The sequence below is a fragment of the Leucopleurus acutus genome, assembly GCF_964270905.1.
Source record: "Leucopleurus acutus genome assembly, chromosome: 5".
Lineage (NCBI taxonomy): Eukaryota > Metazoa > Chordata > Mammalia > Artiodactyla > Delphinidae > Leucopleurus > Leucopleurus acutus.
The window spans coordinates 69,629,024-70,684,691 of NC_139147.1; the positions used below are offsets into that span (position 1 = coordinate 69,629,024).

The window sequence follows — 1,055,668 nt, forward strand, 5'->3', positions numbered from 1 at the left end:
GGTGCAGCCTGAGAAATCCCATTTCTAACACGTTCCCAGGTACTGCTGCTGCTGGTCTGGGTAGCACTCTAAGAATCACTGTTCTATACCATTCTTTCTCTTCTGTTTCTCCTTCTGTTTCTGATCCCTATTTATTGTTCTTCACAATATGCCTCTGTTCCCAGAGCAGTATAATACAGTAACTTCACTATATCTTGGCCTGCTATATTTGTTTTCCGCACACTCTTTCCCCTCCAATTGGTAAATGTTTACTTACATTTCCCGTTCAATATAGTTGAGCATTCGACTGACATGTGATGCAGAGATCTCCCCATCCACTTCAGCGATATATGTGTAGAGAAACTGGAAGGTGCTGAAAGGGATCCGGGGAGGGCCACCATCGTGGTCAGATGATAGCACTTCACACACTATCTTGAGGGTTCTGGCAATGGTCTGTAAAGCCATAAGGTTAAATGAGGAGAAGGTCACTATTGCAAACTAAATTCCTAAGATCAGTTTAGATAACGACAAAGAAAATGAACACCTTGCTCTCGTAAAATAAAGTGGGGATGATGTAATATTCTGGAAAGCTTGAATTTTTTACACCCAAATGTCATTTAACTCAATCCCAAAATATTGAGTATCTACTGGGTGCCTTTCTTTTTCCTTTCCTTTCTTGGTTGGAGGGATACTTTCAAGGAATTAAGTTTATAAGCTGTTGAATGCTTTAAGACATTTATTACTTTAATTAGAATAATCTCACTAAAGGAGGGGAATTTGCTTTTGTAATCTACAAAATTAGAATGATTTCTTCTTGCTGCCCTGCAGTCTTCTCTCTAAGGGGCTGAAATGATTAGTCTAGCTTGTATACTCCAGTGAGACACTTGGAGCAATGCCCCAGGAGGGGAGCAGACCGCTTTCATTTACTCTCTCCTGCCCTTGGGAGTTCTCTCCTGGAGGTCATCGTGAAGCACTGTGTGAGGCAGTGTGCCAGGCCCTTCCACAAAGGAGGGTGGGAGGGTGGGCACACAGGAGGCTGGTAAGAGGTTGTCAGAGAGGATGGGAGGCCACGTGCATGACTTGCGGTCAGCATGACAGTGATTTTGGGTAGTTTTGTGAGCATGTGTGCACTGAACTTCCCAATTTCCATCTATAGCTCATCCTCTCTGCTTCTAAAAAAAAGCCTACTCCCCTATTGCCTTTGTTCTGTAGTCCTCTTCCTACAGCCTCATCCAAATTGGGGTGCTGTTATGGGCTGAGTTATGTCCACGCAAAATTCATATGTCGAAGCCTTAACCCCTAGAACCTCAGAATGTGACTGTATTTGGAGATAGGGCCTTTAAAGATCTAATTAAGTTAAAATGAAGTCATCAGAGTGGGTTCTAATCCAATAGGTCTGGTGTCCTTTTAAGAAGAGATTAGGATGCAGAGAGAGAGAATGGGGGAGAGAGACCGACCAGACACATGCATGCAGAGAGGGACAACCACGTGAAGAAAGAGGGAGACATTTACAAGCCAATGAGACATCTTGATCTCAGACTTCCAGCCTCCAAAACAGTGAGAAAACAAATTGCTGTTGTTTAAGCCACCCAGTCTGTGGTACTTTGTTACGGCAGCCTTAGCACACTAATAAAGGTGCTTTCTACCCTGAACATCTTTTATTGATTATTCAGATAACTCAAATTCTATTGCCCTTATATGATTTTCAAATATTTAATAAACAGATGAATGGATAAGAACTCTCTAGACTGCAGCTTTTTGGTAAACTTAAATAACTCGAAAGTAGACAGAGATCTGCATTCTGTTGCACAAGAATTTTTGGTCAGATGGGGATCCACTCCATAGAGATAGCCTGTAAGCATCTTACAAGCCTCATTTTCAAACTCGGAGGCAAAAGGCTCAGAAAGTGAATTATTTGCTAACAAAACATGCCCTTCCTTCCAGTGAACACGATTACACGATCTCTTCTTGTATATGATTGGTAGGTATTCTAGAGGAAGGAGTGGTGAAGGGGAAGAGGAACACAGGTCTGCATACTGTAGCATTGTGAATCACATGCAGATTCGGGAAGTAAATGCACCTGCTTCCTAAAATTCCTGCCATTAGATACTTCTATAAGGAGGGGGCTGGATTTTCCACATGGCCCAGAGATCATGGCTGGCTGGTGAACTGGCAAAGAAAGGAGGGCATTTCTGGGCTTGTCTCCAAGAATGTAGCAATTAGCAAGAGTGCCACCCTCCTCCAGATGGTGACATCCTGACCACCCTTACATTTAAGTTCCTAGCAATAGTCCAGCACGAACCAAGTGGGCAAAATGGGATGGGCCCTGGATCCATAGGGCACCCTTTATTTACAGACTAGAGTTTCATGCTGACTTCACCTCTAGGTGTTTTTTTTTTTTTTTTTTTTTTTTTGCGGTACGCGGGCTTCTCACTGCTGTGGCCTCTCCCGTTGCGGAGCACAGGCTCTGGACGCGCAGGCTCAGCGGCCATGGCTCACGGGCCCAGCCGCTCCGCGGCATGTGGGATCTTCCCGGACCGGGGCACAAACCCGTGTCCCCTGCATCGGCAGGCGGACTCTCAACCACTACGCCACCAGGGAAGCCCTAACCTCTAGGTGTTCTTTGACATAGGGATGATGGGGAGCAAAGTCAGACACCTGAGTGCCTCTCAGAATTGGCAGGCTCCACTGTCATCCAGAGCCAGGCCTGATGGTGTCTCTGTGGAAGCAGAGAAGGTGGAATTGAACCACAGGATGTTGGAGATCAAAGGACCTCACGGAACATCTAGGCCAACCTCCCCGTTTTAGCAGGGAGGTAGAAAGAATTCACCTCATGGTTTCCTCTGCCCAGTTTGGGTGGCAGCCATATCAAAGTAAACCTTACAGCTGCAGAGGGAGGGTTGGAATCTGATTTTCCGAAGTCACTCTTGGTTACTGTGAGGTATGTAGACGAGGAGAGGACTCAGACACCTCCAAGGTGCTGAGCGGCTGTGACACAGAGCATCAAAGGCAGGGAGCAGTTGAGGGCAACCCAGAAGAGACTTAAAGAGGCCCTGAGCACCAGGGAGAACGGAGGTGAGCTGGCTGGGGGACCGTCGTGCTGTGAGAGAGACCAAAGACTTCAGCTGCACAGCTAGTGACCACACAGATGAGTATTTCCAGGGAGACAAGGGATGCCAGAGAGTGGGCTTCCCTGGTGGCACAGTGGTTGAGAGTCCGCCTGCCGATGCAGGGGACACGGGTTTGTGCCCCGGTCCAGGAAGATCCCACATGCCGCGGAGCGGCTGGGCCCGTGAGCCATGGCCGCTGAGCCTGTGCGTCTGGAGCCTGTGCTCCGCAACGGGAGAGGCCACAACAGTGAGAGGCCCGCGTACCGCAAAAAAAAAAAAAAAAAAAAAAAGAGATGCCAGAGAGGACCAAGGGATGTGGGAACCCTCCTCCTGGCTGCTCTGTGATCCCAGCATCACCACTTTCCTTGAACAACTGCCACCTTGAAGAGAGGAGCAGTGAGGAAAAATCTGAGAGACTGAGCAATTCACCCTGAAGCTGTTTTCAGTTATTGCAGCAGATGAAAAGTCCTGGGTTGGGTTGAATCTACTTATTTTCTTTCTCCACCCTTCACGGGTAGGGTAGATGGGGAAGAGCAGGATTAACGACAGAGAAAGTATTGGTACACTTCCCCCCTCCTTGGACGTCTCTGAATATGGTGTGAGTAAACTTGCGACCCCGTGAGAATTTCATAAAACGTGCCCATTTTTTATTTCTCCCCTGTGATTTTCCCCAATCCTTGGGGCTAATTCCACAGAAGTATGATAGTGCTGACTGGCAACTTATCTGCCTCTGCTGCTGAGAGTAGTTTATTCATTGCATAAGGGTGCTAGAAAGGGCAGCGAAGAAGGAAAAAAAAAACAACCCACAAATGGCCTCTCCTCTCTAAAGAAATAATTATGCTGAAAGTTCAGCAGCAGCCACAGGAAAAGTTGGACTACAGTATTTCTGGTAACTTCTCACTAACAAAAGTGTCTAATGTGCATACCCAGGATATTCGAGAAGAAAGAACAAGATTGTATTTAAATATACTGAATGACTCAAACTACCTTTTTCGTACCATTTAGTTTTGGCAGAGGCCATAATTTTCTCATTAAGTTTTAAACTTGTATGTATTTCAGGGATTTAAAAAAATCATTTTTCTGACTCATTTTCATTTAAGTTATTATAATAGTGTTTGACAAGAGTGAGTCCACATGTAAGATGATACCTAAAGCTTTTAAGTATGTATATGAACTGGTTTCTTTAAAACAGGAAAACGGCTTTTGCCGTTGTCAATCAAGTCAAATTTGGAAAAGGCATGAATTTGTATGAGCATCCTGCATCCCTGGGGATGTCAGGACTCTGAGTCTGGAAATAGCCTCATCTCTCCTTTCCTGCTCTCTTCTCTCTGATTTTTCTATCCAATTGTGCTTATCAAATAGTAGTTTTCGATAAGGCTGCACCTCTTTTTAAAAATCTCTATTGGTATATCTTCTAGGTGTCTGAAACCCAAGTATAAGCCCATCTTCTACAGCTGGCTCTTGGTTACCTTAAGGAATATGAATGGAGGGAGTGGAGTGGTAATGGAAATAAACCTAAGTGCAGTGACTGAAATTCATAAATAATCCCAAACCTGCATTTTAGTCAACCTCTCCCCAGAGCCTGATGACAGCTTTCCCCTCCCTCCTCCTAATCCCTGCTTCTGGCTGATGAGCAGAGAAATGAACTTAATTCAGAGAGGAGAAGGAGTAGACAAGAAGGGGCACACTCCTCATGAACCCTGGGGAGCTGACTGTGTGTTCTTACCAGCCCTCCCCGCCTCCGCCAGGTCCCTAGAGATCTTCCCTTAAGGAACAAAAACCATTAAAGCTAACTTACAACTCCAAGAGAGCTGCAAGAAAGGGCGAGAAACTTCAGCCACTCAATCTCCTTCATGAAGCGGCCCACGTTCATCACACTATTAAACAGGTCGGGTGGGAGATTCAGCACCTTCCACATCTGGGCCAGCTCATCTGCTTGGACGATCAGTCTGCCAGCAACCTGCGGGGCCGGCGACAGACACAAGACAGGGAATGAGGGACAGGACAAGAGAAGGCCCTGAGAAACCTACCCGGGGCAAGGCCCCGGTTCTCCTAGCGCACAGCAAGGGGTGGGGGAAGGTGTCAGGGGTCAACAGAGACTCTGTTTGGCAGTTCTCCTTGTGAGCGTAGAGAAACATTCAGCCTAGTGAAGAACGTGCTGAGATATAATCATTCAATCTTCAGGTATCAGAGTTATGGGGAAAACATACATGTATATTACACTTTAATTTTTTTCTAGTGCTTTTATTATCTGCTGTTTCATCCCTAGGTTGTCCCTGTAAGGCAGATAAAGCAGCCCGAAAATGAAACCAAGGGGCAGAGAACTTGTCTCAGACCACTAATTAGTGGTGAAACTAGAACTAGAGGTTAAATCTCTTGCTTCCAGACTCCGCTGAGTTCTTCGCACTAGACCCTGAATGCATCGCTCACGCTTTCCTGGGAATAACGTGGGGTCTGTGGTCTGGATGCCTAATGTTGCTTGGTCCCAGGTACCTCAGATCTCTGCCATGTCTACTGCACAAGGTGCTTGGTGGTCAAGAGGGAAGGGCACAAATGGCCAGTTGTCGGCCAACGATGCAATAATGGTGCAGATGCCCCAGTGAAGTGCTACTACACCTTCCCTGGTCCTCCGATTCCAGTGAAATGCTAAGCCTCTGGGACCAAGGCAGTCGGCTAAGTCAGTCCTGAATCACCCCAAACCTCTTGGTCCTGGATCCTCAAGTGAGGTATAATAGTGCTAAGCCATTTTTCTTGGGAGTTGGCCAAACTGCAAGCTTTCTCAAGACAGACCCTCCTCATCCATTCACAGGACAGCTCCCAGGACGATATGGCTGTGGAGAGAGCCTAAAAAAGCTAGGCTATGTCTGCACCTGGGGTAACTGGGGAACTATAATATGACCCTCCCCAACTGTGATTGGCATCGTATCTGGGCTTGATCTGTAAGGGAGACACTGGCAAGGCATGTGGACCTGCACTTTCTGGAGAGAAGGAATTCACATTGCATTGAGCCCCTGGACCTTCTGCCAGCTTCAGGACGACATGGGATGACCCAACTGACAACTCAGCTTACAGCCTATTTCACCATGATTCCTATTTCCCCATGGGAAGATTTACTCTCAGTGCATGGTTTAGTGCATTTTAAGACAATGGTGAGTGGCCAGGTGACTTTTGTCTGTACGCACCCAACCTTGACATCGTCCCTACATCCTCCCTCCGTGCTGCCGTTTGGCCCTTACCCGAGAATGCAGGATCTTTAGCAGGTCCGGTGTAAGCTCAGCCCAGTTAGACAAAGTCACTCGCTCAGACCAGTCTCTCACCGGAGGAACCTCTCCACGGGACATAGCCCCAAAATAACTACAAGAAAAAAAAAGTTGGGGGGCTAGGGGGAGCAGCCTCTACCTCAGTGGCCTCTGGATGCTTTGGGAATCCCCTCTCCCTTTTCTTTGAGGGAAGGGATGGAGGAAAGAACATTTATTAAGTGGCTTCTATATGCCAGACACTGTTTTTAGTTCATTTATGTACAGGAAAAGCCTGAATGTGTTACTTTACACTTAAGGTATAGAGATGGCTTAGGGAATGAAAAGACTTGTTCTTCTCTAAGGATGAGGAGTACCAAGTGTTTGGTATGGAATTCCCTGAAGCATATTAGGTCTGGGTATTTTTTTCAGTCATTCCCTCCTAAGTGTTTTATATACATGTGTGCATGTGCACACACATACATACACACATATAGGCATATATATTGAGACAGATAATATATTGACATAAGTATTGTATATGTACATATGCATGTCTATTTTATGTGTATGTATATTAAAGGAGAGAGAAAATTGTTATTTTAAATCCCCCACTCTTTTTTATGAAGGAAGAATCCTAGTACTTGGAGGAGATTTTTCTTTCAAATATAAAAGTCTCTATGCTTGGTACGATGGCTATCTACATACTTAAAGTTGGTCTTAGGTAGTAGTAGGGGTATGTAATCTTGGAAAGAGAAGTTGGAAGAAGATTAAAATGACTTCCATAAGAAAGGGGAGGAGATGGGGTGCTCTGGGGGGTGAGCCTGGAAGGGTTTCCAGCTGGAGGAAGTGAGGCTTGGGGCTCCATCGGGGAGGGGAGAGAAGTTTGGCAGGGCACTAATGGAGGCTCAGGTGAGAAGACAAGCGCAAAAAGGGTTTGAGATGAACTCACGTGGGGTGTGTGCTGTAAAATCCTCCTCTGTCTTCCTTCAGAAATTTCAGTAACATCTGCCTGCCCATCAGTGCTTTGTGGAATGGACTTTGTTTTAGTGCAGTGTGGACAAACACTGAGCCCTGTTTTGGGATTGATCTATGATGGGAAGAGGCTGCCTGCTGCAGAGATTGGACACGAGCAGTTGATACTTGGGGCACCGATGCCATATGGAAGGGCCTGTCTTCATCAGAAGCCTTGTTATTGACTACCCCTGGATCACAGCCTCTGCCCCCTCTCTTATTAATTTTATTTTATTAATTTCTCCAGATCCAGGTAATATAAAAAGAATACAGAGGGAATTTTATAAAAGCCATACAATGATGGGGCAAACCACTCTTTGTCTCTAAGCCACTGCACAATGCAGAGCAATGGCTTCCAGTACCAAAACACCTTCCAGGCACCCGTTGGAGGTCACCAGCAGGGGGAGCAGAAGAAATACGTTCAGGTGACCTCTACCGATGTGCATGAGCAGTCTCCGCAGACAGGTCAGTGGTCGGGTGGGTGTGGCTCAGCAGCGATGTCTTTGGACCTTGTAGCAGAGTTGGTTAGAGAACGTGGAAATGAGGCTGTAGTCATGGATTTCATCCTCTATGGGTTATTTAGCTTCTTCTGCAGTGAGCAGTTCCATGGTTCTTCACATTTGTGTGGTCACACTTACCCACCACAAGACAAATTAGTTTATGTCCTGCTGATGTCTGGTAGATGGTTTCTTCATGGACAACACATATGCAGGGAAACTTTTGCTTGTGGTGAATTAAGTAGACATTTCATCCGGGAAGTACTTTGTGGAGTTTTACCTCTAAAATGCTGCAGGTTTGTAAGTTACATTAAACTGTCTGACAAGTGCTTTCCGTGTCTGAATACATGGAGAGTGTTCTTAGATCATGTTCTCCTTTTTCATTGTAGTTAAACTACAAACTGATTCTTCACAGATATCTAAGACATTTATAGCACATGATACAATATGGGCAAGCAGACTACAACAGTGGAATGTTTTCTCCCATAAATGTCAGGGACAATACCAAGAAATGTCATTTTTCTTGCTATAAAAGCAGTGCAAGAACAATAAAATGGGGTTTTAAACTATCGTATAGTATAGAACAAAGTCTGTCTGAGTGTGCCAAAAGAAATTAGTCTTCTGACGCTAAAGTTCAATCTTAGAGGTAATATATAAAATTTAGACTAGAAAACTAAACAGAGTTCATTACTAGGCAAAGCAGCCCTATTTGTGTCTGTTTTTATGAGCACCACAGGCTTATTTTCCTTCCATTTGTAAAAGCTTCGTCCTAGCCCAACCCAGGAACCGGAGACTGTGTGAGGCTCCTCTTAGATTGCGTCGTGAGCCTTCTCAAAGGTGTCCGCACCTTCTTCCCACCACCTGCCCACTGCACCTCCTCAACCTCATGCTGCGGACATTCTCCCCTCCCCCAACACACCAGCTCCACTCTGCAGCCTCTCACTCCTCATCCCCCTCTCCCACTGAAGCCCTGCTAAGGAGGTCATCCCCAAGCAGTAAAAATCGCCTGAAAATGGTCCCCGGGAGGTCTGGTCAGCTCCTAACTCCTGCCCCAAGCCTCAGTTCCCCAGTTCAAGCAGGCACTTTTTGTCTAAGAAGCCATTTGGTAGCCGGGAGGCTTTGTGTGTGAAGCTCTTTCAGCCTCAGCCAGCAGGTATTGTGTAAGCTCCTTCCATTGAGCAGCCTCTGGAGGTGTCTCCTGAAGGAGGACACCTGTGGTGGAGGCACGCTGTTTGCAGCCGAGCCGGTGCTCCGCCTGTTCCCATCACGCTTGCCTCGCTTCTCCAGAATGCAACGTGTACTGTATGGACATCCTTATGCTGAAGGAACGTATTAGTTCAAAGACACAGTCAAGAAAATAACAATTTCCCCAAAGACAAGATACAAAGTGTCTGGCTGGGGCGCAAGAATGAGTTTTAACAGCAGTAGAGGAAGGTGTCCCATTGAAGGAGTAAACTCAGGAGCGAAGCCACTTGGACTGATCCCACACAATCCTCCACCTGGGCTCATCACATCGCTCCCCCACAGGTGCACTGCTGCCATCTAGTGGTTAAACCTGAGGATGAGGCCCTGGTTTACACCAGGGAAAGGCAGGCTAAGCTCCGCGGGATTCTGAACCCTTCTTTGCACTGGGACGGGGGTGGGGGAGGGGTGGAGGTGGAGGGCAGGGACAGGGTGGAGTGTGCGTGTGTGGTGTGGTAATCTGACTCTTGCTGATTGCCCTAGGACACTTTGCCTATAGCTCTGGCGTCCTATTGCTCAGTCTCGTTCCCTTGGGGGAGGGTCTCCATCCTCGCCCGGTTTGCTGTATTTACGTGTGGATTTTAAAGCACCAAAGCAATGCAAGAACTGAACATCCCAAAGATTATGCCGATCAGTCCCGACTCCCAGGCTGCAGCCGTGACAGCCTCCTCAGTTTTCCAAGACCTTCCCTCCTCCACCCCCTACCTCCACCTCCAATGGGAACCACGGGCTGGAGGTGAGAAAGGAGTACGTACTCGGCGGCCCACTGGATGAGATCTTGCGGCTGGGTCCGAATGGCGGCTTTGGTAAATTGCTTCAGCAATTCCGGCAGCTCCGGGGGGATGCATATTTGCTTATGTGTCTGAGGCATTGGTTGGTTGACCTATTGTCGGGGTTGGGGGTGGGGAGGAATAAACAAAATAAAAATCTTTGAATCATAAAATGACAGGAATCTTGGATAGGAGGTCATCCAGCCTCTGTTAGACACTCTCAGTATTGGGGAGTTCACTATCCCACAAGACTGATCTCCAAGGTTAGAAAGTGTTTCACTAATCCCTGCTTTTTGTTGTTGTAATTCCTTCATTTACATAAAAAACACAGAATACTATTTGTTCATTAAAAAGTAGATATTAACAAGCGTAAGCAAAAATATCCCTGGTGATATCCCAAAATACTGGCTGTCTCCTTCCAGAATTTTTTCAGTGTAAATATATATTTGTATATATAAAAATGGGGACATATAAAACAGCTTATTTACTCAACATCTTATCATGACCATCTTCCATATCATACAACTCCTGTTGGCCCAATAAGCATCGTAGCAAAATTTACTCTGTGAATCCTCTATTACGTGACGTTGGGTTACGTATTTCCAAATAAAAATAATCATTAAACAGCCATTTGATGAACATCTCTCCGTACATTTGCAGGTACTCATCCACTTTTATTGTAAAAGAGCAACTTGTATATTTCACTCAAAAAGTTCCAGGACAAATTGAAACAAAACATGAAAATCCATAGATGGTATGCAACACTATACACAAATAAGCAGCAGGTGAAAAGTCTTTGCTTTTAGTAGAGAAAGAGAGACTAGATGTTCTGAAAAGCCCTGTCTCTTCAAAACACCTGGATACGAGACAAATCGGAGCAAATGTACCTTTCAAATTGCCTTGCTGAGCTTGCAAGAAAGCGAGGGAAATCCTCATGTGCCAGGTAAGTGAGTAAAGCAGAAACCAGTGTGGAAAGCAAATGAAGAAATTAGGGCTGACTTGGGGGCAAATGTAGACACCAGGAACTTGAAGCTTTGAGACAAATGGCCAGGCAAGGACTGAAGAAGTAAATAGCTGAACGGAAGACTCTCTCATCCCCCCAAATCTGAAACCCTCCAAGGCTCACACACTTTCAGTGTGAAAGGGTGGGACTGAAAATATCTGCCTAATGGCAGGGGGGAAGAGGCACAGAAATATTTCTCTCTTGCTGCTACTTACTGGGGGAGAAATAGTCTTCCACGAATTTGTAGCCACAATCTAGGTCTAAGTTTTAAATTTATACCACCAGCCTGGTTGGGAAATCCCAAGACAAGAAACCAAAGTGGCCTCAGGTTGGTGGTACTCCATTATCTTTTACTTTATGTTCTTTTATTTAGAGGAAGAAGAGTATAAAGATATTAATTTTAAACTTTGTAAAAAGTCAAGTACACATGGCAAAATTTCAAGAGTAATTACTATAAAAGTAATATAACCACCAAATCAATAGAAAGGAGAAGAGGAATTAAAAGCACTAACAACACAAAACAAATTGATCCAAAAGAAGGCAAGAAAGGAGGGGCTGGGGGAAGCATAGGAAAGGTGGCTAAACAACATGATAGACGAGAACCCATATATATCAGTAATCACAATAAAAAGGAAAAGTCTTAAATGTGCCGGTTAAAATACAGAAATTATCAGACTGGATTTTTAAAATATCCAGCTGTAGGCACATCTGAAAAGACATAAGGACCAGAAAGACTGAAGGTAAGAGGATATATGGATAAATAGGCAAATAATAACCAAAAGAAAGTTGATGTAGATGTGTTAATACCAGACAAAAGAGACTTTAAGGCAAAATGCATTATTAGGAATAAAGAGGTCACTACATAATATAAAAGCTTCAATTCATTGGGAAGATAGCACAGTTCTCCATGAGTGTGCTACAGACATCACCAAGGGTGACTCTCACGATGCTGGGTGGAAAAAGCCGTATATGGTTTAGGGTCACAAATATAATAAGAACAGTATTATAAGAAATTTAATTATAAAGAAATATAAGAAAGAGCAAGGGATGATAAACACAAATTCAGAATGGCATTATCCTCGGTAGGGGAGGGAGAGGGATATCATCAGGGAGACACAACAGGAGTTCCAACACTATTAGTAATGTTCTGTGTCAAGCTGGATGGTAGCTGCCTACATGTTTGTTTCATTATTCTTTCTGCCTAAATTTACATTATGCATTTTATTCGTATGTATGAAATATTTCATAATTTAAAAAGAGTTACTGCTACAAGTTGATTGTTTCTGATAACTTTTCATTCTACCTAGCAAAGGACAGTGACTTATTTTGCTCATATTGTCGGATATATATATATGTGGTAAGATATACATAACATAAAATTGACCACTTTAACCATTTCTAAGTGTACAGTTCAGTGGCATTAGATACATTCGTTGTTGTGCAACTGTCACCACCACCCATCTTCACAATTTTTTCATCTTCCCAAACTGAAACTGTACCCATTAAACAATAACTCCCATTCCCCTCCCCACAGCCTGGCAACCACCATTCTACCTTCTGTCTCTATGAATCTGACTACTCTAGGGACCTCATATAAGTGGAAACAGACAATATTCATCCTTTCGTGTCTGGCTTATTTCACTTAGTATAATGTCTTTAAGGTTCATCCATGTTGTAGCATGTGTCAGAATTTCTTTCCTTTTTAAGGCTGAATAGTATTCTATTGTTTGTATAGACCACATTTTGTTTATACATTCATCTTTTGATGAATTGTTGATGAGTTGTTTCCACCTTTTGGCTATTGTGAATAATGCTGCCATGAACAGTACCTGCTCCAGTCCCTGCTTTCAATTCTTTTGAGTATATACTCAGAAGTGGGATTGCTGGATCAGATAGTAATTCTAATTTTAATTTTTTGAGGAACCACTGTATTGTCTTCCACAGTGCCTGCATCATTTTACTGTCTGCATATATTTTGACAGGACCTTTTAAGTTGTTGTGCAATTGTTTGATTTCTATTCTGAAGGCTCAGTGGCCTCATGTCAATAGAAGGATGGTCCAACTCTAATTAAATAGGCCTCCATGACAATACTAATGATAACCTTTGTTGGTATAGAGCAAATATAAGAAAGCCTTTACTTCACCTTACTGCCTCTTCTAACAGCTCTTCTGTGATCTCTCTTCATTTTGGGGCCAAGACTGTCTAGTAAGTTTTTCATACCTAGTCTTTTTTTTCAATGCTCAATCCTTGTTTAATCTCGTGCAACTTTTTCTGCTCTCACCATTCCATTGGTCCCTTAAAGTCATCAATTACATCTATTAACTTCTTATCTGTGCCAGATGAGATAATCCTGTGCTAAGTATTCCGTATACATTTTTTTTCACTTAATCCACAACATATCCATATGAGGTAGGTGCATTATCACCATTTTACAGATGACGATGAAACTAAGAAAGACGATAAAACCTTTGAAATGACACGTAACTGATAAGTAACAGGCAGGATTTGAACATACACAGTCTGAGGCTGGAGATGGCCAGTTAAACATGGCTGTCATCCTTTCTCGAGGCTTTCTCTTTTTTTGATGGCATACACTATTCTTGGTTTTATATTTTCCTCAGCACCCCTCCTGTCTCCATAACTCTTCCGCCTTCCTCCTGCTAAGCAAGACTTAGTAATCTTCCCAAAGCTCAGTCTCTAGCATTCTGCCATTCTTGGAGAGCTCACATCTACCACGAAACAGTATTGATGACACTTGTTGGTCCGTCCCGGACCTCTGACCTGTGCTACATTTCACACTCCTTACTGCTTCCAGGACATCTCCACTAAAACTCATTCTCCATCTCCCAACTAGGTCCTCTCTCCAGATTTGTTTCAGAACACGATACCACCATTTCCTCAGTCATTTGGTCTCTATTCTCTTTAATCTGTTGACTCTGTCACTGAATCCCGTTGATGTTTCCTTGGAAATGTGTCTCCAAACTCATCCCTTCCTCTCTTTTTCCACTTCTTTTAGTCTGGTTCAGCCCCTCACCTCCTTACGGGCAACCCTGTCTCGGGTCATTCTCTGGTCTATTCTGGCCGGTGTGTTGGGATCTATCTTCTACTGTTGTTAATAGGTGAGAGAGCCCAGCTCACAAAATGATAATCATATCCTGACTTTCAAGGTTCTCCATGATTTATACATGTAATTTTATATTATAATTTTTTTAATATAATTTTTTACTAGTATTTACGAACACAAATTTCTAACACATAGTCTACTCTGGCCACTTTCCAAGAAATTATATATTCAAAGCTTAACACTTTCTCATCCATTGTTAGCAGTACCCTAGCCTCAGTATGTTGCTAATTCTGGCTGGCTTACTTGAGGTGCCCTCCCTCTTCCTTGCCATCTGTTAAAAACCTGCACAGCCCGGCCAAGGTTCATCTTGAGTCCATACTATGCCATAAGCCTTCCTACAAAACTTGAGTATCATCAAATATTATTTGTAGTACACATTTTACCATTTTATCCTATTCTGCCTTTATAGATCTCTAAAGCTGAGCTTCCCAAAAGTGGTCATGGCAGAATGGGTTACAGGTGTGCCATGAGAGACTCATGGTTGTAAACTTTTCATAGTGATAACAAAATTTACAACCATTTTATAACCATTCACAAATTTATAACAGTTGAAATTATATTTGGATACATATTTTGCTCAGTCAGTAAACTTCCAGATTTCAGTAATTATTGTTTTTGCACTTAAGGTTTTATGCAGAGCACCTGCCAGCAGAGATGCTTATATAGAATTTCACCCTTTAACCACCATGTTAAAACCATCTCTGTAAGTCTGATTATTGTTTTAATTGCAATGTATTTATTGTCAGTGAAATCTTTTGTGCATAAGTGTTTCAAATACTTAGTTCTTCCTTTGATTTAATTTGCTCTTATTTTTAAAATTATTTTCTCCCCGAAAAGAAGGCATATTTTCCTCATCATCATCATTTGTCTCTGATAAAACATAATTGATTTTGTTTATTTTTTTAAATTGTGGCTTGATTTATAGGTTTATTTATCCTTGGCTTTTGATGTAAAATATCCAAAATCTGATTCTGAATGGAATTTTATAATGACATTATTTGTTTATAGAAATAAAAAAATGTTTGCTTCTAAAAGCAAATAATAGTGGAAAATTTAATTGGTTCAGTAAAGGGACTGTAGGCCTTTAATATTCTTATAAAAATATTTTTCAAAATATTTTAACTATACTTGAGTATAAGTAATATTTACATTTTGTGGAAAATTTAGCATTTTAATTATTAAATTAAATGGTAATATTTCTAAAAATTCCCCTTATCAAATACTTAATTTTTCAAAAGTTTTGTGATTTATTTAAAAATATTCTTAAGAAAATGAACAATCTTATTTTCTCTGAAAACTGATTTGTTGTAGTAAAAAGTTCTGTAGTCTCCTTAAGTATTTTAAATATACGATTTAGTTTCCCACTATAAAGGGTAATTTTAAATTAAATATTAAAGTCTAATTATAGTTTCATACGTCTTAGAGTTTCACAGACATATACATGTAGTCAAAATATAAAGTTAGGGCTTCCCTGGTGGTGCAGTGGTTGGGAGTCCGCCTGCCGATGCAGGGGACGCGGGTTCGTGCCCTGGTCTGGGAGGATCCCACATGCCGCGGAGCGGCTGGGCCCGTGGGCCATGGCCGCTGAGCCTGCGCGTCCTGAGCCTGTGCTCCGCAGCGGGAGAGGCCACAGCAGTGGGAGGCCCGCGTACAGCAAAAAGAAAAATATAAATATAAATCACTTATTAGACAAAATAGTGAGGATTATTTCAAATTTGGATTTGTTTGCTCTGATAATTTTTTTCTTTACCCAAATATCTGCCTAAATATCTCATTTTCATGGAAAAGTTATCAAATGAAAAAAATTGTGCCAAGTGAATTATGCCAGAGCCTTAATAGAAAATATCTATATTATACAGATAGTCTTTTGAGAGATTAATTCTTAAAAGTTTTGATCTCAGCACCCCTTACATTCCTAAAAGTTATTGAGGACCCTAAATATCTTTCGTTAATGTGGGTTATATCTTGCAATATTTATCATTTTAGAAATTCAAAAATATTTATTTTAAAATAAAAATAACTCCTTTACATGTTAACATAAGTAACATTTTTATGAAAAATAACTATAGTTTCCAGAAACAAACAAACAAAAATCCTTAATGAGAAGCATGGCATTGTTTTACATTTTCTGAAAATCTTTTAACGTCTGGCTTAATAGAAGACACTTAGATTCTCATATCTGCTTTGCATTCAATCCGTTTGATTTAATTCAATCACACATCATATAGCTTCCGGAAAACTCCACTGTACACTCTTAAGAAGGAGAGTGAGGAGGACATACAATGTCTTAGTATTATTACAAAAATAGTTTTACCTTCATGGATTCCCACCTGTTCAGTGGGACTGTTTACAGCAGTGTTTACAACTACAACAGTAGTTTGCATCAGATTGGGTTCAGGAAGAACTAAAGCCAAAATGCTTCCCACAATTACAGAATCATTCATTTTAACAGCCTGCCTAAGAAATGACCATGTGTGGAACCAAATGAAGCAAAGGAAATATAAAAATGGAATATTACTATTAGAAGATGCATTGATGATGGTCTCTACAAGACCAAATCAAAGTGTTTCCCTGAAGGGTGATGAATCTACAGATGTTAGTAACAACGTTCAGTTAATAGCACTAGTTAGAATCCCTGGAGAGGAAGGCTTGGAAGAATACTGATTTGCCAGAAAGTACCAAAACAAACTACTCAGGATCAGGTATTTGGAGTAGGAACTAAACACTTTAAAACAAATAAGATTTTCTGGATTATGCAAGCGAAACGGTTTCTGTACTGGTGGGAAAGCTGTGATGGCAGGGAGGTGGGAAGGCTTTATGTCATATCTGTTCTCCATGTTCTGAACACCTGAGATGCAAGACATTGTTTTGTTCACATAGAGCTCTTGTCTGTACATTTGCCTATAGATGTGAATTCCATATTAAAGGATGTTGCTAATAAAATCCAGGCTGCTATGGTTCTGTCTGTTTTTAGCTTTATGTGAAGAAACAGTCTGCCTTCTCCTACTAAGTCACCTATCAAAGGAAAAGCTTTCCCTCCCCCACCCTGGAGGTTAGGAGCTAAAAGAGGAATTGAAAAATGTCAATGATCCTTATTGCAGAATTGTTGAGGAGAGTTTCTTGTCTTCAGAAAATTGGCTTAATTGACATTTTCGAGCACCAGAATGAATTTAATCAAAATCACAATGAATGTGTGAAAATATAATAAAGTGTACCAACAATGCTCATAGATTCAAAGAAAACATGAGGTTAGAAGTAGTTTGGGGGGAGTTTAATATTTCTAAATTCAACTCTAAAGAAGACTGGTAGCAAAACATCTGTTAGGTGTCACGTTACTTGGAAAAACATGATATAAAAAATTTAAGTGCATTAGAAATCCATTCACATTATCCTAAGAATTTCAAAGACAGAAGAAATCACATTATTCAGATTCAAAAAAAAACTATATTGAATTTTTCATAAGCTCCATATAGACCTCCCAAAACCCTACAGTGTACCCCAGTGTGCTTTATAAAGATTTCTGTGTGCCTTGACGTTGAAAAAGGTTAGGAAGCTCTGGTGTAAAGTCCAGTTTCAAGCACCCCAGTTGAAAAACTTTTTAAGTTTTTTTTTTTTTTTTTTGCGGTACGTGGGCCTCTCACTGTTGTGGCCTCTCCCGTTGCGGAGCACAGGCTCCGGACGCACAGGCTCAGCGGCCATGGCTCACGGGCCCAGCCGCTCCGCGGCATGTGGGATCCTCCCGGACCGGGGCACGAACCTGCGTCCCCTGCACCGGCAGACGGACTCTCAACCATTGCGCCACCAGGGAAGCCCCTGCATTGATCTTTGCGATCCCCCCAAAACACATTTCTACTTCTTATTTAATCTCCAGGGAATGACTTTCTCCTCACGCCCTACCTGAGTGAGATCAAGGATGTCAGAATGAAGTCACACTGCCATCCTCTGCCACCAGTCCATCTCTTTGACCTCATAGTCTTTCCTCTACTGCTTGAGCTCTTAGTTCTTGCCTTGTCCAAGACCTGAGGAACCAGCATTTGACCCTCTACATTCTCCTCCGGGCACTGTCTGGCCTTCTCTTTAAAAACATTTTTTTTTTTTTTTTTTTTTACTTTACTCTCTTTCCCAATGGTCCAATTCTCTTTTTCACTGTCAGACTTCCCAAGTGCACTAAGGACTGACTCTCTTTCCTCTCCACATGATCCCCCCTCCTTTAACCTCCCAGAAAGCTTCCATCTTGATTATTATTCTGAAACTGCTTTCATAAATGTAAATATCACCAGTCTCCCTTACTGCTACATCTAGTGAGTTTCCCCACAACACTTCTTCCTGGCTTCTGTATTGCATTTGAGAAATCGATCCCTCTCTAATGAAACGCCTCGCTCCATTGGGTGATGGTTGTACAGAGCCTTGCTTGCCCCAACTCTCTGCTGTTCCTTGTTCATTTCTGTTGCTAACCTTTGTCTCCACCACTGCTTTTTAGAAGTATTGCCTAAGGCTCAGTCCCTGGATGTTTGTGTTTTCTAAGCTATACTTTTTTTTTCTCAAATTGTTTGTTTTTAAGAATTTTGATAAATGCTCCATGTGTACAAGAAAAGAATGTTTACTCTGCAGTTGTTGGGTGTAATGTTCTATATATGTTAAGAGGTTTAATGGTGTAGTTCAGATCTTCTATATCCTTATTTATTTTTTTGTCTGCTTATTCTATCAGTAACTGAGAGGAGTGTTTTTAAAATCTCCATCTATAAGGTGGTTTTGTCTATTTCTTCTTTTAGTTCTGTCAATTTTTGCTTGATAAATTTTCAATCTCTGTTATTAGCTGCATAAATATTAAGGATTTGAAATTTTTTTCCTCTTGAATTTAACCTTTATCATTATGAAATGCCTCACTTTATTTGTCTTAAAGTCAACTTTGCCTGCCAGTTTTCTTTTAATTTTTGCAAGATTAAAATTTTTCTAAACTTTTCCCTTCGATGTTTTGGTATCCTTTTGTTCAAGGTGTATATTTTGTAAACAGCTAAAAAAAAATACTCTGAACAGTTTGTCTATTAGTTGCCTCCTTTTTTTTAAAGGGCATATTCACTGAGTATAGAATATCTAGGTTAGCAACTTTTCCTTTCAGCACTTTATGTAATCCCATTGTCTTTTGGTCTCCATTGTTAAAAATAAGCCAGTTCACCTTGGAAGGGCTCAGCACCCTCCTGGAATTTGAACTGATCCAGTACTCGTTGCTTCTAAAGTTCCCTGATGTATTTACAATATCTTAAAAAATAATTTTTCTAGATTTTTAAATTTGTTGCAGTGGGTGGCTTGAGCTGCTGCAACCTACTATATTCGAACTAGAAGTAGAGGCATTTTGGGGCCTTTAACCAGAGCCCTATGCTGATGACTCCCAAATCTGCAGTTGCAAACTCTCAACCATGCTACCGTCATATCCACCATGTACCTACTGTAGAATCCCTCTTTTCCATAAAAGCATCCAAAACAAACTTCTTTTACTCTCTCAATTGCATTAGTCTGATATATCATGGCCATTTTTATTCATCCTTCTCTTTCATTCCCCACCTTAGTCCCAGTGGACTTAAAAAAAAAAAATCTGTCTGGAAAATAAAAAGGAACATCTTTCCCAAAAAAGGAAGGGACTTAATTTGACTTACAATATAATTCAATATCTTCAATTTACAAGTGAGAGAATTGACGTACAAAGAGGTGAAGTGATTGGCACAAGCTAACAGTTTCTGTTGGAGCTGAATCAAGAACGTAGGTCTCCTTCATTGCTCTTCCCACACTATACCATACTGCTTCTCTCAGAATAAGGCAATTACACATCATGGATTTTCTCTAGGGCAATCCTACTTTCAAACATTATGTTTGACTCTCTCCATAAATTACTGAAATATCCTGGCTATTCCCATTTGCATCATGAAAAGTACATTTTTAGCACCCTGAAGTGGAACAAAAATTATTTGTCAGAGTATGTTGTAACTTTTTGTCCTGAAAATATGATTATTGTCTTGTTAGCCATATTCCATACAGTTCCAAAGAATGGAAGGGTGCCCAGCGTTAAGAGAGGTTTGAAAGTCAATGCACATTCCTTATCTCATTTAATCCTTATATCTATCTATAGGTAGGTTCTAATATTATAATCATTTTCCAATGCCAGGAGATCGAGGTTTAGTTTTCCCAGATAAAATGTCTTAACCACTCATGTTATCACATCACTTTCTAAAACCTTTAGTGGATCTTCATCTCTTTTCTCATCAAAATGATGGCCTGTCTGACTTTCAAGCTCTCTGTGATTTGTCTTATTCATATTAGCTTACTTTACTTTACTTCACAGAAGTCTGGATCCTTTTCTACCCTGGGCCAATCCCTGGATCAAGCCAACCCAGCATTTGGATGCCAACAGCAATATTGCTAAGAGCAGTCCTACCTGACCTTGTGCTTTTTTTTTTTTTTGAGTAGTGGTTTTTGGCTCTGTTATTAGCAAATTTCTCCAAATTGCTTATATATCATGCCAGTACCACCTCTTGAAAGTTATGAGTTCCACATGTTTATTATTTAACAAGTGAACAGTTACCTCTTTCGAAGTGTCTTAACTTAGGCATGTTCATATTTCAAAGATTTCCCCCATGTTCATATCATGGTCCACAAGCCCGGGGACACCGTTTACAGACTGCTACGTTAACTGTGCTCCCTAATCACAGTCATGGAGCGTATGGAACCCACAAGAGAAGCCCCTTCTTCCTCCGGGAACACACCCCCTGACTTTGGGACCTGGCATACAAACCTGGAGCCACCTTAACCTTGTCTTTCATGTAAATGAAAGTCTCCATTTCTTCAGAGTGAAGAGTCAGAATATTCCCCTACATCATTTCATCCATTTACTTGTTTTCTCTATTTCTGATTTCATCATAGCATTCCTATGATACGGGACTCAAAGTACATAAGGGCTATGAGGGGTGAATGCACCATAGTTTTCAACAAAAGATCAGGGCTATGTTTCTCTCCATTCTTTTTTTTTTTTTTTTCTGGCTGTGTTGGGTCTTCATTGCTGCGCACGGGCTTTTTCTAGTTACTGCGAGTGGGGTCTTCTCTTCGTTGCGGCGTGCAGGCTTCTCTTTGTGGTGGCTTCTCTTGTTGCGGATCACGGGCTCTAGGCATGCAGGCTTCAGTAGTTGTGGCACACGGGCTCAGTAGTTGTGGCTCACGGGCTCTAGAGCACAGGCTCAGTAGTTGTGGCGCATGGGCTTAGTTGCTCCGCGGCATGTGGGATCTTCCCAGACCAGGGATCGAACCCATGTCACCTGCATTGGCAGGCAGATTCTTAACCACTGCGCCACCAAGGAAGTCCCTCCACTACCATTACTGATGATGTTTAACATTGCACTTGGCTTGTCTGACACAAAACACAGATTCCATAGGGCAGATCAAACTCTAGTGAGGAAGCACTCTTGACCATGAAACAGGAGACCAGGACTCTGGTTCTGGGTCTATCTTTGACTTAATTATGTGATCTTGGACAAACAATCCAATAAAACCTATGTGTCAGCGATAGCACTGAATAAATACTGGGATACAGAAATAAATTAGTCACACACCCTGCCCTCAGAGAGCCCATAGGCCAGTGGAAGAGACTAACAGGAAAATCAGTGATTACAATAGGGTATGGTAAGTACTAGATATAGGAGAACAGAAACTCCTAGATGAGGCATCTAACTCATCTGAAGACTGGAGAAGGTGGTCAGAAAATACTTCCAAAATAGTGATGATATTTGAACAGAGACTTGGGGAAGCCTGGTTTGTTCATTGCTGTTATTCCCAGCCCCAGAACAGTGCCAGGTACAGAGTAGGTACCTGATCAGAGCAAGGAGGGAATTCTCTGTGGCTAGGACTACTTAGACAAAGGGGTGGAAGTGTCAGAGAACATGGAGAATTCAGGGACTCGTGAGTAATTATGGAGGGCTAGAGTGGATAAAGGGGGGGTGGCTGTGCCTAAGGCTGGAAATATAGCCCAACACCAGAATATAAAAGGCCTGGTTTGCCATGGTAAGGCTTTTGAACTTTGTCTTAAAGGCAATAGGGAGCCACTAGAAGATTTAAGCACTAGAGTCACTCGATCAGATTTTGGTGTTCACTTGATGCTCCAGTTATCAATTGATTTCCTCTCCGCTCCACATTCACCCCGCATTGCCTCCTCAGCAAAAACAGACCTGGGTCTTTTAGTTTTCCTTTGCCAGCTGGCATAATGTTAAGCTTTGTCAGTAGAGGGCGCTGGAGGGATACTGGAGGAGGAAGGGGCTTCTCTTGTGGGTTCCACATGCTCTTCCTGTTAAGCTCCAGGACCGTGCAGTTTCCCCAGTGCTGGGATCCTGCAGTGCACAGCTTCTGGACCATCTGCAGTATGTAATCTCTTAAGTGCCCGATGGCTGCAGTGCACAGCAGTCAGCAGTGCCCAGTGGCTAGCTGCTTCCCCTGACACCTCTCTTGGGAAGCCTTGCAGCAGAGTACAGCCAGTGTACTTTCACCTTTTCATGGATGGCTTCTTTGGCATCCCAGACAGTGGATTTCTGGCTGCCTGGAACCTCAGCAACTTCTCTGCCATCTAATGAGCTGTGGTTACACCCTCTGTGACACACTCTTGGGAGGTCATCTCTCTCTTGGACGATCTGTCTCATGGGTAGTGATTGCTTCGTGTATCTGTGATTCCTGTATACTTTGGATCTTTATGTCTTGCTAACCAATCTTCCATTACTCCAATCGATTATAGTTAAAAATTAGTTATATTGAACTGTCTTTGTTAAATTCTTGTATGATTTCTATCTCTTTGCTGGACTTGGAAACACACATTGACTGAAAGCTGTGGAGATGCGCTGAAGAGAGTGGAGTGAAGCTTTACGCAGGGAGCCTGGTTAGGAGAATATGGCAGCACTTTTGGTGACAACTCTGGAGAGCATCATTGCCTTGAAAAGCAATTGCAGTGGGGAGGGATAGGAGAGACAGGGGCTACAGGACTTGGTAACCACTGGGGGAGATGGATGAGAAGAGAGAAGAGTTTAGGGCGACCCCCTACTTCTCAAGCTTTGATGACTGGGTAGATGGTAGCACCGCAGTACAAATGGCAAACACAGGTCAAGTTCCCCTCCCGTGTCCCCATGGATCTCTCAGGACTTCCATGCACTTTTGAGCCACAGAGACTTAGGCTCATAGACTCCTTAGGTTGGAAAGGCAATGAATCCCAATGTTTTCTTTTTGGCAATGTGGACCATTTGTTCACATCTGATAAAAGAAGTGGGGAAAGGTCCATTCTATCTTAACATTCCATGATTCCAATGCTTTGTGAAGTTCTTTTCTGTTCTTAAAGCTCTCGTTATGGTAGGCCTTCCTCAATTGTCCATTTATTCTAGCCCTGCCCCGCCAAATCTTAAAATTCAACAGATTTCCTCTTATGCCTCCCAACGTGGAAAGGCAGGCCAACACGTATGTGCTGAGTGCTGAAGAATATAGGTCTTATCCAATATGAAATATAGGTTCGTTTCTGCAGTTTCTTATTTGGTTTTATTGGTGTGCTCTAAACAGGGCCTCAACTATATAAACGAAAGCCTGCAGTTACCTGAATGAAAGGCTCCAGACACCAGAATCTTGGAGGGAGTTTCTACGAACTGCTCTTAGAACCAAGGACCAGGCAACTGTATGTACTTGCTTGGGTTTGGAATAGGAGATGATGTGTTTTGGACACATGGTTTCCCTTGCCTGGATGCACTCCTCACCTTTCCATAGGTTCTCTGGGTCTCAGATCAGCTTTCCCTGACCTCTCTGACTGTCAGTTCCCTTATACCCTCTCAGAGCATCACTTAGTCACCTCTCCTTGGTAGCACTTAGCTCAGCTCTAATTTTACATTATTTGTGTGATTTTTTGATGAACACCTGCCTCTCCCAATAGACTGTAAACTTGAGGGCAGGGACGGTCACCTTCTGCTCACAATAGAATCCCCAGTGCCTAGCCTGGTGCCTAGAATACAGTCAGTTCTCAATATATATGAGGAAAATGAATGAATGACAAGCGGTTTATAAAGTACTAGTCATGTCCTTTGGCCCTCATGGCAATCCCGCCATAGGTATTCTTATATCCATGTTAGAGATGAAAAAGCAGAGGTTTGTCTAGTCAATGGGAGGATCTGATCCCAGATTCCATTGTGTTTCCAAATCACTGCCCCCCGTGTAAGAAATCATAAAATGGTAGCTCTGAGGATAAAATATACATATACTTTGGGTAGAGAGCAGTAATCATCCATCGTTACGTTCTCTTAAAGATCACAGTCCCCTCCTCTTGCTTTGTGAACAAGAGGGGTTCAAAATCCAGGTGGGCCCATCGGGCAGGACTCTTCCCTCCGACCCGGGCGACCGTCGGGGCGCTCAGGGTGCTCCCCTCCCTCCACTTCCCCTCAGGGTGGTTACCTGAGGCTCGCTCCCAAACTGGCTATCAGGCACCGGCACCAGCACCGGGCGACACCTGGCGCCTGGCCTCAGGCGGGAGGTGTGGGGAGAGATCCAGCCCCTCGCACCTTCTTCGGGCGCAAAGCAGCAGAATGTGGGCGGGGAAGGGCGGCACCGGCCTCAGCCTCAAGGCACAGGAGAGGTGGGGCAGGACCCGGCTTTGTTAGCTCTTCGCCTTCGCCTGGCAACGCGGACGCCGGCTGCGCTGCCTGGCAACCGCTGCCACTGGGGCGCGGGCGCGGGCGCGACCTCACCGAGCCGCCCCCGCTCCCCACCCCGCGGCTCCGCCCCTCCCGTCTCGCTCAGGCCTCTGCCACAGCCTCCAGCTCAGTCTGGGTTCCCGAAGTTCCGCCCGGGGCGGGGCTAGGAAACTGAGAACTGCTTCGGGTTTTTTTGTGTGTGTGGCAGGACCAGACGACCTAGCGGTTTAGGGATGAGACTGGGGGCGTTGAGAAACCTGGGGGAATGTGTAGCAATTTACAGTGGGCTTTTGTACATTAGAGAGCAGAAGTGGAGGAGTTTTCAGTGATTTTTTTGGCTTGCGGAAAGTGAGCACGTGAGGGGAAGCCCTGGGGAACAATTGTCACAAGCGCTTCTTGCAGTGTCCCCCCCTTTATTTTTTTAACAGACTAACTCGCTCAGTCCTTACAATCACCCCATGAAGCAAGTACTCTTATTATCTTCATTGTTACAGGTGAGAAAACAGCACAGAGCACTAAGTAACTTGCCCAAGATCACAGCAAGTGATAGGGTTAGGATTTGAACCCACATTTCATGGTTCCAGACTTCTCGCTTTTAACATCTATAATGCTAAGAAAGGGGAATGGAGCTAGTGTGGATAGGAACAGAGCTCAAGATGCCAGAGGCAACAGGGTAAGAAGGAAAATAGTCACGTGCAGAATGGCATCGAAGTCTCACAGTAACTCTGGAGGTAGGTATCAATATTTACCTTCCCTTTAGAAATAAGAGACAGGCTTAAAAGGTTGAGTAACTTGCCTATGGTCAGACAACTGGCAGTGAGGCTGAGTTTGACAAGACCTTTGCCAAAGTCTTCCGATTTCAAGATTTTTCTTTCTTAAACTCCCAAGGAAGCAAAAAAAGCCCCCTCTTTCTCTGCTATAACCCTTGGCATTTCATACCCATTTTTAAGGTGCCCATTGCGTCATCCACTCTTTCAGTCCAACAGTAGTGTGCGCTGGTCTAAATCAGTGAGTTAGTTCATCCAAGGCCTTCAAAGGTTTCCGTAGTTGTGAGATGAAAACTGTTTTCTCTCCTTAAAGCAATTTCAAGCGTCTGTGAGCAAGTGGGGCAGCTGGGTTTTTGTTTTATGTATGCAGAGGGCTTTCAGAGCTTGCTGTCATCTGTGTGTAAAGGGTCCAGTCTGTTGGCATTTGTCAGAGTCTTGCAGGTCCTTGCACACGTGGAGAATTCTGGATGACTTGAGGATGGCCACTTGTCCACAGGCAAGTAGGGGATAAAAGAAACAGAATCACTGGCCATCACTCACCTTCCTGAGCCCTCTGTTGAGGGGCCACCAGCTGTTGGTATAGGCATCTGCTGGGCAGTGTGTGCCTTAGGATTGGACAGGGAGGCTGGAGGTTTGAGGGCTACAGGTGCATCTTCCAGGAGAAAAAGAATGCTGTGGCCACTAGGGTCTGTTCTGTGTGTGTACAAGGGAAGAAGGTGTGCTGGGCCCTTCCTGCTTCCATGCAGGGTAAATGATACAGAGAAGAAAGAATAATAATTATGTTCATGCAGAAGAAGGGGAGTTTTAGGCAAAGCTAGAGATGGAAGGTGAAAAATGGAATTTTAGTGTGGGAGGTTAGGTGCAAGAAAGTTATTTCATGTTACTGTCTGACCGAAGTGGTGTGACAGTCTGCAGGAGGCCAGGTTGAAGTTCTGTCAGTCAATAAATACAACAGAATGTAGTGAAGAGAATATAACTTTACAAGGAATTCACAATCATAAAGTTCAGGAAAGTTGCTTTCTTCTAAGAGAGAGGCAGGGGGCATGGAAGAGAGAAGAGCACATGAATAGATGTGATTGGTGGTGATTTAGCTCTTGGTGTGGGTGGTGGGTTTGTGGGTGTTCATTATGTTTCACAACTTACATACACTTTAAAAAATATGTTTCAGATATTAGTCCATAAGATCTTTTAAAGTAAACTCATCAAATAGGTCACACTATTTTTTGTCTGTTTTCTTGTGTAATTGAGAATTGACTATATCTGTTTTCATCATTTCATTTTCCCTTTATTCTCATCAACATACAAATATTCTGCAGTTTCTCCCATTATATTCTCCTCCAGCTTTGCCCCGTTTCTCTGCTCCCCTTATTGCAAAGTTCTTTAAATTTATTTATTTATTTTTGGCTGTGTTGGGTCTTCGTTGCTGCGCGCGGGCTTTCTCTAGTTGCAGCGAGCAGGGGTTACTCTTCGTTGTGGTGTGCGGACTTCTCATTGTGGTGGCTTCTCTTGTTGCGGAGCACGTCTCTAAGTGCATGGGCTTCAGTAGTTGTGGCATGCAGGCTCAGTAGTTGTCACTCACGGGCTCAGTAGTTGTGGCTCACGGGTTCTAGAGCACAGGCTCAGTAGTTGCGGCGCATGGGCTTAGTTGCTTCGTGGCATGTGGGATCTTCCCGGACCAAGGCTCGAACCTGCATCCCCTGCATTGGCAGGCGGATTCTTAACCACTGTGCCACCAGGGAAGCCCAGCAAAGTTCTTTAAAAGAGTTATCTGTACTTGCTGCCTCTAATTTTTGTCCTCTCAGTCTCTCTCGAGTCCACTTGAATCAGGCTTTCATCCTCATTACTCCACTGAAGGTACTCTTGTCAAGATCTCAGACAACATGATGTTAAATCAAAGGTTGTCTCTTAGACTCATCAGCAGCATTTGACCCTGTTGATCACTCTCTCATCCTTGAAACTCTTTTCTTGGTTTTAGGATATGACACACTCTTGGTTTTTCTCCTTCCTCATTAGCTCTTCCTTCTCAGTCTATTTTGCTGGTTGCTGTAGAATGAATGTTGTGTCCTCCCAAATTCATATGTTAAAGCCCTAAACCCCAGTATGATGGTATTTGGAGGCAGGACCTTTGGGAGGTGATTAGGTTTAGGTGAGGTCATGAGGGTGGAGCCCCATGACTGGATTAGTGTCCTTTTAAGAAGAGGGAGGGACCTTCTCTCTGCCATGTGAGGGCACAGCAAGAAGGTTGCAGTCTGTAAGCCTTGAATCGGGCTCTCACAGGTACCAAATCTGCCAGAACTTTGATCTTGGACTTCCCAGCCTCCAGAACCGTGAGAGATAAACTTCTGTTTTTTAGACCACCCAGTCTATGGTATATTGTCATAGCAGCCTGCTACTCTGCATCCAGTTCCAATGTGTGCAGTTTTTCCCCCACACAACAAGCAATTCTCTGACACCAGCTAGGTGTCCTATAATTCCACTCAATTCTGACACTATCTACCCGGAGAGAGCATCAGATTCCACAGGTAAGGTCTCAGTACCACAAGACTGCCCTCCACTTCAGATGCTAGTCTCAAATCCAGGTGGTCACCTGTGCTTCTGACCGACTGGCTATAAATCACAGGTCCCACAACCCCCTCCTTGGGTTCAATTAATTTGCTAGAGCAGCTCCTAGAACTCATGAAACCAGTTTACTCACTAGATCAGGATTAGTATAAAGGATACAAATCAACAGTCAGATGAGAGATACATAAGGTGAGGTCCAGAATAAAGGAGCTTCTGTCCCTGTGCAGCTTGGGGCCCTGCTCTGTGGCATGTGGATGCGTTCTGGTTCATCAACCTGGAAGCTCTGAACTCTGTCCTTTTGGGGTTTTACGAAGGCTTTATTACATAGGCATGTTTGATAAAATTATTACCCACCATTGGTGATTGATTCAACCTCCAGCCCCTTTCCCCTCCCCAGGGGAGTGGCACTGAAATTTCCAACCCTCTAATGACATGTCTAGTTCTTCTGGCAATGGGCCCCCATCCTTAGTGACATCCAAAAGTCACTTTATTAACATAACAAAAGTCACCTTTGTCAGTCTCATCACTTAGGAAATTCCAAGGCTTTTTGGAACCCTTGGAATTTCCGAGGGTTCCAGAAACAACAAAGACCAAATATGTATTTATTATAAATCACGATATCACACAACCCAAACTGACTAAGACACTGGTCCTTCCTCCCCTCCCTGATACCTTAATGTGGAGTGTCCCAGGATTTACCCTTGGACTTGCCCATCAACATTCACCCCCTTTTGTTTTTTTTCTGGACGTGCAGGCCCAGCGGCCATGGCTCACGGACCCAGCCGCTCTGCGGCATGTGGGATCTTCCCGGACTGGGGCACAAACCCGTGTCCCCTGCATCGGCAGGCGGACTCTCAACCACTGCGCCACCAGGGAAGCCCTCACCCCTTTTTTTGTCTCATCCAATCTCATGTTTTCGATTCCAAATTTATATCTCCAACTCTAATCCTTTCCTACACTCCACTCCCGCATATCCAGCTGTCTACTTGATAGCACCACTAAGAGGCTTCTGGAACTTAACACGCCCCGCACCGCACTCCTGATACTCCTTTCCAAACCAGTTCCTCTAGTCTTCCCCATATCAGCAAATGCAACTCCATCCTTCCAGTTGCTCAGGCTAACAACCTTGGCATTATCCCTGGCTGCTTTTTCTCTCACACCTTACATCCAATCTGAGCAAATACTGTTGGCTCTACCTTCAAAAGATATCCAGAATCTGAGCGCTTCTCACCTCCTCTACCACCAACACACTGGTTAGAGTAAACCTCATCTCACACCTGGACCACTGCAGTGCCTTCCTAACTCAATTCTCTGTTTCCGCCCTTGCCACTCTATAGTCTATTTTCAGCTCAGCTGCCAGAGCGATTCTTTGAAAACCTGACTGATCTCATCACTCTTCCATTCAGAGTCCTCAATGGCTTCCACCTCACTTTGTCAAAAGACAAAGTGATCTGCAAGGCCTTAAATTCTCTGGATCCATCATTTTCTTCTTCCTTATTGCCCTCCAGCGGCACTGGGTGTCTTGCTCTTCCTTAGCAAGGCCAGGCCCTCTCCTGTTCCAGGACCTTTGCACTTGTATATCCTTTGCCTGGAATGTGATTTGCTCAGATAACCACATGGTTCACTCCCCAGCTCCTTTGGGTCTATTTCAAACGTCACCTTTTGGGGGAGACTTCATGGACCTCCCCCCTCTATTTAAAATTGAATACCAGCCTCCTACTTTACTATCACTACATGCTATGTTTTTTTTTTTTTTTTGTGGTATGCGGGCCTCTCACTGTTGTGGCCTCTCCCGTTGCGGAGCACAGGCTCCGGACGCGCAGGCCAAGCAGCCATGGCTCACGGGCCCAGCCGCTCTGCAGCATGTGGGGTCTTCCCTGCCCAGGGCACGAACCTGTGTCCCCTGCATCGACAGGCGGACTCCCAACCACTGCGCCACCAGGGAAGCCCCATGCTATGTATTTTTAAAGATTTGTTTTTATCAAGTTACTTATATTCTCTCACTGGAGTACGTGGGTTTTTGTTTTATTCATGTGTGTTTCTGGGGCCTTGAACAGGACTGCACACATAATGGGCACCATAAATATTTGTTTACTGAATAGTGTTCTCCTTTTTTTCCTCTCCTTCCACTTCTCTTCCTCCTCCTTTCTACTTCCAAGGGGCCCTCCTGAAAAGTGATACTTCAGTGTCCATCCAGCCTTTTTAGCTCAGTGTCTTAGGGACTAACGTTGTATTTGGTCAAGTAAGGAAAAGTGTGGCATGAGGGTAAGACTCCTGACCGTCCTTGTGTCACCACCGTCTTAGCTCAGAAAGTGAGTTCTGCCTCTCCTGTGTGGCTTATGTCATGGTTCACATTCCTAGATCTTAAGTTTAAGTTTGCCATTTCCAGGAAATGAGATGTGACCCCGTCCTACAGGCTGCTTGGGTCACGGTGAGGCTGGGACCGAGGAGTACTGACGGTCGCACCCCAGTCTGGTCTCCTCTCAGGCCCCATGTACTCCTGGGGCTCAGCTGTGTGGTGTGGCTGTCAGTCTCCCTGTGGAGCCAGTACCCCCTGTGGACATGATTTCTCTCCATAAAGGCATTCGTTTTATTTTGTTGTATGACAAATTATCACAAACAACATAAATTTACGATCTCATTGTCCTTGGGGCAGGAACCCAGGAAAAGCCTAGCTGGGTCCTCTGCTAAGGGTCTCATCAGGCTACAATTCAGGTGTCAGCTGCATCTAGTATGAGGCTTGGGGCCCATGCTCACTGGTAGTCAGCAGAATTCAGTTTCTCGTGGCTGTAGGACTGAAGTCCCTGTGTTCTTCCTGGCTGTTGGCCGGGGATCCCTCTCCACCCCTAGAAGCCATCTTCAGGCCCCAGCTACGTGGCCCTCACAGCATTTCACAGCATGGCTGTTGGCTTTCCTCCAGTCCGCAGAGAGCATCTGCTTGTCTGTATTGAAGACTCACCTGATCAGGTCAGGCCCATCCAGGATCATCTCCCTTTTGATCAACTCAAAGTCAACTAATTGGGGACCTGATTACATCTGAAAATTCCCTTTTGCCACATGATGTTACTCACGGGAGTGGTATCCCATTGTATTTACAGGTCCTACCCACACTCAAAGGGATGAGACTATACAGAGCACATACACCAGGGGCCCACTGACTGGGGGACATCTGAGAGTTCTGCCTACCACAAAATGAATCTTTGTGAGGGAGAAAAGCAAGAAGATCCATCATCTTTCTTCAGAGAGAAGCACAGAGACAGAGAAGCACAGATACCCCTTGTGTTTCTGGATCCCATGATCCTCCCGCTTATATCTGTGCGTAACTTTTTCTTCAGAAATCTGGAGAGGTAATACCTCCTATTACCACTCACTTATGTAGAACAAACTGTCTATTCCACTTAAGTGAAAATGTCTACATAATCAAAGTCTACTTCTTTTTTTTTTTTTTTTTAAAGAAGATGTTGGAGGTAGGAGTTTAATTAATTAATTTATTTTTGCTGTGTTGGGTCTTCGTTTCTGTGCGAGGGCTTTCTCTAGTTGTGGCAAGCAGAGGCCACTCTTCATCGCGGTGCACAGGCCTCTCACTATCGCGGCCTCTCTTTTTGCGGAGCACGGGCTCCAGACGTGCAGGCTCAGTAGTTGTGGCTCACGGGCCTAGTTGTTCCACGGCATGTGGGATCCTCCCAGACCAGGGCTCGAACCCGTGTCCCCTGCATTAGCAGGCAGATTCTCAACCACTGCTCCACCAGGGAAGCCCCCAAAGTCTGCTTCTTTACAGATTTGAGTGATTAAAAAAAAAAAAAAAGAGGACCATTAACCACTGGGGAGGTGGGACCAACAAGGCTCCTCCCTCCTTGACTTCCCTCCCTCGTGTGGCTTTTGTGGGGGGCTTTGAGTCTCTCAGTACCACCCCCAGCCTACGTGGCACCTTTGTATACATTAGAAAAAGTGATCTCTCCTTTTTAGCAGGCATAGTCCCTGGGACAAAGGAACTGATGAGTGGGGCAGGAGCTGGACTTCAGCCCATTTCCCCCTCAGAAAACTGCCTGGTTTTCTTGTCTCTGGAACCTTTTGTTTCCATCCCACATTCTTCTTCTAAATAGGAACACCATTCCTCCCCACGCCCCCCCTCCTCCCCTGAAAAAAAAGAAAAAAGAAAACCATAGTTCTTGGTTTTCTCTACTTTTCCTTCTCTCCATAGGAGGATAGAAGTCTGTCTCTGTGTGGATGACTCAAATTTACACCTCTAGTCCCAATCTCCCTTCTCAACTCAGTGCCTTGTCTAAACATCCTTGGCTTCCTTCAGATAAGTTCACAACAGACATATCACTTTTGCCTAAGACCATCCTCAGCCCTTCCTTGCTCTGTCAGTGGAGACATAATCCTCCCTGCTGTCCAATCTGCAAACCTGAAAGTTACCCTCGACCACTGCCCCCTCTCCTCACACAGCCTGCCTGCTCCTCTTTTTAAGGGTGTGTGTCATTTGTCCTTCTCTTGTCCATCTCACTGTTCCACATTGTTCCAAGCCTTTAGAATCTCCTGTCTGCCCTATGTTTCAACAGATTTCTGATTATAGTCTCGTTTCCTTTCTTTTCCCAGTGGTTCTCAGTTGGGGACAATTTTGCATCCCCTTAGAGGACATTTGGCAATGTCTGAAGACGCTTTTTGTTATTCCAACTGGGGGTGGGGTGCTGTTGAGGCCAAGGATGCTGCTAAGCTTCCTGCAACGCACCAAGTATTATCCGCCACAAATGTCTGTTCCTCCGAGCTTCCTGAACATTACAGCCTGCACTTCAGAAAATGCGCTCTGCACACATCCCTTGGCTGAAAGATAAATGATTTCCCATTTATTATATATGCATGTCTTCCTTTGCCCAAGGTGCCCTCCCCCTTCCATTTTTACGCCAAGAAATCTCCCCTTTCTCTGAAAGCCCGTAGTAAGGTGTCCAGACTGTGCGCTGGGCTAGTCTCCATTTGTCCCCCTGTGTCCACTCTCCACTCTTGCCTCTCCTGATCTGTGCCCCACGGCTGCATCTCCCGGCTCCCTTGCCCTCCAGGTTCTGGCTGGGCCTGTGGGAGGCATCAGCAGGTGACCAGTGGTTGGGGATTCACTACGCAAGCCCCATCTCGAGCTTCTGGCCTCAGCTCCTGTGGAGCACCCCCTCTTCAGGCAGCAGCACTTAGTGGGGCTCCATGACCTCGTTCCTTGCTCTGCCCCTTCAGGCCAAGAGTTCTACCAGCATCCCACTGCTGCTAGACCTGTTTGCCACTGTGATCAGCTGGCTAATTCTGCCCGCACCCCAGTCAGTATTTTCTTAAACTCTCAGTTAAATCCTTTGAGTGTGCCATCTGCTTCCTGCTGGATCCTTGATGACACGTCAGTCACTTGAGGATTCGCCTTTCTCTTGGCTCCCATGCAGATCTTAGAGTCAGGACTGTTCCTGTGTCATTCAGCGTGTACGCCCCACACTGCTGTGATCCATTTACATCTGGTATTTCTCATGTTTCCCAAACACATTGCAAACCCCTGTGGCTTGAGCTATTGAGCATATCGTGTACACTCCCTTGGCAAAGTGCCGTGCTCTATAAGTGTTTACCAATGAAAATTACAACAAAATGTACTGAAAAATCACCTCATTTTATAAACAAAGCATTTGGAATTTAAATTACTTATTTTCTTTTGTAGCACAGGTATCTTGGTGATTTGAACTTAGTAACTTTTCCTTGATGTTTTAAAAATGACTGAGGCTTGGGCTTGGGACTTGAGGTTGCCTGCTCAGCTGCTCTGTTTCACTTACTTCCTGGTAGCTGATGGCAGTCCGTGTATTTGTGGCTGCTGAATAAGGGACTCCAAGTAAAACTGGGGGTTTTTGCCCCGGCTTCCTCTCTTGAAACCAATATTCTCTCCCTTCAGAAGTCTTTGCTGCATTATTCTATCGCTGGTCTGCAAAGACCAAATGTTCCACTGGTTCCCTAAGTCTAAAACTCGTGCTGCATTGTGTCCAAACATGTGCTTGGTAAATGCCTGTTTGTCCCACAATTCAATTCGAGGTTTTATTTAAATATTAATGAGGCAAAAATTGGTGTAAGTGCCTCCTCAGGGAATCTTGGGAAACTACAGGGATGTAGTCAAATGGTTTGCAAATTGTACTTATTTATTTATAACCCTAATTTGAAAAGAAGGACCAGAGTTATTAAAGGGGGTGTTCACATTTTACAGAAACCTTATCCTAAGGAATAAGGGATAATCATTCCTAAGGAAAGGGGGAAATGCCAAGTTATTTCCTAGAGTTATGGCTTCTTGTCCTTCCTGTGTTATAATGGTTGTTTGTGTGGACAATTAAAAGACCTGTTTCTTCTGCTGTCTGCGAAATATGTCTCCATCTGCCTAACTCTACTGTGGAGGTCTCAGTCTCACCTCACGGCTCTGGTCATTTGTCATGCCAGATATCCACACTCAAGTTCTGTTTCCTTTGTACCAGAAAGATAAAGAAGAGGAATGGTAGGCATTCTGGTCCACAATCCACCTTGGTGATTTCATAGTGGGGCCCGGAAAAAACGAAGCTGACGTAGGCTGAGTGGGACCACATTATGACTTTCATGAATCTTGGGCACATTCGCTTTTTGTGGGCCCCTTCACCATTAAAAGCATCAAAACTTATATTTTACAACTGTGTTGGCATACGGCAAATACATTAATATAATATATTAAAACATTTTTATGGAACCCTCAAAGTACTTTGGTCCCTAGGCACTGTGTCTCCTGTGCATCATGAATTAGTCAGCTCTGTAAGTGAGCGATGGGAAAAGAAAGGAGCTTGACTCCTTTTTTCAGGGTCTAAAGATACCTGGGTTCCAATCTGTTCTTAATGATGCCTACGTCGGGAGGTTATGATCATAAATAAGGTGAATGAAATGCTCTTCCTCTGAGAGGCTTGGGCAGCTGTGGACCACGAAGCCCAGCCACCTCCCAGATCCAGGCTGCTAACCTCTTTACCTTGTCCCATATACCTTCTCTGTATGATAGTGATGGTGTCACAGTCTCTGCTCTGAGAGGGTCCAGGGTGATCTTCCCATTAGATGGAGCGCCTGAAGTGTGGTGAGATGAGCCTGGGTGGCTTCCTCTTCTGCGGCTGCTTCAGATTCTAATGCCTTGCTGCTTTCTTGGCAGCACAGAGAAGAAACAATTACAATAATTTTTTTCTGACCATAAAGGTGATATTGGTTTATTATGAAATTTGGAAAAAAAAAGTCAAGAGCAGATTTTTTTTAAAAAAACTGCTTTACTCCTAGAGCCAACCACTGCCTACTGCCTCATGAAGTTGTATAAATGGGTGAACCCTACCACCGGTGGGACAGGGCTGGTCCAGCTCCCAGGAGCCGACCCAGCAGTGCTGGTCGTTGTTGCTGTTTCTGCCTGACATCACCCTCAACTATAAAATGGCTGGATTTTACCAAATCCTCCCACCCTCCAAGGCTTATAAACTACAGTGTTAAGTGAAAAAGACGGATTGCAAAATGTACATACAGTATGATCTCAATTGCATAGAAACATGCATAAAAATTGAGGAAGGCAATAGACAATTATGTCAGTAGTGGTATTAGTCCATGGAAGCTCCAGTGTGGGTGAGGGACAGCTTTTTGGGAGGATGGTAGCTTTTCAGCACCACATAAACCCTCCTCCACAGGCAATTCCTATGCATAGGAAATTTCCTATGCAATTTCCAGGCAGTTTCCTATGAATAAAATTCTGCTGTTTATACTCTTAAAAGAGGCGAAGGGGACAGTGATCCTTCCATGCATAAACCCCACCCCTTTGGAGGTAGCTGTCCTCTCTCATCACCTGTCTCCTGTGCCCACCCATGAAGCAGCAGTTTCTGCAGTCTCCTCTTTGTATTGGAGGCTGGGAGTGGGTTTTCCTAGCTATCCTCTTGGGAACATGATTCTATTCTCTCCATAAAAGCAAGGATACAATTAAAGCTACGCATCAGAGAGCAACCAAGGGAACTAACGACTCCACATTACTGTGAAGAGGGTGCCATTGAACTAGGGCAGCTTCTGCAGCACTCTTCCTACTGTTACCACAATTGCAGAAGAGCAGCTTCTGGTGCCTCTGCAGACCCTCAGAAGCAGAGCCTTCCCAGCAGGCAGGAATCTGGCTCATCTCAGAGAGATGGGGATCTGTAGACAAAACATTTGGTTTTCTTCAGTGGCCTGGTCCAGTATCTTACAGTATTTCCTTTAGTTCTGACCTAAATCCTGCCTGTTAAGGTTTCATCCCATATCTGTTTTCCTTTATGAAGACAGAAACATTGGCTCGTGCATCCCCATCTGATAACCCTCCAAAGCTCGATGCTGGGTTTCTTCTGACGTGTGTACGTCAAGCCCGGAAAATTAGAATAATGCCAGGTTAAGAAACTGAGTCTAAATGGTACATTCAATAATTTAATTCAACAAATATTTATCTGAGCATCTACTATGTGCCAGGCAGGAAAGAAATAGACAAGGGGACACACACTGAACCAGAAGTTATTAGCGTGTGCTACTTTAGGTGCTGTGTTCAGAGACCCCCAAATCCTCTCTCAGTTTTTAAAGTGAGCTTTGAAGGCACATAGCTTGGGTTGAATTCACTTACTCTTTCTGTGACCTAGGCCAAACTGCTCACCTACGTGAGTCTGTGTTTTTTTACCCCCAAATGAGGATAATTTCAGTACCTATTTCAGAGGTTGTAGAATAAATGAAATCATTTAACGAAAGTACAATTCCTAGTAGTGGAAGTTGCTCTGTAAATGTGCTCCTTCATTCACGTTTTATAATGATTTGGGAACATCAGCAATATTGGGTGTACTATGAAATTGGTTTTTATTTTTAAAATGTGAATTTTAATGTGTATTGTTCACTTTGACGATCAGCTATAATTCCAAATTGGCTTCCTACAAACTCAGTTATGACCTATTATTAATATGCCAACATTCATTCACCCAACAAGTATTTCTTAAGTATCTTTTATAGTGTAGTCAGTGTATGCTAGGGGAGTAAAAAACACCTTTAATGTAAGCTGGTGCTAACATGATCAGGAAATGAAATCTGCTAGGAAGAAAGTCCTCTATGGGAGGAGTTTCCAGGACAGCGGAAGATGGGCTCAGAGAAGCACAGATGCAGCAGAGATACTTCTCCAGTGCTGGCAGCAACACTCCTAACAAATGCCTGCCTACAGAAGAATCCTGGGAGCCTGGACTTGCCACTCATTCTTGAATTGCATTTATTCTGGGAACCAAGCAGAGTGCTGTGTCAATCTGCTAAGAAGGAGGCAGAGTTATAAATAGGATATGTGCTGAAATAGGAAATAAGATGAAAGATGGCATTTGGGGCTTTCACGGCTCCCCCCCTCCCTTAAGTAGAAGGAGGAAAGCCATCCATCTTGATGGGGGCAAGAAATTCAGGGGCCATCATTCCAAGAGAAGTGGAAGGGAGAGAGGAAATGGGAAGTAAGACAGTGGTGAAAAGTGGAGAGGTGGAAAGAAGTGAGTGAGACGTGAACAGAAGGGTGCGAAGGTAAGCTGCTCCCCGCACCACACCCCCCAGGCAGGTGAGATGAAATCAAAAGGAAAAACCTTGTGCTATGAAAAAGAGTGGAGACTTACCCAACTGGAAAGAAACTTGAAATAGCAGGATAGTAATCACACATGGCCAGAAACAGGGATTGGGTAGGAAAAGAATTACAAAGCTTAAGCCATAAAAACAGAATTAGGTGGGAAGGGTAACACAGTCGTGAGATAAAAGACCAGACTTGGTCAGTAGCATTCCCAGGTAGTGCCATTTACCCTTTCGCCCAAAGCAGACCTTGACCCTCAGCCCTCAAGGTGAATATCTTCAAAGGCATTAGTGAATCAATAATGGGGGGTCCTCCCATCAGGGGTGGGCAGTGGTGGTCTAGCTGTGGTTGAAGGAGGCCGTAGTGGAAAAAAGTCTTGGAGTTGGGTTCTCGACTCAGTGTTGCCATCAACTGGACATATGACCTCAAACAAGTCACCTGACCTCTGTGAGCTAGGTTTGGATATAGACTCTGCCATGAACTGCAGTTGACCTTGATCTACTTACTCCCCTCTGTAGACTTCCTTTTCTTTATCCATACAGTGATGCATATTAGACTGTGTCTTAAAAGCTGCTGCCAGGGGTAAAATTCTGTATTTCAATAATTGGATGAATGCTGAGAGTAGATCAGGGGGCCCCAGTAGTGTTAGCCCATACAAGAGAGTTTTTAGCAATTACCCACCCAGGATAAGGTGGGAAGGAGACCTAGAGAGAACATAAAATGAGGGCTCCTCAAGGAGGCCTTGAGGGGAACAACGTAACAGCACTCGGCCGAGGAGATGAGATGGACCTAGCTGTCTGGCAGGTAGAAGGTATGGAACTGCAGGTACGGATCTGCTTCATTTCCCCAATGTAATCTCTTTCAGAGGCCAAAACAAAGATTTGGGGAGGTCGTAGGTCAGAGGACATCAAAGCGCAGCAATCCTGAGAAGTGTTCCCTGAAGTAGTATTGCCCAAGCTCAGGAATCAGGAGCAGCCATGTGGTATACACAGGAATACGCTGCATTCGTTTGCCTGACACATTACATTATCAGTTCACCTTGATGCAACCATGTGTCCTCTCATTGGTCCCTGAACTTTACTAAGGTTGTTTCATTGGCCAGAGGTCCCTATCAAGATGGTCTCTAAGCTACCTGTAGAGGTTCTGTTGCTTCTTGCTCATCTCTCCCCACCGCCGCAAAGGAGCTGGTATGCAGAAGCTCAACCCTGTTCAACAGATAACTTTGAATCTTAAAGCAGATTTTAGCCCCTTGTCTAGGGAATCCTTAAATAGCTCAAACCTTACAAATTTCCAACAATATGTATGAATCCAGGTACTGGGTCACTGGGTCACTGTCTGGGGGGTGTCAGCCTTGGATATTGGAAGTCCTGGTCTAGGAGACAAGTGACTCACTATCATATCAAGGATTGTGAATAGTATGCTCCATATCTAAGGATAAATTTGAATCTTGGTCAGAAACCTTGGTGGGAAACCAAGGCCATTACCAATAGGCAGAGTGTCCCCTCTACTACAGGTGTTTTGTCAGTGACAAAGTGTGATGTTTTGGCAAACTGATTGACGACTATAAACTCTTAGATGGAGGCAAACCCTTCATAAGGATAGATCGGTGGCAAGGTCAGACTAAGTATTGCTTAGGGTTAGAGCTTTATTTGAGTTAGGGCTGTGCTCCTCCACCTGGCGACCTGGACAGGCAGCATCAGCACCACCTGGGAGGGAGCTTGTCAAAAAGCAGAGTTTCAGGCCCCATGCTACACCCACTGGATCAAAACTGCATTTGACAAGATTCCCAGCTGTTTTGTATGCTCATTAGAGGTTAAGAAGCACTGGGTCGGTGCTTTGTGACCACCTAGAGGGGTGGGATAGGGAGGGTAGGGGGCAGATGCAGAGGGAGGGGATATGGGGATATGTATATATATGTATAGCTGATTCACTTTGTTATACAGCAGAAACTAACACACCGTTGTAAAGCAATTATACTCCAATAAAGATGTTAAAAAAAAAAAGAAGCACTGTGTTAGGGTGCTCCTTTAAAAAAGAATGTAAATGTCTCTTCTAGAACGTTACCATAGGCCAGTCATTTACAATGTAATGAGAATGGTTGAAGCAGATTACCTCTCATTTATCCCTTAGCTAAAATAAGCCAGCATGGGAATTTTGTTTGAAAGGGAGGGAGAAATCACCAAACTCCCAATCCCTGACCCCTGCGCTAACCTCAGCTCTTATCACAGGGATCTGGCACACTGTAGGACTCAACACACTTTTGTTTTGTTTTTGGTATTTAGCTGAATAACTGACTTAAAATAACAAAGGACATGTGGTTCTGTGCTTATCATGATTTTCCATATGCCCAGGTGTGGGAGGCAGAATAGTGGATCCCAAAATGTCAACATGGGACTTGTGAACCCCTGAAACCTGTGAATACGTTAACTTACATGGTATTGGGGAATTAGACGATTTTAGGTTATGGAGATATTTCTGGATTATCCAGGTGGACTCAATGTAATCACAAAGGTCCTGAAAAGTGGAAAAGGGAGGCAGAAGAGAAGGTCAGAGTCAGAGAAGGATATGTAAGAAAAATTAGACCTGCCTTTACTGGCTTTGAAGGTGGAAGAAGAGGGCCATGTGTCAAGGAATGTGGGTGATTCCTACATGCCGGAAAAGGCAAGGAAATGGATTTCCCTTAGGGCCTCCAGAAAGGAATGCAGCCCTGATGACATTTTGATATTTGCCCATTGAGACCTCTGTTGGACTTGTTACCTGCAGAACTGTACAACAATAATTTATGTTGTTTTAAGCCACTAAAATTGTGGAACTTTGTTACGGCAGCGATAGGAAACTAATACACCACAACAGGGAACAGTTAGTTCTTTCATTTTGAATGTGAAAGGCAAAATTTATCATCTATCTATCAATCATCTGTCTACCTATCATCTATCTCTAATTTTTTTCTTTTTTGTATCCTTTGGGATTCAGGTGCACATGTTTGAGTTAATCCCTTTCTCAGTTCATGGAATATCATCATCTATCCATGGAATGACCCTCTTTCTTTTCAAGAAAAAATATTTAATTTTAATGTTTTTTCCCTTCACCCACCATTCCCAATCTTCCTGCCCTCCTCCCATAGGCATCCACTCTAATATATTTAATACAGTCCTTCCAATCCATCTGACAGATGTTTATTTAGATATATGAGCACACTTACAAAAATACACAAAGCTGTTTTATGTGGGTGTGTAATACATAAATGGAATTGGCTATAAATCTCATTCTGTTTTTACTTTTCTTCTCTCAACTCTGTTCTTGAGTTCAATCCAGATTGCTGTATGAATATCTAGTTCATTACTCTGCTGTATGCATATACCAAGTTTTACTTGCATGTGCCTTAGAGATGGACACCTAGTTGGCACCCAACACTGAGGTAATGAACCTCCTTAGGCACATCTCCTGTGTTCCCCAGGAAGAATTTCTCTGGGGGTATACCTATTAGTGGGCTTGGTAGATTTTAAGGTACTCAGTTCTCCTTCAGAATGGCTGTACCAGCTATGGATGAGGGTTCGATTTCCCTACCTCCTTGCCAATGCTTAATAATAGCTGACTCAAGAAGCACATATATTTATGGGCAACAAGTAGCCGTGAAAGGAAGTATAGGTGATTTAGTGGAAATCATGCTGTGAATGCAGAACGGTTGGGAATAAATTAGAAAATAATTCTTGGAGGAAGAGAGTCTTACAAGAAGTGATGAATGTGGCTGGGAAGAGGAAAGCCTTCCAGACAGGAAGGATGTGTGCAGGGCTCACAGGGGCTTGGACTGATCACTGTTGAGTGGTCCTTATTGGCAGAGGTGATCTCTCCTCCTCTGACTATAGTTATCTGGCACTCAGTCCAGCCTGTTTCCAACCTCCCTTAGCCCTCCCATACAAAGAAAGAGATCTACTCTAAATTTCCCTGGGGGTATGAGGGGCTCTCAGCTTCCAACTCCCCCTCTTCCTTAACTCTCTCTGCCACTTTGAAAATTTATACAATTTGATGCATTTTGACAGATGCATACCCCTGGGAAACCACCAACACAATCAATCCACAGGAGATTTCCAGCATCCCCCAAAAGTTTCCTTAGACATGTTTGCAGCCCATCTTTCCCTCTGCCCCTAGTCCCATGGAACCACTGATCTCCTTTCTGTCACTATAGGGAAGTGTGCATTTTCCAGAATTTTGCATGAATAGAATTTTACAGTATATACTCTTTTGTGTCTGGCTTTTTCCATCCAGCATAATTTTTCAAATGCATTTATTAAATGTCTATTTTGTGCCAATGGCTAAGTATACATTAGCTTATTTTTAAAAATATTTATTTATTTTTTTATTTGGTTGCGCCGGGTCTTAGTTGTGGCAGGCGGTCTCCTTAGTTGTGGCTTGCCAGCTCCTTAGTTGTGGCATGTGAACTCTTAGTTGCTGCATGCATGTGGGATCTAGTTTCCTGACCAGGGATCGAACCCGGGTCCCCTGCATCAGGAGCTCAGAGTCTTAACCACTGTGTCACCAGGGAAGTCCCTCATCCAGCATAATTATTTTGAGATTCATCCATCCTATTGGCATATCAATAATTTATACTTTTTTATTGCTGAGTAGTATTCCATTGTATGAGTACATGACATTTTATCTGTTTCCTTGTTGAGAGACATTTAAGTTGCATTCTGTTTGGGGCTATTACAATTAAAGCTGCTATGAATATTCATGTACAAACTTTCATGTTTAATTCTCTTGGATAAATAGGAGTTCAATGACTGGATTAAATGACAGGTGTATGCTTAACATTTTAAAAAATTGCCGCATTCTTTTTCAAAGTGGTTGTACCATTTTACATTCCCAACAGTATTATAGGAGAACTCCAGTTTGTCCACATCCTTGTCAGCAGTTGATATGGTAAGTCTTTTAAATATTTTGCTATTCTAATGGGTGTGAAATGATATACAATTATGATTTTAATTAGCACACAACTAATGATGTGGAGCATTTTTCATGTGCTTATTGGCCATTCACATATCTTCTTTCATGAAGTGTTGCTTCACATTTTTTGCCCATTTAAAAACTGCATTTTTTTGTATTTTTATTATTGAGTTTTAAGAGTTCTTTATATGTTCTGGATATAAATCCTTTGCCAGATATGTATATTGCAAATATTTTCTCCCATTTTGTGGCATAACTTTTCATTTTTTAAACAATGTATTTCAAAGAGCAACATTTTAAAATTTTGATTAGGTCAAATTTATTAACTTTTTGTTTTATCTTTTGTGTACACTAAGAAATCTTTTCGTACACCAAGGTTGCAAAGATCTTCTCCTATGTTTTCTTTTAGAATGGTTTAAGATTTTATAGCATTTGTGCATAATCTTAACTTCCTCCTCTATTCTCTGATATCCTTGGGTCGTGGGTCTTTCCTGGAAAGGTCAGTAGCATCTCTTTTTATCTGTAATGGGAATAACTCTTAAGACCTAGTTGGAGTCCTTTGATTATATCATCAGCCATATGGGTTCGTGGCCACACAAACATATAGAAGAAAATTTAGAAATTTCACTGAGTGGTTCTCTCCTACTTAGGACTGTAATGTAGAATATGACTAGTTGTCCCATCTGGAGCCTAAATGAATTTCATATCCCTCTGAAGAAAAGTGGGCAGGAGTGCTAAGAACTGATTTGGCTAAAGGAAGAAGGAAGGAGTTTTTGCTCAGGCCCCTGGAAAGACAAGGGAGATCAGAAGAAAGCAAGGTGTCTATCCTGGATATTTATGATGAACCAAGTTCTTGAGACTCAAGCAGAAACCGAAAAACATGATTTCACAACTGATGCTGTGAGGCAGAGGAATACAAACAGAGGTGCTATCTTGGCACCCAGGGGAAAAGTGCCCTACAGAGGTGGTCTTCTCCACCTGATATAGACCCAGCATGGCTTTAACCAGGGAAGACTCTGGGAAGTGTAGGGCATCTTTGGCACCATGGGAGTTTGCAGATCTGGGAGCTCCGAGAGCCACCAGCCTTGGCACAGCTGTTAGTGTGGTCACAGGAAAAAAGAAGTGGGGACAGAGTTGTAAAACAAGAGAGAGGTTCTTGAGTGCATGAGAGACTCCCCTGGGGAACTCTCCAAAATTCAGGAGTAGTTGGTTGTTGCCAATAACAAGACAGGAAAGGTGAGCTGGGTAAGCTTTAGGGACAGTTACAATGGAAACGACTGGCCCAAGTGAGTGCCATGGATTACTTATTGCCATTAGGAAGGAGGTTGGGGAAGGTCAGGCATGGTGTGTTTTCTGCCTGTTGCAGCCATGAAAAAGTCAAGGGCTAAAAAGGCCAAGAGTTATCTGAACTGCCCTCCCTAGGAAGGTCATGCATTCAGGATTTGACTCATTGATGATTAGCCTTAGTGTTGATCTGTAGATGTTGGTTTCTCTAAGAGGGCTAAGAAGGTTTGATGATAATTAAAAAAATATTCTGGTAAAAAGTGTCATCTCACAAATTATTTGGAAGCTGCAAAGGCAAAAATATACTTTGTAGTCCAAATATATGAAAGTTACCACTTTAACCAGACAATCAAACTTAGCATCACTACTAGTGGAACAACCTGAAATTGTATACCTCCTGCTGGGATACACTATGAAGTACACAGCATCATCTGTAACATATTCTCACCCAAAGTGAATCTAATCAAACTTTCAGGTCAGCACTGTCCAACAGAAGTATAATGTGAACCACAGGTAATTTAAAATTTTCTAGTAGCCACCAATGGGCAACAAAAGAAAAAAATAAATTGGACTACAGCCAAATTAAAAACTTGTATACATCAAAGGATACAATTAGCAGAGTGAAAAGGAAACCATGGGATTGGAGAAAATATTTGCAAATCATATATCTGATAAGGGATTGATATCCAGAATATATGAAGAACTTCCACTCAACAACAACAAAAATAAGAACTAGATTAAAAAATGGGCAAAAGACTTGAAAAGATATTTCTCCAAAGAAAATATACAGCTGGTCTATAAGCACATGAAAATATGCTTAACATCACTGACCATTAGGGAAATGCATATCAAAACCGCGATGAGGTCACACCGATTAGAACGGCTATTATTTAAAAAAATGGAAAATAACAAGTGTTGGTGAGGATGTGGAGAAATTGGAACCATGGCTGATGGGAATGTAAAGTGGTGCAGCCTCTGTAGAAAACAGTATAGTAATTCCACAAAAAATTAAATATAAAATTACCGTATGATCCAGAAATCTCACTTCTGGGTTTATACCCAAAAGAATTGAAAGCAGGGACTCGAACACATATTTGTGTACCCAAGATTCATAGCAGCATTACTTAATATAGTCAAAAGGTGGAAGCAACTCAAGTGGACATCAATGGATGAATGGATAAACAAAATGTGGTATATATGTTAAATGGAATATTATTCAGCCTTAAAAAGGAAGGAAATTCTTACGTACGCTACAGCATGGATGAACCTTGAAGACATTATGCTAAGTGTAATAAGCCAGATACAAAAGGACAACTATTGTATGATTCCACTTATCTGTGTTACCTAGAGTAGTCAAATTGCATAGAGACAGAGAACAGAATGGTGGTTGCCAGGAGCTAGTGGAAGGAGGAATGAGTTGTTGCCTAATGGAAGAGTTTCAGTTTGGGAAGATGAAAAAGCTCTGGAGATGGACGCACAACAATGTGAAGGTACTTAATGCCACTGAATTGTATACTTAAAAATGGTTAAAATGGTAACTGTGATGTTATGACTTATTTCCAAATGGTTCAAAACAAGAAAAAATAAAAACACCCCAAACATACACATGCAAACATACCATACATATAGATAAAGCAAATGTGGCAAAACATTAACAGTTGGTGAATTAGGAGGCCAGGACACCTAGGAAATGCTCAAATCCTTTTCCCAAACAAGGGACATAATCTTCTCTCTCTCTCTTCTCCATAAGGTTCCTAAGGATAATACATGCACAGGGAGCAATGACGAAGGAGCTTGCATTTGAAAGCTGTTAGGTGGCCTAGAGCACAACGCAGAGGCCAGAGGCTTACCTATGCTGTTCCTTCTCCTAAGCACAAACCCAAGTTTGGGCACCTTCATGGGCCAAGACGCCAAAAAGATGAATGCACTGCAGCAGGCATGGGAGAAGAAAACTGTGAGCCAGATGCCCTCTTCAGCAATGCAAAGGGAATAGGGAGAAAGGAGGGTGGCAGAGAGGGGCCCACCATCTTTTCTAAGCCACTCCCACTCAGTGTGCTAAGATCTCTCCATCACACTGGCATGACCTCTTCTTGAGGTACAGAGGTGAGGGACATGGGGAGAAGTAAAGATGGCTTGCGTTCCTTCTCTTCCCAGGGATAAAGGGTAGATGGATGGAGGTTCTTAGTCAATATCTGAAAGCCACTCTTCCACTCTTGTAAGTATCTCTAGCATCATGAATGGTGTATAGGCCATTGTCTTTAGAGGAGCTGTGAAAAGAAGTTCCAGCTTGGAGAGGTCAGAATCAGGTGAAGCAGTATTGTTGCTGCCTCCCTTGAAAGCTGTATGCAGGAATGAAGATGTCAACCAAGAGAGGAGGCACTTTGAGTTAAAATGCTTAGGAACTTGGAGAGAAAATTATAAGCACCGGTGGCTACTTTTATTAAGGGCCAAAGAATCATTTGATGTAATGTTGGTAAAAGAAGCACAACTTAGGTGGAGGAATCTCTACCCTGGCCCTTCCTAAAATGCTGCCTTTCCTTCTCTTTAACTTATTTTCCATAACCTGACGAAATAGAGGTTCAAACCATAGGTATAATCAGGTTTTATAATTTGGAACACTGTGGAGACAAAGTAACTGAGTTCCCTTCGGTATAAATTACTGACATTGCTCCAAATTTAGCCACATCTGTAAATGTTATATAATAGGAATGAACTCCAGGAAAGAGGAAGGGTAGCAGGTACGATTTGGGGAAAAGGGAACAGAAAGTAATAATCCCTTGAAACAGAACAGGGAACCTCTGACTTTCAACTTAACTGGATGTTGAATGATGGTCTTAAGTTGAAGAACCATAAATTGAGTCAATTACAATTTTGCTTGAAGCTTCTCCTAAACTCTGGTCTTCTGCCAACTTCTTGAAACACTCAAACATCCTTGACTTACAGTGAAAACTTCTTCCTTTGCTGCCGTACTGTAACTTTTCTTATATGTTTAGATAAAAGAGATGCCTTCAGCTGAAATAGTTGCTGGTTTCAGAGGCACATTGACTTGCCTCATCTGATCAGTCCTTAGCCCATCCTATGTTCCTATTACCGCTATCACAGTGACCTAGCATCAGGTGTGGGAGTGAGGCAGTCATATAAACAGATATTTTAAGTACAGATTCTGACCCCCTGGATTCCCATGCACGGCTCTGGTGGAACGTAGCTTCTCCTCACCTTCAGCTGTTGAGAATCACTGCTTGTAATGAGCAATATTAGTGATGTGGAGCCAGAAAAAGTCCAATAGCCACTGTCTCAGGGGGAAGAGGAGAGGTGGTCGGTCGCCTGTGTCCTCGGCTCAGTTATCTTCTTGGCCTGGGACTATAGACTCAAGGTCACATTCTGCCCACCCTGAACATCAAAAATACCTGGAACAGCTGCTCAGGAAGTAAGGGTACATTTAACTTTCTTCAAACTTGGCTTTCCCACCTGAAAACACAAAGCAAGTATGAGACACGGTGAGGCAGACCCATATCTCTCAGCTTTTATCATTTTCAGTGGGCTCCAGACATCGTCCAACTGCACATATCTACAAGTTGGTGCTTGAAGACTTTATCTGGAACCCTGGAAGGTTACTACGCCCAAGATACATGGGGGCTCAGAAGTTCTGGAAGTTTAACTGCCCTGCACGCCCCCCCACCAGCCCAGAGCATCCTTCAACCAACGCGTGATGGGAGATGATGTGTGACTATCACAGCAACCTCATCCCGTGGGTGGGATAATGCTGAACTGTGTGTTTTATACTGTTTCCCTGTAGGCTTAAGCTATAGCTGTCTACTTAAGCTATAGTTGGCTTAATAATTCACTTTTTATTGGCTGTCTTCCCCTTCCTGACTCACTTCCTCACTCTCTTGCTGGTATTTCCTTAGATTAACTCCCAAACAAACTACTTGCTCTCAAATCCTTGTTTCAAGGTCGGCTTCTGAAGGACAGCAAATGAAGACGATTCTCTAGTGTTAAGTTAGCATCATTAAACACACGTTGCAGAAGAGCCGCTAAATGAGACAGGCACCCCTTCCTCTTCTTGTTCCTCTGTTTTTGTCTGAGGCAGTGGGAACTGAACCCAGAGATCTGTGGGGTGTGCTGTATATACTCTCCCCTGTGAAGAGCCTGGTACTGTAACAACATGTTCACAGGCGTTGGGGGTCTCCTCATTGTGATGTGAGTGTTTGATGAAGGAACACGGGTCACAGTGGAATGAATGAGAGTAGATCCGATTCTGTGCTGACGGTGAGTGAGAGGAACTGTGGATACTGAGAATGGCACCCCCTACACTGTGTTCCCTCGTGTTCTGGGAGAGGCTTAATAAGTGGAAACCCCAAAATAAAGTTCCTATGGTCAAATGTTTGGGAATTGCTGGATCAAGCAGAGACTATTTTATGGTAGGACTTCTCAGGACCTTTAAGACAGAGTACATTGTGATTCCCTGAGGGAGGGATCACATATATGGTGTTTTCCAAATCTCTCTGGCCGCAGACTTTTGGAGGAACCATCTGTCAATACCCCACTGAAGACAGTTTGGGAAGTGATGGTAGAGAGACATGTATTTTCCCTCTCTCAGGTCTTTCAATGATGAGTGTTTTGAAATGAGTTCTGGTCTCCATCCGAGTGACCGAAATGTCTTTTCCCTTTTCTCTTGTCTGTGAAGCTGGCATTGGAAAGGGGCTGTTCCTCCTTATTATATTTAAGGTACCATAATCATTATAAGACCCAGAAATTGCTTGGCCTTTGCAGTCTCCAGACTGCTTTCCCACACATTAATCCTCATAACAACCCCAAAGTGGGTCATATACATCCTTATTAAATAGGTGAGGAAACTAAAGTTCAGAGGTTTCTCCAGGATCACTTGGTAGTACATCACGGCAAGAAGACTGCGACTTGCAGCAAGCAACACAAGTGAGGGACTCTCATTTTCTCTGCATTGTCTGAATTTTCAGTAAAGATTCAACTAATATAGCAGACTTTTCTAAGACTTCGGGGTTTGAAAAGCTCATGGGACCAGGCCAAGAAAGAGAAAGAGGAAAACACATCAATTCTCAGAGCATGATATATGGGATTATTCCAGGTGGTCTGTGGCTGGTTCCACTGCAGCCCAGAAGGTATTGGGTAGGCTGTAAGATGTTATGGAAAAACACAAACTTTTTGGCCAGCCCAATAGATGGCATCCTGGATAAGATAAGGGCTTTCAAAACAAACTCTGGGTTTGAACTTTTGCTCTATCATTTACCAGCTGTGCGACTTGGTGGTGCGTTACTTAAACCATCTGAACCTCATTTCCTCATCTGTAAAACAGAGAAAATAATATTTCTCATGGGGCTACTGTGAGGATGAAATAGATTAGATTAGAAATAGATAAATTAGATTAGATTAGAAATAGATAAATATACTATTAGTAGCATAGTATCCATAACTTTTATATTTTGGCATGAATTAATATTTTAACAAAAACTAGACATCATTTATGTTGTTACCTTACTGGAAACAGTGCTGTTTTCTAATAACTTCTGGCAGTAGGTTTCGTTCTTTTAAAAATTATTGTTGTTTGTTTTTGGTTTTATTTTGTGTAAAAATAGGACTAAATGTGCTAGGTCTTTGCAGTCTTTTTCTCTCCAACTAAATAGCCTGTCAACACTCCCTAACATTCCACCTCACCCCCTGAGAAAAGGAAAAAGAACAAATTGAGAACGCATGGAACCACAGCTCGGAAACCTGAGCATTTCCCATTTCAGCTTTCCTTGGAATAATTTGATGAAAAGCCTGTGGTGTGGTTTTAAATGGCATTGGGATGCCCATCTTCTTTCCCTACCCCTAAGCTCCTGAACATGATTTATATTTCCCTATTTTTTTTTTTTTTTTTTTGCGGTACGCGGGCCTCTCACTGCTGTGGCCTCTCCCGTTGCGGAGCACAGGCTCCGGACGCGCTGGCTCAGCGGCCATGGCTCACGGGCCCAGCCGCTCCGCGGCATGTGGGATCTTCCCGGACCGGGGCACGAACCCGTGTCCCCTGCATCGGCAGGCGGACTCTCAACCACTGCGCCACCAGGGAAGCCCTATTTTAAGCTAGTGAAGATTTATGAGACTTTAAACACCATAGTTCAAGTTATTGGAGGTTTAAAGGAATTAAGCAGGTCCAGCAGCACCTGGAGCTGTAGGTGGTCGAAAAGATTTATCAGCATTTCCTTGTTAAAACCCACTTTTCAAGGATTTTCATAGCCTGGGTCTGAATCTATTTATTTGGACAGAAGAGTGAATTTTTAGGATTTCTCTCAGAGTGAAAAGAAAGTCCATCCCTCTATTCCTTCCTGCTTTGTTTTTCGGGCTGGGCCTCTGCCCTTCACCTCTTCATCTTTCACGTCTAGCTTACTCTGTCTTTTCTGGGGTTTCCCTTCTCTCTGGTCCTGTCTTCTCTTAAGCGCTTGAACTCTTGGGATCCCTGTACATTCATGTATTCACAAGCTCAGCTCTGATCCATGAACCTAACAGCAGCTGGAGGGAGCTGACATTCCAGGGCAGGGCTGTGGTGGGTGATGGATGGCTGTGGGGTGGGAATGCCTCATGCCATGGGGGTGACAGATCCCTGTGTTTACACCAGAGGGTGCAATGACTCCATGGCTGAGAGGGGCTGGCTGGAGGCTGGAGTTTCCAAATAAAATGCCCATTCAAGGCAAAGCAGGCAAAATTCCCAGGCAGTTAGGTTTTGGAGAAGCCGTATTGAGCGACCCTGAAAATGGGTTCAGGGCACAAAGTGGTCACACACTCTTGATCATATTCTACCAATGCTGGGAAGAGCCAGCATTCTTCTCATTGCCAGTAATTATTTTCATCAGCCTCTGCTTCTTACCTCTCAGGTTTCCTCCAAGTCCTAGCTCTGCCCGCCCTGTCAAATCAGTGTGGGTGCTGGAAACACGAACTCATTTTAATATCAGCCTGAACCAGACATCACTGGGAAGGAAATCAGAGAAGCTATTTCAAAGTCAAGTAAAAATAACTTTTGTTGAGTACATACTCTCTGATTCCACTTACATGAAACCCTAGAAAAGACAAATCTAATCTAGAGTGATAGAAAGAAGATTGGTGGTTGCCTGAGGCCAAAGTAGGGGAAGGCTGACAGAGATGAGGCCCAAGTGCACTTTTGTGATGCTGGAAATGTGCTTTGTCTCAAGTATGGTGATGGTAGCACAGGTGTAGAGCATTGTAAAAACTCATTAACATGTGGAATTAAAATGGGTGTAAATTATACCTTGATTTTTAAAAATGTATCTGCTGTGCGTCCACACTCCTTGTCCCCTCTCTTAGCACAGACAATGGAAAGCTGAGACTAAATCTTAGAACGCGCCCCCATCTGCGGATGGTGGTTCAACCAGCCAAAGCTGTGTGTATCCACACAGGGCATGGGGCTAATCCAAAGCAGTAGATAAACACCTCATCAATTATAACTCACTTTGGAATGCTCTCTGTGCCTTTACGTTCCCCGAGTACAACCTGATTGACAGGGGCAGGGGGGAGCAGGCAGCCAAGAACTGTGGTAGGGGAAGCCAGATTAAACAATTACCAGGGAGAGACAGCAAAAGAGTGAATGGCTACGCAGATAATAAAGAATTGTTGACTTTGTAACGTGAGCTGTGCATTGTATGAAAGTGTAAAGGGGTTGGTGAGTTGGAGCAGATGCTCATTAGAAATCAAACCAACCACACCAAATGGTCTTGGCATCGAGATAGCAGAAGGTCTTCACCAACTCGATCTTTTCCACATCTGTAATTAAATTTGGGGTATTGCTTAAGTCAGGCACAGTGCCCTATTCATTCTGATATCCAAATATCCATTTTAAAGTTGGCCAGGCTTACCCAGAGAATGATGTAACTAGATCAAAGATGGAGTGAAGATTTAGGACACTGGATTTTTGTCCCTACTGTGTGACCTTCTAAAAAAATCGCTTTATTTATTTGTTCACGTATTCATTTATTCAATAAAATTATTGAGTACCTGCTACAAATCAGGCCATCGGCAAGACCCTGGGGATACATGGCTCTAGGCTTTTCTTGCCTCATTTGTAAAAGCTGTTCTGGGGTCCCTGCAACATCCTACCGCTGTACCGACGGAAGGCATGGGTAGTGGTGTGGTCAGGCTCGGAGATCCACAATGCTGTGCCTCAGTGATAAAGCTGCCCAGGAGGAACAACAAAGAGAGAACTCCCTAACTTCTCTGGTCTGTATCTTTCCAAAGGGTAATTCTAGGCCACTTAAAGCATCTTTGCCATAAAAATTTCCATGGAAATAAAATTAAGCATTTTAGTTTTGTTTATTGAAAAAAATATTCTTAAAACCCTCTAAGGTGGTTTTTAAATTAATTCCTTATTGCTTCAAAGCACAAACTCACATATAGTTATAAATTGAGTTAACATTTGATCTAGTGCAGGGCAATAGACCAACACTTTTGTCCAGCCGCTCTCCCTGATTTGGAGTGTGTTCCTTGTTCTACCCGCCCTCTCCCCAAGCAAAATTTAGAAATAAACAGACCCCAAATTGCTTCTCTTTTCAAAGTTCTTCTCACACTTATTTTTTGTGTGTGTGGTATGCGGGCCTCTCACTGCTGTGGCCTCTCCTGCTGCGGAGCACAGGCTCCGGACGCGCAGGCTCAGCGGCCATGGCTCACGGGCCCAGCCGCTCCGCGGCATGTGGGATCTTCCCGGACCGGGGCAAGAACTCGTGTCCCCTGCATCGGCAGGCGGACTCTCAACCACTGCGCCACCAGGGAAGCCCTCACACTTATCTTTAAGTGTACAAGATCTGTTCCCTTTCAGAGCATCAAACCACCTCTCAGAAAGGTCTGAGAGAGATTCAAATTATGTGGGATTCAAATTATGCTCTGTCCATTTATAATATGTGACCCAGGGAAAGTTCCCTAATGTCTCTGTGCCTTGGTTTCTTCATCTGGAAGTGGGAATAACAATATCTACTTTGAATTATTGTTTAAATAAGATAATGGATATAAAAAATACCTAGCATGGTGTCTAGCCAATTGTAGAAAACTAATTGGTGGTTACTAAAGCCTAACAGAAATGAAGTCTGGAGATAGAAGAGAAAAAGTCCACCACAGAGTAAGAAGTAATCCACTGATTCTGGGAATGGAGGAACCAAGACCTTAAGCCTTTGTTGCGTTGATAGCTACTGTGGGGCACAGGAACTTCAGGTTATTAAACTCAGAAGAGCATATTACAGTTGTCCCTTGGTATTTATGGGAGATTGGTTCCAGGACCCTCACAGACACCAAAATGTGGGGATGCTCAAGTCCTTTATATAAAATGGCGTAGTATTCTGCCGATGCAGGGGACACGGGTTCGTGCCCCGGTCCGGGAAGATCCCACATGCCGCGGAGCGGCTAGGCCCGTGAGCCATGGCCGCTGAGCCTGCGCGTCCGGAGCCTGTGCTCCGCAGCGGGAGAGGCCACAACAGTGAGAGGCCCGCGTACCACACACACACAAAAAAAGGCGTAGTATTTACATTTAACCTATGCACATCCTCCTTTAAACCATCTCTAGATTATTTCTAATACAGTGTAAATACGATATAAGTAGTTGTAAATACAATGTAAATGTGATGTAGGTTGTTGCCAGCATGTGGCAAACTCAAGTTGCTTTTTGGAATTTTTTCTATTTTTGATCTGCCATTGGTTGAATTCACAGATGCAGAATCCGCTGATAAAGAGGGTCTGCTGTATAAAGAGATATTTCCTTGCAATGTGGCTGAAGTTTTTTTGAAAAGCCATTTACTTACTTTACTTAGAATATTGATTCACAACTTGTTATAGGGGTGACCCTTCCTGTTGTTTATGAGATACTACGCTATGCCTCGGCTTTTGTGCCATGTAGGCTCTTTTTTTTTTTTTTAACTTCTTTAAATTTTTTCTTAAATAGACTTTGTCCTTGAATTTCCTGTGGATACAGAGGGCTGACTTTATCTACCTGGGAGAAGGGTTGACATTCTGAGAGGGGGAATAAGTCATCATATACCCTTTACCCAAGAGTGAGAGGGTTTTTCTCTTTAATCCAGTATCCAGCTATAGGAGGAATGCGGATGGATCAATGATGGAGAAAAAGCCATATCCCCACTAAGTTGCAATGGCTACATCAGCAGATGCCACAGTCAGATTACCTCCATACTCCCCCAGGGAAAGTTGACATCTCCTGGCCCTTTCCACAGAAGGCACTGTTCCACCCAACAGGTCAAAATCTGTGTCACAAAGAGGGCTGAGAACCTGAAGATAGAGTCTGCCTGCTGATCCAAGAACAACAGATGACTGGTCCAGGCTGTGATTAAAGTTGGTTGGAATTCACAGCCGGCAGAACAATGACCACATTCATGAACTGAACTTCTGCTTACTCTCCTGTTCCAAATCCTTCATCTTTCCTCCACATGGACAGCCAGCTGTGCTGAGAGATTTGTGGTGTTAGCACCTGGAAGTGTTGGATGGACTTGATTCCTGTGTAATAAAATCTAACTTGAATGACTTGAAAATATAGTTAAAGGCTGCAAACCTATTTGTAATTACTAGGATCCCCCCAATAAAAGCCCACTAGATTGTAGAGCTCCATATGGGCAGTGACCACATTTGTCTTTTTTACTGCTTTATATCCAGTATCGAGGACAGAGCTTCTTGGGTAACCAACCATCTTGGTTTGCCTGGGACTCTCTGGTTTTAGCACTAAACGTTCTGCATCTCAAAAACCCCTCAGTCACAGGCAAAATGGGATGATTGGTCACTCTAGGCTTGGCACATAGTAGGTGCTCAAAAAAAATTTGTCAAACAAAGGAAATAAATAAGCAGTAGAAGTGTAAAAGTTGGATTAACTGCTGTAGATAGGGGTCTACCTTCAGCAGATACTGTTTTGAGGTTGAGTTTGGTGAAACCAGCATACTATTTTGATAGTATATAGGCCCAGTCTTGGGCTTTAAATACCATCTCATTTCTGTCCCTTCTTTAACTTCAGTTTATACATCTGGTCCATTAGTCAGCAATAGGCTGTACAGTTTCAAAACTGTCAAAATGTGGTCAAAACATGACCAGGATTTCTAAAGTCTATTTTCCATTTGGTAACTTTTCCACCCTATGTACATAGAGGCCAGGTGTTTTAATATGACCCATAATATATACTTGGGAAGGGAGAGCATGTCTCCTATCAAAGTAATTCAACAATCCTTCATTGAGTGACTGCTCTGGACAAGGTGCTGGGTGCTGCCGGCATTCAAAATGAGTGAAGAAGGTCCTTGCCCTTAGGAGCTCTCAATCTGGGAGTGGCGTGGTATGTATGAATAAACATTCGTAATTATTTATGACATGAAGCATGCTTGATATATGCATGCTACTTTAATGATTTTAATTGTGCCCTATGTGACCACGGGAGAGAAGGAGATTAATCTTGAGACGTTATGGAATGCCTTCTTAAGGAGGTGGGATTTAAGGTGGGTTTTGAAGGAAGTGTAGTCTTCAAAAACTGGCTATGAAATGGGGAGAGTGACTTTCCAGGTAGAAGGAAGGGTATTAGTTGCGTTAGGCTACTCATTACCTAAACCTGCCTATAGCGCCTTAACTAAATGACAGCATGTTATTCTCACTTAATGAGAAGTGCAAAGCTGATGCAGCAGCTCCAAGTTGTCCTCAGGGTCTCAGGCTTCTTCTCTCCTTAGGCTTCCCATCCTTAGCCTGTGGCTTTGCTGTGTCATGCTCCCCAGATGGCTGTTCTATCTCAAGCCTCTGGTTTGTGGACCAGGCAGGAAAAAGAAGAAAGAAAGGAAGGGAGGAAAGGAGAATGGAGAAAGGAGAGAGGCATGTGGGAGGGAAAGGGAGGGCCTGTATAAGGAGGGCAAACACGTTCCCCAGCTCCCTAGCAGACTTTCTCTGAGTCATGTCTCATGACAAGAAATAGGTTACATGGTCACCCCTAGCTGCAAAGGAGTTGGGGGAAGATGAACATTGTAGCTGGACACACTGCCCTCCTGGATAACTGCAGTTGTCTTAGTAAGGAGAATGGATTTTGGGTAGGTAACCAGCAGTGTTTTTGCCTTCGAACAGGAGCCTAGAAATGGGGACAGCGTGAGGATTGCTGGATAATTGAGAGGATGAAGAGTAGAACCTTGTGCCTGGAGTCATGAATGTGTGTGTGTATGTGAGTGCGCAGGACAAGATAGAGTGGGATGGCTTCATGGAGTTTGGGGAGGAGTAATCTGAGGAAGATAAGACTGGAAAAATATGAGTCAAAATGCAGGAGACATGTGGTTCTTTAATTTCTTTGCAGATCTCCAGAACAGCCTAGATGACTCTGTTTCACATTTCATGGGGTAGAATTCACCCTTTACTCCCAGCCTTTTTCCTCCTTAGTCTCATGTTACCAAGCACCTTGGATAGAGATATAAAAAATACCACTTTCAAACATGCACTCTCATGTTAATATCAGAAGAAGATAATGGAAACATTTAAACTATTTTCTTTCCCTAATTTCCCCTGTTATCCATATTTCAGTTTTATGTTATTATTATTCATGTATTGATCAATTGCTTTAATTCCCAAATCGTATTAATCTTATCACCATGAAACAACTGTGATTTTAGTAATGTACAAAATGTGATTTTAGCATTGCTAAAATGCTAATCAGGAAAAATGTATATACAGAAACATAATGCTCCTCAGAAATATAGATATATATTTATGTATATGTTTCTGATTTGTATTTAGCACATGCGGCTAAATTCATATTTCACACACACATACTTATATATATATATATATATACACATATGTATTTTCCATCTATAGCTATCTTTCTGAGAGTCAGATTTGTTCTTCAGCTTTGAGATTTCTCTTGTATCTTGGTGCAGTCTTGCTTTGGTCACTCTCTAAGCTACAGCTCTGAATAATTTTCCCATTGCTTGGCTCTCGCCTTGGTTTCTTTCAGGATAATGGTTTCTGAAGATAACTTTAGGCATAAAGAATAGTTGACAGACCAGGGAGAGCTTACTAGCATTAGAGGAAGTTATGACATTATTACTCTATGTCAGGAGCCAGCAAACCTTTTTTTGTAAAGGCCAGATAGTAAATATTTTTGACTTTGCAGGCCACAGGTCTCTGTCACAACTACTCAGCTCTGCTGTTGTAGCACAAAAGCAGCCATAGACACTAATAAAAGAATGGCATGATGGACATATATACACCACCAGATGTAAAATAGATAGCTAGTGGGAAGCAGCCACACAGCACAGGGAGATCAGCTCAGTGCTTTGTGACGACCAAGAGGGGTGGGGTAGGGAGGGTGGGAGGGAGACACAAGAGGGAGGAGATATGGGGATATATGTGTATATATAGCTGATTCACTTTGTTATAAAGCATAAATTAACACACCATTGTAAAGCAATTATACTCCAATAAAGATGTTTAAAAAAAGAAGAATGGCATGGCTGCATTCCAATAAAACTTTATTTACAAAACCTCTGCTATAAGTGAACAGCAGGAAGACATTCTCTCCCTTTCTCTACATCTTTTTCTACCTCTCCCGTGCCCTCTCTCGTATTTTGTTGTGTTCTTATCATCATCTTTCTTCCAACTTTGTCTTTATTCCTTTTCCATCCTGACCTTTCTGTTTCTCGCTTTCTTGTTCACATCTTGATTCCTTTCTTGTCACTTGCTGTGAGACATATCTCCTAGGGATGCTTGGCAGGTCCTATCCTCTGAGATGGCATCAGAGAGGAGACTTAACTCTTCGAGTCCACTTAGTGACACAGAGAGGCTCCTGGGCTGACTGGATTATGTGTCTCTTCACTTCTTAAGCACATGTAACTCTTCTTGGGTAGCTTCAGATATGCTTTGGTTTATTAGCTGTGGAATTTCTTCTGACTTCCTTTGGACCTGAATCTCTGAACTGTCTAAGGGGGTCTTTCTCTCAAAATTTCAGTGGAAACTGAGGTAATACTTGAATGCTCTTTTGTCTTTTTGAGTTACCCCCTCTCTTCAGGATAGGCAAGGCTGACAGGAACATGGGTGTGGAGTCTATGAGGGCTTCCACTTCCTCAGGGTCTGGAGGAAATCCATATCTTTACCTGTTGCAGATTTCCTCACGCAGGCAGGCTTTTTGGCCCCCACATGCTTTCCCCAAAGACAGGATGAGAGGGAATGGGCTTCAATTGCAGCAGGAAGGCTTAAGAGTAGAGGTCAGGAAGAACTTTCGTTCTGTCACAACTGTATATCAAGCAAGGTGAAGACTGGGGGATGTTTTGGCATTCCCTTGGAAGTGTTAAAAGAACAGGACAGATTACTTCCTATGCTCACTCTAAACAGAATATGGTGTGACAAAGGAAACAGCTTTGTGTTAGAAATTTCCTGTGTAGTATGGATGGAGGGCTGGGAATCAAGAGTTGAGGCCCGAATACCTTCCACCAGCTTCCTTTATGAAGACCAACCCTCAGGATGCCGGCTGATCCCTGCAACAGGGAAGGCCACCCGCCCTTCCGGTTTCTGCGATGATATTCATAGTTTTCCAGCTTCAGAATTTTTTATCCTTCTCTTCTTCTCTCAGCTGTGTCCTTCAACTCTGCACAGCTAACCCCATTTTGAAAAACAAAATGAAATAAATATTTGGACACTTGACCATCCGGTCTAGCTACTGTCTTATATTCTTTTTTCACTGACCAAACATCACGAACAGATGTTTCAGCTTTGCTCCTCCCATTCTCTCTTCACACACTGGCCCCGGTTCTGTCTACAGTTGGGTTCCACCCTCTGCTTTGCTCCCTCACCACATATGCTCTCCTGCAATCGGGTTCCAGCCTCCTCTTTCTCTCGCAAAAATGCCTTGAAATCTACCACTTACTCACATCCTGTCTCCACATCCCAGTCTTTGTTGCCCCTCACTTATCTGTGGCATCTGCCATTTTTGACCCCAGTCTGGCCCCTGACACCCTCTTGTCTTTCGTCTCCAAGGCCAACATGTTCCTCGGACTTGTCTGGCTGGCTGGTCTATCTTTTTTTTCAGGCAGTGGCTTTACTTTCCCCCCACCATACCTGGGGAAGCCAGTTGACAAGCTATTGTGGAAATTCAAGATTACAGAGCTGAGGGACTTCCCTGGTGGCGCAGTGGTTAAGAATCCGCCTGTCAATGCAGGGGACACGGGTTCGAGCCCTGGTCCAGGAAGATCCCACATGCCGCGGAGCAATTAAGCCCGAGCGCCACAAACGCTTTCTAGAGCCCGTGAACCACAACTACTGAGCCCGTGTGCCTGGAGCCCGTGCTCTGCAACAAGACAAGCCACTGCAATGAGAAGTCTGCTCACCGCAATGAAGAGTAGCCCCTGCTTGCCGCAACTCGAGAAAGCCCTCACGCAGCAACAAAGACCAATGCAGTCAAAAATAAATAAATTTATTTTTTTAAAAAAAGATTACAGAGCTGAATGCTGGGCTAGGATGGCATTGGAGGGAAAAGGGGGCAACGGGTGATATTTCAAAGGAAAACTTTGGCTTAATGATGGCATGGATGCAGGAAGTAGAAGAGGTGGAGAAGCCTAGCAAGTGTCCCACAGTTCTAGCCTGTGGGAACCGAATAATGAAGTCAGGAGAGACAGGAAGAGGTGCTGGTTCTAAGGCAAATTTTATTTGAGGGGAAAGCAGGACATACAAGTGGATATACGTCTAAAGATGAAAGCTAATAGAAATGGATAGAAAAGCATTTATCTCATTTGCCCTTGCTGCTTCAGCCAGCTCCTAGTTCCATAATCAATATTTCCAGCCCCTAGCCCTCCCAGGTTCTGTGCTTACAGTCCTAACTGCTGATTGGACATTACCACCCGATGCCCATCATCACTTCAGATACTCAGGTAGGAGGAAATGTGTTACAGGGAAGCAGCATGGAAAACTGGCCTAGGAGGCACGAATTCTAGGATCTGCTATGTGACTTTGGACAAGTCATTTTATTCCCTAGTTTTCCTAATGATGAAATGAGGGTTTAGATTAAGTAAATCACTTTCCTACTAAATCATGTATCCTACTAAATCACTTCCCCATCTTTCTATAGATTGGTTTCTCCTCTAGATTTTTTTCTTCTGTTAGTCATGCCACCATTCTCTGTTACCTAGTGCCCAGCGGTGTCTTGAATTCCAGTTCACCACCTCTTCCTCTTTTCTGCCCAGATCTGCTCCACTCCACATATGAGCCATCAACACATGCTACTGCTTTTCCTTCTTGGTGACTTTCACAGTTTTCCATTTCCTTCCCACAGCCACACCGTCGTTGAGGTGCTTACCGCCTTGCTCCTTGATTATTTCTAGGAATTCTGAACTCTTCTTGAGGCGGGCTGGGACCTGGGGCCTGGGACCCTTTGCTGCACTGCTACAGTGCTTGCACCTGGATACATGTTTCCTCCAGCAACAGATACAAAGAAACTATAAGGGAATAAAATTAACTGCCTACAGGTGCAGTTGGGGCAAATTACCAACAATAAGATACAAAAAGGCCAAAACCCACCTGCCACTTCTGAGGTGCCAGGAACGGAAGCAGGGTAGTGCGCATGCTCCCTGCACATAGCACCACCAAGGGGCGGGGCAGACCACCTAAGCCACCCCTCCGACCAAACCCACCAATCCGCTCCTACCCTCACCCCATAACCAGCTCGCCTCCGCCTCAGGGAACGAGCAAGGGCACCTGTTACTCGTTCTTGCTTCCTCGTGCTGCAGCATGAGTCCCAATAAAAGCCTTGCCTGAACTCCTCTTCTGGCCTGTTATCAATTTCTGTTGATTAAGGAGTCCAAGAACCCAGGTCAGTAACACTCTGAAGGCTTCTGGGCACAATACACTTCATCATTCTTCCATCTAGTCTTCTGTATCATCCTGTCCCCTTCCTCCTTAAATCTTCAAAGAGGGGTGGAGAGAAGGGGGTGTCTGTCAAATTATTTGAGAGTTTTTTCTAAATACTTGGTCCTGAACATCTCTCCTCCTTCCTCCACCCTGAATTCTTAGGCACCGTGTGGAAAATTTCCCCAGGTCATGATTCTCTCTCTCTCTTTCCTCATTGTAAAGAATACATATTATGAAAATTTAAATATATATATATTTTATAGTCCATAAAAATCCCATATAATCCCCTCAAGATAACTACTATATCCTTGTATATAGTAGTTACAGCTTTACCCTTTTCTTTTAAAATTTTGTTTGTTTAAAAAATAGCTTTATTGAGGTATAATTGACAAGTTTTGACATAAGCATACACCCATGAAACCATCACCACAATCAAGGACATATCCATCATCTCCAGAAGTTTCCTTGTTCCTCTTCATAATCCTACCCGCTTGCTCCTGCCCTCCCAGTCTCCTGTTCTGGTCATCTCCACCCACAGATCCACTTTTCTATAAGTATAGATTACTTTGCATTTCCGATAATTTTATATAGATAGAATAATTTATTATGGACTCTTCTGGTCTGACTTTTATTCATTCAGCATAATTATTTTATCCATGTATTGTTGGTATATCAATAATTCATTCATTTATTACTAAGTATTACGAATATCTTGCAATTTGTTTATCTCATCACTTGATGAATTTTGTGATTGCATCCTGCTTTTGGCTATTATAAATATAAAGCTGCTATGAACATGTGTGTACAAGTCTTTGCATTGATGTATGCTTTTATTTCTCTTGGGTAAATACCAAGAATGGCTGGGCCATAACATAGGGGTATGTTTATGTAAGAAACTGCCAGACCCAGCAATCCCACTACTGGGCATATACCCAGAGAAAGCCATAACTCAAAAAGACACATGTACATCAATGTTCATCGCAGCACTATGTACAACAACCAGGTCATGGAAGCAACCTAAATGCCCATCGACAGAAAAATGGATAAAGAAGATGTGATACATATATACAATGGAATATTACTCAGCCATTAAAAGGAATGAAATTTGGTCATTTGTAGAGATGTGGATGGACCTAGAGAGTGTCATACAGAGTGAAGTAAGTCAGAAAGAGAAAAACAAATATATTAATGCATATATGTGGAATCAAGAAAAATGGTACAGATGAACTGGTTTGCAAGGCAGAAATAAGAAACATAGATGTAGAGAACAAACGTATGGACACCAAGGGGGGAAAGTGAGGGTGGCAGGGGTGTGGTGGTGTGAATTGGGAGATTGGGATTGACATATATACACTAATATGTATAAAATAGATAATTAATAAGAACCTGCCCTATAAAAAATAAAATAAAATTCAAAAAAAAGAAAACAACAACAAAAAAACCAAACCAAAAAAAACTGCCAAACTCTTTTCTAAAGTGGTTGTATCATTTAATAATCTCACCAGAAGTGTATGAGTTCCAGTTATTCCACATCTTCACCAACACTTGATATGAATGTCTTTTTATTTTAGATATTCATATAGATTGTAGTGTCTCATTGTGATTTTAATTTCCCTAATGACTAATGATGTTGAGCATCTTCTCAGGTGCTTATTTGCCATCCATATATCTGCTAAGGTGAGTGTCTATTTAAATCTTTTGCCCAATTTTTCAAAATTGGGTTGTTTGTTTTCTTATTTTGAGTTTGAGAATTCTTTATAAATTCTGGGTATAGCGCTTCATCAGATATGTAACTCTCAAATATTTCTCCCGATGGCTTGTCTTTTCATTTTCTTAACAATGTCTTTTGAAGAGTAGAACCTCTTAATTTTGATGAAGTCAGGTTTATCACTTTTTTCCTTTTAAGGATTATGCTTTTGGTATCATAGCTAAGAAATCTTTGCCTACCAAAATCACAAAGATTTTCTTCAGTGTCTGCTAGAAATTTTATAGTTTTAGGTACACATTTAGTCTATGATCCATTTTGTATCTAGTGTGAAATATTGATCCAAATTAGCTTTTTTTTTAATATGGATATTGTGATAGAATAATGCATTTCCCCAAGGATGTCTACCTCCCAGTCCTCAGAAACTGTGATTATGTTAGGTTACACAGCAAATTACAAGGCAATTAAGGTTTCAGATGGAATTAAGTTTGCTAATCAGATGACCTTAAAATAGGGAGATTATCCTAGATTATTCTGAGTGGGCCCACTATAATCACAAGGGCCCTTAAAAGTGGAGAACCGGAGAGATGGCAGTGTGAGAGACTCATAGGTGATTTTGAAGATGGAGGAAGGAGGATAAAAGCTAAAGAATACAGGTGGCTTCTGGAAGCTGGAAAAAGCAAGGAAACAGATTCTCCCCCAGAACCTCCAGAAAGAACGCAGTCCCATCAATACCTTGATTTTGGCACAGTGAGACCCATTTTGGACTTTTGACTTCCAGAACTGTAAGAAAATAAAATTTGGGTTGTTATAAGCCACTGAGTTTGTGGCAATTTGTTATAGCGGCCATAGAAAACGAATATAGATTTTCAGCTTTTCAAGCACCATGTATAAAGGCTCTCCTTTTTACACTGAATTCCCTCTGATCTTTGTTGCAAAGCAATTGACAATACATGTGTGGGTCTGTTTCTGTACTCCATTCTATTCCGTTGATCTATTTGTCTATCTTTACATCAACACCACATTGTCTTGATTACTGTAACATTATAGTAATTCTTGAAATTGGGTAGTGTAAGTCCTTCAACTTTTTCCCTCTTTTTCTTAGTCGTTTTGGCTTTCTAGTTTCTTTGCATTGAATCAGTTTGTCAATATCTACACAAAAACCTTCTGGAATCTTGATTGGGATTGCATCAAAACTGCTGATCAATTTGGAGAAAATTGATGTCTTAAGCATTTTGAGTCTTCTGATCATGACACAGTATAACTCTCCATTTACTTAAGTCGTCTTTAATTTCTTTCAGAATATATTATAGTTTACACTGCAAGGGTCTTGCATATCTTTTATCAGATTTAGCCTTCATATGTCATATTTTTCCAAGCTAATATAAATAGTGATGCTTTTAAACTTCCATTTACAATCTTCATTGCTAGTGTATAAAAATACAATTTATTTTTAAATATTGGTCTTACATCCTGAAATCTTGCTAAATACATTATTAGTTCTAGTGACATTTTGATGGATTTCATGGATTTTCTAAATAGGCAATCATGTTGTCTATGAATAAATACAGTTTTACCTCTTCCTCTTCAATTTGGATGCCTTTAATTTCTTTTTCTTACCTTATTGTACTGGCTAGAATATCCAGTACAATGTTGAATAGGAGTGAGAGTGGATATTTTTGCTTTGTTCTGATCTTAGGAGGAAGCATTTAGTTTTTTGCCATTCAGTATAATGTTACTGTCGGTTTTCTGTAGATGTCATTTATTAAGTTGAGGAAGTTCCTTCAATTCCTAGTTTGCTGAGAGTTTTGATCAGAAATAGATGTTGTATGTTGTCAAATGCTTTTCCTGTATCTATTGAAATGATCATATGGTTTTTCTTTTAAAATATGGTATATGAATTTTCTAGGGCTACCATAACAAAGTACCACAAATTGGGTGGTTTAAAAGAACAGAAATTTATTCTGTTCCAGTTCTGGAGACCAGAAGTCTGAAATCAAGGTGTCAGCAGGGCTATGATCCCTCTGAGACTCTGAGTGGAAGGCTTCCTTGCCTCTTCCTAGCTTCTGGTGGCGGCCATCAATTCTTGGTGTTCCTTGGCTTGCAGCTGTATCATTCCAATCTCCACCTCTATCGTAACATGGTGTTTTCTCTGTGTCTCTGTCTTCACATGGAGTTTTTCTCTTCTTATAAGGACACCAGTCATGTTGGATTAGTGCCCACCTTAATGACCTCATCCAAAGTTGATTACACCTACAAAGATTTATTTCAAAATAAGGTCACATTCACAGGTACCTCAGATTAGGACTTCAACATATCTTTTTGGGGGACACAACTCAATCCATAATATATGTTAAATTACATTGATAGATTTTCAAATGTTGAATCCATCTTGCCTCCTTGATATAAACCCACCCACTTGGTCATGTTGTATTATCCTTTTTACATATTATTGGATTTGATTTGCTAAAATTTTATTAAGAATTTTGCATCTATGTTCATGAAGGATAGTGGTCTATAGTTTTGTTTTGTTATTTTCTCTTACATGGTCTTTGTTTAGTTTTGGCATCATTAATGCTGGCCTCATAAAAATAGTTGGGAAATATTCTCTCTTCTTCACTTTTTCTGGAAGAGTGTGTATGGAATTGGTATTGTTTCTTCCTTAAATGTTTCATAGAGTTCACCATTGAAGCCATATGCGTCTTGAGTTTTCTTTGTGGGAAGCTTTTAAGCTACAAATTTAATTTCTTTAATTGCTATATGGATATTTAAGTTATCTATTTCTTCTTGAGTGAGCTTTAGTAGTTTGTGTCTTCCAAAGAATTTGTCCATTTTAAGTTGTCAAATTTGTTGGCATAAAATTGTTCATTAATATTTCCCTATTATTCTTTTTACCTATCTATAATCTATAGTGATGTCACTTCTCTTATTTCTGCTAATAATACTAATTTGAGTCTTCTCTCTGTTTTCTTATTGCAGTCTGGCTAGAGGTTTGTCAATTTTATCTATCTTCTCAAAGAACTCACTTTTAGTTTCACTGATTTTTCTCTTTTGTTTTTCTGTTATATATTTCATTTCTTTATGCTCAAATCTTTTAAACTTTCTATTCTTCTGCTTTGGATTTCATTTGCTCTTAAGGTAGAACAGGAGATCATCGATTTGAGACTTTACAAAATAAGTATTTTGGTACTACAAATTTCCCTCTATGTACTGTTTTAGCTCTATTTTATAGATTTTTATATGATGTTTTTTCATCTTTATTTGGTTAAAAATTCTTTCTGTTATCTCCATTGAGTTCTTAGTTGATCATGGGTTATTTTTTTAGTTTTCAAATATTTGGGGGATTTTTTCATATATTTGTTATTAATTTCTAGTTTAATTCATTGTGCTCAGAGAACATTGTATGATTTTTTAAAACAAAACAACTGAGGTATAATTTTCATATCACTTTGTATGATGTTAATCCTCTTATATTTATCAACACTTGTTTTATGGCTTAGCATATAGTTTATCTTATGCAGCTGATAGCCGTGCACTTGAAAACAATGTATATTTGTTGTTATTGAGTGGTGTATTCTGTATATGTCAGTTAAGTTGGTTGATAGCATTGTTCAAGTCTCCCATATCCTTACTGGTGATCTGTTTCCTTATAAATTATTGAGTGAGACAGATGTTAAAATCTCTGACTATACTTTTGAATTTGTCCATTTCTCCTTGTTTTGTCCTATCAGTTTTGCTTCATATATTTTGAAACTCTCCCAGATGCAAAAAATTTTAGGATTGTTATGTGCAGTTGATGAATTGAAATGTGCCTCTTTATCTCTAGTAACAGCTTTTGCTCTGAAATCTGTCTGATATTAATATAGCTATGAACATTTAAAATCTTAATAGAAGTTGCTTAATAGACACGTCTAAAATCTTTATAGAAATTTCCTCTCAAAAATATCTGTGTCATTACAAAATTTCCTCTCAAAAATATGTGTCATTACATAAGGTTTTCCCCCATTCTTGTCCACATCTTTTGAAAATTTAATATGAACCTTTCTCTAAACATGTTATGTTTCTTCTGAATTTGGGATAAGCTAATGCTCTTGCCAGGCCTCCGGTTCTCTATCTGCACAGTGGTGCCAGTTAATAGCAGCTCTGCCATCATGTGCATGTGTGGGAGTGCAGGCCAGGATTTCGGCTCAGGGTAAAGGGGAAGGCAAAATTTAGAAAAGACAAATGAGAAGTACTTTCATTGTCAGGGAAGGTGGTAAGAAAGGGAGCATCTGGCTACTTTAAGTCAGTTCAGGCTATTAGGACCAGATGAATTAGATCTCATGGCAATGAACTTGTGATGTCAGAGTCTCTTAATTTTTAAGAAACAGGGTCTGATACATGTAGCCAAGATTGGGGACAGGCAACTGTACTTATTTTTTTCAATGGGTGAAAAAAAAAATTGTGACATTCAGTAAAGAAAGGAAGAAGTACAGGGAACCAGAAAGCGTTCACTAAAAACATATTTAATTAATCCTGTTTGCTGTTAGAGTCAGCCGGTTAATAGATCTGGAAAGGTTCCAGGTGCTTTGACCTGGAGAGAGATGGAACCAAGTAGGTGGTCAGCGAAGATAGATCCAGAAGATTCTGGCTGTTGGGTAGCAGGCCATCAGTTTTACACTAGGACCTGGTTTTTCTGTGAGGCGTGTTTTAACACACTAGGTCAGGCCACAGCCTCTCCATCTGGCTGCATGAGGCAGCAGCAACAGCCCCCAACACACCACATTAAGTACTCAGGTTTAAAGAGCCTCTGTTTTGTAAGCTTCGCAGTCACTAGGACTATAAACAGAATACTGGCTAATTATTGTTTAATTATTGCTTAAAAAAACAATTGGCACAATGCAATCACTGCATTAATTACCCCATACAGCATCTGCTTTCTTTTTTGAGGTCTTCCCCATTCCTCCTCAGCCCCACTCCCCACTTTAATAGAAATTCAGCTTGCTGTAACACCTCCTTTCTCCTGGCCAACTGGATCTCTCCATTCACAAGAGGGAGAAGAACAAAACAGAGAAGGCCCGGGGGATTAGGGAGTTTTGACAGCTGTCCAAGAGGAGCGCTGAGATACGGGCCAAGTACCGAGGCAGGACAGAGACAAACGAGAGACAAGAGAGTCACAGAGGGAAAGATAGGGACACATCGCAATAGGAATGAACTGGACAAAGAGTCACAGCGACAGGCAGAGATGTTTAAAGGGGCGTTGAAAAGGGGAAAAAGGAAGAGAAAAGCTAAAAAAGAAAGGAACTAAGGAGAGTTGCTGAGGAAAATGCGAAAGGCTCAGGAGGTGAAGGAGACTGGAGAGAGCCTGTCTGGAAGGAGAGGGGAAAAGTCCAGCCTCTAGGGACGGATCGGCCCAGCTTGGGGGACACGCAGCTTGGGGGGGCGGGCCCTCTCACACCTGGGAACGGGGTGGGGTGGAGGAGGCGGCCGCCGGGCCCGGAGCCCGGACCGCTCGAGGGGCGAGGCTGAGCGCGCAGGGCTGGGGCACCAGAGCCCCCACGGCGAGCCCGGCTTGCGCCCGGTGGCCGGGGACTCGCCCGGCGGCCCCGCCCCCTCCCCGGCCGCCTCCTTCGCCGGCGCTTTTCCTGCGGGGCTCAGGAAGCCGGCCTAGCACAGCAGCGAACAATAGCTCGGGGCCCGGGCTTGGCTCCGGGAGAGGCCGGCGCGGGGAGGCGGGGGAGGGAGGCGTCCGCGCCGCCGGGGGGCCGCGGCGAGACCCCGGCCCGGGCCGGAGCTTTAGTTGAGCTCGGCGCTGCCCGGGTCATTGTTGGCTGGGACTGAGGAGCGGGAGCCGGGGGAGGAGTTGCGAGGCGGCGGCGGCGGCGGCGGCGGCGGAGGGAGCCAGAGGGGGAGCCAGAGAGCGAGCGAGGGAGGGAAGCTGAGAGCGAGCGGGCGGTCGAGCGAGGGAGGGAGGAGGTAGAGAGACAGGGAGGGTGGGAGGGAGGAGGAAAAATAAAGAGGAGAGACTAGCAGGGCTGAACAATAGAGACAGGCAGACGGGCGAGGAGGAGAGCCAGCTGCCGCCGCTGAGGGAGAGCGGGCGCCCAGGCAGCTCGTACCCCGGCCCCGGCCAGACCGCAGGCGGCCAGCGCCCCCGCGGAAGGGGGACCATGGGGGAGCCGGCAGCAGGCGCCCCCAGCCCGCCGCGCGCCTCTGCCTGAGGGAGCCTCGGCGTCCTCTGCCCTAGCCCTGCCACCCCGGCCGGCCGCCCGCCCTTGAAGCCCGGTGTCCTCCGGGTCTGCGGCCGCGGCCGCTGCGCCCCACGCCCTCCGCCCACAGGGCGCCGAGCAGCCCTCGGCCCCAGGCTTCGCCGGCCCCCGGCTGCCCGCGGACGCCCTCCCCCAGTCATGAACCCCCCGGAGGGGGCAGCGGAGGAAGGAGGAGCCGCCGACTCGGACGTGGACGCCTTTTTCCGGACAGGTAAGCTGGGCAGGGCGCGGGGGGTTGGGGAGGAGGCTGCTGCCCTGGATGCGGCGTCTTGGACAAGTTTGGGAAAGGAGGGCTGTTGCTGGGGTGTGCGTGTTGGGGGGCAGTCCCCTTCGTCGCCGGGGCTGGAGTGGCCGAGATTCTTGTTGTTATGGCAATGCGGGTTGCATTTTGGGGAGGGGTGGGGGCTGGGAGCTCGGTGCCCCTCGGTGTTCACCCCACTTGCGGGAGTCTGTGTTGGGGAGGCGAGAGGCGGTCCCCTCGGGCCGCCTTCTCCCGGAGCGCGGGGATGGGGCGATGTTGGATCACTTTGCAGTGCGCCGCTCCGGCTACCGGCGTCCCCCGCCCCTCCCTCGGCTCCCCCCTCCCCCCAGCGCCTGTCAGCCCGGCTCCCGCCGCCCTGGGCCGGCACCCCTTCTCCAGCCGGCGGCCCCCGGCCCCGATGTGCAAAGAGGGACAGTGGGGACCGGGAGTCGCGCAGGCTGCAGACTGACAGTCGGGAGCGGGGCAGACCGAGGACTGTAGTGCCTGGTGCGTGTGGGGAGCCAGAGTCTCAGACTTGAGAGGCAGACCCGGCAGGGAGGGCGGTGGGCGCCTGGGACCTCCTCCTTGTCCTCCTCTTCTCCAGTTCTGGGAACGGATGAGCTTTTCATAAGAATCACTCATTCCTGGAAGTGTGAGTTAGCGTCCCCCTCATACACACCCACTGAATCTTTGCTTGCCTGTGGTATGTAGAGCACCGCCCCCCACCCCAGATCTGCCTTAACGGCTATTTTCGGCCCCTGCCACTTCCCAGCCCCCAGGTCTATAGCTCCTCATGTTCCTTGGCTACACAGCCCCGTTCCCAGAGCAGAACCGACCACCCTCATCTGCCACCACCTGTGGCCCTGTTTCTCTGATGACCAGGGTTTCTCCATCTCCTCGTTACCTGTGGCTTCCACCAACTCGGTAGGTAGAGCTCCCCATCTTCCATGTCTGGAACCATGTGGTCTGGAATCTTTTTCCCCAAGAGTCCAGTAAGTTATGGGGACCCTGGGCATCTCCCCTCTTTCTGTAAATTGGATTGGAGGACGTGAACTGATGGGGTCAAAGAGCAGGTTGGCTTTGAAGATTCCCTGCACACCCATCTGTTTCCTAACCTTATTGCCTTGCCCTGGAGGTCATCTGAGGGAAGGGGTGGGGTGCTTTGTTGGGGAGACTTGTGGCTTTGGAAGTCAAGACTTGGTCAGCCCATATGTTCATTTTCTAGTTGGTCTGAAGAGGAAAGAGCTGGAGGATAGGAGCTGATAGGAGCTGACCTGGAGAAAGCAGAGGGAGCCCCTGTTATCCTATCCTGCTTCTCAGGGCTCAGCCTTGCCTCCCTCCTTCCTTTTCCCCAGATGTGGATTCTAATATACACCTTCCCCATCCCCCCCTTTCTCTCTCTCTCTCACATACTCTCTCTCTCTCTCTCTCACACACACACACACACACACATACACACATACACACACACACACACACTCACTCACTCACTCACTCATTCACTCACTCACACAGCCCAGGAACCAAAGCATGAATTCTAAAGAGGTGCCTGACCTGATAACCTTAGTTTATTATCTAGGGGAGAGGTTCTGGGGGCTAAGTGATACCTGGAAACATGCACTAGGACGTCTTCATTGACACCCCTACCATCCACCCTTTGCCTCCCATCTGGCACAAAACTCTGCCTTTTCTTAGCTCTGGGGAAAACTCTTGGAGTGTGAGCTTTCCCACCTTCCCTTTCTGGACCCACTTTTATCTTTTGGCATCCACTCCTCCTTCGCCTTTTCTACCATCCAAACACTAGATCCTGTCTATTCTCTGTCCCAGGCCCTTGGAGCAGATCTCAGTTTCTGGAGGCTTGCTAATTTCTGACAAATGAATTCACACAGTGTTAATGGTGTTAATGGCCTATAATGGCCCAATGTGTTACTTTTCCCAGGGCCTTTCAAAACACAACATGGGGCTTACATTGTCTAGCCCTGGCTCAAATCACAGAGTAAATAGCAGACTGGGTCCCTCTCCTATGGAATCCTGTTGGGGATATTCTTCCTCCTCAGGCAGCCTTGTTGAGGGGGACCCAGGTCTGATGTGCACTTTGAATCAGAGAAGGGTGAAATCTTCAGCGCATAAGGCTGGAAATGACTGACGACCTGTAACAAGTTGTACGAGGGGGTGCAGACTGTTTGTGGTAGGGTCTAGGACCACCACCCACCCTGAGTGGTCCTCTGTGCTCTGCTTCCTGATCTTACCCCCTTCCAGTCTCTAGCCTGGGCTTTTGCTGGGGCTTCTTACACCTGGAAAAGGCCATATTTCTTAATCGTCTCCCTTCTGAGTCCCCATCTTTATGGAACATAGCACTACACCTGGTAGGCTGGACAGATGATAAATTTATTTAGTTGAACAGTTGAAAAAGCTCCAAACACATTTTCAAAGTCCCGAGTGCCAGGGTTACCCCCTACTTTCTGATGGAAGATTTTGCATACACAGAGACCACACTGGCAATTGCTTTGTCAAAACCCTGGCATACTGTGCCTCTAATTAGGCATGTTTCCAATTATTCTGTCATTTTGGTTCTTTACTTGTCCTCTTCTGATTATTTTGGTATTTCAGTTCTTTTGACATTCCCCAAATCCTATATCCATACATGTACATGGACAGAAAGAAACACCCATGCACACCCCCTGTCCCCACCATTATTCTTATAGATTGGTGTATTCTGTGTCATCTTTCTGGGAATTCTCTGATCCACGCCTGGGAAAGTGTGTCACAATAATTTTATTGATCATGGTTATGAGGCAGAGGAGGGGAAATATGGGAACTCAGAACTGGGAATAGAAATCAGTTGGAATAGAAAACCAGCAAGGTCTTTTCAGCTTCTACTAGGACCCTTCTGCTGTCCAGGGTGCTATGGGATACAAAGAAATATTCAAATTGGTTTCTACTCTCCAAGAGCTTTTAAAAGAAGATTGACAATTACTGGTCAATTAGAGATTAATTACTTGCTGAACATTATGGTGCTATAAGATAAAAAGTTGGCAGAACTACAGAGGAGTGGAACTGAGGGTAGCCCTTGAAGGGGAGATGGAGGGTGGGAAGAGAATCATGGGCAAAAGCTCAGGGAGGTTGAGGCATTGACACTGAGGATCCTGGGAAGACTGAGTAGAAGATGTAGGGTAAGGAGGAATGGGAAACAGGGTTGGGTAAGTAGGGCACGGCCAGATAGGCAGAATCTTGGGAGCCCAAGAGAGGAGATTGGATTTGATTCAGGACTGATAGGCAGTCACTTTAGTTCCTGAGCAAGGGCATGTCCTGAAGAAAGTGGTATTTGGAAAGGTTAATCTGGGGGTCATATGATAGATGAAGTGGAAAGAGAGAGAAAGGATCCAAATGCAAAAGTGATCTGGAACTGAGGGAGAGGGGCTTGGTCTGGGTTGGTGGCAGAAAGGACGGGGACTCAGGGACCACTCTGAGATACATTGTCAAAGGCAGAAATGTGGGTATTTGTTGACAAACTAGTTGTAGGGGGGAAAGAAAATTAAGCCCTCGAGAATAATGGGAGTAGCTGGGTTAAAAGCATAGAGGACCAACAGTATCCTGACTGAAGCACTCTGGTTGAGGACAGGAGCTGGATTTGCAGGGCCGATAATGCTGTTAGCTTTGGATGTGGAAAATTAGAGGTGATTGAGGAGTATCCAGGTGGAGCTGGTTTGTGGGAGATACGGGACTTCAGACAGGAGCACAGGTGGGAGGTTAGGGCTGGCATTGTGGCCTTGGAAGCCTCCTGAATCAAGGCTCGCTGCAGCTGAAGCTTTGTGAATGCATCAGCCCTCAGAGGGAGGGGGTGGAGGGAAGAAGAGAGGGCTAAAGTTAGAATTTGGGGGAGAAACCCTTGTTTAGGAAGTGGCAGCAAAGGAGACTTGATCCTGGAGACCCCAGGGAGTCAGCGTGGGTTCTGATGTGATGACAGGCTGCAGACAGGTTGAATAAGAGGAGAGCCGGTCAAGTGTCTCTGGATGTGATAAAAAGAAAGCCACTATGAGCTCTTGGGAGCACAGTATTAGAAGAGGCATTCAGAGCAGGGATTTGGGGTGGTTGGTAGGAATCAATTACTTGCAGAATTTACCAGTGAAAGGAAAAAGTTTGGGTGCTAGTCAGATGGCATGTTAGTACCAAGAAAAGGGGTTTTCATTTTTTGGTCGGAGAGTCAGAACAGGTTTGGATGTGGAAGGGAGAGAGATTGTGGGCAGGAAGAACTGAAGATGCTTGGTTGATTTTTGAGTTAGATACCTGAAGAGGTGAGACAAGAGGAGGTTCCCTAGCGAAAGTAAGATCTTGACTTTGGTGAGCAGAGGAGAAACCTCCTTCTATAAGACTCAAAGGAAGAAAGTTCAGAGGATAAATTGAATGACATTGATGTGGAAATATCTTTTTTCTGTTGAGCTTTGGTCTTGTGAGTCCAGACATTTTTAACTGGACTGTTTGCTGTTACTTGGACTTTGGTCAGCCTCAAACTCGACTCTGTCTTTCCAAGTCCCTAAACTAGCTTCTCCTCTTGTCTTCCTTAATCCTATAAGTGGCACCTTCCCTTTCCTAGTCATGATATTTAGCACCTTGCTGTTGTCTCTGAGGAATCTCAATCTTCTAACAAACTCTGTTATGTTTCATAGTGAGCCCATGCTGTTCATCCTCAGGGCCTCTGCCCTAGGCCAGGAGGCCCATTATGGTGCTCATGGACTCACTAGCCCTTTACCCTTGGCCCTTGGACTCTGCTCTCTCACCCCAACTCCAATTGGCATCTGCAGGCAGATTGCACTTCCTAAAGGAGATTGAACTACTTTCGTCACACCTGGTTTATGAACCTACAGTGACTTTCTAGTGCCTTCAGGGTCAAGTCTGTCCTTCACACCTCAGAGCCAGCCTACTCTTTTCACGTCCAAGGGCACTTTGGCTCATGTTCCCTTTGAATCATCCACCCCTTCACCCCTACTCTACAAATGCAACTTATTCGTCAAGACTTTAACACCACATTCTTCTGGAAGCTTTCATAGCTCACAAGACCAACTCTCTCCTCTGAATTCCATAAACACTCACTTGTCTGTACTCATTGTCTCACTTCATCAGAGGTATTGTATTGTTTTTATCCTTTTCATACAATGAAGTGATTTGTTCTTTAAAAGATCTTTTAAAAAGCTTGTGATTCACCAAAACCAAACCAAAACAAACTGTCTCCCCCCCACCCCCCCGCCCCACCGTGCAGATAAAGCAAACACAGAAAAATATAAGCAGTTGCTGAATTTAGGTGGTGATATATTGGTATTCAGTGTACAACTCTTTAGACTTTTCTCAGATAAAAACCCCATCCCACCTAGACAGAGAACTGGTCATTGTCAGGTCCAGATCTGACTTGGAATAACAACCTATGTTGGTGTGCAGTTTTTTGAGTAAATATCACCCTGTCTGGGCATTGCCAGGCACCGTAAAAGGGGTAGAGTCTTTTACCTCCTGAGCTCTCTTTTGCAGCAAAGGAAAACATCTCTTTTTGACGTTGCGTTTGATGCTCCAGAATGTAAACGTGACACTTAATTCAATATTTACCATTCCTTCTTGATTCTCCTCCACTTAAACCCATCATGATTTGGGCTTTTGGTCACACCGTTTCCCAAGAACTTTTGATGGAGTATTGAGAGGACTTTGTTGTTCTGAAGAGGGAAGGCTATTTCTACATTAATATATTTTAGAACATATCAACAACATTTAGGTACACCTCCATAATATTTGGGGGGCTTTGCTTTATCCTTGTGCCACCAATCATCAAGAACTCAATTATTGGCACATTCTGTCCAATTGTATTTGATAATCCCTTGGGGATGGAAGAGGTGTTGGAATAAACTGAAGCTACAGAAAGAAATTAGGTGAGAAGTGACAAAAAATATTCCTGACTGTCGGTGTCAATAAAACACTAGAACAGGTGAGCTAGAGGTCCTTTTTAGACGTTGGAGAATGAACACTTTTATTTTTCCAAGTTCTTTCTGGTTCTGGAACTTGGTAGTTTACTTCTGGAGATGGGCAGTATGGTATAGTCTAGTGGTTCTCAACGGGAGGCAGTTTTGTCCTCCAAGAAACATTTGGCAATGTCTGGAGACATTTTTGGGGGTTGTCAACTCAGGGAGGGGGGTTGTACTGGCGTCAAGTGGGTAGAGGTCTAGGGTGCTGCTAAACATCTTATAATGCACAGGACAAGAATTCTTCAGCCTCCAAATGTCAGTGGTGCTGAGGCTGAGAAACCCTGGTTATAGCCAGAAGACCATGGGCTTTGGATCAGATAGGCTCAGCACTAACCAGGGGCAGAATCTTGGGTAAATGATATAATCTATGTCATCCTCAGTCTTCTGCAAAATGGGACCAAGGATGCTTGTTTCACAGGTTGAGAGGATTAAATAGGAAAAACATGTGTAAAAAGCATCTAGTGGTTTCTGACCCACATTAGGAGCACAAGAAATACTAGCTGTTCCTGTTGTTTTTATTATTAAGCGAATGTGATGGCACAGAGGCTGAGGGAATCTCCAGAAAGTGGTACCGTGCAGGGTTTTTGACACGGGGCGGCAGGGGTGCTGGAGAGGCGTCACGATGGTGTGCAGGAGCCTGGGTGGAATCAGAAGGCTAGGGTCTGGGCCTCAGCTCTTTTTCATTCATTAATTTAATCATTTGTTTGACAAATATTTATCGAGTTCCTAGTGCAGCCATGTACTGTGCTCTGGGAGTGTATAAAATCATTGCAAGAAAGAATATCGAGCAGGAAGGAAAATGAATAGAATTACAATACCCCCCTCAGGGAGCACTTGAATTTAAGGGGTGGGAAAGGGAGAAAAAGCCTGTGAAAGAGGCCAAAAAGGTCAGGCAAGAGAGCAGGAGGTGAACCCTCCCCTTTGCTCTCTACTTATCTGCATGACTTGGGCAAGTGAGTAACATCTGTGTAAGATGAGGATCGTGCGCCCCACCACCCAGTTTCCTTATAGGGCTGTTGAGAGACTCAAATGAGATACCGTGTGTGAGAGGTCTTTATAAGTTGTACAATTCTGTCCAAATATGTGTAGATAGTTCCTTCCAAATCAAACATTCTATTACTCTAAGTACCACCTCTGACAAGTATTATTTAATCTGACCTTCATGGGACATTTTTCAATCCTTCTCAATTTGGTTTCCCAAAGGGACTGGATGGGGCATCCTCCTTACAACAAATCAGGGCACTCCTGTTCTTTCCTCCTCCACAAAAGTATATAAATGCCAGTTCCCCAGACCCTGGCCCACATGGCCCCATGCCATCTGGAGGAGCCCAGCGAGAATGGGGTTCCTGCTTCCACTGAGCCTCAGGTGGGTGCAGTGAATCAGTCCCTTCCCGCTCCTTCTCTGTCTGCATGCAGTTCAGACTCCTCCTGCCACGCCTTTGAGTGTGAATGACTGGCAGCAAAAGAACTAGGAAATGATTGACAGCCACAGGGCTGTTGGATCAATAGAGCTGCTTGAAATCGTGTCTGCTGAGAAGTGAGGGAACAGAAGGAATTAGCTGGGAGAACAGAGGAATTAATACAGGGAAGTAAGAAACTGTTGGAGAATTAGCTTTGTCTCTTCCCCTTCTGTCCCATGGCATTATTAGAAGGGAGCTGGTTATTAGCTAGAAAACACAGATATGAGGGATAAACAAGGAGAGTGAAAAGTGGCAGATGAACTGTGTCTCAAGGAAGTAGCTATACTTCTCGAGCTGAGACCTGAAGGATGGGTAGGATTTGGATGGGGAAGACAGAAGGTATTGGAACAGTGTTAGAAAAAGGCACGACCATCCATGGCATATTTGGGGGCAGTAAGTGGTCCAGTTTGTGTGACTTAGAGGATTCAGGTGGAGGATCAATGGGAGATAAAAATCAGAAACGGGTAGGGACCAAGTTGACTGCTTCATTTATTAAACCTTTATTGGACTCCTAGATAATCAAGGGCTTTGAATGGCAGGCCAAGGAGTTTGGTCTTTCTGCAGTTAGCTTTCAGGAGGCACTAAAAGTGTCTGAATGGGGTGGTGACATGATGAGGAAGATAAGTCTGGCAGTCCTACAGAGGGTCAGTTGGAATGGGGGAGGAACTGCTAGCCAGGGTTGGATTGGGAGACCACTGTGATAGGTCAGGAGGGCCTGAACTTGAGATGGCACAGTGGAAATGGGGAGGAGGGGATGAATATGAGGGAGCTCGTGGATGTAGCGTCTACAGGACTTGGTAACTTGGATGTAGAGGTGTTAAGGAAGAGTCAGGACTCAAAGATTACTCCAGCTCTTAGAGCTGGGTGACTGGGGAGGATGGAAGTACCCTAAATGAAAATTAGGAGTTAAGGAAGAAGAGGAGCAGCTGTGGGGAGGCAGGATTTGGGAATTTACTTTGGGACGTGTTGCTTTTCAGGTGTCAGTGAAATAGCTTAAGGAGGTGTTGATTCAGTAGGCAGATAGCGGAGGGAGTCTGGAGCTTTGGAGGGAGGCCAGAGACTGAAATATAGATTTGGGAGATATCCGTAAGAAGTTGTGGCTGGAGCTATCAGAATAGATGAGATAATAAATGAAAAGCATATAGAGTCTTAAGGGCAGAGGGCCAAGGACAGAGCTGTAGACTCAAGTGAAGGGCTGGAAGAGAACCAGGAGAGGGCAGGGCTTGGAAACAGTCCGGTCATCAATAGGGTCTAATGCTGCAGAGGGGTTGAGGGAGAGGGGGACTGAGCAAACCCTGTGGGTTCTGGAAACTGGGAGATCACTGGTAACCTTTGAAATAACAGTTTCACTTGTGTATGGGAGTTGGAATTCAAATTTCAAGGGAAATGGGGAGTGAGTGGGTGGGGAGGAAGTGGTGGGAGTGCATATAGATGACTCTTTGGAAAGGTTTGGCTGTGAAGGGAAGGTTAAAAATAATAAGGTAGTTAGAGATGGGTAGCAGAGTTGAGGGGAGGATTTTTTTAGGTAGGGAAGATCTGTGAATACCTACGGGTGGGGAGGAGGGAGAAGGCAGGCTTGGGGAAGGGAATGAATATTTAGAAAAGAGGAGCAGTTGAAGGAAGTAGATCCTGGATGAGCCTGTAAGGGTGGATCTCAAGGTAGCTGGGGGGTGAGCCTTGGCCAGAGGAGGAGACTGGGGGAAGGCGGACTTCAGTAAAGTAGTAGGCTGGCCAGCAGCTCTGCTGAGGGCACAATGTGCTTGGTCAACAGCCCCAGCACAGAGAGCATCAGCTGGCCTGGAGACTCAGGGGCTTGTGGTCCTGTGCTTGGGGCGGATAGTTCAAGCTGAAGGCAGCTGTGAAATGGGTGAGCTGGGTTGGTGTGGCTCTAGAAGGCCCCTTGGACAGAGAAGCTAGAAAGCAAGGCTGGGAGGTCCCAAAATAGCAATCCTTTTAGAAGCGCTAGTGGCTTCCTTTGGCAGGCTGAGGTGGGATTTGCTTCAGGCTGTAGAGGGGTCTGCAGAATCACTTCCTACAGAGTGTGAGTCAGAAAGGCAAGTTGGGGGGGTGGGGTGGAGGGTGAGTGAGGACAGGACAGAAGGAGGAGGACTCAGACAAGAAGGTGTAGGGGCAGCCTCCTGAGGAGGGGTCATGCCTGGCCATCGGGTACTGTCTCTGTGAGGGATGGACCTGCTCTTGAATTTTCGGTTTCCTTAATGCCTCTAGAGGTTTTAGAAGAAAGAGGAAGCAGACCAGGGGTCATGGAGGAGCCTTTTTCCCATTTTTCTCCATGAAGAGGAACCCTTCACACCAGAGGAAAGATGCCAATGAGCACACCCGTTCCTTTGGCCCCAAAGTACTCCCTTCAGCTCTCATTTTAGGGGCAAACCCAAGAACTGTCATCAAGTGAGGCATCTTATATGGCCCTCTAGGGGATGGAAGTAGGAATCCAGGGGTTCCTGTTTCCCAAAGGTGGGCTGTGGGGGACTGGGTTTATATTTCCGAGAGCAGGAGGAGGTGGGAGTTTCCTTAGATATGGCTCAGTTTCAGAATCATAGAGTCTTAGTACAGGAACTTACTAGCTGTGTGACCTTGTGCAAGGTACAGCCTCTCTGAGCTCCAGTTTCCTCATGAGTAAAATGGGTGAAAAAAAATCTTACCTATCAGGATCACTTGATTTGGTAGTTATAGATTGTGATAGTTATATTCATATTGTAAATAGTAATAGAAATGGCATTATATTACTAGTAATAGAATATGACTATATTATTACTAGTAAAACTATATTGTATATATTATTAGTTAGAATTTCCAAATCATGAAAATTATGCTTCAGTAGCTTGCTTCCTCCTCTCCACTCCCCTCCCCGGCGATACCCTCCCCATCTTTCCTCCCTCCCTTCCTCCTTCCCTTGCTTCCTTCCTTCTTTCCTCCCTTCCTCCCTTCCTTGTGCATAGGTAGGTAGGTAGGGATGTGATTTTTAAGCTTGCAGTTACAGTTATTCCAGGGTATGGCAGACAGGGTCTGGGAATGTGCCTACACCCCTTGCCTTTTACACTCTTACCCTGCAGCCTGGGGACAATGGGCATCTATGGGGAGTGGGGGTGGGGAAACACAGTGTTCAGTTGGCAGCTGGACAGTGGGCCTAGAGGGAGACCCAGGAGACTGGCAGATGGTTAATTGGATGTGACAAAAGGGGACTGGGGGAGGGGTCTGGGGCTCCTGGGGGTTTCCTGTCTCTGACTTCTTATTCTCCTGGAGAGGAGATCGTGGGGAGAGGGAGGACTATCTCTAGGAGCAGTTAGGGGAAAAGATTGGCAGGACTCCGTATTGGGTCTGTGGCCATGGAAGGACAGAGTGCCGTTGGGAGTGATGGCACAGCTTTAATTTGTAGGGTGGGTGCAAGATGTTGTCTCTTCTCTGTATCCCGGTCCACTGGCACATAACAGGCTCAAATACTTGGATATAAAGAGAATGCTTAACCAACTATTGGAACAGTATAATTTTTTAGTCATTCTTCATGGTCCTAGCCATTGAGTTTTGACAGCTAAATATCATGATTACTTTTGATGAGAACTGGACAAAGACTGATCAATTTCAGCGAACACTAGATTTAAGTGAGTGGATCTCTTCATTCATGCTTACATTCATTCATTCAAGTATCAAACACCAGCTGTGAACCTAATAAGTGCCAGGCACTGGGGCTACACCAGCAAGTTAGAAATCATCTTTCCCACATGGAGAATAACAGTCTGGTGGGGTTGCCTGACACACGAACAAAGGATTGCATGCTGTACATTGAGAACATAATGAAAGATCAACAGCCTCACCTGCATGCGTGTGGCGAGGATTCACTGAAGAGGGGATGCTTATGGTGAAATAGATGAGGAGGTGATGAAAACGAAAATAGACCACTGTTGAAGAGGTTTGGTAATAAAAGTAAGGAGACTAATACGATGGTAATTGAAGGGGTATTTTGGGAGTACTGGTACTCTTTTGTTTCTTGATGATAGGTGAGATCTGTTTGTGCACTTTCAGTGATTTGTAGACTTACGTGCAATTTTATGCATGCAAATTATACTTCAATAAAATTTTTTTAAAGGTTATCAGGTCCAGTGAAGTTTTGTTTTTTAAAGAGAGAGAAAAATCTTTGAGTGTTTGAAAAAATCATGGGAGGAGGTAGTGGTAGACACTGAAGGTGATAGAAGGTAGTATGTGTGGGGGTGGGGTACCAGAATGGGCACCAGCTTCTTCAAAAGTCAGCAAAGGATGAGAATTCCCAGGCGAAGAGGTTATCTCTGGGATGGAGGGGTACTTCTTCCTCTGTGGCTATGGGAAAAGACCAGGTGGTTTTCAGGTCACGTGTACAGGTCAGGCAGTAGAGCCCTTACTAAGCTCATTAAGAAAACTGACCTCAGTCTTCTCTGGGATTGGGAACCAAGGTCATCTGAAGGACTGAGGGGTGCTGAGATCCTGCGAAGAGAGGAGACGGATTGGATCCATTCTCTGGAGAATGAGTGAGAATTGGATTAAAGAATGATCTGTCTAGTTGAGTTCAGAGTGGGCTAGGTGTTCAGACTTCTGCATCTTGTTCAGCCCTGGAGCCTCTGGAGTAGAGGTGAAAACAGAGGATTCTTGAATCCTTATTTGGTGACTTGGATGAGAGGTCCAAGGTGGAGGTGAGGTGTGCACCAGACTTGTTTGGACACTAGTCTCTTACCAGAACTTTACTCAACATTGATGACTCCAAGACATTTTGGAAGCCCTGCCTTGGAAAATGGTCATGTCTGGTTTCCTCAAGTAGGCTGTACCTTCTGCTTTGGAATTGTCTGTCTTCTTCTCAACACTCAATTTAGTGCCTTGCAGATACTTGCTTGATTTGTATTTGTTGCCTTGACTTTTTTTTTTTAGAGAGCTATTTATTGGTGTGTAGGTCATTGGGAGTTCTATAATTAAACATTATGTTAAGGAAATGAATCTTTTTTTTTTTTTTTGTGGACAGGCAGTTGTACCTCAAACAAAAAGACCTATGAAATCAATATTTACTGTGAAATATAGCGAAAAACTCTTGTTTATTCTGGATTAATTAGAGGGGATCCCTTTTATTGCTTGTTTACAAATATTCCATAGGCACTGGAAAACTAAAGAAGCACCCTTCTTTTGCAAAAATCCACATAGGGAAGTTCAAACATTCAAATGGACCAACTAATCAATATTGACTGAGTGTCTGCAATGTGCCCAGTATTATGCCAGATACTAAGGGGGCTGCTAAAGGTGGGTAACAAATGTTACCCACGTTGTTCCTGAAGAGTTTATGCTCTTGTTGGGTTAGGGGGAGACTAGTATAGGAAAAAATGGCTAATTGGAAGTCAATCAGAAAGGGAATTTCACTCATTCATTGATTCATTTAATATGTGTTTATTGTCTATAAGCTAAAAGATGATTTAAGTAAGTGGTAAACAATATTTCATTTAGAGAGATTTGATTTTCTTATACTTCATAGAACATTTATTTAGACATTTAGACTTTTTCCTAAATGAAACCATTTTCCCCAATTAATACAAATGTATGTTATATCAGTATACACGTATCTGTTGAGCGACGTGAGTCATTCATAAGCCAGTACCCTTTACATGGGGTAACGTAAGAAGACAGAGGATTTGTTGGTTGTCTGGAGGGGTAAAGTGTCAACTTACTGTTGTAAGAAATAGTTACACAAAATGGAAGTACAGGATCTATGGTTAAAAGTGAATGCTCTTTCTCCCTCCTTTTCCCTGATGTTAAGATAAATTCAATGGACGTATGTACTTGCTACATACACAAATATGTGTTTATACAAATGCATGGCTTTCTTTCATATTTTAACAAAAAAGAGAATTATGCTATACCTGTTATTCTGCAATTTGTTTTTTTTTGTTTGTTTGGTTTTTTTTTGCGGTACGCGGGCCTCTGACTGTTGTGGCCTCTCCCGTTGCGGAGAACAGGCTCCGGTCGCGCAGGCTCAGCGGCCATGGCTCACGGGCAGAGCCGCTCCAGGGCATGTGGGATCTTCCCGGACCGGGGCACGAACCCGTGTCCCCTGCATCGGCAGGCGGGCTCTCAACCACTGCGCCACCAGGGAAGCCCCTGCAATTTGTTTTTATCACTTTATAATCATGGACATTTTTCCATGTCAGTGCATATGTTCTACCTCATTTGTTTGAAGAGTTGTGTTACCTTCTGTTGTGTGGATGTGCCACATTTTATTTAACCATTCTCCTAATGATGGACATTTATAAACCAGCTTTTCTGAGGACCAGTGTTTGTTCTGGGACATTATTTGGCCCAAAGAGTAGCAAGAAGGGTCACCCATTATTTGATCGTTTTCAAAGGTGACTGTGAGACAGCCGTAAGATCAGGATGTTTCTTCTGCTTTTATCCTCAGGAGGGAGGGAGAACAGCCAGTCCTGTTCTCTGGAGGCTAATTTTCTGTGCAACGTTTACAGACGCTTTTATTAATGACATTTAAATAAATGGTAGAGGCCATTCTTGGCTTTTTTTGCTGTATGCCTTTAAGTGACTTAGGAGCCAGATTTGCAGTCACAATTAGCCAAAAAAAGCCACATGTGTTTTGTGGGTTTGAGTGAAAGTTAATTCCAATACCACAGGTATGGAAGTGCTTTAGGTTGTGTGTGCAAAAGCCATAGCCTATGTTTGGCTAGAAGAATTCAACGATGTGATTTGGGAGACCTCGGTTTCCAATTCTGCCCACCACTAATTATTTCTGTGACTTGGCTAAGCCAGTTAAAATGTCTGTTTTTACAGACGGAACCTGTCTTTCCCCATCTGAAGAAAGAGGTAAACATACTTGCCCTGCCATACATCATAGGAGTAGTATGAGATAAAGTGAGATAATAGAAGGAAAATTCTTTGGACAAATAAAATTGCTGACTCAATGAAAAGGGTTTTTGTTTGCTGCCTTTCTCTGGGGTCTCCCTTAGTTTTGAGTGTGGTTGAAAGCTGAGCTAGGGTACTCAGATGGGAGTGACAGCCGTACCGCGTTTGAGGCTGTACATTTTTTCATGTCTGGTAGGAAATTGGTAGCACTAGAGATCACTAGAGATGGAGTGAAATGTTTCATGGTACGTTCCATTTGCTTTTGGAAAAGAGACGTGTGGAAGAGCGGTTCATCTAACTGCCCAGAATGGCTGTGGGTTTCTCTCTGATGGGTGACACTGCAGCTCAGTTGCACACTCTTTATCACCGAGACGTGCAAAGAAAATGTAGCTTTTAAAATTTTCTAATGTGGAGCTAATCTCCCTCCACCCCAACTTGGCTAGTTTATAGTATGTCATGTGTTTTTTTTTTTTTTCTCCCCCCAATTGGTCTTTTTGGATGTCTGTTTCTTTCCGGTGCATTTCTCATTCACTGCGATTTTCTTCTGTTTTCCCACTTCTCTGGGTCTGGGTGTGTAGAGGTGCACCTGTGAACTTGTGGTGATGGTGGCGGGGGTAGGGGGAGAGGGGTGCTTGGAGCCGTGGCATGATGGTTGGATTCCCCTGATCTTTGCTTCATGGGGGCTGGTCTGGTCTGATCTGATCCCTGTACTGGTGTCTTGCTTTCTGGGGTATTGTGCTGATACCCAGCACTAACATTCATGTCTTGACTATTTGCCTGTGGGGTCAAAGTCCCTGCACATGGCAGCCTCTTAGTCCTGACCCCAGGCCTCTGCCTAGTCAGTGGCTCTCTAAGCATCTCTGAGTACCATCATCAGGGGATGAAGAAATATATAGATCCCCAGCTTACTCAGTACCAACTATGAAAAGACAGGACCTGTATGCCTGGCTTGCCTAACTAGATACCCACTTGGCCAGTGCTGTGTTTTCATCCCGTCACCTCCACACCGTGTGGATCAGGGTATGGGACTGAATGGCAGCCATTGACCTAGAGGCCTGCAGCCTCCTCAGGAGTGGCCTTAGGGTTCTCAGGGGCCTTCACACCTATTGAGATGTTATATTCTAAAGCTGCCCCCTTCTCCCTAAACCCTGGTTGGGCCTTGAGGTGGTAGATAGGAGGAAGCTGGGACCCTGGTGTCCCATCTCCTAGACTGAGTTTTTGCCACATTCTCCTGCTGCTTGAGGGAGAGGGCTCCTCCTCTTGTAGCAAGGATCTCCCTAATGTGGCGTCTTGAGTACTCTTTACCTTTGGTTTAGAATGATCTCTGTGGTCAAGTACACCCATTTTGGAGCTTGATATGTTGATTCCTACACCTCAAGAATGTGTTGAGAATTCAAGCTGCACTAAAAAAATTCCTATCCAGGATGTCAACAGCTGAACATGGACGCTTTCTCTTTGCCTGCTGCTAAAACTATCCTGATCTTCCCTGAGGCAAGTAGATGCTTCTGACAGAGTAAGGGGGAGGTTAAATGTATGTAAGGACATGCAAGAGAGAAAAATACATTGTATTTTTAAACAGTGTTACCCTAGTTAAAACAATAATTTTGGGGAAAAAAAAGGTTTAGAAATGGGGCTTCTAAGACTGCCTTCACTGGGATTCTGTCTACATACATGTATGCGTTTATGTGCACGTAAGCATGCGAGAGCGCGGCATTGTCAATTCTTCCGGCAAGCATTTGGTGAGCACTTCTTACATCCCATGCACTGTGGTCCAGAGGGGAGCATGGCGTAGTCTCCGTCTTCAAGGAGCTCCCAGCTTTAGGAGGGCGATGGGTGGTGATGGATTACTTCCAGAGCTGCACTGCTGATGCCTGCGTTTCTGTCTGGTGAATATGACTAATGTTTGAGCTAGGGGCCTCTAATGGGTCTGGGTTCCCTCTTACCTTGCTAGGATCTGCTTTCCGAGTCTCTTCAGCCTCCTAAAATGGCCAGTTCTAGGCAGTTTTGCTTTTTCCAAATAAAGCTAATTCCTTTAACATCAGCCTAGGTTTTCACAAACATGTATTCTATAGAAAGGATGTGTTAAATAAGATCAATTGAAATAGATAATAAGAAAAGAGAAAAATGAAGTCCAGCTTAGGGCTATTGCTCTGCTTCTCTTGTGGTGGAGCTGTTTATTTGCTGTTATTTTTAACCAAAATTCTTCCACTTCTTTTTTTTTTAAAATTAATTAATTAATTTATTTTTGGCTGCGTGTGTCTTCATTGCTGCACATGGGCTTTCTCTAGTTGCGGTGAGCGGGGGCTGCTCTTCATTGCGGTGTGTGGGCTTCTCATTGCGGTGGCTTCTCTTGTTGTGGAACATGGGCTCTAGGTGCGCGGGCTTCAGTAGTTGTGGCACGCAGGCTCAGTAGTTGTGGCGCATGGGCTTAGTTGCTCCACGGCATGTGAGATCTTCCCGGAACAGGGCTCAAACCCGTGTCCCCTGCATTGGCAGGTGGATTCTTAAACAATGCGCCACCAGGGAAGTCCTCTTCCACTTCTTTTACACAGGAAGACTTCTGTGTTTTACATACTGTTCTCACTCCAGGGCTCTGGGACTCAAGTAGCCCTAATAGCTGTGAGCAGTGTTTCTCATTTGACCAGGGAAAATGAGAACTCTGTTCCCTGTGAAGGTGGCAGAAACTGGGAGACTGGCAAAACAGGAGGGCCAGGAAAGTACAGAAAAAACCAAAGAAGCAGGCAAATGATGGTGCCAGCTGGTTGGGTTCAAGTGGAAAGAGTGGGGGGCTGGGTGTCAGGAGCACAGTTTTCTGATTGATGAGGTTGGTAAACCCCTTTCCCTCTCTTAGACAATGAGGGAGGTGAGCTAGGTAGTCTCAAATGTATCTTCCATCTTCAACATTCTGAGCTAACTGGACAACAGTAAAGCCAGCAGGGATAGAAACCCCGTGGTAAGTGGTCTCAGGACCTTTATGCTGTGGTTCTCTGAAGACTTTCCATCCTTCTGAGGCCTTTGGTCTGAGCAGCTGTAGTCTGCTTGGTCAGACCCCTGGTGCCAGAGCTCACAGGTGGCCCCACAGCCTTGCTTGGTGATCAAGGGCTCTAATTCCCTTGAGGAGAATCATCCTGACAGTCAGCAGTAGCTTCAAACTATTTTGGCCCTTAGAACCTTTTGAAAGAAGGGCTAGGTTTCTGGGGCTTCTGGGTCTGTGTTGAAAAGCCTACACTTCTCAGCCTGTTCCTTTGGACCCCAAGTCTGTCATTAGGGATGTGTCTAAACACCCTAGAGAATGCCCTCACCAGGGCTCCATCAGAGCTGCTCTACCACTTCTCTCGAGGCATGAGGACTAATTAAATGATCTTCCTGCCAGCTCATGTTCTTGAACTTTTCTTCCTTTGAGTCGCCTAGAGAAGATGGTGAAAGCAATCCCAAATCTTCATTTCCTAGGGCATGTGCAAACCCAGCCCAACCGCATCATCTCAAGAGGAGGCACTGGGTAATTGAACTGCTGTCTTGGCTTTCTTCTACATTTCCTTCTACCCAGAGCTCCATCTCCTTTCCCTCACATTCTTTAGACCTTCAGAGAACTCATATTTTGATAGAGGGAAACAAATTAGTTTTTTTTAAAGTACATAGAAACATTCCAAGTATATAATATGACTACACTAGTAGGATCCAGGGACACAAACAGGGGAGTGGTGAAGCCTATTTTGGCAGATGTGGTGGTGGTCATAGAGTAGGAGATGCTTGAATGGCATTTGGAAGATGCGCTCATTATCCAGAGTGACAGGGTCGGGAGGAAATTCCTGGCAAAGGGAGAAGGGTGGTCAAAGGCAGAGGGTTGTGTGAGATTATGGGGGATTAGAGGTTGTGGGTGCTTTCACCAAGCCTGGCACCACAGGGATCACATTGGAATCATAGGAATATTTCACGGGCTCCTCTAGCTTTCTACTTTAAAGGGGTTTAGCACTGCTCTATTCTTCAACCTGTTAAAACATTTTGAATACAAAACATAAACAGAGCGATGGAAGCCTGGACAATTATATACCCAGACGTCTTTTTCCATGAAGATGGTGAGTGTGCATGCCTGTGTGCATATATGTGCAATGTGCATGTGTGTGGTGTTGCTCATGCTTTGGATACAAATGTGTGTGCTTCTTCCATCATACTGGGTTCTTGACACAGTATCATTTTTCAGCATTAAAATTCCCGTCACCTCCCAGAAGTGCTCCTTTCAGGATCCATTTCTGCTTGGCTCGGTGTGCACAAACATTCCAGTGGGATTGATTGCTTGTGTCAAATTAATTCGTTTTCCTTCCCAGGGAGAGTGTCTGACATGTGCAAAATGGGGAAATCCCTAGGCCTCTAGCCAAATGTAAGCTCAGATAGACGAGTAAAGTCAGGTTTGGGTCAAGAATTGGTCTAGGGAACCCACAGAGCCTGCACCTGGATACTTAAGCTACCCTTCCCAGCATGTTTTGTGACTGTTCCGAGGCAACAGGAAGACTTGGGACTGGGTAGAGATGGCTTCGATGAGAGGCTTGGGTCTTTTCAGCATTAGCTGTGGTACCATTTCCTCTTCTATGCCCCATCTTCCTATTACTGCTTTATTTAAAAGGTTGCAGAAGCCTCTGGAGACAAATGGAGAACATGCTATCATTCTCCACCCACCTGTGTTGACGCATCAGAGAGCTCTGGGATGGTTGTCTTTTCCGCCTCAGCCCTGATCCTTCCCTGCAGGCTTTGGTGGATCCTCGTAATGTACCTCTTAGGCCTTTCATAACAGGTAGCCCCTAGATTCATGGTGCCCAGACAGCCAGCCTTACCACATTGTGCCTGAGTCCAGACACCAGACCAGGGACCTTCAGACTGTCTTTCCCACAGTTGGAGCCATTGACTTACTGACCTGTGAACAGCAGGGTGGTCTAGACTGTACTGTCCACCGATGAACTAATTAGTATCTTGGCAGTAGGAGCTTTGTGAGTGTGTGATAAAGTCCCCCAAGAATGGTTGTGTATTCTCTTCCTATAACCTGAAGTTCTGGATGTCCTGATTAGCACTTAGTAACTTTAAGATAAACTTTGTGGGCTATGATTATCAGTAGGTCTAGCCAAAGTTTCTCTAGGAGTTTATTGTCTATAGTCTAGTTGAACGTAGCTCTTTAATTAGCGGGATTATGGCAAATATCTTAGCTCATTTAGTTAACCATTAACCTCAGGACCTCTGGAACTTTAAAAAGAAGCCTGGTGAATTCCTCATGCCAAAGAGTAAAAATGCTAGATTTCCATATTATCTGGCATTACAATTACTTTTTGGGGAGGGAGGTGGGGTTTGAATTCTATTCGCCAAAAACTTTTACATAAATTGATAACAGAAATGATTTTTAGCATTTCCCAACAGACTCCATAGTGCATCACTTCTAGCAGAGGCACACTTCAGGCTTGGTTATACAACTTAGTGCTCTGTAACTCTCATAGAATCTGATTGCAATGTCTGGTTTTTGAGCTGGGACAACTGGGCTGCTGGAGGAGTGCAGGGCTCACAGAAGTCTGCTGACAGCCGGAATGCTTCCTCTGCCCTGCCCCTGATGCCACCCAGTGTGTCTCTTGAATCCAAGAGGACATCACCTAATGTCTTCTCTCTGGTCTGGCCTATTTGCTAAGCTCTTACAGCCATTCAGTTGTTCTACCGAGTTTGTTTAGAAGATTTATTTGATTTGTTATGCATAGAGGTGATTCTCTGACTGAGACTTTTTTCAGACCACCCTAATTATTCCATCTAGCACCACAGTTGGTATTGAATAAGCATGTTTGCGATTTCCCCTTAGGTTTTAGTTTTCCTCATGACAGAGACCAAGGCAGATCCCCTAGGTCCTCTGTGAGAGACCCGTGGCCAAGTGTGCAACCATGTGCTACCTTAGGTTTCCCAGGCCCTAGGGCCGTAGAGCTCTAGATTTGGCAGGATCTGACGGCAGGGGTGGCATCATCAAATCCAACTCTAAATCTCTTTAAAGTAGAGCAGAAGGCCAGTCCTTTTAGGGCTCTGTCAAGCATTCTGGTGGGTGTTGCTTTTTTCCATGCGAAGACTTTTCAGTTCTTCTGCATTTAAATGGTTCTGCATCCAGGTACACACTTTATTCATTCCTTCCAGGTCCCTCAATATATGTACTCCTGAGGCTTTGTTCTGCGGGACTTTTCCATTTCTGGGCTGTTGGATTCAGTTTGATTTCCCCATACATCAGCTTAAATGGGAGAGCCTGTGAATTCCTGGAGAGGCTTTGTGGAGGTTAAGGATAGAGGAAGCCATTTATCTCTTCAGGTGTCAGGACTTTTAACCCTGTGTTTTTCATCGTCGACTTCAGGGTGGTTTAAACTTTTGCAGCCCCTTGCCTTGCGTGTCGTATGTATTCTGTGGTTGAGGCTGCACTTTCCAGGCACTGCTCAGTCCTTGAAATGAAATTTATGTATGATGATCTTTTGTGGGGGGTGCCAGAGGACTCCCCAAAAGCGTGATCAGTGGAAGTCGGCCCAGCTTTGGATGTCAGTAGAGACCTTCACAAGTCTTCTGGCTGGCGTGTGGCACAGTTATGGCTGCAGTGTGGTACAGAGGGGCGTGTCCCCGTCTGGGGTTCGGAGAGCTGTGTGCTGCTTTTAGCTCTGTGCTGGCCTCCTCTGTGATCTTGGGCAGGACACTCGCCTCCCTGGGCCTGAGTTTCTTCACTGGAGACTGAAGGTGCTGAAATAGATGCTTGTCATTTTGAAAGTCTACAGGGTCTCTTTGAGAACGTTCTTTAGGGAAGGGTGGTCCTCTGCCTATCTCAGCTCTGACGGTCCCATAAAGATTGCCTTGGGGGGTGGGGGGGTGGGGAGGAAATCCCTGTTTTCACACGTGACACACAGAATTCAGAATAAATTGTCATTGGCTGATATCTGTCCCCAGCCATTAGAAATTCAGCAATGACAAACTCCCAGTTTTGCCCGTCTCTGGGTGAGCTGTACAGGATAAATTCTGAGCCAGTTAGAGTATCCTTAGTTCCTAGGACTGCCAAGTATTTATAGGCTTCCCAAGAAAGTGCAGTCAACAATTTTGGGGTACCATAATCTATATATAACAAGTACTCTTCAACATGATTTGTTTCCTCTCCTGGCCTGTGGAGAGGATTTTTGAAAGGAGAAAAGTTTTGTTTGAATTTTCTCAGAGCCTTCAACTTCTTTAAATTGGATATTTGGCAAATATTCTTCCCCAGAGAGATCTGTCTTGGCTGGCCCTGCCAGCTCTTTTCCCTCTCTAGTAGAGGGAGTTTTAACTTCCACTGATTTATCCTTTGTCCCATTTGGCCTGGTGAAGAGCTGGTGGAGAGGGTCATCCTCAGCGTGCTTCTTCCTCTGGAGATTAAGCCTCCAGGACCATATCCTGTTCTTTTTCTTGGAGCTGCCCCTATTGCACTGCCTCTTCTGCCACTCTGTCTTCAGATAGGAGTATTATTCTGGAAGCTGGGCTGAGGATGAGAAACTGGGGTTGAGGAAACACAAGTAAGATTTAAAGGTCAAGAAATTCTCAAAGTTTATAGAATGACCAAGAGAGGGTGGCCAGGTCAGCGTGCACCCCCAAGCCAGATTCAGGACATCAAGGGGCTGGGACAAGGAAGGTAGATAACGGCCAAGAAGGTGAAATGGAGTAAGGGCAGTCAGGGAGAGTAATGAAAGGTCCACTCAGCATCCAGGGCACCTGCAGAAGCTGAAGGGGCAGCAGGAGAGAGGGAAACGGATGTGGGCTCTCGCTGCAGCAGTCCTTATTGATTGAGGACTCTTCTTGCTTTGGCCCTGTCCCCTGGATGTGCAGGCACCAGCTCTCAAGCAGGAGGAGCCCACTGAGAGCACCTGGCTGGGACGCAGGTCTTGATGTCATCAGCTGCTGTCCCCATACCTCTTTCTGCATCAGGTCAGCACATGAGTTTCTACTGTTTGTGCTGCTCACGGATGTCCTCTCCATTTAGTGAGCCTGCTGGCATCCAGGCTTATTCCCTACGCCTGGTGTTACATGGTTCAAACCATCGGACAATATTAAGAAAGTGAGGTGCTGGGCATCCAAATTCCCCACAGAACATTATCCTTTCGCCCTAGGGGGTCTTCATATGTGTAAATTCCTCCTTCGGTTCATGGTAACAGAGCTACCTGTATGTCTTCCTCTGTCTCTTCGGCAGATGCCACGTCTTTGTGTTCCTGAGGCCTTGGGTGGGGTTAACTCATTTTGATAGGTGGGCCAGATGCTCTTTCCGGCCACAAATAAAACATGTTGTGACCTGAAGAGGCCCATTTATCTTCAAGCTTTTATTCTGTCAACATGGAAGGCCCTGATTGCTTTTTTTTTTTTTTTTTTTTTTTCCTGATTGCTTTTTGATCCAAACTCTTCTCCCAGTTATCCTTTTTCTTCTGTCTCAAGCTTGAACGTTTTGAAGTTACCCTTCTCCCTGTGGTGCCAGAGAGCCCCAGCCTTATCTGTGGCCTGGCTCAGCACTGCAGGCTTCATAGCCTTGACCTGCAATTGGGTTTTCCTATGATTTCTAACTAGTATTGATCCAGTCCAATTAAATCAATGAGCTTCCCTCTGGTCTCTGTCTTTTCGTCCCTCACCTTTGGATTTAACATCTCCTTCACCCTTTTCCACATTGGACCATCCATCCTCCAGGCTGAAGATGAAAGGATCTAGATTTATTATGTTGGTTTTTTTAACATTCAGGTTGAAGTTTGAACTTTGGGCATAGCTTCTTTAAATGTAGTGTGAGAAATGTCCCTGTGTCAGTTGTTGGTTTATACCTGGTTGAGTCTAACTCTGGTTCCACTGAGTATGTGCTCCTCACAATCCTCATCCTTGTCCTTTCCTTCCAGAGACTCTCGTTATATAAAAGGAAGTGGTTGTGTAGTGCAGAGCCTCCTGAACTTTCTCAGTGCATGCTTCTTTAACATCTTACTAATTTTTCCGTGGTATTCTTAGGCCAAACAAGGACTTCGTAGATCTGTTCGTTAAATATTTAGGTTCAAAAACCTTAATAAGTACATATGTCCTAACAATGTAGTAGCCATTTGAAGAAGTAATACACATAAATCAAAAGAAAAGTATTTTTATTTCATTCTTAAATAACTATGGTTACTTACTACTGAGACAGATGCCCTTGTTGGGCACTGCACAACTTCTCAGAACTTGGAATCAGTTTGAATATTACTTTCATTTCCCGTTCTATATTTATTTTTTTGCTGTGCTTGCTTTTTTCATAGCAACTGCCCCAAATCTAGTTTTGCAAAGATATGATGTCATCGAAAGGAATGAAGTGTGATTTAATGCTGTAACTGAGGACTATTAAAATCTTGTGCTAGTAGCTCATGTGGTGTCTGACAGATGTCAAGCATTGATGTATTTCCCTCAAAAATTTAAATATCGCATGGAACCCCTATGAATTTGCTGTGGTGCTCCAGGGTACATTGGACATACAGTTTGGGAACCGTGGGAATAGTGGCATAAATGTTGGGAACTCTTTTCTGGGGGTGATTTTAATCCTTTTATCTCCTCAGCCTAGTTGCTATTCTCTAGGTTGTCAGACATCTTCTCCTGAGAAGTCCTTTGCTTCCAGGTGGGCTTGATTCTCAAGAGACTTTTCTTTTCCACTCTTTATTAGCTTTACTGACCATTCTTGAGGCCGATCGGTACTTATCAGGGATTCCTGTCACGAGAAAGGGCTTGGTCTTACCCCCTCATCGTGAGATGAGGGGGAGGTGAAAATAGCACCAAGTAGGGGAGTTGGGATGGGGCTGGAGGCTGATAGTCAGGACCAGCTACATAATCTGCAGGACCCAGTACAAAACGAAAATTCGAGGCTTCTTGTTCAAAAACAGGGCAAAAGTGCTATTACAGTTGTTAAAATATAAAGCCTTTCCTTTTTCCCACAGTCTCTCTCTCGACCTGTCATGGTGTTTCAAATTTGCTATTTAATGATGTGCTCCCTTGGCGCGGGATACTCGGGGGGCCAGTGCAGACTCTTACAGGTGCCTGGCCCCCTCCCTCCTTGTGATTCGGTGCATGTGGCCTTTGGACTCCTGGGATCCCCCCTTCTACCAGCTGCAAGACTGACCCTTGGCCAGGGGCAGAGAAGTTGAGTCAGGCATCTTTCCTTCCCATGGGCCCACTGCTTCAACCCAGAGTAGACGGGCAACCACCAAGGATACTGCAGGCACCGGGCATGCTAGCAACCTGGATTGCAGGTGGGAGAGATGCTTGCTCCTGCTGAGTCGCCCTCTGAGCATGCTGTGGTGCAGAGAGCCCAGGGGAGGGATGGCTGCCATGCTCTGCATTGAGACGTTGTGGGGTGTATGTGCCTGACCTTGACCCCCTCCCCCAGCCATATTTATGTCCAGGCCTCTGCTAGGGGACAGGGATGGGGAGGCCAGACAAGACCCGGAGCCCCAGAGGGTGGGGGAATGGGGACCTGAGAACCCACCTCTGGAAGGTGGCTGGAGGTAGACGGTGTGTAAGCCTGGGCCCCAGTCCCCTGGCACATGCTCCCTTTTCCCATCAGCCTTCCCTTACGAAACACATATTCAAAGATGAAATTATTAAGAATTTTGAGACATTGACCACAGAGCATTAAATCCCAAACACAGGGTCTTCTCAGTGTGAGACCCTGTGTGACTACATACCCCCGAAGCTGGCCCTGCTGATGGAGGATTCCTAAGTGGGTAACAGGTACCCAGACATAGCCACTGATGATGCTTGCCCCTGTCACAGACCACATGCCTGCACTTGAGAGGCCCCAAGGTGGATGGCAGAGACTGAGCCAGGAACTTTTGTGTGGGTCTCTTTTTCCAGAGGAAACCTCTAAGCCTTGGGGAGGCAGGTACAGTAGAGAGTTCTACCTTGTGCCTGATCAAGCTAAATTCCTCAGTGGCTGAGGAATTCACTAAACTGTGGTTCATTGGCTGTGCTCACAGTTCTAGAAATATTTATAGCCAGTTTGTATTGAATGATCACCATGTGTTAGACATCCTGCTAAGCGGTTTACTGTCCTTTCTTTCCTACTTTCCTTAGGAACTCATTGAATGTTCATAGTGACCCCATTTTACAGATGAGGAAACTGGGCTCAAATGACTTGCTCAATATCCTGTGGTATCTACGTGATGGAGCCAAGTTTTGAGGTCCGACAGTGTGGTGCTAGAGGCCACCTCTGAGTCAGGAGAGCGTTCTCCTTCTGGGTGTCGTCCAGTTTTGTTCATAGTAATGGTGCCCAAGTGCATCTTTATTTCCTGGTTCCAAACAAAACCTTTTGTTTCCTTCTACATGTATTTCTAGACAAGGACATTTATTTATTTATTTTTAAAATAAATGTATTTAATTAATTTATTTTTAGCTGCATTGAGTCTTTGTTGCTGCACGCGAGAGGCGAGTGGGGGCTACTCTTCGTTGCGGTGCGCGGGCTTCTCATTGCGGTGGCTTCTCATGTTGCGAAACACAGGCTCTAGGCATGCAGGCTTCAGTAGTTGTGGCGCATGGGCTCAGTAGTTGTGGCTTGCAGGCTCAGTAGTTAGGGCTCGCGAGCTCTAGAGCGCAGGCTTAGTAGTTGTGGCGCACGGGCTTAGTTGCTCTGCGGCATGTGAGATCTTCCCGGACCAGGGCTCGAACCCATGTCCCCTGCATTGGCAGGCAGATTCTTAACCACTGCGCCACCAGGGAAGCCAAGGACGTTTATTTTTAATTTGAAAGTTTTCTTCAAAATGAAATAATCTCCTGATTTTCTAAATATGTTTTCAAGAAAAGTACATAGCTACATATTTTTAAATCCTTTTTTTAAAATTTCGTAATCTCATTACACTTTTCAACATGGAAGTTTCAGTAACAGGGCTGAATTTGGAGGCTTATTAGTCCCCCTTTGTTCTGAGCTCCACCTCTGCTGTCTGTCAATAGGTGATTAGTGGCCTGAATCCTGAGGCAGTGATGTAGTAAGTCCATTCACTTCACACAGTACGGCCGGCCAAATCCGAGGTATTCGGCTTTCTGTGGCACAAGTGCTCACTGTAAAGAAATAGACCATTTACTTAGAACAACAGGAGGGCAGTTACCTTACTTTTTCTAAGAGCTGCTACTCAAAGGGTGGATCGTGAACCAGCAGCATCTGCGTCACCTGGGGCTAGAGATGCAGGATCTCAGGCCTCCCGGACTTGCTGAATCAGATTCTGCATATTAAAAAGAGCCTCATGTAATTCATTTGCACATTAAACTTTGGGAAGTACCATTTTAAGCTTGCGTGTGTGTGTGTGTGTGTGTGTGTGTGTGTGTGTGTGTGTGTGTGTGTGTGTATGTATGTATGGGCGTACTTATTTTGTTTACTCCTATGGAGAAAAGACATTCTTTGTCACTTATGTTAAAGACTTGTGTGGCCTTGGGTAGGTAATTTAACGTCCTCTGAGCTTCAGTTTTCCCTCGTTAAATGAAGGGGTGAGACCAGATCATTTCTGCAGTGTATCCCGGTTCTATGGTTTTAGTAGAAATCCCTAAGCAACAGAGCTTTGTAACAGTTTATTGCTTCTATTTAAAGCCACCTTTGGGCATTTACACATTTTTAGTCCTGTCATCTTTATCCTGTACCCAACTGCTAAGACCCAGTTTTTCCCAGAATGTGACTTATGACTGTTTGTATCAGAATCACTTAGAATCAGAATCTGCGTTGTTAAAATTCAGATTCCTGGGCCCCAGCGCCGACTTCCTGAAGTGGACTCTCTGGGAGTGGATCCTAGAAATCCACATCTTTAACTTCTGTGTTCCACTGTAGGTGTTAACACTTCCCTGCTACTTTCCAAGTATAAAAGTCTCTACCGGTTCTCTAATTATTTCTCTTGTTTTTCTGACATCATACACTTCTTTGGTGCCTTAGAAAAATGGAGGCACAATGGAAGAAAGGAGGACGTTGGGAAAGGGAGCTGATTTGGAGAGGGATGACATTTAATGTGAGGTGACAGCAGGTGATTAAAATGCAGTTGTCTAGAACACATTGGAGGCTGTGGGGCTGAAAGTGTATGGGAGAGAAGAGGGTTGAGCTTTGCATTTGGGAGTGCCTGAGGTAGGACTGGGACACCGAAGGATGTAAAGGAGAAAGACTGCCATGCATTTAAGTGTGAGGAGGTGTTTCTGCACAAGGCAGTGGAGCCTTCCCAGGAGTGGGAGTCCCCGGGCTGTGTAAGGAGAGAGCTCACAGATGACTTCAGGACAGCTCAGATTTAGAGGGTGGGAGGAATTGCAGAGTCCATAAGACATCCAAGGAGAGTTGGAGAGGCAGAAGGAGAGCTAGGACAGCTCGATGGGAGGACTTCAGGAATAAAGAGTGTGGAAGTGGTCACCAAACACTGAAGGCCGGTCAGTCTGTCTCCAGGAGGACTCATGCATTTGGAATGAGGGTTTAGTGTCTTTAAAGGTGTCATGGCAGCCAGATCACATGTGATCTGAGAGGGTAATGGGAAGAGAAGCAGAGGAGGGGAGGGCAAGGGGGCTGTGCTGGGATGGTGGCACTTTTGTAGAGAGGTGAGCCACTGGAACACTTTGATAGAGGGCTTGTCCGGGGTACAGAGGCGGTGGCGTCACCTCCTCAGTGGGGGTGGGTGTTTGCCCTTGGTGCTTACACGGTAGTGCCTGTGAAATTGCCAGCTCGGGAAGGAAGTGACGTGGGTGCGGTGGAGAAAGATGGTGGGTAAAGACACAAATATTCTTGGCCAGCTGGCAAACATTGGGAGCAGCAAACTGGAGGCAAACAGATGTCAGTATTTAGAACAAGATGTTTGGACATTTTGGAAGCAAGAAAGCCCTTCTCTCTGTTCACTTCCAGGAGGGATTGGTAATTTTCTTCCTTGCTTGAACTTTGTTAGCTACTTAACATAATTAAAACACTATAGCTATATTTGGGGCTTCTTTGTTGGCGCAGTGGTTGAGAGTCCGCCTGCCGATGCAGGGGACACGTGTTCGTGCCCCGATCGGGGAAGATCCCACATGCCGCGGAGCGGCTGGGCCCGTGAGCCATGGCTGCTGAGCCTGCGCGTCCGGAGCCTGTGCTCTGCAACGGGAGAGGCCACAACAGTGAGAGGCCCGCGTACCGCAAAAAAACAAGAAAAAAAAAAAACAAAAAAACACTGTTGCTATATTTGGAAGATGGTCAACTTCTCCAGGGAGATAGGATCATGGACACCATCAGGTCAATTCAACAAGCGTTTCTTGAGGGTATGCCATATGTAAAGCACTGACTTTGGTGTAGCAAGGATCAAAAAGGGCCAGGCCAGACCTTCAGGAGTCATGGTATAAAAGGATTGATGTACAAAACACTAATAAGGGGCAGGCTTACTTCTCTATAGACACAGACTCAAGTTTTCGGGATGTGTGGTGTTTTCCAGCCACTGATTATCAGGTGAGCTACTGAGGAGCAATGGGGGATTTTTTTTTTTTAAAGTAAAGAAAAATAAAGAAAAACACTAGTACTGTTAGCAATACACAGAAGGTGGTTTTGGGAGAAGTTCTAGAATTCAGTACATTTTGAGCAACACTTATTAAATGACTGCTATATGACAGGCCTTGTGTTAAGGACTGAGGGTACAGAGATAAATAAGACATGGTTTTAGCCTCAGGAGCTTGAAGTCTAGCAGGGGAGACAGCCAAGGAAACAGATAATTATAGCTCATCGTGATACATCCTGCAGCTGGGTCATCACAGGATGCTAAGGAGGCATAGATGAGGATGTCAAACTCAGGAGGTGATTTTGATTAAGCTTTAAAGAACAAGAAGGAGTTTAAACTGCTGAGAGATGGTAAGAGACTTTTTAAAAAAAATCAGTGAATGAAGAATGCTGTGATTCCTCTGGCACCCCTTTATTTATTTTTGGCTGTGTTGGGTCTTCGTTGCTGCTCATGGGCTTTCTCTAGTTCTGGCGAGCGGGGGCTACTCTTCGTTGTGGTGCGCGGGCTTCTCATTGCTGTGGCTTCTCTTGTTGTGGAGCATAGGCTGTAGGCGCGCGGGCTTCAGTTGTCGCAGCATGCGGCCTCAGTAGTTGCGGCATGTGGGCCTTAAAGCATGCGGGCTTCAGTAGTTGTGGCACTTGGGCTCAGTAGCTGTGGCTCGCAGGCTCTAGATTGCAGGCTCAGCAGTTGTGGTGCACGGGCTTTGTTGCTCCGTGGCATGTGGGATCTTCCCGGACCAGGGATCAAACCCGTGTCCCCTGCATTGGCAGGTGGATTCTTAACCACTGCGCCATCAGGGAAGTCCCTCTGGCAGCCCTTTAGAGGCAGGACCTATGGTTTTGGTGTTTAAAGGTATGTTAGGGACTTCAGCTCCTGAATAGTAGAGAGGGAAGACTTAGCTGATGCCCTCTTCTCTGAGCTCGTCTTCTTTCACTTCTCTCCTCATCATCTTTCCTTCATCAAAGAGGTCAGAAGCAGGATAAAAGGCAACAGTGATGGTGACCTGTCCTCTTGTCAACCCCCGCCACACACGCTGCCCACCTGGAGTGGGAGAAGATCTGAGACTTTTTGAGAGGGTGCCCAAAGATGACATCCGATTAGGAGCTGATTAGCTGGGCCCTGAGGAAAAGAACGGGTGTGTGTATGAGGACTGCTTTTGGTTGGTGTCTGGACTGTCCGAAGTGTCCCTCTGTTCCTGGAGTGACCCAGCCTTGCCTTTCCTTTCCGCCTCCCTCCCACCACATGAGCTGCATGCACATTGTTTTCAGAACAAGAGTGACAGAGACAAAGACCTGGAGCAAAATTTGCCGGTTTCCTCCCTCTTGGCAAGAATACTCACCCCAGAGAGACCCCCATCCATCTCTTCAGGAACCTCCCCACCTTAACCCTTTTCTCTGAGTTGTTCACAATGACATAAGCAGTGCTGTGTCTTGTGCGTGCTCTCTGTTGTGACTCTTACAGGTCTCGGCTGCAGTGAAGCCATAGCTAAATTGGGGAGGTTCATCTTTCCTCCCAGGAAAGACTGGTTTGCACTCGATTTATACACAAACTGAGTGGAAGGAGAATTAGAGTAAGAGAGAAGATTTTTCATTTTAAAAGACTATTTAAGGAGGAAAAGCACAGCAAGGAGCAGATAGCACAGTGGTGGTGGGGTTGGGTGCAGCATATGAACAAAAATTGGAATAATTCAGATGAGATTCGACCGGCCCTGTGTGAGGACAATGTGCAAACTCATGAAGAGTTCTATATTTTGTGGCGACAGTTGGGGAAATTTGAATATAGACTGGTTATTAGATAATATTAAGGAATTACTGTTAATTTTGTTACATGTGATTAGCAGTGTTGTGGATAAGAAAATGCCTTCATATTTAAGAGATGCATGCTGCATTTATAGGTGAAATGTTATGATGTCTGCAAATCACTTCAAAATAGTTTTGTAAAGATTATGAGGCAAATATGGCAACAAGTTAGTAATTGTTAAGTTTAGGTGTGAGTGTGTGGGGACTAGTTATACTATTCTTTCTACTCTTCAAGATGATTAAAACATTTCATAACAAAACATTAAAAGAAAAAAAGAGTAAAGGCTCTGGAGCCAGATTTCATGGGCCTGAATTGTGGCATGTGGCTTCAACTCTGTGCCATTTCTCTTCCCTAAAATGGGGTAGGATGACAAAGGTACCTGCTGTATAGGGTTGTGTGAAGACTGAATTGTATAACACACAACATGCTTAGATCTGTGTCTGGTACACAAGTACTCAATAACTGCTTTATTGTCATTATTACTATTATTATTAAAAAGAAACCGTCTCGGGCTTCCCTGGTGGCACAGTGGTTGAGAATCTGCCTGCTAATACAGGGGACATGGGTTCGAGCCCTGGTCTGGGAAGATCCCACATACCATGGAGCAACTAGGCCCGTGAGCCGCAACTACTGAGCCTGTGCGTCTGGAGCCTGTCCTCCGCAACAAGAGAGGCCACGATAGTGAGAGGCCCGCGCACCGCGATGAAGAGTGGCCCCCGCTTGCCACAACTAGAGAAAGCCCTCGCACAGAAACGAAGACCCAACACAGCCAAAAAAAAATAAACAAATGTGGGGTTTAAAAAAAAAAAGGTTGGCCCAGTTTTCATCATTAAAAAAAAAAAAAAAAGAAACCGTCTCAAGAAGTAGCGATGTTAAACTTAGACTGGGACTGAGAGAGAACATAATTTCTCCAGAGGCCAAAGGAAATCCTACCATTTGTGACAACATGAATAGACCTTGAAGGCATTATGCTAAGTGAAATAAGTCAGCTAGAGAAAGACAAATACTGCGTGGTATCACTTATATGTGGAATCTTTTAAAAAAAAAAAAGTTAAACTCAGAGAAACAGAGTACAAAAGTGGTTGCCAGGGGTTGGGGGGTGGAGGAAATAGGGAGAGGTGGGTAAAAGGGTACAAACTTTCAGCTATACAATGAATAAGGTCTGAGGATCTAATGAACATCATGGTGACTATAGTTAACAACACTGTATTGTGTAATTGAAAGTTGCTAAGGGAGTAGAACTTTTGCGCTCTCATAAAAAAGATAAATATGCGAGGTGATGGATCCATTTACTATATGGGGGAATCCTTTCACAATGTATACATATAACAAGTCACCATGATGTACACTTTAAATATCTTACAATTTTATTTGTTAATTATACCTCAGTATAGCTGGAATAAAAAAAAAAAATTCTCTAGAGGCCAGACAAAAGCATTCAACTTGGGCCACCTTCCAGTTTGTGGTGAGTCCGGGGGCAGAGGTGGAGCTGGGTTTGATGGGGATCCGGCATCCTCGATGACACCCTTTTCTCTGGCAGGGTGGACTGGGTGTTGTCAGAGAGAGGCTTATAAGTAGGAAGACACTGATGTGAGGGGCAATAAGGCCGTCTCCAGGGAGAGATGTTGAGTCACCAGGTTGGGTGGAAGATCTCATTGGACAGTGACGTGAATGGAATGTTGTGCTACTCGTCCATGCACAGAACTGACGTTCTTTTAGTCATTGTGATATGTTTTCCAAGCGGAACAGGAAATTTTGCAGGTAGGCATGAAGAGGGCTACAGAGAAAAGAGGCAACTCAGCTTCTGTCTGGGAATTCAGCTGCACCAGAGAAAGTCTGGAATGTGCATTGCATAGTGCAGAGATTTTCAGAGTGAATCAGTCATTCAAAGATGGGACTAGAGAGAAAATGGGTTCATTAGGAACACCAGTCAGGGATCCAGCAGGAAACAGATGGCCCAGCCATGTTGGATCATCAGAGGAAGGTTTAGCGAAGGGGCTCTTTACATAAGTGTGGGCAGAGACTAGTAATGAGGAGTTAGTTCCTCTAGACCTAACGGAATGAGGAAGGTGTTGTACCAGAACTTGGGGACAGAGAGTTTGTATTGAGGGCTATCTGAAAGGGAGCTGGGACTTTAGGTCAAGGGACACAGCCAGCCCATCAGGACCCCAGGGGAGGTTGAGGAGAGGTAGGGGATATCCCAGCCTCACTCTCCTTGCTTCTCTTGATCTTCTGCTAGCGCTTTCCAATGGCTGAACTCAGCAGGATGCCAGACGGCAAGAGAGCCTTGAAGCAGTACACGCAGGTCAGCCTCCCAGGGCCCAGAACCGGCTAGATGAGGACAGAGGCTGACCTAGAACAGGGTGCAGAGTGGGGGAGGGTGGATCCGGACATCTTCATCTGGCCCACTAGGAGACTCTGAGGCTTTTAGGAGAAAACGTTTTTTTTCCAACCTCACTCTTAGTTACGTCCCCATTGCTAGTATGCAGAGGAGCCAGGTGATCTCTTGTACTCTACTACGTAAGCACCAGCCACTTTATGCAAACGCCGGTTTGTAAGGATGCATATTAGCTGTGGTGTACAGGCTGGAAGCAGACTTTAAATCCCCCAGTGGGAGCTCCAAAAGGGATATTAGAGATAATTGAGCCTGACTGCCTCCTTCTGACAAGAAAACTGAGTTTCTGAGAGGCAAAGTGATTTGTCCACAACTTCTTAGTGGCAGAGCCTAAAAGAGGACACTCATATCCTGGCTCTCAGTGAAATGATCTTTCCTCCAGGACCTAATTCTACTCTGACCTCAGACATGAAATTGGCACCTTTCCTCTCTTTCTGCGTTCCCTGACCTTGACTCTTCAAGGTCACCACCCCACCAGGCTGTCTTACCTTGATGCAATGGGGGCCTCTAAGTGTATTTTACACATAGTTGGCACACTGTCCTGAGGTCATAGAACTGAAAACTCGCCGCCAAAGACATGGGTTGGGTTTATGCATTGGAATAGGGTACGAGTGGGTGGAAAGACCACATCCCTGGCTTCTGTGTTATACAGAGTCAGAGGTCCTGTCTGTCTCTCTGCCAGGTCAGCCTTGCCCGCTGATGATGTGTTACGGAAACCAGAATTGAGAGGTGAATGAGAGGGCACAATAGGCAGAAGGTGCCTATGACCGACACATACTTTTTTTTTGGAGAAACACTGGGGCAGTAAGTCTGGCCAGAGCAGTTCTGATAACAGCTCTGGGTCTCGTGTGGGCAGAGGACTCATGGGGCCTGAATGGGTGTCACAAAAGAGCAGTTGGTGTCTGGCATGAATATTAGGTGTCTACTTGGTCATTTCCTTCCTTCCTAACTTCTCTTCAACACGTGCATGCTTTTTTTTTATCTATGTCTAACCTGCCTCATGAGCTACTTGCTTTCTTAGCGCCTGTGCTTACTTTTATCTATCTTCGTCTATCTTCATTTTGTTTGTTTCTCTTGTTTCCTGTAGAGAAGAACTGAACATTTTTAAATAACAGAGCAAACACAAATTATACCCTCCATAGATTTAGGGTGAATGTTTATATTTTGTACCTCAGTTTCTAGGCTTTGGAGATAAAAAAAAAAAACATCTGAGGTCATGTCTTTAATTTCCAAAGATAAAAAGAGCAAAAGAGCCCTCAAGTGACTTTGCCTCCACTGAAATTACCCCTATTTGCCCAGCCTCACGGATCTCAGAATTGGATCATTACCTCCAACTAATTATGACACGTGAAGACACAGACAAGAGGCTCCTCCCATGGTCTTCTCATCACCCACCTGTCTCCTCGTGTCCTGCGTGTATGTTCTCTGGACCTGTGCTGTTAGCTCAACTGGTTGGCAGTGGCCTTTAGGAGGCTAGCCCATGGGTCTGATACTGATAAGACCCAGCTAGTGTTGCACAGAGAAACACATGGCTTCCCCTTTAGAAGTGGTGCCTCCTTTAAATCTGGGCCACTGTTCTGACAAATCCCTTCACCAAGGGGGCAGGATGACAAAGTTTGGATATAGCTCAGCCAGATCCCAGTTCTAGGATCGACTAGAAGTCAGGGAAGGGGCATGGTCTTCCTTCGGGAAGGAAACCGCCCATCTCCATCTGTGGAACTCAAGGGCACTCGCATGGGCCTTCGTCAGCCTCCACCTAGTGTAACCTGCCTTTCCGCAGGTAGCAGCCTAATGACATCATGTCAGGTCGCAACTCTGAAGTATCGAGATCACTCTGTGAAATTAAGATGAAAACCAGAAAGGTTAGTTGGCTCAGTGACACCAATGACAGCCCCAAACTACACTTACATTCTGAATTCCTGGGAGGCTCTTTTGCTGAGTGTGCTACAGAGTGAGATTTAACCTTTAGAGTCTATCCAGTACGACTCCCTTGTTCCTACCAAACATAACTCAACAGTTGTGTTTAGCCCAGAGACACAAATATGAGGCAGCCTAGAGTAAACCCCCCTTCCCTGGCTACCTTCATTACAAACTAACAGTTCATTTTGCATTTGAACATCAGGAACCCCACCCCCTGCCCTGTCATGTCTGGAGATGATAGAGAAGCTGGTGGATTTTATGTATTTATTGATTTAGACCTTCCCCCCACCCCCAGGAGTTGAATAATGCTTACTGACAGAAGCATTTGGGACGTCTCATTTTTACAAAAGGTAGGAAACATCATGGCGCTTGGAGGAATTGGTAGGGGGTGAAGAGGAGCTTTCTCTGACTTGTGGTCTGAGGAAGGGACAACGTGGCATTTTCTACTTGATGTATGAGGAAACAGTGTGATTTATGATGTGGAAAGGGCCTCGGCCCCAAGCAGTGCCTGTGTTGAGACTGGAGACTGATAGATATCCAAAATCTCGTAATAAACCATAATGGAAAAGAATACAAAAAAGTAAATAAATAAAATAACCTTTGTGGTTCCCACTTTAAAGATAAGGAAATGGAGACTCAAAGAAGGTAGGAACTTTCTTAAAATCACATAGCTGTTAAGTGCAGAGCTAGGATTTGAACCAAGAAATAGTCCATATGTCTACTTCCATAGTCTCTGTTCTTTCTATTGCACTACGCTGGGGGAAAATAAATTCATGGAGACCTAGGAGGAGGAGGAGAAAGAAATACTGAGGGGAGAAAGTTAAAAAGACTCTCTAAGAGACTGGGGATCTCCCAGGGCCGAGTCTACATGTATGTCCCTAATTTTAGTGTGCAGCCCAGGGACAGCACTGGAGAGGAGTCCACAGAATCTTCTGCTCCTCTTCTACTTGTAGAAGAGAAAGAGGGCGTGCTTGAGGAAAGGTAGGCAGTTTGATCAGCGGGTATGTAGAATGAAAATAGGAAATCCGACTAGACGTATACTTGTGGTAAAGTGAGGGATTCCTTCATTGCGCCTGGGGAGCCATTGAATGTTTTTGAGTGAGGGAATGACATCATAGAGCTGCTTTTCTTTAAGAAAATAACAGTAATAATGATAATTTTTACCAGTGTTTAGAGTGGATTACAGTGTGAAGTAGGGTAAGTGTTATAAAGGGGTAGACACCACATGCAGTTGGAGCTCAGAGGGGAGGGAGGTGAACTTTACCAGGAGGAGTTAGGGAATAGTTTGTAGGAAAGGGGACATTTGGCTTAGGCCTGGAAGGATGGATTTGGAGAGTCTGTGATGGGGGTGCCAAGGGGTCCCTGGAGGAGAGACTGGAGAGCTTCTCTTGTCAGGCTGCTGTGCAAATGAGCTAGACCAGCAGGCATGCATTTAGATACCACCTTGCTTGAAAAAGGAGTTACAGCAGCTTATAGAAGATGTGCACTACAACAGGATAAAGGAGGCGATGAAATAAGGGCAGAGAGAAAATTAAGGTAAGAAAAGTGAAAGGAAGGTCGCATTGAGGTTAGCACAGTTAGCTGGACCTGTTCCCTATTTTCTGGGGACATGCTCTCCAAAGCTCACAGACAGACTGCTTTAAAAGACAGAGTATGTGTGGAGCAAAGGTGGAGACTGTGGCAACACACACTTTGGCCCTGTGGGCAGCACCAAGGATAGCTGGACAAGCCTTTGTGCAGATCAGAGGTGAAGGCTGCTTCCGTGATGGGGTGCTCAGAGCCTAGTGGAGCCCAGATGAGAGTGGGTCATGGAGTGCATAGGTAGAGAGAAATCTGAGCAGCCAACTCTGTCGGCACGCCTGTGTGCGCACACGTGTGTGTGTGACACCTCAGTGTCGTGGTGATTGCTGAATCACTTGGCATCCTCAAGGTCTCTGCTCTGAGCACCAAGCTCCATGCTCTATAGTAAGAGATCCAGGAAGCAGCCAGGTAATAGTTTCCAGGTTCTCGGAGAACCTGCTCTAGGCTCTCTCTTTGCTTGCTTGAGAACACACTATACTCGGGCTAGACTCCAAGACTCTGCTCCTGCTGGAACCTTTGCTTGAAGGTCCTTTCCATCCTAGCTATGGTCCGTCTATTCATAGTCTATCAATTTTGTGAGGCTCCAGCATTGTTCCACTCCAGGTGGGGAAGAAGTCTTCTGTGATGTCACTCTGTTCCCATCTCTGTCTCCTTGAACACATTCCAGGACCTGTCATCACAAACCTCCTTTCACTATTGCTATTGCACGTGCCAGGTGTTTTCTCCCCAGCTTGACAGATGTTAAGTTCCTGGAGGACAGCTGGGAACTTTTTGAAAGTCTTAATGCCTATCCCAGTGTTGTTTATACAGTAAAACTAAATAAATACAAGCTTGACATTCTGTTCCTCTGGTATCTTGAGTTGTGTGTCACCTTCAGTGGGTCTGTGCAGTGCAGTGCAGGATAGTGAATAAAGCCCTCGACCCAGTCAGGAGGGCTTGGTTCTAGGACTGATCTATATCATTGACTTGGATCTGTCCCTTGTCCTTTCAAGGTCTCAGTTTTCCCTCCTATAAAATGAGAGGGTTGCACTGAATGATTGGTAGGGTCCCTTCTACATATACTCTGGACTCAGGAATGTAGCATTTCCATGTGAAGGATAACCAGGAAGGGGAGGGAAGCATCCTTGTGCCTGGTTGGATGCTGTGGGGGCATGGTGTTCCCACCTGTTTAGGTGTGCTGGGATGCTTGGTGCTCTGAGCCAGTCAGGTGTCACTTGGTGGTGACTTCTCTAATGGTGGTGTCTTTGCAGGTGCAAGTTAGCCAGAAGTCCCCCATTAGAAGAACAGTCATTGATTAGGCACTTTTCAGATGTCCTCTCTAGACCTCCCCAAACTCTGAAATGTAGTATTTCCTCCTGTACTTTGAGAGAACAGGCTCAGAGAGGTTAAGTGATTTGCCAGAAATTGTCAAAACCAGGATCTCGCCCAAGGCTGCCTCGCTTCAAACATGGGCTCTTTTCATCAACGTTGCCTTGCAGCTCAGCTAAACCCAGAAGAAGAGAGCAGGCGACGTCCATGCCACAACCACACAGGAAGGCGAGCAGCCCCCAACTGGCAAGGCGTCTCCTCTGTTAGAATGCCCCTCAGACACATCAGTCCTTGAGCCAGATGGATCCCTGAAAGACCTCTTGAAGATCTTCCCTAGCCTATGAAGTCAGTGATTTGTAGAATAAGACATATTCCTGTCCCAGGCTCCAAGTTTCTTTCTTCTGAGAACTAAAGCTGATGTTCTTCCATGGGCTATTAAGACACCAGGGAAGGAAAAGAGAATGTTGGCCAGGATAAATGTGGTGGAAGGCGAGCTGTTTCTTTCTAAGTACTGGGTATCAATTTTCTAAATACAACCCAAGGACATGTTATACTTCTTTCTGCAAGTCCTTATAAAGACAGCAGAGACAGCAGCTCAGTATACCCTCTTCCTGGTCTTGTTCTGTTCCGGTCTGCTCCCTGAATCTGCTCTCTCTCACCGGTGCTTGAAAAGTGGTCTCTTCCTGTTAATGAAAGCAGATGTCTGCAGCTTCATTTAACAGGTCAATCAATGCCATTGATGAGGTGCCTACTGCTAATGAATTCTTGTTCTACCACTAAAGAATAAAATAGATGAAGATCCTGGCCTGGGGGAGTTTTGGCCCATAGAGGTTTCATGGAGGTAACAACAAAGTCTCCCAGGAACTTGGAAATAATAGAAATGAAGCTGCCTTTGAGGGTTAAGTTAGGTCCATCCATCCATCCTACATGGATGTGATCCATCATCTGCAGCTGTGGACCAGGAGATACTCTGCAAATGTGTGAAGGAAGAGAAAAGACTTCATCAGTATGAGCTGGGAATAATCTCAGGGACGCCCTGCTGAAATGTGACTGTAATTTAGTAATCCAAAGCCTAATTAATTGCACCGAGGGCAGCCTGGGGAAAGACTGTGCACAGAAGTTGCTGGTCAGCTGAGGCACTTCTGAAAGGCAAGTTATTAAAGAGACAGAAGCTGGTAGTGCACATTCAGGCTCTGACCACAGACAAGGGATCTTTGGTTCTCTGGCAGGTCTAGCTCTAATGTTGGGGTATATACACCAGCCCACTGTGGTGTGCTGTCCTTGGGCCATGAATTATCATGCAGACTCCTCTAGCCTTGCTTTTATTGATGCATGCTCACTAAGCAATTTTTGGATGATGGTTTGGTTTCCCCAGTCCATCAGCCTCCACAGACCATGCTGACCTGAGCACTCCAGGTCCTGTCACAGTTGTATTTTGTTGCTGTTTTTGGCACCCAGTAACTACTGCACAAGAAGATAGCAAAGGGTCAGCTGAGCACTGAGGGGCTGTAGAACAGAGGCAGCTAGAATCAGTTGCCTCTTGAAAAGCAGCCTTTTAAAAGCTACAGTTAGATTGGGGAGAAAATCGAGAAAGGAGCTGATCTGTTAGATCTAGAGCAAAGGAGACATTGTTAGTACCAGATACATTTTGTTGAGTGTTTACTATGCACCAGCTACTGTACCAAGCCCTTTATAAGCATGACCTCAGCTGATCTCCAGAACTGCCCTTTGAAGTAGGTAAACATTATACCATGCATATGACAAATGAGGATGTTGAGCTCCGAGTTTACTCAACTAGTGATCAGTAGAGCTAGGATTTGAACCTGTGCATATAGCCACTATACTACATTAGAACAAGTTTTAGCAGGTGACACAACATAGAACTTTTTTGTTTCTGAGTTTTCCAACAAAGGACTGACCTCAAGCCCAAAATGCTAGAGTAAGTTTTAAGCTCCCATGATGCTAGGGGGTAACTGTGGGGAGGAGTTGTTTTGCCCGTAGTTTTGAAGGAATGAATGGACTTGGATAAGCAGAGATGGATGCTGAGAAAGTGGAGCACAGCCTATTACCATGTGGCAGTCACTCATGTAGGGAGCAGTAGGAGAAGCAGGATAGGCAGATGAGGTGGGTCACAGGGAACAGTGGGGCCTGTAAGGGATGCTGAACTCACTCAGGTTTGCATTTCTCTGGTTAGCTCCCTGCTATATGCCCGACATAAGATGCAATAACAAAAATTAATTCAAAGGAATAGGTAAATCCAGTTACACTCTTGTTTGTTTTAGAATTTTTAGTTCATAGCATCAGAATGGCTCTTCTATGGACGTCTGCCTTGGGTTTATAAACGTGAAGTTCTGTGTATTGAATGGGCGCTGCAGGTAAGGGAAGAAGGGCCAGCCCATGGTCAACCTGACTGGTCAGGGTTTAACCAAATATGGTGGACAATCTCCCTGTTAGTCTAGCCAGAAGCATTTTCTGTGAGTTAAATCTGGATTCGTTCCTATTTTCCAGGCATATGTAGGTTCTGGAGCCCACGTTCGTAAGGTCCAGGGAATGGAGCCCAGAATTCATCTTATCAAGAGAGAGGAGACGAAGGAACTGTCACAGGGCAGATAGAGCCCATCACACTGAAACTCAGTTAACCTCCCTCACATCAGCTCTTAGAATCTGAAAAGACCTTCCTATCATTTCTCTGGATCAGCAGTTCTTTTTCTTGCCTGGGAGAGTGTAGACCTGTGGAGTAGCTCACCACTAACTCCTTCCAACAGATTATTTATAAGAATGTTATATAAGACCAGTTCTACTGTTCATGCCTTAAGAACGCCACTTTTTTTATTTCTTAATTTGAAGACGTGTCAATTTTTTTTACTTGTTTCTTGTCTCTAAGTCAGCTTACTGAAAAAGTGTTTTTCCTGTTGCATCATTATTCAATTAAAAAAACTTTTTTACTATAATCCCTTGCTAATAATTTCTTGGAAATTTATGTAAGTTACATCCACATATTCTCTTTAATTCACATTCATATTTATTCTTTCAAGGATTCTTATATGCATGCTTTGCTGTTATAAGAACTGTCCTGTCTTCTCCTCTGGTAGGTCATGCTTGCTTACACACTTAGTAGTCCTTTTCTTTACATATGTTTTGCTGACTTTCCTGGTTTGAAAATGAGAATTCTCCCTGGATCTTTTCTTATGAATGGAGGCTACATGAGTACTCTGGCAGTTCTAGGGCACAAGTGACTTTGTAATAAGAGGTTACACATTTTGGCTAGCAGCTCTACAATTTCACCCTTGAATTCCTTCAGGACTGCCAGGTGGATGCCATATGGTCCTGGTGATTTATTTACATCTCGTTTGTCAGTCAGGTTCCTGAGCACTTAACTGCAGTTTCAACCCTGACTTCACTCCTGTCAATGGAGGAGGGCAAGTTGGGAAGGACTTTCTTTCTCGAGGATGCTTTTTGTACCAGGAGCATCATCACTGCTCCCCCTGCTTCTCCATCTCATTGTGTCCCTTTGGTGGAACAAAATAACCTCTGTGATTGACCTTGACATTGGCATTCCTCAGTTTTATTTTTGGCTTAAGTTCCTGGGTTGTTTTGTGTTTATGTGCCATTTCTTCTTCCGTGGCCTCTTTGAAATTTCTCCCTAGTCATGCAGGGATGCTTTCCTTTTTGAGCGTCTGCTGTTGTGGTCCCTGACCTCACCCCATCTATCCTGGGAATTCTAATACTATATTTTAAAATAGGCTTCAGGTTTCTGTGGACTTGTGACTTTATAAGCTCTTCTCTTCACTCTCCCCTTACCAATGTGTGTGCATCTCTCTCTGACATTTGGCATTAGGGTTTAAGGTACCGCTTGAGAAAGGACTTGGAGGCAGGAGTGGGACAAGCTGGGCAAAGGAGGTACTGTGCGTTCTACCGAGAGGCCCTTTGGTGATGCACATGGGCAGCTGATCATGCTGTCCAGGTCAGGGCAGGCCCCAGTTCCTGAGACTTGTTCTCTGAGTCAGGATCTGTGCCTAGGATGTTCCAAGGCTGCCAGCCTTGTGAATACACCCTCCTCCCTGCAGCATGGATTCTGTGCAGGCTTCCCTTCCACACCCCAGCTCCCAAAGAGCCAGAGAAGTGATCGACTGGAGCATTCTGGCCCGGCTTGCTTCCTATGGTGAGGCCGGGATCTCTGCAGGACAGACTAACAGAGGGTGGGCTAAGGTTGCAGTAGGAGAAACTGATTTTGGACACGGGGGAGAATTTCCAAGGAGCTCGAGAGGGAGGCTCAAGGAGAAGGTGGAACCCTTTGGAGATATTGAGAATATCTGTCTGTGTGAGCCGGGGGCAGACCCAGCTGAAGCGAGGGCAGTGCGGGAAAGGACCTCGTGACGCTTCTAGGCTGAAGCTGCTGCTGGTCAGGATCACTTCTCTGCTTCAGCAGCAAGTGCCTGACCAGGGTTGTTGAGCTAATTGTTAAATTAGAGAGGCTGGGGAAGCAAATTGCTTCATGATGGGCTGTCTCTGACTGTGCCCAAGGCTGATGTCATCCGTGAGTTCCTCCTTGATGGGGTGGGGCTGTGGGGATGGTGGGCAAGCCTGACACGGGTTTTAATAAATCCTCGTCAGCTGCAGCACGCCCCTGCCTCTCTGAGAGGCCCGCATCTGCCACTGTGGGGAGTCCACTGCCAGCTTCTCTGTGCGTTTGTTTACTGTCCCCAATTCCTGAGCCTCACAATGATGATATTTTAGATCATCATCTTCTTAGGGGTCATGAACTCAGGTGCCCAAAGGAGCCAGACCATTAACCTGAAATATCAACATGGGCCAAGTGTAGATGGTGAGTGGAGAGTATCAGGGAGCCGTAGAGAGTGGTGGGGATGGTGGCAGACTGGAGAGTGGTGCCTCATCTCGGGGGGCTGCAGCTACTCAGCCCCAGCTGATGGATGCCACGTGGGAATGTGAGCTCCTTGTTGCCATGTCTTCTTTCAGAGAGGATTCAGATAGGTATTTTCTTTGTGCAGTAGCCTGATTTTTAAGTGTTGAAAGTAATTCAATTAAAAGACACTGTGTTGGTCAAACAAAGTCCATTAGCAGGATGAGTTTGACCTGTGGGCCTCCAGTGTGCAACTTCTGGCTTTGGTCCAAACTGCTTGTCTTACAGATGAGGAAACCGATCCAGAGAGGTTAAGCCTTTGGCCCAAGGTTACAGGGAGTCAGGGTTACAGCCTGGAGCTTCTAACTCTGTCTAGCACTCTTCTGCTTCTTGGCGTTGGTTTGGGGCCGGGGATTCTCTGTGCTGGGGCAGGCTAGCTGGAGGAGAGCAGACCTGAGCGGACCTGATTGATGCCTTGTGCTACATGACTGCTTTTGTGAGTTGCTAGGGCTCAGATGCTCCAAGTGGGTGGGATGGTTAGGGGAATTCAGGGTGCTTTTGCGGGTAGCAGCGGTGCATCGTGAGATGTGGGGGTGAGGATTTAGGCGGCCCCCGTTTTGGAGCTCCACCCATGCCTGTGCTCATTCCTGTCCAGGCACCACAAACTCATGCACACACGCAGAGGCACTAGAGAAGCAGGCATATGCCACTTCCGAATCCCTGCCCTTTGTCACTCAGGTGTACACCTTGGGATCATCCTAGACTGTCCCCAGTCTTGCCCTGGGTTCTTCAGCTTGGAACCACCTTTCCAGTCTTGCTGCTGCTCTCCCAGTTCAGGAGTTTCACGATACAACATTGGGACCATTGCAGTAGGCTTCAAGCCTGACTGCTCCCAACCCACACTCCATAACTGTCTGATAAATCTTCCCAAGCACAAACTTTGACTGTGGCATATTCCTACTCAAAGTGGCTCTGCATTGCCCACTGGATAAAGTAACAGTTCCTTAACTTGGCATCTTAGGCTCCAAAGCCCTATGGTATTGAAGCAATAGTCATCAGTCTGGCCTAGGTGTAGATCCCAGCTCTGCCACCTACCGGCTGTGCCAACTTAGGCAGTTTTCTTGACTCCTCTGAGCCTGTTTCCTTCTCCGTAACAGGAGGATTTTACACAGAATTGTTTCAAGAAATAAATGAAATCGTGAATATAAAGCACTTAGCTTGACACACACTGATTCTTTAATTGAAGGTATTATTCAAGGGCCTCCAGGCTTTGGTACCAGTATTACCTGTCCCACAGCCTTAGCTCCAGCTACTTTGAACTACTTGGTGATCCCACTGCCTTGGCCATTTTCTCATTCTCTGTTATGCATCCTGTTTTGGTTTTGCTGTGTCTACTTTGTAGCATAGGTATTTGTGTACTTGTCCTGATTTCCTTCCCCCATTGCATGCTCTTTGAGGGCAGAGCCTGGGTTTGACACATCTCGTACCACACTGGCACAAAAGATGCTCAGGAGAAGTTTGTGGAATGGATGAATATTATCCTCAGTTGGGCTCCACATTAAGTAGTTAATTGATAATGTGTGTATTTATGATAGTTTCATGAATATTTATGGTCCTACTGTGTTCAGGGGATTCAGTTGTAAAAGAAACAGATACAGTCTAGGTCTTCAAGAATCCTGCAGTGTAACCAGGAAATGGGCCGGTACAGAGGCCACTGAAGTGAGTGCGGTAAGGACGGTGGCCTGGGGCAGGGGCAGGGGCAGGGCTGTGACCAAGGCAGGTGGTACAGGGTACTGTTGGTGCACATAGCAGGGGCAACCACCACAGTCCTAGCATACTGAGAGCATCTTGGAAGAAGAAGTGTTTCACCTGAGACCAGAAGGATGAGTAAGACCTCGACTCAGGTACATGGTTTATTGTGAAGAAACTGCTTTAAATCTCAGTTGTAAGAAAACCTTGCTTTGTTTTCATTCACTCACAAGCTCTTACAGAAATGCTTTCTGAGAACCAGGTTTTCTGAAATGATCTGTAACCAAGGCAATGTTATAGTTTTAGGTTGCTAGGGACTGGGACAAGGGTTGTTGATTGTGTTCAAATTTTAAGCAACACCCAAGCTGACAGCTGTGGCGAGAGAAGCGAAGTTTCTCCTTTCTTTAAGAGCTGGGTGGGAGATTATTCTCTCCTAATTTGGAAAAGATAATCATATAGTCTCCTGCTGTCCGGGTATGGAGACTCAGCTAGGCAGTGTTTTCGTTGCTTGCTTGTTTTGTGGCTCCAGCTGTGTGGATACAGGGGCAGGAAAGCTAGAAGCAGGAAATGGCTGGGGTGTTTCTCTGACCCTCCTGTTAGGTCTTCTGCTTGGGTCTGGAAGAAAGACTGTAGTAGCAGACATGCTCTGCAGCTGCGGAGGAAGCAGAGGAGATTTTTGCATTAGGAGGAGACGCAGGGATCTGGAACTGTGTGCAAGTCAGGAAACTTGACACCAGCGAGAGGAGGCCACAGAAGAAGATAAGGTTCTCTTTGTAGACCCTGTACAAAGGAAATGTACAAGAGGAGAGCAGGTGATTAAGAATCATTGTGATGGAGTAATCAGAAAAATTATGAGTTATACTTACATGTTCCTTTGAAATAGGCTACTTTCGGACTTGATGTTTGTATCTGTTCTTTCTAAAATTTTATTTTAAAAAATATAAAATTGTGCTAATTTCTTTTTTACCACAGCTGATGTTTAGGATCCGGAGTCCAAAGCATCTACTGCCACCTGGTGGCAGAGTACACCACCTGTGGGATTTGAAGTTGATGGGGGTACACATTGATTGAAAATTGATTCTGCAGCCAAAATATGGAATCATAAAATATTAAAGTTGTTAGAGATCTTAAAAATCACATAGTTTTGCTTCTAATTAAATCCAATATCTTTTCATATAGAAGCTCTTACTTGAATGCCTCTAGTAACAGGGAGCTCATGATCTTGCCTGACAGACTATTCTGTTGTCATTCGTTCTATCAGAATGTTTCTCCTTTTTATTTATTTTTAATAGGAAGAATTACTTGTTTTTATTTACCCTGGTTTTTACCCCTGGAAAAACCCAATATAAGTTTGCTGTGTCATCTGCATTATGACCCTTCAAATATTTGAAGCAGCCTATCTCCCCATGATCCTGTTTTGAGGTTAAACAATTGTGGTTCCTTCGATCTTTATTCTGAAGTCATGCTTTTCAGACTCCCCATAGGCATTTCTTTCCCCTAGTTGCTTTCTACTTTGCCAGTGTGCCTGCTTAATTGTGCTGCCAGGCTTCGATCCAACACAGTGCTACAGACTTGATCAGCTAAGTGATCCCTGGTACTTGCAGGCTACCTGGACGCCAGACTTCAGATGCACTCTGTGTGGTATGAATTAGCTTTTTGTAGTCTTTACACAATGCTGACACCTCTTAGGTTTGTGGTAATGGAAACCCCAAGAATTTGTGTCCTTCCCCCTATTTTTGAACTTTTTTTTAAAAGCGAAAAGCAAGACTTTATAGCGAACACTGAATCACACAGTTTAACACAATACATTCTGAATTTCACATGTTACAGGTAAAGTGAAAGCCCTTTTTGACTTCATAGCAATTAATTTCTCCCTGGAGGTAGATCGTGGTAGCAGATGTTAGGGACCTTCCAGACCTTCCCATGCATTTGCTTATATGTATATCTATATCTATCTATCTATCTATATCTATATATATATCTGTAGAAATTTGTAAATATCTCTGTGTGTGTGTGTATGTCTGAGGTTAACATATCAGGCTTTTCATATCATTTTGCAACTTTTTTTTCATGCAATGACATGTCTTGAAAATCTTCTGGATAGTATTTCTCACTGTGGATATTCCCTAGTTGTCTTAGCAATTCTTCTGTTGTTTCTGTTTCTTTTACTTTTATTTTTTTACCATTATAAACAGTGCTGCAGTGAATGTTCGTGAACAAACAGGCACATACACAAGTATTTCTCTAGGGTAGATACAAAGGACTGGAATTGCTAAGTGAGTGATAGGTACATTTTTTATTTTAAAATGTAGATCTCAGGCATAAAGCTTGCCTTTGTTAATTTTGACCTGGTGTTCAAATCTGCTAAGATAAATTTATATATTGATTTTGGTCATCTCTTACAGTATTAAGCTCACTATACCAGTTTTGTGTCATCTGTCCATACTGTAAGCATATCTTTCATCTTGTCATCTTAGGAACTTTTTTTTTTTTTTTTCCGTCAAACACAACAGTCAAGGGACGAGCTTTGTGGCTACCACCAGAGACCTGCATCCCACCTAAAGCTCACTGTATTGTCCTAATAAACACTCTTTGGGTCCTGCAATTTATCTACAGCAATTCCATCCAACTGTACTCTTATCCTGTTCATTTTTCACTATCTTATCTACAAGAATATTGTGGAGGACATTTGCCAAAGGTTTAGCAGAGATCCAGACGCACACCATATAATGTTCTTCTGCCCACCCACCCTCGTGTGTCTGTCATGGAGGGAAATGAGGATGATATACATTGCCCAAGATGAGTGTCATTTAAAGTATATGCAGGTAACACTTTAATGAGCAATGTTTTTATGTACCTCCATGGAAAGTATTCATTCCAACTCAAAGATATTAGGAAAAATAAGCTATCTGTTCTCAAATTACCCTTCTTACCTATATGTTCCCAAACCAGTTGGTCTCCCAGGGAGACTGTGTCTTGTGGCAGAGACACAGCAGCCTTAGTGATAAGCTCAGTACCTAGGGTTATATTTCCAGTGTTATTCAGGCTAATTTACGGTATACAGAGATATAGTCACATGGACACACCCACAGGTGTAGGTACATGGACATGCGCATTGACACACAGCCATGGGCACCTGTTTTCTCAATCTAGTTCTCGTGGTAAAAAGACATTTTCTGAGTTACAGGCCTTATTAGCTTACTCTGCCTTATCCGTAAGAAGAATGGAAATCATGAGACAGATAATTTCCAACTCACTTTTATCTGGCTTTGAAATTTGTATTTATGACGTACCACAGATGACCGTCAAAACGATAAGGATGGTGGGACCAGAGTCCTGGAGTGGGTGATGGAGGGTGAAAGCATTGCAACTCTGAAAATCCTTGGGACAGATGTATAGTCACATGGCTTCAACTGCATAGGGTGGTGGTCCCTGGAGTCCTCCGTTCCCCAGCCTGGGATTTGGGAGCTCTATTGCCCTTCTGGAGGTGGCCAGGCTTGGACTTTTCATTAAGGAGAAGAACCTCTCTTGCCTCATTTTTAGGGCATCTAGTATGGAAAACATAACCTCAAGTATCTATGATGTAATCTCCAAGGAAAAAGTTGCTTGGGCTTTTTCTTACTATAAGTAGAAATTCTGTTTCCTTTTTTTTCCTTCAGTGAGCCTGAGCTATCAAAGGCTTCTGGTAAAGTTACAGGCAAGTAGATCTCCAAAATCCCACAGCTGGCCTCATTTGCGGGGTGGGATGGTGGTGGTGTCAGTTCTGCTTCAGAAGAGAAAAATAGGAACAACAAATACTCCTTTAACTCCTGATGTTTCTTTTTTCTTTTCCCTTAAGCTAATAAACAAAACAAACATAAAAACATAGTGAGAATGCAGAAGGGTAGAAATGATACGAAATGAGTGAGCTGTTCCCCGTTTGCATCTGCAATGTTCCTTTACCCTGGACAAGGCACTGTGCTAGGCGCTAGGTGCCAGTGGCAGGCAGGAGTGGGGTGGGGTACAAAAATACACTAACTATGGTCTCTGTCTGTAGGCATTTACAGTCTGGTGAAGACAAGTCTGCAGGCAGCATGGATGCAATGAACTGACCAGTGTTTCTCTAGGAAGAGTTCGATTGATAGTACTTGGGTAAATAAACCACCCTCATAATGAAGAATTCGCCTTTTGTTTTTTACAGGTCTTGCAAAGCTACATTTGTTCTTCAAATACAGGGAAAATAAACAGAATCTTGGGTTCAGGGCTTCTGTTGCTTTCTTCAAGTTCAACAGACCCACTCTGGGCAAACCTGTATTTCCCTCCAAGAGCCACCCCTTCTCTCTGGGACCTGGTGACCTCCTGCCTTGGGCAGGACTACACCTATCCCCTATTTTCTCTTGAGTTACTGCTAGAAGTAATTCAAACTGTGAATTCTTGGGGAGCCTCCTGGGTGTTCTGCTCCTTCATATATTTCCAGGCATAGTCCAGGATATGACATAGAGTAGACACCTGTTAAATGCTTGTTGAACAAATGAAAGCTTTCCTTTGTCTATTCCTCATTCATTCATTCATTGAACACATGTTTATTGATTGCCTTCTCTGTGCGAGGCACTAGGGATACAGCAATGAATGGGACCTGGCTGAGGAGACATATAGACAATTGGAATATAATCTGATGTATAATGGATTTAATATGATACCGATAAAGAACAGGATATGATGGGTACATATGCACGGATACCCAGCCCAGCTGGATGGGGCAGGGAAGGCCTTCTAGAGACTTAGAGAATTAGCACAGATAGCTTAGATAATGACAGGTAGGAAACAATGTTCCAAAGCATGGGAAGAGTACATGCAGTGGACCAAAAGGAAGAGCTAGCTGAGCATGGAGAGTGAAGGCTGGACAGTTAATAATAATCATAATCATAAACACATACATAGTACTCACTGTGTGCCAGGTACTACTTTAAGCCCTTTGTATTTGTTAACTTACTTAAATACTATTAGTATCACTCTCATTCTACAGAAAAGAAAACAGAGGCACAGGAGGTGAAGTAACTTGAACAGTCTCACACAACTAGTCAGCGGTAGAACTGGCGTATGAAGTCTTGGTGGTGGTACAGCATTTAAGCCTGGGTGGGGGTGGGCACTGATCCCCATTGGGAATCCTGGCATGCTGCTGGATATGCATAGGCCCCAGTGGTAGCGGTCCACTTGGAGAATGTCTAGTAAAGACCGTCAGGGCTTCGGGTGTATCCTAATTGTCACGTCTGACTTCAACAGGCAGGCGATGAGACTTTCCCTTGCCGCTGTGGATGGTTCGTTGTGTCTTGTCCTCTGTGAACAGACTGCAGAGCAGAGTGTCCCCAGCCTCCCGGGGAGAATGGAGTTGGGACAACAAAGAACAGTTAAACTTCAGGTGACCACATTGCAGCCTCCACTCTAGACTACCATCCCTAAATGGGGAAGAGAAGAAGGAGAAATGGTTGAAGGACCTCTGCCACCCAAACTGGGCACCCTTTCCCGGTGCTAGGCCACTTGTGTCTGATTGTCAGGGCTACAGGTGGTGAGGAATGGGTGAGGAAGAAGAACGTTTTAACTGATTGCCCCTGGGCCCCTCGAGAACGGGCCTGAAAAGGGGCAGAGGTATTGGTTCTGCTTTCTCTCTTCCCATTTTGGAAACGAGTGATCCACCCCAAGGCATCAGTGCCCTCACAGGCCTTGGGCAGCCCCTCCCCTTGGCAGGTAATGACCCTTCCTCTGAACTCCCGCAGGCAGACCCTGCTCAGAGGGGCGTCTTTGCAGCCTCCTCACAGCCTGCTGCCACTCGCTCCGGAAAAGCACAGGAACTGCATGTTGGTGTTTGGAAAAATTAATGCTTTCAAGATGAGCTCCGCACAGCCTTAGCACGTCTGTCTCTCTCTCACCAGCTGAAAGAAAAGAAACATTCTTAGACAATTACTTCCCAAGGGAGCCCAAGGGCTGGCTTTGTTTATTGAGTGTTTTTAGTTACAACACGTGAATTTCTGAGAATTTTTTGGCTTTGGGTTTTTTCTGGTTTTGGTTGCGGGGATAGGGAAGATGAGTGAATTCCCAATGAACAGGGCACTTGGATGGTTCACAGTTGTGAAAGGTGTGTTCTTTCGTGGGCACGACTGCGTGTCCTTGGGTTAAGGAACTTGGTAAGACCTGACAGATGGAACCCAGGCTCTGGGCCTGCACTGTACCCAGATGTTCAGAGCCTTCCATCCGAAGCTTTTTGGGGGCACAACTCCACCTGTTAGTGGATCCTTCCCCTTCCTCAGGCTGTCCTCGCCTTCACCCTGTCTTCTGATGGACACAGCACTTAGGACACAGCCATAGTGAGCTGTCGCCCTCCTTCACCCTCAGTGCCTCCCTTCAGTCTCCACCTGCCAAAGTAATAACACTCCCAGTAGAGACGGTGGATTTGAGAGTATCAGTGTTAGTGAGTCAGAGCCCACTGTTCCAGGGCAGGGATGGCAGACTTGCTAGCCCACGTGCTACGGCTCTTCCAGCCTCCTCTTGGCAGCCGTCACTAATTGACGGTCGTGCCACTCTTTCCACATCCTTCCTGCCTGTGGCCTCAGGGTTGTTCCTCCCCCCACCCCACCCCCCAACATAGTCTCAAAGATATTTATTGATACAAAGGGAAGATAGTAACTTGATTTAACACAAAGCTCTGGACAATCACTGCCCCTGGTTAGAGCTGGAACTTGAGATGAAACACAGTCGCCATCTCTGACCAAAGTCCTGCAAGATGTCTAAGTAGCTGGCAAGTGAACAGGCTGAGAAGAGTTGGGTTGTACTGAGTGCTCATTGAGGTCATGAAGCACCCACCACCCTGTGGTAAGCACCCATCCAATCCCTGTGGTAAGCAAGGAGTGGAGCAGTGTGGGAGGAACTGCCTCTGCCAGCCAGTGGATGGGTGCATGAGTCCAGGGACTTGCTTATGATGGCCTGTGGGTTCTCTGGGGACCGTCTCACATTCCAGACCCTTGTGAGTGGGAAGTGGAGAAGGAGCTTGCTGTTCTGGCCCTCAGGGACCTCTCAGCTTTCAGAAAAGGTCTGAGTTCCTACTTCAGTCAGCCTGCAATGGTTTGAAAATTACCAAAGTAACATGCTTATGATAAAAAATCATAACAACATAAAATTTTATAAAATACTGTTCTCTAACCACCTACCCCTATCGCCTAGGGATAACCACTGTTAACAGTTTGGTGTTATGTCCTACCAGAACTCTTTTTCTATGCATGTTGAAATACGTATTCATAGTGTGTATATTTATATTCCATATCTCTTCTCACCAAAAAATGGAATAATACAAATTATTTCAAATTATCTTGCAAATTGTATTCTCCTACCCAACAATATATCATGGGCATCCTTAAATGTCACTATGTGTAAAATTGCTTGTCCTTTATAATGGTTTCAAAGTATAATATAGATTGTATCATAATTTATTTTACTAGTCCCTTATTGTTGGATTTTTAGGTTATCTCCAGTTTTTTTTGCTGTTTTTTACAGAATACACTGAAACATTTGTGTCAGTGCAGTAGGTGAGATTTTATAAGTAGAATTGCTGGATTGAAGGCTATGCACTTTAGAAATGTTGATAGGTATTGCCAAATTGATTTCTAAAAATGTTACATCAATATACTCTCCTGCCAGGTTATGTATATATATTTTCCAGTATGATAGGTAAAATATGCAAGCTGTTATGCTTTAATTTGCATTTCCCTGATCATTAGTAGAGGTTAGCATCTTTTTACTTTTTATCAATCATTTGTGTTTCTTCTTCTGTGAATTACCTCTTCTTATTAACTCATTTTTATACTGGGTTGTTTAGCTTTTTCTCACTGGTTTTTAGGAGCTCTTTGTAAATTCGAGGTATTAATCCTTTATGTGATGTTTTGTTGCAGTGTAGCAAATATTTGTCTCCTAGATTATCTTTTAACATTGTTCATGTTTTTGCAATTTTATACATTCTTTTTTCCTCTGAGGACTTAAAAAAAAAATCCATGAATATAATACATTACCATTGTTCAAAAATTAATACGCTATCAAATACGACCTTACGTCTATCTACCCAGCTCCCTCCTTCCATAGGTAACTATCAGTGTTATTTTCTTGTGACTCCTTCCAGTGTTTCTTTTTTAAAATATAGGCAAATTTGAATCCATCCTTATTTTACCACTTTCTTATCAAAACTGAGTGAATACTAACTTTATTGTTCTTTGCCTTGCATTTTTAACCCAACAGTATGCTTGGAAGGTCTTTTCATATCTATTTGCAGAAAACCTTATTATTTTTAACAGCTGCATAATATTCCACTATGTGGGTATGCCATACACAGCTCAGTAGGTTTCAGACTTTTTTGTTTATGTATGCCCTAAAAGCATATTGAGAACTATATACTCCCCTCACACATCTAAGTTGACATTAAGCATTTTTTTTTACCATAAGTTTAAGTGGTTGCAAATAAAATATGTTCTAGAGTGTTGTATATCGTATACAGGCTTTAAATATATTTTCTTAAAAATCTTGGAGCTGGAAATTTAATGAATTGGAAAAGGCAGCTCTCATTGTCAAAGAAAGCAGCCAAATCAGACATATTTACTTCCTGTCAGAGAAAATCTGACTTCTTTTTAAAATTCAAGCAAGCATGTTAATTAGACACCCCTGTGACAGCACTGTCTTCATAGACATGCTTCTGTCTTCTAGACGAAATGAAGTACAGTCCTTTTCAATACTTCCTTGTGATCTCATCCAGTCTTGTGGCTTTAACGTCTCTCCATTTACCAATGACTCCCTGTTTCAGTTTTCTTTACGCTGTGACAGACCACCCCCGGTCGTAGTGGCTTACAGCCACAATTTACCATTTGTTATGATCGTGAGGGTCGAGCAGGCAGATACTTCTGTTTCATGTGGTGTCTGCTGGGAAGGCTGGAAGCTACAAAGTGGCCTCACTTACGTGGACGGCAGTTGGTGTGGGTGGGGCTGGGACTAGCTGGGCTTCTCAGTATGGGTCCTTGGTTCTCCTTAATGTGGTTTTTCCATGTGGCTTGGGCTTCTCACATCATGGCAGCTAGACTCAAAGAACGGTTTTGTTTATTCTTGACTGCATCATCTTAAAATGTCCTTTAAAAAGTTAAGTACAGGGCTTCCCTGGTGGCGCAGTGGTTGAGAGTCCGCCTGCCGATGCAGGGGACACGGGTTCGTGCCCCAGTCTGGGAGGGTCCCACGTGCCGTGGAGCGACTGGGCCCGTGAGCCATGGCCGCTGAGCCTGCGCGTCCGGAGCCTGTGCTCCGCAGCGGGAGAAGCCACAGCAGTGAGAGGCCCGCGTACCGCAAAAAAAAAAAGAGAGGCCCGCGTACCGCCAAAAAAAAAAAAAAAAAAAAAAAAAAAAAAAAAAAGTTAAGTACAGTGCAAGGGTCAAAAGTCAAAAGGTGTAAAAAAAAAAAAATCCAGTGAAAAGTATTCCTTTTCAATACTGTAGTCCATCCCCTGTTCTCCTTAGGTGACTTGTATATCCCTCCAGAGATTAAGAAAAAATGCATATAAAAGCCAGTATGTTGAGCTTTTTGTCTCGCTTAGGAAAACCTTCCCACCCTAAGACTGTAAAAGTTTTTCTTCTTGGAGTTTTATAGTTGGCTTTTTTACATGGATGTCTTTAACTAGGCTTTCCTGTGTGCATGCTTCCAGGCCAAGACTGATGGACTTTTTTAAAAAAATTAATTAATTAATTATTTTTTGGCTGCGTTGGGTCTTCAATGCTGCGTGCGGGCTTTCTCTAGTTGTGGCAAGTGGGGACTACACTGCGGTGTGCGAGCGTCTCATTGCGGTGGCTTCTCTTGTTGCTGAACACGGGCTCTAGGCACGCGGGCTTCGGTAGTTGTGGCACATGGGCTCAGTAGTTGTGGCTTGTGGGCTCTAGAGTGCAGTCTCAGTAGTTGTGGCGCATGGGCTTAGTTGCTCCGTGGCATGTGGGATCTTCCCAGACCAGGGATCGAACTTGTGTCCCCTGCATTGGCAGGTGGATTTTTAATCACTGCACCACCAGGGAAGGGAAGTCCCAGGGTTGATGGACTTTTAGGGAAGCCAAATCATTGGCGTTTACTACCTGGAAACTCCATCAGGGAACTCCGTAAAGTTTTCCATCTCCTCAGTACTCAGGGTCATCCACATGGTTCATGTGGGCATAGTCAAAGGATTTCTCATAATTGAATCTCTGTTGGAACTTTGCAGCCTGTGTTAGGGCAGAGGGAGGAAGCCAGATAAGCTAGGGCAGTTGGGCAAGTAAGATATAGGAATCTGTCCCCACCTGAAGGGCAGGTAGAGAGCCGGGGGGTTTGGAGTCATGACTTGTCCCTAATTCAGGACTTCACAAGGGCCACTTGGCTTACAGCTGTCCTCAGTGGCAAAGCTGACATTGTTTTTTTTTAATTCTTTTTGTTGCAATGGTAAATGGGAGTGTTTCCTTAATCTCTCTTTCAGATTTTTCATCATTAGTGTATACAAATGCAAGAGATTTCTGTGCATTAATTTTGTGTCCTGCAACTTTACCAAATTCATTGATTAGCCCTAGTAGTTTTCTGGTGCCATCTTTAGGATTCTCTGTGTATAGTACCATGTCATCTGCAAACAGTGACAGTTTGACTTCTTTTCCAATTTGGATTCCTTTTATTTCTTTTTCTTCTCTGATTGTCGTGGCTAGGACTTCCAAAACTATGTTGAAAATAGTGGTGAGAGTGGACATCCTTGTCTTGTTCCTGATCTTAGAGGAAATGCTTTCATTTCTTCACCATTGAGAATGATGTTTGCTGTGGGTTTGTCGTATATGGCCTTTATTATGTTGAGGTAGGTTCCCTCTATGCCCACTTTCTGGAGAGTTTTTATCATAAATGGGTGTTGAATTTTGTCAAAAGCTTTTTCTGCATCTGTTGAGATGATCATATGGTTTTTATTCTTCAATTTGTTAATATGGTTTATCGCATTGATTGATTTGCGTATATTGAAGAATCCTTGCATCCCTGGGATAAATCCCACTTGATCATGGTGTATGATCCTTTTAATGTGCTGTTGGATTATAATGTGCTAGTATTTTGTTGAGCATTTTTGCATCTATATTCATCAGTGATATTGGTCTGTAATTTTCTTTTTTTTAGTATCTTTGTCTGGTTTTGGTATCAGGGTGATGGTGACCTCATAGAATGAGTTTGGGAGTGTTCCTTCCTCTGCAGTTTTTCGGAAGAGTTTGAGAAGGATGGGTGTTAGCTCTTCTCTAAACGTTTGATAGAAGTCACCTGTGAAGCCATCTGGTCCTGGGCTTTTGTTTGTTGGAAGATTTTTAATCACAGTTTCAATTTCATTACTTGTGATTGGTCTGTTCATATTTTCTATTTCTTCCTGGTTCAGTCTTAGAAGGTTATACCTTTCTAAGAATTTGTCCATTTCTTCCAGGCTGTCCATTTTATTGGCATAGAGTTGCTTGTAGTAAGTAGTCTCTTAGGATGCTTTGTATTTCTGTGGTGTCTGTTGTAACTTTTCCTTTTTCATTTCTAATTTTATTGATTTCAGTACTCTTCCTCTTTTTCTTGATGGGTCTGGCTAATGGTTGATCAATTTTGTTTATCTTCTCAAAGGACCAGCTTTTAGTTTTATTGATCGTTGCTATTGTTTTCTTTGTTTGTATTTCATTTATTTCTGCTACGATCTTTATGATTTCTTTTCTTCCACTAACTTTGAGTTTTGTTTGTTCTTCTTTCTCTAATTCCTTTATGTGTAAGGTTAGATTGTTTATTTGAGATTTTTTTTGTTTCTTGAGGTAGGCTTGTATAGCTATAAACTTCCCTCTTAGAACTGCTCTTGCTGCATCCCATAGGTTTTCGATTGTCCTGTTTTCATTGCCATTTGTCTCTAGGTATTTTTTGATTTCCTCTTTGATTTCTTCAGTGATCTCTTGGTTATTTAGTAGTGTAATGTTTAGCCTCCATGTGTTTGTGTTTTTTACGTTTTTTTCCCTGTAATTCATTTCTAATCTCATAGTGTTGTGGTCAGAAAAGAGGCTTGATATGATTTCAGTTTTCTTAAATTTACTGAGGCTTGATTTGTCACCCAAGATGTGATCTATCCTGGAGAATGTTCCGTGCACATTTGAGAAGAAAGTGTAATCTGCTGTTTCTGGATGGAATGTACTATAAATATCAATTAAATCTATCTGGTCTATTGTGTCATTTAAAGCTTGTGTTTCCTTATTAATTTTCTGTTTGGATGATCTGTCCATTGGTGTGTGTGAGGTGTTAAAGTCCCCCACTATGATTGTGACTGTCAATTTCCTCTTTTATAGCTGTTAGCAGTTGCCGCATGTATTGAGGTGCTCCTATGTTGGGTGCATATATTTTTATAATTGTTATATCTTCTTCTTGGATTGATCCCTTGATCATTATGTAGTGTCCTTCCTTGTCTCTTGTAACATTCTTTATTTTAAAGTCTATTTTATCTGATATGAGTATTGCTACTCCAGCTTTCTTTTGATTTCCATTTGCATGGAATATCTTTTTCCATGCCCTCACTTTCAGTCTGTATGTGTCCCTAGGTCTGAAGTGGGTCTCTTGTAGACAGCATATATATGGGTCTTGTTTTTGTATCCATTCAGTGAGCCTGTGTCTTTTGGTTGGAGCATTTAATCCATTCATGTTTAAGGTAATTATTGATATGTATGTTCCTATTACCATTTTCTTAATTGCTATGCGTTTGTTTCTATAGGTCCTTTTCTTCTCTTGTGTTTCCCACTTAGAGAAGTTCCTTTAGCATTTGTTGTAGAGCTGGTTTGGTGGTGCTGAATTCTCTTAGTGTTTGCTTGTCTGTAAAGCTTTTGATTTCTCCATCGAATCCGAATGAGATCCTTGCTGGATAGAGTGATCTTGGTTTTAGATTCTTCCCTTTCATCACGTTAAGTATATCATGCCACTCCCTTCTGGCTTGTGGAGTTCCTGCTGAGAAATCAGCTGTTAACCTTATGGGAGTTCCCTTGTATGTTGTCATTTTTCCCTTACTGCTTTCAATAATTTTTCTTTGTCTTTATTTTTTGCCAATTTGATTACTGTGTGTCTCAGCGTGTTTCTCCTTGGGTTTATCCTGTATGGGATTCTCTGCACTTCCTGGACTTGGGTGGCTATTTCCTTTCCCATGTTAGGGAAGTTTTCGACTATAATCTCTTCAGATATTTTATCGGGTCCTTTCTCTCTCTCTTCTCCTTCTGGGACCCCTATAAAGTGAATGTTGTTGCGTTTAATGTTGTCCCAGATGTCTCTTAGGCTGTCTTCATTTCTTTTCATTCTTTTTTCTTTATTCTGTTCTGTGGCAGTGAATTCCACCATTCTGTCTTCCAGGTCACTTATCCGTTCTTCTGCCTCAGTTATTCTGCTATTGATTCCTTCTAGTGTAGTTTTCATTTCAGTTATTGTATTGTTCATCTCTGTTTGTTTGTTCTTTAATTCTTCTAGGTCTTTGTTAAACATTTTTTGCATCTTCTCAATCTTTGCCTCCATTGTTTTTCCAAGGTCCTGGATCATCTTCACTCTCATTATTCTGAATTCTTTTTCGTTAAGGTTGCCTATCTCCACTTCATTTAGTTGTTTTTCTGGGGTTTTATCTTGTTCCTTCATCTGGTACATGGCCCTCTGCCTTTTCATCTTGTCTCACTTTCTGTGAATGTGGTTTTTGTTGCACAGGCTGCAGGATTGTAGTTCTTCTTGCTTCTGCTGTCTGACCTCTCTGTTTTTTTTTCTTTTATTGGCTTATCTGTCCACTTATATCCCATGGATTGAGAATTTCAACCTGGCATGAGTTTGTTTTCTATCGTAGGAGAATGCGCTAACTTTATGAAGTGCCTGCTGTGTTAGGTAAGGTACAGTGCTTAGTATTTTATATGTTATTTTGTTTTTTCCTTATGCAGGTTGTTCTGATTTGGTAAGGTCAGCCTTATCTTCATCCAAAAGATGAAGAGACTGAGATTTAGGGAAGTTAAGTCATTTGCCTCAGGTTAGTTAGCTAGAAAAAGATTTGGGATTTGAACCTAGTTAGTCTTATTTAGCTCAGGCTCTTTCCTGACACCTAGAAGGCTTCAGATTAACTGGATAAACAGGTCATAAAGAGATTAGTTATAGAATTTATGGGACTCAATTATTTTTAAGAACCATAAGCAGAATTCATTTGCCAAAAAGTAAAGTGATCATGGCAATTGATTCTTTTCTTTTTAAAAATAAGAGTCAAGGAAGAGAGAATTCAAATTGGCTAGTGTGCAGCTACCCTGGTGCGTGCGTGTTAGAGTGGGTGTCAGGGCATTCAGGTGAGTCAAATATTGTGTTTGCCTTATGGAACACACACAAATTATACATTTTCCAAAACATGAAAAAACGCAACAGTTATGAAAAAAATAATTTCATTCTAGATATATGCTAGTCAAAATTTAGTATTTCTTTGATGGTACAGTGGGCTTTTTTTTTTTTTTTTGCGGGCCTCTCACTGCCGTGGCCTCTCCTGTTGTAGAGCACAAGCTCCGGACGTGCAGGCTCAGCGGCCATGGCTCACGGGCGCAGCGGCATGTGGGATCTTCCCGGACCGGGGCACGATCCCATGTCGCCTCCATCGGCAGGCGGACTCTCAACCACTGCGCCACCAGGGACACCCAGTGGGCTCTTTTTGATCCTGTTCAACTTCACATTCATTATTATCAAGTGCAGTCATAGTGGTCTGGTGCCTGATTTTCCTGGGCAGATGTGCTGAGGGGGGCTGTTTGGAAAAGCTGTCGGAGGAGATGGAGAAGGCGTGGGATGAAGAGAGAAGGGAGGGAATTCTCCACAGTAGGGCTCCCCACAGGCTGAATGAGGCATGAGGTTTCAGCTGTGGTGACTGACAACTTAAGTTTTCCTGATTCTAAGTTGGTGCACTGTGGGAATTGAGAGATGGGAGGAACAGTTAAGAGAAGCCAAACCTCAGAGGAGTGAACGGCCCCCAGACGTGATGGCCCTTAGGTCACTGAGGCACACCGCCTCCTTTGATGGGTGAAGAAGCTGCTGTTAGTAGAGGCAAGAGGGAAACGCCCCTCACTGGCTGTGAGGGAAACAGAGGAGGCAATAATGAGCTCTCTGGATTGCTGGGCCTCTTTGGTCAGGTGCTGAGTTGTCCGCTCTAACTATTTATTGTTTTTTTTTTCTTCAAGACGAGCTACTTTCAATTTAGGTATTTGGAGAGGGCAACCAGCCATGTTCTGGGTAGGAAGTGGGAGATCAGGGGAGCGAGCGAGGAAGGCAGAGGAGGCAACAGGTCCCTTGAGTTGCCTTCAGCAGGTCAGCTGACAGGCAAGCGCCCATGGAGCTTAAGGAAGAGAGTCATGGACCCTCCATCTTGCCCCCAGCATGCCCCACCCCCACTGCTCATCTGAGGCCAGGACTTCTGCTCCCCTTCCTTTTTTTTTTAATGGTTGAATAAATTTACTTGTCATTCCAGATCATAATTTGCACAAATTAAGCTCTTTGACTTTAGAATATATATGTGTGTGTGTGTGTGTGTGTGTGTGTGCAAAAATCCTCAAAATAAAATGTTAACTTAGCACTCCTGGTGATGGTATAAATATGCCATGCTATTTTTTTTTGCATTTCCCTTTTTTAAAAAAATTGATGTATAGTTGACATACAATACTATATTAATTTTAGGTGTACAGCTTAATGATTTGTATATATTGTTAAATGATCACCACAGTAAGTCTAGTTAACATCTGTCACCATACATAGTTACGGATTTTTCTTCCTTAGATGAGAACTTTTAAGATCTATTCTCTTAGCAACTTTCTAATGTACAATACAGTGTTATTAACTGTAGTCACCATGCTGTACATTACATCCTCAGGACTTATGTATTTTATAACTGGAAGTTTGTACCATTTGACCCGCTTCACCCACCCTCCACTGCCCACCTGTGGCAACCACTGATCTGTTCTCTGTATCTATGAGCCTGGTTTTGTTTTCGGTCTTTGTTTTCCTTCCTTTGACCTAAGACAATATTTTTGCCAAAATGTAAATATTCCCTGAGGGTCTGAGTATTAAGCTCTCATCATGGAAACCTTACAGGGGATGAGATTATCACCATACTTTTCACAGGCCCAGGATGGGTGAGCTTTGAAAAGGCATGACAAGAGGGGGAGGCTCTAGCTCTTGGGGCCCAGGCTGGGGGTGTTGGGTGGCGTGCTGTGGTTGGAGACTCAGGGCAACAGTGGGGGTTCTGGCCATGGGTGGGCGAGGAATAAATGCTCAGGGGAGGGGTCGGAGAGAGACTGCATTTCCCCTACTTAGCAATTTGGTTTAGAGCCCGGTGTGGTGATGGGTCGTGTGGCATCTCCAGGCTACCCCCGCCAAGGGAGAGTTAAAGATCCCAGTGGAGGTCAGAGGTGAACAGGGATGAAAGCAACACAAAAGTAGGACAAGGCAGGCTAATTAGCTTCCGCCTTCCCCTCCTGCCGCCTGGCCTGATATTTGAGGTGACATTTAAAGCCACTGTACAGATGAATGCTTTCTGGAGCCTGTGGAGAGATGAGCCTGATTCTCAGCCTCCTGGCTGGCAGCTCCTCAGCCTCTCCGTCTGGGGCCCTCTGTTGGGCCTTGAGGGCAGGCAGGACCTCCCTTTACCTTCCAGGAGACTCTTCTAATTCTGGACTCAGAATCCTCCTCCCTACTGGACTCCTAGGATGTGTGGGAAATGAGGTGCACTCTAGAATTCAACCAAAATAGTTCAGTGAAGTTAGAGAGGAGGGCAGGGACAGAAGCAGATAGATCACCGTTTCAGACTCCTCTGGGGAACTTGTTAAAAATGCAGGCCTTGGGGAGTGAGGCCTAGTTATCTGCATGGATAACCAACCCTCTAAGGTTATTCTGCTGCCCATTAAACTTTGAGAACGTCTGAGATAGAAGATGAACGAGGTTAGCTGGAAAAGGCCTCTTGGGAGAAGTGGACTTGAATTTCAGAGTGACAGGTGATACCTGTCTTAGGTGCTGGCCTCAGGTGTGGACCTAGGGAGCCTGTTCACCTGGGGACACCAGGCTTTCACAGGAGAGACTGGCCAGTGTCCATCCCATCCATGGGTGGCGTCACTGAGACTATGTTGCCACAGGACTGCACTTCACCACTTGGGTGCTAATCGCCAAGGGGCAGAAGTGGTGTGGGAGGTGGCTGAGGCTGTTGTCTGCTGGAGTGTGATACATGTTGCAACTGAAGCACAGCTTGTAGGCCAAAATGGCAGCCTGGTGGAGCCCACTTGCATGGGCGGGGCAGCGAGGGACAGGGATAGTCTTCCCTCCGCTATGCAGACTAGCAACTGTACCGCCTCCCTTGTGGCCTTCCCTGGTCAGGTAGCCCTGTGTGTCCGAGAAGCTGGCCAGTGCCTCTGCGGGAACATGATTGCTTCTCTCCTCCCTCTGTGCTGCTTGCCTTCTGCGCCATACACTTGTGCTGGCTTTATCTGATCGAGAACACAGTGTTTCCACGTTGGGGCGGGCAGAGAGAGGGAGAAAGAACAGTGCCAAGTAAGAAGAAGGAACAGCGAAGAGAAGGGAACACATCTATGTTGTGACACCGAGTAATCGGTGATCGTCCAGGTGGGCATCAGCCCTCTGGAATGGACGGGCTGTTGCTGGCCTGGAGATGCTCCTTGTTCCTGAGAACAGGTCCCTGTAGCCAGCCAGGTGGGTTGGAGGAACCATACCAATGGGAATGACCGTGCTTGCTTTGACCATGATGAAAGAAGGAGCTGCTGCAGGAGTATTGTTTAAGACAAAATGACAACAACGACAAAAACCTAATAAAGGCCCCTCCTGGCCGGTGTCCCGTCCATTCTAACTGCACTCCAGGTAAATGACAGCTCTGACAATCTCTTGGAACATTTTATTCAACTTCTGGAGGGGCTGGATTGAAAGCATGGCTTACGAGGCTCTGTGGGAGTTGGAGAAATGAGCATTGGTGGGCTGGGGAGCTCCTAGGAGCCCAGCTCGATGCGTTGAAGCCAATCTTTAGTACAGTTGCTGGCTGAATGGCTTCATCCTGGCCCCGACCCCACAGCTGATGCTTATGGTCTTAGGTTCACAGTTTGTGGGGGAAGTTCTTGCATCCGTGTTGTTCTTTAACATCTTTATTCTCTTTCTTTGAACATGAGGCTGTGTGGAATGTTTGGCACTTGATTACTAGGAGGAGGGGAACAGGGCCAGCTTCCTTCTCCAGACCCAAGAATGGGATTGGAATAGTAGAATTAGCCCCATCAGAGTTGACACGGCATCCACACAGTCACTAGGACTTTCTGCCTCACAGACAGAGGCTCTTTCCAAAGCCCATCTCCGTCTAGGTCTCCTCATGGTGGGAGCCATGTGTGCATCCCTCACATCTCAGATTTCTCCCAAGTTGGGTTAGACAGAACCATCTTTGGCATTTTTATTTGGAGATGCTCTCCCTGGGCAGCCACAAGCCAGGGCCAAAGAAAAAGATGAAAGGCTGTCACTCAGGAAGAGGCCACACGTAGGCCGTCTGCTGAGCCTGTGCTGGTGGCATGTCAGCCCTGCCCTGGACGTCCTGCCCTACTGTGAGGGCTTCCACCTCTCTATGAAAGACCTCACAGGTCCCCAGGGAACAATCCAGAGCCCCAGAAACTCTTCGGGAGGAGACAGATGGCACACATTCCTTCCGCAGCCCAGCCACCTTCTAGGTATTTGACCGTAAGCAAGTGATTTAACCTCTTGGAGCATGGACTTTCCCTTCTGTAGACTGGGGAACGTGAGTCCCATCCTACAGACCTTGCAGGGTGGCTCGGGGGGCCAAGGGAGATGATGGGTGTGGAAGTACTGTGTGAGCTAAAACGTACTGCACACCTGAATGATGGAGCCTGTTATTCATGAAGGAGGGGGAAGCTGAGGGTCAGTGCACTTCTCTGTGGAGAGAGAGGAGGAGGGGCGTGCATTCTTGTGTTAACTACACACTGGAGTCTTGTCCATTTAAGGTAATAGTAAAATAATACTACCAGAGCCTGCGAGGTAGCTTCTGGGAAGCGGTGTGTGCTCAGTCCCAATGCTGCCCTTCCAGAAGGAACCACGGGGCAGCGGTGGAGCAGGGGCAGGGCCAGGCTTGTGGAGACTGTGGCTCTGCTGGCTTTCTCCCTGCCCCGCCTAGCTCCTGCCCCAGGACGTGCCTCCTTTTCAGTCTGCATCTGTCAGAATCTGCAGCCTGTGTCATCCTGGAAGCCTAAGCTCCCAGGAAGAGCTGACGCTGAGGAGGCCTGCTCCTGCCCGCTGCTGTTGGAGACCAGGAAGCCTGGGGTGCCAGAGTTTCCATTAGGACAGTGAGAAGGCGTTGCTGGCACGGCCTGGGCTGAAACAAAAGCGGTGATGAATATGCACGTGGCTGCTGGGTAGTTTTTAGGCTTGGAGTCCAGAGTTGTTCCAGACCTGGGGGTCCCCTCGGAGTTCCCTTGTTTGAGCAGGACTTCTGGTCACCTGGGGACACAGGCTCACCATGCGGGTGGCCAGCACCCTGTAAAATGGGTTCCCAGCAAGGCAAGGCCAGGGTGCCCTGTCATCCTTCTACAGGCCTTATGTGGTGCCCAGGAACTGAGGTCCTTGCAGTCCACTCCTCTTCCTGACTTAAAAATGAAACCGTGTGGGGTGCACGTGCCATTTGCCTCTTCACTCATTCAGTTAGTAAATACTCAAGCACTTGCAAAGTTCAAGATGCTTCAGGGGATGTAACGAAGATCACAGAGCAGATCCTGTCTTCATGGAGTTTGTGGTCAAGTAAGGGAGCAGTCCTGTACAAAGGAGGTCTTACACAAAGGAGGGAGTGAAATGCAGCGTAGAGGGGGAGAAAGACGAGGGAAGGCTACCTGATTCTGTGGAAAAATAGGATTTGGCCACGATGAAGTGGGGGCGTAGGGTGGCCATGCTATGGGCAGGGAGAAAGGAGCGCATGCACAGAGGTAGGAAAGCATGGGATGTAAGGAGGTGTGGGAGCTGGAAATCTGGTGAGAGGATGAGGGGTTGGAGGGGAAGGGGGAACGAGCACTTGAGCACCGCCATTCACCGAGTGCTGGACCAGAAATGTTAGGTCCTTCCTATCCTGGGAGCCTCACAATAGCTTGATGGAGCAAATGCTGTTCTCTCTAGCTTTCAGAGGAGGCGGCTGGGGTTGAAGTAACTTGATCAAGGCCAGGCAGCTATTCAGTGGTAGCAGGATTTGAATCCATGACCATGTGACTCCAGAGCCCATGCTGTCTCCACGACAGCAGAGGGTCCACGAAGGGAGATAGGGTCTGTGGCCCTTTTCTGGTCACATGGGTCCTGCACCCTTGGGCAGGAGATGCCTGTGGTTCCCGAGGAACAAGGGAGTGAGGCTCTGGCTCTTTTGGTCTGGCCTCGGAGTCCAGGGTGGTTGAGCTCCTGGCTTCCCACCCCTGTCCTGTTAGGGAAGCCACTGGCCTCTGGCATGGGAGGCAGGGACAGCCAGGATGGCAGGAGATCCTGGAATGACATTCAAGATACGGCCTTGACTGTGGGTTTTCATTCCCAAGACCACCTCTCTGCTCCCTTCTTTGTGAAGGTGCTCCCTGGCCGCCCTCCCCCGCACCTCTGGTCTCCCTTTGGGCCCATGCAGGCTCAGTCTGCACAAGGCGGCAGTGTTCCGCACTTGTTCCTTTGTTGCTGTGAAACAGGCTCCCGGCACAGTCAGCCTCTGTGTGGGAGGACTGGTGGCTGTCTTCACAGGCAGGCATTTGCTTTGAGCAGGCTGCGCGCGCGAGCCCAGCGTCAAGTAATTCCGGCCTCCTCGAGTCGGCGGTGGTGGGATGAGGCTGTGCTGAGGGGACTGGCTGTGAAGGATGAGTTCAGGGGGGGATGACGGACCGCTTCTGGGACCAGTGGTATCTTTGGTATCTCCGCTTGCTCCGGCTGCTGGATCGAGGTATTCCTGGGGGGGAAAGAGAGAGAATGAATATGAGTGTGTGTGTGTGTGTGTGTGTGTGTGTGTAAGTGTGTAAGAGAGAGGGAGATATGCACACACAGAGAGATTTCTGACAGAGAGAGAGATAGAAACAGACACACACACACACACACACACACAGAAAAATGCAGTGGAGAAGGGAGCAGAAAGCAAGGAGGGAGAAGAGAGAATGAAACAGCCGAGTAGCCAACCCATGGAAAGTAAAAAAAGGCTGTTTTTTCTGGGGACATTTTTTACCCAGCCGAGAATTGGGAGCCCAGGGCCATTTGGGGAGCATGTGTGTATCCGGATCTCATTTCTTGTTGGGTTGATCATCAAGCTGTGTACTGTAGTCAAAGACAAGTTAAGCCCCATCTTTCAGGGTTCTAGATGGAACCCTGAGCAGTTCAGCAAGGAGAATGGTCCCTGATCAAGAGGCTGGGGGCAGACAGATGCAGGCTCACATCTCAGCTCTGCCACCAACCACTCTGTGACCTTAAGCTGATTTGTGTGACCTATCTAAGCTTGTTTCCCCATCTGTAAAATGGGTGTGGTGAGACCTATCTGCTGGGGTTGTTGTGGAATTCTTAGTTAATTCACACTGTAAAACATGTAACATAATGTCTGGTGCATAGTAGGTGCTTTGTAAGTGTTCATTTCCTCCTTACAATGCCCCTCAGCATCATGGAGCTGTAGCACCTGTCCGGAGGGCAGTTGCCTTTGTGGTTATCTGTAGATAGAGCCAGTACAGAATTTGCAGTTAGTGGAAAGGGAAGGGAAAGTCCATTTTATTCCTCAGGTTAATCTGACCTTAATACATTTTATCATTGAATATTCATGGGATTTAAATCTCCTGGTAATGTGATGCAAATCTAGACATTCTGGTGTAAGGAGAACCCACTGTTAACCTGGTTGAGTAATTGATTCTTTTCTTTCTTTCTTTCTTTTTTTTTTTTTTACAATGTTGAGTGTTATTTTTAAAAGCTTTGGCTCCTTTAAGAGGTTTTCGCAAGAACGATGTCAAATCCCTGATGGAAAAGGTGGCCCAGGGGAAGCTCTGCTGCACAGCCCAAGGTGTACTCATCTTCACCTTGAATAGTCGTAGGTGTGCCAGGAGGTCAATACCAGGTGGAAGCAGAGCACTATACACATAGCAGGTGAACCAGCGCTGTTATCAGGGAGAAATCAAAGATGGAGGAAGCCAAACCAGCACATTTGAAAAGCGGTCTCTCACTAGCACTGAGAACAGGCCAGTGGGAGCCCAGACTTGAGATGAGAGTGTTAGGAAGAGAGCCAGAACTTGTTACTGGTGGAGATCATAGACCAAGGGAAGGAGAAGGGGACCAGGTGTGAATCCCCCTTATCTGTGTGAACTTAGGGAAGTTACTTAACCTTTCTGTGCCTCCTTCATTGTAAAAGGGAATGATAATGACAGCAGTAGCACCAACTCAGAGGGTTGCTGTAGAGAAAGACTGTAAGCGAAATACTTATCCCAGTGCCTGGAATGAAGAAAATGCCCCTTAAATGTTAATTTTCTTTACCAAGACAGTTAATTCTCACTGTCTGACAGACATATTAGGAAAGACAGGAACATGTGGTGTATAATAACCAGGAGTTGAGAAAAGTCCAATTAAGAGTTGTTAGAGCTTAGAGATAATTTATACTTACATAAATTAAAACAAGATTCAAACCAACATATGATGCTAATTGTAAAAAGAAACTAGATGTTAATGTATAAGCTACATTAATAATAATTTGGTTTTATTTTTTTAGAAAATGCTTGAATCCATGAGTTGCAAACTTAGGTTCAAGTTTTGGCTTCATTGCTTTCTCGGTGCCCTTGAATAAATGATTTACCCTCAAAATGACCCTCAGTTTGTTAATCTGAAAAATGGGAATGTTAATAATAATACCTATGTTATGGAATTTGGGGGAAATTTATTGTGTTAGTGCATGTAAAAATGTCAGGCATTCTTAGAAATGTCAGGTTGATGAATTTATGGCTTGATTGATTAAACTGTCCCCTTGGATAGCCAACGTTGGTTGCCAGAATGGTGCGTTCTTCCATGCATATTTCTTCACCATGTATGGCTGTATTTGGAAAGTTTATGGTCTTTCATAAACAGTGTTTCTAGGGTTTTCTTTAATGTGAGGCTTTAGACTGGCAGCTTCTGACTGTGTAGGGCCCCTTATTTCCAGGCTTTGGGGGGTTGGGTGTTGATTTATGTTGCCCAGTTCTGGTTAGTGGGTATTACACATGTACACGTGTGATGCCCACAGCCACGTTCAAGCAGAATTTTAGGATACAGCAACTTGCCTCTAGTAACTAACGTTAGCTGACTTTGTATAGACAGCGGCATGCTTTAATGTGGTGTGCTAAACTGAGCTAGCTCATGAGAAATGCTCAATAAATATTTGTCGAATGAATGGATGAATGATGAACCCGTCCTTCTGCGCAGTGAACAAAATTCTCCTGGATTCGTCTTTAGTGTAACAGAATTTAGTTCCCTTTGTCTTTTTTAGGATTTTATGTCACTTCGCCCTTATCATCGTCATGCCTCGTGTCATTTTGAAAGTAACAGACCTCAAGAAAGTGAGGAGGGAATAAGCAATGAGAAGTGGGAAATGATAAGTGTAGCCCAGGAAATTGAAATAATCAACAAGCTGTGTGCCAGCCTGAGTCATTCTCGTGGCTGTGACTGGGGGATAAATGATCTGTGATTTGACACACCTAGGAAAAGGGAGGAAACATTGGAACACATCGTGGAGTGGAAATAAACTTTACGAAGAAATGGCAGTGCGTGCTTGGTGATTGCAGATGAATCTTTTGTCTCCCCCATCATTGTTCATTAAGGATAAGGATTTAAGAAAATAAAAGGGGTTGTTTTCTAGGACTTAACTATATGTGAGGATTTATACGATAATGAACTGCCAGGTTGTTCAGACATGATTATTTTGGTGATTTCTTTCATTAATAGCAGATGCTGTTTTTACAGTGTTTGTTACTGGGCGTTTGTCAACTCTGCTGATTGTGTTCTGTGCTTTCAGATGGTGACTGAGGAGGTGGTTCCTATGGTGGGGACTGTCCATCAAAAGAAAGGTGCTCATACAGATCTGAAACATGAGTGTGTGTATAAGAGAAGAGAAGTCACATTGCCTTTTGTTGTTGACTTTTGGTATATCCATGGGGACCAGACAAGTGAGGTGGGGGTTTACATTTCCTTGTTTACATCTAATTTTTTTTTTGTCACAAAAGGGGAAGAGTGAAAAGCCTGATGCTCTTTATTCATAGAGCATCGGGCAGTGTTTCCCAGCGTGTGGGAACGACCACCACGGGTAGCACATGAAACGATTTCAGGCAGTTTACAGGTATCGCTGGACGTTTTCTTGCTGGTCACTGCCTGGCACTGTCTGGAGGACACCCTGTTTTGTCCAGCGTCTGCTTCTGCTGTGCTGTCCACCCCCTGCCCACACCGCATCCAGTGCACGCCCTCCTGAGCCCCACCCACCCCTCAGATCTCCCCTCATTCCCACCTGTAGCCTCCCTTTTACCTTCTCACCGGCCCTACCTGGGCCTCACACTCTGCCCTGCCTTCATCTCTGGCCCCAGATGTCTGCCTCCTCCATCACCCCTGGTCCCTCAGTCCTCTCTGTCCCTAGAGTTCCTTTAAAGGCACAGCCCCATGGCACCTGTAACCCCATTCCATGACATTCTCTGTTATTCCCTAACCCATCGCCAAGACTTCATTCCTTCTCACCGCTATGCCTAGGCCAACTTGACCTCACGGATCCTGGGTCTCTCCCTGGGCCCGCCCATCCCTGATTTCTAACTCTGAGTGCTTTTTCCTCTCAGGAGCCACTGTCTTTTCTTCTCTTGCTCCTGCCTTTTTATGTTACCTTGCCATTACCCCCAGTCTACTAGTTTCTTTTAAAACCAAATTTAAGTAAAAGATGGAATTGATTTAAAATGATATCAAGGAAATAACTGTAGGAGTTATGGGGATATGGTGAGATGGCGATAGAAGTACAAAAATGACTGGGATGTGGAAAACTTAAGTGATCTGTTGAATTTACATTATTGGCTTTAATTTCTTCTTGCTGCTTCATCTACATTCCTGTACCTACCACAAAGTGTTTTGGATTCTGGGCCAGAAACCAACTGGTTCTCATCCCTGGACATATACTAGAATCATCTGGGAGCTCTTAGAAAGCATGATACCCAGCTTCTCCCTCCCCACCCCCCAACTCAACCCCCCCCCACCAGCCAACTAAATTAGAGTCCTTGGAAAGGAGGCTGGACATTGGCATTTTTAAGGAGCTCTGCAGGTGATTCTAATGACAGCCACAATTGAGAACTGCTCATTGTCATGCTTTCATATGGAGACCAGAGAGTAAAGGCAAAAATGACTCTTCAGCAAAATAACAAAACAAATGAGAAAAGCAGTCACTAAATGAGAGTAGTAAACGTAGGCGTAAACATAGGAATGTACTAAGGAACAACATTTAAAAGAATGCAATCCTTTGGGTATAATTCATGCAGGTTTCTTCAGAAATTTCAGCTCTAGCCATTTTCTATCACTACCTAACTAAATCTTTTTTTTCAATTTAAAAATTTTTTTGTTTTTAATTTTTATTTTATATTGGAGTATAGTTGATTAACAATGTTGTGTTAGTTTCAGGTGCACAGCAGGGTGATTCCGTTATACATATAGATGTATCTGTTCTTTTTCAAATTCTTTTCCCATTTTGGTTATTACAGAGGACTGAGAAGAGTTCCCTGTGCTATACAGTAGGTCCTTGTTGGTTATCTGTTTTAAATATATCAGTGTGTACATCTCAGTCCCAAACTCCCAATCTATCCCATCCACCCTTCCCCCGCCCCGGTAACCATAAGTTCGTTCTCAAAGTCTGTGCGCCTGTTTCTGTTTTGTAAATAAGTTCGTTTGTATCATTTTTTTTAGATTCCGCATATAAGCGATATCATACGATATTTGTCTTTCTAAATCTTGACTTTCTTTCATATTCCTGGGAAAATAAATTTACCTGTGCCCCAGGGTGTTGTCTGGTCTCAGCCCGGCTTGGGTTTGCCGCTCTGTTCTGGCTGCCTAGGGTTCTGGATTTGGGGATGGTGGTTTGTCACTGCAGATGTCAACAACCTTTCATTACTTGCATAGAGTAACTTCAGTAGGTGGGCACTGCCCATACTCAGCTATAATTAGAGAAAGAAAAATCCCTTTCTCCCTTCTGGGTAGATGGTCAGTGAGGACAGTAACTTTCCTCAAGCCTCCATGGTGTTGGGCGCTTCTTCGGCTGGGAATTTACTTGTCTTTCTCACTAGAGCTCCCTCTCCCTGCGTGGCCGTTCTCTGTTGCCTCAGTCTTCAAATCTACCGAACGTTCTGTGCAAGCATGGACTCTGCCCAGGTGCAGTGCCCAGGCAGCTGGCCCTCATGGCCGTGGCTCTCAGAGCACGCTGATCTGTGGTCTTGTCCTTCCCGTGCCTGCAGCCCACTTGCTGGCCCCTGGTTTCCCATCGCTGACGGATGCCCTGTCTTTGGCTTGCTTTTGCTGCTCGTTTATCCGCCCAGCACTGGCCACTGGCCGGCTCAGAGTTGGTGTCTTTGCTTAGTCCATTCCTAGGCTTCCTTGGACTCTGGATACCCACCTTTGGCTTGTCCTCTTCTTGTTACCTGTTGCATATATGTGCCCAGCATGACATGTAGCTTCTTTGTGCCAACCTTTATGACTTGTTCCTCCCTTTCTGTGGCTGGCGGGGAAAAGAAAAGCACAGCATGTGTATGAAAAACACATAGACTGGTTCTCCTGTGCTGGGAATTTTCTAATAAGAGGAGGTTTGGTTGTAATCACCTTCCCATTTGAGCTGAATATTCATACAATACTTAAAGAAGTTACTTTAACTTAGCTTTTACATCACAAATAGATATCTCTTATTCAGTTGGCTTCTGGCACAAAACCACTTTCCTAAAGGGACCTGGCCTTTTGTTCGATAAGCATTTTGAATATAGCACCCCTTGAAACACCATCTCAGGACAATTCCACATTGCCCCATACCAGAACCTCCCCAGCAACCTTCCTGTTTTCCTGTGCTTCCACTTGAAATGCCCGAAGCTTCCTCCTCTTACAGTTAACCCACATCCTTCCCCTTCCAAACCACATAGCCCCTATGTCCTCGAGAAAAAGCTCCCACAATCAATCATATCTGGTTCTGTTCACAGACTCGTGGGCACTTAGGCACAGGCCAGCGTTCTGCGATTCACGATGTGCTCCTGTGGGTGGTAGAAGGGCACACCTCCTGGGGTGGTTGTGAGCCTTGAAGAAGTTAATATGTGTGGCTGGTGCCTGGTGTGAATAAGTGCCTCGGTAAAAGCATGCTCTCCTCCCAGATTTCGGTTGCTTTTAGGAGCTTAGTTGCTTCTGGGGGGGTCCCTCTCTTTCCTTGTGAGTAGAGCTTCTCTGAGGGCAGGTCCTTGTCTCCCTATCCCTTTGTATTCTCACCCAGACACCTAGTTCAAGGTTGTATCCTATTAGGAAACTGCGTAAACAGGGCTAACAGAGTATCTGAACTCCCCAGGGAACTCAGAGACGTGCTGGTCATCCTGGAATTGTCAAGGGGGGTGTGGGGGAGAGAACTGTAATGATGTGACAGTTCCAATATCTTATCCCCCTTGGTCCTCACTTTGTCTCTGTGAGAGAAGTTACTTTAGTTCTCATTTGACAGGTAGGAAACCGGCTTATAGAGGTTAAAGAGTTTACTATAGTCACAGAGCTACTAAGAGGAGAATCGAGATCCAGGGCCCCTGACTCTCATCTGGGATGAGTTCTCTCCTCTACCTGTTCTTGTACCGGTGGGTGGCCCCCCATCTTTCTCTCTCTCTGGCACATGGGTTGAACTGGGGTGTCTGCCCACCTTCCCTGTCAGCAGAGAGTAGAGTGTATCACTGGGATGCGATGTCTGTGGTGTGAGATCACTAGACAAGATATATCTAGGCCAAGTCCTGGGGGAAGGACACTGATAGCTGTGCTGTGAGGTCCCGGTGTGGTGTTTCTACCCAATGAGGAGGAGGTGACTGTGAGGGGAGAACAGTAAAACAGCACTTCCTGGGTGTGGCATGGCCTCCCAGCGCCTGTTCTTCTGTTGTGACATTTTCAGTGATGGCTTAGAGCTGAGAGGCAGTGGGGGTAGCTGTGTGTCTGGATGGTCAGAAAGCCACCTGTGGGTTCCCAGTGTAGGTGATGGGTTTGTTCTTCACCTTGTGGATGGAGGTGGTATATCACCAAAGTAATTGTCAAAACAATAAACAGTAGTGTTATTATTAGTGGCAGTAGTAATACTGTCTACTAAGGGCTCCAGGTATAGCAGGGAGTGTTTAGGGGTAGGAAGTAGGATTCCTGCCCTCAGGGAACTTACAGTTCAAACTCCTGAAAGATCAAGAACCAGCGGTAACTTCTCTGAGTCTCTGTTGGCCCTTCTGGATTACTTATAAGAAGGGTCCCTTCTAGCTGTAATGTTCCATGGTTCTATGTAGACAATACCTGTAATGCCTGCAAAATAATACACCTACAACACCTATAATATATCTGTGATTTCACAAGGTGTTTCATGTTGAATTGCTAAATGCGTGCTATGCATTCACAAGGGGGAGGAATAGTTGGGTCTGTCTGAAGGAAAGAGGAAATGTTCACTCCTTCAACAAGTATCTTCAAGTATCTTCAGTATCTTCAGTATCTTCAGACCTACCAACAAGTAGGTCTGAGGACCTACTATAGGCTGTACCGTATTCAAGGGCCTAGGAATACAATGCTGAAGATGACGGCATTCTTGTCTTCATGAAGCTTTAGGGTTTAGCAGGGGAAATAGACACTAAGAAATAACACAGTAAATAATACAATGGCAGGTAGATTAAAAAGGAGAGAACTGACTTAAGCTTTAGTAGTACTTAATGATGAGGATGGAAGACAGAGAGTACAGACTGCCAGGAACATCTGTGTGGTAAGAGTTAAATTTGGAAAGATAGGTTGGGGTCACCTTGTGAAGATTCTTGCTTGCATATCAGGTTAAAGGCAAATAATGGCAGAGCAGTAACATTTAATTGTTTAAAAATGTATTGAACCATTTCCATGTACCCGGCAGTAGACCAGGTGCTGAGAATGCAAAGAAGTATAACATGGCATAACAAAATGCCCACCTCCTTCATGCAACTGAATTATGTCTATGTTTCTAGAGAGTTAGGGTAGGAGATGCGTGGTTTTGAGTCATCTGCCCCCAGAATGATAGTGAAATTGATATTAGCTCAGGAAAGAGTATAGAGGAAAATGTAGATTGGTTTTGGAAAGTGTGGACTTGGGGAGACAGCATCAAAGGGGTGAGAAGAGTATTCCTAAGGATAGGAGGAAGCCAGTATACAAGAAATTCCTGGGAGTAGAGGAGAAGGGACAGTTAGGGGTCCCCATCTGCAGGGAGATGGGCAACGTGAGGAGTTTGGTGACTACTCACAGCATTGCTTCGGCAGCCATTATGAAGAGAAACCAGAGTGTGATGGGAGGAGGTGGTGACGATGAAGCAGCAGCAAGCACATATTGTTTGAGAAATATGTCAGAAAATGCAAGGTAAAAATAGAATGGTGGTTGATGGGGCAGTAGGGTCAAGTGATAGTTCTGTTGAGGAAGGGAGGCTTGAATGTGTTTGAGGCTGGGAGAGGGTGCCAGTGACAGAGAGTAGTTTGAAAATGATGAGTAGAAATGGATCTATTAATCCGTTCAAGAAATACTCATTGAGCATCGATGGTGCTATTTGCTGGGGATACAGCATGAATAAGGCATGAAATCTTCATGAAGTTTACATTCTAATGAGCGAGGCAGACAATACATGAGTCAAGCAACAGTTGAATTTAGAAGAAGAGCTTGTGATAAATGCTGTAAAGTGTGGCAATGACCTGGAGGAGGTAGGAGTGGGTTGACTAAGGAGTGCAGATGGAAGTGGAAGACTGGAGGAGGGAGAATGCTTCCTCTGCTGGGAGAGAGGAAGAAGGGGGTGCTTAGAGAGCTATTTTTAAGTAGGAAAAAGGAAATGAGGAAATGCAGTTCAGATGGCCTTGATATTCTTAGCAAAAGAGGAGGCAATGTCATGGGCTGAGACTGGAGAGGTGGGTAGTTCAAGACTTTGGATAGGTTCTTACCTGCTTCATTCAAGCCTCCAACAGTGCTGTGTGTAGGGGGTGTTATTCTCATTGTACAGGTGAAGTAGCTGAGGGGACTCAGAGGGACCTACAACTAGAAAATATAGGGGCAAGGAGTAGGTCTGTCACCTGGTTACTCAGCCATTGGATAGCTCAGAGGGGACTGCTAATGAGTGGAGCCTGTCAGTACCATCAAGAGATCAGTCCCTGCTCCCTCCTCTTATGCAAAATCCTATACTGTGCCCTGGGGGAGGTCGTTGGAGAGGAGATGGCACCTGTGCAAGGTCTGTGTTAAAAATTGATAAATCAAGTCATCAGCATGTACTTACTATTATTAAGCGCACTGTCCTTGTGAGTATTTGGATTTTTAAGGATTTGGATAGAGCAAGGGAAAAGGGCATTCGGAGTAAGAGAAAATGCAATGCAAACACTCTAGTGATTCAGACAAAAGGTGTGTAATCAGAGAAGGCTGGGGCTTTATCAGATAAAAAGTGAATTTACTGGTTCAAGAGATGGTATTGGGTCAAATAAGATCAGTGGTGAGTAGGAAAAGGTTTTTATTTCTCATTCTCTTTGCCTCCATAATTGTACCCCAAGCAAAACAAAAAAGAGACAGAGTTGGAAGAGACCTCTCATTTAAGAGATGAGGAAACCGAGCCCAAAGAGATGATTTCGCTTTCTAAAGTCATACCGTTAGTTGTGGCTGAGCCTGCATTTGAAGCAAGGACACAAAAACTCCTAGTTGAGGCCTCTTGGTTTCAGAACTCAATTCTGCCCCTTTTAGCAGCCCCAATAGAATTATTGTATGTGGAAGAATGGGCAGACTGGAGAATTCATGGGTTTGAGGGGTGTCTAGTTTGGATTAGGCTTTTTAAGGCTGTAGGGAAAATTTCGAAGAAGCCCAGAAAGCAGAATTGTCTTTCTCTGTCCTCCCTTGTTATTGTCATGAAAAATAAGCTGAGTGGAGTTGGAAGTGGTACCTCCTGGCTCTCCCTGTCTACTGTAGAATCACACTCTAAAGAACTCAGCCCTGAGCAAAAGCAGAGGAGTGTCTTCCTTATAAACCCAGGCTAGGAGGAAGAACGGGCGTGGGGCTTTTAATCTACATTCATGCCAAATGAAATCTGTTAGATGGGATAATGAGCTCCATATTTTATAGACTATTTTAAGCCTGTCTCAAAATAAAGTACAGGGCTAGGGGTGGAGGAAGGACGTAAGTCTTGGAGAAAAAAATGCCATGACTTACTCATCAGTGTTTTCATTTTAATGATCCCAACCCCAGTACAAGCCCCTCAGTGACACTGTAATGGAAACCACATTTTTTTTTCCTTCTGGAAGTTTCAGGATGAACACCGCCAAATACTTCAAGGCCTAATTAAGGTTACAAACTCCTATCCCCAGTAATACACAGACCTTTCACCCCAGGGGGCTCAGCTAGAGACAGTGTGGTTGGAAAGCAGTTGAAATTACAGACACTTCTTCCGCCAATCTCTGGCTCACCACAGCTTCTTTTCTGTGCCTTCCCCCCGTCCCTCCTCCCTCTCCTTCCTCTTAACTGCTGCCTCATCCCTGGGAAGGACTAAACCAACATGTAAGTAAATAAGAACCCCAGTGTTGACTCTTTCCCTGCCACAAGGAGAGAATCTCAGGCAAATGCTGCTGTATCTGCAGGAGGCTGGACAGGGCTGGCAGAGGCAGGACACGTGTGGCAGCCAAGGGAGCCTGCCAGTAGTGTAGGGTACTGGGAGGCGGGTGGTGCATGTGTCATCAGTAGGTATGGGAGGAGGTGGGGAATATTCTGCACATTACAGGCTGGAAAATCCACCTCATAGGAAGGTCTTGAGGACCCGAGAGAACAAGGTGGCCCCTTGTCCTGTGTTTGGACATGATGAGTTGAGAGCTCTCTCAGTTTGCATCTCCTTTGCCTTGGCAAGCTTTCTGAATCTACATAGATCAAAGTTAAGAAACTTGGCATGGCCAACTCGATTATGTGGGCTTATTTTTTTCCCCCTCTTAACCACATCTTGAACACCTGGAATACATAAGATAGTGGGAAACTTTAGTGCATGTATACAAACTCTCTCTCTGGCCAATTTCAGTCCCACCTTATCCATGTAGGAAAGGCTCTGGTTAGCACAAGGAACAAAGGAAGGACTAAGATGTGTGCCCTCTGTCTGCTTTGGTCCCATACTCTGCCCTTGATAGTGGTGATTCTGGGATAGAGCATGATGAGACCCAACTAGGTACTTTGCTTGTCTCTTTATAGATCATATCACAGCTCCGTTTCTCTTCTCACTACCCCATCATCAAAGGGCAAATAGTCATTTTCATAATATTACCTTCAGAAGATGTATTAATGTGAGCACATTCTCCATTCATCTAACACGTATTAAATACCTCTCTGAGCCTCAGCTTCCTCATTGGAAGAACTAGGGTGATATCTATCTGTGGTCATCGTAAGAGCCATTCACTAAATGTTTCCAGCTCTACAGCTTCCAGGCACACGATAAAATTGCACTTCCCTATACCTTTGGTCGTGTGACTTGCTTTGGCCAATGAAATGCGAGCAGAGTCAGATGTTTCATTTCCATATGGAAGCTTTAAAAGTAAAATACTATTTACCTTATTCTCCCAGTGTTTCATCAATTATAGGAGCTCTGTTGGGTTTTAAAGGCTCCATCAGCCTGGGACCGTGAGTGACTATGAGCATAGTCCTCTGCTGAACCATTTTGAAGATGTCGTATGAGCAAGAAATACTTATTTTTTTCTGTAAAGCTACTGAGATTTTGAGGTGGTTTTTATCCATAGTCTACCAAGCCTGTATTGACTGATATGTACTACCTTTTAAGACTTTGTGGGGAATTACACAAAATTGAAATCTATATGTTGTGCATGCCAATAGTAGGCATTCAGTAAATGGTGGATACTTTATTCTCACTATGAATATCATTTAGGATGCAATTTGGCTGCAGGTAACTGAAACTAAACTCAAAATGACTTAAAGAATAAATAATTCTCCTTTCTTCCTACTTCTTTTCGTGCTTCTTAACAAGAAGTTCAGAAGTTGGGCCATTAAATCAGAGGCTCAGTATAACCAGATTCTCTCTTATTTAGTCTGCTTGGGTTCATTAGATTTCTGACATCTACAGGTTGTTTCAATTCATCAGTTTTGGAAAATTCTCACCCATTATCTTTGTTCTTTCCCTTCTCTCCTTTTGGGATACCAGTTGATTAAAATGAAAATTTCTTGAATTTGAATCCATTTTGAAAGTGATTGAAGTTGAAATTTCTCACTGTATGTTCTATATTTCTTATCATTCTGTATTTTTCACAATTTTTTTTTTTTTTTGCGGTACGCGGGCCTCTCACCGTTGTGGCCTCTCCCGTTGCGGAGCACAGGCTCCGGATGCGCAGGCTCAGTGGCCATGGCTCACGGGCCCAGCCGCTCCGCGGCATGTGGGATCTTCTCAGACCGGGGCACGAACCCGTGTCCCCTGCATTGGCAGGCGGACTCTCAACCACTGCGTCACCAGGGAAGCCCCACAATTTTATCTCTCCATGATGCATCCTAGTTTCCTCTGATTTCTCTTCCAGTTTATTTTTTTCTTTATTAAAAAAAATTTCTTTTAATTGAAATACAGTTGATTTACAGTGTTGTGTTAGTTTCAGGTGCCCAGCAAGGTGATTATATATATAATCATATATATATGATTCTTTTTTTTTTGGCTGTGCCATGCGGCATACAGGATCTTAGTTCCCCAACCAGGAATTGAACCCATGCCCCCTGCAGTGGAAGCACGGAGTCTTAACCACTGGACCACCAGGGAAGTCCCTAGATTGTTTTCCATTATAGGTGTTACAAGATTTTGAGTATAGTTCCCTGTGCTATACAGTAAATCCTTGTTGGTTATCTACTCCATATATACTATGGAATAGAGTATATTTTAATCCCAAACTCCTAATTTATCCCTCCCCCCTTCCCCTTTGGTAACCATATGTTTGTTTCCTACATCTGTGATCTATGTCTGTTTTGTAAATAAGTTCATTTGTATTATTTTTTTAGATTCCATGTATAATCAGTGTCATATGGTATTTGTCTATCTTCTAGTTTATTAATTCTCTATTCAGCTGTGTCTGATCTGCAATTAAATTTGTTCATTGACTTTTAAAAAAATTTCTATTGGCGTATAGTTGATTTACAGTGTTGTGTTAGTTTCAGGTGTACAGCAAAGTAAATCAGTTATACATATACATATATCCACTCTTTTTTTAAGATTCTTTTCCCATGTGTAGGCCATTACAGAGTATTGAGTGGAGTTCCCTGTGCTATACAGCAGGTTATTATTAGTTATCTATTTTATATATAGTAGTGTGTATATGTCAGTCCCTATCTCCCAATTTATCCCTTCCCCTGCTCATCCCCTGGTAACCATAGTTTGTTTTCTACATCCATGACTCTACTTCTGTTTCGTAAGTAAGTTCATTTGTACCCCCTTTATTTTTTTAGATTCCACATATAAGCAATATCATATGATATTTGTCTTTCTGTGTCTGACTTACTTCACTCAATATGACAATCCCTAGGTCCATCCATGTTGCGTTCATTGACCTCTTAATTTCAGGTATTATATTTTTCAGTGCTAAAATCTCTACTTAATTCTTTTTCAAATCACTTTAAAAAACGTTTTCAGTTTAATAAAAAATCTTTTAAGCTTGTCTTGTATTTCTTTGAACACAGTAGGTGTATTTACTTTATCGTCTCTATTTTATAATTCCAATATCTGAAGTCTTTGTGGGTCTGTTTCTGTAGTCTGCTGTTTCTGATGGGTCTTGCTCATAGTGTCTTTTTCCTTGTGTTATCTTTGATTATTTCATGGTCATTATTTTTGAAAAAGGTTTTATGAGAGTAGTTTGAAGCCTAGAATGGTAACTTTCTCCTGCAATGATCATTTTCTTTTGCTGGACTCCTAGGGATACTACTAGTTCAGTTCCACCTGAACCCAAGTTGAATGCTTGAGGTTCCTTGGACCCAGACTACAGGCAGCTGTGTTTCAAGTTTTCATGAGAGCTGGCTTGTTTCTAGACTTCCTTTACCTTGAAGGTGAAGCCCTCCCTCTGGGGAAAGCCCAGCTTAGTGTGGGGTATTATTTTTCAGAGTTCCTTCGTTGGGCTGGCTCTGAACTTGGATTTCTGCTCCCGTTGCCGGTCCTGGCTGTGAAAAGCACAGCTTAGTTTTGCCACTATTTCTTACAGATTGCCAGATGCTCTCAGGGCAAAAGTTGCTTTGTGTTTTGAGCCAACTTCTTTGGATTCTCACCTTCTTCAAGGTTTTGGCCTAGCTACTTAGCTCTTTAATGCTTTTAAGAAGATTAAGAAAACCCCCCACAAACTTTCTTCACTGGGAGGGTTGGTTCTAATTGCCCAACCAGCTGTTACAAGAAATGAAGCTCCCAGGACCCTATTTCTCTGTACCCTTCCATTCCTTATAGTCCCAAGATGTCTGTCACAACTTCATATATCTCATGGAGGACTCACAGCAACTGAAAGAGGCTGTTTTTCATGCATGTATTCCTAAACAAGCCACCAGAAAGGGAATGCAACTTCCATGATTAGTGTAACAGAATTAACATTTACCTTGTGGGGCTGAAAGTGTCTCTGCTTCCCTGAAGCACACAGATACTTGATTCTTGAACAAAATCTAAGTCCTGTAAGCCAGGAAGAAGGGGGTAAATGGCTACTGGGCAGGAAACCAACTCTATCTGTCATACTCTGTGCTCAGCTAGAGTTAAGGATTAAAAAGTGTAGTCATGTTTCTTGCCCTGCCTGGGGACCTATGTGCTCTGAATGATGCAGAAAAATGTAAAGCCAAACCCTAATGGAAAGGATTCAGAAGTGTCGAGGGCATGCTCCTTGAAAACGCACTTTGTAACCTAAGAACTATAGAAATTTGAGATAGCCTGCTATCAAAATGTAATAGTTTTATTTAATCAAAATATTCAAAAACAAAATTCTGTAGTAGAAAGAATGGCCTCATTGGAAATTTATTCACAAAATTTAATCACACTACAAATTACCTTTATAAATGCATATTGCATGAAAACTAATGCATGTCATATGGCCCCACTGGATGAGCTGGGTCTGTCCAGGTGTTTCTGGCAGAAATGGGATGCAGCTTGCAGAAGAAGGCTCATGTTAAGGCTTAAGAATCGTCACAGACCTCGGGAACATGGGGATCACTTCCCCAGCAGGGCTGGAGGGCTGTCCTTGCTCTAATACGCCTGCCCTCGTTACCTAGGAGCAGAGCTGGAGGGCACAGAGTGAGGTGTCAGGGTACCAAAGACAGCCTTTCCTGCAGGCTGCTTACCCCCTGCCTTTGAGAAACCAGATGGACTCCATATCCTCTCTTTGGGACAAGAGGACCCATAAAGAGGAACATTTACCACCCTGCCCTGTCTGTCCCCTCCATAGTTTCCATCTGAGGAGAGGAGGTCCAGTTCCTGACAATGCCTCCTGCAGGTTCAGGATCCATCTCCCTCCCTCTCTTTTTCGTATCCCATGTCTATGCCCTGACCTCATCTTAGAAGTTCCTCTTATCCGTACATTACTTGCCACAGGTTGCTAGCTCTTGGAAGTCCCTCAGAGAAGATACCCAAAGAAGAAGGTGCGCCAAGCAGGTTGAACGTGTATATATTTTTGGTCATGGGCAGATGAGTACAGCTGGGTTTTGGGCTGGTGGCTTCAAGTGGAGGGAAGGTGAATCGAAAGTAGGTTCTGTCCCCTTTTATCACCTCCATGCTATTTCATCCTTAAACTCTACCAGTTAAAGCTATTGATTTGCATGACCAGACTCCTTTAAAAACTAAAGAAAAACCTAAAGCTTAATAAAGTTTGGAAGTATCAAGCCCAGGGGCCAGGCTTAGTTTGCTGATGGACTTGGCCTTTAAGGGAGTATACTGAATGGTTCAGTGTGAACCATGAATGGTTCAACTCTACCACTCACTACTGCATAATATTGGGTATTTCACTTGGCCTCTCTAGGCCTTAGTTTCCTTATTTATAAGATGCTGACAGTATCAATATTTACCTCGTAGGGTTATTGTATGGATGAAGTGATGTTACACATGTTAAAAGCTCAATAAATGTTAATTCTTAACCCGCAATGCCTAAAATTTAACTTTTGGATGAGAAGAGGATGGTGGAATGGTCAGGATGGGATCTGGGGCCTAGCAACTTAGGTGGGCAGGTTTTGAAGAGGTGAGGGAGACCATGTGCTGTGAGTGTTGAGTGCCCGGGCTCTGAGGGAGGGCAATGGAGAGTTGGGTTTGGGGAAGGAATCAAAGACCAACCTCCACTTGCCTTGAAATTTGGCCTGAGACCCTGGGGGAAAATTTCTGCCTCAGGCTGCCCTGTGCGGCTGCCCTGTGCACCTTGTTGTGACTGGGATGTGTTTCCTGTAGGCATGGAGTCTTCCATCAGTTGCTCCTTTGAAGACCCAGCCTCCTTACTCTGAGGCTACCTGCCAGGTGGCCAAGCTGGGCTGCCTCTGAGGGACAGCTTCCTTGTTGTCTCCTGCGGGCTCAGCCTTCAGCGCATGGTGCTGCCTGCCGCACTGGAGTTCCTTCTCCATTAAGTAGATTAAGGGCTTGCACAACCCAGCCAGAATAATGGACACACTAATTGGCAGGCATAGAAAGCCTCAGCATTGATAAATCTTCAGGCCCTGGGCAGTATCTGCTGAAATCCAATCTCATCCACCACTTCTGGAGAGAAGGACCTGTGCGCAGTGGTGAATGCCTATTGGAGGAAGAGAGGAAGGGGCTGAGGCAGCGGGGTCCTTGGAGGTGCGGGGTGGGTAGAGTGGGCCCTGGGCAGAGGCATTGAAAGAAGGAGGAAGGCAGAGGAAGGGTTTCCCGACTTTAAATAGGAAGGGTGGTTGCAGTCAGCTCTTCTCCTTCAGCACTGCGCACAGGGGGACAAGGGATGAGGACTGAGGCAACAGATTGGGGGAGAACTTATATCAGAGGCGAAGGAATGTAGCTTAGCATACACTGTGGCCACCGTGAGCACTTGGACATGTCCTGGCCACTTCATCAGAGAGGCAAGCAGCCCAGTGGTCCCTGTTGGTATGGTGGGTTTGAATGGGAGGAAGGGGAAGGTGGGGTTTTGGAAAGACCGCGCTCTGTTTCCCAGACGTCTGTCTCTAGACACCCCGTGGGGCTGACGTATGAGCCCTGAGGGGAGGGGTGCTGCACAGAAGTGGGAGGAGCTGCTCTCAGGAGGGCTCTTTGTGACGCGGGGTGACAGATGATGCTCATCTCATGGACAGAGTGGGTAAGGGACTAAGCTTCCAGCGGGCTTAGATCCAGGGGCAGGGGGGACTCCAGGGACCTCAGGCCATTTGGCACTTAAGTGTTGGGGATTGGAGAGCCCGGGAGCCGGCACCCTGGGTCAGATGCTGGAATCCTCACGGAGGTCACCTCAGGCATCTTCCGGCAGCAGTGGGCAACCAGAGCAGGAGAGGAAGACACAACAGTAGTGGCTGGTACGACTCCTGGGGAGCCCGGGGGGGATGTGAGCGGGGCTCCTGGACACAGTGGGATGAGGCTCTTCAGGGGCTGAGGTACCACATGAGAAAGGAAATCAGGCCAAAGCCAGTGGGCCTTGAACTGACTCAGTTAACAGGGACTTCTTGTCTGCTGAGGACTGGGAAACTCAAGCCACAGAACAAACATCTTGGCACTGAGGGACTCCTTAAATTGACGGATATTTATTAAATATCTGCAAAGGTACTATTATGAGAGTGAACAAGGCAGGCAGTCTTTGTCTTCGTGGAAATCACAGTGAAGAGCAAGGATTATTTATTTGGAAAGTGCCGTGGGAGCGGAGAAGAGGGAGAGAAGAATTCCAGCTGTGGGCTTGGCCTTGAAGGATGTGTAGAAGCTGGAGGTGGAGGAGGGCAAGAGAGGAAAGGTGCAGAGCGGGAAGGTTCAGAGCTTGGGAGATAGTCTTCATGTGGAGTTGAGTGTGTATGCTCATTGTGAGTATGTGTGCAGGGGATTTGGGATAATGGGAGAGAAAGCTGGAAAGGCTGCTTTTATGTTCCACACTGTGGAGATTTAGGGTTTTATTCAGTAGTTTATGGGCAGCTGTTGGGAGATTTTGAGCAAGAAAAGTAACTTGATCACTGGGGTCACTTAGTGGTAGCACTGGTGATAGGCAGGCTTCAGGCCATGATTGCTTCAATATGTTCTCTTCCTGGCTTTCTCACAGGGGAGCAGTGGTCATTTTATTTTTACCAACATCTCTGTTTTGGGCGTGTGTCAGATTAGCGGCTCTTTGCCTCCAGTTGGAAGAGAGCTTCTGTTCAAAGCGCCATGCGGGTGGAGTCCTTCCGCCACTGTCTGAGCCCTGCTGCCCCTCCTGGGTGCTGGCCTTGGCTATAGAGGGTGTGTCCCTTGATTTAATGCTGTTTGCTTCCCCTACTTTTTCAGCTCCTTCCCGGTGCTCCTGAATGAGCCAGGTTCCTGCAGAATGAGCCAGGTTCCTGTAGAATGAGCCAGGTTCCTGTAAGAAGGCTGAGCAAGGGGCAGCCTGTGGCTTGGATGTTAGCTAAGGGCAGCAACTAATAAATGAACAGTGAGTCATCCTGGGAATGTAGATTTTTGCTTCAGCCAGATTTACTTCCATTTTATCATAAATATAAGCAGCTTCATAAATTTACATTGGTTTCTAGAAACAGACCCTGGTTCCAGGAACATTTCTCGGTATGGAAGACAGGATTGTCAACAAAGATGGGGATGCACTTTTAAAGATAAGATCTATTTACCAGGACATGGTCTACAAAGAAGCAAATTTGGTGGCTTAAAACTTCTCTTCTCTATCCAAATGAAGGGGATGGTGCAGATTTATTTTCCAGTGACAGTGATGTTTTGAAATATCCTTATGGTGCTGTTGGCATAGTTGGCCCCAACACTATATTCGTGAGGGGAAGGCTGTGGCTCAGTTATCTGTTAGATAATTTCTCTCTAGTCATGGTTGGAGACTACATCTTCCATTCCAGCTGGTAGTCTCTCACTAGCTTTTTCTTAGTCATGCAAGGGCCAGCAAAAATAGTATAGACAGATAACAAAAATCTAGACCTTCTACTGGAAAAGAACCCAGATAATATGGCCTGTTGATAATGGTTGTGTTGTAATTTAGTGTTTTGGAACATTGATTAAATACTTCCTAATGTGCCAGGAACTGTCCTAGGTGCTTCTCTCAAACCTCACAATAGTATTGTCCCTATTTTACAGTTGAGGAAACTGAAGCTCAAAGAAGTTATGTGACTTGCCCAAGTCATTCAGCTTATATAACGATGAATCAGGATTCTAACCTAGGTTTTCTTATTCTAAACCTCATGTTCTTTCCACTTCTCCATCTGGAAACTGATGAGAATACCTATACCCTAGGTGCCTGGGGGCAGATTTAGATGTTGGATCATTCAACGACATCTTGGGGTCTCCTCTGGCCACCAAGGTATATTTGGCTATGACCTTAGGCCTCTTCTTTCTTTGAAGGAGCATTACATCTCTCCCATTTGGTTAACATCTGCTCTTGCCAAGTGGACCCCTGGAGACCTCTCTTGCTCTATCTTCCAGCTCCCAGCCGAAGTAGGGAAGTGACAGATGGAAGATCAAGTGGCAGATGGAAGATCAGATTTCATACATTGCAGGCTACATTCTGATCTGCAGCAGCTCTGAGGGAGAGGAGGGGGCACTGGCTGGTGTGTGGACAAGTGTATGCTGTTGACCTGCTGCCCTGAGCTGGGGGTCTCTACTGGGAATTTCTTTTTCTTTTTTTTTTTTTTTGCCGTACGCGGACCTCTCACTGTTGTGGCCTCTCCCGCTGCGGAGCACAGGCTCCAGACGTGCAGGCTCAGCAGCCATGGCTCACAGGCCCAGTCGCTTCACGGCATGTGGGATCTTCCCGGACCGGGGCATGAACCCGTGTCCCCTGCATCGGCAGGCGGACTCTCAACCACTGCGCCACCAGGGAAGCCCCTGGGAATTTATTTTATGGAAAAGAAAAATAGTGGTGTTTTTCCTTTGAGCATGTGGGGAAAGAGAATCAGAAAATTATTTGATATTTAAATAACTAAAACATTCATTAAGAGTTATCTCTGGGGAAGGCAGAATTGGTATCATTTGAAAGGTGCTAGGAAAGTACTCCCAGCTCAAAACCTCTTTGACCCTGGCAGTGCCTTGGCGCCCAGAATGGTTCATTCATTCTTTTGGGCTAATATCACTCAGCTAGTCATTTTATGAGTGGGAAAATAATACACCCTGGTGTTAATTTAAGATTCCTTGGCTCCGGAAGAAGTAGAGGAACATGAAGGCTGTGTGTATGCGTGGGTGGAGTGGGGTGGGTGGTGTCTAGAGGGGATGGAATGACTCAGACATGGTGGGAGATATTCTGGGATGGCCTCTTAGAAAAGTACTTAACATGATATGGTAGCAAAGAGGATTGTTCTTTCAGGAGCTGTGGATTGGGGCATTCACCAATCGGTTTTTGGGGCATTCACATCGGTTTTTAGTTTCTCAGATAATGGAATTAGCTCTAGTAATACAGGTACAAAGCCATTATTAACTTATAAGCCTTTATAATTACGTTGCAGAAGTCCTTTTTGCTTTGGCATAGTAAATCTTTCTCACAGTGCCAAGGACCTAAAAATTTTAGAAATGACATTTAATTAACGCAACAGGTAAAATCCCTTGGAAATCTGCTCGTTCTCCCTCCTCCCCCTGGGCTCACCCTTCTCTCTGTACTGTCCAGGAAGCCTCCCTGAGGGCAAGGGCAGGCCAGGAGGGAGGCAGAAGCAGAGGACTGTGCCTTCCCTGAGGGTGACTGCCACACTTTCTGAGCCCAAGAGGAGACACTTCCATGTGTACCAGGAGCCAGATTTCGGGAGGCTGAGTGGTGAACTCTCAGCTGGGATCAGGACAGAGGGACCACAGATGGCAGACGGCTCTGGCTTCCACTTGATGGGGACTGCTCTTGGGGCCAAGGGCGTGGGAGTGGCTTAGACTGTGTTCCCTATGATGGAAACAGGGAATGCTTTTCTTGGTATCTAAGGAAGCTTTAGCAACTGAGCGAGGATTATGCTATTTCCGTGGGAGAGAGAGTATCTTGAGGAGATTGTGAAGATATGTGTAAATGTGAACAGCTGAAAAGTGCAACACACACATACATACACAGCAACCCTCTGCCCCTGACATACATCCTGGATATTACTAAGAGTTCCATACATCTATATATGAGAGTAATGGAAACATTCACTTAGGCAACGTGTAAACAGGTTAGACAGACCTAAATAGTCATTGAGCTGTAATGAAAGTAAACATTTCATTTCTCATATTTTTGTGATAACTATGTCTTATTTGAGTTTATCATATACCAGGTTTGTCCTAAACACTGGAAATATATCTTCTTATTTAATTGTCACAACCCTGGGAGGGAGCTATAATTCTTTACAGTTTATGAGGCACCTCTATCATCTTACTTGATTCTTCCAACAGTACATATTTCCCCATTATACCACCAGAAGTAGACGTTGGAACTTGAACTCAGAGGTCTTTATTGCAATTCCAGTCTCCTTTTTACCATATCATGATGCCCAGCACACCCCTCACCGCTATTTTATGGAGAGTTTCTCGGGATTCTGTGTCTGGGAGAGGTATCTGAGCCAGGGGAGCTTTAAGACTATATGTAGGGTTGAGAGATGCAAGGTAAGAGGGAGCAGGGAATAGAGACTGACTGGCAGGGCTCTGGGGTGTGTGCCAGAGACAGTGAAAGCATGGCACAGGCTCCCTCCTAGGTGGGAGCTGGAAAGGAAAAACTCCCACTTTGGAGGAGAACGAGGCTCTTCCCAGCATCTTCACATCTGTGAGGGGACTGATGATAGGAAGACTCACTGATGAATGGGCAGAAGTTTCCAGACCCAAGAAGATATTAAAATAAATATTTAATTGGAACAAATTATGCTGTGAATCATTAAGACAAACATAAACCTCATGAATAAGGTTTCTCTTATTTCTCTGAATCTCAATGAAATATTAATTGAGGAAAATGAAGTCAGCTCTCTGCTTTGCATGACTAAATGCCATTGCTGGTTTCCAAGAGCAGCTTCAGGATCCATGCCGGACCACAACGATGGGGAAGGAGGCAGGAATGCTTCCAGGTTTGACACAACATTAGGAGGGATCAGACTGCTCAGATCTGGGAAGGCTGAAGCAAAGTCTGGCATTGTCTGTGATAGCAAGGGGAATGTAATTTTTGGTCATTTAATGTTGATTTTGAAGGTCCTGGGGTACTTTCTAATTTTGGGAATGGGGAGGATGGGTTTCTGAGTAAGTGGCTTGACTTTTCAGACGGTAAATCCTGAGATGTCCTATGAGGATGTCCAGAACTTAGAACTTTAATGCCCCTGTAGGTGACACACAGGCATCCTATGTCATTCCCAGGCTGGGTGTGCTCTGCCAATGCTAATGATGTACTCATTGGTGGTCTAGATGATAGGACTCACAGATGCCCATGGGGGTTGGGAGAGCACCATCAGTTCACCTGATCTCACCTAGTGTAACAAAGGATATTGGACCATCTCCCTACAGAGGTCAGCTCTATCCACTGGCTTCTTTAGCTGAGGCATCCCTTAAGGGTTATCAGAGCAGGGCTAGATATTCCAGAACATGGATTTCAAGAGACAAAAGTAAAAGACAGCAAGCATAGGTACCTACCCGTTGTATATATGTACCACATACCCAGGGTCTCTGGCCTCCATGGACTGGCTTTGGCTGCACCTGTACCCCTGGCAGGGTGGGTGGCTCTGACTCCTGGGTTCGTGGTCTTTTGGCAGGCAGGTCCTGTGTAGGTCACATGATGGATGTTTCCGTGGGTGGTCTTGTTGTCTGAAATCAGGCTTGCTGCTCCAATTTCATTCTGGTTTTCTTCTTGCAATGCACAGGTGGCTTATGTCAGTCCTCATGGATGAATGATGACTTTATTCCTCTCTCACAAACACAGTGCTCTGGTTTGGGAGACAGCTTAGGCAGTATGTTGGGGGATTGTAGGTCACTTAGGACTGATTATATTGTTTTCCTTGGCCTTAGGCTTCCTGTTTTCTAAATCTAGGGTATGATTAACAGGATTGGCATGGAAGAGGAACCCCCATTGCAAGCAGAATTACTGAATTCAACTAAGTATTCAGAATGAGCCACGTACCCAGCCCTAGGTTGGGTAGGGCTCTAGAAGATACAGAAATGTTAACAGAGAAATTCTTGTCCTTGGAGAAGTTTACAAGCTAGATAGGAAAATTAAACATTTATTTATTTATTTCACACAATTAGCTAACTATTCATTCAATGTATATTTACTTAGCACCTTCTCTTCTTTAAATTTTTTTTATTAATTTTTATCGGAGTATGGTTGCTTTACAATGTTGTGTTAGCCTCCACTGGACAACAAAGTGAATCATCCATACACATACAGATATCCCCTCCCTTTTGGACTTCCTTCCCATTTAGGTTACCATAGTGCATTAGGTAGAGTTCCCTGTGCTATACAGTATGTTCCCATCAGTTGTTTATTTTATACATAGTATCGATAATGTATATGTGTCAATCCCATTCTCCCAATTCCTCCCTCCCCACCCCTTCCCCCCTTGGTATCCATACATTTGTTCTCTACGTCTATTTCTCTATTTCTGCTTTGCAAATAAGATCATCTATACCATTTTTCTAGATTCCACATATATGTATTGTTATACGATATTTGCTTTTCTCTTTCTGAACATACTTCACTCTGTATGACACTCTCTAGGTCCATCCACATCTCTACAAATGACCCAAGTTCATTCCTTTTTATGGCTGAGTAATATTCCATTGTATATATGTGCCACATCTTCTTTATCCATTCCTCTTTTGATGGACATTTAGGTTGCTTCCATGTCCTGGCTATTGTAAATAGTGCTGCTGTGAACATTGAGGTGTATGTGTTTTTTTGAATTGTGGTTTTCTCTGAGTGTATGCCCAGTAGTGGGATTGTTGGGTCATATAGTAGTTATATTTTTAGTTTTTTAAGGAATTTCCCTACTGTTTTCCACAGTGGCTGTATCAATTTACATTCCCACCAGCTGTGTATGAGGGTTACCTTTTCTCCACATCCTCTCCAGCATTTACTGTTTATAGATTTTTTGATGATGGCCGTTCTGACCGGTGTGAGGTGATATCTCATTGTGGTTTTGATCTACATTTCTCTAATAATTAGTGATGTTGAGCATCTTTTTATTTGTTTGTTGGCCATCTGTATGTCTTCTTTGGAGAAATGTCTATATAGGTCTTCTGCCCGCTTTTTGATTGGGTTGTTTGTTTTTTTTGATATTGAGCTGTATGAGCTGCTTGTATATTTTAGAAATTAATCCTTTGTCAGTTGCTTCATTGGCAAATATTTTCTCCCATTCAGAGTGTTGTCTTTTCATCTTGTTTATAGTCTCCTTTGCTGTGCAAAAGCTTTTAAGTTTAATTACACCCCACTTGTTTATTTTTGTTTTAATTTTCATTACTCTAGGAGGTGGGTCAAAAAAGATGTTGCTGTGATTTATGTCAAAGAGTGTTCTGCCTGTGTTTTCCTCTAAGAGTTTTATAGTGTCTGGTCTTACATTTAGGTCTTTAATCCATTTTGAGTTTATTTTTGTGTATGGTGTTAGGGAGTGTTCTAATTTCATTCTTTTACATGTAGCTGTCCAGTTTTCCCAGCACCACTTATTGAAGAGGCTCTCTTTTCTCCATTGTATATTTTTGCCTCCTTTGTCATAGATTAGATGACCATAGGTGCGTGGTTTTATTTCTGGGCTTTCTGTCCTGTTCCATTGATCTGTATTTCTGTTTTTGTGCCCGTACCATACTGTCTTGATTACTGTAGCTTTGTAGTATAGTCTGAAGTCAGGGAGTCTGATTCCTCCAGCTCCGTTTTTCATTCTCAAGATTGCTTTGGCTATTTGGGGTCTTTTGTGTTTCCATACAAATTGTAAGATATTTTGGTTCTAGTCCTGTGAAAAATGCCATTGGTAATTTGATAGGGATTGCATTGAATCTGTAGATTGCTTTTGGTAGTAGAGTCATTTTAACAATATTGATTCTTCTAATCCAAGAACATGGTATATCTCTCCATCTGTTTATGTCATCTTTGATTTCTTTCATCAGTGTTTTATAGTTTTCTGAGTACAGGTCTTTTGCCTCCTTAGGTAGGTTTATTCCTGGATATTTTATTCTTTTTGTTGCAGTGGTAAATGGGACTGTTTCCTTAGTTTCTCTTTCTGCCCTTTTGTTGTTAGTGTATAGGAATGCAAGAGATTTCTGTGTATTTTTGTATCCTGCAACTTTACCAAATTCATTGCTTAGCTCTAGTAGCTTTCTGGTGGCATCTTTAGGATTTTCTATGTATAGTATCATGTCACCTGCAAACAGTGACGGATGGTTTTACTTCTTCTTTTCCAATTTGGATTCCTTTTATTTCTTTTTCTTCTCTGATTGCCGTGGCTAGGACATCCAAAACCATGTTGAATAATAGTGGTGAGAGTGGACACCCTTGTCTTGTTCCTGATCTTAGAGGAAATGCTTTCACTTTTTCACCATTGAGGATTATGTTTGCTGTAGCACCTTCTCTTACCGCACCACAAAAGAAATCAGAAGTGCTTTTACCTTCACACTGCTTAAAAAGACATGTTCATAATTATATTGTAAAGTGGAGAGTAATATGAGTTTTGGGAAAATGCTCTCTGTGAAAGAATGTATTTGATGCAGGGGGTATAAACGCTGCTTCTATTAATAGATCAGAGGATGGAGCCATCAGACTGAGATTTTAACTGTTTATCATCATGTCCTTCAGCAGGCTCTGAGGTCTGGATTTGCTCTCCTGTCTCCTGTCTGGGGACGCACAAGGCCAGGCTACAGATCCTTCTTGGTAGGCATCTTTATAATAATGTGCATGGCTTCTGAATGTACATGGTAAAGCTGGGGAGAAGGTCCATGTTAGCACTGTAGGGACAAGGTGGGCATTCAGTGACATTTCAACCAAATCTGTGCTGAGCCTGCAGAGTGGGTACGACCCTAGTTCAGACTCTGAAGTATAAGGAAGAGACGTGGTCTCTGCATCACCCGCAACAGAAACAGGCTGCTTTACAATTTCCAAAAAGCTTTCACATAGGTTATTTCATTTGAAATCCATATCGTCCTTTTCCAGATGAGACTGTAGCTCAACAGGTGATGAGATTTGCCTAAGGTCACCCAGCTAGCAAGGAGAAGCCACGCCTTGAATCCAGCTCCTCAGACAGCATGCCTCTTATTTTGTTCTGTTATTTCACACTGTCAGTTCCAAATCACGAGAACAAAAAATATGTGTGGCTCAAAATGCTACTACTACTGTGAAGAGGGAGGTGCAAGGTTAGAGATGGTGTGGTGAGTAAGCAAGAGTTCCAGGAGCATGTGACCTTGAGCTATCAGGCAAAGCACAGGAAGCTATGGTTATGGTGGGCAGAGGGTTGTGTGTGGTGTCCCTGGCACTGCTGAAAGATATCATTATTCAGGCCCACTCTTCTTTATTCTGGGCATGCCAGGGAGGCTGGGGGGGAGTCAAGGACACTGAGGGCCTGAATAATTGAAATCAGAGGAAACACAAACTCTCTTTTTAACTTACAGCATAATCCCCTTTTCCTAGAAATGCTTTCAACACACGGCCCACAAACAGCAAAAAGGCTTGGAATGAATTTCTTCCACTCCTTGTCCTTGATTCCTCTGTGCACAGGAAAATACTTGAGAGGACAGAAGAGGAGATGTCAAGAATGTGGATAACCCACAACTAGGCCATCAGCCCCTCTGGTTGATTAGGCCTGGGCTGTGCCAATCAGGTGTTTCCACTTGAGCACTGGCAACTCCATGAGTTAGAGGCTCCATCTTGGTTTGGAGGAAAAGGAGTTGACTACCAGCTCATGCCCCAAACTCAGCAGTTCACCTACTAACACTCCCTTCCTCCACTAGGGTGCCTTTTAGGGACATCTCTTCTGCCTTCATGGTTTACCTTGATGGTCACTGTAGAAAAGTCGAATAAAAGAGGATCATGGTTTCGGGAATTCCTGGCCAAGAATAAGGAGAGACTTCCTTGCTTTTGCCAGGCCTCAAATGAACGATTCCGTTCTCTCTCTGTCTTTCTCTTTTTAAAATAAGTCACAAGCGAAAATTTCTGAACTTGAAAAGACAGACGTCAGAAAGATTTTTCAGCCAGTTCTCTTTTTTCTTGGACAAAATTATGTTTACAAATAATCCAGTGTTACCCAGACTGTTTCCTCAGCCACTAATGGTGAGGTTTCTCTCCTTCAACCGCTGAACTCTTTCAAAAGTCTGAGCAAATATTTGAGAACACTTTCCTGCTCCCCACCACTGCTCCATCTTAGGAGAGGCGGACAGCAGAAGTTGGTCCCAGGATACCACCTGGCCACTCCTCTCCTTTGTGGTGATTTATCTCCCGTTTTAAACTCAAGATAGTAGACAGGGATGACATCCAATCCCAACTTTCCCTTTCTAATTCGAGGGCACAACACAAGGATGCGTGCTGGCAAGAATTTCTTAAGGTGTAACACAGAATGTAAAGGCTATTCCCTTGCTGTAACTTAGGTAAGTTTTCTTGTGGAAATGGAATGGCCCCAGCCCTGTTGTACCATGCTCTCCAAGTGATAGTTTCATCAGGTCCATATGTTCACAGTTGAAGGAAGTGTTGTCACATGGCAAATGGCCAAGAAAGCTCCTGACCCATTTCCACAGGATTGTCCAAGAGTGCCTGGCACATTCTACCCCTCAATTATTCCCATCAATTGTGAACAGATGGGCACAATACTCTTCAGGTCATAGTAAAGTGACTTGTAATTGGCCATTATCCAAGAAAAATGAAAGAAGGTACTGTTGTCTGTCTGGCTCAGCTACAATATAAGATTCATAAAATAATGACCCCTGGTTTGATAATGACAGGAGTCCAAGGCTGCTAGGATAGGCGCTTTCGTGGCGGTGCTCAGAGACCACCATTCACAGGTTTCAAATTGTTTACAGATTTGTGGGCTACACTTGCCTTGTTGTTGGCTTCCTTTAATTTCCAACTCTATGGTCTCTCCATATTGCATCAACTTAAATATCTGATAAGATTTTCCCATTTCAGTTTGATCTAGGTTAGGATTATCCACCAATTTGGGAAGGCATCCATTTACTTTGAATCGTTTGTTCTGAGAATAGATTACAATGGACCCTAAAGTGTCCCTGACACAATTATACAGGGTGATTTTTCTAATCCTCCCCCCTTTAGTAAGGTTTCTGGGTCCTATACTCCAATGCGTACTGTAGCAACTAGACTAATTTGCTAATTCCATGTTACCTTCCCAGTCTGACTTCAAACTCTCCTCTTCCAGGAAGTCTGCTTTGTTTGACTCTACCCACTTTTGAGCTCAGAGTTCTAGAGTCATAGAATCTTAGCTACGAATGAGACCTTAGAGTCCATTGAGTCTAACTTCCACTTGAGGCAGAACTTGCCTCTGGATGATGTCTGAGTAGTGACGATCCGTAGCTTCAGTGACAAGGCCCTCATGGCTCCACATGACAACTCCTTTCAGTGTTGGACAGAGCTAACTGGTAGTCAGCTATTTTATGTGATTGAAATCTGACTTTGTCTAATTTAGGCACGATCTGAGTTCAGCCCTCTAGAGTAATATGGAGCTATATAATTTCATTTTTACTTGAAATCCTTCAGATAATTGAGGACAGCAGTTATTATTCCCACACAGTCTGTTTGGCAACGCTTTAGACTTTTTGGTTGATCTGTGTGTCTCCTACATTTGGTTTTCTTTCTCTTATGCTGCATTTACTTCATTACTCTTATTCCGCAGTCTTACAGGCTAAACCTCTCCGTAATTTTGTGTCCCTTCAGAATTTATGCCTTTGATGTGTACAGTATGTTTTAAATTACTGAATTATTTCCTTCATTCATGTGTTCCCTCAATTAACATTTATTCAGTCCGTTTGTGCAGGTCTGTGGTAAGTGCTAGGAAGACAGGAATGAATAAGGCCAGCTCCCTGCTCTCAGGAAGCACTTACTGATGTGCACACTCTGACTTTTCTCAAGCTGTTCATTGTACCTGTAGTCAAACTTATCAGTGGAATCAGATCAGTCAATGATCAGAGAAAACAGAAGCCTGGAATGTTGAGACCTAGATGCTACCAACTAATGTTATGTTTGTTTAACTGATGGATGTTACTTTCTGTATATTAAAAGTCATTTGTCCCTGAATAAGATGTGTTTCCCACAGAGATTATTTAGACAGCAAACACTGATGAGGACAGAAGCCTGAGGGGAAATAAACTTTGTGGCTGAGAATGGAAGTCTCAGCCCCATCCCTTTTGCTGATTGGCTTTTCAAAAGTGGTAGTTGTACTTTTGCCCCAGCCGGAGGGGAGGTGTTCCCTCTGAGTTGATGGTACAGGGAAACAGGAAAACCAAATGAAAATTTAAACCAAGTGACAAAATAGTCCCTCAAGATTGAATAAGACTACAGATTCCTGAAAAAACAAACCAACAAACCATGAATTAGGTCCCAAAAAGATATCTGAAGAAGAAGTGAGCTTGATGGAGGGGAGCATAGTGATCTGAGAACTGTGTCTTCATGTGGGTGGCTCCGGTGTGGTGTGAGGTATTCCCTCTGCCCCTACTCAGATGCTATTTCCACCCTCTTCACCTGGTCCTGAAGGGTTCTGGGGTTTAGAGTCACCTCATGCGTCTGACCCTCCTGTGCCTGTTCCCTGTCCCCTCCCCCATCCCTAGTGCTAGCTGCCATGTCGACTTGGTTACATCTCTGCACAGGGACAGAAGCAGCTTTCCAGTGCAGAAAAACCATGGAGTTGTTCTCAGTCATTTGCATTTGATGTCTAGAGAGCCAAGTCAGAAACTATGAATTGAGAAATTGAAGGCTGTAGAATGCTGATGAGCAAAATTGTACACGGCCTCATCCACTTGCTTATCTGAGGATGTTTCTAAGAAAGTCCCTAAAATTTTCAGTCACTGTTTTTGGACAGCTTTTGTTTGAGTGAAGAAGCCAGGCTATACTCAGCAGCAGTAGCCGAATCATATCTGAGCATCTTTTTTTTTTTTTTGCGGTACACAGGCTTCTCACTGTTGTGGCCTCTCCCGTTGCGGAGCACAGGCTCCGGACGCGCAGGCTCAGCGGCCATGGCTCATGGGCCCAGCCGCTCTGCGGCATGTGGGATCTTCCCGGACCGGGGCACGAACCCGTGTCCCCTGCATCGGCAGGTGGACTCTCAACCACTGCGCCACCAGGGAAGCCCATATCTGAGCATCTTAAGGGTGTGATGGTGTGGAAAGCTTGCCCTGCCTATTAACAGACTCTAAGGATCCCATGTTTCTTCCTGCTCTTGTCCTGTGCTCTATTAGAGGGCACAGCACTTCCCACCATTGCTCCACGGCTCTGCCTTTTCTTACCTGTGTTAGGGACCAGCTCAAGGCCCTTCCATTCTTTGCCTGCACGTGCCATTTCAAAGTGACTCCTCTCTAGACTCAACCCTGCATTTGGTGCTCACCACAGGTATGTTCTTTAAGGTTGGTATGTTCTATAAGGTCGGGGAATATGTCTTGTCATGGGCATATATTCCCTGGTGATGAGGTGTGGGCGATGACACCTAGAGAGTAGCTGGGGAGAAGGAAGGTGGTGGTGGGAAGAGGTCAGGGGAGGAAGGTATAATGTAGAACCTGACCTTGTTCTAAGTGAAGACTTTAGGTTACGGTTATCACCTGCTGTCATCCATTTACTCTATCACCCATTGTAGAACATTTGGTCCATGCCAAAATATCCTTGATATTTGGTCCTGTCCAAAACGATTTGGCATGGACAAAATATACCCATGGATGTTTTAGATAGGACCAAATTCCAAGGACCTTTTGGCATGGACCAAATGTCTTATGGACCAAGTGCCTTATGGACGTTTTGGATAGGACCAAATGCCTGCTAGCCTCATCACCATGGCTCTTTGGGCAGTCCTGTTCTCCCCTCTTCCATTATCATTCTCTTAAGACTTGCTTTCCTCTCCAAGGCCAAGACCATCGTTTATGTTTGTTTTAACCTCATTTTATCTGTGAAAGAGTTTGGGTGGGTAAAGTGAGAAGAGGAGGGCAGATGACAGCATTCCACATGATTTACCCTAGGGCTCCGCCCCCTCAGGGGAAATGTTGATTTTCTTTGTCGCTTCCAGAGTGTCTAGCTCAGTAACATAAGATATGTGCTTTATAAATGTGTGTTGATTGTTTGATAACTGAGTAACATTTGCCAAGCCACATAAAAACAAATGAAATGAGTAATAACTCACTTCTCTATTTGTGGGGCAACCTGCACTATTCTGGGCGTAGAAATAGCCTTACAGCAGCGAAGAAGCCCAGGCACAATGAGACTAGAACTTACTGACTTATGATTATGTATAAATTAAAGTTCCTGATTAGGCCATCTTCAGTATTTCCTAGAAGAGCTATTAGAAGAAGGTCTATGGTCTGCTGATACTTTAGTGATGTCTACCCAAGAAGGAGGAGATAGTGAAGTTCCTAGATATTTAACATGGGGGCAGACATCTCTCTGCACATCTCACTATGGTCTGCAAAGGTTAGGTGGTTAACTCTGTTCAAGAAGTAAAATTGTTAGAATTAAAAAGAACAGCTGCTTAAAGACTAAAATCAGTTATGTGGAAACCTAACTGGGGTACCTTGTTTCCCAGTGATACTTTAAAAAGGAGTCTTTACCAATAACACGAAGTGTTGGTGAGGATGTGGAGCTACTGCAACTCTCTTTGCTGATGGATGCAAACACTGAAAAAATTTTGGTAGTGTCTATTATGTATACCCCTATGATGCTCCAGTTCTGCTCCTGGATATTCCCAACTGACACGAGGGTTTATCTTCATCCAAACATGTACAAGAATGTTCATATCAGCTTTATTAATAACAGCCCCAAACTGGAAACAACCAAAGTGTTTCTATCAACAGTAGAATGGGTAAATACATTGTTGTATAATATATTGATGCAACAGAATGTTCTACAGCAATGAGAAGAATCACACTATTGGCTTAGGAACAGCATAGAGGAATCTTACAAACAGAATGTTGAGTAAAGGAAGCCAGGTATAAAAGAATAAATATTATATTCTCATATATATGAAAGTCAAGGACAAGCAAAACCTATTGTATGGGGTAGAGGTCAGAACAGTGGTTATTCTTGATTGGAAGGGGGATGAGGGAACCTGCTGGATAGCTATAAATGTTCTAAGTCTTGGTGTGGATGGTTACATCAGTGTATAAACATGCAAAAATGTATCTAGCTCTTCCCTTAAGATTTGTACACTTTAAAAAAAAGCAAAAAAAATTAAAAAGAAAAAAATAAAAAGGTGGTATGACTGAAGTATGATTCTCAGTAGTTTGCCCCCAGGGCCCTGTATCTTCTCTTTGCCTGCAGGTTAACAAACAATGTCCTTATGGCTCTTGCCTTTGAAACTTCTTGTAAATTTTAGCTTTTTACTCCTACTCCCAACTTGCTGTGGAAAGAGCTTGGCTCTGGGAGTCTGGAATCCTTTGCTGGTCTCTCAGCCCCACTTGCCAGCTGCTACTGATGGGTAATCATCAGAAAAGTCTATGAAATAGGTGTCTCAGCCCCTTCTCTACCTTTAACCCGTGGGGTTTGGTGAACAGAATGTTAGGTACAAGATGTCAAAGAATTTTGGAAAAAATCAAAAGAACCACCCAAATACCAAGGATATTGTTGTACTTGATTAAATTGATAACAGCTACTGATTTGAATCAGATATGGTGCTGCTATCAAAGACCATGCTCTGATTTCAAATAATTGGGCAGTGATTTATGAATCATTTTGGTGCTCGACCTAGTGCAGTCAGCACACATTGAGGGTGACTCATGTGTAAGGAAACACAGTAATCACAGAAACAGCCACTGCCAATGGACCTGCAGTGTCCTGGTGACACACTGTTCCGTATCAGGGGTTTCGGATGATGGTTCTTTTCAAGGAGAAGCCCTTGGACCAATGTGAACTAGTGAACAGGGCTCTGCTTAGACCATCCAGCTCTTGTTGTGGCTCTTCTGCCCAGTGGCTGTAATATGAGGCGATCACTTCACTTCCCCGGGCCTTAGTTTTCTCATCTGTAAAGTGGGGGGCTAGATGATGTCTCAGGTCGCTCTCAGCTCTAACTTCCTCTGTGTCTTCCCCATACAGCCAGTTCTTACTTATTTCTGGATGTCTATCATATGGTCAGTTTTAAAGCCTGAACTGGCTTCCTCTTTTCATGTGACTGTTCTCTAACCTTCCTAGTCTTTGTATTCAGGAAATGCAAATTCATTTTTAAACAAGTAGATTCTTCGCAACTTTGCTGTGAAAAATCATGTTGTCTCCTAACAAACAATGCCCATGATTCTGGATTATCAACTGTCCATCATTTTGGTTGCCCAGTATCTTTTTCCACCATCAGTGCCAATGACTGTGTACCATCTGATGACACACCCTTTCCCTGACCCTCCAGCTGCCCTCTACCTGTTGGAGCCCCAGCATGGCATGCATGCCTTCGTGGACAGAGCTGTGCATTGCTAATGCTCTGTTTTTGGCCACACTTTCCTAAGGATTGTGAGGGCCACTCAATTAGCGCTTCCAGAGCCCAGGGTCTGGCACCCCAGCCAGCGAGAACGCCGGGGTGAGGAGGAGAAATGCAGGGAGATCCAGCCAGCCCTGGGGATGTGAGCACCGAGGCACAGCACGATACACTTGCTGGCTTCTTGCCCGGCCTGAGCTTTTTAAGGCTGAATGAAAATGCAGAGCCAAGAAGAAAATATCTCATTCTCCTCTGGCCAGCCTGGGCTGAGGTCTTATTTTGCACGTGGCAGGACTTGAGGAAGGAGGAGGAGGGGTGATGGGGCCAGGAGAGGGTGACTTTGTGGTATCTGGGAAGGAATCCGGCCCTAGTTTTGCCACTCAGAGAACTGGGGAAAAGCTGTGCGGCTCCTGTATTTTTCCTGTTCCTCCAGGACTGTTTCTGCAGCGTTTTTTGTTCCTGTCTCATGTTCCAGATTCTTCTGTGGGGGCTCTGTGGGTCAGGGGCTGGAAACTAGGCCAGCTGTTGGCTTCTGAAGACACTGTTTCTCCCTGGCAGCCCCTGCCTCTTTGGGGGATAGGCCTGGTTCCTGCTTCTGGGTGTCTGGCCCGTTTTCTCTGCAGTCAGATCCCTCCTTGTTTCCCCCTCCTACTTCCTCACTTGGGCAGGGGGGTTTGGTTTCTAGGCCCCTTGTAGATGATGGCATGACTGATGCTTTACTGATCACCGCCATCTGAGGGGGTACTCCCTTCAAAGCAAGCCCCGTGAGGTGAACCGAGGCCAGGGGCACCACCTGTGTTCAGACTCTGTGAGGTCTGCATTCTGGAGACTGTTTCCCAGTCTGGTGGTGCAGGGTTTTTGTTGTTGTTTGTTTTAAACTATTCCTTAAGGTTGACAAAACTTTATTCTTTGAATGCTAATTTGAATTTTGGAGATAGCCCAGCTTCATTTGAGGAAGTCTAGGGAGGAGGAAACCGAATCTGGGCAAGCTGAGTGATCACGTTTTTAGTTACCAAAAAAAAAGCAAGGTTTGCCTACGGAGTAATGACGCAATTTGCTTGTGTTTTTTTTTTTTTTTTTTTTAATGACAGTGAAGGCTGTTCTCAAGAGGAGACCTAAGATGTTTTTAGCATCTGCTGGGATAAGCATAGAGCGCAAGGGGGCAGCTACAAAGACAGCCCCCATGTCTCTGCTCTATTTGGGAGCACGCAGTTGCCTGTGGGCCTGCAGGTCAGCAGCATTGTGGGAGGCCCAGGGCACCCTCTGTGACAGCAGGGCTACTCCTGTGCCTGGTGGGGAGGGACGGGGAAGGAGCTTGGCGCTTTGGTCAAATCCCCAGTAGGCCTGCATTCAGATGTTGCTGAGGAGGGAGATGGAGTAATGAAAGCTTCTACAGCAGGGGGTCTGCCTGATGCAGAGAGAGCTCCCCCTGAGCCAGAGGACCTGCCTGGAGCCACAGGCAAAAGTTTGAGAGGGAGCAGGTGTAGGACCACGTACGTGTCCCTAGTATAGCTCACGACGCCTTGGTGGAGTTGTTTTAGAGAGCTGTTCTTTGAAGGAGTTGGGGGTGTCAGAACTGGGGTTTGGGCTGTGAGCAGCCCTCTGGCGACAGTCTGGTTCCCAAGAACCCAGGCTGTTTTTCAGGACAGTGACTGAAGACTCTGGGAATGTCGAAATGGCTGCTGAAGAGAGCTCTTGTCCAAAGCTGTGGCTAGCCAGGAGGTCTCTCCTTGGTGGGGTGGGGTCCTTGATGAACTGATGTGGGAAATACTAAACACATCAGTCCAGCTGCTGAGCTCAGAGTCAACGAAGGGCCTGGTCTGGGTAAGGGAGGGATTGATGCTGACTTAGCATCTACTGTATACCGGTTATTTACGTATATCATCTCATGTAGGGTGGCCATTGCAATCCCCATTTTATAGATGAGAAAACAGAGGCACAGATGGTGAAGCCACTTGCCCTCATCTCCTTACTGCCTTCTCCCTTCTCAGTTGCCTGCACACGTATTCAATCTTTGCACTCAGCACATTGCATTATGATTATTTACCCATTCCTAGAGATTCTAATGGAATTGCTCTGGGCTGGGTCCGGGCTTTGGTGTTATTTTAAAAGCTCCCCTGCTGATTTTAATGTGCAGCCAGGGCTGATAACTGCTGGTCTAGACTGTAGGTTTTTCATTTTTGTGTATTCCTAGGGCCTAATAAATCAGTGGTCCTCAAATTTGAATGTGCATCAGAATCACTTGGAGAGTTTGTTAAAACACAGGTTGCTGGAGTTTCTGATCCAGCGGGTCTGGGATGGGCCCAAGAAGTTGCATTTCTAACAAGTTCCCAGATGCTACTAATGCTGCCGATGTGAGGACCATACTCAGAGAGCCCGTGATCCCTTAGTGCAAGAGTAGCCCATCAGTAGATGCTGATCGACTTGGGCACATCATCAAATTACCCAAGGATTTGAACCCTGGACTGCCTGGTAAGCAAAGCCCACCGTCTTATCATGACACTAGTCACTACTTTTGGGGAGCCTGGGGGGATGTGTGGGGTGGGCCTGATGTCTATTTACCCTCTGGGAGGAGGGTAGAGTTCGTTGGTCTTTATAGTCTACTCACAGGGAGAGACAGTACCAGTTTCCTGCCAGGAAACCCAGTGGCTGTTGGAGGCCCAGAATTCTGGGTAGAGGTTCAAGTCAGCTAAGAGATCCTGGGATTCCAACCTAGGACACAGACTCCTGGTGCTGGGTGTGACCTGGAAAAGATGGTCGCGGATGTGCATGTCCCAGGGTGTTTGTGACAAAGCTGGGGACGCTTTAAAGTTACACCTAGTTTGTGCTCCACAGGAAATTCAGGGGCCTCTAGTGAGGGAAACATGGCTCAGTGGGGGTCAGAGGTGGGGAAGTGAGGTCCTGAGCCATCCTAGATGAGTAGGGGTGGGGTTGGTGGGGTGGAGCAGCTGTGAGAGTTTGGGCAGCTGGAAAGGATGTTTCAGGCCAGGCAGGAATGGTGTGTTTAGGAGAGGAGGAAGAGAGCTGTGCTGGGAAGTATAGCAGAGGATGTGAGGAGCTTCCACTCTCTTGGAGGACATACTCGGACACCTGGAGACTTGAGCCGCCTGGTTTTGTTGAACAATGAAGATTTTTTTTTTAATTAAAAATTTATATTTATTTTATTTATTTTTGGCTGCGTTGGGTCTTCATTGCTGCGTGTGGGCTTTCTCTAGGGGCGGCGAGCGGGGGCTACTCTTCGTTGCGCTGCGCAGCCTTCTCATTGCGGTGGCTTCTCTTGTTGTGGAGCACGGGCTCTAGGTGCGTGGGCTTCAGTACTTGTGGCTCACGGGCTCTAGAGCGCAGGCTCAGCAGTTGTGGTGCACGGGCTTAGTTGCTCTGAAGCATGTGGGATCTTCCTGGACCAGGGATCAAACCCGTGTCCCCCGCCTTGGCAGGCGGATTCTTAATCACTGTGCCACCAGGGAAGTCCAACGGTGAATAACTTTTTAAAAATCTACCCTAAAACAAATATTCACTGAAGTGCCTACTACGTGGACAGCACTGGTGCTGTGTGGGGCTTTCAAGACAATACTGATAAAACAGAGTGTGATGTGTCAAATGATTGGTGCAAGCGGCAGGTCTTCAGGAGTGGGGAGAAGAGTCCTATGGACTGTGTGGCTGGGGAGGGCTTTGGGGAGGTGAGTGTGCTGGTCCTGGCAGGATGAGTGAGTGTGAGATATGCAGTGATACTGGTGTGAGCAGGGGTGGGGGTGTAGCCCCCAATGTGTGAATAGCCCAGTCTGGGCAAGGTGGGTGCATGTGGGGAGTGACGGTGAGGATGTGGGGGAGGAGGGGAGGTGAACACAGGACACCTTGTCCTGGATTGTTGTCCCCTCTCTCCCTCAAAGCATGAGAGCTGTGGTCTCTGGGGACCGCCTGAGGACCGCTGCCTCCCGGCAGTGGGGCTGCTGGTACTGACTGCTGCTTAAAAAAGTTTCTCCAGGTAGTCCTTACAGGCAAAATTTCATACTATTTTTACCTTTTCCAGAAATATTAGAGGTTGGAAGGAGGAGAGGAAAGCCCTCCCCTTTTAGAGATGGTAAGATTGAGATCCAGGAAAGGGAAAGGGCTAAAAAAATGATGCTCTGGGGTGGGTTGAATACGGGAGATGGCTGAGCTAGCCCTCTGAACGGAGGGGTATCTGCTGAGGCACAGTCCTCCCTGAGTAGCACTGGGGCATGGATACTTAATCCTAAGTATCTTCTGTGCAGTCTGTGTCTTTGAAGGTCTAGGGAGAAAGTATGGAGAACAAGGGAGATGAGAACAGCCCTAGCCAGAGCATAAGGCCCCGGACATCTCCCAGTGGCCCCTGCAGGCTGGTATCTCAAGCACCTGTCCTGGGCGCTATGGCCTGGCACTGTGGTTTCGGGAGTCCTGTCCCACAATTCATGCCACTCCATCTTCCGGCAGCCTCCTCTCTGTCCCCATCCCACCTCTGGGCCCAGTGGGAGCTGAGCATTTAATCAGAACTGCAAAATCCTGTCTCCCTACTGGATGGCTCATTAGGCAGCATCTGAGCTGGTCTTTGGAGGGACCCACTCTTTTCCATTCCATTCCCCTTGTCAAAACCATTAATGGCTCCCTCAACTCTGAAATCAGCCAGACCTGCCTAAAGGAGGGGGAAGGGGAAGACATCTGAGCTCTACTCAAACAGTGGTATCACCCACGAATATTTATACCAAGGAGGAGTGTTCTGTTGCCTTGGCAACTTCTTGCATGGGTTCTGGTGCTCAGAATATCTGACAAATTTCAATGTTTCACACTCAATGAGCAGAGATGGAGGAGTGGATCAAAGGGTAACTCTCAGTAATCAGGGCCGGGGCCAAAGATGACAAGGGGGACTAAGACGGGATGTAAGAAATGGCTGAGCTCACAAAGGATTCACTCCAGTCCTTCCCTCTCCTGCCTCTCTCCTTCTGCCTTTCCTTATGTATTCATATTTCCCCTCCCATGAAGTTCCAGGGCCTCTTGGTTTTCCTTGTGTACCTCTGAGTTACCAGCATGAACTGGGGGCACCCGTAAGGGCAGAGTTCTGCTGGGAGCTAAAGGGAAGTGCTGGGTACAGAGGAAGAGTCAAGGATGATGTGTGACTCGGTCATCATGGCTGTGGTCCTCAGAGAGCTCCGTGCTTGTTGAGGGAGAGCGCGATCTTCCCCTCCACGGAACTTCTGCTGGGAGGAGACGAAACACATTGGTGTGAGAGAGCCCAGAGGTTGGGAGTGTGGTGTTCTCGGATATGTCATGGGACATATAATATAGATGAGAGGCGACAGAAAGACTGCATCACAAAGAAAATTGGTGCAGCTCAGGCAAGGGCGGGGGTCAGGGAGGATGCTGGAGGCCAGCAGCGGGGTTGGGGGGTGGTGCGCTGGGGAAGCTGGCCTGGAGGAGAAAAGCTCCTTTGTGGCCAAGAAGAGCTCTCCTCTCAGGGTTCCATCCCTGGAACCTTTTTCTATGGAGATGCAGCCCTCTGTGAGAACGTCTCTTTGCATACCGGAGACCAAGGTAATGAGGAGGCAAAGGGCCCTGGGGTTGACAGCACACCCTTTAAGTTGTTCTCTGGAGAAAACACACTGCGGGTCAGAGTCAGGCCGTGTATGTTGAGTAAGGGAAGCTCCCTCAGAAACAGCAAAGTGCCGTGCCTTCTGTGGCTCACTTCCTAGGGCATCATCCCCTCGAGCCACACTTTGGCCAGCATCTGAATGCAGTGGCTTCCTTTGTTACGTCTGCAATTTATTATGCACCGGCTGTGTGCTGAGCCCCATGCAGGAGAGACTCTTCAGAGCTACTCTTTCCTGCTCTGCGGAGAAGTGCAGGAAGGGGTCCCTCTGCCTTGTTAGAGATGGGATGGTGCAGAGGAGAAAGGCAGAGGCTTGGGGCAGATGAGACGGAATGTGAGAGTGGTCACACCAGGGCACCTGGGGTGCCTTCACGCGGGGGTTTCAAGGAAGGCGGGGGCATTGGCCTTCAATCTGCTGAGGAGTGAGGTAGAACCCTGGGGTTCGGATGTTAGGCCATCACGGGTCATCGTTGAAGGAACAGTTTCAGGAGAGTGATGGGGCACAAGGAAAACCTAGCTGGGCAACAAAGGAGAATTTCTGCATCACCTGGAAGTGCTTTCTGGCTCCAATCTCAGTCTCCCCTGGTGCCCCTTGGCCCCTTTGATTTTGCCTCTGTGGGAGGTGGAGATAGGTTTTCTGTGGTGCTTTGCGATGCCCTTTGGAGAGCTACAGCCCCCCTGACTCTCATATTGTATCCTGAAGGTCCCACATTGTCACATGGTGATTTCAGTTGGCAGGGTTATCTCTACTGTGACCCTTCTTGTTCAGCAATCAGCGCTGCTTCCTGGTGAAGCTGTGAAACTTGCTCTGCTATGTCCTTTTGCCCTCTGGTCTCTAACTCACTTCAGCAGCCTCCCCAAATAGGACCAGTGATCTCAACTCCAAAATGCCCCCTGCCTTTTCTCCAAAGCATCAAAACCCTTGATACACACCCCACCTCCTGCAGCTGATAAATTAATGCACATTTTGTTATTTATGATTGGTAACAGCTCAATGGATTATTCCTCTTGGGAGAATTTATTATTTAAAAGAAGTATGTTAGGCTAAAGAAATAAATCTCTAATGGCAGAGTTTCATATGCCCCTAACAGTCAGGTGGAGGTGATATTTTGGGGCCCTTGGGCTGCATTTATATTGATAGAAGAGCAGTTACAGCCCCTGTCTGCTCTGTATCTGTCAGACATTATCATGAATTCAGTTCAAGGTGCCCCAAATCCAGCTTCAGGGGAAACATAATCAACATTTGACAGGTGGAAGGGGAAACTGACTGATATTTTGTGCTATCCCAGAGAGTATAACTAGGCCTTCTGAGTTAGCTACTAACGAAAAAAACTGTTTCAAGGAGAACTGATCAGTAACGAAAGGCCTGCTCTGGGGTGGCGGTGGAGGGAACTAACATTTAACTGACACCATCTATATGCCTTACACTATGCCTGGCACTTGGTGCTTGTCTTTTTTACTCTTCAAAGAGGTTGGGTAACTTGCCTACACTCACTCAGATGGAGCAACTGTGATTCTTACCCAGATCTTTCTGACTCCAAAACCTTATCCCTTGCCTCCACACCAAGATGCTGGGTGAGGTCCCCTGTGATTCCCTGTCCCTGGCAGAGGCGGATGACCCCTCACTAGAGCACAGAAGGCATTACTGCTTGGAGAGGGAAGTGGACTCCATTCTTCTGGGCTTGACCCTAATTAAGAGCCTCACTTGCTCTATTGATGGGAATAATTACCAGTTGGCTCAGGGCTTTGTTTCCACTCTCCTGTGATTTCTCTTATCAGGACATAGAGTTCCTCACCCACAGATCAGCTGTCCTGCCTTCCCTGTGGGCTTAAGGAACAGGGGAGGACTCATTTCACCCTGGACGATGGGTGAACCCACCTCCCCTCCTCCGGCCTAAAGTTTCCTTTTCCCGAGTTTATGATTCACCATTTTGGATATCCTAAAGGAACCTTAGAATGTCTAAAATGGAACTAATCAACCTCATCACCATCCTCCCTCAAAGTTTTATTTTTTGCTAGGCTTCTCTCATTCTCAACATGGCCCTATCATTCTCTTGGTTTGAAGTTTGGGTTTACCTTGATTCCTGCCTTCTCCCCCTCCCCATTCACCAGGACTTTTCCGTTCATCTTGAAACACCCAGGAAATTAGTCCTTCCTTGCCATCCCCAGGGCCACCCCCTCGTTCACACCCCCCTCATCCCACCCTGGCTCTCTGAGTGCTGCTGGTTGCCTTTACCTAAACTCCTCTTTAGCCTGTCTCTCCGCTGCTCAAGCGTGGTCAGTGGTTTCTCACAGCCTTCTGGTTAAGGATCTTCTCTCTATCAGCCAAGGCCCTCTGGTCTCGCCCAACACAGCTGTTTCCCACCATCTCTCTCTTCTAAGCAGACAGAGCATACTTTCTGCATTTTTCTCCCCTGGATGAGATTTTTCCTGTTCCAGATGTCCTTCCCTCTCTCCCCCTCTCCCCACCGTTCCCCCTGGAATCCTCTAAGGCTCACATCCACTCCCCCTTCCTCCGCAGATCTCCTGTGGTCGCCGAAATAGGAAGCAGCAGTCCCCGCACTTACACTGTACTATGATTTACTTTTGCACACCTTCTTTGGCACTTTCTGTAGCATTTCACTAATTGTCAGTTTTCACATTTTATCTCCTTGGTTGCACATTTAACTCAGGGTAAGGACGGTTTTGTGCACCGTTTTCTTTTCCGTAGCGTTTAGCACAGGGCAGGGTGTGGGTGAGGGACTGCCCGGTTCTCATTCTTTCTGCTCATCACACCCTCCTTCCCCTCACAACCCCGGGAATCTTCCCTTGTTAATCCTGGGGGTTTTCAAGCTGTCGGTGTCTTTGGCATGCTGCTTCCCCAGGCCTCCTCATACCCCCGTGCCTATCCATGTCCTACCATCTTAGAGAAGCAGTGGGAGCCAGGGGCAAGTACACAGGCTGTGGAGCCAGGTGGATCTGGGTTTGAATCTTGGATCCGCTACTTACTAGCTGTGTGGCTTTGAGCAAGTTACTCAGCCTCCCTGAGGCTTCGCTTTTTCAACTCTGAAAACCCTTCATCCCTAGGTAGAAGTAAATAATAGGCCCTCAATAAACATCAGCCTCCCTCCCCCACTCCCTCTTGAAATCTTCCCTCTTCCATGTAGCCCCCTCCCGAGTGTTCTGTGTCATCCTCAGCTGTGCTCCCACTGAAATCCTGTAGTGTTTATAATGGCAAAGACTCAGGCATGTCAGAACTGGAAGCATTGCTTAGTCCAAGTCTCATTTTAAAGATCAAGAGACTGAGGCTCAGAGACCTCGAGCGACTAGCCGCAGGCTGCGCGGAGCCCATGGCGGGCAGAGCCGGGTCCAGCACTCAGAGCCGGGACCCAGCAGTGTCTGTCGGCACGGTGCTGGCCTCTGCCCATCCAACACAGTCTGTGCGCTCCCTCAGCTCTGGGGCCGCCTCCACCCCCGCAGCATCCTGCGCTGTGCAGAACGCACACGCGGGAGGTGCTTAATAAATACCTGTTGATGGACTGTTTCTATGCGTGTGTATCTCAGTGCCCCGGTGGACTGTATGTTCCCCCAGGCGTGAAACATGCCAGCCTTTATGCTATTCTTTGTCCCTTTTGGTATTCAGTACAGACCTGGTTATAATAACTGAAGGTTAATTTCAGGCCCAAGAGCAAGGGTTTTTTCTTGCAGCCGGGCAGGAGGTCCTCTCTGTGGTTCCCAGGGCTGTCCCCACAATATTCTGACTGCCTCTGGTGAGTATGATTCTGTGCAGTGTCCATTTGTGAGCGGCTCCCAGGGGAGGGGGTGAGGGGCCCCCCTCCCACTCCTCCGGCTTCCCCCCGACCCGCCCTGGCTCCCGGCTCCTCCCCCACCCACGCCCGGTGCCGTGCTGCTGCTCTGGCTAAGAATAAATCGTCATGGTTGCATAGCAACGAGTTTGGTTTCCTTAACTCCTCCTTCTCCTCCTCCTCCCCCAAAAGTGCCTCAGCTCTAAATTTATGGTAGTGTGTCAGGAGATGCTGTTACCCCACAAATGCCTCTGAACCCCAGCCTTGTTCCTCCGATAGCTGCTAGATTTACGAGGACAGAGCTGACTGCTTTGTTCACCCCTGCCTCTAGTACAGTTCTTGGCACATAGTGGGTGCTCAGGAATTATCTACTGGATGGTATGTGAACAAATCATTTTCTCAGAATCCCTACAGTTGCGAGGTGCTTCTGGGACTCAGAAATGTTATTTTGGACTCTGGGGTGGTCAGTGATTCACCTGTCTTGGCTGGGTGCCTCCCTCCTTCCTTCCTCCAGCCACCTAAGAAGCTGGTGTAACAAGAGAAGGCACATATCTCTTCATATGTTACTGGCATGTAGATGGCAAATACGTTTTCCTCTCTTTTCTGGAAGCTGATGATTCAGTCAACCCACATGGTTTACGGAGCCCAGTGGGAGGAACCAGTCTAATGGGGCTTCATGATTCTTGCCTTGGGTGAGCCCCTTTAGGGCTGAGGGCAGATTATTCTTTTTGGTGACAGGAGTGTGAGACTTACTTTCACTGGAGGATGATCCTCTGTGAGCTTTGAAGTCACGAAGTACTAGGTTTGAATCCCAGCTCTGCCAATTGCAAGCTGTGTGACCCTCAGCGGGTCTCTTAACGTAGCTCATGGATTAGAAGAATTGTATGAGAAAACCCACAAATAGAGTCTAACAGAGCGCCAGGAAACAGGGGTGCCCAAATAGTGCAAGTTTCCTTTTCCCCTTTTAGTGGGGAGACAGAAGCATACCAGAAAATGCCCGTTACTAGTGATAGAATGCCATCAGTATGCTAGTGGGCAGGGAAGGGGAGACCCAGGGGATGTCTGCTCTGGGGGGCCAGCAGAAGGTCTCTCCTTGGACCTAATGTATTTCCTTTTTTTTTCTTCCCGGTTTAAAACACAGCCACCCTGTGTTCATCTCCTTCCAAACATCCCCACGTAGCAACCCGAACTGCCTCTGTGTAGGTAGGTAGGCATCAAGGAGGACTGGGAGGTTCTGGGTCCAGAGGGAGAGTGAAAGTTCAGCGGCTCCTCTGGGGTCACGGAAGGAGGTTTGAAGAGGAGGCTGGGGAGGGGCTGCTGTTCAGGTGGAAAGAGCAGCGGCAGCAGCAGCTAAGGGGGCAGCCAGAGATCAGAAGCCGGGGCAGCTGCAGGCACGCATTCTCAGGAGAGAACCTGGAGCTCAGCGAAGCTCTTCCCTGCCCCTTGGATAGGGTTGCAGACACTGCCTGGTCCGTGTGTCGCCTGTGACTGCCCACAGTGGGCTTCTAGCATCTCATCACCCCCTCTAGGCCCACACATTGCATCACTTCCTCCTCCTCCTTCCCCCGTTCACCTCTCACACTGCCCGCCGCCTGCCTTCAGCAGCACAGCAGCGTCTGTTTACTTGACTTTTAAAAACCAGCCACTTGGTACTAAGCGTTCTCAGACCTCTGTCCTCTGTCGTCTGAGATAGCGTCGTGGTCCCATGGACCGCCAGAAAAACAATCGGGGAACAACCATTAGATAAACACAAAAGAGATGAGAAGACATGTTCCCATCCTGTGTGAGTGAGGCCAGTGCTCTTTGTGGGGGCCTTGTGGGTATGTATTCTAGAAAGTCCTGGAGTCTCCTGCTTGACAAAGGTGAGGATGAGCTAAGTTAGTGCTTTTTTAGGGCCAGTAATCCCTGGGAGAAACAAGCCCTCCTCCTACCAGGAGGAGAATGGACGGGGGATGTTTCTGGCTGGAGTTTAAGGCTGGACCTCGGGAGGAGATGCACGTTAGAGGTGAGGGGTCTGAGGAGACAGGAGTCAAGACCGTCTCCACATTTGCCACAGAGTCATTCCCACCCATTGAGTGAGTCATTCATCCACTCAACAAACATGTAAGGCACATCTGCTAAGTCCCAGTGTGGGTGGGAGGGTATTCCAGATCAGTGGTTTTTCATCTTAGCTGCACATTGGAATTACTGATGGAACCTGAAAAATAATGATGCTCACGTTTCATCGCAGAACAATTACATTAAGGAAAAGTCTCTGGGTCTGGGAGGCAGGCATGAGTATTTTTTTTGGAAAGTTCCCCAGGTGATTCCGCTGTGCAGCCCGGGTAGAAAAGCACTGGTCTAAATGGCCCGAGGCTCATTCCTGTAACAGCGCTCATTGCCCCTTTCTGTCTTCTGAGGGACAGGATGAAGATGTGACTTGCAGTCACAGATGTAGCGGGTGCTCCATGGCCAGTTCACATAAACGTTTATTGAGCAGCCATCATGGGCCCAGCCGTACAGAGAATAACAGTATACCCTGGAAGTGTATTAATATGCGCACTCCATTTCCTTGAATGTTTATCTGGTGAGCCAGAGCCAGCTTTTCTGATGAATGGGATTTTCTGTGATTTGTCCTGTCTTGTCCCTCAGTAGAAGAGAAACAGTGACTATATCTAGTGCATTTCAGTTAAATGGAGATGAAGCAGGTGGTGAAAAAGACAAACACAAATCGATGGAAGGCAGGTAAATAGGGAGGGATGCTACAGGGACAAAATGTGTTCATTAGGCAGGTTTTCACAAATGCACTATCAATGGTCTAAGTTGTGAAAAAGTAGAAGGAAATAATATGCCTGTTTAATATTTGGATTATCAGCAGGGATTTGAGCCCCTATGAGGCACCTGTCGTATGCTAGGCACAGTGGACGTGACCCTGGCACTCAAAGAACATGCAATCTTGGGAATTAAAATTGATATAAAAAATAGAGATTTTTAATTACTCATTTGTGTTTTATGACTGTAATATTATTAGGAACTTGGAGGAAAAGTTACAAAAGAGGCAGCACTCAAAGTGCAGTCCGTGGTCCAGCTCTGCCAACTGTTTGTTATTAAGTCAGTAATGAGAAGTACAGAAATTGAAAGGAAGCATTTAGATACTTTTATAGCAATTTGCCAGAGTATTTTTGTCTGTTGAATCTAAAAATTAAAAAAAAACAACTGGGCCTTATACTTGTTTTAAAATTGCCTTTCTCAAGTAATTCATTTTCATTGTATTTTACCAAAGTACCAATCTATAACAGATGGGATTAAAAAATGAAAAAAACAAGCTAAACTGGTCCTTTACCGCAGATGGTTTGAGAAGCTCTGGTTAGACTAGCTGGAAATCTGAGACGCCATGGCATGCTGAGAGATACCAGCAAGTGGGGGAAGGACAGGTGCTCTGTTTGAAGTTGGAAGGGGAGGAAGAGTGTGTCCTTCCTCTTGCAGGAGGCGGAGGCTCCAAGACCATGAGCATTTACTGAGTTTTTAGTAGATACTGGAGCTTTATATGTGCTTTGTATGAATTATTTCATTGACTCCTCTCGCAGCCCTATGTGATAACAGTGCTTTCCTCCATCCCTGTTTTGTGGAGTCTAGAAGAGGGCAAATCATGTGCTCAGGCCACCACAGCGGGTGAGGGATGGGCCTGCATTTTAAAGCCAGGTGTGTTGGACTCTGGAGCCTGATGGCTCATGACCCCCCACCCCGAGTCCACATGGTCCCTCCAGGTGACAAGGAGCACAGGCCACAGACTCTGACCATCCAGTTGTTCCAGAATAGGAATGAGGAGAAAGCCCTGTAGATTCAGAACACAGAGCTCAGCGTTGCCCTTCCAGAAAGGTGCCCTACCTCCTAGGGAGGGGCAGGGTGTGCATATTGATTGGACAGTTCTGCTCTCTTCTCCTCGGTGCTCATTTCCAGAAGTATTTCAGTAGATGGACCCACCCTGGTTCAGGCCTATTTTTAGAATCTGAACTGTCCTGTCAGCAGCTTTTGCCAGTGTCATCTCATCTATCCATTTATTTTTAAACTTTTAATTTTGAAATAATTATAGATTCATAGGAAGTTGCAAAGAAACACACAGGGAGGTCCTTGCACCCTTCACCCAGCATCCCCCACTGTTAACATCTAACACAACTATAGTACAATGTCAAAACCACATTGGTAATCGACATTGGTATAATCCACAGACCCACCCATCTACTTTTGGTCTATTAATTTTTTTAAAAAGACTTATGTTTTAAGAGTCTTAGGTTCACAGAAGAATGGAGACGAAGATACAGAGATTTCCCACTTACACCCTGCCCTCCCCACATGCCTACCCTTCCCCATTGTCTGCGTCCCCCACCAGAGTGGTATATTTGTGACAACTGATGAACCCACATCAACATGTCATAATCACCCATAGTCCATAGTTGACATTAAGGTTCACTCTTGGTGTTGTATATTCTATGGGTTAAGACAAAAGTATAATGTTATGTGTCTACCATTAGAGTAGCATACAAAGTCGTTTCACTGCCTTAATCCCATGTGCTCTGCCTCCCTCCCCCTAACCCTTGGCATCCACTGATCTTTTTACTGTCTCCATAGTTTTGCCAGAATGTCATATAGTTGGGATCATACAGTATACAGCCTTTTCAGATTGACTTCTTTCACTTAGTAATAGGCATTTAAAGTTCCTCCATGTCTTTTCATGGCTTGATAACTCATTTCCTTTTAGCTCTGAATAATATTCCATTGTCTGGATGCACCACAGTTTATCCATTCATCTATTAAAGGACATCTTGGTTGCTTCCAAGTTTTGGCAATTAAGGATAAAGCTTCTATAAACATCTTTATGCAGGTTTTTGTGTGGACATAAGTTTTCAGCTCCTTTGGGTAAATACCCAACTTTAAGATGCTTCTCTTACAGCATCTTGAAGTTGATGCTTTAAGAGAAGCATCAACAAGCCACAGTGTACCTGGAGGAGGGAGACGGTGGGTGGTCTGGAAGCCAGGTCATATCCAGATTGTTCATAGGGACTCGTGTAAGAGTCTTGTGTGTAGATACCATGCATTATTTAGCTCTCCTGTCTTAGCACATAAAGCAATATGAGGCACGTAGTTGACCTTCAACAAATGTTATTTGAATTGTCTTTGATTCAGAGCAGAAAATGTGTGTATAAACCTAATGGCTGCCTTCCATATTGCTGGGCCTCCAATGTGGAGGACGGGTGAGATTTATCTATGCCCCCCATTGCTCTTGAAGGCAGAGCTAGGATTAGTGAATGGGAGAAGAACATAAGGGGAAACATGCCAGCTAGACTTATGGAAGAACTTGACGAAGAAGGGGAGCAGTGCAGCAGAGAAGTTTGTATTTGTAGTTGACTCGCCTACACTGGAGGTATTTAGCCAGTAGCAGATCATCAGGGATGACTGGAAATGATTCCTGCATTTTTTTGATATTGGACCAAATGGCTTTAATGGAAGCCTTTCCAGTTCCTTGTTTCTAAGATTCTAAGAGCGTGCAGGCATGCACAGAAATAGGACAGTTGGATAGGCAGACCAGTTTATGGGTAGAGGGTATTCATGGGGTTTGAGGTGACAGCAAAACATTCTAATGGAAGAACACCTATACATTTTGATGATTTTTTTTTTTTTAAAGGAAAGTCACAGGCAGCCAAATATAAGACCCTTTCTTTCAGCTTCTTTGGGTAACCTGTGGAATTTGCCCAGGACAACATCTGGAGTTAACTGGGAAATCAGATACTCATCTTTCTTTCAGGCAGCATTTGGCAACATCAGCTCCAGAGAAAATTGTGGGAGCTGGATTCTGACTACGGCTGACATGTTTTTGTCATGTTAATCATTTATTGAAATTAAGGAGAAGATTATCGCAGTTTCTTTTCCAGGAAATGAAGCAGGCACTGAGTTAATCAGATTACTTCCAGGTGAAAAAGGAAAAAAAAAAAAGGTCAAGGTGCTTAAATTAGGCCATCTGAGAAGGTTATTACATACTCATATATGAGTATCCTGTAAGGTATGAATTTAAACGATTTATGTTTTTATTTCATTTTAGCTGCCAAGAAAGACACAAACTTGTCATATCATATGTTTTAAAAGCTCACAAAAAGAAAACTAATCTTATTTTCATCTATTTATTTTTTAAAGTAGGGAAAGGAACTTTACATATATTATTTCATCAATTTTCACAATGATTCTGATGGTATTAGGTATTATTGCTGTTTTATGACCAAGGAAACTGAAGCTCAGAGCAAAGTAACTTGTTCACTAGATGGGTCTTCACAAAGTAGAGTTGGGATTCAAAGCCAGGTCTGTTGGATTCCAAAGCCAGTGCTCTTTATGCTTTAGTACTGGGGACATGTCATCTCTAGCAGAATCAACCTTACCATGTTTGTGAATGGATTTCAGAGCTATATGGTGTATATTTCAAAGCCACAAGTGTCAGTTCCATCTGCAGGAAAGCCTGCCTGGATGGAACATGTTTCCATTGTTGCTGATGACCTTTGTGCAGTGGAGTTGGACTGAGGCATTCAGACCATTGCTAACACTCAACAGCTAATTGCCCCAGTCTTGGCTCCTTCCTGTGCCTCTCCCCGCTCCTCCCAATGCCTCCAGGATGCATGATCCTGAAGATGTGAACACTGTTCATGGGCTGGGACACGGTTTCCAGCTTGCCTGCTGCCCCATGTCTAACAGTCCTAGCCTAATTTTTTTTAGGTCTTGGGATTATGTTCTTATTCTCACAAGCAGGCTTGGAGAGAAGCCAGGAGACCTCATGGTAGAGGAGACAGAGCACTGTGCCTGAGTGTGCCTTGTCCTCGCAGTGTGACTTTCCGGTCCTGTGGCTTTAAGAAGTACCTTAGCTGGCTGAGCCTCAGTTCTTTCATCAGCAAAAAGGGGGTAGTAATAACCTTTTTCTTAGCGTGAGCATAAGACTCAGGTGATAGTAGTATCTGGGCAACTCTGTAAACCATAGGCGTTGTACAAATGTAAGTCCGGTGGATGGAAGAGAATGATCCCGTCCCCTGGAAAAGCTTTTCTCCAGAAGGGGCAGAAGCCAGCACATGGAAAACATGAGCTCTTTCTGGCCAGCCAGGCTCTGTTTCACTAGAGCGGCTTTGGTCTCTGTGGCCCCCTCTTTTTCCTGAACACCGTGGCTGTTTTTCTTGGCTTGGGTTATTGAGGCAATTGCTCCCAATCTTCCCTTTCCAATGAGCATGAGGCTGTTAGACCTGAACAATGGTCGCTGGCTGAAGCCTTCCAAAGATTCTGATTGGGTAGATTGTGTTCTACTCCGCTTAATTTGCTTGCTGGCTATGTAAATACTAGGGCGGTTACTCTTCATTAGAGGGTGTTAGCCAAGAAAGATTGTATTTTTAAAAACTCATATATTAACATGGGAAAAAAAGTAAAAGTAAACCAAGCAAAATTTAACAATTTTGATGTCCTAAATGCTTCCAGTGAAGACTAAAAAGCCTCTAACGTGTGTTTGCTCAATAAATAAGATGGTGGCTTCCAATTTTTTCTGAAAGTGGGGCCTATATCTTAAATAAATAAAAAATCAAATTTTCATTTGAGAACAGAATAATCTGAGCAATTAGAAGCTGTCAATTTTGCTGTCATTTAGTAGAATAGGTCTGGATTGGCGAGGTGGAATTTATGCCCGTCCTCCAGCCCCACATGGACTTTACGCCTTCAATTTATTTTGTGTTTATATAACCTCATTGTAAACATTTTTTTTTTTTTACCAAAATATAACATACATCTGGTAAAGTACACAAATCCTAAGTGTACAGCTCAGTGAATTTTTACCCAGTGAGCATACCTGAGAAACCAGCATACGGATTAAGAACCAGAACGTTACCAGCACCCCAGAACACTGGCCCCCAAGGGTCCCCTTCCCTTCACTGGTCTCTCCTCTCAAGGGCAATATCTAGGGTGACTTCCAGCACCATAGATTAGTTTGCCCGTTTTGACACTTTACATAAATGGTATCTTAAAGTATGTTCTATTTTGTATGTGTCCTCTTTTGTTCAGCATTATATGTGAGAGATTAATCCGCACTGTGTGTAGCAACTGTATGTCATTTTCATTGTGATGTAATATTCTACAAATACTACAATTTGTTTATTTTACTGTATAAGGAATATGGGTTGTTTCCAGTTTGGAGCTATTATGAATAAAGCTGCTGTGAGCACTTTTGTATAAGTCTGTTGATGAATGTATGTCCCCAGTACTGTGGAGTACAAACCTGGGAGAGTAATTACTGAGCTCTAGAGGATGCATATGTTTAGCTGTAGTAAGTACTGTCAAACATCAATAGTTTCCTAAAGTAGTTATAACAATTCACATCTCCACCAGGACGTAGGAGACTTCCAGTCGCTCCACATCTTTGCTAATACTTGGTGTTATTTGTCTTTTCCATTTTAGCCCTTCTGGTAGGTATATAGTAGTGCCACATTGTGGGTTTGCTTTTTGTTTTTTGCTTTTGTGTTTCCCTGATGATGAATGAGGCCAAGAACCTTTGCATACGTTTATTGGCAGTTTGGATGCCCTTTTTTGTAAAGTGAATCTTCAGTTGTTTTGCTTAGTCTTTGCTATTGAAGGGATCTGCTTTTTTCTTATTGAGTTGTAGGAGTTCTTTATATATTCTGGATATGAGTCTTTTGTGGAATATATGCATTGTGAATATCTTCTTCCAGTCTACAGCTTGGCTGTTCATGCTCTTTGTGATGTATTTGGATGAAATACATTATTCATTTTAATGTAGTACAGTTTTAATCTACCAAGATTTTTTCTTTTACAGTTAGCGCTTTTTGTGTCCTATTTAAGAAATCTTGTGAATAGAGCTGCAATGAACATTTTGGTACGTGACTCTTTTTGAATTATGGTTTTCTCAGGGTATATGCCCAGTAGTCGGATTGCTGGGTCATATGGTAGTTCTATTTTTAGCTTTTTAAGAAACCTCCATACTGTTCTCCATAGCCAGGACATGGAAGCAACCTAAGTGTCCATCATCGGATGAATGGATAAAGAAGATGTGGCACATATACACAATGGAATATTACTCAGCCATAAAAAGAAATGAAATTGAGATATTTGTAGTGAGGTGGGTGGACCTAGAGTTGTCATACAGAGTGAAATAAGTCAGAAAGAGAAAAACAAACAAATACCGTATGCTAACACATATATATGGACTCTAAGAAAAAAATAAAGTCATGAAAAACCTAGGGGTAAATCGGGAATAAAGACACAGACCTACTAGAGAATGGACTTGAGGATATGGGGAGGGGGAAGGGTAAGCTGTGATAAAGTGAGAGAGTGGCATGGACATATATACATTACCAAACGTAAAATAGATAGCTAATGGGAAGCAGCCGCATAGCACAGGGAGATCAGCTCGGTGCTTTGTGACCACCTAGAGGGGTGGGATAGGGAGGGTGGGAGGGAGACGCAAGAGGGAAGAGATACGGGGATATATGTATATGTATAACTGATTCACTTTGTTATAAAGCAGAAACTAACACACCATTGTAAAGCAATTATACTCCAATAAAGATGTTAAAAAAATTAAATTAAAATTAAAAAAAAATCTTTGTCTACCCTAAATTTTATTTTTACTGAAAGCTGTATTGTTTTACTTTTCACATTTAGATCTATTTGGAAGTGCTTTTTGTGTACAGTGAGGGAAAGATTCTTTTTTTTCTTCTTCCTGTTTTGCCATCCAATTGACTCAGTCTTTTGTTAAAAAGAGTATTCTTTCCCTTCAGCACTGTAGTGTCACTTTTGTCATGAATCAAGTGATACATATATGTCTGTGGATCTGTTTCCATGCATTACAATTTGGAAGTGCCACCAAGTAACTGGTACTACTTTGAGTTTGATTTTATTGGATAAGTGGCTAGTGAGATCCTTGGCACAGGTATGATGGCTAAGAGAGGCCAGGGCAAGATCAGAGGTCCAGGAAGTTCCGAGATATAAAACCCATTGACTCCCAGACTGTATTTAGGTATACTTCTCCAAATAAAATAACTCTCATAGAATCATAGTGTGTAGTAGTTAACTGTCCTCTCCATTAGAAGATAGATACACCATAAGAAATAGAATTAATAGGAGCACAATACTTAGTTTCGAGTTAAATACAATTTCTCACAAGATTCAACTGACAATGATCGTTACTTTATCTAATGCCACTTCTCCTCATAATAAGGGAATGCTTTCTCTCAAAACAGGCTTAGCTGGTGCTTATTCTTGGGGTTTATCACATCTGTCTGATTGTCATGCTGACATTGGATACCCAGAGCCTCTAATTGCTTGCTTATTTTCATGACTCTGTGGAGGGCCTTTTGTTTGTGTCCAGCTACCTCTAGCAGCCTGAAATCTTCCAAGTTTTCTACGATCCTGAGGCAGCTGGGTCTGAGGTGCTGCTGAGGGGTGTTTCTCCTCAGGTGGGTGAGCACCCCTTTTTTAAGGGCCCAACCCAACTCAAACTACGGAGGGTGTGGGTTGCTGTCAGATCCCCAGCACATCCAGATAATACAGCTCCTTTCCATCAGTGACACCCAGCGTGGTCGATGAAGTGCAGTTCTCCTTCCTAGGGGACTTGGGCCTGGTCCAAGCGCATTTAAGCCTGGAGAGTTATCCCTCACTCCTGTTCCCCTGTCCTGGGTGACTTAGAAGTCTGAGCTGCCATGAATGGGAAACATTGTTCAGCAAACAATGAAGCAATAGCTTCTTTGTAAGTTTCCATTTGGTCAAGGAATACAGTTGAGAATCTTCTATATACCATCACTCAAAATCTGTTCCCAGCCCTGAGGGCTTGGATGACTTCTGACTGTGTTAAATGATAGATTCTGTTTAAACTTGGGCCCTGACTAAAACCTTACTAATGCTTGACCGTTTGACCACAACTCTTGCCCATTGCTGTTCCCTGCCATGGCTGGACTTAGCTGGTATTTGGTGATAAGTGTCACTTGTCTGTCCCTGTATTGTACCCCCCTTTGTACCTTCATTGTGACTTGAGCTCATCTATGGCCTGTTAACCAGGATGACTCCAACTCCAATCTGATGTCAGGTTTTGCATAGTAACATCCAAACTGGGCACCTGCTAAAGCCCTAGTTGTCCTACCCAAGTTCTTAAGTATCTCGAGATGCTACTCTACTGCCCCAGGGTCTGCCGTGGAGCTGGGGAGAGAGCAGTGCCCTTGCTGAGAGAGAATTAATCTTTTTTGCATAATGCCATACACATGTTGGGATTCTGGGCTCCCCTGTGCCTAATGGCAAAAGGTATAACAGTGACATGGAGTTAAGACTGTGGTATAATGTCCCCATAATTGTCATGTCTTATTTCAATCAGCAAAGTGTCCCGGTCACCACAAGTCTTTGCCACTCCAGTTGTTGCATAGCTTTAATCTCATCCACTCGTTTTCTCTGTGTGTACACAGAATGGCTAGAGGTTTTATTTTAGACGCTTTAACTTCTGTTCTTTTAAAACGGGCATTTAAGAAAGACTCTTCTGTTTTGTTTGTTAAACTTTTTTTTTTACTAATCTTTGCACATTTAAAAACCATTGTGTATAACTGAATAATAGGCTTTCAGAACCCAGAGATATTAGATATCATTAGTCCAATCTTCTCATGACTAAATAATATTGTGAGATTTCTCTCCCTGGAGATATTTTTAAATGTCTTTTACAATCACAGGAAGTCAGAGCTGGAAGAGAACTGAGAATTGTGTGAGGCCAGAAATCTCATTCTACAGATGAGGAACCTGAGACTCTGAAGAGGCAATGGCTGGATCACACGGATAGCGGTGTGATGAGATCCCGGGTCTCCAGACCCTCCAATCTGGGGGTCTTTGCTTGTGTAAACAAGGCCGCTTCCCACTTCCAATTTTGCTTCATAATCGTTACCCAAAGACAGCTAGGAATCTCTCATAGCATTTGTCAATGTGCTTGTCGTGAAACATTAGTCCATGCCAGGATTTAAGTTAACATAGAACTAAGCCAAAATGTACCTTGGGCAAGAGCCATGAATCCCAACGCGAGTGGGCTGGGATAAGTAGTTATATTAATAAAACCCTTCCCATCAAAAGTGTGAGTCAGATTCAATATATGAATACCATCGAGAAGTTACACACAGAGGGAGTTTAATTTTAGTCCAAACAGATCACCCATTTGCATCTCTCTTCGGAAATAAAGGGGGCGGAAGTTATGTCTTTCAAGTTTGATTGATGAAAAAGGGAAAACAGTCTGGGGGAGGGTCCTTTCCCTGTGGACTGCTATCCTGTGTACCACCTAGCGGAGCTTGAACTTCCAGGCCAGTGGAGGTGGACGTGGAGAGCGTGCCTTTTCTCTCCTTTGCCTCAGCTGCGCTCGGGAAATTCCACATCTCCCCCTTTCCCCTGGGCTCCTGCCCCGGGCTCTTTCCTGAGACCTACTGCTCCTGGCTGGTACCGTGGCTGTGAGGCCTGTAGGAGCTTCCTGAGGTGGCGCACCGAACTTTTCTTACAGAGAAAGCCATCCTCGTGCTCCTTTGAGCCCCCTTCTGCTCACTTTTCTCCAGGAAGGCCTAAGGCGAGAAAAGAGGCTCAGGGATGTGCCTTGAGGACTGCAGAGGTTATTCTGCCTCCCACTCTCTGGGCTTGCTCCTGCGCCATCCATGTTACCTCCACCCTGCCCTCTGCTCCTTAAGGTCCCAAGCAGGGGAACCTGGGGGCCCGTGAGGAGGATAGAGAAGGTGGAGGTGTATTACAGCCTCCCCTGGGCTTTGCGTCTGGTGACTGGAGGGACCCTGCTGGAGCCTTATGGGAGAGACAGCCCACCCTTCCTGGGGAGCTCTCAGTCTCACGGGGAGATGATCACCACCTGTCTGGTGGCCTCCCGTGCAAAGCAGTGCCCTGAGCAGGGGGTCGCTTCGCTACCTCCTGGATGCCAGCGCCAGTACTGGGGAAGTGCAGTGGTGGGAAGAAGCTGAATCTGAACTGAGGCCATGATTCTGCCCTCTCTGGACAGGCTGTTGTCCATAAGAGGCATTTGTTATGTTGATTTGCAAAGTACTGCTGAGCTCCTCTTTGGGGATTTTTGTCCGAAGGGTATCTCCGTTCCTGGAATTCATTGAAAGCTCTCCATGATGTGCCCTCTGCAACTCATCAGGTTAATGGGAAGGAAGGGTGGAGGGCAGCCAGGATGCCCCACCCCCAGCCACGTCGGGATGGCTGTATTGACTGCAGAGTCTGACGGAAGGTTGCGGCCACGGGTGGGGACTCACGGATAGCAGAGGAATAAAGCTCTGGCCTTAGAGCCTGTCTCCTTAACTGGGCTCCCAGCCAGTGTTTCCTTGCCAACTCCCTACTCCTCCCAGTCCGTCATGCACACCCAACTAGATCTGGCTTTCCCGAACACCACTTAGTCAAACCCCCAGCTGCTTAGAAAACCTTAGTGAGTCCTCTTGGCCTGGACTCAGAGCCCTACGGGATCAGGTGCACATCCACAAGCAGTTGCCTTTACGACCTTAGCACTGATGGAGGCTGCCCTTTGCAGTGGGGCCATCATCTAGCCAGCTGGGGTCTGCTCACAGTCCCCGGAAAATTCTACGCTTGTTTGTGTCTTCTTGCCTTTCCCCACATTGTCCCCATGTCTTCTGCTCCTCCACTGCTCATGCCCACTTCCTCCTTCAGTACCTCGGTCTTTTCCTTGCTTTGCTCATCCCGCCATGCAACTGTCCATTTCTCTATTGTACACTAAGTCCCCTGAGGGCAGGAACCCTGTAAGCTCCAGTGCAATGCTGAATGTGAGTTGAACGCACGCTATTTCTTGGGTGAATGAGGAGAGATGGAGACTTGAAATGATGAACCCTCTGTGGGCAACTTAGTATTATTTCCTCCTTGACCTGGTGTTCACGCACCCATTTATAGTGAGGTCTGGAGATGTTGAATGGGATAGGGAGAATGGAGGCAGATGCCTCAGACACGGTTCCAACAAGGCAATGGTCAAGAGTAGGATTGAAATAGAGAAGGTGCTGGAGGCAAAAACAAACAAAGAAAACAAGAAACTGGATTTAACATACCTTGGAGCTGGACGGTGGGTATACTGGGTTGAATAAGTGTTCTCTGAGAGTTCAGGTCTACCCACAAACCTCAGAATGTGACCTTATTTGGAAATAGGACCTGTGCAGATGTAATTAGTTAAGGTAACAAGGGGTTGTACTGGATTAGGGTGAGCCCTAAATCCTACGATTGGTGTCCTTGTAGGAAGAGCAGAGGATTCATGGAGAAGAAAGCCATGTGAAGGGGGAGGCAGACATGAGTGATGGAGCTGTATGCCCAGAAATGACAGGGATTCCCGGGCTCTATTAAAAGCCTGGAAGAGCCAAGGATGGCGTCTTCCCTAGAGCCTTCAGGCGTTGCCACCTTGATTTTGGGCTTTTGGGCTAAACTGTGAGACAACAAATTTCTGTTGTTTTAAGCCATCCAGTTTGTGGTAATTTGTTGTGGTAGCCCTGGCAAAGGAATACAGTGGGGTTCAACGTGCACTTGGGGTGTATGTATCACAAATTCAGGGGATCAAATGCTTGGGTGCCAGTGGGTGTGCAGTACCGTGACCAATGTTGTGATTCTGTCTGTGGTAAGAAGTCTGCACTTATCATTCGTGATGCCATTTTGCCCAGAACTACATAGGGGCAAATTCACACTTGGAAGCTTCTGGTCACCTGAACGGAGGTGCCCTGTGAGGCACTTGGGGCATCTTGAGCTTGATGGGAAGTCATGGACAGAGCCACCCCTACAAGGCACAGGAAGGACAAAGCACACCAGGCAGGATCTCTTGGGCACGCCTATATTTTTTTGTTTGTTTTTTTGTTTTTTTTGCGATACGCGGGCCTCTCACTGCTGTGGCCTCCCCCGCCGCGGAGCACAGGCCCTGGACGCACAGGCCCAGCGGCCACGGCTCACGGGCCCAGCCGCTCCACGGCACCCGGGATCTTCCTGGACCGGGGCACGAACCCGCGCCCCCTGCATCAGCAGGCGGACTCGCAACCACTGCGCCACCAGGGAAGCCCTGGGCACTCCTATTTTTATGCAGAAGAAATCTGGCTAAAACGATCCTCAGGAATAGAGACCTTCTCTCTTCCTGTGCACTGGGAAGAGGACAGAGAGAAGGGTGATGGGGAGTGTGTTATGGTGATTTTGTGAAGAAGTGAATGGGGTGTGGGTTTATCTTGACGCAAGTGAAAAAGGAAAGGAAGAAAAAAAAAGTGCTCAACGACCAAGTTGGCGTTTGCAGTGAGTGCTGTGTAAGAGAGCTGCCTTTTTTTCTGGGCCACCAGGCAGCTCTGGCTTTCTGTCCAAAGCAGTGAGAATCCCACAAAGCAGAGGGTGGGACAAGGGACAGGTCTGCCCTTGGAGGGTGTCCTTAGGCACCAGTGCAGAGCCTTCTCACATCCCCCTTCTCAGTGTTAGAGGTGGTGAGGTGTCATGAGATGTGCACTGGAAGCCTAGCCTGGTTCCACCCATTGTCACGGTTCTGTTGGGGTGAGCCTGTCCCCCTCTCAGAGCCTTGGTCTTCTTCCTTATACAGGAGGCAAGTGAGGTTGGTGTGGGCATTGAGGAAGAACTTTGTGAACCTTAAAATGCTAGATAATATTGTATCTTAGAGTCCTCGCCAGGACTGAACAGGATGGTAGGTGGAGGCCCCGTCCTTTGGGGTTCTGGGGTGGCTCGAGACTGTGTGAAAAGTAGTGCAGGTTTCAGCTGGGGAAGATGAAGAAGTTCTGGAGACACATGATGGTGCTGGCTGCACAACAGTGTGAATGTACTTAATGCCGCTGAACTGTACACTTAAAAATGGCCAAAATGCTAAATTTTATGTTATGTATCTGTTACCACGAACAAAAATCACAAGCACTTTCCCCCCAAAAACAAAAGAGTACGGATACTGGACCAAGCTGATAGTCAAGTAAATTTGACACTCTGGGTGTTAACAGGGTGACTATTGCACTTTGTGGTGAATGCTCACTACTTACGATCATTGTGAGGAATTAACCCTGTTTACTGGGACTCAATTAATACAACATATTCTTATTTCTTTTGGAAGGCCCTAGAAGCTCCCTTGGGAGGGGGTAAAACAGACCTCAGTAATTGGATTGAAATGAACTGTAAACCGTGCTTAGTAACAGATGATCTGAGATCACCTCGCTGGTTCTACCTCTGCCCTCAAGGTTATGCTCCCTCCTCAACTCTACTCTTTCCTCTTTCTTCCTTCCTTTTGGTTCACAGTTTACTCTTTATCCCAGGAGGTCAGGGGGGACATGGGTTTGCATCGACAGAACACAAGCATGTGAGTGTCATGTGGCCTCATGCACGTCATCAAAAATGTCCTGTACTATCACGGACCCCGGTCCTCTGGCCCAGACTTTGCTCCTAGAAGTGAGAGCTGTTTGCACCTATCCCAGAGCATTTCATTCTCCAGGCCTGTGGGCATCTGCATCAAAACCTCACAGCATCACCTCGCAATTTTCTCCTTTCTCTAGCTGCTTCTGAAGATCAGAACCACAGGCACTGCCTGGTGGCCTCTCTGTTTCTGAGGAGTCCCCTACAGAAAATAACCCAGAAAGGGGCTGAAAGATGGATGTCTTTTGGATTGAGAAATTGTTTCATTGTAGCATGAAATCAAATGTTTGAAGTTTTGTGTTCATATATTAGGACCTGTCTCGTGCCTACCCCCATCATCTCTGATAACGATGCAGAGCCCTGTTGAATGCAGAGCTGCCTGTGGTGCCTGACGATCTGAGTCGTGCACAGAGCCAGACATGGCTCTCAGGGGTGATGGCTGCGTGAGTTCCTGCCTTCAGGGCAGACAGCCCGTCTGCTAAGAGTGGGTTGGGGCAGGAACAATCAGTGCCTTTTCTGTGGGCTTCTTGTTGTTGGATTTTGCTCCACAGGTGGGAGGACAAGTCCCAGTCCTCCTAACTAGGCCTTTAGAGTCTGGGTGGTGTGGATGCCCGCTGCAGGCTTGGAGGCTAGAAAGCAAGGACCTCCCTGCCTCATGTGGTCAGGGGAGGCAGGAGTAAAGCCGGTGTGAAGGTGCGGGAGTTGGAAGGAAGTTGGAAATCAGCTCCTTGAGGCCCTTCACTCTGAGAGTCACAAAGGAAAAAGAGATGTCTCCTCACTGCAAGGTAAGAGTTTAAATTTATCTAAACCGAATATCACAGTCTATTTTAGCTGCAGTGGCATATTTCCATAATGTATGTAAATTATATTTGAATTCTTGTGAAGCTGTGCTCGGAGGCGAAGTCAAACACCCAATCTTACTACTGAGGTGGGGCCTTCAGAGCTGGAATACTGCTTAGTGTCCTCTGAAGAGGCTGTTATCAGAGTTTATATGCTGGAGAAAGTTGTCTGGAAACAAGAGAGGCACTAACTACGGTTTTGTCCTTTTTCTCCTTAGCAAAATGGAACCTCCTTCCTGCACATGAAGCCCTTCCTCACTGCAGGTTATTCCAAAGGAGAGGAAGAAACATGACCTCCACATACCATCCAAGGAAATAGGCGTGTTTAAAGGAGATGAGCGCACCTGCACGTGTGGGACGTGTCTGCTGCTTAAACAGTTCTTCGTGAGTGAAAGAAGGTGCACGGAAGAGAGAACGCCGGCACCTCCTCCTAGCACTCAAATCCCCATTCCTGCTGCTGCCGTGTGTGAAGCCGCAGCATCCTCACCAGGGCCATACAGGGAACAAATACAAACTTCCCATAGACCCTTTGAGGTATTGAAAACACATCATAAATAAGGCGATGTTTGAAGATGAGAAGGACTTAAAAGGAGCGGTGTGTTCTCCTGGCCTGTTGGTTTGAGTGCCTGAAAGTGAACCTTGGCTAGAGCCCCAGGTTCGGAAGACATTCTTAGCAAACCTCTTTAGAGTGAGGATGTGAACACATGGGCAAGGGAAGCCTCCATGGAGAGCAGGCAGCTCCTGCAGTGGAAGGTTGATCACTTGCACAGAGGGAAGGAACCATGGATTCCATCATATGACACTTGAACCATCTTTTGTGTTTCCAGAATCATTAAAAATAGATGGGCACCTCCATGTATGAAGTAGATGAAGTCTTCCAGAGAAGATTGGTAAAGTATTTGTTTTGACAAATCACCTTGCAAGTGATGTGAAAGCAGTTTGGAGAAAATGTCCTCATCTCATTCTGCATCAGAGTGTGCATCCCGTAGCCTAAATCTGTTGATGACATTAAAAAAAATTTTTATTGGTTCTTTATAGATCTTTATAAGCTGGATGTACTCCAGAAGATAGGTAGGAGAGATTCTAAGAGATGTAGAAAAATAGGTTCAAGAATTGAGGCTTCATAATAGGTGAAAGGAAATGATACAAAGGTAAAAGAAGAAATGTGTAAATATTACAACAGGACACCGAATTTTAGGATCTTTACTCAGGGACTGAAAAAAATTGGATAAGTTTGTAAAAGACACTGAGAAGCTGTAGAAAAAAACTGGATAACATAGAGGATTGATGTCCTTTTGGGAGTTTAAGAAAAGAAATAAGTTATTCAAGAAAGTAATATCTGAGGATCTTACAGGACTATATAAAATGTAATTTCACAGCTTAGAAAGATAACTTGGTTCTGGGAACTCTTATCTCTATTCCAGACAGTGGTAATGTTCTGGGTCTAATCTTGGAAGATCCTGAGACAACTTCAGAGGATTTCCGGCTTGAAGAACACAAACTGATGACTGTCCCGATGAGCTTGGTCCCTTTAACATCAGAAGTGGCCACTCCTAGGCTGGGTGGCCCTTGACCATGGTCCTTGACCATGGTCCTCATATTTTTCACCTACAGGTTTGCTCTGGGCCAACTTCCAAGCCTGTGCTCCTCCTTCCAAGCTTCCCTGCACGCAGTCTTCTTCTGGGCCACTTGGCTGGTTTTTTAATACCTGAGGATTTGCTCCCATCTCTGCATGACGAAGCCTTGGCCAAGCCACTATTTATGTTGATTCAGTTGCAACATCTGCTCCTACTGGGGATGGTCACAGCTTTCATAGCTTACACATGGTCTAGCTTGAAGCCAGTCTCTTCTGTGGTCATTCTGAGCAGCAAGAAGCACTGTCTTTTGGATTCACTGCCGAACTCACACACCACAGTAAACAAAGTCAGTTTCTATAGCTGTCGCTGCATCCAGATTGGACATTGACCTTTGCTGAGCCACCCCTTACTTCTGTTTCAGATAAACTCATCTGGCAATTAAAATCTCGGTGCACTTCCTCCAACTTGTCCAGATGAGAGTAAAGTGAAAGACTCATCAAGAAATGGAGAAGAACCACATGGCTGGCCCCTGCTGCTTGAATCTTGGATCTTGAGCCCAAAGATGACAGTAAAAATGCAGGTGGCACTGCTGCTACATTTGCCTGGCACACCCGTAAAACATGCAGCATATTTTAGCCTTCAGTGTTGGACTGGTATTTCCAAATATAGGCTCAAAAAATCCTCAGGTGTTTGATTCTAACGTAGAGCCAGGGATTCTGTCCTGCAAATGCATCCCGCAGCACAGGGAAAGGACCCAGTCCTCTGTGTCTCTTGCTTCAAATTCTTCCATCTTCTGGAGGCTGGAGAAAGATGTGTGTCTACATCTTGAACTATGCGCTTTGAACAAGAATTACTAACCTGTAGAAAACCTGTCTTACTTTGAACAAATTCTGTTTACAGAAGCCTATCGGAACATCAAAATAAAGCATCAGAAGGTCATAAACTAAGGAGAAAACCTGAAAAATAAAGTTCTATGTGACCCAAACGGCTTTTGATTACTGTGGATTTTTATTTTCTATCCTTTTCCTCTTTTATATTTCTCTTCTAAAATGAAGTGCTCTTTCATGATCTACTTAATATTGTAAAAAATGCCAAGTCCAGAAATTAGGATGGCTTTTCTTATTTAGTAACAAGCAGCAGTGTGGTGCGGTGTGGAGAGCTTGGGTTCCAGTTCTGCCTTTGCTGCCAACCCTGGCCAACCTGGGCCTTGGCACCTCTTTGATCCTCTCTTTTTATATCTATCTGTAAAATAAAGAAGCTCTGAGGGGGATCTTTCTGGCTCTAAAGTCCTTCAACTCTGTATTGCTGGTGGTTTCTCCTGTTTAGATGTTTCTAGATTTCTCATAAACTGTCCTAAGAGCCAGAGTTCAGGAGGGATGGAAACTCGTGACTCCATCTGCAACAATGTTCAAAACTTTCAAATGCAAACGTAGGTAATTAATTTGTCATCATTGCCTGACTATATTATACTTTAAAATTACTGTATTCTAAAATATAATCTTTAGAAAAACAAACCTGTTACAGAAAATAAATAATCGTTACTGCTTATCTCAAATGCTTCAGGGCCCCTCAGTCATCACCTGCAGTGGTGGTTTTTCAACCCTGGCCATGCATTGGCGTCACCCAGAGAGCTTTTAAATGTACTGGTGCCTGCCTTCCACCTCAGAGGTTCTGATGGAATTGGTCTGGTGCGGGGCCAGGTACCAGTATTTTTAAGAGCCAAGTTAAGGACGAGGGACCTGCAGAATCAATTCAGTTCCTGAGGCTGGTGTATAAGGCCTCCCATGGGTGTACCTACTTGCCCTCCATGCTGACTACCTGTCTCCCCTCCAACGTGCCATCATGTTCCACACGTATTGTTTCACATTTCCACACCTTTGCAGCTGTCATTATTGCCTAGAATGCCATTACCCTAAGAAGCCTAGTCTTCTTCTTGACTCCCTCCTTGCAGTGAAGCTTTCTTCATTAGCATAGTTCCTATAATACTTTGTAATGGCCTGCTTTGCAGTCATCTTCCTGTATTGTAGATATTGTATCCATAATGTATTTCTATTCATAAATCTGATCATATCTCTCTCATGCTTAAATCCCCCCCCAAGTGCCTTCCCGTGTGCTAGGAATACCATCCATACCTCTTAGTGTGGCCTGTCAGGCGCTACATAATCTGAACCTGCCTCTTTCTCAGACCCCTTCTCCTACCATGCTGCAGCCAGTCTTCTGTTCCCAAAACCTGCCAAGCTTGTTCTCATCTCAGGGCCTTTGCATGTGTTCTTCCCTCTCTCTGGGGCATCATTTACCTCTCTCCCAACAATCAGGCCTTAGCTCAAATGTCGCTTCCTTAAAGCGGCCTTTCCTGGCCACCAGAGCTAAAATAGCACATCCCCTACTCCACCTGTCATGCTCTAGTGCTACTGTTTTTATGTTCTTTTAGGACTTACACTATCTGAAATGATAGTTTTATTTTGTATGCAGATTATTGAAAGCCTTCCATTAAATGTAAGTTCTATGAAGATAAGAACTTCTCTGTCTAGTAGGGGCTCAATAAATATTGAACGGTTGGATGTTATAAGATAATGCGATGGCCAGCGTAGTGACTGGAAGGAAGGTATTCAATACATGGTTGATGAGTGAACGGTTATGGGTTACAACAGTACGACTGGAGATCTCTAAATAATACTAATAAACATTAGACTCATACATATTCAATCTTCTTAATTTCTAGTTTAAAAAACAGGGAAAACGAAGATTTTTCTTGCAGCTTTGGTTGTATGAGGCTTTCTGCCCACATTCAGCAGGTGTTCAGTGAGAACTGTTGCACACGTGGTTGTATTTTTGATGTATTTGCTGGAGGAGGCGAGCTCCATATCCTTCTATTATGCCATCTTGATCTGGCTCCCCCCAGATATTTTTCTTATTACAAGAAAATTAGATTCTGTCTCTCCGTAACTTCGAAATCTTCATTTCTAGGACCTACACCAGTGGGCGCTCCCTCTCACCAGGGATCCACCCAGCAAACAGCAAAGGAAAGATGTTCTTCTGGGAACCAGTTTGGCTAGAAGCCCCCAATTTAAACTGGGACCACTGAGCTAATATGAGAGGAAAAGGTGGTTTTTGGCACATGTAAATTTGGAGGTTTCCAAATAGGTGACCGATGCGTGAAGATGGAGGTAGGCAGGAACAAGAGAGGACCTCAGGGCTCTGCATTGAGAGTCTGGGCCCAGCACTCCCGTAGCTCTTTCCCCACGGTTTACCCCCAACCTGTGGGCCTCTGTGGAATCCTTGAGGAGGAGATTCAAGGTGACAGATGTAACTTCTTCTCCCCAGCTTGGCTCTCGCCCTGGGATACCTACAGGTGGAGAATAATTGGGAAAGTTGTCAGAAACTTTGGGAGCAAGTATGGGATAACAGTGGACTCCCTAAAGAACACGGATCTGTCAGGTATAATCTGAGGAGAAAGGGGTAACCAGTCTGTTTTCCCATCTATAAAATGACCGGGCTGGGCTCGATGGTCTTTCGTGGCTCCTGTGTCCAACCTGCTCAGTCTATAAACATTTGTAAGCATTTTGTTATTGAAGTGATCAACATCAAAACTGTAGGCAAAAGGCAATCCAGTTAGCCTTTTCGTCACATGATTCTTTCAGCACATACGCCAGGTATCCTCTGTGTCAAATTCCATGACACCCTTTGGTCTGTGGGATGATAGCAAACTGAGACAGTAAATTACCATTGCAGTGAGGTCTGGCTGGGAGGCTATTGTCTTATACAGTAGCCACTAGCACATGTGGCTATTAGAATTTTTTTACAATTAAAATAAAATAAAAAATTTCAGCTCCTCAGTTGAGTTATTAGCTACATTTCAAGGGATCAATAGCCATGTGTGCCTGGTGAGGACAGTATTGCACAGAACAGATATGTGTGTGTGTCCGTCATCACAGCAAGTTCTATTGGACGGTGCTGGTTTAGAGGGCGTCCCTGCTAATCATGAGAGATGCCTAGTTGGAGAACACCTGAGACCCCATCCACCTCTAAGACTGAGTGATTCTGTGGCTTTGTGTTGGGAGGATCAGATTCCTGCTCTTCCTCTGCTGAAAGTCTTTTGGTCTCCAAAGGTGTTGAGGCTGGTAGAGAGGGACAAAACAACTGCAAGGAGTTCCTGTCTGCCTGAGGACATTGTCATTCACCTCAAGGACTGCAGCAAGATTAAGAGATGATGAGATGATACTGGAAAGCCCTTAGAAAAGTTGAAGAGTCGCCTGGGTATAAGGCATGATGATTGTTAAGTGAGCGCATTAGACACAAGGCAACTTGGTCCTGGCCCCTCCTTGACTTCCATCCCTCCAAACCAATCCAAGTGAAGTTGGAGTTGAAGCAGTGGGATTTGGTTGCCATTGGCAACTGACTCTCTACCTTGTCGAAGCCCTGGGAACCTGGGTTAGAGAGAATGTGGGACAGTTCAGGGAAGAGCATGGAGAGCTGGCTTCTGCTTGGGAGAGTTGTTTGCTTTGGCTTTGAGGGAGCTCCCAGAGCGGTGGTGAGAATCCTAAGGTGCACCTGGATCAGGGACTCAGCCAGGTTTGAAAAGCAGAGGACGCTCCCTGGGGAGAGGCTTAGTGGTGCCACCCTCTTTCCCAGGTGAAGAGTGAGCTCATAGAAAAGGTGACTTTGTCTACCCCCTCTGCATGTCCCTCTGCTTCTTCTCATGTCTTTTCATCATGGTCTAAACTCCTGTTGTGACAATATAGTATATTAAACATTGTATTTAAAAATGCATCTTTTTTTTTTTTTTTTTTTTGGTGGTACGCGGGCCTCTCACTGTTGTGGCCCCTCCCGTTGCGGAGCACAGGCTCCGGATGCGCAGGCTCGGAGGCCATGGCTCAGGGGCCCAGCCGCTCGGCGGCATGTGGGATCTTCCCGGACCGGGGCACGAACCCGTGTCCCCTGCGTCGGCAGGCAGACTCTCAACCACTGCGCCACCAGGGAAGCCCAGAAAAAATGCATCATTTTTGATGACTGTGGTAACTACATTCACATGCCCTCTAGTTTGGGTTAGGTCTCAGTGGGCCTCTGGTGGAGGAGGACTCTGGGAGTGATTTGGAAGACAACCCCATCTGTCACCATTGTCAACCCTACCACCAAACATGGCACTGTGCTGGAAGCTATAGGAAACAAGTGACTGAGGCACAAACTCTGTCCTAGGTAGGCAAACACCCAAACATAGGCAGGTATATTCAGAATACATACTAAGAGAGTACAACTCTAAATGTTGACTCTTGGGTGGAAAGTCATGGACGTTGATTCAAATCCTATCTATGGACTGTGTTATCTTAGGCTCCATTAGCCTCAGTTTACTCATATGTAAAATGGAAATAATAATGTCTTACTCAGAGGGATGTTGTAGGAATGAAAGATGAACACATGTGTAAATGACCAAACAGAAGGCTTGGCATAGGGAGTCACTTAACAAATTATTTCCATTCTCTTATGAGGAGTCAGTGCTGTGATTTGGATGGGAGCGATGGAGCAGCCATAGGTAGTCCATGCTTGGAGACTGGGTACCATTCCGTTTCACTAAGCATGTGGGCTCTGGGCTGTCTAAATGACAGGGCAGGGGTAGGGGTGTGTGGGGGTTACTGTCAGGGAGGCCTTTCCACACGATAAGGGCTCACAGGTATGAAGGAGCCTATTTCTCTTCAATCCTGAGCCAGTGGTTGATATTTTAGCAGCTGTAGCTTCTGCCCAGCTGTAGGCTCTAGTTGGGCAGGGGTTGATACTTGTGGACAATCTACAACTACCCTGCAGTAGAATCCCAGGGATTGGGGGAGGGGCAGTATGTTTACTTTTAGTGGGATGAGAGGAGGATTTCCATGGTTCCCTGGTGCCTCACGTTCAGTGAAAAGCTGCTCCAGTCACTGGTATTGATTAGTCTCTGATGGAGATGTGGTTCTCTTAGTTCAGTTTCCCATTTTACTGTAAAATACCAGCGTATATTTGTGTGAGAAAGACCAGGAAGGAGTTATGACCAACAGTGGACTGACTTTCCTGTCCATAGGGGAGCAGGTAGGGGAAGAGTTGGGGGAGAGTCTCTCTGGGACTCTCAGTTGGCCTGGATGTGGGAGTGGTTGCTTGCTGGAGTGGGTCCAAGGAAATTAGGATTAGAGTTTTTCCCACTCATGAAACTAGATATGGAGGTGAGAACAGTCCTAACGTGGGACCAGTGTTCTGAGTACAAGAGGCGAATGCCCATTGTTGGGTATGAGGTGTAAGGAGAGAGGAGGCTGGCTTGGATAAAGTGCAACCCAGAGCATTTCAGAGTTCCCTTCTCAGAAAATACCTTGGCAAAGCCTTGGGTAGCTGCCTGATCGCTGTGAAGATGTAGTTGGGATGTACAGGAAAAAACAAGAACCAGCAATGACACAGAGATGTAGTCCATCACTCTGGTCCTTTCCAACCACATCAAGCTTCAAGACATGCCTTTATCCCGAGGAACCCTTACCTCCTCCCCAGCATCTCACATACTGTTCTCTGGGATGGAAGATGTTGAACTTTTGGGAAGGAACTGTACATTTAGTCAACATCCATTGTGTGCCAGACACAATACTGGGCACTTTGTTATGTCATTTTACTTTTCATAACATCCCCATGATCAATGCACGTAAACTCCCAGTTTTACAGATTAAGAAACAGAGACTCAGAGGTGTGAAGTGCCCTGCCCAGGGCCACACAGCTGCCGAATACGTGTTAGTGCTGGGATTAGATTTCCAGATCTCACTTTAGCATCAGATCATGGAGAGCCCCTAATGTCAGGTTAAAAGTTTGGAATTCTTCAGAAGGCGACAGAGAGTTGTTGTCTGTGACCAACAGCTTGATAAGTGAGAGAAGACATTTTCCTCTTGAGTATACATGGAGGAGTTGTACATCAATAAAAGAAGTCTCTAAACCTCTCCCATTTTTATAAGCCTTTGTGAACCCCTTGGGTTCGGCTCTTCTTTACGCAGTCCAAACTGTATGTGCTGTCTGGCTCCAGTCTTGGGGCTTCTTGGAGCCTGCAGAGTCTCAGGCCATGAGCCATGTCAGCTGCCTTGCCTGAAATATACTTTACAGTCTTCCTCAGTTCCCACGTGCTTTATGCTCTCAGAAGTGATGGATGTGTGCGCTGGAGTAATCTACTGTGAGGTGATTTGGGAAATTGGACTCCAAATCACTTTTCTCCATGTTGCCCATTTATTCAGACTTCTGCCCACCACAGGCACATGGTCTGGTGCGTAGCTCAGCTGTGCACCTCACATTTCCCTTTGTGTTGCTACTGTTTGGGGGCTTGGGTTTCTGACATCTGTGATACCGTGAGTTGATTGAGGGGCACAGTCCTCAACTCACACAGTTTTGAATATCCTATGTCTGCCGGTACAGCGCTGGGCTTGTAGGATACACTGCATAAATATACACAGAATGAAAGGGATTATCAGCAAGAACCTTCTGAGAGAAGTCCAGTGCAGGGCTTGCTTAGAATCAAAGGAGATTCCTCACTGGATAGGTGGGTGGGTATTGCTGAGAAGTGAGGGAAGTGTTTTCAGAGGCAAAGGGAAGGTGTAGCAGTTAACCTATTGCTGTCTAACAAAATACCCAAACCTTAGTGGCTTAAAACAATTGTTGATTTGCTTATAGTTCTATGGGTCAGCCATTTGGGTTGGGATCAGCTGGGAAGTTCTTCTGCTGGCCTCAGCTGGGGTCACTCATGCAGCTGGAGTCATTCGACAGTTCGACCGGGGCTGGATGGTCTAAGACGGCTTCACCCTCACGTCTGGCGGTTGGTGCTGGTTATCAGCAGGTGTCTCTGTTCATCTTGTGGCCTCTCATCCACCAGAACACAGTTCTGAGTTTCCTTACATGATGGCAGAAGTGTTCCAAGAAGATGAAAGCAGAAGCTGCAAGACCTCTTGAAGTCGAGGCCTAGGAGGCACACAGTGTCTCTTCTACTATATTCTGGTTAAACCAAGTCTCAGACTAGCCTAGATTTGGGGGCTAAGCAGATAGATGCCACCTCTTGATAGAGACAGTCACATTGCAGAGGAGCATGCACACATGGATGGGAGGACTTGATGTGGCCAGCCTTGTAAACAACCTACCACAGAAGGACTTCTGTTTTTCTGACTCTCCCTGAAGTTTGAACTACATGTTCCCTGAGGAATTCCTGCCTGTGGAGGAAATTAGAATTTGGATCCTCAGGCAGATGGTTTAATAGCTGTGAGCAGTTGCCATCAGGGTCCCTGAATAAAATCATCTTTCTGGGGGTTCTGGGAAAGGTTCTGATGGGTGTCCTAAGCGTCCTCTCCCCAAATCTTGCACTACCTGCGTATGTTTTTGGACATTTAGTAAGGAGAGCAGCTTGGTGGAGTGGAAAAGCATGGGTTGGGGAGTTGAACAGACCTGGGTTCAGCCAGCTCAGCTTTATCACTGACTGGCTGTGTGGCTCTGAGTAGATTATGTGACTTTTCTGAGTCTTATTTTCCTCATGCATAATATGGCTGTATCTATTTTGTGTGATTGATGGGAGGTGTCATTCATTTAGTAGAGGGTGATGATCTTCCAGGAATCGTTAGATTCCATTCTAAGGGCAGCACGAGCTCGAGTTCCTCATTCAGAGCTCCTGAATTAAGTTGGCCCCACCCCCACCCCGTGCCCCTTCACATTACCTCAGCATACCGGCCAATAGGTCATGAGTTTCCGCAGATCTTTCTGTTTTATTCTGTCTTGATTCCTGTGAGCAGGGAAGGTCAGAATGTGTCCACCTAGCTAATCCTGGTCCCCTGCAGAAAGGCCAGAGGAGGAAGTTAAAGAAAAACAGCCAGAAAGTCTGCTCCAGACAAGAAATTCTGCTTGAGTACCGAATGGAACGGCCAGAAATGATGCACAGAGAATCAGGTCACTGCTTAGGACAATAGAGTGGGATTTGGATGCAGAAGACCTGGACTCTGGGCTTTCTAGATCTGAGGTTTTGGTTAAACCTTTTAGCCTAGCTCTCCTTATCTGTAGAATGGGGATCTGAACTTGTTTTGCAAGTTTGTTGAGACTAGGAGAAAAAAATTTGCCAAGAGCCTAGCAGAATTCCTAGAACATAATAGGTACACAGTAAGTCATAGCTTTGTGATTATTCTCGACTCTGTCAACACCGTGCATCTCTGTTCCCTGCATGCTGGGGCTGTGCCATCCACAGGAAGTGATGATTCCACACTTTAAATGACCTGCCTCCTGGGATATGATAGCTGCATTTCAAAAAAGTTGTGTCACGTGAATTTTTTAAGTTGAATTCTATTTCTTTATTGACTGATCTGATCATAAAGTCAGTCAAAGCTTTTATTGGAAAGCAGATATAATAGGAATGAGCAGAGCTGCTGCCATTGGCTTCCACCCTCATTGCCATTCTAGCCAGGAAATTGGGCTTCATGAGATTAAGGAAATAACTTGCCCGAGTTCACACAATTAGTAAGTGGCAGAGCCGGGGAATCGGGCTGTCTGATCCAGATGGAAAAAAATAAAGGAAAAATGCACAGCAAGTAGACCAGAAGGAAATGTAATTTAAAAAACAGAGTTAATATATCGGGGGAGAGGGGTTGAGACATGAGGTCATTTTATTTCCTATGTCTGTTTCATTTTTCAAATTTTCTATGATGAACATGTATTGCTTTCATAATAGCTAAAATAAATTGATAAAGAGAAAAAGTAAATTTGAAAAGGGAAAAGTTGGGAGGGCAGAGCCGAAGTGGTGGCCTATGTTTAGATCATGGACGTGGGTGTCCCAGACTGGATGAAAGGGCATGTAGTGGGCGAAGGGCAGACACAGTTGGGAGTACACACTAACCCTCTGTTAGGCCTTGAGGATGGAATAGCTTGTGGAAGTGGTGCTTAGGTTGATTTGAAGGTTGGGGGGGGGCAGGGGAGATGAGGGGAACGTAGGGTCAACAAACATGCAGGCACTGAAGTTTCCTCCACCTCCTTTGTCTTTGCCTTGGCCTCCGGGCCAGTGATAACTGGGAGAAGGGGAGTAGGAGGGAAAGGATCAAGGTTTCCTGTTATTTTCAGTGGCCATGTCTCAGGGCCAACTGGGGAGGCCAGGGCAAGGCCTTAGAAGTGCCCAGCTAGGCAGAGATGAAGGTTCTCCAGGAACTTTGGGAAAAAATACATAAGGCTTGTCGTTCATACTGTGAAGTGCAAAATGCCCCGCCATTCATCACTGCCAAGGAGTCCCTGATGTTCCAGCAGACTTTCTGCAGCAGCGAGGTGGGAACTTGACAGCGTTTGTCCCTTTTCGGCACAAGGCTCACTTGCTTATCTGCCACTGCCAGTCTCCCTCTCAGGTTTGGGTTGTCTCTCCTGGGCCCCTCTACCAGTAACTCCTTTCTTGGAGCCAGCTTGGCCCCTCCTAGCCTCCTGGGATGTCAGGCCATTGGGCAAAGTGCCCAGAAGTCCGAAATCGCAGCTGTGTCCCTGGAGAAGGGCATAAGTGCAGGGTTCCCGTTGGGTCCCCATGCATGTGGCTTGGTGCTGGGTCTTGGCCAGTTCCCCTCCCCCTGCAGAGCAGGCCTGACCTGACCAGGGCCCGGTCAACAGAGCATAGCCAGAGGAGAGCTTTCCCGTAAGAGGGAGGGAGGGGCAGCCTGCAGGTGTGCTAGAAGTTTCCAGAGGTGTGCTCTGGGGACAGAGTCTCGAGTGTGAATGCAGGACTTCGTTGCTGAGGTCTGTTACAAAGCTTAGGCTCCTGGCTTCTGCTCCCTGGTCGCATGAAGAGGGGGTGGGGTGAACCACACCAGGACCCCCATCTCACCTGGTGACTTGGAGCTTTATGGTACCTCTAGCAAATGAAGGCCTGGACGTTTCCTAGGCATTCTCCACCCCTAATCATGTTTGCTGGCTTCTGCCTCAGACAAAAGGGAAAGAGATAGACCTTACCTTTTATATGTTACTAAGTGACAGTAACTCTCTAGAGGTTGGATGCCCCTGCTTGTTTGAGGAATATATCAGCATCTAGCTGTCAGCTTGTCTGCTTAGACCTCACCAGGTGCCTTTAAAGAAAGGTACAAACCCTGCTATTCTCATTCCAGGGGTAGGTGTGGAATGGCAGATAGTGGGACTTTGCACCAGGGTCTAGGGAGGGATAGGAAGGCTACGTGGTCAGGAGCTAGAGGTGGACATTGGCCCAGGAGGGTCCTGTGTATGTGACCTCAGCTGCAAGTAGAGGGGTTTGTGGCCTGGAGCCTGGAGAGTCTTGGCTTCCCTTGTTGGTCAGAGCTCTTCTTCCTTTCTTGATTTCAGCACTTATAATCCTTGGTATGGAAGATGTTTGGAGGATGGCTTGGGTCTTGCGAGCTGGTCACCATCTTCAGAACTCAGAAAACAATGGCAGGGTTTAATCTGCAGAGGGGTTTCCTTTTCTGCCTGGTCAGTCTGTGTGGGGACCTTGTGTTGTCCTCCCAAGAGAAGGGGGGCAGCTGGCAGGACCTCATGACCCTGGGCCAGCCTGACTTCTGTTGTCCTGAAAGCTGATGTGCCAGGTGAGACAATCGGTGGGGCCCTGCATGTGCAGCCAGAGGGGGCTTCGGTTCTATGCTTCCACGTGCCCTGTGTTGGGTATGGTGATGCACGTGGAATAACAACATACTGAGTTCTCTGTCTTCAAGATGCTTACAGAATATTAGGCATGTAAGACACACACACCTGGAAGCACTGAGTGCCCAGCACGGTGTGTGCCCTGCTGAGCACCCAGGCCTGCTCTCTGGACCACCATGGATGTGGCCTCTTTGTTCACATCTTTTAGATTTCAGGCTCTCTTCTCTAACTCTCTGCTCCGTATGAACTCTGTGGAGTCCTGGCTCCAGCCCAAGTTCAGCCATCAACCCTATCACCTTGTCTTTAAGTTGCTCCTCCAATCTGGCCTCAGTTTCTTCAGATGTAAAAAAAGGTCCAATTCTGGATTATTCATACCACTGCTCTCTCCTCCTTTCAAGGGAATTTGGGAGGTGACTGCGTTTGCTAACTTTATGTCAGTTTTCTCCTTGCCTCAAGCCAAAAAGGGATCCTTGGGCCTTGGCTAAAAGGAATTATGGAGCGTTGGTGTTAGGAGGGACCTTGGAGACCATCTGATTCAAACTCCTACCTGATGGGCATCCATCATATTCAGAAAGCAAAGGAGACGGCAGATTGATTTCCTGTCAGACTCCCGGGGCGGAGAGGCCCATTGGGTCCCAAGGGCTCAGAGCACTTAGTAAAGATCACCTAACCTTCCCTGGGAAGAGGCAGAGGCTGTCTCTCTACTGTTAGAGGTGGACAGATGCCTGGGTGGGCACCACTGTGGGGCAGGTGTGCTAATGGCTTCCTCTGTTCTCCCCTGCCTTTCCATGGGACCTGGGAGTCTGGGGGCTCTGCTGTGGGCAGATGGAGACCTTTGTGGGTGCCCTTCCTAGGGGAAGGCCAGCCCCACCTCCTGTGCACTCAGGACAAGGCCGTTGCTTGGCAAGCATGAACTCAGGCAAAGCCCTCTGTTTTCTCTTGCAGCATTTTAAACACAATGAATATCCTGGCAACCTTGACCACAACCTGTGGTCTAGTAAAAATATCAGGCATGGGGTTTCGCTGGTGCCGCAGTGGTTGAGAGTCCACCTGCCGATGCAGGGGACACGGGTTCGTGCCCTGGTCCGGGAGGATCCCACATGCTGCGGAGCAGCTGGGTCCGTGAGCCATGGCCGCTGAGCCTGCGCGTCCAGAGCCTGTGCTCTGCAACGGGAGAGGCCACAACAGTGAGAGGCCCGTGTACTGCCAAAAAAAATATATATATATATATCAGGCATGGCAATTAACTAGGAGCAGTATTAGGGAGGGGAGGGTCATACGGAGTCAGTGAGAGGTGCTTGTGAACTGCTGATGAGCAGTAGGGGTGAAGTATGCTGGAGGTCATTGTATTTTAGTGGCCCGTAGCCCAGAATTTTCTTATCCTCCAACAGTTTCCTCTCAGTTTTCTAAGGCCCGTATCTTGGAGAGCAGTCCCAATCTAATCAGTGTGTCTGAGGTGGACTTTTCCGTAGCCACTCATTCCAAGCCATTTGTTGCTAAAGTGGATTTGGACCACTTGCATCAGCACCACCTGGGGGACTCTCTGCAAAGGCAGGGCCTGGGCTCTCCACAGACAAGCAGTTCCAAGCAGTGGCGTCCAAGAGTTTGCTTGAGATAAACGCTGAGCACAGTTTCTATATCCGTTTTGCCTGGTCCACGGCAGACCTCTTTATTAAAAGCGTGATGTTTAAACAACGCCAAGCAAGCAAGTATTGATAAAAGGAAGATAATTCTTTCAGAGCAAATACTTTTAAAGAAACGAATGCCTGGGATACATAGCTCTATCTTCCTCATTAAGCCATCGCTTCCCTTCCCTCAGGTTTCCCCTAATTGTAATCACACACACACGCTTTGGTCAGGACGATGCTGAGTTCATGCCTGGGGTAACTGGCGTTTCATAGCTGTGGCTCTCCTCAGCCGATCACCTTGCCTTGGCTCTGCTCTGCTAGGGCTGCTGCTTCTCACCTGCCCAGGGAGGCTGTGGTGGCTTGGGGAAGGGGCGCCCTGGCTTTCTCCTTCCAGTGCTTCCGAGCAGTCCAGACCCAGCCCTCCAGCTGCTACTTTAAAGACCACAGAGTTTTCCATGATTTGGGAAACATAAACTCTCTGGTTCCGAGACTTTCTCTGCCACTTTCCTCTTGTGATTTAGCATTCCCTTGCCCCAACTTTCATCAAGAAAAGTAAGGCAATCCACCACCCCGCCTTTTTCTTCACCTAGATAAAGTTTAGATGTTTCCACGTTGGCCGTGAGGAGCCCAGGAGTGCCTAGATAAAGAAGGGAGCGGGCAGGTGCACCAGGAACTGACCAGAAGGTGCTTGCCGGCTCTTCAAAAAGACCCAAATTGGAATCTTGGCCCCAACACTTATGAGCTGTGTGACCTTCAGCAGGTCATATAAACTCTCTAAGGACCAGTCTCCTCATCTGAAAAATGGCTGGAGAACATGCCCTAACTCACGGGGCAGAGGTGAGAATTCAGTACAGGAACAGGAGACAGCTGCGGCCCAGCGCCCCTCACATATGAGTTACTCAGAAAATCTCATGGCCTTCCGCTCCCCTCCCCTGGTCCTGCTTCCCACAGAGCTCGCTCCCTCCCTGGTCTCCTTCCTCCCAGCTCTGCTCGGCCCCCTTGCCCGAATTTACACATTCCTGTCTCTCACCTCACTTCCTAAATGAACACCACCATTCACACCCTACATACAGGTGTCTGTGACCCCAACTTACAAGTGGGCTTTGCCTCAAAAATCATTGATAGGTCAGGTGTCAGAACTAGCCTTGTACTCTTCTAAAAAACACATTTATGCGTAATGGTTAAACATTCTCAGGCTAAATAACTCACCACGTATCATACATTTGCAATTAAAAAAAAAGTAGAGAACAACATTGTTTTAATAGTACGCGTAGCAAAAACCTCAGCAAAAGGGAGTCCTATTTTATTTTTTCTGGAAAGGTGCTTATGGTCAAAAGTAGGTTAAGTTAAATTAGATGATGATGAGATGGGTGGTTGAAGCTTTTGTAGAGGCTCTGATGTTGATTTGGGGGGTGCTTTCCAGGGCTTTAAGGTCGCTGGCTTTGGTTATTAGCTCTAATTTACTTCAAAATGCATGGTTCTGCGTTTTTCCTGATATAGGTGTAAATCCCTGGCACTGATCTTGCACTTATTAGCTATCATTAGGATTATTTTTGGCTCAAAATCAAGCGAAGCAGGGAGGAGAAAGTAGAGGAAGGAAAAGAGAAGGAAATCTTTTCCTGAGGTAGTTTGGAAAGAATCGGAAATAAAGAAGAGAGACAGGCCTAGGATGATACGTATGTGCTGTGAAAATACAGTTTGTAGTGGAAAGTGACTCCTCTTAGGGATATAGGAGAACAACATCTTTTCTCTGATGGGGAAGAAAGGAGACAGTAGAAAAGGGAAACCAAGTCAGGTGGGAGAGTGAGTGTCCTCAAGTATTTTAGGAACAGGGTACAGTGGCCTTGTGGCCGATCAGGGATGAGAATCTTGTTACCAACCTAAGTCTGGATGTTTCCACATTGGCTGTTAGGAGCCCAGGAGTGCCTTTATAGTGATTGCATCCTTTTGCAGTAGGAAATGTCAATCTGATGAAAATTATATACAAGATAAAATTATCCTAAGGGAATTAAATACAAATGTGGTTATTGGAAGATATATTAATTGGTCAGAAGTCAAAACAATAGACTGGCAAATATTTGGGGGCTAGAGAGAAGACTTAAGTAGTGTATTAGTTATCTGTGTAACAAATTAAAACTTAATGGCTTAAAATAACACACATTTATCATCTCACAGTTTCTGTGGGTCAGGGGCCCAGACACGACTTACTAGGTCCTCTGCCTCATGGCCTCTCATGAGGCTGTGATCAAGGTGTCATCAAGGTACCCGTTAAACAGTAACTCCCTATTGTTTCCTCCCCAGCCCCTGGCAACCACCTTTCCACTTTCTTTCTCTATTCTTTTGCTTAGTCTAGATACCTAAAAAAAGTGGAATCATAGAGTATTTGTTTTTTTGTGACTAACTTATTTCACTTAGCATGATGTCCTCAAGTTTCATCTGTGTTGTAGCATGTGTCAGAATTTCCTTTCTTTTTAGGACCAAATAATAGGCTAGTAAGTATGCACCACATTTTATTTATTCATTCGTCTGTCAGTGGACACTTGGGTTGCTTCCACATTTTAGCTACTGTGAGTAAGGCTGCTATGAGCATGAGGGTACCAATATCTCTTCGAGACCCTGCTTTCAGTTCTTTTGGGTATATACCAAGGAGTGGAATTGCTGCACCATATGGTAATTCTATTTTTAATTTTTTGAGGAATTGCCATACTATTTACCACAGCAGCTGCACCATTTTACCTTCTCACCAACAGTGCACAAGGGTTCCAGTCTCTCCAGATCCTTGCCAACATTTGCTATTTTCTGTTTTTGTTTTGTTTTATAGTAGCCATCCTAATGAGCGTGAGGTAGAATCTCTTTGTAGTTTGGATTTGTGTTTCCGTAATGATGGTGATGTTGAACATCTTTTCGTGGATTATTGGCCATTCTTATATCTTCTAAGTGTCTTCTTCATGTGTGATTGCCTTTTATGGTAGGCTCTGGAGGGAGAGGACGTGTCTCATCCATCACTGAATCCACACAGCGCCCAACCAGAGCCTGTTGCAAGTAGGCGCCCAGTTGTTTACTGAATGAAATGCTGAGATTTCCGATAACTTCCCCCAGCTTATATCTCCATTAGGCAGGGGCTGAGACTAATAAACTTGTTCCTTTTTCCCAGGAATAAAAACCCTCCCACTGTCCCCTTAGAGAATCTCTTTCTCCAGCTCTACCTAGTCCACATTTCGACCATTAAAGTGACACATTCCTTTGATGTAAGATGTTCCCCTGGCCGTGCCTTATCAGTGCTCCATGCCTGAGTGTATCAGATTCCTCCCCAGTGGGAGTTTTGACGGAGGTGACTGTGGTCACCTGAGTGAGGGCGTAGTTTTTCTTCTGGGAGGGGCCGTGGCAGAAGAGGGGAATGATGCCGGCAGGAATGCTAGAGGCGTCCTATATCAGAGGATCTTGATGACTTGGCCGTGCTGTCCGGAGCTCGCCTTGGTGGGGTGGGGGATACCTTCCTAAAAGGCACAGCAAGTGGGACAGGAATGGAGCACGTGGAGTACGCTGTCTTTAATGCATGTGGAATGGAAGCTCTATGACTCTCCTCTCTTCTCCCCATAAAGAAGTAAATGTCTTATGTTTATAGATACCCAAGTAGCCCTCCTGTTAAGTGGCGCCCTCAAGAGCATAGTGAGAGGGAGGCAGGGCTTCCACGTCAGATCTGCTGAATTTAGTATTAAATAGAGGCTGGGCACCCTGGTCACCCATCCAGACACAGGCAGGAGAGGCAAGGATCTTTAGCAGCTGTTCAGACTCCACTTCATTAGCAAATGTTCCCAGGCCTCCAGTATGAAGGGGCGTCCTCCCCCGGCTTCTGTTCCCCGGAAGATTTGGGTGTTGAGGGATGGGGGCCGAGGGAGGGAGGCATGGAGAACTGACCAAGAATGGTGGAGTAATAAGCCAGGAGGAACCCAGTGGTTGCCGAAGATGTCTTTAGCAAGGCTTATGGGGGATAGATGGATAGATGAACTGTAAATGGATTAATCGGACCCCCAAGGTGGAGGGAAAGAAAGGGAATGGGCCAATTAACTCTACATTGTGGAGGTAGATCTCTATGGTTAGTGATTTATTAGCGAGTTACGAGTGGGGGCAGTTCTTCACATTTATATTTGAAGGGAGAAGAACTAAATGAGTTTGTTGAAGGGCAATTGGGATGTTGGAGCAGAGGAATATTGGAGAAGACTCTCCAATATATGCATTTTCACCTGGTTCCTGTTCCCAATAGGGTAAATAAACGGGGGGGGGGTTGAACCCTGACTGCAAATGGAATCTCCTAAGAAAGCATTAAAAAAAAAACCCACGCCCAGGCCCCATTTCAGAGAAATTAATGAGGATCTTTGGCCTGGAGCCCTGGCATCATATTTTCAGGTGCAGCCAGGATTGAGCCCACAGTGTTTAAAACAACTTTTAGCATACCTAAGAATCACCTGGGCGCTTGCTTCAAATGCAGATTCTAGGACCCCACCTCCAGAGACTCTGACTCAGTAGGTCTGTGGTGGAGCAGGAATTTGCAGGTTTTACAAGGTCTCTATAGATAAAGTGATTCTACAGTATAGACAGGGGATTGGAGGGTGTGGACCTTCAGGACAGTAAGAAAACAGTCCTGAGGGGTCAGGGTGTTGGAGGAGAAAAATTCTGTAGGGAAAACATTTCTGAAAAGATTTTCCTTCAGGGCAAAAGCTGCCTTAGTTAGTATCACTATCCCTTCAGCATGGCTGGTTCTGACAGAAATTGGTGTCTAGTGCTCGAATTAGTCCCTTAATTATATTTACCTTCAGCTTCTGTTTTTTTTTTTTTTTTTGCGGTACGCGGCCCTCTCACTATTTGTGGCCTCTCCCGCTGAGGAGCACAGGCTCCGGACGCACAGGCTCAGCGGCCATGGCTCACGGGCCCAGCCGCTCCGTTGCATGTGGGATCTTCCCGGACCGGGGCACGAACCCGTGTTCCCTGCATCGGCAGGTGGACTCTCAACCACTGCGCCACCAGGGAAGCCCAGGATGTAACTCTTTTGAATACTGCATTTCATTCCAAGAAGTAGGTGGTAGCATCATGACCATCAAGAAACTAGAGCCTAAGCGGTGCCTAATTTGCCTATCATCAACAGCTAGTAGCGATGACAACGGAGCCAGGACTAGAGGCAGGTCTGCCTGACTCCAAAGCCCTTAATCTGTACCCTCCTTGCCCTGGAGCTCCTTCCCTCTCCTCCAGACCTACCTGAACCGTGCCCACGTGACTCACTCTTCCAATGGCATCACTGGAAGAGACTTTGGGGGACCAGTCCAGCTCATATTGATCCCTCCTTCCTCTGCTCTTCTATTACACTCGTAGTCTGAAGTATTCTACCTAGCGTCGGATTTTTTTTTTTTTTTACTCTATTTCTCTCTAATTGCTTCATATGTGACTTCATGGCTTCCGAACCAGTCCCTGCTCCTGGATCATTTTCTCTCACTTTTCCCACTATGCCATGGGCCCTGCAAGCACTAGTGAAAAATGAGCTTGATGCAGACTCTGGTTGGCACCCTCTTTCTGGAGTACAGGATTTCAAAAGTCAGAATTCTCCCTAGTTCTACCTTTTTGGCTCTTTTCACAAGTTAAAAGTGGTGCTTATGAAGAATTCTAAAGAAATGGGAAAATGCTTATGATAAAATGTCAAGCTAAAAGAGATAGGATGCAAAAATAGATATACTGTGTGAGCTCAACTATGTATAAAGTGCATAAAAATACTGGAGAAACTATATTAAAGAAAAAAGGAAAATAAAGACTGGAAGGAAATATACCAAAGGTTAAAGAGGGGTTATCTCTGGCTGGTAGGACTATTAAAGATTGCTATTTTCCCATTTAGTTTTCTGTCTCTCTTTTGGAAATGCTAGAAATTGCATGTTAAAGAAATTCCAGAATGAAAGTCAGATTGGATTCTATTTGTAGAGGAGTTAGTAAGAGTGAGCTTGGTGGTGAAGAAGGGTTACATTAGGAAAAAATATTTTAAAAATATTTCATTCAGAGTTCTGTTGTTTTGTTTTTAGGGTATAATTCTCTAGGGATGTATAGACAAATTCGAGTTTAAAGCCATTTGAAATCATTCTCCTCAGTGTGGTTATGCCATCAGTTTAATACCTGGTTGGGTTCACTCATTCATTTTGGTTTTCTTTTTAGGAATTGCTTATTAAATTTAATTTTGTTTTATAATTTGATAAAACACTCAGTTGATTTCTAAATTGTAGCTACAAAGCAAAGTATATTCAGAGAAGTCTACCTTCTCTATCTTCTCCATTCTCTTTCTTCTTTCCCACTTGAGTGATTTTTGTTAGATTTGGGATTATTATATATAAATATCTATCTTTATTTGTAAATATATATGTATGGATATATATACATGTATATATATATGCATTCTTATCCCTCCTTTTTCAATTATAAGGTAGTATATTATATACAGGGTTTTTTTTAATCTTACTTTTTTCACTTAATAAAATATCTTAAAGATTAATTTATAACAGCATATAAAAAATATCTTCCTTTATAAGGAGGTCTTAAAATACAGAGCCTCAGTGCGTCACTGCCCTTGGGTGCTTATTCCTGGGCACAGAATCGGCTCCACAAGAGCCCCTCTCTTTGCCTTCACTCTCAGCTACCTCTTGACTCCCGAGTTTAGCAGCGAGCGTGGGATGCTTTGTCCACACTTCTGCACAAAAGGACAGCTGCTGAAACCTGAAAAGGCCTGCCTACCTGCCAGAAACCTAATTTCAGGCAGTCGCGTCAAACTCCCCTACACTCAGTGCACTCCTCTAATTATTTTGGTTCTCAACAAAATTGCTCTTTTGCCTTGGGAAGAGGCAGAGCTCCCTAGAGCCCAGAGGGATGGAACTGGGGACCTTTCTTTCCTTTGCCAGCTTTGTCCTCAGGGCATGAAACTCTTTCTCCGACTGTCTACTCTGAATGCTGGGAATAAATGGGAAAGGGGGTGGAGTGTTTTCCATGACTCCACTGGCCTTAGCCAAGAACCCTCAGTGATGTCTGCACAACGTTCGTGGTTCTCTCCCAATCCGTGTGGCCTGAGTGAGCACCCCTGATTTACTCATTTAATTCCTGGCCCAGAGGAGGTTGTGCATCTCAGACTGGGACAAGCTGCAGGTGGGGTCCTGCTCAGGGTCAGTGCTCAGGTGAAGGTTTTTTTAGAGGCCAGTTGGGTGTGTGAAGTGCTCTGAGAAAAGGTGAGGTGCTCCTCCCATGAGAGGTGTTGCTGTTGTTATCGGTCACGCTGTTAATAATGAAGCTGCTGTTGCCTGTTTCTAAGATTGGAGAGATCTAAATCCCAGTTCACGGACTGAGGACAAGAGAGAAGAAGAGCAGTGCGGGGGACGGGGGCAGCACTGACAGCCAGGAATCTTCTGTAAGCTCACATCAAAGAAAGTCCTCAACAGCACACTCCCTTAGAGCTTTTTCTGGCTGTATTGAAGTTGGCCTTTCTTTTCTTCATTTCTGAGGCAAAAGTGCTTTCCTGTTCTCCTTGGCTATTCATTTCTGAATCTTTATCTCATTCTCTTAATCATTTAAATACACACATATTGAAACTAACACAACATTGTAAATCAACTATACTTCAATTTTTAAAAATACATGCGCATATAAAACATATATATAAACATAACTATATAAATGTATGAATAACAAAAATAAAGCATGCGTGCTTTATAATCTGTTCTTAAAACCCCAAATTGTTTGTAAACATCTTTCAATATCCTATTTCTACAAATTATTTTTAATGGCTCAATAGTATTCTATATTATGAATACATCTTGATAATGACAACACAACGGCTAGCTAACATTTATGGAACGATTTCTTGCTATATAGTGATCTAGGAATATACCAAGCACTCTGCTAAATAATAATACCAGGAGGCAGTTACTATAATTATGCCCATTTACAGGTAAGGAAATAAAGGCTTAAGGAATTTAAATGATTTTCAAAAGGTCACACACAGTTCTTGAGTAGAGCATTCTGATTTCAGACCCCACACACCTAATAATTATACTGATACCATGAATTTATTTAACTGCATTCTTATTGAACATTTAGGATTATTTTAACTTAAAAATTCTAAACCCTTGTTTAGTCTTTGCATCCATCCGTAATGATGTTGTTGACTAGATTTGCTTTATATCATTCTAGTATATCCGAAGAACATGGTATCCTGCAGACTTTATAACAGGTTAAGCTTTTTATTTGCATTCTGTGTTATAATTTTTTATTTGGTTTCCTGAACATCCATGATGCTGGGGGGAAGGGGCCCACCTTCCTCAGGTGCTTTAATCAAGACCAGCCCTCTTGCTTACCAAGCCCTCGCCTCTGGCCACTAAAAGCATCCCTGGGTGCCGGTTATAAACAGACACCCAGAGTGCGGTCTTCTCCTGTCCCCTCGTTTGCTCCCAAACCACTTTCACTTGATCTTGTCTCCTGGATTCCAGACTCTGTCAAACCATACCTTGACCCCTGACCCCTGGCCCTCCCAAGCTGTGGCACTCTTCTGGCTGCGGGTGACATCTTTCCTGGGTGTTCTTTGCTGGGCTTACTCTCCAGCCCAGCCTCAGATCTTGCTTGACCAGCATGTGAAGATAGTCCATTCTAAGGGCCATTTCCAGCCCCCAGCCCTCCAGCAGGTACCTGACAGGGTAGGGCTCATCCCCTGCTCTGACCCCGAGCCCCTGCAGTGTCTGTTGTTCATAGGAGGGAATTTATCTTTTTTTCTTGCTATACAGTTTATCTGGGAATGTTCCTTCCCCTCTGCCAGCTAGTTTTCTTCATTGCATCTTCAGAGATGCTCCCCAGCAAGTCCCCCGACCCGTCTTCAGCTGCTTTTCTACTATTTCCTACTGGAGTGCTCCCTACCCCTCTCTTCTGGCTCACACTCAGTGACTCAGGTGACAGCTCCATGAACTGTCCAAACAACAATGCCACATTTATATAGAGCCAGAGAAATGGACGCATAACCATGAAGCATTACTTCTCTTTTTAGCTAGATTTCTGATTGTGGAATTAAAGGCTTCGTGCAGCATGTAGACAGGGGTAGATTTTGGGTGGCCAGGGGAGCTTTCCTTGGCTTACTCCTAAAGCTAACCTAGGCTTGGGAACTGTCTAGAGTGTGAAGCGCACAAGGGCAGGCATGGGTCCCGGACAAGGCTGGGTTTGATTCCACACTCCATAACCCACTATGCATTTGTGCGACCACAGTTGATTCCTTAACTTCTTTAAGCCTGATTTCCTCATCTGAAAGGGGAGAATACCTGCTTCACAAGTTTATTGTGAAGATTAGATTTCCAGAAAATGTATGTCAAGTCCTTTGGCTTCCCACAGCTTGTCACGCAGTAAGCGCTCAGTGTTTTTTTCATTAAAAGCTTCTGAGTGGGAGGGATCAAAGAGACAATTTGTGTTCTCACTGTTCCAAAAGCTTCCCTGTGGGAAGGACAAGCTGAGAGTGGCCTGGCTGGGCCCCTTGGGGCTTCTCTCAGGGAGCGCCACGGCTCTAAAACAAAAGTTGTGACTGACCTTGGACCAGGAGTGCTTATTCTGGGTCCATGAGTGGACTTTTTCAGAAGTCTATCCAGCCCCTAAAATTGCATGGAAATTTTGTGGTTGTATGCTTGTGTGCATTTGTGGCTGGGACAAAAGTCTGTGGCGTTCATCAGATTCTCAAAGGGGTCATTGACTCCAGAGAGGCTAGGAACCGCTGCTTTGCAGGGCACCTTTGGCTTCTGCATCCTCTTCCTCCATCAACAGTGGCTGTGGGCTGCAGTGCGCAGGGCCTGGGAATGGACCTCGGGCCTCAGGTAGACTCAGGGAGTCCGTGGAAAGTGTGATGGATCAGGTAGGAGAGCCAGGGGCAAGGTACCAGGGGTCAGGGCAGGGCAGTAGAATGGGCTTAAGGAAGCTAAGAAAAGGCCTGAGAGGCCAGAGGCAGGGGGACTTTGAAGTCGAGTCCAGGCTGCCTGTGTGGCTGCTGCACTGATTCCCTGAATGGGGGGGGGGGCCCAGATAGTGTCTGGCATTCACTCTTGCTGCTTCCCATTTGCCTTCTTCCCATTTGCCTTCGCCTCTGCTTTCCTTGCACCAAGAGTCCTGCCTGTTGGAAGTTCAGAGCTCATTTCCCTCTCCTTCTTACACCCCTCACCCACCTCAGAAATGCAGAAACATCACCCCCAGTGCTGTAGATTTCAGCCTCCTTGGGTCTTGCATCCTAAGAGATTTGTGCTAAATGGCTCAAATTCTACCCTCCCTGGGATCTGTGGAGTCCTAATTGGGCACCCACCAGAGTGACTAGCTGTTTTCTGTTTCCACTCCGGAGAGGGCAAAAAGCAATGTATAGATACTATAGTAAGAAGAATCGATGTTTTGCATTATTCATTTGAATATCTTTTATTAAGAACTTACCATGTGCCAGGCATCATGCTAGATGCTGGGGATGCAGTATCGAATTAGACACAGTCCTTTTTTCTTAAGGAGTGAAGGGTCTTGTGTGGGAGTCAGAACAGTGGCCAGGCAATTACCACGCAGGGATAAAAGTGTTCTGCTGGAGCAGTACGTGGTCAGCCTGAGCAATGCCGAGCCTGTGCAGCAACCTGCAGCAGGGGGGTAGTCGCAGACGTGCCAGGGAACTCCAGGGTCTGTCCCTGCAGTTTGAGGGTGGTGGAGTGAGTGCTATGGAGTGGGTGACCCCTGGAAGCCATCTTCTATTCTTGGATTTGGTTTTTTAGAACCTCTTTTGGGTGAGCTTCGGGAGAGCGAGATGCACGTTCTATTGGCAAGAATGAGAGGTTCCTCATCTTTTCAACCTTTTATGGTATTTGCCAGATTCCCCATGACGTCATCTATCTTCTCCTTTTGCATTAATCTCAATTTTAAATAGGGAAAGAATCATCATAAACAGGAAAGGTGGTGGATTGCAGCAGTAGCAGAAACAGTCAGGCATGCAGCGTAAGAGTGACCAATGGTATAAAGAAAAAAGCACTGATTTGAGACTAGAAATCTGGGTTCAGAATCTGGTCCTGCCACTTATAAGCCATGGGACCTTTGGCATTAGCCTCTCCTTCTTTATCTAGAAAAGTGGGATATGTTACCTGTGCCTTAGGGAATTGTTGTGAGGAATACATGAGAGAATGCATGTAAACGTGACTCAGTATGTTCAATGGGAGGGGGGCACATTTGGGAGCCCAAGAGGCTTTTCTGAGACCGGGATAAATTTTTTCACAGCCCTTCACATTTGAGAGAGTAGACAGTCCAGAGGCACCCTACATCATCCCTCTTGGGAGGGTGTGAGTGTCCTTTTGATTTGAGAATCTGTATGTATGGCACAGATACTGCAGGCTGGTGTACTTAACATCCATTCCAAAGATCTACTCCCTTTTCTTCCTTTATTATAAAGGGTGGAGAGTGAAATACTTACATTTCCAGCCATTAAGGAAGACCATGTGACACAATTCTATTGATATGTAGGTACAAGTCAATGGGAAGGCCTTCTCTTCTCAAGTAAAGATAAAAACACCCAAAGAGAAAGCTGTTTGCTTTTTACCCTTCGTCCATCCTGGAATGGGGCCAAGATGCCAGGAGGTCTTGCAGCCATCTTGTGACCAAGAGATAAAAGCCATGTGCAAAGGTGGTGGATCAAGAAGATAGCCACCATTGAAGCAGCTCCAGATTGCCAGCCCCAGCCTTCTTGTTGCTTGAGATATATAAGCACTTTACTTTTTTAAGCCATTATAGTAGGGCTTTCTGTTACTCTCAGCCAAACACAATCCTAACCAATGCAGGATTGTGAGGTCTGGGAAGTCCCAGCTGAACTGGGGCTCAGAGGGTGGTGGAGACATTGTGTGGTACAGGCCATCCTTTATAGCAGGAAGAACAATGGCTTTCCTTGACTCCCGCTGGCTGAGCTCCTGGTCACTCCAGGTCTTGGCACTCCCCATGGAAGACTGGAGTCTTGTGTGCTTTCTTTTTTAACAGACACTACTAGTTTTCAGAACTTTTCTCTTCCTGGAGAAGAATCCTTAGGGAATAACAAGGATTTAAAATGCTATCCTCATCAAAAAAGTATTTACAAAGTCCTGGTGTAGGCTCTGTTGGGGTCAGTATAGGTTGGTGGGTGTGATTTCTGTTCTTCCAAAGCTCCTAGTGGGAAGGGAGAAGTGTAGAGCTGCCCTTGGGAACTCCAGATCTGATGGAGGACATCGAACATAAACAAGTGATAGACTTGGGAATCTTTACTTTTGGAGAATGTTTAACTTTTAAGGACATGTAAATTAATTTGGTATGAATTAAATCCATAAATGCACCCAGAGGGGCTACTCCAATGACGTGGCTCCCATCTTGGGAAGAAGTTGTTTTTACCTGGGCTGTCTCCTTGTCTGCAGTTAGACTTGGGCCTTGGAGCTGTGACCGGGAGCTGATGGAAATGAGGATCATCCAATCAGCAAGCTGGGGCCGTGGGCATTTCCTGTCACATTATCACTCTCGCCCTCTCCCCATCTCCTATGTCCCTTCACTTGCAGAGAAGGGGCATTGGGGAAGTGGAGAAAACATGATGTGTTCAGAGCTAGCTCACACTGGAAGTGTGAAATCCCATATGTTTGGTGTACTTCATTTACATGGAAGTGATTTAGAAAATCTCTCTGGGTTGATAAGTGGCAGTCATTCCACCCTACTCCTTTAATGAGGGTTTGGGTGACCTAATTTTTTTGAACCCTCCTTCTCCTGGTCTCTTTCCTTCACTTTTTTTCAGGCTGCATTTTCACGGACTCCTCCACCCTTCCCCTCTTCCCAAGCCTGCCTTCTCCAATGCACGGCCATTGCTTGTCTCTCCTGTGATGATCTCTCACAACAGATACAACTGGGGTCCTTCCCTCCTAATTTTACTTTCTCACCTTTTCTTCAGGACACGCCTCTTTTCCTCTCTGGTGGAGAACAAAGTGCCCTTCCCTTGGTTCCTGAGACTCTTCCGGAGTCTCTGGCGCTCTCATGCTGCTGTGGTCCTCCATGGCTGTCCTGCTGCTCCTGGCTGGCCCTGGCTTGTTCCCAGGGTGTTGTGCCAGCTGGCAGGCTCCACTCTCAGCTTAGCTTGTTTCCTGTACTCCCTGACATGTCCTGGTGGCGGCTCGAGTCCCATTAATGTTTTATGTGCTGCCCCCAGGAGCCTTGGTTGCAGCTCAGGGGAAGTTTCCCATCCTCCCTCCTCCTCACTGCAGAGCTCTGGGGCTGGAGAGATCATTTTGTTTCCCAGAAACTTGGTGTCATCTGTCATCAAGTCTCCAATTAGCGGAAGCTCAGTGCAGCAGTTTGGGAGTGCCAACCATCTCCCTGACGCAGGAGGGAGGGAAAGCTCCCGGGGACAGCAACAGACTGGCTCGTTATCCCTGAGCTGTCTGAAGCTTCACATTAACCCATTCTCCTGGGCTCTTCATTAGAGCTTTCTGGCCAGGACAGGTTCTTTTTGATAGTGCCCATTTGTCAGGATTCAAAATTAAGACCAAAAAGAAGCAGAAGTCTTGTTCAAGGTCACGTAGCGAGTTGAGGGCAGAGCCGAGTGAAAGCCACTCTCTTGATTTTTGACCGGGTGCAGCGATGAGCCTTCTCTGTCATCCTCAGAAGATACCGCGAGCCCGCTGTAGGCTGCTGCAGGAGAAGGAGGTTGGAGGCACCCAGGCAGCAGCTTCTGTAGCTTTCTGTGCTTTGGCATGGGATAATGTTCCCAAAGCAGGGTCAAAAAGAGAAAATAATAATAGAGCAGTAACTAACAATGATGTCCTCTGTGCCAGGAACTGTGGTACATGCTTTCCATTCTCCAACTGCCTAGCAGTTTTGGCGTGACTCTCCCCATTTCACAGACGAGGATTCTGAGGGTGATTGGCACTCACCCTCCAAACGTAGCTAATAAGTGGCAGTTAGTCTTCCTCTCTTATATTCAGAGTCCTGCTGGATCTGGGTGTAACCTCTTCAAAAACTGTAGTCCCCTTCAGACCCTCTGCCCAAAGTGTTTATCCCCTCCCTGGCTGTACTTGGGTTGGTTGGTCAACCTTATTTAGGTTTCTTCTTAGGATCCTTTAATCCTTTAATAATAATTATTGTTTTGATGTTATGCTTTTATGCTTCTTTCAGTTCAGTTCTGGCAAACACACAGTTTCTTACACTCACTGAATCTAAATCTAGACACCAGCATCTATATTTAAAAATTTTTTTCAACCAAATTTGATGATAAGCCAGGTTTGGAAACAACTGCTGTAGGCCACAAATAAAAGCACCAATTTCTTTATTTTTCACATGGGGATTATTTTCCACAGGGGGAGTGCTTACTTAAGAAAAAAGTGAATGCAGGCTGACTGCCCCTAACCACTCTATAAGCTTCTATCCTCCTTTCCCCCAATATTGTGTATGCACATGCTCGTCTAATTAAGATGCACTTTGGTTACAGAAGGTAAACCGTGTGCAGCTGATGAAAGGAAGCATTCCAGTCATTTATCTCTGGCTTTGGAAAGCATCACGTGATTTTTATCTTTTGCTTTGGATTTTCTGTGCATTCATGTGCTAATTACAGGTTTTGGGGTTAAACATTTTTTTAAAAATAATCCCTGTTTCAGAAGTGACCTCAAGAGGTTGTAATGCCTCCCTTACCCCTTAGTTCAAAACTAAATCTCTGAGATCTTTTGTTCCATAGCATTTCTCCACATTGCCCCAGAATTTAACTGCCTCCCCTCCTAAACTGGTGGTGTTCTTCCTAACTGTTTCTTACCAGTTTGTTAGGAGAGCTCTTATGGAAGTGTCAGAAGCTTGAGCCAGGTTGAGGGACCCATACTTCCTCCTCATTCCTTTGTGTCTTTGTCATATTTGCCTTTACTTTTGTTAAGTTTTTGTTTGCAAAGTCTGCTGTAAGGCACTTTTTCCTTCTACTCCTTATTCCTGAAATCTCAACAGAACAACAGTGTTGCCTTGCCATATTGGTCCCAATAGAAAGGTGTAGTTAGTGATGGTAAATGTTTCCAAGGAGAAATGAAAGCCCTGAGTATAGCATTTGTAGCATTTGCTGATTTCCGTTGTGTAAATAGTCCTATCTGTGGCAGATTTCAAGCTACCAACCTGTTTCATGATGAGCTGAGGAAAATCCTGACAATTACTGTTGACTCTTGAGAGCCAGAGCAGCAGGGTCCAGCACCACCAGGTGTATTTAGCTGTTTAAGGACGCACTCTCGTCAGTTATAGGTTTTACATAAATGAAAATCATTCTTACAGTTCTAGTTACCAGTTGTGTGAACTTGGCCAAATCGTTTGACTTCTGTGAGTCTCAGTTTCCACACCCGTGAAATAAGGTAATGACATCTTTCTTGGGAAAGAATATGAGAGGATTTAATGAGGTAATTACTATAATCCTAATATACATATATAATAACATATATTACAATTATTATATATGTATATGGCATATGTTAGGTGTGAAGCAAATGATTATTCCCATCTGTGGCAGGATAGAGACACAGAGTTGAGAACAGAGGAAGATTTGAACTTTGCATCTAAATGGAAACATGTGCTGGTGGTTGCCCATGCAGCTGGAGCTAGGCTGGGTGAGAGACAAGACCAAGGATTTAGATTTGGGAATCAGAATGATAATAGTGCTTTGTGTTAATATTGATCTCTGAAATGTACCTGGTACTTTCACATGTGTTTGTCAGAGGCGTGGGAATGGATCAGCTCTTTCAGGGAGGAGGATGGAGAGCCCAGCTAACTACTAAGTCCTAAGTAGTTCTAAGTCCTCCCGAATTTCCCCCTTTTCTATGTTAATTGTTCTTCTCTTTGAAGTTCTCCCACAGTTTTGGTACCCACATCACTGCCATATCCTTCCTGATTTTGAAAGAGACCTGTCCACCCTTTACACATTAACACTAGACAGAAGATTTTGGAATGCAGAGAGCAAGTAATTTCTTCAGTCTGCACAGTTTACCATCATGATATTTCACCCAAAATTATGTCAACGATGTCAACATTGTTCTCTGCTAATGGGTCAACATTGTTCTCTGCTAATGGGTCAGCATAGGTTAACTACTGTGATAATCTTCAAATATCAGGGGTGACGTAATAGAAGCTTATTTCTTGCTCATGTCACGGTCTACTCCAGATGTTCCACTTCTATTCAGTGACTCTGCCATACCTTGGAGTCCTCTAATGGAACCTCTGCATTCAGCCTTCAGAAGAGGGCAGAGAGAGTGTGGAGGACACACGTTGGGACGATTTCAGGGGCCAGTCCTGGAAGTGGCATATAACACTTCTGCCCACATTTCATTCGCTAGAGCTCAGTCATGTGACTGCTCTGAACTGCAAGAGCAGCTGGGAGATAAAAGAGTTGTGTCCTTCAGAAGAGGGAGTGGGCTTGGTGAGCAACCAGCCAGTCTCTGGCCCAACCGTACATGGCTTGGTGGAAACAGTTGCCACCATGGATATCGGACAACCCAGGTCACCACAGGAGACTTCTTATGCTTAGCGTCTAGGGTTTCCTGGGTAGTATAGCACATTCCCACAGTCAGACACAGATTTCCTCTAAGTTGGATTTACAGTTGCTGGATTTACTGTATTATGCGAGATCCTGAACTTCCCAGGACTGGAGTGTTTTACTGACTGTACTATCTGGTTTCAAGTTAACACTTGAAGTTGGTAATAATATTTGCTGTTGTGTTTATACTTACCATGTCATTAACAGTCAATGGGGTGGGGAGGTTCATGGGAATTCTCATTTTAATTTAGCCAATTGTTGTTGACTGAAATGCTTCAGACTGTCTTTTATGGGTTGTTTTAGTCACTTGCTTCCATGAAGAAAACTGCCTTCCCACTTCAGATCAAGATTGGCATTGGTCCTTTTGAAAGGGTTGGCAGAATGTCTGGCTGAGTGCTCGGGGACTGCTGGGCTCGCCTGGAAGAGGCAAACAGTCAGCAGTGAAATACATGGGAGCCAGTGGAACATCGCAAAAGAAAGTTTCCTTCAGGCCAGCATCACCATCCACCATCCACGGCGGGGGAGGGAGATTAGGGCAATCCTGAGAGCGGGTGTCAGCAGAGACTACCCTCAGGGTCAGGGTAGTCTGTGGTCCTACACTGTGGGGCCATCCATCCATTCCCGGCAGGCCCTCAGACACTGACTTGGGGGCACGGAACTAAGACACTTCCCTGCAGCCTGCTCTAGGAGAGGGGCATGGCAAAGGATGAGCAAGGTCCTAACTGGTCAGGTGGGGGTTCAGAGCTCAGCGCTAGCTTCAGGGGACTAACTGCAGTGCTCAGCAGGAAACTGAGGCAGAAACTCAGCAGTCTGGCTGTCCTCTGACTCCACAGAAACTCAGGCACTGGAGGCCCATCCCAGACACATCCAACTGTGTGTCTGGGGCTGCCCCAAACATGGCTCCATGGCAACCCTAAAGGGATTGACGCTCCAGATGTGCCTTGACCAGGGTACTTGGGAACTAGATGAGATAGATCCATATGGCACGAGGGTTTGTACACAGGCTTTGGAATGGGGTAGACCTGAGTTCAAATCCTGATTTCATCCTTTCCTAGCCCTGTAACTTTGGGTAAATTATTTGATCTCTCTAATCTTTAGTTTTCATCCATAAAATGTGGAAATAATATATATATATATATATATATATATATATATATATATATATATATATATTCCATAGGGTAGTTGCGAGACTTAAACAACATCAGGTATGAAAGGCACTTAGGGCATCCACCCCTAGGTAGTAGCCTTTAATCAGTGGTAGCAAAAATTTACTGCAAAGTCCCACAAAAGCAGCAAGAACAAAATAACAGCCCGGCAGGGCTTGCAAAGGCAGGAGCTGAAATTCGGGCTCTTGGGATGCTTGATTTACAAAGCCTGTGTGTTGTGAGGTACGCTGTCACCCAGCGGGGTGGAGGTGCCTTGCTTATGCCTGCTGGATTCACCAGCTGGGATTTCCACAGAGTGGCTAGCTGTGGGGCTGGGCCCGTGCCTTCCCCCCAGTTAGGTGCCTTTACAGTGGAAAGTAGGACTGTTAAGTCAGCCCACATCCTGGCTACTCAGCTTCTTTGGCACTTTCCACTTCCCAGCTTGAGGGTCCGCCCTAGCTTCCTGGCAGCCTGCGACATAATTATCACACATTGTCTCCTCACATGTATGTAACTAGAAACACAAAGATCCCTGAAAAGGTAGGAAGGGACTTTTCCTGTACTGGCACTCAACTCCCAATGGTTGGAAAGTTGAACATAAATTGCTTTGAACTTGAGCTTCAAGTGGCTGTGAAGTCTTGAGGGCTGCCCACCCCTTGGAAAGGGGTTAGCCTTCACTTTAAGACGAGCAGCATGAATTATGAAAGGAAAGGGACTTCTTCAAGGAGCTTGATGTTTAAAGGCCTTATGTAAAAAATTAAAGGGAGGGCAGGTGACTGGATTAAAGCCAGCAGGAGACAAGCTTAGGATCAGTAAAGAGAGAGGAGGGTTTTAGTTTTCTTCTTGGAAAAGTTGGTTTATCTTAAAGGGAGATGGGGAAGGCAAGGGTCAAGCCTGTCATCCTGCTTCTACTGTTTCTGGCCAAGAGGATGTAATTAAGATTGCAAAATGCAAAATAGATGATCCATATAAGAACTGGTGGCAAGAAAGGCGAGGGCATAGTAAAAGCACCAAGCTATGGCAACAGTCATAGCCAAAATAACTACCACCGATTGTCCGTCTACTATGTGCCGTCAGGACTTTGTAGACCTTGTCTCTATATGAGGTCGGCGTTACTAGCCTCATTTTACATATGAACCCACAAAGCACAGAGACGTTAAGCCTGCTGGGTTTCTAGAGCTAGAAGGATTAGAACCCAGGCTCTCCTGCTCTTTCCACCTCCCCACACTGCTTTGAGAATGCTCTGCATCGCAGTCCTGAAGGAATTCAGTGGAAGGAGCTTGCCTATGTGATCACAGGGAAAATCGCTGAGAAATCAATGTATAAAAATGGGGAATGCCTAGGATGTGAAAATATGGGAACTGGCAGATTCAAGCAACTATAGATTGGTAAGCTTGGTCTTATTACCCGGCAGAATTCTAGAATCCCAGCTTTGGCGCTAACTGGCTGTGTAACCTTGCACAAATGACATAACCCCTCTGGGCTTTAGTTTCTTTGTCTATAAAGTATGTGCTTGTGACACATTATCTTTAAGGTCCCTTCTAGTTGTAAGTATTTCACCATAATAAGTTCCTATTATGTGTTCTGACAGTTTCAGTGTTTCAGCCCTATCTCCATCAGACACCTCATTTTCGCTTTGCATCAAATGCTCCAGCCTTGTTCAAAGGGTAAAAGGTTAAGAAGATGGAGTTTGGAGTGAAATAGTTATCGGTTCAAATCTCACCTCTTCTTATGGACTAGTTAGGTGACCTTAAGCAAATCATGTAAACCCTCTGTACCTCAGTTCTCTCCTCTGTAAAATGCTGATCTTTCATACATTTCTATCTCATAGGGTTATATTAAGGTTAAATGAAATAATATCTAAAACACTTAGCTCATTGCCTAGAATATAACAAGTACCCAGTAAATACTAGTTCCCATATTTCATTGATTCTGAGATTCCCTTTTCCCCTCACATTTTGCCATCTCTGAAATCAGGATGCGACAGATGAATGGATAAAGAAGATGTGGCACATATATACAATGGAATATTACTCAGCCATAAAAAGAAATGAAGTTGAGTTATTTGTAGTGAGGTGGATGGACCTAGAGTCTGTCATACAGAGTGAAGTAAGTCAGAAAGAGAAAAACAAATACCGTATGCTAACACATATATATGGAATCTTAAAAAAAAAAAAAAAGGTTCTGACGAACCTAAGGGCAGGACAGGAATAAAGATGCAGATGTAGTGAATGGACTTGAGGACACGGGGAGGGGGAAGGGTAAGCTGGGACAAAGTGAGAGAGTGGCATGGACATATATACACTACCAAATGTAAAATAGATAGCTAGTGGGAAGCAGCCGCATAGCACAGGGAGATCAACTCGGTGCTTTGTGACCACCTAGAGGGGTGGGATAGGGAGGGTGGGAGGGAGACGCAAGAGGGAGGAGATATGGGGATATATGTATATGTATAGCTGATTCACTTTGTTATACAGCAGAAACTAACACACCATTGTAAAGCAATTATACTCCAATAAAGATGGTAAAATTGAAATAGCAAAGCAAATTATCATACACTATTGTGTGAACTAAAAAAAATATACTCATAGCCTATAGAAAAGAAATCAAATGTTCATTGAGTATCTTATGAGCTCTGAACATTAATTTTATCAATCACCTTAACTGAGCTGGTAGAACTCAGAGTAATTCTTTTCCTTTTCTCACGTATAGTTGGAACTTCAGGTGGTGAAAATGTGCAGGGGTAAGTCAACTCTACTTCAATTTAAAATAAAAGAAAATAAATATCCAGGGGGCCTGGTCTTTTCCCAACCTCCGTAGGCAGCTAATCTCTTTCTTTTGGTCTCATTTTAACAAATGAACCTTTATATTAAAAAGGATTCCTTTACTAGAGGCTGTACATCCAGAAATTTCTAAAACATTTTTTTTTAATTGGCAAAAATGTTCTTAATCAGGTTTTTACTCAAGATTTTGAATAGAGCAGAACCAGTCAAGCCTGTTTGCACAGGGGCTTTCTCCTTGACAGAATGTTCACCCGTCCTTTTTTTTTTTTTTTGATGTTACGCGGGCCTCTCACTGTTGTGGCCTCTCCCGTTGCGGAGCAGAGGCTCCAGACGCGCAGGCTCAGCGGCCATGGCTCACGGGCCCAGCCGCTCCACGGCATGTGGGATCTTCCCAGACCAGGGCACGAACCCGTGTCCCCTGCATCGGCAGGCAGACTCCCAACCACTGCGCCACCAGGGAAGCCCTTCACCAGTCTTTTGAGGGACTTCTCACCTTGTGATGTGTTGGACTGTGGGCTTACAAAGCCATCGGACAGGATGGCTTCTCACTGTAGCATAGCAGCCTGATTTCCAGTATGACCAATTAGCTTTTCATTGGCTTGATGAAGGGCTTGATAGGACACTACAAAGTAAGCAGACACACAGGGTTTCCAATTGCCTCTTGAAAACGAGAGGTTAGTGAAGACTTTTTTCCCACTAGGGAGCGTGAGGATTTCCCTTCTCCTTTAGGCTTCTTGGCCTCCTGCACAGCTACCTCCCAAAGTGGCTGAGGCTCAAAGGCATCTGTGTGAGGCTTGGCGATTAGTAACTGAAAGCTTTGGTACCCATGGGAAAATTTGATCAAGTTTCAAAAATTAACAATCATACTTTTTGAAAAAAGAGGTGAGGAGACAGGGGCTACTTTTTTTTTCCCTAGGCTCCTGTGCTTAGACCAAGGAAGGCCATCTCTCTGGCTCCCTTGCATGGCCAATCTGTGTTTCACGGACTCGGGGTCCTTGCTGACTGAGCCTCTTGTTGGTTGTATCATAGGCTATTCTTTCAGTCATTCGGTCATTGGTTGTGGGATATGGAGAACATTCCCAGTACATTCCAAGGGAGCACTTGACACAGACCCTACCCTCAGGAACATTTTTTGTAGGATATCCATCCATCTAAATGATTTGCACTGTCACTAGAACTTTTCTGCAATGATGGAAATGTTCTCCGTCTGTGTTCTTCAATATGACAGCCATTAGCTGCTTCAAATGTGACTGGGGAAATGAATTTTTAATTTTGTTTAATTAATTGATATTTAAATAGCCTCATGTAGCTGATGGCTACTGTGTTGGATAGTAAAGCTCTAAATTATCATCTACCCATCCTTGCATTTTAATGTGAACACATCTTTAGCGGGGGGTACACTTCAGGCCATGTGGTATGGAGCAGAGAATGCCGGACTAAGATTGGGTTTCTAGACTCATCGTGTGACCTTGAGTGCCTTCCCCTCACTGGATCTCAGTTTCCCTTCCTATAAATGAAGGACTAGCAGCCTGTAAGGGCTTTCTAGCTCTGACATTCCACTTGTTCTGCTTGGCCCCCGATGGGTGCTCTAGGAAGGGGCATGTTTTGTCACAGCCCGGTGCTCTGAGAAGGAAGGTTGTTGTCTCTGTTAAACCCACTGGCAGGGCCTGTTTGCAGAGCCACTGGGCATGTTGAGGAGTTCTTTTCTGGATGAGGGTCGTGGGAGAGGGAGCTGGGAGTAAGTGATGCTTTACTCTGGGAGGCTGGTGAAGATGTGGAGGGTGGAGGCCCTGGCCCTGTTCCTGGGATGGTGACTCATTTCTTTATGCATTCCAGAGGTTGCGAGGATACATTCAGTTGTCGGAAGAGAAAGGGGTTGGAAGAGGTGGCAGGACTCTACTGGGGCTGGCATTTCATGGAGAACTGAGACTGTCTCCCAGGTTTCACTCATCTGCTTGTCCTAGTGGGTATGCTGAGACAATTACACATGTAGGAATTCAAGGGTGTGCCTTTGTTTATTCTAACACAGTCCTCACCCCACGTGGGGAACCATGTTCCCTGTGTTCCCCAAATGGGAATGGGCACATAGCCACACAGTTACCCAGCATCTAGTCCCTGAAGACTAGTGCCTGCCTTGAGTTCAGGGTTACAGTCAGCACAGTTATGTTCTCACCCCTGAGACACTAGAGCACAGCAGGTAGATAGGAAGAGCCAGGCTTTCTCTGATCATGGTTGCCAAACAGGGGGCTACCTCCTTCCTGAGGTCGGTGGTAATGGTGGCAGTGGTGGGAGGGCTTTAGCTAGAACCTAAAAGCACAGGCATGATTCAAGACCAGAAAGGCGTAAAATCTATAATTGCTTCCCCAAACGTTTACAATAAAAGCATGACAACTAATACCTTGCTTTTGTAGAGGGCTTTCCAGTTTGGCAACGGCTTTACCTTAAATTTATTTAATTCTTACTGAGGTAGTATTGAAATATCCACTTGAGGAAATTGAAGGCAGAGAGGGTGAGGAACCTTCTCAAAGTTGCGAGGTTTTTTTGGTTTGGTTTTTGGGGTTTTTTTTTTTTTTTTGAGGAAGTGTGGCACACCATGCGGCATGTGGGATCTTAGTTCCCCGATCAGGGATCAAACCTGTGCTCCCTGCATTGGGAGCACAGGGTCTTAACCACTGGACTGCCAGGGAAGTCCCAAAGTTGCTAAGTAGATATGATTATCTAACTCCAAGTCTGCTGTTCTTTTTGCCACCCCTTGGGGCCTAGAAGCTCTGTGAGTGGCACAGTCAAGAAGTGCTGGGAGAGGACATGTCATAAAGAGGTCCTCATCATGTAGCAGATGAAGATGCCAACAGACATCTAGCAGGAATAGAAAGCACAATAAGATGTCAGGCTGCGGGTGATGGATTCATTCTCACCAGCGAGCTGTTGGAGGGAAGCTGCTGGCTGCCTTCCCCCAAGCCTGTGGGTCCTTACCTTTTATCTGTGATCCTATCATGGGCCGGGGCAGGAACCTTAGTCCAACTCTAGGGGAGTGGCAGTGTGACACGAGTTGGGAGAACTCCCAGTGAGGAGGCTGCCTGCTTTCCTATTCTGTGGTATTTCTGCTGACTGAAAAGCACGGGGCCACTTCTGGGCATTAGAAATCTCATAACTCTCATGCCTGTTCTGGGAAGGCTTCCTGGAGGAAGGGGGACTGACAGCACAGGTCAGACCCTTTCTAGGGTCCTGCTTCTTTTGGGGGGGGTGGATTAACCCCAAAGAGCTAGTTACAGAACATGCAAATAAATTAAAAGAGAGACCTAGATGAAGAGCATGGAGATTAAGAGATCAACGAGGCAGAGGATTGTAAAATCCAGACAAGAGGAAGCAGAGGTGGTTTATTACAAATTTGAATTTTGGATGGTTCTTCATATGGTCTTCACATAATTATACAGCTTTAAAATTTTAATACATATTCATTGAAGAAATTTTAAAAACTATAGAACAGTATAAAGAAGAAAATAAAATATCGTAATAATCCCCACAACCCAGAAATATATTATATCTGTATTTGGGATCATACCAAGTTGATATTTCTGAAGGTAAAAAAAAACAACCAGTTGCGCCTCAGCAATTTCGTAAGATTCAGCCTAATGTTTGTATAGTACATGTATCATTAGTATCCTATTTTTTACTTTACATATTGTGAGCATTCTTCCATGAAATTATCAATTACTCAAAAATAAAAATTTTAATGGCTGATTGGTGTTTCATTTAGAGCTATCTCAAGTTCATCTAAGTAATCCCCTTCTGTTGGACAGTTAGGCTGTTTGCAGTTTGGGACCACAATAAAAATTGCTGCTTGAAACCCCTTCTCCTCAAATATTTGCCGTCATTTTTCCTTAGTTCCTTAGATGGACATCCAGAAGGGGAACTGAATTACTAGGTCATTGATTATGTATATTATTATTCATGATTCATATTACCAAATTGCCCTCTGGAAAGGTTGCTGTCATTTTAAGTGCACTGGCAGGGATGTGGGCAGAGAGGGCTAGCCCTGAACTCTTGCCAGCATTGAGGATTGTTGCCTTTTCAAAATCTTTGCAAATTTAAAGAATTTTAAAACATCTCATTATTTAGTTTGCACTTCCTTGATTACTAATTAGGCTGACTACTTTTTCTTGTTTAGTGCCATTTCTTCTTTTTTTTGAAATGTATGTTTATATTCTTTGCCTGTTTTTCAGATAGGGAGTAGTATTAATCCTTTGTCAGATTTGTTGTAAATATGTTTCCAGATTGTCATTTACATTCTAAATTTTGCTTATACTCTGATGTACAGTTTAAAAATTTCCGTAGACAAAATAATAAGTATTTTCCTTTCTTACTTCTTCAGTGTTTTCATGTCTAGCTCTTGCTCATTCAGGGATCAGTTCAATACTCACCCATATTTTTTCTTACAGTGTTTTTTTTTTTGTATGCCATTTTTAAGATTGGGTTTTCTACTCTAAAATTTATTTTGGTGTATAGTGTGAAGCTATGAAGATTAACTTGATTTTTCTTTTCCAACTAGTCTATTTTTCCAGTGCCATTTATTGAATAATTCATCTTTTCCCCATTTCTTTAGATTCTTCCCTTATCAGATATTAGGTTCTTAAATATGTCAGATCTATATTAGGTCTGTTAATCAGGCTCCATTCATTTATATGTTAATTCTTGTGCCTCTGCCACCTTTAATAATTGTACTTTAAAATATATATTTTCTAATATCTAGTAGGGCAAACCCAACCCATTATTCAACTTTTTTCCAAAACATGTTTAATTATTTTTATCCATGTATCCCTTCAAATGAAAGTCTAGTTGAAAATCCCTTTGGCACATAATAAGTACTTAGAGATTCATTCAACTGATATAATATTTAGCTTTTTAATCCAAAACCATGTTGATTTTATTTGAATTTTATTTTACTTGAATCTTCTTTAATGTCTTGCTTTCCTGAGATAAACCCTATTTACATATATGGAAAATCTTTAAATGGCATTTAATGAAAAATTAAATTTCTTTCTATAGCTTATTTGGACTTCATTTCTTTTAGTCGTAAGACAACTTTATCTGTGATGAATCGTAGCCACTTTTATTTTTTATTTTTTTGCGGTATGCAGGCCTCTCACTGTTGTGGCCTCTCCCGTTGCGGAGCACAGGCTCCGGACGCACAGGCTCAGCGGCCATGGCTCACGGGCCCAGCCACTCCGCAGCATGTGGGATCTTCCTGGACTGGGGCGCGAACCCGTGTCCCCTGCATTGGCTGGCGGACTCTCAACCACTGCGCCACCAGGGAAGCCCCGTAGCCACTTTTATTTGCCATTGAATTACATCATAGAGTGAACAGCTGATAACACAGTTATCCTAGACTTTAAATAAGTTTGCAGATAGTGTCATAACCACAACCTAATTATTAAATGTTTTAAGTGCATGAATATTATATAAGGATCCCGTATATGAAAGATTAATATACAAAGAAGGGAATTTGCTCTATCTCAATTATTTCAAGAACAAATAAGAAAAATTGGACAGTGAAAAACATTAGAGAAACATTAACAACATTAGTCATAATCCTGTTTTCCAAAGACAATCGCTGTCTACTGTATGTATATGGTTTTTATACACACACACACACCAGTGTATATACAATGGGGATAAAGTTGTACATGTTATTTTATAATCTGGCTTTCTCACTTAACAGTATACCATGACATTTCCCATGGCATTAATTATTCTTGTACAGTGTCATGTTTAATGGCTGCATAGAGTGGATAGACCATGGTTAATTTTACCAATCCCCTGTGGTTGAACATTTAGGTTTCGTGTGAGTTTTCAATAGTATGAAGCCATAATGAATGTCATTACTCCCTACTTTAGCATTATTCTAGTCCTTAGCATATAAGCTGTATTCTGAGTACATGCGCATATTCATCCGTGGACAAGGCAGCCTCACGGCTCCCTGGTTGTGGCAAGGTCTCTTCTTCTTCAAGGAGCTGGAAAGGAGCAAAGAGGACCAGGTTTCCCAGCCTCCTAGAGGTATTTTGCTCATTACTGGAGAAAATTCTAAGTATTGGAGAATTAATGAGAAAAGACTTTCAGAGAGCCTGGAACAGAGAATTTTAGCAGCGTGGAGCCATTTATTCTATGTAGCAAGTGGATTAAGGGTCCGATTCACCGGGGTTTGTATTCGCCACACCTCCAGCCTCCACACCTAGCTCTGTGACCTCTCTAGCCCTTTGTCCACTCTCAATGGCCTGACAGCTCAAGGCCAACCAAAGAAAAGACCCACAGGGCATGGACTCCCCTCAGGCCTCTTGTTTCTCCCTGCAAGCTGCTGGGGCTCCTCACGGGGCTCTGAAGATTCTGCCCACAGGTAGATGTTAGGGCTACCTCATCTCAGATGGTGGCCTTGCTGTCGAGATGCGTTTTCAGTAGGGGTCCTTCTCAGAAATGCCATCTGGACCAGTACACCTTTGTCTGGAACCCAGAGCAGTGGGGAGAGGAGCTGGGGAAGACGGGATGAGGCTGGCCAGCTACAGGCTCCAGCACATAGAGATTAGTATGGGAGGGGTGCCGGGGACCATAGCGCTCTGGACACAGGAGGAGGGGCAGGCACTCAACCAGCAGCTGCTCTCCCGCTGGAGACAGAGGCTTTCTTTTGCATCTGGAGAACCTGGCTATGGGAGCAGGAGTGGTTAGAGTACTCGTCAAACAGCCCAGATTGGGTAGGGGAGAGAAAGAAACAATGAAAATTCAGAGTAACTGCAAGAGGAATGTGAGCAACATGGCTTACAGGTATGGAGTGGGGAGGTGGAAAGGCCGTTATTAGCTGCCATTTTCTGAATCTACTCCATTCACTTACTCGTTCACTCATTCATTTATTTATTCACATAATCAACACTTTTATTGAGCATCTACTGTGTACTAGGCCCCATGCTGGGGCTACCAAGATAAACAGGAAGGAGGGAAGGAGTGTTATGTTGACGTAGCATCAGCTATATGTCTGGTACCTTCAAATAGATTTTCTCCTTTAATCATCACTACAGGTGTGAAATAGGTATTTTTACCTCTGTTGAGGAAACAGACTCAGAGAGGTTAAGTAAACTGTTCAAGGCACACAGTTAATAAGTGCTGGAGCTGGGAGTCAGACTTAGTTCTGTCTGAATCCAGAGCCTGTGTTTTGCTCAGGGCTGTGAGCTGCCTCTTGGGATGTTCCTGCCCTGGGAAAGCTCACCATGTGGTGCAAGATGGCTTGATGAGAGAATAGTGGCCAGGCTTGCTCTGCTGTGGCTGCCTGACCAGGAACACCTGAGAGCCTGCGTCTCATTCTGCCATGATCCAGCTCCAAGGGATCTTGTTAAATACGTTTGCAGACCCCCTCTGCTGGCTCTAATCTTGACCATAACCCCTCATGGTCTAGGAGGGATCTTGGATAAAGTTGCCATCACTCTGCTAGCTGGGGTTAGAGGCCAGAGAAATCTTCAGTTAGGAAGGCTCCCAGGAAAGACACTGCCTAGGTATTTATAAAACTCATTTCAGGGACTTCCCTGGCAGTCCAGTGGTTAAGACTCCGTGCTTCCATTGCAGGGGGCAATGGTTGCAGAACTAAGATCCCACGTGCTGCACAGCATGGCCAAAAACAAACGAACAAGAAACCAGAAAACTCATTTTGTGTTTAACCTCACTCCTTCTGGCCCTCTGTAACGAGAGAAAACCGCCTCTGAAGCTTATCCTTGGAGCATAGGATCTGGCGCATAGGCTTTACCTCCCACCATCTGCCTCAGATTCCTCTTATCCAAGCTAAGGAATCTAAATCATTTCTCTAGTTTCTCTTCCAGCCCAACCACCCTATTGGGTCTCAGCTAAACCATGAGTGTTAGTGGGCCATGAGTGAGGCAGGTGATGGGTGATAGAATTTAGTGGTTAGAACTCAAAGCAGACTGTAGGGTCTCATTTTGACTTTGCTTTAGACCAGTGGTTCTCTACCATTTAGGGAGCTATTGACCCTTTTGAAAATCTCATGAAAACTGGAATTACACAATTTTCTTCTCAGAAAAATGGGCACATATGGGTTTATATGCAATAACTTGAATGCAGTTTCATGAGGTTCAAGGCCTCCCCCACCACAAAAACTTTTTTTTTTTTTTTTTTTTTGCGGTACGCCGGCCTCTCAGCGCCGCGGCCTCTCCCGTTGCGGAGCACAGGCTCCGGACGCGCAGGCTCAGCGGCCAGGGCTCACGGGCCCAGCCACTCCGCGGCATGTGGGATCTTCCCGGACCGGGGCACGAACCCGTGTCCCCTGCATTGGCAGGCGGACTCTCAACCACTGCGCCACCAGGGAAGCCCATCACACACATTTTTGAGGGAAGGCTAGAAAGCCTGTTGCGGTTTACCAGGTGCTCCTGGAAGGTGCGGCTTAGTATGTCCTCTGGTGAGCAGAGTTGAAGGTTACCTAGGCAACCCTTTGCAGACAACACTTCCCCCCCGCCCCAGCTCCTTGTTTTCCATATTCTGGAGAATTCTAGCTCCATGAGATATTTGGATTACCTTGGTTTCCTATTTGACACTTAACACTGTTTGCTTCTCTCTAAAGAAATACCAGGCATCATGAGTCTTCCTGATCCTGGTCATTTCCTAGCTTAAGTTGGCTCCTCATTATGCTGGGTTTGTCACGGAAGTTTTGTTGCTTATCTCTGGCAAACACTAACTCATCTCTCTGTTACTGTGGAGAGGGTCTGGGTTGGAGGGGGAAGCCGACACATCTTAGCTACTCTTCTCTGCTCCCTGAAACCTACCAGAGAAACCTCAGGACTCACTACTGTCCTGTCCAGTCCAGGACCTTGCTGAGGTTCCCATAACCCATTGCCTCTTCTCTAGCTACTGCTCCTTCACTTTTCAGACACTTTCTTAGGCCTTGAGTTTTATTAGCCCTTTGGGATTTTCTGAATATTTGTCCCTTGTATGTGTTGGGTTGGCCAGAAAGTTCGTTCGGTGAGTAAATATGTTGTTCAATAAAGTTCTTTGTGAAAATGAAAAATGTGTCTTTTACTTAAAAACTGAATGAATTTTTTGGCCAACCCAATACTTCTATCATTGTGTTTCTTACCTGATATTAAAATTACATGTTGATGTGTCTGATTCTCCCTCTAAATTAAAAGTCCCTTAAGGTCAGGAACTCTACATTTTTTATCATTATACCCATAGTGACTGGGACTTTACTTGGTACATATAGATGCTCAATTAATATTTATTGAACTGAATTGGATAGTGTTTAGATATCCAAGGTAATAACTTAAGGAGAGATTTAAAAATTCCCTAAAACTCTAGGAATCTTTCCATGGCCAACCCATCTATGTCAGTTTATCCAGAAACCTAAACATAGTATTGGTGGACATAAGGAGTTCGTGCTGTCTCATTTCCATGGAAGGTGTATGTGTGTGTGATATGATGTGATGTGATGTGATGTGATGTGCACAGACCTTTCTTTCTTGGTTACAGCAATTATTTGAAAACAATACCAGAAAAAGTCTTTTAATTCTCTCCAGTAATCTCTCCATGTCTGTGTCCTTCTTTCATATTTCTTTATCTCTCTGATACATCTTAACATCTCTTTTATCTCTCTTTCACATTTGGTTCACATATCCTAAGACAGGCTGGACAGCAGTTACTCTGATTAGCAGCTACCCAACTAGCTCAGGACCAAGGACAGCAGCACGCACGTCCTTGAAGTGGGAGAAGGGGCTTTAGTTTGCTAAAGTTTGTTCAATAATATGACCTTTGGGTGTGGCCCTTCTCACCTGTCAGGCTGCACTTGCAATTCTGCAAACCTGGTTATTACTTTGGCCCTAGTTGTTCTATGTCTGTGGTGGACCTGTGTCCAATCTGTCCCTCTGGCATTGCTTCCACGGATGGGCATGGTAGTGAGACCAGGGCAGGAATGGCACAGCTGTGGAATCAGAAAGCCTGGAGGTGGGAACAGGGAGAAACTCTGGGCTGGGGTGAGAGAGACTGCTCCAGGAGCTGCCCATGAGGGTCTCCTGCTCTGAGCTCTGCAGTCAGCCATTGCTGCTTTACTGCGACCCACACCTGAATTTCAGGCCATGGGGGTGGGTGGGGGGAGAGGAAAGAGGCCTTGGGGATGTGCTGGGCCATTTCATGTTTGGATGTCTGCCTGAGTGCCTTCCATAATGACAGAGGCCAAAGCTGGCTTTTTATATCAACAGTTTCATTTTTAACTAAAGTCATAATGTCCTGATTAAATCAAAATTAAAATGCTATTGATGTGCACACTGGGGAAGAGTGAGGGTCCCAAGGAGTGAAACTTTTACGTGTCTGAACTTCCACAGCACACACCTCCTGCCTCTGAGTACCTCTGTAACTCTCTCTAAACATATTATGGAAGCAAATATACTGCTAATGTTCAACAGCTGACTTATATTCAGCACTGATTCATCACTGGCAAATGTTCTGTGTTACTTGGAGGACCCGTCCAAGAGTAATGCTCAGTGTAAGAAAAAAAGACAATAAATCTACCACCCTCACCACCATCTGTGAGGCATGAGCACTTTAAATAACCTGATCAGTTAGCAAAGACTCTGTTAAAAAAAAAAATGATGAGCAGGTATAGTCTCTTCTGAAGTGGCCATTTTCTTGTGTCCAGAGGACATTGAGTGATGGCAACTTTTCTGGGAAGGGAGGGAGAGTGAGTGAACCTGTGTATTGCAGCTGAGGTCTCAGCTCAAGCTAATGTTAAAGCTTGTGAAGAATAAACAAATGGTTTGCTCATTAGCTGGGCTTAGAGAGGTGTTACCCACGTGTTTAAAGTGCTAATTATTAGTGATCTTTAATGGCGCTAATTTAGCAGTGGTAAGTGTTACACATTTCTGCTCTTCAGAAGTAGCCCATTAGCCAGGACTTTATATCTAATATTGACTTTAGGAAGTTAATATTGAAACAGGCCACAATTAAGCGTTCACGTGAAGCGTGAGAGAGAAAGATGGAGGTGGGGTAAAAAAAAAAAAAGACACAGAGAGGGACCAGGAGAGGAAGAGGCACAGCTGCTATTAATCACCTTTTGTGTGGAAGGCACTGTGGATGAATAAGATTTGGTTCCTGGGCTGCTCGTTAAGCACTAGCTGTGTGCCAGTCCCTGCCATCAAGAGCTCAGAGCCTAGAGAGGGATCCAGATGCAGGAGTGGAGATGGCATGGCAGTGAGGTGCCTGCCATGTGATGCACAGAGAAGGGAAGCCAGGCCCGCCTGGGGTCGGGATGGAGTGAGGGGAAGCACCCTGGAGAAGCGACACGGCTCACTATGGAGCAGGGCAGAAAGTGCTTATTGTGAGGGGTGACGTTCAAATGCATGTCAGAGTTCAGAGAAGGTAGACATTGTGTCCCCATGTGTAAAGATGGCTCAATCTGGCCATCATCACAAGTCCCTGGCTACAGCCTCACACTGCATAAGGCCTCGTCAGTTTGTTTGGAAAAGCTTAGTACTTAGCAGTTGCTGAAAGAGGAGCCTTTATGTTTTTTCTCCTTCTCCCCTTTTGCGCTGAAATCAGGTGAGCTGAGGTTCGTGAATGTCCTTCTCTCAGAAGTCCCATGACCTGGTGCCGGGGTCGGTGAGAGCCTACCACACCACCGCTGCTCTGTGGCTGCTGCTCAAGGGGTGGGAGGGTGCTGCCAGCTGGTCTGACATTTGCAGGTGTCAGTGGGGTGATAGATCCCCAGCTGGGGAGAGGCAGTGGATCCCCATGCTGTGTGGTGCATCAGTTGCTGACACTAAGCTGCCCAGTCTCTTTCTCGGCCAGATTTATTCCTTCCGCTGAGCTCTGCACACACTTCCTGCCTCAGTGGCAGGAGTTTTAAGGAGAGCTCCAAGGAACATATTTATAGTCCCTGGAGGAGTTGCCTCAATAGCTCGTTACAATAGCTCGTTAGCGTGTCTGTAAAGAGGAGACAAGACAGTCACCTCCGCGTGTGTGTGCGTGTGTGTGTGTGTGTGTGTGTGTGTGTGTGTGTTTCTCTCCAGCTCTTTGTCTCTCTTACCCTTTCGCCTCTCATTCTTGCCACCTCTCTCTCCTCTTGGGTTAATATAGGAGAGGGAGAAGGAGAGAAGGGACGGTGAGGGGAATAAAGATCATTGCCACTTTGCACCGATAGGTTCCCTCTCAGCCCAGCTGCACTGACAGCATCTTCTCCCAAGGGCTTTGCCCTTCTAGTCCCTACAGAGAAGGGGCCATGTCCTCAAGTCTCTTCCCTTTATGAATAAGTTCCACATTGCATCTTCAGGGTCTTCCACAAACTCTCAGCCTGCTTGCTGGCCTGGCAGGCTCCCAGAAGGTACCTAGCAGACAAGCATTCCTCCTGCTTCTCTTAGAACCTAGGGAGAAGATATAAAGAGGCCGAGTTCCAGTGCCCCCTGCCCCGCAGTCCACCACCCACCTCAGCAGGGGCTGTGTGTCCCATTCTCCCTTCAAGATAGAACAGAATGTGACGTGGAGGTTGGAGTCAGCACCTGCTGGGTCCAGCTCTGTTCTGGAACCACAGCCTTCCTTTGGGACCAGCCAGATTCCACCAGCTCTGGCCCTTGCTGCGGCACAGTCCAGCTCTCTGAGCTTCTGCAGGCGCTTGCGGACACATCGTTGCCAGGGACTTCTCGGGAGCCCACCCTACTGAGATTGTTCAAGTTCAGAATGAGATCACGGAGCCCACCCACCACCCCCAGGCCCTCCTCTCCGTGGCTGCGTAACCCTGCTTTTCTGTTCAGTCTGTTCTCTGTCTCTAGCACACAGCTTGCTTGCCCCTTCCTCTCTGCCTTGGCACATGCTGCTCCCCACCAGAGCACTGTTCCATTCAAAACCTAGTTCAAAGATCACCTCTTGGTGGGGCCACCCTGATGAACTGCCTCCAACTCACCCCTCTTACTCTCTGTCTTCGTAGGACCTGTGCGTGCTCAGTTTCAGTGCAGTGTTTCTTTATCCTCTTTGGCTTGACAGGCACTGTGCTAGGTGCTGGGGTAGAACACCGAGTAAGACATGGTCCCCACCCTTGGGGTGTCAGGGTCAGTTAATGGGGAACAGAATGAAAGCATAGAAATGCCATTCAGGAGTGACAGAGTACAAGGTACAGTCAGGGACAGCTCAACTTGATGGGGAGGTCAGGGAAACTGCCCAGAGGAAGTGATGGATTAGAGAAAGATTTAAGAGGTCGAATCAACAGAGCCAAGTGACTGAATCGATATTTGCAGTATAGGAGCGGGGGTGGGGTGGAGTCTAGGATATGCCTCCCAGGTTTCTGTTTGGGTAACTCAGTGGTTGAGGGCACCAGGAGTCAGGGTAGAGGGGATGCAGGACAGCCATGCTGGAGGCAGGATGGGAGGGTCTTTACCAGAATCTCAGACTCTTAAGCTTTGTTGTTTTTTTTTTTTCTTTTTAAGAGAACTTTATTATTTTTATTTATTTATTTTTGGCTGTGTTGGGTCTTCGTTGCTGCGTGGGCTTTCTCTAGTTGCGGCGGCTGGGGGCTACTCCAGCGGTGCGCGGGCTTCTCATTGCGGTGGCTTCTCTTGCTGCGGAGCACAGGCTGTAGGCGCGCGGGCTTCGGTAGTTGTGGCTCACGGGCTCTAGAGCACAGGCTCAGTAGTTGTGGCGCACGGGCTTAGTTGCTCCACGGCATGTGGGATCTTCCCGGACCGGGGCTCGAACCCGTGTCCCTGCATTCGCAGGCGGATTTTTAACCACTGTGCCACCAGAGAAGCCCCTGAGTTGTTTTTTTATAGAGTGTCTGGTAGCTTCCTGGTGTCAGGGGAAATGGGCATTAGGCATTTTATTAGGCAGGAAACTCTCAGAGGGCAAAAATGGGGTCTCCCCTCCAAAGGAGCAAATTGCCTGAGATAAGCACTGTGTTCTCCTTAGATGTGGAGCTCCCTAGGGTGGGGGCACCTCTCCTTCCTCTGTTTCTCATCCAGTGTTGCCCAGTGTTCAGGGCTTTGCACCTATGGGTGGGAGTGTAGCTGTGATGAACAGGCATAAGCCGCCTGGCTGCTCTGTCCTCCAGGGCCGTCTCAGAGATGGCATCTTGGCCTGTAAATATGTTCAGTGACAGTGTTTATGGTACTGAGAGCAGTTAGAGAAGGCGGAGGGCTCTGAGGGTTGGGGTAGCTAGGAAGATTTGTTGTGAAATTAGAATATTTGATTCATGAGAGAGTGGTTTTAAGCTACCAGAATTCTGAGCAGTTTGGACAAGTGTTATTCATAAATATTCCTACTGCCAAAAACAAGACATGGTCCAGTCGCAATGCCCTGGAGGGGGATAGCCCTCCCGGATAGCCTTTTTATTCCAGAGCTGGATTTGAGTTCTGGGTCACAGAGTAATGGCTGAATCTCTGGAATCCTGGGCAGAGGGGAGGGGTCTTCCCATGGTGGGAATGGGAGGGGTCATGACCAGCAGCACTAGGTCAGAGTTTAGAGGTTCTGCTTAGACTGGGATAAAGGATGCTTTTGTCTATCTCTGCCTCTGAAGCAACTCTGGAATAGAAAGACATACTTTAGAGTATATCACTTCCCTAAACATGATGCATATTCATCACCTGGGTTTCTTGTTAAAATACAAGCTCTGATCTTGTAGGTCTGGGGTGGGGCCTGGGATTCTGCATTTCTAGCAAGGTGGTAGATGACGCTTGTTACTTTAAGTAGGAAGGATTTAGGACTCACCATTAGGAAGCCTTTCCTTTGGGCTCCCTGGCATTCTGTACACTTGATGTCTTATCTCTAATAATACCTCATTGTCCTGTCTGCATACCTATCTACCTCTGCCTGGAAGACCCCTGGAGAACAGCGTCCATTTCTTATTTGTCAAAGTATCACCACAGCCTAACATAAGGCCTAGCACATAATAGGTGTTCAATAGAGAATTGATAAAAGAATGACCCTGGGAATAGGAAACTGTCCAAATAATGCCAAAACCAAGGTTCTGCCTACTGAGCTCTTGGAATTCTCAGCTCTTTTGTACAGCAGATCAGTCAGTGTTTCAGTGCCACTGTGATCAAGGCTCCCATGCTGGACACCACAGGGATGGCGTGGAAAGAGGAGGCAGAGACCTGAGCATTGGGAAATTTGCTGTCTCAGTGGCCAAACAGGGTTAGGGCCCATTGGATGCAACATTAGCATACTTACACAATAACCTCTAACTAAGTGCAAATTAAGGGGGTGTGACTGAGAACCAAAAGGAAACAAAGAGCAATCCATGGGTACCCTGGCGGCTTGCACCTCCAAATGCTCAACACTTAACTTGCTTCTTCACTTGTTGAAATCATGATTGCATCCTAAAGGAGGTTAGCATAGACAAGGCACCCAGCTGCCCTGGGAGACTCACTGCCATCCCAGAGCCACAAAACCACAGACAGGGCCTGTGACACAAGGGCTGGTCCTGCTCTTGCCATGTGGGGCCACACAGAGGCTGGGAGCCCGAGTGGGGATGGTCGGCACCTTCCAGCCACGGAGCAGTGACTAGGAAAATGTGAAGAGGAGCAGGCAGCAGCAATGTGAGCATCACCCGTCTGGAGCGAGGAGGAGGTAAGAGTGGGGCTTGGAGAAGACCCATGCTGGAGAGCCTGGGGAGATGGCGGTGGTAATTTTTACTTCCCTAATAGAGGCAGAGCATTTCAGCTTTGCTAATTAACAGCACAGCAGGCTTGTCAATCTGACAGCAGCAGGACGTGAATGGGGTGGGATTAGCACTGAACAGGGGAAGTGTGCCTTTGTCCTTAAGATAAAACACAGCATTCATGTTGGGCCAGGCCCATGAGGGAGCCCTCTGGTTCTTTCTTTTCCTGCAGTAACCCCAAGGGCACAGGGACCTTTATTTCTTCTCAGCCTTTCTTTAGAGGTAGCAAGGAGCCTAGGGTTTAGAGTCTAATAGTGCTATCAAATGTACCTTGTATCAGAGAGAGTAATTGCAGTTCCTCATGTCTTCCTCCTTCAAGGTGTGTATGCCCCCGGAAGTTCTCCCGTCACTAGTCTCGCATTTTGGTAACTTGGGCTGTCCACAAGATGGGGCGACGTGCCCTGAACATTCCAATCCCTAAACTGGTTCCTGGGAAAGAATGGGCTGGGAGGCCAGGGAAGAGTTGTTATATCTTCCCAAATTGCAGTGAATCTTGCCAGGGAATTGGTTCCCAATACTTTCTTTCAAAGCATATTGATCTGGTAACCTGAAGATCTTAAAGGCCAGTAAATAGGAAGAAAGGGTTTAAAAAGTCTCAGAATATTAGAGCTGAGTGGTACTCTGGAGATCATCTACTCAGATCACCAGCACTTGGTGTGACAGATGAGGCCACTGACCTTGTGCAAGTCACTTTAGGAAGGGTTAACATTTCATTCATGTATTTATTCTTTCATCAAATATTTATTGAGTATTTACTGTGAGTCTGCCCAGATATGTACCTGGGAGTGAAAACATGTTGCTGTTTCATTGGTCCTGTTTGAGTTAGCTTTCAGTGAAGTTCCCCTCTTATAGATTCTGACAGCTGGTTTCACAAGGATGGTGGGGGAATTGACACATAGAATCTTTAGCCAGTGCAAATAGGTTTTCTATGCAAGGTCACCAACTTCTGAGCTGCTGGGCTAATTAGTTTAGCTCTACTTGGCTTTACATAATAATGCATTATTGAAAAGTTATTTGTAATTCAATTTATTGGCAAATGAGAAACTAATTCAAACCACTAAGGCAAGTTTTATTTGAAGAAACCCTGGAGCAAATCCTTTTATAATGTGAAAAATCTTGTTGTTGCTGTTGGAAATGATTATCCCCCTAGTTAAGGATTTTGTAAATCTGGACACTTTAGGTTTTCTTATGGTGGGCACACAACCTGGGAGATAGCTCAGCTGTGGTCTGAACGGGAGGAGGGAAGACTCTGGCCTGAGAAGAGGAAGCCCCGCTGGGAATCTTAGACCAGCCCAACCCAAGATAGTGACATTTACTCGGGCCAACAATTGCAAGCTGCCTGGACAAGCTGCTCCCCTTCTCTCAGGTCTTGGAGTCTAGAGGGGGGAACAGAGAGGTGGGGCATGACGAGTGGGGTATGCAGGATGAAATTCCCAATTCCCTCTCTCTCTCTCCACAGGTGGGAGTGGGGAGAGGGCAGGATGGGGAACCTTTTGCTCCTTTTAGAGCAAATTTCAAACTCTTCCTTAATATCTGGGGACTGTGTGGAATTAGAGCCGTCTTGTATACTTTAACGTGGTAGGGGAAGAGAGGAAGAACGGTGGAAAAAAACAGGACAGGAGTTTAGGAGAGAAGAGGATTATGTGGATTCTTATTATACAGTAAAATCTCATTACTTTCCGTCTTGCTATTTTCAAACTTGTAAATAATCTAGACGAAGACAGGACTGAAGTTTAACTTTTCTTATTAAAATTTTTTTCTCTAGAAATTAATAGTGTACGTAGTGACGTAAAGGAGAGTGTATTAAAACTGATGTATAGGAAGACATAGTCCACATATGAAAATAAACTATTTTCATGCAGAAGCATCATTCTACTCAAGCAATTCATGTATTAAAGATGATCCTTATCTAATTGGTAAGGCCTGATAGGACCCTTCCTTGCTCCGGAAGCTGAAACTTCTTATTGCATCATGGAGAAAATTTACCTGTGTATCTGTTTGTCATTTCTACAGTAATTTATACGGATCCTAGTGAGGCTTAATTGCTTTCCTGTGTTGGAAGATAAAGTCAGAGCGTAAAGATCTGTAGAAACTAAGAAAGTCCAAAACCATGCTTATAGTTAGAACTTCCTTTTCTATGGTGTTATTGTTTTTCCTCTGTTGCTCACGGTCTTCTCAAAGTGAGCCTTGCAGCTGGTTAACTCAGCATCAGCTACTCTGGGCCAGCTTGTAAAGAGAAGCAACTGATGAAAAAAAGCCTCACTGTCTTCATTTAGTGAACAGTGAAAAAGAAGAAATAGGTGAAAGGGTCAGAGGACCTTTGGAAATTTGTTTTGGGTTAGGGTATGACCTCTGACCATGGAAACTGGCATTCTGGGGATACGTCTCTTCTTCTCTTTGGCTGAGTGTGCAACTGTCTCATTTCCCTTCCCTAGGCCAGTGATCTTACTTCCAGGTCGTTGCCAGAATTCCTAACAATTTTGGATCCTTGAAATAGTCAAGTTTTAGGGATTGAGACACCCTGAGTGGGACCATCCTGTCCAGCACATTTCTCTCCTCTGTAAATTGTCAGGTTGGGACCACAAGAGAGTAAGCCAAGTGGAGAAAGGCACTAGAAGGGGTGTCTGTGGTCCCTGGTTCTCTCTCACTGAGCTGACACAGGGCCGCCACTCTTCCGGGGTGCCTCTGAGCCATGTCCCTAGAGGCGGTACACAGCAGAGATTCCATCACAGCCTGCAGGGCTCTGAGTGTGGGCTGGCTCTCCCTGAGAGTCCTTGTGGGGTACTCAGGGTAAGTGATAGGGGTGCAGTGGGCTGGCCTGGAGCTTTTGTGAGCATGTGTAAGCTGAGTCCTCCCTTCCCACGCGTCGCACACGGGGCTGGGTTGTCCTTTGCCTCCAGAGGCTGCTGTTCCTCTGGGCACATTGTTATTTTGCATTCTGTGTGAGCCCCAGGCCTCTGCCCCCAACCCTCTAACAGGAGCTCAACTGGACTCCTGAAAGGACTTTCCAACTGAGAAGCGAGATTTAGGCAGAGAAAGAGTTGCTGAAGAAGGGAGGGTGTTTCCTTCCCATGGGATTGACATTGCTCACCAGCTGTCCATTGTGGACTGAGGACGGTGATACTGAAAAGGCGGGAGGAGAGGTGGGGAGGGGTTTTGCACTCAACTTTGCTTGTCACTTGGGGATTTTCACTTTTCCCATCTGTAAAATGAAGACTCACAGTTGCTGTGCCACATAGAGGAAAGGCAAAAAGAATTATTTAGGGCATTGTGGTCCATCTTGATGTTAATTAACCTGTTCAGCAGATATTTACTGAGTGTCTACTGTGTATCAGCCACTGTGCTAGCACTAGAAGTGCAAAAATGATTTCTAAAAAGCCCCCGTCTTCATGTTCACAGCAACAGGGCTGTAGTTGTTGGCTCCAGGGCTTGGAGCTTTGTGTGTGTTTTGGGGGGTAACTTGGGCTGGTCTCTCCTTGAAAAGGACCTGGAGGGCCATACCCTCGGTCACCCCTATGGCCTGGCGTCACGTGGAAGAGTCCTTTCTGTTGTGGAGCCTCTCCTGCTCTTGGGCTGGGCTGTGGGGCCTGAGCAAGGCATTACTTTCTGGCTCATGATGGGGTTGGGAAACTAAGGGTGGAACTGAGGGATTCAGCCATTTGGCCTCTTTCACCCTTATTCTTTCTGTTTTGTTCTCTGACAGGGTCTTTTCGGAATGATGGTTTGAAAGCTTCTGATGTCCTTCCCATCCTAAAGGAAAAAGTGGCCTTCGTGTCTGGTGAGTGTCTACGGAAGCTTCCTTTATAGTGGACCTAGAGAAGTTGTGTGTGTGTGTGTATGTCTGTGTGCATGCGTGTGCGCAGGCACTCACTTCTTTGTGTGCTAGTGAGAGAGAAGTGGTGGTGGAAGCGATGCTGTCCCCTGCAGCTGCTTCCTCTCTCCAGAGGTAGGCAGAAAGGGCAGGGAGCCCTCTGGTCCCCACTGGGTGTCCTGGAGGATGTTCACAACAGAAGGTGAGTGCCCTCCCCGCATCTTGCACCCACACACATCCACCTCACCCCACCCCACCCTCCCAGGCTTGTCAGGGCCGCAGGAGCTGCTGAGGCCCCTCTGAGAGATGCTCCAGCTGGAGGGGTCTGTCCCCTTCACACATCCCCAGAGGTTTTATTTGGGTTCATCTCTGAGTGGGTGGATAGGAGATTTACATTTTTTCTTGCTCCTCCTTCTCTCTCCTTCCAGCAAAGGGAACTCAAGGGAGTTATTTGTGTCTATTTATTTATTTTTCTGAATAGTACTCATTTCTTACTTCTCTCTCCAACCCATCTTATGCACCTGGTCCCTTTAATGTCTAATTCAGGGGTTATCAAACTGTAGCCTGTGTTTTGCTGCAGGCCAGCCACCTGTTTTTGTAAATAAAGTTTTACTGGAACATAGCCATGTGCATTCACTTAGTAGTGTATTAATTAGCTTCCTATTGCTGCTGTAACAAGTTGCCACAAAGCTTGGTGGCTTACAGCAACAGAAATGTATTCTCTCACAGTTACAGAGGCCAGAAGTCCAGAATCAGTCTATTGGGCTGAAATCAAAGTTTCAGCAGGCTGTACTCCTTCAGGAGGCTCTAGGGGACAATTTGTTTCTTGCCCCTTCCAGCTTCTGGGGGCTGCCAGCATCCCTTGGTTTGTGACCACATCACTCCCATCTCTTCCTCCGTGGTGGTATTGCCTTCTGCTCTTCTGTCTGTGTCAAATCTCCCAATGCCTCACAATAACAATACTTGTGACTGCACTTAGGGCCCACTCAGATATTCCAGGATAATCTTCCCATCTTAGGAGCCCTATCTGCAAAAGCTCTTTTTCCAAATAAGGTGACATTTACAGGTTCTAGGGATTAGGACTTGATATGTTTGGGGGTCATCATTCAGCTTTTTTACAAGTATTGTCAATGGCTGCTTTGTTACTGTAACAGCAGAGTTGAGTAGTAGTAGTTCTAGCAGAGACCAGATGGCCACAAGCCTAAAATGTTTACCATGTGGCCCTTTAAGAAAAAGTTTGGTGACCCCTAATGTAATTGAAGCCAAACTATAAGGTGCACCAACATCACTCTGGGTGCCAGTTCTAGGGCATTAACATAGGCCTCCTGGATTAGGATCTCTGGCAGTGGCTGGGGGAACGGCAGTGTGAGAATAGCAAAGGATCATATATTTTTTTTTTTTTTGCGGTACGCGGGCCTCTCACTGCCGCGGCCTCTCCTGTTGCGGAGCACAGGCTCCGGACGCGCAGGCTCAGCGGCCATGGCTCACAGGCCCAGCCGCTCCGCGGCATGTGGGATCTTCCTGGACCGGGGCACGAACCCGTGTCCCCTGCATCGGCAGGCGGACTCTCAACCACTGTGCCACCAGGGAAGCCCCGCGAAGGATCATATTTTAAGAAATACACCCAGGTGCTTAATACACATTCGTGGATTGAGCCTTTATTTCTGGATGTGAGCCTTTATTTCTGGATGTAAGCCTTTGTGTCTGTATGTAAGCCTTTGAAAGGTACAAAGTGCATTCCATATTATTATTATTAGTGGTAATAATAATATAGTGTTTTGCTATTGTTTTTGCTGTTAGAGAGAGTGGCTGGGAAGCTGCCTTTCCTTTCCCCATTTAGTGTTAGTTGCTGGCATATCTTGTTAGGTGGTGAGCCCCTGTCACTGAAGATGCTGAAGCTCAGGCTGGTCCGTTGGCAGGATCACGTGGCAGCGACTTCAGTATGGGGAGCGGTGGAAGCCAATCTCCAAAGCCTTGGATCTGGGTGCTTGCTGAGCATGTGGGAAGACCTTGTGTAGAAGTCCTGGGGCTGCTGGGCAGCACCAGGCCTCTGACTTCTGCTGTTGCCCATCATCTGGGTTCCCAGGACATGGCCCACAGCTCTATAGGGAGCCGGAGCAGATATTTTCCTTTTATTCTTTAATGCCTTGAGCCTATTTAACCTATTTAACCCGGTGTCCTCCCTCTCCCTGGGTGTCCTGCTAATTCTCCCATTCTCTATGCCTGATGCTTCCTCTATCTGCAGTGCATTCCCCGCACCTTCTGCCAGTTTGAGCCTTTCCTCTCCATCCCAAGTCAGTTCCCACTTTGCCTCCTCTAGGAAGCCTTCCTGGCTTTTTTTTTTTTTTTACATCTTTATTGGAGTATAATTGCTTTACAATGGTGTGTTATTTTCTGCTTTATAACAAAATGAATCAGCTATACATATACATATATCCCCATATCCCCTCCCTCTTGCGTCTCCCTCCTACCCTGCCTATCCCACCCCTCTAGGTGGTCACAAAGCACCGAACTGATCTCCCTGTGCCATGTGGCTGCTTCCCACTAGCTAGCTATTTTACATTTGGTAGTATATATATGTCCATGCCACTGTATCAGTTCATCTCAGCTTACCGTTCCCCCTCCACGTGTCCTCAAGTCCATTCTCTACGTCTGCATCTTTATTCCTGTTCTGACTTACTTCACTCTGTATGACAGATTCTAGGTCCATCCACCTCACTACAAATAACTCAATTTCAGCCTTCCTGGCTTTAATGCATACCCTCTGAGCACCATTCTGTTCCACATCAGCTCAGGGCATATGAGTGCAGACAGGGTACATTCTGACACGGGGACCCTTGCTTGACTGTTCGTGGTTTATTTTTTCCCATGTGAATTCCGTCAGAGCCCTGGGGCAGGGCCCAGCCAGCCCTAGAAAAGAGCTTCCCAAGTGTAGGGAGTTGTTCTAATGGAGTACAGAGCAACAATGTGCCAGGAAGGCAGTTAGTTAGGCATGAGGCCAGTAGCTGCTTCCCAGAGTAGGACCAAAGGGGCCGGGGATTGCAGCTCACGCCCATGTGTCGATGTGGGTCAGGCAGCCCGGGATAAGTCTTTTTTTTTTTTTTAATTGAAGTATAGTTGATTTACAATGTCTTGTTAATTTCTGCTGTACAGCAAAGTGACTCAGTTATATATATATATATATATATATATATATATATATATAATATTATATATATATATATATATATATATATATATTCTTTTTCATATTCTTTTCCATTATGGTTTATCACAGGATACTGAATATAGTTCCCTGTGCTATACAGTAGGACCTTGTTGTTTATCCATCCTATATATAATAGTTTACATCTGCTAATCCCAAACTCCCAATCCATCCCTCCCTTACCCCCCTCCCCCTTGGCAACCACAAGTCTGTTCTCTGTGTGGGGTAAGTCTTATTCATCTGCACGTGGTGCCAGGAGCTCTGGGGCTTAGGGAACGTTGTCCTTCTGTGCCTGGGAAGGACGCTGAGGGTGCTGGGGGATGACTGGCTGCATCTAAAAAAAAACCCCAAAACAAAAAACGAACCAGAAAAGGCCCTTGTATCCTAAGCTTTTAGAAGACAGAACACAAAAATAAAACAAAATAAAGAAACCCAGAAATAATGCAGTGTAGTGGTTACATGTCTTTCTGAGCAGAAGCACTGCAGGAAGTGCTGAGCAGAGAAACGAAGTGCTGGTTGAGCTCCCTCCCCTGCTGGTGCCCAGCATGGCCAGAGGAAGGGGAAGTTGCGCTGCCATGGGAACGTGCATTTGGAATAATCCAGGGCAGCCCACCACTGCGTGGGTGTGTGCACGTGTGTGAGATGGGATCTGTGGCTGTGCTCGGGGCCTCTGTCGTTTCAGCCCTGCCCCATCCTGCTCCGTATTCTCAGCCGTGGGCTCTCCCTTTGCTCTCTCTCTGGCTTCCTTCGTGTGCTTCCGCCTCCCACTTGCAACACCCACTGTTCCTTTTACCCAGCCTTCTCCTGCAGGCCCCTTTCACCCCTGCTCTCTGTGTGCGCCCACACCCTCCTTTTGGCCCCCTCCTGATGTCCCTCTCCGCCGCCCTCTCTCCCGTCAACATCAAGCCCATGTTTCCAGAGGAACTCCACACTGCTGTGGTGCAATTTTATACTCTGGACCCGTGTCTCAAAGCATGTTCCATAGAACAAAAGGCGCATGAGATGATCCTCAAAAATGAAAAAGGGGTCTACTCTCAAATAAGTTTGGGAAACGCTGCCCCAAATTATAGTCCCCCTCTTGGAGATTTGCCATGTTCATTAAAGCACATGTCCTTCAAGCACATGAAAGCGTTTCCCAAGCTACAAATAATGCATTCCCTTAAAAAAACATCATGTGTGTCCGTTAGCATCTTGCAGAACTGTAGTTACATGGGCCAAACTTTTGTATGATTTCCTAGATGTATTTTCTTGTCCTCCCCCCAAAGTACCCTAACCTACTTACCCTAGTTGGAGCCTGCCTCCCCCTGAAAAACGTGAGTGCCATCCTCCCTCACGTCAGTCAGGTTCGCCTTAACCTCCCCTCTTTCAGCCTTGCCTCCCCCCGAGCCCCGTCTTGCCCGGCCTTTGTGGGAGGCCACCAGTGCCGGTTCTTGCCCATCTAACCACCCCGTCCCTCTTTATTCTCTACATTCCCGTCTTGTAGCTCCCAGCACCAAAGCCTCGACTGAGGAGGCAGACAGCAGGTGTTGGTTGAGCAGGGGGATGGCACTGCTGAAGATCCTGCCACCATCTCTGTTGCCTTTTCAAAACTTGGCTCTTTTGTCTCCCACCATCTGGGGTCCACTTCCACAATGCACACTGGCTTTAGCGAAGGGTTCTCATTCTTTGTCTCTGCTTATTGCCCTCTGGGAGTTCAGCACTCATGTCGGTTATCAGTCAAATCCTACAGCTTCATGGCTCCTTAGTCTCCTTGGCACCAAAATCTCCTACCTCCCTACCGTGGCCACACACATCCGAGAACTTGAGCCTTGATATGTCTGTCTGTGGCCTTAGCCTCTCACCTTGCACCATTGCTGGTGTTCCCCTATCAGTCGGGGGAATATGGATATCAGATAAAATATATGCTGTTCCCTCTCCTCTGGGCACTCATGAACCAGTAGGCCACTTCCTACCCTCACTGAGCCCTCCCCTCTTAGCCCACGCATTAGTTCTATTCTGCTTTCGCTCAAGTTAGAGCCTAGCATGGACACCACAGCCAGACCTTTCAACAGAGCTCTCACTATGCCCTGGTACCCTGCCACCTACTCTTAAACCCACATGGTACCCAGTCCTGCTGTCCATTCTCTAGGGACACTCTCCAACGGTGGTCCATCCTCCTTTCTCCCAGCACCTCAAGCCCACCCTGACCCTCAACACTCTATCTCACCTAGAGAAACAGTGTCCCCCAGGCACCGCTGAGCTCTCCCTCTCCATAACTTATCTTTGTTTCCTCCTCCCTCTTTGAGTTCTATCAGTCTGCCAAAGAGAAAGGGGCAGAACCCCTCCCCTTGTACCTACTCTGGATCCTTGGTCCATCCGTTTTCCCCACTCTTTCCGTGTGATGATTCTTTTCCTTTATGCCTGTTCCTCCTCTTCTTCCTACAGTCTTGCAAGTTCATCTCCTTTCTGAAAAATACCTGGCTTGATCATGCAGCCCTCTCTGGATTCTTTACCCATTCTTCCTGGAGGGAAGGAATTCCACTTCCCCAGGTCTTCTCCCCCCACACCCCCTCCCCTGCCATCTGGAACCTTCTGCAGCCAACATTATGAAACCCTTGTCTCCCAGGGCATAACTTGCTTCGCTCAGGAGGGACAGTGCCAGCAGCCCTCCAAGCCTCTTAGGTAGCCTTTGCCATCAGACCAGCCTCAGTTCCCCATGTTCCCTTAGGTCTACTCTTAAACCATCCACAGAAGGTCAGTGAGAAGGACAACAGCTGCAGGTAAAACCACCCAAGAGGTACAGATGAACCTATTTGCAGGGCAGGAATACAGACGCAGACGTAGAGAACGGACGTGTGGACACAGTGGGGGAAGGGGAAGGGGGGATGAACTGGGAGATTGGGATTGACATGTATACACTACCATGTGTAAAATAGCTAGCTAGTGGGAACCTGCTGTATAGCACAGGGAGCTCAGCTCGTTCTCTGTGATGACCTAGATGTGGGGGAAGGGGGGGAGGGAGGTCCAAGAGGGAGGGGATGTGTGTATACACATAGCTGATTCACAACATTGTAAAGCAATTATACTCCAAATTTTAAAAAGACAAAAAACACCCAAGAGTGAAAATCCTTCGGGTGAACTCAAGGCTGGAGGGGAATTTGGAGAGTGAGGGAGAACCTCCCAGCTTTGAGGGAACTTGATTCCTTCACTTCCTTTCTCTCCTGTGGAAGGCAGTTGGGAGATGGGGATCACTTACAAGGCAGATGAGATGAGGTTGGTTATCCGTACATGGAACCAGAGCCTGTGGTTTGGAAGGTTTGGAGTTGGGGGCCAGGGCCAAACTCTGTGGTATATCTACACAAATCTGCCCTGGTGGGGGGCTGCAGGGAAGGGATGGCGGTGCTGAAATATATTTTTCTTCAGTGTCAGCTCTCTCAGTGGCCCTGCTCTTGTTTGACCCTTTTCTCCTTGCAGCTTCCTTATTTCCTCCTCAGGAGTATCCTGGAACGGACTGGATTTTATTTGTCAAGACTCCCCTCTGTCTTGTGGTTTCTGGACCCCACAATCAGAGGGAAACATTATTCATGAACTCATACTGGGTGGGTCCCTGGGAGGCTCTGCTTTTCCTTGGAAAAGATCCTTCTTCAGGGCGCTGAGCTTTAAGCCTCTTTTCCAGTATTGGTGGTGGCCATGCCAGCCCTTACTCCCTCTTGCTCTAGATCCCTTTGTGGCCCCTGCTCTGGGGGATGCTGCGTGGCAGCCTGAGATGTGTGCGGGATGGGGCGTCTGTGATCATGACCCAGAGTTTTCTTTGTGAAATAGACAGTGCCTGTAAGGACATAGTTACTACACCTTAGCTTCGTCCTCATCTAACCTTCCTGAGAAACTTGGTCCTGCTTCCCAATCATAGCATCCATTAACAAAGAAAGTTTTAAATCGTAGAATAAATAGTGAGTAGAAAGTTTGGAAAATAGAGGAAGGAAAAAGCAACCATGTAAAATCCCAGCCTTCTGATAGCAAACAATGATCATCATCTCAGTTACTCCCTCCAGCTTTTTTTAAAACCTGATATTTAGAAAACACTTGTAATCCTAGTGGGTACCTATGCATTTGCAGCGATTAAGACCTTGAGCATCCTATTCCCAATAAAGATTCATGTGCTCCTCCAGCAGGAGTGACAGGGGGCACCTCAGGCAGGCAGGCAGGGGTGGATCCTTGGTTGTGTAGAACACACTTAGGTCTTCTCTATGAATCTAAAAACCTCCCAGCAATGATGTCCCTGCTGGATGCTTTCAGGGCTTCTCACCATGGTATTCAGTTAATCTTGAGCACTTCCTGCTCATAGAGGTCTGCAAAGAGAAGTGAACTGGACGTTGAATTTCCAAAGACCATAGCGCTTTTAATGGCTTGTTTTCTCAGTACGAGCAGTTATCACTTCCTTCATTATCGTCTCACATTCGTGAAGAGTACTTGTCAAAGTGCTTCCTCATGTGCCATCTTATCAGGTCTTGCAGCAACCCTGTAATATAGTCATCATTATTTTCATCTGCATTTTGCAGATGAGCCACCAGAAAAGTCAAAAGACTTGCCCAGGGTCACGCGTGTTCCCCACATCCAAACCCCATGCCCTTGCCCTTGCCCTAAGCAGTGACTGGATTTCTCTGGGCACCATCTTTCTGCCTGTTTCCAGCTCAGTTTCTAGCTGGTTTTCTTAAACTCCCTTCTCTTCCTCCCTGCAGGGGGCCGTGATAAGCGAGGTGGACCAATCCTGACCTTCCCTGCTCGCAGCAATCATGACAGAATAAGACAGGAAGACCTGAGGAAACTCGTAACCTATCTGGCCAGCGTGCCAAGGTAAGGTGAATGTCCTGCAGGGGAGGGAGGGGGAGGCTGGACTGATGCAAGTGAGTTGGAATGAGCCTCCATCCCTGCCAGGGGCCTGGCTGTTTCTGCCCTTGGAATGGATTCTAATTATTTCTGGAACATCATCACCTATTGTTCACCTCATTCCCATCATTCCCATTGTTACCGCTGGGATTCATACGGATGGAGTGGGAGCTGGATGTGGAAACCGTGGGCAGAGGTGAAGGTCCTAGGCTAAGAGGACCGGGACAGGCCCTGGAAGAGGTGACAGTGTGGCCTTGGGAGCAGGGATGGGAAACTGTTCTTTACCTTGGGGAAATGGGAATTCCAGCTGATTCCACTCTGGCTGTGTAATGGATTTCTTTCTAAAACCTCTGGCTTATGAATATGTTTGTGGCTTTTAGAGTTTGGGGCAAATAACTCCACTTATATCATTCAAGAGGCAGCCTTAAACTCAATCTAAGTCATGCATTTTCAATGGGGGTAATATTGCCTCCAAGGGGGATGAGAATTCGTTCTTGGCGATGGCAAAAAAAAAAAAACAACTTACTCTTTTATGTATTAAGCACAGCTATACACATAGTACATAAACAGATATATACAATATATTCATAGTATTAAAATCTCATTGGGTGGGTGATTAAGGAAAAAAGTAAAATGTCTCTTTTGGGGCACGGGATGATTTTTAAAAAAGGTTGAGAAACACTGATTTCTGAGTGTTTCTAGGTGGTGCTGGCCTCAGAGGGTGGTGAGGGAGACATGCCAGGGACATGGTGTATATCTTTTAAGAAGGGGTAGGAGAGGCCTTTGCCTAGTCAGAGAATCATAGAATGTGAGAGCTGGCAGAGCCCTGAGAAGTAATCCAGGCAAATACATGTCATGTTCTGCTTAGGAAACAGGGTCCATATGGGATTAGAGTTGCTTACGGGGGTGGGGCAGTGGCAGAGCTTGGTCAGAACCCTCCTGACTCCTGCCCCAGTGCTCTCCTCATCCTTGCTCGTGGCCAGCGAGAACTCTGTTCTCTGACTCTTAGTGGGGTTGGAGCCTGTCAAGTGTTCGTTGTGGTAAATAAGAAGTGATGACTGGGGCCTTTAGAACCTTCATCTTGTCTCTGTGCATTTTATAGGGGAATTAGTCAATCACAGAGAGGACGTCTGCCTTTGCGGGGAGACCTTGGCTAATTGTTGAACGTGCTGATTAAGTTCTTGAAGCAGGTGTCAAGCGAGGCCAGCACTTCATTTGAAAGGGCTGTGGCGGTGGGGTGGGGGCACATGTACAGAGGTTGGTGGATGGTGACGGGCAGGTGGTAAAGGGGATTTAGGAGCCATCATCGAATGCTTGGAAGAATGTGGAACAGAATGGGGAGCCCTGAAGAGCTCCGAGCAGAAGGCTGTGAACAAATAGATGTCAGATGGTGTTGTTCTTTTCTTTATGCTATCCAGAGGGAACCTGAAAAAAGATGAAAGGTCTTAAGCTCCAATGAAAGGGACTTAGGTTATATCCGAAGAAGAACTTATAAACTTCGAGTGCATGAGACTTGGATGAAGAATAGAAGAGTTTTTCCCCAGAGGTCTTTATATAGAAGAAATATTCCCATCTGTCTTGGAGGCAAGGAGCTGGATTAAATAACCCATGATTGATGAGGGTAATTTAGCAATTTAGCCATCTAGGGGCTAAGCATTTTTAAAAGCATCTTTCCCGAGTATTCTACTAACAGGAATAAAACTAGGCATTTTCTGAAGCGATATATAGGAAAAATTTTTTTGGGGACCCATGACAGACTCTTAGTTCTTTTAGAGAGAGAAGAAATTTGGGATCCAGAAGACTCTGTTTTTCTTTCTGGTAGGTTTATCACATCCCTGCAGCTAATGCACACTCATCTTTTCTTTAGAATAGAAGGTGAAAGAATTGGAAGACCATTTTCTTAATTCTGACTTGTTAAGCAAAGATGGGACAAAACAGATTGGAAGCAATTAAAAAGGAAAAGGTTTCTGCTGGGTGAAGGGGAACAAAATCCAATAGGGGCTGGGAGGAAGGTCATGAAAAAGGAGAAACAATATGTTATCGTTGGAGGAACATACTAGATGCGGGCTCTCTGCTTCCCAGTGGGTGGTCACAAGCATTGCCTCCCAGGCTCCTGAGAACAGAAAAGGTTCTTCACAGGTTCTGGCAGGTGGGAGGCAAGAATCCTGTTGCTACTTTCAGTGGGAAGAATTGTTCAGGGCTGCCTGCTGCCTCCCTCCCAAGGGGCCTATGTTCACCAGGAGTGTGTGTACCTGGCAGGCTAAAGAGTTTACCAACTAGTCATGCCCACCCATCACTTTCTAATTCTGTCGGCCACAAGTTCATACGTGAAGACTGTTTGAAACAAAACCTGGGACAGAGCTGTTCCAAAGACAGTGAGGTCTGGGGAGGAAAACTGAAGGACTTAGCGCATCAGGTAGTGTTTGCCACTCTTCTGCTTAGCCATGGCTTTGGGAAAGAAAGGATACTGTGAAAATGAATAGCTAGACTAGGAAGGTGCCAGTGATGAGAAGACATGGCCTATTCTGGGTCATGGGCAAGGAAGCTAGAAAGATAGCCTCCTGTGGAGTGGGGTGTGCTCTTCAGACTGGTGTAATCATCTGTGGGTGACATTTGACATTCATTTATTCAAGCATTTATTTATTATTTATTTATTTAGCAAATATTTAGAGCCTCAATAAGCCAGACCGATTCAGGATTCATGGTGAGCAGGAACAGACATTTTGAGAAAGTTAGGGAAAACCTGGGTATTTCCCTACCCAGTGCCGAACCAGTGACCATAAAGGACAGCACAGTATATAATTGTGCTGGTAGCCTAGGGGATGAAGCAGCCCGCAGAAGACAAGCAAATAGGAACAGTAAGTGATGAAGGAGGAGCCCAGAATCTAAGGAACCAATCAGCTTGATTGCCATTTTGGGCACCATTCTAGAATAGGTGATTAAACAGATGGTTGTGATAATTTATGAATTATCACAGTGTACCCTTTATGAATATGAAGGGTATGTTTGTCTTTCTGGTAGGTTTATCACATCCATGCAGCTAATACACACTCATCTTTAGAATAGAAAGTGAAAGATTAGAAGAACACTTTTATTAATTCTGACTTGTTAAGCAAAAATGGGACAAAGCAGATTGGAAGCGATTAGAAAGGCAAAGGTTTCTGCTGAGTGAAGGGGAGCAAAACCCAAGAGGGGCTGGGAGGAAGGATGGTTGTGTGAAATGAATGGGAAGAAATAGTCCCGCTATCCTGTGTGAAGGCCAGGTCATGTCTGGACTACTGCGTTCAGTTCTGCAGCATTGAACTCTGCCAACCCCCTTTGAGGAGCTACGTGGACCAGTTAGAGCAGGGGTACGCAACCACTACTGGCCCGTGGCCTGTTAGAAACCAGGCCGCACAGCAGGAGGTGAGCAGCGGGTGAGCGAGCGAAGCTCCATCTGTATTTACAGCCGCTCCCCATTGCTCGTATTACCGCCTGAGCGCCACCTCCTGTTAGCATTATGGTGAGTTGTATAATTATTTCATTATATATTACAGTGTAATAATAATAGAAATAAAGTGCACAATAAATGTAATATGCTTGAATCATCCCGAAACCATCCCCCACCCCCTTCCATGGAAAAATTGTCTTGCATGAAACCGGTCCCTGGTGCCAAAAAGGTTGGGGGCCGCTGAGTTAGAGTGTTGTCAGGAGAGCAGCACACCGAGGGATCCACAAACTGTGTCTCTTCAGTTGAAGGACTGAAGGATGTTTTCTTGCAGGAGTGAAAATGGAAGAAAAGTGATTCCTGACTTCAGGTATCAGGAGAGCTGCCCCAAAGAGGAGGGAACGGGCATGGTCTCTGTCGAATCAAAGGGTAGAAGTTAGAGAGATCAGGACTCTGAAGTGGAGAAAGAATCTGCCCAGGAGCTGTCCAGCAGTAACGCTGCTGCCTCTGGAGAAAGTGAGCTTCCTGTTGCTGGCTACTAGATGACCTTCTGTTAGCGATGCTGTAGGAAGGATACCTCCAGTGGATTGGAGGCTGGATTAGATCATTTCTAAGAAGCTTTCCTGCCCTGAATTCTTTGTTTCTATGATATTGGGAAAAAATACATCATAAAATCTAGAACCTCAAAACAGTATTACCACCCCACCAACATACACTCTCTTTCTTAGGTTCCCTAAATAATTTAAGGCCTAGAATTTCACTTCAGATCTTGTCTACATCTTAAATCCTAAGAGAACTCCTTTCCTGTCCCCTTGTACTCTGGGTGGGAGTTTTGAGGTATCACCCAGGGCAAAGCATCATCCTGGAGTGATGTGTTTGTGACAGTACCAGTTACGCTTTTGGGATCCATCTCAGCCTGAGATGAGTCCTTTTCAACTTCCCTTTCTTGCTCCTGCTGAGTATGAGCATCTATCTCCTTGGGCTTCTCCAAGCTTTCTGTTATCTTATTCTGAGGAATCATGGAATATTAGGGTAGGAAGAGAGGCCTTAAGAGTCTTCTAATGCAACTTTCTGACAACTCCATTCACTCAATTTAACAAATATTTATTGAGTGCCTAATATGAGCCAGGGCATGGATAGGTATCTTGGTGAACTCCCATGTTATCTTTTCTGTCATCCATCCTACACTTATCTAGCTTTTTTGTCCTTCTGCTCTACTATCTGCTTGCAGTTACTTGTACCTGAAAGGAGTGGAAAGGAAATACTCAGAAACAATCAGTTGATGAATGTCCCTAGAAATTGAGAGACAGATAGAAAATCTAGGCTGAGAGTAAACAATTACCCCAGCATAACTCACAGTATGGATAATCTACCCACTGTGATAATTGGGAGTTGACCATATGCTTGGAATAGAAATTTCTAAGTATCTAATAAAGAAATCCCAGGTGGTTTTATTGCATTGAATTCCTTCTCTTCTTCATCATTGTTATCCTGCTTTGTCATGAACATCTTTCTGCTGCTCCCAAGGGTACCGATTGTTAGCCCCTTGATGTATCAGCCACTTAACTCTGTTCTTAGCAGTGCTGCTGAGATGCTGAGTGTTCCAGCAAGGAATGCAGGTGTCATACTGGTGGGGAAAGATGACAAGAAATTAAGATGGGATATTCTGCAATGCCAGTCAAACCAAGGTGCCAATATTCACAGCTTATTATTTGATAACATTTGCTCTTGTTCTGCTGATTTCAGCAAGAGATAAATTGGGCTTATAGCCAGCACTATCTTTGTGCAGCATCACCAGAAAATAGAAGTAACCAGAGAGAGCCAGGAAGACAGTTAAAAGATGAGTAGGGAAAAACGGCAAGGATTTCCTCACATTATATTCAGCACGAGAGAATCCAAGCTATGGAAACTGTCATCACTGAATCCGTCTGTTGTAAGGGCCTGTTGAGTTGTGTCATTGGCATCCTGCCCTTTGCTCTGAGATCATCAATTAAAGGAGGAGGCAGGGAGTAGTGATGGAAAGTTCAGAAGATAGAGCCAATGAGGACATTTGCCTAAAGTTTATCCCTTTCCAGATCCCTTTTTAATTTCTTTTGTTGCTTATATATAAAGGGTTTATAATTTCTATTACACTTCCCACATTCTACATAAATTTCTTAGCAGTATCAGTAAAGTGTTCCTGTTGTTAGGTGTACATAATCCAAGCCCTGAAGAGCAAATAGTATTCTACTGTGCTGCTAAGGAACATAACATCACAATAGTAACAACCATTGTCAGCGATCACCTTCCCTGGAGCCATACAGACCCTCACAGCAAAGCGACGAGAGGCATCTTCGGGTAGATGGAAGGCACTGGGGTTCAGATCCCAGCTCTACCACTTCTGAGTCAGGGAACATATGACCACTCCACCTGGGTTATCTGAGAAGAGTTTAACAAAGGCACACTTGACAATGATGCGGGTAGGCACCAGGGAAAGCAGCAAGGTGTGGATTTCCAAGTTATCCCAGAGCTGGCAATAGCAGAGAGGGAAGACATTACGACTTCTAGGCCTGAAGGGGCAAGGTGAGGAGAGGTGCATAGAACCTGGAGAGGTAGCTGTACGAGAGGGCTGCTTGACAAGAGCTGTGACCTTCAGTAGAGAGTTGTCACCAACTCATGGTGATTCCACGATGTGGGGCAAGGGAAGTCGATACTCTTGCTTCCCCCCTCCCTTTCTCTGACCTCCTGTCATTGTTTTTCATTGATTGAATGCAACCAAAGCCAGGTGACAGGGGGCTCATTGAGGCAGTCCATGTGGGTGTCTCCCAGGGCATCGGGTAGAGGGGAGAAGATAGAGAATGGATTCAGAGGGGCAAAAGGAAGATGTTTGACATAGGTTGAGACCGTGGGCATATGACCCAACTTTTCTGAGTCCAGTATTCTAATTTTTAATTTGGGAAAAGAACGACCATCTCACAAGGGTGTTGTGAGGAAACTATGTAGCAATCTCTCATGCCTAGCACCCAGGCAGGTACTAGCGGCAGCAGGTGTGGCCCCTGGAGGGGGGTGATTGACCCCAGATGCCCCCGACCGAGCTGTGTCTCACTCACCAGGTGTGGCTCACACCCCCTTTGCTTCCTTCCCACCTTGCCTTGTCCCTGCAGTAGGTTGGGCCGCCCCCTTGGGGGCACAGGAAGGCAGGCAGGGGCAGGAGGGGTTTAAGCCCCGTCCCCCCTCGAAGCAAGCTCCAGCCTACCTTGCCCTCACCCTGGAATCTAGTGCTGTGATGAAAATGCAGAGTCACCTTTATCCAGGTGAGGCCCAGGAGGCCTGGGCTCCCGGTGGCAGCCACTTAAGGCGGGCTAGAGCCACTCCCTGTCCCTGTCTGCTTCCACTCTGGGCCTCGGTTTCCCCTTCCTTCCCTCACTCGGGGCACTAATAACAAGGAGCTAGCCTTGCCCACTCCCCTCCATCTGCTCCTCCCCAACCCCCAAGGTTCTGGTTCCATCTTTCCTCTGTTCACAAACTACCTCTGGACAGTTGTGTTGTTTTTTGTCCAATGTTTCATTCATTCCTTTTTTTTTTTTCCAGAAAAGGATACACATATATATATATATATATATATATATATTTTTTTTTTTTTTTTTTTTTTTGGCAGTACGTGGGCCTCTCACTGTTGTGGCCTCTCCCGTTGCGGAGCACAGGCTCCGGACGTGCAGGCTCAGCGGCCATGGCTCACGGGCCCAGCCGCTCCGCGGCATGTGGGATCTTTCCGGACTGGGGCACGAACCCGTGTCCCCTGCATCGGCAGGCGGACTCTCAACCACTGCGCCACCAGGGAAGCCCGAGAAAAGGATATTTTTTTATTCAAGTAACTGCAAATAGGAAACCAGAGCGGGGGCGCCCAGGCTGGGACAAATAATGGCTACCTCCTCCCTGATAGAACAGGGGGAGAAGGTGGCCCCTACACCCAACAGTCACCACCGGCCCCCCTCCTTACTCTGCTGCAGCATCCTAGGGGCAGGGCCCCACCTTCCCTGGGACTGGGGTAGTCGGTAACCCAGCCAGCTTTGCCCCAGGCCCCTTCCCTTAAGAGCATCTTGGAGGAGGGGAATGTGGGCAGAACAGGAGGCAATGAGGATGAACATTTGGCGCTGGTAGCAGCAGCGATGGATGTCTAAGATGCCTAGCACCCGGACATTCAGTACTTTATAGTCTGTCTCCTAAAGGAACCTAGTAATAATAATAACTATAAGTGTAAATACATATATGGCAGTATTTGCTGCATATGAAGGAACAGGTGTAATGTATGTGTCAATTATAAAGCATAATAATAAATCGAACACCTGAGAGCCCACCCCCAAACTCAGAAGCAGGACATCACCTCTGCTCTTGAAGCTACCTGTGGCTCTTCCCCGCCCTAGTCTCACCTACTTCTCCCAGAAAGAACTATTATCCTCAGTTTTGTGTTTATCCTTGTCTGGCTTCTCTTGGTATAGTTTACCACATGTTTGCATAAATGATATATTGTTTAGTTTTGCATAATTTTTTTTTTTTTTTTTTTTGTGGTACACGGGCCTCTCTCTGTTGTGACCTCTCCCGCTGCGGAGCACAGGCTCCGGATGCACAGGCTCAGCGGCCATGGCTCACGGGCCCAGCCGCTCCGCGGCATGTGGGATCCCCTCGGACCGGGGCACGAACCCGCGTCCCCTGCATCGGCAGGCGGACTCCCAACCACTGCGCCACCAGGGAAGCCCGTGATTTTGAGCTTTATAAAAATGGTATTATACCATGTATAGTTTTCTGTGACTACTGTGCTATGCAACAACATGGATAAATCTTCAAACATAATTTTGAGTTGAAAAAAAGCACTTAATGCTTCCAACCTCTGGAACTGATCTATTAAGTAATACATAAATGCTAGCCATTATTATTATCTTCAAACCTACATTATTGCACTGTTGTGAGTATTCTGTATACATTAACTTAGTTTTCACAGCATTTTGAAATGGGTCTTATTTATTCCCATTTTGCATATGAGGAAACTGAGTCTCAAAGAGGTTAGATAACTTGCTAATGGACACACAGCCAGTGTAATTTGGAGCACCAGAGCCTGCGCTTTTATCCTCTGAATAGATGAGGAGGCCACAGTGAAGGAGGCAGTGGTTGATGGAGTGCAGGGGACAGATTTGGAGAGAGAAGGAAGGTAGACCCTGAAGGATAGGATTGGACTGGAGCAGGACAGTAGAAGAGGGTAGTAAGGAGATGAGGGGCAGATGATGTAATTTCGGTGGGCAGTGGCATCCTGTCCATCAAACCTGCTTCCTCCAAGGTTTTCTTTGGATTTTAAGTGTGAAGCTTGCTGCAGGTGGGAAATGCAGGTGGCAATTGCCTGAAACCTGGGTTTCTGCTGGCCAAGACAGCAGTGGTGACTGTGGATGTGCAGGATAATGAAGGTGGTGGCGGATGCCTCAGACTTCCTCCCCCAGGTCTTTGTGTTCAGTTTTAGACACACAAATGCTACTCATTTATGCTCATCTGTGTATGACAGTCAACTATTTTTCAGTAATTAATTACACTAAGGGATGTAGTAGGGGGAAAAAAAGCACTTAAGACCATGGAAACTATTTAAAGAGATAAGTAAAAAGGCTGTCTGTAGTAGGGATGCGGAACATAAAGCCTGGAATGGTGGGGGTGGCCTCTTTTGTATTCTAGGGGGCTCATCCTGTTCTGTTTCCTCGGGTCTTAGATGTTTGTCACTCAGCCACCTGCCTAGTTCGATCTTGCATCGCTCTGGCGTCAGAAGCACAATCCTGGCATTACTCAGCAGTCAGCTCATAGGCATTTTGAAGTTAGTTCACTTCCGTGACCGTGCCACTGCTGGACTTGGCAGGTCTGTGTCTATGCTGGTGCAGTTCTGAGGCAGAGGGCCAGCCAGAGGGACTCATGGAAGCCTTGTGAAAAGCCACTGTGTGTGTGTGCGTGTGCGTGTGTGTGCGTGTGTGTGTGTGTGCGTGTGTGTATGTATAGAGTGGGGAGAGCCAGCTGTGATGCTTCACATGCAGAGGCAAGCATTTGTGATTCCCTGGAGAACGATAACCTGGACAATCAGAGGCGGAAACCGTGTGGTCATGAAGTAACTATGGGAAGCAGCACTCATTATTCCAGAAACGCTTCCAGTAAACGCCTTTAGGTGATAAATCAAGGACCCAGCACTGGACAGAAGGCTTCCTGATGGAGAGGGTGTGTTGTTTTTTCTTCACATGCGTCTTCAATGTGACCCTTAGAAGGGACTTTGGACATTGCCACTGACTTGGTGGGAGTGGAACTGTGGACTAATAGAGGAAGAAAGAGTGGCCTTGAGGACAAAAATTGATCCTGGAAATTTTGCAGGGGGTTCCAGTCCAGGAAGAATGAACCCCTGAACCCTCCCCTGTAGGAGGAGAAATGTGCATGCAGCTGACAAACTGCCTCGCCTGTAAAACAGGCATAGAAATATCACCAGACACAACGGTAGTGAGGATTACTAGAGAACACAGGTAAGGTACCTAGCCTAGGACTTGGCACACGGCACGGGCTGGTGGCAAACAGTGGTTTCTTTCCCTTTCCTTGCTTGGCAGTGGGGACCTTGTTTTGTCACTTGTCCTTTATTGTCTCTAGCACAGCTTTGTCAAAGTCAAGGTTAGGGTGATGGTTAAGGTTAGGATAAGAGTTAGTAGAATGGTAGTAATAGTAATAAGATCAGTATCGCCTAGCAGGCTTGTAATAAATACTGAATGAATGAATATATATGCCTAATAGTGTGATAAAGTCTTGGCCTCTTTTTCAAAGTAGAAAAATATTTCTTTATTATAGAAAATAAATGCAGAAAATAGAAAGAATTTTAAAAAACCACTTGTAACTCTAACCTCTAGAAATAGGAATAATTAATATACTGACATTTTTCCTTCCTATATTTTTCCTTTGGAGATTTTTAAAAGCAGAATTGAATCATATTGGTTATTTAATTTTGCTTCTTATTTTATTCCACTTAATATTATACCCTAAGAAGATTTTCATAACATTAAAAACTTTTAATGCATAATAGTGTAGCTTGGGCTACACCATATTCTAATTAACCCTATCATTAGACATCTAAGTCATTTCCAAACTTCAGTGCTGTAAGTAACTCTCAGTAAACTTCTTTGTTTGTGGACCTTTGTCTACATTTTAAATGGTTTCTTTGGGATAGATTTGTGGCAATCCTGGATTTTTTTAAGGCTAGTGATACACATCGCCACATTTCTTTCCAAATTTCCCAATTTATACTTCCAGTATGTCTTGCCATAGAGTTCCAAGTCTTCATATTTCTCCAAATTTAAGTTTATATGCTCCTTACTGCCCAGAACCCACTGTGCAAACATTGTCATTACCATTATCAAAACCCTAATTTAGGGCCATATGTTATGCAAACCTGACCCTGGATTTGAAAGAGTAGAAGAATTGGCCACAGGGCCTGCCCTTTGGGGTCTTCCAGGGTAGGATTCCTTTCACTTGCCTAAACTAATAGGGATGTTAAAGGGGACCATACATTAAAGTTCAGATCTGATAAGAAATCTATAAAGACTTAATTGCTTTTTGCCCTTGGTGAATCTTCAGTTTTGCTTCTGGGTGTATTTCAGCTCCTTGACTGGTTGTGTAATTAGTTCCTGGCTTGGCACAAAGTAGTTGTTAATCTTCTCTGCTCTTATCTGAGCTGAGGTCCTTATCTGCCTTCCACTGAGAAAGTTGGGTCTCCTTGGAGTTTGTCTCTGGGCAGCAATGTTGAACGAGCCTCTAAAGCTTAGGTGGGGTCATTTACTTTCTTGTTTAGGCTTCTGAAGTCTATGGCTCCCCAACAACAGGCTGATTAGGAAGCTGATGTTTCTGGTTCCACTTAGATTAGGTAAACTTCAGCATTGCTGGTGATATAAGTCCCAGTATATTCAGGTCTTTCAGGAATTCTTGCTGGAGAATCAGGATGATTTAAATTTAGTTCAGATTCATTTGGCTGGAATATTGGAAATGAGGGAGCTCCCTGAATATGGATACTGGAGAGACAGCCTGGCACTGGGGAAGAGGATGTGTTTTTCACTTGGTGGGTTCCAGATTTGGGGTTGTTTCTCCCTCCCCCATTAGGTAATTATTTTCAGCATGTTCTGTATTTCTCTTCACCTGTCATTGGTTAGGTTCTATCATGTGCCCCTCACTGGTGTTTGGGGTTGTGTATGTTTTTTTGGCATGTATTGGATGCTGACACTTCATGTTATGATACTTTAGTTTTGTTGAGACTGCCTTTATCATGTACGTATACTTCTGGCAATTTAGGTATGCTGCCACCAAGTGGTGGAGTACATTAGCTCAGCTGCCTGGAAGATACAGATGGGTTTTTGTCAGAGGCTCTAAACGGTAATATTCTGCTCTCTCCTCACTAGACCTTAGATTTTCTAGGCTTTACTTTTCAAATTTTTATTGAAACATTTAAACTTAAGTAACCACTAAGTGACAATTATTTTTCCTCAACTACAAAATGGGTTTAATATAATCTTTCCTAGACAACTGTAGTAAATGTTAAACAACGTTTAATACTTGAGTATGTAATAATTGTCTCACCGAGGAGAAGTATTCCTGTTTCTAAATTGAGCAAGTGTGACAGCCAGTCCTGTTTCTTCCGGAACCCAGACAGGAGCACTTGGTTAGAGCCACCGTGACTCAGCTAGGACACATGTTTTTCTGAGTCATTTACTGACATCATCCAAGTGTGCATCCTGATGGTCCTACTCCCTCTTTCCCTTTCTCTCAGAGCCTCCCTCCTCTCCCCCCACCCCCTGCCTCATTCTAGGTCAAGCAAGGACCAGCCTTGGTTTTGAGAACTATTCAAAAACCTTAAAACCAGTACATTTTTCTGCCTCTTGTCTCAGACTGTTCCGTGCAGTCCTGAGCTGGAATTTCATCTGTTTCCATTGCTAGCAGTTTGTGTGCCAGGTTTTGTGCAGAAACTCCTCTTGGCCTGGTACCCGAGGCAAGGTCTGAACCTCGCGCTGTGACTCTCCACCCTGATTCCCTGTGCCGGAAGAGACTGTCCTCTCATCTCCAGACTGGAGGCTGTTTTCCTTTGCGGGAAACTCAGGCTTCAGAACTTATTTGCTGGAGAGAAATTCCCTGTTTTGAACCCGGAATAAGGCAAGAACCACTCCTCCCCCTGACCTAGCCCAGACCGGGATGGAGTGCTCCGTTAGGGAGCCTGCAAATCGGTCCAGATTTAATTCTGTGCATAGATGGGACAATTGTTTAGTTCTTACATACACATCAACTTAGAGATAATGGTCAGATAATCCTCTGGTTTTGTCAGGCTGAACTTGCAGACTAGTGAGGGGTCCCAGTCCTTGCCCTTGGGAAAGCTTGCAGTCTAGTGGAGGTTCTAGGACACACTGGAGAAAACCAACTAAACGTTTTCCAGGCATTTGTTCAATAAGCATAGCAGTTCAGTGGATGTCATCAGAGATAGTTTATTGGATGTCTAATCTGAACTGAATTTTAAAAGAAGTAGATGGATTAGAATCCTGGAGCTTGAGGCAGGAAGGGATTGTAGAGGTCAGCCAGGCCACCCCCTTCACTTTAAAAGGGTGGAATGCTGTCCAGAGAGTGTGTTGAGATGCCCAGGGCCACCCAGCTGGCCAGTGCTGTTGCTGGGGCTGGTTGCTGTAACCCCACTCCTCCCCCCTAACATGGACAGGACCCGTGGGCCAGCAGGTGGTCCCCAGAACAGCATGCAGTGGGGTCAGGACCTCCCTGGGGTCTTACGTGGAGGGATTGTCCACTGACCCACAAGCTCTCAGGGCCTCTGAGCTAGCTGTGGGTGTGGGCAAAGGCCCGTTGGAGCCCTTCATGTTTAGTTTAAATTCCAAACATGTCCCCCTCCCTTGGGTTTCTCCGTTGGCTCTCCTCAACCTCCCTTGCTGCTCTCAGGTTTGCATCCGTGCCTGAGCCTTCACAGGGTTTTCCACCGTGGAAATCACAGGGACCCTCACTGGTGTCAGAAGGCAGGGACCCTCACTGGTGTCAGAAGGCAGGAAGGCTGGCTCCTGGGTGAGATCTCCTTCTCTGCGTGAAGCGGAGCTCCTGCGTTGGCAAAGCCCAGCGGGCCTGGCCCCGAGGGTGCCTGTGAGGGCAGCTGACGGTGCCTGCGTTGGTGGTTTATTAGGGCATGTGTCTGTGTGTGCAGGCAAATAGCAGCGGGCTCTCAAGAACGTGACTGTTACTTAGGGAGGAGGAGGAGAGGTGGTGTGCGCAGGCAGTTTTCACCAAAGATTGTTTCCTGGAGGAAGCGTGCGGTTTATTAATGAGGATTCCACCTGCCCTGCTAGGAAACCGGAGCCCCGCTGGAGAAGGGGGAATCCCCACGAGAGGGTGAGGCGAGGTGGGGATGCAGCGAGAGGAGGAGAAGGAGTGGTGATGGCAACAGGGATTGCAGTGAGCAGGGTGTCCCTGGTACACGGCACACTGTGGCAGCCTCTCCTGAGTCAGCTCTCTTCTCTCTTCTCTGTCTCCCGGCTTTGGAGAAGCTCCCTGTGTTCTATAGCGGGGGTAACTGAGACACTGTGGTTAGACAGGTTACAGCCTTTGGAATGTGGATTCAGTCTTTGGTCTACTACTCACAGATGTATGAGCAGTGATTATAATGACATTTTTTTTACAGTTAAAAAGATGACTGGTTTTTCACCTGGCCTGACTATGGGAAAGAAGGGGCAGATGGTGAAGGCCAGAGGAGCATGGTCCTGGGGTTGGTCTGGGGAGGGCAGGGGAAAGGCTGTGTGGAGAGGTTGTGGGTTTTGGTTTCTGTTCATTCTTTCTTTCCCTCGCTGCTTTGGTTTCCATGTCATTTCTGTTTCATGTTCTGAATGCCCTAGAAGGAAGGGACAGACAGCTCTGTGAAGCAGGGTGGGAAATAGGACAGGAGGCTGAGGTTGGGAAATGGATATGTCAGTTTCCATCCCAGCCGCCCGAACCCTCTGCCACCTGCCCTCTCTGGCCAGCCAACCCCAGACTTCTAGGAGCAATGGTTCTGGTCCTTCTCCGGAGTTTCCAAGCTCCTTTTCTCCTAGCCGAGAATAGCTCCTTGCAAGTGCCCTGCCCCAGGCCAGTCTTGCTTAGAAAGCAGGTCTCTTCCTTTGGTGAACGGGAGTTGTTATTTCAGAATCTGTGAGACTGTAAGATAATAACCTGGTGGGTTAACACACGCCAGGGTTTATATGCAGCTGACCAGGCTGGCCCTGATGGGAGCCTTCCTTTGGAAGGCTGCATCCTTTTACCTTGGTGCTGATCAGCTGGCCCATTTCTGGAACTCTCTTTGGGAGCTCCCTTCAGGCTGTGGCATGCTCCTTTGACTATCTGCAGGATGGCAAATCTTTGTTCCTTCAGAGGTTTTCTGGTTCTTGATGTTTAGAAAGTGTTTTGTTTAAAAATGACATTGAGCACAAGTCAGTATTGGGTGCAGAAGTCCTGCTGTGTTTTATAGGCCACGGACCTGTTGCTTTACGGCCATACTTGGGAGTCAGGAATAATCTTGGGGCCTGAGTCTTTACCACACTCTGTCCAGTGATACAAAAGAGAATCAGCCACATCCTTTCCCCTGGCACAATTGCAATCAGAGTTTTTTAATTTGTTTGTTTAAAGAGCTTCATTTGGGTGGAATTAGGCAGCAGACTTTAAAGTGGTGGGAAATGTAAACCTTCCTAACTTGGACTCCATTGTGCGGTCTCCCTGGCACGCTGACTGGGCAAGAGTTGGGTTTGCTTCTGGTAAAGTCGAGGGTGGGGAACAGGCAAGGGGGAGATCCTAGACCTGGAAATGGGCAAGGAAATCTCCAGAACCTTTACTGTAGTGGCACCTAACCATGGCTGTACGTTCACATCACCAGGGAAATTTTAAACAATGCTGAGCCCGAACCCCAGACCAATTAGTCAGAGTCTCCCCACTTTACAGAGAAGATATTGAGGCTTCAATCTAGGATAAAGGATCAGCTTTGACCTTTGCCCCCCCAGCCCCGGTATCACAGGTCAGAGGTACAGAGGCAAAAGATATGTTGTTAAATGAGTAGAAAAGACACAGATGGTTTGGAATAATCATGACCTGGAAAAGTAGACAGAGAGTGTCTTCCGGTAAAACAAAACAAAACAAAAAACAAGAAAGGAAACATACAAAAGCCTCTGGATGGATTAACATGGTTCCTGAAGAGGCTTTGATGGTAGCTGAACGGCCTCATGACCGAAAGCCAGCTGACGGTGGACAGTCACGTGTGAGCCTGCCAAGAGGTACAGGACAGGCACGGGAGCCCTCCCACCCCTCTGAACTCCCCGCTTCTCCGTTCCGCATCCAGCCAAACAGGAGCCTCCACGTTGTGCAGGATGAGTTTGAGGACTGTCTGCGTGACTGAGCTCTCACTCGCTCACCACGCAACGTTCCCTCGAGTGGCTCATTTCTCTGTAAGGCACTGCCTCCTCCAGCTTGTTTGTGCTGCTTCTGATTATACCAGTAGAAAGCTTAAAACAGGTGCTAATGTGTCTTCACACGTCACCTCCTGCTGATTTCTGGTTGTTTAAGAAAGTGGGTGTGGTACAGTTTGGGGCAATCAGCAGAGAACTGCTAAGACCAAGACGTAGAGAACGGACTTGAGCACACAGGGAGGGGGAAGGGTAAGCTGGGACGAAGTGAGAGAGTGGCACGAACATATATACACTACCAAATGTAAAACAGATAGCTAGTGGGAAGCAGCCGCATGGCACAGGGAGATCAGCGCCGTGCTTTGTGACCACCTAGAGGGGTGGGATAGGGAGGGTGGGAGGGAGACGCAAGAGGGAGGAGATATGGGGATATGTGTATATGTATAGCTGATTCACTTTGTTATACAGCAGAAACGAACACACCACTGTAAAGCAATTATACTCAGATAAAGATGTTAAAAAAAAAAAAAGAATAGCACGAAGGAGCAGAGAACAGGCTGACACAGATCAGTGTGATGGACAAAGTATCGAAACAAAATCTGGACCCTACAGCCGTGGGCTCTCCATGGCCTGACAATGGCATGAGAACTCGGGCACAAATGGGTCAGGGCATCGTTTTCTCCTCAGAACTCCAAGCGCATTGTTTGTTCCTCAAATTCTGAATGGAGAATTCAGCTCATAAAATGTTTTCAGGGAGGGCTTCCCTGGTGGCGCAGTGGTTGAGAGTCCACCTGCCGATGCAGGGGACAGGGGTTCGTGCCCCGGTCCGGGAGGATCCCACAGGCCGTGGAGCGGCTGGGCCCGTGAGCCATGGCCGCTGAGCCTGCGTGTCCGGAGCCTGTGCTCCGCAACGGGAGAGGCCACAACAGTGAGAGGCCCGCGTACCGCAAAAAAAATGTTTTCAAGGAGACATGGGTACAGCACAGTTCTAGGGAAAGTGCGAAGTGGGCGACTTCTTGGGGCTACTCTTCCTTCTGCCGTTTTCTGGTTTCTGTTTGCTTGTGGTAAACTGTCTGCACACAGTGGTAAGACTTCTTCATCATCCTTCCAGTTCATCCTGCATTGCTGGGCCTCTTTGCTCCTGGGGGGCCAGAGCTGTGTGTGGCAGGGCCCTGCTGCCCTCGTGCAGCAGGAAGTCCTCCATCTGTCTTGTCCTTGCTGTCCCTCACCCACTCCTCAGCGACTAGTCCAGCCCTCTACCCCAGTGTTCAGTTTGTCTCCTTCCCTGGACTACTTAGTGAATAGGTCTGATTTGAAAGCTACTTCTGCTCCATCACTGCTCAAGTGCTGGGCCTTCCCGGGCCCCCACCACTAGGATTCTGACACCCTGTATACCGCAACTAGTACCAACTGAGCAGCCTCCAGCAACACACACTAAGCAGAAACCCTTGTTGCCCCCTCCCCTGGTCTGCCGGCGTGGTGCTCATTGCCGATCGCTGCTCCCCCACCTGCCACCAGGATGGATCGATGTTACATTTATTTCAGCAGCTGTTTCAAGTGAGAATCTGCCAGATATTCATAGGTATGGGGTAAATCTCAGGTGGCATCACAGGATTTGGGGTAAATGGGGTCAGGCCATCTCTGTGCTGCTGGAGTGAACAGGATGTTCCTCATTCCTGGGGAAGGAGCTTTAGCACTCGAAACAGTATATACCCTGAGCGTCCAAACCAGATTATTTGATGTCTCAGTTCCAGAGTTCTTGTGGCTTAATAGAAGACCTGAAATGGGCAGATTGACAACTGGATGTCTGACACAAATGGCCGAAACATCCACCCAACTGTGTGACTCTGAGCAAATTCCTTCCTCTGGAATTTGCTGCCCTCAGCTCTGAAATGAAGGATTAGCAGAAGTGAGCTTTAAAGTTTCTTCAGGCTCAAGCATTCTGTTTCTCTCTGAGGCAAGGTAGCATGACAGATACTGGAATCACACTAGATTCAAATATGATTTTACCTTCTTCTGGTGACTTTAGCAAGTTATTCAACCGCCCTTGGCCTCAGTTTCCTTAACTGTAGGGTGGGATAATAAGAGCAGCTACTTGTGAGTTTGATGTGAGGAGTAAATAAGATAATGCGTATAAAACGCTTAGCAGGCATAGATTCTCATGTGCTCAGTAAGATTAGCTTTATCATTAATATATGTTTATGTCCAATTTTAACTTAAAAAAATGGCCACTCCAAGTTTGGCTCTTGTTTTATATTTCTCTCCAGCTTAAGGTTTTGAGCTCCTCGAGATTTAGAGCCAGGTCTGGCTGCTGGTCTCCTGCACGCTTATGACTTCACTGTGCCACTTCCTTACTGTAATGGAGAATCAGCCACCATACAGGCTCTTTTCCACCTTAGGACCTTTGCACAGGCTGTTCCCTCTGCCTGCGTTATTCTTTCTACAGCGTTCCCTTAACAGGTCCTTCTCATAGTTTTGGTCTTTGTTTATATGTCATCTCCTCATAGCGGCCTGACCACCTGATAAGTTGTTAAGACTTATCACAGTTTGCATTTATTCTTTTTATCTAGCTAATGTCTTGTGTCCATCTCTCCCGCTAGTGCCTAGCACTGGGCCAGCCACAAAGTAAGTGCTCAATAAATATTTGTTAGATGAATAAATTAATGAATTAATGGATAATATGTTTATAGGACACCATATTATTTATGTCATATTATTATATGACACCATATTATTTATGAAGCCCCTTCCTAACTAGGCTCTCATCATGAAGGCATATAAATCTCTGTAAGGGATACAGAAATTGATCAGCCAGAGCCTACACATGACAGCTGCCATGCAGAGTAAGCACAAGGTTATGGCAGTGCATGGGAAGAGCCCTTATCCCAGCGGGGATGGAGTGGGATGGGGCAGGGGTCTGTCAGTGAGAGACTCCTTGGAGGAAGAGACATGTGAGTTGAGCTTTGTGAGTAGAAGTTGCCTAGGCAAAGATGGGGTTGAGGTGGGCAAGCCCACAGGCATAGAGGGATGAGAGGCCATAACACAACATCAGGACTAATCATGATGTTAATAGAGGCGTGGATAATATGCTGTTTGTTTTGGCAAGGGGAAGATCAGGGAAGACCCCAGGGAGAAGGTGACCTCTGAATCTGACCCCTTAGCCAGATGATAATGGGAAGTATCCAGTGTGGTTCACTGATGTGGCCTGGATGGAATCCAGAGAGATGATCTGAGCTTCACTGAGCCAGGAGCCTGGGGAGGAGCTGAGGGAGCAGGGAAGTGGTATTTGGGTCCCTGAGGCCAGACCTGTAACCCAGGGTGAAACCCTGGCCTGTGGTTGTCACCAACAGGTACTCTGCCCTGCTGTCCAGGTCCCAGAGCAACCTTTAGCTCGAGACACTGGTACCTTAATCCCTGCTCCCTGAGCTAAGGCCATTGAGTCTTCTAATGTGTGAAACAGGACTGGGAAATAACAGAGGCTAAGACAGAGGAGGCAGATCCACAGGCCAGCAAGCAGACAGGTCATGTGAGTATGTGCATGAAGGCACTGAAGGCTTCCTCCAAAGGCACTTGAAAGTGTTATAAACCACAGTAACAACTGTATCTAATAAAACCTCTTTGGGGGACTGGGTTTAACGGTGGGCTGCTAAACTGTGATCTCTGCCAGCATGTGGGGGGGGGGGCGCTAGGAGTGCAGAGGGTCAGGGATGACATGCCTCTTCCTCATTGTCCACATGGAGGCCCTCCTGACCTGGGAACATCCTCACAGAGCTCTCAGCCCAGTGGGTCAGGAGATGGCTCTGGGGCATCAGATGTGGGCAGGATCCACAGGGACCCAGAGAGGCACCCAGAACTTGCCCGGAAGTTTAAGTGAGGCTGCCAGGTCAGGTGTATGATAAGAAGCAGAGAGGGAAGCTCGGGAAGGCAGATCTCCAGCGGGCATCTGGTTGAGCATAGATAGCTATATTGGGGAGGGCAACCACCAGGCCTTACAGGGAAAGTCTCTCTAGGCTCACAGAGGAGGAGCTCGGTCTTTGCAAAAAGAACCAGAGAAATGCACTTCGAGGCCAGAACTCCCACAAGCCTGGGCTTGCAATAAATGACTCCCTTCAAGAGAGCATGAGGCGGGCTTCCCTGGTGGCGCAGTGGTTGAGAGTCCGCCTGCCGATGCAGGGGACACGGGTTCGTGCCCCGGTCCGGGAAGATCCCACATGCCGCCGAGCGGCTGGGCCCATGAGCCATGGCCGCTGAGCCTGTGCGTCCGGAGCCTGTGCTCCGCAACGGGAGAGGCCACAGCAGTGAGAAGCCCGCGTACCGCACAAAAAAAAAAAAAAAAAGAGCATGAGGCTATGGAGAGAGAAACCCACTAATACTTTTGACAGACTTGTGTATAGCAGAGCTGTTGGCCCACCTGGCAACCATTGTTCTGACTGCACAGTTGTGTGCTACCTCCTGTTTATGCCGGTCCTCATCTGATGTAGACAAAATGTGTATCATTAAACTCTCACAAACCACACCTATGAGGGTCTAGGTGTTGTCCTTGGATCACCTAGGGAGACTCCTGGGCCTCATCCCAGACTTATTTTCATCAGAATATCTGAAAGGGGTCACTGAAATCATCATTTTAAACAAGGGTCCTAGGTGATGATGAAGTCAGTAAAGTTCGAGAAGCGTCGGCATCAAGTGGCACAAATGCTGTTTCGAGGTAGCACGGGCTTGCTGAGTGCAAACAGCCCCAGTGACGTGATGAACAAAAGAGTAAATGGTATAGAACTGAGTACAAGAACTATCTGGTCAGTCATCCAGTCACTCAGTATACATTATGTCCTGGGCCCGAGAGCCCTTGAGAGTCCATCAAACAGTTCACAGTTGGAAGGGACCGTAATTTATCACAGAGGGTGAGAAGCTGGCCAAGGGGGCCCAGGTCTCAAGCCCCCGTCGGGAAGCTAGTGGGGCAGGGGGGAAGGTGCAGTGGCTGCCTCTGTCTAAATCGGGGGGCACGGGAGATGGAGAGGGCTGCTCACCCTCCTTTCCCCTCCTTAGGTGGATTCGAAGGCCTGCTACTCCAATCCTCACCATACACAATGCAAATTCTGCCCCTGAAAATTTAATTTGGGCTAAGAAATATCACTGGAAAGGTAAATAACCCAAAGGGAAAAGGAAGGCTGCCTGTTAGTTATGTTCCGGTGTAAATTGGTTTGCTGCAGCTGCTCCCCATGTGAGCACACGGAGTGAGAGGAAGGGAGGTCTGGGGGCATGGAGGCTTGGGGAAGAGGGGGGCTGGGGGCAGCCAAAGAGCAGGGTGTGGACCCTGGTTGTTTCTGGAGTCAGGGAGACAGGGCCAGGGAAGGGTGTGTACCAAATGCCACCTCTGATGATCCTGACACTTCCTCCCATCATCTCAGAGACCAACCAGGAAGACTGCTTCCCTGCTCCACCCATGTCCTGCCCCAGCACCCACTGACACTGCCCTGATCAACCGGACCAAGGCCTCTTAGCGGCCAACACAATAGTTCTCATCTCAGCTCATGACCTACCTCTCTGCATCCTTTGACGCTGTAGTTCCTCCTTGAAATCCTCTCCTCCCTGATTTCTTTTCCACTCCTCTCCCGGTTTTATCTAACTTCTCTGCATTTGTTCCTCAGGCTCATCTTCTTTCTCCTCCCATCTCTTAAAATTGATATGCCCATCAGTTCTATACTGGACTCAGAAGAAGGTTCTTTTCATCTTACGTGTCTTCACTGGGTGATCTCACCCACTTCTGTGCATATCTACTGCCACAGTTCATGGATTTATTCATTCAGCAAGTGTTATTGAACACCTACTATGTGCCAGGCACAGTATGACTCCCAAGTCAAAATTTACAACCCAGATTCCTCTTTTAATCTCCAGACTATATTTCAAATTGCCTTCAGAATTTCATATAGGTATGAAAGTTATGTATGTATGACTGTGGCTCTGTTTCTTGAGACAGGGATTCAGGTACAGATGATTTATTAAGGGCATGATCTTTAGGAAAGACCCATAAGGGAGTCAGAGGAGCAGAGTAGGAAGGGGCAGGACCGAGCAAGGCTGTGGTCTCAGATGAAATCTAGCTGGAGGCTGACTGGGGGAGTGAGAAGCCTCTGGAGCATAAGTCACACTTCAGAGTTACCCCACCTTGAGGGAAGGGCACCCCTGTATAAGAGAAGCACTGGCCCCCCTGGGGCGGGGGTATAACTGCCCAGGCATCCTTTAGAAAAGGTAAGTCAGCCAAAGGTAGGTCTCCTGACATGGTCTCAGGCATAAGCTGATTGCTGCAACACTTATGGAGCTGGGAGCTGGGCACAGTGGTCAATAAAGAGGCCCTGGCGGGGACACCAACTATGTCTCCTCCAGCAGCTAAGACTCACGTAGTACAGATCCGTGCCCAGCACCATTGTAAGTGCTTTATGGGTATTAACAAACTTAACCTCTAAAGTAACCCTGTAATGTAGTTACTGTTATTCACATTTTACAGCACAGAGGTTAAAAGTAACTTGCCTAAGGTTTCTTGATAGGTAAATGATGGAGCCAGGATTCAGATCGAGGAGGGTTGGCTCTAGATTCCATACCCTTAACTACCACTCCTCCTTCCTCAGTGTATTGAGTCTTAGCCTGGCCCAGGCAGTGTGGGCACTGGGTAGTGAAATCAGTACAAACAGCCCTGCCCTCATCGAGGTTACTTTCCAGTGAGGGAAAATGGACAATGAATAAGTAAAATACATGACCCGAATGGTACTAAGTGCTAAGGAGACCAATAAATCAGGGAAGGGAGGCAGGGAGTGCTAGGTGACAGTGCAGCTATAAATCGGGTGGCCCAAGGAAGACTTCACTTAAGAGACATTTTAGTCCAAAGGAGGAGGTTTCTCTGCTTCTGTTCTCCTGCTCAGTCTGCTTGACCCTGGTTTACTCTCCCTCTACACAGCTGCAGGGTAACCTTCCCAAATCACTTGCTCATGTTCCGTCCCTGAATGACACCCTTCAGTGGTTCCTGATTGCCCTTAGGATAAATGCACCGCTTCTGCCATGGTACAAGAAGCGTCCTGACTTGAGGCCTGCTTCCACTCCCGCCTCTTCTCTGGAAGCCCTGCTTCTACCGTTGCAATGCACAGGCAGGGCAGGAGTACAAATGGAAACCCACATACCCTATATCTAAATATTGAAAATTAATACAGCAAGCTAACGAACTGTTAGATAAAATGTGTTCTACCCTACCACCTTGACAAACATACCTTCACAGCGACCTAGGAGGCCAGCTTCAGATTCAGGTTTGTTGGACCCCTGGGTTCCATGCTAGAACTCGGCAGTGCGGGGAGCTCTGCCTACCTTCTCACAGCCCAGCTGTGTCTCCCACTGCGGGGGTCCTCATGCGTGCAGTGGACTCCCGGCTCGCACATGCACGTTTTAGCCACACCCTTACAAATAGCAGCTCTTTGCCGCCCCTCAGGCCGAGGTGCTCATACTGGTGGTGTTCCTTACCCTTGAGGAATTGGACTTGGGAGAGAGGCACACATGGGCCAAGGAAGCAGGTAAAGACCTTTGAGCTGAGAATTTTAGGGTTTCGGGTACAAGGAACTTGGTCTAGAAAAGGATGGGGGCAGCATGGTCTCTTTCTGTCAAGTGTCCTCGTTCCCTGGGGGGACGGTGTGCAAGAAGAGGGTCGGAGCCCAGAGTAGGGCTCTCTGAAGCATTCAGACAGCAGTTCCTCATACTCTCTGCCTCTCGCCCCTGTGCCTAAACCAAAGTGAATTACTTGAACTTTCTGAATATGCCATGCTCTTTTGCTTCTGTGATTTTGTGATTGTGCAGACTGCAGAGTGGAGGTCATCCACTTGGATTCTTTGCCCTAATTTCCCCCATCTCCTATGAACTCCCTAATCTCGTCCCCTCATCATGACCCTTCACCCCACACCCAGTCACAAAAAGACCACACGTAGTGGCAACATGGTGGGTCACATTATGTAGTGACCTGAGCTTGGGCTTTTGGAGTCAGTGGTCGTGGTGTTGACTCTGTGCTAGGTACTTACCAGTCATGTGACCTTAGGCAAATTCTGTGCCTCAGTGTCATCATCTCTTACATGGCGATAACCATGCCAGGTTTATCCATCATGAGGATAAAATGAAATAACGTATGTCAAGTGCCCAGCCACCATCCCTGGCACAATAAGTATGCGATGAAAAGTTCTTTTCCCTCCTCCAGCTATGTTCCTTGTTTCAAACCAAACACAGAAAGCACCTTGGTAGATTAGCTGTTTTCACAGAAAGATGCCAATTAGGTTATCTCTCAGCATTCAGCCCCTGGGCCTCTTTCCCCATCTTCTGAGCTAGTGAGAACTTCCTAGAGAGAATTAGTACCTTATTTCTCTTTTAGTTGTCAGAAGTCATTCGTTAATAGAGTGTAAGCTATTCCTGATGACCACATTTAGATACTGGGATAGTCAAGCTCCAGCTCTTGGTAGCAACAGTGACTCTTTGTTGTTAGGGACAGAGTTTCGTCATGTCAGCACAATTATGGTAACAGCGATGGTGCCTGAGGAGCAGGTGAGCAAGGAAGTCAGTCATCTCTAAGGGAAGGGAAGACCCACAGTTACCGTGCAGTGCCTGGCATAAGTGCGTGTGCAACAAATGTGAGTCAGGCTAAATGAAACTAAGCTCAGTGAGAAAAGCCATTAAACTGCCATAGAAAAATAGATAAGAGACATGGTCAGGTTAAGTCACGGAAGAAATTCTTATAGGCCAATAAGCTATAGCCAGTAATCAGAGGAATGCAAATTTAAATGTAATGCCATATTTTTTCTTGGAAAATTGGCAAAGATTTAAAAAATTCAGTGACCAGTGCTGATGAGGATACAGTAAAGGGGCGGCGGTGGGTACTCTCAGCATTGCTGGTAGATATATAAGCTGCTGTGCCCTTCTGTAAAGCAATAATGAGGATGATTTAAAAAGCTGTGGTGTAGGTATTAGATGGACTATGTGTCATTAAATATAACTGTTTCAAAGAAATGTTAGACATGAGAAAAAATTCTGTGTTACAATGAAAGGTAGAACACTATACGGTATACAAATTACATGTACAAAAAAGACTGGAAGGAAATAGGCCTGAGTATTATAAATCCCTACCATTAGTATCTCTTACACAGATTTTTGAATATTCTAACTTTTCTATAATTACTGGGTATTTTCTCATAATGGGAAAGAAATTCTGTAATTTAAGAAAAAGGCACATTGGTTTCAGACAATAAGGTAGAGAGAATTATTTATGGAAGACCCTGGCCACTTACTGACTCAATAAGTGTCAGAGAAGGAGAAGAGGTAACTCCTTTCCTTTGGGATATAGGATTTGTGGAGAAACAAAAGGCTCAGCTTTCCCCCTTGCTGAGTCTAATCCTTTGTGTCAACAAGAAGAAATGGAAGGAGTGTCTCTCCTCACCTGGGGAGTTTCCTGTGTAACCGGGAGGCCCAGTACGCTGCCTTATGCTTGAGACATTCGCACAATCACAGGAGCTGTGGTCTCTTCAGAAGTCTGTGACATTTTCATCACTGGCTGAGATTTGAGAATGAAGCCTGAAACAGGGTTTTGTTTCCTTTTGTAGCCTAAATCCTCCCATTGTGGCCTTACCTCCAGTAGCTATAAGCGATTGGTAGGTGGTGGTGCACGACTGTGGGGCATGCAACATGCACAGGGCTTTAAGCTAGTACAGTCTGGGTAATAGGAAATTAAGCCAAACAACCTAAGGAAATGCTACACCAGTATTTATATAAACATGTGAATTAACCAAAGTCCATTTTGAGTTAGAAAATAAATACACAGGTTAAATAAATGAAGGATAGAAGGAAAGCCCTCTAACTACCAAAACATAGACTTTCTTCCAAATTGAGGTGTTATAACAGTTTTGATCTTTGTTTTTTTTTTTTCTTTCAATTCTTAGGAGTTATAAAGTCCCAAGTGTTTAAATAAACTTTGCTACTTAATAAGTTATGTAGCAACGTCTTGATTCACTTAGCCCGATTAGTTTCTGGTTTTCAAGGTGGTCACTGTCACTTCATCTGGCCTTGATTTCAAGAGTAGTCTCCCCTGTCTTAACTTCCTGAAATGTGCCTTCTTATACCCTGACTCTTATAATGGAAGTACGTGAGACAACGGGACCACATCCGCTGTCTAATCAGTCCCACCCTTGTGGCCATCTGAGAGTAATCAGTGTGGCTCGGCAACCTGAGTTTTTCAAAGTTGACATACAATTTGAACTACAAGTAATACATCTTAAATACAATGATGTTATCAATACCTTGTGTACCATCTCTAATCAATTGGTAGAATTGGCCTAGACCCCTTTATTGAAAAAGATTCTTTGGCTCAGGTTGGGTTCAGTGGTAAAGCACAGCAGTGGCTGCCATTGACGTGGGCCCGGGGAAGGACAGCGTTCATGCCAAGGACTTTCCATCGCAGATCTAAGGGCAACAGCATCCCTGACTCTAGAGAGCTTGTATTCAAATGGAGAAAATATGATTCAACCCAGGAGCAAGAGGGAGAGACAAGAATTAAAAGAAAATCAAACATAATAGTGAATACCGAAACTGTAAACGTCCCAACAAGTGCAATTGACTACAGGGAAAGTTGAGTTACTTGCTAAGTGCTGGGAGAAGGCAGATGACCTTGGTCAGATGGGGTTAATCTCGAAAGGTTTTCTGAGGCAGTACATTTTGAGTTAGATTGCAAGGCAGCCAGGAGACCTGGTGTGAAGTTGGAAGGTTGGTCCAGATAAAGAGGAATGCAGGTTTCCAGATGCTTTTTGACTGTGTACTCCAAAGTCTCAGTGGCCCAGAGTGACCGTGCCTGACCTCTGACCTCCCCACAGTGAGGACGTGTGCAAACGTGGCTTCACCGTCATCATCGACATGCGAGGCTCCAAGTGGGACCTCATCAAGCCCCTCCTCAAGACGCTGCAGGAAGCCTTTCCAGCCGAGATCCATGTGGCCCTCATCATCAAACCCGACAACTTCTGGCAGAAACAGAAGACCAACTTTGGCAGCTCCAAATTCATCTTCGAGGTGAGGCCGACCTCTCTCTTAGCTCCCGTTTTCCTTCCCCTTCTGCCACCCACCCATTTCTCACCTGCACTTCTCCACCTTCCTACCGTCCCCAACATGTCAGGGGCTGATAATTCAGGATTTCTTGGCCACTGTGGCCTTGCCAGTGAGAGTCTCAGAAGGAACAAGAGGCTCCTGCGATTGTCCCAAGGGCACAGAGTCATTAGGCAGTCCTGTTACTACTGATGAGTATAAATCAGAGCAATTGTTTCTGGGGGACAACTTAGTAATTTGGGTCAAATGCCTTAAAAAGAGTTTATATCCACTGATCTCTCAATTCTCCTTCTAGGAAAATATTTTTAATATAAAAATTAAAATAGAAAGGTGAAGAACTAACGATAACTATAAACAAAAAATGTCTACAAGGATATTCATCACAGTGTTTTTTGCAATAATATACACATATGTATACACAAATATTTACATGTATGCATGTCTATACATGCACATATGTATAGTTCGTATCCTAAATATCCATTAATTTTGGCAGCATTAATACACAAATATTATGAAGCCATTAAAAATCATATTTAGAACAATAGTGTCATTGAAAAATGCACATGATATATTGTTTTTAAAAAGACAAGTTATAGGGCTTCCCTGGTGGCGCAGTGGTTAAGAATCCACCTGCCAATGCTGGGGACACGGGTTCGAGCCCTGGTCCGGGAAGATCTCACATGCCACAGAGCAGCTAAGCCCGTGTGCCACAAATACTGAACCCACGTGCCACAACTACTGAAGCCCGCGTGCCTAGAGCCCGTGCTGCACAACAAGAGAAGCCACTGCAGTGAGAAGGCTGCACACCTCAACGAAGAGCAGCCCCCGCTCGCCGCAACTAGAGAAAGCCCATGCGCAGCAACGAAGACCCAACACAGCCAAAAATAAATAAATAAAATAAACAATTTTTTTTTAATTTAGGAAAAAAAAGACTTTATAAAACAGTATGGGCAATATAATCTGAAGTTGGTTTTTAAGAGTATAGTATATGGAGAGGAAGACTGAGAGATACATGAAAATGGTTAACAGTGCTTTATTTGAGGTGGCTGGATTATGTTTTTCTACTTTCTTTTGACAATTTTGTATTACTTTTATACTCAGCGAAAAGATGTTTTTTAACTTGATTTTTCTAGAGGCCATATGTGTCCCCTGAGAATTTTTAATGACAACACATTAAATCAATGATTTAGGAACCTTTGTTCCAGCCAAATCCGAGCTGTTCTCCTTTCTCGGAACTCTGGCCCCCATCTGCAAGAGGACGAACCCTGTGTACGTGTGTGTTGGAAAGGCAGACCTGCTCTTAATCTAGCAGCAACTTCTCATTCCAGACGTTTGTCCCCAGGGGCCGGGAGCGCCTTGGTGTGGGGTGGTGGCCCCAACAGGTTGTGATTTGAGCACAGCAACCTGACCACCTGAGAGGCAGTTCTCTGTGTAAATAACACGAGAAATTTGACTTGGTGTAAGAACAGTTAACTCTCGTGCTCCCCCAGAACCCCTTTCCAATGCTAGGAGTCCTGTAGGGAAATAAATGCTTTGTGTATTTTTGGTTTGTTTGTACAGAAGCGGTGACAACAGGCCTATAAATTTATTAGCTGAAGCGACTGGAAACAATCTTTCCAAGTCTTGAAACTTTTGCTTCAGCCTAGCTGCCCAGTATTTCCCATCTCCCTGCACCTCCTTCACCCCAAATTGAGCACGCTTGTCTTTGCCTCCTAAACAAGAAGAGCAGGAGACGGAGGTGGGGGCTTCCAACTCGGAAGAATATTTATGACGTAGTGTTTTATAAAGAGCAGATGCAGTACTTAGTGCAGACCGAGATGGTAGGTGCTACAGAGATGAGAGTCCAGGCTTGTTCAATGGGAGATACTTAATGAATAGTTAGTGAATAATCACGGGAGACTTCCTGGAAGAGGTAAACTTTGAGCCAAATTCAAAGGGGAAAGGGCTGTAACACAGGGCTTTTCAGGGTTTAATGCGCAGATTCTCCTGGGGATCTTGTTAAATACAGATCCTGACCCAGAAGGTCTAGGTGGGGCCTGAGATCCTGCATTTCTAACAGGCTCCCAGGTGGTGCCCGTGTTGCTGGTTTGAGGGCTGCATTTTGAGTTGCAGGGATCTAGATCAGCAGAGGCTTGTGCCACTGGTCGCACATTAGGAGCTTTTAAATTACCCCTGCCCAAGCTCCAGTCCAGGCTAACTAAATCAGAGTTTCTAGGGGTGGGGCTTGAGCTCAGTGTTGTTTTAAACTCCCCAAGGGACTCTGATGAGTTTGAGAACCCCTGTTTCTGACACAGGCAGCTCCTTCCTGTGCCTTTGGAAGGAGATAGAAGGAAAAGGGAGAAGAGGAGGCGATGCCCGGAGAGCAGCAAGACAGAGGGAGACGAACTGCTTTTAAGGGTTCCAGTAAGGATGCAGCCCTCAGATCGTCCTGATGAGCGCTCACAGGGGCTGAGCACATGCTCCATGCTGGTGCCCTCGGCGCTTTACACACCGTCAGGTTTAATTCCAGCACAGCCCTAGGAGAAAAGCATTATTCTCTCCATTATACAGAGGACGAAACAACGGCTCTGCGAACTTAGTTTGCCCGGTTCACACAATTAGTAAGTGTAGGGCTGGACCCCGAATCCAGATATTTCTCTAGTAGCCTCTCCTTCTCCAGCAGAGAGAATCGAGAAATCCTGTAGGAAAGAAACAATCTTTCTTGGTACGTCGGGGTGGTTGCCTGTGCCGTCATTTGCTGCTCTGTGTCCTGGAGACAAACGTTCTCCACTCTGCTCTCCAAGAGTCTGTGGGGCTCAGAGAAAGCCGAGGGCCCAGGCTCCCTGTCCCCCGAGCCCTGTTTGTTCACTGCATCAGAGAAGGGCACCTGCTTGTGGGAAGAGGCAGGAAGATCGCCTCTGAGACCCTTGCAGCCCAAGACTGACCCACACTGCTTAATCCAACCATGAGGATATCCTAGGTTTTAAAGCTATTGAGAACTAGACCCCCTAAAATTAGATTCAGTCTGTTCTTGCAGCTTCTGATTCTAGCATCCTGAGCCGTGTTGTGGCAGACCTGGGGATGGGAAGGAGGAAGATGAGAGCAGTAGGAACATAAAGGCAGTCTTCCCTTCAATGGCAAATGGCGAGCAGGCGGAGAGGCTCTTTGAACCAGTAAGCCGGTCTTTTGAAACTGCCGATCTTAGCTGACCAGGGGGCTGCCTGCTCTCCCATTTGCCCTTTCCCAGGCAGGCTGTAGTCATTATTATATGGACTTATCTTGGCCTTTCCCCTTGACTTTCTCTCTTCTGCCTACGGCTGCCCTGGGGTCTTCCCCTGACTTGCCCCAGCATCACTGAGTCTCCCTCTCTGTGTCTGCCCATCCCAGACGAGCATGGTGTCCGTGGAGGGCCTCACGAAGCTGGTGGACCCCTCCCAGCTGACAGAGGAGTTTGACGGCTCCCTGGACTATAACCACGAGGAGTGGATCGAGCTGCGGCTCTCCCTGGAGGAGTTCTTCAACAGTGCCGTGCATCTGCTGTCGCGCCTCGAGGACCTGCAGGAGATGCTGGCCCGCAAGGAGTTCCCCGTGGACGTGGAGGGCTCGCGGCGGCTCATCGACGAGCACACACAGCTCAAGAAGAAGGTGCTCAAGGCCCCTGTGGAGGAGCTGGACCGGGAGGGGCAGCGGCTGCTGCAGTGCATCCGCTGCAGCGACGGCTTCTCAGGGCGCAACTGCATCCCGGGCAGCGCCGACTTCCAGAGCCTGGTGCCCAAGATCACCAGCCTCCTGGACAAGCTGCACTCCACCCGGCAGCACCTGCACCAGATGTGGCACGTGCGCAAGCTCAAACTGGACCAGTGCTTCCAGCTGCGGCTCTTCGAGCAGGATGCTGAAAAGGTAGGAGGATGCTGGCCAAACCTGAGCAGGGCTGGGGTGGGGGGCATACGTAGCTTTCTAGGGAGAATGACGGAGACTGCTAGTCCAACCTTTTAAAGCTCCTCTTGTGGAGTGTTTATTATGTGCCAGGGATTGTTCTGTGCACCTTGTGTACATTAACCTATTTTAATCTGGCAAGAGTCCTGTGAAGTAGGTGTATTATCATCATCCCATTTTACAGATGAAGAAACTGAGAGGCTAAATAACTCGGCCAAACTAGGAGGTGCAGCATGGCTGCAGAGTCCACGCTTTTGCACTATTGGACACTGCCCCTCTCAGGGCGTGCCGTGCGTAGTTCAAGCCGGCTGAGCAACAGGAGTGACGATGCTGTTACCAGCCGCAACAACATGACTTAGCGGTTACTGCCCTGCAGTGTATTTGACTATTGACAAAGCACTTTCGCATACAGTCTTATTTAGTCTACGCAGCCCTTTGGTCCTTTGAGGTGGCTGGTGGTGGGTGTTATTTGATCTCAGGGCCACAATGGCAGACTTGACACAGGAATCCAGCTGTCTTCCATTTGAAGTCCAGGGCTCTCTTCCTGCCATACCACTTCTTTCTGGAGGTTTTCCCTCAGCTGCTGCACACTTTGTCGAGCAAGACATTTTTCCAGCAGTGAATTTTCAAAGCTTTCCCCTTATCAGGGAGATATGAGAAAGTGAAAAAGGAAAATACCATACAGTGCCTCTTTGCTGAGAATGCAAATGTATCTCCTCTAGAAGCTCTCCAAGCTAAAGAAGAGAGTTTACTGTTACATGCACTTTAAGAAGAGTGAAAGGGGCTCTCCTACCAGTTTTCTGAGAATAACACATTTAAATGCACAATACCACTCGTAGGAATACCATGACTCTCAGTAACCTGTGAGTTTTACAGACAGCGTCTGATATAATGGTTTTGTGTCTTTTATGAGCCCATATTGAAAATGTCTCTAGGTAGTTTAAGTGATGAAATCGGGATATAAAATGATATAATTATGATCCCAGTTTATGTAAGTGTGCTAGCATAAGTATAGCTGGAAGAAAATTCTCCACAATATTAATAGTTTTGATTTCTAGGGGCAAGGCTTATGCTTGATTTTAATCTCTCTGCATAAATTTTCTGTGCTTTCCAGTCTTTTATCATTTATAATCACATGAAAATCAATAGGTATAATTTTAAAAGAGTGCATGGCCCCTTTCTACAACAGAACTTTTGAACATCATTTAAGCCAGAGTTTGGAAGAGACATGCATGTAAAGGAGTTTTTGCACAACTTTAGGAGCTGCAAGGTTTCCTCTGGGCTTCCTGAGGGCTCTTTGCCCCGTGGCCGGGCAGCCTGGGTCTGACCCTGGCCTGGCCTGGATTTGGGGTTGCGGGCACTTGGACTACAGAATCCCCATCTCATATCCAAGTTAGGAGAGATACCAGGTCAGGAGCCAGCTGCTCTGCAGACCCAGAGGCAGGTGCTTTGGCTCCTGTGACCAATGTTGGAAGGGTTTGGAACATTTCTTTTTCACTTGAGGTCTCTTCTGCTCTGTGGCGGGAGATCTGCTTTGCATGCTGGCCTGAGCCGGGACAGAAGAGGAGGTAGGGGACTTAGGTCTGCCTAGATGTGTCTGAGTTTGAGGCGCTTCACTGCATCCTTCAAGTTCAGGAAATGGGAAGCCAACGTAGGGCACAGACAGTGCCCATCTCCAAAACAAAACAAAGCAAAACAACATAACATACCTTAGCCCCAGAAGCCCCAAGGTAGGGAAGGCTGACCTAGAGTCAGTCAAGTGCCAGCCAGCCAAGCAGTAGTTGTTGCCACACATATATCCTCTCAATTCATGCTCGTGAGAATTGTATGGTATATTATTATTCCTAATTCACAGTGGAGGAAATGGAAACTCAGAGAGATGAAACGACTTGCCCAAGATCACACTGCCAGTTGGACAGAGCCAGTATTTTGTCTGTCTCCAAAGCCCACCCAAGCTCTTATCCAATAACCCTACTATGCCACCACTCCTAGGGTCTGCCTCACGCTACCACTGAATGCTGCTGGTTAGCCCCTGAGTCCCCTGGCCCATGATGACTCTAGGGAAAATCTCAGATCCCATCTTCTAACGCTCATACGACAGCAGGGACCCTTAACCCTTCTGTGCTCTGGACCCCTTTGGTCTGGTGAAGCCTATGGACCCCTTCTCAGAATAATATTTGTAAATGTACAAAATAACATACAGGCTTGGAAAATAATTTTTGAAGTACAGTTATTAAAATTTTTAAGTATAGCAACATATGTACTTCTTTAGGAACATGTTAAACAACAAGATGGACTTGAAGTCTTATAACGACCATAATTTTGAAGTAGTGATGACCGTAACTGACATTTCAGGACAAACAGCCCTGATATGATATGAGAATGTGTGTGTTTCTATTGATGTCAGAGGCCCAAGTATTGGTAACATTAATGAAGTTTGTTGCCTCTGTTCATAATTGAAGAGGATGCTCTATTTTAGTTAGAGGTGAGTAAAAATAAAGGCGTATTTTTTCCCTGTTCGAATCCATGATCCCTGAATTCTGCGCATGGACTGTAAGTTAGGATCTGTGCTCATACCTTAAAAAGACGTGTACGTGCATGCGTGTTTGTGCACGTGTGTGTGTGTGTGCGTGCGCATGTGTAGAGGGGGAGGGGTGGGGGAGAGAATATCTAAAACAAAACAGAGGGAGTAAAAGGCCGATGGGAAGAGGGCAGCCCAGGAATATTTCGGTATTGAGTCAGTGGCGAAAATGCTGCTCAGGCTTGACCCGGCTGCCACAGAAATGTGCTGGGTGAGGGGCAGGGGAGGAAAACAGTCCTTTTAAATTGCTTCAAGATTAATTTAAAATATCTGTGCAGAGCTAAGTGCCTCAGCCCTTGACTTATTTGGTGTTTTGGAAAGGGGGTGAGGAGGGTGGTGGCTTGGGTAAGAGTTGTGTGTGCATATCCTCATCTAAACAAGGGCCTGAGGAAATAGTTCCTGCATGAGCCACGTCTTAGCCTCCTCTCTGGTGGGAGGCTTGTCGGAGGCCTTTAGTTCCAGATCTGGGAAGCTCTTGGCAATTGGAGGAGTCTGATGATCACCCAGCTTCTATTTTTGTAAAGGGGTGGGCACAGCGTCTCCCCTCTGGCCCTGTGGGTGACAGCTTCTTTCCCAGGCCTTAAATAATGGTCAGTGCTCCCCATTTACCAGCTGGCCTTGGGAAGTGAAACAACCCCTCCCCACCTTCCCCTGACCTCCGCAATGACCCTATGCATGCATCCCTCATCTTGGGGGTGGCGGGGAAGGAGCCTTTCTCTCTCCCAATTAAACATTTAGGGCGGAGGGACGCTGTTTTGCAGCTAATTCATAAAGCAGGCCACCCATTCATTTAATAAACTTCTGCTGAGCAGCTGTCATGAGCCCAAAACAAGGCACTTGGATAAAGATGAGTGAGCCAGAGTTTCTGTCTTGGAGCAGCAAGTTGTCATCAAGTCCTACTTATTATTACTTATGTCTGCTGTGTGCACCTCGCTGTCCTAGGCACAGCCTCTGTGCTTAGGGAGTTTTCAGAGAAGGGGAATATTGCAGCTCAGGAATGACAGGAAAGCCTTAATGAGCGATTTGTGGGAGGGCTGGGTAATTCAGAGGTGATTCAAGTAACGTGCAATGCACTTTGTTGGAAGATGTGCACCGCTGCCTGGGCCCTGGGCCCTGGGCCCTGTGCCCTCTGGTCTGTAACTAATGGGCCTGTCCTCCACTGTGTTCACAGAACACAGGCCAGTCCCTCCTCATTAGGCAGGCGCAGATTATGGCTCTCTTTGCAGCTCCATTTCACAGCCAGTTGCCCCCAATGCTGCAGTGGACCCTGTGTGATGAAGGTGTCTGCCCTGCAGTCACATCCCATTACAGGAGAGAAGGGAGGCCTCTTTCCCATTAGGGGGCAGTTTGTGGTGTTAAGCATCATTAAGTAGACTCGTTGTAGATGTCCCCTTGGAAAAGGAAAGGATGGGTGCTGCTCAGTGGAGGGTCTTCCCTAGCTTCCTCCGCCTTCCTGGGTGCCTGGGGCACATCTTAGGATGGTAGAACTGGAAGAGACCTTGAGATGTAAAAGTTTACCTCCCATGCACTGTAGGAAACCCAGCCTTGTCATCCTGATGCCGGCCGTTGTGACCTCCTGCTGCCCATCTATGTGCCAATGCCAATCATAAGTATCAGAAGGTACCAAAGCTGCCGCACCACCCGCCTTCTAACTGGGGGAGGCCCACAGTCTTCCAGTCTTTGTAGGGAAGGAGAAGTGCTTAGAAGGGCTCTGGGGCATAACTAGACTTAACTGATGGAGGAACATTTGTCTACTTCGCTTCTGAATAAAGGAGGCTGTACTGGTGTTTACCTGGGAGTCCCTCTAATCTTGCCCAAAGCCCTTCTGGAAAGAGAGAGTATAGTCCCACTTCCTGTAAGAGAAGCCCCTGTGAAAGAATGAACACAGCTGTCCAGTGGGTCTCCAGTATTGGAATTATGCTTATCATCAGTTTATACAGCATGTTGTGCTTGTTTCATGTGGGACACATCCAAGGCAAGATCTTTAGCACCACACTTGGGAGGATAGCTAGGTGCCCACCTCCTCCGTGACCAAGGTACCTGCCCAGATGAGAACCTCTCATTGGCTTAGAGGGCCCTGGCCTTGATGGCTGTCCTCACCACGCCACCTGTGGGAAAGCTCCCTTTGGAGAACCTAATTTTATTTTAATTTTATTTTTTAAATTTTGTTTTATTATTTTTTTATACCACAGGTTCTTATTAGTTATCCGTTTTATACATATTAGTGCATATCTGTCAATCCCAATCTCCCAGTTCATCCCACCACCACCACCACCACCACCCCTGTCCCCCCGTCCCCCGCTTTCCCCCCTTAGTGTCCATACGTTTGTGGAGAACCTAATTTTAAATGTCTTCCTGCATATTCATCCTTGCATGGTGAAAGTCTGTTCACACCCACAGGTGCCGTGTCCGTGCTGAAATGGAGCTGTGTGAATGGGGGTTCGGATGTGTCCTGGGGTGCCGCTTACCACTTGGGAGACTGCAGTCACATCTTCAACCTCTGACCCCCAATTATGTTCCCAACAAAACAAAGAGGAAGAGTTTGGGCTAGCTCGGTGTCTTTCGACCTTTTCCTGATTGCACAGGGCACTGTTCTCACGTCAGTCCTCTCTGTCTGTGAAAACGTGTCTCAGTGGGGGAGGTGGGGTGGCAGCGTGTGCGTGTGGTCATGGTGGTGGGGGCTTGGTGGTGGTCGAGAATAGGCTTGTAAGGGGGTGTATCAGAATCCCCAGAGGAGTTCGGTAAAGACCCCCATCCCCCCAAGCCAAATGTGCCTGCCTCTCCCTCTCCTTGGAGACTTGCCACACTCCATGGTGTCTCAGCCCCTTTACAGCTGAACAGTTCTAGAGGAATTTTCGCCTTTTTTGCTATTCATTCTCCCCTGTATATCTACAGTTGGCTCTTCTCTCTTCAGGGTTGTCGCCTTGGGGGATGATGGAAAATAAGAAACTTTTCTCAGCAAATAGAACCGTAATCTGTTGAGTTCTTTTCCTGCTTAAAAAAAAAAAAGCCCAAGCTGCTGCCCAGGGTTGTTAGGAGAATTAGACGGGATGATGTGGGTGGAGGTGCTGGCCCCCTGCCTGGCCCAGCATCGCTGCTCCCTAGACCTTGGCTTCCCCTCCTTCTCCCTGTGCTGTTTCAGTCCTGATTTACTCCTCAGTCATCTGGCACCCCCCGCTGAGACCTCGCAGAGCGTGATCCGTGCTACCTTCCAAATGAGCTTGCTCCAAATAATTTTCAGTGATCCCTAATGGAATAAAGTTAAGAATCGAGTTTTGACAGAAGTTGGCAGTTACGATGTCGGTTCATGGGGTCTCCCGAGATCACTAGATGGTGTGGTGCCCCTGGGTGAGGCAAGACAGGAGCACGCAGGTCAAACTGGGATCATATCTGATGGGTCAGGGTTGGGAGAGCCGCCACATGGAAAGTTCTCTGGAAAAACGGTGTCTGTCCTTGAAGCAGCCACAGAGGAAAGCAGTTCTCCCCAGGGGGATGTGATCACCTGCTACGTCTGAGACACTTGTCACCTCCTGCTGTGCGTTATGGCAAAGAACATATTTGTCTTATTCTCTTACCAGCTTGAGGCCAGAAGCACTCCTACAGTCCATCCAAGAAATATGTCTGTGCATTTCGATATCCTTGGAGGTCTGTGCGAACAAAAGAATGTTACTTTCATGTTAGTCACCCTGAGAAAATATGAATATGGGGCCCACGGGGTGAAGAGCATCATGGTAGGCAGCCGGGCCCTGCACTGTTACGTGCTTATTGTGTTTGCTGTGTGTGTCCTGTTAACCGTATGAGCAATTTAGGACATCGCCAGGATGCCCTGTCACTGGGCAGAGTATCCACTGCTGTTTCCTGCCCTTTCCCTCTGAGGTATAAACAGCTCTGATCACTCCCCAGGGCCCAAAGCAGGACCCTAAGTCTCCTTCTGCCTGGGCTGACAAGAAGCAGCGGGGCCGTGTGAAGGGAGTGCACTACCCTCCTCCCTGCCCCGCACTTGGCCCACTGCCTCTTCTCTCGGCCCCCTCTCCAAGCCGCACGCCCCTCGAGCCAGCGGTGTCATTTGTCAAGCTGAAGCACCATTGTAGTCGTTATAATACGAAATCGTTTTTGGAATGTCAGTGTTTAAAGCGTTCTCACACCCCTGACCTTAGAGATTTTCTGGTCTAGCCCTTCCTTTTACGTAGAAAACTCTGACCCAGAGCAGAGACCCACCCAGAGTCACCCAGTCAGTGGCTCCTCATTTGGTCTCCCGTCTACTTTGTGCAGGGCGTGAATGTGAGCATCATTTTACATGGGAAAGCTGAGACTTGGGGAGGTTGGGAGGTGTGCCTGGGATAGAGCCAGGTAGGCAGTGGCAAGGTGGGCCCTCTGCTCTGAGGCTGGGGCTCCTTCCCCTCCCCCAACGCGCGCGCGCACACACACACACACACACACACACACGCACGCACACGCACGCACACGCACGCACACGCGCGCACACACACGCACGCACACACACACACGCACGCACGCACACAGCCTTACCTTACCCCGGCCCTGCAGGAGAAAGGGTACGTATGCCAGCGACCCGGGAGGCGGCGGCCAGAGGGGCTGGGGTGGACTGGAGGCTAGTGGTCACCTGACCTGTGTCCTTACTGACGCTGTGGTAAGAGGGCAAACACTGTTTGGGCCTCTCGGGGGCGCGCTGACAAGTCTCTGTGATTCCTTTGCCTGAGCCCTCGGTGTAGGGAGGGAGGCTTCCGAGAACTACGACCTTTGGGGCAAGGTCTACTGAGTGGTTTGTAATTTCCTGCTGTTTTTGGAGAAGGGCTCCCGGTGCCCCTTGCTCCTGCGTCCCTCCTCCTACTGAGGCCTAAACCACTGCCCGCCACCCCCCTGCTGACTGGGCTCAGGGCGAGGAAGTGTGTCTGTGTCCCGCCCAACAGAGGACACAGTGTCCTGTATTATTTCCAGCCTGCCGGTCCTGGGAATCTCTACTTGCTTTTTCTCATTGCCTCCCCTTGAACATTAGAAACATTAGATTCCAAAAATAATCCAAGTCACAATGTTCTGCAGGATGCATGTGTGCGTGTTTTTTCCCGAAGCTGTTTTTCTCCTCCTTACATCCTTTCTCCCTCTCCTTCCTTCCCTCTGCTGCGTGTTGAGCCCCCGTGTCTGCTGCAGTCGCCAGGCCTGCATGAGAAGTGGGTGTGGAGAGCAGAGCGGAGCAAGGAGTGGCAGGAACGCTGGGCACGGCAGCCTTGGCTCCCTCCCAGGTCCCTTACGAGGGCCGGAAGGGGCCTGAATTGTCATTAGGTGGCTTCTACTTATGTGTGGACCCCATAGCACTGTGCACCCCACAGTGACCCTTTGGAACCGAGAACACGGACACTATGTTCACAGTACTTTCCAGAATCCAGGTTGTCACCCTGATTCTGTCTGCAGCAACTTAAGTGAGCTAGGAAAGAAGGATCCTGATCAGAGAAGTTGTATGAGGCACAGGGAGAAGTGACAGAGAAACATTCACTGATTCATTCCTTTGTCCACAGACATTAAGCGTCTGCTCTATGTCAGGTCCTCTGCTAGGTGCTGACCTGTACCCAACCCAAGCACTGGATGGGGGAATAATGTGGGCGAGTGTAAGGAAAATCAGGTTCGGCATTGATGTGATTCCCGATCCTTGTAAGAAAAAGATGGCTAAGAAATAGTAACCACTCCAGTGGTTAGAACCTGGTTGGATATCAAGGTCTTTATTTCTTGCTGGGCAGGGATTAGGGTTGGGAGTCTAGTGTGTGGGGGGAGAGAGTGGGGAGGGGGTCCAAGAAAAAACAAAACATGTCAGCTCTGCCCCAGTAGGGGAAGTGGGAGAAATGTCTTCAGCACCCTTTTTGAAGAATTGAAAGACGTTCAGGTACAATGTATAAAGTGAAAAACAAAATGCATCTCTGTTTTGGGTAGGGAAATTTTTCAAGATTTCTTCCCAGGCATTTTACTTTGAAGAACCCCCTTTCCCTCCTTCTCTTCACCTTCTGTCCTCCCTGCTGCACCTCTTCCGCTTCCTCTCCCGTCTGTGACCCTCTTCTCCGCGCCCTTGAGCTCCTCCAGCCTGTGTTACCCCAGCCTTCTATGCATCCATTCTGTCAGAACTGCTTGCTTTGCTTCCCTTTTCTGGTCCTGCTTCCTTCCTTGGCTGGTTCCCTGTGTGGCTCAGGCTTCCCACTGAGGACAGAGGGCACAGGCCAGAAGACCCAGCCAAGGCTTCTAGAAAGAGCACTGCCTCTACAATCACAGAGACTTGGGTTTGAATCCCACCATAGGCACTCGCTAGCTGATTAGCTATCTGTGGCCAGTTCACCCTCTCTGAGCAGTTTCGTTAGCTGTAAAATGTAGATTTTAATACAAGCCTTAGGATTGTCGTATGGATTATAGAAGATGTACACAAAGCATCTAGTATGCCGGGAGCTGGTAGGTGCTCAGCAGATGGTAGGTTTGTAGAGACCAGCTAGAGCTGGGCCACGTAGATAGAAGGGATCCGGAGTGGAAGAGAGGCGTGGGGAGGCCTTTGTTGCAGGGCCTGGGAGGAAGGGCGGAGAGTACAGGGTCGTCCACAGCAAGGGTACTGGAGCAGACAGTGGGCAGTATGTGGCAGCAGAGCAGGGAGGTGAGATAGGGCCCTGGTGCCTGGAGAAACTAGTAGAAGGAAAAGGAAATTAGAAGCGTGTGCTCAGGTTGGCAACATCTTAGAACACTGTTGCTGAAGACAAGCCAATTAAATAAGTGCCGGATACTGTGCTGGGAACGGGCAGTTGGAAGATGATCTGGAGTCGGGCCTTGCCACACTGGAGCAGTGGAAGGGCGGGCACTGACAGACAGCTGCTACGTGGGGAAAGTTGGCCAAAGAACCTATCACTGCTGTGGGAACCACAGAAGGGGAAAACTTCAGGCCAGGTTGGGGTGCAGGGAAGAAGATGAACAAAGGCATGGCAGCCTCAGGGGTATAGGGTGGGTTCTGGAAACATCTACTGGCTAGTATGGCTGGAGCTCAGGCTGCATGGGGAGGAGTGTAGGAGGGTGATGTCCATGCCATGTCGATTACCTGGAGTCACAGGAAGGGGTCAGAAATCTAGTCACACCTCTCCCTGAGTAACCAGGGACCAGAGGAAAGCTGGATTCTTGCCCTTTCTTGGTATAAAGAAAAAAGGATGTTGGTTTCCTCCACACAGAACAGGTGGACTGACTGATCCCACCTCAGAGTGGCACTTGTCTTATCCTAAATATTTCCCTGGGGCACCCCTTGTCACGAGGTGTCCAAGGAGGTGCAAACCAGAAGGACCTAGAATGGAGAGTGAGACTGGACTTGGGCATTCAGCCCCCACCCCAGGACATCCTCTTGTGTGCTTTGCACAGGCTCACCTTCTCGCACCTATGTTTACACCGACCTCTCTCCCATCTGCCTACTGAAACCCTACCCTAGATGGACCTAGAGACCATCATACAGAATGAAGTAAGTTAGAAAGAGAAGAACAGGGACTTCCCTGGTGGCGCAGTGGTTAAGAATCCACCTGCCAATGCAGGGGACACAGGTTCGATCCCTGGTCCGGGAAGATCCCACATGCCGTGGAGCAACTAAGTCCATGCACCACAACTACTGAGCCTGCATGCTGCAACTATTGAAGCCTGCACACCTAGAGCCCATGCTCTGCAACAACAGAAACCACCGCAATGAGAAGCCTGTGCACCACAAGGAAGAGTAGACCCTGCTCGCTGCAGCTAGAGAAAGCCTGTGCTCAGCAACGAAGACCCAGTGCAGCCAAAAAGAAAGAAAGAAAGAAAGAAAGAAAGAAGGAAGGAAAGAAGGAAAGAAAGAAGGAAACGGAAAAACAAATATTGTATGTTAACACATATATGTGGAATTTGAAAAAATTGGTGTAGACTATCTTATTTACAAAGCAGAAATAGACACAGACATAGAGAACATATGTATGGATACCAAGGGGGGCGCGCAGGATGAATTGGGAGATTGGGATTGACATATATACACTATTGATACTATGTATAAAATAGATAACTAATGAGAATCTACAGTATAAATAAATAAATAAATAAATAAATAAATAAATAAATAAATAAATAAATAGAAAGAAAAAGAAAGAAAGAAACCCTACCCTAGCTGAAGGTCCAGCTACTCTCCCCACTCTTCCCTGCTGGAGGTGGTCTTTCTGTCCTACAGGCTTCTGTCCATGCATGGTCTTTATCCATCCCCCTCAAACTGGCCCTGTTCCAACCCAATTATATTGCATATTCCTGGAGGTCAGGGCCAGCGTCTTAGATAACTGTGTTCCCCAGAGGCACATAGTTAGTGCCAAATAAAGAGTGGACCGTGGCACAGTCTGTACTCATTAGGCTGCCTGATGGAACAGAAGTTTTGTGAGTGCTCTGGGCTGGCACAAGAGCACCACCTACTGTTGAGTCGTTTCAAGAGACGTTACTCCAGTGCTCTTGCTTCAAAACTGAGGTGTTCGCAAGTTTCATCTTGCAATGGAGAGAGAGATCTGGAGGCAGGGAAACCAGTTCTGGTCCTTTTATACTAATCCAAGTGTGGGCAGATGAGGTGACAGTGGGAATGGAAAGGAGAGGGGCAAACCCTGGAGATAGTCTGAACGAAAGAAAATGGGACCAGGTGACCAACTGGACATCAAGGCGGAGAGCTAAGGGAACCACAAGGCCTTCGTGTTAGGATGGTGACCCCAGGACAGAGGTGGAACGAAAGCCCAACAACACTTTGGAAGAAGGATGAAAGACTAAATTCAAATGTTAATTTTATCTTAAGGCACAGAAAAGTCAGAGAAGTGGTGATGAAGGTTACCATAAACATTACCAAGAGTTATCTGTTTATTGTGTTTCTGCCCTACTCTTAGGGACAGTGACTCTATCTAAGCACAGGCATTTACCTCAGTCCTCTGAAGAAGATTGTTAGAGAAACTGAGGGTTTTGAAGATTGGGCTCTTCATTCCAAAGTCTTTCCTGAGCTCCTGTGGGGTATGCTCCACCAGGTGTGGTCTGGAAGCTGGAAGCACGACTGAGCAACTCCTCCTGGACGTGCCTGAGCCTGGCTCCCTCGTGGTCCCCCACCTGTCTGAGCCCCATTGTTGAAACTGCTGCAGGAAGAGGGGAGAAGGGAAAAGGGGAGTGCTGGCTCTCTTCCTCAGCTCAAGGTCAAGCCCCCCTAGCACAGACCCCTTCCAGCATAGCACCTGCCCCTCCTCTCAGAGAGGGACTCCTGAAGGGAAGGCCACCTCCTCCTTAGCCCATGTGGAATTTTTTTCCCCAGATGTGCAAGTAATTCCCACAGCTGATTTTAGGGTGCGTGGGAGGACTGGGTGAGAACATCCGACAGACACTCCATTTTTGCAGTAACAATAATAGTTACTATTTATTGAGTGTATCTTGTAGGCCAGGAACAAGCATTAGCTCCTCTAAATTAACTTGCCAAGGGCCAGAGCTCAGTTTATGCCTAAATGTAGCTCTGGGTTAAAGTTGGGCACTGTTTTCTCAGTTTGAATTAAATCAGGTTTGACCTCTTCAACTTTACATTTTGGGAAGTGAGTGAACATTCCCTCATGCTGTTCCTGAAACTATTTTATCATCATCTGCGGTTCAGATGGAGGGAATTCGGCCACGCAGAGTCAATATCCCCGGGCTGCCTGGGCTGACTCCTGGCTTGGTTGGTTCTGTTTCTCGTCTGCTTGACTCGCTGGCTCCTGGATGACCATTCCTTCCCCACAGTGGGGTAGCGTGTGTGTTGCCAGGGCTGCAGGAAATTTAGTCCATCCAAGCAAGCAGACTGGAAATCAAATGCAAAGAAAAAGAAAAAACATTATTCAAAGTCTGAATAGGCTTGGTGAGACTTTTCATTGCAACACTCAGCATGAGGAGGGCAAGCCCGAGGACAGGGGCCTTTTGAGGCCTAACAGGAGTCTGCTCGTTTTCAAGGACAGTGTGCGATTTGAGCATGAAGAGTTGCAGCCCGAGTTTCTCTAATCCAAAAGCAGCTTCTTTTTGTGACTGCCGGCTTATCCTGTCTGAATCCAGGGGAAGCGGGAAGGAGCTAGCATGTATTCAGCGTCTACCATGTGTCATGTGTCGTGCTGGGTACCTCCGTATGTTATCTCCATCTCCTCCTTTGTATTTATCTTCTTTGACCCAGACATTGAAGGGTTTTTAAGAAAAAGGAGGAGAGGGGGAAGAGAAGGGCGGAGGGAGTGGGGAGGGAAGGCAAGAACCCTCAGTTGGTAAGAAGCCTATAATGTGCTAGTTGATTTTGTTTTGTGAGATCAGGGCTGACTTGGACTCCTCTTCGCAATGAGATAAATGACTGTATCTGGGGGCCTCAGTGTAGACACCCAGTTCAGGGTTAAAGGCTAATTTGACCTTATGGCTTTCCTTCAGTGTTTCCTCACTACCACTGAATAAAGGCCCAGTTCTGCCTTTCGACCTTTGCCTCTCAACCTAGGCCGCTCCCTGCCTTTCATCATCCCTTCTCACTCCCTCTCACATCCTGCTCTAGAGCCCTTGGTACGTGCTCACATCCCACGCTGTTTTTCAAGCTGTTTCCTCTCATTCAGATGCCCTTCCCATCTACACCTTTTTCACCTGACTAAATCCTGTTGTCTTTCAAGTATTATTCAGCTGTTGTGACCTTCTGGGAGTCATCGTGCTTCTCCCCGTCTCTACCTCTAACAAGTTGAAGCAAGTCCTTATCTGCTATCAGCCCATCATATACACTTTTTTTTTTTAACATCTTTATTGGAGTATAGTTGCTTTACAACGTTTCATAGTACTTGTCACACTTAAAGTTGACAGACTGTTGAATACATTTGTCTCCCTCACTAGACTCTGACCTTGATCTTTTATCATCAGTCTCTAATCCAATGTCTGGAATACAGTGGGCGTTCAGTAAGTGAATAAAATATTGTACCGAGCATCATGGGCATGTGACTATTTATATCAGAATTCTTTTGGCTACAAGAAACAGAACACTGGACTCTGTTGCCGTGTTCCATCTTTTAATCCATTTTGTCCCTTTCCCTCCTATTTTCTTTAAGATGTTAATCATGATTCTTTTGAAAGTTTTGCCTGCAAATTATAGCCTGATCATCTCTGGATCTGTTTCTATTGACTGTTTAATTTTTTTTTATTCTTAGTCACTTTTCTCTGCTTCATGTGTTGAATGATTTACTGGTTATTATAGATGATGTACTGTACAGACTCTTGATTAGTTTGTCCTTCTCTAACTATCGTTAAGTTTTGTTCTGGGCTGCAGTTAAACTGCAGATCGTGATCCTCTTGAGCCTTGGTTTAGGCTTTGCTATGACACATCTACTTCCATCTTTTCTTTAATCCTAGGGTATAGCCCTTATTCTTAGGATATGGGTCTTACTCTTACAGTCTGGTCTTTCTGGGGTCCCAACTGAGTGTCCAGAGTGTTCACCAAAGTCTCTTTACACTGTTTGATTTAGAACGCCTAACATTTCCTCAGCACTGTGTAGCCTCTGACGTTTCTGTTCAGCTCTCCACCTCCCACAGCTGTCCTCCACTAGACCTTCTGGAGTCTCGCCTGGCCTATGCACAGCTTAGGATTTGGCCGAGGACCTGAAGGAAATTGCGGTGAAGATTTTTAGGGCTCCTTTTCTTAGCTCCCTCTCTCTTACTTCCTATCAGTGTAATTGCAACCACCTTACCAGCCCTGAAGTCTAATCCCTGGTGTTTTATACCCATTAAGACTGCTGCTCTGGGCCCAGCTCCTGTTTCTGGGCTCCACAGTTTGGAAAATACCCTCAGGGAGAAAGCCAAGGTGGATATGGGGCTTACATTGTATGTTTCCCTTCCTTCAAGGATCATTGGTCTATGTTGGTTGTTGACCAGTGCTTTTAACTAGTTTACACGTGGTAGAGTTAAGTTCGATACCAGCTACCCCATTAAGAACAGGCTGTAAGTCCACATGAACTGTTTAAATAAAAATGAAAGTGCATTAGAATTACCTGCAGGACTCCTACTGAATCAGAATCTCAAGGGTAGGGCCTAGGAAGCTATATTTTTTTAAGAAAACGCTTTAGGTAGTTCTGAATGAAGGCTAGGTTTGTGAACTATTGTGGTAGATACTTGAGCAGTGAGTTTGGAGGAAAGAGAAATCAGTATGGACTCAGTTGCTCAAAGAAGACATCTGGAGGAAGTGAGACTTCAGTTGTGTTTTGAAGGGTAGAAATAATTTGGATATGGAGTATTTCATGGAAGAAAAGATGTCAACACAAACATGGGGTGGCAATGAGCATGGCGTGGTGTATTTGCATGGAAGTGAATAGAATATGACAGGAAAGGATGCTTGGTGTAGGACAGGGGTGTAAAAGAATAGGGGGAAAGGCAGATGTGGACCAATTGAAGGTGGAGGGGAGGCACCTTGAATGCCAGAGTAAGGAGATTGGATTTTGCAATATGGATAATAGATAGCAACAATAATTTTGTGGGTTTTTTTTTTTTTTTGGACTGAGGGAATGACAGGGTGAAAGCAGTGTATTAGAGGAGTGAACCTGGTGGGGGCAGATTGCTGGGTATAAGGAAGAAAACAGACTCAGTGAGATCAGTAAGGGAGTAATTGCAGTAATCTTGGCAGGAGGGGCTGAGTGGTGAGTAATAGGAGCAGTGGAAAGTGACGCGTATATTTCAGAGTGATTTGAGGAAAGAGAACAAATGGGCGGGGGGTGGGGGGGCCGGGGTAAAGATGTGGGGTGTCAAGAGAAGGTAAGGGTTTTCATAGAACAGGCAGAATAGTTTTAGATGCTACTGGAACAGCAAGGGGATATTCGCATTGAATCCATGGGCACCATGTGACTAGGAATAATCTGCAATTTAGGTGTGCATTTGGGAGACAATTTGATAGTGGTTTAAAAGCATGGATTTTGGTGAGGCATGGACATATATACACTACCAAACGTAGGGTGGATAGCTAGTGGGAAGCAGCCGCATGGCACAGGGAGATCAGCTTGGTGCTTTGTGACCGCCTGGAGGGGTGGGATAGGGAGGGTGGGAGGGAGGGAGACGCAAGAGGGAAGAGATATGGGAACATATGTATATGTATAACTGATTCACTTTGTTATAAACCAGAAACTAACACACCATTGTAAAGCAATTATACCCCAATAAAGATGTTTAAAAAAAAAAAAGCATGGACTTTGTAGTCATATAGACTTAGATTTGAGTCTTTAATATGCACCCTGACTGTGTGACCTTGACCAAGTTATTTGATCTCTCTGAATCTGTTTCTTCAACTAGACAAAGGTGGTGATGATGTTATCTCCTATCTCCTAGGGCTGCTATGGGGCTTAAGATAACATGTGTAAATCTCACTGTGCAGAGCCAGGCACATATTTATTCTTGTCAGTTATTGGGGAAGTTAAGGTTAGAGAACACCCTGGAGCAGAGGAAATTAGGTTCAGATGGACACTAGATTCTAAATTTATCTTCATCACTTACAGGCTGTATGATCTCGGGCAATTTACTTCAGCTCTTTGTACTGAGTTTTCACTACGTTGAAAGCTGAATTAACAATACCCTTTTTCTGCATTATTATAAAGGCTAATGAGATAGTCTGTGGAGGTACTTAGCACAGGGCCTGGCGCATGAAACAGGAAATACTATCTGTGTGGTTGAAATTGTGAGCCTAGATGGATTTTCAAATGGACAGAGCTGACGAATAAAAGGCAGAGGGGCTGAGGGCTAAGGGTTGACTGTCCCTGTAAGGGTGTGAGGGACAGGAAAGAAAGCCATGAAGGGGCAGCCAGAGAAGTGGGAGGCAGGTTTAACAAATCAGTGTGGAACTGAAGGATTGGTGAGCTTTTGAAATTAGAGCGTTTCTATTGTTTTTGTTGTGCTGAGACTAGACATGGTATGTCAAGGGAGAGAGTGTGAGTGGGTGAAAGCGCTGGTTCTCCTGGGAGAATTTAGTGTTCAGCAGCGACTTGTGAAAGCAGGAGGGGATGCTCATCACGTCTGCAGCCGGATGGCCTGCCCCTGAAAATGACCTGGTGTAGAAGGCCAGAGACGGCTGAGTTTCTGAAGGGAGTGCATCAGATTCTGATGAGAGACCGAGGGAAGGGTCAAGACCTCAGAAAGGAGGCAATTATTTTTCACTGTGGGTGCAGACTTAGGAAAGCAGTAAAGGTAGAAGGTGTTACAAGGAGTTAAAGAGGAAGTGGATGGAGGGAAAACAAAAACAGCAGGGGCGGGCAGAATGCACTTCTGAAAGTTTGCTGATGATGGGAAGGGTGGACAGAATGAAGCTCTGAGCATTTTGGAAGGTGGAGCTGCAGGGTTAAGAGCATCAGTGCTGGAACTAGGCCTCCTGGGTGTGAATCTCAGCTCTGCCGCTCATTAGCTTTGTGGCTTTGGGCCTCTCCGTGCCTTAGTTTCTCAGTCTGTAAAATGGAGATGATAATATTGGGGGTTAACGTTGGGGAGATAATTAGGAGGTTATTGAGAGGAGGAAGTGAGTTCAATGTGTTAAATGCTTAGAATAGTGCCTGGCACAGAGTGAGCATTCAGCAATGTTAGTTGCTATTATTATTGTTGTCACCATTATCATTACTGCTGTTATTGAGAGAAGGTGAAAACGAGAAAGGAGAACGGAGAAATGGAAGACAAGGAGAGACTGTATACACAGAGTTTGACTCTGCAATATGGATGCCACACCTACCAAGGAGTCTTCTTAGGTTCTACTAAGCATTCAGACTGAAAGACTGCTATGGGCCACCCTTGGCGCTGATCCAGTCAGGACAGTATCAGATGGAAGCTGTGGTTTCCCAGCAGGACAGTCCTTGCACCAATCCAGCTCAGGGGCAAGGAGACAAGATCCATGGTGGGCAGCGGCAGAAGCTCCCATGGCTCAACAACCCATGCCCCACAGAAGCCAGTATCCTCTGCTGGCACAGCTTCCAGGGTTCCTGCAATGGACACACCAGTCACAAGAGTCACCCCCTTCAGCGAAGATCAAGGAACGCTGTCCCCATCAGTTATTTATAGTTTATTGATAGTCCTTCTAATCCAGATACAGTTTACCAATCGGGGGTGTTTTTACCACTGGCAGCATGACTTAGTAACATGTTGGCACATACTAGCTTTCTCTGTTTCCAGGGAAACAGAACTGGGGTGTTAACTGAAGTTCAGATTAGCATATGCAGAAGGGGAAAAGGTTCTGTTATTTCCTTACAGACAGTGGGAGCAAATAGGGACATTTGCCTGTTTTATAGAGAAACTGGGGCAGTTCTAGATGTGAGCAGCCTGTTAGGATGTTAGATCTGAGATCTGGGAATTAGGGAATTTGGGCATGGAGTGGGTAAGAAATATGCTAGGGGATTGATAGAATGTCTACAGGTCAGAGACACAGCCTGGCCGGTGAAATTGTTTGGTGCCCTGGCTGATTCCTGAGGCCACAGTGCTGGGGTCTCCAGGTAACCAGGCTGAGCCATCCTCTGAGAGCAGCTGGATTTATGGTGAAAGATAAAAATGGCTTCTCTCTTATACCATATATACAGGAATGCCAGCTGACATTCCAAAAGCCTAAAGGAAAACAGGCAGGGCCCGGAACACCTTCTCTCCCTCAGTAGATATTTATTAACTATCTGTCAGGCACAAGTCCCAACCACCTCCCCTGTCTATAGACACCAGTGTAAGGACGGCCTCCCAGGACCTCGGAGTCCCTATGGCCTGCAGGCCTTGCAGGAGACAGAAGAGGAGAGATGTCAAACTCCCTTCTGTAAGGAATTCTAGGAACCTAGAAACTAGATCCAAATTTTGTGTTCCTTTATTTTTGCTTTCTCTACCCCGCTTTGGAAAAGCAGGAAAGCTCAATCCTAGGTGAGTGGATAATTGAAAACAAAGTTGAAGGGTCTTAAGGGTCGTAGGCCAGAACACACACATGGGGTCTGTGTGTTGCCCTGTTTGCCTGAGGACATGTGCCCGGGGTCAGCCAGAGTTGTCAGGTGGGGAAATTTGCCCTTAATTCCCACCCACTTCTCACTTTAGGCCCTCTCTCTCTTGGTGTAGGGCTCCTCTGCCACCCCATTCTAGGATCTCATCCCTGGGTCGTGCTCACAAAGTGCCTTGCTTTCTTAATAGGCTGTTTCTGTATCCTGGATAAATTAATTCCAGGAGGGGTTGCAGGAATAATACATTTTAGTAGGAGTCTCTCCTAAGTAAAAAAACTGTTAAGAGTCAAAGGGATTGAATCTCTTAATAGTGGAAGGGTTGGGGAGTGGCAGAGAGGATGGGGAAGGGGGAGTTTGGAAGCAAGACAGGAGCGGTTGAGATCCCTGGTTAGGCTACACCGGGAGGGCAGGAGGGGACAGTGCCCTCAGGCATGACCCTGAGAGAGTGTACGGGGCTCTGAGTCCTGTGTGGGCAATGGCACCACAGGGCCCTGAGTGTGTGTCAGGGTGGGGGCAGTGGGAGGATGCATGGGTATCCCTGGTCTGTGCAGTGCCCTGCGGTGGCACTGGGAGTGCGTGTCCGGGAGGGATGGGCTGTGGATGTTTGCGTACGAGCTGCAGATGGGATTTCCATGAGCCCATGGTGATTTTGCAAAATGAACACAGTGCAGTTTTAAATCCACACCTTTCGTCTGTTTTGTGCTCTAAAACAAAACATTAGGGAACTATGTGCAATAGAATATGCTCACTATGTAGATTTAAAAATCTATCTGGTATATAGCACTTACCGAAGCATGAAACTGTTGTCTTATTTGAATCTCACTATTATGCTAAGGTTGAAATAGTATAAATTTTTATCCCCATTTCAAGGTAAGGAAACTGAGGTTTAGACCATTAACCTAACTTGTCAAAGTTTATAAAGCAGATCTGCACTAGAACCCAAGTCTCCTGATTTGAAGCCTCTGTTCTTTGCACTGTAACACACATAACATTTTATTTTGGAGTTGACTGCACAGCGAGTTTTCAGATGTAGCAAGGTTCTCTGGCAAGGAGGTTGTTAGTATTCTTTAGGGCACAGGCTTTTATGGATGGGTCGCTGCAGTGTCCAAGCAGGGTAACAGGGGACAACAGGTGATACTGGAATGTGCATATTTAGGAAAGAAAATCCATTGGTTGTCTTCTGTCCTCTCAATCAAGTCACCAAACCTGAAAATGAGCAAATTAAAACCAGTGTAATCTAAATTACAGACAGTATAAAACACTAACACTAGGTGGTAAGGTAGTTTGAAAGTTAAAACTCTAAATCAGATGCTGTTGCTAAATTTGGCAAATGAAGGAAAATAAGACCAAGATCCTTATTTAATATCCTTGCTCTATGAAATAGTTTATGCTTTATTTAAAACAACAATAATAACCTTTTAGCTATCCCCATATTTAAAAGAAAAGGAGAAAAGGTTTCTGTTTATTTTCCTAATTTGCATTTAAATAGATTCATTTATCATTTATTATATATTAAGAACTAGATTTGTATATTTTCACTGAGTTTAAGCCAGCATAAAAACATTACTTTGCAAAACGTGGAAAAAAAAAAAAAACCCAAGTAGCTTACATGTAACATCTATCTTCTTAATGAGACAAAACTATGTTGGTTTCCAAACAAAGAGATAAAATTTCATTATTTAGACATGAACTTTCCTCCTGGAGGAATTTTGTTGTTTTATTACATTTTGTTGAACGTACCATTTGTATCTTCTCAAAAAAAAAAAGACAGTTCAAAATGTTTGAAACCACTGTGGAGACATTTTCTTTAGTTCTGGGGGTTTTTTTTTTCTTTCGATTTTTGTTCCAGTGTCTAGTTCAGGTGTCTTCCAGAAAGCCCAATTCAAATAGATCAAATCATAAAATGTCCTAGTTTAGAAAGGGTCAGCTTGTCTGGAGATTAGCAACCCCAGAGCCTGTGACCAACTCCCTCATGCATTTCTTTCATTCACTAAGTATTTATTGAGAGAAGTGGAGCTATTTGAATCAGCCATCCCCAGGCACTGAGGGGGCAGGTGGGAGGCAGAGACGAGGGGGCCGGGTACTGGCCACTGAATGGCCGCATGTGAGGGGCAGCATCCTCCCACCGCTGGAGCCCCACAGTGCCCTGGTGGCTGCCTTTTGGGGGGCAACTGCTCTGTGGAGCCTGGGCAGAGGAGTTCCTACAGTCACATGCAGGAGGCAGGGCAGTGTCCCAAGAGCCTGGATCAACAGACACTCAGTGAATGTGCCTTGGGTGGCATGAATGAAGCCCATTGGGGGGGCTTCACTTTTCTGAACCTGTTTTCCATCCGTAAAGTGGGCCTGCTGGAGGCAGTGAGATGATGCTTGTGAGTGGACATTTTGAACCCTAAAGCACTGGACAGATAGATGTCAAGGCTGAGACTAAGCAGCTGCATTTCTCTGGCTATTAAGAGCAATGCCAGTTTTCTTACAGTCATTCTTTGTATTCAAAAGTTAGAAATGTTAAGCTGTAGCAATGAATAAGCATTCTGACCCAGGAGACTCAATAAAACTAATTTTTATTTTGAATGGAAAAAAATACACTCCGGAAGTTTCCAAATTGAGCCGATTGTAAACCAGGATGCTTACCTCCATTCTGGGCACTGCTTATCCCTTGGAAATGAAGAGAAGCCCAGAAAAGAAGAGACTTGCCCACAGTCTCATGGGTAATTAGTGACAGAGCCAGGCCCAGAACCAGCCTAGTCCTTATCCCACTTAACTGCACACGCACATGGGTGCTTACATGCGTGTGCGCACACACACGTTCTCTCTCTGCAGCCAGCTGCAGTGAATGCAGCAGAAATGCTGGTGACCCTTGCAGGCAACCAGGCTCACAAAAGTGAGTATTATATACAATTAGGCAGCAGATTCAGGCCCAGAGAAGACTTGAGACTGTCCCTAGGAAACAGCCATGTTGGAGAGACCGTGGTTCCTGATATCACATCGACTGTCTGGTCCCTAGGTGCCTGAGATGAGTGTCACCTCCTTGGAGCACTGCCTCTAGCCTCCGGCATAGCTGAACTTTCCCAGAATGCGCAGCCCCCAGAGACAGCTCGTGTGCTCCAGTATGGAAGGCAGATGGGGCGCAGTGGCCTGGGTGCAGACCTCATTGTGTGAGAAGCCCATTCAATGAGGCGTGCGGTTCCTCCAGCACTCTTCGCTCTCGCCTGCCTTTTAACTCACTGTTGTTATTGCTTTTCTCCTTAACTGGCCCGTCCGTGTTCGGCTCTCCTTGCTCTGTAGTCTGGCAGGGACCTGGCGCCAGGCAATCTAATCATTCTGGTGCTAGCACATAACTCTCTGTTTATTAGCATATCTAAATACTCATTTAACAGAAAATACAGGGAAGGTCACTTTTAGGCCACTGGGATAGACAAGAAAGTATGAGTGAGCACTTTTCATCCTAAGTTCCAAGGACTTCAGGCATTTCAGATTTTCATTAATTCTATTGATTCTTTGGTCAACAAGGAAAAGAGATGAGGGATTATTTTTAAATGGGGTGGAGAGGCAGAATTTAAAAGAACAAAAATTACACAGTGAAGTTCCTTTAGACTCCTGGGGCACTTGTCTTCTTCCCCTCTTGTCCTTAATAGTAATTTTAAAAAGCGCTGACCGCGTGTCTGCCGTGTGGGGTTGGCTGTGGCTGGTGGACCCGGGGTGGCGCACGCCACCGATCCTGCCCAGCCTTCGCAGGCACCCCCAGCCTGGAGCATCTGCTGACACTTGACAGTGAAGGATGATACTTTTGCCCTTTATCTGTGTAGGTAGCTGGAAGTGATCTGGGTAATTCAAAAGGGAGAATCATCTCCAGATGATTCAATCCCATTTTATGCCCATTTGCCTTGGGAAGGTGGTGTGCTTGTACTTAACCATGGGTTGTCATAGCCTTGGTGTCCCTCTCCTGACCTCCAGACAAAACTCTAACTGCCCACAGGACACCTCCACCTGAAGGTCTCCTAAGCCTCGCAAACTCAGCATCTGAAACGGAACCTGCGGTCTCTCCTCCCCTACCCCAGCTTCTTGCCCTCCTCTTGAGGTGGTACCTAGGGGGCACCTTCTCTTACAAGGATCCAGGGTGCCATGCCAGATACCTGGCTGTCTTCCCTCTCTCTTTCTCACCCTCCCTCCCCAAACAGTTGGGAGTCCTCAGTCCCTTCCTAGCGACTCTCGCTCTGCCCACTTCACAGACTCCACTGTCACTCCCCACATCCGGGTTTCCAGGTTCTCACTCTTGCTCCCCAGGATTACAGCCTCCTAACCATTCTTACTGCTCCATCTCTCCCCGCCAGTCCACATCCCATGCTGCTCTCAAAGCTCACATCACATGTCACTGCTCAGCTTACAACCCTCCACTGACATCTTGCTGCCCGCAGTATATGGTCCAGGTTTCCTAAAGCCTGTGTCCAGGGCTCTCCATGGTCCCTTCTACCTCCCCAGCCACATCTTCTCCTCACATCCGGTCCAGAAGCACAGAAGTGGTGCTTTCAGAGCCCTCTACACACTGGGCTGCCCCACGGTTCTGCCCCTTTGATCTTCCCTTTGCCTGGAGCGCACATCTCACTCTTTCACCTGGCTAATTCCTACCTGAGTCAGGGTCAAGTCAGGTGTCACCTCCTTTGGGAAGCCTTCTCTGCTCTTCCCTCTCTTCACACCATCAAGAGAGGCTGCTACCTTGATATACCACACTGACCTTTATCTTGATAGATTTCTTTGTTGAGTTGCGATTTTAATCACGTCATATGCCAAGTTGTGCTAACACTGTATCTGAGTCCATGTTTGCTTTCCACACTGGCTTTTAAGCCACTTAAACTCAAGAACCACATATTAATCATTTTTGCCTTGTATAGTGCCTGGCGTGTAATGAGTGTCCGATAAATGCTGGTTAAACGTAACTGAAAAAGTAAATTCGCTTTTCCGTTTAAAGGGGAAAAATGGAATGAGGCTGTGATTCTGCCTTCCAGGAAAGCTGGCGTGATCTTTGCAGCTTCTCAGCCTACACCTGTGCTCCGTTCTTCCCTGCTCTACTCTGCAACTGAGCTGCAGCCTTTAGCTCATCCCAAGCTATGGACCATGAGTTCCAAGTATAGCGATCCTCTTCTCCAAAGGTTTAACACGTTTCCTGGCTATATCACTTGACTACTCTGGGCAGAGACTTACAGAAACTCCAAATTAAACCAGTTTGAATAATAAAGAGGATTTCTTGGCTCAGGTACTAAGCAAGTCCAGACACAGTGTGGAGATCAGGCAAGGCTTAATCAGGGCTCTGCTTGTTTCCTGCCATTGTTTTGGCTACACTCTTTCTCTGCCCATTGGCTTCACCCTCAAGCTGCCAGCAGAATGGGTACAGCAATTTGAGGTGCAGGGTCACAATGACAGTATCAGAGGAAGAGAAGTCATAGCTAAACAACTACAGTTCTGTTTTCCCAGGAGCTTCCAGCAAACTGCCCTTTGTGTTTTATTGTACTGAATTGGATAACATTCCCGTTTCTAAGACAGTCCCATGGGTCAGGAAATGTCATACACTGATTGGCTTAGATCTGGTGTCCTGAGAAGGGGTAACCCTTAGAGTGACCAGGCTTTCCCTTGGAATTGAGGTTCTGGTTAGCTCCCCTAAAAGTGAGTGGGCCACCTGTGGGAGAGGTGGAAACCTAAATGAAAACCAGGTACAGAGCCATGGGGAGGAAAATGGCTCAGTGCCCACTGTGCTAGGCAGTATTCACTCTACCCTTAAAATCCTCCTCTGCTGGTTCCTCATGGGTCATAGCAGAAACCCTGTGAGGCTGTGGAGTCACAAGAAAAGGTGACTGCGTTCAGAGTCAGTTCAACAATGTGTGGTCGGGCAGTGTAAGTGGGATGGGGCATGTTAGGATGCCCTGGGGCTTCCAACAAGTGTCTCTCTCTCCTGCTGGGGCAGTAGGGAGTGGATTAAACCTCCCACTTGTCTCCACTTCACCTGTCCCTAAAGCACGCATTGAGGGGGGCGTGGCTTTTGAGGATTTCTAAAAGCTTTTAAAAGGGGAAGTAACTAGGGAAAGTGAGCAGCTTCCTCCCCCTTCTCCTTGGTCCTCTTACTCATTTTCTCTCTTCCCCTAGGCTCTGTAGGGAGACATGGAGGCTGGTGGCAGGGCCTTCTGCTAAGGAGGAGGGCTCTCCTGGGAAGCCAGGGTGTGGGCCACCCCCGACCCTGAGCACGATGACTGGTCCTCACTGGGCCCCAGCAGGAAGGCTGCTTTTCTCCCAGTAGCTCTGAAAGTTCCTTGCTGTTGGACCCATACCCCCATGATGACTGTGCGCCCTCTTTCCCCCTCTAGATGTTCGACTGGATAAGCCACAACAAGGAGTTATTCCTCCAGAGCCATACAGAGATTGGAGTCAGCTACCAGCACGCCCTGGACCTCCAGACGCAGCACAATCACTTCGCCATGAACTCCATGGTGAGTGCAGGGTCTCTTCTCGGAGTCAGGAGAATAACGAGGGGAACGGGGCTGCGGTGGAGAGGGCAGAAACAGACTTCCAAGCTGAGGAGGAGTGAGCAACTCTGAACACGCGGCCCCTTGTAGCACTCCATTTGCCAAGACAGGGACGAACGCAGGACACGTGGTGAGCCGGCTGTTCCCGCAGCAGATTATGGCCTCATTTCTGCCTCCGGACCCTGCTTTACAGGGTGAAAGGAACGTGCTAGGGTTGTAGAAGCCATCAGCCCAGTGCAGGACTAGAAAGGAGAGTGCCCAGTTCCACTCTGCTGACTAAACCCACTGGCATGTGTGAGTCACTAAGCTGGGATGAGAGGCACCTCAGGCTGTGGCGCGTTGGAAACGGTTGAGTGAACTGGGCTGCTTAGACTAGAGAAGAGGAGCCTTGCGGGACACACAGTTGCTGCCTCTAGTTATGTGGAGGGCTGCCTTGGAGAGAAGAGGGTGGAATTGTTTTGTGTTGGTCTAGGAGGCAGAACAGTCCAGGGGACGGCAGTTGGAGGGGGAGGCAGCGCATGGCTCAGGAGGTGGGATGTACTGGAAGTTAGTGAGCTCCCCGGGATGGGGAGACTTCAAGCAGACACTGAATTCAGAGAGGGATGTTTGCTAGCTGTGTGGCCATAGGAAATTTACCTGTCTGTGCTTCCATTTCTTCATCTGTAAAATGGAAATAATAATAGCCACCTTATAGGGCTGCCGTGAGGATTCAATGAGTTAATTGTAAGGTGGCTGGAGATGTGCCTGGTACATAGTCCATTATCAGTAAATATTGGTATTATGATAATGATGATGCTGGTGATACAGGAATCTAGTCCAGATGACACCTGTAATTCCTCATAAAACTAACACTTTGGGATAGTAATTTTTCCACGTGGTCTCCCCAAGACTTTGAAATCTTGTCTGCCCCTTGAACCCGCTGTATCTGAAATGTCTGCAGCCTAAGCATGTCTCGACATCTCTCTCTCTCCCCTCTGCCAGCTCTTCCTGCTTGTACTACTGGTCCAAAAGAATAGCTCCACCATTCCCCGTATATCTGAACTCCAAAGACACCATATCATTTCATCTGGTGATGCTGGGAGAGGGGCAGGTGTTAGAAAAACATAAACACAGAGGATCACAGAGGCCAGAAAAGAAGATAATTTCATTTTCTATGGAGTTGTTTTAACAGTGTTATACACTGGACTATGTTATACACAGAAATAATTCTGGCCTCAAGTTTTCAGTGTCTAGTTAGGGAGATAGACAGTCATGGTACAGCTTGATATGTGCAGTGATAGAGATGCTGAGTGACGTAAGAACCGTACAATCTCAGTGGTTTAAAGTAATAGAGGTTCATTTCTTGTTCCTACCACATGCCCATCACTGGCTGATGGGAGCTGTGCTCATCGCACTCACTCGATGAGACTCCCAGACTGAGGGAGCAGCCACTGTCTCAGATGCAGCCAGTGCCTCAGCAGACAAAGCAAGTAGCCAAGCGCACGCTAGCTCTGAAACCTTCCACCTAGAAGTGACGCATTTCACTACCCAGCACAGTCACATGGCCACATCTAACATCGCGGGTGGAGGTATATGGTCCTACCTCCACATGTTGGGCAGGAGAGAGTGGGTGTTTGTGAATAGCCCTAATGATTAGCACAGGGAGCCATTGCAGGATGTAAGGTAGAGGTGAGCAGCGTGAGATTTGAATGGGAAGGGACCTCTGGCTGCGGAATAGAAGGTTGTGGGACCAGGCAGGGAAAAGATCAATAGTGACTGTGTTACCAATTTGGGCCACAGCAGTCTTGTCTTCATCTAAATGTAAAGACTAGTCCAACTAGTCTTCTATAATTATGTGTCATCCCAGGCTCGCTTTAGTCACAGAGGAGCAAACCAATTGATCACAGGTGATTAAGAACAGGAACTCAGATCTAGTCAGGTTTGATTATCTGTGTGCCTTGTGGATTTCCCCTGGTGAATTTTACAAATTCTGTGCCGGAATCTTCATGTCACCCAACTGCCTGGCCCTAAGGCAGACAAACTCATTTTAATAAGAAGCAAAGACAAACATGATTAGGGAGGTAAGTCTACCATCAAGCCCTTCAAAACAATGAACTACAAAGTTACATAGAAAGAACCTTTGAATTATCTGCACCATGCTCTTCTCTGTTAATATGGGTAACTGAGCGTTAATAACACATCAGAAACCTTTCCTCTGACACATTTACTTCTGAAGTCTCCATTTTCAGGACAAAAAAAATAAAAACGAGGGAGGAAATTTACTGAAGGGAAGCATCTTCTGGAGCTGGGAGGAGGAAGAGGAGGTTTAATACACAACAGCCAATTAGCATGTTCCAGCCCATCTCTAGTCTCCCCTTGCAGTGCCTGTTTAGCCTGATTAGGCTGGCTGTCCTCTCTGGCTGCAGGGCAGGGGAAGGGAAATCCCAGGGTTGTTTGATCAAATTGGCTGAACCGGTGCGTTATAAACGCGGCACGTGCTTTTGTTAACTGGGAGGTTTACAGGTTGCTTATTAAAAGGGACTTCCCCTAAGACGGATGTCAGCAACCCAAGGAGGTGAATAGAGGGAATTACAGACTCCTTTTCTCTGGCCTGAGTGATGGATGTTGCTGCCAAGAAAGAGATGAATTTAAGCAGCTACTGCTAGAGCCCAGTGACTGTAGGAATGATCAGTTACTCAGGGGAAGTGAGAATGTGGATTGTTTTGTAAGTTCACTGAGGCATTTCCTTTTCGGTTCTTGGAAAAGAACCTATACATATGCCCACACATCTGTCCATGTAAAGGTACATGCTTTAGGTACTTTGTTTCAGGCTACTTTCAGGTACTTTGTTTCAGGCTACAGGTGAGTTCTTTGCTACTGAATCCTGTTTTATCAGTGAAATAGGCCAGTGATCCCTTACCTTTCGGGGAGGTCACAGACCCCTTTGAAATCTAATGAAAGTTGTGGGTCTTCTTTCCAGAGAAATGTATGTGGACAACTTTTTTTTAGGCATTTTCAGGGGATTCAAGGGAATCCTAAAGCCTATCGATCACCCTCCCCAATATAAGATCCCAAGAACCTCATGACTTCTTTCTTCATTCATTCCACAAATAATTAAGGATTAGACATTGTGCTGGATGTTGGGCATATAGTGGTGAACAAAATGGTCTGTCCTCGGAGGTTCCAGTGGAGAGACAGATGATATTATATAATTTCATAAGTAAATATATAAATACAAATCAATAAGTCTTATGTTGGAAGAGTAAGTGCTGCTACGATGGAGGATAACAAAAGGGGCTCCATTTAAATGAGGGGAGGTCAGGTATATTTTTCAATTAATAATCAGTACTGACTTAATGCTTATTGTTCATTCATTGATAGTAATTAATGGTCTGTGAATTAACTGTATAAAGTACCAGTTCTTCTTTATAATTTAAAGAACCCCTAGGTATACTGTTTGGTAAATGAAAATGATCTAGTTATAATTCATCTGTTTTTTAAGTTTAGTTTTCATGTCTAGTTTTATATACCAGTTAAAGACCCGACCCCAGCTGAGGTGACCATTACTGAGAAATAATTGCATATCATTAAATCGTGGAAGCAAAATCAGAAATTTCCTAAATTTTGTCTGTCAATTGGTACCAATAAAGGCTATCAATTATTAACATGTGGATAGTGTGGGAGTATAATGCCCCACTGAGCATGGTACATGAGCAACTCTGAAAGAAAAAGGTTAAATTGGTTGATCTTTGGCTTTTTGTTATAACATGTTTTTTTGCAGTTTCCACTGGGGAATCCTATTCTTTTGATCTTTAATAATAATAATAATAACCCACCTACTAAATCCAGTAGGAAGATATTCTCTGGCTTCTTATAGTGCCTCGTAAAGCCAGGTTTCCTGAGCTCTCTGGGGCCCTCCTTTTTCTTAATTTCGCCTTCTGTTGTGAAAGGCTTTCTCACAAATTCTCCTTCCCCTGAGTGTGGCCTCCCGCTCTGATGGGAGTGTGGGCAGATGGAATTAGGATCGGGTTGTACTGTAACATGCAACAGAACAATCAGGTAGCCATCTATGCTCCAGTTCCTCGTGAAAAAGACACTCACAGGAGTACATACAAACAACACAGTCTTATTTACAATTTTAATTAGCCGGTTCTTTGGGGAAAATAAATTGCTAATGGTTTCTGTCTAGAGTTTTAAAATATGGAGTGATATTCATTTTCTATTGTTACGACTGTGAGGACTCACATTAGTGATAACCACGTGCAGCTGGACAGTAGGAAGCCTTTCTGCTGCCGTATGTTGATAGCTGCTTTAATCCTATTAATTTGCTCACCAGAGGCACATGCTGCCACTTGATGGTGTGCAAATCAGACCAATTGCAGCAAAGCCTGTGGTGCTCTCTTTGTTTTGAGGGGAAGTTAGAAATGGTAGCACCAAGGAAAAATCAGATCTGGTGCAGGAGAGGTAAAGATTCTGAGCAGGTTTCCTGACCCCAATTTGAGAAGCCTTGCTCTGGGGTCCTCTGTCATCTCTGATTCTCAGCAGCCCCAAACCATGATTCCACAAGTAATTCCCTACCCCCAAACAGACAGCACTTCCTATGATGAAGTGACCCCACTTCCATCGCCCACACTCCCATCAGAGCAGGAGGCCACACTCAGGGGAAGGAGAATTTGTGAGAAAGCCTTTCACAACAGAAGGCAGAATTTAGAAAAAGGAGGGCCCCAGAGAACCCAGGTTTTGGGGAACACACGCGTGCACGCACGCACACACACACACACACACACACACACACACACACAGGCACACACATGATTGTGATGTTTAATAGCCAGGATTTGACCCTGTCATAGCCACAGAGTCTCTTAGTACACATAAAACCTGTTGAAAAAGAGATGAGTCTTAGCTTGTATGCATTAGTCTTTTTTAGTACAATTTTTTTTTCAAAGAATCTTGTAGTAGACTTGCTAAAAGTGTAGATTTCTTTTTGGCTTCCACCCCAGTCCTAGAAAATCATAATCTCTGGGGGATGAGGCCCCCAAACCTCCATTTTTTAACAAGTTTCATGGGTGATTTATGTACCTATTAAAGTTAGAGAACTGTTGTTCTGTGGAGATGTATATGTATTTATAAAATAGTAACACCCTAAAATAAAGCATTACAGGTTCTGAAAGAGAGTCCACTTCTAGTATGACAGCATGAGGCACTATCCAACCTACTCTCCAGTGAAACTGGTGGGCATTATTTTAAAAGAACCATTTAAAGTCTCTAGAAATGGTCCTAAGTGCACACAGCAAATGAAACATTTATTCAAGAAAATTTACTAAAACTTGGTAAGAACAGCGAATCTCTGGTATTTGAACCAGGACCCTCTTTCCTCCCACCTCCCAGCTCAACGAAATGGAAACGCTACTCCAGACTAGTGCAACCAAGAACACAAGGTCTCCTTTGCCCCCAGCTCCCAATTGAAGGACTGTCTTCCCAGATAGGACATTTTCTCTCCTGGTCCAAGCTACCTGTTGCTGAATTTAAGTTCTAGGTGAGTGTGGCCAAGAGGTGGGGACTCCTTCTTCTGCCTTGCCCCCACTCATGGAGCAGAGGCTATACATGGGCACAACACTGCTGAGAAATAGTGTTGTCTGGGAATAGAAACAAACTATGAAACAGAGAGCCCCAAATCTTTTCCCAAAGCAACTGCATTTATTTGCAATAGAGAGTAGAGAAGTTCAAGCCAATAGCACTCTCAGAAATGCCCTTAGGGAAGTTATGGTGAGAGGCAACTGGGAGAAGATTTCTAGAGTCACTGGAGATATAGGGTAAATAGTAGGCAGGCTGGTTTGCCAGAGAGAAAGAGACTTCCTGGGGCCAGAACAAATCTTAAGTAGTGACCTCAGGAACTGTCCCTTCAAAGGAGCTTGGATTTGATTGGATAGATCTGTGAAGCAGATCTATATTTATACCCCAGGACATTGTTGAAAGCAATAGAGTAATGAGCTGGAAATGAGTGGAATTTAACAGCTGGGTGTGGTCAGGGAAAGAGAAAGTTAAAGAGAGGACTGCGAAGACCAGTGTCATCCCAGGGTGACTGTGGGCATACCCAAGGCTGCATCCCCTGAGGAGCAACATCAGGGGTTTCCCACTAAAATAATCCAGCCAGTCAGTAAACAAATAAGCAGGCAAATAACAATAACAAGCCCCAGAAGTGTGGGAATCAGTACCCAGAGATGCTACGATGTATTATCTAAGTGTCCAGGTTCCAACAAGCAATTATGAGCTATGAAAAGAAACAGAAATGTATGACGGGGTGGGGGGGGGAACAAATGGATAAAAAGCACACACAGGAAAAAGCAAGAAACAGAAAATGCCTGTGAGAGTGACCAGATACCAGATTTAACAAAGATTTCTAAGTAGCCATTATAAATATGTTTGTTTTTTAAAAAACAAAAACTGAAGGAAACTATACTTGAAGAAGTGAAAGTAGGTATGATTCTCTCACTAAACAGAGAATATCAATAAAGAGATAGAAATTATTTTGAAAAGTACCAAAAGGAAGTTCTGGAGTTGGAAAATACAATCACTGAAATGAAAAATTCACTAAAGGAGGTCAACAATAAGTGAATTGGAAGAAGAACCTTGAAGATAGAGCAATAGAAATTATGCAATCTGAAGAACAGAGAGAAAAAAGAATGAGGAAATATGAACAGAGCCTCAGAAAAATGCAGGACATCATCAAATGTACCATCATATGCATAATGGGAGTACTAGAACGAGAGAAGAGAGAAAGGAACATTTTTTTTAAATTATAGCTGAAATCTTCCCAAATATTGAGAAACAATCTACATAGCCAGGAAGCTCGAGGAACTCCAAGTAGGATAAAGGAAAGAGATCCACAAACAAATTCATCATAGTGAAAATACTGAAACCTAAAGACAGGGAGAAAATCCAGAAAGCAGCAAGAGAAAAAGAAGTTGTCACAGGGGAATCCCAATAAGAATAATAACTGATTTCTCATCAGAAACAATGGAGCCCAGAAGGAAGTAGAATAACATATTCAAAGTGCTTAACGGAAAAAAACTGTCAACCAAGAATCCCATATTCAGCAAAGCTATCTTTCAAAAATGAAAGTGAAATAAATATATTCCCACGTAATCAAATACTGAGGAAATTTGTTGCTAGCAGACACACCTTATGAGAAACAATAAAGGAAGTTCTTTATGATGAAAATGAGTGACCCCAGACTCTCTCTTTTGAATCTGTACGAAAAAGACAGAGAGCACTGGGAAAGGTAATTTTATAACTATAAAAGACAGCATAGGGCTTCCCTGGTGGCACAGTGGTTGAGAGTCCGCCTGCCGATGCAGGGGACACGGGTTCGTGCCCCAGTCTGGGAGGATCCCACATGCCATGCAGCGGCTGGCCCCGTGAGCCATGGCCGCTGAGCCTGCGCGTCTGGAGCCTGTGCTCCGCAACGGGAGAGGCCACAACAGTGAGAGGCCTGCGTACCACAAAAAAAAAAAAAAAGACAGCATAAGTGCAAATTTCTTCTTCTTTCTTCTCGTCACTGATTTAAAAATCCATTGTATAAAATAATATGTATACATTGTACTACTGAGCTTATAACATATAGAAATGTAACATATTTTCCAGTGACAGCACAAAGGAGATAAGAGTAATGCTGTACAGGGCTAAGGAAGTTACTCCAGATGGTAACCTGAATGCACAGGAATAGAAGAAAACATCCAGAAATGATAAATAAGGAGGTGAATATAACAAGAGCTATAAACTTAAATTTACTCTGCTTTCTTCTCTCACCTTCTTCAAAAGACATAAATTTATAAAAAGTGATACAATCTAATGCTGGGTTTATAACATTTATAAATGTAATATGTATAATAACGTCACAAAAAGAGGGGAAGGTGCTCACTCCCTCTTGGAAGAGCACCAGAATCACAACTAACTGCTGAACAGTCATCAACAGGAAGACACTGGAACTCACTGAAAAAGATACCCCACATCGACAGACAAAGGAGAAGACACAATGAGACGGTAGGAGGGGTGCAATCACAATAAAATCAAATCCCATAACTGCTGGGTAGGTGACTCACAAACTAGAGAACAATGTTACCACAGAAGTCCACCCACTGGAGTGAAGGTTCTGAGTCCCACTTCAGACTTCCCAACCTGGGGGTCCAGCAACAGGAGGAGGAATTCCTAGAGAATCAGACTTTGAAGGCTAGTGGGATTTGATTGCAGGACTTTGACAGGACTGGGGGAAACAGAGACTCCAGTCTTGGAGGGCACACACAAATTAGTGTGTGCATCAGGACCCAGGGGAAGGAACAGTGACCCTGTAGGAGACTGAACCAGACCTACCTGCTACTGTTGGAGGGTCTCCTGAAGAGGTGGGGAGTGGCTTTGTTTCACTGTGAGGACAAGGACACTAGCAGCAGAAGTTCTGGGAAGTACTCCTTAGCATGAGCCTTCCCAGAGTCCACCATTAGCCCCACCAAACAACCCGGTAGGCTCCAGTGTTGCGTCGCCTCAGGCCAAACAACCAACAGGGAGGGAACCCAGCCCCACCCATCATCAGACAAGAGAATTAAAGTTTTACTGAGCTCTGTCCACCAGAGCAACAACCAGCTCTACCCACCACCAGTCCCTCCCATCAGGAAACTTGCACAAACCTCTTAGATAGCCTCATCCACCAGAGGGCAGACAGCAGAGGCAAGAAAAACTACAATCCTGCAGCCTGTGGGGAAAAAAACCCCCACATTCACAGAAAGATAGACAAGATGAAAAGGCAGAGGGCTATGTACCAGATGAAGGAACAAGATAAAACCCCAGAAAAACAACCAAATGAAGTGGAGATAGGCAACCTTCCAGAAAAAGAATTCAGAATAATAATAGTGAAGATGATCCAGGACCTCGGAAAAAGAATGGAGGCAAAGATCAAGAAGATGCAAGAAATGTTTAACAAAGACCTAGAAGAATTAAAGAACAAACAGAGATGAACAATGTAATAACTAAAATGAAAACTGCACTAGAAGGAGTCAATAGCAGAATAACTGAGGCAGAAGAACGGATAAGTGACCTGGAAGACAGAATGGTGGAATTCACTGCTGCAGAACAAAATAAAGAAAAAAGAGTGAAAAGAAATGAGGACAGCCTAAGAGACCTCTGGGACAACATTAAACACAACAACATTCGCATTATAGGGGTCCCAGAAGGAGAAGAGAGAGAGAAAGGACCCGAGAAAATATTTGAAGAGATTGTAGTCAACAACTTCCCTAACATGGGAAAGGAAATAGCCACCCAAGTCCAGGAAGCGCAGTGAGTCCCATACAGGATAAACCCAAGGAGAAACACACCAAGACACATAGTAATCGAATTGGCAAAAATTAAAAACAAAGAAAAATTATTGAAAACAGCAAGGGAAAAACAACAAAAAACATACAAGGGAACTCCCATAAGATTAACAGCTGATTTCTCAGCAGAAACTCTACAAGCCAGAAGGGAGTGGCATGATATACTTAAAGTGATGAAAGGGAAGAACCTACAGCCAAGATGATTCTACCTGGCAAGGATCTCATTCAGATTCAATGGAGAAATCAAAAGCTTTACAGACAAGCAAAAGCTAAGAGAATTCAGCACCACCAAACCAGCTCTACAACAAATGCTAAAGGAACTTCTCTAAGTGTGAAACACAAGAGAAGAAAAGGACCTACAAAAACAAACCCAAAACAATTAAGAAAATGGTCACAGGAACATACATATCGATAATTACCTTACACATGAATGGATTAAATGCTCCAACCAAAAGACACAGGCTCACTGAATGGATACAAAAACAAGACCCATATATATGCTGTCTACAAGAGACCCACTTCAGACCTAGGGACACATACAGACTGAAAGTGAGGGGATGGAAAAAGATATTCCATGCCAATGGAAATCAAAAGAAAGCTGGAGTAGCTATACTCATATCAGATAAAATAGACTTTAAAATAAAGAATGTTACAAGAGACAAGGAAGGACATTACATAATGATCAAGGGATCAATGCAAGAAGAAGATATAACAATTATAAATATATATGCACCCAACATAGGAGCACCTCAAAACATAAGGCAACCGCTAACAGCTATAAAAGAGGAAATCGAAAGTAACACAATAATAGTGGAGAACTTTAACACCTCACTTACACCAATGGACAGATCATCCAAAATGAAAATAAATAAGGAAACAGAAGCTTTAAATGATGCAATAGACCAGATAGATTTAATTGATATTTATAGAACATTCCATCCAAAGAGAGCAGATTACACTTTCTTCTCAAGTGCACACGGAACATTCTCCAGGATACATCACATCTTGGGTGACAAATCAAGCCTCAGTAAATTTAAGAAAACTGAAATCATATCAAGCATCTTTTCTGACCACAAGGCTATGAGATTAGAAATGAGTTACAGGGGAAAAAAACGTAAAAAACACAAACACATGGAGGCTAAACAGTACGTTACTAAATAACCAAGAGATCACTGAAGAAATCAAAGAGGAAATCAAAAAATACCTGGAGACAAATGACAATGAAAACATGATGCTCCAAAACCTATGGGATGTAGCAAAAGCAGTTCTAAAGGGAAGTTTATAGCTATATAAGCCTACCTCAAGAAACAAGAAAAATCTCAAGTAAACAATCTAACCTTACACCTAAAGGAACTAGAGAAAGAAGAACAAACAAACCCCAAAGTTAGCAGAAGGAAAGAAATCATAAAGATCAGAGCAGAAATAAATGAAATAGAACCAAAGAAAACAATAGCAAAGATCAATAAAACTAAAAGCTGATGCTTTGAGAAGATGAACAAAATTGATCAACCATTAGCCAGGCTCATCAAGAAAAAGAGGGAGAGGACTCAAATCAATAAAATTAGAAATGAAAAAGGGGGAGTTACAACGGACAGCGCAGAAATACAAAGCATCCTAAGAGACTACTACAAGCAACTCTATGCCAATAAAATAGACAACCTGGAAGAAATGGACAAATTCTTAGAAAGGTATAACCTTCCAAGACTGAACCAGGAAGAAATAGAAAATATGAGCAGACCAATCACAAGTAATGAAATTGAAACTGTGATTAAAAATCTTCCAACAAACAAAAGTCCAGGACCAGATGGCTTCACAGGTGAATTCTATCAAACATTTAGAGAAGAGCTAACACCCATCCTTCTCAAATTCTTCCCAAAAAATTGCAGGGGAAGGAACACTCCCAAACTCATTCTATGAGGCCACCATCACCGTGTTACCAAAACCAGACAAAGATACTACAAAAAAAGCTTACAGACCAATATCACTGTTGAATATAGATGCAAAAATGCTCAACAAAATACTAGCAAACAGAATCCAACAACACATTAAAAGGATCATACACCATGATCAAGTGGGATTTATCCCAGGAATGCAAGGATTCTTCAATATATGCAAGTCAATCAATGTGATAAACCATATTAACAAATTGAAGAATAAAAACCATATGATCATCTCAACAGATGCAGAAAACGCTTTTGACAAAATTCAACACCCATTTATGATAGACACTCTCCAGAAAGTGGGCATAGAGGGAACTTACCTCAACATAATAAAGGCCATATACGACAAACGCACAGCAAACATCATTCTCAATGGTGAAAAACTGAAAGCATTTCCTCTAAAATCAGGAATGAGACAAGGATGTCCATTCTCACCACTATTATTCAACATAGTTTTGGAAGTCCTAGCCACGGCAATCAGAGAAGAAAAAGAAATAAAAGAAATACAAATTGGAAAAAAAGAAGTCAAACTGTCCCTGTTTGCAGATGACATGATACTATACATAGAGAATCCTAAAGATGCCACCAGAAAACTACTAGAGCTAATCAATGAATTTGGTAAAGTAGCAGGATACAAAATTAATGCACAGAAATCTCTTGCATTCCTATACAATAATGATGAAAAATCTGAAAGAGAAATTATGTAAACACTCCCATTTACCACTGCAGCAAAAAGAATAAAATACCTAGGAATAAACCTACCTAGGGAGACAAAAGACCTGTATGCAGAAAACTATAAGACACTGATGAAAGAAATTAAAGATGATACCAACAGATGGAGAGATATACCATGTTCTTGGATTGGAAGAATCAATATTGTGAAAATGACTATACTACCCAAAGCAATCTACAGATTCAATGCAATCCCTATCAAATTACCAATGGCATTTTTTATGGAACTAGAACACATCATCTTAAAATTTGTATGGGGACACAAAAGACCCCGAATAGCCAAAGCAGTCTTGAAGGAAAATAACGGAGCTGGAGGAATCAGACTCCCTGACTTCAGACTATACTACAAAGCTACAATAATCAAGACAATATGGTACTGGCACAAAAACAGAAACATAGATCAATGGAACAAGATAGAAAGCCCAGATATAAACCCACGCACCTATGGTCAACTAATCTATGACAAAGGAGGCAAAGATATACAATGGAGAAAAGACAGTCTCTTCAATAAGTAGTGCTGGGAAAACTGGACAGCTACATGTAAAAGAATGAAATTAGAACAGTCCCTTACACTATACACAAAAATAAACTCAAAATGGATTAGAGACCTAAATGTAATACCAGACACTATAAAACTCTCAGAGGAAAACATAAGAAGAACACTCTTTGACATAAATCACAGCAAGATCTTTTTTGATCCACTTCCTAGAGTAATGAAAATAAAAACAAAAATAAACAAATGGAACCTAATGAAACTTCAAAGCTTTTGCACAGCAAAGGAAACCATAAACAATACGAAAAGACAACCCTCAGAATGGGAGAAAATATTTGCAAACGAATCAATGGACAAAGGATTAATCTCCAAAATATATAAACAGCTCATGCAGCTCAATATTAAGGAAACAAACAACCCAATCCAAAAATGGGCAGAAGACCTAAATAGACATTTCTCCAAAGAAGACATACAGATGGCCAAGGAGCACATGAAAAGCTGCTCAACATCACTAATTATTAGCGAAATGCAAATCAAAACTACAATGAGGTATCACCTCACACCAGTTAGAATGGGCATCATCAGAAAATCTACAAACAACAAATGCTGGAGAGGGTGTGGAGAAAAAGGAACCCTCTTGCACTGTTGGTGGGAATGTAAATTGATACAGCCACTATGGAGAACAGTATGGAGGTTCCTTAAAAAACTAAAACAGAATTACCATATGACCCAGCAATCCCACTGCTGGGCATATACCCAGAGAAAACCGTAGTTCCAAAAGACACATGCACCCCCAATGTTCATTGCAGCACTATTTACAATAGCTAGGACATCGAAACAACCTAAATGCCCATTGACAGACGAATGGTTAAAGAAGATGTGATACATATACACAATGGAATATTACTCAGCCATACAAAGCAACGAAATTGAGTAATTTGTAGAGACGTGGATGGATCTAGAGACTGTCATACAGAGTGAAGTAAGTCAGAAAGAGAAAAACAAATATTGTATATTAACACATATATGTGGACCCTAGAAAAATGGTACAGGTGAACTGGTTTGCAAGGCAGAAATAGAGACACAGATGCAGAGAACAAACATATGAACATCAAGGGGGGAAAGTGGCAGGGGTGGTGGTGGTGGTGTGATGAATTGGGAGATTGGGATTGACATATATACACTAATATGTATAAAATGGGTAACTAATAAGAACGTGCTGTTTAAAAAAATAAATAAAATAAAATTCAAAAAAAAAAGAGGGGAAAGGGAATAAAACTATACAGGAGTGACATTTTAATATCTCAGTGGAATTAAGTTAGTATGCCTCTGAGGCTGATTCTCATAAGTTAAGATATTCATGTTAAACCCTAGAGCAACAGCTAAGAAAATAACAAATAATAATAGAGGAAAAAAATAGAGAAAAAAAAAATTAAAAAAAAAACAAAAAATAATAGAGGAAAAAGTTAGCAAAGATATTAAAATACTACGTTATAAAATATTCAGTTAACACAAAAGAAAGCACTATAGAAAGAACAGAGGTATAAAGACAGACGTGACATATAGAAAAAGTATAATGGCAGGCATAAATCCAACTATATCAATAATGACATTAAATGTGAAAAGGTTAAACAGTCTAATCAAAGGTAGAAATTTTCAAATGGATTTAAAAAAAAAAGTTCCAACAATATATTGTCTATAGGAGAAACACTTTAGATTCAAGATTATGATAGATTGAAAGTAAAAGGATGGAAACAGATGTATTGTGAAAACAGCAATCATAAGAAAACCCAGAGTGACACACTAATAACAGACTTTTAAATAGACTTCAAAACAAAACAAAACAAAACAAAAATGTTACTGGAGAAAATGGGGAACATTTTGTAAAGATGGAAGAGTTACTCCATCCGGAAGATATAAAAATTATAAGCATATGTACCTAACAATGTAACACCAAAATAAATGAAGCAAAAACTGACAAAAATGATGAGAAATTCAATTCAAAAATAATAGAGACTTTCATACCCCACTTTTGTTTTGTTTTTTTTTTTGTGGTACGCGGGCCTCTCACTGCTGTGGCCTCTCCTGCTGCGGAGCACAGGCTCCGGACGCGCAGGCCCAGCAGCCATGGCTCACGGGCCCAGCCGCTCCGCGGCATGTGGGATCCTCCCGGACTGGGGCACGAACCCGCGTCCCCTGCATCGGCAGGCGGACTCCCAACCACTGCGCCACCAGGGAAGCCCCATACCCCACTTTTAATAATAGTTAGAACAGCTAAGCAGAAGATCAATAAGAAAATAGAAGACTTGAATGAAGAAATAGACTATAAACCAAATCAACCTATAGAACATTCCACCCAACAACAGCAGACTATACATTCTTCTCAAGGGCACGTGAAACATTGCCCAGAATAGACCATATATTGGCAATAAAAGAAATCTGAATAAATAAAAGGGATAAAAATAATATAAAATACGTTCTCTGACCACAATGGAATGAAATTAGAAATCAGCAACAGAAAGAAATTTGGGGAATTCACAAATATGTAGAAATTAAATAACACTCTCTTAAATATACAATGGATCAAAGAAGTAATAAAAAGGGAAATTAGAAAATACTTTAAAATGAATGAAAATGAAGACTCAGCATATCAAAACTTATAGGCTGCAGCTAAAGCCATGCTTGGAGAGAAATTTATGGCTGTAAATACCTCTAGTTAAAGAAAGAAAAAGAAAATCTAAATTAATATCCTAAACTTCCACCTTAAGGCACTAGAAGAAGAAGAGCAAACTAAGCCTAAAACAAACAGAAGGAAGGAAGTAATAAGGATTAGAGTGAAAATTAATGTAATAGAGAAGAAAAAACAGTAGAAAAAAAATCAGTGAATCCCAAAGCTGGTTCTTTGAAAAGATCAACAAAATTGACAAACCTTTAGCTAGAATAACCAAGAAAAGAAATTACTGGCATCAGAAATGAAAGAGGGGATATTACTACCAACCGTACAGAAACAAAAAGGATTATAAAGGAATACTACAAACAATTGTACACCCGTAAATTAGATAACTTAGATGAGATGGACAAAAACCCAGGCCCAGAGGGCTTTACCACTGAATTCTATCAAACATTTAAAGAGTTAATACTAATTCTTCAGAAGCTTTTCAAAAAAAAAAAAAAAAATAGAAAAGGAGGAAATACTCCCAACTCTTTTTATGAGGCTAGTATTACTTTGATACCAAAACCAAACAAAAACATTACAAAAGAAAAGAAAGCCACAGACCAATATTGCTTATGAATATGGATGTAAAAATGTCCAACAAAATGCTAACAGCAAACCAAATCTAGAAACATACAGAAAGAATCATATACTATGATGAATTGGGAATTACCCCAGGATGGTGAGGTTGGTTTAACATCAGTAAAATAAAAAACAAAAATCACATGATTATCTCAATCGACCCAGAAAAACTATTTGACAGAATTCAATACCCTTTCATAATAAAACAAACTGGGACTAGAAGAGAACTTCCTCAGCCTGATAAAGGGCACCTATGAAAAACCCACAGCTAACGTCATGCTTCATGGTGAAAGGCTGGATACCCTCTCCCTAGAATCAGGAACAGGATAAGTCTGCCACTTCTAATTAACACTGGAAATTCTAGCCAGGACAGTTATTCAGGAAAAAGAAAAAACACCTAGATTAGAAAGGAAGAAGTAAAACTATCTGTTTTCAGATGTCATGATTTTGTATATGGAAAATCCTAAGGTATTTACTATCAAATTATTAGAACTAGTAAATTATTAGAATTAATAAATGAGTTTAGATTTCAGGATATTTCTACACACAGTGAACAATCTGGAAGTGAAATTAAGAAAACTATTCCATTTATAGTAGCATCAAAAAGCATAAAATACTTGGGAAAAATTTCACAAAAGTGCAAAACTTGTACTCTGAAAACAATAAAACGTTGAAAGAAATTTAAGATCTAAATAAAGGGAAAAACATCTCATACTCATGGAGTGAAAGACTTAAATATTGTTAAGATGGCCATGCTCCCCAAATTAATATACAGATTCAGCACATCTCTATCAGAATCCTAGCTGGCTTCTTTGTAGAAGCTAACTAGTGGACTCTAAAATTTGTATGGAATTGCAAGGGACCCAGAGTAGCCAAAATAATTTTTAAAAAGAACAAAGTTGGAGGACTCATATTTCCTGATCTCAAAATTTACCACAAAACCACAGTAATCAAGACAGTATGGTACTGGCATAAGTACAGACATAAAGATCAATGGAGTAGAATTGAGAGTCCATAAATAAAGTCATATGTCTGTGGTCAACTGATTTTTGACGTGTTCCATGACCATTCAATGTGGAAAGAATAGTCTTTTCAACAAATGGTGCTGGGACAACTGGATAGACACATGCAAAAAATGAAGTTGGATCCTTACCTCATACTAAATAAAAAATAGATCAATTAGACCTCATCAAAATTAAGAACTTTTGTGATTCAAAAGTTACAATCAAGAAAGTGAAAAGGCAGCCCACAGAATGGGAGAAAATATTTGCAATTCATTTATCTGATAAGGGACTTGTATCTAGAATCTATAATACAGAATAAGAGAATAAAGAACTCTTCCAACTCAATAACAAAAAGACAAGTAACCCAATGGAAAAATGGACAAAGAATCTGAATAGTCATTTCTTCCAAGAAGATAAACAAATGGTCAATAAGTGTATGAAAAGATGCTTGAAAGTGCATGAAAAGCTGTTAGTCATGAGGGAAATGCAAATCAAAACCACAGCGAGATACCTTTTCACATCCTTTAGGATAGCTATAATCAAAAAGTCAGATAATAACAAATGTTGGTGAGGACCTTGAGAAATCAGAATCTTCATACATTGCTTGAGGGAGTGTAACATGGTATGGCCAATTTGGAATACAGTCTGGCAATTCCTCAGTTAAACACTGAGTTACCCTATGACCCAGAGATTCAACTGCTATGTATATACTCAAGAGAAATGACAACATATGTCCATACAGAAGTCCATACATTATACACAAATGTTTAAGGAAACATTAATAATAGCCAGAAGGTGGAAAAAACCAATTGTCCATTGACTGATGAATGGATAAACAAAATGTGGTGTATACATATAATAGAATATTATTTGGCATAAAAAGGAATGAAGTGCTGATACATGCTCTAACATGGATGAACTTTGAAAACATCTTACTAAGTGAAAGAATCCAGTCACCAAAGACCACATATTTATATGAGTCCATTTATATGAACAGTCTAGAATAGGCAAACCTATAGAAACAGAAAGTAGGCTTGGGATGAATGGAGCATAGAGGAACAGTAGTGAAAGGAAAGGGTACAGGGTTTCTTTTGATGATAAAAATGTTGTAAAATTGACTGCGATGTTGGTTGCACATATCTGTATACCAAATACTATTATACTAAAACCCACTGAGTTATATACACTGAGTTTAAATGGGTGAATTGTATGGTAGGTGAATTATATCTCAATACAACTGTTAAGAAGGAGGAGGGGAGGAGGAGAAAAAGACAACTGGAGAGTGAATGTTTTGTAAATGGGTTCCCGCTACCTTTAAGATATAATCTTCTTAATGGTTGCAGGTAATGACCATGACAGAGCATGGGCACCAACCATGGTGGTGTTGGCAAAGCTGAGATAGGAGGCTCTGGGTGCACCACTCGGCACTCACTCATTGGTGTATTCAACAAACTTTTGATGTTGTGTTCTCTTTGCCCTTTGCTGGACACTAAGAACAGCAAGATTCACGAGACACAAAGCTGCCTTCAAGGAGCTTGCAGTTTAGCCATCCTTAAATTTCATATGCCTGATGTAGGAGAATTTTGCCCACTAGGATATTAGCTCTTAAGGACAGAGCTTTGAGCTTCCCTGGTGGCGCAGTGGTTGAGAGTCCGCCTGCCGATGCAGGGGACGCAGGTTCGTGCCCCGGTCCGGGAAGATCCCACATGCCGCGGAGCGGCTGGGCCCGTGAGCCATGGCCGCTGAGCCTGCGCGTCCAGAGCCTGTGCTCCGCAACAGGAGAGGCCACAACAGTGAGAGGCCCGCGTACCGCAAAAAAAAAAAAAAAAGGACAGAGCTTTGTTTCATTCACACCCATATCTCCAGGGCCTGTAACAAGGCCTGGCACTTAGTAGGTGTCTAATAAATGCTCATTGAATGAATAGGATATTAAGCATGCTACAGCATCTGTTACCAACCTGGAGCAGAGTTTGGCAGCGAGGATGCAGAACTGGCAAGGCATGGCCTTTACTTTTGAGGGAACCCCACAGGACATGACTTGAGCAGAAGCTGAACAGCCATGAAAAGAAGGTGAATGAGAGCAATAGTTTCCATCAGGGGTGGGCCTGGGAACCAGGATGCTTACCAGGTTGCCCAGGTGATGAACAGTAAAGTCCCGGAACCACTGGATGGTCTTTTAAGTTCCACCTGACCTCAAGCATCTTTGTTTCCGAGGTTCTAATGCTAAAGATGGAAATAAAGCCATTAAAATGTGTCCTTCCCTGACAAGAATGAACGTGATCCAGTGTTTTCTGTTAGCGCTGAGATTCCCTAAGGCAGGGCTTCTAAGGAAACCTGCGCTTGTAAAGTGCTTCATGTATCACCAACCAGACCTATTCTTACTAATCGAGTTGAACAGGATGCAGTGTTTGTATCTCCACAAACAGCCTTGTGGGTGGAATTTCCATTTTCTTCTAACTCAGTGGGAGGATTAGATTTATTTTCTGATCTGCTCAGGATCCATTTATGATCCTTACTCTTGGCACCATTGTCTTCATTAGAATTGTCCTAAGGAGAAAGGAGTATGCTTTGAACTAAGCCCAGTGAAGCTGGTCCACATGTCTAAGGCAGCAGCCCTTCATCCTGATGGCCCACTGGAGTCACCTCGGGAGCTTTGAAAAAACACCACATCTGGGCCCCACTGCCCTGGACTCTGATTTAACTGTGCTGGGATGTCTCCTAGGCAACCTGTACAAGGTGGAGAACCAGACTGAGAATCACTGAATCAGGTGGAGAAAATAAGCCAACTGACATTAGCCCTAGGGTCAAACTCTAAAGCTATTGGATAATTAACCTGTGGAGTTGGAGGACTTCCCTTCAAGGTCAGGAGTATCCAGGGGGAAAGAGTATCTGTCTTTACTCTCTGTTCCTTGCTCCCTACTCCAGCCTCTCCAAGGTGCCCCATTTTCCTTTACCCACCAGACTCTAATCAGCCATGTTTTGGGGATTGGCCCCTATTCAAACCAGAAACAGAGGGAAGCTCCTTGGCAGAAGCAAAGCATCACTCTGTACCACTCAGTATCACCCTGCGGCACAATGCTGGCTCCCCTCACGTGGCCCAGTCACGTGGCCTGGGTCCCTTCTGAAAGGCTTCTCTGAGCTGACCTGCAGGGCTTGGCTGACTCGTGGCTGGCGCTGGCCTGGTTCAGCCTTCTCTCCTGATCATTCACCCCCTCCAGCGCACAGGTTTCCCTCCTCTCCCACCTCACTCCTGGTTCTCTGCCCTACACCCTTGGTACCTTTCTAACTTCAGTCCACTACTCTCGGGGGCCCTCTGTCAGCATGTCCCTTACCCTCAGGATATCTCCTGTGCCCTCTGGGTGTTTACCCCCTGAGCCTTGTAGCTCAATTTACCCACACACTTTGACATACATGCAGCCAGTGCCTGCTCTCTGCCAGGTCTGTAGCTGCCAAGGAGTTAATTTGTCTGAAATTCAGCCAAAGCTGACTCATGCCTCTTCTCTGAGGTCTCCTGGAGCCGAATGAAAGGCATGAAATGGTCTGTGAAACCTAGCACGTCAGATGAGATAATGTACACGAAAGGTCTTAAACTGTAAAGCATGACACAAATATGAAGTATTGATAATAATAAGTAGCAGCAACATTGCATATGCCTTTCTGGAGCGTGGCTGGTAGCCGACCAGGAGTACCAGACAAGGGACAGAGACTGATCAGGGACATACAGGCAAGACGTTTACAAATCAGAAGATTCAAGAACTGAGAGGTCAGGACTAGATAGGCAGATGAGAAGGGAGCAGTGCCAAAAAAAAGAAAACAAAACAGAGGTCAGAGTTCGCGACCCAACCAGAGGCCCAGAAATGAGGAAGAACTAAAGGATTTCCATCAGCAAGTCCACTTGGCTCTGCCCTCAAAGTATATCCAGAATCTGGCCACTTGTTACCACTTGCACAGCCGTTACCTGCCTGGACTATTGTAGTAGCTCCTATCTGGTCTCCCTGCTTCCACCTTTGTTTCCTTACAGTCCATTCTTAACATAACAGCCCTAGCGATCCTGCCAAAAGTATGTCACTCCTGTGCTCAGAATGCTTTAATCCTTCTTAGGATAAAAGCTGAAGTCCCTTACCATGGCTTACGAGGTTCTGTGTGGTCTGGACACCCGTTACCCCTCCAATCTCATCCTCTACCACCTACTCATCTTCTCCAGTCACCCTGGGCTTCTTGCTGTTTCTTGAATGCTTCGAGGTCATTCCTGCCTCGTGGTCTTTGCCCCTGCTGTTTCCTTACCTGGAGCCTCTTCCTGGCTGTTCATTCTCTCACTTCATTCAGGGCTAAGCTCCAGTGTCACCCTCAGTTTCAGGGGTCAGCCTGCCCTGACTTCTCTATCTTAAGTAGCACTTCCCAGCCCCACCATGCTCTATCCTTTTCCCAGCTGTATTTTGTATAGCACTGAAATAAGAAATATATAGTAGATATTACCTTATTGTCTGACTCTTCTAAAATGTAAGCTCCATGAGCATAGGAGTTTTGTCTGCTTGTTCCCTGCTTGCACAGTGCCTTGAATTACTGGATGAATGCTTGAATAAACGAATAGGATCGCAGATTTAAGACTCTGACAATAAATCACGATATTGAGTAAAGGGGCAAAGAACTGCCTTAATCCTGAGCTTTACTGTGTTTCTGTGGAGACAGGAACCTGTTCCTCAAGGTGACTGGCCTTGGATTTACAGGTAGAGATGATTCTTCCAAGGAGGGAGAGGACAAGAAAAGTCCACCTGCCAGGCTCCTGCCCATTCTGGAGCTGAGCTATTCTGGGAATTCCAAGGGCAAGTCAAGGACCCCAGTGGGGAGGCTTCAGAGAAGTAGAAATTTTTATTGAATTCTCTCTCCAGGAGCCCTATTCTTCTGGGATATGAGTTTGTGAATCTTTGGGAGCAATTTCTCTTCATCATCTCCCTTGAGGGACATCTTTGGTTGGTTCAACTGCTTTCACATTTATGGCAAAGTAAAACAGCACAGTGGGAAAGAACAAGGGCACTTGGTGCTAGCCGTGGCTCTGTATTTCCTTCCTAGTTGTGAGATCATAGGCAAGTTATTTCAGTTTCTCAGAGCCTCACTACCTCGTCCATAAATGGAGGATAGTGTTGGTACCTTTGCCAGGGATGTTGTAAGGATGAAATGTGATCATGCATTTTAAGCACAACATTTGGCATGATGTTATGCTTGGCAAATGTTCAGCTCTTATCACTGTCAGGGTCAGGAGTGGTAGAAGAAATAGTTCTCCTTGTTCGGGACATCTCCTCATAGTTCCCATCTGTAGAGCATCTCAAACTTTAACGTGCATACGTATCACTTGGGACAATCTTGTTAAAATGCAGATTCTGATCCAGAAGATGGGGAAAGGGCCTGAGATTCTGCATTTCTAACCAGTTCCCGGGTTGCACTGTTGCCAGGACCAAGCTCTGAATAGCTAAGAGAAATGCAGAAGAAAGGCCTGGGAAATAAAATACTGGTGAATGTGTTTCTGTGAAGTTTTATAGCCTCTCATTCCAACCTTAAAGGCAACCTGAAATTACTACATCCTAACTCAGAAGAGCTACATTGTTTCCAGCCTCTTTCCCTGCTGGCCTCCCTGAATCTAATTCCAGCTGTACCCATCCCTCCCTACCATTTCAATCCTGCAATAATGCCTCATACAAAGACACTCACCCTTTTAAGGAAGTTTCACTCAGAGCTGCGAGAGGAGAGACAGAAGGCTTTCTCTTTTATTTAAATCTGCTCCTGGGTTTCCTTGGCCCTCGGACATATGGCCAGGCATTTGTTTTCATGGCTGGTTAATGGTTTGTAAGGCAATTGCTGGAGGAAACACTGCTACAGCAAGCCAGGCAAGAGAGACAGAGGGATTCAACGCCAGTGTTATCTTTGCTAAGCACCAGGGCTGTTCCAGCTTCCTTCCTCTCTCTGCCCGACAATGACAGATGGCTTCCACATGGTTTGACCTACTGTTTGGCCAGCCCTGACCAGATAGTCATCCATCAGCTGCCCTGTTTTGTTCCCTAGAGGGCACCCTGTGGTTTGAGAGAGGCAGAAGTTAGAGGTTTCGTTTAGAGCTCACCACATCTCATAGCTATTGTAGTAGAGTTTCAAGTGTGGACAGTTCTTATTCCAGATGTTCCTATCCCGGTGTCCATATGTTTCGAGGTGGGATCAGCAGGTTTACATGGTAATGTTCAACTAATTAATCATAAGCTGATGCTTTAACAGCTTCAGGACCCAAAGTGGGTTTCATACTAGCAAAGATGTAAGCGATCATATGGTACTATTAATCTGGAAAAAGGAGGTGAGGTGCAGCTTTTTCCATTGCTTTGGCACAATCTATTTCTTACAGATTCTGAATGTTACTCATGAAGCCTCTGAAAGCTGTATGGGAAAATCTCCAAATAATTCTCCTCATGGCTCTCTTTGAGTGTTACAAAACAAAAACTTAATATTATCTGCAGGGCATGAGAAAAAGGTAGTATAAGCAGAAGGATGATGCAGACTAGGAATCAGGAGACCTGAGTCTAGTCCCAATTTGCCTCTCTTTTTGTGACTTTGAATACACCACTTAATTGATCAAACAGATTTTTTAATCACCTACTAGGTGGATTCAAGCAAGAAATATCTGGGTTTTATTATTTTTTTTAACCGTAAAATGAGATTATCATATGAACTTGGCTTCTAAAAACTTTAACTGAAGTGTGTTTGTATTCTCTTCCTTCTTAAAGCATAATTTGCTCACTAAAACTTGCCTATTTCACTTGTACATAAATTGTACTTTACTTGTAAAACAAATGCTTTACCAAAGTAAAAAGATACAGGGACATTTGAGTAGTTACAGCTTTCATGGATTGCAACCTGACCAAATCTATTAAAATTAAAGATACAGGGGGCTTCCCTGGTGGCGCAGTGGTTGGGAATCTGCCTGCCAATGCAGGGGACACGGGTTTGAGCCCTGGTCCGGAAGGATCCCACATGCCACGGAGCGACTAAGCCCGTGCACCACAACTGCTGAGCCTGTGCTCTAGAGCCCGCGTGCCACAACTACTGAGCCCGCACGCCTAGAACCTGTGCTCCGCAACAAGAGAAGCCTCCGCAATGAGAAGCCCGTGCACTGCAACGAACAGTAGCCTCTGCAGGCCGCAACTAGAGAAAGCCGATGCGCAGCAACAAAGACCCAATGCAGCCAAAAATAAACAAATAAATAAAATAATAATAATAATAAATTAGGGCTTCCCTGGTGGCGCAGTAGTTGAGAGTCCGCCTGCCGATGCAGGGGACACAGGTTCGTGCCCCGGTCCGGGAAGATCCCACATGCCGCGGAGCGGCTGGGCCCGTGAGCCATGGCCGCTGAGCCTGCACGTCCGGAGCCTGTGCTCTGCAACGGGAGAGGCCACAACAGTGAGAGGGCCGTGTACCACAAAAAATAATAATAATAAATTTAAAAAAATTAAAGACACATTAAAATAATTTTTAAAACTAAAAAATATTTTAAATACCAAATCTATTATTGGTTTGGCCAAAAAGTTCGTTTGGTTTTAAGTAAAAATAAAGACGTTTTTCGTTTTCACCAAGAACTTCATTGAACAATGTATTCATTAACCGAACGAACTTTTTGGCCACTAAAAATAAACTGCAACCCCTAGCATTATTTGTAGAGGGGGAAAAAAACCAAAAGCAAAAACTAGAAACAACCTTTGTGTGTCAGTAAAAAGAATGAGTTTGATAAAATTAGAAGGTTGAACATAAATTCTCCCTTAGCTCCATCACTCATAGACATGTGGTGTTTTGACTGGGGAGGGAAAGGGCTGGGGGATAAAATAATGTATATTTCCTCTGTATAGTTTTAAGAACATTTTACCCCAATTACTGTGTGTGTGTGTGTGTATATATATATATATATATATATATAAAAAATCTCAAAATTATTTTTTAAAAAAGCTTCTCTAGGGCTTCCCTGGTGGTGCAGTGGTTGAGAGTCCGCCTGCCGATGCAGAGGACACAGGTTCGTGCCCTGGTCCGGGAAGATCCCACATGCCGCGGAGTGGCTGGGCCCGTGAGCCATGGCCGCTGAGCCTGCGCGTCCGGAGCCTGTGCTCCGCAGCGGGAGAGGCCACAACAGTGAGAGGCCTGCGTACCGCAAAATAAATAAATAAGTAAAATAAAAAAGCTTCTCTATACACAAGAGAATTAAGATGAGAAAAAGACCCTAAAGAAAAGTCTCCCCTCAACCCCGCTGCCACTATGCATATTTAGTACAAAATAGCGTTCAGTAAACTTTGGGTGTGCTTCCCTGGTTTGCATAATATTTTTCTCAGCTGAGGCTGTACTGTTTATGTATTTTATAGTTCACATTTTGATTTAACATTCGCTTTGCATTTGACCCAAATGATTTTGCTGATTACCCTGGCCCTTGGCCGGTTGTTTGCCTGGCCTCCCTCCCTGGAGTTTTGGATTTGGAGAGACAAGGTCTCCAGGGCTTGTCTAGAGGACTGAGCCGCTTTCAGGAAAGCGGCCCCTCTGTGGTAGTTGACCTCACCTTCTGTGATGATCTGACAGATCACAACTTCCATTTTCATGAGGATAATTTAAAAGCTGCAGCCCCGTTGAGCAGAATGGAATTGAGAACCCTGTGCCCAGGACTCATTCCTTGCAGAGATGAGACAGCTCTTCAGTGACTCCCCTCTGCTGTGCTGGAGGTGAGGAGGAGAAACGTCCCCCCTGGACAACAAAGTGACGGGCCACCACGCCTGGCCTGGGGAGGAGGTTTCGGCCACCTTTTGCAGTACGGCCAGTGATAAGGAGATGGATCTGTTCCCTTGTGTGAACATGGGACATTCCCACTTCTGGGTGCTCTGGGTGTGACTCACGCATGTCAAGGTAGTGGAGACACCTTAAGAAGGCTATCCCAAGAGACAAAGGCCTCTATTTTTCTGACTTAAGGTTGAAAGGGCATGGATCACAGAGCTAGTCACTGGCTGATTCTGAATTCTCCAATCTTTCTGGGTCAAAGACAGACCTGTGCACAGTTCAGGGCCCTAGACTCTTGAATCCTAGGGGTAGGGCATCTGCCAACACAGGGGCTGTAGTTTGCAGGGCAGTGGCCTGACAGGCAGCTAGGCCAGCTTTGCCTGCTGTGGGGCTGGGCCCATGTGGCAGGCCCCTATGCAAGGGAGTGTTCCTCAGGAAGAGTAGGGGACTTTGTGGCAAGCTTTCTGTGAAGTACAGTGGGACTCTGGACTCATTGGAATATTTGTCTCTAGTTGGAATAATTAATAGATTTTTCTTTTGTTTTACTTTTTACTAATACTTTGATTTGGTTTGCAATTAACTTGGAGAGTTAACACCAATGTGCTGGAATTGGATGTGGGAAAAGATATGACATTCTTTGAGTTATCAGTTATATGCCAGGCAACTGACCGGATGCTTTATGTTATCTCATGTAACCCACAGGAGGGAGTTTATGATTCAGGGTGGGGACCTACAACCACAAGAGTGTAAAATTCACTCCTTATTTTAGGAGTGAAGTGAATGGGATTCAAATAATACATGTACTCAGAAAGGATCTGCTCTTACAATCAGCCCCTGACACAGACCCTAGGTTACCAAAATGATAGCTTGCATCAAATGATTATTTCTAGAAGAGCCAGTGTCTCTTTCAGAGTATACCACATAAGAGACTACATTTAAAGAGAAAATTTAGCTGGGTTTTTAAGTGGAGAGTTATCATTATTATTGCAAGCAACTTTGCATATTTTTGTAGCCAGTCGGGGCAGCCAGGAGCCAGGTTCAAAGTGAGAGCCTTTGGCAGGGCTGAAAACTTTCATCAAGCTTCAGCCGGGTTAAAAAAAAAAAAAAAGATTCTGCCAAATCGTTCTTTCAGCAGAATGACTTTGTTCCATAGATTTCAGTTAATCACAGCAGGAGACAAGACCTCAGGAGAAGGGTCTAGCCATCCATCCTGTGATCTCCACTTAATGGCTGCGGGAGTGAAATGAGAAAACAGAGAATTTTGTAGGCAACAAAAGTGGGGACAGGGTGTAAATATAGAGGGTTTTGAGTTAGGAAGATTCTGTTGGAATTTAGTTATTTTTCCTATTTGTGACCGAAATGATCGGAGGAGAGCCTTTGAGGGCAGATAGGGTGGGATGGAGGATGCAGCAGGCCAGGCTGCAGGTGCATTGCATTCTGCAGGGTAGATCGTGTTTAAACCTTGGACAGTGCAATACTTTGAATAATGATAATAATAATAGCAGCACTGATATGGTGGGAGGGGTTTAAATACATAAAGCAGTTTTGAGGTAAGAGTTTAAGAAGATACCCACTAAGCTAGAATTATTAGTCATGTTGTTAATTTCTGACCAGGGAAGCTGGTTAGTCTAGGCAGCTCGGCTCAGGGGAAGGGGCTGCAGAGAAGAGGGGGAGGGGAGCAGCTGGCCCTTGGTCACCCAGCTCGAGCTGTGGCCCTGGCACGACAGTGCAGAAAGCAGAGCTGGGCTGAGGGGCTGAGGCATGTGGACAGCCGAGGCTGGGCTACATGTCCCTCTGGGGTGGGCCGCACTGCTCTTCTTGGTCTCACTCCACGTAGGTGTCCCCTTGCCAGCCCTTTAGTGAACAGAGCAGTGTTTGGAAAGCATAAACCAGATCACGTTCCTCTTCTGTTTAAAACCATCCCATTGCACGTGGACACTTGACAGCTTTGTCTCCCTTGTTGCTTCAGTATATGCCCCACCTCCTCCGTAGAATGAGGTCTAGATTTAGTCAGTATTCCCCCAGGCACTGGAGATGAGACAGAAGAAGACTGTGACCGCCTAAGTTCTCTCTACGTTCCATCTGCGTGCCCTCCATGAACAGGGTACACCTGGAGGCCTGGTTATATGGCGCCGACACTGGACACTGCTTACTCAGAAATGGAATGTCTGAGATCTTTAGTTCATCTTACAGCTGAGGAAGCTGAGGCACAGAGGAGGCAAGTGACATCTTAAGCGAGTGCCAGGGCTGGACGAGAACTCACATCTGACTCCTGACCCGGCAACGTTGATGCCCTCGACTGACGGACAGCTCTGCAGCTGGAAGGGCATTGAGGGCTGGCAGGGAAGAACGGCAGAGCCCGGCAGGTGGGAGGGCGTAGAGGAGGCAGCTGGTAGAAAATGGAAAGGCCATGAAGAGTCAAAATATGCATTCCCCCTGGCCATGTCCCCAGGACAGACGGGAGTCCCAGGTGCTCTTTAACAGAGGCATAAACAGTGACACAGAAAAACTACACAGAGGGATTGACCCAGGGCCAAGACGTGTCATTTGTGCCTAACGACTAAGCACCGTTTATTTGGATTCTTAACCTTGCTCTGTCCTTTTAAGTCATGTGAGACCTTCTCCGCCATTCTTCTCTTGTCATTTGGTTTGTGACTCCAGTTTAGAATCTCTCTGCCTATTTGTCTCAGGTTCTAAGCTGGAGGGAGATAAAGAAGGTGATGATGAACTTGGGCCATGTGACTTGCCTGCAGCGTTTTGCTGTTCTTCAAAGGGGCTGTAGGGAAGCACAGTGAGCAAATTCATGAGTCAACATTATACTTGTCCCTCTTTTGTGAGGAATACTTCTCTACTTCTTGTGTGAAGTGTAATCATTTGTTAGCTTAGTAACAAGCTAATACTCCTCTACTTCTTGTTAGTAAGACATCTCTCTGCCCACTGATAAGGAAACAAAAAGGCATTTACTGTGCTAGTCTCTAGAATGTGAAATGTAAGCTGTGGTCTTTTTTTGTTTGTTTGTTTTTAGCTTTCATTTATGATCACAGGCTTAAGGGTTGAAGGGGGCCTTGGAGGACTGCCAACCTCACCACCCCCTTCTGTGCAGGAAGCCCCTTCTCAACATCCTTGCCAGTGGCTCATATCCCTTCCCCCTGCATCCGCACTGCGAGTTGCCTCTACCTCTGTCATAACACTTACTTCATTTTGCTTAAATTACAGTTATTTGAGGACCTTTTTTAAGTCTCAGCTGTGAGCCCCTGAGGGCAGGAATCCTGTCTCTTTCCTCTTTGTCTTTGATCTCCCACAGCCCCCAACACAAAGCCTGGCCCACTCTCCATAAATATTTGAAGGAGTGACAAGGTGTTAACAGCCTCCAGAGGCAGCCACAGTTCAACATCTCTAATAGCTAGAAAGTTCTTCTAAAAGTGAGCAGAAACGCACCTCCCCAACTTCCCTGTGGGGGGAGAATATAAACAGCCAGTGATGACAAAGGGCCAGGCAACCATAAGATGCACACGAGAGACCCCGGGGACAGGCCATGCCCTGTCTTATTGCTGTTCTTGCTTCCCTTCTGGCCAAAGGATACGAAGGTCTTTCCCATGACAGGAAAATCCAACCACACTAGATAGAGGTGGAGAAATGTGTGTGGCATGGGGAGGGTTTCCAGGATTCAAATCCAGTTTGGAAGGGCAGCTTTACTAGATGCTGCCATTGTCCCACTCATATCCCCTCAGTCCTCCCCGAGGGTCATCTGCAGACCGTTCCCATGCACAGCGACAGCTTCCTGTGTTTCTCTGCCCATGGTCACTCTCTGACCTGGGGACTATGCTTGGCCTGTGTGTAGGTCAGGCTGGAAATGCCAGGGAGTAACTCCAGGAGAGACCTTCAACCATGAGTGATGGGACTGGTGCATAAATACCCCAGATCCCTCATCTCCCAGTGGGATGCTCAGAAGTGTGTTCTACACGGTCTCTCAAAGGTTTCAGGAGAGATGACCCCCAGATGCTCACAGCAGTAATCCACTAATGGACACATCCTTTCTTTATTTGCCTCCCTTCCCTCGTTGACTTGCCTACTCCCTCACTGTGCTTTCTGGGATCACACCCAAATAAACAGTCTGCCCCAAATCCTTGTTTCAAGGTCTGCTTTGAGTGGAACCCAAGCAGGAAATTTGGTGGAAATCCTAATGTTAGTCTCTTAAAAGACAGAACTATTAAAATTAGTATATGTCTTTTATCCCCCCGTTTCTTTCCTTCTATTTCTAATTCAGAGTTGGTTTTTCTGTCAGTTCTATAAATAGAGTTTAATTTTAAGAAGAATCTGGGTCCTAACTCAGAAAACAGGACTGATAATGATTCCTAAGTCTTTGAAGGATAGTTATTTCAAATAATAAGAGTTAGTAACATTCTAGTTCTATTAAGGAAACGTACTAGTCAGAAAGGTCTCAGGCCAGACTAAAGAAGGAGGTTACGCATGGGGATCATTAGACATCAGGATGGATTTGTGTTCAAGTGCCTCACTTAACCTCTTAAACTTCCACAGAGACCTTTTAAATGAAGAGAGACCTTATCAACCTGGCTCAGGTTTGGGATGGAGTGCTTGAGGTCAGGACAGCGAACATGAATGTGGACCATGAGGGAAGAGGGAAAGGAAAATAAAGAACCTTCATTAAACTTACCCATTATTAATGAACTACCGCTGAGCTAATAGAGCCAAGAGAAAATGCCGTTACCGAAGAATATTTATTATCATACCAGAAGATTCATAACAAAGAACAAAGGTGTGCAAGCAACCTGCCACCCTAGTCCTCCTTCAGACAGACATTGTGTGAGTCAGAATAACTCCCTGTAGGTGCTACAATATTACTTGATTGTTTTGACAGACACCTCAGACAATTAATAGGAGGTAGCAGTTAAAAATAATCATGCTCACTACTGTCTTTGTTTGTGCGTTTGTGGGTTTTTTTGTCTTCTTTCCTCCTGTAGAGTTTTCTGCTGGCCTAGTAAGGAATGACACACATGGTCATGAATTTTTAATTGACAATCAAAGATGGGAAGGAATGTAAACAAAACACAGGGTGAGAGGAGTCAGCAGGGCCAGGAGAGCCCCACAGATGCCTTTTTGGGGCCAGGTGGGGAGATGTTCCTACGTCACGCAGGGATAAGAAAGGGCTCCACAGGTCTTACTTTAAGCATGGATATTGTGGCTTTGTATGCTCTCTTTATTTATTTATTCACCTGCTCTCTTGGTGGGGGTAGGAACAGGGGGCAGCGAAGTCTTCACTTAGTGGTAGGAAGATGTGTGGTCATCCTGTGACGTGTGTCCTTTGCCCTCTTTGATGAGCTGCCCTGTTGTAGTTGGCAGTAATGCCCTGGGTACAGCTCTCTCCTGAGTTGAGAGAGGTGCCTTTGCCTCCTCAGGCTTTTGCCCTGGTCTGAGCCGTTGCTTCCGGAGAGCAACTCTTGGAAGTACCATGCTGTCCCCATGGCGTGACCTCATAAGGTGATTGTGAGGATCATTAAGGCAGTCCATGTAAAGTGACTGCACTCGTGGGCATTAATAGTTGGCACAAAAACCATGCTGGTCCTCAAAATGAAGGGGCTCAGTTACGGTACCTGCCATCTGCTGAAATGTCATAATATAAACAAAGACCTCCTTTGGGCTCAAAATGGATATGTTAATGTGGCCGATACTGGCCTCTCTCAAGCTTTTTGTTTTGGGTAGCCTCCTTCCCCGCGTATTCCCCCAGCCCAGGGTGCTCTGTGGGTGCCTTTTCAGCCTGCCCCATTAAGCACCCGCTCTCCCTTGCTTCCCAGAACGCCTATGTCAACATCAACCGCATCATGTCCGTGGCTTCCCGCCTCTCAGAGGCCGGCCACTACGCCTCGCAGCAAATCAAGCAGATCTCCACGCAGCTGGACCAGGAGTGGAAGAGCTTCGCGGCCGCTCTGGATGAGCGCAGCACCATCCTCGCCATGTCTGCTGTGTTCCATCAGAAGGCTGAGCAGGTAAGGCCAGGGGAGCTGCTGTGGCCTCTGGTGGTGGGAAGCACAGAAGGCTGAGCAGGTAAGGCCAAGGGAGCTGCTGTGGCCTCTGGAGGTGGGAAGCGCAGGGGCAGGGGCAGGGCAGGGCAGGCTGGGAGGACATACACTGAGGTGTAGAGAGACCCTCCTCTCTTTTTGAAACACCAAAGACCGTGCTGAGTAGTTTTGACAACAACCCATGTTCTAGTACTGTCATGGCCCCTGTGTACCCAAAGAGACATTGGTAACTCTTGGAGGCTTTGCTTAACATTCAGACAGGAAGAAACCCAGAGCTAACTATTCTGCTTAGTAGTTTATTATTGGACGTGTGTGTGCACGCACGTGCACATGTGTGTGTGTGTGTGTGTGTGTGTGTGTGTGTGTGTGTTTTGACTGCTTAGTTTGCATTCCATAAGCGTAGACCAAAGGGGTGAAACTAAACTGATCATTGAGTGCTGAGAACAGGGGGAAACTAATTTTACATGAAGCATTTGCTGTGGATAATAATAATGTAATAATAATACAGTGAACAGAAATAATAATTACTTGTTGCCATTTACTTACTGGCATTGGCCAGTGACATTACTAACCCATTTTACAGAGAGGAGCAGGGAAGCTCAGAGAGATTAAGTAAGCTGCCTAAGAGCCAGTGGCATGCAGGAACTGACTCTAACCAGCTTGGGGAGAGCCAATGGTTAAATGTTCAGGAATTTTATGAGCTGGTTGTTAAACATAGCCAGTACTTTAAACTATATAAATTTAAATTAAATATATCACATTACAAGCAAAGGTAATAAATACTCAAAACTCATCATTTTCAATTATTTTACTAGATTTTATTATTTTCTATGTTCTTGAGATTATTTCTATGTTATATACTCTCTCTCTCTCTCTCTCTCTCTCTCTCTCTCTCTCTCTCTCTCTCTCTCACTCTCACACACACACACACACACAACAATAAACTACTAAGCAGAATGTAAATAGGCTCTGGGTTCCCTCCTGTTTGAATGTTAAGCAAAGCCAGCAAGAGTTACCATTTGTCTCTTTGTCAACATTTATGTCTGTGGTAATAGTATACAGTTGTGTGCGACTGATCACCTCATCCCAACTACATGTTTGGTGATGTTGCAATGGTAGCCTGAAATAGGGCAAGATAAAAGTTTTACACCATGGAAATCATCAAGTGTTAGAAACCAGGGCTTGATTTGTTGTTTTATTGATTGTCTAGAATCTTAAGAAAATGAGAGAGAAAATATTTTAAAATGCAGATGAAGCCTAAAAATGTGCCCTGTGTATAGCTGTTGCATTGTGAATAGAACACAAAATCAAGGAAATATTCTTCTGATGTTCAAAAACTATTATTGCATTTAGCAGAGAAGTCACTTAAAATCACTGATGAATGAGTAATGTTCTGACATAAGTCTCCAGGTATTTTTCACTTTTGTCTTACATCTTAACAAAAGTGAAAATATCAACCAGCTTTTGTGTTGGAACTACGTAAGTTTGTTGTTTACAAACAAAAGCATATGTGAGAATCAATTCGTTACATGGAATTTATCATAAGCATTCTATGTGTTATTATTCTTTGTAAATTATGTGCTACACATCTTTTATAGCAGTAAAGTTTATAACACTTGTGTGTGTATTACATACACACATGTATGCTGGTTATTAAAAGTTTATTAATATACCCTTGTGAAAATCACACAATTAATCGATAGGCATCTGGGATCAGGTGTGTCTAACATTAAAGCCTATGGTCTTAACCCCTAAATTTCTTTCTTTGTATGACATTTGGATAGCTCACAGATAACACAGAGTCAGACACAAGGTTATACCTTAAAACTCTTCCTCTGTTACCCACCTAACATGGAAGGCAGCATAGAATAATTAAAAGAGTCTAGGTGTCGGGCTTCCCTGGTGGCGCAGTGGTTGAGAGTCTGCCTGCTGATGCAGGGGACACGGGTTCGTGTCCCGGTCCGGGAAGGTCCCACATGCCGCGGAGCGGCTAGGCCTGTGAGCCATGGCCGCTGAGCCTGTGCGTCCGGAGCCTGTGCTCCGCAACGGGGGAGGCCACAACAGTGAGAGGTCCGTGTACCGCAAAAAAAAAAAAAAAAAGAAAAGAAATAAAGAGTCTAGGTTTTGATGCCAGACACAGGTAAGTTCTAATCATTAACTCTTAGGCAGGTCACCTCAACATTCTGAGCTTGTTTCCTCATCTCTAACCTGGGGATGATCATAAATCTCACAGCACTGTTACAAGGATTAGAGATGGAATATATCAGGTGCTTAGTGTGTTTTTTAAATGGTAGACATCACCAAAGATCTGTTGGTATCTTTATATTTCCTCCACCTGTGTCTGTTTCCATCTGAGACCTTCCCAAAGACTGAAAGTACTTGTGTTATAAGTCAAGAGCAGCCCTACACATTGAGAGGAATCTAGCCTTTTGTTGTTGTTGTTTTTTTAAGATGATGGTGGTAGTACCTGAGAATATTCACGTCTGATCTCCTGTCCTCTCTTCAACCTATTATTTGCACACTTTGTTCAAGGTTTCTCCAGATTGGCAAGGGAGGTTCAGTGCCTCCCTCTGTCTCTGTCTTTCTCTCCTCGAGATGACCGTTTCGTGGGATCCACTATAGGACTGTGATTAGAGTATTCCAAAGAAATCCCAAAGACCTTGAAGAGGTGCTCCCCCCACGACTGGCACACACTGTCAGGTTACTTCCAGGTCCCTTTATGAAATGGTTGTTGGTGGAGCAAGCAGCTTCTGAGGCATTAGCAAGCACATGCAGCCTGATCCTGGGTGTCACCCAGCGCTCTGCCAGCATCGTTAGGAGACGGCTTACTGCGATCAAAGACATACAGAATGAAAAATCCGCTGCCACGGCCAGGTGGCTAAGGACTGAAAGCTGACGCGATACCAAGAGGGGGACTCAGGCAGGTGTAGAAACGCAGTACCCGGATTGAGAGTAACTGGAGGACTCAGCTTCTGTTTGCTGTTTCCTGACTTGGATTAGTTTAGATGAGAAGCAATTTTATTTGTATCTATTTTTTAATGCAATTTCTCGGGTATTGCCAGTCCTTCAGGGAAACTCATTAACCATGCTTCTTTTTAGCTGGAAAGCACACACACACACACACACACACACACACACACACACACACACGTGCAAACAGTGGATTCAAGGCTAATTTTTCAATGCATTTATGTAGGCAGCTCTTTATTGTCCTCAGATGGGCTGTTCTAGGCAATGAGATAAAAAGGTATTTAGGCAATTAATTTAAATGGAGCTGTGCACCCAGGCAAGAAGAATCACAGACAGAACCACTCCAGACTGTTGGGTGAAGAATTATTTGCATTTTAGAGGTGTATTTTCCACCCAATAAATCTGAGTGATTTCAGTTAGCTCACCCTTTGTGCATGGAGACCCATAGTCTCCCACAGTTGTTAATTTTAATTTTTTAATAATTTGATGTCTGTCAAGATCTGTATCTATATATCACAGCCCAGGAGCCACTCTAGACACAGTACAGTCTGTCCCACTGAGCTGCCCTCCCCTCTCCCACCCCTTGGGGTTCTGACCCAATAGCAGGGATCTTTTTGAGTATTAATCTCCATCCTCTGTGGGAATGGTCTCTGCGGGTTCCCTGGGATGCCTGATGGGCCTGAATGAGGCATTCTTTGCTACTCTTCACAGCTCAACGTCCACACTATAAAGCACATGTGTGGAAACATCCCATTTCATTATATGTTGCCTCTCACTTGTACCTGTGAGTGTGCACAGGACAAGAAGCTCTCACATACACATGTCATGTAGTGAGCTGTTTGCACACCTGTATTTTATCATCAGTGTGTGGATATAACCTGTTGAACATGAAGACAACTCCCACCCCCAGCAGTTTCATAATAGTCATCTTTCTTTGTGGAAACTATACTTCCTAAACAGGTACTGGGTCTGACTTCTTACCTGGGGTTGGTGTTTGTAAAATTAAAGAAAAAACTCCACTGTCTGCAGTGGTCTCTGAAGGCTTCCAGAGTTCCTGATGCTTCTTCCCAAGGTATCTGACCATCTGCACATAATCTGCCCATTGCCCGCCCCCAGTGCTCCCACACTGACCCAGCCGGCATTTCCTTCCAGTTCCTGTCGGGAGTGGACGCCTGGTGCAAGATGTGCAGCGAAGGTGGCCTGCCGTCTGAGATGCAGGACCTGGAGCTGGCGATCCACCACCACCAGTCCTTGTATGAGCAGGTGACCCAGGCCTACACAGAGGTGAGAACCCAGCGGACACCCAGGGGTTCTGGCTGTGTATAGGGGTATGGGGGTGTGGCAAGAGTACCGGCCTGTGTGCTATGAAATAGCCTGAGTTGGACTAAGAAGAAGAGAGGCCATTTTTCTCCCTCTGGAGACATCTTTAAGATCCTTGATCTGTTAATGATGATGTCGAAATGCAGCCATTGGCAGGAACTGCCTTAGTGCGCGCACACACACACACACACACACACACACACACACACACACCCTACCTCACCCTATTTGTGAAGACCGGACTGTCTCTTCTCTGGAAGGACTGTAAGAAAGCAAAGCTGTGCTCCTCTGGAGTTGCTTCCTGTCTGGTGAACGGGCATGCACACACTAGCCCTGCCACCCCTTTTATGAAGCAGCTCATCAAAAAATACTAATTTTCTCACTGGAAGGTCCAGAGCACAACTCACCACAGGTTGGAGATAAGCGTTTGCAGGAGTGAGAAGCTGCTGTGGAAGTGAAGGACAAACTAAAAGGCTCCTCTGCTGAAAACTCAAAGGCTGGGAGCCTGGTACAAGTTAGAAGGGGAAAAAACTGCCTTCTTAACTCGGACCAAGCACACCTCCTTTCAGAGCTTGCTGGAAGGAAAAGGCCATTTCAACTCCAAACCAACTTTGACTTCCTTGTTAACCAGATTAATCTGGGGTCTTAAAATTCCTATCAATACCCTAGTCACCATGGTTTTAAATTAGAAAGGCACGTGCTCGCTGGATAATCTGCCAGGCACTGGAGAGCCACAGGTGTCAATCAGATGATGCCACTTTCCAGAAATATTGCCAGGAATCCAGTGAGAAATGGCAGGGAATGTCACCCCCCACTGGTTTCAGCACTGAGGGTGAGTGTTGGGGAACCCAGGAGCATGGACGTTGTGTCCACAGTCTAAGGGTCCCTCCCTTATTCTGCGTGTTCTGGAAAGACAGGGATGTTACCACTTTCAGGAGAAGAAAAAAGGAGGTTGTGTAGAAGGAGAGCAAAAGAAGGGTAAGTATAAAAGAAAGAAAATGACAAGGAAGTAAAGGAGAGAAAAATGCTGCTGATGATGATAAAGGTAGACTTGGTAGCTGGTACCTGCTGGGCCCTCTTCTAAGTGCCCTGCATGTGTTAGCTCGTTTAATCTTTACCGCAATTCTATGGGGTATGTACCATTTCTATTCCTGCTTCACAAACAAGGAAACTGAGGCCCAAAGGGGTTAAGTGTCAATAACTTGCCTCTGGTCACACACCTAGAAGTTTAGAGCTAGGTAGAGGGAGGTGAGGACGGAAGAGGGAAGAGGGAGAGAGGTTTATGGTGTCAACTTATATTCAGCTTCTTTTCTGAAACGAAGATCTGCTGCCTGACCTAATCAGTGAGTCAGTCAGAATATTTATCAAGTAAATACTTACCAAGTACCAAGTGTCAGGCACTCTTCCAGGCGTGGGACGAGATAAACAAGGCAGAGTCCCTGCCCTCAGGAAGCTGAAATTCAAGGGGGAGGGACACAGTGATTCGGGGTCTCGCAGACAACTGGCTGCAGCCCCAGCACCTCCTCTCCCTCAGGATTCCGGGGTGCTCGGCCTTCCCCGGGCTGCAGGCTGGGCACTGTGGCAGCTCTGGTGGCACACTCCTTGGTTGTCATGGGTGTTGGTAGGACTGAGATTCTCAGTCCTCATCAGGGTTGCCAGCAGGCTTGCCTTGCCTCCCTGTGCCCCTCCTGCCCCTCTACTCCCTGAACTTGACCTCTTTCCCTCTTACAGGTCAGCCAGGATGGCAAAGCGCTGCTGGATGTGCTGCAGCGTCCCCTGAGTCCCGGGAACTCCGAGTCCCTCACAGCCACAGCCAACTACTCCAAGGCAGTGCACCAGGTGCTGGACGTGGTGCATGAGGTGCTGCACCACCAGCGGCGGCTCGAGAGCATCTGGCAGCACCGCAAGGTGCGGCTCCACCAGCGGCTGCAGCTCTGCGTCTTCCAGCAGGACGTCCAGCAGGTAACAGACTGCTTCCCTGAGCCTGGCATCTGTCTCAGGCAGGCAGACAGGTGGCACAAGTCCCTGACCTAGGTGATCAGGCCTGGGAACGCCTGATTTATGGAGGGAGGAGGGCAGTTCAGCCCCCGGCTTCACCCCTCCACACCATCCAGACTTGTTAATTGATGCTTCTCACTTAAGCAGCTTTACAGACAGGCCTTCTCACCCTCTGGTGTTGTGAAGGGAGGCTCAATCTGAGAGACAGCATTCCTTGCAGTCATGACATTGTTTTCTTTGGGGGAAGCTTGACAGTCCCTCAGGCATGAGCTCTCTGGACAGCTCCGGGTCCTAGGGGGTTATCTGAGCGCTGTCAGAGCTGGACCCACAGTGTGCCCACTTCTCAGGGATGCAGGTGGCCTGCTAGGGTTGGGGTGTGGTGGGGTACAGGGCCTTTAGGGGATTCTTTGGCAAGCTTGAATTTGGGAAACCAGATTTAAAACAAGGGCTGTTGATAATTGTATGTTCTGTGATTAGAGGTTACTCCTGGCTTAATCTTTTTTTTGCGTTATTATAAGAGTCATAGCATTTTTCTTTACCACAAATAATAAAGAAATTGTTGTTTCTAACTATGAAAGGACAGCCTTGCCACAAATGCCCTTTTGGATGAAATGACACATTCTTTTTTCCTCATACTTCTCTGTCTGTCTCTTTGGGGACCCCTGGGAGCTTTTCTTTGAGGACTGATAGCTGCGGGGGAGGGAGAGCTTGTTGGGAGCTGGAGATGGAAGTTAAGGTTTAGCATCATCTCCCTGCTGGTTCACTGTGAGAGGCAGGGGTGGGAGCGCTCGTGTTCTCAGACCTTTCTGTGGCCACCTCATAATTTCAAGATTATACATATAAAATAACATTTCACTCTCCTTCCACACCTCCTGCGGTATTGACCAGATGTAATGGAAAAGTCTGTCGAAATATACATGGAAAATTGAGAGCCAACTGGACATGTCTTTGGAGTGTTGGTTCCCCTCACAGCTGTTGTTGGGGGGCCCTTGTACTGGTTAGCCTGTGATAGAGACAGGTTGGAAGGAGAGAGGGGCATCCTATCAGGGGTCGTGTTACCCTCTGGGTGTGGGGTCACCACCGTGCAGTCAGTCCCAGGAGTAGACAGGCCTTCAGGAGTGTCCCCCATTCTTGGGCTGCCCTAACTCCTTTGTAGCCCCTGTCCCCCGTCTGGGGCAGTGATGAGTCATCGGAGGTGACACTTCAGCCTCAGGAGAGATGGGCACTGCTTATGTGCTGGCCCCAGCTCTGAAACCCTTGTGGGGCTTGCTGGGGATGGAGAAGCAAATGCCTCAGTTGTCTGTTCCTGCCATCTGGAATTGTTCAGATCAACATAGCATCTCTGAGCACAGGAGAGCACAGGGTTGGTCTGTGATTGGGACAGTTAGGTGGCAGCCTCCAGAGGCACACAGAAGGTGTCACCACTTCAGTGAACTTCGAGTGACTTCTGGAGATTTCTGGGCCCTGGATTGTACCGCTTCCTTGGTGTGCTCTTTGTCTCCCTGCTGTTTTCATGGCTGTTGTACTAGGATGGGCACTGGAGAGGGGCAGAGGTGCTGCAAGGAGGGTGGGCGAAAGGCTTCCCCATCAGGAGGGCAGCATCCAGACGCGGACTCTGGGAACAGCTGTTATCAGACTCTTCTGCGGCCATCGTGACATCTACACTAAAGCTGGGGAGAAGTATAATGAAAACTACACCGGTGGCTGTTCTACATCACGTTCTAAAAATGAGAGCATTTCTGGAATGGAGGCCCTATCAATTCATCTCCACAAGATGAATCACATTGTTGGCACTCACCAAAAGCAAGTAGAAGATTGTGAGGTGGATGTAAAGGGGTTTGGATTTTCCACGAGGACTGAATTCCCCAGGATGACTGATTCCATTGTTCTTTTCGGGACGTGTGAATGTGACTTCTGGGGACACGACGTCATTCACCCATTGTCCAGCTAACTCTCACTCACCAAATATCTGACACTGGGACAGATGCACGAAGAAAAATGTGAAAACCAAGGGCTATGAAACCTGGTGTGGGTTTCAAATGCTTCCTGACACCCAAGCGCGCGTTGATGCCTGACCGGTGTCTAAGTTGGCACTTCAGAGAGCGCTGACTATGACGCACGCAGTGGTTCCAGTGATGGACTCGGACTCTGGTCTCCCGACTCCCAGGCTTACGGGAGCCTTTCCTAGTTTTCAGAATCAGACTGGACAAGCAGTTTCCCTGCTCTGTGCTCCCACGTTTTATTTAATAATACACAAACACACGCAAACAATGTTAACTCAAAGGTCAAAGTGCTATTGGAATTTTATAAATTTATCATTTTTTATTTTGCATGCTTCATCTCGTCTTTTGCAGTATCTCCTTGAGAGCAGAAGCCACGGCTGCTGCTGTCTGGCATGAAGCTGGGGTTCTCTTTATATTTGCTGACTTGAGTTGAAATTATTATTGGAGGCCCCCTGTTTCTGCTTCTGTGAATTAAACACCATCTAACCCTCCCTCCCAGCCCATCCAGTAGCTGCCAGTGAGTAGCTGCAGTCTGTTTGCAGGAATTGTGATGTGAAAGTCTGAAGATCCCAGGTATTTCCTAACAGCCCGGGCAGAGGAGTCGGGGACATACCATCAGTGCTACAAAGTATCCTGGTACTCATCAGCTATTCAGCAAGCATGGGTCTGGGCAGTGGGCCCAGCACTGCACTAGGTTCTGGCAAGATGCCTGGTTAGGTAGAAAGGCAACAAGACATACACACTTGAAAACAGAAAGGTCTGTGCTACCCGAGCATGCCAGGCGGTGTGCAGGGCAATAGAGTGTTGATGGGACACTTACAGGCAGAGGTGTGAAAAGTCAGAGTTAGTGTCTTGAAGGAGGAGAGAATTGATTGAACCATATAGTCTGGATCCAAGACCCTTGAGCACATTTGGGGTCTAGGGATGTTTACTCTGCAGCCTAAGTGGGAAGCTTGTGAGCGAGCATTGGTGGCTAGGGCGATACAGCATTACGGATAAGAGCATGGACTCTGGAGCCAGATGGCCTGAGTTTAAATCCTGCTCTGACAAGTCTTAGCCATGGGACCTTGGGCAAGTGGCTTCACTGCTGGTGCTTCAGTTTCCTCACCTCTAAAATAGGAACCATCACATACCTATCTCATTGGACTGAATGAGCACAGCACCTGCCTAGCATGTAGTAGATCTTCCAGCAGTATTGTCTCGGTTTAGTCATATCCTCTTTGATTGGTACTCGGGTGTCTCCTGAGTCTGATGAGTTCCATTTCATTCAGTGATAAAATCTCAGAATTCCGGGGACCTGGAAGAGCGTTCAGTCTCACCTACTATAGGGTCAAGAAAATTGAGGCCCAGAGATGTAAAGCAACTTGGCCATAACCACACAGCTAGTTGATGGTAGTGCCAGGACCAGAAACTAAGTCTTCTGGCTCCCAGTCCAGGTGTCCTACAGAAAAACCACACAAGAGAAGAGCCAGGCGGATAGCGATGGAGAACAGAAGAGAGACAGGAGGGACACACACATACTAACGTAGAGAGGGGAAAGACAGACCACATACACACACCCTGAAACAGGGAGAGAGGAGAGACAGAGACAGACAGTGGAGGATGGGAAAGAAAGGGAGAGAGATTTAAAGACAGAGAGCAGAGAAACAGACATACCTGGGCTGGGAGGAGAAAGAGAAAGAGGAAGGTGGGGGGAGAGACAGAAGAGAAAGAGAAAGAGACAGGGACTCCTGCTAGTGGAGAGATGGGGGAGAGCCAGCCAGCCTCTCCCCACACGACTCCTTGTCCCATTGCCATTTCTGGGGGTGGTCTTTTCTGAAATAAGAATACCTTGCCTAAAGCAGAGTAGAGCAGAGAGGTTGAAACCAAAGATAGACACCAGTGAATAAGAGATTCCATTTAAATATCTGTAGCCAGAATTGGCCTGACACATCATCCCTGTGCTAGCTCTCCCTTGGTTCCCAAAAAGTGTCCTCTTCCCCTCTGGGCTTTGAGGCGATGGAAATAAGTCTCTAAGTATCAAACTGGAACTTGGGTCCATTAAGCTGCAGAAAGGCATAGATAGAGTGCATCTACCATAGTGTTGCTAGTGGAATACTTTTCAGTCCTGTTGTTGTTCCAGTTTAGAGTGGAACAGTACTAAGCAACAGCCGTAAGAGCATCTATGACAGCATCAGCTCACCTCCACCTTCTGTCTGTTCTTCTCTCCTAACCCTGTGGCTTCCCACAAGAATAAAGGACTCCTTTCAAGCCCAGATAGACCTGACTTTGCTGAGAAGAACAAGGAGTAGCTAGTCTTGATCTTTCTAGTAGATGCAAACTCCATTCCATTTTTTCATAGCCAGAACAACTATTGTGAGTATCACTGCAGGCCATCTGTTCTGCCTCCCTTTCTTCTTCTCCCTCCGTGTGGTGCAAGAATAAATTGGTAAAGTGCTTTGGAACACCTGTGTGCAAGGCCCTGTACTAGGAGTTGGAGGTCTCTGGCCCAAGAGAAGACATATATACCCGAGGATGTATGAGTGGCACGTGGCTATCTGGGTTCAGGGCCAAAGAAGCAAGACAACAATGGGCTGGTGGAATCAGAGCAGAGAAAGTTCCCCGTGGGTGGAATGGCATTTGCACTGGTGCTTGGAGCTCAGGCAGAGGAGACGGAGGTGGGGAAGGCCAGGAAGTGGAGAGCTAAGTTATAGCCAGGGGACAGGAAGAGGAAATCTGACAGAGTACCTACTCTTGGCAGCGATAGAGGGAGGTCAGGCTGGAAGGGTTAGGAGTGGACTTGGTGGGGTGGGTGGGACATGACCCATTTGAGGCTCCAGTGCCTTCCCTTAAAAGTAATGTGTTTTGCTTTTAAGCAGTCCAAAGGTGAGCGAGGGAGGGGCAGTGATGTCAGAATTTTCTGGCTCAGTGATTTTCCATTCTGAATGAGTGTATTAATATTAAAGTCCATGGTTCTTGTACTACGAATGAATCTCACCTGTTTCTATCAGGTTCTTCTGGAGCCTGCTGTGGAAAATTATAGCTTTTACTGTGTCAGCTCTTGCCTGCCAAAGAACGTGTAAAAAGGATTTGAGAGTAATTTCTTAAAACTCCATATATTCACAATCTTTTACTTGCTGTAGTGACTAAAGCCCCTTAATCATACTAAACCAGTTTGGGCGTTGTATAATCCAATTAACAGCTTTGCATAATAAAAGGTGAGCACTTTGGGTTACAAACAGCATGCTTAGTTAGAAAAAAGTGACTGGAATGATGATGGGTCTAGAAAAAGAACTCTTCTTATAAGAAGGAACGATTAAAGCATCTAAGAAGGAAAATGCTCACTCAGGGTATAGTCCCAGAGAGATGAGGGAACATACACGAGGGGGGGGCCGTCATCAAAAATCTGGAATGCTGACTAGTTACTTGGTGGGTATGTTGGGGAGGAGATTCAAACATCAGAGGGGTGGTTGGATTCCAGCCCTGAGATCTGGTTCCTGGGATTAAATGTGTCTATAAAAGTTTTATTGTTCATAGCTCAGGATTCATCATCTTTATGAGCAATTGAGCATCTAATCACTTCACTTATCTTAATTAATCTTCCAACACTATGAAGCGGGTGATACTTTGGTCCTCATCTTATCAATACTAATGAGGAAATTGAGGCTTAGAAAGGTTAAGTAAACTTACACAAGGTCACACAGCTAGCGGCAGAGGAAGGTTATAAACCCAAGTCCACTGAATCTCTAGGTCCATGATCTTAGCCTCTCTGCTATGCCCTGGGCGCTATGTTAAGTGGTGGGAAGGCAGAGAGACATGGATCCTGCCCTTGAGGGGTTTATAAGTTAGTGCAGGGCTCAAAGGGCCCTGATAGATTGCTTGGTCCCAAGGGATCAGACTTGCCCTGTAGCCGCTGACAGCTGAGATTCATCCCTAAGTCATCCCAGGGGTCATTCATCCCTGGGTCATCCCAGGAAGACCCACACAGGCAGTCATACTCACACGCAAACACTCTTTCCCACCTGCTCCATCATTATAAAATGGCTCTCTACAGTTATTTAGCTCTAACACAAATGTCCCTAAGACAGGCACTACCCATTCTCACTTGTTTTTCATAACCATAATTATGTTAACTCAGTGTTGCTGATGCTTTTCTTTGTAGCATATATCTTGAATAATGTCCATTTGCCCATGGTCGTATTTAGCAGCATTAAAGTTCTCAATTAAGTTTTGATGGTGATAATCCAATTCTTCGAATACATTCAAGTGGATAATAGATGATTCTATTATCATCTATCATCTTTCTGGCAGGGTGAGAGTCCAGAAAGTGAGCAGGGTTGAGGCTTGGCTGAATTGGGGGAGGAAGGGAGGGGAGAAAGAGAGGGCTCTGCTGGTCAGGGTTGCTTTCTGATTGGAGTGAGGATGGGGAAACTTTCTCATCTGCCTCTTTGGTGTCACTGATCTTAGAAGGGATGCTCCATCCCTCTACCCATAGTAGGAGGCTGGTACCAGAGGGTTTGTTCCAGTCTTCTCCATGTATCCTCCAGCTAGAATTGGCAGGGCTGGGAAATGGGCTTCAGAGGCCTGCTCCTGATTTGCTGAGACCCTCCTGCCTGGAATTTCATGGACCCTTCACACTCTGTACCTCACCCTCATTCCTCTCTGCCCTGCTTTCTGCCTTCTCTTCCCTTGCCCATCATGGCCTTTCCCTGGATGCTCACTTTGATTTTCTGAATGCAAACTCTGTTGTGACTGAACAGTCATCCTTCTGTGATGAGTACCTTCCAAGGAAGGACCTGGGTGCCTCCACCTGGCAGGGTTGGGAATCAGGTGGGTCCTGGGAGGCAGTGAGAGAAGGTTCCTCCCCAGGAGTTACTGAGCCTCAGGGCTTTCTTGATACACAACAATTTTAAACACCTTTAATGTCCTCAATTCCTCTTTTATTACTATGTTAACAAATGACTAGACAGTCACCATCCAAGGTCACTTCTTTCTGATAACCCCTATGTTCGGCATGTCCTTGACCTCAACATGCTATTTCTGGAGCTTTGAATACCAGGCTAAAGGATAAAAGACTCACACTTTATAACTAGTGGAGAACTATTGAAAGATTTTGACCGGAGAAAACAGGTGATCAGAGTGAAGGTCTGAGGTCATTTAGTGCCAGAGGAGGACTGTGTTGGAGTGGGAAGATCCTAGGGCCACGGTCATGGGCTAAGGTGATGGGACAAGGGTAGATTTGAGAGCATTTATGTAAAAAAAATCACTGGAAATTGCCGTCCATTTTGTTAGAAGACAAGGGTGGTGTCAAGTGTGAATATGGGACTGTATTTTTTAAAGTGGGGTTCTTGGACCTGTTGGAGAACCCAACTCAGGTCCACTTGTCCAACGCACAGCAAAGCCAATCTACCGACACTGAGTTGTAGTGAAGGAAACTACAGAGTTTATTGTAGGGCGACAGGCAAGGAGAATAGGAAACTCGAGCTCGAAAGACCCAAACTCCTTGATAATTTTCAGGAAAGGGCTTTTAAAGGCAACATTAGGGGTGAGAGTCACAGGGTGTGTGATCAGCTCATGGACGTTCTGATTGGTTGGTGGTGAGGTAACAGGGTGATGTTTCAGGAATCTTAATCATCAACCTTCTGGTTCCAGCCAGTCTGGGGTCTGCTGCTTGTGGTCAGCATGTAGTCACCATCCTCCACTGGATGGGGGTTGTAGTTTCTGCAGAGCAACTCAAAGACATGCACCAGATTGTTATCTGCATCCCTTCAGGAGGAACTGGGAGTCCTGTGGCTCTGTTGTTCTAATCATTACGCATGAGCCTCCTCTTTGGCACTTGGGGAAGGCCAAACCAAAACCGGGAACTTGGAGGGGCTTTTGTATCCAGGAAGACCTCACAAAGTCCTGCTCAGTTTCAGTTCCCCCTTTTCTTTGATGTTCCTCAATCCTGAGGGGAACAGGGGCAGGACAAGAAAAGGAATACAGTTTTGGATAAAGAGGTTAATCATAAACCCGGCAGGGGAACTCGTTTTAGGGGGACTCGGTTTCAGACCCCTGGCGTTAAGATCATCTGGGCAGAGTAGGGTCTTGTTAAGAACAGGTTATCTGACCCTACTGTATACTTTTTGGTTCGGTATCTGTGGGTAAGGTGGTGCCTGGGTTTTAGAATGAACCCCAAGTGATTCTGAAGCGGTCTAAAGTTGGAGAACCTCTGACTTGAGAGATTCAGTCCTTAGTGATGAAAAGTGTGGTGACACCACAAACAGGAATCAAAGGCACCATGTGAGGAGATGCTTTCAGGGAGATGTCAAAGACAAAGACAATTTCCAGTCACCTCAGCCTGTTGGGAAGGGACAGGTGCGGGCTGCCTGGGAGTGGAGGGGTCCAAGGGAGGCGGCTGGTTTCTTAGCCGGCTTCCACCCAACATCACATTTGTCAGGGCAAAGGACTGCGGTTCTAAGGGGGAAGAGAGTCTGTACACCTGCTAATGAGTTTCAGCTGAGCCCTCTCAGAAAAATGATGGCTTTTCCCGCCATAGCAAGACATTTATTTTGATCATACTTGTTCCAAAGAGGGTACAGAAAATGAATTGGTGGTAATTGGCCATTTCAAGTGGTACCCGCATGCTCTCCAGTCTCAGCTGACGGGGAGCGGGGTGGTGCCGGCAGAGAATGAGCTGCTCCCCTTCAGAACTAGTGCTCAGTGTGCTGTGCAAGGAGACAGAAACAGTGATTTGATGACTGTCCTGGGCGCTCACACACGTCATGCGCACTTGAGCTTTTAACAGAACAAAATGCGTGTGGACACCGACGGCATGCCAACTCTCCTTCCCGACCTCAGAATATCAGCTTCTACACAGTTGGGGCTGGGCGCTGGGAGGTAACAGCTGAGGGGGGCCATTCTTCAGTTTACTTAACACAACAGAACGCCTTGCCCGTTTTATCATGGATCAAATTATGACACAAACTTAATAACATATTTCAAATAAGATGATTGATCAGAGAGAGCCAGGGAGGGAATCAGAGAGTTGGGATTCTGATTTCACAACTATTTGCCAGACAGCTCCCTTTCCTTTAATGGTTTTTGCCCTTTATCACACAGGAAGTTCTCACATCAGGTTGAGTTCATTCACTCATTTATTCAGCAGATGCTCTTTGAGAACATAGCGGTGAACCAAACAAAGCCCCTGCCCGTGTGGAGCTTACATTCAGGAGGGAGAGAACACCATCACACACAAACAAATAGCTCATAGGTGCTAGAATGACAGCAGGTGAGCTGAATGAATAAGCCGTGGGGTGTGTTTAAGAAGAGATTCCAAGCATGTGAAACGGGACCTATAAATTCCTTGGGACCAGAATGAGCTGGGTGCATTCATGAAAATAGGAGGATGGCCAGAGAACCTGGTGAATAGAGAGGAGGGAAAAGGAGTAAACAGTTTGAAGAAATGGGCTGAGTCTAGATCACATCAGGCCTTATAAGCTATGGAGAGAATTTGGATTTTCTAAGTGTGATAGGAAACAGTTGTAGAGTTTCGATAAGAGGAATGTCATGAGTTGATTCTTGTCGAAAGAAACGTTATATTCAAAGATCTGGCTACTGTGTGGAGGGAGTAAAAGGAGGAAGACCACCTACAGGGCTGATCGGGTGAATGAGGAAAGATGGTGGCTGGGACTAGGGTGGTTTTGAAGGAAATCAGTGTACAGGAAAGAGTAAGTAAGACAGGCTTGCAGCTAAGCAGTGAATTGTGGTGCTTTTGCTGATACAAGGAAAACTGGGAGAGGAGGGGAGTGGGGCAGAAGGGAATAAAGAGTTCTGTTTTAGATATGTTAAGCTTAAGGTGCCCATTATAAACCAAACTGGAGAGGAAGAGTAGGCAGCTGGGTACATGAGTCTCAGTCTCAGGAGAAAATTCGGGCTGGAACTGTGCATATGGAAATTAACCAGCACATAGATGATATTTAAAGCCACGGAACTGGGTGAGATCATCTAGGGAGTAAGAGAAGAGAAAGAAGAGGTCCAGGGATGAGCCCTCAGGCATTCCAGAATTTAGAGCCTGGGAAGACTAGGAGGATTCAGAAAAGTAGACAACAGTGGAGATCAGTGAGCTGGGGGAATCCTCAGTGAGACGGCGTCTCAGGAGCTAAGGAAGAGGTGTTTCCAGAGAAGGGAGGCTCTTCCTCTTAGGCGGGGCTGAGCAAGGTGGGTCTCTCTGCAGGGTGGGAGGGCCGCAGTGGTCCAGGGAGGTCAGAGTGGAGTGGGCTGAGGATGGCTTTGGTGGGAGGGCATCCCAGCACTGGGAGTCCTCAAGGAGGGGTGGTCCAGAGCAGAGCGAGGAGGGAGTCCCTGTGCAGCCACAGCCTGGTGCAGGTGTTGGAGCCCAGGCAAGGTGAGCAGAGCAGAGAAGTGTGGCCTGGCATAGGTGTCAGGTGCATAGGTGCAGACAATGAGCAGGTCAAGGAGGTCATCCCCGAGGGGCAGGGGCTGTGCAGTGTCACAGCTTGGGCGGAGGGAGGAGGGCATCCATGCAGGGAGGGCAGCCCAGCTTAAAGGATTGGAATCTAAACAGGCTGAGGAGGTGTCCACACAGGGGGCTACCCAGAGGAGGTTTACTAGGAGGGGCTCTTGGAATCAACCCCTGAGGAAGGGAAGGGAAGAAGGAGGATTAGACAGAGAGTGAAGCTGAGCTGCAGTGTCATCTCAAGGGAATCCTCAGCCAGCCCTACCGGGCGTTCTGAAGATTCTCTCAGGTTGGGGAGTGAAAACTGGGTCTTTGTACTCTGGAGTCTGTCACTGGGCACGGGTCAATGTAAGAAGGGGCTTTGGGCAAAGCCACTCTCTTCAGCCCAGGGTAATAATCCCCAAAGGGGACTGACACCCAAGGCTGTCTGCCTGCTGGTGACACTCTCAGCAGGGTAGCAAAAAGTCCTTTGTGGCAATCACAGCATCTGCAACCTCCATGGTCTCAAACTACCTCCTTCAAATACCTATTAATCGCAAAGGAATGAGTGACTTTCTAGAAGAAGGCTGGAAGACACCACCCTGACCCGGTGATCAAAGTTAACATCATGAGTAATGGGGGCAATTCAAATTATATCCCACCTGATAGAATGCAGTGGGAAGAACAAGAATCATTTCTGTGTTATTCCTGATTCCGATCATGAGGAAACATCAGACAAACCCAAACTGAGGGACATTTTGTAAAGTAATAGACCTGTAACTATTAAAAGTGTCAAAGGCAGGAAAGTCAAGGGAAGCCTGAGGGACTCTTCCAGATTAAAGGGACAGCTAAGCATGACACATGCTTCTGGCCTGCATCCTTTTCCTCTAAAAGTCAGTGTTGGGACACATGGGAAAACTTGAGTAAGGTCTGGGAACCAGATGGTAGCGTTGCTGCCAGAACCATTTGGGTTTGAATCCTGACTCCACTATTTAGTAGCTGTGTGAGATCAGGCAAGTTAACTAACCACTCTGAGATTCATTTTCTTCATCCAAACATGAGGATAATAACTCTCACCAGCCCAGGGTTGTGGTAAGATAGCATAGATGAGATGGTGAGCGTGTGCCCTGGCCTAGTGCTGGACAAAGAGTGAGCCCTCCATAGCCTTTCCTTCTGAGGAGGGGAACTGCCCTACCCTCAATGTAATAAAATCATTAAATATTTGAGTTGGAGGGAGATTTAGGGAGATGATGTGATCCAACAGTCTCATTGGAGAAAGTGAAGTTCAGAGAGGAGAAGACACACACCCAGCTGGGCCACAACTGGTTACGGGCAGAGCTGGGGTGAGAACCCAGGTTCCTCTGTAAGTTGTGCTGTCTTTAATTTAGAATGATCATGATGGTACCACATTTTAATGATGCTTTAGGAACCTAAAGCACTTACATATTAACAGAGCTTAGACACCAACTTAAAACTTTGTGCAAAGGTGGTTGCCTCTAAATGCGGGGGCCTCCTGCACTGGGCTGAGAGATCCTTGAGGTCTTCTCCAACACTAAGATTCTATCATGTTAGAAGAATCCAAAAAATCAGAGTCCTGGGACAGAAAGCAGCTAGGCCCTTGATTTTCTCCCATTAACTCGGTTGTATTCATGGCCACTGTTCAGAAAATATCAATAGTTCTCTTCAAAAGGACTTTTCTCTTCTCCTTAGCAGCTAGAAAGGACTGTCTCCTCCCCTGAAAAGTACTCTGTCTTGATTGTATGCTGGTTGGAATAAACACAATTAGATGAGGAAGAAAGGGAGTGATTAGGGAATTATGCATGATGGCTGTTAGATTGGCTCCCAGATCCGGTTCAGGATGTGAGTATCTCTCTTGGAAAAGGCTGTTCCGAGAAAGGGCTAATTCCGGTTGAAAAGTTGGGGCATGAGAAAGGAGAAAGAGCTTTACACGTTGTTTGCAAGACTGCCGGCCTGCCTTCAGGGGGAGGAGTCCCAGGCTGACCAGGGCTGTTGTTTCCAGTGATGGGGCAAAGATCAGGCCTCCTGCTGAATGTGCTGGCGCAGCTTCTCCCAAGACAGTAGGCAGCCGTATTTGCACTTGACAACTCATGGCTATAAACATTCATTGAGTATCTTCTGAGTGTGTGGTGCTGATGGGGAGACTGGGGGCAGGCGAGGGATGAAAGGGCAGGATACAGTGGTGAAAACCCCATAGTTCTTCGGGAGCTACCTACCTGCCAAGTGGGGCAGTGGAGAGAGGGTGGATACACACAAAGGGAGAACTTTGAATGCAGGCTGTGAGAGGTACTAAGAGTTACCTATCTAGGGAGTACGGAGCTGGAGACATTCACCCCAAAGTTGTGTGTTGGGGCAATGAGTTTTGAGTTGAGTTCAACATATCTCACGCAAACCCCTCTGTGCTGAGTACCATGCTGTGTCCAGGAATCACAGGGAGGTCAGAGTCTAGTGGGAGAGACCAGCCTGTGGGCAATAATCGTGGTTTGAACAGAACAGAGAAGAGTGACACCACCCCAGCCTGAGTAGATTGTTAAAGAGAAAAGGCTTTCCAAAACTAGAGTTTGAGGTGGCACTTAAAAGATGAGTAAGAAGGAGCCCGGGAAGTGGATATAGGGAGAAAAAAGAGATGGACATTTCAAGTGAAGTGGAAAATAGCAAGAACGAAACTCAGGAGGTGAGAAGCAGTTTTTGGGGGTGTTGAGAGGTGGGGCAGGAACTCATTGGAGGTGGGGCTGGGAGGGGTGGACGTGTCACAGAGGACTTTGCATGTCAGGTTAAGGGGCCCCTCAAAAACTATACCCCAGTGAAACGCCTTCAAGAATGCAAGGTTTAACTCCATGTAAGCCTAATTTATATTCTTCAGGTAGATTTTGTGTCCCTCACTTTTTTTTTTATCATTAGGATCTGGCTATATTAGAAATTCATAATTTATTTTTAAACCTTAGTGTATAAAATTACTCCTTTGAAATTAAAGGCACATCTTGCCAGAATGAGATTGACAACTATCACTGGGTGCTACTTCCCACTCAAGTGCAGAGGCACACCTGTCATTTATCAAAACCAGAGTGTGGGGCTTCCCTGGTGGCGCAGTGGTTGAGAGTCCGCCTGCCGATGCAGGGGACACGGGTTCGTGCCCCGGTTCGGGAAGATCCCACATGCCGCGGAGCGGCTGGGCCCGTGAGCCATGGCCGCTGAGCCTACGCGTCCGGAGCCTGTGCTCCGCAACGGGAGAGGCCACAGCAGTGAGAGGTCCGCGTACCGCAAAAAAAAAACCCCAAAAACAAAACAACAACAACAAAAAAAACAGAGCGTGAGTATGAAAATTGAAAGAAAACTTTACCAAAAAAACCTGTCATCTTTGTGCTATCCCTTGTGACTCACTTGCTTCTGTACCAGTGACAAGTTCCTCTTCCTGGAGGTCAGGCTTCCACCTGCTTCTGCATCACCCCCAGGCCCCACCACCAAATCCTGGCTGTTCTCTCCCCTAAATATTACTGAAACCTGTCTCTCCACGGACACCGCCACTGGCCTCGCCTGAGCTACCATCGCCTCTTGTCAGGATTTCCGCAGGAACCTCCTGTTTTCCTACCTCTGTTCCTGTCTTCCAACAACTGATTCTCCACAAAGCAGTCAGAGCAATAATTTTTAAATGCAGATCTGATGGTGTCTTTCTCCTCCTTCAGCCCTTCAGTGGCTCTGAGGCTAACGCTGGAGTCAGACTCAGCACACCAGGGCTCAGCTCTACCTGGTGCCTGCCGCCTCGGGGCGCATTTCCTTCTTACACCTACTCAAACCATGCTGATCTTTTCAATTCCTAATTTGGTTAAATCCTACTGACTCTCAGGCCTCACTCCTTCAGAGTGGACTTCGCTGACCGTTGGCACTTTTCACCCTTGCAGTTAATGATGAATTGTGATCTCATATCTAGTGCTCGTTACCCACCTAGACTGAGTTCCTGGAGTCAGGGCCGAGCCTGCCTTGTTTAATCCTGCAGGCTGGGCTGTCCTAGTGCCTGGCGCCAGGCCACCATGAGGCTAATAATAAATATCTATTTGAATATGTGAATAGTCGTAGCCCACACGTGTTTCTCTGCATCCTGAAGACTCTTCTTCCGACAAAAACAAAAGGAAAAAACGTCCTATTGTTGGAAACACTTAAATACCAATTCAAAGCCATCAATAGGTATGATTAACTGTCATCCTGTACTATCCTAACTACAACTGATAATTGACTATTTTAAATAAGATCTTTTAGATGAGAGAAACTACATAGGGACCAGCTAATAAGGGGTACCTTGATGGGTGCTTACACTTTGATAGGGTCCAGGGTAAGGCTAGAAACTCAATTTATTCTTCAACCAGTGATGTTCAGATTCTGGGACTCACCAGACTTCCAATGCTGCACATTAATGTACACTGTGTCACATAATTGTTAGACACCACCGGTGTCTGTTCAGAAGCACATTTCTCTGCTGTGCAGTCCACGTAGGAAGCTGGATTGTGCTCCCAGGGTTGGGAACCATGAAATCAAAGGTCAAGAGAGCATATGGCCTAAGTATTTGTACCAGGCCATGCTGGCTCTAAAAGAACTCTCTGAAACAAAATTGTCAGAAGTCAACATTTTGAACAGCGCATCATATATTGATTCTGTTTCTCTGTCCTCAGATGCTTTTTCCGTCTTTGTATATTACTAAAGTAATCTTGTTCACATCCTAAATCATTTGCTTTTGTTTTGTTAAATGGATTTCCCTGCAGTCCCTGACCCGGCATTGAGGTTGCATGTGTTTTCCGCACAGCTCCAGTTCTAATGGCAGCAGCTGTACTAAATGGAGGCAATGTAACATCACAGAGCAAAGTTATGTTTAAACTAAGTAAAAGCCTCTGAAATATGAAGTAGATTTTTAAGTGGTTAAGGTAGAGCTGATTAAGTAAACTAAGTGTCACTAACTGAAAACTAATTGACATTTTAAAGAAAGCAAAATAAACAGGAAACAAATTGCTTTTTTAAAAAAGTTTAAAAGTTGTGAAAGCACCCCCAGGGAGTATAAAAGCTAACCATTTGTGAACTAATAGATGAAAAACATTTGTCTCTAACCAATTTGCTTTAGAATATTATTTAGAATATTTATTAAAGCTAGAGATTAAAAATGAAAATGAATAAAATAAAATTCATGAAAAAAGTGCCAGACAAGCAAGTCACACTTAACTGCTCAAAACAAAATTTTTAAAAAAAATTGTAACCTGAAAATACGTCATAAATTCCAAAGCACTCATGAAAAGCTATAAGAGGGCTCCTTTGTATATAAAAATTATCTCCAACCTTCAGTTCATTCTCAAAAGGGGATTAATAAAAGTTTAAATATGCATAAAAATTATAAAACTACGCTATCCATGGTACACAATATATGAGAAACTTTGTGACTAGAAATGTTTGTCTTTGACCTTGCATGCTGACACCCATCATCCTTGTCCGGTATAGAATGGGATCAAATTGTGGCAAATCAAGTAAAAATGCACTCTCCTGACTTTTGTTGCTGAAATATCACCATAAGTAACTCAAGAGAAAAGTAGGCTCTTCTTTATTCTAAGAAAAGAATATCTAAACTTCCTTTCAGTGCTGCCTTTCAGAGTTTGCAAAAGGTAAAAATTCAGTTCATTTACTATTGTAATTCTTTTTTACAGATGTGCCTCCAGAATATTAAAAAAATATTGCCAGAATTTGTTAAAGTGTTTAAAACCTTTTTAAAATTGAAGTACAGTTGATTTATAATATTGTGTTAGTTTCAGGTGTACAGCAAAGTGATTCAGTTATATATATATTTTTTCAGATTATTTTCCATTACTGGTTATTACAAGCTATTGAATATAGCTCCATGTGTTATATAGTAAATCCTTGATGCTAAAGTGCTTAAAATCTTTACACTAATGTTTAGATAAAGTCATTTTTGCAAAAGCCTTCTTTTTTCTTCATTTTAGTGGACAATTACCTGACCTGGCTTTGTACCATGCAATTTTGTTAAACCTCATTTTTATATTCATATTTGCATTTCTCTAACCAATACCATCTTGGTATGGCTTTATGATACTACCACCTAAGACTTTGAAAGCTTCCATACTTTTTACAATTGCAGGCATAAATTTATCTCAGATGTCAGAGGAAGTGACGCCAAAGGCTAAATTCCGTAGAAACAGAACTCTCATGTCTGCAGTCCAGGCAATGATTTGGTCTCTCTGCTTGCCACAGGGCAATCCGTAGAAAAAAACAGAATTAAAGTGCCCTTTTAAACAGGGCTAGTTCATCTAAATCATTTTCCCAAAAGTCATTCTACAATCTGAGAAAGCTAGTACCTCATTAATCAAATGTTTAGTTGACGTTTACTATAGTAGGAATAGAGTGGGCTTAGTTGAGTCTTGGCAGGATCTGCAACAGGTGTGTCTGTGCTGTAATTCTGATTCAGCTGTGGCCATCTGATTTAGTGAGTGCCAACTCCTCAGGGCCCAAATGAACTGCTTCCCTTCTCCCTGGAGGCACACATTTTTGTTGGGTTATGTGGACAAATGCAAAATGGGCTAAAGCTTTGATCCTCCCTACATTTCGAGGCTTTTACTAAGGGCTTTCCACTCCCCTGTCAAGTACCCCTCAGGACAACATATTTTCTCACCTTCTAAGCATCGCCTCACTCATCCCTCTACTGCTCCAGCCACCTGTTTTCTAGCTTCTCACAACTCCGAGGAAAATGTCTTGAGGCCAAATCACTAGACCTTAAGCCTGGAGAACATGGAGTCTCTGCTGCTACCCAAGAGCATCATAGATACTAAAGACCTTACTTTATTTTGTTGGTTGGTTGGTTGGGTGATGTTGATTGGAGGAGAAAGGTGGAAAGAAGCCAGAGAGGGCAGTTGTCCTGGTGATCAGCTCTCTTGAGCGTAGCTCCAGTTAGGGACTGACTACTCTGGACTTTGCTCCCAAGATTAGGAAGGGAGTCCCAGGAGAACAATGAAGTAGGATGCCCATGACTTGATGCCACTGCCATGAGCATTTTTGTGGTGGAGTGAGTGCCAAGGAACTGCCCTGACCTGACACTGCTTAATTTCCTGCAAATGTGTCTGACTTTATATGGTTGGAGTCAAAGTAGTGAGAGGGTTAAACTGTGCCTGGCGGTCTGTGTAACTTGTTTAAAATAATGGGCTAATTAAGGCTGAGAAAACTGAGAAAGTGATGAGGGGATATTCTGGAGATCAAAGAGGAAGAGCTGAACTTAGTTAAGGGTGGGATTGTTGTATTGCCAATGACACTAATGAAATCCCTGTGTCCACCGTGGATTGAACGTTTACACCTGGACTGCTGCTTTCTGATTGGGACGGGCGGGGAGTCTAATAGCCTAGCAGTCACACATGTTGTCACGTGTCTTTTGCCAAGAAGTCATTGTTTCTGTCTTCCTTCTCTGACTAGGTGTTAGACTGGATTGAAAACCACGGCGAGGCCTTTCTCAGCAAGCACACAGGGGTCGGGAAGTCTTTGCATCGAGCCCGGGCCCTGCAGAAGAGGCACGATGACTTTGAAGAGGTGGCTCAGGTGAGATGCTGTGTATGGTTGTATGCGTGTGTGGAGTGGTGAGGGAGAGCAGGGCTGTGGCTTTGGTGTTTGGTGGGGCACGTTGGGTGGATAGCCCATGGCTTCTGGGCTGCCTTCCCGCCTGATGCAAGGAGACCCTTGTCTGCTCTAGGATCACTAGGTGAGTGGTAAATTAGTATTTTGTCAGCTGTGATCAGTTGCAGTAGAATGAGTAAGGCAGGGAAGGGGCAGCTGGGAAAGATATCACTAAGGGATGGAGAGGTGGTTGCTGCCAGAGAAGCGAGGGTGACAAAGCTAGAGTTTGCCACATCACGGCTTTAGCCAGGGGTGGCTCTGATTCCATTACACAGGCAGCCCTCAGTGGGGGAGTCCTGCTGGGCATTGTCCAGAGCCCCAACCTCACCCGGGGAGGTGACCAGCCCCAGACAGATGTGAGCTGTGGGTGTGAAAGGAGAGGGCCTGCCAAGAGCCAAAGGAATCTGCTGGTGGACAGGAAGTAGTGGGAGTGGACCTAGGGGAGCTGCAAGGGATGCTGGAGGGTGAGAGGCCTGACGGAGCCAGAGAGACCGTGTCAGCAGCGACCTGAACCTGCGGAGGCAGGTAGATGAGACCCAACCTATGGGATAAAGAAAACCTCACAGAAAACCTCTGTGCACTGTTGGTTGGAATGTAAAATGGTGCGACCACTGTTAAAAACTGTATGGCAAGGCTTCCCTGGTGGCGCAGTGGTTGAGAGTCCGCCTGCCGATGCAGGGGATGCGGGTTCGTGCCCCAGTCCGGGAGGATCCCACATGCCGCGGAGCGGCTGGGCCCGTGAGCCATGGCCGCTGAGCCTGCGCATCCGGAGCCTGTGCTCCGCAGCGGGAGAGGCCACAACAGTGAGAGGCCCGCGTACCGCAAAAACAAACAAACAAACAAACAAAAAACAGTATGGCAGTTCCTCAAAAAAGTAAGCGTAGAATTACCATATGATTCAGCAATCCCACTTCTGAGTATATACCCAAAAGAATTAAGAGCAAGGTTATGAAAAGATATTTGTACACCCATGTTCAAGCAGCATTTTTCACAGTAATGAAAAGGAGGAAGCAACCTAAGTGTCCATCGACAGATGAATAGATAAACCAAATATTGTATATACAGGGCTTCCCTGGTGGCACGGTGGTTGGGAGTCCGCCTGCCGATGCAGGGGACGCGGGTTTGTGCCCTGGTCCGGGAGGGTCCCACGTGCCACGGAGCGGCTGGTCCCGTGGGCCATGGCCGCTGGGCCTGCGCGTCCGGAGCCTGTGCTCCGCAACGGGAGAGGCCGCGGCGGTGAGAGGCCCGCGTACCGCAGGAGAAAAAATATATATATATATTGTATATACATATAGTGGAATATTATTTGGTCTTAAAAAGTAAGGAAGTATGACACATGCTACAGCTTGGATGAACCTTGAAGATACGATGCTATGTGAAATGTCAGTCACCAAAGGACAAATATCGTATGAGTCCACTTATATGAAGTACCTAAAATAGTCAAATTTATGGAGCTAGAAGGTAGAAGGGTGGTTGCCAAGTGCTGACGGGGAGTTATTATTTAGCGGGTGCAGAGTTTCAGTTTTGCAAGGTAGAGATTTTTGGAGATGGATGGTGGTGATGGTTGCACAACAGGGTGGCTCAGTGCCCCTGAACTTTTAAGTTTTCTGTTACGTTTATTTTACCACGACCACCAGTACCACCACCACAAGAACAAAAACCAGCCTCGTAGCCACACAAGGATCTTTTACAGCATGAGCTGGACTGTGCCAGCGTGATACAGACACAGGCCCCATGTGCCTCTGGTGGACAAGATGTATTACAGACCCCAAATATCTGGATGGCCAGGCATTCTGATGCCTGTCCAGTCTGTTAGGGGGCATAGGATGGGAGAGGGTCATCCAGACTCCCTGCCTGCTGAGAGTGGGCATTGTGGTACCTGGGACCATCTGTTGGACTAGAGCCATCCCATAGCTTTGGTGCCCCTGCATTCTGGCTGTCCTGTGGTTCAGCCCTCCTCACCTGGGGAGGACATCCCCAGAGCCACCCACCGCCCTGATCCAGCCCACTCCTCCTTGCTCTCTTACTGCTGTGGCCTCATAGGCAATGCCAGCTGTGGTCACAGGCCCATGAGGGGGCTGTCATTTTTGTGTGTTGTTACAACCAAACAAGCCTCGTGGCCTCCCCAACCTCAACCTCGTTGCTCCCAGTTGCTCCTCCACCGTCTCGCTGGTGCCTGATATGCCCTTCCCATGGGACAGTGCCTTTCAGTTAGTGCCAGAGACACATTAACTTAAATTCATACTAAAGAAAGAATTGACACATTTTTGAGAGCTTATGGGCCTATTAAGTATTTTATCTCCCACCAACCCTGAACGATAGACAGTATCAGCCTTGTTTTATAGAAAATGACACTAAAGGATCAGAAAGTCCTGCGGTGCCTTTGTCATCTAGCTTGTCGGTGGTTCTGTGGGGATTTCAACCCAGGTATGAGTCCAGACTCGTGTTCTCACCCTAACCCCATGCCGTCCCTCTTTACTGAGGTGGAGGAATTGGGTGTAAAATTCATTGCCAGTGTCCTCGTGGAAAGTACAGGGCAGGGCTTCCCTGGTGGCGCAGTTGTTGAGAGTCTGCCTGCCGATACAGGGGACACGGGTTCGTGCCCCGGTCCGGGAAGATCCCACATGCTGTGGAGCAGCTGGGCCCGTGAGCCATGGCTGCTGAGCCTGCGCGTCCGGAGCCTGTGCTCCACAACGGGAGAGGCCACAACAGTGAGAGGCCTGCGTACCGCAAAAAAAAAAAAAAAAAAAAGTACAGGGCAAAGAGCAGGAATGGGGTAGGGGAAGCTTCCCCTGTCACAGGCATTATTTTCCCTGGTCCTGCCAACGAGTAATCTTTTGATATAATCCACTTGTCTCTGCCTCTGCTTCCTGATAAGACTGTGTCTTTTCAAGAGAGAAGAGAGAGTGTACCTTCGAAAAGGCTCCTGCTTTTAGGAGGTTTTCGGAGGATGTGGACCACAAAGGGAACACCTCAGTGAAGGGCCATGAGATCACTGCATCATTCTCCTGTAAATAGGCCTCTAGAGATGGGTCTCGTAGTCTGGAAACGAATCCTGTCTTGTTCCCTCATCCCTATTCTGGGGAAGGGTGTGGGCAGTGGAGCTGCCCAGCATCCTGGAATTGGTAGTCCACATAGGAAAACCACCTCCAACCATGGCCAAGGCAGGTGGGTGGTCAGCAGCCACCTGCCTCAGCCCTGCTTTTTTCTGTGCAGCGTGACCATCACGCTCAGGTACTGAGGAAGGGGGCAACCCAGGCAGGAAAGGGCGCTCTTTTTCTTGCTTCTCTCCTCACTAGGTGAGGGCTGCTGGGGGGAGAGAAGTGAATTTAGTCAGGAATTGGATAATTCTTGAGTTCGTCAGAGATCAGTGATGCACAGTGAAAGAATTAGAAACCTGTTCCTGGTTGTTGTGGGCTGCTGCTTATGAGATACGGGCAGGAGGGGCATCACGCATGGGGTGAAGGAGGAGACTGGGGGCCGCTGGTCAGCAGCACTACACAGGGTTATGATTCAGTGAAGGGGCTTCTTTTAGCTTTGTGATCTTATGATTCTTTGACCTGAGGCTGGTATGACAAGGGAACTCTGAGCTCCCATTCTCTGCATTCAGATTTTAAAAATTGTCTTGAGTCAAAGAAGGAAGAGAGCTGTTTCATCTGTCACCACTGGACATGTGCCCTTCTGCAGGGAAGAGCAGAGAAATGGCTACCCGTGGGGAGGGGTCCAGGGGCAGCATAAAGGCCCTGAACGAACACCTCTCCACTCTTGGGATAGTGGGGGCACCTCTGATTCTCACCATTGGTTACTCTTTGGAGTAAAGACATTTAAGGCAGTCATTAAAATAAATACAAATGATACCTGTGAAGAATGAATGTAGCATTCATTATCTGTCATTAAACTTTAACTTAAATCTTGTGTTGATTAGCTCTTGAACACGTTTTAATTTCTTCAACTATCATTTGAAGGAAATGAATAAATATTTATGATCCTCCCTTCATCCTGCAGATGGCACTCTTTGAATAGCCTACGTAGAAGCCGAGCTGCGTGAGGAAAGGAGCCTCAGTCATGACAGCCTGACAGGCAGGTGGTGAGGGGCCAGGGCCAGGGGGTACACCAAGGGGCTGTCTCTGCAGGTCTTTCCAGTCTAAGCTGCTGAGATTGTCCATGCTCAAACAGAAGTGCTGGGGACCAGTGGGAACCTCTCCTGCTCCAGATAGATACTTGACTGGAGTTGCCTATAAACTCATCAAATGACTCAGGCCATAGCGTAAATCAGATTTTTAGAAAACACTTATTACTTATATATACACACATGTATATATATTATATATAATATATGTATAGTGTGTGTGTGTGTGTTGCATGTTAGCCGTCATTGGGAATATGAACAGGCATAGGGATGGAATTGCTACCCGTGAGAGCATAGCTTTCAGGGGATAGATGCATCCGTATCTGCCCAAGAGGTGGAGTGGGCAGTGGTACTGACATTTTGTCCTGAGATATTCGCTGTGACTCAGCAGGGGAGTACTCACGTGCCTGTGGTTTAGAGAGCAGCTGTGCCTGCTGTTAGTGGTCTGCTTTATGACCTCATTATCTGAAATGCCAGCCTCTCTGTAAGCTAGTTTGGTCAAAAGAGCAAGCATTTACATTCAAATATATGTTATTTAAAATCTCAAAGCACCAAGTCACATTTAAGCAGCTAAGCATCAGTGTAACATTTTGGAAAGAACAGACCATTCAAAGAAAGATTTAAAGAAATATAAAAACACGGGCACAATTAAGTACTTCATTCAATAATCTCTAGTTAGTTATTTCTCTAGCTGACCCTTGCTTTTTCTTCAAACTTGAATGCAATACATTAAAAAAAAAAAAAAAAAAAACTCATTCTGAGCCTTGGGGACAAGATAGGCAAAAATGGAAGGGAAACATTTTAGTGGACCCATCAGTGACCTTGCCCATTAAGGATATTCAAAGTGTAATCAGCTAACATACCAGAGTACTAAGGGTGACTAGAATAGGGTAATCTGTAGAGATGGAAAGCCTCTGCCCACAGAGTTGGACAGTTCATTCAGTTTCCATGTCCCATCAAGCCTCTGTGTTGGGCACCGTGGAAAATGAAAGAGATGCACAGTTTCTGTCTTGAGGAACTCACAGTCTAATGAAAAACATGCAGCCAGAGTATTCTAAACCTCTGAGAAGTCCCACAATAAGAGAGGAGACATAATCTTTACTCTTTTAAGGTTTTCAAGGAGTGCATCTAGTGAAACCAAGATAAACCCTTAGTTCATTTGGTGATCCAAAAAAACACATGCCTTGCGGTAGTGTAGTGACCTTTGGAGTAAGTTCCATCTTTCTTTTCACGCCTGAGATGGTGACCAAGTACAGCAGCTGCAAATGCAAGCAGAAGGGAGAGGGGGGAGAGATTAAACAGGTACTTTTCCACACTCCAGTTTCTTTTTTCACATTCTATTTTTTATTTTTTAATTTTTTAAATATCTTTATTGGAGTATAGTTGCTTTACAATGGTGTGCTGGTTGCTGCTGTATAACAAAGTGAATCAGCTATACATATACATACATCCCCATATCTCCTCCCTCTTGTGTCTTCTACCCTCCCCAGTTTCTTAGAGTTGATGAAAGGTTCTTAGACAGGATGAAAAAAGATAGAAAGCAAGCCAGGAAAATGCTGATAAATTAATGTCATGAAGTGGGCAAGTGGAAGAATGTGAAATGGCAGAGAAATGAAGGACAGTCTCACCCTTTGGATCTTGTCTGGCACTCTTCCCGTTGGGGTAGACTCAGGACATTCCTTCCACAAAGCACTAGGGAGAAGTTACTGGCATGAGCTGATGGGAGGGGTCTTGTGACCACTGTCAGGAAGAAGAAAGATGTTTTATATGGTGGTTAATTCCCAAACAAGGGTCTTGAAGGTCATGTTGTATACACTTGATGTGGAAAATTGAGAAGGGGTCGGAGCCAATATCCAAGATATTATAGAAAGCCTGCCAAGAACTTCTTATCAAGACTATGAATTGTCCCCCCACTTTTGTTGCTTCCTGTGTGGAACAAATGGCAAACTCAGAAGAAACTGGGACTGTATTCCTAATGACTTTAAAGTTCTGGGTAGCACACTGAAAGATTCGAAAGCACAGGTGGTGTATTTGTCTCTTGTTCCGTGTGATGGCAGTGACTGTGGAAAAGAAGGGAGGCTGAGAAACAAATGGCTGCTTGTGTAGATGGTGTTTTAAAAAGTCTTCTGGACTATATCCTACAGAGCCAGGATGATGGACTTCTGGCAAGGGGCAGAGTGCATCTTGTAAAGATTGGGAAGGATGTGCTTTGGCAGAAAACCTTGTTGATCTGTCTAGAAGGATTTAAGCAAATTTTGAAGTAGAAGGAGAAAATTACCCCAGTAAAGCCAAAAGCAGACGTGTGAGGCCCACGGGTGACACAGAAAGAAACATCTTCTGAAGGAAATGCCCTTAGGTCAACTTAGGTTAAAGAAAAATACCAAGAATACAGATTGCAAACAATATTTATAGCCTTATCTATATATCAACAAAAGGCATGTGTAACAAGTAAGATACTTAAACTTTAACACAAGAAGATAAATATAAATATTCCTGAGATTTTAAGGTATTGAGCTCGTAAGTAAAAAAATGGCAATTGAAGAAGATTGTCTGTTTAAAGGACTCGTTTAATAAGAGGGGTGAGGATACATAAGAAAGGTTCTCATCTATATGAGATCTACAAACCTGAGGGTAGTAAACAATATGGAGACGTAACAGAGATTAATGGAAAGCAAACAAAAAGCCATGATTGTGACTGGAGAGGACCATGATATCCTCCATCAGATGGAGGATATGGGAAATTCTGATATAATTTCAGTTCTGGCTCAAGGAAAACTATGGTGGTTATGAGAGCCCTCAAATTTCCTGGCATCTCCTGTAAATTCTGTGACACCATAAATAAAACATCAATAAGTTGATGAGAGCAAAGTGTTCTACAATGTAGAGAGTGGATCATTGTAGAAAAGCTCAAAAGAGTATAGATTATGTCTGGACTGTCTCTTGAACCTTGACTTTTAGATAAAAGGGTTTAGACATTGCTCTTAGAACAAAAGAGAATAGTAAAGACTTTTGAGTGATGATGCAAATTAAAATATAATCTCTAAGCCAGAGAAATAAGGATTTCTCTATATACTGTTTAGATCACATAGAGAATACTGTGTCTAATTCTAGAAAATGTATTTTCAAAAGGATATTGACAAACTATGCTGTAATTATTGGAAGGCTGCCAAGATAGTGAAGTTGAAGTAACTGGATATGTCCAATTCTGAGTAAATAATTTTTTTTATGGAAGGGGAGGTGGGTTTGATAGTTGAAAGGTTCCTATAGAAGAGATAGGGTGGGAGGTATAGTGAAGCTAATTTTAGCTTAATTCACGTATCGTTTCTAACACACGGTTGCTTTTTTATGAGCTGTCCAAAACCAGAATGAAATATCTTGTGATGTATTGTGCTTCTCATCATGGGAGGTTTTCCAGCAGAGGCAACCCTTTTTTCCCTAGGATATGTAAAAAGCTAAAAACAAACAAATAAATAAAAAGAAACCAAGACTACCTTTTCTGGACCCTGTTTCTCCTCCCCTTGAAAGCCCAAGTTCTTGAGAGAACAGTTTATATTTGCATCTGCCCTTATTTCCTTACTTCCTAGATGCCCTTTGACCTCTGCCATTGGACTTCTATTCTCTCTGGCCAACAGAGGTTAATCTTACCAAAGTCTCCACCTGAATGTTTCTTTTTGTTTGTTAAATCCAAAGGATACTTTTCAGATACTAATTAGTCTTTCTGAAGCATTTGACCCTGTCAACCACTTCCTCCTTTTTAAATTCACTTGTCCTCAGCCTGCCATGACACCTGGCTCTCTTGGTTTCTTTATGTCTTTCTGACTGGTCCTTCTTAGACTCTTCTCCTTTTTCCCCAGAATTTGTTCCCCAGACCTTCTCTTCTCATTTTATGATTTTACACTGCATGATTTTATACTCTTTCCCACCCTCAGCTGTCCCACTACTCTGATGGCTTCCAAATCTGTGTCTCATCTCTGATCTTACCCCTGTGCTTCCTGTTCAAAAACACACGGACTTTCTGGACACTTCCACTTTGACTTTACAGAGGGTTCTCAAACCCAATGTGTCCAAAATTTATTTGATCATCTCCTGCCCCTTCCAGGTGTGCTCTTCCCCCTGTATTCCCCGTGCTGGTGAAGAGCACCAACCAGAAACTTGGGAGTCATTCTTAACTCTCACCCCTCATGAGCCCTTCACAAAGTCCTACTGATTCTGTCTTTAATATGTCCCTTTCCTCCCATCTTCATTGCCACTGCCCTAGAGCAGAATCTCATTATCTCTTGATTGGATTATTGCATTATCCTCCTGTTTTTCCTGACTCTAGTCATGGTCTCCTTAAATCCATGCCCAAATTGCTACCAGAGTGGTTTTCCTAAAATGCACATCTCATCATGCTACTCCATTTGTTATGGAACTCATAGGTGTTGTCCCATTGCGATAAAGGTCAAACTCTTGAAATTATAAACCTTTAATGACCTGGCTGCTGACTTCTCTGGCTTTACCTTTTATCCCTCCTGTGCTCCCTCTACCCCACTCGATAGTCCTGTCTCCCAGAGTTTACCTGAACATGTCATGCTCTCAAGTCTCAGTGCTGTCTCCTCTTCAATCCTTCCCAGCTCTTTAACTTTGACTACCCTGACCAACTTCTGTGCATCTTTGAACACTCATCTCAAGTATCGCCTCTTCAGGAAGCCTTCAGTGGCCTCCATGGCTTGGATTGAATACCCCTTTTCTAAGGCATCCACTTTTTCTGGTCACATCCGTATCATGGTAGTTATCATGCAGTGTCATAATCAATTTTATGATGGCCTCACTCCCTAGCTATGACCTTCCTTAGAGCAGGAATTTTACTTTATTAGCCTTTTTATCCCAATGCCTAGCATGGTGAGCCTAACATGCAATCGGTGCTTGAAAAGTAAAGGAATGAATGGTATTCATTCCTTTGTTGGGTGGATATCAGGCCAGGTGATGTCTAAGGTCCTTTCCAACTCTAAGAATGATAAATGGAAGAGAGGTAGATGAGATGAATATTCATAAAAACACAGGCCCCAGGAACATATAACCTGGGACCTAACCGAGAGCCATCTTCATAGAGTTAGTAGGATTGCCCTGAGCTGGAGTTAGCATGGACAGCCCCAGTCCAGGAAGAAGCGTCTCTGGAGCCAAATTCTGAGTGAGTTCTTTGGACTCTTCCAAGTTTTTTGTTTGTTTTTTTTTTCCAGTACGCTGGCCTCTCACTGCTGTGGTCTCTCCCGTTGCGGAGCACAGGCTCCGGACGCGCAGGCCCAGCAGCCATGGCTCACGGGCCCAGCCGCTCCGCGGCATGTGGGATATTCCCGGACCGGGGCACGAACCCATGTCCCCTGCATCGGCAGGTGGACTCTCAACCACTGCACCACCAGGGAAGCCCTTCCATGTTTTTTTAACTGAAAAAACAAAAACAAAAAAAAACTAAAACATTATTTCAGATGAAATTATTTCCTGTAAATTGGTTTCATAGGAAACCAGTTTTGACAAGAGGGCATGGTAATCCTTACTCAGTTCATTTCCCCAGCCTCACTAAGGTTCCATGATTGCCGGCTGAGATAGTTACCATCACACTGTGCCTGACGGCTAGGGAGGCTTTAACCCTCTCCCTCTGTTAGTTGAAATGTGACAAAGTTCTTTTTCCCTTTCAAAAATTCTCCCGTGTTGGAGATGAATAAGATTGGTTCTTTTCAAGGGTATCTTAAAGGCAACAACAAAAGAAAAGGTAAATTAGACAAAAGAAGTGTACCGATTTTATGTTAAGTATATTGATTTGAGTCCAAGACAACTCTAGTCATACATTTTATTCAGTCTATCGTGTTCACTGATAGGCATGTTTTCCTTCTCTCTGTTGAGGAGATCCTAATAACAACAGCAGTAATGATAATAACAGTAACACTTATTGAGGACTTTCTATGTGCCAGGCACTGTTCGCTTCATTCTCATAACATCCCGTTAGGTATTGATATTGCAAGTTACAGATAAGGAGTCGGAGACAAAGAGGTGAAATAATGGCTCAAGTTGGCAAAGCTAGTAAGGGGTGGAACTGGGATTCAAACCCAGTAGTCTGGCTCCAGAGCCCAGGCTCTCAACTCCTTTGCCACAGAGTCTCTTGATCCACAAAAGCTTTGGATGTCTCTGGGATTGGGCCTGGCAGTGTCCTCTGTTTCACCCCAGAACCAGTTCCTAATCCTCTTTCTATGTGTGGATCCAGGTAGCCCCTCAGACAACCATGTGTTAGCACTGTGGCCACAGGACTGCGGAGTGACAGTCTTTCCCTCCTTGTGCCTAATAATTCCCTTGGACTCCAGGGTCACCTTCATGACCCTCTATGACATCTTCTTCATCTAAAAGCTCTGTGTGACCTCAGGGCTCTAGGAATCCCACGACTGCCTCTCATCTTTCTCTACCCACCCTCTACCTTATCTGAAACACGTGTACCCACTATTGGTGACAGCTGGCTCTGTTCTCTGCTGGCGCTTGTCCTGTTTAACAATTAACTTGGCCAGTATCTAGCCTGAGTCTTCATTTCCATTTTCTAGCACAAAGTGGACTATACTTGGCCTAGCCCAGAATATTATTTTGTCTTTCTTTTTTTTAAAAATTAATTTATTTATTTTTGGCTGCGTTGGGTCTTTGTTGCTGCACATGGGCTTTCTCTAGTTGCGGCGAGCAGGGGCTACTCTTCGTTGTGGTGTGCGGGCTTCTCGTTGCGGTGGCTTCTCTTGTTGCGGAGCACGGGCTCTAGGCACACGGTCTTCAGTAATTGTGACTCACGGGCCGTAGAGCACGGGCTCAGTAGTTGTGGCACGCAGGCTTAGTTGCTCCACGGCACGTGGGATCTTCCCGGACCAGGGATCGAATGTGTGTCCCCTGCATTGGCAGGCGGATTCTTAACCACTGCGCCACCAGGGGAGTCCTATTTTGTCTCTTTCTTTTTACCTTTTGCTAAGGTCAGGCTATCATTAATGAAACCTCCTTGTTTCCAGAGCACATCTCCCTTGATAGCTCCACAAGCCTGTTTGAGACATCCCTCTCAGTTCCAGTTTCCATCTATTTGGACATACGATATAGTGAAGAAAAGTGTAGCATTTACAGTCAATCTGTTTTTTCCTTTTGTTGGCCTTGGGCCCAGGGACAGTCAATTTCCCTGAGCCTCAGTGTCCTCTCTAAAATAGAGATGGTGACACCTCCCCCACAGAGTGATGTGAGGGTTAGAAATAACATGTACAATGTGCCTAATAGAGAATTTGTTTCGTGGGAGGTGCCTGGTGAATGGTGGCCTCAGTGGCAGTAGTGGTGACCATGGGAGTGGTGGTGATGGGATACCTCTAAGCCTCACTCCCTTCCAGGATAGGTTATCAAGTACCATGCTGTCATCTCTCAAGCCTCAGCGTGGTGTGGTCTGCCTAACTAGGTTGGAAAGAGTAGGCTTGTCCTTTGAGATGGGCCAGGTGCCAAGTGGAAAGATCAGCTACAGGAACTAAGCTTGGCCCTCGGGTTAAGCATGTGAAAGAGGGGTCCATCCAATCTGACCAGTCAGAACCAAGGAAAGGCAATAGAGTAATGGTGCATCCTGCCTTGGGGTGGTAGGTAGGGGGTACCCACTACTGGGCATCCAAGAGCCAATGTATTCAGAGATGCAAGGAAGAGGATCAGTGGTTTACACAGAGAAGACTCTTAACAGATAGCAGGCTTCAGTTACTGGGCTGCAAATCAGAGGCAGGGTTCCAGGTAAGGAAGGGATAGGGACAAAAGTCTAATTATCAAATGTGAGCACCAGGGCAGGGCTGGATTAGCTGCCAGTGGGACCTGATATGAAGGACTAGTCTGTTGGTAAGACGTGTGATTCCATTTCTGTCATGAGACTGAAGCTGAACCTGCCATAAGGCCTCAGAAAAGGGGAAGGAAGAGGAGAGAGTCTGGGCACTGAGTGAGAGCATTCTCCCTTCTAAAGGATTTTCTGATTCAGTGGGCCTGCTCACAGGGGTCCCAAGAATGTGGCCACTAGTTTCACAAGGTGTCAACATATTTACCTTGCACAGTGAGAATAACACACCGCTGGGAAGAATAAAGTTGCTGACTCTCAGAGAGCACTGACATGGTTTAGAAAGGAAACAAGGAAAACTGTTGCAGAGGAAAGCTTCCTCATCTGCTGGTACTGATTCTGAAAGCAAACCATGTATTACCATGTCTTCCAATAGTTAATTTCAACACGGGTCAACCTGCCCAGATTAAGAGAAACCAAATTGACTTCCTTTCTCTTCCGTCTTCCTTTCATTTCTGTGACGCTGTGCCCGCAGGGTGGGCGCCGGGAAGCCAGCACTGTCACAGCTGAAAGTAAGAGGGAGCAAGTGACGGATTTGCATATGGGGGGAATGTATGCAAGTTCCACAATGAAAATATTTCTCCTGGATAGAAACATTTTGAAAAGTATTTGCAAGGTTTTAAACCTGTGCTGTAGACATGTAAGAATAAGCAATAATAACTGCCGTTTATTGAATACATATCTTTATAAGAAATAACTCATTTAATCCTTGAAACAACTCTGTGGAGTAGATTTTCATATTATCCTCAATTTCCAGATGAAAAATCAGGCCTAGAGAGTACCATTCAAGTGTAGGACGCAAGCTTTGACCCAGTCTGACCCCAGAGCCCACGCTTCTAGCTCACGTACCTTCAGAGTAGTGGGGAAAACTGAGCTTATTCAACTCTCTTTTTGATTTTTTTTCCAAATGAAGTTGCTATTTTATTTTTTAAAAATTTCTAATTACAAAACTACACATTTTCATTATATATGTGCAGATGAGCAAAAAAGGAACAAAAATAATCCACCCACTCAGTTGTCTGTCTTAACAGTTGCTAATAGTTTGGTGTTTATTCTTCCAGATATTTCTTTATTTATATGTATATGTATGTTGGTTGCCAGCTTTTCTCACTTAATGATATATCCATGGTAATAGATATATATCTGCAGTGGGTTTTGTTTTTGTTTTGTTATTTTTGCCGGTGAAATAATAAGACTTTTTACTCTTTCCCAGATTCTAGTAACTTATAATTATAGGCTGTTAAAAGCAGGTACAGTTACAGGTGGGTAAAGAGAAGCAGAATAAGCATTGAAAACAGAGGGCTGGGTTTAAGCCAAGCATTCAGAATCTTTTCCCAAGACAAAGCTTCAGAGAATGGCAGTTTACAAGTGCCCTCCCAAGCCTTTCCAGTGCCCCACTGCAGGTGCATGTATATTAGAGGGATGTGAGGACCTTCTGGGGCCCTAAAACTGGCTGAGATGATGTTGGAGATGGTGATGGTGGAGGTGGTAGGTGGGTGGGGAGTACTGCAAAACAGTAGCATTTGTAGCCTCTCTCCTCCTCCCTATTCCTTCTTCCTTTCTCTCCTTCTTCTTTTCCTTCTCCTCTTTCCTTCATTTCTGTCCCACCTTCTCTTGGGAGATCCTTTTCTGAAATAGGGGCTCTAGTCAGGGTCCAGGATGCAGCACTTGGTTCTGGTCCAAGTGTGGTTTCAGGTGGGCTGTGCTTTCTAGGACCCCTAAGAGCTCCGTGAGGCGAGTATGCCTTTACTGTGGCATTCAGGGTGATGGGCAAATCAGGAGTGTCTGGGCTGAGGGTAAGGGCTTTTGAGAACTTGTGGGTGGAGGTGCCGTGGGGACGGGTGATGAATACCAGGAACCAACACCTAAGAGTCCTGAGTGAAAGGACTTCAGGCTATATATTACACAAACCAAAAAATAAACATACACCACCAACAAGAACAGCCCACCAAGCAGATGTGTCCTTTTTCTCTGCCAATAAGCAACTGGAGGTATTTCATGAACCAGTTTTGTTTGGAATAAATTTTTAACAGGAGAAAAGCCCACTGCCAAGGTCTGACAGGAACAAAGCATCACATCTGAGTTATTCCACCTGGAAAGGCAGCCAGGTTTGGGACAGAGAGAGCTGAGCTCTTGTGGTCTCCTGTGGGACCAGGTGACATCCAAGCCTCATCAGGATAGGTGCATTTATTTGTCTTGGGATACACAAGGCAAATGCCCAGCCAGCCCAAGGCACTGACTGCCCTTTGGGTTTCAGTAGAGACTAGTGCAGCTATCCCACTATATTCTAGGAGCTGATAGCATTAGATATTGGCAACCTCAGCTGTAATTACACATCTCCATGGTGTTTCACCCTGTGGGCTATTGTGTATGTTATATCTGAGCCTCAACAATGCCAAGTATGGTTTGAAATAGCTCTGGTGGACTTTAGTCCATCACATGCCTAGAATTTGAAAATAACTTTGAGGGAAGGGGGCAGTGAATAACGCTAAAAAGGGAGCTCCAAATCCATGTGATAGACATGTTTCAGTTTTCTTCTTCTTCAGGAGTCTTGGACTCTGCCTAAAATTATAGACTCTTTAGTGTCTCGGGAATTCACAAGGTCAGTCTCATTTACTTAAAAACATATAGCTAAAGAAGAGAGGGTTATTTGGATGCAAAACTTGGGTCTGGCCCAGCTGCTGTAGCTGTCACTCTGGTAAAAGTTTTACAAATTTATAAGGTTAGAAAGGTTGAGGTTTGAGGTTCACTCCAAGTAATTACATCCCATCATGGCTTCAGGTGGTCAGATGATTTGGTACCAGATAACTTTGATAGATTCTCTCTATCAAAGAGAATAATTTTGATAATTTCCTAGATTCTCTCTTTCCTTACCCTATGCCTCATATGAAGGCCACTTCAGTAATTAAAGCCATAATCTTACCATCAATAAAATAAGAGTTACAGAGTCTTCCTCCCTTTTTCCTTGTGGGAGGCAACAAGATCCAGTAAGAGGAAGGATACAGGGATTGGAACACCTGGGTAGGAGGCCCAGAGCCACTCCATCTGTATGTACAAGTCACCTAACCTCACCAAACTTCCTTTCTACATCTGCAAAGTGGGAATAATGTTTATTCCATCATAGTTGAAGTAAGCATTAAATGAGATAATGTACTTAAAAGCACTATAAGTCTAGAGCACAGAGCAGATGTAAATTATCATTATTTTTCCAGGGATATAGAGACAGTGGATGAGATCATGTCTGGAACATGCTTAGAAAAGAGGAGCTAGAGATATAGAAAAGATTGATGCTGTTGCCCCATACCGGGTGTTTCCCAAGAGAGAGAATGTGCTGACCAGTCTCGGAGTTTAACTGAACTCTTCAGACTTCTGACACTGTTTGAGGGCCAGATTCCCATGCATAGTAGGATTAGCCGGGAAACTTTCCACATTCTAAAGCTAAAGCTAGTGATTTAATGAGCCTTGTTCTGATGTTTATGTAAGTGTACATCAGTGAGACTTTGGGGTCAGAGGTGGATTTTGGAAATGGAAATGGAAACAGCATGATGCTTTGTACATAGAGCACTCTGACCACTTATCTTACATGCCCTTCTGCCTAGAGAGAACAGGGCAGCCCTGCTCACAGCTCATACCCAACCTTTCCAGAGAGCCCTGGGGGCCTACAGTGACTCCTCCAGCTACTTTCTTTGGGGTTCTGTGAAAGTATCCATGCCTTGCCAGACCCCACCTCCTGGCCGGCTTGCTTCCGCTTACTCTGTCTCCATTCACATAACCCCATTGCCTAATTTCCCCTTTGTCGTGTTGAGGGTGGGTTTGTGCTGAATAACTCATGATTCTTGCCGAGGTTTTCATGACTATGAGGATTATGGGTGTAATCTGTGGTCATGGAAGACACTTCTTGGCCTGTAAAAGTTAGGAACGTTCAAGCGCTCCAGATAATGAGGTGAATGATGTGATGTGAGCCTGAACCTCATGACCCTTCCCTGTCTCATGGTCCAACCTCCAGCCATTTGGATTCTGCCCGTTCCCTTGGGGCCCATTTGTGGGGAGTCTTTGATCTCCTGCAGCATCTCTGCTCCAAGGAAATGCTCCAGTGGGTGAGTCTCTTCACTCCATCACCTTAAGAAAGGAAACAGGAAGCAGATGTTGTTCCCACTTTGAAAATGGGGATCCTGAGGTCTCAGAGGGCCCTGGGTCTTGGCGGACAGTCTGTGGTAAACAGTCCTTGGTGGATATATGGTGTCTCTTCCATCCTAGAGCAAATCTCTGAATCTGGCCCTGTTTGAGAAAGGTATGCAGGTGGCCCCATTCTTTGTGTAGCTCTCCTTCCTCTATCTCTTCTGCCCCCCTCACACCCCTCCCCACCACTGTTCTGTACCACATGACCACTGTCTGGGGCTCATCCCACAGTGAGGGCTAGAGCTGAGCTCTCTGACTCCTGCACTGTGCTTCTCTCAGCAGAGGTGGGCTGTTCTTCCGGAAGAGGCAAGAGCCACTTTTGCTTTACATCCCCAGCAAACTTTCCATCACCAGCCCCGACTTGAAGGAGGAAACCCCAGGACTGTGCCTCTCTTAGTTCCTCGCCAAGACCCCTCACATCTTCCCAACTTCCCAGTCTGGATCTTTGCCCAAGCCATTCCCTCGCCTGGCAGATTCCTCCTCTTTGCCTTCACAGTTTAGACTTTTTAAAGTTGGCTGAAAAATATGCCTCCTTCTGAAAACTTCTCCTGGCCTGTCCATCTTACCCGATCACTCGTTACCCAGTGTGCCCTCAGCATCACATCACCACTTTGTACTACTGTCACACCTCATTTCTTTCTCGTCCTTGGAGAATGAGCTGTTCTACATAATTTAATTTCATAAAAAACCAAGACTTCACCCTAAGCACTTCATGCTGAAACTTTTCAGATTTCATCTTTATTTTTGGTAAACTTTTTGAAATACAGTTTAAACCTTCGATGCCTTTTATACAGACCATTCTGAACACAATTCACCTTTTTTTTTTTTTTTTGATGCCTCAGGATGCATGACGATGTTCACTAATTTCAGTGAACATGAATAGAGAGACCTCCAAGGCCACTGCAGAGGCCTAGGTTTTCCTTTTCCATTACAGAGCGTCCCTCCCAATACTGCAGCCCTTCTAGGACTGACTTGCTTTGAGGGAGGCCTGATCAGGGAATACAACCCCTAGAGCAGTATGTGTCACTTCCTGTGGGCCCCGGAGCAGCCCTGTGGCTAAAAGCCGTACTTCTCTTGGATGATGATGACGATCTTAATGGTATAGCTGGGGAAGGTGAGATATAAGTGACCTAGACCTTCTAAAGCCACTGAAACCCCAGTCCCAGAGTATACCAGCAAGATGGGAAGACAGAGGATGATTCTTCTAGAAGTAGATCTCTCCTGTTATTCCTTTGATCCTTGCATCACTCCATCTTTATTTTGCTGATTTTTATTTAAAGGGCCCTAAGCATTTCAATCACATCAGCTTGTCAGTTTCATACAGATAAGTACCAAAGGACTGAGCCCTGCCTGTCACTCTTTGCTGCTGTCAGCTCTGTGCCGTGCTGTGGGCATGAGGGCTTTGATATTTATATGATGGTGATAAAGAAGGCTTTCAACCAAACCCTATAGCCCCATTCCAGATAGAGGCTCTTGGGAGTGTTGTCTGAGAGTCTGCCTCACTTTTAAGTATTTTCAAATTTGACATGTCTCTTATTTTTGACTGCCGAGGGAGACAACTCAGGGTCCCGGGTGGTTGATGTTGCATTGTGCCCAGGGGAAATAATTTTCAGGATTTCATAGGTAATTATTTTTAAGTGGATCTTTTTTGCATATATATGTCATATCAAAATCATGTTTCTTCAGAGCTATGATGAGCAGTGTCATAAAGTCCAAACTGAGAAAGGTGAAATCTCTGACTGGGGCTACAGAGAGATTTTGCATTTTTTTATGATTGAATATTTTGCGGTGGTTGGTCAAGCATTAGTGTCTCCAGGTTCCCAGAACTAGGAAATGCATCTGTCTCTAAGATAAATACATTTGTAATGAAAGTTGTTTGTATTTCTGGATGTACTCAGTTGACGCAAGTATATTAGATCCTTACGTTTTCCTTTAAAATTTCTTTTATTTGGTATTTTTCAAATTTTGAAAGCGATTCCTATTTTTTGTGATAACAAGTGAAACATTGCAAAGATATATGTAAATAAAAATGCTAATTATCCCTCCGCTCCCACTTCCCAATCCCCCCCTCCCAAGGCAATCACAGTTAGCTTGTACATTTTTCTTCTTACACATACAAAAAGAAGCAAACATAAAATTTAAATGTAAAATTTTGTTTATTTTTTGGCATAATTTCTAAAGAATGCCCTGCATATAATTTTTATACTTTGAATGATTTTTCCTTTTTTTTGACTATAAAATTAATACATGTTCACCGTAGAACATTTGGAAAGAAGGAAATAGTAGAAAAGAAAAATCATCCCTAATATAACTTAAAGATAATTATATATAAACTATTAATATTTTTTGGCACATTTCCATTCAGCACAGCAGAATGCAAAGACTGTTTTGCTTGGAGTCAAATAAATGTGAATTCCACATTGGCATTCATCATTTACTAGCTATGTGAGCTTACTCAAGTTCTTTCACCTTTCCAAGCCTTAGTTTTCTTATCTGTAACATGATACAATAGCATAGTCTACCACTGTAATAATGTTTGTAAGTGGATCCAAAACTGGCAGCCAGCATTATCAGTAGTAGTTTTTTCCAACAGATAGATAGATAGATAGGAGTCAGAACCATACTCTGATTTATCCTAACTTGTTCATTTAATCTCACATCAGGAATACTTCCTCAGATCACTAAATAGTCTTCAAAACATACTTGTAACGACTGCCTCATGTGGTCGTACCACAGTGTAGTAAAGCATACCCCTATTATTGAACGTTTTGGTCTTAAGGAACATTACTATTCACTCAAAGCCTGTAGCCATTTTAGGGCAAAAGACTAGATTTCTCTCACCTTCGAATTCCAGCCCAGGCTGTGAGCCCAGTCCTTACATGAGTGGTTTCAACCTTAGATAGTGGCTGCAATTATAAAAACATCTACTGGGGGAGCTTTTAAGAACATATGCTGCCAGATACTCTCCTCGCCCACACCCTTACCCTCCCATTCTGATCTGAGTGATCTGGGGTAGGGCCTGAGCACTGCTTTTCTTTCCCAGATCCCTTTACCTACCCTAATCCTGTCCTCTGAGAACGACAGGATTAAATGGTTTCTTAAGGCTTCTGCCATCTGAATGATGATCAGAAAAGCACTGTAAGCTGAGGAGGTTGTACGTCTCCCTCACTGGGGCTTCCTCTATGGTTTTATGATCTAAAACAGTGTTTCTCAACTGGAAGGCATTTTTGCCCTCCAGGGGACATCTGTCAACGTCTGGGGACATTTTTGGTTATGACATCTGGGGAAGGGGTTGCTCTTGGCATCCTGTGGGTAGAGGCCAAGGATTCTGCTAAACATCCTGCAGTACACAGAACAGCCCCTGTATTAGTTTCCTAGGGCTACTGTAACAAAGTACCACAAACTGGGTGGCTTAAAACAACAGAAGTGTATTGTCTCACAGACCTGGAGGCTAGAAGTCTGAGATCAAGGTGTTGGTAGGGTTAGTTCCTTCTGTGAGGGAGAATCTGTTCCCAGCCTCTCTCTGGACTTCTGGTGTTTGCTGGCAATCTTTGGCATTCCTTTGTACCACTCCAGTCTTCGCCTTCATGTCACATGGGCGCCCTGTCTGTGTCTGTATGTTTATGCGCCCATCTTTTTTTTTTTAAAAAAAATAAATTTATTTATTTGGGCTGCATTGGGTCTTTGTTGCTGTGCGCGGGCTTTCTCTAGTTGCGGCGAGGGGGGGCTACTCTTCGTTGTGATGCACAGGCTTCTCATTGCGGTGGCTTCTCTTGTTGCGGACCAGGGGCTCTAGGCGCGCGGGCTTCAGTAGTTGTGGCTCGCGGGCTCTAGAGCGCAGGCTCAGTAGCTGTGGCGCATGGGCTTAGTTGCTTCGCGGCATGTGGGATCTTCCTGGGCCAGGGGTCAAACCCATATCCCCTGCATTGGCAGGCGGATTCTTAACCACTGCGCCACCAGGGAAGTCCTATGTGCCCATCTTTTTATAAGGGCACGATTCATGGTGGATTAAAGCCCACCCAATTCCAGTCTGTCCTCATCTTAACTAATTCCACCTACATCAACACTATTTCTAAAAACGGTCACATTCTCAGGTACTTAAGGCTGCAACATATCTCTTTGGATGGACAGAACTCAACCCATAACAGCCCCCCAACGTAGAATTATCCAGCCCCAAATGTTAATAGTGCTACTATTAAGAAACCTTGTTCCATAGAATCTGTGGATGAAACTCAGGGAGGTTGGCTAAGGTAAGTACAGGGCAGAGAGGAGGGTTGGGGTCTGCGAAGTCAAAAGTGAGCAGGAAAGCCATCCATAAAGAGAGTCAGAGGCGGTAGGCTCCCTGTAGATCTATGTAGGACCCTCAGGGCTGTATGTGACCACAAGAGGGTGAGAGGGCTCGAGGAGCACTGTGCTAACCAGTGTGAGAGCAGGAGTGTGGGCCAGCCCCTCTGCTTGTTCTCCCCATCACGTGATCCCCATTTCCCTGGGTCAGGCATACCTTTCCCTATCCGTCCTTTTCAGGGTGGGACAGAAGAGAAAAATAAATCTACAAGCCCCAAGGTTTTCAGCAGTATTTTCAAGCCAACTGTCTTCTCTCTCTAAAGCCCTGCCTTCTCCCTCTCATGCCCACTGCCTCCCACTGCCAGCCAAACATAGGATATGGAAAACAGGAAAACCAGCAACACTGCAAAGTTACTCTTCTGAGAGAGAACATCACTTTGGGTACATCCCCCCACCCCCAAATCTCTTGAATTGCCAAATCCTGCAACAGGTGGCCTTACTCATCTCTGTTCCATGGGGATGCTGTCTCACCAACTACTGTTTCTTTGACTTTAAGAATTCCACATGAGAATGAACTTCTATAGGGCTAGGCGACTGGGCAATCCACAAATCCGTATCTGAACACTTTGGTCTGCCTGCTTCACTTCTAAAATATTTTTGTTCTCATTCTTCTGTTGTGGTTACGTGTTCCCCTTCATTTTTTTTTTGCCAATTTGAGCTGAGTGAGGGGAAGGAGGGAAGAGGAAGAGTGGCCAGGGTGGAGACGGTCTTATTAATTTCCAAGAGTGGGTTGTTTCCCAGCAGCAATATGGGTGCCAGCTGGCTGCATCTGGGACTTGCTCAGTGGGAAGAGGATTAAATGCTTCCCTCTGCAGTCTTCAGAGCTTTGTGTCTGCACAGCACTCTCCTGGTTTTGATCTCCTAATTGCTCAGCTCCCTAGGACTCTTTCCTTAGCCCCAGCCTGTAACTCTGGGCCGACCTCTGGCCTCTAGGCCCCTTCCTATAAGTACCATCTTCTTTATGTTCAGTCTAAGCATCAGGCCTGGCCCAGTCTCTGCCTTCAACTGCTCTCTATGCCCTGGAGGCAGAGGTGGGGAGGGTCAAGGAGAAAGTCCTTCCTTGCTTTGTGTCTCAGTCCCCTAGGGGTGGCCACATTTTCTGGAATCTGGCTGGTCCTTTCTTATAAGCTGGACCTGGTATTTTCTGTCAAATCACATTTTGTAACTTGTATTGGCAACCTCTAGGATTGACCCTGCCTTTTGGTCCAGAAACAAAGTGTTACTTTTTATTATTATAATATGCTAATAGTTAATTCTCATTATCTCTTTTGCTGTCTTACCTGAGAGTGCCTAGATATTCAGCTTCCAGCCTGCAGCTGAGAGAAAATGCACTGAAGTTCCTTTAAAGCATAGCATGTAAATGAAGAGGGTTAGTGAGGATTAGAAGGAAAGAGAAAATCAGTAAAGAAGAACACCCTAGCAAAGAACAACTGCTGTTCTTTTCTCGGAATTCCTCAGCCTAGGTACATTCTTAGACAAGTGAAAGTTAGACTGTAGGAAATAAAACTTTACTTAAAAAATGTGGAGTTCTGAAAAATACACCATTTATTGTTTATAGGAAAAGGTGTTGAAGCATTTTAGATATAGAGAGGAAAATGCTTTCCAGAAAGTAGAGATGTGTGTGAGAATGGGAGAGGGTGGTGATTGTATATGTAAATGTGATAAAGCCAGCATTTAGGTTCCCAGAGATAATCTCAGCTCTCAGACTATTTGTGTTGGGAGGTATTGGCATCTACAGTAGTTATATTTGGTATCAGTCCCAATTAGTAGATCTGTAGCAGATTTGTACAGACAGTCTCCAATTTAAGCAGCATCTGATTAGGACTAGTCATTAGTTACTCCTTGTTTGGACATATACAGATTGTCCTAATGGAGGCCACTATTGTTTGTTCCCTTATTCAGGACACCTAGGAAGATGTCCTTCCAGCAGATTAATATGGTGGGTTAACCCATCACTGATACCAAGTAGTTTCCTCCTTTCCATCTTATTGCCTCCCACCAAAGACCTCTTTGCCATTGTCAGAGTCCATCCCTTCTTCCCCTGCAAGAGCCAGCAGATGATGGAGAAATATGTGCCTGATGCTCCAGGATGAAAGCTGAAAAGCGTTTTCCTCTGTCACCCTAGTTATAAATTTTGGCCGATTGTACATGATGTGCTATATCAGTACTGTATTTTAAATATGCTATGTGCTCAACTGAATTTCTTTACTTTGTCCTGAGACTCTAACTCCCATTTACATGGAAAACACACTCCCACTGCTAAGTAAGAGTCTTACAAAGGAACTTTTGGATCACTACTTATTCTTAAATTCAGGACTAGCTACATTAGGAGATAAGGTAAACATCCATTTCCAAGGCTTACTGCTGACAAGACGCTGGGCTGCAGAGTTTTGGGGTTGAGTGCCTATTGAGAGCAGAGCACTGTGCTGGCAGGTATATTGATGAGTACCTGAGATAGAAAAGACGAGTAAGATAGGACTCTGTCCTCCAAGGAGAATTCAGTTCTCTCTGGAAGTCAACATGTACACACTGGAAGTTTGTTGCCAACAAGAATAGCAGTTGCAAATGAACAATTACAGTGTCATAATTTGAAAATCAAAGGCATAAGAGTGAGTAAAGTAACAGAGAAGCAGAGGAGATGGAGATTTTACATTGAGCCTTAGAGAGATAAATGGTTCAATGAAAAAAAGAGCCTGGATGTTACAGTCAGAAACACAGCTTGCCATTCTCTAGCTCTGTAACATTCTCCAGACAAGTTACTTTACCTCTCTGAGCCTCATTTCTTTTCTCATTTGTAAAATGAAATCAATAATGCCTATCTTCTGATTGGTTTCAAAGCTTAGAGGTAATGTATATAAAGAGCCTAACACAATGCCTAGCATACTGTACATACTTGGTAAATGGATACTGCCTTCTTTGACCCTTGGATTATTTAGAAGTGTGTTATTTAGTTTCCCACTCTTTGGAGTTTCCAGAGATATTTCTGTTATTGACTTATAATTTAATTACTTTATGATCAGAGAAAATACTTTTATGACTCCTATCCTTTTAAATCTGTTAGACTTGTTTTATGGCCCAGAATATGATTAATCTTGGTAAATATTCTGTGAGCACTTGTGAAGAATGTGCATTCTGCTGTTGTTGGGTGGAGTGTTCTATAAATGTCAATTAGGTCAAGTTGGTTGAGTGTTCAAATCTCCTATATCCTTCCTAATTTCTTGCCTGCTTTTCTATTAATTATTGAGAGGAGGCATTAAATCTCTGTCTGTAATTGTGGATTTGTCTCTTTCTCCTTATAAGTTTATCAGTTTTTGCTTCACATATTTTGAAGCTTTGTTATTAGGTACATAAATGTTTAGGATTAATATATCCTCCTGATGAACTGACCCTTTTATAATTATGAAGTCACCTTCTTTTTCCCCGGTAATATTATTTGCTCTGAAATCTACTATGTCTGATATTAATGTAGCCACCCAAGCTTTATTTTGATTAGTGTTATCTTACTATTTTTTTTTCTACCCTTTTACTTTTAACCTAGTTGTGTCTTTACATTTGAAGTGCATTCCTTATAGACAGTGTATACTTGGGACTTGCCTTTTTATCCAGTCTGAAAATCTCTTCCTTTTGATTGTGGTATTTAGACAATCTATTTAATGTGATTATTGATGTATTTAATGTCATCTTATTTATTTCTATTTGTTTCATCTATTCTTTGTTACATTTTCTCTTTTTCTTCCTCTTTTGGATTAACTGAATATCTTTTATGATTCCATTTTATCTCCTTTGCTGGCTAAATAGCTATCACTATTTAGTTACTTTAATGGTTGCTTCAGGGTTTATAGTATTTGTCTTTAATATATCATAGTTTACGTCAAGTAATATTATCCACTTTACATATAGTACAAGAACCTTACAGTTGTATACAGTTTACCCAGTGCAGGTTTGTACTGCTCAGGTCCGTTTATACATAGCTATTTTTCAATAGTAAATACTGCAGTACTACACAGTCCATGGTTGGTTGAATCCATGGATGCAGGGGAACCTCAGATATGGAGGATGAATTAACCCCCATGTTGTTCAAGGGTCAACTGTGTTTCTGTTTCTCCCTTCCTGGCCTTTGTGCCATTGTCATATGTTTTACTTGTGTATGTGCTATAAACTCCACACTACATTGTTACTATTTTTGTTTAACCATTCAGTTTTCTTTTAAAGAGTTTAAATAGTAAGAAAAAAATCCTATATAGTCACCCATATAAGAGCACTTCCTGCGTGTGGATCTATATTTCCAACTGATACCATTTTCCTACTTTCTGAAGGACTTCTTTTAACATGTCTTGTCATGCAAGTCTACTAGTGAAGAATTCTTTCAGCTTCTGTATGCCTTAAAGTGCCTTTATTTCACCTTTGTTTCTGAAAAATATTTGTGCTGGGCATAGAATTCTAGTTTGACAGGTTTTTTGTTTGGTTGGTGGGGTTTTTTGTTTGTTTTTCACTTTGAAGATATTGCTCCACTGTTTTCTTGATTGCATTATTTCTGATGAGAAGTCTGTTGTGATCCTTATCTTTGTTCCTTTGTGTACAATGTATCTTTTTTCCCTTCGTCATTTTTAAGAATTCATATTCTTTTCCCACTTGATTTGATTTTTATGTGCCTTGATGTAGTTTTCCTTGTGTTTCTTGTGTTAAGGGTTTGTTGAGTTTCTTGGATCTGTGGATTTATAGTTTTCATTAAGTTTGGAAACTTTTGGTCATTATTTCTTCAAATATCTTTTCCACTTCCCTCCCCCTCCTTTAGGGATTTCAATTACGTGAATATTAATCTTCCGAAAGTTGTCCCACAGTTCACTGATGCTTTAGATTTTTTTTAATTCTTTCTTTTTCCTGAGCATTTTATTTATGTGTTTATTTATTTGAAGTATGATTGATTTACAATATTGTGTTAGTTTCAGGTGTACAACATAGTGATTCAGTTCTCAGCATTTTAAGTAGTTTCTATTGCTATGTTCTCAAGTTCAGTAATCTTTTCTTCTGCAACATCTAACCTCCTGTTAATACCATCCAGTATGTTTTTTATCTCTAGAAGTGTAAAGTCTTTTTTTGTAATGTCTTCTGTTTCTCTGCCCAACTTTTTGAGCATGTGAAATAGTTAAAATAACCATTTCTAAGTATCTGTCTATTAATTTTAACATCTATGCCAGTTCTGGGTCAGTTTTGATTGATTTTTGTTCACCTCGTAAGTTATGTTTTCCTGCTTCTTTGTATGCCTGGTAATGTTTTACTACATACCAGACATTGTGAATTTTACCTGTCAGTTGCTGGATATTTCTGTATTCTTATAAATATTCTTAAACTTTTTTCTGGGACACAGTTAAGTTACTTGAAAAAAGTTCGATCCTTTCAGGTCTTTCTTTTAAAATGTGTTAGGGAATGCAAACTGGTACAGCCACTATGGAGGACAGTATGGATGTTCCTTAAAAAATTGAAAATAGAGCTACCATATGATCCAGCAATCCCACTCCTCGGCATATGTCTGGAGAAAACCATAATTCGAAAAGATACATGCACCCCAGTATTCATTGCAGCACTATTTACAATAGCCAGGACATGGAAACAATCTAACTGTCCATCAACAGAGGAATGGATAAAGAAGATGTGGTACATATATACAATGGAATATTACTCAGCCATAAAAAAGAACAAAATAATGCCATTTGCAGCAACATGGATGGACCTAGAGATTCTCATACCGAGTGTAGTAAGTCAGACAGAGAAAGACAAATATCATGATATCACTTATACGTGGAATCTAAAAAAAGGCTACACATGAACTTATTTACAAAATAGAGATAGAGTTACAGATGTAAAAAATAAACTTATGGTTACTGAGGGGTAAGGGGGAGGAGGGATAAATTGGAAGATTGGGACTGACACATACACACTACTATATATAGAATAGATAACTATTAAGGACCTACTATATAGCCCAGGGAACTCTACTCAACATTCTGTAATGGCCTATATGGGAAAAGAAGCTAAAAAAGAGTGGATATGCATATATGTATAATGGATTCACTTCACTTTACACCTGAAACTAACACAACATTGTAAATCAATTACACCCCAATAATTTTTTTTTAAAAAATGTGTTAGGCAAGACCAGAGAAGTACTCAGTCTAGAGCTAATTATTTACCTTAGCTGAGGCAAGACTCATCTGAGTACTCTACCCAATATCCTGTGAGTCACAACGTTTTCCAGTCTACCTGGCAGAAACAGGTACTATCCCTCACCCAGTGAGAGTACTGCATGCTGTTACCTCCAATCCTTTCAAGTGGTTCTTTCTCCAGCCTTGGGTAGTCTCCTCACACACAGATGCATCCTCTGTAGATCTGCCCCAGATTGGGTAAGGAAGGAGTGTGTGAGAGATTTGTCAACTGTAAAGTACTACTCAAATGGCATGACCTTGATCTGCCTGGCATTCACTGATGTCAAGATCCAGAGAGAAGTATATGCCTCCCTAATGCCTGTGCTTCTATGTCTGTCTATCTGTCTCTTTTATTTTGTTAGTGTTTGTGTCTTTTTGCTGCTTTCCTCTCACTGCTCATTGGTCCCAACAATGCAACCTGGAAAGAAAGTCATCAGGAGGGGAGTCCTATCCTGGCCCTCTGATAGTTACGCTCTTCAGTCCATATTGCCTCTTTAGAATAATAAGAGTAACTTTTGGCCTCATCCTTCCTCATCCCCAGAGCATAGGGCCAAGAGGGCTAACTTCATATTATCAAGGAGGCCAACTCTTAACACCGGAAATGTTTTTACTGACTGCCTCTCCCACACCTTGCCTGAAAAAGCCGGCCTCCCGTCCCTCTGCTTCAGCCTAAGAAGTCTGAAACCACAGCTGTATTGCTGGGATGCCCATGTTTTTAGTTATCCTAGAATGCTCTCTTTGAAAAAGGTAATGAACGCAGGCTGCAGAAGGGGGAATGGAAGGTACAGGTATACCTCAGAGATATTGCGGGTTCAGTTCCAGACTGCTGCAATAAAGTAAATACAGCAATAAAACGAGCCACATGAAATTTTTGTTTCCCAGTGCATATAAAAGTTTTGTTTACACTATACTATAGTCTGTTAAGTGTGCCCAGAGCATTGTCTAAAAAAACAATGTATATGCCTTAATTTAAAAATGCTTTATTGCTAAAAAATGCTAACCATAATCTGAGCCTTCAGCAAGTCATAGTAGTAACATCAAAGATCACTGAGCAAAGATCAACAAAGATAATGATAATGAAAGAATTTAAAATATTGCGAGAATTACCAAAATGTGACACAGAGACATGAAGTGAGCAAATGCTGTTGGAAAAACAGTGCCGATAGACTGGCTCAATGCAGGGTTGACACAAACCTTCAAGTTGTTAAAAAAAAAAAAAAAATCTGCAAAGCACAATAAAGTGAAGATGAGATTTTATGCCTTTCGACATAAGGGCTTTTACCTGATGGACACGGGCATGGCGGGGTGGGGGGGGGAGGGAAGAACAGGAAGTGCAGCCATCTGTATGGCCCAAATCTCTGATTCAGGTCTCTGGCTACCACAGGCCCTGCTTGAAAGCCCCAGGGGCTGAGGGATTGATATCCCCGCACTCATAACCCATTTTTGCAACATCAGTTAGGAAATGTCAGCAAGGGGCCAAACCCAAGACAGGGGGTAGGAGGCTGGTGAACCAAAGAATACCTAGGAACTGCACTCATAGTGAGGTTGGACTCTGGACCTGGGGCAGAAACTGTTGTTAATTTGGTCAGAAGGTGAGCAGAAGCCTATTGTGATCCTTGCCCAATTTGTGTCAATGACAAGCATCAGTGTATTGCTCTGTTAATACTTTAGTTGGTATTCTGTAAGCACATTCTTGTTTCAAGACTGTGCCAGGAGGTAGGATAAACCAAATGGGATTGAACATGAATTCTAGGATGTGAGGTCTTATACCAAGTAGTCGATGAGGGCCAAGGATTGAATATTAGGATTGGTGGGGATTAATGTATTCTTTAATTATTCATTCCTTCACTAAATTTTTTTTTTTTTTTTTTTTTTTTTGCGGTACGTGGGCCCCTCACTGTTGTGGCCTCTCCCGTTGCGGAGCACAGGCTCCGGATGCGCAGACTCAGCGGCAATGGCTCACGGGCCCAGCCGCTCCGTGGAATGTGGGATCTTCCCGGACCAGGGCACGAACCCGCGTCCCCTGCATCGGCAGGTGGACTCCCAACCACTGCGCCACCAGGGAAGCCCCCTTCACTAAAATTTTATAGAGCACTTATTTGGTGCCAGGCACTAAGGGAAAGATGTGAAAGACTTTACCTGCCCCTAAGTGGATGAGAAAGGCAAACATTGGCATTAGAATATGGCAGGTACCAAGGATGGAGTTGGCACAGGTCACTCTGGAGCTAAGGGGAGTTCATCTATGCCAACCTTGGGAGAGAAGTGGATCTCAGGGTACACGTCCTGAAAGAAGTGACACCTGGGCTGGGCTGGGTCTTAAAGGGTGAGTAAGAGTTGGTCGTGTAAAAAAAGTGGGGGAAGGACAGCCCAGGCAGAAGCACAGGGGAAGATTCAGTGCTGTGAGTTTCCGGAAGTGTAAGCAATTTGTTTCACAGGCTATTTGTAGGGAAGTGACGTGAGTTGAAGCTGAAGGGAAGAAGCAAGCGTCAGGTGAAGAAGGGCCTCGCACGGCACCCTGAGTTGTTTTACCCCGAAGTCAGTGGGAAGCCCCTGAACAGTTTTACGTGAAAGAGAGGTGGGACTGGATCTGAATTTAAGAGGCTCTTTCTGGTCGTGATGGGGAGGAGGGCTGGGTAGCGGATAGAGCAGGGACCCCAGCTTTTAGTGCTGACCCTGTTGCCCTCCCCCCGTCTCTCTTGTCCCTCTCTCTATAAAATCTGTTATCGCGCTCTTCCCTGCCTTATCCAATGTGATTTCCTGCCACTCTCCGATTTTAGTCAGGTTGGCTCAACTTATCCAGACATGACACGATCATTCCCATCTCTGAATCTTGTTCGTTCAACAGACATTTAGTAAGTGCCTGTTGTATACCAGCCATGGTATCTGGCATGAAGAACCAGAGACGAGTGAGACATGGGACCTACCTTTAAGGGGTACACAGACCAGTACCTGGGGAGATACCCAGGGAAACACATCATTACCACGAGAATGAGAGCAGCTGTGGTATGGGATAAACAGAGCACAAAGAGAGACAGTCCTGTCCATGAGAAACCCCTCCTTCTCTGCTAAATCCTGCCCATCCTCAGGCTTCTGCCTTCATCTGTGAGAGGCAGGGTAGTGTCTCTAGATGCCATACCCCAGTCATACTTACTTCTCTTCTACCTACAGCTGTCAGTGCTTTCCCATTACCTTGGACCAAAACACCTTAGCATGGCGTGCAAGGCCCCTTTTCATCTGATAGGGTAGTTTTGTTTGGAACTTGGGCTCTGAAGGCAGACCACAAGATTTTAATCTTGTTTCTGTCACTTTTGGGAAATGTGACCTTAGCCAGAAATACTCTTTGCCTCAGTTTCTTTATCTGTAAAATGGGGCTGATGGCTGTATCGACTTCCTAGGGTTATTGTGAAGATTAAACGAGTTAATACATATGGTCCTTGGCAGGTGAGAAGTATTCAGTCATTATCGGCTACTATTATTTGGTTTTCACTAATTTTCTTCTTAGCACCTGTATCATGCCAAGAAACGTTAATCCCTAATTATTGTGCTGCTTGTCCCGTTTAATGCGTTGTTACATTATTTCTCTCAAGGGTGATTTTATTCTCCTTTGAGGCAATATACATCGTATATGTATCTGTACTCCTGAGACACCTACAGTGTTGGGTATGTGTTAGGTTGACCAGCCATCCCGATTTTCCCAGGACTGACAGGCTTTCCAGGACACGGGACTTTCAGTGCTAAAACCAGAAAAGTCCTGGGCAAACCAGGACAAGTTATCCACCTTACATGCAGCGGAAACTTCACTTTTGCTTTTTATTTACCTCTTATTGGTCCCAAACTTAACTTGAAAGCAAGCTTGCTTTGGCTTGGCATAAATTTTTATTTATTGGCTAGAAACTACAAAGTCACAACCTCGGGTTTTTTGGGGATTTCTTGAGATTCCCTAAAGTTTAAAGTGAAAGATTTGAAAGATCCTTGAAAAAACTCTCTCCCATCAGCTCTGGGTTTATTTACTAGAAATTGCAGGCAACCCGCTAAGAGGCTTCCTTAACCTGGCCCACAGCCCCAGAGGTCTCCTCCCGCCTATCATTTCCCATCTCTCCCGGCATTTCCATCATGACTCTGAGTACTTCCTTCATTTGCCTTCCAGAAACAATATACTCTTACTTAACTCAGTGGCAAAGCCTCTTTCCTCTCACAAGTATCATCTGTTTCTCCATGAATCCCCCAAGTGGAGCTGAAGGATTTTTCTTCCTTTTCATCCCCACTCCCAGCCCCAGCCCCATCTCACCTGCTCTGGGGACAGTGTTTACCTTGGGCAGTTTCTTGTCAGATGGCATTCCTTAAAGATCCACTAGGGCCTCTCTTGGCATCCCCTGAGGCCATGACAAGCGTTCGCTGCAAGCCTGCTCATCCTCTGCAGTTCCATCAGGAAGCTGGGTCAGCAGTCTCTGGGGTCTTCCACCTGGTGTATTAGTGTGCTAGGGCTGCCGTGACAAAGTACCACACACTGGGTGGCTTAAGCAACAGAAATGTATTGCCTCACAGTCCTGGGGGCTAGAAGTCCAAGAACAAGGTGTCAGCAGGGTTGTTTTTTTCTGAGGGATATGAGGGAGAATCTGTTCCATGCCTCTCTTACCTTCCAGCAGTTTGCTGGTGGGCACTCTTTGGCATTCCTTGGCTTGTAGACACATCCCCCGATCCCCGCCTTCAGCTTCACACGGTGTTCTCCCTGAGCACGTGTCTGTCTCTTCATGTGGCATTCTTTTTTGAAAGACAGTAGTTATATTGAATTAGGGGTCCACCCTACTTCACTATGACTTGATCTTAACTAATTACATCTGCAATAACTGATTCCAAATAAGGGTCCCATTCTGAGGTACTGGGGGTTAGGACTTCACCGTGTGAATTTTGAGGGGACACAATTCAACCTTTAACACCCAGGTCTTCAGGTGAATCTAAAGAACTCTATGGGGAGCAGAGGCCACTTCAGATATGTGCAAAGTAAAGCACCGTACAGTCATCACTCCAAAATCCATTCTAGTTCTCCACTCACTTTGCGTTCGATCCTGACTGTTTCTGCCGCCGGATTCACACCATCACCAGTAACCACTTGTTCACCATTCTGTAGGTCATTGTGCCGCTATAGGGATATTAAGAAATATAATGTACACCTGAGTCACCAACTCTAATCCAGGGTCTGTCTGGAGATCTTTTTTAAGGGAAGCCCAGTGAGGAAAGTTGTGTCCATGGCATACATGTAATAACTGGAATATAGGTATTGCAGAGGCAGTGACTCCATCCTGATGGACAATAATTACAAGTTGGTTGCCTTTTAAACTGCTCTGGAGGATACAGACAGGGATTGGGGGGAGAGTGTGTGTGAGAGTGAGTGTGTGCATGTGTAAATGTGTGTGTGCCTGTGGTAGCTTAAGATAAACAAAATCACCAGACTCATCCCCAGCCTTCCTGCGAACTTTAAGCCTTTGCTGGGCGCACAGGGAGTAGCCTGCATCTCCTCACTCTGGCTGTGGCTGCTTCCTTCTGTCGGTTCCCTGAGTTGCTGACCCTTTCCCCTCCAAAGAGATAGCTCCCTTCCAAAAGATAAACACCAGTAGTTACAGGGACTTGGGGGAAAAGTCGAGCAAGTCTCCCAGTTATTATTTCCCTGGCGTTCTCATATAGAGACCCAGCCGATCTTCGTGGATGAGGTATTTCCAACTCTGGCAGTTACAGCCTGAGATGGGAGGGCAGTGATGGATCTCCGTAAGGGTAAGGGGTCAGGGCGCGCGGCCAAGGAATGGGGATTCTAGTGTGTCTCCTTGCTTCTTTCCAGGCACGGCCCACCTGGGAGAAATCCCAGGGATGCAGAAGGCACCTAGCTAGCGCCCACTTGTTCCAAGCTGCCACGCAGGCTGCTGGCTTGCCGAGAGGCGGTGGGTGAGCTGGGCGCTGAGCTCCCCCGTGCCAAATCAGGGAGCTCTGGGCTCGGCGCCCACGCCCAGCTCTGGGCAGCCCGGGGTGGGTGCTGGGCGAAGGCGCGAAGCTCGGTTTGTGACTGCAAGTTGACTTCCCCTCACTGTCGTTGCTGGCAGAATACTTACACCAATGCGGACAAGCTCCTAGAAGCGGCAGAGCAGCTGGCTCAGACAGGGGAATGTGACCCGGAGGAGATCTACAAGGCAGCTCGGCATCTGGAGGTGCGCATCCAAGACTTCGTGCGTAGGGTGGAGCAGCGGAAGCTTCTGCTGGACATGTCCGTCTCCTTCCACACTCACACCAAAGAGGTAAGGGCAGCGAGCAGAGGAGGGGTGTTGGCTGGGCTGCTTTGTTCCAGCGAAGGTCAGGGCAGTTTCCTAGCCGCCGAGGTCTGCCTGGGGTCCTGGGTGGTCTGGGGATTACTAGCCTCCTAAGGTCGATGATATTAACAGTTTGCCCCTGATAACCTGAATTGAGGTCTCTACCAATACGGGGCAAAATTTCCTCCGCATCTCTCGTCAGGAGGGGGCTTGGGAAGGCAGGTGGTTTGGGGAGTCTGTTAGAGCATTTAGTCTGCAGCTGGAGGAATTTGGGGATCCCTGGTATAGAAATAGTCGCCGTAAGAGGCAATATTAGAGGATCAGAGACTCCCTTTCCTCCCCACACCCAATTTTTCTTGGTTGCTGTTTCCTGTCAAAAATTAGAGTCCTGCAGAACTTTGATTATCTTTGCTACCAGCAAGGAACATACAGAGTCTGCAAATCTGTTCTATGTTTTTATTTTATTTTTTTTTTAAACAGAGGATTAAATCTTCTTAATGAGGTCTGCCACAGGGTGCTATCAAAGTGAAATGGTCCTCACCTTTCTCATCGTGGAGTGACAGCCATTGAAGGAAGGGGGACTGGGGTGCCTTCCATGCAGGAGGAAGCTAGCTGGGCTTAAATCTGGTCCCCGAATCATTCACAGAGTGGAGACAGGAGAGGGGAGGATGGATCACGTTGCATTGTTGGCAGGGCAGAAGGGCCCATAGAGAGGAGGAGGGCTGCAAACGTGCGGTTGCTCTTCGGTTCTGATTAACACGGGGCACTCTGAGATTGAGTAAGTGGCCAGTGAGGAGGCACGTTGGCATCTTCTGTAATAACACCCTTGGCAGATGAACTCATTATGTGTGTGCATGCCTGTGTTCCCCCCAGGAATTCATTTGAATGGAGTATTAATTAAAGTTGGATTGTACCCTAGTTAATTACGTTGATTTTTGATATTTGAAATGCATTAAGAAGCCTGGTTGTTACTCCTTCCCAGGCTTTTCTGACACTTTGTAGGAATGAATGCAAATCATTGCAGTGCCTATCAGAGATAAACATGAAAAGATAATGTTTTCTAAACTGCGATTCCCCAGGCAGATGAAGGGCTGGGGACCCCCGTGAAGCTGGCTCTGCTTGCTCTCTGTGGGACCACGGCCACTCTCTGATGAGTGTCTGTAGAGCAAGGGGATTAGCTTTAATCCAGGTCTTCCTGCCTGGCTGTCTGCTTGCTTGTGGCTCACCCGGTTCTTAATAATGGTCTCAGACACCAAAGGCATGTGTATTCTCTTTTAATCATGAGCCTGTGGGTGAGAGAATGGAGTATGAATGAACAGGACTCATGTTCCTTGTGAGGGCTGTGAGGGTGTTGGCTGCCAGGGGAGGTGATGGATGAGGTTAGTTTCCATGGAAGTGCCACGCCTGAGAAGGTGACTGAGGCTCCCAGGAGCCCTTTCTAGCGGCATCTCCCACCTTCTGTACATGAAACTAGGAGGCTGGGATCCAGTCCAGATCCTGCTGCCATAGAACCCTGTGAGCTTGTGCAAATCACTGTGTCTCTGGCCTTGGGTTGCCTCATCTATAAAATTATGCAGTCGGACTCAATGGCCCTAAGGCCCCTTATGGTTCCAATGTGAATTCAAGATTCCTTTCTTTTTCTTCTCCTCCTCTTCTTCTTTATTTGATACTGATAATAATAATTAATAATAATAATAAATTAAGCCTGAGGTGATACAGGTGATTTACCTAGGCTAAAGATTTGGTTTATGGTAAGCACTCAATGTATATTAGGTAGTAGTTTTTTCTAATTGAGTACCTACTAGTTGTTAGACACATACATCATCTTGTGTAATCCTCATGAGAATCTCATGATGACAGACTTTATTGAACATATTTTCAAATGGGGAAACTAAGGCCCAGAAAAGAACTTGTCTAAGGCTACAGAGCTGCCAGTGCAGCAGAGCCTTGAGCCATCTCCCTAAACTCTGCACACATGCTCTTACCTGCTACCACACGTTCTGTCCTCCTTTTTCCCTCTTGTATCTCCTCCCGTCCTCTGCTCTTCTTTCTTCTCTGGGCTCATTTTTCCTCATTACCTTTTCAAACCCCAAAGCAGGGGCTTGATGGGGAGGGTAGCTCTTAGCTGAGAAAAGCAAAGTGTTCCCAGGGCTGGGGGTGTGGCACACAGGCATAGTCGGGGATGCAGTTATTAACCATTGTTTTCCCAGAGAGCTTTCAAACCTTGCTAAGCCTGGGGTCTTATTTAAACCTGAGACCTGTTTTCCCACCGTGGCTCAGCGTATACGACCACATTCATATCAAATAGTACCAAAGGGAGCAGCATGATGCTGGGAGCAGGTGAAGAAAGGGAGAGGGAACTAAAAGGGATGAGCCCCTACAGTGCGCCTGACTATTTATCTGTCTAGTCGATAGCCATGAGAATTGTCATTTTTTATTCTAATTTTAAAGATCAGAGAAGTTAATAATTTGTCCAGGGTCTTGTAGCGAGGATGTCGTAAATGTAGGGACTGATCCCAAATCTGACTCCAAAGCCCATGCTTTTTCTCATTTGCCTTTCATATAAAGGCCAGGAAACAGAGACTTGGAGGACTTTTCTCCACCAGGGAATTCATTGAGACAGGAGGCTGTGAGGAAGTAGCATAGTCTCTTTTCTTCAGGACCTCAAAATGTGAGAGAAATTAGGAGCAGTCCTGCCTGGGTGCAAAGGGATGTGTGATTGTGAGGCTCTTTCTATTCAAGAGGTCTGCAACTCTCAGATCATACAGACTCTGACTTTTTTTTTCAGGATGGAAAGAAAAACATCATTTTGAGTGGCTATGGTGGAGGGGATGCTCACGGGGGCCATCCCACAGGACTTTATATCTGCATGTTTTCTCTCAGCTACTTTCCCATCCCCAAACTAGTCTGTCTGAGGCCCCTTTCAGGCAGAGTAGAGAATAAGACGTGTGTATGTTGGTACACACTTAGGCATGTGTGTTATACACACACCTGTTAAGTACAGCAAGATCTTAGATGCCAGGGAGGTCAGATTTCCAGATCTAGATCTTCATTGAGCATGCTGTGTGCCTTTGGGAAAATTACTTACTCTCTGTTACCCTGTGATAATTATGATGATGACTATTACAAAATTGAGTAGTACAATACTAATACCCATTTTTTTCCTAGCAGAAAACTCCCCCCCCCAAGTTTATTTTTAGAGCATCTCTAATGCCGGGTTAATAAGGAACGTGAGGACTCAACTCAGGCATCATTTTTCCTTGAAATTATTCCCTGGGGCTTCCAACTTCCCACCCAGACGGGACAGGAGCACTGTGTGCATACCTCGTCAAGATGCTGGGATCTCACTGAAGTGACTGGAGCTTCCTCGTTAAATTGGAGGTGCTCAGATGGAGCGTACACATGCGGGTTTAGATGTGTAGATACAGATCCTACTGTATATTTCTCCTGCTGTGTCAGATACATAGTGATGCTGAATGAATATTGAATAGGTTTACTTGACAATGAGAAATCAGTCGTTCCTCCTAAAACAATAAAATTTAAAAAGGTGGGGGAAGCCCATTCAATCACATGGTTCGTCTACTCCAGTTCTTTGACTTGAACTCTACAGACAGTGAAAACAAAGAAGGGCAGGTGGGGAATCTGAATTGCCTGTGGGGCCTTTCCTCTAGAGCCTGTATGGCAGGCAGAAATGGATTATTAGGGCAGAAGTCAGCATCCTTGGATGGGCTAATGGAGAAGGAAGTCCTGTAGTTTGCTCTTTCCCTATTCTGTTTAATACCTCTCAGGACACACCACCTCTCAAACCTTGCTAAGTGTGGGTCCTGTGTGATCCGGGTCTGTTAACTCTCGACTCCTTCCTCTTGACTCTATAGGCAAACTTCTGGCATTTTACTCAAGGCAAGATTAGTAGCCAAGTTTACTAGTCTACAAGTCTGTGAGGCAATTTTGAGTTGCTATGGATGTTTTTCTCCCTTACAGTAAATAGAGTGAATATTATTATATATATTATATATTCAATTATATTCTATTATAATTCAAATATAATTGGCCCTTCCTGATAATATAATATATAATATAATATATTATAATATTCAATTATATAATATATAATCTTCTGCTCAGTTTTGCTAAAGATGTACTCTAATTAGGATCAGAGAGGAAACCGAAGGAAAGTGTGAAGAAGACACCCTCCAAGCTCATTTCTTCTGCAGATTGAAGAGTCTGCTTGATTCTGTTTGCCTGCTTTGTGAATTCTTGGTGACTAAAGGAGTCTGGAGGGTTAAAGCCTTCTAACTACTTCACTGCAGTGTTATTAATAACCTTGAATACACTAGAAACCATCTAAATATTCCATGTTAAGTGACTCATTAAACAAATCATAGTAAATCTATAGAGTGAAATATTATACAGTTATTATAAATCACACTGTCAAAGATCATGAATGGCATGAGAGAGGGCTTGTGGTATAACATATAAAAAACTATATATCCATCATGGCCTCAATTTTGATCACACACATAGAATAAAGGCTAGAAAGCGGTATACAAAGAAGCTAAGAATGTTATGGGTGATTTAATTTTCCTTTGCATATTTTATTTGTTTTGTAAGTTTTCTTCAATGATATTTTCAACTGAAAATCAGGAACAATCTCAATAAATGTTATTTTATAAAAACAAGACTTCCCATCCCTACTTAGAGAGAAGAGCTACATAATAAAGAGAAGAGACAAACGTGTGCTTGGAACCTTCTTAAGTACCCAGAACCTCAGCTATTAATACAAATTGTGCTGAACTTTCAAATGTCTTCTTTTTGCCTGGGGACAAGAGGCCAGCTGGCTGTCTGCTGGTCTGGAGAGCTAGGGGAGGATATAGGGAGAAGCATTTACCCAAGTCCTCATTTTCTTTGTCCAGGGAAAAGGCATTTGTAGCAAGTGTCATCTGCTCTGCAGAGACTGTCCAGACAGAATTCTCTCTCCTTGCTGTGTTTCCATGGAAATGCTGCAGTTGCTGGGTTTTCAAAATATCCATTTTTAGATATTTTTGCAATCATAATATGAGAGTCAAATTAACTAAGGAACGTGGCCAAGATCATCAACCTCAGCTCTTTATTAGGTAGTTTAATTAAATGCCCATTTCCATTTGTTTATGACCCAGTGAAATCATTCTTTCATGCTGTTTCCTTCTCAAATAGGTACACACACACATACCACAAATGCCACAGACACTCACGTATATACATGTTTCTCTACTCACCCACTGTAGAACCAAAACTAAATCAGTCTTCAAAAGACATAATGGGCTCAAGAACAAAACAGCTTCATCCTCTATTTCAGTTGCCAAACTGATATGGTGTTTATTTAAGAAATAAAAGCTGGTAGTCAATGCTAAAGAAAAATGATTTCTTCAGAATGAGGGAGGGGCGATTCATCCTGTGGAATTGGTGCTCCTTTCTGCGTCTCTGGGGGTCAGTCAGTTGTATCAGCACAATGGCTGCCAGAGCTGTGCAAATGGTACAGCCAATCAGCAGGAGAAGGTGATGGAGTAAAATTACCTCTTTCCTTAACCAGTCATCCCTAAGCCTCATTATTTCTACAAATCTCCTAGTTTCTCCCTTCTTTGTCCCTCCCTGCCCTTTTCAGTTGCCCTTTTCTCAGGCTCCCCACTATGCAAGCAGAATGGGGTCCATGCACTGGCCCTTCCCGAACTCACTGGTTTCAGTCTTAGAGCTCACCTTATGTAGGGCATTGAAAGGCTGCCTTAACTCTCCCCCTGCCAAAGTTCTAGAAATTCTCAAATTAAGCTCATTCTTTTGGATGTAGGTATTTTTGGCCACAATTACATGTGTTCTCTGAGAGAAAGGGCACATAAAGCCATCTCAGTGTATATATCAGCATGGAACAAATAGTTATTGCCAAACAGAGAGCAGAACCCTGAAAGAATGGTCCTCGTACAGGTGTGTTTGATCAAGAAGAGAGGGTCTGACAATCCTATTTTTATGTTGGCTCCATCTGTAATTTTCCCTTTTTGTAAGTCCATGTCAGATTTGGGGATCAAAGTTATGCTTGTCTCATAAAACAGGTTGGGAAATAAATATTACGTTTTCCTATTCGGTAGAAAAAATAAAAAAGAAGAGAGGGTCTGGAAATGGGTGAAACAGGAGGTTCTTTCTGGGGAGCAGGTGGGTTGATGGCAAAGGTGCAGTGCTAATATGTTAGACTCTAGATAAGCAGAGGGTTAAGAGGATATGGAAGACAGTAGGAAGAAACGTGGAGGCTGCTCCCAAGCTGCCTCACTCACTCCATGATTTCACCTTGTTCTGGCAATGCCTTGTGATAGCTTGAAGTGTGAGATCATTCTGACTCAGTCTCATTAGCTCCTGATAATGAGTAAAGTAATAATAGACGTGGCTCTCTGATTTGTATTCCTTTCGAAGCAGTCTAGGTATGCTCTTCAAGGATAAGTCAGATAGACACATACACAGAAGGAAACCTACAGGAAATTTAGACAGTAGAAAAGTTACAGCCCAAGGAATGGAATATGGATCCTTACTCATAGTTCAGTGACACTGACGTTTACGTTCATTCCCTTTATGCTTCAGAGGTGCTTACAACAAAATTATGAGCATGCGATTTAAGCTTGTTGACACCAGGGGGTGACTGTGTGCATGTTTCTCGGGATTCCCTGTGGCTTCCTACTCAAGCTATCCAGGTGGTAAATAGTAACTTGGTGGTGCAATTATCCTTGAACTGTTGCGAACTTTTGGTGTCTTGGTGTGAAAGCCGTGATTGCAGTTCTTCAGTTTAGAGAATCATTTCTATTACTACCCTCTTCTTTACCTCAGTTTCTGAAGAGAAACCATAGCGTGTTAGAGTTGGAAGGGATTTTAGAGATAAGTGAGAGAAATCACAAACACACACCTACACACACACACTAATGCACCTGCACTTTAAGTATGAAGTAATTGAAGTAAAGTAGTTTTCCCATGAGTATAGAACTAGCCAGACAAGGGAAGAATCAAGAATTATCTCCAGTAAATATCAATTCCATTCAACAACTCCTTTCTCTTTGGGTTGTTTTGTTTTTACAGAAGGAAAAATAGAGAAAAATGTCACTAACCCTTTGTCTCTGGTGCTGTAATCCCCTTGCCTTTCTCTGAGTCAAATTCCCTAGCAATTTTATTTGACATTTTATCCTCTTGAAGGTAGACTGGCCCCTTCCTTTCCTTATCAGGCTGCTGACCACTGGGCTGAGCGGCATCTAATGTTGTACTTGATTGTTTATCTCTTAGCTGATTTTCCTTAGCAGTAGGTTTTAATCTACCTTAGACAAGAGTTTCTTTATAATATAGTAGACTATATGGCCAGAAATCTGAGAAATCAACTTCAATTCATTAATCAGAGAATTGTGGTGGGGAGGACACAGTTTTTAAATGATATTGACTCTTGAGGTCAGTGTATTATCGGACGTACCCAATCTTTCTCTAGTCTTTTTGTTTGTAACACTGACACCTCATCTTTGGCAAGTTTGGTCTTTGACTGTCCCTACAATTTAGCTGCATGACCACCAGGTGGAGGGAGTGTCATGAGTCATGGTGGATTTCCTCAGAAGAGAAGAATGCTGACTTTCTTCCCTAGACCTACACCAGAGGTGTTCAAGTTTTTGTTAAAGAGGGGGGGAAAGGAACTCCAAGCTGTGAAGCCATTAAAATAGCTTAAGGATGGTACTGAGAATAAAATTATCCTAAATAAAATAAAATCCTCAAGATATCTGTAAGCCTCTGTCCTCTGTCTCTTATTCCTGTAACGGGAGTGCCAGCCTCATCCTGAGCAGTCTTCCATCTCAGTGCCTGTCCTCCATTGACACATTGAGTTTATTTTTCTTAAGTGCCCTGCTTTCTGTCCACAATTTTAATCTCTCTCTCTCTTCACATAGTCTTTTCTTTTCTTGCTTTTTTTTTTTAAAGAAATATCTAGACATTTCAGTCTCTAGGCTTTCTTTAGATATCCCAGGACAAAGCTGCAAAAACAGAAAAGAGGGGCCCAGCTCATCCTAGCATATTTGAAAGACCAAATCCAGTATTGATCTTGTGCCAATTTCAAAATGAAGGAGTATTTCAAACTTTCCCTCTGTCTTCTAGTGGGAACTAGAGGTGGCTTGCATGAAAAATACCTTTTAAATATAATAATATCTAGCACTTGCATAGCACTTACTATACGCCAGGCACTGTTTCTAAGTGATATAATACATCTGTGTGCGGATGTCTTTGTGTGTGTGTACAAATAAATGCATATGTATATATATTTATTGGTATATATATAAGTTATATAAATGTAGAGTGTGTATATATATCTGCATACACACACGTATATCTCACTTATTTGTATGTATATGCACACAGACATAACACACACATATATATCAACTTATTAGTAATCTTTACAAGTCTGTGGGTGTAAGAACTATTACTGTTCCCATTTTATTGACAAGGGAAACTGAGGTGCAAAGACGGTAGGTTACTTACTCAAGGTTATATAGGAAATATGTGGTAGAACTGGGGGTTGAAACCCTTTCGTTATTTCCTTCTTTCTTTCTTCTTTTCTTTTCTTTTTTCTTTTCTTTTCTTTCTTGCTTTCTTTCTTTTTTTAATTGAAGTATAGTTGATTTACAATGTTGTGTGGGGTCTGAAACTCTTAACTACTATGCTATATCGCCTCTCTATACAATAATTTTTCAGAGATTCTGTTATTTCATACCCAAGGACTTCAGCACATCTGGAAAATGGTTTTGCTCTAGGCAAAATGACAGCCAGAAAGTCTGAAGTAATTTTAAGTTATAGTGACGAATATCCTGAACTTCCTAATTTCATACTGGTTTGAAATGTATACATTCATACCTGTGGGAATATGTATCCCAGCTTAAATGGTCTGGAAAACTTGTTTTGTGTTTTACAACAAAAACTTCTTTGTAAAGAAAATAAACTGAATTAATTACAACCAGACAGAAGCTACTAAATGACAGGAACACTGAATAATAATAATTCGTATTCCTTATAGCTATCATCACAATGTTATAGGCTTATTGATAATGCTATTTGTTTATTTAAAGCATTGATAATAAGTAAATAATTTATTTCTCATAATCTTTGAAGTGAGCAGGGCAAATCTTATTCTTCCCATTTTGTAGATTAGGAAACTGAGGCTCAGAGAGGTTTTTGCCTGTCCAAAAAGAACATTCTTTATACCCCATTATTTGCTACCTCGAGGGCTCGTTAATCTTGTGAACTCAACCTCTTCTGCTGCACTTAGGGCCTTTCCTCTCTAAAGAACAAAGAATAACTTGTCCAAGATCTGAAGACTATTTTTGTCTCTCTTTATTGTCTCTTTTTTAATCCCTTGTTCCAAAGGCCATACCATGATTTATCATACTGAGAACCAACAAGATGCAATAGTATTCTTAAGGTGAATATTTATCCATGGTTTTCTTTTTGGTTTTTTTTTTGTTTTTTTTGTTTGTTTGTTTTTTTTGGGATACGCGGGCCTCTCACCGCTGTGGCCTCTCCCACTGCGGAGCACAGGCTCCGGACGCGCAGGCCCAGCAGCCAAGGCCCACGGGCCCAGTCCCTCCGCGGCATGTGGGATCCTCCCAGACCGGGGCACGAACCTGTGTCCCCTGCATCGGCAGGTGGACTCTCAACCACTGCGCCACCAGGGAAGCCCTATCCATGTTTTTAACATGGGAGACTTACAGAATGTTAGAACCATAAGGTAACTAACCATTTTATTTTATGCTCTCCCCAGCCTATTTTACACACGAAGTCTTGGAGAGCAAAGGGTATAGTGATTTACTCAAAGGCACCACAAGTTATAGGAAGAACAGAGGCCACAATCCACATCTCCTGGCTCCTTCTATGAATTTTTTCTCTCTACTGGCTTTTCTCCTGGTAGAGCCATGAGCTTATCTTTCCTGCTAGTCAAGTGAAGATTTCTTGTTTCTAAGCAAACATCAGACTCATCTTTCCCTCTACAATTCATGCAAATGCTCAATGAGAGCAGTTAGAAGAGGAGCACTGTGGCAGGCCACTGGAGATCTATTTTCAGTATGAGGAAGAGCTATTAATAAATGAATTTTCAGTAATTCAATTCAACTCCATCATTTTCAGTACTTATTCCATTCAAAATGCTATACTTAGCTCTTTTAAAGTTGTCTGACCAGTAATATCATCCTGACTGCATTTTATCATCTTGAATATCATGGGAGAAATGTCTCATAGTTACATTGAAATTAAGATAAGCTACGTCTTTAGCATTCAACTTTCTAACCAACCAAGCAATCCTGAAAAGAACAAAATAATTTAGCATAGCACATATTTTCTTAATTAATCTTCACTTGGTTCTTACTGAGTGTCACATTCTTTCTTACATATTTGTAAAATCATGATACATTTCTAGGAATCAGCATCTAGCTACCTGGAGGAAGTATACAGAGCTGTCCTTTATGAAAGATGAAATAATATTTGTCCATCACCAGTTTCCTGTTCTTGCCAGTCGCTCAAAAATGAGTGAGCTTCCTGCTCTGAGACCACAGTTTCCCTAAACCACTGGGAAGTAAGGCTGAGGGTGGTTCCTGTCCTTCAGGAATGCCAGCACTAATGGAGTAAACTTCACAGAGATGCGTAGTGAATACAAATACAGAAATGTAAACTGACCCGTAGGGGTGCTGATTAGAAGGACAGTCTGATACTGCACTGACTGGTTGAGGGTAGGTTGGGTGACCTCCGTTCCACACTCTTGCCCTTAACCCCAGCCCTGGCCTCTCCCACGTGCCCTGAGTGGAGTCTCTGCTCTCTCCCCCGCAGCTGTGGACATGGATGGAAGACCTTCAGAAGGAGATGCTGGAGGATGTCTGTGCAGACTCAGTGGATGCGGTCCAGGAACTGATCAAGCAGTTCCAGCAGCAGCAGACCGCTACTCTGGATGCCACACTCAACGTCATCAAGGAGGGCGAAGACCTTATCCAGCAGCTCAGGTCAGCGCCTCCCTCCCTGGGGGAGCCCAGCGAGGCCAGGTCAGCATGGGCAGTGCTTTCCAGTGGGAAATGCCTCGGACTAGACGCGAGATAAGTCATCATGTTCTGGTCTTGGCTCAGCCGCAGCCAGCTTTGTGGTCTTGTGTGAGCTTTGGTTTCTCCATCTGTCAGATATAAAAGTGCCTGCACCACACCCACCTTGAATTTAGAGTGGAAGAGTCAGTGGAAAAGCTCTGATGTTTCAAAGCATTATGTATCATTGAAGACATTATTCAGCGATCAATAAGTAATATAAATACAACAAAAATTTAAATAAATAGTATCTTCATTAAGAATGATGGCATATTTGGTCATGTGGAGAAATAGCCATTGTGGAATATAGTGTTATTTGGCATCTGTTCTCAGGCTGCCTCTGAACTCCAGTGCTCCAGTTGGGGAAATGTAACCCCAAACAGTTGCCTTTGGCCCTGTTAGAATGTAGGGAGTGTGTGATGTGTCCCACTCTGCTCTCCACTTACCCACATATGACCTTTCCACCATTCCTTGCTGCCCAGAAAATAAAACTCCTTCTCTATTGCCCTAAACAAAAATAACTAAGTAAGGGATCTTAGAAAATCCTACCTGATACCTTATATTCATTTAGAATCATCCACACCATTGCCTCCTTTCTGTTGGCATCAGTGTCTAGTTTCCTGTCCCTGTCAAGGGCATCGGCTCCTCGGGTAAAGTGTCATGAGGCCTTGAGCAAGCCCTCAGCAACCAGCCCTATGCCCAGGTGCTGTGTAAATCGGATTTGATGGTGCTGATGATGTCTGCCTGCGGGGACTTGTCTGTAGCCTCAAATCACTGAATGCCGGGACCTCTGCCAGCTCTGGACAGAAATAATCTCATCAACAAGTCCCAGGACAGTCCTGGAGCCAGAGGGAATTACTTCAGTTGGAGAGGGCTTCCCCACCACCCCATACCAGTTGTCCAATTAAATAAACAATGAGAGCTTACCTTAAGATGGCCCTGGCATGTTTTTCTGTTGGATTAATCATTTCTATTCTAAACATGCACATGAGATGTTCTGAGTCCTCTTTTGCATACCAACGAGACAGCCTCTTTCCCTTCTTCCCCCAGTTCACCGTCATGAATATATAATATGTGACAGTTTTGTCTGCCTACCTAGGAAACTCCGCTGTTACTTGCTTCTGAAGAAAATTCCAAATAGTAGGCAGCCACTTAACCTCTCTTGGCCTCAGCTGCTTTGTCTGTGTGATTAAGGGGTTCACTTTAGGAGCTTGTCAGCTCTAGAATTACATGATGGCTTTTACATTTTCTCTCCAAGTACTTTTCACAAGCTCGGCTAGCCTCTCTGTGGGGCTGGGTCTGTGGAGCTGCCACTCGCTCTTATCCCCTGCCAACCTTGCGCCATACCTGAGGGCTGAAGGCTACTCGATGATGGTAAAGGCAACGAGGTTGCTGACGCCTGTCCTACAAGTTTAAGTTCCACGGACTTCAGAGAGGACCATAGGCGTGTGACAAGAACCACTGGCGACTGTTCGTCCCCCCACCAGTCTGATGCTAGCCTGGACTCCCCTCCCCGATATCAAGACCAGTCAAAGAAAAAAAGCAAACGATGCCTAGTGGACATTGGCAGGATGCCTCACACATACCAGTGCACACATCTTCCCTAGGCCTCCACGACTCCTCTGGCACTGATCACCGGAGCACCTAAGGTGGTTTTTATATCATCTCTGTGATTCCTAGTGAATGTGACACTGACAGAGATGCTGAACAAGGTGACCAGAAATCATCCCCTTCCTTCTGGAAGCTGGGTGATAGAGAAAGACTGAGGGGAGCTGTCAGAAAGAATAGTCACATCCGCCCTCCTTAGCGAATGCATAATACACAGTGTTAGTACTCCTCTTGAGTTCTTTTCGTGGCTGGGGGAAGCTGTGCAGTAGTGGGCTTTCATGCCCAAATAGGTCAGGGTGAGAAGGGAGGGATCAGAAGCTCTCTAGATGACAGAAAGGGAGGCTCTTGACAAACTGGCTTTATGCTCCGTCTAGAAATCGCGTGAGCTCAGATACCATTGCTTCTGAGACAAACACGGGCCAGAAGGACCTGGTTTTCAGAAAGGCTGCTGATGAGGCCATTCAAAACTAATGCTTTTCCCCTCTGACTTCTTAAACTGTGTCAGAAACTCGGTATCATGAGATAATGAATGTGCTTGTTTATTTCAAGTTTTAGGGCTCTAGCTTACTCAGTCAAGGCCCTGTAGAATCTGAACTTCTTGAACTCCGCGGTTTTCCTATTATAATGGACTCTGGAGGTGTCACCACCACCTCAATTGTCTAAGCAGATCAATACGTTTATCTCTTGGTTCCCTCTGTGGCATGCCACCTCCCCTTGCTTCTTTTGTGTAGACCCTCTCTGCTCAGAAAGCCCACCCCTCTCATCTACTCAGCTCATCCTTTTCTTCTAACACCCAATTCTGGGCTCATCCTCTCTGAAGCCTTTGTTGGTTGTCCAGCCTCTTGTGCCCCAGCTTCTACTCCACAGCTGGACCCATCTCCAGTCAGCACCTGACATATCACAGTCCTTTCAGGATTAACAGTCATTCATACAGCACGTTCCTGGTCACAGAGCGCGGTTACACATGCCATCTTCTTTAATAGCAAACTGTGCCGTGAGTAGGGCAGGGATTATTAAGCCCACTTTACAGGAGGCAGCTGGGCCTCAGGGAGGTGATTTCCCAAGGTCACCAGCCCATATATGTCAGAGGGAGACTTAAGCCAGGCTTGCAGCCTCCAGACCCCAAGCTTTCCTGAGTATAGCTTGAAGCCTGTGTAATAACACTAGCCCATAACTTTGGCATGGACTTAACGAAGGGGATGAATAATTTTGGCAGCCATGATCTCATTTTAACCATGATCCTGTGAGGTAAAACTAGGAAGGATTTTTTTTTTTACATATGCCTTAATTTATCTACCCTTATGTATTGTGATATGTGTATTTGTGTATATGTGTCTTGAAATATGTATATATTAGACTACATATATGTGTGGAACCATTCTGTTTCTGTAACGTTTGTGGAGCCCTTTTGCATGCATTATTTCATTTGATCCTGTCACGATTCTGTCTGGACAGCAGCAAGCCTTAGAGCTATAGTGCTATGAACCCCAAAGAGGGTACAGTAGCTTTGGCTCACCTACTGAGCAGACAGTGCCAGGCTCACAGTAGATTCCCGTCCCCCTCACTCAGACGAGGAAGGCCCCCTGCTCCTCTGTCACTGTGAACATGTCAAGGCCCCTCCCTTCTCTCCCCGGCTCTGCCACAGGGACTCGGCTGTGTCCAGCAACAAGACGCCCCACAGTAGCTCCATCAGCCACATCGAGTCGGTGCTGCAGCAGCTCGACGACGCCCAGGTGCAGATGGAGGAGCTGTTCCATGAGCGAAAGATCAAGCTGGACATCTTCCTGCAGCTGCGCATCTTTGAGCAGTACACCATTGAGGTACAGGTGGGGAGGAGGTGCTGGGCAGGTGAGGTGGCCGAGGGCAGTGCCCCGGGAACTGGAAGGACTGCTGCGCAGTAGCCCAAGGGGATTGGAGGGGATTATGCATCCTGATATGTTTCTGGAAATCAGCAAATTCACGTTCCACCGTGTTGGATTCCTTCCAGTCCCCCTCACCCAGGCGGCCAAGCAGAGCCCCTCTCCTCGCTGTCTGTCTGGGATTACTCCATTGAGAAGTGTTTTGTTGGCTTGCATTGGACTCCTACTTGGCACTTTGGTTCCTGGCAGACCATGGAGTTGGCTGTTTGGTGACTGAGGCAGACTTGGATTCTATAGCTTCATGAGTAGGAAGGTGATAAAATTAGGTGGTCTCCTCAGCTGGTAACTGTAGATCAGGGATTAGATGGACTCACACAGCAGCCAGGAAGTCAGGAGACACAGGAAGGAAGACCCAAATCCTCAGTTTGCTTTCTGCTTATTAAGAAAGTAAAGCATATGTGGAGGACATTTGCTGGTTCATTTCATTGACTCCTCACTTCGTTCTGGGAAGGTCAGGATCCGCTGTTCTGGTATATTTATGTCCTCTTTGTGATGCCTATTAATACTGTCTGCCCCACATAATATCCACCTTTTATTATCTTCTGCTTTGACACAGTAACTAAAGCCAGGCCAGTAGGGTTTCTGGGGTGTGAAGAGTATTCAACACCTATGGCGCTTTGTCCTTTTCAGGGATGGCAAAGGGTTAAATTAAAAGCTATATCTTCTCTTTGCTCCTGGCTGGTGTGTTGTGAAGGAAAACTAATTATCCCTCTACCAATCATTAAAACTTTACTTTGCATTCCAACCATCTCCTCCTAGTTGGGACTTCTGGGGGTCTGGGATTGATCTTCCCAACAATATCTGTGGAAACTTCTGTGGAACTGGTTTGGAAGGAAAATTATTATTTTTTCAAATGTTGTATGCTCCAATATCCCAATGCCAATGTCATTCGCAGTCCCACGCAGGACCAGAAAACTGTCCTGGCAACAGAAGCCGTCTTCTTCAATCCTGAGACCAAAAATGTTTATAATGAGAATCAGAGATGTAAAAACAAACAAACAAACAAAAAGCAGTCCTAAAGCAATCCTTCCTCTCCCTGACTCTCTTATGACCTTTCCCTTCTTCACTGCTATCCTGACTTCCTGGAAGCCACTGCAGCTTTTTTGCTTAAAGATGTCATGTTCTGAATGGTGCTTTCTGGACAGTTTCTGAAACAAAGGAAAAGATAAGTCTTTAAATTTAGATCTCGATTATCCTTCCAACTCATTCCATAGCTTCAAGTAAATTTATTTATATTTCTTATTTATAATTTATCTTGAATCTACACTCAAAGGGATTTCAGGTGGCAGACAGTATTAAAACATGTATTGAAAGAACAATGAAAATGCCAGTGGAAAATTAGAGACGTTGGTATGCAGAAAGGAGTGAAAGTGGGGTGACAAAGGTAATAAAGAAAGGAAAGAGGGGGCGCGAGTTATTATTCTTTGGTAGTTGGGAGTGAGACTCACCGAAATAAACAGAGGTAATGTTTGGTCGCAGCAGTGTTGGCTGCAGGCCTTCCCATGGTCTTCACCCACCGAGAGTGAATATATCCATGGGAGAATTATGTTAGCAGGTGTGGGGATTTGACTGTTGTATTCTTTATCTACTCTCCTGTCATTCCAGGTCTACAACAAAAAATGCTTAAGGGGGAGGAAATAACCTGAGGGTTTGGATGTTTAAGCTTTATTTGATGAAATGGCTGTGGTTTTGAGGTCTGGGTTGCTGGTTTATTTCCAGAACGGGTCAGTTAGCTTCACTTTGCCACTTGAACTGTACCCCTGACATCAGCCAGGGGCATCACTCCGGTGTGTTTGCCTGCAGTAATTCTGGGAAAATCCATTTCCAATCCAAAGCATATGTAAAAAGATATTCTTTTTTTTTTAAAAAGTTGATTGTAAATCAAATACTTTAAAATTGGATCCTGTTTAAATGTTGCAGTAGAAGAGTTTGATATTTAAATTGTAGGATTTGTGTTTCTCAGCCTTTGTTTGTATAAATGTTTCCCCTCCCGCCCTGACAACAACTTGGACAGCTTGGTATGCAGCAAACCAGAAGTAGGGAAGTAGTATGAGGGTCTAATAAAATGAGGGAGATGAACATAATAAACAGACCAAATGAGGGAGTTAAAAATGTGGGTGATAAAAATTTAGTTCTGCACCCAGGTTTTAGAGGGCGTCTTGTTCCCCATTTCAGGTGTGGCCCAAACCTTAGGGAAATGCTGCCTTTCATCTTAGACAGAACTGGAAATCCTGCCAAACCTATGGAAAATTTCTCCTTCAAGTCAGATCGTCAGAAGTTATTTTTGAGGGTGATGAGATTATTTCAAATACCAGCTAGGGTTTCACTGTGAGGATGAAGGGCAAACTTCTAGAGAAGATTCAGAGTGTGAAACTGAGGGTGGTTTCTGTAATGAGAGCCACGCTGGAGCTGATATAAGCCAGGGCAGAGGCTGTCACTGCAGGACCTACAGCTATGGTTTCCTTTCCTAAAGGAAGGCATTTGATGGACATACTCGGAATTCCTAGGGATTACTGAAAACCAGAGCTGACCTGCTCCCCTGACATTTGGGTAATCTAAGTGTGACTCCTTAACCATGTCACTGATGGCTGGCACGGGCTAATTAATTTTAAAATTAAGGTAACACATGAGTTGCGGCACCAGTCTCGTTTTACTTAATTATATGGCTTCCAGAGTATACCTGGGGTGGGATCAGGGGGTACGCCCACTGAGAGTGAAACTTATCCCGGATGTATTAGGCAAATGTTCAGAAACCAGGACTGCAGCTGCATTCCTGACACTCCTTCTTAGACTCCCTGGAGACTAGATGAAGTGACCCATAGCAGAGCATGATGCTCTTTAAAGTTTTTTCCCTGTAAGTTCAGCCTCCTATGAAAGATAAGTTACAGGAAGCAGTTGTAATGGAAGAGACACTTCACCAAATGCAAATAATGTTTATTTTATGGTGGTAAGAATATGGATAATTTCTTCTTGTTTTTGAGAACTCCGTGCATTTCACCTTTTCTACAATTAATCAGAAAGAAATAAAAAAATATTTTTAGAAGCAGGGACAGGACAGTGGTCTCCAAACTCTTGAGATTAGACACTCTCTCAATCAAATATTTTTGAACTTGCAACCCCCTATATATGCATCCATATTAATTTATAAATTATACATGTGTTATACTATCACTAATGATCTCAAAATTCACTGTGCCTTTCGGGTGAAGTTGGACTCTTTCATTAGAAGTTGTAGTTCCATATTTCAAATAGTCTTCTTGATAATTTTCCATTATTTTTTGCTTCTGGTTTCTTGACAGACCTGATTAGATTGTCATTGTTTCTTTACCCCATCATGTGGCTGCCAAAGAGTTCAAAGTTCTCTTGTGCTTTCATGTTTAGTATCTTCAAACTGTAGTTTCTTTGAGGAACCATGTTAAACCACGTCTTTTTGTGAAGGGTAGTTTAGTTAAAACTAGATAATAGAAAAGTCCATTTAACTGGGCACATGAAAACAGCAATACTTTGAAATATGCTGAAAGCAACTGAACAAATGAGCTGGTCCGCCCCTCTGCACTGTGGTCCTTCCACCGTCCCTGAGGTGCCCTGCCCACCACATCACCTGCCATGTGTTCCGAGTGAGATTCTGGTGTCAGTACCCTATGAAAGTCCAGGGAAACGTCGTATCTTTTTTTCTTGATTTGATCAAATGTGTGTGCATATAATATATATGCACATACATATGCTTATTTATATACAGAGAATATTTCTCTCTGTTATCAATGGATAATCTTGGGTATCCCCTGGGGTGGGCATACCCATGTTGGAGAGTACTAGGAATGACACCAAGAAAGATACTCTATACAAGGGACTAAAAAATAGGCCACAGTTATGATCTTTCTTTTAAATTTCTGACTCTATAATTAAAACCAAAGTTTTCTCAATGTACCTGAAAATTAATCTGCATCATTAACCCAGGTAAGGAATGGAATAGCAAACGATAAATCCATGGGGTTCACATTAGGACAAGTTGGGGCCAGGCTGAGGCTGAGGAAAATGGCCTTCAAGGAGGAAAATTCTGCCTAGAGGAGATAAAGCTGATTGTAATTTGCACTGGTGGTCTCAACTCTGCAATTGGTTGCATGCAGAGGCCTTTCACGTTTTATACTTGATAAACATTTAATGAGCACCTACTGTCAATACAACTTGATAAACATTCAGTGAGCACCTACTATGCACCAAAAATTGTGTTGGGCATTGAGGATAAAACAATCCCTGCCATCAGCGGGCTAGTTGGGGAGAACCATAGAAATAGAACCATCCTGTAATGTGATCATTCTATGACAGAGAGAAGCTTACAGCTTGATGAGAACACTGAGACAGGAATGCTTAGCTTTCTCAGGCTGCACTTGGAAGGTTGCCCAATGAGATGACACCTGGAGGACAGGTAAAAGTTGGTGGCTAGGATTTGGCATCTCTGAAGGATGCCATCTAGCCTCTACCAGAATATCTCCAGAGCCCAGAAGCAGGGTTGGGGAGAGGAGGGAGCTCAGGATCTCATTAGTGTGTTGAACCAAGATCTCCACCCTTCTACCCTTTGGTCCTGGTTCTGTTCTCTGAAAAACAGAACAAATCTGCTTCCTTTTATTTGGCAGCCTTAAAAATATTTGAAGGTGTTCATCACAGACCTCTTTTCCTTTATCTGAAAAGTGTTGAGATTGTGTAAGTTATTTCTGCAGTCCCCTCTGACTCTAAAACTTCCATAACTACTTCTGTTTATTGTCAGCCCTTTTCTGTGGGACGTAGCTCCGATGTACTCGCTGCTTTCTGAGTACACATTGTGCCTCTCCTGGTTGCCCCCTGCTGGCTGGACTGTAGTTAGCCACGGCTGGCTCACGCACACCCCTTGGGAGCTATGTGTCCAGGACCCTAGCGCTCTCCCAGCACAGCCCAGGAGATAGGGGCCTTTTCTGCCTTGTTGAGGCTTGTGCTCCCTTAAAAGCCCCTGGTTGTCTTTTCAAGATATGTGCTTCCAATACACTGACTTTTTTTTTTTTAACTTAAATGAAAGCTTTTTATGCATTTTTCCTCTCAAATTTTACTCTTTTATTTTATTTTTTTTAGGCCCAGTTCTTCAGCCTATCAAAATAAATTTAATTTATTATTGCTATCAGTATTTCAACAATTTGATATATTGACCAGGTCAGGCAGGGCTCTGCAGTGCTTCACTGGAAGTTTTCCTTTGGTGACACAGCCGTCAGCCTGCACAGTCATTCCTTCAAAGCGCCACATCATCTTCTAGTCCAATTTCATAGCCCTTTCCTCCATTCATACAGTGTGAAACTCTGCAAAGCCTTGCTGTTCTCCATGTTTGTAACATGGCTTAAATGCACCAACTTAGTAACTATATCAAGAAAGAAAATGAGATGTTTGAGATCAATTTTTGTGGGTTCCCTTGGGATTCCTACAGCATTTTCTAAATGTACCCCAAGTCATTTGCAAAGGAAATGCAGAATAAATACAATACAGTAAACCAAAATTCTCACAAAATATTTATTTGATAGTTTCTTCTAGACTTTTGTCAAATTGGTTTCAGGATCATTGGGAGTTTCCCCTAACATCTTCCTTTGACAAAAAAAAAAAAAAAAAAAAAAGGATTATTTACACAGCTTTAGTATTCCGGCATGTCACTTGTTTTTGGCAAATTATCGAAGATCCCTGATGGAAGCTTTCAGATCATTCTGTAATGGGGTGGGTAAGGGGCTGTGGACCTGAAGTCAGGTGATATTATCAAGGTTCAAATGCTGCTTCTCCTTTCTGGTAAAGATAACAGGGAACTCAGTAGAAGGAAACGATGTAAGCTCCAGCAGTGGGTGTTTAGCTTTCACGGGAGAAAACCCATTCTGACACTCAAGCATTGATAAGCTTTAGAATCGGTGAACAATATACATCAGAGGAGCTCTTCAACAGAGGAGAGATTTTTTTGAAAACAGAATAGAGTCCTACAAGTCTCAAACTGATTAAGAGCCAAAGATATGGGCAAAATAAAGACTCAATATCAGTCATGATTATAAAAGGTCTCAGTTTTAATCATGATGATAATGAAAAAAAGAACATGAACTTGGTCATAAAAATTGTGTTCCATTATCCAAATTATCCAATTGGAATAGAAATTAGGTGACCGAACATTGGAACTCATCAGTTACAGTGTTGCAATATGTTCTTACATTTTTTTTGCCAAAAATCAACCGAGTGGATATCTTTACTGCTAAGTCCTTCTGCTTTTCCAGAAAACTCTTGCAGTATCCTCAAAAGTTTTCTTATAGCTACATAAAGAAATATTTTAACTCTTTAGACAGGTTATATATATTTCTAAAACAGAGGGAAATTCTATGATATACTTTTAAAATAATCTGTATTAGAATTCACTAATCCTCATCATTTTATAAATTGATTAACAGAAAAAAAACAACACTAGACTAGACAAGAAGAACAAATGACTATGGTAATTTAGTTTATTTTAGTTTCACAGTGGTAATGCATATCAATGTACATACCCATTATAGATAAAATAGCCCTTCCCGTGCAGTGAGACTGTCTCCTTAGCTGCAATATGTCTTTCCCTATCAGCCAGCACTTGTAGGTCAGTGGAGAATATTTAGCTTTCACTCTTCTCGTTTTAATACAAATAATGACCTTATATTTAGAACAGAAAGATGTTCATTTGCAATTGACAGCTCATGTATTTCAGAGCATCTTACCACAATGAAATGCCTTGGATCCTTCCTCGCCACTGTTAGTTGGAATGGGACTGGACCTTAATGTACATAACATATGCAGTGTTGATACACACAGACACACACACCCTTTGCTGAGGGGCAGTATAGTGCAGTCGTTGAGTATGCAGTATTTTGAGTTAGAGTGCCTGGGTTTGAAACCTGTTTCACCAGCTTTACTAATTGTGTGACTTTTAGACACGTTACTCATTTGGTTTCCTCATCTGCGAAATAGGTATGAGAATAATAATTCCCAGTCCCCATAGGGTTATTAAGGATTTAATGAGTTAACACATAGAACATTTTTAGCAAAGTGCCTAGCACTTAATAAATACTTTAATACATTGTAGTCAGCATTGTTATTGTTAATAAAATACCTAAATAATATATATTGGGTTGGCCAAAAGTTTGTTCGGGTTCTTCCATAAGATGTTATGGAAGAACTCGAACGAGTCTTTTGCCCAACCCGATACTAATATGCTGTCCATACGTATACATATGTATATGTATTTGCATCCAGATTTTAAGCAAACATTCCATCTTATTCTCCCCCATTGTTTCTCTCTGAATTTGTTACCCAGTCCTGTTAGGTGATCCCTGAGTGTTCACGTAACTGCTGTGAGAGCCACAGGCATTTGCGCTTGCCATACAGAGAACGTGCCCATGCAGAGGGCAGGTTACACTTCTCTTTGCCACAGCGTTTGTCCCAGTGTTCACACCCCAATGCCGGATTGCAGAAGTGTCCCCTGTTCATGGCAAAGGCCCCTGGGAAACCAGAGAATTCTAGATAGGTTAACGTGACCTTTATACTGAGTATAAATACTCAGTGTCAATTTTTTTTTTAACATCTTTATTGGAGTATAATTGCTTTACAATGGTGTGTTAGTTTCTGTTGTATAACAAAGTGAATCGGCTATATGTATACATACATCCCCATGTCTCCTCCCTCTTGTGTCTCCCACCCTCCCTCTCCCACCCCTCTAGGTGGTCACAAAGCACCAAATTTTTTCAATTTACCACCTCTTCAACAAAAATATCCTACTGGGGGAAAGCTATGCGGTTTTTTTTTGAATGGGTAAATTATTCCTGGCATTATATAAGGCCACAAACACACAGTTTATTGATCTGTTTGAAGCACATGATTAATTTCAAAGGTTCATGTGAAGTGAAGAAAATGGAGTTATCAGGAGTTTGTGGGGGTTTTTTAGAGAAGAAAACAGGGGAAAGGTTAAACAGACACTTCTCTGAAGTGAGAAAAATAAAAAGAAAGCTATCCCCTGAAGTTAGTTCTTGGACCAGCTCTGTTGATATGACACCGTGGTTAAGAGCCCTGGACTTTGTAGTTGAATGCTGAGCTCTGCCACCACCAGCTCTGAGACCATGAGGCAAATGATCTGACTTCTATGTGCCTTCGTTTCCTCCTAGAGTTGCTATGAGGATGAAATAAAAGAAAATCAAATGCTTAACACTGTCTGTCCCCTAATAAATGCACAATTCAGGGTAGAATCTTCTTTTAACCATGATCATCATCTTCATCATGATCACCAGCATCTAAAAATGATCAGAAGAAAAGGACTACACAGTGAAATTTCCAACTTTGCAGCTGATAATAAAGAGCTAAGGTGATGGGAATAGACCATAGGAAGTGGGAAGAGAGGGACAGGTGAGTTTCTGTTTCAGGCAGGTACACTTGGGGGTGAGTGGAGAAAGCATTCTCTACACATAACTCCTGGGAAGGACCCAGAAAATGGGAGGAGCCAGTGAGGAGGGCTTTCTGAGAACAGAGCCCAAGGCTACTGCTAAACCATGTCCCTTGGGTCAGTTTTTGACCGCAGAATACTGGGTTCAGTGAATCTCATCTGGTAGGAAAGCTTTTTGAAGTGTCTTCCCATTTCCCACTGCCTCTTATCCTTTCTAAATTCCTGTTCACCTCCTTCTCGGATTTTCCTTGTGGCTGTGGCTCTAGAGTAGATAATTGTTAGAATGGAAACACTGCCAATGTATCTCTCATATCCTCACATGCCAATTAATTCAGAAGAGTGAGGCAGAGAGAGGCCACTGGAGCCCAGAGAGGAGCCGAGTGAGCCAGGAGCCTAGATGGAGCTAATGGAGTGGAAGGAGAAAGCAAAATAGGTGGATTGAAAGCTGAATGCCCTGTGGGTACTTTCTATTCCATCTTTCACTCATTTGGCTCAGGCCCTAGTTTCTGCCTAGTACAAATTCTTCCAGGTTTCTTTTCCAAATGGAGTTAGATCACCAGATCAATCCCCAGACAGGTTTTTCTTTTCATGGCTTTGTCTCTGTATTAGCAAATTAGCCCATGTCCCATGTTATGAGATAAGCCGGAGAAAAACGTCAGGTTTTGGGGGTTGTCATGAAGCTCTTCATGACAGAGGGGTGACTTTGAAGGGCAGTGAGGACTTGAGCAGACTGGGAGGAGGGACAAGGATGTCTCAGGGCTGCTGGACCAGAGAAGGTGATTGGAGAGGGCAGAGCTACTTCTCAGGATCAGGGAGTAAACCAGATGCCTGGTTCACATAACAGAAGAGCGTGAGATGGGACCAGAAAGCTAGGTATGTTCATTAGCTGTAAAGCAAGCTTCAGGTTTTTTTTCTTTAAAAAAAAAAAAAAGAGCCCCTGCTATAATGCCAACCTTGTGCCCCAGAAAGAAGGTGGAGAGAGGGAAGCCAATGACAGAATATTCCTTGAGGAAACAGAAAATACTCAGGAAAGAAAATATTCAAACTCCAGCCAACATTCGAAATTCATAAATCAAACTATTTCAAGGCTCTTGGCATCAGTTCTTGGGGATTTGGGAAGAGAGTCAGACATGACTGTGTGTAGACCCAGGGAGCGAGACTTGGAAGGCAGGCTGTTGCATTGAGAAGCTCCTTGAAATTCTCATTCTTCAGGCTTCATGACAGACTTGGGTCCTTCAGCTCAATGGTATTGGGAGGTACGGGTGGAGGAGGGGAAGGCAGGAGTATAGAAACACCAGATATAGAATCCTAGGCATACTTCACATTTGCTTTAGATTCAGATTCCCGAGATACCAGACCTCTGAGCCTCACTGTCCCCAACCAAAGCACCTCACCTTTGCTCTGCCCTAACCAGGACCCTCGACACTTGCCTTTCTGCTCCACAGACTCAGGCCTTGGGACCCCTCTGGGATCTTCCTGCAGCAAACAGCTTCTTTATAGACTCAGTTTCATGAAAACAAAACAAAAACTAAAATGTAAAGAAAAGGCAGACTCTTCCTCTCGTGCTTGTTTTCTTATTTTTATTTTCCTTAAGCTTGTAGACAGGGAAATGGACTAAAAATTTTGTTCGGTCTATTTTCCATATATTATCTGATAAATGACTTATATCCAGCATATATTAAGAACTCTTACAAATCTATAGTCAAAAGATAACCTAGCTTTTGAAAAATGAGCAAAAAACTCAACACTTTCTAAAAGTAGGTACCAACGGTCAATAAGCATATGAAAATGTGCTCACCACCATGAGTCATCGGGGAAATACAACCTCAAACCATAATAAGATATCACTTCACACCCACTAGCTTGGCTAAAATTAAATAGACTGATAATACGAAATGATGGTGAGCATCTAGAACTTTCACAGGGAATGCGAAATTCCTCTTGGGAATGTTAAACATACATTGACCCTATGACCCTACAATTGCACTCCTAAGTGACCCTCAAGAGAAATGAAAACCAGTGTCCACAGTAAGACTTGTGCAAGAACTTTCACATCAGCCTTATTCATAATAGCCAAACACTGAAAACAACCCAGGGGTTCACCAGCTAGAGGATAGATATACAAATCACGGTATCTCTATACCATGGAACTCAGCAGTAGCAAGGAATGAACTGATACAGTACAGATAAATCTTAAAGACAGTGTGTTGAACACAGAAGCTAGACATGAAAGAGTCCATACTGTATGATTTCATTTGTATGGAATCTAAGAATCTGTGAGGATAGAAATCAGAAAATGGCACCTGAAGTGGGGCAGGGGCAGGAACTGACTGGAAAGGATGACTCCCTAGGGTGATGGAAAGGTCCTATATTTTGTTTTTTGTGATGGCTACACCAGTAACTAAACTTGTCAAAACTCATAGAACTGAATGCTTAAAATTTATGTATCTTATTATATGTAAATTGTACTTCAATTTTTTTAAATACAGGAAGGAAAAACGTAGCTATAGGCCTAGTCTACAAAGGCCTATTCATTCTATAAATTATCTCTTGTAAATTATAAGTTATCTTATTTTTCTCAGTTTAACTCCTTTCTCTAGTTAGAGAATGAAGTGCTTTTCAAAGATGGGATATAGGGACTTCCCTGGCTGTCCAGTGGTTAAGACCTCGCCTTCCAATGCAGGGGGTGTGGGTTCGATCCCTGGTCGGGGAGCTAAGATCCCACATGCCTCGCGGCCAAAAAACCAAGACATAAAACAGAAGCAATAATGTAACAAATTCAATAAAGACTTTAAAAATGGTCCACATCAAAAAAAAAATCTAAAAAAAAAAAAAAAGACAGGATATAACAAAAACCTGTTTGCCTACCAACCTGCTGTTTCCCGGATCCCCAAGGGCTCCCCACAATGAGTAGATACTAGGTTTTCGGGCTGAGCTCAGTGGATCCCTTAGTTGAGGTGGCAGCATGAGGTGAGAACCCATGACACTGAAGGTAATATTTTTACAGTTCCCCATTTCTGCTTCAAAGAGAGAAAGTGTACTTTCAGTGGAGGAAAGTCTTACTGTTAGACAAAGAGTGGAATCCTGTGCCCGGGATGGCAGCCCCTCACAAGGGACTGCTTGCCTTTCCCATCCCAGCCTTTATGGCCCCAGCACAGCATGGAACATCACCATCTCTCAGCTGCATCTTTCCTTCTCTTTGTCCCCTGATGCTCCTGGACAGCAGTGTTTGGTAATTGGGAAGGTTATGCCACATGTCAGCTGGGATGAGACCCAGCATGATGAAATCACTAAGCTGGGCTCTGGGCCGTGTGCTTAGGCTGCCTGGGCCATACTGCAACTGTGTGATCTGGGGTGAGGCTTCCATTGCCTCTTCCCAGAAAAGAGGGTGACAGCACCTGTGCCATTGCCGTCACAGGGCTACCACAGGGCTAGCATGCGATAACAGACCTGAAAACCGTTTTAGAAAAGGTTTTCTTTGATTCACTTATCAGGTGGAATTATTATCCAGTTCAATACTTCTGAGTTCTTACTATGTGGATGACAGCAACGATTGTAAAGGAAGAATAGGATTCAGTCTCCATTTGCAGGCACATATTTGCGAGTAAACGAGGGCACATCACGGGAGTGAAGGTGTAGAGCAATAACCAATTAGCAAAGTCATACTAGGGCAAGGTTTTCCTTCACTACATGTTCAGTCTTCATTAGACTCATTCATGCCTCAATAGAGTTTAATCTGCTTGGATTTCTAGAGGTAAGTTATACATTTATACCTCGTTTTGTTACCACTTCCTGGTATCAGCCATTGTAGCAGAGAGAATACTGTACAACAGAACATGGGAACCAGATCAGGGCCCCTGGGTTTGGGGTCTAACCAATTGTGTAACCTCGGGCCATTTACCGGGATTCTCCAGCCCCCTGTTTCTGGTTCTTGAAAAGAGTTAGACTCAGTACTTAATTTCTGAGGCCCTCTCCAATGCTGAGGTCTTTACAACAACGGCTGTGGTATGGTGGACAAAGTCTTTGCAGTCAGGAGAAGAACTGAGTATTGTCCTCAGGTCGTGCCCCTCATGAGCAGGGTGAACTCTGGGCAAAGCATTCCATCTGTGTGAGTGAGTGTCAGCTTCTCTTCTGTGAGATGGACCTGGGATGTCCACCCTGCCTGCCTCTCCAGGTTACTGTGGGAGTAGGATGAGATGGAGTGTGAAAACCTTTCTAAACCATAATCCATCATGTAAGTGTTTGCTGCTGCTGTAGACACTGAAACACAGGGAGAACACTTTTAAAGGCATGCGTACGTGGGTGCATGGCACCATTGCTTAAACGTAGTCTAGGGGTCAAAAAAGAGATGCAAAGTAGAGACAGATGTGAAGCTTGGGTTAGTTAATAAGGCTCTTGTGGACCAGTGAGCCTGCCCTGATGGTGGTTCCCTCACAGGTGACGGCAGAGCTAGATGCCTGGAATGAGGACTTGCTTCGGCAGATGAATGACTTCAACACGGAGGATCTGACGCTGGCGGAGCAGCGGCTGCAGCGCCACACGGAGCGGAAGCTAGCCATGAACAACATGACCTTCGAGGTCATCCAGCAGGGCCAAGATCTGCACCAGTACATCATGGAGGTCCAGGCCTCAGGTAGGCGACCTGTCCCGTGCTCCTGCTTCTGGTGGGGAGATGATGAAGACAAGGACAGCAGCTTGACTCCAACAAGCCCTTCCGCTCCACTCACTCATTCTCTTCCCACAGGTACAAGGAACAGAGGTTTTTGACCCTATGTTAATGAAAAAGAAACGGAAGCATGAGAGCTGAAATTGTTTGTCTGAGGTTGCCCAGTTAGGCTATGATAAAAATAGGAATAGGGCCAGGTTCTCCTGGTGCTGTGGGGAGAAGGGGAAAAACCAATGATGGATATTAGCACAGATCCAAAAACATGGTGGTCTGGAGAAATAAACCAGGTGGGCTGCAAAGGCCGTCAGGCATCCTTGTGAATTGTATTCAGATGTACGTACGGATGCTGCTGTCCCACCCCTGTGCCCTGCACACACTCTCCTGCCCTGTCCTCCACCGCCAGAGCCGGCTCCTCATTCCAGTCCAGGCCTTCTCTGTCCTCATTTTTCTTAAAACTGTCTGTGCTTGAGTGTAAGAAGTACTGATAAAGTTTATGGCGAGGTCATATAAATTTTATAACTTCTCAGAAAACACATGGCCAGGTTACTCAGGCTTGACTTCTTTTCCTGCTCAGGATTTATTCACTGTTTTTTTTTTGTGGTACGCAGGCCTCTCACTGCTGTGGCCTCTCCCATTGCGGAGCACAGGCTCCGCACGCGCAGGCTCAGCGGCCATGTCTCACGGGCCCAGCCGCTCTGCGGCATGCGGGATCCTCCCGGACCAGGGCACGAACCCGTGTCCCCTGCATCGGCAGGCAGACTCCCAACCACTGTGCCACCAGGGAAGCCCTATTCACTGTTTATCCAACAAGTCCACGAACACTTAATGTTACACCTGCCACTTTCTAGAACAGCCTTTGATGTTAGAACCGGAGAGAGCCATAGCTGTCCCCTCGTCCAACTAGTCCAGAAAGAGGAAGTCACTGATCTGGACTCACACCAGTGAAGTGCTGGAACCCAGGTCTCCACACTGCCACCCACCCGGGTCCTCCAGGAAGAAGCAGATAGGGCCTCAAGCCATCAACTCTTTAAAACATGGTCTGTCCATGTCCCTGCTGATTGTGAAGGATGTTTAAATCATGAGATTGTCAGGCAGGCTTGACTTTAGGGTACTGTGTTTCTCTTAATGACCTGATAGAGGACATAGCAGCATTCAAAGGAACTTCACTTCTAACCAGAGGAGAGACAATCTAGTAAATTCTATTTACTTTGGTCAATATAATCTTTCCTTGAATTTTCATTTGTTGTGAACAGGCTGCAACTGCCTATGAGAGCCAGGCCTGTTTACAGGGTGCAGCCCACGCTCCACACAGCTCCAAGAAGCCCCTTCATTCACATCATAGTCTATCTGGGGACTATTTTTAAAATGACAATGCCCAGATGCTGTGATCTAACACCCCTGAATGGGACTTGGGCAGCGGCAAAAGCTCCTCAGGTGATACCGCTGTGCAGCCAGGGCTGAGAAGCACTGCTTTTCATCTTGATGGTTAAATCACAGCAGCTGACATCTATGACGTGCCCCAGGACAACGACTTCCAAATGTGGTCCCAGCTCAGCAGCATCCGCATTACCCGAGAACTTGTTAGAAATGCAAGTTCAAGGGCCCATCCCGAGAACCTGCCACGTCAGAATCTCTTGGGGGTGAGGCCCACCAATCTGTTTCAGTAAGCCCTCTAGGTGATTCTGATGCACTAATGTAGGACCACTGATCAGGACCTACTCTAAGTGTGGGCCCTGAACCAGCAGCTGGCAGCATCACTCTAGAGCTGATTAGAAAGGCAGAATCCCAGACTTGCGAATCTGAATCTGCATTTTAACAAAATCTTCAGGTAAGTCATGTGCATGTTAAAGTTTGAGAAGCAGTGTTCTTGGCCACAGCTGTACCTTTTCAAGGCCTTATGAGGGAAGGGGGAAACTGTGACTGAGAACCTTGTCTGGACTCAGGGTTTCACCCTACAACTTGTCCTCACGATGCTCGCCATAGACCGCTCTCCAACTAAGATGCGGAACCATGAGAGAACGCAGACATAGTACCTAGAAGAGAGGCTGTGCAGAGAAACTCTGCAGGGATGCTCATCCCCCATCCCTTCATCCCTCAGTATGGACGTGTCTGGCAGGTGGAGCGCCTCATCTGCCTGAAAACCTGTGGCACGTAGGAGCAGGATGCTGGCGTGACCTTGGGCAAGTGCACCTCTGTCCAAGAGCCAGGTATCCTTGGTAACGGAAAGACTGCCGGGAGCTGGCAATCCCTGAAGACTGGCTGTGCTTGGCAGCCACCTTAACCATGAGGGCTGAGTGGGTGAAAACACCCCAAGCAGATGGGCTGCCCACCCCCACATATCCTGTTCTCGGAATGAGCTTTGTCAAAAGAGCCTGATTGGCCTCTTCAGTCTCTGCTGGGACTGGCTGTTCCCCTGCTTCTCCTCAGCTGGCTGTTCAGTCTGGCATAGCCCATGAGGCCTCAAGGCTCTCAGGGAAGCTCTCTCTGTCTGCTGCCGTGTGCCTGTCCTGCAGAGGAGGCGTCAGCCTCATCTCTGGCTTGGAGGAAGGGAGGGCAGCAACACGCCAGAGCCGGGGTCCAGGGGTGGAGGTTGGAGGTGGACCGAGAGTGGGCCTTACCGAGGACCTAGGTGGCCAAGGAAGGCAGTACTTCAGAGACACAGGACTGAGGCAATAAATGGGTTGGGTACTTACCTTGTCTGTCTAATGAACTATATTTGAACTAGAGGTAAAATAAACTATTGTCTCAGAAAAAGGACAATTAGCAAAATTAAGAATTTGGTTGCTATTTAGCCCTCCAGGCTAAAATAATTAGGGCTTATGCTTTGATTTTTATAGGAGTAAATGATTTTTATTGGATTTTTATAGGAGAAGTAGGGCATTTCCTTACACTTATTTTTTGGTATGAAGTTTGAAACATTCAGCCAGGTCCTGCTAAATCCGCCTGATGGGCCAACAACCCTAACCGAAGCAAAAGCCTTGTTTAAATCGTCAGCCTTAGCAATAGTTGGCAAAAGGAACAGTTTCTTTACTTGCTCATTGTTTAGGGTTATCTACTGGGCCTCAAGCTGGCAAGTGGCAGGGTTTGCTGGAAAGAGTCGAGGTGGAGTAAACCCACTGGCTGAATTCAAGGTCCAGCTGCACCACCAACAAGCACTTTGGCTTTGGAAGTCCCTGTTCTTTCTCTGTAGACCTTAGTTTCTTCTTTTGTCCAGTGTGGCAGGCAGGCCTTCATTCCTAAAGTCCCCTCCAGTTCTCACTTGCCATGATTCAGCCTCACTGCCCCCATTGGTTATGGCCCAGGTCTTCACCCTAATGTCACCAACCATGTGACTGTTACCCATGACCTTAGGAATAAGACAAGAGCTGGGTATCCTGTGCATACGTTGCTTTTGTGGTTTAAAGCGTCAAGTTCTCTCTTTATGCAAGGTTTTTAAGTGAAAACTCTATGGAGTCTGTGGCCATGGTGCTTCAAATTTACTGTGCCTGGAAAGTACCCAGACCCAGCATTTAAATGAAGTCTTAAATTAGCCCACCAGGGGGCTTCCCTGGTGGCACAGTGGTTAAGAATCCGCCTGCCAATGCAGGAGGCACAGGTTCGAGCCCTGGTCCGGGAAGATCCCACGTGCCGCAGAGCAACTAAGCCTGTGAGCCACAACTACTGAGCCTTCCAGCCACAGCTACGGAAGCCAGCGCTTAGATCCCGTGCTCCACAACAAGAGAAGCCACCACAATGAGAAGCACGTGCACCGCAACAGAGTAGCCCCTGCTCACTGCAACTAGAGAAAGCCCGTGCACAGCAACGGAGACCCAACGCAGCGATAAATCAATTAACTTAAAAAAAATGAGGTTGTGAGGATCACTCTTCTCCTTGCACGTAGAGGTTAAGGGTACAGCCAGGAGCGAGAGAGATTCCCTTTGTTGGGATCCCGGCCGCACCTCTCGCTACTTGGGTGTCCTTGAGCGTGTAACCCGATCTCTCTAAGCTTCACCTTCCTCAGAGGAACGGCAGTTATAGGAAGTCATCGTGAGGATGCAGTGGGAGAAACACAAGCGTGGCAGAAGTTCAGTAAAGCCTGATAACTATCGTATACTCTACTGGTATTCTAGCGCACTCTGAATTCTGTTGGGATGATTTGTGTTCCTGTAGCTTCGCTAGCAGCATGAGGGTAGGACTCCTCCTTTCTTCTCTTTACGTTCCCGGTATCCAGCAGAGTGGTTATGTCTCGCCATAGCAGATTCTCAATATTAATGTTTACTGAATTAATCAAGAGTGAACATCAGTCTGGAGGAAACAGATATACGTAAAAATAATGGGCCACAAATAATTGTACTTGTGTCATAAAAGGAAAGAAAAGGCCTGTGTTCTTCCAAAATGCAAGCTACTCTGGGGTGAAGGAATGTGGATCTGGAGGAAGGGAAGAAAAGTGGATATAAAACAATCGTTCTTAGCCTGATTACACCGTCTTCACCTATTTTATTTCCTGTGTTCATCTCACATTAAAAAATATATAGATCAAGCAAGATAGATGAAAATGAAGGGCTGGAGTCTCAGGGCAGGCAGGGAGCCTGTTCTGGATGATTCTCTAAGCAGGTGGCTCGTCCCTTTGATGGAGCACCAGGCTAAGAAGCCCATTTGCGTGTGATGTGGCCTGTGTAAGCCATGAGCTTCCCACAGAGAGATACTTTGCCCAGGCCCAGCATACTAAACACCAGAGATGCATGCAGGGTGAAAACGAGCTGGAAGAAAATCTGTGTTGTGGCTGGAAACAGGGATCCACTTCTGCAGGTGGATCTTAAATTACATTTTAAAAAGTAAACATGGAGGCCAAGGGTCATCCCACGTTGCCTAGCGCTGCAAAGGTAGAAATTTTGTATTTCTTCTTGTTTTTTTATTTCAGTCAAGGAGATGCTCTACCTCATCCCCTTGGTAATTGCAGACAGTAACTGGAGGGAGTTGACTGCTAAAAGAACAAGTCGTTCTCTTCTCTGTCTCCCACAGATATTTCAGGAGCTGGGCCTTGGAATTATGAAACTGACAGAAAAAATAAACCTGAAAAGATACTGAAATTATTACCATGTAACACCAGAAAAAAATTTCCCACTCTCCCATATTGTTCTTATATAAAGCACTATTTTTGCTTCTAGCAAAGAATTTCCTTTAGCGTGTGCGGACTTTCCTTATATGCCCCCACTGTGCCAGGCAGGTGTGTTGGTGGCGGCAGTGATGAACTTCTGAGTTGCTTTTTTAGGGGACCTAAGTAGTTGGCTAAGAAAATCACCACTGGCCAACTATTCTCTTCAGAATGGACTTAGCATCCAATGGTAAATGGCATCTGACCAGCTAAAAGAGAGGGTGCCTTTGGCAGAAGTTCCTGAGACAGGGTCTCTGGGGCTTTGTTTTGTATTTCCCAACGTGATCCAGAGGCTCGGTTGTGAATATTCTGGGTGTAGGCGAACTGCCCAGCAGGGACTGCTGTATGCGGCCTTGTCTGGGATGGAATCCAGAGGACCACCTCTTTGACTCCAGTTGATAAGGAGCTGATCATCTGTTGAAGAGTTGTTTCCTGACAAAGGATCAGTTAATCCAAAAGAGAAAGCATGGTTCGAGCATCCCAAACAAAGACCCGTTCTGGTGATCTATCCAGTTTCACTGAGGGATATGCAGAGGTTGGGAGGGTGCTGGTGATGGCTGTTTCCAGATTCCAGCTTTCATGTGCATATAGAAGGAAATGTAGTCTTTACGGTACTACCTGGTTTTTAATGGTTTACGTTTTGTTTAAATCAGGAATTGAGTTAATCTGTGAAAAAGACATTGATCTGGCAGCCCAGGTGCAAGAGCTATTGGAGTTTCTCCAGGAGAAGCAGCACGAGTTGGAGCTCAACGCAGAGCAGACCCATGAGCGGCTCGAGCAGTGTCTCCAACTGCGGCACCTCCAGGCGGAGGTCAGACAGGTGAGCCTGACCCTCCTCCTGCAGCCTGGGCTTCCCAGTGGCTGAGTCTGGCCTGGGCCTGCTCCTGGAACGGGGTAAGGCATACAGAGCCACCGGTATAGCCAGAATTAGGAAATAGGTAAGTTAAGGAGTGGTTGTATTCGTTTCTGAAAGCTAGGCTGCTATCTACTGACTCTAACAAATAGATCTAATGGTACAATGGCTCAAACTACAAGTGCATTATTTCTCTGACATATAACAGTCTAAGGAGAGCACCTCAGTGCTGTTCCAAGTTGCCCTCAGTCACTGAATCGATTCTCTTCCTTTCTATCCTCAGCCCTGCCCAGAGTTCAGAGGAAATGCAAAGCCTGTATCAATAAACATATTCAGGCTTTAGAGCCAGCTTGATTAATTTGTGTGCCTAGTACAGGACCTGACATATACTTGAGAATCAATAAGGGGTAGCCATCCTTCAGTTCCCATCATTCTTTTCAATGTATGTGCGGTTCTTATAAGAAAACGTTCTAGTCACATTAAAGCCAATTTTAAAAAGAAAAGAGTACTTACCTGTATGAGACATGATACTAGCTATCTTTCTAAGGGACATCCCTGTGCCATTCCTAGGGATCTCTAGGAACATACACACAATGACCAATGACACATTTAAAAAATACTACATATTTATATTATGAACAGACTAAGTGGGAATTTTTAGCATAATTATTGGGGATTTCCTATTTAGACAAAGTGGGATTGAAGAAATACAAATGTAATTATAGTTCCATTTATTGAGTGTTGTGTGCCTTTTATACCTATCTCTTGATCAATCCTCACAACCATTCTGTGAAGCAGATATTACTCTCCTTTCAGAGGAAGTCACCAAAGCTTAGAAAGGTCACCAGACAGGTCACACTGAGGAGAGACCTCACCTTCACCCTCCACGGGTGCAGGAGGGCTTCCCTGCGGGGCAGAGCTCATAGCACTTCCGTGTTTCCTCCTTGTGCTCCAGACTCTCCCAAGCAGCCCTGTCCCCCTGCTTCCTCTAGGGGGAGCCCCACCCAAAACCTCCTAAGCAGAGACACATCTTCCTCTTTTAACTGTTCTTTCTTATGTTCAGTGACTGCTAGAGCTTTTAGATTTGTCTATTAATTTAGCACAGGGAACAAAAACATCATATTTTATTTAATTATTGCTCGGTCCCTTTTATTCAGGGTATTCCTTGCTAATGCCTATGTTTTAATTATATATTATTTATTATAATGTGAAAAATTATCTTCTCTGCTCCCCTTCTTTTCCAAAGAGTACTCAGAGTCCACACATTCTGTGCTAAAGATCAATCTTGAGCACAGGTGACATCACTGAGCCCCAGGCAAAGCCAGATACAGCACTGCCGTCCAGGTTGTTTTCTGTTTAATTACACGGGGGTCACACCTGAATGTCTGGTGAGACTTGTTACTCGTGGGGACGTGGTAGGAATCCTAGCAGGCCCAGAGCAGTGATGAGTATTCAAATTCTGAATCTCTTGGCAGTAATGATAGTACTTTCTTTTCATATGAGAAGTACTTTCTCGTTTGTGATCTCGGTTTAGGAGAGCAGGCCCATGAGAGAAAGTGGTGGACGTTTAGTTTACAAATGAGGAAACTGAGGTACCATAGGGTGAGTGCTCCCAGGGCCTATTGACTACTTAGCTGAAACTTGAGCCCAAGCCTCTGAAATACAAGGTCCTACAATTGGCCTCTGCTGGACCCCACTCCCACCCTGGAGTTCCAGGAGAAATAGACAGAAGCTCTCCAGCAGAATGCGGTCCAGGCTTTCCCTGGCCTCCATGTCTGAGAAGATGGGCAGGCATGGCCTACACCTGGCCGACCAAGCAGTGGGCTCAGCAGGCCGTGGGAGTTCTCCTCTACTGTTTGTTCACGTCTTCTCAATAAACCAGGTAACAGGAGACATATTCCTAATTGACTTGGAAATGAAATATGTAATTTTGCTTTTGTTCCTGGTTTTGTATTTTATTTATTTTTGCTACAGCATTCGTAGTAGAGCCAACTTCCTAATTATGTTCTTCTTGGCTGAGATGAAAATGGAAATGAAATGAGTTTTCATCCTCCAGGTATCCATTCTGTACAAGATAGGTAGTTTGTCGAGTGGGAAAGTAGATTATCTATGTATGGATCATCAGGCCTGACTAATGTCTGTGTACGTTCCTGTTCAGTGTTTCATGAATTGGAGGACAAAAAAGAATTCTTCTGCAGGAGTGAGAACATTCCTTCTCCTTCTCTCCACCACGGCAAGGATGACACACAGGGGGACTGTAGTTCAAAACGGCACTGGATTGCTGGGGGTCAGCCTTTAGGAAAAGCGCGAAGGACTGCGGCCCTTGGAGGTGCCGAGGGACCACTGCTCCGTTAAGCCACCGCGCCTCATTAGACAAGCTTGTTCTCCTTGTTAGTGTGCCTCTTCCTTTAGGGGTTGTCTGGTCCAGTTTCCGACAAAGCATTCGCCTTTGATGGAAGTTGGTGGAGCAGGAAATATTGACTTGGAAGCTGTTGACGCTTGGAAGGAGGGACTTAATTTAGATGTCAGTACTGATCACTTGGGCTAAATTTAGACACTAGCTTGAGAGTTTCTTTTTTGAATATACTGAAAGAAAGAGAGAGAGAGAGAAAGAAAAAGAAAAGAAAGGAAGGAAGAAAAAAAAGAAAGGGAAAGAGAAAGAGAGAGAGAAAGGGAGGAGGGAGGGCGGGAAGGAAGGAAGGAAGGAAAAGAAAAGAAAGAAAGAGAAAGAAAGAGACCCCTTAACTGAAGTGCCATCAATGGGGAGAGAAAGGGAGAGGCCACCATGTGTTATGATACAGCTCTGTCGCTAGAGCTCAGAGATTAAAGGTTTAGATTTGGCCTTCACAACCTTATGTGCAGTTACACCACAACTATATTAAACTGAAGCTCTGAGGAGAGGTAATGTCACGGACATTGACTGAAAATTATTTTCAAGTATTTAGAACAAAGGAAACTGATTCATGCAACTGACTTGCTTTCTGAGGGATTACATAGGACTTTGTATCTAAGATGAATGGCCCCAACGTCTCCAGAGAAATGCTGAACCTTGAAGGGAAACCATTCCCCTGATTCCTATGGTCCAGAGCCATAGACCACCCAGATGCCCCCTTTCTTCTAGAAAAATAGTTCAGATTATTCCCCAGACCCCACACAATGCTCTGATTGCTTTCCAGGAAAATTGCTACTCTGGTAAGGATAGCCTCACATTTATTAGATAATTCAGGAAGATTTGAAAAACCTATTTAATGGTCATAAAACTAAGTGAATTTCCATGTTTCCTGCAGAGCAATGCATTTAGCAGAAAATAGGCCAAAATGGATTTATAAGATGTTGGAGCTCTAAGCTTTGGGGAAAGAAATTGTACTTATCATTTGTCTACTAAAGACATTGACTTAAATTACCCCTGTGGACCAAATACTGGCCAAAATTTGCATATGATCAAGATGGAAATTTAAATCAAAGGAGAAGATATCCTCTCCTCATATTCCTGTATAGAATACTGTTTCGTTCTGTTCACTGTACATAAAAGCTAGAAAGGAGTTGGAGTAGCTCCAAAAGAGAGGCAGCCCTAGGTACAAGGACTAGCCATTTGTTTCAAAATGGAGATAATTAGGAAGACACACAGTCATAGTCTATAAAACCCTGAGGGATGAACACATATAATCTCATAAATTGTGAATTTTTAGAACTAAGAAACACTAGAAATATGACAGGCTCCCAGTTACCACCTGAGGGGCTGATGGTTTTCCTGTGGCTAGAGTTTCAGAAATCACTGTGCCTTGTGATAAGTCATCTGCAGTAGCAGGAGTTAGACTCCGTGTCCTTCAGTGCAGCCTCGTAGCTTTCCTGTCAGTGTGGCCTAGAGAACACAGCCATAGCCAAGCAGCTTCCCCAGCCCACGTGGCTACAGTGTCCAGCTTGCCCAGCTTAGGTGGCGTCATCATTTTGGACATTCACGTCCAGTTAACCACATCCATGCTTCTAACTCGGGGTTATCTGAACTTTCTTGGCCTGAGGAACCAATAGATCTCCATCTTCAGTTCCCCCCTCACCCCTGACTGAGCTGAACTGGTTGCCTAGCCCCCAGGTCCCCAAGCAGCAATACTCTTCCCATCCCTCATTTCTGCAGAGCTAAGTTCCTCTGGTATCCTATGGTTATAGGGGCAGTCTCTGAATTTTGAAAGAAGTATGGAATGTTATGGCTCAAAATGACCTTCAAAGACCATCTAACTTATCAGTAAACTGTTGTCTAAGATGAGTGATCAATATAAAATGTTCATGTTAAGGATTACATTATATGGTTTGCAAAATACTTTTACATGAATTATTTCATTTCATCCATACCCTGCGATTTACCATTTTCCAGTTAAGAAAACTGAGCCTCAGAGAGATTAAGTGATGTTTCCAAAGTCACGCAGCTCAAGATTAGTAGGACCAACATTTTCGCATGTTTGTTACAAAATTTCTTCTACTACCTTTCTCTCATTTGGATGATCACACAAGAATAAATAGCCAATTTTATGAACTAGAAAGATAAAGGATGACAGTAATAGAAAATTATACCAACAAGAGTTAGCATTGATCAGAGCACAAAGACTGATGATAATAAAACAGCTAAGTATTTACATCACATCAGAATATGTCAATAAGCTCTACAAATACTAGAATAAAAGTTAATATTCCTAAACTTTTTCTCTTCTCATTGTGAGAGGTGTAAATGAAGAATCATAGCATTAGCTAGTTTTGCCTCAAAACTAAAAATCGCTAGCAGCACCATCATCAGGCTTTGCATTTTACGGTACGCTACATCCAGCCTGATATAGGAAGGGGAGGTACCATTATCCTGTCTTTACAGATGAAAAAGCTGAGGCTCAGAGGAGTTAAGTGGATTTACCAGGCAGTAACAAAGCCAGGTATTCTGACTTCAGATTTTATGCTCTTTCTACACATTCCCAGTTTTGCTTCTAGGACTGAGTCTGGGACTTCAGCATGGGAGGTTTGATTTTAGGAAGATAAAAATACTTGGTAGTTTAATCATTGGCATCAGTCCCACCCCTGAACCCAAGCCATTGATTGAACTACAGTGCATTTTTATCTTCCTAAAATCAAACCTCCCATGTTGAAGTCCTGGAATGCCTATGTAAACAACATTTGGGAAATAAAAATGAACAAGGATATCAAGGATATGGCATCATTTAATGAAAGATGTAGAGACTAAAACCTATAGTATTTCTAAATGGAAAACCCAGTAGATGGTGACCTCACAACCATAGCTATAACTGATGTTTTCAGTTGACTGAAACTAGAGAGGAAAATATTCCAGCAAGACTCAGGAGGCCCAGAGGGAATCAAATTGTCCCTCAAGCATTGATTTGTGATGCACATTGAGAAAATGTTTCTCTGACACCCTCAAGTGAATCTTGAACCAAGCAAGATGTGATGAATCACTGCAGAAGGACTTAACGTCGTTCAAAAATATAAATTGTGGGCTCCATTTTCCAAAGGGGTGAAGCATTTGGGCATGCAATCCATGGATGCATGTACCCGAACTTGCAGCCAGCTTTTAGAAATCATTAACACCTCTGTAGTCAGCCAGCTACAGCACACCAGTGGCATCAGAGATTTCACACATACGCTCTGAGCAGTTATTTCCTGGAACTAATTGCTTTACAGATTGGCATCTCATCCACAATCTGCCAGACTGCCCATGAATTAACATCTCAATCCAAGTAGCCCAGCTTCAGTGGGATTTATGTCCCGATGTTATCCATGCACAATCTGGTATCAGTCATTTTCTGCCTAAGGAGGACATTTGAGAAATGCCTGTGAGGGTTATGGAATAGGAGACCAGACTTAATATTTTTCTAATTGTTTAACATGAAGAAGTTGAGAGAAGAAGAAAAAAAATCTGAAACAGATTGTGGTGTCTTCTGCTTTGCCTTGAGGGAACAGATGGATGGTATCTACTGATCTTAACGTTTCAGAAGAATTTTTATTTCCTCTCCAAGCAAACTCTCAGACTCCTTAATAAAGCAAATATTTGGCAATTTTCCGATGACCAAACACAAGGTAGATTTTCAAGGCCTGTTACTTCCAGTTTGATTATTTGCACTTGACTCTATTAGCTGGATTATTGCCACATCTCTCTTTTAGCTGGGACTGTCTAGACAGTGTCAGCTATTTCTCCTTCTATTTTAATATTCCCTAGCTGAGTTTTCTTTCCCCCAGTACTAATTAAGGTCACCTAGAAATTTTACTCAGCCTAGCCATTGCCTCTAAATAATTTAAATCAATTATAACATATTCTCCCTTTTTCTAATGATCCAGTGTATGGATGATTCATGCTATTTTGCTTGTTTTATTTCTCCTCCCTTTGGATTGTTTAACCAATCAAAGCTCAAACCTGTCTACTCTTGGCTATTTTGCAAGGTATAGGAGGTTGGACACACTGCTCAGGTGTGACTTGGGTATTTTCCACGGTGACTTGGGTATTTTCACTCTTTCAAACACGTTACTGCATACCTGTCGTATGAAAGGTACTGTGCTAGGCATTGGGTGAGATTAAAATATGACTCATATATTACTCTAGTCTTCCGGAAGTTTACATTGTAAGGGGAGGAGATGAAACATAGGTCAAAATAACTGAATAAGGCAGGCTTTGGTGAGTGCCACAAAGGTGGTACATGCAAAATGATCTGGGTTTCACTAGATGACGAAGAGATTGTTCCTAATGGGAGTGGTTAGGTATAGAAGATTTCAAGCAGTTGTTGATATTTGAATTGGGCCTTAAAAAAATGAAAGGGATACCAACAGATGGAATTTATTTATTTATACTGTACTGTGTTCCAGATGGAACCTCGGAAACATACATACGATGCAATCAGATGAAGTAATGTTTAAATTAAGGGGCTGAGGAGCCTGGGATTGAGGAGTGATAAGGGTAGGAAAGAAGAGATGAAGCTGGGAATGAGGTTGGTACTTAAAATAAGTACCTTATGGCGCAAGGTATGAGGCAAATTTAAGGAGATTTTAATTATCCAGACTCTTCCTGTCCTGTCTTCAACTGTGGGTAGGAGATAGCAAGCTCTCTGACTGAAGGGCCTGTCACAGAAAGGCCATTCACCTGTGCTCTTGTCCCAACTCCCTAGGTCCTGGGATGGATCCGCAATGGGGAGTCAATGCTCAACGCCAGCCTGGTCAACGCCAGCTCTTTGTCGGAAGCAGAGCAGCTGCAGCGGGAACACGAGCAGTTCCAGTTGGCCATCGAGGTAACACCCAAATCTGGCTGCACTGTCCTCCCTTCCCCTCTCTACTCTGCACCTTAGGCAGGATGATTCCTCAAGATGTGGATCTTCCTTTATGTGGTGAAGCCATTACTCTTTCTAGTGAAATGGGCCAGGTAGCCTCCCTATGACCCAGGAATTGATGGAGAAACAAATGCAGGGCTTCATCACCCCAAGGAAGCCTGGTATTGGAAGACAAGTATTCACACTCCAAATGTGGATCTTTCTTACTTATTGGTACCTTTAACTTTCAAGGCCCCTGGTCCACTGAGTTTTTTATACATTATGGACTATGCACCATGTGAGAAATGTAAAGCTAAAAGGTTAGAAGTCACCTCTAGTTGAAGCTCCCTCAGAATTGAGCATAAACAACTGCAGAAGTCATTAGTAAGCTAGGATTCCATTTTTAAACATTTGGTTTACATGTAACATTTAGATTCCATTGTCAGATCAGCCTTTTAACAAGAGTAGTGAGCACGGGAGCAGACTGTACTAGATAGTTTGATTCACTGAAAATAGTTGTTCAGTAATGCTGGTGGAAGTCATATTTAAAGAATAAACTGAAACCAGAAACTCACCAAGACTTGTTTTAAAGGCTATTTTAAAATAAAACTCCACTTACGATAGTCTAATATAAATTTTGTCTTGCTTTAAATAATATCTTTAATTATCCTTTCTACTAGAACATTTCCTTCCCAAAGAGACTCGAACTGATTGTTCTAGAGTGGTGTAGGGAAAAGAGTAGGAAATGGGACATGGGAACTATGTTAAAAATAAAATAAGTTCAGTACCAATGGGAAAAGAGATAAGAAGTGAAAACCTCAAAGACATCCATTACTTGTGGTTCAGTATAAAACTTAACCCACTTCTGAGTGTGTAAGAAATGCAAAGGTGATTGTCTTCTACTAAAAAAACACAACAATGATAAAATTTTAACTGTCCATGCCAATAAGTATATCTTTAATACAGTGATCCAACTGATTGCTAGCTATTTTTAAGCTAGTATTGATTGATTTCAACCATTTAATTTTCCAAAAGCTATCTTGTATGTGTAAACATAGCATTGATATGAATGTATTTCTCTAAGATGTCTGATAACTTCTTAGGAACCCTTGCTCATACCAGACTCCTGTCTGAGATTTAAAACTAAACTGTGTATTACACGCACAGTATGGACAAATTATTTTCTAAGGAAGAACTAACCAGAGGAAAGAAGTTTTATCATCAGCTCTGTTGCATTTTACTGGCATGCCCAAATATTAGAGTGTTGGAATCTATTCATTGTAAAGGAAAAATCAAGATTGGGATTATAATCAAGAATTAGGCACACAGTGGTCAAAACCCCATCGAGAGGCAGCAGTGAAGAGAACGAAGGTTGGGCAGTCACATTCAAGGCTTGGCAGGAAGCTGTGAGGGATGCTAGGCAGAGAGAGGACAGCCTTTGGCGATACCTCCTCGTTGCTTATCTTGAATGTGGAGGTTTACCTGCCCCATCAGGTAATTAAATTTTCAGTCCCTTAATCAAACGTTGGGCAAGTAAAACCAAGCATTGTAAAACAAACAAACAAACAAAAAACAAAACAAAAAACCAAGCGTTATGACACCCTTGAGTATCTCAATGAGCTAGTAGAAAATAGTGGGTAAATGCATTAGCAATGCTATTGAAATAACCAAATTCCACCTGACTTGCATATGCAGTGTGTATGAATTTGTATTATTCCTTAACAGAATAGAGGCCCACTAAGCATCTATATCTCTTTAATTTCATGGATGCAACTTGAACAAATATTCTTAGAATAGATGTTGAGATATAGACCCCTGTCGAGTTTATGTCTGTGGACTCAAGGGGACATGGCAGAATAGATAGGATTTCTCATAGATCTTGGGAATGGAAGGTAGGCAGGCTCTGCAGCTTGGCTAGGATATTGAAGAGAACAGAGCCAGAATTTCAACATACGTTCCTTCTCCAGATGGCTTGTGCTTCTCTCTAAATGTGTCAGTTTAGACCAGGTTCTGCATTGGGGGAATGTACACCAGGGGATTTAAGCAAGTTGATAGGAGATCTAACTAGTCTGGTTTGATTTAACCCATTTTGATACCGTTACTGGAGACCTTTACAGTGATCACTGACAGGGAACATAATTTGACTTCTTGAGCCCTAAGAAAGAACCCTGGGCTCCAGAAGGGAAAATAAAATGGCTGTAGGTAAGATGATCATATAAGTTATTGTTAGAACTGAGACACTTTTAAGAGTGAAGGAGGGAATTGTTAATAACTAAGCCAGGAAAATCAGCATGTACTAGAACTCTCATGGGCAAACCAAGATGTTTGCTCACCCTAGCTTTGGTGGCCTCATCAGTCTGAAGGTTTTGGTCTCCTTAAAGAAGGTCAGAATGTTTACCTGAGGTAGCCTTGGTTACAGAAAAAGTTCCCCAGAGCCATTCAGAGTGCAGAGCAGTACACAGCTCTCCAGAAGCATAGCTTTATCAACAAACCCAGATTATTGTTTGTTAGTATCCAAATGTTGTGGCTGATGTGTCTTCAAGAACTGTGAACGTCATAGAGACACACTTGATTTTAAAATCCATTTTTATTTGAAATCCTCTTATGTATTTTAAGCATAAGCATTATGACAGAAACAGTAGTTAACACTGGGTAATAAATTCAGTTGATTTGGTTCGGTTTTCTTCCATGTCCTCCTACTAAATATGAACATCCTTGATAATCCATGTCTCAAAGATACAGCACTCAATAGGATTAGATAATAGTAGAAATAAATGCAAAATAATGACTCAAGCTTTAGCAAAGCAGAGATTATGTCATATGCATAAGAGTTTATCATTTAGGTAATCAAAGGGAAGAAGGGGCTCCCAGGACTGTTAGATTATAATGAGTTTCAGAATAAGGAAGAGGATTTGTTACACAGCATAAATTACAGGAAAATGAAAGTTACTCCTCTATCTCCTCCATTCTCAGAGAAAATATATAATAACAAATTTATGATGACAATTATATGCTGGTTTCATATACTGAGGAGAGGCCAAATAATTATCAGAATCACTAATGTTCACTTGGTGAACCCTTTCTCTGAATGAGAAACTGTAGATACCGTTCTAATCGCTAGAGATGAAATGATATGGTGTGATATGGTGGAAAGGACATAGATTTGGGAATAGGTCAAACCTGAATCTGGTTTCATCACTTCCTTGGATGTACATTTTTGGGCAAGTCCCTTAACCAGCCTGAGTCTCAGTTTCTTAATCTGTGAAGTGGGAATAATAATATCCACCTTGGAGTAGTATTATGAGAACTAGGAAAAAATGCATAAGTACAGTTCCTAGCACAGAATATATACCTGGTTAAATGACAGCTATTAAAGGGATTTTTTTAAAACAGTCCTTGCCTTGAGAGTTTCACTGTCTTAAGTAAGGAAAATCAGCCAGGCGTTAGATGAGTGATATAGGTATTCAGAAGAGGGTAGTTTTTAGTAAGTCTCAGGCTGTCCAAAAAGGCCTCTTTGAAGGAGGTTGGATCTGAACTGAGTCTCCAAGGGAGACGGGATCACAGATGAGGAGATTCTAAGATGTGTTCCTTAAAGTCAGGGAGAATGAAGATGGCAATGGCAAGTTTGTTTTCAAATGGTCTTTGGAAGGAAGTAGTGGTACATGATAATGAAGTACTTGGGACCACAGTGTGAGGGGCTTTTAATAACATCCTCTAAAGTTTGGACTTGATTTCATAGCAGTGGGTGAACCATTGCAGGCGTGTGAATTGAGAGATGGAAGTGATGTTTACAGCATAAAATTAGGGTTTTAGCACTGGAAAGGATGTTAGGATTCTCTTAATTGAAGCACTTCCTGTTAGAGAGAATCTGTCAGAAATGTAAGGGACGGGTTCGACGGGTTAGAAATGGAAGGCAGGAAAAGACTAGTCAGGTGACCACCACAGAGGCCTAGGTGTGAAGTGGTGAGAGCTGGACTGGGTTTCAGGCCGAGGAGCAGCAGGCAAGGATGATGACAAGACTGTGGTCCTAGATGGAGTGAGGAGGGCACCGTCAACAGGATGGTGGACTGCCGTGGAAGACTGTTTCAGAGGGAGGAGGAGTTTAGGTTTAGGTGTGGAACTTGAGCAGACATCTGGGAGGAAGGTGGAGGCTCTGACTGGACAGTAAAGCCATTCTCATTCCTTGGCAAGGGTTCCTCTTCTCTCTGGGAAGATAGTTCACTTCTCCTGAGAATGCATCTTTGTAAGTGACTAACATGGGGCAGGCAGCTAGATCATCCGAATCAGTGCTACTGACCTAGGTGAGAGGTGTGACAGGCAGCTCACCCTCACATCCGAAGACAATTAAAGACGAGGCTCAGATATCAGGCGAGAAATATAGATTGGAGAGCCATTTACAAAGAGGAAATGATAGAAGGCAAGGGAAAGGATGAGAACTCTACAGACATGAACCAAAAGCAAGAATGGACCTTGGGGTGCCTCTACATTTAGCAGGCGGGAAAAGAAAATGGTACCAATAAGTAAAACAGAGAAAGAAACCAAGGATTTTTAGTGGATCATGTCTACTTGTTAGTTTATTTTTCTAGCTTCATCCAGCAATTAGGAACCCAGATGCTAATGTGGTCATCGGGACTGAAGCCCGACTCAGTGGCAAAGCCAGGGAATAAAGGAGTCTAGGCTGCTGGAGGAGGTCGTGCTAACATAGCTAACACTGAGGACAGATTCAGGCGTGGGGCGGGGGAGGGCAACCAGGAGGTGGTTGATAGACTCTCTAGACAGGCTGCCATCTGCAGTGAAGGTGAAGGGGGAGACAGAGGTGAGAAGAGGGGGAGGTTGTACTCACACACAGGAGTGCGGATGGATTCGCTCTGGGGAGCTGTCCCAACACTGCAGCCCAAGAAGGGCAGAAATCATTCTGGAGTGAGGTGCTGGGCTTCTAGCTGCTCTTCTCCACTGCCAGCTAAGCTCTACTTTGAAAGTGCAAGGCCAAATTAGTCCTGTGCCATTGGGTTGAAATGATTCCAGCAGCTGAAGTTGGGATAATATTAGCTCTCTGAAGTCGTATGGCTCATCCACATCCGTCCTTTATTTTAATAAATTGTGATCCCATTTGGCTCTCTCCCTGCCACCCAGTTCTCCAACCTGTTCTCCCCACCCCCTACAGTTAAAGTGAACTCAGAGAATGACACTTACCCTGAATAAGAAACAGACCTTCTACCATATAGATTATCCTAAAGGCAAACATAAATAAGGTAGTAATGTGGGATGATGTGTTAAGCTGAATTATCTACTGTGCTGCTCTTTTCCCTTGGTAACTAAGAGATGGTGTGAGGTGCTACTCTTCTACTTTATTAACCTGCCAAATGTCTTCCTTCTACTGGAACCTTTTTAAAACTGATCATTCATGTTTAAAATGATTGCATTGTTGGTTGAGATTTGTGTGACCTGGGGATCTTTTTTATGGGCTGTGTTTATTTGATCTGCAGAATGGGACTACAGCAGTAACCTCCTTTGAAAATTCATGATGAATAATTTTATGATTAGATTTGAAAAGGAAATTTAACTCATGGATGAATCAATCAGGAAGCAGATTTATACACAACTGCGTTTCTCTAGCACAGAAACTGAAATGTCTTTAAAATGCAGAGTGATGCAAGTAAAGAGAAAGGAGTAGGGGCAGGAGTTAGGGACCTGAACAACTAGTTAATGAAAATGTTTGATATTCTTTTTAAAAATATGCTTAAGAAACAATGATGACAACATGTTTGAATCAGTCATTTAAAGCTCTTTAACTTTTCTGCATCTTTCCACTCACGCCTCACTCCACCCCCTCCCATACCACGCCTGGGTCGTTCCCACGGACCTCTCTCTCCTCCCCTTGTGCCCAGTCCCTCTTTCATGCCACTTCCTTGCAGAAGACACACCAGAGTGCCCTGCAGGTACAGCAGAAAGCTGAGGCACTGCTCCAGGCTGGCCACTACGACGCGGACGCCATCCGGGAATGTGCCGAGAAGGTGGCCCTCCACTGGCAGCAGCTTATGCTGAAGATGGAAGACCGGCTGAAACTGGTCAATGCCTCAGTGGCCTTTTACAAAACTTCTGAGCAGGTGAGGGAGAGGGCTGTGGAATGTGTGGGGCTGAGACTGACGGAGGACTGTTTTCTGCCTCACACTGCAAATCTGCAGCATCTTCCTCAGCAAGAAGCCACTCCTCTCAGTACTAGCCTTTGAGAGTAGAAGAATGATCTGTGGAAATACCATGGTTTGCTTCCTTATAATCCTTTCCATTAGAGGAGTGGACTGTGTGATTTGTTTCTTACAAATTTCTCAACCTCACAGGATTTCGGTGTTGAAGTAGAAACTGGGTAGGTGTAGGCTGAGTGCCAAGTTTGAGTGGTGTACTAGTTAGCTCTTGCCACAATAATGCTGTGTAACAGATCACCCCTCAACCCAGTGGTATAAAACAATAAGCACATATTTTTTGTTTAAGTATCTGGTGTTCAGCTGATCTCGGCTGAGCTTGGTAGAACTAGGCTCCAAGCTGCAGGTTGGGTCTGGATCTGTTCCTATATTTCTCCTTCTTGACCAGCAGCTACCTGAGGCATATTTATGGTGAAAAGCAGGAGTGCAAGAAACCAAAATCTACTGTGCAAGTGCATTTCAAATCTGCTTGTGTCACGTGCTCTAACATCCTTTGGACCAAAACAAGTCACATGGCCAAGCCAACATCAACCAAGCATGGCAGTATATGTCTCCTGTGAAGGTTGGGAGGGGAGAGTGACAATTTGCTGAACACAGTCTAATTTACCACAATCAAGCACTATGCACTGCTTGAAAAACACACAGCTCTTTCATTCATGGGGTTCCCAGTCTAATAAGGAAACACAGTTTTCTGTCATTGGAGAACTGTGAGCCTAACTGGTAGGATGGTGCAGCTGTGGGAGAAAAGGTAGGAGACACCTACAGCAGGGCCATAAAAATGCAAACCCATTACTAGTACATCTGTACAGCAGTATGCGCAAGGGCTAAGAGGATTTTTAAATGATTTGGGTGCTGTTAGGGGACTCTTTTCATGAAACAGAGGTTTAAGACAGGAGTAATTTTATTCAGTATAAAATAATTTCCTCGTTCAAATCACTCCCTGGTAGAAATAGAGAAACCTTCTCCTCTGGGTGACTTACAGGGACCATGGGAAAGTCTATCTCAGAGCAAACGTAACATGCCTGTCAGAGGGCCCTGCAGCCAGTATTCATCTTCAGACCTTCTCTCAGTCCTCCTTTCAGTGTTTCAGAGAGATGATGCCTTTGATGGCCTCGGAAGTGGGAGCAGCAAACTAACGAGATAAAGAGCTTCTCCAGTTGATCTGTAAATTCAGCACATCCCAATCACACCCCAGCAAGCTTTTTTTTTTTTTTTAATAGAAATCGATAGGCTGATTCTAAGATTTACGTGGAAATGCAAAGAGACTAAAATAGCCAAAACAGTCTTGAAAAGGAAGAACAAAGTTGAAGGAGTTACACTACCTGATTTTAAGACTTACCCTAAAGCTGCAGTGGTCAAGACAGAATGGCATTGGTGTAAGAATAGACACAGTTGAACAGAGTAGAGGTTCCAGAAGTAGACCCACATATATGCAGTCAGTTGATTTCTGAGAAAGCAATTCAATAAGTGAAGTCTTTTGAACAAATGGTGCTAGACAACGGAATATCCATATGAAAAAAATGAGGCTTAACCCCTGTCTAATATCATATACAGATTTCAATTTGAGATGGTTCAAGATGCCAAAGGGGACAAAGCAGTAGATTGAGTCAGGAAATTTGACCCTGAAATGGCCTTACCAAAGGTCACTTTATCTCTCTAGATTTCTGTTTCTTCACCTATTAAATTAGAGGACTTATGCTGGATAACCTTTCCATTTCCTCTAGCTCCCAAATTGATTGGTTTTAAGTCCAATACTGTCATGGGATAGGTGTCAAGTACTCGTTTTCTTAAAGTTTTTGTGTGTGTATAATCTGTTTTCCCTCAAGACGTGAGCCTCCTGCATGTTTTCAGGCCTTGCAACAAGAGAGGTGTGTGGTGCTAAAGAAACCGGCTGGAGTTCAGGGATAGGCCTCCTCACGACATGGGAAGCATGTAGGCTATGGGGGTGTTCTGCCTGGGACATCTTTCAGCTTATTTTTCAGTTCAGTTCATAACTCAAAAAGCATCTTATCCAATGCCACGTCCTTCACCAAAAGAGATGCCTTTCTCAGACAGAGGAGGCCAAGGGTAGTTAGAGCTGCTCTCCCCTGCTGCCACAGACTATTGAAGGAAAGTATAGGAATGAGTTTCTATTTTCTGCGTCCTTCCTTAAGCCCCGACACTAGGCTGCCCTGCTCTCCTACTGATGCACTCAACCTAACTTTCCCTTTAAGCCCCATTTGAAATGCTTTTGGTCTTTTGAGTTCATCTATAAGGTCACTTAGAGCATGGCCTCTCAGCATTTTTAGAACTGAAAAACCATCTTAACTATCTTTTAGGTCAACCCAAATTTGTTATCCCTCTGAAGGAAATGTGCGTTTTATAATAGCAGGCCTGGAGATGTCATTGCCTTATAGTAGTACCTTGAAACAATTTTGCTGGAATATTTTTCCCCAGGGAGGGAAAAGGTGACATTCATTTATGGCCCATAAGTCACACAACATAGGCAACTTCCTCCTTTACCTCTACTTGAGGCTATTTCCTGTAGGGCAAGGACAGATAGTTGGGCAACCCAGTTATCTTCTTCAAACCTCTTTCTCCTGTTCTACCTAATTCATAGATGTATCATAAGGTTATAGCAATATAATATATAAAAACACTTTGAAACCCCCCAAATTACTAGTCTCTCTTCCTTTCTTTCTCTGCATACTATCCCTAGGTGATGTCATCAACCCCCATAGCTTCAGCCTTCAACCATCAACTGTCAGAAGATAATCCCAAAATCCGTATCTCGGTAGTCATTTGTCTCCCAAGCTCCAGACGCTGGATTCTCACTGCCTCCTGGACTTTTCTTAGATGTCTCAGGGGCACTGTGCACCTAAGTCTACAAATTAGATTTTGAATGAAAAATGTCACTTCTGTAGGGGTCTCTTAGCTAAAGGTCCTCATAAAATAGGACCTTTAAATGATTAAATTACTAAGTTTTTCCTCCATGATTCATTAGGTCTGTAGTGTCCTGGAGAGCTTAGAGCAAGAATACCGGAGAGATGAGGACTGGTGTGGTGGACGAGATAAATTGGGGCCAGCAGCAGAGATCGACCACGTCATCCCACTCATCAGTAAACATTTGGAACAAAAGGAGGCCTTTCTTAAGGTGAGAGCACATTGTCATCCAAAGTCTGGGACTTTAGTCTTGGTTTTTATCTGCTGTCTCACTCTCCCCATTGCCTCCGCCTCCTCCTTTCTGTCTCTGTCTCTCTGTCTCTCTCTCTCTCTCACTGCTTCATGTGGGCTTCCCATACCCCTCTATTTTCTAGCTTCTTATCTAAAGGGGGCATTTGTAGAGGGGATATTGGCTGGTTAATTTGAAAAGTTGAAAGGTTACAGTTCAAACATTCTTTATTTCTCTCAGCACTTTTTTGTGTAATTAGGCAATTAGGATGCTTCGTTTCTACTGGTGCCATGTACAAATATCCTGATATCCCATTGATGTTAAGTGAGAAAAATACCTACTTTCATTTATCTATAAAAATATTTTAATTGAAATATATAAGCCTAGATAGAAAACTATTAAAATACATCTTTTATAAATGGATGATGCAAAATTTAGGGCAAGAGTTAAAGAAATACGTTTAGACATCTTATTTATTTATCAGTCTAATGATTACCAATTACCAATGAATGTAACACTGTTTATTGTGCTGTATGAAGAGAGAGATACCTTATTTTGTTTGTTTTGTTTTTAAAAGAGCCTTAGCTTCCCAGAGAGGAAGCACAGTCCTGCTCTGAATAGCTTTCAGCTGGTGTGGGAAGTTCTCCTAAGCCTCTTTCCTCCTGCCTTTGATCTTCTCTCTGACAAAGCCTTCAGTGTTAAACCTTATCTAAAGGCTCCATTTTCTCTCAAATTCCCTGCTTTCATGTTCTGCTTCCTTTCAGGTTTCTGAAAGCACAAAAGAGAATTTTTATACCCTGACATGTTGCCACTGATTTTCTACAATTCTGTAATTAACTGCCTTTCTTTTATTAGGGATTTTCTCTACTTGACTACCTCTTTAAGTTTTATTTTTATTCTTTTTTAAAGATGACCTCTCCCTGCCCTTCTCCCGTCTGTCTGGTATCTGTACCCGCATTTGATCAGACCTCTTAGTAATCAGCTCTTACTAATAAGATTAAATAGAAATTCTTCCATACGGGGCTTAAGATGATTTTAAAAGTCTTCCCTATGACGAAACAAAGTTTAAAACAAAACAATTTATGTAGGGCGTGTCAGATATTTTAAATAGAAGTATAAAGGTATGTCTTCATAAAATTAAATGTTTCTTTTGAAGAAGGAAAAAAGAAAATGTTCTGATGTTTTCCATATGTGCCTAAAACCATAGTTGAAAAACTCCTTATTGTTGTGGGAATTACAAGCCCAATGGACGGAAGCTCGAGCTCTCCATGTGTATACGTTAGTTGATTTTGGATTCCTTAGCTTTGGACCACTGTCCAGCTGTTAAGTTCATGGGCCTCAGAGTGGAAGGACCCACTAGCAGTCTTTTACCAGAGCTCCCAGAAGCCACTGTTGGGAATGCAACATTTAAAGTAATTTTTTTACCATATGATTTGTAGAATCAGATGCTAAGTATAAAGACGTTTAAAAGTTAACAGTTTTGTCTAGAGATAATTTAATTCTGAAAACTGTGGATTGAAAATTAATGGACTAGTGTGTATTACCTCTACCATCAGGAAAAATACTGCTTTTTAAAGAAATTCAGAAAATCTCTTGTCTTGAGAGAAACTAGAAGTACTCTGTCGGTAGACCTAGATCCTAGCCCTGACTTGCTTCATGACTCCTGCCCTTGCTGGGCCTGGATTGGGTACAATAGCATGGGACAGACCTGTCCTCTCTGCTACCCACCACTCTTGTGAGTCTTAAGGGGGCGGTACAATGGCTCTTACCCCTTTACATGACTGATATTTCCCAGCAGGAGGATCCTTAGTAGTCTTATTGAGGCAGGGGTGGGTTTGATGGACAAATATGTTTCTACAATGTGGGCAATTTCCATATAGATTTGGAACATACAGTTAATAGGTTTGATCACTAAATTTGCTTTCTCGAGTCTAAATTAAGCTAATGTTAAAGTGGCTTACACCAGTGGTCATATACGAGGCATTCTGGTGGCAGAGGGAAACCAACCTGAGAGTCACTCTCACTCAGGTGGTCACGCTGAATCAACACGTAGTGGTCAAAGGGTGGCTGATTTCTGGTTTTGTCTGTGATGGAAAGGGGAGAGGCACAGGGAGCTTTTCTTTACTCAACAAAAGAGTGAGTGAGTCTCCTGCATTGGAACTGGAGTATGCATAAACTGGAAGTTGCCCCAGGGCTCTGTTCCCCCAGAGCCCCAGAAGCCTCATCACCGGCACCCCTTCTCCAGTGTCTTAGATCATGTGCCCCTACCAGACCCGGACTTACGTGGGGGGCTTCACACCTTGTCTCTCTCAGGCCTGCACCCTGGCACGGCGGAACGCTGAGGTCTTTCTCAAGTACATCCACAGGAACAATGTCAGCATGCCCAGTGCCGCCAGTCACACCCGAGGACCCGAGCAGCAAGTGAAAGGTCAGTGCAAGCCCTGCCGGCCTCGAGCCACTTCAGCCGCAGGGACCAGAGCCTGGGTACCTGGTCTTCACGTGACCTCAGATTTCCTGGTTCTTCTCCTTGCATGAGAAGAAGTGTGACGTGGGATGGTGTGGGTGGTGGCGATTCAACATGCCTCAGGATTTGGGATGGGAAAATGACTGTAAAATTTCCCCAGAGCTTTTGCATTTCTCTTAAGAGTTTAGAACACCGCTAATAGAATTTTCTGAAATGACAGATGGTCTCTAGGTATCTACGCTGTGCAGTACGTGGCCACTAGTCAACCCCAGAGACCAAGGCTAGGGAGGAAAGTGACGCTGACTTGGCGTGGGGAGTGGGGACAGGCTTGGCGAGCTGCCGAGCAGACAGAGGGAGGCTCTGACCTCCTCTGGGAAGGGCCTCTCTCCTACTCAAGGAACTCAGGAGGTGCGAAGATCAGAGGCCACTGGGGAGAATTAAACTTAGTAATCAAAGATCCCTACAGAGAAGAGGGAAGCAGCATTCCTTTTCCAGATGTGCCACCTGTTTGCAGCCGAGGGGCCCTGTGGGTGGCTAGCATTATGTCACCTTCCCCTTCCTGCAGATTTTTCAAAGCCTGTGTTCTGATGTCCAAGTGCAGGTGGCAGCTCGGGTGAGGCCAGCTGCCTGCTGAGAGTGCACACACCCCGCCCCCGCCCCAGTGTGCCAAGAGTGGCGGCCACCCAGGGTGAGCAGGATGTGCCGCACCTTCGTGGGGGCCAGGGCAGGGTTTGCCCAAAGGAAAGTTTACCAGATGGGGCACAAATGAAACCTGAAACTCATTAGGATTTTCACCTGAGCTGGATTGAGTCTCTCAGCCACCACAGAGGGACCTCAGTGAACAAAACTCTGACTAGGAGACAAAAAGAGTAATAAAGGAAACACAGGTTCTCACTGTCTTTGCCCAATTGAAGCTTCCACCTAAGCAGGGACCTACAATCTCTCCTATAGCCATTTCCTTTCCACCTGCTGCCTGGACCCAAAACCAGTGCCACTTATTTTAAGTTTTTATTACAGGAGCAGTTATTGCTGCATAACAACCCCTGAAATTCAGTGGCCTACAGCTATAAGCATTTATCATTCAACGACTGTGTTGGCTTGGGGACCAGCTGCCTTGGCTGGGCTCAGTGATGCAGTTCTGCTTGAGGCTGCAGGTCTGGCTGGCTTGGCCCCTTCACTGCAGGGTGGGTTCTTGTCTGCTCCATGTGGATGAATTCTGGGCCTTTGGCTGAAGGGGCAGCGGTTACCCAGGAGCACTTCTTATAGAGGTGATGGCAGAGGTTTAAGGGGCAAGCTCAAGTGCACAAGCACACTTCAAGCCCCTAGTTGTGTCCTATCTATTAACAGCCCATTTGCCAAAGAAAGTCATGTGACTGAGCCTGAATTCGGGGGTGAGGAAGTACACTTTGTCTCTTTGGGGAGGAACTAAAAAGCTACATAATAAGGGCAGAGATATAGGGAGAGGTGAATTATAGGGACCATAAAAGCTCTCAGCCTAAGAGAGGAGAGACAGATTCTGTCCTTAGAGAGCCAAACTTCCATAGGGCATTAAAAGTACACAAAATCAACAAAAACTTCTGAGTACAAGCCCTGCAATTTGGGCTGTGCCTTTTCTGTAGAGCACAGTAACTCGGTAGACCAAGGTGGCTAAGGACCCAGGCTCTTAAGTCAAATAGCTCTACCCCTTTATCTGACTGACCCTGGTTGAGTTTCCTATCCTCTCTAAGCCTCAGTTTCTTCATCTGTAAAATGGAGATAATAGTGGTCCATGCATCCTGAGGTACTGTGAAAATACGTACCTGCCACATAGTGAGTACTGAATAAGTGTTAACTTTCCATAGCATCATTATTGTGTATTTTATTAGTATCTAATAGAGTTAGCAGGAAGCAGGAGGCAAACAACACAAAATAAATTTTATTGCTTCAAGCTTAGAACAGACTATTAGACCCTTCAGAATCCATCCACATAACCAGCTGCTTCTAGAACAACGGAAGTAGAGAGAGGGAGGGACATGACATGGACAAACAGCTCCCACGGCCACCGTGGTGCCCCATGCCTTGTACACATCCTCGCACTCACCTTCATTAGAGATGACGTGAGAACAGCTTTTAGCTTTTCTCATGATCGGTCCCAACCAGCATGGAAGTTTGGGCCTAGAGACATGATTCCGTGATGACGTGATTCCAACATAGCTTCCCTAGGCCCATAATTTAGAGGTTTTAAAATTGAGGTTGTGCTGTTGAAGTGCTAAGTGCACAGCCCCTTGTATGGGACAGAGCTCGTGGCAAGTGACATGGCTATCCATGCCGTTACCCCAGTCCTCATGCCGTTCCCCTCTGGCCCTCTCCTAGAACCCCTCAAGAGTGGCTGGTGTTCCTGTCAAGTCCGTTCACTCTGCAGGCTCCCAGGCGCCAGTTATGTTAGCTACTATTATCAGCACCGATCATTCCCAAGGTCTCTTATCATCAAGGACTAGCTTTGGCGTGAAGAGAATCAGAGTCACTTTTAAGTCACCCTGGGGACATCCTCTTCCCCCCTTCATTGATGGAACCTCATCAACAGGCCCTCCCCCAGTCTCCCTGATCTCTGGGAAATGCTCTCTGGACCAAACTTTTGCTCCCTTGCTTCTGGTGCTGGATCAGTCCGATGGGGAGACTTGAAGGTCTCAGTTATCTGACACGTGGGAGCGGGGCTGAAGCCGCCGGTCAGATTTGCTCAGGACCTTCCTGTGACCAGCGCCCGTCTCTCTGCCCTGCAGCCATCCTGAGTGAGCTCTTACAGAGGGAGAACCGTGTCCTGCACTTCTGGACCTTGAAGAAGCGGCGGTTAGACCAGTGCCAGCAATACGTGGTGTTTGAGCGAAGCGCCAAGCAGGTATGTTCAGAGCTTCCCCTGGCGTTGCCTCAGTTCTGGGGACCACACGGAGGCCTAGGTGACCAAGACTTGGGACAGTCCTCCAGAGGGTCATAGGAGCAGGCAGAGTAGAGACGGGAGGTGGGGATGAAATGAAGAAAGCATCCTTGCGCTGACCAGCCGTTCAGCCTTCACCAGGCACTCTGTTCAGAGTCTGGTACCAGGAGTTGGGAGGAGATGCTGGGGGCAGATTGCTCTAACTCATAGATGGCACTGGGCCTGGCCTAGAAGGGTCCCCAGTCCAATGGACAAGACACTCTCTTTGCTGGTGGGTTGTTCCAGGTCTAACAGGGGATGGCTCTTTCATAAAATCAACTTCCACGCTACATACTGATTGAATCGTGCCGGCATTTCCTAGGTCCATCATGCTGTCCCAAACTACAAACCTTCACATCAGAGCATGGAATGTTTTCTTACTAACAGCTGGCTTTTGGGGCACTGAATGGGTTGTTTCCTCCTACAGGCGCTGGACTGGATCCAAGAAACAGGTGAATATTACCTCTCAACACATACCTCCCCGGGGGAGACCGCAGAGGAGACTCAGGAGCTGCTGAAGGAATATGGAGAGTTCAGGGTGCCTGCCAAGGTAGGAAGCATCCCGGAGCCCTCCCCTTCCACCCAGCACTCCTCAGTCTGGCCAATTTCACATTGCGGGAGGGAGGACAGCCTCTGTACACAGAAATACAGAGGCAAGGCGAGGGACACACAGGTAGGATCATCTCCTTTGAGACCGGAACATCCAAAGAGATGCAGCTGTTGGTAGAGCCTCTGTACGCAGGAACTCAACTCCTATACGCTGTGCTTCCAAACGGTACTCATCTTCGTGCTCCAGATTCTGGAATCTGCTGTATTCTTTCAGACCAAATAAGGCAAAGGAATGTATTCATGTGAAATGCACATTGTGTGGGAATATCAGCCACATATTCTTGAAATTTGAATGCTTGGGAAGTCCACCTTTTGGGAAGGGCCAGTGGCTATGGGTGGGTTCACAAAGCAGGTTCCGGAGCTGACTACTTCCCTCAGGCCTCACCCTGCAAATGAGCCAGGCTGAAGTCTCTGAGAGCAAAACATGCACTGGTGCACGTACCACACACGCTCACACCCCCATTCACACCGAGGTGGAGAATGAAAATAATATAATAGAAGGAAATCTCATTTTCATCTGTTTTCCCAGCCAGGATTTGATCGGAGGACCCTTGGCTTTGAGTGAAATCTGATGTCTCAGTTCCCTCTTTGTAGCATCCTTGTCCCTCACACGGGGCTCCCTGCCATGGAGGACCATCCTTGGCATCACTTCCACATAGGGCAGATGCTATTCCCAGGATGAGAGGAGCCTTCGTGAGTGGGGGTGCGGGGCAACATATTAATGCCTACCTTATCCAGAGATCCCTCTGACACTACAGCAAATTTCTCTCTAATCCGCTGCAACAAAATTAGCCCCTTAGCCTCGTTCCTGAGCTGGTATTTCAGAAGTGGTTATCCACTTTGTGAATCCTACACTCTGAACTCTTGATAGTGGGGAGCCTTCCCCTGCACACTTGTGAGCTTTTGGGCCTTTTCACCCAATGTGAAGGACTGTCATTTCAGATAAGAGATTCATTTCAATACCAGCTAGCGCAGACAGTGCCCAGGAGGTGGCAGACGCACAGAACCCTTTTCAAATCCAAATGAAAATGGTTTTGAATTACCCACTTTGCACCTATCTGCCCCTCTCCAAATAGTGTCAACAACGAACCACTAAGAGGCTGAATAGTATCAGATCCACTGGTGATCCTACTGACGTAGGATGGATCACGGCAGAAACCCAGAACTTCCTAGGATCAGAGTCTGTCCATCACTGAAATGGAAATGTGGAGAGTCATTCAGTCAATTTAATTCATCCTTCCTTTACAATCTTCCTGTCTTTCTCTTTTCTATTCACATTGTTGTCACCCTAATTGGGTTCCATGCATTTGGCCTTTCCTTCCTTCCAACCCATCCTGCCCTTCACTGGCGTTCATCTTTAAAACACCACTTTGGTCAGATTACCACCCAGCTCGAGAGCTTTAATGATTATGCAGTGCCTTTAGGCAACACTCAACAACGTCTACGACTGTGCCACCTTACCACTGCCACTGTATCTTCAGTTAATGTGTTTATGCAGATTTTATGCTCCAGCTGAATGGATATCATTTTCTTACCCTCCGAGAGATACACCATTTATTTTCTTGCCTCTGTATCTTTTCTATACTATTTCTCTGCCTAGAATATCCTTCCCTTCTCTCTAGTTTGTACTTTTTAAGAAGACCCCGCCTTCCCACTTCAGTGCCTCTTCCTCTGTGTCCCTGCCTACAAGCCAGATACAATTAGCGTATCCCTGCACTGCAGACATTGTCTGTACAGCCCTTAAGGCACCTGACCTGGACCATCCTGTCCTCCCGGCAGCGTTATCTCCTGTATGAGCCTGCAAGATCCCAAAGGACAAGAACCATGCTTTATTCACGTACCTAACGATATCTTATGCATTGAAGGGAGGCTACAGATATTTGAGAACATAAGAGAAAAAAGAAGTTTGGGTAGATTTCAACAATGCTTCCTCCCCAAGCCTCTATTTAATATGATTCTTTTACTTTGACTCTCTCTCTGTTCTCTCTCCCTCTTAACTGTTTCTCTTAATGGGATTTCATCCTCCCATCTTTCATTTCCAAGTTTCAGGGCTATTTGTTATGAGAATATCTACAAGATAACAAATCCAGCTGGGGACCTTCTGGTGAAAGGCAGTAGCCTCCGGCCCCACCGCAGTCCCACTTACCAGAAGCAAACCTCTTTTAGCCAGCCATCTTTGGTTTTAATCTTTATAACCAATAAAGTGAATTTGAAATGGAAACCAAATTGACCTTAAACCGCACGACAGTAAGTATGGTGGCCCTCATGATTGAACAGAGCAACAGAGTATACTGAATTATGATACTCTGTTCCAAAGAAACAGATCAAGTAGAAGAAACACTGAATATAAAAAGGTACCTTCTATGTAGCCATAGATGAATGTGAGAATAAAAATAAGATAAAGAGAATTTGGATGAGGATAAGAGGAAAACAAGATTTTCTTGTTGTGGTATGCTGTGGACAACCCAGTTAGAAGAATGCCAATGATATTTTCCTGTTGTGGGTTTCAAAATTTATAAGGGGTCAAGGTACATGGTGATAGGAGAGCTTAATCATCTTGACATCTGGAAGAACTCTATTTCTTCTAACAGCAAAACTCTTTAGATTCTTCTGATTTTACAATTCAGTAGCTTTTCGTACGTTCACGGGGTTGTGCAGCCATCGCCACTGTCTAGTTCCGGAATATATCATCCCTCCCCAAAATAAACCCCATATGCATCAGCAGCCACTCCCCTTTTCCCCTCCCCTCAGCCCCTGGCAACCACTAGTCTACTTTCTATCTCTGTGAGTTTGCCTGTTCTGGACACTTCATGTAAATGGAATCATGGAATCATAATACGTGGTCTTTTATGTCTGGCTTCTTTCACTTAGGGTGTTTTCAAGATTCATCCATGTTGTAGCAGTACTTCATCGGTACTTCATTCCTTTTTGTGACTGGATAATACTCCACTGTATGGATAAACCACATTTTGTTACACATTCATCAGTTGATGGACATTTGGATTGTTTCCAGTTTGGGGCTACTGTGAATAATATTGCTGTGAACATCTGTGTACAAGTTTTGGTGTGAACATATGTTTTCAGTTCTCTTAGGTATATACCTGAGAGTGGAATGGCTGGGTCAGGTGGAGACTCTATATTTAACTTTTTGAGGAAATTCCAAACAGTTTCCCAAAGTGCATACACCATTTTCCATTTCCACCAGCGGTGTATATGAGTTCTCACTTCTCTACATCCTCTCCAACACTGGTTATCGTCTGTCTTTTTTGTATAACCATGCTAGCGGGTGTGAAGTGGTATCTCATTGTGGTTTTCATTTACATTTCTCGATGAGTAATGATGTCGAGAAAACACTTTTCTAAACTGATAATTTTATCTCTGAAAGTGAAAGCAGCTATAAGATAAACTGGACTAGCTTCTTCTTAACAAAAGAGAATTAAGTGATAATGGAAGTGACTGGAGCTTTAGCTGAACTAAATTATGTCTTTGAATTCAGATAGCCAGGAAAAGGAACACTGGGCTTGTCAGAGAGGCACTTTCTACGAGAAAAGTAGACTCTAAACAGTTCAGATAAAACATGGTCATGTTTCCGTTTCTGAGACTCTTTAAGACGAATGAACGTAGCTCACATGTGATAGACATTTTTGAAAGGTTTAGTTTTTCATATTTAACAAGCAAATCTTTCTCCTGTGGAATGAATATGAAGATACATCTCAAGGAACGGTTTTCCCACTCAGGGAGCACAATAATTCCATTCCCCCAAAGAATATATCAATAAGTACAAGGCAGGTCAGCAATGAAAGGCCAATTGGATGCTTATAATTAGATTATGAGAATATGTCAAGAAGGCTAAATTTTAAAGACTTGTCAGATTTTCAAGAGATACCAAAAGGGCTTTTTACAAACTATATTCGGAGTAAGGTGCTCTGATTAGGGGAAGATGATATAATATTAACTGATCAAAAGAAGGAAGGAAGAGAAAAAATAAGAAAAATAGAACTACTGAACCCTTATTTTTAACCTCTGTCTTTTCCAGCAGGAAACTAGAATTGAAAATGAAAGGGCAAAATATACACTAGGGGACACAAGAATCCCAAGATAAGTGAGTTGTGTTCTAAATTTCCAGGCCCAAGTGAATTATATCCCCCAAAAGCTCCCTTTGTCCACAAGATCATGTCCACACTCCTGAACCTAACATGCAAGCACCTCTACAATCTGACCCCCACTCTATCAGTCTGTATAAGTTACTCTTCTTGGTGGCAAGATTTGAGTTTCAAGCTGGCTTAAGTTTAGAAGGGGAAAAGACTTTGTATGGCTGTATGTGGAAATAAAGAAGACAGAAGCTGTGCGGCTGGACCTCGAAGGAGCCCAGGAAAAGCTGAATGACTCAGCCCAATGGGAAGAACAAGACACGTGGCATAGTCTCACCTCTGGAGATGAAAACTGGGATGTCACCCAAGACCAGGGCAGTTCCAGCAGTCACGTTTCCGGGTCAGCTCATCTCAGGAGATCGGGCATACATGACGACCACCACTGTGATTCAGCTTCCCTTCTCTCCTCTACTATTTGCTTTCACTTCTACTCTCCACCCAGCCACCCAGTTCCCTGTCTCCACAGTTCACATCCCCAGAAAAACCAGCTTAATTGACCCAGCATGTTGCCCCTGTCCCTGTTTAGTCAGAGCTTCTAGGCCAGGACACCTTGGAAGTCACTGGCTGCATATTGATGGGCTGCCCTCGTGGGACAAGTTTTACCCCTGATCTCATCAGCGGTAGCCAGGCATGGGGCGGGTCGCACTGTGCCACCGTAGTCACCCACGTATAAGAAGTCACTTCAGACTGCTCTCAGTAGGGGCCGTGGGCATGGTTGGGGTCAAATCTTTTCATCTAATTCTTCCCAGTGTAAACCTTCGATGCTTGCTGGTCTAATTTTACTCACCTCCCAGCACAATAATTACGCACTCATCCATTTACTCAACATTGTTATTACTATGGTATACATAGCAGACATTGGAGCTACAAATGAATAAGATCACACTCATCTCTTAGAAGCGCATGGTCTAATGAAGGAGACATAAATAACTCAGCGTGATACACGCCGAAGTAGCAGCGTGTGTGTGGTGCTGTGGGAACCCTGGGAAGGGCACCTCCCACTCGGCTTGTGGGGAGGAGGAGAGGTGAGGGAGGGCCACTGGGGTGAAAGCAGGGCAGAGGAGGAGCCACTCATCACATTGTGGGGGGCAGGTGAGGTTTATTTAACATGGCTGGAATTTCGGGGCCACGGAGAGCAGTGGAGATGGTCACGTGGGCACGTGAGGCCACGTGGGGAAGAGCTTGTCTACGCTGCCAGTTTCACTGTCTGTTTGCTCCCCCTGGGTCCCACACATACCTGGAATGCTCTTGATCACCAGCCACTATCCCTGTTGACTCTGAATCAGTTTTGATGTTTTAGGATATAATTTCCTCTGATAGGAAATTGTAGGGCTGCTCTGGTAGGACTGCCGCTACCAATTGGCTATAAACCCCCATCTCGTGCTCAAGTCTCCTTACCAAGAGCAGAGAATAGATGTGTGTTTCCAAGATTTTATATGAAGATGGATTTCTTGATTATAGCTACAAAAATTAATCACTGTCTTAAGTAAGTGACAAACCTAAGAAAAATTGTTTCCCGGGTTAGAGGGGAAGCCCTAAATGCAAGAAATGGAAGTCCTTGGAATACCAGGTATCTTGTATTAACCGAGTCCCAGCGCCATTATTCTTTGCCTTTCCGTTGCTAAGGAGGTGTTTCTCCTGTCCTCATACCTACCTTCTTTCCTTCACACCGAAGCTCTTCTGGTTCCTCGCCTCCCAGCCCTGGGGACCAGCCCACTGTGCTGAGGTAGGAGAGGCTCGAAGGTGTTGAGTGAGTTGCTGGAGAGCGGGAGCCCTGGCCGTGGGGGACCAAGTTCTCTCTGCTTGCCTCTCTGGCCAGAAGCTTCCCTTTGGCAGTTCTTGAGAGGGTCAGTCTCTCGTGGGAGGGGCTGTGGGTGAGCCTGGAGAGGCACGGGTGAGGGTGGTGGCATAAAGAAAGAAAGGCCCTTCTGTCTGTTCTGTTCTTGATCCAGTGATTTTCTGTCTCAGTTTCCCTCAATTACCCAGATCGTAGCATGATCCAAACCTTGTGCCTACTTTCCCCCAGTCCGAAAGATAAAAGATTACTTCTCAGAATATCATGTGAATATTCTTCTAAGCAAGCGTTTGCTTGTTTGAATAGCCCTTCCGTTTCCATATCTTACGCAGCACAGGTCCCGCCTCCCCCATGACACCTTTTCTGCCCCTGCCAGCCCACCTTCATTTTTTTCCTGTTTTAAAATTCCTGCCGTGTTAACTATACGTGTTTCTTATTCTGACATTCAATTACATAATGCCCTGAGTTATTGAACTACTCTGTGTGAAAATCTTGTCCCTCTAGGGATATAGACAGTCTGGTGGAAATCTCTTTTTCTTCTTTTGTTTACCCCCCAGGGCTTTCCCCACAGCCCTCTGCACAGTGATGTGGACAGAGTAGATGTTGAACACACTCTTGTTAGAAATGAAATTGACCCACGTCAGGGCTCCACCTCACTTAGCCCTGTGATGGACACTAGCTTTGTTCACTCTTCTCTCTCTCTCTCTCTCTCTCTCTCTCTCTCTCTCTCTCTCTCTCTCTCTGTCTCTCTGTCTCTCTCTCTCTCCCTCCCTCCCTCCCTCCCTCTCCCCCAAGGAAGCTAAAAACAAGATCCTGGTGGTGAAAGGGACAGAGTTTACTCTTAAATCTGCTAGTTAGATTTCTGGACATCCTGGCTGTGCCAACTCACCTGATGTTTAGAAAGCCTCCTTCAGGCCAGTAGAGTAAAGGGAGAGAACTAGAAACTATGGACCAGAGGCAAACGGCTCTATCACTTACAGGTTGTATGAACTTGGACAAGCCCTAAGCCTCTCTAAGCCTCAGCCTTTTCAATCTGTGTTTCAAAGAGACCCGTACCACCTCCCTCCACCTGCCTCCTAGGGATGCTTTAAGACTCAAACGAGTCTCAGATGTAACATGAACATACTCTGTAAACTGATGAAGTGCTATATTAATGAAAGAGATTCTTACATCAATAACCACACTGGCTAACATTTATTGCTTACTGAGTTTTTACTGTGAACACTGTGTTCCAGACACATCCTACGTTGTCAACTCATATAATGCTCACGACAACCCTACAATATAGATACTATTATGATCCCTATTTTGCAGATGAAGGAACTGAGGCACAGAGGGTTTCAGTAGTTTGCTCAAGCCCTCCCAGCCAGTAAGTGACAGCACTGGGATATAAACGGAGGCAGTCTGGCTCTGGGGTATCTATGGCTCTGTGAAGAAGGAAAGAGGGCTGGAGTGAAGGGCCATGATAGTAAAGGTAAGCTAGTAACTTACGACCATCTTTTGGGGCAGCAAACAAAGGAGAAGGTGAAACTCCTGATTCAGCTGGCCGATAGCTTTGTGGAAAAAGGCCACATTCATGCCACAGAGATCAGGAAATGGGTGACCACGGTGGACAAGCATTACAGAGATTTCTCCTTGAGGATGGGAAAGTACCGGTACTCTCTGGAGAAAGCCCTTGGAGTCAACACAGAGGTAGGTGTGGGATTGCCCAGCTGGGACGTCCTCCTTTCTTACCTCCCTCAGTACTGCTGTTCATTGCCGTGGAGGGAAGCTGGGTTTGCAGAGGAATCTTCCTGAGCTGTTGACCCCTAGAGCACTTGCCTTGTGTTGTCCTTCTCCTGGAGGGACTGGATCTTGCTGAGCCATTGGCTTCCAGCTCTCCATGACTGGTGCTATATACAGTGCAAAACTGGCTGGCCAGGGGTAGGGCCTGTGGCTACAGAACAGAGTTTTTCTGTGTGTAGAGTTAACTGTTGACTTTGAGGATTAAGCCCTTTATCTTGGCTTCATCAGTACTGTCTTCCACCCAATTATGTTAATCAGCAACTGATTAGAGTCCTCAGTGTGTATAATAGTGCTCTTTCAAGAATAAGGTATGCAATTTGTATAAAGTCTATTTGACATTTCAACTGCAAAGAAGTACTATTTTCCAGGAAGCAAAGGAAGACTGACTTTTAGTCTCTTCTTTATAATAGGGGTCATTAACCTATGAATTAAGAGCGAAATACAGACTGGCAATTTAATCCTAGGATTTCTAATTCTTAAATCTTTAAATAGGCTCATACTCTGAAGCAGAGCAGACTAGAGAATAAAGTGGTCAAACCACAAAGATTGGGGGAGTTAACGTCTCCCCCAGGCTTTAACCTGTGAGACTTTTTTCCTAGAGGTTTTTATTCTATATAAATACCAAACAGTGGTTGAAATAAGCATGGATGGGCAATTAGAAAATTCAGTAATTGTTCTATCATTTAGCTTTCTATTTCCAAGGGAAGTTGCTTGTTTAAATAAAAATATTTACTTTTATTATTTTCCCTTGACAAATGAAAGTTTTATATCTTTTTACATTTCTGTTTCACATCTGTTTTAATGGTTAATCATCAGTCTTAGACCTGTGTGTGTGTATATGTGTGTGTGTATGTGTGTGTGTGTGTGTGTGTGTGTGTGTGTGTGTGTGTGTGTAGATCTAATCAGGCCCAACGTCCTTGAGGAACTATGACACTAATTATAAAATGTGTACATTCTTTTTCTTTGTTGTGGATATTATCCCTGAGCATTTGACCTGAACATTTTATACTTCTCTTATTTGAGAAAAAAATTATCCCATGAAGAAGAGTGCTTGTGGGTAGCAGTTGGTGAGATTCCCCCATCTTCTCATCCTTCTCCGTCATATCTTTCTCTGTTCTTCCCTTCCCCCACCTCCACCAACTCTGGTGAGTTGCTTTCCCAAAGCATCTCCAAGGTGACCTCTGCGATCTCTCTGTGTGTAGGATAACAAGGACCTGGAGCTGGATATCATCCCAGCAAGCCTTTCAGATCGTGAGGTCAAGCTCCGGGATGCCAACCACGAGGTCAATGAAGAGAAGCGGAAATCAGCCCGGAAGAAAGAGTATGTAGGGGGTTGGGCGTGAGACCGTTCCACCGACTGGCAGGCTCCTCATGGTTATGCTTGGTTTTCATTGCCACCCGTCCCTTTAGACAGCTTGCTGTGTCCCCATGACCACCTACAGAGGTTGGAATGGACAGACATGATGCTTCCACCCACATTTCACACTAACCAAGAACTTTAGGGCATTGGACAGAAGAAACAATGAACCATGTCAACCTTACAAACCGTGTCTTGATCACTCTGCTTTCTTTATATCAGTGTTACAAAGTTACACATAGCCAGAGATATGCGAGGGCTTTATGAAGAGTATTTTGACATTCTTTTTGGGTAATGCTGGAAAAAAAATGGTGTGTTCAAAGATTAAGAAGGCCTCTGTAGTTGATTTTATCAAAATGAAGTAGGACCACAGGTCCCTTGGAACTGAAGAAACTCAAGCTGGTCTGTGAAGTCAGAGCTTATGTTTCATCTGGGCTGCTGTAAGAAAGTATGACGAACCAGGTGCTTTAAGCAACAGAAATGTATTGTCTCACATTTCTGGAGGCTGGAAGTCTGAAATCAAGCTGTTGGCTGGGTTGATTCCTTCTGAGGGCTGGGAGGGAAGACTCTGCTCCAGGCCTTTCTCCCTGCCTTACAGATGGCCATCATCATGTTCACATGGCGTCCTCCCTGAATACAGGCCTGTGTCGACTTCCCCCCATTTTAAGGATACCAGTCATTTTGGAACGGGGGCCCACCCTACTCCAGTATGACCTCATCTTAAATTGCATCTGCAATGACTCTGTCTCTAAATGAGATCACACTGTGAGGTACTGGCGGCTGGGACCCAACATATGCATTTTGGGGGAGACACAATTCAACCCATAACAGAGAGGGAAATGAGGAGACAACACGTGGCCAGATCTTCCTGCTGGGCTGTCTCTGAGACACCAAATAGCCAGAGGACGGTAAAGGGTGGGTGGAAAGTAAAACAAAACGGGGTAGAGGGTAGTGGAGCTAAATTATGAAGAAAACCAGGAAAAACTGCAGGAAGCAGCTGGAGAAAAAGGGAGAAGGTAGAGGCATGCCAGAACCCAAGGCAGTAAAATCAAAGACAACTTTTCAAAGCAAGTGGGATTACGTTCCTTCTGATATTCCTTCTTCCTTTGTTTACCAAGCACTTACAGTGTACTGGGAACTTTGCTTATAGGATCTTGTTTAATCCTTGCAGCAGCCCTGTGTGATCAGCTGTTTTATAAGTAAAGAGTCTGGGGCTTGGAGAAGCAAGTCCTGCCTCTAGGAAATGACAGTCATAATTCAATTCCTGGTTGTCTGACTTCAAAGCTCATGGAATTTCCACTCTACCAATAGAGCAAGACTAACGAGAGAGTGGCTCATTAACTCCTGCAAAAGGGAATTTTTAAAATCAATAATTTAATAGAAAGGCCACTGCTAGAACAAAGTTTTGCTTTAAGGAAAATCCCACCAAGATAAAGGTTCAGGAAAAGATGCTGCTCATTTTAATATTTCTTCTGAAATCTCCAACCAGGGGGCACTCGGGATAATCCTTCTCAAAATTTTTATGGGATGGAACACCTTGTAAATAGGGATTCTCATTATGAAGTTCCATGAAAAAATGACATGGAAAACCTAAGATAAATATATAAAAATATATTTTGTGCTGAATTAGATATTATTGCATATCACATGCCAGCTAGGAAGCACCATTTCTAAAACAAATTTGTCAAAGAAAGAAAGTGACGTAGGTACACTACAGTGAAGCCACGCGTCGTGAGTTGAACGCCCGCATGGGTACATTGTGTTGTTTAGGGGTCCAAGGTGGAAGGAGCCTTCCCCTTGCATATGTGTAGCACAGCTTCTCTTTTTGGGAGACTGAAGAGTAGTCAGTTAATATCATTAGCTTGTGCTGTGCTTGGGATCACAGCCTCATGCACATCAGTTTGTGATGTAAAATAACCCCATTAGAAGCGAGAGGTCAGCACACTATGGCCTACAGGCCACATCTGGTCCACCACCTGTTTTATATAGTCTGTAAGCTAAAAATTATTTTCTATATTTTTAAATGGTTGAAAACTATCAAAACAAGAAGAATATTTTGTGACGTGAAAATTAGATGAACTTCTTTTCTGTTCATAAATAGTTTTATTGGAACACAGCCAGACTTACTTTTTTAACATATTGTGTGGCTTCTTTCACACACAACAGCAAAGCTGAGTGGTTGTGGCAGAGACTGAATGGCCCACAAGTAGTTACTCTCTGGCTCTTTACAGAAAAAGTTTGCTAACCCCCAGTCTCGGCGGTGGTGTCCTGGGCACCTTGTTTCTGGCTTTTAAACCTGGTTTAACCTGTGGGACTGTGAACTGTTTTGGTGTAAGTCAGCAGTTCTACTCAGCAGGAATCATCATTCTGGGAGCTACAGTAAGAGGAACATGGGAAGCTGAGTTGGTGTCTAGTTGGTGAGAATGAGTGTGAGTGGCATTACAAGCTTATGTGCACACACACACACACAGATGTGCAACGGAGAGCACACACATCAGCACAGAATCACAATATGGTAGAACTGGGGGGGTAAAAGGGGAAGAGAGTATGGAACTAGCAGAGCACAAACATGCTGAAGGGACACAGAGCAGATGATCAGAGTGAGAGGGACTCAAAGGAAGAGACGGATATTGGTGAAGTAGAAAAATAGGACATTCAAGGATGCCATAAATGCTGGGGTGGGGGCGGTGGAGTTTGAAGGAAGGGAGGTATTACATCTCTAACCAACTAAAAGCCCATTTGCTTCCTTCTAGATTCATTATGGCAGAACTGCTTCAGACAGAGAAGGCTTATGTGAGGGACTTACACGAGTGCTTAGAGGTAAGTCTTGCGGTCATCAGTTCTCAGCTGTAGTAGAAACTGACATCCTTGCCACATCAAGTCCTGGAGAGGAGCTCAGTACTCTGTCTTCTCCCGGAGCTTGAAGAATAAAAAACCAACCAGAGGACATCTTTCTCCCAGAGTCAATAATAATTGCATGGGAGTTTAAAGTGCTTTGGAAAGAAACTTTTCTCAGACTGGAACTAGGCCCAGCAAAAAGAAAAAAAAAACATATAACACACTTGAATTCAAAATAAAATCTATGACACAGTCGCTGAACCTAAGTTGAGTCTAAAAATCTGCATCCTCCCCCCGACACACAGTCAGACTCAAACGCATTTAATAAATAAGAAGACTGTGGAGTTTGTGTTCTCTGCTAAAGTCTGGGATGTGAATTTCCCTAGCAACAGTTCACAGTAATGGAACATCCAGGTTTTCGTTCTTTCCATTCTGCTTACTTACCATCTCACTTTTTAGGCTCTACATGCATTCGCAGTCTGCGCCTTACCCCACAGCTTTGAAGCCCTGTTTGTTTTGTGTGTATTTCACGTGGCAGTGCTTGCCAGTGACGGAACTGTTGCTGTCTTACAGACCTACCTATGGGAAATGACCAGTGGTGTGGAGGAGATCCCCCCTGGGATCCTTAATAAGGAGCATATCATCTTTGGCAACATCCAGGAGATCTACGATTTTCATAACAAGTAGGTTGGTGGAGGGTTTCAGTGGAGCACACTCAGGGCCATAAATACCCAACGGCAGGGCTTTCCCAACAAGTGGACCAAAGCTGACTGGGAAATCTTGCCTGGTAAAGTATTGCCCATTAAATTTTCTAAGTCAGTGGCTGCCAGACTTCTTTCTCACTCACACTTCTTTCTCTGCAATGGTCTAGAATTCCTAGTGGAGGGTGACGTCAAGTATTCATCAGTGTCTCTCCCCAGTGTCCTGAGGGACCTACCTGCCAACATCTTCAGACCCAATCAGAATGATAGCCAGGCCTTGAGGAAGTAAAAGTTGCTTCTGCTCATTAAAACTGTTGGGAATCCTGACATTAGAATTCATCTGAGGCTAAACGTCCTACTCTGTGGGCCTTAGGTTTCAAATTCCACTGAAGTTTTCTTTCAACCTAAATACTTCCTCCACCCTTAACTACCTCATCTTCCCCACCCTCAACCAAAACAACAACAGATGATAGATAGATAGATAGATAGATAGATAGATAGATAATCAAACTATCTAGTGGAACATATTTCTTGACAGCTTGTAGGGGAGAACATCAATCAACCCTCTGTTTTGTTGAAATCAGTAGAATCATAGAGCCCTAAAACCTCACAATTCATTTTTTCTAGCTCCCAACTTGATTTAAATATCTTTCCCACAGCATACTAAACATGTTCCATCATTAACAGAGGGTCAGCAAGAACATTGGTTGATTAGTTACATAATAACCAACTTATGGAAATAATTCCGTTTCCAAAGTACAAATAGAGGAAACCTCAAGACCTGAGAAATAATGACATAAAGTCCTATAGCTCTCTGAGAACCCTGTTGCAGAGAAGGGTTGAGGTAGAGATTCAGGGTTGTAGGATACAGTCCCGAGGACGTCCTAGGGTCAGGCTAGTCAAGGCTTTGACTGAATTAAGCTGTCATGATGAAGATGAAACTGCCAGCTCGGAGAGGTCCTGGGGAGGCAGTGGGCGCCGGTGTAGCAGCCCCCCTGAGGCAAGATTCTAAAACAGCACCGCGCCATGGAGCTCTGTGCAGTGATGGGAATGTCCCGTGTCTGTGCTGTCCAGTACAGTAGCCACTGGTCATGTGTGCCTCACAAACACTTGAAATGTGACTATTGTTACTGAAAACTGGGTTTTCAACTTTGTTTAATAAATATAGGTGGCGGGCTTCCCTGGTGATGCAGTGGTTGGGAGTCCGCCTGCCGATGCAGGGGACATGGGTGGACCCGTGGGCCATGGCCACTGAGCCTGCGCGTCCGGAGCCTGTGCCCCGCGGCGGGAGAGGCCACAACAGTGAGAGGCCCGCATACCGCAAAAAAAAAAAAAAAAAAAAAGTAGCTGTATGTATGTGATCTTTCTCTAGGACCTTTGTCTCTGTAGGTATTGAATGGAGAAATTCCCAAGTACCAAAATTTCTATAAAGAACAATTCACTATATAGAATTTAATACCTACAAGTAGTAATTTTAACACAAATTGGAGGTTTAAGTGGAATGATACTTAGGTTTTACCCTCCACTCTCCCTATTTTCGTACTATATCTCTTTATTATAGAACTAAATGTAAAGATCATGAAGCTTATCTACTCAAAAACTAGATCCATGTCTATTGCATTTTGCTAAGCATTCTGGGAGCGCTCGGATAAGGTAGTATGTGCCATAAATAGACCCCCCAAACGGTAATGATTTCGCTAATGCTGTCTCCCCACTTTGGCCTACAGCTCATGATGTGGGGAAATCATTTATTTTCAGTTTGCCTTGTATTAGATTTTCAGCTTTGATAAGGACAGCTATTTGTTTAAAATGCTCATCACCTTTGGTTAAATCTGAACTTTACTTTTTCCTTTTCAGTTTTTGGAGATATGGCCATATGTGAGTCTGGGCAATAACATTTTTATAAAATCTCTGCTGTCAGGGATCAGAAGGTCTTCCTGACCATCAAGTGCAACCATTTCCATTTACAGATAAGGACACTGAGACCCAGAGAGGGGCCAGTGACTTGCCCAGTATGTGACATCTCTCCCTTGAAAGATTAGGCGTAGATTCCAGGGGCTGGGTTTCCCACCTCGGTGCTCTCTCCCCGTCCCCTACTCCATAGACCACCAGCTGGCACTGACAAATCTGGTTTGTTCGATTCATATCCAACCAGCTTCCACGTGCATCCTCAAATTTGAGGAAAACCCATTTCTTCCATAGATGTGTCATCCAGGTCACACACCCTTACAATAATGACCTGAAATAAGTCAGTTTTCAGCAAGGGTTGGAAAGACAAGTAGGGGACCAACAACCAGGGCTGGATAACCCTTCTGCAAACTCCCTCCTCCAGGTCTGGCCAGAAGCTATTAGATTTGGACTTGGCCACCACCCACTGCCCTACCAGCCTAGTGTTCCCTGGCCCGAGGCTGAGGGCCAGGGCCAGGGCTAAGTGGGACTGAGCTGAGACACTGGCCAGGCCCAGGGCAGCCTTCCAGGGCACCAGGTAGCCGGGGTCAGTGGGGAGCAGAGGGTGGTGTGCAGCAGGGCAGGAGAAGACAAGGTGGGGGGGAATGATGGGAGAGGCTGGTGAACCACTGAACCAGGCCCACATTTCCATGATCTCCCAGGAGTTCCACCCTGGGGTCAGCCCTGCACTGGTTTGGAGATGGAGTTGGTACCCAGTGAGGACTCTGACCAAGGCTCTGCCCTCTGAGTTCTGGGAATCAGTGAGGTACTGGTGATAAGGGTGGAGGTGAGCACAAGTGCAGATCAAAGGAGCAAAGAAAATAGTCTCTGTTGGAGTAACAGGAAGGCTTCCCAGAGGAGGGGCATTTGAGATGGAATATAAATAACCAGTGGGATTTGTACAGCCAGGCACGGCTCCCTTGATGATGGAGGAGAGTTTGAACACAGGCCCTTTCAGGGAGGAGAGTGGGGAAGTCTAGGAGGGAGGCCGAGAGGCAATGGGAGGAGTTTGGGAGTGAGTCTGAATCCTGGGTCAAGGATGGGGGCGGTCTGGCCGTCACACTCCTACTTAGACTGTGTCTTGTCACGTCTGTGTCTGTGAGATAGAGGCTCAGGAGGGGAGAGGTGGTGGGTGGAGATGGTATGAGTCAGAAATGGTGGTGTAGGAGAGCACGAAGGAAGGCAGGAGAGACAGAGTGAGTGGGAAAGTGGGGCAAAATACCTGGATAGAGGAGAAGTGAGAACCGTGGATAACAAGGGGAAAGAAGAGACGGGGAGAAGGAGAGAGGAAGGAAGAGGGGAAAGGGGGGCACTACTAGAGGGAGATGGTAGATCAGCAGAGAGGGAGAAAGGGGGAGGGTCGAGGGGGAGAGGGAGGGAGAGAGGTGGATAAAGACCTAGACCTCCCTGCGTCCGATTGCAGGCAGGAGCGTCAGCAAAGTGCTTTTCAAATATTTTTGATCATGAACCAAAGAAAAATTATATATCATGTCCTGATATGCATATGCTTATACATTATATATGAGGAAAATTAAGTCCTCCAAAATAACACCCTCACTATGTGTGATGCACTCTGATATTTCGGATTAGGTTCCATTCTCCTTCCTTTTTAATGCTGGTTTCCACCCACTAAATTGATTTTTACAACCCTTTGAAACACAGAGGGTAGATCTGTAACTACAAGGTGAGGAGCTGGCTCCACCAAGTGGTGAGAAAAGGGATGTGCAGGTCACAGCCCCTTCTGGAGGCCACACTGCCAGGCTGCGGCTGCCTTCTCCTCCGTTGCCTCTCCTACTCCTTCCCACACACACACCCCTTGCTTCAAAATATGCGTATTCTGTGCTTTCTATGCTTTTTTCACACTCCAAGAAAATCTCGTTCTATCCTACTCCCTTGTTTTATAGAAACTGGAGCTTACAAAAGTTTGTGACCTGCACAAACCAATTAGTAACACAGCCAAAGAATCCAAGTCTTCATAACTCCCTATTAAGTCACACTGTCATTTTCTTAATATTCAAATGCCAAACGAAGAGGAAGGGGAAGACTTGTGATTTTTCTTGGGCCCTAAACCCATACTCTAAGGGATAACTGAGACCTTACCCATCAGAAAGGCCCTAAAAAAAATTTAGCTGTGATTTTGTCGCTATTGTTTTTCAGTAAGCCATCGACATTGGTGCTGGTTATAGATATTGCGGAGTACCCAAAGTCAGACAAAGTCTAAACATTCATTTGGGGGTGTTCACGTCACGTTCATTTCACTTGTACACACTAACTGCTTAGCGTCCTTGCCTAGTTGCTAAACAGGCTGTCAGTGGCTATGAATAACATTAAATGTGAGATTGTTTATATTTTACTTTAACATTAAACTTATATTTATGCAATACTTTTTTTTTTTTTTTTTTTTTTGCGGTACGCGGGCCTCTCACTGTTGTGGCCTCTCCCGTTGCGGAGCACAGGCTCCGGACGCGCAGTCTCAGTGGCCATGGCTCACGGGCCCAGCCGCTCCGCGGCATGTGGGATCCTCCCGGACCAGGGCACGAACCCGTGTCCCCTGCATCGGCAGGCGAACTCTCCACCACTGCACCACTGGGGAAGCCCTATGCAATACTTTTTGATTCATCTGATCACACAAGTTAAACAAACTTAGGAAATATTAGCAAAACATATTCAACAGGTAGCAGTGCAGTGAGATAAACTGCTGCTTGAGGTTGGAGGTGAGGGTGGGGCATATGCTGAGTAAGAGTCCAGCCTTGCACACTTTGCCCCTTCACCGCTAACGTAAGCTGAAGTTTCTGCTGTGAAATAAAGGGACGGAGCCCACTGATTGTCATGGCTCAGCCCAGGTGATCAAACTGTGCTGATTAAACCCTTTTGTGAACAATCTGGTACCTTCCCTGGAGTGTGCGCAACTCTCCACTAGTTTGACAGCTGCTCAGCATGCTAACCAGCTGTCCTGGCCTGCAGTCCAGAGCCTCTTCCAAGATGGGCTCTGAATCTGTCTGGTCACTAATGGATCCCTTAGAAACGATCTCTAGCTCCACTTGTATGAAAGCATTGATAAGGGGCAGTGTCCTGGACTGCCTGCAGAGATGAGTCTGATGCCTTTCTCCCTGGCTGCCTCCAGCTTTGTTTGTCTCCTCCTCATTGTTCTTCTCCCCCCTGCCCTGTTACCACAGCACCGCCCCCCCTTCATTCCCCTTGTCCCAACAAGTGTGCACGCACATGCTTGAGAGCACGCATACACAAGGTCATCACGTATGCTCCCCTTTAAAGGCAAGCTGCACCCTTGACGTAGAGGTCCTCTGTGAAGGATATACTTCTCCAGAAGCAGTAAGAATATAGGCCAAATTTACCTTTGGCAAGAAGAACAAAATCAGAATGACTCAGGGTGCCTTTGGAATGGTGCTGTTTCCATAGTACTTAATGACAAAGCTCACAGAGCTTTTCTATCAATAAATGCTAGCGGTTTCATTTCCCAGGATCCTGTCCAAAGTCAGAGCGAAGCATTTTCCTCATAGAGTAACTGCATAATATATTGTATCGTAATACTTTAACAGAGTAGTGACACTGCTTAGATCTTGACATTTTTTTATTGAAGTGTAGTTGCTGTACACTATTATATACGTTACAGGTGTACAGTATAGTGATTCACAATTTTAAAGGTTATAGTTATTATAAAATATTGGCTATATCCCCCATGTTGTACAATACATTCTTGTAGCTTATTTTATCCCTAATAGTTTGTATCTCTTAATCCCCTACCCCATATTGCCCCTCCCCCCTCCCCACTGGTAACCACTAGTTCATTCTCTGTATCTGTGAGTCTGCTTCTTTTTTGTTATATTCACTAGTTCATTGTATTTTTTAAATTCCACATATAAGTGATATCCCACAGTATTTAAATCTTGACATTTCTTTAGAAGTTTTATTCATTTCTGAAAGAACCCTGGGCATTCACGCAAACTCCTTGCTTTGCTCGTTCTCCCATGATTTATTACATATAATTATTGAAATGGTGAGGACCAAGATGTTTCTATAGAACAGCTGAGGAGGAATATCCCATCATTTGTGAAGTGTTGTGACCTCTTGTGCTTTAATTTAAACTCATCACATCTATTTGAAGTAGGTAGAATGATACTGATCAGACGTACATAACCTGTCATCTGCATAAGCTTCAAATTAAAAAGCAAAATAGAGTTTAATACTGCCACTTACCATCAACAATTACACTGAGATGGTAGTGCATATCTTACTCAAAGTTATGAATTGATATGCCCAGCACGAAATAAATAGCTTTTAAAATTCTTAGCTTTTTTATTTAAAAATTAAATCATATGGAGTTGATGTAGGATCTAACAACTGGAAGCACACTGGAATAGGGCAAAAGCTGACCTATGGACTGGATGCATTAGAATTACCCAGGGAGCTTTGCTAAACAGTACAGATGCTCAGATCCTAACCCAGAGGGCAGTGCACAGCCAGGTGTGATGTCCATTAACTAAGGTTTTCCAAGAGTGTTCCTTAAGACAAAGTCCCCCCAGAAATGTTCCACTCGCAAAGAAGTTTGGGAAGCACTGCACACTCTATCAGATACTTCAGAGGTTTATAATGTGCCTCATCATATTATAGGATTTTGGAAGTCCTGCCATAAACTAACTAGTTTAGCCCAGCATTTCCCAAACTTACATGATCTGTGACCTTGAAATCCAATCTTTGCATAATACCCAATCAAGATTTTCCCAGGATATGGTTTAGGAGAGGGTAATCTACTATAGATTTTCCAACAGGGGCATGGTGGGGAGAGCTCTCTCGGGATAAGTCTACAGGAGTGGAGCTTATTAAGATTGGGAAGCACCGATCCTGAAGAACTAATGTTTATTTAGTGCCTGCTCTATGCCAGGCAGTGGTTTGGGTTCTTTACCTACGTGGATTTATTAAATCCTCACAACATCCCCATGAGGTTATTTAAAGTTGAGAAAAATGAGACTTCGGAAGACCCCCTCACGACTGTGAGTAGGTGTGAACTCTGGCTCTTTGACTTGAGCTTGGCTGTGGGAGGGAAGGAAAGTGAGGCCTCGGGTCAGTAGAAAGGTGAGCTAGCAGTGGCAGCTGCCGTTAAAACCTGCATTTTCCGAAAGGGCATTAATTGTAGCAATGATAGTCTATGTACTTAACTCATTGTAAAGTGCTTTCACTTCTTGAGAATTTTCAAGCACAGCATCCTCCCATAGGTTTTTGATACCTGCTGTCACCAAAAGTCAGGGTATTATTGCTCTATTTAAATTAAATAAAATTCTAGCACCATCTTCAGCATCTAGATCAATTATCAACTCTGTGGGTATAATTACCACTGTGCGCTTAAAATTAACCTTAAGTGACCAGGCCACTGACCTTGGGTCATAAGTCAAGGAAGGAGGGACACTCTCCCTGAGTCGTCACAGAGTCCTTGCAACTTCTAAAGCAAGAATACAATTTTATATCTTATGTGGAATGTCATGATCCGGGCTGTTGTATCGTTTATTTGATTGCCGTTAAAGGAGAAGGGCCTATATATCATGGAGGTGAGAGGAAGGGGATTGGAGTGAGATCCTGAGAGTGGGGAAGTGGAGGTTTCCTACAGCCAGTAGCATTTATTGTAGGTGCCCAGGGCTCCAAATTCGCCTCTTTCTCTCTTCTTCCAAGTACTCTTTCCTCCTAGTCCTGCTTTCTTTAAAGCAGTTCATTTCCTCTCACCAGTCCTTGTCCTAGAATAGCTCATCAGAGCTTCTTCCTCCCACCCGTCAAAATGTTCCAGCGCGCCCCCGCCCCCCACCCCGGCCCTGTTCAGCCCATATGAGAAATGACTGTGTAAAGAACATCTCAACATCTGAAAAAACTACCTCTGAAGATTTTGTACCTTTTATTATTTAGTGTTCTCATGGAAAAGAGTCACATAATAAGTGTCTTTTAGAATTTAGTTCCAGAAATAAAAATTATATGAAAAATAGATTCCTATTTTAACATATTATGTTACATATAGTAATGAGCCAGATTCCTTCTCTTTGCTACAAAAAAAGATGTTTTCTTTCTGGCCTTGAAAAAAATTTGATCCTCACTTATAGCATTATATAATTTTTTCCTCTTTCTAATTTAGAAGTCATATTAAATATATGTGTGTCACCTGCAGTTCTTCCAAAAATAGCAATAAGTATGATACTTATTGATTTGTGAGCACTGCATATTTGCATTTTGTGAGCCCAAATTGCATTATAATCACTGCGGCTCCATGATTCAGATCAGGATACTCCAAAATTCAGGAGAAAGATGATTAGCATCAAATGGGTATTGCTAGGAGTCTTCAAAACATTTTAAGTGACTTTTTCTCATTACTGAAGTAATACCCATCTGTTGTAGAAAATTTAAATGGCAGGTGGACAAAAAATATCATCTATGATCCTATCAATCATTAGCATTTTGGTCTTCCAAATATGACTTGCCAAACATTTTTTAATTGCACATATATATTTCTTTAAACCAAAACCAACATCTGTCTATGTCATTGAAGGGAGAACACAAATTACATATATATAGAATCCATAACCAATTGTAATTATCATTGTAAGATGCTGCCAGAATTCTTGGACAAGAGGACTCAAGTAGTGTAAGTCAGGTCAATAAAATTTATTTGTTCCAATGGTAGAGGTAGGCAACGGAATCATTCAGACCTACTTTATATCTTTTAATTTAATTTCTGAATTAATTTTTAAAATCAAAATTAAATAGAAAAGTATAGATCGAGAAGACCCACCCACCACTATCTTCATTCACCCTGTTCCTTCACCTGGTTTCCTATGGTAATGACTTTTTTAAAATATATTTGTGTTGTTTCCAACCGACTTTTATTTCAGACAGTACTGTGGTGAATGCTCTTTATATGTCATTTCACATGTGTGAAATTCTGTTTGCTCTTCTTTTTTTTTTTTATTGAGGTATGGTTGATGTGTAATATTATATAACTTTCAGGTGTACAACATAGTGATTCACAATCTTTAAAGGTTATACTCCATTTATAGTTATTATAAAATATTGGCTATATTCCCCATGTTGTACAGTATATCCTTGTAGCTTTTTTTTTTTTTTTTGCGGTACGCGGACCTCTCACTGTTGTGGCCTCTCCCGTTGCGGAGCACAGGCTCCGGACGCGCAGGCTCAGCGGCCATGGCTCACAGGCCTAGCCACTCCGTGGCATGGGGGATCTTCCTGGACCGGGGCACAAACCCGTGTCCCCTGCATCGGCAGGCAGACTTTCAACCACTGAGCCACCAGGGAAGCCCTATTTTTTTTTTATATATAGTAGTTTGTACCTCTTAATCCCCTTTCCCTATCTTGCTGCTCCCCACTTTCCTCTGCCCACTGGTAACCACTAGCTTGTTCTCTATATCTGTGAGTCTGTTTCTTTTTTGTTATATTCACTAGTTTGTGGTGTTTTTTAGACTCCACATATAAGTGATATCATATAGTATTTGTCTTTCTCTGTCTGACTTACTTCACTTAGCATAATGCCCTCCTACTCAATCCATGTTGTTGCAAATGGCAAAATTTCATTCTTTTTATGGCTGAGTAATATTCCATTGTATATATACCACATCTTCTTTATCCATTCATCTCTTGGACACTTAGGTTGCTTCCATATCTTGGCAATTGTACATAATGCTGCTATGAACATTGGGGTGCATGTGTCTTTTCAAAGTAGAGTTTTCATTTTTTTCAGATATATACTCAGGAGTAGAATTGCTGGGTCATATGGTAGCTCTATTTTTAGTTTTTGGAGAATGCTCCATGCTGTTTTCCACAGTGGCTGCACCAATTTGCATTCCCACCAACAGTGTAGAAGGGTTCCCTTTTCTCCCCACCCTCTCCAGCGTTTGTTATTTGTGTTCTTTTTGGTGATAGCCATTCTGACTGGTGTGAGGTGATACTTCACTGTGGTTTTAATTTGCATTTCTCTGATGATTAGTGATGTTGGGCATCTTTTCATGTGCCTGTTGGCCATCTGTATGTCTTCTTGGGAAAAACATCCATTCAGGTCTTCTGCCCATTTTTAAATCATGTTGTTTGTGTTTTTGATGTTGAGTTGTATGAGCTATTTATATATGTTGGATATTAATCTGTATTGGTTATATCATTTGCAAATATTTTCTCCCATTCAGTAGGTTGTCTTTTCATTTTAGATAATGACTTTCTTTTTAACCACTTTATTGAAGTAAGGTTGATGTAAAAAGCTGTACGTATTTAATATCACAACCTGATGCGTTGGGGGATAACTCTACACCCATGAAACCATCACCACCATCAAGGCCATAGACATATTTATCACCTCCTAAAGTTTTCTCCCCTATTATTATTATATAAGAACACTTAACATAAGATCTACCCTCTTTGCAACTTTTAAGTATACAATACATTATTGTTAGCTATAAGTATTATGCTGTATAATAGATCTCCAGAACTTATATTGCATGACTGAAATTGTACACTTTGACCATTAGTTTCTTGGGTTGGAAATAATAGTATATATTATTTACTTAGACAAAAGGCAGAATATTAGATACATTCTTCCACACCTTGCTTTTTTTACTTAACAGCCTGCCCTGGAGATCTTCCATGTGAAAACCTAAAAAGCTTAGCCATTTTTTATAGCTACATAGTATATGGTTCTGTGGATGTACTGTAGTTTACTTTGTCGTCTATAGACCATCTTTTGCTGTTATGAACAGTGCCACAGTGAATCTACATGTATATACTTCATGTTACACACATGTGACTACAATTATAGGACATTTTCCAAAATTAAAATTGCAGAGGCAAAGATAAGTACATTTTTTATTTTGATAGATGTTATCAAATTGACCTGTGCAAAGATTATACCGTCTTCCATCTCCACCAGAATGTTTCCCCACAGCCTCATATTATTTTCTATTTGAAAAACTTTGTGTGATTTTTAAAAAGCAAATTCCATTCCAGTGATTCTGGCTTATTTGAGCTTATATTCTCTGAGCTCAAACCAATTGTTTAATACATTAATTCGAAGTTGGTATAGTCAACTCTTTATTATTTATTAAGATAGAAGGGAGCCATGGCTCAGATATCCACAATGGCAGATAATTCAGTAGTAATTCAATTCAGCTTTGAAATGTATTACGGCTTTTTCCCCATTAAATTTTCTTTCCCAACAATGTCAGCGTTAGGAAACGTTAACTCGGTCTTTTAGCACAAACTGGGTACTGATGGAAGAAGAAAGTGAAAAATTGGAAAGAAGTCAGTGTAGGATTCAGAATTTTTCCACCTGTCTCTGGGATCATAGATGATATTTATTTTGTTCTTTTGATACCTTTATCTGTATATTTTTAAATGTTACAACGTGCTCGGATTACTTGTGTAAAAAAATAGTCATAGTTACTGTTAAAATGAAATGCCCAACACAAGTATAATATTTCATTATTTTCAGCCTGAGAAGTGTAAACCCTTAAGGGAAACAATGTTAAGTAGCACTAATTAATCAATTAATAGAAATTTTAATGAAATTAGTTCCAACATATTTAAAATCGCTTGTTACCACGTGTTGCTTAGAGAGTAGAGAAGCCACGTGTAAATAATGGAGAGTTTACGAGGTTGGGATGACCTCAGTATAAGCCTCTGGCGGAGAGGGGGTCAGCAGTACAGAGATGTCTGATTTGGCCTTTCTCTCCCCTTGCAGCATCTTCCTCAAAGAGCTGGAGAAGTATGAGCAGCTGCCTGAGGATGTGGGACACTGCTTTGTTACCTGGGTAACCGACCTGAGCTGCTTCTCCTCCCACTGTCACATGGTTTCCAGGAATGCAGATGCTACCAGATGACATCACCATTCAGTGCCTGAGCTGATTGGTGTCACTGAAATTCTAACACAGGACCAAGGGCTATAGAGTGGGGCCATGAGTAGATCTGAAAGAAGCAGTCTGTCCCTGAGGAGCAGAGCCCTCCTTGGGAAAGGTCCTTAGATGGTGTGTCCAAGCTCCACCTTAAGTTCTCAAAAACTTTCTAAAATTGAGATGTCAGGAGATTGGAACAAGACCCCCACCCTTGGCAGAAGAACTACTCCAGCTCCATCCACGAGTTGTTGTGTTTTCAGCAGGATGAGGATTAAGGAATTAGAACTTTAGAAATCCACCAAACCATTGTTTACATTTTCTTCCTTATTAGAGAACAGACTCCTTGGGTATCCATCCCAATTCTGACGTACAGGATGCCAATCTAGTCATTCTCTTTCTTGGGCCAAGTAAATGGGCTGAATTTACTAGGTCCTACTTATACAAACAGAAACATTAGTGTCTGTTAGCATCTCTGTGCCACATTATCCTGAGTTCAGGTTCATGGTATGAGTGCCAACATCTTGAGGGAAGGTCACGTGTTGCTGCCTGCGTGAATCCTTGCCTCTCTCTATGCGTGCGGTATTCTCTGTGTCTCTCTACGGCGTTTGTAACAATCTGCGTTCCGGCAGGTTGTACAATAAGTGCAACTAAACATGGAAATCCTTCCCCAGGGCCAGGAGCTCTGATATTCAACAGTTAACTAATTATAACTTCCACTCAAAATGGGCTAATTACTTTTCCAAATGTCTTCACTCTTCAGAGAGTTTGTGCTCTTAACAGCCCTCTGGAATAGGCAGGGCTATGGTTATGTTTTATATCCTATATACGGAAACATTTCAGAGGAGCTAGGACGTTGGCTAGCCCATTGACATGTAATTAATATCACAGCTCATCCCACAACTCAAGACCTGAGTTACTTCCGTTTTCTGAAACTTCCGTTTTCTGAAACATTTGCTTCCTGGCACACTCTCATTTCTTAAGGAAGTCTCAGACTGCCATCTTATTTTGTGCTAATACATTTTTCACCTCTAAATACGTGAGCCCATGCACAGTTCACATTAGTGCTGATAAATAATTTATGATCCCTTGCATGGCCAGTGTAGAGAAAAAATGAGATTGACCATTAAGTGAAGGTTTTGGGGGGTTGTTTTGGTATCTTGTTTCATACATACTGTGGAGTTGCCTTACCGTCAACCATAAGTATGGTTTGTCAACATCTCTTAGGGATGATGAATGCCTCCCAGGTAGTATATAAACCCTAAAACTGGTTTCAGAAAACCTTTCATGATTGTGTATAATATGCACATTTTGCCAAGAATTATCCCAAAGTGACTTTCTTAAGTCTTATAATCTTAATTTATGAGTGTAGCGCAGGAGTAAAGGGTAGAAAGAGTTGTTTGCAATGTATTGAACAGCAACAGTTATTACCAAGAAGCCTGAAGGCAGCTGGCCTGGGCTCCACCACTTTGTAACTATGGGAATTTAAAGTTACTTAACCAACCTTATGCCACCATTTTCACAATTGTAAAATGGGGATGATAATAATAGAACTCACCACATAGGGTTCTCATAAGGAACAAACGAGTTAATATATATAAAGAACTTGGGAAAGTGGTGGCATAAATGAAACCTGCTATAATTAAAGCATAGCTAGGCTGCTTTCTTAGAAGAGGACGTCCCCAATGTGATATAGGCACGAGGATGGGAGCATTTCACAAATGGGAAAAGTGCTTGGTGGCCAAAGTACACACACCCTTTCCAGTGGAAAGGCTGTGAAACACTGACCCGGAGGATCCCAAAGACAGGAGAAATGAATTTTCACCAAGCCATAAAATTCTTGACTTGAAGTAGCAATCTGGTTAGGACTCATTGTTCAGATCCTGCCCCGGAGGGTCACCCTGCTTTCCTTTCCCCCATCATTGCTTCTGGGAAGTGGGGGATGGTAGCATAGGCGTTTAACATGCCCTACAAACTGCCCCCAGTGGAGACATTTGTAGTTCTAGCAGATCTCCCTCTGAGATCACACTTCGTTTTCATTCTTTGACTTTCGTTTTCAGAGCAAATGCTGTCATTTTTCAAGATGGGAAGCGCAATTGTAGGTAATCCAAAAAGGGGGATAATCTCTCAGTAAATTCTGTCCAGCGTCAGGATACACGAGGATATGTGAATTGTTTTTTTTTTTAAATTCTATCTAGCACTGACTAGTATTAAAACGAGCTCACTTTCAGTGAGCTTTCTCCCCCTGCTGATAGGAACAAAGCATCCCAAAGTTTGTTAGGGGAGCACAGGCCCGATGAGCCCAGGACATTTGCCACGGATCATCCTGTATCATGCAATATCTGAGGGTTTAACTGCACAGCCCGTGCTGGCAGTCAACAGAAGGGAGCAACTAATGGATGCTGACCTATTACTATTTTTGTTTTTTTTAGGCAGACAAATTTCAGATGTACGTCACCTACTGTAAAAACAAGCCTGACTCCAACCAGCTGATCCTGGAGCACGCAGGCACCTTCTTTGATGTAAGCTGTGAATTTCCATCCTTGAACCACTGATGAGCAGGTGGAAATTGCTCCTCTACTTTGAGGTCATGGGTTTTTAGCTATCCTTTGTTCCTCATTTTTCTTTACTGGCCCCTCCAAACCTCTCTCTCGTGGATAAAACATGGAGAAAAACAAAAGCAGTGTTTATCTTTTGTTTTACTCCATCCCATCTCAAGTGCTGTGGTTTCGGATAAGGCGCATTTGCCTCCGTGCCTCCACACCGAATCCAGCTAGCCATAAATCTCACAAGCAGAGGAGGCGTGCTAGGATATTCCACTTCTACTGCATATATAGCTCCTCAAACGTAGGGGTTCCTCAGAATGTGCCCTCAGCCCAGCCACATCGGCATCACCTGAGAACTTGTTAGAAATATGGATTTTGGACCCCACTCTAGATCTATTGAATCAGAATCCCCAGGGCTGGAGCCCAACAATCTGAGTTTTAAGGAGCCCTCCAGGTGACTCCGATACCTGCTCAAGTTTGGGAGTCACTGACTACTCTAATGCGATTGTTTCAACCTTGACTGCCCATCGGAATTACCTGGGGAGCTTTGGAAAATAGTGATTAAGGTCCCAGCCCTGGTTTTGATATGGTCAGCCTGGGTTTGGCCTGGGCATTGAGAGTTTTAAACATTTCCAGGTGAGAGTAACGTGCAGCCAGGGTTGAGCACTTATGCTGTGATGGAAGCCAAGAGAAGACTCAGAGCCGATGTACCTTGTCTGGTCCTCTGGTTTTGGGTGAGGATGCAATCCTGTTGGTGAATGATGGTATATATACTGCTGGTCCCCAGAGAGTGACAGAATCAGACGGGTCACTGCAGGATGCACGGGAAGAACAGAGGGAGAAAAAAAAATGAGAATAAAAAGTGAAGTTCAGTGAGAGATAGGTGGCAGCAGTGATGGCCATTCTGGCAGTCATATCATTTTAGTACCTATCAATCTAACTTTCTGCCTACCTCATTCCATCTATAAATCTTTGAATGTCTACTGTATTCAAGACAGTGTGCCAGGCCCCGTGGGGAGTCAGACATTCAAACATGGTTCCCATACTCACGTTTACAAAATAAACTTTCTCTGAGCATCTTTCTAGCCTGACCCTGCTATAACAGAAATGACTCTACAAGTGTCTTGTTGCTCAGTGAAGAAATGACACTTGAACGGGTAAAAGCCAGACAAGAAAAAACATACGTGATTTTTAAAAACGGAGTATTCCTATGGAAATTGTCCCAAAGTGGAATTTCTGAGGTTATATTTGTTTAAACAGAAAACCCAAGAAAAGTCTTTTTCTAACTTGGTATCAGAATTTATTGACTATCATCTGGGATGCCCTATAGCGCTATTATCTCTGCTTAATAATATATTTCTCTTAAGACGTTTCTGGTTATTTATCAACAGTAACCAGAAGGGTCTTTTTGAAGTTTTAAATGCACTGTGTCCTGTTTTCCACTTCACATTTTTCTGCCCACACAGGTGTGGGCGGGCACATGGGCCCACACAGACACTCTTAGAAGTACTTCCTAGCCTTTAAAGGTCACGTGTTGCTTCCTGCGTGAATCCTTGCCTCTCTCTATGCGTGCAGTATCCTCTGTGTCTCTCTACGGCGTTTGTAACGATCTGCGTTCCGGCAGGTTAACGGTGGACCTTCCTATGACACACACCTCCCCCCACCTGTGAGTCCCTTGAGGTTGACTGATGGGTTGCCTGGCTCATTTTGTACACGTTACAATGTCTGGTGCTAAACTGTGTTCTCCCCTAGTCCTACATTCCTCATATCCCTGTTTCTAGACTTCGACTTGCAGTCAGATATACTCCAAATTTCACACCCCACCCCCATTTTCCAACGTCATGCCTGATGAGCCTCTACGTTAGTTGGGGAGGCCAGTGGAAGCCAGAAAACCAGACCAGTAGCAGTTCCTGGAGCTTGGCCCAGAGGTGGGGAGGGAGAGCAGTAAACCCTCCTGACTGTCCCCAAAGCATTCCAGAAAGCATCATCTTTGTAGCTCTCCCCCTTCCATCAGAAGGGTTTCCCTAAATTCCATACCTAGAAACCATCTACTTCAGGCCCTCCTTCTATAAGAGATAAACCCCCAATAAAGACAATCTGATTATCCATTATTGTAAAGAGAGCACAGAAAATTCAAGTCCAAGAAAGACCCGTACATTGACATGATCTGGGATTTTCTACTCCAAACGTGGGAACCGTGAGGCTGTGGTGTCTGGTGCATGTTGATTACTAAGCTTGGTTGGGCTGACCTCAAGCTTCCGGAGGCCGCCCCTTCCTCCCTGCCCACATGAAGCCTTCCCCGAACTGGCACCTTGTCAGAGCGGGAAGCCTGTCAAAGGTGCGTTATTGCCTGTCCTCTCCTGCCAAAGCCCCCAAGTAAACTCACAATGTTCATTTGCCCAAATAGGGTCAAGCTGTCCGCTGTTTGCCCATTTTCCTTGAATAAGTCCTGCTATAACTACACACCTCTAGGGAAGAGGCAAATGAGTGAGAAAATTGCTACTTTCTGGGATAGTTGGCAGAAAATGGAATTTTTTTTTAATATTATTCCCTCTTTTTCACCCTCCTTCATAGCCGCTTAGCAAGTCCTATCTTGTCCGAGTTTTAAGATGTTTCTTGTAATCCTCCCAACGCTTTGTTCTCACTAATCTTTGTTTATGGCAAGCCCCCACATTACACACCTGGAGATACAGATGTATATTATACCTATATGTAAAGGGTACAATTTAATTGTTCAGTATACTCACAGACATGTGCAACTATTTCATCATCTCCTAAAGCAACCCCACGCCCTTTAGCTATCACCCCTCCACCTTATCCTCCTTCCTACTCCCCCAGCTCTAAGCAACCAATGATCTATTTCCTATCTCTATAGATTTTCCTCTTCTGGACATTTCATTAAAAATGGAATGATATAATATGTGTTCTTTTGTGACTGACTTCTTTCACTTAGCAGGAAGTTAAGATTCAGCTATGTTGTAGCGTCTCAGTACTTCATTCCTTTTCATGGCCAAATAATATTCCATTGTATGACTATACTACATTTTGTTTTTTCATTCATCAGTTGATGGAGATTTGGGTTGTGTCCACCTTTTCACTGCTCTTAATAATACTGCTATGAACATTTTATACAAGTCTTTGTGTGGACATGTGTTTTGATTTCTCTCAGGTAGTTACCTAGAAGTGGAATTGCTGGATCATATGGTAACTGCGTGTTTACACACTCGGACCTTGGCAGTAATCTCTGAACTGGTCTCTCTGTCTCTATTTCCCAGCTTCCACCCTCTGTGTTGCTATTAGGCTTATATTAATCTTTCTGAAACATTGCTTTCACCATATGTTGCTTCTATTTAAAATCTACAATACTTTACCCCTGAGAAGCTCCCCATCACATCCTAATTCATGCTTCTAGCTCCACCCCATCAATGACCTACACCCATCTTCTCATCTAAGTGTATTTTCACTTTTCTAGAATCTAGGTGTGACCCTCTGTTCTGCTCAGGTACGGTCCTCATTATCATCTAAAGATACAATGATTATTTCCTGTGTGTTTTGGTTTATACATTTTCCCTTGATAGAATGCCATTCCTCCTCCTTTTCCCATCAAAGAGCAGTTTCTCATAGTTGTGTGGCCTTTTCCCTTTTCTCCTCTCTCCTTAACCCAGCCCACCTCCTCCCAGAAGACATATGTGCACATGGCCCTCTGTGTCTAACGGTGCCCGTTTTTAATCCCTGTAGGAGATACAGCAGCGGCACGGTCTGGCCAACTCCATCTCTTCCTACCTAATTAAGCCCGTCCAGAGGATCACTAAGTACCAGCTGCTCCTGAAGGTATCTGCCCTCCCCTCTCTGCCACCCTGACCACACTGTTGACCAGGCCCAGGGAGTCCCAGCTTTGCCCAAGGATGGGAAAGCTTCCACCTGAAGACCTTTCCTCTACCTGGAGCAGAACTTCAGAGATGAGCCCACGCTGGCACTGCTGGTTCTAGACTGCGTGTTCTATCCCATGAAATTCCAGATGTTCATTGGGGTGGGGGAGAGGAGAAATGGGAGTAGGAATGGATTGTGACTATTTTCACACGCATCCACCACCGCACAGCGTTTAGTGACTGCAACCCCAGGCACTGGCTGGTACATAGAGTCTCTCCTGTCCTTCCCTTTTGGGCAGATTCCTCCTGGTGGACCCTGCTTCCGATGGGATCCGGGGTCAAGGTGTTAGGGGCAGTGCCAGTCTACGTGGGCAGTGGAGGCCCAGGGCAGCACCTACCATTGCCTTAATCTCCATGTTTGTCAAGACTAGGAGGTTTCAGAGAGGAAATAGTTAAAAAGTACATATTAAAACACAGTGGCACTCTGTATCTGTAGGATCCCATGTGTTAGGGGTTCTTCTGGAGCCAACCAAGAGATTTGGGTTTTTTCCAAAATCTTTTTCTTTGAAAGTCAAATAATCAAATTGTGTAACATACTGAGTGATTTGGGCTGATTCTTCTCAGAGAAGGACACACTGACAGTCTGAAAATATGACATTTCCCCACAGAAAGCCTGGGACAGCAATATCATAGGCAGTTATATAACCTGTATCTATATTAATTCTTAATGTGCAAGCGTGGAGTTTTCCCTAAGTTTGAATATTTTGCTCGTCGCTCCTCAAATGCAAAGGATAAAAGCATAGGGAGAGGCATGTCATAAGTAGTATAGTTCCAGAGAAAATCTGTTGAAGTTCAGCTCTGTGAGATGCTTGCTGAACCTCACATATTCTATCTGCTTCACTAAATCTGAAAACCAGTCTAGTTTCAAATCTAGATTCTAGTCACGTTGGGGTGTGCCCAGCTTTCCAGTCTGTGGGGTCTTCCTGCCGTAGCACTTGTAGCTCCGTGATAAGAGGAGTGGGGGCAGCAGTGAGTCATGCCCCGACCTCTCTTCTCACCTCTGGATCAGGGGAGGGCCCTGCACCATCCTTCTTCCCCTTCAGCCTCCTCCTTCAAGCCATCTCCTTCTTCGACTCCAGGAAGAGACAATGGGCTTCACTTCCAGGCCCTCCAGTCTCCCAACCCTGAAGAAATGACTTAGAGAATCACCACAGGGCATCACGCCCTTGGCCTTTATTGAGACTGGTATCAGAAATAACTACGCAGAACATCACGGCTGTTCGGGCAGAACTGCTGCTGGCATTTTGAGGATGCCATCCTGTCTGTTTTTGAATTTTCTTATATAAAGACTCACAGAAATTCTCCTAAGATCTCGGAGTGGTGGCGAGAGGCTTCTCTTCTGAAAAATTGGTGTGCTTCCTACCTTTAAATCACAAGAGCTTGAGGTCCTTCTTTGCCTTTGACTGTCAGAGAGTTAGCATCCACTTTTGTGGTTACTTACAGGAATTTCTCCTTAGCCAGATTTCTGTGTATAATTATCCTCTCCTTCTCTAGCCCACTTGATGCACGACGCTTCCAAATGATTTTTCTTGTGCCAGAAGATTTTTTTTTTAATTTATTTTTGTGGTTTTCAAATTGAAGTATCCCAAAGCCTTTTCGGGAATTGCTGGGGTTGTGCATTGAAAAAACAAAACAAAACTGGCATGCCCACCCACACTGCCAGGGTCTTAAATCAATGAAGATGCAGTTCGAAAAGAAATATAGTTTGTCACCTCTCCCTGTTAATCCCATAAGGCTGAAGTTCCTGGGATGAATTTTGTGACATGGACAAGGGAGGGAAGTAGAGGATGGGTGGGCTTCCCTGTGTTTTGCTTTAGGCAGATGGAGGGGTGGGTTCTGGGCCTTCATTCTGTAACTGGATGTTTTAGGAAGAGAGGACCGTGCAGGTAACTGAGAAGGGAGACAGTGAAGTAGGGGGAATTTGTTGTAGAGACATTGAAAAATTATTTGGGACAAAAAAGAGTTAAGATAAATTTGACCTCTTTTAAATGTGCTGGTAGCAGAGTGCTTGCTGAGTAAAAGAAAAATAGTTTGCTTTTACTATAAATAAATAATATGGGATTTATATTCTTATTAAAGTTAGTTTTATTCCGAATACATTAATATTTAATTATCAGTGCCCTCTGGGGTTCCTCCCTTTAGGTGTTGCATGAAAGTGAAAGTCAGAGTGTTCGGTTGTCTGCATGTAAATCTGCTACAGCTGTCCTTGTGGAGACTAAATTAAATATGGAGTCTTCTCCTTGTCGTAAACCATAGCAGGGATCTGAGGAGAACTCATTGGTTCTGCTAGTTGATCGGTGGACTTGCCAGATTACTCTGGGAGGTTAAACTAATTGGTGTTTTCTGTTGCAAACTGAAGCATATTTCGTTCTTTTTCTTTTTGGCTGAGTTCGGTCTTTGTTGCTGCGCGCAGGCTTTCTTTAGTTGTGGCGAGAGGGGGCTACTCTTCGTTGTGGTGCACAGGCTTGTCGTTGAGGTGGCTTCTCTTGTTGCGGAGCACAGGCTCTAGGCACACGGGCTTCAGTAGTTGTGGCATGCGGGCTCATCAGTTGTGGCTCGCAGGCTCTAGAGTGCAGGCTCAGTAGTTGTGGCGCATGGGCTTAGTTGCTCCACGGCATGTGGGATCTTCCTGGACCAGGGCTCGAACCCTTGTCCCCTGCATTGGCAGGTGGATTCTTAACCACTGTGCCACCAGGGAAATCCCTGAAGCATATTTCTTATTTTTGTCTTATGTTTCTGCCTAGAAGTTCCTTTGATGATGTATGAGAACAGGTTGGGAGGATCAGAATTAGGAAAGGATGGGGAGAATCAGAGAACTTCAGGTTGGTAGAAGTAAATACAGCTTTCTGAATGATGATGCTATTATACTGACTGGACCCAAGGACAGAGCTGAGAACTGATCATGTCTACCTCCCAAACATGTACTCTGGGCAGTTCACCTCTTCTTTGGACACTCAAAGCTCTCTTCTTCATATGGAAATGTATCCAAGATGACACAAAGGCTTGGATTCTCATATCAGATGCTCATTAATCAGATAATCTTACCAAGTATAAAGCTTTACTAATAATTTCAAAGATACAAATAATCCCAAAACAGAGGTAAAGCACAGAGAGAAGATCGCCAATAGCTCCAAGTCCTTTCTTACAGCATCAGGATGTGCTGTGGCCCTGATTAACATGCAGGGTTTCTAAACGATGTATGTTGCATCCTATCACTTACCCTGAAGAGAGCCATTTTGGTCATGAAATGTAATCACTTTTTACTTAGACAGCTGTGTAACTTATGTGATATTGCCCATGGATTCTATGTTTGTTTACCATGAGAAGTCCTAGACAGACCAGATATATCCTACTAACAGCACTCCATAAATAGGTACTCTCCTGCTAGCAAGTACTACTAGTTTGTCAAGAGGTCTGTCATTAATGTGTTTATAAGGTTTGATCTTGTCAACTTCTTTCTTTCCTGGAAATGCATCCCCACCCATCCACCCATTCCCTGCCCTCCCTTACACCACTCCCTCTCTCCTCCACAGAAGGAGAGAGTATGGGTTGTAGATCTCTTAACCTCTTCCTTCCCATTGTCCAAGTGAGCAAGATACGATAACACTGATAGGAACAGTGGAAGCCAGCATTCTTCTGGTTTGGGTGAAATCATCCCGAGTGGCCTTTATGGTTACTAAAACAGTTGGAAATTATCTTTTCTCCATCCACCAGATACTATGTATCTTTTATGGATATAGTAATGACCTAGTCTCCAATGAGGATGTAAAAGAGAGGACACGCTCCAGGAGGACAGGTGGAAGACAGGTTGGCATGGTGGATGGAGTACCTGGATTTGGGTTCAGGAGGCCTGGATTCAGGCTCCTGCATGGCCTCTAGTGAATTCTATAACCTGGGGGAAATCTCTGTCCCTATTAATCACAGTGTCCTCATCTGACAACGCAAGGACTAATCCAGAATCCCATCTATTGGCCCCAGGTTAGGAACTCCTGATCCATATGATCTAAAAATCTTTGATAACTGAACAACTATGCCTGTAATGTCCGTAACCCCAAGTTGCTCCCAGTATGGTGGAAGTCATTCAGGCAGTAGAGGTGTGTAAATAAAGGTGGTGCTGGCAGTAGGCATGCAGCGATGTATGAGTGCCGTGTGTCCTTCGCACACCATTTGTCTCCTCTTTATGATCACACAGCACTGCACCTCTGTTCATGTGTTTTGCCAGGGGTATTCCCTGACCTCCAGGAGGTCAGTCGAGTGACAGAGAATGCCCTAGTTGCTGACTTCTAGTGCCAGCCATTTGGGAGTTGGGTTGAATTGAGTTAGTTTGGATTAGACTGAGCTGAGGAAGCTCGGCCTGGGAAAAGCATGGTGGTTGAATTCTTTGGAGATAACCTTTCCACCCCACCCCACTTTCCTTATACCTCAGAGGGGACCATTACAGAGAATGAAGCTAGTGTATAAATCCTTGAGGAATTGGTATATAATTGCCTTGAGGGGTTAGGTAGCGGGAGGGTGGGGAAGCTGGGGGAAACGGTTCTCAATGTATCTGGACTTTTTTCGCAGGAACTTTTAACTTGCTGTGAAGAAGGGAAAGGGGAGCTCAAGGATGGCCTGGAGGTGATGCTCAGCGTCCCAAAGAAAGCCAATGATGCCATGCACGTCAGCATGCTGGAAGGTAGCTGTCCTCTCAGCCTCCTCAGGGGAGCCGCCTCCTTTCCTAAGACCATGAAGCTTGTGTCATGGGAGGGAAGTGGCATGAAGTCAGGCAAGGGGCCAAGCTAGAAGAGAGGAGAAATGGCAAATTGTTACATAGGTCCTGGGGAAGCGTGAGAGGAGATCCACAGGGGCTAGCTCAGCTAACACCTGCCTCCAGGCCTGTGCCGAATCAAATATGTGGACAACTTGCTGCCTGAGAGCTAGAGTAGGACAGGCTGTCATCCTTACTATAAATGTGCTAGAGCCCCTGACCCACAGCAGCCCTCTTCCTCTGCATAACATTTGCACTGCGTTTGTCATCAGAATAAGTAGAAATCCTGCACATACACACACCCACCGTCTTTAGCCTTGCGCCCTGCTCTTTTCTTATATACTAAAATATACATAACATAAAGTTTACTGTCCTAACCATTTTGAAGTGTACAGTTCAGTTGCATTAAGTACACTCACGTTGGTATGCAGCTACCCTCATGCCCTTCCTAGCTGGTAAGGAAAGTCCAGCCAGCTAAACCTGATAGGACTTTGCTGAAGCACGTCCATCGGCTGGAACCATGCTCTTGGGACCCAGAAACCTGGTAGAGTGAGACTCCAATAAGTGCTCCTAACACCGCAGGACAGAGCAGATATGGGCAGAGCAGCCTCTTTGGGGTGGAAACTGTTCGATGTGTTAATACTCAGTATCCCAATCTGGGCTGACAAACAGGTGAGATGAGGAAGGTGAGTCTACTCCGTTGTACACGGTAAACCTGTGGGGTATTTCCTCTCTTCTGGTCTCCATCACCCCCCCCCCACTTGCCCCGCCCCCACGCCATCTAAAAGACTTGGTCTGGTTTCAGTACTTCCTGGGCCACCCTCAGCACAGGAAGCCCCACTTCTTCATGCAAAGGAGCCCTGATTCCCTGCTCTAGACTGAGCCCTGACCATCTGAACATTCCTAGTGTCACACTGTCTCCACCTCTTCTTTTCTGTTTGCACCTGCTCCCCACGCCCACCCCCACCCCTGCATGTCTGCCTCTGTAAGGACCCTCTCCTCCGGCCTGTCCCTGACGTGTATTCCGGATCCAGCTACTCAAGGGATGCTCTGTGCACCAGCAGCAGCAGCACCTGGGAGCTCGTCAGAGCGCAAATTCATGGGCTCCACCCCATCCCTACTGAATCCCGGTCTCTTGAGTGTGGAGGAATGGGCAGGAATCTGTGTTCTCATAAGCAGTCTAGGTGATTCTTACCCACACTAAAGTTTCAGAACCTCTGTTAAAGTGGCATGAATATAAATTGTTGAAGCCTTGTGCACCACGCAGTATAGGAGCGATCCTAGGAAGAGTCCTAGGAATGGAACGTAAGAAATGAAGCAACAACAAACGGAGTAGAGTCAAGGGCACTCGGGCAGGCAGCGTTTGTCCTCAGCCCCACTCCGAGCTCCAAGACAGGGGCAGTGGGAGCTGTGGAGGGAGAAGGAGAGATGGAGTTTACTTTGCAGGAGGTCCCCGGCTGACAGTGGGGCTGGGGGAGGCTGCACAGGAGCTTTGCAGGAGGTTCCACTGATACTGGTTCTGGAGAGGAGACCTGGGTGTTTTTTAGGGTTCGACGAGAACCTGGACGTGCAGGGGGAGCTGATTCTGCAGGATGCCTTTCAAGTGTGGGACCCCAAGTCGCTGATCCGGAAGGGGCGCGAGCGACACCTGTTCCTCTTTGAGATCTCCTTGGTTTTCAGCAAGGAGATCAAAGACTCTTCAGGACACACAAAATATGTTTACAAGAACAAGCTACTGGTAGGTGGGGCAGGTGGGGTCAGACAGACTCCCCATTTGCATAGTGCCCTTGGGCAGGAAGGGATCTTGAACACTCCGCTCATCTCTCCCCTGGCGCCACACCAAAACCATCCTGGACAAATGAAAATGCGTCCTAGTTGGAAAGCGCCCCCTCAACTCCCACCTTTGCATCTTAGCGTTCACCGTTCTTCTTCCAGTTGGCTTTGGGCGCCTCCCTCTTCACCTTCCCTCCCTGCTACCTGCTCATCAGGCACGTGCCTGTAGGTCCTTGCATTCTGGGTAGAAGAACAGAACATCCGATCTGTTTAAGTTTGATTGACAGAGCCCCTCCCTCGGTCCTCTCCTCTCTGTTGCCTTTCCCTTCCCAACCCCAGCCCTAAGTCTCCCCACTGCCCTCCCCTTCCCCGCCTCTCACAGGCATTTCCTGTCTACAGACCTCAGAGCTGGGTGTGACGGAGCACGTAGAGGGCGATCCCTGCAAATTCGCCTTGTGGTCTGGGCGCACCCCATCCTCAGACAATAAAACAGTGCTGAAAGTAAGTACTGCTCTCTGCTGGGCACAAGACCAAGGTTGGGGATAGCTGAAGGGAACGCGGAGGGATGTGGGCAGGATCCACCTGAAAGCTGGGGCCTGGAGGCTCCACTGGGCCACTGGGCTTCTCTCTCTCTCGGGAAGGGCAGCTTCACGTGGGTGTTGAGATGCAAATTCTATCATGAAAGTAGCCTGAAATCTCAAGATGCGTGGTCTCCTGAGTGCAGGCACCTGCTGGAGCATGGCGGGAAGAAGGCAGGGAATGGCCTCAACAGGGCCCACTTAAATACGTCCTGTCCCTATGGCTCCTTCAAGTGGCGAGGACAACAAATGACCCTTTGGTAAACGGCACCTTGATTTGCTCCACATTCACTCCACATTTTTTTTCCTGAACACCTTCCACATATAAGGTATTCTGCTCAGTGCTGTGGAGGATAACTCTGTATGGGATATGAACCCAGTCCTCTGGGAACTTATGTTCTAGGAGCTCTAGTGAATCATACTAACATGGGAACTATGCTGATTGAGAGGAGTGTTGAGAAGGGGCCTTAAGGAGTCACCTCAGCTCCCCAGGGTGCACGTAGCCTGGGAACTGAGTCAGTGCCTGTGGTCCTGTTAGTGTAACCGAGGAGAGATCCTGCACGTGGCGCACCCACCAGTCACGTGCTTACCAGGGAAGTGCCCATCCCCAAGGAAGAGATGCGCCAGCCCGGACCAAGCTTCACACCTGTTTACTCTGAATTGCCAGCATAGCTGCTACCTGACGTGAGGCAGAAGTACCCGAAAAAACTTCCATGAAGACAAATGGGGTATTCATGGAGTGGTAGCAATGCCTTCAATGAACAGGTTTACCGGGCTAAAAACCCAGGACTGACTTTCAATCAGTACAAGCCTATGTAGCCATATAGGTGTTGAGCCTCCTGACGTGTATCCAGTTATACCAGTTATACCAGTTGGTAAATGGCCGCTGCCTCCAAATGCCCCCTTGCTGCCCCTCCTGTGCTCCCCAGACCTCCTCGGAATCTAGTAACTGAAGTGTCAACCCTTGGCCCAGCAGGGGCAGTTATCAGTGTTGGTCAGTGCCTCCCAGGTTATTAAATACTTTGAAAATCATCCCGTAGAAATCTACATTGAGTCTTGGGGTCATAGCCCTGTTCTAGGAGTTGGAGAAGCATGTCCCTGGGATTGAAGAGTCACAAGTTTAAAACGAGAGAAATAAACCCCTCCAACATTTGGTATCCTTGAAGGTGATGGATTAAGCCTGCAAGAGGAGGGTTGAGAACTGTCTCAGTGGATTGAAGGGAAATGGGATTCTCACTCTCTCTCCCTGTGGCACTCCAGGCCTCCAACATAGAAACCAAGCAGGAATGGATCAAGAACATACGCGAGGTGATTCAGGAGAGGATCATCCACCTGAAAGGAGCTTTGAAGGAGCCAATTCAGCTCCCCAAAACACCAGCCAAACAGAGGAACAATAGTAAGAGGTAACCAGCGTCTCTGCCCCCAGCACAGCCTCACAGGCTTCCGGGAGTGGGGGTGGGGTGAACCTTTGCTTCCACGGGGGTGGTGCACTCTGCAGGCGGCACCCCTCTCTGTGACACCCCACTGAGTTCTACCTAAGAGGAGTCACCTTCTCTTTAAGCATCTCATTACTGTTACTGTCAGTTACATTCAGCAGGGCTTCCCTGGGCACCTGTCCTCTGATAAACACGGTGCTGGGTGTCTGGGGAAGATAAAAGGAAGTGTAAGATGAGTCCATTCCCTCAAGAACCACCTGACAGTCACATCTCACACGTGGAATAGTTAGACAAGAAGAAGCAGGACCACCCGTAGGGACAGGAAATGCTGCAGGCATCAAGGAGAGGGGACTTTGGATGAGCACTGGAGTGAAGTGTCTGGGGAAAGCTTTGGGAAGGAGGTGGCTTTGAGTCGCGGCTCTCTGGGCTGGCTAGACAGCCAAAGGACTGTAATGTGGGCGTGGTATGGTGGGACTGTCACTGCAGCTCTTACTGCAAGCCCCAAGAGTCCTCGTCTTCATTCATCTGAGATAAGCAATATGATGGGGCAGAAGAGGACTTATTTTTTATATCTGCATCTCCCTGGGCCCTTCTGAGTCTGAGTTTTCCTAAGACCAGTGGATGACTGCTTGAGTATCTCTTTCTCAAGTCTCCGTGCTACAGTCACCTACAATGACTCTCTTGGAGGGCACTTCAAGAGAAAGCATATAAAAGCTTCATACCAGTTTTGGAAAAGAAAAAACAAAAACAGAGTTATGGAGGTGATGGATGTTGGTGATAACAGGCTGTCCTCTCCTCTCCTATTCATGAATGGATTAAATTCAGGAGATTTTAGTTGACCCTTTGGTGCCAACCAGGCTACACAGGCTTGGGAGCCACCAAGGGAGGTGGTGGCCAAAAGAAGGGTGTGGCTGAGGTAGAGAGAGATTCCTCCAGGAGGCAGGAGCCCCAAGACCAGCACGACCAGGATAAGGTCCCCTCTCGGTGCTGAAGGAACAATTATAACTGTGTTAGCGAGGGGTTATTTTGATTTCAGTTACCTTTGTCCAGAGTCCAGGTAAGGGGCAGACTTAGTTGAGCACTAGAGACAGACCCTGCTGTAGGAAGCCTCTACTTCAATAAAGAAGAGAGAATGGAAACAGTTATAAGGAATTGAAGGTCCAGGACCATGGTGGGAAGGATATTCAGGTGAGCTTAGCTAGGGTTACTCTGCAAAAAAAGCCCCTTTTTCCTATAGTAGGAGAGTTTGAGCATCTCTAGAACATGGGATGGACATATCTTGGAAATGCCTCACACCTTTTCTTGGTCATTGTCCTGTGATGAGAGGAGGAGAAACCTTGGCAGTCTCCGCAGAGAACAGCCAGCCATTGTGTTATTTCATTAGCTTGGCTCCCTGCATATGGGGACAGAGTTTACAGAGGAGTGGACTGGCTTGGGTAATGCAACCGACACTCCTGGATGGGCTCCCCACATCCCCCAGAACTGGCCTCATCTGGTATGGACCAGAAGGGCCTGCAATGGGCCAGAATAGTGGGAAGCAGAACGTACAGCCAGCTCTCAACTGTCTACAAATGGTGGGGAGCACTGGTCCAGATATCTGAAACAACAGATGAAATGAAACTCCTTTATTTTTGGTTTTGAAATACATCACATGATTTCTTTCTACAGTAGATCTTCCTTCCTATGAATCTGTGGCTTATATTATTAAAATAAATTGGCATTTCCCAAGCCCACAAATGGTGGTGAGAGAACAATTGACTTAGAAGTGTTCTGGGTGGGAGAAAACACTTTTTATGACTAGCAGACCCAGTGTATGTACATTGGCATCCCATGTATGCCCACACGCACACACGTGTCCACACACACTCACACTCCAGATGGTAGTTATTTAGACTCTGAGATTCGGTATATGGGATATATTGCCCATGTGGTAACACTGTCAGGCACTGAGTTCCCATTTCCCCTAAGGCTATACTTCTCCATAAGCAGTATCACGGGTGTGACTTTCACAAAGACCTCCATAGGAAGAGCTGTCACCTCCTGGGCTGGTTTATCCAACCCCTGGCCCACATCTCCAGTTTTTCCTGACACAGACTCTTCAGCCTTCACCAGTTCCCAGGCATCTAATCCCCGTTGGCCAGAGCTTTGGGTTCAGTGTAGGATTGGGACCCAGTTCTAAAGCTGGAGAGTTGAGGGAGCATGTGAATGGGACAGCAGTGTGGTCCAGGGGCCCAGGCAGGGGTCCAAACGTCAGGAGTGCACTTAGGAGACTATCTTATCAGACACTCAGGAGCACAGCTGGCTCAAAAGCTGCTGCAGAATCTGTGACCGTCCTCTTATCTTTGAGAAGATGCCTTGGTCTTCTGTGTTAATAAGAAATCATCATAAATAAGCGTGAGATCACCAAGACCCACCAAAATGAAGGCAATAAACTCCTCCAGACCCAGAAGTTGAGGGTCCGACCTTCCCAAGGATAATCTCCCCTGGGGAAGATGTCCTACCCCATTTTCTTGAGCAAAAGAAACACAGGTCAAAAAGGTATCTTCTCAGTTCTCTTCTCTTTATAAGCCAGCTATGAGCCACCCCCACCCTGTTACAGCATATACAGAAAATCTGTTTGAATACCCTGAACTCTGGGACTGTTGCAGATGACCCAGGCAGCTGGAGAGAAGCCTAGGTTCTAAGCAGGACATACTTCTTCCTACTGCCTTTTATAGACCCATTCCTAGTGGAAATAAGTAAGTAGCTGCCCACTCTGCACCGTGGGCCAGAGGAGTTACGGAGAGGAGTCATCTGTGTTCAGTTATCAACATAGTGATTATGTATTTGCTAAGTGCAAGAAGTGACATCATTGAAAATTACATGGGACCTGCTTCCTTTCATGGGATAAGTTTAGACACATCCCTGCTGGAAAGCACTAAGGCTCTGCTCTGCCAGCCCAGCTGGAAACCCTTGTGTGCTCTAAGCCCACAGTCGCTCCCCCCACCCCCACCCCTGTTGCTTTTCTCTTCTTCCTGCAGGGATGGAGTAGAGGATGTTGACAGCCAGGGGGATGGGAGCAGCCAGCCAGACACCATCTCCATTGCCTCTAGGACCTCTCAGAACACAGTGGACAGTGACAAGGTAGGACAGTGCCCCAACCTTCCTTCCCCCAAGACTTCTTGTTGGCTTAACCACCCCTGGAGAGTTAACCCCTAGAGGAATTTCTCCCATGGTGGAGCCTGACCTCAGGAGCCAGTGGTCTCTTTGTGCCGGCCAAAGGGGAAGGAGCAGGGCTGGAGGAGGTATGTCACAGCATGGAGATCTTGTCTGAGGGGCAGAAGATTGAGGTGGCCAGCCAGACCTCTCACGTCATGAGAGTTTAGCAGAACTGGCGAGGGTGGAGAGTGAGTCTGGGTTTCCTCTCCTTCTGAGATGCCTCACCGGCGCTGCCTGGGCTGCTCTGCCTTCTGGGAGGCTGGAACTCAGGGAGCTGAGGCTGGGATAGTTTCCAGAGACCTAAATTTAGACCAAGATCAGTGATTTGGGAAATGGCCACAGAGATGCTGGTTGGAAGGGGCCTCCTATCCGAAGGGGCTCTGGTGGAAATGATGCCCTCCTCTGGCCAGAGTGTTGGGGCTCAGTTCCTGAGGGGCAGAGGACCAGGAAGTGGTATTTGAAGCGGCGTGGAGGGATGTAGTTGTCTCAGGAGAAAACCTGGTCACTTGCTTGCTTACATTTTGGAGCAAGTAAGCAAAAGTTAGGAGCTCTGATGGGGAGCCAAAGAAAGGAGAATGTAGCAGAGACTCAGTGCATTCGCTCAAGCTAGCGGAGGAGCTCAGCGGTCTGAATGTGCAGGAGGGACGGGGAAGGTTCTGTCTCTGACCCTACTCTCATTTGCTTACCTCAGGGTCGGAAGAGTTTGAGGTGATCGTTTTCTGGATACTAGGGATTTTATTAACAAAGGTTTGGGTTTACAAGGACCATTTGGCCCTAGTTTCTAGACCTAGTATTTTGGCCTTAGTCCTTCAGCCTCAGGCAACAGGCTGTGTCCTCGCTTCATTTTAGTTTTCTAAGTTAGGGGCATTTTTAAAAGATAATCTGCATTCATTAGGATTTTTCCTAATTTTTTTCTTACTGGGGAAAAAAAAAAAAGACTATGCCCCCCAAACCTCCTAAGATCATGGTGCTAAATCGTGCTCTGGACTAGTGAGCAAGGACTTGCAAGGTAATTCATTCTGTTTGACGTCCTGCCTTCAAGTTTCTAAGCCACTTTTGACTATCAGAGTGGATGGAAAATTGGTTTTTTTCTACTTGTAAAACATACAAAGAAAACTACTTCTGTACTTTCCTTTCTCCTCTGATCCGTTGTTTAGAACTATAACCCAGAGTATCCTATGAATGAAAGTGTTTATTTTTAAACAGTCAGTGGGTGGTAAGCGAAGTGCATGTTTCCCATGTTCAGACATAGCAGCCTATTAATTCCATGGTCTGGGGGATGCCTCCCTTCCGGCTGCTGCTTTGTCTTCCCCGCGACCCTTAAACAGACACCTCTGCCAGAGACAGCTGTCTTAGGAAGCCCTGGCTCCGGCCTTTCCTTGTGCTCTGGCAAGGTGAGTGTGGTTAGAATAGAACACCTCCAACAGCAGGCATTTCTTTGTTAATGAGGAACCCTGGTACTTACACATTACCCACAAGTAAGGAAACTGACGCCCAGAAAGACTGAGTGACTCGTCTAAGAAAATCCTAGTGGTGAGTGGAAAAGCAAGAACCAGAACCCAGGTCTCCCTGATTCACTGTCATGTTTTTTCCCTCGCTCTTATTAAAGTCAAAGCTTTGAGCTCCCAATGCTAAGATGAACTCAGCTGGCCAGACCTTCTGCACATTCCACAAAAACATCAGTCACATGTTCATGAAAAAGCGCCCACCACGTGCCGAGCTCTGTGCTGGATACTGTAGAGACATGTGGATGCTTTGTTGAGTGTGAATCCTTATATGTGTAATTTTCGTTTCATGTATGTCTCTATAGCCAGGCTCTTAAGCCCTGATGAGGGCCGGGGTTGTGTCTGTCTGTTTCATGGCTGTATCCTCAGCACATAACACACATGGACGCTCAGGAAGTACTTGGGGAATGAATGAACAGAGTGGGTAGAGAACTCCGGCATGAAGAGGAAGCTAAAACAGGTGGTCTGAAAGCAGCCATACATACAAATACTGTATTTTTAAATATGCTAAAGAAGCCTAGAAGTTTCCTTACTTGCAAGCAGAAAGCTGCAGGTAATGTTCCTGGCCTGTTGGGAACATTAACCCTTAATTACCTTCTCAGCATGGGCAGCAGGTTGGGAGATGAAGAAAGATTCTGTGTTCTGACACAAAACCTGGAAAGTTGCTTAGAAATAGTCAGATAAAGGGAGGGCCTGTCTGTGACCTTGCACTGCAGTTAGAATGTTCTTACTCTTCTGACACTGAGCAGTGAGATCAGGACAGCCAGGTGTTCCCTTGACCTGCCCTGTCCTTCATCAGAGAAACCATTTATTGGTATCTTTGAATTCATAGACGTTATCAACAAAGTTAAATTTCCCCCTATCTATACCCAAAGACCAGGAAACTGGTCTCCATTGGTTTCCAAGTGGTCAGGTGAACAGACTCTGAAGAAGAGGAAGAGCAAGTGGGTTGATTCAGGTAGGCTGAGCCTACCTGGGCAAACAGGGTGGCTGTGGGGAGAGGATGGGGCAGAGGCACCTCACAGGGATCAGGGTCATTTTATTGGTGAGTTTCTAGGAAAGGCCCCAGTCTTCCTCTTCTAATCCAGAGGAGTGAGAGTCGTAGCACTGTGGGCTGGGTGGCTGGTAAATGTAACCATTAAAGGGCCATGACAGACGACCTTGAGGAGCTGTGGGGCCCCAAGGCCCCTCTGCAATCCCCTTGTGTGTCCTCTGTGCGCTGGGGTGGGGTGGAAGGAGTTTGGACACACCTGGATTCAAATTCCAGCTCTGGCACTCACCCTCTGTGTCACATTGCCTGAGTTACTGCACCTTAATTCCCCAACCTGTAAAACAAATACCTGTCTCACTGAGTCCTTGGGAAGGTTAGGTAAAATATATTTAGTTGACATCTCTTAGACATTCAGTAAAGGTTAACTTTCCATCCTTATTAGAGGGGAAGCAGAAATTTAGATACTGTGAATAAGAGTGCACAATTATTAAGCAGAAGGTCTTGAGTAGAGTTCTGCCCTCTGAGTCCTTGGTCCATTAACTGTCAGTAGGTTTTTTTCTGTATTAGACCTAAAGGGGTGGAACATCAGTTTACTTGTCTCTAATAGGGCAACTTTACTCCTCTTCCCATTTGCTAACCCTTAGAATCTAAGACGTAGCTATTTGTAGTTAGCATTGGCTCGTGGCTTATTTTATTATCCAATGGGTTATGGTCCATTACTGCCAGGTATTTCACTTTAATCCTCAGGTTGTATCACCTTTGGCCAGTGGTAACCCCTAAGTCTTTAGATATTTGAAGACAATTGTCTTTTCTCTTAATCTTCTTTGTTTAGAAGTCCTCAGTTTCTCCAACTATTCCTTGTATTAATGTGTTTTCCGACCCTTCCATATCCTGGTTGCCTTCCTCTGGTTTACTCTAGTGTGTAATGATCTGTGTAAAATGGGGCCTCCAGCATGGTATATAAGTACATTAGGTGTGATCTAACTGATGCAAATTCATCTCCTTGTTCTAGAGCTACTGTGCTTGCCCTCCTCCCTAAGAAGGTTCACCGTGTCTAGTAGGGTGTACAGTGCTGGCTCATAAAATCTCCTTGCCTGTTTTTGTGGACTGCCCTTAATTCAGCAGGTGACTATTAATATCTATTAGATTTTCTCTTGCTTAGCTCCATCCATAATCCAGTATGTTTTAAATATAAATTATTCTGTCCAGTATGTCAGCTGCATTTCCCAGCATTATTGGCTAAACATACGTTTTGTGGCTTCATCCAAATTCTGGCTAAAAAGACAAGGTTGAGAACAGAAGACCAACGCCCGGCCCCTCCTCATTTCCCACCCAGGTTTTGACACTTGGAACCCTCCTTGTCTGACTCTTCTTTCTAGGAAAGGGAACTCCCCCACTTTTCTCTATAACAGAGAAGCTGGGATTGCTTGTGGTAAATCCTCCCTTGATGAGGAACCAGTCTAATATTATTAATTCTGCATTAAACGCTGACAAAGCCAACACAGGTGCCTCAGTAAATGGCACGAATAAGCTTTCCCCAACGTTGCTTTTGCTCATCTCTCAAATGGGTCTGCATAATTAGGTTCTACCTTGCCCCTGTCCCGTGTAGAAGTGTCATCTCCCTGAAGGCAAATGGATGTGTGCTTACTTTGTTCTGTAGAGATCTGGGTCTGAGCCCCTTCCTGTTCTGTCCAGAATACGCTCACACTACTCTGGGCCTTCCACCGTAAAGTCTCTTTTGCTTATACACGTATTAAGTGATGGAGCTTTGCAACCACACTTCAAAGACATCCAGAATTATAGAATTGTAGTCAAGCAAGGCTGGGTTATGAGGTGGCAGTGAAGAAGTGTCTTGTAGTTGAACACGATGGACGTCTGCTGAATAATTACCAGCTAATGGTGCAGAAGCAGCCATCTGGACAGTGACAGTCCCTGTGCATGTATACTATTTGCCATTTAGACTAGGCATGCTGGAGACGTTCAATAAATGCTTATTGAACTGAACATTACAAACACCTCCTAGTAGGGATGCTCTTCATCCAAAATACACTATGACTTTCTAGACATGTCCAGACTGGCTGGAGACAGGGAAATTGAGTTGTGAGTGCTATAGTCCCTGCAAAAATTACAAGGGAAAGAACACTGCTGGAATGTCCCGGGACTGATTGTGATTTTCAGGAGGGATTTCAAAAGCAAGCAAATGTGATCTAAGGTACAAGGTGGGCTGATAATGACAGTGTGCTGAAGGGGGACGGGAGATGCCTGGAGAAGCCTGGAGATTCCAGGATTTAACTCAGAAGTTTTTAAACTCTCGACTGTCAAATCGATGTAATGGGTCATGACCAAAATTTTGTTTTACCATGTGGGAAGAAACGCTCTAAAGTCAAAGGATTCCTACAAGGTCACTCACTGCAGTACCGTGATGCCTCTAACAAGGGGCAGGGCAGCCTGGCTGCAGAAGCCTTCTGGGAATGGACTTCTCAAGAGCCTCACCTGGTTTGTCAGAACCTGGTAATCCTGACACAGGCACTCTGGGAGCACAAAGCAGGCCACTAGGTGCAAGGGCTGTAGTCCAAGAGGGTCCAGCCCATGCTTTGGGGAGGTCCCAACCCCTGAGTTGGCCTATGCCATCTCTCTTCATACATGCTCTGCGTTGAGGGCCCACTTACTCCACAGCAGGTGTTGCTCTCCATGCCGAGAGTACAGCAACGAATGAAACAAGGCCCTGCCATCCTTTGGCGTGTTGTCTTATAGGGAGGAAAGGTAAATAACCAGAAAGAGAAAGGATGGCATCCCTAGTCTTCTGCTAATAGCATCAGAGATAAAAAGCTTCTAGGTTTTTCTTGTAAGAAAAAGTGGGCTAATGCTTCAATTGGAAGAACTCAAATTAAATGTAAGAAATTAGTTTCCTTGTAAAGATTAGTGTTGATCGGGGGACGGAGGGGAAAAAATAGAATCTCTTCATTTAAATGGGCTCATAAATAGAGAAACCCTCCAGAGAATAAGGCTGGATATAGAGCTTCTTGGGAGGAAGGAGAGCAAATTAGGTCCCATTCCCTAGAAGCAGAGTCTGAGACCATGATTCCTATGCATGTAGTTTATTAAGGGTGTGCTTTCAGGAAAAGGGGCAAGAAACAGGGGCCAGTGCAGAAGGAGCTAAAGCAAATGTGCATGTGGTTTCAGCTGGAGTCTAGCTCAGTCTGATCCCTCCTGGACCTGGAGCGTGAATTGCACCCAGAGTTTGCCCCACCTTCGGGCAAGGGGCCTGGCCTTTTGTGATAGCTGTGAGCTGTTAGCAGCCAACATGCACAAGAGCTGGGGCATGGGAACCGCAGCAGGAAAGGGGATCTGAGTGGGCTGCAAAGGCGTCTACTGCACAGAGGAAGGGGATGGGTTTGGGGACCAGGCATGGATTCAGTCCCTGGTTGTTCACCAGCTGCAGGACCTTGAGTGGGTCATTTAATCATTTCATGCCTCAGTCTCCAAGTCTGTACAGTGAAGGCAATGGTTTCAGCTTCCTGGGATTTTGAAGGACTAGCCAAGATCCTGTGTGAAAGAGGGTGTGAAGCAGAGGAGACATGCGGTGGGTAGGTCGCTGTCCGGGTGACTATAGGCGACTGGCGTGAGAGAAAATAGACAGCGTGCTCCCTGGAGTTTTAAGGGCCTACAGATCACTGGCTTTTGCCACTAAGGAGAAAAACCAAACATCTGGAAATGTGGAGACTCAACAGTGTTAGGACTAATAAAAATCCTGTCAGTTCACACGATGTAATATTTTTCACTTAACTAATTAAAAACCATCAAGATGATGCAACACACCAGCAGGATATAACTAGTTATAAAGAGAAAAGCGCATTTTGAGCCGTATCCCCAGATATTTTGTGTGTGTATAATGTACACAATTTCATGATATATTTGGGTGAATGACCTCTATTTTGTTGCTACTATTTTAGTTATATTAGATTAAATAAAATTATAAAAGAAGACATGTTTTTTTAACTCCCATATCTGTGTTAATATAGAAGAAGGTATAAATAACCCCAAACAATAGCTAATAGATATATTGTAAAATATATTACAACATATGATTTGGTATTTGAGAGAACACAGAGAGACCACTGGTATGTTTTCTGGTTGGAGAAAAACCAGAGTTTTTGTTTTGTTTGTTTGGTTGGTTGGTTTTGTTTTGAATTTACCTTCAGATATATCCAAATAAGACAGTGTAATACAAATCTACTAAAAATGTATCCAAAAGAATTTAATGGACAACTCAGCACATACGTAAGGAAGTACTTGACCTTAAAAATATATGTATGAGATAATAAAAAAATAAAGTTATTGATCATCATTTAAAAAAAAAAATCAAGGTGGGCCCCCCCAAGGTTGAATCTTCAGAATGAGATTGTGACAGCCTGTGACATTTAGCCGTGGGGCCTGAGCAGGTGACCCATCTGCTGGAGATCCAGCCTATTAAATGCACTGTGTTAAAAGCTAGAAAAAGAAAACGTGATGCGTCTCCAGGAGAGAGTCCTCAGCACTTCTGTTACTCTGACCTTTATCTCAGGGCCCTAAAATGTTTCCTAGTGGGAGAGGTTTATGTTGCCTCCCATCTAGGAACAAAGCACTTTCTAATCCTTAAATAAATACCTTTGAAGAATATATAATTGTACTCCTTGTTCCCGGGGTTTGGAGTGGATATATCTGAAACCTAAACTTGGACTTCACAAACTGTAATCTTGAGTCTCGGTCGTACCCCACGCCTAACAGTACAGTGGGTGGGAGTTGCTGTATGAATCCCAGGTAGAGGCATTCTGATTTTCTCAAGAACTTGGTAGTCACTCCAAAGTAGGAAAAATACCATCTCCGCTTTAAAGTTTTAAACCCAAATTATGATTTTTGTTTGTTTGTTTGTTTTAGTTTTCTGAATAATCCAAGTTCAGGACTAGGTTTGAAAATAACGTTTTTTCCTGGTGTGGTCCCTTTGTTACTTTGATCCGTGGTGGGCGGGAGAGGTGGCAGCAGGGAGCAACAAAAGCAGAGGATTCCCGGGTCCTCCTCTCTGTGGCTGCTCTGTCACCTCCCAGAAGCCCAAACCCATCCTCTCCCGAGCAACGTTCAACACAGGACAAATGTGCTGGCTTTTCAGAACGAGTCTTTAAAGTGCAAGGAGTTGAGGTCACCTGTTTTCCTCTAAATGAAAAGTTGCTCAAATAAATGACTGGCTTCCAGCATCACACACAGCCCAGCAGCGTGAAAGACACAACTGAGGTTCGCGGGGCAAAATCTCTCATGACAGCATTATTTTACTTAATATTTGACTTACACTTAAGAGCTTGAAAACCTCCCTGGAGAGGCCCACCTTTAACGTTACCAATCAACTGAAAAAGCAAATAAGCTTCATAACACACAGCAGCCGATGGACAGTTTGCTGCACACAGGCGGATCACAGGGAACCTCAGAGCGCCGCGCCGCACAAATCTCTTGGTTTCTAGTGGCGTCATTGTGCAAGTATGTGTTCCAGAAATAAGGAAATTGCAAAAGGTGATTTGCCAGTAGATTAGATCTCTGTGTGATAGCTGCAGGGGTGGCCAGAGGCCAGATTTGACTTGGCGTAAGTTTGGAATTTGGAAGCATGGAAGCTCAGGGAAGAATGGAACCTGAGAGGTCCTCTAGCCCTCTGTCTCCATCCTGTTTAAAGGGAACAAAGTGACTTGCTCAGAGTCACAAAGCCAGTTGATGGCAGACCTCAGACTCAAACCCAAGTCACTCTCCTGCCTGTTCAATGGGATTAAGAACGTAGTACTTTTGCGGTAACCCTGATAGTTCAGCTTCCAGAACTTTGTAGCCAAAAGCAAACACAATTGTTCCTGGCTTCTTCTCCAGCTGCCTCTACACCATCCCGCCCCAGCCCCAGCAAATCCACAGCAAAGTAAATTAGAAAGAGGTTCTGTAGGCCAGTCCAGCGTCTCTGGGGCTGGCATGTGGCAAACGGGAAAGATACCTTCCAAGTATTAATGCCTGTCACAGAGTCTTTGATAGCAAGCACTTGTGACTCATACAGTGGCCTTGGTGGGAGTGTGATTCTGCCCTAGAAGAGTCTTCAGACCTCTCAAGGCAAATTCCCGGTCAGGCTCTGAGAGCTGGCAAGAGGCACTGCGGCAAGGCAGCCCAGCACAAATCTGAATTCTGTTTCTAAAAATTTTGGTGGAAGGAGAAAGCAAATCAGAGATCAAGCCAAGATGTGAAAGTGGATTAGCTGGCGACAGTCCAAGGCAAACAAGACCCAAGTGAGTACACTGCCCGCCCGCCGGACACACTGGGGAGGAGGGGCCCGAAAAGGGGAGAAGGCACGTCCGGGGTGGGGGGCGGGGGTCAGCTTGGAGGCCGCGGGCAGAGAGAGAAGTAGCAGCTCTCAGGGCAAGGGTTTTACTGGAGTATTCTGCACAGACTTCTTGGCATCTCACTTATCCCACTTACCCTTGTTTCCTTCTGTGTGAGTTAAAAAGGTCTTTTAGCGAAGAACAAAATGACTGAATCTACCTTCTTAAAGCTACTGGTAAGAAGGAAACAGGTTGTGGGAGATACCGTTCTTAAAAAATTGTGCTCCTGGATGACTAAGAGTGACACCAGGAGTTTTGAAATCTGGAGCAAGCTCTTCTTGTGGGTGCGAAAATTAACTCTTCTAGAAATTTCAAGCAGAAGTGTTGCTAGAAATGACCGTCTAGAGCCAAAGCACTGAGATGAGCGTGGATGGGGCGGGTGAAGGTGGCTTTGCAGTGGCGGCTCTGCTTTAGCTGAGCTGCCTTCCCCCATGCGTGCTGTGCTGTCAAACATGATATGTTTTCCGTGGCCGTAACATAGGAGTCTTGAGAAAAGCCTGTTTGATAGACAAGTGGATAAATAGTATCCTGTTTCTTTATCTTGACCTTAGATTGAAAATGCTTGTTTGGGTTTTACCTGCCTGGAGGCTTAGCTTCACTTCCTCCCTGCTGATGGCTACTGGCAACCAACCTGTCTGCCATGACTAGTAGGATGTGGTGCACACTGGATGGGGATGGGGAGATCTAAGCATTTGAGGCATTGGGGTGAGATGGTGTGATCCTACTGCCAGAAAGTAGGGTCTTGTCAAGGAAACCATGTTTGCCTGTCCTCCGTGGTGGCCTTCCACTAGGAACCACAGTGAAGATGGGACTTTGGCTCAGGGTCTCTCCCCGGGTGCCAAGTAGCAAATGCCCACCAAGGGGAGCAGCCTGCCTCTGCCCGGATAGCTCTTCCTGTTGAGAGAAAACTGCTGGAAGATGCAGACCTGTGCAGACTGACCCATTCCAGGTGTCTACTCCCTAGTTTCAACCAGACCCTTCCCTCTGCTAGTCAGTCTTTCCGTTCTTCTGCCGCCATGTTCCACACGGGTCCGGCTCTGGTTGTGTTGGAGCAGTCACTGCTTTGTTTCAGAGCTGATAGTCAAGTTTCCAGCTTCCCCATATGTAAGGGCTTAGAGTTGAGTCTTCCAAGTTCAGAATGTTTATCTACTGTCATTATTATTATTATTAATGCTCTAATTGGTTCTGTTTAAAATTGCTGATTGCAGAGACATGTATACATGGATTAGACGTTCAGGAGAGCTGTTCCTCTAATCTGCGTGGCCCCTGCTGATGCTGGCTGTGAGATGCTTACTGAATGCTCCCATAAGCATTGCTCTCTGCATCACATGCAAGGGCTTAGACTCCTCTCTGAACTTCATGATGTACTGAAGGGAAAAAAAAAAAAAGAAAAGAAAACCAGGTTCTGTATTTTTCCGTCTGTCTCCTGTCTCCTGCTAGCTGGTGTCCTTTCAGCTGCAGGAATGGGCTTTAAAACGTTTCACTTACTCTTTGCTGTTACTCACTTACACATGGATGCCAGTCTGACTTAGTGAGCACTAGAGGATATTAAAAATTCATTACCTTTTCTTTGCCTCATGATTTTTTTTTAATTTTTTTTTATTTTTTGGCCACACTGCACAGCATGTGGGATCTTAGTTCCCCGACCAGGGATTGAACCCGCACCCCCTGCATCGTAAGTGCGGAGTCAACCACTGGATCGCCAGGGAAGTCCTCTTCTCCTCGTGATTTTAATGTATGCTATCTTTTTATCTCATTGATTAATTTATCAAGCATTTATTGAGCTCCTACTATCCGGCAGGTGCTATTCTAAACACAGAGGATAAGACAGTGAACAAAACAGACAAAGCACCTTGGTGGCCTGCTTAGACCTTTCTCTTTTGTGCTGATATGAACCTAAATATGCTCGATTTTGAGGTATTTGGAATGCCTTGCAACTTACTTCTATTTCTTTGTATGTCTCTGTGACTGACACCATTGCAGCTTTTATCTTAAAAGAATTTAGCAATTTGTTTAAAAAGATTACTTGGGAGTTCTTGAAAGTAGTCCCCCAATTTTTAATTTCCTGAATTAAAACCAGAAATCAAACCAGAATGTTAGATTTCCCACCACTATCATCTTTGAGCTGTAGTTGCAGTCAGCAGGTTCCTGATTAGGGAAGGTTACCTTCATGGCAGGTAGACATTCCAGATGAGGAGAAAAGATCAGGAGGTATTCACATAGCTCCCAGATATTAAAATTACTTCTATCTCATATAACAGGAATACCAAAGGAAAATTGTTCTTTTAAAAAGTTATTTTTAAACTGTTATGATGATGATGATGAAGGATGTGAGGGGATGAGGAGTGGGGAATAGTTTATTAAATGGAGTTACTTCAAATTTTAGAATCTGAAAATTTGTAATACAGAGTCTAACTTATCTGATGTCCCTACCCCACTTCACCCCACAACCTCTCAGAACAAGAACAGTCACAATTTTTGTGCCTCTTTACATACGGGCTATGAAGAACCTTTATTGTACTTGAGAAAATTTTATTGAAAACTCCCCAAAGAGAAAGGTTTTTAGGATATGTTCTCTACCATTAGATTTAAGACAGTACTTCTAACAGGGACATAGACCAAACCACTAGATCGGTTATGTTATTTAGAGAGCAAATAAGTAGGCACTACCATTAACACCTGGTCAAGAAGAAAAATCTGTTAACAGAGAAGAATGAAATTAGCTAGAGGCAAAAATGGAAAATTATTACAAATATTTTGGTACACTGAATTCATTCTTTTATTCAACAGAATTTTATTGAATGTCCACTGGTGACCAGATACCATGGAGATTCAGGATATAAAAGAACAACCTCTGTCCTTGTCCCGGAGTTTTCTGAGTTCATACCCCCCAGGGGTCTTAATATGTGATGCCAAATAGGGTGGCTATATAGGTGTTACTTGTATTTGAGGAAGGAGAGTTGTACTTAGCACTTCCTTTATGCCAGTTGCTGAGCGAGGCATCAGAGAAACTAGGAAGAGGAATGTTAGGTGAGATACATACTTGCCACACATATACTACATTTTGTAACAGAAGTATACCCACTTTGGACAACAAACAGCCTGGGAGCCAGGGAAGGCTTTTTATACCAGAAGTGAAATTTGAGCTTGGCCTTGAAGTTCATCTTCCTTCTATGTCTCCCCCTTGGTGTCAGTTTTGATCCCAGAATAATTATTCTAATCATGGACAGTCTGTAAAAGAGCAATGCTACTGATACATCCGTATCAAAAGAAGTATTTTGTTTTGATGTGGAATTAGGCTTGTTTTTTAATGGCCTGTTAGCTCTGATGGGAACTATTCAAAAGTCCCCTTAGGATTTTTACCAAAACTTTCTTATTAGGCTTGTTTTTTAATGGCCTTTTAGCTCTGATGGGAACTATTCAAAAGTCCCCTTAGGATTTTTACCAAAACTTTCTTATTGTTCCTCATAATAATATAATTAAACCTGTTTTTCCTTAAGCCTATGCACTGAAGATCTTTTAAAAGAACTTTTGAAGCGATAATACATAAACATGATTTAAAATGTGGGTATTTTTCTAAAGATATAATTTTAAAATATAAAAGCTCATATTTATTCTTTTTAAAAAATGTTTAAATAAGTAATAGCATATGATAAGTCCTGTTTTATACTTTTTTCCTTGTAACAAATCTGGGCAATTTCATAGCAGGACATGTAGAGCTGCATCATTCTTTTTGGTGGCTACACAGTATTCCATACTTAGAGTACCATAATTTATCTAACTAGTCTTCTATTGATGGGTGTATGGGATGTTTCTAATCTTTTACCAGTACAGACAGGTCTGTAATTCTTGTACAGATACAGTTTCTCACACTTGTCGGTCATGAGTATATTAACAGGATAGCTTCCTAGAAGTAGAATATGCATTTTAAAATGTTGATAGACATTGTTAGATCACCCCCTACAGAAGCTGGACCAATCTATACTCTCTCCAGCTGAGTATGCGTGTCAGTTTTCCCAGTCTTGCAATCTAGTATATCTTCAATATTTTTTATCTTTTCCAATCTGGTATCAGATACTTTAAAATAATCCTTATTCATTATTTCTCTTGTATATATTTTGTTTAGCTGATAATATTGCAACTATATTACTTTCTGAAATATATTTGAAATGTGCAGTATTTAACTTATACTGTTACCTAATGAGAGTTATGGTCTTGTCTGATCAATTAGCTGTTATTTATACTCTTATTCCTATGGATGAAGTGCATTCCTAATCAGAAACATCTGGTTTACATTAACCTTTTTAAAAAAATTATTAATGTAAAATATATATGCTGAAAATGCATCAAAAAGTACTAAACATGTGAATGGATAATTATAAAGTGAACATATATGTAATAACCATGCAGTTCATGAAAGCAGGACATTGCCAGCTTTCCAGAAGCCCCTTGTGTGCCCCTCCCTGGTCACAACCCTGTCTTCTTCCCTAGAGGTAACCATTCTCCTGACATTCATAATACTGTCCTTACTTTTCTTTATTATTTTGCCTCCTGTGTATGTGTCCCTAAACAATATAGTTTCAATGTAGCTGTTTTTAAATTTATATGGCTAGGTCGTACTGTGTGTGTCTCTTCTCTGACTCAACCCTCATTTTTATGGAATTCATCCATGCTGATGTGTGTAGTTTTTCATTCATTTTCACTGTCGTATAGTATACCATTGTATGAATATACCACAATTTATTTATCCATTCTGCACATGGGATGTTTGGGGCTGCTGTGAACAATACTGCTATGAATATTCTTCTATATGTATCCTTGTATACATGTACTTGAGTTTCTCTAGGGTGTGAAGGTAGGAGTGAAATTTCTAGGTGGGAAAAAAAAAGGAAATTGCTAGGTAATAGGAGCTATATATATATATATATATATATGTCTTCAACTAAACTAGATGGTATAATCTATTTTTCACAACGCGGATACCAGGTTTCCACTCCTACCAGTATCTGTGAGATTTTTCTGTTGCACTACATCCTTGAGTATACTTGATATGCCGGACTTCAGAATTGTTGCGGATCTGATGGGTATGTAGTAATATCTGCTTATAGTTTTAATTTGCGTTGCCCTAATTACTAATGAGGTTGAAGCCTTTCCGTATCTTCTTGGGCCTTTGGATTTTCTCCTTTACATCCTTGTTCAAGCCTTTGCCTAGTTGTGAGTTATCTGTTTTTTTCTTATGCATTTTTAGGATTTCTTTATATATTCCAGACATTAGTCCTTTGTTGATTATACACATTGTAAGTATCTGCTATCACTCAGTGGCTAGTCTTTTCACTCTCTTTATTGTGTCTTGAAAAACATCTAATTTGACATTTTGAAGGCAGTACGTTTGTAAGTTAAAGACTTATATGATGGGGCATAATGAGACATTTCTTACATTAGTCCTTTAAAATAACAGTTTATCATTTGTTTCTCCACATAATAGTGTACCACCATGGAAACTTTATATATAATGTAGGTTTCTGTCAATCCCTAAGTTTACCCCTGTTTTCTTTCTTTTTTAAAATATTTATTTATTTATTTATTTGGTTACACCGGGTCTTAGTTGGAGCAGGCGGGCTCCTTAGTTGCAGCTCGTGGGCTCCTCAGTTGTGGCATGCGAACTTCTTAGTTGTGGCATGCATGTGGGATCTAGTTCCCTGACCAGGGATCCAACCCAGGACCCCTGCATTGGAAGCAGGGAGTCTTAACCACTGCGCCACCAGGGAAGTCCCTATCCCTGTTTTAATAAAAGAATAAGAACTAGTTGACTTTTTTAAAGGTATCTGTTGCATTTTACTCTATATATTATGTGACAAGTAGTACAGTTAAAGCGATGAAATGTATTAGAAAAAAAGATAAGTCCATTGGGTTTGGAACTCAGTTGTCTGACAGACAGATCCAAGACCCAGGAAGGAAATCTTTACATAGCAAAACTAAGCATCTATGTTCACAGAAAAGCCTCTCCAATCCTAATTTTATATGTAATGCTTACCATCTCTGTCATCTAGTTACTTAGCCCCTAAGAAAATTAGAAGAGGAGAAAGTCACTTTTATATAGACACACTAATAGCCACGAAGGCTGAGCTGTTGACAGCAAGAGAGGAAGCAGAAAAGCTATGAAAGCAAAAGCTGAAGGAGGAAATAAAACTCCAGCAGTTGGGTTCTATTTAGTGAAGGTACCAAGAGTGCTATTATGACCTGGCATGTCTCACAACATCCTTTGTATTTTATACTACACCATAACTATTACTCATGTGGGTTTGTGTAATTGTCAACAGATGGGGAAATTATGTTCAGTGTACTTTGCTTTTTAAGAAGTCAGAGATGTAAAGATATTCATAAAAAGATTTAAAATGGGGAGAAAAAGGTGGTGTTGCTGTTTACCTTTAGTCATCCAGAACACTTGATTATCCTGACAGACACATTTCCCACGGGTTTTGGAGAGCTGAGGTGACGTTGACTATGATTTACGTTAGTGGAAAGATTTGTAAAGGTGAAACTCAGCTTTTCTCAGTCCTGGTGATTGACTCCAAAACACTGATTCTGCACTCCTTTGGCATTTTTTGAGGGTCTGTATAAATCCACTCTAGTCCAAGCCACTGTCCTATCACACATGACCTATGAAAGAAGCCTCCTAATTGGTCCTCAGACATTCACTCTTACTTTCCTCTAATCTTTTCTTCACTCTGAGACCAATGTGATCTTTTGAAAATGCAAGCTCTTCGCATCTATGGCTTCAAGCCCTTTGAGAAGGTCCTTTTGCCCTTAGGGTGAATACCAAAGTCCTCAACATGACCTACGAGGGCATTGTCTGGACCTCAACCCTCTTCTCCTCGCCGCAGCCACTCTTCCTCTTGTTTCCTGCCTCGCAACTCCTGGCCTTCCTTGAATGTGTCAGGTTTCTTTGCGGTCTCAGGGCCTTTCTCCTCTGCCTGGAAAATCCTTTCTCCTTTTGCTCTCCGGTGTCTGCCATGATCTGACCCAACCACTCATTTCAGCCTTGTTTCCCACTCCTTTTGCTCTCTCTTCTTTCAGATCTCAGCCCTTCCTGACCCTCTGACTAACTCCCCTCCCCAAGTCATATCTCTCACTGCATTCTGTATTGTTATTTCTTGGAACTTGTCACCATTATTTACTATATAAGCGTTTGCTTGGTTACACAGTTGCCTCCAGCACCAGATGTTAAGTCCATGAGGGCGGAGACATATCTGTTTTATACCCCCACTGCATCACCAAATCTAACAAAATACTGATTCACAGGAGGGACTCAGTTAATATTTGTTAAGTCAATAAATGAAGACCCAATAAACACAAGGTAATGTGTTGGGCATTGTGGGTAAGAAAGAGAACTAGAAATGGGAAACAAATACTATTAAGAAACTCAAACTTACCTAGTTTGAGAAGATTAGAGAAGGTTCAGCATTAAACTTTACCAAGTGGGTAGAGTTTATCCAGGCAGCATTGCTATTGGGAGTGGGGAGGAAAGTCATCCTAAATGGATCAAACAGCAAGAGCAGGGACAGGGAGAAAGGAAAATATAGGATAAGTTTGGGGCATGCAGAGTAAATATGCCTGATGAAGTGCGGAGTTTGTGAGGTGAGCTGTCGGAAACAAGGCTGAAATGATTGGTTGGGTCAGATCATGGCAGACTCTGGACACCATTGAAAGGAATTTAGATTTTATTGAGTATTATCCAAGAAACACTGAGAGGTTCTTTTTTTGTTTGTTTTTTGAGCATGATAGTTACAGAATTACTCTTACCTTCTCCTTGATGTGTAACTGTCCTTTTATGCTCTCATTCTTTCTCTTAGACTCACAGAGAGTCTAAAGTTAAACTACCCACAGGCTCTGAATCTCATGCTTTGTACCCACCTCCATCCAGTACATCCATTCAACACCTCTTCTTTCCCTCTTATTGTCAAGCATCTCCTTTCTCTCTGCCATCTCACACCTCTTTGTTACTTTGTGCTCCCTGCACTGGAACTTCTCCTGATTCTTCTTTCTACAGATCCTCCCCCACCTTCAACAGTAGTTTTTGTTGCTTCCATACTGATGTCCAGGACAAAAATTCCAACATGATATCTCTGAAGAGACGTTACTCCTGACGGCAGTTCCGTATTCATTGTCTGTTCACGCAGCACATTTTTTGTGCACCTACTATGTGTCAGGCACTGTTGCAGGCTGGAGATGCAGCAGTGACACCAAACAGGCCAGTCCCCAACCTTACGAACACTCAGTTCTACTGGAGAACCAGGAAACCAACAAGCAAATATAAGACCAGATGGTGACATAATGAACACTGTCACTGTAGGTCTTTCCAGTTTGATGTCGGCTTCCCTCAGTCTCAGTGTCAGACAATTTTATTTTTCTTTCAAATCAGCAACTTGGTTTGACTTCCCTGTTTGAGGTAGAAGCAGGATTTTCCAGATACCCAGGTTTGTATCTGTGGATCCATTTTGGGGCATATCCCCTGATAGCCAGCCGGTCTGTTGCCCAGTCCTGAGGATGATTCCCTCAAAATGTCTGTCACATCACCCTGGTCAGGCCTTGGTCACCCTTTGCTTAAATTCTTTAAGTAGCCTCCTAAATGTCCCCCACTGCTTTCTGGGATTTTGCCCCTGCATTTTATCTTTTCTACTGACACCAAATTCATCTTCCTAAAACATCTCTTTCAATATCTCACTTACCTGTTAAAAGACTTCAGTAGCACATTTATTTAGAATAAAGTACAGGCCCACCTCCAAAGTCATTTGTATAGTTTTCCTTCCTACGCATGCTCCTTTAGAGACCCTTACCTTTTATAGACACTATAATGCACTTGTATTAGATGGAATCATATGAAACTGCCATTTTCGTGGATCCAACATGGTTGATTGAATATTGGCAATTTATATGTTGCAACCTAATCGCACTTCCCAAACAATTGGTTGCCTGTATGTCTTTCTCCCATGTTACATTGTGAGTTTTTTGACGATCATGTCTCGATCTTAATGTTGCTTCTATCTTTACTGTCTGCTACAGCATCTGGTACAAAGTAAACGATGGCAATCGAGTGCCCCCACTTATGTTGTGATCTCCTGCTGCTTCCATTTCCTATAATGCCCGCCGACTTTACCTAATCACATCCTACCCACCCCTCACTGCCAGCCTGACTCATGCCTCTTTCATGGAAATGCTCACTACTCCACCTTCATCTCCTGCCACCACCTCTGAGCCAGCAGTATTGCTGCCTACTCCCTGCCAAAATCGAATATCGTTCTTTAACCTCCAAAGCATATATGTTTTACTTTGTGTTTTCCGTATTACTTAGCATGAAGTTGCACTCTTAACAGTGAGTTGAAAGATGTCTGTTTCTAGCCCTCCCTTTCCACTCTGGGACCCACTACCGTATTTCCAGCTGTCTGTGGTATAACTGCTCTTGGATGACTCACTGCAGTCCACTCAACAGAACTGAAACTAAAGTCATATGCCATCTCCCGGGTCTGCTCCTGGCCTACATCTGCATCCACAGCTTGGTCTCGAAGCCATCTCGGCTCTCCTTCATTCTCTATCCTCCTCCTGAAATAACATTCCACTGGATCATCACAGTGATTGCACTCCTTAGCCTGGCTTCAGATTTTTATATAATATATAAAGTCTATCTCTGGGAGCTTCAAGAGGAGAAACATGTCTCCCAAACCACAGCAACATTCTCTAGGACCTAGAGCATCCTGATAAACAGGCCACTTCCTCCTGGTCTTGCACCTCCCCTGGGGACCTCTCCTCTAACATGTTTTCCGGTAGATATCTTCACCAAAATATAATGATCTTTCAAATCATAGTTGCCTTTGTTAGTATATGTCTAAGATATACTGCATCACTGTGTCTCCAAAATTATCTCTCTGTCCTGATAGATATGTTTCTGACCTCAGGAAGAATGTTGCTGGAACACATTTTCTTCATTATTAGAATGATCTCTGGAGTCCCTTTCATCAGCACTTTGTGAGAAACCATCTCCTTCCAGTCTGCTGTTGTTTCCCAGGGGTTAGTTTTTGTCTCAGCAGCTGAGTTCCGACACCCACAAAGACAAAAGCTCACGTGTGATACCTTGTGTTATCGGCGATGCACTGAGATAGGGCTGGGCATTCACAGAGAGGGCTCAGAAGAGACTTGTTTGAATATGTTTTATGTGTATAGCTTCTGTTTGTGTATATTTATGAACTTTTGTGCGTCTCAGAATGTGTTTCCCATATTGCTCTCTAAGAAGGATTCATCTACGTGGTCTGGGAGGCAGGGATAGCTTGGATATTTTCCTCAGCCATCAGGCCCGTGACATTACAAACCAACAAGCCAGGTGCTCCAAAGGCTCATGGCCGCAGCTGGCACAGGTGAAGAGCCTACCTGAGCTGCAGCCTGGGGTTTTCTTTCCCACCTGCTTGGGGTCTTCCTTTTCCCTCTAAATATGAAAGACTAATTTTTCTGTTAAACATTAAAAGGAATGTGGATGTGTATACATGTGTGTGTATTTGTGCTCCTGTATGCATATATACATTATTCGTGTATACATATATGTATGCATGTATGTATAGATGAAGGAAATACACCAACAAGTAAACAGTGGCTTTCTAGATGGTGGCTTTTTCCAAATTCTCTATGATAAGTCAAATTATTTTTATTAGTAGCAACAACAACAACAAAAACCTAATAGATGATATTTTTAAGGATAGGACACAATTATTAGATGATTGCTGAGATCAACCCTCTGTGTCAACCAAAGACAAAGAGACAAGCAGGGGCCTAGTAGGGAACAGAGGGATGGACTTCACCTTAGCATCTCCAGATGAGAGAAAGTGACCAGACGGTGAATTTGGGCTGACTTGCAGGGTGGGCCAAGGTTACTGAAGGTTGTGAGCTGAGGAACTGGCAACTTTGTTTGGTTGTGAAGGTCAGGAGCCTTGGACAGTGGAAGGAAAGAGAAGGAAAATTTGGGGGTTGGGGTGGGGGTGGGAGAGGTGGATAGGGAGTTCATCAGGGTTTCCCCCCAAACTCAGCTGTTTTGAAAAGTATGGAAAAGGTGAGGAAAAGCTCGAAATATACTTTCAAGTTCATGAAGAGATTTTATGAAGAGATACATGCAGTGGGAGAGAGAAAAGGCAGACACGTTTCCAGTTTGGTTTAAATCCCCTGTGACTCCAGAAGGAGGGGTTTCCTGAGTGATCAGCGTGGGGACACTGGGACCTGGGGGAGGAGGGATGGGTCACCCCTGCACTGGCGGCAGGGTTCCTAACAGCAGGTTCATCATTAGGTCAACACACAGCTCCCCCACCCCCTCCCCTCCCTCATCTCCCACTGTCTAAGGACACAGGGAAATTTATGATTAGAATTCTTGGTAAAAAGACAGTTTCTAACCTTTCTGAACTTGGAACAAAAAAATTGCATGAAACAAACATCGTCAAGGATGTTTCTCCCACCCCGCCTAGTCTCGTGGTTCTCTCCAAGAGCGGAAGGAGAAATGGAAAGATAAAAACAGGGAGGGTGACTCTTCCTTGCTGTGGCTCACTTCTTTCCTCTGGGGCGGTGTTCTGGAAGTGGGGACCCCCTGGCCTCAGAGCCAGGAGGGGACACAGCAGAGCCTGGCTCTGCACCACCTCCAAGGCCTCCCTGCTCTTCACCAAGCTGCTCAACTGTTCCTTACCAGTCACCTCCTTACCGAATTCCCCGTGAGGAGCCCTGGGCTCCGGAGGAGCAGCACACACGCACGTCTAAAAGCCAGAAATAGAGTAGGAAACAGGAAAGAACAAAGAAAGCCACAAAAATCAGTTCTGAAAAAGAGCTAAACTGAAAACATACTCCATGACGTTTATGTCTTTTCTCTCTGCACAATTCAACATTTGTACTTGTCTGCATCTCAGTTTTTCATTCCGATGAAGGAACATTTTCCAGTCTGGGCCCTAGTTTGAAATCTGAGGTGGAGAAAGGCTCTTTTAAACCAGTTAATGTGGGATTTGCAGTTCCCTGTGTGTCATGGAGGAGTACAAACAAAGCAGTGACGTCCCCACCAAGGACCCCGCCCACCTACTGAAAAGCATACAGTCCGTTCCCTTAGAGCCCCTGCTGAAATCGGGCAGGTGGAGAAAAGCACGAAGTCTGCTGCTGTAAGGAAGCGTCCAGAGCATACACGACTGGCAGTAGCAGTTGTCTCTCTTCCTGAACTCCTACTATGAGCCTGGCGTTTTATGTATAATCTCTCGCTCCATCCTCACAATTCTTCAAGGTAAGTATCGTTATCCTCATTTTGCAGCTGAGGAAGAATGTAGAAGTTAAATAATTGCCCAAGGTCACACATCCAGAAAGTGGCAGAGCTGAGATTTGAACCCAGGTCTTTCTCACATCCACTGTGTACGCTGCCTTCTGCTGGCCAAGTTCATGCACGAAAACAGTTGGGTGATTCAGGCAGAAACACACAAAGCAACATTTTGGCCCAAATGCTGTAAGTCTTACTGTTTCTCCCTCCTGACCAACTGAATGAAATGCACCTGAATTAAAAAACCAAGAACAAGGGGAAGAAAAGAATAAAAAAACCAAGAACATACCATGTTCTGTGTATTACATGTGCTAACTGCTCAGTGGCTGCTGTGTCTAGTGGAGCATGGCACGAGTCAGGAATTTAGAGGAGGCTGTTTATTATGTCTTGGCCACGGGACTAGTGATTCAAGCACACACCTGCCTCAGTGGCTTCCAAATCCATCAGACAGAAGCATCTAGAATATGTAGTCAACTGAAGATGCATTTAGAAATATATTGCAAAATAGCCACCTCAGATTCTTTGTGGAACAAGAAAGGATGGAAATCTATAATATAACAAATATGTTCCCCGTTTATGGCAATCTTTAGACCATTGGATGTCCAGTGATGTCTCTTGTGCACCCAGGGACTGTAGAAAACATCTCATCATAACTCAGAAAACTCGTTTTATGAGTGTCTAATATTAGAATGAGACCTACAGTATATTAAATAAATAAGTAATCTGTTCCTATGAAAGGGTCTGCACCTAAATTGAGGGAGCTGGGAGAAATCTCAATGTAGGTGCCCCCCGCCCCCCCAAAAATAGAATTCTAGGGAGGTCTGGTTAATAAAAGCTGCTGTCCTATTAAAATGGGTCTCACTGATTCTTGCTCCTCATGGAAAATGCCCAAGTGCTTCTGGACAATGTATGCTGGCAGATGTGAAAATGCAGTTGAAATGCTGCAAAACTCAGGTTTTCCAACCATGGAGTTGCTGGTACATAGAAAAGGCCTCTGCCTTAAGGATCTTAAACCAGGTGACCCTTAGAATTACCGAGGAATCATTTCAAAAAACGCATCCCAGGCTCCTCACTGGCCTGTTGAATCAGAATGCCAAAGGTAGAGGGTGATTGGATGTGGGATATCTGTGAATTCCAAGCAGAGAGTTATTTTCTAAATAATAGAGGCCATTAGCAATTCAAAGAAATTTAATGGCCTTCTTTTTCTTTTTTTCTTTTTAACCACACTTCCACTTAAACTCTTCCCACTAGTCTTTGCCCTAGGCCAGATGTTTAGAAAACCATCTCAGTGAGATCATGAATGGCCGTCATGTTTAAAGAGCTATGCATTGGTGTTAACTACTCTTTTAAGGTATCAACTGGGCCATATAAAACAATGGCTTCCTATGTAAATGTGTATGTATTTTCTCAGAGTTTTGGAGAACAAGTGTTCAGTTTGCTTACATGCCTTCATTTCTTATATGTCTCACATATCCAACCATCATCAGAGAGATTTGCAGGTACACAGGGACCATCACAACTTGAGGTTTAAAAGGGGATAAAAGTTTTTGTGCAGAATCTAATGAATACACATGATGAGGTGACCCAAACCACTTCTAGTTAGGTCCCCAAGGATTACATGGATCCTCCAAATGTGTGAAGGATGCTTTCTAAGACCTTTGGAATCCACAAAGATGACACACGTACAAATATCATTTAACAGACGGATTCTCCTTTACAAAAGGCAACCTAGCACAGTGGTTGGGACAGCTTTGGAGTCAAACCAACCTCAGTTCAGATCTCAGCCCCTCCACTGTCAGTTGTATGATCCTGGGCAGGACCTCAGTGCTTCAATCTGCAAAATGGGGGTAATGGTATTACCCACCCCATAAGGTTGTGGTGCAAGTTATGTGAAATGATGCGTGCCAAACACTCAGCACTTCACCTGGCACATGGTAAACACGCAATAAATATTAACCATTAATAATAGTGATAATAAAAATGACACAAATAAATCAGCTATTAATAATGATGACACTAAAAATATTTTTTAAAACTGTTCTCCCCCTTCAGAATTTTAACCATTGCATAAAGAGCAAAATGTGAAATTCAGCGCTTGTAAGACTTAAATTCTGCCACTAAAATAAGTTCTACAGATGAAATAGCATATCTGTAAACTGGTACTGACAGTGAATTATGATGTGGGGGACTAGCTAATCAGGACAGCTGATGCTACCTCCCCCCCAGTCCATAAATGTAACATTATGCAAAGGAAAATATGATTTAAAATTTTTGAGTCCCTTTTGCCCTGGAAAAGGTGAGCCCAGTACTTTGCCCTTTCACAAATGCATGCGTACTGCCGCTGGCTTTCTTCAGAATCTCATCGCCCTCCTGAATCCTTAGCACCTGCTACCTTCCCCACAGCTCAGGGTGACTGCCATTTGAACTTGATGCTGAAGTGTTTTCTCTCCCTTAATGAACAGTTTTTGCCTGGCTGGAGGTCTTACTAAGAGAGTCTCGTACTGTTTTTCTCGTTTTTATAAGGCAGCCTTTGATACCATGAACTGAGCCACAGTCAAATGGAAGGTCCTACTCTTTAATTCATCTTGAATTTTTCTCTTGGCTAAGAGCCATAGCTTTTTAAAATATGTCACTTTTCCAATAAGCACTAGAAGTTGGTTCTCTTTGAGGGGCCATTGTTCTTAAAGAAACGATGATTCCATTGCCTCCAATGGCCCAGTAGAGATGGTGGAACCAACATTGGGATATGGGGTCTCTGGCATGGCTCCCTCACTCAGTAATCCATTCCCTCAGCTGGCCTTGCAGCCTGCACTAACCAACCGCGTGCCTTAGGAAAAGTCCAGACTACCACGTTATGGACCCTGGAAACACTTGAAATCAGGAATGTTAAGTCAGTTGCTACTAAAAATCTGCTGCATAAATGGGTAAACTTTTCTCAGTTTCTTTCCCCCAACTGAATGTCATGGTAAGACTTGGTAGGGCATAGAGACCCTAAAAGAGTTGAAACAAGAAAACAAAACAAAACAAAAAGGGTATGAAATAAACACTAATGATCACTGCCACTGGACCTCATATGTTTCTTTAAATTGGGGTATAGTTGTTTTACAATGTTGTGTTAATTTCTACGGTACAGCAAAGTGGAGTTCCCTGTGCTAAACAGCAGGTTCTCCTTAGTTATCTATTTTATGCATATTAGTGTATATATGTCAGTCCCAATCTCCCAATTCATCCCAGCCTCCCTTCCCTCCTTGGTGCACTGGACCTCATATTTAATGCATCCCTAGTTATATTATTCCTGGCTTTCCTCCTCTTTATCTGTCTGGGAAATTGGAAAGCCACAGCCAGAGTGCTCTACAGGGAACTAATGCGAGGAACAGTATACAGATTTGAACGTTGACAGTGTTTCATAGTTAAAAGTGTCCAGTGAGTGATCCTCCTCTGGATCCTGGACCCGGTTGGCTTCTTCTGAACCTTCAGACCGAGCACTGTCCTACACTGCACTCTGCTTCCTCCATTTCCTCTAAAATTACGACTGTGTGTTTGCCAGGTTGCACTCTGTGCGTTGGGTTGCTAGAAATACATTAGGTCGCACTGACGGTTTCACTCTGTTTTCTATAAAAGGCTACAGGAATCTCATGGAAATTTTTGCAAAGTTATATGCAAATCACAGAGCCCCGGCCCTTTTCTTAACAGGATGGCAACCTTGCTCCTCGGTGGTACCTGGGACCTGGAGATCCTTTCTCCACTTACGTTTAGCACGCAGCTCACCGGGTTAGCCGTGCCGCCGTTGGGACCTCCCACCTGGACTCCCATCACCCACCTCTCTTGAGACTGCTCTGGCAGGGCTGGGGTGGGGTGCAGCCTTTGCTCAGAGGGCCACATGTTCCAGGCAAAATCTGCCCCCCTGGGCCATGGGCTCACCCCTCGGGGCCCCTTGCTTCTTTCTCTACTGGGTGCAATTCGAGGTTGCCGAGCTTCTCTCCAAAGTCTAAAATGGTGGGACAGTAGGGACCTGTGAGAGGCCCCATGGCCCGACACACCGCCCACCCCAGCTCCCAATCTGAACACCAGGCACCCCCGGGCCCTCGCTGCCCTAGAGGTCTGCCATGTGAGTGGGCAGTTTCATCAGAGGGACGTATTTGTCCCTGGAGTTCTTCTCCAGTTGAATGTTTCTATTGTCAGTGGCCCCAATCTAGAAAAACCCGTCATTCTAATCCAGCCTCCCTCCCCCATATCATGAGAAGGAGGGACGAGGAAGGAGGGACAGTTTACGGTTATGGTTTATGGAAGATGAGGGAACTCCAGCCTTTCCCAGACACTGGCAGGAACCACTTCTCCCAACAAGTATTCTGTCTGCTTCAGCCTACCCAGGTTCTGTCACGATTTTCTAGCTCTTCCCTCACCTCACTCACTCCTGAGGTGTCTGGTTCAAAGATCACCCTCCCAGCCTTCCTTGGCTACCAAATTGTCCTGTTAGGGGATGGGTGGGAAGTGGGAGAAGAAATAAGTGAACCAGACTGGCCACGTGTTGATAATTGTTGAGACTAGATGATGGGTACGTGGGTATTTATTATATCATTCTCTCCCTTTTGTATATGTTTGCAGTTTTTCGTAATAAAAAGTTTAAAAATTTAAAAAAAGTCCTCCAACTTTCAAAACACTCAAGAGAGAGCCCCTACCCCCAACACAGTTTCATGGAAACCCCACACCAAGGCAACAGGCAAAGATGACTCCATTACGTATATATATGTATATATATATATTCATTTTCTAATTTTTTTAAGGCCCACTGCTTTATTTTCAATAGACTAAACCTTATTTCTAAGAGGTCCCAAAGTTGCACTTACTTCCCTCAACTGGGTTATGGGGGAGGGCTTGGGTAAAGGGTTCCTAAAAATCCTGAAAGTTTACACTTCCATGTATCTCACAATCTTATTGTGAGGATGGGACTTGTTCAGTGTTCTGAACTTTGCAAAGGAAACGTGCTCTCAATTCAAAGTGTCATTCTCTGGAATTGCACCTGGCTCAGGAAAGGACTGTCTTTGTACTTGAATTTAAATCTAATGGAGAACCTTAACACGGGCATTTGCATGACTAAGAATTGCTGCTGTCTTTTTTCCATATGTCACTTTCTTGAATGTGTTCTAATAAAATGATTCTAAAGCAGGCTGTTGATATACAGTGATTTATAAATACTTTCTGTTGAGTGCTGAGGCCCTTAATTTTATACCAAGACTTCACCCCATCCCACTTTCTGGAAAGATCTGTTTGTTGGGGACAGATGCAATGAGTGTACGTCTGGCCTAGTTGCGGCACCACTGCAATTGCAGTCACTAATGAGAATCACGTCAACCACAGCGATTTTGTCTTCTGGTTGCCTAGCAGCAGAATTTGTTTTCCAGAATAAAGATGGCCATACGAAGTAGATGAGTGTGATGGGGGAAAGAGGAGGGGGCAGGGCAGGAACAGGAGGATAATTCCCTCGGCCAGAGAAAGGGCAAGGCAGAAGGAGAGACAAAGGCAGCCAAAAAGAGAGGTCAAGTTCTAGTTCGTTCTGTTCAGTGATAAGAGTCAGCATGTTCAAGTGATTACCGGTTGTTAAACTTTATTTACAAAGTTGCACCTTTTGATATCAAGTTAGAGCAAGCAACAAATTTCAAAATCTCAGCAAACTAGAAGCAAATAAAAATATGTATTTCCAAAGGTAGATATTTTGAGAAGCACTTTTGATTCCAGTCTTTATCCCCCTTCAGCCAGACTGGCCAGGGCACTCTCATGAGCCAGTAACCAACTTGGGCCAGTTCTTTGGGACAGGAGGCTTTGTTAGAAACCTCGTAAGGGGCAGAGAAGGCAGGACCAGACAAGGAGCCTTCCGTATACTGAGCACCCTTCTCACACCAGATGCTGGGAAGGCACTTGATAGACATCAACTCCTCTAGTTTTCAGAGCCATCCTGAGAGGCAGGCAGTACTGTCTTCATTTTCCAGAGGCTGAAGCTGAGAGAACCAAATAACTTGTACAGAGTCATAAAGCTAGATAATAGCAGATCTGTGGTTCAAATTCAGGTCTCTGATCCCCAAACCCATGCTTTCGGACCACAGGGCTGATGGCCAGTGCCCAGCCTGGGCTCTCCCTTGTACCTTGTCATGGTCTTTGGTGAATTTTGCAACCTCTGTGTGCCCTGGGGGTGGTGGCGTGTGGCAGAGCCAGCATCCTGCTCTTCCTGTGATTGGAGATCCCTTCCGGGTCAGGGTTTTGCAACCCACATCCTCATACCTGGGACTTATTTTTGTAGAGCACAGTCTGATGAGGCTGAGATCCCCATTCAGTTCTCACAGGGCTTTGCTCACTCAGAAAATATTTGAGTGTCCCTAAGTGCTGGGCATTATGAACTAGGTGGGCAAATATAGACTCAGCCCCTCTTCTCACAGAGCTTACCAGTGGAGGAGACAGGCATTAATCAAGGAACACTTGCATGGTTATATAATTATAACTGGAAGGGACCTTGGAGATCCTTGAGATCCACAGATGAAACTGAGACCCAGAAATGCTAAGCAGTTTGCTTAAGACCATATAGCAAGTTAGGGGCAGCACGAGGCCTAGAACTCAGTAGATTTCTATTCTTAGACTGCCTTTTCCCTACTAGGTCGCCCTCCAGTCTCTTGCATACCCAGGAACTGCCCCCTAACCACAGCCGGCCCTATGAACGTATTGATGAACCAGCACACTATCCCCAGCCTAGGAAAAGCCAGACAGCACACTTTGTAACGATAATCAAACAGCATAGTGAACTGCACCCTTGAGGATGGCAGTTACCCGAGCCTTGTTTGCAGACTTATTTCAGAGCCCAAAGCAAGAACAGAGAGGCAAGGCTCCCGTGCTGTAAGAAGAGTGCTTGCAGGTGTTTCAGTGTTTTGGTCTGACCCAGTATTTTCTCATCTCCCAAGTTCAGTAGTCATTCATTCACTCACTAATTCAACAAATATTTATTGAGTGTCCACTAGGGACCGTGCACAGTTCTCAGAGCTGGGGACACAGCAGTGGAAAAGTAGAGTGCCCTCATGGAGTGAACATTCCGCCTGGGGGAAACACGATAAACGAATACGTAGGTAAATATCAGCATATCAGAAGGTGATAAATGCTACAAAGAAAAGTGTATCAAGAAAGGGAAGTGGGGAGTGCTAGGGGAGGGGTGATGCATTTTTAGGTAAGGTGGTTGGGAAAAAGACATCCCTGAGAAAATTATGTTCTTGGTCATCATTTTACACACACACACACACACACGCACACGCACGCGCACACACACACACACACACACACACACACACACACACACACACGACTGTGCAGTATGATTTGAAAAGTCCCCTAAGTCTTCCCCTGCCTCCTTCAGAGAAATAAAGGTTTCTCAGTAGCATGTCCAAGAGCCCAATTCCTAGCTTTCCTTTTTTTTCCTTTGAGCTGAGTCAGTGGTTCTCAAACTTGAGTGTACACCAGAATCAGCTGGAGCTCTTGTTAAAACACAGATTGCTGGCCTCCACTCTCAGAGTTTGTGATTCAGTAGGTCTGGGGTGGATCCAAGAATCTGCATCCCCGCGTGCTGCTGCTGCTGCTGGTGGTCCAGGGACCTCCCTTTGAGAGCCACTAGGTTAAGTATTATAGCTGGAAGATCTCTGCTAAAATCCTGAGAAAGGACATATCTATCTATTCATTAGGTTCCATGGACTTTATCAAAGTAGCTATTCCTGGAAGAGCAGGATCCTTAAGAAATGTGACTTTTTTTTTTTAAACTGGGGTAAGTTTCAGAAGCGACAGCCCAAGACCCCAAGCATTGAGGAGTTAGGGCAAAGGACAGGTCATGAAAAGACAGTGACAATATTTCACTGCTTGTCTATCAATACCTTGCATTTTCCTAGCATTTAATACTTTTACAAGCCCTTTCCTCACTACTCTCTTTTGGCAGTTAACCTGTTAGGTAGATATTTACAGATGCCATTATTACATTTTGTAGCTAAAATAATTGAGACACAAAGAGGTTATGTGGCCTGCATAGGGCATCAAGGATGAGAACCCCAGTTGCTTTACTCCTAGTCCAGTGTTCTTCTTCTACTCGCACTCTTCATAACATGAGCTGTAGCTTTCTCCTGGGGCCTCTACACCAGGCCATTAAAATCCAGGACATGTAGTTGCTCTTTGCCTTTGCTCTGTTCAAAATCCCACTTGCTGCAAGTAGATTATACATGTGGGTGATTAACTGTGACAAATACTAAGCCCTGCATGAGTTTGCTCTACCATAAACACTTCCTCTTCTACCAGGTATTGTACAGAGAAAATGCTAACTCATTTTAATATTAGCCCAAGCTAGAACTAATCATTATGAAAGCAAACCTGCTGGGGGAAAAGCAGACCTAATACTTTCCAAAGGCAAATAGAGATGGTATTTGATTACGTGTACCTTTGCTTCCATGCCATTAGTCGAGATAATTGAAAGTTTCCTGTAACACTAAAGCACGTAGCGAAAGGAGAGTGGATTTTGTTAAATCTGATGACATGAATCACTTTCTCAGCTATTTAAATATACCAAAAAAAAAAAATCATGGACATGAAACATAAAATCCTGTTTTCCAGTACTTGCCTTTCTGTTATTTTCTCCAGTCCTGCACTGATTCCTCATAGTGAGAGAGTAAGGTCCCTCACTGAATCTCACAGACGAGGACCCAGGGGTCACAAGGAGCTGTTTCCCATCAGCTTCCATACATGTTTTTGACCACCGAAGAGCCCAAGGTTTGAGAAGTTTCATTTCTAAAACTGCCCTCATCTGTCTCTCAACCCATTGGTATTCTGACATTTTCCTCCTGTACTGCCGTTGGGACCACTCATTTATTCAATAAGTACTTAATAAGTACTTAGTGTGTACCAGACACTGTAAGAGCCACTGAACAGGCTATGAAAATGAGTTAGAAATAATCCTATCCTCAAAGAACATGGCATATATTAGAATCACTTTGTAAATTATAGAATAGTCAACACTGAAGTGTATTCTAGATGTAGGTCATAAACCCGTGTGAGCATCTCCCCATTTTAATTCTCTGTGTGCTCAAAGAAAGCTAATTAATGAACTATTTTAGCGTCAACATAAAACAGGCATCATTAGGAAAGAAAACTTACCTGGAGAGGAGAGTGGGATACAGAAGAAGCTCTACTCTAGCTCTGAGCATGCACCAAGATGTGCGTTGGCAGCCCCCAAAGCATGGTAACAAGGGGGCGGTATAGGATCTAGCATCTGCCGTAGATATTCCACATGTGGACTCTAACAAACTGAATTTATGAGGATCATAAAACTTGGATGATAAGAAAGTCCATATTGTTGAAAGATCTGGTATGAATGTGTTTTTGCTGAGCTTTAGACTCCAAAGTATGCTATAAAAATGACTGTTTCTTAAAAATATATAGTTCATGCCCACTGCAACACAAGGATTGAGCATATAAGAAAGCAGGTTGGGTTGGAGGAGATGCGGTGGCATGCAGAGGATTCAATTAGTTGCATCTGTATTAGAAAAGCCATGAGAAGAGATGCAGACCGTAATTCAACCGTGTGTGTGTGTGTGTGTGTGTGCGCGTGGGTGTGTACCTATGTGTACACAAATATACATGCACAGGAAAGGTGTTGAAGCCCAGGAAAAATGATTTTATGAGGATGTGAGCCCTTTAAATAAATTCCAAATTCATAATCCAAAAAGGAAGACAAGTTTAGAAAACCGCAAGTGCAGCCAGAAGACAAGGATAGGATTGTAGTTCTGGTGACCAAGTGGCTCAAGGAACACCGCTCACACACCTTCCTCCTACTTGTGTTGGGCCATCCGATGGTGCAGCAGCCCTCCCTCCCTCCACTCCTTAAAGGAGCTGCTCTGGCTCTGACTCCATTCTGCTTTTAGGTGTGCTTTGTTAATAGTCGAATCCCAAGACAGGGGTTCAGGGCAGATACACAGCTGGATCTCAGATCTGTCCCATGAACCCTATTTATGCTAGCTCTGCAAGCCCGTCCTGGCCCGGGAGGGAGTTTTCACAACACAGGTGCTGTATCCAGCCTTACCAATGACCATCAGGGGTGCTAGTGGTGTGATCGTATAGCCAGGCCTGCTGTGGGTGTGTCTGGTCACGGATAGCGGTAGCCACAGGGAAACATAGCAGTGATGGGGGAGGGGGTCTCTATGTATCTGCCTTTGAGTTTCCGGGATGGTGGAATAAGGTGTGTTATTCTCTTTGTAAGGATGTCCAGAGATTCTGTTGCCTGGCAATGGTGATCTTTTAATGGGCCTTACACCCAAGCATCGTGTGAAGTTTTTAGATCTGGCTATGCTGAGTTCTGCTGGGCGGTTGCCATGGCACCAATCAGGGTAAAAGGATCCCAGGGTGCGAGTGGGGACTGAAACATAGTCGATGTAGAAGCAGGGTTTAGATTTCACCGGTATGGCACGCTCACTCTGAGAGTGACCCAGAAGTATGGCCCTTCAAGGCGTTGCTCTAGTATCTCATAGATTCATGAGGACTTGCATGGGCTCTTGGCCCTGAGAGGAGCAAGTGTTTAAATTGATTTACACAATTAAGTTCCTACAAGGCCGCCGGAAGTTAGCAATGGAAATAGGAGGCTTTGTACTTCCCAGATTCTTCCTTCATTCTCGTTTGGCATTGAAGATGCTGACATACTGCTTTATTTGTTAGGACAGGCAACCAACAAACTTGTTGGAGAGCCATTGATATAGGGGCCTCAAAACCAGACCACTACAAATGATCTAAGTACTGTCTGTCCACCCTGCAAGGCAAGCTGCAAAGCAAGCTCAGAGATGGAATAGGTCATTAAAGGGGGAGGCCCTTGCAGGGTCTCATTGGTGGGTTGGTGTTGCAGGATATAAGTGATCACATTCCAGCTTAATGGCTCAGCACAGGGTGGCTAGTAGGGCCAGACAGGTGCATAGCCTTCTAGGAGAGGCCATCAACCCAGCATTTCTAGCTTCTGAGGAATAAATAATTTAGAAATTAAAGTGAGAAGGTAGTTATCACAGTGAGTCTGATGGTGTTACAGAGATGATTGCTTAGACCATTGCCACATGCCAGTTTCCCATCAGACCTCAATTTGGCTATAATAGTCAGAAATCTGGCTGTTTTCTCCTGGATTAAATGTCTTTTGAAAGAAGCATATGCAAGTAGGGATGGTGGTTGGGATCCAGAAGGTTGAGGCTAGATAGCATCGATATCTACACTGGACACATTGGTCTCTTTGGCAAATGTTTGACATGGGGGAAGGCTGTCAAAGATTATGGCCAAAGTAATGCAACGATTTGGGTTCTGGAGGGTCCCCTTAACTATCAGAGACTATGGGAAAAGCTAATACATCCTCAGAGATCAATGAGAGGGTCATTTATCCAAAAAACAAGAGAATGAATATTATTAATAATTAGTGACCCTCAATAAATACTAGATATCCATCACATCATTTATTCACTCAGCAAATATTTATTGAATACCGACTATGTGCCAAGTGCTATCCTAGACAACAACAAACCAGACAAGAATTCCTGCCCCCATGGAGCTTGCATTCTGACGGGAATACAGACAAATAAATAAGTAAAATCTATAAAGTACAGATGATGACACATGCTATAGAGGAAAAAGTATAGCTTCAAAGGATGTAAGTAGTGCAGGGGATGAGGGAAGAAGTGAGGGGAGGATCTGAGTTCTGGTGACTGACCTAATCGGAGATGCAGAGATTAGTGAAATTAGGCCAGATGGTCTCAAGGCAGATCATGGTAATGTGGCTGTGAGTTTTGGAGGAGAGGGAGGGTTGAGGGTTTTGTGAGGAGCACACACAGGTCTTAGAAATTTCTCTTCATTACTCCCCAGAAAAGCATGAAGACTTGGGGAGGAGTGGTTTTATCTAGGGAACAGGTAGGGGCTCTCAGGTAAGATGGCCTCTCCCCCAGCCTTCATGCCTCCTATGGAGCCAAGAGGGTGCCCAGGAATGTGCCCCAGAAGTCAAGTGGGCCCCAGACTACTCCCCCAGCCTCCACCAGGGGTCCAAGTGAGCCTTTCTGATATGGTATTAGCCTAGGTTAGAGGAATCTGGATTCCATCCAGTCTGACGGGGACTTCACCTGTGGTGTGACCAGACATCCCTCAAAGTTCACATGATGAGATTCTTGAAAATAAATACAGGTATGGTCCAAGTATAAAATGAGTCCAGGAACCAAGAGTTCATGGAATAACTGTTCATAAATCTCTAGAAGCTCAAAGAGGCTTTGCAGATTCTGAGAAGTATGGTACAGTATTTGTTTTGTCTTTCATAGGCTTAAAATATGAATTCCCTTTGGTTACCTCACCTCCTGATTCCCAGCAGACTGCAGGGCCCCTCAAGTCCAGCTTGATAAAGGTTCAGCAACAGGAAGAATAGTTCCCAATCATGCCTGTTTGGGACAAATCCCAGTCACCAGTACAAAGGCAGAAAGAATTCCAGTTCTCTTTATCAAAAAACAGCATGGGGCCCTGGGAGACCCTGTGAAGAGGCACAGGGATTCAAACTAGAGGCTTAAGATATTAACTCATATAGAATCTGTTCCTTGGGCCCAAGTAACAGATATGTTCAACGTAGATCTGAGTCCCCGGCAGCAGGAAGATGGCTCAGTCACAGTTGTGAGGTAAATGTGGCTTCCTCTCCCCAAACCCCACTTTGGACCCATAGAACTTAGGCAGAAGACTGGGGAGTTAAGGAGAAGCTGGCTTTCTCCTCCCTGCTGCATCAGTTTGCCCTCAAGAGACAAGTTTTTGGTTGAAGCCAAATGAAAGGGGAGCTCAGGGTACTAGCATGCATACATATACACATGTACACACACACACACACACACACACACACACACACACACACACACCCTCCTATTCATTGTGTAATACCATCCCATCTAATGCAAAGCCTTATTTCTAGAGAGGTGCATTGTAAAAGTAAGTCCAGAGACTTGTCTTCCTTAGCTATATAGAAAAATTAGTCTCAAATGGCATTGGTTAGCCCTTCTAGAAAAGGGCGGCATGGAATAAGTTCATTGCAGCTCAGGTTTTAGTCCAGGAGCCAGCCGATGCATGACAAACAAAATGACATTCTCCATGTGGCTGTGAGAAATCAGATGTGACATCTGGTTATTTTCTATTTTCTTGGATCAACACGTGTGCTCAGGAGGGGGCTTCTGACTCATACCTGGTATGAGTCAACCATCTTTTGGCCTATCCTGATAAAAGTTTAATTTTGAACTAAAACTAAAACTACAGGATGCAAAAACATTAAAACTTACATGTAGATGTAGATCATTAGCTAGATAAAGAACCAGTATAGTTTTATAGGATCCATGTCAAATCGTACTAGTAATTGGATTTGTCATTGCTACAGAATAAGTTCCATGAGGGCAGGGATTCTTGTCTGCTTTTTTCATTGCTGTATCCCCACTGCCTATACCAGTGCCAAACACGTAGTAGGTACCATGAGTACAATTGCATAGTATAGAACAAGTGCAATTTTTTAGTGTGCAGAAATACAGTCCATTTTTAATGCAACCAGACTGGTAGGCAAATACTCCATTGTACCACTGGGGGGTAGGAAGAAGTTCTGCAGAATAATGTCATACTTGCAAAAACAAGAAACATGCTGCTTGAGTTAAGGATAATGCAAGAGTAGAAGACAGGTTTGTGTGTCATATGATAAGCAAAGCTACAATCTGAGATCGAGGGCCAGGACTGATAAACAAGGAAAGCAATTGAAAAGTTAGCAAAGAATCTCCAAGGCCATAATCAAAGGAGCAAGCAGAAGCCCAGGTGCACAGCCAGGTGTGGGAAACTACCATGTGGTTTGAACACTGACAATTCAAAGGATTCTGTTAAATGCCGACCCTTCTCTCAACAGAGTTTATACCCACCCATGAGTTTTTAAATGTATCACTTGACTTTTGGGGCTCTGTAGATAATTTCTAATTAAGAATGGCAAATGGGAAGATTGGAAAAGGAAAAGCGCCAAGGGCTAGGAGCAATAAAGAGAATAAACCCAACAGCTCACATGTCTAAAAAAAATGAAAAATTGTTATGAAAAATCAAATTTGAAAAATGTCTCTCATTTGGTTTGCTTCACTGAGTCGGTCGCCAATGAGGAGGACTACAGTTCCAAAGACATTGTTGATTGCAAATGCACTTCTCCTCACTGCCCTGCCCCACCACCATGCTCATGATTCTCAATAAACATTCCTAAAGCTCTGGGAAATGAAAATGTGAGAACTGATACATCTGTTGTGAGTCAGCCCAAGAGATGGTCAACAATGAAATCTGATGCCAATTCCCTGATGGCAAATGAAGCTGGGCTTCAGCTTGATTTTACTGAGCTTTAGAACTGTTCCCAAAATACACAAAAGGAAAATAAAATATGGTCCTTAACTACAAGAATTGTATAGTCCAAATGGGAGATAAAAAATATACTCAAAAAACAAAATTCACACTATGTATGATGCATAACTATTGCTTTAGCCTAAGAGATTCCAAAAGCTACGATTATCTCTCCTCCCTCTCTTTCTCTATCCAACACTAAGGATGAGTCATAGCATGTAATGGCTGTAGTCTTCTGGTTGTTTAAAAAACGAATAATAAAAATAATAATAATCATGGTAGTAGTAGTAACAACGACAATAATGAAATCTAGTATGTCTTCCCAAATTGCATTTAATTTGTATATGTCTCTATTTGTCTTAGAATGGCCCCTTTACATCTGTGTCCCTTTCTTAACTTTTATCTTTCCTACCACTCTCTCAATGTTCCTGTACTCCTACCACTATCTATTCCTAAGACAATATCTTCTCTATTCAGAGAAGAGAATGAAAGCAGATGTCTTTGTCAGGACAAGCTAGGTTATGCTGTGGTAACAAACAACTCTGAAAATACTGTGGCTTAGAACGACAAAGATTTATTTCTTGCTAACACTGCATATTCATAATGGGTTGGCTCTATTCATCGTAGGGAATCAGGGAGCCTAGCTGATGGATCAGCTTCTAAAATTGCCAATTACTGTCCCAGGCAGAAATAGAATTCTAAAGGACCTTAACCCAAAATTAAATGATCCAGCCTGGAAATGACCCAATTTCAATGGCCAGGAGTAGTCATATGGCTCTACAAAACCAACAGGGGCCAGCAAACCGATCAAGTTATTTGTCCAGAAGGCAAAGAACTAAAAATATTTGGTGAACATCAGAACGACTACATTAGCAGTAACATCAAGTCATAGTTGCAAATAATGTATGTTTTGGCTCTAACCCATTTCAAATATTGGTCTACTCAACAGGTGTGTGTGTGTGTGTGTGTGTGTGTGTGTGTGCGCGCGTGTGTGTGAATTTCAAACATATATATTGAAATAATGTTATTCATGTTTAAGTCATTGTTTGCTTTCCGTTACTCCCACTGCCTAATTTTCACTAGGCTCCATCCCTGACTATTAGGCCCTATGTATATGGGGTCAGTGCATCAATGACCAATCAGAGTATAAAGATTAGAAGGCTTCTTGTTCCTTGTGAAACTTTTTCTAGACTTCAGGAGTCAGTTTTTGAGGATACAATGTCCTGATGAGTCTAGAGGAACATGAGCTTTTTCATATCTTAGGGCTTAATTTATTACATTATTTATATGCTAACCTGTAGAGTTCTCTATTGGTATCTGGCATCAGACTCTACACAGAAAGTGTTACACAGTAGGGATATGAACTTACTGAATCCCTTGTGGCAGAGTCACTGACTAATGTTTGAAAGGATGTTTTATGTAAGTGCAAGAACATGACACATGTGCCACATTGCTCTTATTATAAGTAGTGTGATAAGATTACATGACCTTGTTGTAGAAATCACATGGTTACTCCATCGTTAAGCAGCTAATGGTTTCACTGGGAAGCCAGGGCAAGCTGTACTATAAACCACATTCAAATTGTCTGTAAACACAGGGTATTGGATACAAGCAGACCAGGGCAAGAAAATATAGCACTGCAATGGGAAGGAAGGAACCCCGGGTTGGAGTCAGGAAAGTTGGTTTTGCTCCTCATTCTGCTACTGACTAGCTGTGTGAGCTTTGAAAAACGTTTTAGCCAAATCATCTATCTTCTCAAAACCTCAGCTACCTCATCTGTAAAATTGGAAAGTAATAGGAACTTATCTCTAAATTTCATTCATACTTAAACTTTCTGTTTTTCTATAACTGGCTTAATTGTAACCTGGAAATCTATGACTTTTACTGAGAAAAATCAACAAGCATCCATCCTAAATAGTGTAGAATTGGGAAAATGCTATTTATATATAAGGGATATATATAAATATATATATATTTATATAAGGGATAACCTAATTTTATATGTATAAAAAAACCTAATTTTATATGTAATTATTATCTGTATTGATAAAAGAGATGTAGTACTAAAACAGTAGTTTTTAATGTTTAGCTTTGAAATATAGGCAGAGTTTATCAGAAATGAACATGTATACTCTACTTTCTTATTTATTTATCTATTTATTTTAAAAAATATATTGAACCTCTACCATATAATCAGCTGGGTTAAATGAGCAGAGAGGGGCAAGGGAATTGAGAACATTAGCAAGAGCATTACTGAAATAGTGGATCATGGAATACAAGCTGCATAGGAAGGAAAGTGATGAAAGGAGAGTATCAACAGATTGGGAGACAGTAGAGGGCACCATGAACTAGAGGTCCCAAGGGGGTTAAAGAAAGGTCATAGTAAGTGTAATTAAATAAAGTAGAATAAGTTGTGGTCAGGAAGCAAGATGTGAGACTTCTCCTTCTGACCAAGATAGAGAAGCAAGGACCAGATATACCTGCCTGAAACTACCAAAAACCACACAAAATATAAGAAACAATTTTCAAGACACTGGACATCAAACAACAAAGGACAGTGTGATCCCCGAGAGACAAGAAACAAAGTGAGCCCTGTGAATACCCAAGCTTACTGCCCTGAAATTCTCAGGACATCAGGTTGAGAACTCAGAAGGGTCTTACCTTAGTGGTGAGAAATAATAAGCCCTAGAAGAACTGGGCTCTGGTTCTGCCTAATACGTCTTAAAAGGATCAGACTTTCAAAGTAACTTAACTGCATGCCAGGACAAAGCTCAAGAGTAGTTATAGGAATACATAAAATTCGAGCACCCAATAAGGTGTAAGTCACAATGTCTGCTATCCAATCAAAAATTACTAGGCGTGCAAAGAAGCAGGAAAATATGACCCATAAAGAGGGAGAAAATCTATTGAAACTTACCAAGAATTGACACACATGTTAGAATTAGCAGCCATGGACATAAAAACAGTTATTATTAAGTGTTCCATACATTCAAAAAATTAAGGAGAGACATGGAAGACATAAAGAAAAAAAAAAACATGTTGAACTTCTAGAGGTGAAAACTACAATGTGTGAGGTAGAAAATACCTGGATAGGATTAACAGTAGATTAGACACTGCAGGAGAAAACGTAAGTGTACTTGAAAGCATAGTAATAGAAACTATGCAAAATGAAACACACAGAGGAAAAAAAAATTTTTTTTAAACGAACAAAGTATCAGTGAGCTGTGGAACAATTTCAGGCATGCTAATATTCGTGTAATTGGAGTTCCTAAACGGGAAAGGGGGACATAAAAATATTTAAAACAATAATGGCTGAAAATTTTTCCAACTTGATAAAGCGTATAAACATATAGATCCAAGAATCCAAGCACAAGAACTAAGAAGAAAACTACACCAAGGTATATCATAATTGCATTGCTCAAAACCAGTGATAAAATAGAAAATCCTAAAAGCAGTCAGAGAAAAACATACATGCTATATACAGAGGAACAAAGATAAGAATGACAGTATATTTCTCATTGAAAACAAGGCAAGCAAAAAGACAGTGGTGCCTCAGAGTGGAGTAATGAAAATAAAAAGAAAACTGTCAGCCTAGAATTCTATACCTAGTGAAAATCTCCCTCAAAAATGAAGGCAAAATAAAGATTTTTTTTTCTGACATAAAAAAGTTGAAAAATAATTCTTCACCAGCAGATCCACACTGCAAGAAATGTTAAATGGAATCCCTTAGGTAGAGGGAAATGATATCACAGGGAAATATGGATCTGCACAAAGAAATGAAAAGCACCATGGGGCTTCCCTGGTGGCGCAGTGGTTGGGGGTCCGCCTGCCAATGCAGGGGACACGGGTTCGTGCCCCGGTCCGGGAAGATCCCACATGCCACAGAGCGGCTAGGCCCGTGAGCCATGGCCGCTGAGCCTGTGCGTCCGGAGCCTGTGCTCCACAACGGGAGAGGCCACAGCAGTGAGAGGCCCGTGTACCACAAACAAACAAACAAACAAACAAACAAAAAGAAATGAAAAGCACCAGAAATGGCAAATGCATGGGTAATATACAGGATTTACAGATAAAGAGCAGTATGAGAGAGCCTTTAAACAAGGATGTTTAAAATCCTCCAAGAGGTAAGGGAGGAATACTATATATAAAACAGAAACAGTGACTGTAAAACAAGATGCACACTGATGAAGAGAGTATTACTGATTTAGAAAACAGAAGTGAAGAATCTCCTAGAGTACAACCAGAGGGATAAAAGAGATGGGATAAAGAATAATTTTAATAAGAATTCTGGGATAGAGTGGGAAGGATAGCAAAAAGACATTTTTCAAATAGATAACAGAATTTTCCAGAAACTAGGAAATGTAGAAACATTGTAGTGAAACTAGAGAACATCAAGAAAAAGAAAAAAAAATCTTAAAGTCAAGAGAGAGAAAGAAGTGGTTACCTAAAAAGGAATAACAAACAGCTTGATAATAGGCTTCTCACCCACCATGACAGAGACTAAAAGGGAATGAGTAAGAGCATCAATGTTCTAATGGAAAATCTTTGTAACCAAGAATTCTAGGCCCAGCAAAATTATAATTTAAGAGTAAGGGTGAAATAAGTGTATTTTCAACATACAAGAACTTCAACATTTTACTACTCATAAATCCTCGCTGTTTTGCAAAAAGAAAAATGAACCCAGGAGGGAGGAATTAGATGCAAAAAGATATTGTAAGTAAAAGGAACACTAAAATACTGTGGTAAATATAATTTAATGTTGAGCACAAATAACATGAATAATAACCATTTGAAACAAAATGGAATATTCTGAGGGAGGGTAAAGCAAGCTCAGATCCTTGTCTGACTTAAGAACAGGATAGAAGTAGGAATTAACTTAGACTTTGTTAGAAAAATATACTTTTTTTTTTTCTGCCCACACCACGTGGCATGCAGGATCTTAGTTCCCCGACCAGGGATCAGGCCTGTGCCCCCTGCAGTGGAAGCATGGAGTCTTAACCACTGGACCACCAGGGAAGTCCCAGAAAAATATACTTTTTTAAGGGTAATGTAAGGATAGCCACTGGGAGAAAAGAAATAGAATATATAATTTAAATACTGGTAGAGAAAAGTAAGGAGAATAAAGCAATTTTAATCAATTTGAGAGAGAAAAGGTAAAAAAAGAAACAGAGAAAATTCATGGCAAATTGAAAATATAAACAAAAAGAAAGAAGCCTAAGTATATCATTCATCACAATCAATGCAAATGAATTTAATACATTAATTAAAATACAAATACTTTCCATTTGGCCCTATTAATCAAAATTCAGGTATACACTGTGCAAGAGAGATGCAAGTCTAAAGCAATGATACAGAAAATAAAGGAATGGAAAAAGGTACACCAAATAGTAACCAATAGAAGCTGGTATAGAAATTTTATTGTCAGATAAGATGTAATCATTTAATTTCTCTTGTTCTTTAAATTCTTATTATGTGTGGTATGTTTATTACTCCACCAAAGCTAATACAGAAATTACTTCCTGGAATTGGGGTACTGCCAGACCAAACTTTTTTTTAAAGAAAGAAAAGAACAACAGAAAAGGAAAATATGTCATACTGGCTTTGGAAGGGGGCTGAAGTTAGAGGAGAGTGTTACTGGAAGCTGGAGAAATGGAGATCTACATTGTGCAATGGTGGAACATTTGGAAAGCCGTCATTCACAATAATTTGGAAGGCAGCTCATATATTTAATGAATTAGTAGATGAAGATGAAGAGTCCAGGAATTTTTTTAAAGGAAATAATTGAATTGCTTAAACAAAAGCAATAACAATGGTGTGTGTGGCTTGTAATGTGTGTAAATGTAAACTATATGTCCGTAATAGCATAAAGGCCAGGAAGGGGAAAATGGAATGACTATTGTAAGGTTCTCATGTGATCAAGAAGTGGTATACTATCACTTGAAAGCAGACTGTGATAAGTTAAAAATGGTATACCAGAATCCTAACACAACCACCAAAGTAACAGAACAAAGAGTTATAGCCAATAAGCGTCTCAGTCTGCTTGGGCTACCATAAGAAATACTACAGTCTGGGTGGCATAAACAACACATTGATCTTCTCACAGTTCTGGAGGCTGGAGTCCATGATCAAGGTGCTGGCAAATTCGGTTTCCAGTGAGGACTCTCTTCCTCGTTTGTAGATGCTGCCTTCTCCCTGTGCCCTCAAAGCGCCTTTCCCCTATGCTCATATGAAGAGAGGTCTGTTGTCCCTTCTAGTTCTGATAAGGACACTTGTTCTACTGGCTTAGAGACCCACCCTTATGACCTCATTTAACCCTGATTACCTCCATCAAGCTTTGTCTTCAAATACAGTCACATTGGGGGTTGGGGCTTCAGCATGAATTTGGGAGGTACACAATTCAGTCTATGACATAAGCCAACAAAGGAGATTTAATGGAATCATAAAACATTCTCAGGTTATCCAAAAGAAGGCAGAAAAGGAGGGGAAAGGGAACAAGGAACAGAAAAGAAAAATAGAAAACTAATAGAAAGAAAATAGACTCAAACCTAATCATATTCATAATCACAGTAAATTTTAATGGTTTAAACCATTTAAAGACAGAGATTGTCAGATTGGATTTAAAAAACAAGACCGAAATAAAAAACAAGAAATGCACTGTAAATATACAAATAGGGTTTTTTAAAAAGATTTATCATCCTAACAATATTCCAAAAAAAAAAATATATATATATATATATAGAATGGCTACATTACTGTCAGCCAAAGTAGATTTCAGAGCAAAGAATATTACAAGGATAAAGATGGATTTTCATAATGATAATCAAGAAGACCTGACAGACAACCCTAAACTTTTATGTGTATAATAACAGAACTTCAAAATACATGAAGCAAAAACTGATAACACTGCAAGGAAACAATAGACAAATCAACAATTACAATTGGAAATTTTAATATTCCTCTTTCAGTAATTGATAGGATAAATAGAAAATCAGTAGGGATGTAGAAGACTTGGAAAACAATCAACCAGCTTGATTTAATTGACAGTTACAGAACACTTCACCCAATAATAGAATACATATCCTTTTCAAGTGCTCACAGATTATTTACCAAGAGATCATATTGTGGGCCATAAAATAAGTTGCAATACATTTAAAGGAATTCAAGTCATATAAAGTATGTTCCTGGACCACAGTGGAATTAAATTAGAAATAAATAGAAAGACCTTTGGAAATTTTCCAGGTATTTGGGAACTAAACAACACACTGCTGAATAACGCACAGGTCAAAGTGGAAAGCAAAAGGAAAATTAGTTGAATGAACATAAAAATACAACATATCAAAATTTGTAGAATGCCCTTAAAGAAAGGAAGATGTCTACCTTAGTGATATGGGAGTCAGAGCAGTCAACAGTGGTGACTATGGCCTGACCTTGGGAGGGGTGGCTGAAGTGGAGTGAAGGAGGGGCTCAATGGATAGAACCAAGGCCAGGGTGCTGGAGGGGCTGCCTGCAGGGAGAGAAGTCACTCAAGATGATGACAGAACTTAGGGTAGAAAGGGGAATCATCAGCCTGGAACCAAAGTCACCAACGAAGGAAGGGCTTCTAGTCCCAACTTTGTTATCTTTGCAAATCGCTTCATCTCTCTGAGCCTCTGTTTGCTTACGTGTAAATAAGGGAGTTATGAATTCCCCCTCTATATATAGCTTTTGATAGTCTCTGTGTATTTTAAATGTTTTAATGTATATACATTTTACCTAAGCCTCTCCAGGTGCTTTTTGGGAAATAGCAAAACATTAAATGAAAAATGAACATGTCCACACATAATCACTACGGCCCGTTCAAACCCTAGCATTCTGTAATTTATGCCCGAAAGCCATATCATCTCCTAAATGGCACTCACAGCCAAGCAGCAGTAGGGAAGGTATCCTCCAGTCACTGTGGACAGTCCAGAGAGGACGAACTTGTTCAGAGTAAATGAGGGAAAGGAAAGGATTTTTCATGCCTCCAGAATGGCCCAAGCTAAGGTTCAGATGCAGGAGCAGCAGAGCCCAAAGAAATAAATGGTGAAAAGGCTCCCATGGTTGGAAGTTGTAGGAGTGAACACTGGGACAGGTCAGATGAAACCAGGCTGGGAGGGGTGTTGAGGCTTACAACCATGCAGGAGAGTCTCTGAGGACAGAGACATTCACAGGAGAGGCTATTTCCAGGGCGGCATTCACACGGGTAGGCAGGGGATCATAGGCTGCAGGGCTATACTTTATCACGGAACAACACAGAATAACCAGAGCTTGCTGGCAAAAATGAAGGTATGCAAATACATGCAAGTGACATTGGGTACAAGACTTTACTGCTGGTTACGTGAACTTCAGAGGACAGGAATCTTCTAGAAGTTTTGGGTTTGGGGAAACATGAAAAGAAGTGGTTTCATTCAATATGAAGAAAGGCTAGTAAAGCAGAAGACTGGTAGAAGTACTGGACTGCCTTTTTTGGGTTAAAACTGAGTTGATTGATATTCGTCCCTATTTAATAGGTTTAGAAATTCAAGACGAGTCCTATAGGGGCTAATTATCCCATCACTGGCACCTTCCCTGCAATTTTTGTAGCTCCTGGCAGGAGACTATTTGGGGTCTTTTAAGTTGAAAAGCATCAAAAAGAGTCTTCCCAGGAATTTTAATTAAAAAACAAAATCAGTACATGATTGTACAGTCAGTTAGGCAGGTAGAGGGATATTTCACATGAAGAAGATTTTTTAACACTATAGACTTGTAAATACTCTTGTAAATTTTAAACTTGTGAACACTAAAATATATAAAATGAAGCAAATTTGAAAAGAATGTGTGTTATATACAGATATTCTCACAAAACCTCAATCATCATCAGTCACTCTAGGTCGCCCTGTATTTACTTCTTACACTGACTTACAGCTTGTTTTTCATGTTTTCTTTAAGGCAGAGATTTTTGGGTCCCTGCCTGTACCAGCAGTTCTTGAGTTTTCCAAGAATGCTGCAGCGTGGCCTGTGTGAAAACTTGCCCCTCCAGTCTGTTGCAGTCTGTTCTGGTCTCTCGGGTTTCAGAGCAGCCATGTGGCAGGCATTGCTGTCAGCTGAGCTTTCCTAATTAGTCCTATGGCATTCCCCTCTCTCTCTGTCTTCTTTTTTTTTTTTTTTTTAACATCTTTATTGGGGTATAATTGCTTTACAATGGTGTGTTAGTTTCTGCTTTATAACAAAGTGAATCAGTTATACATAGACATATGTTCCCATATCTCTTCCCTCTTGCGTCTCTCTGTCTTCTTTTGTCAAAGAGATAAGGGATCTTTGATCCAAGCTACTTCTGAATTTACTTTTCTCTCCTGATCAGAATAGAAAAACATGGAGATTGAAAAAAATTTCCAAACTTCCCCTTCCTACCTTCATAAGATCCTATCATCTCTATTGGTTAGGATTAGAAGGTTTAACTACATATAAAAGCTCCTAATGACTGGCTTAAATAAGGTAGAAGTTTATTTTTCTCTCACATAACAGACATCTAAATGTAAGCAGTCTAGGACTGCCGGAGAAGCCACAAACTCATCAGGTACCCAGTCTCTTTCTAGCTTATTCCTCCACCATTTGTAGGGTTTGGTCTAATTCATACTCCAAGATGGCAAATGTTCCAAGGAGGAGTTTGGGCAAAAGTGAAGAAGATGGGCTTCCCTGGTGGCGCAGTGGTTGAGCGTCCGCCTGCCGATGCAGGGGACGCGGGTTCGTGCCCCGGTCTGGGAGGATCCCACATGCCGCGGAGCAGCTGGGCCCGTGAGCCATGGCCGCTGGGCCTGTGCGTCCGGAGCCTGTGCTCCGCAACGGGAGAGGCCACGACAGTGAGAGGCCCACGTACCGCAAAAAAAAAAAAAAAAAAAAAAAAGTGAAGAAGAGTCACCCCACTCACATTAAAGAGACTAGATGCAACTAACACTCAGGCTTACATCTCATTGGCCAAAGCTTGACAATAAGGCTACCTTAGCTGCCAGGGAACCCTGGGAATGTAGTCTTTTACTGGGCAGCAATGTACACCCTCCTCCTCCAAAAGATAAGTCTTAGTATGTTACTAAGAAATAAGCGCAGAATGGACTTTGGGAGCACCTAGAAGTCTTTTTGCCATGCTATCTCTTATTAAGAGAAAAATGACAAGTGGCAATCTAGTGTACATCTCTCTAATTCCCACCTCCACATTTTGTGCTTATTTTCTACAGAAGAATAGTACTGTACAGCAGAAGTATCCTTGAGACTCACAACTTCTAAGTCCTTCCATGTCTCATAAAGGAGAGTTGTATCTTCCCCCCTTAATATTTAAAACATATTTTGAAACAGATTAATTTTTAAAGAATTATGAGGAATTTCCTCAAAATTGTTGATGGCCCAATGCAAATTCCAAAATTATAAGCCAATAAAAGGCATTTAAAATAAAATATAGACCCGCCCTATTTCCAAAAAGACTTGAGAAAGTTTAATGAAAACACGAAAAAAGAGGTGAAATTTTAAAATTTAACATGAGAGAGTTCATATGAGGGAAACAAAAATGTAGAAGTTTCAAAAATGTGACGAAGCCGAGCACAGCTCTTTCCATCCAGCTCAGCAGATTTAAATCAACAATAATCGGAAATCCTTTCTGTATAAGAAAAAATTTGAAACCACATAGGCTCCACTGTTAAGGCATTTCCAATCCAATGAAAGACACAGGAATGTAGACAAATATCCAAGGCAAAGATGTGCCTGCTATGGTAGAGGTACAAATAGCATTCTGCTAGAGAGTGAGGGAAGAGGTTATTTGGAGCTGCTGATGGTGATGACCTGGGTGGGAGCTGCTTGTGGAGGGGGTCGGGGATGAGGCTGCCTTTGAGCTGGGAAGGTGGGAAAGCACTTCCAGAAGATGAGAGGGGGAGGGGAAGGTAGAACCAATTCCAAACTGAGAAAACCTCATAAGTGAAAGCGAGGGAAATGGGAAAATATTGGGTATGTTTGGGAATCAGCAAGTACAGCTGTGACTTGGAGCCCAGGGTCAGTCTCGGTAGCAGATGAGTTGGAAAGATTGAGGGGTTGGATCTGAGAGGCCTTCAATTGCATGCTCATGGATTTAGGCTGGTTCGCTAGGCAGGAGAGGAATAGGAAAAGAAGGAAGTTGAGCATATGCTTGTTTTAGGACCACTATTCTCTCAGAAAGTAGTGAACAAGACTCTCTACTGTTGATGAGAAGTTTGTTTGCTTAAAAAGATGTAAAGGGTTTAAAAGAGGATAATATGAGAAGGAATCAAAAAAGGAATGAACAAGGGGCTGTGAGCAATTTCAGAGTCCCCATGGAGGTGCTGGGAGTGAATTTGTCTTCAGATTTTGACAGCAAGAGCAAAAAGGCAAACGTGTTAGGTTAAGTAATATTTTGGTTATTGACAAGTATCAGTACAAATATACTGTGGCGGGTTTTTCTTAAACTGTATGGATTGACATTTCAAGATGTGCCTTCTCTCAACACTGCCTTCTTTCAACGCAGTGGCATGATTGTGAGGGCCCTTGATGTGGGAGCCGAGGAAAATGACATTGAATTGCTGGAGTGTGTGTGTGTGTGTGACAGAGCTAGACAGAGACAGGAGTGGTGTTTGTTACTCTTGGTTAAGTCAGTAAGGGTAGTAGTTTGTGGTCAGAGGAATAAGGTATGTATGCATGTTGCAGAGCGGCTGGCTGACATTTGGAATATGTTCTTAAAGCAATGCTGGATATTCTGGGGCATGGTGACACTCAAAGAAGAGCAGAGAATTTTCCATAAAAGAACTTGTAGCAAGAGCAATTTAAATGGGAATTAAGCGATGTTATCTCTGGAGTGGGAGGGAGACAGACTTTTCCCTCAGTTTTTTCAGAAGGGCTCTGTAAAGACAAAATGTCAAAGATAAATATGGAGATGTAAGCTGAGCAAATGTCAGGGCCCCAAAAGGCCAAGAGCTCAGAGTGGCTGGAGCAGCTCACCAGCCGCCCGTGCAATCTGAGTCCTCAGCAGCTCCACCCCGAGATTCAGTGAAGGGCAAGCTGTGAATCAGAGCGCGAAGTTAGAGCTCAGGAATGCTTTTCTGTCTTTCATGGGCCCAGTGCTCTCATTTAGAGATGAGTAAACAGGCCCAGGAAGATCCAGTGACTTGCCCAAGATCACCATCCACGTAGGGGCAGAACCAGATGGCTGCCCAGACTCTTGTCTCTTGGCCCCGTGCTCCCACACCATCTCCACTGTGTTGTCACACACTGTCCTGAGGGTGAGTGCAGGCCCTGGAGGCTGGGGGCGTGTCACTCCTAGAAAAAGAGGCAGCGTCAGAAGGGGATTTCAGGAAATATCCTCAGATGGTCTTAGAGGGTTTTAGGAAAGAATCTACTTACCACCATGTTTCAGGGATATTAAAATGCAGCACAAACTGCTCTCCTGTATTTAGGCTTTCTGTGCCTTTTGGGGACTGATAGATCTTCTTTCTAAAATGCATTGATCCTCTGAGGGAAATAGCCTTCAGTCGAAGTTCCAAATCCTCTCCCAATTGAGAGGCGAAAGACTGGAAGTTTTAAAACCTTGAACATTGTTCCATTAAATGATGAGCATGACCATAGTTATATGAACCCCTTGCCCACCAGCTCCCCATCCATCTGATTGAGGCCCAGGACCAGCTGCAGCCCTGCATACCCCGCCCCCCAGCAGCATGCTTTAGGGCTCAGTGCAAAGCAAAACTGGAGGGGAAGTAAAGACTCTGCCCAGGGGGCTAGTGAGGTGCTGAATAAAGAAGGAGGTGTGACCACTGGTGTTTTATAAGAAAACTGAAAGAAAGAAGCTAGATAAGCCTTAAGTTTTCCAGGTTCTTTTTAAAGGAGGTAAGGGAGGAAAAAGGGCAGGAGGTCAAAGATGTGTAGATTTTTATAGATTTGACCTTAAATTATTTTAAATGCAAGTGAGATAAGAAATGAACCATCCAAAGAAGTCTCTGTCTTTTGGGGAGTGTTTTTTCATTTATTTTTGGCTGCGTTGGGTCTTCATTGCTGTGCGCAGGCTTTCTCTAGTTGCGGCGAGTGAGGGCTACTCTTCGTTGCGGTGCGCGGGCTTCTCATTGTGGTGGCTTCTCTTGTTGCAGAGCACAGGCTCTAGGCGCGCGGGCTTCAGTAGTTGTGGCTTGAGGGCTCTAGAGCGCAGGCTCAGTAGTTGTGGCACACGGGCTTAGTTGCTCCACGGCATGTGGGATCTTCCTGGACCAGGGCTCGAACCCGTGTCCCCTGCATTGGCAGGTGGATTCTTAACCATTGTACCACCAGGGGAGTCCCCAAAGAAGTCTCTTTTATTTTCAGTCACCCATTCAAGTACTTCTAGAAGAACAGTATAGGCCACCATGGGCCCAGGTCTATCCATATAGTTTATGGAACAATTCTGATTTTAAAGAGACATGGTCTGTGGCTGGACCGTGTGTCCTGGATTTTTTGTTTGTTTGGAGTTTATAGATATGCTACGGTAATATGGTTACCACATGTGTACGGTGAGCAGCTAACCGTGCACAAGTGGGTGAGAATCTTTGAACTACACTAACACAGTTTTAGAGCTGGAATGGACCTTGATGATTTTTTATTTAGTCCATGCATTTTGTTGTATAGATGGAGTAACTGTGGCTTAGTAGGGTGAAGTTGCTTGTCCAAGCCATATGGCTGCTAAGTGATGGAGCTAAGAGTCATACCCAGGATCTTTCACTTTTAGTCCAAAACTCTTTATACTGTGTCCGTGTGCTGTGAAGGCCGGTATTCTGGTAGTTCAAGGTCTGTTCAGTGGGCACCATTTAACAAAATGCAGCCTTTGATGAGGCACTGGTTCATGTCCATCCCAAGAGCCGTTTAGAGGTTCACAAGGCTCTTCCCTAATGTTTGCCAGTCAAACCCTCACAGCAAAGCTTAGGACACACAGATGTCTTAGCTGGTCTTTGCATTGCTCTGGACTCATTATCAGCTCTTTCGCACAGTTAGGAGCAGTTTCTTTAAAACTGAAAAACAGTTGGTTAGTTCCTAGTCACAGCTTGTCCTTATGAGGGAGTAGAGTTCTTGTCCTATGTCTTGGGTGCCATGAAATATAAGTGGTGTCACAAGTGTTTCTGTTGTTTAATTGTCAGAATCCATGGAGCTCTTTGTGTATGTGTGTTTTGATTTAGAAAACCCTTATGATTCTTGGAATTTTACAATCACACTGTTTTGTTTATTAAATTTCCCATCAGCCATGCCAGCTCTAATTAAATTCATTTAGTTGCAAGGTAAAGAACGAGAGAGAGAGAGAGAGAGAGAGAGAGAGAGAGCGCTCAAGAAAGAGGTATTACCAGGAATCAAAGAGGGAGATGGACTCTCATAGGAATCGAATCCTAGTGGCCACAGTAGATTCAGACCTTGTGGAGCCTGGGTCTGTAGGATGGTCCTAGATCCAAGATGGTTGTAGGGACTTCATTTGTGGTCCCACTTTAAGGTCCTCTCCCCGTGTCTGCTTTATCCTGTCCCTGTCTCTCTTTTCTCAAGAGATAGGCAGATAGGCAGATAGGTAGGTAGGTAGGTAGGTAGATAGACAGATACATCTCTTCTTCACCTTATCGCCCCTGCTTACTCCATTTTCTGTTCCCACATAACCTTGGCTTGCCTATGGCCCATTGTGATCCCTCTGACCGTTCTCTTCCTCCTAAATGCTTGTACTGCCCTCAGGTAGGTGTGTCATTCCCTTGCCGTTTCCTAGTTCACATTTTTTAAAAGAGAATCCACTTAGCCCCACTCATCTTTTTACCGCAGGTCATGTCCTACATTCCTGGTCAGCCTTTAGGGTGGCTGTCAATGGGCAGGTGCCCGCTCTGGTCCAGTCACCTAGGGCTGCAGGACGGAATGGAGTTATGTGACAGAAGGTGTTGCTGTCTAAGGCCTGTCCTGTCAGCAGCTCTAAGCAGGGCAGCTTCTTGTAGAAGGGGTTGTGTCATGCCAGGCAATGCCCTTAATCTGCTTAATAGAATAAATAGGTGGTCAGATCATCAGGGAGGCAGCTGAGAGTAATGCGAAGTAGAATTGAGTGACAGAGAGTCTGTGGTTCAGGTCTCAACTCTGGAACGTGACGACTGCCTGATGTCGAGGAGGTTTTACCAAAACTCTGAGCCTCAGCCCCGTCTGTAAAATGGAGACTTGTGAGGATTAAGTGAAATAATGCATGAAAGGACATTGTCAGTTGTGACGCACCACACCCATGTGAAGGATATTACCTCTCTAGACCCCTCCTGAGCACAAAACCTTCTGTTGGTGGGATTTTTTATGTTTCCTTTTCTAAGATGAATATCACCTCCCAGAACGTAGCTGATGACCTCCTTGCTACCTGAATCTGCACAAATAGCCCAGAGAGATCGCGGTTGTTACATTTCACACATAGCTGACACAAACTACAGTATTCCTAGAGTGTTCCGTTCAGAGAACATAGGATTTGAGGGCTGGCACTCCTTAGTCTTCTGACCCAAATCTCTTTTACCCACAACTGAAGAACTAAGGCTTAGAAAGGTTCATTGACTTCCTCAATGTCAGTGGTAGAACCAGAACTGAACTCACTCAATTTCTATTGCTGTGTAACAAATTACCTCAAAGCTTAGCTACTTAAAACAACAAACATTTATTATCTAAGTGTTTCTGCGGATCTGGAATCCAAGAGTGACTTTGAGATGGGTGCCTCTGGCTCAGGGTTTCTCCTGGGGTTGCAGTCAAGATGTTAGCCAGAGCTGCAGTCTCTGAAGGTCTGACTGGGGCTAGAAGCCCTACTTCCGCGAGAGCTCCCTCACCTGGCTGTCGGCAGGAGGCCTCAGTTCCTCACCATGTGGACCTTTCTCTTAAGTGTCCTCATGACATGGTTGCTGGCTTCCGCCAAAGCCAACGATCCGAGAGAGAGCAAGGAGGTAACTGCCATGCTTTTCATCTCCTAGCTTCAGAAGTCGCACATCAACACTTCCGCCATATTCTGTTGACTAGAAGCAAGTCTCTAAGTTCAGGCAACACTCAGGCGGAGGGAAATTAAGCTCCACCAACCACTGAAGGGTGGAGTATCAAAGAATTTGTGGGCATATTTTTCAAACACCACAAAAGGTTTTCTTTAATATATTATTTTCTCTGCAAATGAGTTCCATAAAGAGATCAGCTTCCACCACCCACCATCCCACTGCCCCCCAGTTACTTGATGAGAGGTTAGTCTCATTCAGAAGTAACCAGTGGAGGGGAAATTACGAGGATACCTTCTCATGAAAGCATTAAGAAAACCTCTGTTGCAAACAGGAAAGAAAAATAAGGAGAAAAAGTGATAGGAAAAAGAACATTGAAGGGGAAAAAAGAGAAGCAAGGGTGCATTAGATTCTGACTTCTATGGGCAGAGCTCTCAGTTTAGGAAACACTGTGTGAACAGAGGCTGTGTAAAAATATGTCCGGCGGCTGGAGTTTGAAGATCCAAAGCTCTAGGGACCTGGATTCCAGTTGCAGAGCGTGACCCGTGTGTCAAATAGCCCCTATATAAATACAAGGGTGTTAAATACCGTAATTGAGGTACCTATACTGTGCATCAGCCACATGTAAGAAAAACTCAATTTTGCGGTAGTGGGGTTTGGGAAATCCTTGCAGAAGATACGTATACAAACCACTAGCTGCCCCACCATCTCCACCTCACACGCCGCACACCAGACCTCCCATACCCTTTCCTCGCTCTCTTTTTCTCTTTAGCACTTGTCACGAACCTTCTAACATGCTGCCTATTTATCTTGTTTACTGCCCGCCTCCCCTGCAAGAATGCAAACTCCTTGAGGGCAGAAGTGTTTCTTTTGTTCAGTGCTGAGCCCCTAGCCCCTAAAGGAGTGCCTGGCACATTGTAAGCACTCAATAAGTGTTTGTTGAGTGAGTAATAGTTCATAATCGGGACATAAGGAAATTGAACTCAGCCATAAAGGAGCAGGAGAACTTGACAGGTGGGCACTGGAGGGCAGGGTGTTCCAGGCAGATGGGACAGCTGACCAGAGGCCCTCGGATGGATGTTCAGGGCCTGGCCATCTGCATGGCTGGGCCTGTGGATGGAGGGCTGCTGTGGCAGAAGGGAAGGCTGAGGAGGCAGGTGCTCGGGGATGTTGTGAAGCGGTTAGGATTTTCTTATGCGCAAAGGGGATCCACTTAAGTTTTAAGGTCAGAGGTGATGTCTGTGCTCTTCCTCCACGGTCTGGCTGTATTGAAGAATGTACAACGCTAGGAAGGGCCCTACACTTACTATGTCACCTAACATCTGACTTGCTGCATAGTGACCAAAAATGCTGACTCTTACTCTAGCAACGATCATTTCATTCTTCATTTTCTCTTTCTGGTATAGGAAGGGTGAAACTCTGTAAAGATTGGGGTCTTTCATGTTCTTCCTTTGTCAGTGAGCGTGAGATCAACACTAGGCCTGGGAAATTCAGTGGCATTCGTGGCACATATGACAGTGGCTTTACACCAAGGGAATGAATCATGAATTTCTTGCTCTAATCTTCAGTCTCCCTGATGTGTAGGGGGCCTTTCTTTTCTCAAACCTCACGTGCCGAGATAAAAAAAAAAATCCATCTTGCAGCAGCCGGCAGTAGCTGTGTTGAAGTGTGGGAACCTCACACGGAGACACAGAGCTGTTCCCGGAAGCCCAGCGGGTGAGGGACTTCTGCTTCCTGTGCTTGGCCAGAAAAGAAGTCGGCCCCCAGGCTGGGTTCCCGGCGTCCTCTGCCCAGAGGCCGGGGCAGGAAGCTGGGCGCCCCGCCCTGCGGTGAGGAGACTGCCGCCCTGGTCATGGATGTGGCATTAATCTCTGTTCAGCCTTCACTGTTAAGGCAGGTAGGGCGTCTGTGCCATGCCCCACCCTGATGGAGCTTCTCTGAGGCCCAGAGAGTCCAGCCATCTCTAAGGGAACATGATTTTAGATAAGGAGGGCAACTATTAACTTTGTGAAATCTCCTGTCAGCCCAGCCTACACCTGCCTTTATGGTTGAGGAGGCAGAGACTGAGCACTGGAGAGCTTTTGTCCTCCATTGTCTCCTTTGTCTCAAATTTTCCTTCGGGCAAGAAGGAGAAGCAACAGAAAGACTGGAGGGTGTGCTCTATCAGGGGAATGGGCACGCCGCTCAGAGAGCTCTCATCAGCTACTACTTTAATTCCATTTTAAAAAGGGGTCCTAAAATATTTTAAGATTTAATGCTGTTTTCAGAAGAAGCAGACACCACCCTCGTTGTCCTTTTCATCAACAGCTCAGTGTTACCTTCTCAAAGTGCCTAGAGGTTGCCAGGCGGTGATCATTTTAAGCAGGGACTTCACCTGGACTCCAATATAAACGAGGGTTGCTGTGAGGGTGAGTGTGGAGGGTGAGTGCCTCTGGGGAAGTGCAAAATCAGAAGTCTCCTTCACGAAGGAAACCTTGCACCCTCATGATACGAGGGATGGTCCTAGAACCAAAAGCACCCAGTCTGGGTCCATGTTAGACACAGCTGACAGGAGGCAGGGAGCATCTCAAAGAACCCCTTGGAGGTCTCAGGGCCTAATGAAGGCTTTCTCGGAGAGATAGGAAGCAGGTGGAGGAGAGTGGTGGAAACGCAGTTCAGGAAGGTCTTAGCAGTGGGATGGAGCTACGAGAATGTGGAGTACATCCTTGCCCACATATGCTGCGGAGATGTGTCTGTGGGACTGGGGCAGGTGTCTGGGGATTGCATTCTATCCTGGCTGTAAAGCCAGAGGAAAGAGTACTTAATATATATGCGTTGAATGAATGAATGAATGAGTAACTTGAGGTCAGCCTTAAAGGAGAAGAATCTCTACCTTTAAGTCTACCTTAGACTACCTAAGCAGTCTCTTCCCTTCAGAAACCAAGCTGGTTTGGAGGTGACCAAGACTTTGCAGAAGTCAAAACACTGAGAAAGGAGTACCTCTTTGTACTTGCGGGGAGAGGTGACTGTTTCTCAGTTGGAATCCAATGCATTGCCTATCGCTGAAGACCCAGGAAAGTGGGGAGGGGCGTGTATGGATGTTCAGGGGGGCCTCCCCTGTTGTGATGCTGAGTATGGACATGCTCTCCTACCTGTATACCAAAGTTTCCAGCTCCAGCAGGGGACTCCCCTGAGGTTGACACTACTAACCGTCGCTGTAATTAAGACCTCATCTTCCCCTCTATGTGCTGAAATCTGGGGCCTCGGTGCCCTCCCACGGGTGCAATTGCCAAGTTTTCTGTAGCTTGCCCAAGTGCCACCCTCGTTTCCATCCTTTCCTCAGGATATAAAGAAATCGGCTCTCCACCTAAATGCTGCCACTGGGAACTCTTAGCTAGGGCGGTGTGTGCTCCTGGGGGCCATCAGCTCCCTCACCAAGTCATCCCCTTGCTTCCTTTGTTATTCTGTCCAGGATGTATTTCAAGTCAAGCTCGCCCTTTTTAGCTACTAAACTCCTAATCCCAGGGAAAGGGGCCCAGGGAAGAAGGGATCATGAAATTTTAAAAGATATCTACGTTGTGTTTTCCTCTGCTTTCTCTGAAACTGGATGGGTGGCTGCTCACACTCCATATCTGGGGTAGTCGGTTTATATTTAAAGGAAAATAAAGTTCCCATCTCACGCCAGTTCTTGGAGAGTCAGTGATCTTGACTTTGCATTCTGCCATAGGCTGTTAAATCTTATTCTAGCCCAGATATTCTAACCGGACCTGCAGTTTCGTACTCTTCCTTCATATTTGTCCCCAGCTCCTGCGGCTATCAGAAGGAAGGCAAAATTATCCAATTCTGCTGAACCCTCACTGCTCAGAGCCACTCAGCAGGACAGCAGGACAAGGGGGAGTGTTGGAAGGGAGAGTTCCAGGTTCTGGAGTTCTGCTGTACACCACTGTGCCTGTAGCTAACAGTACTGCACTGTGCACTGAAAAATGCATTGAGGACAGGTTTCATGTTAGGTGTTCTCACCACAATAAAAAGAAATGTCATGAATAGTGGGTTGTGGGGGGCTGTGCCTGAAAGCGAGTGTGAGTGAGGCTTCAGGTGCTGCTAATGGTCTTTTCTGGGGTTGGGGTGCTGATCACACAGGTGTGTTCAGTTTGAGACAATTCATTGAGCTGATAGATGCACTTCTCTGTATGTATATTATCAAAAGTTTTAAAATAAAATGAATAATTTCTCTAAGAGAAGAGGGACCGTTGCATCTACACTCAGTGACTCAACCAATCACACCCACTAATAATGACAATAGTAATAATAACGAGAACAATAGCCATTAACTGGATACCAGGTGCTTCACATGCATTATTTTTAATCAAAACGGCACCGCTGTTAATTTTAGTGCCTCAGTATTTCTGATGAGGAACTTAGACCCTGTATCTTCAGCATTGCCAAGGTAACACAGCTAGTCAGCGGTAGAACCTGGATTCAGACTCAGGCTGCTAAGTTCAAAAGCCAGCCTGTAAACCACTGTGCTGTCCTCCGGTGAACTCCTAGCCTTGCCAGTTCCCTCACACACCTGTATCTCATTGCCACCATTACCAACTGAAATACAGGTTCTGGGTTACAAATGTTGATGTATTTTAGTAGGAAAAAAACCAAGAAGCTAGAAATGATGAAGAAGCATGCTGTGACGTGGCACACACTCACAGTCATTTTGGCTGGTACCAAACACAGAGCTCTGGAATGCTCCATTGTTGAAACAATGCCATAGAATAGGAGAACTAAGAAGGCACTCTAAAAACGACTATTCAGTAACTAAGCCAAATGGCCAAGATACTATAAGTTTTCTTATATACACACACCATCTAAAGGGAGGGCTGTGTCCTTCTGACTGCTTCAGTATCAAACACATTGGACAGACGATTTTAGTCCCGGGAAGGGGAAAGCCCATTGTGCAGACCACTGCCAGAGAACGTGAGAGACATGAGATGTACGGAATCGAGAGCTGTGCTTGCCCTTCAACGGTGGGGAAGACAAGGTCTGCAGAGGATAAGGGAAGCTTTCAGTTGGAGTGTCACCCACCCATCAACAGCAGTCCAGAGGCAGAAATGACCCGGACCTATCGGGGCACCAGCAAGAGACCAAGCAGAGGAAATCTCTGGACAAGTAGTGGAAGTTGGGTCGAACAAGTGAATGGGAGGATTATGAGGGGCTGTGAAGCCAGGATGAAGCTGGTAGAATTTGAAGGGGCAGACACGGCAAAGTTAATGTGAATTTGGTATAACAGAGTATTAAGACGAAGCTGGAGCATGGAGGAGGAGACACCCGCAGAAATGCAGAGGTGGGTGGTGAGGGCCTGGATTTGCGAGGAGCTGTCCAAAGGACGAGAAAGAGGTTTTTCATAACCTGGCAGGAACAGGTGACAAATCAGATATAAGGGATGAAGAAAAGAGTCACAAATGACTACAGTTTTGTTCAAGAATGTTTTGGAGGCTTCCCTGGTGGCATAGTGGCTGAGAGTCCGCCTGCCGATGCAGGGGACACGGGTTCGTGCCCCGGTCCGGGAAGATCCCACATGCCGCGGAGCGGCTGGGCCCGTGAGCCATGGCCGCTGAGCCTGCGCGTCCAGAGCCTGTGCTCCGCAACGGGAGAGGCCACAACAGTGAGAGGCCCGCGTACCGCAAAAAAAAAAAAAAAAAAAAAGAATGTTTTGGAATTTGGATGGGCAGGTAGTTGATCTTGGTTAAATGGTAGGAGAGGGAGCAGAGAGGGAGGAGGGGAAGGGGAGGACAGGGAGGATGCATGGACCATGTGATATAAAGGCATGCTGGCCTCAGAACCAAGAAGATTAGGCCCTGACACTGATTTTGTGATCACATCATGTTCACTTGTCCTGGTCTCTGCTTTGTTAAATCTAAAATTAGGAATTTCATCCAGGAAACATTTATTGAGCACCTACTGTGTGCCAGGCACTCTGCAACTGTCCATCTTGTATTTCCCACATGGGGTAGGGTCCAGCCTCCAGGTGCAGCTATTCCCTAGTTTTTGCTTCCCTCTAGTGGCCACTACATGCCATTGGCACTGTGCTTTTGCTCTTCTGTTCCTGGAGAGCTGATCTGAATTGAAAGTTAAGATGGAGTTGGATCACAGATCATGCATAGGTAGTAGGGAACAGGTAGTAAGCAGCGTCCAGAGGGAGCATCCTGGTAGTTGGTAACAGGTGGGGAGACAGTGGTGAGGAAGATACAGCGTCCTGAACCAGACTCGAGGCATGGGGTGGCAGTCAGTCCCAGAGCAAAACCAGCCAACGGCAGCAGATAGAAGCAGAAAATCCCATTAGGACTCACCCAAGAGTGGGTGAACCTGGAAAAGTGAGGAGTGTGGGGTCACAGATCAAGGCCTGTCTTCACACTGAATGGGGGGAGGATAGGACCAGGAATGAGGGGAAATCCTAATGGTGATTCACTGACAGCAAAAACTTGACAACTTTTAGGGAAGCCTCTATGAGACTCTGGGAAGCCTTTCTGTTGCTGCTGCTCTCTCCTTGCTGGGCACTTCTGGATCATTCATCTGCAGAGCTGGCAACTCCTCCAGCTGCCACCACCAGGGCGGTGCCGGCACAGCTGGAGACGGCCCGGTGGTGATGGAGCTGAGCAGGCCAGCATAGGAAGGAGGCAGGTGCTCTGGGATCCCCCGGCAGGGGGGGAAGCGGGAGTGAAGTTGTTGTCCACTGTCCCAGCCCAGGGAGGGGCCGAAGCTAATAACAGAAACAGCTCAGAGCAGACACAACTACGGCAGTATCCACGGGGCAGTAATGGGAGGAGCACATCACTTCTGAGGGGCCCCAGTCGTCATCCCTGGGCCAGCACCTCACAGTTCCCCTGTCATGACACTCAGGTGCTCACGTGATGTGTGTTCCACAAGAGACAGTGAGCTTGGTGAGGGCAGGTCATCACAACTGTCTGCCTCGCTGCTCTGTGCGCCGTGCCCAGCGCAGTGGCTGGCTGGAGGGTAAGCGAATGAGCCTGGATGAGATCACCGCACTCATAAGACTTGGAGTCCTGCCTTTGCGACTTGCGATCCTTGACCCTGAGCCTGTCATTTCCCTTCGCTGAGCCTCAGTTTCCTCTTCTGTAAAATCAGGGATCCATGAGGATCAGATAATGTCTGTGAAAGAGTTTTGTACGCTGTAAAGGACCATTCATCTTTTTCAGCTTGAAAATGAGAAATTAACAGGATGTCCCCTGGCATCTCTTTTGGCCTAGGAGACAGTCACTATGGGTGTTTGCTTTCTGAGTCAAAGCATGGAGAATGTGCTTCTTTTGAATGTGAATTTGTAACTCACCCCCAAGCCCACCAGCGGCTGGCCGGCTCTCTCTTCTGTACTCAGCAAGGGCTGAGACAAGCCCCTCTCTCATGAGGTCAACAGGTTGCCCCTGAACCCCACCCATGCCCTCTTCCCAATTCCGTTCTGCCTGTGCTCAGATTAGCCAATGATAATCAGGCTGACTGGTGTTCCCTGGTCAACTAGAGGGAAGTGTGGCCTCTTTCCAGGGACCGTTTTGCCAGATCTCTATGTGTGAATGGACACCTCCACCCTATCACCACGGCGTGAACGTGTTATCCAGCCTGATTTGGCAAGTAGTTTTAAGAAATCCCTTCCTGGCTTGACGTCAGTCTGTTGTTTCTCTAGGAGGTCTGGTGTGGGAAGAGGAGGGAAGTCCACATTCATGCCCCCATAAAGGAAAATTGTAGCCCAAATCATGTCCTCAACCTTTTAACCTGGGCTTGGGAATATATGCTTGCTTTTCATTTTTTTCCCCAGTCTACCAGTTTCCTTCAATATGGGTCATTAAGGATGCTTTGGAAATGGATTTCTATTCCCTAGATACAAGGTATCAGTGTAGAAACCATGTCTCGAGTACGTGACAAGTTATGATTACTGTATAAACAATAGGTAATTTGTTGGGCATGTAATGTGTGTCAGTGTTACCTGTGTTAATGCCTGTAATCCTTGCAATAACTCTATATGGTAGGAATTAATAATACCCCTTTTTTTTAACATCTTTATTGGGGTATAATTGCTTTACAATGGTGTGTTAGTTTCTGCTTTATAACAAAGTGAATCAGTCATACATAAACATATGTTCCCATATGTCTTCCCTCTTGCGTCTCCCTCCCTCCCACCCTCCCTATCCCACCCCTCCAGGCTGTCACAAAGCACCGAGCCAATATCCCTGTGCCATGCGGCTGCTTCCCACTAGCTATCTACCTTACTACGTTTGTTAGTGTGTATATGCCCATGACTCTCTCTCGCCCTGTCACAGCTCACCCTTCCCCCTCCCCATAACCTCAAGTCCGTTCTCTAGGAGGTCTGCGTCTTTATTCCTGCCTTACAATACCCCTATTTTATAGCTAAGAAAAATGAGCTAAAGCCAGGCTAATTAACTTGCTCAAGGTTGCACAAATAGTAATGATGGAGACAGTTTCAAACCTAGCAGTCTGACTTTAGGCCTAATAACTCTCAAAATGGGAAATGGTGACTCACATCTGAATAACTGAGGTTTGATAGCATTTTGCATTTTTGTGAAATCCTCTCTGGTCTTTGGCTGGATTTCCCCTGAGGTTCAACTTTTCAGGGCTGCACAACCTACACAGTGGACAACTTGCAGGAAAGCCTGGGGGCAGCCCGCAACTTCTCATCTACCTGGAGAGTTGCTCTTTGCATTCTCGTTTCTCCCAGCCGCCTCTCCTCCCTCTGCTGCAAATAATCTTGGGGTTTCCAAAGCCGTTCCTCTAGGCTCTTTCCCAGGCTATGGTGCATGTTTGCAAGAGAGTGCCTTCCTGCCAAGGCCGGTCAGATCAGCAGTATGGAAAGCCTTGGGCAAGCACAGTGGAGCCGGGAGATGCCTCCCTCTTGGCAGGACAGTTATCTCCAGACTAAGGGTCACTGTTGCAGAGGCCCAAGTTCTTTGCATAGCTGTTAACCCACCCCACCCCGGCCCCATCTCTACTGACAGCTTGTGCCTAGCCTACATGGTTCTGAAGCCTGGGTGGGGAGGACAGAGATAATGAGCAGACCTACGGAATTCTGTATCCATTTGCATTTCCCTCCTCTTTGCTGGAGAGCTCTAACCAGCATTTGATAAATTCATGGTGAATGAACAAATGAATAAACGTTAAGCCAGATCTGAAGCCCTGTAACTCCCCACCTTGGTGGGGGAAGTTGCTGTGCCCAGGAGCAAGTCTAGTTCCTCCTCTGGGTGGATCTGGCCATCGGTTAGGGGCCTACAGCGTAGTATCTTTGAGCTCTGTCCTCGTTCCTATCTTTTTCTCCGTTTTTCTCTCTCACTTGGGTGAACACAGTGAAGCATAAACTTCAGGTTTACAGATGACACAAAATTGGAAGAATCACCACTGTGACAGATGAGAGTCAAGAACACTATGCTTTAGCTAGAAGATCTCATTTAATGAAGATAAAAAGAAAATTCTCTGAGTTAAAAGCCTCAGAGCCCCCAAGTAAAGAAAAGGAAGGAGCAAGCCTGAGAAGACCCTGTGAATCGGATTGGGCTTTGCAGTAGATCCTGCTTAGTAGTTGCCAACAGCTTGACTTAACTAAGAGACTCTCAGACCACATAGATAGAAGCATAGCAGCTGCTCCTGGGAAGTGAGCACATGCCTTAGTCTGTGCTGAAGACTCCGCCTAAGGGGTTGGGTTCAGTTCTAGGGGCCCCCTATTAGGAGGGACAGTGACATACTGAAGTTTATCCAGAAGAATATGAAGAAAATATTGGAATATTGGAAATATTCTAGAGCCATTGGAAGGAATGTTTGGAAAAAAGAAGACTTAAGAAATCCTTGATCTAGTCTTACCTATGTGAAGCTCTGTTGAAGAAAGATTTCTTCTATACTACCCTAGAAAGCAGACTGAGAATCGTGGATGGAAATTACAAATACAAGGAAAATGTTCTTAAAACCACAGCTCTCCACCAGCAGGGAACAGTGTCATAAAGCAGACAGCAGGATATCTTTAAAAGTGCCCTGCCTTGAGTAGGAGGCCAGCAAGAAGCCCACGAAGGCCCTGGGCTCCTGTGATCTGTAATCCTAATGGCCTCTCCCAGCTCTGTGTCCTCTGCAGCGTGGATTTGAAAGCCATCCTCCCACAATGACATCACTTCCATATATCAATGCGTTAGGTAGGAACATGGACTTAGAGCCTTGTGTATCCTCCTAGAGTGATGCAATCATTAATCTAGCAAAGTTTAGGGAAAAGTGTACTGAGCCTAAATTTGAAAACCTGAGTCTGGTCTTGGCCCCGCGACCAACTAGTTTGAGATCCTCAGTTTTTCCATGTATGAGTTAAAAGGGTTGAATAATCTCTGATTTAACTCATTTACTTACTAATGCACTCATTCAAGCAACAAATGTTTATTGAATATCCACTGTCTTCCAGACACTGTCTTCCTTAGATAAGTCCCTTTCTCTTTGGGGGATTTATTTTTCTCAACTGTAAAATGGGAGGATTGGATCAGATGAACCCCCAGATTCCCTTCACCTCTAATAGGCCATGAATCCACATAACAGTTCCATCATCATCTCAGCCCACATTTCGTTGTTTTGGCTAAAAGGTTATCATGTAAGTCTTGGATGAACGCTTTGCTAAAATCAAAGACCATTTTGTGGTTCAGGCATTTCTCAATCTGTCTACCTATTAATTCATTTTTTTTAAAAGGGAATGAAGGAATTCATTTTATTTTGTGTATAGCAAAGGTGTATCACTTTAAGAGAAACAAAGAAAATAAAGAGAATGAAAGGAAAATTGGGAAAACAACAAACGGGAATCAGAATACTCACTGAATGCTTGTTGAGGCAAACTTTTGAGTCTTTAAAGTCTGAAAATGCTTTCAGTGTACCCTTGTCTTGCTGATGGTTTGGGCATAGAATTCTAGGTCGGAAATAATTCTCACTCAGAATTTTGAGGAAATTGCTCCATTTTCTTTTATGTTTAATGTTGCTGCAATCCGCTGTCATTATGATTCTTGATTTGTTGGGTTTTACCTGACTTGTTTTTCTTCCTCTCTGAAAGCTTTTAGAATGCCCTTTTTCCTGCCATTATGTTCCAGTGCTGTGCTTTAGAGCGGGTCTTTTTTAAATTGATTACAGCAAGCACTTAGAACATTGTATCCATTTAGCAATTCATGCCCTTCAGTCCTGGGAATTTTTCTTTACCATTTATCCTTTTCCATTCTATCTAAAGCTCGTTAGATTGATTCTCTACTTTTCTTATATTTTCCCTTATTTCCCTCTGTTGGTGTTCTTATTCTACTTTCTGGAAAATCTGACTAGATCTCCAACCCGTGTGGGAAATGTTTCCTTTCAACCATATTTTTAGTTTCTAAGAGCTCTTTCTCATCCTGTAAGTTTTCCCCTTTCTGTAGCAGCTTGTTCTTTTTTCATGGATAGAATATCCTCTTATCTCTGTGAGGGTATTATAGTGTTGTTGAAGTTTTATTGTCCTACCTGCATTTTGTTCCCTCCGACTTACTGTTCCTCTTTTTTCGCCTGGTTTGGTCTCTGTCAGAGAGACTTTTCTGAAAAGTCTGGCGATCCTTGCTGAATCTTGAGGCACCAAGAGAGCCGACCAGATGTTCTTTGTAATGGAAGGAGCTTGTTGACTGGAAGGTTTCACGGTTGGTCATCTGGCAGAGCACGCCAGCTTTGGGGGGAGGGATCTCCAACTGTCAGTATTTGAGTTTCTGTACCTCTTTTTGGTTTCTCCTATGAAAGAGCCTCACATCTGCCTAAAATGTTTATATTTGACTGCCAGTATCCTGGGAGCCAAGAGGGACGCAAATGTGGTCATCTCCTAGTCTTAGTCTGTATGGAGATGCTCAGTGGATTTCAATTTTTCAGGAAAGTGTACATTGGGTAGAAGGGGGACTAGGTCTGCTCCCTTTACAGACTTTCAATCCATCTTCCCTCTTTAGTCCTACCTGTACTCCTACCCTCCATGCTGCCTGGTGTTTCCACTTCCTGAGGCTTCCTGAGGCTCGTCATGCAGGGCTCATTGGAGGGAACGGGCATCTCACCGTCTCCATCATACCAAGTCAGATGCCACTCTGGCCGTTATGTTCTGTTATTTTAAAAAAATGTTGACTTCTCTTATCTACTATTACCTCCCATTTCTTTGTGCTTCTGGATTTATAACTTCTCCCCTTATGTTGTTTTTGTCAGCTTTAGGAATTAGTGGAGATATGGCCAAATAATTAAAGGGCAAGATAATGTTTTTGAAAAGGGTCCCAGAACATAAACTGTGGGGTTGGAAGACAGTGACAGGAATAGGTGGGTAGCCAATGAGAGAGACCTCTCAGGCGTTGTAACTAGACGTCTCAGCTACGTTTATTCACTCGTGCATTCAAGAGGTATTTATTGATCAGCTCCCGTGTGCCAGGCATCCCTCTAGACTCAGGAGATGCAACCGCAAGCAAGACAGAGAATGCTCCTGGATCTTGCACCCCTTCCTGAATCTTACATTCTGATGTGTGACGTAACAACCAATAAGTTAACGAACAGGACAACGCAGTAATGATAGGCGCTCAAGAAAATTAAATAGGGCTGTGTGTTAAAGAGTAAATGTAGAAACTGCTCCATTCGTAGAAAGCAAGGGGCCCTGAAGTCCAATCTCCTCATCTTAAGAACGAGGAAATTCAGGTGTGGAGAGGGGAAGGGATTTTCCCAATGTCACACTAGCACCAAGGCCTCCTGAATCCTGCCCCTGCATACTTCCCGCTGTTAATTACTGTGCAGTTCATGAGACTGACACTGACAACAGGCCCCGTCTGTGCCCCTCTGTGGTTCTGCCCTCCATCTCAGCACCACGGGAAACAACTAAACCAAACAGCTCCTCAGCTGCAGCCCCAGCTCCAGCGAACAAAGATAAAGCAACTCATCAGCTGCAGACTCATTTGGACCTGGCGGTTCCATGGGCTATGGACGTGCAAATTGGCGATGGCCCAGAGCTCCACAGCAGTATTCCTCAATGCCCAGACATGACTTCACACCTCTGTCTCAAAAATTTAACTCAAGATAAAACCAGAGCACTAAACTCCAGTCAAGGGACTTGGTTTCAGGAGAGGTCATCTGGTTTTCACAGGAGCACAGAGACAAAGGTTTACAGAGACAGATTCTGAAGCGCTCCACTGAGGCATCAGCAGCAACTTTCCACTTTCCCAAAGCTCATGTGGTAGTCCCGGAGCAAAACTGGGAACTATCCATCCATCCATGATCCCTTTTTTCCCTGAAAAGTATTATACCTCCTTGGAATATTTGTTTTGTTTTGGTTTTCTCCCATTACGCTGTTAACTTGTCTTACAGGTTGTTATTGTTGTTTTTGTTACTTTCATTATAAAGTAACTTCTGGGTAGGAAATATTGGGTAATACTGGAAATTAGAAAGGAGGGGAAAATTACGGAGAGTTCCCCATCCAACAAAGCCAATCTTTTCTTTTTAATTTATTTTTTTTAACATCTTCATTGGAGTATAATTGCTTCACAATGGTGCATTAGTTTCTGCTCTATAACAAAGTGAATCAGCTGTACATATACATATATCCCCGTATCTCCTCCCTCTTGCGTCTCCCTCCCTCCCACCCTCCCTATCCCATTCCTCTAGGGGGTCACAAAGCACCGAGCTGATCTCCCTGTGCTATACGGCTGCTTCCCACTAGCTATCTCTCTTACATTCGGTAGTATATATAAGTCCTTGCCACTCTCTCACTTCATCCCAGCTCACCCTTTCCCCTCCCCATGTCCTCAAGTCCATTCTCTACATCTGGGTCTTTATTCCCGTCTTGCCCCTAGGTTCTTCATACCCATTTTTTTTCATTTATATTCCATATATGTGCTAGCATGTGGTATTTTTTTTCTCTTTCTGACTTACTTCACTCTGTATGACAGATTCTAGGTCCATCCACCTCACTACAAATAACTCACTTCCGTTTCTTTTTATGGCCGAGTAATATTCCATTGTATATATGTGCCACATCTTTATCCATTCATCTGTCGATGGGCACTTAGGTTGCTTCCATGTCATGGCTCTTGTAAATAGACCTGCAATAAACATTGTGGTATATGACTCTCTGAATTATGGTTTTCTCAGGGTATATGCCCAGTAAGTGGGATTGCTGGGTCGTATGGTAGTTCTAGTTTTAGTTTTTTAAGGAACCTCCATACTGTTCTCCATAGTGGCTGTATCAATTTACATTCCCACCAACAGTGCAAGAGGGTTCCCTTTTCTCCACACCGTCTCCAGCATTTACTGTTTGTAGATTTTTTGAAGATGGCCATTCTGACTGGTGTGACGTGATACCTCATTGTAGTTTTGATTTGCATTTCTCTAATGATTAGTGATGTTGAGCATCCTTTCATGTGTTTGTTGGCAATCTGTATATCTTCTTTGGAGAAATGTCTATCTAGGTCTTCTGCCCATTTTTGGATTGGCTTGTTTGTTTTTTTGTTATTGAGCTACATGAGCTGTTCGTAAATTTTGGAGATTAATCCTTTGTCAGTTGATTCGTTTGCAAATATTTTCTCCCATTCTGAGGGTTGTCTTTTCATCTTGTTTATGGTTTCCTTTGCTGTGCAAAAGCTTTTAAGTTTCATTAGGTCCCATTTGTTTATTTTTGTTTTTATTTCCATTTCTCTAGGAGGTGGGTCAAAAAGGATCTTGCTGTGATTTATATCATAGAGTGTTCTGAATATGTTTTCCTGTAAGAGTTTGATAGTGTCTGGCCTTACAGTTAGGTCTTTAATCCATTTGAGTTTATTTTAGTGTATGGTGTTAGGGAATGTTCTAATTTCATTCTTTTACATGTAGCTGTCCGATTTTCCCAGCACCACTTCTTGAAGAGGCTGTCTTTTCTCCATTATATATCCTTGCCTCCTTTGTCATAGATTAGTTGACCATAGGTGCGTAGGTTTATCTCTGGGCTTTCTGTCCTGTTCCATTGATCTATATTTCTGTTTTTGTGCCAGTACCATATTGTCTTGATTACTGTAGCTTTGTAGTATAGTCTGAAGTCAGGGAGTCTGATTCCTCCAGCTCCGTTTTTTTCCCTCAGGACTGCTTTGGCTATTCGGAGTCTTTTGTGTCTCCATACAAATTTTAAGATTTTTTGTTCTAGTTCTGTAAAAAATGCAACTGGTAATGTGATACGGATTACATTGAATCTGTAGATTGCTTTGGGTACTATAGTCATTTTCACAATACTGATTCTTCCAATCCAAGAACATAGTATAGCTCTCCATCTGTTGGTATCATTTTTAATTTCTTTCATCAGTGTCTTATAGTTTTCTGCATACAGGTCTTTTGTCTCTTTAGGTAGGTTTATTCCTAGGTATTTTACTCTTTTTGTTGCAATGGTAAATGGGAGTGTTTCCTTAATTTCTGTTTCAGATTTTTCATCATTAGTGTATAGGAGTGCAAGAGATTTCTGTGCATTAATTTTGTATCCTGCTACTTTACCAAATTCATTGATTAGTTCTAGTAGTTTTCTGGTGGCATCTTTAGGATTCTCTATGTATAGTATCATGTCATCTGCAAACAGTGACAGCTTTACTTCTTCTTTTCTGACTTGGATTCCTTTTATTTCTTTTTCTTCTCTGATTGCTGTGGCTAAAACTTCCAAAACTATGTTGAATAATAGTGGTGAGAGTGAGCAACCTTGTCTTGTTCCTGATCTTAGTGGAAATGGTTTCAGTTTTTCACCATTGAGAACGATGTTGGCTGTGGGTTTGACATATATGGCCTTTATTATGTTGAGGTAAGTTCCCTCTATGCCCACTTTCTGGAGAGTTTTTATCATAAGTTGATGTTGAATTTTGTCAAAAGCTTTTTCTGCATCTCTTGAGATGATCATATGGTTTTTATCCTTCAGTTTGTTAATATGGTGTATCACATTGATTGATTTGCATATATTGAAGAATCCTTGCATCCCTGGGATAAATCCCACTTGATCATGGTGTATGATCCTTTTAATGCGCTGTTGAATTCTGTCTGCTAGTATTTTGTTGAGGATTTTTGCATCTATGTTCATCAGTTATTGGCCTGTAGTTTTCTTTCTTTGTGACATCTTTGTCTGGTTTTGGTATCAGGGTGATGGTGGCCTCGCAGAATGAGTTTGGGAGTGTTCCTCCCTCTGCTATATTTTGGAAGAGTTTGAGAAGGATAGGTGTTAACTCTTCTCTAAATGTTTGATAGAATTCTCCTGTGAAGCCATCTGGTCCTGAGCCTTTGTTTGTTGGAAGATTTTTAATCACAGTCTCAATTTCAGTGCTTGTGATTGGTCTGTTCATATTTTCTATTTCTTCCTGGTCCAGTCTCGGAAGGTTGTGCTTTTCTAAGAATTTGTCCATTTCTTCTAGCTTGTTCATTTTATTGGCATATAGTTGCTTGTAGTAATCTCTCATGATCCTTTGTATTTCTGCAGTGTCAGTTGTTACTTCTCCTTTTTCATTTCTAATTCTATTGATTTGTCTTCTCCCTATTCGTCTTGATGAGTTGGGCTAATGGTTTATCAATTTTGTTTATCTTCTCAAAGAACCAGCTTTTAGTTTTATTAATCTTTGTTATTGTTTCCTTCACTTCTTTTTCATTTATTTCTGATCTGATCTTTATGATTTCTTTCCTTCTGCTAACTTTGGGGTTTTTTTGTTCTTTCTCTAATTGCTTGAGGTGCAAGGTTAGGTTGTTTATTTGAGATGTTTCTTATTTCTTGAGGTAGGATTGTATTGCTATAAACTTCCCTCTTAGAACTACTTTTGCTGCATCCCATAGGTTTTGGATCGTCTTGTTTTCATTGTCATTTGTTTCTAAGTATTTTTTGATTTCCTCTTTGATTTCTTCTGTGATCTCTTGCTTATTTAGTAGTATATTGTTTAGCCTCCATGTGTTTGTATTTTTTACAGTTTTTTTTTCCCTGTAATTGATATCTAGTCTCATAATGTTGTGGTTGGAAAAGATACTTGATATGATTTCAGTTTTCTTAAATTTACCAAGGCTTGATTTGTGACCCAAGATATGATCTATCCTGGAGAATGTTCCATGAGCACTTGAGAAGAAAGTGTATTCTGTTGTTTTTGGATGGAATGTCCTATAAATATCAATTAAGTCTATCTTGTTTAATGTATCGTTTAAAGCTTGTGTTTCCTTATTTATTTTCATTTTATATGATCTGTCCATTGGTGAAAGTGGGGTGTTAAAGTCCCCTACTCTGATTCTGTTACTGTAGATTTCCCCTTTCATGGCTGTTAGCATTTGCCTTATGTATTGAGGTGCTCCTGTGTTGGGTGCATAAATATTTACAATTGAAATATCTTCTTCTTGGATCGATCCCTTGATCATTATGTAGTGTCCTTCTTTGTCTCTTGTAATAGTCTTTATTTTAATGTCTATTTTGTCTGATATGAGAATTGCTACTCCAGTTTTCTTTTGATTTCCATTTGCATGGAATATCTTTTTCCATGCCCTCACTTTCAGTCTGTATGTGTCCCTAGGTCTGAAGTAGGTCTCTTGTAGACAGCGTATATATGAGTCTTGTGTTTGTATCCATTCAGCCAGTCTATGTCTTTTGGTTGGAGCATTTAATCCATTTACATTTAAGGTAATTATCAATATGTATGTTCCTATTACCATTTTCTTAATTGTTTTGGGTTTTTTATTGTAGGTCTTTTCCTTCTTTTATGTTTTCTGCCTGGAGAAGTTCCTTTAGCATTTGTTGTAAAGCTGGTTTGGTGGTTCTGAATTCTCTTAGCTTTTGCTTGTCTGTAAATGTTTTAATTTCTCCATCGAATCTGAATGAGATCCTTGCTGGGTAGAGTAATCTTGGTTGTAGGTTTTTCCCTTTCATCACTTTAAGTATGTCCTGCCACTCCCTTCTGGCTTGCAGAGTTTCTGCTGGAAGATCAGCTGTTAACCTTATGGGGATTCCCTTGTATGTTATTTGTTGTTTTTCGCTTGCTGCTTTTAGTATTTTTTCCTTTATTTAATTTTTGATAGTTTGATTAATATGTGTCTTGGCATGTTTCTCCTTGGATTTGTCCTGTAGGGGACTCCATGAGCTTCCTGGAGTTGATTAACTATTTCCTTTCCCATGTTAGGGAAGTTTTCAGCTATAATCTCTTCAAATATTTTCTCAGTCCCTTTCTTTTCTCTTCTTCTTCTGGGACCCCTATAATTTGAATGTTGGTGTGTTTAATGTTGTCCCAGGGGTCTCTGAGACTGTCCTCAATTCTTTTCATTCTTTTTTCTTTATTCTGCTCTGCAGTAGTTATTTCCACTATTTTATCTTCCAGGTCACTTATCCATTCTTCTGCCTCTGTTATTCTGCTATTGATTCCTTCTAGAGAATTTTTAATTTCATTTATTGTTTGTTCATCACTGTTTGTTTGCTCTTTAGTTCTTCTAGGTCCTTGTTAAATGTTTCTTGTATTTTCTCCATTCTATTTCCAAGATTTTGGATCATTTTTACTATCATTGCTCTGAATTCTTTCTCAGGTAGACTGCCTATTTCCTCTTCATTTGTTTGGTCTGGTGGGTTTTTATCTTGCTCCTTCATCTGCTGTGTGTTTGTCTTCTCATTTTGCCTAAGTTACTGTGTTTGGGGTCTCCTTTTTGCAGGCTGCGGGTTCGTAGTTCCCATTGTTTTTGGTGTCTGCCCCCAGTGGCTCAGGTTGGTTCAGTGGGTTGTGTAGGCTTCCTGGTGGAGGGGACTAGTGCCTGTGTTCTGGTGGATGAGGCTGGATCTTGTCTTTCTGGTGGGCAGGACCACGTCTGGTGGTGTGTTTTGGGGTGTCTGTGACTTTTTTATGATTTTAGGCAGCCTCTCTGCTAATGGGTGGGGTTGCTTTCCTGTCTTGCTAGTTGTTTGGCAGAAGGTGTCCGGCACTGTAACTTGCTGGTTGTTGAGTGGAGCTGGGTATTAGCGTTGAGATGGAGATCTCTGGGAGAACTTCCGCTGTTTGATATTATGTGGATCCGGGAGGTCTCTGGTGGACCAGTGTCCTGAACGTGGCTCTCCCACCTCAGAGGCACAGGCTTAACACCCAGCCGGAGCACCAGGACCCTGTCAGCCACATGGCTCAGAAGAAAAGGGAGAAAAGAAAGAAAGAGAGAAAGAGAAAAGAGAGAAAGAGAGAGAGAGAGAGAGAGAGAGAGAGAGAGAGGGAGAGGGAGAGGGAGAGGGAGAGGGAGAGGGAGAGGGAGAAAGGGAGGAAGGGAGGAAGGGAGGAAAGAAGGAAAGAAGGAAAGAAAGGAAGGAAGGAAGGAAGGAAGGAAGGAAGGAAGGAAGGAAGGAAAGAAGGAAGGAAGAAAGAAAGAAAGGAAAGAAAGAAAGAAAGAAGAAGGAAGGAAGGAAGGAAGGAAATAAAGTTATTAAAATAAAAATTAATTATTAAAAATAAAAAAAATTAATAAAAAAAAGAAAGAAAAAAGGTGAGTGCTGGTCGGCACCGATCCTCTGTGCGGGAATCTCTCCGCTTTGCCCTCCGCACCCCTGTTGCTGTGCTCTCCTCCGTGGCTCCGAAGCTTCCCCCCACCCACCCGTTGTCCCCACCAGTGAAGGGGCTTCCTAGTGTATGGAAACCTTTCATCCTTCACAGCTCCCTCCCACTGGTGCAGGTCCCGTCCCTATCCTTTTGTCTCTGTTCTTTCTTTTTTCTTTTGCCCTACCCAGGTACATGGGGAGTTTTCTGCCTTTTGGGAGGTCTGAGGTCTTCTGCCGGCGTTCAGTAGGTGTTCTGTAGGAGTTGTTCCACATGTAGATGTATTTCTGATGTATTTGTGGGGAGGAAGGTGATCTCCACATCTTACTCTTCTGCCATCTTGAAGGTCCCAACCCAAACTTAACATTTTGATGAATTTCCTTCTTGTTAGTTTCCTATGAATAGAGTTGTTAAGTTGTTGATGTTCTTTACATAGTTGTATAAGCAACTTTACGTCCTGTCCTTTCTTCTTTTTTACTTTGTATGTGATAAGCAATTTGTAAGCTATTATAAAGCTTTATAAATATCTAACGGCTGCACAATTAAGCATTCACCTAGTGGACGTATCATAATAACGTAACCATTTCCTTCCTGTTAGATTTTTATATTCTAGTTTTAGGGGCTTTTCAATGTTATAGCTGTGAAGTTTTTCTCATTAAAAAATGCTGTTATGAACATCTTCATGCTTAAAGCCATATGAGTACCACAGCCTGCTACCCGTATACTGCTTCTCATCATTTTACTTGGAAGGGAGTCATAAACACACTCTGCTTTGAGGCGTTTTGTGGAAAGGGATATTACTTAATGAAATGAGATTAATCTCTGATGGTGGGATTCCAGGTATTGGCAGCAGGCATAGAGGGTGTTGGGGGAGAGAACGACAGTTTTGAACAGGAGTTGGCAGGCCTTCTCTGTGTCCTTTCAACCGCAGCAAGTAGACACCTTCCAACCTCACATTTTTCTGGGCCAGCCCTGGCCTCCTGCATTGCCATTCACATGTAGACATTAGTTCACAGAACTCTATGCCTGGCACTGCCTAAGCGTCGCGGAAGAATTAGATGTGGGAGTCGGAGCCCAGGCAGCCAGGAGAGGAAGTCTGACTTACCTGATGGGCACTCCTGAGCATGATTCCCTATCTGTCGGAGCATCAGATCCTAGTGCTTGGCGAGGCTGTGTCAGGAGCTGATGATCACAGCTAGCAGTAGAGTCAGGTGGCAGGTACTGTGCCCAGTTAGATTCATAGGAAAGGAGAGCTTCTTCAGATGGAAGGTTCATGGAAAGCAGTGCAGAATGAAAAGGAGGTGGTGAATCCTCATTTTTCATAAAGGGGTCTGGGGTCCCACCATTCCCTTGTTTTTAATAGGAAAAGCATGTGCTGACTTGGGGAATGCTTGAAGGTGTCCGTGTCACCTTCCCTAGACAGCTAGGGTCAGTTCTTCTAGTTGGCCAGGGTTAGGGCAAGACTCCATTAAGATTTTTGAAAGGGGAAAAAAATATTCATTTACATAATAATTTATGACATAATTAATACATATATACATCTGGTACAGTCTATTTTCAGGCAAATGTACCATCAAATTGATTTATCTTTTCCATTTCTTCTCTACTCCTAACTTTCCCTTCAAATTTAAATAATTAATACCTCTGGAATTTATTTTTAAACATTTAGAGAGCTAACTCTGCTCAAGGCACTGTCCTAAGTGCTTTAAAAGTATTTAAAAGTATTATCTCATTTGATACTGTAAAGCATCTCATTTAATCCTCATAGCAACCTATGAACTAGGTACTGTGATCTATCCCCATGCTACAGATGAGCAAACTGAGACCAAGAGGTTAAATAACTTGCCCCTGGTCACACAGCTGGTGAGGGGCTCCCGAGTATGTGCCTTACCACTAGGCTGTGCTGCCTTGGGAGAATCAGGTTACCAGAGCACACAGAAGCTGAGGGCCTGAAATGACAAGAGTGGGGAGGGGTACAGTCCTGTGTTTCTGAATGTCACTGGAAACCCCGCAGGGAGTAATCATGTTCTTCCTCTGTAACACGGGGAAGCTCACAGGGGTGATCTAGCTCACACTGTTTATACAAGAAGGAGGTTCAGTTAATCTCCAAATAGTAACCGAGCAAAACTGGACCTACATGAAAGCAATAGTTTCTGGCGAATACGAGCAAGAACCAGGGGTGGTCATGAAGCCTCCTCTGGCGTATAGCATGGTGCACGCTGGAAAGAGGGCCACACGACTGTCACTGAGGAGTGGGAGGAACTCGAGGGACAGGTGCTCCTTAAGCTGCCCTCTGGGAAGCCTCGCAGAGGGTGGAGGACGATGTCACCCAGGGACTGGGCAAGAGGGGAACAGGCTCCACCAAGAAAGACTGGACCCAGAAAGGAGGGAGACTGGGAAAGGAAGCGAAAGAATCAGATGATGACTCAGGGGCAATGGGAGGAGATCCAAGTGGCAATTAGCATCAAAGAGGTTAGCAGGCCTCACCCAAAGACTCATGCCAAGGCCAGACTGAGACTCACTGGGGGCTGGGGGTCACTGTGAACAGAGAAAGATGGGAGATTACAGAAACTGGGGTACAATCAGAAAAGACTCCAACACACCTGACCCCATGCTGAGTCTGTGCTATAAGGTCAAGGCTCCCAACATTTCTCTGGCAGGAATAAGTTTGGTCTTAGAATCTGGAATAGGATCAGTGTTTGGAAGTTAAGTATCCATCCAAAACCACGATGCGGCCTCGGAGTTTTGAACAGGGCATGATAGCCCTTCCTGGGGTCCAAGTCACCTCTGACCTCCGTGGTGGTGAGAGATGGGGCTAAGGACACCCCTCAAATGGGAATGTTGTTCATTGAGAGACTAACCAGCGAGCTTATAGAAAAGACCCAACGTACATCGTGAAAAGACAGAAAATAGGCTACTGAGGGGTCATCTTAGAGAAATCAGGGACTCTGCTAATGGAGAGAAAAGTCAAGTGCTTACGTTTCAGTCGGTAAAAAGGGTCTGCACCACAAGGCTTGCTTTTCTCTTGAGAAATCCTTAGAGAGAGGACCTGATCGTAGTAGCTTTGTCTTCTTTGAGGACGAACGTAACTCAGCTCAGTGGAGAGCAGGGCATCTGAAGTGCCGGGAAAGTCAGCAAGTTGCCTGATGACAGATCTACGGAGTGAAGCCTGCAGGTGAAGAAGGGTGAGGCCGAGATAACACAGGATTTGCGGACAGATGGCTGGCAGCAGGGGGGAGAACAGGTAGTCAAAGCAGGGAAGAGGGGCCAGGGGTCCCGAGGAAGTTATGACAGTAGTCAAAGTTTAGAGCCATGAAATGGGAGGATGGGGCAAGGGGAGGGGAGGAAAGATGCATCAGAGAGGTAGGAGTGGAGGCTGGTTAGGGGAAAGCAGGAGGAAGCAGCTATTCAAGCAATTGACCCATCTTTAAGTCAGTATGTGGGAGAGAGAGCCATTGCGAGACAGAGAGAGAATGTGTTAAGCTGGAGGGGCTTCTGTGCTGCCTCAGCTGTGAACGGCTCTGCAGGGAGGGGTCCAGTGGCCAAAAGACAAGCCCAGCAGGGAGGCAAAGAGGGTAAATGGGCAGTGGTTTTCCAGCTCCATCCATGTCTCCGTGGTTGGTTAGTCAAGCACGGGAACAGCTGAGAGACAGGTAATATGCGGCAGCTTTTTTTGTTGGGAAAGCACAAAAGGGGTCACATCTCTGCCCAGGGAGTGTTGAAAATGAAGCCAGATGTGAAAAATAATCTGCAGGCCTAAAAGGGAAAATTAGAAAATGAATATGCCAAGAAACATACAATTAAAACCTAAAGATTTGCAAAGGAGGACATGAAAACAGTTCTTAAATGGCTATGGAGAAGAAAAGAATTAGGTGAAAGCAAGAAATGTTCTTTGCAGCATTTTCTACAACAGGCTGTTTGGATAAACCTATTTAAGTTCCTGGGACCAGAGATTTAGCTCAGGGAGGGAGGTGGGAACTTCTGAAGGTGCCACTCACTACAAAGGCCATGAGAAGCCGTGAGGGTGGGGACACACCCACTGGTCCTTTGGAAATGGGAAGAGGAAGGGGAGAAAATAATGGTCCTGGGGCTCTGTGAGACACACGCCAGAATCGGACAGAAAGAAAAGAGAAACACGTGTACTTTTCTGTGCAACTGCTAGTTCAGGATTTGTGAGGGATTTGGGTTTATTGGTTAATGAGGGGCACATTCTGTGTAATTAACGTTCAGTAGGTGGTGGGACGCATCGCAGTCCAGAAGACGTAAAGCGCGAAGCCTGAATGAATTACTCTGAGGATTGCTAGGAAAAGCCTCAAGTGTGCCAAGATTCCTCAGAGATCTCTTGGCCCCTCTGCCCGTGACCCTTCCCCTAGCAGCAGGGACTCTTAGAACTTCCCAGTACTGTTTCTATTGTGGGCTCTCTGCAGCAGTGTTTCTCAAGTGTGAAGCCCAAGTCCCCCGTGTACCCTATAACTTCTCCGTTGCTCTGGGGAGAGGATAAGGGATTGTTCGGCGGGCAGCCATGCCTGACCATTGCCTCATCCATTTCTCCTAATCCCCTCGACTGCCACTCTTTGGAATTCCCTTATTGCCATTGGGTGGGGACCCCGAGTAGTAATCTCTATGACCAAGCCCTTGAGGTGAGGAACCGGGACATCCACCCTTTATTTGACTCATAATGGGTTTGCCTGGATCTAGAGCTTGAGCACCACAGAAATGCCCATCCGTCATCTTCCACTTCCTCCTGTGTCTCTGGATGGGGCAGCCTGACAGCCGCACCTCGTGGTGTTTCCAGGCTTCTCTCCAGGACCTGGATCTTTGAATTGCACAAGAACACAGCCTGGCTCTATGCTCTCCTACCCCAACCAACCCTGGCCCCCTACCTGCCCATGGCTGGATCTGGCTGTACCTTGCCCCAGAGGGCGGGGAACCTTGTGTCTGGGAACCCGCCGGGCTCTTTGTAGCCAGAACCTCAGGCCCTCTCTGCTTTGCCTCCGCAGTCTGCGGAGGGCCACATCCGGCCCTGAAAAGGCTGCAGGTTACATCTCGGGCCCTGTGCACCTTTGGTCCCGGGAAAGAACCTGAGTACCTGAGGGTGGCACAGAGGAGACCTCCACGGAGGCATAAGAGCTCAGCAACAGAGCTTCTCAGAGTTAAGGAAATTTCGTGGTCATCTAGCCTAGCACCCTACAGATGGTCCATTCGTAGAAAGCGGAATCAACTTAGTGGGATGCCACCAGCAATTGAGAAAAAAGTTAAACAGAATATCAGAGTGCAATTTGTGTTTCAGTGACCCAGTTTTTCATATGTAGTGTAGACTCATCAAGAATTGCAATCCAGAGCTTCCCTGGTGGCGCAGTGGTTAAGAATCCGCCTGCCAATGCAGGGGACACAGGTTCTAGCCCTGGCCCGAGAAGATCCCACATGCCACGGAGCAAATAAGCCCCTGCGCCACAACTACTGAGTCTTCACTCTAGAGCCAAAGAAAACCCCACAACTTCTGAAGCCCATGTGCCAAGAGCCTGTGCTCCGCAACAAGAGAAGCCACCTCAACGAGAAGCCCGCGCACTACAACGAAGAGTAGCCCCCATTCGCTGCAACTAGAGAAAGCCCACGCACAGCAACGAAGACCCAACACAGCCAAAAAAAAAAAGGATTGCAATCCAAAAAGCTTAAGAGACCTGATGGAGTTCTCCTAAAGCAAACTGAGAGGCGCAGTAGCTCAAGCCACTGATGTCTTCTTCTCTCCACGTGGCTCCCACCCTCTCCAACCACAAACATACCTGAAAATATGTAATTTGCCCTGTGGTGTGTGGTTTAAGGAACATGGGATTTGTAGTCGAGGTCTGGGTCCAAGCCTAGCTGGGTGACTGTGGGAAACCATCTAGCAGTGTTTCTCAAACAGTATCCCAAGGACCCCCTTTTCAGAATCATGAGTTTCAGGGGGAGGGGAGTTTCCTTGTTAAAAATATGCATTTCTGGACCCTAACCCAGGCCTCCTGAATCCTAATCTGTAATTGGGGGCCGGGGCAAGGGAGGGCTCAGCTAGAGTATCTGCATTTTCAATAACCTCCCATTGAGTGTGATTGTTATGCACACTCAGTGTTCCAACCACTGATCTTGACATTTCTGAGCTAAATTTCTTGATACAAGAGGTAGAGGTGGAATGGATAATGTACGTGAAGGTACTTTACACACTGTGAAAGCACTCTTCAGACTTGAGGTATTCCCATCCCATGACACCCTTCGCTAAATGACACTTCAGGGAAGATAGCACCAGGAGAGTGGGCTAGTGGGGTCTGTGCACTTAATGAGACCAGGAAAGTTAAACGGAAAAAAAAAGAACCAGAACCATGTGTATTTCTTCTTCTGTCTCTTTCCATCTCCCACCTTCTGTCCTAAAGTTTCTCTTCTTGATCTAAGCCCAACGGCAGTACCGTGCCCGTCCGTAGAGATGTGTTTAGAGTGGGCTCCGTGCTTTACGGTTGGTGATGATACATTTTGCAACCGTCAGTCTGACGTGTCACGTTAACCTTTTCAAGCCCACGGTAACATTCAGCTTCCTTCAATAGAAAATTCTCACAGTCCTGACCGCTGAGCTTGTTGAGTCCCTACTCACCGTGCTTGAAATAACTACCCAACATATCTGGACTAGTGCATTACTGCGGCTGCTGGTGCAGACAGCGCAGGCCCTAAAGGCTTAAATCAGAGATGTGCAGACTGAAAGCGAGTTACCTGGAGGTGGTAGGGGGCTTTCCCCCAAACCTTAGGAACAGGCTGCCGATCCAGGCCCCTGGGCCTCCCTTTCTTCCCCTTCCCTCCTTGTCACCCTGCCCCTAAGTGCAGCAGCTCTTCCAAGAGGGAGGCTTTATGCTGAGTTCTAGAAGACAAATGAATAACTAACGGTTTCTCGTGGTAAGAGTGAAAGTCTGAGTGTTCAGCTAGTAGAGGGTGTTCCTATCTCGGGGTCTCTCTGCCCAGTTTTATCGATTCTGCCCCAGGAGCAGTGCCAGGCCTGGAGGGAGGACACGCTGGAGCACTGAGGACGGTTCCTAAGGAAGATGTGCCCCTTCTTCCCTGCCCATCTTTCCACTCTTCCTCCTGGTCCCCAGAGGCTGAACTAGTGCAAAACAATTCTGTTCCCCTTCCGGATCAACAGTCTTCTTCTTCTGCCTTTGAGTTGAGGGCTCGTTCTTTTTTGTATCACTGGTGCCTCCTGCTTATGCTGGTGGCTCCAGCGCGGGGTAGGGATGGGGAGGGCTGCAGGGCCGAGAAGGAAGGGAGGTCTTCTCTTCCATGATTCCCAAGATCAACTAGAGTCAAGTGAGAGTGAGCAAGTTGGAAATGATGCCCAGAAGAGTCCGAGGCCTGGAGTGCAGGCAGGCGTGGGGCACGGGGTGGAGCCCTTGGAAGAAGTAAAGGGACTACTGGGGAAGGGGTTGGAGGACACAGTTAGCTGGAAGCTTGGTAAAGGAATAATGAAAAGAACTCCACTGGAACAAGAAGGAATTAGAAGCAAAGCCCCAGTCTGGGCAGGCTCTAGACCGTTGCCGCAGGGAGAACAGCCGAGTAATTGAACGGCACTGTGTTAATTTCATGTTTTTTTCTTGTTTCCTTTTCTGTTCCCAACTCCCTTTCCCATCTTCTGCCTTCTCTGCACCCTGAATCCCATCTTTTCTATTTTCCTTCCCCCTCTCCTCTGTTCTCATGCACACTTTGCACCTTCCCCCTTCATCTCCTCCCCCCACGCCTTCATGTTTTACTCTACCCCCACCCCACCCCCAAGCTCTCTGGCGGCTGTGAGTTGACCGTGGTCCTCCAGGACTTCAACGCAGGCCACAGCAGCGAACTGAGCATCCAGGTGGGACAGACAGTGGAACTGCTGGAGCGGCCGAGCGAACGGCCGGGCTGGTGTCTGGTCCGCACCACAGAACGGAGTCCCCCACAGGAGGGCCTGGTCCCCAGCAGCGCCCTGTGCATCTCCCACTCCCGAAGCAGCGTGGAGATGGACTGCTTCTTCCCCTTGGTGAAAGGTAGGGGCGGGGGGGGTGGGGGTGGGGAGGGATGTGGACCAGAGGTTGCTGGGGACGTGGCCTGCTTGTTAGAAGAGCATCATAGCACTCACTTGTCTCAGGAACCCGTTCTGACCTTGTGGGATTTCTCTGGGACCCACTTGTGAAGAAAGTGGGTTGCGAGCTTAAAGGGAAAGAGCTATGGAATGGCCATGTGACTTTGGAAAAGTCATTTAACCTTTCTGAGTCAGTTTCATCTTAAAAATGAAGGTTGACTTAGATGACCCCTAAGATCTCTTCTAACTCTCCCCTTGTATCACCCAACGTCCAGAAAAGTCCTCTTCTACCCATGGCCCAAAGCCTAGACTCCTCCTTTCTCCTCTGACCCCCGCCCCCTCCACAGCTACTGCAGGCTCCCCGGCCCCCTCACCCCTACCCAGCTGCTCATGCTTCACAAAGGACCGAGCAAACTGCAGGGGAACACATGGCACAACCGCGACAGGTTTGACCTTCCCCTCAGCCCTGCCAGGGCCTGAGACACTCATTTATGTGCCTTTGACAGACAGATTGCTGGAGCCTTGGCTTCTGTTTTTTGTAAGCTCTGTGTTCCTTCTGCATGCTTGTTTATTCGCTTTTTCTCACGTTGGGCAGACTGAACCACTGAAAACAGTGATTCTCCAGTGTGAGGGGTGTCTCTGGACTGGCAGGGTCAGCATCCCCTGGGAACTTTTAGAAATGCAACTTCTCAGAACCCACTCCAGACCTTCTGGGCCAGAAACGCGGGGGGGGGGGGCGGGGGGCGGGGGTGGCTGCGGTCTGTGTCTTAACGAGTCCCCAGGGAATTCTGATGCACTTGAGTGCGACAGCCACTGACTTCAGAAGTCCAGGCTGGCAGCGGCCTTGAAGTCACTCGTTTTACATGGAGGAAACGGGCCCAGAGAGGGACAGACCCAGAGTTCTCTTAGTTCTGAGCTTCTTTTTGTCACTGGTCAGATAACCTGCATCAGGGTTTCCATGCAGACCTGTGCTAGGTATTTATGGGCTGGGAAGAGGGAGGGACCTGGTTCTGTTGGGAGGAAGGGACAAGGGTCGCCACGGAGACCTGTTGATGCTACGGACTAATTACCTTGTGAAATGTTTTCCTTGCTGGAATTCCATCGGGTCCATCTCAAAAGCCCGACCTCCTCCTCTCCTCCACGAGGTGGCTCTAGCAGGTTGCATCACTGGTGCTGCCTGGCTCTGGTGCTGCAAGGGCCTCGCGGGGGGCGGGGCGGGGGTTCCATCCGGAGAATGGCAACTAAACCCTGATTCTCCTCCCTCCACACGCACCTGTGCTCCCCTCTATCGGCTCAGCCACCACCCGCTTCTCCGCCTTTTCTCTGTGTCAGGAAGTTGTGTGGCATCTGTAATTGCAGGTGCAGCTCTCAGTCCTCTGAAGCAGCCCCTAGAGAAACTCGCGGGACCAGGCGAGGGAAAAGCCGGGGGTCCCGGGAGTACGGTTCTGCTTGAAGTCTGACCGTGGGGAAAACGTGGGCACAAAGAGGTTACAATTGTGCACCTGAAATGAAATAAGATACACAAAACACGTAGAACAGTGCCTGGCACTCAGTACATCCTAGGTGTCATGATAAGTTACAGTTTTTATATCACTTCCATAGATTATTCAGCAAAATGACTAGAAACTCCCATCTCCAGAGACGAAAGCAAGGACAGCGATTTATTTGCTGGGCAAGGCTAACTGGTCACTCATGTCCAAGTGTGGGGTGGTCCGTCAGGAAGGGCTTGGCTACAAGGGGAGACCGGAGGCTTCTTGCCCTAGGTCTGGCCTCCCTGGTGTCTGGCTGGGTGCATCCCTCCCTGGCCCGGCTCAGCTGGGGACCTGGGGGCATTCAGGGTAGTAGTAGTAGTGCAGAGGGAGGGGTGTTAGCAGAGAGTTCACTGAAAATGGAGCTGAGGATGCGGGGTGCAAGCTAGAGGTCAGCGAGAACACAGGGCGTGTGTCACAGAACTTTCCAGCTGCCTCAGACGCCATCATGGCTTCTTACAAGCACGAGGGGGGGACTCGGAGAACCACTAGAGCGGGGCTCTCAGCCTGGCCACCTAGCCTCCCCTGGAAGCTTTACCACATGACAAGGCTCAGACCCCACCTACGACAAGTGGGGTCAGAATCTCCAGTGCCTATCACCCACGTCCTTGGGCCTTCCTGTTGGCAGTCCGTTTGCTCTCTCCCAGCATGAGTCAGTTAGGCGGGGCCTTCCAATGACAGCCTGTGAGCTCTCACTGGCATCTCACCTGCGCGGCCTTCCCACAGTCAGGCTTAAGTCTCTGTCCTCCACGGAGCATCACTATGGCCCTAACAAGACCTCTGGGGGAAGTCTGTGCGCTGATGCACACGCCTCAGCTTGGAAGAGCCCGTCCCTCTCTCTCCAGGGCCTGCCCAGAGCACTGGCCTCTTAGCAGAAATTCAGTAAGCTGTCCCTTCTCCCATCCAGCTGGCTGCCTGCCGGCCACCTGGCCTTCTCTCCTCTCCGACAGATTTGTCTCCAGCAGATGCTCCACCTTCTAAGTTATGCCCAGTGGGACTGCAGATGAGACGTTCGGGGGTTGTGGAATAGGACAGGGCCTCCTCCGGTGTCGCTGGAGGTCCGAATCCATTTCTTGCTCAGTCCTTAGAAGGCAACTGGTGCTCTTAACCTTCGAGGGAGCGTCAGGCCAGTGCTCCTACGGGCTGTGAGAAGCAGGGGGTGTCCGTGTGATGTGCTGAGTGCTCAGGCCATGACTGCAGGAGAAGAGGCAGAAGAGCCCTGGAGTGTCAGCACGAGGGGGGGGACTTGGAGAACCACTAGAGCGGGGCTCTCAGCCTGGCCACCTAGCGTGCCCTGGAAGCTTTACCACATGACCAGGCTCAGACCACACCTACGACAAGTGGGGTCAGAATTTCCGGAGTGAGCCAGAGTTGTTCAAATGGTCCTCAGGTGAATCCAGGGGACAGCAGGGTTGAGAACCACTGCACCGGCCAGTTTCCTCTCTTGTAGGGGCACCTTCGGGCACAGGAAAGCAAGGTGACTTCCCCGAAGTCACAGGGATAGTTGGTGGCAGAGCTGGAGGAGACCCAGGGCTCCCGCCTCCTTGCCCTGCACCACACACGCTGCCTGCTGGGCTTCCTGGAGGCCGGAGGCCCTTTCTCCAGTCTTTCCCTCCTGTGCTTTCTCAGGAGACAGTGGTTGCTTGTTTCCTCTTGATATATCTGTGGCAGCACTGTTGGTGGAACTGTGTGACAAAGTAGAGCAGCCTGCCTTTCCTCTTATTTTAATGCCCCCCTGACATCGTAGAGCTTCTCCCCGGGGTTGGGCCCTGTGGACCTAGTCACTCTCTTCCTAATCCCCTCTCACCTTCTCAGCAGTAAGTGGCGAGGGCAGCACCTCCCAAGGGACAAAGAGTTTGTAGTGGTGGTTTCAATTCCGGGTGCATCTTAGAACCACCTGGAGGAGATTCAAAATTACTGATGCCTCACACACCACCCCAGACCAATTAATTCAGAGCCTCCAAGGGCCTGGGCATCAGTATTTTTTAAGTTCCTTGGTAATTCTAATGGGCTGAGAGTCACTGCTTTAGGGGTTTGCCACCCCCCCCCCCAAGTGTCAGGCTTAGGAGGGACGTAAAGATCCATTGGTAGGGGCAATATGCAGTTATATAAAGAACTCCTACAATTCAACAACAAAAAAAACAATTAGATTTTAAAATGGACGAAGGACCTGAATACACATTTCTCCAAAGAAGGTATACAAATGGCCAATAAGCCCATGAAAAGATGGCAACATCACTGATCATGAGGGAACTGCAGGTCAGTATGGCAATGAGAAACCACTTCATACCCATCAGGAAGGCTATTATTTTTTTTCACAAACCATAGAAAATAACAGGTGTTCGTGAGGCTGTAGAGAAATTGGAACCCTCGTGCCCTGCTGGTAGAAAAGTAAAATGGTGAATTGCTATGGAAAACAGCATGGGGTTCCTCAAAAAATTAAACATAGAATTACCATATGATCCAGCAATTCCACTGCTGGGTGTATACCCCAAAGAGTTGAAAGCAGGGACTCAGAGAGGTATTGTTTGTACACGCATGTTCATAGCAAAGGTAGAAGCAACCCAAGTGTCCAAGGGATGCATGGGTAAGCAAAATGTGGTATGTACATATAATGGAATACTATATAGTCTTAAAAAGGAAGGAAAATCTGACACATGCTACAACATGGATGAACTTTGAAGATACTATGCTAGGTGAAATAAGCCAGACACAAGAGGACAAATACTGTATGATTCCACTATGTGAGGTAACTACAGCAGTCAAATTCATAGAAAGTGGCATGGTGGTTGCCAGGGGCTGGGGGAAGGGGAGGAATGTGGAGTTAGTGTTTAACGGGTACAGAGTTTCCGTTTTGCAAGACGAAAAATGCTTTGGAGATGAATGACGGTGATGGTAATACAACATTGTGAATGTACTTAATGCCACTGAACTGTACCCTTAAAAATGTTTTTTTTTTAAAAAAGCATTGGTCCTAGGTACTTCTGCCCCAGGTTCCAAAAAACGGTCTAGGTTCTTCTCCACCCAGCTCTACAGGATACCTGTGTTCCTTTCCTTTTCCTGTACAGTTTTTGCCCTGGCTCCAGCTGAGCACCTGGAGAAGCTATAAGGAAACGCCTGTTTGCTTAGCCAAACTAAACCAGGGCCAGGCGAGCCCTGGGGCAGATGTCCTGGAGGAGAGGGGCGGTGCCCATGGTGACCCCGGCTTGTTGACAGGGAGTCCTGTCTTATGGGGTCTCCTGATGCCTTCTCCTGTCATCACCTAGATGGCCTTAGGAACAGCTTACCCAGGCCGGGGAAGGTGTGAAGGTACGGAGCAGTGGAGAACAATGGGCTCTGGAGGCATGTACCGCCAACAGCCTGAAGATGCTGGGCAAGTCTGTGATGCTGTGGACCTATATTAAGTGTGACGTCAACTCGTAAAAATACCTGACGTTGATGGAGTCTTACTACGGGCCAGGTTCTGGGTTCATGCTTTAATGTTTTCCTCATTTTACAGACAAGGAAACCAGGTCTTAGAAAGATCAGGTAACTTGCCCATAGCTTACCAGTGGTAGATCTAGATTTGAACTCCGGTCTGTCCATTCCCCAAGGTCTCACTCTTCACAATGCTCTACGACCTCCCAAGTCTGAAGGCATTTGAGACAGCTACTTTAGTTTATTATCCTTCACTCTGACTCGACTCCCTTGGATTTAACCAGTCTAGCTGGGTGAAGGTTGAGAGAGCGTGAGCCCAGTATACACGGAAGCACATACTGCCCTCCCACTCTCTCTCTCCCCTCTGGCCTCCTGTGCTCCCTTCCCTATGGGCAGTAGCGGCAGACAGATTTCATCCTGTGTGTGCTTTGCCCATTAGAAAGCCTGGTGTCCCTGGCTGGAGTGCAGAATGGCCCCGAGCAGCACTCTGGCTAGCAGGCTGAATGGGGTCCAGCTCCACTAGGGGCCAGCCAACCGCTGGAGCTGGTCCAGCCTGTCCAGCAGATTCACTACAGGATGGGAACCCCCTGCACTTTCTGCTTCCAGGGGCCAAAATGTGCCTTTCCTATCTCCTCTGCTATCAAATGCAGACACTTACAGGCTCCTCCTGTCTACCAACTCTGGAGGGTCTACTACAAGTCTCTCTCTCTTGCTGTTCAGTGTAATTCTGCATTAGGAGCAACTAGTCAACAGCTAAACTCTCACGGTTTTCGTTTACTCCATAACGCCACCCATGGGGCTGTACCACGGGAAGCTGAGAAAACAAATTGAAGGACGAATAGTCCCCAAACATTGCCTTTCAAGAATGAAGTGACGTGTTAAGACTACAGCTTGCTGGTCTCCACTCCTACTCCATTTGCAGAGGACCACATCTGTAATTGACCAGCTGTGAGGCAGCCACTTTGAAATCCAGGACTCACCCCCCACCCCATAGGACAAAATTATATGTGAAAGTGTGATGGATGAGGATGGGAATAAGTTTCCATGCTAGCTTACAAAATTTTATTTAAGAGTAACATAACTGAATATAGTATGTTTGCAATGAAAAGCAGTGGTAAGGTTGTTTTTAAAAGTCACTATTTAATAGGAATAACTAAAACCAAAAATTAATACATTTGAATGAGAATGTAATTAACCTGAGGGCTGACACTTCTTGAAGAAAAGTGTGTTTTAAGATGGATGGAGATGTATTTGTAGAGACTCTAAAAGGAGCTCCTCGTCATTTTTCAGAATTATAAAAGGTTAGAATTTAAAATTTTTCTTTTTAGAATTGAGTAGAAGTGGTCCTTGATTAGATTTCATTTTACTTCAGAACATTGAATTTTATGGGCTCTTAGAATCGTAGAATTGAGAAGCACCCTGAAAGTCTTCTGGTTCACTCTCTCCCCTAATATAGGACCCCCTCTTAAAATGTCTCTGTTGGGGGCTTCCTTGGTGGCGCAGTGGTTGAGAGTCCGCCTGCCGATGCAGGGGACACGGGTTCGTGCCCCGGTCCGGGAAGATCCCACATGCCGCGGAGCGGCTGGGCCTGTAAGCCATAGCCGCTGAGCCTGCGCGTCCGGAGCCTGTGCTCCGCAACGGGAGAGGCCACAACAGTGAGAGGCCCGCGTACTGCAAAAAAAAAAAAAAAAAGTCTCTGTTGGGTGGTCAGCCAAGCATTACTTGAGCACTCCCAGGGACGGGGAGCTCATTACTTCTAGAGGAAGCCTGTTGTATTTTGGTACAATTCTAATGGTTGGAAAATTCCTCTTACTCAGTGCTGAAATCCAGGTCCTTTCTGCTCATTCTCCTCCTATGCCCTCCTCCCTAGCCCCCCACTTGAAACCCACCAGCCCTAATTCTCATTCTCCAGCCCCTTGTGATCTTCATCTAGAACAAAGTAATTTGATTTGCATCTAAAATGATAGACCCTTCTTTCCTTGGGGAGAATTTCATTAGAGCCTATCAATTTCTCCATACATCTTTTATTAAATCCTTAGAGCAGAAAAAACCATTATGGATTAAATTCAACAATCCTAGATTGTTTAAGGTGATTATTTGTGTGTGTGTTTTTTTATTGAAGTATAGTTGATTTACAGTGTTGTGTTAGTTTCAGGTATACATATTCTTTTCCAGATTCTTTTCCATTATAGGTTATTACAAGATACTGAATACAGTTTTCTGTGCTATACAGGATCCTTGTCATTTATCTAATTTATATATAGAAGTGTGTATCTGTTAATCCCAAACTCCTAATTTATCCCTTCCCCACCCCCTTTCCCCTTTGGTAACCCTAAGTTTGTTTTCTATGTATGTGAGTCTGTTTCATTAGTAAGTTCATTTGTGTCATATTTTAGATTCCACATATAAGGGACATCATATGGCATTTGTCTTTCTCTGTCTTACTTCACTTAGTATGATAATCTGTGTGTCCATCCATGTTGCTGCAAATGGCATTATTTCATTCCTTTTATGGCTGAGTAGTATTCCACTGTATGTATGTGTATGTGTGTGTGTGTGTGTATATATATATATATATATATATATACCACATCTTCTTTATCCATTCATCTGTCAATGGACCGTTAGTTTGCTTCCATGTCTTGGCTGTTGTGAATAGTGCTGCTATGAACATTGGGGTGCATGTATCTTTTCAAATTAGAGTTTTCGTCTTTTCCGGATATACGCCCAGGAGTGGGATTGCTGGATCATATGATCACTCTGTGTTTAGTTTTTAAAGGAACCTCCATACTGTTTACCCCTGCACATCGGTGCCTTGGTCTCTCGCACACCTCCGATCTCATCTCCTTTTCCCTGGGCTCAGGCTTAGTGGTAACTGCCTTCCACTCTGAGGCTCTCAATGGGCTCGTCTTTTTTCCTGGTTATTCCCTGCCGTCATTCATATTGTTACTTGTTCTAAAGTAGCATTTTTTTTACCTTTTATCCAAATCCTCCTGATTTACTTCTAGAATCCCTTCCAGTTCTAAAACGTCTGCTTTTTTTCTCTCCACATCAGGAGAGAATCACTTTAGCAACCTAAAGTGATTAGCCTAAGTATCCTATGTTTAATCCATCCAGGCATAGCATGAATATCCTCATTTTGAGGTCCAATTTATTAGGTTGAACCACATGAAATTGCCATTTTGGTAGTCAAAACTGGTTGCAAGTCAGCAATTTTAAATGGTTCAATCTAATACGTTACAATCAGCCTATCTTTTTCATAGACGTGTACTTGCAAATCTTTGAGAAAACAGGGGAGGGCTTTGTACTCAGGGTGTCAGATGGGCCAGGAAGAGGACAGGGTGTGGAATGAGTAGAAACTCACTTCATCTTGGTTTCTGCATTTATAAGGGAAGCTGATAAAAATTACCCATCTCTCAGAGCTGCTGGGAAGCTCAGAGGAGGCAATGTTAAGGAAAAGTGATTTTAAACTGCAAAGTTGGTCTTTTTGTTATGTGTGCAGGCTAATTGTTTAGAATAAAACAAAAGCGACCCTGCTATGCACAAGGCTTTACAATGGTATGTGGTAGACCATACAATGACATGATGAGAGGTGTGGAGTAACTAAGAGTCTCGGGGTAGAAAATCTGGGGGGTCTGAATCCTGGCTCAGATACTGACTAGTTGATAACCTTGGACAAGATACTTAAACTCTATAAAATGGGCAATAATGCCCACTTCCCTTTAGTTAGACTTCTAGCCTATGCTTACCACCCTAGAGGCAGTCAATGAATGTTAATTTCCCTGCCTGCCCTTTGTTCTAGTTCTGATACCTCTGTAGGGAGGTGTCTAGAGTTATTTCCAGCCTGAATCTTCTCCAGGGGTCAAGGGGTCAAGGTTCTGTTTCTAGTTCCATCCATAGGTTTTGCAAAGGCCTGACATTGTCTCTACTCTGCACCCTCCCCTCTCTCTCAGTTTCCATTCCTGGCCTACTCCGGGCCCTTTCTGCAGTCTACCAACAGCAGGTCCATCTGGCTCTATGATTTCCCAAGAAATAACGGTTTACTCCTCTTTTCTAACTTTCTTTTGTCTTCTACCCAGTGGGTAGAGATTATATACGACATATTTAAGCTGAAAATTCAACTTATTCCCTGGCTTGTACCTCTCAATGCCCTGTTCTTTCAGTGATTAACTCTGGTTGTTAAAGGTAACATTCCGACCATGCCGTAGAGATGGGCCAACCTATGTGAGGAGGGCTGTGCTGAGATGTTGAATGTTGGGCTGGGCATGAAGGTGTCCTTCGTCAATTCAAAGAGGAGAAGGGCATAGGGCAGTTTTGTAAGAACTGCCTTATTTTATTTTTAACTGAATTTCTTCCACTTACCTGTCTATGTTAGGATGGGCCAGAGATGGCTCAATAGTTATTGACCAACTGGAAGCCCTCCCAGGACAGTTTCAGGAAGAGGGAGATATAGGTGCCATTCAGTCCACACTCTTCCCTCCTTTCTTTCCATTTAAAACTAAGGGAGCAGCAAAGACAATTAGAAATTGCCCCAAGACTACTTTGTTCTGGGTGAGATGTCCTACCTAAGACCAGCTACCGTCTTTCTGATACTATTTAGGACATCAAAGGGCTTGGAATCCAGGCCTCAAATAGGAAAACGTCAGGCCAGGCCACATCCTCCTTTAAGCACACCCCAGTGCAGTGCTGCCTCCAAGGAGGACTGGCACAGGAGGAGATGTTGCATTATCAAGAGAAGGAACTGATGTCTCTGGGGCCCCCTGCAGAGATCCTGCCCCTCTCCTTTTCGTAGCTGGCCTGCTGAGACTTAGCTCATGCCAAACACCTGTTTCAACAGCACTTTCATGCCTCCTGGTGTCCACTGTAAATCTGTGACATCTGCGTGAGGACGATGCCTCTTACCGTCCAGAGCGGAGGGAGGGTGAGGCTTAAATAGCCTCTTTGCCCCTTGGAGCCTCGTGAGCAAGCTCAGCTGGCGGAGCTCAGAGCTAAAAGGAGAGCCTCGGATTCAGCTAGAGCGGAGAGGTTGCCACTGGTGGTGCTTGCCTAGGAGAAGCTGGGGATAGATGACAGAGAGGAGGTCACTCCAGAAAACAGAACTTTCCCCAAAGAGAAGATGATGCAGTTTTCTCTTGCTAGAGCTAGGTAAGCTGAAACCACTTTCCCCACAAAAGAGCAGGGGACCCAGAAATGACATGCACTGGATGTGGCTTGGGAAGCAGAGAAGGAGCGGCAGTGGTCTCGTAGCTGGGGGTGTGCCCACCCTATCTGCTTAGGGAAGGTCACGGGTGAGAGGATCTTAAAGGTCGTGAGGAACAGCCCTTGCAGGCCTCGGCCTCAGGAGCTCTCAGCGGCGGGATTCTGATGCTGCTTGGCCAGCCAGTGTCGGGATCCTCCTCAGGCCACCTCAGTGCCTTCCCCTGTGTCACTCAGACCTTGAAAACAGCTACCCCTCCTCCAGGACCCTTGTAGGATTGAAACTGCAGCCTGAACCCAAACTCTGCAGCATGTATGAGAAGTGCTTCCGTCTGCAAGTCTCGCCATGTTTCATACCAGCTCCCTGCCCGCCAGCAGCAGAGAGGCTGTCCACTCATGGACCAGCCTGCTCCTTTTCTTGTACTTGCCTTTGGGATAGGACTGGGCTGCCTAGTTTCCCCACCATTGTCCCCCAGCCCCAGCCAGGAACACTGATTCTGATACCACATCCACTTGCCTTACTCTCCACAAGGCCCTGAAGGCCACAGGAGGTATGGGTGCCTACTTTTGTACACAGGTGGGCACGTAGATAATTAACCATTGCTGGCTCCCGTATGCAGGGGGAGGCCTGGGCTCAGCTCAAACAGTCCATAGCCCCTGTCTCACTTCAAGTAATAACAAAGTCCCTTCTGTGGCTGCAAGGAGGCTCCTGCAGAACCCGCCCCAGAGCCTGTCCTCTGATTTCATCTCCTCTGTCTTAGTTTCCTTCTGCTGCTGTAACAAATTACCACAGACTTAGTGGCTTCAAACAACACACGTTTATTCTCTTATAGTTGTGTAGGTTAGAAGTCCAACATGGGCTCTAGGGGAGAGGCTGTTTCCTCACCATTTCCAGCTTCTAGAGGCCAGCTGCATTCCTCAGCTCATGGCCCCTTCCTCCATCTTCAAAGCCAGCAACATTGCATCCCTCTGGTCCTTCTTCCAAAGTCACATCTCCTTCTGACAACAGTGGGAAAGGTTCTCTGCTCTTAAGGACTCGTTTGATTACATTGTGCTTACCTGGATAATCCAGGACACCGTCCCCATCCCAAGGTCCTTAGTCACATCTGCAAAGTCCCCTTTGCTGTGTAAGGTGACATACTTACAGTTTCTGAGGATTAGGGTGCGGACATCCTTGTGGCGAGGGGCGTATTTTTCCTACCAAATCCTACCACCTCCTGACCAGCCTGCCTGACTGAACTCTTCCCCAGTTGAGCCAGACACTCTGCTATGCAGCACCCACCCCTTCCGTTCCCTCTGCCTGGAACACTCCAGGTCCTCAGATACCTGGACGGCTGTCACCACAGTTCCTTCACATCTCTGCTTGAATGTCACCTGATTAGAGAGGTCTCCCCTCACTCCCACCCTCTTCCATCCCACTGTGTACCCCTTCTCCTGTTTTACTCTTCCTCATTGCAATTATGGCGCTACATGACATATTTATTAACGTTTATTGTCTATTCCCCATACTGCCCCCCCCCCTAGATTTCCTGTACAAGTGCAGGGATTTTGTCTATTTTGTTCATTACTCTGTCCCTGGTATCAAGAACAGTAGCTGGCATAAAAGAAGTTACTGTAAATATTTATAGGAAGGAAGGGAGAGAGGGAAGGAAAGGAAGGAAGAAGGAGGGGGGGAGGGGAAGAGAAAGGACCATGAATCAGGGACCCCTGAGAGAGTTCATGTGTGAAGGGCGAGGCTCAGTGTGTCCTCCATCCCCTGAGAACTGTAGAGGAAACCGGCCAAAGCTTTATCAGGGGAGCCTGAGGATGGGGATATAGGGAATGATGTTCTGATGCTAGGAGTTCTGAGTGAGAAAGTCCTTGAAATCCTGCTTCCTGGGAAATCTTCTCTGGGGACACATGGGTTAAGCACCTCTCCTTTATCTGGAACGGTTGAAAACTCAGAAATGTAAGGATGGGCAGTGTCTTCCACGTTCCCTCCTATTAATGAAATCTTCCTTAAATTGACCTGAGTTACATCAAGGCAAAATCCACTTTGCATTTAATGTGTCAGAAACCTCTTCATTGCACCCATGAATCTACATGCTTGCCGCAGCTGCTACTTCTGCCTGTGGGAGGGGAGGGGGCATTAACAGTTGGAATGAAAATAGCATCCCTCACAGTGGACACTTAGCAACGGCAAGCCTTCCCAAATTGGAACTCAGAGTGATAGACGGGCACTTCTGACTGTCCGAGTTTGGGAACACTTTGACCTACTTAGAAGTGAATGTTTTTGGAAGTAGATAAACCTGGAGTGGTTTGTTTTTAGCAACTCCAGCTGCAGTCATCTCTCACTTTGATAAATAGCTTGTCTCCTCCTGAGCTCGGATCTCCAGGAACCCGTCCTGGCTGCCCGCAGATCCACCCCAGAAAAGCATGAGCACTGGTGGTTCTGGGGGGGACACCCGGGTCCTTTGTGAAACCCCACAGCCTTTTCAGCGTCGCCTGGACTACCCTTTCCTGGGGCTTGGTTCAGTCCAGAGGGTGATCAGACATACTTCCTTCCTGAAAACCAGAGGGCGAGCCGAGGCTAAGCTTTTTGCGCATAAGTGAGACAGCCAGAAGGAGGCAGACACTTGTCAGCTGGGCAGGCAGAGAGGGAGCGAGGGACACCTTTGCAGGGCATAGTTGAAGACAGATTGGACGAGCTCAGCGGTGGTTTAGTCCTTGGAGTCTGGGAGCTGTCACTAGGTGGATGGAGGCGTCCACGGGGCCAGCAGGCGTGCAGTGGTTAGACCACACGAAACAGGTGTAGTTAGGAGAAGAGATTACTATGCATAATGCTGGCAGTCATGCTTTCCTGTAGACGTTACTATTAAAATAACACATATAACCTGGGAATGGTTGTCCACATGGACGTTATACAATTTTGAAAGACGTATTTGGAGTTCTAATTAAATACAGAAGCAATGTACAAATTGCACCTCCTTTCTTTTAATAAGTGTTTCTGGTCACTGATAATTATTATTCTTCACACAAGGATGAAACCTCTACTTTATGTCCAGTCTTGGTCTGCCTCCAGTTTCCCTTTTCTGCCACAAAAAAATTGAACCTACTGCTTTCCTAGAACTCACCTCGTTCTTGTCTTTGCTCAGGGAACAGTCTTATTCAATTTCTGTTTCTCATATAATTTTCCCGTTATAAATTCCCATATACAGGTTAACTTAGTGACTTGCAGATAGTAGATATTCAAAAACCAACTCTTTGTTGTATAAATGATCAGTACTTGACAAGAACCTCAGCGTTTTAAGCCACAGTCAGAAATGGAGGCCAGGACAGGATAATATGGGGAAAATAATGAACCACCCTGGTATCAGCCATCAGGCAGTTCACAGGCCAGAAATCTACACAGGGAAGATGAGGGTTAAGGAGCATGCGGTTAGTAACTAGAGAGTGCCGCGGGTCGTGGGAGGATGTCAGAGTCTGAGAAAGTGAAAACATTTGAGTCCAGGTGCTCCCTAAACTCTGTAGGTACCACGCAGGAAGTAATCCCAGAGTCCCAAGGTCCATGGTCCTTTGCCCTGACTTCTTACTGAAATCACGTGCAGAGTTTTTTACAAACTCTAGATGGGAATCTGGATCAGAATCTGGGAGTGGGTGCTGGAAGAGAGGTGTACTACTGGAGGACAAGGCAGGTAAGTGACCGGTTGGGGTGGAGCTGCCCACAGTCCCCAGAAACCATGCCCACAGCCCTCACCTGGCATGTTCTGGAGAAGGCGTGTACTGTACTTGTCGCTGTAGGAAGGTTCTCACAGGAATCTCTAGGCCTGAGTTGTGGCACAGTTGCTGTTGCCTTCTCTCTCTGGGCTGAGCTCTCAATAAGAAATCTGGGTAAATGTGATTTTGAAAAACTCAGTTCCTGCAAATCTGAGGAGAATAAGTCTAAAGGACAAAATTGGACACATGTCTGTTGGTGAAAAGGGCAGATGCCTGAGGTCATGGTCCAGCGTTCCTGAAGCCTGTGGCTAACTTGGGGGGAGAGGGCAGACCCACTTGTCCCTGGTACCAAGCCCAGCATTGTGGTATACCGGGCCCAGTATGTGTGCAGGCTGAGACCAGCAGGAATTCTTTGGGGTTCACTGTTGTGGGAAATGGAGATGAGATAAAATGGACACATCGGTAGGCAGAGAGCCTAATTCATGTAAGATAGACTTTGACCGGAAGCATAACTGAAGACAAACTGCCAAAAATAAGAATAAGATTGAACCATCTGCTTGGAAATTAGGAACACTCCAACGATATTGCTGTAGCTCAGAGGTTCTTAACCTGAACTGTGGGAGTAGGTGGAGTGGAGTTTGAAAACCTTGAGATTATAGAGGTTCAACGGCCTTATACAAAAGAAGATGTTTACTTGGGGGGCTCAGATAAGGTCCAGGGATAGATAAGACTTTGGAGGAAAAGTGGATTCGGGTGATGGCATCAAACCTCACACACAACCCGCTACCTCTCTCTCATTTCATCTTTCCTCCATGTTGGCTTCATTGTCAGGCAGCTTCTGCTTATGTAGTTACGGCAGGATGGCCTGCAGCTGCTTTACGTTAACATTCCACCAACTCAGACATCTTCTGGGAAGGGATTGCTGCTTTCCCAGTCGTTCTTGCTAAGGCCTTCCGATTTATTGTCATTGGCTGAAATGGAGTCATGGGCTAAATCTGAACCAGTCCCTGTGGCTGGCTGGCCGAGCCCGGGTCATGGGCCCATCCTTAGAGTGGAGGGTGGACAGAGGGAGGAAGTCAACTACATCCACAGACATGGTCTGAGAATGGAGGAGAGCTGGTTCCTCCAAGAAGAATCAAGGTGCTATTACAAAGAGAAGGGGGTGTCGATTACAAACAGATGGGAGAGATTTGCTAACTAATGGTTCTCAAAGTGTGGCCCCTGCACCAACAACATCAACGTCACCTGGAAACTTGTAGCAATGCAGATCCTCAGGCCCCACCCCAGACCTACTTAATCAGAAAGTCTGGGAGCGGGCCCGGTAATCTGTGTTTGAACTCACTGTCCAGGTAATTCTGATGCACACTCGAGTTTGAGAACCAGCACACCACACCAGTGGTTCTCAAACTGTGCTGCATCTTACAAACACCTGAGGAGCTTTAAAAAAATACTGATGCCCAGCCTCACCCAAAGGGGAATTAATCTGAATCTTGAGAGGGTTGGAGGGAGGAAGACCCAGGCATCAATGGTTCTTAAACTTGGTTCCACCCTGGAATCACCTGGAGAACCTTAAAAAAAAAATTCTAATACCTAGAATTTAGAAAATCTTCCCTGATGATTCTATTAAGCATCTGTGTTTAAAAACCATTTCCCTACCATCCCCTCCATATTGTCCTGAGGACAATTACAACATCTAGATGTAAGTTAGAGGATTCAGGCACCTATTTTCTTAAATCCCTCAACTCAAAACCTGGTCAGATATCTGACATTGATTCCCTTCTCTTTCACGTTCATGTTGAATCTGTCCTAGTGGCTAGCTCCACAAGGACTGGGATTGTTTTTGTTCGTGAATGTAGACCCAGTGCCTAGAACAGAGCCTGGCATATAGTAGGCACTCAGTAAGTTTGCTGAGTTAATGAATTGGTCTGAAATCAGTCAGTGTCCCAGTAGTGTTCAAGACTTCCTCGCTGGGTTGTAGACATCACTGGTATCATTCTGGAAGGCACACGGGGATGGCAGTGGGACTCTTGGGTTATTGATGCCTAACCAGTCTCCAAAATGTGCTGACCATATCAATTCAAGATGAGTAGGTGTTCCTAATGATTTTATGCCTTGAAGTTGACAGTAGGATGGGTTCCTGGGTTATAATAAGGACCAATGGAAACATGCCTGATGGCGCCTTTTCATAGAGACTAAGACTACTTTAAAGTCTACTTGTATTCTGATTTTTTTTGAAGTTATACAATATTATATAAATTACAGGTGTACAACACAGTGATTCACAATTTTTAAAGGCTGTACTCCATTTATAGTTGTTATAAAATATGTGCTACATTCTCTTTGTTGTACAATAGATCCTCGAAGCTTATTTTTTACCTAATAGTTTCCAGGGCTCTGATTTCTGAAGCAAGGGCTGAATCTTCCTCAGACATCTAATTCAAGCCAGTTTCTACACGATGATGTTGTCAGCCTCTTGCAAAAGATTATGATGGAAAGATGATCCAGTGTCACTTAAACACAAAGGCCCACAGGAAGGTTTAAGTAAAAAAGGAACTGGTTACTCACCAAGCAACTTTGAAGCATTTTTGAATTCCTATGAGAGTGCCCCAAAAGTATTCAAGGAGGCGGATTGGGTGGGTAGACCAAATATGGACTCTTGTATCATAGCATCCAGACAGTGGATCACAAGCAAACGAAGTTCACTTTTCGAAGGGCTGAAGGTACTGGCCATTTTCTGCTCTGGGCTTGCAAGAACAGCAAAATGGGTGTTATATTTGGTGATATAGAAGAGAGAACTAGACAACAGTACTGGTTGCCACATCCCACAGTAATTCAAGCTGTCGAGATGAGACTGACCAATAGGATGATCAGTGAGTTCCGGAATCTGGGGTATGGGCTGCATGAGCAATTTGAACTTTCATTTCGCTGTTTCATGTGTGGAGCACCAGGGGTACATTTCTTGCTCGACAGTGAGATTCTTATATAACACTTGCCAGGAGGGGTCATCAGGGAGGTGGCAGTGGTAGAACTAGAAGTCAGATTTTGACTTTGGGTTCTGCTCTTCCTACATGGTGAAGCTTTTTAGAGTTTCTCTTTAGAGTTAAAGCATCGAAGCCTCCTCATCATTCATTCATTTAGTTTCTTCAGATTTAAAAGAGGACCCTACCTTATAAGGTTTTTTGGTGTGGATAAATGACCTAATGTATAGAAGGCAACCAGGAAACTGCTTGGCACAAATAAATGCTCAATAAATGCTAGCTGTTGTTACTCATGAACTGTGCTACTGTGTTTACTGAGCATCGACTGTGTTCCAACCATGTGGCAGGTGCTGCAACACAAATAAGGCCAAAACCTAAGCATGGTTCAAACTGAGAAAGGAAGCCCCAAATCCTAGTAACTCCTAAAGTCTTGTCCTGTGGCTGTCTTTCTTCCAGGTTGGAATTGAGTGATCAAGCTTCTGGTTTTTATCCCTCTTACAAACTCCCCCCCCCTTTTTTTTTTCCTGATGAATGGGCTACTTTGAGTGCTGTATGTTTCCAGCCATCCCTTTTCCTAAATCTGGATGCCAAGGAATGGGAGGGATGCTTTGTGAGTGATAAACGCAGTAGTTCATGGGAAGGTCCAGTTGGTGTGGTGCCGGTGGGCTTCTTGGGGGGGTCGGGGGGATGTGAGCTTGACCCTGAAATATGAAAAGACTTAAAAAGGAAACAGATAGGGGTTTAAGTAAAGGGATGATAGACCCACTGGGTGTGGTTGGGGGGTGGTGAATGGACATCTTCCACCATGAGTAAGGTGTCTGCAGTTTCTCTGTAGGCACTCACTCAACTGGAAGTATAAAACATCTCTCTAACAGCTACTTCATGGATATGTGTTTTAAAATTCTCTTAGCAATCCTGTAACATGGGAATTTTTTTTTTTTTTTTTTTTTTTTTTGGTATACGGGCCTCTCACTGCCGCGGCCTCTCCCGTTGCGGAGCACAGGCTCCGGACGCGCAGGCTCGGCGGCCATGGCTCACGGGCCCAGCCGCTCCGCGGCATGTGGGATCTTCCCGGACCGGGGCACGAACCCGCGTCCCCTGCATCGGTAGGCGGACTCTCAACCACTGCGCCACCAGGGAAGCCCCGGGAATTCTTTTTCCTTCTTTTATTTTTTAAATGAGGAAACAAGATCAAAAAAGTGAAATGACTCGTCTAAGGTCAGACAGCTACTAGGTGACAAAACAGCTTTGAACTTCCGTCTTATGGTTTCTTTCCAATACTGAGCTTTCCCACAACATCATTACCACCCCGGAGCCGATAAAAAGGGGAGGCACAATTATCATTAATTATTAGCCTGAAATATTAAAAAGAAGGAACGAAAAGCGTAGGTGAAGGTGTTTTCAACACAGGGGGCTGTCCATGTTCGGAGGCTGAGGAGAAGGAGGGGGTGAACCTGTCAGAGAAAAAGCACTACTGAGTCTCGAACCTTCTAAATCTGCTTCTCTCCCACCTCTTTGGCCTCATCGGATTGCGGATTTTAAGCCAGAGCTGATTGTGGCGGCCTTTGAGGAGAGGAAGCTGCACTAAAGGGGAAGCACCTGTTTTGCGCCTGTTTTGTGTACGCTCCTCCTCCCCTTGCGTGCCCCGTGCCGGCGGCCAGAGCGGCCTTGCATAAGGCTCTGGGCCACGCTGCCGGCGGGACTCGGGCAAACAGCTGGACTTTGGAACTCCGCCCCCAGCGCCGCCCTCCCCACCAGCCCCTCCCCTTCTCCCCAAGGTGGCCCTGGCTCCCAGAAAGTCGGAGTCGTTGCCGCGGTGCGGGAGAGGAGGGCGGGAAGGGACGGCCGAGGTTGCGAGCTGGCTCCGGGGCCGCGGGGCCGCGGTGGCCTGCCTGCTGCGCTCCCACAGCGGCGGGCACCCCGGGCCATGCGGGAGCGCTGGGGCCGCGCGGCAGCATGAAGGGCGGCGACCGCGCGTACACCCGAGGTCCCTCTTTGGGGTGGCTCTTGGCGAAGTGCTGCTGTTGCTTCCCTTGCAGAGGTGAGTGGCTGTCGGTGCTGCGCCTTCATTTTAGGCAGAGACCGGCCAAGCTGAGTATGGGGCGGCGGGGTGGGGGGGAGTAGACCGTGGTCTGGGGAAAATGCGGGTGGGGAGGGGAGCACGGCAAAGGGAGGGTTTGCTCCCAACTGTGTTCATTGCAGTTTCTGCGGCACGAAGCGTTTCGCTTGCTCTCCACTCTCAAGGAGCTTCTGACTTGGATGCGGAGCTGAAGTTTGGGAACTCAGTTACTTACCGGCGACTTTGGTTGCTGGGCTCCAGCCTGCAGAGGGGTTGGGGCGCGGATGCGAGGGAGAGGGAGAGGCCGCTCGGAGCTCTGCGCGTCCCTGTAGTGGCAGAGTCACACTTTCGTGCTCTCATTTACATATGGACCTCAGCCGCGGGGTTAACAGATGACTCTTAGCTATAGGAATGTCTGACACTTGTCTCTACACCAGGAAATATTTTTGCCAAGTGACAACTTTCTTTGGGGACTAGAGCGGGCTTTTGTCTGCCAGGGCTTTGGCAGGTCAGCGTGGGTCTGCAGCTCTGGGCCGGAGCTTGGCTTATTAATTAACCAAGAACTCTCTATGTACCCAATTAAGACTGTATTTAATTATTCTACTAATTTTAGTGTTGTCGAGGAGACTTGCAGGAAGCAACTAATTTCCCCAGAATCAGCCTGCAAAACACGATGGTGAGAAGGATGACAGAAGGAAAGTCATCAATGTGTAGCCTATGCTGAAAAAGAAATCGAGCCCTTCCTAGACAGAGTTAACAGATGTTCCTAACACAGTTCATGTCACTTTAACACCTCAGCTTGGAGGGTGGGGGAGATTCTGTTTCTGTGTGGTTAGAAGTGAGAATATAGGCTCTCACTTGACATAAGCCTTTTTAAAATTTCACCTATTGGGTGTCTCGCCTCTACCCCTATTTGCAATGCCCCAGTCTCCTTACCCATCCTCGCCTAATGAGTCCTGATGGAACTCTCTGGGAGTTACTGGTGAATAAACTTCATCCAAGTGACCACCAAGTCCTCCGTGCTCACCCCACGCATAGCCCTGACAAATTCTCCATCCTAAGCAGATAGGAGACTACAAAAACTAATTAAATCTGAAGGACCTTTCCCCAAGTCATTAAGGTTCATAATTTCAGCGTCAGATTCTCTCAATCCTGCATTTAATTAGAATAGCTTGGAACTGAGCAGTAGCTAACTCTCAAAATCAGAATTCAGAGGGAGAAGGAAGTTTAACAGGCCAGGGACCCTCACAAAAATCCAAGCCTAGTTCAGAAACATTCAGAACCAAGGCTGGGAATTGAAGCAAGGGGGTATTAAAAGGGAGAGGAAGCAGGAAATGGCCAAAGGGAATCCGAGTGGGTGGGTTTGCGCTGAAGGCTGGGCTGCTTTCATGGTGAAGGGTTTCCAAGCAGGATTTCTTGGGAGTCCATTTCCTGTCCAAAGGCAGAATTTGGGAACGTGGGCGGTGCTTATCTAAAGGCCCTGCAGCTGCCTCCTTGAGTCCAGATGTGTGGCAGCCGCAGCTCCCTTACAGAGTAATTCTCGAGGGGTCTCTCAGCCTTTGCTTTGTTTGTGAATTGCCCTGGCGGGCCCTCCCTGTGGCAGTGAGAGGAGGGGGCAGGGAGCCCCCTTGGGGTGCCTGCTGGGTCACCTCCTGTCTGCAGGACTGGGAAAGCGGCGGCTGCAGGCTCTGTGGCTTGCAGGGGGCGGTGGGGGCGGGGGTTGCTGGAGCCAGAGCTGGAGGAGACCATCGCCTCTCAGCTGAAGACAGAGGGAGGCAAAAGGCCCAAGCCATGAAAGCAGCTTAAAAGGGAGAAGGAGGGTAACAAAGGCGGGTGCCTCTTGCCTTCTCCCTCTTCAGTCCTTATTCTTTGCCACATCTGAAACATGTGAAGATGGAAAACTGGGGCTCCAATCTGAGAAAGATGGTGGGGGACGTGACTCAGCCACCCTTCCAAGAGCCCCTGGCAGCCACTGGACAGGATGATGTGTCTGAGGTGCTGGGCACTGCCCGGGGGCTCCCTGAGTCTGCTCTAACAGCAAGGAGAGCTCAGAGTCCCCACCCAGCCCGAAGGCATATATTCGAAGCAGACTGAAAAGATAATGTCTTATACTGAGCTTGAATGCAGTGTCCAGAGCCCCAGAACTCCATAGGAAGAAGCTTGCCCAACTGCAACACAGAGAAGGGTTCGGGCGAGAGTCTGAGAGGCTGATGGGAGTGCAGGGCATCTACACCAGGGACGGTTGGCCTCCCTTTTCAGTTAAACCAGTTCCTCTGGTTGTACAGATGACTGTGAAGCTAATGGTTTAGAACTCACTACTATGGTTCCTGAGTCCAGGGGCCTTGACTAACTGGCTTCCAGTCACTCAGCATTTAAAGGACATCTCCTTCTAAAGTCTGGGACAAAGGAACCAAGAGGAAGTGGAATGTTCTGGTTCTTTTTGACACAAAGCTAAGCTATCCTGGACTTGCTCTGGTGAATCCTAAGTGGTTGTAATTGTTAACACTAGGGTAAGAGTCAAGGATTTAGTGACGTACCTGTGTGGCCTTTAAAGATCATATTTGAGAAAAATATGGACGAAGTTAGTGGAGCTTGTCTTTGGATTTGGAGAAGTGAGGAAGGAAATCCTCTTGTGTTCTTCTGTTCCAGTTTTTGGTTCTGTTGAGTATGGGTGTGGCAAAGGGGTTTGATGAAAGATGACCTTCCTTCCGTACCTTGAAATAAGTATTGAAGGGCAGGAACACTGAAAACCAAGGGTAGAACAGAAATAGAGATGGGTGAGAAGGAAGAAGGACAGCAAATACATTTATAACTGCCTTTTTGGAAGTGGAAAATAGCCAGACATGAAATAGTGGCATGTGTGTGTCTGAAGGGTGATTCATCCCTGATGTCACGCTCTGTGGGAAGTTTCAGGGTTTCTTTGACTACTTCGACTTTCCTCTATACCTGAAGGAGTGGGTCCATCCTGGGTTCTCCTTTAGTGATCTTACAATTTGAAAAAGCAACTTGTTTCCGAGTGACAGAAAGGATTTCAAGTCCCCTGGAGGGTTGCCAAGTCATGTGCTACAGACCAGAATTGGTGACTTCTTAGATCATGGAGCCTAGAGACGTTTCAGACCTTGATAGTTGGAAGCCAGTTTTAGAGCCTTTAATTTTCTAGTCAATTAACTTTGGGTATATGGACAAAAGTCCCTTCTTGGAAACCTTTCCTGACTGTTGCCCTCCTCTGCTTCTCCACAGTGTGCATGGCATTTATTTATACTCGCTTACTGTTGTGTCATTGTCCTTGCCTCTCAAGCCCATGTGTCATCACATCTCCCCATTTGTACTGTGAGACAGTACCTGGTTCAGAAGACTGTCTCAGAAGCGAAGAGAGGAAAGGGTGGCGACTTATCCAGGCCAAGTAAGCTCACAGGAGAGTTGCTGGGATCACAGTCCCATGGCTCTTTCGCCGCAGGGGCGATTGGGGCTGACATCACAGGGTATGGGTAAGAGTTACGGGGGTTTACAGGGCATCCCGAGTCATCCTTCTCTATAATTTCTTTTTTTCCCCCCTACGTTTCCCCAGAATCACTAAGCAGGAATCTTATGATTGGATGTGAATATTCCTTCTTTGGCCTATGAATTAATAAGCTCATTTTGTAAACGGAATTTAATGTGTGAAACCATGACACCAAGTTCCTTTAGAAAGGTGTTGGGAACCTCAGAGAGGAACAAAAGTGACATTCACTTTTGTTTACTTTAGTTAACCACCCAAGGGTCAGAGAAGCCTTGGGGCCTTGAGGTATGCATCCCTTTTTATTTCTTTATCTTCCAGGAAGTGCCTTTACCACTATGAAAATTGAATTGACCATTTAGCATGTACGTTTGTCCATTATATCTCTCGATTTTCTCTGCCTCCCAGGGATATACCTTAATCTGGGGAGAATTTCCACACATACGTCCTGTTGCCAACCTAGATATTATGGTTTTCTTCCCATACCTGATTCTCTGACCAGTGGGTAGTAACAAGAATCTCAATTATTCCCTGCCTTCCAGTCATAATGTAGCCTAGTAGAAATAGGAGTATATGGATTTGGTTGGGGTGGAGGAGGTTGGAAGCGGAAGCCAAATGTCCTCTTTTGGTACAACTGTGGGTCCAGCAATCACTGATCATGCTGTAGGCGTGTCACCCCAGGGGTTCCATGGGCTACAGGTTGGTAAGTCCTAACCTGAGATAAAAAGATAAAAACTCAGACTCTGTGTTTTTATTCAGCATAAAAGGTTTTTGGTTTGGTTTTGTTTTTTCTAAAGTGAACGTGGGGTATTCACTTCGGAGCCCCAAATGCCGTAAGCCTACCTTAGTCCGGAGCAGTGTTTTTGGTATTGTACTTGATGAAGTTCCTCTTGAATCTTGGTGCTCTCTTCTGCCCTGAAAAGACTCGCCATCCTCTTGAAGTGCTTTTCCTTTTCAGTGAATGTGAGTGGCTGCACGGCCTGCCCTCTCCTTCAGACCAAGGCCCAGCTTTTCCATGCCCTCGGAAGAGCATGGGTCTAAAAGCTGAGCGGGGCTTCTCAAGCAGAAGGGGCTGTACCATGGGAAGTTAGAACTGGAAGCAATCTCAGAGATTATTTAATAGATCTTTTTTTCAACAGGAGGAAACTGAGATCCAGCCATTTAGTAGCAGAGTCAGACCTAGAGCCCTTTTCCAGCCTTCTCTCTGTAACTCCATTTTTGTCTTCCTGGGCGTGCGGTTTCTCTTACTCTAGACGAGCCCAACTTAGAAGGGTAGAGGCTGACCCCAAGCTGGAACTTGGGTGTTAACTGTGGAATGATCTGTGATTCTGGGGGACGATTGCATTGCCTGGAGCCACTGAGATCTGGACCTCCCTGTTCTGCCTTCAGTGGCTGTTCTGTCCCAAGGCCACAGAAGGCAGAGACCGCAGTCACACCTCTGTCTTTCCCAGAGCAGCTTCTGCACATTGTTCTTCGTAAATATCTGTCCATGCTTTCTCCTCTGGTTCAATTTCATTCCAAAGGCCCCTTTCCCCGCCTTTCTTTCTTGTCTCTTCTCATGAAGTGTACCCTTTCAGGTGGAAATGAATCAATGAAATACATTCCTATCATTCCGTTTTTGAAAGTCACTGGTTTTTATGTAACACACAGTGTTTTAATCCATTTGACAAATGTTTATGTGCTGACTGCCTGCCAGCCCTGCGCTGGATACTGGGGGAGAATGGATGGGAATCATAACGGCACTGACCCCATTGGGCTGCCATGAGGATTAGTTAAGACAATGTATGTAAAGGGCTTAGCGTAGCACCAGGCATATAAAGTGCTTTAAAAAGGTTAGCTAGTAATGATAACAGTAGTTGGGAATACTAAACATAGAACCCATACTCAGGGGACTCACAGCTAAATATCTGTGGGTCTTCTAAGTGGTAATGCTGCAAATCTACATTCCTAAGCAATTTAATGGTCTTGGTTCAAACCATTGTCAGCTGTGCCTCAGTGCTGTAGAGTTGCCACTGTGGGGAAAGAAAGCTTGTGATCTATAAGTACGATAGGGATTTCCTTTTTTTTAAATTAAACCAATTAAAAAATTTTAAAAAGATACAATGCTTCTAGCATTATAATCACTGTGGTTATGTAAAAGAACATCTGAGAGAAGGTACTGGCAAGATACCCGAAGCATCCTCAAGTTAGTCTTCCCTGAGGGGAAACACAGTGTACAAGAATTGGAACATGGCTACACCAGGATTGAAGTTTAGGTCCTGAAAACCTATGTTATGTAAAAAGACATCACTTCCTGCCTGCCCCTTGACTTTGGCTAACAATCTAATGGAGAGCCATTTTTCTGATCCCATCAGCCAGCGTTTGTTGCACACCCTTCATTTGCAAAGCTTTGCACCTCTTCAGGCTGTTTTTGCCTAGGTAAAAATCATGACCTGCCCACAGCAGCCCCCAAGGTTCTGGACATTCTCTGAGGTTTGGCCATTATCTTATGTATTCCTTGTGGTTGGGAAACATGGGTAGCTTGGCCCCCCTGCTTGGTCTATTCAGTGACTAATGGAGTTCCTCTTTTGAGGTTGACAGAACCTTCTGTGTTATACTTCCTGCAAGGAGGTGAGCCCTGGTTACAGCTGCAAGGCAGCCAAGAGGCTGCCAGGTTGGCTTTAGCCGGTGAAAGAGCAAAGATCAGAGTTATGCAAAAGGTCCTTTCACATTCTTCTTGCTTTGCTGGAGACCATAGTGAGGAAACTGGCAGATTGAAAGGAGGGGAAACCCTTCCGCTGCTCGGTTGAAACAGTGCCTCATAAAACATCTCCGTATGCAGGTACTTGCTCTCCTTGGGGTGGGATTAGTTGTCGGCATCTGTTTGGTCTCTTACAGCACCTGGTGTGCAAAAGGCTCTCCGGACAGTCCCAGTTTCTGCTCTCCCACCATCAGCATCTCCATTATTGCCCCCAGGGAGAAAGGGATATTATCTTTCCCCATCCAAAAGAGAATCAAGCCTCACTGTTAAAAAGAATTGCAAACACTTCACTTCTGCACCGGTTTTGGATGTCAGGCTCACACCTGTGTGCTGCCTCCTCATCTTCTTTCTCTGCTTAGAGCAGAAGTTCTCCAAGAGTGGTTAACACTGGAGAAAATGTTGGAAATGCAGATTCTTGGCCCCATTGACTCAAACTCCGGAGTGAGCGCCAGCGGCGGTCTGTGTTTTAACAAGCCCTCCAGGAGGCTTCATATTTTTGGTTTGTTCTTTTCTCTCCTCTCCACCCTCCCCACCTTCCTCCCCCCCCCCCCCCCCCCCCCCCCCCCCGGCTCCAGCAAGGGCGTCTGTGACCTGCTTCCTGGGGATTCTGCTTTGAGAAGTGGGGGAGGCCCTTACCACTCACTGTTACTTGCCAGGAGGGTCGGGGGTGACAGGGACAAGGTTGGAATTAGGAATCACCTACATCTTCCCTGAAACCTTCAGCACCTAGGGCCAAGTAAGGGTAGTTGTGGCATCGTTCTTCCCATTTAAGACTCCTTCCCTCTTATGTTCATTTTCCTCAGACTCTTAAAAGGTAACTATGCTTACTTCAGAAAAAAATCAAAAGTTAGGCAAACAAAAAAGACCATAAAAGCATAACTTTGTAGCATAATCCTAACTACCTCGTAACAACTACTTAATCACTTAATGTATCCTTTTCTATATGTTTACCCCTTTTAAAATAAATGGGTTCATATTTATAAATATATTCTGCCTTAAAACATGATTTCACTTAGTCTTCGGAACATCTTTCCATAGAGATGCATTTCCAGGATCTTTTTAGTGGCTACAAAGGGTTTCGCTGTAGACAAGAATTGAACTTGACAATTGTTGGTACTGATTTAATATAATGGCTAAAATTTGGTGAGAAGGGATGAGGAAGACCCCTGGGCTAAGAAGTAGATCTTTCCAGAATCAGACTGTACAGGCAGATTCTTGTTGTGGAGTTTACGAATCTCCACTCCCTACATCCCACCTTTCCTTTCCGCGAGGTATATTTCACCCCACGGGAGGGGTACGACTTACCCCTCTCCCCCGTGAGACCAGTGTGCACGGGGCTAGAGCTGCATGTTTTACTCCCTCAGCCTTTTCTTGCTTACGTGGTGTTAGGAATCTCCTCACTTCTAAGACTTCTAATTGTGCAGTTGCCTTCATGAGTAGGTCCAGGGATTTCTCTTTTTGAGACATGCCTCCAAAGATAGGTCATTTCAAAATTATTGTTACTGGGAAAGAGAGCCTTGATTTTTTTTTTTTTTAATCTGCCTAGCAAAATCATACATAAACACTGGGAAAACATTTGAAAATACAGATAAATGAAAATAAAATCCCATTACCTAGAGAGAGCTCTGTTAACATTTTAAATATATCCTTTTAGTTTTTTTCCATGTGTGTATTTTTTCCAGAAATAGGGTAGTAGTGTTACAAACTTTTTTCTCATAACATACTAAACGACTTCCACGACGTTTTTGTGGATGCATTCAGTGATATGCCAGCTCAGCTCAGGTTGGGATTGTTAAATATTCAATGGTTAAGCCATTGGTAGCTTGAAATCAGCCGTGGTGGGAGTAGTTATACTAAGAATGTTACCAGACACCACAAATCAAGGTTTTTCGTTTTATTCAGAGAGCTGGTTTATCCACACACTACTAGGTGCTCATTTTATCATGTGTAAATATGGCTTGTTTTTATTTTCAACCTCCCTATTTTTGGTTGTTTCTAATTTTGCTATTATCAACGATATCGTAATGAGCATTCTTATAGTTAAGTCTTAACACACACCTATAATTACTTCCTTAGGATAAAATCCCTTGAAGCGGAGGTCCTAAATGAAAGGACATCCCAGATTTCAAGACCTAGTTGTTGCCAGTTATCCCCAATTTTATACCCTTTGAAAGGAAGCGTGTACTGTTCTTTGTTTAAAGAGGATTTATGAGAAACATCCTCTGGGACCAGGAATTTCATGTCTCTCCTATTGTTTACTTCTGTTTACATTTTCTGAATTAACTTAATTCTTTTTAGATAAGGAAATATGCTGGCTGAACGCTTTTGATGCTTAAGCTACGTACTGATAAGCAGGGTGTAAAAAAATTCATCTTGCGGGTGGTTCTGGATTGAGAGGCAATAGATCATGATGATTAAGAGCTTGGACTCTGGGGCCAGAACGAGTTTGAATCCCAGTTCTGCCAGTTACCTGTGTGACTTTGTGCGAGTTACATAAACTCTGCGTCGGTTTCCTTGTCTGGAAGATGGAAAGGATGACGGAACCTAGTCACGGAGTTTTTACAAGGCTTAGATGGGTTGACATACGTAAATCACCTAGAACTGGCACATGGTGAGTGCTGTGTAAGCGCTGGATTATTTAGCATGAATGAGTATATAGAAGTCTCTGTGGAATTGTGCCAACTATCACATTCAAATGATTTCATTAGTTCCTTAATCATATGAGAAATTGAGCTGAGCATATTTTGTATTGATCCCCAAATATTTGAGTACCATGTGGCAGGTATTAGACTAGCAACCATAGAGAATTTAAGATGTATCCATGCCCCTGAGGATCTTGCAGTCCAACTTGGGAGCTGCCCCATAAGCATAAAACGGTAAATAATGACCAAAAAAAGGAAAATAGTTGCTGAGGACAATAAGAGGAAAGATGCTTCAAGGTCCTACCTGATTTCTGACTAAAATAGTTATGCAGAAGCTGAGGAGGGCACAGTGCCTGGGGTGATCTGGGAGGGCTTCTCAGGAGATGTAGGGTTGTCTCTGGGCCCTACAGGGGCTTTTAAAGGGCTCAGTACATAGTGTGAGCAAAGCAGCAGGGATGTGCAGGGGACCACAGAGGAGAGGTGAGACCTGCCTTCTCCAGCTGTGCTGTCTAATTCTGTAGCCACTAGCCATATGTGGCTATTGCAGACTTGAAATGAGGGGGGTCCAAATGGAGCTGTACTGTCGGTATAAATTACATACCAGATCTCAAAGATTTAGTACAGAAAATGTAAAGTAGCTCAGTAATCTTTATATTCATTACATATTGAAATGATCATATTTTGGACATAGTGGGTGAAATACAGTATATTACACTCAATTGTACCTGTTTGTTTTTACTTTTTTACTGTGACTACTAGAAGATTTTAAATGATATAAAATTATATAATTTTATTTTTTATATAATATAAGACACGTGGCTCACATTTGTGGCTTGCATTATATTTCCTTTACATGGAGCTGTCCTAGACTTTATAGTCCATGATACATTGATGTGCCGGAGTGGAAAGGTTATAGAGTTAGAAACTTTCACCCCATTCCAGGGCCAATCCAAGGCTGTCCTGCAGCCCCTGCATAATTACAGGAGGATGGCAGTCTCTCTGATGCTTAAAGATGCCCATGGGCATTCTCCACTGAAAATTTCAAGCAAAGCAGTTATACATTTTCCTTTCTGAGCAACGTAGTTTGTGAGGAAACAAACAGGACTGAAATTGCAAGTTCTCCTCATGGAGCACAGATTAGCCAGATTTTAGGAACAGAATGTGGGGAAGTGCTGAAAAGAATAGTGAACCGGAAGACTGACAACGCGCTACCGTCTCCCAGCTGTCTAACCCCCAGCTGACGGACTTCACTCCAGTCCTGCCTCTTCATATGACATGAGAAGTGTGGCTGGCCTGCATGTCCCCAGGGTCTCAGGGATAAGATGGGGCGGAGGGAGCCCGCTGCTCTGACTCAGGACCGAGGTCCAGAGAAGGCATGACTAGGTGGGTGCACGCAGCTCCTGGTTGAACTCGGGCAGGTTTCGTTTTGCCATTTAGCTGAGTGACGTTTGAGTGTTTGATTCATTCTGAACAGCATTTCTCATCCCGTTTTTGCCCTCCTGAAGCATCACCGAGTGCCTGGCAGAGTGCAGTGCTATACAGGCTATTGGGACCATCTCCCTATTTGTGTAGGGAAAGTCGAATATATAGCACGCCTTGTTTGTATGGCATCATAGAACACTAGAATTTTGCAGCATCGCAGAACATAAAGATCTCAGTTTTCTCCATGAGAAGAGCACTTTGGAAAAGACAAAAGACTTGCCTGAAGTCTGAGCTGGTAATGAGTGAAATGGTATCATTCTGTCTGTAGCATATTGCTTATACCTTTACAGAGAGGACAGTGAAACGTAGACTAGTCCTGCCCTTTTTTTTGAGGCGGGAGAGATGGAGAGGGTGGAAGCACTGGATCAAGCCTTCTGGGAAATCCAGCTCTTTGGAAGGAATCTGGGGGGGCAGGGATCCCAGTGAATCAGAAATCGCTCTCAGGTTCCTGAAACTATGTCCTAGCCACCTGCTCTAGATCTGCTCCCATAGGAATCTATCCTACAGTGGCCACTTACATCTGGTGTTTCTAAATGTCTAGACAGATTCTGGGGGAACTGTACTACTCTGAAATCACAGCTGGATTCCCAGAACCTAGAGCTGAGGGCTAGGTCCCACAGGTCCTGACAAAATCAGGATCTGTTCCACTGGCCTGGAGTCTCCAAGTGAGGCAAGGCTATACGGGGGACCTTCTTTAGACATGTCATGGGATCTTCCTATGACCTTCCAGGCCTTATGGAAGGTCAAGGTTGATCCGAAGCCAGGTCTGGATAGCCAGTGTGCTCCAGTCTAATCAGGGTCCCATGAAGCCCTCCCAGACGACCCAGGGAGGTTTGTGGCTGCCACAGTGTTCTGGGTACCTTACTCAAAGTTTCCTGGGCTGGTCATCTCTGACTCCTCCAACACTGGGGGATCATTGGCAATCAGCCAGTGAACAAAGTGGGTGTGGCATTGCCCTTGCAAATTTACAGTTTAGAGAGGGCAGCGGATCTCTCTCTCACACACACACAGATCTTTGTAAGTGCTCCCAAAGGGCACTGTGAGCGTATCGGTTGGAGGGAGAGGGGAGGAGGTAGAGTTTACACTGGGGCAAAAGGGACCTTGTGTGAGGAACTGACGTAAGTACTGAAAGTCTGTTACTGCCATTCTTCTGGTCCCCAAGTGGACCACATTTAAAGGGTCTTTCCAGAAGGTTTTGCTAAATATCATGGGAGAACACAGGGAAGTAGAGTAAAAGAAGCATAAAGTGAGACAGTTTATGGAGGTCACCTTGCTTGACACTGACTTGCTTCAAGAGCTCATGTGCCGTTCTTTGGTTCACAAGCACCTGGCGGGAACCTGTACTGTGTCCATAAGGGGTCATTGCCGAGGCCCTCCCTTCCTAATTCATGACCTGAGTCCTAGGGAGCTGTCATGTTCCTACATATCTTGACACTGGGATCCAGATGGGAAGGGCCAGATTCCCATTCACCATTACCCACCTTGGGCTTCCCCCCGGGCTCTAGTTTCTGCTCTGCGGTGTTGCCATCCACAGCTGCCACCTCCTGTAGGGATACACCCCCAGTCACGCATGAGGACAGGTTTCAACTGAGTCAGAGGGAACCTCTTCAGCAGTGCTGTAGACTTGACTCTACAACGTGCGGGTCAGTGTACTCAGTGGAGTTCTGAGACCTTTTCCGGTTCCCATTCCACAAAGGGTTTAAAAAACAGACAATCCTATTTGTTTACTTGGATTCTGTGTGAAGGTGGGCGAAGACCTCAGTAACCTTCTGGGGTTTTTCCCAGCCTTTCTAATTTTTAAGTCCCTGTTTCTTTGTGCTTTGGTTTGGAAATTATATCCCCTTCCCGATTTAACTGACTACCAAGTAGTGCTTCCACTTGGAGTGTTATGAGCTACCTCTCCCAGAGTGTCTGTGGATCTCCTCAAACAGCCAGTTTCCCAGCTCCTTCATGGTGAGGTAGTCAGGTCTAAGTTTAACTGTGACCTTCTGCCAGCATACACAAGCGAGGACTGCAAGAGCAAAATCAGAGCTGGTCTGTTCTCAGGGGTGTGTGTGTGTGTGTGTGTGTGTGTGTGTGTGTGTGTGTGTTGTAGGAGTTAGAAGAGTAGGTGGGCAAGTCTCCCCAAAAGACCAGATCAGCCCTGGGGGGAGAAGTGGAGGAGTTCAGGGTGGGGAGAAGTATAGTCATCCCGAAGGCTGATTGGGGTTTATCCTAGCTTGGCTGGGTCCCTGGGAGAAAGTCAGCCAAATTCTCCACCCTCTTGGTTTCCTCCCACTGTAAAGTATCAGCGACATAGCTCACCTGGCTTTGTAATTACCGTGGCTTCCTGCCAAGCATTATGCCACAATTATGTGCTCACTCTTGCCTCTTATTCCAAAGTCACCAATCCCAGGTTCATGAGATACAATCTACACATTGTATTGTATAGATTTCAGCCCTTGTTTCATTGTCTGGGGTGCATCTTTGTTGGGTTTGCATCTTTTTCTCTTTCAATGTATACATATCTCAGAGACAGGACAGAGGCAGTGTCTGTAATTCTGTTGGTAGAATAGCTTTGCACATTTTTATACTAAAAAAAAATTTTAGTATAAAAATATGCAAATGCAAAGGATTGAAACTGGTTTAGTTTGTAAAATATTTCTTATTATAACTTAGTCACACCTCCAATTTGTGTTTATAGTCATAATTAGCATCCTACCCCATAAAATTCATACATACCTATGTGCCATTTCTAGAATGGTATCAGACTGTGACTCAGATAGGACAATCTTATTTTTCTGTTTGCTCTCTAACAAACAGAGGCAGGTTTGGAGACGCCATGTGAAGCGTATGTGTCTTTCCAAAATGCCCTGGCGTGCACTTGAGAGGAGAACCAGATCACAAAGCTTCTAGAGCTGGGATTCTAGCACTTTGTGACAGTGTCCAGGTTAGTCTTACAAAAGGGACTTGTCTAGGAAGGGAACATGGGCCCTTTAGCTCTCTTGTGCTCCTCTGTCATTTTCTGCAAGTAAACGAGCAGGATTTTTGAGGGCGGTTCTCTCTTGAGCTCAGGTCTCTAAGGGGAGACTGTGGGTTAGAGAGCGTCAGACTGAGTTCCCATCCTGGCATTAGAATTTACTAAATTACATTAGTCTAGTTACTTAGCTTCCTTATATTAATTTCCTCATCCTTATACTTGGGAAAATACAGGTATTTACCGGAGTGTGTGTGTACATCACCTAGTATAATCTTAGCTTTCTGGCACATAGAATTCACTCAATAAATGCTGTTATTATTATGAACAATAATATTCTTTCTCATTGTCAGATATTTCTCTGACTTACAGGGCAGTACTTTGAGATGGACCGTTAAGTGGGGTGGAGGATTAGTGAATATTTTTCAAAGCTTTCCAGGAAAACAGACTTGTAACTTATTAGACCTCTAATTACTGGCCTTTTGCCTAATTTTTGATCCCTGGGAGTGTCCTTGTTCAAAACAAGTTGCTGATCTGGTGCGTCCTAGGGCTGATTCAGGACGACAGTTTTTCTTAAGAGGTAAAAGGTCTCCTGCCTACACCTGGCCAGCGTGTTGAATTCTTAAGCAGTTTCTCAGCAGGTCACCACTAAAGACCTTTATATTTATTTGTGTAGTTTGTGCCATTATCCTATATTCGTGTCCAAAGTTGATCATCTTGGATGTGTTCCTTGAATTACTGCAGTTACCTGATCTGCTCTGGTAAATACCTGATCTTCCATTTATGGCTTAGAAATTTCTCTTCTGTCCTTAGCAACCAATCAGAGCTTCTTGTATTCAGAAACCATATTTATCACTATTAGACAAAACCAAAGAAACTTGACATTTTGGTTAAACGTATTATTGGTTAGATTTGAGATTACTTTTTCCAAGAGTGAAACTCACTTATAGACCTTCATATTCAGCAGGTAGGAGGAAGTCAAAAGTCCCCCAAATTGACTCCCTTGGGACCTGTGTGGAGTCAGGCCATGTGACCATCCTTGACTTAATCCCCGTGGCCCAGGGAATAAAATATTCCAGTTATTTTAGGACCCACCCCTGGGGTGGGGGTGAGGCTAGAGACTGAGCAGGGGCAGGGTTTCAGCTCACAAAGCTGGGAAATCTGGGGTGCTCCTGCGCTGGGGAGGCCAGCCAGCAGGCCTCGTCCCTGTTGACCCATAGGCCCCTTGCTCTAATGAGAAACGGCAGTGAGTTTAAGGACAGCTGAAGTCCTCCTGCCTCTTCTGTTGCACGTGCTCAGGGGACAGCATGGCCAGCTCTCCTGGAGGGGTAAGGAAGTTGTGTGCTGGGGAGGCCTTGTGAAGAGGTAACATGGGGAGTGTGTCTTGAAGGGTCAGGCGGGATACTCTTCATCTAAGAAGAAATAGCGTGGGGAAAGGACGTGGTGTCGTGGATGGGAGTGGAGTGTCTATGGAAATGATTTACCATGTGGTACTACAGTCTCCCCTTTTTTCTTCTTTGGGGAGTCAGCCTACACATTTCACATATGAGAAGACTGAGGCTCGGACAGATGAAGCGATTTCCCCGAGAGCATGTGGTTAATAAATTGCGTCCTGGTCTCTTCTCAATATTCTAGTCTCCCACTACCCTGCTGCCCAGCTTAATTCTGATCCTTTTATCAAGTTCTGTATTTTTTTATTACTGTAATGGAATTTGGTACAGTTCCACATTGTGTCCCTGAAGCTATCAGATGGGTTAGCAATTCCAGAAGCAGCTTTTTCTTGCGGGGTATTACTTTTATTTGCATATGTAAACCCTTTGCCGCCAAAGCTCTTAACATAAGCATTGCCTGGCATACACACACACACACACACACACACACACACACACACACACACACACTTTCATGCCCTAAATAGCAGAGGCCTAGAAATGTTTGTCTACTTTTGCCAACATCTGACTATGATTATCTTTAACCACAGTCACACTTGTTTGTCTCTTAAAATAGTATTGACTCTCCCAGGGAGGCTGTTTCTAGTCAACACAGCCCTCCCGGAGCCCTGTGTATTCCACCTGCCTTCTGGTAGCCAGGACAGCCGTGACTGACTGTGATTAATTTCCCTGCTCCCTTGTGTTGACACTCCTGAATTCTTCCTTAGGGTTCACAGACCTCTCCTAGTGAGAGGATTAGATTTCACCTCCAGAGCCCACCTGTTGACTCAAGTAACCGAAAGTGTAGCTCTCCCTGCGATGTCCCGTCAGCCCTTCTTCCTTCCTGTCCCTGCCTCTGCCCACAGGCCATGCCACTCTGCAGGGGTCAACTTCCCCAGAGGAGAGCCGCCTACAGGCCCAGCTGTGTCTGACCTGTGGGTGGACCCAGCCAGTTTTTGAAATGGAATATACCTTCGCCCTGTTCCTCAGCATGGATATTAAAAATGTGTGTCCTTGCTTTGGGATTCTGTCTTAGAGAAAGTCAGTATCCCCCTCTGCCAGCCTGTCGGGTTCCTTTGCTTTAAGGTAAAAGTTGCTTATTTTGACTTTGAACTTGAAGAGAGTTAGAGGCGGATGAAGGTGTTGTTTTACCTCACAGTTTCTATCTACGAATCACCCCCTCCCCACCATCCCCCATCCCCTGGAATAATACATCATACCAAGCCAGGAAAACCTGCTCTCCGATGGGGCCCGGTGGTGGTCTTCGAGCGGGTCTTTCTCACAGCATCATCAGGATAAAGGAAATGAACAGCATCAGTTCACATGTGTGATTCTGGGTGGTGTGCTCTGGACTTGGATCCCATCGCTAAGAGATGCCTTTTCTGAAACAATCAAGGGGACATGTGGGTGGCAAACACAAAAACCCTCGGGTAAGGACTGAAAAGCAAATAGTTTGTCAGGATTGCTTTTCCGTTTTTCAGGCTCGCTGTATGCTTTGAACAGTGTGTTCTCCAGAGTAGGGGCATGGAGGTCACCAACTAGGCTCTGAGAAGAGCCACTCCTGGTGCCATTGTTGGGCTGTATTGCTCATTCTGAACCACAGAAGTTGTTTCTGCATAACCTTGTGATAGTAGAGTTGAAAGGTGAGGTGCTTAATGGTAGAAAATAGGTTTGGGAGATGTAGGTTGCAGATGAGCTCATGAAAGCCCTGTAAATATTTTTATGATCCTTAAATTATCTCGCTAAATAGAATGAGGACTGTGCAATTTCCATTCTTCTGGGTTAGAAATAGTTCAGATTTTCCACACTTGAAATTTGAACTAGAAATTTTTAAATTCATTTTTGTGTGTACAGATAATAGGGTGCATTAAGACACTTTCATCCCCACCCCTACTGTGGTCCTTCATCCAGATGAGGCTCAAAACTATGAGTGTAGATTTTAGAGTCCTGCATACCTGCCCTAAACACTGGCTCTGTCATTTACCACTTCTGCAACCTGCCCAAAGGGACTCAACCTCCCTGTGCCACATTCTTGGTATCAAATGGACATCATAATAGCACCTGTGCACATGCAATGTTGCAGACATTACACGAGACTGCAAGTAAAATGACTAGCATATCTGTCATGTTGTAAGATCTCAGTAAAGAACAACGTGTAAAACATAAATGTAGAGGATGGTGATGGTTGCACAACACTGTTGTGCACTTAAGTGGTTAAAATGGTAAATTTTATATTTATATATTTTATCACAATAAAAGGAATTTTTAAGCCATACCCCCAAAAAAGTAGATGTATGTGTGAAAGAGAGCAATTTATTAATGTATAAAAGAATGGAAAGTAATTTACCAAAACCTGCTATCTGGAAGGATTCTGGGTGATTTTTTTTTATTTTCTTCCTTAAAACTTGTTGAGTTTTGAAAATTCCTACAGTAACATTATTTACTTCTACAACTAGAAAATATTAAGTTACAACAGAAGTCTAAGTGAACAAAAGCATAGCTAAGTCAAACAATGACGGGCCACCCACATTTTCAAGCAGGTTCCTGGACTCTGTTTTCCACCTGCCCTACTGGTTCTTGGGGTTGATGGGGGCAGGGTGGCAAGTGCAGCCCCTCCCTGTCCTGGCCCTACCTGACCTCTAACCTATAGTCAGCTGTCTACCGTACCCATGGCCACAGTCACTGGGAGGATCGGGTGGGACAGTGCAGATGGTTCCTTGTGGCCCAACCCACTGAGCTGCAGTGACTACAGGTGCCACATCAGTTTTTGACTCCCAGTTGCAGAGTTTCAGTATCTTGGGGTTTTGGGGTTCATGTATTTAATAAAGATGCATATGCACTCACAGGCGTTTTTCAGCCTCTGTGCTTCACACATGGCAGTGTGACGTGTCAGAACACCCAAGAGCAGGGTGGCAGTCGGCCCCGCCTCCATCATCCCCCTACCCTTCCACCCCAGCTCTCCGTTACACATGGCTGGGATTCCCCCCTCCTCCAAACACACACCCCCAGCATGTTATTCTTGCCCCAGCTTCTAGCATCTCTCCTGAGGCCTTATGGGATAATCTACTTCTTGTTAACTTTAACCCCCTTTATCATCTCAATGCCCAGCCGACTCCTGATTATCCCCATCATGAGTGATTTAAAGATTTCACTTATTATGTTCATGCATTCATCCAGCAAATACTTACTGAACCTAAATATTCTGAAACATAAAACAGAGAAATAAAATCACATTTAGTGGAGTTTTTGCACGAGGGGAGTCATGCTTTGGAGTAATTACTACATTGTCCTCATGTGGGGCACTCCGAGGTCCTTAAACTTGGGCCTTATGCCATATTTAGACTGGAGCATATCCTTTCTTAGATGGGGACCCTCGCTGGTGACGTGCGACCCAGAGGAGCGGAGCATGGGAACTGCCCCTGGAGCCAGAGCCTGAGCTCTGCTTCTCATGGGTCTGGCAAGCTTGGTGCCTGCACAGTGTGGTACATCCACTGGGCATGGAGACACCCAGGCTGTGAGATGGGGGGCAGGGCTGCTGCTTCATCCTTTCTCACAGTCCTGTCTCCTTAAAAGTTCCATGATTCTGATTTATAAAATATGGGAAGCTTATAAGACAAATGGAAAACAGAGGTTCTTTTGAAGTTTAAAATATTTTTCCTGACATTAGAGTAAGGTAAATTATGTCCTCAAATAACATCATACATAAAAATAAATTCCAGATGGATTTCAGGCAAATGTAATGGGCACTCTAAAGGAAGTAAGGCAAATGATAGACTGAGAGAAAATACTGGCAACCTACATAATAGACAAAAATTAATATCCAGGGGCTTCCCTGGTGGTGCAGTAGTTGAGAGTCCGCCTGCCGATGCAGGGGACACGGGTTCGTGCCCCGGTCCGGGAAGATCCCACATGCCGCGGAGCGGCTGGGCCCGTGAGCCATGGCCGCTGAGCCTGCGCATCCGGAGCCTGTGCTCCGCAACGGGAGAGGCCACAACAGTGAGAGGCCCGCATACCGCAAAAAAAAAAAAAAAAAAGAAAATTAATATCCAGAATGTATAAAGAGTTCTTAGAAATCAATAAGAAAAAAGGCAACAACCCAATGGGAAAATGGGCAAAAGTTAAAAAGAAGCAGGACTTTAAAAAAAAAAAAAAGCAGTAAACTTTTGGAAAAGATAACATCAGTAGAAATCAGAGAAATACAAATAAGAACTTTTAACCCTTCAGATGAGCAAAATTAGTGGTAAGGGTGGGGAGAAATAGACAATCATACACTGGTGAGAATATAAATTGATATTGTCTTTCTGGAGAACCATTTCGCAGCATCTTCAAAAATTGAGCATGTGGGCTTCCCTGGTGGCGCAGTGGTTGAGAGTCCGCCTGCCGATGCAGGGGACATGGGTTCGTGCCCCGGTCTGGAAAGATCCCACATGCCGCGGAGCGGCTGGGCCCGTGAGCCATGGCCGCTGAGCCTGCGCGTCCGGAGCCTGGGCTCCGCAACGGGAGAGGCCACAACAGTGAGAGGCCCGAGTACCGCAAAAAAAAAAAAAAAATTGAACATGTATATGTCTTTTGACCTTCTTCTAGGAGTATACCGTAAAGAAGTTCTCCATTTGTCCCAGGATGCTCAAGTGGTAGTTTTTGTTAATAGCAAGAAGATGGGCAGTAGCATTATTTCCAATAGGGGATTGGTTATGGTACAGTTTTATTGTGGAATACTCTGCAACCACTAAAACAAAAAGGAAAACACAGACATGGGAAGATCTCCCACTTGTTAAATTTTAAAAAGTATATAGAAACAGTCAACTATATGGTATGAACTGCTTTGCATAAGAACAAGTCTGTGCGTTTGTGTGTATACGTGGATAATAGTCTGAGAGTTACACACTAAACAGCCAAGGTTACTAAACAGGTAGGAGAGTGGAATTGGGGTATGGGGGTTGTAGCTGGGAAGAAATTAGAGATGGGGGACATTTTGCCCTATAATCTTCTACAGTATCATTTGAAATTTCATGAGCACGTTTTTATGTTTGATGTGCTCTTAAAAGTAATATATATTTATAGCAGATAACTTGGAAAACATAGGAAAATAATATCACCTGTAGTCCGAGACACTTTGACTTTAGTTACTTATCTCTCAGTCTTTTTTCTGTATGAACTCCCTATCTATATATGCATATAATCACAGCCGGTTCAGTTTGTATACTCAATACTGTATTCTGCTTCTTTCACTTAATGTTGTCTAAGCATTTCCTGCCCGTTTTACAAATTCATAGTCTCTCATGCTACCTTTAAATGTTTATTATAAATTCAGACACTTTAAGGCTGAGGAATAGATGGCAGGATTTTCAAGGGCCACGAGGAGAGGGTACCTGGAGACTGAGCCCCTGCCACCACCTGCCCAGTGGGAGTGGTAAGTGGAGGGTGGCTGAGTCAGGCTCAAGGACCAGTCACCAGAAGTCTGCAGAAGCCACACAGCATCCTGCCTCCCCTCTCGCCTTCTCTTGTGTGAGGTCATCAACAACTTTATGCTTCTGCTTCTCCCCAGCCCAGGTTCTAACTCTGGCTTCTGGGAGCTGCCTTCTCTGCTGCAGGCCTGCCTACGAATTGAGGACTCATTTCAATTGAGGATTTGAAATGTTGCCCTCCTCTGAAATAAGGCATCTGAAAGTCAGCTTAGAATACAAATTGCAGTCTTTTATATCTCTGAGTTTTAAAGGTGAAAGGGCTGGTAAAGAGGATCTAGAGTTGTGCTTCCAAATGACAGATTGGTAAGATTGAGATTTGTCTAAGACCGTGCAGCAAGTTAGCAGTAAAGCTGGAATCCTCCCCCTGGGGCTCTTGGTATGGCCAGTGCTCTTTTTACTATACTGCGCTTTCCCTCTCCTAGGGAGTTGGGAGCTTGGGGCCTGACCTAGGACCGTGAAGTTACCATAAAAGGGTTCCAAACAGCATTCAGGCTGCCTGAAATGCTGAGACTTAGCCAGAGGGACAGTGAGATGAAGAAAGGTCATCTTCTTAAGGGCTTAAGTTTTAGTTCATTCATTCAGCAAATATCCTCGTCTAACACATGCTCAGAGAGGGGGGGGAATGTTCTAAAGATAAAGGTGGAGTTATCACATGGTGGTGGGATTACAGAAACTTCTCATTTTCTTCTATTTTTTCCCTATATTGACTAAATATTACTTTTGAAAGCTTGAATTTTTTTTTTCAAGTCCTCTTGTTCATCTAAGCATTTTTATTTGTTGAAGTCATGATGTACTTCCTAACTTTGAAGTGAGAAATGGGACGAAAAAGAGTCTGATAGTTCTGGGGTCTCCAGCCTGAGTTGGTGGAAGTGCTAAGTGTGTCATGCAACTCACCCATTCATACTTGTGCCTGTCTGTGAGTGCATACGTGGGACTGCACCTGCTGGGATCTGCTTCTGCATCTGTGACTGAGGAGCAGCCCGTTTTACAGAAGGGAATAAGGGGTAATGGAGCTGCTTGGAAGAAGGAAGTGCATTCTCCCTTTGCTGCCGTCCTGGGAAGGAAAGTGAGATAGAGTTCGTTCATCAGTTGACTCAAACCACAGCAGTCTGATGGCACAGGATCAGGGCTGGCCTATCTGGCAGGCCTTAGGCTCACTGGGCATTACTCTATTACAACACAATACTGTTTATTGTTATTCAACAGTCACTGTCATTACTGTTTATTGTTATATAATAACCTTTCATTATTTAAGTAAGTATTATGATCTCAGAGGTAGGTGTTGGTTATCCTCATTTTATAGACGACGAAATCAAGGTTCAGAAAGGTTAAGAGGTAGAACTGGAAGTCAGCTCCCAGGACGTGTCCCTCTCCCACTTGGCTCCGTATTTATCCATGCACACACAGACAGGCACCTTGGCTTCCTTTCTAGTCATTTAATATTTAGAACGTATTTATTGAGCACTTTCGATGAAATCTTTTCCCCACAAATGTTTATTGAGTGTTTTGGTTCTGTGTCAGGCACTCTTCTAGGTACTAGAACCTCAACAGTGAACAAAAGCAGACAAAAATTCCCTGCCCTCAGGGAGCTTATACTCTAGTGAGGGGAGTAAGAGAGGCAGAAAATAAATAAGTTCTACAGTAGGTTTTTTTTTTTTAATAAATTTATAAATTTATTTATTTTGGGCTGCCTTGGGTTTCATTGCTGCGCGCGGGCTTTCTCTAGTTGCGGCCAGCAGGGGCTACTCTTCGTTGCGGTGCGCGGGCTTCTCACTGCGGTGGCTTCTCTTGTTGCGGAGCACAGGCTCTAGGCACATGGGCTTCAGTAGTTGTGGCACGTGGGCTCAGTAGTTGTGGCACACAGGCTCAGTAGTAGTGGCACACGGGCTTAGTTGCTCCGTGGCATGTGAGATCTTCCCGGACCAGGGCTCGAACCCGTGTCTCCTGCATTGGTAGGCGGATTCTTAACCACTGCGCCACCAGGGAAGCCCTACAGTAGGTATTTTTAAATGTAGTATATTATTAGAAAATTTTGAGGTTCAGTGAGGCCAAGAGATCAGGAGTGATTACCCTGAAAAGATACTCTCTCACTCACAGTTCCCGAGAGGAAGGCAGCACATCACATGGGGCCGTGGGAGAAAACACTGAGATTGGTTGCAGGGAGAGAGAGAAGGAACTAGAGGGCTGAAGCCTTTAAGAGGTGAATCAGGGTAATCAGGTTTTGGATTGGCTAGTTTGAGTAATTTCAGCACGCTCTGGAGTGTAGGGGCTGTCCTAGTGTTCTGGCATCTGGCCCTGGGATGATTAGGGCAGGTGAATAGTGGCCTGAAATGAGAGCCTGCTAAAGAAACTGGCTGGGGGTATGGGCTCTGGATTGGTGGGTTTGCATATGAAATGCACAGTCAAAAGCAGGTTGTTTGCTATCTCTAGGAATTAACCCGCCCTGAGAGGGGCTTTTCCTGCAGGGTCAACAAGGCCCCAGATATCAAAGCATCAGAATACAGAAAATTGAAAGAAAGTTAATACAGTAGGCTAGATGGGAATAAGTGCTACAGGGAAAATTAAAGAGGAAGGGGATAGGGAGTGTCAGCATGAAAGGGTGGGATGCTGTTTTAAAGAGAGTGGTCAGGGAAGACAGGGAAGGTAGCATTTCGATAAGACCTGAAGGTAGAGAGGGAATGAGCCAGGTGGGATCTGGGGGAGGAACTTTCTAGGCAGAGAGATCAGTAAGATCAGAGGGGGGAACGTATCTCATTGATAATATCACCTACAGCTGCATCAGTATGCCTTAGACCATAGCAGGAAGAATATAATTCAAAGATCAGGGGATATGTAGGTATCAGAAACACAAACTGATAGCAGGAAGGTTTGGGATGGCCTTATGTGTGTGAGCTGAATACAGAGTATTTTGTCCATAGGCCAGATTTGAATATCTTGTTATTTCCCATTCATCCATATTCGGTCAGATGTTTCTCCCCAAATCCTCTTGGAAGAAAAGGTGATTTTTGGTAGAAAGGTGATTCGAATTCATGAGAAACCATACAACGTGGACCAATCAGAAGTTAAAAATTGTCAATTAAAGTAAATCAGGTCTTATCACCTATCCCTCCAGAAGGTTTGCCGCTGCATTTAGGATAAAGTTCCAGCTCCCTGCCATGGCCTGCAAGGCTTGGGGTCTAGCCGCTGCCCACCTTTCCAACTTCAGTTTACATCTGTCCACCCACCAACTGTGCTGCAGCCCCAGGAACTTCCTGCGGGTAGCTTGAGCATCCCAGACTCCTTTCTGCCTTAGGATTTCTGCACAGGCTGTGCCCTTGGCTGAAGGCCTTCTCCCCATCTTTACAGGCTGGTTCTGTCTTATCATTCAGGTCTCAGCCTGCTTCTCAGAGAGACTGTCACCGGCTGCTCACGCTGAAGTTATACAGGCCCTCCCCAGCCCATGAGCCAGTTTATTTCTCCAAATGCTGCTCAACAGTACTGGAAATTTTTCTGACTCGTTTCTTAGTTTATTATCTGGCCCCACTGCCACCCCAACTAGAATGTCAACTTCCAAATGTCAGGGACTTTGTTGTCTCCTTTACTGCTGTAGCCCAGCTCTGGGAACAGCACTGGGCACATAGGCAGCACTCAGACATTTGTTGAATGAATGAGTAATAACACAGTGTCTTCAAATATAAAACATAAATCGAGCCTACAGGACCCAGCACTTAAGGAATAAGAGAGCCATCATAGTGGGGCAGAGTCTAGGCAGTCTTCTAGGAAAGAGGCCTTCTTATGGAAATAGTCTAATTGTATATTTTTCTTGCAAAGGCCAGTCCAGTCATCGCTGATCAGGAAGCTGGGGGTTCCAGCTCTAGTAATGAGGAGATGGCCTTGTCACCACTGGACAGGCATGGCGGAGTAGCAGCCCTTGGGCCTTGGGTCCCAGGTGTGTGGTGTTTGGCAGCACTGTTTGGATTCTTTCTTAAAACATGAGTATGAATGTCTTCAGCAGACCTGCACTCTCCATTTTGCCACTCCATGCCTCTCCTGTTTGTCCTGTATCCAAGCTCTTCTCATGTTTACCTTCCCTGTTAAGGGGACGTCTGAGCTTTGACCCCTGCCCTGTGTGAATAAGTGCTCTGTTCCCTAGCAGCCCAGTGGGCACTTTGGATGTTTTCGCTGATTGAAGGGAAGTTGAAATACTACTGGTAAGTCTCAAGAACCAGCTTATGGCTAGAGGACAAGGTGTCAGCTTGTCTCACCTGCCCCAAAGGCAGCAAATGCCTGCTAAAGGGAGTTCTTGGTCCCAATTATGCAGATAACCTATGTGGTATAATTAGGAAGTGACCCTTCCGGGGTCCCGCTATGGTCCCAACCCAGCCTCTCTACCTAGCTTTTCCTGTGCCCTAGGGGCCGGCTAAGGTTCTCACTGATTATTCCCTTAGCACTTACTTGCCATTTCTCCCACCTTTAACACTCTGACTTGTGAGACAGGAGATGCCTCACTGTCTACCAGTATCTTAGAATCATGTTTCCATTCTTCAGCCTCTTAGCTGGTCAGCCCACAGGCTCAAAATAGAACAACCAGCGCTCTTTGTCATGATGATATTTCTATACTTATTAGTAAAATATTGTAAACAATTAACAGAGCTAATCAGAATTTTATGCCTCCCCCAAAACCTCCAGTATCATTTCAGTGACAATTTCAAGATCTGTAGAAGGAACTCCTGGGAAACTTCAACTTGACTGATTTTATATACCCACAAGGCTAAAATCAGCTTTTAAATAGCATGTCAAATAAAGCACAACTTAGAAAATTTTAACAAAATCTAGTTCTAGCCTTTAGCATAATCACTATTTTAATTATACATTGTTCAGGCTGTTTTCAGTGGAACAGAAAATTATTCTCTCACATCTGTGATCAGAAATTGTTTCATGAATGGAATTGGGTATTTTACCTAGGAATTATGTTCAAACATCATTTACAGCTGGTTTATACCAGACTTCGAAAACACCAGTACTAAGCATGTATGCAGTTTAACTTGATGGATGAGAAAATTGTGCCAGGACCAGATCCCACCATAACATCACTAGAATTGGATCAAATTGATATTATATGCCTCCTGATAGGGTACATCGTGTTCAGGGATATTCCTGCAAAAATGCACATTCTAATTTGCTGGATGTTAAAACATCCAGCAAGGGGCTTCCCTGGTGGCGCAGTGGTTAGGAATCCGCCTGCCAATGCCGGGGACATAGGTTCGAGCCCTGGTCTGGGAAGATCCCACATGCTGCAGAATGGCTAAGCCCGTGCATCACAACTACTGAGCCTGCGCTCTAGAGCCCGTGCACCACAACTGCTGAAGCCCGCATGTGTAGAGCCCGTGCTCCATAACAAGAGAAGCCACCGCAGTGAGAAGCCCACACACCGCAACGAAGAGTAGCCCCTGCTCGCCGCAACTGAAGAAGGTCCATGCGCAGCAATGAAGCCCCCACGCAGCCAAAAGAAATTAAAAAAAAAAAAACAAAAATAACGAAACATCCAGCAAACCCAAATTGAGAGAATATTCTACACAATAGCCACCCTGTACTCATAAAAGATGTCCAAGTGATGAAAGATAAGACCTTTTTCTATAAGGGACGCTATAGGAATGATTGGCAACATTTGAACAAAGTAGAGGATCAATGTTAAATTGCTGATTTTGCTAATTATACCGTGGTTATGTAAGAGAACGCCCTTGTTTTTAGGGGCCATACACTGAAGTATATAGAGATATAGGGGAATCTTCTCTGTAACTTATTCTCAGACCGTTCAGAAAGAGAAAGAAGAGAAAAAAGCAAGTGGTAAAATGTTAAGAGTTGGGAAATCTCGGTGAAGGAGATGTACGAATTCTTTGTACGAATCTTGGCACTTTTCTCTAAATCTGAAACTATGTCAAAATAAAAAATTTATAAGAAATGATGCCAACGGGATCATACTCGTGAACTCATCCCCAGGTTGATGGGGATAGGAAGAACCCAGACAGTGGTTTTTCCTGTCCCCATCAACCTGAGGATGAATTCCCTTAGTGTACCCTGAGTGTACATCTGTGCTCTGGGTCCGGAGGGGCCAGAGAGGACCATGAGGGCGCTGCTGAGTGAAGAACACAGGGGGAATGTAGAAGGAGAGCCTGGGCTTGGTTGGGAGGCCCAGACTGAACACAGTCATGTTTGCCTACTGCTTTTCCCAAGCCAGGCAGCAAGGCCCTAGAGGCAAACTCACTTGGCCCAGGTCCTTAGGAGAGGCAGGGCCAGGCTAAGACTGCAGGGTCTCAAGCTGCCTTAAGTCCTGGAGACCCTAAATCTTAACGCTTTCTTTCCTACCCACCCCCCACAAAAAAATGTAGTTTCCCAAAAGAGGACCCTGAAAACCCAGTCACTGATCACCTGTTCCTTTCTCCAGATACGCAGTTTCCTCCTCTTTCTTCCTCCCTCAGGTTCTCTAGGAGAATTTCCATTGTGACATTTTCGGTTAAGTAGCACTTTATTACAGGCTTAAATGTTCCTGTGGCTCCCTGCTTAACTCTTTCCCTCCACCTCTATAATTAAACCTGGCATGGTTACCTTTGGTTAAGGTTACTACTGAAGGGCACATTATAAGTTGAATCCAGGTCAGGCTTCCCACTGGCTCCTGGGTAGACTCGGATGTGACAGCACATAGCCAGAAATAACTGGCCTGGACTCTAAACTCATCTCCCACTTTGGTGTTCATAAGAGGTTGAGTCTGACCGTCAACCCTGCTGTCAGGATACCATCCTCAGGAGTCGATTCGCCTTTTGTATTCCAGACTGAGATGGATAAATAGCCAGTAACGATGCTAGCTAGCCACACTGCTTTCTACAACACATTAACAGCATTTGGTAGATGTTCCCTCTGGAGAGTCACCATCGACATGAGCATGTTAATTAGCATATTAAAGGTTCCTGGAAGTCCTGCAGAAAAGAGACAGGTAACTTCTTTCACCCATCTTAATTGACTGGGGGACAGTTTGAACATCTTAAGGAACAGGAAGCACGAGCCTGTATTGATATTCACGTGACTGAGTTTTAGAGACGAATGCCTCGGCAACGTTGACTTTTTCTTAGAGGTCTCTGGGCCTAAAAATAGTCAGACTCCAGTGATTTCTCTCGCTTTGTCCTTAGCTATTCAACACCAGCCGTTTAGTGAGCTCCTCTATGACTGAACAGTTTGTGCTGGGGATACAAAGATGGAGGACAGCTCTGTCCTCAAGGACTTTCCTTAGAGTTAGGGAGGGAAGGTGCATAAACATTTATCAGTGCCAAATGAATGGTACGAGAGGTACTCCCAGAGAAATAGGAAAACATGCTGGGCTTAGTCATCTAAGACGTCCTAGGTAGGCTTTAGACAAGCCGAGAGGCTGCAGAATGGTTTGCGCAATGAGAAATGCAACATGGGTGGTGCAGTGAACTGAATAATTAGCCTGAAGTAGGTGGTTCAAATAGAATAGTTGTTTCCAAACTTTAACATACATCAGATTCACTTGGAGGGCTCGTTAGAACACAGTGCTGGGCCACCCCCATAGTTTCTCATCCGGTACCTCTGGAGTGGGACCCAAGAATATGCATTTCTAACAAGGGCCCAGATGATGGTCACATTGCTGGTCTGGGGACCACAGTTTGAGAACCTTGGATTATCAAAGAGTGGAAGCTCAGAGAGCTGGAAAGGTGAGTTCAGGCCTGACCACAGAGTACCTTAAATGACAGGCTGACAAGTTAGACTTTGTTAATCAAGTTTTGAACAGGGACTTGCCCAGAGCAATAGAATTGTTCTGGTAGCAGAGAGATGTCGAATGGATAAGAGAAAAAGACTAGCTGCAGAGAAACCAATTTGGAGGTTTTTACATAGTTAAAGCAAGTGGATTTAAAAGCTGTGAATTAGGGCAGTGACAGCAGGAATGGAAAGAGAAATATTCTTGCAGAAATCTTTGTGAATGAAGAATTAGCTTGCAGGACAGAAAAACTGAAAGGTAGTCTTGGTCATTCTCTGAGAGAGTCTTCCGTTATATACGGTAACTTGTATAATGTTATTTTGAGGCTTTGTGGGTATTACTGGAGCTGAACTTGTTTATGTTCACACATTCTGAAAAGTGGAAAATGTTACCATGTAAGGTAGTAGGGTAAGTTATTTTAGAGAGCTTACATTTAACCCACTTGAGGGCTTATTTGAAGGCCTAGGGGGAAGCTCCAGTGTGGATACATCATGGACTCAGGAGTGGCCCTATTTTACCATGGAAATTTGACTCCCTGCCAGGCGTACACTTGGGAGGGTGGCATATGAGGAGAGGCCAGGAGAAGACACCTTCCCCAGCCTTGGGATTTGACAGTTACCATGTGTCCTGATTAGAAGACCTCCTTGTGCTCATGATATCTTTATAGAAGAAAACAGATCCCCGGTGACCTCAGTTCCTACTGATCCACTGATTCTTGTAGCCCTATTACAAGCCCATTACTTAAATAAAAATTCTGTATTTAGGTTGTATACTAGTATGACGTATCCTTTCTTCAGTCTCAGTTTGGAAAGTTCTACCACACTCTTCTGGTGGCGATGTTTTGAACAGTTCAGAAGGCTTTTAGGAGAGCTCCCTACTCCACAGTTTAGGAAACAATGTGCCTCTCCTCTCCCGAGGCTGTGGACAAGTCTGAGAGAATGAAACGGGCATATCGATGGGAGTCGTATCTGGAGTATTTGCTCTCCGAAGGGCGACAGAGCTGCTTTCACTGGCTTTTGCCTGCTCTGGCGTGTCAAGCTGCAGAATCTACCCCTGGAACGTAGAGAGAGGATTTTGAGCCCTTAACTTCTAAAGCCAACTAAGGGGACTAGTGAATCACGTGATCCAGTGTGACAGCCTGTCATAGCACTGGCCTTGCGTGTTTAGGATGTGCTTGTCTGGGGTGGGGGGAGGGCACGGACTCAGTGCCCTTTGAGGTTGCTCCTCCCTCTGTCTCTGACTCAGAGAGAAGATTACACGGGAAGCTGAGGCCAAGGAGACCTGAGGACAAGCAGTTGGAAACTTCATTTTACTCTCTGCATCTGGTGGCATCCTGATGGAAGTCAATGCAGGGACAGGGCACTGAAGGAGCCAGCAGTAGTCAAGGGAGATCTGGACTGAATTAGAACAGAATTCTGAAGAGTTCATTTAGATGAAAGCCGGAGGTGCTGACTTTTCACCCTCGTGGAGACTCTTTTGTCTGTTGGAAAAGATCTTGATGTGAAGAGCTTATGTCCCAATGGGCTCTGAAGATGAAAAGGCTTTCTGCCCTATATGGATGCCACTGGATTTGGAATTGTCCCTGTGGTTCAGATTTCTGTGCACATGCTACCAGGATAGGAACAGCAGTATAGGGAAGAGAAGGGGACCAATAAGTAGGAATAAAGTAAGATAGAGCCTAATGCAGTGTGCTTTTGGGACTCACAGTGGTCCTTCATTTTGTGTTCCTAGTTTAATGGGAAAAATCAGACACAGACATTATAAATCATAGAGATTTACATGTGAAAAAATGTATAAAAAACCCATAAAGCCTGAGTAGAGTGAACCTAGTTGCAGGGCAGGAATAAAGAAGTAGGCGTAGAGAAATGGCCTTGATGACATGGGGTGGGAGGGCAAAGCTGGGGCGAAGTGAGAGTAACATCGACATATATACACTACCGGATGTAAAATAGTTGGCTGGTGGGAAGCAGCATAGCACAGGGAGATCAGCTCGGTGCTTTGCAATGACCTAGAGGGGTGGGATAGGGAGGGGTGGGAGGGAGGCACAAGAGGGAGGGGATATGGGGACATGTGTATGCATACGGCTGATTCGCTTTGTTGTGCAACGGAAACTAACACGGTATTGTGAAGCAATTATACTCCAATAAAGATCTATTTTAAAAAAATGGTGAGTTGGCAAAGGACTCATTGGAGAAGAAATTCCTGAACTAAGTGTGTAAAAGCTATGGCTTAGTAAGCAGGAGGCAGGAGCTTGCACTATGCATTTGAGACTTGAATCTGGCTAAGGGATGGGGGAAGGAATATCCTGAGGCAAGATGTTTGCCAGCTTTAGTCTAACATTGTGGTAGGAGCAATCGCAAGGGCAACAAGTTTCCTAGTGTTAAGAGACAGTGTTTCTGCACCAGGCTGATTCTCCCCCTCCCCCATGTCCTGTTGCTGTCACCATAGCATCCTTCTTCTGGCACCAAGTGGCCCAGACACCAGGATGGGCAGCCAAGTGGTTTTCAGGGAAGCCAGCCATGCCAGGACCTGGTGGTACATAGCCTCAGGACCTCAGCTGAAAGTGCAGCCAGGAGATGGCCTTGCTAAGCGTTCTGCTAAAAGGCCTACCAGGGCCCTTCTCCTACATCATGAAAGATGTACTAATACTTACTGTAGGTTTTGTGCTCTCCACGCTTACAAACAATTGAATTTATGGATTTATTACCCAGAGAATTTTCACCCTGACCTTCCCATCATACACCCTTCTCTAGATGTGCAATTTCCAGTGTGAAAAAAATGTATGTGTGATACTTCTATGGTTTTTATATTAAGTAAATTATTTATAGAAAGCCAAAGGAGACAGGAATGTTTGGGTATATAATCTATTCAGGCAGATGTATTGAAATGCATTTACCTTATATAGCCCAAGCCATGGAGAGCAATAAGGATGAGTTTACAATGATTCTTGTGTCATTGGACCTAAAGCAAGACAAAAGGAATTTAAAGGGCTTTTCTGTAAATATCTAGTGATGTTAGGAATTCTTGTGATTTCTTCTGATATCAGCTACTGGCGTCAAAGCTTCCAATACAATATTATGATGAATACCAGGGAGATTTTATAGACCTGTTGTCCAACTAGATGGTGGATGATGAGGTATGACTAATGAACAGCTAGACCCCCTATCTTTTTTTTTTTTTTGACATCTTTATTGGGGTATAATTGCTTTACAATGGTGTGTTAGTTTCTGCTTTATAACAAAGTGAATCAGTTATACACATACATATATCCCCATATCTCTTCCCTCTTGCGTCTCCCTCCCTCCCACCCTCCCTATCCCACCCCTCTAGGTAGACCCCCTATCTTTTAGCAATTACATAATACAGTATGTGGAAGACATGCCTTTGGGGTGTGATTGAATACCATCACTGAACTCCAGAAGAACAGACTGAAATGAGTTTTCCTTCTTGAGTTGTGCCTTTGAAGTCAGTGTAGAAAATGGTGGGCCAGCTTAGTGAGTTATGCATCTGGGGTACTCATAATCCACCGAAACCTTGGATGCCACCTGTACATATGTGAACTCTATGGGGTCCCAGCCTAGCACTTGTAAGGACACCACTCCTGGTCTTTGGGGCTATTAAACCCATACAACTAATAGAACTGTTTTCTCTTTTTGTCTAGGACATGTGGTCCTTCTTTACTTTCAACTCACTTTGAGGTCAGTGGAAAGCAGAACCAATATTTTGTGATGAGAAAAAATAATAGTTATCAGTCCTGTGGATGCAGCCATAAGGCATTTGCCGTATCCTAAATTTGCATTCTGTGGGGACTTGTACACAATGTATCCTTTCAGAATAGTTTTACAAAATTTACATGAAACCAAAAAGGGTAGAAGACTTTTTTAGGTGTAACATAAAACGTGAAAGAAACAATGAGGCAAAACATTTTAGAAAGAAAATTGAATTTATGAATGAGCAGAGTTTCTAGTATCTTCATGCACATCGTGAAGAGGTTTCAGGAATTCCTCACCAAAATGAAAATTGTAGATTCTTGTAGAAGCGGTATGTTTAATTAAAAAATACATTTCAAAAAAAAGAAAGTTTTCATAAACAATATGCCACTGTGGAAGGAAAAAAATTTTCTAGTATATTCATGCACATCATGAAGAGGTTTCAGGAATTCCTCACCAAAATACAAATTGTAGATTCTTGTAAAAGCAGTATGTTTAATTTAAAAATACATTTCAGAAAAAAGAAAGTTTTCATAAACAACATGTGGAAGGAAAAAATAATTTCTAGTATATTCAGTTACTATGCATGTGGTACACAAATATCTTATATTTTGATTGCTAATGAAGGACTTCCCAGCTAAAAGAATGTTTCACATAGACAATGGACTTATTAGGATGTGCTCAGTGTGTAAACTCTCATGGGCTTTATTCCAATTTTCATCTTTATGTCAAGCAGACAGCTCTCATCTCCTGTGCTGCTTAGAAACGTGCTGCTGTGATTAAATTACCTAAAATTATGGAGCCTTTGTCCCAAGTCTTAGGCCAATAACATTGACATGTTTATTCTAACCCCATGATGGTATCTGAGACCCTAATATCAACAGCTGTTTAGTTGCTTGGTCATCAAGCCCATCAGAAGCTCACATTCTGAGGGATGGATACCCTGTAGATAAAAAGACACATGTCATCTCCAGGGAGTAACCTGTGCTGCCTAAACTTCTTAATGGTGGGAGGGTGGACAACAATGACATGGTAGCCTAAGGATGTGACTACCTTATTCTCCAATGAGATTTCAGGCATTGATCGTAGGAGTGGTTATTTGAAGTGGGGAGGGAGGGTAACACAGAATGGCAACTGGTAGCCTGAAGTTTTTCTTTGTTTTCATGAGGTACTTTGAGGTTAAAAATGGCTTACATTATCTAGTCTAGCCTTTAGAGGAACATACAGATGGAGTGAAGGAAGATACAGAATAGAATCACAGACATGGAACTAGGGGAGATAGTTATGGTTTTATTGATTTTTATTTAACGTAGATGGTACTTGCAGTGGAATTAGACACTGTTATAAGCACTTCACAAATATTAACTCCTTAATCCTGATAACAACCCTATAGGATAGATACTAATATTATCTTCATTTACTGATGAGAAAACCAAGATACACGGAGATCAAGTAATTGGCCCAGAGTCACAGAGCTAGCCAGTGGTAGAGCAAGGCTTTGAATGCACTCTGTCTAATCTGTCCATTTTGTAGATGAAGAAACAGAGGCCTGAGTTTCTGTCCAGTGCTGCCATCTCTCTGTTGCAATCTATAGAGTAGGCACCAGTAGATTATTCTTTTTTTTTTTTTTTTTTTTGTGGTACGCGGGCCTCTCACTGTTGTGGCCTCTCCCGTTGCAGAGCACAGGCTCCGGACGCACAGGCTTAGCAGCCATGGCTCACAGGCCCAGCCGCTCCGCAGCATGTGGGATCTTCCCAGACCAGGGCACAAACCCGTGTCCCCTGCATCGGCAGGCAGACTCTCAACCACTGCGCCACCAGGGAAGCCCTACACCAGTAGATGATTCTTGAATCATACAATCAGGGCAGGAAAATTATACCAACAGAGTTTTCTCTTTTAATCACCTTGAACAAAATATCATTAAAAGATGAGTGTTGGTGTCAAGAATTCTCTAGTCATTGGTAAAGCTTTGGAACGTGTTCTGTGACCATGCATCAAGTCTTCTATTCTTAGGTATTAAGGAAGAAATTGGGCAGTTTAAAGAGGTGGCTTGGAAATTGAAGGAAGCATGGATAAAAAATATTATGGAAGTCTGCTGGTGGCTAAGAGTTTGTTGTTTGTTGGCTTATTTATATAGATTTTCTTGATTTCATTAGTATCTTCATATTCCCGTGACCAATCATGGGAATTCATTCAACTCATGCAATTCAGAGTCTATGAAGTTGGACCTCCAACCTCATGGATTACCCTACCAAGCTTCCTATTTTTCCAGTTTGTGGCTGAGAAATCAACTATAGGATGCATTTCCTATTGGTCTAGAGGCACTGGATTTTACCTTTTTATTTCTTCTCCTTGAAACATTCTATTTCATCTCAACTTCATTCTTTGAAGTAGGTGTTTTGGGTTAGGGAGAGCACATTTAATTTTTCTAGAGGAAAATTACGTACTAATGGTGCATATTGAAACACCTAGAAGAATACAGGAAGATGAGAACTTTTGCACATGGTTGGTGGGAGTAAATCAGAGAGCAATTTGGCAGTACCTAGTGAAGCTGGTGATGTGTATTCACTAAAACCCAGCAGTTTCACCTTGAAATACATGCTTTAGAATTGAGAGCTGTGCTCCTCAATGTGCGATCTATAGATGGTGAAGGTTTGTGAGCTATGTTTCCAGTCCACAGGGAGATAAATACAGAAAATGAGAGTGAGCATTTACTATACTGTGTTTGATACTGTAGCTTTGTAGTATAGTCTGAAGTCTGGGAGTGTGATTCTTCCAGCTTCATTCTTCTTTCTCCAGATTGTTTTGGCTATTCGGAGTCTTTTGTGTTTCTGTTCAAATTAAAAATTTTTTTGTTCTAGTTCTGTGAAAAATACCATTGATATGGATTGCATTGAATCTGTAGATTGCCTTGGATAGTATGGTCATTTTAACAATATTGATTCTTCCAATCCAAAAACACGGTATATCTTTCCATCTGTTTGTGTTGTCTTCAGTTTCTTTCATCAGCGTATTATAACTTTCAGAGTACAGGTCTTTTGCCTCCTTAGGTAGGTTGATTCCTAGGCGTTTATTTTACTCTTTGATGCATTGATAAATGGGATTGTTTCCTTAATTTGTCTTTCTGATATTTTGTTATTAGTGTATGTAAGTGCAACAGATTTCTGTATATTAATTTCGTATCCTACAACTTTACTGAATTCATTGATGAGCTCTAGCAGTTTTCTGGTAGTGTCTTTAGCATTGTCTATATATAAGCATCGTGTCATTTCCAATTTGGGGTCCTTTTATTTCTTTTTCTTCTCTGGTTGCTGTGACTAGCACTTCTAAAACTATGTTGAATAAAAGTGGTGAAAATGGGCATCCTTATCTTGTTGCTGATCTTAGAGGAAATGCTTTCAGCTTTTTACTGTTGAGTATGTTGTTGGCTGTGGGTTTGTCATATATGGCCTTTATTATGTTGAGGTATGTTCCCTCTATGCCCACTTTCTGGAGAGAGTTTTATCATAAAGGGATGTTGAATTTTATCAAGAGCCTTTTCTGGAACAGGATAGAAAGCCCATAAATAAACACATGCACTTATGGTCAATTAATCTACAACGAAGGCAAGAATATACAATGGAGAAAAGACAGTCTCTTCAATAAGTGGTGCTGGAAAAACTGGACAGCTACACGTAAAAGAACAAAATTAGAACATTCTCTAACACCATGTACAAAAATAAACTCAAAATGGATTAAAGACCTAAACATAAGACCGGATACTATAAAACTCCTAGAGAAAAACATAGGTGCAGAATACTCTTTGACATAAATCACAACAATATTTTTTTGGATCTCTCCCCTAGAATAACAGAAACAAAAGCAAAAATAAACAAATGGAACCTAATTAAATGTAAAAGCTTTTGCACAGCAAAGGAAACCATAAACAAAATTAAAAGACAACCACGGACTGGGAGAAAATACTGCCAATGATGCTACCAACAAGGGATTAATTTCCAAAATATACAAATAGCTCATACAGCTTAATATCAAAAAACCAAACAACCCAGTCAAAAAATGGCCAGAAGACCTAAATAGACATTTCTCCAAAGACATACAGATGGCCAACAGACACATGAAAAGGTGTTCAATATCGCTAATCATTAGAGAAAGGCAAATTAAAACTACAGTGAAGTATCACCTCACACTGGTCAGAATGGCCATCATGAAAAAGTCTACAAATAACAAATGCTACAGAAGATGTGGAGAAAAAGGATCCCTGCTACACTGTTGGTGCGAATGTACATTAATGCAGCCACTATGGAGAACAATATGGAGATCCCTTTAAAAGCTAAAAATAGAATTATCATATGATCCAGTGATCTCTCTCCTGGGCAGATATCCAGAGAAAACTCTAATTTGAAAAGATACATGCACCGCAGTGTTCATAGCAGCACTATTTACAATAGCCAAGATATGGAAACAACCTAAATATCCATTGACAGATGAATGGATAAAGAAGATGTGGGGTGTGTGTGTGTGTGTGTGTGTGTGTGTGTGTGTGTGTGTGTGTACACACATACAATGGAATATTACTCAGCCATAAAAAAGAATGACAGTGCCATTTGCAGCAACATGGATGGACCTAGAGATTATCATATTAAGTGAAGGAATTCAGACAGAGAAAGACAAGTATCATAGGATATCACTTACATGTGGACTCTAAAAAAACATGATACAAATGAACTTATTTACAAAGCAGAAATAGACTCACAGACATAGAAAACAAACTTATGATTACCAAAGGGGAAAGTGATGGGGGAGGATAAATTGGGAGTTTGGGATTAACATATACACTCTACTGTATATCAATTAGATAAACAATAAGGACCTACTGTGTAGCACGGGGAACTATATTCAATATCTTATAATAACCTATAATGGCAAAGAATCTGAAAAAGAATATATATATATATATATATATACACACATATGTATGTATAACTGAATCACTTTGCTGTACATCTGAAACCAACACAACTTTGTAAACCAACTATAGTTCAATTAAAAGAAAGATTAAAAAAACTGAAGCAAATATGGCAAAAATGTCTACACTTATCATATCTAGGTGGTGGGTATTTAGATGTTAAATTTTTTCTATATTTTTTTCTATTTGAAAAATATCTCATAGTGGGACTTCCCCGGCGGTCCAGTTGTTAAGATTCCGTGCTTCCACTGCAGGGGGTGAGGGTTCGATCCCTGGTTGGGGAACTAAGATCCCACGTGCTGAGTGGTGCAGCCAAAGCAAAATGAAAAAAATAAAAATATCTCATAGTAAAATCAGCCTCAGAATATTATTTTTCTGATCTAGGAAGCAAGTTGGACATACCAGGGAACTTTATTCCTGCAGTGTCCAAGGACACATTTGTCTTCCCAGTGACGTAAAACCAGATACCAATCTTATGGACAGTTTTTAATGCCTCAGGCCTGAAGAGGAAGCATTGGTTCGGAACCCTGGAGAGATGTAGAGGTGCCTGGATTCTGGTCCTAGCTTTATGGCTAACTAATTTGTGACCATGGATTTCCCATATACAAGCTTTCATTGCCTTATCTATAAAATTAGTGAGACTGAGATTGTTTTCAGCATTGAAACTTAATAACATATAAATTATATATAAATGTCTATATGAAATGTCACATAGACTAACAACTTGATGTTCTTTTTTTACAATAATTATAGAGGCTAACAGAATTCATGGAGTAGACACAGATGTGGGAATAAGATTAAATATATGTGCAGTGGAGTCAGATCTGGGTTTAAATTTTGCCTGTCTGCCACACTAATGATGACCCTGGGTTTCCTGGAACACTCTATTTCCTAAGATGATACTCATACTTAGTACCTGTCTCAGCTTGGAAAGATTTGGTGAGATAACAGTATTACTGTTGTAGTTGTTACAGATCGGTCAGTTAGCTGTTGTGCCCGGAAAGGTACTAGAATAAATTCTCAAACAGCTCATTGCAGCCATCTTCCAAAGATGGGGTGAGCATCACATGGCAATAATTCTTTGAAGTAGCAATAAACTAAGTACACATTTTCTAGACTAAACGATGCCACATCTTTTTGTAACCATGCATTCAAAGTGATTTAGAAATAGTCCTGTCTCAATACGGGACCCTAACTAGATGACAAGTTAGAGATTGCTTCCAACTCTTCAGTTCTCTTTTATGTGGGCTGTGGTTGAATGGCCCTGATGGTTTACACAGAATAAACTTGAAACAAAATTGAGAATACTCTTGATTTTTAATTTGTACTTTATAATCTGTACACTTGCCATTAATTTGTACAGAATGCACCAAAGCAGAATCAGATGATAGAGAGAGGAGCAGAATGGTCAGTCAAAATTTGCATTCATGAATCTCAAAGCCAGGCTGTGGTTCGTCATGGAACAGAAAACTTAGGCAGTCATCCGTCTTGCTTAGTAACACAAGGCACAGTTAATGTGGCTGGGCCTCTAGCTCTGCTGACACAACATATACTGATAAATCTAAGTTTTGAAGGCTTGGATTTAACAGAGACTTGTGGTATCACAGGGGCCTGGTGAATGAAAAGCCTCTGCAGCTTATCAGCAGAGAGATAAGAGGCCCAGGTCCCACTGCTAGTGCTGCAGTGATGCTGCTGAGATGTTTATCACCCGGGCTTCTGAGAACAGGAGTTTGACCCATACCAAACACTTCAGAAATAATGTCAACACACCCAAGACCACAGCCAGCACAGAATTCTCTGAGATAAGATTACAGCTTTGTCCTTAAAGGGACGTCAACCAAGTCAGCCGATCCCTAAATATTCCCTGAGCTGAGCAACCCTATGAGTTATCCTTCATACCCGGGGGCTTTAGAAGCTCAATTTTGAATGCTTCTACATGCAGATATTCTGTTCTTGTTTTCTAAAGTATGCACAGAACTCTAACCATATCTAAGAAAGTTCCCGCAGGGTCAGGAGCCTGAGCTTGGTGCCTGTGAGATCAGCCGGTTGTAGAGGCCGGAGGCAGCTCTTGACTGGCAAAAATATTCATTCTCTTTATTTTAAGATTTGGTTTCTAATGTATTGGACAGGTCTAGGCCGTCGGGCCTCCAAGGCCAGGTTAGACCTCTAGTCTCGGTCCAGGATAAAGTCATTACTGTATAGGAAAAGATGATTCGGTCTTTGAGACAAGTGGGCGTAAAAAGCCACGGCAGTACTTTTTATAAATACCTAGTCATGTGTTTGGTTTAACTACCAGTATGCAAACTGGTACCAGGGCCACAGGGCCCATCAGGGGTTGAGGTGAAGCTGGTCAGGTATTCTCCCAAGACCTCTTTGGCAATGAGAAGAAGCAGCATAAGAGAGACAACTCACCTGTGATGTGTCATCCAGATACTAACTATATCACTTCTTGCTTTGAAATGCCTCACATTCATTCCTGTGTCCTCCCCGTGTCCTCCTAGTGTGGGCTTCTAGATTCCAATCCCTCTTCCCAGGGCTATGTTGTCTGTAGTTACCAGATTAATTAAAAAACAAACAAGCAAACAAAAGCCCTTTTTGCCCCCTTTCCCATTAGCATCTCACAATAAAGTTCATACTCCTCTAGTTTACTACTAAATGTTTTCACTCTTCTTTCTGTCCAGTTTCTCCTTCTCTGTTCATCTTTATTTCATTGGAAGGGTCGGCTTAAGGGCTGTGTTCACTTGTTTTTCCATTTTCCTGCCTCTGTGCTTTTGTTCCTGCCATCTCCCGCTTTTGGAATTCCTTCTCCCTTCCCTCCTACTCAGACACATGTCTTCCGTTAAAGCTTTTCAGACCAGTCCTGCCTGCGCTGATCTGACCCTCCTCTCAGCTCTGCTTCCTTATGGCCTGGAGTCCATGCCAGCCCTTTGGCAATTAACCACATACTGCTTTGTGCATTCATCTTTATTTTGCGTGCTCTGTCTTGCTCTTTGACTCTTCTCTTTCCCTCTTTGTGTGTGTTTGTGTGTGTGTGTGTGTGTGTGTGTGTGTATAGCTAGATAAGGCATCTATGAAAATAAAATCTGTGTCTTATACGACTTTATAATACTCATAGGTGCTCTATGACATTGTTATTGGTTAATGGTTCTTGCTTAGAATCTTGATTTTGCAGGAGTCTTTGTCTTCTGTCTGCAGCTGGCCTTGACATTCTGCCTGGTGCCCTAGCTTCCTGGGGTTGGAGCTGTCTTTCTCCCAGGCTGGCAGCCTGCCTTAACTGCCCCTGACGCGCCGCGTATGTCTATTCTTTTTCCTCAGATGCGTACTCTCATTCAAGTGAAAACGGAGGCAAGTCCGAGTCGGTGGCCAACCTGCAGGCCCAGCCCTCCCTGAACTCCATCCACAGTTCCCCTGGGCCCAAGCGCTCCACCAACACCCTGAAGAAGTGGCTGACGAGTCCCGTGCGGCGGCTCAACAGCGGGAAGGCAGATGGAAACATCAAGAAGCAGAAGAAAGTACGAGACGGTCGGAAGAGCTTCGACCTGGGATCTCCCAAGCCTGGGGATGAGACGACCCCTCAGGGAGACAGCGCTGACGAGGTACTTACTCGAAGCCCCGGAGCCTTCCATCGGGAGGGGTTTCTGATGTACCTCCTTCCTGGAGCCTCGAGAGGCATCCTTCCCCGGGGTTTGTAAACTAGCCAGACTCTAGTTCCCAGTAGTTGGTCTTCTTGGGCCTAGGTGATCTTTGTATTCTCAAGACATTGCCAGTTTGAATATAGTTCCCTGTGCTGTACAGTAGGACCTTGTTGTTTATCCATTCTAAATGTAATAGTTTGCATCTACCAACCCCAAACTCCCAGTCCATCCTTCTCTCTCCCCTCCTCCCCATGGCAACCACAAGTCTGTTCTCTGTGTCTATGAATCTGTTTAGTTCCATTTAAAAAAAAAATTAAAAACAGTAGGGAAAAAAAAAGACATTGCCAGTTTGATTTGTGACTGGTTGAAGACTGGCACCTAGAGTGTCCAGCAGACAGACACCATCTTGCCAGATTTGGAGATGCGTGTCGGGGCCCACGGGGAGCCAGCTGGTCACCAAGTCCCCAGCCTCTACTAAAGACCGCATTAAACCTGCCAGGCCTGGAAAACAGAAGACTGTCTTGGGAGATCATGGCTGTTTTCGAGTACGTTGAGCAGTGGCATTTATAAAACGGAGTAGACAACTCCTGGTTGCTCCAGAAGGCAGAATTATGATTAACAGGTGAAGGTTTACAGTAGCCAAGGTTGCAGCCTTTAATGGGGGCTCAACCAGTGATGAAATGGGGCTTCATGAAAACAGATGAACACCCATACTGAAAAGGTTTGGGAGACTGTATGACCTCACATAACAGTTGGAGAGACCAGTGTTGGCTGAGAGGTCAGACTGGGCAACGACCTCTTATATCCCTTCCAAAACTGGGATTCTGTGATCAAAATACAGTGGGTATTTGGTTCGGGAATGAGGTAATTCTTTTATCTGGCAAACTAACCTACCCTAGTCACTGACATGGCTGAGAAATTCTTCCTGATGTGAAACCAGACTCTCTTTGTAGTTTTATGCTGTCTACCTTTTCTCCCTCTGAATGGCAGTAGAGCCTGGTGATATTTAGATTGTAGTTTGAGTCCTTCAAAAACTTAAAAGTTAGTTTCTCTCCAACTACTCTCTCAGCTTTCGCTCTTCCTGGCTAATCGATAAAGTAGATGTTTTTCGTGTGTGTGTGTGTGTGTGTGTGTGTGTGTGTGTGTGTGTGTGTTTTCCACCATTTGGACCTCATTGTTCTTTTGAGATAAGCAGGTGTGCCCATTCCACACAGGAGGACCCTGAAACTGAAAAAAATAGGAGTGTGTTGAGAGAGGCGGGTATCTTATATGTTTCTTTTCTAAAAATCCCAAGTCCTGAACCAACTGGCATCTTTAACTATAGGAAACAGTGACTAATGCTGCTCTTTTGTTCTAGAAGAGCAAGAAAGGTTGGGGTGAGGATGAGCCAGATGAAGAGTCACACACACCCCTCCCTCCGCCTATGAAGATCTTTGACAACGACCCCACGCAGGACGAGATGGTAGGACTTCCTTCTCACTTGGAAGAGCCATGTGTAAAACACGTGATTTCGTTTTTTGTGTGTGTCAGGGGTAGTAACACTCTCTCTCCCTTGTTGTCTCTTATGCCGCGTGAATCCGAGGTGATGTAGATTCCATCTGTGTCGGGGAGGGCTCCCCTCCCCCAACCCTGGAGGTCTGACTTCCTTCTGGGCAGTACAGGGGTGGGTGTAAAATACTCAAAGCAGAAATCTGCCTAGTATCTCGTCCTGTTGATGAAGGGAAATGGCTCTGTCTTTGGAGGCAGCAGATCCCGAAAAGAACTATTGTCTCGAAGAGGAATCCAAGGTGGTGCTAGGTCATGATCATTTTGTTGTTCAACCGATGTGTTCGTTGATTGTTTTCCTCATCCTCAACTCTAAAATCCAAATCATGGTAACTTCCAGTCAAGCCCAGTGCAAACAAAGCACGAGGGATGGAGATGCTGCTAAGGGGAGGTTTTGTCAAAGTTGGACAAACCTAACATGCCAGGTTGCCTCAGTTCTTTGATTTGCAAAATTCTCTGGCTCACTGGCCTGCAGAGACTCTCTGGTGTCTGAAATGTGAATGTCCACCAAGCCTCTGGGCGCAGGGTCATCATCCCGATTGTTCTGGAGCAGAGGCTCAGGTTGAACGTGCTTCCTGGTACTGAGCTGAGGCTCGGGTAGGTCCCTGCTTTCGTTGTGTGCTCCGTCACTGGCCTCCCTAACTGTGCTGTCACTTCATTGTGTTTCTCTTGCTTCTCTCAGCGTCGCTGTCCTGGAGGACTCTGGAGGCTGAGGTGGTGGTTTCAGTTTTTGATTGTCCTTCCCATTTGCTTTCCAGAGTGTCGTTTTCTTGTGCTGCTGGTGGTGGTTAGCCATCCCCCTGGGGCCTCCCTGTGCTCTCCAGTGCTCTGCCCTGCAGTCAGCAGCCCCTTCCGAGGTGGTGGGCCCAGCATGCACGGGCAGGGAGCAAACCTTCACAACGCCACCCAGGATACAATCCAGGAAGTACTGATGCAGTTGCTTCAGTGTTTCTGGTGATATCCCAGATCTTGTTTGAATTCTCTCTGCTTTGCATTTTGGATCGGTGCCCCCCAGACATTAGTTGAGGTCTTCCTCTGTGCTAAGCTAGAGGGACATTTTCCAGGAACAGGTCCATGACTAAGATGTGGTCGCTGCCCCCTCTGTGACTCACCCATGAGAAGCACACAGTTACGGCCCCTCCTAAGGCTCTGTCTCTGGACTGTTGGGAAGAGAAGTAGAGGAAGCATGGCATGACGCCCATCCTGGATCCCCAGAGGCAGAAACGCCTGGGCTTCGCCTTGAGGTGGGAACGAGAGCCAACCTGCTGTGTTCCCAGAGGCCTATTGTCAAATGTTCTGGACACAGTGATAGTGTGTGTGGGGAGCAGGGCACGCGGGTCACATTATCTGCCTTCGCATGGAAGTACCAGCTTACATAAGATAAGGAGAGGCCACGAGCCCTCCCCCTCGACGTCCCTCAAGCACGGTTTGTTTTGGGGAAAGGACGTTATGTTGTTCCTGGATAATTTTTAACTGAGAATGCGGACTTACCCCCAGACATTTGTGTAGCCCTTTTCTTAGCCAGGATTAGGGCAGCTGGTACGAGTGCCTTTTTAGACACATGAACCTCCTCAGTCCTGCTGTTTGGTTTCTGAACGTCTGTTTTTCTGGAATATTTGGGAGCGGGATGAGCTTCAGAATTTCTAGCAAATGGAGTAGGGATTCATTAAAATAATTTTTACAGCGGTGTAAAAGGAATTTCTAAAAGTTCACCCATTCTAGTGTTGTGCAGTTACTTTAATTCTGTTTCCTTCTATTTGTTCATATGCAGGTATGTTTTATTTTTATAATTATACTAGGCATAGGGTTCATTGGGTTCATAGGGTTCATTGTTTTATATTTTTAATATTGATAAATTAAATATTAATAATGTTTAATATTTCCTAAAATCTTATTAATTTTACCTTCAGAACTATAATTTTAATAACTGAGGAGTATTTCACTTATGTGATGTTTCGTAATATGCTTGCCCAGCCTGTTTGGGGATATCCTGGATTGTTTCCAATTTTTGCTGCTCTGGGTAATACTGCTACACATCACTTGGTACATACAGCATTTGTTCTTTTGACTTCTGTCCTTGGAATAAGTTCCCAGAGGAAGGATTACTAGAGCAGAAAGTAGATAACTTGGATTTCCAAAGAGATTTAAGTTCCTTTCCTGCTTTCCCCAGGAGAGGAAAAGAGTGTTGCTCTCTCTTAATTACATTCATTTGATTTTTTTTAGCCCATTTCAGAAGCAAAGACTTACCTAAAGTAAGTCTTAGCTTAGACAACAAGAAGCTTCCTTTTAGAAATTCTTCCCCATAACTTAAAAGACAGACTTGAAGCCACAGCCTGGCCAGGATGTCCAACTTTCTACTCCCACGGTCACTGTGCCCACGCGTCCTGGGCCCTGGGAACTCCGTTGTCCTCTGCTTTGAAGCACAGGGTGGGTTAAAGCTTACACAGGGTTAACCGTTTCTCTCCCAATTTCTTCTCAAGTAGGAGTAGGAAGAAAAAAAAAAAAAACAAAACACTGTCCCTCAGTGAGCAGGAATGCCCAAACCGTTGACCAGACAGTCCGGTAGACCAGTCCTTACTGCTGGTGTGAGGGAAGGAGGAAGGCCCTGGTCTTGAGCCGCCTTTCACTGTGAACAGGGTAGTGCCTGGTTGCTCCACCATGAGACGCACAAGTCCTGCTAAAGCCCTTTATTACTTCCCTAGTGTTTCAGTTTGGGGGCCTTACCAGAAACAGCAGGGTTTGTGGAGGAGTATGTGTGTGTGTGTGTGTGTGTGTGTGTGTGAGAGAGAGAGAGAGAGTGTGTGACAGTGTGTGTGTGTGTGTGAGAGAGAGAGAGAGTGTGTGACAGTGTGTGTGTGTGTGTGTGTGTGTGAGAGAGAGAGAGAGAGAGAGGGAGTGTGTGTGTGTGTGTGTGTGTGTGTGAGAGAGAGAGAGAGAGAGAGGGAGTGTGTGTGTGTGTGTGTGTGTGAGAGAGAGAGAGAGAGAGGGAGTGTGTTTGTGTGTGTGTGTGTGTGTGTGTGTGTGTGTGTGAATGGGGGAGGCGGTTTCTGGTCTCCAAGTGCCCTGCTCCTAGCATTTCTGCTTGACACATGGTGACAGTCTGTGTTGAAGATCTACATGTAAGTAAAGTAAGGACAGTTTCTCTTTGGACACACTCAAGGCTAGGTTTATTGACCCTCATTTCCTGGAACAGCAGTGGGCAGCCCTGTAGTGGCCAGAATCCTGTCTGCCCCCTCCCCCCTTGCTGTCAGTGGGTGCAGCCCTTCCCTGTTGGCCTCCTGGGAACTCAGTGACCCCTCCCCTCAGCTCCTCAAGAGGTCTGACTAAAAAGAGCTTGGTCCCACCCCTGCTTCGCTGCCCCACACCCACGCTATCCCTATCTCCCTCTGTCATCTCTTCCCTCTAAACAGAGAGCTTTGCCTCCCTTGCCTGCCTGAAGCTTTGGACTTGCCGTGTTGCTGCCTAATTGCTATTCCTCATGCCTCGCTAATCTGCTTTTCCTTTGCTGCTCAATGTCTTGCAGTCCTCCTCTTTGCTAGCAGCCCGGCAGGCTTCCACCGAAGTACCTACTGCTGCAGACCTTGTCAGTGCAATAGAACAGCTGGTCAAAAGCAAGCTGGTAAGTGTGGGTCCTGGAGGCAGTTCTGCGTGTTTCACCTCCATGCGGCTTTTAAACCCTTCTCCACTTGAAAATGATGGATACTCTCTAGGGAGAGCTGCCTCATCATAATTTTGATTACAGTAACTCTCTTTTCAAATATCCTAGTTTATAGAAGACCAATGAAATTTCACACATATGACCTTCTTCTTTTCTTTCTAATGTTTCTTACTAATTAAAAAAAAAAGTTAGCTGGTATTTTTAGTACTAGTGTCAAACTCCTGAAGGTCGTGCCTTTTCCTGCCATCTTTCCCTGTCCCACGCAGGGAGTTGAGTGCTCTCACGGACGCTGCATTGACTTCTCGAAGCCCATCTCCCTGACCACTCCTCACTACCTCTCCGTCCCTCTCCACACTGACCCATATACCCTCTTCATTCTGCAAATAACCATTAAAAATTTTTTTCCTTAAAAAATCATCCCGGGGCTTCCCTGGTGGCGCAGTGGTTGAGAGTCCGCCTGCCGATGCAGGGGACACAGGTTCGTGCCTCAGTCTGGGAAGATCCCACATGCCGCGGAGTGGCTGGGCCCGTGAGCCATGGCCGCTGAGCCCTCGCGTCTGGAGCCTGTGCTCCGCAATGGGCGAGGCCACAACAGTTAGAAGCCTGCATACCACAAAAAAAAAAAAAAAAATCATCCCTTTTTTTTGCATTTTCTCTTTCACCACCTGAGCATGGGCCCTGACCTCATGCCCAGAGTAGCCATTGCTTAATCCTTCTCCCCACCATCTGCCTCCGGCCTCAGGCTCCCATGATTGGCTCCCTCCTCAGTGAGGGCTCCCTGTCTCCCTCTTGCCTACATGACGATGGTCTCCAATGTGGGGGAGACTCGAAGTACACAAGATGGTTTTTTGAGGTGCTGGAACAAAATATTAGAATCTCTTTAACTCATCATTTTAAAATGGTTTTGTGTATGTTTTATTATGTACATAAGGGTAATACAGGAGTACAGAAATATAATTTATAAATAAATTACATGTTTGGGGAGTGCATGACCAAAATTGTGTTTACTAATTGAAGTATATAATCAAAGTTTGGAAATCCCTGGCCCATAAAGTCCACACTTACCTAGTAGTCCAATGTTCTGCAGCCTATTCTCCAACTTACCTTCCCAACATCCATGTATTATTCCGGGCGATGAACTCGGCTCCAACTAAATTATTTTCTTCACTGTCCCCAAACATGCATTTGGTTTTTCCTCCCCCCAAGTTTCTGTTCAAACCACCCCAATTCTCTAGAATGTTGTCCTTCTTACTTTTGCTTGTCTAAAGTATAACAGCCCCTCAAGGTCCCACTCAGATCTCATGTCTCCACAAGAGCTTCCCTGACCAGCCCAGGGAAGTGTTTACATCAGTAAACACTTGTTTCTAAAAGTCTGTGTTTTTCATATTTTGGATGACCATTTTCCTCCTGCTACTGCTCACCTACTGCTGTTGTTGGGCACCTCAATGGGCCTCTAGTTTGTGTGATCCATGGGTCAGGTGTTAAACATGTGAGTACAGGTGCTGAGAAGTCACATTAGAGCAAATGTCCCAGAGTAGAGGGAGTGTAGGATAATGCTGGAGCCGATTGGCCCTGTAACAGGCTCTTTACAAATGGCTATTGGATGAATGGCCTTTCGGGGTGATTTTACCATAATAAGGGCTTCACCTTTTTCTTCCACCACTAGCTACTTCTTGAGGACCTGCAGCGAACCCAGAATTATAGAGATTTCTTTGGCCAGACATATAAAACCAAGCGTATGTCATGGAAAGGAATGCAAGAGCAGTAGTCTGATTTCTCAGAATCTTCTAACCAAAATTCAATCCTTTCTCCTTTCGTCTACTTTCTCTTTCCTCCCATCTCAATACGTACCCACTGTGGGGTAGTGATGGAGCACCAGTAGTTGGTTGTTTCCTCAGCTGCGTTTGAGAATACGGAGTTACGTCTTCACCTCCGAGACTGGTATGCCTGTTTCTCATGAGCTCTCTAGCTTAGAAGAGGATAAGATCTAGAGCCTGTAAAGGTTCGGGAGTTTTTATTTAACTGTAAGTGCAAGAGTGTTCCAGCTGCCAGAATAGCCAGTGTGGTCGTAGGCTGGGTTAATGAAAGTACAACGTACAGATCCAGGGGCGTCATAGCCCCATTGTACTCAAAGCTCTTCAGACCATGCCCGTCATGAGTTGTGTGGAGTCGTGTATCGGGTTCTGAACTTGGCATTCTAAAATGCTCTTGAACTCAGTGGAAGGGCCCTCCCTGGAGGAGGAAACCAATACCACGTGGTCCATGTCATTTGATGGAGAGTTGCAGAAACTGGGGTTAAGAATGGGGAGAAGAAGTTAGGAGAGAGAAGACACACGAGAGCTGTCTTCTCATAACTGAGCACTGCTGTGGAAAGGAAGGGCTGGTCTCACTCTCGGTTGCTCCAGAGGGCAGAACGTGTGGGTGGAAATTAGCTCAGTATAAGAAGAACTAATAAGGTCCTTCCCAATTTACAGAATCTGGAAATATTACAGGGGCATCTGGCATACTCGGACTTTTATATCTAGGGCTTAGGTTCTTTCTGATTTCTATTTTGGTTGCTCAAGTGATGGCACTAAATGCTGTAGTTAGAAGTCATTTCCAGGAAGGACCCTGAGTCAAAATGATTGGCCAGAAACAACCTGCAAACTAATTCCATTACCATAAAACCTGAGACTTCAAGTCACGTGACAGAGCAGTTCTCCTCCGTTCCCTTACCCTGCTGCTCTCTGCCTGGGTGCACCTTTCCAATAAAGTCTCTTGCTTTGTCAGCAAAAAAAAAAAAAAAAAAGAAATCATTTGGCCCCCCGGCTCCACCCAGAAGCCATAAGATCCCTTGTGTCCCTGAGTCCCAAAGCTGCCCTTGGTGCTGTATGGTCACGTGGTCATGACTGTGCCAAGGCTGTGGCCTCCAGCAGTTGTGATCTCTCCTGCTGGAAAGCTGCTGTTAGGCAACCAGGACAGCGGTTCCCCACTCACCTGCAGATAAAACCCCGAAGACCCCCGGAAACTCCTTTGGCGAGTCCCTCTGGGCACTAATGGATACTTCTGAGGTCTCACCTGCCAGCCTTGGTCTTTAATCAGTGCTTTTGTTTGCCAAGAGAGCATGCCCACCCGCCTCCCCCCAGAGAGAGCTCAAATCCTTGTTCTGGGTTTTGTATTAAAGGTATTGTCTTTAACTCTAAGCCAGAACTAAGGCTCCCCCTGCTTTTCCCATGTGATTTTTAGTAAAGTTTTTCCTAGACGTAGGGACTGGCGGCGGTGGTGCTGAGTGTATAAGGAATCAGAAGACCTAGATGTTAGTCCAGTCTCTGCTACTTATTGCGTAGCCCTGGGCAAGTTACTTCATCTACTTGGGCCTCTCTTTTATCGCACTTATCAACGATGATTCTGTCCACCTGAATCTTATCTCAAGCAAGTCATGTTGAAGACTGAGTCAGATGTGAATGCACTTTGTAAACTGATAAGTGAGCATCCCACAAATGTTAGCTCTTAGCTCGTTTGCATTGTGAAGAAGCAGGGAAGGGGAACCAGTCATCCTTTATCTTCTGTAGTCACACCCTGAACACAGGGACACAGTATTTGTCAGTCAGTAGATCCTGGTTGGGTGAATGTTGCAGGGGAATAGCTTAGCAATCTATGTAATTTGGCTTTATTCCTCAAGTTTGAGAAGCAAGAGATTCCTGGCCATAAGGGAATCTAGTGTGTTTCTAAACAGCCCGGGATTCCATCACCTGCCTGAGGTGAACGTTTAGGCCCCTAAAAAGAAAGCCTCCTCCCTGAGCTGCCGTCCTCAGGCACATCACAGTAGTTTACTGGGCTCAGGACGGCACTCGCAGACCCTTGGCTGAAAATCTTTAGGGAAGGGACTGGCCGGGACCGAGCTCTTGTTCAGTCTGCCTGCTGGCCTGGCATCCTGAGAATTAGTCCTACCTGCTTCAGCAAGACTTCCTGCCCTCTGGTTCTCCTACTTTGATAGCATTCACCTCCCTAGGTCAACCTGTGGGCCACAGAACGTGGCTAGGGCAAGGCTGCATTTGTTGTGGGTGTTTTGCTCTCCTTTAGGTGAATCAGCTTGCTCTGTAAAAGGTCGAGTTAACAGAAGTTCATTGTCCAGACGGGAGGAAATAATGACCCCCCCATCGTATCCAATATGTAGATGTATGCTTTCAGGAGCTGAGTTCCTCTGGCATCCCTCTGTGGAAAAGATTCCTGAGCTTGTTAAAATGGAATAGCTTAGATATCCAACAAAAAATTTTAACCCGAAGTCACAAACCTGTAATGTCATTTGCCTGGAAAATCCAGATTTCAGTTTTTCTACTATAAAATGTCTTCCCTACCCTTACCCCCAAGTTGCCTGGGAATGACTAAGATCTAATACTTTTTGTCAAGAGATTTCATGCTAATTTGTATAAATTAGTATAATTTATCATTTGTATAAAAGGGTGGGACAGCTAAGGGGTTGGTTGTGGGAGGTGGTGCTGGATCAGCTCCCTGACTGTTGTTTTATCAGATGAGCTTTGACCGAGAGGTTTCATATAAAACTCTTTGAGTTTCATTCAGTAAATTCTCGGAGTCCTACTATGTGCCAGTCCTGCCAGCACAGAACCTTCCTTAATGGAGCGCACAGTCAAGGGTTGATGCTCAAAAATCCTCTCCTGCCTGGACTGTTGCAACCGTTTCCTCCCTGATTTCAGCCTGACGTCTCTTCACATGACTGCTGGAGGGATCTTGCTTTTTTTCGTTTTTCCTTTTTGAAAAAACTTTTAATAGTTCTTTTCTGTAATAAAAGCAATTATATGCTCATTCAGGAAAAATTGGAAAAATGACAAGAGTTTAAACACAAATTATATCTCATCATATCATCATCTAGACATAGTGTTGAAATTTAGATATTTTTAAAATAATGTAGTTAATCATAGAGTATATAAAACTTAAGTCCTGTTTTCCTTTTACTGTCATATCAGATACATTTTCCCAGGTCATGAAAAGCTCTTAGGAGCATTAAGACTGATCTTTCTAAAACTTAAATCCAATCATGTTACTTTCCTGCTTAAAATTCTCCCATCATTGGTCTTCGAAGGTAAAGTCTCTACTTTTTTTTTTTAATTGAAATATAGTTGATTTACAATCTTGTGTTAGTTTCAGGTGTTCAGCATAGTGATTTGGATTTTTTGCAGGTTATATGCTACACACAAGGCTTCTGATGATCTGATCTCTGCATCCTTCTCCAGCGTTGTCTATTTCACTCCCTACTTCTTCTTTCCCTAGTACCCACTCCCCCCAACTCACATGACACACAGTTACTTGCTAATCCCCCTCTCCCCCTGCTTCACACTCTGTATCCTGCCTATACCAGGTGGCCTTCAGCTTCCCAGGCTGCCCTGTGTAATTTCTCAACTTGATCCTTTAGTCACAGTGCTCCTCCTGCCTGGATCATCCTTCCATTGGTGTATCCAGTGAAATCCTTTCCATTTCTCAGTACTCAGTTCAAGCATTGCCTCTTCCATTAAGCCTTTCCCAACCCTCCCTATCCCAACATAGAGCTGCCTGCTCCTTTTTTTTCATCCTCCCCATAGTACCCCTCCTACCTAGAAGAATGCCCACTGTAGCTTAGATTTTGGTGGGCAGGCAACCACGTCTTATCCATCTTCATTTCTCCAGCACTTTGTAAATATTCAGCACATAGTAGAAGCACAATAAATATTTGCTTAAGTACAAACAAATCAGTCATAACACTGTGTAATAAATGCTGTTCAGGGGGTGTGGAAAGGGTGCATATAGGAGACCAGAGGAAGGGCATTTTCTGGGTATGTGGTCCAAGATCGAGCTGACAGGAAATGTGTTCATTTTTATTGTGGCAGTAGCCTTCCTCCATACTTAATCTTCTTTTTTGAATCCTATTTGCATCTCTGTTCCCTGACATGGCACCAGCTATAGGAGCACCCATTTGCAACATTTGTTGCTTCCTCCTTTGCACACCTTTTCCTTTGTCTGCTGAGACTACTGTGGCCCTGAGCGCCAGACAGGGCAGAAGTCCTCCCTGGGCAGCACAGCCCACCACTCATCAACCAGCCATCACTTCCCATGTCCCCCAGGGAGCAGCACAGACAATTGCAGGTCACCCATAGTTGCCCTTGGCTGGGACCTCGTATCCCAACTCTAGCACAGGTAGCCAGGTTCTCAGAAGGAATCACTCTTGAATTATTATAAGTATTTATAGCCAATGCCATTATTTGAGACAGCTAGCATACAGCTTAGCCAAACCCTATATTTCCCTCTACTTCCTCTCTCACTGCCTCTGCCTTCCTCAACTGCATCCCAGAGAGTCCTTCCCCAGAGATAACTTGGGCTTCTTTGCTCGTATAACAGGTCGGGCAAGAGGAGATGGAACATATCTCCCTGTGTGACACTTTGGACTCCTCAGATGTCCTTCATTCTGTAGAAGAGTTGAGAGTGGACCACGCCAAGAGGGATGGTCCATGGAAGGGCCTTGTAGCAGAGATGTGAGCCTGTTTCCCACGCCTTGCGGCCAGCACCCTGCCAGCCAGCAAGCTACAGAACAAAGACTAGAACAGGACAGTGGGGACAGTGGGAGGGGAAGTAAAAGGCATGTAATTGGATCAGTCTCCAGCTGGGTCCATCTGCCTGGGGAGCCTGTCTCTGGTGGTGGCACCAGGGGACATGTCACATGTCGTTGGAAAGCCTGTCTGTCTGGTGGCTTGTCAGACCTCGGCACCAAACACTCATTTCCTTAATAACTGGTTACAGATCCTGAATCCATAAATGTAGCTAAACTCTTCTTGACCTTTCTGCATTTTTAGCCTAGGCTGCTTCTCTGCATGACAACGTCCATGGTTGATTACTTGTTCTGTGAGATACCTTCATGTCAAGTTAAAAGCAGCTCTCTCTCTCGAGCTTGAAGACCCTGTCCTCTTAATGCTGGCTTCTAGTGTTGGTAACAAGTTCATGTTTGGCCCTTGGCACAGGCCTCTGATTTGGGGATGGAGTGGGGGGAAAGAAGGTTGACATCTCAGCTTTAAGTTTTTCAGCCTCCAATTCTAATGATCCCCACCTGTTCTCATATAATGGCCCCGCTGGTCACCTCGTTCACTTTTTGTTTTGTTTACCTGCGCTTTTCCTACACTCTATTCAGCCTCTGTTGAAATACAGCAGCTAAGTGAGTTGTGACAGGTACTCCAAGCGTGGGTTGTTTAAGACCATGCTGAAGCCTTTTGTTCCTACTACCTTTGGGGTCACTTCTTTTTTTTTTTGCGGTATGTGGGCCTCTCACTGCTGTGGCCTCTCCCGTTGTGGAGCACGGGCTCCGGACGCGCAGGCTCAGCGGCCATGGCTCACGGGCCCAGCCGCTCCGCGGCATGTGGGATCTTCCCGGACCGGGGCACGAACCCGTGTCCCCTGCATCGGCAGGCGGACTCCCAACCACTGCGCCACCAGGGAAGCCCTGGGGGCACTTCTTGATCTTTGTGACTTTAACCTTAGGGCTGATGTTTTCAAAGACGGCTAAAGTAAAGCCTTTCCTTTTCCTACGACAGTGGCTGTAGGAGACAGTCGTTTTGTGTGGCTAGTTGGGATTACTCTCCCATATTTGTTTTCCATTTGCCCACCGTGACCTTGGTCTCCAGTCTTACTGTTTATCCACATGGTTTCTGCCAGTTTGCATAATGAAATGCTCAGCTGCGTGCTCTTTCTTCTACAGCACTTATAAAACTGTTAAGATTGACCCCATCTTTTAGCATCCTTATTGTTAATACTTCCATCCATGGGGGGCAGTGGGGGAAACCCACCACTGTAGAGCATTTTAAACTTTTCAAGGGGTTGTACACCTATTGTCTCTGACTTTTCCTTAAAAATCTGTAGAAAGGAGAGACCCAACTTGAAAATGGAGAAAGACTGAAGCATGGAACAATTTTATCTGTCTCCCTTAAAATCATCCAGGGACTGGCAGATCTAGGATTAGAATCCTTTGCCCTTAGCTCTTTCGAGAGTAACATATTAATCCCTTTAACTTGTTTCTTTTCTTTCTTTTTTTAAAAAATTTATTTATTTTATTTATTTATTTTTGGGTACATTGGGTCTTTGTTGCGGCACGCGGGCTTTCTCTAGTTGTGGCGAGCCGGGGCTACTCTTCATTGCTGTGCGCGGGCTTCTCATTACGGTGGCTTCTCTTGTTGTGAAGCACAGGTCCTAGAGTGCATGGGCTTCAGTAGTCGTGGCGTGCAGGCTCACTAGTTGTGGCTCACAGGCTCTAGAGCGCAGGCTCAGTAGTTGTGGCACATGGGCTTAGTTGCTCCGCAGCATGTGGCATCTTCCCGGCCCAGGGCTCAAACCCGTGTCCCCTGCATTGGCAGGTGGATTCTTAACCACTGCGCCACCAGGGAAGTGCCCCTTTAACTTGTTTCTTCGTCCTGCAGCACCTTAATTAAAAGAGATGAAAGGGATTAATAAATGAAAGAAAGCCCTTGGTAAATAACCTTAGCAAAGATGTTTTTAGAAAAGGCTAAGTCTGTTTACCTCTTCTTGTCTACATCTCATTGGCCTCTTCAAAGAAAATCGTAGCTGATTTAACAAACATGATTTTACTGAACAAATTCTCCTGTCACTGCCCTCCCCTTGTCAATTCACATTTGGTGGTCCTACGAGTGAGGATTTTCTTTCCTCATTGCTTGTTTGGTGTAGAATTGCGACGATTAGCTTTACCTCTGGAGCTCTTACCCAGAGATCAATCACTTTGACGGTGTTCATTATGTTCGGGAAATTGGCGGCCCCTGACACCAGGTACATCCTAATTGCCTGAGAAGGTGGCGGCTCTGGGCTCCCTGCTGCAGGAAGATGGGAGTCTCTGGCCTCCTGGTGCTTCACTGAAGTTCAGTGAGGACAGCCTTGGTTAGTAATCCACCAAGTTGGCTGTGGCTGGGCTGGGGGGGGCACAAGGACTTCCAGACCACTTTCCCACGTTCACTTCTCTAAGGCTGTTCATTCTTCTCTTTTCAGAGTCTGGAAGGAGGCTCGTACCGGGGGAGCTTGAAAGACCCCACAGGCTGCCTGAATGAGGGCATGACCCCACCCACACCTCCTAGAAACCTGGAAGAAGAACAGAAAGCCAAGGCCCTGAGAGGCAGGATGTAAGTGCTTCCCCAGACTCCAGCCTGGTGCACGTGTGTGCAATGGACAAGGGACGGGGTCCTGTGCAGTTTGGGGAGAATTAAGGATTCCCCACACTGTGTTTCCATTGGCGCCATTCGTTCTAAGTAAAGGTGACCGGTCTATACAGTGTGACCTTGATCAACAACGAGCTATTTGGCACTGACTTTAAGGATTTTCAGCTGAAATATTTTCTGTAAGATAAGGGCTATTACTGACGGTGTGGTTATAACCAAGTCTGTTAGAAATTTGAAACATGCTGATAAAAAACAAAACAACAAAGGTCAGGGAACTATGGGACCATTACTGTGGCTCCATATCAAAGACTCCATGTTAGAAAGTCTGACGGAGTTTCATCTGAGGAAACGTTTCCCCACATGTAGGAAAGTAACGTATAGGAAAAGGGAGCTGTTGGGCTACCATGCTGGGTTCTAGCTCCACCCCTTCTCCAGCGGTTTTATTTATTTAAAAAAAAATTTTTATAGAGTAATATTTGTTTTTTGGGGGGGTTTTGTTAGCCCAATTTTTTTTAATTGAGATACAGTTGATGTACAATATTACGTAAGTTACAGGTGTACAACATAGTGATTCACAAACTTTAAACGTTATACTTCATTTATAGTTATTATAAAATATTGGCTATATTTCCCTGTGCTATACAATATATCCTTGCTTATTTATTTTACACATAATAGTTTGTACTTCTTAATCCCCTACTACTATCTTGCCCCTCCCCCTTCCCTCTCCCCACTGGTAACCACTAGTTTGTTCTCTATATCTGTGAGTCTGTTTCCTTTTTGTTATATTCACTAGTTTTTTTTATTTTTTAGATTCCACATACAAGTGATATCATACAGTATTTGTCTTTCTCTGTCTGACTTATTTCACTGTGGGCTGAGTTCCAAGAGAACCTCTTTACTTTTAGAATGGTTAGGGGTATATACAATTCACATTGGCAGTCCATTTCACAAGAACCCATATGTTTTGCAAGGTTTGAGTTATCTACCGTGATGTGAAGTCAATCTTCTATTACTTGATTCGATCAAGAAGATAGCAACACCATTACTGCAAAACTGCAGTCCCTGCGAAACTTCAGTTTTGTTGTTTAGGGTTTCACTCTGTGTTGCACGCAGAGCTGCTAATGAGTCTTTCACATAGCTTGATGTGTGAGAGATGGTAAGCACAGTGAGAATGGGATAGGCAGGCGGAAAAGGTCCCGCCCTGTTGCTAATTAGCCTGCCCTTCTGCCCCAAACTAGTCACTCCTTTAGCCTGGTCGTAGACATGAAGATTAGCAAAAATAAAGGAGGCCAGGTCCTTCTGTTGCCTGCAGATAGACGAAGTGACCATTTATAACTGTTACCAAGGAAACATCATAGCTAGGGCCTGGCCCCAGAGCAGGGCTGTCACCTCCTAATGGAAATGATCAAGTGTCGTGTAAGTGCTCTGGTTCCATATTTACCCCCTTAACTTTATGGGTGCTCAGGGGAACCCCAGGAATAGAATAGGGGTAAAGAAATACCATCCCCAAAGGGAAGTTTCTTAGGACTTGTACAAAGCTGCTTCTCCTTAGCTTTTCAGTTTTTATATAGATGAGGCAGGGTTGGAGCTGATGTTCCAGTCTTGTCAAGCCAAAGCAAAACTTATATCAGGAAGGTGAAAGCTTATATTAGGGAGGTAACCTTTAAGGTGGCAGGTGTTCCTTGGCAAAGCTTATCTCTACTCTTGTAATAGGGCCTGTGAACAGTCATTTAAGTCATTGTCTTGCTTCCAGACATGATATTGTCTCATTTTGCTCCAACAGGCAAAGGTTTGTTGCTTCTTTTACCCAATTCATTCATTTCTTCCCCCTCTTCTCCCTCTCTCACCCTCCTCCACATGTTTTCACATCCTGCAGTGTCCCAAAAATCCAGGCATTAGAATGAGTCACTCCTTTTACTGTATATTGTCCTTATTCTGCTATACTTTATGGTCACGATGAAAGAGAGGATGTGAAGCTGGAGGCTGGGGGGGATAGAGAATTGAGACTCAATCCAGTAAGCCCTCAAAAGGTTTAATGAGAGCTCCATGGAGAGAAGATGTAAACAGACAGTTATTTGTCCAGGAGAAGAAAAAAGCCAAGAATGGACTTAATTGTCTTCAAGTTTTAGCCACTCATTTATTCAACAAATATTTGTTGAGCGCCTGTTATGTACCAAGTGCTTGGCGTACAGCAATGAATGAAACAAACAATAACAACAAAAGAAAAGTCCATGCTCTCGTGACACGTTTACATTCTAATGGGAGAAATCATACAATAAACAAAATTTAAAATAAATCATGTAGTATGTTAGAAGCTGGAAGAAAAGAAAAAATAGTTAAGGGAGATCGGGAGTATGGGTGAGGCCACGTTGCGGCTTTAAATGGTTCTGACCAAAGCGGTCTGCGCAAAGACCAGAAGCAGGTAAGGAACTAGCCTTTAGCCATTGGAGGAAACGTATTCTCAACACAGGCAACAGCCAGTGCAAAGGCTGTAAGAGATTTTTCTGTGGAAGACCAGCCATTCCCTACCATTGTGAAGGATAGACGTCAGAAGTAGGTCTGACCTGTAGCTGGAAGAAGTTTAGTTGGACCAAAGAATAGCATTTACTTTGTAAATAACCTTTACTCATAAGAACTGAACATGAAAAAAATTGCTTTATTGTCAGTTCAGTTTATTTGACAATTGATTGTGTCCTGCCTTGAGATGCATGTAGCATGAATCTTTTATGTACCTTTTCAGAATGTCTTTTAATGTGTCATTATCTCTCCAAGTGTTTTTCATCAGCTCTTCAAGGGAGGAGATGCTAGGTCCACTGGCAGCACCTAGTCTAATCCTCTTCCCTAGAGGCTGGAAAGCCCAGGACACCCTTCAATGTCAGCAGGTAGCTTAGCACAGAAATACCACCCAGAGGCAGAGAGCTGGACTTCATCTCCAGAAGGCCCTTCTAGCCCCAAATTCCCACTCTAACTTTCCTGTGGTTTTTCTTCTACCACCTTCTTCCAAGTGGTAACTCGGACCATGCTAAAGATACACTTAAATGCTTTTATTTGGAGTTGCCAGTTCCTTCCTGTGGCCTGAAACACATAATTGTGTGTATCAGAGAGAGGGAGCTGGTTGGAAGTGCTGGGCATGCTGATAAAGAAGCCTGTGTTCCCCATCGCCCTGAGGCTCTAGGCCCGGGGATTCGGTGGCTTCTCTGTGCTGTATGGACAAGAATTTCAGAGGAATTGCTTCCTGGGTTCAGAACGGCTACTACCGTTGGGCTGGGGCCCCTCTTTGACATCCTAGAGCTTGACCCCTTCTGCCACTCGGGTCAAAAATGCAGTTGTATGGCTCCAGGCTAAACTCTTTCAAACTTAGATAATACAAATCAGACTCCATTAAGCTGCGTACACCTACCCTGCCCCTGTGCACAGCCATACGTGTTTTATGTCCAGCTCTTTACTGTCTGGACAGGAAGAAAGAAGTGTTTGGGTTTGACGCCTCAGGGACTCCAGAGAGCCAGTCTGAGTCGTTTAACCAGGCAGCGGGCGACAGTGAAAGAGCAGAGTCTTTGGACTCTTGTACAACTGGGTTCAAATCCCAGCTCTGCTTCTCACATTGTCATCTTGGGCGATACTGCCTCAGTATTTCCATCTACATAAACCAGGGCTTATAATACTTACCTTCTCATAAGCTTGAGGAAAGCCAGATGAAGCAACTGGCACAAAAGCAAATGTTCTAAGAGGAAGAAATCGTTAACAAGAAAGAAACCAAGAAAGTAAATGTCCTCGTAGTGATTAAATCCCACATCGGGTGGGGATGGGGATGTGGCCACACCGAAAGGGGTGATTAGGGAATCTTTCTGGCCTGGATGGGGGATTTTTGCAGGCCAGTTACCATGGACGCCTACCTGAATGATTGTAGCTTCTGTATCTCAAACACTTCACTTGATGACAGTGTCTCTGAGGCCCAAAGGTTGCTTATCAGACAGATGTCTTTCTCTTCTTGTTAAGCAAAGAACAGAGCTGACACGAAGGAGGAAAAGCCTCATGCTGATCCTTTGGCTTCGAAGCTTTCATAACTCAGTTTTGCCCAAGTGACTGTTATTCCTTCTGCCTTGTGTCTGTACAACTATTCAGTTGTAGGTGAGGGAGGAGGAAGCATAAGGAATAGGAAGACAGATGCTGGGTTGTGAGCATTGTTCTTCTGGCTGTTGCTGCCATCTGGGAAAGCCTTCTCAGCCCCGCTGCCCTCAGCTCCTGAGCAGCGGGGGCCTCTCATCCAGAGGGCACCAGCCAGCACCTCCCCCAGGGTGCCCAGCGTGGGTTTGGGTGGTCTTGTCATAGAGACGCCAAAGTAACTTTCCTGTGAACTTCAGTGTGAAGATTTCTTGCTTCACAGTGAAGAGGAACCCTCACTGTTCTTAATCTCCTGCTCAGGTTTGTCCTGAATGAACTGGTACAGACAGAGAAAGACTATGTGAAGGATCTGGGGATTGTGGTAGAGGTGAGTACATGGCTCAGGGCGGGTCTGTGGTCACCCAGCCAGTGGCATATTGGACCCTACCTGGGCCCTGTGGTGTTCTGTTTTGTTTTGTTTATTTTTTAATTTATTTATTTTTATTTACTTTTTGGCTGCATTGGGTCTTCGTTGCTGTGCGCGGGCTTTCTCTAGTTGCGGCGAGCGGGGGCTGCTCTTCGTTGCGGTGCGCGGGCTTCTCATTGCGGTGGCTTCTCTTGTTGTAGAGCACGGGCTCTAGGCGCGCGGGCTTCAGTAGTTGTGGCTTGTGGGCTCGGTAGTTGTGGCTTGTGGGCTCCAGAGCACAGGCTCAGTAGTTGTGGCACACGGGCTTAGTTGCTCCGCGGCATGTGGGATCTTCCTGGACCAGGGATCGAACCCATGTCCCCTGCATTGACAGGAGGATTCTTAACCACCGTGCCACCAGGGAAGTCCTGGCCCCATGGTGATTTAACTTGACAGTATGTATTTTACTCTCCCGGGGTATTTGTAGAGATGAAACTAAAAATGGTAGTAGATCAAATAGAATATGTAGGTAAGTTTTTTTCTTTTCCCCTTGAAATATTATAAGAGATTTAGAGGAGGGTAGGGCCCCAAATGTTGCAGCCTCTTAGTTAGACCTGAATCCATTTCACCTTGTTTTAGGTGACCAAGTTATTGTCTCCAGAGCTTTTCATTGGTATCTAACCAATATATATACTAGTTATAAATAAATAAATAAATATATATATATATATATATATATAACCATAAATATAAGAATATACAGACATATTCTTCACAGTTATGAGCCAGCATGGGCACTAAGCAAGTCAAGCAGGTCACTCTTAGTGAAACCTTGGGGCTTCCATGTTTCCCTAGTTTGCTACCAAGAGGACAAAGAAAAAACCACCAATAAGGCGAGATTGGCAGGTCCACAGTTAAAAGTCAACTTGATAGTAAATAGAACAGCTCTCTCCACAGGGGTTTACTTTAGGGGGATTTAGACACTTGGAGGAAAAAGTCTAAGAAACTAAATGGATAATTTAGATACCTTAGAGCCCTGCTGTTAATCATCTTAAACGACAGGATGTGAAGTCTAAAAAGTGAATGCCTGATATCTGAATCACCTGCTGGTTCCTTACATTGGGTCTGTAAGCCCCCATCCTATGCAGTCTGCTGATTTAGGGGTTCGTATTTCCCTGTCCTGAACCTTGGATACACAGACTAACCTGGCAGATAGAAGACTTGAATTCCAACTTGGGGAAGGTTATCCTCTGTTCCAAGGTGGGATGGGGGCAGCTAGAGTTGTAGCAGCCTCCATAAGCAGTCCAGCCTGGAAGTGGAAGGCTTGGGAATCTGCAGACTGAGGTCCAGGGAAGTCAGACAGCAGTGGTGTGACTTAGACAAATCACATAATTCCCCATGCACTGGCTTTCTCATCTTTCGATGGGGATAAATGCTGGTACAACCTCAGAACCTGATTTTAAAACTGCGATAAGATTATATATGATAGCACTTTACAGAATCGAAAGTATTCACCTATTAAGACTTATTTCTAGGTCAAACACATCTAGTTTTAAGCCTTTAAAGACGTAATTAATTGGATTGGGAGATGGGAGAAGAACAGGCAACTGTTTCTTCTTTGTCCTGCTTTCTTACGGGGGCTGGAGACAAAGAAAGGGACCCAGAACTTCACAGAAGTTTTGTCTGTCCCTGTGCACAAGGGTGAAGTCCTGGTTGAGTGCGGAGAAACCACAGAAGCCCTTGGCCGCCTCCTCACACGCATTGGGGGCTTCCACGGGGCTGCAGGGTGGGGCTCGGCCCAGAAAGCCTCCTCGTGAAAATGCTTTACTCACCGTTGCCTCCGCCCCGCAGGGCTTCATGAAGAGAATAGAAGAAAAGGGTGTCCCTGAGGACATGCGAGGAAAGGATAAAATCGTGTTTGGAAATATTCACCAGATTTATGATTGGCATAAGGAGTAAGTGCTACGTTGCCCTGAGGATCAGGGGGTCTTGGAATCCAGGACTCTCCTGTCCTCCCCCTGTGTCTGACCTTAGGGGTGGGGTTTGGGGAGAGTCTTGTGTCATTCATCTCACCACTGAGAATTGATACAGTTCTGAAGAATGTGCCTTCCTTCTCTTCTCTCCATCCTTTTATAGTGTTTTCCTGGGTGAACTGGAAAAATGTATCCAGGAGCAAGACAGACTGGCACAGCTCTTTATTAAATATGTGAGTGTTGCCCTGCGGCCCCTCCGCTCCCCCTCCCACCATGCGCATTTGCATGCATTTTACTGTCCCTTCCCTCCTCTGCTCTCCCTTCTCATCCCTCTCTGAGCTGTTGGGGTTTTTTCTCTCTTTCCTGGCAGTTTGGAAGATGGGCTCTTGCTCACTGTGTTTTTCTCCTCTGTCCTTGATATTTAGCCTCCTTGGTGCGGCCCCAGAACATGGGCCACATCTTTGTCCTTTGTCTCTCCGCCCCTAGACCAGCTTAGCACTCTGAGATGGAGCGCGAGGCACAGCTGCCTGAGCGCCTTTCCCTCTGCCTTTGCAGGAGCGGAAGCTGCACATCTACGTGTGGTACTGCCAGAATAAGCCGCGCTCCGAGTATATCGTCGCTGAGTACGACGCCTACTTTGAGGTAAGCTGCTCGGGCCTGGCTGAACCACAGTGTGGGCAAGACGCTCAGGCCGGGACCACCCCATTCACAAACACCGGCCGTCATCCATCCGCGCGTGGCCCCCTCACGGCACTGTCCATCCCTCAGGACAGGGAGGGCTGCCTCAACAGAGCCGTTAGCTTCTTGGCTAAGTTCTCGTTAGCTCCTCTCCTCTTCTAGAGCCCCCGTTGGCAGAACGACTCTGTAACGCAGAGCCCGCTGCAGAAGCTCCGGTCCCCCTTCCGTGACCCCGGAGCCCACTGCGGCCATGCTCTTCCTCACCGGGCCCTGGAGGCTGCTTGCTGAGGACCCTCAACAAGGGGCTCACAGCACCTTGTACGTAGCCTCTGCTCCCGTTCCCCGAGGCCCAGCAAGCACCTCAAAGTGTGTGTGCTGCCCCAACCTGGAAGTGTTTATTGTGCTGGAGGAGAGGCAACACCATCACCTGGAAAGAGCCCTTGCCTGAGTGTTTGCAGATCTGAGTTGAGGGCCCAGCCCGTAGGCTTGTGGTGTCCCAGGGGAAGCCCTTCATTTCTGACCTGGCGGTGGAGTGGGAGAGAGAACAGAACACCCATGCCAGCTTGTCCCTGGGACTGGGTGTGACAGAGCTTGGTAGGTAAGAAGGTGATGGTGAGATGTGCTTTGTCGTTAATAACAAAATGAGCTATTGTGTAGGCAGTTCTACCCGTTGCGTGGTTTGAAGATTCTAAACCTTTATTGGCAAACATGAAGACCTGCCGTCCTTGCCTTTGAACCCCTGTCCAGAGCACCCCAATCCTTTGGTTCCTTTTCCCCTGATGTAGCTCGCTTGTGTTCCAGGAGGTGAAACAGGAGATAAATGAAAGGCTGACACTTAGCGACTTCCTTATCAAGCCCATTCAGAGAATAACAAAGTATCAGCTGCTCCTCAAGGTAAGAGGGCTGTGAGCCCCGCCCAGGGCCAGAGCAGGGTCTTCATCAGGCTCTGCGTTAGGGAGCAGGTCAGCTCGAGGGTCTGTCTCCACCACACTAGTTGGGGGCATGTGTGCGTTTTTACCTTTTACCGGCTGGTTATTTGTGTCAGCTTTGCCCCGGCATAAATTGCATGCCTGTTGTTCCTTCCTTAAGGTTGGTGGTTATTTGATTTTCTTTTTTCCAAATCACTTTCTTACGTTGTTGCCATCACTGACTGGCTTGGTACCTTTAAAAACTAAAACATAATAAGAGCATAAAATCAGAGTAGAATACACAGAGAAAGAAAAGGAAAGGCAAAGCCCTAGTAACCCTAGATGAGTAAAACCTAAAATTTGATCATTTTTTTACTTTTTAAAATCATTTAGTTTGACTTGTCTTACAGAAATGTGAAGCAAATGAGAGATTTGACAGTCCTTTGTCCCTTTCCTCCTTGTCATCATTCCCCTTTTGTCCCTATTCACACACTTTCTCTCCCCTTCACCCCTCCCACCCTTTTCCCATAGCTCTGAATCTTTGAATATTCCGGGGGTTTTCTCTGTGTGATTACGTCCACCATGACTCACAGCTTCATATCTCAGCTACTACAAAGCGTTGCCGTCTCTGTGGGGAAGGAAGGTCTCCTGGGGTCATCTTGGTTTTTACGATGCTACGTTTTTTATAGGGCCTTCTTTTCCTAACTGGTTTCACTCTCCCTGCTTCCCCCACTTGCTAGGACTTCCTGAGATACAGCGAGAAGGCTGGTTTGGAGTGTTCTGATATCGAGGTGAGTTTTCTGCTTGTAATGCTGGTGGCTCTTATGGGACAGTTATTGGGTGTCTGCCCCTAAAGGGGAAAGATTGGCTCTGGAGGATGGGGAGTCCAGGCTGGCTCCTCTCAGACAGCAAAGAGCCCCTTGCAAACAGCTGCCCGGCAGGATGTGTAGTGGCGAGTATTAAGGAGCACGTTGAACGTTTTTTGAGAATCCGGTCCAGGGCCAGACCAGAGCTTAGCCCTGCTCGTGTTCTCCTCGTAGCTCCCAGTGACATGTGGTGCGAAAGGGTGGTATTTTAACCCTCTAACATCCTGCAGAGATTGGGTGTTTCATCGTGCAGCTTCATCCATGAATCCAGGTACTATTTGAGGCTGACATAGAAATTATTCCATTTTCACTCCCTCCCCCGTCCCCGAGGATTACTCCCTAAGTGAAGTCCTTAGAGACAATGTCACCATGGGGATTATTTTGAGCCAGGGAGGTTACAGACCATTCTGGCAGGTTATTTTAGGTTAAAACCTCTAGTATTTCACAAGCGAGGCTAAGCTGTTGCTTCGGCAGCCGGGGAGCAACAAAGAGAAAAAAGAAAATGCAAGGAGGAAAGCAAATGGACAGACAGAAGTGGGAAGGTTAGGAAAAGGATGGGCTGGCAGCACCCTCCCCGCGTGTGCCCACTGATCCACCTGGAGCCCCTGCACGGATGACCAACAGCCCCCAGCTTAGAACAGGAAGGCCCTCCCTCCTCTGAAGTGGACAGCAGGGACCAGTGTCCTTTCCTAGGATCAGGGAGCCCCCAGGGGGCCCCTGGCTTCCAGCATGGAACCGCCGAGCCCCCTTCCCCACTGCTGCTCCCCGCCCTGACTGCTGTTGTTCTTTCCCACAGAAAGCAGTGGAGTTAATGTGCCTTGTTCCAAAACGCTGCAACGACATGATGAATCTGGGGCGCCTGCAGGGCTTTGAGGTGAGCCCTTAAGAAGGCTTCTTGGGCTTCCCTGGTGGCGCAGTGGTTGAGAGTCCGCCTGCCGATGCAGGGGACGCGGGTTCGTGCCCCGGTCGGGGAAGATCCCACGTAATGCGGAGCGGCTGGGCCCGTGAGCCATGGCCGCTGAGCCTGCGCGTCCGGAGCCTGTGCTCCGCAACGGGAGAGGCCACAGCAGTGAGAGGCCCGCGTACTGCAAAGAAAAAAAAAAGAAGACTTAGCCCTCTCCCTTCAGGGCAGCAGGAGCCCAGGCTTCCCTTTGAAGTCCTGTGCGCGTGTTCTCTGCCTCTCCCACTCACCGCGTTTGCCCTTGTGCCCAGGCCCCTCCGGATCACAGGCCTGGAAGGTGCACCTGTTTGGGACGTCCAGTGATAGGGCAGCCAGAGGAAGTCGACCAAGCTGCAGTCAGGATTGCAAGGGGCTTGGAAAGACCCCAGATTCTCTATAGCTATGGACGTGCCGATGACCCCTTCCCTTTTCTTGCTTGCTTGAGAAATGCCGGGAATGTGAGGGAGAACAGGACTACGTGATGAGAGTAGAACCAGAGGGAAAATGGAACACTTTTTTTCGGAGAGGGTGGTTCTAGTAAACGGGTCTACATAGTGGCTGGCTTTTTAGCTAAATGAATGTTTAAAGCTCTGAAACATCACAGTGCACATTTCTGTTCTTTGACAAGAAGAATCAAGTCTCGGGAGAAACAGCTAGACGTACCCAGGGTTTGGATTTCAACAAATATGCTAGTGTGCTAGGGCTGCCATAACAAAGTACCACAGGCTGGGTGGCTTGAACAACAGAAATGTTATCATCTCACATTTCCAGAAGTTAGAAGTCCGAGATCAAAGTGTAGGCAAGGGTGGTTCCTTCTGAGTGCTGTGAGGAAAGGGTCTGTCCAGGCCTCCCTCCTTGGCTTATAGATGGCCGTCTTCACGTTCACATGGCATTCTTCCTGTATTTTCACATCACCTTCCTTCTGTACATATCTCTGTGTTCAAATTTCCCCTTTTTATAAAGACACCGATCATGTTTGATTAAGGCTCACCGTAATGACCTCTCTTTAACTTGATTCCCTTTGTAAAGGCTCTGTCTTTTGATAAGGTCGCATTCTGAGGTGCTGGGGGTTAAGACTTCAACATCCAAATTGGAGAGGGGATTCAATTCAACCCATAACAGTGAACCTTAGAAGAGCAAATTGACTTTCCTGGTTTAAACTTAATAAGTGGCTGTTATTAATTTATATCCACACTTCTAACTAAACATAATCTGTTTTAAATATTAATACGATAAAACTGGAACTGATGCAGTTATTGACTGGTGCTTAGTTGTTGAGCCCCTTAGAGAAAGATGTGGATCTTCTAATCCTGTTTCCCAGTAATCCTGCAAGATTTCATTATTCATTTTTTTTCCTCTGGCTAAACTAGAATAAAATAGGCATAAGGCAGACTGGTATACGAGTAAAGTTAGGAAATGCTGTATTCAGGTTTGGGTTGATGAGTTGGATTCATGATGGTCTTGAGCCAAATTCTTCTGTCCTTTTTGCCCTTGCCGCCCATCCTGGCGTCCCTGTCTGATTTCCATTGATTTGTTGTGACCGGGAACTATGTGGAGGGTCCTTTCTGCTGTTCATTTTTTCACAGGTTCTTGTTCTCACAGTAGGTATGAGGCATTCGAGAAGCAGGGTCATGCAGCAGAAATTCACCCCGAGTTCTCACACAGTGTTTCTTTAGTCATGCCAGATGACGTTGTACCTGTTCCCTTGGAATTATGCCAGCTCTGAGCCTGTTCTGAACAGAAGTAATTCCTTTTGCTCTTCATCCTTGATGTCCCTGACAGGAGGAGCAGCATCTGATGTACCTTCTGACCCAAGTCAGACTTCACAGGAACTGTGTTGTGCATGGTCGTGTGTCCACAGAAGGCCACACACAGGAGGGTGGAATTATTTTCTCTTTTAAATCAAGCACCACCATCTCCTTTTTTCATCAAGCCCTAGAGAATATGCTTTGCATTCATTCCTTCAGCTAATTGGGAAGGACCATGAACATACTTCCATTCCTTCTGAAGTCCATGGCTTTGGGTCAGGGAGAAGTTTGCCCCTTCCCTTAGATTCTCTCCCTTTTAAATCCTCTAGCTTTCCCTTTGGCATTGACAGGGCTATAACTCATGGGTCAGGCTCTTATGTAATATTAATCGAGCTTTTAGAGCTGGTCACTGGCTTAATATTAACTTTGGACCAGGGTAGAGATGAGCCTGTTTGGCTGCTGACCTGGACAGTAAGGAACCACATCCAAGCAGAGGGCAGGCGTTTCTCAGGAACATGAAAGGAAAATGACCTGTGTGTTGGGTAATGTTTGGAACAAGGCGTCACATACAGAAAATAGCCCACATTTGCGCTAAAGGGCAAAAGTTGTCACCTGAAAGTACAGTTCAGAGGAGGCCCTCTGGCCACTATCTCAGATGCCAGTGTCTTCATGTTGCAGAACAGTAGAAAAAGCAATAGCATCCGTGAAGACTTGCCGGGTTAGGCCATATTCCCTTTGAAGATGTGACAGTGTTCCTGAAAATCTGGTTAGAACTGGCGAACCAGATAGGCTCCACCTCCTACCCTGAGTGTCAAGTGTCTGGCAACTGGAGGCATTGAAATATAGACACCTGTCAATAGTATCTCAACTGTGCCTGCTGATCTGGAGCAGGAGACTAAGACCTCAGAATTTCCCCATCCTGAAATAATAGAAGAGAGGAGCCTGACTCATCTGATTTCTTTTTGTGGTCCGGCCTCCATCACTTCCCTTGGCCCCAGGTTGGTTCTAGGTTCATGGCTAGCACCCCAGGTCCTGGCTGCAAGGGCCAGGCAGGCACATCTCTCAGAGCTCCGAGGACAGAAAGGCCACTTCCAGCTCCAGCATCATCTACTTTCTGTTCTCCTTTTAATAAAAAAACAAGAGGGGCCAACATAATTCCCCAACATCTTTTTAGCTAATAATTTTACCTTCCTTCTGGTGTTTTCCTGGAGCTGCTTCTTAGTGGTTCCGTAGCCTCCTTTCCCTTCCCTCCAGGGCCCTGTGTGAACGGGAAGGTGGCCGCAGTCTGCCCTCGATGTCTGGGTGGGCCCTGATTCAGTCTCTTACTAGAGCCTGAGGCTTTTGCTGTCAGGTCTGTTGTCCATGTCCCCACAGAGGGAGGTTCTGTGACCTAGAGGGTTGTGGTCATCTCCCTGTCTCTCACTTACTTCACCGCAGCCCTTCTTTCCGTCAGGGCACCCTGACCGCTCAGGGCAAGCTGCTGCAGCAGGATACATTCTACGTGATTGAGCTGGATGCCGGCATGCAGTCGCGGACCAAGGAGAGGCGTGTGTTCCTCTTTGAGCAAATCGTCATCTTCAGTGAACTGCTCAGGAAGGGATCCCTCACCCCAGGCTACATGTTCAAAAGGAGCATCAAGGTGAGGATCCAGGTGGGGATGAGAAGGGGCAAAGGAAGAGTCACACTGGGGGAGCCACTTCCCTAAGACAGAGACGCTGGCAAGAGTGAGGATCCAGAACGTTGAAGATCTTTCGGCCTAGTAACCTTCGGGATTGAAGGTTGATTATCTGTGAGAAAAAGTGACAGGCTCGCTGCCAGTCTCTAACATGATCCTGCAGGTTCTCCAAGATCATGTCGTTCACTCAAAGACAGAAAACAAAGTATTTAAGCTGTTAGATTCAGGGCACATTTTTGGAAACATTTCCTGAAATAAAAACTTTGAGGAACTGTAATATGTTGTTGATTTTTTAAAACTGCTTAGTATGGAAAGGATCACCTTGGTTTCTTCCAGATGAATTACTTGGTCCTGGAGGAGAACGTGGACAGTGACCCCTGCAAGTTTGCACTCATGAACAGGGAGACTTCGGAGAGGGTCATCCTGCAAGCCGCCAACGCTGATATCCAGCAGGCCTGGGTGCAGGACATCAATCAAGTCTTAGAAACACAGCGAGACTTCTTAAATGGTGAGTACCGGGTCTGGCGTCTTGCCGGGCCACTTTCAGGGGACCCCACACCTCTGAACCTCCTCGGGTCTGGGCTCCTGGTGAGTTATGAGCCCCGATCACATTTATATGCATTCCAACTTTGTAGTTTTCAGAAACACTTTGTGTAGAATTTTTCTGAACCCGAATGCACAAGTGGGCAGATGGGGCATGATAAAGAAGGCCATCTTTCCAAAAGAAGAAATAATCTCTTGCAGCCTTGACATAGAGGATGTGCCTTGTGCCACCATTACCAGCTGGTAGTAATTGGGGCAAAAGTCTGAAATGGGCACATCCTCTTTGTCTCAGGGGCCAGCTATCAATGACGTGTGTTTTTCCATTTAGTAGCTAATGGCTGGTAATCTCAGAGGTTCTCCAGTGCTATCTAGAGATAACTGGCAGTTTGGCAGATCAGCTCAAATCCCCTCTTCGCTCTCAACAGAGGTGATTGCTAACTCTAAATTTCAGTAATACTTTGAAACTTCCCAAAACAAACTATCAATTACACAGAGACTGAAGCTCTCTGTGGACCTGAAGGAGTACCGTATGGCCATATGTGCTCCCATGTTTACACATACATGTCCACCCTTGGGTGTGTCACCTTTTCTAGTCTAGAATCTGGTCTCTTTTCAAGTGACGCAAATAGGACACTTGCTGGGTGTTATCACGGAACTCAGTGCTGTGGGGATGGACCTTGGGCAAGTCACGATGTTTCTTTGGGCCTCAGTGGGCTCTTTTTGTGAAAGACCTATTCTGCAGCACTGAAGCAGGAAAACGTGGCACACCTCCCAGAGAGAGCGTCATTCTCTGCGTAATTGACAGTTTGTTCTGGGAAGTTTCAAGGTATTACTGAAATTTAGAGTTAGCAATCACCTCTGTTGGGAGCAAAGGGGAATTTGAGTTGGTCTGCCAAACCCCAAGGTATCTCCAGATAACACTAGAGAGCCTTGTGAGATTACCAGGTATCAGTTGTACTCCATGGTAAGGGATTTAACACAGTTGTGTTTCTTTTAAAACAAATCAAAAGAGATTGTGGAGCAGAATGCCTTGCCTTTTTAAGCTAGAACACGAGACTTCAAAGCAGTTAAACACTTACACGGAGAGTATTTGGGGGCCATGCCCCAGGTCCCCCGACTGTAGAACAGTTTGGTGAAAAAAACTAAACTAAGTGATCTCTAGGGTTCTTTCTCATTCTAAAGAGTCTAAAATTAAACACCAGCCCAGTCCTGAGGGATAGTAATGAAAGCTGTATATAGTTCACAGTTTTTGAGTATACAACATTGAATTAATGCTTCTATGGATAAAATAATTTTAAGCAAAAACATGTGCATGTATAAAATACATTCATTAAATTGATTCTATTGGGAATTTCTGATAGATTCTAAGCTGGAATGAGGTTTTTAAGTTCATCAATTCAGGACAAAAGAAAAATAAGGTAGGACAATAAGTTGAAACCGGAAATGATTGAGTAACAATAATGGCTCCCATATATGGAGTCCTTTCTCTGTGCGAGGCACGATGCAAAGCATTTCACGTGTGTTACCACACTTAATCCTCACATCAGTGTGGAAAGCTAAGTAATACCATCCTGTATTTTTCAGGTGAGGAAAAGGAGGCTCAGGGAGGTTAAGAAACCGGTCCAAAGTCACAAAAACAGTAGGTGCTAAAACAAGAACTGGAACCCAGAACTGTATAACTTGCATAACTTAAAATCAGGCTCTAACCCCAAAACTGCAGTATAGTTGCTAGTGGTAGGGCACACATTTGTCTATGAGTTCCCCAGCAAACAAAGCAAAAACACAGGACCAGGTATAAGACACCGTATCCCTCAGCCAGATGCAAACCCTACCTGAAGATGCACAGCTTTCCTGGTCCTAAGACCTAAGTTATGCAGACGGAGGCCCTCGAAGAGCACAGACTTCCTATGCAGCTTAGTTAAGAAGACATACTACTTTCAAACACTTTAGCACAGTTACTGCGTACAGTCAATACCCCACTTCCATGAGATGGGTAATGATTCATCAGATCAGTTTGCTACGGCCTGCTTCACAGCTGTCTGCTATCTGCTTCAAACTTGGAGCAGTACTTCTTCGGGCATAGTCAGTTATCCAGACTTGTACCTGGTTCCAAGAGACCTTTTGTCTAATTATAGTGAACTATGGAGTTATTAATGAGCTAGATCCTCTATACCTAAATATTTAATGCTCTCCAGGAGAAAGGCTGAGGCCTGGCAGCAGCCTATTCAGCACTTTGACACACTCAGAAGACAAGGATGTGACGATGGACTGGGGCCAGGCTTTTGCTTGTAGACACACACGCAGGCACCTCAGAGCCAACCTTTCCCTCCTGAGACCTCAAATAGAAAGGAAGTGTGGACTATATGTTGAGTCCTATTAAAGTATATACCTATTACTAGGGAAATATCCTTATAATGGAAAGTTCTCTGGGCCCCAGCTGTTAACCCAATTAAATATTTGTTACAGGGAACACTGACAGAAACAGCGTAATCGGGGCTGCCTTGAAGTCACTGTTACAGAATTTGACCTGTATGGCTTTTGCCTGGCTGTACCTCTTTAGTATTAAGACCTTGGAACTTTATCATCTTAAACTCAGGAAAACAAAGCTTACCTCTTTCCTTTCAAAGCGGAGTTCCCCTGACCACCACTTCTCCCAGCCTCCAAACCCAAGTTACCCTGGCTCCTTGCCATCTTTTCCCATCTAGGCTGTGTCAACCTCAGCTCCCTCTGGAGCGCTTGCCGCACCGCACCCCTTCCGCGTTCCCATGGCTCTGCTCAGGTCGGGCCTCTCCCCTTCACTATCTCACGGCTCTTAATCAGCCTGGCCAATCCCTCCCCTCACCCGCTGCAAGGTTAACATTCTTCAGGTGTACTCTGGTGCACCTGCACTGAAAACATGAACGTTTCCTTAATTCAGTCACTTTTCATGAACTTCAGAATTAAATCCAGACTCATTCACCTGCTTTCAAGATCTTTCACATCCTGGCACCTCCAACTTCCCTTACCTGTCTCATCTCCTTCCTCCACAGAGACCCATGGCTCTGTGCTCCAGGGAATCTGACTCCATCCTGTTGCCCAGACCCACTTCCCATTTGCTTCCACCCTGCAGAGCCTGCATGTCAGGGCCCAATGGCTGGCACTTTCTGAAGCTCTTTACTACCACCCTACCCATCCCTGTGTCCACCCACGCACACATGTGCTACAGAGCCCTCTCTCCCTCCTTTTGCACCATTTCGGTTTTGCACTTTCATCATTTAGACAAAACTAAGAATAGTTCTCGGTAGATGATACATTCTTTAAAAACAGGGTAGTATCTTCCTCACGTATCCTCACTCTGCCTCACACAAAGCCCGACCTCTTAAGCCTCCAAAGCTTATGGGATTTCCAAAGCTGAGAGTAACGGTCTGCTTTTCCCTGCAGCCCTACAGTCGCCCATTGAATATCAGCGGAAAGAAAGGAACACAGCTGTGATGAGGTCCCAGCCTGCTAGGGTTCCCCAAGCCAGCCCCAGGCCTTACTCCTCCATCCCCGTGGGCTCCGAGAAGCCCCCAAAGGGCTCCAGCTGTAACCCGCCTCTGCCACCCCTGAAGATATCTACCTCCAATGGCAGTTCGGGGTTTGACTACCACCAGGCTGGGGACAAGTTTGAGGCCAGCAAGGTAAGTGACAGCCCACTACTGCCAGCCGCACCACTTTGAGGGTACAGCTTCTGGGCTTACTTTATAAAGTAGCATCTTTTTATGCTGATCACTTTAGCAGGAAGGGCCCACTAAATACAGCCTAATCTCAATGATTTCTCTTTCTTCCCCTGCAAATTGAGTGAGTTAAACCAGTTCCCTCCCTCTCCACTACCCTCCTCCCCCGCCGTCCAGATACTCTGTGTTAAAGGGCTGTCGTCATCTGCAGAAACACTACAAATATGGTAATGTTGGAGTGGCAATTATGATTTGTAGCAAATAGAGGAGTTGTGGTGTGGATCATCTAAAAGTCGCAGCTCTAGGGTTTGACATCTTGAAGAGATTGCCCTTTCTAACGATGAGCTGCTGAAGCGAGCTCACGCCCATTGGCTGAAGCAGCAAGAGGATGTTGCCCGTCAGTGTGTGAATGGGGGAAGCTAGCCTTGGATTAGACTATCCGAGATAGTCCACAATTCAAACGTCGCCATGAGGAGAGTCATCAGTGTAACTGCAGATCCAGTCTACACGGCTGTTTTGACCCCACCAGGTAGTAGGAATGACAATGAATGGCAAAAGTGCTGGATCCCGAGTCAGGCGATCTGGTTTCTGTTCCAAATTATGCAGCTCAGAACTTTGCGACTTGCCCTAGAACCTCAGCAGTTTACTTAATCTCATCAGGCCTGTTTCCTCTAGAGCTCAATGGGTCTGTGAATGGGAACATCTGCATTTTTTACCTACATGTTCCCACCTTACAGTTTTATTTTTCTTACCCATATTATTAGATGATGTTGATTTTTTTTTTTTTTTTTTTTTTTGCCACGCCACACAACTTGCAGAATCTTAGATCCCCGACCAGGGATTGAACCCAGGCCATGGCAGTGAAACCGCCAAGTCCTAACCACTGGACCGCCAGGGAACTCCTCATTTTTATTTTTTAATTAACTATTAATGTCTAAGTTCAGTTCTGTGTAAGAGTAACTATACTGACCTATTTTATCACATCAGCTGGAAATTATTTTTCCATCTTAAAAATCCCCTGCCCTTGTGAATAAGTTGAAGTCCCATTAACTCACTGAAGAAGTCCCATTAACTCACCATGCTCTGTGAGGCAGCCAGGCATCTGTGGAAGTTACAAGTCTGTCTAGAAGCAGCTTCCCTGGTGCAGAGTCATGTGCAAAGGTCATGGAGGCAGGACCCTTCATATTAATGAATACAGGGGGACTGGAGTTCTCTTCCCACAGGAGTCGGGTCAGGGTAGGTCATGGCCTTGCCTTTGAATTGGGCAAATGTCTCATTGTTACTCCTGTCTCAAGGAGGGTCAGAATGTAGAGTAAGACCAATGCTTTTTCAAAAGGAAGAAAAACATGTATCAGAGAGTCTGTGTTCTTTTCTTTGGGGGATGGTGACCACTGACCTGACCTTTGCCCTGACCTCACTCTGCCCAGGTGCTTACGTATCCCTGTGTCTGTGCCACACTCTTCCTTCCAGCTGGAAGGTGCTAGTGAGAAGATGCATGCTAAGGAGGGACTCCCAGGTGGAAGGCGTGTTTATACCTTTACCTAAGGCTGGGCAGTATCTCCACCTTTTCACCCTCACTTATAATAGTAATGAGACATTTTCATTATAAATTTTTCATTATAAATAAAATACATTTTCAGAGCCCATTTATGAATATAATTCCATTTCTCAAGATAATCTTCTGCCTGCCATTTACCCTGCTAGCGGGAGGGCTGACTTTCAACCACACATTAGGATGCAGAGCAAGCCCATGTGAACCAGCCTTCCTGTGTCTGTGTCCCTCTTGCCCTTGTCTCCTGGCAGAGCGACCTGGGAGGCTGCAATGGAGTCTCATCCATGGCCGTGATCAAAGATTACTATGCACTGAAGGAGAACGAAATCTGTGTGAGCCAAGGTGAGGTGGTCCAGGTCCTTGCCATCAACCAGCAGAACATGTGCCTGGTGTACCAGCCCGCCAGCGACCACTCCCCCGCCGCCGAGGGCTGGGTCCCGGGCAACATCCTGGCACCCCTCACCAAAGCCACAGCAGCCGCAGAAAATAGTGACGGGAGCATCAAGTAAGTGCCTCGTTGGCTTCCCCGGGAGAGGAGTATGTGGATTAAAAAAAAATTCAAAACAAAGAACACAAAAATGCAAACACACGGTAGGGAATTACTGCTGCTTATTCTCGACAGTGCCACCAGCACCAAGGTTTGAGTGCTGGAACCACACGCAGCAGGGGGCAACCGGGCTGGAGTGTTCCGATTTTTTTTTTTTTTTTTTTTTTTGGTGGTGGTGGTAACAGTGATGGTGTTTCTTTCCTTTTCATTTGTAATTTTCTGTTTGTTTTTTTTTTCTTTTCTCCCCCCCTTGTTAAGAAAAGAACCCTACTGAAACCCTAGGGGACAAGAGGCATGCCTCCTGTTGCTCCATTTGACCCACCACAGGATTCACTGGACTGGACTTCTATTTATATTGTATTAAGTTACTGATATATATATATATTTTTTTTTGATTGACACCAAAAAATTACCTTAGCACAAATGCCAGACCTGTGTAGGTCAGAGGCCTGCTGCTTCTCCCCGGAGAGAGGGAACTTTTTGGTTGTCTATGGCAATTCCTCTGTACAGATTGTAACTTTTTTTTTTTTTTGACTTTCCCCCTCCCCTGTCACTTTAATATATGTTCATGGTCATTTGTAAGATATTTCTTTTCCTTATTTTGGTTGCGAAGACCCTTCCAAACACATTCCTGTATAAAGTATTTTGCACTATTTAAAGAAACCCATATGGATGAGGTCAGGCTGTGCAATATAATGGAGAGTCACAATGTTCATCATTGTACCTGTAATGTAACTAATAATTTTAAATGTACTATTTTAAATATGTAAAATAAATTTTCACTGCGAGCATGTTTTAATGAGGTTAAAGACTAGTTGACCCTTTTTCCTCAGTGCACTATTCTGGGACTTCGAAATGTACAAACGATTCTTCTTCTTTTTTCTTTAAGAGTTGGTTGAATGCATTGGCAGTTCTTTCCTACACAAGAAGTGCCTTTGTGGCCAGAGGTCCAACCCTAGCCTTCCCTTCTAAGCAGCCCATGTGTGTTCTCTCTGACCTCTGAGGTGAGGGATGATGCAGATGGGATGCTGTCCAACTGGGCGACCTTGAGGTGCTGACGTAAACCAGAGGCTAGTGTAGAAGGCGGTGGGCTGGCTTGCGGCCTCCACCGCTCTCCACGCCGTGTGGTCACCGGCGGCCGGGTGGAGGAGCTCCTGTGAGATATCTAAGCAGCAGCAGCAACAGAGCTGCGCCTCCTTGGAGCTTTCTCTAGCTCAGCGACAGAGACTGCTGACCCCACCCTGGCCTCTCTAGGTAACCACAGACCCAGCTGGTAATCAGCGGTGGCCCCTAAATGGCAACAGGCCTGATGCATTTTATCCTAAAGACACTTGGTTTCAGTACCTTTTATGAAGCCTTGGATATAAAGGCCCTCAAAGCATTGAGGTTCTTATTAATCAATGACTTACAGAGCTAGCTAACTCGTAATGAGTTGGATCTAATTATCCAGGCACTCAGCACTTCTCCCTTGCATCTTTTGGTCACTTTTTCATACCTTCCATGGGAGGACTGGTAGGAAGGGTGTCAGGCTGGGCAAAAGAGAACAGGTTCAAATACCAATTGGTCATTCGGTTCCTTGTCAGTGTGGCTCTTGCACAAGGGTTGGTGGGAGTTGAGCAGAGCAATGGACTAAAAGTGGTTGTCACTATTTATCAGTGAAGGACACTCACCATACCCTCCCCAGGGCTGCTATGACCACAAGGGTCAGAGTTGGTTGTGATGCCTATGGGATAAATGTCACTGAAACCCTGTTTCCACATCAGTCCCCAGGCTTGTGGCCAAGAGATGGAAGCTCCCCAAACCATGATGACACATTCTTCTTCTGGGAAGAAGAATACGAAATTGAGCGTGTCCTGACACTTGCACTACGCTGAGTCTCCTTCTCAGTGTTACTTGTAGCATTTCTAGTTTCTCACCAATCATACTGAATGACCCAGAGGGTTGTGACAAACATAGGAATGCAGCCCCATGCTCACGTGCACACGCGCTGTGCCGGCTGCCCTAGGAGTCTTTTCAGCAGGGACCTCCCTGACTCAAGATGTTCTCAGAATAAGCCAGGGACATGGCTTTGGAGGTAAAGATAAGGGATGAAAGTCTGCAGTTAAGAGTGATATTATCTGAGGTTCATTTCGGTGACCGTTCTCACTCAGAAACAACAGTCGGATAAGGAGGCACAAGAGAAGGTCTGGCCAAGAGATTCTTTTCTGCCATCTGAGGAGCCGCTTTCCAAAAAGAATTTGAGGACATGACTATTATCGCTCTTTCCTACTCAGAAAGTTGATTGCTAAACCTCCATGCTAGTGATGAATATCTTGAGAACACTTTCCCCAGGTCATCCTGAAATCTGTGACGTTTATGGAGTTTTGTGGAGGAGTTGCTATGCATTTTGGAGCATCTCCCTTCCTCCTAAATCCCATAGGCCTCTCTCTCTCTCCCCTCTCTCCCTTAATGATGCTCTTTTCATTGAGCCCTGTCTGCGTAGGCCTAAATTTGATAAGGAGACACTGAAGGGAAGCCAGCCTCACTTACTCCAGACATGACAGAACTTCATCCAAACTCTGTGACCACACCTGAAACTGATGCTGCCTGCCCAGGGTCCCTGATGCTGTTTGAGACTTGGCTTTTGGTGTCTTTGAGTCCTAACATATGTGGAACTCAAGAGCTCTGCTCTGAGCCTCTCTTTCAGGTCTGTGAAGAAATAGCTCCCAACCCTCTTGTGAGAAGGAAGAAGTTAAGATAGTGTGAAGGGACATTGCCACCCTCACCTCCCTGAGAGCACGCGTTGGGTCTTCTCCCAACAGGAAAACTCTAGGAGCTCTTAGTGGGTGTCAGACAGAGCCTTGTATTCACAAACACTGAGTGATGTGGAGAACATAGACCAAGAAACCCTTCATCCTAAGTCATCCAGATAAATGAGTGGTGCCCACGAGTTTTATAAAGTCAAACGCCCTAGAACCTCCTATCTGTACTACGGTGTTTGGGAGTGGCCACAGCCTAGACACAAATAATGAGATGAAAACCTCAAAAGCATCCTTTTGGGTCTTTATATCTGATCCTGGGAAAGTACCAATAGCTTATACACTATAGAATGTACTTCCCTTATCTTTTCCTAGTTTATTGCCCCCTCCCCACAGTCTTCTCCCATCCGTCATACCCATACTCAGGAAGGGAATTCCTGAGTCCTATAAGGCCTCATCAGTATATGAAAACTTCCCTCGGTAGAGTTTAATCACTTAGTACCCAGACTTGCCTCAAATGCTACAACCAACCTTGTACATCTATTGGGAGGGGTCCCAGTTCATCCTCACTCATTTCCTGTTGGAGGTGAGATCTGCTGCCAGCCACCACAGGAGCTGGTGTGCAGGTTTGGGGCCTCTGAAGCAGGGGCTTGACTGGAGCGCCTCACCTACTGACTCACCCAAGGGTGGCAAGCCCACCCACCGCTTCACTCTGCCCTGACCTGCCATTTTGATTGGTGCATTTTTTGGTACAACAGGAAGTCATGTTCATGGCATACTCTACGCATGAGAAAGCGGGCGGAAGTGGAGAACACGGGTAAAAGTGAAGCCACAGGGCCTCGTAAACCCAAGGATATTCTGGGCAACAAAGTCTCTGTTAAAGTGAGTAAGGTGTTCCGGAGCTGTGTCCGACCTCTCATCTACTCCCACCCTGCAGCATTCTCACGAGGCAACTTGGGTGGATGGGGACCAGAGGGGAAGTAGTTTAGTAGGATTTTGCATGCGAGATCAATTTATTTTTTATTTTTTATTTCTCCTGGCAACTTCGATTCAAATAAGTAAGTATCTCTTTTTTTTTCTTTTATACCTTCCTCCTCATACTGTGCAGAAGTTTTATAGCAAAATTATCTGCAGTATTATTTATTCTCTTAGAAATGCAAGATGCTTGACTCATATTAAAGTACTCAAAGCCACCCATTCAGTATCCTAGGTTTGAAAATACATGCAGGGTAAAGAGATTAGAGATGCTTTCCAAACCTCCAACCCTTTGAAGTCTGAGGTTTGGAACTTAAGGGCTACTGTGTCCTTGGTGAAGTTTCATTTCTTTTCCCCAGAATTCAGATGCCATCACCTTCAGGCCTATGCATGGGCCAGAGAAGGGAGGCACATTGATGAAGCCCACGTTATTGCTTTGTAACAATCCAGTTGTTATAGTGAACTCGCTGAGTCTAAGCTTTGACAGACCCCTGTCCGCCATCTTGAAACGACGTGATCTGTTTTCTTTACATTGGGCGCTCAGAAAAGACATGGCTCTGGACGATGGAAATTAAACCGCTGATGTTGAAATTGTTATACTGTGTGATTATCTAGCTGAGTCTTCCTGAGCAAAATAAAAACAATCCAAACCCATTCTAACGTCCTTCTTGGGGAAAGAAATTGTACTCTCTCCCTCACCCTCATCTGGGAAGTCCGGCCCCACAGGAGACAACAGTTTAAATTCGACAGCACTCATGCTTCATTTGGTTGCTTCCATCGCTATTTCCCGTGAGATGAGCGGCTTACACGACCCCCGCCTCCTCTCCCTGAAAAGAGCATGCTGCCGCCCTAGGCGATCCGCACCCCACCTTAGCAGCACCTGGTTTTTCTCTGCCCGATTTCCCATGGTCCGTGCTTCTTTCAAGTTCTCCCCACCCTCTAGCCAAAGCTGCCTGTGTTCTAACTGTGTTCTCTTTCTTCCCCCTCCCTCATGCTGCCCATCAAGGAGACGAACAGTTCCGAGGAGTCAGAGTGTGATGACCTTGACCCTAATACTAGCATGGAGGTAGAAGCAGCTATTGTTGTCCTCTTTCCTGCAATGATTGTCTTTTTTTTTGATGTGTTCTGTAACAGTGGCCTTGCTAAAAGTGACCAGCCAGTCCAGGATACATGGGCATCTCTCGGTGTCCCGTCCAACTTACAGAAAACAAAACAAACCTTAATTCAGTTGGATTCTGATAGGTAACTTTTCCTAGGTGCATTTTTTAAAACTTCTGGTTCTCTTGAATGCTTGCTTAGTATTTTCTTCTTTGGCAGATTTGGCTTTGTGTAGAAAATAGCCAACTTCGTAACTGGAAACTTAGAAAACATTTTTTTCATGGAAAATAGCATTATAAAGAGTGGTTGGTTCCCAGCTAAAGATAAGAACTCATTTGTTTTAGTTTCTCCTTCCTCCCTTTCCCCTCCTTTTTTCTTTCCCCTGTATGTTCTTTTTCTTCTGGGACTTACTCCTCCCTGAAGCCTCCAGTAAAATCAGTGGAGTAGGTATGGTTTGGGGGGATGACCTGGCCCCTAGCCAATAATAGCAAATGAGGAGTGACCGCAGCAACTCCAGAACCCCCCCTTCTCCAGCCCCCAGGGCTCCCGGGCAGTGGCTGTTCCTGCCGCGGAGGAAAAGAGCCCTGGGGATCACCTCCCTCCTGTAGGCCTAGCAGAGGCCTCGCTAGAGACAGTAAGGCTGAAATCTTGCCCGGGGGCCTTTCTCATATTCCAGGGTTACAAAGATGTGGAAGTGAAACCGGTACCTCCACCAACAAGAACCTCCAGTCAACTTCCAGGTCCTCCTAGGCCAGGAACTCTTTGGGGTAATAGAAATAGGACTCTCACATGGCTTGCCACTGAGTGACAAGCATCATAAATTTACAACACCTAGAGAATTGGAGCAAACTTGGCTTTCCCTGCCATTTTGCCCTTCCGAGTAAACTGAAATGCTTTTCTCCAAATCTGTACCCACATCCCCGATAATGGATAAAAGTTTAGAGATTTCTTCTGCGCACAAAATACAGAATATTTTCTGAAAACCTTTTCCTTTTTATAGCCCTACGCTTTTCACTTAACTAGATGCACCTTTATTATTCTAATTTGACCTAATCCCAAAGAAAGCCACCACCATATTATGACAACCACCACAAAACCCAGGGAAGACCATGTGGCTCCAGGAGGCGTGAGTCAGCGGTGGAAGGCACCAGTTGAGTTGAACCAGGCCCGAGACCAGTGGTTGAAAGTGGGAGTTCTGCCAGGATAAAATAGTCCCCATGGCTGTGGGTGTTGCCATGGAGCGAAATCTGGCAGGTGTGGGCCAGTGCGGGGCTCCCCTGCGGGAGGAGGTGGATATGGCGCTCATAGCCTAAATGTATCTTAGAGAATGGGGAAGGCCGGGGAAACTTCTGCCTCTGCTTTCCTTGCATTTCGTAGGATAGGCACCAGCTCCTGGGAAGCCCACATCTGTCGGCCTGCAGATGCCTCATGGCACCTGTATCTCCAGACCTCAGTATTGCTGGCATGTAGTGAAAATGTCATCTGCAAATATACGGAGGGAGAGGGAAAGCCAGGTATCTGTGTTCCACAAGGCAATTGGGGACGTTTTTCAGCTCTGGTGGACTAGGGGGAGAAGAATGACTTTCCCACTCTGCTCTTTAAAGGAAGAATTGGGCACAGGGAGATGTGGGACCAGATGAGCAACATACGCTGAGAAGGTTAACTGATGTACTCCGATGCTCCATTCAACACTTAGATAAGCAAAAGCTCGCATGCGCGCGTGTCTTAGCCCTGCTTTGCGAATTGCACACGTTTCTAGGGTTCTTATTCAGCCAGGGCTCGCAGCCCTTTGCACGAGCTGTGTGAGATGGGTCCCAGGGAGGTGCTGTCGGTGCATAAGGAAAGGTGTTAGGATGTCAGTGCTGAACAGAAGAAAGCCAAAAACTGTGTCGATGCATGTCTGAAAAGTTTTCAAATATAATAAGTTGAGGCAGAACTGGAACTCTTGAGGGGGCATGTGGTTGGAAGCTGCAGATATTCTGGTTAACCCGAGGTTTCTGTAGTAGGTGTGCCTGCAGCCCTTGTGTGTTCCATGTGGATCCTTGCAGGGCTCAGCAGGCTCCTCTGAACTGTGTTGCCATGTTGAAATTCACTCTGAGCACATAAGCAGGTGCTGAGGGGAAGCAGGCATCTTGGCACTGCTAGTATTTTCAGACACAGATAACAGATAAGATATAGAAAGTCAGCCTATTCAATATGAACTGAGAATTTTCTCAAGGGGTAAGTAGGTAGCTCTTTATTGCAATGTCCATTGTAGAAGAAAATGGTCGGGGGTGCCTACTGAAAAGAGCTAAACCTTAGAGACCCGGTTTGAGAGATAGGTGGGCTGGCCACCTCATAAAGGACTCTTGCTGCTAAACTGATAGCTTTGGGCATCATCACCAGGCCTAGCTTGGCCCCCAACCTCACTCTTGTCTTTTGAACCTGATGACTGCAATAGGTGTTGTCTCATTGGGAGCATGTCCCTGTGCCCTGCTGAGCTGAACTGCAACTCCTGTGGCCTGTGCTAAGATCCCCTGGGCCTGGTCCCCCAGGTGACACCCCTGCCACATACCCTGTGCGCTGCTCAATGCTAGATCTCCGAATGCTAAGTCCTGCCCTGCTGACTGCCCACCCTTGACCTGACGCCAGCACGTTGATTCCAAGCCTAGCCATGCGTAGGCTCTTATCTCCTGCCTCTGCATGAAGATCACTTCCAAAGCATTCTGACTCTCAGTTGGTGGGTTGAAGGGTTCCTTTAAGGAGCAGTTTCCTTACACACCAGCTGCTTGCTCCCCTCAGGGCCGGCATATGTCCCAACATATTGTTTTAGGGAGATATATAGGCACATCCTTGAAAGCTAATTAAGAGGAAAATAAAGCACCTTGAACCCTAGGAATCTGATTTACAAAGCTTTCCGAGAATACCCAGTTATATAAAGGGAGGCAATTCTGCTCTAATGCGTACATCCTTTTTCTTCCCCTGTAGAGACATGCTCGTGAATGTTCTCAAGTACAGACCCACCTCCCACTCCCAGCACCACAAGCCACACCACCAGCTACTGCAGGACTGGCTCTGGGTCTCTGCGATCCCCTCGTGGCCACAACCCCCTTCCCTCCTGCTGATCCGTGGGCACACCTCAGAGGGGACCATTGTAAAAATGACACGGATCTGTGCACAGTTCAGCCTTCTTGTTTACCCTGCACTGATTACACTTTGGGGGTGGCAGTGGAGGGGGATATTCTATATGAGAGAAATGTCTCTGCGTGGAAGAAGAGTCAAATCAGGCTGGAAATGAAACATTAGTCTTTCTTGGGAACGAGTGAATATTAACTCATTTTTTCCAGTAGAGCTTAGACCGCTGATTGCCTTTTATTGACAAGGTGGGCAGGCGTGATGGTGGGCTGGATGCCATATGCCCACCTGCCAGCTTCTCATCCTGCCCTGCGCAGGCTGGAGCCAGGGCTGGAGGCTCAAGTTTCGGAATCCCCCCCTCTTAGCTGACACCCATCTCTGAGAAGCATGGATTTCTTCTGAGCTGTACTGGATTTCTCCCAGGACCCAGGCTAGGAAGGTCTCCACAACCGTGCCACGTCTGAAACGTGGTCTGTCGATGACTGTCGATGACTGTCGGTGCTTGGGTTTTGGCATCTACCCTCCAACCCCAGCACTGCCACTTGTCCGCAGCAGGCACAGGAGTGGGAAGGCCTGACCCAACCTCCCAGTCCTGGGCCTCGGTCTTCAGCCCGGCTTTTATGTCAAGTCCAATTAATTAAATGCATCTTAATTGTTTTGTTAATGCCCAATACCACTTTTAGCAGAGATGGTCAATCCATCAGAGTAAGAGGTTGTCATGATTCCAAAAAGACAGCATCTCTGCCCCAGCCATTTGACACAGGGCCAGCCTCCCCCACGGCACAGGCTGCGTGCGGTCATGATGCCAGCCCCCAGGTATTTAGCTCCGGGTGGAGGTCGGGGTGCTCGCTGTGTAAGAACCGGCTTGGGATCCTGTGGGAGAGAAGGCACTTGGAAAGGTGAAGCTAATTTGGAAGGAAATTTCCAATTAGGGTAAGACTCATAGACTCTCAGAGTTGATGGAAACTCGGAGAACTTTAGTTAACCCTATCCCCTTCATTTATTTACTCTTTATGGTGATAAAATATACACGACATAAAATTCACCATTTTTACCTTTTTCAAGTGGCATTAAATACTTTCACAGTGTTGTGCAGCCGTCACCATTATTCATTCCAGAGCTGTTTCATCATCCCAAACTGAAACTGTAGCCAGTAAACAATAACTCCCCTTTACTCCATCCCTCCAGCCCCTTCCAAGACTTTGAGAAGAGGAAACTGAGGCACAGGAAGTTGTAACTTCCTGTTCAAAAGTGAGCGGGTGCCCTGAAGGCAGTTTCTGGTTTTCCCTGGCCCTCGTTCCCCCACCCAACACCACGCTGCTCCTCTCTTGGAGCCCCTCCCACCTCCAAGTCCAGGTAGGTTTTAATCTAAAACACAGATTCTGGCAGACGAGAAGACGTGCCTTCCAGGGCCAATTTTCCTCTGTGAATTTGTTATTTAACTTTCCAGCTCAACAAAGAGGAATATCTTTTCTGCCCATCCCAGCCCTCCAAGGCTGAAGTAGGACTTAGATGAAAGTCACGCAAAGGCAGTATCACATGGAAAGAACACTGGAACGGGGGCCAGAAAACCTGGACTGCAGTCTGGGCCCTGTCAGCTATGAGACCTCGGGCCAGTCAGCCTTTCTGAGCCTCGGGGTTCTCCGTGGGAGGTCGCACAGCTCCGAGGGCACGGGTGTTTATGTAAGGGACATGAGCCCTTTGAGCCTTGTGCAGGTCCAAAGACTTTGCTCTCCTGAACGTCTGACTCTGACAACAGTGAGACCCCAACAGGAGAGAAAGGAGAAGATTCTGTGTTTTGCCCCTGAAACTTGCTTTGCAGGGGGTGCGGCGGGAATGGCCTGGGTACATTTCCTCCCGAGACCCAGCTGGAGTGTCCACTTCCGGCTCTGGGCAGGGCTTGAGTGGCCAGAGCTGAACTTTTCTTTCCCTCCCCAAATCCACAATTCCCCAGGCCCAGCTTCCACGTCTTCAAAGAGCTAGGCTGCTGCTCCCACCTCAGCTGCCTTGGCGCCGTGTCCCAGATTCGGAGCTTCAAAATAACGAACCTGGCCAGACAGATTGAAGGAAACGTTTACACCCCAAGTCGGGTGACTGACCTCCTGGCATCACCAGCGTTTCTACCGGTGCCTGTTTCTGCATTTTATAAAAAGAATTTTTAACGAAAAGAACTCTTTGGAGAAAAAGTGAAGCATCAGACGCCTCTCGTTTTATTTTTACAAAATATTTTCTTTGTAATAGACCTGAAAGGTTGGGCCCGGAGACTGACGCTGCTTTGCCTAGCTCTGTTCTAACTCCGCATGCAGATTGATTTATATTCTGCCACTGGGAGAAGGGCACTAAGCGGACTGGAGCTGGCGTTTCTCCCTCCCGGGAGGTTAATGACAAGATCTTCTACAGCATTAGTCACGTCTATCATGCTTTCTGTTCCTTCCAGCCGCCTGGTGAAGATGCGGTTTTCTTACCCTCCTAGAAGAAACAGGTTCAGAAAGGTCATGGTCGTACAACCAGGAAAAAGGGCAGGTCTTGACTGTGGTGCTTTGAGATGCCAAACGTGGCAGGTGATAGGAAGTCTGCTCCCCAAGGGAGGCTCAGGTACTTTCCTTAAGGAGGGTCAGGTTCAGGCCCTCCTCTGTTGCATATTTGCTTGTTAGAGGAGAATTTCTTCCTCAACAACTTTTTTAATCCCTTGACAGCTGGGCTAATTATTTGGCCTCACCACACCCCTCTCCCAATGACTCAGGAGTCCAGACATAAAAGCCAAGAAAGAGGTCCAATTTCAAGGGCCGGAAATGTCTGAATTGGTTTCTCAGACCAGCACAGTCACTCAGCACACCCTCACCCTCGTCTGCAGGCCTAGCCCATTTCATTGAGGTCATACACCAATGAGAGTACAAGGTGCCACTGACCAAGGAGAAGTCGCTCTCAGAGCCAGCTATCAGCGGGGCAGAGGTCACCACCTCCGTTGCCCACACCCTGCGCTGTCGAGGTCCACCTACTGGCTCACTCAACGTGTTTTTCTAATCAACTCAATATAACAAAACCCAGTTGACACAAGGCATCGCAGTGAGTACTATGGAGGGCCAGAGAATTATGTAAGATCTGGTCCCTCCCACTGCTTACTGCCGTCGCATGAGGGAGGCAGCTCTGATTAAACACCTGCATTATACAGCAGCCTTCGAAACTTGCTCTGATGGAGGCATGGAGCCATTCATGTACTCGTTCAGTGAATATCTAGGCACCCACTCAGGCCCTGGGCTAGTAACAGTGGCTACTGTTTATCAGCCTTTCCTATAGATCTGGCTCCGTGCTGAGTCCTTTCCTCCCAACAGCACCCTGGCGTAGGTACTATTATCATTATTTTTGTTTTACAGGTGAGAGAGCACAGAGAGGTTAGTAACTTCCCCAAGGTTATGTATTCGCCACCTGTCTCCCAGAATGCCTGTGAGCGTGGTCATTGGCTTCCCACGATGGCAGGGTGTGGGTTGGAGGGACTGATAGGATGGAAACAGTCTTGGAAAAAGGTGAAGGGCCAGAAAAGGGCTTGAGCAAAGGCCCAGAGGTATGAGAGTGCCTGGCACATTTTGAGAAGAGACTACGGTCTGGGTAGCCGGGGTTTAGGTATGTGGGAAGAGTGGTGGGAGATAAAACCTGGCAGGTGAGTTGAAACCAGACTCTGAAGGCCTCAGGGGACTTGCTAGGAAGCCTGGACTTAATCCAGTGGCCAGTGAGGAGCAGTGGAAGGTTGTCAGGCAGAGTCAGGGTGATTCATTCTGGACTTCAGAAAGATCACCGGCCCCTGACTGAGAACAGTGGGGACAGGCAGGCCTGTTGGAGGGCTGTTGCCATCCATCTAATGAAAGGTGGTAAGTACCTGATCCTGACGGACGGGACGGGGGAGGAATGAACGCCTATGAAAGGCGAAGGAGGAGCAGTGGGGGAAGCAGAAATGACAGCGGCTGAGTGCAGCTGGGGACGTCAGAGAAGGAGCATCGGGTGTGAGAATTCCCACAAATCAACCTTCCACTCTCCCGTGGCCTCGGAACACACTGTAACCTGTTGTGGGTCCACAGACTCTGGGAGGGTGTTTCACTCAATAAAAGAAGCTTAGGGGATAGGGGTATGATCAAGGTCAACTCATTGAGGGAGGAGACCTCAGAACATTCATCTATAAAGACTTTGAATATTCAAAGTCAAGATCTTGGCTTCCAAGTTGCAAACGTGACTTATAGAAGGGAAGTGACAACACCGCCGCTTCACCATCCCACCCTGCAACCCCAGTCCCGTCCTGACAGACTTCTCTGTGGCTGACAGCCCCGGGAGACCAATGCATGCACAGCAGTAAACCCCCTTTCTGTTCCTTTCCCCTCTACTGTTTTGTGGGACAGGTGATAGATTTTTTTTTTTCATTATTCTATTAAAGTCATATTTTTATCCTTTTTATTTTTGAGAACACAATAAATGTTCTTTAAGCAAAACACCGAGGAGAAATAGGAGAGGGGTTTGGACTAGACGTCCCTGTGAAACAATGTGCTCCACATATGGACATTCATAGCTCTACGCAGCAATTAGTGCTCATACGTCCTTCCCAGGAACACATGGAACTTTTTATGAAATTTGACCACGTACTACGCATAAAGCAAATCCCATCAAAAATCAAGGAATCAGTATTGTATAGACCAAATTCTCCAACCACATGCAATTAAGTTAGAAATCAGCAAGAAGATAATTTTTTTAAACCTCATACATTTGTAAATTTGAAAACAATGCTATTACAATTGGGTCAAAGAAAAAAACGGTTGAAGAAAACTACTTAGAGCTAAATGATAATGAAAATACTTGGGAGGTACAGAACTAGTTCAAAGAGAGAATTCTATTGCTGTTCAGGATGGTGTTGCATTTATGTATTTTTTTTTACTGCAATTTATTTTATGTCTTCTTAAGAGATGAGCGGAGGTAGGAATATTTTCTAAATTTTTAGAGAAATGTATTCTAAAAAATTAGAAAATCGTGTCTGGTTTGGCCAGATTGGAAACATGAAGGGTTAAACCTCCAAACCAGAAATCATACCAGAAACCAGAAATCTAAAATCCCTCTCCTTCCTCCTCTGAACACAGATTCATACGAAACAAGCATGAAGAGAATAGAAAGAAGAGGCAGAAGACAGAAATGTTGTTTTAGTCAAGGTAGCTCTGAGTTGAGTTCAGGACATTTGGTTTGAGTTTCGTTTGACCATTTTTATTCCCTCAGCACTCTCGATATGTAGTTTTTGTTTTTGTTTTTTGTTTTTGTTTTTTTTGTGCGGTACGCGGGCCTCTCACTGTTGTGGTTTCTCCCGTTGCGGAGCACAGGCTCCGGACGCGCAGGCTCAGCGGCCATGGCTCACGGGCCCAGCCGCTCCGTGGCATGTGGGATCTTCCCGGACCGGGGCACGAACCCGCGTCCCCTGCATCGGTAGACGGACTCTCAACCACTGCACCGCCAGGGAAGCCCTCGATATGTAGTTTTGAACTGTGTTTTGTGACAGGTGATGAGGGATTTAGAAAAAAACAGGTATTTTTCTTCTGGAGTCAGTTGACACCTGCTTTTCTAGGCAGATGGGATTTCACCCTCACTGTCAGGTCTTGAAGTCAGAATCTTGGACACTGACTGGCAAGAAAAATAGACTCCAGGTTTCCTCAGAGCTCAGCGTGTTATTCATTGCTGGCTGATTTCGCCTGTGATTCTCTCCTGTTACCTCATTGCCCTGCCACTTTGAAGAAAAATCAAGAAAACGGATGGAATTCTCTCCGGAAGGAAGAAATTGGGTTGCTGATGGACCGCGTCGTGGTGGTTCTAGGAGGACGCACTACCGCCTGCCGCCCTCTGCTGTTCAAATGAAACCAGGCTTCCCAGCAGTTCTTTCCCACCGGCCAGTACCAGCCTCCTTCTCCTCCTGCGCTTGGGTCTCCCAGAGAGACAGCGTGCATTTTATGTAAATGTCTTCTTCCCTCCACGGCCACTTCCATTTTAGATTCCAGATCTCTCCTCCTGCCCAGCCACCACTTTACGTGGCCTCCAGACTGTTTCTAAGGAAGGCAAATGTTAGCATTTAGGAAATAGCTGCATCTTATGATTAACCCTTCGGGTCCCAGACTGACGCCTCAGGTCCCTGCCCACACCACCGGTGATCATAAGACAAGGTGGTCAGGAGACCTAAATTCTAGTCTACTCATTGAGTGGCCACAGTTAACTTGATTTAACAAATTTTACTTGATCTTTTGCTATGTGCAAGGTGCTATGTTAAGCAACATAACAAACAGTACGTAAAACAGTACATGAACAGGTTACTATCTTCGAACGGTTCACAAGTCTGGTGGGGCAATTAACAGGCAGGGAAGATGTGTGGATAGATGGCAGCGTGTGATCAGAGCCATAGGGAGCAGCCTCTGGAAGAGCAGAGAGGAGAGGAAGGTCACTGTTGGCTAAATCTCAGACCCTGACTGACCAATGAGATTCCAGAACAAGTCAAGTTCCAGATTAATGGAAATCGGAAAACACTCCAAGTTCACAGCAAGGCATTTTCTCAACTCTCCTCCCCCAACTTAGGACCCCACCATTTCACATTTTCATTGCTTTAACAAATATCAACGGAGCACTTATGTGCTAGGTATTACGCTAGGCTCTGAGGCAATGACAATGAAATGAAACGTGGCCCTTGCCTGCATGGGCCTTGTAGTCCATAGGGAGCCGCAGGCAAATACAAGATACAGTGTGAGAAGGTTGGCATGACTCTTCTCCAGTCCATACTCTGATTTGCTTCAAAACAGAAAGAGAAATAAAGGAGGGAGGAATCTCCTATGGGCAGAATCCAGAGTCACAGTTAGGAAAACATTGGTATGGACTTTTTCCAGGCTCTTGGTCCTTGCTGGAGGAGTTTGCAGAGGGGGACTGGGTAGAGATGAGATGTACAGCAAGGATGGGGATTAAAGGTCAGCAGGCAGGCCTTTGACATCGATGACAAAGTCTCGCGATGCTTTTCCCCAGACCTTGCCTCTGCACTGAGCACTGAGGTGGGAAGAGCTGTGGGGGCCAGTTCCCCGTCACTGTCTCCGTAAGGCTGCACTTAATTCCCTGTCTCCTCTGGAAATGGGAATAGGTAACAGGTGCTCGGCACCTCTTCCCAGCGCTTTGGAGGGGCAAGTGAAGGAGTTTGTGAGTAGTTTATGCCAGCCATGCAAGGTTAAGCAAATCAGTGATGGTATTACCATTGTCAGCAACACCTAGGCCAGCCAAGAGGCAGCGGCATGAAGACGGGCGCCTTCCACAAGCCGCCTCCAGCGAGAAGCTGCAGTTAAGCCGTATCAGCAGCCTTTCTCTCCAAAGTCCACACTAAGTTCTACACGGAAGCTAGGAAGATTTTCTTTTTAAACGGTGCCTGTGTTTAACAATATACTTAACACGGTTGGGGTTGTGACAAGAAAGAGGAATAAGGTAAATTCTCTAAGCAGCCGTTTGGGATGTTTATAGAAGTACTGCCACAGTGCAGGTTTACGAAACCCCACTTAACTTTTTATAACGTAGGAAACTGCCATTTGTCTCTTCCATTTGTCATCTTTCTCCTCCCTGTGTCTCCTGGCATAGACTCGATGTCCTGCTCCCTTGTGGATTCCCATCACGATGGGAAATACAGGCCATCGAACAAAGCTGGCAGCATTCCCAAATCTTTTTTACCCTGGAGTCCTTATGATTGAGTGGGGGTAGGACGAGAGAGGGCAGTGCTCCGTGTTTGCTGGAGGCTGGCTATCGCCATCAGCCAGGCTCCCTCCTGGACACTGTGAGCCATTTAATTCCATCTTGCCCACTAGACCATTGGCCCAGGGAGGGCAGGCCGCCACCACCTAACCAAGGGTCAGCTCAGTAAATCTTCATGAAATAGAGCCCTTCAGTCAAACAACTTTCCAGGTGGGCATTATTGTCCCCAATTTACAGATAAAACCGAGGCCTCAGGTGCTTGGGAATGTTGTTCAAGGCAAGGGAGTGTGTCGGCTTAGGGTCTGGTACTATGTCCTCTGTCTGCTGGAGAGTTTACAGTCCCTCCTGCAACCCACACTCTTAAGACCCTCCTCTCTCAGAGGCCATTGATTTTATTGTTTTGGTTTTTTTTAATCATTTTCCAAAACGTTTGCATGCCATTGTGTTTGAAAATAGACTCTATTCAAATAGTATTATACCCAGGAGTAATTATGTTATAGATCCTTTGGCCCTACTTCCAGATTCTGTGTATGAATCAGTCCTAAATTCATTGGAAAACTGAAATGTGGACATAGGTCAAATACTCATTCAACCAACACGTATTAAATGTCCATTACGTGGCAGACCGGGGGCTAGAGGCCTGAGGTACAAAGATGAATCACAAATGGCTCCTGTCTTTGAAGAACTTACGGTCTAATAGCTCTAAGTGAACCATTTTTTCCTTAAAAAAAAATATTACAAAAGTGAAACATACTGACTGCAGAATATTTGGAAAGCCCAGGTAAGAAGAAAAAGAAAAAAGAAATCACCAATGTGCAGATGTTTTATAAATCCTGAGGTCAGGGCCTATGGCTTAGCATCTCTGTATCCGCAAAATCTTACACCAGCCTCAAGAAGCAACGTTTTTTGAATGGGTGGGTGGACGGCCACCCTTCATCTCATCACCCCAAGAAGACCACTATTAACATTTAGGAAATATTCCTAGTTTCCTTTTCTTTGACTGTGAAATGACTGGTTCGATGTCATTCTCCCACCTCGCCTAAGTCAGGTGGACCAGTTTATGGCCTCCTTAGCACCCCCTACAAGTGATGCTGGACTGCCCACCATGTGTACTGGTAGTTTAGTTAATTTTTCAACTAGAGCAACTCTTCACACTTCTCTGCCTACCATGGCCCAGGGCCTCTTCACATAGAGGCGGTTTCTAAGGTGTGGGAGAAGCAGTCGCTTTTACCAAATGCCCCATGCATCCTCCACACCCACCCCTAGAAAAGACTCAGGGGCAGGAAGTTGGTTTATCTGAGATCAGTCCCCTTGGATGGAGGGGAACTTTCAGCAGCTTTCCTCAACAGGCTGCATGTTGATTCACCTGAGGCAGCTTTTAAAACTGCTGGTCCCAACCCCACTTCACACCAATTAAAACAGAATTTCTAAGCATGAGGCCCAGGCACTGGGGGTTTTGTGTGTTTTTAAAGCACCTGGGTCAAGGATTGAAAACCGTTGATTTAAAAGCAGGCCGGGCAGTACTGTGAGTGGCCTTTGGAGACTAGTATAGGGCACCGTGATGGTCAGAGTCTTGAGACACTCAGCCCCGGGACTTGGCGTTGCAAGAGTTTTCTGCAGCCTGCTTCGTGAAAAACCTGGGTGGTAGATGCAGGCAGTCGGTGTGCAGAGGGGAACTCAGAGGAGGAAATATCTTTTTCCAAAGGGCTCGTGTAGATGCCTGTGTCAGGTAAAACCACACAGAAGCCAAGCTCACCTGTGACTTGGGTAAATTGGGGAGATACGTGTGACTGCCCCAACAGACGATTTGCAAGACACATGAGCCTCCTAGCTTCATCATGAAGGAAAGAAAAATTTGGAAGATGAACTGTTAGAGATAAGCTCCTGCAACGATAGGCCTCTTAGCAGAAGGGAGATGATTAGACTTAGATAATTTATTTAAATAGTCACTGAATACTTGTTATTTGTCAAGCATTGTGTGACATACAATATTTCATTTCATCTTCATGATAACGCTTTGTACTAGGTATTATTTATCACCATGTTACGGTGAAGGAAAGTGATGATAGTAAGTTTTTAAAAACGAAGATAAAATCACATTAAGCAAAAGAGGTTAGCCCCAGCCTCTCCTACTGGGAAGCCCAGATTTTGTTCCCCCCACCCAGCTTTATGACCCAGACTGTAGGATTACAGGTAATACAAAAGATAGGAGAAAAACCAAGGCGACATCTTCTCAAGAAGGGGTAATGGCCAGTCGACTGGAAGGTCTTCCCTTCTGTAAGATCCATGGTGTCACAAAGCAGACATTGTAGTGTGCAGAGGGCTCCGGCACGGCCTCTGCCAACCAGCCACGTGACCAGATAGGTCCCTAGGGCAGCCCAAGTCTCTGTTTCCGCAACCGTGCAGCCAAAAGGGCTGTGCAGTGCTTTGCAAGTTGCCCTGTGGAGGCCTGGGCTACAGGAGCAGTTCAGTGGGGCAGGATGGACAGCTGGGACTTCCCTCTTCCCCCTTCAACCAGACAAGCTCTGCATTTAGCTGCTGGAAGGAAACCACTGGGCTGGTTAATGTCCATGACTCTTCCAGTTTAATAGATGTCGGTCGCTCTGTTTTTGAAAATTCCCGACGCTGGGAAGAATCAGTGCCATCACGATGCTTGAGTGCATATTGAGGTGGGGGAGAATGGGTTTTTATGCACAGGGCAGGGAGGAAAAGCAGGTGAGGTGACGCAGGATAACAAGGCCAGCTGTGGCCAGCCCAGCTCTGTAGTCACAGTAAACCTGCCTGGGGCCCGGGCTGCCCAGAGGGAATGTGAACAGTCAGAGCAGATGGGAAAGTAAACCAGGCGGCCTTGTTGTTACTGCAGTAGTGAAGCAGTCACAAGCCACAGGAGCTGGGCTCCACGCTTCTCGCCCCAAACTGTACTTTCCTTTTACTCACTAGGATAGAAGTCTCCCTTTCTCTTTTAGTAGTTTAGGATTTAAGCAATTTTCTGTTTCTTTGTGTTTTTCAGATCTTAAATCCAAATTTCATCCAAGAAGGTGAGTTAAAAAGTGACAGAATTGAGTACGTGGCGATTGGCTAAATAAATTACGGCAAATCCAGCACTGAGGTAGCACCTTTAAACAATGGTGATATAGTTCTCTACTTACGGACAAGGAAAACGTTTAGGATACACTGTTAGGGTGAAAAAGACCACACCTTGTAATGTGTATAATGGGATCCACTTTTTGTAAGAAAATATGTGTTTATATAAAGTCTAAAATGATATATACCAGACTGTTCACAGTAACCCCTGTGTGATGTCACCATGGAGCTTTTTCTTCTCTTTTTTAATCTATATTTCCTAATTTAATCTAAAATAAATATTTATTACTTTTTTTTATTACTTTAAAAATACTTTTTCACGGGACACAGGTGGCTCTACAGAGTTAAGCTGAAGGTTATTTGTGAATCGTTACACAACATGGGTGGGGAATGAGAGGGTTGTGTTATAAAATAGCTGTTTTATTCTGTCTGTTGTGAATGATGCAAATTTATATCGATGTTGATTTGACCACAGTGGCGCCAGAATTCCTCGTGCCCTTAGTGGATGTGACCTGCTTGCTTGGGGACACAGTGACACTGCAGTGCAAAGTCTGTGGGCGGCCAAAGCCCACCATCACCTGGAAGGGTCCAGACCAGAACATCCTTGACACCGACAACAGCTCAGCTACGTACACGGTCTCCTCCTGGTAAGCTAACGTCCCCACGTCAGCAACCCCAGCACCTGGGTGCAGTACCCGGAGGCTAAGTCCGGCATGTAGCTCCTGTTCTGGTTACTTGGTCTCAAGAGAAGAGCTGCCCTGGAGCCTATTCTAGCCCAGAAACTTTGTGCCCCTCGGAATCCTGTGAAACAGTGGTATACTCAATTCCTTCATTAACTAAAGAACAATTTTCTTAGAAGAAACAAAAATGACTTACTCCAAAGTGTGCAATAGAAAACAGAAAATCCAGCCACAAGCATGCTTCTCACAAAGACTACTTAACAAATTTGGTTGGCTGCCTCCCAATTATTCTGTTAATATTTACTGCGGCTAATTAAGAACTTTCTTGCACAGTACTGCTTACAGAGGAAAGCCGTAGCAAGCCCTAGATGCTTAAGAAACATTTATGGAAGAAACAGCTAGGATCAAGACACTGCATCCTTTAACTTAATGTTTTTGCATGTGAAATGGGGTTCCCAGCAGAGACTCCCTGGCCAGGTCCTGAAGTATCAGTGGACCCAGGGAGCTTAGCTTGAGAGTCAGTGCATGGTGAGGCTCATGGAGATCACCAGGTTTTGTGGCGACCAGTGGGGAGGGAGTAGGGCTGACTGTGACCTCTGCATTTAACCCTTTCAGAGCAGTTCTTCCGCTTGATGTCCTGGACCCCAGGCTGGGACTACTGGGAAAGTTATTTAGTAGAGGGATTTGCCTTTGCTTAAGTCACTTAATTATCTTGAGGGTCCCACATGTAGAATGTGAAATACTTGAACATTTCATTCTCTTTCCATTTTCCTGTACCACTTGTTATTGATTGTGGACTGAAAATGTTTTGGGACCAAGTTGCTAGGTGGCAATGACACTAGTAATATTGGGGACCAGTATTTGCATAGGACTTTATATATTTCAAACCACGTTCTGATTCTTATCCCATTTTACTCCTCTACTAAGCCTCATTTACAACCAACTTGAGAGATGGGCATGGCAAGAATTTTCTTCCTCTGTATGGCATTGGGGAGATGGAGAGGCAAGGTTCTCACCCAAGTGTATAAGAAGGTAACAGAACAGGGACTAGACCTTGGTCCTAAGGACTCAGCTCAGCACCCCTTATAGTCACTTGTCTCATTACTGGAGTCTGAAGGGCATCCTTTTCGTGTCCCTAGTGATTCCGGGGAAATCACCCTCAAAATCTGCAATCTGATGCCCCAAGACAGCGGTATTTATACCTGCGTAGCAGCAAACGACCACGGCACCACGTCAACGTCTGCTACCGTTAAAGTGCAAGGTACAGTCTCTTGGATAGTCAAACCTTTTTTGTGCTTTCTTTTTAATATTCATTTTCTAATTCTGGTAAAATACACATAACATAATATTTGCCATCTTAACCAATTTCAAGGGTACAGTTCAGTAGTGTCAAGTACATTCACACTGTTGTGTAATCCATCTCTGGAACTCTTTTCATCTTGCAAAGCTGAAACTCTGCACCCGTTAAACAACGACTCCCCATTCCTCCCCACGCCCGGCTCCGGGCAGCCACCATTCTACTTTCTGTCTCTATGAATTTGTGTTAGTCAGACATTTTAACTGGACATTACAAGGGATCCCTGAGACCTGGGAAAGAAGAGGTACATTGTGAAAGTTCCAAAGCAAAGTTCCAGCAAATGGGAACAGAATGAATCTTTGATAAGAGCTGGCCGGGCCCTACTGTACACCTCCTAAAGCCTAGTTCTCTGACCAAGCTTTCTCTCCAGGGTGCAGCATTTAGTCCGAGGAAGAACTTCTGACAGCAAGGTACATCTCCCAGCTCTCTCTCGGGCCTAGGGAAAGGTGTGCCACTCGGTGGAGAAGGTCATAGGAAACATTTGAGACACAGGTTAGGTGTGTCAGCCTTGGTGTAAAATGCCAAGTTCTGCAGAAATAGCATTTGACCCTAATTTCTGTCCCTGTAGGTGTTCCAGCGGCCCCTAACCGCCCCATTGCCCAGGAGAGAAGCTGCACCTCTGTGATTCTCCGCTGGCTGCCCCCATCCAGCACGGGAAACTGCACTATTTCTGGTTACACTGTGGAGTACAGAGAGGAAGGTGCGCCGTCTCCCCCTGCTCTTCTTCTTCTATCTTCTCTTTCTCTTAAGGAGGGCCTTCAGAGTCATAAAACTATTTGCCTCTAAGCCTTTCATCAGCTATTCCTTCCAACTATTGTCTTCCAACTCAGCACAAAGGCCTCAGTGCCGGGCTACAGCCACCTTTGATCTCAAACACCGAGCAGGGTTTTTTGCCAGAATAATGACTCACGGCAGGTTGCAAAGCACCTTCACGTGCACTTCTCTGCTTAACCAGCCCGATCACTCAGACAGGGACCATCGGGCCTATTTTACAGATGATGAGGTTAAAGCTTAAAGAAAGTTAAGAAACACAAGGCTGGGGCTCATAAGAGGCAGAGCTGGCGAGAGAACCCAGGCCTCTAGTTTGCTAATCTGTGACCTTTCTCCCAGAGAAGTAATGAGGGTGGCAAAAGCAGAGGTCTACCCCACCTCCGCCCCCCAACTTTACCCCCAGACAAACTTTAGAGACCCCTATAAATATATATATATGATGACTTTTCAAATTGTTCCGTCTTTAAATTTGTTACATTTACGTGCTAAGCGTGCATACATTTCCTTAGCAGTTAGAAACCACTATTATCCAGAAGAATTAGTTGAAATGAGAAGCTGCCAGGTAGCTCTAATTGTTAAAACAAAAGACCTCTCTGAGCCGTGTGATGAGTCACACACCTGAATTGAAAGCAACCGCTGGCACCTGGAACCAGAATCCTCCGTTTTACTCTGTGTTACTCTTCTTATTTTAACCCTTCTTTCTTCTCTTAAACAGGCCCTCTGCAGTTATAAAGCTGTTTATGTTTGCCTCTTTCTTTAGCTGTTCACTGTGTCTCTCAACGCAGCACAAAGGTATCGATCGATGCTGAGCTGAGAGACGTCTCTCTCCAAGCCTGTATTTCCCTTAGCGTTATTCAGGTCATAGTTTATAAGATGAACTAAGTTCTCTTGGGAAAGTTATTTAATCATTCTGAGCCTTGGTTTCTTTATCTGTAAAGTGAGATTAATCCTCCCAACCTCATGGGATTTCTGAGGATTTAAGTGAGAAGGTTAAATGAGAGAATTATGGGAAGACTCCTTCCGCAGTACTTTACATGTACCTAATGCTCCATACATGTTCCTTTCTGTTTCAATTTCCAAATGCATATTTTCTCTCACTTTGTTATTAATTCACAATATACTTTTCTGGCCTTGTTAAAAATGTGCCGTGTGTGCTTCTGTAAATTCTGCACGCTCTATGTCTTTTCACTCTCCCACGTGCCCATTTGAAAATGAACAGACTCTACAGGCCAGCTGCTTGTACCGCTCTCATGACGTGTTCAGTCTTTTAGGAAATTGAATCCAAACCTGCCACAGTTAGCCCACAGGCTCTCGAGGCCCGAGGCAGTGACCACAACTGTCCCTTGAATGGAATGTGTCGCTTTTCCTTTCTTTGTTTGCTAAAGGTCTTTGAAACAATGTGCCTCTGGCCTTTCCTCTTTCCTTCTCCTCGGAAACTGTGCCCTAGGTTCCCAGGCCTGGCAGCAGTCGGTAGCGTCGACCTTGGACACTTACCTTGTCATTGAGGACCTCAGTCCTGGGAGTCCTTATCAGTTCAGAGTCAGTGCCAGTAACCCCTGGGGGATCAGCCTTCCCAGCGAGCCCTCAGAGTTCGTGCGACTTCCAGAATACGGTGAGTCCCAGCCATGCCCAGTACCCCAGGCGATAGACAAGACACCTGGCCGACTGTCACATACTCACTGGCACTGGCTGCCCACTGGCATGTCACGTCAATAGGCCACTGAGCTAGAGGTGACCTGGATTTGCTTGTCGGCTTCTGCCAAGTAGCGTTTCAGAGGCCTCACGAAGGGTGTTTCCGTAAAGTACAGGGCTCAAGTTAGAGCTGCCACCCATGTCTACCCTGGGCCTGCCAGCTTCCTGGGCACCTGTGTGCGTCTCCAGGGACCAAGAGGGGCAGGCAGGGGCCGTGAGTCACACGGATGCTACCAACCCTCTTCTGAGACGGGAACACTGAGCCACCTCTTCCCTGGGAACCCCTGCCGGCCTACGTGTACCTCAGCCCCACTCACCAACTTAAAACAGGGCGAGGAAAGCAACCTGCCTGAAGGATTTGAGTCAAAATGAGTATTCAATAGTTTCTCCACCCCCAACCCTCCCAGAATGTCTTGTTTCAACATGGATATGTTTTTACGTAGATGTGTTGAATAACTAAGATACGCATTTAACTAGCTGCACATGAGTATTTTACAAACGTGGTTCTTATTTTGCCCCCCTATTCATTAGCTCATCAAGCCACCTTGGTCCCTGGGACATTTTGTAAGAGGAAACTTGTTAACCTAAAGAAATCTCCAAATAGCAAGGTTTGGGGCAGGGCAGGGCAGTGGACTGTGTACATGGGGGCAGGGAGAGGAGGTCACTGTAGTTAAAAGACAGTGAACCTGTGTCTTGGGGTTAAGGGCATCCTGGAGTCTCAAGAGGAGCTGTGGACCCTCTAAGGCCCCGGGCTGCAGTCCCGGCCCCGTGGTTAGCTCCGGAAATGCTCCCCAGGCCTCTCCCCACTGCCAGCCGGGTTCAGCTCTGCTCCCAGGGGCCTGTGACTCACTGGGAAACCTTGGCCCTAGTTCTCTATTTCCTGAGAACTCAATATGGGTAAGCCATGTCCAGGCTCAGCCCGGCTGTGCTCTGGGCAGCCTGAGGTGACCGGGGTCAAAAGAGACGTGCTGCAGGCTTGACTACTCTTCTCCCAGGCCACTGCCTACATCCCGCCCAGGGATGACCGCTGCTTTTTGTGAGCCTTGCTCCCCAGCAGTCAACACAGATAGATATTGGTGTGCGTGCTTGTGTGTGTGTGTGTGTGTGTGTGTGTGTGTGTAAATCATTGCCAGGGAATTAATGCATCATACAAGGTAATACCACCGAAGATTTGGGGTTAGGCTAAATCACTTAATACACCAGATAAGCTCATTCATGCTGAGAACAAAGGAGTGAGAAAGCAGTTTTTAGAATGTTTGGAGCACTTTCGTTTCCTTTTCCCCTTGGCCGTATAACTCTTCCCCTTTCCTCTCTGCTGCAGCCTCCCTGCAGCCCTGATTCTCACTGGCTTTTCTAGGCCTTTCAAAGTGTTTTTCTTTCTCCCTTTTAATTTTTTCTAGCAGATTTCTATTTGACAACATCCGGAAGTTACATCTCTGATTGTTCGGAGTTTTCCCTTCGTTTATGGAGATGGTACAGGGAGTCTGACTCTGTCATGTCAGTTTCCCCTTGGATAATATTTTTTTAAGATAACATTTCAGAGAATTGTGGCATTTTCCCACTGAGTTAGATTCCATATTTAGTCATGAGAATTGCTTTGGGGGTGATGCTGGAGCTTTTCTGTTAACCTTTTCGTTATTCTTATATGGCTTTCTCAATATTATAAATGGATTCTTTCTCTTCCAAAGATGCGGCGGCTGATGGTACCACCATTTCTTGGAAGGAAAATTTTGATTCAGCTTATACGGAGCTGAATGAAATTGGAAGGTAATAACCCAGTTTTCTGTTCCTTTATTCATGAACACTTAAAAACATCACATGATAATAACGACTTCTTGTTTTGTGTTTCTTTCACTAAGTGCATTTTCTCTATAGTAAGAAAAAACTAGAGTATTTATGTGTATTTTCTATGGTTCTTTTTCTAACTGCTTACATTAAAGTTCTCAGCCTTTCTACTTTTCTAATATAAGAATTTAAGGCTCAGTCATTTCTTCAAAGTACAATTTTAGCTAAATTCTGATATGTGGCATTTTCATTATTCAGTTCTAGGTATTTTTCCTTCAACTATGATTCTTTTCTTTGACCCAACTGTAGAACTGTTTTAAAATTTCCAAATGTATGAGATTTTAAAAAATTGTCTTCTTACTACTGATTTCTAATTTAATTGCTTTGTGGTTGGAGAATTTGGTCTACATGATACTGATTCCTTGATTTTTGTTGGGACTTGCTTTGTGAGTACTATATGGTCAATTTTCATAAGAAGTTCCATGTGTTCTTCAGAAGAATACATAAGCACTAATTGTTGGATACAGGTCTCTCTCTCTCTCTTTTGGTTAGAAAAATGTGTCCTCAAAAATGAAAAAGGATAGAAATGTGACTTTTAACAGAATAGTGAAAAATAATGTATCACCTGTCTCACAAAATCGTTGATGGGAAGGTTTTACATGCCTGTAATGTATTGGTCTCCAGGAGGTCTAGGTGAGAGAATGTGGGTAGATCTTACAAGTCACCCACCCTCCTGTGATGTGTAAATAAAAGAGCACTCACTAGCAACGGGCCATTAGCGTCCTCTCCATCTCTGATTGACGGCTCTCAATGAACGGTAAAATTTCCTACGTGGTTGTGACAGAGGTTGTGTAGAGAGCAAATATGTTCGTTATTCCCATTTCTTAGGCAGGAGTAACAATGTAATTCACTGCCTTTTGTTACAGCTCCTTTCATCAAAAACCAGCTTTAGCTCTACTTTCCTATCTTCTTGGTGTAGCCAAACAGAAAAGATAAAGCCAGTGGAAATTGACATGGTGATGATGATGAAGCTTTTTGAGTAGTATAGTATTCTGGATACCATGCAGATAGTATACAAAAGCTGTTTAAGCTAATCCTTACAACACCATGAGGTAGTGTTTGAGTAGATTTCCGGTAAAGGAAACTCAGGTTCAGGAGGTCAAGTAACTTTCTCAAAATCCCACAACTAGTACGTGTAGAACCAGGATTCAAACCCTGGGCCACCTGCCTTTAGCCTGTGCTTGTTTTACTAATATATGTTGTTTCTCATCATAGCAATTTTTGTCAAAAATAAGTTCTAGTAGTTGAAATCTAGTTTTCTCCATGATCTTAAAGTTTGTGAAGCTACATATGACCCCAATAATAAGCAAATCAAATCCCCATCTGGTTCTAAATGAAATTGGTTCCACCACCTGGATGTACCGGTTAATTCCTCCCCAAGGCCTGTATTTGCTGTTGATAGCCATAGGCTAAGGCATGTTTTACATAGAAGAGATGGACGTTTTGATATTTCTTAAGGGGAAATCAATTTTCTGATCTGTTCCAAGCAATTGATTTTTTTTTTTAATTTCATCTCCAATAACCTGAAGCTTTCCCTCTCTCCCAAGTAGTATCGTCTTCATCTTTTTAGAAGATCCTTTAAAATGCTATATATTAACAGAATGGAAATAAAACATATAGATACTTACATGAGATACATAAAACATATCTGTGCCAGGGCCATGTAAGTGAGTCAGCTTTCTCCATCACACCTAAACCTAAAATTCTAGATCTATATGACTATCTTGTTAAAAATAGCTCTCCAGTAATTAAGTATTACAAAAAACAAAAAAGAAATAGCTTCACTCCTACAGCCCATCCATAGAAGCAAAGAGCACCTGAGCATGGCATACTTAACCAGAAATAAACTATATAGGCACCATTGCAGCTTAAAGAAGCCAAAGACTTATCCCTTGGGAATGCTACCTGGTTACCTGTACAGGATCCAAAAAGGTAGCGGTACCAGGCCTCCAGGTAAGGATGGCAGGTTGAATGGCAGGTTGAATGGCAGGTTGATGGCAGGCATCCATTTTCATTCCCTCCTGAGACTTCACTGAATCTACAGTAAAGGATTTTTTTTAAGCAGGCACGTAAAGATGAGGACATTGGAAGAAGAGATAGCAAGTAGTAGAAGCAGAAAAGGAGGTGAAAGTGGCAAATGACTGAGAGACCTGAGAAACTCAGTCCAAGTCAGTTATGGGGTCAAGTGAGAGCCAGTGCAAGTTTTGCAGCAGAATTCCCGGAAGGCTCAGGTGCTGGAAGCATCCAGTACCTCTGGAAATATGTGTGAAGAAGATGCTAAAATTGGAAGGGTTGTCTGAACCTTGTGTGAGAAGAAATTGTGGCTCCAGACCTCCTCCCCAGCTTCAGGTAGCTGTGTGATTGTCCTTCCCAATCAAGGAAAAGACTGAAGATTTATCCCCTGGAAAGGGTGAAACAGAGTGCCTCTGTTCTCAGGGACACCAGCCCAACTAAGGGCAATGGAACCATACTCCAAACAGGGCCACTGTGAGAATAGATAAATGCTAGATTCTGAGGACCCCTGCTGTCCTACCCACCAGACCTCCAGAGGTGGACAGCCAGGGCCTCACCTTCCAGACAGAAAGTAGGAGGGTCCTCCTCTGGAGAATCTGACCAGCTCAAGAGGAAAGACTTAAAGATACTGACTCTGGAGTTGCCCCTGACAAAACAGTCCATTCAGATCACCCTACAGTGAAGGTCGAGTTGACAGGCTCCACCCACACACGCAGAGCTTCCAAACAGCTTTTTAGTCCCCAGCTTTTAAAATGAGCCAACTTCTGATGCTGGCCAAGATGGAGTAAGCCCATTGTAGCCTTTCTCTCCCACTGGCTACAACCAGAATCCATGGATGAAATACAGATAGCAGCTACCTGAGCATTCTGAGAAGTAAGTAACAGAGAGATTGGGGAGGGAAGTTAACACCTGAAAAAAGACAAGGACAGTGGCACTGAGTTTTCTGGGTTATTATGTTCTGAGGGGTTTTTGTTTTTCTCCTGATCTCTTAGCTTTAACCCAAGGGTGGGCTAAATCAGTGAACTGTGCAGCAGGCACAGAGAGCAAAATCTCCAAGAGAAATCCATCTTTATGGCCAAAAGACAGGAAGAGAGCAGGGAGATTCCTATTTTTTCCCCTTTCTTCTTTCTCTTTTTTTTTTTTTTTTTTTTGCTGTACGCGGGCCTCTCACTGTTGTGGCCTCTCCCGTTGCGGAGCACGGGCTCCGGACGCGCAGGCTCAGCGGCCATGGCTCACGGGCCCAGCCGCTCCGCGGCATGTGGGATCTTCCCGGACCGGGGCACAAACCCGTGTCCCCTGCATCGGCAGGCGGACTCTCAACCACTGCGCCACCGGGGAAGCCCCTCTCTTACTCTATTACCCACAAGGGCATTCATGTGGAAGTGTATGAGGATGCCAGAGGCTAAAACTCTTGACAGAATCCCATATTTCTGGCCAGCGGAACTACAGCAAGTGTCCATTTGAGCTAAAGAATGTGGCAGAAATCTCAGTGAGGAGAGAGCTAAATATTTTTATAAGAATCATATGCAAAGGATTAGGAATAATAATGCTTTGAACATTAACAGTTAACATCATCAATCACACTAGAAGTTAGAAGGCAATAGAATAATTCCTTCAAATTTTTTTTGACCTAGAATTATACCCAGAGAAACTAACAATCAAATATAAATGTAGAATAAGCATGTTTTAGATACGCAAATCTCAAACAACTTATTTCCCATGCACTCTTTTTCAGAAAAGATTGAAGAATGTATTTTACCACAAAAAGGAAAAATAGTCATAGTTTACTAGAGGTTTAACTGTGACCAACACTGACATAGTTGCGATAATGGAAACACTGAATATTGATTACAATATAATTCTCTTGGGGGGACAGGGGATGGGAAAAGTGGTTATGTGATGGGGACAAAGGAAGGAAAGAGACCAAAATCTCATCTTCTATAGTGGGATGTCAACAGATAATAACTAAAACTGAAAAGTCAAGAAATAGCCATACAAAATATACTATATTTAGAGTCATAGAAGTAAATACCTAAATAATCAGCAAAATACACTGAAGTGATATATTAAACTACCTCTAGAGGAAGAAAAATGGGGACGGGTGGAGGATGAGGCACTATTGTTTTTAATAAGAAACTTTGTTAAAGCTAATTGACTTTTCAAACCATGGGGATGCATAACTTTGATACACACAAAATATATTTTAAAAATTAAGGTAGCAGTACCTTGACATAACCACTAATTCAGGAGATCTCTCCTCAATCAATTGTTTTCCTATATCCAAAGTCCTCTGGAAGGAGGTAAGCTACAATAAACAAACAAGAGAGGGCGCTGTTAAAACGCAGAATGGTAGTTTATTAATGGATGACATAAAACAGAGCTGCCAGTTTGACCACATACTTGTTCACTAGGCCAAGAATGATGTCTGACATGTCATAGGCATTTGATTAATATTTGTCTAATACTTGCTTTATTAATTAGGGCTTTCTCTTCTTTGGGGAAAATCTATAGTAAAAAAAAATTATTATTATCAGGAAGTTGCTTGGTGAACACAGAGCCAGGTCAAGGAGTCTGTTGGACAATCTTAGTAGTGGCCATGGTGTCTGATGCATTCGTTTCTGCTAGAGGAGTGGACTGCCCTTTGGACTGCTCATTCCTCTGCTCTTGGGTTAGGGCACCCATGAACAGGCTTTGGATGATGCTGCCTTATCACCTCTTTGACCCTCCCTCTCTCTGCTTCCATTGCTGACCAGTTTCTCCATCTATCTCACTCTCTTACTACCTTCCATAGGCCTGCAGGTGAGTCTGGGAACCATTCTGTCTATTTCAGCTACAGTTAATTTTGTTAGATATAAAAATGGCATGGTGGTTATATATTTTCAAATGTCCTTGTCAACTAGAGATGCAAACCAAGTATTTATGCAAGAAATAACATGCACTTAAAACACTCCAGATGGGGCTTCCCTGGTGGCGCAGTGGTTGAGAGTCCGCCTGCCGATGCAGGGGACACGGGCTCGTGCCCCGGTCCGGGAGAATTCCACATGCCGCGGAGCGGCTGGGCCCGTGAGCCATGGCCGCTGGGCCTGCGCGTCCGGAGCCTGTGCTCCACGATGGGAGAGGCCACAGCAGTGAGAGGCCCGCGTACCGCAAAAAAAAAAAAAAAAAAAAAAAAAAACTCCAGGAAAAAAAGGACAGGAGGTGGGAAAAGAATAGATGAAAGGTTGGCAAAACGTTGATAATTGTTGAAGCTGACTGCTGGGTACACAGAAGATCTGTTCTACTATTCTCTCTACTTTTGTGTATATTGGAAATTTTCTGTAACAGAAGGATCATAAATATAAAATAAGATGAAAAAATTGCCTCTTTAGAAAATGTTTTGAAATTACCATAAAGCAGAGTTCCTCCTTCTTTAACATTGTCACTGTTATATATTATAGAAATATATTCTGTTCAGAAAAGAAAACTGAACCTGTGGTTGATGTTCAAAATGACAGAAAAATATAATGACTAAAAATATTGTTTAGTTTTTTGCATCTCAAAGAACCCTAAAAGGCTAAGAAAGGAAAGATGGCTTTTCTGAATGATAACATTATAATTAAAAGTACAGAAAAGTCGATTCCTAATAAAATGTTACTGTCTAATCACTTTGGATAAAACTTCTCATATCCTTCAATAAAATGATACCTAGTTGATTGAGGAATCTTGGCAAAACACTTTCTTCCTTTTGTTTTCCAGAGGCCGGTTCTCCATAGTAAAGAAGTGCATTCACAAAGCTACTCGCAAAGATGTCGCTGTGAAATTTGTTAGCAAAAAAATGAAGAAAAAAGAGCAGGCTGCCCACGAGGCTGCCCTACTTCAGCACCTGCAGCATCCCCAATACATCACTCTCCATGACACCTATGAGTCCCCCACTTCCTACATCCTTATTTTGGAACTGTGAGTATAGGCGTCATCTCTCGAAGCTGGTCCCGAGCTATTTGGGTTATTTCTTGCCCACAATTAATGGAAATGGCAGTTACATTTCATACAATGTCTTCTAGTTTACAAAGTGTTTTATGTAACATGCACTCTCCCCTCCACTGTATAAAAATGTTATTCCCATTTTATAGATCAGAAAGTCAAGGATAAGGAAGATCATTAAAAGTAGCTCCTTAGGGCTTCCCTGGTGGCGCAGTGGTTGAGAGTCCACCTGCTGATGCAGGGGACACGGGTTCGTGCCCCGGTCCGGGAAGATCCCACATGCCGTGGAGCGGCTGGGCCCGTGAGCCATGGCCACTGAGCCTGCGCGTCCGGAGCCTGTGCTCCGCAATGGGAGAGGCCACAATAGTGAGAGGCCCACGTACGGCCAAAAAAAAAAAGTACCTCCTTAAAACTATGAAATGGAGAAGCTGGGACTTGAACCCACATCTCTCTCACTCCAGTTTTCATCTTCTTTCTCTTATGGACTCTTGGGCTGGGCAGGAGTTTAGGAAAAGCTTATGGACAATGGGCTTATTGACAGGGATGGAGTTGAATTAAAGAGAGGGGTTTGTGCATCTATCCACTGCCATAGCATCCCCAATCTACCACCCAAGAAATTCCTTTAAGGGCAGAATCTTACCCTCAAAACCTTCCACTCATTCCAGATTTTCTAGGGACTCAGGCAGCCAGATACTTGGGGCTACGTACTGGGCCCCGGAATAGACCAATAAGGTCACATCCTTCCCACTTCTTCCCCAGGCTAAGAACAGAGCTCGTGCTCTGTGGTTTAGGGAGATCTTACAGAGGCTAAAGAGAACAATCTTTTCAGAAGTATGGAGCCCTCGTAGAAATGTTGTCTGATTGGTGCTGATGAGGCCCTGCGCCTGGAGAGGAGATAGACATTTACACCGAAGACCAGTGCTGTGTCTGGCTCCGCATGAACCTACGTTCCGTAGAGAAGCACCTCCGTTTACACCTTTCAACTGTCATTTTAGTCTTGCTCTTGTGTGTTAGTCTAGGTGTGTGTGTGGGGGAGGAGGGGTTCGAAGCAGTAACTTTCTGTAAATTTATTTATGATGAAAAAAAGAAAGCCAAAATGCAAACATCTTAGGCTACATTTTTTAACTGGTTGAAAAGAGACAAGAGGAGACAAAACCATCACTGTTAGTCATTGTAATCCTTTTGTGATACTTAACTTTCTATAGCTGTGTAGTAGCTGGTAAGTTGTCACTTTGTTTTTCTTTTTTTTCAATTGATAAAAATAAGTTTAATTTATATGCACATTAACCACTTATTCTGACCTCATGCTTTACTATTTAGTCCAGTTCTTTTTTTTTAAAATTTTTATTGGAGTATAGTTAAGATTGTCACTTTGGATTTCATAAATACATTTACAAACAGCCTTTCAGAGCCTAACCTGTTTGTTAAGAGCTTCCTAACTCAAAAGGTACATTCTGTTGACAGTGAACTATGTTTGTTTACAAGTGACAACATGTTGTACTTGAGTTCCAATAAAAAGTATTGTCACTTGTGTATCAACCAAGGTGGTACAGCAGACCCAGAACCTTTGCCTCTTCAGACTTGTCAATTACCATTCTGAGGGAAGGTGTTGACTACCAGGCTGCCACAGAGTTATGGAAAGAAGCTGTTCTTGGCATGGAGAACCTGGGCTCTAATTCCAGCTCTGTGATTTGGGGCAGTGTACTTAGTTTCCTGGGCCTCAGGGTCCTTATCTGTGAATTCTGAAGATGTTTCCACTTCTCAGGGATGTTGCAGGGATTAACTGAGATGAATATTGCATTTACTATGTGCCACCCACTGTGTAGACCTGGGCCTGGGTGGCAGGAACAAAGATGAAATGTTATATTTCGTTTTTTTTTTTTTCTTTTTTTTGGCGGTACGTGGGCCTCTCACTGTTGTGGCCTCTCCCGTTGCGGAGCACAGGCTCCGGACGCGCAGGCTCAGCGGCCATGGCTCACGGGCCCAGCCGCTCCGCGGCATGTGGGATCTTCCCGGACCGGGGCACGAACCCGTGTCCCCTGCATCGGCAGGCGGACCCTCAACCACTGCGCCACCAGGGAAGCCCTAAATGTTATATTTTTTGCCCTTGAGGAGTTAGAAGTCTAATGACAAAGTCCATAGGTAAATGAATGATTTCAGCATAGCCTGGTAAATGCATATTTTGGAGAGAGTTGTGTGAGAACATAGAGAGGGGCTTGGCTGGACTTGAGGTTCAGGGAAGATTTGTAGAGAGGCAGTACCTGAGCTAAACCCTGGTTATGCCATGACTGTGGGTACCCCTTTGGTGGCCATCTAAATTGCTGGTAGAGCTTTTCTCTACCAGGCAACTGAGGTTCTGATTCCCTAGTCTAGGGAGGGACCTGGGCATCTGCATTATCTAAGCGCTCTAAGGATGAACTTGGTGGCTGAGACTTTCTGGTCTCAGAGTAGAGCTACTGTTAACTTCTCCCTAAAACGCTCTAAGAAGTTCAGGGGGCTGCATCTAACAAGCCTAGCCCTACTCCACTCCATGCTCACCACCCCTATCCCACCCTGGCAGGGTCAGAGGAAGGCAAAGGAGGCCTTCATGGGACCTAGCCTTTAATCCTGTCAAGGAAAGTGGGAGAAGAGAACAAGTTTGTGGGAAGGAATAAGCTAGAGAAGAGAATGGAAACTTGGCAGGGGGATGTCAGCTGTGTTCAAAAGCAGTTTCTGACTCTGGCTCAGGCTCCTCTGCCTGGGCCTTTCCTGGGGATAGGCCTCAATGGCCCAATGCATATTAGAGACCAGCTGCCTGACATCTGGTCACTCCCTGCTAAAGAGGGCCCAGAGCACCTGAAAATAGTTGCCATTTATTGCACACTTACTATTGCTACCAATTATGCTTAAATGCCTCATTGTCTCACTTGATCCTTGGACAATCCTCATAATGAAATAACTATTATTATTGTTGTTGTTGTTACTCTAAAGATGAAGAAACCAAAACACATAGAGTTTAAATGACTTGCTCCAAGCCGCCAACCTGTTAGTGGCAGAACCAGGATTTGAATCCAGGTCTGGCTGACCCCTTGTACCAGGCTTTCAGATATAGTTTTTAAGGTTGGAAGGTTGCCCAAGAGGGATGGGATTCAAAAGGGGGGTCAAGAATGCCAAGATCAGGGCTTCCCTGGTGGCGCAGTGGTTGAGAGTCCGCCTGCCGATGCAGGGGACACGGGTTCGTGCCCTGGTCTGGGAAGATCCCACGTGCCACGGAGCGGCTGGGCCCGTGAGCCATGGCCGCTGAGCCTGTGAGTCCGGAGCCTGTGCTCCGCAACGGGAGAGACCACAACAGTGAGAGGCCCGCGTACCGCAAAAAAAAAAGAATGTCAAGATCAAACTTTGCCTAGTTTCTATTTTTCCCCAACTAAAAATTGACAAGTAAAAGCTATTTGCAAGACATATATGAGGTTCCTCGAAGCCACCAGATTCCAGTTATTCAGACAATTGCAAGATCTCTCTCTCCCTCCTTTCTCTATTTTGCAATCTAATCTCTCTTAAAGGGGTGTCAGACCTTTTTCCTTGTGAGCAGTTTCAAAAGTTAATGAAACATAATGTGTCTTAAGGTTATACAGATTTCTTCCCTGAAACATGCATGTATGTATCTATCTATCTATCTTTTTAATATAAGTTCTGAACATTGTACTAACTTTGGGCTCTAACTAAAATATGCATGTGTTGCAACATTGATCTTCATTTATAATAGGGAGTAGGAGAAATGTTAGCAAACTTACAGATTTTTGTGTGTGTTCTTTTTCTGTTTTCTTTATAAACGTATTTCCTTTGCCTTTTCCTCCCTATTTTCAGGATGGATGACGGCCGACTCTTAGACTACCTTATGAATCATGATGAGCTGATGGAAGAAAAAGTAGCTTTCTACATACGAGACATCATGGAAGCCCTGCAGTACCTTCACAACTGCAGGGTTGCACATTTGGACATAAAGGTAATAAGAAGTAGCAACCCTAGCAGGGAAATGGTTAAGTCTAACCTGCCAGTCATTACCCTTGAGGGAGGTAAATGCTCATTTTATTTACTTACATTAGAATCCCTGTGAATGTTAAACACAAAATGGGTTGTCACAATTTAAGTGTGTTATTCGTGTATTAGTGAGAACAGTCCAGAGCCACATGACACCTGGGGTTAGAGAAGGTAGGGAGGCTTTAACCACCTTGTCTAACTTTATAGACGGAATCCACTAAATGTCACCATCTTTTTGAAAAAGAAGCCTCTGTTCTCCAAAATAAACAATTTATCCTTTTCTTGATGTAGTGCAGAAGTAAGGGCTAGTTAAGAAGACACGATTTCCAATGTCAAACAACTTCCCTAAAGTACCATTTAACCTCAGAGTTTAGTTCAGTTTGAACATAGGGAATGTCCCATATACTACAGGCTTTATCAAAGAATGGCAGAACCGTGTCTGAATGGATGGAGTCCTACTGGTAGTCAAAACAGAGAGCTGAACTTGCCTTCTCTTATCCCCACCTCCTTGGATCTCCGCAGCCCGAAAACCTGCTCATTGACCTTCGGATTCCAGTGCCTCGCGTGAAGCTCATTGACTTAGAGGATGCTGTCCAGATCTCAGGTCACTTCCACATCCACCACCTGCTTGGGAACCCTGAGTTTGCTGCCCCAGAGGTGATCCAAGGCATCCCTGTGTCCCTGGGCACTGATATCTGGAGCATCGGGGTTTTGACATATGTCATGCTGAGCGGGGTCTCCCCTTTCTTGGATGAGAGCAAGGAGGAGACATGTATCAACGTATGCAGGGTGGATTTCAGCTTCCCCCATGAGTACTTCTGTGGCGTGAGCAATGCTGCCAGAGATTTCATCAATGTGATCCTACAGGAAGACTTTCGCAGGCGGCCCACGGCAGCCACCTGCCTGCAGCATCCGTGGCTGCAGCCCCACAATGGCAGCTACTCCAAAATCCCCCTGGACACCTCCCGCCTGGCGTGCTTCATAGAGCGCCGCAAGCACCAGAACGACGTTCGGCCTATTCCCAACGTCAAGAGCTACATTGTCAACCGGGTAAACCAAGGGACGTAGCCGTCTCCCAGCCCTCGAGGTTTCACATGGAAGTGCAGTGTGAACCAAAGCAAGACTGAATGTGTCTGTAAATAATTCTGTTCATGATTTCACTCCACGCGGTTTTCTGGATGGAGAGATGTACCTCTTAAACCTCCTCAGTGGTTTTTCAGGGTCTGGGCAGCAGTCAAATCACCCTAAACCCAGGGACTTTTCAGAAGGTCACCCAGAAGGGATACAGATGCAAAGAGTCATGGAAAGTGTTCAAAAGAGAGGCAAAGATAAGAAGAATAGCAGCTGTTATGCAATTTTAATTGCGTGTTCCAAAATGAGTGGTTAACTGGGCAAAACTTCAGCTCACTGAAGTGAGTATAAAACGTTTCCGCCTTGGCTGAAATTTTAAGCCAAAAGTTCTATTTAACAGAGATGTCATGTATGTCAACTATACTGGATTAGATTACTTAGATATAGTTTCTTAATAGGATACATGTACACATACAGTAAAATATATCGCATTCAGCTTTCAGAGTTTTATAATATAGAGATATATATGAAATCAATCATAAGTAACTTTGAGTACTCCAGGTAAGACAGTGACTTATTTACTGAAGCATTACATTGTTTTGACTAAGCACAATTAGATGACAGGTTTTTTAGAGCATTTTATAAATCTTGTATAGAACTCTTTTACCAGAACCTGTGCATTAAGAGAAAGCAATGTTACCCTTTCGCAATCTGTGAATGAGAAGATTTTTCTCTCCGTCACAGGTATTTGACTAACCTAGGTTCTGTTTATGAAATGCTATCCCCAGATTCACTGGCAGCTCAGAGTTCATCTGGCAGGAAAGCCTGCCAGGAAATAAGTCCAAATACAGTAAGAGGTGTGGGGCTATTTTTTATGTCTACACTTGGTTTCAAATAGGTAACAAATAAAACAGGTTCATACGGAAGTGCAAATAGAAACCTTTCCTACAGTTCCTGTGAACAGCATAACAATGCTTTCTGATGTTTTCTGCCGCTGCAGAATGCAGTCCTCCGAAAGCTGGCCTGCTTTATTTCTAACCCCTTATGGAAGTGAAGGGGTGCTTACCAAAAGGAGGCAGCCATATAGGCCTTTGAAAGGCCTGGTCCCAAGTCCTTTCTGAAGCCATGGACTAAAATCTGATACATCACCCTAGCAGAGCATTGAGTTTTAACTGTGATTGCAATATCTGTCACCTCTCAGCCACCAATATTTCCCTGGGCTAAAAGGACTAATTGCACTTTGAGGCCAACACTGCTTTCTGGTGTATATTCTCTGTACAAGATGATTATGAACTGCCCTTTTTTCCACTGGTGGGAAAAAAAAATTAAACCTGGGCATTTCATGGCTTTTTCTTCCTTTCTTTTGTTTTTTTTTGTTTTTTTTTTTTTTAGTTTTGGGGAAAGAGTTTTTGTTTTTGTATTTGTACGTGATCCACCCTTTGTTTCCGAGAATGTGTTTCTAAAATTGCTGTTATGCGAATGATATTTTAAAAATATAACTTAACTGTTTGTCCAAATCAGGTTTAATGGCATCGCTTCTCTCCTGTAGTAGGATTGAGAAAATTAAAATCATGCAGCACAGAAGTGCAAGCAGAAAAGTTTAGGAAGGATAAATAGAACTACAAACCAATCTTAATGAAGAGGAATGGTGGAAACTAAGCCTGAACTTTAATATATAAAAACACTTATTCCCACAGTGGAAATGTAGAATTAAAAATACTCATCATTCTTTTCCATTGGTAACAAAGTCAATTTCCTCATCCACCCTCCACCTCATCCCATCCAAGATTATAGATTAATCAATTAGTAGAAAGTACAAGCAATAAGACTAGATAGCACTTGTGTATTTTCAGGATTAACCAAATATGTGGAAACTGACTCCGACTGTATTTGTTTCCTAGTTTTCATATGGCCCTGGGTCATCAAGGCTCCCTTCCTCAGAGCTCTCTCTTGACTAACCCTTTATATTCTTCATTCAAACCCATAGGTATATACAAATACTATATGATACAATATTTTGAAATTTAAAACATATTTACTAAAAACTCTTTTAGTAAATATGTCTTCGTTATAAGATACAACATAAAAGAAGGAAGCCTGGTCCCTAGGGCACATCATGGGATAGATTACAGGCACTGAGGATTCCAAATATCTGTACAGTATGGCTTGGCAAGTTCTGTTCCATCCACTGTGGATGAGGAATAAAGAGCTCCCTGCTGAGTCATTGTGAATTTTTATGACCATGTAGGAGACAAGCTTGAGTTTCTGCTTGAGAAGGACAATGGTGTCCAGACTGCACAGGAGAGCATTAATGAAGTTGTGTTGTCAGGAGGGCAGTTGACAGAGTATTAGGCAGAGCCAAAGCTTTTATAACAGGTATTACATCAGAGTTGGGATGGTCCAGATGGGAGGTTGTTTGGAATCTCCCCCAAGTACACATGTTGGGGAAGTGAAGAGACAGGAGAGGAGGGACAGAGAAATGAAAAGTAGTATGACTTTGTTAACTGGACCCAAAGTACAATCATTAGAGTAGAATGGATTTAATAGAGGCCCCAAAAGAAAGGGTGTATATTTTATATAGTTTGATAACTGAAGAAAACTAACAAGGAGTCATCCTGTCTGCAAAGCTCCTGGTCCTTCGCAACAGGGATAAGATGATAGCATTCCTGGTTCAAGAATTCTCCATAGCAAGTTGGAAATAACAAGGAATCCCAGAAGATGGGGTTGGGAAATACACTTTAGGTTGCTCTGTGGGCAACTGTGGTGAGGGATGAAGGATTAGGAACCACTTTCTTGTACCTATTTTGACAGAGATATTTATTAATAGGATATATGTACACATACAGTATTTGTGGTAGAGAAGAGGGGAGAGACAAGGAAATAGTCCCCTTCTACTATAATTATGGTAGTTCTTGCAAGCAAAACTTAACTAGGAATTAGTAAGAGTGAACTTCCAGTTGAAATGGGAAAAATAAATGTTGGTTAAGGTCACAAGTTTCTTGCTTGGCTTATATTCATTGCATAGGGTTTTGGGGGGTTTTTGTTTTGTAAGGGTGGGATGCAGAAAGAAGGAAACGATCAGGGACAACCCACAATAATTTTTCTAAGGTATAATAATTTACTTCATCTTTTATATTTGTTTCAAATTAAATAGATTTATATCCGCTTACAGCTGAATGTAGGAAAATTTTTAAGAAAAAAATCATAACGTCGGGGGTGTCCTTCAGGTCTCCGACAGCCATAAACACTCTTGGGGGAGTAGAGGAAGCAGAGGAAAAGCTGGCTGCACCGCTTTGTGGTTCACAAGTCTTTATAAATAGTAGTGCCTTTCAGAGGGGAGGTTGGGAGATAAAGAAGTTCATTGTATTTAGATTGACTGATACTGCAGCATTTTTTCTTTATTTTAAAATATCTTCTAAATGAAACCGTCTGAACATAGGGTGAGCCCAGGAATTCTTGAGTTTCAACCTCAGCTATTCCTGATTCGTCCTTTCTTACAGAAAGTCTTTGTTTTTTCTGCCCCAAATGTCCCCATTGTTAAAATGGGAGTTGGGGGGATGGAGGGAGGAATTAATCTCATAGGAATGTTGGGAAAATACCTTAGTTGGGATATCTAGAAAATACTTTGATTTTTTTAAAGTGCTACACACTGCCAGTGCTAAGAATTTTATCCACAGTAACTTTGAACATTCCAGGATTTCAATATTCATGTCTTTAGATACCATTTGAAAACCCATGAGATTAAATTCTATAAATTAATTTTAATTGGAAGTACTAGGTGCTCTTTGTCTGAATGTTATTTGGTCTTAGCCTGTAATTTCAATCATTTAAAAGCTTGTGTACAGAAAAAGGTTAGGAGAGCTGATGAAGTGTTTGTCAATAAACTGTTTTCTCCAGTATGTCTTACGGCAGAAGCAAAGAGTTAGATGCCCTCCAAAGCAGCCGTGACACTCTTCTCAAGCTTTATGCTCTAGAAAAATTGACAGAGAAGAGCCCAAACAGCCACTTTCCTCACTGGGAGGGCAGAAGTGAGAATAAAACATTTTCTGATATCACAACTCATTTCTTCATATTCTCACAGGTATCTATAATGAGGCAAATTAAACGTACAGGTGTAGAAATGAATTGGACTCTTAGTTTTCAGAGGGAAAACCTTGGATTTTGTTTTAAAGATAATTAGGTGTTTCAGGAGTAGCATATTTGCTTTTCCATAGTCTCCATGATTTAGTGCCCGTGAGTTAGTCGTTACTTTTTTTTTTTTTTTTGCGGTACGCGGGCCTCTCACTGTTGCGGCCTCTCCCGTTGCGGAGCACAGGCTCTGGACGCGCAGGCTCAGCAGCCATGGCTCACAGGCCCAGCCGCTCCGCGGCATGTGGGATCTTCCCGGACCGGGGCACGAACCCGTGTCCCCTGCATCGGCAGGCAGACTCTCAACCACTGTGCCACCAGGGAAGCCCAGTCATTACTTTTTTCTTGCCCTGTGGAAGAGCATGGAAATTTAGATTTGTGAGAATATGGGGGAGCAAATATGTCATAAACTAGATGGTGGTTATTTCTGTGTATTAACTAAAACCTTGTCCCATGAATTTGATAGAAGAGGAAATCTTTCAAACATAAGGTGTCTCTGTAGTAGGGCAAAAGTGCAAACTCACCACTTCCTTGTTCAGTTTTGAGGGATGTGGGCCTTATTTATTTCTCTCCTGTGTAGCATCTCTGTGGAGTCTGGGTTAGGCAAACATAGTATGTGGGCTTTCAGTGTATTTATTTACATTACAGTTTTTCTTAACTATTTAAAATCTAGGGATCATTTGGAAATGAATGATTAAACCCAGGTTGGAGTTAGGAAGGATAAGGTTTACCAGTTCTCCACTAAGAAAAGGGGAGCTACCACATTAATATCCATTTTCTAAAAACTATAAGGCTCTTAGTTGTTTCATTAATTCTAGAGGATTAAAAACGACTGAAATTTGTCCATAGCATTAGACATCTTTCATAGAGAATATTGTGCATGTGAGAAATCTATACAAAAATAGTAGAACACAGAAATATCACAGGCCACATTTTCTATGAAAATTTCTTCCTCATTTTCTTCCTCATTTTCAGTACATGCAGAAGTTAGAGGAGAGGAAAAAACAATTACTCTGAGACAAATTTTCATCTTTAAGGGACATTTATGGAAAGACTGAAATTAATACTCATGGGCTATTGTGTTTCCTGTCAGCCTATTTACTGGGAGATTCTAAAATGTCGTCAGATTTACTTTTTATTCAAATGATCAAGATTAACTGTTTATTCAGGTAAATGTTATTTCAGATAGTGAGGATGGCTGAGAAAATGGAGGGTGGTAGAAAGGAGTGCAAATGACAATTCTCAGAGTCCCAATCCTGAGGCTTAATTTAAGCAAGCGAATTTGCTAGCCCAGGAATAGCTAGTATAATAGTTCCATCAATGCCTGATTTCCATCAAGAAATGAAGCCACATCCTGGAGTGTTATGGAGACTGTTACTGTGATGTCAAAGACTGTGGTTATGAATTTGAAGTTAACAAAACATACATCTTCTCTTACTAACTTAAGCCATATCTGTCATCTCTGTGTTTGATTTTTTTGACCCTGGTGCTTTTTCTTCTGTTTCTGCCAAACTTTGGCTTACTCTGTGGGGAAGGTGGGTAAAACTAGTAGTTAGGACAAATGTGAAGACTGTGAAAAAACTAAACCTGTTCTTCAGAATGAGATCCTAGTCAGAGAACAGTAGTGATCAAAGTACAAACTGTTGGAAAATATGGATATATGTACATCTGTACATGTATATAGTGTATAATATGTATGTATATGTTATTGCTCATATGCAGAGATCTATCCGGTTGAAGACAGCCCAGGTGTGTCAATTTTTCTAGTAGAAAACCATCTAGGCCCATTCAAAACCATTAGGGCTGATAGGTAGAGTTAGATTCTACTCACTGGGGAATTATTTGCTGTCTTTTGAAGTCTACAAAGCCAAATGAACAAAGCTTGAAACATAGTGGGACCATCATATAGGTTATTCCTTTTACCTGGAGTCAGAAGGATCTTTATATTTGAATATTTAACAGTTGGTTTGCAAACTTCACTGGCACCTCTTGGTTTTGAGTGACCCCTCCCCACCAAGGCTTTTGAGAGTTTGGGGTGGGCATCTCTGGCCATTCAGATAAAGGGCCTTATCTGTAAGTGGACAGGTTTCCCCATAGGGACCATTATGCATATACATATACATATAAGTACGTACTTCCATCAGGCTTGTAACAATTGATTTAAAATCACTCCACAGTATTGATAAATAGCTCTATATTTTCAAGGTGCAGAAGAATTCCACAGCCTTAATTATTTCGGTGTCTTGCTGGTCTGCCTTAAGTGTATCTTCTGGGTTTTTGGTTGTCTCATTATTTTTAAATTTTTCTGCAGTTGTTCATTTTGTATGCACACAACGTCGTTTTGTAAAGGTAGGTTGTAAATATTTTATTTGTAAGTCAAAATCACTCATGTGTGATGTAAAGTGATGACCTGCTGTCTTGTTATTATTACTACAGTAAATGTTATAAGTTATGGATGAAACTTCAAAATGTACATCTCAAGTTATGCATTCCTATAAATATACTATACTAAAGATATTATTTCTGGTGGTCTTTTGTTTTCTAATTAAAACTTCTGGTAGAAAGGAGTAATTTTTTTGCTCTTCTTCCAAATATATGAAAGCCTTTGACAAGGTAAAAATATTGCGTTATTATTACATAACACATTTTACCCAGCATTTGGAAAGAAAGCAACAATTTTGTTGCCTGGAGAAGTATTCAAAGGCATGTCTCTATCCAAAAGTGCCAAATAAGCCTCCCTGTGTGTTGTTAACTTCATTCTGATGTTTTATTTGGCAACTTCATTAGAAAATTGGCAGGCCATTTGGGATGGATCTCACAAGTTTAGGCAACATATTGTGGGCTCCAGGAATCTGGACTAGACTCTGCAGACATATCAGGCTTTGAAGGAGTCTGTGTGCGCCACCCAAGTGCAAATGAAAGTGATTCATAGTACACTGTCAATTAGCTAGAGTGTGTGAAAACTAATAAAGGAAAATCTCATTTAAAGTGGAGTGAGGAAGCCCTGAAGGAGGAGCTTTCATGCACACACCAGCACATACCACCCTATGCAGCTTATTTTACATCCCTGGGCAGGAAGATGCTTACTTAACTTCCCTAGCATGAGGGCGGAAGATGTTCTCCTTGCACACCAACAACGCAGCCAATAAGGAACTGTCACGACCCTGAACTCTTGATTTCCTCCAATGGACTTTCCTTCAAAGCAGCCCCTCCCAACTTCTCCTGTTTCTCTGTAAAGTAACATTCCTCGCCTTTGTTCTCCAGACTTGCCTATGTTTTGCCATAGTTTCCGTGCCTCAAACGCAATTCCTCTGCCATTCCCAAGTAAAACTCATTTTGTTGGTAAACTAACAGACCATTTTATTCTTAAGGCTGACAAGTATTTGGGATTGAAGTATTTTGATTAGATTATTTTGCACATAAGAAGAAAAATGTTTTAACAGTGGGTTTCTATTTCATCAAGATTTTACTGCATTTATTTGAAATGAGAACTGTCAAAAGCATGGACTTCTTCACACTGGCTGGTCATCTTGCCTTCAGAGAAAACAGACAAACATAAAAGAACCTAGAAACATAGGAATGACTTGAGAATCAATTTTATGAGTAACAATCGTGAGTCTATGGTTTTAAAGGTAATTATCCTTAAAGTATTGCCTTCTACCCACAATGGGAATTTCCTCTACTTTAAGGAATTTATTTGTGCATACAAAATACGCTTAGATTTTCAGATTAGCTGGCATGATTATCCTCCTGGATAACCTTGATACCAAGGTATCAATTCATCTTCTTCTGCTCTCTTCCCTCTCTTCTTCATCTGCTATACACGTATTATGTGCCAAACACTTGTGCTACTCTAAATGGTACTAAACCCACGTCCTCCTCCAGACGCAGAGGGCCGACAGAAGAGGTAATGAACAATTACCTGCTAAGAGCTTTATAGTCCCATGTGGAAATTGCTATGACACTGACATTTGCCAAATGCCATGAAGTTAATAAAAGAATTGAGCAAAGGTCCCCGTCTTCCAGAACTTACACTCTATTTGGAGAAAGGGGAGGGGACAGTGGTGTTTAATAACGGGCAAATAAAGATATGCTCGCCCAAGAAGGAGAATTAAGAGGACACTGCGCTATAAAAAGTAGGCAGGATTCATACAAATTCTCTTGAGAGTCTTGATTTTATGACCCTGGAGCCAATCTAACTATTGGGGCTTCCAAGTCCAGCGATTTCACTCACAGGCAGCGTCGGGGTAAAGTTCGCTACTACTGCCCGGAACCGGACCTGAAACCCTGGGCTCTCGCTACCTGGCACCCGGAGCTGAGCGGAGTGAGCTCGTCCAGCCGCCGGAAAAGGGGCCGGAAGAGGCGGGATTTCTCAGGTGACGTCACCGGGCGCCGCGGGTAAGCGGCTGTTTGGAGTTCGGCGTGAACTGGGAGAGGGAGACGATGGCGGCCGATGATGCAGCTTTGGAGTCATTGGTAACGGGTCTGTACGACGTGCAGGCTTTCAAGTTTGGGAACTTCGTGCTGAAGAGCGGGCTCTCTTCCCCCGTGTACATCGACCTACGGGGCATCGTGTCTCGACCCCGTATTCTGAGTCAGGTACCTGCCCAGGAAAGGAAAGAAGAGGGTTGGGTGGCGGGGATGGGGACCAGGAAAGGGGGGGGGGGGATGACAGGAGTTGGGCTGTGGGTGACAGCAAAATATCCAAGCAGGCGGGTCGACCCTGCTATCGGCCTGGTGGAGTCTGTTTGCGAAGCCCAGAGACCAGGAACTGTTAGGCTTTTGAGGACCTAGAGGGCAGCCTGCACTGTGACTCGCTTGCTTTGACACGTGCTCTGCAAGAGAGTCGGGGAAACCCAGTTTGGGGCCTTGTCTTGCACAGAAGTACTTGAAAGAGTTCCGCGTATTTAACCTCGTGACAATGGGACGGCGGGGGGAGGGGAGGAAAAGATGTGTTGGGGGAGAATTTGGTAGCTGCTTAAATACTTGGAAGGGCTCTTGCTAGGAAAGGGGGATTCGATTTTGCACTGTGTGGCCAGGAGCAAGAATTAAGGCCAGAGGGTGGACATTTCATGGAGGCAGTTTTTGGTGAATAAAAGGGAAAAACTTTGTACAGATTAGAGTTTTCTAGCACAAGGCTTCTTAAACTCTGAGTAGATATGAATCACCTGGAATTTTGTTACAATGCATACTCTGATTGAGTAGATCTGAGGCGGGGTGGGAGGTTATGCATTTCTCACAAGCTGCCAGCAAAAGCTGCAGACCACAGTGTAAGTAGAAGGGTCTAAATGTGCTAATAGAGTTTCTACTAGCCGCATATGAATATTGAGCATTATGAATTTTTAAATTTATAGTCACATGCGACTAGTGGCTACCTTATTGGACGGTACAGATATAGAACCTTTCAGTTATCACAGAAGTTCTATCTAGAAGACTTATGTAAGTTTTCTCCACCACTGAGGGTTTATGTTTGCCCTTTGTGAACCCCAGTCTGATGTTATTATGAAAAGGACTGAAGCACTAGTTGATGTGGGTTAGACTATTCTCACCATCCAGAATCTTGCTATGGTGCATCTCATCAGTGCTGAGAAAGTGAGTGACTAGGGATCTTCTTTTGAAAAGTTGGTTTATTTTTGAAGAAGTCATCAGTTAACAGATGACTAAAAATTATTTTTTTGATACTAGATATTGGGGTGTGTGTGTATGTGTCTGTGCTTTTTGGTAGTTAACTCAGAAGGAGTTCAAAATATTGAGAGAGCTAGATATAACAGAACTCCTTTCATGTCTACTTATTTATGCAAATAGAGTTTCTTATTATTTGCACCCCCAAAAAGCAAAAGAACTTACACTGAATTCTGACTTCCTAGTAGTAAGTAATAGTCAACTACAGTAGATACATAAATTAATTGCCAGGATCAGGTACCATTCATCTCACTAAGAAATGCATTTCCAGGGCTTCCCTGGTGGCGCAGTGGTTGAGAGTCCACCTGCCGATGCAGGGCACACGGGTTCGTGCCCCGGTTCGGGAAGATCCCACATGCCGCGGAGCGGCTGGGCCCGTGAGCCATGGCCGCTGAGCCTGCGCGTCCGGAGCCTGTGCGTCCGGAGCCTGTGCTCCGCAACGGGAGAGGCCGCAAGTGAGAGGCCCGCGTACCGCAAAAAAAAAAAAAGAAAGAAACGCATTTCCAAAATAATCTGTTTTTATGCTTCTATCAAAATTTGCAGATTATGTTTTAATTAATTTTATGCTCATAACAATTGTAATGATAACAGAATTTTTAACACTTAGAGACTTATGGTGACAGGAAATTTTTAAAATTTACAATTTAGGGCTTCCCTGGTGGCGCAGTGGTTGAGAGTCCCCCTGCCGATGCGGGGGACACGGGTTCGTGCCCCGGTCTGGGAAGATCCCACATGCGGCGGAGCGGCTAGGCCCGTGAGCCATGGCCACTGAGCCTGCGCGTCCGGAGCCTGTGCTCTGCAACGGGAGAGGCCACAACAGTGAGAGGCCCGCCTACCGCAAAAAAATAAATAAATAAATTTACAATTTAAAATTTCAGTTTACATACATTTTTGTTGTGGAGAAGTATCATAGAATGATTAGTAAAAGTTTTTCAAGCACAGATATATATTGCATTAGAATAAAATTTTGTGGAGACAATGGAATGAAAATATGAGTTCAAAAAAATGTAAAATTTTCCAAGTTCATAATTCAGCATTTTCATTTTTTTTTTAAGCAGATGTTGAGTATCAAATCAGTATAGCATTTGGATCCCATTGTATTCACTTAAAGGAGTGGTTTAACAGTTCTAGGATAATATGTTAATTTTTTCAGTACTCCAGAAGTTACACTTTTTACAGCTTAAAAGTATTCATAAATTTTTCAAATCTTTAGAAATACAGGAACAAAAAATTCTGAACACCTCTGATCTAGTTCACTAACTGCTTTTCTTCTTAAAATAAGATGGTGTTGGGTGGGAGTATGCATTCTGGCATTAAAATGTGATGATTTATGTAGAAAAGGATATTATCAACTAGTGCTTCACACAGTAGGCTCTGTATTTATGAGACCTTTATTTTTTTTTAAAGTCACCTTTCTTTTTTTTTTAATTAATTTATTTTTGGCTGCGTTGGGTCTTCGTGTTGGGTCTTCATTGCCGCGCACAGGCTTTCTCTAGTTGCGGCGAGGGGGTCTACTTTTTGTTGCGGTGCATGGGCTTCTCGTGGCAGTGGCTTCTCTTTGTTGCGGAGCACAGCCTCTAGGTGCACGGGCTTCAGTAGTTGTGGCATGCGGGCTCAGTAGTTGTGGCTCATGGGCTCTAGAGTGCAGCATCAGTAGTTGTGGCGCGTGGGCTTAGTTGCTCCATGCACTTGGGATCTTCCTGGACCAGGGCTCGAACCCATGTCCCCTGCATTGGCAGGCGGATTCTTAACCACTGCACCACCAGGGAAGTCCTATGAAAACTTTAAGAAAACACTTTGGTGTATATTCTTCCATTTTTTTATTAAGATATAATTGACATATAAAATTATATTAGTTTCAGGTGTACAACGTAGTGACTCTTTGTATATATTGTGTAATGATTGCCACAGCAAGTCTGGTTAACATGTCTGTGTTCATAGTTAAAAATTTTTTTTTCTTCTGCTGAGAACTTTTAAGATCTCTCAGTAACCTTCAAATATGCAATACAGTATTATTAACTATAGTCACCATGCTGTGTATTACATCCCCATGCCTTACTTATTTTATAACTGTAAGTTTGTACCTTTTGAATCACTTCACCCATTTTGCCTACCCACTACTCTCTGCCTCTAGCAACCACTAATCTGTTCTCTGTATCTATGACTTGTCTTTTTGTTTGTTTTTGTAAGATTCCACATATAAATGAGATCATGAAGTATTTGTCTTTCTCCATCTCACTTATTTCACTTAACATAATGCCCTTCAAGTCCATCTATGTTGAGCAAATTTCAGTGTTTTACAGTTATCGTGGCTGAATAATATTCCTTTGTGTGTGTGTGTGTGTGTGTGTGTGTGTGTGTGTACCACATTTTCTTTATCCACTTGTTCATTCATGGTTGTTTTGCAAATTAGGTTGTTTCCATATCTTGGCTATTGTAAATAATGCTGTAGTGAACATGGGGGTGCAGAAATCTTTTCAAGATAATGTTTTCATTTTCTTCAGATAAATATCCAGATGTGGAATTGCTGGATCACATGGGAGTTCTGTTTTTAATTTTTCGAGGAACCTCCATACTATTTTCCACAGTGGCTGCACTAATTAACATTTTCTCCATGAGTGCACAAGGGTTCCATTTTCTTCATATCCTCACCAACACTTATTATTTCCTTTTTTAAAAATTAATTAGTTTATTCTTGGCTGCATCGGGTCTTAGTTGTGGCATGTGGGATCTTCATTGCGGCATGTGGGATCTTTCATTGCAGCGTGTGGGCTTTTCTCTAGTTGTGGCCTGCGGGTTTTCTCCATAGTTGTTGCTCACGGGCTCCAGAGCACGTGGACTCTGTAGTTTGCAGCACACGGGCTCAGTAGTTGTGGCACATGGGCTTAGTTGCCCCACGGTATGTGGGATCTTAGTTCCCCGATCAGGCATCGAATCTGCATCCCCTGCATTGGAAGGCGGATTCTTTACCACTGCACCACCGGGGAAGTCCTTATACTTATTATTTCTTGCTCTTTTGATAATAGCCACTCTGAAAGGTGTGAAGTGATATCACATTGTGGTTTTGATGTGCATTTCCCTGATGATTAGTGGTACTGAGCATCTTTTCATATGCCTGTTGGCCATTTGTATCAATATGTCTTCTTCGGAAAAATGTCTGTTCAGATCTTCTGCCCATTTTTTAATCAGATCTTTTTTTTAAATTATTGAGCTGTGTGGGTTCTTTATATATTTTGGATACTAACCCCTTTTTGGACATATAATTTGCAAATATCTTCTGCAATTCAGAAGGTTACCTTTTTTTGTTACTAATGGCTTCCTTTGCTGTGTGGAAGCTCTTTAGTTTGATGTGGTCTCATTTGTTTATTTTTGCTTTTGTTGCCATTGCCTTTGAAGTTAGATCCAAAGAAATATCACTAAGAGTGATGTCAAGGAGCTTACTACCTATGTTTTATTCTAGGAGTTTTATGGTTTCAGGTCTTACATTCAAGTCTAATCCATTTTGAGTTAATTTTTGTGTATGGTGTAATATAGTGGTCCAGTTTCATTCTTTTGCATGTGGCTGTCCAGTTTTACAAACACTATTTTATTGAAGAGACCATCCTTTCCCATTGTATATTCTTGGCTCCTTTGTCATAAATTAACTGAACATACGTGCTTGGTTTTATTTTTAGGGTTTATTCTCTTTTCTGTTCCATTGATCTATTTGTTTGTTTTTATGCCAATACCATTCTGTTTATAGTTTGAAGTCAGGGCGTGTGATGCCTCCAGCTTTATTTTTCTTTCTCAAGATTGCTTTGGCTATTTGAGATCTTTTGTGGTACCAAAGAAATTTTAGGGTTGTTTGTTCTATTTCTGTGAAAAGTGTCTTTGGAATTTTGATAGCGATTGCATTGAATCTGCAGACTGCTTTGGATAGTATGGACATTTTTACAGTATTAATTCTTCCAATATATGATCATGGAATACCTTCATTTATTTGTGTCATCTCAATTTTGTTCATCAGTGTCTTATAGTTTTTAGTGTACAGGTCTTTGACCTCCTTGGTTAAATTTATTCTTAGGTATTTTGTTCTTTTTGAGGCAATTGTGTATGGCATTGTTTTCTCAATTTCTCTTTCTGATGGTTTGTTGTTAGTGTATAAAAGCACAACAGATTTTTGTATATTGATTTTGTACCTTGCAACTTTACTGAATTTGTTTATTACTTCAAACAATTTTTTGGTGAACTCTTTATGGTTTTCTAAATGTAAAATCATGTTGTTGCCCACTTAGTTACTTCTTCCTTTCCAGTATGGATGGCTTTTATTTCTTTTTTCTGCCTAATTGCTCTGGCTAGGACTTCCAATAGTATGTTGAGTAAAAATGGCAAGAATGGGCATCTTTATCATGTTTCTGATCTTAACGAAATAGCTTTCGATTTTCGCCATTGAGTATAATGATTAGCTGTGGGCCTGTCATATATGGCTTTTATTATCTTGAGGTACGTTCCATCTCTACCCTTTGTTCAGTCTCTATCATAAATGGTTGTTGAATTTTGTCAAATGCTTTTTCTGTACCTATTGAGATGATCATATGATTTTTCTCCTTTGTTTTGTTAATGTGGTGTATCACATTGATTTGTGGATGTTGAACCTTCTTTGTATTGCCTGGGATAAATCCCACTTGATCATAGCTTATTGTCCTTGTAATGTATTGTTAAATTTGGTTTGCTAATATTTTGTTGAAGATTTGTGCCTCTAAATTCATCAGCAATAGTGGCCTGTACTTTTTTTGTTGTGTCCTTATCTGGTTTTGGTATCAGTGTAATGGTGGCCTTGTAATATGAGTTTGGGAACATTCCCTCCTCTAATTTTTTGGAAGAGTTTGAGGAGGATAGGTATTAAATCTTTTTTGAATGTTTGATAAAATTCAACAATGAAGCCATCTGGTCCTGGACTTTTGTTGTGAGTTGTTTTTTCTTGTTGCTGTTTTTGTTTGTTTATTACTGATTCATTCTCCTTACTAGTAATCGGTTTATGCATATTTTCTATTCATGATTCAGTCTTAGAAGATTGTGTGTTTCTAGGAACTTACGTATTTCTTCCAGGTTATTTAATTTGTTGATATATAGTTGTTCATAGTAACCTCTTATGAGCCTTTGTATTTCTTTGGTATCTGGTGTATGTTCTCTTTCATTTCTGATTTTATTTATTTGAGCTCTCTCTTTTTTCTTGGTGACTCTAGCTAAATGTTTATCAATTTTATCTTTTCAAAGACCCAGCTCTTAGTTTCATTATTTTTTTAATTGTCTTTTTAATAGTCTCTTTCATTTTTTTTCCACTCCTATCTTTATTATTCTTTCTATTAACTTTGGGCTTCATTTGTTCTTTTTCTGCTTTGTTTGGGTATAAAGTTAGGTCATTTATTTGAGATTTTCTTATTTCTTGAGGTAGGCCTGTGTCATTATAAACTTCCCTTTTATAACTGCTTTTGTGGCATCCGATAGATTTTGGTATGTTTTGTTTTGATTTTCATTTGTCTTAAGGGTTGTTTTTGAAATTTCTCCTTTGATTTCTTCATTGACCCACAGGTTGTTCAATAGCATGTTGTTTAATCTTCACATATTTGAGATTTTTCTTGTTTTCTTTCTGTATTTCCAGTTTCATGCCATTGTGGTCAGAAAGATACTTGATATGATTTCAATCTTAAATTTCTTGAGACTTGTTTTGTGGTCTAGCATATGATCTATCTTGGAGAATGTTCCATATACACTTGAGAAGAATGTGTATTCTGCTTTTGGATGGAATGTTCTCTGTGTTTATTAGGTCCATATGGTCTAGAGTATTCTTGGTTGGAAGTGTTTTCCTTTGAGCACTTTGAATATGTCATGCCACTTCCTTCTGGCATGCAAAGTTTTTGCTGAGAAGTCTGCTGATAGTCTTATGAGGGGGGATTCTCTTGTATATAACAAGTTGTTTTTCTCTTGCCACTTTTAAGATTCTCTCCTTGTCTTCAACTTTTGACATTTTAATTATGTGTCTTGGTTCAGGTTTCTTTGGGTTCATCTTCTTTGGAACACTCTGGACTTCCTGAATCTTCAGGAAATTTTTAGCCATTCTTTCCTTTTTTTAAAAAATTGTGTTCTTTTTTTTTTAATATTAGAGTATAGTTGATTAACAATATTGTGTTAGTTTCAGGTGTGCAGCATAGTGATTCAGTTATACATATACATGTATCTATTCTTTTTCAAATTCTTTTCCCATTTAGGTTATTACAGAATATTGAGCATAGTTCCCTGTGCTATACAATAGGACCTTGTTGGTTATCTATTTTAAATATAGTAGTGTGTATATGTCAATTCCAAACTCTCAATTATCCCTCCCTGCCCCCACCACCTTTCCCTTTTGTAACCATAAGTTTGTTTTTTAAGTCTAGGAGTCTATTTCTGTTTTGTAAATAAGTTCATTTGTGTCATTTCATTTTAGATTCCACATATAAGGGATATCATATGATATTTGTCTTTCTCTGTCTAACTTACTTCACTTAGTGTGATAATCTCCAGGTCCATTCATGTTGCTGCAAATGGCATTATTTCATTCTTTTTAATGGCTGATTAATATTCCATTGTATTTATATACCACATCTTCTTTATCCAGTCATGTGTTGATGGGCATTTAGGTTGCTTCCATGTCTTGGATATTGTGAACAGCACGGCAATGAACATTGGGGTGCATGTATCCTTTTGAACCATGTTTTTTTCCAGATATCTGCCCAGGAGTGGGATTGTTGGATCATATAGTAGCTCTATTTTTAGTTTTTTAAGGAACGTCCATACTGTTCTGCATAGTGGCAGTACCAGTTTGTGTTCCCACCAACAGTGTAGGAGGGCTCCCTTTTCTGCAAGCCCTGTCCAGCATTTATCGTTTGTAAACCTTTTGATGATGGCCATTCTGACTGGTGTGGGTGGTACCTCTTTGTGGTTTTGATTTGCATTTCTCTAATAATTAGCAATGTTGAGCATCTTTTCATATGCCTCTTGGCCATCTGTATGTCTGTCTTCTTTGGAGAAATGTCTATTTCTGTCCATTTTTTGATTGAGTTGCTTGTTTATTTTGATATTGAGCTGCATGAGCTGTTTGTAAATTTTGGAGATTAATTCACTGCCAGTTGCATCATTTGCAAATATTTTCTCCCATTCTGTGGGTTGTCTTTTTGATTTGTTTATGGTTTCCTTTGCTGTGCAAAAGTTTTTAAGTTTAATCAGGTCCCATTTGTTTATTTTTTATTTTATTTCCATTACTCTAGGAAACAGATTGAAAAAGATATTGCTGCAGTTTATTTCAAAGAGTTTCCTGCCTATGTACTCCTCTAAGAGTTTTATATTATCTGGTCTTACATTTAGGTGTTTAATCCATTTTGAGTTTATTTTTGTATATGGTGATAAAGAATGTTCTAATATTCTTTTACATAGCTGTCCAGTTTTCCCAGCACCACTTATTGAAGAGGCTGTGTTTTCTCCATTGTATAGTCTTTCCTCCTTTGTCATAGATTAATTGACCATAGGTGTATGGGTTTATTTCTGGGCTTTCTGTCCTGTTCCACTGATTTTATATTTCTGTTTTTGTGCCGGTACCATAGTGTTTTGATGACTGTAGCTTTGTAGTATAATCTGAAGTCAGGGAGCCTGATTCCTCCATCTCTGTTTTTCTTTCTTGAGATTCCTTTGGCTATTTGGGGTCTTTTGTGTCTCCATACAAATTAAAAGTTTTTCTGTTCTAGTTCTGTGAAAAATGCCATTGGTAGTTTGATAGGGGTTGCATTGAATCTGTAGATTGCCTTGGGTAGTATATCATTTTGACAATATTGAGTCTTCCAATCCAAAAACACGGTATATCTTTCCATCTGTTTGTGTCATCTCTGATTTCTTTCATCAGTGTCTTATAGTTTTCAGAGTTGAGGTCTTTTGTCTCCTCAGGTAGGTTTATTCCCAGGTATTTTATTCTTTTTGACGTGCTGGCAAATGGGATTGTTTCCTTAATTTCTCTTTCTGATCTTCTGTTTTTAGTGTATAGAGATGCAAGAGACTTCTGTGTATTAATTTTGTATCCTGCAACTTTACCAAATTTATTGATGAGCTCTAATAGTTTTCTGGTAGCATCTTTAGGATTTTCTATGTATAGCATCATGTCATCTGCAAACAGTGAGTATTTTGTTTCTTCTTTTCCAATTTGGATTCCTTTTATTTCTTTTTCTTCTCTGATTGCCATGGTTAGGACTTCCAGAACTGTTGAATGAAAGTGGCAAGAGTGGACATCCTTGTCTCGTTCTTGATCTTAGATGCTTTCACCTTTTCACCATTGAGTATGATGTTAGCTGTAGGTTTGTCATACATGGCCTCTATTATGTTGAGGTATGTTCCCTCTATGCCCACTTTTTGGAGAGTTTTTATCATAAATGGGTATTCAGTTTCATTAAAAACTTTTTCTGCATCTATTGAGATGATCATGTGATTTTTATTCTTCGATTTGTTGATGTGGTATATCATGCTGATTGACTTATGGATACCGAAAAATCTTTTTATCCCTGGGATAAATCCCACTTGATCACGGTGTATGATCCTTTTAATGTATTGTTGGATTTAGTTTGCTAGTATTTTGTTGAGGAGTTTTGCGTATATATCCTTCAGTGATATTGGCCTGTAATTTTCTTTTTTTGCGGTATCTTTGTCTGATTTTGGTATCAGGGTGATCGTGGCCTCATAGAATGCACTTGGGAGTGTTCGTTCCTCTGCTAATTTTTGGAAGAGTTTCAGAAGGATAGGTGTTCAGTCTTCTTTAAATTTGATAGAATTCTACTGTGAAGCCATGTCGTCGTGGACTTTTGTTCGTTGGGAGGTTTTTCTGTTTATTTATTTATTTTTAAAAATATTTATTTATTTATGTATGGCTGTGTTGGGTCTTTGTTGCTGTGTGTGGGCTTTCTGTAGTTGCGGCGAGTGGGGACTACTCTTTGTTGCGGTGCGCGGGCTTCTCATTGCAGTGGCTTCTTTTGTTGCAGAGCACGCGCTCTAAGCATGCGGGCTTCAGTAGTTGTGGCACGCGGGCTCAGTAGTTGTAGCTCCTGGGTCTAGAGTGCAGGCTCAGTAGTTGTGGTGCACAGCCTTAGTTGCTCTGCAGCATGTGGGATCTTCCTGGACCAGGGATCGAACCTGTGTCCCCTGCATTGGCAGGTGGATTCTTAACCACTCTGCCAACAGGCAGTCCCTGCTGGGAGTTTTTTAATCACAGTTTCAATTTCAGTACTTGCGATTTGCCTGTTCATATTTTCTATTTCTTCCTGGTTCAGTCTTCAGAGAGTGTACCTTTTTAAGAATTTGTCCATTTCATCTAGGTTGTCCATTTTATTGGCATATTGTTGCTTGTAGTAGTCTCCTGTGGTCGTTTGTATTTCTGTCGTGTCTGTTGTAATTTCTTCTTTTTCATTTCTAAGTTTATTGATTTGAGCCCTCTCCCTTTTTCTTGATGAGTCTTTCTAAAGGTTTATCCGTTTTTATCTTTTCAAAGAACGGGATTTTAATTTCATTCATCTTTTCTATTATTTTCTTCATCTCTGTTTCATTTATTTCTGCTCTGATCTTTGTGATTTCTTTACTTCTACTAATTTTGGGTTTTGTTTGTTCATCTTTCTGTAGTTGCTTTACGTGCAAAGTTAGGTCGTTTATTTGAGATGTTCTTTGTTTCCTGAGGTAAGATTGTATTACTATAAATTTCCCTCTTAGAACTCTTTTGCTGTGTCCCATAGATTTTGGATTGTCATGCTTTCGTTTTCACTTGTCTCTAGTTATTTTTTGATTTCCTCTTTGATTTTTTCAGTGATCCATTGGTTATATAGTACCATATTGTTTAACCTCCACTTGTTTGTGTTTTTTACAGTTTTTTTTCTTGTTGATTTCTAAGCTCATAGCGTTGTGATCAGAAAAGATGCTTGATATGATTTCAGTTTTCTTAAACTTACTGAGGCTTGCTTTGTGGCCCAGCATGTAATGAATCCTGGAGAATGTTCTCTGTGCACTTGGGAAGAATGTGTAGTCTGCTGTTTTTAGATGGAATGTTCTGTAAGTATCAATTAAGACCATCTGGTCTAATGTGTCATTTAAGACCTGTGTTTCCTTATTGATTGTCTGTCTGGATGATCTGTTCATTGATGTTAAGTGGGGTGTTAAAAGTCCTTCGCTCTTGTGTGACTGTCGATTTCTCCTCTTATGGATGATAGCATTTGCCTTATATATCGAGGTGCTCTTATGTTGGGTGCATATTTATTTACAATTTTTCTATCTTCTTCAACTGATCCCTTGATCGTTATGCAGTGTGCTTTGTGTCTTGTGACAGACTTTATTTTATTCATTTATTTTTAACATCTTTACAGTCTTTATTTTAAAGTCTATTTTGTCTGACATGAGTATTGCTACTTCAGCTTTCTTTTGATTTCTGTTTGCATGGAATACCTTTTTCCATCCCCTCACTTTCAGTCTGTATGTGTCCGTAGTTTTGAAGTGGGTCTCTTGTAGACAGCGTATATACGAGTCTTGTTTTTGTATCTATTCAACCAGACTGTGTCTTTTGATTGTAGCATTTAATCCATTTACATTTAAGGTAATTGTTGATATGTATGTTCTTATTGCCATTTTGTTAATTGTTTTGGATTTTTTTTTTTTTTTTTTTTTTGCGGTACGCGGGCCTCTCACTGTTGTGGCCTCTCCTGCTGCGGAGCACAGGCTCCGGACGCGCAGGCTCAGCAGCCATGGCTCATGGGCCCAGCCGCTCCGCGGCATGTTGGATCTTCCCAGACCGGGGTACGAACCCATGTCCCCTGCATCGGCAGGCGGACTCTCAACCACTGCGCCACCAGGGAAGCCCTGGATTTGTTTTTGTAGATCTTTTTTCTTCCCTTTCTCTTTTGTTCTCTTCTCTTGTGATTTGAAGTTTATCTTTACTGTTGTGTTTAGGTTTCTATTTCTTTTTTGTATGTGTATCTATTGTAGATTTTTGGTTTGCCATTACCATGAGGTTTTGATATAGCAGTCTATATATATACAAGATTGTTTTAAGTTGCTGGTCTCTTAATTTCAAATGCATTTCCAGTATCCTGCATTTGTACTCTCCTCCTCTCACAGTTGCTGGTTTTGATGTCATATTTGTGTGTATGTGATTTCCTACCTTTACTGTGTGTTTGCCTTTACTGGTGAGCTTTTCCATTCGTAATTTTCTTATTTCTAGTTGTGGCCTTTTCTGCCTAGAGAAGTTCCTTTAGCGTACGTTGCAAAGGTCTGATTGTACTGACCTTTGTACTGCAAAGGTCTGATTGTACTGAATTCTCTTAGGTTTTGCTTGTCTGTAAAAATTTTATTTCTCCATTGAATCTGAATGAGAGCCTTGCTGGGTAGAATATTCTTGGTTGTATGTTATTCCCTTTTATCACTTTAAATATATCATGCCACTCCCTTCTGGTCTGCAGTTTCTGCTGAGAAATCAGCTGATAACCTTGTGGGGATTCCCTTGTATGTTATTTGTTGCTTTTCCCTCATTGCTTGCAGTATTTTTTCTTTGTTTTTAATTTTTATCCATTTTATTACCATGTGTATCGTCATGTTCTTCTTTGGGTTTATCCTGCCTGGGACTCTCTGTGCATCCTGGACTTGGGTGACTGTTTCCTTTCCCATATTATGGAAGTTTTCAGCTATTATCTCTTCAAATACTTCCTCAGGACCTTTCTTCTTCTCCTTCTGGTACCCCTGTAATGCAAATGTTGGTGTGTTTAATGTTGTCCCAGAGGTCTTTTAGACTGTCCTCATTTCTTTTAATTCTGTTTTCTTTATTCTGTTCCACAGCCGTGATTTCCATCATTCTGTTTTCCAGCTCATTTATCTGTTCTTCTGCCTCTGTTATTCTACTATTGATTCCTTGTAGTGTAGTTTTTATTGCAGTTATTGTACGGTTCATCTCTTTGTTTGTTCTTTAGTTCTTCTAGGTCTTTGTTAAATGTTTTTGTATAGTCTCCATCTGTGCCTCCATTCTTTTTCTGAAATCTTGGATCATCTTTACTATCATTACTCTGAATTCTTTTTCAAGTAGATTATCTGTCTCCATTTTACTTGGTTGTTCTTCTGGGGTTTTATCTTGTTCCTTCATGTGGGACATATTCCTCTACCATATCATTTTGCGTAACTTTCTTTGATTGCGGTTTCTGCATGCTGCAGGGTTGTATTTCTTACTTCTATTGTCTGCCCCCTGGTGGATGAGGCTGTCTAAAAGGCTTGTGCAGGCTTCCTGGTGGGAGGGACTGGTTCCTGCCCACTGGTGGGTGGAGCTGGGACTTGTCCCTCTGGGGGGCAGGGCCACGTCAGGGGGTGTGTTTTGCAGGCAGCTGTTTGCTCAGGAAGACTTTAAGCCGCCTGTCTGCTGATGGGTGTGGCTGTGTTCCCACCTTGTTGGTTGTTTGGCCTGAAGCATGCCAGCTCTGGAGCCTACCGGCTGTTGAGTGGGGCCAGGTCTTGGTGAGAAAATGGCATCCTCCAGGAGGGCTCATGCCAATGCGTACTCCCCAGAACTACCACCGCCAGTGTCTTTGTCCCCACAGTGAGCCACAGCTGCCTCCCCCACCCCACCTCTGTAGGAGACCCTCCAGTACCATCAAGTAGGTCTGGCCCAGCCTCTTATGAGGTTACTGCTTTATTCCCTGGGTCCTGGTCACATGAGACCTTTTGTGTGCCCTCCAAGAGTGGAGTTTCTATTTCTCCCAGTCCTGTGGAATTCTTGTGATCAAACCTTGCTTGCCTTCAAAGCCAGATTCTCTGGGGGCTCCTCCTCCCATTGCCAGACCTCCAGGCTGGGGAGCCTGATGTGGGGCTCAGAACTTTCACTCATGTGGGAGAACTTCTGTGGTATAATTATTTTCCAGTTTGTGGGTCACCTATCCAGCGGGTATGGGTTTTGATTTTATTGCGATTGCACCCCTCCTACCTTCTCATTGTGGCTTCTTCTTTGTCTTTGGGTGTAGAATATCTTTTTTGGTAGGTTCCAGCATTTTTTTTGTCAATGGTTGTTCAGCAGTTAGTTGTGATTTTGGTGTTTTTGTAAGAAGAGGTGAGCTCAAGTCCTCCTCTGCCATCTTGTCTCTGCACCCCAGTCATTATTTCTTCAAATAAGTTTTCTGCCCCTTTTTTTCCTCTCTTCTTCTGGGACTCTTCTAATCTATAATGTGAATGTTGTTCTCAATATTTTTCCCTAGGTCCCCTACGCTATTTTTGCTTTTTAAAATGCTGGTGTTTTGTTCTGTTTATTGCTGCTCTGTTAGGGTGAGTTCCACTGCCCTGTCTTCCAGATTACTGATCTTTTCTTCTGCTGCATCTTGTCTGCTGTTGAACCCCTCTAGTTTATTTTTCAGATCAGTTATTGTATTCTTCAGCTCTTTGACTTGTCTTTGGTACGTTTTTATATTTTCTGTCTCTTTGTTGAAGTTCTGTGTTCATCCATTCTTTTTCCTATTTTGGTGAGCATCTTTAAGACCATTACTTTGAGTTCTTTATCAGGTAAATTACTTATTTCTGTTTCATTAAGGTTTTTTATTGGGGTTTTATCTTTTGCTTTCGTTTGGAACATATACCTGTTTTCTCATTTTGCTTGACTCTGTGTTTCTATGTGTTAGGTGATACAGTTATCTTTTCTAGTCTTGAAGGGGTGGCCCTGTTTGGGAAATGAACCTTACTGTTCAACCTTGCTCTAGTTCTTAGTTGTTTCTCAAACTGTGTCTTTGATTGTTTCACACCTTTGGGGCCCAGAAATGCAATCCCCCCTAGCAACGAAAGCACACACTCAAGGGTGTCCCCTATTTGGGCTACATGTGCCCACTGGCTTTGGTGTGCATCCACACCACTGGTGTGGCTGCAGGATCAGTGGAGGATGGGGGGACAGGCTGCAGCAGAAACATGGGGAAGTGGTGTATTCACCCACTGCCTCTGGTGGGGCTGGGGCTGTGGTGCAGGGAGGGGCAGGCAGTAGCAAGTTAGAAAGAGAGAGTAAAAATGGTGCCTGCCAGTGGCTCCATACCTGAAGAAAGCCCCAACAGAGCCCCTCTGGCAGACACTTTAAGATTAGCAAGTGAACTTACTTCACATATGATCTAGGCTCTTTTCAGGCTACAGTTTTTGTGTTGGGTCCCAGGGTGAGTGAGTCTGCACACAAGCCATTTAAGAGCAGATCTCTATTCCCTACATCCATATGGTTTTCCTGGATCCAAGCCCTGTTGGTGCTCAAAGCCAGGTGTTTTGAGTGCTCATCTCTCCGGTGTAGGTCCCAGGGGTTGGGGTGACTGATGTGGGGCATCAGGGAGAAGTTCCATATTTGTGAGATCCCTCTTGGTTATGGGTTGCTGAAGTAGTGGAGTTTTTGGCGAGACTGTGTCTCTAACTCTCCTACCCATCTCCATGTGCCCTTTTATCCTTTGTTGTGCAGTAGCTGTTCACCTATCTCTCAGGTTCTTTTCGGAGGGAATTGTTCTTAATGTAGTGTCCATGAGAGGAGGTGAGTTCAGGATCTTCTTACTCCACCATCTAGAACCACCTTTCCACTTGTTTATTTTTGGTTTTATTTCTTTGCTTTTGGTGTCAAATCTAAAACATCATTGTTAAGACCAGTGTCAAGGAACTTACCACCTGTTTTCTTCAAGGAGGTTTATGTTTTTAGGTCTTACATTCAAGTCATTAATCCATTTTCAGTTAATTTTTGTGTATGGTGTAAGATGTAGTCTAGTGTTCCCAAAACCATTTTGTTGACGAGACTGTCCTTTTCCCTTTGTGTATTCTTAGCTCCTTTGATGTAAATTAATTGAACATATATGTGTAGGTTTACTTCTGGGCTCTCTATTCTGTTCTGTTGACCTGTGTGTCTGTATTTATGCCAATACCATAGTGTTTTGACTACTATTACTTTGTAATATAGTTTGAAATCAGGGAATATGATACTTCCAGCTTTGTTTTTCTTTCTCAAGATTGTTTTGGCTATCCAGGGTCTTTTGTGGTTCCATACAAATTTTAGGATTGTTTGTTCCATTTCTGTGAAAAGTGCCATTGTAATTTTTTAGAAACTTCATTGAATCTGTATATTGCTTTTAGTATGGACTTTTTTTTTTTTTTTTTTTTTTTTTGCGGTACGCAGGCCTCTCACTGTCGTGGCCTCTCCCGTTGCGGAGCACAGGCTCCGGATGCGCAGGCTCAGCGGCCATGGCTCACGGGCCCAGCCGCTCCGCGGCATGTGGGATCTTCCCGGACCAGGGCACGAACCCTTGTCCCCTGCATCGGCAGGTGGACTCTCAACCACTGCGCCACCAGGGAAGCCCTAGTATGGACATTTTAACAGTTTAATTTTTCTGATCCATGAGCATGGAATATTTTTCCATTTACTTATGTTATCTTCAGTTTGTTTGTTTTTAAAATCAATGTCTTATGTTTTTAGTGTACAGGCCTTTCACTTCCTTGGTTAAAGGTTTTTCACTTCCTTGGTTAAATTTATTTGTAAGTGTTTTATTCTTTTTTTTTTTTTTTTTTTTTTGGCCGTGCTGTGCGGCATGCGGGATCCTAGTTCTCTGACCAGGGATTGAACCCGTGCCCCCTGCAGTGGAAGCGCGGTGTCTTAACCACTGGACTGCCAGGGATGTCCCTGTTTTATTCTTTTTAGTGCAATTGTTTTCTTAATTTCTCTTGTGAAACTTCTTAATTGAAGACTTCTGTTGGGAAAATAAAACTAGCAGGTGATAGGTTTAGACATGACAAGCATAATGAATTACTAAGGAAAACTGTGAAGCCTAGGGGTCATCTTTAGTCTTAGGGTGAACATCATAGCCTTTCCTAACACATTCCATGTTGCCCTTGGAGCAACCCTGAGTCTAGCTAAGTAGGTTAATTCTTCTGTTCTTATATTTATATTTGTAAACTGGGATTTGTGGAGAGGATAACTTAACAAAAAGGCATTTATATTTTTCTGATCAGGTTTAAGACTCTCCCTTGCTGGGTTGTTACTGTCTTTATGTTGTTACATGATTTATACACCACTTAAAATAGTAATAATAATAATTGGGTTATGTGTTGTTTTTTTACAGGTTGCAGAAATTTTATTCCAAACTGCCCAAAATGCAGGGATCAATTTTGATACTGTGTGTGGAGTACCTTATACAGCTTTACCATTGGCCACAGTTATCTGTTCAACCAACCAAATTCCCATGCTTATTAGAAGGAAGGAAACAAAGGATTATGGTAAAGTAAAAATAGTATAAGCTTTAAGTTGATATGTAGCCTGATACTTTTAGAATTTGTTCTTCTAGGCACTGATGTTCATAGTCACCTTGAATATTCTTCGTAGGGCCTTTAAGTTGTTATGGCCTGTGGAATTTGTTAACTGTTGTTATAAATCACCTCCCTTTCCTTTAGAGTCTAGGGGTGAAATGCTTTGTATTAATTAGGCAATGAAAAAATGCTTTTTTTGTGCACCAAATTTATGAAACCCAACATTTTTACCAGCGCTTCCCTCATCAGAAGAATGTTCAAAGAGCACTTACTTTCCCAATGTATTTATATTTAAATTGCATGAATAAAATTAATCTGTTAAAGCAATGTGAGGGAATTCCCTGGCAGTCCAGTGGTTAGGACTCTGCACTTCCACTGCAGGGGGCCCAGGTTCGATCCCTGGCTGGGGAAATAAGATCCCACAGCTGTTCAGGTGGCCAAAAAAAAAGTAAATGCCATATGAAATTCTAAATGAAGATGTTTTTATGGGTTCATGGCAGTAGGTTATCAGGTGGGTGTTTTAAATGTGGGCTGCGTTAAAACTAAATCAATCTAAAAGTATTGGAACTGACTTCATATTTGATGATCTTAAGTACTAATGATTTTTTCGTGTTGTTTTATGTTGGTGTGATACTGTTTTTGTTACTTCTTTTTGAAAAGAGTCCTTTTTACAGACGTGTTCTAAAAATTTTATGATGAAATCATATGATGTATGGGATTTGCGTCTAAAAATTATGGGGGGAGGGTGATGTTGGAGTTACAGTTGAAACAAGATTGCCCATGAGTTGCTAAGTGGTGAGGTGCTGTATTTGTGGAGGTTTGTTATACTATTTTGTCTAGTTTTGTTTGAAATTCTCCATTATAAAAAAATTAGACAAATGTTTTTGCCACTTAGTGGCACAGTGTTTATCTATATGAATCACTGCCGTAAGACTACTGTTTCTATTTCCTTATTATGTATCTTCAAAAATATTTCTTAGAATAAGATCATTAATTTAAAAATATACCTATAAGTACTCGCAGTCTTATGTTCTCGCCTAAGATGATTCAGTTAAACTTGCCAATTCTGCAAGGGAAGGAAAGGAGTTGGGGAAAGGGCAAAGACAGTACCTGTGGAAAGTTCAGAACGTAGGCAAAATGCCCACTATATCTATTCTGACTCAAAATAAGATAAATTTGGTAGTGGAAAATGTAAAAATGAATCTCTAAACCGTGAGTCTGTGTAGTCTACAGCCTGAGTATTTACAGTTTGTAGATTATCTGAAAATAGTCTGCAGTAGGGGTTGGGGTGGGGAAGTGTGTTTAGTCACATTACATTACATAGCTCATAACGCTGTGGTGATTGACCTCAGTGGTTGTCGAATATTTTCCCTCCTGCATTTATGTGCTCAGAAGGCCAGTTGTTTGGCTGATCTTGAATAAAGAAATTGTTAATGGAAAAAAGGAATGATTTCATTGATGATATTGGGCTATTCTTCGTTTCATAACTTTCATTGACCTAGGTGATCTTGCCTTAATAAAACCTGTATTTGAAATTTTGATCATAAACACATTACATGATGTTTTACACCATTAAATAATTTGCTAGTTTTACTAAAAATGTTCTGTATAAGTAACTTTGACAATTTTGAAATACATAGGCACTGAACAAAACAGTAATTGTGGCACATTGAAGATTCATTAGAAATTTTAAAAATAAAGTAGTTCCAAAGTAGATTATCAGAAAATATAATTTAGATTATCCCCCTCTTCATAAATACATGCCAAATTTATACTACAAGATACATCTTGAGTTGGCTGAAATATATAACTTTAAAACAGAGTCAACGTAATTTTTTCTTTTCTAGGTACTAAGCGTCTTGTAGAAGGGGCTATTAATCCAGGAGAAACCTGTTTGATCATTGAAGATGTTGTCACCAGTGGATCTAGTGTTTTGGAAACTGTTGAGGCTCTTCAGAAGGAGGGCTTGAAGGTCACTGATGCCATAGTGCTGCTGGACAGAGAGCAAGGAGGAAAGGACAAGTTGCAGGCGCATGGGATTCGTCTCCACTCAGTGTGTACATTGTCCAAAATGCTGGAGATTCTTGAGCAACAGAAAAAAATTGATGCTGAGATGGTCGAGAGAGTGAAGAGATTTATTCAGGAGAATGTTTTTGTGGCAGCTAATCATAATGGTTCTCTCCCTTCTGTAAAGAAAGGACCCAAAGAACTAAGCTTTGGTGCACGTGCAGAGCTGCCCGGGATCCACCCAGTTGCATCAAAGCTTCTCAGACTTATGCAAAAGAAGGAGACCAATCTGTGCCTGTCTGCTGATATTTCAGAGTCCAGAGAGCTGTTGCAGCTAGCAGATGCTTTAGGACCCAGAATCTGCATGCTCAAGACTCATGTAGATATTTTGAATGATTTTACTCTGGATGTGATGAAGGAGTTAACCATTCTGGCCAAACGCCATGAGTTTCTAATATTTGAAGACCGGAAATTTGCAGATATAGGAAACACAGTAAAAAAGCAGTATGAAGGTAAGTATTATTCAGGAACCAACAAGAATCACAAATCCAGCTTAAACTGGCTGAAGAACAGAAGGAAATGTATTGGCTCACATGACAAAGTCCAGCTGTAGAAAAGCCTGTCAAGTGTGGTTGGCTCTAGGAGCTCAAGTGATGTCTTTTGGCCTTGCTTTCTCTCCAAGTCTCAGCTCTGCTTTCTTCTCTCTTGACTTCTTTCTCAGGTAGGCACACTCCTCAAACCAGTCGCTCAGACCTGGGGTATAGAATACCTTTATTAGCTCACCTGGGTAATATATCCTGCTCCTGGTGATGTGAGGCTATTTTTAAAAAATTTTTATTGCAGTATAGTTGCTTTACAATGTTGTGTTAGTTTCTATTGTACAGCAAAGTGAATCAGCTATACGTATACATATATCCACTCTTTTTTGGATTTCCTTCTCATTTAGGTCACCACAGAGCATTGAGTAGAGTTCACTGAGCTAAACAGTAGCTAAACAGTTCTCATTAGTTATCTATCATAGTATCAATAGTATATATATGTCAATCCCCATCTCCCACCCCACCCCACCCCCACCCCACAACTTGGTGTCCATATGTTTGTTCTCTACGTCTGTCTGTATTTCTGCTTTGGAAATAAGATCATCTATACCATTTTTCTAGATTCCACATATATACGTTAATATACAACATTTGTTTTTCTTTTTCTGACTTACATGACAGTCTCTAGGTCCATCCACGTCTCTACAAATGACCCAATTTCATTCCTTTTTATGGCTGAGTAATATTCCATTTATATATGTACCACATCTTCTTTATCCATTCCTCTGTTGATGGACATTTAGGTTGCTTCCATGTCCTGGCTGTTGTAAATAGTGCTGCAATGAACGTTGGGGTGCATGTGTCTTTTTGAATTATGGTTTTCTCTGGCTATATGCCCAGTAGTTGGATTGTGGGTCACATGGTAGTTCTAGTTTTAGTTTTTTAAGGAACCTCCATACTGTTCTCCATAGTGGCTGTATTAATTTACATTCCTACCAACAGTGCAAGAGGGTTCCCTTTCCTCCACACCCTCTCCAGCATTTATTGTTTGTAGATATTTTAATGATGGCCATTCTGACCTGTGTGAGGTGATACCTCATTGTAGTTTTGATTTGCATTTCTCTAATAATTAGTGATGTTGAGCATCTTCTCCTGTGTTTGTTGGCCATCTGTATGTCTTCTTTGGAGAAATGTCTATTAAGGTCTTCTGCCCGTTTTTTGATTGGGTTCTTTGTTTTTTGATATTGAGCTGCATGAGCTGTTTGTGTATTTTGGAGATTAATCCTTTGTCAGTTACTTTGTTTGCAAATATTTTCTCCCGTTCTGTGGGTTGTCTTTTTGTTTTGTTTATGGTTTCACTTGCTGTGCAAAAACTTTAGAGTTTAATTAGGTCCCATTTGTTTATTTTTGTTCTTATTTTCATTACTTTAGGAGGGAAGTCAAAAAAGATCTTGCTGCGATTTATGTCAGAGAGTGTTCTGCCTGTGTTTTCCTCTTAGAGTTTTATAGTGTCTGGCCTTACATTCAGGTCTTTAATCCATTTTGAGTTTATTTTTCTGTATGGTGTTAGGGAGTGTTCTAATTTCATTCTTTAAAATGTAGCTGTCAGGTTTTTCCAGCACCACGTATTGAAGAGGCTGTCATTTCTCCATTGCATATTCTTGCTTCCTTTGTCATAGATTAGGTGACCATAGGTGTGTGTTTATCTCTGGGCTTTCTATCCTGTTCCATTGATCTATATTTCTGTTTTTATGCCAGTACCATACTGTCTTGATTACTGTAGCTTTGTATTATAGACTGAAGTCAGGGAGCCTGATTCCTCCAGCTCTGTTTTTCTTTCTTAAGATTGCTTTAGCTATTCAGGGTCTTTTGTGTTTCCATACAAAATGCAAAATTTTCTGTTCTAGTTCTGTGAAAAATGCCATTGGTAATTTGATAGGGATTGCATCGAATATGTAGATTGCTTTGGGTAGTATAGTCATTTTCACAATATTGATTCTTCCAATCCAAGAACATGGTATATCTCTCCATCTGTTTTTGTTGTCTTTGATTTCTTTCATTAGTATCTTATAGTTTTTTGTACACAGGTCTTTTGACTCCTTAGGTTTATTCCTAGGTATTTTATTCTTTTTGTTGCAATGGTAAATGGGATTGTTTCCTTAATTTCTCTTTCTGATCTTTCGTTGTTAGTGTATAGGAATGCCAGAGATTTCTGTGTATTAATTTTGTATCCTGTGACTTTACTAAATTCATTGATTAGCTCTAGTAGTTTTCTGGTGGCATCTTTAGGATTTTCTATGTATAGTATCCTGTCATCTGCAAACATCTGCAAACAGTGAGTGTTTTATTTCTTCTTTTCCAATTTGGATTCCTTTTATTTCTTTTTCTTCTCTGATTGCCATAGCTAGGACTTCCAAAACTGTTGAATACTGGCAAGAGTGGACATCCTTGTCTTGTTCCTGATCTTAGAGGAAATGCTTTCAGTTTTTCACCATTGAGAATGATGTTTGCTGTGGGTTTGTCGTATATGGCCTCTATTATGTTGAGGTAGGTTCCCTCTATGCCCACTGTCTGGAGAGTTTTTATCATAAATGGGTGTTGAATTTTGTTGAAAGCTTTTTCTGCATCAACTGAGGTGATCATGTGGCTTTTATTCTTCAGTTTGTTAATATGGTGTATCCCATTGATTGATTTGCATATATTGAAGAATCCTTGCATCCCTGGGATAAATCCCACTTGATCATGGTGTATGATCCTTTTAATGTGTTGGATTCAGTTTGCTAGTATTTTGTTAAGGATTTTTGTGTCTGTGTTCATCAGTGATATTGGCCTGTGATTTTCTTTTGTTGTGATATCTTTGTCTGTTTTTGGTATCAGGGTGGTGGTGGCCTCGTGCAGTGAGTTTGGGAGTGTTCCTCCCTCTGCAGTTTTTTGGAAGAATTTGAGAAGGATCGGTGTTAGCTCTTCTCTAAATGTTTACTAGAATTCGCATGTGAAGCCATCTGGTCCTGAGCTTTTGTTTGTTGGAAGATTTTTATTCACAGTTTCAATTTCATTATTTGTGATTGGTGTGTTCGTATTTTCTATTTCTTCCTGGTTCAGTCTTGGAAGGTTGTACTTTTCTAAGAATTTGTCCATTCCAGGTTGTCCATTTTATTGCCATATAGTGGCTTGTGGTAGTCTCTTATGATCCTTTGTATTTCTGCAGTGTCAGTTATAACTTCTTTTTCATTTCTAATTTTTTTGACTTGAGTCTTCTCTCTTTATTTCTTGATGAGTCTGGCTAAAGGTTTATCAATTTTGTTTATCTTCTCAAAGTACCAGTTTTTAGTTTTATTGATCTCTGCTATTGGTTTCTTTGTTTCTATTTATTTCTGCTCTGATCTTTATGATTTCTTTCCGTCTACTAACTTTGTGGGGTTTTTGTTCTTCTTTCTCTAGTTGCTTTATGTATAAGGTTAGGTTGTTTGAGATTTTTCTTGAGGTAGGATTGTATTGCTGTAAACTTCCCTTTTAGAACTGCTTTTGTTGCATCCCATAGGTTTTGGGTCATCGTGTTTTCTTTGTCATTTGTTTCTAGGTATTTTTTGATTTCTTCAGTGATCTCTTGGTTATTTGGTAGCATATTACTTAGCCTCCATGTGTTTGTGTTTTACAGTTTGTTTCCTGTAATTGCTTTCTAATCTCATAGTGTTGTGGTTGGAAAGTTGCTTGATACGATTTCAATTTCTCAAATTTACTGAGGCTTGATTTCTGACCCAAGATGTGATCTGTCCTGGAGAATGTTCCTTGTGCACTTGAGAAGAAAGTATATTCCGCTGCTTTCGGATGGAATGTTCTGTAACTATCGATTAAGTGTATCTGGTCTAACGTGTCATTTAAGGCTTTTATTTCCTTATTAGTTTTCTGTCTGGATGATCTGTCCATTGGTGTAAGTGGGGTGTTAAATTCCCCCACTATTATTGTGTTACTGTCGATTTCCCCTTTCACGGCTGTGAGCATTTGCCTTATGTATTGAGGTGCTCCTGTGTTGGGTACATAAATATTTACGGTTGTTATGTCTTCGTCTTCTAGGGTTGATCCCTCGATCATTGTGAGGCTATTTATGTAAACTTCTTGAACCCCAAGGTATAGTTAGGGGTTATTTCCCTAAAGAAAATGGCCGTGCTTATGCCAGAAGAAAGGGACATGGGTTCTAGGCAGGCAAAAATGACAGATGTTGGCCCTGCAGAACACAGTGAGTTCTGAATATTCAAAGAATGAAAATTGCAGATATAGGAGACAAGGAAAAGGTAGTATAAAGTAAGATTTATTTTTAGCAGAAAAAGATCTGTTGATATGCATCCTTTTTAAAAAATTTTGTCAAATAGGAGCTCAAGGTAGAGCATACATTAGTTTTAAAAAGTGCTTAATTCTTTACCAATTCTTTACCCATTCTTCTATGCAACTTTCTGTTATATTGGGTATATCTCTTTTTTCACTTACCCTTACAACAGACATTTTATGTTATTTAACAGTTATAAGCATCTTTTGAGACAACAATTTTTCTTAAAGTAATACATACATATTCTTAAGCTATTTCTTTAGGAGAGATTTATCTGTAATGACTTTCTTCATGTGCTAAAGATATTGACTGTTGGGACTTCCCCGGTGGTCCAGTGGTTAAGACTCTGCGCTCCCAATGCATGGGGCCCAGGTTCAATCCCTGGTCAGGGAACTAGATCCCGCATGCTGCAACTAAGAGCCCACATGCCGCAAGTAAGACCCGGCACAGCCAAATCAATAAATAAATACTTTTAAAAAAAAAGATTGTTGAAAGAGTTATACAAACTTTCTATAAGTTTGCATATAGTTTTTTTTCAAAAATCTACTTGGGTTACTGTTGTCTGCTTTTAAAATGAATACAACTGTCTATTGAAATTTGAAGAGCTAAAGAGACCTAAGGAACAAGTAGATTTGAGAGATGGTAAAGTTTCTGAGAGATCCCTACAGAATGAAAATTTGTCATCTTCAGAGGAATTTCAGTTGATATCTTCCACTCAACAAACAACCTGTCTTCACTGGACCCTTTCCAGTTGCATAAATCTTGTTGGTAGTCACAAGCATCAGCCTGCAAGGAAAAACAGTCTTATCAGTTTTGCTAGTAAACTAAGTGTAGAACTTACAAGATTTTTTTCTCCTTGTGATTTCTCAACCAGCTAACCAGGTGGACAGATAAATTTTTCACAAGTAGGTCCACTGATAATCACTAAAATTCTTGAAGTGTTTCGCTATTACATTGACATGTTACTAGGAGATTATTTCCATATTGTAGTTGGTTGGTTGGGTAAAAGTTAAGGGATTTTGTTTGGAAATTGACAGATATCTTTTTTCCCCTTTTCATAGGTGGTGTCTTCAAAATAGCTTCTTGGGCAGATCTAGTAAACGCTCATGTGGTTCCAGGCTCAGGAGTTGTGAAAGGCCTGGGAGAAGTAGGCCTGCCCCTGCACCGGGCATGCTTACTCATTGCAGAAATGAGCTCTGCTGGCTCCTTGGCCACTGGGAGCTATACTGAAGCAGCGGTAAGTGACAGAGGAGAGAGATTGGGGCAACAGAAGGCCAGGGCTGTGACACTAGATGTTACAGGGGAAGAAAATACCTTAATTTGGGGTCTATGGAATTGCTGTCAAAAACAAAAAAATCACCTGCTGTTTGTGTGACAGTATATTAATATTAGTTGGCTAGAATATCCTGATGGTTAATAGCATTTTATATCTTGTAGTGTACACCAAAGAAATTTGAACTGTACTCTAAGAGAGAAGCATTGAAACATAGATATTGGGTCAAATAAACATATGTCTGTATTTACCTGGTCTTTAAGATAGAGGAGTTTTTTCCCTTTCACCATGAATTGAAATTGAATAGCTTTTTCCCAGATATGCAGTTTCTTGGAATCTCCCGAGTCACACACAGATGCACATTCTCATGACAGCAGCCCAGATGAAGCAGCTTACCTTTTCAGTCTTTGATATTGATTGGCATTGTATGGGAGAGCTCTTAACTAGAGTCCAGACACATTGTTTCCTTTAGTAGCTCCCCATTATTAAAAATGCTTATAACACCATACATACCAGCTCCAACCCCCTGCATGCCAGAAAAAAATGAGAGATGGATAATCATCTAGTTATAAAGCTCCTCTTTACATTCTCCTCTGGGCAAGGTTCATAGTTGGATAGTCACCTAGAAAGATGGATGGATTATCTTTGCAGATATTTTAAAGACTATTACTTTTTAAAGTAACAGGAATTTTTAATAAAATTTTAATTTTTACATGGGAATTTATGTTTCATATTTCAAAGCCTGTGGAACTGTGAAGAATTCATATGGCCCTAGGGCCAGGTTTTAACAGCACCCCTGAATTGACCATAAATGTCTATGATTTCCCAACTCTCATAGCAGAGGGTCCATGAGTCCAGTGCTAATATTTGGCATTCTGGATCTGGCTCAAGGACAATACATTGATTTTTGGTTGGTGGTAGTACTCAGTGGCAAGAATGGAACAGTCTGGGCCTCAGGGAAGAGCCAAATTAGAAAGTCAGGCAGACCTTCTAGGGAGGCTTCTATGAATGTGAGGTAATGGTAGATAAATTGTGGAGACAAGTTACTGGCAAATGTTAAAGAAGAGGGAAAGCTGTAGAGGTAAGATTTCTTTAGCTAGCTCTTAACAACATAGTGGTTTTTTATGTGGTGGCTGTCCTTGAATATCTATGTAGATAGGCAGTAAGTCAGTGTGGTTTTATACCATTATAAATGTATTCTAGAGTACTACTTACATCCTTTTTGGAAGTAGGTAGGTCCCCAAGCATTATTACAAGTAAGTAACGATGCAGCATCTAGATTTTAGATGCACATAATATAAGATTTTTAGTGTTTTCAGTGTTTGGTTATAGGAGAAGGGGACGGAAGGTGTTATTTCAGGGTGGTCTTAATGGAGCAAGTGTGTAGATTCATATCTAAGATTACCCGTTTTAGATGTAATTAGTTTAATATGAAATGAGGAAATGCATCTATGAAATAAAGTTTCTTACATTCTGTGTGGTTAAGTGCTTTCTTGTAATCTTTTATTACATTCCATTTAGGTGAGAATGGCTGAAGAGCATTCTGAATTTGTGGTTGGTTTTATTTCTGGCTCCCGAGTAAGCATGAAACCAGAATTTCTTCACTTGACTCCAGGAGTTCAGTTAGAAGCGGGAGGTAAGTCTATTCATTGGTAATGGTTTTTCCAAAATGCTTCTTTACCCAAGTCAGCAAGGACAAAATAAAACCTAGATATGCAAAATAGCTTGCAGTCTAATTTTAGGATGAAAATCTAGAAAGCTACTTTTTGTTGAAAAATGCCCAGAAACTGATAATTTTAATTGTTCCCAACTGATGTTCCAAATATGCTGCCAAAAAAGGTGTTCTGTGCTCAAGGAGGAATGCTCTAGGTTAAACAAAATCAGACATTTGTTTAGGACTTTGCAGAGCCTTTGATGTGCTAATGTTTATTGTGGCTCTTCAGTGTGGAGATACCTGGTTCTGTCATGTCATCCAAACTTACCTGAACACGTTAACACTTTTAGCAGTCTGAGAAATGCAGTTGCAGTGGCTAAAAGAAAAAGAGCAAACTTTCTCAATGATAGTCTCTAGTCAGTGCAGGAGTAATCTAGGTTATTAAATGTGCTTTTGGGGTTCAAAGTTGTTTTGTTTTTTTACTTTTAAAAAAGTAATATAGTAATTGAAATATAGTTGATTTACAATGTGTTCATTTCTGCTGTGCAGAAAAGTGATTAAGTTATACATATATATACATTTTTTAAGTATTCTTTTCCATTATGGTTTATCACAGAATACTAAATATAGTTCCCTGTGATATACAGTAGGCCCTTGTTGTTTATCCACTCTGTATATAATAGATTGCATCTGCTAACCCCAAACTCCCACTCCATCCCTTTCCCACCCCACCTCCCACTTGGCAACCACAAGTCTGTTCTCTGTGTCAGTGAGTCTGTTTCTGTTTTGTGGATATGTTCATTTGTGTCATATTTTAGATTCCACGTATAAGTGGTATCACAGGGTATTTGTCGTTCTCTTTCTGACTTACTACACATAGTATGATAATGCCTAGGCCTATCCATGGTGCTGCAGATGGCATTTTGTTTTCTTATGGCTGAGTAGTATTCGTGTGTGTGTGTGTGTGTGTGTGTGTGTGTGTGTGTGTGTGTGTGTGACTTCTTCTTTATCCATTCATCTGTTGATGGACATTAAGGTTGTTTCCATGTCTTGGCTATTGTGAACAGTGCCTCTATGAACACAGGGGTGCATGTATCTTTTTGAACTATAGCTTTGTCCAGATAGGAGTGGGATTGCTGGATCATATGGCAACTAACTCTATTTTTAGTTTTCTGAGGAACCTCCTTACTATTCTCCATAATGGCTGGCCCAGTGTACATTCTCACCAACAGTGTAGTTAGGTTCCCTTTTGTCCACACCCTCTCCAGCATTGTTATTTATAGACTTCTTAATGATGGCTATTCTGACATGTGTGAGGTGGTACCTCATTGTAGGTTTGATTTGCATTTCTCTAATAATTAGTGATATTGAACGTCTTTTTATGTGCCTGTTGGCCATATGTATGTCTTCTTTGGAGAAATGTCTATTTAGGTCTCCTGACCATTTTTTAAAAATTAATTAATTTATTTATTTATGGCTGTGTTGGGTCTTCGTTTCTGCGTGAGGGCCTTCTCCAGCCGTGGCAAGCGGGGGCCACTCTTCATCGCGGTGTGCAGGCCTCTCACTATCGCAGCCTCTCATTGCGGAGCACAGGTTCCAGAAGCGCAGGCTCAGTAATTGTGGCTCACGGGCCCAGTTGCTCCGCGGCATGTGGGATCTTCCCAGACCAGGGCTCAAACCTGTGTCCCCTGCATTGGCAGGCAGATTCTCAACCACTGCCCCACCAGGGAAGCCCCCTCCTGCCCATTTTTTGATTGGGTTGGTTTTTTTTATTGTTGTTGAGTTGCATGAGCTGTTTGTATATTTTCTGAAATCAAGCCCTTATCAGTCACATTGTTTGCAAATATTTTCTCCCATTCTGTAGTTTGTCTTTTCGTTTTGTTTATGGTCTCCTTTGCTGTGCAAAAGCTTGTAAGTTTGATTAGGTCCCATTTGTTTATTTTTGCTTTTATTCTATTGCCTTGGGACTGACCTAAGAAAACATTAGTATGGTTTATGTCAGAGAATGTTTTGCCTATGTTCTCTTCTAGGAGTTTTACGGTGTCATGTCATATATTTAAGTCTTTAAGCCATATTGAGTTTATTTTTGTGCATGGTGTGAGGGTATGTTCTAACTTCATTGATTTACATGTGGCTGTCCAGCATTCTCAACACCACTTGCTGCAGAGATTGTCTTTTCTCCATTGTATATTCTCGTCTCCTTTGTCAAGATTGACCATAGGTATGTAGGTTTATTTCTGGGCACTCTATTTCTGTTCCATTGATACATGTCTGTTTTCATGCCAGTTCCACACTGTTTTGATTACTGTAGCTTTGTAGTATTGTCGGAAGTCTGGGAGGTTTATGCCTCCTGCTTTGTTCTTTTTCCTCAGGATTGCTTTGGCAATTCTGGGTCTTTTTTGGTTCCATATAAGTTTTAGGATTACTTGTTCTAGTTCTGTGAAAAATGTCATGGGTAATTTGATAGGGATCACATTAAATCTGTAGATTGCTTTGGGTAGTGTGTCCATTTTAATGATATTCTTCTAATCCAAGAGCCTGGGATATCTTTCCATTTCTTTAAATCATCTTCAATTTCCTTTATTAATTTTTATAGTTCTCAGCATATAAATCTTTCACCTCCTTGGTCAGCTTTATTCCTAAGGGTTTTTTTTTTTTTGGTATGATTTTAAAAGGTATTGTTTTTTTACATTCCCTTTCTGATATTGTGTTGTTAGTGTAAAGAAATGCAACCCATTTCTGTATGTTAATCTTGTATCCTGCTACCTTGCTGAATTTATCAGTTCTTTAGGGTTTTCTATATATAGTATCATGTCATCTGCATAGAATGACAGTTTTATGTCTTCCCTTACAATTTGGATACCTTTTGTTTCTTTTTCTTGTCTGAATTCCAATACTATGTTGAATAGAAGTCATGAGAGTAGGCAACCTTGTTCCAGATTTTAGCAGGAAGGATTTCAGCTTTTCACTGTTGAGTATTATATTGGCTGTGGGTTTGTCATAAATAGCTTTTATTATGTTATGTTACCCACCTTGGTAAGAGTTTTTATCATGAATGGATGTTGAATTTTATCAAATGCTTCTTCTGTATCTATTTAGATGACGTGATTTTTGTCTTTTCTTTGTTAATGGGATGTATCACATTAATTGATTTGCATTTGTTGAACCATACTTGTGATCCTGGGGTGAATCCAACTTCGTTGTGGTGCATGATCTTTTTTATGTGTTGTTGGATTTGGGTTGCTAATATTTTGCTAATATTTTATTTGGTTTTGCTAGTAGTTTTTTGCATCTGTATTCATCAAAGATGTTGGCCTGTAATTCTTTTTCTGGTGGTATATTTGTCTGGTTTTGGTATCAGGGTGATGGTGGCTTCATAGAATGTCTTTGAGAGTGTTCCCTCCTTTTCAATCTTTTGGAAGATTTTGAGAAGGATTGGTATAAGTTCTTCTTTATATGTTTGATAGAATTTGCCTGTGAAGCCACCTGGTCCTGAACTTTTGTTTGTAAGGAGTTGTTTGTTTTTGTTTTTTTCATAGATTCTATTTCACTTCTAGTGATTGGTCTGTTCAGATTATTTATTTCTTCTTGATTCAGTTTTGGTGGGCTGTATGTTTCTAGAAAAACTTGTCCATTTCTTCTAGGTTGGCAAATTTGTTGGCATGTACTTGTTCATAATATTCTCTTACAGTGTTTTGTATTTCTGCAGTATTGTTTATTTCTCCTTTTTTCTTATTTTGTTTATTTAGGTTCTCTCTCTTTTCTTCTTGATGAGCCTGGCCAAAGGTTTGTCAATTTTGTTTACACTGTCAAAGAACAAGCTCTTAGTTTTATTGATTTTATCTGTTTTTTTTTAATCTTTATTTTACATTTTTTTGTCTCTGATGTTTATTATTTCCTTCCTTTTGCTGACTTCAGGTTTTGTTTGTTCTTTTTCTAATTCTTTTAGGTGGTAGATTAGGTTGCTTGAGATTTTTCTAGTTTTTTGAGGAAGGCTTGTATCGCTATGAAGTTCCCTCTAACAACTGCTTTTGTGGCATCCCACAGATAATGTACGGTTGTGTTTTCATTGTCATCTGTCTCAAGATATTTTTTAAATTTCCTCTTTGATTTCATCATTGACCCTTTGGTTTTTTAGTAGCATGTTGTTTAGACTCCATGTAATTGTTTTCTTTTTCTATGGTTGATTTCTAGTTTCATGCTGTTGTGGTCAGGAAAGATGCCTGAAATAATTTCTGTCCTCTTAAATTTGTTGAGGCTTGCTTTGTGCTCTAGTATGTGGTCAATCCTAGAGAATGTTCCATGTGCACTTGAAAAGAATGTGTATTCTGGGTTTTTTGCATGTAAGGTTCTAAGAATATCAATTAAGTCTAACTGTTCTGTTGTATCATTTAGGATCTCTGATGCCTTATTGATTTTCTGTCTAGGAAGATATGTCCATTGATGTGAGTGGGGTGTTAAGGTCTCCTACTATTATGGTATTCCAGTCAGTTTCTCCCTTTATGTATGTTAATATTTGTTTTATGTATTTAGGCACTCCTATATTAGGTACATATATGTTGACGAGAGTAATATCCTCTTCTTGTATTGATCCTTTTATCATTATATAGTGTCCTTCTTTATCTTTTTTTATGGCCTTTGTTTTAAAGTCTGTTTTGTCTGATACAAGTATTGCGACCCCTGCTTATCATTTCCGTTTGCATGAAATCTTTTTCCACCCCCTCACTTTCAATCTGTGTGTCCTTTGCCCTAAAGTGGGTCTCTTACAGGCAGCATATTGTAGGCTTTTGTTTTTTTATCCAGTCTGCCACTCTGTGTCTTTTGAATGGGGCATTTAGTCCATTGATGTTTAAGGTAATTCTTGATAGATGTGTATTTATTGCCATTTTAAATCTTTTTTTCCAGTTAATTCTGTATTTCCTCTTCTTCCCCTTTTCTTTTTGTTTTTCCTTTTGTGGTTTGATTTCCTTTTATTTTATGCTTGTGTTCTCTTCTTTTTGGTTTTTGTGAATCTATTGTGTTTTTGACTTGTGGCTACCCTGTTTTTCAAGTATGTTAACCCCTTCATATATCTACATGCTTTAGACTGGTAGTCATATAGGCTCAAATACATTCTAAAAAAAGAAGAATCTACATTTTCGTAACTCTCCTCAACATTTTATGATTTTGATGTCCTCTTTTACATCTTCATGTTTATCCTTTTGCTGTTCACTGTGGTCATCATCACTTTCACACACAAAAAATTTATTTTTTTCCTTTTTAATCTATATAGTGGCTTATGTAAGTGATTTACTTTTTGGTTGTAATTTTCTCTTTGATATAGCTTCTTGTTTTTCTATTTAGAGAAGAAGACCTTTCAATATTTCTTTTATGATAGGTTTAGTATTGCTGTATTTTTAGTTTTTGCTTGTCTAAGAAATTCTCTCTCTCCTTCTATTCTAAATGATTGATTGATTGAATATATTTTGCCACTCCCTTCTGGCCTGCAACGTTTCTGTAGAGAAATCAGCTGATAGCCTTATGGGGGTTTCCTTGTAATGAATTGTTTTTCTCTTGCTGCCTTTAGAACCCTCTCTTTAACTTTTGCCATTTTAATTATAATATGTCTTGGTGTAGGTCTGTTTGTTTGGGTTCATCTTGTTGGAACCCTCTGTGCTTCCTGTACCTGGATGTGTTTCCTTCTTTAGGTTTGGGAAGTTTTCAGACATAATTTCTTCAAATACATTTTTGATCCCTTTTCCTGCCGGTGAGGGGGCTCCCTGGGGTACGGGAGTCTTTCCTCCTTCACAGCTCCCTCCCAGGGGTACAGGTCCTGTCCAGATTCCTTTCTATTTTTTTTTTCTTTTGTCCTACCTGGTTATGTGGAGATTCTTTCTGTCCTTTCAGAAGTCTGAGGTCTTCTGCCAGCATTCAGTAGGATTCTGTGAGAACTGTTCCACATATAGATGTATTTTTTAATGTATTTGTGAGAGGAGGTGAGCTTCTCGTTCTTCTTCTCTGCCATCTTGATTGCTCTGCTTTGGGTTTTTTTTTTTTTTTTTTGTGAATTTATTTATTTTTGGCTGTGTTGGGGCTTCGTTTCTGTGCGAGGGCTTTCTCCAGTTGCGGCAAGTGGGGGCTGCTCTTCATCGCGGTGCACGGGCCCACTATTGTGGCCTCTCGTTGCGGAGCACAGGCTCCAGACGCACAGGCTCAGTAGTTGTGGCTCACGGGCCCAGTCGCTCTGCGGCATGTGGGATCCTCCCAGACCAGGGCTCGAACCCGACGTGTCCCCTGCATCAGCAGGCAGACTCTCAACCACTGCGCCACCAGGTAAAGCCCTCTGCTTTGGTTTTGAATGGGGAAAAAATGGTGACCTGGAAACATTTTTCCTGAATTGGTTATTGTACAAGAAATCTTGCTTATCACAGGAATGGGAGTTTATTCTATCCCCCTTTCCTTAAGTTTGGAACTGTGAACATCTGGTTCTCAGCAAAACAACTCTGCTTCATAGAGTATGGAGAATGTTTGTTTTGTGTATGTGCTGCTGTGGTACGTTTCCATGTCTAGAGTTACCTTTTTACAACTCCATAGTGTATCCTAGTTACACTTGGGCTGGAATATGTTTAATCATTCCCCTGTTGCATTTGGACTTTTTACAAACTAAACATCCTTGTATATATTTTTGCATGTGTAGAGTTTTGGAATACTCTCCCACTAGGCTACAAACTCCTTGAGGATGAGAGCTCTTTCTGAAGAATGCATATCCTCTAGCACAGTACCCCTGTGCACCATAAAGGTTCTGTAAATACTTATACAGATGTTGAAGGGATGGATAATATGCTGTATAGGAGCAGATGTAAGAGTTGGTGTTTCTGTGAGTGGAATGATAACACTGAGAACATAATGACTGAGACTATAGATTTGGTAAACCTTGTTTTTCTTAAAACCCTGAAATACTAGAACTGTTGGATATCTATCAACCTTGAAGGAGCTATAACCACACTTATAAAGAAAGATACTACCTTTTTGGGGTTTTGATTTTTAAACAAAAAACATTATAGAAGGTTAACCAAAGAAAAGTAGATGTTCCCCTGGGGTTAGGGAGGAGTGGAGGTCGCTGTTCCATTGCTCAAGTTTCACATTACAGGTTTTATATACTACAGAGTAGGCCTCAATGACTTGCCTATCTAAGGCTTTATGATAGTTGCCTTAGTATTCTACAATTTTTAAACTCTACATTTGTGGTAAACATTATCTGAATCAGGTAGATTTGTATTCCTAGCCCTTCCAGTATCTTTGGGCAAGTCACTTCCCTTCTTTAGGTCTCGTTTTCTTGATCTGTAAAATGTGGGTAGTAACACTGTTGAACCTCATAGGGTTGCTGAGAGGCTTAATGAGCTAATGTATGTAAAGCAACTTAGCACAGTGTCTTGGGACAGAGTAAGCACTCTTTGCTTGGCAACTGTTAATGTTCATTGGAAGCCTCCACAATCTTTGACTAGATAAGTACAGTTAGGATCTAGGCTTTTAGGGATTTTTAAAGCATCTTGGATTTGAAAGATAATAATAAGCCATTTATAGGAGGCTTCTGGAACAGCAGAATTTAAAAAGGAAAAAGTGGGGTTCTGGTTCAAGATGGCAACGTAGGAAGATCCTGAACTGACCTCCTCCCACAGACAAACTGAGCCTATAGCTATGTGTGGAACAATTTCCTTGGAAAGCCTGGCTGAGCACGGACTACACATCAGGCAAACGAGAAGAAAACCACATTGAAGTGGGTAGGAGAGGCTGGGATGCAACCTCACTGCTCACCCCACCCCTGGTATGAAGACCCAGAATCAGGGTGGAACTCAAAACCCAGAGCTTCTCCCTGAGGAGTGAAGGGTTTGAACTACACATCAGGCATCATAACTTTTAAGGCCTGTACCTGAAACATGAGCCCCCCCAAAACATCTAGCTTTGAAAATCAATGGGGCTTATGTCCACAAGACCCACAAGACAGTAGTGATCTGAGTGAAATGGCTCTTAAAAGGCTTGCAAGCTCAGACTCACCTGCCCCAGGGCCCAGCTCAGCGGGAGCCTGTGCTCAGACTTTAATATTAGCAAATGAGCCTTTTTTTACTTAAAGAGTTGGCCTGAGGGGTAGGCATATACTGTAACACACATCTCCAAGAGCTTGCTGGAACACCCTCCAGGGACAGAGCCTGGGGGGCACGATCTTCACACTCTCCCACTGCTTTGGCTGGCAGCAGCATCTCTCTTTTTAACTTTTTCCCACAGGTGCCATCTTTACACTCCCCCTCAGCTTTGCTACAGCCATTGGGCACATCTTCGCACTTTCCCTTTCCTCATCTCCTGGAAGGGAGCCTTTACACGTGGCTGGTGCCCTGATCTTTGCAGCTGCTGCCCAGGGAACACCCCTTGATTGCTTGGCCCTAAAGGCCAGGGGGAGCTTATGTTGCTGTGTCCAGTGGGACTAACAATTGAAGAGACAGTTCCTGGCAGGCTGCCACCCCCGGGGCACTGCACAGACAGACGGCACACTGCAACACACCCCATCTTTCTGTGAAAGAGGCCTGTTTGCTTGTCCAGGAGCTTTGGCCTGAGGCTTCTCTTTTGGCAACCACCTGGGGCCTACAGAGAGGTTTTCAGGGAACATAAGCTGATGATAGACACCATCCTTGCACTCTCCTTCTGCCTCACTACAGCTATTATCTCCCAGAAAAGAATTTAGATACTCATCTGCGGGCAGCAGAACTTACTTATGCTTGCAGTCCCACAGGACTGTATGTATTTGCATACTTCAAAAGCTGTTGCCAGGGTTGGAGGCAAGATGGTGGAGTAGAAAGACTTGAGCTTACCTCCTCTCACAAAAACACCAAAATCACAACTAACTGCTGAACAACCCTCCTCTCAAAAACACCAAAACCACAACTAACTGCTGAACAACCCCTGGCAAAAAAAGACTTGAACCTACCAAAAAAGATGATGTTCTACACCCAAAGATAAAGAAGCCAAAACAAGACAGCAGGGGGGCACTTTTACCATATAATCAATCCCTTACCTGCCGGGTGGGTGACCCACAAACTGGAAAACAATTATATCACAGAGGTTCTCCCACAGGAGTGAGAGTTCTGAGCCCCACATCAGGCTCCCCAGCCTGGGGGCGTCTAGCATCAGGAGAAGGAGCCCCCAGAGCATTTGGCTTTGAAGGCCAGTGGGGCTTGAGTGCAGCAGCTCCACAGGACTGGGGGAAACAGAGACTCCACTCTTGGAGGGCACACACAGGGTTCCACATGCACTTGGACCCAGAGGAAAGCAGTGACTCCATAGAAGCCTGGGCCAGACCTACCTGCAGATCTTGGAGGGTCTCCTGGGGAGGTGAGGGTTGGCCGTGGCTCCCTGTAGGGCAGGTACACTGGTGGCAGAGGCCCCAGGAAATACTCATCAGCATGAGCTTTCCCTGAGGTCACCATTTTGGTGAGGCCTGGCCTGGGACACCTCAGGCCAGACAACAAACAGGGTGGAGACATAGTTCCACCCAAAGTCCTGACCCCACAGCTGCCTGTAAATATAGCCCTTGAGATGGCCCTGCCCACCAGAGACAAGACCCAGCTCCATCCACCAGTGAGCAGGCACCAGTCCCTCCCATGAGGAAACCTGCACTAGCCCCTGGACCAACCTCACCCACCATGGGGAAGACACCAGAAGCAAAAACTACAATCCTGCAGCATGAGGAATGGAGACCACAAACACAGAAAATTAGACAAAATGAGATGGCAGAGATGAAGGAACAAGATAAAACCCCAGAAGAACAACTAAGTGAAGTGGAGATTGGCAGTCTACCTGAAAAAGAATTCAAAGTAATGATAGTAAAGATGATCCAAGATCTTGGAAAAAGAATGGAGGCACAGACTGATATAAGAAATGTTTAATAAAGAGCTAAGGGACTTCCCTGGTGGTCCAGTGGTTAAGATTCCATGCTTCCACTGCAGGGAGCATGGGTTTGATCCCTGGTTGGGAAACTAAGATCCTCACATGCTGCACAGTGCAGCCAAAAAAAACCCTAGAAGCTTCAGAGAACAAACAGATGAACAATACAATAGCTGAAATGAAGAATACACTAGAAGGAATCAATAGCAGAATAAATAGGGCAGTAGGACAAATAAGCGAGCTGGAAAACAGACTGACGGAAATCATTATTGCAGAACTGAATAAAGAAAGAAAAATTATAGCACTATTTACAATAGCCAAGACATGGAAGCAACCTAAATGTCCATCAACAGAGGAATGGATAAAGAAGATGTGGTACATATATACAATGGAATACTACTCAGCCATAAAAAGGAATGAAATTGGGTCATTTGTCTCTACAAATGTGAATGGACCTAGAGTGTCATACAGAGTGAAGTAAATCAGAAAGAGAAAAACAAATATCAACACGTATATGTGGAATCTAGAAAAATGGTATCCATGACCTCGTTTACAGAGCAGAAATAGAGACACAGACACAGAGAACAAATGTATGGATACCAAGGAGGAAAGCAGTGGGGTGTGAGGAATTGGGATCAACACATATACACTATTGACACTATGTATAAAATAGACAACTAATGGGAATGTACTGTATAGCACAGGGAACTCAACTTAATGCACTGTGGTGTCCTAAATGGGAAGGAAATCCAAAAGGGAGGTGATATATGCATATGTATGGCTGATTCATTTTGCTGTGCAGTAGAAGCTAACAGAACAGTGTAAAGCAACTATACTCCAATAAAAATTAATAAAAAAACAAAAAAAGAAAAATGAAATGAGGACAGAGACCTCTGGGACAACATTAAATGCACCAACATTCACATTATAGGGGTCCCAGAAGGAGAAGAGTGAGAGAAAGAGCCTTAGAAAATATTTTAAGAGATAATGGCCAAAAACTTTCCTAACATGGGAAAGGAGACACTCACGCAAGTCCAGGAAGCACAGAGTCCCATACAGGATAAAGCCAAGGAGGAACACACTGAGACACATATTAATCAAATCAACAAAGATTAAAGACAAAGAGATAATATTAAAAACAACAAATAACATACAAGGGAATCCCCACAAGGTTATCAGCTGATTTTTCAGCAGAAATTCTGCAGGCCAGAAGGGAGTGGCATGATATATTTAAAGTGATAAAAGAGAAAAACCTGCAGCCAAGAATACTCTACCCAGCAAGGCTCTTGTTCAGATTTGACAGAGAAATCAAAAGCTTTACAGACAAACAAAAGCTAAGAGTGTTCAGCACCATCAAAACAGCTTTACAACAATGCTAAAGGAACTTCTCTAGATGGAAAAGAAAAGGCTACAACTAGAAATAAGAAAATTACGAATGGGAAAGCTCACCAGTAAAGGTAAACGTACAGTAAAGGTAGGAAATCATCCACACACAAATTTGATATCAAAATCAGCAATTGTGAGAGGAGGAGAGTACAAGTGCAGGACACTGGAAATGCATTTGAAATTAAGAGACCAACAACTTAAAACAATCTTGCATATATAAAGACGGCTATATAAAAACCTCATGGTAATGGCAAACCAAAAATCTACAATAGATACACACACAAAACCGAAAAGGAATCCAAACACAACACTAAAGATAGTCATCAAATCACAAGAGAACAAAAGAGGAAGGGAAGAAAAAGACTTACAAAAACAAATCCAGAACAATTAAAAAATGGCAATATGAACATACATATCAGTAATTACCTTAAATGTAAATGGATTAAATGCTCCAACCAAAAGACAGACTGGTTGAATGCATACAAAAGAAGACTTGTATATACGCTGTCTACAAGAGACCCACTTTATTTTTTTATTTTTGTGTGCATGTGTGTGTATTGATAGTTTATTCTTTTTTATTGCCAAGTGATATTCCATGGTATGGATGTACCATCATTTGTTTAGAACATCTTACTTGTTTTCAGTTTTTTGCTATTACACGTAAAGTTGCTATGAATAACTGTGCACAGGTTTTTGTGTGGAATAAATTTTCATTTCTGTGTCATAGATGCCCAGGAGTATACTGAGTTGTATGGCAAATGTATATTTGGTTTTTAAAGAAACAGCTAGGGCTTCCCTGGTGGTGCAGTGGTTGAGAGTCCACCTACTGATGATGCAGGGGACATGGGTTCGCGCCCCAGTCCGGGAAGATCCCACATGCCGCGGAGCAGCTAGGCCGGTGAGCCATGGCCGCTGAGCCTGCACGTCCGGAGCCTGTGCTCTGCAACAGGAGAGGCCACAACAGTGAGAGGCCTGCGTACCACAAAAAAAAAAAGAAAGAAAAAAGCTAAATTCTTTTACAAAGTGGCTGTATCATTTTATATTCCCACCAGCAATGTACGAGTGATTCAGTTTTTCCACAATCTCACCAACACCTGGTATTTTTTTTAACATCTTTATTCAACATCTGGTATTGTTGCTATATTTTTCATTTTAGTTGTTCTAGTAGGTAGGTAGTGATATTTCTTCATGGTCTGCATTTTCCTAATGGTTAGTGATGCCAAACATCTTTTCATGTGCTTATTTGCCATTCGTATATTTGCTTTGGTGAGTTGTATGCTCAAATGTTTTTTAATTGAGTTGTTGTTGTTTTTTTTTTTTTTTTTTACTGGGGTATAGTTGTTTTACAGTGTTGTGTTAGTTTCTACTCTACAGCAAAGGGAAGTAGAGTTCCCTGTGCTATACAGCAGGTTCTCATTAGTTATCTATTTTATACATATTAGTGTATATATTGAAGAGACCCACTTTAAATATAGGGACACATACAGACTGAAAGTGAGGGGATGGAAGACGGTATTCCATGCAAATGGAAATCGAAAGAAAACTGGAGTAGCAATACTCATATCAGACGAAATAGACTTTAAAGACTGTTATAAGAGACAAAGAAGGACACTACATAATGATCAAGGGATCAATCCAAGAAGATAGAACAATTGTAAATAAATATGCACCCAACATAAAGGCACCTCAATATATAAGGTTTCATCCATAAAAGAAATTGACAGTAACACAATAATAGTGGGAGACTTTAACACCCCACCTACATCAATGGACAGATCCTCCAGACAGAAAATCAATAAGGAAACACAGGCTTTAAATGACATATTAGACCAGATGGATTTCATTGATATTTATAGAACATTCCATCTGAAAGCAGCAGAATACACATTCTTCTCAAGTTCACAAGGAACATTCTCCAGGATAGATCACATCCTGGACCACAAAGCAAGCCTCAGTTAAGTTTAAGAAAACTGAAATCATATCAAGCATCTTCTCTGACCACAACGTTATGAGATTAGAAATCAACTACAAGGAAAAAAAAAAACTAAAAAACACAAGACATGTGGAGGTTAAACATTATGTTACTGAACAACCAATGGATCACTGAAGAAATCAAAAGAGGAAATCAAACAATACCTAGAGACAAATGAAAATGAAAACACAACGATCCAAAACCTATGGGGTGCAGCAAAAGCAGTTCAAAGAGGGAAGTTTACAGCAATACAATCTTACCTCAGGAAACAGAAATCTCAAACAACCTAACTTGATACCTAAAGCAACTAGAGAAAGAAGAACAAACAAAACCCAAAGTTAGTAGAAGGAAAGAAATCATAAAGATCAGAGCAGAAATAAATGAAATAGAGATGAAGAAAGCAATAATAGAAAAGATCAATGAAACTAAAAGATGGTTCTTTGAAAAGATAAACAAAATTGATAAACCTTTAGCCAGACTCATCAGGGAATAAAAGAAAAGGGAGGTCTCAGAGCAATAAAAGTAGAAATGAAAAAGGAGGAGTTACAAAGGACACCACAGAAATACGAAGGATCATAAGAGACTACTACAGGCAACTATATGGCAATAAAATGGACAATCTAGAAGAAATGGACAAATTCTTAGAAAGGTACAAGCACCCCAGAGTGAACTAGGAAGAAATAGAAAATATGAACGTACCAATCACAGGTACTGAAATTGAAACTGAGTAAAAAACTTCCACCAAACAAAAGTCCATGATCAGATGGCTTCACAGCAGAATTCTATCAAATTTAGAGAAGAGTTATCACCTGCCCTTCTTCAACTCTTCCAAAACATTACAGAGGAAGGAACACTCCCAAGCTCATTCTATGAGGCCACCATCACCCTGATACCAAAATCAGACAAAGATACCACAAAAAAAAAGAAAATTATTATAAGCCAATATCAATGATGAACATAGATGCAAACATCCTCAACAAAATACTAGCAAACCGAATCCAACAATACATTAAAAGGATCGTACACCATGATCAAGTGGGATTTATCCCATTGGATGCAAGGATTTTTCAGTATCCACAAATCAATCAGTGTGATACACCACATCAACAAATTGAAGAATAAAAACCATATCATCTCAATAGATGCAGAAAAAAACTTGACAAAATTCAACACCCATTTATGATGAAGACTCTCTGGAACCTGGGCATAGAGGGAATCTACCTCAACATAATAGAGGCCATATATGACAAACCCACAGTGATGAAAAGCTGAAAGCATTTCCTCTAAGATCAGGAACAAGACAAGGGTTTCTACTCTCACCACTGTTATTCAACATAGTTTTGGAAGTCCTAGCCATGGCAATCAGAGAATGAATCTAGGAGCTGACTGAGACCCTCCCCTTTGGGACACTGATAGGTCGTGGCATACCCTCGAGTACTCAGAGCTATTACAAATATAATAGGCTGCTTTGACGATCAAAAGATTTGAGAAACAACCAGGAGCTAGGGTAGGGCTGAATGACAGGTTTCATCTCATACATGAGGCTACTCCTTTAAGACCAGCTGAGACAGTTGTTTCATCTAATGCATAGAAACCAACCCAGAGTCAAGCAAAATGAAGAAACAGAGGCATATGTTCCAAACGAAAGAACAAGATAAAAGCCTGAGGAAAAGACCTTAATGAAATGGAGATAAATAATTTACCCAATAAAGAGCTCAAAGTAATGGTCATAAAGATGCTCCCGAACTCAACTTCAACAGAGATGGAAAATATATGTATTAAATAGTCACAGAGCTGAGGAATACAATAACATAACTGAAAAATACACTAGAGGGGTCCAGACTAGATGAAGCAAAGAAAGGAACTTGAAGAGAAGGCAGTGGAACTTACCCAATCAGGACAGCAAAACCAAAAAAGAATGAAAAAAGTGAAGATAGCTTAATGGACTTATTGGACACATCTAGTAGACTGACATTCTCATTATAGGAGTCCCAAAAAAAGAGAGAGAAAGGAATATAAAACTTGATGAAATAATGGGTGAAAACTTCCCTACCCTAGGGAAGGAAACAGACATCCAGATGCAGAAAGCCCAGAGTGTTCCAAATGAGATGAACCCAAAGAGACCCTCATCAAGACACATTATAATTAAAACACCAAAAGCTAAATACAAGGAGAGAATCTTAAAAGCAGCAAAAGAAAAACAACTTGTTATGTACAAGGGAACCTCCATGAGACTATCAGCAGATTTTTCAGCAGAAACTTTCCAGGCCAGAAAGTAGTGGCATGATAATATACAGTGCTGAAGGGGAAAAAAAAAAACTTGCAACAAAGAACTCTACCCAGCAGAGTTATTCAGAATTGAAGGAGAGAATTTTCCAGATTAGCAAATCTAAAGGAGTTAATCATCATTAAACCAGCCTTACAAGAAATGTTAAAGGACTTCTTTAAGCTGAAAAGAAACAGTGCTAATTAGTAACAAGAAAACATAGGAAACAATAAACTTCACTGAAAAAGGTAGTGGCTCAACCACTTAAAAGGTTAAGAGACAAAAGTAGTAAAAATAATTATAACTATAATAGTTAAAGGACATACAAGATAAAAAGATGTAAAATGTGACATCAAAAATATAAAACCTTGTGGAGGGAGTTAATATGTAGAGCTTTAGAATGCAATCAAACTTAAGTTGTTATCAACTTAGACTGTTATGGATACAAGTTGTCATATGTAAGCCACATGGTAACCACAAAGCACAATCCTGTAGTAGACACACAGAAGATGAAGAAAAAGGAATCTAAGCATACCACTAAAGAAAGTTATCATAGCACAATAGAAGAAAACAGAAGGAGGAAGAGAGACTCAATAGATGCAGCAAAAGCATTTGACAAAATTCAACATCCATTTATGATAAAGACTCTTAACAAAGTGGCTTTAGAGAGAACTTACCTCAGCCTAATCAGGACCACAGCTAACATCATACTGAAAAAGCTGAAAGCTTTTCCTCTGAGATCAGAAACAAAACAACAATGCCCACTTTTGCCACTTTAATTCAGGTTAGTAGTTGGAGAGCCTAGCCAGAGCAGTTAGTCAGAAAAAGAAACAAAAAACATCCAAATTGGAAAGGAAGTAGCAAAACTGTCACTATTTGTAGATGACATCATATATAGGAAACCCTGCAGACTCAAAAAAACTGGTAGAACTAATACACAAATTCAGTTAAGTTACAGGACACAAAGTCAAAAATCTGTTGCATTTTTATACACCAGCAAACAATCAGAAAGAGAAATTAAGAAAACAATCCCATTTACAATTGCAACAAAAAGAACAAAATACCTACAAATAGATTTAACCAAGGAGCTGAAAAACATGTACACTAAAAACTATAAGACAAAGACATTTATGAACAAAATCGAAGACAAAGATAAATGGAAAGATATTTCATGCTCATATACTGGAAGAATTAATACTGTAAAGATGTCCAAATTACCCAAAGCAATCTACAGATTCAGTGCAATCCCTATTAACATTCCAATGGCACTTTTCACAGAAATAGAACAAAAAATCCTAAAATTTCTTTGGAATCACAAAAGACGCCAAATAGCCAAAGCAGTCTGGAGAAAGAACAACAAAACTGGAGGCATCACACTCCCTGATTTCAAATTATATTACAAAACTACAGTAGTCAGAACAGTATAGTATTTGCATAAAAACAGACACATAGATCAATGGAACAGAATAGAGAGCTCCAAAATTAACCCACACATATATGGTCAGTTAATTTTTGACAAAAGAGCCAAGAATATACAATGGGGATAGGACAGTCTCTTCAATAAAATGGTGTTGGGAAAACTGGATAGCCACATGCAAAAGAATGAAACTGGACCACTATCTTACACCATACACAAAAATTAATCCAAAATGGATTAAAGATGTGAATGTAAGATCTGAAACCATAAAATTACTAGAATAAAACATAGGTGGTAATCTGCTTGACATAGGTCTGGGCAATGATTTTTTAAAATCTGATTCCAAAACAATGAAAGCAAAAATAAACAAGTGGGACTTCATCAAACTAAAAAGCTTCCACACAGCAAAGGAAATCAACAAAATATAAAGGCAACTTACTGAATGAAAGAAGATATTTGCAAATCATGTCTGATAAGGGGTTAGTATACAAATATAAAGAACTCATACAGCTCAATAACAACGACAACAAAAAATCACATTAAAAAATTGGCAAAGGATCTGAATAGACATTTTTCCAAAGAATATTTGCAAATGGCCAACAAGCACATGAAAAGATGCTCAACATTGCTAATCATCAGGGAAATGCAAAACAAAACCACAATGAGATACCACCTCACAGCTGTTAGAATGGCTATTATCAAAGCTTTTCCTGTATGATCAAACAAAACAAGGATCCCCACTATCAAAAGATAAGAAATAGCAAGTGTTGGCGAGGATGTGGAGAAAAGGGAACCCTTGTGCACTGTTGGTGAGAATGTAAATTGGTGCAGCTCCTATGGAAAATAGTATAAAGTTTCCTCAAAAAATTAAAAATAGAACTGCCATCTGATCCAGCAATTTCACTTCTGGGTATTTATCCAAAGAAAACAACACTAAGTTGAAGATATATCTGCACCCCCATGTTCGTTGCAGCATTATTTACGATAGCCAAGATATGGAAACGACCTAAGTGCCCACTGATGGATGAGTGGATAGAGAAGAAGATGTGTGTATATACAATGGAATATTACTCAGCTATTTAAAAAAAAAAAAATGAAACCTTATCCTTTGTGACAGTATGGATGGATGCCCTTGAGGGTATTATGCTAAGTGAAATAAGTCAGAGAAAGACAAATGCTATATGATCGCACATATGTGTAACCTAAAATCAACAGATTGGATGTTCCCAGAGTTGTGGGGTAGGGGTGGATGGAATGGGTGAAGGGAGTCAAAGGGTACAAACTTCCAGTTATAGAGTAAGTCCACGAGGATGTAATGTACAGTATGCCAACTTTGTTAATAAAACTATATAGCATATTTGAAAATTGCTGAAAGAGTAGATCTTAAAAGTTCTCATCACAAGAAAAAAAAGTTTTGTGACTGTAAGGTGACAGATGTTAACTAGACTTATTGTGATGATCAGTTTATAATGTATCCAAATCATGATGTACACCTGAAACTAATGTTACATGTCAGTTACACCTCAATAAAAAATTTTTTTAAAAAAGAACAAAAAAGCCAGAATTAAGAATTAGGGTTTGGGGGCTTCCCTGGTGGCACAGTGGTTGAGAGTCCGCCTGCTGATGCAGGGGACACGGGTTCGTGCCCCGGTCCGGGAAGATCGCACATGCCGTGGAGCGGCTGGGCCCATGAGCCAAGGCTGCTGAGCCTGCGCGTCCAGACCCTGTGCTCCGCAACGGGAGAGGCCACGACAGTGAGAGGCCCGTGTACTGCAAAAAAAAAAAAAAAAAAAAAAAAACAGAATTAGGTTTTGTACGTAATCTAAGCACTTGGCGGGGCTGAGGGGAAAGGCTGGCTCACACACGTGGTCAGGTTAGATGCCTTGCGAGGACTTTTCCAACAGCATGTCACAGTGCTTCTACGATGTATATTACAATCGTCTTCAATTGTGAGGCAATTTTTATTGTATTTTATTTGCTACTGAACCTTTTTTGGCAACATAGGAAATTTATTCCTTTGTTTTTTGATGCTGTTAAAGTATAAATGCTCTAAAATTAGACATTGAAAAGGAATTGGTTAGTATCTGTCCCCACTGTGGAGGTCTCTGGCCAATCCAAGGAGTCCCTTCACCTGCTTTTATTCACTTGCTCTGTAGAAGGGGTGTGGTGAACAAGAGCATATTTCTATTTAAAGCAGGTTAGATACTTTTCAGGAAAGTCATGACAGGTTTTCTGATTTCCTGTATTAATTAAACAAACTTTTGTGGTTTTGTAGGTGATAATCTCGGCCAGCAGTACAACAGCCCACAAGAAGTGATTGGCAAACGAGGTTCTGATATCATCATTGTGGGCCGGGGCATAACAACATCAGCTAATCGTCTGGACGCAGCCGAGATGTACAGAAAAGCTGCTTGGGAAGCTTATTTGAGTAGACTTGCTGTTTGAGTGTCTTGGATACATTTTTGTGAAGGCCTTGAAGATACATGGTCTCCTGAGATGCCACTGGCTTGAAGTAATAAACAGCCGTTAATACTGCTTGGATTCTTCCACGGGTCCTGGGTGGAATGACTTCTGGAGTTACCACGGCACACAGGAGATATTCAGTGACTATAATCACTGCACTGTCACTATAATCAGTTCATTTTCAAGCTTTTATTGAGACTGATGTTGGTTAGGCAACCACAGCCCTGTCCTGTTAGAATCCGCCACATTTGAGGAAGTCCCCCATCTCTAGATCAGACTTTTTGATTCTTTGAATTGCCATGAGACAGAAATTTTAGGTCATGAAGAGGCTAAAACCAGTACAGCATTTCTTGTGTCCTTTATTCAGCGTCTAATGTGGTACCCTAATAATATTTAAATATTAGCTGTTCTCCTCCTCTTCTGCTTAAAAGTAATAGTCCAGGTGTCCACGTGGTGCTGGCTCCCAGCACTGCCGTTGCTCACTCACCGGAGGGGGCGTGGTGGGAAACAGGAGATGACTGTAGTTGAGCCCCTGAAGCCAGTATCAGGCTTTCATTTCAACATGGAGAGGGCTTCTGACTCAGTTCTTCCCCGGGGCAGTTTAAACCTGTGCTGAACCCCAGGCACTGATTCCTTTTGCCTTATTTCTATTAGAAATGGACCCGCTTCTCCTTCATTTATTTAAAAAGACAGCAGCATCAGGAGGTCTAAGGTTTCATTTGGAGGTTTGCTTGAGGATCCTACATGATTGTCCCAAATGCCATTGACAGAGAGGGATGTCAGCCTTCACATTTAGAAATGAAGAGAAAGGAGCCCAGCAACAGAGCTGAAGGTTTTGGGTCTCCACTGTGGTGGGGCTGGGCACGTCACACGTGTGGCAGTTAGGCAGCCTCTCACTCTGGTCCCCAGTGCACTTTCTCCTAGAAATTCTTCTCAGTTTCTGGACGATCCCTGGGCTCCGATACTGATACAGATTTTCTCCATTTTTATATTTCTTTGGTCTGTTCAGGAAGCATCTTAGAGGGAGGGGAGTGCCGGGTGTGGGCTCAGGTGATCCTTTTGAAATGGCCCGGCTGCACATTCAAGGCCCTGGGGTTCTAGAGCAGGGCCAGGTGGCAGTTGCATTTGAAGGCTCTCAGGTCTGATTCCACCAGCACACCCCTGATCTGCCGTTCTCATCTCGATCATGCCTGGTGTCATGGCAGGTGTCAGAGGAGACTTGCCATTTCCTCAGGATGACAGCTGTTCCCATCTCTGACTGCCCCACTCTTCAGCTTTCGTGAGTCAGATAGAAGCCTGTTAGGTCAAGTCAGGTGCTTATCTTGGAGTCTACACTTAACAGCTTCTGCTCTGAAGTCCAGTTGAGCTTCGGGTCCCAGTGCTGCAGCTCCAGAGAAGTTCCCTCTGGGAAAGGCAAATTATCACGGAATAAGGCTGGAAGGAAATGGAAGAAGTGTGGCCTCGGGGCTACTCTGGAGGAGCTGAAAGTTAGGAAGAGGTGGAAAATTTTCTAATAAGAACTTACGGGAATTTCTTGGATATGTTAAAAGTCTTGGTGACCTCAAGGCCGAGAGACCTTTGCAGTAATGTGCTGAGGTCTCAAATGCCCACTTAATGGACTCACACTTCAGCATGCGTCAGAATCACCTGGAGTCTCGTGAAATCAGACGTTGGCCCAGCTCCAGCGTCGACTCTGGGTAGTTCTAGGATAGGACATGAAAGTTTGCATTTCTGACGAGTTCTCAGGCAATGCTAATGCTGCTGATACAGGGACCACACTTAGAGCATCACTACCCTGGTTAGTCACATTTTTCTTCTGCAATGAAATGGTCTTGGGGTCTCTTTCTCCTGCTGAGAACAGGAGAAAAGTCCTGCCATAAGCAGTCGTGTTACTGAAGCTCACTCAGAGCCCCTTCTGGGTGACTTGAAGGGAAATCAGAGGAGCATCAAAGAATCACCTGGGCCCCACCATCGGAGATTCTGTTTCAGCAGATTTGAGGCGAGGCCTGGAAATCTGCGTTTCAACAGGTACTTCAGCTTATTTTGATGTTTCTTGAGACTAAGCCCAGCGCAGACAGTCTGCAGTCATAAAACTTTGGAGCACAAATTGATTGAGACAAGACAAAGAAGAACTTGGCTGTCTAGGACCTATGACGGGACTATTCAGCATAGAAGCATTTTAGAGGCATTTAATAGTTTACCCCTTTCTCAGTCAAGAAATGTTTACAGAGCATGAGCTCTGAGCTTACAACACCGGCCCTAGTGAAGAAAATGGGAACAGTCTTCGCAGGGTGCCCAGAACAACATCTGTAAGACTAATGGGACTGGACAATATCAATGCTGGCCTCTTCCAGTACTCTGGGTGTTTAGTAGAGCATAAGACAGTCAATTTGTAGTGCCGCAGGAACCTAAGAAACCTGGTCCGCTCTCCTTACTTTAAAACGACAGACGTATAGACCCTGAAAAGTGAAGGGATCAGCTCATGACCAGCTTGTGAGCAACACAGGCCTGGGGCCTCCGACCCAACTCATTCTCACTCACAGTGATGCGGACTGTCTACGGTCTCTGGAAGAGGGCACGGAGGGTGAGGGCGGCCGCCTGAGGACACGCAACACTCAGCCAGCTCTCCTAGCACAGTGCTGCTGGGCCCACGTAGGCAAGGCCCAGAAGCACCGCCACAGGCTTTGCCAGGAGCTCCAAAGAAGAGAGCAGATACGGGGTATCATCTCCTTTGAGGTGGGTGGACACAAGGAGCAAGAGTGGGGAGGCTCAGGACTAGGGCACGTGCACACTCTGTGTGTGTGTGTGCGCGTGCGTGCGCGTGTGTACACATCAGAGGGCCAACTGGATGTTTCTGCCGCGAGAGGAGCTGAGGTTTCTGACAGCCCATCTTGGTCAGTGCAGTGCTGGCCCATAGATGCAGTCTGTGGCCTCCTACCAACTATGGGTTTGCTGCTACGTGCCAGGGGTGGGCAAAAGAAAGAAAATACCTGAGGAAATCCAGCAACCAGGAGAGGAAAGCAAAGAAAACCACCTGTAACAGGTGTTACCTCCAAGAGAGCAGGGATTTCACCTTGTGTTCAGTGCAGTATCTCTGCACCTGGAACGGGCCCAGCAAATGTTTCTGAATGAATGCAAGCATAGGTGCCTTCTATGGTGAAGGGGAACTGCCACCGGAAGCAGACCCGCTTCAGAATAACAAAAACAAGATGACAATTTGTGTGTGTTGGGGGGAGGGGGGACTAAAATGAAAATTTTCATTTTGAATGTGAAAATGTGATGGAAATATTTCAAGATGGTATGATTATATTGAGAACTACATCTGTGGGCAGGAAGATCAAGTGGAAGAAATACCAAAATTCAAAACAAAGGGACAAAGAAATGGAAATAACGAGGGAGCAGATGAGAGGCTTACAGAACAGATTCCTGAATATAAAGAGGAAAAGACGATGGGAGGACAGGAAATATTTACAGAAATAACTGAGGAAATTTTCCCCAGTTTGAAAAAATACTTGAGTCTGCAGAAGCAAAGGGCCCAGTGAGTTCTAGGCAGGTGTTGTGGACAAAGGCATACACCTGGGCACGTGCTGTCAAAATCACTGAACTTCAAAGATGGGAAATTTTACAAACATCTAGAGGAATAAAATACTTGGAAAGTGAAAGGAATCCAACTAGTAGCAGACTGTCATCTGTAACACTGGAAGCTTGGAGACAGGCAGTGACATCCACAGGCCCTGAGAAAGGCCGGTCACAGCCAGGAATCCTGAGCCCAGCTATGTGATCCCGTCGGGCTGTAGCAGCCTGGTTGAGTGTTCATGGTGCGCCTCAGTGCTCTGACTCATATCGACACCAGTGAGTGACAGGCACTGAGCATGTGCCTCTGAAAAGGCTCCTCGAGGGAGGCCGGGAGTGCAGGCAGAGCGGGGCTATCTGGCCAATAAAAATGGGACCTGTCAGTCACTGAAGCAGTGACTATATCCCAGAATTTTAGGAAACTGATTTTGGAAGCTCCTTAGAGATCATCTAATCTGATCATCCCATTTCACAGATGAAATTGAGTCCCATTGGGAAATGATTCACGCAAGGTTACAGAAGAGCCAGTGACAGGCAGAGTAAGGACTAGAATCCCTGTCGTTACCCTCCAATTTGGTATTTTTGTTATTACACTTTTTATCCCGTTTCTGTAAGGTAGATACATTCAACTTTGTCCCCCTTTCTATCAACACGCAGATACATACTGTACATATAATATTCTCTCACCATTTAATCAAATATTTATTGAACACAGGGAGTGAACCTGACATACATCGTCCCAGTCATTACAGAACTTAGTTTCCAAACTAAACTTTCACAAGAACTTCCGTACCATCCTAAGGGACAGCAGCCAGTCTTTCCTTCCCCATCAGTCACAACTTCATTGCTACCAGGATTCAATAGAAAGTACCAAAACAAGTGGCAATTCTGTGAACGTCCCCATCCTTCCTTCCTCCCTGAATCCATACACTTTGCCTTACGACTCAGCAGTTCCTCCCATTTGAGGTGGAGAGTTATTTCCACAACCACTGATGTTGGACTCAGCTGTGTAGGTTTCTCTGGCCAATGGAATGTGGGGGGAGGGGTCAGGGTCCCAGTTCCGAGTCTAGACTTGTGTTTCTGCCACCACGAGAAAAGCATGCCCTGATTAGCCCACACGTCCCAGGAGAGTAAGAGCGGAGCAGAGCCCACACCAGCCTTCCGCAGCCTGATTCCCCGGGGGCCCCACCTGGCCCGCGAGCCTGTGAGCATGGCAATCAGCGCTCATCACTGGACGCCATGGGATCGGGGTGGGGGGTTGTGCAGCAGTAGCTAACTAATAGTTACAGTGCGCCCCACGTCTAGCCCTGGTCACCGGGAGGACAATAGCTTGACTCCACCAAGACTCTGCCTTCCCCGCCTTCACCTGCGGCTGCTTTCAGAGATCTCTCCAAAAGAAACAGCCCCTTGGCTCCTGTGGGAACACTGTGCTTCTGTAGTGAGCCCACCGTCAGCCAGTAGGTAACCATGGACTCTGCAGTTTGCTTCCTCCACCCCTTAGCAGATGGACGTGAGACGTGTCATCAGCACCCCGGCTGACTGGCCATGGGCTAAGAGTACCAGTGGGGCAGGGATACCAAAACATGTTTTTTGGAGGAATCTGGTATTTTTTTAAAAAGGGGGGATGGGAATCAGGACTCCTTAGGGTTCTTTATTTTATAGTTAATGCTGTCTTTATTAAATGCTGTTTTTTGTTTTTTGTTTTTTGCAGTACGCGGGCCTCTCACTGTTGTGGCCTCTCCCGTTGCGGAGCACAGGCTCCGGACGCGCAGGCTCAGCGGCCATGGCTCACAGGCCCAGCCGCTCCGCGGCATGTGGGATCTTCCTGGACCAGGGCACGAACCCGTGTCCCCTGCATCGGCAGGTGGACTCTCAACCACTGCGCCACCAGGGAAGCCCTAAATGCTGTTTTATTTTGCATTCTAGGACACAGGATGCTATATCTTTTTTTAGATCCTAGGACCTTTAAAGTTTGTAATCTGGCTTTGAATGAATTATCAAGTGATTTTTTTTTTTTTTTCCCTCTGCAATCTGTTTTCTCCATAGCCCTTCCAAGCCCACACTTGGCCTTTGTGCCTCAGGAGAGGGATACCACAATGGAAATACAAAGAGAAACAAAACAATTAGAATATTTTTTAACTTTTCAAGTTCAAGGTCTTGGCATTAAGGACTGGTTTGGAAGAATGTTTGCCTCTCTCCTTCCCACCAAGGGAACAGGGGAGGAGTGTTCCTCTGGCCTGGGGAGAGGAACAGAAGGTGGAGGGGTGGACACAGTCAGATCCTGGGGTGGGCTGTGATATGGAATCCCCACCCCAGGCAGGGAGGGCGGGAGGGAGGAAAAAAGAGGCACAGACAGCAGAGGAGCTCTGGGCCTCGCTTTTCTAGGAGGGGCCCAGGAGAGCAGTGATGCCAGAAAACCCACCCCAGCACGGAGCGTGGCAGTGGACTTGGAGGCCACGTGTGGCTGAGGCAGAGCCTGAGGCAGCCTGAGCTTCTGTGGCTACATATAACATGAGGGAGAAGCCGCATTTCCCTGAAAAGGGCATGGGAGTTAGCTGAGAAACACATCTGGTGGGCCTGAAGGCTCCCCCCCCCCCCACCGTGTAGGGACATTTCAGCAGAAAGTGGTCCTGATGAGGACAGTGACGTCTGAGCAGGTGCCGTGTGCACAGGCAGCTCTGTGGGCCTGCCTCCAATGTCATGCTGCTGCACTTAGCCTGCAGCGTGGGGCACAGGGGACCCTGAAACGACTGTGATTAACAAGACACTGTCCCTCTTTACCTAGTAACTGTTTTCTGTCATCACTTGAATAGAGATGGTGATGTTAAAAAAAATAATAGTGAATTGGTACAGCCACTATGGAGAACAGTATGGAGGTTCCTTAAAAAACTACAAGTAGAACTACCATATGACCCAGCAATCCCACTACTGGGCATATACCCTGAGAAAACCATAATTCAAAAAGAGTCATGTACCAAAATGTTCATTGCAGCTCTATTTACAATAGCCCGGAGATGGAAACAACCTAAGTGTCCATCATCGGATGAATGGATAAAGAAGATGTGGCACATATATACAATGGAATATTACTCAGCCATAAAAAGAAACGAAATTGAGCTATTTGTAATGAGGTGGAGAGACCTAGAGTCTGTCATACAGAGTAAAGTAAGTCAGAAAGAGAAAGACAAATCCCGTATGCTAACACATATATATGGAATTTAAGGGGAAAAAAAAGGTCATGAAGCACCTAGGGGTAAGACAGGAATAAAGACACAGACCTACTGGAGAACGAACTTGAGGATATGGGGAGGGGGAAGGGTGAGCTGTGACAAAGCGAGAGAGAGGCATGGACATATACACACTACCAAACGTAAGGTAGATAGCTAGTGGGAAGCAGCCGCATAGCACAGGGAGATCAGCTCGGTGCTTTGTGACCGCCTGGAGGGGTGGGATAGGGAGGGTGGGAGGGAGACGCAAGAGGGAAGAGATATGGGAACATATGTATAACTGATTCACTTTGTTATAAAGCAGAAAGTAACACACCATTGTAAAGCAATTATACCCCAGTAAAGATGTAAAAATAATAATAATAATGTTTTTTGCTCACCTGAATGATGGCCTGAAGAGTCTTATTCGCCTCATAGAATTTGCTCAGGGAAAAACACCCTCACCAGTCTCCGATCTCCTTCCCCCGCTTATGCTCTTCTCTTCCGCCCTCACCCCTGCCACCTTGCTGCCCTCAGACTTCCCCAAACCCCCGTGGTCTACTCTTGGGCTGTAGTGTCCCCTCTTCCTCCCTCCTGTTGCCTTCTTCCCCTTTTACACTCCAGGTCCATGCGATAGGGGATGTCTCCCAACTCAGGTCAAGTCTACAGTCCCTGAGGCTTGAGCAGGAATGAGCCCTCAGGGACAGCTCGACAGGCAGAGAGCAAGGCAGCCCCGGCCTCCCCGGCTCTCCTGGGGCCTCTGCCCAGCTCTCCCACCCACGTGGGACCCTCCCATGGGTGCAACCCACAACCCTCAGTTGCGGTGGGTTCTGTTCAGTGTAGGTTTTAAAATATTGTTTTATGGTCACAGGCCACGATGTGAATGCCAACCATCACATACAACCGCTCATACAAATATTCCGTTCCCGCAGGGCTGGCTGGACCAGCAGGGAAATGAACCACAAACCAGTGCCCGCACCAACCCATGGTCACCTCATGGAAGAGAGTCTTTAAAGGGTTGAACTTTTATGCCAGGAATCGTGAAATGTGTGTCAGTTGTCATCTTCCGTTGTTTTTCCCCCTCAGTTTTTAAATAGAAAAGTTCCGTGAACTGTACCTGGATTTTCGGTCACCACGCATATACCAGACGCTGCTCGTAAGGTGAGGACAAAAGAAAAAGATGCAAGGAAGGAGGAGGGAAAGAGACGCTTTATAATCTCTCCATCTGCATTCAGATGACTCTCTAGTCATACCGCAGAGTTCTGAGATAAGAAACAACAGTCTTGCTTTTCCCAGAGGGTGCAACACAGACGAAAGAGCGTGGAACTAGAGTAGGGATCCCTGAGCTGGGGTCTCACTTGCCAACCTTCTCTCCGAGGCGGGGACCGATCTCAATTTCCTCCTTATAAGATGGGGAAATACCTTCCCTGAATACCATGTGGGCCTACCGTGAGGGTCAAGCGGAGAGAGGCTGCTTTTGTCTCAGGCGTTTGATAGTCTGTGCAGGTAGGACCAATGAAGCTGTAATTGGCGAGCCTTCCAGGGGGTTTCTGAAGTCAAACTAAGATGGTAAATGGTAACCAGCTGCCCTAATAGGCCCAGGCCTTGCAAGATGTTCCCTGTTTACACACGCATTAGCATTATTCTGACAAGGGGTCTGTAGCGTTCACTAGAACGCTGAGAGTGTCACCGACACAAAGTGGTTAAGCACTCCTATCCTAGAAGGTCACCACCTCGGCGCGTGACCCTATGGTTACTTACAGTTTAGAGCTGGCCTTTTTGCAAGAATGTGAGGCCACTTAAAATGAAGACACTATGCAGCAGAACATTCGTCAGAAGGATCAGAAAGCGTGTGTGGAGGAGGAGCCAGGGCGAGGATGAGGGTCTGCGGTGGGGGCGGGATTCAGTGGAGAGGATGGGGATCCCAGTAAGAACTGGAGGTAGGTTCCATTTCCTGGCGTTTAGTTCCCAGCCTCCTAACAATCAAGACACCCAAACAGGCCAGATTATACAAGTCCCATGCTACGACAAAAGGAGGCATCGGACGTCCCAGCACTGAACTCCGGAGAAACCAGCTGGATGTGAAGACCGTCTATCTCACTGTGACACATCCCAACCCATCCTGGAGGCGGCTGTCGGCCGGGGCCAGCCGGGCAGTGACCATCCCTCGCAAAGCTGCAAGACCGGCAGAAGGAGCCATGCGGGCTGAGAAGAACGAGCTCTCCCTTCCCAGCACCACCACCTGCTCAAACGTCTCTCTCATTCTCCTGCCTCCACTTGCATCCTCTCCCGAGGGTCAGAACGGCGCCCCGTCCTGCCTGAGAAGTCTGCAACCCCTCAGCTGGGTGAGGACAGAAGCTGGGGGGAGGGAGAGACCTAGCCAAGCCTCGTCAGCCCCCCACCAGGACGAGAGGGACGGGCGCCACATTCGCAGGCACGCTGACAGCCACAGATGGACAAGCTCCCAAGCGGGTCCCACACGTCCGCAAGGGATGCCTCAGAGGCTCTTACCTCCTCCTGAGTTTCCTCCATGCTGCTGCCCTCCTCCTCTGCTCCACTGCCCAGTCCCAGCCAGGCGCAAAAGGGCTGCGGAAGCCGAGTCCACCAGGCTACCCTGCTCAGAAGCAACAGGAGCCCCGCATGCCTGCCGAGAGCCCTCCAGTGAGGGAGGAGCTTTTCAGTTAAGAGACGTCACGTGAACAGAGAAAAGGACCTTCTCTCCTCCCCTCTGATCTTCCCATCTGTTTGCTGTTACCTGAAATTCATCCCAAGAGTTTCATGATAATCAACTCCAGCTTTGATCCTAATTAAGCAAATTAAAAAAACACGTCTTCCGAGAAGAGGCAGCTGTTAGTTACTTTAGTTTGTCTAATTACTAGTCAACCAAGTGGAATGAGAATCCCCAGTTCTCTTTAAAAGAGTGACAGCATAGGGGTTCCCTGGTGACGCAGTGGTTGAGAGTCCGCCTGCTGATGCAGGGGACACGGGTTCGTGCCCCGGTCCGGGAAGATCCCATGTGCCGTGGAGCGGCTGGGCCTGTGAGCCGTGGCCGCTGAGCCTGCGTGTCCGGAGCCTGTGCTCCGCAACGGGAGAGGCCACAACAGTGAGAGGCCCGCGTACCGCAAGAAAAAAAAAAAAAAAAGAGTGACAGCATAATCCTGATTTGGTTAAAATTACACACATATGCACAGAAAAAAAAAGACCAAGACGTAGTCCCCCAAAAGGGCAAGAGTCGTTACCTCTGTGTTTTTATTTCTTTATGACCTCTTTATTTTCCATCTTTTCCATGTACTTTTGCATTAGAAAAGTAAACTGTTAAAATCAATAAAAATAAGTACCATTTGGAAATCTGTATTAAATCAACATAGATTGATTTTAAAGGTAAATAGTCCCTCCCCACTCTGCCTTTCCAACAAACAAGCGCATTACTGATCATCTTTCCAAACAGATACGAGTAAAGAATTTTCCAGAGACCACCAGGTGCTCCTTGTAGGGGTCCCTGCGGCCACACAACGAGGAGGTAGGTCACTCCCACCTGTGTGCTTCCACAGCCCAGCAACGAAAGAAAATGCCTATCAGCCCTCGGTTTGAGAGAGTTTTGCAACCCACCTGCTCTGTTACCTGTGTTAACGGGGGTGGGTGGGGGGTGGGGTGGGGGGGTGGGTGCGGTGAGGGCATGGCCAAATCACCAGAGGAAAGAAGTAAGGGAACCACACCCTGGGTCAGAATCTCAGGAGTCAGGTCTCCGAACAGCTGTTCCCAGAGCTTCCAGCAGGAGGCAGCAGGGCACTGTCAGCGACAGCTCCATCAACAGCCATCTGGTGTCACCGAGGAAACAGCCCTAACTTCCACATCCGGGGGAAGCCCGGAGCAACTCATCCTTTCTGTCTGTAGCTCAAGAACGCTGTGCCCTTACAGAGCTGCCTGATGGAAAATGAGACTTCGAGCAAGTAAATGATGTGTCACCAGGAAAGCCGCAATCAAACAAAAGAGAAACCCAAAGTTTCTTCCGAAATCATATTTTTCTCAGTTTAGAAAAGTCTCAAAACCGCCATGTGTCTATTTTGTATATTTATCTACATTTGGCTTTATTCCAAAAAGGATTTAAGGCAGCTTCACCAAGTCACAAGGTCTCTGTTTCATCCTAATTACACAGGACAAAGGAAACACAGAATCTGTTCATATTTGCCGCAGGTAATAAATAGTCTGTTTACTGACAGGCATTTGTCTTAGAGTTTGCCAAAATGAAGCAAAGGGAACTTGGTCCAAGCTGCGAACAGATGAATCTGGGATGAAAGCCCAATAGCCTTGAAGTGATGCCAGCAGCAGCAAAGTGATTAGTGAAAGAGACTTTACAGAAAGGAGCAGGTAGCAGGAGGCCGGCGCTGCACCTGAGCCCTGGCTCTTTGTACCAGCTTGTCATCAGTTAGCCTTGTGACACGTGGGAAAGCCACTGCCCCTCTCTAGCAATCTGTTTCCTCTTCTACAAACGAGGGATTCCTATTCCCAGATAACTTTTGACTCAGATACGAGAACAGAGAGGACTTAAGGGCCCTGCAGGGAAGGACAGCTGAAATGGGTTTTGTGCTTTGGGGCACAGGTCTTTGGCTGGGGAGGGCACTGGAAGGAAACTGTTGTCAATAATCATGCAAGAAGGGACTGTGTGTGGAAGCCACAGCTCGACCCTTCTTCATCTGCACAATCTATTTCCAGCCTTAGCACCTGGGAACAGGGCAGGGAGGCCGGAGGGGTGGTCTTCACGGTTTCTAGCCTCAACTTTTTCTTTAAGTGAAAGCTCAGAGGCTCCAAAGACACCTGCTTACCTAGGGCCACCCCTGCTAACGCCCTGGGTACCGCACAGAGCCCCGTGTGATGAGCCCTGGTCCGGAGCATTGGACTGGCTTGTGTGGCGTCCCCTGAGTGAGTACTCAGCCATTTCAATCCCCACTGGGGCACCATCCACTTCAGAAAGGAACGTGCACGTCGTAAAGAGTGTCAGGCAAACACAAAATCTTTTGGTTTTAATCTTTACTTTCAATCCCAAAAAATCTCTTTCCTTTTTGTTACAAAAGTACTAAACACACACAGACAGGGGAAGAAAGTTGACATCTGCAAACTACGTGCCTTCAACAGGCGTCTCAGTAATCCCATCACCAACAGCCATGTGCAAGGCAGAGACACCAGGTAGGTCATTCTCAGGAGTCGGAACTATACCAGAGATGCACGGTCACTTTATTTCATTTAAAGATGATCAACAGGAGCGAAGCCAGACTGTGTGGGTTCTACTCACTCTGACACTCCCAAGAGCCTTCTCATCCGGCCAGCCTGGAGGCCCAGCCCTCCTGGAAGGGAGACGCGGCCTGCATCTCAGCAGTTCATTGGGACAAGCTGGAGGTGCTGAGGGAAGCCTAGAGCGCCGTCGCCGGGCTTGGAGGGGTGGCCAGGTGGTACGGCCGGGCACCTTCCTGTGCGGGCTCCTCGCCCAGGCTCACCGGAAGGTCTGTGCGCTTGGCCGTGCAGGGAACCGTGCTCAAGCCGAGCAGCTGTCCAAAGCGTGTCCGTCTCCGGCGTGACCGTGTGCCCCTCCAGCCCCCTGAGGGGAAGGAGCCATCAGTCCACTGTGCCATTGTAGGATTTGTTGAACTTGTTGAAGGTGAAATCCACGGTGTGTGTGGAGATGGGCTTTCTGTACAGAGGGTTTGAAGCCTAGAGAACACGGGAGGTAAGAGGACGTGTGTTAGTTCATTCGCACACACACAGGGTTGGAGGCCCTTCTAGGGTCAGTCACCCAGGAAGGCGGTGGGCCCCGCCCACGGGTGAAGGCAACGGCCTTTCGCTGCAAGACTGGCTCCTCTAAGCCGGCCTGGGACGGTCCCGCCCCTCCCTGAGCTTTCTCTCTCCATCTCTGAAACGAGCGGCCGTGTCTGTTAGATGGTCTCTGAAGTCCCTTGCAGGTTTAACACACTCACTGGGGATTCAGGGGGTGCTCCCGCTCGCTCAGTCCTTCAGGAACGTGCAGTCTGCTTGGGGAGATAAGACACACACGGACACTGCGATAGACTGTGAGCACGTGGGACCCTCTCCTGGACCGCTGGACACGGCCTCCCTGCTGAGGCTGTGGCGAGCGCCTCTGCCGGTGAGCCTCCCGACCGGGGCCTGCTGCGGGGCTCCGTGCAGGGCGTCCAGAACTGGGCACACGCTGCCTCTCAGGTTTCGCCTCTTCGTGTTTTTCGTTTTGTTCTTTTTAATTTTTTGGCTGCACTGCGCAGCGTGTGGGATCTTAGTTCCCCGACCAGGGATCGAACCCGAGCCCCCTGCGGTGGAAGCGCAGAGTCTTAACTTGCTGCACCACCGGGAAAGTCCTCGCTTCTTTGTTCTGAATCCCAAAGACGTTAGTGGGCCTCTGCTTGCACTCAGCTGGACCGCTAAGCTTTTTCTCCTTCCAACTTCCCACTGGCTTACCATTTCATAGCGGGCCCTGGATCGCTCACTCTGGAACTTCGCAAACTCTCTCCGGTCGTGGATGGTGACAAGCAGCTTCCAGATGGCCAGGAGCGCAAGCCCAATCAGGATGATGCTGCCGACCACGGCCAGGAGGATGGTCATGGCATTGGGGGCACTTCCACACTCTGGAGGGGACCAGGGCACGATGAGCAAAGCTACCGCCATCACCGTGCCCCCACCCCCCGCCCTTAGGCCCGTCAGCTCTCCCCAGAGGCCTTCCCTGGATTCTCTGAGATCCCCACACTGCTTCTGAGAGACCTGGGTGGCAGGCAGGTTTCTCCAATGCACATAAAGTGGACGATTCAAAGAGAACGCGTCACTGTTCCAAGGCCACACAGTAAGTCAATGGCAAAGTCTAGGAGAACCTTGGTGGCGGCTCCACTTTCTCCCACACGCTGTGTGTACGGCTGCATCTCCCCAGCGTGAAGCACCCACGCCCCAGCCCGGCCCCACCTCCCGTGCAGGACGCTGGACCAGGTCTCAGCTTTCACGTAAATAGTTTCAGGAGTAGACTGGGCGGCAGGAGGTTTCATGAAGCCGCTTCCACAGGGCTGGGCTGGGGGCCAGCCAACACTTGTAAGCCCTTAGTGTAGAGCCTTTGGAGCAAATGTGCTTATTTTCAAAGAACCGCAAAGACAGCGCTTGGAAACAGAGCCTCATTCTTACAGGCGTGCATCCTGGGCTAGGACCACAATCCTTCCCTCTGCCTCTGGCCTAGGGAAGGCACATTATGTGGTCTAGCCCCATTTGGAAAAACAGTTTGCAATGTTTTGAAAGGAACAGAGCAGATCTTTTTCTGCACCACCCATCTCTGCCCCGGCAACCTCCACCAGAGAAGAATGAAAGGGGTCATACTAGAAACCCTCATTACCCCAAGGAAAAGGGCCATTGGTCCCCGGGCCCAGAGCGTGGGGAAGAATTGCCCCTGTTAGATGAGAGCGTGCCGTCCTCAGGGGCCCAGGGAGCGAGGCATGGCACCTGCAGGAATGTCAACCCAGCGCTCCATCTGCCATTCTAAGACTCCACTCCGGGAAGCGGCAGCCCGGCTAGGGCTGTGTGTCCCCAGATGCTTCCTGACGCCCAGCCTTGATGGTCCAGACCTGCCCTGCATGCTCACACCACCATTAGCCATGTAGGCTAAGTGTGTTCTGAGCTTACTGTCACCCCCCGTGTCCCCTCCTTCAAGATGAGACACTCCCCCAGGGCAGGGCACTATCCTCCTATAACTCCCATTCCCCCAAGTCATGCCCCCCCCCAAGCTCCGGCCCCGTGATGGGTCCCCAAGATATACAACCATCTTTCTTCTAAACTCCAGCAGTCAGGTAGAGGCGACCTGAGATCTTGATCTTTATATGGGACTGTATCCCTCCTCTCTCTGGAGTTTGGAAAGGATGGTGAGGAGAGAACGGGTAATGCATCAGAAACCGAGCCCCCAGAGGGAGCAGACGGAAGTGGCCCTCACCCACCTGGCTCCCTGAGGACTGTCAAGTTGGACTTCCCACTGGGGAGCTCTGCGTACGTGAACATCATCACACAATCCTTGGCAGTTTTGTAGAAACAAAGCACAGCCTCCTGGTCATCTTTCACTGGAAGAAAACCAAGCAGAAATGTCCTGAGTGTGTCTCTGAGTGATGCAGAGCGGCTAAGGGACGGGTGAGGAGCCGGGACCCCGCAAAGGAGAAAAGGGGGCGCAGAGAGGCTTAAAGGGAAGGCTGGACCTTAAAAATGAATTTCTCACATCAAGAACGCAGGCCCAGCGCTAAGTGAGGCTGCGCCGGGGACATGAATTCCCTTCCATGCGAGGCAGGCCTCCGCAGGCTCACTGGGGTGAAAGGACAGGGGGCACTACTGCTGGGGCGGGACTGGGCAACGGAATTGGGTAAAGAAAAGGGCCATCCTGCTGTCCGCGGAGGCCTGAGAGCTCAGGCTTGAGTCGACCTGGCTGAGAGCCGGCTGCAGAGGCCAGGAGGCAGCGGCGCTTGCCTGAGATGAGAAACCAAAAAGACCCACGCGGCAAGGAGGGTGCGTGGATGAGAGACTGCACCTCCCACCCACGGTGCGCACCGCTGGCCTCGCTCCCCGTAGTGAGAAGCCCCCTTCCTCAAGCTGCCCCAGCACCTGCCATCCCCACGCGGCTGTTACCTGAGGGGAAGGTATCGCCAACCCCACTCCCCCCAGCTCCGCCCCCCCAGGCACTGTCTGCATTCCAAGCCTCCCCTGGGACAGGATTAGACTGGTTTCCAGGGTGGAAAGGAAGCGGGAAGGGTGTGAAGCAAGAGAGAGGCGGGTGGTAAGGGAATGACCCACTGGTCCTGAGTGACAACTGTGGGCAATTTTGTGACACGAAATGCTTTCCAGCTCTGCCCTTTGTAACCCTGTTGCTCCCAAGGAGTCACCACCTAGAACCAGACAATTCTGAGTGGTTATCAGACACGGAGGCCTGGGCGTTTGCTCTCGGCCCCCAATCCTAAGCCTGGTCTGGGTGAGTGTGAGCGAGCCTGGGTATGAGAAAGCCTGGGGGAAGGAAGGAAAAGGATAACTGGTGAATGCGACAGAAACCTTCTCTGTGAAGCAACTGATTCATGACAAAGGGGCAGAGTGAGACGCAGCTGTGCGTGAACAGCTGCATTTGCTCCAGAGCGAGTAAATAGTCAGTGGGCCAGGGGGGGCATCGCCATCTTTCTGTGGGTGCCCAGTCAGGGGGCAACGGCCCCAGGTCTGCAGGCAGAACTTGCTGTGAGCCAGACCTCAAGTCACAAGACAGAAGCAGGGCAGGAAAACGGGCATGAGAGGCCGGATTTGGGGAGGCAGGGGCAGGGGCTCCCTGCTGTGGTACAGCCCTGGCACACAGTAGGTGCTCAATGAATATGTGTTGGCGGAATACATGACTCGGCAGCCTCAGGAGCCATGATTCGGCCAGAGCATCACTCAAGATCAGGGAGGCAGGAAAAAGGAGTGGGGAGACCTGTAGGAATGAGGAAGAGCCAGGGTAGCACTCCACCCCGGCTTCATTCGGACAGAATGTGAGCTCTGCCTCGTCTAACGCGGGCAGAGCACCGCGAGAGCTGCGCTGGGCTGAGGCCAAACAGAGACTGGCTAGCTGGTCACCAAACATGGTTTCCCAGCTTCCTGGGCACAGCTGGATGACACTTCCCGCCATCCTTGCAGTAAACGTGGCTGGATGACTGAGCTCTGGGTGGGGGGGATGTCGTGTGCACCACTTCCAGGTTCCCCCCAGGTAAACCTCCCCCATGATCTTTCCCCATTTGCAGATTCAATGGAGAGAATTCTGAGGACCCGGGGGAGGGTGGAAACACAATCTAGAGGGTACCTGGGCTCCTGAAGGAGCACAGAGAGGCCTTGTCAACCAAGAACATCTTCACTGGACTTCGAGTGAGTGACAAACTGACTTTTATTTTGTTAAGTCATTGAGGTTTGGGGTTTGTTTGTTGTAGCAGCTAACAGTACTTATTCTAACTAATATACCAACTTCTCAGGAAGCCTGGGAGAAGATGTAGGAAGGGACTAGGCTTCAGGGATGGGACAGAAACTTAAGAACAGGAAGGTCTTACACCCTGGAGAGCCCAGAACCTATGACCTAACACAGGTACTCCAAGTCCTCTTGGGGAGCCAGCCAGGACTAGCCAAGGACACTGAGGTTGCTTCCTAAGTCAAGGTTAAAACTACCCTCCTGTCTGCCAGGCAGCCCTGAAGATCGTCCCCACGAGGGAGAAAGTCTCTACACGTCTGCCAAGATCCAGAAGGGGCCGGCTGCCCAGGGCCGCTCCCCACACTCACCGATGGTGTCCACCCGTGTGATCACCTCATCCTTGCACAGGTTCTGGCAGGTCTGGTTGTCAGCTGAGCTCCCTGAGTGAAGCAGCAAGCACTCAACACAGTCTCTTTGGAAAAGAGGCAAGAAATGTGGGTGTTAGATGCTGGGTAGTAACTCCACACATGTAACTGAGTGCATGTCCCAGGAGTACAGGGTCCCAGCCCTCCTGCAAGACCCTGAAGGCTTTAACTTCGCCCATGGTCAGATGTTTGGCCTCAAGGAACATTTCTTCTCTGTCCTTCTTGCTGCTATCATGCAGGGAAGCCCAAGGGTTCTTGGAGGAACATATGTGGGTTTAGAAGCATGTCTGGCACACATTATCAAGTTGCAGGTTGGAAACCTTTCCAATTCTGACCCCAGGAGGCAAATCCACCTGCACTCTGGTGCACCCAATGCCTCACTGAGGAGTCTGCCCCAAACAAGAAGTTTCTGAAGATAAAAAAGTGTTCCTGGCCTCGAAGAGGAGTCCCCACCCTCCCATGGCCCCAATTCCCAGGATCCCCACCAGAAGACCATCACCCAGGCAGGGCTCTCAGCACATTAAACTCTCGGGGTGGGCTTTCAAGACAAAACACCACTGCCTGGGCCCAACCACACCCATGGAATCCGAACCTCTGGGGCTGGGCCTGGGCTCTTGGGGATTCTGAGTAAAGATGAGGGCTGAGAACCACCGTCCTGGAGACTCTCAGGCCCTTGCCCCCTTCCTGCTCCCACACAGAGCCCACCTGGCAGGGGAGCTAAGCTCTAAGGGTCCGTAAAGCTTGTTGTGGAGGGGAGAGAGGGTCTCTGACCTCTACGGGGGACTGGGGGATGGGGGAGCATAGATGAGATGCTGAGAACTCAACTCCAGGGAGAAGTGGGCTGGAACAAAACAACCAGCTGATGGGGAACGTGCAGGAACTTTCTGAAGTGATGGTGCTCGGTGGCCGGCAAGGATGGTGAGAGACCCCAAAGGAGAGGTTTCCCAGGAAATGGGGTGAGGACTCCAGAGCCAAGTGTGCTGGGAGGGCCACTGCCTCCCTGCCGCTGTGCCCTGGCACCCGAGGGCAGGGGAGCCTCAGCCACATGGGGGGACAGCAACCCAACCTACCCCACAGGCCTGTGGGGACCAAAGGGGCTGCGTGTCTGGAAATCTCCCTGGCAAAAAATACGGAGGGTTGTACCATCACAGTGCATTGCCTTTATTAGTATCATTTAAAAATGCCGTGGGACGGACAGACCAGTCACTACGTTTCCAGGGCAGAAACTGTGGCCTGAAGGGAGCTGGGAGCGTTTCATTAAGTCGCCCTATTTTACAGGTGAGGGAAGTGAGGAATCAGTGACAGCAGGTTCCAGCACCCAGGCACCTGCCTCTCTGTCAAGTTTCTCCCTGAGTCCTTACTCCACTGTCTGAACATCGAGGAGGAATGGGCGAGTGAGTAGACTGTGGAGGGAAGGTAGGTAAGACTTTCTTACCAGGGTCCTAATATGCTTAAGAATCCAACTATCCTCGGATTGGCCACAGAATCCCACTCTCCTGGTAATGACTCCATGGAAACATTCTGAAGTTAAAACAAGTAGGTAATGGTTGCACCTCTCCGGAGGCCAGAGCCCCAGCGAGCAGGCAACTGAGACTTGGCTGGGCGCCAGGAAGGCGTGGCTCCAGCGCCAGTCATTCACGCTGACGCCACTGCCCCTCCTCCAGCCGTGGATTAACACACTGCAAAGCAAGGCGGCTGCTTCCGGTCTCCGCTAGGATTCACTGAGCCCGCCATCTGCATGCCCTGTTGTCATGAAACCACAGGGCCGCTGCCAGGGAACATCCCCTAATCATCCACGTGGACAGATCAGTTTGACCTGTGCGCTCCGCGTACCGGATCGAATCTTGTGATCTACTGTAGTCACGGATTAAAATGTCTGGCCTTGAAACAAGTTGCTGAGACAGACTTTGCTCAGGGCGGCTGTTCACTGCAATCGGCTGAGACTGAATAGGAACCCACCCAAAGTGAAGAGCGCGTTTGGTTAGTTCTAGAAAGGGGAGATTGACGGCTCTGAAACCCCAGAACAAAAAGGACATAGGCATTCAAGACCTGTTGGCTCTCAGCAAAGCAGCAAGTAGAAAAACAGCCTGAAGTAAGGCACGATCAAAGGTACTTTGTTTAAAAAAAAAAAAAAAAAAAGTGACAACTAGGCTGTGAAAGAGACTGTGTCAGTGTGGCCCGGATGAGTGAGGTTCCCCTACGGCGTCTCTTTGCTCTCCTCGCTCCTTTGATATTGCTTAACGGATAACACATCACCAAGTCTACGTCTTCTTGGCAATGAATGCTTTAAACATTTAAAGCGAAGGTGGTCTTCCCAAGAGGCCTTTTAACTGACCTAAGCCAACCCTATACTGCCCTGCTGCTCCGGAAGAAGGAAAGAAACAGGCTTGATCTGCCTTTATTGGTTCCATGTGTATTGTCCTAGCTTGGCACCAACCCCCATCAACCTCATATGCCCCAAGGTCTGGGAGCCCATACTCAAAAGGGCTCTGCTGGTGGGAGCGCTGGGGGTAGGGCACCTCCCTCAGGCATTCAATGTTGATAATGGCCATGATTCCAGGCTCAGATAGCCACAGCTATTTGGGCTCCAGATCCAGGATCCTAACCTCCTCCTTCCCCTGGGATGTTTCTATTTGGATTTCTGTTGTTTCCCTGCTCTCAGCAGGTCTAAAGTAGATCTGTGTTTCTTCTCGCTTACTCTGCCTGGCTTCCCTCTAATTACACAGAATAAAATCTGGCCCTGTCTATCTTGTCTCTGCATCTGCGGCCAGCTTTCAATTACCCACGCCTGGATTATTTGTGGCAAACATCCAGCCAGGGGTTCTGCCACCCAGAACGTTTCTGAGTGCAGACTGACCGGCAGCCACGCTGCTCAGGGAGCATGAACTCGTCTCATTAGGAGCCCGAGCCAGGGGTCTGGAAGGGAAATCTGCCAAAAAAAAACCTGCACAGTTGCGTTTCCCAGCCAAAGAGAAACAACGTCTGTATTATTATTTGTTCCTGATTATCTGTGCCCTCCCTCCTGGCCCCTTAGGACACGGACGCTGATGGCGCAAAATTCAAGAGAAACTGTCACTCTTGCTTTCCCGCTGGCGTAACTCCCTGATTTAATTCCGTCTCATTCGCACTCTGGCAGAGTGTGAAGGGCAGAGCCGTGGGGAGGTCAACAGGGGAATGTAACCCCGTGGCTGGGTCAGTGGAGGCCTGGAACCCGCGCCTGGACAATCTGCGTTCAGCAGCAGCGCAGAGACCCACTCCATCATCTGTACAAATGGAGCAGAAAATGCCAGAGCCACTGTAGCTTGTTCCTGGCTTGCCTTACCTAGGTCGGGTGCCCTCCTGTCCAGTTTACCTTCTGATGATGTTTTGTTTAAAGCAGCATTTCCCATATGGGGAGGGCCTGTGAAACACTGTTGGGGAGATGTTAATGGGGCAGGAGGCCAAATTCATTTGGAAGAAAGATGCATGCTGAATGTCCTTTTAAGATACTCAGTGACACACTAAAGGCTCAAGAAGATGCTATTTTGGTACTAAAATCAGTTTAATTTCATTTAACTCAGTAATCCTATAACTTCTAAACTTGTTTAGGAACAGAGTAACAGTTTTTGTTGCTGTTGTTATGTTTTGATTTCGTTTCTTTTTTACAAAATCCCCATGCAACCAGTGTTTCAAAGACCCTATTCTAGTTAATGTTAGTAAGAGTTTCGATCCCCAGCAAGTCTGTGTGGGGAAGATGCAGGGGATGGGGGGTGAGAGGCTGGCCAGCCCTGAGGGCTGACTGGCCGGATGACAGGCCTGGTCTGGGGGAGACGTTGGGGTTGGGCGGGGCAGGGGGGGGTGGAGGGCTGTGTAGGGGGCGGCGCTTTACCTCTTGGTGCTGCAAGCATCCAGGCAGGTCGGGCACTTCTCACACGTCTCCCCAAAGGCCCCTGGCTCCGTGCACTGGCACTGCCCACAGACACAGTGCCCGCGGTCACTGCAGATCTGGCCATCCCTGGCCTGGCACGTACTGATGTCTGTCGAGCAGTTACAGTTGTCCCCGATGTAACCTGCGTGGCATTTGCATTCTCCGCAGTGACAGTCGCCATGGCCTAAAGTACACACACGGCACATCAGCGCCTGCCTGCTTACACGGACACACAACCAACCGCCCAGCGCCTGCCGTGTGCCGCACACTGGGGATCCAACAGAATGAGACGCCGACTGTGCCCTCGCAGGCCGTCTGGGCAGACAAAGACGGCCTGGTGCTGACACGGGGTGACAGCAGGGCGCCCGGGCAGTGCGTATGGCCCGGCTGGGCTGAGTGCTGTTTCAAGTCGGTCCAGAACTTGGCCAAGTCGTGCCACAGGCCCAGGACACCAGAGAGCTTCTTCCTGTCTCCCGTGTTACGTGATTAATGGCCCCAGAACCTGTGAATGTGACCTCGTATGGCAAAGGAGACTCTGCAGTGTGAGTAAGTGAAGGATTTTAAGATGGGGGAGATTCTCCCGGATTATCCAGGGGGGCCCTAGGTGCCACCACAAGGGTCCATATGGGGCACGGGGAGATCTGACTACAGAAGGAGGTGGCAACGGACAGGAGAAGCAAGATGCTGCGCTGCCACCTTTGAAGATGGAGGAGGAGACCTCGAGGAGGCCGGAATGCAAGGAACGCAGCCCTGCAAGACGGAAAAGGCGGAAAAGGCGAGGGAAGGGTCCTCGCCCAGAGCCTCAGGGCGAGGAGTGCGGGCAGCCCTGCTGCCACCTCGACTTCAGCCAGAGGAAACGATTTCAGACTCTAACCTCCAGAAAAGAGAACACATCTGAGTTGCTTTCAGTCGCTAAATTTGTGGTACCCTAACACAGCCACGAAGGAAACCAACAGAGTTGTTGCCCCTCAGTCTCAGTGAGACGCTGATTCTTGCTCTGGCCTTGGAGCCGCGGGCCAGAGCCGGATGACTCACGAGCAGGTACGGGGACGGCAGCGGCTAGCACCGAACTCGCTATGCACGTGTCAGGCTTTACAGCACGAACTCGATGAATTCTTCCAAACCATCCCACGCGCACAAGTGATGAAACTGACACACGGAAGGAGGAAGCAGCTCGCTGACGGCCAGACAGCTAGAGGCTGCAGAGCCGGGACCCAAACCGGGGAGTGGGGCTCCAGGGCTTACGGTCTGAACTCCAGGATCCGTGGCCTCTCAGGAGAAGAGGGCAGAGCAGGCCCTAATCAAGATGAGAACCAGCTGAGGGGCCCCCACTCCCCGCTTGCAGGAGGAACCCTTTCCACAGCCTGCAAGGGAGGAGGAGCTGGGCATCCCCTCCCGGTTCTGCAGGCATCAAGGGCAGGGGAGCTGCTGGGCTCAGAGGACTGAGTAAGTGTGCGCACCAGGCACGCGCGTGTGCACGCTGGACAGTGAAAAGCACGGACGGCACCAGCCTCCAAGGGGGCCAGGAGCCTGAGAGTTAGTGGAGTCTCTATTTTTTGCTAACAGAGGCAGAAAGCAGTGCTACAGAGAGCACTTAATTTTTTAAAATCTTCCTTATACTATCACTGCAGCATATTGTCCTTTCTCATGCCATTTTGCTAAGGCTAATATTAATAGCACCAAGAATTTGTATTTGCTGAGAACCCACTGACATACTAGCAGGAGACCAGGCAGGCAGGGGATGGCATCAGACAGGGGCGCCTTGCATTTTATTCCCGCTCCTGAGTCAGTTATCCTTATAGTTGGACCTCAGCACCTTCTAAGACCACCAATGAGTGCGACCCACAATTCACGTCAGGACCTAACTCCAGAGAGCCTCTTCACCCCACTTCCTTCCTGTCCCCCTCCCCAACCCGTCTGCTCTGTTGAGCCTAGAATCTGCAGGAGGCAGGGAGGCCATCTGGAGCCGCCAGACCTCCCCTCCCTCCCGTGCATGCGGGGCAGCCTCTCTGCAGCCCAGGGACACAGAGCCCCAGCAGATACTTTGCTGGGCGAGAGCACCCTCCCACTTCACAGCCAGCGCCGAGGCACATGGCAGCCCTCTGGGAGAGGTGAGGAAAGCCAGACCCCAGCCAGGAGGAGGCTGTGGAGTACAATTTAACTGCCTGGAAGCTGGCGTGTGACGTGTGGGCCACAGGAGAGAGCTGCACCCCTGCTCATGGGTTACACGGTGGGGGGGGGGGGGGCGGGTAGGGGCATGGGAGGGAAAGGGCAGCAGAGAGCACAACTCACCCAAGGGAGGGAGGCCTGTACACCCTTCCTCTGCACCGATCCCCGAACAGCCCTGGCAAGCAGGAAACCACCCCCCACGGGAAGTCTTCCCAAATGAAATGGATCCAATCTGCACAACTCCCTAACTCTCGGCCTCAGGACCACATTGGTCAAGAGGCTGTTTTAAATTAAAATGGTTCACTGTCAGGGTGATTTTCCCCCCAACATTTTATTATGACAATTCCAAACCTGCAGCCAAGTTGAAAGGACTGTAAGAGAACCTCCATCCACTCACCACCCCCGCTCCACCATCAGTACGCAGCCGGCTGCTTCATCACACATCTGTCCATCCCTCCATCCCTCCATCCCTCCATCCATATTTTTTTAAATGCATTTCAAAGTGAGTTGCAGTTATCAGTGCACTTGAGGAGCGGTTTGTAATACAGCTCTGGTCTCTCCAGTGGCTTGTACATCATGCCATCCCGTCAAGCAAAAATAGAGGAAGTAAGAGGCACGGTTGGTGCCGTATTTACAAACAGCAAAGACACTACTCAGGCCAGAGAGACTGCTTTGTTTGACACGGTGAGTGTTGTTTCCCTTCCTCCTCTGTTTTTGGCAGCAATATAAAATGAACCAAATAAAAACCTAGCACAACATTCCAAAGTGTCGAAGGTATGGTGAGGAGGTAGTATATTATTTCGTTTGGGGTGAAGTATGGGTGTGTGTATGTGCTGAAGGGAGAACTTGCTCCCCATGGTGACTGGGCATCTAATGTGAAAAGATCTGCTGCTCACTGAGAAGATGGCAAAGGTGCCAGCTGCTCTGTACTTCCCACCATGACGGTTAACTGGCAAGTAAACCCAGCTGCCTTGGGTACATCTGACATCACGAAGACCTGAGAGCTCCAAAACCCAGCCCACAGTCAAAGCAGTTGAGGGTGCCCCTAGATCTGGGGTGCAATTACAGAGTTAGGAGTCAAGGGCAGGAGAGAGTGGGAGCTGGCAACTCACCCAAGGTCACCACGGCTCCATGGAGAGGGACGGGACTCACTGCCAGAGACCTAAGCCATTCCTGAAAGCCTCCTACAGCACGTGAGAGGCATGGACGTGGCGAGAAAGAAATGCTGTGCAAAGAACCTGTGAGTGAGAGCGCGAAGAGCCCCGGCCCACGGGAGGAGGGTGGGCAAGCAGGTGGGAGCCGCTGAGGGCCGGGGGACCTCGGAAAGTCCTTATCCACGTGGCGTTTTGGCCTCAAACATTTGCCAACTCCAACGCGAGGTCCCAGCAAGTCAAACTAGGAGAGAAGCCACGCTCGGTGAAATGGCTGAAGCCACTGGAGTGCTGTCCTCGGGGACTCCCGTGATGGCCCCAGTTTGTCTGTCAGGTGGTTCACCGCCTCTCAAAGACAATGCCTCGTCCTCCTTCACTCCCACGCAGACCGTGCCGTCTAAGCAGGGGATTCTCTGCCAGGGAGCCCGGGCTTGGCCTCAGAATCCTCCTCAACACTGTCCTCCAAGGAGGTTCTACCGACTGGTGGGAGCCGGCCCACAAGGTACAACCGCTTGCCATGTCGGTTTAAAGTTTCCAAGTCTCCCTGAGAAAGCGTGACCCATATAGAGTGTCATAAACTTTGTAAATCTGGTCACAATTTATCCTAATCCAAAGGTCTCGGACCCTGCACTCGGGCCTCAACCTGCCTTTCCCTCAACCTGCACGTACAGAGATTTCCACATCCTCTGGTCAGCCCTTGGCCTCTCCTAATGCCCTAGTAGGAACATGTTATTAAAATGACAAGGGTCATTCGGTCCCGTCCCCAGGCTCAATAACCCATCAATCACCAGGAGAACTGGAGGGGGAATGGGAACATGATCCTGGCTAAGAGCAGAAGCAAGGACTCTGCATCAAAACAAAGCTCGTTTATAACGCTTCCCCGGCACGCTGGCAAAGGGCGCTGAACTTCATGACGCCTGTCTAATACCGCGCGGACATAGAAATATTTTCATTACACAGAGAGAGGGATACTGAAGGGCATGTGAAAGCACTTTGTAAGCTGTGAATTGCTACATGTGCAAGCTATTATTAGTACCTTTGTTAGAATGACTGATAGCTAAATGGACAGGAAGTTGTAAATGTGTCTATTTATACAGAATTTCAGCTCTACAGAATTCAGCAGCTTTCCATCAGCAAAACGGTGCTCGTGTGGGCCATGGGCCAAGACGCAGCGCCCCCACCCCACCCCCAGCCGATCAAGTAGAATACTGGCTATTCAGAGGCAGGGACGCCCCCGAAGCAGGCGGGGAAGGAGCTGCCAGAGAGGAGGGAGGGGGCACGTGAGGAAGCCCCAGCGCCAGTGCTCTGTAGAGGTCAAGAAGGGCAAATCCTACAGGGCGGTGGGGCGGCGAGGGCAGGATGCAGTGGTAGAGAGGTGAGGAGGTGGCCACAGCGAGCGCGGCAACTCCCACAAGGAATCGGGTTGTGCAGGGAAAGGAAGAGATGGCGGGGAAAGAGGCTGGGGATTTTGAAGAGGAGATATTCGAGCATCCTTCTGATCAAAGAGAAAGATACAGAAGACAGAACATTTTGGTGGAAGTGGAGGGATCGAGGGAAGAACAAACCCCGAAGAGATCATAGCAGAAAGAGGTTAGTGGGGTGGGGGGGCGAGAGAGAGAGAGAGAACGAGAGAGAACGAGAGAGCGAGTAGCTGGGAGGTGAGGACTGTGGCTGGAGGAGCTCAGGCTAACCCCAGTCAGCTGCGTGATGGGCTGGCAGCTGTGCTGGAACCACGTTCAAGTGTCACCTTGGGCAAGTCCCTAAACCTGACGATCATTTCCTCATCTGTCAACGAGGGCAATGCCTTCCTCGTGGGAGTGTCATCAGAAATACTGGTGTTAATGCAGATCAGGCCCCTACCCACGGCAGCCAGCACAGGACCGCCCCTGCGCCCCTTCAGCTCAGCAAGGAGCTCGGAGGCCGTCGCACTGGACCGCGGTCACAGGGCCGTGCAGGCGTGACCTGGAGAGAGGGCTGAGAAGTCGGGGATCATGCAGTGGGAGGGCACAACCTCTAAACGGGCGGAAGATCAAGGGGGTAGAAGGCAAGGATCTGCAGGAGCGAGGGGCGGGCTGACAGGGGTGGGAGGCGGCCAGCGCCCCTCGTCCTCAGGAAAAGGAGGCGTGGGCGTTCTTTCATGAGGTGGAGGATGAAGGGGAGCCTGTTTACCATGGAACATGGGTGGTGGCTAACAGAGCAGGGATACAACGAAACATTTGGAAAATGAGGCAGTAGAGTGTGTTGGTTAACATGTGGCTTCTGAAATCACGAGAGCCCGGGGTTGGCCTCCTGAATCTATTTACCAGCAGTAAATGATGTTTAAACCCCGCTGCATCTTGGCTCCTTCACTTTAAAATGGGGCCTTATTAAAGGTGTCCCCACTCGTAGGGTTGTTGTATGAGTTCAATCACATAACCTGTATAAAGCGCTTAGTGTTTGGCATATAATAAGTGCTCAGTTAATGCTAGCTAGCTTCATCATTGTCGCTGTTATAATGGGAGTGTGTGGGGAGCGGAAGCTTGGAGTAGATAATCTCAGAGAATGGGAGAGGGAATCATTTCTGCGAGCTTGAATCAAAGACTTCCAGGATTAGGGAGTTCCCTGGCCGTCCCGGTGTTAGGACTCAGCACTTTCACTGCTGGGGCCTGGGTTCTGTCCCTGGTCAGGGAACTAAGATGCTGCAAGCAGAGCAGCTCAGCCGAATTAAAAAAAACAAAAAACAAGCCTTCCAGGGTTAAGAGCTCCCATAAGGTTACGTAATCCACGCCCAGCCCAAAGCGAGAACACCCAGGGCCCGGTGAAGCTGCTCCTCGGCCCCAGAGCCTTGCACGGAGGCTGACACCCAGCAGCACCGGACGCCCTGCCGGGGGCACTCCAGCCCTCAGCAGGAAGGGGACAGCTAGATGTCTGAGGCACGGCCCATGTGGCCCTCGGCCCCAAGCTGGACTCCGGTCTGCAAAGGCCCAAGGCAGCCCTAGGGTGACCTCAGAGGACCTGCGTGAGGGCCCTGGGGCTGGAGGAAGGAAGAAGCCCGCCTGGGATGAGGCAGAAACAAGAAGTGGGTGTCTTCTCCCCATCCTGGCCCGGTCAGGAGCAAGGGTCATGACCACAGAGACGTCAGACCCTCAGGGTACAAATGTCTCTCCACAGCTGGTCCAAAAATAGTTTCCATCCAGCTCAGGAATGCACTGCACTTCCCTTGCTGATCAGCTTCCGCCCCCTCCCTTCGGCCTCCAGGAGGCCTTTCAGGCTGGCAGAGGGCTGAGGAGGGCAGGGCTGCGCTCAACTCGCCAGCCCCCCAGACAGGAACGGCACCTCCCTTGCTCCTGTCTCTCCCTCTCCCTATCCCACTATCTGCATCCCTCTCTCACACAAGTAGGTACTCTCAGTTTCTGCCTCCCCCAAGCTCCCCCATGGGCACCCCTCCTCCCACAGCCCCAGCACCCTCCTCCCGCAGCCCCAGCACCCCTCCTCCCACAGCCCCAGCATCGTCCTCCTCCCACAGCCCCAGAATCCTCCTCCTCCCACAGCCCCAGCAACCCTCCTCCCACAGCCCTAGCACCCCTCCTCCCACAGCCCCAGCATCGTCCTCCTCCCACAGCCCCAGCATCCTCCTCCCACAGCCCCAGCACCCTCCTCCTCCCACAGCCCCAGCACCCTCCTCCTCCCACAGCCCCAACATCCTCCTCCTTCCACAGCCCTAGCACCCTCCTCCTCCCACAGCCCCAGCATCCCCCTCCTCCCACAGCCCCAGCACTCTTCCTCCCACAGCCCCAGCACCCTCCTCCCACAGCCCCAGCAATCCTCCTCCCACAGCCCCAGCACCCTCCTCCTCCCACAGCCCCAGCACCCTCCTCCTCCCACAGCCCCAGCACCCTCCTCCTCCCACAGCCCCAGCACCCTCCTCCCACAGCCCCAGCATCCTCCTCCCACAGCCCCAGCACCCTCCTCCCACAGCCCCAGCACCCTCCCCCTCCCACAGCCCCAGCACCCTCCTCCTCCCACAGCCCCAGCACCCTCCTCCCACAGCCCCAGCATCCCTCCTCCCACAGCCCTCTGTCTGCCCATCTTCTTCCCCTCCTCTCTCCCCTCTTCTCAGGACAGGCAGCGGGTAAACAGGAAGTGGTTAAGAGAAAAAAGAAAAGGAATCGCTGTGGGCTGGAAAGACTCTGCTCATTTGGGTGAGTTCCCTGCCTCGGAAGCCAGGTCTTGTCTGCGACGTGGACACCTCTGGGTGACAGCCTGGGTCCCGCTCCTGGAACTCTCTAACAGCCGTCTTTAAAAGGGCAGGAAAACCAACCAGAGCTTTCTGTGCCTCCAGCCGCCGGTGTCTGTGTCAGGGGTCCCAAGACGCTGCTGAGCCAGAGGAGGCCCACGGCCCCGCCCTCCTTAGCATCAGGTTGGGGTTGGGAGCTGCTCCCCGAGAGCCTGTGAACGTAGACGTCCTGGGCACTCACACAAGCTCCAGGGGGAACCACAGCCAAGGGCGGGCTGACCTGTGGCCAAACGCACACACAACGCTTCCAGAGCGCCCGGCCTCTGTGTCGGGGCTTTGGACTGGGAAGGGGAAATCCCTCCTAAGAGGCGTTCTTTCTGGTACCTGGCTGACGAGCAAGTGAGGGTTACATATCGGGCCGGGTGTTCTCAGTGTCCCCGGGTCTGGTCCCCGTGGGAACGCGCCCCTCCCACTGTCTCAGTGTTCCCTTCCATGCACTGGCTTTGGTGCCAGAAAAAGGAGAGAACAGAGATTCTGGAAATGCACAGGACTTCTACCCAGTTCCCTCATGAGGGATCTTAGCCTGATCTGGGCACCTCAGCAGAAACTAAATAAACCACCAGGGTCGAGAGAGAAGTCACTCTTGAAAGGTTGTGTCCTTCTCACCACAGGCTTCCCGAGCCTGTAAACACAGCCTGTTCTTGCCAAGGATGAGTTACTGACGAGAGAACTTGCCAACTAAGGGCTGCTCCTCTCAAAGACAGCACAGCTCTCCTCGCTCATCACCAACCCCGGAAGGCAGCTCTCACAGCGTCTCCTCAGACCAACTCGGTCTCACCCTCGTCACTGCTTGGAAGCCCTCGGCTGGGGACGCGTCTTCTGGACGGGAGCTACCGTGCAGCCTCGCCTAGCTACTTGCTGGCTCTGGACAGCAGTCCGCTTTCTTCATCAATAAAAGAGGGACGGTGGTTTGTCTCCCTAATGGGATTGGGGGAATTCGTTGTAAATGTGCAATAAAGAAATGTATGGTTGCAAGAAATTTCTAATTTCACTGAGAAATCAAGTCATTAAAATCTCTTAATAGAGAAACTTGATGGAGCACTTACAACAGGACAGGCATTGTCCTAAGCACTTTACTTGGATTTTCTCATTAGTAGTCCCAATCGCCCTACATGGTGGTACGATTATTACCCTCGTTTTTGCAAATATGGAAAATGAGGCACAGAGCAGCCAAGTAATTTATCCAAAGTCACACAGCAGGCAGGTGTCAGGGCTGGGATTTGAACCACATCTGTTTGTCTCTGGAGCCCATATTCCTAACCACTATGTGTACTGCCTCTCCAGTATAATCCAGGCATGACTAAGTGATAAAAATTAACACAACACGTAGGATAAATGTTCAAGGTGACCCAGGGTGTTTTATAGTTTTAAAATATGCAACAGATCCATCCCCAAGGCTAGCTCTTTTAATCACTGATCATTAAATCACTCTTGGCCTCCATTTTCCTATCTGTAAAGTAAGGGCGGTAACTACGTGAGCTCTACCATTCCTCCACCGCTGACATTTGCTGTTCTCGGTCAGAGCAGGAGAAATCTGGAGAGCCTGGTACAGACTCCGGCTTAAGCTACAGGTTACGGAATAGTAGAGGAGAGAAGGCATTTTGGGTGCAAAACACAGGATGCATTCAATTGTGAGGATGAATACATAGAGTGCACAGCTTGGAAGGGAAGTACTTGAAAAGGAGAGTTTGACGAGAATGGGTACCCGGGGGGGCAGATATGGGCCTGTTTGTATGCATGTGTGTTTGTAAGTGTGTACGTATATAAAAAGACAGAAGGAAGGGAGGGAAGGAAGGAAGGGAAAAAGGGAGGGAGGATGACTGTGGAGGAAAGAAGACCTTAGGGCTAGATTGAGGAGTTTGAATTTATCCTGGAGTCCCAAACGTCCTGACAATAAACACCCATCACTAGAGGGAAACTGAGAGCCCCAGCTGGACGCTGCAGCGTTCTCCTGGTTGAGTACTCCTGCTATGGTCTGCCCCTTCCCCAAGTTAGTGTCCACGTGGCCTCCTCCATCATTTTCCTAAAATGTAAACGATGTGATGACACTCTTTTGCTTAAAATCCTTCAACAGCTCCTCACCGCCAAAAGCACAGCTTCCACATGTAAACTTTGTGCCCAACATACAAGCCTGTTACGAGGCCTACCTCTCACATCTCTTCACTTGCCCCTGCGCCCCCGGGCACCCCAGGTTCTGGTCATTTCAAACCACTCCAAGCCTCTCAAACATGCTGAACTTTAGCATATTTTTGTTTTGAAACAATTACTTTGGCTGCAGCATGGGGAGCAGATGAACTTGGATGGTGGTAGCACAGATGGGGAGAAGACGAATTTCAAAGAAATATGAGGTGAGTGGACAAGACTTACAACAGGACAGGCATTGTTCTAAGCACTTTACTTGGATTTTCTCATTAGTAGTCCCAATCGCCCTACGTGGTGGTACGATTATTATCCTAATTTTTTAAAATATGGAAAACGAGGCACAGAGAAGCCAAGTAATTTATCCAAAGTCACACAGCAGGCAGGTGTCAGAGCTGGGATTTGAACTACATTTGTTTGGAGCCCATATTCCTAACCACTATGCGTACTGCCTCTCCAGTATAATCCAGGCATGACTCAGTGATAAAAATTAAAACAACACATAGGATAAATGTTCAAGGTGACCTAGGGTGTTTTATAGCTTAAAAATGTGCAACAGATCCATCCCCAAGGCTGGCAGATGGAACGTAGGAGTTGAGGAGAAGGTAGGAAAAAGGATAATTCCTGGGTTTCTGGCTCGTACAGCTGGATGAAAGGTGGAGACAAGGAAAATCAGGAGAGGACGACAGCTGAGAGGAAGATCATGAAATCAGTCTGAGACATCCTGAGACCGAGGTTCATTCAAGACATCCAAGTGGAGCTAAAGGGAGCCTGAGAGCAACACAAGGGTAACCGAAGGTGTGGGCACAATGAGATTCCTGAGAGAGGCTCTGCGGGAGAAGACGTCCTAGCTGTGCCTTGGACAATCTCAGCACTGAATGGACTGCCAGAGGAGAAGGATCCCACAAAAGAGCCTACGGTTTTGACTGACAGTGGGCAGAGAACTCTTCCAGGTGGGCGTAGTCAACAACGTCAGCTGTCACTCAACAGTCAAGTAAGATGAGAGCCGAACAAGCGTAAGATGCAGCAGGACACAGCCATTCAGGACCTGGAAGACCTGTTTTGGTGGAAACATGGGCCTGAATCCAAATTGGACTGTGATAAAGGCTGCCTGGGAGGTGATACATGAAGTCAGTGGGTGTAGACAAATGTTTTGAGGAATATGGCTGTGAATATGGAGGAAAGAGGAGCTTGCAGGGGGGCGGCGGGGAGGGTAAGGGTTTCTCTTTTTCTGTTCTTTTTCTTTTTTTTTTTTTTTTTTTTTTAAGACTGGAGAGTCCTGGCATGTTCTAAACCTGACCAGAAGACTTGGTTAACAGGGAGAGTATAGATGTACAATCACTTATCACACGGATATATTTGTTTACGCATTTGCCTCATCTCATTGGCTTGCAAACCCATACAAAATCAAAGACGGTGTTTTATTTTTGTTTGCCTAACGCCTAGCATGGTGTCGGGCACACGGTAGATGCTAAGAACGTGTTGACTGGTGGAGGCTGTGGATGACATCAGGACAAGCCTGAAGTCCTGGGGAAGATACCCGATGCTGGAAATTAGAAAAGGAATGAAGTATTATTGATGCTTATAAACTTAAACGTGATTCTTGAGATATTTCAAATTCTTAACAAACGCCCAAGGAACCCAGAGACCTGAGGATGACACGAGAAATCAAGACTAGGAATTCTCTTTCCTGTGGCAACCACGGTCATGGTTGAACAGAAGTCACAGGCTTTGCACCCGATCATGTTCTTGCATATTGTTCAGATTTCTCCAGCAAAACGCTCTTCAGAGACGTGAACAATGATGCGTCCTCAGTCTCAGGGCTCGTTGCTCCCCTGTCCTTGGCTCAGTGTCAATGAACCAGGCCTGACAAGCTCAACTGAAGGTGCTTCCCGATAGGTGATGCCCTGAGAAGCCCCTTACCCTTTGCCTTCATCTGCTGAACTGCACGTTGCATTCTGTATCTGATCAGCAAAATATGACCACTACTAAGCACATGAGGTGATGCTGCTTTAAGCTAAGCTTCCCCAAACCTCAAGAATACTTTGAGATGATAGCTCTGGCTAGAAAGCCAAGACTCCACTGTCAAAGGCAACAGAGCTCTGTCAAAGGATATCTTTGCCTTTCTGGTCTTAGCACCTGGTTTCTCGATGCCCAGCTGCCACGTCCCTCTAATCACTACTGCATTCCACACGAGGGCACCCAGGGAAGGACTTGGTGTCTGGCCCAACTCTATCCATCACAGGGAGATTAAGGCAATGGAGGGAAGATGGAAAATCCTGAGTTCCTTAATGAACTCACCTCTCCAGTTTCAAAGAGTGTGATGAACCATAGTCCTCACAGGACCCTAAGAATGCTGGCAGGCCCTTCTGGGGAAATGCCAACAGCATCTGGGGAGACATGAACTCACTCCCCTTTCCCCTGGTCACTGCAACAGGATGACAGGGTTACTATTTTCAACCTGGAAAACTCTCAGGTTGTTTACCAGTTGCCATACTCCACCCTCGGTTGGCCACGGTTCAGAGCCTGAACCAGCACTCTCAATGGACACAGCTGGTCTGGAATGTCACATGAGTGGGCCACGCTGAAGCTTGGCTGCCAGGAGCCCAGCCAAGCCAGGAGATGGCAGGAAGCAGCCGCCCAGAGAAGAGCATCCCCTGAGGGTTAGGGTAGGTGAGCTTTTCCTAGGCCAAGGCTTTGGGCCAACCACCAGCGGGGAGCACGGCCAACATGCCAGTCTTCTCAGCCACAACCTCCACCACACACAGCTGATCAGTAACAGTCACCTCAGTCTCCTGGTAGAGGAACAACCACCAAATGAGATCATGCATGCCAAGAGCCAAGAGTGTTTTATACATTAGAAGAGGCTAACGAAGGCTCATTTAAGGAAAGTGGGTCCAGCCTAATCAATCCCAACAGCCAGACACCCACTGACTACTAAGAGGAACACTCTGTGCCTTTCATCAAATAATAGTCACGAAGGGATGGGTACTTCGGCTGGCCTCTTGCTCTGCGTGTGTCCTTCGGCCTGGTCTGCTATGTCTGATCTATCTTTATGTAACCCAGAGAAACTCACTTAGCAAAACAGAGACTAAAAGTTTCCTAAAATTTTTGACCAGAATAAAAGAGCACTTATGAGGTAAGACTTGGAAAATGTGGGCTAAATGCTTCAGTGGTGGCAGGAAGGGCTGAGCTGGTATTAAAGAGACTTGGGAAGGGTCTCGAGCTAATCCAAATGTGTAAAATTCGGTAGTGATGAGGTAACTATTTACCTACAAGGTTCTCCTCGTCTGAATCTATCATCAAGAATCTCAAGGTGCTTTAAGTCCAGGTTCTGGGCCTCAGTTTCCCACAATGTAAACAGTCAGTGCAGGTAACAGACAGTTGACCCACTGTGTGTGACTGGTGGTGGTAGAAAAGGCAGAAGATGCAAATAATCCCACTATTTTGTGCCTGCTCGTGAAGAGCACAGAATACTAACAAATTAGCCTCAGTGTGTTTCCAAGGAAAAACATCTCAATATACTAAAAGAGTGTGTTAAAATAGATTCTATTTATTATGATTATTATCATTATTATTACAATGTTTGCCTAAAGGCCAATGATGTGATGTCAAATAACATACCAACCTGGGAAGTATATTCCTGTAGCTTAAGGACGGTGGGCCATCTGATGAAGACTTTTGGGGGTGATGGTTGTGGGCTGAGGGCAACAGGCAGGGCTCAGGAAGGTGTCCAGGAGAGAGTGAAACCGAGCAGCACCCTGTGTGGTCTTCCAGGGACAGACCTTCCCCCTGCCCTGTGTCCTCCAACTCTTTGTTTGTAGAAAAGCTTTAACCTCCCAAGGCTTCCCAAGTTCCAAAGAGCAAATTTAATCAGAGAAGTGAAAAAATGCAGGAACAAAGGAAAGCGGTCAAGCAAGACAAAATAATAGTTTAGCCATAAAACAAAGTCAAGGACCCTTAGCTCCTCCTCAAGGGCTATAAATGACATCCTGAGCCATATCCTTGAGTTGTTTTGCAGAAACTAAACCCCTCCCCAGGTAGAGGAAGTTGACTGCACGCTGAGCACCAGCACATAGTCCCCACACCTTAGACCCCAGACCAGTTGGAGGCAGAAAACTGATAACTGAGATTTCCCAAAATATCACCCTGTTACCTCACCACAAGCCAATGAGAAGAATGCCCATAAGCTGATTAGGCACCGTGCAACCCTCACCCCTAACATTGCCTTTAAAAACTCTTCCCTGAAAGCCCTTAGGGAGTTAGGGTCTTTTGAGCATGAGATGCCCATTCTCCTTGCTCGGCACCTGCAATAAACACTGTGCTTTCCTTCACCACAACGCAGTGTCAGTAGATTGGCTGTGATGCATGTCACCCCAGTTCCTTTCATTAACAAGAAGATGCAAAACTTTTGGCAGACTGAACTCACTCAGAGCAACTTCCAGACACCAGCGAGCGTTTGGATCTGGGTGGAGTCCTTAGGTCAGCGTTCTGACAGTCAGGAACACTTACCCCAAAGGAAAACAGGGCTCCATCCAATCCCACCCCACCCCACCCAAGGCACTGAGCAGCAGAGTCCTATAACCAGTTATGTCACAGTTTCCAAAATCAAGACCAAACTCTAAGTGACAGCTCAACACCCAAGAAATAGAAACAGAGGAGCCTTACGAATAACCATTTCAGTCACCAGAGGTCTCTCATCATTTTCAATTTAACTAAGAATGGAAAATTTTCTAATGTGTTATTCTACAGTATCAAAAAGTGAATGCCACCCAATTCTATACATGACTAACATCTCATCTTCGGCATTTCTCATGGTTTTCCTAGGATTTTCCTTTTTTTTTTTTTTAAGTTTCATTATTTCCTTCACAAGCCAAACTCCATGACCTTGGATCAGGCCTGAAGTTCAAAGGCATGAGCAGAGTCCTCATCCCAAGCTCCCCTGTCTGCACACTTCCCTTTCTAAACAGACAGAAAAGGGCGGTGAGGTGAAAGCCAATGCTCAGATTACTCCATTTTTCACAATCACTGGTAAATTGTTGCTTAAGATGTTTCTGGAATCAGGATCTGAGCAGTGAGCAAGGGCAGTAAGGAAACTCCATGCCCAGAGCTGAGCTCAGCGCGTGCAACAAGGCAGGTTCTCAAAATGGCTTGCCAACATGCTTCTTATCTTTCAAGATCTCACACAAGTCTGGATGGTGGAAGTAAGTGGTTCATATGCTCGTTCCTCAATCGAAGAAAGTTTCTGAGGAGTGGAAAATTCTAGCGACAACAAACATTCAGAAATTAATTCAATACTGTGAGCAACTCCAACTCTGTACCCCTGGTACCCAGTACAAAACCTGGCACATGAGGAATGCTCAGTGAGCTCTTGAATGAGATGAATGCAGCACTCTACCTAAAATAAAATGACCTCAGTGACAGACCAGTATCTGCAGCTGCACCAAGGTCAGACACTTACTACACTACAGTTTTTCCAAAGAGCCTTCTCCAACCTCAGGCTGCAAGAGGCTGGATGACTCCAGAGCGGAGCAGCCCAGCTCACCTGGTTCATGCAGCCAGTCTGAAAGGTGCATTGTTTTGTTATGTGCCTAAGCCCTAAATTTCGGGCCCTTGTTGCTTTTCAAATGAACTTGAGCAATATCTGGATGCAGATGGAATTCTTAGAGAATTCCTGACCATTAGATAGATGCCTATTGAGAACTTCTGAAACCAGCCTCTTCTGATGCCATGAATGTCTCTGATGCTTATCTTTGTGGAAGAAAATCTTCCTCCAGGAAGGGAGGGAGGAGGAGGACAGCTCAAAACATTTACTCCACACCCTGAGTGGGGAGGCAGAGTCCAAGGAGCTCTACAGTTACTGTCCTATTTGATGCTTACAACAACCCTCTGGGGTATTTGACAGATAAGAGAATTTGTCAGAGAGGGTAAGTGAAGAGTCCAAGGTCAGAGGTGGAAAGGGGGAATGCCAGGTTTAGAATCCAGATTTGAACACGCACTGGTCCTCGAAGGTCCTGGTAAGTGGTCTTTTGTGGAAGTATCTTTACGAATTACGGGTGTACCATTCCTTACAATCATAGTTACTGAAGAATACTGTATCAAATTCTGTTCTCATAGCCACCGTGTTCTGAGTACTCCAAAATGGAAGATGACTCTCTTGGTCTCTGCTGTCACGTGCATAACTAGGATTTCTATATTACCAGATAAAGCACACTGCTATGAGGATATGCTTTAGAGGGAGAGGAGACCTTTCTCTATAATGCATCTTTGTATTTGCAAATAGCAGCCGGGTAAACCATCAAGAAACTGACTAGAGACTAATATACAGGAAAAGATGTGAAGAATTTTCTAGGCCATCCCACCTGAGGCACACAGTGGTAGCAATGCCACCAAGAGGCCCCCTTCTTCTTGGGAAATAAAATATGTCAAATCTTGGTTCATTCAAAAGGTACTTTTTGAGGCCTTTGTCATGGAGCCACATTCCAGAAGGTCCTATAAGTCATTTATGAAATATGCAAATTGCAATGCAGTGACAGAAGGTAGAGCTGTGACCATAGTCCCAGAGATGGCCACCAGGATACTTATTGTGAGTGTGAAAATTACATTTCTGAAGAAAACACTATGAATAGGGTGAGAGGTATTTTTATAAACATATCTGGATAACTGTTGCCATGGAGGTGTTTCACCTGGCAAGAATCAGCAAGTCCAAAGCTAGGGCTTAATGTCAGAGGCACTTTTACCAGGAGAGGCTTAACATAACCTTGCGATACTTTCTGGAAAACATCAGCCCAGACCAGCAACCTGTGTTTGGATGCTGGCTCTGGCCACTAGGAATGATGCCACTAGTGTCACTCTCCACATTTTTTTTTTACATCTGAGAGAAAACTCTGCAGTGGCCCCTTGACCTCTAATTGCCTGCCACATGTTAAAGGATTCATATAAATTTATATGGACAAACTGGCCAAAAAACCTATTAGATGAAGTAAAATATATGAGACCTTACTTACATATACTTTTGGGATCTCACAGTCACAAGACCAAAAGCATTCTGTTCAAAATTCTATATTCTATTTGATGTAAATTTTCTCAATATATGAAACCCAAGAAGTAGACTATTAGCAAATTATTCCCTGTACGCCAGTGCATGCATTTTAAGTACAGAGACTGCTGGAAGCATCAGGGTTGCGACTGATTTCAACAGTTTACCATAACGGAGTAACGCAAATCCCAGGAAATGCACTGTTTGGGTACAGAAACCAGCAAAGAACAACAAAGTTTGAGCAGTAACCTTTAATTACATTGAAAACAACTGAACAGACCATGTCCTTCTTCACATGTTCTATCAGCAGAGGGATTCTGAAGGGTCTACACTTTATGAGACTCAAAAGAACAGAAGCCCTCACAATGGCCCCATAGCTCCCTTTGTACACACAGGAATAGTCTACGGACAGAACCACTCTCTAAGTTATGTTGCCTCTAGAAACCAGACGGAGAAACTGCAGCCCTGGCTGCACACACATTCCCATGACAGTGTGTCACAAAAGTAATAACCAAGTTGTTCAACTGCTTCCAGACCTTAGTCAGATTTGCTTCACTACTAACTTTTACGATGTATAACATATCACAAGCCTGTAATCTCTAGCCCGTCCCCTCAGTCCTGTCTCTTGGTTGGAGGTAAGGACCGGAGCCTCTTACAGACGGAAAGACCAGAGAGAACTGGAGGAGCTTCTCTCCAGGATGTCCCCACTGGTCCTGGCCTGGCTCTGCCTCAGCCCCCGTCTGAAGATGGACCAGAACCACGCAGCTACCGTGGGCCCAGCTGCAGGGGGAAGGGCTGAGAAACACTGAGAGAACGCTGAAGTCAGCTGCTCGTGAGTCTCCGAGTCAGCATCTTCAAGACCAGAGTCGTTGTTGAGAAATGAGACTTCTCCCCCACAAAAACCCTGAATGTAACAGTGATCCAAGAGCTCAAAACCAGCGGGCCAAATTCCGGAGAGGGAGCCCAAAGCTGACCACGGGAACAAGGAACTGGGGGCGGATCCCTCACCCACCCGCTGCTGCCTCCTGAACAAGCTGGAGTGTTTGTGAGACAAAGAACGAGGAGCTGGGTGCTACATCGACGGCCCGGAGGATCGGTCCTGCCCGGAGCTGGGCGTCCTTCCTAGATGATCACACACCACCATGACCTTATTCCAGAAACTACTGTCTCCAGGAAGACCTGGATAGCTTCAACTGGTTGTTGCTTTCACAGTGAAGGGGTGGAGGAGGCTAACTGGGGAAAGGCAGCCAAGTGTTCTAATTATTGATGTGTTCAAGTAACTCAACTTCAGGCACTTCTTAGGATGTAATATTATATGAAAAAAAAGCTACAAAATTGTACACATACACACACTTAGAAAAAACTTAGAAGGAAAACCTCTTAAAGTATGAATGATGGAATGGTGAACAATTTCTTTCTCTGAGAACATTCTAGACCTAAGAATAATCCTACAGCTAGTTGGAGTTACTCTCTTGACTGACAACACACTTTAGGAAGGGATGCATGTGAACCAGTGAGGGTAAAAAAGTTCTTTGTCTGGTTCACCAGATGGTTCAGATTAATCCTGGTCACCAAGAAGGAGACAGACAGCTCAGACTGACCACACATCCATCAACTCCCCCTGTATTTTTCAAGCTTTCCAACTTCAGGGGAACGAAAGACATCTCAGCTCAGCAATTCCGAGGAGTTAGTGACTCAAAGCACCGCACATGTGGGAGCCCCAAGGGCTTTTTAATTTTATTTATTTTTTTATATAGCATTTCTTATTAGTTATCTATTTTATACACATTAATGTATATATGTCAATCTCCCAATTCATCACAGCACCACCACCACCCCTGCCGCTTTCCCCCCTTGGTGTCCGTATGTTTGTTCTCTACATCTGTGTCTCTATTTCTGCCAAGGGCATCTTGAACCTCCTGTTTCCACACCTGGGGACACAAGAGAGTCTCTCAACACGACAGGGCTGGATGGAGCGAAGGGAGGAGCGAGCACCCAGCATCTGGCAGGAGCCTGAAATGCAAGACTAGCTCAGGAGGACTGTGGGTATTCACTCAGCTACAGAATACTCCAGTTTCCAAAATGACCGGTTTTCCTTACTAAGGCCTCTCGCGCCTCATGTACCACCCGCCCCACACCTCCAGGCTCTGTGCTGTATTATTTTCGGAGGCACATGACATCTGAGGGAAGGAGGGGAGGCAGCCCCCATGTGCTGGGCCCTGTTTCCTGCCAACCACCGTGCTGGGTCCTTTATCCACGTCTTCTCTTTCAATTCTCAAAGTGATGCAGAAACAGGGAGGGCTGGGGTGTTTTTAGAGACAGGAAAACCCAAAGTCCAAGACAACCCAGGCAGTCGGGCGGATAAACCATGGGGATGAGATCTGCACAGATCGCCCGACCTAGCAGCCCTGGCTCCGAGGCAACACAGACACAAGCAGCCTTCTGGACGAAGACACATCAGAGGATTATTTCTGGTACCTGAGGGGTAAGGAGGGAGCTCCGTGATAATGCTTGCTAATATGTTAAAAAAAAAAAAATTCACGGCTGAAAGCCAATTACAGACACAGCCAGGCTTCTTGGAGCATTTATGGTGGCTGCTAAAGGGAACAGGCAGTCCATCCATCCCGCCGTGCCGGAAGTCCTCAGCAAAGCCCCGACTCACGGGGAAGGCGGCCCCGCCTGCACACTGGACAGCAGCTGTGGCTCCCAGGGGTGTGTGGCGCTGACTCTTAAAGGAGCCAGTGGTCAGCAAGGCAATGTGCCTTGACACATTCTCTTACTGCTCACAACAGCTCTGTGCCCAAAGTGACACAAGCAGCATGTGGTGGTGGTGGTGGATTTAGGCTCGGACCTGCCTGATCCTAAGCACTTTTCCTGCGAATCCAGACAGAACCATCCCATGGAACCACCCAATCTATCAGAAAGAGTGGACCCTGTGGCCTGATCAGCACATCAAATCCTGACTCTTGCCAGCTAGCTGACTCTTCTATGACATTATACGTCCTACATTTTCTGGAGCAATTCCGAGTTTGAGCATGCTGGTTCCGTTGCACCCATGGGTGTGCTCATACTTGTCTTATGATGCATTCTGCCCCCGGAGGCCTCACGGGCCTACGCTCATCTGTGCAACCCTCTGCACTTGTTTCTCCCATGGAGGGATGGTTACCCCTCCCGCAGTGACAGATCATTTATATGTTCTGATTTGCTTCCCATGTTTGTGCTTTATCTTCCCTGTCACACTCTTAAGTTCCTTTTAAATCGACACTTTACCACTGGAAGACCATTCACGAAGAAGGAATCCTGGAAACAGAATACACAGCAGTAGAAGAAACTACAATCCTGCCTAAAATTGTTCTGCTTACTCGACTGCAGGTGGCATGGTGTTGGACAGAATGACCCTTTAGAAACATGATTTTACAGTATCTCGTCAGAGCGCAACTCCCAGAATGGGAGCTGCCAAACTGTAATTTGACTGGAACCCATGTAAAGTCCTATGCTTAGATTCAAAAACTTAAGCGCCCCAACATGACACAACAGAAACTTGGCTTGGCTATAGTTCATTCAAACTATTAAAAATCTTCAACTTTTGGTAAAGTTAAAACCAAGTTCAACGGTACAATGTGATTGTTTAACAGAAAAGAAAAAGTGGGTGTTGTTAGGATGTGTTAATGGAAGTGGAACGTTCAGGTCACAGGAAGCAAATGTTTCGCTGAACTCGGGGCTGAGCCCTCGTTACCCAGATGACAAATAACACGCCTGATTCTGAGAGGCACACTTAACAAAATGATAGAGCCTCAGAGAAGGAAGAGACCTGGTGTCTAGCCTGGATAAGAAAAGAGAACAGAGAAACATAAAGAAGTTCTCAGACATTTGACAGTTTGTCATGCGGAAGAGGGAGCCTAAAATGTGAACCGCTGAGCAGAAGTGACTGAGAAACAATCTTCTGTTTGATATAAAAGGAAACTTTCAAATCATGTCTATGCGAGGCAGAACGATGGCCCTCAAAGATGTGCACGGCCTAATCCCTGGAATTTGTACCAGCGTTACTTTACATGGTAAGAGGGACCCTGCAGATGTGATTAAGTCAAGGATCCTAAGATGGGGAGACTCGTTGGATTATCCCGTGGGTCCAACGCAAATCGCAGGGCTCCTCATAAGGAAGAGGCAGGAGCATCAGAGCAAAGCAGAGGTCAGAGTCAGAGACATAGCTCAGGATGCTACACGGCTGGCTTCGAAAACAGAGGACGGTGCTACAAGCCAAGGGATGCAAATGGCGTCTAGAAGCTGGAAAGGGCCAGGGAACAGATTCTCCCTTAGAGCTTCTAGAAGGAATGTAGCCCTGCTGACACCTGGATTTTCGCCAATCCATTTCAGACTTCTGACATCCGGAACTAGGATAGAATACATTTGTGTTGTCTTAAGCCACTAAGTCTGTGGTACTTTATTAGAGCAGCCATAGGAGATGAATGGGATGTCTAACAAGGGAATAACCTCTTCTGGCCCCAGGGAGCTCCCCGTCCCCAGGGGCAATCAAGAAGAGGCTGATCACCTGTGTCAGGAATGCTGCGTGGTTAAGTCCTGGATGACCCACGGCCGACCCCTCCAACTCTGAGAGTCCACATCACGTAGCAGTGCCACCTCCTGCTTTTGCATTCGACACACTGGTCCCACCCCCAAGGTTTGCCCTCATCTTCTCCCGGGAGGACTGTGGCAGTTAAGTATAAAGCATGCTTTGGGGATGTCCAAACGGCACCCAGGCCTGTGCCTGGCTCAGAGCAAAAGTGCTTGCGGGGTGCCTACCTGAGCAGAGGACTCCTTTGTTCCTGGCACAGGAGAAGTTGTCGCACTCACAGAAGGGCCCGTAGATCTTCCCAAACTCGCTCTCGAAGCAGGCGCACTGGTTGCAGCTGCACTGCCCGCGTCCGCTGCACAGGGGCTTGCCCTCCGCTTCTCGGCACAAGTTCTGGTACCCGCTCTGGCTCTCCCCTTCCTGGCACTCACACCTGGTGCCCAGGTAGCTGGGGTTGCACTCACACAGGCCGCAGACGTAAGTCCCGTTGCCACTGCATCTGGCGCTGTCCGGCTCCAGTCCTGCGCTGCAGCTGCACCTGCAGTCGTAGGTGACCCCCACCTCCAGGCTGTCCCGGAATCCCACGGGCCGCAGGGTGAACGTGGGCTGCGCGTGTTTGCCCGGGCAGCTCCGGGCCTCCACTGACACCTCAAAGGATGCCTGCGCAGGAGAAAGAGAGGGGATGTGGTGGCCATGGTGCATCTGGGCCTCCCGCTGTCTGCACCAGCCTCCTGATCAGCCAGGGGCCTGGCCTGAGCACAGTTCCTCCAAGGTCCGCAGTGAAGAACTGGGGCCAAATCCAGCCCCTCCCCACACTCACGGAGGGCCACTCCAACGGCCCGAGGAGGAAGAGGCCCCGGAGACAGCAAGCCCCTTCGCTTGACCCAGGAAGGGCGTATTCAGGCGTGCCAACATTTGACAGGCATCATGCTTGATTCTTCAACGTTCATCATCTTTTTTACCTCCCAGAGGAAAAGGGCTTCCACAGGAAGGTAGAAAGATTCACTCAAGGTTACAAGGTTCTCTTTCTCCCCTTTTCACTTCTATCCTATGCGCTTCCCGTCTCCATTTTGAAAGTCAACAAAATATTCAACAATATACCAGGCACCTCCCTCTATGCCAGGTTAGACGTGGCTCCCTGAACTCATGGGGCGCTGTGGTCGAGATGCCCTGGCAACTGCCTGCCCTTCTGCAGAGGTGTTTCCTCCCCTGCTGGAGAAGGGAGAGATGACTCTTGTGTCCCTTCCAGCATATCTATCTCCACACAGACACACCTGACCCTCCCTCTGCCCCAGTTTCTCTCTGCGTGATCCTCACAGCTGTGTCTTTCACAATCAGTCCACGGTCCAGAGGTTGTAAAGAAGCATCATTGCCACACACATGGACAGACTTTTTCTTATTGAACAAAGCATGTAAAGGAGTGTTGCTAACTCCGGAGCTGCTTATGGGTTGCCATGGAAACAGGCAGCAAGGTGGACCTCGCTGGCAGATGGCAATGGAGGAAAGATGCCTGTTAGCAGCCCACATGGCTGGGATGTGAGGAAAGCAAGGACGCTGCTCGCTGTGATTCTCCCAGGGAGTACAGCGTGATTCCACCTTCCCCTCCCCGCCACCATGTGGTGAGAGTCATCCAGCACGGCCCTCCAAGCAGGGCGCTGTGGAAATCTGCAGACAGGTAGCTGGCACGCCCTGACCAAACACCATCCTGAAGTCCTTCTCCCCTGAACCGACAGAGGCCTGGTCTCACTCCAGAAACTGACCCACCGCCTCTGGCCCAGACGTCTTTCTTTTTCAACAGGCTCCTCAGAACATTCTGAAACTCAGAACAAGTTAGGAACCACTTTTAGCTACTGGTATTGTTAACTCTATTATTTGGGTTGGAATAGAACTGGTTTTTAAAAAGCCATCAATAACCTGCTTTACTGGGTACTCTTTAGGTAATAAAGTATATTTCTGGAGAACACTCAAAGTATCTTTTTCTAAACGTTCTACAGAGGGCTTCCCTGGTGGCGCAGTGGTTGAGAGTCCGCCTGCCGATGCAGGGGACACGGGTTCGTGCCCCGGTCCGGGAGGATCCCACATGCCGCGGAGCGGCTGGGCCCGTGAGCCATGGCCGCTGAGCCCGCGTGTCCAGAGCCTGTGCTCCGCAACGGGAGAGGCCACAGCAGTGAGAGGCCCGCGTACCGCAAAAAAATGAAATAAAAATAAACGTTCTACAGATCCTTGTCACTTTGGGATCTTTACTAATTCTAAAAGGCCTCCCCTCTGTGACATCTAGGGACACCCCCCCGCAGGGTGGGAGCCGGAGCGCGTGAGGCTGAGCAGGAGACCCCGCTTCCTAGGTCCTGGAGAGTCTGCTTGGCAACGAGACACCAGGAGTCGGCATTAGTGAAGCAGTATCACAGCAGACACCGTCAGACAGGTGCGCTGAGGACGATGACCAGGAGCCAGGGTCAGAGGACGCCGGGCGAAGCAAGCCAGCTGCAGACAGTGGGACGGGCCCACGCCCCACCTCCACGTCGGGGGTGGGAGGAGGCAAAGGGAGAGACTGGCAAAAGCACGTCCACAACCCGGTTCCAACGCCCTCAGGCACAGCTGGGCTCTCGAGGTAAGGAAGAAAGATGCGGACCCACCCAGGGCGCTGCAAGCTGCCTAGCGGTTACCAGGTGCCGAGTACTACGTGCACCAGGCCCCGTGCTGGGCATTGCCACGCGCATCTCATTTACATGCCCCAGGAGGAGGCATCCTCATTTACCAGAAGGAAAACGGGGCTGGTGGGCTCCGGGAGCTTAGTGCTGGTCACACAGCTGGGGAGGGGTGGGCCTGGGCCTGTGCTCTCCTTGGCATGTCACCTCCTAGAAGTAGGGAATGAGGCAGATGTCCAGTGTCCAGACCTGGGTAGAGAGAGAGAGGCCTGGCTCACAGAGGGACCACTAGATGGGAACCCACCCAGTAGTGACCAGAAGCTCCTGGTCAACTTTCAACCTTCCTGCCTTGGGCTGGGGATAACCTGAGCCCGCAGATGGAAGGACGGGGAGGCTGCACCTGACCGAGGTGCCACGGGGCATCAAGAATGTGGAGAGAGATGAACATCCCTCCCTCTGAGGCTCGGAGAGACGCCTACTACCTCCCAGGGGAATAACTTTGCTGGACTTGTTAAATGGAAAGCCCGGCCCCCCACAAAGGCCGCTGCAGGTCAGAAGTGGAAAAAATTACAAAGGAACAGCCTGGACCAAGAACCAAAGGCATTTAATTATTGCAAGACTGTGGGGAGTGTCCATCTGTGAGCATAACCTTCCCCCAGGAAAACTTGCCTGCACCAAGGGATCAAGTAACAAGAGAGGGAATTAAATCTCCTGGGCCTCGCAGATGTCTGTGTTTGCTGGAGAGGGAGTGGAAAGGTTGGGGATGCCCCTGAATCAGTGCCGGCAGCTGATCACCCAGGATTCAGAACGATTCACACACTGTCTGCCCAGTCTAAGGCCTGGCTTCTGAGCAGGTCCCCGTGGCCTTCTTCAGCCAAAGCTCTGGTCTAACCGAGGTCCAAGCTGTCGGGCCCCATGCAGCCTAGCGTGCAGCCGGCCACCTGATAACCAGAGAACAGGTCCATTTCAGCCACTACGTCTCAGGTCCTGCTGGGCACAGGAATGCTATAAAAAGCACTTCGGCAATAGCAAGTCAATCTGTTCTGCTACTCCTCCCTTCAGAGTCCACTTCCCTGAGGGCTCAGGAAAGAATCCAGAGAGTCTGTCAGGCAGCTGGAATGAGGCTTCTCTTCCCTGATTACTGTGGACTCTTGAAAGGGAAGGCTCCCCAGTTCCAGGAGACTTTCCGTTTTCCCACTCGGAGATTCCAGAGGAAGGTCGCGGACACAGCAGTCCTCCCTCCCGCCCAGTCTTATTATTTGAACCTCATTGGGATGCTCCTGGTTCCCGCACAGGGCTGCCGGCCTGACCACCCTTTCAAAGGGGCTACCCAGCCCCCACCCAAACCCACGCTCTGCAAATGCCAAGTCCACTAGGAGCTCGCTGAGACAAAGCGTTGGGCATGGGCAAGGGGTGGAGAGCCCCAGGGGAGGGGCCGGAGAGCGGGACGCTGTGGGAAGCCCCCAACGGGGCTCACTGGGTCCTTTGTACCGGGCGTTAGTGCCAGTCGCACAGCCAGCCACTTGCATACTGATTTGTCAAAGCCAGTTCATGAGAAAACTGACTCCCAGTGGCCAGGCCCACTCAGTCAGCCCTGGTTGATGCTGGGAGGAAAATTAGGGGAAAAAAACAGAAATCACTGGATTTGGGACTGCAAGATTTCATGTAAGGAGTATTTCTCTGAGGACAACCTTTGTCCCTCACCCCCTACCACCTCCCCTTGCTTCTTGCCTGGACAGATAGATCTCTTAACCCAGAGGTCACAGGACAGTCACAGAACCATGGCCTCTGATTGGAAGTGACCATGGAGACGGTGCCCGCCCACCTCCTCCACCTCTGCAGGAAGCTCTGGTTACACGGAGGCGAGACCTGCCCGGATACCCCTTGAACCCAGCTGTCCCAAGGCTCCCCCTCCCCCATGGGCCATGTCCTTATCCACAGGCCAGACCCCGAGATGCACCGGATGGCAGTTACACCCTGTCTGCTTTCCCTAACCCCTCTCCTCCAGTGAGCCCCCGGGCCCTTCTGCTGTGCTCTTTACTCCTGCCTACCCTCCTCGCCATTTCTGACTTACCCAGAGCCCTCCCAGCTCATGGCACTAAAGAACGGAAATCATGCCTGCCAAATAATGCCAGACACCTTAGCTTGGCACGTATGTCCTACCAGTTGGCCCAATCCCGCCTCTGCAGCCCCAGCTCCTCTCTTCTCCGTTCCCAACCCACTCCCCGCCTCAGCTGCTTCACACCTGCAACGGGGCAATCAATGCTCGTTCACACCTTCTGGGACTCACCACTAATGGGGCCTCCCCACTCTTTTTCTATGTCTGGAAAACTCGGAGCCTCAGCTCAAGCAGCACCCCCTCTGCGATGCGGGGCCCTTCTTCCTTGGGGCTCCCGCAGCACCAGGCCCGGCTTTCATCACTGCCCCCCACCCTATGGGGTTGACTCCTGCACCTACATTTCCTCCACCAGATTTGTCCCCGGGACAAATGTCAAGGGGGAAATGCCCACATGCTCAGGAGCAAACCTAAGTCCAACTGTCAGCTCTTTGGAGAAAGTTCAGCCTGAGATGAGGGACAGAAGTACATCTCTCCTTCAGCAATAAGGGGGTTGAGGGGAAGCCCCCCAGTTCTCCCTCCAGGCCAGCTCCGTGGGCACGTGCCCGTGCAGTCACACAGAGCCCCATGCTCAGAAGGGCCCGCGCTTAGTTTAATGCTCTGCTGTTGTCATCCTGAAATTCTTTATTTTTTAACAAGGACCCCACATTTCCATTTTGCCCTGGATTCTGCCCCCCACTGCCTCCAGGGCCTCAAAGAGCTCACCTCCGGTGGCCTACAAGAAGCACTGGGTCCGGCTATGACAGGCAAGTGGCCACTGCTCTGTGTCAGCGTGTTTCCACCCACACAGCCCTGGCGGCAGAGCCGGGGGCCATGTGACTGTGGCCTCTTGGGCAGAGAGAGGAAACAAGGAGCCAGCATGGCAGGCCTGCCTTTGGGCCGCTGTCTCAACAGGACCACGGCCCCGGGGACCCCAAGGGAGGCTCTCCCCGGCCCACCCATGTGGAACTGCTGTGGAGGGCGTGGGAGAAGCACCCTTCTTCCTTCCGTTTCAAATGCTCTAGAAGTCATCCAAATACGTCTGAGATTTTCCACTTTTGTGAAAAATGCCACTTAAAATCCTTTCCTGTCTTCTGGACAATGTTCCTATTTTTCCGAAGTATCCTATCCTAGCAAAAAACAAAACCTGTACACTAGAGTGTCCGCACAAAAGTGGTGACGATCCCACCTTTAGCTCCTCTGAAACTTTTACTTTCAAAATGCACGAGGTATAAGGAAAAAAACACACACTGTGGCATCAGTGGTTGCAGCTCTGACTCCTGGCGCTTGTGCTCACCAGCAGCCAGGGCCCCCCACCTCGGAGCCTCAGTCTTTCTCACATAAAATGGGGAAGTAATGTCTCCCTGACAGAGGCTGCAAGCAGCAGAGGAAGCCAGCAGCCAAGCCCTAGCAGAGCACGGAGAGTAAAATAAATTCCCACGAAATGGTAACTCTGTCATTCCCTCCACAGTCAGAGGGCAATGACCAGGGAGAGGACTTGGTCTGGAGAGAGCTGTGAGTCCACTGCCGTCTGTGGGTGATCCCACATCTCGGGACGCCCAGCAGCACTGAGCCCCAGGGGGTGTACACAGAATGCGGTGAGGTGTTCCCTGCTGGAGGCCCCGGCCCTTGCTACGGTGCTCTGCTCTGAGGCGAGCCGTCTGAACGGGGATGATGGAACAGGACCATAGGCATGAGCAGCAAGAGGCCAGGGGGAGGGGGCATGGGTGCTGGCATCAGAGCCAGAAAGCCCTGGCCTTGAACTTGAACTTTGCCACTTACTGGCTGCTACTTACTGGCTACTTACTTGGGCACTTAATTGAATTCTTCGTGCCTCAGTTTTTCTCATCTATCAACATGAATAACTATCTTCCTTACGAGGGACCCAGTGAGGAACATGGAGCTAACCCTTTGTCCAGTTACTTTCCAGTCCTTTCCAATACTAACTGCATTGCCCCCTTGGGTCCATTAGGGACCCAATATTCTTATAATAATTTCCCCTTTTTTCTTATGGCAGCATAAACTGGCTTCAGTTTCTTGCATTCAAAAAGAATTCCAACTTTATGCTATTATTAGCAACAAACACCAGTTCCTTTGATCTTCCTGGTGTCTATATACCTCCATCATGATAGTTCCTTTACACTTGCCCTCTGAAAAAAAAAAAACAAAACTGAACAAAGAACTCCAGACACAGTCTGACCCACACAAAAAAGAGTGAAACCATTTTCTCTGGGGTTCCATTAATGCAGCCTCAGTTGGCTTTTTTTTTTAAAGCAACGCTGCTTATTCACACTGAGCCTTTGGGAATTAGAATCTACCAGATCCTTTTCTTAAAAGCTACTATCAAACCAAGTTCCCTCTATCCTATTAATATTCTGAACTTAATGTAAGATATTAATCCTGATGATTTCAACCCAGCTCAATTTTTTAAAATGTTCTTAAATCTTGGTTTTCCTGCTTTATAAGCTAACCTGTTTTCTCCAGCTCTGTGACCTCCCCAACTTTGATAAGTAGTTCTCCCTCGAGTTAATCTCAAGCCGGGAGTAGACAGGAGACAGCTGGAACCTCCGTCAAGTCTTCCTCCAGATGACGTTATCGACACTCTTAGAAAGCAGGTTTACTCAGCTATGCATCTGCCTAGCTGTGCTATCACCGACCCATGTTACCTGTCTTTGCATAAGGATGTCATTAGAAATTGTCAAGAGACTTCCTGAAACCCAGGCGCCTGGTGTGTGTACCGTACATCCTCCTCCTCGCCTCTGTTCCACTGAACCTATTTGTCCAAGTAAAAGGTTCCTTGTTTGGGTGTTTCTCACACATCATTCTTTAGCTTTCCTGACACACTGCACCAAACATCCCATCCACAGATCCACAGAGTCCACTTACGTGGAGTTTTTCTGGTTAGTTCTGCCTCCTTCCATTTTTCACAGCTGTCTCTTTAAAGCCGCTGACTATAAGGCTTTTGTGTTTTTTAAAAACATCATCTGGATTGATTAATCATTGCAATTGATCAAAACAACATAAATATATCACAAAATTTGACAAGTATTAAAAATGAAATTTTATTGGATGTGCCACTTTAATGAGATGGGGCTTCCCCACCCAAGCAGTTCATGTACGTTGAAAATATTACTCATTGCTAAATAAGACAGGGAATGGCATCAATTCTACTCCTATCTTTTATTTGTATAGATTAAAGCCCTCTCTCCAAAATTTATTCAGGTCAATAGGAAAATGGGAATAGGAGTTTTGTTACAGCAACGTCACCTTATTCTATGAGTACCTTCTTAGCGAAACGCCATAAATAATCATTTAAAATTTTTAATGATTCATCGTTTGAAAACTTGATTAGGCCAATCTTTCAATTTTTTTTTTTTAAAGCAAAAAGAAACTTGGAAAAAAACCTGCGTTAGAAAAAGATCTGTTACCTAGTCATTAGAGTCCTTCACTTTCTCAACCTTGATACTGCATTCTGAATGGCCCCTTTGCTGGGGTGAGGTACCACTGTTAAGATTTAGAATGGGTGAGATGTACGCCTGTGGGTTGTAACATGGGCGAAGGGCAGCTGGGAAGGGGAAGGAGGGAGAGAATCAATTACAGAACGTGAGGCAGCTCCAGAAGACCACGCTGCAGTGTAAGCAGTCATGCGGCCACACCTCTGTCTTTTGGAGCCCTTTCCCTAGAATCCGGGGTATGTCTGCTTATCTCCACCTTGGCCATCATTAGTGCTTACGAAAGCCCAGGAGATACGGTCATGTATTTTTAAGGTCCCTATAATTTTTCTGGTTCCAACCAGATTCTTTAGTTACAGAAGAGAACTTTCCCTCAGTCCTCTATTTGCCTTTCTATTTTCTGAGCAATGAAAAATGTGTCAATATAGCAAGGAATGGATCTCACAGTCTGCTTCGGGCAGCAGGACTCTCTAGAAGTGAGGATGGCTCTCCATCACCACTCTGCCTGCCTCTGAGCCAGTATTTCATCTTTGTTCTCACCATCCATGTATCTTCCTCCTTCCCTCACGTCCTTGGCTTGGTACACAGATACACCTCTTTATACACGATGTTGCTTCTCCACCATTTAGTTATATCCACTTAAACCCAGACAAGGCACCCATGCCCTCCATTGCAACAGAGTTATCCATTCCATCTCATCAAATCAGAAGAGGTGGATGGCTTTCTTCATACTTTACATAAAGGAAAAGTGAAAGTCGGATTACCCAAGGCACAGAGCAAGCTGTAGAAGACTAGAAACGAAGGCAGGGTCTTTTAGCTTTCCACCTACACTCTCCCACTGATTTCATCCCTGTCAAACAAAGATAATGATGGTTTAAGACACCAAAGGCACAATGTCAACTTGAGGAAGCCTTAAGTGACAACGCACTGAAGGCTGTGTGCTGCCTGGAGCTTTTTACTAAGTCCACCTGCATCTTGAAGGCACAGCACAGGGCAGGCTTAAGAAAGTCCTCCAGTATGCAGAGCTGGAAGACAGAATACAAACTCCTAAAGGCCTCTAATAAGTCACGAAAGTTATCAGAAGCCAAAGAACGATGACCAACATTAACAAGTATAAACAAACGGAAGGTGAGAACTTACTGTGTCCCCGATCTTCAGGCCTTCACACTTCCTCTGACCAGGGTAAGATACACCGTCCTGGCAGGTAGCAGTGAAAAAGAGATTGATATCCTCAGGCTGATCCCAGACGGACAGCTCCACTTTAGACCGGATGCTCTGAACAGAGAGAAGATGAAGCCAGAACCAATTAGTAAAGGCTGCAGCCAAGATGTTCTCCACACTGGTTCTCTGATGCCCACATGGCTTCCTTTAACTCCGGGATCTCAAGCCAAGGCAAGAGCCAGTGGGCTAGGTTCGCTGCCCCTCCCTCATCCCTTTCATCCTCTCCACACCCACACACTATCTTACTAGCCCTGGCCTGAGGTCTCCCTCTGTGAGCTCAGAGAAGTTGCTAATGGCCCACCTGCCATATGATAATCTCATCTGCTTCCAGGGGTCATGCTCTGTTCCTGCTCGTCTCTGCAGAATCACCCCATCCCCACCCTCAGCTTCAGACAGTGCCTCAAATCTTGCCGTGCGCGCCCCAGACGCTGGGCCTTTGCACGTGCCTGGGATGATGTTCCTTTGCTCAGCTGCTCTTCTCTCTCCTCCCCCCGCCCTCCGTCAGCTCCCTATCTTCCTTCCCCATCAGCTCAGCAGGCACCTCAGATGAGGTCCAAATTCATGAGCTCTGAACTACATTCTGAGAGAATAAGACCTTATACGTGGATTATGTTCTCAAGACAACGGATGAAGCAAAAATCAAGCCAGAATTACCCGACAGATTAGAAAAAATAAAAGACTAAAAATATCAAGTGTTGGAAATGAGTTGGAGCAACTGGGTGCCTCATACCCTGCTGGTGGGAGCGTGAACTGGTACAAGCCTTGAGAAAAACATTAGGCAGTACCTACTAATGCTTAGGTCAACCTTAGACAAGCAATTTACACTAGGATTATATCCAACACAGATGTGTACTGACCAGAAAACACGTACGAATGTTCACAGCAACGCTGTCTGTAACAGCTAGAAACTGGAACTACCCAAATGCCTATCAACAGAACAGACTTTTTTTTTTTCAAATTATGGTGTGTTCATGTAGAATATCACACAGTACAAGAATGAATGAAATGACTACATGTCACGACACTGATGAATCTCATGTCACACAGCCCAGAAGAAGCCAGATGCCGAAGGCATGCATAGTCTATGATTCTATTTATATGAAACTCAAAGACGGGCACAACTAACGTTACCCCCAGGGGACAGTAACAGAAAAGGACACAGGGGTTCTGGATGCTCGTAAGTCTGCCTTTTGGCCTGGGTGGTTCTATACTCCGGTGTATTTATTTTATTTATTTATTTTTGCAGTAGGCGGGCCTCTCACTGCTGTGGCCTCTCCCATTGCGGAGCACAGGCTCCGGACACGCAGGCTCAGCGGCCATGGCTCATGGGCCCAGCCGCTCTGCGGCATGTGGGATCCTCCCGGACCGGGGCACGAACCCGCGTCCCCTGCATCGGCAGGCGGACTCTCAACCACTGCGCCACCAGGGAAGCCCTACTCGGGTGTATTTAGTTTGTAAAAAGTCTGTACAACCTTCTGTAGGTCTCCAAGTTTAAAAAATTGACACTGAGAGTCTCTAAGGAGGATGTACTCTAGAGACGGAGGCCAAATGAAATAACTGGCTTGTAGTTAGGGCACATCTTACAAAAAGAATTTTTTATACACTAAATACACTCAGAATAGCAGGGTGCACATACTCGGAGAGACACATGGACACCCCCTCCAGATCGACTGACAGCCCTTCAGACTCCCACCTCCTTCTCAGGCGCACTCCAGGGAACAGGGCGTTGGACGGAATGGCAGGCAGAAGTGCTTCCTGCTCTCATGGGGTTTCTTTTCTTTTTCTCTTTTCTGCCGAGCATGTAGTGTCAAACTTGAATTAGGTAAATATGCAGTTTCCCCAACACATTAACAGCTTGTTGAAAACACTCTCTGCAAAAAATAGTCTCTCCCTTTGCAACAAATTGTCTAAGTGCTTCTACAACTCTAAAAATACTCTCTCTTAAATCCACTTCCTCTTGTTAGTGCCAGCCTCCACTGGCAGAGGGCTTGAGAGCGCCACTCAGCACACACAGCTCCCCTGCTGTTCACAAATCTGTTCTCCCCACTGAGCTGTGAATTTCAAGGACCATATCATATTTCTCTCTAAGACTGAACACAAGCTTTTGCTGAATGGATGGATGGATGGATGGATGGATGGATGGATGTTTTGACAGCAGCTATGGTAGACAGCTCAGGCCTATTGGAAGAAACTTAATTTTTGAACGACAAGGTAAATTAAAAATTATATATATTAAATGCAAATAAATGTGAAGATGAGGCGAAACAGTTTATCATTAAAGGGCCAGGTAGATCGGAGCTATTTAAAAATTACTTGGGATCAGTCTGATGAAATATGAGGGCCCCGTGGCTCACAACAAGACTTTGGGAGAAAGCATCAGCCATTCCCATCAAGACGTGCTGAAGCCACTACCCGGAAGCATTAATGGGGAACTAGGAGGAGGGAGAGAGCGCACTGGGGACCGGGACTCCTATTCAATGAACCAGTAACTATAACAGATGCAAACAGAAGCCTATATTCTCCTCTGGCCGTGAGACCCCCAAGTTTTGTGTCCAGATCTGAAGTTTGTATTATTCCTGATCCCCATGTTGTCTCGGGTAGGAACTGTGGAGATTATTCAGTTCAAACCTCCCATTTTATGGAAGTGGGAACAGAGGCCAAAGAAAGGGCCTTATCCAGGGCCACTGAGCTGCCAGGGGCAGGCAGGCAGGACCAGAACCGGGCCTTCTGGGTCTCCCGGCAGTGCTCTCTGTAGTCACCAGACCGGGCCCTTCTTTACTCGAAAACTGGCTCTGATCTTAGAGAGAGCAGATGGTCAGGTTGTATCCTGGTTGAGTCAGTCTCCCCTCAAAGATTATGAGCTCCTGGAGGGCAGGACTGTGTTCTGTTCACTGTTTTATTCCCACCGTGTGGCATGATGCCTGCCACACGTTAGGCAGTATTTATTTGCTGAACAAATGAATGAAATGGATGGAGTACAGGATATACAGCAGAGGATCAAAGCCACAGCCAGTGCAGTTCTGATGCATGAAAACTTTTGTGTCATAAGATAATTATCTGAAATTCAATTAATTCCTACCAAATTTGCCTCTGAACATGATTCCTTACTCCTCACCCTAGGACAAGACGACAATGTCAAGAAGTTTAAAGGCTATTAAATACTCAGGCTAGGTCCCATCTGCAACTGCGTTAAGTCAGGCCAGCTGTGGAGTGGGTGGGAGCAGACTTCATGGCAACAACAAAAAGAGAAACATGTGCTTGGAGAGGACTCTGATGTCACCCTCCACATGCAGCTCTAGTGGTTTCCAGCTCATTCTTTTCTTTCCCACTCTGAAAAGGGACCCCCCCCCCGCCATGATTTCTCTCTGAGTGCTACCCCCCCTTTGTCAAGGTGACATAATACTGGTGTGTGTGTGTGTGTGTGTTTGCACGCACCCAGGGCCCTACCCCTGAGCTCTAGAAGGGAACCTCTCACCAGCGCCCACTGTACAGCAAAGCTCCACGCTGGTGATCTCTCACAATAAAGAAGTTGGCACAGCAAGAAAAAACGTAGAAATCGAAGCCCAGAGGTGAACGTTTCACACAGTGAAAGCCAAGAACAACAGACTCGATTCTACGAGACGTTACATTAAATGTGCCCTTTCCGTTGTGCTCCCTCCCCAGCCTAGAGTCACACCATGGCCATTTCCACTGTTACCTGTGCTCTACTGCAATCCTCTCAGGATGTCCCCACGGACGGTGTACCAACTATAAGCGAGGTAGAAGTCAACCCCAAAGCACAGAGGTGGCAAGGTGACGCAGAGAAACACAAATGGTCCCATGGGAGCTGTGCTTGGACTGTGGCCAGGGAGAGGAACAGGTGAAAGGACAACCAGAGCCCCTGCACGGGCCAAAGCGCACACACACAGGCCTGTGCAGGCCAAAGTGCACGTGCACATGTATGTACACACACACAGAGGCCCGTGCAGGCCAAAGTGCACGTACACACACACACACACACACAGGCCCATGCAGGCTAAAGTGCACGTGTGCAAGTACACACACACAGACAGGCCTGTGCAGGCCAAAGTGCATGTGCACACACGTGTGCGCTCGCTCACACCTGTGTAGGCCAAAGTGCACGTGCGTACATACGTACACACACACACACAGAGGCCAAAGTGCACATGCACGCATACACACACACACACACACACACACACACACTCAGGCCCGTGCAGGCCAAAGTGCACGTGCGCACATACACATATACACACACACATACCACCCGTGCGGGTTCAAATCCAGAAGTATGGGCAGCTGAGGCCCAGCCCGGGCCTTCCCGTTCGCCAGAAAGGACGGCAGCCAGCGGACAGGGTGCTCATCAACGTCAAGCACCAACATACCCGCGACGCGGCTTCCACCAACCAGACTGTGCTCTGAATACCTTGCTGTTTCTGTATTTAATATATTTCTTTAAATTTCCACTGAAGGAAAGGGCAGAAGTAGGGAGTTACCAAGGGTCCCGACTTTTTAGGGTGATGTACACATTCATTGTCTTGATGTAGTGATGGTTTCACAGGTGTGTACAAGTGTCAAAACATCAAAATACACACTTTAAATCTGTACACTGTACTGTTGGTTAATTATCTCTCAATAAATCTGTTTTCATTTTCCAATGAATCTGCATAGTCGTTGTGGATAGCATTCCAGAAACGCCCATTTTAAAGGTTGAATTTCACACATTCACTCATGAGTCACATGTCTTGTTTCCTAACGTGTTCTCTTCCAGACACACCAGTTTAACTCAGAGTCCAGCTACGGTACTAGATTCCCAAAGGTCCTCAGGGGGCTCATCCCAGGTTCCAAACGCAGCTCCTGCCTGGAATAGACCCCCTTCTCTACTCTTCTGGTTCCCAAATCCTCAGCCGCAGAAAGGGCTCCCTGCTCCTCTCCTGACCTCCTGACCCAAACCCAGGCCCCTGGATTTCCATTAAGAAAACGAATTTATCTACCATGAATCCTGCTCAGGGCCAATGCAACGTGCCTCAGAGGGAGAGCAGCACTGAGCATTTATGAGATCCCGCCCAGGGAACCACCACCACTGTCTCGTGCACCCTGGTCTTCAGGGGACCCACACACGGGTGTGGACGTGCAATCCACTTGGCCGCACAGAACGCTGACTGAGCAGAGCGCCTTTTCCATTTCTGGTGCACACCACCCCGCCAGTTCCACAGAACTGGGTGTCATGATGCCCTCCTATATTAAAGTCTCGAGGAGCAGGGCCCTGGGCCTTTGGCAGGAAACGCTCCCGGGGGAGCCCCAGAGCTCTGTCAGCCACCCAGGGCGTCAGAACTCAGGAGCTGACCTAGGATGGAAATGCTGGGGGCTGGCTCCTCCCCAGAAATCCAGGAGAAATCCGCAGCCCACGCCAAAGCCCAATTGCCCTTCAGCCATTTCTTTCCCAAAGGCCCTGGCTTGGCAGGAAGCAAGCACTGGTCACTGCACTGTTGACAGCGGTTCCAGCAGCGGCCCCCTGCTAACCCAGGGGTCTCCAAGCCCCGGGACCCCAGCAGGACAGAGAGAGCAGCCCAGGGTAGGCCTCCGGCTCTCGCACTGACTCCTCTGTTCCATGTCCAGAGCTTGAGGCCCAAGGCATCATGGTGAAGAGTGGCCCTCGGGACGGGGGTGACATTGGGTAGGCCCAGCCCCCCGCCGACACACACTCTTCTCAGACTCTCAGCATGTTACGCTTCCACTCACTGTGGGAATCTGAAAACCGCCAAGTGTAGTTAACCTGGAAATCTGGTCTCACTGGGTTCTAAGGTGGCCACTGGATACGATGAGGATTAAAGGTCAGAGATCAGAAAAGAGGACGTTAGTATGTGGGGAATAAGTTAGGAAAGGAGAAGGAAGTCTAGTTTCTCGCAACAGGAAGTTCCCGGAGTGAGGCGGGATCACAGCCTGTGTGAGAGGCAGAGGATCCTTAGCTGCACAGAAAGTGGAGGTGCGGAGGAGGACGGAAAACCAGCCACAAATCCTCACTGCTGCCCACTCACCGCCTTCAGGACACTGAGGCTCCAGGAGACCAGGTGAGGGCTGGGAACCCCCAAGCTCTGGGTCCCCCGTGGCGAGGGCATTACCTACAGCTCCTGGTCTAGCCGAGCAGTAACACAAAATAAGGCTGGGGCTTCCCTGGTGGTGCAGTGGTTGAGAGTCCGCCTGCCGATGCAGGGGACACGGGTTCGTGCCCCGGTCTGGGAGGATCCCACATGCCGCGGAGTGGCTGGGCCCGTGAGCCATGGCCGCTGAGCCTGCGCGTCCGGAGCCTCTGCTCCACAACGGGAGAGGCCACAACAGTGAGAGGCCCGCGTACCGCAAAAAAACAAAAACAAAAACAAAATAAGGCTGCATCAGTAGGGTCACAAATTCAACTGGAAAGGCAGAGCTCCAAATACACATATGAAAATCAGTCATGGGAAAGTAAGATGGTTTTTCTAACACACATGTGATTCCAGAGTGGTTAATCACATTCCCAGGTTAGCCCACATGTCTATTCTACGTAAGTTCAGGACTAACATTATTCCTTAAGCTACATTTCCTCTATGCAGAACTTTGTTTTAACAGGAAGATGCACTCTGAATTCCAATTTGGGAATTACCAGGCCTCATGAGGGGCTGGGTGGGCACTGGAGGCCTTGCAAGGAGGGGACAGCTGAGGGCACATATTTCCCAGCACAAGAAATCATGCTTGTCGTTTTCCCGAGAAAAGGTAGGTCTGAGCCAAATACCTCCTGGGTGTTAGAAATTGAGAGGAAGGAGGGTAGGAAGGAGAAAGGTTTGGGAATCATGGGTGACTGGCTTGGGACGTGGCACTGACTGCTAAACTACATCCTTCAGTGCTGTACTTAGTAGAGCAGAGCCGAGTTAACAGGACGGGTTACAAAAGCACAGGATTTAACAGGCCCACTCAGGTTTCCTCTGAGAGGACCTGATTACAATCAGACCCTAAGTGTGCAGATTCACTCTAGTCTGCAGGTCTATGTGGAGCTCCAGAAGCCTGGGGGATTTCAGTCCTGCCCACTGGGAGGCGAAGTCAGTGTGTGTGCTTCTCACTTCTCGCCACGGGGAACACAGAGGCCTGAGTCCACCTGAGTCCACACCAGCTCCCTCAGTGGGAGAGGGTGGGGGAAGAAACCAGTGACTTACGTTGTATGCATTGATAATCAGTTGAATTATATTTTTGGAGTTTCCGTGTAATATCTCCACCGTTGTTCCAGGTATCAGGGCTGTAAAATTCTTGGGGGGGAAAAAAAAGAAAACAAATGAGCCCATTTTGCCCTTCCACACTGTCAAAGAGTGAACGCTGCCCTACTGAGCTAGAACCGTCAGGGCCCCCAGCACTGATTCTGCCACTCTCTCACACCGCAAACTAGAGAAGATGCCACAAGGAGAGGTAAGAAGAAGGCACAAGGGAGTGGAGTTGTTGCAGTCGGCTGTGCAATCTCGATTCTTGAAGGTCTGGGTGGAAAGGGCCTGGCAAGATCTGTTCCTGAAGCATAATGTCATGCTTCTTCTCGGAGACCCCTCCTCTCTGGCATGTAATGGACAACTCTCTGGAATTCCATCCTCTAAGGTCAATACATTATGGATGTGCTCGCCCTCTCCCCGCCAGACTACACGGGCATCCCCAGGTTCAGTTCAAGGATGCCCTCGACCTGGCCAGCAGAAGTGAAAGGGGAAGCTTTTCTAAGGGTCTCAAATACAGCCTCTCTTTTCCTAGGAGGGAAATGAACGTGCATGGTGCCTTCCCAAGGAGGTCTGGTATCTCCGGGAGAAGTCTTTGGCAAAGCAGGCAGCCTTGAAGTGGCTGCCTTTCCTCTTTCACTTGTACGAAGGCCTGAGTATGTCACTTACTAAAGTGACAGAAATTGCTAGAAACACCCGCCACCCTCAGCCTGCCTTGGGCTGGATATGCCTCCCGAGCGAGAGGTCCTTGGTTCTGAGCAAGGCTGGCTTAAGCCGAGGTGGGTCTCTTCCCTCCTGGAGCATCCGGTAGCATTCTCAGTACAGTCTGTGCAACTGACCTCTAAAAATGGTATTTGTGAATGGATATGTTCTATCCTGCTATCTTCACTAAGCAACCTCCTTCCCTTGTTTTCATCTTCTACAATTGATTCAGACTAAAAGAAGATAAAGAACTCAAGAAGGTGTAAGTGGCATTTTATCAATGATTATCTCAGGCAGAAGCAACAGAAACACACCATCAGACAAGGGTTCTTTGGGGGATACTTAAGAGCAGTAAAGAGAGGGGACAGGGGTTGGCTGTTCTAGAGGTGGGGATTAATTTCTCATAACCTCTCAATTCAAAAGATGTCAGAGGTGAGCCGGGCTTCACACTTGGCTCACACAAACACTCCCTGAGCCGTCTGGAGGAGAGTTCTAGTGAAAGGCAACTTGCCTGTGATCGTGGGAAAGAGCACATTCACGAGGGAAACGTATAATGGTGGCCCATGGGATGACCTGGGAAGAGTCTCTCTTAGACAGGGCAGGCTCACACACATACTGCTCTGTTCACTCAAGACACGCATTGTTTTCTTCAGAAATTCCTGTCCCAAACTAACCCACTGGTCCCCCGTACTCTGCAGGAAGGCATAAAATACTCTATAGACTGTGGGACTGGTGATGCAGCCTGCCTAGATGCCTAGTTTTCTTTCTGTACATTTTCATTTTATATCTTCCTTCCCTATTCCCTGGGTGCTTCCGTTTCATCATCTGAAAAACTATTTCCAAAGTTTTTCTCATTACCAGATTAGAAACCATATGTTTAACTTCCTTGGTATGTACTGCTCTATGAACGCTTAAGAGCTTCCTTAATACTATTATTTTCCAGTAGATCAGATCAGGGCTATATTCCACCCTCCTCTGGATCTCTGCCCACACAGAACAGGGCTGTTAACACCCCTCACCCGGCCTCCACACTTCACCTGACCCCACATTCCAATCTCCCATTCATCTCAGGGTCAGCAGGGCCCCCAGATTCAGGCCATCAGCCTCCCTCACTCCCTCCAGGTGTACCTTGTAGAGCATATAATGGTTCTTCGTCACTGCAAAGATGAGGTTGATGTTGTTTTCTGCCAATTTCTCTCCAAGCAAGGCAAGGGATGGATAGTCCTAGGGCCAAGGCAAAAGGCAAGGTTGTAACACTTCTCCCAGGCTGACACACGAGCACGTGGCTCCAACGTGTGCTCAGTAACTCATCACTTGCCACGATAAGCACCTTCCCCTGGCAGCGCCTTAATAACCACGCCCCATCGGCAGCTCCTTACTGAGAAACTGTGGGGGAGATTCTCCAGGAAAGGACCCTCTGGCACCTACGAAACTAGACTCACTCCTCCTACCCCTCCAACCCAGAAGAGAGGAGTGATGAGTGGAGGTTTCCCACACTTGGTCCGTGTTTCCATCCCTTCAGCAGGAATGGGGCAGAGGGGGGAAGTCCCCAAAAGGAGAGCCACCACGTCCGACCACCTACCGTCAACACCTGTTATCTTCCCTCTCTTCCCTAAGACTGATCTTCCTGATCTCCTTGCCCAATTTTTCCTTTTCCTGTGCCCAGTACTGGGCCTGCCAATGTCCCCTACAGGCTCTGCTCAGTCCTCTCATGGCTCAGAACGGGCAGAAGAGGCTGCTGACATTTGGACTAAAAGTTGGGCTATGGTGGGGGAGGGGTGCAGAGCAAGAAGGGAGGGAGGACACCTCGAGGCAGCTCAGCAACGTCCGGAAGGACTTTTAAGGGCTGATGACGGACGCTGGGGTCCTCATCGGTGAGTTCTACAGTTATCAGGTTGTATAGTTACGAGTTCTTTTTCCAGACTCCATTACTCTTGACCACCTCTTAAAACTGGAGAAAACGAGCTAGTCCAGCAAGAATTAGAAAGAATTTCTTTGTAGTCAAACACCAGAATGGGCTTGGGAAGGAAAAGGGTGTAGATTTGGGGAGGAAAAAACTGTACAGCAAGTGTGGAAAAATCTTAATTGTTGGCTCTGGTTGATAGTTAGGTAGAGTCCACTTCACTGGCCTAGCATATGTTTGAAATTCTGCCTAAGTTCTGTTTAATCGCATGGTCCCAGTGACAGGCTCCTGGGAATGGAAGGTCCTTGGGGCTTCTCCTCCCGTGTAGGACACCTGCCACCCCACCCCTGACACTGATGGAACTCAGGGCATCAGGAAACCCATTTCTAGAAGTCAGGAAGTCTTGTCTTCGCTGGTCTTGCCCCATAACTTCTATCCCAGTTTTTGGCTCTGCTGGAACACAGTCCTCTCCCTCGTGCAAAATCACCTCTCCCCTTTGAGATCCATCCTGTCTCGCCAGGTCACCTCTTCCCTCGACTAAACACTCCCCATGTGGGGGCACAAAAGCAGAAAGCTACAGAAATCCCTGAGAAATGTTCTAAGTTAATGACGAGGAGAAGTTCTAGAAGCCCAGTTGGAGAAGATGGAGTAGAGACCCAGTCCCAAGAATGGGGTGGAGAGTCGGTGAGTAGAGGTCCAGAGGAAGGTGGCAAAGGCCGGCGAGGCCTTGGACCATAGGCGGGGTGGCGGGACCGGTGCTGGGGTCCCCTGTCCTCACCATCTGGTTGGAGGCAGTGTACTCGTTGGCCTCATTCAGGTGGCACTGGCCATCGTGAGGCTGCACCAGGCCCCCCAGCTTTCCGTCCAGCGCGATGTGGGGCACGTCGTCCGTTGTGAACACCAGCAGGTGCAGCGCGTCCTTTCGCCAGCCGATCTTCTCCTGAGGGACAGATGGGTGTTAGGCCTTCCTGGCTGCCACCCAAGACTGCCCTGGGGCATCCTGCCCCTCCCTGCTCAACTCTGTGCCTGACAGCTACTCCCCTTGGACGCCTCCCCTTTTAGCCTCCCCTATAGTTCCTTCCACAGAGCAGCCTTTAGCAGCCCCCCAACCTCCCTTCAACACACTCGGCTGGCTGCCCTTGTCTAAGATGACTGGTAAGTGATCACTTCAGTCCCCCAAGTAGACACGAATCACTCACAACAGAGTGTTCTAATGACTGACAGACAGATCTGTCTTTGGAGGATTTGAGAAACCCGGCCGTCTTTCTGGTAGAAGTAAACCACTCCAATCACGAACTGAACTAGTCTGGTAGTTAAGGTCAATCAGACTCGCTCTTTTCTCCCTTTACTGCTTCACTGTATGGAATGTATCCACTCTTCAGACAGAGGCACGGCTCAATACGAGCTATCTTGCAAGGGAAGGACTCTATTTTTTCATATTTAGACACTGTGGCCCCGATACTAACACAAAAACACTCCCAGTCATTACTAGTAGGAGCAGCTAGACCCTGATACAGGGCAACAAAAACTGGGATAGGGTTGCCTTCATACCAGTAGTGAAAGAGCATCCCAAAATACGTGGGTAGCAGGATGAATACAGGAAGGGTTTAAACACCACTGAGTTATCTACACATGTACACTTGACACTGAAATAGGAGACTGGATTCACAGACTTTACAAGTTAAAAGCTATCACCTTATGGCAGATAAGGGATTGAGGGTATCATCCTCTCTTTCTTATCGCCACAATGATGGATAAAACAGCCTTCAAGAGGTATGATATTTTCTCATTTGCTCCGAAAGCAGCGTGGAAATAAGTCACAAAGAGTCAGCGTAACACAAGGAAGAAAAGGCAGTTTGAAAAGAAGCCAGGGAGGACTGAAAGCCAGGAGGCCAGCTGTGAGCAAAGAATTCACCTTTGGGGAATCAGTTTCCCAGACTCTCAACGTTCATCCAACAGACAATTACTGACTTCCTACCACATGCAGTCCCCATGGAAGGCACTGGGTCTAAGAAACAGCCTGTTCCAGACCTCAAAAAGCTTGCAGTCAAGTGGAAACACAGCCTTAACGTATCACAATAAGTATGCTTTTTTACATCTTTATTGGAGTATAATTGCTCTACAATGGTGTGTTAGTTTCTGCTTTATAACAAAGTGAATCAGTTATACATATACATATGTCCCCACATCTCTTCCCTCTTGCGTCTCCCTCCCTCCCACCCTCCCTATCCCACCCCTCTAGGTGGTCACAAACCACCGAGCTGATCTCCCTGTGCTATGCGGCTGCTTCTGAGAAAACCATAATTCAAAAAGAGTCATGTACCAAAATGTTCATTGCAGCTCTATTTACAATAGCCAGGACATGGAAGCAACCTAAGTGTCCATCATCAGATGAATGGATAAAGAAGATGTGGCACATATATACAATGGAATATTACTCAGCCATAAATACACTTTTAATGGAAACCCGGGGAGGAGGAGAGAAGGCTTCCCAGGGCAGAGGAAATGTCAGCTGAGCTGAAGGTGAAGAGGACCCTTCAAGGAAACTGGAAGAAGAAATGACAGAGGAGGCAGAAGTTGGGGTGGGGAGTGGGTTGCTCTAGGTGCCGGTAAAGGCACAATGAGCAGGCCGGGCACGTTTTCAGAACCCAGAGGAAGCAACCTAGAAGGTCCCTAACACAGATGCATTCTAAGCTGTGACAAAACTAATCTACGGTATTAGAAGTGGAGATAAGTGTATTCTCTTGGAGGCAGGACTGGGTGTCTTGAGAGGGGGTGTTAATAACTGGAATATATGGAAAGACAATGAAAACTCATCAAACAATTTTGAAAAACAACAACGAAGCTGGGGGATTCATTATCTAAGGCCAAGACTTATTATAAAGCTACAATAATTGAGACTGTGTGGTACTGACAAAAGGATAGACACATAGACCAGTGGAACAGGATAGAAACCAGAAATAGACCCACACATACGGTCAATTCAATAGAAGGTATTGGAATAATTAGACAACCATATGAAAAAAAAATGAACCTCAACCCACAGCTCTCACTGTATACAAAAATGAACTCAAAGTGGATCACAGACGTAAAACTATAAAACGTCTGAAGGAAACAAAGAAGAAAAGCTTTGTGACCTTGGTATAGGCAAAGATTTCTTAGATGATTCACAGGATAAAATTTTGATGAATTAGACTCTGTCAAATTAAAAACATCTGCCCTGGGCTTCCCTGGTGGCGCAGTGGTTGAGAATCTGCCTGCCAATGCAGGGGACATGGGTTCGAGCCCGGTCTGGGAGGATCCCACGTGCCGCGGAGCAGCTGGGCCCGTGAGCCACAACTACTGAGCCTGTACGTCTGGAGCCTGTGCTCCGCAACAAGAGAGGCCGTGATAGTGAGAGGCCAGTGCACTGCGATGAAGAGCGGCCCCTGCTTGCCACAACTAGAGAAAGCCCTCGCACAGAAACGAAGACCCAACTCAGCCATAAATAAATAAATAAAGTGGAAGCCTGTCTACAACAAACATTAAAATACGAGAAATACGAGCTTTCTTTAAAAAATAAAATAAAATAAATAAAAACATCTGCTCTTTGAAAGATACCACTGAGAAAATGAAATGACAAGGCACAGATCGGGAGAAAATGTTTGCAAAAAATAAAAATCTGACAAAGGACTTGTATCCAGAATGTATAAAGAACTCTCATAGGCCAATAACAACACAAACAACTGAATTTTAAAAGCTAGAGACTTGAATAGACATTTTACCAAAGAAGAGATATGGATGGAAATAAGCACATGAAAGGATCGTCAACAACATTAGTCATTAAGAAAGTGCACAGGGCTTTCCTGCTGGCGCAGTGGTTAAGAATCCACCTGCCAATGCAGGAGACACGGGTTCAAGCCCTGGTTCGGGAAGATCCCACATGCCACGGAGCAACTAAGCCTGTGCGCCAGAGCTACTGAGCCTGTGCTCTAGAGCCCACGGGCCACAACTACTGAGCCCACGTGCCACATCCACTGAAGCCCCCGCGCTCCAGAGCCCATGCTCCGCAACAAGAGAAGCCACTGCAATGAGAAGCCCGCGCACGGCAACGAAGAGCAGCCCCTGCTCACCGCAACGAGAGAAAGCCCGCGCACAGCAATGAAGACCCAACGCAGCCAAAAATAATTAATTAATTAAAAAGAAAAGAAAAGGTGCACATTAAATTCACAATGAGATGCCATTAGATAGCTGTGCCAATGGCAAAACAAACAAACAAACAAAAAAAAAAAAACAGCTTTGAAAATACCAAGTGCTGGAAAGAATGTGGAACAATCAGAACTCTCATAAATTGCTAGTGAGAATACAAAATGTTTTGGCAGCTCTGGAAACCAGTTTGGCATATTCTTATAAAGTTAAATATACAATGACCATCAACTCAGCAATCCCACTCTTTGGTATTTATCCACGAGAAATGAAAACTTATGCTCACATAAAAACTACTATGCAAATATTTATATAACAGCAATTCGTGATCACCAAAATTTAGAAACAACCCAAATGTCCATCAGGTGGTGAATACACAGACAAACGGTAGTACATCTCTACAATGGAATACTATTCAGCAAGAAAGAGGAACAGACTGCTGATACACACGACTCGGATGAATCTCCAAAGCACTAGGTTAAGTGAAAAAAGCCTGACTCAAAAGGCAACTTACTGCCTAACTCCATTCAGAAGATATTCACGGAAAGACCAAAATAGAGGGACAGAAAACAGATTGGTGGTTGCCAAAGGCTGAGTGCAAAGGGAGAAGTCAATAACAGACGGGTATTGGGCAACTTTCTGAGGTGACAGAAATTACCTCTATCTTTTTTTTTCATTTCTTTTCTTCATCTATATCTTAATTGTCGGGGTGGCTCTAAGTTGTTATACCTAAAAAGGGTGAATTTTACTCTATGTAAATCATCCCTCAATACACCTCACTTTAAAAAACGCTTAAAAAGTATATACATCTTTTGACTTGATGATTCTACCGCAGGAGACTCTATCTGCAAGAAGTATTCTGAAGTACGTACGGCAGTATTTTTACTAATAGTGACAAAACAGGAAAGAGGTGACTACCCTACCAGAATACGGGAACGGTTAAGTAAACTGAGATCTCTCCTTTCCACCATTAGAAATTATGTTCATAAAAAGTATGAAATTATATGTAAACATGTATAATATAAAGTGAAAAACAAAGAATACAGTACTGTAATTACAGTGTGATTACAAACTATGGAAGAAACAGGCATCACTCTCCACTAAAAAGAGAACAGAGGCTGAAACGAAATATACCATAATGATGTTGGGATTGAGATTAGAGGCAGTATCTTTTTTTTTTCCCCAAACTATCTTTAATAAGTGCTACTTTTAAAAGACTAGGCTTTGAATGCTGGCTCTGTCATTTAACTTTTTCAGCCTCCTTTTCTTCCACGCCAGTTTCTCAAGGGGCATGCAGGAACCTAAGGAGGGTGACAGCAAGCAGATAGAATAACGTGGAACTTGGAAACTTGAAAGTGGGCATGGGAGCTTTTTGTCACTACCAACTACCTGTGTAGCTTTGACCACAATTATTTAACATCTCAAAGTTTTTTCTTGTTAGTAAGACAGGAATAATAATACTTAACATTTATTGTTCACCTCCACTATTCCATCACATCTTCACTGCAACCCTTATGAAGGAGGTAATACACTGTCATCTTGCAGATGAGGACACCGGTGTTCAGAGACATTAAGTCACTAGCCCAAGGTCACTGAACCAGTAAGGACCAGAGAAGTCAGATTCAGAGGACCTGCCTCTTATCCGCAAAGCTAACTACCCAATCACATAGGGAGAGCCGAGGGTGTGTAATAATTGAGATAGTGCATCAAAGTACTTGGCAAGCTCTCAACTAACGACTGCTGATCCAGGATAAATGTTTGTTGAATTGGAATATTGCATCTGAAACAGAAATAGCTCCACAAATGAAGAGTAGCATGGCTTAATAATATTAATTCTGTCTTCTCTGAAGTGGACTCTTGTTATGTAAGTGACGTTAACAAACTTGGCCCAGAGGTCGGGCTGCACAGAATGAGATGCTTATTCATTCACTCAGCCTTTTGGGCTTGGAGATTTTACAAGCACTGACTCCACAGAGAATTTACAATAGAAATAATTTTCCTACTGTCTGCTTGGACTATTTTGAAGTCTTAAGTTCTGTATCCACGTTTGGGGCAGAGATCAGTAGTGGGAAAGTGGATTTTTTTTTTTTTTTAAAGGAGTAACTACAGAATGGAGTGTGGCATGGGGGCCAGCATACGAGAGCTTTGGCACAGACAAGGCTGAGTTCAAGGGTTTGCTTTTTGAGACCCTAAGTCAGTCAACTTCATCTCTCTCAGCCTCAGTTTCTTCCTCTGTAAAATGAAGATAATCCTACTTCGAAGGGTTGATCCTAGGTTAACAAGTATTTAGTACATAAGACACACTAGAAAAGGGGTCTATAGTTACTACTCTCAGACTAGTAATGACTTTTACATTCCTTCTCGTCTCCTTTCGCTTCTTGATGTGTGAGGCTCCACGGTCACTACAGGGACCATGAAGGCTTGCACACCGAAAAGTTTAAAAGCCTTGTATTAATTAAAACCACAGTGAGATTCTACCACACACCTAATAGAACGGCTAAAAATTAAAAAGACTTGGCCACATCAAACACTGGGGGAGATGTGGAGGAAACGGAACTGGCAGACACTGCCCCTTCGGTTCTAAAATGATACATGCACTTTGCAAAACAGTTTAGCAATTTCTTAAAAAGTTAAACACCTACCATATGACCCAGCCCTCCCACTCTTAGGGACTGACCCATGAGAAATAAAAGCATACGACCACACAAAGGCTTGAACACATTTGTAGCAGCTCCATTTATAATAGGCAAAAACTACCAAATATCCAAAACAAGCCAGATACCCATCTACAGGTGGATGAATAAACTGTGGTGTATCCACACAAGGGAATACTACTCAGTAACAAAAGAAGCGATCACTCCTTAGCACAGATGACACTCAATAGCACACGTGAATCTCAAAACAGTTGTTCTGAGTGAAATAAGCCAGGCCAAAGAGAGTATATACTGGATTTCTGAAGTTTTAACAAACGCAAACTCATGTGTAGTGACAGAAAGCAAAGTAATGGCTGCCTGGGGAAAGGGGGCAGGAGACGCAGGAGGGAGAAATGACAAAGGAGCACAAATACTCTTTTTGCAGGGGAGAAGGATATATGTTCGTCATCTTGATTACGGTGAATATCTATCTCACGGGTATGTATAAATGTCAATATTTGTCAAATTGTACACGTTCAATATGTGTAGTTTATTATACATCGATCATACCTCAGTAAAGTTTTTTTCAATAAAGGTTTGGTGTGCTCAGAAAGTCATTCAAATACAGTAAATTAGATGACCAGACTGAATGTCAGTACTGTGCTGGGAATACCAGTTATGCATATTCCTTTGTTTGGTGGCAGTGCCCACAAAGCAGCTGGGAGTGTGGGCTCGGATGAACGGCAGACCTCAGTTCATGCCCACATCTTCCCGCGGCTTGTCTTTATGACATTGGGCATGTTAATCAATCTTTCCCAGTCCCAGCTTCTCAGCTATAAGATAGAGATAATAGGGCTTCCCTGGTGGTGCAGTGGTTGAGAGTCCGCCTGCCGATGCAGGGGACACGGGTTCGTGCCCCGGTCCGGGAGGATCCCACGTGCCGCGGAGCGGCTGGGCCCGTGAGCCATGGCCGCTGAGACTGCGCGTCCAGAGCCTGTGCTCCACAGCGGGAGAGGCCACAACAGTGAGAGGCCCCGCGTACCGCAAAAAAAAAAAAAAAAAAAAGATAGAGGGCAGAATAGGGTTGTCGAGAGGATTAAACAAAATGATACACAAAGAGCACACCCCGCTCAGTACCTGCAGGCAGTAAACAGTCAAGAACCGACAGTGATTGTCCTCAGTATTTCCATGGAGCCGAAAATCTGTGACTTAAATCCAGAAACACATGATCTTATTTTTGGATTGTAGGGTTACGGGTGATGTTTATTTCCTTTCTGCTCTCTGCATTTTCTAAATTTTTAGATTGAATGTATTCTCTTTTTATACAAAACTATTTTAAGAGGAAAAGAAGACAGACTGATTTGTTTAGCTAAACTTTTCTCCAAGTCTCTGGGTAAAAACAAGATTTTTAAAAGCCAATCTCCTACACATGACAGAGGTCAGCCCTCAGATGAAAATGTCACGGGTGGGCGGGACGGAAATGCGCTGGACTCCGAAGCCAGAAATCCAGCATCTGGCCACGCCTGCAGTGTACCTGCCTCCTCTTCAGTCAAATCTGCATCAAACCCACCACAAGGTCTGTTCCAGCTGTCCAACTCCCAGTTCCCACGTGCTCAGGTGAGCCACGGACACAGGTAACAGGACTCGCCTCGTCTGTTCCAGGCACTCAGTGTCTGGTTCCGCAGCCCTAGTATGCCTCTCCGTCATCAATAAACAGGCATCCGCATCCCCCTGGCCTCTCCTCTGGTCTTAATGCTCTCAGGCAAGGAGTGCTCTCCCTCCCCAAGGAAACGCAGCCCCCAGATCCCACCCTCTCTGGAGCACCATTCCATCCGTCAATTTCCTCTGCGTCCTTTCCTTGTGCCTGAAGATATGCTCACGACCCACTTCTAATAAACACTCTGTTTTTGACCCAACATCTCTCATCACCTGCTAGTCATAGAGGCAGACTGGCTGCCTCTATTTCCTCTCCCCAGCTCCATAGAACCCGACTTCTCCACACGCCCCTACCGTCTCTCTCACCAGCGGCTCCCCGTCACCCGCCTCCTGCCCCCACACGCACAGTGGTTCTCTGCCCCAGCTGCATGGAAGGTCCTCAAGGGAGCTTCAACTATGCTAACACCCGGCGGTTCTGATGTGACCTGCAGCCCAGCCACGGGGTCTTCTAAAGCTCCTGGGTGAGCCTACTGTGGCGCCAAGGTTGAGAACCTCGAAGCTCACGCTGAGGTCCTGCCACCAGCCCCGCAGCCATCCTCTGGCCTTGCCCTCCGGCCTCTCTGCTGCCGACCAGGGCCTCCTTCAAGCCCTCCTGCCCTTGGCTTCCTGGACACCGCACCGTCCGATGCCCCCGTCCCCTATGGCTGCTAGCAGATTCCACCTCCTCTCCCGGCACTGGATGAGGTCAAAGGTAACACTGTCCCCGAGGAGATTTACCCAAGTTCCACGCATCTGCTTGGACAGCTCGCAATTAATTACCTCTCCCACTTGATCTCCTTCCTAAGCTTTAGTACCAGGTCTGGACCAAAAGCCAGACACGTCTGCCATCACCCAAAACTCAACTTCTCCAAAGCTGATGCACCGTCTTCCCCTCCAGGCTTCCCCATTGCTGACAAAGGGACCATCAAATGTTTTATCTAGAAAACTTAGAATTATCTTTTTCATCCTACTTCCCTGGTCCCACCGCAACACCCGTCCAGTCTCGAACTGTCCATTCTGTCTTATAGTCCACTCCCATGGCCTGTGTTGAGACAGAGCCTTTGGGCAATGCTACGCGTTTTACCCTCCTTTTCCTAAGCCCACTCTGGGTGAGCAGGCGAGGCCCAAGGCTCACCCCTCTCCCAGCCACCAGCCTGCCTTCTGCCACCCGAGGGTGATGTGTTCTGTGACCTACGTTTACTCCAGCTGTTCCAGGCGAATCACACACGTGCACAGGAGACCATGCTATGTGAAAAGCAGCCATCCACAGACTCTGGACACACGTGTCAGAAGTAATGAGTGGTGGGAGGAGCTGCCGCCAAGCCCAGAACCTCTGACTCCGTCCACTCCCAGGAGGCAAACCCTCTGGTTTTGTACGGGCCACCAGTCCAATCTGCGCTGGGGCCAGAGATGACTTTCTCCAGTTGGAAGCTCAGTGGAGAACTTACCAAACTCTGCTCTGTCCTCAGAAAGCAGCAGAGATCTGGAGCTGAGAGAAGACAGGAAGGGATGTAGAGGCCAGAATAACAAAGAGCACTGCACCTGGCACATACTTGGCACTCGGTGAGGAATGAGTAGTAAGTGGATACGTGAACAAGATCAGGGTTGGGTAACAAGAAAACCTCCCTCACAATGTCCAGAAGTCTTCAATCACATCACTCCCAATTCCACCAACCATTTAATATGCTTTGCAATCCAACAGACATCTTCTTTTAATCATATAAATACGGGAAGCAGTAAGGGGCTAACTTAAGTGAAAATATTTCATCAGATCACCTGTCATGCACTGAGATCTGAGAAAAGTAACGGGAATTGCAGAAAGGGTGGCAGCAGGGCCATGGAGATCATCCAACACGAACTGCAGAAGGGTGGAGGAGGGGAGAGGGGCCAGGTCAGTCAGTGGGATGGTTATTGGAGGCCCTGGGCAGCCAGGCCTGGAAGTCAGCCTGGGGAACCTGGGATCCTGAAATGGCAAAGAGAGAACAGTAGTCCATGAAAAGGGGAAGCAGAATGGAAGTGGAAGGCCAGGCCTTACAACCTCTGAGAAAATAAATACAGACTGGCTCCTCCCAAGAGTGAAGACAGACTTGCCGGCTTGTTCCCCTCCAACACGTGGCCCCAGAGACAGTGAAATAATGGCTAGGGAGTAAGGACGTCATTTCTCTGTTTGAGGACATGAAGCTCTGGCCTGTGCGGCAATTTGGTTTCTGGGGTTGGAACGAGTCACACGCAAGGAGCTACACGGTCTGACAAAGAGGAAGGTCACTCAAAGGCCTCCGTCCTCCCCCGCCCACCTCCACACTGTCCCTGGGTGCCCTTGAGCTGCCCCACCGCACCTGGATGTTTACCCACTTGGCAAGGTGGCTCCGTGGGGAAGCCATCGGGAGTGGAAAGCTTTTCTGGGCGCCAGCTCCAGGCACGCTGAGCTTGGCACACAGAAGGGGTGTGCACGGCAGAGTTCACAGTCACGCAGCTTAAGAGGGTGCAGTGAGGACCAGACAGGCTAGAAGGAGCCACTGTAGAACAAAAGCACCCGTGGGTTACTGGGCAGAAAAGCTGCCTCAGGGGAAATAAGTAGCCCCTGAAGTTTGGAAAGAACCTCCGAGGTTGGCTCATCCACGTTCCACCCGTGCAGGGCTCTTTCATCCGGCACCTCCTCCGCATGGGCCTGGGGTCCCCACTCGGACTCACTGCCGCATCTGGCAGCCTGCTCCACAGCTGAGCAGAGGTCTTCCCTAGAAATTTCTCCCTTGCCTTGAACTCAAACCTGCTTCCCTGTGGCTACCCCAGCTCATCCCCTGGAACAGCCCTCTTCTGTAGTGATGTCTGAGGTCAGGTAACACGCTTCTTCCTGTGGTGTCTCTTGTCTTGGTCCACCTTTAACCACTCCTCAGAGGTGTGGTTTCCAGCCCCGGCACCACCCACTCACCCCTCCCTGCTCTCTAGCGATCAGCGTCTGCCTTAAACACAGCCCCAGAGGCAGACGCAGGTCCCTAGATGCGGTCTGGCTGCAGAGGAGGGCAGGGCTGGGGCTGCGGCCTGCAGGCCCTGCAGCGCACGGCCCGTGTTTGGCAGCCGAATCTTCCGACAGGCTCACAGAAGCCTGTGGGTTCCAATACCCATGTCCTAGTGACTTGCTTATACACAGGGACCACGGCAGAGCATGACGAGTGTGAGAGAGAGGCTCACGGATGCCCTGTGGGAGGGTGCACGGGAGGGCCTGGAACACCGATTCCTGGGAATCTGAGAAGAGCTGACGCCCCACCCAGCGGCCTTAGAGGACACGGGCGGTGGGGCCCACCCGAATACAGCCTGGCTCGTTTGCCTCAGCTTGCTTGTTCTGAGACAAGGCCCGCAGTACTCTCTCCGGTAAACAGTGTTCAGTACAGGGGAGGCCTAGATCAGGATGCCGTTTCAGCGAGGACAGAAACACTAGCTTTAAATGATGGGCGTCTCTGTTCTCGATGTCAGTCTAAGTTAAGTAAAATCGATGGCCACCCAGACAGCTGGGTCCTCCAGCTGGGTGTCAACATAGCTCATGGGCCTCAGTTGTCACTGAAGAGTCACCAAGCCACATGCTCCCTCACTGCGAAAAGGAAGCACCATCTGAAAAAGTGTCCCCACAGCGCTATCTGGGAGCGCTGAACAGAACCCACGGTTCCGAGACCCGTGAATTATAAATGAAAAGGGGGTTATCAGTGTTCCCGTGTCACAGATGGGGAAGCCAAGGGCAAAGACAAGCAGGCTGGGCTTCCCTGGTGGCGCAGTGGTTGGGAGTCCGCCTGCCAATGCAGGGGACACGGGTTCGTGCCCCAGTCCGGGAGGATCCCACATGCCACGGAGCGGCTGGGCCCGTGAGCCATGGCCGCTGAGCCTGCGCGTCCAGAGCCTGTGCTCCGCAACGGGAGAGGCCACAACAGTGAGAGGCCCGCAAACCGCAAAAAAAAAAAAAAAAGACAAGCAGGCTCACCCAAAGGGCTAGGCTCCAGCAGCGCACCGACCGTGGGACAGTACCCGTGGTCTCCCTAGGAAACCCGGAGGCTGCCAGAGCCATGTTATAACTGTTTCTGATAAACAGGAAACTCTTAGTTCCAGAGAACAGCAGTACGTGCAGCTGTCTTTCCCGGGACAGAGTCAGTCCTGCCTCTACCACTGGCAAACCGGGTCACGTGGGAAATCGAAATGGTTCCTTAGAGGAGGACTCTGCCTTCTCTGGAAGCACACCCCTCCCACTTCTCCACTCTTGTGTGGCCACAAGAGACGGCAGGTCATCTAAGGTCAAGGCTGAGAACTCCCATCTCTGGAGCCGGGAAGGTGGGTACAGTTCCATCTCTGGCTGTGTCATTTCCAGCTGTAAGACCTTCAAGAAGTTACTCAACCTTTCTAGGGCTGTTTCCTTATCAAAAGCAGACAGTACAACCACCTTCAAAGGATTAAGTAAAACAAGCCCCACTGAGGTGCTTGGCATAGAGCCTGGCTCTCGCAAAGCATGCAGCCAATGGCGATCAGTAGCGTCATCGCACCAGAGCCTCAGGGCCAACAACGGGGACGCAAAGAGACCAAGGTGACCCTTGAAGGGGAAGAACACTGTGATTCAACCACTGGTCCTACCAGGGCCAGATGTTCCATAGTGTCCGTGCACTCCGCCGGTACCTTAGATTGTCGTATAGGCATCTGTTGTCCAACTGCAGTGATGCTCCCGGGGACAGGAGCTGTGGCTCAGTCATCTGTGCAAGCCTCACAGCAGCTCGTGGGGCATCTTGCAGACTGTAAGCGCCCAACAAATTTCCAGAAGTCAAAACTAAAACACTCTGTACACTGACCTTTCAGGCAAGCACACAGAGAGAACAGCTCTGGGGAAAGAAATGAGGAAGGAAAAGGGGCTGACCTGACCAGCCAAGGGGCAGACCCTACAGCAGATCTGAGCTTGGGGACTAAGGAGTCTTGATTCCTACAATGCACTTAAGGAAAAATAAGGCTGAATTCTTTCTGTAATTCGCTTCCCCAATCATGTGGACATTCAAGCCTATTTCTGTCACTTTGTAACAGTAAACACGTTCTCACCAGTAGTTTGTTTCTCCCGTTTCCGTCCATGCTTTGCAATGAGAAATCTTTTTTAAAAATCTGTCTGTGGTTCAACTTAAGAAGGGCAAAAATGTCAATATTCCTTTCCTTAGGGAAAAGAAATCTCGGCCCATGACTCAGGATTTAGACATTCATCTAGAGCCCAAGCCCTAACAACATGCAGTAGAACGTGTCTGACGCAGACTCTATGCAAGTCCCATCTGAACTAAAGAAAAACCTTTGTAAATAAGAGGCTGAACCATATGAGTTTTCTATTTTTGTAGGAGAAACTATCAATGGTCAAATATTAAATTTCATTGATAGTCACATGTCCATAATTCCACATGGTTCCATTTAATGTTTACAAATGAGTTGTTCTATTTCCTTTCTAGTGGATCTGAAAGCTCAAATCGAATCCGTGAGGATGGGAACTATTTCTCATCTTTTTCTAATTTTCTTCACCGTACCTGCCACTGAGCACTTACTGGGCACACAATAAACATTCCTGAGCTGGAAAGCAGAAGCAGCAGCTGTGAGCGGGGCAGTGAAGCCTACAGCACAGCTCACGGGCAGAAGGCAGAACAAGGACACGTCCCTCCAGGGACTAAAACAGTCGAGTGATTCAAAAGTACACAATAAACCACAACCATGTGCAAAACAGAAAGCCAGGGAGGACCTTTACCATCTCCGACAAAAGCACGGCCCGGGCACGGGCGGAGCGCCTGCATGCCCACCCACAGCCCCACAGCCTCACGTGGGCTACAGGGAAATCCAATACTCTCACGGGCTTCACAAAGACACCGAGCCAGAGGAAGAGCAAGCAGGGTGGGTTGCATTAAGCCCCAGAAACCGTGGTGCAACTTGCTGGCACAAACGGCTCACACATGCCGAGACAGAGAACCCAGACTGCGTGAACACAGGACTTACGGGGGCATCCCCTCGGGGGGCATGAAGGCGTTAGGGGCCGCTGCCTTCCTTGAGGAAAGAGAGGCAGTTTTCTACGTTGCTCAGTTCATGCGTGGAAAAATGACAAGTCTCAGGTCTAAAAGAAATCAGGCAACAAGTCGGAAGAAGCCAAATCAACTCCGGGGGCGGCTGCGCTGAGCGAAAACCTCTCCCAGCCGAGCCTGCCTCCAGGAATGGGGAATTCTCCACCCTCTCCTGGTATCTGCAGCAGCCCCTGCCTGGCCTGGAGCTCAAGCCTGAGCCAGGAGAGACAAAAAGCAAGATCAAGGGCTCTGGGCAAAGGGGCACAATGCTGTGAGGAGTCCTTTGCACTGACCAGCACAGCTGGAGGGCATCCTGGACCTCCTCCCCTCCAGCCCCACCTCCCTGCAGCCTCCAGGTGAGCACTCAGGCCGCCACAGAGCCGGTTAGTAGCAGAAGAGGCATAGCTTGAATCGGGACAACAGGACTCTGAGTCCTCTCTGCTCTGCACGGCACTGTCACTACTTCCCAAAGCACCTGGCACAATGTAATAGACAGGGCTTGGGCTTTAGAATCGACTGGATCTGGTTCGAATCCTGGCTCCACCCCTTTCCAACAGTAAGTAGAGTGAACCCTGTGACACTCAGTTTCCTCACCTGTAAACTGGGGACAAGTACCACCAATACACTGAAGGACTGTTGTGAGAATCAGAGATAGTGTATACAAAAGAGCTGGAGCACGGATGACAGTAGGGCAAGGGCAGCCACCATTTTGTCTCCAGAGGCCCACAGAGTCTGTATTCCCGCAGAAAGTCTTGTTGGAGGAAGCCGTTCCTCCAGCCCCTCTGGGGATGTGGTCGCCATTTTAGATTAGGATGCTCTCGCCAGCCAAGGAATGAAGGACCCAAGCCTCGCCAAGACTTTTCACTCAGCAATGCAAATTTACTTTGTTTGCTTTAAGACTTACTTATCCACCTATTTCTGAGGACACACAATGCTTTAAAAACTTAATAAATAACGCAACATTAGATAATCAAGATTAAAACAGAAAGGATAAGAAGGATAAATGTTAGGGGGCTAGAAGATGAGGCCAGAAGGGAAACAGGCTGGGTTGCAGGGATCTGATTTTTCTGTCTGACGGGAGAAAGCAGCCCATAGAATCCGTGTGGCCAGGACGTACCCAGCCAGGCTTAACTTTACAGGGAACTTCTTTAACCTGAGAGCCATGGAGAACAGCAAAGCCATGACTGACAACTCAGAGCTCCTGGACCACCCCGCCCTCTGTCTTCCCAGGGCACCAGCTCTCCCTATTTTGGGAGAACAGGAAAGCAGCCACGGTTCCAGTCTGAACCATTCATCACATTTGCACCTATACATTTTCAGAATAAACAACTTAGAGTCAACTTCTAGAAAAGTCCCAGGAGAGCAATAAAAGCGGTAATGGGAGAAACTATTATTCAGACCAAGAAAAAGTATAAACAAGTTTAATAATAGGTTTCGAGGTAAAGATAAGAAATTGTGGGTCACGGCATTCCCTCATCCCAACCCAGGCCGGTACAGCATTGGGAAAAATGCCTGCACTGGTGACAGAGGGGTTCCTACTCTCCAATGGCCTCTCCTAACAATGTGAGCTGCTGGGGGGAAAGATGGCAACTGAAAACTTCCACTCGTGGAAGTAGTTTTACTTCCTAAATCGAATCCTAAGTAGAAACAGACTGTTTCCTTCTTTTTGCAAAGAGCAGCTTTCCAGGAAATGTAAAGTTGGCCTTGGGGGTGGGATTTAAGACCAGTCATGTGAGCATTCCATACCCCTAAGTCCCTAAAGTTGGTAACTAACAGTCCATCCAGGGAAACCAGAGTGAGACTGAAATCAGAACAAAGAGCCTCCTGTGGGCTATGAAGCAGGCCTGTTATCAGCTCCGTCTCCAGGGCATGGGGTCAAAGGAAGTGGAGCGTGCACTGCTGCCGGGGCTGCCCAGCCAGCTCCAGCCTGCAAGAGACGCCTCTCCAACTGCAGAGATTACAGGCCTGCTGGCTCTGTCACATTCAGTTTTCAGGATTAAGAGGAAGGGCCTTTAATCTGGGCAAATCAGGAGACGGCAGAAAAGTCAGTCAACGAAGTAAGGCATGCTTAGGGCTTTTAAAAAAACTTTAAAAACCTAATTATCACTGAAACAAATGATATCTGGGATTTACTTCAAATAATGGGAAATAAAATGGTTAGGAAGGCAAATGAAACAAGATTGGCTACCAATTGGTAACTGTCCCAGATGGACCATGGGTACATGGGATTTTATTTCACTATTCTACTTTTGTATGTTTGAAATGTTCCGTTACAAATTTTAAAAATCATACCTTATTTATTGTGAAAATTTAAGTAAATATAAAATAACACAAAGAAGAAAATAAAAACCACACCTCATCCTATCACCAGAGACAATTGCTGTTAACACTTTGGTCTATTTATTTCCAATCTTTTCCATATTTTTCTTTCTTTTGTTTGCAAAATAGGGTCATACGTCTATGCTGTTTTATCACGTGCTTTCCTTTCCTCTCTTAATTTAGCTTAAGTATTATTCAAGTGCTCAAATATTCTTTTAGGGTGTGATTGTTATAGCCTTTCATCAATAGACAGGCCATAATCTATTTCCAATATTTAGCAACTATAAATAAGGCTGTAGTTAACCAGGAAGATGACGTTATAAATAGGTGATTTCAAGTGAGAAAGAAATTGCTTGATAGGTACCCAAACACACACTGACAGCACAAAGGAAAAGGTGAGAATAAAAGCTGGGATCTCATCGACTGCATAATTCCAAGCAATCAGTAACTTTCCAGGGACGCCCCATGACAAAGGCCAAGGTGGGGAATAAGAGAAAAATGCCAAAAGATATAAAACTGAAACACACACTAAAATGCCTCTCAGGCCAACAATAATTCGTAACCAGGTGCGGGCACTGAGTTGAAGAAATCTGCTTTGAAGCTCTCGAGTCTTGAAATACTGAGTTTTCAAAGGGAAGGATATTTTCATGGGTCTGGGATGGCACAGGAAGGTTCTGTGGGCTAAAGAGCGAATCAAACGGCTTCTCATGGACCACCGCGCCTCAAGCATTCCATCATGCCATTCGGATTCATCGAATTAAACAGAATTAATATAACTGGACAGTGCGTAGGCTTGTCACTGGGTTCTTCCCTTCAAGCCTTAAAGACAATTTCCTCCCCCGGAAAGAAAACCCACAATATTCCCACGATGGGGAGATAAGAGGGATCTCGCGTTTTCCCTGCACTATTTGTTCCTGCCAAGAGTGGATTTGGCAGGAAGTCCCTGAATATAACACCCCATACAATCAATAATCTGAATGCCAGTCAAAAACATCATTTTTCTTTCTGAAGGAAATCCATAAACTGTCTATTCTGTGATGCACTTGAAAGATTCAGAGCTGAACACATTCTAGCTGTGTCCCGTCTGGCTTTCTTGGGCTGCTACGAAGCATCAGGGGCCTCTGAATCAAACCGTTCTGCTCTAGCCAGCGGCTGGGCAGGGGCCACTCTGCAGCCGTCCTGGGTAGGGGGTCACTGTGAGACCGTCCTCTCCGGGGTGGCCCCAAGGACACAGGGACGGGCAGAAAGGCAGTGGGACCAAGAAGAGGCTGAGGAAGCTGTGCTTTCTTCATATCTTTCTTTCCCCTTATCCCTCCTGTCTACCATTTCAGTTTTTTATTTCGGAAAGGACAACCGTGACTCTCTTTTCATTTTGTCGAGGACCAAGAGGAGGAGAAGTGAATCTGTGACACACTAAACACAGGCTCTCTGAGGTCAGACATGCGGCCTCTCCAAACTGAGTTCTAACCTCCTTACCCAGCCCTCCCCCAGACATGAGCATCCCAACCACCGCCCTGTTGCTGAGCCCATCAAAATGGTCAGGAAAGCATTACCAATTATGCATAGTATATGGTGACCACTATGGAAAAAAATGTTAAAGTATGTGCTAGAATAGCAAATTCAAGAGTGATACTTATTTTTATCTTTTGTTATTGTTATTGGGCTGTCTTGATATAGAAAATTATGTTAAGAATAAGTTATTACCAACATCCCATTTACATATTTTGCTGAGATTGGAATGTCTCAAAGCATGAGTTCATTTCTGACCTAAGTCTGTGTCCTCCCCTCTGGATTCACATATCACAGAGAAACACGAGAAAAACAAACAAACAGAAAGAAAACCAAAAATGACAAGCGCTTCTCTTTTTAGCTGGATTCCCCAACAGAGCACTCTTTAATGTTTACCAAAATTGGGCCATAAAATTCTACAAGATTCTATGCATATGGCTTGACCTTTTCTTCCCCCTGCTCCCTGTCCCCAAAAGCAGCAAAAAAGCCAAATATAGAAAAAAGGAACAGCTGTCTGCTGGCAAAGACAACATCCCATTGTACACAGCCACACCCTGACACAGACACACACCAGTCCTAAGCCATCCCTGCACGCCAGCTGGTTTGACTTCCATAGATTTTCCCAAGGGCCCACCGAGCTCACCCTCTGATGCAAGAGTGGACAGGAGGCCACAGGCTGCGATGGCTCAGTATCTGCAGGCAGTGCCAACGCACATCACCCACACGGACACCTCTCCGCTGACCTCCCACGCAGGGGCAGAGCCAGAAGGGAAGGTTACCTTGCAGACAGCCGCCTGGAGCACTGCGTCAAAGCCGCCCTCGGGGGCATCGCGGTTCCGGGACACCCTCTGCTTCCGAACTTCCTCGTTGAAGCTGTCCACTCTGTCTGTGAGAGGCAGCAGATGGCGGAACCCAAAGGAGGGGACACAGTTTGGGAATAGCTTGTAACTGGAGAGAAAGAGGAGAAGAGTCACTTTTCCTTCATTGTCCCCAAATCTTAAACAACCAAGTAACTCTGTGCATTTACTGAGGGCCTTGAACGGCACCAACGAATACTCACTCAGCACCTACCACACACCCCTGGGACAGACACAGTGGGGGAGCACAGAGAAATAACCTAGTCCCTACTCTCCAAACACAAGCTCTAAACTGCGGGCGAGACAGCACATACCAGGCTGTAGGTGAATGAAATGGACAAATGGGTCGTAGGAAGTAGCGGTTAACAGTGGGCTACCGCGGTCAGAGGAAGGTGTCACGGAGGCGCCCTGACGCGGGCCTTGGAAGATGCAAGCGCCTGGTGGGACAGGCACCGCAGCCTGGGCGGCACCGAGGGGAAGGAAGGCTCTTACAGGCTGAGGAAGGCGGGCCATGTCGAGGGAGGGCAGCGTGAGCAGAGTGACTCTACGAAACCAGCTTCTTACATCGACTCTGCTGCTGCCACGTGATAAAGGATCACGTAGCCCCTTCGTGTCCACCCACTCAGAGACCACCAGGACGTGCTGGCAACCGAGCAAACACTAAATGCAACAGAAATGAAAACGTTCTGTTTCTTCGTTCATTTATAAATACTGGAATGATAAAGCATCAGCTCTCCTAGACACAAAGAGAAATCACTGAGAAGCAAGCCATCTTCGAATGGAAAATGCTACCTGGAAATCTGGAAAGAGGGAAGTATTGCACCTCAATAGGAGGTTAATGCCATGTCTTTCTCCTGAATATTGGGTGTTCTCATCTTCAGTTTGCAGTGGAGATGGCCCCATTCCTGGAGGAAGTTACAGTCCAATCACATCTGCAGGAGTTTCACTTGGCTATATAACCAATGAAATAGGAAGAGGGGCCTTACATTGTTTCCAGAAAGGTTCACTGGGTAAAAGGGGAGAGGGAAGTGCAAATGCAAGGACCCTGTGGCAGAAGGGAGCACAGAGAGCCCAAGGGCAGAGGGAGGCCAGTTAGACTGCAATGCAGGGAACAAGGGCAAAGATGGGCTATGAGGAGGCTGGGGAGGCAAGCTGGACCAGACTGTGTAGGTCTGTGGCCATGTTAAGGAAGCCTCTCTTTCAGAACTAAGACAGAAAGCAAACACCAACAGAGAGGCATGAGGGGAAGGCTTCGTTACCTACCCAATTCAAGCTGTGTGCGTGGGAAGGGAAACAGGCTTAGCAACTCCTAGCAGCTCCTGCCTCACTGCCATCAAGAAGGGCGGCTGGGGCAGGTCTGAGAGGCTCCCCTCCTCCCCGAGAGAGGCAATCTTGGGCTTTCTAAGAGGCTCTCTCATCCCCTCTAAGGGCCTACGGTACCTGCTCCAACAGTCACTCACAGTAAGCCACCTCTGCAGGGTCAACCCCACTGCCATGATGGCCATGGTGCCTCCGGACAGGGAGAGCTGCGAGCAGCTGTCCCCACTTGCCGTCCCCACTTGCCGTCCCTTTGTTTCACTCCCTCCTCCTTCCCCAAAAATCTTCACCCGCCCCTTGTGTTTGCACAGGTCAGGCTCTTCTGTAACCCATGCCACCCAAACTTTCTATTCTCATCTCAGTTCCCCATAAAGACAAAGGTCATGGAAATTGCATTCCCAGCTGGAAGCAGGAAGTGAGCTGAGGTCCCATCATAGTCATCTGACAAATAGATGGGCCCAGGAGGAAGGAAATGTACACAAACTCTCACTCCCCTCCCTCGCCCTCTGAGCAACTTCACCCTTCTGTGCTGTGCTGGTCCATGGCTGCAGACTTCAGGTGTTTACTGTCTCGGTTGACGGGGTCGGTTGAGGAACGGAGAAGAGGAACAAAACTATGACTGCTGCTCAATGAGAAAACCAGAAAAGCTGTGAAAAGCTCAGCTAAATTAGTTCAGCGTTTTTTACCTCTTCCCTTCCTGCAAAGGGGAATAAGTAGATATATTTTTACTGTGGAGAATTACTATTAATAATCAGGAACTAGAACATGTGTTTGCCAGAGAGAAGACTTCATTGCAGAGAATTTATTATAACCAAACCAGAATCACCTCTTAGTGAGAGGAAAACAGCTTTGTCACACAGGCTCTGTTGAATGTCTCCACAGTCTCTGGAAAACAATGTCAAACTGTGTCTAATTTAACCCCTGGAAGAGCTGTCTGAGCGACCTGAAGATCTGGGTGTTTGAGGGTCTCATGCCAGGAAGCCCTCCCACCCCCAACTGTGTCTGTGCTATAGGACCCCAGTTTAGGACCTACTAAATCTTTACTGGATTAAGAATTATGAACCAGGAAGATGAATAAAATATATATGCTTAAAGAGCCTGGGGGAGCATGTGTGTATAAAAAGTGAATCCTATTTGCAGATGCTAGATGTAGGCAAATCCAAAAAACAATCTAATGCTTCAGGACAATACTGTGGACCATGGAGCTGACAGGGCAAGACCTCTCCTCTTCCTCTAAACAAAGAGAACTGCTGGGTAAAAATCTAATCTCCAAAAATGTTAATATGTAGCCAAGACTGGAAGCTTAGCGGGGAAATCCCAGGTGCCAGGAACGGAGAGAAAAGCATTGCACAAATGAACGGACTTAAACTAGGTGGGAAGTGAGCAAGGATCTCCTGGCAGAGGGATCCCCCACCCCCCACCCTAGCGTGTTGGGGCCTGACAAAGGTCTGGGGCTTGGGGCCAGGTTCTAACAGGGACAGATGATGGCCCTCAGGCCAGCGCAGGGCAGAGCACTGGAACAGGGCTCTCTGCACAAAGATGAGTGTTACAAAGAGCTGCCCTGTCACTAAAATCAAACCCAGAAAAATTCCAGCCACTGGCCTGGGAGAGAAGCAAGGAAGATGCACTCTGGGCTCATGGTGAGATGAATCACCCATAAAGATTGTAACTCCAGGCCTAAACAAGTCAGAATTCATTACTTTTACAAGGAAGGAACCCCCCTGCTGAGAAATAAACAGAACTAGTCCCACAGTGAAACCCAGAGGATCCTAGCATCAGGGAACAGAAAACCATCCTGCAGGGACGTCAGTACCCCTGGGGCACGTGATCCCCTAATGGAAAACAACCTCTGGTGAAGAGGAACTAATGAAAAAGTTATAGACCCCATGAGAAATAAACTACCATGAAGGAATATCAGCAAATTCAACCAACTGCAGGATCTGCAGTTCAAGAAACAGGTAACAAAATTATCTAAAGGACATTAAAACAAAGGTATTTAAAACATTCAAGGAGAAGGAAAAAATACCAAAGACTAGAATGGGATATTATTAGGAAGAAAAAACAATCAGAAGGCTATGAAAAAATAGTATGAAAAACAGAAGTCTAAAAGAAAAAACCAAATAAAAAATAGTCACTCAAATTCAAAAATGAAACTTCATTGTATGGATTAAAAACATTGAAGAACAGGGTACTGCCACAAAAACCAAAATACAGATCAAAGGAACAGGATAGAAAGCCCAGAAATAAACCCATGCACCTATGGTCAATTAATCTACGACAAAGGAGGCAAGACTATATAATGAAGGAAAGATAGTCTCTTCAATAAATGGTGCTGGGAAAACTGGACAGCTCTATGTAAAAAAAATGAAATTAGAACATTCTTGGGACTTCCCTGGTGGCGCAGTGGTTAAGAATCCACCTGCCAATGCAGGGGACACAGTTTCGAGCCCTGGTCCGGGAAGATCCCACATGCCGCACAGCAACAAAGCCTGTGCGCCACAACTACTGAGCCTGCGCTCTAGAGCCCGCAAGCCACAACTACTGAGCCCGCGTGCCACAACTACTGAAGCCTGCATGCCTAGAGCCCGTGCTCCGCAACAAGAGAAGCCACCACGATGAGAAGCCTGTGCACTGCAATGAAGAGTAGCCCCTGCTCGCCACAACTAGAGAAAGCCCGCACGCAGCAACAAAGACCCTACACAGCCAAATATCAATAAATAAATAGACTTCTTTTTTAAAAACATTCTTTAATACCATACACAAAAATAAACTCAAAATGGATTAAAGACCTAAATGTAAGACCAGATACTATAAAACTCTTAGAGGAAAACATAGGCACAACACTCTGACACAAATTGCAGCAATATCTTTCTCAAGCCATCTCCTAGAGTAAGGGAAATAAAAATAAACAAATGGGACCTAATTAAACTCAAAAGCTTTTGCACAGCAAAGGAAACCATAAACAAGACGAAAAGACAACCTGCAGAATGGGAGAAAATATTTGCAAACGGTGCGACTGACAAAGGATCAGTCTCCAAAATTTACTAACAGCTCATGTGGCTCAATATCAGAAAAAACAAACCACCCAATCAAAAAATGGACAGAAGACCTAAACAGACATTTCTCCAAAGAAGACATACAGATGGCCAAGAGGCACATGAAAAGATGCTCAACATAACTAATTATTAGAGAAATGCAAATCAAAACTACAATGAGCTATCACCTTGCACCCGTCAGAATGGCCATCATCAAAAAGTCTACAAATAATAAATGCCGGAGAGGGTGTGGAGAAAACGGAACCCTCCTACACTGTTGGTGGGAATGTAAATTGGTACAGCCACTATGGAGAGCAGTAAGGAGAGTCCTTAAAAAACTAAAAACAGAGCTACCATATGATCCAGCAATCCCACTCCTGGGAATGTATCTGGAGAAAAACATGATTCGACAGGATGCATGCACCCCAATGTTCATTGCAGCGCTGTTTACAATAGCCAAGACGTGGAAGCAACCTAAAGGTCCATCAACAGATGAAAAGATGTGGGAATTCCCTGGCAATCAGTGGTTAGGACTCTGCACTTCCACTTCAGGGTGCACGGGTTCAATCCCTGGTTGGGGAACTAAGATCCCACAAGCTGCGTGGTGTGGCCAAAAAAAAAAAAAAAAGATGTGGTATATATATATATACAATGGAATGTTACTCAGCCATTAAAAAGAATGAAATAATGCCACTGCAGCAACATGGATGGACCTGGATATTATCATCCTAAGTGAAATAAGTCAGACAAAGACAAATATCATATGATGTCGCTTATGTGTGGAATCTAGAAAAAAAATGATACAAATGAACTTATTTACAAAACAGAAACAGACTCACAGACTTAAGAGAACTGAGCTTATGGTTACCAGGGGAGAAGGGTGGGGGGGGGGTGGGGATAGATTGGGAGTTTGGGATTGACATGTACACACTGCTATATTTAAAATAGATAACCAGCAAGGACCTACTGTATAACACAGGGAACTCTGCTAAATATTCTGTAAAGACCTAAATGGGAGAAGAATTTGAAAAAGAATAAGTACATGTATATGTATAATGGAATCACTTTGCTGTACACCTAAAACTAACACAACATTGTTAATTGACTATACTCCAATATAAAATAAATTTTTTTTTTAAAAATTGAAGAACAAAATGATAAACTGGAAGAAATTTTCTCTTATGAAGCTAAGGGAAAGAAAGAGGTAGAAGTTATGGGAGAAAAATTTAGAAACATGAAGTTTAGAATGAGAGGCTCCAACACTCACCTAGTAGCGTTAGAAAGAAAATGGAGAGAATCGGAGACAGGAGTCAGAGATGATGTCTGAAATTTTTCAAGAATAAAGCTATGTTCTCAGATTAAACAAGCAGAGCAAGTTCTGAACAATGCAAATAAAAGTACTAAACCCAACCCAGCCACATTGGAATGCATATCATTATAGGACATGAAAAGCACAGGGAAATATTAAAAGCCACCAGAGAGAAGGAAAACCATTAGATAGAAGACTTTTCATCAGCCACAGGACATGCCAGAAGACAATGAAAATAATACCTTCAAGGGGGTGAAAGAGTACCATGACCTCTTGGAAGAAACACAAAGGGTAAGAAAAAATATAAATGATGAAGGATGAAATGTATTATCTCACTTGCAAAGATTTTTACAGATGTATTTCTATTTTTTTTGTGTGTGTGGTGAGAACCCTTAAGATGTACTCTCTGAACGACTTTCAAGTATACAATTGTATATTTCAAGTACAGTACTGTTGCCTATCACCACCATGCTGTACATTAGAGCTCCAGAATGTATTCATCTTATAACTGTAAGTTTGTACCCTTCGACCAACATTTCCCCCTTCCCCGGCCAATCACCACTCTACTGTCTGTTTCTATGAGCTTGGCCTTTTTAGATGCCACATATAAATGAGACATGGCATATATATCAGCAACAGCCTAATACCTCTAACAAAAGAAAAAGTGTTCAGAACCAGAAATAACAGGCCAGATTAATCCATCAAATCCTGTACCACTGAATATCATGTGACTCTTCCCAGGAACACTATTTCTATTACTCAGAATAGCAATTAAACAGTTCTTTAATCTGATGATTAAATTACTTTTTTTTTCTCTTCTTATGGCAGTCCTGGTACCACTTACTTCAGCTCTGGCATTTCTGGTTCATTCTAAGATGGGAGGGGATAAGTCTAGGATTTTGATCCTTTGGCCGAAACATCCGGAGCAGGAGGCGGGACAAACCTCAAGAAAGCCCCACGAAGGGCTTCCCTGGTGGTGCAGTGGTTGAGAGTCCGCCTGCCGATGCAGGGGACACGGGTTCGTGCCCCAGTCCGGGAACATCCCACATGCCGCGGAGTGGCTGGGCCCGTGAGCCATGGCCGCTGAGCCTGCACGTCCGGAGCCTGTACTCCGCAACGGGAGAGGCCACAACGGTGAGAGGCCTGCGTACCGCAAAAAAAAAAAAAAAAAACTGGTTCTCTTCTGAGATGTCCTGCACAGGTGGTTAAATCACTCCTCCTGACTCCCCATCTCCCCAAAACTTCCCGGGGCTACTACTGCTGCTTCCACACCACCACAGGAGAAAAAAACCTAACAGAAGGTACCATTGAGAGAGAATGCTGTGATTTTTCTCTCCACATGAGCTGAAGGAAAAGAAGAGACAAGGATCACAGACGGCAACTACGGAGCCAAGCATGGAACTCAAACTGAGACAGGAAGACAACAGGACAGCCATTTTGGAAAAGGACCAAGGGAACGACCTTGAGAAAGCGGGCTTGACAGGCCAGAAAAACAGCACCTAAAAGCTTGGGCTTCTGACACAACCACCAGAGACTCACAGGAGTAAAAGATTAGCTCTATCTCTGTTCCACTGACATCTGTACATGGTTTCCAAAGGACAAAAGCGGAACTATAAATCCGCCACCTAGCAGAATTGCCGAACTCCCAGTTCCCTGAAAGATATAGATAAAAGCTTGACACGCATTCTTAAGGTGGTTTAGCAGGAAGCAGGCCCCCAGATGAAAACTGCTGACTGCAGGCACATAGACCCCAGACTGCTTGAAGCCTGAAGGTTGATGGTGCTCCAAACTTCACCTCCATGCCACCAACCCAAGAACTGAGCACGAGCTGCTCAGGCACCCTGTGGCCTCCTCCCTCACACTGCCTTTAAAACCCCTTCCCAGAAAGTCCTCGGGGAACTGACACTCTTTTCCACCTTCTCCCTTGTGCACCAGCTATCCTTTCAATAAAAAGCTTCGTTTGCCTAAGAGTCTTGTGGGAGCAATATCCGTTTCTATGGTATTGCTGTCCAAGAATCTGGAGAGGGCCCGATAACAGAACCAATGAAGCAGCCCAGCTGGGAGACGAGAGGGAGTGGTAGGGACTGTGGCAGCCAAACAACATGTGGGACAAGGCTGGCTTTACTAGACCTCCTAGTTTTTTGAGAAAACCTAAAATCCTGGCTATTCTTTGTTAAATCTTTTATTTTTAACTGTTGGTAACTAATTCACAGTGCCATTAAAACTTAGGAAAGGGCTTCCCTGGTGGCGCAGTGGTTGAGAGTCCGCCTGCCAATGCAGGGGACACAGGTTCGTGCCCCGGTCCGGGAAGATGCCACATGCCGCGGAGCAGCTGGGCCCGTGAGCCATGGCCGCTGAGCCTGCGCACCTGGAGCCTGTGCTCCGCAACGGGAGAGGCCACAGCAGTGAGAGGCCTGTGTACCGCAAAAAAACAAAAAACTTAGGAACGCAAATAAAGCACATGTACAGGCTGAATCAGGAACAGAAACAGCCTGATTACATCCCCCCGCTTGCTCTGTTCTCCAGGAACCGTGGGGAATCTCCGAGGATACCCAGGCAACCACACAGAGTCCACTGCCTGGACGCGGGAGGTACATCTCAGCCTGCTCACTGAGCCATGCGGTGACTCCCCTTTCATGCTGCCCAGCTTAGGGAAGAGAGATCTGTATAACTCAGACCTGATGATTCCTTCCAAACTCCCATTCTTTCACCGGATTTCCTGTCTCCCAAGCAGCCTGTCAGTGTGCCTTGTACTCACTGTCAAAACTTCTACCGTCTGCAGTTGGTTCTGCCTTCTAGGGCTTGGAGAAGTAGCTCTGAATAAGGAGAGTGTAATAACCTTGAATATTCAACGCTGAGGGCCCCAGGCCAGTCCTTCATCCTCTGCCAGCCTCCCATCTAGCATCTGACAGTTCGTCGATGGTCCCCAGAAGAATCAAAGTAGAGACACACCCTGTCTCTCAGGAGACAGGACCCAACCAGAGGGCGGGGGTGAAAAGTAGCAGACAGAATCACTATTCCGGATGAACTGAAAAAATTGGGGGTTAAGATGCTGTTGCTCCTGGTGAGTAGCAGAACTCCAACAAAAAGACATGTGGCACTGGGATGCAGCTGAAAAGGGCCTTGGGGACAGGACCAAAGTGACAATACTGCCAGCAGCTACCTGTGGCCAGGAGGAATCTAAACCCAGAAAGTGAGGACACCTAGTGTCTCTCTGTGGCTAAGGAACTTAGAATCTCGTTTGTGTCTAAAATTTTTTCTTATCTTATTGTTTTTTCCACTGTTGTGTCATTGCAATCCCAGGAAAGATCTAAGTTAGCTTCTAGGAGTGTGTACAGAAGGGTCGGGAAGGATTCAGAACATACAATACCAGCATAAATACCACCTCACCCCCACCCCCCAGTCCAACCCAGAGCTGGGAACTTCTGAGGCTGCCAAAGGGGAGACAAGAAGTTAGACAGGCTCAGGGGCTTACGAGCAGCCCTATTCCCCTCAGGGGCAGCCAAGGAGACAAAGAATCGAAAATGACATCACAAGATGCCCGAATCCCTGAGTCACCACTTGAAGAAGAGCTGCCAAAGAAAGCAGCTCCCATCAGATTTTTACAAGCAAGAAATAAATTTTCATTGTGTTGAGCACTGAGATCTGGGGTTTGCTTGTTACTGCAGCACAGCCTAACATTACCCTTAGGCAAGTGCCTAGAAGGGTGGGTGGTTTTGGAATGGGTATTATTACTCAAACTCAAGGAAAGCATCTGGGTGGCAGTGTGATTTAGATGGGGAAAAAATAAGCATCATATTGATGGAAACAGACTCTGGAAGTAGTTCATCCTGATTCATATTCCAAGTCTACCCCTTACTATTTGTGTAATCCTTCTAAGCCTCGGTTTCCTCATCTTTAAAATACAGCTCACCAGGACCTCCCTGGTGGCTCAGTGGTTAACAATCCGCCTGCCAGTGCAGGGGACACAGGTTCGATCCCTGGCCCGGGAAGATCCCACGTGCTTAGGAGCAATTAAGCCTGTGTGCCACAACTACTGAGCCTGTGCTCTAGAGCCCGCGAGCCACAACTACTGAGCCTGCGTGCCTAGAGCCTGTGCTCTGCAACAAGAGAAGCCACCGCAATGAGAAGCCCGTGCACCTCAACGCAGACCCCACTCACTGCAACCAGAGATCCCGCGTGCAGCAACGAAGACCCAACGCAGCCAAAAATAAATTAATTTAAAAATAATAATAATAAAATAAATAAATAAAATACAGCTCACTTCTATAGACCTCAAAAGATTGCTACGAGATTTAAATGGGATGATCCATATAAGGTATGAAGTGCAGTGAATGCCTGACACTGAGTAAGAACGTAAGTCTTAGCTATTCCTCATCTAGCGATACTTTGGCGCCTCACATGCCAAAGCCTAACCAAAGCTGAACATGGAAATGAGTCAAGAAAAAGTTGAAGGTTATCACTCGTTGTCACACTGCATAATCTTGCCATTTAAAAGAACACTTGAGGGGGCTTCCCTCGTGGCGCAGTGGTTGAGAATCTGCCTGCTAATGCAGGGGACACGGGTTCGAGCCCTGGTCTGGGAGGATCCCACATGCCGTGGAGCAACTAGGCCCGTGAGCCACAACCACTGAGCCTGCGCGTCTGGAGCCTGTGCTACACACAAGAGAGGCCACGATAGTGAGAAGCCCGCCCACTGCGATGAAGAGTGGCCCCCACTTGCCACAACTAGAGAAAGCCCTCGCACAGAAATGAAGACCCAACACAGCAAAAATAAATTAATTAATTAATAAACTCCTACCCCCACATCTTCTTTTAAAAAAAAACAAAACACTTGAAAGCCCAGTAAGGAAACAAACCACCTTCACAAAGGTTGTATTGGGGAGTTGGAGGAAGTGACCCTCCACCTCCAATACACAAATGCACTAGGGCAGGGACCTATTCGCCATCCCGTTTCCTCTTCCACTGCACACAGCTAACCTAGTTCCCAGCCTCCCCGCTAGAACCCAGCTCTGTAGAGCAGAATGTAGGAGCAAAGGCCACTCTATCCTGGTCCATAGGCTCCTCCTATGAGCAATCCTCCAGGCATGATGACCTTACAAGCCACATGTGAACCAATGGAGCCTGGGACCCCGAGTCACTGCTTAGAGGACAAGTTAGCAGAAAATAAACTTCCTTCAAGTCTGAGTCATTACATACTTTTGGATTTGCTTACTGCAGTAGTTAGAAACTCTTGTTCTCTAATAATTTCTCGAAAATTTTCTTTTAAAACAATTTATTTTAATTTTTAAAATTTATTTATTTTTGGCTGCATTGGGTTTTTGTTGCTGTGTGCGGGCTTTCTCTAGTTGCCGCGAATGCGGGGCTACCCTTCGTTGTGGTGTGCAGGCTTCTCATTGCAGTGGCTTCTCTTGTCGCAGAGAATGGGCTCTAGGCATGCGGGCTTCAGTAGTTGTGGCACACAGGCTCTAGAGTACAGGTTCAGTAGTTGTGGCACGAGGGCTCAGTAGTTGTGGCTCGCAGGCTCTAGAGCGCAGACTCAGTAGTTGTGGCGCACGGGCTTAGTTGCTCCACGGCATGTGGGATCTTCTCAGACCAGGGCTCAAACCCATGTCCCCTGCATTGGCAGGCGGACTCTTAACCACTGCGCCACCAGGGAAGCCCTGTCGAATATTTTCTAATTCAAGTACTTATGTTGGGAAAAAAAAAAAAATCACACCTATAAAGGGCAGGGTTTTCATTTTGTTTTGTCAAGGTAAGTTATAGTTATGTATATAAACAATAGGAACCGACTTTGATTCATTTATTCCAAACATCTCAGTCGCTCCAAACAAGGAGATAGTTTAAGTTGTTCTCCCTGCTCCCTCCCTGATCACCGGGGTCTATCACTTCCTGAGAACACTCTCTAAAATCTATTAATGTAGAAAACAGTGCTGTGTCTGGCAGGCAGGAAAACAAATGAGCTATCATCATTGTATCTTTATGCAACCTTGTAACAATTTATTTCTTCGCAGGCAGAGGGAGGACAGAGCTGGATTATCCTTCATCAAATTTAACACCTGAGCCAGTTCCCTCCCCGCACCCAGATATGACCTCCCTAGGCCTTTCTTTAGGCTCAGTTCCCGCTGATCCATTCCCCCATCCTTGAATACCCAACAGAAGCGCAGCTGGTCACTCACCCAATGCATGGGTTGGTCTGGTACCTCGGTGCCGTGTAGGAGAAAGGAGAGATGTTCTTGTCTACAAAGGACCCAAATCCCAAGCGGAAGTTGCTGGTGAGCTTCCTCATCTCCTCGGCAAGCTTGGTGCCCAGGCTCCGTATGTTGTCCAAGTCATCCTTCATGGACAGAGAGAGGTCCATCAGGTAGTACAAGTCCACTGGATAATCCTCCACCTGTCGAACCTGCAGCTGGAAGGTAGTCTTGTCACCTGTGCCAACCGAGAGACCGTGCGTGTTAGAGGTCATTCAATTCGCTGGGGCTGAAGGGACGGGTTTTGCTTTCAAAGCTGGCCCACCTCTGACTTTGCTTTAGTGACTGTGTGCCTCTCAGAAGACATCTTTTCCGCTCTGGAAACAGAGCGACCGAAGGGGATATGGGCACTGAGGATGCAGCTCTAGGTTCTCCTTTCACACACAGGCCTCAGTATTTTTTAAGGAAACTCTTTAAGAACCAATCTCCTTAGTAGTGTTCTGTCTTCTCAGCAAAAAGGATGCTTAGGTAATTGGTGGACGGTGCACCAGACAATTCCACAGACACAAATGGGTGAAAGGAGCCCACCAAGCACATACCAGCTTCAGAGAAAGGACTGGCCGAGATGGGAACGTGGCCAGGAGCCCGCAAAGGTGTATGTGAAACAGAACACAGGAAAGAAATTAACAAGAGAAGGGTACAGACATTAGTAAGAACTGAGGTGGGGAAGAGAGATGTGCAAGGCAAGGGAGACTGGGAAAACAAAGATGGTTACTTAAAATACCCCCAGAGGGCAAAAATGTTTATGCTTATGCGGGCCACCTATTTCTATCTCCCTAGCCATTTATCAAACAATCGTATTTAGTTCTCCAGCATATCTGATATCACAGACACAAATCATTATTATCATAAATTATATGTATAAATATAGGAAGACATGCTCCAAACTTTAGCACCACCGAAAAGAAAAAGAAACAGAAAGGAAACACTACTAGATTTGCCTACAGCTACAAGAAAGAGAAAATAACTTTTGGTTCTATAATAAGCAGTCAACAGCCAAAGGGAAAAGAAATTGATTCAGAGGAAAAGAACAATGAAAAAAAAGGCAGTTTCTGGCAGGCGTGGCCTCTGCAAGCTGGCCCCACATGGTATGCAGAAAGGCCCAAACCAAGTCAGCGCAGTAACTGGAGGACGCGTGCCAGGACAATGATCCTTCGTCATTCATAATCTCTAAAAACACACTGTTCAGAAACAACTTCAAGCGTGAATTTTCCAGGTGATCCTATCTGCCCTCAGGCTTGTTAGCCTCTCAGGCACCAAGAGATGTCCTTGAACTCTTCGGACAGAACTGTCTACACACACTTGAAATCTGGACGTCCTTTGTGTGTTCAAAGGTGCAATGGCGAAGGTGGCCTCGCTCCCGCACGAGGGTCCACACCTCATCTGCCCGCGGTCATGTCTCAGAGGCGTCCATCGTTCACCTCAAGATGACAACCAGCGAGCCGAAGCCTTCTTGAACTTGCAGGATAGGGAACCCAGTGCTCTGTGCTCCCCGCACCTCCTCCCACCCCAGACGAGGCATACTTAGTTCATTAACAAGATCTCAGTCCAAGTTCCAGCTCTGCCCCTCAACTAGCGGTGCAACCCGAGCCTCCATTTCCTTAACTGTAAACTGGCAATAACAACAGCACGACAGCATGAAGGCTATGAAGCACTCATGTGGGAAGGAGTGTTCTGTAAGCAGTGAAGGCCTGCCCAGATGAAGTATGATTATTATAATTACCATGGTAGTCTGAGTGTCAGAGCCAAGCCTGCTTCCCCCGACTTGTCCTTACATGTGCTGCTCTAGCCTGATGACGGATGTAGTTTGGGTTGCCTGTTGGTACGAGCCTATTTTTAAAAGCCACTGGAGCCTGACTCAAACAGAGGAATGTTCGAGATTTCTTCCAGAATGAATTCCGGACTGCTACAATAGCTGTCTCTGGTTCCCATGTCCCTGCACAGGGCCCCTCCCATCCCTGGATGCCACATCGTAGTGGGGGAGGGGCGGGAGGGCCTGCGATCCTGTCCCCTCTGTCCAATCCCACGGCCTCTTTACGAGGTCTCCTGTATTTTGTTACTTGTGCCCTTCCCCCAAGTTTCCAGGTATACCTTCTTTAATCCAGAATCCACTTCCACCTTTTGCAGGATTACGAGCAATTACAGATGAACACTTTAGGACCAGGAAACAGGGAACTAGCTTGGATTCAGGGAGGCTGGAAGGCACCCATGGGAGGGAAGTGGACATTAGCCTCAGAAAGCAAGAGCTGGGCTGGAATCCGGACCTTGTCACCAAGAGCTCAAGGCCTCAGGCTCCTTTAAACTTGCTGCTCAGTTTCTGGATCAGTAAAATGGGGAGGATGCTAATTACTGTGGGTATTGAGGAGACAGCATATATAAACACCATACAAATGCTTCTACACAAGAAAAACTTCGGCCTCAGTTCCCCTGAAAGTCAATTATTAAAGCAATTTCCTGTGGAGCTAAAAAGAGAGAACATTCTGCCAAAAACTTGAGTGTGAATGGCTAACGGCCTTGGGTATTATATTTAACTCCAAATTTTCCAGACACGAAGGCAAAGAGGGAAACGAGATGTGGTACATAGGTCTCTTTGTATACTAAGGGGTTATCTATTCTGAAGTAAGAAATCTCTTGTCATTAAATTCTAAGAGAAATTGATCACTACAACACACACACACCTCCCCATAGGGAGGCTGCAAATGGTTAAAAAATATATATATATATATATATTTCTCTCCCAGTTTTCCAAGAAGGGAGGGGTATAAGAAAAGGGGTAATATCATTAATGTTTGGAATGAGGGTTTATGGCTACCTTATCTATGCTGGATTTTAAATGCTACAAACTCCTCAGTGGGCCTTGGCAATAAGTGAATGTTCTGTCAGTGCAATAGGGAAGAACCTTATTATTCTACTACAAGTTAATCACTAAAGGGATGTTGCCTGTAAGATTAAATTATACATACTGACCCATCTCTGGGAACCCTGCCTCCCAGGTAATGAGCATTAAGCTAAAATACCTTTGTTTAGCTCACAGGAAACATCCTGACCAGGCCTACCTGTGATTAGCTGCAAGAAGGAAGAAATTAACACATCCCCTTCCAAGTCTGGCAGGAACCAGGCCCTTACCCACCTCCCCTGTTAGTATTAAAGAAGCCAGAATTCTAACTCAGGGAAGATGGTTCTTTGAGACGCTAGTCTACCATCTCCTCGGTCTGCTGGCTTTCCAGCTACAGTTGCTATTCCTTGCCCCAGCAACTCGCCTCTCAATTTACTGGCCTGTTATGCCGTGAGCAGTACGAGCTTGGACTCAGTTACATCAGCAGATTTTGGAGGGACTGACATTTCTGGACCAGTTCTCAGCGAGGGTGCTAAGCACGGGAATTAAGCTACAGTGCCGCAACTCCCCCACCGAGGGAGCCCCCGTGGTTAGCTGACTGAAGGTGAAACTGCTGCTGCACGCCAGGGGCGCCCTATGCCGGGAGAGGGTCTGGGGCATGTTCTCCATCTTTGGGTACACTTCCGGAACCATGCACACTCAACAGTACCTCCAGCCACCCAGTTCTGTACCACCCGAGACTTTTTTTTTTTTATCATAACGACAACATTTCCTTTTTTTTCGTTTTTTTAAATTTATTTTTGGCTGTGTTGGGTCTTCATTCCTGCACGCGGGCTTTGTCTAGTTGCAGTGAGCAGGGGCTACTCTTCATTGCAGTGCATGGGCTTCTCATTGCAGTGGCTTCTCTTGTTGCGGAGCACGGGCTCTAGGCGTGTGGGCTTCAGTAGTTGCAGCACACGGGCTCAGTAGTTGTGGCTTGCGGGCTCTAGAGCACAGGCTCAGTAGTTGTGGCGCATGGGCTCAGTTGCTCCGCGGCATGTGGGATCTTCCCGGACCAGGGATCAAACCCGTGTCCCCTGCATTGGCAGGCGGCTTCTCAACCCCTGTGCCACCAGGGAAGACCCCACCCGAGACTTTAAACCAGTCGCCACGTCTCGTGAGTCCAGGAGAGTGAGAGCCGGGCTCACCTTCACTGTGGACACTTGATCTGTGCCAGTCTCTGGTGACACCACCCAGCCCACGTATCCCCCTCCTCCCTCTCCATATAAGACCCCCTTACAGGGACTTCCCTGGTGGTGCAGTGGTTAAGAATCCACACAGGGGATACGGGTTTGAGCCCTGGTCCAGGAAGATCCCACATGCTGCGGAGCAACTAAGCCCATGAGCCACAACTACTGAGCCTGCACTCTAGAGCCCATGCGCCACAACTACTGAGCCCATGAGCCACAACTACTGAGCCCACGAGCCACAACTACTGAAGCCCGTGCGCCTAGAGCCCGTGCTCCGCAACAAAGAGAAGCCACCACAATGAGAAGCCCACACACCGCAATGAAGAGTAGCCCCTGCTTGCTGCAACTAGAGAAAGCCCACGTGCAGCAACAAAGACCCAACGCAGCCAAAAATAAATAAACAAATTTATTTAAAAAAAAAAAAAAAGATCCCCTTACAGGCTCGTCTCCTCCTGTGGCTGCAGCCCTCCTGTCTGGAACCATCCCCCATAACCCCCGCCTCAGGACAAGCAGCAGGATCAGAGAAATAGGATAAAGCAAACCCCAAAGAAAACCTGATCAGGGACTTCCCCGGTGGGCCAGTAGTAAAGAAACCGCCTCACAATGCAGGGGACGGGAGTTCGATCCCTGGTTGGGGGAACTAAGATCCCACATGCTGCGGGGCAATAAGCCCATGCGCCACAACTACTGAGCTCGCGGGCCTCAGTTAGAGAGCCCGTGTGCCACAGACTACAGAGCCCAAGCCCTCTGGAGTCCACGTGCCACAACTAGAGAGAAGCCCACACACAACGAAGAGCCTGCGCACTGCAACGAAAGATCCCGCATGCCTCAAAGGAGATCCCACATGCTCCAGCTAAGACCCGACATAGCCAAATAAATAAATATTTAAAAAAAAGAAGAAGAGAAAAGCTGATCACCTCACATCTGTGAGGAGGAAGCTTCTCCTGCAAGCAGCCCCTCCCACGTCCTGCTGGTTTTTCCTGCTTCCAACGCACCTAGCCCCAGCTGTATTTCACAAAGAATTCCTGCCACTGCTGGGTTCCTAAGTGTAGATTCTCCCACCATAATCAATAGCAACAGCATTCCCTCTGAAATGTATTTTTAAAGGTTTCTTCTGTCTTCCCTTCAATAAAAAGTGAAAAGTGAGCTTTTTCCTTAGGAACATATACCAGATGACAAACATTACCAGAAAATGAAAGTAGAGAATTCTAGCAACAACTTTTGGGGTTTTTAAGATTGATTTTTGTTCAAATATTAAGACAAAGTAGTGTCTCAACAAATAAATACTCCTGCTATCCCCAATATAAGTAGTTTTTTGATTCCCTAGAATTATACTTCTGTGCTAGAAATTGAAAGAAACATTAAAATCACCTATGTTAAAAATGGACTACAGGGCTTCCCTGGTGGCGCAGTGGTTGAGAGTCCGCCTGCCGATGCAGGGGAGACGGGTTCGTGCCCCAGTCCGGGAAGATCCCACATGCCGCGGAGCGGCTGGACCCATGAGCCATGGCCGCTGAGCCTGCGCGTCCGGAGCCTGTGCTCCGCAACGGGAGAGGCCACAACAGTGAGAGGCCCGCGTACCGCAAAGAAAAAAAAAAAAAGGACTACAGCTGAGCAGGGAATTAGGGGCCTAGTGCACAACTTATAAGACTTATCATCCAGCTCTCTGTTCACTACAGCAGAAGGCAATTAGTACCCGGAATTAAATCCAGACCCAGAAGCAAAGAACTACCTCACTGGCCGCCCTGCTGTACCAAACACCACTCCCCACCTCAGAATTCTGACACTTGACAGATGGCACCATCAGGAGAGTTACTGGCCTTCACAGTGTCTGACCCCAAGCAATTAGGGCTTGGCACTTCTAGTTTCCTTGAAAATAATCTTATCTTAGTTCAGGCTGCTATAACAAGTACCATGGACTAAGTAGCTTACAAACAACAGAAATTTATTTCTCACAGTTATAAAGGCTGTAAGTCCGAGATCAGGCCAGCGTGGTCAGGTTCTGGCGAGAGCCCTCTTCTGGGTTTCACACTACAGACTTCTTGCCGAAGGGGGGAAGCACCCTCCAGGGTCTTGAGGGTTTTTGGGTTTTGTTTTGATAGCACTAATCCCATTCATGAGGGCTCCACCCCATGACCTCTCAAAGGCCCCCCTTCATTTCCTAATACCATCACATTGGGAGTCAGCTAGAATTTCAACATATTCAGTCTATAGCAAAGCACTATCCATCCATCATCAAGTCTTTTGAAGTGCGCATTGTCAGTCTGGGTAGCAGAAGCAACACCTAAGTCAGGTACTTGCCATCTCCAACCAGAACGTAGGAGAGGGGAGAAAAGCAGCATAGATGAGGGCTGGCAGGAAGCCCATATCAAAAGCAACCAATCACCTGCAGTTTAGTCAACAGTATGATACCCAGGTCAATTTCCTGGCTTTGATTACAAACTCTGGTTATCATTGGGAAAAGCTGAGAAGGGTACACAAGAACTCTCTATAATTTTTGCAACTTCTTGCAACTCTAAAATTACTTCAAAATAAAACATTAAAAAAAAAGTTTAAGCTACCAATCAGAGGTCACTTTTTAACAGGCTAAGGGACTGAGGCAAATAAAGGCTTAAGTAAACCTTTTCTAACTGCTCCACCTCTAGCTTTTTACCATTTCAATATGCTTTAAAGTTTACGTCCTTTCGTAAGGATTTTATACCCTTTGTTAAGGTTTTTTTAAGACTGTTATCCTGACATACAGTTTCCAGGACTGGAAACAAAATGGAAAACATGATCTTGTGTTTATACAAAATCTTGCTTAAAGTTTGGCAGTTCCTGAAAAAGTTAAACATAGAATTACCATATGATCCAGCAATTCCACTCCTAGCTATATAATCAAGATTATTGAAAACATATGTCCACACAAAAACGTGTACATAAGTGTTCACTGCAGCATTAGTCATAATTGTCCCAAAGTGGAAACAGCCCAAATACCCATCCACTAAAACGTGGTGTATCTATAAATATACAATGGAACATTATTTGGCCATAAAAAGGAATGAAGTCCTGATACATGCTACAACATCAATGAATCTTAAAAACATTTTGCTTAAGTGAAAGAAGCCAGACATAAGAGACAACATATTATATGATTTAAATGAAATGTCCAGAGTTAGCAAAACCTCCGAGATAGAAAATAGATTAGTGGATGTCAGGGGCCGAATATGGCGTGGAGGCAGAGGATAGGAGTGACTATTAACGGGTACAGGGTTTCTTTTCGAGGTGATGAAAATGTTCTGGAATTAGATAGTGGTGATGCTATAACCACCTTGCAAGTACACTACAAACCACTGAATTGTATACTTCAAAATGGTGAATTTGACAGTATGTGAATTACATCTCAACTTAAAAAAAAACAAAGCAAAACAAAAAATTCTGCTTAAAGTAGAGGAAAACTTTTCTTTCTTTTTTTTCCAGGCTTATCCCGGAACAATTAACTTTGCCTTGGTGAAGTACCTCACATATTGTGCTGAAGCTTGTCCTTGACTAGTCTGGCATGAGGCTAGTAAAGTGCTACACTTCATTCAACAAATACCTATTATGAGGTACTGGGGAGCAGGGCAAAGGAGGAGCCAGGAAAGTGTTCCTAAAAATACACAATGGAAAAACCAATCGTTACGTACCTGAATGCCTTCCTGAGTCACGGGGGTGTTGCCCTGAAGTAAGTACCCGCTTGGTAAACTGAAAATGTTGTTAATTGCAACAGGCCATTCTCCCCTTTCCCCAAATAAATATCTGCGGTTTGACTGTCCTTCTCTTTATAATTACTGAAATTTTCAAAATGTGAAGAGGTATCATGGGCTTCAAGCGTTTCTAGATTTGAGAAACATGTTCACAAGGTTCTAGACCTCTAGGAATTCAGATTATCATGTGATCTCCTCCTAAGTCTTCATCTCTACAGACTGAGACGCCCTCAGAGCTTGGGTGCGTCTCCACAGGGCAGCCAGCCCCTCCTTCACCTTGACGGCCACAGCAAAGGGCTCTCCATCACCGTACCTTCCGTAGGACCAGAGCTGCACACAGCACTCGCATCATGGTTTTGTATAAACACAGGATCATGTTTCCCATTTATTTCCAATACTGGAAACTGAATCACAATGCTTAGCGAGAGATGTGACTATACCAAATAAGACTGATTTCTTTCCTTAATCGAGTATACGTTGAACTTCACGCGTAAATAAGCATTGTGCATAAACTTCCTGAGAACTTTGAGAACTCTGCCCAAGGAGGGTGCCCTCAATCGAGTCACTTCTTTGGGGGCTGTTTTAAAAGCCAGTTGATAAGTCAAAGCAAACAGTCTCTCTGCCTCAGAGCCACACCTGAATTCTGATTTTGTAAACTGGAATTGAAACTGTGACATCTCTGATTCTGTGTTGACCTCCAACTCTTCCCTAAATTAAGTCTACCCTAAAGAATAAGGATTTGCCACCATGAAGAATGTTTCTTGGAGAGAGCACCACAGGCTCAGAGCAATTCTAGATGAGCAGTTCCAAAAGTAAAAACCTCCCTCGCTGATGACCCTCAAACTATGACTCTTCTGGACGTGTTAATTTTGGTCCTTGTTTCCAAAAATTAAGTGAAAACAGTATACAATAATAAATACATTGTTAGTATATGAAAAATATGAACACATATACAAAGACAGAAGATCTAGTAAGAATGAAAAATAGCGTTAAAGTGAAGGACTTTAACAATTTTCTTGAAGTGACTGTTACGCCATTAGGTTAAAAAGGAAAACACACCCTTGATGTTAGTTGTAACCATTCTTATCATACACTGTGTTCTGATATATTAATAGTCTACAACAACGCCTATGTCCCCTTCTAGGTCAGAGCCCTTGACCCTGAGCCTGACTCCACGTAGGGAGAGGCATTCATCTTCCCCCCGGAGGATACCATCGGACATTGGCTCACAGAAAGCTTCCTCTTCTCTACCCACTCACACAGCTTTGTAAGGGCTCCCTTCTCTCTCTCAACTTGGAATCTCACTAAACAAAAGGCGAAGTGTCCCTTCCAGTGAGATGACTTGTGAAAACAGTTACTTCAGCTAATCCCAGCACTGATCCCTGGGCCATCCAGCAGTTCATGCTGCTCTACGCCACTTACACCCTTCTTCCGTTTCTTATTTCCAAGACAATTCAATAAGCAAAATACAACAGTTCTCAAATACACAGCGACTCAGAGTTCTTTCTAACAACAACAAGAAGAACAGGCAACACTAAGAGCTTAAGACGTGCAGGGCTGTGCTAGACCCATTTCTGAGACATGAGAATCTCTACCCAAATCTAGACGTGGCTGACTCCGAAATCTGCATCTTTGAAAACAATAATTAAAAGCTCTTCAAGTGCATGTATACAAAAAGTCTCATTTAAGCCTCTGAAAAGGGCTGTGAGGAATGAAGGTGACAGAGACCCTGAGATGCTAAGGAGCAGAGCAGCTTGCCCAGGACCCCTGAGCTACGAACAGAGCCAGAACCAGCACCTAGGACGGCCAGCTAGATCCCTCATCTTTCCACTGACCCAGCCGCCCTGACGTCTAAACAAACCACCTGGAAATAGTTATTGCCGGTGGTTTCCTAGACAATGACAAAGAAGAAAAGGCTAAAAATCAACGGGATTTGGGAAAAAAGCTGCCTTCTGTCAACAATGTGACACCTTCTCATTTGGCCACATTCACCTCCTCCCTTGACATCGCAAGGGACCTAATATGTAGAATACAAAACGACACAAGTGGTGAGCTAGAAACCACCATGAGCTGTGCGACCACAAAGACTCAATATTGAGTCAGGTTCGCTGCTCTGACCGGGAGCCCTTGAGCACACAGCTCCTCAGGTGTAAAGTTACATCAGCTACCTTCGGGTAGGTCAAGTAACAGGCACAGAGTAGGTGTGCAAAAACTGCCAGTTCCCTTACACCACAATCAATTCCAGGGCTGGCAGAGGCTCCAGGGTCACGAAAAAAAAAAAAAATCTCTACTCTGCAAGTTCGTCCCTTCAGAATGTCACTGATTCAAATGGAATTTGCTGACAGGAAAAAACACTTTCTCCTGGCAGTACTACGTTCCCCGAGAAACTTGCATTAACTAGGGAGTAAACATACCAGCATCCTCCCACGAAAAACAAGAACATTATTCACAGTAGTCAAAAGGTGGAAACAATCCAAGAGCCCGTCGATGGGTGAACGGATAAACAAAATGTGTCTATACGTACAATGGAGGATTATTCAGCTTGAAAAGGAAGGAAATTCTGGCACGTGCTACGTCATGGATGAGACGGACAAATATATGTGAGTCCACTTCTATGAGGTACCTGGAGTAATCAGACTCACAGCGACAGAAAGCGGAAGGGCGGTTGCCGGGGGCTGGTGGGGGAGGGAGGGAGGGGTTAGTGTCTAATTGGTACAGAGTTTCAGTTTGGGATGACAAAAAAGTTCTGGAAATGGAGAGTGGTGATGGTTAGACAACACTGTGAGTATACTTAACGCCACTGAACTACACACTTAGAAATGGTTAAAATGGTAAATTGTACGTTACATATATTTCACAAGTTTTTAAAATAGCAAAGATACTCTGATCATCCCCAAAGGCCCTGGACTCTGCTTCCTGGGGTCTGGGCCACACCTCACCACTGCCCCCTCCCTGGCCCGGCTCATCTTTCCACCATCTTGAACAGGTCCACCCCAAGGGCACTCACCGGGCCGCAGGTTCACCGTGACCTCCTGCGGCGTCATCTGGATGACGTCTGACCCCGCGGGGCTGGAGCCCTTGCTGCTGAGAGGCAGGCTCCGAAGGACCTGGGTGCTGCTGACCGGACTCTCAAACTCGCTGCCACAGCCGTTCCTGACCAGGTTTGCCTTGAAGTCGCACCGGGAGGTGACCGACCGCAGGCTGCCGAAGTCCTGGAGGTGTGGAAACAGGGGAAGAGGGCGGGAGGCGGTCAGAGCAGCTCCAGGACACCTCAGGCTGTAGACTCATCACCACCCTGCGACCTGAGACCCTCTACATTCCATTTCCTAAAAGCGGACAAAACAAAAACTCCGCCAAGTGCCTCACCAAGCATCATGAGGATTAAGTGAGGTGTCAGATGTGAAAGCATTTTGCAAGGTGTAAACACGCACAGTAAAAATGTTTGGTCTCGTTATTTTAATGGTCAAAACGCTCCTTTAAAAAATGTGCCTGTCTACACGATAAGCAGGAGAAAATAACTGATATGGTCAAAAGTTGCATAACTAAACACTTTTGAAAGATACCATATAAGTGGCCAAGTAGTCATCACTCAGACAATCAAGAGTTAACGTCTGAGCTGTTCCCTCATCTAGCATATGCAGGCACAACCATTCTGGAGAGCAAGGCGGTACCTTTTGAGCCCTTGGTCCCCTCCTAGGAATTTATCACCAGAAAATTATCAAAAGGAAAGCAAAACTCTCTAAGATATATACTGCATGTTCCTCAGAATAGCACAATCATGAACTTGAGCCAAAATCCCTAAACCAGAAGGAAAACATGGTTCATCGCCTCAATAGATGGTACAGCCATCACAAACAGTTATGCAGAAGACTAAGCAGAAATTTCAAAACATTAAGGAAAAAAATCAGAAAATAGAGTGGTATCTGCATCAGGATGCCAAAGAAAAATTAAAAATTAAGATAGTTGAGGTGCTAGGGGAGAGGGAATAAAATGATCTTTTTCTTTTTCTCTTTACTGTTGTTTAAACAATAAAGCCACATTGATAAGAAAAATCTTTCTTTTCTTCAGTTGGATTTAGGAGAAGGCTGTGCATCAGGATGACCCACCCTGGTTTGGGGCACTAGGAGTTTGGGCCATTTACTTTAAAATGAAATTATATACTTTGTTATAAAGTAGGATACCTGTAAGCAGTGATTGTTTTCCAGTAAGGGGGTTTTCAATGGCAAAGCAAACCCATTCACTGCTGGATGTAGAGAAGAAGATCCCCTCTTCCAGCTGGTTGCACTGGAGTAATGGCTGGAGGAGTTAGATGCTCTCTCTTCCTCCCGCCACTGTAAACACTTTGCCAAAGCACCTCAGATGAGTCAAGAGTCCGCTGACCGCAGAGGGACTCCCCTCCCCCCTTCATCATGGTCTAGGATGCCCCAAGACCAGTCAGTGCCCACTGGGGCCTTTGCAAGGTTCAAGACCAAGAAGTCAAGAAGACTCTGCAGTATTTTTAAGTAAAACCAGATGTGTTGTTCTGGGCCTCTGTGATTTTGGTTTTTCGTTTGCTTATATCTGAATTTTTTTTTTTTTAATTTTGTCTATTGAACTCTTGACATGACGGGAGATCTTGCATGTCAACAACCTCGGGACTGCACTGTAAATATAAATGGCTCCACAGACACTTGTGGAACAGGGTGAGAACAATGAGTATTGTAGAAATTACAAGATTCCAAAGCTGAGGTTTCTAAACTGGGTTCCGAACAGTCTAGCTTGGCTCTGAGGAAGCAGTAAAAACCTCCCAGGAATAGCGGAAAGGAGAGGTAACTTCCTGAGGGCCTTACAGGTATGAGACTGCTGTCTTGAGCTGTGTGAAGCACAGGGTGAATTAGCTGTCCAGAGCTGAAAGGGCTTAGGGGTTCGCCTGCTCAGAGCGTACGTGGCTAGAGAATTTCTGAACTTCCTGCCAGCATGCTGGCCTTGCTGCCAGCTCCCCCAATTCCACGGAGCTGGCTGTCCTCCACCCAGTTCTGATTGCCAAAGTGCACCTGTCTCCACCAGACCAGTGCACATCCCCTCCCCCGCCCCACCAGGCTGGCGAGGAAAGCATCTTCAGTCTCCCGGGGGCGATGGAAACCCCTAACGGCCCTCCCCTTGGTCTGAAGCAGCCTGCATTCCGGAATAGACTAGGTCACAGAGCCAATCTGTTTCACCCTAAGCAGAAGGCAGCTACATGATTCCTCACCACAGCCTCAGCCATTCACGTCATCAAAATCATTCCCTAGGGCTTCCCTGGTGGCGCAGTGGTTGAGAGTCCACTTGCCGATGCAGGGGACACGGGTTTGTGCCCCGCTCCGGGAGGATCCCACATGCTGCGGAGCGGCTGGGCCCGTGAGCCATGGCCGCTGAGCCCGGGCGTCCGGAGCCTGTGCTCCGCAAGGGGAGAGGCCACAACAGTGAGAGGCCCGCGTAACACACACACACACACAAAAATCATTCCCTAATGCCTGGACACCTTCACCAGCAATGAACTTCGTCCAAGCTTCCCAGTCAATATGCTCCAAGGCCGTTTTTGATAGGCAGTACCAGTCCCTGAGGCAGGACTTGTACAGGGCCACCTGCTGCTCAGGGAAGATGTACCTGCTGGGCTCCTCAGGAGACTTGAAGTCCAGGACGTGCTTCCCAAACCTGAAGAACTGAGAGGCAGCCACAGAGTGCCAATTACAACCTTGTTTGTGTAGCTGGCTTTCCTGATTGTGCTCTGGGGCTTCTTTATCCTCTAGGATGTTAGGAGCAAAGCCCACTTCATGCCCCTCATTGGTAACAGCTTTCCCTTCATTCTCCTTAGTAACATTCTTCAAGGTGGTGGCAACCCTCCACTCCAATGCACGTGGCTTCCGTGAAGTTTGCTGCACCAGCAGGAAAGACCGTGAACTCCTGTCACCCAGCTGCCAGCGTGAGAACCACCACTGAGAACATTCAAACTGCCAGTTGCAGGGTGACTTCAGAAGTGCCTACCACTCAGCAATGTGACAGTACGGGGGGCCCACTTCTCAGCAGCTCCAGCGGCACAGGCAGCAAGGGACAGCCTACTATGGCACTCATACCAAACTCAGACTTGGCCTCAGGGCCATCCATTTCTATCAGGTTTGCCAACCTTCTCCTGTTTCACAGAGTTCAGTTGCTTGCTACCTGGGGAAGCCCCAGTGGTTTCACTGATGTGCTTGAGAACCTTTGAGACGCCTTTATTTATTGAGTCCTGTCACTGTCCCAGGTCTTTAGGGCCTCAAAGACACTGGCTGAGGCACCTCTGGGCATGGAAGTCTGGAGAACCTTCTGAGAGTAAGGCAGCTACCTCGATATCAATCAAGGATGCCCACAACAGTTGAAGGTCTCTCCGGCATGCAGTCTGAAAATAGCCATGACTGACTTCTAGCATAGGCTCTTGCTGCCCAAGAAAGGGACGGAGAACACTGCAGACCCCGCAGGGAGTGGTAACCCCACCAGCCCAAGGGCTTTCCCTCTATTCCCCTCCTCTAGCTCCTCTCCAGATATTTTAATTTTGAATAAGGATGGATGCATATTTAAAGAAAGGAACCAAAACCACAAAGACCAGGGACATATATTGTGACAGTTATGACCTTCCAGGTTCACACATGGTATAAATAAAGACAAGGCCTGGATACCACCATTTCCAAGCTTCGAATTCTGTGAATGCAGAGGCCCCAAAGTATAAACCCTTGGAGGAAAGGAAGACTCGTGATTAAGAAAATCCTCCTCTCGTGAGCGACACCCTGAAGTCTGATGTGCTAAGAGCCCTCAGATCCCAGAGACCTGACACCTGACCCTCTGCCAGGTGTCAGAACACAGCAAGTTCCAGGGGGAAGGGACCTCGGATGCATCATCTGGTGCCAGCCCCTCCCTTCTACAGAGGAGGAATCAGAAGCCCACACGCCTAAGTTCATGCGTATGTTCTCCTGAGAAGTGTAAGTGCCTCCGGCCTCAGCTTTCTGGAAGTAAGCTCAGTGTTCTTCTCAGCCAAGGTCACGGCTGAATTCCAGAGCGGGAAACGGACTCTGGGCCCTCAAACTCCATCCCTCTGAATTTAGTATTTCCCTGCTGCCTCAGGTGTTGAGCTCTTCCTGCCACCTATCAAACTTGGAGGGTAAATAGCCACTTGATGCAGAAAAACAGGTATGAGTCTTCATCTCAACACGGAAAAATGGAAACTACTTTCAGGACGGGCTCTCATGGGGCAGCTCAAATGCTCACAGGTGCTTACGGCTCCGTGCCAGAAGAGGTTTCAGTTCGTGAAGGAAGCATCTGTCCGGGGTCTCCAGAAACACCGTCACGAATCCTCCAAAGGGCTCACGAGGGAAGGGTAACTACGTGACAGGCAAGTTACCAAGAGAAGCAACAGAATGCACGCTGGAACTTGAAATACCTTGCAGGACTTTTAGTCACTAAGCGGTAATAATACAAGAAAGAAAAGGGAGGCGTTCCAAATGTAGATGGCTTTTACTTTTGTTCCGACACTGGCGCTGGCTCGGAGTTGTTACCACCTGGCCCTCTCTGCTCCCTCCATCGCCTATTACACAGAGGATATAATGAGGTCTACTGTTCACTGTACACTGAACTCCCCTACGTTTTGTTAATCAAAAACGTCCCTCCTGCGCCCACGGCCACCGTGGCCAGGGCACTCGGCTTGTCCGCCTGTGCCACTCGGGTCATCACATCCTCTGGGCGCCTCGCTGCCTGCTGCGGAAACAAACAGCAGGGTGGAGGAGTTGAGAAACTGCAGGCCTGGGGGAAGAGGAACCCAAGCAGGAAAGGGGGCAGACTGCCGGATCCTGGGATGAGGGGGAAGAAGTCGCAAACTGGTGAACAGGCAGAGAGCCGGGCAGAGGCACGGAGCCAGCTGCTCTCTGGGCTTCGGCCCTGGCTCGATGGAGCCCTTGTGGATTAGGGGGCGGGGGAGGGAAGCAGAAGGTTAAGGGATGACAGACTGAACTCTGTGCACCGTCAACACACCCCCACGTGGCCTGCCTGCCTGGGGGAGGGGGAAATCCCTGTCAGCTTCCGCTCAGCTCCCTTAATGCACTGGACAAATGTTCACGAAGCACCTGCAAGAGGCCGAGATGCTTCTTTCAGGACCGCAAAGAGATGCTCTCCATAGATCTGTATTTTATCGTGAGCTGGGGCGGACGCTTATGTTTTTCATTCCTTCCCAGCTCAAAGGAGACTACAGGTCATGCGCCCTCCCTCTCCTTTCCCCACCACGGTAATCTCCCAGGAGGCCCAGGCGGCCGGTCTTGCTTCCCAGCCTCTACTCTGTCTCCTTCTTCACATTCCCACCTCCAGTCCTACTGACCCCTTCATTCCTTCTCTCCACGTCCACCTCCAAGGCAAAGACCCTTCCCCGCGGCCCAGGTTCTCCATCTCCTCCCACGTCTGCCCCTACATCCACCATCCAAGCGCCCCAGGTCTCCCTGTTCTTGTCCCGCGGGATTCCACGGGGTGGCCATGCCTGCCCGCTCCTTCTCCCTCTGGTTTCACAGCAGCCTGGACCGCTCACAGCAACATGGCCTCAGGTTGGCTCACGTTCACACCTCAAGAGCCTCCCTCACCCCCAACCCTGAGTGCCATCGCCCTGTCTGCCTCTGCCTCCACCGGGCCTCCCACAACCCTTCTTTCCGTGCAGGGCCGGGGGGACCACACGCCAGTCCTTCAGCCCCGCCCACTTCTCCCCAAACCTTGTCCTCTGTCCAGCACGCTGGCCTCCCTGCCCCTGGCACAGGCTGCTGGTCCACAAAGCCCCTTCCCCCTTCCTCCCCAGCACACAGCTAGATTAAGTCTCCCAGCTCCTACTGCACTTAGGCTGAGGGATGTAACTGGTTTCAGGTGAGAAAACGTGAGTGGAAATAACATAGGCTGTCCCGAGGCCTTGCCGTAAAAGCATTCACACGCATTCTTCCCCGCACACGGCTCTTCAGAGCTAGCTGGGTTGTGAGACTTACTCTCTTAGAGCAGAGACAAATGTCTACTTTTAAAACATGAAGGACAAAATAGACAATAAGCTGCCAGAGTTTGCTATATGTTTTACGCCGTGCAGTACAAACAGCACAGGGAGTGTTCAAGCTGGCCGAGAACAGCCCAGGGCTGTGATGAAGGACAGGAGACGGGCTGAGCTGTGTGGTAAAGACCAGCAGCATACCCTCCACTTCCTCGTCTAGGGTAAGGGAGAGTCTGGCAACTCTGGTCTTGAAGCCAGAGGGTAAGGTCTAAAGCAAAGGTGCCGGGACTTCCCTGGTGGCACAGTGGTTAAGAATCCACCTGCCAAAGCAAGGGACACGGTTCGAGCCCTGATCCGGGAAGATTCCACATGCCGCGGAGCAACTCAGCCCGTGCGCCATTACTGAGCCCATGCGCCGCAACTACTGAAGCCCGTGCACTCTAGGGCCCGTGTGCTGCAACTACTGAGCCCGCGTGCTGCAACTACTGAAGCCCACACACCTAGAGCCCGTGCTCCGCAACAAGAGAAGCCACCGCAATGAGAAGCCCACGCACCACAACGAAGAGTAGCCCCCGCTCACCGCAACTAGAGAAAGCCTGCACGCAGCAACGAAGATCCAACACAGCCAAAAATAAATAAAATTTTTTTAAATATCCCCAAACACATTAAAAAATAAATAAAGCAGCGGTCCCCAGACTTTTTGGCACCAGGGACCGGTTTCGTGGAAGACAACTTTTCCATGGGGGGGCGGGATGGCTCAGGCAGTAATGCGAGCGATGGGGAGCGGCTGATGAAGCTTCGCTCGCTGGCCCGCCGCTCACCTCCTGCTGTGCGGCCAGGTTCCTAACAGGCCACAGACCAGTACCGGTCCGTGGCCCAGGGCTTGGGGACCCCTTGTCTAAAGCCACCAGGGAAAATTAAGCCACAGTTAGAAAAGGAAGACAGGAGAGCCAGGTTAACGGGGCCATACAGCAGACCCAGGCAGACAGAACCAGCATGAAGTGTGGAGACGGGGCGGGGGGGGGGGGGGGCGGCGGTGAGGGCACTGGCTGACTCAAACGCCACACCTGTGGGAGAATACAGGGACGAGAGGGGGGACTGGGGAGAGGAGATGGAATTAGGCTCCAAGCAGTGTTAAATGCAGAGCAAGACGTCCCCACCTCCACCCCAAATAAATAAGGAAGCCATTGTGGGATCTGGAGCAGCGGGCTCCTGATGGAATTGTTCGGGGTTAATCTGTGGCGGCATGCAGCCACAGGGTGGCTAGCGGCGGATCAGCATCCACGGGAACACACTAGTTAGGGACCTGGCCCTCCACTCGGCACCAGCCCTCCAGCGCACACAGGTCATGTGTTCTTGGCGGAAACCTCACTTCTGTGCTCATGTCCCAGGATTCACTGTTAAGGCACTCGGCCACACTTATCCTGTCTTGCTAAGAGGCAGGGGTTGATCAAAACTATTCCTGAATGCCCCAAACCCAGCTCTCTGAAACACACTCAGGCCATGGGGAAAGTTCACCTCCCAAGAGGATGGGAAGCCGCGTTCCCAGGCAGGCAGCACAGGAGGTTCTTCAGCCAAGATTGAGGCTATAAGCACAGAGCGAACCCAGGTGTGGGGCCAGGACAATGATATGCTCCGCGAGATAACATCAGTCACTACCAGGATTGGGACGTCAGACTTGGGAAGTACTAGCACAGGAACGGAAGAGACCTAAAGTAGACAATGCAGCCCGGCTTCCTAATCGCACTGCCCACATTCCACTAGAAGATATCCGTAGATGACAAGGTTCAGGAGGCTTGGTTACTTAGAGGTCCCAGCCACAAGCCCTCTCATGAACTGATCTCATTTTGTACTCCCAAAATGCTGGAGGGTGAGAACTGTCATCTTCATTTTACATACCAAGAAAGTGACAATAGGGCTTCCCTGGTGGCACAGTGGTTGAGAGTCCGCCTGCCGATGCAGGGGACACGGGTTCGTGCCCTGGTCCGGGAGGATCCCACATGCCGCGGAGCGGCTGGGCCCGTGAGCCATGGCCGCTGAGCCTGCGCGTCTGGAGCCTGTGCTCCGCAACAGGAGAGGCCACAGCAGTGAGAGGCCCGGGTACCGCAAAAAAAAAAAAAAAAAAAAATTTAAGAAAAAAAAAGACAGTGACAATAAATCATGGTAAAACTGAGATTCAAACTTTCGTTTTCTAACTCCATGTCTTTTTAGCAGGCTTCTTTTACCAAATATGAATTCCTGCCAGATTCTTGGCCAGATCTGAAGATGAATAAGACAAAGATTCTCAAGGAGATGATGATTTAATTGGAAGCAGGCATGAAAACAAATGCACAGAATAAGAGGCTATAAGTGCGACAGAAGGAGGACGGACTACAGGGGAGACAAAGAGGTGGTCATGGCCTGTACGTGCAGACACGTAATAAACAGCCACTCAGTGAAATCCTTCCATCAATCTTACTGAGCAACTACTATGTGCCAGGCACCAGTCAGGGTGTGGGGGATCCAGCAGTGAAGAAACCAGATAAAACCACTGCCATAACATTCTGGTGGAGGGAGCTTACATTTTAATTTCAGATGGATGGATGGATGGATGGATGGATGGATGGATGGATGGATGGATGGATGGACGGATGGATGGTTGGACAGATGGATGGATAGATGGTTGGGTGGACAGACAGATGTGTCTGGGGGAAAACCATGGAAGTCTTCATGGAGTAGATGGGTCCTGAACTAACTTTTTCTTTTTTTCTAATTTTTGGCTGTGTTGGGTCTTCATTGCTGTCCGCAGGTTTTCTCTAGTTGCAGTGAGCAGGGGCTACTCTTCATGGAGTGAGAAGCACAGGCTTCTCAGTGCGGTGGCTTCCCTTGTTGTGGAGCACGGGCTCTAGGCACGTGGGCTTCAGTCGTTGTGGCGCACGGGTTCAGTAGTTGTGGCGCACGGGTTCAGTAGTTGTGGCGCACGGGCTTGGTTGCTCCATGGCACGTGGGATCTTCCTGGACCAGGGCTTGAATCCGTGTCCCCTGCATTGGCAGGCGGATTCTTAACCACTGCGCCACCAGGGAAGCCCTTGAACTAACTCTTGAAAACTGAAGACAAGGTGTTGGTCAGGGAAAGGAGGGGAAAGCCGGGAAGGCCCTGCAGGAGAAGCAGCAGCACAGGGAAAACCATGAGGGTGTTCATCAGTCAGGACTCTCTGGGGACCTTCGAGTCATTCCCTGGGGCTAAAGTCTTGGGGGCAAGCAAGGGATGAAGGTGGGGAGGCAGGCAGGGGCTACAGAACTTGGATTTGTCATGCAGGTCATAAGGAACCAGTGAAAGGTTTTAAAGAAAGTTGATAACAAAGACTACAATTAAGCACAAATACGAGGGGTTCATATGTGGGGAAGAGTCCTCTCTCAAAGTAGCTTGTTTAGTAATCTTACTCTCTACTAGAAAAAATTCTAGAAGAGTCACATGGAAGAGGCAGTGTAGCCTAGAAGAGAGAGCCTGGGCTCGGAAGTCCAGGAAGCCAGACTGAAACCCTAGCTTTGGAAAATGGTGTGGCCTTGAAACAGTCACTTCCCCGCTCTGAGACTGAGATTTCCATCAGTAAAACGGGTGTATTGCCACCCACCCGACAGAGCTGTCGTGCGGATTAGACATACGATATACGAAGTGTGTGGCATCTAGTAGGGGGTCCCCACACGATTGTTTTTAGCCATCAGAGGCTAAAGGAGTCCCTAGACTTCTGGAGTTGCATCATGGCGATGAGGTCTGGCCTCCCAGGAGCCATCCTTGGTCCTCCTGACAGGCACGCACACTGAACTGCAGAGGCTGAGGCAGCCCAAATGGCAAATCTTGGGTTCTTTTAAGAATAACTTTAATGGTGTACTAGTGCAGAGAGGGTTTGTGCTCCATGGTTCTAACAAGTTTAGAAAAGTGACCCAGAAATTTCCCCCAAGACAGGAGGGTTAGAAATTGAATATTTCCTGATGAGGCCACCAAGCACTGGTATTTGTATTGCTTTACGATAGCAATATGCCTATCACCACCCCAAACCTACATCCCTTCCTGTAGGGTTTGAAGAAACATCAGCCATTGTTTTCAAATAAAATCATTTCACAGAGGCCAGTTTATATTATTCATCCTCAGATAAGCCACTCCACAATGACTGGCGTCCACCAACAGGCCACCCACCCAGGCATGTTTTAAATTGTTATGCAACGGACTCACTTCACAAGCTCAGGTCTTTTACCAAATTGCAGAAAACTATACAAGAGTCATAACTGGTTCCCCCACAAAAGGGAAGGAAGACCTTGCTTCCCCCAAACAGGATTAAAACATTCAACACTACCTAGAGACCCAACTTATAAAAATGTAGCTTTTCTTTTCGTCATCGCCATGGGAGAAAGAGGAAGAGGCAGTTCGCAGAATCTGCACACTTTCTGCACAGTCAACTTGTGGGCTGTGGTGCAGCCCACGCCCTCCCCCACCCCTCCCCCACCCCCTCCCCCACCCCTCCCCCACCCCCTCACAGCACTCCTCCCCTCCCCCTCCCACATACCTCTTTGGAGCACCAGGCACATTTTGGGTGGATTAGCAGACATTCTTCACAAGAGGTGGCACTTCCACTAGTGCATATGTTGAGACCTTCAAAGAAAGATAAAGATGCACCAATTAGTTTCTGGCCGTAACCTCTATTAATGAGGCTTTTGAATGGGGCGGGAGGAGGAGTCACTTCCTTTTTTTTTTACCAGGGGACCTCCGCGAGGCTGAGGAGTGCAAGGCCCCTGTGCTAACTGCAGGTGAAGGCTCACTGGCCAAAGCTAAAGACTGACAGTTTTTGAAGCACCCACCACGTGCACACTTGTGTTTGCAACTCCCATTCCTTCTGCTGCACCCACTTAGTTCCCACCGCCTTCTCCAGTAACACAGCAGGTCCTGCCTCATTGAGGGGGAACAAGGCCCCTTTACACTTAGTCCAGCCAAAATGAGAAAAATAGTACAAAAAGGAAAGAAAAAAAAAACCGATCGATCTTCTTCAGGCATAAGAAAATCCTAAATCAGGTACTGTCACACCAAATCCACAGTGTACCAAAAGAAGCCAGCACAGCCCTTAAAGAAGAATACATCCCAGGGCTTCCCTGGTGGCGCAGTGGTTGAGAGTCCGCCTGCCGATGCAGGGGACGCAGGTTCGTGCCCCGGTCCGGGAGGATCCCACATGCCGCGGAGAGGCTTGGCCCGTGAGCCATGGCCGCTGAGCCTGTGCGTCCGGAGCCTGTGCTCCGCAACGGGAGAGGCCACAACAGTGAGGGGCCCACGTACCGCAAAAAAAAGAAAAAAAAAAAAAGAATACATCCCAGGAATACAATGTCAGCTTAAGATATGGGAAATCCATTAATTCAATATATCTACTAGTAGGTCAAGTAAGAAAAAAACATACCACCTCAGAAGGTGATAAAAAGGCATTTGATCAAATTCAAAATCCATCCCTGATTTTTAAATAAAATCAGAAACTAAGATTAGAAGGAAACTTCTTTATTGCTATAAAAGTCACTTATTTCAAGCCCAGGCCAGTACCTCCTCCACCCCCGTCCCTGTGCCGTTCATATGGGGAGGGGCCTCCCGAGGCAGGCTCCACTGTGGTACTGAGGTTAAAGCCCTTGTCCCCTCTCCTCGCCCACCTCCCTACCTCACTCTACCCCCCCTCCAGCTCCCACCCCCAACAGCAAAGACATTCTTGGTGAAACTTAGCATCCAGTTCTTTTTCTTCCTTTCTGAAACATCCCCGACAGATTTCTTTTGACCAAGAGCAGAACTGGTTGGTTTTTCTCTGAACAGAAATAACTTTATTTGGTCCTCACAGCACTAACAGACCCACTGGTCTCTTCTGGTTACTGCCTAGGGGCACAGCAGATAAATAGAAAAAAGAAAAACCCAGGGCCACCAGCCCCAGAAAGAAGGGCTCAGACCATAAAGGGGAAAAAAAAAGTCAATGAGATTAACGAGAGAGTGGAGGAGAAAACACCGGGAGGCGGAGACTATTCCCTAGCTCCACAAAACAACATAACAATATTGGTTGTAAGACATCTTAAAACTGTAACATTTCCCTAATTTGCTCATTTTAACTCTCTGCTTCTTCTTTGTCACTAGCAGTGAAAATCCTCAGAAAGTGGGTGACGCAGGAAGCTGCACTGTGTCACCCCACACTAGAGGGAACAAATACCATTTGGGATAAGAATGGCAGCTGGGATGGAACCTGAGGTGCTAGGAGGAAAGGCAGGGCAGCTTTGGGAGCCCAAAGAGGGCGAGAATGATGGTTTTCCCCAGCCAGAGACCCCAACCTGAACCCTCCCCACCAGCCATCGCCCTGTTGGGGCCCCTGCCTCATACCCCTGGAGCTGGGGGACCACAATCTCACTGCCAGGCCTACAGCAGGACCTCCTGGGTGCAGTACTGGACTCAGAACACATTTTCCAGAAGAAACAAGCTGGGACCAACCACCGTGCACGCCTCATTTCAGGAGATAGAGTCCTTTCCAGGTCCCAAACACTCACCAAGAAGGTCTCAGACTCCAGCCCACGGGGAAGTTGGGCTTGCCTGCCTCCTGTCCGCCTTGACAACCTCCTTTCTCATTTTAAAGTGAATCCACTCACTTGGAGACGTTCAGATAGGCACTTTGTAAAACACCTTTTAAATAATGCCATTTGCAGCAACATGGATGGTCCTAGAGATTGTCATACTGAGTAAAGTCAGTCAGACAGAGAAAGACAAATATATGATATCGCCTATATGTGGAATCTAAAAAAAGGCTACAAATGAACTTATCTACAAAACAGAAATAGAGTTACAGATGTAGAAAATACACTTATAGTTACTGAGGGATAAGGGGGGAGGGGAGGGATAATAAATAAATAAAATAAAACAAAATATAATAAAATAAAAAAGCCTTTTAAAAAAGAGAATGATGGCAGGAAAAGTTTCAAAATGCCAGTTCAATGTTCTGGTCTAATCTCCTTACCTGAATCACTTTGCTGTAGAGCAGAAATAAACACAACATTGTAAATCAACTATACTTCAATTAAAAAAAAAAATATTCCCCAGAATACTTAGCTTGAAGTATTGACATTAAATAAATAGATGTGAATAACTGAAAAAAAAAAAAATCTCCTTACGTGTCAGAAACCACTACCTGAGGGGGTGAAAAAAATCAAAACTAGAATGAAAGTGACTTTTCTTCTGCTCTCCTCAACCTTATCAAATACACACTCAGGCCCTTGTGGCATGTCATTTGCTTTGATGTATAAAATCATTTCTATAAAAATAATGGAATTGCAGAACCCTGGAGCTAGAAATGCTTTAGCATGAGCTCGTCAAGTCACCTCATTTTACAGTTGAAAACATGAGAAAACAAGAGTGACTTGAAAGAAGGAGCCCAGTCTACAAGTAAGAGGTCAGAAGGGGGCACTGGGGCTTCCCTGGTGGCACAGTGGTTGAAAGTCCGCCTGCCAATGCAGGGGACATAGGTTCGTGCCCTGGTCCGGGAAGATCCCACATGCTGCGAAGCGGCCCGTCCAGAGCCTGTGCTCTGCAGTGGGAGAGGCCACAACAGTGAGAGGCCCGCATACCACAAAAAAAAATAACAGAAGGGGCACTGGTCGGCAAGTGCCCACGTAGGGTACCTGCCTGGGGATCCCTGCACCATCCCAGACGCAGGCCATGTGACCAGTGAGCTCCAGGGTCCTCTGGAGGAGAGAAGTCCAACAGGCCCTCAGTCAGAAAGGAATTTGAGATTGGATGTCTCATTTATGTCTCTGCCCTAATCAACATAAATTCACAAACACCACTTTCTAAATAGCAGGGCCTCATCACTGAGCTCTGGGACCTTGGGTCGGGGGTCTCAGGTTCACAGCATTAAGGGCTCCTCCGTTCTGACCCATATCAGACTGGGCTCTGGTCTTCTGCTTTGTCAGCCCGAAAGACCTTGGACGTAATCCTGAAGAGGCTCCAGGGATGTGACAGGCATCTGGTATGAAAACATACTGAACAACTATAAAATATTTGTCATCCTTAATTGTTTCTGCTACTCTTACATATTCACATGCAATATAGTAAAGTAGTTTCCCTGCACTCAAAATGATTCCTCTAAAATCGCATTGCTATAATTTGTAGTAACTGTAAATAGAAAGTAACCTTTTACAATCGTATAAAAATTATAAATTTATTTTAAATATAAAAATAAAATTAGGTGGCTGTTGGGACAAATTAAAATTCAAGAAACCCTGTTCTAAGCATGTCCCAAACGCCAAGCACTGGACTAGGGGATGCTAGAGATACAGAGATGAATGACCCAGGCCTTGCTCCCCAGGAGCTCACAGTCTGCCAGGGACCAGGTAGCAGCCAGGAACTCAGGGAACCAGAAGCATAGACTGTGTGCTGATATGAGCCACGGTGCCAGCCTTACTCCCTCTGGCATCTCTCCTCTTTCCACCTATTAATATTTCAGTAAGCTTAGATTTGGCTGGATGAGTCACTTGGCACCAATAGCATTTTGAAAGGAAGGAAGCAATGAAAAAAACGTTAAAACAGCTGCAGTTCACAAATGTCAGAGTGTTGTGTCTAGGTCATGGTAATAGATGCTAGCAGCCCAGACAGTGGCCACAACTTTTCTTGGTTACTGTTTGCACAGTGACCATTCCAGCTCAATGTCAACTGCCTGCAGCCCTTAATGTCTCTGAAGCCAGGGGTTTACTGCAAACCATCATCTGAAAACACTGTCTCCTTCCCAAACTCATTGACTCATCCTTGCCTGTCATCAGTCATATCCAGGCAGCTGCCATGTCCGGCCGATTCTTCCTTCAAGATGCGTGAAATGTTTCTCCTAATCCATCCCTTCCTGCCTGCACCCTCCTCCAGCTAGGTGAGAGAAACACAATCCCGAATTACATTTTACTCATTGTTTTCAAGACAACAGAAAATAAAAACATTTCATCATTCTTGTTCGGTGGGGGGGGGGAAGTGGTAAGGCACTGGAGTGCCTCTTCCCATGCCCTGAACCACAATCCCCACATGTGACAAAGTCTTTCCAGTGCTGATTCTAGCAATTAAAGAGTCATCAGTCTAAAGATGTTACCATGAAGTGTAAATACGCCCTAGGAAGGATCTGTCTTGTTTATATCTTTACTGCCTTTCTGAACAGCAGACATCTGCAAAAACACGCGACAACGTTGGCTTTACAGATATGACTTGTTTTTTTAAAACACCAATTCAAATACTAGAATACTACGTGGCTTTAAAAAAGAATGTGCATGCTCCCTATTCCCTGCACATTGATATGAAGCTCACTCGGATATACTTATCGCTAAGCTAACAGAAAAGGCAAGGTACAGAACAGTGTGTTTAGTGCTGCCTTTCAATAAAACTGGGGGAGGGAGATCTGTAATAAATGTACAGAAAACACTATGGATCCATAAGAAACTGACAGGGATGGTCTGAGCAGGGAAGGGGGTGGGGGCAATGTCCCAGACTAACGGGCAACAAGCATGGAAAAGAGATCTCTCACCCTACACTTGTTATGCTTTTAAAAAGTATATGAATATATTACCTATTCAAAAATTTATTTTTAAAAAGACAACTGGGGACTTCCCTGGTGGCACAGTGGTTAAGAATCTGCCTTCCAATGCAGGGGATGTGGATTCGATCCCTGGTCAGGGAGCTAGATCCCACATGCCGCAACTAAGGAGCCCCGGATTTTCGTTAATTATAACATATTGATGTGGTTCATTCATTGTAACAAATATGCCAGATGAATGCAAGATGTAAATATAATAGGCAAAACCGGAAGTGGGGCATACGGGAGCTCTCTATACTACCTTCTCAAGTTTTCTGTAACTAAAATTGTTTTACATGTTTAGGAAGTTGAGGGTTTTAAGGTCATTGAAACCATGGTAGGAGTGGCCGGGCGGGGAGGACTCAACTGAGTACCAATCATTGTGTCCGTATCAGGGACCTAAAGGTAAGTGAGATCCGGCAATTCACCACGTAGCAGATGAGGCAGCCCCCAGTCTCTCTACCAGACAGAATATGCTATGAGAGCAAGGGAAGGGGAGGCCAACTCTGCTCCATCTGAGGGATGCAGTCAAGGCTTCACAGAGGACGGGACATTTGGGCTGGAGTCATGGGCTGAGGAAAAGGCTTTCCTGGCACGAAAGATCCAAGTACTTGTTCTGTCACTTATTGGCTACAAGTCATTTAACCTTTCCTGGCCTCGGCATCTTCCTGCAAACAATTCCAGGGGTGGACTAAATGGCCTCTATCATAGATTCCAGCTCAAAAAATCTTGACACACTCAAATGAGTTCTCTCCCTCACAACAATGAATGTTTCCTCCTAATAAGTTACATGCATAGTCCCTGACCTCAAAGCTAGTTGTAGGAGGAGGCAAGGAGGTGAGGACGGGACACTCCGCCTCCAACACACACACACAGTACCAAGGCTCGTGTTCATCCATTCATTCAACGAGTATGAGTCAGGCACTGTTCTAGGCACAGAGGGTACAGTGTCAAATAGAACGGACAAAGCACCCTGCCCTCACGGAGCTTATGTCCTGGTGAGGGGCACAATGCTCAGAAGATGGACGATACTCCAGATAAGGAAGTACATTAGATGGTGCTAAGTGCTAGGGAGAAAAATCAAGGAAGGCAAGGAGACAGGAAGAATGTGGGGCAGGAGGCTGCAGCTCCGGCTGAGCTGGAGACACTGAGAAAAGGCTGGGGGGTGTGGGGGGGTGTGGAGGCGGCCCGCCGTGCGGAGATCTGCAGGGAGAGCATTCCAGGCAGAGGGAAGGCCTGCAGCTGAGCTCGAAGACAAGGAGGCCCTCGGTGCTGGACTGAAGTGCATGAGGGGAAGTGGTGAGAGGCACGGGGGGGGGGGGGGGGGGGCAGGGGGCGTTCATGGAGAGCCTGGCAGGGCACTGGCAAGACTTCCGGAAGCCACTGGAGGGTTTGAAGCAGAGCGACACGATCTAACTTGAGTTTTAACAGGATCACTCTGAGCGAGAGTTGAGAATAACTCTACAAGAGACAAGCAACCATCTCTGAAAAACTCTGGGGGGCAGTGGGGTAGGGAACTAGCCTGGAGGTGGGGAGGGGCACTCTACAGCCCTGCTTCAAGCATCCGCCACAGGGGAGGTGTCAAGGCCTGTCTGGGAGCAAACTTTTCACCATGTGGCCCAGTAATCGAACCCTGCATTCAATAGAAGCAGCAGCCTCACCAACAAATGGGCACCTATAAGTAAAGTGTTCCTTTACATTTAGAAAGGCCGTTACTCCCATTCCAGCTAGAAAGAAAGAAAACACACCACAGCCCTCCGCCCCGACCAACTGAAAATACCTGTGAAGCGACCCCACCCCATTAACACAGCTGCACACCGCCACGTGAAAGGGGCACCATCGTTTAAGCACTGTGTAATCGTCCCACACGATGTTAAAACTTCTCAGAACGTCTCCATGAGCTCGCTGGAGGAGAAAAAGTAGTTACCAGGGTAGGCAGGCACAAAGGGCCTTCTGCCAACTACTTAGATATTTTAATTCTCCGTTGCCTCAGTAGCTAAATAAGCATGGAGAACAAGCAGGAGAGGAATACTAATTAGAGCTAATTAGGCCCTGCCCTCTTCTGCCTCAATCCCCTTTATTGAAAGTCCCCCTAATTCAAGGATGATGGCGCTAAAGTGTAAATACCTAGGGTAAACAGCAGCCGACACACCAAACCCCCTGTTTGCATTTCTGAACCTTTGCCTGGTTACCTGAGGAGGGCTGCAAACCCAAGGCCAAATTCCAACAGCCCCAGCATAGACCACGGAATCATGGGGGGAGGGAGTGCTGCCAAGAGGAGCGCAGTAAATAGGATAAAGGGCTCTCCTAGGATTTCCAGCATTCTAACGTGCAGGACATTCACCAGAAGAACATTTGATTTTTTTCCTTTTAATAAACAATGATAGCAAACATGACTCCAGTTCCGCAGCCCGATCAATGCCACACTCCTCCCTCCTTCTTAGCAAAGATCAAGGGCCTCACCCCAGAGAAACCCTTCCCTGGTTATGTGGGAAGGCCATATCTTCGGGTCCTGTCTGGAGGCCCTCGGCAAGGGGATAATAAGGAGAGCAGATAACCCTGGGATGGGGGCTGTCAGCCTGCCAGGGACTTGTTTGAAGTGAGCCCCCTTAAATTAGAAGTCTATTTCCTGCTGGATTAAACACACAGATGAAAGATGTATACAAACTTTGAAAAACAGAAATCACAACGCAAATGGAAAATAATGTATTGAAAGAATTATTTGCAACTGGAAGTATTTAAGGTTTTACTAGAATCAGAATGTCAAACTGTAAGGAAACTAAGAAGTCATCTCCTTCAGCAGTTCCCAAACTTTTGGATTTCACAGATTATTAGGATCATTATGATTTAAAAAGAAAACAAAAAGAGAAGGTAGAATGTATATAGGATTGCCAGATTTTTTCTTTTGCTCAAAATGAAAACCACTCTCTATTATCATTACAAATTATTAAAAAGTTTTCCCACCAAAAATAAAAAAGACATAATTTCAAATTAAAGGACAGTCCTTGGGAAGCAGGGGGCTGTTGGCAATGATATACTCCTGTGTGTGACACAAGATACATCCTTCTCTTTGCCTTTCCCTGGGGACCCATGAAAACATCAGCAATGGGCACTGGTTGCCAGTTGGGTGTTTGGAAACCGGTGATCTACCCCAACCTCTGGAGTGAAAAAAGAAACCTGCTACAGTAATAAGTTTGAATTAGGCCCTGAAGAAAGTTTTTGTTTGCCTAGACCTCTCCTCTCTCTCAGACAGAAACCTCCACTGCCTTCATGTAAATGAGACACGGCAGGGGACAGTCCTTCCCTCCCTCGCAGCCAGACATTTGCTTCACGAGAGCAATCGAGAATCTCGGGCTTGAAAGTGAATCGAGCACCCCAACACAATTATCTCCTACGGGAAAGGAGAAAGTTTGGAGCTTCCTGCGTTTGGGGGAGGGGGGATGGGATGGCGGTAGCTCATCTGCCTGGCAACCCCAGCGCCCAACAGAGCATCCCTCCGCTGTGGCCTCCCAACTGCCACATCCAGCCCCCTCCCAACTCCGAAAACTTAAAGCAGGTAACTGAGGGCTCCTCACGCAGCCGCCGACCCCGAGCAGTATCGCGCGAGTGCAACTGCACACCCCCTGCCCTCCGTTCCAGAATCAATCCTCCAGAATTAAGGGAGTGTGCTGCACGGGGTGTTTGTAAACTCCGGGATAAAGCCAGGCAGAAGGAATCAGATTGGGATGTTCCAGCTGGGGCTTGGTTCCCAGGTGGGGCTGTGGTTTGGGACGCGGGTCTCCCCTCGGGTATGCGAGGGCTTGGGGGAGGAAAGAGGGGGTTACATCTTTAAAGGAAAGCGGCTGGCCTAGGCGCGGTGAAACTCTAGGATTCGCTACGAGGGCCTGAACACCCGCGTTTCCAGGAGACTAGCCCTCGGGAGTAGTAGCCCTGGCCCCCACGCTTTGGCTCCAGCGAAGACTCCGGGTCACGCGCCTCCAGCTGCCCTTCGTCTCCCCGGGACCAGGGTACCGGTGGCATCACTCGGCGCCTCCCAGCAGCCCGCCGCCCCCGGCCGGCCACAAGGGCCGCTTTGTGCCGGGAGTGCAGAGCCCAGATCCCGACGCGGGGCTGGCGGCGGCCCTCCCCGCGCAATGGGCGCGGGCGCTCGCGGGCTGGGTCAGCAGACGGGCAGGGCTGTTTACTCAGGAAGGCTCCTCCTCGCCCGGGAGGGGACTGGAGGCCGACGACCGCCCTGCGGGGCTGCGGCGGGCCGCGCGCGGGGTGGCGCACGCAGTTCGGAAGCCCCCCACCGGGCCGTCCCCAGCGGCTCGCCACCTGGGAGTGCCCCGAGGATGCCTCCCACCTTCAGACAACGGCCCGGGGCCCTGCCCCTCCGAGACGCCAAGGGCGGCTCCGTGCGCCACAAAGTTTCTTTGCACCGCCAGCGGCACGGCTTACCTGGGAGCCGGGGCACGAGCGTGCAGAGCCCGAGGAGGCAGGCGTACAGGGGCGCGGGGGCCCGCGGCATGGTGGGGCGCCCGGCTCAGCTGCGGCGCGGGCGGCGGACTCCGCGGGGACGTGCGGCCGGGGCGCGGGGGCGGGGGGCCGGGGGCCGCGGCCTGGCGGGAGGCGGGGGCAGCTGCGCTGGCCCGCGCCCCGCCGCCACCATCCCTCCCGCAGCGCTTGCCGCCGAGTCCCGGGGCCGCCGCTGCGCCGGCTCCCCGGCCGGGACGCCCGGGGTGTCGCCGCTCGGGACGGTCCCGGCGGGCGGCTCTGTGCAGGGAGGACTCCGGCTCCTGGACGCACCACGGGCTGAGGCTCCCCCGCGCGCCGGTACACTGCGCCCGTCGCCTCCGCCCCTTCCCTTTTCTTCCTCCCTCCGGCCCGCGGGGCTCCACTTTCCTCCTCTCCTTACTCCTCCCCTTCTCTCCCCGTCCCGGCCCCCGCCCGGCTGCCACAAGGTCAGCTTACGGCGAGGCGGGGCGGGCCGAGCTCCGCCCCTCCCGGGGACCGGCCAGCACGGGAGGCCGAGGGCATCCAGGTGGAAGTTGCTTCCGGCGCACCTGGCGGCCCGGGCAGGGGTCGAAATCCTGGGGTAGCGTCTGGCCCGGCTTCCCTAGCAGCTACGGGAAGCGGGAGGGGCACGCTCCACGGGCGAGCCGAGATTATACTTGGGGTTGCTGGATTTAAGGAGAGAGAGCGGGTCCGGGGCGGGGAGCGGGGAATCGTGCCGTGGTAGTCTAGTCCTCTCGAAGCCGTGCTCGCCGGAGGGACGGAGGCACCGGCGAGTGTTACCGCGACGCGACGTGCTCTGTGGGGAAGTGAGGGCACGTGGGGCGTGGAGACACACACAAAACGCACTTTTCCCTCCCTCATTAAAGTTTTGCCCTTTACGCGGATTCGAGACTGGCCAATATGTCACTATTCTGCGTTTTTCTTATGTCGATACGCTGGCGGTTTCCGTGAAGCCGAACAAATAAACTGAAGAACAGATGCTCAGGTTTTCACCTTATCCTTTACACCTGAGCTGGTTCTAAAATTGACTGTAAGGGGAGGGGGTGGGGAGCTTCCTCTAACAGCACGTGCAAAGGACCAGGTGGGCTTGGGCTGGGCCACGATGAGTGGGTTAAGACTGGAATGGTTTATAGGCAGCAGCAGAAGAGGCAGCCTTCATGTACCAATAGAAGGAAATAATAGTAGGATGCCTAACACGTACAGTACAGAAAGCACACAGCTAGCCAGGCACTGAAATGTAAATACTTACCTTGTTAATTCACGAAATCCTCCCCACAACCCTACTGTTATCCAGATGAGAAAACTGAGGCACAAAGGGGTTAACTTGCCAGGAGAAGTGACAGAGCTGGATGCATTATCCAAAAGTTCAGAATGCTTCGACTAAAAACAGAAGCAGTAAGCAGTAAAGAGCAAAGTGATCTGAACTTTGCACATCAGGAACCAGTTGGCAAGACGGCTCTGAGTGGGCAATTAGTTCTAACTGCCCAGATTAGGGAGCTGGAGTTTAACTGTGCACTCCCACCCCACACTCTACCAGGGTGGTGCCCTACTGCCAGAGAAAATGAACTTATCCTTGTGGCATCGTGTGCATAGAGGCCAAGCTCCAAATTCCACTTGAAGGACGGTGTTTTATGCTTAAACTCCATGGAAGTGTCATCGTACTCTAAATATTCCCCATGTTTATTCTTATGTAAGAGTTATGCTTATCCCCAAACATTTTCCAGTAAAATTTGTGCTGCGGGGGCTGCCCCAGGTTTATCTTGGGTCTTTCTGCCTCAGCAGAATGGCCTTGGGGCTACTTTTATCCAAGCTTGAGAGGCAATGATTATAACTAATGGGCAGCCGGTGAAAGAGTTTGAACTGGGAGGTGTCAGTGCCAAGTGGTGATTTTAAGATTTTTCTGGTAGGGATGTGATGGATGGATTAGATGCAAGGAAAGTTAAGTTGCAGAAACTGGGTAAATATTGCATCGATAAGGACAAACAAATCTTGCATTTATCAAGCATCCTCTAAGTTTAGGCCCTGTGTTGTCTGATCTGTGCATCACCTTCCCCAGCCCAACATGGCGCTTTACTGTTCAGACCCAACACACACCCCTGTTTATCTGGACTGCACCTGGAAAGTGCTGCAACCCAATCTGCCCTCCTCCTGTCCCACCTGGCGGTTTCCAACCTGCCCAGACCTGCCATAAACAGCAGAATCCCAAGTGATGACAACATTCTTCCACATTCCATTAGCTCGGAACTAGGCTGGAGATGATAGACGGCTCTTCTAATTCCTCCCAAGCTTTTGTTTTCTGGTTTGTGGCTTTTTCTTGTCCCGTCATCCTTCATTCTTTATACTAAGCTGGAGAGTGGAAGTGCCTTTTAAATGCTTTGACTTCCTCTGACTGGCAAAGTCAGCGTGCACTGATGGCCTCCATCGGTGCTTCCCACAGCCACTGAAACAGTTCCCTTTGTGGCTGCCTCCACAGCATCCCATTTCTGATCATTGCTGAGCTTCTGGGCCCAAAGGAGGCTGCTGGTTGCATTGAGTTTGCGTCTCAAGGTTTGAACACAGATAACCCAGAGGAATTTTATGTTTCTTATTAGTTTTAAAATAAGATTAATTCCTCAAAAAGTTAAATATAGAATTACCATATGATGCACAAACTCCATCTCGCAACTCCCAGAAGAATTGAAAGCAGGGCCTCAAACAGATGGTTATACACCCACATTCATAGTGGCGTTATTCACAGTCACCAAAAGGCAGAAATAACTCGAATATCCATCAACAGATGAACGGATAAATAAAATGCAGTATGTACCTACAATGGAATATTATCCAGTCTTAAAAAGGAATTAAATACTGACACATGTTACAGAGTTTCAGTTTGGGATAATGGATAATGGAAAAGTTCTGAAAATGGATCATGGTGATGTTTGCACAACACTGTGAGCATACTTAATGCCACTGACCTGTACACTTAAAAATTATTAAAATGGTAACTTTCGTGTTATGTGTATTTTACCATAATTTAAAAAAAACTTGAAATCGGATTAGTTAAAACTTTTCTATTTCATAAGTCACATTTACATGCTAATTCACTCCCACGATGAGTCGTCATATTGTGCAATTCAATCTCTAATCCAGGTCAAGAATATTTTACTGATATAGAGTTGCAATGTAATATGCAGGGGAAAAAAAGTCGGAGGGGGAAAAGACAACAACCCTACAGTATTCACCTTAGTTTAGGTAATATTCTTAATTTACTCTGCTTTTAATAGTCATGCCTGGGGTGTGTCACAGTGCCAGAAATGAATGACCCTGATGACGGAATATTATAAAATTCTTTTGCAGCAATTGATAGGGCTATGAAACATGTATACGATTTTCTTTAATGTTAATTTTCACTTCTTTTTTTTTTTTGGCCACACTGCACGGCTTGTGGGATCTCAGTCTTTGACTGGGATTGAACCTGGGCCACGGCAGGTGAAAGCCTGGAATCCTAACCACCGGGCCACCAGGGAACTCCCTAACTTTTTATTTTAAAAATATAAAATTATATTCTTTTTTATAGGAAAATGTTCTTTATAGGTTTTTCTCCCCCTATGTGACATGGTGTTGGTTAGGAAAAAATACTCCCCATGACAGCCCTCAGAGTTTGCAGCCCATACGGGACGGCCAAGGACAGACCTAAGGGCACCATCCACATAATGGATGAACACAGGAGATGGGCAGATGACAGGCCATGGTGAGCACAGCGGGTTCCACTTTGGTGAAAATAGCCTATTATGTTAACTGGCATATAGTAGATCTCTCAGCAATTTTTGTTTGTTTATTTTGGGGTTAAGCATGGACATCGTGGTCATGCCACAGCTGAGATGGGTGGAATTTCATATTGAGAGACGGAATACAAAACAAGTCTCGATGGAAATTTTCAACAATGAGGAAAGGTGTTTCTCTTTGTTGTTGTTGCTTTTAATGTACAAATGTAAGTCACAGAAATGTACCATTTCTCTGAAGCTAAGAAGCACATACAAACATTTTAACCTTATTTATGGAGCAGCTAGCACACCCTCGATAAATAAGTCATGTGCTTTCAACCTCTCTATTCATAGAATTACCAATTTTGAAAACGCTCATGAATTATATCTTTCTGTAACCAATTTTCAAAGGTTAGTTTTGAAAATATTTTTAAGATTATATATTCTGGAGGGAATATATGTTTTCCAGCTTTCATGAACTGAAATATTTTAAAACAGTGTCCATTAATAGAATTACAGTAAAAGTTGTGATATTTTTCAATGAATTTTGGCATATGTTTTCCTTTTTTTTTTTTTTTTTCCTTTTTAGAAAACTTTTCTTTAAAATTGTCTGTAGAGCTTAGACCCAGAGGAGACTGCTAGAGTCTTCCTCTAAATGCCCCTTTTCCACTCTGGCAAAGCCATTACAATTTGTTTCTCTTTTCGTAGAAGTTATCTTACACCACCTAAAGGGCACAGATGCTTTTCCAGTTATTTAACTAAAAAGTACAATGAATGAAGACAAGTACACAGACACACTCACACACACATACCCCTTTTTAATCATATCTAGAGACTTCTAGCATAAATACCAGGAAACGAGTGAGTAGGGAATGGGGAAGGAGCACAGAACAGGTATGGTCCATGCAGATGTGGCCTGGGAAGAAATGCCACAGAATGAGGGGAGCGTGATGGGATAGAGGGAAGTGAACACCATAGACGCTGGCAAGGATGGAGATATCTGAAGAGCAGAAGGAAGCGGCGGGAACTTGGGAATGCTCTTGGAGGCTGAGCTAGCATTCTGCTCTGGGCCACTTGAGTACCACTTTTTTTTTTTTTAATAAATTTATTTATTTATTTTTGGCTGTGTTGGGTCTTCGTTTCTGTGCGAGGGCTTTCTCCAGTTGCGGCGAGCGGGGGCCACTCTTCATCGCGGTGCGCAGGCCTCTCACTGTCGCGGCCTCTCCCGTTGAGGAGCACAGGCTCCAGACGCGCAGACTCAGTAGTTGTGGTGCACGGGCCTAGCCGCTCCGCGGCATGTGGGATCTTCCCGGACTGGGGCTCGAACCCATGTCCCCTGCATTGGCAGGCAGATTCTTAACCACTGCGCCACCAGGGAAGCCCCCACTTTTTTTCAATCCTCCTTTTCACCTACAATCCCCTCCGTGTCACCCCTCACTTTCATCTTGCCTTTCTCTTCTGTCTTGTCTTAGCTCTTATCAGTGGTCCTTCAGACAATGCTGGAGCTAGGAATTCAACAGCTCTTCAAAAGGTAGGACAAGCTTCTGACCCTTACCCCTTTCTGGGGGCCAGGTTTGGGGGTGTGATGGGGGGGTGGAAGCTGAGCAGCTTGCTGAAGGACCAGGTCTGCAGAAGTCAAGGGCCAACAGGCTGCAAAAAGCCTCCAGCCCGGGACCCAACTTCAGCCTGTGCACAGGAGCTACTGCACCTTTTGTAGACTGTAGCTCTTCATATTTAATTGCTGGTGGAGGAAAACTATAAATCTGGACTCAGAAGAATTCAGTTCCGGTCCTCAGTGCTATCAACTAGCTGAGCAGCCATGCAATTACCTGCCCCTCTCTGGACCTCAGCTTCCTCAGCTGGAAAGCAAAGGATCTGGTCCATGCCAGCGCTGGCTCTATAATTACTGCTTGTGAACTCAAATGTGTTTGGCACTTGGCAGCAGGCTCTGGTTTACATAACCTGTTCTACCAACTAAAAATTGTCCTTCAAAAAACTACTGCCCTTTAATAGGATACAGGACTTGGTTGAACACATTCACTATGTGGGAAGATTGTGAGGGCCTGTCTTGGGAGTAGACTCTGAAAATGACCATTTCACCTCTTTAAGGGATGTCCCAAGGAGCCCCCATCACCTCCCTGGCTAATCTACTCTGATTATTTAATCATCAATCACAGCGAGTTCTTCATTCCATGTAATCTAAGTTCCTTCTTTGGTAGTTTCCACTTCCCCAGCCTCACTGGAGATAGGCCACTATCTGCTCCAGCATTTCAGAGACGATACAATAAAACATGATGCCTGCAATACCCACCAGAGGTTCCTCCGAGGGTCAACTCAATATTCAGACTCACAAGCCTTCTAGAGGCCACACTTGGCTTTAAAAGTCAAGACAATGTAGGGAGGAACCACAGCTGGCCAGCCTGGCAGCATTGAGAGTTCATCTCATGGGAGTTCTGCTCTCAGTCTAGCATAGCAGTCAGCTCAGGTGCAGGAGCTAAGAGCCTCGTTGCTCAGGTGTAGGCCCCTCCCCAGCTTAGAAGCCATCATATTTTGTAATATAACTCTAGGAGTATAGTTTCCGAGTTCCTCACAAAGACAAGCACAGTTCAAAAAGTCCCCACACTCAGAGAGAATGGAGTCCAGCCAAGTATTTATAGTTCAATCAGGTATTTACAGTACAAATCAATGCTGTAAAACATACCTCATTCTCCCCATTTGGACGCTGGGGCTTAGAGAAGGGATAAGTGACAGAGCCAAGATCTCCTGACTCCAAGGTCCACAGTTCTTTCCGTTCTATCACAGCTGCCTCATTTTGAATGGAACTCTGATCTTCACTATGACTATGACATAGTCTTAATTCGAGTGTACTTAAAAGAAATATATCTTAGTATTTTCAAAAGTGCAATGTTTTCTCATAATTGGTCTTATTTGTGATCATTTCAGAAAATATTTACATGCAGGTTAAATTAGCAAATACATCTGAAAATACCTGGCACACAGTAGGCATTTAATAACTATTTATTGAATCTGGCTTGTACTTCCTAAATTGGGTCCCCACCTGATTTCTTAGGGTGACAGCTTTGACCCACTCTTCTTCTGAGTCATGTTATGTTATACAGGGTGGCCATCCAGGGGCACAGTGGACCTTTCATTACGTGGAGCCCCATGCTTTATAGCTACCCTTGTAACATTCATCCCCAAACCACAATTAACAGCAAACGCGGGGCCTTTTACCCTTAGGTCAGTAGGCTGAAGTGTAGTTAGCTGTGGAGATCTGTGACTCTCCGGACTAGGGCACCCCAATCATGTTTTCCAAGTGTAGCTGAAGGACAAAGCCAAGCCAGACCCAAAGCAGGATACCTGCAAACTATAACTTGAGAGAGCTGGGCTCCCTTCTTCCAAGGAGACCAGGGAGGGCATTGCAACTGTCTCCACACAAGAAGGCAGAACCTGAGTGAATGCCTTATTAGGTACAGCTGTTCAGCCTTCTCTTCAGAAGAAGCAGGTAGGGCACATGGTTGGTGTAATTGAAAGATCAGCACACCAGGAATCAGATGATTATGCAACACACAAGGCCCTTCAGAGCCTGGCCCCAACACGCATCCTCACAAACACATTCTCACCTTTGCACGTCGTGTTTCTTCTCCATAGAGGGTCATGGTTCCTGCTCTTTCCAGCTAGTAAACTTGACTCCTCTTTCCATACCCAGCTCAAGCCTTCCAGAACTGATTTTCATAGAATGTTTTCCTCCATGTTCTCAAAGGGCTTGGTCCTTCCTCTACCAGATGAGTTGAATTTGAAATTACTTGCTTATGGCACAACTGACCCTCTGACTTAATTGAGAATTAAGAGAGTAGACGCTTAAGTATCTGTGGGATAAACAACAAAGTCCTACTGTATAGCATAGGGAACTATTAATATATTCAATACCCTGTAACAAACCATAATGGAAAAGAATATGAAAAAGAATATATATGTATATGTATAACTGAATCGGTTTGCTGTACAGCAGAAACTAACCCAACATTGTAAATCAACTATACTTCAATAAAATACATTTAAAAGAAAGTATTTGTGGAATGCCTCATTTTTTTAACAAATATTTATTGAGTGTATACTCTGTACTAGATACTGCTCTAGGTTAGGGATGGAATTGTGATATTTATGCAGAATCTTGAAGGGTGACATCATGTTGTAAGGTAGAGGGAGGGAGAGGACCAGAGACGGGATAGCCGTTCACAAAGCACCCATTTCCTGGTCTTCCTGGACATGGAGCTCTCCTATATTCCTCTGTCTCCCTGGGTGTGTTGGGTGTAGTTATGTGGCTAAGTTCTAAGCCAATGTGATGTGGGAAAAAATGAGAGGTATTAACACCAGACCTGACCCATAAAGATCTCTCTTGCGTGATCCTCCATGCTTTTTCCCTTTCCAGTAGATTGACGCAGATGAGTACAATGTGACCTTGAGAAACATGTTCAAAATGAGGAAGCCGTAGCAGGAAGGAGCCTGGATCACCACGTAGAGGAGAGCAGAGGGCTCCTGAGGAGCACCCAGGAGCAAGGACAGACGTCTCTGGACTATAATGCAGTCCACTGTCCAAATGTCTATTTGTGTTGACCCTTCTGGGCTGTGTGTCTTGTTTTAAGCTTGAGACTTAGAATAATAACAATAGAAAATTTTAAAAGATTAGTTTAAAATGATAGACATTCTATTATGGAATAAGAATTACGTACAACTTAGAGGGTATTGTATAAGTTAATTCCTCTCGAGAAAATGGTAAAGCTGGTTGGTTAGGGCTGGCTAAGAGAGGCTTTCTGTTATGGACTAAGCTTAAAAACAAAATACCTCAAAAGTGACATTACAAATAGACATTTGGACAATCGACCCTATTATAATCTGGAGACTTCTCTTGTTTTGCCCTAATTCTATTCTTTGCTTCCATAGTCCAGGATATTCCTTGCTCGAGGATGTTACTTCACTGAAATAGGGCCTTCATTCTTTCTTGTTTTGTTGAGGACCTTCTACATACCAGAGAACTAAGACAGAGGGTTTTTCTCCAGAAGCTCAGGAGCAGAGAAGGACTGGCTGATAAAGGTGGTACTAAGCAGGGGTGGGGGTTGGAGGTGTTCAGTGTCAACCCAGCGGGACCTTGGACCCTGTCAGGAGGTTATTGTTTCCAGCATAAGGAAAGAAGCCTCAAGGATTCCTCTGTCACCACATATGGGCAGGATACCACAGCTGGGCAGAGAGAGAATGGAGAAACTTTTCATTAGAAAGAAACTGGAGGCCCCGCACCCAAACAGAGAGGGAAGCCACAGCCACAGCTGGGGCCATCGGTAATGCACAGCAGGCATTTTGCAGATGATTTTAGATGAATTACTTTAATGGAGAGAATATGTTCTGAAATCTGAACAATGACGTAAGGACAGAATTTTTCATTTTGGGTAATAAAGGTCCATTAACCTATACACTCCAGGAAGATCTGGCACCAGGCCTAGTAAATATAGGACACTCTCAGTTTCAAATATATGTCTCATAGTCTCTACGAACCACTGAAATATCCTACATACGTTAATATTTTGGCATTAAACGACACAGGGCTGTGCTAATTACTACCCATAAAACTTTTGGGCAAGTTTCTTGCCTCTATTTCCCCAACTATTGAACAAGGGTAATAATAGTATTACTTCACAATTATTGTGAGAATGAAAGGAAGAATTGTGCCTGGCCTATATTAAATACTCCATAATATATTAACTATTATTATTGTTGTTTTTTCAAACTGGCTGTCATCTGGAAGCAGGAGAGAATTCTTTTATTAGACCACATGTTCTGACTGTGGGCTCAGAAAATGTTACTGAGCCTGCAGGAATAATGAAGCCTTTGTGGTTTGCTCCAAGCTTTGTCTTTGAATAAAAGTGCACACATGTCACTACCTGGAGGTTGAAGAAAAGCTCCCCATACTGTGCCCCAGGGCTCTTCCCAACCTCATTCTCTAAAAAATCCAGCCAGACCTTGATCACCTCATAAACGCTGATGATCTTAGAAATCTCCCACTGGTGGCATTTTTTTTCAACTTAAAATGATGAATTTTTCAATGCAAATTGATTGATCTTCTTTTTTATTTCGGAAAGCCATTAAATAAAACATTGATTATCTGAATAATTGTACCAAATTTTACGCATCACTAAGATGACATTAACATTACTTCAATTCTTAAGTTATTCTAGGGCCACTGGAAAGAAACAATGTATGATTCTAATGATCCAGTAAAAATTATGCAAATGGGCAACAAGAGTGAACTGATAACATTCATGTTTCCCTGGCACAAGAGCAAGGAATGAAGAGACCACGAAAAAGTCAAGGGGGAATTATTTAGAATTGTTGCATTAAAAGTGAATGATTTCCAACAAGGCTTTTAAAACAACTGTCCCACTGGAAGTCGGGTTTTTGCAAGCCATAGGAGACAGCGCCACCTACTGGCTGCAGAATTTGCCCAGCGGCTAGGAAGAAGGAAGAGGGTGGTGGGTAGTTCAGGGGTAAAATTGCCCCAAAGATTTAAGTTTCAAGCTGTTTTGGTGTTGATGCCACCTGGACGATTGACCTCCTCCTCCATAAGGAAGCTCAGAGACCACTGAAGCTTCTTATGCATAATAGATTCCTGGTTTCTAGAATCTCTGGGGAAGGAATGGGAAATGATGTGATCCGGGGCTTGACCTCAAGGAGCCAAGCCGCTGGTTGAGAGTAGTGATTCTCAAACTCCCCTGCACATTCGAATCACTTGAGGAGCTTAACCCAGCCGGATGCTCTAGACCAATGAAGCGCTCTGGGATGGGACCCAGGCATCAGTGATTTTTAAATCTTCTCAAGTGACTCCAGTGTACAGCCGAGACCTCCTGCTGTCGGGGCAATGGTCCATCCCCAGCTGGTTTTACCCAACGTTGACCTCAGAGAGCCTTCAGGCTGAAGCAGAGATCAGCAGAATGACATGTATGTGCTCCTGTGCTGTCTGAGGGCAGTGATTAGAGGATGCCTCCCTCAAGGTCAGAGAGGCTCCCGCAGGAGTGTCCACACTCCACTTTAAAAAAAAAAAAAAAAAACAGCTCAATTGAGGTATATATACAATAAACTGTACATATGTAAAGTTTGTAATTTAAGTTTTGCTATAACCGTGGTAACCTTCACCACCATCAAGATAATGAACATACCCTTCAAGATTGAGCTGGAAGAGTCCTGCTTTATACTGTTTCATAACTATTTAATATTCTATGCCAGGCATTGTGCTGGGGGAGAAGGAAACACAGACTTACCATGCAGGACCTCTTTACCAGGGAAATGAGTTCCAGGACCCAGCTGACACGAGAGAGGCGATACTTCTGCTTGAGAGGGCTGTGTGGAGAAGGGGAGGATTTGAAAGTCAGAAGAGATGGTGTTTTAGCTGATCTAGACAGTTGGAGGTGTTTATTAGGCAGTTGAAGGAAAGGGGCATTTCAAGTGCAGGGCACAGCACAGGCAAAAAAATGGAGGTAGTATAAAATAGATAACTAATAAGAACCTGCTGTATAAAAAAAATAAAATAAATTCCAAAAAAATGGCGGTAGGAGGAGGTGGCATGTTTAGGGAACAGCAGGTATGCAAGTGTTAGAGCACTGCAGGGGTAGTGGGAGTGGGGACGGGGGAGGAGAGGCAACTCTGGAGCACTTGAGCCACAAAGAGTCTGGCTTGAATCTCTGAGCTTGATTCTCTCAGTGGAGAACCCCTGAAAGCCTTAAGCAAGGGAGTATCATGATCAGATTCACATCTTAGAAAGTTCATTCTGACAGCCCTGCGAGGTTGCAGGACAGTCAGTTAGAAAACCTTTGCAAAGGTCCCAGTGAGCGGAAGCAAATGAATTAAACGTTCTATTATGTAAGATCAAAAGCAACTTTGGAGACAAAAGCCATTTTCATAAATATTACATATATACATATTTGGAGCATTATTTTTATTCAAACAATAGCAATGAAATTCACCCAAGAATGGATGTACTCTGGTCCATGAAGCCCAGAGTTCTGTATGGCCCAGGACCTTTGAGCAGTGATGGAAACTGACATGGTGTAGTGCAGAGGGCCACGAGAGAGGTGGGACTCTTTAGAAAAGAGGTTCAGGGACTTCCCTGGAGGCGCAGTGGATAAGACACTGCGCTCCCAGTGCAGGGGGCCCGGGTTCGATCCCTGGTCAGGGAACTAGATCCCACGTCAGGGAACTAGATCCCACAGGCATGCTGCAACTAAAACTTTGCATGCCACAACTAAGGAGCCAGTGAGCCGCAACTAAGGAGCCCACCTGCTGCAACTAAGACCTGGTGCAACCAAATAAATAAATAAATAATTTTTTTTAAAAAAAAAAGAAAGAAAAGAGGTTCAAATAGCCTACTTTTAGCACTAAATCCAGAATCATCTTCAAATGTAAAGAAGGTAACATGCAGGTCAGAACTAGAGACTGTGATGTCAAGTTACAGTGGTCAGCCAATTTTAAGTTATGTCTTCATTAATTCTGTTAACCTATTGATTGCTGACTAATATTTTTACTGTGGGCATTAATAGGTCATACGAGTTTCTTTTATTATGTTCACCAGCTAGCCTTGAGAACACAAGAGTAATCACAAGCTGTATCAGTGAGGATGCTTCCACCTGCAAAAACAGAAGCAACTACTCAAACTGTCCTAACAGTAAAGTCCAGAGCCTTCAGGGATGGTCTGATCAGAGCACCAGCTCCATTCTTCCATGGTTCTCTCAGCTTTGCCCTCCTCTATGTGTCAGCTCAGCAAAACTGAAGCAGTTCGAGGCCTCACATCCTCAACCCCGCTCTCCAGAACGACGAGTTTCTCCTCCTCCAAGCCTCCTACCAACATCTGAGATTTATTCTAATCATATCCACTTGTGCCATGTGCTTGCTAAGTCAATCACTGGCAAGCCGGCATGGGATTCCACTGATTGGCTTGGGCCAACCAAGGCCTACATTTGGAGCTAGGGGTCGGATCAATCCCACCCAAAATGCTTGGTTGCTTCAAAATGGAAGAGTTGTGGGATACGCCTGGGGAAGCAGCCAAAAATGTCTATTCCATGACAAAAAAAAATTACCTTGGGTAATCCAGCAGCCCCTAATGAGCAGATGTTAATCAATTCGGTTTACCATGTGTCATGTTTGCTATTGAAAGTGAAACTTAACTGCTATGTGCATCACCCAAAGTCCCAAACACAAGGGAGGACCATCTATTAAAGACACTTTATTTGTTACTGCTTATAGTTAACAGTCAAGAACAAATAATAACAACAAATAAAAATAACTTGCAAAGAGACCAGACATTAGACATAAACAAGGATACTACTAACATTAAAGAAAGCCTGTGCTGGAGGTGGCTGTCCCCATTCTTAGCTGTGTGTGTGTGTTCGTGACCACGGCTAAGGCTCTGTCCCCAGGGAAGGCTGAGGCTTTGGTGGAATACCTCTGGAGTCTGTATCACGAGGCTGAACATTTGGATCCAGAGCCCAAGCTCCCTCTCTCACCATGAGCCAGTCAGAATGTCTACAATTTCAAAGTGACTTCAAGCTCTTGCTCTGGGGGCTCTGTCTTCACATCCTCTCCTAGGTTCTAAATCTTGGGTAGGGCACGAATTAGAGGAAATGCCCATTTGCTCATTGAGGAGGGGAATCTGAGGATGAAGGTGGGCCCTGGGTACCTTCTCCCTTACTCAGCCTCCAGCCCAGCTTCCTTCTACCTCTGGTCCTCCTTCTCCTGGTCACATTTTTCCCCACTGACTCCCCTACCTACCGGCATTTCAAACCCTCTAGAACGTAGCCCTGCAGAGGACATTTCTAGTTCAGGCCTTCTAGTTGACATTAAGAAGGCCCTGGATTGCCAGTAACTGCTCCCAAAAAGCTAAGAGACCTGTCTCTTTTTATCTGTCCTCTTGATTTGAACACAGGTCACAAGCTCCTGGCAGTTCAAGGGTAATGAAATCCCTACATTTGAGGAGAAGAAGGAGCTTCCCTGTTTTAACTTGCCAGAGAATGAACCTCAGCATCTTCAAGGATGGTATGTCCTCCCACCTCCTGGGACCTCCACAGCTGATGTGTAAGAGTCTCCCAGAATACGTCACTTATCTACAGGGTATCAACTCAAAGCAACACTCTTCTAGACTCTTTCAGGAGTGAAAAATCCTGGGGAGCTTCCCTCTAGATAGATAGAATGATTACTGTTGCATGGCCAGGAAAAAAAAAACCTAACTATTGTACTGATTGGAGCAAATCAACTATCTTAAGTATAGATGCTTACTAATAGCGTCTATGTGCATTTAATTTCATAGGTACTTAGTTAGCAAACAAGCTGTATTCATTGCAAACAGTCACAACTTCCATTCAGAGAGGCTGGATGGAAGAGAAATACCAAAGGCCAGACCTTCATGGCTGCTCCCTTCTCCATCAGTCTTTGAAACACTCAAAATAAAAGCTCATACGTTGGGTTGAGGGGCCATGGATGGTTCCAAATTTTTACCGTTCTAGACAAAACGAGAGAGAGAGAAAGAGAGGGGGAAAAAACTCTTAGAAAAGAAGTATTCCAACAGAAACATATGAGAAAATTTAGATTCATAAATGATTAACATTATTGTAATTAACACAATTTGAATACTATTATTCAAATTAGAACCCATCGTGCTGTGTTCTTTATGCATTTTGGCTTATTTGATATTTACCCTCTGAGGTAGGCTTCATTTTAACCATTTCACAGATGAGAAAACAAACCCAGAGAAGTCAAATAACTTGTCTGAGATCACACAGCTCGTAGCAGGAAGGGCCAGGCTGTGAACCCAGGTCTGTCTGATTCTAAATCCCATGCCTGCTCAGCCACTAAAGGGCTTTCTTCAGAGGTTATACTTGAAGTAAGGGCTCCACTGTGGGGAAAGGGAGGTTTGAAATGAGCTCCATGGTTAAGGTTCACCTCAGGTAGGACCAAAGAGAGGTCCATCTCGGCTCTTGCTGGCTAGACCCTGTGTCCGACCCCACACGGCGCATTTTGTGCAAGTCATCCCTTCGTGCACGCATGGAACACTTAGATTCCATGACTGAAGGAAAGCTGATACGTAAAATCAACCGTGGGATTTCAAACTAAAAATAAGTCAGATTTTCCCAGAATATTCAAAGTGCGTTAAGATCCTCAAAGGATGACCCGCTCACCTGGGCCGCCTGCAGAAGCAACGCTCACACGCGGGGAGTGGGGATACTGTGCTCCCCTTCCCCGGCCCCTCTACCACCCTCCCGGGTCCCCCCTCTCTTTCAGCCTCTTTATTTTTCTTCTCTCCTGGGGATACCTCACCCCTCCTTCTTTCCTTTCTCCCCACTCTTCCTCTTTTAAACAAGTCATTTCTCTCCTTTCCTCTCTTCTTCCCCCTCTCTCTTCTCTGGCCACTTTTCCTCTCCCTTCTGTCTTGTCACTCCTCCCCAAGGGAGTCCTCTCTGACAGGCTTTCTCCTTTCAGTATTTCATTTGGTCACACTGAGCAATGCCAGCTACGATTCTCCAAAACAAATCTAACAAGGACAAGCTACTTGCCTTGAAAGTCCTCCCAAGGGAAAGAAAATATTATCGGCCTCACTTGCCTTGTCGCTTTAGAAATTGATCGGGTGGCCTTGTGGTCTGGGGTGGGGCGGGGAGGAAAGGAGAGATCTGCCTTCATGTGGGCTGGCTGGAAAGGATCCATGTAAACAGAACCATGTTTACATCCAACAGTCCTCCCCAGGCCTGCCCTAGGTCCTAGGCCCTTCAGCAGTCTGGGAATTGTCATCACAACCACTGGAGTTGTATCCCAAGAAACATATCATTTAAGGAGACCTCAAGGGCATGTGAATTAAGATTCCTTTTTTAGAGCTGAGGAAATAGATGAACAGATAAATTAAGTGGTGTGTCTAGTCACATAGATGGTCAGTGTTAGGGACCAAGTGGTGGTTACTTTCAATAGCTTTCGATTAAAAAAAAAGTCTACTGGGCAGCCAGGGCTGCTGATGATACAACAGCCAGGTCCCAAGTCGGCCCTGGGGCATTTCACTCTGCAAAGGCAAACAGAAAGCATGCAAAGACTCACCTAATAGTGTGCGTGGGGTATACCGCCCCGGACTACATAGGGATTCTGTGGCTCACTCTCTCTGGGCAGGTTCGTGTTGATCTTAGGGAAGATCCTCCCGTCTGCTCCTAGATTGCTAAAGCCGGTACTCTGCAGTTTCAGATTTTGAAAATTGTCCTCAATCAAGTTCTGTTCTTCCACATTCCTCCTTTGGTTCTTTGATCTGTAATCGGTAACAAGAATTAGGGTCTGACGATGGCAGCAAGTTCCTTGAAGCAAAAGTTAATATTTTTTCTTCAAAATGTTTTGAATTTTTGAAATAATTTCAAATTTACATGTAAGTTACCAAAAACAAGAAAAATTACACAGAGCTCCCATACATCTATCACCCAGATTCCCCGACTGTCAACATTTCTGAACCATTTAAGAATAAGCTGCAGACCTGATGTCCATTACTGGTAATACTTCATTACTTCATTCAGTGTAGATTCCCTAAGTCTCCTCATAAGCTCCATGTAACCATCAAAACCAGAACGTTAACCCTGATCCAACGTTACCATCTAATTCCTCCAGTCCCATTTACATTTTGCTAATAATGTTAGTATTTTTCGGTGTGCTTTTGAATTATTTATGGAAATGGTAATAAAAGTCAAAGAAAAAGATGATTTGTGGTACAATTTTTCATTCAGGCAAAGTCAATGTCTACAGAAGCACCTCCGTGAACAAAATGAGTTCAAGGCATAAAGGTCTTAAGGAGAAATAGAAGTTTCCCACGTTGTTCTGTGGGCGCTCAAGGACCTCAAGTGTAGGCATTCAAAGCCAAGTGGATGGACCTGCAGGTGAGGGAGGCACCTGTCCCCCAATTAACTCTGATCATGACCCTTCTCTCCTTCTGGCCTGCAGCGACAGTCCTGCCCTGTTAGAATATGGGTAGTGGGGCCAGAGGCATCCATCATGGCCACAGGGCAGTCCTGGGGTGACTCTCAGACACTGGAACGTCAGAAAGGAAGACCCACTCACCTGGTGACCCTGATGGTCAGCCCAGCCCGCCACGGAGTTCCTGCCCTGTGACAGCACTCCCATCTAAGGTAACTGACAAGAGGCTTCCTTCCCTTTGGAATGGGCAAGAAATTATAATTCTTGGAGAGCTCCCAAGGGTCATGGATCTGTGGCTGAGCAAAGAGCAAACGGGGCTCTGCAGCAGGAAGGGGAACCGAGAACCGAGGCTCTCGAGGGGCACAAGCTCTATCACAGTCCCTGAGGACCCTGGAGACTGGGGCAGTGAGCCGGTCCACTGTGGAGGAAGCAGCCTTGCTCCAGAGTCGAATGTCCTGTCCCCCACACCCCCACCCCTGGAAAAGGGAAAGTCGTGTTCTCAGTTCCCAGCTTGGCATCCTTATAATCAAGTCTCTGGGGAAGAGTTAATATCATAATGGAGTAAAAGAAGAAAAAAAAAGAAACAAAATATTTTAGGAATGTAAACTCTATCCTCTCGCATTACAGTGCAAAAAAACCTATTTTGCCAAAATATAAGATATTAGCTAAAGGTAATTTTCAAAAAGTAGCTTTTTTCTTAAAAATCAGAGTAGCTCCTCACTTGGCACATTTAGAATGGAATAGATGATAGTATTCCGTCTCTATTAATGGAGGGAACTTTATCTAAATGTTTGTAGAATAAATGAATGGACCCTACTTAAGTTTTTAAGAAGGGCATTTAAGGCACAAGCTGAGAAAAGGCCATGCAGAGGTAACGTTTCTACTTAAAACCCAGGGGACTCAGTTAAGGTGGACGTTAGGCTATTTGCAGCGAGGTCCTGGGCAACGGAGTGACTTAATGAAAATCATATTTGACAACATCAATGGAGTTAAATACTGCTAACAAAAGAGTGTTTTGTTTTGTTTTGTTTTGTTTTGTTTTGCGGTACACAGGCCTCTCACTGTTGTGGCCTCTCCCGTTGTGGAGCCTGTGCTCCGGACGTGCAGGCTCAGCGGCCATGGCCATGGCTCACGGGCTCAGCCGCTTCACGGCATGTGGGATCTTCCCGGACCGGGGCACGAACCCGTGTCCCCTGCATTGGCAGGCGGACTCTCAACCACTGCACCACCAGGGAAGCCCTTGTTTTGTTTTTGAGCAGATAAAGGTTTATTGCAGGGCCAAGCACATGGGTGGCTTGTGCTCAAAAAAAAAACCCCTGGGGCTTCCCTGGTGGCGCAGGGGTTGGGGTTCCGCCTGCCGATGCAGGGGACACGGGTTCGTGCCCCGGTCCGGGAAGATCCCACATGCCGCGGAGCGGCTGGGCCCGTGAGCCATGGCCGCTGAGCCTGCGCATCCGGAGCCTGTGCTCCGCAACGGGAGAGGCCACAACAGTGAGAGGCCCACGTACCACAAAAAAAACAAAAAAACAAAAACAAAAACAAAACCCCTGAACTCCCAAAAGAGTTTTTAATGACATCAGAAAACGGTTGCAATGTCACTTTATAGTATTAAGCAAAAACAAACCTCCACAAAAAAAATTTTAAAGCACAAAAGATACTAAATTACATATATAACATCATTTTCAAAAGTAGCAAAACACCTGGAAGGATGTAGGCCAAAATGTTGGTTGCTTCAGGGTGGTGGGTTGTGTGGGTGACTTTTTAGTCTGCTCCTTTACACATTTTCTATTTTCTTCAGTGATCATGGGTAGCTTATAGAATCAGAAGAAAATTCAGGTAAGACAAAAAGGGCAATGGTATTAGAGAGGCCTCGCCTTACTTTTCTTCTCTTGCCCGGGAAAGGCTGGGCGTGTTTGGAAACCAGAGTGTAATGCCGGTGGCACTGTGTCCCAGGAAAGGGACACTTCATCCCATACCTCGCTGAGAAGATGAATGCAATCACCAAGCCGAGAATGAGGATGCCAGCAATGGTGCCCACGATCGTGAGGATCAGCTGAAATGCTGAAAGGGAAAGGAGAAGAGTAGGAACGGCTTCCCCCAAGCAGACTCCCACTGTCTACTGCACAGGTACGTGTGTTCCCAGTGGTTCCTGGCCAAGAGGACAATTGGGCTCTGCTTTCTGACCCTCTTCCAGGACCAGGATGGGTGGGGGGCTCACCTCCTTTAGCCCTCTGTCTGCCCACCCCCAACTGTGTCTTCAGAACCCAATCAAAAGAGGCAACCTTGCCAGATAAAAGAAGTCCATAGGCACAGAGGAGGCCATGGTGGCAGGACCTTCCTGGGCTTTGTCGGGGGGTGAGATCTCATCGGAGGTCCACACTACCTCCTTACCTCTGCTGGTTTGCCTGCCTGCCAGAATGGACTTTGCTGATAAACTAGGGGAACTGGGTTGGAGTTAAATTTGTCACTAACAGAGGAGCTTGATGGAATTGATGAGGGAAGAGACTGGAGGTTCATTACCACCCATTCTCCTCTGGGTCTGCTTGTTTGGTGCTCTTGAAATACGGCTGTGGGGTGGCAGGTAAGTGTAATTTTAACATACACAGCAGATTTCAAACACATAGTATGAAAAAAATGTAAAATATCTCATTAATCATCCTTGTACTGCTTGCCCATTGAAATATTATTTTCTATATATTGAGTGAAATAAAATGTTACTAAAATCAACTTCACCTATTCCTCTTTACTTCTTAAAATTTACTCAGAGCTTTTAAAATTTGAAATTAAATCTGAAGCTCGTGTTACGTTTCTATTGGACATTGCTGCTCTAGATCCCTTTGATCCTTTCTGCTACGTGACTGCCATATATGCCACCTCTAACCAGGATGCCAGGGACCATTAAGTCTGGAAAAAACCTCAAAGGTTATCTGATCCGAACTTGTCATTTTATAGGTGTAGACACTGAAAGCCCAGAAGAAAGAAATGACTTAGCAAACCCAGCCTCACAACAAAATACAGTAGAAATTAAAAGCATTTCTTATCACTAACTTTGTGGCTGGCTGGGAGGCTAACAGGAATATTCCCTTCATCTTGGATCATTGATCTTTTAGTTCATTATATAAAATGTAAAATATGAAATCACTTAAAATATACAGTTAGTATTGTCCCAATCTGGTGGGGGTAGGGCCTGGGAGGGAACCAGGCAACTGAATTTATGACAACACATCCCAAATTAGTAAATAGCTCTGAGACAAAAAGATGATTTGAGTATTTGAATGTCTGGTTTCTAGTTCTGCTCTACTGTGAACATAAACAGTTTTGGAATATACTGGTCTTTATCCTTTTTAGTAGCAGACAATGCATATTTAATCTAATGTAGGAAATGAATATAATGTTGGGACAAACTTCTTTGGCCTGGGACAAGTCCAGAGACACCAGCCCACCTCTTGGGCTGAGTTCTATTATTTCCCATAACAGAGAGGCTCTGCCCACAACCTAAGGGTGAGCATGGAGTGGCCTGACCCAGAAGACAAACCCCAGGTAGATTTTTCTCTCTCTTTATGAAACAAGCCAGAGACTTTGGGGGACTGAACAGAATTTTGAATGCGGTCAATGTCTGTTTCTTAGAAGCTTATTAACAAAGCAAGACTCTTCTACTCACGGTCTTCACAATCAACTCCGCTGTAGCCAAACGCACACCTAAAATACAAGGAGTAGGAGACCATGGTAAGGAGCCTTGTGGGAGCAGGTCAGAGTTCCCACCCCACCTCCACGTCTTCCTTGCACCTTTCTTTCATTCTCGCCTCCCCGTTCCGTCTCCTCTCTCTCTTTTCTTCCTTACGCTCCCATTCTTCCAGGTGAGTGTCTTTCATGGCACTCTGGAAGGTTGAGGGGGTACACAATCCCGTGTGGTTCCATTTGCTACCAACTGAACGCTCCATCTTCTGAGCGCCAGGAGGATTCAGCAGTTTGGGTGAAGCCGAGTCCCAGAGGCATGGAGCTTAGTGGGGCCCCCTCGGGCTGCGAGACCACCTGGCTCGGCCATTTATTTGCTGCCCTGTGAGTGGGGACGTGTCATTTATATTCTCCGAGCTTCAGTTTCCTCACCTGAAAATGGGGAATAAATACATTCCTGACTGTTGTTGTATGAGAAGCATTACCTGCTGTGGTTCCCAGCACACGGAGAATGTTCAAAAACTGATGATGATGATGGTGGTGGTGATGGTGATGCTCTGTACCTACCAACTTATGCCAGCGAACCAACTTCCAGACCCTAAACTCATACATATGTGACAAGCTCTATCCTTTTTGCCTAGTTTCAGCTATGACAAGATGAAGAAGGAGGGATTTCTCTTACGGTTGACAGATCCCATGATCATCTTCCTTGTAGTCTGGCAGGCACACGCAGGTAGAGTTCCTGCTGTCCTCCACTAGGCATTGCTTCTTGTTCTGTGTGTTGCAGTCATCAGGACACAAAGCTTCAAAAGAGAGTGATTTCTGGGTAATTTTCAGAAACAACCCCTTCAACACCAAAGTGACACATCACAGAATACAATTTTTTCACATTGCTTTTTCTGGGTAAAACACGGTGCTCAGTGGCTCTGCACTTGACGTGCGCCCTGTGAAGCGGCATGTGGGCCTCCTCACCAGCTCTTAGCCAAGGCCCTATCCAGGCCCACAGGACTAAAGCCAAAATTCACATCCCTCAGACTCTGAAATGCACATGGAAACTTGAACAGGAAAGTGTGTACCTTGCAAATGCAAAAGGAGAGAGTGGAGGAGGCACGAAGAACATTTAGAAGCAGGTGGAACACTTACCAACACACAGGGGGATCTGTGGGTTCGGTCTCAGCAGCCCCGGTTTGCACTGACATAGTAAACCACTGGTGCAGTCATCTTGCCCATTCTCTTTCTCACAACCATAATAATCACACCGCTCTTGCTCTAAGAGGCACAAATAATTCAAAGACATATTTAGCAAGACAATATGGATAAGGTAACCTGTGAAAGCACCCCATTCCATTGTCGTTATTGTTGCCTTTTAACACATTTTGGGATTCAACCAATGAAAATCTGAGATTCTGAAATTCAACTCCCCAGGAGATCTCTTCTATAACTATTTCCTTATATTATTCAATTAAAATTAATTCAATCCAGTGCAATGCAATGATGTTCCAAGTCTCTTTTGCACCTACCTCTTTGCTAGGTTCCACAAGGGACACAGTAGCTGCATAAGTTTTGGACCCCATCTTTGGAGAGTTACCTGTTTATACCCTTAGAGAATCGTATCCAGCAACTTGTAATACAGACTTTAAGTACAGTGGGAATTCAGGGGCTCAGGTAGCTAAAGGTAACATCGTGGAGGAGGTGGAAATCGGGCTAAGTCTTGAAAGATAGGGAAGACTTGAACAGGCAAAGGAGAGGCAAGGTCTAAGTGGAGTAAACAAGGCATGAAAAGAAGTAAAGTATTCTTGTCCAGGAGTGATGGAGTTGTACGTGGGCAGGGGAGAGGCAGTGTGGTGAGGAGGAACAAAAGTGAGAACTCTTGGCTCTACCGTTGATTGGCCGTGGGCTTTTTGTTCAAATGTTTAATTCGTGGTGGGTCCAAGTTCCCTCCATCTATGAAATGGGCTAATGATTCTTGTTTCACATGATTGTTGTGAGAACTGAATGAACTAATGTAAATGCAATTGTCCACTATAAGATACTCAGCAAGTAATCGTTCTTTTGTTCACTCATGGGTATAGCAGGGTTTGAATGTCAGGTTACGGACACTGACTTTTATCCTACAAGCCTGAGAATCCATTGATAGATTCTGAACAGAAGCATGGCATAAGAAAGCCATCTTTTAAGAATGTTAGTCTAGAAGCAGATTGGAAGACATTAGGGACAAAAAGATGAATCTGAGAATAGATTAGGGGAGAGAATAGGAGCAGGTAGAACAGATATGTGGTTACTCTCTTCTAAACATCCCAAACCTGTAACTAACCTTCCTTCATTACCTGCCATTTGAAAATGCCTCTAAGTAAAAACCAGAGAAAGAGATTCTACAACTTTTGACACAGAAAAGAGAATCTGTCTTTGCAGCAGAAGCAAGAGAGCAGGAAAAAGTGTTTTTCTCTAAAAGTTCTGAGCTCTCCCTTCCATGTGCTGGGCGGCTCATGCTCCTGTGGCCATCTCTAGCTGGCATCATTTGGTAATCTGTTAATGTACCTAAGAGCACATGCCTGGTCTCAGAGTGGAGAGATGCTGAGAAGAGTTGTCCAAAAAAAGAGCAATTCTCAGCCCTGAGACCAGATGGTTTCAAGTCTTCCAGGGCTCAGAACCAAGGCAGTTACTAAGTAGAGCCAAATGAGAGAATTGCAAGGGTCCCCAACTTTATTTTGAAGAATGCACTGGTTATTTTCATCTGACAACCACTTGGAGTGGTCGGTCCCCATGCTGATGGGGATCCTCAACTTCCTCACACTTGCTAGAAGTGTCATTCAGCCCAAAGCAGAGCATATGATAAGGTTTTTGTCTTGCCTTGCTGACAGTTTCATCTTCTGGAGGTAGAGGTTCTGATGGCATGAATTGCTACTCTGGACCAAATTCTGACCCTGAGGAGAAATTTATTCGCAGGTAGAAGTGATGAGTCCCTTGGAAGACAAGAACCAAGTGACAGCCAGAAAGAGAAGTATGACTGAGAGAGTAAATATTGAAATGTTCAAAAAGGATAAGGTGTAGTTCCATGGCATGAGACTCTGGAAGATGAAAACAGTTCAGGAAAGTAAGAAGCTCTGAAAATGTAATTCTAACTGTGCAGCTGCAAATGATCCCAACAAGCTGTAAAAAAAAAAAAAAAGGGACAGGGCCAGGTAATATAAGAAACTGGCATGGTTTGCACAGGAAGCTCTCAGATGAGAGACATAAAATATAAAAAGAAGATCCCATAACCAAAGATGGAATATTAAAAGTGTGACAGAGACAGTCTAGAGTCCCATATGAGCTCAGGCTTGCCACAAACAAAACCCAAAACAACAACAGCAACAAAAATCCAACAACAAAGAGCAAAGGGTTAAAAATAAAAAATGGGCAAATGAATGAAAGGGTGTATACGTTTTCCATGTTACAGGCGCTCACGGAAAGGCCAGGCCTGGTTGGTGTAATGTTGATGAATGACATGAGAAAAACAGAATGGCTTCAGAACAATTTTTCTCCAGTCTTGCCAGGAAATAATACTTGGATGGAAAAGAGTTGAATGGACATTGCTAAAGGGACCCATGGAGCGGGTACAGTGCAGGGGAACCCCCATCTTTTCTAATAGAATTTTAAGTGTTTTATTCCAGAGCATTTACATTCCAGGTCCTGAGAGAACAGTGATCATCTGTGAAATCTCAAAAAAGAGAGAAGGTGCTAGAAAACTATAAATGAACAGAATTTGATTATATTTTCTAAAAGAGAAATAAGTTTTGCAAACTAGGACATGGAGGTTACAATATGCAAAAAGCAAAAATTTAAGAGACTAAAGAAGGAGTCACAGAAGGATCAAAATGAAAGATGAGGAAGGCAGAATGGGATCAGGAGAATGGTGAGTGGAGGTTCAGAGAGAAGAGGACTTCAGGAATGGGAGGATACTAGTATCAAATGTTACAGAAAAGTCAGATAAGTTGTGTCTCAACAGAGGCCTTTGGGTTTGGCAACCAGGACTGAGAACCAGTTGCACAGAGCTGCCCCCAGGGCTGGCCTTGGACACCTCTGAGATGAGGAACTCCTGATGACTGCTGTGGTGATTGAAGTAATAGTGCCAGTTTATTCCTGCCTTCCTGTGTCCATGCCCCTTCGTAGGGCCTGCCCCACTGTGCTTTGTCATGTGAATTGCTTTGGCCGTCAGGACAGTTGTAAATATAACATTAGCAGAGAGTGAGAAGCACCTGTGTACTGAAATGTGCCCTCTTGCTGCTCTTGAAACCCTTTTGGACTAACCTGCTGGAGGAAAGGAGATCATGTGGAGCAGAGACAAACTGTCCAGCTGAGCCATCTTAGATCAGTCAGCCCTCAGCTGATCTACCCGGCAGCTAATGGCCGATGCTTAAGTGAGCCAAGCTGAGATCAGCGGAGCCCCGCCTAGATGAGCAGAACTGCCCAGGTAAGCCCAGCCCAAATTCTGACCCACTGAATTATAGCGTTATAATAAATAAATGGTTGTTGTTCAGGCCACTAAGATTTGGGGTGTTTGTAACACAGTAAAAATGAATTGTTAACAGCTGTCCTGTGGGGGGGTTGTGTCGGCCTAAAGGGGAAACAGTATAGATAAAACTTTCTATAGCATTCGGAAAGCTAAAACTTGGTATACAGCCCTCTTGTTTCTCCTTTCTTCATCTTTCCTGGTCCAGAGGCTATTTGTCCAAGACTACCTTCCAAGAAGAGGAACAACTAGTCAGTCTGATGACTTGGGGGATGGTTATAAAGGAGCAGAAGCCAAATGACAGGGGAAAGGGAGGGAGGAAGAAAGGACAGATTCAAAGGAAACTGGGAGATGTCCGTGGATTCAATTATCCAGTACTTCTGGCCCCCTTCAAACATATAATAGAAAAATTTGTGAAAAGTAGATAGTTCTTCAGGTAATCGTCGTATAAAATTATTTCATACTTACTGATGTATCGTGTAAACTCAGTTCCATTCCGTTTAATTGCTTTTTCAATGGCACGTGATACGGTTTCTTCAGTTAGTTTTGTAGTTTCCATAAAAATGTTTACTACTGCTATGGCAACAGTATGCATTGCAGATCTTGCTGAAGGAGATGTGCTAAAAATGAAATGAATCCATCACTTGATGAATTGAACTGAAGCGTCAACAAATTGGTCTTCACAGCAGAAGCAAGAAGAAATATAATTCTGCAGCCTGTGGAAGGAAAACCACATTCACAGAAAGACAGACAAAATGAAAAGGCAGAGGACATTGTACCAGATGAAAGAACAAGACAAAACCCCAGAAAAATAACTAAATGAAGTGGAGATAGGCAACCTTCCAGAAAAAGAATTCAGAATAATGATAGTGAAGATGATCCAGTACCTAGGAAAAAGAATGGAGGCAAAGATCAAGAAGATGCAAGAAATGTTTAACAAAGACCTAGAAGAATTAAGAACAAAAACTTAGAAGAATTAAAGAACAAACAAACAGAGATGAACAATACAATAACTGAACTGAAAAATACACTAGAAGGAATCAATAGCAGAATAACTGAGGCAGAAGAACAGATAAGTGACCTGGAAGACAGAATGGTAGAATTCACTGCCACAGAACAGAATAAAGAAAAAAGAATGAAAAGAAATGAAGACAGCCTAAGAGACCTCTGGGACATTAAACACAACAACATTTGCATTATAGGGGTTCAAGAAGGAGAAGAGAGAGAGAAAGGACCAGAGAAAATATTTGAAGAGATTATAGTCAAAAACTTCCCTAACATGGGAAAGGAAATAGCCAGGTCCAGGAAGTGAAGAGACTCCCATATAGGATAAACACAAGGAGAAACATGCTGAGACACATAGTAATCAAACTGACAAAAATTAAAGACAAAGAAAAATTATTGAAAGCAGCAAGGGAAAAATGACAAATAACATACAAGGGAACTCCCATATAAGGTTAACAGCTGATTTCTCAGCAGAAACTCTACAAGCCAGAAGGGAGTGGCATGATATATTTAAAGTGATGAAAGGGAAGAACCTACAACCAAGATTACTCTACCTGGCAAGGATCTCATTCAGATTCAATGGAGAAATCAAAAGCTTTACAGACAAGCAAAACCTAAGAGAACTCAGCACCACCAAACCAGCTCTACAACAAATGCTAAAGGAACTTCTCTAACCGGGAAACACAAGAGAAGAAAAGGACCTACAAAAACAAACCCAAAACCATTAATAAAATTGTAATAGGAACATACATAATTACCTTAAACATGAATGGATTAAATGCTTCAACCAAAAGACACAGGCCTGCTGGATGGATACAAAAACAAGACCCATATATATGCTGTCTACAAGAGACCCACTTCAGACCTACGGACACGTACAGACTGAAAGTGAGGAGATGGAAAAAGATATTCCATGCAAATGGAAATCAAAAGAAAGCTGGAGTAGCAATGTTCATATCAGATAAAATAGACTTTAAAATAAAGAACGTTACAAGAGACAAGGAAGGACAATACATAATGATCAAGGGATCAGTCCAAGAAGATATAACAATTATAAATATATATGCACCCAACATAGGAGCACCTCAATACATAAGGCAACTGCTAACAGCTCTAAAAGAGGGAATTGACAGCAACACAATCATAGTGGGGGACTTTAACACCTTACTTACACCAATGGACAGATCACCCAGAGAGAAAATTAATAAGGAAACATAAGCTTTAAATGACACTATAGACCAGATAGATTTAATTGATATTTATAGGACATTCCATCCAAAAAGAGCAGACTACACTTTCTTCTCAAGTGCACACATAACATTCTCCAGGACTGATCACATCTTGGGTCACAAATCAAGCTTTGGTAAACTTAAGAAAACTGAAATCATATGAAGCATCTTTTCTGACCACAATGCTATGAGATTAGAAATCAATTACAGGGGGAAAAAATGTAAAAAACACAAACACATGGAGGCTAAACAATATGTTACTAAATAACCGAGAGATCACTGAAGAAATCAAAGAGGAAATTTAAAAATACCTAAAGACAAACTACAATGAAAACACGACAATCCAAAACCTATGGGATGCAGCAAAAGCAGTTCTAAGAGGGAAGTTTATAGCAATACAAGCCTACCTCAAGAAACATCTCAAATAAACAACCAAAGGTGTAACCTTACACCTTACACCTAAAGGAACTAGAGAAAGAAGAACAAACAACACCCAAAGTTAGTAGAAGGAAAGAAATCATAAAGATTAGAGCAGAAATAAATGAAATAGAAACAAAGAAAACAATAGCAAAGATCAATAAAACTAAAAGCTGGTTCTTTGAGAAGATAAACAAAATTGATAAACCTTTAGCCAGACTCATCAAGAAAAAGAGGGAGCTTCCCTGGTGGCGCAGTGGTTGAGAGTCCGCCTGCCGATGCAGGGGACATGGGTTCATGCCCCGGTCCGGGAAGATCCCACATGCCACGGAGCAGCTAGGCCCATGAGCCATGGCCGCTGACCTGTGCGTCCGGAGCCTATGCTCCACAATGGGAGAGGCCACAACAGTGAGAGTCCCATGTACGGCAAAAAAGAAAAAAAAAAAAAAAAGAAAAAGAAAAAGAGGGAAAGGACTCAAATCAGTAAAATTAGAAAGGAAAAAGGAGAAGTTAGAACAGACACCGCAAAAATACAAAGCATCCTAAGAGACTACTACAAGCAACTCTATGCCAGTAAAATGGACAACCTGGAAGAAATGGACAAATTCTTAGAGAAGTATAACCTCCCAGGACTGAACCAGGCAGAAACAGAAAATATGAACAGACCAATCACAAGTAATGAAATTGAAACTGTGATTAAAAATCTTCCAACAGCACCGCGATGAAGAGTGGCCCCCACTTGCCACAACTAGAGAAAGTCCTCGCACAGAAATGAAGACCCAACACAGTCAAAAATAAATAAGTAAATAAATAAAAAGCCAAGCATTTGAAGCCCTTTAAAAAATAAATAAATAAATAAAAATAAAAAAATAAAAAAATAAATCTTCCAACAGGGCTTCCCTGGTGGCGCAGTGGTTGAGAGTCCGCCTGCCGATGCAGGGGACGCGTGTTTGTGCTGCGGTCCATGAGGATCCCACATGCTGCGGAGCGGCTGGGCCCATGAGCCATGGCCACTGAGCCTGCGCGTCCGGAGCCTGTGCTCCACAATGGGAGGGGCCACAGCCATGAGAGGCCCGCGTACTGCCAAAAAAAAAAAAAAAAAAAATCTTCCAACAAACAAAAGTCCAGGACCAGATGGCTTCACAGGTGAATTCTCTCAAACATTTAGAGAAGAGCTAACACCCATCCTTCTCAAACTCTTCCAAAAAATTGCAGAGGAAGGACAACTCCCAAACTCATTCTATGAGGCCACCATCACCCTGATACCAAAACCAGACAAAGATCCTACAAAAAAAGAAAACGACAGACCAATATCACTGATGAATATAGATGCAAAAATCCTCAACAAAATACTAGCAAACAGAATCCAACAACATATTAAAAGGATCATACACCATGATCAAGTGGGATTTATCCCAGGGATGCAAGATTCTTCAATATATGCAAATCAATCAATGTGATACACCATATTAACAAATTGAAGAATAAAAACCATATGATCATCTCAATAGATGCAGAAAAAGCTTTTCACAAAATTCAACACCCATTTATGATAAACACTCTCCAGAAAGTGGGCATAGAGGGAACCTACCTCAACATAATAAAGGCCATATACGACAAACCCACAGCAAACATCATTCTCAATGGTGAAAAACTGAAAACATTTCCTCTAAGATCAGGAAAAAGACAATGATGTCCACTCTCACCGTTATTATTCAGCATAGCTTTGGAAGTCCTAGCCACAGCAATCAGAGAAGAAAAAGAAATAAAAGGAATACAAATTGGAAAAGAAGAAGTAAAACTCTCACTGTTTGCAGATGACATGATACTATACATAGAGAATCCTAAAGATGCCACCAGAAAACTACTAGAGCTAATCAATGAATTTGGTAAAGTCGCAGGATACAAAATTAATGCACAGAAATCTCTGGCATTCCTATACACTAATGATGAAAAATCTGAAACAGAAATTAAGGAAACACTCCCATTTACCATTGCAACAAAAATAATAAAATGCCTAGGAATAAACCTACCTAGAGAGACAAAAGACCTGTAGACAGAAAACTGTAAACACTGATGAAAGAAATTAAAGATGATACCAACAGAAGGAGAGATATACCAAGTTCTTGGATTGGAAGAATCAATATTGTGAAAATGACTATACTACCCAAAGCAATCTACAAGTTCAATGCAATCCCTATCAAATTACCAATGGCATTTTTTACAGAACTAGGACAAAAAATCTTAAATTTTGTAGGGAGACACAAAATACCCCAAACAGCCAAATCAGTCTTGAAGGAAAAAAACAGAGCTGGAGGAATCAGACTTCCTGACTTCAGACTATACTACAAAGCTACAGTAATCAAGACAACATGGTACTGGCACAAAAACAGAAACATAGATCAATGGAACAAGATAGAAAGCCCAGAGATAAACCCACGCACCTATGGTCAATTAATCTATGACAAAGGCGGCAAGAATATACAATGGAGAAAAGACAGTCTCTTCAATAAGTGGTGCTGGGAAAACTGTAGAGCTACATGTAAAAGAATGAAATTAGAACACTCCATGACACCATACACAAAAATAAACTCAAAATGGATTCGAGACCTAAATGTAAGCCCAGACACTATAAAACTCTTAGAGGAAAACATAGGAAGAACACTCTTTGACATACATCACAGCAAGACTTTGTTTGATCTATCTCCTAAGGTAATGGAAATAAAATAAAAAATAAACAGGGGCTTCCCTGGTGGCGCAGTGGTTGAGAGTCCGCCTACCGATGCAGGGGACACGGGTTCATGCCCCGGTCCAGGAAGATCCCACATGCCGCGGAGCGGCTGGGCCCGTGAGCCATGGCTACTGAGCCTGCGCGTCCGGAGTTTGGGCTCTGCAACGGGAGACGCCGCAACAGTGAGAGGCCCGCGTACCGCAAAAACAAAAAACAAACAAACAAAAAAATAAACAAATGGGACCTAATGAAACTTAAAAGTTTTTGCAAGCAAAGGAAACTACAAACAAGATGAAAAGACAATCCTCAGAATAGGAGAAAATATTAGCAAATGAATCAACAGACAAAGGATTAATCTCCAAAATATATAAACAGCTCATGCGGCGTAATATTAAAAACACAAACAACCCAATCAAAAAATGGGCAGAAGACCTAAATAGACATTTCTCCAAAGAAGACATACAGATCACCAAGAAGCACATGAAAAGATGCTCAACATCACTAATTATTAGAGAAATGCAAATCAAAACTACAATGAGGTATCACCTCACACAAGTTAGAATGGGCATCATCAGAAAAGCTACAAACAACAAATGCTGGAGAGGGTGTGGAGAAAAGGGAACCCTCTTGCACTGTTGGTGGGAATGTAAATTGATATAGCCACTATGGAGAACAGTATAGAGGTTTCTTAAAAAACTAAAAATAAAATTACCATATGACCCAGCAATCCCACTACTGGGCATATACCCTGAGAAAACCATAATTCAAAAAGACACATGCACCTCAATGTTCATTGCAGCACTATTTACAATAGTCAGGTCATGGAAGCAACCTAAATGGCCATCGACAGACAAATGGATAAAGAAGTTGTGGTACATATGTACAATGGAATATTACTCAGTCATAAAAAGGAATGAAAGTGGGTCATTTGTAGAGAAGTGGATGGATCTAGAGACTGTCATACAGAGTGAAGTAAGTCAGAAAGAGAAAAACAAGTATCCTATATTAACGCACATATGTGGAACCTAGAAAAAATGGTACAGATGAACCAGTTTGCAGGGCAGAAATAGAGACACAGATGTAGAGAACAAACGTATGGACACCAAGGGGGGAAACTGGAGGGGGTGGTGGTGGTGGGATGAATTGGGAGATTTTGATTGATATATATACACTACTATGTATAAAATAGATAACTAATAAGAACCTGCTGTATAAAAAATAAATAAAATTCCAAAAAGAAAAAAAAAATGGTCTTCAGACCTCCCAGACTCTCAGATCTCTCAGCACTAGTCTCTACTCATTGTTTTGTTTTTTGGGTTTTTTTGCGGTACACGGGCCTCTCACTGTTGTGGCCTCTCCCATTGTGGAGCACAGGCTCCGGACGCGCAGGCCCAGCGGTCATGGCTCACGGGCCCAGCCGCTCCGCCGCACGTGGGATCCTCCCGGACTGGGGCACGAACCTGTGTCCCCTGCATCGGCAGGCGGACTCTCAACCACTGCACCACCAGGGAAGACCCCACCCATTGTTTTATATCCACCGTTGAGGTTCACATAGGGAGGCATGGGGTTGCCATAAGATGGCCATTTATAGGCCTAGAGATCTCTATTCGGCATGCATTCGGAGGAAATCTAGGGCTATAGCAAGGTCTTGATGGAAGATACTTAGAAAAATTGTGGACAATCATTTTTAGGATTAAGGAGCCTGGAGTGAACCAGAAGTAGAATAAGTGATATCTGAAACAGTAAGCTGTCACTTTCTGCAGAAAGTCAAGAGTAGGTCTCTTGATGAGCTGTAAAAATCTCAATTTGTGCTTTGAGAGAGACAGAGGGGTGTGTGTTCCTCCCTGTGCACAGAGAGAACAGTAATCAACCATACAGAGTCTGGATCATTCCAATAAAGGGCCCAGGAAGCCAGAAGTCAGCTTCAAAGTGTGTGTGTGTGTGTGTGTGTGTGTGTGTGTGTGTGTGTGTGTGTGTGTGTGTGTGTGTGTGATTGGATCTGGGCACACCTGACCCAGAGGAGAACTGATCCCAAGGAAGGATGGGGCGATGAGAAGCATCAGAATATAATACCAAATCACATCACCAGATACTAAGTGCTTGCTACGAGCAAGACATCATAAGAATCTCTCTAATCAGCGCTGCAACTTGGGGCCCTGAGATCAGCTGTACCAAGTTCTAATTCTTTCATTATCCAAAAAAGAATCTAGTGATACAACCACTGAGAGAGAAAAAAAAGGACTTTAAAAAACTTCTTCCTGCCATTCGCCCAGCGGTGGGTGGTTGCCACAGCTGGTTTAGGTCCCTGACCACTGGGCCCCCTTGTCAGGAGGAGGCAGCCTCCGGGCTGGGGAGAAGGCACTGCCACCTCGGGCGGCCAACACGGTCCCCTGGGACAGTGCACTTCCTGGCCTCGGTTCCCCGCTGAGTTCGGTTTCCGGGGTTCAGGCCCGGCTCCCCTTCCTGGTCTCTCTTCTCTCGCTGGGCCGGTTTATCAGGAGAAGATTGTTTTCCAGGGCTAGAAACTGGACTTCTGATGATGTTTGACCCAGCGGCAGCAATAGCAAGCAACGTGATTTCAAAGCTGGGCTCAGCTTTTGTTTCTTCCCTCTTGTAATCACAAAACCCATTTCGGACCAGGAATTCCAATCATGTCTGTGATGGTGGTGAGAAAGAAGGTGACACGGAAATGGGAGAAACTCCTAGGCAGGAACACCTTCTGTTGTGATGACCGCGTGATGATGGCCCGGCAAAAGGGCATCTTCTATTTGACCTTCTTCCTCATCCTGGGGATGTGTACACTCTTCTTCGCCTTCGAATGCCGCTACCTGGCTGTCCAGCTGTCTCCTGCCGTCCCTGTGTTTGCTGTCATGCTCTTCCTTTTCTCCATGGCTACACTGTTGGGGACCAGCTTCAGTGATCCTGGAGTGATCCCTCGGGCCCTCCCAGATGAAGCAGTTTCATAGAAATGGAGATAGAAGGAAAGGGACTTCCCTGGTAGCACAGTGGTTAAGAATCTGCCTGCCAATGCAGGGGACACGGGTTCGAGCCCTGGTCCAGGAAGATCCCACATGCCGTGGAGCAACTAAGCCCGTGTGCCACAACTACTGAGCCTGCGCTCTAGAGCCCGTGAGCCACAACTACTGAAGCCTACACGACTAGAGCCCATGCTCTGCAACAAGAGAAGCCACTGCAGTGAGAAGCTCACGCACCGCAACAAAGAGTAGCCCCTGCTCGCTGCAACTAGAGAAAGCCCATGTGCAGCAACGAAGACCCAATGCAGCCAAAAATAAATAAATAAAAATTTATTTAAAAAAAAAAAGAGTAGAAGGAAATATACCAAAATGCATAAATATCCCTGAGTTGAGAGACCGTCGGTGATTTTTTTGTCTTCTATTCATATTTTCTGTTTTTTCCAAATTTTTTACAGTGAGCATATATTACTCTTATTTTTAAATAATTGTTTTTCTGATTCTAAATATTACCAGTCTTTTTTCATGCATATATTTTATTTTTGCAAGGTAAAATCCTTTATACATGCTTCTTTTTAGTGTACATTTTCATTTTTCAGTATGTTGTGAATATTTTCCTGTCATCATTTAAAATGTGTACATCATTTGAAATGGCTGCATAATATTCCAACCCATGCATGTATCATAATGTACTTAATCAACCTCCTATTATGATACTGAGGTTATTTTCAGTCTTTCACTATTAAAAGGGACGTCTGTGACCAAAAAACTCCAAAAAACAAAAAAAAACAACAACAAAAACTTCTTCCCTCTCTGATTTGTGGCTGTGTGTTTTTAAGACTCAGGATATGTATTTTCCTGTCCAATTGTTTTCCTATACTCCTTTCTGACTTTTGAAGAAATAGAGAAGCTTGAAAACATAGCCAGCCTACTTAGAAAATGTTCACAGCCATGTGGGTTCTGCAGAACAATCCAGAAAATCCAAAACATGAACCAAATTCTGTTTTTAGGAATGATCACCTCAAAAGGGAGTCCAAAAGCAAAATGGGCTTCAGAGTTCTAATTTAACATTTCCTATCATGATTGGTTCATGATGGGATTTGGAGGTGACAGTGGAAGGTATAGGGCAGTGAGAAAGGGGTACTTGATACAAGCTTTCTTTATCTGTTGAAAGATGACCAGAGATCTATGGTATAATTTTGCAGCGGGGCTAGGAAAGAAATGCCATCCATAATGCATTCATTTAAAGAACCTGCTAGCATACTCTCCAATTCAGGAGACAAGACATGACACTTACAGAACAGTTCAAGGAAATGATGGAGCGGTCGTGTTCTTAAGTGACAAAAAGGTGTAGTATAAATGACTAGAGCACTAGCCTCTGAGTTAAGAGCCCAGAGATCTAGACCCAGGATAGCCACCATCTTTTGTGGTCCAAGACCAGTCCCAGCTTCCCTCAGCCTGAGTGTCCTCCTCTGTCCAAAGAGAGATTTGAGTGTTAGAGAAATTCTGAGGATCCTTCCAATTCCAACATTTGGACAGTAAATAAAGAGCTTGGGGATTCAGAGGAGAGAGCACTGGTATGGAGCCTAAGAAATGCCTTCTGAGGTGAGACTGAGGTCTATTTGCCTGCCATGGCCCCCTTGCTGGGGGAGTCGCTCCTGTCAGGACACTGAGCTCACAGGTAAGGGGTTGCCTCCAAAACTCCCCTTCCAGTAACTCCTTAAGAACGGAAGGAGTGCCACAGTTTCCCCAAGTGACTCTGTGGGACCAGCTCTCCATCATACTTGCAGGGTCCCATATTCTGGAAGGGAAACAGAAGGGGAACTAACTTGTTGAAACTGACTATGTGCCAGGCACTTTGCACAGGGAATCTTTCCAAAGGTATCTCATTTACTCCTCCCAGGGTTCTGGGAAGGTTGATCAGATTATCCCAGTTATAGAGATGAGGCAACAAAAGTTCAGAGAGGTTAAAATGCCTACCCAGTCACACAGCAATAATGTGCCAAGGCAGGGATCCAAGCGTAGATTTACACCTCATTGTTCCTGTTTTTATCCAGTCATCCTGATGCATGAACTCCCTGTTGTCCCCTAAATCAAACCTAATGTCCTTCAACAATGCATAGACCTTCAGGAGTCTGCTGTGCCTCCAGCTTCCAGCCTGTGTGTTGGGGCCCGGCTTCTCTGCCTGCTGCGTGCCTCCCATTAAGCTGCCTGCCAGCCTTCTGGCTACCCATCACATGTGCACCTTGCTCACCGCCAAGATCAAAACTCACCACTTTTAGGAGGTCTTCTCTGAATTCACGTATCTAAATATATAGAGTATGTTTTTCCACAAAGGACTTGACAAAGTTTATAAAGATAGATGCAATAGTAAAACCATAAAATATAAATACATTAAAGCTGCTTTTTCTGCATGGTTGTGTTCACCTTAGAGCAGTGGTCCCCAGCGTTTTTGGCCCCAGGGACCGGTTTCATGGAAGACAATTTTTCCACCAATAGGGGCGGGGATGGTTCAGACAGTAATTGGAGCGATGGGGAGCCGTGGGGAGCCGTGGGGAGCTGCTCACTTGTTGCTCACCTCCTGCTGTGCCGCCCTCCGGGGTTGGGGACCCCTGCCTTAGAGCATTCTTTCCTCAGCCTGTAGCACTCATGTATCAATACGCTTCAGAGGAGGCCAAGATGGAATCACTAACTGCTTGAGAATCCTCCGCCCCTTTGGGTTCCCAAAGAGCATGCAACCCTGGTCACTGCACGTTGCTATGCTCACTGCATTCTCGTTCTTACTGTAGAAAGAGCTCACGACAGGCCCTGCAGTAGCCAGGTGCATGACTGGGGTCTTCCTGTCTGCCTCATTCCCCCCTATGAGGGAAGAGATGGCCGTGAGCCATTCATTCTCCTCCTGACCCCCTGGAATGCACGTTCCAGGGATTGACCAGGTGTGATTTGTAGCCAAAGCATCAAACCAAACAAAGAGAACCAGGTGATGCCCTGGGCTATGTGGGCAAGTTGCTGAGTAGCCAATCACAGACAGCATCTTGCTATCCCCAGGTTACACCCTGCCCACCCAGGCCAGGGTCAATGTGACGTCAGAGGCAGGGCCCTCTGTGGTACTCAGACTAATCATCTCTTCTTGACCTGTGACTAGCCATCCTAGGGCCTCAGTGCCACATGGGGTATGCAAGAGAACACAGAAGTTAGGCAAACACAACCTGCTTCCAAAGTACCCCATCAGTCCACAGCAAACTTACCTTAATTTACCAATTACAGTCTGCCCGTAATCAGAACTGTCAAATGCCTTTTCAAACTGTGGAGAAAAAGAACAGAATTAAGAACAACTACAAAGAGAGGGGGAATGTGATATTACATCTAGGTTTTAACATAAATCCATTCTAAACTCATTTATGTAACTATAACACAACAAATTATTTGTTCTTTCCATGCGCTCTACTGAAAGGTATTTCAGTAATTTTTGCTGTAACATAGGAAGATTCTGATATAATTCAGAGCCACCCAGGAAAAAGATGGAAACCTGAAGCACCCAGCCAAATCAATACTCTTAAAAATAACGTGACTGACTTGTTTTGTCTTTTCAAAGTTACTGTTAGACTTACATATATGCATGCTTTATACACTCATCAGTTTACCTAAGGAAGACTTAAATGCCTACCTTACCCAGGCATCATGCCTGAGACATAGAGATTACCAAGATGGGCAGACCCAGCTTCTGATCAAATAAGAGGTTACACCATGAAGTTGAGAGAGGTAAGTGACAGAGAGAGTAGACTCTACCGTGGAGGTTCAAAGAAACTCTCATCTAGTCGCAGAGAACCAGAGAGGGCTTCATAGAGGAGATGGGCTGTAAAGAATTTCAGTAGGTAGTGCGGGGCCAGGAAGTGGAAGAAGGAGCAGCCCACACCAATGCTCAGAAGCAGTGTGCCTCAGAAGGCAGCAGGCTGAGGTGCCAAACTTCTCCGCTTAGCTTTTGCAAAATTTAACTGCTTTGAACCTCATTTTCTCATTGGAAAATTTGAGATAGCAGTAATTCCCACCACATAGGGCTATCATGCGTAGAAAGTGAGATAGAATATATGATACATGGCTTTGTGAGCTGGAAGGGGTTCCAGCACAGGTAGATCTTCTTAGGCCTGAGTTGCGTTCCAAGAGCAGAGACAATTCTAGATACTTGTTAACAAGTGGCCAGAGATTAAGCTGGGACCTCTGGCAGGGGTGAGGTGGAGGTAGGATGGGGGTCTCAATTAGAACATAAGTTCTTTGATGCCAAGAATGGGGTTCATTTTCTCTTTCTTATGACACCCCCCTACCGCCTGCCACCTGCCCATCCCCATGCCTATTCCATAGCACTCAGCGCAGGGCAATCCCTAGGAAACACTCAACAAACACCAGTTGACCGATGATTGAATGACTTAACTGTGAAAGACATGACCTTGGACATGTCTTCCTCTCTTTGGACCCCATCTCCATATTTATTACATGAATGTTGAACTGGGTTGGTGCAAATGTTTTTATTATATAATCCAAGAATTTTATTATTTTTCTCCCATGGGGACCCCACATTTAAAAAAATCATGGCAACCAATGTCATTTAAAAAGATGTTAAATCATTTCTCTTTTATTCTAGTCAAATTCAAATACATTTGATGCTCTAGTTAGTCTGGGCAACCTTGTATCCAGAATATGTCCATATTCCTTTTAATTCTTTTACATATCAGGAAGAGCTGGTATTTCTGTAAACCATCAGGGCCCTGGGAATCTACTTAGGAACAGGTTCACTGGATGACCTCCAAGGTTCTATCCAGCTCCCCTACTGACCACTTTTTGCACTTTTAATTTTCTTAATCCCAAAAAATGAGATTGCAAAATTGGCATCTGGCATAGGAAAAAGGTCTTCCATTTTTTTTCTTCTATCAGGTCACCCTTTGAGGATTTGCAGATATACACCTCTCAGTCTGAAGGGCTGCAGGACTGGGCAGGAGGGCAGGAACCATGCTAACAGGCCTGCCCAGACCTCACTGCACAACAGAGCCAGCAGGGAAGAAGAAGCAGCCCTGAGGTCAGGCAGGTCTGGGTTCAAATCCCCCATCCTCACTCATCAGCTGGGTGTCCTTCGGTCAGTTACTTAGCCTTCCTGATCCTTGACTGTTATGCTGTACTTTCTGGTCCATTTTCATGGCCACTGTGCTTCCTGGGCCCCCATTAAGACGTTAGTTTTTTAAAGTGTTTCTCCAAGAGAACCCTCTTGCACTGTTGGTGGGAATGTGAATTGGTACAGCCACTTTGGAGAACAATATGCAGGTTCCTTAAAAAACTAAAAATAGAACTACCCATACGACCCAGCAATCCCACTACTGGCCATATACCCTGAGAAACCATAATTCAAAAAGAGTCATGTACCACAATGTTCATTGCAGCTCTATTTACAATAGCCAGGACATGGAAGCAATCTAAGTGTCCATCGACAGATGAATGAATAAAGAAGATGTGGCACATATATACAATGGAATATTACTCAGCCATGAAAAGAAACGAAATTGAGTTATCTGTAGTGAGGTGGATGGACCTAGAGACTGTCATACAGAGTGAAGTAAGTCAGAAAGAGAAAAACAAATACCGTCTGCTAACACATATATATGGAATCTAAAAAGAAAAAATTGTTCTGACGAGCCTAGGGGCAGGACAGGAATAAAGACGCAGATGTAGAGAATGGACTTGAGGACATGGGAAGGGGGAAGGGGGAAGGGTAAGCTGGGACGAATTGAGAGAGTGGCATGGACTTATATATACTACCAAAATTAAAATAGATAGCTAGTGGGAAGCAGCTGCATAGCACTAGAGCAGTGGGATAGGGAGGGTGGGAGGGAGGGAGATGCAAGAGGGAGGAGATATGGGGATATATGTATATGTATAGCTGATTCACTGTGTTATAAAGCAGAAACTAACACACCACGGTAAAGCAATTATACTCCAATAAAGATGTTAAAAAAAATTAAAAATAAAGTGTTTCTCCACCTAGAGTTCTAAGACATATTTCCAAGCTAACATTTTCCCCTTCAAAACTAAATTTTGAGAAACACTGGCTGGACACCCTCTCTAAGACCTTCCAGGTCTGACATCTGTGGTTCCAGAATAGAGATCTCCATCTCTTTCATGTCGACACACTCACAATAATCAAAATGAAATGAAGCTGTTGTTCATTTTGACATTTTTGACAACGGGAAAAAGAAGTAACATATAATTCAGATGGAGTTCCTCTTCCAGACATTAAAAAAGCCAGAAGAGTATGCAAATTTGATTGTAAAAAGGAAAAAAAAAATCTTTAATTTTTTTTCTCTTCAATTCTATGGAAGGAATTTATTTTAAAACAGCATTACATTTCTCTGTCCACTTAAAAATATTTAAGAATATTTCTGTATGAATGAGTACGGCATGGCTGGAGGTGGCTTCTATAGGCCCTCTGCTGTGCCAGATGTTACCCCTCCAGGTACAGGATGACGGTGAGTACCCAGGGGCCCAGAGGAGGAGCCTGGGCAACCAGGAAGCAGTGGCCCCCAGGAGTTTGGAACAGCTACTGTTTACAAACCAATAAGCATGCATTTCACTACTTGATCCACCGGTACAGCTGTACCAGCATGTACCACCCGAATACCAGTCTACACTCTACAAGTCAGTGTTAGAATAAAGAATATTTATAGAGGAAGGATGTTTGGAAAATACTTACAAATCCAGTAATGTTAAAGTATAATTCCTGATAGGCCACAGAATTTCTATCTTCTAAGTCAGATGTAGGTGATATATTGGCCATAATCGTACCAGGGAATATCTTTCCTGAAATTCAAGCAGAATCTCTCTGTGATATTTAATGTAAAGAATGCTACATAATATCCTATGAAATACATCTTTCCTTCATTGATGCAGTCATTTTTTGTTTTCAGTGCTTTTAATTATTTAAGAGGGAAAAAAACAGTTGCAAAGAACATCGTCATGCACAAACCTTTCTACATATGGAGTCATTTACTTAGAGTGGATCCCCAGAAATGAGAGTATTAGTGCTAAAAACAGGAACATTCTTTTGGCTTTGGGGATATCTCTAATTTCTGTGGCCAACACAATGCATTCATTTCCTGTACAGTTGGTCTGTTCTGGCAAGGAGGGATATTTCTCATTCATAAAACAGACAAAAACATGGAACTCAGGAAACAGCCTTGGACTTTCATAGCGCCCAGCTGATATAACCAAAAAAGTATAGGGTCGATTTGCTCTTAAAGTTCATTTCCAGAGCTGAGAGGCTCTCAAGTCTCCAAAAATAGGGTTTGCTGTTATAGAACAAGCAAATCCTATGACAGAGAACTAACCAAGGTCAGAGACCAGGTTCCTGGTTCGTCTGACTCTGTGGTTTTAGGAAATCACCTTATTCTGCATCAGTGTCCCCATGTAATAGCACCACTTTGTATTTATGCAGCCTGTGTACTTTTCCAGGGACTCCGACATCTATCATTCTCATTTTGACCCCATGGCACCGTTCCCTTGAACAGTTTAAGTGAAGGGACCCATCTACTCCCGTACCTCTAGGACTAGCTCACAAATCTGAATTGGTCTATTTCCTTTCCCACTAGGTTCCACTGAGATAAAGACAGGAAGCATTTTTCTACTTGGCTGGTCTTTGTTGCCTCCAAATTTTCCTCTAACTTTAGTATTCTGGAAGCTCTTTTTGCCGTTATTTTAAGTTTTCTACTCCACTTAGGTCTGAGGTGCAGCTCTCCATGATTCATCCTTTGTAACTCACCTTTCTTGCATGTATAAGAGTCATAGTAATACCCTTCTGAACACAGGCAAAACCGGCTATCATGCAGATTAACACATGAAGAATCACCCTTACAGGGATCCTCTTGGCAAGGGCTTCTGGAACCTGAGATACAGTAGAAAGAGATTAAAAATCCATAGGATAACAACAAATAACACCAAGAAAGATACTTTTAAATCTCCTGGGCTCTTTCTATTCCTTGGCTGTGTTACTCCAGGGCACACCCTTAGAACAGCTGAAACAAATACATATTTTCTTATGTTTCTAGGAAGTTTGTTGCTAAAATTCTAGAGCCAAGCGCTTGTCAACAGTAAAGGTCAGAGGTTGGTGGGTAAGAGTCTGCTCAGACAGAGACAGCAGTCTTCTAACTCCAGGGAGTAAAGAAATACTTTGGACCTCAAGGATCCTCCAGAACCTTGATGTCTGGTTCTCTAACACTAGGTAGAACTCTCCAAAACCATTTTAGAGAAAGCATCGTATTTTTTTTTGAAGATATGAATAATTGACTTACAGGGAAGACCAGGCCAAAAGCTCCCCAAAGAAACTAGATATTGTATTCTGGTTAGCATACATGGTATACAGACCCATGAGGAAAGGCAAGGGAGAGTAAGGGAACAGTGTGGATTAACTCAGTGATGATTCTAAGAGGAAATGATGAACGGTCATTCTACTCTCTGGCTTTCTGAGTGGATGACCTGAATAAATGGAGAGAAGAATATTACAATGGTTTCTACACCACTGGCCAGGACTCCTAGACAGTCAGCATCTTTCTTATCTTTGGAGAACTGACGGGATCCAAGAAGGGAAGTTAGGTCAGTGGCCAAATGGTGATCTTGGCTAGCCATTTCCTTTATCTCTGTCAAATGAAACGATCCTGAGCTTTGATTTCAGAATAGATCAAGTGACTGACAACCTTCAGAGCTGTCTTAAGATTCTTATAATCCTGTAGGTGCAAAGCGTTGCTTAAAAAAAAAAAAAAAAAAGAGACTACATATGAGGTATGATGTGTATAACATTGTCTCTTTCTTATTGACGTATAGTTGATTTACAATATTACATTAGTTTCAAGTATACAGTCCAGTGATTCAGTATTTTTAGAGATTATACTACATTATAAGTTATTACAAGATAATGGCTATAATTCCCTGTGCTATATAATATATCATTGTTGCTTATCTATTTTATACATAGTAGTTTTTGTCTGTTAATCCCATACCCCTAATTTGTCCCTCTCCCCTTTGGTAACCGTAAGTTTGTTTTCTCTATCTGTGAGTCGGTTTTTGTTTTGCATATACACTCATTTGTATTATTTTTTAGATTCCACATATAAGTGATTTCATACAGTATTTGTCTTTCTCTGACTTGTTTCACTAAGCATAATATTCTCTAGGTCCGTCCACAATGCTGCAAAAGGCAGAATTTCATTCTTTTTATGGCTGAGTAATATTCTATCATGCACATGTATCTTTTCAAATTGGTGTTTTCATATACCCGGGAATGGAATTGCTGGATCATGTGGTAAAAACTGAAAATAGAACTACCATATGATCCAGCAATTCCATTCCTGGGTATATAGCCAGAAATAACATGCTCTCTCTTATGATAAAAAAAAAAAAAAAAAATGGTGGGGGGACCTCCCTGGTGATGCAGTGGTTAAGAATCTGCCTGTCAATGCAGGGGACACGGGTTCGAGCCCTGGTCTGGGAAGATTCCACATGCCGTGGATCAGCTAAGCCCGTGCGCCACAACTACTGAGCCCGCGTGCCACAACTACTGAAGCCCGCGCACCTAGAGCCCGTGCTCTGCAACAAGAGAAGCCACCGCAATGAGAAGCCCGTGCACCGCAACGAAGAGTAGCCCCTGCTCACCACAACTAGAGAAAAGCCTGCATGCAGCAACGAAGACCCAATGCAGCCAAAACTAACTAAATGAATATTTTTTTAAAAGGAGGGGAATACATAGAAACATATAAGTCTATGTGTTTGTATTTGCACAAACACAAAAAACTAGCCACAGAAGTTGCCTCTGGGGAAGAAAACTGGGGGTCTGGGTCCTAGGGGTCTAGGATAGGAGGGAGATTTAGTTTTTACTGCATATACTTTTGCCCCATTTAAGCTTCTTTTTCCATAACTGTGAGCCTAATTGACTTTTATAAAAAATAAATAAAACAGTACTGGTGAGGAGCTCTGATACTGGTTGGGAGTGTAAAATGGTGCGGCCACTTTAGAAGACAGGCAGGCAGCTTCTTACAGAACCAAACATACTCGTAACCATATGACCCCACAAGTGCATGCTTTAGTATTTACTCAGCGTAAATGCTGAGTATTCACTTATTATTTATCAACTTATACCCACTCAAAACCCTGCCAACGAATACTTATAGCCGTTTTCTTCATGACTGCCAAAACCTGGAAGCAACCAAGATGTCCTTCAGTAGGTGAGTGGATAAACAAACTGCTACAGCCAGACAATGGAATATTATTCAGTGTTCAGGCCTTGAAAATTGACATGGAGGAATCTTAAATGCATATTACTAAATAAAAGAAGCTAATCTGAAGTAAAGCTGTCACTGTTTGCAGATGACATGATCCTATACATAGAGAATCCTAAAGATGCTACCAGAAAACTACTAGAGCTAATCAATGAATTTGGTAAAGTGGCAGGATACAAAATTAATGCACAGAAATCTCTGGCATTCCTATATACTAATGATGAAAAATCTGAAAGTGAAATCAAGAAAACACTCCCATTTACCATTGCAACAAAAAGAATAAAATATCTAGGAATAAACCTACCTAAGGAGACAAAAGACCTGTATGCAGAAAAGTATAAGACACTGATGAAAGAAATTAAAGATGATACAAATAGATGGAGAGATATACCATGTTCTTGGATTGGAAGAATCAACATTGTGAAAATGACTCTACTACCCAAAGCAATCTATAGATTCAATGCAATCCCTATCAAACTACCACTGGCATTTTTCACAGAACTAGAACAAAAAATTTTGCAATTTGTATGGAAACACAAAAGACCCCGAATAGCCAAAGCAATCTTGAGAACGAAAAAAGGAACTGGAGGAATCAGGCTCCCTGACTTCAGACTATACTACAAAGCTACAGTTATCAAGACGGTATGGTACTGGCACAAAAACAGAAAGATAGATCAATGGAACAGGATAGAAAGCCCAGAGATAATCCCATGCACATATGGACACCTTATCTTTGATAAAGGTGGTAGGAATGTACAGTGGAGAAAGGACAGCCTCTTCAATAAGTGGTGCTGGGAAAACTGGACAGGTACATGTAAAAGTATGAGATTAGAACACTCCCTAACACCATACACAAAAATAAGCTCAAAATGGATTAAAGACCTAAATATAAGGCCAGAAACTATCAAACTCTTAGAGGAAAACATAGGCAGAACACTCTATGACATAAATCACAGCAAGATCCTTTCTGACCCACCTCCTAGAGTAATGGAAATAAAAATAAACAAATGGGACCTAATGAAACTTCAAAGCTTTTGCACAGCAAAGGAAACCATAAACAAGACCAAAAGACAACCCTCAGAATGGGAGAAAATATTTGCAAATGAAGTAACCGACAAAGGATTAATCTCCAAAATTTACAAGCAGCTCATGCAGCTCAATAACAAAAAAACAAACAACCCAATGCAAAAATGGGCAGAAGACCTAAATAGACATTTCTCCAAAGAAGATATACAGACTGCCAACAAACACATGAAAGAATGCTCAACATCATTAATCATTAGAGAAATGCAAATCAAAACTACAATGAGATATCATCTCACACCAGTCAGAATGGCCATCATCAAAAAATCTAGAAACAATAAATGCTGGAGAGGGTGTGGAGAAAAGGGAACACTCTTGCACTGCTGGTGGGAATGTGAATTGGTTCAGCCACTATGGAGAACAGTATGGAGGTTCCTTAAAAAGCTACAAATAGAACTACCATATGACCCAGCAATCCCACTACTGGGCATATACCCTGAGAAAACCGAAATTCAAAAAGAGTCATGTACCAAAATGTTCATTGCAGCTCTATTTACAATAGCCCGGAGATGGAAGCAACCTAAGTGCCCATCATCGGATGAATGGATAAAGAAGATGTGGCACATATATACAATGGAATATTACTCAGCCATAAAAAGAAACGAAATTGAGCTATTTGTAATGAGGTGGATAGACCTAGAGTCTGTCATACAGAGTGAAGTAAGTCAGAAGGAAAAAGACAAATACCGTATGCTAACACATATATATGGAATTTAAGAAAAAAAAATGTCATGAAGAACCTAGGGGTAAGGCAGGAATAAAGACGCAGACCTCCTAGAGAACGGACTTGAGGTTATGGGGAGGGGGAAGGGTGAGCTGTGACAGGGCGAGAGAGAGTCATGGACATATACACACTAACAAACGTAGTAAGGTAGATAGCTAGTGGGAAGCAGCCGCATGGCACAGGGATATTGGCTCGGTGCTTTGTGACAGCCTGGAGGGGTGGGATAGGGAGGGTGGGAGGGAGGGAGACGCAAGAGGGAAGAGATATGGGAACATATGTATAACTGATTCACTTTGTTATAAAGCAGAAACTAACACACCATTGTAAAGCAATTATACCCCAATAAAGATGTTAAAAAAAAAAAAAAGAAGCTAATCTGAAAACGCCACATACTGTGATTCCAACTACGTGACGTTCTGCAAAAGGCTAAACTATGGCGACAGTAAAAAGATCAGGGGTTAGCAGGGAGGAAGGGATGAATGGGCAGAGTACAGTAGATTGTTAGGAGGGTGAAGTTAGTCTTTATGATACCATAATGATGGAGACATGTCATTATACATTTATCCAAACCTACAGAATATACAACACCAACAGTAAACCCTCATGTAAACTGGACTTGGGGGGATTATCATGGGTCAATATAGATTCATCAGTTGTCACAAATGTACCCTCTGGTGAGGAAAGTTGATAATAAGGGAGGCTATGCAGCTGTGGGGGTGGGGAAACATGCGAACTCTACCTTCCTTTTGCTTTTGCTGTGAATCTAAGACTGCTCTAAAAACAAAGTCTATTGAAAAAAAGTTTTATAAGAGTGAAAAAAACAGGCTACCTGGGACACAGGAGGCGTAGTGCAGTACCTCATAGACAACAGTAAGGGTCGCCTCTCTGAGAAGGTGTAAACCACTATTCTAAGTAAAGTAAATGGCTTTTTAAAAGGCCTCAGCCACATTGCAAGGATGATTTGGCAAATCCTGGGGAAGAAACTGAGCGCAGCTCCATTCTGGATATACTGCTCATGTAACTCCTGGTGTGCTTTCTCCCTGGCAATAGAGGACAGACTTGTTAGTTTTTCTGTGTGCCAGGAATAAAATCACAGGATGTTACAGTGGGAAAAGGATTTTGGTGGCTATTTAGTTCAATCACATCTTATTAACAGTGAGTATGTTGAAGCCAAGAGAGAAGTGATTTGGCCCATGCCCCGTAGTTAGTGTAGGGCCAGAACACAAGAAGACTGCCTTACTCTGAGAGAGTGTCTGGGGAAGCAGAAACAGCTTTAAAAAGCTCCCTTTCGGGCTTCCCTGGTGGCGCAGTGGTTGAGAGTCTGCCTGCCGATGCAGGGGACACGGGTTCGTGCCCCGGTCCGGGAAGATCCCATGTGCTGTGGAGCGGCTGGGCCCGTGAGCCATGGCCGCTGAGCCTGTGTGTCTGGAGCCTGTGCTCCGCAACGGGAGAGGCCACGGCAGTGAGAGGCCCATGTACCGCAAAAAAAAGAAAAAAAGAGAAAAAAGCTCCCTTTCCTGACTGCAGGAGAACTGATTGTGTAGCTGTGTCCCTGTTGACCTAGCCTTCAGAGCGGCCCCTGAAAACATGAAAGAAGATTGGGAGCCAGGTTTTGATACAGGCTCTGGTTCCATTTGCTTAATCATCCATTTCTTAGATCTATTGCAGAACACTGGGGAAGACAAAAGAAGTAAGTATAGGGAAACATCAACTTGCTCTTTGACCCTGGGTAAGTTGCTGTCCTCACTGGGCCTCAGTTTCCCTAACTGAGAATAACAGGGTTTATCTAGACCCTTTAAGCCTAGGTTTGAGGATTCTTTAAGACCAGGGGTTGGCAAACTATGACTTGTGAGCCAATGCTGGCCAGTCCTCTGTTTTTGTAAATAAAGTTTTATTGATACACAATCAGGCACATTCATTTGTATATTGTCCATGGCTGCTTTGATGCTAAAATGGCAGAGTGGAGTAGTTGTAAGAGAGACCTTATCATGGCCCACAAAACCTGAAACATTTATTAGTTTGCCTTCACTGATAAAGTTTACTGACCCCTGCTCTAAACTTTGGGAAATGAGGCAAGTGCTTTCTGTTTCAATAACTTGGGCTTGAGGTCAATCATCATCTCTTAGATAGTAGCCCCAAATATCTGTCCTTTGGACCACGGCTCTGGTCATGTCTAGGACTGTTTGAGTACTGCTGTTGTTTGGCCTTTTAATCTCTCAGGCTCAAATTCCATGAATTAGCTCAAATTCTAAATTGTGATCAGCTACCATTGTAATGTCATAATTTTTCCATAACATTTGATGAGGAATCAGGATAGAAGTGACTCTGTCCTTCAGTAGACCAGGGATCTAGACCAGTGGGGCTGGAGAGTCAGTGCTTATTTGCACCTGACCTCAGAGAAGCTGAAACTATTTGCAAAAATCTACTAGGGAGAGGGAAGCTGGAAAAGTAGCTTTTTAAAGTCCAAGTTCATAAAAATATTCCACATCTGGCAAATAACTTGAGGAAAGGAGAATGGAACAGGTAATCTTTTAGCATGTCTGCCATTACTATTAGCCTGTGCAACCCAGACTTTTTAATTCCAGGGGTTCATATCCAAGGACACCTTGGATCTCTTTATATGCACTTCCCTACTCTGGTAGAACAAACTTACCTACCATCCTCCAAAATACTGTGACTCCTCAGTGAGAAGCTTGGAGGGAATTGATCTTACCTGGGGTATTTGTGGAGAGAGTAGGTGTACTCGTTTTGGTGGTAGGAGCCGCAGGGTCTGTGGTGGAAGCAGGAGCGCTCGTGGGGCTGGTAGGCGCCGCTGGGCCGGCGCTGGAAGCAGGAGCGCTCGTGGTGCTGGTTGGCGCCGCTGGGCCGGCGCTGGAAGCAGGAGCGCTCGCGGGGCTGGTAGGCGCCGCTGGGCCGGCGCTGGAAGCAGGAGCGCTCGCGGGGCTGGTAGGCGCCGCAGGGCCGGCGCTGGAAGCAGGAGCGCTCGCGGGGCTGGTAGGCGCCGCTGGGCCGGCGCTGGAAGCAGGAGCGCTCGCGGGGCTGGTAGGCGCCGCAGGGCCGGCGCTGGAAGCAGGAGCGCTCGCGGGGCTGGTAGGCGCCGCTGGGCCGGCGCTGGAAGCAGGAGCGCTCGCGGGGCTGGTAGGCGCCGCTGGGCCGGCGCTGGAAGCAGGAGCGCTCGCGGGGCTGGTAGGCGCCGCTGGGCCGGCGCTGGAAGCAGGAGCGCTCGCGGGGCTGGTAGGCGCCGCAGGGCCGGCGCTGGAAGCAGGAGCGCTCGCGGGGCTGGTAGGCGCCGCTGGGCCGGCGCTGGAAGCAGGAGCGCTCGCGGGGCTGGTAGGCGCCGCTGGGCCGGCGCTGGAAGCAGGAGCGCTCGCGGGGCTGGTAGGCGCCGCTGGGCCGGCGCTGGAAGCAGGAGCGCTCGCGGGGCTGGTAGGCGCCGCTGGGCCGGCGCTGGAAGCAGGAGCGCTCGCGGGGCTGGTAGGCGCCGCAGGGCCGGCGCTGGAAGCAGGAGCGCTCGCGGGGCTGGTAGGCGCCGCTGGGCCGGCGCTGGAAGCAGGAGTGCTCGTGGGGCTGGTAGGAGTTACAGCAACACCTGTGGCACAGGCACAACTTTCTGATGTTAGTAAAAATAAAATTGGCGACTTTCAATTAAATCATGCCAAGGTTTTGATACACTTGTCTTAAGATATTAATGAAACACTTCAAAACACTGATACAAAGTGTCCAGATTCTCAGATATTGTGTGAGTTTTGTTTCGTTGTATTTTTTTTTTTCAGTGAATGGCTCATTGCAATCCTCAAACATGTGGTTATCTTTGTTGTATTGGCATAATCAGTGACTTGTACATTCAGCGATAGCATTTGAGCAAGTTTTATCAGCAAGCAATATTTTCAGTTAATAAATAAGGTTTCAAAAATCACATAAGAGTGGATTTAAACTTGCTGAATGTGAACACTGGACCTCAAGTCACTGTAGCTTTAGTAATTGCTTATTGTATTAGAGGCAGCTGAGTTTGAAGCAGTTTGGTTCTCGGCTGGAGGAACAAAGATATTAAGTTTCAGAAGACATAACATTGAATATATAATGACAGTTGCTATTATTTAATACTAATTAGTACCCAATCCGTTTTTTTCTGAAAAATAAATGTAGTGGATTACATTAAAAATGAAAACACATGATTACTTCTTAAAAATAACCCACAATAAATACAATTAAAAATTAAACAGACAAAACTGGAAAAATATTACTGGGGAGTTCCCTGGGTGGCCTAGTGGTTAGGATTCCAGGCTTTCACTGCTGTGGCCCGGGTTCCATCCCTAGTCAGGGAATTGAGATCCCGCAAGCCGCGAGGCACGGCAAAAAAAAAAAAAAAAAAAAGTTACTGAAAAATATGATGTTCAACTGGTAGAAAAATATGAAGTTAATATTATTTATTGTATTATTATTAATTATAATATAGTAATATAATTTATAATATGAAATATTAATTATATATTAATATCAACATGTCATATTATTACAAGATGTAATATCATTTATGCCTGTAGTTGCAGAACTGTCAATCTGCGTTTAATATTCCTCAGAGCAGTTCCCAGTGAGGGCAATTGAGAATGCCACCAGGTGGAGCTGTTTACCACCTGGACATGCCTCCTTTTGTCTTTTTACAATTTACAGCAATTGTCCCAATTTTCCATTACATCGCTTGTTAGCTGAGGGATGGTAGGGAAGGGGTTGTGTTTAAAGAATGATGAAATAAAAATACCTCATTAAGGTATTTAATGTATTAAACTTCTTCAAAATGTTTTCTAGTGATGTTTACCCATTCGTAATTCTTAGAGACATGAACTTTTTAAAGAATAAGATGAATACAGGTGGTTTTTGCCCTAAGGGCTATGCTGATCATCAAAGCTGCCTTTCTTCGAATCTTAGGAACCCCTGGACACATGGGGTAGTGTACTCTTAGTGATCCTATAATCACTTTTCTAGAACCCTTAATTGTCTCTAAGAGCTCTGACAATGACAATCGGTTAAAAAAATTATTAAAAGGAAAAGTTTTAGTGAGGAAGCTATTTGTAAACCTTTGGATATAGAAAACTGCCGAAGATGTTGCCTAATTCCCGCTTGGGTCTGGAAGCCCCTGGATGACAGAATCTGGCTCTTCACCTTGAAGAGGGCTGGGCTTAACCAGTCATTCATAGGCAAATGCTCTCCCAGGAGCAAGAAAATAGTTCATCAGCTGGCCATCTCGACAGCTGCTACCCTGTTCCTCCTACTACTCTCACTTATCAAGGGCTTACCCTGTGTCCAACAGGCCTATGGAATGGTTATGAGCACCCACATTTGACAGGAATGCCCACCAATACTCAGAGGGATTAAGGGATTTGCCCAGAGGTAAGCCTTGACCCCCCCATGAGGAAGGAGCAAAAAAGAACTCTTGATGCCACATTCAGGGATTAAACCAGGTCCCTGCTCTGCATTAGGACCCAAATGACATCTGAAGGTTAAAGAGAAGGGGATTCTAGGGCACTGAGCCCTTGGAACTACCAAGTTGTTCTTGTCTGGCCTCAGGATTCTCAGGGACAAATCTCTGGCTTGCTGAACCCCAAATCTTAGTCCAGAAGCTTCTTTTACTACTGTTCTATCTGCCTTCATCACAGACTGAAATGCCTTGTGTCTTTGAGCCCAGTTGGAGAGGAAACTTCATCCACAAAATAGTCCACCTAATGGGGCCGTGGGAATTAAGCTTAAGCCTGCTGATTCTATCCCAGAGACAACAAACATGATTAAAAGAATTTAAAAATTTTAAATGTTCCTTACCTGAGATTAGAAAAAGGACGGCAAGAAGACTGAGGTGAGTGAAGGCTTTCATTTTATCTGTTCTTGCTAGGTAATCCAGGGAGAAAATGGTTTCCCTCCAGCTATCTTTCTTTTTAACTCTCTCTCAGGTTCAAAGTCCAGTAATTAACTGACGTCAAACCAGACAAAGGCAACTACTAGTTAGGGTTTGGTCATATAGCGTAGGTCCCTTCCGAGCTTTTGAGATAGAAGAGGCGAACCAGGAGTTATGGATTATTTTTGTCTCATAGTCCAAAATAACTCAGGACAGTCCAAACATCCTTGGGAGACTGGGGACCAGAGGGGGGTGTTAGTTAATCTCTTTATATTCCAAACATCCAAACATCCCCAAGCTACCGCCTTTTAGGAGGTCACCGTTCCTTTAAACACTCAGTAATATAGTCTGTGCTCTTCTCACTCCGCTGGAGTGCAGGAAATCCACAGTTTCCTCCAGCTATAGTTCTGAGAATCCCTGAGGAGTCCTCATGTGTTTCTCCAGACTGTTTGTTGCTGAGCTTTTATCACCTTTCACTGTGGACCACCGCTCTGGGCCTCTCTGACGGTCACTTCTAGCAACTTTGTATTCATGTCTCCAAGCTTCCCTGGTTCCCCACATATCACTGTACCTGGACATGACCCCCCATTAATGTCCTCAGAGGCAGTGAATATCAAATTGTAACCTTTACTCTAACTTTACTGAGAGTTTGTGTGTGACAGATCAAGGAGGGGAAAATACAGTGCAGAAAGAGAATACCTTAAAACAGATGACTTGATCTCTTGACTCGTGGTGGTTCATGGGCCAGGTCCCCCCTCGCAGGTCCTCTACTCACCTCTTATTCCTCAGCCCCTGACCTCTCACCGTGTTTCCGGAACCACCTTTATCACTTGGATGAAGGTCTTTTTAATCCAGTCCTCCCTCTTTAAAATCCAGGACCCCCACCCCACTGCATTTGGCCCCAGGCAGAGGAATGAAGTCAATAACACCTCGTGAATATTAGCCAGAGTTTTCACTCTAACCTTAGTGAAAACAAAAATTTTTAGATTACACAGCAGGCGAGTTCCCTGTTGTCCCAAAAATCTTCATTCAGGAATAGGGTTGGGATTTACTCTTCACAGCTGAGAGGCTCATTTAAATATTTTTCCCCCGAGCAAAGACAACTCTTGGGCCCATATGTGGTACATTATTCTCAGCTTGAATGATCCCTGGCAGCAAGAGTTAAACAAAGGCCTTTTAGAACTCACTTTATTTAGGTAGGTATAATTTACTTCAATAGATCAATCCATTTGTAAAGTGTAAAACTCAATGAGCTTTGATAGATGTATATTCATGTCAAACCACCATTACAATCAAGATACAGAACATTGATCACACCCAAAAGTCTCCTCTTGCCCTTTTGCAGTCTATTCTGTCCTCCACCCCCAACCCCAGGCAACTGCCAACCTGCTTTCTGTCACTAGAGATTAGTTTGCTTTTTCTAGAATTGTATATAAACGGAGTCGTACAGTATGTGTTATTTTATGTCCAGCTTCTCTCCCTCAGCACGATGTTTTGTGAAATTCATCCGTATTACTGTGTGTCAGTTCTTCCTCCTTCCCTGTTTCCTGTCTTTATTTTTCCCTTCTTTGACAACTTTATTGAGGTACAATTTATGTAAACGCACACATTTAAAGCTTTGACACGTACACACACCCATGAAACCATCACCATAATCAAGATATCAAATGTTCTCATAATTCCCCAAAGTTTTCTTGTGTTCATCCTTCCCCACACCTCCAGTCTAAGGTAACCACGGATTGCTTTCTGTCACTACAGATTGATTTGCATTTTCTAGAATTTTATACAAATGGAGTCATACAGATGTACTGCATTTGGGAGGGGGTTAGTTTTTGGTCTGGCTTCTTTGACTCAGGACAATTATTTTGAGATTCATTCATTCATTCATTTTTCCTATTTCTGAAGAGTATTCCATTGTATAGATATGGTGAACATACTCCGGTTTACCTATTCATCTGTTGATGGACATTTGGGTTGTTTCCAGTTTTTGACTATTACAAAGGTCCTATGAATATTCATGCACAAGTCTTTGTGTGGTCATACGCTTTCATTTCTCTTGGGTGAATACTTAGGTGTGGAATGGTTGTATCATACGATAGGTATATGTTTAACTTTTAGCAAACTCTCAAATTGTTTTCCAAAGCTGTTGCACTTTACATTCCCATCAGCAACATATGAGTCCCAGTTGCTACCCATCCTTGCCAACACTTGCTTACTCTCAGTCTTTATAATATTAACCATTCTAAAGGGTATGTAGTGGTATCTCACTTTGGTTTTAATTTGCATCTCCCGACGACAAATGATATGGAGCATCTTTTTTTTTTTTTTTTTTTTTTTGTGGTACGCGGGCCTCTCACTGCTGTGGCCTCTCCCGTTGCGGAGCACAGGCTCCGGACGCGCAGGCTCAGCGGCCATGGCTCACGGGCCCAGCCGCTCCGCGGCATGTGGGATCTTCCCGGACCGGGGCACGAACCCGTGTCTCCTGCATCGGCAGGCGGACTCTCAACCACTGCGCCACCAGGGAAGCCCCATATCTCTTCTTTTTAAAAATATTTGTTTCAAATCATTTGTTCATTTTTAGTGGAGTTGTCTCCTTATTTTTGAGTTGTCAAGTGTTCTTCATATACGTATTGCAAATATGTTCTCCCTTTCTGCCATTTTTACATGGCATTTCAACCCAGTACATTCACTTTATAAAAGGCTAACCAGGAATTTAGGAAAATTGAGAAAGTGGCCTGAGGTCACATAATTAGCTGCAGGGTCTCAAATCCTGTCTCCTAAACCAGGAAGAGCCCACTGCTCTACCTTTTTCTGGTTTCAAGATATCAAGAGAGTAGTATCCACAGAGCACTACTGCCAGTGTCTGCTAATGCCACTCTATTACAACAGTGTCGATATCTACTGTGGTTTTCTACTCCACTTCTCTGCTGAGGACACAAGGAAGTATGACCAGGAAGGGACGGAGGTCTTCTAGGCACCTGCCTTCCTGACTCTTCCCTGGCCTTACCTGGCAAAACGTGAGCAACAAGAAGGTCAGGTAGTCCTGAACGTATGAACCCACAGTCATCCTTTCTTAGGCCTCTTTGAACCCAGGCCACACCAGACTACAACACTCCAGGACTATAGAGACAAGTACATAGAGCTTCTCAGTTGTGGAAATGCTTCTTCCTCGTGGCTGATGGGAATCCTTCCCTGTGGAGCAGCTCAGTGAGCGCCACGCTCCTGGCCTCTCAGTGCCTTTACTGACTCTGCCCTAAGTGAGGTGTGCTGACTTATTTCAGAAGAATAAACTGGGAATACTCATCTCCAATCCTGCCTTACCCTTCTGGGGGAGCACCTGGGTATTCAGGACTGTTGTAGCTGGGAGGTAAGGATTCAGTATTAGAAAGCCCTAAACCACATTCTCCGAAACAAGCTCCTGTTGAAAGTGATATATTGTCTCCATCTGCCATATTCTTTGTCTCAATTCTCACATGATTCAAAATGTGGGCAAGGAAAGGGGATGATATTTATTAGCACCACACCAGCTATGGTATTCTAGATACCTGTAAGTCGAAACCACAGACTCCATTTTCCCATAGAAACAACGGTCTGTTTAGGTGACTTAGTCGCAGAATCATCTAAAAAGAGCTAAGTTTACCCACAATTACCTGGTCACCAGAGAAATACACTTCAGCAGGGACCTTATCAATGATCTATTGGCTATGGAGAGGGACAGGACGGGCCCATTAATTTAAATTATATCCGACTATTCAGACATAGGGTAAGCAGAAGAGAGCTGTGTCAAAGCCATTTAGGATTGGAATCTGATTTGGAAGAGCCCCTCTTCAGCTGCTTTGATTCTGCAACATGGTGGTATCATCATAAGGCCCGAAGGCTTTGGAGAATCATTAGAAACCTAAAATCTATATCGAGATTAAACAACTAGACCCACAGAATTTTTTGTCTACGGAATCAAATGTTGAAAGAAATGTCAACTGCCTTTAACTGCTTCTCACTAATTCTAGTCCCTTGATACACAGTCTTCTCAGATTGACTAATACTGATTATCAATATCATGCTTGGATAATAAATGAAACTGATCAGTTATTTTCCTCTCTAATTCAGTAAACCATTCCCAGAGAAATGGCTTGTGCGAAAGCAATATTCCCAACTCAAGTGTTTAACTGGTGACAGCTTGACAAAACCATTTCCAATCCTGGCATTCATATCTACTGAAATTAACTTCTCACTTAATGGATACTTTACAGGAATGAAGTTCAGGTGGCTGTTCAATTGATATCAGATGTTTGAGGCACTTCTGTACATCTGTCAGGCACATCTAAGAAGCAGTGAACAAGATGGTGGTGGTCTCTATTCTCCTGGACCTTACAGGAGCCAAGGGGTGGGCAGAAAACAAAATAATTTCAGAGAGTGATACATGCTATGAAGAAAATAAAACATAACGGCATGGTGACTGGTGGGGTAGAAGGTACTTCTTTATATAGGATGGTAAGCAGAATCTTCTCATGGGAGCTGATGTCTGAACTCAGACCTGATATTAAGAAAGAGGTTGCCATTCAAACATCGGAGAAGAACATTGAAGGCAGAGGGGACAATGAGTACAACTTTGGTCTTTGAGGAGCACTGTCATTTTGGAGGAGATTGGAAGGAGGTAACGTCAGAGAGGCACACTGTGGCCTGATCCTGCAGGGAGTGCGTATCTTATTCTAAGTGCAAAACCAGGAAGCCTTGGGGACATTTAAGCAGGAGAATGACAGGAGGGTTCTTCTTGGTGGCCTCGTCTAAAAGAGACACTTGACTATCCAAGCCCAGTTCATTTCCTCCATGGCCTCAATATGTATGAAATGACTTTGTCTCTTTGTTGTTTAGTTGTCTATTGCCCATGAGAGCCGTCTCATGCCACATCTCCCATGAGATCTTCCCTGCCACGTTCACTCCTCCGTCCCCAGCACCCAGAACACCTGGCGTATAGCAGGTGCTCAGGAAATGTTTATGGATTAAAGGAAAGAATGAACGAATGTCATCCAGTTCGTTGAAGGTTCAGGGAGCAGGGAATGCAAGTAAATAAGATATCGTTCTGGGTCTTCAGACTCACCACGCATTTGGATAATTTCTTTTCCAGAAGTTGACTGTCATAATCAAATTATCCACAGAGAGAAAATAAAGTTAGTAAAGAAATATGGGATAAAGTGGATAACTAATAAGAACCTGCTGTATAAAAAAATAAATAAAATTCAAAAAAAAAAGAAGTATGGGGAAAATACTAAACTTTTCACTCGTTTTAAAGACATGCTACTAACTAGAACAAAAATGAAATGACATTTTACATCTGTTAAAAGTGTTCACATTGATAATGTTCAGTTCTGGTGAGGGTGCAGATAATTTAACATGCTTGCAGATGCTACACCCCCCCCCCCGCCTCCAAAAGGCAATTCAGCAACAAGTATTAAGAGCCATAAAAATGTTCTTACCTTTTGACTGAGAAATTCACTTAGGACTGTATCCTAAGGAAATGTTTTCAGTTCAAGGGAAAAGTATATGTACAAATACATTTGCTGCACTATTATGTATATTATAAAAAGTTTAAAACAACTTATAATATTCAAGAACAGAGGAATAAATGTGGTGACTATCCTTGAAACACATGACAGCATTGCACAAGGGAAGCTTAGATACAGCAATAAAGGAGAGGGCTTCTTCTACTGTGACAGTGTGTGAAAAACGTAGGGTTCTCTCTCCTACACTGACTGTTGGTGGGAATGTAAATTGGTGCAGCCACTATGGAGAACAGTATGGAGGTTCCTTCAAACACCAGAAATAGAGTTGCCATATGATCCAACAAATCCCACTCCTGGGCATATGTCTGGAGAAAACTCTAATTCGAAAATATACATGCATCCCAATGTTCATAGCAGCACTATTTACAATAGCCAAGACATGGAAGCAACCTAAATGTCCATCAACAGACAAATGGATAAAGAAGAAGTGGTACATATCTACAGCGGAATATAACTCAGCCATAAAAATGAATGAAATAATGCCATTTGCAGCAACTTGGATGGACCTAGAGATTATAATCCTAAGTGAAGTAAGTCAGACAGAGAAAGACAAATACCAGATGATATCATTTACATGTGGAATCTAAAATGTGATACATATGACCTTATTTACAAAACAGAAACAGACTCACAGACATAGAGAACAAACTTACGGTTACCAAAGGGGAAAGGGGGAGGAGAAGGGATAAATTAGGAGTTTGGGATTAGCAGATACAAACTACTATATATAAAATAGATAAACAGCAATGTCCTACTGTATAGCACAGGGAACTATAGTCAATATCCTGTGATAAAACATAATGGAAAAGAATATATATGTATAACTGAATCACTTTGCTGTATACCAGAAATTAACACAACATTGTAAATCAACTACACTTCATATACTTTAATAAAAAAAATTTTTTTTAAAGGCAAGGTTTTCATTATATATCTAATTATGTGAAAAATATACCTCTATAAAGATAGGCCCTAGAGAGAAACATGGACCAATTAACATGATTGACTTGTTGGGAGGCAGTATCATGGTCGAGCTCTCTTCCTGAGATTTTCTCTTCTCACACACAGGTGATGTCAAGGGCTCAGAGGAAGGTTCCAATGCCGACACGTGGGCATTCCATCCCTGGAGCTGCGTTTCAAACACCTTAGCCTTCGAAAGGGCGAGGCATTGGCTTTTTGGAGGTGTGGCTTATAAAACTTGACAATCACTTATCTACTCACTTCACTGAGTTTAGTCAGTTCTCAAAAAAATTTATTTTCTCATCATGGAGAGAGTCAACTTTTGTGGACTCCTTAATTCCATTTGAATATCGGTCTTTAGAAAATTCAACTCCGGGAGAAGTCATATGGAGGGGCATTCCCAAGGAAGTAGTGTGGCTTCTCACCTACTTCCTCCTCTGCTCGCCGATTCTGGGGAGGTTTTATGAAGGCCAGAAAGCTCTCTCCTGGCCACACACTGCAATTCAGCTTTCCTCCCAGAGGAAGCGAGTGTTTCTAGAAATTACAGCACATCTCAGGGATGCCAGCCTTGGGCCTGGGCTTGCTGCTCTTTGAGAGGAAAATGGTCACAACGAACGGGAGTAGGTTTGCACCTGTTTGGAGTTGCAGTCGTTTCTGGTTTGCACCTGTCGGCCTTCCCTAGCCAGTTCTTCCTAAAGTGAGATGCGAGGCAATGAGGGCTGTGCCTTTTGGAGTATGTGCCCTGGACCAGCAGCACCAGCATGGCCCGAGCACTTTTTAGAAATACACATTCCCTGGTGGCGCAGTGGTTAAGAATCCGCCTGCCAATGCAGGGGACACGGGTTTGAGCCCTGGTCCAGGAAGATCCCACATGCTATAGAGCAACAAAGCCGGCAAGCCACAACCACTGAGCCTGCATGCTGCAGCTACTGAAGCCCGCGCGCCTAGAGCCGGTGCGCTGCAACAAGAGAAGCCACCGCAATGAGAAGCCCGCGCACCGCAATGAAGAGTAGCTCCCGCTCACTGCAACTAGAGAAAGCCGGCGCGCAGCAATGAAGACCCAACGCAGCAAGAAAGAAAGAAAGTGAGGAAGGAGGGAGGGAGGGAGGGAGGGAGGGAGAAAGAAATGCACATTTCAAGCCCTAGCCCAGACTTACTGAATCGGTGATCTGTGTTTTAACAAGACTCCGGGAAGTGCTGTTGCGCGCTCAGGTGTGAAAGCCACTGCGCTCATAGCACACAGACGATTTTAAGTGGTCTATGGACACAGCATTCGAGAACACTGGTTCACTTAGAAGGGGAAGTTAATTGCAATTTCAAACTTATTTCAGTCATTCTGATTGTAAAATCTCATTTACTGCTAATATATCTTTAACTGTTCTCTTTCTTGCATTATTTCCCATTACAAGGAAGAGAACTGCTCAAAGAGCCTTTGGCAATCACAGATACCCACCTAGAATCCAATCACACTTCACTTTTATTGTATTTATTTTATGGTGACTTTCTATTTATGGAAAATGAAACTAATGTTTTATTTGAGGTGATGATGTAAAGTTTATTTGAAAAGTAAATTCATTTAGGTCTTGAAAAAAATGTCGATATCAAGAAAACAAATTATGGAAGAAAAGAGTAGAGACGATATATGGTTTGTCAAGAATCCTGTATGGAAAACACGATGTTAGGACACATCATTGGGTGGGTGTTTTGGAGGGGGGCTTTTAAAAGCATGGGGGTGGGGGAAGCAAACAGGTAAATAGAAATAAGCAAAAAGAAATATGAAATATCAACAACATGACAAATGTCACATGAAAGTAGTAAAAGAGAAAATTGAACCAAGCCTGCGTTGGAGCTGAACTCCGAGTTATTTTCTGATAACTGACTTATTCTCAGATAAGCACCTGTTCCGGGGAAGTTACCCCCCACCGCCAGCTTACTGTCAGTCTGGGGAGAGTGTAATGACGTTTAACTTGACGTTCAAGGCTGCAACTCGACCTGCAACTTTCCCAATGATCTGTAACCAGACATTCTTTTCGGTCGCTGTTGTTCTTCATCACCTATAAAATGTCTCTTCCGAGAAGGAATCTTTTTTTTTTTTTTTTTGCGGTACACGGGCCTCTCACTGTTGTGGCCTCACCGGTTGCGGAGCACAGGCTCCGGACGCACAGGCTCAGCGGCCATGGCTCACGGGCCCAGCTGCTCCGCGGCATGTGAGATCTTCCCGGACCGGGGCACGAACCCGTGTCCCCTGCATTGGCAGGCGGACTCTCAACCACTGCGCCACCAGGGAAGCCCAAGAAGGAATCTTTGATCTGGCTATCTCAGGAACTGTTTTCTTTATGACAAATTTGAAATAAAACTTGGGCATGCATTCATAAGCAATCTCCTGAGAGGCTGCATAGCATCAGGAATCAGTTAGATACTCTGATTGTGGGCCTATCTTACTGAGAAGATGAAAAGAATGACAATGCTTGCTGAAGACAGTGGTGTGTGGGAAACACGCCTCATACACAGCCTTTGGGGGAAGGGACATTTGGCGATATGCATCACAGGCCTCTAACAATGGACCCACCACTCGACCCAGCAATTCCATTCTAGGAATTTATCCTAAGGGAACAGTCAGACCTGTGCTCAAAAACATCTCTACAAGGATGTATTATTCTTCATAGGAAAAAAATTTAAACTATGAAAATGTCCAAAAGCTAGAGCTTGGTCAAGACAAATTTATTGAGTTCATGAGAGGAATATTACATAGTCACTATGACAAAGGAAATTTTCAGCAATACTGTATTTACTAAGTATAAATAAACTACAAAACAATAGATACAGTGAGGTACTATGCTTGGGTTCCACCAGCCAGTGTCAAGTCTAGGTGTTTTCCTTCATTCACCGAACACTTCAGCGCACCTACAACTGCCAGATGTTGTTCCAGGCTCTGCGGATAGAGCAATGACTTGAAATGAGCATTTCTGCGATAACTGTGAAAGTGCTATGCAGGGCACACGCAAGGTGGGCTGGGAGCTACTTCCCGTAATGGGAAGATCTCACCTTGAAACCCTCTCTGTACAGTGCACCTGATAAGCACAACACCCAGCAGAGGCCAGCGCACATAGGCACGCAATAAACAGCCCCCGATTGGCAGGATTCCTTTGCAGGCAAATATCTCAGTCTCTGCTCCACTCTGGGAGGCAGCCGCCATAAAGGGAAGGACCAGAAACCACCCTTTCCTCTGACCTCCTGCAGTGAGGGGAGGTCTGTCTCCTCAGGGAGACTCCCCCTTCCTTTCCGGAAATTCTCTCCCACCGGCCCTGGTCCCTCTCCCCAGAAGACTCCTTGGTGTCTCTGGAAATCACAAGGTTGGGGAGTGAGTGGTGGGAGGTAGGGCTGGGCAGTAGTGTCTACAGAACTTCTGTCTAGAAGCCATCTTGTCCTGGCTCCTGCTGAGTCAAGATGCCTTGTAATAATCTGCCCTGTAACTATTTGTAGTCCCTTGAAAAATATTTCCTCATCTCCCAATAATGCTCATTCAGAGGGTAGTATAAATGTGTGGGTTTGTGAACTGAAAACTAATTACCAATGGGGCACAATCTCTGGGAATCTTTTCTCCTCTGAGAAAAAGTTACGTTTTAGTGTAAATACCCTGAAGCTCTTGCAGGGCTGGGCCCCCAGGGTGTTGTTCCCACACGGACCCAGTGTGGAGTGGTGGGAAGAGTAGTTTTCCCCAATACATCATCCCAGAGAATTGAAAGTGAGCTGGATATCACTTTATCATCACTAAGATGGCTATAAGCAAAAGACAGATAATTGCCAAGTATTGGTGAGGATGTGGGGAATTGGAATCCTCATACACTTCTGGTAGGGATGCAAAATGGTACAGCTACTCTAGACAAAAGTCTGGTAATTCCTCAAAAAGTGAGAGTTCCCATTTCACCCAGCAGTTCCACTTCCAGATATATTCCTAAGAGAAGTGAAAAAACTTGTCCACACAAAAATTTGTACATGAAAGTTCATTATTCACAATAGCCAAAAGATAGAAAGAACCCAATGTCTATCAACGGATGCATGGATTAACAGAATGTGGTATATTTCATACAGTGGAACATTATTCCACCATAAAAAGGAATAAAGTACAATGTGGATAAAGCTTGAAAATAATAGGCTAAGTGAAACAAACCAGTCACAAAGACCACATATCGTATAATTCCATTTATATTAAATGTCCAGAATAAGCAAATCTGTAGATACAGAAAGTGGATCAGTTGTTGCCTAGGGCTAGGGGGAAGTGGGAGGATGAGGGGATGATGGCTAAGAAGTATGGGTTTCTTTCTGGGATGATGGAAATATTCTAAAATTGGCTGTGATGATGCATTGAATTTAAATCAGTGAACTGTATGGTATGTGAATTACATCTCAATAAAGCTGCCACCAAAAAATAAAAAATTTAAAATGTAATCTGGGATGGGTTAGATGGAAATCTCTCCAGCAATTTTACAGAGGACTGTCTTAAAGGAAACTTTTATTCACCAGAGGCCTCCCTCTGCCTACATATAGCTTTTTGTAATGACCACATCTCTGCATAGTTCAGAAGAGCTATAGAAATATAGTTATTAATAACAACTTACACTTTAAAAGCACCTACCATGTGCCACCATTCTACACTCTTCACTTCACACTTATTAACTCAGAATCATAAAGAAGATTTACTATTATAATACATATATTATGGCTAGGAATCTGAAGCACAGGGAGAACTGTGACTTAGATCTGGGTCAGCAAGCTTGTTCAATAAAAGGCTAGACAGGGGCTTCCCTGGTGGCGCAGTGGTTGAGAATCTGCCTGCTAATGCAGGGGACTTGGGTTCGAGCCCTGGCCTGGGAAGATCCCACATGCCGCGGAGCAACTAGGCCCGTGAGTCACAACTACTGAGCCTGCGCGCCTGGAGCCTGTGCTCTGCAGCAAGAGAGGCCGCGATAGTGAGAGGCCCGCGCACCGCGATGAAGAGTGGCCCCCGCTTGCCGCGGCTGGAGAAAGCCCTCGCACAGAAACGAAGACCCAACACAGCAAAAATAAATTAATAAACTCCTACCCCCAACATCTTCTTTAAAAAAAAAACAGGCTAGATAGGAAGATCTTTCTTCTCATTTTAAATTTTGACTGCAGGGGAAGTATAGAAAGTAGCTTGACATTACTTGTGAATTATACAACATTATTAAATTGTTGTTAAAATGACTTAACCATAGTATAAAATTTGCATGTAGTGCTGTTTTACCTTGTAATTGTAAGTTGAATTCATTAAGAAGCATTACCAAGTCTTTAGCAAAAGCTACCTTCAAAAGCCATTGCAGGCAAATATCTCAGTCTCTGCTCCACTCTGCTCACTACTGCTCGGCCATGAAACTGCTTTATAGTAGGATAAGTCAGGATGTTACCTTCTATATTAGACAAAGATTCACAGAACCAGTGATGGTTAAGTCCACTGACAGTGAATGACGTTCATCGTTAACAGTACCGGCTCTACAACACGGGGTATATTCAAATATTCTCCACAGAATTCTTACTCATAAATAATATAATGAATAACCATAGGCTTTAAATGTCTAGCATTTTCAGGAGCTTTGTAAGTGAATCCAACTATAGCTTTTTCTGCTCCACACATATTTCTACCACCTTCAGCTGTAACATATCTTAGCAGATTCTACTTCAATTTATACTGAAAATAGTGTTCTCACAATTTCTTTGCAAATATTTTTTTACAAAATAGCTTTATTGAGATTTAATTCACATATCATATATTTACCCATTTAAAGTAGATAATTTCATTTTGAAAATATTATTTCTTATAGTTGTTCCACAGAAGCTCTTCATAGAGGCTAATTATTCAGTCACTTCAAACTTGTCACTGGCTCCTTAAATAAACCACAACTGAGTAGTATCGGTAACATCTCTCACCTATCAAGAGCCAAGGAAAACCACTCAAAATTATTTGCCTTGTTTATTAATTGACCATTGACACTGTTCCCAATGTTCTCAACTCTTCGAGCAACTCTTCTTGCTGAAACAGTCTTAAATAAATTTCTTTTGTCTGGACACATTTCTTTGGCTGCTGCAATCAAAAACAATTTAATTAACTCATCCCTAATTGGTTTTCCTTGCTTGGCTAACAAATGAGCCACTTGAAAACTTGCTTTGACTACAGCCTCATTTTCATTATTTAATTTTATGAGGAAATTTTGCTGCAATGAGATAATTCATTTAAAATGTTCTATTTTTCCTGATGGCTGCTCTCCTGTGAGTTGGGAATACTGTGATACATCCTTAGTCTGGTAACTTAACATAATCTATTAGTTTAGCCCACCAATCATGTTGTTGCATAATAAGCAATGCTTTGCCATCGAATTTGATGACAAAATAATCCATACTCCACACTCCAAAATAATGCATACTGGGATTTAAAAGCATGGCACTTGAAGTCCACTTTTCTCTTCTTTTTTGACATGATTGTTATGCACTGGTGATTTAAAAAAGAAAATGTTGAAGCGTTGGCATTTCCTCAGGGACTAGAGATGGAACACAAAACTCATTTCCCATTGCTAATACAAAGTCTGCTATTAGGTATGGTCAAGATGGTGGAGTAGGAAAACCCTGGGCTCACCTCCTCCCATGGACACACCAAAATTACAAATAGTTACAAAGCAACTATCGATAAGAACAACCTGACGACAAGCAGAAATAATTTTCCACAACTAAAGATATAAAGAAGGAACCACAATGAGATGGGTAGGAGGGGCAGGGAGGCAATATACTCAAGACTCACACCCTAGAGAGACACAAACAGGAGGATAATCACAATTGTGGAGGGTCTTCCCAAGCAGCAAGGGGTCTGAGCCCCACACTGGGTTACCCAGCCTAGGGGTCTGGCATGGGAAGATGAGTCCTCAGAATGTCTGCCTTTGAAGACCAGCAGGGCTTATGTTCGGGAGAGCTGGAGGGCTGTAGGAAACAGAAACTCCACTCTTAGAGAGCTCACACAAAATCTCAGATGCTCCAAGTCTCAGCACAGAGGCAATAAATTAAAATGAGCCTGGGTCAGACAAACCTGTTGATCTTAGAGCACCTCCCCAAGAGGCAGGAAGCAAAGGGGAAATGCCCTGGGGACATAGATGCTGGCAGAAGCCATTTTGGGGAACTCCTTCTACCATGAGGACACCGGTGCTAGCAAGTGCAATATTGGAGTCCTCTCCCTAGCATATCAGCACCACAGGTTTACCTACCCACCAGTGGACTGACAACAGCCCTAGAACCTGGCCCCGCCCATCAGTGGGCCAGGACCAGCCCTGGGGCTCCCTGGATCCTGCAGCCAGCTGCTCCAGGAATCAGTCCCACTCACCAGCAGGCCAGCAGCCACTGCATGAGGCAAGGCCTGGCAGAACCAGGCTGAGGGCCAGGCTTGCCTTCCATGTGCCCATGGCAGTTCGCCCCTCTACAACAAAAGGGCTCAGGCAGTCTACATATGGGGCACCCCTAGAGCATATAACTCTGGTGACCAGAGGGAAGTGTGCTGCTGGGCCCCACAGGATGTCTCCTACATAAGGTCACTTCTCAATCTTGGAGAAGTGACCTACCTAATACATACAAATAAACACAGAGAGTTAGGCAAAATGGGGAGACAGAGGAATATGTTACAAATGAAGAAACAAGACAAAACCTCAGTAAAAGAACTAAGTGAAGAGGAGATATGCAATCTACCTGGTAAAGAGTTCAAGCTAATGATCATAAAGATGCTCAATGAACTCGGGAGAAGAATGGATGAACACAATGAGATTTCAACAAAGAGTTAGAAGATATAAAGAAGAAACAAACAGAGCTGAAGAATATAATAACTGAAATAAAAAACACACTGGAAGGAATCAATGGTAGATTAGATGGTACAGAGGAACAGATCAGTGGAAGACAAAGTAGTGGATATCACACACACACAAAAAGAATTTAAAAAAAATGAGGAACACTTAAGAGCTCTCTGGGACAACATAAAGCATACTAACATTTGCACTGTAGAGGTCCCATAAGGAGAAGAGAGAGAGAAAGTGGTAGAGAACTTACTTTAAGAAACAGTAACTGAAAACTTCCCTAACCTGGGAAAGGAAAAAAAATTCAGGTCCAAGAAGCACAGACAGTTCCACAGAAGAGGAACCCAAAGAGGTCCACACCAAAACATACTGTAATTAAAATGGCAAAAATTAAAGAGAGAAACTTAAAAGCAGCAAGAGAAAAGCAACTAGTTATGTATAAAGGAACTCCCATAAGACTATAGGCTGACTTTTCAGCATAATCTTTGCAGGCCAGAAGGAAGTGGCACAATATATCTAAAGTGATGAAAGGAAAAAAACCTATAACCAAGAACATTCTACCTGGCAGGGCTGTCATTCAAGTTGGAGGAGAGATAAACAGTTTTACAGACAAGCAAAACCTAAAGGAGTTCAGCACCACTAAGTTGGTTTTGCGGGAATGTTAAAGGGACTTCTCTAAGTAGAAAAGGCCACAACTAGAAATATGAAAATTACAAAGTGAAAAATTCTCATTGGTAAAAGCAAACATACAGTAAAGGTAATAGATCAACCACTTATAAAGCTAGTAGTAAGGTTAAAAGACAAAAGTAATACAATCATTTATATCCCAATAAGTAGTAAAGGGATCTACAAAACAAAAAGATGTAAAATATGACACCAAAATATCAAACGTTGTGGGGAAGGAGTAAACATGCAGGTTGTTAGAATGCATTTGAACCTAAGAGATCATCAACTTAAAAAAAAAAGATATGTTGTTATATATGAATCTCATGGTAACTGCAAACCAGAAGTGTATAATAGATACACATACACAAAAGAGAAAGGAATCCAAACATAACACTAAAGATAGTCATCAAATCACAAGGGAAAAGACCAAAAGAAGAAGAAAGGAACAAAAAAGAACTACAAAAACAAAAAGAAAACAATGAACAAAATGGCAATAAGTACGAACCTATCAATGATTACTTTAATGTAAATAGACTAAATGCTCCAATCAAGACAAAGAGTGGCTGGTAAGATGGAAAAAAAAAAAGAGAACCATATATGCCTACAAGAGACTTACTTCAGATCTAAAGACACACACAGACAAAGTGAGGGGATTGAAAAGGTATTCTATGTAAACAGAAACCCAAAGGAAGCCAGGGTTGCAATATTTATATCAGTCAAAATAGACTTTAAAACAAAGACTGTAACATGAGACGAAGAAGGACAATACATAATGACAAAGGGGCCAATCCAAAAAGATTGGGAGCACCTCAATACATAAAGCAAATATTAACAAACCCAAAGGGAAAGATTAACAGTAGCACGATAATAGTAGGGGACTTTAATACCCCACTTACATCAACGGACAGATCATCCAGACAGAAAATCAATAAGGAAACAGTGGCCTTAAATGATACGTTATACCAGACGGATTTCATAGATATATATATGACATTCCACCCAAAGGAACAGAACAGGAAAGACTTGAGGGGGCTAGATCAAGATGGAGGAATAGAAGGATGTGGAACTCACTCACCTCCTCCCACAAATACATCAAAAATACATCTACATGTGGAACAATTCTCACAGAATAACTACTGAATGCTGGCAGAAGTTCTCATAAAACCAAAATTGCAAAAAATATCACCACATAACTGGGTAGGATGAAAGAAAAGGAAAAAGGAATCAGGATGGGACCTGCACCCCTGGGAGGGAGTTGTGAAAGAGGAAAGGTTCCTTTACCCTGGGAACCCCTTTTAACAATTAGGAGATCAGTCGGAACTGAAAGGGAGCTTCAGAGGCTCAGAGGAGAGCACAGCAGCCAGCTTGTAGCAGGCAGAACAGAGAGAGACTAGCAGAGGGTCCTGCCACATTCCTGCACCCTTCAGCCCAAGATGTGCATTTACTGGTGTGTGCAGGGTCTGGGTGCCAAAACTTGGGCTTCAGAGGACAGAACCAGGGAGAGGACTGGGGTTGGCTGTGTGGAGACAGCCTGAAGGGGCTGGAGTGTGGTCCAAACCCCAACTGGAGGTGGGCACAGGAAGGAGCCCAGGTCCGCCATTAAAGTCTCATTGGTAACACACACACTCGAAGGGAGGGTTGGGGCCCGTCATAGCAGACTCATTCTCACAGCAGGCGCAGCTCCACCTCCACGATCTCTGGGAGCGCGCATGTGCTGGCGGGTTGTCCACACATGGAGGTGGAGCTAAAATCCAAGCCAATCCCTAGGGGCCTCGTGACTTCGGAAGCAGGGCTGAAATCTGAGCTGTGTCCCAGTGGCTATGTAATCTGTAGATTTATGTTCTGCTGGTGGGTTTGTGAACTCAGTGCCTGAGGGATATATGAGCATATTACTGGTGCTCCAGTGGGTGGGGCAGGTCCAGCAATAGCAGCTGCAGGCTCTGTGGGTACACATGGAGGTAGGGCTGGGGTCTGGCCTGACTCAGTAGCTACCAAACATTTAGAGAAGACTTTACATCCATCTTTCTCAGACTATTGCAAAAAACAGAAGTGGAAGGAATGCTTCTGAATGCATTCTATGAGGCCAGCATCACCCTGACACCAAAACCAGACAAAGATTCCACACAAAAAAGAACATTACAGGCCCAATATCACTGATGAATGTAGAGGCAAAAATCCTCAACAGAATATTAGCAAATTGAATTCAACAATACATTAAAAGAATCATACACCATGATTAAGTGGGATTTTCCCAGGGATGGAAGGATGGTTCAGTATCTGCAAATCAATCAGTGTGATACACCACATTAACAAACTGAAAAATAATAATCATATGATCATCTCAATAGATGCAGAAAAAGCTTTTGACAAAATTCAACATTCATTTATGATAAAAACTCTCAACCAAGTGGGTATAGAAGGAACATACCTCAACATAATAAAGCCTGTATACAACAAACCTAGATCCAACATCATACTCAATGGTGAAAAGCTGAAAGCCTTTCCGCTAAAATCAGGAACAAGACAAAGATGCTCACTGTTGCTATCTTATTCAACACAATATTGGAAATTCTAGCCACAGCAATTAGGCAAGAAAAACAAATAAAAGGAATCCAAATTTGAAAGGAAGAAGTAAAACTGTCACTATTTGCAGATGACATAATAATATATAGAGAAAATCCTAAGGACACCATCAAAAAACTATTAGAACTATTAAATAAATTCAGTAAGTTGCAGTATACAAAATTAATATACAGAAATCTTTGTTCCTTTTATTTGTTGAGTGGTATTTCATTATATAGTTGTTCCATAATCCATCAGGTGAATGGCTTTATAGTATGTCTTTAAACTGTTTGGCACACAAATGCTTGCTTGAAATTTGCTACAAGAGATCTTTGCTAAGGGCTCCTGTTCAGTTACATGTCATAGCTACATGTTCATCCACCATCAGCTAGTCGTCAGCCTGCAGCTACTGGAGGGGGTAGATCTCCAGGAACTTTAACTTCAATTTACTTCTTCTGTTGGACGATTTATCCACCCACTCACCTATTCTTTGTTTTAGTGAATGCCTGCTAGGTGCCAGGTACTGAGCATACCATGTTGAGCAGGACAGACTTGGTTCCTACCTGGACAGAGCTTACAATTTTTAACCCATTAATCCCTTCATGATATGGGGAGCAGGTTGGAGAAGGAGGGAAGGGGAAATGACAAGAAAGCTTGGATGGCAAGTCCGAGGTCTTCAGGACCAGTTACTAGTGAAATGACTCATTAATCCTGTACTTGTCTGTCTTTCTTTTGGTGACAGGATGGCCCTATTGAAGAGAACCCATCTGTGTTATGTTTCTTTGTAGTTTACAGAGTGTTTCCATATGAATTCTCCCTTTTCATCCTCACAAGAACTCTGGGAGGCAACACTTATTATCCCCACTTCCCTGATCAGGACACTGAGGCTCAGAGAGCTGAGCGGACTCAGGCCTCACATCGTGATCTGGGAAAAAGAGCCAGGAATCTGTTAGGGAGTGTCTCATACCAGCTGTTAGAGCCCAGGCCTTCTGGTGATGATGTCAGTTTTTATGAGGTCAATAAAAATCCACCTGCATTTCTTTTCCCTGGCCTCTCCCTTGTATCTTTCTTTTCTGAAGTTCATGTTTGCTGCGTCAGGTGGCTTCATGTCGATACCATCCAGTTCTGGGGGTTTAAAGTTGTCCTGGCTGATCAATATCCAAGACAGGAGGACTCTTCCCTATATAATCTATATATTGTGCCCCTTACCTTTCATTACTTCTCACACAATTGGAAAATGACTGTGCACTGCTGGAGTTCTTTAAGTCCACGGGTCTCAAAATATTTTTTAGATTTTTATCTACTGGCAAATCCCCTCCTGAGGTGGAGGCTGCACATTGCCAGGTGAGATGCACAGGTAGGACAAGTACTATGGCCAGCTTGCGGGTGGACAGCAGAAGGGCCTCCCATTTTCAGGCCTAAACAGTTCCCAGGGGAGAGTGGGTATGGAAATGCTGTGATGTTTACAATGTCTAGCTGAGCTTGGCAGGAACAAGAAATATTCATTGCAGCATTATTTACAGTAGCCAAGATATGGAAGCAACCTAAGTGTCCTATTGATATATGAATAAAGAAGATGTGGTATATATACAGAGTGGAGTATTACTCAGCCATGAAAAAGAAAGGTTGTCATTTGTGACAACATGGATGGATCTAGAGGCTATTATGCTAAGTGAAATAAGCCAGACAGAGAAAGACAAATACCGCATCATCTCACTTATATATGGAGTCTAAAAAGCAAAGCAATCACATGAATAAAACAAAATGAAAGGAGACTCATAGATACTGAGAATAAATGGGTGGTTGCCAGAAGGGAATGGGGTGGCGGTGAAGGAAACAGGTAAAGGGGATGAAGTGTTGTAAAACTCCAGTTATGTAATAAATACACAAGGATGTAACATACAGCATAAGGAATATGGTTAAGAATATTGTAATAACTTTGTATGAGGACAAATTATTGCTTATCTGTGGACTTATCGTGGTGGTCCTTTTATAATGTATGTAAATGTCAAATCGTTATGAGGTACTCCTGAAACTAACATAATGTTGTACATCAACTATATGTCACAAAATGTCATGGTATTACTACGCATGGCATTTGAAACACTGTTGGGTTAAAACTGTTCCACTGTGGTGTGTAGTGTGCTGAGCAGCAGTGTGAAGTGATCAGAGTGTCATGTCATGTCACCCATAATCTGTTATGACTGATCGACCCTGCAATGGTAGCATGAAAGCTGTTGTAGACAACGTGCAAACAAATGAGTGTAGCTGTGTCCCAATAAGACTTCTTTTGTGACGCTGAAATTTGGATTCCACATAATTATCACATTTCACAAAATACGATTCTTTTGATTTTTTCCAGTTTAAAAAAAAATGTAGTACTTCCCTGATGGCACAGTGGTTAAGAATCCGCCTGCCAATGCAGGGGACACGGGTTTGATCCCTGGTCTGGGAAGAACCCACATGCCACAGAGCAACTAAGCCCGTGCGCCACAACTACTGAGCCTGCGCTCTAGAGGCCACAAGCCACAACTACTGTAGACCGAGCACTCTAGAGCCCGTGCTCTGCAACAAGAGAAACCACCGCAATGAGAAGCCCCGCTCGCCACAACTAGCGAAAGCCTGTGCACAGCAACGAAGACCCAACGCAGCCAAAAAATAAATAAATAAATTTTTTAAAAATGTAAAAATCACTCTTAGCTTGTGGGCCCTACAAAACAGGCAGCCGACTGTAGCTGGCCAGCCCATGCTTACGAGCGCAGTCAGACCAATGGGGACAGGTCCTCCCTCAGCAAGGTAGGAGCTGTCCAGAAGCATTCTGAAGATGGACGGGGGGATGGGTGCTCACTTTTAACGTCCTAGCAGGACCCCAAGAGTTGAGCTCCACGAGGATGGCAGCAATCACCATCTTCCAGAGCTCTTTCCTGGTGCTGAGTTGAAATCACATCCACTGTCTCCTTTAACTCAATTCTGAGAAGTCAGTTCTGTGAGCAAGTTTCTACAGACTGAAAACTTGGATCTTAGGGAAGTAGCGTAACAAGGGGACGTGTGGCAGCCCAGGGATTGAATCCCAAGTTTCCAAGGCCATTTTCGACTCACCACACCACACTGTTTTTACGTCATCCACACACTTGTCCAGATCTGCCCCACAGCCCTGTCCGTGCTCTCCAGCCAAGCCCTGTCACGGGATCCCTGCTGACTCGGCCTTCACTACGTCAGTCGCCATGGCTGGGCTTGCTGGCCTCACCGTCCCCCATACGCTTTTGATGACAACATGTGTCCTGGAAATCCAATGAGCTGGCTTCCTAGACTTTGGACCCTTATCCCAACCCTTCCATAAACCAAATTTTCCCTCTCTTGGGAAAACTTCCTCTCTCTGGTCTTCAGTTTCCTTATATGTAAAATCAGAATAGAGGCTGAGCCACACCACCATTTCGTGAGCTCCTTTCCAGTTTTAACTTTCTATGAGTCAACTGATTCCCCACCATGTTTTATTACCCACATGTTATCACATCCCTCTATTAGTGATAATTATAGAAAGCGATTACTGCTAATAGGCCCAGAGAGGAATGGATTTTGAACCTTGCTTTAAGGTACATGACGCAAGAGTCCTTTCATAAACATAGCACCCCTGAAATGCAGACTGGTTGGCACATAAACAAGGACATTTATGAATAAATCAACTGAACAAAGACGCCAATTTTGAGACTTCCCCAGTGGCACAGTGGTTAGGAATCTGCCTGCCAATGCAGGGGACACAGGTTTGATCCCTGGTCCGGGAAGATCTCACATGCCACGGAGCAACGAAGCCCATGCGCCACAACCATTGAGCCTGCGCTCTAGAGCCTGCAAGCCACAACTACTGAGCCCGTGTGCCTAGACCCCATGCTCCACAACAGAGAATCCACAGCAATGAGAAGCCCATGCACCACAACGAAGAGTAGCCCCCACTTGCCACAACTAGAGAAAGCCCGCACGCAGCAATGAAGACCCAACACTGCCAAAAATAAATTTTAAAAAAAAGACGCCAACTTCAGCCAAATGCACAAATTAGAAAGGGTAGACAATGGGGCACAATGGAGTGGGAGTAGCTGAAATGACAGCCAATTTTATAAATATCTATGAGGCATCTACTATATGAGTGTTAGTCATAAGGAGTAGAGGTGGATACAAAACAAAGAGATAAATAAGACTGAGGTCCCTGCCCTTAAAGAGTTCCCAGTCTAGTGGGTGATAACCAAGGTGCTAATAATAGAAACTTAGGATAATAGAAATGTAGAAATCAATGGCGATGACGTTAGGGGGCCTTTGACCTACCTGCCTCTGTAGAGAAGTAGGCTGAGAAAACTTGCTTTACTATGATACCTATTAATCGGAGGACAGAGAGCTTCAGGGGGCATTAATGGCCTCAAAGTTCCATTATTCCTGAAGGTTAACTGACTTAGTTCTTCGGATACGAGCCTAGTGCTGGGGGGCAAGGGAGCGAGAAGGATGTGCCTTTCTCTTTTTTTCTTTTCATTTTGTATTGTTTCCTTAGTGTACATTCCAGGGAGTAAAACTACTAATTCAAGAATAGAAATTTTGAGGCTTCTAGAAATTGTTGCCAGATTATCTTCTTAATGATTTATATTAATTTACTCCTCTGCAGCTTTCTTTTCATCCATCAGCATAATGTATTTTCACTTTTAAAAAGTAGGCTTTTTCCCTACGATGGTAGGGGAAAAATGATACCTCAGTATTTAAATTCTCATTTCTTTGACCACTAATGAGATTGAACATTCTCCATATATTTGCTAGGTTATTTGTAGTTGCTGTTCATGAATTTTCTCTATTGTTTCATGGGGAGGGTTATTCATAATGTTCTAAAGAAAGTGTATGAGCTTTTTTGTTTTGTTTTGTTTGTTTGTTTGTTTTGCAGTACGTGCGCCCCTCACTGCCGCGGCCTCCCCCGCCGCGGAGCACAGGCTCCGGACGCGCAGGCCCAGCGGCCATGGCTCACGGGCCCAGCCGCTCCGCGGCATGTGGGATCCTCCCGGACCGGGGCACGAACCCGCGTCCCCTGCACCGGCAGACGGACTCCCCACCACTGCGCCACCAGGGAAGCCTGAGAAAGTGTATGAGCTTTTAACATATTTTACAGATTAAAGATATTAACCTTTGTTGGCCCTTAATTTTCTGTTTTTTAAAAAATTAATTAAGTTTTGGCTGTGCTGGGTCTTCGTTTCTGCACGCGGGCTTTCTCTAGTTGTGGTGAGAGGGGGTTACTCTTCGTTGTGGTGTGCAGGCTTCTCATTGCAATGGCTTCTCTTGTTGCGGAGCACGGGCTCTAGGCGCAGGGCCTTCAGTAGTTACGGCACGCGGGCTCAGTTGTTGTGGCATGCAGGCTCAGTAGTTGTGGCTTGCGGGCTCTAGAGCGCAGGCTCGGTAGTTGTGGCGCATGGGCTTAGTCGCTCCGCAGCATGTGGGATCTTCCTGGACCAGGGCTCGAACCTGTGTCCCCTGCACTGGCAGGTGGATTCTTAACCACTGCCCCACCAGGGAAGTCCCAGCCCTTCATTTTCATCAAGCCTTTCCTTCTTCTAAGTCCAGACCCACAGGCATCACTCACAGTAAAGTCCTCTAGCCAGTATCCTCCCACCTGGTGCCACCTGCCAAAAACTCAATTCTGGGTCAACCCGTTGGCCCCCTTCTCTGCTCTAGTACCTACTGCTGGGTTCTGCTAGAGTAAAATTATTTCATGTGACGGTTGCTGCTACCACAAGCCCACCGTTCTCCCTGTCTGTCCAATGCTATTCCGTGTCTTGCATCAGCTTCCTCTCATTTCCCAAACAGCTACTTCAGATGCTTTCTCTCCTCCCTGCCTTTCAACACCAACACACACTTTCTTCCTCTTTCAGGAGAAGACCTTGCTTTTTTTTCCAACTGATATATAACTGACATATAACACTGTATTAGTTTTAGGTATACAACATAATGATTTCACATGTGTTTATACTGTGAAATGACTGCTACTATAAATTTAGTTCACATCCATCACCACACACAGTTACAAAATAATTTTTTTTCCTTGCAATGAGAACTTTTTTTTTTTTTTCGGTATGCGGGCCTCTCGCTTCTGTGGCCTCTTCCGCCGCGGAGCACAGGCTCCGGACGCGCAGGCCCAGCGGCCATGGCTCACCGGCCCAGCCGCTCCGCGGCACGTGGGATCTTGCCGGACCGGGGCACGAACCCGTGTCCCCTGCATCGGCAGGCGGACTCTCAACCACTGCGCCACCAGGGAAGCCCCATACTTTCATTTTAGAATGACATGTTTTTCTATTATAAAACTACATCTCTAGTAATACATTACAAAGAAAATTTAAAAATAAAATGAGGGGAAAAACCCATAGTCCTCCTACTCTAATATTGTTGATATTTTGATATGGTTATTCTCAAGCTTTTATCCTACATATTTTCCTTATTTTTTTTTTTTTGGAATTTAATTTTTATTTTTTTATACAGCAGATTCTTATTAGTCATCCATCTTATACACATCAGTGTATACATGTCAATCCCAATCTCCCAATTCATCACACCACCACCCCCCAACCCCCGCAGCTTGCCCCCCTTGGTGTCCATACCTTTGTTCTCTACATCTGTGTCTCTATTTCTGCCCTGCAAACCAGTTCATATGTACCGTTTTTCTAGATTCCACATATATGCGTTAATATACAATATTTGTTTTTCTCTTTCTGACTTACTTCACTCTGTATGACAGTCTCTAGATCCATCCACGTCTCTACAAATGACCCAATTTCGTTCCTTTTTATGGCTGAGTAATATTCCATTGTATATATGTACCACAACTTCTTCACCCATTTGTCAGTCGATGAGCATTTAGGTTGCTTCCATGACCTGGCTATTGTAAATAGTGCCGCTGCAATAAACATTGGGGTGCATGTGTCTTTTTGAATCATGGTTTTCTCTGGGTATGTGCCCAGTAGTGGGATTGCTGGGTCATATGGTAATTCTATTTTTAGTTTTTTAAGGAACCTTCATACTGTTCTCCATAGTGGCTGTATCAATTTACATTCCAATCAACAGTGCAAGAGGGTTCCCTTTTCTCCACACCCTCTCCAGCATTTGTTGTTTGTAGCTTTTCTGATGATGCCCATTCTAACTGGTGTGAGGTGATACCTCATTGTAGTTTTGATTTGCATTTCTCTAATAATTAGTGATGTTGAGCAGCTTTTCATGTGTTTCTTGGCCATCTGTATGTCTTCTTTGGAGAAATGTCTATTTAGGTATTCTGACCATTTTAGATTGGGTTGTATGTTTCTTTAGTATTGAGTTGCATGAGCTGTTTATATATTTTGGAGAATAATCCTTTGTCCTTTGATTCGTTTGCAAATATATTCTCCCATTTTGAGGGCTGTCTTTTTGTCTTGTTTATGGTTTCCTTTGCTGTGCAAAAGCTTTGAAGTTTCATTAGGTCCCATTTGTTTATTTTTATTTCCATTACTCTAGGAGGTGTATCAAAAAAGATCTTGCTGTGATTTATGTCAAAGAGTGTTCTTCCTATGTTTTCCTCTAAGAGTTTTATAGTGTCCGGTCTTACATTTAGGTCGCAAATCCATTTTGAGTTTATTTTTGTGTATGGTGTTACGGAGTGTTCTAATTTCATTCTTTTATATGTAGCGGTCTAGTTTTCCCAGCACCACTTATTGAAGAGACTGTCTTTTCTCCATTGTATATCCTTGCCTCCTTTGTCATAGATTAGTTGACCATAGGTGTGTGGGTTTATCTCTGGGCTTTCTATCTTGTTCCATTGATCTATGTTTCTGTTTTTGTGCCAGTACCATGTTGTCTTGATTACTGTAGCTTTGTAGTATAGTCTGAAGTCAGGGAGTCTGATTACTCCAGCTCCATTTTTTTCCTTCAAGACTGCTTTGGCTGTTCGGGGTCTTTTGTGTCTCCATACAAATTTTAAGATTTTTTGTTCTAGTTCTGTAAAAAATGCCATTGGTAATTTGATAGGGATTGCATTGAACCTGTAGATTGCTTTGGGTAGTATAGTCACTTTCACAACATTGATTCTTCCAGTCCAAGAACTTGGTATATCTCTCCTTCTGCTGGTATCATCTTTAATTTCTTTCATCAGTGTCTTATAGTTTTCTGCACACAGGTCTTTTGTCTCCCTAGGTAGGTTTATTCCTAGGCATTTTATTCTTTTTGTTGCAATGGTAAATGGGAGTGTTTCCTTAATTTCTGTTTCAGATTTTTCATCATTAGTGTATAGGAATGCAAGAGATTTCTGTGCCTTAATTTTGTATCCTGCAACTTTACCAAATTCATTGATTAGCTCTAGTAGTTTTCTGGTGGCATCTTTAGGATTCTCTATGTATAGTACCATGTCATCTGCAAACAGTGACAATTTTACTTCTTCATTTCCAATTTGTATTCCTTTTATTTCTTTTTCTTCTCTGATTGCTGAGGCTAGGACTTCCAAAGCTATGCTGAATAATAGCAGTGACACTGGACATCATTGCCTTGTTCCTGATCTTAGAGAAAATGCTTTTAGTTTTCCACTATTGAGAATGATGTTTGCTGTGGGTTTGTCATCTATGGCCTTTATTATGTTGAGGCAGGTTCCCTCTATGCCCACTTTCTGGAGAGTGTTTATCATAAATGGGTGTTGAATTTTGTGAAAAGCTTTTTTCTGCATCTATTGAGATGATCATATGGTTTTTATTCTTCAATTTGTTAATATGGTGTATCACATTGATTGATTTGCATATATTGAAGAATCCTTGCATCCCTGGGATAAATCCCACTTGATCATGGTGTATGATCCTTTTAATGTGTTGTTGGATTCTGTTTGCTAGTATTTTGTTGAGGATTTTTGCATCTATATTCATCAGTGATATTGGTCTGTCGTTTTCTTTTTTTGTAGGATCTTTGTCTGGTTTTGGTATCAGGGTGATGGTGGCCTCATAGAATGAGTTTGGGAGTGGTCCTTCCTCTGCAATTTTTTGGAAGAGTTTGAGAAGGATGGGTGTTAGCTCTTCTCTAAAAGTTTGATAGAATTCACCTGTGAAGCCATCTGGTCCTGGAATTTTGTTTGTTGGAAGCTTTTTTATCACAGTTTCAATTTCGTAACTTGTGATTGGCCTGTTCATATTTTCTATTTCTTCCTGGTTCAGTCCTGGGAGGTTATACCTTTCTAAGAATTTTTCCATTTCTTCCAGGTTGTCCATTTTATTGGCATAGAGGTGCTTGTAGTAGTTTCTTAAGATGCTTTGTATTTCTGTGGTGTCTGTTGTAACTTCTCCTTTTTCCTTTCTACTTTTATTGATTTGAGTCCTCTTCCTCTTTCTCTTGATGAGTCTGGCTAAAGGTTTATCAATTTTGTTTATCTTCTCAAAGAACCAGCTTTTAGTTTTATTGATCTTGGCTATTGTTTTCTTTGTTTCTATTTCACTTACTTCTGCTCTGATCTTTATGATTTATTTCCTTCTGCTAACTTTGGGTTTTGTTTGTTCTTCTTTCTCTAGTTCCTTTAGGTTTAAGGTTAGATTGTTTATTTGAGATGTTTCTTGTTTCTTGAGGTAGGCTTGTATAGCTATAAACTTCCCTCTTAGAACTGCTTTTGCTGCATCCCACAGGTTTTGGATCGTCGTGTTTTCATTGTCATTTGTCTCTAGGTATTTTTTGATTTCCTCTTGGATTTCTTCAGTGATCACTTGGTTATTTAGTAACGTATTGTTTAGCCTCCATGTGTTTGTATTTTTACGTTTTTTTCCCTGTAATTGATTTCTAATCTCATAGCGTTGTGGTCAGAAGAGATGCTTCATATGATTTCAGTGTTCTTAAATTTACTGAGGCTTGATTTGTGACTCAAGACATGATCTATCCTGGAGAATGTTCTGTGCCCACTTGAGAAGAAAGTGTAATCTGCTGTTTTTGGATGGAATGTCCTATAAATCTATCTGGTCTATAGTGTCACTTAAAGCTTGTGTTTCCTTATTAATTTTCTGTTTGGAGGATCTGTCCATTGGTGTTAGTGAGGTGTTAAAGTCCTTCACTATTATTGTGTTACTGTCGATTTCCTCTTTTAGAGCTGTTAGCAGTTGCCTTATGTATTGAGGTGCTCCTATGTTGGGTGCATATATATTTATAATTGTTATATCTTCTTTTTGGATTGACACCTTGACCATTATGTAGTGTCCTTCCTTGTCTCTTGTAACATTCTTTATTTTAAAGTCTATTTTATCTGATATGAGTTTTGCTACTCCAGCTTTCTTCTGATTTCCATTTGCATGGAATATCTTTTTCCATCCCCTCAGTTTCAGTCTGTATGTGTCCCTAGCTCTGAAGTTGGTCTCTTGTAGACAGCCTATATATGGGTCTTGTTTTTGTATCCACTCAGCGAGCCTGTGTCTTTTGGTTGGAGCGTTTAATCCATTCACGTTTAAGGTAACTATCGATATGTATGTTCCTATTACCATTTTCTAAATCGTTTTGGGTTTGTTTTTGTAGGTCCTTTTCTTCTCTTGTGTTTCCTACTTAGAGAAGTTCCTTTAGCATTTGTTGTAGTGCTGGTTTTGTGGTGCTGAATTCTCTTAGCTTTTGCTTGTCTGTAAAGCTTTTGATTTCTCCATAGAATCTGAATGAGATCCTTGCTGGGTAGAGTAATCTTGGTTGTAGGTTTTTCCCTTTCATTACTTTAAATATATCATGCCACTCCTTCTGGCTTGTAGAGTTTCTGCTGAGAAATCAGCTGTTAACCTTATGGGAGTTCCCTTGTATGTTATTTGTCATTTTTCCCTTGCTGCTTTCAATAATTTTTCTTTGTCTTTTAATTTTTGCCAATTTGATTACTATGTGTCTTGGTGTGTTTCTCCTTGGGTTTATCCTGTATGGGACTCTCTGTGCTTCCTGACCTTAGGTGGCTATTTCTTTTCCCATATTAGGGAAGTTTTTGACTATAATCTCCTCAAATATTTTCTCGGGCCCTTTCTCTCTCTCGTCTCCTCCTGGGACCCCTATAATGCGAATGTTGTTGCGTTTAATGTTGTCCCAGAGCTCTCTTAAGCTGTCTTCATTTCTTTTCTTTCCTTTTTCTTTATTCTGTTCTGCAGCAGTGAATTCCACCATTCTGTCTTCCAGGTCACTTATCTGTTCTTCTGCCTCAGTTATTCTGCTTTTGATGCCTTCTAGTGTATTCTTCATTTCAATTATTGTATTGTTCATCTCTGTTCGTTTGTTCTTTACTTCTTCTAGGTCTTTGTTAAAAGTTTCTTGCATCTTCTCGATCTCTGCCTCTATTCTTTTTCTGAGGTCCTGGATCATCTTCACTATTATTATTCTGAATTCTTTTTCTGGAAGGTTGCCTATCTCCACTTCATTTAGTTGTTTTTCTGGGGTTTTATCTTGTTCCTTCACCTGGTACATAGCCCTCTGCATTTTCATCTTGTCTATCTTTCTAAGGATGTGGTTTTTGTTCCACAGGCTGCAGGATTGTAGTTCTTCTTGCTTCTGCTGTCTGCCCTCTGGTGGATGAGGCTATCTAAAAGGCTTGTGCAAGTTTCCTGATGGGAGGGACTGGTGGTTGGTAGCTGGCTGTTGCTCTGGTAGGCAGAGCTCAGTAAAACTTTAATCTTGTCTGCTGATGGGTGGGGTTGGGTCCCTCCCTGTTGGTCGTTTGGCCTGAGGTGACCCAACACTGGAGCCTACTCAGGGTCTTTGGTGGGGCTAATGGCAGACTCTGGGAGGGCTCATGCCAAGGAGTACTTCCCAGAACTTCTGCTGACAGTGTCCTTGTCCTCACAGTGAGACAGAGCCACTCCCTCTCTCTGCAGGAGACCCCCAACACTAGCAGGTAGGTCTGGTTCAGTCTCTATGGGGTCACTGCTTCTTCCCCTGGGTCCTGATGTGCACACTACTCTGTGTGTGCCCTCCAAGAGTGGAGTCTCTCTTTTCCCCAGTCCTGTTGAAGTCCTACAATCAAATCCTACTACCCTTCAAAGTCTGATTCTGTAGGAATTCCTCCTCCTGATGCCAGACCCCCCAGGTTCAGAAGCCTGACGTGGGGCTCAGAACCTTCAGTCCAGTGGGTGGACTTCTGTGGTATAAGTGTTCTCCAGTTTGTGGGTCACCCACCCAGCAGTTATGGGATTAGATTTTATTGTGATTGCGCCCCTCCTACCGTCTCATTGTGGCTTCTCCTTTGTGTTTGGATGTGGGGTATCTTTTTTGATGAGTTCCAGTGTCTTCCTGTCAATGATTGTTCAGTAGTTAGTTGTGATTCCAGTGTTCTTGCAAGAGGGAGTGAGAGCACGTCCTTCTACTCCGCCATCTTGTACCCCTTATTTTTTTAAATTATAAAATATTTAATTAAAAAATTCCAAGGGGAAAAAAAGAATTCCAGGGACTTCTCTGGTGGCGCAGTGGTTAAGAATCTGCCTGCCAATGCTGGGGGCACAGGTTCAATCCCTGGTCCGGGAAGATCCCACATGCCGTGGAGCAACTAAGCCCATGCACCAAAATTACTGAAGCCTGTGTGCCTAGAGCACACTTCTCTGTGCTCCGCAACAAGAGAAACCACCATAATGAGAAGCCTATGCACCACAACGAAGAGTAGCCCCCACTCGCCGCAACTAGAGAAAAGCCTGTGCACAGCGACAAAGACCCAATGCAGCCAAAAAAACAAGTAAATAAAATAAAATTTAAAAATTCCAGGAATATATAAATATAAAAAGTAGAAGCTCCCTCATTTCTTCACTTCTTAATTCTGATATCAAAGGGTTTATTTTTAAAACTATTTGAAATAATTGCTTTCCTTTTCACTTCATAATATAACAAATATTTATAATAGCTATATAATATTCTATTAAGCGGAAAGTAAACATTTACCAGTTTAGTCAGACAATTCTCGACATTTAGGTTATTTCCGATTGTTCACTCTTATAAATCCATGATGAACATCTTTTTGCCCACAACTCTTTCCACATATTGAATTATTTCCTGAGAGAAGATTCCCCCAAAGTGAATGACTGGGTCAATGGAAATCAACATTTTTATGACTCTTAATAAGTCTTGACAGAGTTCAAAGGGTTTTGTTAATTTACTCACCCACCCATAATCTCTTATGAGAATGACTCTTCCATCATACTCTCATCAGCATTGGATTTTGATAATTTAATAGGTGAAAAGAGTTTGCTTTGATTCACAACAATCACTAGAGAGGCAGCTTGGTGAGTGGAAAGTCCCTAGTCTTTGGAGCCTGACAGTCGTCATGGGGTCAGTTTCAACTTTGCCAGTTGATATTGGTCAATAAGTTATCCGACCCTTCTGAACCTCAAGTTTCCTCATTTATAACTTAGATTATGGCATCTAACATGACTATGGTTGTGAGGATGAAATAAAACTGTATGCAAGATGCTTGGTGCCCAGGCAGGGGTGGTCTCCCTTCCTCTCCAGCTACAAGTGTTAACATTTTTCAGACCATGTGTCTTCTTGCACTTTCTCCTTAGTCAATCATCTGTGCATGTCCTTTGCCCATGTATCTCTTGGGTTCTTAGTGGTTTCCTTTCTTTTTAAAATTAATTTGTATGGGTTTAGGAACATCAAGATATATTAACCCTCATTCTGTCATATTTGCTGTAAATCCTTATTCTTTGATTTTTAATATTTTTCTTTATACACAGTTTATATTTTTTATAAAAACTCTATCCCTAGGGGTGGGATAGGGAGGGTGGCAGGGAGATGCAAGAGGGAGGGGATATGGGGATATATGTATATGTATAGCTGATTCACTTTGTGATACAGCAGCAACTAACACATCAATGTAAAGTAATTATATTCCAATAAAGATGTTAAAAAGAATGAAAAAAAACAAAACAAAAAACCTCTCTACCTTCTTCAGCTAAGAATTGAGAGGTCTCTGATAACACTGTTTACATTGGATAAGGAGCCCCTTCGCTGAGGTTTTAGAATTTTATAGTGGTCCTTTGGTATCTGTGTGGGGTTGGTTTGAGGACCCCACCCCCCACAGGTACCAAAACCTGAGAATGCTCAAGTTCCTTATATAAAATAACGTAATATTTTCACATAACCTATAAGCATCCTCCTACATACTTTAAAAATTTATTTTATTTTATTTTTTGGCCATGCTGCACAGCTTGCAGGATCTTTGTTCCCCAACCAGGGCCTGAACCCAGGCCCATGGCAGTGAAAGCGCCGAGTCCTAACCACTGGACTGCCAGGGAATTCCCCCCTCTCATGTACTTTAAATCATCTCTAGATTACGTATAATACCTAATACAATGTAAATGCTATGAAAATAGCTATAAATACTATATATATGGTATTTACATAAATAGTTGTCAGTGAGCAGCAAATTCAAGTTTTGCTCTTTGGAACTTTATGGAATTAAAAAAATTTTTTTGCAGTCCATGGTTGGTTGAACTCTTGGATATGAAGGGCCTACTGTACATAAATATATTTCAATGAATTAGCAGAACCTTTGAGTGAGTAAAGAACCAATATACCATAATTTTCAAGTGCTCTTGGAATCCTTTTGGTCTTTGTCTCACCAAGCTTTGTAAGGGATACTTGGAGGTATGGTCGCTACTTAGGAGTGTTTGCCCTGTTTGAGACCACTCAGCACCTTGGACGACCCTTCCTGTACTTGGGGATCTCCCCCATCACAAGACCTGCCACCCCAAGATAGAAGCCAAGACCTTGCTTTCACAGCCTCTCTTGTCTGTGGGGTGCAGGCCTATGACTTAGCACCATAAACCAGAGGCACCTGCACATGACTTGCATTTAGAAGAGGAAATAAAAGGTAGCAGCACCAGATGGTATCTACTTTTCTGTCTTTCAGACGCAGAAACCTAAGGTGCCAGTATCATGCCTGGGGGCAGTGGTGTAAGCTGTGGGGTCTGGGTGGAGCAGTGGTGGCAGAGGGGTTGTCTTTGCTGGAGGGCTCATTCCCGCAAGGTGATCTGGCCATTGTTCTCCTCTGGGGATCTTCCAAGTCCCTCCTGGAGATTCTGGGAGACATCTGATGTCCTTTAATAAGACAGAGTGGATGCTCTTCTCTGCAACCAAGAACCCCAACTAACACAGGAGATGACTTCAGTCAGGATTGAACACTTTTCTCTCTCCAAGAAAGTAATAATAATAGTGCCTTGCACCTACTGAGTGCCTACAGTATGCCAAGAACTCTGTTAGGATATCTATATCTGTATGTCCATATCCACACATATACATACATATATATACACATATACATACACACATATACGTTCTTTTGACAGTTCTGAAAGTTACATATTATTGTCCTCATTTCATTTTTTAAATGAATAATTTTATTGCTCTTACTAAAATAACTCATGTTTGTTAAGATAAATTCAAGCAACGTGGAAAAGCATAAAGAAGAAAGGAAAAGTACCCACGATCCAGTAACCAGCGTTAACATTTAGAGGACAGGTGAGACAGCTCTCTCCGTGCTTGTAGACGGATAGTGGGGGAGAGAGAGAATAGGCGGAGATAGATAGGTGAGTAGGTATAATTTTTTAAGCATGAGATCACAACATAGAAACTATTTTTCAATTGCAACAAGACATTTAGTTTTTAATTTGAATTAACAGAAGAAAAATCAGTCGAAGTGAAAATGAAATGATTGCTAAACTTCAAAAGATGTCTTTAAGAGATATTGATTCCAAGGACACTCCTCCAAGATCAAGAAAAAAATACTGTGAAAATCCATAATAGATATGTTATTTTAAAAAGCTTATTATTTAACTTTAAACAGTATGGATTGATGTACCAGCCATGAAAAACAAGGGAAAGAGCATCTTATTCTCCTATACCTTCTGTTTTTGTTGCTTGTATTATTTTTACTTTGTCAGGGTTTTGTAACATTTATATTCTATTTCCAAATCTTAATTCTTTCATTTTCTTAATTCCGTGTCTTAATTCTCTATCTAGACAGATCCAACACATATCCCTCAGAGCTTCTCCATTCCCCAATTCAGTGTTTTTGTTCCTCTCTTGGTTGGCAGGACTTCAGTATGGAGTGGTTTTTCTTGGGTGCTGGGTTCCCTGAGATCTTTTCTTTTGGACGATCTCTGCCTATTGCTTTGACTAAGAGGAAAACCTTATAGATATTCCTTCATGCCTTCAAGCTTTGCATGTTGCTGTGAAGAAGTATGAGACCAGCCAGATTCAACCCTCTCGAAGGGGACTTCCTTTATATACATGACACTAACCTGGTCTTAAAAATGGAAAAAAAACCCAACAACTACTAAGATGTAGGAATGACATAGCTTTTTCAAGGCATTATCCTAGTGAGTAGTTCACTGGAGCCTAGGACTTGTATCTAGATCTGTCTCTAAAACCTGCATTATTCTATCCCACTGCATGATGATGCTTCTGTCTTGCAAAGTACAACCAGTGACACTGGGAAACGTTGGGAAAAGTAACAGTCTTCAGCTTCCCTGGGCCTCAGTTTCCTCTTTTGTAAAATCCAGGGCTGGACCAGGTCAGTGGTTCCTAGATTTAAAGGTTTTAAAAAGCTAGTGATGCGGAGGGGACTGACAGAGGTGCTTGCTGATGAAGCGTGGGCACTAAAAAATAAGCTGCCAGCTGCTATTATCATTTTTTCATAAAATAAGGGACTTTTTTTGCTGTACGCGGGCCTCTTACCGTTGTGGCCGCTCCCGTTGCGGAGCACAGGCTCCGGACGCGCAGGCTCAGCGGCCATGGCTCACGGGCCCAGCCGCTCCGCGGCACGTGGGATCTTCCCGGACCGGGGCACGAACCCGTGTCCCCTGCATCGGCAGGCGGACTCTCAACCACTGCGCCACCAGGTAGGCCCAAGGGACATTTTTATAACTAAAAAAAGTAGAAAGGACATTGTCTCATAATAATGAGACTGTATTTACATTGAATAAACTAAGCTTTTTGAAAAACTCACTACTTATTCCATGCATTTGGCCTCCACCCAGTGATGACTTCTTCCTGGACAAGCACCCCTCCACGGGCAGGATTAGTAAACCACTGCCTAGATGACCTCACTGAAAAGATAGTCTTATGATACTATGAGTAACAGTGAAACTTGTCCTTATTTTCCCAGGTAGGATGACTATATCCCAAGTCCCTTGGTCTTTAGAAAGCAATTAGCCTCAATGTGAAATGGGGACCAACTGATAAGGAAGTGAGGGACAGGATACTCCACGGTGAAGGTAATGGGTATGGAGAGACAGAAAAGATGGACCTTGTTCTTCGATTAATATAGTTATCACTGAGCTAAATACAGATCAAGTTCTACATTATAAAGTTTTAGCATGTTTCCTCAAACAACTTTTATCTTCTTGATGGTACTAGTATTCCTATGATATTGCCTTACAATAAAGTTTGACAACTACTGTGAAGTAAGCAGGAAGGAAGGGCAGAGGAATAAATTTTCTAGTTTTATATGAACAAGACAGCTGCTTCAAGCATGCCTACCACGGAGCCTAACACACATATATTCAATGCCTGCTTTATCCCATGCTCAGAGCTAAATGATGTATCCCATCACTGAGATACACTTTAGAGACATCCTATCATTTAATCTCAACATACCTCTGAATTAGGAACTATCACTATTGCTTTTTTTTTTTTTTTTTTTTGCGGTACGCGGCCCTCTCACTGTTGTGGCCTCTCCCGCTGCGGAGCACAGGCTCCGGATGCACAGGCTCAGCGGCCATGGCTCACGGGCCCAGCTGCTCCACGGCATGTGGGATCTTCCCGGACCGGGGCACGAACCCCTGTCCCCTACATCGGCAGGCGGACTCTCAACCACTGCGCCACCAGGGAAGCCCTCACTATTGCTATCTTACAGAGGAGTAAACTCAGGATCAGTTTGGTTAAGAAATCTATCAAGGGCACACAGCTAATAAGCCGTAGAGATGAGTTTCAAATCTAGGTTACTCTGGTTCAAAAGCTCATTCATACCACAAATTCTCACACAACAGGCTTGGAAAATATTAGCTACTGAATAAGTGTTTCTGATTTGAATTATTATAAAACAAACCTAAAACAACTTAGTTGAAGAATTTTAATGATATAAATGTCCCGTGGTGTTGAACTAGGAATCAAGCAATTCACTCAAGGGTAATAACCAGCGTTAACGTCTTTTCTTGTTCGTGTCTAAGCCCAGTCAGCAACGAGGCTATGTTGCTCTTAGTCACAGGGTCCCAGGCCAATGGTGGCTCCATCTCAGTAGATATTTCCACGACTGCTGAGGCAAGAGAAATGACCACCACACACAGCTCTTAAAGTGCCTTCCCAGAAGCGACACATTTCACCTCCCTTCACATTGCTTTGGCCAAAGCAAGACACACGGCCATATTTCAAAGCGGGTGGGGAAGTTTGGCTACCAGGTGCCTGACAGGAGGAAAGCTGGAAATATTTGGTAAACGGCAGAGCGCCCCTTCCCGACCTCCAGGGAACCACTCACCTGTTTTCTGCCCCAATGATCTTGTCTTTTCCAGAATGAAATATAAATGGAATCATACAGTGTGTAGCCTTTGATGGCTGGCTCTTGTCACTCAGCACAATGTTTTTGTTTTTGTTTTTTCTTTTTTTTGCGGTACACGGGCCTCTCTCTGTTGTAGCCTCTCCCGTTGCGGAGCACAGGCTCCGGACGCGCAGGCTCAGCGGCCATGGCTCACGGGCCCAGCCGCTCCGCGGCACGTGGGATCCTCCCGAACCGGGGCACGAACCCGTGTCCCCTGCATCGGCAGGCGGACTCTCAACCACTGCGCCACCAGGGAAGCCCCCAGCACAATGTTTTTGAGACCCATCCATGTTGCTGCCTGTTGAGGTAGTTTGTTCCTTCTACTTCCTGAGTGGTATTTCATCATACAGGTGTTCCATAATTCATCAGGTGAAGGGCTTTCTAGTGTATCTTTAGTGTTTGGTCTGCAAATGCCTGCTTGAACTTTGCTACAAGAGATCTTTGCTAAGGGTTCCTGTTCAGTTACATGTCATAGCTACATGTTCATCCACCATCAGCTAGTCGTCAGCCTGCAGCTACTGGAGGGGGTAGATCTCCAGGAACTTTAACTTCAATTTACTTCTTCTGTTGGACGATTTATCCACCCACTCACCTATTCTTTGTTTTAGTGAATGCCTGCTAGGTGCCAGGTACTGAGCATACCATGTTGAGCAGGACAGACTTGGTTCCTACCTGGACAGAGCTTACAATTTTTAACCCATTAATCCCTTCATGATATGGGGAGCAGGTTGGAGAAGGAGGGAAGGGGAAATGACAAGAAAGCTTGGATGGCAAGTCCGAGGTCTTCAGGACCAGTTACTAGTGAAATGACACATTAATCCTGTACTTGTCTGTCTTTCTTTTGGTGACAGGATGGCCCTATTGAAGAGAACCCATCTGTGTTATGTTTCTTTGTAGTTTACAGAGTGTTTCCATATGAATTCTCCCTTTTCATCCTCACAACAACTCTGGGAGGCAACACTTATTATCCCCACTTCCCTGATCAGGACACTGAGGCTCAGAGAGCTGAGAGGACTCAGGCCTCACATCGTGATCTGGGAAAAAGAGCCAGGAATCTGTTAGGGAGTGTCTCATACCAGCTGTTAGAGCCCAGGCCTTCTGATGATGATGTCAGTTTTTATGAGGTCAATAAAAATCCACCTGCATTTCTTTTCCCTGGCCTCTCCCTTGTATCTTTCTTATCTGAAGTTCATGTTTGCTGCGTCAGGTGGCTTCATGTCGATACCATCCAGTTCTGGGGGTTTAAAGTTGTCCTGGCTGATCAATATCCAAGACAGGAGGACTCTTCCCTATATAATCTATATATTGTGCCCCTTACCTTTCATTACTTCTCACACAATTGGAAAATGACTGTGCACTGCTGGAGTTCTTTAAGTCCACGGGTCTCAAAATATTTTTTAGATTTTTATCTACTGGCAAATCCCCTCCTGAGGTGGAGGCTGCACATTGCCAGGTGAGATGCACAGGTAGGACAAGTACTAGGGCCAGCTTGCGGGTGGACAGCAGAAGGGCCTCCCATTTTCAGTCCTAAACAGTTCCCAGGGGACAGTGGGTATGGAAATGCTGTGATGTTTACAATGTCTGGCTGAGCTGGGCAGGAACATGAACGAGGTTCAGTACTGGGTTCTGCTAAGGTCTTAGGTGGGGATTAAATGGTGGGACAGAAAGCAGCGTAGGGGGAGCTGGGTCAGGAGAGGAAAGTGCTTCCGTTTATTTCCATTGAGAGATGTCTGATGGGCTGCAACCCCGATCTAATCCGCCAAAAGGTCACCGTCATGTCCTGAGCTGCCATTATTGGCCTCTCCTAGTGCCAAGGTTACTGTCATAAAGCATCGAAAGGCTCATCCACCCCTGCCACAAAAGGCACTCAAATCTCAAAGAAGCAATTAATTAATGAACAAATGTCAGCCAAGTGGCCACATTCACTGGCCACGTAAGTCTAAGGCCCACGGCCTACCACCTTAAAGTTCTAGATTCTCTCCACCATAGAGCACAGATATGCTTACTCTCCCTTCTCCTGCAAGATATGAAGAGTGATGGTGGGAGGCATTGAGGAGGAAAACTTCCGTGTCTGAAAACTGGTTACTGGCTCTTTCCAACCAGCAGAAAGAAAAGTAAACAAAAGCAGGTTCTATGCCTGATCCGTTTGCCCATCCATCCATCATCAGAAGCGTATTTCCTCACTTGTGCCATGTAAGAGTTCACAGCGCAGCTCCGTCGTTTAAATGATGCCCTCATGAAAATGAACTTGTTGCACTCTGCTGCGGTTTGTTTGTTAGCACGAGAAAAACACAGTGAAAATGATATTGATTTTATTGCATCATTTTACTGACTAGAACGCCAGACTTATAGTGGATATAAGTATAAAAATAATCGAATTCTTACAAATACTTTGCTGCTACAGTACTGAATAATTCTTGGAGGTTGCAATTATAATACAACTTTAAATAACATTCTCATAATGGATTTAACACAATCAACCAGGGGCTAAGGTTTAAAGGTCTGCAAAGAGAAATCTGGGACAATGTGAAAACTCAAAAGTTCCTCTTCCAGCTACATGCTTCACTTAACCATAAATCCAGCAACACAAACATGAACAAAACTCACAGCACCCCATGATGAGAGATCTTTTAAAAAACAGGCGAAGCAATACAGAAACCTGGGTTAGTTTCCCAGCTAGACAGGTTCCATCCCATCCCTGTCTAGTCCCATCCTTCCTATCCAAGAACTTGCACCTGAAGTGCATTATCATGTATCCAAGAAAAAAAAAGTTAGAATCTAATATGCCGATCCTTTTAAATATCCTCTTTAAAATGCCACGAGAACAGAGCCAGTCTAAGATATGTCTTTTTTTTAGACCTCAATTGTCCCCTTTGGTTTCACAGGGTTTTCTGTGAGCACTTCACACCAAATAGGATGGATTATAACACTCTTGAAAAGATACTTTAGCACAACAAATTAACTGACATTTAAAACTTTAATCTTTCTAGTAGTTTAACCAGCTTCCTTCTCCCGGGAGCCAAGAAAAGAAAAAGAAAAAAGAGCATATACTTAACAGCCAACTCTACAAAACGGTATGTATTTCCAAAAATGCACATGAGAACCCCAGAATGCCGCTTTGTCAAGAAGAAGGAAATGAAATGTCCCTTCTAATCCCCACAAAAGTTTTCACACAGAAAAAATATCTCTGATACTAAAGGTGGTTTTCAGTAAGATACAAAAGACTGAGATACTGAACTTTGCTTTCTTCCTCTCTCCAAAGAAGCGCTCTAGTTTTGAAATCAGTGTATCTTAGAACCATGGGTCAAAACCCTAGTTTGGGGTGTGTCAGGCTAAACTGAGCCAGAAGCAGCTGGCCTGAACATTCTTGCTTCTGCAGGCAGCACCCATGGAGTTACAGGCACCCACCTGGGTGCACCACCAGTGGGCAAGATGGCTTAACGGAGGCCCCAAGAAGCCACACGTGAGGAGTGACCCTGACGTGTCTGCTCTGGGAACTTTCACATCTGAACGAATATCACCCTTCAACGACACTTTCGTGGGCAGCCATCCAGCCTCATCTTGCAAAGATGTTGCCCTCCCATTTGGGCTAACGTTAAGAACGACCTCTTTAAGAACGTAACGGTTAGGTCTTAGTTTTGGACCTCAAATGCTATCAGCCAGCTTGATTACACTATCCACTCAGCAATTTTGGCTCTAAATGACTTAGCTGCTTCTGAAAACAAACTTTTGTCAAAGGAGGAAGATTTGTCAGCATTTAAGGCATTTCAACTGAATATGTTCCAGACTCAGATCATGTTCACGAAAACATGCTTCCAATATGTGGGAAACGTGGCCTCACCACAGGAGCGGGGCGAGGCAGCCCTCAGACAGATGTCTAAGTCTGGCCGTGTCTGTCAAACACCCAGGTCATCACCATACACCTCCTTCAACCAAAGCCACGTACCAATATGCTTCTTGCTAACAGGCATGAGCCAGCCACTGTTATCTTGATGATGGCCTCAAGCATCCAAGAAATACATGTAACAACAGACCCGAAAGGACTGTTTCAACATTTTGCTTTTGTACTTCATGGCATTAGTTTAGTTACTGTTTAATAATATTCAAGTTCTTAAAATAAACAACTTTTATTTTAAGCCCACTCTCTCCGGCTCTCTTTGACACTGGATGGTGAGGCATCAGCCAGGGAGGTGAGGCAAGAGCTATAGCGAAAGAACAAGCCAGGCGGAAGGGTCTGAGTCCTGGCCCTCCAAGGCAAGGTGCTTAGCCCCTCTGAAGGGCCCCATAGCCGAGAAATGGGCTCTCTCGCACCCACCTCACAAGGGTGCCGTGAGGCCACGTACCCGGCACAGAGCCTGGGTGTGGTGGGAACACATGAGATGTCTGTTGAGACTATTTAGGCTTTCTAAATTGTCTCTAGTGCCCTGGGCTGGCTCATGGGGCAAGAGGAAAAGACACCAGAAATAAGACCCTCTGGAGCTTCGACAAAACCTGCAGATGCTGGGAGGCCCCGGTGAGCACCTCCCTGCCTTGCGAGTCACCGCGCTCCGGCCTGCTGCGGGACATGGGGTTCCACGCGGCCTCACTCTTCCCTACAGACGTCTGAATGTCTCATGGGCAGCTTCCTCCAGCGCCCCCAGCTGTGGGGCTCCCACGCAGGACCCAGGCATTTCTGTGCACAGGGCCCTCACACTCCAGGTGCAGGGGCTGACACAGCGCCTGTGCCGGAGGGGAGGGCTTCTGCTCACCAGGGGTGCATCCAGCCTGTCCCCCATCCCTGGGGCTGCTGCCCCACCAGCTGTGTCTTGGCTCAGGGAGGACCCTCTAGAGGTGTTTAACCCCAAGCAGGAACAAAGCCAGCCTCTCCCTTCCTTACCCAGGCGAGCGGCCGGCACTGGCACTGACACCCGCCCCCAACCCTGCAAGCCCCCAGAAACTGCAGATACGAACGATGTGAACTCAACCTTGCAGGGGGCCTCCCTTTCTCACAGTGAAAGGAAAAACAGCACTCTTAATCCACTTCACATGCACAAAAGCCACTCCCAGGAAAGCATTCTTGGAACTTACAGCACACTCTTTTCTGGATGTTGAGATTCTGCTCCAGGACGCTTTGGGGACACAATGCTTCATGTCGTGAAGCATATAGCTTCTGGCCCTGGCACAGGCGATGATCTGTCAGCTGTGAGGTCAGCTGGAGGCGGCGGGCGCGTATGCCTGGGGACAGCCGCCATTGTGGCTCCGGGTCCCGGGGGCAAGCGAGGCTCTGCGGCCAAAGCCCGGAAGCAGCCGCCTCCCTCGGGCCCCAGCCTGCTGGCTCAGGTGTGCTGAATGCAGGAGCTTGAGCTCTCCAGTTAGATGGAAGACCACGAGGCACAGACGGCCGTTCGGTTGCACGGAAAGAGGCCAGACCCGAGATTTCTAAAAGGGGATGCTCTGAAATTTTAAGTTGGCACCCACTAACAAAACAGAATTCTTTTTGTATCTATCTCATGAGATGAATGCAATTTAAACTACTAAGTGGTATCACAGCTGACTAGTACTCCTGCTGCAGCAGGGAAATGGTGACTCGTGGAGACCACGGGACTCGGGATTTTGCACTTAAAACTGTTTGGACGAGAATTACATAAGACTAATGATTAGATTCATTCTGAAGAGCTTAGAGAACCTTGAAGAAACAACCATGACCGGGACAGAACCATCTCCAAAGACTGCACCATTTCCAGGAGTGTGGGTGCCACTGAGCTCCAAGCTTCAGGGTGGGAACAATTCTTTTGCCTCTGTGTTCTCTTCACTTCATCCCGAAGCAGGATGTTCAAAAGCAGCTGAGAATGATCACAGTTCCACAAGAAGCAGTTAAAGGCACGGCACAGGATATGCCCCCCTCGCAGGACCCACGTTTCAGCCACCGTAAGTAAGACTCGTGGAATTTCCTTCCCCAAGGCCAACGCTCAACTCCCTAACTGGCCAGAAGTCTTTAGTTCTCCAATGCTGACTTGAATTACACCCATGTTTCTGGAGGAAACTCCGTAGTAGTACAAAGAGTTACAAATTACTGTTTGAGAGAAAATAAGTTATTTCTTCAATGAATAAATAGCTTTGAGCGGTTGGCTGAACCACTCAACCGACACTGAGGTTGAGGACGAGATCGGGGCTACTAGCAAAGATGCCGCACTAGTGGGTAAGCAGGCTCACGTGTGGCTCCAGCCCAGCTCCGCATTCTTTCTCAGGAACCGCACGCCCGGCTTCCCAAAGCACTGGTGTTTCAGAAAATTGAATACGCCTGTTGAGCCCATTTCCCTAACCATGTTCAGCTGCAGCAACAACAAAAGCTGCTTCTCCATTAGTGGTGAAGTACCAGCTCAGACCCAACCTGCATTGAGCTCTCCACTTCTACTCCACATGTAGCAGCCTCGGCCTCAAGGACGGAGGTCAGAGCCCACGCACCATGCAGTGCCCTCAGGGATGGTACCCTTCCACCAGGGCCTTCATCCAGTGCTTGCTGGGCCTCTAACTAGAACCAAATGGAAGTTGTTTTGCCCTGATCCAGATGTAACTGCAAAGGGAAAAAAAAATCCTAGGTAAATGTGTCACCTTGACTAAAGAAAACAAACTGGAATTGTGTGCTGTGCCTCACAAATTTCAGTTCCTCGTTTTGGGGGTTTGTTTGGAGAACGTAGCACGAGACGACTTAGGAGGGTGTGTTAACCTCCAGCATCTCCAAACACTAGTGGTGTGTCCATCGGCATCTGTTGTTCAGCACGTAGCTACTGGGCAGGAAAACAACGAAAGAGCCAGTATTTTGCTGGAAATGAATCACCACATTGAGGCCTATGGACGTGCCCGAGTGGAAGAGGCCTTCGTTCTGGAGCAGTCTTGAGAAACGTCTAAAAGGAGACCTCCCTCCCTACTTTTGCATTTACTAAAGTGCAAACTAAGGAAAACCTGGGTCCTTGCACTGATACCTGATGATCAGCCCTCATTAACAGTCACCCCGAAGCCACGGCCAAGCTGCAGTCATGCGGGGACTCTACCGTACTGGCCCGTGTTCACATTCACAGTAGCAGTGAAGGTGCCGGATGAGCAGCCTGCAGCTCCACGTCCACGGGCTCCAGCTGTCCCCTTCCACTGTGGTCACACCCCCCACGCCCATCCCCTCTCCACTGGCCGCTCAGGTGTGGCTGCACAAGTCCTGGGAGCGGCCGGCGGGAGGTGCTCCGCTGGTGCAGTCGCAGCAACGGGCCCCTCTCTCTGCTGCGCTTAGAAGTAGTCTCTTCTCCTACTCTCATCGCTGATGAAAGACGGGTTATACTGTCCGGGGAAAATGCAAGAATGCCGTGATCCTGGCAATCCAGTGTAGGCCGGGTAGAGTCCATTTCGTTCAAGTTCAGGATTTCTTACACTTGTAGGCTGGTGGCCAAAGAGAAAAGAAGAAAAGTCAGTTTATTATTCTTGGGTTTAAATTTAATAGTTAAGAAAAAAGAAACAATGAATGCTATATTTTGACGAATTTAAGATGGAGGCAGCTATACATAGCAGAGCAAGGTCTGACCTAGAAGTCAGGACCTCCCAGGTCATCTCTTTATGGAACCTGGGATCCCTTTGCCCATATTTTAAAAGTGGGTTTTTAGAAACATTACATAATCAAGAGCAGCCCAGTCATTTTTATTTTATTTTATTAAATTTTTTTTATTTATTTATTTTTGGCTGTGTTGGGTCTTCGTTGCTGTGCGCGGGCTTTCTCTAGTTGCGGTGAGCGGGGGCCACTCTTCGTTACAGTGTGCGGGCTTCTCATTGCGGTGGCTTCTCTTGTTGCGGAGCACAGGCTCTAGGCGCGCGGGCTTCAGTAGCTGTGGCACGTGGGCTCAGTAGTCGTGGCTTACAGGCTCTAGAGCGCAGGCTCAGTAGTTGTGGTGCATGGGCTTAGTCGCTCTGCGGCATGTGGGATCTTCCCGGACCAGGGCTCGAACCCGTGTCCCCTGCATTGGCAGGCGGATTCTTAACCACTGTGCCACCAGGGAAGTCCCAAGAGCAGCCCAGTGATTTTAGACCAACGCAGGAAAAGACTTCGGTTAACTATTATCTTGATTATTATCAAGAGTAATTATTATCTGATTATCATTTTGACTTTTAAAAAAGAGTTTCTTTGCGAAGCACAATGGCTTTAAATCCTCTCTGGTATTTAGCAGAAAGCTATTGTCCCTGCTGAGAATGGGGAACTGACCTTCACAAGACCACCTGTCGGAGGTGGAGTTAGGACCCCAAAGCAGGAGGCCAGCTGATTCTCAGGTGTCTCTGACCAGATCCCAGCTTAGTGGGTTGTGACTACCTACCTAACGCAAAAGGAGCCCCTGGGGAAGGCCCTGGCTACTTTGAGGAGGCCCTCCTTCAGGGAGAAATGTCGGCTTATAGAAACAAAACACTAGTTTCCGCTTATTATAATGTGGATCCCAGGAGAGCCCAGTGTACACCTGAGGCCACTGTGAGGGACAGCCCACGCCCTCAGGTGACAGCTTAGGCTCTGCTTCTATGGACTGCTCAGCATACTGTCTGAAATGAAAATGGGGTTCACGTAAGTTTGTGATTGCATCTACTTAAGACAACTCTTCAGCTAATGGCCTGGGAACGTGCAGCAAACGTGGGTCCTGTGATGCTGTAGGCCTGTCAGTTGCTCTGTCCTGGTGCTGCCTGGGGGCTGAGGAGCCCCTAGTGAAGGTTGTAAGTGTGTGGGTACCCCTGGGAGAGATACCTGCTTAGTTACGGCTGCAGTTATCAGAGGAAAAAGACTTTCCTGACAAACAGAGGGTAAAGCAAAGCTCCTATGCATACATATCAACGGAAACATTCAGACTAGATCTATCTTTGTATCCACATTTATCTTTCCCCTTATTTCTTTTTGTTCTTCCTCCAGGCCAGGTTCAAATTTTTCAGAGTTCATTGGAACTACAGCTTCCTTAGCACGAATGCCCCTCCCATCCAAAGTCTGAAAGCGCAGGTTCATCTCCACAGCAACCAGAGTGGTTGTTCAGTCTGTTAACAGGATTGCCTAAAGCTATTAAGTCCCTTGAAACCTCAGGGCAAGGTTTCACGTTTACTGCTATACTTCTAAGCTCCGTGAGGCAGGAGAAGTCACTTGCCAGCTGTTTGTTTTTCAGCTCAGGTATCACCGCCTGTGTTTGCTTTAGGGCTGATGCAGTGTAACATGAAAGAACTGAGCAGGCGTGGGAATATGACATGGGTTATTCAGTGTGGGACAGAAGAAGCAAGGGTTCAAGGTGGTCTCTCATCTTTCCAAATGATGCACTCCAGGGCTGGACATAGCAAATTATTAAAGACCTATTGAATCTTCCAAACCTCTGACAATTCAGGATGACGCTGAATTGTTCTCTTTTATACCTTTTCCCAATCCCTCGGTTTCAACTACCCAGCCGCATGATGTAAAGCATGGCAGACAAGAGATAAGAATGAAAGGGCCAAAGGCTAAATATCATGAAATTCTTTCTCCATCTTTTACCTTCCAATCCTGTAACTTAACAGCAAGTTCAGTGACATGAAGGTTATTGCTGCAACCTCATAAAGTACATACCGTGCTCTGTGGAAATACTCTTCATAGCTCAATGTTGAAACTAATAAATCCCATGCAAATAGACAGTAAGTAAATTGAATATTAAACTATGTGAATAAGAGGCGTAGGTCACCATTCTTTTTAACCTTTAATGAGCTGGAGTGCTTTTACTACAACAACACAGAATCCGTTGGGAGTTCTCTGGTCGCCTAGTGGTTAGGATTCCGGGCTTTCACTGCCGTGGGCCGGGTTTAATCCCAGGTCAGGGAACTGAGATCCTGCAAGCCACGTGTCGAGACCAGGAAAACAGAACAAAACAAAAAACCCCAAAACAAACAGAAAAAACAGAATCCCTTTAATTCTCCGAGGAAATTGGAGCTGGGAGGTCACTGGGCATGGGAATACACACCGAGTAATACACATCCGTCATCTGGAGGAGGTTTTTGGTACTTCCATTCTCATGCATTTCAATAGCTTCTCGGCCCCATTCTTGTGAGCGAGGGTTCTTGGGGTACTCAGCATATGGGGACATTTGGAAATCCCCACTTTTGAAGATGAGCTTGCTTATGTCGTTTTTATTCTTTCTGCAAGGTAAAAAAATTGTGAAAATTGAAATAAGTCCTGTGAAGAAATGCTAACTGTGAAAGCACCATCTGGTTTTCTGCAAGGAAAATTAGACCTAAAGATACCACTATGCATTTTTGTAGCTGCCCACTGAGGAATGTTATTATTGTTGTTATTATTTTTAGTATTTGCTTATAAAAACGCGATTAGGTGCAAAAAAAAGATGCAAAAAATCTTCCAACCCAAAGGGGCAGGTGATCGTGGGTAGAGGGGACAAAGACAGCTGCAGTGGAGCAGATTTAGACTGTTCTGGGGGACAGACATCGCTGCACCGTGGGGTCAGCCAGGGAAACGAGCGTCATAAATTCAGAAGATGTTGCAGCGGGAAGGGCCTTTAGGATTCTTTAGTCCAGCAGTTCCCAACCTGCTTGAGGAGCTCTGGGGATGGGGCAACTCTGGCTCTGTGAAGGATGTGACTTGTCCTGGGGTCACAGTTGGCTACTAGTAAAGCTGGGGCTAGAATTCAGGCCTCCCACTCCCCGGCCACTGCTGTTCCACTGCATGAAGCTACTTCACGAACCATGAAAACAGTATGTTTTGTTTGCAGAAAGGCCCACCTGTGTACATACCCATACAGACTCTCATGTCAGCGGGGCAGGGAAACCCTAGGACAAGTTCCCTAGTGGTGAGAGTTCTCTGACTGGAAACTGTTGGAGGATGTGTTATTCACCTTCTGTAATGGGCCTCGAATCAGACATTTTTAGTGATATTTGTCCTGGGTAAGATAATCTGGAGTTTCCTCCGTCTATACCTCGCTTTCCTGTAAATAAATGTTCTAGGGAGCACCAAATCATTCAGGATCTTAAAACCAGATGTCCAGCATGGGGCTTAGGCGTTGTCCCTTCTTTCAAGTTGAGAACAGACCTGCCATTGTGTTGCTCCCTGGGGGCTGGAGCATCTTGTCTCAAACAATGGCTTACTGATTTACAGTGACCTTCTCCCAGGGACCAATAGTCACAGGCTCTCTTTCCCCAAATGGCTACACTACCTGGTACAGGACACTGAGCGGATAGGAGGCTTCTGTCTCCTGGAGCACTCAAAGTCTCTCTCTCTAGCTCCTAGTCTCCTACCCAGATTTTCATTTCCACTCACACAGTTTGTCTCTGATGCTTTGATTGCAACATTGTGAATGACAGGCATGGGCTGAACCATGAGGCCTGCGTCCCTGGATGGGCAGTTGGAGCAGCTAGCTCTCTGCAGCATTCCTGGAGATAGAGGATATCTTAGAGGATATCTTAAAATGTCCTTCAGGTCAATGGTTGAAAAGATAACTTGCTATTTTGTAGGTCCCCTCCATCTGCTATGTCAGGATAATTCCTGCCATTTATTATCATCTAAATCAAAAGTCTGAGTTTTCCCTTATCTGAATAACCACAGAGAAGGGAACCAATTCCTTTCTTTTTCTTCCTTCTCCAATCGAAACCCAGTCCCACTGCTGCCCAGGAAGCCTAGAGCCAAGTTTACTACTGTCTGCTCATCCACATGCCTGCCCCCTCTCCACTGCTAAATATTCCAGGCAATCCCTTTCGTCTTTGTTTGCTTCTTAATTTTCCCATTTAAAGTGTAAAAGTCGGGCTTCCCTGGTGGCGCAGCGGTTAGGAATCTGCCTGCCAATGCAGGGGACATGGGTTAGAGCCCTGGTCCTGGAAGGTCCCACATGCCGCGGAGCAACTAAGCCCATGCACCACGACTACTGAACCTGTGCTCTGGAGCCCGCGAGCCATAGCTACTGAGCCCGCGTGCCACAACTACTGAAGCCCACGCGCCCTAGAGGCCATGCTCCGCAACAGGAAAGGCCACTGCAGTGAGAAGCCCGCGCACCACAACGAAGAGTGGCCCACGCTCGCCACAACTAGAGAAAAGCCTGCGTGCAGCAATGAAGACTCAATGCAGCCAAAAATTTTATTTAAAAAGTGTAGAAGTCAATGGTTTTTAGTATATTCAGAGTTGTGCAACCATCAGTTGTGCAACTTTGGAACAATGTCATCACCCCAGAAAGAAATGCCACACGCCTTAGCCATTACTCCCCAGTTCTCCCCCTGCCCATCCAGGCCTAGGCAACTGACAATCTACTTTCTGTCTCTATTTGATTTGCCTATTTTGGACATTCAAATAAATGGAACCATACACATGTGGTCTTTTGTGACTGGCTTAATTCACATAGCATACTATTTTCAAGGTTCATGCATGTTATAGCGTGTTTCAGTATTTCATTCCTTTTTACGTCAAGTAATATTCCATTGTATGGATATATCACATTTTGTTTATCTGTCCATCAGTTGATGGATATTGGGGTTATTTTCACCTTTTGGCTATTACGAACAATGCTACTATGAATACTTGTGTACGTGGTTCTGGGCGAACACCCGTTTTCATTTCTCTTGGTGTAAGAGTGGAAATGCTGGGTCAGATGGCAATTCTGCTTAACGTTCTGAGGAACTACCAGACTTTTTCGAAGTGACTACACCATTTTACGTTTCCACCAGCAGCGTCTGAGCGTTCTACTTTTCCCACATTCTCACCAACACTTGTTATTTTCTGGGTTTTGTTGGTTTGTTTTAGTAGCCATCTTAGTGGGTGTGAAGTGGTATCTGATGTTAGTTTTGACAGCATTTCCCTGATGGATAATGACATTGAGCATCTTTTCATATATTTATTGGGCATTTGTGTGTCTTCTTTGGAGAAACGACTATTCAAGTTCCTTGCCCACTTTTAATTGGGTTGCCTTTGATAGGGACAGAGTAAAGGGACAAAATAGGTGATTAAATAGTTAATCCCACTTAAAAAAAAAAGCATGGGAGACCCCTGTAAGCTAATGATCACTCAAGAAAGCAGGTTTACTTAACCACAAAACCAAGCTGGCTTGCTTAGCAACAAAACCATGCCACAGAAGCTTGAGACATGCCCCCAAACAGTAAAACAACGGTAAAATGAGACCCACATCCTGCCCAGTAGGTCAGTAAGTTAATAATTCCTAGGACACGCTCCTTTGCATGCACTACAAACAAACATACGGGGAAAACATGACATTATACTACAACCTGAGATGATTTACCACTTTTAGCATATGTTACCACCCTTCTGCTTATTTAAATAGTGCCATGACAGTCCCGGCTTCACCATGTAGGGACAAGAAGACTCCCCCGCCTGCTGTGGAGGAGCTGATGATGGAAGCGTGACGTCCACTCAACAATGGTCCTCTCCCCCTCCCCGTTCTTCCTTTGATTATAAAACTGGAGCCCACTAAGTTCTTAGTGTGGCACCCTCTTGCCCACAGGCTTGTAAACCTCACAAGCATCCTATTCTGATAAATCACTTCTTATCTATCACTTTGCTGAATCCTTTCTGCACCAAGACATAAGAACCTACGCTCTACTAAGTCCCAAAATGCGTTCTGCGGTTTCACCTTCTTACTCCTGAGTTGTAAGGATTCCTTGTATCTTTTAGATGATGATTTGCAAATACTTTCTCCCCTGCTGTGGGCTGTCTTTTTCACTTTCTTGATAGTGTTCTTTGGAGCAGAGAAGGTTTAATTTTGATGAAGTCCAATCTATCTTTTTCTTTTGTTGCTTGTGCTTTTGTGCTCTTTTAGTAAAACTCCCATTTGCTGTCCTTTTCTTTCCCAGATGGTACTACCTATCATGAATTTCCCTTTTTCCTTTTTTTAAATGGTTCAGTCATTCATTACGATTTAATACTGTAAAGCACCCCAGACATTCTTTAAAAGGGGTAAAAATGACCCCTGCTTAGCACAGGCAAAGAAGGAGAATTAAAATGCGGACTCTTGGCACTCACCTGCAACAGGTAACAATCAGTGCGATGCCCAGGATGAGTAGAAGCCCACCTCCCGCTGCTGCGATCACCACAGTGATGAGCTGATAGGCTAAACAGGTTTAAAAAGGAAAAAAGTGGATTGGTAAGAGGGTAATGAATGAATAAAGGAATACCAAAAAATGGTCCCCTTCCCCGCCCCACGGCTACCCCACGCCTCAGCTGGTGACCACTTTTCATTTTCTGGGCCCCCAGCAAAGGCTGCTTGGGACTAGCTCTGCATTTTCTCAGTTGAAGGGGAGCAGATTGTACCATCCCCAAATATGCCTCTTTGGTCTATTTATTATTTTGAGCTGATATTTTTGAGAAACTGCAGACACAGAAGAAATTCTGAAACCTGAGTATTAAGTACCCATTTGTAAGGGAAATTTACATTAGAAAGAGGCTTGTACCAGGAAGAGAGCTAATACCACAGATAACTTTTTCACCTGAGAGACTTATCTGCTTGGCACACAACCTTTGTGTCCCAAACATTTCCTCTTCTCACTTTCCTGTAAATTGCATTTTCCCCTTTGAAGCCCTAGACCCCTGGCCCTTTCCTCAGCTCAGGAGGGCGTATGAGCCTCAATCATCTGGCTGCCTTTTGAGTCTCATATCTTTGTGGGGCTCCCGTGTGTATGTGCATAATTAAAATTGTTTTTTCTCCTGTTACTCTGGCTTTTAATGGGAGTGGGGAGGGGGTGTCAGCCAAGAATCTAGAAGGGTAGAGGGAAAATGATTAGCCCTCCTCTATGCTATTTTGAGCAGAGTTTCTCTTTCTCAGCCACTCCTAGAATGGGGGCTCCCAAATTCTACCTGCAGACCAGCCCGATGACATTGTTACCAATCCACGCTCAGAAGAGAAAAATAAAAGAGATGCATACATTTTTCAAAAACTAAACTCTTTTGGGTTGTTTTTCCCTAGTTGTAATACCTTCTAAAATTTGGTCCTTCCGACTTTTTTTCCTCACTTAACACAGACGCATTTTATCTTGTGTAAATTATGCCTCCAGTAAAGCTGCTTTTTAAAAAGTAATTGGAAAAAAAGAGTATTTTCTTGGCTACTTCCCACCCTTGGTGGTTAATTGTTTTTTAAAAGTTGTGAATTGATGTAAAATTTTTTAAATTTGGTTTTAGGTTCTTACTTGATAAAATAAAAAGAAGGCAACCCTAGGTTAGATTCCACAATTTTATAAGAAATATTACCCAGAGTCTGGGAATCACTGCATAAACCATGGTAGAAACTGGGTAGTCTCAACACATACACATTGAATTTAATTACCAGAAATTAGCAGTCATATAAGCAAGCACAGATCATATATAATAAACAATATTAAAATTTTAATTAATTGGTTTTATACCTATGTATTTCTGGAAAACATATTTTCAATAAAATCTATTAAATATTCAGATTGTTTTTTGCTGTGGAAATATGATTATAATTGTGCTCTCAGGTTGTAAGGTCCAGGATGAAAAAAAAAGAGCCGATGACCAGGTTTTCTATAGTAAATTAGGATGGAACCATACTCTCTAGGTATTCAGGTAAAGTCAAAGGATAACGCACAGGGCTGACAATGAGCGGACTGTGAGAGAAGAGCAAATACAAGTCATGCAACCATTTACCTGTCCTTTCTTGAAATAAATAGCACAGAAACCTGATCACTGTGAAAAACCATCAGTATTAAGATATCCAAGAAACAAAGCCACACCAATGAGTTAATTCTCTCCCTCACCTCCTGACACATCTACTCAGGCTTCATGTTTTAAAAAGTGAGGACAAAAGACAAATCTCTTGAATTTGTCGACTTCCCTTTATCTCCACCAACACTACCCTTAGCCACCATCGACTGCTGACCAGACAACTGTCATCACCTCCTAACTCACGCTCCTGTGCCCAGTCTTGCCCACTCACTCCAAACACCAAATCTGACCATGCCATTTCCCTGCTTCAAAAAACCTACAGAAGCTCCCATTGTTCCTAACCAGAAACCAAAGTCTAGTTCTTGCTTATCCCTCCACACCAAGTTCATGTTTTCTCACTTCCGGCAAAACAAGTGAGCAGTCATTTTAGAAGTGACCCTTGCAAGTTGCTGCAGCCGTGGCAGGTTCCCCTTTGAAACAAGCACCTGTGTTGTGTCTAAAAAGAGACAAAGGCAGTGTAGACCAGTGCTTTCCAAACTATCTGTGGTCAAGGACCAGTTCTTCTTGGCCTGTGCTTTTGGATATTATTTTTAAATGAAGAAAATAAAATCTCATTTGTTCCTCTTGTCCTTCCCCCCAGGCACCAGCTATCATGAATTTCCTTCTCTCCTTTTTTTAAGGCATCTACTGCAGACCAATACTTCCGTAAAACACAACAAAGCTATTTATTTTACAAAGGATCCCATGCTTGGGTGTCACAGCCATGTCCGCATAAACGACTCTAAGTGCTTACTCTCCGTTTCTTTATCATCTTGTCGCCATCCTGTCCCAGTTCATAGTTCCCACACTTTGAGGGGTGCCGTGTTATGAGGTGGTTTGATATGTTTTCAGGTCCCGTTGTTTGTGACAAGAATGAAATTGTTTTTAAGAATGAATTTATTGGGGAACTCCCTGGTGGTCCAGTCGTTAGAACTTGGCACTTTCACTGCCGGGGCCAGGGTTCAATCCCTGGTTGGGGAACTAAGATCCCGCAAGCCACTGGGCACGGCCAAAAAAAAAAAATGAATTATTGTTTTGATATAAAAGTGAAAATGTATTTCAGGATGTCAGCATCCACATCTGTGGCTGCCGACAGCACTTACTAGTGCTGCTGGGGGCTTAATAAGAACCTATGAAGAAGCAGCATGAACGAGGGGACATTTAGACTCTAAAGACTCAGAGTTGGACTCTTGTCCAACTTGTCCAAGGGGACTCTTGTGAGTGTTCGGTCTGGACAAGGCTATCCTTTGCTGATCTAAATAGCTCTCCGAAGACCTTGGGGCACCAGCTCCTCCCATGGTAAAGGGGACTCTTCTACCAGTAGTGGTGGAAGCCGGGCAGCGCAGTGGCCTCACAAAGATCATCTTGCCTGTCAACACGAGTGTCTTGATTCCCTAGCAACATGCTCTGGAAACAAGGATTGTGGTTTTTGCACTGACAGTTGGAAATCTGCTGAACCGTCTCTCCTGAGAACCAACTTGTTGAAAGGTACACCTCAATTAAGTTTGGACTTTATTCCTTTCATCTCCCCTTTCCTGGAACAACAGTGTGATAAATATGTGATTAGCTTGGACTGTTATTTCTTTATTGACTTATTAAGAGACATCCTTGGGCTTCCCTGGTGGCGCAGTGGTTGAGAGTCCACCTGCCGATGCAGCGGACGTGTGTTTGTGCCCCGGTCCGGGAAGACCCCACATGCCGTGGAGAGGCTGGGCCCGTGAGCCATGGCCACTGAGCCTGCGCATCCGGAGCCTGTGCTCCGCACGGGAGAGGCCACAGCAGTGAGAGGTCCGCGTACCGCAAAAAGAAAAAAAAAAAGAGACATCCTGTGTGCTACTGCCTTGTGAAATTATAATTCCCACAGTCAACCTGTGTTAAACAAAATGTTGGCAAAGACCACCTCTTGGTTTCTGAGCATAATTTGCCCCCTTGGAACAAAACACACTGATATAGACAAGTGCTTCTCAAACTTTTCCTGCACATCTGACTCACCCAGAGGACTTCTTAAAACTCAGATGCCTGCTCCCCACCCCAAGAGATTTGATCCAGCAGGTCTGGGCTAGGCCAAGAAGTTGTATCTCCAGTAAGCTTCTGAGGGATGGAGACACTGCCAACTGGAAGGCCACACCTTGGGTGGCACTGGCTTAAATTATGTAGGAGAGGAAAGAATGCTGGACTGAAATCCGAAGACCTCTGTGCACATAAGCACAGAGAAAGCGCCTGGGAGGGAACTCACAAAAACGTTCACAGACTTTAGCACTGCCTCGGGTAATAATGGACTGGTAACTTTCTTCTTCATGTTTTTCTCTATTTCCCAAATTTTATTCATGTGTTTATATAAACACACAGATACACACAACCTCCTCTACATCTAGAAATTGTATGTGTATATATGTACCTATATAATTTACTTTATACACATACATTTCTTAAAGAGTTGTTTGTTGTTCTTTGGCAGCCATGTCACTGGAAACTTGTAATAAGCTTGTGGACAATATAAGCCACAGATCTTTTTCCTCATACCTGTGGTCAAGTCAGCTCATGAACTACAACTGATCTTTCACACTTGAGGACTGACTTTAGATTTACTATGAGGCCACATGACGATGTACAGTGCATGGGACTGTAAATCAACCCCTACTGCAATGTTCACTAGTCCCGCAGGTTCCCTGAATGTTTGTTTATTAAGGTGAGAACGAAGGCCACGTGTGCTGTCTTAGGTTCATCTGTCCTATCCTTCCTACTTTGAAGAGATCCTGCAGGATGATGAACCTGGACTTCTTCACTTACTTTGTCTTGGACATTTGCTGACATTTCACAGTCTTTCCCAAGCAACGGCTCTATCTTTACGTTATTCTTCTTGTGGTTTGATCATAGGTTGGTGTTGCTGTCAACGCTGTTGCCATTTTTCATTAAACCAACCCATTCTGGGCCTTGGTCTTTCCCGGAGGCTATATTTGTCCTTGCTTATATGCTTATTTGGATGGAATCTACAGGACTGTCTGCTTAGTCAACCCCCTTGTGGGAACTGTCCACCCCTCTCCACATGCAGGGTACAGTGGGGTGGTCATGCTTATACATGTAACACCATCCCCAGTCATAGGGGTTTGGTCTGGGAGTAAGCACAAGGTCCAAACTGGATCAATTAGTTCCTTCCCAGGAATCTCATTCTGGGAGAGAGACAGAACCTTCTATTTCAAAATGACTAAGCCAGGGACGCGCACTCGAAGCTCTTTGGTGAGCCTATTTTCCATCGTGAGGCAGAAAGCCTGTGCACGGACCCACAGCACGAGTACAGACAGGGATGAAGACGGATCCATGTTAACGTGTGCTCTGAAAAGAAGGCGCCCACCTCCTGTTGCTGTGACTCTCCACAACTCCCTGATTCCTGCCACTCCTGATGCTGGAATTCCATGACTTACCCCAGAAGCCTTCCAATAAACCACCTTTTTTGTTCAAGCCAGCTAGGTTTATTTACTCCAGAATAACCTTAGTCAGCTGTGATACTGATTTATAAGAAATACGTATCTGTTCCCGGTCCTAGTTCCAAGCACAGCTCCTAAAACCCTGGGAATTTCCTAAGCCTGGAGAGCAAAGGTGTCTTTTGCTATGTTAATGAGGTGACTTTTGGAAAGCCCTTAGGAAACTCCTGGATGGAGGTTGGTTGCCAGGGAAACCAAGCTTGTGATTAGCTGGTTAGAACTGTCGGTCCCACCCCCCCAACCTCCTGGGAGGGGAGAGGGGCTGGAGACAGACTTCAGTCACCAACCGCCAATGATTTAGTCAACCGTGCCTGTGTCATGAAGCTGCCATGAAAAGCCAGAAGGACGGGGTTCAGAGAGCTCCAGGTTGGTGAACGCCGGGAGATGAGGGGAAGGTGCCGCGCTGGGAGAGGGCATGGACATTCCGGGCCCTTCCCCCAACCTGGCCCTGAGTATCTCTTCCATCTGGATGTTCCTGAGTTCTATCCTTTCATAATAAACTGGTAATCTACTAAAATGTTTCCCGAGTTCTGCGAGCCAGTACAGCAAATTAATGGAACGCAGGGAGGTGGGGTCACTGGAACCTCCATCTACAGCCGGTTGGTCAGGAGCACAGGTAACAACCTGGACGTGGGATTGGTGTCCGCTGGGAGACTGGGGTGGGGAGGTCTTGTGGACCGAGCCCTTAAGCTGTGGGATCTACCTGGAGATAGTGTCAGAATTGAGATAACTGGCTTAGTGATGTGGAAAGAGACACATCGGAATTGGTGTCAGAATCGTACCAACCCGTAGGCCTTCCTTTAAAACCCTTGAACTCATTACAGACCTTTCTAGGTGGCCACATTCGTTTTATTTTAAAATTCATTTAGTTCTCTCCCTTTCCCCCTCACTGTGCTCATTAGTGATGTTGGTTAGAATTCTGCCTTTTAAACCTTTCCACTCCTCTTGCATCCTCTTTCCTTTAGCACCCTGTTCACAGCATTCTTTTTTTTTTTTTCCTCTGTACCTCTTGAAATTTGCCTTTCGCACATCTACAGGCTGTAGTGTGGCCATAACACGCAAGAGTAGGTACAGGGCAGCATTCCCCTCTCCCAAGGTTGCTTCCTTTCAGTTCCCACACAAAGTGAGTTGTTTGCTTTTAGCTGCAGGAGACTTCCAGCTGACTTCTGGATAATTAATGATCTCTTCGTCCTCCTGAGCAGTTTGTTACGAGTGACTCTTGCCAGCACATAGCATTTCCACTGGTTTGAGTTCTAAGCCCAATGTAACAACAAGGTGAAGACCATTAAAGGACACTTTCTACACCTGCCACCAGACTGTGGGGTGGGAAGACATGGCAGGAGGATCTTTAAGGTGAATGTCTGGTTTCACCAGAAGAGGATGAAGAGGCCCAGACACGGGGAAACAGACCCCACATCCCCGCTGGCTGTGTGAGTCTCCACTGGAGAGACGCAGGACATCCTAATGGAAAGGATGACCTACAGAAGGACGTGGTGCGGATAAGAAGGAGGGATGGATAAAAATGTCTGCAGCCAGAAAAAGGTAATCTAGGAAAATTATGTGTGTTCTATCATCACAAAGTGACAATAACCACAAACAGAAGAACGGCTTAGAGGATGGGACTGTAAAGAAAGGTTTAAAACTGATGGTAAGAGGGGAGTGGTTAAGTAAATTATGATATGTCCAGAGAGTAGAATTCCACAGAACTATCAAAAGTGGCCTTATAGGGCTTCCCTGGTGGCGCAGTGGTTGAGAGTCCGCCTGCCGATGCAGGGGACGCGGGTTCGCGCCCCGGTCCGGGAAGATCCCAAATGCCGCAGAGCGGCTGGGCCCGTGAGCCATGGCCGCTGAGCCTGCGCGTCCGGAGCCTGTGCTCCGCAACGGGAGAGGCCACAACAGTGAGAGGCCTGCGTACCGCCAAAAAAAAAAAAAAAAGTGGCTTTATAAAATTATGTAAATGAAAACACTGCACAGTTGACTAGGTTTAAAGGCAGGTTACAAAACAGTTTATTCTGTGAGACCCAATTTCTGTTAAAAAGACACACACATACATACCTCTGGTATACTGCTTCCTAAACTTTGATATGTATACAAATCTGCATATTAACCAAATCTAGGGGTCTGGTTAAAATTCAGATTCTGATTCAGTAGGTCTGGAGTGGAGAGGCCTGAAACGCTGCGTCTCTAACAAGGTCCTAGGTGCTGTGGCTTCTGCTGGTCCCACTGACCAGCATTAGTAGCAAGGATATACACCAGGGTATTAAGAGTGATGTGTTTCACGGGTGATAAGGCTTTATTTTAGTTTTCTTCTTCCCTTGTATCTATTTTCTAATTAATTTGGGTTAAAGAAGGAAAATCAATGGGCATGTGTTGTTTTTACGTCATGAAAAGACAAAATTCACTTACTTTAAAGAGAGAAAAAAGGTGAAGCAAACCACAAGGTCATGAGAGATATAATAAAACTGTGAGGAGGAGCCTCTATAAAATTCAAGCGAAGGAGGAAACACGCACACCTAAAAAAGGCTGGAGGGGCAAGGGGCAGTGAGGGACATTGCGACAACAAGTCTGTAAGAATTCTGGGGCCATCGGACGAGTGGCATCAGAGGACAGGACTGTTGGAATCTGCAGCATAAAGAGGCATATTTTACATGGAAAGAAAATTAAAACGAGCAGTGATAAGACAGGTGCAGCCCTGCACTGCCTGGTGTGGGCAGCCTTGCCAGGTGCACAGAGGGGTCCAGCTGGGCCCGCACCGCCTCAGGGACTCGGGGACTTGAGAGGAGAGCTTGTCCTGCCGGCTCCAGTTTGAAGGATATTCTCTATGAGGAGCGACGGGTGAAATCTGGGCACCACTAGAAAGCTAATAGGGACTTTTAGAAAGGCAGGTCAGAGGTTACGCCTGCAGCCAGAATGTATTAGAGCTGGGTGACTCCCAGGAACGTAGGCGTGAGGGAATCGCAGGGCCACGTGCATGGCTGGACAGAGCTGGGCTCCCCGTCTCACGGGTCTTGGGCAGCAGAGGGTGTGTCCCCAGAAGCCTGCAGAGAGCAGTGTTTCTTTTCTATAAAAGATCCAGCCTGAGCCAGACCTCCAAGAAGGCCCTTACTGTCTTTGGTGGTGACAGCAGAAGGGACAGGGGTGGGTGGTGAGAGCTCTGCTCCGGTGTTATCACCATAGGTGGGGATGAAATTCAGGTGCTCCGGTTTCCTTAACCCACACCAGGGCTGATCTGAGACCGCAGAGAAAAGGGCCGTTGGAAGGTGCTATTTATTATCAGTGACTATTAACTGCTTTGCAACACTGACATTAAGACTGATATCAAAGTCATAAAGTGGTATTCACACCCTCAGAGTTAACCAGAGTCACCCACAAAAGGTGGCCGGGAGCTAGCCCTCCAGGCTGGAGTCTGCCCTCTGCTGGACATCATCGTGATGACTCGGATAAAAGGGAGCAAAAAGAAGTCTCAGGAACAGAGAGAAATTCTGCTACTTCCAAGACCCCGACCCCCATAACGCGGAGACACAGGAACCCACAGAACAGTCAGTGGATGTAGTGGTATATCCTCTCCACATATACAGTAGTTAGTGATCTCTGAAAAGCAAATCACTCACTGCCACTTAGAGCAACGCCCTGCAGCTCACTCTCCTTTCCTTCAACCCTTTCTAGGGCTTTTCCCTGTATCCATTTTCACTCTTCCATTTCCTGAGAAATATGAAGCATTTTCTAGTAAAACCTATTTAGGGAGCTGTTTGACTACAAGCAGGTGAGAAGTACTGGCTCATCCTATGAGAGGCCTGTCAGGGCCAAGGGGCCCCGGGAGGACTGGCAGGTGGGCTCTCTCACCCCCTGCTCCCTACCCCGAGATGGTCACATCTCCACGCGCGTCACCTTGTCTCACTCACGCTCTTATAAAACCAGGTATATCTGTGATATTGTGCCATAATAAGAAATATCTAGGGCTTCCCTGGTGGTGCAGTGGTTAAGAATCCGCTTACCAATGCGGTTGGGGACGCGGGTTCGAGCCCTGGTCCGAGAAGATCCCACATGCCGCGGAGCAACTAAGCCCGTGCACCACAACTACTGAGTCTGCGCTCTAGAGCCTGTGAGCCACAACTACTGAGCCCACGTGCCACAACTACTGAAGCCCGCTCCTAGAGCCTGTGCTCCGCAACAAGAGAAGCCACCGCGATGAGAAGCCCACGCACCGCAACGAAGAGTAGCCCCCACTCGCCGCAACTAGAGAAAGCCCGCACACAGCAACGAAGACCCAACGCAGCCAAATAAATAAATTAATTTAAATAAATAAATAAAATCAATAATTAAAAAAAAAAGAAATATCTATCCAGTCTTCACCCCCCGCCCCATTTCTGGCATAAGAGCTTTTAGAACACTTGGAATTTCTGACTGATGGGGTGAGAGGAGCACCTCTTGTTAAGTAAAGTCATGTCTACTTGTGGTCTAGTAAACTTAGAATATGGACTGTTGGCAGATTCGATGGAATGAGGGACAAAGCTGTCCTAAAATACTGAGTGTTACTATTCCTGCTACATCCTATATCCCAGAATTTCTTTCAATAATTTTGAGGGTGACTGTAATTTCTCAGGTCTCAGTGTAAGAAAATGTCAGTGAAAGTGATCTGGAATGAATCCCAACTGCTTCTCTCAAAGAAGTGAATTAACTGTGAAACTTGACATGTGCACAGTCACCGCCACTCAACCCTCTTGCACCCGGGAGCACGGACGTCAGCTAGCAGCAGGGGACCCCCCAGTCTGCGTCCAGCCCTGACCCCCGCCCCGACGACACTGGTCTAAACGGCCCCACGTTCTCCTCTGTCCTCTGTCCTCCTCACGGCAGCCCGACTTGATTTTCTTGATCAAACTGCTTTCCTGCTCTAAGACTCTTGCTAGTGCCACAGTGGCTACTGATTAAAACCTAAACTCTCAGACTCCATCGAAAGTCCCAACAGTTTGGTCCCCACATACTCCGCCAACCTAATCCCCTATTCTCCGCCTTCCTCTCTTTCTGTCCTCAGCCACACCCACTTACACACTGTCCCTGAAAACCACGGGCCCAAGCTGCCCCAAGACCTTTGTTTAGGCTGTTCCCTCTCCCTGGATTCCTTCTCCCTCCATACCTGCCAGTCAAAGTCTTCCCAAACCTCCAATTCCATCCCCTCCAAGAAACTACCCAGGAGGCTCTTCTATTCTCCTTGGGTGTGGTCCCTCCCTCTCTGCCTCAAACCTCATGCCTAATGTACTGATTAACACCCCACAATCAGGCTATTTAGGAAAGCCTCCAGGCCCTGGAGAGCGCTCTGTTTTCCTCCCAGCACAGGAGCTGGGAAGACAGCAGATGTGAACTGAGGACAAGAGGAGGGGACAGACACCCTGCGTGCCAACAGCCGTGCCAGCCCTGCCCACGCAGAACTCGGGACTTCTGCATACTTACGGTTTCCACAGTTGAGACCACCAAGGCCGAATGGGCAACTGCAAGTCAACAAAGAAAAAGAATAAGAATTAGTCTCAAATATCAAAAGAAATAACTAAGGCAATTTACCTAAGTAACTTCTAAATAAGGTTTGGAACAAATTCATCAGAATAAATGAACACGGAGCCTACCTCATGCAGGTTTCATTTTCTAGCCTATATCCATCTTCACAGGCTGAAAGAGAAAAGGAAAATCCAGGAACGTGTCTATTGACTTCCCTTGGTCCAAACTGACAGTTAATAAAACCAGCCACCCTAAAGGCCACAACAATATTCTAGATCCAGCAGGCTACAAACAGCTTTAGAATTACCTAAAACCTGGCCTAAATACTGTTGCCAGTTCAACTCAATTCTACCAAAAAAAATTCTTAACCTCTTAGTGATTCTCAGTTTCCCAGCTATAAAAAAGAGGATAATGATAATATCTGTTTTATAGTTTCTTGGAGGAGATTAAGTAAACTAAGGCATGCAAATGACTTAGCGCAGCACCTAGCGCATAGTAACCACTACCTGTTTGTAGCTGTAATTATTATCCAACATATGCAATTATTTTTGGAAGTTCTCCGTGGCCCCTGTGTAACATCCTTCCGGAAACACAAAGACAAGTGCTTCACCTTCTTTAACGTAAGTCAAACCTTTAACCAGCTGTTGGCTCCATCAACCCCCTTCCATGAGGAAGTGAGAGCTGTGACACCTTCAGAGCCATGGCCCTGGTGGGTGCCTCAGTTTCCATAAGAGAACGCTCACCCCGTGGTCTGTGTAGTGGATTCTAGACATACCTAGATGAGCCCTAATCGGCACATCACCCAAGACCATAGCTTTGAACCCTCTGGCAGTACAGCTCGTGGACCACGGCTTCACTGAAGACCTGTGGGCCAGCCATTCCCCTGGATCAGCAGTTCCTGAATGGATCTGATCACGGAACATTTTCAGCATTACAATAAGCTGACAGAACACCACGAGCTGTAATGCATGCTTGGATGAAAGGAGACAATAAAAAATCTCCTCTCGGGCAAATTCACTGCTGCAAGGAATGATAGGAATTTGATTCGTGATTAATGTATGCCACGCGCTGCATACAAGAATCACAGGTAAGAAAAGGTACAAAGCGTCGAGCAGCGATCTCTGCACAGACAGCACACACGCGGATGGTGAGATGTGAGTGCCAGCAGCACACCGGGCTCAGAGGCTGCACGCCCTGCAGGCTGGGATGGGAGATCGCTCACAGACCTCCTGCATCCTCCTTTAAGGATCAGTGCATAATAATGTTAACTACGTAGATGTGCTGAACTTTTTTCTTCCTTCTCTTTTTTAGTGTTAGACACTAAATCTTTCTAGTATCTATTTTATTGTCATAGACGATCGATATATCACTAGAGTTTTGTGGAATGGTTTGGAAAATACTGTTCTAAATAATTTAAATTCTCTCACAGCAGATCATGAGAGCTGTGAGCCTGCACTGCACTGTTTGGCCCCCTGGAATCCCTTTTCCTGAGCTACGCTCTCTTTATTAAGGGCAATCTATTACTAGCACCAGCCCCAGGCAAGCCCCTAGGGTATTTATCACAGGCTGTCATGGACCACGTTGCCACAATACCACTCAGTAACCTGGTGATGTGGATGCTCCAGAGAAACTTCTCTTGGGCCCTGGGGCCTAGAAAAACGGGGATGGGCCTAAAGAACTGGACTTTATTTGATGGTCGCCACTTCTTTCAAAATCATGTTTCTCTCTGCCTCAGTGTCCAGGAAGCTCAGAACTTGAGTGAGCGGCCTATCTTTAGGAAACACGCGGGAACTTAAGGTATATCTTTCTGCATATTCATTTTCCTTCTAGCCTCAACAAAGTAGTCATTTTATGTCTCCTTCAACCTGATTTACCTTTTAAATTCAATCTCATCTTGTTACAATGAATTTTCATTAGGCACTTCAAATCTTTTTTGCAACAAGGTAGAGCATAATCATATCCCGCTTCAGGGAAGAGAAATGAGGCCCCTCTCCCAAATCTTTGACACCTTTGAGTTCTCTGAGCTGGCCTTACTCAGCTGGGGCCTTCTCTAAGGAACAAGCTGAGACCTCCTGTCTCCCCGGCGTGGAAAGCACCACGCCCTGGCCGTCCTTGTGCTATGGCCGGGTCGTGGGAGCAGGGGAAGCCGCCCCTGGATGACCCATGGCTCTGTCTGCAGGGCAGCTACACAGAGACCGCTGGCATCCCAGTGACTCTTCCCCGCCCGTCTCAGCACCGAGGCAGGCTGATGTCACACTAGTCTGTTCTATTCTGAACACTTCTTCCTGGAAATATTTTTACAGCAAATCTACCCACCCAACCCTCATCTGCTGGGTGGGAGCTTTCCACCCTGTGGCTGTCATCCAGCCAGATGTAAGGTCCATCTGTTGTCCTGTCTATGAGCTGACGGGCTGGGCTGTTTTCACTTCGCTTCAGAAGTGGCCTGGCTCCCTGGTGTAATGATATGTCCTTATTTCAGATGGGCTCATTCAGTCATTCATCAAAGACCGAGTGCTACCGTGGGCCTGGCGCTGCTCTAGGGGCTCTTGGAGGGAAACCTTGTCATAAGGCGCTCCAGTGCGCCTTAGGATCCAGCTCCGCATCTCCACGCTCTAGAGGGACCCTGACCCGCAGAACACTGAAGATGAAATGAATGTGGCAACAGCCAGCATAGACACCCCAAGTGGGCTTCCCCTATTGATATGGAACACAAGCAAATTTGAACCTTCTGGACTTTTAAATAAAAGGCCAGAAGTACATGGTGGAGCCTTCAGGGCTCTTTTGTTCCCTTGCAGGAAGCCAGATCAAGACCTGCCAATCCTGTCCTATCATATATGCTGCCCTACCCTCCAACTGTTCATTCGACAGACATTTATGGAACCCCATAATGTGCAAGCATGTTCTAGAGCCGGGCACCCGAGGTATCTGCAGCCTGGTCAGAGAAAGAGACCCGCAAACAGGTGGCTAGAATTCATCAGGATATCTGCATGATGGACGGAAGCTAAGACATCTACAGGAAGGACACCTACTTTAATTTTACATGATGCTTGGAAAGTCTGGTAAAGACATTTTATGTGAGACACTGAGAAGGTGTGTGTGTGCATACAATAAAGAACAATATGCAGTTGCTAATGTACAACTGTTAGGTGCAGAGATTTAGAAAACACACACCCACGTGCCTTTAGCCTCGATTTACATCAGGGACCGACCCCGGATTTGAGGTGTCCGAGAGGGTACTTCTTTTAACTACCCCCGTGCTCCAGCACCAACGGCCAGAAGATGTCACTGTAACCTCTCAGAACCCAGCTGACTGGGCTGTGGTCCAAGGAGCTCCGGGATCCATTCATGGAGCTCTGATGGCCATGGGTGAAAATCTAACCAACAGGATACTGCAGAAGCCAGGCTGCATAGGGCCTCGGCCACAAGCCCAAAAGCTAACCACGGTTTTCTTATGGCGATTCTCCGGTCATTACTTGATAGACATAAGGTTTCCAGTGCCTGTGTCACTGCATCTGGTAAATCCTTGACAGCTCTGCTATTGCTAATGCTAGTCTGTAAGCGACACAATTATAGAACTACTGACTTGGAAAGAGAGGGAAATGACTCATGCCACTCAGAAGCAAAGGTGGCAGGGCTGCTCCTGAGGCCACCCGAAATTGCAGAGGCACTGCGTACAGAAATGACTGCCCCACGTAGCCACACGGCCGCCAGCACACAGGGACGTCAGCGCACTTCATGTGTGAAGGACGTTACCTTCACACATGAAGTGGGCTCAGTGCCCCAGTTTCTAAGACGGGCCAGGAGCACTTTGCATGAAACCAGATAAGAGGGAACTAAGAAGCGTCACCTCTGTATCAAAGCGGCAGACTGACAGGGCACTGAGAAGCGCTGTGAGCTTCAGAATCAGGCCTGTTGCCCCACAGAGTTGGGCCCCCTCTTCAAACCCCACCCCAGGGCCTGTGTGCAGAGCTGAGGAGGTGCACTTGCAAAGCACCTAAGTCAGAGGGTCTGAAGCGCAGGATGAGAGCACTGCCCTGAAATGTATTTTTATCCTCTCCTCTAATGGGAAGTCCTGACAGAAATAAGTGGCATGTCACCTTTCCCCAGGACGCCATTTTTACTCAGATTCCAGTACATCTGTCACCAGCAGGCACTGACTGAGCAGGAAAACTGGGCCATACACGTTCTCATGTGATGCGAGGCCTAAGGCTACGTGATGCCTTTATGTTGCTAGTTTTCCTGTGATCACGAATTGCAGCAGGGTTTCGTAAGGCAGGGTACCCAGTGCTCTGGACTTGAATTCATTTTATTTTAAAGCAGTATTCTTGCACTGCGCGCACTGACCAGCCTTCGTCTCAAACTGGATGAAGTTAATCCTCACCTAAGAGATTAGCAGAATTAGGTTTCTGCCTTGAAACCCTTAAAACCAGAACTCATTGGTTCAACAACAACCTGGGTAAAATACAAGAGCAAAGGCTGATGGCTTACAAAGTACCTCCGTAACCGCTGCCCTCTTTAATTCTTAGAATATCCAACGAAGTATCACTGCACCCATTTCACAGAAGAGGAAACTCAAGCTCAGCGAAGCAAAGTGACTTGCCCGAGATGATACAGGACGGGCAGGCAGAGTGGGACTCTGACTCAGGTCTCCCGGGCTGCCAGCTACCACTAAAAGGTACAGCCCTGCTTCCGTGCTGGTATTTTCATTTTAAAAGATTAGCAGACAATAGCATAAAGCTTTGGGAATTAAAACAGTAATTTTTCTAATTTCCTCTAATTAGGAGGGAAAAAAAAAAAAAAGGCCTGGCCACCCCAGGCATTCCATTCTCTTTTCTTTTCCTTTGAATCTGGTTGGCCAGACCAGTGTGCACCAGTCAGAGATAATGCTATTATTCCAGGGAGATAACGTATTCAACTCTGCTGGGAGCCAAATAACTAGAACCGGTTACCCCCAGATTAGAACAGTCACCCCTAGAGCAGAGACACTGCCCCAGGCAGAGGAAAGCACCTCCCCCACCCCCTGGGCCACAGAACCCCAGACCGGCCGGTACCTCGGCAGGAGTGGTCCATCTTGTTGAACTGGAAGTAGCCAGACTTGCACTGGCACAGCGCGACCCCGTCCAGATCGGTGCAGATGGAGGTCTCTTTGTCACATTCTGGAGTCTTCCGCTTGCACAAGCTGCCCGCTAGAATGGAAAAACAAGACAGTGAAACAGAACAAAACCTCCTCCACGTCGAACATTAAGATGCGTGAACTTCCTGTTTCAAGAGGCTCAGAGAACACTTTCCAAAAGAGCCTGCGTGGCGCGCCGCTCCTCTCAGAGGGCACTTCTGCACTGCCTTCTGCCGCTCCTCCCCCGAGTCGGCCCCCGGGTCTGTTAGTGAAAGTTCACGGGGCAGAAAACAAACCCAGAAGAAACGGGGTGCCGTCGCCAGCTCCAGCGTCCCCTGCAAACACAGCCCTCGACGGGTGGGATCCTCTGCACCTTCACGCTCTAGGGCTGCAGGGGAGAATCGGCACAAACCCGGAACGTGTGACCCGCTCTCTTAGGAAGAAGGCCTGTCTCGGCTGAGGTGTGTCCCGGCTCTGTGTCTGTCTGGCCTAAAGGGACGCAGCGCCTGCTGTGGCGGGTAGCCTGCTGCCTAGCAGACTGACTCCGAGGAGAGGTGTGGAAGGTAAGCCCGGCTGTATGCGTTCTGTCACTGTCCGCCTGCCCGCTATACGGATGCCCGCCTGGGGCTTGCTGGGCTCTGGGTCGTCAGCACCTGGCCATGTGGGCCAGGCTCATTTCAGGGACGACAAAGAACTCTTTCATTATTATCCGAAAGCATTCATTGTTGGGCATGTGGCCGTGAGGTTGTACACAGTGAACCCTCTCTCGGGCTGTGTACAGCAGGCCCTCTCTGAGTTTGTATACAGTGGGCTTTCTTTGAGGTTACGTACAGCAGACCCTCTCTGAAGTTGTAAAGAGTGAACCCTCTCTCAGGGTGTATACAGCACGCCCTCTCTGAGGCTGTATACAGTGGACACGATGAGGGCGCTTTTTACCATCTAAGGTAGGTCTAACAAAAAAACATACGTAATTGGGGTATACAGACAACAGAACAAAAATACGGAATCACTTGCATAGTGGACGGTAACTTATTTACACTATGTACAGGGTGAGACTGACCTACGCCGCTGTTTTTGGCGGGCGTGAGCGAGTTCAGCGTGAGGAGACGGCCGAGGAAGGGCCACGGGTACACTGGGCAGTGAGGTGTGGGCTCCCTTCCCTCACCTTAAGGAAAACACCAACCGATTCAGAAACCAGCTGCCAGCTCTTAACACAGCACAGCTATACCCCCACCCCGCCCCAGGCAGGTTCTGGTGACAGGGACCCCGGCATCTGCCTCCCTGTCTGAGTCTCGAGAGCTCGGGGCCAGTGGGTGGCTTGGTCACAGGAGGTTAGTTTAGGACACAGCTTCAGCTCTCAGAGCTGAATTTCCTGCCTTTATCAGTGGAAGCTGGCATGCTAAATCAGAACCTATTGGTGTGTGTGATACAATTTCCTTTGTTTATTGTGAAAGGTCTGTATTTAAGGGAGAAAAATGAAAAATGGAAAATCTCACCAGGCAAACACGGTGAAGTTGGCACAGAGGGGCACTAAACGGCCACAATCTCTCATCTAAAGCCTTAATATAAAGAAATATCTCCAGCACAGAAGGCCGTCCAGGCTGGTACTAGTTGGTGCAGCAGCCAGCCTGAGTTGCCTGGCCTGATTAGATATTTTCTGGAAGCCAATGTCACGTTTTCCCTCCACCCTGCCCACGAATCCCGCCTGTTGGCAAATACTGCTCGCCCTGCTGAAGCAACTCTTCCCGGCACAGAAGCAGATTCACTTGAAGACAGGGAAAGCTGGCCCCGCCTCTGCGATGGAGGGGTTGCTATCCTCAAAATTCTCAAAGAACATTCTGTCATCAGTCCATCCAACGGAACCACGTAGAAGGCCGTTTTCGTTTTCAGCCTGGCGATGTGATTTTTCTGCATCTACAATTCCCATGCTCCTTCCTGCGCATACCATCCGCCAAACAGACAATGAGAATTTATGTGAATCTAAGGCTGGGACGCTTCCTGGGGGATTTCCAAGGACTCTAAACCTCTGGAGAGAGGAGAGCTACAGTTCTTTGAAAGGCGAGGAAATAGATGTTTTGTGAATTGAAGGGGAAGAAACTGCCCTTGCAAGGGCAGCGGCCAGAGTGGCCCGGTGCCTCCCACGTGTCGGGAACACCCAGATGTCAGAAGCTGACAGCTCCCCCTTGTCCAGCCCGCCTCTCTAGCACTCAGACAGGTGAGTGAGGGACCAAGCAGTGTGCTGGCAAAACCTGGAGAAGCCCTGGGAGGGAAAACAGAGAGGTGAGGCTGTTTTCAGCCAAGATGCATGGCCGTCTTTGTTCTCAGGGGCTTGGAAAGCAGAGGCAAAGAATGGGCACCAGTACACGTGGAGGCAGGAAGTCTGTGGGAAATCTCTGTACCTGCCTCTTAATTTTGCTGTGAACCTAACTCTGCTCTACAAAAAAGTCTTAAAAAAAACAAAAAAAACGCGACCTTGGCAAGGAAGACATGAGCTTTCCCGTAAGCTACATCTGAGCAGTTGGAAGAATGGGGGCCAGAGAGTGGGCAGGGCTGCCACGGGCATGGCCCTTACAAATCCAAATATCTTGCCACTTGATTTGCAAAACATGAAATACGTTTACTAAGGACAAAAAAAGTAACCTAATATAATGCTGACCACGTAGCATGTATTCCACACGGGTTTAGTGAACTGCAAGGTCCCCTTCCTACTTTCTAGGGAGGAAAAATTGGAACCTTTAAATCACTGGCAAGAGAAAGAAACTAAAATCAAAGCAGAGTACCGTGTGATGGGGCAGGAACTTTTTAACCAATTCCCCAATGAAGCTGAATGATAGCAACTTCAACTCCAGAATGCTTAGCTCTCTTTTTTTTTTTTTTTTTTTCCAAGTGAATAGCCCTTAAATGGGCAAAGCTCTAGCATTTATCCCTGAGCAAAAGGTTAACTGCCAGGTCTGTAATGCACAGTCCATAAGGAGGGCTCTCCAGACCTGCTCTTACAAAGCTCTGGCTCATCGGGAACGTCCTGGATCTCCAGCAGGCAGAGCACCAAACCTGCTACCTACAACTTAGTCGAGCATCTGGGCACCAGATGGGGAGCTTCCCTCCGACTCTGCCTCCCTCACCAGTCCTATGTGTAGTAAAATGAGCGAACCAGAGCCAGCTCTGACCACTTATGAGACACAGCAGGGGCAAGCCCCCCTGCATGAGGAAGCACTTTTGATTCCAGCAGAGTTTTCCCATCCCAGAGGCGAAACCTCCCCTCCAAGACCCGAATTTGCCTTCCAAACTTGTTTCTGATCCCTTTCTTCAGCTGCCTCACATCAGATGCACTGTAGAAGCTTTCAACAAAAACAGATAAAGAACAAGAAAAGAGAAATCATGGACGGTGAGCAGTTTGCCCTCTAATCTTCGAGTCTTGTTTCTGTGCAAATAGAATTTGCAAACAAATACACAGAAAGACGGGTGATTCTGTACATGCCTTTTTTTTTAACCTAATGGTATGTCAAGATGAAGGTCTGGAGTCATTGACAAGCATGTACATTCTCTGTGTGAATTTCTATCTCCCCAGAGAAAGGAGGAACCTTTCAAGGGAAAGAAGAGCACTTTTTGCTCCATTACATCAGCTCCTACATCCCTTCCAATACTAATGCTGGATAGAAGAAATAGAAACAGTATGCCAAGGACTGGGGGCCTTCAAGGCTGGGTGTACAGGACTGTGTGTGTGTGTGTGTGTGTGTGTGTGTGCGCGTGCGCGCGTGCGCGTATGTATGTGTGTGTGTCTGTGCATGTGTACACAAAGATGCAGAAAGGCCTTGTGCTTAACGCCCATTTCAGGCTGGTTCTGTGACAAGTTTCTTGGACCTGAGCCCTGAATGCCTTACACGTCTACCCTCGGTCTGTGCCTAACTGAATGGGTGGGGTCCTCGCAGAGGGCCTCTTACCTCTGAAGATCCGCCTCTGAGAACCCAAGAGCTGGCAGACCTCAGCAGAGGCCCTGCAGGAGTTGACACATTTCTGCATCCCATCGGCCAGGTCGAACAGCGTCACGTTGGAGGCCAGGGAAAAGGTGGTTTGCAGTGACATCACCACCGCACTGGGCTCCCTACAGGCAAAATATGTAGGTTTTAATTGTCCTAAAATGACATGTGGGCCCCAGGGCTTTTGGAAAATGAGTGTCCTCCCCATTCTCCAGTGATGGCCTGGGAGAGCATGCAGTTCCAGTGACCTTGGCCCTGGATCACCCTATGGCCCAATCAAAACAAGGCCCAGTTTTGTTGCCATCACCCATGTTAGAACATCCTCCCCTTTCTATAGACTGGTTCACAAACAAATATAATCCTGTTACTTACCTAGAAGCATGAGCTGTGGATCGGGTATAACCAGGTAATGTTGAAAAACACACATTTAACTGAAAGGAAGAACAGGTTTATCGTTAACTGTGAGTCAGACAAAAGCCTTAAACCTAGAACGAATTTCCTATTTTCAGGATCAAATAGGCGTTTTCCAGCCATCAGGTTGTCAGCAGGCGGCCTTACGCAGGAGTGGTGTCTTTTTTGCTCCTTTCTTAAATGCCTTTCTGCTCTTATTCTGTTGTTCCATGAGTACAAAGGGAGAGAGGCAGAGAGTAAATCAGTGGGGAAAATCTGGGCAGGAAATGATGTTCAGAACAGCACCCTTGGATGCAAACATCTTCAAAGGAGCAGATCTCTTCTAAGACCTAGGGTTTCAAAAACCTCAGAGGCAACTGTTTATTTGGACTTTGCATAGTGAACAAGCCTCACTGAAAAGGCTGGGTTCCTTTCAGCTACCCCAGGTCTGGCAGGCCTGACACAGACCCCTCATAATCTACAATGAGTTGACCTAACTCACAGATAGGTCCTCTTCAATAAGGCTCTCCATAGGAAATTACATTACATGGGTCAAGAGCCCTTTTGTAGAGAGCAAATTAAGAGCGACTCTCCCTGTGTTTGCCTTGTGCTCTCGGAAAGAGCAGAAAATCCCTGTGGGGCATGAAGTACCATGCCTGCTTCTCCACTCCCCCCCGGCCCCCACCACCGACAGTAGGGGCTGGGGATTCCTTCTATGCAGCAGAGGGTCTCGACACCTTGACCAATGCAACCCACCTGTCTTCAAAGCCTGTGTGTCAGACACATCTCACCCTTCACAAGATGGATTCAAAACACGGGATGCTATCAAACCCTCTTTTGGCTTTGTATGACATGACTTCATATTCACAAGGTAATGATTTATTATTATTATTACTTAAACTTTTTTTCCCAGGAAAAAACAGAAATAGCACATTTCAGAACAGAACGGCACCTTGGGAAAGACTACTTGAGTCATAGCCTAAATCTTCTCTAGTCATAGCCAAATCTTCACTATATCTTGGGGGTGGGGATGTCACATCACTAATAAATTATATGTTGATACTGGGTAAAAATGAGCAAATCAGATAAGTCACTGAGCACCGTGTAATGGGAAGGACTGTACCTCTGCACGAGTTTCTCAGCCTCTGTACTATCTTAGAAGGAAATATTGACCTACAACCGAACTAAGAGGCAGCTGTGGTGCAGTGCCAAGAACACCAGGTATAGGGTTAGTAGACGTAAAACCCTGTCATATAGTAAAGAATTTGACCTTACTCAAAGAGAGGTCTGGCCCTTGGCTCCTGGGAGGTAATTTCTAAGCCTTTGGAATGTCCTGCCTTTGTTTACCTGGAGACCCTGGGCTGCTCCAGATAATCTAACAGTGTGATTTATGGTGGGGATTGGGGTTACAAAGGGTAACCCAAAGGGTTACCTCTCCAGAGGGGCTGGAGACTGAGGTCAGCCATATGGGCAGTTGACTATCTGTGTTTTGGCTCTAGACACCAAGGCTCAGGTGAGTCTCCCTGGTTGGTGATACTCTATGAATACTGTACACATCATTGCTGAGAGGAGTTAACCCTGTCCATGACCCCATGGGGAGACGAAGACCGGAAGCACTGAATTTGAATCCCTCCTGGACTCTGCCCCATGCATCTCTTCCCTTAGCTGACTGTAACCTGGATCTTTTCACTGTAATAAACCGTAACCACAAGTATAACAGCTTTCAGTGAGATCTGTGAGTCCTTCTAGTGCATTATCAAAACTGAGTGTTTCTTGGGGACCCCCAAACTCGCAACTGGTGTCAGAAGTGAGAGTGGTCTCTAACTTTGCACCTGCTCTGTGTAAACTCAGGCAATGTCACTAACTCCCAGAACCTGCCAGTTTTCCCTCTGTAAAAGTGTTGGCAATACCTCTTATAGGAGTGACGCATCTGGTAAAGTGCCTGTCACAGAGTAGATGCTCAGTAGATACAGAAATGGAATTGGACTCTACATTTTACACAAATAAAACCCATGGTCCCATAAAATCCTATAGGTTTTGGCTAATATACGCTTACCCATAAAGAACAAGTAAAATTAAAATCAGAAATCAATCTCTAAAACTTATTTTAATGGCAAATTTCAATTTTCTGAACACCAAATCTTAGACTACGGTAGCAGCTGAGAGGGAAAATTTACTATCTGAGCTTCATTTCTATCTCTTCTTCTTTCCTCTCCATTTTTCTTTTTTTTTTCTTTCTTGTCTTTTTCCTGACAAAAAAGCAGGCAAGGAGGGAAAGAAGAAGAATCAAAGGCCCCTAGATAATCTACTCAGTGAATTCTCAACCCTGGATAATAGGATTAACTGTTCCACCTTTGGCATTCCCTTGAGAAAAAAGCATCATTCTCTCCAGGTTCCAAAACACAGACAGAAAAATCACAAAGCATGTCAACAGCAGATGGGACAGTAGGATTTTCTGGGTCTTTCCGCTTCACCAACAGCTCTTATTGGTGCATGTCACCTAAATGTCTGTAACTATGAGTCTGAACATGGAAAAGAAATGCCAAGGCACCAATAAAGGCTGCATGGGAAGACACATTAGAAGAAATGCTTCTACAGGCGTCACTGGTTCTCAACACCTCCCTTCTACTTCCGAGAGGCCTTTAATTTTACCCTAAAGTTCACCTTCCAAATATAATAGAAATGAACAGCCCAGGAGATACAGCTGATCCCCAGGATGTTCCCGATTCTGAATAAAATCTGTTCTAGAAAACAAAGGACTAGCAGGAAGATGCCTTTTGGGAAACCTACCATTTTGGTGATCTCATTTTCAACTTCATGGAGGTCTGAATGTTTTTCCACGGTGGCATTAAGAAATATTTTCTTCAATTTAAACTCTGTCACGAAGGTTCTAACTGAAAATGAAAACATAACCTGTTAGACCTCACAAGGTCCACCTACGCATGGCTGAGTGTCTGTAAATCTCAAGGCACCCAACTTTCCTCCACCTCCCAGGATGCTCTCTGTGCATTTCTTTCTCCTGGAGGGTGGAGACCACTCCTCCCTCTTCGGGGCTCCTCTAGCAATGGGAGCACCTACTGAGCTGAGCTGAAGACTCAGTCTGAGCAGACCTTTGGGTGAGAGGCTCCAAAGAGCCTTTTTCATATGTGTGAGGGCTCTGAGAGAGTAAGCTTCCCTCGTCTCTCCAGTGGCCTCCCACATCTTAGATGCTCAGTGAAGCTGTAACAGAGAAGACAGATGAGCTGGTCTAAAGAACACACTTCCAGGAAGAGGGGAGGGAGACATGGGGTTGGAAAGACAAACGCTCGTGGGCCCCTATAAAGCTTCGGATGGAGGAAAGCTCTTTCTCTCTAGGTCTTTTACCAAGTTAGCCAGCCCTCCACTTCAAGGGCGTGCTCTGGTTTCCTCTTCTCATGAGAGTCACCTCCATCCATTCCCCATGCCTCTTGCTCAGAGGAAATGCCTGCTCTATCATTGATAAAAGAGGCTTCCAGAAGCCAGGTTACTTCCCAAGATCACCCAGCTCCCAAGGGCCAAAATTAACATTTAACGTCATGTGTGTCCATCTTCCAAGTTCTTCTTTCCCCCTAAACCCCCAGCCCCATGAGGAATCTCATAGTCTAAGGACAACCAAGTGGCTACAGAGAAAGGTGTCAAACATCTGTAACAGGACTCCACTCAGGGGGCTGCCAGACTCCATGACTACAAGCCATACAATGAAAACAACCCATATTCAAGATACTGTTGGGTTCAGACATGAAAGAAAATAGCCCCATTTTCAAGGCCCATTTCACTCATAAAATAAAATTCTAGTTAACATCAATTTGTGCTGATGGGGCCTGAGGGTGACAGAACTTACAAATGGGCAGACAATCAAAAATTAGGACAGGGCTTCCCTGGTGGCGCAGTGGTTGAGAGTCCGCCTGCCGATGCAGGGGACGTGGGTTCGTGCCCCGGTCCGGGAAGATCCCACGTGCCGCGGAGCGGCTGGGCCCGTGAGCCATGGCCACTGAGCCTGCGCATCCGGAGCCTGCGCTCCGCAGCGGGAGAGGCCACAACAGTGAGAGGGCCGTGTACCGCAAAAAAAAAAAAAAAAAAAAAAAAAATTAGGACAGCCTGCTTTATATCTGGCTCTTATCTTCCTTTAGATTAAATTCTTATCTTTCCCTCTGGACCAGAAAAAAATATAAATAAATCCAAACACAGAAACACATGAAGCTGCTCTTTCATAGAAAGCTTGCCTGCTGAATTAAGAAAAAGGCCCACAGATGAGCCAGAGAAAACATTTAACATCTTATACTTACTGTCTAAAGCCCTTAATCCTTATTTAACATCTTTTTGCTTGTTCTACAGTTCAGTGAAGCCAGCTGCTTAGGACTCTTTCTGAGAAGCAGGGAGCTCTTTGAAAACATTCCTGGCCAAATGAAAGAGCTTCCGCATGCGCTAATTTGCATATTCCACTGGTGTTTATGAACAATGAAGCTAAATGACTTGAAAAGGGAAAGATGATTGTTAACACAATAAGTGGCTCTCCTCCTGATGCACGGTGCCTGTGGGACCCTCCACACACAGGCTTCCAGAACAGTCACCCCACTCCTTCGTCCTCCCATCTCACAGGTCTAGGTCTGTGCCCAGACTCTGTGCAGAAACATACATACGGTAAGCATCAGGTACACAGATCTCTTCTGAACCAGGACAGTAAATGTGGCCTCTGCATCTGTGTGAATACGAATCAGGCACCGCAGTGTCCCCCCAGCCCTGCCCTCTCCCAGACACATTCCCATCTTCACGCTGCAGTTACATCATCTGGCTTTAGGGCGATTTTTAACTCTTGATTTACACAGGTTATCTAAATGATTTTTTAAAGATCCAAAATTATTGCTTTATATTCAAAGTAGTTTATCATTTTCATTGCTTTCAGCTCTGGTCCAAGAGATTAGAAGACTAATGTCAAAGGATACCTCCCATCTGGAGACCCCTACCATTTTCCAAGCTTGCTCAAATATATTATTTATTTGATCTTCATAATAACCCTGAGTGGGAAGCAGAGCACGTGGTAATCTGATTTTTACAGATGAGGAAATTGATGCTCAGGGGTCAGTGTGCTGTAGGTGCTGGACATGGAGCTGGAAGCCTGGCATTTGAGTCCCTGGCAAGTGTACTTTCCATACTGTTTCAAGATAAAATCATTTCCATCATCTCCATTCTTAAACTGAAAACTCCTTGCTGGTTTCTTACAGGGTGTAGCTAAATGGAATAGGTGACCCAACTGCAAATAATCTATTAGAATACGAGGACTTCTCGACTTTGACTGATGTCTATACTCCCAGATTTTTCTTCCTTAAAGATAACGCTTTGACTTGATCCTTGTATTTTAAACAATTTTCTAAATTCTACCATTATTTTAGTAGGGTACCAACTATTGAAATACATTTCTAGCCCCAAGATGGAGCTGCACCTGCCTGGGGTGCCACGTCAGCAAGTCAAACTTTAGAGTTCCTGTAAACGCTCCCCTTGACCAGTAATGCAGCATATCAGTCAGCCAATCCCCAACAGCAAAGCCAACTCTGGGCTCTATACTTATTTCCTTGTTCCTTGATCTTTCTAAACAAGGTCATATATGCAACCCCAGCCAATCATGCCCTGTGTCCACGTTGCTGCTTCTACGCGCTATGAAACTCACTCTTGCCCAAAGTGGCTCAGAAAGAGTGTTCCTTCCACTGCTTGTGAGAGAGACCCTGTACTTCCCCAGTCCATGGACTGCTTTCCCTTGAGTAAAGGACGTCAAACTCATTACCAAATTGTTTTAGTTTTGTTATTTGACACCACCTTCTTAAAAACTCTGATTATTCCCCTCAGCCTATGGGCAATGCAAGTCATGCAAAGAACACTTTCAAAGGACACAGATATTTGCTCTCTCAAAAACACATTTACTGAGCACTTTCTCTGTGTTGAGTATGACACTGGGCAATATAAGTTGATTCCAAGTTGAGTCACTGTACCCACCAGCTCCCTATCCAGCTTAGATAACTCTATCTTCCTCACTTGTAATTTCTTCCAGTTCTTCATTGACCTCGGCGCTCTAACACAGATTACACAGCCTGTGTGCAAGAAAGCTCCCAGAACGAACACAGCACTGTGTGATGGAAGGACTGTGGGCTGCAAACCTGACGTCTCATCAAGCGGTTGTACAAGCTGGGCCAGTTAGTACTTTGTCAGGGCCTTAGTTTTCATTTGGGTTGTTTGCTTTTTAACCTGTAAAATGGAGATTATATCTAAAACCAACCAGCTTCATGAAATATTAAATTCGGGATCAAAATGTGACAAATTGTATGATACAATTATGGCAGTAGCTTTGTAAAAACTGTATCTTGTCTGTGGACAAGAACATGAAGATCTTTTTTAAAAAATTTATTTATTTTTGGCTGAGTTGGGTCTTCGTTGCCGTGCGCAGGCTTCTCATTGCGGTGGCTTCTCTTGTTGCGGAGCACGGGCTCTAGGCACGCAGGCTTCAGTAGTTGTGGCTCGTGGGCTCTAGAGCGCAGGCTAAGTAGTTGTGGCCCACGGGCTTAGTTGCTCCGTGGCCTGTGGGATCTTCCTGGCCCAGGGCTCGAACCCCTGTCCCCTGCACTGGCAGGTGGATTCTTAACCACTGCGCCACCAGGGAAGCCCACGAAGATCGTTTTTAAAAATGAAAAGAATGTGTGAATGTGGTAGGATAATCAGGGTTTTATTCTCTTTTTTCTCTCCCTAAATTTTTTTTTTAAACTCTTTGGTTAGAATATTCTTTTGATTTTTTTTCCCCCTAACCATAGGGTGGAATGGTTAAGCAAATAGTGTTATGCACAAACGATGGCATATTTATGCAGTCATTACAAAGTTTGTATAACAGTTTTAATAACATGGAAAAATGTTTAAGGTATAAAGTTTGTACAAATACCATATGACTTCAACTATATCAAAATATAACACACACTAAAAAAGACTGCAAATAAGGTGCTACATCTCTGAGTGGTGGAATAACAGGCAGTGTCTTCCACTCCCTTCTATATTCCTTAAAGTTATTCCTTGGGCAAAGATTGATTTTGATTAGGGAGAAAAACAATAAATGTTATTTTGCAAAATACATTGTGGTGCAGAGAAAATTCCAAGATAGACAAACTCTCTTACCCAAATTGCATATCCCTTTTTCCAGCTGGTACCCCACTGGGCATCTGCAGGTGAAGGATCCCTGAGTATTGTTGCACATGGCCAGGGGTGGGCAGGGGTTTGAGAGGCACTCATTCACATCTGCGGAGAAGGGAACACAAGGTCACAGTGAATCTGCAGCAGGCAGCACAATCATAATCCAGTACAAGGGGCACTTCTAAGGGCCAAATGGCACTGGGTGTGATGGGGCCTGGAAACGAGTAGGCACTACCCTTGTTCTCAAGGCGCTGCCAGTCTACTGAGGGTGGGGCCAGCCTTGAGTACAACTAACTATAAATATAAGGCAGGATTTGAAAGTAAAGAGAAAGTAATGATTTTGATGGAAGGGAGAATTAAGGACTATTTCAAATAACATCTGGCCTAAGACTGGAAGAATTTTAATCAGCAGATGTGGGTAGGGGGATTCTAGGCTGGGGCACCAGCACAGTGAAGGTCAGGAGCAGGAAAGTGTAGGGGTTTTCAGGGAGTGGTGGGTGGTCCAGCGTGGCAGGGATGTAGGGAGCCCGCATAAGGGAGCCAGGTCGTGGAGGCTCGTCAATGTTATTGTCCGACGTTGCTCTGCAGACAACACATAAGCATGCTAATTCTCAAGTAAGCAGGGTATGAATTTTAAAATCTTACTCCCCTATGTTTTGGAGGAAAAGGGAGTTTACTGCCTATCTCAATGTGATACTGTATTGTAGACTACTGCAGATGACTTTTCCTCTTACCCACGTTGCAGTCATCTCCTTGCCAGGAAGGTGAGCACACACACTGGTACCCACGGCTGGTGGGGTCCACGATGCATTTCCCATCATGAAGACAAGGGTTAGCGGCACAGCTGTTAACTGCAAACACATTTCAGATATAATGCAGTTAATCACACAGGAAAGGTAAGGGCAGTGCTAGGTAAATATTTAATTCTCCCAGCTAATATTTGATTCTTGCTTATTTCTGTGTACTTGCCCTGAAAGGCCACACTATGCAATAGAATGGGTTCCCAGAGGTGCAGAGGAGATGTATTGGGACTGGATGCTGACACTAGCTGTGTACATACACATGTGTTAGCCAGTTGGACCCCTAAATGCAGGAGCTGGTTCAAATCCAAATACTGCTTACAAGTCCCTCGGCTCGGGAATGATGATTACATTGCCTTGGGATACTTAACAAATTCTACTTGAATCAACGCCAATTGAAAACACACGTTAAGGAGAAAATGATGCCTGATCCACCATCCTCCCTGCTCCAAGTTTTCTCTTTTCTAAAGGTCTCGCACTGTAACTGGGCCTCCACATAACGTGCCATCCTTCAGAACAATGCCTGCAGGTGAACACTACGACACCCTCTCTTTACGCGGTGTGACCGTGAGCCTGTCTCATTCATCCAGGCCCTGGCGATGCACGAGCTCCACTGAATTCTTGGACTCCCAGCTCCCAGGTGCAGTGACCACACTCTCTGTTGGGGTCCGTATAACTGGCCTTGTCGTGCTACAGTTATACGATAACTGCCTAGTAAAGGTTTCTGACGCACATTTAGAAAAGCCAAAACTCCTAAGAGAGGGAGAAAAATCATCTCCAGGGAGAAAAGTCAGTGGTAGAATGAGAAAGAGAAGGCAGAAGTCAAGAGTGCTTACTCCAGAATAACCCTGGAGACAAATGGGCTAAACCTGAAGATGGTGTCCCGGCTCCTCATGGCTACTCCATATCTACCTAAGACCACCTGCATGAGCACAGCACCCGTATGTACAAACACCGCACCCATGGACTCTGTCACAAAACACATAGCAGCAGCCAGTAACAATGTTCCTAATACCCACCTACAGTTATCACTGCAATGGCTATAACTGGCTTTAAGGGACACTTGTGAATTATGTTCTACCTGGTATTGGAATATATTTGGCATCTGGAAATGAAGCCTGTGAGTCCTGAAGCCGGGATCCCAAACTTGCCAGAAGAAGGAGCCAGCTTCCATTTCCCAGCAAGGCTCGGACCACTGGCACGAAGGGGGCACCGATACATCAGGGCTCTGCGGGGCTGCGTGGGGTCCACGGCCCTCCGGCCACGAGCCGGATGATGGCTGCCTGGTTGGAACTCTGCTTCTAACTCCCTTCCCTTCTTCCCTCCTCCCTTCAGTTTCCATTTCACCCCTTCACCAACAGCAGGTTTCCTTTCCTGAGTCTGGACAAGCTAAATATCCAGCATATTTTGACCCTGACATCAAAGGAGGTATCATCCTACTTCCTTCTACCTTTCCTTAAGTGATCAAGAATCATGTGGATGGCTTTATTTCCCCTGTCCCAGCAACTTCTACATGGATATAAAGATATATAACCTCAGGTGCAATGTCACACAGTCACTATGGGAAAGGTTAGTTCATCATCCTCTCACTGAACACATCTCTCCACCCACACTTATCCACTGACATCATAATCTTAGGGAGACAAAGGAGCCTGGGCTCCCCTGGATAAAGAGAAGTTTCCCCGGTGACTGGGGGGCTGGCTGACTAGCTCAGAAGCTCGTGGCTCTGACCTGGGAGCAGGCACCTGCTCACTCTGTGTCTCAGACAGGCCACCTAGAGCTTCTTGACTCCAGTTTTCCACCCTTCAATCCTGCTTCACTACCCCACTCTGGCTTTGCTAGAGTTAAAGCCATGCTTGAAAAGCTCTTCCAATTACGGGGCATTACAAGTTACAGTGGCACTACTACTTATGTCACACATGGCCAACGGCATCCGCTCCTCTTTCTCCGGGAAGAATTCTGAAACTCAGGGGTGAGAAGACTGTCACCGTGACATTCCTTTCTGATTTAAGTGCTCCAACAGAAAGCATTTGAGATCACAAAGCAGACACTGTCCTACGGCGGATACCAGCCACCCCGAGCCCCGTGCAGCCTCAGCGTGCTTGTGCGATTGTGTCCTACCTGAGGCTGGAGATGACGGTGCTGTGGACGACTGCGTGCTGCTCTGAGCAGTAAGGGTGGTCGATGTAGATGTCAACACCTTAGCTGTAGAAACAGGTGTGCTTTGGGGGGAAGGAGATGTTCTGAGGAAATGTGAAGCCAGGCTGTGCTCTTCTGTAGGGGCAAGCCCCGTGGTCCATTCTTTTGCTGATGTGGGCGCACTGGTCAGGGCGATCGATCCGGTGGCAGCATCTCTATTCACTGGGTTCCTTTCTGTGGTGACAGCACCTTCTGTTGAGATGCGTACCACTAGAATTTCAGGACTGGTTGGCGGGAGCTGTTTTCCGGCCACTGTCTGTACTGTTGTAGGACCACCCGTCTGAGATGCTGTGCTTGACGGGGGTTGAGGGCTGGGCACACGGGGATGAGAGGTCTGGAGAGTGGTAGCTACCAAAGCTGGAGACGTCTGGGCTAAGCTGGTGCTCGTGGCTGGAAGGGTTTGCTCAGTGGAGGACTCCGTTAAGGCCAGGGGCGAAGGGATCCCCAGAGGAGACCTCACTGTTACAGTTTCCGTGGCCTCCACAGGCAGAGTCTCCAGGCTCTGTGGCTTTGATTCCGTAACGAGCTTCCCAAGGTGTGGGCTGCTCTGGTTCTTAGGATCTGCCGTTTGACTGCTGGGGACCATTGCCACGGATGATGCCATTACCGACGTCCAGGCTGAAGTCACAGGAGTGTCCCTTGCCTTGGGCAGGACCAGGGTAGAAGATGAAGGTGGGAGGATTGTCTGTGAGACAGACGGCGAGACAGGGGCAGACGCTGTCAGGGATACTAGTGAGGGTGGTGGCGAGGAAGACAAAGGTGTGGGCACATCAGGGGCGGACTGCAGTGGGTGAGTGGAGGCCCTGGTCGATGGCAAGGTTGACGAGAACAACCGGTAGGACTCTGACACTGAAGGCTGGGGCAAGGGGGGCCCTGACGAAGAAGACGATGATGTATTGCCAACGGATTCAGCATCGGTGTCCAGAAGAACCAGAGTGGTCAGCATACTAACGGCGGGTGTGCGGGATGGAGGGCTGGCCGTGCGCAGAACTAGGGCCTCAGTGGAAGACTGAGCGTATTCCCCATCGTGGGAGGAGACGTTGCTTCTCTCTGCCTGAGCCTGAGAAGAGGAAGAAGAGTCTGAATGCAAAGAGCTTGAGATCTTAACAGAAGAGGTGGAACTCTCCCTTACGTCCAAGGATGAACTGTGGTCCGCAATGGACAGCAGTGCCCGTTCCCCTTTGGTGAAAGGAGCTGAAACGTAGGTGTGGTCTGTGTAGTCACTGGACGTCCCGTGTTCAGGGTGTGTGCCACTCACTGCATCGTAGCTCATTCCAGTGACTGCAAAGGGAAAAACCAAAGTGAGGTCAACTAAACAGACATCTGTGAACCTGCACTATGAGACAGACCTTCAGTGTCCCACCCATGAACGCCTGGGAGCTGACACACTTTCTCTGGATAGAGACAGTACGGGGAGGCAGGCAGGGTTTGAGTCTGCAGTGAGCGGACCTGCCCTCCGGTGAGGAGCACAGCGGCAGCAGGGGAAATGGTCATGAAAGAGAAGTGGGGCCAGGGGCCGAAGAATAGGGAACAGGTCCAAATTCCTTCCACAGGCCTTTTTTGATGAAAGCAAATTAGTATCTGAAAAGCTCTTAAGACCCCAAATAGAACAATTGTTATGCCTAAGTGGAAAAAGGAAAACCCTCCCAACTTTCCATTCTGTACAATGAGATATTTCTTTCCCAGGAGACTGGCCTAAGCCACAACATGGCCATGTTTCTTTATTGCAAGCATCCTGCCAGACAGCACCGCAAATGCCCGGGCCAAGTGCTGGGGAGGTGGGGGAACCCGGAAAGTCCTCTTCACAGGGAGCCGGTAAGGCACTTTCTGGGTTGACAGCGAACTCGATCACTCTAGGATCACGAGCAAATTGACACCTGAGCTGAGGGAACGCGGCAAGAGGTCCTGCCCATCACCTCCGAGCACTCGCGAGGCTGCCAGTGAACCCGAGACCGCGTGGGCATCCCAGGTCGCCGTCACGTTCCCCCGCTGGGTGGGGCGCTCCGCGTCTCTGGGCGTTGCCGCTGAGCGCTCCACATCCCCAGGAGTCGTGCTGCCGTTGGTGAGAGATCGCAGCGTGCGCTCCCCGACTCCAGTGAAAGTAGCCCAGGTGTGCGGGCTGTGAGCGCGGGCTCCGGGCGCCCCCTCCTCCACTTCGGAACTGACGGCCAGCTCAGGACTGTCTTCGGTGGCTGCGAGAGGGCCAAAAAGGGGAGGGCCGGTCACTCCGGGGGGTAGAGCTGGCTGTGTCAGCCAGACGCTTCCCTAGGCTTTCTCAGTGTTTTTATTTGAAACTGACAAGGTGAAAACCCAAACTGTGTGCTGTTCTTGCAAAGGCACCAGCGACTGAAACCTCAGGAAGCAGTGCGGGGGGGTCAGCGTTGCTGTTCAGGTGGCTTGGATTTATGGGAAGGTTTATTACTTAGTGAACAGGATTGATACGGTATTTCTGCTCGGTGATACATAATAAAGTGTTTATGTCAGGGAAATTGGTGGTGGCAGTGGGAGAGGTGAACAGTGGGCAAAAGACTAACAACCCTGCTGGGGCTTTAGACCCGACAAGGCCTGGGAGGGAGGCCAGTATCACCTGGAAGGTTTTTACCTCCTGGTAGGACCAGCGATACACGATCAACACAGGGCCTGTTGTTCTATACTGTCTGTCATTCTATAGTGTAGTTCTTCACCCTAGCACATCAGTGAGAAATGGCATTGTGGTCAGAGGTTACGGGTGGGCTTGGTTGTTTTTTTTTTTAACGTATATGTTTTATTTCCTTGGTAGGGATAAAACAGGGACAGGTGACACATGAATAAGTATCCTTTTCCTCCTTTCTTGGGGGTATATGTTTTATGCTATAAACTTAAAGAATCTTAGATTATTATATTATCAAATAAATCCTTCTTTTCAGAAATGATGGAAATGAGGTCCAATTCTTCTTGGCGTACATATCTGGATCTAATGAGACAAACAGGCTCTTTTCTGATTCTTATTCTTATTCCCAGACCAGTCTAGCCCTTGACACCCCATGGACCAACCTTGGTGGAAAATGGATACAAAGCTGAGTGTAGGTTCTCTTCATGATAGGTTTGCATTAACTGACAGACAGGAAAGGGGACAGGGACACACAGTGACCTGGGGCAGCACTGAGAAAGCCAGGACCCAGTCACAGGTGTGATCTGACCCAGGCAGCAGGACTTAAGAGACCCAAAGAAAGTCCACCAGGAGAGGCTGGAGAGTTGAGTGTACTCGAGCACTATCTCCCTGGCAAAGAGGACAGGGCTGGGACGGACAATGATGGTCGAGGCTCTGTTACACAAGACTTAGGCCAACAACCCTGTCAGGCTGACAGACTTAACACCGGGGAAAGTCATGCCCTGAAACAGAGGGGCTGCATCTGAACCCAGAAAAAGGAACGAACCAAGAACTCTGAAAGCTGGATGGCAGAATCGGTCAGCTGTGGGCTCTTCAGAGGAAAAGGGAGAAAGCATTATGTTAACCCAGAGCAAGGTGGCTGCAGGAATGAGGCTGTTCCTTATCTGGTGCTTTAGAACCGAACCCCAAGGTCCACTCACACTGAGATCACATTTTCCACACCAATCAACTGCGCCCTCACTGCAGAGTGCAGGGTACTGAAGAGGGAAAGGCTATGGGACATGAGCTCCTGGTCTGGGATGGGAAAAATTCGGAGCGCCACAGGGGTAGGGCGGAAAGGATTCCTTGTGTTTAGGAGACAGAGTGTGTGTTTTCCATTCACAGACATAAAAGAGCAAACAGCCTCCACCCATACATGTGGTATTCTTTACGATACAGCGTACGCTTTTCCGCGTCACATCAGTAGTGATAAATGTTAATTTTCCTCATCAATTAGGGTACTCATAGGGGGGAAAAGAGCTGCTATCATGAGTGGTGGAGAGGTAAGAATTTAAATCTATTATAAGCTTAAATGATAAGTTACTGCATTTTTGCTTTAGTCAGCATATAATTTACACTGATAAGGCTGTTGAGAATGGTTTTTAAATATTTTCCAAAAACATTATTAAAAAGGATCATCAAAGGAAAAGTTTTCGGGCTTCCCCGGTGGCGCAGTGGTTGGGAGTCCGCCTGCCGATGCAGGGGATGCGCGGGTTCGTGCCCCGGTCCGGGAAGATCCCACATGCCGCGGAGCGGCTGGGCCCATGAGCCATGGCCGCTGGGCCTGCGCGTCCGGAGCCTGTGCTCCGTGACGGGAGAGGCCAGGGCAGTGAGAGGCCCGCGTACCGCAAATTAAAAAAAAAAAAAAAAAAAAAGGAAAAGTTTTCTCAATTGATAGATTGGACTTCATCAAAATTAAAAAATTTGTGCTGCAGATGCCAACATCAAGGAAGTGAAAAGACAACCCGCGGAACGGGAGAAAATGTCTGCACATCGCATCTCCGATAAAGGACGCATATCCAGAATATACAAAGAACTCTTACAGTGCAATTAAAGAAAGACAAATAACCCAATTTAAAAGCCGTCAAAAGATCTGAACAGACTTTTCCAAACAAGATATACAAATGGTCAATGAGCCCATGAAAAGATGCTCACCATCATTAGTCAGCTGGGAAAACTGCAAACCAACACCACTTGAGACACCACTTCACACCCACTAAGATGGCTAGAATCAAAAAAGCTGGACAATAACAAGTGGTGGTAAAGGTGTGAAGAAACTGGAACCCTCGTACTTTGCTGGTGGGAATATAAAACGGTGCAGTCACTCTGGAAAGCAGTGTGGCAGCTCCTCAAAGGTCAGAAATAGAGCCACCATATAACCTGGCAATCCCACGAGCACACAAAAACTTGTACCTGAATGTTCACAACAGTACTATTCATAATAGCCAGAGGGTGGGAACAACCCACCCATCCAATAATGGATAAAAGCATAATCAAAATGTGATGCATCCCTGTGATGGAATAGTATGTGGCTATAGAAAGGAACGAAGCACTGACATGCTGCAATGTGGATGAACCTTGAAAACACGATGCTCAGTGAAAAATACAAAAGGCCACATACGGTACGATTCCACGTATAAGAAATGTCTAGAAGAGGCAAGTCCACAGAGACAAAAAGTAAATTAGTGGATGTCAGAGGCTGGGAATAGCAGAGCATGGGGAGAGACTGCTGAGGAGCTCAGAGCTTTTTTGGGGTGATGAAAATGTTCTGGCATTACATAGCTGTGATGGTTGCCCAACTTAGTGAATATACTGAAACCCACTGAACTGTCCACTTTCAGTGGGTGAATTGTATAGAATGTATAGAATTGTATAGAATGTATAGAATTGTATAGAATGTATCAATAAAGCTGTTTAAAAGGCGGTGAAAGAATTTCTCTCCATGAAAGCCCAGACCTGGGGTGAACAGCCACTCACGAAGCTGTGTGATTGCGGCAGGCGTGGGGGTATGGTGGCAGGGGGCGGGGGGCGCTATACGGGGTGGAAGGACACGGCAGAGAGGTCCCCGAGCTGTGCGTGGGAGGGGCACGTGGCAACAGCAACATCTTGGAGATAGAACAGAAAAACTGGGGGATATACAGGGATATCGGTATCAACCAGCTAGAAGGATGGCCTGGGAATAATGAGGGGCCCACGGAGCTATTTCATTAATGCGGCAGAAGATCGCAGCCCAGGCACCCCTCCACCGTCCGCGGGGTGCGGTTCCGTGAACGGAGACTCACTGGAGCGCTCCCCGCGTGGTGCCGAGGAGCCCAGGCTTTCTGAGGAGGATGAAGACAAGGACTCGGTGGCCGGTTCGGAATAGCTCCTCTCACCAGGCGCTGGGTCACTTCCTCGAGACTGTGGGGCGGAGGCTGAAAACCGGGTCAAAACCGAAGCGTTCACAACCTCAGGATGGGAAGTGGAGCTTCCGGTCGCATCTGCGAATGGCTCGCTGTCGGTCAGGAACCAGCGAGCAGTGCTCTCTCCACCTCTTGCCAGCGTGACTGACCGAGACACAGTCGCTGTCTGAGACACGGAGCTGCCACTCCCCACACCAGAGCTGCTGGCGAGTTGGTGTCCTCTGGAGGCTGAACGGTGTCAGAGAGAAAAGGCCATCACATGGATGGATGCAAGAGAGATCCCTCCACAGCCGAGACGCGAGTCTTCCCTAGGAGAAGGTGCCCTTTGCAAGGACCTTGTATAGTATTTACTATACGTGTAACCTGACGTGCATTTTCAGGTTCTAAATAATTATTTCAAAACTCTTCAGTGTCAGTAAGAGATCAATACTAAAAATAAAAATTGGTGAAGACGGGAGCTTTTAAACAGTATGTGCAAAGCAGAGTAACTTATAGGCCTGAGTGTTTTATTCTCTTTCCCCCCAAACATGGGGTGTTATGAGCCAGTGAGTATGCTGTTATGTCCATCAAATACAATGTGCCCCAATACTGTGCTTACAGCATTTTTCTAAGACAGTTCTATTATTAATAAAACTAATTTTGGGGACTTCCCTGGTGGTCCAACAGTTAAGACTCCGTGCTCCCAGTGCAGGGGGCCTGGGTTCCATCCCTGGTCAGGGAACTAGATCCCGCATGCCGCAACTAGAAAGATCCCGCACACCACAACAAAGATCTCACATGCCGCAACTAAGACCCAGTGCAGCCAAATAACTAAATAGATTTATATTTTAAAAAAGATTATTCTAATTTTGAAGTATAGCAAACAAAAAATCAACTATAGGGGGTACACTAAAAGCATGAATTTAGGGAGTATGTTTATATCTGCACATTTTCTTTGTAAAGATGATCTGTACAGAAGATAACTGAAGCTAGCTTTAAAGAGCGGGCCAGCTCTCAGTTTGAAGATGCTGCTGCAGAGTGACAAGATGCACCAGCAGTGGGACCTCAAGGCGGGGGTCTCAACTCTGTGGTGAGTGAGCTAAAGACCACGCACTCACTACTTAAACCCGATGAGCCTCAGTTTCCTCATCTACAAGAATGCAGGAGGAATGACACCTATTTGACTAATTTCACAACATGTCATGAGGATGAAAATCAAAATGAGATAATGTGGTATACCACATAAAGGAGATGGTGTTATCCAAGAACACAGTGGTTTTTTTTTTTAAAAGGTTGCAAATGGTCTTAAAGTGATTCCTTGAGAAAATGCAACGATTTTAAAACGTCCATAATAAATTAAATAAAGATCAAAGACTTACTTGGGGAATCATTTTGCCAAAATTCCCATGAGACCTTGGAGGACGTAAGGCCAGCTCCATTTTCTGTGGATGGCTTAGTGAGTTCCCCATCCCCTGGGCTCCTGATTACTCCACTGTTTCTTCTCCACCCTGCCTCAGAGTGTGAAGAATGGACTGATGCTGAAGTTGTGGTCATTTCAGAGTCCTCAGGGAAACGCTCTGTCTCATTCAGAGGTCCTGGACTGATGGCTAAAGACTGGAGCACCTTTAGGACACCGTCGGGGAACATGGTAGCAACATGGACACTCTTTGTCCCACTGACCGAGGGGCTGTGGACAGCAGTAGAGTTGTTTAAATCCTCCGTACTTCCAGAAGCTAAAATGGAAGAAAATATGCTTCAAGATTAGTTGGGGTGTATCTGGATACAAATGATGTTAATTACATTTCGGTAGATGAATATAGATAAGGTGGATCTAATAGATAAACACACATAACACACTCACCCGCCCTCTCCTCACAGAGCTAAGTGGAGAAGCATGAGGTTCTTCACCGAGCACAATAAAAGCTTCAGATCAAGCTAAGAGGAAGACAGGAGAAAGCCTCTAGACATGATTTTCATTTGTCTTTATAGAGGAAGCTAAAAACTTCTGCTCTTGAATCCCACTTTATTACTTACACAGGACAGACCATTGTAACAAGGTGCAGGATTTGTTTTCCTTTGTTTCAGCAGTGTAACCCTTTTGTTCAAATGCTATTATAGATTAAAACCCACACATATGGGCTCCCCTGGTGGCACAGTGGTTGACAATCCGCCTGCCAATGCAGGGGACACGGGTTCGAGCCCTGGTCCAGGAAGATCCCACATGCTGCGGAGCAACTAAGGCCGTGCGCCACAACTACTGAGCCTGCGCTCTAGAGCCCGCGAGCCACAACTACTGAGCCCGCATGCCATGACTACTGAAGCCTGCGTGCCTAGAGCCCGTGTTCTGCAACAAAAGAAGCCACCGCAATGAGAAGGCTGCACACTGCAACGAAGAGTAGCCCCCGCTCGTTGCAACTGAGAAAGTCCACAGCAAGAAGACCCAATGCAGTCAAACATAAATAAATAAAATAAATTTAAAAAAAAAACCCATACATAAAAATGAATCAAAGTGGGTGCCTTGCAGGGGGCCCAGTCACCACTCAGGAGGCCTAGGGCTCTGCAGACCACAGTCAGAACAATGCTGGCCTAGAAGAGTAATTCCCAGCCTTGCCACCATCAAGTGTTCTTTATTATTCCCCACCTCATGGCCATAGTAAACCTTATGTTTTGAAAGACTATGAACCGAGCTGCATTTATTAAGTAACAGAGCTTCTAATCAGCAGGAGATGCTGATTGTTACCCCACTGATTTGATTTAATTCCATCCAAAAGCAACAGGCTCCGTTACTATAGTTAGGTCATGAGGCTTGGGAGACCAGCTCTCGAGCTCACATACCACTCCAGGAGGCCAAGGACTCCAGGTCGAGAACAGCTTTTCTGATGAAATGGATGGCAGACACTGGATCAATTGTCAAGAACCTCAAGAACTGAATTATACACCACTGGTCAAAATGTGCAGTGTGCTCTGCAGAAGTACTGTGGCTTGCTGGTGGTTCCCTTCCACAAAGAACTCTCCAAAGGACACCCTGAGAAATGACCTCCAGAAGGGCACATTGAAATCTTCATTCCAAACAGGAATGAACTGAAGGAAAGCTTGCTGAGTGGGCAAGATCCAAAGGTAAGAAGGAAGAGTGCTTTTATCTCTTTTTAAGCCAAAATTTTAAAAAAGTACTCTCTATGCCTATATAATGAAAGGCTTCAAATTGTTAATTATGAAAAAAGGAAGGAAAAAAGGAAGTTCTCATTATAAACGGGTCCCTGAAGATGAGTCCAATGTGCAGTCATGACCAAAAGCACAAATAAATATCAAATATATACATATAGGGAGAGCACAGGAAACAGAAAGGTTCCTTTCACTTTTGTACAAAACCATAAAACCAGGTACACCTAGAACATAGGCCACAGGTCTGGTCACTGGACCTTCGTGGAGACAAGGAAGATGCAGGCAATCCATAAAACTAGTAATTAAAACATGGGAGGGGCTCCCCCGGTGGCGCAGTGGTTGAGAGTCCACCTGCCGATGCAGGGGACGCGGGTTTGTGCCCCGGTCCGGGAAGATCCCACATGCCGTGGAGCGGCTCGGCCCGTGAGCCATGGCTGCTGAGCCTGCGCGTCCGGAGCCTGTGCTCCGCAACGGGAGAGGCCACAACAGTGACAGGCCCACGTACCGCAAAAAAAACAAATGGACCTGGGGTTTTTGAGCACAAGCCACCCATTCTCCTTGCTTGACCCTGCGATAAACCTTTCTCTGCTCCAAACAAACAAACAAACAAAAGAGGTTCAGTATAAAAAAAGGAAAGCACAACACAGACATGCCCCAAATCCTCACTCGCCCACTTAGCTTCTCAGGCCTAACTTCATTAGAGCCACCATCTATATCCACCAGTTACAGCCTCATCAGATTGCTGAGTGCTCTTTCAAAACACTTTTATTCCCAGTAAATTGCATTATTTCATGAATTCAATGCACAGTGAGGTTTTATTGGACTCGGCAGGAATACCTGTCCAGCAAAGCAATGGCCTCAGAAATACAATTGTAAAAGTTACAACTGCTGGAAGTCACAAAAGGAAAATGGCTAGGGTTTCCCTGACCCTGAGGGCTCTGTGGAACACTGCTTCACCATCTCATTATCATCAGTATTAAAAGCTCTGCCTTTTACTAACCAATTACGATGTGCCACTACTTCACGTACACCTCCATATATTGTGCTAAGTAAGTACTTTATATCTATAATCTTGTTCCATCCTCACAGTAAAGCTATGAAGCAGTGTGCATACTTCTGTAGAGCTGGTGCTTCTTAATAAGAGGAGAAAATGCCTGGTCAAACTAACCTACAGTCACCACTTATGTTACTAAATGAGCGCCTGCTAAATACATCTAGGGTGAAATGTACCATGTTTCTAATCAGCAGACCAGCACTATTGATTATTTAATAATTGCCTTTCCTTGCTCATTTTCTACCCTTGAAGCAGCCATTCAAAAATGTGAAGCCCATCCATTTGGGAGCAGAAAAAACCTAAATTCCCTAATCTTTATAATAGGAGGTGAAAGGAACGCCTACTCCTCTGGGAACACTATATGGGTCACTTTCCCATCACAACACAACATACTGGAGCCTCAGGCACGCATCACAGTGCTCACCCCTGGCTTGGCTGCTATCCAGAACTTGCCAAAAATCTGGCAGGAGCGGCTGATATTTGGGAAAGATAGGCTACAACCTTCTGAGTTATTTATATCCTCTTCCTTTACAAAGTGAAATCACCACGAAGCAATTTACCTGGACCACATTAGCTCAGCTACCCACAGAAACACTTCCATGAGTTGAGATCCATTATTACACCCTCAGCTCCTATTGAGAATCGACAGAAAATATCAACTTCTAAAGGACATCAGCACAGTTTCCACAAAACAGCAATTGAAGGCGTTTTCTGTTATGAGCCTCAACATTCCTCACATAAATATTCCTCTTAGAATGTACTGCCCCCCAAACACTGAAGCCTATGGGTGAAATTGTATACTCACTTTATCTGACAATAATAGCATGCCTCACCCGGTTTCCCTTTGTGCCCTGGCTTCCAGGAAGCTCAGTACTAAATTCAGTGCTCAATTGTAGCCATTTTCACATAATTCAACATACACATATCTCTTTTTGCCTTTAAAAGGGAACTTTTTCCCCTATTAGTTGCTTTGCTTACTTTTCCCCCTAATTATCAAACAGTACATGGTCATTATAGAAAATATAAAAAGTACAGAAGGAAAAAAAGCAACAAAAGATCTAAAGCAGCAAGCAAAATGATTTCAAACAGCTTCCGATCTCTTTTTTTAAAATCTGAGTTAGCCGTCTGGGCTTTTACCTGCTTTAACACATACATTTATTAGCACGCAATTTATTTTTGGAAGCAGGTAACCCCTGACTACCTGAGCCTCAGAAGAGGTTGTGCTGTGTGTATGTTTCTATGTAGCGGAATGCGAAGTGAAAGGAGTCACCGAATACAAAGGCTGATGTGTTTGGAATAACAGATGCTGGAACTAGAAAGGATCTTTAGGATCAACTGATCTAATCCCTTCATGTTTCAAATAAGGACTCCCATCCTCCCCAGGCCAGGCTCCTGGCTGGAATCCTAGCGCTCACCTAGTGAGAAGCAACACTCATCTGACTGGTCCAAGTGCCACGACTTTCACTGGGTCACGTTTACTAGTGGACAGAGCAGCCAAGTGTCACAAAGCGCACGCCCCTACCCCATTCCCTCTTGGCTTCGATTCCCAACAGAGAGGCCAGTTGGGCTGGGTGACTCCCGGTCTGCCTCGGGCAAGTCCTGCTGGCTTTCTCAGCACTCCTGCCTGCATGCCTAGCGCTCCTAGATCCTGTGCTCAGAAAATCTAAATCTCAAGATTTGGATTTTAGAGGAGGTAGGAGGTACACCGGAGCTCTGGTTAGCAGGGTAGCAGGGACCAGCCCAGCGTTAAAAATAAAACAGAGCTTCGTTTCCCATGTGGCTTCGGATCCTCGTTCATGTCCCCTCTGCATCCCTGCGGGGAGGAGAGCAGGGGCTGTCAGGCTAGATCCAGACAGTCCTGGATGCCTGGGTATCCCTTCATTTAACAGCACACAAAGCCCCCTCCAGTATCTAAGAGGGAGGTGGGACCCTACCTAGCAGAGAACATCCAGTTCACTAAGAAGAAATAGAAATGCTCAGTGAAACTCAAGGAAGAGGAACGATATGGTAGAACTCTTCAAAAATTAAAAGTATAAGGTTCTAAAAGAATGAATGCTCAAGGAATTGGAGGGCTAATTATTTTTTTAATGTTAAAAAGTACAGGTGACTACAGAGTCAAGGCCAGTAGCTGGAAACATAGGCTGATTTTCAAATATACCACAGTATATATACCACAGTAGTGGGTTGAATTTAAAGTATAAATATTAAATGACCCTGACCAGAATCAAGTTTAGCTTCCTTTCCGCCGTTTCATAAAGCTGGTTATAAACCACTGAACCACAGAACTTTGAAGCTGGAAAGGATCGTAGCTTTTATCCTATCTAACCAATGGTTAAGAATAATCTTAAAAACCAATCTCCTAAAAATATGAATCATAAATTACATATATACCCAGTCAGCAGGAAACTGTATACAGAGTATATGGAAGGGGAATGGGCTGCTTTAAATAGGCATTCCAGAAAGGGCCTCTGGGTTCTGTTTTTGCTTTGATGACATAAACCTGAACCCCTAGTCTTGGAAAGTACTTCTAAAAACCTCTGACCTATGAAAATTTTGAAATGGCAATTTCTGAAGCCACCTATTTCCCAAGAATATTTCCAGCCCTCTCTGTCCTGCTCCCTATGGCATGGAGATGAAAACACAAGAAGCACGCACAGGCTCGGTATAAAACCTTGGAAAAGAGAAAGGGTGGGCAGAGTTTCCAACATTGGCCTGTGGCTGGATGAACCCTGTGATATTTGGGTACATGCTCATCCCCTTCCTCATCAACTGTACCTCACTGTGGGGCAGGAGAACCTAACTAAGAGAAGTAATAAACACAATCTGTGTCTTCAAGCGGATTACAGGCTATCTGGGTAGCAGGCATCAGATAAGCTGGTGTGACAAGGTACATGGCACAGAGGCTCAGAGGGTTGACAAAGGGCTCAGTGGAGATGGAAGGCCTGCACAGAGACATAACTGATGACTAGGGGTTGGAATGCAGAGAGGCTAGCGCTCCACTGCTGCAGTCTTGCAAACACCTGCCTGTATAGTTTTTTTGAAATGATGCCCAGAAAAATGTCTATCTATGTTATCTTTGCCATTGAAAGAAACATTTTTGCAATAATGAAGAAATACAAATATAACTCCTCATCAAGTGAAACAATGTTCACCATTTCATTCACCCCAGAACGTGGCCCCTTGTGCAAGACCACACACCAGCCGCACTCAGTCTTCGTTATGCGTATATGTGTGGGGAGACAGGAAAAGCAGGGGTTGGTGCACGGAAAGGCCTAGAGCAGCCACCAGACCAACTATTATTTTCCTCCTCATACAGTTAAAGAAAATACATTTTAGACCTGAACTTCAACACTGAGATAAATTGGGCAGGTTGTACTTTGAACCAATACTTTGCATTGGTGCTTAAAGTCCTTTCCCCTCAGCCCCTGTGATGAGCATGTAACTAGCTGGCTATCCGGGGCTATTTATTTCTATTCTGAATGACTTCAGAGGGTGCAGCTGGGATAGCAGTACTCACATGCGGACTGGTCTGAGGGAGGGAAGTGAGCCAGTGTCCTGGAAAGAGGCAGCCAGGAGAGCTCTGGTCCTGAGGAATTTCTCTGCCTGGGGAGTGTGGTCTCTTCTCCGCCCTCCACAGCAGGAAGAGAAGACTGGGTCAAAACTGAAGTGGCAGCCACCTGGGTGTGCACAGTCACTTCTTCAGGGAGCCCCTGCCCCCTTGCCGGGGAACCCCAGGATGTTCCGCTTTCCGTGTGAGGAGGGGCGGTTCTTCCTTCTGAGCCTGAACTGCTGGACGGCGGGCAATGCCTTCCCAAGGCTGAAAGCAGACAGCAACAATTAAAATTCCACCAGCAGACTTCCAAATGTCTGAACAATCTTTGAGTGGGCTCACCTCTGACCTCTATAAAATAGACACGAGAAGAAATTAGGAGCCATTGTTCATTCTATGCAAAATCACCTCCTGAAGGAGAGACCACAAACCAAGACGAGGACTGTTTTCAGATCTCACAAACAAAGATTCTGCATTTTGCGGTAAAATTATCAGCAGAGGGGCACACTGAAGCTAAGTATCAGACGATAAAGAACCAGAGGTGGGCTTCTGATCCTCGTGACTCATCACTCACATTCCACAGAGTTGGTCCCAGAATTCACTTGAATTTAACATAAACAAAATTTCCACTATCTGGATGACCAACAAACCCAGGCTGCGTCACGGGCAGTTTCTAAGCTCTATATCCATCATTCACGAATGGAACTTCAAATACTGTCCTAGGTACTCTTTACAGAATTGAGTCCCCCAACCAGACCTCCCATCACTAGGGTGTGAAACCATGGGGTCATCTTTGACGGCTTCAGCCTCTACTTTTAGGCCATCACATCACCAAGCTGTATCGATTTTATCAAGCCTTCACCAATCCCTTCCTCTCCATCCCTGAGGCCAGCAGGCCACATGTTAGCACATGTGTCTGCCTGGGTGGTCCCCTGGACTCCAGGTTCCTTCTGCCCCATCTCTCACCCCAGACATCTTATACCCACGTGCCAAGTGAACCCTACTCAAATTCACTTTAATCATGTCACTGCCTGTTCGAAAACCTCCAGTGACTTTTCCCACCACACCACATCAAAACTGCTTGGTTTTCAAAGTGCTCAGTAATTGTGCCTAACCCCACCCACATGACTGTCCTACCCGCAGCTCCTCTCCTCTGTGTGTGACTTATGCCCGCCCCGAGGGAGGCTGCTGGCCTTGCCACCCACGAAAAGGCCACACTTCTCTTCCTTCCTCTGTATCTTTGCTCATATGGTCCAGGCATCCCACTCCTCAGCCACCCTTCCCACCAATACAGGCTTAGGCACAAATCTCAGCTCTGAAACCTGTTAACTGTTTGACCTGCACACGTTGGATTGATCAATTTCTCTAGCTTCAGTTTCCGAATTCCTAAAATGAGAGTAACGTGACCTCACCACTGGCTGTGAGAACTGAGAGACATGTTGGCATAGCGTAGGTACTAGCTGGTGCCAGCTTTCTTTGTCTTCCCTTCCTCAATCAAATCCTGCTCGTCCAGCCCCAGCCCCTTCTTGAAATCCTTTGCTAGAAATGGCAAACCACGGAGCTGTGCGGACCGCAGCGAGAACAGCCATCTGAGCTACGTCAACACGAACACGCAGCCAAGCAGCCCACCAGACCCGGTACCTGGGAGACTGCAGCGTGTGGCGGGACTGCCGCTGTTGTGTGGATTCAGTCTGGCCATGGAATGTAGATTCCATGGCACTGGTCAGGCCACTCAACAAAACTGCACCCTCACCTGGTCTAGGCTTACAACTCAGTGAACCACAGGGAGCCCCAGGTGCAGCCTGAGGCACAGGTCTGGTTCACCCTGGCCCAGGACCCGTGGCTGAGCACTGCGGCTCAGGATGGGGGAAGGCAGAGACCAGCAGACATTAGGTTTTCCAGGACTGGACATACATGCGTGACATGAGTGTCATCAGCCTAAACTCACCTAAGGTGCTGCTCTGGGAAGTCAGAGCGGCTGCTCTCTCAGGCCCAACAGGGGAAATGGTGACATCTGTCCTCCTTGAAGAGTCACTTCTTCCTGTAGCTGCTGTTTCAGTTTGTGGAGTGAAGTTTCCTGGAGCATCTGAAGAAGCGTGGCTCTTCCTGGGGGTCTGAACCATCACATCCTCTTTGGAGACCACTGTTGAAAAGTCCACTTGATTCTGATCAAAGGTAATATTTTCTGTGTGGGGTTGTTCAGTGTTGCTTTCTAGCCAGTGGTTTTTTACAGCAGCTGAAACAATAGGAAAATGGATCAGTGAGGACTTGTTGGCTTCTGAAAAGAGAAGTAAACCTTCAGAAAAGGTATATGAGCAGATATATCAGGAGAAGTGGATTCAAGGAGAATGATCTCACCTTTCTTTTTTCCAACAGTAATTATTCTTGCAATCCAGGGGAAGAAATTATGAAGCAACAATACCATATAGGGTTAAATTTTATAACAAGTGGAATAAGTGATGAAAATTGATAGAAAGAGACCAATTTGAAGTTATTGCTGATCACATGGGTCCTTGAAAAAACCCATTTTTATTTTCCCATTTGGGAATGATATTTTTCTTTCTGCTTAGGATCGGGGGCTGTTGAGAAAGCTCTGCAGGGATGAATGAAGTCACTTCTATCTATACGAGTCAGGCAAAAATGTCCAACCATCGGACCAGTAAAGCCTGCAGGCAGAGCCTACAGTTCAACTCAAAATATCATACGCACATGGGTGCACACACACACACACACAATCCCAAAGGAGCAAGTTATCTTCTAGATCAGCCCTGTCCAAGAGATGTATAAAGAAAGCCACAAATGCAAGCCACATAGGTAACTTTAAATTCTGTAGTAGCCGCATTTTTAAAAGTAAAAAGAAACGGGTGAAATTAACTTTAATAAATATTTTATTTACTCCAACATACTCAAAATGGTACTTCAATATGTAATTGATACAAAAATTACTGAGATATTTTGCATTCTTTTTTTAGTACTAAATCTTTAAAATCCAGAGAGTATTTTGCTGGCCACACTTCAAGAGCAGGCTAGCCACATGTGGCTAGTGGCTGCTATATGGACAGTGCAATTCTAGAGCAATGGTTCTCAACACTGTCCCCACGCTGGTCCACTCCAACCTGAAGCAGTGGCTCACTTACTGGAGTTGGAGGGGTGGTGATTATAAATTCTTCCGTAAAGAGATTCTGACACACTTTCCTAAGGGAATCATTTCCTCCCCGAGCCCCTTGAGAATTACTGTTTTCATGCTTCCTATTCTTTTTCCTGTAAGTGATAATTAACAGAAGCTTCCTAAGGAGGAGGGAGCTTCCTAGGCATCTGGGCTCCTCTGGGGCCCAGGCCCAGACAGGCAAGGTCCACAATCAGCTAGAAATGGGATGTGGAGGGGTGTTTCTGGGGCAGCCACCAAGTCCACAAGTTCAACTTGGGACTCTGGGGTTATGGACACATGTAACCTTTGTTCTTCCTCTCTGAGCTGCAAAGGCAAGCTGGCCTCCAAAGAGGAAGGGAAAGGATTTGAGGATGCCTTCCCTACCCTCTCGGTCAACTTGGCACAATGAGAGAAGTTATTCTCAAAAGAAGCCAGAAAAAAAGTGATTGTGGGGAGGCAGAAGGGACTTAAAACCCATGCTCCAAAACTGGTAAGCCATGAGCAAAGGGAAGGAACTGTATTTAGCTCTATTACAGCCTCAAGATGAGCGTGAGACTTGGCCAGTGGTGAGCGTGGCTGGGCCTCTGGAAGCAGCCACGTCCCCTTCTTCAGGGAACAAAGGATGGATTTCCCAAGATCCAGTCAGCTCAAGGAATTCCAGCCTTCAAAAGGAAAAGAGTGGCCGCATGAAGACAGGACATGGTTAGCCCTGAACCATGTTGTCTCCCTGGAGGGTTGACTAAAAATGGAAGGCAGGAAAAATGCACTCTATAAACAAAACTAAAAGGTAGACAATAGTCCTGCAGTATCCTGAATAACCCTGCACTAACAACAACTAAAAATGCTGAATAAAATGGTTTTTTTTTTTTTTAAAAAAATACTTCTAAATGCATTGCTGAGTTGGCACACAAATCTTGTGAAGTCAAAAATGAACTGAGAGCTCGAATTCAGAGAGTTGAGCTAACTCTGAAGCTGGCAGCTGCCCTGGGGCACCTGCTCAATATTTGTGACCTTGAACTTCTGTTCTGATGGCCACAGGGATGCAGGAGATAAGAGACAAAATTCTTAAGGAGGGAGTCTGAGAGGAAACTCCTATATGAAGTTAGGACCAGGGCTATACCTTGGATGTAAGGCAAATAGAAACAAACCTGCCCTGCAGAAGAGGACAGCAAGGGAATCTGGAAAAATAACTCTCACTCAAGAATTTATAACCATAAAGCTAGCCCTCACATGAGGGTGCAGCACATAGTCACAATACCTGTGTGGTCTAAACCTCAAGCCAAGGGTGTGTTTAAAAGTGGTCCTATAGAGATTACCATACTAAGTGAAGTAAGTCAGACAGAGAAAGACAAATATCATATGATATCACTCATATGTGGAATCTAATCTTTTTTTTTGTCATGCCTCACAGCATGTGGGATCTTAGTTCCCTGACCAGGGATCGAACCTGCCTGCGCTGCATTGGAAGTGCAGGGTCTTAACCACTGGATAACCAGGGAAGTCCTAGAATCTAATTTTTAAAAAATAATACAAATGTACTTATTTACAAAACAGTCTTACAGATATCGAAAACAAACTTATGGTTGTCAAAGGGGAAATGTATGGGGGAGGGATAAATCAGGAGCTTGGGATGAACATACACACACTACTATGTATAAGATAGGTAACCAACAAGGACAACTGTATAGCACAGGGAACTCAACCCAATATTCTGTGATAACCTATAAGAGAAAAGAATCTAAAAAAGAATGAATATATATATATATATGTATAACTGAATCACTTTGCTGTACACCTGAAATTAACAACACTGTAAATCTAGTATACCCCAATAAAATTAAACTTTTTAAAACAGTAGTCCTGAACCTTGTGAATACACTAAAAACGAGTGAACTATATACAGGCATACCTCATTTTATTGTGCCTCACAGATACTGCATCTTTTACAGATTCAAAGTTTGTGGTAACCCTGTATCAAGCAAGTCTATTGGTACCAACAGCATTATTTTTAACTGAGATACGTACACTGTATCTTTTAGACATAATGCTATTGCATACTTAACATACTACAGTACGGTTTAAATATAACTTTTTTTTTTTTTTTTTTTTGCGGTACGCGGGCCTCTCACCGCCGTGGCCCCTCCCGCCGCCGTGGCCCCTCCCGCCGCAGAGCATAGACTCCGGACGAGCAGGCTTAGCGGCCATGGCCCACGGGCCCAGCCGCTCCGCGGCACGTGGGATCCTCCCAGGCCGGGGCACGAACCCGCGTCCCCTGCATCAGCAGGTGGACTCTCAACCACTGCGCCACCAGGGAAGCCCTAAACATAACTTTTATACGCACTAGGAAACCAAAAATTTCATGTGACTTGCTTTATTGTGATATTCGCTTTATTGCAGTGGTCTGGAATTGAACCCACAATATCTCTGAGGTATGCCTGTACTTTAAAAGGCTGAATTTTATGGTATATAAATTATATCTCAAACCACACACACACACACACACACACACACACATACACACGCATATTCTGTTACTGGGGAGGAAAAGTGGTCCTGATATTCAGTGCCTCTGGGTACTTGGCAGAAACAAATGTGAATTCTCTTTAATCCAATTTTATTATTTACTGATAAAATCCTAGGGAATAAGAGATCACAGTAAAAAAAAAATCACAAAATAAACATGAAAAAGGCATCTGTAGGCAAAAGTCAGCAAACTAGACAAGCAAAGACTTCAACTACTAGAATTATCAGACAAAGAATGTAAGTAAATAAAACTCCATGAAAAGAGATAAGAAGAAATTGAAAATGAGAGAAAAAGAGACTATACATAATGGCCAAAATATATGAAAGAAATCTGAATGGAAATTCTAGAATTGAAAAAATAATAATAATTAAAATTAGGAAACTTAACAGATTAGATACGGCTGAAAAGAGAATTAAGAATTACAAGACAGATGACAAGAGAATGCTGAGATGATATGAAAATACAGAAACTATGAAAAAGAGGTGAAGAGACAAGGAAGACAGAGTGAGAAAGTCCAACATATATCTAATTGGAGTTCTAGGAGGGGAAATGAGAAAAAGGAGAAACGGCTATATTCAAAAAGGTAATGGCGGACTTCCCTGGTGGTGCAGTGGCTAAGAATCCGCCTGCCAATGCAGGGCACATGGGTTCAAGCCCTGGTCCAGGAAGATCCCACATGCCGCAGAGCAACTAAGCCCGTGCGCCACAACTACTGAGCCTGTGCTCTAGAGCCCACGAGCCACAACTACTGAAGCCTGCAAGCCACAACTACTGAGCCTGCATACCACAACTACTGAAGCCCACGTGCCTAGAGCCCGTGCTCCGCAACAAGAGAAGCCACCACAATGGGAAGCCCGAGCACCGCAACGAAGAGTAGCCCCCTGCTCGCCACAACTAAAGTCCACACGCAGCAATGAAGACCCAACACAGCCAAAAATAAATTAAATTAAATTAAAAAAAAAAAGGAAGAAAACAAGACAGCAAATCCTGGATAACAATAGCACATAAGTTGGAAGGGGATGATCAGAATCATGTTGTATTGGAGAAGGTAACTTTAAGCTGTGTCAAAAATGCACTTTAAAGTTCCTCAAGCTGACCCTAAAGAATAAAAGTGGTAGAGCTTGGAATGATATAAAATTTCCACTGAGAGAAATCAATGAACATTGCCTAAAACCAAAAAAAAACAAAAACAATAAACAGTAACATAAGCATGTTATTTAGAGATATGGACATAATTCCTAAAGAATCAGTTGAAAGGGCTGAAAGTGGGAAGCAGAAAATGACAATGGTAGGAGTGGTCAGGGTTTTTATAATAGCCTTATAAAACATCTTTGATCTTTAAAGCATGCATAAGTTTGATAAAAATTAAATTTTACAAGACAAGCCCCTGATGTCACTGGCCTGGGATTCCAAAAGAACAGTATCCCACTGCCCCCTGTTTAGCTCTGGATGTGCCTCTACTCCTCTGATTGCGTATGAACTGTTCCTCAGAAAAGGGATTAACAAACCACGCAGGATGGGGCAGGCAGCACCCCAGGCCACTCTCTCTGCCGTTCAAGGTCTTGTTTGATTGTGAACATCAAGTGCTTTACACCATTCCAGGCTGTATCTCAGGAAGAACAATGAGTCAAACGCTAAAATATTTACTTTAGTCCAAGGACGAGTCCTTGCAGGAGCCCTGAGTTGTTCAGGGCTCCTGTGGTTGAATTTTTGTTCGTGGTGTGGCTCCCTATTCAGCACAGGTGTAAACCCTGAGCGGGAGAGCAATTCAGAGTAAAGTGCACAGGACTGGACAGGGACCTACCACATGCCGGGGAAGGTATCAGGGAACCTGCTCTTCCTCTTTGTGGAGAAGAGAAATTGGCCCTCGAGAAAGGAGAAGGTATGCCTCAGGCTGCGGAGCCTGGGCCAGCTGGGCAGTGAAGAGAAGAGGCTGTGTGCCACCAGACACTCAGGGGCAGCCTTGGGGGTTAGGAAGGGGCGTCCCGAGGCTCAGGAGAGGCTGGCACTCCTCACCTCATCCATCCCTCTCCCCAGAGGGTCAGCGGCGATTGCTCAAGCCCCACTCACATCCTGTGGCACCCGAGCCACACCGACCAGCCTCATACTGGAGTTTAGATGTCCCAATTTCCCAGGTGTCTTTGGAGCTGGAAATACCATCCTTCCCTCTGCACTCAGCCCCCTGTGTCAGGCCATCACTTTCCCTTGTACCATGAATGGAGATTAAATTAACAAGAGAGTTTTACTGCTTTGCCTGTTTTTGTTTTTTTTTCCAAGTTGACAACTTCCACTTCTGTAATGTCTTCATGTTCCAAAACATCTGTTTGTGAACCAACAACATCAGGGATGCTAGCACGGCCCAGGAGTAGGATTTCCTAATTAGCAGCTGCTACAGAGTCAACTCCTCACCACCCACCCCATGATTTGGGGTTTTTCAGCTTGCATTGTTCCTGAGCAGTGTAGTGGGTGTTTGCGGGGAGTGTGCCGTCATCCAAAGAGGCAATTTCTTCCCGGTGGCCCGGCCGCCCCCATGCTGCACCATCTACCGCTGCGCGGCCCCGTGTCAAATGCCGCCAGCTACACTCTCGCTTCTGGGGCCCAGTGTTGAAGCACAAGCGCTTTATTTTCGTTTCCCTCCATTTAGGTTCAGATCTCCCTACCCAGTGCTAAGTGTTTTCACCTGTGTTATCTCATTTGCTGCACGTGACAGCTGGTCAAGTAGGTGTCATGGCACATGGAGAGACTGAGGGCAGAAAGATTGATTGTTCAAGGTCACAGGCTCAACAGCAGAGAGAAAAGAATCTGAACCCAGGTCCCCTTCCATCACACCCCCACTTATTCGGTGACACGGGGCCTCCAAGGCACTAACCAATGAGCAGGGCCAAAGAAAGTCTCACCAGCCTCCAAACTTCAGCCTTAAACCCCACTGCACTCCCTGTTTCTAAGAGGAACGAGATGGTGCCTGTCACGTGGGCTTTGGAATCGGACAGACTTGGCTTGACGGCAGCTGCATGTTATTAGCTGGAAGATGGAGCAAGAGGACTTCGAAATTAGCTTCTAACTCAGAGATGAATTTCACGGGTAATGAAAAGAATGATAACAAAGAAGTAGCGCCTGGCTGGAGAATGAATTTATGGGAGAAGAAAAGCCTGTTTTCAGAATATGAAGTTTGGGCTGATGTTATAACTTCCAGGTGGAAATGTGTGACAGGCAGTTAAGATGTGGGCTATTGATCAGGAGGAAGGACAAAGAGGTGGCAGATGAAGGGGAAAGTAGGGGTCAAGGACTGAATTGAGGGGAAAACTTGAATTTGGCGGGAGGACAAGAGCCAGTGAAAGACACACGGATGACAAGGGAAGGACAGGATGACATTAAAAGTAGGAGTCAGGAAGGCTGTGCATGCAGAGATACAGCAGAGAGAGGCCATGGACACCAGGCCTGCAAAAAGTCCAGAGATGAGTCAACCAAAGTCCCCAGGACTTTCCCGAGTGTCGCTCGGACGATGGAAGATGGTCAGATGGCTAGGGGTTAAGGTTCAGGAGGGAGAGGTTCTGGAAGGTGAGACACTGACCCCTAGCTGCGGAATTCCCCATTCCTGTCCCCCCACCCCTTGGAGCTTTCCTGAGATCCTCGACTTGGGAAACACTCTTCAGAGTGCTGTGGAGCTGGGTGCCTTGAATCTGCACGGTTGTATCTCAGAACTATGATAGCAGGTTTCTTTGTAATTTTAAAAGATTTTCCTGAAATTCAACGGCTCACACAGGGAGGGAAGAAAAGAGACTTTAAAAAGATAGAGACTGTCACACACACACCCCCCGCCCCTTTCTTTTTAATCCCTTTGGTGTGATGGATGTGGAAACCACAAGAGGAGGAGGATACTGTTCACAGGAACTTTAAGGGAGAAGGAAATTAGGCTCCTATTCTCAGAGATGAACTTAAGAAATCCCACACGTTCACAACTGCAAAGCACTTTTTACAGGATAATTTCGGGGGGGCTAAGTTATCCTGTTAGATCCTGACATTCTGAGTGGCAGGTAGGATAGGAATTCTTGCACCATCTTATAGAAGAAAAAAACTGACTGAGGCTCAGTACTGAGGTCACTCGCCCAGAATAACCCAGAAAATAAGTGGCAGAGCAGAGACTAGAGGCCAGCTCTTTCATTCCAGTATCTTTCCTAATTAACACACCCACATGGACACCAGGATGGACCAAGAGGGAAGCTCAGCCAGCTCTTCCCAAACTAATGGATGGTGTGTGTGGCCTGCTTCGCCAGCTAGCACCCACAGGGCTTTGCATCATTCATTCTGGGCAGAATTGGGAAATCGGCTGGGTTGTCTGTGGTACCCCCATCCTCTCCAGAGGCGACCTCTGTCCTCAGGGACCCCAGCAACCAACTACTCTGACCCTCACGTGACAGGACTGGGGCCCAAAGGGGTAGTAACAGTTCCAAATCCACAATGTGGTCAGTGAGTGGCATTTACAAATTTTTTAAAATGTTCACTTTCACACTCATTAGGATAGCTATTATCACAAACGTGAAAAATAAGAAGTGTTAGCAAGGATGTGGAGAAATTGGAACCTAAGTGCTTTGCTGGTGGGAATGTAAAATGATGCAGTTACTGCGGAAAACATTTTGGTGGTTCCTCAAAAACTGAGACATCGAATTACCAGCTGTTCCGGCAATTCCACTGCTAGGCATATATACAAAAGAACTGACAGCAGGGAATCAGATACGTGTATACCCACGTTCAGAGCAGCATTATTCACAATAGCCAAAAGGTGGAAGCAACCCAAGTGCCCATCAACGGGTAGATGGATAAACAAAATGTGGTATATGCATACAATGGAATATTATTCAGCCTTACAAGGGAAGGAAATTCCGACACATGTTACAACATGGGTGAACCTTGAAAACATTATGGTAAGTGAAATGAGCCAAACGCAAAAGGAAAAATATTACATAAGTCCACTTATCTGAGGTACCTAGAATAGGTCAAGTCACAGAGACAGAAAGTAGACTAGAGGTTAGCAGGGGCTGGCGGGAGGGAGGAATGGGGAATTATTACTTAATGAGTTTCTATTTGGAAAACGAAAACTTTCTGGAAATGGGTGGTGGTGATGCTTGTATAACACTGTGAACGTAATCAATGCCAGTGAATTGTACACTTAAAGTGGTAAAAATGGTAAACGTTACGTTACATATATTTTACCACAATAAAAAATGCACGTATTTACTGAGCATCAACCCCACACAAGACGCGGTAGAATCTGCTCCAAGGAGCTTCCTGCTTCCAGGAGAGCTGAACCACGGAAATAAATCCCTGTGGTGCTGCTGCAGTGGAGGAAGTGGCCCAGCAAGGCAGAGGGGGCGCCCGGGGAGTCTGGAAGGCACAGGGCTAAGACCAGAATCCCATCCTCCCTCCCCCAGCTGCCGCCCCCTCCTCCAAACACCCCCGGCCTTCCATAGCAGAGCCCTCATGGCCTCCCTGTCTGCACCCCAGGAATCCTCCAAATGAGGGGGATTTCAGGCCAGATGGCCGGCGGCAGGATATTTTGGGGCAGGCAGGAACCTTGGGCGCTTGCGGGGAGGGTGGCTGCAATCTCACCAGAAAGGCAGCCGCCTACTCAGCTCGGCCACTCTGGGCAGTGTTTTGAAACGCTGCTGCGGATGTAATGATTCTGGGTGGAGGACATTTAGGAGCCAAATGAGTTTGTGTGAACAAAAGACTCAGCTCTCGATCTGGACTGTCCAGGGCTCTCGGGGAGTTTCGTTTCCTTCCTTGTTCTTACCCTGAAAGGAGCGGCCCCAAGAAAAAACATACACATTGAGAAGTGTTTGGACTTAAACTCCGATGATGTGATTTTTAAAAAGATTCCCCTGGAACAGCCCCTCGTAATGAAAAGCATGAAGTTTACAAGGCACATTATCCTCCCCTCCCCGTGAGAGAGTGAGCTTTTGTCCAGATGCCCATCCTCCAGGACAAAAGGCTGAGCCGTGACCCAGAGTCGGCTGACCTGGGGCCCCTGGGTCTGGGGTCAGGCTTCCAGAAAGGGAATCACCCCTGAGGCGGCCTCAGGGGCACTAAGGAAAGAGGCTGCCTATCCAGGCAGGAATGAAAGATGAAGGACCTTGGTATGACCTCATACTCCTTGCTTTAAAAATAATTCTATAGGTTTAAGGGGGAAAAAAAAGACCTTGAGAAACAGACCTAGGGTCAAAGGTCAGAAGATTCCCATTCAATTAAATAAGTAAACAAAAAGGCTTTCTGTGGGGGGCCTATACCTTGTGCCTCGGTTTTCTTTGCCCCTCTTACCCTCTGAAAAATAAACGCCCATGGAGGGGCTGAAGAAGAGGCTCCTTAGCAAAGAGGCAGTTTTGAGAAAGAGGCGGAAGCAAGCGGCGGCAGAGGTGAAGGTCGGGGCCGGGGGTGGGAGCCCGGGGAGCCAGCCTCCCTGCCTCCCGCGAGGTCACCCTGACATTCGCTCACACCCAAAGAGGAAGCCTGGTGGCAGGGCTCCACCAAAGGAGGCCTGCCAGGTTAGTGAAACAATAAAGAGGCAAGGAAAACATCCTGGTTCCGAGGAGGAAGGGGGAGAGGCGTGGGAAGGGGGCAGGAAGCGCCGCTACCGGGGCGGCGGGCGAACTGAGCCAGACGCCGGTGCCTTTACACGTTCTGGGGTCCGTTTACTCCACTGACTTGTGAGAAGTGGCCCAGGACTTTAAGGAAACCAGAGAAGCATCATTTGTCTGGAAAGTTTACAGCATTAGAAAATGTACACATTGGACCGATGCTGAGGCCTGGACTGGGGAAGGGGAGGAAGGTGGTCGCCAAGGTCACTGCCTCTCAAGGGACGGGGGACGGGGGGCGGGGGGCGGGGGGTGGGCTCAGCGTGGGAACGCGAGGAGCCCGCAGGGGTTTAAGTAAAATGTATTTCAGAAGATACATTAAGGTTTACTGATAGCCTTTTAAAATTAAGATTGGGAAACATGACACTCGATTCAAACATAACCATTATTTAAAAAATCAAGTTGTATGCCATAGCCAGTGAAGAAAAAAGATAAAATAGAGGGAGAAGAAGGGAAGTGGGCTGAAAAGAGAAATAAAAGGGAGGGAGAAATAAAGCTAGGGAGAATGTTTTTTAAAAAGATGCCCACCAGAGTAGGGTACTGATTGGCTATTATTATGGCAGCCCAGATGAGGGGGGCACTTGCTCCCTGCAGGCACGTGCTCAGCATTTCACTGGGACCGTCCCCGTTAATCCTCTTGGCAATCCTGGGAGGTAGGTACCATTATTATCCCTATTTTCTGATAAGGACACTGAGGTATAGTGAGATAAGTAAATTGGCCAAGGTTGCACGGCAAACAGTAGCGCTTGGTATCAACCCAGGTCTGTCTGACTCCAAAGATCAATTTAAAAAGACAGAAATAAAGAATGAAGGATAGGAAAGGAAGGAGCAAAACAAAGACAGCTTCTGAAAGGGAAACAGGAAAGGGCTGAGGAGGACCTCCTGGTGTGCTTCCAGGATGACCTCCAAGGGACTCCGGGGTCCACACTGCGGCTTCACAACCCAAACGGGGTGACACACCTTGACAGCCTAGGTCACCCACTGTCCAAATGGAATTATGTGTACTTAATTCCATCTGATTAACAAGTGATGGGATTTAGGAGGAGGAAGGAAGAAAGGGAGGAAGTGAGGATGGGAGGAACGAAGGGAAGGAAGAGTCCACACTTATTACCTGTGAGTGAGAAAAGGCAATGAGACAAAGATGATGGAGGTTTTGAATGTGCAATGGAGAGATTAACAGGACCATTATCAGGCAAAGGGTGGTCGGGTCTAGGGGAGGAAAGGGAGACATGTCTGCGTTAATAACCGCTATCTGTGCTGTTGAAAGTGAAGCAGGATAAACAAATGTGTCAATGTCTGGTGGCTGAAGGCTTGGAACTGGGTTTCTGCAGAGAAGAAAGAGGAGGATCTCCCCCTCAGAGAAAACAGGTGAAGCCCTGCTGTCTTCCCTCCATGCCTTCCTTCCTGCAGTCCTCCTACCTAGAGTGCCCTGCTTCCTTCCCCTTGGCCTTCTGGCGAAATCTGACTCATTTCTCACACCCAGCTCAGAGGCCACCACCTCCAGGAAGCCTTCCCAGAGACAACTCCCTCCCTCAACACTACTGTTTTACCTTGTTATACAATTATAACTTACACGATCCCATTTCTGTGTCCCTTATGAGAGACTGTGGCTCACAGGAGATGCTCAATAAACGTTCACTTCACTGAGTTGGAGGGAGAAGGCCAAGGGCAGAGCTGTGAGGAACATCCCATTTGGTGGGAGGGGCAGAGATGGGAAGGAGCTATTTAGCCAGTGCCAGCTGAGAGGACAAAGAGAAGGAGGCTTGAAAAAGGCCACTGAGACTTCATAGAATGTTCTCCCACTTTCTTCTGACCTCCTGCATCTACCTTCTCCATAGAGCCCCACCTCACTTAGAGTCATGATACTGCCCGATGTGTTCCAGGGGAGCATTAATGACTAACCCATACGCAGCACATGCATGTTTACGAAGCTCGTCCACGTGGATTGATTCATTTCACCCCTACAACAACACCGTGAGGTGGACACAACTGGTGTTATCCTCTCCATTTTACAGATATGGAACTTGGCTCAGAGATGAAACAGCTCGCCCAAGGTCACAGTCAGTTCATTGTATTATAACTCATTACCTGCTATGTCTACATTTAAACGTGGTTTCACAGTCATAATTATATCTGCTTCTCCTCAAAAGCCTTGTTAAGGAAGCAGAATAGACATTATCATCTTCATTTTTAACATAAGGAAAGGTGGATGTTAGGCAGCTGCCCAGTGCCACATACCTAGAAAGCAAAGGAGTTAAGAGCAGAAGTCCTCTGACCCCGTCAGAGCCCTGGAGCCACCACTGGCATCTGTCTTCCCAGCTCTGCCAGCGGCATTCCATTACCACAAGGCACAACTATACTATAAATAATTCCTAGCAAACCACAAGAATTCACCTACCCAGTGAGTCTGATCCCCTTCAAGGAGGTCCCATCAAGACCACACTTATTCCAACAATGCTGTCATTGCTCGAGCTGTTTTCTAAAAATCTCTGATTTTCAATAGAGCCTGCAGAATATTATTCTCTTGACTCTCCTGGATAACGACAATTTTTTCATCCCTTGATAAGGCGTTTAGATTGTTTTGGACACAGACACAAATTCAAAGCCCAATCTAGTGACTGATGAAGGCGATCAAGATGAGTGAACCCATTCTGGCTCCAGGAGGAGATTTAACTGCAAAACTTCAGCAGCGAGTCACTTGTGCCCCACACACTGGTTCTAAAGGTAGCTCCCAACTCCTTCAAACACTTTGGAGGCGTGTCAGTGACCTCCAAAGGTTCTGACCTGGAGGGGAACACTCACTGGCCATAGAGGTCTAACTATGACTGATTTTCAAAGGCTTATTATTTTGGAGTCACGTATACCTCATATTCTGCTTTTGTTGAATCCTAATTGCTTCACGTGTGTTCACTGGGTCTCCTCAGATGATGATAGGCAAGGGCTGTGGCACTGAGTTTTTCTGACTTCAAATCTTGCTCTTTTCTCTGAAGCTAAGGAGAGAGAGAGTTCTAGAAGACCACAGGTGAAGTTGGCAGGGGTCCAGGGTGAGAGCGGACTAGGTAACAGAGGTCCTTGGAAGGTGGCCTTGAGCCCTTTGCATTGAGAACTTGTCCCCTGGCCAATGAGCCTGGAGGCGAAGGGTGCGTTGTCACCAATACAATGGTCAGTATTAATAGACATTGGTTTCGGGAGAGTCGTTGTGGCCAGTATTTACAGAGCTCTCCTGCCCAGGCACCTCGCAATCTGCTCCACAGGGGATCACGACACTATATTCCCTGAGCGGGGCCTGTTAATAGCCCATTTGACAGATGAGAACCTGAAGGTGCAGAGAGGCTGAATAACCTACCAGGGTCCCACAGCTGGCCAGTGGCACTGTTAGGGTTTGGACTGAGGCTATCTGATGCCCCAGCCAGGACCTCCCCAGGTCTGTGACTGCAAAGCCAGGAGGCCTCTCCTCCACACCCGGCAAAAGATGATCCCAGAAGGGCTCACCCATGGCATCAACAAACGTCCTGGTGGCCCCAGAGGCTACAGGAGTGACACTCATCCCCACGTTGAAGCTGCTTCCACCTCCTCCTACCACCCGGGGAAGGAAAATGGAGTGGTTTTCAATACTAGCCTAACATATGGTAATCACTAGTCATGACCTTGCCCAAAGAACAAATATCCCACCAGATTACTACCGGGTGTCCCTCTTCCGTATCCTTGCGACTCCTTCCCTCCCATGCGACCGCCTCAGTTCAGACGCCCAGGATGGCGCAGGGCCAGCTGGAGAGCTTGACCTTGGCCTCTGCCCTCTTCTCATCACCCGTCTTCCTCCCTGGTCTTCGTCTCCCAACTTATCAAAGACATCGAGCACAAACTTGTCAAACTTATCAAATCCATCTCCTTGCCTCCAGCAGCCCAGCTCCCTCCCAGCCCAGAGAGGCGGGGCCTGCTGTTATTCAGGGTCTGCAGTGAGTTGAGAGCCTCCCCTCCAGCACTCCCAGCAACTCCAGGAACTGGGAACACAGAGCCTTGCCTGCTTCCTACACCATCTGACCTGCCAGCTTTCCTCACACACTCACATGGCATGAAGTTCACATACCCCAAACCAAAATATAGCTCAAAAGCAATGTGTGCATTTTGAACAGCCTCTATAGCCTTGCCGGCTCCTTAAGAGATCTTGTACCAGGAGCCCTTGACCACGTGGTGGTGCAGGTGCTTCTGCAGTAGTACCTGGGCAGGCTGGACAGGGCCTGTGCTGGGCGCTAGGGCACAAAGAGAGATAAGACCTACTGCTTCCTCCCAAGGAGCTGCAGGTCTAGTGGGCTCACAAGTGCACGTTCAGAGCCACCGCGCGGCCCTTCCCTGTCCCTCACACAGGCTCCGAAAGCTCCTGGACCTCAAGCTGGGAAGCCTGGTGTTGAACCTCCTCACATTTTATACCAGCATCAGGGAAGTCGAGAGGTGTTCACAGGATAAAGATGGGCCCTCTCAGAAAGGGAGCTTTTAGCATGGGATGGACCATCATTTCATAAAGAAATGGAGGCCCGGGGGGGAAGTGATAGGCCCAAAGTCACATGGTGACTAAATGGCAGAGCTAAAACTTGACCCCGGACCTTTTGGACCAGTTTTCACCTCTAGCCACTCCAGTTGCTGGAGCACCATTTCTACCCCCAACTACAGCTCTGTCACTGTGATGGTTGTGAAACTGCTTCACCGGTTTCTAGAACCTTTCCAGGAATACCTATGTCTATGAGCTGCCCCCATCACATCATTCGTTGGACGCATCTGGATTTGTCAGATAATCTCCCGATCTAAGGGGACCTCACACCTTGCATCGCACCCTGAACAAAGAATCCAAAAGTTTCTGAGCACAAAGTGAAATTACTGACTCCGGCTGGGAATCAACCAGGGTAGATGGGGCAAAAGAGTGAGAGCCCGAAAACGAAATCGAGAGTCTTCTTTTCCCTCCTTATTTTGGACATAAGCCTATCACTTAATGAATAAAGATGGATCTTCTAAGGTCCTTTCTAATCCTGAGGATGTAGGATTTTCTGAACGTAAAGAGAATTCTCAAAGCGCTCTTACAGACCCCAAACAAAACACTAATTTTGCCAAGTACTCCACAATTTAAGGGATCAATTATTGCCAATGAAATGACTCTAATTTAGAAAGATGCAAAGTCCCTGTTGCATTCTCTTGCCCCATCCCCAATTCTGTATTCTAGTTCCTTCTAAAATACTGTATTTCCCCTCCGCCTGGTCACTTAGCCAAGGCACTGTGCTAGGCTACCTCCCTTCCCAGATGCAGGCTCCCTGGACACAGCATGGTGGACAGCTTGCCAGCCTGTTCTGGAGGGACCCGCTTCCCTCAGCAGCGTCCACCAAACTTCCTGCTTGTCAGATGCCCTGCACAGTCAGTCACCCACAGAAACATCTTCTCCTCAACTTGCTGGTGAAAGTATAATCTGGTACAATTCAAAGGGGCCACTTGGTAGTACTGCCAAGGATCTTAAAATTATCCACATCCAGGAATTAACATTCAGCAAATAATCAGATATAAATACAAAAATCTTTGCACAAAGATACTTAGTCACAGCATTATTTATGACAATGAAAAACTGAAAACAGTCTACATATCCAATAAAGAAATAGCTAGAAAAAAGTGACCACAGACTGGAATAATATCTATTCTGGAAATTCATACGGCTGTACACATGGATTGATATGTAGACAGATACATGGATATAGTTAGATAACTTTATATTCCATGTAAATGAGAAATAATAACAATTGCTAATATTTTAATACACTTCTAGTAGTTGGAATATGGGTGATAATTTATTTGTTGCTTTTACTTCTCTATAATTTCCAAATGTTATATGATAAACATATATTAACTCTTATAATCAGGAAAAAAACACAAACATTTAAAAAGGAAAGACAACCATGCAGCTTGGAAGTACCGAATGCTAGCACTTCATCCTGAGCCTAAGTGAAAAATGTCACCTCATGGCCTCACTGTTGACTGATGGCAAGCCAGGCATCTCTGGCCTGAGGGTCCCTGCTCTGGCAGGGGAAACAAACGTCAGGGAGGAGGGGCCCCTGCCTGATGAGGGAGAAGCATCCTCACCCTCTGACAGCTCCTGGGCGAACAAGGGAAGCGGGAACACAAGAAGCAAAAGGCGAGCGCTCCCGAAACGTGCATCCAAACCCTTGTCTCCAGAGATCCCGCCACAGCAGCTCCCCAGCCACGGACCCCGACCACACCACACCCCACAGCAAGGATGCAGGGGCTCCACCAGCAGCCCCTCTGCCCTCTCCCTCCCCTGGAGAAGACTGTCCAGTCCACTGTCCTACCGCACTGGGGGGTAAAGCAGGAGGGAGGTGTTGGGTTGCCGACCCTGTGTTTTGCTGATCCAGGAATGTGAGGACAGCTCTGTCACAGAGACAGTACTGCGAGCACGCATCCCTCTTCCCACCTCCCACTCTCACACATGAAGCAATCGTTTATTCCACAAATCCATGAGTATTTACAACGTGTCAGGCCCTCAACTAGCCCTGGCTTCCCACAGTCTATTCTCCACATCACTCCTCTGCTTAACACCCCTCCTGGGGCCTAGAAGACGGTCTGCCCTCCTCACTGCCTTCTCCTGGTCCCACATGACCCAGTCACCGGGGCCTCCCTTCTCTCCATCCTGAAACATGCAAGCTCATTCCAGCCTTGGGGCATGCGCACTGGCTGCTCCCTCTGCCGGCAAGGCTGGTTCCACTAGAGACCGGGACACCCCGGGCCTCGTCTCCAGGACAGGAAGGAGCTGGGCATGTAGAAACACCAGTCTGGTGCGTTAGGACTGGAGTGGAGTGAGAAGAGGCCAGAGAGCTAGCAGGCTCAGCGGGATTTTATCTCAGCACAACGGCAAAGCCGTCGGAGGGTGTTCAGCCGGAGAGCGAGGTGGCCTGAATTACATTTTAAGAAGCACACTGGCTCCTGTGAGCATGAAGTAGAGGGAGAGCATGAGTGGATGCAGAGAGAACAGAAAAGAGCAGCGGAGATGAAGAGGGCAGATTCGGGATATATTCTGGAAACAGAAGCAACTGGAGTAACCACACACGCACACGCACACGCACACGCACGCACGCACACACAAAGATGTAGAGGGTGAGGACAAAAAGCACGGAGGGCGGCTTTTAGGCTTCTCCTTTAAGTAACCAGGTGGATGGTGTTGTCAACTCCTGACATGGGAAGATCTGGGAGTCAACAATGGGTTTGGGGTGGGAATCAAGGGTTCTAGGTCTCTGACTTTTTTCCTCTTTCACGTCACTGTTAAACTTTGCCCAGGGAGACCAACGTCTGCCATCTCCCACACAGTAAACAGGCTTCTTCCTGCTCTCCTAAAGGCTCCCACAAATTCTCAGAATGAAAGCCAGGGGCCTGCCCTCAGCCTCATTCTCCCCATCCCCCTTTTCCTTTCAACTGGGACAGTACGCAGATGAGACAAGACCCAGCAGATACACCTTAGCTTACCCGTTCCTTCACAGACCATCGCCTTTTTTTTAACATCTTTATTGGAGTATAATTGCTTTACAATGGTGTGTTAGCTTCTGCTTTATAACAAAGTGAATCATCTATACATATACATCCATCCCCATCCTCCTGCCTCTTGAGCCTCCCTCCCACCCTCCCTATCCCACCCCTCTAGGTGGTCACAAAGCACCGAGCTGATCTCCCTGTGCTATGCGGCTGCTTCCCACTAGCTATCCGTTTTACATTTGGTAGTGTATATATGTCCATGCCACTCTCTCACTTTGTCCCAGCTTACCCTTCCCCCTCCCCGTGTCCTCAAGTCCATTCTCTACGTCTGCATCTTTATTCCTGTCCTGCCCCTAAGACCGTTGCCTTTTATGCATACACTGTGCACTAACTCTAATCACCTGCCCGCCCACAGCCAGCCCCCAAGCTGCCAGGCCCTCACGGCCCCCGCAGGCCGGCCTGACCCCTTGCCTGGCACTGCTTCTTCCTCACCATCTACGCTGGATGTTCTCCACCCGGTCAGAGCTGGCTGCCTCTTCTCCCGTGACGTTCCCTGCTGCTGGGGCTCACCCTCCAGGCTGAATCAGCCCTGACCTCGTCCGAGTTCAGCTCTGCATTCTCAACTGGCCAAGGAAGGCTTCACCGGGACAGGCTGCAGTGTTTATGGTGAAGGCACCTCAACTGGCGCAAACCAGCTCCTCTCCACCCACCGCGCCCCCATCACACCTGCAGCCAGGCGGTCACCGGGTCCTCCTGCCTGGGCCCTTGCATCGCCCCCTTTCAATTTCCGCTCCCCTACATTCTCGTCCTGCTCTGTTTTCACCCTTTTCCTCCCAGGGTGTCGATATACTGCCCACCAGCACTCTGATATCTCTGACATGACTGCTGGGCTGTAGTAAGGGCAGATCTGTATGTGATTCACCCATGAGGCTCCGGCACAAGCACAATGAACACTGAGCAAGAAGACGACACTGCTCCTTCCTCACGAGCCCTCAGGGGCTCCTCAACGCGCGCGAGACAAACACGGCCGCCTTCCCAACCTGACCCGATCCTCCTTTCTAGCCCCGTCTAATGACTCCAGTTATGCCGGAGCCTAACTAGTCTCCCCAAGTCCTCTCCCCCCACCTTCCTGGCTGTTAACCTGCATTTAAAACATCTTGAGCGTTTCAATATTTGGGATTTTGCCCTCACTGTCTATCCACATCCAAGCAACTCTTTCCTTCTCCCCAACGTGTCTCCCTGGGCTGCCGGCCCCATCCGTCGCTCCATCTTTGTGTGCTGCAGCCCATCTCCGTCCACACCATTCCTTGGGTCAGTGTGATC

The 1,055,668-nt window shown here is 45.2% G+C and overlaps 5 protein-coding genes across 19 annotated transcripts in view; 2 read left to right on the forward strand and 3 right to left on the reverse strand.

Moving 5' to 3' along the window:
• Positions 1-9,949, reverse strand: part of ROPN1 (rhophilin associated tail protein 1) — a gene marked incomplete at both ends in the record, with an annotated part of 19,782 nt that extends 9,833 nt beyond the window's left edge. The window contains 4 exons of the mRNA XM_082839255.1: positions 257-432; positions 4,888-5,049; positions 6,326-6,443; positions 9,834-9,949. Coding sequence (XP_082695381.1) covers positions 257-432; positions 4,888-5,049; positions 6,326-6,443; positions 9,834-9,949 — 572 coding nt within the window. The remainder of the gene's footprint in view (positions 1-256; positions 433-4,887; positions 5,050-6,325; positions 6,444-9,833) is intronic.
• A 58,755-nt stretch (positions 9,950-68,704) lies between these two features.
• KALRN (kalirin RhoGEF kinase) lies at positions 68,705-712,217 on the forward strand (the record flags this gene model as incomplete). 14 transcript variants are annotated; one of them, XM_082839566.1, is made up of 60 exons in its annotated part: positions 68,705-68,858; positions 249,576-249,650; positions 257,607-257,721; positions 284,499-284,691; positions 288,094-288,606; positions 313,542-313,664; positions 345,109-345,300; positions 349,456-349,587; positions 351,355-351,585; positions 369,511-369,633; positions 402,508-402,699; positions 413,569-413,777; positions 417,064-417,238; positions 430,230-430,425; positions 436,246-436,412; positions 443,597-443,716; positions 449,623-449,841; positions 452,918-453,067; positions 455,399-455,513; positions 458,309-458,424; positions 458,927-459,049; positions 466,564-466,746; positions 468,042-468,160; positions 470,950-471,016; positions 471,608-471,717; positions 483,419-483,488; positions 485,999-486,088; positions 489,851-489,943; positions 494,605-494,716; positions 496,336-496,526; positions 496,961-497,062; positions 498,400-498,542; positions 501,596-501,698; positions 580,661-580,907; positions 639,770-640,050; positions 641,447-641,551; positions 645,158-645,253; positions 654,305-654,435; positions 658,897-658,963; positions 660,833-660,936; positions 661,118-661,187; positions 661,510-661,596; positions 662,434-662,526; positions 663,281-663,331; positions 664,203-664,280; positions 667,548-667,733; positions 668,106-668,277; positions 671,733-671,971; positions 673,811-674,064; positions 677,603-677,726; positions 678,826-678,885; positions 692,776-692,803; positions 693,325-693,496; positions 694,669-694,790; positions 695,455-695,586; positions 697,105-697,269; positions 699,038-699,116; positions 704,943-705,143; positions 709,011-709,149; positions 709,707-712,217. In XM_082839566.1, the coding sequence occupies exons 1-60, from the start codon at positions 68,786-68,788 to the stop codon at positions 710,250-710,252; spliced, it is 8,964 nt and encodes a 2,987-aa protein (XP_082695692.1). In that variant the 5' UTR covers positions 68,705-68,785. The 14 variants fall into 14 exon arrangements, with proteins under 14 accessions (XP_082695692.1, XP_082695698.1, XP_082695701.1 ...); XM_082839572.1 differs by having other exon boundaries at positions 641,450-641,551; XM_082839573.1 differs by lacking the exons at positions 68,705-68,858; positions 677,603-677,726; positions 678,826-678,885; ... (7 more) ...; positions 709,011-709,149; positions 709,707-712,217 and adding an exon at positions 134,224-134,321 and having other exon boundaries at positions 641,450-641,551; positions 673,811-674,956.
• A 6,594-nt stretch (positions 712,218-718,811) lies between these two features.
• Positions 718,812-765,982, forward strand: UMPS (uridine monophosphate synthetase). Its single transcript, XM_082839117.1, has 6 exons — positions 718,812-718,982; positions 736,199-736,352; positions 738,230-738,901; positions 744,314-744,489; positions 746,047-746,161; positions 765,411-765,982. The coding sequence occupies exons 1-6, from the start codon at positions 718,827-718,829 to the stop codon at positions 765,578-765,580; spliced, it is 1,443 nt and encodes a 480-aa protein (XP_082695243.1). The 5' UTR covers positions 718,812-718,826; the 3' UTR covers positions 765,581-765,982.
• An 11,217-nt stretch (positions 765,983-777,199) lies between these two features.
• On the reverse strand, positions 777,200-889,646 carry ITGB5 (integrin subunit beta 5). 2 transcript variants are annotated; one of them, XM_082839597.1, is made up of 15 exons: positions 889,213-889,646; positions 879,727-879,812; positions 869,192-869,396; positions 858,323-858,572; positions 846,405-846,573; positions 828,010-828,171; positions 826,457-826,552; positions 824,588-824,677; positions 817,320-817,454; positions 808,218-808,647; positions 786,605-786,827; positions 782,680-782,783; positions 780,348-780,467; positions 778,869-779,006; positions 777,200-778,083 (listed from the first exon to the last, which is right to left on the reverse strand). In XM_082839597.1, the coding sequence occupies exons 1-15, from the start codon at positions 889,280-889,282 to the stop codon at positions 777,908-777,910; spliced, it is 2,454 nt and encodes an 817-aa protein (XP_082695723.1). In that variant the 5' UTR covers positions 889,283-889,646; the 3' UTR covers positions 777,200-777,907. The 2 variants fall into 2 exon arrangements, with proteins under 2 accessions (XP_082695723.1, XP_082695722.1); XM_082839596.1 differs by having other exon boundaries at positions 778,840-779,006.
• A 93,822-nt stretch (positions 889,647-983,468) lies between these two features.
• HEG1 (heart development protein with EGF like domains 1) overlaps positions 983,469-1,055,668 on the reverse strand; it is a gene marked incomplete at its 5' end in the record, with an annotated part of 76,509 nt that continues 4,309 nt past the window's right edge. The window contains 16 exons of the mRNA XM_082839584.1: positions 983,469-984,065; positions 986,630-986,804; positions 990,640-990,727; positions 1,001,265-1,001,302; positions 1,001,435-1,001,477; positions 1,006,358-1,006,492; positions 1,010,361-1,010,521; positions 1,010,769-1,010,827; positions 1,013,577-1,013,680; positions 1,017,957-1,018,076; positions 1,018,706-1,018,822; positions 1,020,893-1,022,251; positions 1,026,662-1,027,009; positions 1,028,140-1,028,493; positions 1,034,494-1,034,793; positions 1,036,475-1,036,762. Coding sequence (XP_082695710.1) covers positions 983,916-984,065; positions 986,630-986,804; positions 990,640-990,727; positions 1,001,265-1,001,302; positions 1,001,435-1,001,477; positions 1,006,358-1,006,492; positions 1,010,361-1,010,521; positions 1,010,769-1,010,827; positions 1,013,577-1,013,680; positions 1,017,957-1,018,076; positions 1,018,706-1,018,822; positions 1,020,893-1,022,251; positions 1,026,662-1,027,009; positions 1,028,140-1,028,493; positions 1,034,494-1,034,793; positions 1,036,475-1,036,762 — 3,839 coding nt within the window. The 3' untranslated portion in view covers positions 983,469-983,915. The remainder of the gene's footprint in view (positions 984,066-986,629; positions 986,805-990,639; positions 990,728-1,001,264; positions 1,001,303-1,001,434; positions 1,001,478-1,006,357; positions 1,006,493-1,010,360; positions 1,010,522-1,010,768; positions 1,010,828-1,013,576; positions 1,013,681-1,017,956; positions 1,018,077-1,018,705; positions 1,018,823-1,020,892; positions 1,022,252-1,026,661; positions 1,027,010-1,028,139; positions 1,028,494-1,034,493; positions 1,034,794-1,036,474; positions 1,036,763-1,055,668) is intronic.

Coding starts and splice junctions, on each gene's coding strand:
- UMPS (XM_082839117.1), top strand. CDS start 718,827: ATGGCGGCCGATGATGCAGCTTTGGAGTCATTGGTAACGGGTCTGTAC. Junction 736,353..738,229: donor GAAGGAAACAAAGGATTATG/GTAAAGTAAAAA, acceptor TTTCTTTTCTAG/GTACTAAGCGTCTTGTAGAA. Junction 746,162..765,410: donor AGTTCAGTTAGAAGCGGGAG/GTAAGTCTATTC, acceptor GTGGTTTTGTAG/GTGATAATCTCGGCCAGCAG.
- ITGB5 (XM_082839597.1), bottom strand. CDS start 889,282: ATGCCGCGGGCCCCCGCGCCCCTGTACGCCTGCCTCCTCGGGCTCTGC. Junction 869,397..879,726: donor GTGCCTGGTGCTCCAAAGAG/GTATGTGGGAGG, acceptor CCACACCTCCAG/GACTTCGGCAGCCTGCGGTC. Junction 817,455..824,587: donor TGATTATCAATGCATACAAC/GTAAGTCACTGG, acceptor CTCTCTGTTCAG/AGCATCCGGTCTAAAGTGGA.